Source organism: Camarhynchus parvulus, chromosome 6 (assembly GCF_901933205.1).
Source record: "Camarhynchus parvulus chromosome 6, STF_HiC, whole genome shotgun sequence".
NCBI classification, from domain to species: Eukaryota; Metazoa; Chordata; class Aves; order Passeriformes; family Thraupidae; genus Camarhynchus; species Camarhynchus parvulus.
In genome coordinates this window covers 4299697-5453129 of record NC_044576.1, presented here as the reverse complement: position 1 = coordinate 5453129, position 1153433 = coordinate 4299697, and the positions used below count along the sequence as shown (strand labels likewise).

The 1153433-nt window shown below is 43.3% G+C and overlaps 1 protein-coding gene across 1 annotated transcript; it reads left to right on the top strand.

The window, feature by feature from the left end:
• The first annotated feature begins 588872 nt into the window (after positions 1 to 588872).
• PCDH15 (protocadherin related 15) lies at positions 588873 to 1102931 on the top strand. Its single transcript, XM_030950929.1, has 40 exons — positions 588873 to 589116; positions 637070 to 637147; positions 738538 to 738585; positions 754156 to 754216; positions 843684 to 843802; positions 867955 to 868020; positions 908302 to 908462; positions 911885 to 912040; positions 918849 to 918968; positions 920378 to 920488; positions 922815 to 922985; positions 941379 to 941487; positions 945999 to 946111; positions 958668 to 958874; positions 965387 to 965521; positions 967658 to 967807; positions 976338 to 976531; positions 982263 to 982395; positions 988710 to 988789; positions 989674 to 989767; positions 999443 to 999571; positions 1011708 to 1012013; positions 1013919 to 1014143; positions 1021598 to 1021714; positions 1029826 to 1029966; positions 1032116 to 1032228; positions 1042841 to 1042950; positions 1044151 to 1044291; positions 1051352 to 1051479; positions 1061424 to 1061639; positions 1065518 to 1065606; positions 1074202 to 1074378; positions 1080442 to 1080660; positions 1083838 to 1083948; positions 1094604 to 1094625; positions 1096004 to 1096042; positions 1096727 to 1096800; positions 1097706 to 1097838; positions 1098896 to 1100323; positions 1102108 to 1102931. Exons 5-40 carry the CDS (start codon positions 843712 to 843714, stop codon positions 1102657 to 1102659), a joined length of 6561 nt encoding a protein of 2186 aa, XP_030806789.1. The 5' UTR covers positions 588873 to 589116; positions 637070 to 637147; positions 738538 to 738585; positions 754156 to 754216; positions 843684 to 843711; the 3' UTR covers positions 1102660 to 1102931.
• The last annotated feature ends 50502 nt before the right edge of the window (positions 1102932 to 1153433 follow it).

Below are 1153433 nucleotides of genomic sequence, written 5' to 3'. Positions count from 1 at the left end.
ATCCTAATATTACATTTAGTTACCAAAGAAAGGTAGCTCAAGAAAAGAGGAGATAGACTTTCATTTGTAGCCTTGAAGTATTTATAGGAAGGTTTTGGGAAGTTCGCAGCTTCTGAAGTTTTTCAGATCTCCACAAATAGAACAATTTGAAAACTACTGAGAAAGTGCATTTCTTTTTTTTAAACCATCCAGTTGCAGAAGATCCACATCAGCCATGACCTCTAATTCCAGCTGGTTGTTGCCCTGTTACTTAAAAACTTGCCTTCATTCTGCATCTGGTTTGTTGAGCTACTCTGAGTCTGGTCTGCTTTAGCATGCTGGATTCCAGGATTGTCAAATTTTTGTAGATGTCAGGAGGCTGTGATCAAGCCACCATGTAACCTTTCATTTGATAATTCAAATGGATCGATCTCCTCAGATCTTCTACTCTAAGGCATTTTTTTCCAGTCTTTTACCTTGTCTGTGTGCTTTGACAGACTGGAGAACTGATTCTTTGGGGATGAAACCCTGTTTATTGAGTTTGGAATAAAAACCCCCACCCGTTGTTTTGTGGTTTTTTGAGCCCTTCATGCACCCACTTGTGCATAAAACAATTCTGTTGTTGTCTGTTCCAGATTGTTCTGGCTGACTGTAAAATGTCTGATTTGAAATGATTGCCAGGCTTGACTTAAATCAATAAGAGGAAGATGGAAATGTATTTCAGGATGTTTTGTTGGTCAATAAAATGTTATACCCTGTGACATCAAAAAATGCTGAAATCAGCTTCGAAGAAGCAGAAAAATTTAACAGTGGCAGATGCAATTTTAGTGATTTGTGGCTGTAAATCACCTCCTCCATAGAAAGGTGAAATGAAAGTTAAAATAACAGAAAAGAGGTGGTTTTGTTTCTCAAAATTTGAGGTTTAGGTCTGAGGTAAAAGAGGAAATTTGACTAACATGACGCTTATTTTATCTTTCTGTAATTAGGAGATGGGAAGGACATCAGATGCTTCATCACCAATATTAGTGACATTTCATTTTAATTTAATTAAAGCAAAATACTTGTATTGGGTATTGCCGCTTGAAGTTTCCTTCTTGAATAGTTTGTCCCTGTTGTGACACAGGGAATGAAACTTAACTAAATTTTTTTTAAAAATTTCTGCATCTGATACACATGTGGTTGTGAATAAATAAATTCTCAAAGAGCAGTGCTGTTGCCTGGACTAGGAACAAATGGGGTGAGGACCATCCCAAGAGCCCTTTGATGGTAGGTTTGGAGCAGGACATCGTTCAGACAGACTCTGCAAAGAAAGGGTTGTGTGTTAGTCAGAGACAAGAGGCACCAGTAGCTGTGAGGTACAGGAACTGTTCATGTGTCCTCAGGTCTGGGCAGACACCAAAAACAGACTTGCCCAACTTCAGTGGGTACCTTCAGGAACTTTATCTTGTTCTTCATGGAGTTTTAAGTTTTTCATGCCCTCACAGCATGAAAATATGGACAGGTCATTAGAAACAGAGTACTGGAATAAAATTACCAAGTTTTTACATCTGAAATTCTCCCCAGACTTCCAAAACAGTTGCTTTTCTACTTTCTGGATTTTCTGTCAAATTTCTTCCCCTCAACCCCCATGTTATTTGAGGATCAGATAGTCCAATTAGTGCCATCATTTTTTCTGTATGGAGTATTTTGCAGTATTGTATTGATAAACTTTATCCACTTGTAAGATAACAAATTGGCAATTATTTGGGCTCACACCAATTATTGCAGAATATTAACAGGAGAATGAATGCCGTGTGGTACCCACTGCTGTAGTCTAGAGCACATAAAATCTACTAAATCTTTGAAGTGAAAGACCTTGTATTTTAAATGAGACACTAATCTAAATTCCAGTGGCCTGTGGAAATACAGCAATGCTTGTACTTAAATAATTATGTAAAAGTATGTTGTGGTACCAATAGGATGTCATGTCCTAATCATAATATCTTACTGAGACTTATTATACATGATGGAGTTTCCAAATGTATGTACTGGTATTTTGTATACATTTCAACATTATATTAACTTGTGTGAAAATTTGCATCTCTAGAGATTTGTGTTTGTTATAATTCATGACTGCAAGATTCATGCTGATAAAAAGAACAGATTGTCATTATGCCATTAATAAAAAAGGGATAGTTTGAGCTACATTCTTTCTGGATTTACTGAAGTTTTGGGAAGTATGAGCTGTGAATTTTAAGTGTGTAATCCTATACAGGGAGTAGACTAAAGGGTGATAGATCCATATGTTTGAGCTAGAACTGGAGTTGTAGCAGTGCACCTCCCATTTACAATGCACCCTGAACTTACAGGAAGAAAGTTACTCAAAATAGACTTGAATTTTTACTTTTTATTGTGTTGGCTTAGGGAAGCTTGGCATATGGCATATGATATGAGGGTGCATAAATATTAATAAAACATTTACAACACTGAAGTTATTTATCTCTGAGAAAAGACTGCAGGGTGATGTGATCAATATGTTTGAACTCATCAAGGATCATTTGGTCAAGGCTGTTGGGCAGAACAGAAGTAAAGCTTCAGATGATTGAACAGACAGGAGGAACATTTCAGATGCTGTGATTATACACAAAGTAGTGATTATAACCTCTAAGCAATTCTTGTAAAAAGAACTATAAAATATAGGACAATGCAAAGCAAGAAAAATAATTAGCTTGATTGCTTTATGCTTCAGTATATGTGATAATAGGAGGGTACAAAGACCATTACAGATGTGTGTGATAGCATTTAATTCTAAACGCATTCTTTCTGCTTACATGTTATTACAAGTCTTTTCTATTCCTGAAGATATTCCTCAGTCTGTTGAGGATAGATGAGAGTCTAGACTTATGTTCTGTGCCTGGCTCAGCTTGGTCTGCAATGAATCCAGCTACTTGATGTCTCTAGAAATAATGCCTGTCTCTGGATATTTAAATGTATTTTCTGTCACTGAATGCAACTGCAGAGTGCCAAAGCAAAGACAGAGTCTCTTATTTCCTCCAGAAAATATTGTATTTTGAGCCATAAAGTAACAGAAACCTGCTTTTAACTTAGCATTATGGCTGATATATATCTACAAGCTATATGTGCTGAGATATATTATGTGTAAATATTTGTCCTGCCTGGAATGGGAGTTACTGAGGATGCCCTATTCATGTTCCAGGGCAAGCCTGAACCGAATGTAATAGGTTGTTATATACACTTGAAGCAAATCCAGAAGAGTCATGACTCTCTTCTTTCTACTTTGCCTTTACTGGTTTTCATTTTTCTACAGTAGCCAAAAGTAAGGGTTTTCATTGCAGGAAATCTATTTTATTCTCCTGACTCTGCTATAGAATGTATCCATCACTTCAAGGCACCTTTTTAATTGGAGGGCTCATTATTTCAAAAAAGCTGATTTGGAGCCACCTGACCTGATCTGGAGGGGAGCTGTGCTCCCTGGCTCACAGGGGAAGCAGAGCTGGGAAGATGATTTATTCAGAGGTTTTTTGGTGGCTAGACAGGGAAGGATGCTGAATGAACACAACAGAAGCACAGTATGTCAGATGGCTACATGCCAATGCAAATCTTCAAGATGTAGCAGTGTTAAATGAAATACTGAGTATTGCCACTGTGCTAAAACAATGCATCACGAAGTTATAAACAAAAGTATTTGAACTATTCTTCAGTGCTATTATTAATAGTAACCTGCTTCTCTAGGTGAGGAGGAAACAAGTAGAGAAGCAATGAGCCTCTGACCTGGTGGGAGCATTCTTAGTCATAGTGCTAGTATCATAGATTTATAGAATCAGTAAGGTTGGAAAACACCTTTAAGGCCATTGGGTGCTACTGTTAACCAGCTCTACTGTGTTCACCACTAAACTGTGTTCCCACGTGCCACATTCACACATTTTTGAACACTTCTAGGGATGGTGATGCCACCCCTGCTATCACCCTGGTATTCTATTCCAGGACTTGACAGCCCTTCCTTACAAAAATGGAAGACATTTTTCCTAATATCTAATCCAAACCTCCCCTGGAGAAGGTTATCATTGCAAGACTGCACACACAGCTCATTTCTTTACATGGAAAGTGACTCCTTGGGTTATAATTTCCAGGCAGATGTCTGATTGACTTGGGATACTCCCAAAATCTTCTGTAATTACTTGTAATGCAAAGCGAGATTTTCCCAGGTATTCTCCATTTATCCTGTAGGCCTAGTCTCCATTATTCTGTTAAGTTCTTGACACCCTTCTTTCTTCTTATAATGCACACTCTCCTTGAAGATGTGTGAATGACTTGTTAAGAAAAGATAAAAATAAGTTGCACTTTGTGCCTTTACAAGGACTTTCGCTTTAGATTTGGAGATCACTCTGCCATTTGTCTCACCTTATTTTTTTCCCCATCTGCCTTTGTATTTCTGCAGACAAACGGGATATTGACACTGTCACTGAGCATCCTTTTCTGTTCTGACCATGAAACACTATTGTAAGGGCTTGGTCTTTTTTGAGTAATTATTCCAGTCCTGTAAGCTGCTGTGGATAAACATATCTTACCATATTCTTACCTTTATTTTTTGTGTTGAGTATAAAGCAGTTGAGGCTGATTACATTTTAAGTGGTTTAATTTCTTAGTGGGAGGAGTCTTGACTGTGTAAATATTTTATAAGAGCTAAATACTGAGCAAGGCTGGGCAACTACAGCTCAGTACTGAAATGAATAGAAGTGGCAGTTTAATTATCTTAAAAAAAGCATTGAAGTAGTTTTATTGAAAGTACTTCACACCTTAAACATGAAATATTTGTATCTGGATAAGACATAGTATGTGGCAGCCCTCATTCAAAGCTTCTGTTATTCTCTCTTCCTGGTGTGTTATATTTTATCTAGTACTCTCCCTGAACGTGGTTGATCATCACAGGGAGTAGGAGAAAGGTTTATTGAATGAAAACTATCTATTAAAAGGACCTCAAGAGAAAAATCTATCAAAAAAGGCTTTGAAATAATACAGCAGCAAAATGTGTTCATTCTGCTGCACAAAAATTTTGATTACTGGTGGGCCATGCTCCAAAATCGATCCGATCATCCTGGTCCATGTTTCAGCCCTGTCAGCTGCCATAGCAGTATGGCCTTGAGGGCCATGAGAGCAGCTCTCAGTGCCGTGTGTCTTTGGGGTTTGTGCCTCTGGGGACTCGTGCTGACACTGCAGGACCTGGGCACCTTGCACTACTCCTGTGATTGTGCAGCACTCAGCACCAGTGTGAGTCCTCTGCTGCACTTTCAGAGCACATGCACGTGGAATTTGCTAGAGCAATGGAAGGGGAAATGATATAAGATATTGAGCTATTCCCTTCCTAAATAATGAAACTTTTCAATTTTCTTCTGGTTTCAGCTGGACTGAAATGTCACAAATAGTGAAATTCAGGTAAAATATATTAACTGAAAATCACAGGTGTAACTCAGCTTTAGCAGTTGCTGTTTGATTCTTACTGAAGAAGCAAGTTTCCCCAAGAGAACTCTGCTTGGACTCATAATAGAATTGTAATAATTTGAAGATCTGCCAGTTAGTATGCCAGGGTATTTCACTGAGGAGTCACAGCCATGGATTTGTTTATCAGTTAAAAAAATATTATTTGTCATAAGGTGTAGGATTTCTAGATTAAGCTAAACCAACTATTTATTTTTTTGTATGATGAAGAAAATATTGTTAGGAGAATGTAAAGGCATTTTACTGGAGGTGGTCTGGGAGAGACAGTGATGGCAGGAATACAACGTACAGTGTAGGCAGATCACCTCTGGTACATGTACTGCTTTTATGGGAAGCACAAGGCCAGGCTTACTGGTAGGCTTCAGATGCTTTTCCATGCTTTGGAGATTCAGAGGTGCAGTAAATCCAATTTTGCTGCACAGCTGAACAAGGTTTACAATGGCTTTGTGTCACTGGAGTGGAGCAAACCCACCAGACCTTAGATGTGAGTGTGGCCTGTATATGTCAGAGAGAGGAATGGCATGGATCAATTGTAATCCCTAAATCCTTTGCTCAGTTCACCCATATCCAGGGGTACAAACGTGCATGTGTGTGCTTGCACACTCCCATGGATGGATACATCTGTGACAGCACATGTTAAATGCATGGTTCCATGTTTGTCCCAGCGTGCCTATTTTGTGGATGTTTTCTACTTTGGGTTATTTCGCCAGGCTACTGAGGCAATGGCAGCTGTTTTTTAAAACTATGAAAAATTGCAGTTTTCTTATTACAGCCCTGTAAGGCACTGTATGCAAAGAGAGTGTGAGGTAATCTCATCACTCCTTTTGTCTCTGTTAGTTGCAACAAAGTAATTTTCTGGTTTTCTCTCCTGCTTTCTCTACATACACTTTTGCTTTATTTTCTGAATTATGACTCTCCATGTGTGGAGTGTAATTTTTTTCCTGTAATGTAACTCAAATTTTATGGATATTAGTTACCCTATCAAACTGACTAAGGACTATTAGGCAATATCAGAGACTATAATAGCTGTAAATCTTTAACTCTACTATTAATATGTAGAAAACTAAACCCCATAAACTTTTTAAATGTTTGAGGTAAAAGAAGAGGTGATGTGACAGTTTTGTAATGTTTATGTAAACGTTTCCATACTCATGGCAGAATAAAACCTATGAGTTAGAGACTTAAGTGGAACATATTAAGTCTGCTTATTAAATGAAATGTCCTGAAACTGTTCTAGCTGAGGACAAGGAATGTAAGATTATGGGTGCCTAATGAATAATTTTTGCTTTTTTAACAGGTCCCTTGTGGCCAGTACATCTTTGAGACAGATGTACTTAAATGTTACTGCTAGGCAGTCAGACAAGACTCTAACTTAAAAAAAAAAATTACCCACTAGTGTAACTAGGTTTTTACCATGAGATTATATGAAAGAATAAAATGAAGGTTTAACACCCAGCTCTCCCCCGATCCATGCGTAGGTCAGTCACCGCTTCCAGTTGTGGGTTCAGTCACCTTGTTGGCTTTTGGAATCACAGCAAATTCTGCTCCCTGGCCAGATTTTCTTCCTGCAGCCACACAGTCCTGCCTCACTTGCCCTCTTGTTCCTCCTTACAATTTCTCTCCATCCTTGCGGAGACTTTCTGTGCAAAAAGAGTCACTTAATTAAAAAGGTTTTTTCCCACTCTGCTTGAAGATAAAGATTGGTTCAAAAAGCTCTTTTCAGCTCCCTTGAGATGTTGATCCTGGCCAAGCAGCCAGTCTTACAGCCTGAAAATACATGCATTGGAGGTTAACATCTAGAACATGATGAAGTTAACAAAAACACCCCTAAATGTGTTTGTTTTTCCCATTGGCAACCTGCATCAGAGGAGATAGTTTGCATTTCCCAGTTCAGCTCAGTATTATTCCCTGGACACAGGCAATAAAGACATTGGCCTTAATGATTGCCTCTTTTCCTCTTGATGGATTATCCCCACTTTATAACCACTCTCAACTTTTTGAGTCTTCAAGAGTCTTGACAGGGTTCATTTCTTATCTCAATTATTCCTTTCAGTAGAGGAGGGCTGCATCTTACCAGAGTAGAAGTAGTTTCTGCTCTATAAAGATTTAAACATGTTTTCTCTAGCAGGACTGGTTGCAAAACAACTTTGTGCTCCAGTGACATTTAAAGGTCTCTCTTCACCCTTTACTGGCTTCAGGCTCTGAGGACTGCACTGAACTTTACATTTGCTTTTAATGTGTATGTTAAAACTTCAGATGAAGCCATCTAGCCCATCTAATTGGGCATAAATTCTCTTGTCTCGTTAATGAGATTAGCCATGTTCTTGCCCACCATGGCTGCCTACCGCAGCTGGTTTGGGATGCTGAATTCTCAGTCTTTTCTTCCATACCACAGTATTGGAAAGTTGCTCAGGTGTGTCATCAAGGAAACACTGATAAAATGAGCTGTAGCAATTCACCTCTGCTTACAGATGCTGTTACCTCAATTCTTTCAGAACTTGGTGCCCTGTATGGAAATAGATTAGGAAAAAAACGCCACCTATTGGTCATTTGCCGTGGGACATATGGCTGTGCTAAGGTTTGGTGCTCTATTTTGTTCAGTGTCCTGTAATGCAGTATGGGAGCTGCAGGCCAAGTTTATTAATAATGTACTGATATGTAAACAAGTGCATATGTAAAGTGCTCAGTTAGAATAGCTGTAAATCAGGTAATGCTTTGGGGTCCTGGTTGCTAGTCAGGCTATTTGTATTTAATTGGCTACATTTTGAACTATCCAGTTCCATTTTCCATGGATTTCCATTTTCCAGCAAGTGCACAGAGGTAATGTTATAATGCAAAGTGTTTCTAATTTTGTACTTAGCTGAAATACATGAGTTAATTTATTTTAAAATCTTAGCAACCATGCTAAATTCTTCTGGATTGAAACCAGCACATGTGAAATGCCTAATTTTTCTGTTCTTTATATGAAGTGTCATTCTACTAAAATGTGTTGTGGAAGGTGTGTAAAAAGAACGTGATGGTTGTCAGAGTTCAGATCTAAAACTGTTTCTTAAAATTGCTTCCTCTCAGAGAATGATTTATTATTTAATTTTCACAACAGCAGTAATGGTGGTAGAAAATATTATTTTGAATGACTTTTTTCATCTGACATAACCTCATTACAGCTTCAAGCTTTGCCAAATCTAGAACTAGTATTAACACCTTTTTCTTGCCCTGGAGCTCTCCAGAGATCTCTAACCTGTGCTATTGCAACCTTCTGCTTTCAAAATTGTATAAAACCACTGAAAGCCTAAAAACCTCCTCTGGGTGGACAGTGTCAGCTTAAACTACAGTTAACTCGGCTTGCAAGAGAGAATGATGGCAAAACTGGAACAAAAATATTCTATAATGCTGCTGCCTTTTGTCCTGGGTAGTCCAAAACTAAATCTAGAAGCTACTGAAGCACATGGCAGGAGGGTAGTCACTAGATACTGCCAAACATCTGCAGTCATATTGATCTGATCCCTCTGAATTTTGACTGAAGGTCCAATGCTGTTTGGTTCACAGAAGGATAGAGGTCATCCAGCCTGAAGCCAGGGGTCTGTACAAACCCACCTATGACTGAAATGAAGTATAAACCAACATACTGCTGATTAAGATCATACACTCATAGGTCTTACCAATCAGGCTTTTGTCACTCTTTACAGACATGCAGTAGTTGTCTAGATGGATTTCCAAAACTTCTGAAAATTCATGTCTACCCAAGGCAATTATATTCCATTTTGTTACAAAGTGTAACTTCCTTTTTATTAAGGCATCCCATTACTAATTCTTAAAACTCTTGAAAACTTAAAAAAGACAACCATTATGTTAGTTGTTTCCTGGAGGTTATTCTCACTTGTTCAGTACAAAATTATGACAAGAAAATTAATTTCAATCTCTTTTTTAATGCAATCAGTCAAATCCTATGGCAATAGTGCATAGGAACCTAAGAGGACCTGCTCTGTCTTTAAAGCATTAATCCACTTTTAATATACAGCTCAAACACTGCTGTCACAGAAAATTCCTGAGGAATGATGTGAATGGAATCAAGAAATGCTAAATTGAAAATTGTGCCTATGACATGTTAATTTAGGAAGATAGTCTGCAGGAACATGACTAAGAAAGATGGCAGTATATTTAAGGGTAAGATTGGAGGAGAATTAAGACAGTGAAGTCTGGCCTCAGTGACAATACTGTGAGAGTGCTGGGACCTAGTGGACACTTTTCTGAGGAACAAATCTCTTGTGAGTTTGGAATCCTCTTTCCAGATGGAGTGAGAGGATAGGCTGTGAATGCTGGTGGAAAATGGGACTGCTCATGGAAAAGGGGATGTTTGCTGTGCTGGTGCTCCTCCAGGAGCCAGCTGGGCTGCTGGAGGAGTTGGTTTCCCCTTGGATCAGCTGGATCTCGTGCCAACAAGTCCCAGCTCCCCATGTTCAGAGCCTGTGCTGAGCCACAGCTCTGGCTTCTGGGGCTTTTGGATCTGGCACAAGCTGCTGATGAGATGAGTCAAGCCAAGTCTCCAATTGCTCTTTGAAATACAAAACTCTGGCCTGGAAATTGCAGATTAGTGGAACTCCCTTTTTTGACCTGTACTGTTCTGATTCAGGGTTGTGGCAGCCCTGCAGATAACTCAAGTGTTTTGCCCTTCTCCAGCATGGGCCTGGTTTCAAGTTGGCACAGGGTTGTTTAAGACAATTACAGCAGCCGGTCTCTCTGCCTGCCCCTTTTGTAGAGGGATTGGGAAGCCAAAAGCATCTGCTGTTTGGGGAGCCTCAAGAAGCAGGTCTGGAGTGAATCCAGAGAAGTCTAGGGCTGGGATCACAAAATAGAAAAGCAATAATTCCCGGGATTAGTATTTTGCTAGTGGAGGATCTGAGCTTTATTGCTGTTGGCTTGAAGCCCTGTATGGTAACAAAGTCTTGCTGCTCATGAGCTGCCCAGGCTGTGCAGAGCAGGCCAGCATAGTGCAGATTCAGGAGCTGTTCAGGGACAGTCATCAGAAGAGAAGGACCAAAACCATTTATTCCATTTCCTTTTTAGCCTCCAGTAACCTTAATGCTATGCATCAATTATAATCCTGCCCAAAGTACTTGATAGAAAGAATAGTTTGGATTTTCCAAATTCACTCAAAGAGCTGCTTTGATAAGGTGTTTTGGAAAATCTTCTTGTAGAGACCTAAAGTTTTTCCAACACAAATGGCTGTGGAAAGGAAATCGAGACAAAAATTTTTCTCTTTACCCCAAGAACTGGCAAGAGGAAAGAAACAAGTGTTGAGATGAAAACAGCAGCTGCGCAGTTCTTGCTTTGCTGAGTAGCAAGCAGTTATTGAGGAATGATAAGCATTTACTGTGTAGGGAAGTGACAGTGCTCAGTTGAAGTCAACTGAATAGCCAAACAAGTAAGATTTAGCACCCTACTAACACCAAAGACAGAGTGCTAGAATGGGGAAAAGAGCTGGGCGATGGAGTTAAGGGAGCTGGTATGCAGTCTCAGAAAAAGAGTCTGTTGCTTGGAATGGTACAACCAATGCAGCTTTGCTGGCTGCAAAAGGGACTGCAAATTAACCTGAAGTAGTGAAGAGTAAAAATAGTCTGAGAAGTTAATGGGTCACCGCTCAGGAATTAGAGGAAACAACTGTGTAACCATTAGCACTGCGAGTCAGAGGAGGACTGTAAGCAACTGAGCAAAATGTGGGAACAGATAAAGAGTGTTTGAGTGCAAATAATGAGGAAATGCTAGTGGTTCTCAGTTTGAATAAAAATAATGGCCTTAACCAACCCAAAATGCTCAGCTGTCTAGATGAAGCTGTTGACAAAAGGCTTCTGCAGCAGGGGTTGAATTTCTGGCAGATGGCCCTCTGCACCTCTAATAAAAGACACAAAATCACAGCCAATAAAAAATAATTGGAAGAGAAAATCCCGAGAATGAAATGTCAAATGGCAGTGGAAATGTTACCATGGGAGGGAAAATTATAAGTAAATATATAAGTGAGACAAAAACTTCTCCCTTTATGAGTGGAAAAGGCAATTATACATGAAGGGCAAATACTCTCATATTAGGTATCTAATTGGGATTATTTATCACTGCTCATTAGAAAAAGGGTTGTGCATATCAATCTTGTATTAAAATTATAAGCCCTGAGAACAGAGATTCTGGGTAAGGAGATTCTGCAGTGTGTACAGAACCCACATGCTGGTGTGAAACTAGGAACTTTAAAAGCAATAGGGAATAAAAAGCAGCAGTTCTTGCTTTCTGTGGGGCAGCTCCTGAAAAGGACAGCACTGAGGCAGGCCATACCACACTGCTTTGTTTCAAAACATCAAATGCCAGCAAGATCTGCCTGCCCACAAATGTTACTCCCTGTAACAGAATTAGCCTTGGTTGTAAGGGGGGATGATTCCAGTTTCTTCTACTTTCAGGTGAGTGGGACACAGAAGAGCCCATGGGGAGAGGCTGTGTGGTGTGTCTGTGTCTGACTGCAGTGGTGCAGTATGCACAGGTTGTGTTCTTCAGCTGCTGGATGTTATCCACCCCTTACTCCATAGTATCCACCAGGAGCATTGTACTGGGGAATGCCATTCCTAAGCCACAGCAGTGGCTCACAGAGGGGCTGTCCTCTGTGAATTTGGTATGTTTGGCAAGTTGGCACTGTCTGCTTAGAGACAAACTGGACTTCCTACTGCAGGTCGTGAAGGCTTGATATGTCCTTCCATGTTCTGTGTGTTCCTATCAGGGTAGAAAAAATGTATCCCTCCTGACAAGCTGTTCCACTCTCACCATTACAGTTTGTTTATGGGTTATCAACGCTCAGTTTCAAGGTGGAAACTCATTTTTACTTTACTCATCAAACAGTGGGTAAAGCTGTTAACGGTTTGAAAACTATCAGACAGTGAACTTGCATCCTGGAGACCAGGAGGTTCAGTTACCTGCTTACAACCTGCAATACAGGCCAGCACCCAGGCTGGGGACAGGATGGTGCTTGTACAGATGGGACAAGTGCTGTGATGCTAGGGAGGATACATGACTGTGCAATTTCCTACAAAGCTCATGGGGAATATTTCTGCAAGGAAATATTTTCCATGATAGTCCAGTACCTTCACAGTAGTGCAGTGTTCAAGGTCCGTACAAATTGTCTGAAAGTAGGATGGATGTAACTGGACTGGCTCAAGAGAAAAAAGGGAATAACCTAGTTTGTGTTATGGAATCATAGAATGGTTTGGGTTGGAAGAGACCTTAAGGACTATCATGTTCCATCCCCTGTCATGGGCAGGGACAGCTTCCACTATCCCAGGTGGCTCCAAGCCCTTTCCAACCTGGCCTTGGACGCTTCCAGGGATCCAGGGGCAGCCACAGCTTCCCTGGGTAACCTGTGCCAGGGCCCCATCACCTTCACACAGAAGAATTCCTTCCCAATATCCCATCTAACCCTGCCCTCTGGCAGTGGGAAGCCATTCCCCCTTATCCTGTCCCTCCATGCCTTGTCTGTGGTCCCTCTCCAGCTCTTTTGGAGCGTCTTGAGGAACCCCACAGAGCCTTCTCTTCTCCAGGCCCAACTTCCCTATATCTCAGCCTGTTTTCTTAGAATTCCCCTACCTGATAGCATTGCCTGCAGCTTCAAGGGCAAAGATTGGTCATGTAATGCTAAAATAGGGGCTCACAAAGCAGGAGTGTTACATGTGCTCTTTGTTTTGTCTCTGTCATTGCTGTAGTGGTGTGCTACAGTGACAGTTTGCCAGCTCTCTCTTTTGGAGAGGTAGTTTGTGCTTTTGACACCTTGATCCTGCAAATTATAAGTGCTGGTAATCAGACTCATGAATCTTCTTTATTTTGTCAGGCATCTTCGTACAGCCAAAATGATATATTAACAAAACTGAAGGGGGGAACACAGCCTGTTCAGAAATCTGTAGCGGAGGAATAGATAAATTGAGTATAATTGGCTGTGCATGTTTAGTGTGCAAAATGTTATTAAACAAGCAACCAAACCATTGCAAAATAGAGAAAATAGCCCCAGAGCCAGAGCTGGTCCTGATCACTGTTCTTCTTTCCTCAGGGAGGTGTTAATCCTTTCCAATATATGTGCTGTCCTGGGCATATGTGATTAGACCCTTTCAAGGACACTGGCTGAAATAAAAGGCAACAACAGAAAAGTGCCCCTTTTGACAGTCTTAATTTGCAATTTATCATTTGCATATAAAAGACTCAGACATAAAAACCTGCATGAAACTACTGCTTTTTTTGTGTCGAATATGAAGACTGGTATGTTGCTCAAATGGTCAAGGTCTGCTCAAATTACAAGGTCTTAACTTGAGCCATGGAGTTCTAGGCTTCAGTTCCCCATGAACAATCTTGTATTACTTACAATGTTTCTAAGAAAGCAATTGACAAAAATTAAGTAAAAAGAAGAAGAAAGGATTAGATGAAGATAAAGATAAAAATTCCTCACAGGGTTTGGGTGGAGAGTCTTTTACAGATGATACACAGATTAAAGAGGTGGGGAGTCAGTTCTTCGCGGTGTAGTTATTATAGTGGTATTGGCCTTTGCTGTGTATACAACAGTAATTTTTGGTATTAAAAAAGCAGTACAAACACTATGAAACCATCCAATAATCTGGATTCACTTTTACTATTAGAGGAAATATGGTTAAATTTATCTATTGAAATTTACCTAAGTAAAAATATATTAATATGTAATTTACATGGCATAGAATAAACATTTTTCTCCCTTTAGATGATGTGAAGGACATAGTTCAGTTGTCTAAAAAAAGCACCCTGGTCTCTGGGAGTTGTCCTGCCTGTCCTGTGGAGAGCACAGGGTTCTGGGGAAGTTCCTGTAGGTCCCACCAGCAGTTCTCCCATTCTCTTTGCCAGATTGTGCCAATTGCTATGTTAGCAGAGCGTGCAGGAAATGGGTAAATGTTGGCTACATGAGGAGGATTTTAAGGGATGATGAGAAAAATCACAATCAGTGATGCTTTGAAATGAGCAGCCTTCAAATAGTATTTTTAAAAATGATGAACGTGGGGCCTTGGGATGGAGGCAGAAGTTTCAGCTGATATAATTTTCAAGTATTTCAGCATATAAATAGAATGGGTATGAACCACTGTACAAGATTTGAAATAATATTTTGCATTTGACTATTCACTGTATTATTTACAGTTCATCTCTACGTTCTGGGGTCAGCTGGTTTTTATTTGGCATTCAGGATGCAAAGCAGGGTAGAGTTTTGTGCTCAAACCTGTGTTTCAGCCTTGTAATGGAGATCATTTCTTTGCCCAGAAATATACCCATTTTAAATTGTTTCCATCTATATGACTGCAAAATATTAAATATTTAAAAGGTAAATAATTCTTTTCTGTGGGTATATTTAGAAACATTCATTATACAGATGAAAAATACACATCCATTAAAGTGGAGCTGTTTGGGATTTGGAATATCTAAACCCATGCAGTAGTTTAATGTTCACTGTTCATTTATTTGCTTTACAGAGTAAATAAAAAAAGAATTTTCTTTGCTCTTATATAAACATTAATAAAGTAAAAAAATCTTCATTTCAGCATGAGGTTTGCTTGAGCAAAAAGGCAATGTTAGGTCTTGAAATAATATTTTTGCAGCAGTTAGGTGAAAAATTAACTTTGTATATGTTACTGCACAAAGCCCAGAAGGAGAGACAAGGTCAGTAAAAACCATGACTTAGTTTGGTTTACATCAGGTGAATTGTTTTTTGTATATATACATCTCAGGGGTGAAGATGAGAGATAATTTGCATGGCAGAGAATCACTTCCTTCAGGCTTGTAGTGCAGAGTTATTGTCACCCTGTGGGTCTGGCCAGGTTCAGTGGGAGCAAGTACAGGTGAGCATTTCCCACTTGGGATGAACTCATGGGACCAAGCCAAAACTTTGGCTGGATGGATGAAGGGCTTGGTCTTTTGTGGATTGTTTCTTCTTCTTTGTTCTCAATTACCGAATGTTTGTTTAGAGGGGAAAAGTGAAGATTTAATATGGTGTAAGGAAAGAGTGTCATCTTTGGAAACAATGGTTGTTTCTTTTTCTGGGAATGTAGATGCTGTTCAAGAGTACTAGATGAATGCTGTGAAACAATCTGTCCTTTTCCGCTTTATAAGACACCCAATTCAGACAGATCTTTGTGCTACTTTACTTGAAGATATAACCCCTTTTTAATTATATCACACTCCATGTTCTCCCACCTTAGTTGCTGCCCTGCTATTTTTATGTACAACTAAAGCATAGGGAATGTTTAAAGGACAATGTAACTATGAAAAACCATCAATGGCATTTTGGCTGAGCTCTGCTTCAGCTTTGACAGCCAGATGGAAACATTTAATTTGTAGTCACAGGACAAATGCTATGGCTGAATGTTTCTTGGCTGGAGAGGAAGGCCGATGTTCTCTGCTCTCTCAGGAGAGGTGGCCACTCTTACTCTCACAGCTTGATGCCCAAAACAAAGATAGAAATGTACCACCATCTTCTCATATTGCAGTCTCTTGATTTCTCTCTGACACCTCTAGAGTTACTTAATTCAGTATAGCAATTTCTGAATATGTACAAAAGGAGATAACTGAGGGATTAAATCATTGAAGCAGAGGGCTGCAACATGACTGGGGTCTAAGTCCGTGAAACTTGTGGGGTGTATCCTGTGAACTGTGATAATCTTTGCATTCTGCCTCTGGAGAACAGGGGGAAAAACCTTACACGAGCGAAAAGTCTAACTTTGTCACCAGGCTCTTCCCCCTCCATATGTGCCACTGGACTATCTAGCTGATTACACTGAGGTATAAAAGCATAACCAGCTCCAAGTACCCTCACCTTGTGCTGCTGGAAGTGGGGTGATGATTTTGCACACTGCTGTCAGTCCTGCCCCTCTCACACACATCGCAAGTGCAGATGTGCTGTGAGTGCATTAGAGGGACAAAGAATTTGTTCTCCGCTATATGATGGCGTTATACTAGATGGATGCTTGTCCTTCTTGCTTGTCAGTGTGTAGGAAGTTGGAATTATGTTGCATAAAAAAAAGTAAGAAGTAGAATTTCTTTCTCTCAGCAGGGAACTTAGGCCAAATTTTATTCCTTTGAAGCTAGGGAACTCAGCTATACTGATTTTGGGATGAACAGGATGTGGTACAGCATATGCAGGTTACACCCTGAAACAAATGTCCATGAAAATCTCATGTAGAGAACATAATTTTGCCCAAGTCTGAGGCATTTTAGTAATTATATCTTCATCATGCAAATCACAGCTTAAAAGTATAAATATGTGCGCTTAGAGTTCGGTCTTCCTAGGAGTTTTGCCAGCTGGTTTTCTGGCACTGCTGGAAACCTACTTGAATCTATAAAAGAAGGTAATTGAATTAATGCATTGGGAATTGGTCTTATGTAAAATATAACTGAAAGACATGTTTATATTAATTTAAAGAATATTAACATTAAAGTATTGCCTTGTAAAGCAATTTAATTCAATGGTCTGGAGCCAATTGTATGCTACATTAGTGTAACTCATGGTAAAACACAAGAACAATTGACTTACTCCAGATTTATGCTTGCCGATCTGAGAGCAAGATCTGGCTGAAAGGTAGAACTTTGTTCCATGTTGTTGTAAGTTAGTGTCATTATAGAAATGTAAAAGCCTAATGTCAGTACTGTGTAATCAGGAATTCAGAATACAAGAGGGATGAAATAGGTTACTTATAGAAATCATACTTCAGAATTCCCTGGGGTTTGTGCACAGGAATTAATCACCAGCTGCATTGGGTTTGCATGGCCTGGTTTTTGGTAGTGTGGGTCACAGGGGTGGCTCCTGTGAGAAGCTGCTGGAAGTTTCCACCATGTCCAGCAGAGCCTGGATGGCTCTGAAGATGGACAGGCTGCTGGCCAAAACTGGGCCAGTTAGAGATGATGGTAACACCTCTGTGATAACATAGTTAAGAAGAAAAACAAAACAAAGTGGGAGCACAGCTTTTTTCTAGCCAGAGAAGAAGAGGAGATGATTCAAACCCAATCCAGGCTTGCTTTATAAAATTTTATGCAGCTGGTGTGCCACCAAGAGTCCAGAAAGAAAAAGGGTTATGGGAAATGTGCTCCAACCTCACCAACCTGCATTTCTTTACTTTCAGAAAGCTGGATTCAGAGGTGATGCTCAGGAGTGAGAAAGTGAAACAGGAGAAAGGTAAATTATTGTTCAGTGATGAATGACAGTTGAGATATATTATGCAACTAATATAAGAGCGCCTGGAAGAGTGTAATCAGAATGGGCCTTTTGTAGTGATTTTTTAAGAAAATGCATTGGGTAATTACATGTAAGTTGAAAAAAATTCATATTCCTTCCTTTCCTGGTTTGCTTGTCACAATACAGGCTATTAGCAAATACCTTGTTCTCTCAAAAATATTTTTATGGCCCTCATTACCATGTTGGAAGTTCAAAAATGTTACTGTTGGGGGTGGAAGAAATAACTCCAGGCAAGTTTATCCCATTGTAAGTCTGCCGTGTGAGACAAAGTGAATCATCAGCATTAATTATGGGTATCTCTTTCTTAGACTGCAGAAAAAACTGGATTGGTTCTTAGAACTTAGGCTAGGACCAGAAGTTAGAGATGGGTGTGCTGGGATGAAGTCTGTATGGGCAAATAAGGCTGTTTTCTGTGCTGCACCCAAAATTGTTCTTCACTAGTATGGAAAACCTGAACATGGTCACTTGACCAATGTGGGCAGAAAAGGGTAATGGAAAATACATGTTGAGGGGAGAGGAATTCTACCAGTAATTGTCACTGGGCAGACATTCCTGTTTTGCCTCTGCTGCATTACCCAGTCCAGCATTTTAGGGAGAGTGTGATGTGTCTGTCATGCTGTGAATACTGACTGGGCTCCCAGTATGGTGGTGAAAAATTGCTTGACAGAAGAAAAAGGTATTTGGTATGATGAACCAATTCAGAAGCAGATTGTATCTTTCTGAGATTCCTGCTGCTTTTTCTTGCAGCTGTGGTCAGGCATTGTTGGAATTTGCAGACTGTCGTCTTTCCCTGTGATGCTTTTAAGTAAATCTGAAGTGTGCTGCTGCTGAGGGGGCAGTTCCCTGCAGACCCATCTATTCTGGTTCCAGCCAGAACAGGGTTAATTTTTTGCAGTAGCCAGGAGGGGCATGGCCAGGACCTGAAGGTTATTCTCTACCACCTCATGTCATTGTCAGGGGCAGGGGAAAGGGAGTCTGTTCTGAGGAGAAGGGGTTCCTCCTGATCTAGGAAACATGGTGTAGGGAGAGGTCAGGTGTCTGTTGTCAGAGTCCATGTGAATATTTTCTTTCTTGGACACTCTATAATTAGTATCTGTTAGTTTGTTTTTGAATCACATTGCTGTTTCCAGTAAATTGTTCTGTGGTTTTTACATTTTGTGCATCCAATTCCCCTCTCCAGCCACCACAAGGGTTGGGGAGGGGAAAATGGGGGAGCGAGAGAGGTGGGAGGTTTGAAGTGTCTCGATGGGAGACTGAATTGAGGAGCACCATTCCCAAAGCACAACACCCATCTAAACCAGTCAAGGCTTCCTGATATTTAAAAAGATTATGAACACAGGAATCTGCAGCCGGTGTCTGGTGGAGCTATTGACAGAGATGTGGTTCCTCATATTGAGATAACATCAGGATAATCTGGTTTGGGGCCTCTTCCTGCAGTGGCAAGCCTTGAAAAATTGTTACTGAAATACATTGGTAACTTATTCTTTTTTTCTCTCTCTTTGGCTTATTAAATATGGTGTGATAGATTAGGAAAACTCACTTGATTTGCAAAAGATAAAAAGAAATTACCTAAATGACATGCTTTACCTTTTGAGTTGCATCCACCAGTAGTAAAGAGCTAAATTCATATGCCACAGTTAGCAATTTCCTAAGAGGAAAGACAGCTTTGTAGGCCTCTCCTTTATGTGTAACATTTGTAAAATTAGTTTGGTGTAATTTCCCCTCTATACTCTTTTTCAACCCACAAGAATGTAAGAAGCTTAAAAGCAACATCAACAAAAGAAAAATCAGGACACCTTTGTAGAAATTGAATTAAAATTGATATATATGTATCAAGGAGACAAGTATTTAAAGGATTAATTTTATCATTAGCTGAATCTTTTAGGGTAATTTTGCCATCACTAAAGCAACATTAATAAGCAACTGTACAGTAAGACACAGCAGAGCTCAGAGCTGTGATTAAAGAGGGGCATGTTTAACTAATAGACTTTGGAATGTGCTTCTCACCTGCATGGTTCTGGCTTATTCAGAGAACACCCAGCTGAGGGCTGTGCACGCAAGGGGCAGGAAGAGAGGTTTCTGAAAGCATGAAACTTAGAACTGGCACATAATGACAGGATGAAATTACTACCTGTTCTGGCAGGAGTCCTCCCTCGGAAGCCAGGACTATAATTTAAGGTGAATCAAAGACAAGTGTACAATCTTGCACTTTCTCCCTTTAATTTTTTTACACATATTATGAGGGGAAAGAGAAGATGCCATAACTGAATGGCAACAGAGCTTCTTGTTCCATCCCTGTCATGTGGAAGGAGTGCTGTAAATCTGTTGCTGTGTTTTTTGTGAAGGTGAGGTAGGTATGTTTGTATCAGAAATAGGCATGGAAGTCTTTGGTGTCTGCTTTCAACTCTGAAGCTTTAGCTGGCAGTATTGGTGGAAGGGCAGTATCTATAAAACCCCTAACCTTAATAAAGACATGGATCTCTACAGCAGGAATTACCATATGCAGATCTTCAGGGATGCACTTCATTCTCCCGTGTTTGTTATTCTACAATTTACAAATCAGTACCTTGTATAAAGCTGAGTCCTGGAGTTAATTTAAGAACTAGGACAAAATGTGACTGAAGTCGGCCACTCTCTCTGGTGGCCTTTGGATGAGCTTCTTAATTCTTATTCTTTATTTATTTAGGACAACTTTTACACATCATGTTACTTTACACGTAAGTTCTGAAAAAAAACTGGTGAGGCTGTTAGTAGTATCACTAGTATGATGCACAAATTAAGTGCTTTCTCTTCTTGTTGGGCTCAATTTTATGCACTTTTGAAAATGTTATCAGAATACTAGATACTAAGATTAGGTACTGAACATTGATAAGTCTGATTTCAAATTTGCAGTGAAATTTCAAATTTTAATGAATTTTACGTGACTTAAAGTTTTGAAATGGATATTTAAAACAATTATAATGGTACATTAAGTCAGACGGTCCATCTTGGCCACTTGCATTCCTAACTTGGTATAAGGAGCTCAGACTGCAGAAATCTGAATGACAGTTGATAACAAATTGCTCTTAAATTCTCTGTAATAGTGCATGACCTCTGAGTTTTCTTACAGATTCATATTCAAAGTATAATTTGGTGTTAGGCTAATTCTTCTTATTTATTTAGTGTAATAGTAATTCAATAAAGAAAGTTAATAAATCAGAAATAATTAGTGGTGACAGTAGAAAGAAGATAGATGGTACATCAGATAGATGTGTCTGAAAGACTCAGTGCAATCTTAACTAGTGCAAACACCTAAAACATTTGAGTATCATGATAACCTTAATAGCTTTGTGTTCCAGTAAAACTTCAGTTGTTTTACCGAAAACAGTAGGGGCAAGCTGAAGTTCCTCTGTTATCACCAAGCAGCTAGGGGTGACCTGCCTTTGGGGAAGATGGTTGTGTCAGTTCTCAGTGATTATTCTGTTCTTAATTGTGGGTGAAGGAAGGCAAGAGGTTTTTGACTTAAGAGAAATGCAGCCTCCTGTTCACACTTACATATAGAGGGAGTTTGTTAAGCAGGAGGGCAAAGCTGAGTGCTATAATGCTTGCACATGAATTGTGTACACCTCACTTAGAGGATCTGGCTTTGCTCTCCATGGTTGACCTGGTTTGGCTTTTATTTCATGTCTTTCTGTTCTTGAACTTCCAAATTCATCCCACTAAGTATTTGCCTTCTGATCTACACTTGAATGGCAATCCCAGCAAGTGGTAAGGGTCCCTACCAAATACTCAGTCCTTGCCCAGAAGGCTGATGTAGAAAACTTCCATGGTGTTGCAGGTCTCATGAAAACCTCTGCACAAGGGGCTGAGGAGCTTAGAGTTGAAAGTTCTTAAAAGAAGGGGTTAAAGGCCAATCCATGTATTGACTCTAACCTTTCTCTTTCAGTACATAAACCACACAAGGTGAAGAGCTAACTGGTTGTAACTGGGCACAACCACTTTCGTGCATTTGTGGCTTATTGATAATTTTTTCTTTAGTCCTGATCCCTGAAAGATGGAATGGCAATAGCACAGCAGGGTGATAGGCAACTTATACATGTTGGAGTAGCATAAGGGCTCTTTGTGAGAAATAGGCTTGAAATTCTTTTCCAGAAAGAAGTGAGGGGACCAGGTTTGTATCATCAATTTAGGATTACTTCTTGTAGCTTGCGATGTGTAGTGCCTGCAAGCTCTAGGTGGAGACCACATGCACAGTGCTGTAAAAGATGGGGCAAAAAGCAGTTTTGTGGTTCTGAGGACTTGGTGTCTGAAGCAAGAAACTAGTAACTCAGTGGAGAAAAGCAGAGAAAAGGCTGAAAAACTCTCAGTGCTGTTTACTGGGATCCTATGAGAACAGGTGGCAGAACGTGGAGAGGATTGGATGCTGAAAGGCACCACTTAGGTTAAAGCAGTGATAGAACTATTTGGTTAACTCAGGTCACAAACCCCGCCCTGTTTGTGTGTACAAAGACTTCAGGCAGAGGAGGAAGAGAGGGAAATGTCAAAAGGGCCTGGCTGTATCACTGGGTGAGCTACAAGAGCAGAAAGAGAGGGAACGTGATGCATCAAGCAGCTGTGAGAGGGCTATATGATCTCCTGAGCTGGGATTAGTTCTGGTGGGTCTGATAAAGTGCAAGTCCTCTCACTCCGTGTCCTTCAGCTGCAGAAAGGAAGAAGAAAGAGCATTCTGCTTTTCATGCTCCTTTTCACTCTTTTCTCCCTAGGAGGGCTGTACATTGCCTCCCAAGTTGCCAGCCTCTGAAAGGGCTGTTTTTAAGACCTTTGCTCATCTGTCCAGGGTCTCAAGGATGGAATCTGAACTGCACTGCTGCACTGGCTGAAAAAACAAATGAAAGAAGATACACAAGGCACAAAAAGTGCCTTGTGTACCTTCTTTCATTTGTTTTTTAGTCAATGCAGGCAGTAATTATTCCCTGTAGAAATGCCTTTTAAATACAATTGCGACTCTACAAAATTACAAGGAAAACTACAGTGTAATGAAGTACATAAACCCAGTGCTGATGCTGAAATAACTTTTGGCTTTCAACAGAGGAGACTCACAAGTCTTGATAGTGATGGCCTAGTAGTATGTTTTAATATGGGAGTTCTAAAAATGTTAAAATTTTCCCAGCAAGTTTTATATTACATGACATTTCAATAATTGTGCAATATCATTAGAAAAGGAGGAGGGGAAGGATTTGTCTGACAAATGATGACAATATAAGTAATGCTTTACATGCTGTGCACTTGAATGCTAGTTCTGTTATGGCTTGGAACATCAGACGTGATTAATTTAGAAGGTTTTCATGTGATTGACAAGGATCCAGAAATTAGCCCACAGCTGTTCCCTGTTTGGAAAGTAGCTCCTTATTTTGCAAGAAGTGATAGAATATCTGTTTGAAAGGCGTTTGTTCTTCACTGTGGCATGCTGGGCTTCAGTAAGTAAAGGCAGATCCAGGGATTGTGTCCTCCATCAGTGTGTCAAGAGCAGTGCATGTCCCACTCCTGGGTGTGTGGGGACATGACACAAAGCCCTCTCTCATCATGAGCTGGGAATACAAGCTGTGATAAGAGCATCTGGCTTATGAGAGTGCTTGCAGTGCTCACAGCTGTTCCCAGAGCCTCATCCCATGTGGGGGTTCCCACAAGGATGTACCTGAGGTGATCTCTGCTTCCAAGCCATTCCAAAGCATCCCTGTCCTCTGTTCTGGGATAGGAGACTGGAGCTCCAGGAGATGTCCATCAGCTTACCAGAGCATGGTGGTGTGTTTGAGAGGGGAGGGGGAAGTCCTGCATGAGATCAAAGTGAGAGATGAAGAAATAGCAGTATGTTTTTCCTGCATCCAGTTTTGGAGGCTGTGAGCACTGCCCTAACTCGAGCAAAGCCAAAAATCCAAGTCCAACTGGAACTTGAAATGGGCTCATCTATCCACTGGCTTCATAGGACGTTTCAGTGAAAGCAAATTGTGGCTGTAAAGCAGTAGACATAATTGGCCAGCTGATGTCTGAGATGAAACTGGAGCTCCTTACATCATTCAGAGCCCTTGGAGATGCCCGAATTTTGCATTTCCTGAGGCATTTGTGCATGGATAGAACTCAATGTGTAAAGTGGCTTTACACTGCAGTGTTCCTACTCCTGCATAATATCCTATAATTTCGTAAATGATGTTAACTTTAATGATTTAACAAGAAATATAATTATGGTTTCTACAGCAACCATGACTTTAAATATCCTGAATTATGTACATGTATAATCTCAAATATAATGAGAGACTAATGCAGCTCATTGCATGTAAATTATATTCAAAGTTAAAGCTTTCAGGAGAGAACTGCTTTTGAATGATCAGAATGCAAAAATATGAATAAGAAACTCCTCCTTAGCATCCGAATTTATGTTGCTTCATGCTCAGATTGTGAAAAGTAAAGTATACTTTGGACTTTCCAAGCCAATTTCTTTCTTGACTGAAAATAAGCAGGTGAGTATAGTTTGTCAGTGTTGCTTACACTGTATAGAAGTTTATGAACACATGTTCTGATGCAGAATTATTGTGTTGCTCCCAGAAAATGTTGACACCACCTGTGATTTGGGAAAGCAACACTGCCAGCAAATTTCTGATGGCTCTTTGCTTTGTTCCTCTCAGGCCTTGCTCTGTGTCTGAGGATCTCATGTTCTGATCAGCAAAAAAGCACTGCAGAGACGTTTGCCTTTGAGAACAAGTACGTTTGTGTGAGGCCAGTTTTAGCTCTCACAGAAGTTTGCTGTGCTCTAGTCTAAGCAAGGGAAAGAAAGGAGTCTGGAAAAGGTGCTGGCACTGCTGTGAGCAGGGAGGCAGTTCAGAGCGAGGGGTCAATGCTTGGGCTGAGAAAACAGATGCCTCTAAAGCAGTTGGGAAAGTTGTCAAAGGGCTGGGAATACCAAAGGGGTGGAAGCACATAGTCTCCCTCCCCACCCAAACCAGAGAGGAGCAATCCTCCTTCCAGACAGCAGAAATGGGCATTTTCAAGATTTCTTTTGCTTTAAAACTCTTCAAATTCATATTATAGAGTGGGCCTGGGAGAATTTTTTTCTTCTCTTGCAGTCATGTCTCTTATGTGTTAGGTACAGAAGATGAGGCCAAATAATTTTTTTCCCCTCTAAAGCTGAAGATACTTTTTTTCCTGGAGTGGATTTGTTCTTTTGAATTTTTGTGTCTGAGAGCATTTGATTTGATATCTCCAAACAAATAGTTTTGTGCTTTGTATTGCAGTAGACCTGTGGAAATAAGGAGGAGGTTCAGATACAGCACCAAATACTTTTAATATGAACTTGAATTCTAAGTCCTTAAAAATCACTCTTCTGATAATAATGTGTATTATTAATGCATAGAAAATAAGTATGGCTATTTTATTTACGGTACATATCCTTGTGGTTTGAACCTAAGAAGTTAAAAATGTGACTTAATTTCTGAGTTTCTATTTCTAACTTCTACCTTGAGGCAAGCAGTTCAGTAAAAAATATGCTGGAGAGTCAGTGAAGTTTCAAACAAAACCAAAATAAAAGCACACCAGGAGTTAGAAAAAAGCCAAGCTAACAAGATGGTGGTAGAGATAATGATTTTTGTCTAGCAGGAGGATTTAAAATATTCAGTATCCAATCTCCTGCCCCTGTTATTCTCTGACTAAGCTGTGCTAAGTTTTAATGCTACTGAAAGACACATACATTCGTTTACCTTGAAAAATCTTTTTCCTCTTTTGCTCTAATGTGACCGAAGCTGTCACGTTGCCATAAACAAGGCTGGGTCTTGTGTCAAATTATCTGCTGCAGTTTGCAGAGACTGTGAATAAGCTAATGTCTTTTTCTCTTTACAGGATACTTTTATTGAAAAAGTATGTTTAATACTTTCACTGTTGGTTTCTCTCCTTAGGCTTATATAACCACCAGATGTCTCTAAAACCATACTCTCTCATAAACATTTTATAGTCTTTGAAGATGTTGAAAATCTGTGATTTATAGGACTATTGCATCCATCTACCCAGGGATCAAAAGCTCTATTACAATTACCCCAAGCGCAAAGTCAGAAAATTTATTTAGCTGAGAAGATAAGTTTGAGAATTTTTAAAAGTCCTCATTTAATCTGTATACAGTAAAATCTAATATACTAACCTCCTTTTGAGATATAAAATTAAAATCCCTGTAGGATACAATACTTTTATCAAAAATGTGAGTAAGGGAAGATTTATTAAGCAGGATAGCAATCCCATGAATCTGAATATGCCATATGGTATTTTATTTCCTTTCGCTTATTTGAAGTTCATTCACTTTCTTACAAATAGATTTTTTTTTTAATTCACATAAAGAAGTCCCCAGTGCAGCAGAAGTTTTGATGAGCTGGAGAAAAATATCAACCTCATGTTCTGAAGGATCCCCATTGCAAATATGCAATCCTTGATCTTCCTCTATTAAATCTTGAGGCTGGTAATTTGGTTAGATGAGATGACAGCCAATATATGATCCTGTAAATATTCAGAGCAGGAATACACAAACTTGAGGATACTGCTTGGTACAAACTGGGACCTGATAGGAAAAGGGACATCCACTTGGAAAAGGTGAACTTGACCCTTGCAAATCCTGGCCTGCATCAAAAAAAGGTGTCAGCAGCAGGTTGATCGAAGTGGTTCTCCATCTCTACTCTGGAGGCCCCACTGGAGTTCTGCATCCAGCTCTGGGGTCCTGGCACAGGAATGATGTGGAGTGTTGGAGCAAGTCCAGAGAAGGCCATGGAGATGCTCCAAGGGCTGGAGCCCCTCTGCTCTGGAGCCAGGCTGGGAGAGCTGGGGGTGCTCACCCAGAGAGGACAAGGCTCCAGGGAGAGCTCAGAGCCCTTTCCAGAGCTGCGGTCGCTCGACGACTTGAGGCCGGCTGCTCCACAGAGCAGAGACTCTGGGAAAGAGTGACTGAGCGGCCACAGTCTGTCCTGACCAGGGGAAGGTTGGCTGCAGCAGGGCAGAACCTATCCCCCGGCCACCTAGGTCCCCCGGGCGGTTTAGCCTCGGGTTGCAACCTAGAGAGGTGAGACTGAAAACACCTCAGCAGCGGCAACAGCTAAGCAGTGGAGCGCAGGAGTGAAGAGGCGAGTCGATCAATCTCCTGTGGCAGGAACGAGGTTTATTGATGGGGAAGGGTAGGACACGAGGTAGGGGTCACAGGAGACTGACAAAGATCCTCCCCCTGGTCTGGCCTTTTATGACCGACCCCAGGGGGAGGGGAGACAGGACATAACCAATCACAATAGATTACATAAGCATAGAGAACAAATCAAATACAGACAAAGGAGTGGCTCTCCCCCCTGGCCCAATCACCACCCAAACCCTGGGGAACTTTCTGGACTTGGGGAGTGGGTTGGGGGTGATGGACAAGGGGGTCGCCCAGACAACATGGGTGGGGGAACACTGAGTGACAATTGAATTAACATAAAACAAGGAGGACCCGGCACGATTGACAATTAACTGACATGGGAGGTGTGGAGGGACTCTGGAATTCCCCTTACCCTGGTCGCCATCTTAACCCAATATAACTCAATGGGAATAAAATATAAAACTTGTAAAACTCAACATTTGAACAGTAAAACAGCGCGAACTCCGCAAAACAAACGCACCCCAACACAGAGCCTAAAGGGGCTCCAGGAGAGCTGGGGAGGTACAGGGGACAAGTAATAGTGGGACAGGACAAGGGACAATGGCTTCCCACTGCCAGAGGGCAGAGTTAGATAGGATATTGGGAAGCACACACACAGATTATATTATTCCTTTTCCTTGCCTGCTTGGAGGCATAACCAGTGTAACTGGCTACATTATGAAATGTTCACTATCTCAAAGTGGGCCCAGGAGCCTTTTGCCTGATTAGGCTATTTATTGTCCTGTTTTGTAGTGAACACAATAGAATTAGCACAGTGACCTGTGTTTGTGTGGTCCCTGCGTTGTATCAAGCAGAACAAGGTTAAGAGTTGCATATGCAAGTTTTGCAGCAGTTGAAATGATTTATGATATTATTATCCATCTTTTGTAGGAATCATTAATGAGTTAATGTAGTGTGTGAATCTCAGGCAAGGGGTGTAAAGAATGTGTATGCTGATCAATAATTTGTGTGAGCTTGAAAAACATGTTATTGAAATCAGTCATAATTAGCTGTAGATAAAATCCTAACAAATCATTAGTAGTGGAGTAGTTCTCTTTAAATTGAAAAAAAATAAAATAGAAAGACTAAGGGAGGGACAGACCAGTGAGCTATGAAATTATTCAGGAAAGGAAACGATGACATGAACTCATACAAAGAGAACCTGTATGGGAACATTTTAGTGAAGAAAATCCCCATTTTCCTGGACAATGAGGAGAAATTGAGAGAATAGATTATTTATTCCCAGGAAGCACCAGCCTCCCTGTATAACTGAGTCTGTGTGACACCACCTTCTGAAATGTGTGCTGCAATTTCACCATTCTGCATTTTGAATGTTTTTAATGGGAATAGTTAATTTCAATCCAAAGACTTCATCTTTCAGATAAGATGAAATGCTGTGATCGTGCTGGCCTCAAGATGGGTTTTAAAGCAGACTGCGTAATTGTTTTAGAAGTAAGTTCATTTTCTGTTCTAAGCACAGGATTACAGAGGAAGCTTGCTGTTCCATTTTTGTGTATTGTTTGAGGAAGAGGGGAAGAAGTGTCTAATCATAACTTACTGTGTATGTGGAAAGGAGCAGAATGGAAGTTCAAGCCTGGCATTGCAGTTATTGATGTCAATAACATAACTAGCTTTTTACATGGAAACCAACATGCTGCAAATAAACTGGAACATAAAATACAGCCATCCACAGAAATCCCCTGCTTTCAAGGTTAATGTTCTGAATGAACATAAGTATGCAATTAATATTTGCAGGCATGGGGATACCTCAAAGCCATAAAAGTCAAATCCTGTCATTGTCACGACAATCAAACTAGGTAACGTTTAACTCCTCGGTCTGCTGCATAAGCAGCAGCAAATGTGTTTAAAGATACTGGTTTGGGTCAAGAAGGGAAAACTGCCCTCTCCAAGGAATTGTGTTAATACTGTATGAAGTGCTTTTTGAGTTTGCTTGGAGCACAGGGTCAAGGTTTGGTTATCTCACTAAAATAATAAAAAAAAGTAAGCTGTTAAAAAAGAATTATAAAGTGAATACCCAGGATAACAGATGGAATTTCTATTCAGGGAAATACTGAAAAATGGATTTTTTAAAAATTTTTTTTTTGCCTGGAGCACAATTAAGTGAAATTATTGAAGGATTTAAACTAGTTAAGAACATTTATAGCACCAAGTCTTAAGGTATTCTTAAGGGTATTAAGAGAAAATGCAATAGAGCACGCAGGGTAGAGAACAGGGAACATCTGTCTGGCAGGCATGAAGGGTCCTTTATGGCCATCACAGAGCGTTTGGGAGACAGGCTTGTTGGATTCCTTTCACATGTCTTTTGTCCTTTTATATAAGGACTTCTCTGTGCAGGTGAATGTATTTTTGCACACATGTTGACTTTTTCAAACCAAAAGGAATGACAAGGTTGCAGCTCAGCAGCCCCTGTGCATGCAGGAGGACACTGGGGACCAGGGAGCGGCTGCATGGCCGTGCTTTTCCCAGCACACAGGTGTTTCTGCAGCTCCCCATCCAACAGAGCCATGCATGGCACCAGTAAAATACGACCTGGCTGTGTTTGGGAGCCTCATCTCCCGGAGGAGCAGTGTCTTTGTCCTATTTGGAGTTTTCTAGTGGGGCTTTTTACTTGTCAATGCCCTGCCTGAAGCCCAAGCAGATGAGTTTTAACTATTTTAAAAAATCTTCTGTCCCCAAACCCTACGTGAATAGTGTGACAAGCCTGCTTTGGGGGCTGTAACTCCCTTGTGTTGCCAGTTTAATTTATGGTATCTTTATCTATCACCTCAAGGACAAGGTTTCCTCCTCCAGCTGTGTGATAATATGTTTGTTGCCAATTCACTTTTGGGTTGATACTGGAACAAGGATCTAATTGCAGATACTTGATTGAGATCAGCTTTGCAGCATCTCACACTTCATTGAAAGCTGTACGCCACCAAGGAGAGTAGAAATGAGGCCTGTGCTTAGTGACTGCATAGGTGTGAAAATTCTGTGACCACACAAGATCATTTTGCTAAGCTAGTTTCCAGTGTGAATATCTTGTAATAAGACTCTCTCCACAAATAGCATTCAAATTGTTTTCCTATCAGCCTGCAAAAATCACTTAATGACATTGCAGTGACATTTTCATGCACTTCCCAAACTATTTTTTATTATATTCTTGCAGTATGATGAAAACACTGTGGGCTCTCTGCAGGTTGGCACTGTGCTAATATTGCTGCTGTACTCACACCCATGGACAATGTAATGATGTTGTAATGTTTTATTGCTACATGTAGGAACACTGCAAGAAGGGAACTAAAAGAAGGGATTTTTCTGTTTTGTGAAATAGAGGCTAGTCAAAGAGTTTATCCTATCACAGATGAAAAGGCATGAACATGATGTCAGATGCCCTTTGTTTCCTTGCAAAGGGCTTGATCATGAAAACATGCCTCTTTCTAATAGACTGCATTTAAGGTGTCTTTAGAACTGTTTTACTTAGGCCTCTTGAGCCAGAGCCAGGCAATAAGAAAATATTTATTTTCTTTTTCAGTAGCTTCTACTTCCTTAAACATAACATGAAGCATTAGAAAAAGCAACTTTCTGTTTTGGTTTGGTTTCAGGACATGTGGTTTTCAATCAAATAACATTTTTATGTGTTACACTGATAATTGAAACAAAACATTATACCTCTGTTCGCATGAGCTGCAGCTCTTGTATAGCTCAATGCTCTAGTGAAACTTGCTTTAAAATCATTCCCTGGGGAATTGTTTTGCAAGGCTTGTAGCAGACAGAGTTGTTGCAGTTTAGATGCATTATGGAGTTCTGCCTTTCACTTTATCAGGCTTTGGATAACAATGCCCTATGTTGCCAAATTGTTTCTTCTTTATCTGCACTTCTATGAAACCGTTTTTAGCACTGCATCATTGGAGTATATCAGGCTAACATAAGAGATTAGAAATCCAAATAGAGAAACGTATCAACATTTTCCATGGAAGGACGAGGGTGATACACAAGCCTCGTCAGCTGGATGATTCACAGAGTGGAAAGTAGCATAATTCTAAAAATCTTTTTTGGTTATGTTTATTCTAAAATGAAGCAGTTTCAGATTTGCTGCTGTGGAGATCCCGATTTTTCTTGTTGTAATGTTTTTTTTCTCTTCTGTGTCACGATTCCTGTTCACTGAATCAAATCTCTATGGCTTTTCAAAGCTAAACTTTTACAGCATCAGTAATAATATTGTTGCCATTATATTATCCTTTTACATAGGTTTAAAGGCCAGTTTATGACTGAAAGGGAATATCTGCAACCAGTAGGGTCCTGATTCTAATTTGCATGTAAATTAAACATTTTAGAATATGACTGTGATTTCTGAATACATGCAAAGTATGTTTTGATTCCTGGAACATAAAAATGCATAACATTAATAAGAAGAATATGATTTATATACTGGCTCTTTTATCTTACCAATTTCTGCATTTGAGTATTTTTTTTTTGAAAGTTTCTGTGGCAATGGCTGATTATTCCTGCTGTGAACTGGAACAGTATGTGACAAAAACTGACTTAATTCTATCCACATTAATAGAGAACTCTCAGGTTAAATTCTGGCCGAAGCCCAGCACTGTAGGCTGTTACTATCTAGTATTATGCTGTTATAGTTGGGTGGTGAAGGTATGAGAGCAAATGGCGGGAGGGAATTTTGATATATGGATTTTTTTTATAATTTCTGGTATATCAGATTGTATTTAACATTATCCCCTTATTCTTTGTTTGAGGTGAGCAATACAAAAGACGAAGAAAGGATAGCTGAGAGAAGCTAAAAAACAATCAATCAACTAAATAAAGATAAGGGAATAAATGGAACTGGGAGAAAAAAAGAACAAGATATCTCCTATCTTGTATTAAAAATGTGTTTATGGATCCTCTAAGATTCACTAAAACTGCTGAAATTTAGGCTGGTTCTTTTAAAGAGAGTTGCTTGTGTTTATTACTGAGTTGTTAAGTTTGTTAGAGTTACTCAAACTGCTTGGTTATTGGAAATATTCAGGCTCACCAGCACTGCTGAAAGGAAATAAAGCACCAGAAAGGGTTGGGGAATATGGATTTATTTTATTTTTTAATGAGAATGTTTTCTTTCATGATAACAGACATTCCCACTTCTGGAGCTGCTCTTGCCAAGTACTAATGAAGATGTGACGCAGGGAGTGAGCCGCAGGACCACTCATGTCTGAAAGGCAAACATCAGCCTGGATGTTTGAAATGCAAGCTATCAAATACCAGAAAGAATTTGGAAAAAAGAGGTTTTGGGGTGTGTATATGGGAAGAACTTCCCAAAGAGCATGTTTACAGCAGCAAGGGATCAAGTCCTTTGCTTTTGGGCTGGGCACTGATCCCAGTGGTTGCCCTGGAAATTGATGGGTTCGTTTTCCTGATCGATCAGTGAACTCTGAGCTCCTTGTGTGGGGAAGAAAAACCGCACACTCTTCTTCTCTTAACCCATCCTACCCTGTAATAATTGGCCGCAGGGCAGAGAGGCAAGTCACAGGCATAGCCTCATCCTGAGCCTCCCGTGGCAGCCAAGCTTTGATTGCTTTGCTTATGGCTGTGGTTTTACTTGGCCAGAAAAGCAGGCTGGCTCTTCAGGAGCAAAGTTGCTGAGCATGTGCTGAGTGGCCAGTTTGTGTAGCAAAGAAAAATAACCAAGTGCCTTTGGTGGAGGCCATGAGAAAAAAATCTAGATGTGAATTGGTATCCTTTATTTTAAGCCGGTTCTGGACACTAGTCTTGGAGAAGAGGCACACCCATCCAGGCTTGCTCACCTGCATGAATAAAAAAGGATTTTATAGAAAAGGACAGAGAAGCAGCAGAGATGAGGTATGTGCTTTAAACCCAGATGACTTTCTGCTGCCCTCCCCACAGTTCCCTCTTTGTCTCCCAGGTTTACCAGCTAACTTCCCATTTGCCTTTGAAGTGTGTGTGGAATGATCCAGCTGTGTCATGCAATAAACTGGCCAGCACAGTGCCAGTGCTGGCTTGCAGATGGGATTTTCACTGATAGGTGATGAGTATTTTGAGGAACACAGTTTCATTGGGAAACTAGATGCACCTGGGCAATAGACTGGTGGTAATGCAGTGCTGGGATCCCAGAGGGGTGATCAGGCACTTGTATAAGCTGGCCGTGGGTGCGGTGCCAGATGTGAGCCCTAACCATGCTGCTTCTCTGTATAGACATGGGACTGCTCTCACCCCACGTGAAACCCATCAGCTTCTCCTGGGGTTGTGGTTAGGCCTTGAATGACAGGCAGTAAGAACACTATGTACTATCAGTGATGAGTCCTACAGGTATGGAAATTCTGACTGTGACTTCCTGAAGGTGTTGTTTTCTCTTCCATCCTTGTTTGAATTGTTTCTGCTGACAAGGTTTGCCATTCCTCAGCCTGACTGCATATCCATTGTTGGGTTTTGTGTCAAGGAGGTGATGTTTACCAAGGGTGCTACTGTTATGATAGTTGAAACCGCTCCAAACAAGTATTCCCAGTACCAAACTGATCTATAGCAGTCTGGCACAGTTTGGGGAGTGTTAATTTTGACTTCATCTCATTGGGTACAGCGTCCATTGAATGGCTGCCCTGGCCTAATTGCTTGACCTCCTCTGATAGGTGTTTGCTCCACTGCTTCATGCAGAAAAGTGTTCAAATCCCTGTACAGTGCTGCAGCAGGGAAGATAAAAAAACAGAAGTACTTCTGCTCAGCTGAGTTGGAGGGTATAAAAGCCCTCTGTACAATAAGCCAATAGGAACCACCTTGTTCTTGTTTATTTAGGAGTTTATTCATCCTCCTATGGAAACTCCTGGTTCCAAAATTTAGTGGTTGTATGGAAGAATCTTTGTTGAGGCTCTCATTGACAATTATAGGGATGCCTTATGAAGGAATTCTAAGGATGCCTGATGAATCTGGCATAATTATCAGCATACAGCCAAGGTATCAGGGCACCTGAGTGAGTGGCTAGGGGAGGAGCAGAGGGGTCACAATTTGTCTGAGGGCTGATGGCAGTCTGGGCGAGGATGGAGGGAGCTGGACATAATATAAAGCTTAGTTAGGATGTAGAGCATTAACTGTAGTGCTAGTACTGGTCTGGCTGGTATATTTGGATATGCTTAGACTACAGATCAAGCAGCTAAGGGTGAAAGCAGAGTAATATGAAATGGAATATGTATAGATATATGGCATGGTAGCTGACAGGAGAAACCATGAGACAGTCTATTAGGAGCTGGTTAAGTCTACTTAAAGTGGTATCAGAACTGTGTTTGGGCTGGTGCAGCCACTGACCAGCAGTACCACCTCTTGCAATACACTGCATGGCTGAGCAAAGCAGTTCCTAGGTTTTTTTTTGGGAACCCTCATGCCCTTTAAACCACTGGCATTCAGACACAAGTTATTTAAAACAAATGGAGTATGTGTCAGTGCTCTGCTCTGTTCCTTTTTTTCTTCCTAGAACAATGCCAGCTGCCTAGCACATATGTTAGAGTTGGGTCCATTTTATCCAGTATGTGCAAACTCATGAAGTTAATGAGCTCCAATTCACTTTGATTTAAAAAGATCAAAACAAGAGAACATCCCACCCCCTCTCACCTTTCAATTGAAATTTACACTTTTAATTTGATAAGGGCAAAGAAAGTCCCCTCTGCTGGCAACCAATGTAATAGATTTCACACCTAAAGAAATTTCTATATCAAAGGTATATATATACTTAGGAGTTCCCTCCTCTGAAGGCATTTCCTCTGAAGGAATTGTTTGAGAAACAACTCTCAGACTTTGTTTCTGCTACCAGCAGGGTGTTTTTAGGCCCTGCTAGAGCACTGGGGATATTACAGTGCAAAGCCTTGCTATTAAAAAGAAGGTGTTATTGAAGTTAGGAGCACAATGAAATATCTACAGAGATGGAAAACTGGTTGAAAGGATGCTATTACAGTCCTTTCTGAAAGTTATCAGTACAGAAGGGCTGTTTTCAGTGTACAGCACTAGTCTTGGAGAGCATCAGATTGCTGACACTGTTATTAGTCACACCACGCTCACTCAGAGGGTTATACTTCATTTTCCTACTGCACACTCAGAGAATTTTTTTATTTCCAGTTTCATCATTCAATATCAACAATCAAAATGGTGCTGATCAAACATCAGGATCGCAAAAGAGTTTGGAAAATTAACAAATAGAACCTCCCAAGTGACAGGTAATGTGTGTGTTTATGTGATAGGAAAACCCCCAGACATTACAAACAGAGCTATCTTTGCAGAAGTCACGGTGATGTCTCTACCACAGTCCAGATTTTTCCCAAGACTCCTTTTGCTGAACTCTGCATTATCACTGCCCCTTTCCTGGGACTGGTCTTTTGTGCGTGGTAATTGCTACAGCAGCTACACAAACCTGTTGTGAATGTGACCTGAAAGGAAAATGAGTCCTTTTTAGGTGTTTTGGGCGGTTAATGGTCACATCTCCAGAATTTCTTATTCTCACTTACACACGTCTTGTTAACTCTTGGGAGAAGGAAGAGCTAATTCACTGCCAGCCCAGCTTCCTGGAGATAACACCCTATTTCCATGTGAGGACAGATACAGAGTCTATGTGGAGCTTTCATTCTTGCTAAAATCAAAGATGTGCTGGTATAAAATTATTCCCACTAGCAATGTACTGTGGCCCCATTTTTAGTAGACATGTAGTAGCCTGGAGGGTATTGTCACCTTTTGGACAACAAAAATGAATGTCACTCTTTAAAAGGGATATTTAACAACATCAGACTGAAAGAATTAAACAGAATGTGGACATCTGTTGTCACTAAAGGTGTTTTTCATTCACTGATTTTACATAGACAACAGTGGTTTTTCCATGGTGATTGCATAATGTGTCATGCAGCTCAGAGAATTAATAGGGTTTTAATAGCATGTGCTTTGGATGATGATGTACTCTCTCTTTTTTTTAACTCCTGCGGCAGTCCAAAGCACAGGGGGTTGAGCACAAGGATATCTGGTGTGAGTATCAAAATTGTCAATGATCTGAGCACTGGCCGGGTGGAAGATGTGATGGCAATGTGGGACAGAGCCCTGGAGACATGAAACCTTGCTGTGTGGTGCAGGATCTAGAAATTTGAGGGTTCATGAACCAGAAAAAATACATCAGTGACGTAAGAAAAAAGTTGGTTTTTTTTTTCGTTGTCCCTTTAGAAACAGGATGCAGGGTAGCACAAGACAGGGAACGAGTTTGGTCGGTGAGGAGCCCCCAGGCTGCATTTTGACAATGCTGCTGGACATCTGGGCATGGAACATCCTGGAGTGCCTGCAGCCATCATGGTCTGCACAGCCAGAGAGCTGTGTTGTCTGTCAGTAACTGCTCAGTGCATTGCAAGCTGTTTCTCCATCATTGCCTTTGACTTTCATGGAAGTAAAATTTTTATCATGCTATAAATGAGATAACTGAGGGGAACCTGCTACTGGCAATTTGCATGTCAGTTTGTATCTAATTACTGGAATATCGGTACTGAGGCTAAAAGCCTGAAATGGTAATATGAAAAACATACACATAAAACCTGGGCTAAAGGGCAGGAGCTATTTTTAGGTGAGTAGCTTTGCCTTTTAAAAGGGAAGGAAAACCATATCAGCGTTATTGTTAGTGATAGCATTTATGCAGAGTAATGCAGTTTTTGAGTTCAATTAAAAAGGCAAGTCTTGAATTTAAAGGTAATTCACTGCATCATTTGATGAAATAACAGCAGAAGAATGAACAGATGCAGCAAACAGGTTAGACCTGTGCCTTGCAATGATCCTGTTATGATGGAGCCAAGATATGCATGGTGACCCACTCCAGGTGCCAGGGCCATGGTGGAGCAAGGAAAGGTGTGAGGAGGAAGGAGTGGCAGAGTGGGGCTGTTAGGGACTGTCACCTGCATTCCTCCGCTCCCTGTGCTACTCAGTGGTGAGAAGAGTCAGGAGTGAAGGTGTGACACTGCACCAGAGAAGAAGCAGGAGGTGGGTGTTAATTTTTTTTGTTGTTTCTCGCTGTACAGCTCTGTTCTAACTGGCACTAAACTGATCTAATTTTCCACAACTTGAGTCAGTTTTGCCTATGGCAGGGGTTGGTAAGTTCCTGTCTCAATTTCCACCTGCAAAATTTTCCTGGTTGTTTTCTCTCCATCTTGCTTAGGAGAGGGAGGGAGAAGATGGCTGGGTGGGTGACTGGCATGTGGCCATGGCCAGTTCATTACACAGAAAATATCGGAAGAAGATGAAACACTCTGCATGTGGTTCATTCAGGTTGTTTCATTTTCAAGAGGGGGAAGTTTGTGGCTCTTTCAGTGGAGAAGAAGTATCTTCAAAGGCTCTGGAGCTTGAGGTCTGTGTCTGCAAGAGCAAGTCCTGACTGATGGAACATGAAACAACCCCAGGTATGTTCCCACTCATTCTGCTGTTATCCATTACTTTTCCTGTGTGACATCCCAGCTCCTGGACTGTTGTGTGCCATCATGGGGGCAGACCATCCCTAATCACAGATGAAAGTTGCACCCTGGTCCAGCTGCAGGGGCTGCAGGTGGGCTGGAACCTCATAATCTCTTCTCTCTGTCCTCTTTCTTTCTCCTCTGCCACCCTAGGCCACCTGGCAGCGCTGGTGGCTCACCCCTCTCTTGGCACAATGAGAGGAGTTCTGCCTCATCCTGAAGCCCTCAAAGCCTTCTCTGTCTTTCCCATCCCAGTACTTTACTGTCCTCAAACCCCCAAAGCTATTTCCATGGCGTGTCCCTACAAAAAAAGGCTAAAAGCCAAGGATGAACTGCCATTCCCATAATTCCATAATCTCTGAAAAGCTTTTCTGTCCTTCTGCATATCTCTGCTGCTCCAGGGATTCCTGTGTCTCTGGTTATAGTAACAACACAGGCCACCTGATATCTCTCCTGGTGTTTTGCACCTGTGTTACAATTAGTTTTAGCCATGAGCTGTTCAGTGTATCACTGAGAAGATGCTTACCCACATACATTTGTGGACTTTTTTCAAGATTTTCAAAGGAAGAAGAAAGCACTTTAATGGGTAAATGATCTAAAGTTCTAGGAAAAATCTGTTTCTTGACTTAATCGTCAGACATCTACTTAGATAAGAGACATGTAATTCCACTGGCATTCAGCAGTGAAACAAGTGTAAATGTCTTCAGTATAAAATTTCTGAATGTCAGTCCTATATTAGCAACATAAACACAGGGATCCATATCAGCAAACTTACTGCTAATGCCACTGAATGACTGAAATATATCTGTGACATAGGTAGAGTAACACAATCAGAAGAGAAATCTCACTGTATGAAGAGTTCTACTTTGAGGCTTGTGGCTTTGTGGACAGATCAATACACATCAGTTTTGCTTTGTTGTATTGTAAAGGCAAAATGTTGTCTGTGGTATTTGACTGCAATTACATAATTTTGTAAGAATGAGAGATACAGAGCTTTGGACAGCAATCAGATGTCCTCCAGAAGGTGCCTTTACAATCCAGAAATTTACAGGCCCACATTACAGAACTTCCTACAGAACTGCTTGTGCTATCACCCAATCCTTTGTTAATCTTCATCTGCCTTTCCTTCTAAACTGAGGCAAGCTGTATGTTACTCAGCCTTGCATGTTACTAAAGGCTGTGCTCACAGCCTTAGCTTTTTTGGGTTATTCAATCTAGTAATCAATCCCAAGCTATTTAAAGCTTTCTGTGGCCAGCATATAGGGAGAGAAGTGCAGCAGTTCTGTTTTGTTTTTATCAGGAGGCGAGAATTTTGCAGCGAAACTGGGAAAGATGCACTGAAAATTTTGTGTGCTTAGTGTTGTCAATAGAGAATGCAGGTACCAAGGAAATAGGTATATATTTTTGAGCATTATTTCTATATAACTTTTTCACCTTCCAAATGTCGCACAGTATTGTGTCTGTAACATACTGGGGTAAAGTTTCCAGGGAGAAAGTCTGGTAGTCCTTCCAGGGGGAAGGAGTTTGAGCTTCAAACTGTTTCCCCAAAAGGGATGAACATAAGGTGAAACTTTAGGTGTTGTACTGACTTGCTGCCAAAATCTTGTGCTGAGGCAGTTTGAATATTCATTGATTGTGTCTGCCTCCCTTCTCCCATTTCCTAGGTTTCTAAGTGTTAAAACTGGGAACGACTCACTCCTGTTCTACCCTTTTAATACTGCTTTTTCTATTATTGAGGTGGCTTCTGTTGCACAATGTAAGGAAAAGGTGTGATGCTCTGTGTCACACATGGTTATAGAGCACCATGTATGGTTTGAAGTGACTTTTTACCCATCCTCATTCATTGTGGGTATCTCAGAATCAAATATCTGGTAAGACCATTAATAGCCCTCAGATCTGATCTGCCAAAGTGTGGTGGGTCAGTTTGTGGAAAAAGTCTTGGAAGTTCAGCTGGAGCACCCAGAGCAGTGTCTCAGTGCCTCACTTCTGGAATAAAGAAAAAACACTATGGATGTCGCCAAAAATTAGACCTTAAAAGAAATTAATGTAATTATAACATACTCAGAAATAAATAATAGAGCTTCACCTGTGGTTTTGGTGGGATTCTGACACCTGGGTTTGGTGAGGATGTTTTTATTCTCACATAGCTAACCCATGATGGGGAATCTGGCTGTATTATTTCAGGGAAAGGGGAGAATTCATGTTTTTATAATAGAGCATAAGAAGATATATCTAAACTATATTCAGAAGCAGAACTAGATGCTTTCTGAAAACAAGCTGAACAAAATCATATTGCTTAGGTGTGCCTCTTGCAGTAGGAGTTTCCCAAGTGGATGGAAACAGCAAGCTGGATGAGGTCTGGGCGTTTGGGCCGCACAGCCCTGAAACTCCATTCCTTGGCAGGAACAACACATATTGCCTGGCAGTATGTTACTCAACTCAGCTATTGATAGGGGACTTCAGAGCTGGGTGCTGCTTGCCTGAACCTTGCAAATCTGCATTTAATTCCAAGATGGAAGATCTGAATAGTGTGTATATTTGCATATGACTGCAGACAAAGTTCAGGACATTTAGGAGAAGAAGTGGAGGCAAATGTCATAATTCCATCAATATCCAAGATTAAGAATGCTTCTTAAAGTGCAGGCTAAAAACATGGGAACCTAGAATTCCAGAATAATTTGAGTTGGAACGTACCTTAAAGACCCCTGCCAAGGGCAGAGACGCCTTCCACTATCCCAGGTTGCTCCAAGCCTCACCCAACCTGGCCTGAGACACTTCCAGAGATGGGGCAGCCACAGCTTCTCTGGGCACCCTGTGCCAGGGCCTCACCACCCTCACAGGGAAGAGTTTCTTTCCAGTATCCCATCCAAACCTGCTTCCTTTCAGTTTAGAACCCAGTTGCCTGTCATTACATACTCTTGTAAATAGTCTCTGTTGATCTTTCTTGTCCAGGTCCCCCTGGAAGGCATCATGTCCTTCAGGTCTAACCTCTGCATAAGCATGGTCAGCAAACTTCATGTTCCTGCTTGTTCTTCTTTAAAATCACTTATTAAGAACCAAGATTTTCAGGGGAGAAATACTGATTTTTATCATGATAATCAGCTCTTTTCTTTTTTTTTTGAAATACATGATCAACATACTGTCTGAAGTGATGTAGAGACCAAATGGATCTATCTGTGCCCAGGTAAGTTTATAACCTCTATGTAGTGTTTGTGAAGGCTTTCCTTAAGCCCAACTAATTTTTTTTTCCCAGTAGGTCTCTAGGAAATAAAGAGCTAAAGGTATTTTATGCTAGATGCAGGAATGTGTTATTAATTATGTTAATATGCCTAAATGTCAGCTAAATGGTTTGACTAGACTTTTTCAGAGGCAACTGTGTTGATTGGTCTTTATCTTTCTCTTCTCTGGTAAAAATTATATCATTTTATATAATGAAGGTGACCTTCTAAGAGATTAATCTGAGATTTGTCATGACATCCTTTACAGTCTCTGCTGATCTTTGAAATTAAGACATCATTGATGTGAGTAGAGGGAAGGAAAATACCCCTCCCCCCATTTATTTTATTATTTTTCCTCCAGGCAGGCATATATGACTAAGTTAAAGAAAGGGCAATAGTTTTTACTGTGAAGGATCTTTGTAATGTAAATACATATAAACACAAGATCTTTTTTTAAATCAAAGCCTTGATCTTAAGGGAAATAGCAAAAAAGTAGAGAAAAATGTAAAATTTGCAGAATCCACACATTTTTATGTTTGTTACTTTCTGATGTCATTGAAACAGTGAAATATGAAGAATACTTGATGTAAAGATAGCAAGAGCACTAATCTCTTGTTCAGTGCCTGTACAGTGTTTCTTTACTTTGAAGGAAGCAGATTCCTGACAGTTGAAGACATCACCTGGTTTTAACAGGTCAGATGACCAATAAAATTTTTGCCCCTGATATTCAAAATTTTATGGAGGAAAGAGGCTGAAGGAGTATCAGAGAAGGCTTTACTCTGGGCTGTTTGTGTCATACACATTTACTGTTTTTTAAAGTTTGCCTTTTTCAAGTCAGAGTTCCTGATTTCTCTGCCCAAGCTCTTTCTATTACATCCTTATCCATAATTTTTTAATGGAACTACCACTGTCCTCATGATCAAGGTGACTGATCAAATCATCTTCATCTCTGGTGTTTTTCTTTCCTCAGAGCTGAGTCATGCAGGAAAATAAGCAGTGCCAGAACCCACAGCTGTCTGTGCTATGATAATGTTGGCAAGGACTCTCCCTTGGTTTTTGTCCTTCGAGTTGGGCTGGCCCAGGGACTGGTCCCAGCCGACAGACTGATGTGACCTTGCTGCTTGGGGTAGGTGGCAAAAGTGGACTTTTGTATTTATCAGTCCAGGATGTTATGGACATCCCAAACTGTCACAATATGCTGAGTAAAATAAATCTACATTCTTCAGTCAAATTTCTTAACTGGGATCCAATCAATTCCTGTCCCAGCTATTCTATGTTTTTCCATGTTAGCAATGCTAAAGTTACGCTTTAACCAAACACTGGCAGCAAAGTATTTTTACTTCCCCTATGCTGCAAGAGTTGTCTTTTACAGTGTCTTTGCATTTGAACCCTGTGTATTTTTGAGCCCTTTTGGAATAATAATTAATGGACTGATTTTCCCTTTTTCAAGGTGAGGTCACAGTCTTACAGTCTAATTTCACTGTGGTGACTGAAGCATAAACCAAAGGTCATGTTCAAAGTTAATACAGAGTAAAAATCTTTGCACAATAAAAGATAATGCTCCAGCTTGAACAAATATATCCAGTTTACTGCAGTTTCCCCTCAAGGATTTCTCAAAGTTTCTCAGATGGATATAAAATGATAAATAAACTTTGCAACAAGATGCAAATAAAATAGTTTCAAGTGGAGAAGCTGATATGCAGGAGGAAACAAGCTAAAGATTTTTGATTTCCAGTCACTTATGTGCAACTCGAATAAATTATCCTCTGATAAATGGAGGTGCATATTGACTGATAAGCTCCAAGTGGTTTTTATCACTTGGGCAGCATAAAGCAGCCATTGATGCTTAAACTGGGTTTATGACTGTTGTGCTTTGCTAGCACAGAAAAAAGAAGCCCAAATAAAGGTCCTGTTACCTCATCTATTTGTGCAGTTATGCCCCAGATAAAGCACTGCAAATTAGGTATACCTAATTTAATTTGCTGAATGTAGTAAAAAAAGATAAGATTATGGCTTCTTTTCCTTTCATTGGTGTTTCACATCAGATGCTTCTTGGTTAACATATACACACTGTTGCTTGGAGAAAAAAAATACATGTAATTTTTTAATAAAGAATTGCTGCAGTTCTAAATAAATGTGAGATCCTCCATCACCTTTACAGTAAGATCTGGGAGGGAATATGTGTGCTGGTGTCTTTACAAACAATTTGATGGGTGTTAACATCTTTGAAATGGGTCTCAGTGTTTCTGCTGACTTTGGGGAGCAGGTTCCTTATCAGACCAGACAGCCTGGAGCCTAACACCAACAAGGGTCTGCACAAGCTGGAGTTTCTGAACTTTGTGGTAAAGTGACAGGTTCAAGGAGGGATATCAATAGGTGGTTTGGGAAGGCTGTATCTTCCTAGTACCGCAGCTGATGGGGAAAGGAAAAGGGCAATGTGCAGCTGGGAGTTCAGGATAAAAGGGAGGCTGCACCCCCTAAAACCTTGAGCGAGAAAACCCTGTGGATGTGAGCTCCAGTGGACTCTCTCCCTTTGATTCATCCCTCATGTACAGCAGTGCAGAACACTACTTGGCGTGGCTGTGTGGCAAGAAGCTGCTCTGGAAAGTTGACTCTGGAAAACTTGTCAAGAGGCTGCAAAAGTTTTCTTCCCTTTTGTGGCAAGCAGCGGTGGTCCCTGGTTTAGGATAAATCACATTGTGACAGCTCAGAGCCAGGAGAAAAAGACTTCTCAATCTTTTTGGCCCAGTGGCCATTGAAGTAGTGAGGAGAACATAGAAAATTAGATTATGAGGAGAAATCAGAGTAGCATTTTTTGCCATAAGGTATGTTGACTCACAGAAACTCAAAATCACATCATGGGCAAGAGACAGTAGGAGGAGTAGACTCTTCTGAGAAGGTCAGATTTTGGAAATAGTCATACAAAGGATCTTCATGTGAATTCTGGGTTTGCTCCTCATCTATTTCCAAACTTCTAGTTTTTTTCACCTTGAAAGTGCTGTAAAGAAGATTAACTGTGTGTAACAGGTTGGAGAGTAATAAACGGTTTTCCAAGTAGGCAGTTAGTTGCCTAAGGTGTGTAGACATCCAAGTGGTTATCAGTTAGAAAAAGATTGCAAAAAGCCTCTTCTCATTCCAGACAACTAAAGGTGGTATTTTCTGTATTGCTGCATTCACTAGGTAGAATCAAATTTTGTGACAGTGGATTAGGAGAAACAAAAGCCTTCCTGTAATATTGTGCCAAAAGGCTTATTGTGATTCAGAAGAAAGTTTCACATGTCACCGGGGCTTATGGCATACTATTGTCTTTTCCTTTTGGTGAAATACAACTGTGGAATGTAATTATTGCGTTCATAAAGTACCTGGTCCTGTTTTACCTTGAAATATCTTAGGTGTGCTAAAATGTCCCATTGTAATAATGACCCATTGCAGTAATAAAGTTGTCAGGCCAGGTACATGACTGACCCCTTTGCATTGTTGTACATGCTCTTTTCAAATCATGTAAGTCTGACTTTATTGCTGTTGTGCATCGTGTTTATGGGGACACCATAGAATTTGGAGGCAGTCACAGCATATTTACCCTCCCCCATTTATCAGTGGGAGCTGTTTTTCCTTCCTCTTCCAATGTAATTTGTTAAACAAGAAGTTGTTTTATTTATATTTTATTGTTATTTGAACAGAGATAATATTCAGTAAAAAAGACAGACCTAACATTTTTGAAATACCTTTTCAGACTCTGTGCCCAGTTTCCTTCTAAGGGCTGTTGGGACTGGTTGACTCTAGAGAAGGTGTGGATGACCTCTCCCTGGAAGCTGTTCTGCTGTTTTGGAAAAGACAAGTCATCCACAACCTCTGTAAGTGTGCTCACCACTGAATGGAGGGGTAAAGCACCTGCTGCTTCCACTTCTGCCAAAGTACTGGGCCAAGTTTAACACAGATTTTCAAACAGCTTTGTGATGATAAACCCCATGTTTGTGGCAGATTACTTTTCACTGCAAAAGGTTCACATGGGTCTAATCTACAGGACATGAGGCCATGCAGAGAAGCCCACAGGCAATATAAGGCTGTGGTAGTGAAGGGCAGGAAACCAAAAGTTATGGTTGGTAATGAAAATGCCATCTCTGTTTGGTGCTGTTTTATTAGAGAGTGGCAAGTCAGTAAGTTAATTGTTTGTTAGTGACTATATTGCATTATATCACTTTACAGTTATAAGTTAAAGAACAGCTTAGTTTTGAGCTCTGTGTCTGATCCTCTTTTTGTTTTCAGATTGCATGATGTATTTGAAAACTGCTTGGCTGCTCTTTGGGAACTGATTGCACTCCTCTGTCATGTAGGAAAGTTCAAAACTGCTTGTAATAACTAAAATCTATATAGTATAAAGCTCAGTAACAGCATGAAGAGAGAGCAGCAGCATCCCCACTGTCCTTCTCAGAACTCGGTTTCTGGCGGGTTCATTTCCCCAGGAACATTGATACCCTTTGAGGGCCCAGCAAACACTATTTGTGTCCATAACTGGGTTTCATTAGTCAAAGGGATGTGCTCACTTGCTTTTATGTATGAATATATACTTTCTGTTTCTCAAAATATTCCCAAATGCTTCAGGGGCCTCTAGCTGTGTCCCCTGGAAAAGACTATGTAAAAAAATCAATTGTTTTGGATGATGACTGTCGTTTATTGGATTTGAGATCAATGGTAAAATAAGATGGGAGAAAGAGCAAAAAAGGAAGTAGGAGGTGGTGTGTCTTATGAGAAAACCACATTTGTTTAATTGAAAGTGTGCCTTAAATCTAAGAAGCTCTAGATCTTGTTAGAGGCCAGAATATACTTGGGGTTTGGAAGATTCAGCTGATAGCATAAGTTGGCATTCGTAAATCTGCTATACTGGAACTATTTTGCAAGTAAATTAAAGGAATGCAGTTCCTACATCTGATTTTAATGGGCATAGCAACTTCCTGCAGTTTTCTAAGTGGGGTTTTGTTGAAGATGACTGTAATTTTCCTCCTTCCCCCCCACCAAGTCTTTTTTACAGCCCTTTGTGGTGTCCTGATATCCATGGGAAGCTATGTCTGAGTGCAGCAGCTTTCTGTATATTGTATTCTTCTTTTGTGCTCTGGCTCTTCCCTATGATTTTAGTCTTATGCATGGAAATGCTTTTTGAAGAGCTACAGGTCCTTATTTATGTCAGTGTCAGCTTCAAAGAGCTTTCAAAGTTTATTTAAAAAAATATATATTTGAAACATTTTCTCCTCAGTTTGCTCTTGTGCTTCTTGTGTTGTTTCCCCTGAGGGAAAAAGAGTAACCCTTTTTTCCCATCACCATTGGGTTCTAGGATAGTTAATCTGGGCCTCCAGTCCTGAGTGGTGAAGGAGTGCATAAATGAAAATTTTCAATACCTTGAAAAGACTGTAAAAAGAAAAAGAAATAACTGTCAGTCCTGGGAAGGAATTTTCACTGTGGTGCCTCATGAAAGAGCAGGTTACCACAAGGAAGGTATCCTGTGGATTTGCATATCCTGCCTATTTCTGTGGGGTCTTGGTAACACCGTTGGAGAAGCAATCTGTGTTGGGTGCTGCCTGGTGGTGACTCCAATGGAGACACAGAACTGTGTTAGCAGAAATCCTCCTTTCCCTGCAAATGAAAGAAACTGTTTTAGGGACCTGTCTTGATTTGGCTGTGGAAGATGACTCAAGTTCAGGAAGGGAAATATTCTCTAGTTTCCTAAGGTTCTCTTCTTTGGCAGTGAAACCCACTTCCCTGTAAGTCTTGGTAAGGAGAAAGGAAGGGGAAAGTCCAAAAAACAGATTATCTGTATCGCTTTGGTCGGTTTTTGTAAGAGGAATGATAAGCAATCTTGAATGTAGATTTGCCACCCTCTAGAAGTTAACTAACTCCTTATAGCTAGGCAGCAATTTATTAGGGGAAGTAAAGCAGTAATTTTAATAAAAGTGTTAACTAACATCAGTAGCCCATTAGGAGGAATTCTCCAGGTACTACAATCTCTAACCATTAAAACTATTTTTTTTAATTCCTCTAAGTCATTGATGTGATTTGTTCTTTATTATCAGAGCCTGATTGGCAAATTTAGATGGTCAGAGCTAGCTGAGATTTTTCAAACAGTAACAGTATAGGTTTCTCACATTACCTTGTTGAAGTTGAAAAAGCAAAGATGACTTAGACCATTTTGAGGGCTATCAGAAGGAAAATGAATAATTTAAATTCAGTTTAGTTCAAACCATCACTGCATGTTGTCTTTACAGAATTAGTTTGTTGTCAGTTCATTCTATTTTTATAGTGATGTATTTAGTTGCAGCTCTGGAGATAAAGTTGCAGGAATGACTTTTAGGAAGTGAATTTCTTATGACAGAATTTCAGAATGATGGAATAATTTAGGTTGGAGGGAAACCTGGGTATCTTTCTTGTCAGTCAGGGCTGACTTTAGCATTAGATTAGATAGTTCATGGCCGTGTCTTGTTGAGTTTGGAGCATTTCCCGAGCATGGGGATCCCTCAGCCTGTCTGGGCACTTTGACACCGTTGGAGCAACCTGTGCAGAACCATATTTTCTAATACCTGATCAGATCACAATATTCTTCATTTCAGTTTGTTTTTTGTCCTTTCTGAAAAACGCCCATGTCCTCTCTTCCTGCTGCCCACCCTAGGGAAGCAGGGCCTTCCACCTGCCCCTTCAGGAAAGCAGGGCATTGTGCTTCTCAGCTCTAGAACTTTCCAGTACTGACAGCTCTACGTCATGCAGCTTCAGCCATCTGCACTTGCCCATCTGAATGAGATTTAAACTCCTAGCAGTTTCAAAACAGAAAGTGAGAAAAACCTCAGATCACCTTCAGTCATCCTTTTTCTATTACATGTCTGATGTCTAGAGCAGGGTAACTGGTTGGGTACCTTGCCTCTAACCACGCTGGGTGCTACAGCTACCAGGAAAAAAGTAAAATTCTGTAGTACAGGGAAAGAAATCTCCTATTCTTTGGGCAAGCTGCCTTTCAATCTTGTTCTCTCCACATTAAAAAAAATGGGTGCAAACCCCTCAAGTTTCTGGATTAAAAATAAGAAGCTACAGAACAAAGGAGAGGAGGATGATGTGATAATGAAATGATGAAGATAATTTGAGAAAAATATTGAGAAAAGCTATAGAGGGATAATGAAGGTAGAAAGTCTGTCAAGAATAATGTGTCCTGCCTGCTCTTGCCCTGTGGGATGTGACCAGGACTAAGGTTGAGTGCTCAGGGCCACATCACCTGCAATGAGAACTGTAAAGGAGGCTTCCTTCCTCTCCTCCCACCTCTCTCACTCTTGTTCTCTCTCTTCTCTTGATTGTTTTCCTACTGAGACACTGAACAATCATTATGAATGTATGATTTCTTTAGACTTGACTAGAGTTCAAGCCATCTGTGATCCCATCAGGTGAGTAATGACCAGAAGAGTGCTATTTTATTGTGTATATACAATTTAAAAATTCAAAGCATGGGAGAAATATGTATTGTATTACAGTTCCATCTTGGCAGAGCCAGGCTATTATTTTTTGCATGTTCTACAGTAGATTTTTCTTTAGAAGAATATAGCAAGGAGAGAAGAACACTTTTAAAAACATTTTTTTGGCAGAAATCCTTTTCCATTCATGAGCAGCAATGACTCACAATCCTGTGTATGTGTGATAATAAAATGCTACAACCAGGCTTGAAGTAGATTTGGTAAGTTATGAAGGCAGAGAACACCTCTGATCTGAGGTACAATGCAAATGTATTGACAGCTGAACAAAAAGTTATGCCAACAGTGGTATCACTGCTTCTCCAAGTCCTGGGTGTGTTGGCAGCTCTGGAAATGAGGGGATCTGGTGAGAAAAGGGAGCTTTGTGTTATCTCTGTCCTGCCCTCAGCTGGAATATGTAATTCTAATAAGTGTTTGTGCATGTGTCATGAGTGACAGTGCTTCCATATAAACAAACTCACTTTTCTGGGTTTGTATGATTATGAGCAACTCATCCTGGGAAAGATTCATGTTGGCACACAGCAATCCAGAGGAGACCTGGAGCAGGCACCAGAGGACTGATGAACTGTTTGGGCTTTCTGTGCTGTGCCCAGTTATCTGAACTCTGGAGTCCAGAGATGGATGAGCTTGAAAGTACTTTGCTCACCAAATTTTTTACAACAGAGGCCCCAGAAACTTCCTAGGCTTCTTCAGTTTGGAGATTGTTTTTGCACGTGACCTCATCTTTTATTTTTTTAATCTCTTTTCCTAATGTAGCCATAGTCTGTGATAGAAGCTACCCAACCTCTCTGCAGGAGCTGAGGCTGTGGAAATAGGAACGAACATGTCACTTTGTTTGAGTGCAGGATTTGTGGTGCTCTTGGTGGATATCTGTGATGCTCCCAAAGGCACTGCACCTACGGTTTCTGTATCGGCATACCTTACTCAAGATGTGGAACTTTGGAATTTGGGCTCTCTCCTTGTACCTCATTTGACAAAAATGTCAGAGTGCTAATCCCTTCCTTGCTCAAACCTCTCTATTACAGTTTTATGTTTAATAACAGTAGTATTTCTTGTTTATAACCTGACATTTTTAAAATTAACCTTTTTGTCTCTTTTCAGTTTACACAGGATTATAGTAGTAATAACTCACCTTACTGTGCTTGTTGTGCCAAACCCTTCAACTAGCTGCTGCTAATCTCAAAGAATTTGATGTACTGTATGTTGTACTGATCCATATTAGAGATTCATTTAGTATGATGGCAAAGGACTTGCAGAATTTATGCAGACTCTTATACTTGAACTGAGTAGAAAATGTAAATTGGTGCTGTTCCCCTTCCTCATACACAGAGTCTGTCTTCACTGAACAACTGAATTTAGGCAAAACATCTTCATATTTTTCAGAATGGATTGTGTGTAACTGTAGTTGCAGAAATGTGACTGTAAAAACCCATTCCCTTTTTGCCTACAGTTACTGATTTAGCATTCATGGATCAGCATGTATTTAGACACTGAGGTGTCATGTTATATCATTTTTTACTGCTTAAAGAAGTGAACACTGTTACCTCTATGCTCCAGAAGACACTCTGTTGATGTAAGTGGGCATTTGAGATTAAAGGCTTCTCTTTGAGAGAATGTTGCTCCAGCTTCCCCAGTGAGTCTGCCGGGGAGAGGAGAGTTTGTTTTATTCTTTCTGCATCTCTCTTCTTCTCTGCATCTATTTTTAGACAGAGTGTAAAACCAGACCTGTGTGCTGCAGCCAGTTGCCCGTTCAGGCTGTGACACATGTTCTGCAGTGACTCCTTGTCCCTGCAGTAGGGCTGATTGAGCTGCAGACATCCCAGGGTGGGTGCCACGTGAGCCCAGCTCAGACTTCAGGACAGGCTGGTGGATTTGGCCACCAAACTCTCATATTATCAGGGTCACTTTTTGCCAGGATTCCTCAGCAATCAGTAGGTTCGCAGTTGGGGCAAAGTTCTTTCATTTTGGCGGTGTGTGATATCATTCTCTGCATCATTTTCTGACTCCTGGCATTGGTGGCAGCCTGACTCAGTCCAGGCTGATGGTTAATACAGTAGAGAAGGGGTGGTCAGCAGCTGAATGCCCAGCCCTGTGCTGCAGGAGAGACTGTTCCATTGTAAGCATTTCCAGTCTCAAAATTTGAAAGGCAATGGGTGAACTGGGAAAGCCTTGCCTGGCTGCTGAGTCTTTAGGTGCAACTATGCTTCAGTCACATTGCACTTGTTGAGCTACTTTCTTAGATAAATGACTTAAGCAAAAATGTGGGAATACAGCTTTCCTCTTGCAGCATGTGGCTGTCCAAAGGGAAATGACACAGAAATCACACAAAAGTGAGTAGAGTGACGCAAAACGAGTCAATACCAGGCACTACTGCTACTTGCTCTTATTTGAAACTTGTGGCTGGCTGTGTTATTTGTAGCCTGTGGATGTTTTTAGGTTGGCAGTTTAACTGCTGTTCACAGCAAATGGCTGCATGGTCTGATTGCTACCAACAGGGAATTTCCGAAACTTTCTCAGTTCTTGGAGCACTCTGTGGCCTGTTGTTTTCTTTAGCCATGTTTTTAAAGAATAATTCTGCCCTTAATATTGTCTTCAGCATCACAGTATTTCTGTCTGACTCCTAGTCCTGTGGGACTAACCACAATTCCCGAAATACATTTAAAATTAGTGAAGCTGTCAAATTGGCACCATGCCCTTCCACTAAATTTCTCATATTCTCTGGCTGCCAGCTCTTCAGCATCTATATGTATGTATTAATATACATACAATAATTCTGAATAAAGCTTGAGGCTTATTCAGATGGATGAAAAATTCATTCAGAAGGGTGACAATGCAGTTGTTCAACTCACTTATTTAAACATTGATCCTGCTTACTGAAGCAGTTGGAAATCTGCACCTTCTCTGTTCTCCAGCAGTGCTGCAAGTCTGTTCAGTCTCAGTGGGATGGCATTGGATGTATGGTTATAATCTATAGGTAATGTTCTTTGAATTAGATTACCCATAAAGCTCTTGCATTCTGCTATGCTCTGGTGGATTTTGCCAAAGCACACATTTTTTTTAAAGATAAAGCTCCCAAATAGCAGCTGAGATAGAAGGCTTGGAACTGCTGACTGCAAATTAAGCATTCCAGAGTTTCCATGCTTGAGCTGTGATGCTTGATAGTTTCAATTAAAGCAGCTAAGATATCTTGTTAAATACATGAGAAAACACAAATATTGGGATTTTCATAGCAAAGTGCACCACAGGGAGGGCAGAGAGAGCACCAGGCTTATTACTCAGGGTGCCCTATGACTGACTAAAACACATAGTGTGGTAGGGAAGGAGAGGAAAGGGACGGTGCCTCTGAGATGGAATTGCAGAAATACCTGTGTGAGAGGCAGGACTCAGCACAAGCCTTTTGAGCTTTGTGAGCAGGTGCTGAGCAGGGACACACACTTGTCTATTATTTGTGCATCTCAGCAATGGATTCACTGTCTCCAGTCAGAGTAGTTCGCTGCTTGGGTTTTCTTAAGATTTTTTAAATTCTGTCTTTTTAAACTAAGTTTTTCCTGTAGTTGACACAGCTAAGCCTGCATGGGCAGGAATTTAAGTGTATGGGTGTCTTCCTTTTGGCACAGGCAAACATACTGATCCAGAAGAGCCTCTGAGCCTCAAGAACCAAACATGATATTGCAATAACCAGACAGACTCAAACCTTTATTTCCCATCAACATCCATGGAGTGTTCTTGTGGGCAGACAGCCTGGGTAGCCAGTCCAAGCATTCTCTCAGAACTGAGGAGATCACACTGTGATGCTATAGAAGTGTCTCCTGGAAACAGTCTTATGGGCTGATCAGCAGAGGTCTAAAGAGTGTGCTGAGTGTGAAAGTCAAATCCGTGTGTCCCTACCCGGGGTGAAAGGCAAAGCTATGGCAGATCTGCTTTCCAGAGCTGACCTCTATAATGACAATGTCCAGGCCACTGCTGGAGTTTTATGGACCTACTGTGGCACCTAAAAGACCAGTAACTTTTCCCTATAGGGAATGCACAGGGATAGAGGAGATTTGCTTATTTGTTGTATCTCTATGAAAATATTTCAATCCTACATATAAACTGCACCAGAGTAGGGAAAGATTGGAAGCCAGCAAAGAAAACTCCAGAACAGGTGGACTCTGGTCATTTTGTTCAGTGTAGTACTAGGAATGCTATTTACAGTATTCCTCCATGCAGCAAATACTGGAAGTGCTATAAATCCAAGGAAAAAAAATGTTACAACTTTTTTTCTGTTTGGAAAACTGTCTGGGAGCTGTTATTCTTTAGCATATTGCATAGGAAATGGAGCTTTAATTCTGTGGAATACTCCTCTGAGTCTCTTGAGAAGAGAACTCTAAGCCATACTTAGTAAAGAATTAGCTCAGGTGCAGAAAGAAGTGTTTAGCTATGATTTTCTAGCCTGCTGTGCTACCCCAGAGAATTTTGGGCAGCAGCAGTTCACCTGGTTTTCTCAAGGTATGTATCCAAGGGGACTTTGAGTTCTGCCTCTTTAACCACAGCAGAAATGCAGAAGTAATTGTCATTTGTGGTTTTGAGGCACCAGAAGCCTTTGGGTTCATGCATGCACCTGTTAGGATGTGCTTCCCAAATGGGCTAATATGGGAAGGAAATCACATTTTTTTTGGCCTGCTCGAGTATAATTCTTTCAGTAATGAATATGAAACACTGAATTTCCTAACACCAGAAAATAAAATGCATGACTAGGAACGGGTACACTGCGCTGCATTCTAGGGTGAATGCACAAGAAAGAAAGGGGCCCATTTTGCTTTATTTTCTATGTAAGGCAGAGGGAGAAATTGCAGGTAAAGGGAAAAGCAGAAGCTGATCTGTGTTTGGAAAGCAGAATTTGGCTGTGCAGCATTTTGCTAATAAGATACACCTATTAATTTACAAGTATGTGGTTGTCTCATTATCCAACTTGCAGTGTACAAAACACTTTCAGGAGATACTCTACCATTTCCTTGAGGTGTTGCAAAGAGTTTTGCCGTGCCAGGCCCCAGCTGTTGTGTGAGATGTTCGTGCCTCCTGGATGTGGCAGCCTTGCAAAACTGCTTTTTTTTTTTTTTTGCTGCTGACTGGTGAACATTAATCAGCTTTAATTATCACTGCTGGATATACTAACAGCTTACAAAAGTTGCCCTCTCCATTCTGCTGTAAACGAAGCCTCAAAGAGTTGTAGTTGCCTACGGCTGTGTGCTGGAAAACCTGTTTTGTTCTGTGGCTCACGCTCTCACCCTTTAATCAGCACTTGTTCTGAAAATGGCAGTGCCATGTCTCTGAGGGTGGTCTCATTTTTGAGGGCAGTAGCCAAGGGGGATATTGTCATCTGTTTCAACCTGTTCAGAAAATGAGACTGCAAAAAATACATTTTGAACTTCAAGAAAAAGCATTATTCTGGTTTTCAGGTAGCTCATCCGGGAGTCTGAACAAAGAAGTTTGGGGTTTGCTGATGATGTTCTGCTCCTCAGGGATGGGTCAGGACCTCTCTCCACGCTGACTCAAGGGACTGACCCCAGGAATGTCACAGTAAGTGTCTGCTTGGGACTCAAGTGTCTCAGCTCCCATTAGAGAGAGCAGATCCAAAAAGCAGATGGGCTCATCCTAAAACAGGTGCCAAAGGGGCGTTTGGTTGTGTCAGCACAGCTGTTTGGTGCTGTCTGGGATGCCCTGCAGGAGCCACAAAGTCTGCACACACCTGGCAGGTATGGGCCATTCAGGGAGGACCTGTGTCTCTTTATACCTTCACCTGGAGGCTCAGGGGCACCTAAAATGTTGCTGGGTACAGCAGAGGGGCAACTGGAGGCCACTCTGACAGACTTGTCATATTTAGATGGTCTCTGACTGCACTGACTGGGGGTTACAGCAAGGCCCTAAAGACATGGAGTGCACGTGAACACCTAAGTTCAAGTACCTGAGCTAAACTAAGCCTTAGGCCCAGTCTGACTTCAGAAGGATCTGTAACTTATTAGAGTTTAAATTAGTTTTGTACTTAAGAGCAGAGACAGATCTTGTTGAATGCATGTACCAGGAAAGTAAATTATAAATCTAAAAATCATAACCAGAAAGTAAAAGTGCAATGACTCCATTCTGCCTTATTTTCAGTTAACTTACAGAATGGAGCTGTGTTGTGATGAAGAGGAGGGAGAGAGGGGAACAATGCGTTGTTACTGGAGAGGGGCTGTACTTCAGTTGCTTACCTATATTTTTCCCAGTAAATCTGTACTGTTTATTAGTGATATTCAGAATCTATTTCAGCCTTGAATGCAAATATGATGTGGCATTTATTTATCAGAAGCAGCCCTAGAATCACTCAGCTCTGTAGATTTTTGATCAGTGTTATGTCTATGTCAGTGTGCTGGGAAAAATTTTGTTATCATTACAAGACTTAAAATATAAATGTGGTTTTTATCTACTCTTATTGCCCTTGTAAATTGATCCTCTGTTTTTTATCAGTTTTGAAGATAATTAAAATGTCATCAGGGAATTTATATTGCTTTATTTAAACTACAAGGTGAAATGCTAAGTTGGTTTGAATCAGCGAGGTTCAGAAAATGTGTTACTTTTGGTAAATGCCTCAAGTATATTCACTACTAGGAGCTTTTATTTGATACAGTGCATATTTGGCAGAGCGCACTACTTTGGATAGGCAGCACTGAGATGCTTATGAAATGCATTGAGTTTACTTTGATAAATCTTAAACAAGACATAATCTCTTGCCATTAGCATATGGATATCATTATGTAGGGAAATACTGCATTCCATTTCCATTTAGTTTGTGGTTGACAGAAGCGACCACTTTAAATTCACAGTGAGCTTTATTATGTTTTTTGCAGGCAGAATTGCATCACATTCTAAATGTCAGGGTGCTGTCAGCCAGCTTGGTGAGAGACACTGCGGGCACAAGGAAGGTGCAAGGCAAGTGTGGCACTTCCCAGCACACCCAGAGGTGCAGGTGTGTAGCTGTGCTCATTGGGAAAGCTGTCTGAGAGGAGACATGGTGCTGCAGGGTGTGAGGAGCTGCTGCCAGTGCCTGCTCACAAACAGAATAATGGCACTAAATGCCATGGACTGGAGTAGAAGCATTGCAGTGCAGGTATTGAGGGCTGAGAGAGACTGGAACTGGTTGGTGGGAAAGGAAGAGGAGAAGCTCCATCTGGGTGAAGGTCAGATGGTCAGCACATGCGGCCAAAGCCATCAGTTTTTTTTCAGGCACAAATCACCAGGGCATCATATAATCTTAATTAAATAAGCAAATTAGACTGCTGAGTTAATCTTGGTTTTTTTGAATACTGTTGGGTCTGGGAGGCATCAAGTGCCCTGGAGAATTGCAGCAGGCAACTCAATGCCACAGGCCCCTGAACACCAATGCCAGCCTTTTCCCTGGGAAACAAAACTCACCATCCCAGGTTCCTGATGCCAGATTGCAGGAGCCACTTGGCACTGTCAAAGCAGCCCGAGTTGGCACTGGTGCCAGCTCGGGTATTGGAGGCATCCAACGCAATGCGGAATTTCAGAGGCACTCAGCCACTCAGGGCCACAGGCCCCTGAACACCAATGGTGGCCTTCTCCTCAATAACACAATAACAATGCTTTTAGAAACCTTTTTATTTTTGTGACATAGGTGGTAGCAGTTCTGAAACTAGCTGGTAGATCACAGCTAGGAAAGTACAGCTTCCAGAACAGAGACACATGAAAGCAGGGGATCAGTATGGACGTTGAAGAGCTTTAGCTTAGTGCATTTTTTTTAAGCAGGGTAAACAGATCTGAGGCCAGATAGTCTGTGAATAATCTGGGAGACTGCTCAAGAGATTTAAATATGCTTTATTTTCAGCTTGAATCTTCAGGTGTGGCTGAAGTTTCTGCAAGCTCTTAGGGCTGTAAACTATTCCAGCAGTTTCATGAGGTGTGTACTTTCCATTCATTGCTGTACGGAGCTCTTCGGATTCTTTCTTTTGTCCAGGTAATTTAATATAAGGAAAGCTTGTGCTATTACCAGACAAGAACTGTAGAATTTGGAAAGTGGTGGTTATAGTGTACCTGCAGTGAAGGAATAAAAAATTTTGGTGTAATTAATGCAGAATTGATGTCTTGAGGGACAGAGACTATTTGAGGAAACAGTTGTTTTCCTGTGTATGGTATGTATTGGTTTTTAAAGTAACACTCTTGAAAACTGAAACAGCACCTACTAAACCAGGGACTGCGTATGTGACATGCACTTGCCAAGCAGTAATTACCTGGAGAAAAAATCATTATACACCAGGATTTTGTGCCTGTGTGAGCTTCCTTTATTTCACATTTTTGGTCACATTTCATGTCTGTTCTTCATTGCCATCCTACCTCCTCATTTCAGTTCTCCTCCCTGTCACAGAGTCCTATGTTGCCATGTGGCAGCTCTAATTTTAGCAAGGATTCTTTTTATCAGATACCTGAAAACTGTTAATGAAATGTACTCTGCTCAAGAGTTGAGTAATTGCGTAAACTAAAATGGTATAAAACGAATCTTTACAGTTACTTTTTTCAGTCAACTGTGAAGAGACATCTAAGCTGTGGAGTGTAGAACCAAGTCAAGGCTCTGATCACTGCATGTCTTGGGAGCATTGGAGTGCTTGTTAAGTCTGGCTTGTGTCCTGTGTGTAGTTGTAATATTTCCTGTCTTCTTGGGTACAGATTTGTAGTCTGTGCATCTGTGAGGTGAGGTGTTTAGACATCTATGTCTTTGTGTCTCTATAGATTTGATTCTGTTTATTTTTTCTGATCCAGTGCAGGAGGTGTGGGTGGTATCTGTTCCAAACATCAGTGCACCTTCCATCAGCATTTCTGGGAATGCTGGCTGCTGGAAGTGGCAGTAGAGGCAGCAAAGAAGGGAACAAGCTGTTATGTTCAAGTCCTAGAATTGATTCTACAAAACCATCCCAATTTCTCAATAAATTCAGTCACAAAGGGATGTCAGAGGAACAGGTCTGTATTTGGCTGTTAATGCTGAAGTTAGTGTTCTGCATTTTATCTGATTCAGATTCTTATGCATGTAGGAAAAAATAGGCATAATAAGGTGTGTAGAAACAAAGAAGAAGTTATGTTTCAAATGCTGCTGTAGTTTGCAATCAGTTGGAATACATTTAAATACAGCAGCTAAAGAGAGGTGTTAAGAAGAAGTGTTTTTCCCATTCTGCTTTGACAGCCTTGACAGCACAAGGCTCGTAAGTGCTTTGTGCTCATAGTTCTGGGAGCAGGATGCTCTCTGATTATCCCCTGTCTGCTGGAGTAATGGGAAGCATGTGTTCCCTTAGCACTCTGCCAGATGTTGGCAAGCACTCGGGGACCATAACCTTGTCCCTGTTGCCTGGGCACGCTGCCACTACTGCATGTTACCTACTTGTACAGTTTGTGGCTGACTGAGGATAGTCATTAGGTTTTGAATATTTTTAGTTTGCTCCCAGTTTCACTTGACCAAGGCTGCCTAAACGAGTGGCATCACACCAGGACAGATGGTCCTATCTTGATGGCACTGCTTGCATGGTAGAACTTCTTTTCCCTTATACCTTCTTAAACTGATGCTGAAATAGCTAACAGTGCTCATCTGACGGATTCGCTGAAGAAGCAGCAGCTCTTTTTGAGACACCATTCTGCTCAAACCTTCCTGCAAGGATTTGTGGGCTAATGAGACTTTGAGGAAGCTCCAGGCTGCATTCATCCTCTATATTCTAAATGATACATTATTATCTTCAAGTCAGTATGGCGAGTTCATTTGTTTCTACTTCCTAACAACTTAGAAGGAAGGATCAAAGTTCTCTCACTGTTCTCCTTCCCACAGGCTGATGTTGGAGATGCAAGATTCCTGCTGCCATCCTCCCTCTCCTCCTTTACCTTGACACTTTTTTCACAGTGATTGAATCTGCTTATTCCATGTCTTTCATCTCCCAGAAGTTCCCTTGAAATGCTCCTCGAGTTTTGTGAATGGAGAAGGTAGGGAGCTGAATTCCACATTTGTTACCTGTGATTGGAGCTAACAAGAACTGAGTATCACAGGAGAGATGATGACAGTCTTGGTCTGTGCTCTCAGTTTCAAGCCTGACCTTTTCTGAGGGCTTTTGTAAAGCAGTTGTCCATTTTCATTGGGAGCTGTGTATAGCAACAATAGCTGTAACTCAGTCATGCAGATGGTTAGAAAAGCATCAGCTGAAAAAAAATCTTTCTCCCTCAGAGAAATTTCTTCTTCAATACACCAGGATTTAGGTTTCCTTCTAGACAGTAAGGTTTGTAACACATATAAGTTTTCAATTGCACCTCAGCCACCTGTGTTGATTTATTGGCAGGGAGAAAGGAAAAGCTGCTCTGTGAATTCTAGCATTTGTTTCATGCAGCTAAATACTTAATTTGGGATGTATGAATACTCTCACAGTATATTTATACTTTGATAAGACATTATGAAATGCAAAAGAACATTTCTTTAAAGAAATGTGTTTCAAATCAGATTTCCTTATGTGATAATCCAGAGTTGATGTCTTAATTTTACCAATCTAACTCTGAAATTGAGCTTCTGTGTAGTACAGTGAAATCATGGTCTTTCTAGGATTGTTCCAAAGCATCCAGCTGGATATTAGGGAAAATCAAACAATGCTTTTATTTTCTGCTCATCAGATAAAATCATTTGCGCTTGTCTACAATTACTGGGAAATTGTTAATCATGAGGGTTTTGTGCTTTGGGGGTGGGGGAATGACTAAGGATAAAAAAGAGGGAGGTAACTAAAAATATTTGGTTTTGTCTTTGTAAAGAAAGCCTATCTGTCTGCTGTAGGACTTCGGGTTTGGTTGCTCTCCTACAAGAGTACTTGCTGCTCCTTGATTTAAGAGCTCTTAGGGCTACTTAGTGATACAAGTGAATTCAAGATGATTTTAAAAAAGATGAACATAATATTTGCATGTAATGAAAGCTAGCTGATAGTAATTAAACATTCTTTCAGCCTGAGGATGGGTACAGGCTTTTGAGGTAAATATTGAGAGTTATGCGACTCCACACCTTAAGGCACTTTCCACCTTAGTTTGGCCTTGAGGGTGTAATTATTTTCCCTCTCAGTGCAGGCATTGCTGTCATTCTCTTATGTTTTACGCCCTCATAACTTGATTATTGCTTGTGGCTGTATCTTAAATCAATCTAGAAATGTTGCCTGGTGCAGAATGCTTAGTAGTGAACTGAATAATGAAGCTGGAGCACAGCAGAATTTAATGTTCTCAGTTCTATTCTAAGTGAATTCCATGGTATTTCTACAAGGTACCATGTGAGCATTACTGGTGACATGCTTCTTTAGAAGCCATGGTTGGTAGCACAGCAGGCTTTTCTACACAGCCCTGCAGTCTGATTTACAGAGACCTTATGGGTGGGCAAAATACCCTTTTAGTTGTGCACAAACCCCTTGTCTCCCCTATGCTGGCAAGACTTGTCAGCAGAGGCAGGAAATGAGCTGGGCACATGTATCTCATAGCCACTGGACTAAAGTTCTTTAATGTCCACAGGGAATGGAACAGGCTTCACCCTTTGTGTTCTAGGTGGAAATTCCATATTGGCAAACAGCAGGAGATGCAATTTCTCCACTTTCAAGATGAAAGATTGGTTTGTGTCTGGCTTCCGTTTGAAGTTAAAACTCCAGGGAGATGAAATATTTTAGTCTTCACCCTGCTAATCTATTCCCTACAGTAATACCAGAAAGCTCTACTGTACCTTATTTTGTTTTTCTTTCCCTAGAAGATGTGTCTGTGCAACATTATTTCCTTATCAGCATATGTCCTGGGAATACTGTCTTTCAAATGGAAAGCAAGAGAGTTCGTGTGTCTTGGTTTGAGACAATTTAAAGAGATGGGCACTCTGAAATGGGCAACCTCCTCCTTGATTCCAGCTAATCCCAGCTAACAAGGAACAAGATACAAGTAGATTAAGTGAAAAAAAAAAAAACAAAACAGTTTATTAACAAACAGAACACCAACAGGCAGGGGGAAAAAGTAAATAACTGTTAGATACCAAAGTGCTAAATTTCAACCCCATGGGAACATGGGATGGGGACGGGACTGGCCTGTTGGCACTGGCACGGGGTGTCCTGTCCCCAGGACCTTGCTTGGTTTTTTCTGCTGCCAGCAGGGTTTGCAAATTTCACTTTGAAACAGTTTCTAATTATGAAATGCAGTTTTTATGAATGGCTACAGGTGCAAACCCAAAGCTGCCTCCAAAGAGAGAGAGCTCTGGATCTGGGCTGGCTCGCTGGAACAGGGCCTCCTGCAGTGACCTGCAGGCACCCAGGGCAGCTCAAATCCACTGATTGCAGCCTCTCCAAAGCAAGGAAAAAACCCCCAAAAAGAAAAAAGGACCAAAAAATGGAAAAAGAACCTTTTGCCTGAGCGAAGACCAGCAACCTGTCAAGCAAACACCACATGATGAAAAGCAGGAAGCTGTCTGGGCAGAGTGATTTTAAAAATGCCCATGATAGCATCCACCCACACAAGGTCCCTGTTGCAGGGTATGAAAGAGACAGGAACAATTTTTGGGCACAGTAACTGTGGAATACAAGATAACATTTTGGATTACTCCAGGACACATGCACAGTATCCTGTCCTAAGTACTCTGCTGGGTAGAACTAGTCAGGAAGGGGTTTTTTTTGTTTTTGTGTTTTTTTTTTTTTTTAGTTTATCATTCATTACATGTGCCTAGGATGTGGGAGAGTGAAACTCATACATGTGACTTGGAGCAATCACTTGACTTTGGGTCTCATACTGGGTAATGGCTAGTTTGGTTTTCCTCTTATCAGGGGACCTGGGTAGGAGCAACAGCTCTGTTCAAATGGTGATATGCGACTGATGTGCTTCTACTGTTGATTCAGCAGAAGGGAATCCCTAAACAGGATGCTGCTTGTGTGCAGAACTCCCAAAGTAAACTATGGAGAGGGTTTAGCACAGTACAAAATCCACTCTAGCCAGTTGGAGAACAGGCTGCACTGCATCTTGCAGTACCAGAATTCTGTAAAAGCCCCCTGCAATTCAGAATTTAAAAAAAAAAAACCAAAAAACAACAAACCCAAAACAACTTCTAGAAGATATTAAAAAGACTAGAGAGTAAATTAAAGACTAATCTCTTTAGTGTGAGCTTGCTAGTTTTAATGGTGCCCTCTGGCTAGCTGTGGTCATGCCATTAGCCTGTAATTCTGGAAGATGAGAGCTGCTGTGTTCTTGTTCTGTTTCTGTAGCTGCCTTTGTTTTTTTTTTCCTTCTTGCAGCCAGAAGATAAGAATTCATTAACTCCCTCTCATCTCAGCATCTACCTTTCAGGCTTTGTTCTTAATAGTCTTTAATAGTTTTGGGAGCAGTTGTTCTTTTCATATGTTTGTTTTCCTTTTTTTTCCACTGCAGTAAGCGTGCCAGGTCATGCCCAAATAATACTGATCAATTTACCAAATGGTGACTTGTGATTGGAAAAATCTCACCCTTTTAATTGAGGAAATGAGATCCATCATTGATCTAAGTACAATTCAGAAAGTTAGCCTTGTAAATCCATTAGTGACCTTTGTGCATCATTGAATTTTGAGCAGTGGGATATAAACCAGCAATATAGTCCTGGCAGGTCACCTGCCAGCGCCAGTAGACATTAGCTACAGAATTAGGAGCAAACAGGTTGTTTGGGTTGGACTGGTGTGTTTGGTTACCAGTGATATGATGCTTGTGCAACCTGAAGGAAACTTTCCGTTTTTGCTGTGTAAGGCTTCAGACCAACCTTCTTTGTTTTCCTGTTTTCCCATTTCTTGCTTTTTGAAAATATTTTTTTATCTTCCTTTTTCTTCTTTTTATTTTTAAAAAAAATCTTATTTGTCATTTGCCACAACCGCTGATCATCCACTGGCAGGTCTTAGTTTTGTCTCATAGCAGTGATCTACAGAAAATAAATGCTTCTGTAGCATGTCTGCATAAGTAACTCCTCTTGTCCCTTTGTACTCTCTACTGGAGTTCTTGTGAGTGGCTGTCAGACTGTCCAGGTCTGTACCATCTGACTGCCTGATGAGCAGTACTTAGAGGCCATTCACCTTGCATTAATTGTTATCCTTGTACTCATTAAGGTTGTGTCTGGCTTTGAAAAGGTGGGTGAGCTATGCAGATCCATGGAATTTTTCCGTTCAGTCCTCCTCTTGGTAGAGTAGCTCTCAGCAGGGATTGGACACTTCACAAGGAAGGAAAAAAACTCAGCAGTGCACTGGTCTCATGGCATAGCTTTGGACCTTCAAAGTAACTGCTGAGAATCCTAGGGGGCTGCTTGGGGATTAAAAAAAAAGTGTTGAAAGAACTTGATTCTTCTTTGATCTGTCCTCCTTCACTGAGAGTAGGTTTTTATCCTACCCTTTTGCCTCTGGAAACAAGGCCTGAGTTTGTTCTTTTTATTCACTGAGTTGATACTCCAGATGGATTAAAAAAGGACAGGTAATTTTCAAAAATGCATGCAAAATGCTGGACTAATTCCCTGCAGATTTATCTGGCTGGAGGGATGCTCAGCAGATGCACCCCTGAGAGCCCTCCCCATGTGCTGGTAACGTTTGCTTCTCAGTACATCTTTTGGATCAGCTTTCTGCTGTCACAGTGAGCCAGGTCCCCTGAGAAGGCCTGAGAGAGCAGAGTAATTCTTGGCTACTTGGTAAGAAATAGAGACTGTGGAGCAAAGGAGCAGACCATGAATGCTTTGAGCTCCTGACTTTTCCTTAGGTCCTGGAACAGTGATGCCAGGAGCTCCCAGTGGGACAGTTTTATCAGAAATGTGAAAATCAGGCTTTGACTGTAGAGGTTCCTATTTGGGTAGGTTTTGTGACAGCAGATGTTATAACTAATTTAAATTCCCCTTTCTAAATAAGAATGCAGTAAAGACTTATTATTGAGTCGTGCTAATTGTTTTGTTTTGAGAGACAGGTATCTGTGGTGGTGTTCACAGAAGTCCCAGGATGAGGGAAGAGACGAGAATCTTGACTCCATGTTTCAGAAGGCTGATTTATTATTTTATGATATATATTATAATAAAACTATACTAAAAGAATAGAAGAAAGGATTTCGTCAGAAGGCTAGCAAGGAATAGAAAAGAATGAAATGATTATAAAATCTTGTGACTGACCAGAGAGTCTGAGACAGCTGGACTGTGATTGGCCATTAATTAAAAACAACCACACGAGACCAATCAAAGATCCACCTGTTGCATTCCAGAGCAGCAGATAATTATTGTTTACATTTCGTTTCTGAGGTCTCTCAGATTCTCAGGAGAAAAAATCCTAGCAAAAGGATTTTTCATAAAATATGTCCGTGAAAGGTATCTACCAAGGAAGGTGGGAACCTCCCTTGGAATGGAAGGTTTGAGCCCCTTAGCTTTGAATTAATATAATGTTGAATTGAAGGGGCTGTCAGGCAAAGCTGTGGGAGAAGGAATGCCAGTTTTTTACTGGTGTGTCTGTGTGTAACAAGGCAAACAAAGCCCAGCAGCGGCAGCAGCAGCCGGAGCACAAACCCAGCCCCGGCCTCTCTGGGCTGTGGCGCTTTCCCTGCGCTGCAGTTCCGGGCACGGCCAGCAGGGGTGCTGCTGGCTCCCGGCCGGGCACGGCCCTCGTGCCTGCAGGGGGCGCTGTGGCGCAAGCTCAGCCGCGCTCCCCTCACGCAGTGATGGCGGCCGGGAGGGATGGAGAAGGGGCTTCCTTTGGGAGCTCACTGGGGTCTGTCAGTCCCGGTGCCCCTCCGGATGGAGAAATGAGCTGTAGCAGGGACCTTGGAGCAGCTGGAATGGCAGAGGTGAGCACATCTGGGCTAACAAACCAAGTGTAGCAGAAACTTGGCAGCTGTAGCAGGATCTAGGGGGTGTTCCGGCAGGCAGGGGTGTGGGGTTACAGGGTAGTGAAAAACCCGGAGCAATGGCAGAAAAATGGAGGGGTTGGGCAGTGGCCTGCTGGCTTCTGAACACAGCCAGGAGAGGCTCCCTCAGACAGGCTTGAGGTCCTGGGTTTCCCCCTGAGGCTCCTGAGTAGATGGCGAGGGTCCTTTCTAGTGAGGTTGGGTGTTAATGAGGTCCCAGTGCAATGGCCGCTCTGATGAGCAGGGCCTCACTCATGGTAGGAGAGGGCAGCAGGAGATGGAGCCCTGCAGTGGTGGTGAATCCTCCCCACAGTGACTGCAGCCTGTCTGCCCTGTGATCCCAAAAGAAAGTGAGAGAGAGGAGCTGGGCCCAGACCCTCACCCCCCAGCCAAAATCTCACAGTATCTCTGCCCTTCCTAAAGAAAGCCCCTCAGCTATGAGAGTGCAGCTGCACCTTCCCCCCCAACTTGGCAACTTCTTAATTCTCTCTTAAGTACCAGTTGTTATTGTCTCTTAGGCAACAGATGGGAGAAAATTCCCTGAGAGAAAAAGGAAAAACATAACCTCCAACAGTAATGCCCTTCGGAGTGTTTAAATAGGCATTCTTATCCTTTTAAGATTAGCAGTGCTATGCAGGGGCCAGGACAACCACTTTAATAAAACCAGTATTTAAGTACAGGTTTAAAAGACCTTATCAAAAGGAGATAGAATACAAAAATCCTGCCTCTATTTTTCTATACTACAAAGCTTATAATAGCAGATATGTTTTGCTGCATTTAATTGACTGCCTGTATAGTGCTGTCAGAAGTCTCAAACAGCTCTAGGCTTTTGGAGTCTGACATGCCAAGATTTTAGGAATTTTGCAGCCTGACCACAGTGCTTTTTCTGTATGTCTTCCATGCAATTATTGCTGACTTCTGAATTTCTCTTTGCTGTCTAATTGAAGTTGGACATGACCTGTCATGATGCCATTATATATAAAGAACTAATCTTGTAGACAATTGTAGTAGACAATTCTACTCTTCTCATTCTGTCACTGATTTTCAAGGCAATATTTTGGCCATCTGCTGCTTCATCCCCTTCCTAGGTAGTTTTATCTGCATAAACTTCTACTTTGTCATTGGCTTGTATTTGAGAAGGTACCTTGGATCTTCTGAATATTCAATTATTATGCTGAACTTCATGTAGTTAAAATTGAGTCTGTCTCCTCCTTTTCCCCTTCCTTATCCCAAGAATAACATTAGGAAATTATTTAGCATGTTCCACTTGTTTCTAAATCTTGCTGACTTCCCAGAGATTTATTTGTTCAGACAAAAGTCGCCTTGTATCCTCTTGTCTAGTTTTGACTCTGTGTTTTTAATGCAAACTGAACCAAGTTTCCTCACTCTCATTCACCTAGAAAGGTGAATGGAACAGAAGAGTCAAGGTTCTGTCACTGACTTACTTTCAAATGACAATCTAATGTTTCTTGCCTTTATTTGAAAGCCTTCCATAACACAACCCTAAACTAGCTAAGATAAATATTGCATTAACATTTTAGTGTATCTGCCAGTTCCTTCTTTCCTTCAGTTTCTCTGTCTGTTTCTTTTCATTCCCTTTGTTGACCTTTGTTTCCAATTCAGAGCATAAATTTTTTTTTCTGATCATTCTATGTAGACTGTCTTAATTAGTTTATAATTAAGGGAAGAATCATATTTAAGGGGTATGGTGGGCATATAGGTGTATATTTTTGTGTGTTAAAACTCTTGTGGGTGTAGGCACACAGTTTGTGGTAGTTGGGAGTGGGGCTGAGGCGGAGCCTGATCCCCAATGGGCCGCAGCTGTGAGAAGCAGGTGAGCAGCATTGAAAGCAATGAGCCATGGAGTGCCCAGGTGCACTGACCAATCACCAAAGGAAGCAGAGGGCACACAGGTGTAGAGCATGTAAGATGAAGAGTATAAAAGGTTGGGCTAAAGAGCAAGAAGGGCAGATGCTTGAAGCCTCCTGAAGTGGCATGATGTCTTTATGTCATTGGCCGTCTCACCTGAAACATTTTCTGTGACACATGGTGACCTCAGCGTGACTCAGGACTGGGCTGTAAGGTAAGGTACAGCCAGAGACAGAGCCCAGCACAGCATTGAGAGAGCGAGGAGAGGCTGCCTGCTCTGGACCAGGCTGATTTTGATACCTGGACTATAGGTAAGTCACTGGGGATGTAATGGGGAATAAATTATTAAGTGGAGAACAGATTGTGTTTATCTACGTGGCTGTCTCAACTGTGACATATACTGTGACATGTGGGTGTTTTGGATGATGAAAGTACCCGTTTTGTTTAGGTTGGCTGCTGATGCCTATTTTGGTACTTGGATGAGAATGCAGCTGTGCTGACTCTCATGCCCATATTCTAGGCAGTGTAGACAATCTAGGCTTTTCCAGTGTTCTGTTTATTTTTTGCATCGCCACCTTTTCTTATTCTCTAACATTTTGTGTTGTGCAGTCTTCTCCTGTGTGTTACTTTATTTACATGCCTTTCACATTGTTTAAAGCATTGTTTCCTTTGAATTAATACAAATGGTATTGTCTTAAAGGCAGTGATTGAGAAGTGACCTAGCATGTGTGGTTTCAGTGGGCTTTCTGCTGTGTTTGGTGATGTCACAACGTGTAATTTCTGTGTCTCAAAATGCCTGAAAATAGTTTTTCAATTTGTAAAACACGCTGTTAAAAGTGTTAAGTGTTACAGTGTTAAAGCTGTGGGTTTTTTTTCTTCCTGTTTGCTTTGAGTACTTTTGTAGACTTCTCTCCTTTAGGAAAGCTGCTTTTTAAAATTTGAGGTTTATATGCTGAAATTTGCTGCTTTGGATAATTTTCTTATTAAATAGTTGAATATTTAAAATGTTCTTTTATCTTATGTGTTTTGGTTGGCCTAGTTGTGAAAATCAATTTGTAGGAATGCAGCTAAATACTTATGATTTATTGTAATAATGAAAGACACCTAGAGAGAAAATACAATGTTGCAAAATTCTGAATGTTGATGTCTTCAGTGAGCAAGAGGGCTTGAGTTCAGCTGGACTGGGGTCACAAATATAGTTCTATATGTATGTATTCATACAATCACTGACCTGCAACTTTTAATTTGAGGCAATGTAATGAAATTAATTTGAATGGGACAGAATGTAAAACTTGCTTTCGTTATTTCTTTGAAGCATTAATCCGCATATATGGTACAGTTGCTTGTTTTCTTGCAACTTTTATCATGAGAAAAAGGACAATTGGACTTCATCTATACCTTGTATTGTTGGACAGAATTGCCTTATCTGACCTCTTTTTTCATAGTAGTTTTCTTTCACAGAGAAATGAGAATATTGGTATTCAAAAGAGGCTTGCACAGATGCATTAAATTTTTTTGGTAATTAAGGCAAAGCAGATGGTCACTTGCTACATTTATAATATTGCTTAGATTTTTATTTTGATTCATTAATGCAGACTCTAAAATCACAGACATGCCAAAAATGGAAAGCAGACTATTAGAAGCACTTATTTTACCAAACCAATAAAAATTAACAAGTAAACATAATTGTCACATTATATATATATAACTTTCCTTTAGTGTAAATGCTGTTGACTATACTGGGAAATATTGCCAGTAATACTGGATGAATCTAAGAATTTAGTTATAAATTGCATTTGGATGACTCTTACCAAAAGTTTCTAGGAACATGTGCCTTCAGTGGGGATTTGCATAGGCTGGGAGTCTCAGCCAGCCCTTCCCAATGGCTTTAGGCTCCGTTTTATAGCTTTTGGAGTTTTTCAAATGGCAGGGCATAAAAATGCTGGAAAAGATTGTTCGGATTTGATAGAACTTCACTCTTCTCCATGTGAAGAGTCTGTGGGCTTCCGCTTGTCCTTTGGGCCCCTGTTCATGACAGTTTTTTCTTGGTATCTCTCACCCAAAACTTCTTTGGGGCCACCCCAGGTTTATGTCAGGGACTGCCTCAAGCTGCATAGGCCGATTTGCAGCCCCAGAAGAACTTTTCAGTAGTTTCTGTTGAGTTCACTTAAGCCAGAGGTGGGGATGGAACAAGTTGTCCTTCCTTAGCAGCCAACAGCAAATGATTGTGCATTTTCTACTCTGATTTTCTGAATAAGACTGTACATTGCTTTTGTATAGTAATAATAAATTTTTATGATTGTAAATACATTGCATTACATAGAAAACATATATTGGGGTTTATTTGGTTTTATTTTTGGTGGGGTTTTCTGTTTTTATTTTTTGTTTATTTGTTGGGATTTTTTTGTAATATTGCTCCTCTCTTATCACATTCTCATTATTTTTGTGCCTCCTTTTAATGCTTCTAAGTGGCTAAGTAACTCTGTAGAGGAAAAATTATGACACAATAATTTCTTTTTTATTGTTCCATTATCTTGTCTTTCCAAGTTGAGCACAGGGCTCTTTGTCCTCTTCCTTTTTGCTGTGAATTCCAATTGTTGGCAGTAGGTTATTGCAGGTTTGATGTGAAGCATGTTGCTCTTACTGTGAATCTAGCACAATGGGCTGTAGTGTGTGACTTATTTCTGCTGAAAACAAGTTTGTATACCATGACTGAAACTAGGCAGCTAAATTGTGTTTAATTTCTACTTGTGTGTCTCTACCGTAGTTGTAGCTACAGGAGTTGAGCATTCTGGAATTGCAGGCACTGGGCAGTACTTCCAGCTCCAATGTCATCTCCAATGCTTCCATCTGTATTCCCAAGCATGCTGTTGTTTCTTGTCTAGATTGCCTGCTGCTTTCTGCAGGTAAACTCTGGGCTCAGCGGAAGCCCTGCAGTGACCACTGTGTGTGTTTCACCAGGATGCCCCATAACACACGTTGTTGTAGGATTTTGAAGGAATACAGGGTCACAGGTTCACCCTATGATGTGGGGATTTCCTGTAGACCCTTTTCAAGTCCAGGCTTGAAAAGCAGCATGTAGCTGGGACTGTGCCAGGTCCCAGGCACGTGTGGGATGCTGTTCTCCAGGTGCTGTGTTTATATGTCCCTGCAGGGAATACTCTCTTCCATACCATCCTTTTGACATGCATGTCCAGAAGCAGCTCTGGATGGGGTAGTCTCCAGCTGGAGAGGAGAGAGGGTGGATCTTGTCTTTGTAAACTGACTTCAGCAAAACTTTTATGGAATTCTACTTTTGCCAGCTGCTGTCTTCTGAGTAAGGGCATCCGGGTACAAACCCAGTGTTTGCTTGTTGCCACTGCATATTGACAAAAAACTGGGATTTATGGAGACATTTTGTCTGTAATTGTTGGGATATAAACAAAAAATAAAAGTATTAAATATTTTATTTTTGAAAGGTGGGCAATGATGCCATAATACAGGAACAGCTGTGGGTCTAATGAGGGAGGATGTATGCTGTATACAAAATCAATCTATATGTGTTGTTTATACAGTGACAGCAATAAAATGCATAGATGCTGCCAGTCAAAATGCTGATGACATGCAAAACTATAAAATAATAAAGCAAGTGCTTCTGAAGTTTAGTGATGAAATAAATGTTTGTTATCCCTTTTAGTTTAATGCAACTCTACAAAGAGGAGAAAAAGGGGATGCGTTATGAATATCCATCTATCCCTGCTGCTTTGTAGCAGTCTGTATTTCTCCTCTTTGATAGAATCCCAGGCAGAAAACCCTCCCCTCCAGCTATGCATTATGATATTATCTTGTTAGTAAATTAATTCTTTGAGGACAAGGGTTCATACAGTTAAAAAATTAAGGATCAAACGGATGGAATTCCAGAACCCTTTTATTTAAAGGACTGAATATCCAGACAGTTTCTGCTTCCATCTCCACTACTTAAGTCTTCAGCAGATCTCTTATTTTTATTGTCCTTGAGCTTTATGTTGCTAAATGGAGTGTTCTGTTGTATCAAATGTTGTAACTCATCTGTAAGCTTTCCTGATCTTCCTCATTCTTTGTTTCTTAGCTCTTTTCTACCAGCTATCTTCAATATTTTTGTGTTTGTCTCAGTAACAGATGAAATAATTTCTAAGTGCTTTACAGCCATGTGAATGCCCTGCAGCATCCACACTGTTCCTGCCATCTTGGTCTGCAGTCCAGTTCCTGGAGTTCACCTCTCTCTTGTTTGTGTGTGAGAAATTCTCTGCAGCCTGAAGGCAGTATGGGGTAGCAGTTTGTTTAGGATCTGAAGGATGGATGATGGAACCACTGAGCTGAAGAATATCTTTACAGAGACTGAAATTAACAGGCAAAACAGGAAATGAGTTTTGGCTTTAACAGGAGATAGATTGATAAAGCAAAGCAGCTTTAGACAGCCATCTTTGCACTTGGGTCTGGTTGGGTCATTCAGCATGAGCTGTGGTTACAACAACTGAAATGTTGCTCAGTCTTTTTATTCACATCTTTCAGAAACCTGACTAGGTGGTTACAGCATTGAGTGAACTATAACACAGCCAGAAAGCTAACCTTACTCAGGCTGTTCCTCCAGCTTTGCTTTCACCAGTGTTCATCCCAAAGATACAGGATTTTAATGTAACTTCTGAATTTTGGCATATTTGGAAAGCATGAAAACTGGAATGTATCTTCTTTTATGTTCTCTACCCCCTCCCTCTGAAAGGGAAGATGATTAATAAGGAGAAGGGATAAGGGGGTGGGGGAAAAGAAATTGAAATCAAAACCTATGCTGGCAAGCAAACTTCAAAGCTTGTGTTACACAGGGCCTTCAAGGTGAAGGTGAGAAGACTGCATTAAAGTGGAGGTAAAAAGTAATTGAAATGAAGACTGGCTACATCTTACAGCCAAGAATGTAGTGCTACTTGCAGACTTGGCAATCACACCCATATTTGGGAACTTTTTTCTGGGAAGAAGCAGGATTGTTGTTCTTTGGCTATTGCTGTGATCCACTTCAGTTTTTGCTCAGCATGGGGTGCAAGAAGGTCTCACATTCAGCGATGCAGTCCTATTGTAGGTGTGCTGCTCTCTGGAATATTAGTGTGTTCACCTGATAGTTTTTATCATGCTTTTATTGCTGCAGTATAGTTCCCAGCAAGGTGCAGTAAAAATAAGAGAATTTAAAAGCTTCCCAACTAAAACTATCTGTCCTGGTAAATGAGATCTGATGCTCAGGGAATTGTCCCAACTGGTAAGCTGGTGGTAGCAAATGAAAGCTGATCCCTTCTCTTTGCTCATCCTGCATGAAACTGGACTGTTTCCTGGTAAAACAGTGAAAGTTATTTCAAAGGAGAATAAGTGATGTTCATGTGACCAGGGATGCATAAATGTAGCTGTAGCAAGGCAAGACTATGAAAGCAGGTTTTCTCTGCAAAGTTATCAGAGGTAGGGAGGAGGGGAATTTTTTTTTTTTTTTAGATCTCATCCACAACCTTCATCAACTGTGAAAGACATTAAAAGTGGAATGGAAGAGCTTGTTGTGAGTCTTTGAGGCAGAACTCTAATTTAAAATGCTAAATTGTGAGCCCTGTGGGTTTGAATATCAGATATTTTATACTGTGACTGATAATGCAAAGAGGTTATTTATTTATACAACAGAAGCATTCATGCAGCAGGGAGCTTAAGTATCTTTCCCTTCAAGCAGCTGATGCTAAAATAGAAAGGAAACAAAATATGCCTTGAACTGGATTTCTTTGTCTGCTAAATTAAGCTGTTACATACCAAGGAAAAACTCTTCCCTTAGAGCTGAGGTTGAACTTGTTTGAGATTTTTCTTTCTTTGTTTTCTGATTACAGCTAGTGAAGATATATTCTCTTAGCCCTTCCTCCTCCCATATTCTCTGAATAACCACGAGAGTCAAATCAATGACCCCTAAAACTCAGGTGCTTGGATTGTATTAAAAAAGGGAAAGATTGGTGTAATATTGGGATGTTCTTTTAACTGAAATACTGAAACATTGTCTTAAGTCACATGCAGAAAACTGCAGATACTAATTTTGTGAAACACAGGTGCAGGACTGATTTTTTAGGGGAGGGAAGATTGGGAGTTTTGCATTTTTAAAAAGATGGAGTCTCTTTTTAAATATACAAAGCTTCCTGCAATATGTTGCTAGGGTAGACAAATTCAATGCAAATGTACAGCTTGACTGAATAATTCATTCTGAGAAATGCTAAGTGATGCTATAATCCCAGTCACCTGAAATTAAAGAAATACATGTACAGACATTACTCCTGACATTTTGAGAACTTCAACAAGCAAATTTTGTTTGCAGCCTTTAATGAAATTTTCTGAAGGTCTGGATGAGATCAACTCTTGTGTGGCAGAGCTGCAGCTGAAGCTCCCATTCCTAGGTTTCCCAGTCCTCTGGAAAGAAACATTGTAAGGGTGTCACCAGAGACACTCAGAAATAAAGCGTATTTGCCCCAGGCTTCAGTGACAGCTGTGCAATTTCATTTCTGCATCCATGCTGCCCTGGTTGATGCTGCAGCGGGGCTTCTTAGTAAGTTCTGAACTCATGTTGGTATAGTGACTGGAGCCATGATGAAATGGCAATAACTTGTATTTGTTAGTGTTTTGTGAGCAGCAGTTTGTATGATTTATTTGTGATTCATCTAAATTTCCTTGACTTGATTTTGTAGCCCTTTTGGGAGGCCAAAGAATCTGTTGCATATTAGAGTCTTAAAAATCCTGCAAAATTATCCTGTCAGCAAAATGTTAATATGAAGTAGTCGATGGCTCTGTTCTATGAAGGCTCTGAGCTTTTAGGAGTGGTTTTCAGTTTGCTGAAGGTTTAGTTATTGCATCTTTGCCATATTTTGCTGAACTAAACCTATGGTGTGAAGAAATTGCCAACACCTTGCATATGATGTGAGGCAGGCAGCTCTGTGTCTTGGGAACTGGTGCTCCACTAAAGGATTTCAAAGCTGATAAAGTGCAGGCACAGGATAAACCCAATTCTTCTGTGTCAGTCGACCCCCAGGAACAGCTTAATGCTGTGCACAGGCATGTTCACAAACCATCTCTTGAAGAGCGTTTATTTAAGAAGTACAGAGTTAAAAATGATCAATTCTAGGCCATAAAACTTGCTTTTTTACTGAAAAATATTTGAAAAAAGCAGCAGGTGTTCTGTAGCAGGGTTTCCTCTCTTTTCACTCAAGTCTCAGCTGTGTTGTGCAGGTTTTCCTTTGTTGTGTGCTGAGTTCCTCCTTTTATTAAAGGATCTTCTGGAGCCCATATGAAGTACAAACTACCCAAGATAAATGGAATGGAAACAAGATCAATGTTGCCTTACCACACCACATCTTAGTGCAGTTGGATACAAAGAAAGATCTTCCCTTGTACTGTCAGATGATCTGCCATTTGTGTGACCGTTATCTACAAGTGGGCACTTGGTAAATTCTGTGTAAACATGAAGAACAGCCTTCCTGACAAATAAGGCCACAAGTGTTGACTGTGTGAGGGGAATGGTGTGCTGAGTTTTTGGTGGATTTTTTCCCTTTTTTTTTTTTACATGTGTAGGTATGAAAATTTAAATGGCATGAGTAGCTTGGAGAGTTTTCCCAGTGAAATGATAGTAAGAAGTGGATGGGCATTTTTAGAGTTCCACTGTTTCAGTGATATGTGCTGCTGTTTCCTCCAAGAGCTGTGCTTTTCTAACCAAGCTACACACTCATTGTGCTTCTAAACTTCATTGCAGCACAAGGAGAATTTAATGAACTCATTAAGGCTTTTAAAGGTCAGTGAGATTTAAGTGATCTAGTGTGTATGGCTGTCCCATGAAACTTGTTTTTTCTCAATAGTAAAAAAAAAAAAGACTTCTTATTTTACAACTTGCTATCCTTCTTTCCACTGTTTATTGTTTTGGCTGCAAAGTCACATTGCAGAAAATGAGTGCTTAACTCCTTTTCAATTAATTTTTTCAGTAAAGAAGCTCGTACAGAGCTGCTCCTTCCCTTTGCTCTGGCTCGGTGAAATGGCTCCTGCCAGTTGCTGTATGACCCACCAAGAGCCAGCCTGTTTGAGAGCAGCCCTTGAAATATCTTCTTTTTTCTATACCTCCTATTTTGGAGCAGCAAGAACTGCAGCCCAAGCCTTCTGTTCTTTCCAAGTGGTTTGGTTCATTCTAGTTCCAGCCTTTCTCGTTCCTGAAAATGACCTTTCATTCCCAGTATTTTTCCTTTTTTTTTTCTCAGCCCCCTCCCAATACTTTGAGTGTGGAATTCTCTTGCAGCATGGAAAAGTGAGAACTCCCACCAAAATATACGACATTAAAAAAGTGCAGAGAGATGAAGGATGGCAGAGTTGAGTTTGATTAATTAATTGAGGAGCGAATGTGCCATTATACTGAGGGTGATTTACAAGTGCTTCCTAAGAGGTCTATGTTGGTTTCTGGGTTCATGCCCATTTACTTTCCTTGCTAGTTTTACCTTCTGATTTCAAAATTGAGGATGTTTTCTCTCCAGCTAAAACTACCAATTCCTGAAGCTGTAGTTGACCTTTGTGCTGGTTAACCCAACAGAGAACCAGTAAAACAAAATGGTCTGAGTCAATAGAGAATAGCAGGAGAGGTCTGTCTTTCTGCTTTATTTCTGCTTTTATTCTCTTTTTCCACATTTCCCCATCTTGTTGAAGCATCCTTGATTTATCACCTTGGCTCTGAGAGGCAGTAGGTTGAAGTGCTGCTCTGTTCTTTGGGGATTGGGGATGTTTGCATGCTGGGGGTGCTGATGAACTCTGCCTTGGGACTGTGTAGCAGATGTGATGACTCTTCCTCCCTGGCAAGCCCAGTACTGCTTTTTGCCACAGACTTTCATGATGGTAATAACACTACTGCATTAAAACAAGACAAAAATTTGCTTTTCTTAAGGCATAAATATTTTGTGGATTTAGATGACATTGGGGGCATTGTATGACTCGTAATGGTATTTGTTTCTGTAGGAAATGCTCAGCAAATGGTCAGATGTGCAGGAAAGATGTTCTAAGATGAAAGCGACTGACACCCTTTTCTTCATTTAAGGGATTACAGTGGGATGCAGTGTCTGTCATATTCACATCTGTATTTAATTCCTCTTTAGCATGCTGAATTTTGTATGAAGAAAAACCTTACTTTGTTCCTTATTCTGGTTGTCACATTAAAAAAAAATATGTAGGAAAATACAACAGGGCTACAGAACAGCCTTACTTGTGAAATACAGCCTGTATGTGCCTTAAAGTATGAATTGTTCTTTAGTTTTTTACTTTCTAAGTCTTCTCTTTCAAATGACTATTAAAAAAAAGGAAAAAGATAGTCAGTAGTCCAAGGATTTCTCACTGACCTGGATAAAAAATTTAAAAAAGAGGTTAACTTGAAGCTGAAGTGGCCTAATTAAAAATGGAGGAAAGGTGTAAACTGAAATTCATTAACTTGTATAGCAGTTAGATTGGGTTGGTACAGATTTTGTGGTACTGGAAGCAGCTAAGTGAAGACTATTTTTAAAGGATCTAAGACTTCAGTTTAAGTTGTATTTGGCTTCTTGCAAAAAAAAAAAAAACAACCCAAAACCAAAGTGGTCTTTGTGACGTGGGATGGACAGTAGAGGGGACTATAAGGTCATAAAATATGTATGTTTCTGATTGGTGCCTTTTCCTGTTTGAGAACTGACCCTGATTTACCTGAGAACAAAAGTGATTTTTGGAGTTTGCTAATGGCACAAGCCCTGTTCCTTCAATTTCAGCTCTGCCTGTTGTGCTCTAATTGTGGAGTGGGATGTGTGAGCAGTGTGTACATTCATTAATGTAGCACAAAGAATACCTGATTCCTGGACTCCTGGGTAGGAACATACTCAAGAACTGCTCCATATTTTCCATAAATAGCATTTCTACTGATCTTGAGTAAATAGCGTGTGGTTGCATAAATAATGTAACGTTGGTAAACTTGGGCTGTGTTTGTGCAGGCTTTGGTGGCCTCTGTAACTACGGCTTTGTTTGTGCATGGGTACAGACAAAGCTGGCAAACTCAGAGGAAAATCTGAAAATTTAGGTTTGTAGATAATGAAATTAATTTCCAGAAATTTGTCTGTATGCCGTTCTTATTAATTAATTCACTGAATATTTTTCCCTGAAATGTTGCTATGGAAGGGGAGTTAATTTTTCAAGAATTGATATGCGTGAGGTAGGCTGGCAATAAGGACCAGGAGGAATTTTGGAAATGACTTTGCATTTTAATTAAATCCATCCTTTGTTTTCAAACTACTTTTTAAAAATTCAAAACAAAACTCATTCTCACATTATTCATTTTGAGGCCTCAGGACATTGCAGCTAATCAGGGAATTTTTGGCTGTAAGTATGACACAAGCCCTAGGTATTAGACTGAAAGACATGTGTCAATGTATGATATAAAAAACAAAATAGTGAAGTTAGTTTTTGTCTTCAGAAAATATTGACCTTGTTTGCCCACGAATAAAATGGAAGAACTGTCAGATTTTTTTGTAGAATGAAATGCTGAAAATGAGAGTGAGTGTTACATGATAACTAATTGTCTGAAAGAACAAACAGTGACAGATGGGTTGTGATGATGCTTAGGGACTTTTTTGGTCATCTTCTGTTGTCAGTAAAAATCGTTGTTGGGAGTCAGATCTGAAATTATTGTCACTGATGAGGTATTTATCAGGAAATTAATTTAGTAGGAAAGTCACTGGTCTTAGAGAGGAGAGCATGGAGCCAAAGCCTCAGAAGTCTCACTTGAAACTGGAATTTAATTGCCATAGCTGCTCTGGCTTCCAGCAGAGGTGAAGTTCGCTCTTTATGAAGTGAAGCTGCATATATGTCTTAAGTGTGGCTGTACATTAAAAGAAAGGAAAGCAGAAGCATGCTGGAAAATCGTTGTTGCAGTCTGCTACTAAAAGATGTTTTCAGAACTGACTGAGGAGAATGAAGGAATTGGCAAACTTCTTGGAATGAGGCACTTAGATATCCCAAATTTTTCTAATTTCATGTGATGTCAAAACGATGAAAATTTCAAAGCAGGGAGAGCAAAGGGGATTCATTGTCTTCGTGTGAGTAAATAGAGCTGGATTTCATTGCTGGTTCTATGCCTGGCTGTGCCTGGCCCTTCCCAAGGTCCCTGTGGGGTCACCCTAGGGCCCCTCCTTTCTCTGGGAATGAGCAGCTGGATACTGCTCACCCCAACGCTGCTGTGCTCAGGACTTTCCATGGAAATGCTGTGACAAGTCCTGAATTGCAATTAAGGACCCTGTGAATCATTGTGAACAGTGGAAGAGCCCCTGGATCAGTCCTTCCCACCTGGAAGAACAGACACATGGCGCCTTTCACTTTGCTGCCTGGACCTGGTGATTTCCTCTCATTGTGCTTAAAACAGTGAAATCTCTGTGCACCTCAGGATTTCTTCAGTTGAGGAACTTCTAAACTCCAGCTTCTAAAACTACTCACCAGTCAGCCTGGTAAAACAGTCTTCCTAATGATCTGACACAGGACTCATCCCTCTGCCAGCCAAGAAACTCTCTGCTGTAACTGGAAGTGTACACAGCTTCATTTACATTGCATGTGAAATTTAAAATAGAATATTTGTTCATGTCATTAGAATATATAAAGCAAGAAACCAGCAGGTAAGCTCAGGAAAGAGATAAAAATAACTTGGAGTCCTATGATCCTCCTTAATGCATGGAAACCTCACTGAATCTATTTTGGCAAATATATGGCAATGTTTTTTCAAGCTTCTGTATTTACTGCTAATGGGAATTTTACTTGCAGCGTCCCACCCTCTGCAGTTAAGAATGACTCTCCTTTTTAATGTTGTTTTAACATGATTTTCTTGTCATTTCATTACTTATTGTAGATCACCAAAATTACTGGTTTGCAAACTTTATCATAGTCTCATAATAAAACTTAATAAGATCAGGAAACATAAAAAAGACCTAGCTGCTACATCTTTCTGGAAGCATTAGACTAGCTGTTACTTTACCTTTGAACAATAAAGTTTAACTCTTTATGGAAGTGGAGATGTTGCAAGGATGGCGTCATAATTTGGTGCAAATGTGCTTCACCTGGGCTTGCAGTATCTCTTGTGTTATGTGTGTAGGTGCTGTGCACAAAGGTGAGTAGTTTGTGATTTGTTCTGTACTGTGCCTGGTCCATAACTGCCGTGACTCCAGCTGGAAATGAGGGTCTTTTCCTTTTGGCACAGTCCCACAGCTGTTTGGTCCTTAGCCTGAGACAGGGTATCAGGGAAGGCCAGTGATGGTCATTCTTGTTATTATAGTCATTATTATTCCCTTAAATCTGGATGGTGCCCAGTTCTGGCACAGCAGTTGTTGTCAGGGCCTAGGGAAATGCTGCTTTTGCCCTTCCAAGTTGGCTGGGGAGTGCTGCACCACTGGCTTATGGTGCAGCCTGGGGGAATATCAGTCCCAGAGCTGCCAAGGTGATGTGTGACTACAGCACAGCAGAATGAATTTAGAAGGAATGGTGAAGAACTGCCAGTGCTGACTTGGTGAACCTGTAGTTGCCTTGTACAACAGGACACAGGAAAGATATGCAAAGGTACAAGTTCCCATTGGGTAAATAAAATTACTGTGGCCAAGATAAAACAGAAGCTAGAACCAAGTGTGTATGACATGGGAATAAACAATTCGTGACTGGAAGAAGACGTAATTAATCCTTATAAGTGTGGTTCTAACAGTACAAGGAGCAACAAAAAAAATTTGAATAAAAGATGAACAGCGTTACATTGTGTAGAATGAGAAAACCATCAGTTTCTCAGGTTTGAGAAAACCATGAGTTAAAGCTCTTTGCTCTGGAATAGAAAGAGGCTTGCAACCCTTAACCGCAAAAATAAAGAGGAAATTTAGGGAGTTGGTTTAGAAAACAAAACCAAAATACAAAACTCATGCAAAAAACTCATTTATTCAGTGTGGTAGAACTGAGGTGTCTTCAGAGCTTGACTGAAAGTGAAAAAAACAGCAGACTTTTATCAGAGTGAAGTGATGGAGGGTTGCACAGAGGGAAAATATGCTACTTAAAGCTGAAATGCAGAAATGTGCAACAAAGCTATAGAAGAACACAGAGACTCAAAAACTCATAGGGAAAGGGGATAATACAAAGAGTAGTGTCTAAGAGAGTGTTAAGAGTCATTGTATAAGAAGAGTAAACTATCATGAATGTTGATTTATGGGCTTGAAATGAAAGGTTTGCACTCTGAGCCCCACCAGACCACATTGATCAAGTCTAAGGGAACAGCTACCATCAATGCTAGATTTGCAAAGTGCTTCCAAAGGCCAAGGTCATTTAGAGAACAAATGGAAAACCATCTCTTGTGAAGCACTGAGGAAAACACTACAGGCAGATCCAGTCAGAAGTAATGGATGCATTCTGATAAAAACTAGAGAAATAATCAAGATGCCCTGTGTTTTGGTAACAGTGATGAGGGACAGCCAAGATGACTAACACATGAGGGTAACTGCATATACATGACCGAATAACGCAAATAGGAAGAGAAAAATAGCAGACAATGTTACTGACAGTGCAACTGAGAGAGATTTTTTGAGAATACAGCACGCTGACTAGATGTCAATGTTGGAAAGATGAAATAGTACATGTTCAATGCTGGCAAGACAGACTAGAGATACTGCTGTCTTTTGGGACTGTTGGAGAAGATGTCATTCCTTGCAGGTAGTTTTAAAAGCCTAAGGGAAAAGGGGACCAGATGTCCTTTGATACCTGGGGTTGGAGACACACTTCCTATATGTCACCACAGCCTAGGATCATCAGGTGCTGGTGAACAATAATTCCTCCCTATTACTGATGTGATCATGAGGAATTTCTCTGTTAAACTCTGCCTGAGCCATTTGTGGGAAGCATTTTGATCCTACATTTTGTCTGCATGGAACCATGTCTTGGGGATGTTTTATTATCCCATGTAATTTTTGGGGCTTTTGTTTTGTTCTGTTTTGTCTTGTTTCAGGATGGCAGCCTTCCCACCTCCTGCCAATCCTCCCTCATATTCCCAAACAAAAAACAACTGTATTCTTGCAAGACAAGCTTGTATGGCCTCATGCAAAACCTGACTTCGTTGTCTATGTGAATAGAAGGATTTTGTGGAATTTGAGATGGGTCCCCACAATATTCCTGTGTGTTTTGCATAACCTTTGCATAGGTGCTGTGTGACTGAGAGCCAAAACAGGTTGATGATGCTGTTTATAAAAGACAGGTGCGTTGTTGTTCAGTGGTAGAACAATGAGTTCTGTGCCTTGAAAATGTCCTTCATTTGGGGAGAGAAAAAAAAAACTTCTGCTGTGCCTGGTACTAACCACTGTCTCACAGGAACCTTCCTTCTTTGTAACAGTTAAAAAGATTTGCTAGGAACACACAGAAATAATTTTGGTGTCTGTCAGAGGATTGTATTTTATACTGCTTGTAATACTTATTTTGAAATCCTGTACATTCATAATAAAAGAACTGAACCTTTCCTGTTAGCTGCAATACAAAACGTGACTTTCACTCTTTCTCCTTCACTTTCCATAACATTTTTAGCATAGATAGCAGTTGCTTATTGTCTGTTACTTCAAACTAATCTCCCTATTCTCTTGTAAATAAGTAGCAGACCTGGAATATTTAATTCATTGTTTTGTATGTTTTAGCAGGCAACAAAAATATTTGTTGTTACCATCAGTGGTATCTTTGTGCAATCGGAATTCAATGCTGTTTCCTTCCAGAATTTACCAAAGCGTTTATGAAATGAGTGAACACTGTGTAGCTCACCAGGACTGTTCAAGCAGAGACCAGAATGTATTAGGGCAGGGTTAATACTGCCTCATTTCCTGACATTTCAGAATATGTTTGTACATGGATGCAAGAAAAACCTTGAATTTCTAAAACCAGCGCACATTGAAATGAGACATGAATTTCCTATCAGAATTTGACATAGAAAAAATGAAGATAAAATTATCCCTTTATAGAAATACATGCTATATATAGATGTGCTGCAGACCAGCCTTATATATTTTTAGAATCTGAGGCATTGATACTAATTTATGAGTCAATGTACCTCATTTATATTTGCTTACCTAATATTTCCCATACTTTTCCTAAAAAGTAAACAATGCCCTGTATGTTTACACATAAACACCCCCCATCTCTCTCCTCTCCCCCCTTAAGTGATGCAGTATTAATTGAGGCCATTAATTTTTATCTGACTCCTGTCTGAGTTCTGATTATGTAACTGGAGGGCAGGCTGTCCAGCTAGACTGTACACAGACACTGGGTTCAGAATCATTCATCACAGGAGTAAAAAGATACCCTTTGCCAAGGTTTATCTGTTCATACTCTGAACATTTCTTCTTTCATTCTTTGGTATTTCCAGTGATCATCAAGGATATACTGAATGCTCCTCTTGCCATTTCACACTGTAGGTTTCATCTGCAGTTCATCATTCCTCAGAAATGCTATTTCAATTTCACCTTGTTTCAAAGTCTTACGTTACAATGACAAAGGTAAACAGTACAAAATATACACGTTTGCTATTGTTAAAGCAACACCATGGATGCATAGGTCACTTTGTCTTACCAAAGTATTTCCTGCAGCTTTCACAAGAAATCTGCTGAGTATGCTGATACTGGAATAAACAGCACATCTGTCTAAGCTGAACCCATTTTTTTTTCACTGGTTGTCCAGTGCATTAAATGAGCTAAAAAGTGTGGAAAAATTTTATTGCCAAACTTGTTTAGTATTTCTTTGCATTATGGCCAACTTGACCCCTTACCTGTATTGCATCTTGGAGATTTAAAAACATGAGCCCACTAATGTTTCTTAATAACAGATTTTATAGTAATTATTGGCTGTAGAGGCCTAGACTCAATATCTTGTTCAAGACGTTTGACATACACAACAAAAAATCCTCCCTGCATCCTACTGAGTTCCTCTCAGCTGGGTAGTTTAAAAATGTGCAGAAAGTGTAAGTGAAAGCTGTCTTTTTAAACTCTTGTCTTTTTGTACTGACTATTATTTCCCACACTGATACTGACTTACTAAGTTTCTCTTTAAAATAGCAGCCTGGGTATTTCTTGGCGAAATTTTTCTGGTTGGGCCACAGAGTCCTGGTTTTCCTAATCTGGAAGTGGACAGACAAGCATTTCTGCTGAGCAGGTTGCAGAGTGCCATTGTGAGGAGAGGGAGGATTGTCAGTTTGCTTCCAGTGTTCTTGAACACAAATCTGTGGAATTTAGCATCAGACACCCTGTAGCACTCGGGGTGTATGGCAGTGATCCTAGGCCCAGAGAGAGCTGTTACTTGGTCAGGCTTGAGAGATTTAAAGACAAGAAATTTGTGGTGCAGAACATTTGGCAATGCTGGGCCATACTGATTACTGAAAGTGAGTACAGACCTTCTTAAGAATCAGAATGCTAGACTTGAATCATAGACTGGACATCTGTGAATTCTCTAGAAGTGCGGGTATTTTACAGTTAAGGAGTGCACGAACAGCATACAAAAAAAGAGTGTTCCAGTCCCCAATTTACAAAGGTCTTCTGTGTCCAAAAGCCTCTGTGGCCCTTCAAATGATATTAGTTGTCTAATGTAGAGAGTATTAGCTGTAGAAGCAGTGGCCTGCTGCAGCCATCCCAACCTTGATGAGAGCTCTGTGTACAAGCAGTGGCCTGTCACATTTATCTCAACTTCTATAAAGGCTCTCTGTTCTCTTGGGAAAGGTGCATACCAAAGGATTGACTCCAGCCATAAACACTACATGTGAATGTTTTCCTTTACCACCTGAAATGCTGGGAGGTGTTTTTGGGTGAATGACTGATAAGGGCAGAAACCTCTGCTCTGTGGGTGCTTGGTGGTGTGGCTGCTTTGTCTTCCCTTCTGCACCTTCCCTAAACTTTCCCATAGAAACACGTCTATACTGGAGTGTGTGCAATAAAGATGGATCCTGCTAGAAGCAGCAGTGGTCTTTGTTTTTTCCAAGCTGCTGCATTATCCACGTGCAAACCTCACCTTGGTGTGACTGTAAGCCATTGGGACCATAGTAAAATATGAGGGAGTAAGTAGTAAGAGACATTTGTGGTCTGCTTCAGAACATTAGCTGATACAGAGGATTTCAAACTAGAGAGATCCTGTAGCAACCCATGTTGATTTAGTGAGAGTCTGAATGAACTCAGTTTATTGGCTTTAGTTTGGCTTTTCATCTTTATCTTATTTCTAGGAGCCTTATAAACACAAGTAGCAACAATAGGGATTCAGTCATGAGATCTTGTACAAATTCCTGCTCTTCCTGTTTGGAGGGGATGTCGTGACTTATTCTCTACCCCAGGGTCTGGCCAATACATCTGAGACCTAACTTTGAGTTCGTCTTACCTTTAAATGCAGTGTTTATACTACACAGTGGTTTATTGAATGCTTTGTTTTGGAAAACACTAAATAACTCTGGATTCCAGATGTCAGTATTTCCTCAGTTGTATATTTTGTAGAAGTTACTGTTTAACACTATATTTTCTTCTCTTGACTTCACTGACATCAGCACTATGAGTTTCCTTGCTGGTCTGTGGAAGTGTAAATTCTTATTTTGGTAATTGCTTGTTGTTTATTCAGTTGTAGGAAAGTTATTATAATGAGTGCTACTTACAAGAAAATCTTGCTTTACCACTGATTCTGGAAAAAAAAAGGAGAATTAAAATAGTTGGGAAGAAGCTCACTACCATTCTTTTTACAGAAGGGAGAAAATATGTTACATTTTTTCTGACCTGATTAGAGTGATGATGGATATCACCTCTTAATATTGACTTGTTAATTGCCATTTAACTTTGTTCTGGAACTTGAAGGTGTGTGGTTCTGCTTTTGCATACCCACAATCAAGTCAGTCACAGGAAGAAAGTTTCAGCGTACTAAATTTCCTTCTTCAATCACAGTGAAAGTACTTTTTCTTCAGAACTTCAGAAAGAAGTCATCAGGTATTGCAAAGCATGGCAAGGCTGAGACATGGAGGTATATTGTAAGTCAGTATTATCAGTATTGTCAGATCTTGATAATAACCTCATGTCCGATAAAAATAGTGCTTTAGTTTGGCTTACTGCTTTAAAGAATTTTAAGTGAGTAGGAGGTGGTGTTTGGACAGCACATTCCTGCTGTGGAGAAGAGGGGTTATAGTAATCCAGGCCATAGGAAATGAACTCAAGGGCTCTCTGAGTCCTCTGTGAAAAAATATTGGGACTGTTGGAAAATTTTGGCTGTCTTGGTGTGCAGTACTTCAGGACACAGGTTTGTGCAGGCCTTTGCTGTGTATTGATATGATGGATTCAGAGGCTCACCAGGTCAGTGCAGCCAGGATTTGACAGAGCTTGTGACAAAAGCATGCCTGTCATTCAGTGATCAAACTGAATTGCTTTAATAGTATTTAGTGGGTGTGTAGAGGGCATAATTTCATTTAAGGCAATGAGGGAATGATCTCAAAATAAGATACACAGAAGGACTGAGGGGCTGTAGGGCTCATGTAATGTTCCAGGAGATGATGATTCTCAGACTCACTGTTCTTTGCCTAGTCCTCATCTTTTAACTCCTAGAGGTGAGCAAAAGGGCAACAGCTCCAGAGTGGAGCAGGGTGGCCCTAAAATAAACAGTGCTCAGGCACACCCATAGTAACCTGTAGTATTGGGAGAGGGTACATCTCACATAATTCCCTTTCATTTCTTTTATCTGAACTTCCAGGTGTGCTCTGAGCCTTGGAACTGCTTCGTGTAGTTCTCTTAGAGGACTCTCCTGTGTCAGTGAATGAAATGCTGTACTTGGGATTGAGTTTGTTTTGACCATGGTTAAAGCCAAAACTCTGTTGCTCATAAGTAATGTTTTCTATTTAAGGAGAAAAATGAGAGGAGTAGTTGGTAGAATGTGATTTGTTTTTCATGTTTTACTTTATTTTTTGAAGAAGTTGGCAGCATTGCCTCTTCTCATTTTGCCCTGGTTTAGCATATGCTGTACACACAAACATTTCATATGCCTCAGTGGGTTTTTATTAAAAGACAGACACGGAAGACAGTCTGATACTGTCCATGTTCCATGACTGGTGGAACAAATTAGGTAAGAATACCTTATGGCCCAGCCATATGTGGAATCAAAGTTAAACTACAGGAATTAGTTCCCTTGCCTGTGTCTGTGGAGGTGAGGAATTGCATGTCGTTATCCTTGGAGCACTTTTTTAGACAGAAGAGTGAAATGTGGTCTTGCAGGGAAGAGGCTCATGGGGAGGGAGAAGTGTGCTTTGGATAAATAAAGTCAGATGAAATCTCACTGGACTGGCTTAAATAACATGTGAGTTGTGCTTATTTCTTTCCAGGGAGACATGCTGCTTTGGAGAAGCATAGTATGGGGGTGGTGACATTGTCATTCAAATATTCTTTGTAATTTTTATTAATCAATTCCTTTTATTGTTACCTTTGTCACTGTTGGGCATGCTGTACCAAATAACAACTATGAACTAGCATTGCCTGAGCTATTTTCAAGTTGCATGTATAACGACAGTGAATTAGAAAAGAGTGAATGCAGAGTTTGTCCATGAGCAGAGACAGGAAAACCTATTAGACATTTTGATTTCATTTTTAATCATGCTCTTCAGTGTTTCATTTGACTGGGCATTGCATTGAGACAAAACAATTCCAATTATCTCTAATGGGAAACTAAAATACATTCTTGAGAAGAAATTCCGACAATACAATATCAGGAGAATGTGAAATAGATGATGTTTTTCTGAATCCTTCTGATACAGTAGCCTGATCCCCATTGTTCTGATTTCTAATGGTGAGTCACAGGTATGCCTGGGACTGTATCAAATCCCCATTGTAAATCTGTGTGGTACATTTCAGCCTTAAGAATAATGTACTGTTGTGTCTCTTTTTATTTAGGATATATTTTAATGGATGCGGTTTTGTCAGCTAGACAGTTTGGAGACCATTCACATATCAAAGTGACAGATGTCTGGCTATTCAAGTCCTGCATTATATTCATGAGGAAAAAGATCTCTCTTTTGCACAGACTTTTTGAAGTCATTACCTTCTGAGGCTCTCCTGGAGAGCTCCACATGTAATCTGATTTTCTTCCAGCATTCTTCAGCTTCCTGTTTTGTTGGTGATTCTCACTGTAGAAGCCCTCAAAACCAGCTGTGGTGTGGGGCCCTCCATGCTCTCCTGCCCCTGGTATCTGGAAGGTGAAGGCACAGCAGCTGCAGAGCAGCTTCATTCCTTTAAAATGTCACCTGAGGTTTTTTTAAATGGATGAGAATCAGAGTTCATAGGGGAGATCATGAAATGCAAGGAAGTGAAAACAAGCTAAAGTCAATGTACTGAGTTTGATGTAGTTAGTGGGGGGTTTGTTGTTGTGCTGGATTTTTTCATACCTTTTGCTTAGTACCCAAATGAATTGAATTTTGTAATTTCGGGGCTTGAATTAAGTATAATTTGAAAGTTCTGTCTATTGGTACTTCATGTGACCAGGAGGTTAACCTACCTTGAGGGATATCTGGCAGTGCTTAAAGCTTGCTAATGAGATTGGCTGGGAATATCTCACATGCCCTGAGAGGCTGTTCAGGATAATCCCTTTCTGGCATGGAAGGACTTGTGGGACAGAAAGGAGGGAGAGAAATATTTTGTGTTGTGTTTCTGCGACACCTTGCTACCCAGACTGCCTGACTGGTACAGAAATATCAACACATTTGCTGGCCATGCTGTACTCAAAGGAGTTTTGGGGGTGCCTTAGCAAAAAATGAGCTGTGGCTGATTCCCAAGCCAGGGGTTTGTCTGCTCCCAAGGCCATGGCAGGTGGTCTGCAGAGACAGGAATGGGACAGTCCCAGGTGCTCTCTTCCATGTGCTGTAAGTAAGTTTTGGAAGTGGCAGTGGCTTTTTGGCCTCAAAGCAGGGAGCTGTGTTGGTCATATCTCAAAGGATAAATAATATGCAAGAAGAATGAGAGACTTGGGGAGATAAATATATACAGGTCAGTCTTGTGACCTTTTCAGTTTACAATAGTGCTGGGAACTTCTGTGTCAAAGGAAAAAAATAGGACACTTATTTTCTATCTGTGTGAGAGAGCTTTCAAGTCTGTGGTTAGCCAGCACAGAACAGTAATTTGTGTTTCAGAGAAAAAATGTTAAATATTGCTGAAACACACCACAACAGTGTCTGAGTTCGCAATGTGAAAATTTTTGTCAACTTTCTTGCTATTGCTAGAGACAAAGAGGGAGGGAGTGCCTGGTGCTTCCTAAGCGGAGTCAAATTAATGAGGTTATGGATACTCCCTCTTAATCTTTCACTGATGTGTGAAAGCACACACTGGCTCAATCCAAGTTAGTGTTAACATTTCTGAACAAGAGAGACAGCTTTTGCAAGATTTTTCAAGTCAAACTAGACTTGAAGTCTCACAAGCTGACATTCTCATGGAAAGAAGCTTTTTATTTGTGGTGTTTGAGGGGAATGGCTGGATACACCATCAGTTACATTCAGGACAAATGAAAGCTGGGAGAAAATAAATTTGGAAAGTAATTGAACACAGGCTTCAAGGGAGATGATGTAAGGCTGAAGTCTGAAGAAGTGTGAGGCATTTGGTAGATTGACATGTTGTATTAAGGCATGTGGAAGTTATTTCATGTGCTCTTCCCTTTGATCTTTTTAGTAACATTGAGGTGCCAGTGATTTATTTTTTTTGCTTTCCTGAAGACCTTGCTGAGATCTTTGGGTAACTCAACAAGAGCTGCAGCCTGAGCTGCACTCCTCCTGTCCCCAGGCTTTGGAGAGTGGGCTGAAGGAAACCCAGAGATATCCAGCCCTTCCAGCAGAATGACTTTCTAGCTATAGAGAACTAGATATTCACCAAGTCTTTCTAGATCTGGAAGGATTTGGATGGCCTTAACTCACATTTATTGGAGAAAAGAATCCATTTCCAGTTTAGTACAATTTTCATTTGTGACAGCTAATGGCCTGTGAAAATTTGATGGCTTTACAGGATAAAGTACAAAAACTTCTAAAATGTATTTCACACATGACACAAAAAGGTGTGGTAGAAATTCACTTGATTTTTCACACATATTTGGAAGTTTCTCTTGCAAGAAAAATAATTGTCCTAATTTTAATGAGAGCGAAATAATTTTGAATTTTTATTGCCAGGCTACTCAAGTTCAAAAATAATAGCCACTATCTCTCCCTATTTCTCTTTTTGTGTAAAAAGATATAATTTGTAGTGAGGGAGGAGGAGTGTCTTTCTGGAAGGCAATCCTTCTGATTTCTGAGTATTAAATATGTTTTCTTTGGGTTGTTTGTATAGGGTGCTGTGAAACTACTGACTTATTCTCTTGCAGCCTCATGCAGGATGAAATCACTGCTTTTCCTTGAAAGAAGGTGGCAACATCTCACCAGATGTCATAAGAATGACACAGATTCTGGATATGATTCCTATCACCACAAAAGGTATGAAGTAGCATTCAGCAGTTCTAATTTTGTTTTATTCATCTGAGTCCTGAAAGCAGTGAAAAACAGGATGGAAGGAGGGCTCTGGGCAGAAGCTGTAGAAGTAAACTGAGCAGCTCTCAGTAACTTCTTTTCTAAATATTTGCAGGGATGTTTTGCTCTGATAATGAGTAAAATTGATTTCCTCTGGAGATCTGCTTCATTCCCAATTCATTAATCAAAGAGCAAAACATCACACTGTTTATAAATCCTCTTTAAGTCAAATTCAAAACATTCCCAATGTACCTGGATGTGTTCCTGTGTCACCTGCTCTAGATGACCCTGCCCTGGCAGGGGGGTGGGACTGGATGATCTCCAGAGGTCCCTTCCAACCCCAGCTGTTCTGTGAGTCTGTGGAAATGCATAGCAGCCCTGTGATCTGCTCCTCTAACTCCTAACTATGCTTGAAGCTGCAGAAAATGTTTCTGTCTTTAAGACTAACCCCAGCCAGGCCCCTCTGATCTGTGTGGTGCTGCTGTGTCCCTACTCAGTCACAGCTTTCTACTGGTGGGAGGTTACAGCTTCTCCAAGGGTAATTGAAACATTGGGATTCCAGCTTTTTTAGCCCTTAGCAATGAGCCAAAATTGCTCAGCTAAAATATGAAGAGATCTACTTTTAATTGAGAGCAAATATCCTGTGTTTTTCTTGGAAAGGTAATAGAAGAATCCTGAAAAGATGAAATTATAAACTACTGAGGAGTCTCCCAGAGAGCTAATTTTGTACTGAGTCAGAACAAAAATACTGTTGCATTTTTTATATTCTTTTTTTTTGTTATGGGATGTTTAATGGAGTAACTGGAGCTCAGAGGAAGCTGTTTATTAAAGCCAAGTCTTGTTAATTAGGATATAGTTGCCTTTTAGTTTACTTCTGGGCAGGCCAGTAAAACCCATGTTCTCATCCATGACAGTAACCTTCCGAAGCTGTTTTCTTGTTTTCTAAATTAAAGAAGATAAAATGAAATTATACCTGTAGCAAAGTTAAACTGGAAGTTCAGCTTACATCATTGGGGTTTCTGTGTTTCCTTGAAGTAAAGTAAGAGATCTTGTGTTTACATTTTGATCTCCCATTAGTATCATGATTAGTGACATTTTCTTGAATTACCATTTCTTAATACTGAATAGATTTTAGACCATAGTAACCCACTAAGTATTTTCTAGAAATAGATTAATTTTTGTTTTCTCTGCCAACTTTGGGAAAAACAAGAAAAACAATTGAAAGGTTGCCTGTTCCTCTCACTGTACACTACAGAAATAGATAAAACCCCCACTATTTTGACTCCTCCGTTCTCTGCAGTTGTGGTACTGCCTGGAATATTCCCTCAGCAGTGGTTGTTGTCTCTGTACATGGAACTACAGTTGCTTTTCTTACACTTCCCACTGAATGCCTTTACTGGGAGGCTGCACTGCAACATGATTGAAATGACACCACAGAATAAACCAGAGGAAGACACAGGAATGTAGGTAGTCCTTCATCATGAGAATTTTACGAAAAAGGTGTTTGTTATACTGCATTCTTCTTTCATATATTGCATTTGTAGCCCATTGAGGTGTCTCCTGCTAGATGAGGAAAAGAAGTGGGCAGCTTGGCAGGAAGCCACTAAGGAGATGATCTGTGTTTGCAAACACTTAGCAGTTTGCTCCCAGGTTACTCCTGCTCTTTATCAGAGGCAAGTGACCATGTTCATCCCTTTGGAACAGGCAAGGTGCTATCAGAGAACACACATAAGAAGCACACAGGCATTCTTAATTAAGTTTATGATCTCGTTGTCCTTTTGTGTTGACACTGCAGTTCTGGGAGCAGCCCCTGTGGAGCCTGACGTGATGGGAATAGCTGCCTGCCTGAAATCCACTCACTGCAGCTCCTCACTCTCCTGCAGGCACAATTTCTTTTGATCGAGTCCCAGCTTAAAGAGGGAAAATACCTCTATCATATAGGCTAGAGAGAAATGAAAAGTTTTGCATTTGCTCCTTGCCAGAAGACATTCAGTCCCAAGTGACAAACTATGCAGAACTGCTGTCTGGTATCAGGTTTTTAAAGAACATATAATTTCTGTAAGAAAGGAACCCACAGTCATGCCATTACCCTTTTCTGGTTCAAAATTTTAACAGTTTCTTTAGTTAAACTCCTTTTTACTAAGCTTTTCCTCATAAAGTTCAGCTATGCCTCAACTTTTTCATCTTTCTTGCTGTGCAGATTCTTACTTGACCTTAATTAAATTTACTTTTTATTTCTATGTTTATTCCCAAATGTCTGGTCTCTAGTGAGCAAAATGCTCACCTGCAAAATGTAGGTCTCAAGAGAGCTGCTAATTTTACTGCTGTGTGCTTGTGTTTGCTGCAGATACAGGTGACATTGGAAGGTGTTCGTTGGCCTTGACTAATAGGTAATTTTGACAGCACTGAATGTATTTTAAGAGGAATTGAGGATATGGTGAGTTGTCAAGAGTCACTTGTACATACTGTCAATTGCCTTGGCAACTCACTGTTGTACATTACAGTTTGACTGGCTTCCAGTCTGAAATACACTATGAAAGAGATGGTTATTCATATCCCTGAGGCTGTTCTTCCAGCACTCTATGGAGACAGGAGCACATGTCATTAAACCACAGCAACACATGAAAACCTCGAGTGAGTGGAGGTTTTCCTACAGTGCTCTCATGGGAGGAAGATGATTAATTGACAATGCTGAGAGCTGCCACATCCTGAAGTTCTAGCACCTCTGATGTTTCTCTTGCATTTGCTGGCATACAAACCAGGCAGAGCTAATTACGGGGGATCAGGGAAGAGTCAATTCTCATGAGAACTCTTAAAAAGGACAACAGTGAGCAACTGACAGCAGAGCTTGTAGTTTCTGTCAGCCTTGTTCATTTTGAATGCTCACTTGCATAGCATGTTAATAGTTCAGTAAGCTGTTAAACTTAGACTTTTAAAACTGCAAAAATGAAAGCCACAAAGTCTAAAAACTAAAGAAAAATATGTCTTATTGTAGGAGTTCTGTGAGCATCTAGAGGCAGACAAAAAATAGCTTAAAGCTTTGTTGCCTTTCCACCATGGAGGTACTCTCTAGTTCAGGTTGTACACCTGCAGCTATGGGGCTGCTGCAGAGTTTTTTCCTGCCCTGTCCCTCCACTTGCCTGTGGTGGCATTAGCTTTTCATAGTTCAAACTGCATCAGATGTAACAGTATGAAAAGAATTAATTTACTTTCTTGGGTAGAAGTTAGGCATAAAAACATTTTGTATCAAAGTTTTTACGTGCCCTTTGACTTAAAATAGAGAATTTTGGTTTTTTTCCAGTATCAGTTTCTTTTGTTTATTATTTTTATATTAATCAAAGACCTAATGGGAGTCATTAAGCAGAGGAGTGTTTTGTTTTTGCTGAAAAAGAAAGGCATTCAATACCACAAAGATTAATTTTATACAGTAAGGAAGACTGGAGTCTTTAGGAACAAATTAAGTCAAGCATCCTACAGGCAAGTGAAAAAAAATTATTGAACTGGAAGACAAATTATTGAACAAGAGAGATAACAGAAACCTCAGAAAGTTGTCAGACATGGTTTGAACCTTGTATTTAATTTTGTGTTGTGGTAAGGGAGCAGAAGAGTGAGACACTGAAGGACAAGAGCAGGAGTAGAAGTACCAGCAGTTTTCCACAGGTGCTTCCTTCAGGGGAGCAATGTGTGTGTGTGTAATGTGTGTAAAATGGCTCATGCCCAGCATCATGGACACTGAGCTCTTGGTGCTTCTGCAAGACTGGCAGTGTAACAAGGATTTGGACAGTCTGTAATCCAAACCCCAGACAGCTGAGACTGGTAGATCTAGAAAAAATGACCTTGGCTTGCAATTTCAATAGCAGGCTAAGAGAGCTGAGCTTTTTCAATAATCTCTGCTAAACTCAGGGAAAAAAAAATCGACCAAATCAGAATAGTTTCAGCTATTGATGGCTGGCAGCCAAGTGCCTCAATAATTCTGTTCAGGGCAAAGTAGCAATGGCTTTCAGATGTGGCCACCATTGTGGAGACACGAACATTTGAATTTGTTGAATAAATTCAAATTTCCTTGGAGATAATGACATACAAAACTGCATGATGTTCTGAAACACTCATTTTCAATGAGGATGGTGCTGCAGCAGTTCTGGGCAGGTTTGTGGACTGGACATGTGTTTCTGGGTTAACAATCTCAATTTCCTTTGCAAAGAAACTTTTCCAGTTTTTTGCGCCCACCATGCAATTTAAAAAATTTTTTTTGCCTTTTCTCTCTTAAATGGCACATGAAAATATTAGAAATGTGTGTTCTTTCCATGGTCAGTGGCACTGTGGCAGTATCTATCCACCTTGTGTGACTTTTACTCTCTGCCTCCCTGGGTTTGTGCCTGTTGCCATGTTTAATGTGCTGTTCTTGGACACCTCTCTGTTCACTTGAACAGCTGCACACAGCACAGAGGAAAACAGCTGAATGTTCTCCCCCCACTTATCTTCAACAGCCCTTTAAACTCCATCTGTATGAAGAACCTCTCCCTTGCTTTGTGGGTAATTATTTCAACCCCCCTTGCACTTAGGTTCCTGTTCCTGGCCAGTTGATTGCTGGCCCTTATTATAACGAACAGTAATCTTGGCTTGTTGCAAGAAAGTTTTGGGCCCAGGACAGCCCAGAGTTTTAAAATGAAGCTGTAAGATTTCTGCAGCTGGTTGATAAGAAGCTTGACTGGAACCTTTCTGAGGTTCATAAAAATGAAACACTGGAGAAGGACAAATCCTTTAGTCTACCAGTACATTACTTCATTTGTGAGCAAAGGAAACACTGTACTTGGAAGATTACAGAAAGCTGTGGGCACCGCTTACATCCCAAACAAGAAATTTGCTGCTGACCAAATGAAAGATTTTTAAATCACTTATGTGTGCACTGTGGCCACGGTTGTTATATTTTATATACAAACAATAATCCATTCTTCAGCTGTCCTGGTGGATCATCAGGTCACTGCTGAGTGTTCAAGAGTGGAGATGTGGGAATGGCAAAATCACTGATGTGTGACAATTTTATAGAAGCAGCCCATTACTTTGAGCAAATGGCTGCTTTTGATCTGTTTGGTGATTGAGCTGGTGCTTTTTCAGGACAGCAAAGTGTCTCTGCTTCAAGTGCGGCATGCTTTTCATGCATAATAACATTTCTCTAGCCTTCAAATGTTTTGGTTTTAGGAAGGCCTTTTAAAAACTTTGTTATTTTGTTTTTGTGGTTATAGAGCTAAGACGGTTAAACAACTTTGTGCTGTATGCAAGCTGGGATTTTATTCCAGCATGGAGAGTTAATTTAATAGAGTAGTTCTGAGTCACTTGCTCCCAGCACTGTTTTACTGAAAATGACAGGTTTGACAGAAATCTCAGGAACCCAGGGATCTCAGAGGCACTCGAGGAGTCACGGTTATTCAAGAGATGTTTTTTCTTTTGTTGACTGGGCACATATTAAAAAAAAAAATCTATGATTTATCAGTTCTCAATTGCTGTTTTTTTTACCTGTGGTAGAATAGCTAGAAGAAGAGAGTGTTTATGGCTTGATCAGTACAATCTCATCAGAAATTCAATTTTTTTTTTAAATCCTTGTCAGGAGTGTCAGTGTTGCAATTACTGTTGCAATGTCTGTCTCATTACATGATAAATTGAAGCTTCTATTACAGCAGACTACATCTGCTTAATTGTCTATTGATAATGAAGGATGCAGCCATGCATACTTGACAAATATTAAGAGAAAACCGAATATCAGCTGAAACTTTGCCTGACTAAGCATCTCTCCAAGGGCTTCTGGCCCTGAATTGTTTCAGTGTTCTGGGAGGTGGGAGATGATGCTTGTCAGAGTGCCTGTCCCACCTCTCCTGGGACTGAAGGGAGGCATCAGTGACAGCTTTCTCAGTGCTCTCTCTGTGCCAGCTAGCGGGGCAGATGACAGCAGAATGAGCGGTTTGGGCAGCAGTGGGACGTGTCATGCCACACTTCTTTTGCAAACACAACATCATTATTAGTTAATTTTTTTCACTACTTAAATGATAGAAAAAGCAGTAGAACTGGCTTGATAAAACTTCTTTCCTCCTTCTTCCACTATCCCCTTTTGTGAAATCATGCCTGTATATGAATAAAACTTTATCAGCGTAATGAATTTTTTAATAAGGATTAATTACATGTGTGCATTATTAGCCTGTTGCATTGAGCATTTGCTTGGTAGCACGTGGAGCATTTGCCCTGCACGTAACCTAAGAGCTCCCAGGCACTGCTGTGAATTAGTGTGGCCAGTGCAGTGACATCTGCAGGCATCCTGCTCGTGCCTTACAGAAGCATTGCAGCAGTATTAGTTGGGAGTCACAAACTGTGACAGAGCAGATTCTGCACACAGTTATTCTCTGAGATTTGCAGTGTAGTGACTCAATCCATCTGCCTGCTGAACAGCAGCAGTTTCAGCAGTTTTATATAAATAACACCGCGTCAGTTTTGTGAGCATGTAATAGTTGAGCACATCCTAGGGATTAGCAGCTTGAGGATCAAAGTGATAAATTTACAAGTTTTTTCTAAACGATACCTTTTTATATAGAATATTCCAGTTGTTGTGGGTAATTAAATAAAGGTTAAATTTGGGTTTTATGTCCCTAATGCACACAAAATAATATAACAGAAAATTTTTGTTGTGCTGCGAGTGTGTCTGAGCCAGAAATTTAGATATTTCACAATATAAAAGAGAAGTCTGACATCATTAATTGGATTCCATCTGTAGTTTTTTAGTAGTGAATATTTTTTACCTTTGTGGCTTACTGAAATAAAAGATGTTCTCTGTTCTAGTATGCTTGCCCAAGTGATAAGGTCTCCCAGTCTGTAGGGAATCATCCAGATGGAGGAAGGAAGCATGAGACTGTTTAAGGTCACAACAGCTTGAACCACTACTTGCACATTGCAAATATCTTCTCTCTTAATGTGAACTCAATCTGAACTCCTTTTGTGTTCTCAGTCCCTCCTTCTGGGATGTGTTAGATTAATGAAGACCCTGTTATGATAATTGTTATTGGTTATGATAATTGGTATGGATTATAATAATTATGCTAATTGGTTATTGTGGGTGTTCCACCTACTGATTTGACACATCCCAGAGATCTTCCCCAGCTCTTGCTGGGCACCAAAAGACACAATCTCCTCTCCTCACACTAGTTCTGTGCCTGAGAAATGACCTAGCCCATAGTGCTAGGACCATGTGCCTCAAATTGGCCATTCCCAATGCTTTGGCATACATCAGGGACCTCAAAAACCACCTGTATTCCAGCTCAGTTATGGTAAAAAGAAAAAACGTTGATATACAAAATGCAGAACGTACATATGTTTATGAAGACAAAGGATAAGAGTGTGAAAGGAAAAACAGACATGCCATATGTGTTATATTGAAAAAGACAGTAATGTCCAGTTAATTGCTTGCTGGGTGCTTAGCTAATGCTTTTGCACCTGACCTTTGTGTCCTGTGCAGGACAGGTCTATTCAGGACACTTCCCAGGAAGAGCTCTGCTCAGTTTGAGTATGTTGGTCCCCTGCAGGCTCCTGTCTTTGTGCCCCTCAGTCTTGCCAGCACTGGCCCTCGGTGTGCTCAGGAGGTAATTTTGATATTTGCTCCAGCACTGCTTTCATGTATTTAGTAATGCCCATACTTAAAGGCAGAGCAGGTTCCAGTCTTCTGAGCTCGACTGGGGCTATGCATATTTAACTTTTTCTTTTAGCAGCCAGCACTGTTTTATAGGACTATGAGAATGAAAAGAATGGAATTTCTCCAATCCAGTGTAAGCTGAGGTAACTTTTCCTACACATCCCTGTCATGGTTTCATGGACACTACATCTGTCTGTCATTCTCATTTATATCTGCCTTTGAGAGGCCCTGTGTTTTCCTGGCTGAACTACACATTTTGGTCTATCTGATCATGACTGTTCGTGTGCATAGTGCTGATGTCTTTTTTTGCTATTTCCTATAGAAAAGTACAGAAAATGAATTTCAGATGTCAGTCTTCTGTAGAGTAAGCAAGGATTTGGTTATGGGGCTGTCTGTATGGAAACTGTGGTGCTTCATAAAGGAAAATATGGAGTCACAGACTGCTGCTTTGAGCATTGGTGAGTAGAGGATGTGGTTTAGACATGTGGAGTTTCATTGCGTTTTGTGTTTACTCGGGAGACAGCTGGCAATGAAGTTTGGTGCTATGTGAGAAGAGATAGGATAGAATTGAGCTACAGGCTGTGGAACACACCTGCAGAACTCCATGGCAGCACAGGGAAGTTTGTCTCCACCTGACTTTTGGGGGAGGAGGTGCCACATGGCAGAGCCCTATGGAGAGGAGCCTGTGGAAGCTGACAGACAGGTGATCAGCCCTACAGGGACATGAGGAAAGTGTTGCTGACATGGCAATGTGTGACAGGTTGCTTAGTGAGACTTCCCATAGAGGGAAATACTGTGTCTTGAGAAGTGTATAAAACCAGCTTGTTTCTTTGGAGAAGCAATTCAGATTCCCTGCCAGCCTGAGTCCATGTCTCAGTTGTTACTGTGTTGTTACTCTGCTAACTTTTCTGATGATGCTGTTGAAGGGAAAGGGAGTGCAAATTCCCTTTCAGGCCTTTTTGATCTCTCTTATGCTTTAAACTCAGGTTGTTTATGGCAAGAGAACAAACTGTGCAAAATTATTTCCAGGTGGTAGGATCCCAGCAATACTCCCAATGATGTCATCTCAAATCTCAGAGGAAGCTGGACAAAGATTTGGGGCAATTCAGTGCAGTTCTTTAACCTAAGGGAGTGACAGGTATTTCTCTGGATGTTCATTTGTCTGTATAATAGAAAACCAGTTTTTCCTTCTGATGTTACTGGATTGCTGAGAATGTTAGACTGAGCACAGACCCATCAATGTGATGTGGTGGGCTTGGGTTTGCAACCTCCCAGGTTTGGGGCATGAACAGCAGTTGTTTATTCTTGTATGCAGAAGTGTGTTGACCCTGTGTGTATGGATTTCTGACTGGCTGTGGCTTGCCTGGTCAGCTGTGTGGGGTTACCACTGTGCTCCTCAGCTGGCTGTGCTTTAAAGGTGATGATCCTGTTGCATAGGTGTTAGTCCTTCTAAGCAAGGAGGAGAAAGGCTTGCTGGGCTGCAGTCTGGGAAGCTGGAAAAAGAGCTGCCTGTCACTGGAGAAGGGCTGCTTTAAACTGTTTAACTTATGTTGACATCAGCAGTGATGATAAATGGGATTTGTCTACTTCTGATATAGTGGTGATACCACCTTTCTCTAGTTTTCACTTCATAACTGTAAGCAAATTGTGCTGCTCCTGTAGAGGAAGAACTTGTGTTCTTGGTTTTATTTAATTCTTCAGCATAAAGAAGTTTAAAACAGATAATGGTTCTTGGAATCTCTTTACTGATTTTGAAAAGAGGTTGGAGTCATCATTTGTGAATCATCATTCAAGTCAGTGAAATTTTGCCAGCATTTCAAGAGAAAGATCAGTGGATCACAAGTTATTATGAACTATTTTCTTCAGTTTATTACTTCCCACTCTTGCAAGTGGTCTTGCTAAAATAATTTTCAGTACTGATAGGAACAAATCCATGTCAGGTAGTTTGAAACCTGACTTTGAAAGACCTCCATGGTTTTTAGGAGTGGATCATATCCACAACATAGCTGAGGAATGTACAAGATGTTGGTTTATCAGATGAGAGAATACAGACATATTAGGAGTCACTAGAGAGTGACCCTTTTTTCTTTTTTAATCTAAGATTTTATTTTTCATGAGAGAGCTCAATTTAGTTAAGTGAAGTTTTAGGAAGAGGTTATTATTCAAACCATCTTACTTAGTTTGGTTTCTTTCATAAAATGTGTAAAACTCAATTAAAGTTGATGATTGAGGAAGGAAATTAGGTGAACTGGGAACTCTAAACAGATCTGCAAAAGCACGTGGAAAATTAAGCACAGATTATTCTGTTCATGTACAAAGTCATTTAGATGGTGAATGGAAACCATATACTCTGAAAACCAGCAAATATTCCATGTTCATAAATAATTGAAGTTCCTCAGGGTAAAATATTCAGTTGCAGTAGATGCCTAATAAAACCAGAAAAAAAAAAAGTACATAAGACAACTGAAGAATATCCAGTACTTGATAAAGGACTCCACTGCACCTGCATCAAATGTCCCAGGTTAACAAATGGTGTCAAAGTGAAACTGATGATCAGACAATGTGAAATAATAGAGCAGCCTGATTAGGCTGATTATCTACTGATAATATCTAGTAGAAGAGCCTTTTGCCATCAAATATGCATATTCATAAAGAGCAGTAGGTTTAAAACTTAGTTCTGTCTTAAACACCAGGAAATAGGTAGATGGCAGTTGGAGTTCAAATATTTATTCTAGAGATTGATGTTTTAAAAAGTATCTTTAAAGTATATTAAAATAAATGAAGGAGAAAAAAATTACCCAGAAATATTTTGCTGCTGTTCTGGGACATGTTTATCTACAAAGTGATTATTTGTAATTCTAAAGACGCTTGTAATTATTACCAGTGCTTGTTCAAACAGTGAGACAAAGCCTGCTGTCTGAGGAGGATGTGAACACAGGGAAAAATCCCTTTAATCTGTTATCAAAAACTACATACAGCAACATTGGAGGCATAGGCTTTTAAAATGGGTCTGACCTCAGATACGTTGCTGCTGCTGTTGTCAGAAAAAGGTTAATTATGGGAGTTAAATTTTTTCCTTTGCAGATTCCTGGATTATTGCCACTATAAAACACAGCAGTGACCATGCCATCCCTCAGGCAGAAGGACAGACAGACTGAGGGACAGGAGCACAGACAGTACTGCGGAAATCAGCCCCAGGGGCTCCTACAGTAGCCCAGCTGGGGCACACGGCCTCTGACAATGGGAGTGAGCACTCAGACCTGTGCTTTGCATCTTTACTAAATATTGATATTTGCACAAAGGGGTGGAAATAACTGTAATGAAGGTACAGATTGAACTGATGCAATGAAGACATCTTGGTGCTGTCCTTTGTGTAGCTCTAAGCAATGACTTGCACCACTGAACTGGCTTTCACTCTGTAATTATCCAGGTTACCATATTTCTGTTCTTTCCTAGAACAACCTCAACCAAACAAATAGCAGCTGAGCTTGAGAGCTTTTCTTTTACAAAACAACTTTAAATTTATCTTAGGTAGCTTCATGGCAAGTCTCTTCACAAAATGTGATGCTTCATAATCACACAAAACCATTTGATACGAACTCACAACCAAACTATATCAGACATTGTTGATATTCTTTGGCTTTTTTTTGGTCCTATGGCCTAGCTGCTGAACTGTTTTATGGTTCCCAGCTTTTCTGATTATTTCAGAACTGCAGCAAGGTTTTGCAAGAGCCAGCTTGGTGCCATTAAGTTTATTTTATAAAAAGGTCTTTTTTTGCATTGTACTCATATTCATCAAACTGGCCTCTAAACCAGTTTGAGATCTTTATGAGCTTTACAGGTCTGGTGTGACTCACAGAGCCTGGTCTGACAGTCTAATATTTTAGTCTTTATGCAACTTCTGAAAATGCAGAGGCTAGAGGCACAGTAAGCCCCATGTCATCAGCAGCTGCTGGTGATTGCTTGGAGGAATTACAGCCCAGCAACCCATTTTTGTTTGCTGCAGCAATAAGCACATCCCCTTGATTTGCCCTGGACACAACACAAACCTGAGTCCTTTTCCCCCACTATTCCTTATGTGTTTAGTGTCACCTGTCTTGCAAACAGGAAAGAACATGGACAGTTTGAATTTTCCCTTTCCTATATTGTTTTGGGTTTTGCGTCCTATTGTGCAAAAATTCTGGTCTCAGTTAATTCAAATTCTGGGAGACTTCATATGGCTGGGAGAGTTTGACTTTGTGTCCTGGGCATCCTCTTGTGGTCAGAACAGGGTGCTGAGGCAGGTGAGCTTTTGCTCTGCCTCGCTGATTTCTGATTTCCAGTTGAAGACTGGAAATTTTGAGTGTCACTCCTTTATGGCTTGAGCATATTGTAACTGCAAATGAGAGGGGATGGAGATTCATGCTCAGTAAGTGCCTTCATCTGAAGGAGTAGCAAGCCTGGAGTGTATTATTATTTTGAAGTCTGTAGTTAAGTATTGCACTTGATTAGAACAAAGCTAAATATGTGCAAGACTGCATCTTGCAAACGAGCTTGCAGTTTTTTACATGTTTAGTAGTCTCTTGGGAAAGATTTTACATACACTTTCTATCACACAGTGCTGGTGTTTGTTTGCTTTGGAGGCAAGTTTCTTATGTTGCATCTCTCTGGTGAATCTTTACTGTTGTGTCAATCAATTGTCGGTACTTATTTATTGACATAATTATTTCCCTTGCTAATTTTCCATTACCCATTTATTGTTGTCTCTTTCTTTCATAATGCAGTTCCTAAGCTCCCAAGTGAAAGTATATGTTTTCTAGTTCAAGGGGATTTTTTGGGTTTGATGTTTGTTTTCCTTTTCCCTCTCTCCTACATCTGCTTATCATTTTTTCTTAATTGGAAAATGAACATGATCAAGAGGTCCTTACTTTGCCAGCTCAGCCTGAAATGCAAACTACAGCTGCAGTTAAGTGTCGATAGCTCCCAGGAGAATTCAGATTACCATGCTGAGGTTTGATAACTGTGAGGAAAAAATGACCAAAAGCTTCTGAAAACACCAATCTTTTGAAAAGAATTATTTTGTTACTACACCAGTGTGTTACTATAGACATACTGGTTAGGTGGTTTTGTGGGGAAAGAGAGGCATGTACACAAATATAACTATTTTTAAAGTTTTGATGTTTTCTTGCAAACTAGGTGATATTGACCTGTGTCTCTGCCACTTTTCTGCTCTTTTTTTTTCTGAAATTGACAAGATTTAACCTATTTAGAGGATGCCTTTGCAAATGAAGTGTATGACTCCAGAATCAAAATGCAGTCTACAGAGCACTGAAAGCCAGTCCAGCCTTTTTCTTGAGGTCACACATTTAATGACACTGGACCCGAATTTCTGTTCACAGCACTGCCTCCTGATTTCTGCTTCTGTTCCACCTTCTTTGGAGCTGCATCACAGAATCCTTTTCTATTTTGACAATTAATAAAGTGTGGGTGGGGATTACTGTTCTATAGATGAAATGGGGATGCTGCTGCTGGGAGAAATGGAAATTATATTGCTGTTGAGGGGGAAAGATTGGTGAAGATTGTGAAGTATGTGGAGATCTTTCTTCCCCACACTGTGCTGTGCTCAAAAGCTCATTCTGTTTAAGGATACATGAGCTACCTATAAAATCTTGTGAGATCACCAGCCAGTTAGGGGTTGGGATAGCTTCAGGATATGGTGGCAGTGTCCTCACTGATGATACTTAAAAAGTCATTAGAGAAGATAAGAACTTGTTTGTTAACAAAAAGAAATGTTAATGACAAAAATCCCACTGCTAGGCACACATTAGTCTTGCAATTAATTTTTTGGGTTTTCTTCTGTGAAGCGGAGTTGCTGTAATGTGAAAATGAGAAATCATTCAGAGCACTGAGGCATCTGTGGTGCCCACCAAAGCCACTCTCAGCTGCTCTCCTCAGCTGGGCAGGGGGGAGAAAATACTGCAAAATGTTTGTGGGGCTGAATAAAGCAGGGAGAGGTCCCTCACCAGCTACTGATAGAGCAGAACAAACTTCACTTGGGGAAATCAGAGTAGGATAATGAGAAATAAAAACTCATATCCTAAGACACCTTTCCCCGTGCTCTCCCCAGGTTCAACATCACTCCCAGTTTCTCTGCTTCCTCCTGACAGCAGTGCAGGAGCACAGAGAATGGGGGCTGAGGTCAGTCCATCATGTGTTGTCTCTGCCACCTCTTCTTCCTCAGCTGGACAGCTCCTCCTGCTCCTGCATAGGGTCCCTCCCATGGGAGCCAGTTCTCCATGAATTTCTGCAATGTGAGTCCTTCCTGGGGCTGCAGTGAACTCCTCCAGTGTGGGTCACTCCCTTGGGATGTAGTCCTTCAGGAACAGGCTTCCCGCGGGGTCACAGCTCCCTGTGGGCATCCCCTGCTCCAGTGGGGTCTCCTCCATGGGCTGCAGGTGATCTCTGCTCCCCCCTGGGCTGCAGGGGCACAGCTGCCTCACCATGGGCTGCATCCCAGGCTGAAGGGGAGCCTCAGCCCTGGTGCCTGTAGCATCTCCTTCTGCCCCGCCTGGGGTGTCTGCAGAGCTGTTCTCTCACATATCCTCACTCCTCTCCACTGACTGCTATTGCTTCTGTAGAGGAACTTTTCCCTTAATTCTGTTATCCCAGAGGTGGCACTGCCACCTCTGCTGGGCTCAGCTTTGGCCACTAGCGAGTCTGTCCTGCAGCCAGCTGGTGTTGGCTTCATCAGACACCAGGGTGGCTTCTGGCAGCTTCTCACAGAAGCCACCCCTATAGCCCCAAACTCTGGCCATGCAAACCCAATACAGAGGTTCACAGAAACATTTTGTTCCTCATCTCTTTATTGGTTGTATCACCAAAGGGGTATCGGGGACAAAGGTGATCATCAGAAGGCATGAAAACTTCATTATTAGATATCCACAGTTCTTATAGAAACAATGGTGGATCTAAGACCTGACTGGCCTTTAGGAATCTTCTCCCACCTGTTGGTCAAGAAGGGACAACTCCTTCTTGTAAACCCCTTTAAGAAACAGAGATTGCCTGCCAGGTGCAGAGATTAGGATAATTGTTTTAATTCTTTCTTTGGGCTTTCTCACAGCTTCCCAGGAAAATCCTGGGAGAGCTATGTCTCTCTCTGCTCAGAGGATATGTGATCACCACAGGTTTTCTTCTTACTCCTTTGCTGTGATACTCAGCACTGAGAAATGATGCAGCATATTAAAGTACCATTCTCATTGCTTCAGCTGAACTCACCATCCACCAGAGGTGTGCTGCAGAATTTTGAGGTGTGTTTGCTTTTGGATTTGGTGCTTTTTTCCTCACTTTGTGATTTTCTTGTTGCTTTGTTTGTGTTTAACATTGCTGCAGGTAATTATACACCTGATGGAGTGTCATCTCAGTCAGAATTCCTGGCTGGCAAACCCCTGTGGCTGCTGGCTGCAGCATTTCTTTCGAGGTATTAGATACTCTCCAGTCATCAGGGCTGGAATGTTTCCCAGCTTCTTCCTTCTACTTGGGCAAGAATGTTCATAGTCTGATGAACAAGAGAGCCTGGAAAAGGAAAATACCCCTAACTGTGTGCCTAGGAATGCAGCATATCTCTGGACACAGGCAGTCACAAACATTCTATCTGGCAACTAGCAGGAGCACAGCTGCAGGAGGGCTGTGGTGAACTGTGGGTTGCTGGGGCTGACAGGCTGATGAAAACAAGGGAACTGTAATTAAGCTGATCCATGCAGGAAGCCATGGACACTTTGTTTCTTTTGTCTCTTGTAAGCTGGAACAACTTTAATCGTTGTTTTGAGCCTAACAGAGGGAAAAATCTGTTTAGGAGCAGAATTATGGTTTGTAGCCGTTATAGGATGAGTACTGCAGAGTAATTTAGGAGTAGGTAATGAGGCAGAATTTTGGATCCTGGCTGTTACAGGGGTAGACATCACTGTTGGGGGATTTTTGTGCAGCAGTGTGTAATGCACAGGGCTGTATCATTCAGCTGCTTGGTGTTTCCCTAGTAAAATGTAAATTTTTATCTAAGTTTTAGAGAGAGCAGGCTTCCCAGCTGAAGAGAAGAGCAGAACTGCATAAGTCCTCTACGCTTGGAGTAGGTTCTGCCTCTTTTGAGCTGGTGTTGCCCCTGGTGAGATCCTGGAAGGTAGCTGGACTCAGGAGGATGTAGAAGAAATTTGATTTATTGACAGACATCCTGTACGGAGCTCTGCATGAAGTCGAATATAGGTTTTGCCTTTGGAATTGTACAATAAGAACTGTAAAACATCTTACTGGACAAGAGTTTATTGCATGAAGTGAATGTTCACTGGTCCTATATTGACTGTCCTCCATAAGAGCAGGCTTAACTCTGAACCTGTAACAAGATGCAAATCCTGTGCCACTTACCAAAATGAGATACCAAGACACTGAAATACTCACTGCTACCCAAACCCATCCTGTTTTCTCTCTTGCCTGTCCTTGGTGGAGGAGAGGACTGAGTCCATGTGCTGTGCCTGGGCATGGCCAGCCCCAGCTTGAGGCTGCTGGACAGAAATGCAATGTAAGCATCCCCTGCCCTCTGCTGCTCGCTCAGCACACCCAGCTTTGGCTCCTGTTGCTCACTCCCTGGGATGCATCTAATCCCTTGGTCCAACTGAGCAGTTCCCTCTGCTTCCTTGTGCTGTACCAGCAAGTCCTTCCTTTGCAGGAGTCTGAAGGGAGATGTGCAGGCTGGATAGGTTCAATGTTCCTGGTTAGCCCTGCAGTCCCTCCAGGATGAAGTCATTTTGTTGCCATCTGACTTCCCAGCATATACCTGGGCTGTTGGGCACACACGGGGGATGCCATTAGGGCAATGCTCAGGTTTCTCCCCAGAACAGCACTTCACCCTCTGCCAGTCAGGTATCTGCATTTTAGTGACCAATATGTGGGTTTGGTCGGCTGTGCTGATTGCCTCATCTCAGGACCTTTTTTTGTCTTGATGATTTGCAGGGAAAAGGAGGAAGAAAGTTAATTTAATCATCTCATTTTTTTGTGTCTGTGTCATCTGCAGAGAGTCTGGATGAGTAGCAGAGGTAGTGTTACTGTTGTTTTCTTTGGTGCATTAATTTCTGTGATTCAAGGTGTCCTTGTTTGATATTAAAGAAACTCCAGGAACTGTAGTCCTACTGTTACTGCCAGAAAGATTTTATAAAAGTTTTACAAAGGTAAATAATGCCAGTGTGATAATTATTTTATTATGGCGAGTGAGAAAATGTAGCTTTTTATCTTTTAAAATTCAATCTAAAAGCTGTATTTCATTCTCTTTTTATCCTGTAAAATAACTGAAAATGGTTTTCCTTGGGACACAGATAAGAAAACGCTAGTGATTCAAGATAATATTGTGGGATGTCTGGCAGGGTTCAGTGCATCAATAACCCTGACACGTAATTAAAGTAATTGAAAATGCCCTGCGTGTGTTCTCTGATAGAAGGCAGTAAAAAGATCACTGAGGTACCAAAGCTCTTGTACAATACCAGATATATTTTAAAATCAATCTCTTTTATTTTTAATCTTTTATTTGAATCCTTTAAATATTCATAAAGCCAAAACCTGAGCCTGCATCATCGCCTTTAGCTTTCCTGTTGAGAGAGGGCAGCTCATATTTCATTCAGCTAGTTGCTCAGGTCAGCGGAATGGACTGGATTTCAGCAGAGAAGCAGGGCCAAAGGGGCTCCTCAAGGATGCTGACATCTGACAGAGCTGGGCTGGGTCCCTCTCCTTTTCCCTGGCAATTCTCTTCTTCACAATCCAGTCTTGAAACCCCATCTTTCTCCATTTTTTTTTTAAACTTCGTATACTTTCCTTTCTGTACTTGTGCAACAGCTGTCTGAAATTAACCCTAGGATAATAGGCAAACTTGCTATTTAGAAATTTTGTAGAAGGAGGAGATCATCCTGATGTAGGTTACTTATTTCCAGATGGATCCTGGACTTCATTAACCAAGAACTCCACACTGGTAAGAATTGGGAATCTTTTGGGACCACTCTAATTTTAAGAGAAGGGCCAAAGCTGTATGAGACTTTGTGAATGACTTCAGGGAATATTCAAGGGAAAGCATTTTCCATGAAAAAGCAGAAATCTGGGTTTCTTTTGCACCAAGTTCAAACTGAGCCCAGGGTTAAAGTTCTTTCTGAATTTTCTTCATCAGAAAGTGGTGAGGGCATCTGGCCTTTAAAGAAGCTTGAAGTAAAATGTCATCTTTCCAGGTGAAATGTTGTTTCCCTCACTGTGATTTGAGTCAGAGCTAGAACAAGAATAGAACAGGCTGTGGCACTTGGAAAGGGCCCACAGTGACCCTCTAGTGCAACTGCCTGGGAGCAGGCAAGAAATCAGAGGCTTCCTTCTTCTGTCCCTCCAACCTTCACAAGGTTTTTCCTCTAATACTTGACTGAATCCCCCTTTTTCTCCTAAGGACACATTGGAATCATAAGCTTTGGAATCAGGAGTTCAAAGTAATTAAACATATGCCCACACCAAAGCATGATTTTATGCATTTAGTAAGCTCCAGTTTTTTTCCAAATTGGAAATATGACTTTGATGATGGGATGCTGAGACAAAAATGCAGGTAGCCAGGCTGATATATATATATATATATATATCCCTGTGTCCCCAGTGGACAGTGCTGCATAATCAAAATATTCTGTCTGGTTTTCTTTCATGAAAAAGAAAATAAGTTCTCCAAATTAAGGAATGTGAAATGAAAGGCTTATGTTGCTGTCATGTTTCTGAAGGAAGATGCATGTTGTTAATGGCTTCTCTTGTATTTTATTGAAAACTCCTTACATCAGAAGTGCTAAATTGTTCTTAGCTCAGGCACTAACAAAGGATGTCATGGTGTTGTCAGGCTCCATCTGTACAAGTCCTTACAAGTCAGAGAGCCCTTGGAGCAAGTCCTGGGGCTCTAGAAATGCTGGGGTGAAAGTGCTTGGCACGTGGGGCCCTTTGGAACTGGCTCCTTCCTGGGAGAAGTTCTTGCTGGCAGCATCACTAAGTGCTGGCTCAAAGGGCACAGATTTGGGATGTTCCAGTACCCATCATACTTTCATGTAACTGAGCAGGAGTTATCAATGTGTTATTGTTGCCTCAGGAGGAAGTAATTGAGATTAGCATGACTGGCAGTTAAATGCAGGAATGAGCAAAGTGTGCTCTATACATAAAATTCGTTGTGTTTTCCCTTAATCAGTGATGAAAGCAAGCACGGGGAATAATCCATGTTTCAGTTAGCTTGGAATTGCATTTGTGAAAGTCACTTGAGTTAAATTAACACACAGTGCTGAAATACATTACTGCAACCCTTGTGATCTGAGGGTGATTGTATTCCAAGGCGCTACCCCTGAATGATCACCGGGAGAGACTAGTCCTGAGCTTCATTAAGTCCTCACTGCAGAGGTCAGGGAAAACTAAGTCAATGGAATTAAAGCATAAAATATGCTTAAATAGAGATATTTGGGTAGGATTAAAATTAAGCATGTAGGATAAGATTTTAAAAAGGTATTTAAGCTTCAGAGATTCAGAGAAGGATGTGATTTGGGTATATAGACTGATCAGTACCTAGTGGACATCAACAGTGGTTTGCATTTGTAAACATGTAGGTAGCTCAGAAAAGTATCTAGTTCTTGCAGTAGTGAGTTTGTGAGCAACTTGCTCTTCTGCCCATCTTGTTTTATCTTACTGTGAGCCTGCTGTGAACTCCTCAGCTCACAAGTGAACAGTAAATGCAGAACAAAGGGGAGCCTTGTCCAAGTGAAGGGTACCGAGGGGCAGAGTCCCGACTGTCAAGCAGACCGAGAGATGAGATGCTGAAAAGAATGGGTTAGACAATACAATTGTGTTTATATTTGGATTTTTCTTTTATCAGTAGTTTCATTTTTCAATTACCAACATTAACTCCCTACACAGCTTAACCAGAAGGCAAAGATAATACAGCTGATAAAATGCTCCCAAAGGAGGCATAGAGGAACTGTACTCATGCATGTAATACCAAACTGTCATTTGCATCCAAATTCCAGTACAGCAAAGTTAAGTTATAACATTTTAGGCATGTTTGCATCTCTACAGTAAACCCCCCATAGTTTGCATTGTATGTACTCTGATGACTTTTTTATTTGCCTCCTCTCACCAGTTTCTCCTTTCATGAGAGAAGTGTGGATACCATAAAAGCTGAGCTGCCCAGGCAGACAGGCAGCTTCCCCCACCTACATCTGGTGCCTGTCTTGGCTGCTTCATCTCCAATAACACTCTCTAACAAGTCTTTGCCAGTGTTTCACTATCCATCTTGTTAATTTGTTTTATTTTCCTAACACCTGGAATTTCCCTTGTCCCACTTCAAAACTATTCCTTCTTGTCCTACTTACAGTAAAGTTTATTCTTTCCTGTTCACCCGCTGCGTTTTCTGTAAGATCTTGCCTCAATGTTCTTTAGTCTAGGCAACCCTAGTTCCTTCAGCATCCCTTTTCAGATCATGATTTTTCAGATCTCAGATTTTGCTGTTCTCAATATCTTTCCTTAATTTAAAAGCATGGACATTGTAGCCTGCTTAGAGCAACACAAAGCATGTAGAGCCTTAAGAAAAAAACAAGGCTATCAAAATGCCTCTCAGTGGGCACATGGCTCACCTCATGTGTGCAGTATGGATTGTAATTCATCCTTGGCAGATCCAGGAGCTGCATGGACATGGTGTGGATGCCCTGTCAGAGCAGCACTGTGGGGTTACCCTTAATGCACAGCTGGAACTGGGGAAGAGACTGCCTTCCTTTGTGTCACTCCTCTGTAGCATGGGAGTGCTACTGGAATTTACATATGTAAAGTTTATGGCCATTGTAAACCAACACAGAAAAATACAGTTTGGACCTGGAGGGCCAAAGGTTCTTTGTCAGGAGGTAAAAGCGATTCAGATGTAAAAAGCTCTTGCTTTTGTTTGTATGTGCTCTGATTGCTAAAAGGGTGGAGAAGGGGAGGTGCTGCACTGCTTACAACTTAATTTAAAATGTAATGAAAAAGCCAAGCCCCCTAATTTCATCTCATGTAGGAAACGATCATTCTGTCTCAGAGAACAAGTCCAGGTGGCAGCTTGGACAGGTCAAGTTCAGGACATCAGCACTAAGCTTTGCAGTGTCTGAGCTCTGCAAGGGACATTGCTAACGATGGGCAGTGAGTGTGTTGGTAGATAGATGTGTGTCTGAGGGAAATCTTAGGATTTGGGGCATTGGCCTAACATTGTCAGATGTGTTGGACCAGAGCTGGAGCAAGAGGAGTTATAGCTTTGCTTGGTTTAAAAAGTCAGGGCATTCTTTTGATGCACCCAGATCATCATCTGGGTCATCAGTGCTGTAATTGCATCTGGAATGTGTCAGAAAATCCAGCTGGAAGGATGAAGCCCTGTTCCTGATGATGGCTCCATCAGAGCACTATAAAATCTGCTTCTCACCCTGCAGAAAATATGACTGCACAAGGATAACACTAGCAAGCACTGCTTGGTTTTATAGAAGTTCTCTGACGTTTTATTCCTATGAAATCTTTAATTTTGTGTTGGAACAGATTCCAAGGACAGGTTGATGGGCACTGGCTCAGCACTGCAGAGCTCTGCTGCTGCCTATGATCAGCAGGTTATGCTGGCTATGATTTCGGGTGCTTTTGCTCATTTTTTTATCTTCAAGATGAAGATGTTAAGCCACACTGGCACCCGAAAGGTAGGATCAGCTTGACTTTGAGAACACCTGGGGGGACATCAGTGGAACATGGAGTTTTCCTCCATGAGGTCTCTTTAACGCTTGAGAACAGGACATTTCTGAGATGCCTGTGGCCTTGAGGGCTGCACATTTCTTTAGTGACATCCCCCTGCTCTAACAGGGAACCCCATCCATGTGTGTGAGCTGGTTGCAGACCCGTAAACATCAGTGGCTCCTGAGCAATTGTTTCCTGGCAGCTCTAGTGAACATCAAAATAAACCTTTGTGGACTGTTACACAGGAAAGGTAATTGGATATTTTGGAAAGCTTTGAGCAGCTCTGAGATAACGCTATGTCATTTGGTTCTGGTGTCAGTCCTTGCCTTGTGCATTTGATTTGAAAACTGTCAGCCTAAGGTGAAATGCTGGTAAATGGGGTTATAAGGGTAGAGAATCTCTCTGATTGCATGAAAGAAACTGGAGGGAAAGATGGAAATTCCTGCAAGGTGAAATGTTTGAAAGAATTGCATACTGAGAGGCTAATTGGATATAATTTTTCATCCCCTAAAAGTGTTATGATGGATGCCAGAGAAAGCTGTAAGAAATCTGTTGTCCAGATGCATTTGTTTCCTAAGGCTAAATGTAAAACTCCCACTGACAGCTGGTGCCTGCAAATGAGTCCAGGAAACAGATGATAGCCATGAATTACCAGTGAGGAAATCAGCAAACAGCCAGGCAGGGGGACTGTTCCACATGGACCCTCAGCCCCTGCCCCACAGCTTCCAGACTCACTGTCACAGCACAGAGCAGCGAGTTCCAATAACCTGATTGCTTCCCTGAATTATCAATAAGCACTTCAGCAAAGAACTGGCTTCATTTAGGAAAGTTCCTGTTGGCTTCAAAAGCTGGGAGTGTGGCCCAGTTAGGAGCTGTGGCATTTAGCAAGTTGCTCTGTTGGGTTTGGACTGTGGATTTATAGTTCATTTGCAGAACAGAGACTGGACTCTCTTATTGCAGACCAAGCTGTCTGTGTCTATGTGTGGGTGTGAGAGAAGGAGAAGTCAAGCTTCGAGGAAAGGAAATAGCATTTTCTCAACAAGTATAAAAGGGAATTAGCCACACTCTACCATCCAGCTGCTCCATTATCATGAGTCAGTGATAATAGTAAGTTACACTGGGAAAAGTAGACACGGAGAAAAAAAAGTGACTGGAAAATTATAGTTGGACCCCATGATCAGTCCACTGGATAAAATGTCATTTGCCTAACTGAGAGCATGTTTTCTATCCTATATTTCTACCTTATGGGGTAGAGATTAAAAATTTCAATATTGTAATAAAGCAAGAAAATCTAAGTATGAATCAGCCGAACCAGTCCAGTGTGCTCTCTCTTGGTATATTGCAAAAAATTGAAGAAATGCAGAGTGTTTGGGACTTTCAAATTTCTATTTTAGAATTTTCAAAACAGTGTTGACCATTCTGGACCACTTTCTGTTCCCTCCGATTTTTCTATACTTTTTTTTTTCCCCATGTCCTCTTCCCTGCAGTTCTCTTTTGCTCCTTCAGCAAACCGTGAAGACACCTTCAGTCTCCAGCAGCTCATGTGCACCAGCCTCTGCACAGGGTATGGAAGAGGATTTCTCCTGGGACAAGCAGGCAGCCAGCTTCACTGGGTGCTACCTTTTCTCCTTGCCTTCTCCAGACTCAGTTGGCAGAACTATAGACTCCCAAAGCTGCTTCTCCTTCAGGATCAGGAGGAGGCTGAGGCTGCTGCCAGCCTGCCCCATGTCTATTCTATGATCACCCCAACAGGACAGATGCAGCCCTACTTCCAAAAGCTACATTAATGGTCCTTTTGGATCTTGAGAACTGCATTTTGCCTCTTTTATCTTTCATCCCACGCCTCATCCCACGCCTCTCGAGTTCTACTGCCTCCTTTAAGTGCATGCACTGGCACCCTGGCTGGTGAATGGCTCTGGGATAAATCCCTTCTGCTCTCCTTGAGATTCCTCTGTGGCAGGAAGGTTTCCTCCAGAAGGTTTCTCCCAGAGCTGATCTCCACTTTTTCAGAGTTATGCCTGCTGCTCACTTCCATCCCTCAGTGCCTCAATCTTGCATATACAGGAATATCTCCCATAACTGAAGAATTCATGGCTTTACCTGGGATCTAAGGAAGTCCAGTAGAGCTGCCCTCTGTGCCTGCTCTCAGCTGGTTCTGCTGCTTTCTCCCTTCCCTTTCCCATTCTTCACCATATGCCCCCAAGGTTGATTGCTTGTCAATCAGATGCTTAAGGCTTCTATTTTGGGAGCTGGAAGAAGGTCCCTGGAAGAAGGTCCCTGGAACCCCTAGGTACTTTCCCACTTTTCCATGCCGCTGACACTGCTCACTGCCATTAACTGATCTTAGACAGTGAGATCCCAGAAGTTCTGCTTTCTTCAAAGACTTGGTTCATCTCCAAAACCAGCACTTACAGTTCCCGTCTGTGTAGTGTTAAGAGATGTGTTTCATCCAGAAGGCTTTTCCTAGGCCTCTGGACTCTGCCCCGAAGGCGGGCAGGAAGGTGAGGAAAGAGTAGCAGCCATGGCTGGTGTTACATGAATATACCTGCTTTCAGAGTAAACTAGAACTGCAACTACTAAAGGTAAAGGCAGGTGATAGTGACTCCTTGGCAAAAAGGCAAAATTCCAAAATACTTCTTCCTGAGCAACACTTTGTGAAATTATTTTCCAATTTCTACAGTGATTGGATTTCAGTTTATAGCATTTTTAGATCTGCAGGTTGCTGACTAATTTGTGTATATTACATTTTACTGTACCTTACAAATGTTACCCTTTGACATAAATTATTTGAATAGTGGTTAATTCCACTTGAAAGCAATGGAGATTTCACTATTATCTTTCACATGTGGCAGTAAGGTTCTGCAAAGCACTTTTTGCACTCATTTACTTGAGCTAAATGTCCAATAAATAACACAGAGTTCCAGGCTAAGCATGAGGTAGAGATGGAGTTTTCAGTTAATAGAACAACTTGCCTGCTTTTCTCAACAAGAAACAGCAATGGGAAAGTTGTTTGAAATATAATGGTAGAAAGAATAGAATGAATTATTATTAATAATACCTGCAGCAACTTTTACCAGATTTGTGGTACTTTTGCTTATAATAAAACAGACCAATCAATACTTTGAAGTTCAGTAGGAGAGAACTGATTGAGCTTGATTCATGTGTAACCAACTAAGACAAAATTGATGTGCTTGGATCTGTTCAAGCTATTTATAACTCAGGTTAAACAAGAAATAGCTTGACCATAATGCTAAAGTTTGGAAGTGCATGCTTTCCTTCTTCATATGGAAAAAGAGACAGCCAAACTGAGGAAGCCTGTAGAATCTGGCTGTAGGAAATAGGGTAGAGGAGAATGCCATTGATGGGAAGCCTTGGAAGCACACTAAAGATGGGAAGACTCAGGGACTGTATGTCATGACAAAGGGTTAACTTTTGAGGTTTTCTAATTGCTATGTGTAGCCATCGTCTATTGATGTAGCAGTTTATAGGGAAGTGAAGGGTAAAAATAGGATTGGTCTTCTACTGAGTGGTGTGTGGAGTTTCTCTGGAAGCGTGACAAGCAGAGCAAACATTATATTAAATCCCATGAAGGTTTCCTAAAGGTGCACAAGTTCTGCCTTTGCAGTCTTGTCCTGGGTTTGCAAGCCTGCTATATGATCTCTCTGTGTGATGTGTGTGTGTTTTCTTTTTATATATATATATATATAAAAAGAGAGAATGTACTCTTTGAGAGTAAAAACTTAATGTTTCAGGTGTTGGTGTTTCTGTGAAAAGGAGATCAATAACCTAGTCCTGTACATCTTTGATGCAGTGTAATGCTCTCTGAGCAGAACAACCATAATAATTGAGAAATTGGCTGATGTGTTCAGAATTTTCAGCCTCTTTGCACTAGCAGTGAGTTTTCTTTCTTCCCTGTCTTTGCTTTTACTCCAAGTTTTTAGTGCTTTCTCCATGCTTCTGCTTATTATTATGTGTTAGTCCCAGCCAAAGTGCATCAAAGAAAATCCAGGGGAATTAACTCTTTTACCCTTATTGCTTGTGCTCTCAGGGAGGTTTTATATTGATCCAGCTGCCTCCACAGAAGATGTTACTTTCTCCTTCTCCATATACTGAATGGAGAGCACCTGTTTCCTTCTCCCCCCTCAACCTTTCAATGAGGATAATGGGCAGAAAACAGGGGTTAGATGAGAATGGAGAAGCTGCCCAATCTGCTGGGTGAGGCAGGAAATAAATCTCCACCAAAGACTCTCTGCAGTAGTGCAGAATGCCGAGAGCTGAGCCTGGGGTGAGATGGAAGGAAATATCTAAGTTCTCCTTTGCAGCCTGTGGAAGTCTTTTACCAGTTTGGGAGTTCAAGGGTGCCACTCTGGACCTACTGCTACAGAATGGAGCTGACTGTGGTTGCTTTCCTGGAATGAATTCCTCTGTTGAATTACTAAAGCACAGCACAGGGGTTTGCCCTGAGGCACCTCAGCTGTATCCTGTTTGCAGCAAGCATCCCTCTCCCCTTCAGAGGATCAGAGATACTTGGCTGCCAGGATTGCCATACAGGGAAGGGTGTTTTCATCCTACAATGTAACTTGTAAACCAAATTTGAAAAAGCAATAATGTCACTATTGATAAGCTAATAAATTTACCTCTTGGTGCAAAATGTAGTAAGGATTTAAAAAAAGTTTAAATCTTTCTGGAAGAGAGAAAGGGGGGATGTGGTGGTAAAACAGCTTAGTCAGAAGATGGATGAGGCAACAGTAGCTTGGTATTGATCTCTGTCCTTGAATTAGATAGGCACTGGCTGATAAAATATCCCTATTTTTCTAGGTGTCATCACATATTTCCAGAATATCCTACTTAGCTGCTGGCTACTCAGCCTTGGAAGCAAGGCCTGTTCTGCCTCTCAATGAGGCCTCTTTATGGGGCAGTACAGTGGAGATGTTAAACTAAACAAATGCAGCAGCACCAGCCTACAGCCAATTAAAAAGTTCTGTTTAACATACCAAGTATGAGCTCCCATTTCAGGGAAATGTGCCTTTTCAGATGACATTGTCTGAGCATTAAATACCACAGGTACCAATGATGCAAAAACATCACACCATTGTGGCTCTGCTGCAATGTGATATGCATCTATTCAGAGAAAATTTGGACAACATGTGAATGCAAATGCAGCCCCTGGACCAAAAGAGGGAAAGGAGGAGGAAGAAGCCCCACCTCACTGTCATTTCTCATGTAACTCTTTGCCAGAACTCGGCTCCTTGGGTGCTGGCTATGCCTGCCAGAGCTATCCCTAGCCTCTGGCCTCCCAGCCCTTGAGTGAGGTGAGACTGCAGAGCCTCTGTACCTCATTCAGCACCACACCTCTCAAGGGGAAGGGAAATTCAAAAAACCTTGTCCAGGAAAAAAATGATGCCCTCATGTAATGTGTTTGAAAGATCTTCAGTGATACTGTCACCTAGGTAGTACAGCAGGTAAATTAGCAACATTGCTGTAAGACAACCTCATAAACGAGACCCTGCTTAAAATTCTAATGGTTGTAAATATGAACACAAAGGAAATTAGTTCTTTAGGATGTCTATCTCTATTTCCTAGAAATCAATAATATGTGGCCCATCATGGAAAGCATTTATCTGTGTTTGACCTTGCCTCCCCCAAAAATGGTTCTGCATCTGTGGACAGGAATTGAAGTGTGAACAAGAGTTCACACACATGGGTCACTGTTTGGCAGATCCTTTATCTTACTGTTCTGTCACTAAGGGAAAGTTGCCTTAATTTATAGATATCATTTCGTAGTGCTGCTGATTTTAGTTGGTCACAGCAAGAGAAAGTCTTTATCTTCTGTAATTTCTCATCTTTTTGTCTTTTTAAGAAATGCTGTGTCTGATTAGCATGATTTATGTCAATGAAGTTACTAATTTGATTAATTTGGGTGGTTGGGAGGCTCTTAAAAGTACAGGACCTTCAGGAATTCTAAACCTAATCATTGTCTACACTCAGAACGTCCTTTGTATTTAACACCACACTTGATGGGTAGTTTGTGTTCTGTATCAGCATGCCAGGATTACACGCCTTTCTTCTTTATGATCTAGACAATCTCCCCTTTACTTTAATGTACCCTTGTCCCCTGGAAACAGCATGGTGCTATTGAGTGCTGGGGCATTGGTTCCTCAGCAGTGTGCTGTAAGGAGCTTCAGTGGGATCTCAGTGCATGGTATCATATCACTAGTGACAGAAAATATTGCCAGAAGGTTGCCAGGTATTTAGCTAAAAAATACCCCACCTTCCTTTGATACCTTAATGTGTCTTCATACTGAAAGACCTCATAAAATGACTATATTTAAGTATTGTTACATTTTTCATTTGTTGGTAGGCACAGAGAGTAAAACATATCAGATTTGGCAATCTTATTTTAATGTATTTTCTTCAGCTATTTTAAATGCCAACTCTTTGCTAAGGAAAGAGCTCTTCCTTAAAAGTCTAGGCAGAATGGAAGCTTAGCAGTAACTCGAATATTTTCTTGTGATTTTTGTGCGAACCTTTAAATCGGTTTTCACTGCTCCCTGTGTGAATGCTACCAAAAGTTTATTCCCAATAGCATTAACACTGTTGTTACCTTTCATTATTTATGGGCAGATAGTTGTTGCTTATCTGGTTATGAAATTAAGGTGACTTCAAAGCACAACAGTTTGGTTTCTTCTGTTTGAAAGACATTTTCGGGTAACTTTTTTAATGCCAGTTGCACAATCTGTGCAGATAGAAAACTTGGTGGTGAAGTTCTGCACCAGAAGTGAACAGAAACTTCCTTTCCTTGGAGGCTTCTGATAAAAGCTCCCTAGAAAACAGATCAATATCTACATTCCTGTCTTTTTCTTGTATCACTAGAGGTTGTGTTAAGAGGGAAAATTACTTCTGAAAGTAAACATTTCAAAATGCACAGCCTAGCATTTTATGCCTGGAAATCCTTTTTTAGACAATTATATTAATAAATGACCCCTTAATTTTGCCTTTACTGCTCTTTTTTCTAATTATACTGCACATAGAAATTTGGTCTTTGTTTCTCGGACTGCCACAAGTGACAGGTTACAAAGATAGATATTCTCTGCAATGGAAATCCTTTATTTTAGTTTCCTTGGCAAACCTGTAGGTCAACAAACTGACTGGGAAAGGTGCTGTGCTTTCCTTCCTGGTTTGTTAATAGTTTGCATGGCTAAATTCCTTTTTCTGAGCAAGAAATTTCCCAGTGGCAGTCTACTGTCCTACCTCTTACCAGGTAGAAGTGGTATATTTTTAATTCTTCTATAATAATTTATATTAGCACATGATCTGCAGTTTGTTGGAAATCTCCCTGGTAGGGCCATGGTTTTGCCCTACCCCAGAGGCATTCCAGCTGGTGTTCCTTAAATGACTCTTCTCCAAATTCCAGAGGTTTTTTGTTGTTTTGAAATATATTCTGTCTTAATTTTTCTTTGAAAGACCAAGCCATTCGCTTGCATTGTTTGCATAGTACCACTTCCAATGAACATTAGACTTAGCCTACCACTCATATCTTAATTAAATTCTAGGAATTTATGAAGGATGAGGTTTTTATTCAGTGAAATTATTCGAACTGTTGATGGTGATTATTTATCAAGCCACCTTTGAATTAATCTGACTATCAGTATCAACAATTGTTTTGGTAATAAAAATATTAACTCCTGTTTATATAAATGAATTAAAAATAGATACTTATTTGGAAATCTGTTGTATAGGAGAAAATGTTCTTACATGAAGCATTTTCTGATAAGTAGGTATGTATTGCCTCGGTTCTGATAACAGTTTCCCTCAACTGCTGATTCAGATTTGCAAAGGCTTGATGCAGCACTGCAGGCTATGAAATTACTTTGTCTTACAACAAATTATTCAGAAACTTTGTGTTAGATGGAAGACAGCCAAGTCTAGTCTGGGCTGCAAATAACCCAGGCAGGAACAGTATTCACGTGAGCCTCTTGTATATTAGAGCTGCCAGGAAATAAACCCCTTTCCTTGACAAGAGCTTCTGCCTACACTGAACTTCCCAGCCTGACTCCATGGGTGCTTTTTGGCAGGGGGAATGTACCTGCATGGGACAGGAGAGAACCTTAAGGTGTTGTCTCTTCTCCTCTTCTTCCTTGTGCTGGTCAGGATGCGGGAAGTGGCGCAGCACAGACAACAGTCCCTCATCTCTCCTGTGTTGGACTGCTGCAGTATTTCATGCTCTTGTTCCTTCAACAGTGCAAAAGACACCTGTGTATGGTGAGAACAGGTGAATGATCTCCTCTGTCTGGTGGCCAAGCTTAAGGAGGAAGGAGAAAGACTAAGGAGTATTAGAGGAAGTGAAAGGGAAATGGACTGGTGGAGTTTCACCCTTCCATCCCTGAGAGAAGCCCACCACGCATCAGAGGACTCCCCTGCCTCCCACCATCAGGCTCGGGGAGGAAATAAGAATTCCTCCTGACCCCCATCACCCACCCAGGTGCCACTTCAGAATAGGTGTGAGGCCCTGGACCTAAAGGGTCAGCCAGATGACACAGAAGAAAATCATCTGCCTAGTGAGCCTCCCAACAATGCTTCATCTGTCAGACAGATCACTACTTCTGGCACTGAGACGCTGGAGGATGTCCAGCGGAGGCAACGAGGCTGGAGAGGGGCTGGGAACACAAACCCTGTGAGGAACCACTGAGGGAGCTGGGGGTGCTCAGCCTGGAGAAAAGGAGACTCAGAGGTGACCTTGTCACTCTCTACAGCTCCCTGAAAGGTGGCTGTGCTCAGGTGGGGCTTGGCCTCTTCTCCAGGCAACAACTGATAGAATGGGAGGAAACAGTCTTAAGCTGTGCCAGGGGAAGTTTAGGCTAGATAAAAAAATTCTTCACAGAAAGAGTGGCTGGGCACTGAAATCATTTGCCCAGGGATGTGGTGGTGTCACTGTTCCTGGAGGCATTTAAAAAAACAATTGATGGAGCATTTAGTGCCATGGTTTAGGTGATAAAGATATGTTAGGTTATAGGTTGGACTTGATGATCTCAACGTTTTTTCCAATCTAGTTTCTTCTGTGACTCTGTAATTATGGCTTTTTAATTTTTAAAAAATCTTTGCTTATGTTTTTTTAAAATTTTTTTTCCATAACTAGTGGGATTTGTATAGCATGTTCTGTAGCTTCCTTGATGTCCTTTAGAGGATAATTCAAAGAGGAGGGAAGTGGGAATGGCTCTACTGTTTTCATTTACTGATCGCTATTACAGGGAACTGGAAAATGAGATTGGGTACCTGCAACACAATGAGCAAGTCAAAATACTATCAGAAACAACCAGCTATTATTACATTAAGTAATTGTCATTCAATCCAGCACGTGCACAGTGAATGCAAAATAAATCCATCTTGGACATCTCATCAGTATTGCTGCAAAGACAATTTGTCAGATTATTAAAAAATACTGCTACCTGCAAGCTGGCATTGGGGTATCCCCAGAGAGAGGGTTAATGCTTAATCAAATGGTGTCACATTAGAGAAGGTCTCTATTAATCAGTAATGAAATGGTTTATAAAATTGATTGGCTGTTTTTAACCCAGTAATTTTTTTTTAAATTTTATGGCAAATAAAACGCTGTATAGTGTATTCTTGCACTTATTTACTGCAGTTCTGCCATGGTGCAGTAAAATTGAACAGGTTTAGCAATGCCATGTTGGGAATTAGTAAATGCATCATTGTAACTGGTTTCCATTGCTTCAGAAGGAAGACAGCCACATTGCTAATTCCAGTCATTTCTAAAGTCTGTAACACTGGGAGTGGAATGCAAAGGAATCTTTCTGTGTAGATGATCTGAGTTGTAGTTCCTTTCCCAAAAAGCTCTAAGAATTCACAGATTATGAGACAGGTTCATACAAAACCAACCTCCAACCCTCAAATCCTCCAGTGTTCCTTAGCAGTACTGAAATGACTAGGAAGCCCTTCAATCTTTCATCTCAGTTTAAGGCCAAACGAAAATATTTCAAAATTTTTCTGTAGCCACCTCCCTGATCTGGGCACAGATGTCTCTGGAAGAAAGCAAGGATGGAAGGTTTGGTACATTATTGGGAGAATTGTGCTTGTTGGGGCTGGGACAGGGGTTTGGAGCTTTTCTGCAGATCCATGCTAGTGGCTGGTGTGGGAACCCCAAAGAGGAGCTGTCGGCCTCGTGCCTGGGATGTGCTTGTGGTTCACCAGCTCCTCTTGTGGCACAATAATTCAGCATGGTATTTTGTTTGAGACTGGCAAGCACAGCAGGGATTCAGCAGCTGGAATCCTGGAGAATCCTATGAAACAAATACTTTTGTGCACACAGCGATTGGCTTTGTTCTGCTTTCACAAATGAACCTGAGGGACTCCTGTAATGTCAAGAAGTGTAGTGAAAACAGAATTAAATCATAACTGCATAGATTATGTTCAGTTCCCAATGGGAATGACACTGACAGTTGTGCAGAGTTAATGAAGAAAGATGAGCTATCAGGGTACCCCTGGGGCAGGAGGGAGCTGTAGTCCATGGGAAAGCTGCAGGAACTGGCAGGATGGGGGCTGGAAAAGAGAACAATGAAGCAAGGACTGATGGATGGAAAAAGCTAATCTTGAAAGGTTTTTTGGGAAAGCACAAAGCTCTACAGAAGCTGTTGCTCTTCCTCACACTGGGGGCATACCAACAGTTGAATGTCTCTGTGGTTTCATGTTTGCAAACTTGGGTGTTGCAGTTCAGAACTTGCAAAAAATTAAGGCTTCAGTCTCATATCAAAGTGTGATATTTCGTGGCTTCATTTCCATAGCCAGGGAACAAACTCCTGACACATCATTTTGCCTAGATGTAGGTTGTTGTCACAATGAAAGACAAGATCTACACTATGAGAAATCCAAGAAAAATTAATCTGTGCAATGAAGAGTGTGTGGAGTGTGTGTACAAAGAGAGGTGTGTGTCTGAGCAGGGCTACATGTATATAAAATATCATCTGTGTGTTTATACAAATCTCATTTCACCATTTTCTACAGATTTTATCTAAATTGGAATTTGATTGTATTTTCCTTTGCCATAAAGATCCAAGCTGTTGTTTGTTTGGCCATACAGATCCTTCAACACACTGGCTGGCAGTACCCCTGTGTGCTTCACAGAAATGTCTCTCTGCTTCTCTACGTGATGCAGATTGTCAAGTTTGGTAAAGTTTCTTGGGAATCATTGAGGTTAGCTGTGCCTTGCAGCCATCTTTTGGTGTTTGGTGTTTCCTGACTACCTCTCTGCAATAAAACACCCCTGTTTGTGCACTTGCCAGCACATGGCTTCCCTCCCTCTGTTTTCTTTACCAGGGTGAAATGCAGTTGGTTTTTCTTTTGGATACAGGGTGATCCTTTCCATCTGCATTGTTTGAGCAGAAATTTACTTTTCAATAGAATCTAGCTGTTCTTTACAAGAATAATTATTCCTTCCTTAGATTCCAAATAAACAGAAAACCTTTAGTCAGCTACAAATGAAAATGTTGAGGTGAGCGCTGCCCAGGAGTGCATGGGAAGCGTGGCACTGAACATGTGCAGGAGTCCCAAGTACACTCAGTTTTAAAATTCCTCACTGGTGTTTCTTAGGGAAATTGAAGAAAAAAAGAACAAAGCTTTCATGAGATTTATTTCCTAGGCAGCTTTACTGCTATTTCTGTACTTCCAGAAGTAGTTGGAATTTGGCTCAGCAGTGGGAATTAAGTTCTGGTTGCAGAGACAAAATTCCTGCCTGAAATTAGCGTACCATAAAATGCCTGATGGGACAATGTAATTGTGTGAAAAGTCTCATAACTTTTGGGTTAAGAGTCAACATGATATAGGGTGATATCTGCACCCCTATGACACAAGCCTTTCACCCTCATTCATGCTTGGGAAGGGAAGCTGTGGAGTACATCTTGCAAGAGATCCCTTCTTTTTTTGCAATTTTCTTATTTCTTTCTTAATCCAAGTGCAAGTAAGTTATGTAATTGAGCAAGATACTACCTTAAATATCATTTTTATAGAAACCCTTAATTGTTCTAGGATGTAAACTGGTTGCCAAAATTTTATCAGCATTTAATGAAAAAACAGTTGTAGGCTTTTGTGATGTGAGGAATAAGTTAATCAAAAATGTCCCTTCAGTCCAAAATAGCAATTATTTTGAATGAAAACATTGCATAGAAACACTTCTAGCACTGATGCTTTTTGTGGTCTGTTGTTAGGGCATTTTGAGATGGAAAGAATTAATTTTTGCCTTCTTTAGCTGTGATGATTGTCAAAATAATTACCTACAAATCATTTTACTATTTCTTTTAATGAAAATCAGAATTTTTCTTTGTACCAAGACAAAGCAAACTTTCATAATTTAATTCCCTGCAATACACACATTTTGGTATTCAGCATCTCTGCTCATTAGGCTTTAAATATATGAACTTTTCAAGTTAGAGAACCTGCTATTTATCCATCCCAAAGTCCAGATCCAGAGCATGGTGCCAGCTCCTGATCAATGGTTAGAGACTGACTTTCAGGGGAGTTTGTGTGTGAAAGCCATTTTCCCAGCTTGAATCTGCTGGTTAAGCTGAAGTCAGCCCTGAGTCACCTGTTGCTGGTTCGGGGGCCTGACCAGGTAGCAGTTCTGATATTTTTTCTGAATAAAGTGCATAAATGCATTTCCTTCACAAACTCCTGAGAGTTGGGGACTATTCCTTTTTATTCTCATAGAGTATGAGATTGCCTCATTTTTGACTGGGACTTGTGCCATATAAGAAAGATCGAATTCATGATGGCCAAGGTGGAAATCAACTGAAAATACTATTTAAGAAGCAAAGCAAAAATCCTACATTTGGAGAGAATTTATGATCCTCAACAGTTGAATTTTAAGAGAAATGAAATACAGTTTTTGTTTGAGCCAGCAAAGCAAAGCAACATGACAGCACGTTTCAACATCTATTTTCTACACTGATCTAAGTGAAAACTGCTGATTGCCGCGTTTGTTCCAAGCAGGGACGTGCCACAGTTGCCTTAAATTTTCTTGCAAACAATGAATTGCTACTGATGGCATTGCTGGTACTACTACAGCTATTATCATACATTTAGGCAAACTCATTATCAGCATTATGGATGTTAAGACTCAGTGAGACCTATCAGCCTACCCAGGGAGCAAAGGGAAATAGGTAAGCACACAGAAGTTATTTTTATAGAGAGTAGTTTTAAAAAGCAGTCATGCATATTGTGCTGTTTGCATGCAGGTCCTGAGCCATGGGATGGAGCCACATCTGAAGAGTGTATTTGCCTATATGGAATAATTGCAGATAAGAAAAAAGTAACCTATGAAAGGAAATGGTTCATTTCAGTGCCTTATCTCTGATCTGTTCTTGCTGCTGGATTCTGTCCATGTATTTAAATGTCTTTAAGCTCCTCATGTAGAGTACAATTTATGTCTTAAAGTTCTTAGCTGTCACTGAGAAGTGGGTGAGCAGTGAAGGGAAAATTTTCCTGTTTGGCAGCAGCAGAGCTACATCTGTTTTAAGGCTGCCACGGAGCTTGTGAGTGTAGAGCTGCAGCTGAAGATCAGATGTGAAAGGCTTGAAGTCAGGGATTTCCACCTTTGTAGGGGAACATCTCTATGGGCAGCAAGATGGAGTCCTCCTCCAGCCTGATCTACAAAAAACATGGCTGGGTTTTGTGGTCAAACACTCAGCCTGGGAAGGGGAATTAGTGATCTATTCCCATGAGAAACTTTGTGTGTTTGGGGTTGCATTTACATAAATATGTCCTGGTTTACACTTTTCCCTCTGTGTGAATGTGCCACTTTTTGCTTTGGGGCACACCTGAGCCATTGGGCTGTACATTGGTCATCTCCCTGAGTTCTTCAGCAGTTTCTGAGTTTGGTGAGAGATGTTCTTAGAAGACAACCAACCCCAAATATCTGAAGCAGGTGACTGATAACATGCCTGAAGTGGAGTATGGAGCCCTCCAGCTCCCCTGGCATTTCCTAGGCAGCACTTGTGGGAGCTCCTTGCTCTGAGGGTTATGAGACCATCCTGCCAAGGGCCTGGTGCTGCCTGGCACAAAGCCAGCTCTGACTGTCTATGTCACGTGTGTGCCAGCCCCTGTCCTTGTGCTGGAGGGGACTGAGTCAGATTCTCTCTGTTTTGGGTAACTTGGCTCCTAGCCCAGCCCTGCCTGGCCATTGTGGCAGCTCAACCCTGAGCTCATGGTAAGTACAGCAGAGTAATGATTTACAGCCATATAGAAGAAGCCCTGCTGATGGCACTCTTGAGCACTGCTGAGGGACTGAACTGTCTCTTCAGGGGCCTCCAGTGCTGCACTGGGCTCCTGGCAGTACTGAGCAACCCAGCCCCTCTCTTACACAGCTCACACACATTTGAATGTGACACAATGGCGCAAAGAGCCATAACTCCAGCTTGGCACTATATGGAGAAACTTAACTTTAATTTTAAATTTTAACTTTAAAAGGAGTTTTCCAAAGTCTGCAGAACTTGTAGACCTCTTTGTTCACTTGTTCACATTTTCTTTGGTCTCCTTGCTTTATTTAATTTAGGTGCACCTGCGGAATCCATTTATCAAGACACCATAAAGGCAATTAATTCATTGCTGCCTCTTGATTTTCAGAACTTCTGGCTGGCAAGTGAGGCTTCCAGACTGGTGAAATCTGCAGGGAACATTCTGAAAATCTCGTAAGACAGGGAACAAGTGTGAATTTCAGGAAGCAAAATGGTCAGAATGAATATGCAGGCTGTATAAATGCTTATTTGAAGGCAATTTCATAGTGCTGTACCTTCAGTTTTGCCTGGAATTTTTCTGGAATGGTTTTCAACATCAAAAGTGTAGGGAAACACATGGTTATCTCTTTCAACGGGAGGCTTCTACCCTTCAAAAGGAGGCTGAGCTTTCAATAATTTGATTCTAAATAAGCATGTAATTATAGATTTCAATATTAAACTATTTCAGAAAAGCCCACTTTTCCTGAGAAGGCTGCAGATCTGGGCCTTGACATCTGTGGCTCAGTGACTGTAGGACAACCAGCATTTTCAATTAACCCAAGAGCTTTCAGCAGAACTGGCTTCTTACATTATTCCTGTCCCAGCTAGGATAAGTTTTTCTGAGGAACTTACATGGTATTTTGAGTACTGCAGAAAGGGTTTGCTTGCAGACCTTTGAAAAGAGTAACAGAAGCATTGAAGATATTTGTTTCTTCTCAGAAGCAGGAGCAGCTTCACCTGAGAAATAGAGGAGGCACCTGTGTAAAAGAAGACAGAGTCAGTGCCATGCCATCAGGCTGCAGCTTTCAGGTACATACCCTATCTGAAATGTAGACAAAATTTGTCTTTTTTCCCATTGTCCTCTACCTGATGCCATCACAGGCAGCACCACAGCCACCTTCTGGGGGATCCCTCACTGCCACAGCTACACTGAACACAGCCCGGGAGCCTCTGTGAGCAGGGATTTATTGCAGTGTGCTCAAGTTTGAATTGTCCTGCACTGCACCTGGCTTCTGCTCACTCGCATCTCAGGGGTACCCAAGAATAGCAGGCTGCTTGAGAAGCACAAGCTATGCCCCTCAGGATAAATTGCTTTTAAATTTGGGTGTATTCAATTGTATGTCAAGTGTTTCATAACAGAATATTGCATTTTTACAGAGCAGGAAAACATGTAAGGAAAATCCTTAAACTTCCTAAGTTGTTGCATTTTGGTGCAGTCATGCAGAGGTTTAGTATCTTGAGCAGATTTGCTTTTTCCTGTATGATTTATTTCTATTTTAATTATCCTAATGAAGTTACCCTCTGTGCATTTATTTTGGTTTTATCCTTTAAAATAACAGGGTAGAATTCAGCCAGTATAAAGTGGTGGATGGTGCTTTACCGCACCAGAACACTTTGCCCACAGTATGCTGATGTAGGTAGCTGCTCTTCTGAATTTGAACACTGTGAAAAAAAGTGTGGTAAAAATGACAAAGTAAGGCTGAAAGAAGTTAAGGATCATCAAGACCCAATCAAAGAGAAACTGGAAGGAGAGGCAAAATAACCCCAGAAGGATGACCACTGTGACAAGCTCTCTATCCATCTGTACTGGCTTTTCCTCTGAGCACATCCCAGAGAAGCTCCCACATTACTTCCTCTGACATCTCCAGTCTGTACTGCTGCTCAGGGCTCAAAGCAAGAGCTCCTGTTGGTCTCACAGCTGTGGGAGCAGCAGCAGAGTAAGATCCCTTCCCAGCATGGCTCCACATGGATACAGCATGGTGTCCTAGGTTACAATGCAAGATATAACCATGAGTATATATTCTATCACCATCTTCATAAGGTGTCAGAAACAGGTGGGGCAGTATTCTTTATGTCTTCCATGGCACATCCCTGGTAACTCCCTTTGGGGGGACATCTTCTGTTAATGGGGCTTCAAGTCTCACTGTGTCTCATAAATTACATCATCCCATTGTGAGATGCTGTGCCCAGGAGGAGGAGCCAAGCATTCCTCTTTGGATATAATCTGAGGTTTGGAACACCATAGTCAGCTTTGCCTACTGGATTCCCACAGGACAAGAGCTACACAACCACCACTGGACCTTCAGAGGAGAACAGACCCTTCTACAGGATCACTGCTTCAACAGAACCACATCTATTACTTCAACAGGACTGCAGCCACCATTTAATGGGACTGCTACCACCACCCTGACCAACAGGGTGTCAGGGTTGTATCCTGGCTCTGTCAGCTTAAGCCAGTGTTTTTGGCCTCTATTTTAATTTTGCTGTTAAGTTGTAGCTCTGGCTTGGAATGTCTCACTGGTTTGTTTTCAAACTAGTACACATGGGAACAGGTAATGTGTTTAATATGTGAAAGACCAGCAATCTAGGACTTGGAGTCCTTGCAGGAGGCAAGTGGGGCTTCTTTTCTGTCCCTTCCCTCTATGTGGGGAAAAAACAACATATACTTCAACTGTTTTCCTCTTTTGAAGATGGAAATTCTCAATGACTAGATAAATTCAAAGGGAATTCCTCCTTTGATTGAAGTGTTTACAGCCTAATTGCCAGAGGAATTTGAAGGAACAGCTCAGCTGTGTTTGGGGCATGGCACTTCAGTGGAAATGGGATTAAGGGAATTTTAGTAGATGGAGCCAGCAGCCCCCAGCAGTTCAGTGAGCAGGGAAGGGCAGTTTCAGCACTGAAACGCAATGGAGGCTGGCTGCTCTGTACAATTAGAGTGCTGAAAGCAGAGAATTTTTTTTATTTTCATCTTTTGCTTTCACTGAGGGACGTTCACAATATCTAACATTCTGGGAGATTTCTGTTGAAGGTCACATCTTTATGCCTCTTGTTAGAGTTGGTAGGCCTCTAAGTGGGGTTTGATGAAGCCATCTGAAGTGGGATGGAGGAGCTAGAGGGGGAAATGGGTGGAAGGAGAGATAGGAGAATACAGCTGAGGGATTAGATGGTTTTTTGGAGCTGGGAGTAGGTTTGGAAGTGGGTTTAGCCTCAGGCCACCCAGCAAATGGGCTGCTGTCCTAACAATAAGACAGGACAACAGATGGGACTTTAGGAATGTCACCCCAAAATTTTGCTGTGGTGAAGTTTCTTCCTGTGTTTGAACCCTCAGGAGTGGTAAGGATAAGCACACGGGTCAGTGCATCCCAAAAGAGTGTTCTGCAGAACGGATGCTGGTGCTCAGGATGTTTTGTGGTGCAAAACTGGGTACCCTTGCATGAGAGAGAAGGGGGAATAGCAGGAGGGAATGACTGAGACAGTGATAGAAACACCAGGACAGGGTGTTCTTAGCGGCCTTCCAAAATTCATGTTGTCATTGTACTAAATAATGGTGTGGTTTTGTGCAGTGATAAATACTGCTCTTCTGAATGCTATCCTCTCTTCACTGATTTATTTGTTACGAGTTATATCAATGACCTATGTTTCATAATTAAGTTGACATGCTCTTCGGTGCCCTTGGCAAGCATTACTCAAAATAATGCAACCTAAAATAGCATATCTCAGTCTCCAGGGCTGAAATTTGCCTGCTATTGCTCTCCCAGTGATGTCCTCGAGTGGTGACTGGAGGTAAAATGCTGTGGGAAGAAATGGCAGTGTGTTGGTTGGGAATAGCTCTGCATTTCTGTAGTTGGGAGTTCCAGGGCATAGCTATAGTTTTGTTTCTTTTTCCAGCCAAAAACTGCAGCAGATTGTTGGAGATAAAATAATGACAGGGTAGTAAAATCCCAGCAAAGTAATTGGTGAGGGATAGCTTGCCGTTAACAAATAATGTTGTGGCATGTAGCTACAAACCTCCTCATGTTCAGCAGGGAGAAATAAAAAAGAACACAAAAAGTAAAAGGGATCATTAATTGAGTGAGGAAAACCAAAAGTGTTCACTAACATTGCAGGGAGGAAAGAACAGAAAGTTAAGGAAAGGAAAATAATTACATGAGAAACCTACAGAAAAAATTTGGGTTGTGTCAGATCAGTCCCGTATGTACTCATGTTTCCTGAAGAAAGCCCAATCCTACACTGAAAGAAACATGAACACAGAGTTGTTCACAACAGCCCTCTCAAGAGAAAAGATGTTTTTCGCTAAGCTGCTACTTTAGTATCCAAAGGAGCTGAACTCAGTTTCTGACCTCTTACAATTTCAGAGGTCACCTTGAGCCAAGGCTTGAATCCCTCTTGTCTGAGGGTTTAATGACACATTTCTGTGCAGAAGGAGCTGAGAGCAACGATGGTGAGCACTGGCTGGGAATTTTTTAGGAGTTTGTTTGCATGGCTGGAGCAGGGCGGGCTGTGAGCCTTGGCTTCCCCAGTGACAGACTCCTGGCCTGGTACAGCTGGGACATTGCTGCTCTTGGCCTTCTTCCCTGCCAGACCTATTAACTACACAGTGATCAGCCAGGCTACTAATTAGGGCTGTCTGGTTGGGCAGTTTGGGCTGCTGACAGCAAAGGCAGCAGAGCTCACCTGAAGGCTTGTTCCCAGGGAGAGAAAGGAGCTGTGTCCTGCCCTGTGCCTCCCTCTTCCCCCTGGCTATTGTCCCCTGCATTGCACTGGGCCTAGGCCCCCTTCACCCTGCCATGAGCCAGCTTAATGACATACCAGAAAGTTATTTGTGGCTTTTTCCCCCCTCTTTTGCCTGATTACTGTTTTCCATCATGTTCGTGCGTCCAGGCAGAGCTTTCCTCTGAGCTAGAGCCAACAGAAGGCAGCAGCAAGCAGGCAGGAGGAGAGACTGGGAAGGAGGGAGCATCCTTTTTGGCAGCAAAGCTGATACCTTCTCATCATGTCCTGTGGAGCCGTCCTCTGCCAATCATTCAATTAAATGGTTCTACTAGGAAGGATGTAGGTGAAAGGCAGAAGAATAACACTGGGAGCGAGAGCAAAATGAGATAAAACACTATCCTGGAAGCAGTCCAGCTCTGTGCTATGTAAACTTCATGCTTTGCAACCCTGGCATCACCTTCTTGGTGCATGAATAATGAACCGCTTGCCATTTGGACAGTCTGTCCCAGATTTGGCTCACCTCACAGCAGCTAACTAAAAGTCAAGCCTCTAGTGCCAAGGTTGTTCTGTTGGCTTCCTTTACAAATAGAAAAAAGGGTCAGGCACACCCAGGCAGTGATTTATGCAGCCTGGCTGGAGAGGGGGTTTGTCCCTCTCTGGAGGCGCCAGAGGAGCCAGGCCATTGCCTTTGCAGAGAGGAAATTAATACTTATTTAATGCAATGTTGTGTCCAACTGAGATCACCATCAGCTGGGCTCTCTTGCCTGGAGAGAAACTGCCAAGCATGCTGCTCATCATGCCCAACCCTGGTGAAGGCTGCAGTGCCTCCTCTGCTCCCTGTGGGGACCAGGGCTCCTGCCCAGGCACTGAGTTGTTGAGAAACTTTTTCAGGAACTTGTCATCTCTCCTGGCAGGGGTAAGCAGTCCTCCCACATGGATGAATCACACCTTGAGGGAGTGATGATGGGTAAAGTCTGGTGTTATTCCAGGGAGTGTGGGTGTCCTGAGGTACCTGTGTCACGAATTCCAGCGTTATGTGGGTGTCTCAGAAACGCAAAGGGCACAGACCAGACATGTGCTGAGGCTGGGGAGGCCCCTGTGGCCCTCCTGAGGCAGCTTCAGTCTGATGGAATGAGTCATCTCCTCTTTGTGTGTTTTCAGCATGGGGCGGGGATGGTGTTCTCCATACTCTGGGGCAGGGCTTATTTTCACAGTATTGATCTTGTCTGTTCTGGGACACTCCTGCCCCCTTTCTTTCCTTATGTGTCCCCAAAAGGGAGGATGCTGTGGGGCTGGGGATGTCCTGCTGGGAGGACTAGGGAGTGCGTGGGGCCATTGCCCCCCTTAGGGTCTGATGGTGTCCTTGGAAAGCACAAGTGGTGGAGTTTGGGGCAGGGCTGAATGGGTAATATTGGTCATTAAAAGATTAAAATTTGGGTTATCATTTTTATTTCCACGCCACTTAAAATTGCAATTGTACTTTTCTGTAATGATTATTTTAAGATAGCCCCACTGCTCCAGGGTTCTCCTCATTACCTTAGTGTGTTTTATCCAAATCCATCCCCAGGATGGCTGGTGCAAGGGCTCACAACAGAAAAGGTAATGAGAATGTAAATGGAGATGTGAAATATCCACATGAAAAATCCAGATGCAATTGAGTTCTCAACAGTAACAGGTTGTTATTTATTCTGGCATGTGAACAATGACCTGATCTGCTATAGGGTAAAGTTCTAAATTATAATTTGTTAGCAGAATGCTGTAAAGGTTTAGGTAGCACACACATAACTTATTATGAGGGGGAGGTATTGCCAAATGGAAATGGAAATAAAAATGGGCAGGGAAAGAAATGTGGATGAAATGAGGAACTTGAAAACAAAGCAACCCAAACTTTTGGTTACAAGACAGTGCATTTCTGAGATACCATACAGGGAACCAGTCTTTTGAACCATGATTTGGATACCAAACAAGTTAATTCTAACTTTTATTTTGGCAGTGGATATGATGATTTTAGGGTTTGAATTATATTTAACATTTAATTGTGTAGAAGGTTCAAAACACAGCAAATAGAAAATAATTCTAGGTGGCATGAAGCTTTTCATTATCAAGGCTGAAAATTATTTAGAAAGCAAGTCTTTCCTTCTCAGATTATTTCGCCAAAAACCAGAGAGTGAACCTGGCAAGGCTTGTTATATGAAAACAGAAAATTACCAAGAGGCATTAGTACAGTTGATGTGAATAAATAATTCATTCTGTTTACATTTTGGGGATATAATATTCTTGACTGAACTATCAGAGCTTGAGATATTTGGGCCTTTCATATGTATATTTGCATGTGTCATTCTGTTGTTGCTGATAAACAAGCCTGGAGTTCTTTGCTTGTGCAATGATGTTATTATCAGTTCTGTGATAAGACCAAATGAAAGCACTTTCTTTCTTTCCTCTTGATGCAGCTTGGCAGCCAAAACATCCTTGGGTTTAGCAAACCTGAAAACTAGGTTGCTGCAATTTTGTGCAAAGGAAAAGAAGAGATGAAGGTTAAAGGATGAAATGAGCTTTCTGGTGTGAGGGGTTAACAAAACCCCCAGGTCCAGCTGTGGAGGGGAGGAAAAATGATGAATTCATTTATCAAGTGTTGGTAATTGATGCTCTAATTCATAGAACCACAGAATGAACTAGGTTGGAAAAGACCTTTAAGATTATCAAGTCCAACCTATGACCTCCTCATCAACTAAACCATGGCACCTCCCTGGGCAGATGATTCCAGTGCCCAACCACTCTTTCAGTAAAGAATTTCTTTCTAATATCTAACCTAAATGTCCCCTGGCGCAGCTTAAGACTGTTTCCTCTTGTTCTGTCAGTTGGAGAAAGAGACCTACTCTCACCTGAGCACAGCCACCTTTCAGGGAGAGTAGAGAGTGACAAGGTCACCCCTGAGTCTCCTTTTCTCCAGGCTGGGCACCCCCAGCTCCCTCAGTGGTTCGTCACAGGGTTTGTGTTCCCAGCCCCTCTCCAGCCTCGTTGCCTCCTCTGGACGTGCTCCAGCATCTCAATGCCAGAAGTAGATCTGTCTGACAGATGAAGCATTGTTGGGAGGCTCACTAGGCAGATGATTTTCTTCTGTGTCATCTGGCTGACCCTTTAGGTCCAGGGCCTCACACCTATTCTGAAGTGGCACCTGGGTGGGTGATGCGGTCAGGAGGAATTCTTATTTCCTCCCCAAGGAGGGACCCATTTCCACTCCCCTTCATCGACTAGGTCTCCTCCTTCAGCCTGATGGTAGGAGGCAGGGGAGTCCTCTGATGCCTGGTGGGCTTCTCTCAGGGATGGAAGGGTGAAACTCCACCAGTCCATTTCCCTTTCACTTCCTCTAATGCTCTTTAGTCTTTCTCCTTCCTCCTTAAGCTCAGCCACCAGACAGAGGAGATCATTCACCTGTTCTCACCACACACAGGTGTCTTTTGCACCTTCCCCTGCTACAACAGAGAGGCTCAAACACTCCTTGCAGGAAGGGGTCTGGACATATGCATCCTCCTAGGAAAGTTCTGTTTGGCTTGGTACACTTTTACTAGCTATAGCTTTTGATCATTTAGAGACCATTGTGGAAAAAAAAAAAAAAAGAAACCTCCAACCAAAATCAAGCTAAATGAAATAAAAATGCCACTAGCAGGAGGATGCCTGCACAAAGTGCTGTGCCATGCTCCTGTTAGCCTGCTCCGGGTCACCCCTCCATGGAGCCACCTTTGAATCCCACCTCTGACAGCCGGAGGAAGCCCCGCCCTGCACCTGAACAGCTAGCAGGAACAAGGGAAGCACCTGCTCAGCGTTCTGAGCACAAGGGGAGAAAGAATAATCTCCATGTGCTTGCCACATGCTGTGCTGCTGCAGAGTCCTTTAAGGATTCAGCTGGAATTTCCTTGCAACGCAGTGCAGAAATCATGACCAGAAAAAGCAGCCAGAGTTTCCGATGCTCGATGCTGGACTGTTAATAGCTGTGCTGGAGATCAGGATCTTTAGGATTCAGTTTGGGTGCAGATACCTCTGACAGCACTCTGCCAGCTTATAAAATCAATCTGGATAAGGACAGTCTCCACACAAGAAGCCAGGTATTAGGATGAACATTAGCAGATAAAACACACTTTTTCAGCACCTGTGAGATACTAGCAAGGATGCCAACATCTTTCCTAATCCTCTTGCCTCTACTTTTGGCTGTACAACCTCTTTCTCAGGCCCCCTCGCTTTTCCACTGGCTTAGATAAAGATTGAGATTTAGGGAAAAAATCTACTTGTCTCCAGTGCTCAGTGAAGGGAATAACTTTTAGTTTAGTTTTGTTGAGTTTTTTGTTTTTTTGTTGTTTGTTTTGAGTCAATGATGAAAATTCTGGAAATACAAAAATGAGGTTGGATGATCAAGTTTGAAATCTTAAGCACTGAGAAGAGATCTTGGAAAACAGGGAGAAGTAGATGGAGCCAAGGAACAACAACACTTAAATTAAGCAGATATTGATTTCACTGAAATGAACATCAAGTTTTATTGATCTGAAAGATAAATATTGACTGAAGTATCCTCATGAGTTCCCTAACCTGTGCAGTTGTTTTTCCCTGTAACAGCCTTCCTTTTTTTCCCTTGTTCCTTCCCAGAAAATAATATCTTACCTCAGCTGCTCTAAATTTGTGCTGTTTCTGCAAAGGCAGCATTGTTTTCCACCTTGCTGTTGTAAACATCAGAGACAGGAAAAATGGCTGTGACTTTATAAATCAATAAAGCCCTATGCCCAAACAGCTATTAACAAACTGAAAGGGTGCTTGGAAATCCAGACAACCTCTTATAAAGTAATAACAAAAGGCTCTGTAGCACAGCCAAGTTCTTGGCTCCTCTTACAGAGAAAATCTTTTGAAAATATGTGAAATTGCACTTTGAGGAAGTGACGGTTTCTGATTTTTTGGGGAAAAATTATTACCTAATTCCTAATGCTGTGTAAAATATTTTATTGAACTGATCCTTTATTACTTTAATCTAAATGCAAGGGTTTACAAGGGCACAGAAGCTTTACAAATAGTGGAGAAATGAAAATTTGGAGGGAAGGAGCAAATTAGACAATATGGCTCAATAGTGAAAAAATTTTGAACTATAAGGATGGGTGTAAGGGTGAGTATACCTCTCTGTTAAAGGGATGAAAATTCAAACATTTCAAACCTTGAAGAGCAGCTGTGTGATTGCAGCATGTTCATCTGGGCCAAGTGCAAGCTCCAGGTGAAGAGAGAGGGATTTTGCTATGAATCTTGCACATAATCTAGATTGAAATATTTAGAAATGTACAAATTTCTGAAATACTTTTCAGGATTTTATAATGCTTAAGGTTCTGCTTGTTGCACGTGGAAGACTGCCCAGAAAGGCAAATGAATGAGGATCATATGGTAACACAAATGGAAGGAGGAAGAGACAAATGGCTACAAATCCTCTCCAGGCAAGTTCTTGGCTTTTGAAACACTAAATCATTTTGTTTCCCACTGAAAACAACTTCACATTGGATTTAAGCAATCATGCAGTGTGGAGACAGAGAGCCCCCACTGACTTTCCCCCTGTGGATCAGAGGTAACTCTCATCCTTGTGTGTCTGAAATTGCCAGTTTGGGCAGCTAAGGAGAAAACCTGAGTGGAATTTAGACCTACATTATGATAACTTAGAGAGATTTCACAGTGACCTAATTCTGAAATGACTTATCAGTTAATTTCACCCTGAGGAAGTGAAGACAAATGGCCCAGAGGGAAAGGAATGGTTCACAGCAAGCTACCATCAGCAGCAGATTACCAATGGAAGAATGAATTTGGGTTCATTGGCTCTTTCAGATTGAGAGACAAGTTTTGAGTAGAAAGTCCAGAATAACAGAACCACTCAAATGTGTGGTAAAAGTGCCTGCCAGCAAGAGAAATCAAACAGTGGGTTTGGAAAGAGCCCTGGGTGGGAAGGGCCCAGTGGGGTGTCAGAGAAGCTCTGTACATCAGGAAATAGGGAATAGGTGCGTTTTTAATGGCTAAGCAGCTATCTGTACAGAGCTTTTCAAAACCAGCTTTTTGAAAACCTGTGATTGTTTGGGAAGAAAAATTGTGACAAATAAACATCGTGCTTTCAACTCCCCGAATTACCAATTGCTGTCTTTCAGCACTGTAGTCCTCCCTGATGTGAAAGCCCCACAACAATTTTCTTTTAATATCATTTCATCAGAAATGTTTTCTTTATATGTGGGGAAAAAAAAATCTGCTTTTCTGTATTGTTCCAGAGAGTGTCCAGTATGTTCCTGTGTTCACCATGTGCACTTTTTCTGGTATAATTATTGTGATGATGCACAATTCTGTGTGCTCTTGTGGAAAAGGTTTATCAGAAAATGCTATTCAAGCAAAGGGAAGGAATCCCATTTAAAACTCAGTGGCATTTTCCAGGCAGTTTTTCTGTTTAATTGGCATATTTCATGTCCTAGGTCAGACTATGATGAGCTGGGAATCATTCCCATTAGCTTTTCCTTAAAATTCCTATGCCTGATGTAAGATGGGGTGGGTTCTGTGTATCTTGCAGAACTCAAACAACATTTTTCTTATCATCAGGTACTTGTACTGTATTTTCCCCTTAGATTTCATAAAAATAACCCTGAAGGATAAGTTTTTATTCCTCTCAAAATTATCCAGAGTCTTGGAGCTTCCCAAGCTTCTAAAAAACTTGAAGATTTTCTCCTTCTCCTCTCAACATTCACTAAGAATTCCACCTGCTGAAAAAAATCCCTATCAATGCACAGGGTAGTGCCAGCAGACAGTGTCAGGCTGCTGCAGCTCCTCTCCAAGGGTATAGGATCAGGCCAGGCCAAGCTGAAAGTCACTGCCAGTGACTTTGAGTTGCAGTTATTTTTCTTTCTGCCCACTGAAAAATGTGTGGTGATTCCTTGAGGCCCTAAATGCAGGCAGGGTTCCTCTCCTTGTGGAAAGCTCTGTGTGTGTGCAATTGCCTTGAGATGGGGACACTTGAGATGGAGCCCAGCTGGCACAGGACCTGTGGCAATGTGGCCTGAGGAGCACACAATCATCACCTTCTTTCCTTCTTCTGCCTTTGTCCTTACCAGGTATTTTTTCTGTTCTCAAGCTCTCCATTTTCTGTGGAGATAAACAGGCTTTCACCCAAGGTGCTCTTCCAGCCAGCTGGAGAGAAAAACTACAGGAACAGACTGGAGGCTCAGGTGATCCCAAAAATCAGAGGATTAATCTTCATTCATGATGGCTGCATACATGCAGTGCTCAGAAAATGTAAAGGCTCCCAGCAAATTTATATAATAACTGTTTATTTTATTGTGCTTGTTCTTTAGCTGTCTAAAGCTGCATTGTTTTAAAAATTTAATAATTTAATTTGCTTTTCCTGCAGCTTCCTGCTTCTTCCTTGCAGCACATTTCTGGATAGGGAAAGGACTAAAGGAAAAGTGTTATGGAAGAACATGTGACTGAACAAATTGACAGCCCAGGGAAGCAGCAATAAGATGGGAGTAGATGTGGATCTTGAGGAAAGACAAAATATTGTGAGTAGGTTGTTATGGAGACTATGACAAATTGCTTAGCAAGTCAGTAGACATTTGTAAGTTGTTAATTAGTGATGAAATAATTATTTTAAAGCAGAATGTAAATTGAATTGGTTTCTTTGCAAAGTAGGAGATGAAATACTTTTAAATGAGGCATTAAAGCTATAACACTGATTCTGCCCATCACCTTGGGATCTTGGGTATTAGATTCTGCCTTTCTTTCACAAACTGCTGGGTTCTGTCAGATGCAATTTTGGCTCTGTTTTGATGTAGGACACCACAGATGCTTTGAATACACAGTCAGAAATAGGACAGGGAAGTAATGGAAGGACTAATTTCTAACTTGATATTGCAAGGGAATACCTTGTGATATACTATAACCCTGTTGGTAAGTTAAATGAAATTTGACTCATGAAAATTGCTGTGTAAATCCATAGAGAAAATGAAAATCAAATCTGACTTTGAAAATTTGAAATATCCCATTTATTTCTCACTTCCTCCTGTTACTATTCACAATCTCATACTATCCTGAGAAGAAAAAAAACCAACTCAGAAAGAGAGGAGTTCTTCCCTGATTCTGGTTCTCCAGAATAACAGGAATCTTTCAAAGAAATCCTCTTCCTATGAGAACTTGAATACAATTTGCAGCCCTTCAAAGAGTGAGGTATTTCTAAAAATAATTCAGTTAGAACCTGGGCAGCCAGGCACTCTTCTGCTTGGCAGCTCTCTTGTGACTGATCTCTACAAAACTTCAGCAGTACAGATGTAATAAGATTTATTTCAGGAAATGTATCTGTTTGTACTTATTGTGGCTCTTTAGGAGATCCCAGTGAATGTTACAGGTAAGGATGTTACTGGAGGGAAAGGACCTTGTGGCTGCAGAGCATGCTGTAAGTTCTAGCCTGTTTTACTAACACTTGCATAAAAATATCCACAGCCAAAATCAATGTCCACATTTTTAAACAGTGATCCACATGCATCCCAACCTAATTGTTTTATACAAGCAGGTCCTATAATAATTTTCTTTTTCGTTTTTTTTTTTTTGGTAGTCATTCAAGCCAGTCATGTTTGCAAACTAGTTTTGCTGTTGGTTTTATTGACTGTTCTTCCAGAATTTTTCCCTTGGCAAGTTTTTTATTGTTCCTTATATGCTTATCTATTAAAACTAGTGTGTGAACTTAGAGCATGAGGATATGGCCTTGCTTTATGTTTTCTGGAGGTGGCAGCAGCCTGTGCACTGGGATTTACTGATGGAAATCACACATATATGGAGTGTCCCTGGAGAGCTCCACCACGATGGCTGGGCACAGGCTGGCTCAGCAGTTTCAGCTTTTCCAGGAGGCAGGGTTGTATTTTTTTTGCTTTATAGCACAACTTCTGCTGTTACAGACAACAAAAAGAGAAAAGTAATTGTGTTATTTGTGTGGGAAAAGTGGCTGAACTACATCTTCTCTGTGCCCTTGTGCTGACAAAATTTTGTGAGATCTATCTTGAAATTAAAATGGGTCTGAATACACTCTTGAATTTTAACTTATTATTTGATATTCTACTATAAAAAGATATATTGGAGCTACCATGTCATCATCATGCAGTTATCTCTTGAATTGTTGGAGTTTTCAGCTGAAATTCTCAGGAAGAACAAACTGTATTTGAAGCTAATGGCTCTTTTTAGCACTGTAAGTCACATACAGCTGAACGTCAGGTACTTGGATAAAACCACACAGCTCACAGGTCTGCTCTCAGAAATGGAAGAACTAAAGAGCAATCTCATATCTCATTCTTTGAACCTAAGAAAGATAGCAAATTGTAAACTCTGGTACCATGCTTATTATTTTTTAAAGTTTTAGAACAGTATTTCTCTCTTGCCTATGTCTTGTTCCAAAGGAAATGCTCTCTGAAGTGCTGCAGTGCTAATCCTCATCACACAATCTGTCCAAGATGATTTCTGGTGCTTAAACACAACCCTGGAAATCCAGGTTAAATTAGTTCAAGTAAAGGTGACTAAACAGTGCTATCAGATCCTTACTGTGGTGCAAAGCTAAATGTATGCAATGCAGTCTCTGTTGCTTTTGGAATATTGAGATCTATGAATGGAATACTGTCATGAAACCCTAACAATTAAAATAGTCATGTGCAAGGTGTAAGGAATTTGTAACACTGCTGCAGCTTGATAAAAAAGAGGAGATGGTCTCTTTGGAACAGTGAAAATCTCTGTTTTACCTGAGGATTGTAACTGGACCAGGCTTACTTTTCCTTTTAATATCAGTAAAGGACTGTTTAGCCATAGCTCTTTATTCCACTAATGTTTTCACTGTAGGAATATTTGAGATTTCCTCATTCTTGCGTATGTATGAATCTAGCGCCAGTCAAATCTCCAACAATACCAGACACAAAACATTTCAGATAAACTGACATGAATCATTAACGTGTTTAGTACTTTCACAAAGGTCTTTTGAGCATCTTAATCCAGCTGTATCATTGATTGCTACTAGCTCCACCTAGTATATATGTCCATGAAGCTCTTTTTATGAAAATATTCAAAAGTAATTTGCAATTTTAGATGACCTAAAAGGGAGGGTTTTCATAATTTGAATTTTCTAAATAGAGAGAATTCAGTTGCTTTCTAAGATGGAATTCCTTGCTGTTGTGATGCCAAAACTGGAGGCACCTGATTACTATCAGACTGTAGAAGTTAATGAATAACAAGTTTTGTTATCTGTTGAAAATAAACTGATCTTAAAAGTTTTCTTTATTGCTACCTGAATGAAAACTCTGGATTCAGAATAGAAAAGGAATTAAAACAGAAATTACATTGCTTGCAGGATTCTGTGAGAATCAGTATTGAATTAGGCTGGTCCTTTGATTTGTTTCATTTCTGTCTCTGTTAGCAGGAAAAGGACTTTTCTCTTGGTGTAGGTGATGCCCACTGCCAATTTCCGTAGTGTAATTCCTTCCTTGCAGCATCTCTGGGAGTCCACTGCTTCTGCTGTGGGGCTGAGAAGGCCAGTGCTCCAGGAGGGGACAGTCACACACACACACAGAGTGCTCCAGGAGGGGACACTCACAGTGCTCAGGAGGGGACAGACACACACACACACAGAGTGCTCCAGGAGGGGACACTCACAGTGCTCAGGAGGGGACAGTCACACACACACAGAGTGCTCCAGGAGGGGACAGTCACACACACACAGAGTGCTCCAGGAGGGGACACTCACAGTGCTCCCTGGAAGAGCTGCCTTTTGGGAGGGGAAGCTGGAGTACAGAGGAGCTTAAGGACAGCAGAGTGAAGAGAAGTCAATATTCTGTCAATTGACTTAATAAAAACAACATTAAATATTACCAGAAGAGAAAGTGAAAAAGTGTCATGTAGTTCAGTGGGAATAAGCATTTACTCTGTGCAATCATTACTTAATTAACAGATTTAGGAAAATGCCCATTTTGTGTATGCAGCTGTAGTTCCACTCACAGTGTGAAGTGAAGGAACTGTAGGCTTTGAAATGTCAATTAAACTTTTCAATGAGTGTGCATAGATGGGAAATGGGTGTTTATTAGTCATGAAATAGCACATTAATGATTCTGTGGTGATACTGAGAAATCTCTTTGTATCAGAGAGTGTAACATTGCAGTCAGTAATTCCACCTTCATAGGGCTCAGAAATACATTGTGTCTTTTTGGAGGCTCCTGTCCCTCGCCATGGACAATTTAGGAAGCCAACGCATGTGACTCAGTCTTGCTGGTTCATTTTAGGATGGTGAAACTTAGGGAGCTCAGGGAGGTAAGTCCTGTGCTCTCCATGATGCAGATCTTTAGATACTGTTAAGCTACCAGATAGGTTTTAAAGTGAAGATTGAGGCCAAACTTCTTGTTAGGGTGTTTACCATGGCAAACCTGGATCTCCTGTTAAGCAGCCTGCTCCCTGCTTGGATATGGGTATGGAGTTAAGCATCCCCTACACTTTAGAATCCTTTGCACTTTTCCTGGGCCCAGTTTAAAGTTTTTCTTTTTGCTTTCTCTTTGTTTTTCTCTTTGCTTTCAACTTCTGTTTCCCTCATTTCTTGATGATGGAGTTGTGCCACATCATTAACTGTAAGAAGCATGTCTGCAAGTGTTCAAAGAATGATGAATTTTATTATGCTGTCACCACAGTCATGTTGAGGAGGCCACCTTTAATATATTATTGATGCTCTAAACTATTATTTTTAATAGCATTGTGCACTAGGAGAATGCTGCCAGTGGAATGGAAGCACAGATGAAGAGTTCTGGAGCAATAATCCAGTAGGAAGTCAGTCTCAGGGACATCTCTGGTTGAACATTTGCACTCTTTTACATAGAGCCATTAACTGTGGAGGAAGGATTTCCTGCTGGAAATGTAGGATAATTTGACAACTTGTAATTAATTTTTATATTGGTAAATATCACATGGACAGAACTTGACATGGTAAATGTTTGCACTTTGTCAGACTTAGCTAAATGAATTCCCTGTGGCAGTCTGGCATCAGACATTGTAGGCAAGTGACTTTGTAAGTGGTTCATGCATTATTTCCTCCTTTTGCCAGCATTTTTGGTTTGGCTTTTAGTTTGTTTTCCTTTTTCCTCACCCATAAGTCTGAAAAGTTAATGTCTTTTCTAACTTACAGTTTCTGTAGGTAATTTCAAAACTAGAGTTACATTATGCCACAAATAACTAAGCTTTGTCTCCTAGGAATGAACCAATTTTTAGTGCTTGAAAGTATAAATTTCCAAACATCTTCCTTGGCAGCATAAAGGTTGGAGTGTGTCTCTGCCCTAGGGAGGGATTCATGATGTGCTGCTTCCACACTGACATCTCAAAACCTGCCAGAAGCCCAAAGGGGAGGCAGATAATCCCCTGAGATTGTGAAAATATCATAAAAGAGATGTGCTGAAATTTGCATTTTAGTACCCAAATTAAGGCTTCCGTGGCCTTATTTAGCTCATCTCTTGCAAAGTGAAAACAGTGTTGAATGTGGTTATTTCCATTCATGTGTTGTAAATACAGTCAAAGAAATTCTGCAGCCTGACATTTCCTAGAGGAAATGAATCTGTTTCTCTCTTGTTTTGTGTTTTTAAGGAGAAATTCAGTGCTCTGCCTGGAGCTTTTCCTGTCAGAGGAGATCTCTCCCAAAGGGCCCTCAGCTGTCTGGGGCTCTGTGTCTGCATATGAAAGGCAAAGTAAATGGGATATGACAGACTCTGATGCTTGAGCTAAAAAAACCCCAAAAGCTAGCAAATTCCAGCAGTAAGAAAGGGTGCCAGAGGACAGTTTTAGGCCAGGCTGGAGAATTTTGCACATTTTGGACTCTAATAACTCCTACAAACAGAGCAAGAGGGAATTCCTGAAAGAACATGATAAAATAAGCAGGTGAATGTCAATGTTGATGTTTTTCTGTCAAATTGGCAGGGCAGAAGGCAGGTGTTAGCACAGGGCTGGGTTATTCAGCTCAGGCTCAGGATGTGTTTTCCTCATGAAATTTCTTCTTTCTTCTTCTATGCCTTTGTTTCTTGGGCTGCCTTGTGATTACACCTGACTCTTTCCAAAGCCTCAGCACAAACCAGTGCCCTCCATCAGAGCTCCCTTCTGTGCCAACTCCTCCTCCAGCCAGGGAGGTGCCAGCTCTGCCCCCTGGTTCCAGCCCACTTTTCTCCACACTGGATTAATGGCTTGGTCAAGGATGGGGATTTCATCCTGTGGGACAGATCAAGGACTTAGTGCAGAACTCACTCAATTTCCTAAATAAAGATAAGTTTTTTTTCTGCTGGTCGCTGCAGGTGAAGGGTTAATTTTGCCTCTGAAGTCTTACCATTCACCTGTAAATCTGCTGTAGGCCCCTGAGTTCTCTTCAGTTGTTTATAGTATTTATATTATACATTATACCATCTATTTCAAATTTATGTTATATATTATACCATCTATTAAAAATATTATATATTATACCATCTATTATACCATATTTTTTTCCTTGTCATGCAAGGAAAAAAAAACCCAACAAGAAAATATTTTATACGTATTTTATATATAAAATACAGAGTTCTAAATCATGCTGCTGCTTTTCTTTTTTCATGGTTGTCAATAAGCATGATATTTGTAACTTACTTCCTTTTATTTCTCATCCTGAAGCTCAGTCCCAGCAGCTTTGTTGTAGGTGAGAAGTGAAATTAGAGCAAAGTTTTTTGTGGCTGAAAAAGAACAGAAAATCCTGTAAATAATAGCTCCTTATTGACTGAAGTCAAGAGGCAATTTCAAGAAGTCTCTGATGTTCCTAATTAGCTGTGTCCTTTACAAACCTGCCCCAGGAAGCTAAAGGCAAATAATGTAAAAGGAAAATCCTTGTGAAAATCCTTGTGAGTCTCCAGTCCTCAAAAAGAAAGCAGCCTTCACTCCCTCACCACTGCACACCCTGACCTACTGCTCTCATTTTCTTTGGGTTTCTATATAAAATTATGAAATATTAATTATAACTCTTATCCACTGAGAGTGACTTGTTCCCAGAGTAGTGAATGTTTTTTTTTTTTTTTGTTAGGATGAATAAGGAGGATGTGAGGATGATGTTAGGATGATGACTTTCATTGAAAGTAGCAGTCAAGTTGTAGGGGTTTGAATGGGTAACATCAGTTATTAAACTACTCTTTTACATGTCATTAATTCTGAAATGGTTTTTTTCCCCTCACAGTTACTCTGTGTTTTTTTCCCCATTATTTTCTATTTTTATCCATGGCATGAAGTATTACTGGTTACCTTTTCACTTGCAAGCTCTGCTAGTACAGAGCTAGACATTGAAACTGGTACTGTGGCTGCAAGACTGTTCTGGATTTATGTCTGTCACCTTGCCTGAGCTGTCTGGGTCAGGAAGAAACAGCTTGAGAGATGTAGATAAAGTTTACTTTTCCTTTCCTTCAGAGCAGTGTCATTCCAGGGCCTTCTCTGGACCTTACTGAGAGAATATTTGTCTGAGAGGTGATGTGGTCTTGAAACAGGATTCTTGATTCATACCTGGAGCTAGCAATACATAAAATCTGAATGTTAAAGTTCTTTTTTTTTCCTTTAAAAAGGGCTGTAATTTTGGAAAAGTACTGTTGGTGGTTGGGCAAAACTGCTTCTCCTTCCACTGGTCCTTTGACATGTGTAAGACAGCAAATGGACAGAATATAGCCTAGGAAGAAGCTGCTCCTGTCACTTATTGTCTATCATAGCCTTTGCCTTTTATCCTTGTATTTTGTTTTTTTGCCATTTGTCATTTCCTATGAAAATTGGCTTAGTATAGCCATTACAGCCCTTCCCCAGATTCATAACACTTAAGAATTTTGTGAAAGCATATTGAATATCACCTTTGTATGATTGCATTAAAGAGCTGCTTTAAAGCCAATAGTATTTTGATAGTAAGAGAGCAAAGAAAAGCACGTCTGTTTTGGGAAAAACTCCATATTTATGTAACTCTCATTAATCATGCAGGAAATAATGGGCTGTGAGGAACTAATGAAAAATGTTATGGAGATGCTTTGTATACAAATGAGAAGGTTTGCATGATAACACAAAGATAAAGCTAATTTCATAAAACATCTCACAGTCTGAATAAATAGTCATGAATCAGCTGCAGTGCTAAGCATAGGCAATAACCACACTAACCCTTCTCATCAGATACTGAGAACTGATTTCTTTATTTGACTTTTAGAATCTTAACATCTGTAATAATTTTGTGGACTTATAGAAAAATATGTATGGAAAGGATTACCAGGTGTCTAGACAATGAACTCAGGGCTTGTGGCAAAATAATTAAATGTTGTTTTTAAAGGTAGTAACAAAACCAAACCGAAGGAGAACAGGAAAAATGTTGGGACACAATGTGTCTGAGGTGACCTTTCAAATCAAGGGAAGAGAGGAGGAAAAACCACCATCTAGTAAAGAACAAACAACCTGCTGTTCTGCCAATTGATGGGGGGATTTAGAGAACACATTCTTTCCAATGGACAGAATTGTCTCATTTTGTTATGAATATAAAGGCAACTCAAAACTAAAATGATACATTGAATAGAACTATGTGCTTGGCTTTAGCAACAAGCAAAAGGAAGCAAGGTAATGCACCTAATCATTGCTATATGAGCGACAGGATAGTTATTGAGAAAGATGTATCACCAACTGCCCAAACACTCCGCCATGATCCAGAGTCTGTGTTCTCTGGGGAGCCCCGTTTTGCAGCGAGGACCTGGAGAACCCTTCGCAGCAATTGGGAAAATCTTGCACAGTGTGGCCACGCATAGGTGAGGTCTCCAAATTCACCCTGAAAGTGAGTCCAGCTTTTATAGGCCAGTATTAGAAAGCTGAAGTGACTGGATTATATTTTTAGCACAGAAACTCCTGGATCTGATGGCACAATTCCCAACCAGCCAGGACCCAGACCTCGGCTGGGAGGGTTTTCCCCTAAAGTTCCCTACAAACAAGCCTCTATTCATGTCAGTTGGGAAAGTTTCTTAAAATTAAACCTTTCTTGCAGATAACTACACAAGGTTATACAGATCTAGCATAAGCATCTTTGTCATCTCATTTTGGCTAATTAATACTGACAGTGTTAATCACACAGTGCCCAGGATTCATGGGCATTCTGGCTGGGGCTTGCTGCTCAGGTCTCAGCCGCTGCACAGTGTGATGGTCAAAAAAGAGGAGATAAAATCAGTGATCAAAACAGTTATTCCTTCCAACCCATTGCCTTTGGGCAAAGGGAATTCTTCTGCTGTTCTTAATGTTAGAAATTTTGTAGGTGTTTTCTTTCTTTTGCCTTGCATCTATCTATTTTCGTGCAGCTGTACCCATGGCCCTTCCCTGCTCGTGTCCCATCCATCCTGGGCATGGAGAGCTGCTCATTCCTGCAGCCTGTCACCTAACAGAGCTGGGGCAGTGTCCTCTCCTCCTGCTGCTCCTCAGGCTCAGCAGGCCCAACTCTGCCCTTTCTCTGGCCTCCCCACCCCCTGTCCTGCATAGGGACATTTCCTTCCCACCAGGAGCAATCCAGGAGCTGTGTGAGGATATGGCACATGCATGGGCTACAGAGTTATATCCACTGTCTTTTGTAGCAAGCAATCAGAGAGATTCATGCCTTCAGCATTTGTTTTTGACACAGATGTAAGGGACAATTTGCCATTGCAGTATTTCCCCAAACACAACCATACTCTTCTCCTTCCAGCCCATGCACACAGCCCTGTGCATGGTGCTCAGTGTACCTGCAGCAGGAAAAGCCATTCCTTGCCACTGGAGCCAGGACAGTGTCCCTGCAGTACTGGCATGGCATTCCAGAAGCTCCATTTGACATCACCTCTGTGATGTGCAGGAGCATGACTCTGAAATATGATGATATTTTATAACTATAAAATCATCTTACCTCCTGGTCACTGAAGTTCTTCCATGGAGAGGAGTGTCTGAAGGAAAAAGGGATTTTTCAGAAGTACCTGTATAAGTTCTGGTTTCACTTGCAGTGCAGTGGTACCTTTTGCAATTTTAATTTCTGTTCTGAGGATGTTAATTGCACCTGGAGCTGCATCCAACACTGAGCTGTTACATGCTCATAAATATTCTGGAACTGCCAATGTTGCTGAGATGTTGCTGGAACCTTCTCAAGAATATCCATCTAATAACAGTTTCCTTGGATGGAAGTGCTTTCAGAAGCCTGCCAGAGTCTGTTTAGTGGGAAAGATTTAATAACATGGAGCAATTGGTGAGGCAGACAAATTAACAATGTGCATTAATTTCTATTTGCATGCCAAGTATGTGCCAACATTAAAATCCCTTAACAATAAGCTTGTTTTTCCACCTCCATAAAGCCAATTATTACCCACATTATGTTGCACTCTGAGTTCCCAGACAACTTTACACTTGCTGAAAGCTTCTGTTACTTAAAGATCTGAAAATTACTGATAATTTTTGCTGGGGGGGAAAAAAGGGAAATATCTGATCATATACAAAACTTTTGAGCTTATGATGTAGTAACATTGTCTAATACATGAAAATAGTGTCTGACAACTCTAAACAAAAACAGTGTTGCTGTGATCTTAACCAGGAGTAAAATTTTATCACAGCAACAAATTTTCCTAAGAAGAAGTGAAGCAAGTTCATAATTGTAAATTCAATTGTTTAAACTTGTTTGGCTGCTAAAATTTTTGGATTAGGAATCAAGGGAGAATAAGTAGAGCATTAGGAAAGTAAACTCCTTTGAGCTGTTTGCCATGAGATTAGAAGAGAGGTCATGGAACAGGAGAAGCTAAGCATACAGAGTAGTGCTGTGCTACCTTATAAAACTGATGTTTTCAAAACCCGGTAAATCCAGCAATTGCTTCCATCTACATGTGTATGATATTTTAATTTACACAACAAATTTGCTTGTAGCTTCTAAGTGTCCTTTACGGAAGTTTATGTCACTAAGAATGCTCTTGATTTTCAGGGTTTTCTTCCTGTTGTTTCCACAAGAGTAAATTATTTAGCAGCTTACCTTCAGGGTAGCTGAAAGGGCAGAGAGGTAAGTTCATCCATCAGGCATGTGATGCTTTGCAGATATATGTAAAGAACCTTGATGGCATTTCTGTGGCTCAGGGTTTCCTGGCACAGCTGTACTGTAGCAGGAGTGCTGCTCTGTGGCCAGGAGCAGCATGGGGCATTGACCCACCTCTCATTCCCAAGAACCACTGAAGCTTTTCTGGGTGCCCTGGAGCAGAGCACTCCCTGTAATGCCAGATTTTAGGGAAGTTTTTACCTGTCCTTTGTCAGGGCTGCTGTTGACAGAGCACCTTGACTCACCTGTCTGCCTTTTCTGCCTTGTGCCTGGGGCTGTGGCTGCTGAGGTCTTTGGGGATTCTCCTGCCATGAACAGGCACAGGTCAGACACATCCTTGGAGGCCTGACTCTGCCCTTTTCATGATGTACTGGGAATAAAGTCCAGTTTTTTGCTTTTGAATATCACAAGAAATGCTGGGCCTCATGGTGCCAGGGCACATCAGCCTCCCTCCTTCTGTCCAGGGCTGCTCTGTGTGCCTGAGCAGCTCTGTCTGTGTGCAGTGGGGCCAGACTGGCCCTCGAGCAAGCCTCAGGGCAGGGCTTGTGCTTCACCTTTTCAGGTGTCCGCTTTGGCTTGGCTCAGAGCCTGTGTTTGTGTGCTGAGCACAGCCAAGCTGTGGTGGGGCATCCTCAGAACCCAGCCCCTTCTGCCTGACCTTTTGCTTTAATGTTTGGCTCCAGACGCTTCAGCAGCTGATATAATTTCAAACTAAAACTGGCAAATGGCCTCCAGCTCCTCATTTCTGTCACTTTCAGCAACTCTCTACCTGTTACACTGACAAGTTTGACATTGTATTTATTGTATTTCCTCATTTGATTGCTTCTAGGAGGAAGCAATCCCTGAAGCTCACTTTCCCTCTCTCTACTATAACTGGATTACAAATTTAGGCAAAGCATCCTCCCTCAGCCTTTTCCTCCAGTGGAAGCAAAGCTCAAACCCTAGATCATCCTTGCTGATGATTCTACAGCTTAGAGCAGTGGTTTTTCATATTTCTCTACAGTTTTCTCTAGAATACTAACTTAATTTTTTTGCCTTCTGCAGGCACTTCTCGTTATGCATTTGAACTCCACAGGTCTTTTAACATTCACCCTATGGAAATAGTTCAGCCCTACAGTTAAGAATTATTTCTGCTTGAAATTTTGTTCACAAGGTTATTTCACTTTTTTGGACTTTCTATTTCTTGTTGTTTCAGAGGTGTCAGTGATATATCGCCTAGCTTTTTCTTTTGCAAAAAAAATCTTAAAAAAAATATTTGCAGGGATATTTTTTGGAAGAAGTTTGTATGTGTTCAACCATCTTATTCAATGCATTTTATCAACTGAGATAAGGAGTTTTTTGCTGTGGCAAATCCAAACTGGATGGGAACTTCTGTGTTCAGAATCAGTATGTTCAGTGGTTAAGTAACTGTAGGAAATCCTAAAGGATGTTACGGATTTTGTGGTACTGAATGTGTAGCCAGAATCTAATCTGGTCTTCTAAAGGTGTCATCAGTAAATAAGGGTGAAGTGGAAAAATACGAAGTTGATGAATCATATTTGAAACTGAAATAAAGCTGAAATATCAGCTTTATACACAACCCCCCACCCTCACACATACAAAAATGCTTTAACTCAGAAGAACATCCAGGTCTTTGCTCCTATAGCCAGAGAAAAGTAGTTTGGGACTGATCTGTGTCAGTAAAACCCCTGAGCCAAAGTTGGTCCTTGAGATCTTTCACACTTGAGCATTTCTATTGCTCCTATAATTCTCAATATACATTTATTCCTTTGTCTTTCTACAACACTAATAATGATATTAGATCTCCTATTATTCCTTAAGAACAAAAATTATCCTTATCTGGCTGACTTGGGAAGCTTACTTTCTCTCCAAGGGTTCTTGAAACTCAAAGCCATAGTTTTTCTCTCCAGCAGTTTTAATGAGGGATCGTGGATAGCAACTCATTGTCAGGCTTTGCAGCCACATTTAATCCTTAGTTTACTCCTCTCCCTAAGTTTTAGACACATTGGAAAGATATCTCTAGCATTTGTTTGGATAAATGGGCAGATGTTCAGCTGCAGTGAATTGGCACGGTTTTGTTTCAATGGGTGCATTTACCCTGTGTGAATGTTGAGCTCCATTAATTAGCTTAAACCATGTCTAAGTGTTAGTGTAACCTTGGATTTGCTTTCCTTGCAGAAAATTGAATTTCTGTTAGGTGAAATATTGGTGGCAAAAGTGCTCCAAAGAGTATAAATATGAATTTGAGTCTGCTTATATAGACCTGACATAAATTCCTTATGTAAATTACATCTATCTGCTAAGGGAGTAGATAAAGTGCTGTGTCACCCTGAAGACAGTGCAGATGGCATGTTACAGATAACAACTATTTGAAATATTAGTTCTGGTCAAAAACATTGCAGACAGAGCATATGCTGAGCTGTGTTCCAGTAAAATTCTGGGTAACAAGCCTGGTGAGAAAGTTTGCAAGGAGCCAGGAGCCATAGCATTTCTCGAGGACAGTGAGATCCTTCATTAATCTGGGTTGGGAATGTGCCTGGAGAATGTTTCTTCAGGGGATTGTGCAAGCAGAGGTTCTGCCCATGAGCAATGCTTCACACCCTGCCTGTGCTGGAACAGAGTGGGAAAGGAAGGAGCAGTCTGGGGTCAGTGTGCTGGACTGGGACAGGCTGTTGGAAATTCAGGACTCCTCTGGACACAGGAATACATGTGGCTTAGCAGACTAGATATAATATCCTCTTTATTGTCTGAAGAATTAATAGTCTACAGCATATCATAGCAGTTCCTCAACTTGGGAAAGTCTGCCCAGAGAAATTGCTGATGTTCTCTCACCCCCTTACAGCAGCAAGATGAAAATCAAACCATTTGCTCAAGCTGCAGCCCTTAAAAATTACAATCCAAAGTGATACAGGTTAATGGGCAGGAGAAAGACATCGAGAATACCAAGAGTTTCAAACCAGCTCATAGAAAGCTCAAGAAAATGTGGTCCAGGATGGGGAAGGGTGAATGGATATGCTTCCAGCACACAAAGAGAGCTGCATCCTGGGCTGATCCCACATTGCAGGCAGCAGGTTGAGAGGGCATTCTGCCCCTCTGCTCCACTCAGGTGAGATCCCATCTGCTCTGGGGCCCCAGCACAGGAGGATCTGCAGCTGTTGGACTGAGTCCAGAAGAGATCATGGAGATGCTCCAAGGGCTGGAGCCCCTCTGCTCTGGAGCCAGGCTGGGAGAGCAGGAGGGGCTCCCCTGGAGAGGAGAAGGTTCCAGGGAGAGCTCAGAGCCCCTGCCAGGGCCTAAAGGGGCTCCAGGAGAGCTGGAGAGGGACTGGGGACAAGGGTCTGGAGTGCCAGGACACAGGGAATGGCTTCCACTGCCAGAGGGCAGGGCTGGATGGGATATTGGGAATTAGGAATTGTTCTCTGGCAGGGTGGGCAGGCCCTGGCACAGGGTGCCCAGAGCAGCTGGGGCTGCCCCTGCATCCCTGGCAGTGCCCAAGGCCAGGGCTTGGAGCAGCCTGGGATGGTGGAAGGTGTCCCTGCCAATGGCAGAGCAGAGGAACTGGATGGGCTTAAGGTCCCTTCCAACCCAAACTCTCTATGATTCTGTGATATTGTCCTCCTGATTTGGATTTGCCTGCCCCCTCAGGAAAACTGTCAGAACTAAGCATCTGTCTGAGGGGAGTTCCTAACAGGGCTCTCTTTGGCACCTTTAGCCCAGACAAAGTTTGGGAATGCAGCCCAGGTATCAGGAGCCTGAAGACAAAAAGGAACAGCTGGGTGGCAAATCTGAACATCTGTGCATGTCTGCCTGGCTGGAAAGCTGAGCTTTGTGTGCCACTGCTGCCCTGCCACCACGTAGGCTAAAGATGGGTCCTCTCTATAGTGATTTTAAGTAGGTCAGGTATTTTCATGTGGCTGCTGCATTAAAACTCTGTCTCATAATGTGGACACTGAATCCTGTCTTGAATCCTGTAAAAATCAAAGAATCAAACCACTTACATAAGGTGGTTTTTCTAGTGTTTATTTTTAATCCTCATTAAGAAAATTTCATCCTGATTGCAGGTAGTTTCAGCCTCCCACAGTTTCAACTTTTCCTGCTATTTTTGACTGGAAAGCTACCTAATCTGAAGTTATTTTCCCATGGAATCTGTCATAATGTGTTTCAAACCTGTTGTAAACCATAATCAAGTAATCTCTGACTGTTCTTGAATAAGTCAAACAGCTTGAGCTTCTCAGAAGTTTCAGTGTGCTGATTTCCAAAGTTTTCCATGTTTCACACACTTTTAAAAATTATTAGTATTATTTTTTTTTTCTAAAGCACACACCAGAATAGGAGCACAGGACTTCATAATATCTTTTGCAGAAGTAATACACTTCTTTTACCAATCTGCTGTTGCTCTGGTTATATTTTAAATAAAATCAGTTTGAGTGTTATTCTGAATGATAATTACTGATTCACATCTGGCAAGGCTCCTAAGGAGTCCTCAGGGTATGGATTCTGTTTTATGGGGTGCAGGATCTTTCTTTTATTGGCATGAAATGAAGTTAATCACTTCCTAATACTCATTTAAGTGTTGACATTTGTCCTCTCACTTCTCCTCATGGCTGATTTCTGCTTTGTAAAACTTCCTTTTTAGAGGCTTATGGTCCCAGTTAATGACAACACCAAAATTAGGAAGCTGAGATCTTTGGAGCTCTAGGTTTTAGTGTGCAGGAGACCAATAGGATGTGTTGTTGCTGGGTAAGAAGGAGCTGGGTATCTAACAGACACGGTTAGGAAATACAGGCAAGAAGGGATCAAGGGCAGAGTAAGTACCAAAAAAGAAAGAACAGAAGAACAGCTGCCTCTCTAGAGGGGACACTGCTGCATTTCTGCAAAGGGAGATGCAGGAGATGAATTACAACAAGTATGAGATGGGCAGGAGGAAGAGGCTTAGGTAGGAAGAAAAGGCAACTCCTTGGGTTTTGGGGAGTTCTTTGCTGTAGGCCAGGGAGCTGAGTACCACAGCTGAGAGGCAGGGAAAGGATGCTGGGGGCTGTGCATCAACAATCAAGGCTGGAGAAAATGAAAAAGGTTATGGCAGTACAGGTTCTTCTCAAATTGTTTGAAGAATTTCATGCTTGCTCTGGAGAAATTCATATGCAAGTCTTTTCTAGGAGAAAAGGACCCATTTACTCATAGGTTGCAGAAGGGCACGAACACAAATATGTCTTTTTTTTGGTAAAATATTCAAAATGTTTCATATTTCATAAGAGTTTTATGTTTTTAGTGAGGACATTTAGCATTTGGAGAAAATTTGTATTTGAAAGTAAAGGCAAGTTAAGAAGTTTCAGCTAAAAATTAGTTTTGACAGATTTTTTTTTTTAATACTAAATAATTCTTTCATATCATCATTGCCTTCTCAGAACAAAGATTAAGTAATAGAAAAGGCTTGTAGAAGCATAAATTTTTCTCTCCTTTTTGGGGGCAGATTTCCTGCTAGCAAGAGTCGCTGGAATCATCAGCTTGTCTGCCCTGAGGTGAATTCTTACACAAAGAAGTCAGCAGGATTGGGTAGACTCAGTGGTCCAGAAAAGCTATTAGCCAGAGAAGATAGCTTGATGATATTTTTCAGCTTCAATACACTTCTGAAAAGTGTTGGAAATGGAAGAAAATGGGATGTTTAGATTCTTTGCATACAGGGATGCCAGGAGCTGTTGCTGGGTGTTATCTACAGAGACGACTGGGAGAGAATGTCTGAAAAAAGGAACCTTTGAGGCTCCCTGGAGCAGCATTTGCCAACTTAAAAGTGTTGCCATGTTGGGTGTCCCATGTGAAATAACTCTCCAGAGGGTATTAATTGGAAATCATGTTAGCAATCACAGGCAGGGTGAGCTGTCCCAGTGCCCCAGGCCAAGACATGGAGAGCCTTGAAACAGAAAACAGGAGCCACCCACCCTGGTGTGCTGGCACCTGCATATTCCAGTGGTATCTGTGATAGTAACACACAGTGTCCAGGTGTTGTGGCAGCCATTTAATCACAGAGGGAGGGTTTCTGTGTTCATAGACAGGGAAAGCAGGAAAGCAGTAGGCTGGGGGAAGAAGTGACCTTGTGTATCAGTCTCCAGAGCAGAGCCCCAGCAGCCTGTGCAGGTCACCTCAGCCCAGGGAAGGCAGCTGGCTCCAGCCCAGAGCTCAGGTAACTTTGTGCTGCCCCAAACTGCCTGCACAGTCCTTGAGCAAGTCTTCAGCATTTCCCCTAAACCCAGTTTTTCTTCTTTGATCCCCTTCAGCTCTTGGCACCTGGCCATTGGTGTGCAGCTCTCCTGGGTCTCCTGTATTATCCTGCATCCCAGGTTTAAGGCCACATTTATCATCTTGTTCATTTCTGTCTGCTCTGCATCCTTGCCCTGGTTTTCCTGCTCTCAGCACTATTCCTGCTCCTGTTTCTCTGTGCCACATCGTTAGGCTGGCACTGTTAATGCTCCTTCTGCACAGCAGAACTGCTCACTAGCACTGCCCATTTCAAAGTTATGGCTGCACCACACGATTATACAATGCAAGCAAAGCATAAAAAGCTACTTAGTTATTAAAAAATTGCTGTTACAGCTAAAGGAACTGAAATAATGCTTCAGGCAGGCCTGGAAGAACCTGGAGAAAGCAAATTTCTGTCATCAGGCTTTGCAGTGACCCTGTGGCTGGGGATTGCTGATGGCTTTACTGTATGTGGGGTAAGAGGCTCCCTTCCCTCTGGGCATCTCCATCAGGAACCATTCCCATGGCTGTTGGTGTTTAAAAAAGAGAAGCTCTTTCCCCTTTGGTGAGTCCCTTCCCTCTGAATGCTGGGGAATCTTGCATCTCTCAAGGTTTGCAACAAGAGATCTTCCCAATTTTTCTGCATCATATAAAACAGGGACTCTTACAGTGTTTTTGGTAAAGAAAGATCAACCTTTTGCCACTGATCTTTATAATGTTCAAAATGGGAGCATCAGTCCATTAAAACTTACAAAACAGGAGCAGCTCTTATAAGCTGCCTGCTATGTACTCAGTGAATTGGACAACAAAATATTTCCTCCTTCAGCTCTTTCCTCCTGTTTTCCCACATCCATCACTGATACACTTTTCCATGGTCCTGGGGCCATGCTGGACACTTCTCTGGTTGCACAAGAGCTTTACAGATCCTAGGGCAGTGCAGAGGTTTGTTGTAGCATTACCTATGTGTGTGCTTACAGTGCACACCCACCAAACCAATAATTTGCTGTCACCGTTTCTTTTAGAGGGAAATGCTTGTCAACCCCACAGGCCTGTGAGGTGTCCACAGCCCCCAGGGTAGGTGAGAAGTTTCCTTGTGTGGAAATTCAGTGTCCTGCATGGAGTAAGAAGTTTTGGGTTCCAAACTTGGCCAGTCTTTCAAAAGACTTAGGCAGAACCTAGTAAATCTAGATAAATATATATATATATATTACATCCTGCTAGCCTGAACGGGATCAGAAACAAGCTCAACAAGATACACAGCTACAGAAACCAGCAACCACCTGTAAACATTTTTGTCAGTCCAGAATGAGTCAAAATTTACTTGCAAATTTTTTGTTTTGGGAAATGTGTTTGTTTTACCTCAGCAGACAAGGCTGTCTTAAATCAATGTGATGCTTCAATTCTACTGTGAGTCTAACTGGAGATTTGATTTCAAGATCTCCCTTAAAATGCAAGTTGGTTGGAGACAGCTTTAATTACCAATAGCTAGCAGGTAGGAAATTATGAATGTGGATGCCAGTATAATGATGTGGACAAAAATCAGGTTTTTATTTTCAGAATGAAAGGCAATGTTATGTTATCAGCTGGTTCTTTTTACCTGACATGGGGAGAAGAAAAAATAAGATCTTTGTCTTTATATGAGCCATAGAGCTACTGAAAGATAAATGATGAAAGAAGGGAGTTTTACTGCTTGGGTTTTTTCCCCAGATTTGCATTTTTTAATGTTTTGTTATGGTTGAACTTAAACTGGCTTTTATTGCTCATGGGATTGCCCTCAAAACATCAATTTCATCCAGCACTGATTTTACATCTGTCCATCTGGGTGATTTCTTTAAGTCATGAGCCAATTTGAGGCCAACACGTATCATGAACAGCAATGCTTTTACTTCTGGTCTTCATTTGCCTTCAGTTTCATGTTCTCCCAGCCCTCTACAAGCACTCTGCTACCTATATATTTCAGAGAAAATGGTATAAATCTGTGATGGATGATTTGCAGCAAACAAATCTTTGTAAACTAATAGATTGACAGAAGATAGATCTCAAAGAGGCAATAGTGCAGCCATAGTTAATGGCCAGAGCCTGGGAACAGTCAGGAGGAATATTGCTCCATTTCAACAATGGATGAGAGGATCATCAAGTAAATCAGATCTCAATAAACAAGAAGCTGCTTAAAAGCCTCATAAACAATGCATGAATGAGAAGAAGATTGCTGTGGAGCAAACAATTAACCAGAGACAGAGCTGAAAAGTAGTTAATGACATGGGCATAATAATCACGACTTCTAATGACAACAAAATGGGGAAGACAATACTGTCTTCCTATGGAGCAAAGCATTCTGGCATGGAAATGTTTAAAATTCATATTGTATTATTTTAATACACAATTTTTAGAATGGAGTCTAGTTGTGCAAGGATCTTTCTCTGTTGTTATGATGGGAAAAACAAAACAAACCCAAACCAAAATTCAAATTTCAAAAGCTGCAAAACCCCCCCATTCATTTACCAGAACTGTGGAAAGGTAAATCCCCAGCGACTGGCTTTCTCATGACCTCTTTTCCATCCAGTATACTGGGTTTTTTACATGTCTCCTTAGTTATATTTTATAAGCTTAAACATAAAGAAAAATATAAGTGCTTCTTTGAAATATAGCTAAGAAGGGTTTCATGAGACAGGAATATCAATAACAGCTTTAAATGCTGATGGCTTGGAATGCTGTATGGAAATTCATGCATATCCTTCAAAGGAAATGGTATGTGAGTCAGCAATAACAATAATAATAACAACAGTAGTAATAACAATAATAACTACAATAAAACCAATAATAATATAACTTTTGTTGTAGTTATTATTATTTCATATGTTGTTCTGTGAGTGAGAAACAGCTTTTCTGACTCCTAGAGGTGTGCTCCTGGCGCTGGTGTGTACAGTGATTTGATCCAAAAAAGATGTGCTAAAAAACCAATTGGCTTTTAAAAAATAAATTACAGAGAAATTGGAAATACAGGTAGATTCCCATAGAGAGGAAAATGGAATTTTAAAATCTCAATTGACTGAAGCAGAAAGATGTCTTCAAGAAAAATTAGATCTTTTTGTAAGCCAGTCACTCTCTCTGGGAATGGCCAGTGAAATTCACAAATCAACCCATTATGAGGATTCTGAGCCTTGGGATGAGGATGTCTGGGATTATAGTGGTGAGAATTTTATTACCAGCTCTGACATTTTCCCTGACTCTTTCCCTTTTTGGCTATTAATTAAGACTGAAGTTACTAATGAGGTGCATGAAGTTACTAATGGCAGTGCATACAACTCCTTGGTGTCCTGCAGAGCTGGCTGAACTGCAGGATTATTCCAAGCACTTGGAAGAATCCAAGACTTTCTTACAAATTCTGTTTAGAGCAATAAAAGCAATAGGGTTACATCTCCTAATGAGAAAGGCTTGCCTGTTTAAACCAATTCTGAGGCTTTTCAAATGTAAGTTTCTCTGAAAAACCATTTTTGGTGCCTGCCTATCTATTATTAAAAAATCTCCATTATAATTAATGGTTTAAATTCTCATTGTTTTTAAAGTGGTCTGGCTTGCTCCTTGTCTCTTCCCATAAAAGCCAGTGCTGTTCAATTTTGCCTAGTTCAGGATTTTCCAGGTGTGTTGAGCACAGAACTGGCTGTGTCCTGTGTTTCCCTATTGATTGCTGGGATGGCTCAGTGTGTCCTGCTCACAGGATGTGGCCATGCCATGCAGTGCCACACACATGAGGCTTTTCACCTCTTCTCCAGAAGCCTTTCAACTGGGTTCTGCGGACTGGGTTTTGCATTTCATATCCCAGTGGAGGTTGTGGTCTCTGTTAATCAAATGCAAGGTGTTAAAGCAGTTGTCCCTTTTCAAAGTTTAGATTGTTTTTTTCCCTAGAAGGATGACTAAAAGTCACTGAATTTATACTAAGTTTCTGTGATGCCAGCAAAAAAAGAAAGAAAGAAAAAAAGAAACAACAAAACACCTCCACCCCTGTTATTTCAGCCTCACATGGAAGGGTTGCCATGTTCCTCCTTCAGCAGTTTCTGCTAAAATAGGGAGTTGCACCAATGTAGGGCTGTGTGCAGACAGAGGAGAGGGATTGAATGTAGAAGGAGCGGAGAGCAGGCTCATAGGACATGAATTTGTCAGAATTCAGTCGTGGTTGAATCTATCTTTTGATGTGAATATTGTGTGGATTTGGTTTGTTTGTTGCTAGGATATTTTTTTAGGGTTTTTTGTTTGTTTGGGGTTTTGGAGGATTTTTTCTGTGGAGTTTTTTGGTTGGTGGGTTGGTTTGTTTTAGGTTTTTTTGTTTGCCCCTCTCTCCCCCTCCCCAGGCCCCCATCCTTTTGTCTGTAAGGAGAAAAGCTGCAAGGGATTTAACTCACATCAGGGGAAGAGTTCATCAAGTCAAATACCATCAGGACCATCTCAGCCATCAGGACTGCCATTTCCTATTTTGATTCACAGTGGTTTTTGCTGTAGACAGGTGAGCAGAGGAGTGTTTGAACACTGATTGTTCTTCTATCTGAGTATTTCTAGATTCTCTGACAGTGATCACCTGCCCTGTGGTCACTGCAAACTCTAAAGCAGTTAATCCTTAACTCAGGCATCTTTAGATAGATAAATCATATTTTCCAGGGTTTTAGCCCAGTTACTTAAGTGGTTGTTGGTAAACCCAGCTATTTTCAAGGTGAGATGTCCAGGTTGGTTGCGGCTTGAAGCAGCCTGGTCTAGTGGGAGGTGTCTCTGCCCATGGCAGGGTGTTGAGATAAGATGACCTTTAAGATCCTTTCCAACACAAGCTAATCTTGAGTACTGAAACTCAGAAACACACAGGGGAAAAATAGCATTTATTAAAAATAGAATACAATTTACATGTTTAAAGTACTTGCAACAGAGAAAAGGTTGAAAATGTCTATGTGCCACAGCAGTGGCTGCTGTGCAGTGGGGCTGGGAGAGGTCTGGGCTGAACCTGGGTGTTTTGAGCTCTTTTGCAAACTGATGTACAAAGGAGAAAGCTGTCCTCTGGCCTTGAGGCCATGGGGAACAGCATCAACACCACTAATGTGCTTTGTTTCAGAGCTGCCAGGTCACTGTGCAGGGGGGTGCAGGATAAAGAATTGAAGAGAGAATTCCAGGAATTTAAACAAAATAAGAGTTCTGTGAATTCTTCATGAACGTCAATAAATGCTGGAATAGGGGAATGCTGTAACTACACAGGTTGTGGTAGTTTGGAGTGGGGCTGTGGCTGAACCCCATCCCTAATTGGCTACACCTGTGAAAGGCAGGTGAATGACATTAAAGATAATGAGCCATTAATGAGCCCAGGGGCACTGACCAATCACACAGGGAGCAGGGGGCACACAGGTGCAGTGCATTAACCAGAAGGTATAAAAGGTTGGGCTGAAGAGCAAGAAGGGCAGTTACTTGCAGCCTTCTCAAGTGGAATGGAGTCACTCTGCGTGGGTTGAAGCCTTTGGGCCTGTCTCAACTGCTGCAGAACTAGAGGTACTGTTTTAATTCTTTTAAGGTTTTTCTGTATCTTGGTTCATGAAGAAGGAGAAATGCTGAAAAAGTAATTCTTGTTATGCTCAGTGAAGAAAAATGTGTCAGTGAGAGTGTCTGGTAACTGAGTCATGGGGGAACAGCACTGGAAGGTGCCCTGGCACATCCAGGCATAACTTTCAGCTCAGCCATTCCAATATTTAGCAGGTCAGTTTTAAGGGTCCTGTTCCCTTGATCTTCAGCTGCCTACCCAATTTTGGGTATTGTTGGAAATAATAGAAATATTTGCCTTTGATATATTCTGTGACAGCTTTGTAGAAGAGCTGTTCTGGCTGGTCCTGACAGTAACAACTTGTTTTCTGTGAGGGAAATATTGTGTTGAAGTTAATCTACTCCTTCTGAAGTCATAGTGTCCTGTCTGATGTGGCATTCACATTCTCTGAACAGAGAGAGACATAATTCTCTCTCTCAGGTTTTTCTTTTCCTGGAGAAGCATAGAGGGGAGAAGCACAGAGGGAAAACAATTTTCATCTTTGCTTGCTGCTTCTGGTGTTTTGCACATGTGGAATGTGTTGGGAAGATTGTTCACCCGAAGGGATTTGGTAATTGGATTCTGGTGGAGATGGTTTATGTTAATTAGCCTATCAGGTCCAAGCTGTGTGGACTGTTGGTCTGCAGATAGTCAGGAGTTGTTGAGTTAGTAGTAAGTAGGCTATAGTCTAGTATTTCTCTTTAATATAGTTGTAATGTAATATAGTATAGTTTTAATAAAGTGAGTGTTCAGCATTCTGAGGCCTTGGGGTCAGATGCCAATCTTTCCCTGCATCAGGGGAACCCTGTTTTTACTATAGTCTGGTTTGCTCACAGCTCCAGCCTTCTCCTGGCCAGGGAATCTCTGGCTGCCAAGTAGCTACCTTAGCCTTTCCTGGCTAAGGAGCACTGTAAGCATTCCCTGCCCAGTTCCTGGGATGTGCCACATTCTAAACTCCCCTTCACTCTGCCTTATGCTGTAATGGCCTGTTGAAAAAGATAAGTTTCATTCCTCAGCATCAATCCTGATTGAGCTCTTTTAATTCCAAAGTGGATTGTTTTAGCCAATCACTCCTTTTTATGTCTCCCATAAATGTTTCTAGTAGCTTTTGAAGCTATTTTTAATTCAGTCCTTCTGAAGTTGGTTACAAGCAGCTAGCAATCCTGGTCAAGCCCTTTTAAATAAGTGACTTAGGAAAGCATTTACCGTGCTCCAGTGATGTTGAATTACTGTTTAAATAGAACAAATTAGATCCAAGACTTAATATCTCATCAGTATCCTCCCATGTGACAGTGTCAACTCAGGATTGCTTTAGTCATTACAATTTCAATAACAATTGTATTTGGCAAGAAGGGCTCCATTTCTTTGACAGAAGAGTTCAGAGCCTTGGGTTCCCTTTATCAGTTGGTCTATTTGCATACAAAATTGGTGCTCTTGGTAAATCTAAGCCCCAAGGAGAGGTGGTTTGGCTGCAAGATCAGCACTTCTGACAGATGAGATGGTTTGCTGTCACAACAAAATAAATGAACCTTTAAAGAGAAGTGTGTTGAGTTTTACTTTCCTAAAGAATTAGGTGGCATAAAATAAATTGAGGCTTATTCAGAAAGGATTTTCCATGGAGAATACTTCAGATTTCTCCCAACCTTTAAGTAGCCACTCTTCTAGTCACTGGCTGTATTTCTGAAATAGAAGATAGACAGGAGTGTTGTGCCTTTGGTTAAATCTTTATGGCGTTGTGGCTTTGCTGACGTGAGGGGTGTCAAGAAAGCAGGAAGTGGGTTTGCTTGGACCAAGTAAGCTGTCACTGAAATACTGGGCAGAAGCAGGAACTGTCAGTAAGGGAAAATGTCTCTCAAGCAGCAGGAGGAGGAAGTGTTTGTTTCTTTCCTTAGTTGTGTGTCCAGGTTTCCTTTTTCTTCTGCTTTGTGCTCCCCTTTAGGCCTTTCTGTCTGCAGTCCATGGTACCCAGTGTGGCACATCCCTGGCTCTGAGGGGACAGCACAGGACCTGCTGTTGGTGTGTGTTGCCCATCACTCTGTAGTGTTTTTCCTTCACTAAAAAAGGGAGATGCTCTCTGAGAGGCCAAGCAGAGCAGTCTGATATTCTGTCTACTCAGACTATAAACTGGACCTTTTTAGGCACTAATTATTCTCTGTCAAATTGTTTGGTTTTATTTTCTCCGTTGGCTGGAAACAAATGCACGGATCTCCACAAGCAATACCGTGGCACAGCAGAGACTTGTTCTGATAACAGCATCTGCCACAGCTTGCTGGGATCTTGCCAGATGGATTTTCAAAGTACTGAATAAAATTGTGCCTTTTGGTTGTCCCACACAGGTGGGATCAGCCATTTCACTCAGCGAAATATTTCACTTCAGTTTCTAACCTATATAATATGAATTTATGTAACTGAAACCAGGTGCTTGCAAAGTATCTCTGTTGGACTCAGGCTGAAGATAAAAAGAATTTAAAGTATTCTGTGGTTGGAGAACTTCACAGTCACCTAACAAACAATTTGTTCACAAAAAACCTCTCTCAAGGCAGAATTTACTTACTAATTAGTGACGGAGCTCTTGTATAATTATGCCTCTGTGGGAACAGTGTGGGTAATGAATTGATCATGTGAGACTTTTTTGCCTTGATATATCATCTAATGGGTTTGCTCTGAAAGTTGTTGCTCTCAAGGACTGATGAAAAGCAGAATTGTTAGGCACTGAAATTTATAAACCAATTCACATTGTGGAAGGAATAATGGTTTTCCATTGAGTTAATGGTTAATTATCTGAGATCTCTTGTTCATTATTTCCTGTAACTGAATTGGTTTGTCACTTCTGTTAATTAATTAGACAAAGGAAAAAATATCATCAAGCGCTCTATTGCTCAAATTAGTGTCAGCTGTGGGTTTAGTGATGGTTTATTGCCCCATGAGCACATGCAAGGCCAGTATGGGCTCAGAAGCTGAGCCACTGGCAGCACTGAGGAAGGGGGAAATAGGAGATGAGACTTTTCAGGCTTGGGAAGATCAGGAACACCTGATTGTCTCCAGCTGGAGAAAGTTCTGTTCCTTTAGCACTGTGACCTTAAATACATCAGCACTGGGAAATGTCTTGGCAGTGACTACACTTGGCTTTAGAGGGATTTATTTTGGGCTTGGGTGCCAGTGGTGATGTGAGGGTTGCCAGGGTTACCAGGAGCCCTCAGTGATGTGCACTGACATTCACACAGGAAGGAGGAAGCAACAAACTGAATAAAGAAAACAATTTTGGAAAATGGAAGTTCAAATATATTTGGATGATGATTTTCTTACCTTTCTTCCCTGACACCTGAGAGCTCCATAAGAGCGATTTAGGAAACTATTTCCCCAGGATGCAGTAGGCTGTGTACACCTCTTTCTCTCCACTAACTTAAAAGTTAGGAGGGATGTTTTATTAAGAAAAAAACATGGTGGAGAACAGATGAGACATTGCTCAATTTTTTTCTAGTCTACAGAAAACATATTTTTTTTAACCTCCTTTTTCTTCAGTGGTAAGGATGCAGAGCATGAGACAGATGTGGGAACTTGTCCCCATGTCCTCTCTTTGCCCAACCTCAGATTCCTCCTTTACCTCCAAAACCTGCTGGAAGGAGCCCCAAGGGGCAGTGGGGAAAGGTGGGCTTGTCTGGGCTCCACTCCATTTCATTTGGGCTATAAAACTGTCTGGTAGAGTTAAGTGAATTCACTGTTTTCTTTTGGAAAGGAGGGGGAGCTGTGCTGGCTTGGTGACTGTTTTGTACAGCTGTGATGTAAAGGCTCTGGAGGGATGGCAGCACTCCTGTGCATCAGGGAAAATAGCAATGCTGCTACTCCAGATCCCTATGGACTACCTAATTCCAGCCAATTTTATAGGACATGATGCTAAAAAGGGAGGCAGACACTTGCAGGCTCTTTTTCCACAGCCTTTGCAGCGTGTCTAACCCTACTCCTGAATGCTAATGGTGACATCTCTGTAATGTATGGAAATAGCAGGGACAGTCAGGGCCAGGCAGCATGGGAGAGTCTGCTGGCAAGGCTTGTGTATAAACAGCATCCTGGGGTTTTGGGGGAGCTCTTAGAGCCTCCTGATTTTCAGCTTCATTTCCCTGCCTGTCAGTTTGTGTAATGCTTACAGTATATAACAGTGGATTTACTACTTCTTTGTCTTTGAAAATAGGAATGTAAGGAAAAATAATAGGGTACATCCCATTTAAGTGTTTGCTTTTTAATGAATGGGAGGATAAAATAGAAGCCCAGACATGATTCTCAGTAAATAAGTACCACTGTGCTGTGAATAGTTTGGTTGTAATCAGGCTCTGTACCCACCATTTACAGAAATGATGGGAAACGGGAAAGTTTGAAATGTTAACTAAAACATGGGAATACATAGCAGTGTTTAAGAAAGCAGATGGTAAAGCATGAGAGGAGAATCCCCTTGAATCAAGTAGCTTTTCTGAATGCGTATTCTGAAAAGAATACATGGCTCTGTATTCAGAAATTTTCTGTAGAAGCCTTGTTCCAACTTAGAATTAGCTGCATTTTAGGTCTTTGAATAAACCTCACTGCTTGGGCTCTGGATTAGTCTCCTGGATACATAATATATTAGGATATTTCATATTTAAAAAGAAGCCTCAGACTAAGCTTTTTATTGTCCTTCAAGTATTGCTACTGCCATTCATTGAGAAACCATGGTGTTAAAATCATGCCAGTGAAATAATATCCTTTTTTCTTTTTATTTTTTATTCTTTGACTGTGTTCAATTTTTTTTCCTTCATATTTACTTTTCTCCCTCCTGGTCTTGTTTCCACAGCTGTTTCAGGAGGGTTTGTAGTGATTTCAGGTATGGAAAGCACCAGCATTGATCCTTAGCAAAGCATGTTAGACTACTGTGAGCCTGGAAGTAAAAAATGCTCTTTTATCCCCCAGCAACTGGTGTCCCTTAGACTTGCTGAGAAGGAGATATCCAGGTAGTTAATATCAGTAGCTGGATTTATTTGTTATGAACCTGTCCAGCTGTGCTTTTCAACAGTTTTAGCTGTCCTGGAATCAAAACTCCTTGTTTGCTTCATTCCGTGTGACAGATGAGAGGGAGAGAAATGTCAATAGTGGGGTCCCTCTAAATGGTTATCTAACTGGAGCTGAAACTGAACTGGGGAGGGTGGCCAGGCCTTTAAATGAAGGCAGGGAGAGCTTTGCTGGTCTGGAGACACACCTGAATTGGGAGTTAGGGACTGTCAATCTCTTCTCTAATCCATGCATGGGAATGAAGGGGGATCCATGATGAGCAGGTAGCAAAGGGATTGAACTGAAGGAGAGAGTTTGCTTTTTCTTGCCAGTGCAGGCTGATGAGCTGTTCTCATTGCTGGTACAGTGTTGTTTACAGGCTCAGGGAGAAGGTGGTCCAGGAGGCTCTGAGACAGACAGGCTCCCTTGGTGAAGGAAAGGTTTTCACCTGCTGCAGCAGGACGCTGCCAGAGGGAATGGGCTTGGGTCTGGGAAGAACCATGTTAAGGGCTGTTCTGGGTTTGCATGTCCTGGTTTGGTGCCGCAACCTACCCCTCCTCAACCCCTGCTGGCTGGGGCTGATACCCTGGCCATCCTGTAGGTGCTGTGTGATGGCACTCAAAATGTTCTGCTCCATAACCTTGCCAGGTACTGAGGTCAGGCTGGCTGCCCTGTAGTTTCCCAGATCCTCCTTCCCACCCTTCTTATGGATGGGTGTCACATGGGCCAGCTTCCAGTCATCTGGAATCTCCCCAGTGAGCCAGGGCTGTTGGTTAATGACAGAGAGTGGCTTCACAAGCTCATCTGCCAGCTCCCTTATCACCCTGGGATGGATCCCCTCTGGTCCCATGGATTCAGGAGCATGTAAGTTGCTCAGCACTAAACTCCCAGCTGCACTTTTTCCTCTTCCTTTCCCCACTGGCTGAGGTACTAGGAAGGTAGAGCCTTCCCAAACCCCCTACCACATATTCCCCCTTGAATATGTAATTTCCCCCAAAATTCAGAAGGTCAGGGTTGTGCTGCCCATTTGTCTGTTTGAGGACCCAAACTGTCTGGGCCTGGTAACAAACCTGCTACCCAAAGTCAGTAGAGACGTTAAGACTCATATCAAAGAGAGACCTATCAAATTGTAAAGATATTAGCACGCATCTTCCTCTCAATTGAAAATATCTTGCACCTAGTTTTTGAGATAAAAGACTTGACAACAGCAGTGACTGGTAAAATTAGTATCCAGAGTTCACACATGCTGAGAGTATCAGATTTTCATTGTATGAATAATTCTGACAACAAAAGCAACATTTTGAATTGTAACTGAAATATACATGTATATTTAGGTCTATAAAATAAGATAATGAATGCCTTAGGGCATTTTACATTTTGCTGGAAGCCATGTTGGTATGGCAGGGGTTCAGGGACTTGCCTTGTGTTTTGCTCAGGGATATGCACAGCAGCTTTGTTCAGATTACAAATAAAGATACATTTTTCAGGTTATTATTGCACTACATGACTTGTTAGCTGAGAACTGAGCTGTGATGTCTCTGCTGCCCCTTCTATCAGCGCTGGGCTGCCAGCACTGACTGCAGAGCAGTTCAGCCCAGCTGGAGAGCTTTGGTGCCTGGCTCAGCTGCTGATGGCACAGTGCCTCTTCAGCTGGAGCAGCAGGGGCTGTCCTGGGGACACCCATGCCTGGGGACATTGCTGCCACTTCTCCCCTTCCTACCAAGGCATGTAAGCAGTGCCTCTGTGTGGGAAATGCATTTGTAGAGAGTTTTGCAAAATATGTTTTTATTTTGCATTGGTTGTTATCATAGCAATGTTAGTGATAGTGCCTTGTGTACTTCAATCTGCATGGCAAATGATGAACAAAGCCATCAAAGAAGTTTTTTCTGTCCAAGAGAGAGGTGGTAATGTGAGAAATGGATTTTATAGAGAGTTCTCAGAGCCTGACAGAAAGCCCACACATTATGCATCTGTATATAAACTTTGAGATAAGAAATGCTGACTTAGAAATGCCGTGGAACAGGACAGACATTGTTGAGAGAGAAATGGGGCTAGAAAAAAGTTTCAAAAGATGGCCTTGCAAATAAGACTGGATACTTTGGAGAAAGAGAACTATGAAAGATGCATTGTAGCAGGACCCACGAGGGGTCGTTTTGGATGATTGGCTTTAAGGCATCTACAGCATGGTGTGGCAAAAAACTGATAGGCCAAGAAACGCTTATAATGTATTGGAATTAGGAAATAGTTGGCTTCTGTTGTGTGAATTATAACCATCTCTATTGTCTCACCCTTCTCATGAGACTGAAAATGGAATAAAAGCTTTTAAAACACCTCTCAGTTGCCCCATCTCTGGGTCAGAAAAGGATATTGTCCAACACCTCTGCAGAGCCAGCCCTGACACTGCCTGTTGTATTCCCTCTGGAGTACAGTGAGGAGAGGCAGTGCTGGCAGGGTGACAGATCTCCCTTTCAGGCTGGGTTTCCTGGCTCTGCACTACAGCAACAACAGTGTGAGAATGAGAACACCTCTCGTGGCTCCAAGAGGTGCCTTTCTCCTCTTACACATACTCCTCTCATCTTTCAAAGTCCCTGCTGGGAAGGAGTGCTCTCCTTTGAGAGAATTTTTGCTTTTAACAGGTATCACACCATCAGCTGGTTGGCTCCTGGCTGTGATCTTTGTTACCGTGTTTCTCAGGAGCAAAATCAATGCCCTGCCTGTCTGCCATTGTCAGAAGTTGAGTTGTTTGTCTCTGCAGCTCTCAGATTGAGCTGTCAGCACTACCAGCCACAAAGTCAGCCCTTTTGGGTGATTAGAGGAACTGCTAGGACATCAGAGCATCAGTAAACAGGACAGTCTGATGTCATTTTAGAAGCAGGTACTGGCAACAGAAATACAGAAATCCTGCTCTCCAGGGAGATGGGAATCCAAATGAAACAGAAATTCTAGAAATTGAGGAGTGCTTTTTTAAAAATTGTATTTTTAATTGCCTCCAATGTGTTGGACCTTCTAGCAGCAGTCTGATATAAGTTATTATTTCCTGATATGCTTTTGCCTCTGACAGACAATATGTTCGTTTGAGGCTGCAGTAATGCAATGTAGTTTCTGGCTGCATTAAAATAAGGGCACAGGAGATCAGGTGTGCCTGCTAAAGGTGATGTTGGCATGCCATAGAGTAGAGTTTCTACCAGAGAGAGATTTCACTTTTGTTCAGACATCTGCGTGTGGCAATGGGTAGTATCAAGAACTATTATTATTATATGGTTAACACAGTAAGAATGATAATTGAATTGATAGTAATATCACAGAATTAATATATTAGGTAGCTATTGTTATTTTTAGACATGTGGCTCTCACAAGAATCTAATTAAGTGTGCCAGGGTTGCCACTGCCTACAGAGGTTTCCAGTCTAAGGGAGCAAGATCAAGGAGCTGAGCCAGCAGTACAGGGATGCATGTGGCCAGGCCCTCAGCTGCAGGGGTGAGGAAGGACAGAGCTCTGAAGGGTCTGTGAGGTCATGGAAAGAGGTGGGGATAACTCAGAGTAGCAGAAAGTGGAGTGCTGCGGGCTTGGCTGTATGAGGAGTTCTGGTGTGATGGAAATAGAAGGTTCATAGATGGGTTGGCCATATTGCTGCCTGGATCTCTGAGTCGTGACACATGGCTCTAAGGGGAAATTCCATGTTTGTTAGGGTCTGCTACTTGGTTGATCAGTTGAGTTGTAATCCAAGCTGCCAAGACTTGTTTGGCCAAAGATCCTGGAGAATCCCAGTCTACCAGAGAGGCCAAAACACCGTCTGCAGATGGGTAGACTTCTGTGGTAATGCTCAGTTTGAAAGCAGAATCAAAGATGAACTTCTGGGGTTAATACTCAAGAAAAGCATCCTGTTTTATATCAACAGAAAGATTTTACACATTGTAAGCTGTTCTCCAGGGAAGTGTCTTCATTGACAATCTAAAGTGTGCACTGGAGGATGATTGTCTTGCACCACACATAGAGAGAATTCAACCATGAGAATGCAATCATGTTTCTAATAATTAAAAGTATGTACCTGCTTTTGTGCTTAGATATCCTCTTCTGGCCTGTGATTAAACTGTTCAGTATTAGCACATGAATATTGACTCGTACCAGCAATCATCTGTGCAAAATCTTGCCTCTGGAAGATGTACAACCCATTCTTCATTACCTTGTGTAATGAGCCAGGCCCATAACTTTCTGGGTGGTGTATGAAAATAAGAGTGGGTTTGAAGTTGGTTATTTGTATTAATGCTCATTTTCTGTGACTGGGTGGCATTTGCAGAAGTGCTGAGACTTGAGGCAGTCATCTGAGAAATTTCAAGAAAGGTAACTTTTTGCCTGTTGTGAGAATGACTTGTGTCAAATCACTGTTACAATGAGAATAACTAGACTTCTGGATGTCCCTTCAAACCCAAATTTTCTTGTGATTAAAAAAAAACCCGTAAAATTTATTCTGACTTCAAAAATCCTCACCAGCATGGAAGTCAGAATTCTGTCAGATCACAATAGCAATAGCAAAACAATTTGGGCTACTCAGTACTCTGCAGCATTGCTAAATTTTACAGGACATGCAAAAGTCTTCTGGATAACAGACTGTGTAGTAAAGTGTACAGATTCTGCAGAGGGACCTGGCAAACCCAGAAGGCCTGAGTTGGGCAACTCACTACCCCTTGTGTCCAACCATGGTGTTCTGATTGTCTCTAGATGACTGAAAATGTATAATGCACTTGTGCTTAAAATAAATGAAAAATTACATAAGAAATAACATCACAGGGAATCTTAGCAGGAGGTACACAAGGTGGGATATGGCCCAGTGAAGTGAGATTTGCTCTATGTCACAAGCTCCAGCTGACTCCACCAACAGTCTTTGACCCTAAAAGAGTTATTACATCACTCAGTGCCAGGAGATGCAGAAATCAGCTTTCACCCTCCTTTGTCTCTTTGTTTTTAATTTTTTTTTGTCAGGGAGAGCATTGGATGGCAGCCTCTGCTGAAGTGCTCAGTGTATGCAGCAGCACTGAGCCAGGCTGAGCTGTAGGGCAGAATAATGGCACTCCAGAGAACTCGAACTGAAAAGTTACATTTCAGAACATGCACCTTGCATTTTCTGCATTCATCTTTCCAAGCCTGATACAGAATATGGCACATCTGAGTCCTGCTGAAAATTAGAATGTAATTGCCAACTTAAATTGATACTGGCTTGTATTATCAAGGAGCTGGTGATATACACAGGTGAATCAGATGTATCTCATCACCTCATAAACAGGCATAACTTCCCACTTTTTTTCTTCAGCTGTTCTCAGGAAAATAGAGCTCTGAACAGGGGTTTGGTTTATGATCATTTCTCCTGAGTGCCTGCTGTTTGTGAACTGCTTCTCTTGGAAAGTACCAAACTGAGGTTTGTTTGTATTAAATTCAGGGTGGAATCCTGGGGCTGTGCAGTGTCTCCCATGGATCTGGGTGTTCAGAGCACCTTTACATCCCAGGACAGGGTGTGGGGGGGGGCTGCTCTCTGGGTTTTGTCACACTGCTCTGCCATGTATCCCACCTCCCTTTTGATGGACAATCTTCTCTTGCTTTTGGAAGCTGGCAATGAGGACAGATTGAGAACTGCCTGGATGAGGTGAAGCTGATTTCCTACAAAACACAGTGCTGCCACATGCAGGTTGTCCTCTGTACTTTGTAATAATCTGGACAGGATTAGGCAAACTTCTGTGACTGCTGTAATCAGGACCCATTTCCCTGGCCTCTTCCATCTGCTCCCAAGCCCCTGATTCCCTTCTGTGCTCACTTGCTGTGTGTGGAGCCCCACCAGCTCACTGGCTGGTGTATTTTAGTCCAGTTCCTTGGAGCAGGGCCTGCTGCCTCTGTGCATGCCAATAAATCCCATTTATTAGACCTTCTTCCTTTTCAATTTGGTGTATTTTTGTGCAGTGCAGACTGCATTACTCTGGGGGGTGTTCTGGTACTTCTCTAGTTCAAGTTCTCTAGTTCACTTCTGTTTCAAGGCTGGTTTATTGCTGTGCTCAGGGCTCCCTCAAGCAGGGGACCTGTTCCTGCAGCATCCTCTTATTGGGGTGATAAACTTTGATAGCAGTTGATAAAGTTACAGGTGGGCAATAGTGCAAGAGCCTTCAAGAATTTTCTTTTTAAAGAAGCTATTTTTAACTTTAATTTCATCTTTCCACTAGCAGCTTTAAACTGGCTTCATGGCAAAGTCCCATCTCTTAAAGCTAAGCAAGGACTGTAATGGATACCTGTAAACTTAGAGGGATTTAGCCTTAATGTTTCAACTGCAGAATTTTTGATTTGTGGTTTTTTAAATTTATGTTTTAATTCCTAAATTTCTCTATGGATAAAAAATTACAGCGAGAATTATTTCAGGATTCACCCCAGTTATTTTTAGACTTACGCTATTGCTTTTTTAAACTTTTTTAAAATTAAAAAGCTACAGAATTCTGACTGATTATGTTCTATTTGAAAACCAATGATATAGTAGCACATAGAATTCCTAAATCTCCATCTGGCATTCCTAAATCCTCAGAGATGTCACATTTGATTGTTCAAATATGCTCTTATTGATCTTGTGCAACTGTTGGTTTTCCCATGTGGTTTTAAAAAATATCCGATAAACCACAAGTGGAGAGTATATTATCAGGGGTGAAAACTCACATTTTTCTATTTATAAATAGTATTAATTCTGTTATTTTAAAGCAGTGTCTATAGCTGCCATCCTTCACGGTGTGATGTTTGCTTACTAGTGAAACCAGGAGTGTTCAGGAAAGCACAGAAGTAATGATGGGACTAAAATCTAATGTGTGTGTCCAGCGGTTGTTTGCTTTAGTTTGTGGAATGGAGTCTTTGGCATGTCGTGGGTTGTTGCTAGGCACAAGATCTCTGATGTCATTGGGGTCAGACTCCTTTGGGCTCCTCCTCTTTGTTCCTGTACTTTGGGTGCAGACCTTTGATGTCCCCCTCTTCAGGCAGGGGGCTGGGGGTTTTTTTGTGTGCCTTGTTGTGGTGTGCACTCAAATGTAGTCACCCATCACCTCACGTGGCCTCATAAATCCCACCTTAGGTTCCAACACCTTCATTAATTTTTGGATTTACTGATGCCTGCTCTCTGAATGAGGTGGTAAAGCACAATGAATGTGTCATTCCATTAGAGCACCCTGGTCAGAACTGCCTCTTTTACAGGGAAATCCAAGATAACTATCTCTGTAATTAAATGTGCTCCTGCTTTCTTAACAGCTGTAAACCAACCACTTTGCTGTTGTAATTGCAGAGCAGCATTTAAGAATGCTTTGTTATCACCTGATGTGCATCTTCAGGAGAGTTATATTAGGAAGGAAAACAAAAAGCAAATTACTGTTTAACTATGATAAATACAAGTATTAAGTATGTGGTTGTCTTTCTTAAAACAGTTTCCTAGAAAATTAAAGTAAAACTCCACCAAAATTAATGCCAAATACTCAATGCTCCAAAGACGATCCAGCAGTGGGAAGAGTTATTTTAATAGACTTACTTTTCCTTTTATTTTCTTCTTTTCTGTGGTCACTTGCTGGTATCAAAACAGGTCACTTCTGTCCATAAATACATAGTTTCATTTTTCTGAGATGCAGACAATTGCATTTCTTTCCAAGAAAACCAGGGTAGTTTGCCAGTATGACCTTTTCTTGTGTGTGTTCTGTTTTCCAGTACAGACTTTATTGCATTGGCTGCTCTTGATGCCCAAGTGAAAACAAAGATGCTGCTGCCTGTTAACTGTGGGTTGTCATACTGAAGGTTGCTCTATGCTACAATACATTTAGTTGTGTAGTACAACAAAGTGTTTATCTGTTCTTACATAGTCATTTTAGGCAGTAAATATTCCTTCTAGCCTGATATATACTACTTCTTCTGCCTGATTTGTGTTTCCTCTCAAGATCCTATCTCTGCTTTCCATGACTGAATAGCAAAGCCTTGTTGACAATTTCTTTTGTCGTTTTTGCCCTGATTCTTTCAATTTTGAGTCACAATAGTCTCTGTTAATATATGTGTAGATCATTTTCTCATCAGGCTGATTCCTTTTTCTTCCTTCTTTGATGTCAAATATTATGTTTTCCCATAAATAAGTCTCTTATCCTGTGATATTTTGTTAATCACTTTGAGGTAGCCTCTCAGTTGTTTTTGTTGTTTGTTTTGGCTTTGTTTTTAAAAGCTTCAACTATTAAAGGTCTAATTCTGCTCCTGGTGATGCTTTCACATATTTTTCCTTTGACTATTATGGTGGTGTAAACCCTGAGCCTTCAGCATTTGTACTGCTAAAATGTGTAGTTTTTTTCATATGGGCCAAAATGCAGGCTGTACTTTAGAGTACACTATAGATACAGAAGGCATAAAAAGAAGGGAAGGCAGGGAAAACCCTGTGAGGGAGCACAAACTAACACCTCACTTTCCTGAAAGACAAGGGAAGGGCAAATCTGCCAGGAAAACCAGAGACTAAGAGATGATTGTGGTACAAAACCAAACCAAGCTAATAAAAGGCCTGACCGCCCTGTCAATGATTTCTGCTCTTTTGTTCACTGTGGAGGAGTCTGAGGACAGTTTCTGTTCCAGAGCCTTTCTTTAGGATGAGGACTCCTGATGGAAATGAGTGTAGAAGTAAATGGTGGTTCTTCCCATGAACAGGCCATCAGTAGGAAGAGTGGTGCAATGTGTGCCAGGGGACCCAAAAGCAGCAGGGAGGTGGCAGGTTTCACTGCAGATACTGCATTTTTCAGCACAAGGGAAGGTGAAGGCTGACTGAAGGGCTACGTAAAAAAATCTAGTGCTGATCACATGACTGAGAAAAGTAACAGGTGAAATGCAGAAAGGTGCCATGTGAGGTACATAGGGATGGGAGGAGGAGTAATCCTGAGCTCCTCTTTCTGTTGAGCATTATATCTCAGGAACAAGATTTGGAGTAAGAAAGATTAGCTGAATTCTTCAGCAAAAAAACCTGTTGCTGCTTGGGTTTAGAAAGAGGAATGAAAATAAACCGGAAAACATCATTATGATGGTGCTTCTGCATCTTGAATATTGCATGTAGCTCTGGCCCCATCTTCATAAAGCTAGGATAGAATTGGAAAAGGCTCATAAAAGTGCAGCCTGAATGATCAAATGTACTGAACAGGCTCCATAAAGGAAACAAATGGGACTCTCTCTCCTGAGCAAATGCCTGAAGAGGTCTAGGAAACTGGGAGGTGAAGATATCTTCCTGGTCAGCATCCAGTAGGAACCAAATGAATCTCTGGGTCGAAACAGAAAGGTTGATCTTCACTAAGTTGGTGGTAAAACTTTGGAAAAGCACAAGATGCTGTAGATTCCAGAACTTTCCAACTGTAAAAAAACCCAACAAACTAGCTGGTTTTATTTATGGAAAAAAATTCTTTCACATATTTAATAGAAATAGACTGTGTGTGGTTCAGGATGTCCCTACCAATCCCTCCAGTCCTGCTGGAGGCTGGCCAAGTGCTTCAGGGCAAGGCTAGTTATTCTCCTTGGATTACCCTGCTTTCCCATGCTTCCCTAGGCAGTTGCTCTGGGACATTGCAGTGACAGGCTGGTGGGCTGGATTGGCCTTGTTCTTCCTTCTGCAATTTTGTGCCGGGGACAACATTTTGCCCTCCTGTATTTAATAACATGTGTTTTGTGGGGTGTATTTATTAAGTAGTGTTTTGCCATATTATGGAAGCGCGTGTGACCATATATATATTAATATATATATAAAGCCTGAAATATATGAATGGGTTGCAATCCATGTGTCTCAAAAGACAGGAGGAGATGCCCTGGATTCACACCACCTCCCACATGTGTTGTGGCTGCTGCAATTGGCCAAGTACCAAGTAAACTCTCCTGCAGGCAAGGGTGTTTAGTAAGGCTGCCTCACAAGAAGGTTTCTATTCCTGATTTCCATGAGTGTGCAGAAAAAAAATGGAAGTGGCAAACCTGTTTTGCCATGCAGAAGAACGTGCAGTAAAGGGAAAAGCTGGCAAAAGCCTTGGCCTGAAGGGTGTGTTTGTGTGTGATTGTTGCATGAGGCAGAGAAGAAAGCACTGGGGGTGAGGTGTTGCTCTGAGCTCTGGTGTTGTGGAACCTTGACAGGATCCCAACTGTGTTTCACCTTTCTGAGTGCACTCATCTCTTTCTGGCCCCTTCAGAGGGACTGCTGCAGTACAGATGGGCAGTAGGTTTTGTCCTTGGAGAGGAATGCACTGGAAATGCAACTTGGAAAGACCAGAGGAGATTGTGGCTGATGCCTTGCTAATCAGTGGGTTACCTGCCACTGAAGAGCGGCAGTGACTGCTCTGCTGTAATTAGGGGGGCACTGAGCTCCAGGCTTTGGCCTGGTCCCACTGCATGAGTGAAACCTGGTGGGATGTGTCCTGTGGCTGGAGGGCCCTTCTGGATGGTTACAGGCTCCTCAGGAGGGAGAGGCAGGGCAAGAGAGCTGACAATGTATGGGAAGGAGAGGTTGGAATGTTTGGAGTTCACAGCTGAGCATCTCAGATTAAGAATCAAGGGACTAACAATGTGGATATAGGATAACCTCATTTTTGTACAATGTTTTTTTTTCTTTGGACACACCACTAGTTATATTTGTAGATAAAGATTATGTCCAGATTAGAGCTGCTGCTGGCTGCAGCACAGTTCTTTCTCAGGTGATTCAGTTTGCTGAAGTTGAAACAGTATTACACAGCTCATGCTTAATTGAATGGCAGTGAGAAGAGTCCTTGCTTTTTCTGGAGTGTGTTGTGTAAATAACACTTAGAGACCCTGATAGCCTCGATTTCACTCCTTTTGCTGGAAGACTTCGAGAAGATCTTCATCAGCTGAACTTTCAGGAGGCCTAAGCCTGGCTGAGCAAACATGATAGCCTCAACCACCTGCTGGTGCAGATAACAGTCTCTGGAGCTGCACAGATGATCTGTTTACAACCTGGCTGTTGGTGAAGTTCACTGACACTGCGGCTCAGCTCAGCTGTGAGGAAAAGCCCAGAGAGAATGCAAGTTGTAACCCCGAGTAATTTAGTTATCACCTCCTCTGTGGCTTCTTTTCATCAGCTCACTTTAAAGGTTGAAAGAAGAGTTAATTCAAATGGCAACATCTCCCTTCATAAGAGAATCTGAGGTCAGGACAGCTGCTCCTGCTCACCTATCAGCTCCCAGGCTTTTCCTGTGGGCAGCAGATTGTGGCCACTGGGAGATGGGTTGTCTTCTTGGAGGATCCCACAGGACAGAAATGAAGATGCCATAACCCACTCATTAGATGATGTTTGAAAATTCCTGGAAAGATGTGTTTGGATGCAGAGATTATTACATTGCTAATGTGAGAATGTGATTGCAAGCAGAACCTGTGTTTAATTGCTAATTCCAGAGGATAATTGGATGTTATTCTTGAAGTGTTTTGTGGCATTACCAAAGGCTGGAAATATTTACAATTATAGAATGGTTTGGGTTGTGAGGGACCTTTAAAGGTCATCTAGTCCATCCCCATCCTGCAATGAGCAGGAAACCATATGCCAAAGTCAATAGTATGGATTTTATTTAACAGTAAATGAGAAACAGCGTCACCTTTATCTTGTCTCAAGTTCCCTTAGGTGCTGTAATTCACAGCCCAACGTTCCAGTCAGGCTCATTCAGGGAGGAGTGGGCTTTAGTGATCACAACTTTTTATACAGTTTTGCCATAATGGGCAAAAAGTCCTTCATAACAGTGTTTAAGCCATTAACCAAACCATTTCAGTCTCTCACAGTAAGCCAGAAGCATTTTTGATGGAAAAATACAAGTCCAAGTGTTACCTGTCATCCCAGTTGGCTCCTCAGTACAGCGGTGTGAGAGGCAGAGCTGCAGAGGCTGTCAGCAGCCTTTCAGTGTGTTAGCAGGGACTGCGGCTCATCCTTATCCACACAGACCCCACACACCTGCGCTGCTCTGTGGGGTTTGGTTCTGAGGTGTGCACAAGGCAGATTTTGTGTCTGCAGACTCCCACACAAGATGTAGTGATGTGTGTACTTTTTTTCACTAGTCCATCTTTTCTTTCCTGAACATTTTTGTTGTTTCAAGGCTTAAAAAACCCAAACAGAACAGCTTACCCGGAGTCCCAGGATTCTTCTATAGAAAGCCCAAACCACAGCTTTTATCAGTACCTGCCTAGGTACAGGAGGGCACCTGCAGTTACATCTGTTCATCCTCTTGGTTTGGGCAGAGCTCTCACTGTTATTGCATGTTGAAACACACGCAAAATCAGCCTCCTCTGGCCTTCTGCTGGGCATTCCTTTGGTTTGTTTAACGTGCTGTGGATCAAGGAGGAGCCTCAGCACTGCAGGAATGTCCACAGGCATTGTAGTTCTGTCACAAACTGGAGAGTCCTGTGATCCCACTCCCACCTGGGGATCCCTGCTGCTAATGCCACACCAGTGCCATGGTTTCTATTCCATCTGTGCAGAATTGCTCCCGATTTAAAACATTTATCCCGTGTCCAAGAATCTTGGTTGCTGTCAGCATGTGCATAAAGAATATCCTGATGTCAGGAAGGTATTTTACCTCTGTGCAGGTGTCAAGGTATCCCATAAACCTGACATGTACAGCTTGATACACAACTTGCATGTCATCAATTTCTGCCTAAAACCTGTTGAGAAAGAAAAGCCTTCTAATTCAAACAGAAGGGCTGATGACCAACTGCATGTTCTATAGGCTTTGGGCAGTGCTTTCCCTCCAGAGCCATCTCCTCCTGAGCACGATGCAGCATCTCCAATGGAATGGTTGGTCTGGACACTCACATCTGCACTGCCATGCTCATCCTTTAATTTAATTTATTCTTACTATTTCTCTTTAGCCTGCCCCCTTCTTGGCTGAGCTAGCACCCTGAATGCACAAGAGACTCTTTTCCTTTAATGAAGACTCCCTTTTCAGTTAAAAAAGAGGCTATTCAAATTCATTCTTTTGTGAAAAAATCAGGGATATTGCAGTCTCAGCCTGAGTTCTACCCTCAGACCTCACACTGGCTGGGAGAGATCTTAATTATCTTCCTGCTTTCTCTGCATTTGATGGCTTCAAAAGTTGGGCTCCCTGGGAAAAATTATCCTGATTTTTCTTTTCTCATATTATGATGTAAAAGTGAGGTGGTACCCTGGTCTTGTATCACCAGGGTGCTGAGTGTACATTTCAATAACTTTTCACCGCTAAAAAGATTTTAAAAATTAAGCAGGTTTATTGTACCATGTTTTGTAGTAAGAAATGGATCTGTTGAGCAGATTGAGAGGAAATTTTATCATCCCAAGGAATGTAATTTTCAGTGCATCTTCTCCCATTCCTTCCTTTCTGTGTTAAACCAGCTCTTTGACTTGCAAACCTACAGCATCAAGTGGAGGATGTGAAGCCCTCTCAGGGTGTAGCTGTGGCTGCAGGTTTCATGTTCTCATCTCTGGTTCAGTTATTTAGCATTTCAGACTTCAAAGTGAGGTATGTGTATGTGCAAGGTGTGCTCAGGAGTGTAGAGAGGCCTATGAATTCTTTCTCCTTCTATTTTTATTGCATGGAAGGTCACTGCTGACGACACTGAAATGCACAACATTTGTGTCTCACACTGAGGCTGCAGTGGAAGCCCACTCAAGTCACTGGGGGAAAGCAAAGCAGTGGAGGGAGAGGGCTGTGCCCTGATATCCCAGGGCTGTGTGATGGCTGTGAGCAGAAAGGGGGCTGTGCTGGCATCTTATCTAACAGTGCAGCTGCAGTTTGGAGTCCTTCGGAACTTTTAACAAAAAGATGAAGTTTATGATACTTGAAAGGGAATGGGATTGCCTGACTTTGCAGACTGGAGTTCTCCCTTCCTTCCAAGTCATCTCTTACCTGCAATATAGACACATCTTTTAAAGGTGGAAAAGAGATGGAGAAGAAGTGAAAACTAAGTTTAAAATAATCCAGATTATCACATAGATTCTGAATGGCAATGACTCCCCTGCTGAGAAAGATGACCCACAACATGATTTGATTCCTCCCTGTGCTGCCAGGGGCCAGGCCCTGAGATCAGGAGCCAGAGGTCTTTGGTCTACATGTAGACAATAAGAAAAGATTGTAGAAATCCAAACCCCTAGAGCTGCATGGGTTTTTACTGTCTTTTGAAAAGTGTTAAATCATTACTGGAATGTTCACACCTCTCTGCTGGCTTAAGCCAAAGGTCTGTAGCCTGTTATGCTCTTTTCAACACAGGCAAAGCAGAGTGGAAGAATAGGGAAGTCATGTAGTGATGATCCTTTAAGATCCTGGATTATCTCCTGAAAATGTGTGCTTCAGGCACTTGTGAACCAAATAGTGTGTCTCTTTACTCAATGGACCTCAAGGGGTTTTCCTTCCTTTAATTTGCAGGATATATTTTGAAGCCCTGTCAGTTTTTGACAGCCACAGCATCCTGTGTTGAAGAGCTTTGCAGCTTCACTGTGCACAGTATAGAGAAGTTTTCCTTGCATTTTAATCCTGTGATTTAAAAATATATTTCTATTATATGTAATGTTTCACTCTTTGAAAAGAAAGTGAACATTTATGTTGGTTATATTAAAATTGTTATTATAGGACCTGTTGTCAGTTTTTTGCCCAGATGGAAAAGTGTGCCTGTTCATTTATCCTTCCCACAAAATCCATTCCATGCCTTTGATCAGACTTCTTGTTTGCCCCTTGCTCTTTCCAAATCCATGGTATGTTTTTGCAGATGGGTGCTTTGGAATTGCTAACAGCACTCATGGTGCAGGTGCACTGCATATTGATGTGAGGAACTGTGATGTTCTCCCTGTTCTGTTCTGCCCCTTTCCTAATAACTTGGAGCATTCAATTCCCTTTTCTGACCTTTACAGAGCACCCTGCTCAGGATCTCATGGAGCAGCATGTGTGGCATATTCTAACCCCAGTGTGTCAGTTGGCTCAGAACCTGCCACTGCTTACATTGATTTAAGATTGCATTTATGCATGATGTAACATTGCTCTATGATGAATTTCTTCTCCCCACACTCACTCGGTGTTGCAGAACTGTGGTGCTGGTGTTCCCAGCTGTATCCCACTGCTGACATCCTGGTGTTCTCAGCAGGCTCTGTCACTCCCTGAGCTACTCATCCTGTGTGGCACAGTGTGTCACCTCCCACCCTGCACTTCCCAGTGCTCACCTTCCTGACAGCTTCTGAGCTAGGGGAAAGCCTTCAGTCCCAGACAGTGCTTACTCTGTGAGCTTTGGGGACAAACATGGCAGTTGTGATTACTTTTTGTTAAGGGAAAGTCTTGTAGTTTCATTGCTTATAACACCACCTTTGAGTGTTGCATTAAAGGCCCCTTAATCATTCCCTTTCCTTTCCCTTTCCCTGCTTCCAGGCAGTGTTTTTGCCTCCTAGTAAGAAGTCAGCACCCTGTAATGTATTGCCACTTCTAGTCTGTGGATAAACTAGTAGTGTGCAGGTTCAATATGGGACCTGGCAGCACAGGAGGAGCCCACCTTGCACAGGCATTTTGTAATAGTTGCTCATAACCCTGGTCTGTCTTGTCAACAGTCAGAAAGTACTTATCCTCTTGATAGCAGTCATTAGTTTGCAAAATTAGAAAATCAAGGTAAACAGGACATGAGCTGTCAAAGCAGTGGCAGGTTCCCAAAGTGGACTGCATAGTGAAAAACTGGGCAGCAGTGAGTGTGTTGTGAGAGCAGGTCTGTTGTTGTCCCTGTGTTTGTGCTTTAGTATGCAGCAAAGGTCAGTTCCACTCTGGGAATTCTATTGAAATGTTTGTCTCTGGAATGGTGCCTGCAGATCAGTGAGTGAGGACTGCATACCAAACTCCAGCCCAAGCAATAACAAAGCCTTCTCCCACCTCCAGTGGCTGCTGTGAGCCAGGCTGGAATTCATGCTCTGTGTGCCCTGGAAGGACTCTGTATTTCAGAAGGAAATGGAGAAGGGGACTGATGACCAGGGCTCTCTTTGCAGCAGGTGTCTGAAGGGTGACACCATATTCTCCTGATCTGTGGTGGAGGACTCAGCAGGTATTTTCAAATGAGAGAGTTTACAGCTCACTGGTATGTGGGAATTGTTGTTGATCACTCTCCATTGTAGAAGAAATGAAGGCAGTGCTGGAAAAGCCACGTTGCACTTTATCACAGAACTGTGAGGCTGCCCCAGCACAAATAGGTGTTTTCAACAGCCCTCCATGGAGCAGAGTGTGGGGACATGGCAGGGACAGAGCTGTGACATGGAAACACTTTCAGAAATCACATCAGTGGAGCATAGGAGGTTTCACAGCAAAGAACATGCAGTAAAGGGAAAAGCTGGCAAAAGCCTTGGCCTGAAGGGTGTGTTTGTGCGTGATTGTTGCATGAGGCAGAGAAGAAAGCACTGGGGGCGAGGTGTTGCTCTGAGCTCTGGTGTTGTGGAACCTTGACAAGTTCCAAACTGTGTTTCACCTTCCTGAGGGCACTCATCTCTTCCTGGCCCCTTCAGAGGGACTGCTGCAGTACAGACGAGCAGTCGATTTTGTCCTTGGAGAGGAATGCACTGGAAATGCAACTTCACAGCAAATCCAAGAGCTGGGGAGTGGGAACAGGCCTTCTGCCAAGACAGGTTTCTCTGAGCAGGGAGCTCACACAGCAAGTTTATTTTCAGATAAACATCAGGTGGCATGGAATGGCTGGAAAGGGGTCTTGTAGAGGTTAATTTTTTCATAAAGACTTCATTTTTTGTGCCATATTCAAGGGAGAAAGGAAATTGTCAGAGAAAATGTATCCCTGTACAATGAATATTTAGTACAAGAAGGCATCTGCCATGCTAAAAATTTGCCAGAAAGAATTTCCACAGTGCTGTTATAAAACAGTTATCTAACAGTTTTTATGGTCATTGACAGCTGGAACTCTCTTGTCTAGTGATGTTTACTAAATATTAAGTAGTTGTCCTGTACTATGATTTCTTTGCTCTGAATCACTCTCATAGTAAAATTTTGTAAGCAAGAACCTTGCCCTGTTCTTAACTTTTAGTTTTAATATTTAAAGACTTAGTGATTTCTAATTAGAAGTTCCATTGAAATTCTCAGTATTTGCTGGCAGAAGTTGTTTATTTGAGTAGTTGTACCAATATTGGATAAGATTCCTTGAAAACATAAGAGATCAAAATTTCAAAAGGATTCCAATAAAACCAGAACTGAAAACCTGGAGGAATCAGTGCTGGGGAAGTGAGGAAGATGGAAGATAGCCAAATGAACAGGAAGTTTCATTATGGTACACTTTTATTGTTTTAGTACAGGTCTTAGACTATTTCAAGCTTTCTCTTAATGCTCCACTTCCAGGAGTCCTGTGATTCCTGTGGAGTCCTGTGATTGGCAGAAAAGTAGATCTTAATTAAAAGTACTTGAGGACCTCATTGATTGAAAAAAAAATGAAATCATGGGAAAAGATATTTCAATAGCATGAATGTAAAGATAGAGGTGCTAGAAGGCAAATAATGTATTGCTTTTGAAAATGTGGCTTGAAAGGTGTCAATGCTTACTTTCAAATATATTTCATACTGGTTTTAACTGACAGTTTTTTTGCTTAAACTTACTGTTTTCTTGGAGAAACTCCTAATGTTTTCTTTAATGTTTTAACTTACTCGAGGTTTTACATTAACAGAACTATAAATACCTGAATTGCCAAGACTTTAGATTCTTTCACTGAGTAAGAGAAATTTCTGCCAGTAAAATGAATACAAGAACATGCAGGCAATATTCTATGAGTGTCTGCAGGTGGAAGCATAAGCAAGTAAGAAAGACTCCTAAGATCACTAAGTCCAAAGCCCAGTCACAGGACATGAGGAGTTTAGTTACCAGCACTGTGTTGGCTTTCCACAGGAGGCATGTTGATGCTCTATCTCTGAAGTTCTCCTCCATGCTTTTCTGGGCTTGGAAGCCATTCCAGCTTCTAACCTAGGGAGACAGGTCTTCATAAACTCCTATTTCTTATGGAGAGAGGGCAGTTTAAACAAAGAGCACAACTCATTGTTTCCTAAGGAAAGCAGAGCTCCCTCTCTTGTGCCAAGAGGGGCAGTGGCTTCTCCTTGTACAGGCACACAGACCTGATTATCTGAGGGCTGAAGAGCTCCATGAGAATAAAGGTGCTTATTTACAGAGATATCACCTGGTTACCTGAGCTGGGCTCTGCCTTTGGCACTCTGAGAATGCTACAAGACTGAGAGCTTGTCTTTCTTTGCAAATGACCTTCTCTTGTCCTTTTAATGGCTCCTCAGGGAGAACAGTGAGGGCCTGGCACAGGCTGCCCAGCTCTGGCTGCCCCTGGATCCCTGGAAGTGTCCAAGGCCAGGTTGGACTGGGCTTGGAGCAGCCTGGGATAGAAGAAGGTGTTTGTGCTCATGGCAGGGGATGGGTCTGGATGGGCTTTAAGGTCCTTTCCAACCCAAACTGTTCTGGGATTCTACAACCATTCTTAGTTTATCTGAAGATTTTTCTGAAGCTGAAGGGAAGGCACTTGTGTAGATTGGCAGAAAATATTTTGTTGTAAATCATCCTGTGTCACCCTACATTAGCCAACTGTGTCTGCATCAGAGGAGCCTTAAGCCCTGCTAGCTCCAAATCCAAACAGCAGAAAGGAGCAGTGACCTCAATGCTGTCACAGCCTGGAGGAGCTGGCCTTTGCCTCAGAGGAATGAGCTCCATTATTTTCTGCAGCAGGTATTTTCAAATGCCAGGGCCCTTAAAATTTCCATTTTATTCACTGCCTGTTGATTTGATCAAAAGCAAACTCCAGTCTCTTATAGTTAATTCAATAGTTGGCCATGGTTTTAGTTCAAACCTTAATTTGGTTAGCAGGGTTCAATTTTAGTCAGTCTTGTGCTTTCTTTTTATGCAGTTACTTACTAATTTTTAGTAGAATTGACAAGGAGATGCAACCCTTATTTTCTCTCAGTCATAAGAACAGGCTATGGTGAGAAGGTCAGGGGGAGTCCAAGGGAGGCATCTGAGAGTTTCTGGCTCCCCAGTTCTCTGTCGCAGTTAATCTGTGACTCAGAAAATCAGGATGCCATGTGGATGACACATATGGAAGTGGAATATTTGATTCCCAGCTTGAAATACAAACACATCACAGCAGGTCCTGTACATAGAGATTCATCCTGTGTGAGAATAAGTGACCATAATCCAAGTACTTGGGAGGAAAGAAAGGCTATCTTGGGTAAATCTGTGTCTTTATTCAGCAGTTTTCTCGTACTTCTGAGGAGGTGGAATGAGTGAGTTTATTTTCCTGTGAGCTCTTCTCCTCGTGCTGTTGCTTCCCAATGTGTCAACTGCATCAATTCTCACTTCAGCCCAGGCAAAATAACAGAGTAGTAAATAGCAAGATATGCTGCAGATGGAAAGATCCAAAGTCACAGATCCTATGCATGAAACAGTTTCTCATTTTAAGCAGTGGGAAATTTTCATTTACATGAATGGGGTCACAAGTTAACTCTACAAATCCATACCTGCTTAACCCTCCAAATTTCCATCTGCTCAGAATGCTCCTGTATAATTCTTCAGAAATTAATGACTGATCTGTAGTATTCTAAGGTCTCCTGGCGTGGAATACAGGCCTGTGTAGTGCATAGCAGTGGGAATGGGTGGGGTGAAGTGTCCTTCAGCAATGCTATTTCCAGCTTGAATCAATGAATTTTTTGCTAACGTGACAAAAAGCATCCTATTTCTTTAGGGCTTTTATATGCACAGAGCGAAAAGGAGCCTCATCCAGGTTGCTTCAGCCTGTCCAGGGAATATGTGTTGATCTTGGTGGTTTTAATTAAAGCACAGGAATTGTTTTATTTAACAATTCAAGTGCCTGCCTGTTCCTTCCTGGGTTTCTGTGAAGCTCGCAGTGGGGTTACAGGTGGGGGAAGGAGAATGAGCCTCTCTGTTATATACTTACCATGTTGGGGTCAGTCTGGGGGGCTCCACCAGGCTGGTATGGGAGTCAGTGCCTGTGGAAGTGAGGGATTGTGCAGGACAGGAAGGATCAGGCTGAAATTCAGAAGGGAGGTCTCTGGGGAAGAGTGGAGGGATTTTCAAGTGAAAAGATCTGCTTGATTGCACCTCTGAGGACATGTGGAATGAAAAGGAGCAGGAGCAGAGGCTGGAGAAGGCAGCAGGAGGAGCACAAACATGTTCTCCATCCAGCTGCTGTAACTGGAGGTGACAGTGGAGACACTTTGGTGGGAGAGAGAAGGGGCTGGGGGGAGAATTGTGTTTGGGTTTATTTTGTCAGTGATGCAGTCAGTGGAAAAGGCTGGCTGTCCCCAGAGCACGGGCACTGCCCTGTGCAGGTTGGCCTGATGGGTGTGACAAACACAGCCCTGAGCTGTGCCTGGTGCCTTTGCTTCCAGTCAGGGCTGTCTGGAACAGGAGGGAGGTGAGCTTGCACTCACCTGTTTATCTGGAAAAAGCAGGTGCTACTGAGCTGCTCTGTGCTGCTCAGGCAGTTGAAATGCAGAGGCCACTGCAGGGCAGGAGCTGGTGAAGGCTGCCTGCAACAGAAGAGGCTGTTCTCACAGAGTGCTGCAGATGTGGAAATAAGCAAAGGCATTCCATGAAAACTCATCCCCTACTGAGCAAGCAGCAGCCCTGAAGCAAACACTGACAGGGTTTTGTAGCCAATGCGGTCCCTAAACTTGACTGGCAGAATGATATTTCAGTGCTAAATATGACATTTTTCTCTGTCTTTGATGGTGCAGTGTTTGATCAATGAGGAAATGGAAGGCAGCTGAAAAGAGAAAGTACTAATAAAAAGCAGGAGAAACATTTGCAATTGGTAGCAAAGATATTCCTATCTTGCTACAATAAAATATGAACTTTTTTATATTTCATAGGGCATTTTTTAGGATTATTTTTTAGGAATATCTTTGCTACTAACTGCAAATGTTTTCCCTGCTTTTTATTAGTACCATGTCTCTACAATAAAATATGATTTTTTTTGTATTTCATAGGGGTTTTTTTAGGATTGATGCTATATACTTCACATCCCACCTCAAGTTTTCTGTGGTTAATGCTAGTCAGAAACTTTATAGAGGATAAGATCTTTATCCTGTCATTTTATACTGTCACACTGCTCAGGGAAACAGGGTGTTAATGTAAGAGGTCAGGAGAGATACAATTAATAATCTTGCAGAATATTTGAGATACTACATATTAATTTAAGATACAGATCTTTTACACATCTTTGTACAGGAAAATAAAGACTGTTGACAAAACAAAGGGGTCTTTAAAGTACTGGGAGAAATAAAATGTGTAAGTATTTGAAGACTTGCAAAACATGGATTTATTGATGAAATTAGAAACATGAATCTATGATCGCTAATCAGCAAAATAGTTTAGCTTTTGTACTGTTCAAAAAAATACTGTACAACTCAAAGAACTGACAGACTGATGAAAGACAGATACTGTGTTAATTTTCAACAGCAATTCAAAAAAAGAAAACCAAGGCAGAAAAATGAACCCCAAAGCAAAACAAATAACAAACACAGGAAGAAAATTAGGCTTGTTAGTTACTCTTATTAATTAAAAATTATTTATGGTACAAGAACAGTGTCATGAGTATTTCAAAGGCAAACCCAGCATAAATTAGAGCATTATTTATAAAGAATAAGTACTGGAATGAACATACATGTTTTTACTAACAGAGCTGCCAAAATGCTTTTGAAGAATGAGCATATGAACTTGTTTTGTGCTGAATTGAAATTGATTTATTAGCTGTAGAAGAAATCCTTCTTTTTAAAATTTAAACAACTATAAACCTCTAGTAATAAAGCTTGCTACAAGGACATGAGCTTGCTGACTTTTAAAAAATCTGTGAAACACTACATGACATCCAGATGAAATTAAATGCAATAACTGGTGTGAAGCTGTTCATTCATTTGATTTTTCTGTATTTTGGATAAAAGGGGAAGGGCATTAAAAAAGGCCCAGGTGTGTCTGGGCACTTACTAACAACATAGAATTCTACAAGTCCCATTATCATCAGGCTAACCTGTCTATTTTCTTGTGCCATGGATAAATTATTCTGATTTCATAGTGCAGGAGAATTAATTTGGAAAAAAGCCACAACCAACTATTTTTTTTAAAGAACAAGAGCCCTAAGTATCACAAAAACAAGTGCTTGAATTCACTGTTTTTTCTCTTGGTTGGCATTATTTTTCTGTGAAAAGAAATCATGGCTTGGTTTGTAGGCGTTAATGCAATATACAGATCACTGCCATGGAACTGAAGGTTTTCCTCATGTATCCCTGTACTATTTCAGCCTCAGAATTATCAGCCATGGTAATTTTAATTCAAATGGCCTTAGAAAAGTACTTTAGTCTGCTGTCAAAATACTCCTGAAATGCAAAATATTCCATATGGCCTTATGCAGTGGGCTCTGTGATAAGACATTCGAGCATTATCTGAGTTTCATCAGGACTTGAGAGAAATACTGCTAGGTATGGCAGAGAATTATGGAAACTAAAAAGGATTAAAGAGGTACTGTAGAGGAAAAGCTTTTACTTGAATTCAGAAACCATGCACTTATATATAACAAACACTCACTTTTAAATTCACTGCTGTGAGACCAAATTACACTGCAGAGCATTTCTAAGAGGTTATTTTCCATGTGTTTTTTTCTGACTACTTACATTTCAGTAGTATGCCAGTCTCTCCTTGATGAGCTCCTGGTGAGCTGTTCAAGTTCTCATTTCTCTTTCTTCTTTTTCCTACCCATTGCCTGCTGCAAACTAAACTCAGTCATTAAGGGAGCATCAGTTTTCTTCACTGTGGTGGTCAGTAAGTTTTCTTGGTGTCCTTTGCCCTTCATCAGTTGGAAATTGTGTCATCTATGCTCTCTCATAAAGAAATCTGGTGTGCTGTTGGAGCACCAGTAAACAGAAACCCTCAAGCCATGGTTGACAGACATATCCTGTTTATCATTGGCTGGGGGCTCTGTACAAATCACAGACAGGACAGGGCTGCTGAGGAACGTGCCTTGAGCTGTTTTATTTTCCAGCATCAGTCTCATTACATGGTTGTGACAATGGGAAGATGCCAGCAGCTCACATCTCAGGCAGCAGAATAAGAACTTAATGTTACAACTCACTTTATAAGTTGTTTGACCAATCACACAAAGCAAAAGCACATTGACAGTAGTTCGATCCAAGCACTATAAGCACAGGTACCTTTGGTTAAACAACGCTTGCTTATTTTGAATGCAATACCTGTGTGTAAGCCTTAAACACAATGCACAGAGCTCCGTTATTAAGCTTAAAACTTCCTAATATCCTGCTAGATAAACTTTTCTGCAGCTTAGGGAGTTATTCTAGACAAGTGTTAACACACAGACCATTGTTCTATTTCTCTTTGCTTTTCTGCATTTTACATCATTTTTCTGCTGACCTGTCTCATGACTACTGCTTAGTTCCAATCACAGTTCTGCTGTCTCTGAGGGCTGCCTTTTGCAGCTTTCCCAAAACCCTCTGATTTTATCAATTCCCACACTGTTTATCCTGGTGAGCAGAGTTATTTCTCCAGACAGGTGTGGCCAGTGCAATGAATAGCGTTGGTGTTCCCCACAGAGCAACTCTTCCTTCTGGGCTGGGACAGGTGGAATACCCTCGAGAGAGACTCGTGAGTGATGCTGCAGAAGAAGGGAAATGCTGCACCTGACTCAAGCCTTCCCTTGCCAGGCACTTTTGGGTTTGCACTGACCCCACCTTGTGTCCTGTGTCACTGCAGCCGTTTGGTTCAGGAGCCCTTTGCTTCCAAGCATCTTCCTTATTTGGGTGTTCTGTGGTAGCTCTTAAAGTGCAGGGTAAGCAAAGAGCTCCTTTTTCCTGCAAGTTAGTGAAATGAGCTAATTTTGATGTTAATTTGGAGATGTTTGTAAAAGGCAGTTAATCGATATGGTTTGTACTGAGTAACAGAACTGACAGTGACAACCGGTGCTGTATGGAATACCTGATTTTCTTTTAATCACATATTTATTTCCTGTGTTCCATAAAGCAGACTTTACAGGCTTGCTTCCTTGGCTTAATTCCCTGTAGATGAAGGAAAATCAATACAAACCAAGGCCCAGTTTTGCAAATACCTGTATTTGGGTTCAGTGTAGTTAGTCAAATTCCTAATAATTTGGAAGAGCAGATCTTCATGTAGAAAGAGAGAATAGAGAATTTATTTTTATCTCAGTGGAAGCACACCAGGCATCTTTGCCTATGAATACCACAGCCATGATTAAGTATTAATTATACTGCTGGAGGTAACTGCAGGGGGTAAGAGGCTTGAAGTATTGGCTTTTCAGCAAAAGCAATGTTTTATATATGACATATTTATTATGAAAAGGATTCTTCTAGAACAAGCCTCAGAGAGAGACTGCTCCAAAACTAGTCTTCCTTACTTTGATATTTGTAAAGGAAACCACATTTTGGTTTATACTTTTAGTTTTCCTTTTATATTCTGGTATGCTGTTTTGGTAAGTGTCAGTTTTAGGATTCAGAAATCAGGTTGAATCAATCTTCAGTTGTGACCTGTCACCACAGGTGAGCTCTGGTCACTGTATTGCGAAATCTGGTTTTATTTCGAGTAGTCACTGAGTGGGAAACCCTGCAGCACACCAGGATCTGGTAAAGCCGTAGGAACTTGGGTGAGGTTGGGCAGGCTGTGATGCATCCAGAGCTTTTCTTTGGTTGTGACTGCTCCTGAGCTCTTGACTGGGATCATTCTGCTCAGTGTGTAACACACAGAGCTGTGTGGGCCTGCTGGAAATCTGTGCTGATGTTTAAAACTCTGGGGAAACATTCATCATCTCTAAAAGCCCAGGTCTAAGGAGGTGCAATAACAATTAAACAATAGGTGTTGGTCAGATCATGGCTCACTGGTTCATATCTCCATTACAAAATGAAGTCTAAGCAGTTTGTGGTGCTGTTGATGCTCTGTGACTGTGTTCTCTGTGCTCCTGTTGGGAGTACTGGGATCATTCTGTGAGTGGTGAGCAAGTCATTGGTGAAATACATGGAATGCCAAACCTGCCTTCCATTTTCTGGAAGCTGATTTTGAAGGACTTCCTTGTTGTCCCTGAGGTCACAGCCTTTACATAACAGGCGGGTAAGTGGTGTCAGGGGGAAGAGAGGTGTATTTAATCTCACAGGCAACATCACAGGAGATGAAACTGCTACAAATTCAGGTCAAATGTAATTCATTGCTATGATACAGAGTATTTGAAGAGAAGGTAGCAAAGGAAGAAATGTTGAGGTTTTAGGTAGGTTTGCAGTTGAAAATCCCCACTTTAACGTTTTGCTTGCCTTACCAATGAGCTACTTTGATGGAACCAGATGTTCGTGTGAGGGAGTGTTGTGGGTGGTGCTCAGGGGGCTCCTGTGTTGGGTGACCCACATGTGGTGTCTCTCACAGCTCTGAACGCTGCAGCTCCTGGCTGTGACCAAGGTCCATGGACCACAGAAGCTGCTGGGACTGTTATTAATTTACCCTTGAGGAATTCTCACATGGATTAATAGCCTTTTCAAGGTAAAAGAAGTCGCTGTTTTCCTGAAAGTACCAAAGAGGATGTTTCCTGTTGGCATTTGTGGGGTTCTTAATGAGCTCAAACTGTGCAGTGTTCTTCAATTAACTTTGATTATACTTCTGTATAATTTATTTTGAACAATAACTGGAAAATTAGTTTTCATTTAGGAAACAATTGGAGCTCACTGTGTCTTGACCTCCTATACACTTGTGTAATTTTAATGAAGACAGGATTGAATTTTATTAGGGATGAGATGGATGTACTTGGGAACATTCATCTGTCTTTCCTCCCCAAAAAAGGCAGTAAGAATGATGGTGATGAAACTAGACAAAAACAAGGGAAAATGAATATTTTCATTATTGTAGGATTTTATGTAAGAGTGAGCAATCAGATGTTAGTAGAAATAAAAACCTTTGGAGGATGTGCACTATGTGATAATATTTTATCACATATCACATTTTCTTTTATGCCTGATAGACAGCATTAGTTTCTGTGCTGCTGGGGAAGAGGAAGGACAGCTGGAATGGCAAATAATATAAAAAGGGATGCCTTTTTCTCAGGGTCCTGATGCTCAGTGCAGCACATCTGCTCCAGCTGGGGTCGTTCAGAGATATATTTAGTAAAAGTCTATAGAACGTGCACAGCTTTCAGGTGGTGTTTTCATTCCCTGTTTCATTGCAGTTACTCTTACTCCTGTTCCATTGCTTAGGGAAACTTTGGATTGTTTGAGTGCCACTGGAGCTTCTCTGGCCTTGTTAGCGCTGTAGGGGCTGATGTTCCTCACAGTCAGCTGGCATTTGCACACCCAAAATTTATCTAAAATACTTTTTTGTCTTTTTTTCCCTCTCATTAGGAAAGACTTTAAGACCCAACAGGCAGCGTAAACCTGTAAATATATAATCAAATAAAAAAATAAGGATTTTAGAGGATAAAAACCTCTAAATAAGGATTTTAGAGGATAAAAACCTGTAAAATAAGGATTTTAGAGGATAAAAGCCTCTAAAATTCTCATCAGAGGCAGTATAAACCTCTAAAAATATCTGGATATTTTCCACATGGAAAGCAACAGAGTAGTGAAAGATGTCATAGTGTGTTTGGGACATGCACTTTGGGGACATAGCTGTGTTTTGATAAGTGATTTGTGGTTTTGGGAGAAGGGAAGAGACAAGGCAGGTTGAAAAAGATGCCGTGTATGTCATTCCCGAGAGGGAGAGTAGTGTTCCTATAGTGTGTAAATTTCCTCTAGATCTTTTAGTGCTATAATAATGGGAAAAATGTGCTTTTATGCAGACATCTAAAACTTTTTAAAAACCCTTTACAATGTCTCAGTTCTGAAAGACTCTTTTAGATTTCAGACTGTTTTGTTGGTCACAAATTCATTTCAGCTCTAAGCTTATCTCTTGGGGCCTGTGTTTCTTTTTAATTAATTGTACATCCTACCTTAACCCATTGATTAAAACTCAGAACAAAGTATGTCACCAGCCTCAGGCCTGGCATGTGAAATGACATTCCAGCTGCACTTTGCTTAGTAGGCAAATCCAGCTGCAGGTTGCCTCTGGACTCACTTCAGGTGAGCTCCTAGAAAGGCCAGGGACAGTTCCTGGGAGGGTCTGGTGCAGAGGCACAGGATTTATGTCAAAAAAGAAAAAAAAAATAAATTTTAATCAATTTTAATAAAGAATTTGCATGTGGGGCTCTGGAGAGTGGTGTGCTGCACCTTATCCTTAATTTCATGGAGTGGTTGTGAATTTTGGACCATGCTGCCTTGTTAAAGGCTGTTTTTGTTAAAATATATAAAAGTTCTTGTTAAAATATATAGAATTTGGTGCTGGTATTCTTTCTAGGGAAATATGGGTGCTTCTCCAGCATATGCTATCCAATCATAGATGCACCTTTGCAAGAAAATGTTTCTCACTGCTGCCTTGCAAGACAAATTCCCAGGAATTCCTTTGGAAACTGTACATCAGAATTAGTTTGCTGTGGATGTTGGACTGCAGTTCTTTTAGAAGTCTGTAAATCCTGTGGCCTGAAAGCCTCTTGGAATGTAGGCTTTCTGGATGGGGAATCATCCAGGGGCTTTGCAGCAGTGACTGTGGTAAGGTAGATTAGAAGAAAGCAGAATGTCCAGCTGGAGAGCAGAGGGGATCCCTGAGGCTCATGGCCTTTTTCAGCAGTGTGCTGATGTTTAAAGACTGCGTGGTCTTTGTGAATAGTTGAGTTCTGTTATAAATGTGATGATTTAAAAAGATAATGGTCTGGTATGAGCTTGGAGTTGTTCCCCCTTTCAGAAGAAGACTGATTTAGTTTAAACAGCTTCCTACCTTATTTTCCCTTACTCAAACATGTGCTCCCTCCCAGTCATAGCAAGCACAAATTTCAGCTTTGGGAGAGGGACTTGGAATCCTTCTTCTTGTGTTTCAGAATGTCATAATAGAAGGAACTGAGGAAGAGGGCAGTGGTCAATGCAAGAAGAATGTTTTCCTCTCCTTGAAAAAAATGCCTGTTTTCCATCAGCATGCATGAGGCATTTGGATAATGCCTTAAAAACATTAACTCTGTGGTGCCTGTCCTGCTGCTTGGTGCTCTGAGGACTCTGACCAGTGTGGTTTCTCCCTCAGGTGCCCAGTGCCCAGAGCCATGTCACCATCTCCAGCCCAGCCTGGCCCCACATGGGGTGGGCAGAGGCTGCCCTTAGGCATCACCCCCCTCCCACTGTGAATATGACCCGTGGCAGACAAATGAGCTGCAAACCAAGTCTTTAATGACTAAATAGGATGAGGGGTGTAGGAGAGGGCAGAGATGGGGGTCTGCATGTAGTCACTGGCTCAGGGTGGCTTCTGGCCCAGGTTCTGCGTCACCGCCGCCGCCTTTTCCTGGCTGGCGGGGCCGTGCTCCGGCGGGAAGGTCTCTTAGCTCGTGAGGGTGCTGCCTGCTGTGGGACTCTTGGCCTGGCTGCTGCCAGCTCTCTTGTTTTGGGGTTCACACGGATGGTGATGATGCTCTGTGGCTGCCTCTGCAGTGCCTCCTCCTCCATCTGGGCCGTGTGGGGTGAGTGAGGCTGGGAGGCAGTCAGTGGGCTGGCAGAGGGGGTCAGGTTAGGGATGGCAGGGATGGAAGGGATGGCATCCTGGCTGTTCCTTTGCTGTGCCTCCATCACCGGCTCCTTGGGATGGTCATCTTCCAGCAAGCATTCACAGAATTCAATGAACTCATCGAGGTCTTCAGCTGTCAAGCTGGGGACATTGGCAGCCAAGATGGTGTCCTCATTGTCCCCTTGCTGTGCCAACTCTGCTTGCTTGTCAAGGCAGCCACTGTCCTCCAGGTACTCAGAGAGCTCTTCCAGGAGAGCATCCAAGGTGGAGCTGTTGGGGCTGTTGAGGTCAGTGTCCTCGCTCACCACGGTGTCAGGCCAGCCAAACAGCTGGGTGTTGGTGCTGTCCCCTGCCTGCTCAGCAATGGCCTCTGTGGTGGCAGCTGGTTCCTCTTCAGGCAGATCCGTGGTCACCACCTCTGAAAATGGAACCACAAGAGATTGAAGCTTTCCTCAGCTTGTCTGCTGGTGCGTGGGCTTTGCCCCCCCTCAGAACTTACCTTCAGGCTCCATCGTAGTTGTGCCAGCTGGTAGAGCCAGGGCAGGTTGATGGTGGATGTGGAACACACTAGAGCCTAAGGGGTAAAGGGCCTCTTCCTGCACCACAGCTCTTGGCTGGTTGGGCAGCAATGTCCCCATCACCACCTGCTGTACCCAGCCATAGGCAGGGGGACAAATTGCAGCCCCGAGGGGCAGCTGCACCAGCTGGGGGAGATGCACCACAGAGGGAAGATGGACTACCTGCCCCAGTGTCCCTGGGACCCCCTGCCTGGTGGTGGTGACTGGGACCAGCTGGTGGGAGCCAGTTTGGAGGTGGACAGGCCCAGAGGACAGTGGCAGCCTGGGGACAGAAGGCAGCTCCCAGGCAGCTCCCAGGGAAGGGAAGCTCACGCCAGGCACCTTCACCAGTGTCACCTGGAGAGGGAACCTCTCTGTTGGGGGAAGCAGAGAGGGGTGATGGGGTGAGATACTGGCAGGCAGAGCCGCCTGGGGGTACCTGGAGGGCAGGAGCCCCAGGAGGAGCAAGATGCTGCTGCTGTACCTGCCATGGTGCCTGGGCAGCCTGGGGGTGGCTTGGGACAAACACCATTCGGGGGTTCTGTCGCCAAGGCAACTGTTGGGGCAAACAGGGTTCTGGGAGTTCCATTGCCATAGTTGTGGTTCCCACCAATACCTGCTCCAGCCAGCATGGTGATGGAATGAGAGCTGCTCCCCCCTTAGCCTCCAGCCTGATGGTGACAGCAGGACATGTGGGTGTGCCCTGGCATGGCCAAGAGCCCCCTGTTCCCTGCCAGGCCTGTCCCCAAGGCCAGTACCAAAGCTGCCATCAGCTCTGGAGCAGCCTCCTGGGAATGGCCCATTGTTCCCAAAGGGAACTGTTCCCCATGGGACAGCCCAGGCCTGCTCTGGGCCCGGCACAGGAAGAGCTGCCCCTTGCCCACTCACCTGCTGGGGCTCCATCGACCGTTCTGGCAGTTGCCAGGTTCCAGTTCCACATCCAAGGCAGTTGGAGAGCCCTGCCCTGGCCCCAGGGCCTGTCACCCCAAACACTTGTGGGCACACGGGCACCATCCTGCTGCTGCTGGAACGTGGGAATGGCTCCAGGCCCACTGAGGGCACCCAGGAGCTTCCAAATCAGTCCCTCCTTCCCCTGCTGGTCTTCATGTGGGCTGGGTTTGTTCTTCAAATGATCCTAAAGAGGATTTTCCTGTGGTAACAGCTATCAGTATGGAATTGGTGGAGGGTACTGAGAGGAATGTGACCCAGGTCCAAACTCATTTCTGTCTGGTTTTCAGAGCTGCTGAACACAATTCTGCCTGAAGTAAAACACAGGCTTTGGTGGTCAATTGCTCTGAAGACAGCCACAGAACTGGTAACAGCTCTCATTACATCCTAGGCTGCTGCTGACAGAAATAGGTTTTAAAGTAGTGTGGAAAAGCGTTTCAACATCATCTTTCTGCAAACATTTGATCAAAATATTGTGGTGTATTATGATAAATTAAGTTCTGTTTTATTTATGTCTTAATTTCATACCTTTAATGGAATTAATTTTTAAATGGATCTCAAGGTTTAAATAACTCAAAGTACGATTCTTCACAGCCAGAATATAGTAGGTTTTTGGTCTGATCTGCTGTTTGAAAAAAATGAGGGATGAGCTGTGAAATACCTTGGGAAGTATAGATCGTTGTGTTTTTTGCTGTTCTGGATGGTGCGCTGGATAAATCCTGCAGTGGTTTGGTGCAGAAACCCAAGTTCAGATTTCTGCTGTACCTGTGAACTTGGAAGATGGTTTGATGTTTTATTTAATGACAGGAAAGGAGTTTTGTCTGTTTGGTGGGGTGTGTTCCAGTGGGGTTTTAAAATGTCTTTTTATTCTAGTTCTTTATTCCTCTTAAATTTTGTACCTTTTTCAAGTGGCTACAGTGGTCTAGTCTAGGTCAGCTGCCCATGCCAGCTGGCAGGACAGAGCCCCTCGAGTGCCTGGTGTGAGGATTACTGACCTCGTGGGAACTCTGGGGTTTGGGTGACAGCGGTGGATCATGGTGGGGAGCTGCTCTCAAATCCTGCCTTGGGCTGCTGCCACAGCTGCTGAGTGTTTGCTGTGCCCTGATGTCTCGGAGAACTGCTGGGATTCTCAGTGTGCATGGTAGGGCAGCACCTGAGAGCAGCAGATCTTGCTGCCAGCTGCTGCAGACTCTGCACAGCACCACAACCAAATTCTTGGAAAATTGTGGTGACCACATCTTCTTAATAACTAATAGCTGTCTGTGCTTAATGGCTCATAAGTGTCAAAACTTAGCTACTGAGCACTTACCAAGTGTACAGAGAAATGCAAAGAAGATTTTGGAGGAGGGTTTGTGTAGCTGTGGGTCTGTGGGTTTCCTAAATTTTATTTTCATGGCTTTTGATTTTCATTTTTTTGGCTTTTTCTTACTGCCCAAGCTCTGTAAAAAGGGTCTGGATCACAAGCCTTAGCAGCAGCAGCTGAGGGAGCTCAGCCTGGAGCAAAGGAGGCTCAGGGGGACCTTGTGGCTCTGCACAACTCCCTGCCAGGAGGGGACAGCCAGGGGGGGTTGGGCTGTGCTGCCAGGGAACAGGGACAGGACAAGGGGAAAGGGCCTCAGGCTGGGCCAGGGGAGGCTCAGGTTGGATATTAAGGAATTTTTGTTCTTGTGATGAAGGATGTAAAGCATTTGCACGGGCTGCCCAGGGTAGTGGGAGAGTCTGGAAAGCTTGGATGTGGCACTTAGGGACATGGTTTCATAGTGAACATGGTGGTGCTGGTTGATGGTTGGACTTAATGACCTGAAAGTTCTTTTCCAGCCTTGAGGATTCTGTGATGATTCTAAAAGGATATTCAGTGCTCTCACAGTACAAAAGCAGTGTTTGGATGGTTTAGAGTTATTCTTGGAAACACTTCCTTTGATTTGTGGAGGTGAGGAGTGGCGAGTGCTCAAACATCTTTGAAAGCCAAATCTGGCAGTTTGAATATCATTAGAAATTACTCTGGTTTTCCAATATCTCACAGTAAGTTCACTGGATTTCATAACTGACAGCACTGTAGAAGTCCATCATGAAAATACAACCTTGTAGGAATCCTCATCTATCGTTTCACTGAGTTGCACATGAAAATTCATAACTGTCAAGAACAACTGTGAACCACAGAACTTACTCTGACATCAGGTAGGGAGCCAAAATACATCCAAATGCCATCTACTTTTTCTGGCAATGAAAGAAAGGCTGCCTGCTGCATTTTGCAAAGATCAGCTTTGATGATGATGACCTCACAGTGGGATTGTGTATGTGTCAGAAATATTGGACTTTGGAATATTGTTTCCTAGTGTTGAAGAAAACAACAATGGCATAAAAACTGTAATTGAAGAGCCGCAGGTTTTGGAAGGAAAGTGACGTTCAATTGTAAAGCAAGTTGATAAGGAAATTGTGAAAATTTTTAACACCAGACCCTACAACATTATATTTAGATTGAGTTTATAACTTAGGATTTAGGAATGTGAGCATAGTATAATTTTTATTTCCTACCTAGATCTCTGCCTTCTCTTTCAATTCCAATGTTGGAATTGGTTAGGAGACTCTAAAAATTGCACAGCATCCTGTGTAAAAAGCTGAGCTTCTGGGCCAACTTCAGGAAAAGATTTGTCCTGAAGGTGAAGCTGCAAAATAGATTGAATAGAGTCTCTCCCAAAGAGCAAAATGAATACTCAAACAGAAATGGAGCAGGAAGTGGTGTTTAACAGCACATCATCAAGTTAGGCAAATTAAATATTTTATTCTTTTTTCCTCTTGCCTCTAGGAGGCTTTATTCTTCCTCTTTGTTTCCCTTCCCTGATTCTTCTATTCCTAAAACTTAATTTTTCATGTCAGTATTAAAGGCTCTTTGTAACAGCTCTGATTGCACACTGTGTGCCAGATCATCTCTGTAACATTAAGGAAAATAATTCCAAATAGTGTAAACACAGTAGTGTGTAACACCTTGTCTTACCTGAGTAGCCTTCACTGTGTTGTGGGGATTTTAGGTTTTGTAGACTTGTAAGAGTTAGCAGAGCAAGGCCGTAAGTAAAAACACTCACAAATAGAAAATGGATAAAGGTAGTAAGTTATTTGGCAGAGATAGTATTGTGTGTTGTTTGCAGATGGCTCCTTACAAGGAAAAAAGTGAATAACTCAAAATTACAGCCTCCAGGCTTGCCTGCTTCTTCTGAAAAGACAAATACTGCTGTGGTTCACTCAGCTGCAGATAGCTTTTTATTTGGTTAATAAACTGCAGGGTATCCAAAACTCTGGTTCAAAGAACAAGCAAGCCAACTCCCCTCATCCCCCCCAAACCAAAGCAAACTAAGAGATTCATGAACTGTTGCCAGGAAACCATTTATAATATATATTTTTAAAAAATCTATTGTGATTTCTGCAAATATTTTGATTATTGCAGTGCCTGGATACTAGTTTTCTAAATGTAATTTTATGCCTTAATTAGGCACCATTAAGTATTTTTCCCCAAACACACAGATTAAGCATTTCAATATGCTTTTCTAATTGCATTAAAAAGAAAAATATCAAGTTGTAAAACTGCCTGGAGTCAGTTCTGTGTGTACCCACACATGTAGCTCTCATTAATGTCAGAGTTAAGTGTAGAGGAGACGAGAATTAAACCTGGGATGCACCTTATTAAAATGTGTGTAGGTGTTTAAACTTAAATCTGTACTGGTTTGTGGAGGAATGCCTGAAGAATAGGGTCTGGTGTAGATCCAAGGTACAATAATCATTTTCCAAACTCTCCATGTGTGGGATTCATCCTGCTTCCCTTCAGGCATGTTCATGGGAGGCTGAACAAGTGCTTTTCATTTTCCGTTTTACCTTGGGGATGTGCCTGCCCAGGAACTGGAGCAGCACTGGCACAGCTGGTGTCACCTCGGCAGTTTGGGCGGTGAACCTGATGCCTTGAGAAGGCTGCCCTGGAACAGAGGCTGGACACAGCAAAAGAAAAAAAAAGTAGGGATTTATTAAAAGGCCTCCATGGATCCACCTTGGGCAGCACAAGAGCCCAGCCAGGGCTGCACCCAAGGTGAATCAAAATGGTCACAAAATGGACGCTCGGTCACAGGGTCTCTCACTTTTATGAGTTCTGCTCCATTTGCATATTGGAGTTAATTGTCCAATTACAGCTTTAGCCCATGATGTCCCATCCTGCTTGTTTTTCTCTTTTCAGACCGCATTGTTTGTGCTCTTGGGCCTGAAATTTGGATCATTTGTCCTTGGTCCCCAGCTAGAGAAGGAATTGTTTTGTCTCCCTGCTCTGTGCACAGAGCTCACCATCCCCTACTGTGGAGCTTAGAACTACACACTAAAGCCGCACAGAATCTGAAAAATCTAGAAGAACATTGAGGCCAACGATTTTTGGGTCAAGAAATCTGGCAAATACTCTTAGAAAAGTGAAACAAGCCTTTATTTGTGCTCAGTATGTGGCCCCAGGCTGTGTCTGGTAGCCAAGCTGGAGCATTAGCCATGTCTGTTAGGCTTTGTCCAGTGCTTGTGTGTATCTCCAAATCACACCAGTCATCTTATAGTGAAAATCTAGCAATGCTAGTGTCTGGGCAGGCTGAACATGGAGTTGGGGACAAGAGCAGGAATCAAGAAATTGATGGATGACTCCAGTTTGTCCAGTGAAGAATTACTGTTACAAAGCAAGAGAGTGAGGGAAACCAAAGCTGGAGAACAAACAGGAGAGTTTACTGTGATATAAGATATTGCAGGTGGTTTCAGGTTAATAAGCTTATTTAGTAGTCAAGGTGAGCAAAAGTTGTTCACTTGGTAAATGGAGTAGCATTTGCCTGGTGCAGGTTTGAGTCCTGCTCTGTGAACATGTCTGGAAATGTGAAATACCATGACAGAGTTTTCTGAGGAACCAGGAACCTTCATTAAAGAAACATCAGTCCTGAAGGCAAACGAATGTCAACCTGCCCAAAGCACAGCTTGGCAGGTGCTGGGATGGAGCCAGGCCAAGTGTTACCTACACTTCCTATATCGCAGGGCAGCCAGTAGCTGCCCTACCAGCTGCCGGCTTAGCTGGAACCTTTGTTCTGACCTGGCTCTGCATCCACCCCAGCAGAATATCAGGATGGCCTGGAATGATGGAATTCCCAGTAACACTTGTGTCTTGGTGCAGAATGTTCCTGGGGAACAGAGGTTTGATGCAGCTTTGCCAGCTGGTGCAGCTGATGTGTGGGATCCCTGTGGTTTGTGCACTGTGTCTCCAGTTAGGAGTGGTGGCTGTGGCACATTCCAGAGAAGCTGAGAGGAATTCAGGAAGCACCTAGAAATCCACCTCCTTTGGAATGGTACCAGAATATGTCTCATTCTAATTGTGCAAACGTTGCCACCTTGCCATGAGTATTGAAGTTGTCAGTGGCAGCTCTGTGGGGTGGGAGCTAAAGGCTGCTCTGCCCTGCCCAGTGCTTGGGCCAGGCTGGAGAGATGAGGTGGTGCTGATAATGAGTTTCAGTGAAAAGGGTTCTGAATTCTCCACTAGATTATGAAATACAGGGGCTGAAAACCTGCACAAGGCAGCTTTATTGTTTAATCAAATAAAGTTGTGCCCTTAAAAAAATGTAAGTGTAATTATTAGTCCTTTTCTGTCTTGGAAAACCAAATTAGAGCATTTTTCAATAGACAGGGTTATTTCAGGCAGTTATAGGCAGGATCTTTGGTTAAAGAAAATGTTAAAAAAGAGAAAATAACATCATTGTAAGGGCTGTGACCTCCTCCCTTCCGTTCTTCTGCTTGTTTGGAGGTGCCCTTTAATCAAACTCAAAAGACAGAGAATAAAGGAAGATTAAAATACACTGTTACAGAACAATGCAAATTTCACACTTTTATGAAGTGGAGCTAGCGCAAAATGTGGATATTTCCAGTTTAATAATAAAAAATATTTTGAAATCTTAGGTGGATATAACTAGCATCTAACTTTTTGTGTTAGACCTTGCTGAGGTACCACCACCATTGCTTTTCACATCACCGTGCAAGTGATGGAATTAGCAACCTGTTAACTTGCTGCCTTGCAAATGTATTTAATTATTCCATTTTGGTATGCCAGTGTTGGATGCTGATGCTTTAAATAGTAGTGGATACATTTTGTGTTGTTTCCCTTCAGGTCATTAACATTTAATCTAACTGCAAGTACATCTAGAACTGACATTTATTTGCCATGGCCAATATAAACTGTTTATTGCCCCATTGTTTCTTTTATTAACAAGGAACCAAAATAGTCTTAAAAAAATACATAAACCAGTAAAGCTTACTGTTAGCAAAGTCTCCCATGAGCTTCAACTTGGATATTGTTATTTATAAAGCAAAGCAGCCCATCAAATCATATTTTTTTTGCTTCAGTGTAAAGTGCAGTTAAGTAATGCAGTAAATATTAAATCCGTTGATATATGCTTTACGTTTTATCATATTCAAAGTGATCCATGCACAATTAGGTTTGTTTGAATTAAAGCCTAAGAATTATCGTGTTCATTTAAATGCAGTACTGTCTATTAGGGAAAAAATCAGAGACAACCTAATGTTTTCTCATTCTTTCTATGTAGTTAATTTAATGCCTAATAAAATTATATGTTTTTCTAATTTTTACAAATAGCAATTTATGACTTAGGCCCTATGTTTGCTCACTGAGCTGAAGCAAGCCTAGAAATGGATCCCTGGAAGTAGAAGAGGAGGTTTTCTATAATTTTAAAATGCTTTAAAATGCCAGTTTATTAATGTATTTTCTGAGCAATCTGCTGAGTCAGCTGTCTGTAAGTTAACTGAGTAAAACAAGTGACTGTGGTTTGCTGCGGGTTGATTTTGGGAACACAGGACTTGATGTTTGGGAGCACCATCAAACAGATCTTGTGACTGATGCCTTAAGTTTTAGCTTTTATATTTTCACATTCTGTGCTGCTTTAGTGTGTGGGTCTGAGCTTCATATTAGGGGATGGTGAGCTCTGTGCACAGAGCAGGAAGACAAAACAATTCCTTCTCTAGCTGGGGACCAAGGACAAATGATCCAAATTTGAGGCTCAAGAGCATAAATAAAGTGGACTGAAGAGAGAAAAACAAGCAGGATGGGACATCATGGGCTAAAGCTGTAACTGGACAATGAACTCCAATATGCAAATGGAGTAGAACTGATAAAAGTGAGAGATCCTGTGACCAGGTGTCCATTTTGTGCCCATTTTGGTTCACCTTGGGTGCAGCCCTGGCTGGGCTCTTGTGCTGCCCAAGGTGGATCCATGGAGGTCTTTTAATAAATCCCTGCTTTATTGTTTTAACGTGTCTAGTCTCTGTTGAAGACAGCCTTCTCAAGGCATCACTTCTGGTGACCAGGAAGGGACAGAAGGCATCTGGAAACCCCCACAGGAACACCCAGCTGGTTTGTGCAGCCTGGGTTCTGCTGGATTCAGTGAGATTGAGGATCCCTGGGGCTCAGCAGGGACAAATCTGGACCAGGACTGGCCAGTGTCATGGCTGGCAGATACCTGTGGTGGGTCAAACCTCTGCTGTGCTCCAAGGGATTGAATTCCAAACACAAGCACTGCTGGGGTGAGGCCCTGGCCCCAGGAGTGCCCCAAACATTATGCCGAAGAACCAAGTGTGTGGTGGTTCTGTAGCCAGACTGGCTTGCACGCACGTGGTTCCTTGTATGAACAACTCAAATTCGAAGGGTAGTCTCATTCCCTCCAGGAAATGCATGTTTTTCAGAATACACATGTGTTTCAGAACAAATATGTGTTGTTCAGGAGATGGTGCAGTGCAGCTTTGAACATGGTCACAGGAGAGGAGGGGAAGTAAAGACAGAGGCAATTCTGTTTCTTCCTCAGTTATTTAAGTTACTTGTGAAATTGGAAAGGGGAGATTGTGGGAGATCAACATTTGTGCATCAATTTTGTGAGCAGTTTTAAGCAGAGTAACATGCTGCATGTTCAAGTGCTCCCACATGCTCGTTTTAAATTCTTTTGCCTCTATTTTAACAGTAAAATCTTTTCGGAGCATGGAGTTAAGTAATATTTGGCAAAGATGCTGTAAGGAGTTCTCTTCACCACTCTTCCCAGTTTGTTTCCTGAGAAGTTTCCCTGTTAATCATGGTGCAAGAGAGTAAGATTTGCCCTTAATAAAAACCAGGTTCATTGCCCCGTTCTGTTGCTATCTTCACCACAGATATAATTTATTATTTTTCTTGCAAAAACAAAAGAACCATGTTTTTCTTCTAAAATAAACTGACAAAATAGCTTTCCATAAATAGAAAGGGCATTTAGAGCTGTTTGTTTAAACTTATGCAGCAAAAGAGAGATGAATCTGTCTAATCTTTTGGCAATTAAAAATGAATGTTACATTAATTAGAAAAAATTCTCAAATGAATTATTCTGAAATTGAAATAATGATCTGTACTAAAGTATTCCTTTAAAAATGTATTTTAGATTACTTAATGTATTTTTAATAGACCATATTCTAAAAATATAAAAAAGCACATAATTTCTGGAAGAATTGAGACATTGCCATTTATTCCCATTTCTCTGCTACAGAATATCTGAGAATTTGTGAGGTGCATTGTTCATTATTTACCCTGGTTTCAGACGCTGTATTTGGTCATTTCTCCATCCCTGCATTCTGGTCCCTTTTGAAGGCTGTATCTGACAGGAGGTGGTGCCAGCTGTTAGTTTCATTCACAAATTCTAGCTGGATGTGTGCTGCCAAGAAATGTGGGAAAGGGAGGTAATTTCCCTACATCTGATACTGTCAGGATTTTGGTATCTGTTAATTTCAACTCCATGTGGAAATAACAACACATTAGCTTGACTAAAACTTTGACTAAGTCCTTCTTTAAGAAAATACGTTATAAAAATAGCATGACTAACATCATAATAGGGAATTTCTGCTCACATTTCAGGAAAGGAGAAATACAGCTATTTAATAGACTGTGACCTTTAAGAAGTACAAAATACTGCTTGAGGCAGCGCTGCTGTCCTTCTGAACCTTATATTCAGCCCTTTTTTGATTTATGGAGTGAGGGTCCTGGGAGGAGACACCCTGGTGCTGCTTGGCAATGTCCCCACTACTGTCACTGTCATGATTTGTAACTGTGGAGGGATCTCTCCAGTGTCCAATTCCTTGTGAACCCAGTTGTGTTTCTGCCTTCCCCCCCACCATGCTGTGACAAAGTTTGTATGATTTTAATTGTATGATATGAAAAAGTAGTTCATTTTATTTCTGCTCCTAGTGGTTACAGTGGGTGTTTATAGCTCTTGTATCTTGAGAAATAGCAGATAATTTTCTGTTCCCCTTGTGTCCACTGCCATAATTTTATTGGCCTTTATAGTATTCCTCATTGTCTTCACTCATGTTAGAGGGACAAAATTTATGTAGCTGCTCCCAGACCTGCATTTGTCCCATTCCTGTGCACGTGGGCTGTCTCTACCTTATTTCAGCCTTTCTCAGTCTGCTCTGAACATGACAGTGATGCCAACCTCTCCCTGCAATGCCAAAAAGGATGGTGTTTTCCACGGTCTCCTCACTGGAATGCGGTCAGTTTTGCTCAGACAAATGGCAAGCTTGCTGCAAAAGGAGCTTTCCAATTTACCAAACAACTTGTGTGTTTAGACCAATGTTACTGAATGGCTCCAGCTGGCAGAAAATAGTCTTTCCTGGATTAAACCACCCAGTTGTAAGTGATTTTTATTTTCTTTTGTAAGCTAAATGGATGGAGAGGAGGGACCACTAGACTCAGAGAGAGGTACCTAATGTTGAAGAAAAATAGGTTTATGTGAATTATTTTGGGGGAGGGCCTCTCATTTGCTAATGTTGAGGGCCAGAATTGCAAATCTGTTCATTAAATACAAGTGGGGCCCAACTTTCTGCTTTGAGAAAAATGTCTGAGCCAGTAGCATGTCTTCTCTGATCCTTGGGAGCAGAAAGCAGAGGGAGTTGGCTCCCAACTCTCTGTGACAGTTGATATAACTTTTTCCTAGGACAGTTTATTGAGGTTGATCTAGTCCATTAAGGTTTCGTTCAATTCTCTTCCAACTTTTTTCAACTCAATCCCTATACTAACCTTAGCAATTCAAGGATCGAAATTTTCAGGAGGTAATCCTATTTGACTTCTGATAATGCCATGTTGAGGCACATGGTGCAGTAAAGGCTTGTAGGAAAGTGGCATGGAATAACTCTTTACTCTCTGGGATTAGGTGCAGGATGCTCTTAGAATATGGGCTTTAAAATGGGAAGCCTTTAATGTTGAATGGCCCTTGTAAGAACAGTTTACAGATCTGAAATTAGATTTTTCAGGAAAATAACCGCATAAAAGCTTTTTTTTTCAATATCACTCTTCCCTCAAAAAGGGAGTGAAAAAAGGCAATTTCTCTCCGTCTGTATTTTAAGTCAAATGATAAGTTACAAAGAACTTAATTAGCAGCAGTACATGTGAGACAGAGACCATAGGCTCAATTTCCATAATTTCCAGACAGCATTATCTGTATGGAAAGAGGTAACACCACACTCTTCAGTGGAGCTGGAGCACAAAACAAGACAAGAATTTTTCTTCTTTTATTCCAACTCCAAGGTCTATTGATCTTGCTCTAAGCTCTGTAAAATAATTTAATTTAAAAATATGTATGTTTTAGTCATTTCCTATGCTACCTAAGAAACAAGTGATGTAAATAGCATATATTTTCAAATTAAAAGGTTAATCTGGTGGGCTGGCTTGATGCTGTGTTGTGTCCCAGCAGCAGTGCAGGGCAGTTGTGTCATTCATAGGCAGGTGTGTGGCCATGCAAATAATTAAAGAAGTTCCTTGGGGCCTGCAGGTGTGTGGGTCAGACTTTTGAGCTCTCCGTTCATATAGAAATGTTTTTGTGTTAAACCACTGAGCCTTAAATGCTGCACAGATCATGCAGTGAGATGGAAAATCTCCTCAGGTCACAGTGTGGACTCAATGAGACTTTTTAAAGTCTCCTTATTTAGATGAAAAATATTTTGAGATTTCAGTAATCTGATATTGCTGTAAATTTGCCAACAGCTGCTGTAATCTCTCATTCTAATGACACATAATCAATTTTTTCTCTCATGCAGAGGAGCAGAATTATTGAGGCGTAAATGCTCGTTATTTATAAACAGCTCAGTGCATCACAAACGTTCTCTTGCTGATTTAACATACATCCCTCATCCTAGTCTCTCCTGGCCTAGTGATTTGGCAAAGAGGAAAGAATCAGGAGCCATGTCCCATTTCTGTAGCGTTTTCTAAACTTAGGTGGTCTCAGCCAGCATTTCTGTCCTCAGGGACATTTGTCCCCTGTTATCTTCCTCAGAACTTAGTTGTGTCTGTGATGTATCCTAATAACATTTAATTAAAACCTGATGGGCTTTCACTTGCTGAACTTCTCATACCTTCCAACAAATGACCTTTTTTCCTGTCCTCTTTCTCCACTCTGAGTTGTGATGCTCAAAATAATTCCTGTGGGTATTTAATATAGACACTGACCATACCCGTGCAGGGGAGACTTCATAGGAACATTTTAAACATTTCAATTTTCTTAAGTGCCAGCCTGTCATAATTTGTGGCCCAATGACTTTCTGAGGCAGAGGCAACAGTTTGATACCTATGAATCCTTGGATGGGTTTTTACTGCGTGACTTTAAGCAGGGGCTTTGCAGAAGGTTCAAGGTCCTGAGGTGAGGACCCAGTCAGCTGGTGTGACATGGGCACACACTTCCTTTTGTTTCTCCTGAACTGTAGCTTAATTGGGTACCCACCTCTTCCTTCTTGCATTGGAAGAGGCTGTGATCAGTAATTCCCTCATTTTCTCCACAGTAATTATAGTTTCTCAAATGTAATTAGAGATAACTGCAGAGTTGGAGTTTTAAGTTTGAATATCATTGGATTTACCTAATTTCCAGAAGTTTATTTTTTAGAGACTGTTCTCTAAAATTTGCAATTTGTAAAAATCAAGTACTACATATATATATGTATATATACATATATTCCTGCTTCAAAGGAAAGCAGCTATGTATTTCAAAGTAGGAAACATGGATTTGTTGTGTGATGTTTCAGAAATAAGAACCCAGTTGTTTAGGACAAATCTATTTGTTGTTACAAGACTTAATGAGTAAAGAAAAATGCTGTGAGTCATAGGTGTGCATTCCTCTTATGTTAGTGTTACTAAATTAATTTCTGACCTAATATTAGTCTTTATAATAATTATAATCTATCTAAACATTAAATAAAATAGAAAAATCTCTTTTTGATTGCAATTTTGGCCTCTGAAGTTGCTGATATGTATGAATTATTTTTTATTTAGTAAACAGTCCTTTGAAAAACGAGCTATATGGCATATTCTCACTTCAAAATTTGCTTTCTCTTCCCTAGTTATTACACTGAGAGTGATGTTAATGCTTTTTGATTTCCTGATTAGTTTCTAGGTAACCTCATTGTTCCAATTACCAGCTCTTTATCACATAAACAAATTTAAGTGGGAAAAAAAGAACCAGGGAAGAGAAAAGGGATGACTGGAAGCTGAGTAACTATTAGTGCTGGTTCCAAAATCTCTTTTGTTTAATTTTTCATTACTTATTCAGTTAAGAAGGACTAGGCAAGATAAAAGTGTAATCTTTTTTTCTGGGAATTAATTCATCTGATAGGACATTGAAGCTCATCTCCTTGAAATATTTTACTTATGGCTCTTGTCTAACTTTTTAAATTTTTTTTATTGTTATTTTGCAGATTTCTGGGAAATCTGCAATAATAGGGAAAAAGTGGACTTTATGGCTTTTCAAAATGGTAAAATCTTTGCAATCTGAAGTGTAAGCCAAGTCAGCTGAACAATATTTTGCTCTTAAAAAATAGGGAAAAAAGGACTGTTAACTCTGCATTTGTGTTTTAAGTGTGGGCATTCCTTATAACTGGCCAGCCACAGCTTTCTTTTTCTTTTTTTTTTTAAGTAAAACATGTCTTAGTTTCTATGTTCTTCTTTCATAAAACACCCACCCTGCTCTTTGGTGAATCCCTGAATTCAGAAGCAGTACTGGGCAATGGCAGAGTGTAAAGCTGACACACAGAAATGGGGAGATTCTTGGAGTTTTCTGGAAAAAGCAGCCCTTGAAGTGTCACTCAATTACCCCTCCCTCACCAGCTGCATGTGCAGAGCCTGTCACTCCAAATCCACACAGTGCTGAGCCTGGAATAAAGAAATGTGTATTTCCTGAGGTGGGTCCATACTGGCTTTGGCATCTTCTCTGTGAGTTGTTAACTGGTCATGGTGTTTCTGCAGCATCTTGTAATTGACAGCACAATTTATAGAGTACATTATACCAATTATAAGGAATGATATTTTTGTTTGATCAAATAATGTTTGCTGCATGTAATTCAGAAGCTGCGAAAAATTCCATTCCAGTACTAAACCATTAAAGCTTGGGTGCAGAATGATCTTCAGTAATTCATTTTTAGATAATTTTTCCCTTCAACTGCTCAACCGATGGAAAAATGATGGCATAAAAGAGAGTTATGATTATTGTGTAATAAAATGCTTTAAATTGTGGGATTTAAAAAGTGGCAGTTGCAATAAAGATCAGAAAATAGCAAGGGCTGAGAGCAGTGAGAACTGGGAGAAGAATGAAAATGACTCCTGGCTGAGAATGGCTAACAGGCTGGCACTTGGCACTGGAGAGGTGCTGGGAAGAGCTGTCCCTGCTGTCACACTGGGGGTCCAGGAGCAGCAGCCAAGCCAGCCCTGAGTGCTGCTCTTCCCATGGGAGCAGGACCTGTTGGCTTTGTGTGTTCCGTGCTCTCTGCTCAGGCACCAGGCTGGTTTGGCCACCTGTGGATGCACAGAGGTGAACAATGAGCTGTGCAGGTGTTAAGTGTCTCCTGTTCCTCAGTAGGGGCCTCTGGCTGGATGTTGGGTAGGGCTCTGTGCACTGGGGCTGCCCTGGCTGTCAGTCCATATGCCTGCCAAGAACGATATCCATATTTTCCGTTTTTCTGTTTGGGTTTTTCCTTCTTGTGTCTGTCTGTTCAATTAGGCCTCTACATTTCTCTTGGCTAAGAGCCAGCTTAGTCTGCAGTAGCATTGTTCTGCTGGGTCTTTGTTCCAAAGCCTTGCTGGAGATTCCTAAATAAAACCCAATGAACATTGGAACTGGTGGAACCATGTCCAAAGCCTTCCCTTCTCCAGGCTGAGCAGCCCTAAATCTCTAAATAACAGGGATTATTCACTATTGAACCTCTCCAGGCCTTAATTATCTTTATTTTCAACACTTCCATCACACTCCCAGCCTGCCAAAGGACAAAATTTGGGCTGGTTTGCTTAATTTCTTCTCGTGGACCCAGTGGCTGCAGATCATCAGCTCCATTTTCCCTTCCTCAGTGCAAAGGCAGTGAAATAACGGAGGAAATCAGAAGTTTTAAGTTAAATATTTACAGAAGAGTAATTATGAATTGAGTTTATTTGCCTTCAGCTCTTATTGTCTCTAGCTTTATAGCATTTTCTTCTATAATGTTCCCATTTCTCCTTTAAGAAAAGTTCCAGACTTATCTTGCCTCACTCATCTGATACTCAAGTCACAATTCTTTCAGAATCTTGAGACCTTGAGTAAAAATTTCTGATTTTGGAAATGATTTCTACTTGCTAAAAAGGAGCATTGGATAACCAAATCAGCAAATACAACGTGGAGAGTAAATGAGTTACGAGATGTTGTAAATTGACTTAAGTCCTGATTCTCTGCACTAATTTATATGCGTACTGTCCAATTTTGTTAGGGCAATTTTTTACTAAAACATGATAATAAGATAATCTACTTGGCTGAAAAATTACTGGGAGCAGATTTCTCTCTGTTAATGTTTCTCAAAAAAAGGTTTTTAATCTAAAGGAAAAAGCAGCATTGCCAAGATAACATTTCTCACTGAGTGTCTGTGCTCCCCATTTGCTCAGGATAGTTGTATGTCCAATAAAATAGCTAAAGTATCATATTTGAGTATTATCCTTTGCCATGAGCTATTTCTTGCAATGAAATTTAGTAACTTCAGATCCTGAAATGAGGCCATAAGTTGAGGTAATTTAATTATGAAACTAGCCTATTTCCTGTTCTTTTGAAAGTGGTGTTTTCTGTCACTGAGGTGCTCGGGCCTTCCACTTCACTTCAGCATGTTTTATGTGCAGTATAGAAAATAATAGGCAATAGAGACTTGTTAAGAATTTTGCTGTAAGTTGGGAGTTTTAGTAATTTTCAGCTTTACTTTTAAATCTGATTTGTATTTAATTAATATCTCTTGATTTTGCTTGGACCATATGTAGTTGGAAAAGCATAAGCTTTAGAGGATAGGCAGTGGGAGGGAAAAGCATTACTGTTTCTTTAAAGCAAGCAAGGAAGCCCATTCAACTGCAAATCAATACATATTTTTCTTATTGCAGAATCTCTGTTTAGGTGATGCATGTACTATAAAGGGGTAGCAATGGGAGTTAATATACTTTAGATTGTGCTGCTTAAGTTCCATGCAGAAAACAGCTGTTATTCAGCAACAAAATAAACTGCCTTTTGCTGGATGAGAAAGAGAATTAAGTAGCTGTAATAGCAAAAGAAAGCAATATTGAGAAAACAAAAACATTGCCAATGTGAAAAATTTCATTTACAGAATACCTTTCCAATTTTAAGCCTACATTTAAGTCTCTAGATTATCCTAAGAAAAGGCTCTGTTGCCAAATTTTGGCTTCTCCATGTCTTTGCAAGCTCCTTTTTCTGTGGGGGTGACTGTTAAGCCACAGTATCTGAAAGTCTGAGTTCAGCACTGGAAAACACTCACAGAACCACTCAAGGAAGTACATTCACATTTCTCTTGCTTCCTTGTTTTATTGTTTTTTGAAGTATGTTCCCATGGTACAAGTGCTTGCAAAATCAGGTCAGAAGGGGGGCTGAATTCTGCTAGAAGATGTAAAAACATGTAAGAAATAAATCTTTCTACAGAATGCTCATGTTTTTTATAATTTACACCGAGAAATATTTCTTCTGAGTAATATCTTCCAAAATAAAAATACAGCTTCAACAAAATGTCAGAGAGCAAACAAAATCAAGTCCAGAGTCACTGGTCCCATCTGTTCTAGCAATGACAGACATCACTGAAGGGTTCTTGGGCAAAGTGGATTCCTTGGTGAGAGGTGTGAAAGTCCTATACTGAGGGAGAGCAGTGTGTGCACAACATTCGTGATTAAACCATGGCATTTCCAGCTGGAACTTGGAACAAGCCCTGTTTGGTTGGGGGTTTTCATCTTCAAATTCCCGTTTTTTTTCCTCTGGAGATGTCTCTGGTTTAGTAGTTACTGCTGAGGAAAAGAAAAAAAGGAACTGTGGTATACGCAAATGATTTGTCGCAGCAAACTAATCAGAAATGGCAGAAAGTATTTTAGTTGAGGTTTTCTTTGATTGGTTGAAATCCAAACTGAGGTAAGAAGTGTAATCCCTGTGAGAACAAGATGTGATTTCTTTGGGAATGCTCAGTTAGTCACCTGCTGTTTAATAGTCTGTTCTGATATGTCAGTGCTGAGGAGATGAGGCCTTTATCTGCCATTAAACTGTGATCCCAAGACTGAAAGTACACTGATGCAAGATGAGAAGTGATGGAACAGCAGGCTTAAAGGGTGACATCAAGGGCAGTTGGGATTGATAACATCAGCTTCTGCCTGTGGTGATGTGTCATCACACACTCATGCATGGTTTGTGTTCTGCACATGGCCAGGTCCCAGGGGTTTTGTTTGAGTGCCAGTTTAGCTAACCTTGGTTTAGTGTTGCTGTGCTTCTTCTGCAGTTCCTGACATTGTCCAAACCCAGAATTGCAGATCTTGTGTCTATCCTGATCAGAGACTGAGTTACTGATCTCTTTTTCAGGGATGTTTTTAAGGATTTCCTGCAATGATTCAGCTTTGCAACTCCTTTTCTGTAACAGCACCTGCTGGTAGTGAATTTGGGGTTTTTTGGTTGGTTGTTTGGTATTTTTGGGTTCTTGTTTTGTTTTGTATTTTTTTTTGCTGTTGTTCAACCAAACACTGTGGAATGGCCTTTCTCCTTCTTAGAGTGTTAAAAGCCCTGACAGATCTCAGTGTTGGGTCTTTGACAATGTTTTTTGCCATGTTGCTGAAGCTGTGCTACACAAACTGCCCTGAGCTATGGAGGAAACAAATGTTTAAAAGATACACACTGTGATGGTGATAGTTTTTTATCTGTTTGAGCAGACATGACAGGCTATTTTATTGATTTTGCGAGTCTCCTTGTATGTTGTAACTGTTTCAGGACTTCAGGCTAGTGCTGTACAAGTCCACAGTGAATAAAGTGTTATTTAAACCTTGCGTGTGGAGGTAGCAGTGGTTGCCAAGGCCCTGTTGCACTCCTCATGGATCAGGAATCATATTGAGATGAACACATTTACTGTCAGCTTGGGTTGTCTCCTGAGGAAATTATTAATACTGGCTGTATATGTGAGCTAAATGCAAAAGGAAATGACTTAATGGAAAACTAAGGCTGAAATTTTCAGGGAATTGAGTTCTTCTCTCTATACACTAAAAAGATGTGTTGGGTATCATTCCCTTTGAAGTAAAGGATGATGGTAGACAAGAAACTACAGGAAAAAGATATTAAGAGAAATAAAATAGAAATAAATTGAAGCACAGGCATAACAAAGGAAAGTGAAATGTCTGTCTTATTCAAACACTATAAATATTTTTAAGATTAAAGGAATATTCCTATTCAAGAAAATGTTGTAAACAGAGGGAGTGACAAAAATTGGACTGTGGTATTATCTTCGTCATTTTCTTGTATAGGGTTTTAGATGCATCCTCCCAAAGTGGCACAGATGATTTTTTGCTGTCTAGATGCAGAGATTACATATCACAGGTTTGTAGAGGGACATGTTTCCAAGGGGGAATGGCCCTAAGATGAAGGAGGGCAGTTTCAGATTAGATATACAGAAGGAATTGTTCCCTGGCAGGGTGGGCAGGCCCTGGCACAGGGTGCCCAGAGCAGCTGGGGCTGCCCCTGGATCCCTGGCAGTGCCCAAGGCCAGGCTGGACAGGGCTTGGAGCAGCCTGGGACAGTGGAAGGTGTCCCTGCCCATGGCAGGGGGTGGCACTGGATGGGATTTAAGGTCCCTTCCAACCAAAACCATTCTAGGATTTTATGACAGTGCAGAAAATGTGGCTGCCAGAAGTGACTTTTAACTGGGATCCATACCTGTGTGCATTACCAGGTGTGATTGCAGATGATAACTGCATTACCTTTTTTAAACAGGTTTTAGAAAGATTTCGGTGTTTGGGGCTATGGAGAGTTAATTACTAAATTATAAAAGATTTGACAAACTTAAACAGGCCAGATCCATGCTTCTGTTTGACACTGATTGCACAGCAACTGGGATATGGTTTCTGTACAGGAATTTCTGACTGGATAATCATCTTGCTAAAGTAAATAAAATCCAGAGTTCTTCCACAAAACCCACGGAAGAGCTGATGAAGTTATCACAGTACTTGTAGTGTCTGTGGAAATGACCAAAGGCAGGAGCTAAAATTTCTGTCACAGAGTCTTGTCTTGTCTTGTGAGATTATTTCTGGTCAGGGGCATTCTGCTAGAGGGAGCAGAAAATACCTTGGAATTGTCATACAAATTACAAAAGAGGGATTGTGTCAGAGCTGTGGAATGAAATCAGCTGTGTGGGAGCCAGAGGGGTTGTGTGATGTCAGAGAAGGGGACTGGCAGGCACAAAATGTGACCACGGCCTGCTTGGAGCACTTGCCCTCACTGCCGGAGAGCAGCTGGGGTTCGTGTGACGTTGATGATCCAATAAACTGGAATAAGCATCAGGGAAGTATACGATCTAAATTCCATCTCCAAGAACATCATTTTGGCATGAACCAGTAGGTATTTAGTAGCAGGCTGTGGCATCCTGACAAAATGGCCAAGGAACTTCCCTATTTGTTGGCATGTTAGGAACCTCCTGAAATAATGAGAACTGCTTCTCCATCAGAAACCCTCCCTAGTGTTTTATGTAGTTGTACTCCAGAGCACTCGGAACATTTGCTTCCAGAGCAGTGTGAGGGGTCCAGCAGCACAAGCTGTGTGGGATGTTGGTGTCCTGCTGTGGTGTGTTGGTGAGGAGGAGGAGGAGAAGAACTGCTTCATGCTGCATTTTTCCAGGTGTCGCTGAAAGCCTGAGCAGGAGTTCTGTCTTAGTAATAAGGGCAGTTTTCTTGTATTCATAAATACAAAGATGAAAGGTCAGATATGGAATAAATCCCTACCAATCCAGCAAAAGTAACCTTTATTTTATTATTTTGTTCATACTTTCTCAAATTAGCTGTCTCAATACCATGACTTTTTGAATCTCATTGTAAATTATTTCTCATGGAGAACCTGAGTAAAAATTTCAATTACAAAGCCAAAACTTTCTCCTGGATGGAGCAAACCAATCTAAACCAACCGTGACAAACTAATATTTTTGTGAAGGACACACTCTGTTTTCCTGACTGAGTGTGATAATTCCTTTTAAAGTCACTCGGAAGACCAGGTTTAAAATGACCCCAATATCTGTAACCAGAGACATCTTTTTTTCCCTCAAAATAATGTAATACTTGCCTGCATTGGAGTTTGAGTAAGATGACAAGTAACAAACTCAGTTGGATTTTGATGGATGTTATAGGATTCAAAATTAGAAAAAGCCCTTTCACTTGTAACCCAAACAATTTCTCAGTGTTTAAGACAGAAATATGGAATCTACCAGACTGATGTCTCAAAAGTCACCCTTCAGAGGAGAAATGCACTTTAAATATGGAAAGAACCCCTGGTCTTATTCTAATTATCACATAAATTGAAACATTTCCTATCTTGCCTACCCAACTGAGAGGCCAGCAGCAGTTAATAAGCTATATGTAGATGTAAATTAGTAATACAATTCAAATTAAATTGTATTTCTTTCATTTTTCATAGACAATGTCATTTTATGGAATAATCACATTTTGTAGTTAGCAAATTGGAGACATGTCAGATTAAACATGCTGTAAAGTAATATTGAAACTAAGTATTCTCATTAAATAGAGCAGTGGGGAGGTGGTTCAGGGTCTGAGGCACTCTCTAAGGTAATGCCTAAGTTAACTCTTAAAAAAACAAGTGAGAGCACCAGTTCATAAAATATTGAAATGTGTGAAGAACTGAAAATGCAATGTGAGAGCATCTACTTCAGATATATAAGAAAGCCTCCTATGACTGCAGCTGCAATTAAGCTGAAATACACAGTCCATTTTCAGTATTTCAGGCAGATAAACAAAATCAGTGTTCCACTGAACTACATCTGCTTGAATGCAAAATACAATTGTTGTCAAGTGTATTCTGCGTTTAGTGCAATATTAATGGAATCATGGGAATGGTGTGAAGTATACAATGGACTAGGTTATGGGATGTCCTCAGGACACAGGGCGGTTTGACTGCTCCAAGTCGCCCATTTTGCTCCCGTTGGATTCTCTTGCAGCAATACCAGAAATCTGAGCTCGGAACCATTGGTTCTCATGCAGCTGGTCCAGGGAATGAGGGGTGCAGGGGGGCCCTCCTTTGTCTGCTCCCCCTAGAACTGCTCTCCAGTTTCATATAGATGATGTGAGGTTGCTGGAGGCTTTCTTTGTTGCCAGACTTTCTTTAGTATGATCTTGAGGGTTGTGTGCTGTGTATATTCCAAATAAATGCTCCCGTGCTCCTCATAGGGGCTGAAAAAATGCTGCTCTCAGATGGTTCTTCAGGTATTTCTTTTTGAAAAGGACACACCTCCAGCTGGGAAACTGCAACAGGATGTCCAGGTGAGGTAGGCCTATGTATGGGACCCATCCAAACCATCCAACCCAAAGATACCTATGATATTGGAGACTGAGTGATTAAAAATTAGGAATTCTTGCTCTGTGGTCACTTGGTCTCTCTAAAGACAAAACACAGAGCAATCATTACAGGCAGCAGATTAATTGCAGAATTTATTGCAGGTTTTTACATTTCTTTTGTTTTGCAACTAGACCAGTGTTTAGACTGAGTAGGTGCTGCAGCTACAGTTGGGTTTGAGATGGATTTTCCAGCCCTGAAATAATGGAATTTCCTTGTGTAAGGATCATGTTAGGATCTAAGGGCATTTGAGCCCAGTTTCTGTGGATTAAGTTGCTGTTCCTTGTTCTGTTCTTGAGTGAGAGGGCTGTTATGTCCTCTGGAGCACTGCAAGCACTCAATGTCCTGTTTTCAAAGTCTTAACTTTCAAGATTAATTGAAAAAGTTCTTGGAATCTCTAATTATCTTGTCCACTTTTTCCTTTTTTTCTTTGTAAGGTGAGGGAGAGGCCAGCCGTATTACTGGAGATTAAGGGCAGGGATGGGCTGGCTTTGTTTGAAGCAGAAGACTGCACATGATTGCTGCCATTGATGCAAAGGCATCAAGTCTGAGATCTTTGTCACAGTGTAGCTGCTTTATAGGCCTGACTTATACCCCTACTGAAGCAAAACCTTATTTTCAAGTCTTCTTTTTGCTGTGGCAGCTGAGCTCTAGTGGTGTGTCGATGGAGCCCATTCCCTTTTGTTATCAAGTTTAATCAGTGACATTCCATTTGTTGTCAGACTTGCCAGAATCAATTTTAAAGTGTTAAGTCATAGGGCTAATGTTAGCATTGGAGACCCAGAGCTGTGGTGTATTATATTGTAATATATGAAAGAATCTAGAGAATGCAAGTACAAGTATGAACTCCTATTTCTTGTTTTAAATACCTAATTAACCTATAGTGCTCTTTTCTTTGTTCTTCTTTTCCTGCACTTCTTCAGGGAATTAAGTTGGAGAGTATCAGTAAGTATTTTATTGATGATAAATGTTTAGCTTCTAATTTAACTTCTAAAATTATTATTGTCAACTGTCAGTACTGAGCATTCATACCATAGCTATGGAATTTTAATTTTATTTTTTCTTTCTGATTTTTTAAGCCTTTCAGTTATCTTGAATTTAAGAGAGTGCTAGAATGAATATTCTTTACATAAAGCTTCCTGATGTCCCTTCCCTTAAAATGTTGGAAACACTGATGGTTTTTAGAGGGATAGGTCACTCTGTGATGGCAGCAGTGCTTGCCTTAACTTGGCTCAGTGAATGTCTATATTAGCTTTTTCACCACTGTGTTTTCCAGTTGAACTGCTCAACTCATTTTGAACAGATAAATTGTGCATTTTAAAGTAAAATCATAGCATGGAACTTAGTGGCTTCCACTGGGGAGTACTTGCTCCCACATGGGAAAATCTGTGAAAATAAGCTGCCACGCTTCACAAAATTATTTTCAACCTTGCGTACTGCACAGAATTATTTTCCTCAAAAATTTGCATTTTTAAATCTTTGGTTTAATCACAAATAGTTTCTGAAAGTATTATAAAACCTTCTAGGTGGTTTGAAGCTACTTTGGTTTAGTAATTCCCCAGAGTACTTTCAGGATCTGTATCAGGGGAGATGGTTTTCAGGAATTAATATAAGTTGTATTGAGCTTATGTGATAAAAAAAGCCCCACTCAGATGGGGCAGTTTAGCCCAAAGGTAACCTTGGTTTTGGAAAAAATCCTCCTTTGGGTTCTGCAGAAGCAGAACATGCAGTAAATTGCTGTGGTACTCGTCTCCTTGCAAGAAATAAATGTTACAAAATCTTACAGTAGCATCAGACTGAAATATGCAGTTGGAGCAGGGGGCACATGTTCACAGTTCAGTTAAACCAAAAAAAAGCTGAATCATTCTCAAGAACCATTTTATGAGTTCTTCTCTGTGTCTAAATATTTATGCATGAACTGGTAATCTGCTGTTCCCTTGTACTTGGTGATTAGAGCTCCTTCAGGAACCTGATGTGCTACTCATGCACTTCTGCCAGGCACAGGCTACAGGTTTTAGCTTTCATATTTTTCATATTTTTTTAGTTTGTAGTTCTGAGCTTCATATTATGGGATGGTGAGCTCTCTGCACAGAGTAGGGAGACAAAACAATTCCTTCTCTAGCTGGGGACCAAGGACAACCAATCTAAATTTGAGGCTCAAGTGCATAAATAAAGTGGACTGAAGAGAGAAAAACAAGCAGGATGGGAATTCATGGGCTCAAGTTGTAATTGGACAATTAACTCCAATATGCAAATGGAACAGAACTTTTGTAAAAATGAGAGACCCTGTGACCAGGTGTCCATTTTGTGCCCATTTTGGTTCACCTTGGGTGCAGCCCTGGCTGGGCTCTTGTGCTGCCCAAGGTGGATCCATGGAGGAGATCCTTTTAATAAATCCCTGCTTTAACTCTGTCTGGCCTCTGTTCTAGGGCAGCCTTCTCAAGGCATCAGTAACAGTGCCACAAAATGCTGTTCCTATTAGCTGTGCTGAACTCTTCTATGTATGCCACAGCTTTTATTTATCCTTAGTGAGTAGGTGATAGGCCTTTCATTTGTCCAATTGGATGATTAATTCTTTCTTAATAAGCAAATATTTCTGTTTGGTACCTTAAAGCATCATTTTTAGCAGAGCCATGAGGACTAGATCTGTAGTTTGATGTGATATTTTTATACAATTATTTTATTAGCTCAAGAAAACAGAAGTTCATGCTTCTGTTTGTGCATTTTCAAGTCTCTCATTAATTAAAAATACTAATTACTTTTTTGCATTACAGTAATGGCTTGTGCAGTAATTGAATCAAAGGGCATTTTATGTAACACAATTATGACTATGTGAGTCAAGGCTAGTGAGGTTAAAGATTAGCTTCTAATGCACTAAAAAATTCTGTTGGTTTGGGATTTTTTTTTTAATGTTAAGGGGGTAAATATTAAAACCAGTATGTTTAACATGATGAATTTTATTAGTTCTGTCATTTTAGACTTTGCCAAGTTCTTACTCAGCTTGGAGAAATTATTTCTGAGAATCAGTCACTCCTTTGGATGAGTGGACACCAATATCCACAGCTGACACTATGAAATTGGAGTTTAGATCCTTGGTTGCAGCTGGGCTGGCTGACAGTTGTACAGGTCTGCTGTTATTAATTATTTTAGTCAGGGGAAGACAGCCTCTTTTCTTGCCCAAAAGCCCTGCAGAAGTGTGTTCCTGGTGAGGAAAACAATAAAGGCTAATGTTTCATAGCTTGTAACATAGTACAGGGGAATAGATGACATATCACCTTTGTCCAGGGGAAAGAGGACAGCATTTGAATGGCCTCCTTCCATTCAAAGGTGGCAGGAACTTGGGAAGAGAAGGACTCCCAGACCTGGAACACAGATAGGACTGACTGTGCCCATCCTGGCATGTGGGTAGGTGCCACAGGATTAGATCTGTTTAGGGGAGGTTATTTTTGTCTACCACTGCTCTGGGCTCTTGAACTGAATTGCCATCAGCAACAGATGAAGCACCCCTGGTTTAATTTTCCCCAAAATGTGTTTGTTCATGTGTTCTGAGACCTCTCCCTTGGGTAACGTAAGGGTAGTGAGGGGGGACTGAGAGGATTCTCCTCAAATCCTCTATGAACTGAGATGGTTATCTAGATGTACTGTAATTATATGTATATATAGTTATAATTATATATATATGTAGTGTGCATATGTATAGATAGATACATACATCTATGTTTATAAATGTGTACATATATATGGGTATACATGTATGTGTATATGTGTGTGTATTTAGCTCTCTAGACAAGGGAGAACTTTTAAGATTCTCAGTTGCTAGCAGAAATTTTATGGCAGAAAGATTGCTTCTGAACTGCTTCCAATTCTTCCTTTAAAGTTTTCTGCATTTAAGCAGTTGTGCTTTTAGCTGAGCTGGATGGAAGCAAGTTAAGTGACCTAGTGGGAAAAGCAGTGCAGCACTGCAGCCTGGAACAGCGAGCAGAGGAAAACCTGTGTCAAGTGAGATGACAGCAGTGACAGCTTTATTCCTGCCTGGGTTTGGTGTACAACAGACCTCAGAAATTGGACAAGAGAGAGATAAGGACAGACAAGTGTATCAATTGTAGATTCTGAAAATAGCTTCAAGGGTGTGCTCTATGCTTAATCAGAGCTTAAAGTCTCCCTTGAACTGAAGCCCAGTAAAGACAAGGGTGGTGTCTAATGACTGCTGAATGCTTAAGAGTTGTCCTTTGCTGTTATCCCTTAAGCATTTTTGTGGACACTAAGCGTGGAAACTGAAAAGCAGCACTGCCTCTTGGTTTCCTGCTTTTCTGTGAACCCAAGTACTGTAACATAGGAATTACAGCAGTCTGCATTCTTCTGGAAAATACTGGAAAACGGCCTTATTGTCTTCTGGCCCACAGCTAATTATTGAGACTAGTCAGGCTAATCAGCCCTAAGTGTGGTCCTCTTACTACTACATTAGAACTTACTTGATGTGAGAAGGATGCCTTGGTATTGTTGCACTAAGCAGCAAAGCAGTTGCAGTAAGAGCCTTGGCTGTGTGAGTTTGGCTGTGTGACCTGCCCAGGTGTCACAACACCTGCCTGCTACTCTGGTGCCTTGTTTACAAACTGTGTTTCACTCCAGGTGGTACAAATGGAGATTAATTAGAAGAGAAACACAGGAGATGTCAATGGCTCTAGAAGAAGAAACAACCTGTGTATTAATTGGCCTTCCTAAAAATTAATTGACATGCTTGGTGTTTGCTCTTCCCTGGACTGGCACGCTGCTTTAGGACTCCATGAAGTGAAAGCTTGTCTGGACAAAGAGTGCCAGTCTTTAGTGACTGATGGGTGGGACTGGAGATGCAGAAACCATAGCCCTTCTTGGCCACAGACTCCTGCCTGGCTTGACTTTCTGTTGGAATGCATTCCATCCCAGTCAATGGTAATGGATTTCACTTAACCACAGAGGTGTTAAAAGTTGGCTCCCTGATCTAAACTGCCCATCTGGGTCCTCTTTACAGTCAACAGGGAGAGATTGGTGCATGCACAGAGTGATGAATCGTACTTGAAGACAGAATTGTTTTGGATTGTGGAGGTCCCTGCAACCAACTTAGAGCAGACAAGTTTTAAATCACTGCAGTTAGGAGAGATGAATGTTTCCCATGGTCTTTCTGTGGACTTTAAAGTGGTTTAGAGCAGGGACTTGCACTCTTTTCTCTGTTTTGGCAAGTTTCTCTATCTGGGGAGAGAACGTTCTGCTTACCAGAGAAATATACTGATAATAAACTAAAAAAACCAAAAATTGTTCACTTAGGCTTGTTTCGGTTTATAAAACAAATAGTAAATCAGAAAACATGGGAAACAGCCAGCTTTGCTGAAGTGATATAATGTATGTGAGAGCACAAGGAAGAGAGAAAAGACAGCTGATGAAGGCTAAGAAATACATGAACTTAGAACAGACCTTACCAGCTTCCTTTTGTACACACCTTGCCCAAGACAGTCATGACACCTCAGGATCTATCCAATATTTTTTTTTTCTTTTTTCACAGTTCAGTATCAGTTTTCAGCACCAGGCTAGGTTCCCCTGAGCTTGCATTTGAAACTGTAATAATTTCACTCCCATGCCCCTTCTCGGGTGCAAAATGGATTAAAGTCTCTGTAGAGCTTAGCATTAGAACAGCAGCTCTGCTAGGAAATCTGCAGAGGATTCAAAAGCTGGTTTTCAGCTTAGTGGTTAATGGTTGCTCACTTTGGGATCATTTCTCACAAATTTACCCTCATTAAATAAAGCCTTGTTCTTGCTGCTGGCTTTTCCAACTTTTCCTCAAGTCAGTCATTCCATTATAAAGAACAAATGCTACCCAACTGTCAGTTCTGAAAATAATGGCTCGGTTTGAAAGGAGAGACCATAATGAAACTTTTCCTTAAACTGCTTAGTGATGGTTGTATTCCACAGAGCACTGAATTTAAGGGGTTCCTCATTGATTTTTAAAGAACTTAGTCCTGTTTCTTATTCTTGTCCTACTCTTATGCAGCACTGGCCTAGCTCAGAAGAGAATATTTGAGTTTTTAATGATCTTTTTAGACAAAATGAGGGAATTTAATTAGATTAACATCCCAATGGTATTTCTGTGATGGAACACATCAAAATACAGAATTTTGCTGGCCCTACCTGGAAGGAAAGCAATATCTCTATCAAAGCAAATATTAAATTGTAGTACACAAAGAAAAGACTGTGCTGAAATACTTCTACATGGATAGATAGACATAAATACTCCAAATTTTCATTTTTTCCCTGCAAATCCATAGTTGTATTTTATGTCAAATCTGTAGTCAGTAATGATTGAAACAGGAATGGTGGGGACGGAAAGAAGTATTTTTGCTTATTAGCAATGGGGAAAAAGGGTAAAATAGATTGATTTGATCTTGGAATTGCTGTCCTGTCTGGGGTGTGCTGGAAATCCAGAGGGCTTTTTAAATGGAATTGTAAGTCTCAGTTTTGCAGTGGAAAAAATGAGAGCAGGAGGCAGATTGGACAATAAGGCATCACTCAAAGAAAACTCTGGGAAAACAGGGAGTTTGAAAACTCTAGTGATTTCTTAATTTTTTTCCTTAGTGAGATGGGAAATAAAGTAGATAGATTACTGGCTTACAGGCTGATAATAAAACAGCCAAAGCAGATGGTACGAATGATAAAGAAAAAGAGAAGTTTTATGCATAGCTCATTAACCACAGTTTGTAATTCGTTTGCAGATTTTTATGAGAAACTCTGCAACAAATAAAAGTCCAAGTTAAAAAATTAGGCAGAATTTAAGGAGGCTAAAATCAGCCCAATTAAGACAAATATATAATACACTGTTGACTCAGAAACTTAATTTTTTACAGTAAATGTAAATGTTTATCAGTTTCTTGCAAGTCTCAAAGGTAATAAAAATGTTAGTTGCTTGCTCTTTGATAAATAAAATAAAACCTGGAAGTTCTTTTAGAAAGTTTTAATGACTAAACTAAATATGTGAACTTAAGGGAAAGTAATTTTATTTTACAGAATTTCAAAGCAGTTTTATTTCCTTTGTTGTCATTTATTCTTACATCAGTGTAATTCCCTAACACTCATGAACACTTGCACATGTGTCCCCAAGGGTTTGTCTGGGACAGTTTGTGAAATAGAGAGGAAGAGATGCTGGAGCAGCTCCTTTTTGTGTCTCTGGGGTTCTTCTGGGAAAAATGGTGTTTTATGTTTCTTTTGAGTTAGTAGTTGATAGGGATTGGTGCTTTGCTTTTGGGATTGCTTCTGCAGAAATTCTGCAGTTGTCCCGCCTGAAGGAGCTGACACGAAAGATAGAATGCTGGAGGTTAGGATTTTCCTTTTTTTAAAAAATATTTCTCTCAGGGAATCTTCTCCCATCTGTTGCCTAAAAGATGGTAAGGACAATAATCAAGAGAAAAGATGTGGCTGAGAGGAAGAGGGGGAAGCGTGCAGCTGCTGCAGTCTCTTCACTCGGGGGCCTTCTCTTGGGCGGTGCAGAGATACTGCAGGATTTTGGCTGGGCATGAGGGACTGGGCTCTGCTCCTCGCTTGCTCTTGTTCTCAGATTGGAGGGGGCATGGCCAGGCTGTGGTTGCTGCAGGAAGGATTTGCTGCCACTGTGGAGTTCTGTCTTTTACTGCTTCTCCTGCTCTGGGTAAGAGTGGCTGTTGGACATTTTCCCACACCCGATCTCACTGAAAAGGACCCTCCCTATCCACTCCAGGTGCCTCAGAGGAAAACCTGGGACCCTTCTCCTTTATGTCCTCTTTGGGGGCATCTGCCAGCTGGTTTTGGGAGCCTGGCTGCTGCTTTTTAGCGAAAAAACCCAAACCCAGCACCTGATCTTTTTGGGTTTTTTGCTACACTTTAGTCCGACATCCTCTGTCTGCCAGGACCCCTGCTGCTTCTGCTTCTGCCACTGCTTGGGGCTTAGTTCTACACACACCTGTTGTTTAAACTAGGATGTAAAGATGTTTTGGAAGGGTGTCGGGTGCCAGGACAAGGGGAATGGCTTCCCAGTGCCAGGGGACAGGGTTGGATGGGCTGTTGGGAAGGAATTATGAGGGTGGTGAGGCCCTGGCGCAGATTCCCCAGAGCAGCTGTGGCTGTCCCTGGATCCCTGGCAGTGCCCAAGGCCAGGTTGGACAGGGCTTGGAGCAGCCTGGGACAGTGGAAGGTGTCCCTGCCCATGGCAGGGGTTGACACTGGATAGGCTTTAAGGTGGCTTCCAACCCAAACCATTCCATGATTCTGTGAATTTGTAGAGATGTACCAAATAGGATAAAAGAGTAAGACCCTTCCCTAAGGTGATGGTTTTAATCTTGTATTATCTTCATCAAAAAATCCCTTTTCTATAGTAAAAATTCTCATTGCTTTGCCAGAGGTCTCTGTCCAGGCTTCCCTGTTACAGTGATCAGGTCTCCTACTGAACAGTGTATTTTTGTCTGGATTCTGTTTCTCAGCTGCATCACTTTGGAATTACTTCCCAGAGGTTACTGCAGCCTCTGTTATTCTTGGGGGTGTGTCTAAAGGCCAAGCCAAACACTGTGGTTTTCCTGCAGCTGAGGGATTTACATGCAGCTCACTCTGAAGCTGTGCAAACACCTGCCTTGGCAGCTCCCCTGCTACAGAGAGCAGCCTGATGGAAGTGAACTGCTCTGTGCTCAGCCTGGCAGCTTTCCAGAGACAGGGCTGGGTATTAATTAAACCTAAGTAAGAGGTGAAGGGAGCTGCTGGGAGCTGCTGCTCTTCAGGAGGATGGGGTAGCTGGTGATGTGTGGTGTTGGTTTGGAGCCCAGGGCTCCCTTCTGGGGGGCTGTGTCTCCCACACAGCCCTGCAGCAGCTCCACAGTGGCCTGCACTGGCTCCACTGTTTATGCTTCTCTAGGGCCTCAAACAAATCACTCGAAAGAGGTTTTGATTGGGCTGATGGTTGTTCATACACCCTGCGTTAGACACTCAGGAGAAATACCCACAAGATATTCTCAAGAGGTCAAAACAACAGAAAGAACTTTACTGGCAACTTCAGAAAAGTCAGAGAACTTTTCCAAGAGGTTTAGTGCAGTATTTAACCAACATCAAACTGTTCTCAAAGCATTAACTTTCCCCATCCAACTTAGCAAACTCTAAGCCCCCTCAATCTTAAGTTACTAAAAGAATTCCGAGAAGATGGAATTAGAAGAAAGAGAAAAAGACAGAAATGGATAGGAAAGGTTTGGATATCAATTTAAAGGCAGAATTCTACTTTTTTTTTCTTCTCTGATTAATACTGCACTTAGAGCTACCTCCATGCAAATGTGTAAAGATATTAAAGTATTTATGGTGGTGCCAAAAAAAAAAGGGCTTGTGATAAGCGATCCAGTTTAGTCTTAATTTAGAAGAAAACATTGGGACAGAATGTGCAACATATGCAGGTTGTGTGGAGAAGGGTTAATTTATGTGTCTGTAAGAAGCAAGAAGGTGATGGGGATATTTCTGGCTTGTATTTCTAGTGCTTCTAATTGCTCTCTGAGTACAGACTAAGGACTTATAAAAACTAATTTGAATCAAGTACTTGATTAAAATGGGGAAAAAATACATTTTGGTTGAATAGGAATGTGTAGGAATTTGTGTCCAAATTGGTTGGTTTGAAGCTCTCAAACTTATAAGCAATGCCACAAAAGTGTTGTAAAAATTACATGACTACTATACACAACTCTGGGAGTAATAATTACAATCTTCAACCCCCCAAAAGCCATGAAAATTTGTAGGTAGAATTAAAAAGACAAATTATACACTACTTTTTCCTTTTGGTGGAGATAAAGTTGTCATCATCTTGTTATTTTCCTGTTGGTAACATCTCCCTTAGTAACATTGATTTTGGACAGGAGTGTATAAATTCCCAATTTTCTGTGCCAAGGAATATCGCAGGAGCTTGGAAATGGGGCAGTGCAGGGGAAAGCATCTTTCAGCTGTCACCTGATAAACCTTTTTATACTTGCCATCAAAACTATAGATGATTTAGTGCCCTAAGTATACACTGTTGGCATTTTTACCTGCTTTCATTGCTTCTTGAAAGCAGATCAGTGTAAAAGAGCTGCAGTATTTTGCATGAGAGGCTTTCTGATAAAAAAATCAAATATTGATATAATCCTTGATAATATCAGTGAGGACTGATAATTCCCTCTAATGCTCGCCTAATTTTGCAGGAGAGAAAATATAATTTGCTCTTGATGAAACTTGTCAACAGTCTGTGAGATAGCTGTTTAATCAAGATGACACAAAATCACGTTCACAATTACCTTTATTAGAAGAGGTATCATTGTTCTCCAGTAATTTATTTTTTCCTCAAAACCACTTCTAGATATTGAGTACCTACAGGATTTGTATCATGTAGCTTAAGTTCAGTGACATGTAGAGAGTCAGATCAGATCACTGGCTCTGTATTTCTTAAATGAGTACATCATTCTGCAGAGATTAAAATAAAACTACTCTTATGAAATGATGCTTTCTAGGCTGCTGTAATGGCTTCTTTTGTTCTTCATCACACCTATGAATATCTTCCCATTTCTAATTGCCAGGAGGTTTAGATTCTGTGAAAAGTCATTCTCTCTCACTTTTTATTTTCTTCTTTTTTCTCCTGAAGATATATTAAGCCTCCAGCTCTTGAAGTTGACTTCAATTTATTCTTTGGTTCCTATAACAGTGTTGGATAAATCATTGTCCACAGATGTTGTCTGCATTAATTGCTTAATTTTCCAGGTAATAGATTGAAATTTGAACAGCTGTACTGGTTTTTAACCAAAGGGGAAAAAGAGAAAAAGTAGGCACAGGGTAGTTGAAGTTGGGTTGTGGCAGGATTGAGAGCACTCACCTTTCCTTTCTAATTAGTCCCTGCAGGTCCCTGGGGGCTGAGGCCTTGGGAGGTGTTTAGAAAGGCAAAATGTGAGCAGCAAAACCTCAGGGATGGGAAATGATGGAGCAGAAGATGCTTGGATCTAGAATAGGTTGAAAGCTACCTAATTGGAACTGATCAAACACCTGGAATCCTTGATGAGCGTGGCTGAAGCCCTGCAGTGACTAAAGGGGTTGCAGGAGCCCCTCTCGTGACCCACAATGTTTGCACCTTTCTCTTCTGACTTCTTTTGTTATTTTGGTGAAGTACAAGGCTATATGGCCTGGTAGCTATATTTCCAGGCAATACATGCTCATTCAACCCTGAGTTATCTTGTTGTCTCATAAAACTTGTTGTCTCATATTACCCTGTCTTTCTGGGTATTATTCATTATCAATTTTTTGGCTTTGTCTTCCTTTTCCCCCACATTTTATGGGATTAGGTCCACATGAAAAACTCTCATTGGTGGTTAGGTGTACATGAAAAATTCCTTTTGATGCTTTAGCGAGTGCTTGTCTCTGGCCTTGCTCACCCTTGTGGTAATCCTTGCTCAGGTGATTGCCAATTAAAGATATTTTCTGAGCTTGCCAAAGCTGAAACATGAACCTCTGAGGGCTTTCATAGCTCGTGGCTCCAGGAGAACTGAAGTCTATCACGTTGCCATCTGCTTTCCACTTGTCAATTCTCGTTGGAAACCATCGAGGCACATGTGTTTGCTTGCAGCTATTTTGAAGAGATTTGCATTTATCAGTGTAATCTAATTAGGTCCTTTTATTAGAGTTGAACATTTAAATGCTTGCAGAAATGAGATTAACAATTATTTTTTTATTTTAATGCGTTGTAATAGGTGTAATCTATTAGCAAAAAATTCCAGGTCATGTATGTACCTAATTTCCTAAAGCAGCAAATGATGAAATTCCTGTCCTTTAACTTCTGTGATGAATCCAACTGATAGAGTTCTTTGCTAGTAGTTTCTTTTACTTGTGTATTTTTCTTTTCTGGTCAGAATTTTTCTATGAACAGTTCCATTTTATTGACTTCATCTATTACAAAAAGTATTTCCCCAGTGATTTCTGCAAACAATGTTTAGCTTCTAATTATTTCCTACACAGCTGAGTGATTTCAATAGCATGTTTTCCATGTGCTGCCAGACTGTGCCAGCATGCCAAAGGGCTCGGGGTGCTCATCCTCTGCTCCAGCTAAAGTTAGCAGAGTGCAATTTCTATTGTGATGTTACAGTCTCTGCAGCAAGACTGGGGAAAGGAGCCTTATTGTTCCTAAAATGAATTAATTTCTCAAAATCTGGGGATTTGGAAGTTTTTCCAGTCTAAGTGGAAAAAGAAAAGAAAAAGTTATTATTTAAAACAAACACTCCTTAAAGCTTGCATTCATAGCCAGGATGTGATCCTGGTTAAAAAGGCCAATTATTAAAATTATTTTAAAAATAGAAGAAACTGAGGAGATAAAGAACAACTGCTGAACTGGGTTAACTCTACTGTCCTCTTACTCCTAAATTATATTGAACTTTTGCATAATTTCAGTTTAGTTTTGCCATTTTTAACAAGGAAAAAAAAATCTTCAAATTAATTTTAACGGATTAGCGAAAATAGTGTTTTTTCCTAATTATCCAAACTTTGTTTGTATCCATAGCCCATTAAGAGAACAACAGTGCTTCTGATATTTCTGTGACAAAAACTGTATTGAACAATACAAAAAAGATAGAAGTACTTCAGAATTACAGAGTATTGTTCATCAGCTGAGTGAATTTGCAGTTACATTGGATCCGTCACAGAATAACACAATAGTTTTTAAATCATGTTTAAAGCAAAAGACTTGGGTGATCCAAGTATCAGGAACAGTGCACGAGATCATTCCTCTCAGTTTGTTTTTAAAAAAAACCCTGTTGAGCATTTAGCTTACTTATAAATGTTTGCGTTATTTTCCAAGTATATCTGTACAATTTTATTTTCTGCATGAAGAATGTTGCAGTGCCTGTGTGACCAGAGAGTTAAAATTAAAAGAATATCAAAAAGTAGATTATTAGGAAGGCAGGGAAGCACTGGTGAGATTGGCTTCAACATAGGTAATGCTGTCAAACAGACCAAAATGACTGTTATCTTTGGGAGGAAATTAAATTACTCAAGGGCTGGATGAACAGTGGCTGAGATATAATATTACAATATTTCTGAAAGAATATGCCCTTAGCAATTTTGTTACTTTTAAAAATATGCATTATACTTAAACTGGGTGTTATGCAGAGCTCTGAGAAGGTTCAGTTCCCCATTACTTCCTTTCTTTTTTTTGGATACATCTTTGAGAATATTTAACAGTGAATTTTCATTAACTGGAGACAGTTGGAAATAAAGAAATATTTACCATAATTAAAAAAAAATCTCATTCCACTTCAGTGTTTGCAATTGATGAACTCTCATTTTTTCAAAATCATTTACCTTTCTATAAAATTGTATAGTCCTAAGGAACTGAATTTTTTTCTAGTAGATTTCATCCTGTTTCCTTGTAACAGCAAAGATTTCTAGTACCTCCAAAATACTCCTTAGAATATTTTGTAAGGATGACCTCTGAGTTTGTGCCGTACTAGATTTAAGTAGCCTGCCTCTTATGCCACGAAAATAATTATTAGGAGAACTTTGAGGACTCAATTCAGCTTCTGGTCAGTTTCTATGTACATGATGGCTCCTAATTAAGGAGGATTTTTTTCTCTATCATTTTACCATGTTTTTTTGTTCTTGTGTTAGATCAGATCTTTTTACTTATAACAAAAATCCTGCAAGGCTCTGGGTAAGAAAATCCATTTGGTTTTTAGTGACATGGACCAAATAGATGCTACCCAGAGTAATTTACCATGTGTCTCTCTGACTATAAATATTTCCTTAAAAACATACATTTCATCTTCCCTTTCTCAGTCTGAGGGAATTGAAAGGCCCATGTCCTGCTTGATGGAAGTCACAGGTAGTGAAGGCTTCCTGTGGGGCAGAGGCACTCACTCTGGACTTCCAAAGCTGCAGTCCTGTCCCAGAGACCATGAGGAGATTCTGGGTGAGGCTTCTACCTGCAAAGCAGGGTGGAGAGAGCAGGAGAAGCAGTGTTGTCCTCCAGACATCACTCCTGGTATATCTGCCTGGGAAACTCAGTAGCCAACCTGGAAAGAGTTGTTGGAATCCAGTGCTCTGTCCTGGTACTTTTTTGTAGAGTTCTCCAGGTGAGAACCCAGGTCACAGACAGTATTTTGGAACAGAAGCTTTTCTGAGACGCTTCTGGGCTCTGGATCAGAACACATGGAGGTGCTTGTGCTGAGGTAGTGCCTGACATGGTGCCTTCTGTCTAGTGCTCAGGTTTTGGATCCTCCTTGTGAGAAAATCTTGCAGTCTGGCTCTGAGAGTCTGTTGTAAAAATGAGGCATCTCATTTTCTTTGGGTTTCACTCCTTTGATACAGTATGTGTTAACTCAGCTCCTTTGCAGGTTGTTCAAAAGTTAAAGTGATTTCTTGCCCATATATCTAAGGTAAAAAAAGTGTGTGGTTTTTTTTTTCAAAATGTGGGGTTGTTTGGAAATTAATTTTAGTTAAATATCAGTGTTCAGTTGCAATACCTGACTGGCAGCATGAGATCCTTGAACACTGGAAATAGCTTGCAGAAGGAGCAAGGGGGTATTGTTTTTGAGCAAGTGTTGGTGATGCTGTTGCTGAAATATGTCGTTTTACTTCAAAATATATTCTTTGAAAAGGCCTGCCTTGCTTACCTTGATCCCAGAACTTCCTATCACAAGTCTTTCTCTTAGCAGTTCTTGGAAAGCTGGGTTTATTATGATTTGTTCTCTTCCCTCTCTGTGTATTGAGATAACACCTATTTAAAAGCTTGTGTCTCTATGAGAAATCTTTTCTCAATCTCACTTTCTGAGAATCAGAGTATAATTTTTTCTTCTGTCAGCCTCTGGGTGATAGAAGCCATTTTGCCAATGGCTTTAACAGTAGGAAGGAGTAGGCTGAAATCACAAGGTATCCCTCTTTGCAGTCTGTGGTGCTTTACACAACATTTGGTTGAGCAGCCATGTGGACTTCAGGGTATAATAAACTACTAACAATCACTGTGTCACTGAAGAAATCAAAGCAACTCAATTAAGAGAAGAATCAATGTCATGTATGTATTTGGAGGAAAGATTAGATATTTTTAGCAGATTTTTTTTGTGTGGGTTGTTTTTTTTCTAGTTTTAAGTGAGCTCTGTGCCACTTCTACCCTTAGGCTGGTGCCTAAGTGTATCTAAGTAAGTATCTATCTAAGTATCTAACTAAGCCCATGATATCCTTAAATACTGGCAAATGCAAGGCAACACTTGCTCACATGAAGCAACTCATTATCAAAGGTATCTTTTTTTTTTGGTTTTGTTTTCCTTTACTAGCAATCCCCATCCTGTTTTGGTTTCATTAAGCAGCATTATGCCTTGCTGTCTTGCACTTCAGCATAGGAACCACTGTTTTGGACATGATTGTTTCCATTAATTCTGTCTCAACATCTGTAGCTTCAGAAACTTGTTCTAACAGGGCAGTATCCCCAGAGGCTGGGATTGCTTATTTTTGGGTTCTCACCTCGTGGAGGCTGCTGGGGGTGCTGCACAGGGCCTTTGTGAGCAGGTGGCAGCCACCCACCTGTCCTGTGATGTGACACATACCTGTTATTGCTCCCTTGACACAGGCTTGTGAGGGATTAATGTCCAAATGCACCGTGGGTGTGGGTGGGTGGCTCTGGAAGGCCCTTCAGAGGTCAGCTGAGTACACACAACCATTTGCGTTGTGCTTCTGGGTACCAACCTCCTTTGCATACTAAAGAAAGCAGCCAGATATAATTGCATAAATGACAGCAGCTTCCTGGAGTGCTTGAGGAAGTTGCTGCATCTGGCAATGCCTGCTGAGAGGGAAGGCTGAATAGTAATGAAGGAAATGGATTTGAAATGCTTCCTGATAGGGAAGGTCTGTGAGTGAAATGCTGACAGCAGCCACGTGCATGGAGTCACTGCTGACGCTGAGGAGAGCTGCAGGCAGCTGAGGCCAGAGTTGAGTCAATATTTCTCTTCGTGGTGTCTGTGTGAGCTTGTCACTGTTTATCCCCTTAACCCTTTGGCCAGATGATTGCAGAAATGCTGTGTTCTGTCACTACCTGACAGCAGGCAGGCTTTGAATCATGTATAAACAGTTAGCTTCTGAACTGGTAGCTTTTCTGATTTATTTGCTGCCACCTCAGGAGTTTCTGTCTGTTTTAAAATCATGCCTGAGTTATATTGCTGCTGGGAGATATATTGTGACTTGCCTGTTCTGTGCCTCCATGTTTTCTTTCACTTATGGATTACCTTAATCATTCAGCTTCACTAACATGCAAATCACCATTTTGGCTTCATTTTCATTAAACTTGTGCCCATGTTATAAAATAAGGTGGAAATTTTCTGATAAGCTAGATGCTAGGCAGAGTCAGCTGTACTTGTTTAGAATGAAACTGCACCCTCATTAAATCACAGCAATCATTTTCTTGCTGCCAGCTATGACATGCAATGAGGAATCCATCATCTGCTTTTCAGCCACAGCCCTTGTATGGCTGATTTGTAAATGCTCAGATGAAGTTCCAGAGCAGATGAACATTGGTGAGCTCTTGCCAGAAATGTGAAATATATCTGTTCACTACTCAGGCTCCATGATGGGACCACAAGTCAAACATGACCTGGTTTTCTTTTGCTGTGGGATAGACTGGGCACTGGAACTGTTTAAAATCTAAGGAGATAAATAGTCAAATAAAGGTCAGTGAGGGAAGTAGTTCAGCCAGAACCAGAAGTACCTAATCCCCTAACTGGAGCTGACCTTTTTAGTGCAGAAAAACACACAGTTAAGGAGCCGTGCCCGTGAACTACTTGGTGTGGACTGGTGCTCAAGTGCAGAGCCTGATAGATGAGACATTCTGGTTTTCATCCCACATCTTGAATGCTGGAAACATTGACCCTTTTCTGTGATGCTTCTCTGTACTTTCCAAAGGAGAAAAGCCTTGGGGTACAGTGACTGATTTCCTAGGCTTTGAGACATAGAAAACAGCTACTGTCAGAATGGTTTATTTTAGCAAGAGTAGCTGAGGTTTAAGTATTTTGTCTTTGAGTGGGATCACAAATAGGTTTCTGTGTTGCTGAGAGCCTTTGGGGACAGAATACAGGAGGGACTTGTGCCTCCTCTGTCCTTTGTTTCATAGGTACCTGAAAACCAAAACTCTACTTTATATCAAGTGTTGAAGATGTTGGTTGTTCCCACATCTCTCATGGCACAGCTTTACTGAATAGCTGCTGATTGTGTGTGTCAGTGATTGGAACTGGTGTTTCACCTCTGGCAGTTTGATAGAAGGAGTCTATGTCAGGCAAGTGTCACTCTACATTTCCCTGGGGTACTTGCAGTATTCTGGTCACTCAGGTCACCTGCTGCAGGCAGAAATAGGAAAAATGCAGTTATGAAGGTTATGAAAAATATAACAGCTTCTACACAGGGGAAGAGCAAATGTGGATTGTCACCCTTGGAGAAACAGTAAGAGCAGAGATGAAAATGGTCTAGAAACTCATGCGAGGGGAGTAGAAACTTAGGAGAGGGAGGAGATGATTTATTTGAAGATGGTTTCTCACTGCTGCTTGGAGTTAATGCATGTGGGCAACCTGGTAAGTTATCAAGCATGAGACTTAAAGCAAGTGAAACCCCATTTTATTTTGGCATGTTGTAGTTGCATCCCATAATTCCAGTCCTTGGGATATTTTGAGGCCGAAATATAAACATAAAAGGAGGCCAAACATGCTCATGAGGTGCAGGTGAAAGAGATGTTTGTAGAGAACATGTGCAGTTGAATCTTAAGCACAGTGGTCTGTCCTTTTCATATTTTCAGCTTCAGAAACCCTCAGGCTACAGATCTCAGGGAACAGTAATTCTGTCCCTGTACTTTGCTTTCCCTGCATGCTGGCACTGCTGGCTGGTGCAGAGGTGGCAGCATGGCTTTACTCAGGGTGACAGGTCTCACTGGACCCATGTGGAAATGTCCTGCTGGTTTAGGATCTCCCACCCAAACAGACAAACCCCAAGGTGAGGGGATGTAGGGGGAAAGTGTAATGGCTATACAAGAAACAAGCTCCATGTCTGTTTGGAGAAGTGCCTGTGGGTCTGTGACACTGGTTTTGACTTTGGGCACAGGAATCTGGTCTAGCAGAAAGTAGGAATATCTTAGAAACCCATGAGGTTTTTTCTCTGCAGATGAAATGAGAATAATCTGGGGGAGTTTTTCTTGTGAGAAATGACCTGATAAAGCCACTTTTCCTTTCAGTGGTTAGTTTTCAGTTTAGATATGTCCAAACAGTCATTTTGGCATTACAACTGATACTCTTGAATAAAATCAAGTCCCACTTCTCAAGCTGATTATTCTGCTTGAGTTTAGGATATGTCCCCTTGGAGTAGGTTAGTTTTAATGTTATGCACCTCTCTGGGCTTGGGCCACCAAATCACAGTAATTTTGAATGGGGGTCTTGAGAGCTCTGCTGTGCTGTTTAATTTAAATTAAATGCAGTAAAAGAATTTTTCTTTCTTTTTAAAAAGAGTAACATCTTGATTTCAATGAATTGAGAAAGTGAATTGCCCACAGCTGGTGATGAATTGTCATTGTAGAGATGATAGAAACATAATCATGGGAAGCACTGCAGACACCTCTCATCCTGCTGCAGTTTTTCCTCAATTTGATTACTTCTTAATCTTTTGTATGCAACATTGTAATGACAACGACAGTGAGACAGAATTATGAGTCAGTAGGATTATTCATAACGCTTCTGCTGCAGTTTTCTGCCTACCAAAGGCAGTGGATTATTCCTCAGGTATCACCAGACCAGAAAATAACTGAGCTACACTGGCCAGTGAATGAATGTCCTCAGGTACAAAGCTGGACAAATGTTTGTTGCATGTATGAGCTTGCTGTAAGAAGGTCTGCATTAGATGTTTTTATATGGCAAACTCTCTCCTTCCAGTAAATTCCCAGTAATCTTATTATATAAGCAAGTACTGCAGCATGTAAAGGATAAAATAATGCTCTGTTGCACAAGCTGTTGGCTCTTTGTTAATTGTGTTGCCCTCTAAAATATTCAAGACTATGTCAGATGAAGTTTCTCAGAATAAAATCTAATTTTAGACCTAAAAATGAGTGCTAATGTTATAATGGAAATGGCTTAAAGACAAGTTCCTTGATTTTGTGTCTGGTTTTGTTTGCCTATTGTGTCCTGCCCTGCACATTTCCAGGAGAAGGCACCTTGTGCTTTCTTTTTCCTGTCCTTCTGGAGAAGGCAGCAATCTTATCTCTTCTGCAAGCTCTTTGACATTAACTATTCAGTATAAGGTCTCCAAAATATTACCAAATCAGTTTGGTGAGCTGAGGGACAAGCTTTGTGTGAGAGCATTTCAAATTTCTCATTTTCTATTTTTATTTTATATAAAGAATATAAAATATTTCTATTTGAATTTCCTTTTTGTTCAAATCAAAGGAAAAAAGAAAAATGTGCAATCCCTCAGCTTCTTATACAGCATGGAGAAGGATTTACATAAAAGATACAAATGCTGTAAATAAAACTAAATATTCCACAGCAATCAATTTCTTAGTCAGAATTGAGAACATTTCACTATTTTTGGTTGAATGAAGGTGCACTTTTTCCCTAAAGTTCTGTGGAACTGTTTCTGGTTGTGACATCATTTTCTCTTTTCAGATACTTCTAGAGATTGTATTGATTCCTTTTTTTCCTCCTTCTTCTTAGGAAATGGAAATTATTACTGTCCAGTCCCACTTTCACATCTCCAGTATGGGGAGGGTACTTAATATATTCTGGTTTTTAGTAACGTTTTACCTTGGTGCTTCAAGGTGGGCAGGTTTGAAATCTCAAATGTGCCAAAGAGAAGTGCAGGTTAAAACCCTCACGCTTGCGTCTTCGATGTTACAGGCTGGCATGAAATGTCAATTTTATGCATTAGGTTTTTACATTGCTTTAGAGGCTTTTTTTGCATTGTTTAAGAGGATTTTGCCTCTTTAAAAGCAGGAATGTCCTTTCACCAATTCAGCTTTTTTAAGGGGTGTGTGAGTATGGAATTTCAGCCATTTGGTTTATCAGTGTGGGTCAGGCCTGTGTTATACAGGGCTAAAGACAAACAATGGCTTTGTCTCCCTTCTGTGGCAAGAGCACCACCCACTGCTCTGAAGGACCAGCAAGGAAGGTTTTAAAGATGTGGATCTGGGCTCATTTTGTGCCAGGCATGCCAGGGTTTCCTTCCAGGGGTTCTCAATAAAGAGCAAATTCACTGACATACAACTGACGAGTGTGCACAGTCCTCATAATGCTGTCAAGTACATTTGCCCAGTTGGGAAATCCTGTCTGGGAGAGACTGCAGGTCTTGATGATGATTTTCATTCTGTTGTTGATTCATCCCTCTCCAAACTGTTCATCATCCTCAGTTATTTAATAGATCATCCTAAGTGTAGTTTAAATAACTGCCTTGTGGCTGTTGAAAGCTCACACTGAGAAAACCACCACAGTGTGAGATTTTTATTGATCAGAGAGTATTGTTTGAAGCAGAAGGACTTGAATTTAGAGGGTTCTTTGTAGTAGAACAAATTCTCAAGAGTTACCTCTCATATAAAGGGAGTACTTATTTTGGAATGTGGTTCAAAGCATTTTTCATGTTTTCAAGTGAAGAGTCTGTTGTGTGAATTAATGATTTTGATGATTTTAGCTTTCAGAAGACATCAGAAACGAAAATATTGAATTTGGGAGCTCTATACTTGAAAGAAATAAGATATTTTGCTTTAATGTCCAGACCAATTGTATATTTCTGGGTTTTATGTGCTCTGGTTATAGTTAATATGTCTGAAAACTCCAGATTGAACTGGGATTCTGTATATGCAATTGTGCCAGGTTATCTGAGGTTTTTTTGCTCTCCTTCCTCATACTAAGGCAGATTAAATTTGATAGTAGTCCTCACATTTCTCATTTTTCATCCTGCTCTTTTAAGTACAACTCTTCTCACCTGCCTCCATCAGTCCCATAAATGTCTTGTACTCCAGCCAGGACTTGTCTTGCCTTTGCCTTTAGAGGAAGCTCACATAAATCTGTGGCAAAGTTTTACTAGTGACAGATTTCAGAAACAGATAGCAGAGCCTTCTTCAGGATGCTCTGGATGTCCTGTGTCCCAGGATTTTAATATGAAAATCAGTGCAGAGCATCTTGGCCTTTCCCATTTAAGAGAAGTAAACAAAGAGCTCTAGTAGAGAGGAGCTGTGCAATAACACTGGCTGCTTGTCCTGTGTCAGCCCTGGCTGGTTAGGGAAAAAAAAACCCTGTACACTGCAGGCCTCTGCTTCTGTAGTTCTGAGTATTTTGTGGTGAGGTGGCCAGTCCAGCAAAACTAACCCTGGAATGATTTGATTTCTTCCATTGTTGCTGTTTTCTGGAAGCAAAGGTCTGTTTCCCAGGGGCTTAGAGAGCCAGTGTCTTGTCTTGGGTGAGTTAACCTAACTATTTGCATGAGCCAACCACCAAAATATTCCATCAGTCCCTTTGAACTTGCTGTCTTTTTGTGGAGGGATTGTATCTGCTGTCCTCTGGCACATCCTGCCTGCTGTCCTCTTTACAGCCCCAGTGCACTGCGGGCAGGCATGGGAACACCTCTCCCATCACCAGGCTGTTGATGAGCTTGTTCTCAATGTGCTCTTAGCTGTAGGCAGGGAAAAAGAACAGCAGAACAGTATCCTTGGCTTCCAGTTTAAAGCTGGAAAAATTGAGTTTCAGCTGCTCCTCACAAGCCTCATAACAAGCTGAACAGGGGACGTGAGGGCTGCTTTGTATGCATGAGCCTAGAGGGTCTTGTTCACTGCAGCTGAAATTTGTGGTGAACAGATCTCTACAACACGAATTCTAATGTCAGAGCAGCTTTACGCTGAGTGGTTTAATTTCATGCCAGCTTTAGATAAGACATTTTTTTGTTTCGTTCCTGTGGTTATTCAATAGCCTGTTGTTAAAAGTCAGCACTCAGGTTTATGCCCATTGCAAGCCAGAAGCAGAAAACAATCTAGTGGTGCTACAGCAATGAGAAAGTTATCTTAATCTAAATTATACAAGAAATAAGCAAAATATTTGATGGGGACTCTGGTTATCTTTTCATGTCCTCTTGGCTTGTGCTCTTTGCTGTGACAGGAATTTATATATGAGGTTTAGAACTAAGAAATAATGCTTAACTCTTCATGGTAATCCTTTCTAGAAACACACGTGGTAGAGAATTAATATTGTTACTGTTTCCCTTTCCTTCATCTGTGTTAATATCTTAAAATAGGAATTACCATGGAAGTTTCCATCCAGCTAAGAGAGTTGAACTGCAGCTGTGGTAATACCTTTCTAGAACATACACCTTTATTTTTATTCACTCAGCCTTTATAAATTTAAGGAGTCCTATAGTTGTAAATAAAGACTATTTTGGAACCAGTCTACACATTATCAAACACGAATTTTGCTACCAAGGATACAAGTAGGTGAATATTTACAGACATAATTTTCCATGGAAGAGTCTCGCATGTCTTTCTTATGCATGGAAATTTCACTCCTGTCCATTTTCTGAGGATTCCCACTGCAGCTTTTTAATCCCTGTGCTTAATGCACCTGCCTGGTGCCCCACAAAGTCTGGAATTATTCAGTATGCAGAGCAAAGAGGAGATGTGGAGCTGTTTATCCACCAGTATGTGCTGTTTGCATACCTGTCAGCAAAGGCAGGAGGCTCAGAAAACTAAGGAAAGCAACAGAACTTGCTCTGAGCCACCTTTTGAAGCATGGTAGGGAATTAAGAAGTTTTTCCTCAGGATCTCTCTCCCCACTGTAAGAGCCTGAGTTCATCTTAAGAAGGTTGGAGAGAGAGTCCTGGTGCAGGAGCAGGGAATTTGGAGGGGATCAGGCCGAGCTGACTGTGCTCAGCTCTCTGAGCGAGCAGTGGCTGGCTCCTGCATTCCCCAGGAAGCTGGAGCACACCTTGTAGGGATGGAGGACTGGCTGCTGAGGAGGAGTTAATGCAGGGACAGAGGGAAAGAGCTGGGAGTCCCTAGGCCCTGGTGTAGCGTCCTTCTTCTATTTCCTTCTCTGGTCACTGACACTCTCCTGGAGCTCTTGCTGAACATCAGCACTCACTGTGTGTTTGTTTGTTGCTGTGCCAGTAGGAGCTATCCTGAACCACAGTCCTGTAGTCACCTGCCCATTGCACTGCTGTTTCAAGACATTTCAGGGAGTGGGCTTGAAGGATTTTTTTCCATCTTGCCTGGAAGTTCAGTGGCCAGAACCCTCAAAGGTGGGACTCCTGTCTTGGATACCAAATCCCATTTGTAAAGCTTTGCTGCATGCTCCTGTTGAAAGGCTTGGGCCATGAGCTTTGTCTAGCCTAAGTTACCATTTGGGAAATAGGTGCTTCAGGATTCAGCTGGCATTTAATCCCAGAAACCTTGATAGTGTAAGAAATAGCATGTTGGATTTATGGAGGGGGCTTTTGGTTCCCAACAGTGTATTAGTATTTCCACTTAAGTAAGATTTAATGCTAAATGTGAAGCTGCTCATTAGCAGTAGAGTGCTATTGTTGTAACAGGGTAAGTTGTCCAGCTGCATGAAGTTATCCTCCATTACTTGCTTTACTCTCTATTACTCCATTACTCCCTTAAAAGATTTAGTTTATCTCTATAACCTTAATTATACATTTTATGTCCTTGGAAGCAGTCCCTTCAAATAGCAGTTACCTTTCCTTACATCGTGATTTGGGTGTTAAAAGTCCATTTCCTGTTGTAAGATGCTAAGTACAGAAAATGGGGATCACAAATCACTGTTCCTGGTTCCCTAACATGCCCCCACCCATTCATTTGATTTCTGCCCTTCTGAATTTTCCCAAGGTGTAAATCAAGTCAGCTTGCAACAGTGCTGCTGTTGATATTGTGCATTTGATCTGATAATAAGGCACTTAAGGTGTTAAGAAATGGAAATGATGTTCCTTCACCCAGCTCAAAGCCAAGCTAAAACACTCCAAGCCTTAAGCTGGGGTGCTGTGAAAAGTTGACCTTTAAAGCTTAAGCTGCAGCAAAACTCTGTTTCTAAGCAGGTCTTAAAGTAGATGGTGGGAGACCAGAGACCTCCAGTTAAGAACACCAATTTTCCTTCTGCCCCACAGAGGATTTTTTCTGTGATCATGGGCCTCTTGAAGTGACATAACCTGTTGTGTTTTGCAGTTCTCTTTCCTCACTGTGTCCAGGGTAGAACAATTCCTGAAGAAGTTTGGGAATGAGGGCTCTTCTGTGGCAGCTATTATGGCATCTTCAGAAATTTCTTGTAGCTTTCTCTCTTTTGGAGTAAGCTGTATATCCCAAATCTTGCTGGAAGCTTTAGTTTTAGCAGATTTAGTAGTTTCATGAAAAAATATTTAACCATTTTTTTTTCCTGACACTTAGGTGTAGCTGCATCTTGGTGGGTGAGATGAACATAGAAAATGAGGAAGCCCTTTCGAGGCTGAGCTGCTGGGAATAGCCTGACTTCTGTGAGGAAATCTGATGCCAAAGGCTGGCTGTACCAGGTGGGTTAAGGTAATTTCTGAGCATCCAGAATTGCTGGAGCTGCCACCTTTCCACTCCTTCTGCAACTGGCAGGACTTTGGGTGCTTAGATCTGAAAATCATTTGAGAGCTGAGCTTTGGCACAATTATGATTACCATGCTGGGGGTAGGTAATCTACCACCAAACTGTTCAGATTTAAGAATTCAACTACAGTCTGAAAAAGAAAGGTAAATTCCCAGGAATTTAGTTTATTTGCATATTCTGCTTGTTTTCTTTCTCCTTGGGTTAAATTCCTGTTAGAAGCAGGTGCCATTGCTTGGTTGTTGACAGATGACACCAGAGGTAAGGAATGGATGTTCTTAAGGAGTGCTCAGTTCTGCAGGGCAGTTTGCATTAAAAGAATTCAGGGAGTTAAGCTGTGGATCCCATTGATCTCCATGCCTGCCATTCACTAACTCATCCTGCTGGAGTTTTCACACAGCATAGGCAGGAATGACAGCTACCCTTTTCCTCCAAAAGCCTCTGAATCACAAGAAAGAAGAGACAGTGAGCATTATTTACTCTGCCCAACATGATTTTAGAGGCCTCTAACCTCTCCCACCTCAGTTTCTGTTTCCTGGCAGAAAGATGCTAATTTAGTCATCCCATGGTCTGACACAGTTTCTTATCTCTGATCATTCTCTCCCTTTCCATGCTTTTCCAATTCTGTTCTACTCCCTCGAGGTAAGAGGGTCAGAACCATAAGTATTGACTTATGGAAAATTCGTTCTTTTCTAAGTTTTAAAACATTAGTTCATTTTGCATTTTTGACTCTTGAGGTTTGACTCATGTTGAACAGACAGTTTCCAACACAACTTAGTTATAATCCTAAGATCTCATTCTCTTTGTTTTAAAGAACACATTTTCAAAATAAATTCACAAGTTTTCTTGAAGAGTGGCTTGCTTTTAAGTTTTACTTTTTGGACTATTCAGTAGGATGCTAGTGCATCATTTCCTCCAGGTAGATGTTACCTGTGGCATCTTTAAAGCAATCTTAGGAGAGAACATTTACAGGAATTTCTCAAATAGGGATTTTTGATCTTTTGAATAATGTATCGCAAAAGGACACAGAAGCCTGTTAGAGGAATATGTGAAATTTGATGTGCTGTCATTCTAAAATAAATAATTGATGTTGGCTGAAGAAAACAACCCACACCTACAGGTTTATTTTCCAGCTCCACTGCTATCTGCCTATGTTTTTGTCATGCTAGAAATATGATTGCTTTTCTGCTTAGATTCCACTAGTCCATTGAACACTTTTGCCCATACTCTCTTTCTCTATGGACACCATTCTTTATTTCTCTGTTCATTTCAACAAAAGCATGGGCTTCATAATTGACATTGTTGACTCAGGGAAGCAGGTCCATTGTTCACAGGTGAGATCTCATCTGAAGCACTTGTGTGGGGAGGGAAGAGGAGGAACAGAGAAGAAGAAAGAGCTTGGATCTGATGCCTCAGGTTTTAACTTTTATATTTTCAGATTCTGTGCTGCTTTAGTGTGTAGTTCTGGGCTTCATATTAGGGGATGGTGAACTCTCTTCACAGAGTAGGGAGACAAAACAATTCCTTCTCTAGCTGGGGACCAAGGACAACCAATCCAAGTTTCAGGCTCAAGAGCATAAATAAAGTGGACTGAAGAGAGAAAAACAAGAAGGCTGGGACTGCATAACCTAAAGCTGGAATTGGACAATGAACTCCAATATGCAAATGGAGTAGAACTTCTAAAAGTGAGAGACCCTGTGACTGGGCATCCATTTTGTGCCCATTTTGGTTCACCTTGGGTGCAGCCCTGGCTGGGCTCTTGTGCTGCCCAAGGTGGAGCCATGGAGGAGATCCTTTTAATAAATCCCTACTTTATTCTTTAGCTCTGTCTGGCCTCTGTGCTAGGGCAGCCTTCTCAAGGCATCAGATGAGGCAAAAAATGAGCAGGAATGTTTGTGTTGGCCACGTTCAGGTGCTGTGGAAGGTTCTGCAGTGCTGGTCCCAGGAGGGGAAGAGCTCCCAGAGCTGCTCCTGTGCTCTGTGGCAGCCACCTGAACAGAGCCTGGCCATCCTGTTCTCTGTTCTAGATTTGTAATGGGAACTCTGGGCTATCCTGTTAAAACCAGGGTGTTGAATGAAACAGAAAAAGCAGAAAACAAAGGCCAGGTGCAGTCAGATGAACTATTAGGATATGCTGGAGGAAATCAAAGCTGATGTCTGGCAATAAAATCTCACTGAACAGCTCTCTGTCCATTATTCCCAAAAAGCGAGTGGGGCAGAGTTTGGAAGGGTTTGGTTGCAGACGGTGGTACAGACAACCTCGAGGTAATTGGATACTCTGCCTGTTAGGAAATGCAGATTGTGTTTTGCTCTGTGAAATGGTCCAGCCTGTGACCCTCATGGGTTTGCTTTGCTTTTCCAACAACAGAACTGGACCAGTGGGAGCTCAGCAGAAGGATACAGCCACAGAGAGCAGTATTGCCCACGGCTTAAAATCTGTTCAAGGGAAATAATATCCAAAGAAAACCAATCAAAGAACTGTATATTGCTTAGGTCCATTAGGGCTAATTAGCAGCACTGGATGATAAAGTTTTGAAAGCCATGTTAGCCCATAGCTAATACTTGACAGCTGGCACAGAGAATATGGCAGGAGCTGTTCTCCCTTTCTGTAAGGGGAGGGAGTCCATAAAGTTGAAGTGTTTAGTAAGCAACTACATTAATTATTTGCTGCTTACTCTTGTAAGTAGAAAAATCTTGGGATTATCTGGTCTCTGAGGGAGAAGAGCATTGACAAATGAAGATTGTCTGGACAGCTGCAATTTTGTTTAAAGCTCCTTGCAATGAGCAGATGTTTGGACAGCTGAGAATTTTCATCTGAGCTTTCCTGAGGGGACTTTGTAGCCCAGTGTGTGCAGCAAGTCTGTGGGGACGTATTTGCAGCAGGGCTAGAGGTTTTTCACCTTTCTCTGTCCATACCAAAAAGATGATAAAGGTTAACTAAACTTGTGTTTAGTACCTAACTTGTGTTTTGTAACTAAACTAAACTTGTGTTTAGTTTAAAACTAAAACTTCCCCTTTTCCATGTCGCACATTTGTTTTTTAGGAACAATCTCACTGACTAGAATGACATTGTCTCTACCTCTTCTCAAAAGAAAGGAGGGAAATGCTGAAGGTAGTTTAAACTTGCGATGAGCAACAAAAAATTAGGGCAAGAAGGGCACATGAGTGGGGATTCCACATGCTCCTTTGCACTCTGCACAGCCAAGGCCCAGAGAGAGTCAAGCCTTGGGGTGCTTACAAGGGAGGGCAGTGCTTCCACAGGAGGGAAAGAGCTTGAAATACTGCTTGAAGGGTGGGTGGGACTCCAAAATCTGTATTTAGTTGACCTTCCAGATACTGGTCTTCTTCCAGTCCCGTGTGGGGTAGGAAAGACTTGTGTCTGTTATCCCTTCAGCTCCTCGGATACCAACACCAGCCAGGTTTCTCCATCTACCTGAAGCTCTCTTTGTGGATAAAAATGAGCAGAAAGGGATGTTTTCTATCCCCCTTAATGGTCAGACTAAAAGGGAAAATTATCTGCAGGAATTACTCCTGTCACACTCTGGAAGGACTGGTATTTTATGGGTGCACTATTAATGCACTGTGGATTGGACAGCAAATGGGAGTGGAGGTCTCTGTCATTGTAGATAAAACAAATAATTGGAAATATGAATAATACAGAGAGAGAGGTATTTTCAAAGTCAGGTCCACCATGAACCACAAGAAGCATCTCTTTTTGTATATGATTGTGCTTCTTTTCACATGCTCACCCATAACATTTACCTTTCACATCTCTTTCTAGATTGGCTTTCTGTATAATACTCCATTTTCCCCAGCATATTTTCAAAGCACAACCTCTTAATTTAATGGACTCAAAAAGCTGCTTCCCTGAAGCAGCCTTTTCAGTTCCTGTTTATTGCAGTCTTTTTATGCCTCAGTTTACTTTAGCTCTTTCTGTCCCTCCCCCATACTCCCCATCTTTTTCTTTCCCAGCTTGCCATGTTTTATTTAATGGGAGATAAAGTATGTATCTGTTGTGGTTGGGTCCATTCAGGTGTTTCTAGACCATCTTAAGATTAATTTTAAGTTGTACAAGATAGAAAGTTCATGCAAAATTGTTCAGTTTGGGTGCATTTTGCCAGCACCTTTTCCTTCCTTCTTAAATTGTTTAAATCCATTAAATGTTCTAGAGGTTTAAAGATTAAAATATCTTAATATGGACTAGAGATGTAAAAGCTTAAAGCAAATCCTCTCCAAGTTTATGAGCATAGCAAGAAGTTAATTAAAGTCAACCAAGAAAATACAAATGCTAGGGGAAAAAAAATCCACATTATGAAGAAATGCAAATTCAGGGTTTGTAACTGTGAGTTTCCATGAGTGAGGTTGGGGCAGGTCCAAGTTCAAGCTTTTACCTTACCCTTCAAGGTGAGTATTTTGTGATCACAGAAATGATGTGACATTGCAGCACACCACAATTCCTCTTTGCCTGAGAGTCCTTTGAGTCTGAGCCCCTCTCAGAAGGTTTTATTGCCTGTCCAGTCCATGGTGCTGGGAAGGGCAGTTTGTGCCAGTTCAAGGCTTTTGTTCAAGCACAAGTGTTCTGGCACACCCATTTTCATGTTGCTTTATTTCTCTCTATTATGTCTGTTTTATGTTCTCTGCCCGTCCAAGCAGTTTTATTTCACTCCTGAAGCCTGCAGAAAGAGGGGTACTCTGAATTCCCAGAAAGATGGCTGAGGATGTGTAAAGCTGCTGTGATACATCCCCAGTGTGACATATACAGCTCTCTGTTTAATGAGGTTATGTACTGTAAATGCAGTTTTTAAGAGGAAAAAAACCCAGGAAATTCTAATGGTAAATGTAAATATTCATTTTAATGTCCGTGTTTAATCATTCAGTGAAGTTATTAGTGCTAATTAACCATACCCACATAAGTAGAGAGTCATTTGAGGCCTCTTTGGCAGTCCCAAATTGAAGTCTGAGTAATTTGCAGAGCCAAAGCCTGGATGTTCAGCTGTGCAGAGCACAAGGTTTTCAGAGTTGGCTGTGGGCTGTGTGTGGATCCCAGGTGCTGGAACACTGCTGACTCTTTGTATGCACCACAGGGAATCAAAATGGGAATAAGGGAATAACTGCAAATGCACTGATATCATTATTTAGTACCTCAGAACTTGTGTGTGGTGATCTAGGAGCTGCTAATCTTCATGGTGAAACTCTCTCAGAGAGGTCTTTTATCACCAATGCACAGAACCCCCATCCTAAATCATGGAATCATGCACATTTTTACTTGATGATCGGTTGGTATGAAATTGCTCTGGGGAGAAGAATGTAATGTTCACTTCAGAAACCTCCTCCCAAAGTTTATAATAGATCTCAAAGTACTGTTTCTATATTTTTATCATTTTTAGGACAAGCACTTAGAAACATATGAAAAAAAGGAGCACTCTCTGAAAAAGGCATTAAGTCTAGGAATACATTCAATGCAACTTCAAACCCATTGCAGCTTGTATTGAGAAACACTTGAGTGTGTGTGGACTGGCCCAGCAGCTGGATTGCAGTGAATTGTCATCCCTGATGTCAAACAGGCTTGAAAGGGGGACAGGCCACGTTTGAAATCTTCCCAAGCAGAGGTAACTAAACTCTAACCTTTTTCTGAGCAGTTCCAGCCTGTTTGAAAACTATTCCACCACTTAAAGGCAAAATCAGACTGGTGAATTCTAAATCCTCATCCCCGGTTTCATGTTTGACTCTGCAGTGCAGCTGCCTTCAAACGGAGCTGAGCAGTTGGAATCAAGCAGCTTTTAGGAAATTGCTCAATCATCTCTCACCTTGTGAATGACTTGAACCAAAATGGACCAATGGTAAATAGGTGAGCTTGACATTGCTACTCTCTTTTCCTCTTCTTTTTCCCTGAAAGAGCAGCGGGTCTGAAGTATTCAGGAGCTGCCAGAGGCAGGCTGGGGAGGCACAGTCCCTTTGCTGGTAATTCCATCTCCCAGCTGAGACACCGTGATGGTGTTTGAGCATCGTGCTGCAAAATCAGACAGGAGAGTGTGAGTCACTGACACAGACTCCCCCAGGGCTGCAGCAGGCTCAGTTAGATCAGTTTGTCATGGGTTAGATTTTCTTCTGCACAATTGCTGCCTGCCCACTTGTTCTTGTCCCTGTATTTGCATCGTGACTTATTCCTGTCCCAAGAGTAACCCTAACCCTTATCCTTACTCAAGGGATTTTCAGGACCTTTGAGTGATTCATGGTTCACATCATGTCAGGAACAACAGTGGTCAGCTGAGCCACTGCCAGCATTGAGTTAGATTTAATATGCAAATGCACATTATAATATACACTGATGCAGTGATACACAGATACTTGCCTCAGAATTTCTTCTCTTGGATGAGGTTGTCCTCTAAATACTGTTTCAAAATCTTGGAGCTGTGCTAGACCAGCAACAATTAGGAGCTGTTGCATTATTCAGAAGGGCCTTTTCTGTGTTGCCAGGGTTTATCAGCTTACTGGGATTTTGTACAGAGCAGTGGGGAAGGAGGGAAGCTGCTGTGGCCATAATAACTGATAATAAAGAGCACCAATGCAGTGTTTTGGTGCTTTGAGGCTGACTGGCTTGGAAAGCACTAGACAATTCTCTTTTACCTCATGAAAGTTCTTCTCAATTAACTTTTAAAATAAGCAGTGGTTTATAAATGTCAATTGCCCATCTTTAATTTGCTGTTAATAGTAGAAAGTTATTGCCTCTGATTAGCATTGTTTGTAATGAAAGCAAGCCTGTGCTTAACTTCCTACCAAGTGACCAGTTTTACTGTCTTGAATGTTGTCATTTTGCAGACCTCTAAAGATTCAGGTTCTGCACATGTGATTTTATAAGCCACAAAATCATCTTGCAATTGAGTTTAAAATTGATTGAAACACAATTAGAAGAGGAGGAGGGAAAATAATATCTAGAGTCTGTGTAAAAAGACAGGAAACTTCTGCTTTAGGAAGTATCAAATTGAAAATGAGTTGGTATTTAAATAGAAAAAGATGGGGTGTGTGTTTGTGTGTAAAAGAACTTAAAATCCTGGTACATATACTGTCTCAGAGAAGCACTTTAGGATGCAGAGATGTGAAAAACTTAGCAGACTATTTCTAATCCTAAATAAGAATGCAGCCCTTCTCATTGTCCTTCTTAATAAAGAAAATGATGAAACCTTCCAATCAAATCCCAAATTTTTTAATTGAACAGAATATAGGAGTAGATGACATGGTCAGTCTTTCTCTACTTTTCCAGTAAGATGTTGATTTTGAATATTTGAATCTATCTTTAAAGACAGGCTTCCTGGGACTCTAGAAATGTCAGTCAGGGATGCCCTGTGTATATACACCATAGATTATTGGGAAGGGATTAAATCACTTCCAATACAAAACATGAATCACTTGGCAGAAAGAAGCAGCTCTCAAGAAAAACCTTGAGACATATTAGAGATTAAGTCCCTGGCATTTCAATCAAGTATGGCTGGAGTTTGGAATTTGATGTAAGGGGAGATGGATATCTGAGATGGTTCCAGTGCTGAGCCCAGCTTCAGGCAGCCCAGCACAAATACCTTCCAAAGGAGGAACAAATTGTGCCAGGATTGCCAGGGATTGATGTGCTTGGTGTCAGATGTTGAGAGAGAACCTGTATTACAATTACTGGGGGGAGCAGGTACTCAGCTGAGCATTTATTTATTCCTGTAGAGCACAAAAGCAGTGAGGGTTACCCCTGTGGCTGATCCCCAGATTCCAGGCTGCATCCTGAGCCTCATGGCGCAGGCAGGCTGAGCATTTTCTCAGATTTTGGGCATTAGAAATGGATTTGATGGGCTGATCTCAGGCTGTTTCCTGTACCTCTGGTTTTAGATCATTATAGGCTGCTTTTTCAGGTTCTCTGATTCCTTGCTGCAGCCTCAGGATTTCTACCTCTTGCCAGTGCTTTATTCCTGCCTCTCAAGTTGTCAAACTGACTACACGGGCAGTCAAACCCCATCCATTCTTGACAAAGTTTTAAATTATTTATTGCTAACCTCTCACTGAAAATTAGGCTCCTTGTGTCTGTGTGGAGAATGAAAATTGACACTACTGATTACTAAAGAAGGCTTGAAATACAAACAGGAGTTGCTGTTATGAGCATGATGCAATATAGACTTAATATTCCCTTTTCCCCTCCTAACCAGTGCCATTTCCCTGGCTACCATCCTCTTCTCCCCACACTTCCGTGGTCTCTGGCCCTCTCTCAATCCTGCTTCAGTGCTGCTACCAGTGTGCTTCTCTTAGGTGTCTCTATGTGAGAAACAGAATTAATTATACACAACATAAACATACTCCTCACGTACAGTCATGGTAATGGAAATTCTCTGCACGGAGGAGGTGGCAATATGGGAAAAGGACTGTCCTGCATTTTAAGAGCCACAGAAGAAATTAGAAAGGAAAATTTTCCTGTAGTACTTCAGAAGACATTTAAGAGTAAGGAAATGACTAAAAAAATATAATTTTAAATGATAGCATCTGTTCAGTTTGGTAGTATGAAGCAAATATGAAATAATAAATACCAATTATAAATGTATCAAATTTTTTAGCTGTAATAGCAGTCCATAGGTGTGAAATGGTGGCCATGCATGCCACAGGATGCTGAGGAAATTTGGGAAATTACTTTTTGTCTCAGTCCTGCTGTGAACAGATTCTGTTTTATTCCTCTTTAGTCATGCAGGCACATATAGAAATTAAATGGCTGATTTGTGTGAGGGCTACATTGCTAAGTATGTAAATTCATGTGCTTACCTGAGTGTAACTTCCTTAAAATCTCTAAGTCACACAATTTGTACATGATTGTACAGAAACTGTAAAATCAATAGGCAGAAAAATATGATCATAAAGGATGAATGGTTAATCTTGTAAAACTCTTGCATGTTATGGCTGTACCTGGTCTTTGTGGGTAGTGCAGAGGCTGAGGGCTTTTATTTAATGTTTATTCTGAAAGACAGACTCTGGGCTGATTCACTCTGGGATGAGACTGCTGCCTGCATCCTGTTCATTGCCCATCCACTACTGCTTTATTTCCAGGAATAAAGGAATTCAAGGAATTCCTTGGAATCAAAGAATTTACAACTGGAAGAAAATACTACAGGGTTCTGAATACTCCAAGGCTATGTCTAGAAGCTAGACCTTTAAAAATTTTGAAGTTCACTAGTATTTTTAATTAAGCAGTGCAGTGTAGGAAAATACAGTCTGAAAACACCAGGACATCAACAAATCACATGAACTTCTGTCTGTTGAGATTTCCTGGGAGCTGAGCCTGATCTCTCTCTGGCTTCTGCTGAGTGGAATCCTCCAGATGCTCCCTGAGGCAGGAAGTCTTTGTGGGCAGCAGCTGAGGTGACAGAAATCCTTCTTCCAAGAGGTCACTGTGTCCCAAGTGAGCTGTTCTTTTGGGAGAAATTCTGTCAGAAGTTCCTGTCAGATGGCCCTGCCTTGAGCGGCCATGTAATCTTTCTTCAGTTTTCTGTCACAATCCCTATCCCTTGGGTGTGAGGGGCAGGGCACTGCCTATGAGTTAAGGTTGTTCCCATGCACATCCTGGCTGCTACTGTCAAGCAGAACAATTTTGCAAGGTCAGCTCATTCCAGCTAATTCCTTCAGTGCTGATGGAGTACAGGGAGCCCTAAAGCCTCACCGTGGTGTTTCAGAGCCTGGATGCAAAGGCTGCATCACAGAGCTGGATAATTTAACTGACTTCGGCCAATTTTTCTGGCCTCACCCTTGAGCTATTCCAATTTCCAAGAAGGAAATGATGTCTCAGGTTGTAGCTTTTAAATTTTTCAGATTCTGTGCTTCTTTGGTGTGCAGTTCTGAGCTTCATATTAGGGGATGGTGAGCTCTCTGCACAGAGCAGGAAGACAAAACAATTCCTTCTCTAGCTGGGGACCAAGGACAGCCAATCCAAATTTCAGACCCAAGAGCACAAACAACATGGGCTGGAGAGAGAAAAACAAGAAGGATGGGACTGCAGGGGTTAAAGCTGTAATTGGACAATTAACTCCAATATGCAAATGGAGCAGAACTTAGAAAAGTGACAGACCCCGTGCCCAAGCATCCTTTTTGTGCCCATTTTGGTTCATCTTGGGTGCAGCCCTGGCTGGGCTCTTGTGCTGCCCAAGGTGGATCCATGGAGGAGATCCTTTTAATAAATCCCTACTTTATTCTTTAACTCTGTCCGGCCTCTGTTCTAGGGCAGCCTTCTCAAGGCATCAGTTCCAGAGGACCTAGAGGTGAGCTCAGAGCAGGGAAGATTTTGTCCCAGGGCTGCCAGTGCAGGACTCCCTGTGTGTGAAGGCTGGAAACCCCATCAAGGTGACATCTGCCAGGAATTCAGGATGTCAGATGGGGGAATGAGACAAGTGGAGAGGCAGACTGCTGCTTTTCTTCCCAAGATGTTAACTCCAGGGTACAGCTAGTTTTATATTTTCTACAAATGAATATTTCAACCTCTTTCAAGCTTCCTATTAAAATAAATTATATAGACTTCCTTATTCATTTCTTTATGGAATTCAAGATATTCTGACCTTGTCATAAGATCATTTCTTCTTTTACAAGTCTGATTTTTTTTTTTAAATACAGAGAGAAAGTGGTCTTCTAAATGACAAGGTCAATGAAAGTCCTGTTTAAGACATGTGGGAGAATGAATATTTCTCAAAGGAGTGGCTTACAAAGAGATGTTTTAAATAAGTACAGTCAAAGGGCTAAAAAAAACAGACAAAAAAAATTGCAAATTATATTCTGTGTTAAGTATTTTTAAATTAATGCAATAGGTACAAAGGAAAAACACATTATTCAATCTGCTAATAGGTGTTGTGTATCTTTTGTTGGAAGGTTAAAAGTGATCTTCACTGCAGCTTTGGGTCTGGGGTGCCCTGTAAGGGACAGACTGGTTTAACCCAGATTAGATTGGTGGCCTTTTTGTGCCAGGCTGTCTAGAGGGCCATGGTTTATTCTTGTGCAAGAGCCTCCCTGTGAAGGGGCTCGAGGAAATTCCTCAGCAGCTCCTGGGATCAGGAGCAGAAATCTCCAAATGAAAGTATGGCAGCCACAAACATTCTCTGAAAATTGTCTTGTGACTGTGGGAGGGTGATTGAGAAGTGTGCAAACAGAACTTGGTTCTGCCTTAAAATGTAATAGCTTTAACAAAAACATTGGGAGTTGGTTTATTTCTCTTTCTTGAGTTAGTTTTTCTTATCTTTTAATAGTTTTCAGCTGACTGGGGGGGCAGCTCTTAAATGGTGTTGTAGTCTGGATCTAAGAAATACAGTATTCAAACTAGAAATGAAGCTGATCTTATTGGAAAGTACAATTAAAAAGATGAAAATATAGATATTGTCTGATCTAAGACTGAGCAGACATTATTGCAATTTGAAATTGCTTGTGGAGGAGGACTTGGGAGCTTGCAGTTGACGTCAACAGCAAAACCCCAGAGAGTTTGGAAAGAATCACAATTAACCTTTTTCAAAGTAATTTGAATTTTGAAGGCAGAGCAAGTTATCTGGCCCAGACTGAAGTTACAAGAATTTCAGAAGCTTTTTCTGCCTCAGGTTCCTTTTCCTACAAGTCTTTTTTCCTCTGTAGTATGGAGAACTATGTTTGTTTTTTCCCTTCAATAAAAATGTGTGTTCCAGGAGCCAAGAAGAGCTAAATTATACTCAGACAGTGTCACAAATGTGTAGTGCATCAGATCCTTTTGCTCCCCTATGTTTGTGTGGGAGTGAACAGAGCTCAGCAATATTACCTGTAACCTCCAGCAATTCCTCAGAGAGATGATGTATCTGCAGTAGGTGATGGGACACAGTTGGAGGGCACACCTTTAATTCATCTGTGTTCCTGAGCACACTGAGACAAGGCTGTATTCCCTGGGTTTTAACAGCAGGTGTCTGGAAGCTGCTTGGTTTTTCTCTCCCTGAGCCACTTCATTCTGATTTATGTTCCCAGGACAGGCTGCTGTAGTCCTGCACCCTGGAATTTACAGATGCTGTGGCCCAAAACCAGCTTGCCTGTGCAAACCCTCACCTGCTGCAGACTGATCTCTTCAATTAGTGTCATGTATGGGAATTTTAGAAGCTTCAGGATATTCACTATCCACATTTCCCCCCTAAGGGAGAGCTGATTTCATGTCTGAGCTGTAACAGGGACACAGGGATACCAGTATTTCCACAGAAGTGGGATGGAACACAGCCTCTAACATGACTGGAAGTCCCAGGCAAAGAGCTTTACCACTGCCTCACTGTTTTATCTTCCAACTCTCCAGCAATTCTCAAAATCAGAGTTCCCTGTTGTTTCATGTGAAGTGTTAAATATCAGAAAGGATTTTTTCCTCTAATTTTTCAAGATATTTTTTTTTTTTAATAACCAGGGGTCATCCAGGTCTACTGTAAATGCATATCAATACATTCAGTAGATTTTAAACAAGCTGTGCAGCATTTTTACAGGCCGTGACTTTGAGAGTGTGTAATTCCCTTTCTATCTGAGCACAGTAATGCTGAAGCCAGACTTGCTTAATGACATGATTATATCACCAGCTCCATTAACTTAAGTGAAAGGGGATCTACTATTATTCTTGCTATGCCTGGTATGTGTAATTACAAATATCAAATTGCATTTTCCAGAACGATTATAAAACTGGAGGGAGATTTGCAGGAATTTTCTGTTGCTTCATGAAGTGGCTTTAAGCCTGTGCTTTTTTAAAAAGCAAAGCCACATGTGAAGTGCACAGGAATTTACCTGAGAGGGCATCATAAGCAGGCAAAAGAAGGGTTTTTTTTGGCTGCAGTTTGCCAGCTACACCATTTTGGAGACTTTCTCTGTGTTCCCCCCCAGCCCCCCACCTGCATGGCAGGAGCCAGGCAAGCTGAAAGTAGGGAGTGTTACCTGCTCCCATCCTTTGGACGGAGGTCAGAGTGCAGGGACACCAGGCAATGAGCCTCCTTTCTCCCTCAAAGGACCTGTGCATGTGTCTGGAGGGGAGAGGAAGAAATGCTGAGATGTACTGGGATGGGAAAAGGCCACAGAATAATGTTGTCCATTTTCTCCAAGGTGGAAAAAGCCCATTCTTTAGTCACATAACTCCATTTTATACAGTTTTACAGACCTCACGTGTGACTCCAATTGGTCAGGAGCTTCCTTGCCAATTATTTTATTGGTTATTAACAAGTTATCACTCTGTATTAATTGGTTACTCAAACTCTCAGTGTGTACATGCGGGAAAAGTTGTTTGTGAGAAATAGTTTTCATTTTTCTGTCTAACGGTGTTAGACAGGTGCTGGTTGATTTTTTTACCAGGAATAGATTGTTATGTTCATGAACTGCTCACACCAGGATTGCTCTCACATGGGAACTTGGAAAGTGCCAGCCTGCCAAGGCCAGCCACTGATTTTAGGAAAATTTTATGAAATCTTTCTCTATGATTTTTCTACCTTAATGCAACAGTTCAGCATGAGATGTGAGCAGGGGGATGGTGCCATGCAGCAGTTGATCTCCAAGAGCTGCTTTCCTGGGGAATAATCAAATTCTCCAGCCCTTTGACAAAGGTGGATGTGAGTGGAAAGAAAATTCCTGTATTTCAGTTTGCCTCTCTATACCAGAGCTATAAATGACAAACCAGTTCAGCTTTAGTGCTCTTAGTCAATCTGGGTTGGTTTGTTAAGGTGTCAAGCTATAATACAATTCTGTGCCCTTATTGCTGTGTGTGCTCAGTAGTTATTTTCACAGATCATTTTGCTATAGAATTATTATTTAAATTTTTTTACTGGATTTAACCTTTTCTAGTCTTTTTAGGAAGATGGGAATCAGTTTCTACCTTATTGTTTATTATTGTATGTTATTAGAATATTGTCACTCACTGTTGAAAGCTATTTTCCAGCTATTCAAAATTAGGGACTTAAAAGAAAATTATTAAGATAATAGGATATTTTATCAAACTTCTGATTTTGTTTTAACTGTTGATCTCCCCATTTATCTAAATCCATATTTCTCATTAAAATGAAAAGGAAAATGATGAGATTTTGGAGAAAGAAAATCTGTTTGTAATTCTGCTACACTAGAAAATCTATAATTTTCCTGCTGTGACTTTTTTCCTTCCTTGCCAGTGTATCCCCTGTATGATTTAAAATCTTGAAAATGAAGTTTTAGCTCTGCTAAGCTATATCAAAAGACACTTCTTCCAGAATAGTTATGATGAAGGAATTTCAGCCCTTATGTATTGTTGCTGGAATTGTGGATTTGGTTTTTGTTTTTTGTTTCACTACAGGTCTGAAAAGCTGGTTTGTTAGTAAAATGCAAATTCCTCTCATAAAACAGAAGCTTTTTCTGTGTTGTACTTTAATGTATTTAATAAATAGTCAAAAGTTAAACAAATCCAGATGCTTACTGGAATTTTATGTGACAGTATAGCGACAATTGATAGATATGTTCTGTTTTGTGAGAGCAGCCTTCTGCTCACATCCTTGGTGATTTTTAGTTGAGCCTCAGCTGCATTTCACTGTAGGTGGAGCTGTATCACGCATAAAACCAAACAAGGAACCCTCTTACATTTGTTGTTGGTAGTTAAGGGATCTAAATTGCAATGAAGAAAGTTCTTTGATAGTTGTCACCTTCCAGACAGAGCAGTGGCAGAGGCAAGGCCAGGAACTCCTGGGAATGGCTCTTCTCTGGAGAATCTGCTCGTGTTGGGGAGCAGATGTTGCAGTGCCATTGCCACTAAGTCTGCCTTCCCTGCTAGGGAACAAAGGGAATTGTGAAGTGGCCTCTCTCAAAAAAGAGGCTGTGTTACTGGGAGAGGTGGAAGTCACTGCAAATTACAGGCTGCCAAACCCTGTGTCATTGTAAAACCTCTGCTAGATTTCCCTCTTTCCCTTTTGGATAATAGGAGAGCTTGGGAGGCTATAAGAGGACTGCATTTTCTTTTGCTTTATTCCTGTCAAGTTGGCCACTTACACTGGCACAAAGTAAGCACTGAGTTAAGCACTGACTGTTCTGATTTTATGTTGCATTTACACTCCCTTTGAAGCAGTGAAACACCCATTTGAGTTGGTGACACCAGAAAAGCTGGCTATGCCTCTGAGCAGTGAGGAGGGAGGTAGAGGGAGGTGTAAGTCCTGCATGGCTAGTTAGGTGTTCTCTGATGCCAGCAGTGTGGACTGATCCTTTCCCATTTATCACAAGGATGGAGGTGATTTCCTGCTTATGTGGTGTTACCCAAGGCTTTTTTTCTTATTCTGCCCCTTCTGAATCTCTAGGGATTCCAAAAAAGAAAAAAAAAACCCAAAAAACAAAAAAACAAACTCCAACCCCTCCCCACAGATTTGGAGGAAGCACTTGAAGCAAGAAATTCTGGCACTTTTCTTGGGCATTGAGGAGAGAAGGTCCAATACAGAGGAGGTGCAGTGGGGTAAGGAACTGAGCTCTAATGCTGCTGTGTCAAGAGTGTTAAAGAGTTGAAAAGAAATATTTTGTGGGTATAGATTGAAAACACAGAGAAACCCCCGTGCCCTGGGCTGAGCCCCAGCGTGGGCAGCAGGGCAGGGGGGGATTCTGCCCCTGTGCCCCTGGGCTCAGGTGAGACCCCACCTGCAGAGCTGCCCCAGCCCTGGGCCCAGCACAGGAGGGACCTGGAGCTGCTGCAGAGAGCCCAGGTGAGGCACCAGCATGGGCAGAGGGATGGAGCAGCTCTGCTGGGAGGAAAGGCTGGCACAGCTGGGGCTGCTCACCTGGACAGGAGAAGCTTTGGGGTGACCAAACTGGGGCCTTGCAGGGCCTGAAGGAGCCGACATGAAAGATGGAGAGAGATTGTTTGGAAGGGTCTGGTGTGCCAGGACAAGGAGCATTGGCTTCCCAGTGCCAGATGGGATTCTGGGGGAGAAATCCTTCCCTGGCAGGGTGGGCAGGCCCTGGCACAGGGTGCCCAGAGCAGCTGGTGCTGCCCCTGGATCCCTGGAGGTCTCCAAGGCCAGGCTGGACTTTGGGGCTTGGAGCAGCCTGGGACAGTGGAAGGTGTCCCTGCCCATGGCAGAGCAGAGGAACTGGATGGATTTGATGTCCCTTCCAACCCAAACCAATCTGTTATTTTATGATTACCCAATGAGAGGTCAAATCACCAGGCTGTCGTCCTAGCCCCTTGATCTATCTGTGTATGTTTGCCCATTTTGGAGTCAGACAAGATTGATCAGCTCAGCTTGATCCTCATTCTCCCATCTTATGCTTGGTTTATATGATCATAAATGATGTGTTCACTTTAAGTGAAGTTTAACACTATAAAAATTTCCTAGTTCACATTCACTTTTCAAAATCTTGTAGCTTAAATGGTTTAACTTTCAGATGCTGAAAATTCTGCAGGTAGAAGAGTTGAGCTTTTGTTTGCAATTCTGGCAGAATGGGCCATCTGTCTCTCTCAACCATTTCCCTCCAGAAAGTATGATATTAAAGCTCCTGCGTCTACACTGGCACAGAAGGCGAAGAAGATTTTTCTTTCTGAGACTTAGGTTTTCTAAAAATACTGAAGGGGAGGGATAAAAGTGGAGAGCAGAAATGGCTTGAGAAGAAACATGTTCTAAATAGTTAAGCCTTGTGTTATTCAGAGCAGAAGCAGGGACTTTAATCCCCTCTTATGTTCAAACCATATGAAGGTCCCTGCTTGCTTAACACAATTCTGATACACGGTTGTTTAATAGCTGTAAAAAGGAAAATTCTCCTGGGTGTCTTAAGAACCAGGAGTGTTCACTGGCCCAAAAATCTCTGAGCTTCTTAATTTATATCTGCTCTTCTTTTTTTTTTAATTTTTTGTTAATAAAAGGAAGTACAACCCAAGGAAATGAACTACCCCATGTGTTTCCAGGTGTCCTGCTGCTACCACTTTCTTATTACAGAGGGTGTTCCATTGTAGTCAATTTATGTCTTGAAGACTCAACTCTCTGGATTACTCCTTAAAACTTTGTGTCAATGCCAGGACCCTGTGAACTGGTGGCTAAGAAACTATGCTCTAGGTTTTTTTCTGTTTATCCTGGAATCCTAGACCAGGGTGTTCCAAGCCCCAATGTCCAACCTGGCCTTGGACACTTCCAGAAATCCAGAGGCAGCCAAAGCTTCTCTGGGCACTCTGTGCCAGGACCTGCCCACTTTCACAGCCAAGAATTTCTTCTTAATAAGGGTGTTTGTCAAATTTGTTTTTAGAATCCTGCAGCAAAGGAAGTCTTACCACCTTTCTGGATTGAGAGATTCACCATTTGGGTTTAACAAGGTTTTCTTTGCACGTGTTTAAGACTCATCACAGAGTACTGGTGATTGCCAGCATCCTTGTAATCTTCTAAGCATTTGAAGAAGGTGGTAGTCATATAAATTTTCTTTTATTATGCCTTTTTTTTTTTTGTCATGCATCATGCTTCCTAATAATTTTGTTATTCTAGATGGCTCCTTTGGACCAGTTAGTTTACAATTTTATGGCAGTGTAGTGCTTCAAAATGGCTTTTTGAAATCCTAATAGAGCAGGGGAAAGAGAATCCAGTTTTTCAGTGAGTGCATCATAGCCTGAGCCTTGTCTTTACCAGCATCATGCTGCATTCATTTGCTTAGTGGTGTAAGTATTGTATCATGTTTTGAGATTCACCATCTAGTCCCTAATTTATTTGGGCATCCCCCAAATGGGTTGTTCTCATGAGAAAATTGGAGGTGTGCTTGTTTTGTTTTGTTTCACATTGAGTTCAGTTACTTTGATTTCAGAGTGCTTCCCTCACCTGTGATTTTGAACTCTCTTCTTGTACCCCAGAGTGTTCACAGCCCATCCTAGGTTTAGGAATGTGTTTTACATTCCAAAATTGAAGCCTTTGGCAAAACTAAGGACAGAAGTAGGGCCCTGTTTGAAATGTCTTTCCTCATTAAGGCAGCTTAGGTGACATGGCATGGCTTGGAACAGAGGGAATTCTGGTGCAAGGCTGGAAAACCCTGGTGTGTCCCTCAATAAAGTTAGGCCAATGATTAACTTGACTGCTGATATTAGCTTTCTCTTACCCCTTTTTGCCCATGTAAATGGAGAATAATTCATTTTTTATTGGATTTGGCATTTTGAAGAGCAGTAAAAGTGGTCAGAACCAGCTACACCAGCGAGGGAGTTTCTCAAAGCTGAGTGAGCAGCCTTGCTGCCAGAGCAGTGCCAACACCAAACAGCCCTTGCCAGGCAGGACCTGGCACCTCACACCTCAAGTTCTTTTTTCTGGCATCTGCTGATTGATGCTGCTGGTGAATCACACAGGTAGGAAGGGACATTTTTGTTCTAAAACATATCAGACTATAACTAAGCTGTTACAAAGGGCCCTGAGGTAATTTAAGTCAGCCCAAGTTCACTATTAACATTTTTCCTTCTGCAGCGATTCACAGAGTGGATTTTCCCCCACTAGATCAAACTTTGAAGTATTAGTTTATGCACATATAAGTTATGCTTGTCTTTATTTGTGCCATTGGATTTTGCTCTTTCCCACTCAAGCAGGCACTGGAATGATTTGGATGGCACAAATTCAGCACAGGAATGATTTGAACGGCACAAACTCAGTGCTGCTGTGGTTGAGTGTGCAGGTGCTGCCTGCTGGTGCCTGAGCACAGGGAGGGATGTGTCCACTCCATGTCCTGCACAGAACACATCCATCCTGTGTCTCCTGCTCACTGAGGCTGAGGCATAGCAAGGAACTTGGTTTTTGTCAAGTCAGAAGATGGGTTTCTCCTGAAGTGATATGGAATGACCAAATAGAATGTCTTTCTGAGAGAAAAAATTATTTGAGAACATTGGATTAGTTCTTGCAGCTGCATATTTATGAAATTGCTGAATTGTTTTAAAACCTTATATGATGGTATAGTTGAAGATTTAGTGCAAACTTTTATATTTACTTCTATTTCTTTTAGTCCTAATACCTTAGGACACTGTTTCCTTCAACTGTCTCTTCACACAGATAGATTTTGGTCTTTAATTAAAATACCATCATATTTTGACAACACTTCCAAGTAAGAACCCATCATTTTATTTTTACTTTTGTTTATACTGAGCAGTTGTGAAATACTTAATTATACATTTTGTATGGCTTCCCCAGCTCTAACAGAAAATCTCTTTTGTCCTGTCTCTTTCAATACAAAAATGCAACTAAGATTATTCAAATAACCCTATTCACTGCAATGACTATGATTAGCAATGTGATGAGAATCTAATTGTAAGAAATATGCTAATGTTTAATTTATTTTTACTGAGCTACTTTGAGGGTTTAAAAGGCAATTTATATGCATTAGTAATAGTAATGATGAATTAATAGATAAATTAATGATGAATTTGTGGATAGATAATATAGATAGATATATTATAGCTGTTTTCCAAAAGTCCTTTTTGGCAGTGGAGGTGGATTGTGCTTTGAGCTGTGTCATGAGAAGACACAGACCATAAAGCTGGAGCCCAAGTTTAGGATGCAGAGTGGGAAGAAAGGCTGTGATGCTGAAGTTTGGGAAGGGAATGATGAAATACTCATCTCTGTAACCCCACTGACTCAGGAGGCACCTTAAACACTTCATTTTCGTTGCAAACACAGAAAAATGTTATCAATAGGAGCTTGTTCTATTGCTTAATTCATTCGCAGACACCTCCTGTGATGACTGATAGAGGAGACTGATAGAGGAGATAGAAATTTAAAATTTATCCAAACAAACAGCTACAGCATTTCAGGCGGTGTCAGCCATGTGGTTGGAAGGCCTGAACTTTTATGTCAGAAATAAGGTCTGAGCTATGGGAGCCTCAGAGGGGGTTTGGGAGAAGCTGTTAACATCTTTCCTGATCTTGCTCAGGATGTGCACGCACACACATACACAAACACCTGCGCACACCAACCCATTCCTGAAGCTGTTTGCATTCCATTCCTAAAACTGTCCAGAGGTTCTGCTTGATGAAATTCTCCATCTCTCCAGGTTAACTCTTCACAAAAGCTGTGCTGAAAGAGTCATTACATATGTGGATAGGAATTGTAAAATTGTTCAGGAATGAAAAATTGACATTTTGCCCTCTGGGTTTCTGCAGCGTCCAGGAGAAGAAGGTGAGAAGAGACCAGACCTTTGAGCTGCTTCCTGGCCTGGCAGCCCAGTGAAAGGGGGATCACCAGATTATTTACATCTTTTTGAGCTCCAGAGGAATGACTTTCAGGAAGCAGACCTAGCAGGTGCTCCCTGAGGTACCTGCAGTCAAAGCTGTCTGTGATTGCAAGGATGAGGGGTTCCTGTTTTCCCTGCAGATCCCAGGGATATCTCTGGGTGTGCTCACTGGGAGCAGGGTGTGCTAAAGAGGAGCTCACATGATGCCATTTCTTGCAGTCTTGAGATGGAGCAGATCCTGATGTTTCCTGAAACATTTGTGAGAGAGTTGCCATACATCCAGTGGAAGTGAGCAACCAGCTTTTGTGTGTCAGCCTTGTTTCCTCCTTGCTGTGCATGAAGATGGCATGAAGTGGCTGGTCATGTGTAGGGTTGTTGGGGTCTCCCTTTTGGAAGTGGTCTGAACTGGTAGGAAGCAGCTGTTTCCTGTGAAACAACAGGGCAGATAAAAGCACTGTGAAAGGAACCTCCAGTTGGGAAAGACTGAATCTCACAGGACCACAGTGTTGCTTCCTTTGGGTACAGGAACCACTGCAGCTGTCTCTGAACAGGCAGCCCAGAATTCCTCCCAGAAATGTTTCCCAGGATTTTTTCCTTGCGGTGGCACTTCCCTGACTGAGGAAAGCTGACTGAGGTAATGACTGGCACAGTTCCTTTTTGTTGTTGTTGTTTTGGTTCACGCAAGCAATTTCTAGGAAGATGGAGCAGCTCCTTTGGCAGGAGGGTGTGTTTACCCACCAGGTCAAAAAGTTGCTCTTTCTGCAAATGCAGCTACATTTTGCCATGGGTAAAAATGTCAATTTGCTGGAATTTAGCTGACAGCAAAACCTCATCATTCCCAGGCCCTGACAGGTTTTACCCCAATTCAATGTCACATCACCACCTGAACCAACTTTTACTTGCAGAAAACTTTAAAGAAAATTGTGGCAGAAGTGGGAAATGGGGCCTATTTTCATGAAAATTCAGGTGACCCCAGAAGAGCAGTTTAGTCTTTTGTCACAGATTTGGTCTTGTAAATGTTTGGTCTTGTAAATGTTTTGAGCTGCAGGGAAGGAGGCAGTGGTGGGAACACCCCCTTATCATTGGCTCCTTATTAGCACTGGCCATTACATTGGCTTAAATTTGCTGTTAAATTGTGCACTCGTGCCGTTCCTGTGCTGATGTGGTTTTAATTCCCCTGCCAGCTCTCTGCAATGCAGCCTGTGATGATTCCACTGCAGCCCTGCTGGAAGGGCTGTGGAGTTTCTCAGTAACTGCACTGGGAGAAGGAAATCAGTCATGGAATGGGCTGGGAAGGGACCTTAAAGCCCACCTTGTCCCACTCCCTGCCATGGCAGGGACACCTTCCACTGTCCCAGGCTGCTCCAGCCTGGCCTTGGGCACTGCCAGGGATGCAGGGGCAGCCCCAGCTGCTCTGGGCACCCTGTGCCAGGGCCTGCCCACCCTGCCAGGGAACAATTCCTAATTCCCAATATCCCATCCAGCCCTGCCCTCTGGCAGTGGGAGCCATTCCCTGTGTCCTGTCCCTCCATCCCTCGTCCCCAGTCCCTCTCCAGCTCTCCTGGAGCCCCTTTAGGCTCTGGAAGGGCTCTGAGCTCTCCCTGAGCCTTCTCCAGGTGAACACGCCCAGCTCTCCCAGTCTGTCAAGCGCTGGAACCTCTCAGAGCTGCTGTTGGTCATCTCTTGTGTTCTTGGGACAGTTGGTTGCCTGTTGGTCTGGCCTGAGTTGAGCCTTTATTTTGTTTTGTTCTATGCTCCATCAGCATTAACCCTTGGAGAAAACCCAGCTTGTTTGTAAGAACTGAGGTTTCGATACATATCCAGGTAGAAATTTTTCTGTTAGTTCTGGGAGCAGGTCAGATGTTACAGGTCTTGAGCAGAAGGAATGGAACACCTATTTCACTGCTGGGATCATTCTCAGCATGGCTCAGGAGAAAAACAAGCAGAAGCCTTCATACTGGGATTGTTGGCTCAATACCAGAAGAAAGAGGCCAGAAGCAGACATAGGTATTCATCAGAACTTCAGTCATATTTCATTTACCAAATTATTAAGAACATTTTATTATCTCATGAAATTCACCCTCATTTCCCCCTGGCTCTGTCCCCCAAGTTTGCTGATAGATGATGGGGTAGCAGATTGTTAGCATTTTTCAGGTATTTGTGTTAGCCAGCCTGAGACCTGTCTGAAAACTTTGGTTTGTTGTTGTTTTGTTTTGTTTTATTGATAGTCAGAATCTCTTGAGAGTTTTCTGGGATTTCTAATGCTTTCAGAACTGCTTCTGTCTCCTTGCTCTGGTTGTTGAGCCTGCCTTGCCTCTCAATTGCCTGACATGAGAGGCAGCTCAGGATTTTAATACCAGCTGTCAGCAAGAGGCTGGAGAGCAGCATGGTGGAGCACTGAGAAATGTGGATTCTTCAAATGTCTTTTCATTACAGGTTCTTCAAATGGAGTCTCTGACCTTCAGGGAGAAAAGGGGAAGAAAGAGTCACCTGCCAGCCCAGGTATGGAAACTTTCTGAAGAACCAGTCAGAAATGACACTTGGGGAAAAGTGAATATGTAACTGGCAGAGATAATTATGGGCAGGACATGTCTGTACACTGAAGGAGTAGGTTTAGAGTCAATCACACTTTCCAGTGCTTTCTTATCTTTAAAGTCATGTTGAGACAGAAACACACTGAACAGAAAAATACAGATTTTTAAAATATGTCTAGAACTGATATGTAAGCTGAATTTTATCTGACTTAGTGCTCTGTTAGAGTTACTGAAGTGGTTGAATTTCAGCTTTTAAGATGCCTACATGTTGTGCTGTCCCCAAATGGCAAAAAGCTGCTATTTTTATTTAATTCTCTGACTTCTGCAGCTCTTGGTGGCTGAACATGACCATGGTTTGCGTCTTGTCTCTGAGGTGCTCCATTCCTGGCTTGGCATCATATTTTTATTTTAAATTAAGAAACTTTACTTGATGAGGGATTGTAAAGTATTCCGTGTTCTTCAACAAATTGGTACTAAATGAATTTAATTACAACCTCTGGCAGAGTTATGTGGTTTCACATACAAAGAGACAAAGCCCTTCTGTTGGTGTATTTACAAAAACAGTCTGGAGGGAAGAGGGAAAGTTTAGGCTTTGAACAGATAACACCAGACATTTGCATGATTAAACATTTCAAATCCTACATTCATCCAGAAAAATATAATTCTGTTTGAAGGGAAAAAGCCATGAATTTTACAGGTCTACCCTACAGTCCTCTGGGTAAAGTGTTCCTCTGTAGAAGCCAGTGCAGGGCTGCCACAGAGACACAGTTTTTCATTATGCTTTGCTGTTTTGAATAATTTCATGGCTGATGTGTCCATTAATTCCTTGGAACTGGCCTGGAGGAAGTGGGATGACTCTCTTTGAATTCTGGGTCTACTCTGGCAAAGCCCAAAATGGACAACTGAGAGCGAGATTGCCCAGAAGCTCCAGAGGGGCTGTGAGAGGTGACTGAGAGCCACAGAAATTGCCTTCAATAAATGCTGGTTTTAGAACCACCACAGAAAAATCCAGTTTCTAATTTGTGATACTGATTATCATGTGAATATTCACATGTTTGTAGATGTTCCTCCTGCTGCTGAGGCTGTGAGAGCCCAGCACCAGACAGGAAAGTCCCATCAGCTGGTGTTCCACAGGAATTCCTCAGCAGAGTTCTGATGGCCCTAACACCCCCAGAGTGCTGCTGAGTAAAGGTTTGGGATTCAGCAGCCCTGGATATCATCACAACCAAGACTTGCTAGAATGATTTCTAGCAGGAAAGGACAGAAAGGGTCTTGAAAGCAAGATGAGATGAAAATGAGATGAAATCTATAGATCTTCACTTCAGTGAGTTATTCCTGGATAATGTGCATGAGCACAGGATAAGTTTTCCATAAACAAATTCTTCTGTTCTTGTATGTGGCTTTAACTCCTTTTGTGCTTGGGTAGGAAATAAGGTGGTAACAAGCATGGTTTCTGTTACTGTGGAAAGGGCCAAAGGAACATTTTTTGGATGACAGGAGAGCGTGTTCAGTGGCTTAATGAAGGTTTCAGTCCAGGTCTTGGAGTGTCTCTGCAGAGGCCTCCCAGCGCAGGGTAATACATCACTAAGATGAAATCCTACAAGTAAAAGAAGGGAACAAAAAACCCAATAACACCACCAACCTCTGAAGTCATGAGGCACAATTTTAGTATCTCCAGAAGGTGTGTTGTTCTCCCATTGTGCTGCTGCCCCTGATCCACTCCTACAGTGCCACACATTCTCTCTGTGTCCCACTGAAGTTTCCAGCACACAAATGAGTGTTCCTGGAAGTTCCTGCATGGAATCCTCATTCCAGCCTGGGAGGCAGGGATGGCGAACATGATGTACTTGGCATTCCATTTCCCTGGCCCAACAGGGAGAAGGTGGCATTTTGTCCCTCTCCCACAGAATGCTGCAGCAGAACACAGGGATGGGGCAGGAGTGGATGTGTAATCCATGGAGGGGCAGAGGGAGGGTTTGTGTGAGAGGAAGAGGATGAGGATATCTTTATCTGAGCTGTTCAAAGTGGAGAAGCAGCACCTGCTCTGGCAGCTCCAGCACAGAAAGATCTTCATCTCTTTTGTGGAGCAGAAGATCAGTGAGGGACAGAGACCCCACTGAAAGTCAAGGACAAAGTTATGACTCTTCCCAAAAGATATTTTCCCTGTGATCCATGGTGATTTCAGCACCATTTTGGGGCTGGCTCTGAATATCATGAAGACTCTAAGACACATGTCACTGGAGTAGTATGTGCAGATAGAGGAGCTTGATCCCATGCCTGCTGTTCATTTCATTTCCCAATAAGAGCTGTGCCTGCTAGCAGCAAAGCTGAGTTGTGACAGGTCCTTTCCCCACCACCTCACTCTTACCTCACCCACATAAAAAAGCAGGATTTGGGTCAAGTGTTCATGGAGTCAGTCATCCATATGGATTGGATGTCTGGGGGAACATGAATGTTTAATCAGACATTTGTTAGCAAGCTAAAGAGGTGTCGTGGTGCCAAGCACGGAGTGTTGGAACAGTCCCTGCCTGCTGTCACTATGGCAACAGCCAACAAATGCCTGCTTGGGTTATGTCAGCATTGGAACTGAAGAAAAACCTCCAAATCATAAATTCTGCTCACCAGTGGCTGGCCTGGAACCAAAGGAGGTACTACCATTTTCCAAACCTATTTGTCTGCTTGACTGATAGGTTTTTTTCAGGTGCTCTGTCAGTCATCAAGGAGCAGAAATGGATAGCACGTCCATCAGCCACGTGGACTGAATTTTAATTGCAGTTACTGGGCAAAAATATTCAGCTTTTCTTGAGTTGGCCCGAATATGTTCATTAAAAACTTAGTGAAGCATATATATATCTATAATTCAAATAGCAAAATACTCTGGGCCAAGTGCTTCTTCTGAGAAATACATGGATTGCAATGTTAATTTAGCTGGCTTTGCTGCTAGAGTGAATAACAGCCAGGCTAGCCACTGCAAAAAGTGTGTTTCTGCTGGGCTCCTTGAGAATTCCCTCGTTTTCAGAATGGCAGTATTTCATGGCATGTCCTAACAGGTTTAGGGACAGGCTTGTCTTAGGGATTCCTCTGGCACAGGCCTAATGTTACTTTCTCTAGGTGAGCCTTATTTCCCTATAACCCAGCTCCCAGTATAAAATCACACAGGCGACCTTGCACTGGTGCCTTTTCTGTCAATGCCTTTTTCTTTTCTCCCTCATCCTCTCAGTAGTTCTTTAGAAGCAGCTCAGGCAGAACCTTTCAGAGGAGGCATTAAAGAAGGAAGATAATTCCCAGTGGCCTCCCTGTCCTCCTTCCTCACCAAAGATCGGTGCTGGGTAGGAAGCTGAAGCCTGATCAATGTTTCCATCTCCCCCCACATCTGCAATCTGCCTTCCCACTTTGTTCTTGGGAAGAATCTGGGAAAACACACAGCCTTTGGGAGCTTTATCTCCCTGAGGTGAGGGGCAGTGGAAGGATCAGGGTAAGCCCTGCTGGGTCTGGTGTAGAGCTGGCAGGTGAAGCAGAGTCACCTGGGCCACCAGCAAATGTTGTGCTTTTGGACTCTGTCTCTCACTGTGCCTTGTGAATGATTCACATAATCTGCAGCACACACAATTGCAAAAATTATCAGAGGAATCTTATTTTCAAATTTATATTGCTTATAGATTAATGAGGCTGAGGAATCTGCCAGAGATACCTAAAGACTTTTAAAGATTTTATCTTAACTCTGAAGGTTTATTCCTCTGCTTGTATCTTAGCACACGGAATTCTGTCTCTGGAAGGAAATTAATGGGGGGTGTTTTATTGCCAGATTATAGTGTTTTAGAAAATTCTGTGTCATAACCTGTCCTGGCAGGATTCTGAGACTAAGTGGCTACTTTCTGTCTTATGAGTAGGATATGTAGGCATGCATATCTTACTCTTGTAAGATCTTGGAGCCCTGCAGTGTCAGAGAATGACTGGCGCACTGGCAGGAGGAGCTGGAAAGGCACTCAAGTGCCATACATATTTTATATCCTCTGTCTTGGACACTTTGGGTTATTGGATATTAGTTATATTTCTTGGACAGTACTGCAACCCTTATTCATTCAACAGAACCCCTCAGGAGATTTGGACAGTATCAAACTGTTGATAATCTGTTTGGAAAAGCAGAAGATGAGATTGAATAGAAGTGGGGTTGTACAGATAATTTATCAGCCTGGTTCAAATACTCCCTGCATGGTCTCTTACCAAGGTCCTGTGTGCCAGCCGTGGTGACTGCAGGTTACATGCACTGCTGTAATCTTGTGGCTTTTAAATGCTCAAGAGGCAGCTGTGGTCCCTGCTTTGTATTAGGCTGTTGAGTAGTACTTAACAATGGGCTTTTTCATTTTAATTTACTTAAAAGGGCAGTTTAGCCATTTAAAGTAAATTAAAATTAAAAAGCCCACTGTTGAGTACTACTGATTGTATTGTTGACACGCTTTAAAATGACTGCATCCTCTTTAAAATGCCTGTTAAAAAAGAAAAACTTCTGGAAAATAAATTAAGTAATGCTTTAAGTATTGTTTTTTTGCTAGGGGATAACAATATTCAGCCACAGACAGCAATGTTAAAAAAGCAGGTAGTTAAATAAAGACCTGGTCTGTTTCCATGGGAGTAAACTGACTTGTTTTTTTCATTGCTATGACTTGAAATTGCCACATTTTTCAGCAGTAACTTGAAAATGAGCTGTTGGTACATAGCCTCTTGAAAAATAAAGCTGATTACTTGATTGCCTACATTTTGGCACCCATATTGAACAACACCCCTGCTATGTTATTCTAACCACTAAAGACAATCATTCCCAGAGGACATGATTGAGACTGTACAAAGCAATTCAAAGCTGCATCTCAGGGGAAAACAATTTATTGTTATTTTCATGAAAACTTGATGATGATAGCGAGTGGTTTGGGAAAAGTGGCTGTGGATAACACTGCACAGTGTTCTCACCAAAAATTTGAAACTTTCTGATCATTGGCCAGTGTAGCAAGTTCCAACCTCCTTTTGATAGGGCAGTTTGAATGCTGAGGTGAGCAAAGAGGAGTTCTTTTATTTGGGTCTGCATGTTTGTGTGGACCTCTTGTACCTCTTCAGGAAAGGTGGGAAATTAAGTGGATGTATTGTTGGTTTTGGAAGACATGACTGAAAATCATTTTGCGCTTTTCAGGTGGATAAGGCTCAAACCCTTGTGTTGTGTTTTTTAAATCAATGTCTGTCTGTCTGTCTGTCTTGAGAGATTGGGAAATCCTTAGATAAACTCGTTCCATGCTGGTCAGACCAGTGCTCTGCTGGTTCCTATGTGGATGGAGTTGCCCAGCTGGGGTGCAGCCACTGTACTGGCCCTCTGAATTTGGGGTTAAAGGAACAGGGAACCCCCTCAATCATCACAAAGAACTCCGTGTAAAGAACCTGATTTTTGAGGGAAGTTCCTCTAGCTGTGGTTTGGCCGTCCTGGCACCCAGAGTGTGTTTTAGGAGGGAAGCAGAGTCCTGCCAAATCTGACTGATCTGGTGGCCTTAAACCCCTTGCAGAAGTTCAGGGAAGTTTGTTGTTGGTGCCACACAGGAGAGTGGTGATGACCAGGTGCAAAACCCCTTGATGCTGCATAACATGCTCATGAGAATTCCTGTACATAGAGGAAACACAGGGAGAAGAGAATAACTGTAAATATATGATTTGTGGACTTATGTTTTTGACAGACATGCGAGACATTTGACTGTTGGTCTGGGAACATGTGTCTGTTCTCCTGCACACAGCTCTTACATGATGGCTGTGTACCCTGATGGCCATGACAGCATTAAAATTGAAAGGTGAAGAAGGACCCAGAAACATCTGTTTTTTCACCCCAGTCCAAGCACTGAATAAACCAGAAACTGGTGCATTATTTCACTGCTGGGAAGTTCTGTTGTGTTTCTCTTGGTTCCTCTGCTGGTGCTGTGGTCCAGCCTGGCCTTCCCTGCTGGCCAAGATCCAGGGCTGAATTGGTGTTTTCTGACTGACACTTGGGTGCCCTCTGCCTTATCCCTGATCCTAGAACATGGTGGTCACTGTGTCCTGCCTGATGCTCAGTGTGAGACACAAAACTTGAGGTGTCAGAGGGAAAAGGGAGAGTAGACAAGGAACAGAGGCAAGAGCTGAAGGAGAGGAAGCAAAGGGTTTTATTTTAGCACAATTACCAGGGAGCTAGAAAACTCTTGTCGAGAAATTCACCATCAAGAATGGTCAATTTCACCATTTTCACCATCAAGGTGTTGCCTCCACCTCCACAGATGGAGGCAACAGCCAAACAAACAGCTTTGTCCAGGAATAAAACTTCCAAGAGCACGTGTCTTACATCCCTAAGATGTAAGAGACTTTGTCATTGGTTCTGAGACAAATTGCAGCTGTAAATGGAAAATAAGTTAATCAAGTAACTTTAATTGCTTTTTATTTATTATGTTTTGTGGCCTTTTCCATGTACAATGAAAATTTTCACAGAATCCTGGTGTGATAACACTACTGTATTAGTTATTAGTTCTACTTCATACTGAGAGTCACACATCGCCAAAGCAGGGGGTTGAAGTGGACATTGAACATGTTTCTTACACTCTGTGTTTGTAATACTTTGTAATTCTGGATTATTCATTGTAATACCTAATGCAGAGTTTGTATTTTCATTAAGCTCCTGTTCCTGCCAGGGTGTTACTGCTGCTTTTACATCTTGCTGCACAGTCCAGAGTGATGGCTGGGGAACACTTGCAGCCTTTTGCATTTCATCAAACTGTTAATGGATTCTGCTCAGATGGCTGTCCACTCCATCACAGGCAAATGATAGCATTCTCCAAAGCCTTTTTAAGTTAAATAGGATTGATTAGTGACAGGGCAAAATGTAAATGCCTATTAGGATTTTTTTAATGTAGTACACTTAAACTTAGTGTCTGACTGGAATAAGAGCAAAAATTATAGATGTGACTTGAGCCACCATTAACTATTTCTATTAGTTATTAGATTAAATATTAAGCAGTACTCTATAATTTTGTGTAATAGACACCTCAGTCATTTGTTATGGTGCATCCTCTGTATTTTATAAAACCATTTTCCTACATTTACATGTCACTCACCAATAAGTGAGGGTTGTCCCTGGGAAGCCTAAGAAGGAGGCTGAGAGATCATGGCTTGTTATTACACTTGAAGGAGACAGTTCTGCTGGGGTGAATCAGCCTGGGGCAGGGCGAAGGTGTGTGAGAAACCCTGCTGGCTGGGGGTGAGGTGTTCCAGATCCTTTATCTTGGTTGCAGGTGTTTCATTGAGGGTGTTTGTAGGGTTGATTGCTTCAGGTGGAAAGAGTAAAGTGCTTTTCTGCTGTGGCTTGTTTGTAGACACTGAACATTCTACTCTTTCACCTCCCTAGTACTTTATAACCACGTGAATCTGTTTTTATTAAGTTTCTTCTTTTCCTTTATACACCTGAACATTGTTTAATGTGCTCTGGCATTTCCTATCACTTCAGTTAAGCACTCCTTATTCAAGGAGCTTCCTTTGCAGTTCTCAAGCCTCCCTCTCCACGTGAGTACCTGAGGGTTTGGGGATTGCTCTGTGCTTACACCACATAAAGAAAGGTACCCAGCTGATGATGTTTAGTTTGCTTTATTCTCCCTTTTGTACCACTTCCCAGGAAGCCTCTCAAACCTGTTCTTTTATCTGCTGTTGCCCTTGAATTCTGTGCCCAGACACATTTGGATGGCTTCAGCTGAGAGCCAGAAAACCCCACCACGTGTGCCAGACACTGAGACTGGGGCTTGGGAGGGGTCCTTTGGAAGCTGTTTCACTGACCCTTTTTGTAGTGCTCAAAACAGACACATGGCCAGTGCTGCACAGACTTCTCAGGTCAGTCTTACTGGTGCCAGATCTAGGGAGCTGAGAACAAAATTGCCTCCTTCATAGGAAGCTGTTAAATGTCACTTTGTTTGCATGTTCTCTAAATGCTTAAAAGACAGTGGAACAAAATTAAATGGTCAGAAGATGTTTTTATTCCTGTACAGGGATGCTGGGAAATGACCTGACTCAGAAATCCTAGGAAAGCTGCTTCTTTGGAGAGTTTTCCACTAACAAGGATCATTATTAGGTGTGATGCTGTAATCACATTTCCTGCTAGAAGCCCAAGTTCCCCTGCTTTTATTCTTCATCTAATGTAAGGTCTGTTGGGAAAACCAGGCTGATTTTTCTCCTTCCCCCTCTTTCCTGGAAGTTGTGATGTGACCACACACAATCTCTGTGTGCAGTATTGCCATACAGTCTATGGCACATAATAAATACCTGGGGACAGGCAGGAGCACCTTCTCTGGTGGAGGATCTGTGTGGATTTATCCTGCCAGTGCTGACTGCAAATAACACTGAGGTCTGGTTATAGGATCAGATTACTGTATTCCCTAATACATTTTAAAATGCTTAGACAGATTGAGCCCATTCTAAGTATCAGGATATAAGAATGGATCCCTGGGGCACAAGGAGATTAAGGGTTTCTTTTCCTGCCTAAGAGTCAAAATATGAATGCAACACAATGAAAACTTGTTTAGCTCACAAAAGGATTACAGGGTGTTCCAGAGATTTTAATCCGTAGAGAATTCCTAATTACTATAATAATGATTTTTCTTGCAATAGTTCATAAGTCTTTGCTGAGCAAAAGGGGAAATTGTCTTGTATGCAAAGAAATTCAAAGGATTTAGTTTTAGGTTATTTCATAATTACCCTCTAAGTGATCACACAGCTGATAGAAGGCCTGCTCCATCTTGCAGATAAGTTAGAAACTGTAAGGAAGGAAATGTGTGGAACAGCCTTTCTGGAAGGTTTTGTTTTGGTGCAGACTCAGTGACTGAGGGTAAATTCTGACTTGTGTACAATGTGGAGTGGTGCAGGGGCTGCATACTACAGATCAGCCTTTTCTATGGTTCTGTAAATAGAATTTAAAGGTACAGTTTTGAAGTGAGTTTAAGTGGTAATGCTGCCAGGTTCTGCAGTTCCTGTTGATTCATACAAAAACCCCGGACAAGAGTTTGAATCAGCTTGCAAGGGTGATACACTTTTTGTTGTTTTGTTTGGTTTTAAAAACAAACCAAACCACCTATACCGCTGCCTATACAGTGTCTCCAAAACACTGATAGAGATGTAGACCCCCACACTAAGGTAATCTAACATCAGAAAGGGTGAAGACCACCATAAATTGCCTGCTTTGTCACTTTCCAGATTGAATCTCCCTTTTATTGCTTACAGCTACTTCAGCCTCTTGAGTATCTTGTATTATAGTACAGATCTTCCCATATGCTTTTTGATACTACCTACTGAACGATGAAATCCTTTTGTTCTGAGAAAAAACAATGAAAGGAATAGAAATCAATACATAATGTTATCAATTTTTACTCAGACTAAGTAGTGGGATGTAAGATGAGAAGTATTTCTTGTTTCTGAAGATTAGCCAGCCTCTGATTATCTGATTTGGAGAAGAAAGATCTTTAGGAAGTAGGCAATTTTAAAACTGCATGATATCCTGTGTCTTCAACACTGCCTGCATTTGGAGACAAGATATGTGAACTGCATTGAAAATTCCTGTGTAACTTCTTTTTAAACATTCTGTAACTTCAGGACATTATTTCAATTCAAGATTTAATCCACGCAGTTATTTGCATGAAGTATCTGTCCAATAATGGGTAGATTATTTTAATATTTAATTTTTTAGACAGAAAAGGTTTTGATGTGGGTTTAACATACACACCAATATTTTTTATTTATATTTTTGTGAACAAACTTACATGTAAGAGATTGTTGTAGGTCTGGGAATCAATGATAAAATTCAGTTTTGCACCTATTTCCAGTAGATTTCCATCTTTTTTGAGTGTTCAGGTATAAATAATAATCACATACCTTAAGGGAACCTGCAAGAAAGATGGGGAGGGACTGTTTACAGTAAAGGGATGGAGTGCCAGGACACAGGGAATGGCTTCCCAGTGCCAGAGGGCAGGGCTGGATGGGATATTGGGAATTAGGAATTGTTCCCTGGCAGGGTGGGCAGGCCCTGGCACAGGGTGCCCAGAGCAGCTGGGGCTGCCCCTGCATCCCTGGCAGTGCCCAAGGCCAGGCTGGAGCAGCCTGGGACAGTGGAAGGTGTTCCTGCCATGGCAGGGGTGGGATGGGATGATCTTTAACAGCCCTTCCAACCCAAACTCTCTGGGATTGTGGGACCATGATTCAATAATTTGATTTCTTAGAAGGATTTATTTATATTTTATATATTTTTGGGTTCCAATGGAGTAATGGAATATAACTTGAGTCATCGATTTTCTTCCTACCTCCATTTTTTTGACCAACCCAGCCATGCCCTGTTGTCTGGTAGTGCCCTTTCCCTCTGTCCTACGGAGTCCCTGGCCATTTGGATTCAGCCAGCAGCTGTGGGAGAGCCTCAGGCAGCAGCTGTGACAAACAGAAAGTGAATTGTAGCACAGTGCTAAAAGTATTTATCGGGTACTTTGTAAACTTCTTTGTAAATGGCCACAAATAGTGAGTTTGCTCTCCCTCCCCCGTCTCAGGCAGGATCTGCACAGAGGGAGCTGCTCTGTCCAAAGGGAAGGGCTGGCAGATGCAGCAGGACCTCAGGCCAGGCCACAAACGCCATATAATCGTGCTGTAAGGACATTTTTCATGGTGATTTTGTGTTTTGGCTGCCTTAGTCACAGATGCCATTATTTGTTGGCAAAACCTGACATTTTACATCAGTAATGAGATGTGTAGATTGACAGACTGAGTCCTGCCTTGAATTCTTCTGCTTTCCAATGTGTATCTGGAGATGGTGTGGCTGCTGTTCATTTTTAGTTTGTTTGTTCATGCTGGTTATTTCTTGCTAAGCTGGATGCCATTTTTTCTTTCATGTTTTAAGCTGTACCTGGGGAATCAACTCAAAGTGATGTCAGGGTTTCTCATTTAATTTCCTCCCCAGCCCAGAAAGGACCAAAGCCTTCCTGGCTCTTCTTGTGGTGGTCTCAGCAGCAGGAACCCCCCAAAACTGCTATTTTTCAAAAGTGGGGTCAAATCCAAGGATGGCATGTGTGCATGTCGTGCTGAACAATGTGTGAGCCTTTCTCTCCAGGCCCAGCCATTTCAGGTGATTTTATTTGGGAAGCAGTGTCTCCTCAATGAGGAAATTTAATGTCACTGCTCTGACTTAAGAAACAAGACTTGTTTTGCCATGGCTCTTTTTATTTTTGGCAGTTGTTTTTCTTTTAGTAAATGTGATCAGCCTTTGTGCTGAAATCTCCCCACTGTCAGGCAGATGCAGGTGTAGGGGATTTTGTAAGTGCTCTTGGATGTTAGAAGAATGAGGTTTATTTGGTTTATTCTCTTTTTTGTACAGCTTAGGATGGAAGTTATCTTTTTTGAATGCCAGTGTGGTGGCACTCACTGCTAATTATGGAAAATGTATTTTCTACTTTTCCTCCTGATTCAAAAGACATCACATTATTGTTCTATTTGAGTGGTAAATGCTCAATTTTGATTTTCAATTTCCTTTTTGCCACCTCCTAGATTTCTTTAATGTATTCCAAGGATTTTGAAGATTATGTTAATTCAGTTCACCCGTGGGGTGTCTGTTGTTGGTTTATTCTGGAAAGCCTCTTACTCTGTCTCTTGGTGTGAGCAACAGCCTGGTCCTCTGGTGTCCTTGGTAAGGAGGTTTCCAACCACTTTTGTAACTTGCCTTTTTTGAAAACAAGTTAGAAAGACTTTGTCAGTGATAATTTACTGTCACCCTCCTCTGTCTGACTGCACATCATAATTTGGGTGATCTGCACGTGCCTTTTCCCCTCTGACTGCTGTTGGTATCTCTTGCTTACACTCCCAAGCCCTCTTACAGCCCATCAAGGTCAACTCCTGCAGAAACAAACCAGTGAGGGCAGAAAAGTGACTTGTTCTGGGGCTGGAATGATGAGAAAAAGTTGGGCCATGAGTTCAGTATCTCTGGTGCTCAGGGCTGGCAAACTTCTTCTCAACCCTTGGCAGGGAGAGGCTGTGTCACACCAGAAATACAAGGATTAATGTGGCTTATAAATGTTAATGTCAGTATAATGATGTCAGAAGAACCATGGAGGTTCTTAGTGCCTGGATGAATGGCTAATCCTCCTTTCAGGTCTGGCAAAGCTGTTGACCTCACTGATTCTTTAAGTCAGTGAGCAGCTCAGGCTAATTACAAGTAGTGTTAAAAACTTGCTTCCCTGAAGGTTCAATTTTCAGCTTTTGTCATTAATATCATGTACCTCTTCCTGTGTAAAATGCCTAGGAGGAGATAAACTGACCACAACCACATTTCGTTTATAGACTGGAAAGTCCTTTATGTTTTTTGTTGGACTTACAGCATTTATAAATTTTTCCACCAAGAAAAGCCTTAACTAGAAGTGCGAAAGTGAGGGAGTTTGAAAGATGCCACTGAATTAATAAGATTACCTAATCTTGTCCTTTAGAATATAATTCAGGATTTTACTGATAAAGAAATAGATACAAAACATTTTATTTCAGTGTCAACTTTGTATTTCTGAAAAATCTGGGGATTGCCAGAATTGCTGCTACATTGGTGGGCATTGAAAGATCTGGGGTTCCACAGAAATTGCTCCAGCACCTTCAGCAGCAGCTGAAGATGTGGCAGCCAGTCTGCAGCAGCACAGGGGTGAGACCTGGGCCCCTCTTGGCTGATTGAAGACATCGAGTCTAGCTTTCAGCTCATTTGGTAGTTAAGAAGTCCTTTTCACTGAGATTTGGATCGGTTGTGTTCTCAGGATCTCTCTTATCCTTTATTAGTGTTAGTGTTTCGTTTTCTTCTGTGAAATCTTTACTGCCTGTTAGGAGATTGTCATTGATTTCACATAAAAACAATTGGTCATCTTTGCTGAGTCATTTGCAAGCAAGGAAACAGCAGCAGCAGAATGCAGAGTGTTTGTCCCTCAGTCACTGGTTTACTTCATTCAGTGACCTTGTGTCTCTTGGCTAATGGGCACATGAGCAGGGCTTTATTGCAGTAACATTTCTTTCTGCTAGAGTGAGACAGAGAATTGGAGTAATCCCTTGGAATTGCATCACCCCCAGAGCACAAAAACCAGCCAGATATTGAGAGACAAACTCATTTCCTTACTGGGCACAAGAGTGGAGGAGGAAAGAGAGGCAGGAGAAGATGTACAGACCTGATGGTGATTTGGGAAAAACCATTTTGTTTGTCCTGAAAAAATGAGTTTGTTCCCTCCAACTCCACTTGCACTTGCAGCACATAGAAACCCTGGGGGCAGCCCTCCATCAGGGCTCCAAAGCATTTCAAAGATCACAAAATCTGAGTGACCTCTGAAGATAATGAAGTTCAGTCTCTTTCTCAGAGCACAGCTAATTTCAAATGTAGAGTGGCTTGCTGTGGGCTTTGTCCAGCTGAGTTTTGAGTATTTCCAGTGTTGGATACTCCTCTATGACCCTGTGCCTTTACTGCAGGGGTTTTTCCCCCCCTTATGCTCAAACCACAAATTCCTTTTCTACAATTAATCCCCTGCCCCACCCTGAGGGAAGTCTTCCTCCATCCACTTGACTGGGGAGCTGAAAACAGCATTTAGAGCTCCTGTAGTTTTCTCCTTGTAGTCCTTGACTTACTCCAGGCAGTTCAAGTCTCTATTAATCCCTTCCTGTCACCCAGCAGTTGTTGCTGTGTTGCTTTGGAAAGGCACCGAGTCCTCTGTGCTTGCTGCTCTCACAGGGCAGTGTGGGCTGCCCCTTGGGTGTGCTTGCACAAATGAACCCCAGAAAACATTTATGGCAGAGAGAGACTGAGCAGAGTATCAGGAGTGAGCTCTTGGAACTGACATGTATTTGTGCCTTTTTTTTCCTCTCAATTCTTCCTTATCCATATTACTTTTATCCCTTTGTTTCTATATCCTTCCTTGCTTCTTCTTATTTTTTTTTTTGTTCTGCTACTTTGTTGTTTTTTTTTTTTTTTTTTTTTTTTTTTGAGATGTTTGGAAGGAGTAGGAGCTCACTAAGTGAAAGGGAACACTGCCTGGATTTCATTTGGAAAAAGTCAATCACCTCTGTCTTCATGGAGAGGGATTTGATGAGGATGATGCAGAAATGGTCACAGACATGTCTGGGTGGGGTTGAAAGGTGAATTTAGCTGGCATTTGAGGCCTACAGACAGGCTATGAAATGAACTTTCCCTGCAGAGGCTTTATGCAGTTGGGGCCCATTCCTTCTTGACCAGCAAAGAGATTCCATACGGTCAAGGAAGTTTCACAGTGCAGGTTTGTGTGTTTTTTCCTGGCAAGTGTAAATAATATCATAGTGATGGAAGGGAAAAGATACATGTTCACATAGGAAGAGGCTCAGCTGCTCTGCCTGGAAAGTCCTTTGTAGCTTTGGTAAATGGCTCTTGGAGTGTCAGAAGCTACCTGCAGTGGAGGAAATGGATGTTAGAGAGATATTCTCCATGTAAAGCACCACTAGGAGCCTGTCTGGGGTGCTCTGTGTTTGGGATAGCCCACAACTCCAGATCCATTCTGTAGCTGGCTGCATGCATTTCTTGTGCTGAGATTTATTAGCCTGAAAAATTAACTCCTGTGACTCTTTAGCAATGGCAAAAGCAGAACATTTCTATAATTGTGAGTTCATGCTTTATGTGGGAGCACTACTATCTGCTTTTCAGATATGGAAAAGCAACCTTGAAGCTTTACTGTATTAAAAACTGGTGTCTGAAGAAGGCTGTTCAAATGTTCCTCTATAAATCTGCATGTATTAAGAAAAACATTTTCATAACAGTGCTTTTCAAAAATATGTTCTCTTGGTGTCTTGAGTAATTACACCAATCTGCATGCAGTTTATTTCTGTTTATCTTCCAGTAAATTCACCAGATTCTTCCAGCACCATCCCATGTCAGTATTTTGGGCCTAATGTTCTGTGGCTTCAGAATTATCACCCGCATGCATATTCCAAAATTGCAATTTGACTATAAAGTCATCCTGCAGGGAGCTCTTGGGGCTTTCAAAACCTCATTTACACAGCAATAAATTCCCAAATCTGATTCAGCCAGTGTTTTCTCTGTGACTAAATATTTCAGTCACCCATCATAGAGGATAATTTTCTGAAGTTGAAGCAGTATGGGAATAACCGTTACAATTAAAGGTATAATAAACTGTTAAAGTTGAACAAATGAACTGGTGCTTTGGTGAAAAAAGGCAGTAGGTTGTAAAACCCATTGTTCCTAATTACAGTAATGGGTGTTTCTCCTGCTTGGCCCATATGACTGCTCTGTACAATCCTCAGTTGCTGGGGCTAAGCTTGGCATGGCAGCTTCCTTTTAATTTATGAATTCCATTAAAGGCACCAAACCTTCAATTAAAAGGGGAATTCCATTGAAAACTCCTGTTTCCAAAACAAGAGGCCTTGAATTCTTTTATTCTATTTCCCCAGAATTACACTGAACACATATCACTGCATGTCTTCTAAAACGTGCATTGTGTGCAGGGGTAAGGTAATTTCTGAGAACTATTGAGGCAGATTTTGGTTCTTTCATGAAAGAACCAGAAAATTCCCTGTTTGAAGAGGAAATGGAGTTTGTGTGGTCATTGCTAACAGAAGCTCCTTGTTGGAATTGCTGCCAATGCAGACATTTGACTGGTAATTGATGAAAATTAAATAAAACACCCATGAAAAGATGATGAGGCTTTTTCTCTTGCTAAGATACATTAAGCCAATGTCATGGCTGTAGTTTCTAGAATAAACTCACCAAAACTAATGGAAGCATAGCTCAAAGAGATGTGGTTGCTTGAATTGCAGAACCTGTCTCAATTGGTAGGTAGTCAGTAAATGCTTTTTATTCAAGGCAGATAATTTATCAGTGTCATGTTTGATCCCATCTTTCTTGGATAATGGTTCAATGTGTCCTTGGACCCAAAGCTCTCTGAAATGTTCATAAAGGAAGGAAGTAGTTGGATTGGAAAATGAAAAGGGTTTACTTCATTTTTGGGAATGGGACTTTCCTTTTATCTTCACACAAACCTAAAGGAGCTGTGTGAATTTATGTGATTTTTAAAATTGAAGAGTCTTTCACAAATTAAGGCTTTAATTCTTCCAGAAAATATGCCAAATATCTCAAATCCTTTATCATATATATTACTTTTTCTGTTGGTTGTTCTTTTAATTATTTACTTGTCCTCCTCAATACTGTTCTCTTGAGCTGGTTAATAACAAGACTGCTGAGTATCATAGAATTGTTGAGGTTGGAAAAGACCTTTAAGATCACAGTGTGAACACTGAAAAAGATGTATACATGAAATTTTGGTTAGATGATTAAGCTGAAGGTTAAAATTTAAGTAAGTGTTCCTATTTCCACGGTTGCTGCACTGTGCCAACACAAGCTTTGACACAGAATTCGCTTCTTTTTAGAGCCAAGTCAACAGATCTTGGGCATGCTTTACTCATCGCAGTATTTTAGCAGTAGCTTTTTATAAAAAAAAAAATATTTAAGCAGTTAGTAAAGTGCATTGTGTGAAAATTGTTCCGGCTTTGGTTTGTTTTGGCAATGTAGGATGTTTGCAAGCTGCCATGGTTGTTCAAGTGGTGAGGTAGCTGAGGAGGGAAAAGACATTCTCTAGATTTAGCATTTGACTTGGGAAATGACATAATAACCCATCAGCTCTTCAGGCATCAAAAATGGCCTGATGATTCCAGCATCCAAGTGTCTCTGAGGAGCTCCAGTTAACTGACAAGTTTTGTTTCTTTCTTGTGAACAATTAAATATTAACTGAATATTTTTAAGAATCCCTGACAATGTGTTCTGCTTGAAAACAATCTTGGAATGACTATCATACTTCTTAATAAGTTCTGATTATTTTATAATACACTTGTAATCTTGTATTCTTTAGAAAATAATGGTGTATTTTATAGACCTGCAGGGTGCTGTTAATGCTTTGTGTTTGGTGCAATCTAAAAAGGTAAGATTTTACAAAATGAATCCAGGAGAGGAGCAGAGCTGTCAGTATCTGATAAATGTGGCGTGCTTTGCTAAAGAAAAGAATGATGTCTGTGTTTTGTTCCTGACTAGTTAGGTTTGGTGTCAGGGCTGTGAGGGGCCTGGAAAAGAGGTTTGCTGGGATTTCTGTTGCAACATCTCTAAGTGAAAAAGCTTCCCATGGCAGCAGATGTTCTCCAGTAAAAATGTCAAAGCTCTGCCATGGATATCCCCTTGGCACTGGAGCCCTGCACTGCCTGTCATTGCTTCAGTTCAAGTTTTGGAAAGGTGTTTTCTGTAGAGTTCACAAAATCTGTATTTATTATCAGCATCCAGCTTAAGATTTTCCCTGGAACTTGTTCAGGGTCAATACCTGGGAGATGTCTCAGAGCTGCCTTGAACAGGGATGGGTGAGGCCATGAGTGCCCCTGTGGAGCCCTGTGAGGGACCCTTCCCCCACACTGACCAGTGAATGGTCACAGGGACAGGGCACAGCCATGTCTCAGCCCTCCCATTTTCCAAGTGCTGGACCCAGCAGGTGAATTCAGGGCTTGAGAATTCAAAGGTGATGGGGCTTGGGTTTGCTGCTCTTCATTCAACGAGAGGCCTTCAGAATTTGGATATTTATATGAGCAGGTTTTCCTTTCCCTCTCATTGCTAGAAGTGGGGAAAACCAATGCCTGGGTCAGAACACTGATACTTTCCTGAGCTTCACAGAATCGTGGTATCAGAATTCCTTTGGTCACCAGTAAAGCATTTTGCTGATCCAAGTGTTCTCAAGACCTTCAGCATTCACTGACCCTTCAGATCTCTTCTTCAGTAGTGTTTTGTTCAATGATTTTATTCAGGCTGTGCCAGTTTCTATGGTGTTTGGGATATTTTTTGCTGCCATCTCAAGCTGTAGTTTAATTGTGCACCAGCACTCAGCAATGAGTTGACTCTCCTGACTGTCACTGAGATGTTGTCACTTGGGTTTTGACTGGCATTGTACTAAGCCCCTAATAAATTTCCATGCTTGATTCTGTCAAAGCAGCATTGTCTATGCAAATGAGGCACAGTTTAAAATGTTATTAATACAACAGCACAAAGAAACTTATCTTTCACTACAACACTTCACTTTGTTCCCCGTGCCTTAATCAAGACCTTCACACTGCTGCAAAACTTGTTTTGGTTTACAGAGATCATGAGAAAATGACTTGCCTTGCACTCTCTCTGCTTATATTGGCTTTTTCTTTTTTTTTTTTAAGTGAGAGTTTAGGTTTCCATTTTCCTGAGATATGTTAGTCTTTAAACCCATTTAACATTATATTTTACATTGTTGTATGTGTTGGAATGACTTCTTTCATTTTAAAAAAATCTTTGAGGCATGAGGTTATTTTGGCATCTTTTCTCCCAAAGCTTTGCCCTGAGCAGTTTAGTCACCTACAGGAGAGCACAGGGAAGCCCAGTATTCCCTTTATCCTTGTTGCTAACTCCTGCTCACAGTGCTGTCATTCCCACACTCCAGGAATTTAAATAGCTTTCTGAGAGTTGGATAACTTAGTGTCTCTGTCTTTTCTGGGAAAGAAATGGTAAAAAGAACCCCAACACGCCAAAACCGCCACATATTTCTTGTTCCCTTTACAAGTTATTTTTAAACACTGTCATTTAAACCTGTTGCATTTAGTGGTCACATGCATCAGTGGGAATAATATTCATTGGTTTATAAATGAAAAATGTTCAAGTGGAAAGCAGTAATACCATAATTATATAATTTATAATATAATAATATAATGTATGATAACAGCGCCTTGCTCTGCGCTCTCTCTCTCTCTCTCTCTCTGGTATTCCTGAAGTCACCGTAATGGAACAATGTAGGAAGAAATCTCATTCATTTTTGTGGATTATTTGTGGAAAGTTTGGCTTTTCCTGTGCTTAATGACGCTCCAGTCTTCTTTCAGAAGATGATATAGGGAAATATTTGGGCAGCTTCATCACAAACCTATGGCAAAGTTGGGATGCTGCTGCACGGTCTGGTTGGAGAGCAAACTCTGCATTTGGGAAAACAAATCTTCCTGGCAGAGAACACACTGTTATCAGTGTGAGGTAATTCTAAATTTGGGGTTGACAAAGGTTTGGCTGTCAGGTTCTTTGGAACTTCACTTTCCTGAATAGTTCTCTGTGAAGTCTCTGGCTGTTTGATTTCTAGGGGAAAGAGTTTTGTGCAAAAAAGGGGAACATTTTGTTCAGAGCCGCCTGGTCCCTGGAGCAATTCCTGCTGGCTGCCCTGTGGTTGGTGTGGCCCAGCTCAGCCCTTCAAGTTGTGAATGCAGGGAACATTGCTGCATTCTCCTGTGTGCCTGTGCTCTGTGGTGTTGTTAGTGTTCAGAAACACATCATCATGGAATAATTCTGTGCAGGGGCTTTTACTGCAGTGCTCTGGGTGCCAGGGCTACAGACCCAAATCTGACTCCAACACAGGTTCAGGATGAACATGTTTTTATACCCTTATTGTTATATAACTACATATTAATTATTAAGCTTATATTGTTCTATTGTATACATTGATCTCACCCAAACATGGGTTCTCGTGATCTCCATCAAAACCCCCAAACATAATTTCTCATATTCCTGTTACAATTAAACAATAATTATATTCAATTACCAAATAATCATCACATATAACAGTCATATAATTTATCATATAACAATCATGTAATTTATTATAATCATGAAATGATTTTACAGGTGCATGTTGTATTGCACGTTTTCTTACATGGTACAGTAAAGCCCAACATTTTCCCAGGGCCTATCAGGCCCAACCTTTCCAACTCCCCTGAATATCCCATGATTTTAGAAACATTTTATCCTTATACTCTCAGTGTCACCTGGATGGATCTGACAGGTAACCTGAGGCAGCTCAGAGCAGTGGAATCCTCCAATGGCACACTGAACATCAAACAGCAGCTGCTGTGGGGGCTGCCACAGGCACAGAGGAACAGCTCTGCTCTGGGGGTGGGATTTTCCAGTGCTGCACATGGCCCAAGAATTGGAGCTGTTTAAGAGCCCTGCTCTAACTGGGACTCACCTGGGGTTTTGCTGTGCTTGAGTCATGTTTAGTTCTTTGGCAAAGCAAATTGTTTAATGTTTTATCACCAGTTTCATCCCTTTCAGCTACATCACACTGAGAATTTGCTGGTGACAGCTGTTGATCAGAAATCTTAGTGTTCTCTCATCCTTCCTCTGATACAGTGACACAGAACTCAAAATAATAAAGAATGTTCTCAGTTGTATAAAGTGGCAGTGGTATCCTGCCTTTAAGTGTCAATGCCTTTCCCCAAGCCAAAGAAACAAGAATTTTCCCTCCTCTGTCATTCTTAAAGTTATCTTAAAATCTTGCATTGATTCATTTCATATTTGTGTGGTACTTGTTCTACTATCCCTCCACTGCCTTATTTTTATCAATCTCAGAAGAGCTCTTGTACAGATAACGCTGCACACAGTTTCCCTAACAAGCTATGCAAGCCACCATAAAAGGATTTTGCAGAATCATGCTATAAATCCCTTGAATAGGTGCTATTGATTTCTGAAGAGGTCTTGCTGCAAAAGGAATGTGCTGCTCCGGTCTCCAGAGGTGTTACTAAAAGGACAATAGCACTGGAGAAGCAACAGCAGGAGAAAATCGATTCCCTGGCTATTTTTTGTTTGTTTGTTCTCAGTGAGATTATACAGGGGAGAGGAGATGGATTGAGCTATATTCTTTCAGCTAGGCTGAAAGTTGCTTTCTTTTTTTTTATGTTGAGCCATTTGATGTGCCTGAAATGTGTGAGAGCTGAGGTCTATTGCTGGGTGTAAGTGGCAAACAGACTCAGCTTGTCAGCTTGTTTACCTGCAGTGTGTGAGCAGTGGCTCTTACACGGTGAGCACACACTGCCTTCACCAAAGGAGCTATCCAGCCATGTGCCAGACTTACTCCAGGGAGGAGGGAGTTTGTCTTATTCTTCCACTGCCTCTGCTTTAAGACCAGGCTTGTGTATTCTTCTGCTGTCAGGTAGTGATTTTTATTTTTTTTTAATGAAAGCACAGGAAAGGAATTGTGTTTGTAGAAAGTAGCTGTACTATTCAGAGTTATCTTTTCATCAGACCAGCCAGTGGGTTGTATTCACACTTGTATGCTGACAAATGACAGGAGGAGAGGAAAAAGAAGAAATTGCTGGAAGAGAAAATGGAGGAAAAACTCAGGAAAACTAGGTTAGAAACCCAACATTGTTTAAAAAACATCTCTGATGTTGACTGGACCTGGTTTTCATTCTGTTGTTTTGAGAAGCAGGAAGTCCTCATTCCTCCATGCCAGAAACAGCAAAGGTTTGGAAATTATTTTAAAATGAAGCTGAAACTTGCTGTTCTTTTCATTTACCTTTTCCCCAGTTGTTCTTGAGCTCAGTAGTTGTTGCACTTCATCTTTGGAAAGACAGTGTTATCCTCAAGGAATATTTTTTATCAAAGAGATGTGTTCTAGCTATTTCCTTTGTATTGTGTTCTTTACATCATATATTTGGGCTTGTGTCTATAGGAGAAGATTTTTGAGTGTATTTTAATTTGTGGTGTTTAGGACTAGCAAGAAAATAGCACATCTAAAATACTTCCAGAAGATCTACAGGATTTTGGAGCCTATTTTCAAACAATGGGGCATTTAAAGTCTTGAGAAACCCTTCTCTCCACTCAAAGGCACCTGGTGATATTTCTAGGCTGGTCCTTAGGCAGGTTCCACTAAAAGAGCAATGTTCCAATTCACTCTGAGAATCCAGTTTAAGATGCTGGTGTTTCACAGATGATTTTGTCCATCTCTAATCCCTGGCTGTAGTACCCTAAGAGGAGGAATCATTTTTTCCTTGTATGAAAACTATCCAGAAAGCTTTTCTCTTTTATTAACAGTCGTCCTCTAACAGCTTTCTTGAAAATATCAATCTGCTCTCAGATTTCTACCAGATTTTCCCCCCAAGATATTTTCTTTCTTTTTCTGTCCTCTGAATTTAAGCAGTCTTACTTCAATGCTAGCAACATACAGACTTTCTTCTGCCCCCATTTCTTCCCCCATCCTCACTTTTTATAAAAGTATTTTGAGTGGAAAATAGTTTTTGAATATCTTAATTTTTATCTTTTTCTTTTATATATTCTCTGCATTCTTCACACATACGTATTTGTAGGTTTGTAGTTTTCTATTGTAACTTAGCCTCAGTATTTTCCAAGGAAGAAAGATAAAACATGTACCAGGACCCCTACAGTTGGTTGGTTCCTGTCTTGGTTCTCTCCGGTTGGTTCCTGTCTTGGTTCTCTCCTGTTGGTTCCTGTCTTGGTTCTCTTTAAAAACAAGGTTGAAACCAGCTCTTTGAGACATATTTTTTACAAACAGATCTTAGCCCTCATCTGAGGGGGGAGGATTTAGGAGGTGCTAAAGCTGGGGGATCACTTCATTGGACATGCTTCTAACTGGGGACTCTGGCCAGATGTGCTAATTTGAGAAATTGATGAAAATCGCACACGTGTTTTTGGTGCATCTTTGGCTTTTTCTGCCTGATGAATTGCACACCCGAGGATCCTTATATAAAGGTAACCCCTTTTTATCACCCTGCTTGTGTCTGGGTAGTGATTCTAGCCAGAGAATCAGGGGGCCAGAGAAAAAGACATCCCAACTTGACTCAGCCCTGTTCTGGAAGGAAGCAGTCCATTTCCATTGCCTAGCTTCAGGTGCATCTTGGGAAGAGCGAGTCAAGGACTCAATATGTTCTATCTTGGTAATTTTTTCCTCATCCCTATTAAAATTGTAGAATTGAAGAATAATTGAGGAGGGAAGAGACTTCTGGGGGCTCCTTGTCCAACCCCTTGCTTAGAACATCCTCATACATCAGCTTGCTCAAGACCTTGTCCAGGTGAACTCAGAATATCTAAGGATGGAGATTCCTCTGTTTCTCTGGAGCCCTTCTCCAGTGTATGGAGAAGGCTCTGGTCACCTCCAGTGACCACTCTGAGGTGAAAAAAGGTTCCCTTGTTCTCCCTCGTGCCTCTGGATCCCTGTCCTTTACCTGCACACTGAGAGGTGGCTCTGGCTTGACCTTCTTTACCCTGTCCCAGAAGGCAGCTGCTTCAAACAGAGAGACACAAGTTGTGTTAAGGCAAATAGTCATTTTGATTAGTTTGGCTTCTTTTGAACTCAGTGCAGATTTTTCTGAAATTCTCCAGCATTTTTTATTTTTACATTTGTTTGCAGTACTGTTATAAGTAGCAAACACCTGCTTGATAATGAAAGGTCAGTCTCTTTAGAGGTAATGAAAATGCAGAGAAGCCCCTGCTAACACAGGGCACCTCCAGGCAAGCTGCTAAAGAGGATTCATCTTGAGGCACAGATTTAATATTGCTCTGGAAAGCAGAGTCAGACTCCATCTAGTTTTTAATGAACTTGCAAATTTGCAAAGAAATACAAATAGAATTGTGTGGAAAATCTAATTTTTAATGTGAAAACATATACATGTGATAGAGATTTGGACTGAAACTGGTTTTAGTTTTATGGGCCATGTAGCTTCAGAGAAACTAATGATGTTAGTGAAAGTTCTTATATTACAACTTTTCTTCAAAGGATGGGCTTTAGTCCAGTCAGAAATCTGACATAGCAGCTTAATTACAGAGAGTAAAAGAATAGATTTAGTTTTTTAAAAAAATCTAATTTCTATTTGTGGTGGAAAGCTTACGTGTAACTCTTGAGAAACGTGTATTAAACCCCCCCCACCCCCCAACATGCACAGAGCGAAACCAAGGCAACACCACTTTGGCGGACTGATTTATTTTATGCTTTATATTCAGTTTTGAATTTATTCTTTCTTTTCTGGTTATTTCTCTACATGCAGTTTCCAGCATATGCCACAGCCACCCAAAAGCTGCTCCTGATGGCCTCTGATCTGCAAACACTGTAGCAAGAAATCTCCTCTGGAGACTTGACAGAATGAGGTGAGAAAGGAGATCTCTTCTTCTGTGTTGGCCCCTGGCAGTAAATTTGTTACCCATGTTGTGCCTAAACTCTGAACTGGGTGAGGTCTGAAAAGTCATTGTTGATCCCTGACCTGGCAGTGTGAATGTGGAGTAAAGTCCTGTGGAATCACTGGAATTGGAGGGAATGGCGTCTTGGGGAATAGGCTTTGGCAGTCACTCCACACTAAATCTCCTGCTTGCACTGAACACTTTTTTTCCAGGCTAGGGATTAATTTAATTCTGCATGGCTTTATGCTATCCAACTGCTGCAGTGCTTGTGGCTATGTGCTGTAATCATCCTGACTGGATCTCACTCTGGATGACTGCTGCCCCATGGGTTTGCTTCCAAAAGCAAAAAACAGTAGCAGAAGAAATAGACGTAAACAATGCAAATATTTAGAAATATGTTATTTATATTTATATTGGTGTTGCTTATAGCTGCTACCTTTACAGAAATTGTGGAAAAAATGAGGTAATGGAAATAATAAGTAATTGTTGAGCTGTTTTGATTTGTACATACCTTTAATTTGATTTCTCCATACCCTTAATTTGATTTGTACATATTCTTCCACACCTTCTCTCCAAACACTGCTTGCTTTCCTCAGCTATTTTTTTAAGGTTTAATGAATCTTTTGAAAACAGTTAGGTGAACCCCAGTGATCTGCAAACAGAGAGTTGAAATCCACATCTGTGAGTGTCAGAGCACAATTGACTTTTTGTATGCCATAAACTCTTCCAGGGCTGCATTTGAACCAGAACTTTTCTTTAGACACCCCAAATCTTCCATTTGGGACCTTGTATTCAGAAGGGACAGAGGAAAGACTGAGTTTGATTTTCTATATTTAATGGGCTTGATTGGGATTGTACATCCCTGTTGCTTCACTCACTTCAGTAAAAAGCACCTCTCTGTATCTCTCTGATTGCAGAATTTGGATGGAAATTGATAGTGGTATCACAAAAAGGAAAATACTATTAGGAACTAACACTCAAGACAAATGACACAGCCTGGGTTTGAAAATGGAATTAATTTATTCACCCGCTCCCTTGGCGGCAAAGCAGAAATGAGTGGAAAGGATGAGAAGTGATAACAGTGATGGAAGCTGGGGCATCCTCCTGTGGGCAGGCACTGAGGCTGTTCTAAAAATGTGCAGTCAGTTTTCTGACACAGTCACCACCTTCTGAGAAAGGTCTGCATTTCTAACATTAGGCTTAAGGCTCAAGAAAAAAAAAAGTAGAATTACATATTTTCTGCCCACTCCTCACTTTGTTTTGTATTCTGCTGCTTGCCTTTGGCTGTCAGCATCAGAATCACATTAGATGGGTGGGGATCCCTATAAAAGCCCTCATTCCAGCTCTCCAGCTGGAAAACAGCAAAACCCCAGTGCTGGAGGGTGCTCTGGGAGCACTTGCACAGGTGGGTTTGGTGCTGGTGTGAGCTCTGTGACCACTTGAGCTTAGCTTGTGCCTGGAAATCCAAGGAAAATGAGCCCCTCTGTCCCTGGCAATGAGCTCATCTGCTGTGCTTGCCTGCTCAAATTAACTTGGCAAGAAGATTTACCCTGGAGGGCAGAAGTAGATTGTACCATGGCAGAGAGAATGGCAGGCATTGCTGATTCCTTGGTACACACAGCACTTCCAGGGCACCTTCATCTTCTGAAGCCACTGTCAGACCAGCTGCTTTCCTCCCTGACTTCAGCCTGGAATTGCTCAGGCTTGCCTGATTTAAGCTGTTTTTGTGAGGTTTTTTGTTTCATGCCACCTTGTTGCTCCCTGACACCTGCTGCTCTAGCTGACTGTCCCAGCCTGGCCAGCAGCTTTTCTAGTTTTGGCTCTCAGCAAGAGGGCAGGTAACTCTGAGAGCTCACAGCATGTCCTGGCTCATCAGAGACCCAGGAACAACTTCTCCCAGCTCACACCTGGGAACAGGCACTTAGATAAAACTTCCCCCTCAGGTTTCTGGGTTCTTGGCTTTTGACCCTGATGCTGGAAGCTGTTGGCTGTGATTAAGAGGAGGCTGCAGTCAGACATGTGGCTGATTTGTGGTAAGTTCACACCTTATCAAGTTCTTTTCTACTACATGATATATTTGTGATATTATCTGTAAAAAGTACATGTAGTTTAGTAGATTTATGAAAACAAGTGTGTTGTTGTCTGTCAGCTTGTCCTTTCCCTTTATCATTCCTCCTGTTCACTAGATTCTAACAGACCACTCCTCCTTTTCTTGGCTCCTTTTCCCTTCCACACTCTTCAAAATGAGAGGTGCTGAATGGATTTTGCCTTATGCACACAATAAATGTATTTAAATAAGCAAAACTTGAGCTGAATAGGGAGGGACAGAGAAGCGTAGATTATGTCAGATATGGAAACCTGAGCAATCTGCATCAGGAGGTCCTTGTAAGACTGGGCAGAGTGGCAAACACTCCTGGCCATTTCTTGTTTGTGCTGGGTGTGTCTGCAGCAGCAGCAGCTCCTTTGTCCTTGGTTCTCTGTTCTCTATAACATGTCAGTCTGGCTCAGAGCAGTGCCCTCTAGAGCCTTATCTGCTTCAAGAAGGGTATGGGACTTTTAGGACATGACAATTCAGGGCTTGATGACGATCCTTCTATGACTGGATAAAATCTGAACCTTGGGGAAACCAGTGAAGGGTTTCCTTCATGTGTCACCAGGGCCTGCAGCCAGGCCATGGTGACAAGGCAAGCTTTAAAACAAATTTTGGGTTATCCTCAGTCTTTGCAGTCATGTCCCCAGAAATCTGTGATTTAGCTTCTCCCAGGAACATTCAGAAGAGAAAGCTTCTTTCCTTAGAAGCAAAGTTGGCAGAATGGTGGAGCCTGTATAGATGGTTTCAGCAAGGAGATCCACTTCCCCTCAGTTCCACTGCTGGCATTGCTCCAGATTAGTGGTGCAATTCTTTCCATCCTGTTCCTCTTTCTGTTCCATTTTTATGTCTTGCTGCATCTCTTTCTTGCTCCATTCAGCTTTGGGGGTTTTCATCCTGTTCTGTGAATCCAGCTGCTCAGAACCATGGAACTCCTTCAATTTGAGTTGTAGCTTTTCCCATCTGTGCTGATGTTTCTCACTTTACCATTCCTCTACTTGTGTGCTCAATGCTTGTGCAGTGACTGTTGTCATTTTCTGTTTGTGCTGCTCTAACATCCAAAACCACCGTGTAGATCAAAGCCAAGTCAAGCCAGCTCTTACAAAGCCTAAGGAAATGAGAAAATGTGGTTTGTATCCCAAAGAGCTTTAATTCCTATGTGATGGTTATACTTTTTAAGGACTTTTTTTGAGGCTAGCAGAATGTGAGAAGAAGTTGTCTAGTTTGACTGAAGAAAAGATGACAGTCTCCCCTGCTGTGGTTTGGGTCATGGCTGGAGTGAGCAGCCTCCTGCCTCTCTCCTCTCCCAGTCAGCTTTAGCATTCTGGAGCAAGCAAGGAGAAAGTTTCCTGTGACCTCAGAGCACCACCTATAAATCCAGACACTGTTACCTAAGAGTAGAGACAACTCCTGCATATAATTTAGAGGATCAGTGCACTGCAGGGCTCCTCAGTAACACCAGCCACAGATGTTTGTCACTGCTGTTCTTTTTTTCTGTAATAGCTGTAGCATCTTGTTGAGTGCATAGCACAGGAGAAGAGATCAGCATGGGTCTAAACTGCCTGGTTTTAGCTCAAAGTGGGCCTTTATTAAAATACTCAAACCCCATTTGCTATATTTGGGGATTATAGTACCCTTTGTAGATGTTGGCAGATTGCTAAATCAGGATACCAAGCAATTATGAAATGGAAGTGCTTTATGAATTTCATTTTCTGATATGAAAAGCACCCAATATTAATACTCTAGAGTCTGCAGGACAATTCTGTAGGAGAGAGTTGCTGGAAAATATTCTAAGTAAGCTCTGCAGGAACAGACTGATTGTGCAGCAGCCCCCTTGCCCCATCAGGACCCAGATCACTGAGAGCTCTGTGGCCCTCTGAAAAATGTCATTCGTAAAAGGATCTCTGAGTTGTTCCTCCCCGTGCTCCTTTCATCATTCCACAGCTGCCTTCCCAGCAAGGCACCATTTCCTTCTCAGTCTCACCTGGAAGGAGCCAGACAGGATTTCTACAGACAAACTCCAGGGCCATTTGGAGTAGACTTCTTTCAAAGAATGATCTCTCTTGTGCCTTTGTAGACAGGGGCTCAGAAAGACAAATAAATAATAATTTTTAAAAATTAAAAATAGTTGCTTAAAGATATTCCCATTGCTACGGGTCTAGTGTGTTATTGTGATATTTTATGAAAAATCCTTTTGCTAGGATTTCTTCTCCTGGGAAGCTTGAGCTTCTTCTTGTTTTGCTGCTTTGGAATGTGATTTGGAGAATTGTTTACCTAGCATGTGAACTGTTTTAATTTAATGACTAATCACAGCTAGCTGTGTCAAACTTTCTGAGTCTGTTATGGGTTTTTATTATAATTTTTGTTTTAGCCTTCTGATGTATTCTTTCTCTTTCTTTAGTAGAGTATTTTTAATATAATATAATATCATAATATAATAAATCAGCCTTCTAATAACTTAGATTCTCATCTCTCACCTCATCCTGGGGACCCAACACCACAACACCAGTGCTCACATTCCAGGATATTGCTAATGGCAGTTGAAACTGTAACATTTTTCTCACCTATTTTGTTTCCTTCCCTCAAGGTTTACATTTTCATTTGCTTTCATGCAGCAAATAAATTCCATAAAAGGGAAATGCTTAATAAACAGCCTCTGGTAAAGAGTATGGCATAACTGGCATAACTCCTGTGCTTTTTAGAAGCATGAAGATTGCATCACTCAATATTGTGCCTCTCAGTAAATTAAATAAAAAACCCAAACCAAGTCCAGGAAATTAAATTCATTATCAAGATAATGGAAAATTCTGATTTTCCTTGCTGCTGTAGTCTTGCACACTTTAATTGTTTCCTTGAACAATCAACACCTTGTAAAGAAAATAAACATCCTCTTCTCTTAAGCCACTGCTCAGTTTCCTAGGGATGTGTGGTGGTCTGTTTTAGTGCCAGCCTAGAGGTAGAATCACTTAATGCCTGAGCTGTGGGGTTCAGGGGATGTCTGCCCCCGCAGGTGCCATTGGCCTGTCCTGCTGTGCTGCAGGTGTCCATAACCCTGCTGAAGCACAGGGAGGGACCCTGTGCCATAACCCCTGAACTGGAGTGTTCCCGCTGTGTTTCAGCCTGGCCTGTCCCACAGTGCTGTCTCAGGGCTTTAGCTGGTCACAGTGACCCCCAGATGCTTTAGAAAAGTCTCTTTTCCCAGCCTGATGGGGGAAGGAGTCGCTGCTCTTCAGTTCTCATTCTCAAGGTTGTTTATTGTTTCTTATCTATAAAATTCCTTCTCTGGCCTGCTGAGGTTCGTTCAGCAGGTCAGACAGAGGCACTTTGGCCTCTATCTGGGTGTTATCTTTTTATACTAAAAACTACGTGTAAAATATTTACTATAACTTCCCAATACCCATCACCTGTGTTAGACAGTGAGCTTCTACTCTAAACCAATCCAAAAGTGCCAACATCACAGAAGAAGATGGAGGCCAAGAAGAAGAAGGAGAAAGGCTGGACATGCCCAGATTCCTCCATCTTGCCTCCTGAACCCCCATTCTAAAAACCCTAAAAAATCTATTTTTCCACCCCATGACAAACTAATTATTATTCTACTTAGACTTTTGTGGCTTGCAGAGCCTCATATAAGGTTGGTAACTTGCTCCATGGGTCATAATCAAAGTCAAAGGTGTCTTGGGCTCTCTGAGCCCCCTGGCAGGGGTCCTGGCAATCCAGGACAGCCAGAGGGATGTCCTGAATTCCGACAGTGCTGCATTCTTTCATCTTTGCTGAGCAGGGGTAAGCACAGCTGGAATGTCTGCAGGGGAGGAGGAGGTGGCTGTGCACCTCAGTGCTAGGGATGCCAGGCTTTGGTGGAACAGAGCAGGGAGCTAAGAACAGATTGCTTTGCCCCACTTCATTTATTAATCAGTTTGATTATTTTACTGTCTCCAGTTTTGCAAATCAGACATAATCAGGTTCCCTTAATAGCATGATAGGTCTGTGTGTTCAATTATACAGGGCAACATTATTCATAGATCTTTCTAATTTCCCCATATAGACTAATCTTATTAATATTTATCTTCTGATATATTTACAAATTCAGAGAGGGTAATCTCTGTCTAAATGAAGCTACTGCTCATGCAGAGTTCTCTTCTTTAAAGGAGTCATGGTGGAATTTGATATTATGAAAAGCCTAAAGCAGAAAAAATGTAATTAACATTAATGAAGAATCATTAACAATGATGGTGTCCAAAATGTTTGTGTGGCTGATTTTTCAGGTCCCTTCCAGCCCAAACCATTCTCTTTTGTCAAAACAAAAGGCAGGAGGGGTAACAGCAAACAGCAGGTGAAACCTCAAGTTCAGAAACCCAACCACATTAGTTCTTGACCTCAGTGTTTATGTTTGGCTACAGAAACTGCCTTGTTAAATGGTAGGGAAGCAAAGCTTGGATCCCCTGCCCAGGTCCCAAAGGATCCTGTGTTTGCCTCCTTCCACCCATTTGTTTTAATCAATGTGGGATGAGGAGTAGGGGAGAAAAGCAAGCAGGAATTTTGAAAAATGCAGGTTATGACCTAAGCATGACTGCAGCTTCTTCCAGTTCTGGGCACTGGGTTTGGCTCCTGAAACATGAGGAGCTGTGTCTGGGGAGCTGATCTGGAATACATTCACTGTGTACTAGCTGGAAATGCCAAAGTGGGTATTTAAGGGACTTTGGACTCTTCAGTCCCTGCCAATGACAACAAGGGTTGTGTGAAGCATTTAGGCACACACAAGCCTGTCCCTGCTCAGTAAAGCACTTCAGGGTGCTTTTAAGGCCCTTGATTTCTGCTCTTGGTTTTATCAGCAGGAGGCTTTTCAAAGGCAAGAGGCTGCCCTTATCTCACAAACAGGCTAAGCTGCCTTATGGCAAAATAGTGCTCAAAAACTCTTCATTCCTCAAGATGTTAATGTTGTTCTCCCTCCCCTGCTGCAGTGCTTGATGCCTTTAAGACTATTCCTTTCTTACCTGTGCATTTGGGAAATAGTGTTTCTAATGATGGCATTCTGCTCTTTATTCCCTCAAACAGTCACTGAAAATGCTCTGGATTTTCCCCAGACTGCTGCATTGGCAGGTTGATGCATCCCTGTCAGTCGTTGCTTCTCCAAGTGCTCATGTTCCTGCATCAGCTTGTTCAGGGCAGCTTCTTCCAGGTGTGCACCAATGCAGCAAAGAAAATCTGCCAGGTGTGAAAGCAGGAGGAAATGGTTACATTGCTTCATAAGATTCTGTACAGAAAGACACCACATTGAGATTGGAAAAATCACTGGGTTTCTGGCATCCAGGCAGAAACTTTTCTGCTTTTCTCCCCCTTTTCCTCTGAACAGCCAGGCAGATTTTGGGGTGAAGGAGAAGGTTGCCATGTGCAGGTTTTCCTGCTGACTGCCTTAGATTTGGGATGTGCCACAGATTTTTGATATTCAGGCATCATTAGAGCCATCTCTTCTGATATTCTTTATAGCCCTGGCTAAAGGGCTTTATCTGCTAATTCTGAACTAAATTATCTCTAAAAGTACCCATTTGTGAGGAGGAAACCAGAAAGCAAGAACATCCCTCTGTGTGCTGGGCAGCTGTCTGCTCTCAGAGTGTAAAATGGGCACTTCAAGTCATTCCACTTGGCTTTGGAGCTTATCTTGGCTTGTTCTGCCAGGTTAAAGCTGAGCAGGGAGGGATAACAAGAAAGATTAGGGATGTGGAAAAACTTTTTAATGAAAGAGCAAAAGGATTGATGCTGTTCACTATGCAGAAGCAACAAATAAGAACAGACCTGAAAATGTCTCTTAACCATTTGTTACTGTGAAGCCCAGGTAACAGGAGGTAGAGATATTCATTTAAAATGAGAGACTTAACATCTGTTAAGGAAAAATTAACATCTAATAACTTAAGATCTGTTAAAGGAATTTGCTTATTCTTTCCATATTTTGGCCATATTTTAGCTCTTTCAAGACTTCGTGGAGACTAAGAGATTAGTATGATTTTTCTTTTTATAGGAGTTTTTTTGAAAGACTCCTTATTTGTAGGCAGAATATCCCATTATATATCAAGTGTGACAAAGCTACAAATTAAAGCCAAAAATTTTCAAAGCCAAAAATGCTCACAATATTTGACAGAATCTTAGTGCTTGAGTGCCATGGTTTGTAAGCAACATTCCTGTACTATCAGAGGTTTCCTTCACATTGTATAAAACATGATCAGAGGGTTCAAATGCACTTCATGGAAACGCCATCTCTGAAATAAAAAGAAATTATATATATTAAATATATTTTATATATTATATATATTTATACATATATATAAACAGTTTATATATTAGCATGAACTGGATATAACATCCTGCAATCCCACACATGTCAGTTCAACCTGGAGAAAAGTGCAAACTGAGGCCATTTTCTCTCATACTGTTATTTTGGTAATATACAACTTATAATTGTGAAATTGAGTCTAAGCAATCTATAATATAGTTTAGTTTTCCAGGTTGCATAAAAATATCTACAAAATGAAAAGTATTTGGACAAATATCTTTCACAAATTATATTTATTAGCCAGAAAAATGCTAGAATTGCAGTGGTTTGTTTTCATACATTTTGGTTTCATGAATCTGCTAAAGAGGAAGCATCCTATATTTTTATTGCATAATTATACTGAAAAAACACCAAAAAATCATAAAGCTGACGTATATAAAAAAATATCCTGTTCATTTCCTTATAAAATATCTCTGGGCAGTGTTTTATATATATTTTAATACCATTGATAAGCTCCTGGTTTGTCTCTTGGATTAATTTGTAGCAAAATTTTATAGACATTGGCATCTTTCAGTTCCAAAGGCAGCTGATATTTTGAAGGCTGTTCCCCTGGGAATGAGGCTGGTGTTTTAATCTGCCCAGTTGCAGTTATTTTCACCTGCTACCTTGGAGCCTTAACAACATTTAAACTGAGAGCTCCATGCCTTATGCTGATGATTAATTCTTGGTTCAGGTAAGCACACAATGAAACTAAAATGTCACTTGTGGTTTAAGATACACAAGACATAATAAATTAATTAAGTGAACATCAGCCTCCTTTTCCTGTTGGAAGATATTGGTGAGAATATTGCTCTGGCTTTGATTTTACTTACTGATTTTTTTACCTGCTTGTGGGCTGAATACAAATATGGGACATTCACAGATGTGTTTGATGTTTGTCGTTGCTTCAGTAATTTCCTTCTGGGATAACTGAGAGCAATTTCTGCACCCAAAATCTGTTTCAAATGTGGAATTTTTTAAATGTTCCAGAGCAGTTGTCATTCAGGAAAGGAAAAGAGAGAACACGAGATAGAAGTCAGTAAAAATAGAACAGAGTTGTTCAGGTGGCAGGGACCTGCAATGATTCCCCAGTCCCACTGGGGGAAAATAAAATAAAACCCAAGTTCTAAACCCCATCCAGGTATTCACAGAAAAATGGGGGCTGTGATGTTTGCTTTCACTTCTGTAAGTGCTTACACTTCTGTAAGTGCTGTTTGGTTACACTTTTCCTTTCCTGTGCTTACTGAGACAGAACATTTTATGCTCTGTACAATGAAAATGTCTGCATATACAGAGAATGCTGGCATTATTATGAAATTTTGAAGGTACTATAACCAAAATTTTGCTGACAAAATTTAGAATTTGGTCCATTATTTGACTGCTTGATTTATTTCTTGACTTCTCATTTTGAGCAAGCTAAATATTTTTATTTCTGGAAAGAAAATTGCCAGTCCTTTTAAATGCTGGAAATGCAATCCAGAGGTTTTTTTCCTAATCCTTGTGATGCCCCATTGCTGTGAGGTTTCAGATGGGCCATGGAGAGTGACCAGAGCACTTGGGGCTGCCCCTGGGTCCCTTCTCTAATCCTGTCAGAGAGTCCAGCACGTGTTGTTTTGTACCTGTTTAATGTCACCACTTCACCAAAATCAAGGAGAAAGTTGGTGATAAATGTAGGATTTGAAAGAAGAATTTACCATAATTTCCATTTAACCTGTCTAGCCTTAATCAGGTTATTTCTGTTTGTAGAAGGGAAACTGGGGAGAGGAATACTGAAGCTTGTTTGCAGTCACTCTTTGGACAAAGTACATAAACCTTGCACGCTGGGTTGAGTTTTGGATCCTTGATTGCAGGAGTTGTTTGGGATTCTTTCATCCTTGAAGGGCTTGGAAGGCTCTGATGGCAGAGCAATGCACCCTTCAATAACACAGATCAGTATTCAAAGGTTTTTTTGAGGCTGCTGGTTGAAGGATTTTCTCATGGCCCTGCCAAACTGCAGCCTCTATAAGGAAAATAGATTTCTCCATGGTGGGCTCTTTTATCAGATAAATGTAAGAGTGTTTTGGCCTGGGTCTTTTAAAACATAATTCCAATCTTTCACTTCTGAGTCTGTGAAAGCCACAGACATTTCCTGTCATATCAATTTAGCAGCTTTTGTCTATCAGTGCTTTGTTACCAACGCTGAGCTCTCTGCAAAACCCCTCTCTCCTAATGCAGGGTGATTCCTACCTGGAGCTGAGCTCCAGGGATCCTGGAAAGAGGGGAACTGAGCCATCCCCTCGTGTGGAGCTGCAGCTCTGCCTCAGTGGGCCTAAGGGAAGGGGGATGGAGAAATGGAGCCATCCTTTGAAGGGAAAATGTCAGAAATGAGATTTTTCATAAGAAAGTGCAAGCAGCTGCTCATCAGAGCAGGTTAAATACCCCTAAATGGGATGAAAGTTCTGTGTTTTACTGAGCTCTGCTGTCCTGGTTTAAAGACAAATTTTAGGAGAAAAATGCTCAGGAATGAGTGCTTTCTGTAAGGAGAAGGGCTTCAGCAATCCCTTTTGCCAATGAGAAGTGAATACCAGTGGGTGAAAGTGAAAAAAACTCTGTTTATTAACAAAGCATGGTGCCTGAAAGGCACAGAAAAAAAATTGAGTAAAACTCAATTTTAAAAAGATTGAGTAAATGATAAATATTGAAATTTGGGAACTTTACCCCCCCAACCCCCACCTGGCTTCTGGTCAGGAAGGCAAAAATGACACTGAATTTTTGTCTCAGGGAAGGGAAAAGTTCACACAGCAGCTCCGGCAAAACAGATGGGAACCTGCTGAACTTCTGGCATCAGTCTCCTCCTCACAGCAGATGAAAATGGTGGGTTCTGGTGCCCTTTCCTGGTTAGTTCAGCATTTTTTCCCCCCAAGGTCTCAGGCTTGAAGCAGCTCCCTGCAGGCTCCCTGTCCACAGTCCTGGTGATTTGGATCTCTGAGTGAAATCCAAGCTGAAACTGTTCCAGAAAAAAACCAAAAATGCTGCTGAAAGGATTCCTGGTACAGCCTCCAAGCCAGGGGAAGGAAAAAAGAAAATTTCTTGCTTCTGGCAGAAAAAACTAATCTAGAGAAAGCAACAAAGTGACAGGCAATCTCCACAACCTACTGGTGAGTCTTAGAATAAATCCTGCCCAAGGGTTGTCCTACTCCAGACCCAGCTCAAAGCTCCAGCAGCCATTTCTGGGCATAAAACAGATGATTAGGGAATGGACTATCATCAGAAAATCACCCCAAGACAGCATTGAATCCTAAAGCTGGACATAGGACTGTATGAAGATGCAGCTTTGTGGGAGGTACACTGAAATCCCATTGATTTGTAGATTGAATCGGGCAATCCCAGAATGGTTTGCGTTGGAAGGGCCTTAAAGCTCACCCATCAAAAGGCAGGGACACCTCCCACTGTCCCAGGTGCTCCAAGCCCCAAAGTCCAGCCTGGCCTTGGGCACTGCCAGGGATCCTGGGGCAGCCCCAGCTGCTCTGGGCACCCTGTGCCAGGGCCTGCCCACCCTGCCAGGGAACAATTCCTAATTCCCAATATCCCATCCAGCCCTGCCCTCTGGCAGTGGGAGCCATTCCCTGTGTCCTGTCCCTTCATCCCTTGTCCCCTGTTCCTCTCCAGCTCTCCTGGAGCCCCTTTCAGCACTGGAAGTGACTCTAAGGTTTCCCTGGACTCTTGTCCTCTCCAGGCTGAACAAACCTTGCCCTCCCAAACTCTTGTGAGGTCCTGTTAGGCTCATGTCTGTAACATTAAATATCTGAACGCCTGAGGAACTCCTGTCCCAAATCTTTCCTTTCACAGAACCTTTCTCTGTGTAAAAGAGGAGGAAAGACCATGGCAGGGGATCCTGTGGCTGGGTCCTGCCTGCAGGAGTTGTGGATGAATGCCCAGTGAGCAGCCTTGATGCTGGGAGCACACAGCCCAGTTGTTGAGGAAAATGACTGGTAGATATTGTTCCTTCTGTAAAGGACATCATTAATATGTAAGTAAGAGATTTTTTTATGCATTATTTACATTGCTGAGGCAAGATGAAAAACCCACAATCTATTTTGTACCTACCTAGTTGGCTTCGTGTCCCTGCAGCTAAAACCAGCAGTGTTAGATCTGAAATATATTCAAAAGGAACTTTCCTTTGCTACTGATTCTTTGTAACTTTCCCAGTCTTTTCACTTCTTCAAGGCTGAACAGTTTTGGCCCCAGATCCCCTATTTTTGCTGATGTTAATAGGTAATTACCTGTCCCACTTTATCACTTACATCAGGTACAGCTAAAACTTTCAGGGTTTGCCCTTTTAAAATTTTTTCTTTGTCCCCCCTTTCTTTTCAGCTGTAGCTGAGACTTAGATTTGCACTAACAGCAGGTATTTGAGACCATCCTTTATTGCCAGCCAGTTAAATGTAATTGTTGTATCCTCCTGCTCTGCCACCTCTTTGTTCCCATTAAGAAAACCCTGCCTTCCCAAACGTGTCAGCCTTGTCCTTGGCAAGGCAAGGATTGTGCCATCTGGGAGCAGAGCAATGCTACAAGCCAGAACTGGAGGAGTAAAATAGCTAATAAAAAAGAAATTCAAGTCAAAATGGTGAAATTACTCTAAAGGTTTCCTTTGGAAGTGTGCTGAGTGGCTGACAGAAAAATGGCATTTCTGTAGTGCTCAGCTGAGCCAGGGAGTGAGGGATCACCGAGCCTCTCTGCAGTGAGGAATGGTTATTAGGAGGAGAATTAAGGAATGTCTGTTATTCACAGGCTGGGAGATGTGATGAAGATATCACCTGTGTTTAAATCAATCTTCTGCAGCAATTTACCTCAGTTCTTCCAACTCCAGCAGCAGGTGCCTCAAGAGGCTGTTCAGGAGGATAATGGAGATGAGAGAGAGAAGGTGGATGGAGGAAGTTGCAATTAGGCAGGAACGGCAGAGGCTGTCAGGGTACAAAAAGCTGGGAGTGTCTGAAGATACTTAGAGCTGATGGCCTGGAGAAAATGATAATCAGAGTTGTTCTTGACTGGGGACAAGGTGGGGGAAGGTCAGTCAGAGGTCGGAGGGAGGCAGGCCCTGTACAGCACAGGACAGAGCTGTGGGCTAGTAAAGGGAATATCTGAGGAGCCCTGGGGATGGAACCCACCAACCTCACCGGTCCTGAAGTCTTTGAGAAGGGAGATTGAAGGGGTGCAGCAAAACCTTGTAAATGTTTTTCTTTTTTCCTGCTGGAATTGGTTTCATGTGGAATTTTAGGCTGAGTGCAATGATCTATTAAAGCAAAACAGAAGGAAAGGAAATGTAGAAAAATGTAGGGTTTGCTACTTTTTTTTCCCTTTCTTTTTTCTTTTGGTGTTAAACTACTTGCAAAAGAGACAACTAATCTGGGAGCTGCCAGTTTAGCTCTGTTCTCATTATCCTGGCAGAAGCACAGAAAGAATGCAAAATCAGGCAGTGTCTATATTCTTCGAAGGTAGAACTCTTATTAAATGAGAGGTAGAGCATTTTAGCAACAAAGTAATTTCTTGAACATGATTAATAATTGGAATTTCTGTCCTAAGAGGTTACAGCTGGAAGGCAGCACCTGGATGGGCTGCCCAGACACCTGGTGAGATGCAGCAGGGAGCACTGGGACATTGTCACTCTGTCCTGTGCTGTGCCAGCTCCGTCAGGGTTTCATGGGTTTTCCTGCCCATCTCATCAGACCCTGGGCTAATGAGGTTGCTGCCCGAAGAAATCACACAAAACTTAAGGCCCTTAAAATCAATCACTATACAAAGGGCAGTTAAAGATATAAAAAGTGAAAAATCTTTACCAGTCTCTGTTTTATAAGGTGCCTGCTCCAGATAGTGAGAACATTTCTGTGCAGCAGAGTTAGGGTTGTCTGCTTGTGTGTTAATATATGTAAAAAGCAAGGTGGTACTTTGGATATTGAGGCACTGTGCTGTTTTACGTGGTGTCTTGGAGGAGCTTAAGCTGTGTTTTTCCAGACTTATTTATTTGCCTTAACAGTTTCTATAAAAAAATGTTTTGCAATGAACAGAGGAAACTCTACCAAGCAGTCCCAATACAACTCAGGCAAATGACAGAAGGCAGAGCTTTCTTCTATGAAGATGTTATGAGTGACTATATTTTTTTTCTTATCTCTGGCATCCACTTTGCATTAGCTTTGGAGAGTGATTTTATCTTTAAATATGAATCAGACAGTGTTGCCAAGACAACCTCTCCTCAAGCTTTTCATTTCACCCCCATTGTGTGCTGAACCTCTCCTCAGCCTCCCAGAGCAATTGGTCACTTATTTGTCAAGTGGGGCTTGATTTGATGGAGCAGAGCATTCCAAGGACAGGGTTTTCTTGGCTCCTTTGCAGGTCACTCAGCCAGTGGTCCTGGCTCTGTCCCAGGGCTGGAGGAGACCAAGCACGCTGGCAGCTGGATTCCAGCACAGGGAATGAAATGTTTGGATGAGGTGCTTGATTCCTGTTGATTCCTGTGGTAGATTCCTGCTTTCCCAGCCAAGACATGGATATCTATGTAGGAATGCAGAGGCAGTGGCAGCCCCCCTCCTCCCCAGGCTGTAGCACAGGATTTCTGCTGGGTTATTGATTGTCAGTGCAGCAGGGCTGTGTTTTAGGCTCTCAGAGCTGTGCTCACTTTTGCGTTCCCCACAAATATCTCATTGCTTTTGTTGGAGCAGGATGATTTCTGTGGCTTGGCAGGTGCTCAGCTGGTCTGTAGGTCCTGCCTGTCCTGCTGCTGGCAGGGTGGGGAGGAGGTTCTGAGGTTCTGTTACCTGTCATTGCTCCCTACCATGAGAACTTTGGATGTATCACAGAATATCCTGAGCCAGAAGGGACCCACTGGGATCATCCAGTCCCATTCCTGGCCCCAGCAATCCCACTCTGGGCATCCCTGAGAGCAGTGTCCAAATGCTCCTGGAGCTCTGGCAGCCTTGGGGCTGTGCCTATTCCCTGGGGAGCCTGGGCAGTGCCCAGCACTCTGGGGGAAGAACCTTTCCCCGATTCCCAACCTAAAACTTCCCAGGAAAGGCAGTGAGCTACTCAGCTGTACATTACTGAGCTTTGCTTCAGTGTAACAGAGTGGGAGATGACACAGGCTCTAAAAAGCTGAAATTAAATATAACTCTGTCTTGTCAAAGGGGGAGTGACCAACTCAAATCAGATTTGAATAAATATAGGTTCAGTTTGTCATATGGTAATATTAAATTCCCTTTTCATTTCTTATAACCTCAGTGTATTTTATGCCCCTTTTGCTCCTACTTCTCATGCCTTTGCCAGCAGACTCTTTTCCCAGGCACCTCTCTGCGCTGTCACTCTTTCTGCTTTATTAAATAGTGGTTGTATTGTTCTGTCTTAAAGTTGCAAAGGAAGCTCTGGCAAAGTGATGTTTTAATTAAATATAACAGCGGAGATGGCTCTGCCTCTGTTAATAAAAAATGAAAGCGTTTGCTGGAAAGGTTTCTTTGCACCTTTACTGCCACAATAAATTTATTACCTCAGGGAACATGGCTGTGTTCGTGACAAGGGGATGGCCAGTGACAGCCAAGGCTGGGACAAAACAGCAAGGGGTGCCTCAACTTTGGGGACACACCCTGGGCACAGTCCACAGGGGTGAGGGCTCTGCAGGGATCTGAGAGATGCCCTGATGCCTCCTGCTTGGGCCTTCAGGAGCTGGAATCTCAGATTGTTTACCAAGAAGCAGCTGAAAGATGGACGAGACAGGAATTCATCATCCTGCCAGAGATGAGAGTTTATCCAGTGACAGGCTTATATGATCACTGGTGTCCTGAACAGTTTGTGTTTTTCACAGAGAGAAAAACAATTTCCCCTTGAAGGATTTATATTTTTTTTGTCAAATATTTCCAAAGTTTCAATTATTTTTTTTTAGCTATTGCATCCATTCCTTCCAGCAGAGAGACACAGAGGTCAAAGTCTCTGCTGCATCTGTCTCCTAAAAGTCCTTCCCATTTCTGAAAGGCTGACTGCAGCTGAGGCACTGCTTTTCCAGTTTGCAAGTTTAATGTGGCTTTTCTGTTACATTTATGAATGTGGAATCAGTTGGTATTTAATATGATCTGTACTGAATCCACAGCAGAAGTATAAATATTTATTGCTAATTTTTTTCTTTGCAGCTGATGAACATTTTGCACATGGGCTCTGCATCTCAGGGTTTTTTTGTGTGTGTTTGAGGGAGGGTTGTGGAAAATGCATCAAAGTTTACTGAATAAAGAAAATACAGATGATATTTTGAGCTGCAATGTAGTGCAGTGAAGGGATTATTCTAAATGCAATACATTAGAAGTTATTTCATCCAGGACATAAACGACATTTCAGATTTTGAAAAGAATAATTATCTGAGCTGGCACATGAAAGAGCTCTTTATCTGTTGGAGCTTTGTGTGTGTGTGTTTTAACCTGTTAAAGATAACTGTGGGATTTATTTAGTGTGTGAATAAAATGGAGTGAGTGATAACCTTGGTCTGTCACACGCAGCCACCAGGGTCTGTCCCAGGGGTGCTCTGCCCATGCTTTTCCTGACGTGCTAAGTACAACTCTTGCATTTCTGTGGTTTTTTTTTCTTGAGGCATCTCTGTGATTTGCACAAGAGCCTAAACAGCCCCCCCGAGGCTGCTGCTGCTGGAGCCCTCTCCCAGGGGAGGGGAGGCAGTGCTGTGACTGCCTGTCGCAGTGTCCCTGCTGTGGCACAGGACAGTGTTTGTGGCTGCACGGGGCTGGCACAGGGCAGGGAATGCCCAGCTGTGCAGCCGGGCTGTGGCTGAGGATGCAATTGTCCTGTCTGGGTTTGAAATGCAGCACAACTGCTGGCTTGGGTCAAACCTGAGGTGCTCACAGCTCTGGCCAGAGCCTGGCTGCTCTGTCCAGGCTTTGTCTGTCTGTACAAACCTTCAGTTCCCATGATAAGTGAATTTCCTCCCCTTTCCTTGACAGCTACAGATTTCAGAGACTGACAAATACAGAGCAGCTCCCCCTTGGAGAATATGGAGAACAAAACCTGCACTGTGGGGAACTGGATTTTGCAGTGCAGCTGAGCTCTAAGGTCTTTACCTGCTCTCTCACTTTCTCTCCTGCACTTGTATTTTTTTCTTTTAGTAGAAAAGTGAATTTGGAAACTCTTGGAAATGCAAACACACATGGAAACCAATTGTCTTGGTAAGCTGTTACTAGAAAGGGTTTAAACAATTCATTTTTTCATGTACAATAGAACTATTAAGTTCTTACCAAGAACTGCTACTCAGAATATTGACCTTAGAGTGAATTGATTTAAAGGAGAAGAGAAAAACATATCTGACTCACATTTCTTTTGACAGACAATAGCAAACATTTTGTTACACTATTTTAAGAGTAAATAATTTTTTTAAAAATGCAATGGCTATCTAAGTCATAGAATCTAAAAGTTTGGATCTGGGGATGGTACAGAAAGAACTGAAGCTGTGTCTGAAACAGATGGAAGGTGTAAGAAAAACATAAGTTTATTGCAATGGTCTGTGACCACTGGAGATAAGATTTGGAGCTTTATATTTTATATTCTTTACTAATCAAACCACAGGGAAAAATTTACTACAACCTCATGCCTTTTCCGATTGCTTTCCAAAACTTTGCTGATTGCTTTGATTTTTTTTTTCATATTTATAAAATACTTAGAGGATTAGTTTAGAAGCATGATAATGAACAAATATAGTTTAGCCCAGGAATTCTCTCTAATCAGTGACTGTCTGGGCAAGTAGAAGACAGAGGGTCATCTGAAATACTCCCCTAAATATTCTAAAGAGAAATGGCATCTAAGTTTATAAGAGTTTCCATAGGATGATGAGAGTTTTGTAGTTGGTTATACACAAAATAATGATCTTCAGTGATAGTAATTGTTGCTTTATTCAGAGTTCCACTGCCTGGTTCCTGACATCCTGAAGATGTCCGAACTCCAAGGATTGCCCCTCCCAGCAGAAAGCCCTTGAGGAGTAGTCCTTGCTCTTGAGGTGAGCCCTGGGGACTCCCTGGCTTCCAAATTAGTTCTGATCACATTGTAATCATTCTTTAAATAAGCTTGTGCAGTGTGTGAGCTGGTTTGGAACCTTGTTGGGAGGCAGAGACAGATGTGTCAGAGTCCTGCCATGCTCTTCATGCACATTTGAAAGTTTATTTTGCATCAGTAGTTCCAGCCAGTGGGGGAAGGTGAAGTTAGATATCAAAAGAGTGTCAGAGCTCTTTTCCTCTGTGTTATCCAGACACTGGAAATCCATGGCTCATGTTTCTGTGAGCTTTACAGCTCTCTGTGATCACAGAAGTAGGATCCCCTTGAAAGATGAGAAAGGATGCTCCTCCTGGAGTTCCCTGGTTTGCAGAGGGAAAAGGAGATCTCACAGCTCATCACCAAAGGGGTACTGGGGACACACAAAGGTGATACAGACACTCCATCCTCAGAAGGCATGAAAAGACACTTTAATATTAGAGATCTACAGTTCTTATAGAAACAATGGTGGACCTAAGACCTGATTGGCCTTTAGGAGCCTTCTCTCACACTCTTGGTGAACTGTGAATAGCACACTCTGGAGAACCATATGTATAAACAATGGTTACAGAAAGAGAGATAATAATTGTTTGAATTTTTTCCCTCTAAGTTTGCCACAGTGTCTGCACATCTTCTCAGGATTTTCCTGGGAGAACCACGTCTCTCTCTGTTCAGAGGATATGTAATTACTACAACTGCTGAAGACAGCCATGTCACACTCAGTGCTCCCATTAGAGGGAGAATAAATCCAGAAGAAGGTGTTTGTTTTTGAGCTGTCTCCTGTGCTGCTTTTGGCTGGGGTAGGGCTCTTTTTCTTCTCTGTGGCTGGTGTGGGCTGAGTTTGGCTTTGTGCTGAGCTCAGGGCTGATAGCACAGGGGTGTTTCTGCCCTCACTGAGCTTGCACAGAGCCAAGGCCTTTCCTGCCCCTCATCCAGCCATGCTGGGCAGGGGCTGGGAGGGGACATGGCCAGGACAGGTGACCCCAGCTGACCCAAGGGATGCTCCAGACCATGTGACATCGTGCTCAGCATACAAATTGGAGGGGACAAGGAGAAAGGGGGGAAGTTTAAAGTGATACCATTTGTCTTCCCACGTCCTAGTTATTTGGGATGAGGCCCTGCTCTCCTGGGATGAGGAGTGAATGGCTGTGGGGGGCTTTGGCTGGAGTTAAATGAGGACAGTGGCTGAAGCCATGATTTTCTTTCATAACTAACCATATAAATTAAGTAAATATTACTTAATTTATCTTTTGAAGGGATTAAAGAGAATTCTGTAGTATGGGGCCACATATCTGCATTGTTTATTACAGTTGCATTTTGAACCCACACTTAGTTTAACCTTGGGTTTGCTTCCCAGCCTTTCAGTTTTGTCCTTCTCCTGCTCAGATGTTGGGCAGGGAGTGAGCACTGTGGGTTTGTCCATCTGTCCTGCAGTACAAGGTGCCTTGTGACCCAACAGCCCTGAAGCTACAGAAAACAATTTTTTAAGTCTAGGAAAGAAACCTCATATTCTGTTGAGTCTCAATATTTACTGTCCACAGAATAAATGGACTCTTAAAAAATTAACTCTCTTGATATTTTGCTGTATTTTTACAGGGTTGGAGTTACTTTAGACTGAGTGAGTGAGGAGATAAATTCATGTGGTTTACACAAGAAAGTGTTTTATCCATTTTCACTTGCTAAAGCACACAGAAAGTTCATCTGTCAATATGAAATCCAAATGAAAATAGAGGAATTGAGTATTATTGCTTGTTTTCTGCAAAAAATCAATAAATTTTCAAGGCATTTTACAGCATTGATATTTTGTTAAGCAAACACATCTGTTTCCAGATGTGGGTTGTTCTGTTTGTCCAGGGTGTCTCAGCATTTATTTAAGCCATGAACTCCCACACACAACCCTGTATTTATCCAATTTACCAGACTCTCTTCCTTTAGTGATCCTTTATGCTTTTGTACTTGCCACCTACAGCTTCATCCACAAACAAGATTAAATTTATTTTCCTGGCCCCAACACCACAGGCATAGCAAGTGTCTCTGAACTGTCACAGGTCACAAGTAAAACAGCTTTTTAAAGATGTGTTTATGGTTGTTGTAAATCTCTCTATTCCCTCTCCAGCTGCAGAACAGAGTGTTTCAGAACAAGTCTCGTTTGGGGAACTCTTTGCAGGATGTTTGCAGCACTCAGGAGGATGCTGGGGTAAGGTGCCTCTAATGAAGGCAAACTTGACAACTCACAGTTTTCTAGAATTTAATACAAATTGAATGGGTTTGGCAGCTGATGTTCTGCCCAGACGTTGTGGTGGTGGTTGGTGTTTTGACTGGATTGTGTAGAAGTTGATGAAGGGTAGTGAGGCACAAGAGAGAAACTAAGGGGCAACAGAGAAGCAGGAGAAAGGACAGTAAGGCAGAGACAAAGAAACTGAGGAGTGGAAATCTCAGTTGCTGTGGGTTTACCCTGCTGGAGCTATTGAAAATTATCCCAATTAAAAAAATTATTAGGAGCTAAAAATTACATCATTTACCCAGGCAAAATCTTCCTGAAATGCTGCTGCTTTCATCTCCAAGTAGCTGTCAATGCAGGTGGCACTCACCAACCTTTCCAGGCACTCTTTCTCTCACAGTCATTATTTTATCATCTTTTTTTCTCTTCCACATGGAAAATAGAGCAGCAATGTTGTGCTGGAATTGTCCTTGCTTCTTTCATCCAAACTCAGCTGGCTTCTCAGCTTCAACTTCTGCAGGACTCTTCTCTTCTCCCTGCTCTATGAACTTCATCATCTTGACTCCAACCCCTGTGTAGAATCCCAGAATGGTCTGGGTTGGGGGGACCTTAAAGAATATTTATGGTCCCCTAAAGAGGAACCATAGCAGAATATCCCTCTGCTATAAGCAGAGACACCTTCACCTTCTACCCTTCTAGGTTGCTCCAGGCCCTGTCCAATCTGGCTTTTGTCTTGAGCTCTTCTCTCATTCCCCAGAGATACATGTGAAGCTTTAGGAGTAATTTCCCCTTACACAAAGTTCTCTATAGAGCCCACTTGCACTTGAGTTCCCCCTTGTTCACAGGATTTGATGCTTCTCAGCCACTTCACCCATAATTTTTTTTTTTTTTTTACTTTTTTCCACATCAGTCCTTGTATATAAGGGAAAATGATTCTCAAAGAGCTCTCCACCCATTTCAGTGTCCCTTATGATTCCTTGTGACTCTCTGCCTGTGAGTCCCTGTTATGCCTGAGTGGTGATATCACATGCATTGCACTTTCTGGCTCTGCTTCTCCAGCTATTCCTTTTCTCTTAACTTCCCGTATTTCCACTATTTCTGGTGCAAACTCACCTAGTTGGCTGAGCACTCAACATGTCCAACAGCATTACCTGTGCTTTTTGCCTTTCATCTCATAAATGGCCAAGAAATTTGGGCTGGAACCTGAGATGAATGTGTTGCTGGGGTAGTGGAAAATGTCCATAACTCCGTGACTGTGATCAGTGAAAGGGTATTTTCTCTCAATGTGATGAACTCCTAATCCTCTGGGACGGATGGTGATCCAGGCTGGCTAACTGGGAATGCTTTTGTATTGGTTCTTTTGAAGAATAAAAGTGTTGACAGGAGTAGGATAATACTGTTTAAGTCTTTTATATTTGAGTAGTATAGAAACGAAATTCTATTACAATATTTGCATAAGTTATTCAGTACACAGAATTTTGTTTCAAACTTTTAAAGACATTACAATTACCTTAAGCTGCAAAGACCAGTAAATCAGTAATGTATATTAATCCCAATTCCTAAGCAAATATGCACACTTAATTTAATTTTTTTTTCCTCCGGAACACTGGCATATTAAAGAGAACTGTGCAGGCCCTCCCTGTCCAGCTCTGGTAGACTGGATCATGGTCAGGAGGCTGCCTTGAAATGAATTTTTATTCCAATGCTTTTGCTGCCAGTCCCTTCACCTCTCAGTGTCTGAAACCAAACCTTTCTGTAAAGCAAGTGCTTGGCTGTGCCCATGGCCTGGCCTCTGGCCTCTCCTGGCTGCAGAAAGCTTTCACTTGGATTTTCACCACCTCTTCCTGCCTCTGTCTGGGACATTAATTCTGCTTCAGGACACTGTTTCTTTGGTGGTCATTCTGAATTATCCACCCACTCCAGCATTCCACTTGCAACTCCACCAAATTTTGATTACAACAGTACCACAGTCACTACTGTGAAGATTTTTGGGTCTTCTGATGTACTGTTTTGTCTTCTTGATTATTATCGTGTTGTTTTCATGCTTGCATTTGTCGGATGTGTGATTCTACTGTCGCTTCAGAGAGCTCACAAAAAGAACCCATTGAGGTTATCCCTAATTAGGCATCAAAAAGCCTCTGCACTGTGTTTCACATCTTGATATTTCAGCAGTGATTTTCCATTGTTACTTAAGTCTGAATGGGAATGAGAGAAAAGTCCCTTACTTGCAATTCAAAATTCTGGTGTTGGGCACCACATCAGGATATTTGGGACAAGTGGGATCAAGTGCTCTCAAGTCAAGTGAGCTGTTTTCCTGGTGTACAGAAAAATGCAGTTCAGAAAAAAACCCTCAGTGTGTGAAATGTGCTTCACCAACATCCTTTTCTTTTTTCTAACAATTCTAGGAACTGTGCCTACTTCTAAAAAAAAGTATTCTGAAAGATTTTAAATTGGCAGCTGATGTTCTTCTTGAATGCAGCATCCCACCCACCACAGCTACCCACAGGCCCTTTGAGGTACCTTGAAAATTCAATAGCAAACAACTAAACACCCAAGCCTTCTTTTTGTGTTTTGAAATCTTAAGGTTGTCTCCTTAATTAGTCTGGGAAGCTCTGGAAGGTGGAGACTGAGAAGCTGTGTTGTAGAAAAGGATGGACCACATGAAGCCAAGCTAGATATTGAATGTTCAGATGGGGGGTTGAAGGAACATTATTTGCTGACTGGAGGAGGTGGTTGCTAACTCAGAAAAAAAAAAAAAAGGGGGGATTTGCTTTCTGTCAGTCTGTGCTCTTCTCCTGGTGCTTTATAGTTTTCCAGGGCTTCCCAACCATGCACATGGGACCTGTAGAGAAGCTGTGGCCTCCCCTGAGTCAGTTTAGTGTAATAACATTGCCTGGGAACTGGGGGGAAATCCATGGTTTTCCTTCTTCCTCAGATATTCCTGGCTGAGAGATGGGTGGGTGGCTCGTGCAGACTGAAAGGTGTCTCAGTCTAACTCCTGTTGTTCCAAAGTAAATCTGTTTTCCATTCCTGTCTCTGTCTGTGTAGAATGCAGAAATCCATTCACGTTTAGCAGTGAAATTTTCACTCAGGGGCATTTCACTCTCTCAGGCTGATGAACGAGGAAGCTCTGCGTCTTTCCTGTTGGAGTTTGACCATCCAGGATGGAGTCCTGTGCTGCTGAGGAATGGACCTGCCCAGATGACCACCACTGCGAGCTGGGATCCTCTCAGGTGAGGCTGTGCCCACTCTTCGCCCAGGATTTGTCTCCTGGGAAGCTGAGAAGCCTCAGAGAAAAAGGAAAACAATTCTTATCTCATTTGCTTCTCCTGTGCTGTGCTCACATGTGGAATGTGTTTGGAGATTGTTTACCCACAGGTGATTGTTCCATTGGATTCTGGTGTGAGTTGTTTTCACTCTTTGGCCAGTCCAGGGCCAAGCTGTGTCAGGACTCTGGAAAGGGTCAAAGGTTTTCATTATTATCTTCTTAGCATTCAGTAAGTATCTTTTCTGTATTCTTTAGTATAGTATAGTATTCTTTAATATAATATAGTATTATAAACTAATAGATTAGCCTTCTGACGACATGGAGACAGATGCATCATTCCTGCCTTTGTCAGGGCATTTCCCAGCACATACAATAGCTGGGAACTGTGCTCTGTGTGCCCACATTTGAGATTTGGTCCCTGGAGTTTTCACTGTCACAGTGGGAGGGAAGCAAGACATAAACCTGATCTCACTGAGGGACAGTGTACATGGTGCTTTATTCTGGTGGTATTCTCTTCCTGTGAGGTTCTGTAGACCTGCCTACTTTTGGTGAAAGTCCCTGATTGATTCACTTTGTTCTCAAAGGTGTAATTCAAACCTGGTTACTTCTTTTCTTTTGTGTTTAATTTGGTTCATTTAGGATTCTGTGTGTGGGTGTGCACAGCCATGCAGAGGTACATGAGTGATTGTACCTCTGGCCTTTTCTGGGCTTTTGGTGACAGCAGTGAAGAAAGAAATAAAATAATTTCTTCCCTGTGTAGTTTGTGTTTATCTTTAGGTGACGTGGCTTGGACTGATTGCTCTGTCCTTGGGGAAAAGCACTGCTGTCACCTCTGGCCCTTTTCTCCTTTTGAAACCTTCATTTCTGCACAATATAATTTGTCTAAATAGGAAAAGCTTTTACATGAGCAGCAGGAAATGTGAACCAGCTTGTTTACCACCTGGGGTTATACATGTGTGTACAAAACATTCCTAAAGGGAATGCATAATATACAAAATCTTTTTATTTGTCTCCTGCCAGAATGTCCACGTGCCTGTGTGATCAGTCCATTAGCATTGACAATCCTTTCCCTGGGCACCCTGCTCTGAAATAACTGATTGGAGTCACCACTTTGCTTAATTTCATTGCTGTTGGTTTGGCTTACAAAAATGTGAATGCATTTTCTTTTTAACAATACGCTTCAAGCAATGCGGTTTTTCTTGAAGCTAAAAATATTTCTGTATAAAATGTCACATCTAGAATATCACATTTGTTATTAACCTGTAAGGAAGCCTGAACTTTTGCACTAGAAGTGAACGGGGTCACCAGAACAATTTGTTGTTTGTCTAGCTTGTTATACATCAATTCTAAAGATTTCCAAAGACCCTCTGGACTGCTGTAGGCTAGAAACACATTTCCAAAAGAACCAAGGCACTTTACCTCTCACTGGCTGCAGTCAGCCACTACCCAGATTCCATCCCATCCCAGTGGTTCTCCCATTGCGGGATTTGATTTTTCTGTGTGACTCATCTTCTGTAGACCCTGTTTGTTTTTTTGGTTTTAATGGCTTGCTGTTTGATTGGTATTTCTGCATTAATTTTCATTTCCATCCCTTGAGGTGAGGCTGACTGCTCTGTGGGTTTTTGTCCTCTTCTGGCTCCTCTGAACAGGCTATTTTCTTTTCCTTGGTTCTGATAGGAGGAAGTAACAGTGGAAGAACTAAAAATTGATTTGGTTTAAAGTAAGGCTGGTATTTCTTTCAAATTGAGCTTGAAAGTAAGAGAATACATTCTCCTCATTAACATCATCTGGAGACCAAGTAGAGATTTGATGCTGCAGCATAAGCAGCAGAACACTGTGGATTTTATAACTTCATGATCATTAAAAGTGGGATTTTACTGCAGAAGAACACTTGTAGTCTCTTTAGTTGCTGACTATTGTGTCATATTAGATTTTAGGACACTCTTTAATTAATTCTAATGTGGCAAATTGAAAACCTACCCTTCTTTCATGAGTTTGTTCTTCTGACTCAGGAACTTGGGTGCCTTGTTTCATCAGTGGAAAATAATTTAATAATGTGTAGTGTCCTGTGGTTTGCACATTGTTAGTTTAGGATGCAGTTTTAGTTCATATTTTCCAGTTTGAATTTGGGCTCACTGATTTTCATGGTCCACTAGGCTCTGTAGATCTAACAAACTACAATTTCTGCAATCATGCATTCAAATTAGTTTGTAAGACTATCATGGGGATTCAGTCATAAGGTGTGAGGGGCTTTGCCATGGTAGTGTGATAACTAAATGAAACTATTTTGGGTCGTTTTTGGTGTGTACAGTGCACAAAACTGTGTTATTTCCAAATGCAGCAGCTCAGTTTATATGAAACAAGAAAAAAATTTTCCCCTGTCCATTTTCAAAAGAGAAATTGCTGTACTTTTTTTTTCCATGTCAGCTTTCTTCATGCAAAGCTTCATACAGCAGAGGAGAAAGTCAGAGAGAACAAGGTCTAAAACACTCCCTGAGACTTCAGGTGTCACAGGGTTGTCCCCTGCAGAATAAAAATGCCTTTGCCTTGATTGCCATTGCTGTGGACTCAGTGGAGACTGTGGTTGTGCTTGAGCCCAGCTCAGGGTCTCATGGCCAGGTGAGCCTATTCTGAAGGCCATCCTCTCTGTTAATAAATAATTGTTCTGTGTGCATTATCCACTGGCTCAGGAGGAAGCAAAAGTGATGCCTTATCCCAGCTGTGTTTCATCATAAGGCAGGAAAACACAATTGGATGGATGAGGCTCTCTGGGAAGTCACAGGGCTGGATGTGAAAGTAAAAATAGCTGAAGTGAGAGATTGAGAGATACACAGAGAGTGGGAAACTTGTTCTCTTGTATTTCTTCCTTTCTGCCTCTCTCATGGGTGTTTGTGTTCAGAGCCTTGTGTTGTCTGGTTTCTTTCCTTTCTCCTGAGGAGGTCAGCAGGGCTCTCCTGGCAATCAGATGAGAAAGAGACTAAAAACTTCCTGATTGCACCCAGACCAAGTGGAGAAGCACAGGCAGAGTGCTAATCCAGGGACTCCAGTATTTATGGTACTGATTTAGCTTTTTTAAAAATAAATCACCTTTTCAATTCTTATTAAAAAAACAAAAAGCCTGAGTTTCAATTAGGCAGATTTCTTTCACTGTTAAAGCCAGTAAAGAGAAATATTTTATTCAATTCGGATGCATTCAAGTAATTTTGCCAGATACTTATTCTTTGTGTTTTACAAATGTCCCTGTACTACACGTAAGAGCAGATATTGCAGATATTGCTGCTCCCCTCTACTCCTTCCTGGTATTAAGGAAGGGAAGATTTGTAGTTGTGCATGATTAATGTGTTTCTCTTTGTCCAGTGGGGTTTTTTTCCTATTTTACATTAAGTTTGAGAGGCATGTATTTAACATGATAATTCAGATTTATCTATATGGCTTGACTATATATATATATATATATATACACATACACAATTTCACTAATGAAGGAAGCCAATGATAACTTTGACATAAAAACATCTGTTGACAATATTTAAAGTTAATTTTAAAGTAGCTACTGCACAAAAACATTGCTGATATTTTGTAATGATATCTTAAAGTCCAGTCCTTAACAGGTTTCTTTGAATTGATCAGATTTATTTCTTTATTATGAAATAAAAATCTTGCTTTCCCTCATACCCTGCCATACCTGGTAGTGTGTGTATGGACCTGAAGTAGTTCTCTTTTCCTTGGTTAGCCACCTGATTCTTCAGTTAGATATTTAAGCACAGAAACCAAAGAATCAGTCATCCTTGTAATTAGCTTTCTTTGGTTTTTAAGAGCCAGCAAAGAAAGGTTTGTCATTATTTCAGGCAGATCACCAGCTCTGCTGTGTTAAGGTTCTGAACTGTTCTCTCTTTAAAGGTTGACTGTGTCCTGCATGCTTTAAAGTGCATGTTTTCACAAAGATGGTCTCACAAATGAATGTGTCTCAGAGCTGTGTTGGGAGTCATTAGAAACAGAGGGTTTTTCTCATTCTTATTTTATTCTGGATGAAAAGAATAACAAGGAAGTTGTTTCTGTTACAGAAGTAACATCCTATCATTTTCTCCCTGAAAACCTCCAAGGGTTCACGTTCTTTGGTCTCATTTCTGTCTGCAGATCTGGGCTGTTGGTACAGCTGGCACTGGGTGGATGTGTGTTTTTACTCCAGGGAGTACACATGAAAGGGCTTTGCTGCAGAGAACATCCCAGAGGTCTTCTAGGCCTTCTTCTGAACTAGGCTGGAAATTGTGCATATTTCCCTTGGAGAGTCAAACTCTTCTCTCTGCCTGAGCAGAGCTGACCTAAGGAGCTTTTCTGGTGGGAATCCAGCATTGCTGCTTCTCCCTTGGAGGGGGAGGTTGTCCTGGGCTTCATTCACATACAGGCATTGTCTGATTGGCATGAGGAAAAGGTAACAGGTTTATCAGAAATGCTGGAAAAGGATCTGTACAGTTCAACTTCTGCTGGAAAGACTGGGGCACTTTCTTTCTTGCTGGAACATGTTGTTCAGCAGTCACCTGCCTTTAAGTATTTCATAAATTCTGGAGAAATGATTACTGAAGTTAATCAAATCATGGTGACTTGCCTGTGAAAAAATACAGTGAGAATTATCTCAGCCCTGTGAGAGCTGCCCCCTGAACACAGACAAGCACTTCTGTTCTAAGCAGAACACTTTTCCTTTTGTGTGCAAGAGGTTTCTGTGGCTTTTCTCCATAAAGCTGTTCCCATCCTTCTGTGACAGAAAAGCCCTGATTTTGTTCTCATGGTGTTCTTTATCCACAGATTAGTGTGTGTGAGGTCACTGGATTAATGCTTCACATCCCCTGCTGTCCTCAGGGAATAGAAGTTGCATCCTCAAATCCGATTATTTACTGAACTGGCTGGGCTGGAGCCAATGCTTTGGGAAAGGTACTTTCAGACCTCTTTGGTTTTTAAAATGGTTTATTGATATGTGGGTTATTATCCCTTTTAACAACAAAATATGAAGTGCTCCAAGGTGACCAACTTTTTCCCAGTAACCAGTTTGTTTTTCCAAGTATCAGAATTCTGCAGGTACCTTTGCAGAATGTATTTACCTATATTTTTCTCCTTTTGACAGCTGAGTTTTGGTTACCCTCTGTCCTCTGCACCAGCCAGCCCAGACAGCACATCCTGCAGCCCAGGAGGGCACTGGCATTCCAGTGGCCTTATAAATCAGTCTGGTGTATTTCCAAGATGCTGATGAGATCACAGAGAAAATAGTTTGGATTGGAGGGTAGGTATTTGGTAAAGAAACAGTTCATAACACACACAGTCTACAAGTGTAATATTACTTCATGAAAAAAGGCAGGAGAAGCCAAATCCTCTGAAACAACTCAGTGGCAATAGGAGCACAAACCCATGTGCACCTGGGGCTGCTGGAAATGTGTAGGTGATGCCTTGGAAGGCTGACCTAGAACAGAGAAAAGACAGAGTTAAAGAATAAATCAGGGATTTATTGAAAGGCCTCCATGGATCCACCTTGGGCAGCACAAGAGCCCAGCCAGGGCTGCACCCAAGGTGAACCAAAATGGGCACAAAATGGACACCCAGTCACAGGTTCTGTCACTTTGATCAGTTCTGCTCCATTTGCATATTGGAGTTCATTGTCCAATTACAGCTTTAGGTTATGAAGTCCCATCCTGCTTGTTTTTCTCTTCAGTCCATGTTGTTTGTGCTCTTGGGCCTGAAACTTGTAATGGTTGTCCTTGGTCCCCAGTTATAGAAGGAATTGTTTTATCTCCCCACCCTGAAGAGAACTCACCAACACTTAGCTCAGGGCTGCACACCCAGGCAGCACAGAATCTGAAAAATATGAAAGCTAAAACTTAAGGCATCATAGGAACCCCTGGAATGAGGACCATACCACAGGGGTTTGGTGCCCAGGGGATTCGGCAGGCTGGCCCTGAGCTCTCAGCACTGTGGCTCTCAAGGTGAAGCCTTTTCCAACAAATTCAAAACCCACGTCATTGCACATTGGCAACACGCTGGAAAGCAGATATTCAGATATTCAGACCTGCCAGCCCACCAGAATGACTTCAGGGATTTATTAGGAAAAGTGATGGAAAAAGGAAGCTCTGCTGTTGCAGACAGGTAGAAAAAGATAGATTATATATATATTTAAAAGAAATATATATATATAAATATATTAAAAAATATATAAAATATATATATATTATAAAAGAAAGGCCTCATAAAATCAGGCCTGCTCTGCTAAATTAGTAGCTGGCCTGTCACTTCTTCTAAGTGCAGCTAAATACTTTACAAGTTCCCATGTGGAAACAATCTTGGGAATGAGAGCTTGTTAACACAACAATCTATTCCTAGGGTGAAAGATAAGTGCATCTGTATAAACAACAAGATCTGTCTCATAAAAATCAGTAGAGAAAGTATGTAAATTAACTACAAATACAGAAGTTTGATAGATATGCAAAATACCACGTCCTGACCAATGAATTAAATGTGAATGTATTATCAACAAATAAGATCTGACACAGTGCCTTCTGATAATCCTATAAAATATCACCTATACAATGAAGAATTGGCTTTTTCTGCTTAAAGAAACAGAGTGCCACCTGCTTTATTGCCATATTCTGCCTGCCATGTAGAGCACATGGAGTCAGGGGCTGCTCAGTGTGGTGGTGATGCAGAAAACACAACTAACACAGAGATGTAATTTTCTCTCATTTGTACAAAGCCCTCACAGTTAGATCTGATTTCTCCTAGAAGAGACAAAAAAAGGAATGCCCCTTGTACCCATCCTGCCTTTGTCTGTAATTGAATTATAATCACCCCCATTGCTCTTGTAGAGAAAGCTGATGGTAAAACGTTACTGCAGAGCATTTTTGGCAACACAGAACTTTGCTTAAAGGTTATTAATGCTCCTACTGAAGTGTTCTAGAGGTGACTTTAGGAGTGTTTTTGGGATATTCTAATATAACATACAAATAACAGGGAAAGGATGTTATTATTGCATTTGGATTGCAAATTGGTGGGGGGTTAAGTCCATCCCAGCTATCACAGAAATGTTCTTTGGTTCAACTTTTCAGGGCAATGTAGGGCAAAGTGGATGGACTTATTTGTGGCAAATTTGATTAAAAGTTAATAGTTCTGCTGGTTCTTGTAATTAAAACGGAATCTATTGCTAATTTTTAACTTTTTAAAAAGACGTTTTTGCAGGTGCACCAGGGGATAAATGTGTGCTGAATAGAAGTTTTAACTCAACTGTTGGTGCTTGTTAGAGAAATGTATTCACAATAAAAACAGAGTTCACCAAAGAGCAGCTTGAGAGGTGATTTTCCATTTTTTGCAGCTAATTAAGCACAGAAATGAAGGAGTGGTGCTATGTCTGACAAACATAGAGAAAAACTCAGCTGCTGAAATCAGAAATAAAGACAAATTCAATAATTAGCAAAGTGTGTTTGGCATAGGGAGATGTTTGGTTGGGGTTTTTTTAACTGTCGGGTTTTGCATATTTCGATTTTGCTGAAGCATTGATAATTTCCGTTGAGCTGGTCGAAAAACCAGGATTTGGTGGACTGAAAAAATGAAGTGATACAAAAGAATCTTCAGTAGTGGGCAGAGAGCTGCAGGAATGTTTGGGAAGTGTAGGAACAGTCTGGAGAAACAGGAAATCCTCTCATGAGGTCACTTGTTAACAAACTCTTGGTAATGACCAAAAAATGGAAGGGGTGAGAAACAAAACAAAACTCATATTGTCACCCCTCAGTCATAGAATTTGGATTTAATCTTATTTTTCACTGAGTTTTCCACAAGCTAAGCATTAAAATGTAGCAAGACATTAATTTTTTTCTTACCTTTCTATCAGAACAGCAAAAAATCTTATTTCTTACGGTTTTATCTCATGTAAATTGGAGCATTTGAACAGAGATGGAACCTGGCATAAAATACTCCTAAGGAACCTTCTTTGTCTGGAGTTGGTGATGTGTTCCCAAAGTAGACAGGCAGCACTGCCCATGTTATTTCACAGGATTCCATGGCTTTTCCATGGCATTTGAAGAATTTTGTCTGTGATTGGTAGAAGATGTGGCTTTTCCTCCCTCCTCGTTAAGTTGATGAAATAATTAAATAGAACATACTGACTATATCTTCTAAATGTGTGTATACATCTATATATATACATATATATATAACCAAGACTAGTGATTATATATAACCAAGACTAATTACCTTCTCTATGTAGGCAGGTTCTGGTTAATAAATTTGAAGTGATCATATTAATTAGCTCATTGACACTTTACTTGTGGTCTGTTTTAAAATGATGATACAATACTAGAAAGAAAAATCTTTTTTAGGAACGAATCATTTCATTCATAAATTTTATTTCTGCAGAAGAGAGAATTGGAAGAACATTCATCAGCTCTGAGTCATGGCATAATAGAATCATACCAGGGTCTTGTGGAATCCTTCAGAAATTTATTGAACAAAATTGGTAAAGTGACTAATCTGCAGTTGTGGATTTGAGGTAACAGTGTCAGCTACTATTGAATCTATTTTCATAAATTAGATACCACTTCCTTTAACTTGTCCTATTCAAATTATTCAAGTAAAACTGTGGTTCTGTACCTGATAATATTTACCAAATTTTTGCAAATTTTTTCTGTGTAATTTACATGAGCCAATGGATTTTCCTTTTTTTTTTCTCTGTGCTTTGTATGAAGTACATAAGAGAGAGAATTTTCTTGTTAAACACTATACTTGAGCAAGTAAGTAAAGGTTACACTTTAAATTCATATATCCTATGATAAAAAGGGAAGATATGTTTTTCTTACATGTCAAAACCCCCCAAATACAAAGGAATAGTTCTGCTTTAATTTGGTCTAAATGGAATGGCAGCAAAAAAGGTACAGTGGTGAGAAAAGAAAAATTGTGCTACTAATGGATTGTGATGTGTGAAATGGAATTGGCGATGACAGGAGAATATCAGAGATCAGAGAAAGCTCTTAAAGACACCTCAGTAATGGCTGGCAAATGGTCACCTGACCCAAGATGGGAAGTCCTGGAGCCAGCTCCAAACAATCTGTGGGAGGGGGATGTGTTTCCATGGTGTCCTTGGGGTGCCAGAGAACTGGAATAGAAACTGAAATTATATTTGTAATCCAGGTGAAAGATGCAGGGGAAAAGACAGAATTGTAAAAGATTTTTCTCTGGAGTGAGATGTGTTTGTAGAAGGAATTGTTTGTAGAGGCAAGGGTCACACTGGAATTTTCCCCTGCCGGAATTAAGGCCTCCAAGGCCTGTTCTGATGCCCATGGCAACCAGCAGAAGGATGCTTGCCATGAAGCAGCAGAAGGAATCTCTGGAGGAGATTCCCACAGCATCTAGGTGCATTTGAGTTGTCCTGCTTGTGTCAGGTTGAGCTCATTTAGTTTGAAACAGAGGATGAGGGGTGGTGGACACTGGGGATGAGGGGTGGTGGACACTGGGGATGAGGAGTGGTGGACACTGGGGATTGAGAACTGGTGGACACTGGGGATGAGGAGTGATGGACATTGGGGATGAGGGGTCATGGACATTGAGGATGAGAATTGGTGGACACAGAGGATGAGGAGTGATGGACGTTGAGGATTAGGAATGATGAATATTGAGGATGAGGAGTGATGGACACTGAGGATGAGGAGTGATGGACATTGAAAACAAGCCAGCCAACACTCAGTAGGGAGCTCAGGCTCTCGGGATGGCTGTGAAAGCCATTGGCAGGAATGGAGAATGGGATTTATTTTTCTAGCACATGTCAAACATGTGCCAAAATGAGTGATTCACTGGCTTACATTTGAAGTGAACAGGATCTGAGCATTTAGGGAAGCAGCTTTCCCATCCTGCAGTTTTGAGACTGAAGGTTCTACAGTGTCCTCCAAGCTTTTGTGGTCCTGGGAAGTCTTGATGATAACACTAGAGAATGATAGAATTTATACACTAGGGTAGACTATCCCATCCAGGCAGGGGTAAAATCCTGATTTTTAAAAGATACTCTTTGCCTAAATGGATGTATTTTCTGCAGTGGACTCTCTCCTGATTCTGCCTTTAGAAATTTACACTTGGGAATCAGGAAAAAATCCAGTTCCATCTTTCTTTTTTGAGTGGTTGTTGATGAGAACGTGGCAAACTTCTCTTTCAGAGCATCACTTGCGCATTTCCTCTGTAAGGTGGGAATGGCCTCATTTCCAGTTTGATTGAAAGAAATTTTGTCCATCCTCCAAGAAAATGGTCAAATACATTCCTTCCTTAAGCAGGTAAACAATTCATCTTCACGCCTTGGGTGTTTGCAAAGTCCAACCTCAAAACTCCAGACACTTTTGTTTCATGTACGTTCTCCTCATGTCCACAAGAATGAGGAGTTTCGAACTCTTAATATTGACTTATTTTCATACACTGCTCTTGGCTTTTGAAGGGTGTCTGTAACAGATCGCAGCTTTCTTTGCAGAATATTTGGTCCAATGTCTGGCTTTGAAGAATTAATATTATTTCAAAGCATAACTGTTGATTGATGTGAAAGGATTGTTGCTCATTGTTGAACTGTTGTATTTTTCTCTGTGTACACAGCAGGGGAGAAGCCAAAAAAAAAAAAGGCATGGCAGGTGGGGCTGGGGGGCTGCTGTGTTTTGGTTTTACATTTGTTCAACTTTCTCAGCAACTTCAAAGACTTTGTTTCTTCTGAAGCACTGTTGCACTCTTATCTGTAACCAGTGCTTAATGTTCATCTGTTTTATCATTTCAGTCCACAACCAAGCTTTTGTACAAACAAAGCAGCTCTGGCTGCAGTGATAGAGATGATGTATCACTGGCTCTGCTGAGATATGTACATACATCATATAACAAGTGACACAGAAGGGATTTTGCAAAACAGTCTGTCAAAAGGTGATGAGGTTTTTAGATGCTCTTTGCTCTGAAAAGGAGTTATCAAAGTGTTTGTTTTCAAAGAAGGGTTCTTTAATCTATGCTAGAACTATCAGTAATGCCAGCTGCTGTTGTCCTCAGTTTCTCTGGAAGCCTGCTGAGTTCCTCTGAAGGTGTGCATTACCCTTCCTAATTAAATCGAGGTGATCAGCTTGATGGATGTCCAACTAAAATGTGCTTTCTGTAAGCACTCAAACAGAGAGTTTTTATAGTTGTAAGAAAAAAGTATGGCGTTAAATTATGCACAGAAACAAAATGTTTTCCTGACTTCTTCCCATCATTCATAATTGACTTTCTTTAATCTTCTGTGGTCATTTTACAAGCTTCATAGCCTCTGTTTCTTTGAGTACTATCAAAGTTTCATAGTCTTAGTTTAGGGGCCAAAGTGTCTCTCACCTGCCTGTGATTGGCATGAATCCTGCAGGAATGTAACTGCTTTAAAGGTCTCGGTCTCTCTGGCGTGTCTAGTGGAAAATCATCAGTGTGGTAGGAAATGAGTGGGGGAAAAACAGGCTAAGGAGCTCTTCCAGAGCTCCCAGAAGCTGTGTGTGTGTATGGGAGCCAGCTGGGAGCTGGAGGGCATCAGGGCTGTTGATGCTTTTCCACTGAGGGTCTGCGCACTGCAGTGACACTGTCATTGATTCAGCTGCACTGAGGGACATCCCAGCCCCACTGGAACCTGTGTCTGTCCCACTGGGCATCTCTGGGAGGGGGGATTCTGCCCCTGTGCCCCTGGGCTCAGGTCAGACCCCACCTGCAGAGCTGCCCCAGCACAGCAGGGACCTGGAGCTGCTGCAGAGAGCCCAGGGGAGGCCATGGAGCTCCCCCCTCTGCTCTGGAGCCAGGCTGGGAGGGCTGGGGGTGCTCACCTGGAGAGGAGAAGGCTCCAGGGAGAGCTCAGAGCCCCTGCCAGGGCCTAAAGGCGCTCCAGGAGAGCTGGAGAGGGACTGGGGACAAGGGATGGAGGGACAGGACACAGGGAATGGCTTCCCAGTGCCAGAGGGCAGGACTGGATGGGATATTGGGAATTAGGAATTGTTCCCTGGCAGGGTGGGCAGGCCCTGGCACAGGGTGCCCAGAGCAGCTGGGGCTGCCCCTGGATCCCTGGCAGTGCCCAAGGCCAGGCTGGACTTCGGGGCTTGGAGCAGCCTGGGACAGTGGAAGGTGTCCCTGCCATGGCAGGGGTGGCACTGGATGGGTTTAAGGTCTCTTGAACCCAGACCATTCCATGTTTGTGTGATTGCTCTTTCAGTTGCAGATGACAAGGAGCTCATGGCTATTTTCTCTCTCTCTATCTTTGTAATATTGTTGTGCCAGGAAATTTAGACTGCCTGAGGCTATGGACATCAGCGTGATCTGATTGTACTTGCAGGAGAAGCCACATTAAAATGAGCAGTTACATGAAATGAAAACAAACTTGGAAGAGCTAAAGGGTTTCTCTTTTCAGACATCTTTCTGAGGAAGGTAAGGCAGAGCTGTGAGCAGCACTCAGCACTGTTTCCAATCTGGGCCTCAGTTCTTGGTAAACTCTGAGTGCTCCGGAAAGTGAACTAAAGCCCAGAGAACATTAATTTCCTTACAGGCTCTAATTAAAAGTTTATGGAGAATTAAACAAAAGAGAGTCCATAGGGCTGTATCAGGACTGTCCTTTGAACATGAGGGAAAGCTGATTTCCTGAGTGGCACCATCCCTGCAGTGCTGGGAATCCCCAGTGGACAGGGCCCCAGCTGGGGCTCAGAGCTCCCCTGGAGGAATGGCCCAGGACATGGCTTTGAGCCCAAGGTTTGGGCTTGCAGCCACAGTTTTTTCCTCCCTGATCTGCCTTCTTGGAGAGAATCTAGAACTCCCAGGTTTTAATCCTGACTATTTTGGCTATGAACAAGGGTAGGTGTGGCTTTTGGAAGCTCAGATTGACCAGAGAAATTTTGCTTGAGCAAAGCATGAGTGGTGCTGGGGAAGGAGGAAAAGCAAAGCCAGGACTCCCTACCCTGCACAGACACCCCTCCCTGCCCCAGGAAAAGGGGAATCACACAGAGCTGTCTGCCTGTGCCATGTTCCATCTGTAAAAACCCAGCCCTGAGCAGTAACTTCAAGCTTGCACTGCTTTCTCCTGACTCTCAGTCACTTTGAGTGTGTTTTCAATAAGGCTCCAGCTTCCAGAGTTTGCTCTGTCAGTCAGACCTGGGAAGGCTCTGATATCAGATGGGAACAAAGAATGCAGGGGAAATTAGGGTAAGAAGATTGTATCTGCTATTTATTGCAAAATTCAAAAATTATCCCTGGGCATCTTTAGAGAACTGGAGCTGCCAGAGATCTTGTCTGGTACTAAGCCTGAGCTGGAGAAAGGTTTGGCAGTTACTGTAAAAATTAGCCAATTTTTAATTGAGAATCCTTTAATTCAATTAATTTCCTTCACTTCTCAAGGCTGATTTTCACAAAACATTGCTAAGAAAACAATGTAGAAAATGGCTTGGATTTAGTTACTGAGGGGCTTCTAAAAACCCAGGGATTTTAGTGTATTAGGAAAGCACCAGATAACCTGAATGCCTTGGTGTGAACTCTGCAATATTTTGTACTCAAATCTGGCTTTTTACTTAAGTACAAAATAGGTGAAATGTTGAGTGTATTGTTCTTCCATGTGTAACCAAAATATTTTTTCTCCTGGTGGTGGCAGTGCTGGGTGAAAAATTCAGACTTGAAAAGCAATATCAGGAAAAGCTTCCTAATTTATTTTGTAATTGTAACTGACCCCTCCATCAAATGGACACATTTTGTGTCCAAAATGGGGATCAGTTTTTCATAACACACGTTGGGGAGATGCTTTAAAATAAGAAATAAAATCAAGAATAAGTTTAGGACAAATGCATTTCTTCTGAGAACTCTGTTCTTTAGGCCTTTTGCCTGTAATGGAGTTCATGTTCTACTTGATTTTCACCATATTGTGTAAAGGAAGCTCAGTAACATGTTTTTGTCAATGTCATTTGCACAGTTTTAAGCTTTTTGAAGTGTTGAGAAATAGGTCACTTCCCCTGAATTCAGCAGTCAGTTTTCATGTTTAGTGGAGCTGAAGGTTAGGAAAAGTTTCAAAGCCTCTTTTGTTTTTCTTTTTTAAGCCATTATTCAACCTTGAAATGAAAACTCACTCACTAAACTATGCTAAATAGCTCATTTCCCTCGTTTGCTGATGGAGCTAAATGGCCTTTTGGAGATATTTATGAAGATGACTTACCTTTTTCTTATGCACAACAGTCACACTTTCTCATCCGTGTAATGGAAACAAGAGAGACTGAGGACTTTGCCTCTCTGAAATGGTTTAGCTGTTTTCCCAATAAATTTACACTTTCAATACAAGACTTCTACAGTTTAGAATGAATCAGAAGATAAACTTTTTTTTTTCCCCTAAGGATTTGACTCTGAAAATATTGAACTTCCTTGGACAACTTTGTATTTCTGTGAGCAGGAGGGTGTCAGCTGTGCTGGATGTGTGTTCCCTCTGTCAGGGTGCAGGTGAGGAAAGGGAGGAGAGTCTCAGATTCCATGGGATTCTGTGTGCCCCTGGGCTGGAGGGCAGGGAGTGGAGAGGAGCCTGCTGAGGGTGCTGTTTCTGAAAGCCCTGTGAAGAGGAACTCCCCGAGATGGACAGATGGGGGGTTCTGCACTTAGAGAATTCAGTGACGTGCACCTTGCTCAGTTCTTAACCCCTGGAGGAGCAGGGAAGGGACACAAGTGGCATTGTGGCTGAGTTCCTGCTGTGCATAGGGACAGGGAACACCTGGCAGCACATCCTGCACACCTGGTGTTCCCCTGAGGCTCTCCCTGCTGTCCCCCTGGTTGTCCCCTGGTTGTCCCCCTGGTTGTCCCCTGGCTGTTCCCCTGGTTGTCCCCCGGTGCTCTCCCAGCGCGGCCGCGGGCGCACCTGGACTGCGGCCGCGGGGCACCAGGGGGCGCTCCCGCACCGCCTCCGCGCCCGACGGGGATGGGGACAGGGAATGAGGAGAGGGAAAGGGAATGGGGACAGGGGATGGGGTTGGGAGGGGAAGGGGGAGAGGGTGAGGGAATGGGGAGAGGGAATGGGGACGGGAATGGGACAGGGGAGAAGAAAAGAGATGGGGATGGGGAGGGGAATGAGAGTGGGAAGATGGAAAGGGATTCAGATGGGAACGGAGAAGGGTACAGGGATGGGGATGGGAATGAGGATAGGAATAGGGAGTGGATGCAGAAGGGAACAGGGAGGGCGATGAGCGTGGGAATGGAAAGGGGATGGGAGTGAGGATGGGCATGGGAGTAGGGATGGAGCTGGGATGCACCCTCGCCAGGGCTTCCCCACGGGGCACAGCCCACCCACAGAGGGCCTTTCCAGCCTCAGCCTTAGATCCCGTTAAACACCTGCAAACAAGCCAGGTGTTGGGAAGGAAACCTGGCAAACCCTGCAAAATCAGGGCTGTGTGCTCCCGGTGTTCCCATGTGTGTGATGTTTATCCAAGGCCACAGCTTGGGCATCTCCCTCACTCACAGAGATAAGCTAAATGCATCACTTACCAAAAGTTTAACATCTAGATAAGATTCCTGTAGAAAATTAGTGGGGAAAATGGCTTTTTCTATATTTTTTTTTCCCTGCAGAAAATAACTACCTAATTCCTGTCCTGTGCTCAAGCATTATTTTAGTAATGAAGAAAGCATCTGGAAAGCTTCCTTTAGTTTTGAGACAATGCCTTAACCTATTTAACATAATAATTTCTCTAAATTCTGTAAATAAATCTGGAAACATTTCCAATCTCATGCAAAACTTTGGCTTATTCTATTCAAAGGTGATATTCAGCAGTAAGACTTTAATTGAACTTTATTTATTAATTCAAGTGTGGAGTGGGTAAACAAAACAAAGTCCACTTAGATTTTGAAGGGTGAAATTGGAGGGTGTTTTAAGGCATTGCAAAATATGTGTTAATCTTTTACGTATAAATGCAAAAAAAGTGATTTGCTGTTTCCAGAAGTCCTTTGGAGAATGGTTTGCAGGCACTTAGACCAAAAAGGAAGTTTATATCTGACATGTATATAATGTGTTTAAATGATGATGTTTCTATCTGACATGTATATAATGTGTTCAAAAGATGATGTTTCTTCAGCTGTGGGAGGATAGACAATTCTTTTACTGAAATCTTTGTGGTTTTGCTGGCTTTAGCAGCACTTGCAAACACTAAGGTGGCAAAGAATGTGGCTGTCTTTTGGGAATGTGCATCTTTTCCTTTCTCCTAACCCTGGCTCTCCATCTTCATAGCTGTGTTAACAAGGGAAAACAAATACAAAAGAAGATTTCTTAAAGAAAACTAATCAACAGTAGCCTTGAGCAAAAATCTGGAGGAGGAAATCTTCCTTGGAGGCTTGGGGTGGATTTGGCAGGAGCAGCTCAGAGTCGCAGATGGGAATTATCCAGCAGAACCTGCCTTGCAGTCCTCAGGAAATCAAAGCAGCCTGACAAATGTCTGGCTGCACACCCCAGAACGACACTCAGGAATGTTCTACCAACATCTGCTCCTGCTTCTGTGGCTGTGGCAGGAGACAGGCAAACAGAACGTGTGCCAGGGAGCCAGCAAATCCCACTTGGAGCTCCCTCGTGTTTGCAGGACAAGAGGAGGGAAGGGAGCCCAAGATGGAATCCAATTTCTAAAATCCCACTTAAAAATGGAAATGATGACTGAAAATGCCTGAAGTGTCCTTCCTCAGCTCATGCTGTGGCTGGGCAGGAGGTGACTTTGTCCAGGAACCTTCTTCAGAACCCTTGGCCACTCAGGGAGGAGCAGAGGCTGTTTCCAAGCTGACATTGCAATGGTGACAAGAGTGAACTCGGGTATCAGAGACTTCCCAGCCATCTGAATAAACCAGAGAGAGACAAATCCTAACACCAAACATAGCCATGAAATCTACTTCTGAGCAAAAATAAATAATAATTAAATGTTATTCTAGGACATGAAATCAAACAACACACACGCTGGAACTTCCAAGGTAAAAAGAGGGGAAGTTTATTTTCTGACTCCAACATTTATAGACTTTCAAAAGTGACAGTGAATTGGAGGATGAAAGTGCCACCTCTCCAATGACATTGGACAAACCAACAGTCCATCAAATTTCTCCTCTTCCAGAAAACAATAATTATTTACATAAAAGTGCATACAAAAGTTCATTACAAAAATGTAAACCTCAAAAGGCTTCGAAGAACTTCAAAGAACATGGTGAAAATTAAAGGCATATTTTCATTATTTGAAGGAAAAAACACACATAATATAAGTTCTTCCTGATGAGTAAATGAGTAATTTTGGTCAAGGAAGTACAGACTGCATCTTTTACAGGTAAGAAAAATGCTTTGAAGGCATAATGTCAGTAAAAGAATATCTTTGGGAATCTTTTCAGGCTGCCATCATGTTTACACACCACTTGGCAGATTGTCACTTCCTTCTATTTATTTTCAGCTCCATCCTCTGCCATGTGTGGAATAATTGTTGACTCCAATTTGAAGAACACGCCTGTGCTGCACTCTCAGCTCAGCCATGGAGATGCCATCCCTTGCATACCAAGCTCAGCATTGTTTATGCTCTGGCTTTTTTTCTGTTGTAATGAGAACAATTATGGGTGAAAGCATTTTGCTGATGATGAAGTGGTAAGAGTGAGCATTTGGAATATTTGGTTCCAGCTCTGCCTCTTTTTAATTTAGGTTTCACGCCTGTCACAGAGGAGCTGAAGGAACAGCCTGGGTGCTGAGCTGGGCTGGTACATGAGACACGAAGCAATTCCCACGTGTGTGTGCCAAACAAGGTGCTCAGAGCTCCCAGTTCTGACATTTGGGTGCGGAGCTCAGAGCCCAGAGCGTCCGAGGCAGCCCAGAAAGGGCTTTGCAAAGCACACAACTGGTTTGAAATACTGGGACCAAATACTGAGAGCAAACTTGTCACTATAGGACACAAAACAACACAAGCACCTGCACTGCTGCTCTCAGGGTGAAGGAAAAAGGGAAGTTTATTTTCTGACTCTAATATATGTAGTTTTCTAAAAGTGACAGTGGATTGGAGGGTGAAAGTGCAACCTCTCCAATGACACTGGACAAACTAACAGTCTATCAAATTTCTCTTCCATAAAAGAATGCAAAACAATAAGTTATTTACAGAAAGTATGTGAGAAAGTTTGCTAGAAGAATGTAAATGTCAGAAGGCTTAGAAAATCTTAAAAAAATCTGGGTGACACAGATAAATGCTTGATTAAAATTTCTGGTGTTTTCCTCAGCTTTATTTCCAGAATAATTTTCACATTTGATGATTTTCTCTGTGGTAACATCAGTGTTGGTCCTTGGGGTGAGTGCTGTGGTCTGAGATTGGGTTGAAGAAAGAATTGGATGGGAGAATAAGCCCAGGATGAAGAGATTTCTGTAAAACACCTGGGAATGTATCATTTCTAATAATAAGGGGAGGATGGGCAGGCCCTGGCACAGGGTGCCCAGAGCAGGTGGGGGTGCCCCTGGATCCCTGGCAGTGCCCAAGGCCAGGCTGGACAGGGCTTGGAGCAGCCTGGGACAGTGGAAGGTGTCCCTGCCCATGGCAGGGTGGGATGAGATCATCTTCAAGGTCCCTTCCAACCCAAGCCATTCTGTGATGCTATGATGATTCTTTTCTCTTTTTTTTTCTTATCTATTCTGATAACATCACCAGAAAACCTTTAATTTCCTCTTATTTTCCAAGGCTTTTGGAAGGCAGCTTGCCAGTTAGTATTTTGGAAAATTTTCCTTATAAGCAGCACATTTTTGTGTAGTTTCTAAACTCTGGGCTGCAATAGGATGGGACAGAGCCTCAGAGGCAACTGTTCCAGTGCTGAGTGGTGTCTGGATCTGCTGGTAAATTTGCCAAAAAGTTCATTGTGGGTCACTTCCAGCTTGAGATAGTCTATGATTATATGAAAACGTTCTGCTTTGTCAGCATGTTTTTTCACTTAAATTAGCCAAAAAGAAGTATTAAGAAAAAAGTAAATACTAAGAACAATTAAAGCAAATGAGAAGAGTTGATGGGTTGAAAGGTTGATAGATAAAAGATCAGATGCTGATTGATAGAAACTTGTGCTTTTGGGAGGGAAAAATCAACTGAGGTGACTTTTTTTTTCTTTTGAGCATATTTGCTGTGGGTTTAGGCTGTGTTCTGGATTTAAGCTCTGCTTAAGAGTCAGTCAAGCACAGAAGACTCTGAAGATTTGAGAGGTTCTTCCTTCAGAGAAGCGACACGATCTGCAGCAGAATGGATTTCCTGGTTTTACTTTGGTCCTGACCAGAAAGGCTTTTCATTTCCTGAGGATGATGACTTCTATTGATTGGCAGGTGGGTAAGAACTTGTTATCTTCTTAATTCATATCTATAACGCTGGTTAACATAGCACTGGTCTGTTTGAACCTGCAGTATGAACTCCCAAGCCACAAATGTGTTTTGAACACTGATCTCAAACCCCACTCCCCTCCAGAATACTATTTTTAAGAAAGAAGTGTGTGAAAATGTGGGTAAATAAAAGTTTTTCTGGAACATATTAAAAAAAAAGAGGGAACAGAAATCTAAATGACAGGCCTGCTATGTGCCTTTCTCAAATATCTTTATCTGGGTAAATCCAGGGTTATTTGTATTTTATGGCTGCCATTGAGGCTGTCTGCTTGGCGTTTTTTATTCCAGCCAGCAGTGCTGTTCCTCAGAATTTGTTGCTGTTGTCTTCTTGGACTCTTTAAACCTCCTCAACTTAGAAATGCATTATTTAGTCTGGTGGTTTGCAGAGTGACAGTGTTCTCAGGAGGAGAGAGCATTAAGAGAAAGCAGGTATTCTTCTTGATATTGCCAGTTGAGTAAAAATGCTTAGGAGAACAAATTGCTGAATCTGAAGGTACATCCTTGGCTGGAATTCATTCTTTTCTTGTGGCTTTATCAATGTCTTGCTTGTGGCCTTTTTTTTAAATCTGAGATTTACTGTGTTTCTGAGAAGTGTGCAGACAGGATACACAGTTAGCCTGAAGTGCCTTGGAACTTAGAAATAGAAGCATCTGGTTCCAGACTGCTTGGTAGAGGATGAATTATCAGCAAAATAAGAAATACAGTCAGGAAAAATCAAGACAGATAAGAATTACTTTGTTGAATGGATAGTCTGTGATGGAGTGAAATCAGATTTCTGTGTATTAAATAAAAGTAATGCTCTCCAAAAGTACTTCAGAGACAGCTCTGTCTCAAGAATTTCCTCCACTTGTATTTTTCACTGTCCTTTTTTTTTTTTTTTGTTCTTTTGCATTCACTTTCCCCCTGTGAATGATTTCCCTCAACAAGCAAGAAAAAAGTTTATCAAACAGGAGAAAAGCAGGTTTTGCTTGAGGTAGTATCACTAGTTCTTGTTTATTTCCAAGACAAAAGTATGAAGTACTTTGCCCCGTGGTAAAATTCCAATCTCAGTTTCTGGAGCTCTTTGAAGACACGAAATCCTTATGTTTTTGATGGGGCAGAAGTTGAATTTCTTCATGACAGCCAGTGCCTTTCTCATCTTCAATTTCTTCAGCTCTTCTCCTTTCTCATGCCTTAGCAACAATTTTCCTTGGAGAACTGGGCCAAGGTTGTAGTGTACACAAGCAGACCCGAGTCACAAACAATCTCTGGTGACCTTAATGTATCAAAATAAACAGATGTGGGGAGGGAAAAAGCAGCTCAGTGACAGCAACACCAATGCAAGACATAATGGAAAAAATATCTCATTGTAGTCAAATTGTGCTGGGCACTGTGGAGGTGTAAGGAAAACCAGCACTGGATTCAGGGCAGACAGGGGGACCAGAGATGAGAAGACACCCAGGTGATTTTGTCTTTGGACAATTCACCCAGGTAGTATTCTTGGGAGAAATATTGGTTTTGAGGAGAAAAAATGCAGATTTATGGCATGTCAGCATTTAATATTTGTTATTTTGTTGAATTTGCTGAACTGTTCATACCAGAAGAATAAGAAACCTGGAAACCATGGTGCTACATTTTAATACTGTGAATTGAGCTACCTTTTGAGCTCATTATTCACCTTACAAAACCATGAACAAGAAGATTAAAAGCTCAATATTCAAGTAGTTCTTCAAGTTATCACTGCTGCCAGGAAGTTCAGACCTGAGCTCCTCCTGCACAGGACCACAATTGCTTTCTGCCTGGGCAGCTCACAGCAGCCCCTCACCAATCGCTCAGCTTTTCCTTGCTGGGAATTCTTTACACAGCAATCACAGATTGGCAAGTCCTTCCCAATTAAGGAACTTTAGGAAAAAAGAAGAAAAAGAAAAAGGAGCTGACATTATGATTATTATGACCTCTGCAAACATTCTCCATTGGCTTTGGGGATTTGTGTTATTTCCCCCACCTGCCCCATGGCTCCTGTTGAAAGATCATCTGGAGAATCCAGGCTAGCCAGGGTGGAATTCGAGGTGCTGGGATTCTTTATGGCTTCAGCTACTGCTGTACAAACAGCAAAACAGATAATCAAATCCATCCCATTTTTCAAAGCACCGGTGGAACTTCCATTAAATCCCTAAGACAAGGATTTGGGTCAGAACAGGAGCTAAAGCTGGAAGCAGTTTTTTCTTGTGCGAGACCAGAGAGAAATCCATGGGATGGGCTACCCTGATGGTAAAAGCTTGAAGAATTCCCTGAGCTCTTTCCAGCTCAGCAGTTGGCAGGGATTCTGGAGGTGGTCTCTTTTAGCTGATGACAGCCTTTGCCAGCCCCCAGCCTGAGGAGAGAGCCTGGAGCAGGGGCAGGGAACAAAGCCCAGCAGCAGAGTGCCACCAGGGCACATTGCCTTGGCATGCTGGGGTGTGCCAGGGCTGCTGTGGGGAACAGCTCAGTCCTGTTTGTGCCCCTGGGATTTTCCTGGGACGTTGCCCACTCCACTTGCCCATTTATTTTGTCCCCCTTTTATTGCCCACTTCTGTGGCTCAACCACACTTTGTGTGAAGAACCCACCCGGATTTGATTTTTCTGAGCCTGTTATTTGCAGCTTTGCTGGATGCCACCTGCTTCTAGCATTGGAAGGTGCAGTAAAAAAACCTAAAGCAAAATGAAAAAAACCCCACTGTATTTCCCTTTCCATTCCTATTCCTTTCATAACAGTATATAACAGGTCTTGGTTGTCTCTCCCTCAAACATCTCTCTGATCTTTCCCATCCCTCTCTCACCTTTCAGATTTTTTAGCCATTGTTTGCACAGAAGCTGTTGCTTGGTGTGATGATCTTTTCAGTCTGCAGGAAAAAAACGTGAAAGTTTTGTTCCCAGTCAGTTTCATCTGTCTCTCCTTATCCATGAAGGACTTCTGTGTAAATTCCAGAGATTCCAGCTAGGAATTCTGCATGTCCTGTCCATTGTTTCTTTGGGAATTAAGTTCTCATTGCTTTTTAAAACACATTATTTTTAGCTTCACTGGATAGTATATTGAGCATATATCAAATATGCCCAGCATCTTCATTTTCTTTTAATGTTCATGACAGGAATTTACTGAGACTATTCCATGGATTCATGACACTGGAAAGAGAGTTAAGGCATGTCTTTCTTGCTGCCTCCTTTACACTGCTTTAGAATGAATCACCCTGTGCCACAATGGCATATGACAGCTATAAAGAATCACAGATCTTGCTCTGAGCCAGAATATTTTTGGGAAAAAAAAAACAAACCCAAGCCAACACAATGTTATTTCAAGAGCTTCCTTTGCTGGCCTTTCTTTTCTGTACCCCTATAGACTTAGAAATGCCCTCACTGATTTATGATTTATCTGTATGTCTGCCCTGGATGTGCACATTTTGTCCTGGGCAAGGCTTATTTAAAATTGAGGTATTTGGGGCTATAAACCAAGCAATTCATGTTAGATATGTGATTGTCACTTAATCTCAGTGGAAGTTGTTTCTGAAGCCAAAGGTAAAACAGCAGACAGCCTTGTTTCTTCTGCCCTCAGCCCAGCAGAGGGAATGGAGAGCCCAAAAAAGAACAAAAATGGCAGAAGAGAGGTCTGGAAGCACTGAGTGATCAAGATCACAAGGCAGTGAGATTTCTGCTGCTTTTTAAAGGGTCTCAGGTATAAACTGTGAACTGTGTTGCTGTTACACACTAAACAATAAGATATAAAGTACATAAATAGCACAGAATCATTCTAAGGGTTAATTCTCTTGGCTTTTTGCCTTCCATGCCTGAAAGCCTCTCTTGACACTTGGAAATGGTTGTAAATTCCCCAAATGTGATTCTGGTCCCAAAGAGCCAATTCTTCAGCCTCTGTTTACTGTGTTTTACAAGTTTCAGAAATGTAATCCCTCTGGAGGGATGGGATGGAAAGAGGAAATAATTATAGATTCTTATGGGTTAGAGAGTTGGAGAATTTTAAGGTCTTCAGGAGTTACTGTCTGGAAACAAATATTGCCCAACATTTGCAACTCTGTTTGGTCCACTTAGTATAAATTAGTAATTTGGTCAGAGAATATGTAAAAACACAGGGGAAATTGCTGCTGAATTATGAAAGGGAGGAAATTGCTGGTGCCCTCCAACAGCACACATTCATTTTGGGGTTGTGGTGGACACTTTTGGTCAGCTCTGCCCAAGTCACCAGCAGTTAAATTTTCATACACAATATTTTTGAAAAAGAAGAAGTACTATTGCAAGAGTTGTGCTTTCGGGTTGCACCTTTGAAAAGCACCAAGACCCTCAGTAAATACTCACCATCCCTGCAAGGTGTTGTTCAGTCTTTGAAGATAACATTCTTCCAGAGGATCAACCCAAAACAAAATCCCCATCTGTTCAAACTGATTGTGTTCAGTACCTGAAAATATCCCCAATCACCCAGAATCAAAGTGTATGCAGCTCCTGGGCACCAGGATGGGAAACTCCTCTTGTTTGTGTCTGTGTTGGAGTGTTTGCTCTTGATCAGCACTTGAAAGAAGAGATCGATTTACGAAACAGAATTTCAGATGTGGTAATTACACAAACAAAACGCTGAAATAAGGGTGAACAAAAGCAGTGGCTCCTTTGAGGTACCAGCGGGATGAACAGGAAAATGAAAGAATACAATTATGAGTAACTAAAGTACTTGTCAGAGAAGTGTTTTTAGGATCAGCAAATATCTAAGAGGCATTTCATTAAAGCTAAAATCTGTTGATCTGTTTCTCTGGGATCACTGTACAAAGAATTCACAGCAGTGTTCATGAGTTAAACTTAATTTCATTACCTTCAAGTGTTTCTTGCCATAATGTAAGATACATGCCCCAAACAGAAGTTATCTTCAGATGGGATGAGGTCTACTTCCTTTCTTGGAAATCAAGATCCTCTGTCTTTTCAGGAGACACTTGAAACACTGTGAAATAGTTTAGGAATTTCCTGGAAAGGAAAAAAGAGTGTTCACTGAAATTTAAATTTCTTCATGACTTCAGTCTGCCAAGAGATATCTGGGAAGTACTCATCAGTATTTTTTAAAAGACTAAAATTTGGCAAGATCACAAGGATGTTTTACAACTTTTTATCAGTGATTTGTTCATGGAAATTGGGGAAGATATTTGAACTAGCAACAAATACTGAAATATATCTATAACATTATATAACAATATACTGAAATATATCTATAACATTATATAACAATATACTGAAACATATCTATAACAAATACTGAAATATATATATATAATATATAATAGCAACAAATACTGAAACAAATGCTGAGTAACACTGATAGAGTTATATTTGCTCTTGGAAGTATAATCCTGTTTACTCACTCCTTTGCTGAGCCCTACAGCCTGTACAGAGTGGCACTGGATGGTTTCTCTTTCAATATACATTTCCAGGCCAAGATTAGAAAAATCTTTGCTGTCCTCTGTTTGCATAAATCTGTAGTTCTTTTAAAGTATCCTTTGGTGGGTCAGCTTAAATTGGTGTTTCAGGAGAGGAAGGTAATGCCAGCTCATCCTCTGCACCACCCTGCCAGCTCCTGAGCAGGGTGTGACCTCCTGGAACGTCCCTGCAAGGACTGAGCACACTGATGTCCATCTTAGAGACCCATTTCTGTCACCCTGCCTCCAGTGAGCTGCAGCAGCTCACACCCTGCTCCTACTCCCCTCCCCTCACCCATATCTCATTCTCTGCTGCTTTCACATTTTGGAGCATCTTGAAATGGGGACTGACCTTGAGGTTCCTGGGAGGAAAGTGGGACAGAGGGTGTGCATGAGAATTAAAGGAAAGGATTTGGGTTTGACCTGTTCCCAAACAGGTGTCAAAGATTCAATAATGGCAGGAGCCTACTTAGTGCAGTAAATGTGCTTCAACTGAACTCTTCTACTCAGCAGGTTGAAGAATATTCTGTAGTGAAATCAATAGTTCATAAAAGAGACAAGTCTGAGCTGAGGCAACCATTAAATTATCACTTACAGTCTTTTTCTGCTGAATTCACTTGCATAGTTTGGTTGTGTTTTGTCAGGTCTGGGAGTGCATTGGGGTTTTTTCCATCTGGATATAAGGAAAAGCTTTTTCCCAATCAGATCTTTAATCAGTGGGACAGGTTGCTGAGAAAGGTAGTGTGAACTGAACTTCATGCAGCTGATCCTGCCTTGAGCAGGAGGCTGGAGCTGAAACCTTCTGAAGTCCTTTCTGAGCTGAATAATCCTGTGCTCCTATGACTCCTATTGAGTTTATCCACTGAGAGGGTTTTTTTTCCTCCCTCTGATTATACAGAGATAAAATACACAACCTTTACTCCCCCCACCCCACCAAAGTTTGTCAAAATGTGTTATTGCAGTTGTGTGTGCTCTGGTTACCAAGCTGACACACAGCAACACACATTTCAGTGTGCTCTACATCAGGAGAGGCATTTAGGATTAAATCATTGCTGGGAAGTGTTTGAGAACAGAAAGAACAGGGCTGGAGGGCTTCACCTGTCTCTACAAGGTTCCTCTCATGCCATTTTACCCATCTGTCCTTTGCCAGTGCAGTGCCTGGACTTCTTTCACCTCCCCTCTGTGTGCATTGAGCACAGCTGCAGTTGTTAGCAGCTGCCATTTTGCTGGGCTAAACAAGACATTCTTTTAGCCTGTTTTTATCTCTTCTTAGGGGAGAGCCTCCAATCACCCTCCTGCCTGCTCTGGTTCTGGTGCTCACTGAGATCTTTGCAGCTGTGGCATTTCCAGGTGCCCCTTCCTAGCACTTCACACCAGTTCCTGTAGCTAGGCAATGAGTGCCTGGCTTTTTTACATCATTCTCTCACTTTCTCCCTTTTTTCTCTTACATATTTTACAGGTTTGCCTCATGCCCACACTTCTGAGTGTGGGGCACCAGGCACTCACCAAAGCCTGTCTCTCACTGCCCTCCACAGCTGCACATGGGAGAGAAAATGTCAGGAAGGGTTCATGGGTTTGAGATAAAGGCTGGGAGAGCTCACCCATCAAATATCATCATGGCCAAAACAGGCTGGAATTGGAGATATTAATTGAATTTGTTACTTACAAAATCAGAGCAGGATCATGAGAAGTAAAATAAACCCTTAAAGACACCTGGCCTCTGGGGGATCTCTGCACCCTCAGGGATCTCCATGGGCTCTGAGGGATCTCAGCATCCCTCATGGATCCCCAGGGGTTCTAGGGGATCTCTGCATCCCAGTGGATCTCCAGGGGCTGTGGTGGATCTCTGCATCCTCATGGATCTCCAGGGGCTGTGGTGGATCTCTGCATCCTCATGGATCTCCAGGGGCTGTGGTGGATCTCTGCATCCTCATAGATCTCCAGGGGCTGTGGTGGATCTCTGCATCCTCAGGGATCTCCAGGGGCTGTGGTGGATCTCTGCATCCTCATGGATCTCCAGGGGCTGTGGTGGATCTCTGCATCCTCATGGATCTCCAGGGGCTGTGGTGGATCTCTGCATCCTCAGGGATCTCCAGGGGCTGTGGGTGGATCTCTGCATCTTCAGGGATCTCCAGGGGTTGTGGATGGATCTCTGCGTCCCTGTGGATCTCCAGGTGTTGTAGGAGAATCTCTGCATCCCTGTGGATCTCCAGGGGCTATGGGGGGATCTCTGCATCCTCCTGGGCTGCAGGGGCCCAGCTGCCTCCCCATGGTCTCACCACAGGCTGCAGAGGAATGTTGGTTCCAGTGCCTGGAGCACCTCCTGCTCCTCCTGCCCTGCCCTGGGTGTCTGCAGAGCTGTTCCTCTCACCTGTTCTCACCCTGCTCTCCTGTGGCTGCAATTACATCTGTGCAACAACATTTTTATTTCCTTTTCCCTTCAGCCTGTTATCCCAGAGGCAGCACCACCATTTCCAAGTGCCCAACCTTGGCCAGGCACACATCCACCTTTGGAGCTGCAGGGATTGGCTCTGCTGGACATGGGAAAAGCTTTGGCAGCCCCCCCTGGTACCAAAGCATGCAAACCCACAGCCCAGGTCATGTTTTGCCCCTGGGCTGGGGCGTGTGCCAGGTTTCCTCCGCCATCCCAGCCTTGTGTCCCTGCTCTGATGGCTCCAGGGTTTCCACTGTGCTTTTCCCACAGAACGTGTTCAAGGCCTGGAGGGTCATTGGGATAAAAGTCATGGAGCTGCTGCTGTTTTGGGTCCCCTCTTGTTCTGTCTCTGAAGTCTGAGTGTGGTTTCAGCTCCTCTTTGGTCAGGCAGTGCCTCACCCCCAGCTGGCAGAGGCCTCTCCTGTTTCACTGCACTTCATCCCTCAGTGCTCTCACACCTTCCAGGATGGGCTCTCAGGTCCTTGCAGGGTAAGCACATTGAATCCTTTGATCTCTGGGCGTTTTTTGGCAGTGGCAGCCTCCTTTTCAGTACTTTGGTCCTATTAGACAGTGTGGTTTTGCCTTAAAATATCCACATTTTCTCCTATTGAAAGCCAAAGGAAAATGTTAATTCAAAAATAAATTTTAAAAAAATCCATTCCTGTAGCATCTTAATGTCTTGTCCTTTTTTATATTCTATTTATAGGAATGAAGGCACTTGTCACTGTGTAGAAAACATTTGATTTAGGGCCATTCTCACATTATTCTTACAGTTTTATCTTTAAAATGTTGCTTTCTTATGCTGTTTATTTTCCCTCTAGAGTGTAGCTTTTATCTCTTTAGGGCTGATTATCACCCACTTAGGGCTACAAGCCTCCTAAAGAACTTCTTTCCACTTCTTTATAGAAAGGTTTTAGAGGATTTTGAATTTCTGAGTTCATTTATATCCCGAGGTTTTAAGTTCATTTTGGATATTATTGCTCCTAATTTTTCAGGAGTTTGGTTGTTTTGGGGGTTGTTTGTTTGTGTTTTGTTGTGTTTGTTTGTTTTGTTTTGATTGAAAATCGTTGTTTATAGTCTGGTTTTATTTATTTTTTAAGCTGGAAGTGGAAATGCCTCATGACCTTATTAGTTATTCTCCATGTTGGATAATAATAAAAATTTTAAGATTAATACCTTTAGATTTAGTAATAATCTTAATAAAGATTATGTATTATAATATCTTAATAATAATCTTAATAAATTAATATTAATAATAAATTTTTTAACTTATTATTGGCCTCATACATATTTCACTGTGTGCATGTACTGAGCATAATGTTTTGGTGGGTGTATGCATATATATATTCACATGTATAAATATATATAGATACATGTATATATATATGCATGTAAATATATATACTAATATATATACTAATATATACATGTATTTATACATATAAAGATATAAAATATATATACTAATATTTCATGTATATATATACACATATAAATATATATACTAATATATACACTAATATATACATGTATTTATACATATAAAGATATAAAATATATATACTAATATTTCATGTATATATATACACATATAAATATATATACTAATATATACATGTATATATACACATATATATATATGTATACACTCTGTGAAATGTCTATTTTTTTGTCAGAATCTGGGGGCCTTTACTAGCAACCCAGGAAATAACCAGACCCTGCTGCTGTCACAGACCTGTTTTTCCAGAATAAACCAGGAAAGCTCCTGACTTGTCCTGCAGTGCCAGAGCCTGGTGCCAGCGTGGTTCTGTCTGTTCACACATTTCTGATTTCACAGGTAATTGTGTACTGAAGAGAAGGGCTGGGGAAGGGGCTGGAGCCCCAGGAGGGGCTGAGGGAGCTGGCAAGGGGCTCAGCCTGGAGCAAAGGAGGCTCAGGGGGACCTTGTGGCTCTGCACAACTCCCTGCCAGGAGGGGACAGCCAGGGGGGGTCGGGCTGTGCTGCCAGGGAACAGGGACAGGACAAGGGGAAAGGGCCTCAAGCTGGGCCAGGGGAGGCTCAGCTTGGCCAGCAGCAGGAATTTCTGCATGCAAAGGGTGCTCAGGCCTTGCCAGGGGCTGCCCAGGCAGCTTTGCAGTGCCCAGCCCTGCAGGTGTCCCAGGAAGGGCTGGAGGTGGCACTCAGTGCTCTGGGCTGGGGACAAGGTGGGCACTGGGCACAGCTGGGACTTGGTGATCCTGGGAGGCTTTTCCAATCTCAGTGATTCTGGGATTCTGAAATGTTACAGCTCACCTCCTCCTGTATTTCTGCTCTTTTCCCCTGTCTTTGCATCCCCACCATGATTGCCGATATTTTCCTGCTCTCACTTTCCACACCCTATCCATTGTTTGTAGCACTCTGTTCTGTTCTTGCAGTGCACTGTGTTGCTTTACAAAATTATATATTTCTCCAGCCTTTTCCACTGCATTAAAGAAATCAAATCTAGACCCCAAAGCTAGAGTAATGTCATTGTCCATTCCCCTTTTACTTTGTTGTCTATTAATGCTTTCTCTCTCTTTTCCCTCATCCTTTGGTGTTCATATTCTGCATATTCTTGCATTATGTGAATTTTTTCTTCCTTTAAAAAGAATTTTTAAAAAATCACCCACATAATTTATAGATTATTGCCTTGCTTTTCCACTCTGCCTGAGGGATGAGAGACAGGCTGCTGTTCAGAGCCTGCTAGCCATGGTCCCCTTCCCTTCCTGGACATCTGGGAAGGTTCCAGCAGGAACATCTCAGAGCTGTCTGTTGATCTGTGATAGCTTGAAACCAGCTTGTCCCTCTCAAGGGGCTGTAAGAGTTCCACTGAAAGTCACCTGAATCCTTTTTCAGCCCATAAGATCATGTTTGCCCTTCAGTTTTCCTTGGTCAATAGGTGTTTTTAATTCTTGAAGTGCTTGCTGTCTTCAAGACTCTTTTATAGCCAGTGTGTTTTGCCTTGAGCTGCATGTGAACTCCTCTGATCCTTTCTTCTGAGAGCCCTGTCAGGCAGCATCTCACACAGGAATATGTGTGCACCTGCCTTCCCTCTCACAAAAACACTGCTTGGTGGGACAGCATTCAAAAAGCTACTTAGTAGTAGCCTGTGTAGTTATGTGAAGGAGTTTTATCTACATTTCTCTGTATTGCCCAGTAAAAGTGAGGCCGTCAAAGCAATGAAAGGGCATCAAACCCTCAAAAGAGTAACAACCCCTCCAGTAGCTATTTTTCAGCTGTTGGAAAGTGTTGATGTTTTTTACAGCTAAGTCCTAAAGCAGGATTTCACACAAGAGGTGTTTCTGTCCACTCTGCCTTAGTTTGCTTGGTGTTAGCTTATGCCACTTCAGATATGATTCAGTAAAATGTTGAATATTCTGCCTTTAAATGTTCTGTATGTGCTCAAATTCTTTGTGGCACTGAGTCCCTGAGGGAGAACTTCTGCTCTTAGCCCAGGCCCAAAGCTTATTCCTGTGGAGAATATTTTCACTCTGCAGGACATTGTGGCTTCCCAAGGAGGAGCAGGAATGAGGCTGGGAAATGCAAAACCCCTTTTATGGTTCCCCTTTACCTCAGGCTCAGCATCAAGTACCAGAAACATGACATCTTGGCACACACTGAATTTTGCAGGACCTGAAAAACAACAGAAATTATCAGAATGAATCACACAAGACTCCATTTTCTTCATGCAGGAAAAAAGCCCATTCTTTATTTGCATAAATGATTTTTATACAATTTTACAGACCTTGCGTGTGACTCCAGTTGGTCGCTACCTTTCTTGCCAATGCATCTATTGGTTAGTAAAAGGTATTTTACTTGTCCATCAAATCTCTCTACTCTTAAATTGTTCACATGTTTTCTTCACTGAATCTCATGGGATGGATTTAATTTTTTTACAGGTGCTAGTTGGTTTTCACCCAGGAATAGATTGTTATGCTAACAAACTGTTCATACCAGGATTGCTTTGACGTGGGAACTTGCAATGCATGACTAGGCCAGCCACTGATCTATCAGAGCAGGCCTGATTTTATAAGGCCTTTCTTTATAATTTTTCTACCTTATGCAACAAGAAATGTCTCTCTGGCACTTGGTAAGAAATTGCTCCCATAAGATGAATAAGAAGAGGACCTGATCCTCCACGTTCCAGTGGGATTGCTGTGTGCCCAGAAGGTTTGGGAGGGAGGTGGAGGTGATCAGAGGTCAGGGAAGCTTCCAGACAAGGACCCAGGCACAGCAGGACTCTGCAGTGCTGGAAGGTGACTCTCCCTGTCCACATCCTCTCCACTCCTTCCCAGGTTTCCATCTTCAGGTGTTCAAAGTGCAGACTGGAATTGGAGTCTGTGGAGCTGTGGTCAACACAGAACATCCAAAACATTCATATTTAGGGGAAAAGAATTCAAATGAAGATGGCCTCAAAGAACTGATTTGGGTACCAGGAAAGCTTCAGTGATGTGATTGCCTCTCAGACCCCCTGTGTCTGCAGGCAGGAATGCAGCTGCAGCGCAGTGCTCACAGTGCAGGGGATGGAGCTGCAGGCCGTGGCTCTGTTCTCTCTGCTCTGTCCCATTGTCTGTCTGCACTGCATCCATGCCACCCTGACTCTGTCCCTGTGAGAGCACACAGGACCCCACAGACCAGCTGCAGAGCCTGGGCAAGGATTTGGCACAGAAGGATCAATAACTGTGCTGTATCTTCCCAACTGAGACCTCACTGTGTTATTTCATCTTCAGTTCATTTCAGGGCACCACCAATGCTCTCCAGAGTGGTTCCTTACACTCCCCCCATTACCACAGGCTCACATCCCTTCCAGGGGGGTATTAGCATGACAAACTTGTCACATGTTGGCTCTTTCCTCTGCATGAGGAGGAGTGTCTGCAAGGGAGCAGCTCATTTGGGGTTTGTCTGCAGCCATAGCTACATGTGTGTGCTCAGAGGGAGTCAGGGGTGCCTGTGACTTGCTGAGCATTTGCTAAAGGAATGCAATCAACTCTAACTTAGCTACTATTTAGGGTAGGAACTGGTGATTCTTGGTATGATCTGCAGTTTCTGTGTGAGCTTGTGTAGTGTGGTGTTACTTCACAAGAAAGTTGTGATAAAAATGATCAAAAGTGGAACAAAAGTCTTTATGTCCTGCCTGCCCCATGAGGGACAGTAGCCAGGCTCATTGCTTTAACCTCTTCACAAGTCTCTATTTTATTTTGTTGGCCATTTCATCACTTTTTCATCAGTTTTGAGAATATAAAAGGAAGAATAAGGAGGGCCATTCAGTAAAATGATAGAACATTGAAAACATCAAAGGAATATTGTTTACTGTTATCTTTGAGAGAAAATACAGGGCTGTAAAACTGCAATGCCTCTTTGTTGTGACAAAGGCTGTAAGAAGGACAGGAAGGCTGGCATTTAATCCAGCCTTTTGACAAGGACTACAAGAGTGGCAAACAGTACAATTGAATCCACTCTTGTACCAGCTTTTTGATTGTAATCAGCTGTTAACCCCCATAAACTTTTAGATTACTTTTAGTTTCTTTCAAGTGGCAAAACAGTTGTTTTGTGACTGTTTTGAGGCAAGCCACAAGTGAGAAAGTGCAATGTTTTATTTATTTCACTCCAGCCAAGGGTCCAGTGAATTCATTAAGTTGAGACTGCAGGATGCCTGAACTTGTCCAGGTCAGTTATTTGCTCTTAGCTCACAGAAGGAGCATTTCCCATCCCTCATTTCCTCCAGCAGCTGAAGCTGTGTGATTATTTCAAGAGCCATCAAGCTCAGGCTATCCATTTTTATGGCCTCACCAACAGCCACTCCTGGATTCCTCCCAGGCCATGCCAGCAGAGCCTCTGGTTATTGCTAGGGATGAGCATTAGCCTGCAGAATTTAAAATGAAAGCCCAGCTGGGAGGGTGTTTGTGCAAGCGCTGCCCAAGGAAACTGATGTTGATGAGTGTGGGGAATATGGGCACATTTGCTCTGACTTAGTGAGGCTGCTCTCAAGTGTGGATATTATCCTCCTTTCTCCGTCTGACTGAGCTGTTTTAAATGTGTTCTCTTCAGGAGCTGTTTGGATTTCTGCTGTTTCTGCTGAATGCAAACAGGCACCTCAGCAAGGCCACGGCAGGCGTCTGGCAATCAGTCCCTGGGATTACACAGGAATCCTAACAAGGAGGTGCTTACCCTTTCAGCTGCTAAATTTAGATGAGATGAGCACTGATACGAAAGGAGTGATTCATGTCCTACTTCTTGTCTTTGTTAGGATTTGAGCAGCCCAGTCTGGAGGAAGGTGTCCCATGGCAGGGGCTGGAGGGAGGTGAGTGTTAAGGTCCCTTCCAGCCCAAACCAGGCTGGGATTCTGGGATGAGTCCTGCTTGCTGTAAATTCCAAATTCAGTTTGGACTAAATCAATTTTGTCTGATACTTAAATGAATGAATTTGAGGACACCCCTTCTTAGTAAATCATAGAATCACAGAAAGGTTTGGGGTGGAAGGGAACTTAAAACCCATCTCATCCCACCCCTGCCATGGGCAGGGACACCTTCCACCGTCCCAGGCTGCTCCAAGCCCCAAAGTCCAGCCTGGCCTTGGGCACTGCCAGGGATGCAGGGGCAGCCCCAGCTGCTCTGGGCACCCTGTGCCAGGGCCTGCCCACCCTGCCAGGGAACAATTCCTAATTCCCAATATCCCATCCATCCTCTGGCACTGGGAAGCCATTCCCCCTTGTCCCATCACTGCAGTTCTTGATGAAAAGTCCCTCTCTGGCTTCCTTGGCCATGCCCCCAGATACTGAAATCTCCCAGACTGTAATGAGAAATACAGTTTGTTATTGTAATGCTTCATCTGTGAATCCTCAACTCTCTAAAATGTTAGGTTGATATGTAACAAGTCTGTAGAATTTCTTATTCAGTGGTGGAAGTAGCACAACAGGAGCCAGAACTCTGAATCTTATATGAAGGTTTGTTTTAAAAATACCAAAGTAAGTAATGGCTTTTAATTCAGGGATTTTCAGAACCCAGATGAGGTAGCTATCAGATACAGACTGCAGGGTTTAGGAATGAGGTAATCACCTCTTTGCTGATCTTTCTGAATTGATGTATCTCATATATTATCTTGCATATTAAATTTAATTTTTCATTGGCTTTTTCCAATGAGAATTTTTTGAATTAAGAGTAGTTTTTTTCCCCTGCTGCTTTGTTTTCCTAATCTTCTTCTAATTCTCATTTGGCCTGAAAAGATATTTACATATCTAAAGTTATGTTATTCATAAAGCCAATCAAGCTTTTAATTAAGATCTAAAATAAAGTTGTTTTAGAAGGGGGAGTGAAATATTCTGAATTCTTATCTAAATCGTGTCTTTCAGATTTTTATAAATAGTACATATTATGCATTTGATCAGTACAGATATTAGAAAAGTGAAAAAATCTTTTAAAATAACCATAAATATCTTTAGTATAATTCAGTTATTTGCCTAGGAAGTGAACATCTAATAGCTGACAATATAATAAAAAGACTATACCATCTGTTAGCTGTATATAATTATATTAAAAACATCAGTCTGTACTTGATTCAACAATTTTCAAGAGCTTGTTAACCTTTCAAATTAGATTTGTACTATCAATTATACTTAACCAGGAACTTTTTATCCATGCTTTTATATTTCCTTAATTAGTTCCATAACTCATTTCAGGCATCTTTCTAATAATGTCACACAGTTAAAGAGCCACAGCAGGACTTTCAGGGATGTCTGCTTCCATGTTTTCCTTTTTCTTTCCCCACCACCACACTGTAACTCGGTGATGATGAATGTTCCCACCTCCAGTTCCACTCTCACTTGAAATATTCCTATGGAATTCATCAAGGGCCAGACTTTGTGTCTGAGAGCAGTGGTGTGAATGGGCTCTGCAGGTCCCAGCCTCAGCCTGCCATCCTGAGAGAATGGACTGCAGGTATTCCATAATTATCCCTTGGATTATCCCTGCCGCTTTTCAGAGAGGTGTGAGAAAATCTTTTCTGCCTCTGAAACTTTCAGAGGATTCTCTGCAGCCAGTTTGTGCTGGCCCTGACCCTTCTGAGGGTAGAGTTAAGCTCACACTGTGTTAAGGACAGCCCTGACAATGGGATGATGCTCCAGCCTGCTCAGCAGCACAACAGGATTCATTTTCACCCCAAGGAAAGCATTGTTTTTAGGGACATATCTCCATAAAATTGCTGCTTTAGCTGTGAGGTAAAAGCTCCTCTCAAGACACTCTTGTGATTTGGAAAAGGAGAAAGATGGCACAGCAGCAGAAAAATTTTAAAAATCAACATGTCTGTCGAACAGAACAGAGAATGTGATTCAGACATAGTTCATCTGGATCCTTATATTTAGGTAATAAACTTATTTTTCATATTGGAAACATTCTTATCATTTTCCAGCCTCCTGGTTTCTTACACTTTAATATCTTATATTGTTAGTTTTCATTATTATTTCCAAATATGTGCTAGACTGTACACAGTCTGTGTTAGAGTACTGCACTGCATCCCCAGAGCCCCATTTTCACAGGCACACCCATCAAATTCACATTGCCAGCCCTCAGGTAGGGATACCATTTATCACAGCTTAACCTTTCTCTGTGGTTCAGAGCTGTAGGGTGGGCAAGGACAAAGAAGAGAAGTTCTTAAAATAGTCCTGACAGCTGTTCCTTCAGCCTGTCATTAGAGCCTTCCCCATGCTGCACATGCTGAAGTCCAGCCTGAACCTAATTCCCGTCCATGAGCTCTTGTTTTATCAGCTATAAACGGGGAGAACTGATGATTTCTGTCTCCTTTATGGTCACCTCCCATATATTTGGAAATTGTGATGCTGCTCTGTAGGCTTAGGATCCCATTCCTTGCGACATTTTTGATCTGTCATGTTTTCTGTGCTTTGGTTCATCTCTTTCTCAGACTGGATGTGATCAGCACCCCATGGCTCTTGTTCCTGGTCTCTTCTGCGTTTCCTGGGATTTTCTTCTCCAGGGTGGCACTGCTGAGTCTTGCTATTTGGTGTCCCACAGGAGTTCCCCAGAGCCTACACCCTGACTGGTTATTCCTCAGCTGAAGTCAGGAGCCTGCTGCCTGTCCACAGAGCTTTAGAATTCTGATTTCTTGCTGCCTCTTTGCTCAAACCTGTCGTGCAAGGAATTAATCCAAGTATGGATTAGTGCTGGATGCTGCAGAGCTCTGCCACAGTCCTCTCCACTTTGGTGTGGATCTGTTGGTAATGAACCCCTGTCTGCAGGGTTTTTGTAGAGGTTTCCCTTTTTAAAGAGGTTTTGGTTCTGTGTGTGCTCTTCTCATTCTCCTGGCCTTCCATTCTTCTCCTGGGAGCTCTCTAGGACCACTAGGTTAGTCCAGTCAGCCTGGTAAGTGTGTAGGAAAAAGCTCATCAACCTAGGGATGCTGTAACCCATTTTTCCTTCACAGAGCCTCTAAGTTAATCCTCATCTTACTGGTTTTCATTGTGTCAACTATCTCTACTGCTTCACAATTTTAACAAAATAATAAAAATTTTTAAAAAGGTTTTAAACACTCAACATTATGGAGTGAGGTGATCCTGTGGCAATTCTGTGCAGTGGGCAGAGATTCCATTTCAGGCATTTCAGCATGTCAGGCTAGCTGGGGCAAGTCATGGAGAGCTGGTCCTGCCATTCTTGATATTTTTCATTCTCCTCTTGCCTACCTGTTCATGCAGGGAGATTCTGGGGAAGCAGTCTCTGCTGCATCCTCCTGCATCACTACCTGAACAGCTCTTACTTGGTGGCTGCACACTGAAATGAAATTTAGGAGCATATGCTCAGAGGAAGAGACACATGAAATATTAAATATTCCCAAGGACCCTTGAAAGGTCTACAGTGAAGTGGGGCAAAAATCCCCAAGAAATTCCCCTTTTCAATGGATCATGCCTCTCCCTCTACTTGCTATTTCTCACACTGTATTGCTTTTTTCCTTTTTTTTTTTTCAGAAATGAATTAAGAGCTTGAAGGTGGAAATTGTGGATGTAAAAAACCAGAAAAAGATGCAAATGCTGTTATCCTGAGGCCGAGGGAGCTCTGCATCAAAGTGAAAGGCTACGGTATGAAAACCATGGCTTTTACAAATGTATTGTTTCAGTGCAAATGGATTATATTTTAAATCTAAAATAATGCTCTGATTTTTAGCAGCCCTAGAAATTGCACCATATTTTAATATTACAGAAATGCCTTGTTTTCTGATGCATATTTAATGAAGTATTTTAGAGCGCTTAGTGAACAGAAACAGTCCTTGAAATTTGTCTGTCTTAACTCTTCATTTTTTTCAATGACTTATTCCTGTCATTGATTTTACACCAGTGCTACTTCCATAGGTATTAAAGACAACTGTGCTTAAATTTAAACATGACTTGTACTGAGCATGAAGATATTTAAGCAAAATGGGAAAATATTACAGAAAATTAGTAATTTTTATTAGTTTAATATTTGTTGCTCTGTAAGAAAGCTGATGCTTCTGATCTAGATCTCTGTTTCTGAGACAAAGAGCTAAGGCACAAGTTTTGGAAGCTGGTATATGCACCCATGCCAAGTTCAAAAAGGAAATGAGCATCCAGATTTATTTCATATACTTAATGTTGTTAGCAAATGAGATGTAGACCTTATAGGAGTGAAATCTAGAGCTGGATTATTCATAGAGACATTTAAAGGGCATCAAAATACAGATGGATTTTGATTTTTGGCAATTAAATTGTTAGATAACTTTTATTCTATTAAAAACACCATCAACAGTAGGAAAAACCCGTGTGTGGGTGAATGCTGGTTGTAAATTAGATGGAATTTTTCAGCTTGGATGTTTGTAGAGCAGTGTAAGTTCTACCAGAACTTAAATAAGAGAAACAACCTGTGATCCCTGCATCTCACCTTCTGGCCAGTGTTACATCTGAAATACAGGAAAAAATGCAGTAAAATTTCAGCTGAAATATAGAAAAAAAAATTACAAATAGCTGCAGAGTGTTTTGGGCTGTCTGTGGCCTCATGGCAGGTATTGTCCTTTAGATCTGATATCCTGGATAGGTTTCCTTCTGAAACTACTTAGTGCCAGATCTTAACTGAATTTACAGAGTGGAAGTTCTGCACCTCAGTTGGAGTCACCAGCTGGAGAGTTGGGATGAATGATCCCATTCCAGGACATTTGTAGAGCAGTGTAAGTTCTGCCAGAACTTAAGAGTAACAACCTGTGATCCCTGCATCTCACCTTCTGGCCAGTGTTACATCTGAAATACAGAAAAAAAATCAGTAAAATTTTCACGACACCTTCTCTCAGGGTGTGACCTTGGAGGACACTCCTTGGAGCACCTGAGTTCCCTCCTGGAGGCTCTGGATGAGCAGGGGAAGGTTGGGAGCTCAGCAAGCTCTTCCCTGTTGGTTCCTCTGGAGCTCCTCATCTGCAGAGGGAGACCTGAGCTCGTGTTTGCTCCGTGTCCTTCAGGTGCCACCCCGCTGCCTCTAGACCAAAGAGGGACAAATTAAATGAGTAATAAAGCCAGCTAATAATAAATAGAAGAACTGGGGTGTAAAGGACAGGGTAGAATATTATTCAAAGTCGGTATCTCAACCTGTTTCCCTGAGTAACTGCACAAATAAACTGTTATTCATTTTGAAGGTTAAGCTCTAATAATACCTTTAAAACACTCAAGTAAAGTTCAAATGCAATCTACTATTTATGATAAAGCGTTCCCAGTGTTGGAAGCAACTCTTTCCCAAATTGATTATATTCCCTTTTGAGCAGAAGTAGATTTCAAGCATCTAATTCAGGAGGAGTCATCCATCTTCCTTTCTGTTAGTCAGACAGCTCGATATTCCAGTTCCTCCACAAAGTCTGACTTGCCAATGGAACGGATATTTCTTTTTCTTCAGCAAAACAGGCTCTTTTGAGTCCTTCCAAGCCTTCTTAGCATTTGTGTTCTTTTTGACAGGCATTCATTTTTGGAACAAACTCATATGTGCACCAGAAAGAGAAAAGAAAATTGCCAAAAAGGGGCATTTTAAAGAGTTTTAAGGATTACTAAATATTTTTTTTTTAAGAGTCATAGGTATTTTACAGGCAGACTACAGCTAAAAAGGAATTACTGTAATCTGGGAACATACAGTGTTAGTTTGTATAATTTTAATTTGTTGTTTGTGAGTTGTTTTCCTTATCAGTGATAAACAGATACAAGTCCCAGTCATGAATCTTGTTGGGAACACATCCAGCTATTTTTGTTATAATTGCTAAGAAAATGCTTTTATCTGGACTTTTAAGAAGTGTTGTTCTTTTTACATGACTCTGGGATAATGACACTTCATGCTCCAGAGCAAATCCAAGAGAAAAGTGAACAGGAGTTAACCAGGGAATTTCAAATCACAAAATTATTTGTCTTTATGACTGAATCTATCCCTGATGTCAGTCCTAACCCTGGTGGGACTTGGGGTTTGCCATGAAGTTGTCAAGGGTTCATCATTTTTCCTCCTGACCCAATGGCCAAACAAGAAATGCTATTTTCAGATTCCAAAGTGATGTAGCTTTATTTTTCACAGCTACAATTGTACATTTAAATTCTTTGCTGTCACTGGGTATGAACAAAACACATTCTGGCTGAAAAACAAAACATGTAGCCTTTCTTTAAATGAACAATCCCCTTTATTGGTCCATTTTCATTGGTAGAATTTGCCAAAAGATAAATGAACTTGTCAACATCAAGTTGCTCCTGTTTGTTCCAGGATGCCCTGAGTTGTGCTGTGATCAGTCTTTCCCCAGAGAAGCTGAAGAGGTGACCTTTTAATTTTTGTTCAAGTACAGAATGCTGAACGGAAGTCCCAGCATTCTGTACTCAGCCTGAGTCTGCTGCTCCCAAGGCATGAAACATGGCTTGGTGGCACAACCCAGCCAAGTGTGGCATCCAAGTAATGATGTTGTAATTAAGGCGGGGTGGGTCTTCCGCTTTGGACATGTATTTTGGATTTGACAATACTGTTTTTCCAAAAATCTCCCTTCAGGCTGCAAATATCTCATGGTGTTCTGCCATTTCTAAGCATGAGTAAAGAAAGAAATTCTGGCCCATCAGGAATTTGTAATTGCATTTGATTGCAACCTCAATCATCATCCAAGCCCTGCTGGGGAGGAGACTAAAAAACCTGAGATAAACAGAAACTGAGACAGAATTCAGCCTGGAGGAGAGAAGGGTGCGTGGAGACCTCACAGCACCTCCCAGGATCTGAAGGGGTTCCAGGGGAGCTGGAGAAGGACTGTTCATTAGGAACTGGAGTGGCACTAAGGGAGTGGCTTCCCAATGTCAGATGGGATATTGGGAATTAGGAATTGTTCCCTGGCAGGGTGGGCAGGCCCTGGCACAGGGTGCCCAGAGCAGCTGGGGCTGCCCCTGGATCCCTGGCAGTGCCCAAGGCCAGGCTGGAGCAGCCTGGGACAGTGGAAAGTGTCCCTGTCCATGGCAGGGGTGGGAATGGATGGGATTTAAGGCCATTCCAACCCAAACCATTCCATGATCCTAAAATTCAGCACAGATTTAATTTCTGGCTGAACAACCTTGCATCATAATGTTATGAACGACTGTAATGGGCAGTCAGGGATTTCCTTTCATGTATTTCTATGCTGTTCTGAGAAGAAAATTGTTGAAATGGAATGAATGACTGGAATAATTGAAATAGGATGTAGTTCAATAGTACACAATTCAAGGGTGCTCATTTAGGGAATAAAAACAATTTCAGGTGGAATCATGAGTGTTGGAAGGGGAGGAGCAGAATTCCAATGAAGGAGTTGTATTGCATGATGACTGTGAATCACTCATGATATCCAAACCTAAAAAATGCAGGTGAATCCCAGGAGCTCTGTCAAACAGGACCAGAGATGTGAGGATGTGTGGTCAGACCTCATCAGCTTAATTGGTGGTGATTTGAGTGTGATGGTGAAAATACCCAATTTTTCCAACTGGTATTGACTCCATTGGGGCTGGATGTCCTAGTAAACCTTGTGACCATTTCTCTACCTTGGGGCTCTGGGATCCCAGAACAGCCTCCTGAGGGATATCTTAAAAGACTCCAACACTTCAGAATTCCTATCCTGCAAAAATTTTTTTCCTAACCTTGGTTTTACAAATATCAGCTTAAAAAAATCAGACCTAAAAAGTGCTGGTCTTTCCTGCTACACTTACTAAGAGCAGATGTGCCTTTTCAGTTGTACCACCTCCATTTCCTAGTGGCTGACAAATACCAGCACTCCACAACTAAAAAAAAAAAAATAATTAGAAGAACATGAAGTCCTTATATCTGGCAGTGAAATAATTATGTGCAGCATGTTCAAAAAAATCTTTTGTTTTTCCTAGCCAAGACTTGTTGCTTGATGATGGAAAGTGCTTCATGGTGCTTGAAGCAGCAGAATTATCCCACCCTGCCCCCCTGCAGTGAGAAAGACAAAACACACCTAAAATTAAGATGTCACCAACAGAATTGTCTCATTTGCTTTAGCAAACAACTTTTCATTTAATAGAGGAATAATGGTGCTGAAAACAAAATGAACTCTAAAGCTGCAGCCAGTTTAATGTTGCACTGAGCACAGGGATCCACTCAGTGACCCCATGGAGAAGTTTTAGATTTTCAGAAGCAAAAAATTAGATTTCTTGCTTGATACAAGTGAATACAGAAGGGCTTTGGGTACCCCAGAAGGTCAAGCTGACCTTGTTTGCTGATTAAAAAGTAGAGATTAAAGATGAAGTAGTTTTACTGTATTGGGACATTTAATGTTAATGATGTGGCAGCATAATTTGTGATCATAAGATATCCATGGTGATACAGAATGGAAAGTAGATCATAATAGCCTGTGAGATTGAGAAATGGCTGCGAACTGAATATGCAAAGGATGTAGAACAAATGGTGAAAAGCACATTGGGGGAGTTATTTGCAACTTTACTTGTGATAATTTGGGAGGTTGTGGCACTTTAGGGGTTTTGTGGTGGTTTTGCTGTTGTTGTCAGGGACAAAACTCTGCTCTTTGATTTCAAAACTCTTTGATTTCTTTCTCTGTTTGTATAACCTAAAAATGTAATAACTATGGAGTTATTAGTTAGAGTAATTGGGAGGAATGAATGGGAAGGGCTATATCTAATTTCACATATACTGGATCATAGGTCATTAAATGAAATTTCTCCTGACTTTTTCTATCTGAGGCCTTTGGAGGAAGTGTTCTCTATTTAAAAGTAATTAAACCCAAATTTTTTTTTTTTCTGGTGGGTTTTTGTATTTACAAAATTCATCTGGAAGGATCTGTTTAGAAAATATTTGAGACCTTCCCAGAACTGACCAAAAACCCTAATTTTATTTAAGCTGAGCTAACAAAATATTAAGCTGAATATCAGCTGTCAATATCACAAATACTGTTAGTGGAATTTTCCTAATAAGCCCTGAAATGAGTATTATAATCCTGTTAAATTTGAATTAACTTTTGAAGGGATTTTGTGAAGTTAATGGGAGAGTTGACATTTCACTTCAAATAGAAGGTGCTGTAGGTTCTTGGAGTTATCCCTCCTTTCATTTTAGGAACAGAGCAGATATGTTTCCATTGATGTCTGCAGAGCAAAACTGGTCTATGAAAGCTGGTGATGTTGCCTGGTTGAATCAGCCTTTAAAAAAGAAATTCCAGACTAACATTCCTCTGCTCTTTTCTGTAAAACCCTTCATGAGGCTACAAGATCCATTGGATGGTACTAATTATGTCAGACCATAATTATGTTCTTTTGAGATGTTTTTCTCTCTAGATTTACGTTTCACCTCTAAGCAAACACAGAAGACTGTTACATATAATGCATGGTCATTTAAGCAGAAAATTGTCTTAGAATGGTTAATTATTTAATTATTGCATATACTATATCCTTGAGGGAACAATGCTGAGGAGAAAAATCAGTGAAGCAAGCGGGAGCTTTTTTATTGAACTCCATTCCTAAATAACTCTGCTGACTGTTTTCCTTGAATTGAAAAAAGAAAATGCAGATGGAAATGCTAGATGAAAACACATTCAAATGAAGACAAGATTCACATTTTAGAAGTTGATACTTGGTTAGCTTAGTAACACAGGTAAATAAAACTTACATGCCTTTAGAACTGTAGAAAGAGGCACCTCAAGTTCTGTTGCTCTGTGCAACAAGCCAAAATCAAGAAGAGATGTTTGACTTTATAGACTGGCACCACCTCACAGGAGTGGTCTGGTTTGCAGGTCACTGGAAGGGGTCACTCAGCTGTCCACCTTCAGACAAGCAGTCCCTCTGGGAGTCATCCTGCACAGCAAACACCTGGAGCAAACGCAGCCTGGTCCTGTGAGTAACACTCAGATCACTGCTGGCTGAAATGAAAATGCTTTTTGGGGCAAACACACAGACATCACCTCATGCTCAGAGGAACCTGTGGGATGACTAATGAGGAAATGCATGAAGTGATACAAAAAGCACCAAGTTCTGTTTTGTTTTGCTGACAAAAAAAGGTAAAAGGCTCTTAAAATTTATCTCTGGGATGTGGTTACTGCAGTTTCTTCAAATCATCCTGTCCTTTCTCCAGGGGCTCCTGTGGTGGCATTTGCTGGGACAGAGGCATCACTGGGACCATAGCTGTCCCCTGGGGGCATGGACAGCCAAAAATGGACTGTGTTTTGGTGCTATTGGTGCACTTCCTGAGATAAACAGCAGAGTGTTTTCATTTCTCACCTTGGCCTAGGGAGGAGCAGAGCAGCACTCACAGGTCTGGTCCTGTGCAGGACTCAGAGTGACCAGGTGCTTCAGTGTACCAAACCCCTCCTGATTCCACCTCCTCTGCATCTCAGACTTGAAATGCTTCCAGAGCTCTGGGGTAAATACAGAACTTGTAAAAAAGTCTTTTAAAATAAAGGTGCTGTTGGGGCTGCCTGTGCCTGGGGGCAGTGGGGGAATGGGGGCTTCCATCAGAGACTCCCCTGTGGGGAGTGTGGGGACATCCCAGTGGGGCAGGAGGAAAGAACTGAAGAGTGGGGCAGTTTGTGGGGTGCCCATCACCCCCATTACCCACCCTGCATTGTTGAGATGGGAGAGGAGTCTGGGGCAGGTAGAGTGATTTGTTTCTCATCATTGATCTCTGTACCCGTTAGAAATAAACCAATTTTCATCCATTCAGGTCAGTTTTGCCCATGATAGTGCTTGGTAAGAGGTCAGTAAATGTTCTCCATGCTTTTAACTTGACCCACAACTTAATTTTGTCCCCATCTGCTGCTGATGGCCAAGGTCACTCACCAAGAACAGCCTTACAGCTTGTAAAGGGAAAACCAAAACTACCCACAGCACTGCAGGGCAGGATGGATGTCTTGAAGGCATTTTATCAATGCTTTCAAACCCCAGTGTCTGCTGGTGTTTATGAAGGGGGTGGAAATGGCTCAGTAGCTAATGCTGGGAAATGACCATAAATTTCAGTGATAAGAGTTCAATGAAAATGCTTAAATATGGATTTTCATCTTGGTTGTGCACACAGAAACCTGAGATGGTCAGGGAGAGTCCTGTCATGTGATTAATTAATTCAGAGAGAGAAAATTTGTGAAATAAACCCCAACAGTGCCATGTTCCTGTGCTGGGTACCCTACAGGTTGGGAATCAAAAGATTTGACAGATTATGGGCTGGGCTAATTGAGACAAGATCTCAAAACTGGGGACAGCCAGCGTGGCTTGGGAATTAAATCTGAAAGCAAACATGTATGACAATGAATTAGTGACTAATAAAATTATTTCTTCTGTTACAGTAGGAGTGGAGGATGGAGCCAAGACAGATGCAACACTGGAGGAAGAGAGGAAAAAACACAACTCATCTGCCGAACACAGGCAAGACATCCCACAAAATGCATAGAAATGAGGGTGATTTTCCTGTGCTTGATCAAAGGTAAAAAACACGTGTTAAAAAAGCCTGATGTAATTTAGAAATCTTTTTGATGTGAATTTGAAGCTGTGGTTTCATAGCTTTTCCTCCACTCACAGGACACAGATGGCTATTCCATAGCAAATGGGGTGCAATTAGCGACTACCCACAGCTGAAGGTAGCAGTGAGCAGGAATCTGAGGCTTTTGGATCTTAAATACATCTGGAACAATATTCACCTGTTTATTTTATTTGACATTATTTTATTCCTGTTTGTGTTTTTTTTTTTTTTTTTGCTGATATCCAACTCCCCACAAAGGAAGCAGGTCTTGCACTGGCTGTTGTGTTTTTTATTTTATGTTATTTTATTCCTGTTTTATGTTATTATATATATTATACATATATATTTTATATATATTATGCTTATATATTTTATATATATTATATATAAATAGAAGATATATAAAATATATATTTATACATTTATATATAATATATATTTATATTTTTTATATTTATATATATTTAATGTTATTTTATTCCTGTTTTTTTTATTTGCTGAGACCCAACTCCCCACAAATGAAGCAAGTCTTACACTTGCTGTTGTTTTTTTTATTTTGTTATTTTATTCCTGATTTATGTAATGTTATGTTATATATCCTATATTTATATTTATATTTATATTTATATTTATATTTATATTTATATTTATATTTATATTTATATTTATATTTTATCTATAAATATATATTTATCTCTAAATATATATTTATATACAAATATATATTTATGTATAAAATATGTATAAAATATATATTTGTATATATAAATGAAATATATAATATATAAATATATAAATGTATAAATATAAGAATATATATTTATATATTTTGTGTATTTATATACATATATATATTTATATGTTTTATGTTATTTTATTCCTGTTTTTGTTTTAATTGCTGATACCCAGCTCCCCACAAAGGGAGCAGGTTTAGCACTCGCTGCTGTGTTTCTCTCACATCTCCTTGGCAATGATCACATGGGGTTTTCCCTTGCCCTGTAGCCTGGGGAATGTTCTGCTTCCTAGGAATATCTGGAAATTTCATCTGAAAAGCTTTTGTTATGTCAGGGCCTTGGGACCTGTGATCTTTCCTGGTCTCCCAAAGGAGATTTGGAGAACATTTTTCTCCCCATTGTAGGGATGTTCCAGGCCCATTCTGCAGATCTTTCTGCACTGAATGTCTGTTACATGGTTTTAATGGCTCTTAAACTGAATGGTTATGACTGCAAATGGTTGTATCATCAGCTGTGCTAATACTCACCATGATTTAATCTATATAAATCAAGTAAATATCGATTTATTAAATTTTCAGGGTTGTTCCTTGTATGGAAAAGCCATTATGCAGTTAATATGTTCTAAGACTGGCAATTGGGCTTTATAAATTGCAGATTGTTTTTTGCCTCAGCTTTATGGTTGGCTCAGAGCAATGTGAGACTCTACCACCCATCCCTGTATTGTTTTCTTTTGCACACCTCACCAGCATGATTGGTGGTTTGGGGCCCAGAGGTGCTCCTGGTTTGTCTGATAGCCACATTTTCTATGTTGTGGAGCTGATTCACAGCCTTGCACAATGCAAGACACAGTGGTTTGTGCTGACTGGCTCTCAGAGAGCTGCCCTAACATATTTAGTTTGGACTTATCCATCTACCAGTCTGTGCAGGATATGGCATCTGCTCCCTTGAATTTAGTTATTCTTTTTCTGATTTATAACCCAGGCCTGTAATAAATTATCTCAGCACAGTTGGAGTGCACTGAACTACAGATTAAGAGCTGGAATGAGTGGGGAAGGCAGGGACTTCATAAAGCAGATTTATGGAATCAAAACTTTTTTTGTTGTTGTTGTTTGGATACTATAACAGAAGCTAACAAAAAGTTAAGTGCTAACTTTATAACATATTTCAGCAAAGTCTTTCCTAACTCTGCTAATCTCATATAATTGTGTTTTTTAATAAATATCCTGCAACTCCAGCAACTGCTGCAGAAAGCAAACACTGTTTCACTGTGTTGAAGTCCAGTGCATTAAATCTGTTGGTGTTTTCTTCACTGAGACCTTTGAAAAATGCTTTTTTCTTGTTGATGTAGGTCACTCTCAGCACAGTTGGAGTGCACTGAACTACAGATTAAGAGCTGGAATGAGTGGGGAAGGCAGGGACTTCATAAACCAGATTTATGGAATCAAAACTGGGTTTTTTTTGGTTTTTTTTTTTGGTTTTGATACTTTAACAGAAGTTAACAAAAAGTTACCTCAAGTGCTAACTTTAACATATTTCAGCAAAGTCTTTCCTAACTCTGCTGATCTCCTATAATTAATCTGTGTTTTTTAATAAACATCCTGCAACTGCAGCAGCTGCTGCAGAAAGCAAACACTGTTTCACGGTTGAAGTCCAGTGCATTGGTGTGTTTGTTAAATCTGTTGGTGTTTTCTTCACTGAGACCTTTGTAAAATGCTTTTTTGTGTTGATGTAAGGCACTGATCAAGTATTGCTCTGCAGTGTCTGTTCAGCTCTTAATCTGAGTTCATCCTCTCCCTTAGGGGGCACAGTGACAGGCTGTGCATGGCCCTGGGGGCACAGAAAAAAAGGGAAAAAAATTAAAATATCTGTGAAGCTAAATGGGATGGGAGGAGCACTTAGAACCCCAAAACTGGGAACAAGGCTTCCCAGGTTGCAAACCCAGGAGAAGCTGAAGGTCTGATCAGCACCTGGAGCACAGGGAATGACAAAATAAACCTTTCTGAGGGGGTGATCTCAAAGAGTTTGTGTTGGGCAGAGTGGTTTGAGCTTGGTAAAAGCACTGCTGCCCAAAGCTGGGTTTGAGGGGGGTGCTGAGCAGGAGAGTGGGATTCCTGCAGGAGACACAGGCTGGTGATGGGAAGCACAGCCTGACTTCATCCAACAAAGAGCACTTAGAGACAAAACGAGATAAATAAAAAAAACTTCTTGTAAGCAAGACACCTTTGGAACAAAAAAGGGTAGACTTCAGATGAACAAGATTGATGGGACAAGAGATTCTTCACGTTCCATTTCATCTCACAGGTTTCAGTGCAGTAATTTGGCAATTTATTATGGTGATGCATCTCTCTTGCTAATTATTAAAATTATTCTCAGAAATAATTTTGAAATCTAGCTTCATAAAGAGGCTGTGGTGAGTTCAGGATGTTGAAGCTCTCAGAGTTGAATTAATTTGTTTTTATTTAACTTTCCGAGTTGAATTAATTTGTGTCAGAAGTTGGATTCCAGAAGGCACTTATTAAAAGTGAGTCAGAAATCAATTCTGTTTGTTTCCCTCAAATATACTTTACATAAAAGAAATTTAATTTTAGTAAATATATTAGCGTCTCGTTGCAGAAAAGCAATGGATTGACAGTTGATCTGAATTGCTACAATTATTTAAAAGGTCAGAAACTGTAGCACTTAGAGACAAACCATTCTATTGCTCTAGAAAGCTTTTATTAACATGCCCACATATATTGTGTATAACCAGGGGAACTAAAAGCCTGCATTTCCCAAGTTTGAGAAGCTGCTCTGTGATTTTAACTGAGTTTCCTGTCAGCACTTCCAGGAGTTGCTGCTGAAGGGAAGCTGTTGCAATGGCCCTTGGCAGGGTGGTTTTTTCTCTATCATATTTAACTCAGCCACGTCTAAGAGAGCCAAGAAAATAAAGTTCAGGCAGTTCTGTGCAACATCTCAGTGCAGACAGTGATCTTACTTAATGCAGGTCACAGCACCCATCCTCATGGTCACTGAAGGACCAGAATAAATGCTGTTTCTCTGCCTGAAATGCCCTTTTTCTAGTGACTTGCCATTGTAGCACTTAGAGAAATACACCTGAAGGTTAAAAAACAGAGTGAGAGGATGAGTTTTGATGGTGTCTCACCCTGAAGCTGGCCTTGGACCGGCCCCATGAGGTGATGGAGTGTGACCTTAGATAAATCCCTAAATCCTGTGCTGGTGTGCCCAGCAGTGATGCTGCAGTGTCTCCCACAGAAGCACACAACAACAACCCCCCAGGAAATGCTGTTGTGGGGTCTGAAACTGGCCAGGTGCTTTTCCCTTCCTTAAACAACTGGTTAGTGCTCATTTTCCTGTTGTCAAGTCCATTTGTGGTAGTGCTGGACCATGAGAGCTGTTTCAGTTGTGTTCATGGGTTTGCATCTCTCTTGTTTGCAATCCTGCAAAACTCCAAAATGGTTATGAATTAAGGGGCATTTCCTCCCAGTTCCTGCCTGCTTCATATTTAAATGTTACTGCTTCTTTGGCATCTATTTTGACATGAAATGCTATAGATTAATAAGTAATGATGTTTTTTTTTTAAATAGCCTAGGAAGAAAAACAACTTTTCAAGGTATTTTATTTAATCCACAAAAAAACCCCCATTTGCTTTGATATATAAAATGTCTTGTTTACAGCGTGAGGAGTCCATGTTCCAGATGTCTTCATCTGCTGTTCTTTGAAATGTTTACCAAAAAGCTTTCTTGGATAAAGGAAAGGCTGTGGGGATGTCAGTGACAAAAGGGGCACTGCAGCCTGTTCCAGGGTGGGAGCCTGCAGAGGAATTGCTGGGGTAATGCAAGGAAAAAAGGAGGTGGTTTCAACAAATTAAAGATACAGAGCAGAGTGGTGTAATAAAAGGACAACAGCACCCAGAGCATGTCAGATGTCATGGTTTGGACCTAGAGGCTCAAAACACACAAAGGAGCCACCTTTGGTTAACAGTGCGCATAGTGAAGATTGGTGATTTGGGCAAGAGCTGCATTTGATTCCAGCTTTCCCTTTTTACTGTATTGAACTCCCAGGCTTGGCTTTAACTTGACATTATAGTCATTACAGTCTTTTTTGTACAAGTGGCAATACCCTGCTCAAATCCTTCAGAGTGTGTATGAGTTGATGTATTGCTCTATGCTATATTTTATTTTAAAACAGAAAAAAGCTTTACTTCACTTAAATGACTAATTTGTCCTGTACCAAGTTGTTTTTTCCAATTAAAAACTTTTCTTGAGGGGAAAAAAAGCACAACAAAATTTTTGAACCAGCACTATGACTTTAGTATGAAAAGACTAAGTGGAAATTATAAACATAGAGATGAACAGTTTCTACCCAGCAGGGCACCTAATGTGAGAAATGAAAACATAACTGCCAATAGGTAATTGGTATTATGAGATGTATAGAATTTCAGTCATATAAAATTGTAGAATCACAGAATCATGGAATGGTTTAGTTTGAAAGGACCTAAAAGGTCATCTCATCCCACGCCCTGCCATGGGGAGGGACACCTTCCACTGTCCCAGGCTGCTCCAAGCCCCAGAGTCCAGCCTGGCCTTGGGCACTGCCAGGGATCCAGGGGCAGCCCCAGCTGCTCTGGGCACCCTGTGCAGGGCCTGCCCACCCTGCCAGGGAACAATTCCTAATGCCCAATATCCCATCCAGCCCTGCCCTCTGGCTGGGTGAAAATCTGGATGAATTCTTTATGCCTTTTTTTGAGCCCTGTAGTGTTGCCATTGCCTGAAGTGCTGCTGGAGATGAATTCCCTCAGAACAGGCACCTGGAATAACATAATTGGGTGTGTTCAGAGCAACTTTAGTGTGTGCACAGCCCCCGTAAATCATGTTGAGCTGCCTTTTACCTGCCTTTGCCTGGGATGAGCTGATGGAGCTCTGTAGGGGCAGAGCACAGGCTGGGAATGTGCTGGGGGATGGCAGGGAATGGTTGGTTTGTAGAAAGTGTTGCGGATGTTTAGATAACACATGGTTTTAGCAAAGTGCCCTGGTTTTCCTACAGAGCTCCATGATCTCTCCAGGAATCCAGTTTCCCTTCATTTCTGGATGTGGCTTTCTAGAGAGCACTGAAGTGCTTTTTTTCAGGGAAAATACTTCAAGTGCTACACTATGGTTTGAGTCATGGCATAGTGTTGGAGTTAATTCCATTTTTTTCCAGCTGTAAAACTTGCTTTCGTGCAACTTTATTGCTTATAATGAATGTTCTGTAATTATAAATGGTGTTTAGGCAATGCTACCAACAATATCCACTTTCCCTGCTTTGTGTCAAACTTACATTCCTCCCCTCTGGCCATTGAATTAACCGCAGAATTCTGTGAGAATTCTCAGAAATATTTTCCAGATTCTCATAGAAAGATTGACATGTTTTGCATATTTTAATTTAAACAGTTTTTTAAACCCGCTGTCATTTAATTGTTTTCCCTTTGCAGTTCCAATTAAAAAAGAGAATGGGGCTTTCTAAAGTAAAGAAGCTAATTTCTTTTTGCCTTCTAAGCATTTAGCTATGAGGAATGAAAGAAATACAGATTTGAAGGGTTTTCTGTAAGGAAAAAAACAGAGCAGTGAAATGCAGCAGCATGGCAATGATGCTAATTACAGAGGCAGTAGAGAAAGGAAATGTGTCAAATTAGTCTCAATTGCATGAATTTGATTTTGCTGTTTATGTAAAAGAGTGCAATGGTGGAAGAAGTATCCTGCAACAATATTCCCCTCAACTGCCACTGGGGAGCAGAGCTGGAGCTCTCCAGGAGTCCTGGGTCAGGAGTTCCCTCTCGGACACCCCTGGGTGGGTTTTGTGTGTGACTGATGGAGTAGAGTGACACAGAAATGCCTCCCACCAGCCCTTGTGCCCTCTGTGCTTTGCTGCAGTGCTCTGTGCACAGCTGGGCAATGTGCAGGTACCACAGTCAGGTCCTGCCAGAGCTCCCACCACAATGTGGCCATGATGGATTGTGTCCAAAAGGCTCAAAATCACCAATTGTGTGGAATAAAAAAATAAGTGTGGGCCATGTGTTTCAATGGAAGCCTGAATGATTCGTAGTCCAGCAATGCTGGCAGCAAAATATGGTTACTGAGGGGTTTAATTCTGTACTTATTAAGGTAGCAGCAACATGGCAGTAGGTACCTTGTATGCCTGTGATTAACTTTTAGCTTGGTTTGGTTACTCATGTTCTAGCTTTCTGTAATTTGTGTGGGATGTGGATGGTGCTGTTCCTCTGGAGATGCTCTGATCAATGCAGGTAAAGCTGGTGGTGACTGAGGAGGTCAGGTAGCTCAGCCCCCTTCCCCAGCAGAAGCAATTAGACCTCAGCCATGCCTGACAGTTAATTAGCTTGCCTGTTCTTCAAACCCTCCTGTGACAGAGATTCCACTCTTCCTTGGCAATTGATTTCTGTGCTGAGCCACCTTGACAGACAGCAAGATTTCACTAACATCTGAGCAAAATTTTCCTTGCTGCAGTTTAACCCTTCTTGTCCTGTCTTGAGATGAATAGTTGTGTCTCCTTCCCCTGACAGCAATTTTCCGTAATGGAAAATTGTTGTCATGGACGCTTCACAGCATTTTGAATTTAAAAAATCACAGAACCTTCAGTCTCCTCTCATGGGTCAAGTTTTTCAGCTCACTGAGTCATTCTGTTGCTTTTCTCTTGGTATTTTACAATGACTGGAGTTCCTGGCCTGTGGGGAAGCCTTAGTGAAGCCACAGCAGTTCACAGCTAATGGAATCCTGGACCAAATTGTTCTGGGCAGGACCTTAAAGCTCATCCAGTGCCACCCCTGCCATGGCAGGGACACCTTCCACCATCCCAGGCTGCTCCAAGCCTCATCCAGCCTGGCCTTGGGCACTGCCAGGGATGCAGGGGCAGCCCCAGCTGCTCTGGGCACCCTGTGCCAGGGCCTGCCCACCCTGCCAGGGAGGAGTTTCTCCCTAATACCTCACCTAAATCTGCCCAGCTCCAGGCTTTTCCTGCTTGTCTTGTCACTACTTGCTCTTGTGAAAAGTTCCTCTCCAGCTCTCTCCAGCTCGGTGGGAAGTCCAGGGGCTGGCAGGAGCAGGGACAGGCACCTGCCAGGTGGGTGCTGGCTCACCCCTGGCCCAGGGGGCTGTTTGCTGGCAGGGCAGGGCAGGAGGGGCAGCTCACAGCAATCCTGTGTGTCCTGGCTGTAAAGCCATCATCCCTAGGGATGGTGGCTTAGCAGGGCAGGGTGGGGAGGAGAACAAAGGGTTATAAAAGGATCCAGATCCACTGGAGAGGGTCTAGAAGGACCATACAAAGGTTCTTGTGAGGGTGATGCCTCAGGTTTTAGCTTTTACATTTCTCAGGTTCTGTGCTGCTTTAGTGTGTGGGTCTGAGCTTCACATTAAGGGATGATGAGCTCTGTGCACAGAGCAGGGAGACAAAACAATTCCTGCTCTAGCTGGGCACCAAGGACAAATGATCCAAATCTCAGGCTCATAAGCATAAACAATGTAGACTGAAGAGAGAAAAACAGAATATATGGGAAATCCTAACCTAAAGCTGTAATTGGGCAATTAACTCCAATATGCAAATGGAGCAGAACTTATAAAAGGGAGACACCCCATGATCAGTTGACCATTTTGTGACCATTTTGGTTCACCTTGGGTGTAGCTGTCCAGCCATGGACAGCAGCTTCCCTTTGTGGGAAGGCTCACCTACCCCCTTAGCCAAACCACACTGCAGCCTAAGGATGGGATGTGCTCTGAGAGGGGGGGGTAATTGTCCCTTAGAAAACCATGGGTCTGTCATTTCCATCAGTTCGTGTGACAAGTATAAATCAATCCACATACTCTATATTTTTAAAATGTTCCTGGTTTGTTATTTTCTGAAGTTAAGGCATATTTTAAAAGCATTAGTTAGGACAAAATATTGGCAGTTGGAAAATGCCAGTCACAGACTTTTTCATACACAGGAAAAGCAGTGATGGGTCAGGATTATTTCAGTAGAACCTCCATGCAGAGAAGCCACTTGGTTTTGTAGCAGTGGTTGGGTTGGTGCCTGCTCCTCCTAAGCTCCTGTGTTGAGAAGCCAGGACCTTTCTTGCTTTGTTTGCTGAGGTTTTCCAGTGTCCTGCAGGTCAGTGGTGATGAGTTCCAGTGGTACTCTGTGCCCCATCCATTGCTCCTTCAGTGAGCCAGCTTCAGGCCATTTGTTTCATTTGCAACTGAACAATCCCTGCACACAGCAGGTACAAATAAGTAGCCTTGACAATCCCTTTCTGATGTCTTTAGTGATTTCTTAACATTAAAAAGTAGATTAAAACCAATTCAGTGACTGAAGGGAGGACTGTCTCCTTTGCAGGGTTTATTTACAAAATGTGTTTTTCTGACTTTGCTAACTATTACCCTTAAAAGCATGAGAAATTCAGATTGGGACCATTAGAGCCCAGGTTACTGCTCAGCTGTTCTCAGAAGTTTGCTGCAAACACAGCCACAGGCTGCTTGCCTCAGCAAGCAGGCCAGGGAAGGAAGAATTTTGATGAAAGATGTTGGTTTTTGTGTTTTCCAGAGCAATGCAGTTTTTCAAACAGGTCAGTCAGCATCTGAAGAGTCAATGTGCAGTAAAGTTCCTCTCAGCTTCCCCAAAACCTGTGCTGGCAGCTGTGGGCTTTGTTGTAGATAAATTCTTCTAAGGGAAATTAATAAAAGGTGGGCAGGGCAGTGGTGGAAAGGGGAAAATCAGAACCAAAATCCTAATCTTCAGTGAAATAATAGGGCTTGTCTCATCACAGAAATAATTTAGATTTGCCCAAAGACAAGGTTTGTATTTTTCATTTTAAACAGATCCCAGATTATCCTGCTTTATTCATCCATCTGACACTTAATAGTAGCAAATACATGAGCAACCCATGCTTTAACCTCTGGGCTCTTCAATCCATCCTCACCTACCCACATTTTCCTGCACCTCAGGATATTCCAGCACCCCAAATCTATTTTTCTGGAGAAGTGCAGGAGCCCATGTGGCCAATTTCTGCAGGAACTGAGCTCTCCCCTGCTTTTATTGTTCTGTGTAGCAGCTTTAATGCTTTTTTAATGGAGTTTTCAGAGGGTGAGCACCGTCAGCCCTCGTCTGCTGGAGTGGGAAGTCTCTGCTCTGTGGAAGCAGGGTAGAAAATTAAATGGGGACATTAATGTGAGGGAGGAAGCTTGTTGATGACACAATAATGGTTTCTGTTCTCAGGCATGACTGCTGCCAGTTTAGCAGTGATTGAGGCTGGAATTATTTTTCGTGATGTTCACACCAGTGGGGTGGTCTGCAGGAAGGACTTGGAACAAAGTCATTGCAGAAAAAAAACCCTGTGAAGCAGTTTATAAATAACCAAAATCACTGCATAACTCATGAATCATTTGAATGATCCCTTTCATCTCACTGCATGTTTTCCCACTTGGTTTTCATTGATAAGAAAATCAATGCTTCTTCTGTGGACTTCTGATCTAGAATATTTTCACAGGAAGACCTTAGAGAACAAATCTGTTTTTAAATGAAATAATGCATCTGTTTTATTTAGCTCCCTGTCCAGCAAATCACTGAACGCCTTAACTTCATTTTGACAACTCAAATATTTAAAGTTCTGTGTGTTGCTGCTGTTGTATCTGGTTGAATAGACTTTTAATATATGATCAGCTCATTTAGTTTGTCATTTTCCTTGCTTTTCTTTCCTCTCTTGGGCAGAAAGTCTTCTTCCTGTTTTAGTTGTCTTGGTTTCCTGGGTGCAATACATGAGCCTTTATGTTTGTAACAGAGTCAAAAAAACCTAAAACCACTTAACATTGGTTATACTTTGCACAGAGACAGGTGGAAGATGAATATTCAGCAACAGGTAAGGCTTAGTATTTCAGGGCACAGCTGTCTGACAGAAGCAGTAAGTGATTACCTGTGCTACAAAGTGAGCATGAGGGGAGAGAGCAAACCAGATTGTTTGGAATGGTTCCACGTGGCATTTCTGGATTACACCTTAGGAAAAGTCACTGCTCAAGCTGACCTTCAAAGCCAAAATCCTGGGTTAAGTAATCAAGGCCAACACACAGAGGTAGAGATGTTTCCATAATCCTGATACAAGCCTGGACTGGGTTTGGTGAGTCTGACGTGCCACTGATGTGTGGGCAGCTGTTTGTAATGAGGGATCACTTCCCCTGAATCCAAAACTGACCCTCTCTCGGGTGCCATCAGCTCCACTGTAAATCACTGAGAAAGACCTAGGGAGATTCCAAACAATTATCTAAAATCTGCAGCAAAAAATTAAGTAACCTTAAAAAGCTACGCAGGCCTTCATTTATGTTGTTAACACTTATTAATTACACAGACAAAACAGGGCTAATCAATACTAATTTCTACTGCTGTTACTTCTTAAATGTTAATTAGGTACCCTAGACCTGATTCTGTTATTTTATTAATGAGGAGAGAGAAGTTCTTTGATGAGGCACTTCTTTCTCCCCCCAGAAGGAATCTGAAGGAGGGGGGACAATAAGTGAAGCAGCACTGCAAGAGGAGAGGGGATCAAACGTTCTGCATGTGGTTTGTAGACAGGACACAGTGCTTGGATGGATGGGGACACTAATGAGAATGGAATGTGACCCAAAGGAAGGACCTGGCTGGAGAAGGCAGAGAGCAGGGAGAGCACCTCCAGGCAGGGATGTGGACAAGGTCACATGGTGGCATCACTTTTCTGGCTTCTAGTGGCAATTCTGTGACTGAAATGTTTGCATTGCGATTGCTGTAGGACCTTTGCAGAGAATGAACAAGTTTGTGTGCACTTGTGTGGGAATGAAAATACAGGTGGGACAGAGTTGGTGTTTAGAAATGAAATTCCAAATTCTGATTTGTTTCATTGTGCTAAGCCCATGGATATGGCAATTTTATATTCCTGTTCTTCTCTTGTGTTGGTGGTTACTGCAGAGACAGACCCATCCTTCTCCCCCAGGATATTCTGTCATGAATGAAAAGTTCAAACTATAGCTTAATTATAGAATCATAGAAACCATGGAATCCCAGACTGGTTTGTGTCATGAAGCCCATCCAGTGCCACCCCTGCCATGGGCAGGGACACCTTCCACCATCCCAGGCTGCTCCAAGCCCCAAAGTCCAGCCTGGCCTTGGGCACTGCCAGGGATGCAGGGGCAGCCCCAGCTGCTCTGGGCACCCTGTGCCAGGGCCTGCCCACCCTGCCAGGGAACAATTCCTAATTCCCAATATCCCATCTAGCCCTGCCCTCTGGCAGTTTACAACCATAGACCCCTGAGCTGTTATTCTCTGCCCATGTAAATAACCCCCTCCTCCTTTTCATCAGCCCCTTCAGACACTCCAGCCCTCAGAGTATCTCCTCTGTAACAGGTCCTGTCTGTCTTGTGCAGGGACCCCAGAGCTGGAGGCAGCACTCAGGGTGAGATCTCAGCAGGGCAGGGAAAAAGGGCAGAGTAGTCCTTTATTTTGTAAGGCAAATAAATAAAGTTCCACAAGTTGTGGTGGAACTTCACATCATCTCCCAGCTGTTCCTCTGCTGCTTCTGGGGATCTGCTTTGCTTGTGTCTTCCTCCTCTTGATTCCCTGTCTGTAATGTTCTCACAGATTGTGTTTGCAAGCTCTCATGCAGCTGAATGTGACTGTGTTCCCAGGGGTCCCAGGAAGAGGGAAGAGATGAGAATGTTGACTCCATGTTTCAGAAGGCTTGATTTATTATTTTATGATATATATATTATATTAAAACTATACTAAAAGAATAGAAGAAAGGATTTCATCAGGAGGCTAGCTAAGAATAGAAAAGAAAGAATGATAACAAAGGCTTGGGACTGACTGTGACAGTCCGGACAGCCGGACTGTGATTGGCCATTAATTAGAAACAACCACATGAGCCAATCACAGATCCACCTGTTGCATTCCACAGCAGCAGATAATTATTATTTACATGTTGTTCCTGAGGCCTCTCAGCTTCTCAGGAGAAAAAATCCTAAGGAAAGGATTTTTCAGAAAATATCATGGCTACAGCTGAGTATCAAAGTGACCCTTTTCCCTACCTCTGCAGGTGAATTAATCCCACTTTACTGCAGGCAGTGCACAGCCAGATGCTTGCTGTGCCCCAGCAGGCTGCATTCCCTGAAAGCCAGCAGCAGAGCTACCACAGTGTCTGACCTCTGCTCTGAGCTGGAGAGCAAAAATGATACCATATTGATCAATGGTACCACATTGATCTCTGCTCTGATCGGGGATGTCTGCAAGCCTGCAGAGGAGAAGCTTGAGGCTGACCTAGCTGAGACCTTCCAGCACCTGAAGGAGCTACAGGAAAAATGGAGAGAGACTCTCCACAAGGGATGGAGTGACAGGACACAGGGGAATGGCTGCCCACTGCCAGAAGGTGGCATTAAATGAGATATTAGGAAGAAGCATGGTCTAGTGGAATGAGATGGTCTTTAAGGTCCCTTCCAACCCACACCACTCTGTGGCTCTGTGGTTCTGTGGCTCTTACACAGCCAGGGGGTTGAGGGTTGTGCCCTGTGTATTCATCCTCCAGGAAAGGAGCCCTTTGCCTCTCCTCTTATAAGGAGAGCAGTGCAGAGCAGCAGCTGAGGAAAAGGTCCTTCTCCTCTCCTGTCCTCATCCCAGAGAGCCCCAAGTTCATGGACCTGCAGCCAGTGATGCTCAGGAGCTGCCAGCCTCAGGAGGCTGCAGGAAAAGGGGCACCAAAACTGCTTTATTCCCTCTCCCTTACATTTCCTGATCTCCTGTTTGATGCAGGTCCCAGAACATTTGGGAAGGGACTTGCTTTCAGGGTTCCCTGTTGGAAAGGCTTTCTTTGTGCCCACAGGAGCTTGTCCAGCAGAACACTGTTAATTGTTTCCAGTGACCTGCTCTGAAGGTAGTGACCCACAGCAACACTGCCAAACCTTTGTGCTTTCTTTGTGTTTTCAGACCACAGCTTCAAAGCCTGCTCAGATAATTTGCTTTCAACTCATGTGATGGACAAAACATTGTCAGATGAGTTTTTCCTCACTCTGGGTTTTACAAACTGGGCATGCACGTGAAAGTCAGCCAAAAGAAGTGACATGGTCCCTGTGGTAGATGTTTATCATCAAATATTGCCAGGTCCCACAGCAATCAGCTCCTTCTGGTGTGTCTTGATGTATCGAAATTTACCTGGGCCAAAATCATAAAATCAGGTTTCTAAATGCAAATTGTTTCTATGTGCATTACCTTATAAATCAGTTTTGTTTTGTTCTTGATGTCTTCCTGCTAAAAACCACAAAGAAAGCACTCAATAAATGAAATTGCATCTGTCTGATTCCAAAAATCTGAGTAATACTAGAGATCTTCAGCTTGAATATATCTATTTCTGCTAAGAAAGGTTTTTCAGGCCTTCTTTCCCCAATAAATTCTGACTGTTATTTTAGCACAGATAATACTCTCAAAATAGGATTGCTAGAAAAATCCAGTAGATCAGTATGACAAACCCAATGTACTTCAAGCAATCATTTTTTACCTAGCAAAAACAAATATTCCGTGCACTGCATGTCATCCAAAAGGCAAGAGGAAGGAATTGTGTCTCATAAAGGAAAAAAAATCTACTCTCAGCATGCCCATACATTCCTTAGTGGCATCGCTTGCCTTTGTAAATTTGGACTTGAGGGATCATAAAACCCTGATCTGTGTAGAGTGAATTTTCTAATGAGAACACCATTAAAATTCTGAATATTTTCACCAGTGTATGTAATAATATATCAGCTTGTAATGTTTAAATGACTTAGTAAGAAATAAGAGGAGGAGGATTAGCTACTAAATTTGCCAGAAATGTATTCCAAGTAAATACCAGGAGAGAAAGGGAAAAAAATTATTGAATTTGGTGTTTTCCCACAGCAAATGTGCAGTGAGCTCTATCAGATTTACAAGTTACTCTTCTGTTCTGAGAGCAGAACTGTTAATCTCATGAAGGCAGGAGATTAGGTGGCACAGAAGCATTTTCTGAGCAACTTCAGGCACACATTTGGGGACATTCTGCAGTGCTGTGTTTCTTTTTTTCAGTAAATTTTTCTTCTGAAGTCAGTTTATATTTATTTCATCCTTCTCATCGTGTGGGTATATTAAGACCATAGTAAGCTGGGAATTCTTCCATCCTAAAGGTTACAATTCCCTTTATTAGCATATTCTTCAGTATCTTAGTTATTGGAAACTGAGTGTTTTTTGAAGGAAAAAAAATTTTGTAGCGTCTCAAAATTTGTCCAAAATCCAGATTTTATGACCTTAATTTTCTTACAACATTTTTTTCTTAGTTTAAGAAGAAAAAAGCCAGTGTCGTATAAACTCTGAGATGTCATTAGGCTAAATGCCCTTCAAACTGAAGGCTAAATGTGAAAGAGGCAAACCAGAGTGCAGAATCCTAGTGTGCATGTTTCCCATTTCGAGATAAAGACATTTTCTGGTGAAAATACACTCATTTCAGCTGGAATGGAAGGTCTCTGTTGTTCTGTTTTCCACTTATCTGCTCTCAGACCACAATGAGGCTGTGCAAGGATGAGCGATTTAGCCTCAGTTGGAGATGATAAAGGCAAAAAGGGCTCTTGTTATTATCCTATTAAATCATTTCTGTAACTGGGCTGGAGAGCTAATGCAGGACAGAAATTGATGGTAGGCAAAATTCATTACTTGCTGAGTGTGTTTTCTGAGAACTCTGTGGTCAGAGAGGGTAAACTGGGCCTGGGTTCCTCTTGAAGAATATAATGCACCTTCTGATCTCAGTGTTGATCATGGAGTGTAAGAGCAGTTTAATTTATAAAATTCTAACCAAGCAATTTTTGAGTCCAAATGTGAAATTTTGACTGTCAGATGAACCATCTGTACAAATATGTTAGCATGAAGAAGAAAAAGAAGGGGCAAAAGAGGAACATTAGGTAATGCTCAAGCCATTCTGCTTGAAGTTTACTGATAAAACATGTGATAAACCTAGAAATAATTATCTAGAATAATAATAAATAACCTAGAAAAAATATCTCAAAATCTCCTCTTGCATCTCTTACACAGCTGGACAACAAATATTTGCTCATGGTTATTCTCCCTGGGCAGTGGATTTCCTGTTTAGCTACAGCTTTGAATACAATCTTGAGATTGGTATGACTTTTCTAAAAAGTTGTGTTTTCCAGAGTGCCATTTTTCCTGCCAGCAGTTCATTTGGACTCCTTGGACTGACAGACTCTTGGACAGCTCATGTGGTTTCAATGGTTTTGGCATTAACATTTCCTGCATTTTGACTGTTTGGGGTTAAGATTTAAATATGTAGAGCAAGTAACCCACAAACAATATTAATGTGTGTAATAAAACTGTAAAGAAAATACTTTAAATGCCTTGACATTTGTGGAGGTACAGAAAGACTCCATCATGGCTCTGATTCATTCTAGCAAAATTACCCATTGTGCCAATTTCTGCCAATATAATAATTATTCTCTCTCGAGATTTTTTTTATTGGGTATTTTGTTAGTTTGAGGATCTGGGAAAGCCACTGAGTAAATTAGATTTGTACATGTGCTTCTAAAATCCAATTTTTGCTTTAAGGGGGAAAAAACCCCAAACTGCTACGTGCTCTGTTTCCCTGATTTCTGGCTGTTTCAAGACAAATCATGTGCTTGGAATATATTATTTCTTTATTTTTTATTCTTAAGATTGCAGGCAGACCAGCCTGCAAGTTGCACTTGCTAGCTCTGCTTTACAAACCTTGGTTTATACAAAGTCCTCATTTCTGAGGAATTTGCTGAAGTAGCTTTTCCAGAAGTGCTACAGTGACAGAAAAGAACAGATCTCACATGGACAATGGACAGAGAGCATCTTGAAAAAAATAAATACCTTATTGAAATATTTTAAGAATGTTGTGCCTGCACAAGTGAAGCAAGGGAAAATGTGGCTTTTAGCTTTTGAAAACATCCTCAGATTTTACTGCAAGTGCCATTTTTCAATTTAATAACTATGTGACATGCATTTGACACATCTCTCCTGCAATATAGAATGTCTTCCCATTTTTATTTTCTGGGAGATGGGGCTCTCCACTGGAGTCATATTTAAGACAGATGCAACAGAACCTGGACTTTTGTATAGTTTTGCACAAATAAGGATTAAAAAAAAATGCCTAAAATTCCTTCTGTTGAACATCACTTGGTGTGAGTTATTCTCCTTAAGAATGAAAGAAGTTTCTTTTCCACAGGTGGAATTTAAAGCAGTCTCTCCTGCAGAGAGGGATTTGCATCCTTTGGAGGAAGCTCAGCAGCAGTGTCTGGGCTCAGTTTGGAGGAGAGGCCTTGAATCCACAGCAGTGGGTTTGAATTTGGCTGTTTCTGTGTCTGTTTCTAGATGTCAGTGTCATATTTGGCTAAGTTGCCTGCAGGTCTGAGGGCTTCCACTGCCTGTGAATTGGCTTGTTCGCCCTGAAATTCTCTGTCTTCCACTGCGGTGAATTGGCACAGCACAGGGATAAATCTGTCACTGTACCTACAGAAACAACAAGTGGCTGTTGGCTGCATGATCATTTTTAGTGCTGTAATCTTAATATTGTCCACACAGTAATGGTTTTTTCACAGGAGAAATTGAGAAGACCACAGAATGGTTTGGACTGGGAGGGATCTTAAAGTCCATCCCACCCCCAGCCATGGGTGGGGACACCTTCCCCTGTCCCAGGCTGCCCCCGTGTCCAACCTGGACACTTCCTGGGATCCAGGGGCAGCCCCAGCTGCTCTGGGGAATCTGTGCCAGGGCCTCACTGTTCCAGAGTAATGGATGTACTGTCACTGAATAGTGGGAACAGCAGCTGTAGCTGTGGGGAATCCAGGCCAGAAGCAGGAGCAGTTGTGCAGCAGCAGGACTCATCTGGGATGAGACCACCCCTGTCCTTTGAGGAGAGTTCTGTATTTGTGTCTTAAGCTCAGAAAATTGTCATCTCATTAAATTTATTATCTTATTTAGGCTCTGTAGTCTCTATTTCAAATGTTGCTTTGCAATATCTGCTGAGTTAGACCAGGATCAAAGAAATGTTAAGGCTGGAAAAGACCTTTAGTGTCATCCAGTCCAAACATCAGCCCAGCACCACCCTGTTCACCACTAAACCGTGTCCTCAGGTGCCTCATCCACTTGTTTTTTGAACAATTCCAACATCCTAGTGGTGGGATAGTTTAACACTCCCACCACTGCCCTGGGCATCCTGTTCCATTGCTTTACAACCATTTCCATGAAAAGATTTTTCCTAATATCTAATCTAACCCTCAAAACTCCCAATTTTCTTACAGCCAAGGCAGCCAATGTAAAATATCTCCTCACACATCACTGGGTGGGATCAGACCAGACAGGTTTTAACAGGAGCTGGGGTAACACCATCTGTTAGAGAAGCTCCTGTATGGCACTGTGTATAGCAAGCGTTCATTGGGTATGTGCAGGATCTACTAAGTCTGTTCACTAATATTTTTTTGTGTGTTTGAAGTTCTTGAGATCTTTTATTTTTAGCCAGGAATGAATGTGATTGCAATTTTTTTAAATGGCCTTTAAAAAAGTCGAGTAAACAACATATGTAATTACTCTGTAGGGAAATATGGCTTAATTAAATCATGAAGTCATTCTATTAGCATATGCACCTGCTGCTTATGTGGTTCATTTCTTCCAGAAATAACCAAATTAATGAATAGAAATTGTTCTGTAGTTCAGCTACCTGGAATGTGTACTTCAGTGGTTTGTCTTGTGCTCCTGCAGGCGATTCATTGTTGGCCACTCACACTGCAGGATGGAGCTCTGTGAAAGGACACAAGTTTGTCTTGGCTCTGTAAAATCCCCCAAAGCCAGCACAGTTTTCCCAGCCATTATCTGTGGGGGAAACCTGCTCGCCAAGTGGGACACAAACAATGCGCAGTTTCCTCATGCACTGTGCCATCACCAAAAAGATCTTGTGGAAAAAGCTTGCAAATGCTTGGAAAAGTTGGGGCTGCTGTGTAGGACTGAGTTTTCTTATTATTTAAGGTATGCTATCTATTCTGATTAGCTTAATTATTGAGTCTCAGGCAAAACACTCCTGGGAAATTGGAATGTGATGGAATCACAGAATATTGAGTTGGAAGGACCTGCAAGGATCGTCAAGTCCAGCTCTTAAATGAATGGCTCTTGTAGGGACTGAACCCACAACCTTGGTGTAACCAATCCTGCTCTAAAATGTGCTCTAAAATATCCCAGAATGAGCCCAAATTAACCTGGAAAAAATTAGACATTGTAACATGATGGGATTTAATTCACATCACCTACTCTTGGATGCTTGTTTTTTCCTTTGCAATTTTGAAGTGAATGTAAAATACACAGAAGGGAGGAGACAAGAGCCAATGGAGTTTTCCTTTCCTCCAAGCCATGCACGGCTGGGGGTATTTGCTTTAACTGTAGCTCTGTATCCTCAGAAGAGCCTTAAATAAAGTGTGAGAGGTAGGGTCAGTATGAAGTGGTCTCTCTCCAGTGTTTATTTCCAGTTTCTGGCCAGCAGAGCTCTGGAGGTTCTGGTGCATTTAGAGTACTGGATTTAGTAGCTGTCAGTATTTCATCCTTCTCCAGTTAGGTGCACAAACTTTTCACAGAAGGTCCTGCTCTTTAGTTATTGCTTTATCTTTGTTTTGTATACCAAGGTGCTTGGAGTATTGTAGAGAGTTTGACTCAGTTGTTTCCTACAGGTTTCTACAAGAAAACAGAGACAAAACCCAGCATGTGTGAGGTCCTGGATCTGGTAAATACTGTTCATATAGTATTTATGAGGTTTGTGTATTTTCTAGGGATTTTATTTTGTATTTTCTAGCTTTGCCAAGCCACCAGTATTCCAAAGTCACCCTCAAAATTTACATGATCAATTTGCATTATTGCATTCCTTCTGTCACCTCTTCCATTTAGGGAATGGAGCTCCATGCTGTTGTGATTGCAGCAGTGACAGCCAGCAATGAAGAATAAATTGTTTACCTTCTGTGGGGGTGCAGTGTAGGTGTGTTGCAGCCATCATTGGGGAATCTATCTAAGCAGCAAATGTAAAAGTGACTCATATCCCAGCAGCCACCCCAGAAAGAGATTAATTCTTTATTCCTGGCCTGCAGTAAAGGCCACAGAACATATTAGTTCCCTAATCATTTCAGGCTGTCTTTAACACGTCCTTGGTTTGTAAAACCCTACGCAGCTTTGCTGTGGATTCTTCAAATATTGGCTCTTTCCAAGTGTTCTGTTAAAACAACTGAAATTTTCTGATACACTGAAGATTTCCTTTTAATACTGGTCATAGGGACTGAGCCGTTTCTGTGGATTCTCCTCTAGAATTTGGCTTTCAGCACAGTTCAGGCAGAAGCACAGATCTGACCTTTTAATGAGTGTTCTGAGTCCTGATTTTTTTTCCCTCTTAACCTGGTGTTCCAAAGTATATGGATTAAAAGTTGGAATGCTGGCATGGATTGTTTCTTTGTGGAGCATGCACTTTGCTATTGGGGTTTGAGAAAATTCCAGAGTGTCTGGAGATGTTTGTAGCTTGTGCAGGGTCAGTAGGAGATATTAAAAAGGCAATCTAAGGGTTTGTGAATTGTGTGTTCAAATCAATCAATTCCAAGATACTGCTTAAGCTCTCTGAAAAGCTCTTTCAGGTTAGATTTTCTTCATGGGCAGCACACCAATTCCACTCAAATACATTCTAGCTGATAAAAAATTCAATCTGCAAGGGAGGAGAGAACATTGAAAATGCCCTTCCATTAAAAATTGAAGACTTAAGTTTTGAGAAAGTTAAGAAATATATGCATTTTAGAAAATGAAGGTCCTAATTTTCCAGTGCATGTATTTAACACAACCTCATCTATTTACCAATCAATTTATTGTTGACTGTTACAAAAACCACATTAAATGACTTGAGTCACCCTTTACATGGCTCCATACTACAAAAAGTGTGAACACAATCTTCCTTTAGAGTTGTCATTGGGCATTGCATAACCCTCCTCATCTGTTTTTCAGACACCTTTCTTTTCTGCTCCACATTTCTATATGAGAGGAAGAAATCTGGAACAACTGCTGAAATTACTGGAATTAGTTACTGCCTGCAGTGAAACCCTCACATTCCAGGTAACCTCTAAAGTCCACAGGGAAGTAGGACTTTACCCTGTGTCTGATCCATCTTCTTCTGTCCCTCTTCAGCACCTGAGCTATGTTGGAGGGAGGAAGCCAAAACTTTCAGGAGAGGTGTTCTGGAGAGCAGGAGATGGGCATTCCTTAGGGACTGCCACAGAACTGTCACATGTGCTGCCAAAATGGGTTAGAGCCTCTGAAAATGTGTCTGGAACTTGGGCCAGCTCAGGCTGCAGCCTGGGCAAGAAGAAAAGGCAATGGGAAGGTTTGCAAATGAGATGATTGGGGGGAAACATTTTCTTATTCAGAATAGTTGCTGCTAGCACATGATTCAGGTCTCCCAAACTACCCTGAGATGGACAAATAAATAGAGGAATATCTTACTCCAAAAATGCTGTCCAAACTATACTTTTTCTAGTTAGGTGGTATTACAGTAACTCAGCCTATAGTTTAGGAAAATATAATGGATTCCCAGTGCCAGAGGGCAGGGCTGGATGGGATATTGGGAATTAGGAATTGTTCCCTGGCAGGGTGGGCAGGCCCTGGATCCCTGGCAGTGCCCAAGGCCAGGCTGGAGCAACCTGGGACAGTAGAAAATGTCCCTGCCCATGGCAGGGGAGTCACTGGGTGGGATTTAAGATGTCTTCCAACCCAAACCATTGCAGAATTCTGTGGTATTTAACAACTCTGTTTGCCTTACACTGAGGACCCTCTAAGTCCAAGCTTTAGATACACATTAGTTAAATTATTCCCTTTTGAAAGGCTGAGGCATGTGATTGTTTCATTGTTGTGTGGGCTTAATAAGGGCAATAAAGTTTCTAGAAAAAGGAGTGAAATAAAAGTTAGTATGCAAATTTGGAGTATTCCAACACTGAAGAAGTATCATGAACAAAAATAATTGAGGAAGCAAAGAGGGACAAGGAGGAATCTGTTTAGTGGGAAGAAAATAACTACCACACTTTTTAATAGTACACTTTACTCATCAGCAAAGTGCAGCTGAAGATGATGCTTTGCTGCTGAAGTGGAATATGTCAGAAAAAGCTCTAACCTGATTTGAAACACCTGTGCAGGAGCTTTCCTGTGCTTTGTGCTCCTTTGTACTGGCCCTGGTGCCCAGTCTGGGTCTGATGGGAGCTGGGTGATCCCAAACAGGTTTGTGCTGTGCTCTCTGCTTTTCCATGAGCTCCATCCCCATTTCCAGTGCTTCCCATCGTTGGGCAGCATGGACGAGCAGGTGTGTGTGGGGTCTCCTTCCCCAGCTGACATCTCAGTGCTGGAGTTGTCACAGGTAGGGAATGTCAGCATTCAACATCCTGCCTGCTGCTGATCCCCGAGGGACGGGCTGGTGATGGCCAGGCTGACATTTCCATGTTTGCTCACTGGCCAACTCACTCATTTATCCAGAGGAAAAAGGGGAATTCTTTAAAGCTGCAAGTCATGCTGCAGCTTACCATTTTCTGTCTTGTCTACAATTTTCTGTCTTGTCTACAATTTCCTTTTTGTCTACAATTTTTCACCAAAAGGGCTTTAATGTAAAGTTTCACAAACTGGCTTACTCTTTTTGCTGTACCCTCGATACACTTGAACCCTTTCCTGGAGGATTCTCTCAGTCAGGCATGGCAAATCTGCTTGGATATCCTGAAATAAGGGGGGGTTGCAGTCTAACCATGCAGAAATGAGGCATGAAGCCTAAACTTCCATTTGGGTCTTCTGAAATTTCCTCAGAGGGAAAGTCTGACTGAGCTTCAGCAGGTAGTGCATCCTGCCTCTGTTAGGAACATTGGCCACCAGAAGTAGATTCCCTTCATTAACTTTTGCAGGAGATTTAATGATTGTTTTGGGATAGATGTCTAAACCTTACCTGGCAGTGGTCAGTGAATTCAATCCACCTTTAAGCTCCCTGTAACTGAGATTAACTGAGATTAACTGAGATAACTGATTTAACTGAGATTTAACTGAGATAACCTGTACATGAAGACTACACTGCAGAGGATGTTTGTTATGGATATATTTTATGAAAAATCCTTTTGACAAGATTTTTTCTCCTGAGAAGCTGAGAAGCCTCAGAAGAAAAGAAAAACAATAATTATCTGCTGCTGTGGAATGCAACAGGTGCATCTTTGATTGGTCCATGTGAGTTGTTTCTACTTGATGACCAATTACAGGTCCAGCTGTGTTGGGACTCTGAGCAGTCACAAGATTTTATTATCATTCCTTTCCTTGCTAGCCTTCTGATGAAATCCTTTCTTCTATTCTTTAGTATAGTTTTAATATAGCATTTTCTTTTAATATAATATGTATCATAAAATAATAAATCAGCCTTCTGAAACATGGAGTCAAGATTCTCATCTCTTCCCTCATCCTGCGACCCCTGCGAACACAACCACAAATGTTCATTAATTTTTTCTGAGGTTTTCAGGCTTTATAACCATGGCAGCTTATAGAAATATTTTCTTTCAGGTCAGGTAACTTGATGAATGCCTGGTGAAAGTGTTGCCTGTGGTGGATACTCCCACAAGAAAACACAGGGACAAGTATGGGTGTTCTGAAAGAACATGGCAACAGAATGAGGTAAGAGATCATCACTTGTGATATGTGGTTATCATAAATTGCTAAACACATCCGTGCAGCTCTGCACATGTTAAATTCTGTTAAATGTCCTTTGATGGTGTTACTGTGACCACGCTGGAAATGACTGTGTGTCAAAGGGGGAATGTTCAAGCAGACTCTCAAATGGCAGAGATTGCTGTCCAGAGGGAGGAAGGAGGCATTCACTATGCAAACACTGGGCATCCACACAGGGAAAAATCTCCCAGCAGGGACTCTCCCCATACCCATGGCTTTGGCAGCTGGGATGCTCTGAGACAGTGCTAGTTGCCTGTGTCAAGGTGCTGAACCTACTGAGACAAGAAATGTATTCTGGTTTGTGCGATCTTAAGTCCTCTAAATGCACCTTCTCCACCAGGAGGAGGCTGAATCATCAGCCTGGAGCCAAGAATTCACCCCCAAACACAGGTTTACTCAACATTTACTGCCTGTTGTGAGATCTCTGGGCAGTCCTTGCCTTCAGCCTTTGGGGTCCTCAGCAGATTTGCCTTTTTAAAGATCCTTTGCTCCATTTGATTTTATTCTTTGTCATTATGAAATTGCAGGTTCAATGTGAAATATTTTGGGTGGCGCATTTATTCTTGTAGTACAGACCAGTTTTCTTAATGTATTTTCTGCCCCATTCTATGGCTAGTCCTCACCTGTGACTTTGGACATTTGGGGGCATACACCAATTCTGCACAGCCCCTTTCATCTGCAGCATACCTGAACAATGTGAAAATGTGTTCTTGTTCTCCAGCCCCTACTTCTTGTTTCATTTCATTCTCTGTAAAAAAACAGGGGAAGAGCAGCTTTTCCTTCTCTTTGCTTAAGAAAGCTGCCCAAGGCAAGGTTTTAGTGCTGAAACTGGCCTGACTGATACACAGGTTTAATGCTTTATAATTTTGCAATAATAAATTGTTACCATGCTCCAAATGGCATTAATTAGAGCTGTGTAATGCTGAAATATTTCTTTCTTTTTCCTCTCTGTTCTCTGGAAGTTACAGTAGAAGGAAGGTTACCCTCAGTACCTGTTTTGTCATGATGGTGCCTTCTTTCCAAAGCAGAGATTGGATGGTTTGTCCTGGTATTTTCATCCTCTTGTGTGCATATCTCAGGTTTGGTGGTACAGGGGATGTGCTGAACTAAAAGCTGGGAGCCAGGCAGTTTCTGTCAGTGCTGTGACAGGTTTCATAACACTGGGGACAAACTTGGCTGTGAGTTTTTCTTTTCAAACCACACATCTCTATTAATTTGCCATGCAGGAAGCAGGGGGTATTTTATAGTCATTTATAGACTGAATTTTCCCATGCTGGAGACTGCTTTGTGGAATTTGCTGTTAAACTGCCTGGAATAGAAGGCCTCTGCTGCTGTTTGGGAAAGCTTTAAACTCCAGCCCACAGAGTTACAAAAGTGCAGGTTTCCCTGTGGCTCTGTCAGCCTCTCATCCAAAGAGGGAGCCCAGCACATCTTGCCCCAGTGGCACTGGAAGTGAAAAGCAATGTACAAGCAGTAAAAGCAGCAGGATGTTACTCCTGGAGCAGAGATCCAAGCTCACCTCTGGTAATTGGTTTAAGTTCCTTCCAGTTATTTCAGCTGAGCAAGAGGCTGCATGGAAGTGTGTTCTCTGCATGCAGAGAACTTCAAAACCTGTGATGAGGCTGAGCATTACATCTCAGTTCAGATCATTCACCCAGCCTGCTCACCTTTTTTACTCTAACATAAGTATTTCAAGCCTTCTGTCAATATTAGGTGACTCTGTACAGAATATGCTGTCAGATTGTACCTCACTGTAGATATTCAAGGATCCCAGACATACCTGAAATTATTTGAAGTTAACAGATAATGATGATTCACCCATTAAGCCTGCATTCCTCTGAAGTTAATTCACAGAAAAAATATTCCTTCTCTTTAAAAAGGGAAAGCTCTGGTAGTGATTTATGGCACATTGACTTTGCAGGTGTGTAGAGCCAGTGTTATCCTTTACTGAGGTAAATGTTGGATTAGGGATACGTTTCTTCTTGGTGCTGGGAATCCCTGATTTGTTTTATGGGCTGTGATGTCCTTGCATACAAAGTGCTCTCCAAAGGTGACGTGCTCAGTGTGACAATGCTGTGAAACTGCTTCCCACTCCTGATCTTGGCTCTGCTTGCCTTGCTGCATGTGTGAGGGAGGTGATTTGTCCCAGGGCTGTGTTGGCAAGCACAAGTGACAGGAGATAAACCCCTGCCCAGCCTGAGTGTCACTTGCAGCCAAGGGACAATCTGTCAGGCAGAGGCTCCTGCCTGCAGCTGGAGCTGGGTCTGCCCTGCAGCTCCCAGCCTGAGGGCTGCACCCTCCATGCCCCCCTGGCAGCTGGGAAAGCCCTGCAGCAGCACACGGACTGCTGGGGCAGTGATGGCTGGGCTCACACCAAATCTACAGCTTAGTCAAACTTTGGCGAGGTTCATCGGGGCGTTTCCTCCCTCTCCTGTTATCCAGCATTATTCACTGATGGATGCAGTGTCAGGAATGTGTTTCTGCAGGTGCCTGCAGAGCCTCGGCTGCTGCTTCCTCCTTTCTTCCTTCCTTCTTTCTTTCTCTTTCGCTCTTTCTTTCGCTCTTTCTGTTGCTCTTTCTGTCGCTCTTTCTTTCTGTCGCTCTTTCTTTCGCTCTTTCTCTCGCTCTTTCACTCTTTCTCTTTCTCTCTCTCTCTCTCTCTTTCTTTCTCTCTTTCTCTCTTTCTCTCTTTTTCTCTCTTTCTCTCTTTCTCTCTTTCTCTCTTTCTCTCTTTCTCTCTCTTTCTCTCTCTCTCTTTCTTTCTTTCTCTCTCTTCTCTTTCTTCTCTCTCTTTCTTCTCTTTCTTCTCTTTCTCTCTCTCTCTCTCTCTCCCTTTCTCTCCTTCTTTCTTGTCTGTCTGTCTTTCTTGTCTGTCTATCTTTCTTGTCTTTCTGTCTTTCCTGGGTTTTCAGGCCATAAGAGTTTTTTGGAAGCAATCAATTATTTGATTATTTGCATTTCTCGAAGCATCTGCTGGACAAGTTTTCTCCCATACCCAGTTCTGGTATCTCAGCTGAATGTTGCTGTGTAAACAGGCCTGTTTTGAAGGCAAACACAGAAACTGATTTGGTTTCAGTTTGAAAAAACCCTCAATGATGCCTTGGCTGGAGCACATGGAGCCCTCTGATTACATTGGAGGGGTGTTTAAAGATGATGCTGATTTTCCTGCTGTCTGCTGGGCTGGGTTCTTTGGGGGCTGTGGTCTGGAGGGTTCCATGGGGGAAAAGAGAAAGGCAGGACTGCCTTTCCTTCTTTGCATGGAGATCTTTGCTTCAGAGAGACACAAACACCTATGGGGCCACCTGCCCACTGTCCCTGGGGGAGAAAACATGCAGCTGTTGAATGGTCTCAATTAATTGGGCCCAATGGCTTTAATCACAGAGGAGCTCTTCAAATGGTGAAGCAATCCCAGATCCAGCAGGAAGTGTACCTGAAATCTTCTCTAGGCTGAGGGGGAGCCAGTAAATATTGCTAGTCTGGTGATTGACAGAAAAGGAGGGAATGGCTGAGCAGGAGAAAAATTACTGGCCTAAATAAACTATTTTTGAGCAGCTCCAAGATAGTTAACCTCTGACAGGTGGTCAATAAGAGGCAGCATAGTTTTGTCAGAATTAAATTCAGATTAAATCACAGCAATCAGATTTCTTCAGTGCTAATGCCAAAAGCCTTCTTAGAGGGAAAGCTAAGAGAGTTCTAAGCTTAAGTTCCAGCAGAGGGGAAGCTTTTGGCAGCATTGCTTTTGGCATTCCCATAAGGAGAATAGATAAATTAATATAAACTGTCTGTGGCTCTCTTCTAAAAGGCAAGGCCTCTCCATAATCCCGATTCCTTCAAGACCTGGTCCTGGGACATTTCCTTGAATGTTGAAATAGCTAACAAGGTACACAGTTACAGATAATACTGGTTTAAAGGGGATACAAGATTAAAATTCTTGATTTTAGCAGAAAATACAGGATTAAAAGACAGGTGGCAAGTTTGAAAAGCCATCTGGCCTTAAATGAGGGTAGGATTCAGGGTGAAGTTAAGCTGTTACCCCTGGTTGGGAGCAATCATCTGCTCAGAGCCAGGCCAGGGGAAACCCAAGAAGCTACAAAAGCACACAGGAGGATTTGGAGGGTGTAGGGAACCCTAAAGCAGCAGAGCCAGCTTTTCCCAGGACAGACAGGGCTGAGGGGTGCTCAGCCAGGACAGCTCAGTCAGCACAACAGGGGGGACAGCTCCCACTGCTGCTCCTGGGGTTGGGAGGGCAGCAAAAACGGGACAGTGGGGAAAAACCAGATGAGAGCAAGGAGAGAGATTGGAAGAAGGGATTGTTCCATCAGGAGCAGGCTGACAAAAGCCATTTTATCCACCAAGAAGGTAACAGCTCACTGTAAATGTTGTCCCCCCCATTCTCAGTGCCCACAGCAAACCAGATTCCTGAGCTAGGGTTTCAAACACACCAAATGGGGGATGCAGGTTGGACATGGGGAAGAATCTGTGAGTGGCAAGGAGGGATATCACACTGGAGCTTGCAAGGTAATTGGGGGGGCCTTAATTATTCACTGAGAAGTTTCCAGCAGAATTTTTATCAAGAGGAGAGACAACATCCCCCAGGAGTCCTTTTGATTGAGGTCAGCCAGGTTTCAGAGCAGGGAAAGAGGTCAAGGGGCTTTTCAGCTCCAAGGTTCCATCCCTTTCAGATGCAGGGCACTAATTTCCAGCTGCATTATGTGTACAGGGAAATAGCTTCTTCCAAACTCTGTGTGATTGTGCCCTTTTGCCTCTCTTTTGTAAAAGGATAAATGTGGCTGTTAGAGTGAACATTTTTATTTCATTTTTTATGATCCTGCCAGATGCATTGTTCTTTTTTCTCTTTTATGCTCTTTGAGATGTATTTTGCCAGGTTTTTTGATGGTATATTAAAATTTCTTAGTGTTTCTAAAAGCTGTGGGTTGTTTTAATCATTTTTCTTGGTTGCTTTATCTGTGAAAGTTTCTTCTTCTCCTCTGCTTACCTTATTTTTTCTCCTGCATAAACTCCTGTGTTCTTTTAGTGGCTGTGCATAGTGTTTTCACCTCCATGGGATTTCAGAAGAGAGAGGCAGCAGAGGAAAGTCAGTGCATGATGCACTGAGCCATTTCCTCCATCTCTTTGTGACGTGATGATTTCTCTTTCTTCATCTCCCTTTTCCCTCATGAACTACTTTTTTAAGATCCTTCTTTGATATGTCTTAAAATGGTTTTTAAAACAATTTTAAAATGGTTTTTAAAACAGATTATCATAATTAACTAAAGATCTTGGCCCTCTTGGCTTGCCACTCGAGTTGCAGTGGGATGTCTGTCCTAAAGAACAAGCACTGTGGAAATTTCTGGTGTGCTGAACAGGAAATGGGACAGATGCTTCCCACCAAGAGTGTTATTGTTCAAACCAGACCAGAATGGCAAGAACCAGGCCTTGGTGAGCACCAACCATGAAAGCAGATGTTCAGACAAGCTGCCAAGTGGGTACAAAATGCTGCTCACACGCACATGCACTCTGAAATACTGTAAATATTATCCCAGAGAAAATGATGACAGATTTACATCTGCACAGCCTCACACTGCTACTGTGATGCTCTAATAACAAAAGACTGCAGTGCCCACAGTTTCCTTCCCACTGGAAATGGAGCAGACTGCAGCATATGCTGGCACTGATAGAAATTAAAAGTAGGCTGACATTCATTATTAACATTTCATTCACAGTTTAAGTATTAAACACAAGAAATTTCCTGTTGTTTCTCTGGGAAAGCTAACTGCTTTCTGGGGCTAATGGCAGGAAAATCAGCTTTTTGTGCTGCTGGGCCCTCCCAGGGCCTCCGGGCCCTCTGTGGCTTCTGGGCTACCCTGCTGTGGGTTTCAGAGCAGCTCAAACATCCTTATTTCACAAAAAAAAAATGCTAACAGTAGTGACTAGGCCAAGGATACAAAATGTCCTGCTTTTTAGACAAGTTTCAGATACTCCTGGGGCAGATTTTGTTGCTGGGGTTTTAGCTGTGTGTGGGTTCTGTGTTTCACCTCTGTGGGTCTCATCACATGAGTGAGGAGGCTGCAGTTACAGACAGGATTTGGGTTATTTGGCTTGGAGTGCACAGGCCATTGGTGTGCTGAGCTGAAATTGGGGGTTTTGGTAGTGAAACAACAGCACAGTCTGAAGGCACACAGTTTCTGTGTAGATAAATAGAGATACTGTGAAGGAAAGCCTCCTGATTCCCTGTATGGCTCAGACATCACACCAAAGATTTGTCATTTCAGTGCTCTGAAATCAGAGAATTTAGACAAGCAGGATTCTGCTGATAGCCAGTGATAGTGGGATAGCTAGTGCATCACCAGCCCAAAAATCAGTGTGGGATCATTAGCAAAATGCTCATTCACAATCAGTCAAAAAAGGAAAAGAAAACACAGGTTGGTTTTGCAGTTGCCACAAGAATGTACTCTGAGGGTCTGTAAAGAGTGGTTTCGCTTTCCAGCACTGCTTGCCTCCTTTGGAGATCAGGGTGAGCTGTAGCAGGGAAATAAATGTTTGTGTTGGGATTGCTTTCAGGGCAAGCCTTCAGTGCTCAAAGACTTTGTTTAGCACAACAAGGCATTCACTTACCCCTGCTTTCATCCTGCATTCATTCAGTCATTCATTCATGCTTTTCTGAAAGGGCTTTGCTGTTCTGTATGTACTGTGAGATCCCTTGGCTCACTTTCCAATTTATGAAGGGCTCTCAGGAGAGGTTTCTATGACAGCAAACACCACAAACTGCTCCTGCTGCTGCCCTACCTGCAGATTTTGGGGCAGTCAAGGACAGAAGCAGCTGAAGTTTTATTCACAATGCACAAAACCCTAAAAATGTTTTCCACATCCTCAGCAAATGACAACTGTGGTGTCTTTTAGATGCCATTTTGTGTTTTAATCAAAGAAAGGAGGGTATTTCTGGCATTTTCAGTATCAGCACCTCATTTGACTTGTTTTTTTTTTCCCTCTATACTCAGCTAAAAAACTGTTGAGCTTTAGTATTCTTAAAGAATATTAGGTCTTGCAGCCTAGACTTACATGAGATATTTATATATGTGGCTTGGATGGCTGCCTATAATCCATATACTTCAAAGTGAATTTCCCAGAACTGGAGACAGTCTATGGCCTGCAGCATTATGGAAATTTCCTTTTTTTTCTTTGCATGTGAAGGGAGCTTTTAGAGCCAGCATTACTCCCATGGGCTCTTTGCCTGTGCCTCTATAAAGATGATGTTTCCTTGGACAGTTCTGGAGGTCTTTTCTCACCTCTCTGGGATTGAGAGGCCAAGAGAAGTGTTACCTCTGGTGGTTTGTGTCAGAGGAGCCCAGGAGATTGTCTGGGTTGGAGCTGGGAGAGCTGCTGCTGGCCTGTCAGGTCGAGGGAGCTCACACACATGTTTCTGCACTTCATGGCTCTGCTGTCTGAATGTTCAGAGTCACAGAAGTGCAAAAGTGCATTTCCAGCCCCATGATAGCCACCTAAATGTATATCACATGTCCAAGTGTATGTATGGTGTGCATTGCCCTCACTCTACAAACAGCTGCTGCAGCAAGAGACAAAGAGCCTTAGAAAATCACCATTAATGAGTTCCTGGTGCCTGGTTTTGTGTTCGGTGCGTGGAATAGAGCTCTGAATGAATCAGGGATCGATTCCATTTGCTCTGATTTAGTTAAATATATCAGGCTGAGCTATAAATACTGCTTGTGAATTCCCCCAGTAGCATTATTTCTCTCTTTGTTTACCAATTGCTGTAGCTATCCTGTTAAAGATTAGTCACTGCAATGGGGGCTCTAATCAAGGAACCAGGCTCCTAATTGGGTGTGCTGGCTGTCACACAGTGCACTCATTAGCGCTCCTCTGCATTCCTGGCTTCATCTTGGAGCACTTTAACAGGACAAATGGAGAGTCCTCCTCCAAATAAACCCTGGCCAGGGACATGGGACACTCTCTGAGAGCAGAAATCCAATGTTTAAATCCTTGCTGCACAGCCTTGAGGAACGGGGCTTTCTTCATCACCCAGGTGTCATTAGTCCTATGGAGTTTCCATGGTCATCTGGCCTTTCCAAATTTTATTGCTGTTATTAAAATTCATGGAATGGAAATAAATCAAGGCTTGGGGAGGATTGACTAATCTGCTCTTTTTAATGTGGTTTTTTTATGTTAACCTGGAATTCTTAACTACAGGTGAACTTTAAAAATTATTCATTCACGTGGCAGGAGTTTGAAGGGATTCAAAGCACCTGCTTTCACATCACTTAAGGGGGAATATTCTATCAGCCCAAGTTCATTGAAAATTTGCTGGAGGTTCATCTGGAAGGTTCATGAACCTTGGCTGCTCTGCCTTGGTTTTCAATCCCAGCAGATTCTTGAATGCACTTGCAGCAGATAAAAGAATGCCCTGGTGTATTAACAGTATTAATTAATTAACTTCCTCTGTAAACAAAAATGCTTGTAGGGGATCCCTAAATAGTCCAGCAGAGAGTATTCATTAGGTGAAAAAACAGGAACCTAAAACTTGTGTTTGGAAGGCTTAAACACTTACAGATATTTGCATAAAGCCCCTACACAAATCCTACCCTGCAGAGCGTTATTCTGACTCTATTCCAATTACAAATTCCATGTTGGATTTATTTAAGACATTATCTGCACCATCAGAGGGAATGGAAGTGACAGCAGATACACAGGGGAAGCAAAGTGTGGCAGTGAGGGGGGCCAGGGTTGGGGACAGGACTCAGGGAACAGGGACAGGACTCAGGGAATAGGGACAAGGGACAGGGACAAGGGCTCAGGGAACAAGAATAGGGCTCAGGGAATAGGGACAAGGGACAGGGCTCAGGGGACAGAGAAGGGACAGGGACAGGGAACAGGGACAGGGCTCAGGGAACAGGGACAGGGCTCAGGGGACATGGGACAGGGACAAGGGACAGGGGCAGGGAAGAAGAACAGGAACAGGGCACAAGGAACAGGGACAGGGCTCAGGGAACAGGAACTGGGAACAGGGACAATGCTCAGGGAACAGAGAACAGGGACAAGGGACAGGGCTCAGGGGACAGGGAACAGGGACAAGGCTCAGAGAACAGGAGCAGGGAACAGGGCTCAGGGAACAGGGACAGGGCTCAGAGAACAGGGACAGGGAACAGGCAACAGCCCTGCAGGGGCAGCTGAGCAGCACAGCTGGCCTGACTCAGCCCCTGCCATCCCCTCTGTGCCCAACTTCAGAACCCAACCTGGACAGAAATTTGGGCACACAGAGTAAAAGGCCATGAACAGCGCCCCAGTGTTCTGGTGTGAACTGCAAGTAGTATTAGCAGAAGGCAGTGGAAGAAAAGGAGTCAGAAAGCCATAATGTGTGACAGAAAACCATAGCCATGACTGTCTTTTATTCAGGTGTTATGTCTGCCTGTAAACAATGGATTGCAGGCTTCTTTGTACAGAAAATTACCTTTTCTGCCTGAATAACTTGGGAAAAGATAACGCTCTCTCTGCTGCCCTTGATCTGTCCTTGTATGTGGTAGTTCTCACTTGCTGGAGGAGCTGGACCAGACTGGGAGCATTTTCTCAAGAAGCTGTCAGGAGGCTAAAACTGGGCTTAATCAGGGAAAGGGAGCACTGTAATTTACATTCTTTGATGAAGGTATTGCAGAAAATAATATTCACCCTAATTCTTCATCTAAAACTGTCAAAACTGGTTGATTTTGGTGTTTTGAATCTCTGAAATGGTTTTGTTCTTCGAAGCCAGAAATGGTAACACTGCAATTTAAAAGAGCACTGCAACTTTCCTGTATAAAAAAAAGACAAACCTTTGTTTCAAAGAAGGCTTGTATCTCTAATGTGTATCAAGAGATAAATGCTGATCACTTTTATAAATGTCAAAATGTATTCATTCAAGTCATTGTCAAATTCTAGTTTCACTCTTAAAAGAATTTGTGAAGGGATTATTTGGATTATTTCTTGATTACAGAAAAATGATATTTTTTTTAAAGAGGTTTTATCAAATAGCAGTCTTTTTAAATTTTTTAATAAAGGTTTCTTTGCAGATGCTGAGTGTAGCAAATGAAAAAGGATGAGGGATTGGTTCCTGAATCAGGAGCTGGGTTAGCTCTGTGCTGTGGAGGGGAAGAAGCCTCTGGAACAAACTGTCCCTGTCCATGCTGCACTGAATTCCACCCTGGCTCTCCCCTGGTGCTTCCAAGGTAATAATAATTATTATTTTAAGAATTTCAGCTCAGTGTCTGTAACATTGCAAGGTACATGTTGGAGTTTTCACTGTTCTTACAGCACAATGCCAAGATCCCTCTCTGCCTGTGCTGTGCTTCTGCAGAACTGGAGAGCTGTGCAGGGCAGGAGGAGTTCAACCTCCCTCATTCCTGCCCATCCCACCCTCTGGGAGTGATCTGTAAGTTTTATTTCACTTTTATTTTACTTTGATTTGCCCAGGGGTTTTGGACAGGTTACAGAATCAGCTGGGGTTGGAAGGCACCTCTGGAGATCATCCAGTTCAAGCCCCCTGCCAGGGCAGGGTCACCTGGAGCAGGTGGCACAGGAATGTGTCCAGGAGGGTTTGGCTTGTCTCCACAGAGGGACACTCCAGGACCTCCCTGGGCCGCTGCTGTGGGGCTCTGCAACCCTCAACATAAAGCAGTTTTTCCTCATGTTGAGGTGGAACTTCTTGGTTTTAGTTTATGGACATTGCTTCTGATCCTGTCTCTGGGGACCATTGAACAGAGTTTGGGATCATCCTTATGCGACCCAAAGGACAGGTTGTTAAAATAGCCTCTGGCAGGGACAGGGACACTGAATGCTGACTCTGGGCAGGAGCCCAATGGGCCCTGGGTGTGCCAGCCATGGGGCAGCCACAGGCCCAGGGCTGTCACTGTCCCCTGGGCTGGCCCTGCTGGGGACCCCCGGGGCTGTGTCCAGTTCTGGCCCTCCTGGCCAGAGAGCCCTGGAGGGGCTGGAGCGTGTCCAGGGCAGGGAACGGAGCTGGGGAAGGGGCTGGAGCCCCAGGAGGGGCTGAGGGAGCTGGCAAGGGGCTCAGCCTGGAGCAAAGGAGGCTCAGGGGGACCTTGTGGCTCTGCACAACTCCCTGCCAGGAGGGGAGCTGCCAGGGAACAGGGACAGGACAAGGGGAAAGGGCCTCAGGCTGGGCCAGGCGAGGCTCAGCTTGGATATTGGGAAATATATCCTCAGCAAATGAGTAGCCGGGTGAGAGTCCCCATCGCTGGAAGTACTCAAAATATGTGTGGATGTGGCATTTGGGGACATTTTTAATGGTGAACATAACGGTGGTACTTGGTTTATGGTTACAGTGTAGGATCTTAGAGGAATTTTCCAGCCCTAAAGATTCTGTGATTCCATAAATCAGTTGAGGGTGGAGGGCTGTGGTGTTGTGCTCAGATTTTCAGTGGCAGGGACATATCCACTACCACTGAGAAAACAACAGCTTTCCAGAAAGAGTTTCTTCAGACAGAAACTGTGTGACAACCTACTGATGGCCCTGGACAAGTTGCTTTAATGTCATTGTCCCTTCCTGAACTTGGTGGGACATTTGTGTTTGGAGAGTGCTGTCACGTTTGAGGGAGGCCCAGCCCTGCCAGGGTGAAGCTCTGTGGCTCCTCACAGCTCTCACACACAAAGCCAAGTGGGCACACTGACTCTGAAACAAAAGCATTGGTGTTTGCACATCCCTTTTTGCATGTGCCAGCACTGGAAACAGATCCAGAGGCATTTTTCAACAGTTTGGCCCATAAACCTCTCAGCTTGTGCGAACCACAGGGGATGGCGAGAGAGTCTAGATTAATTTTGAAGACTTGGCGTATGAGATTCAGCTTGCATAAATTTGAAGGTAATGTGTGCTTGGAACAACAATACAAACCTCTCATGTTGCTGAGCTTTAAACTTTCCCCTTCCTCTGAGAAAAAGAAATTCTCGTTGTTGCTGGTAAGCCAGTAAAGTGAAAATCTCTCCAGATCACATCAACAGTAGGAAAAAGCAAAAATTACATCTTCAACTCATTAGGGAATGGAAAGCAATGCAGAGAAAGTTAAGATTTTATTGTCAGTGACAGTCATGAGGCTTTGTTTGGAACGTGAGTTATTCCACACTAAAAAAAACCCAAGAAATAATTCTGCAAAGATGCAGAGGACAGCAAGGCTAGTGCTAGGTTTTTGGAACACTCCTTCGCAAGATCTGTCTTAAATGGGAGGAAACAAAGAAAAAAAAACCAGCCTGGATTTCAGGAATCTGTCATAATTCAGTGGAATTGATGGCAGGCAAAGAAAGTGAAAAGGAAGGAGTATTTCATTAGAGCACACGCAGCCAACCTGTGAAGCTGGAAGCCAGTCAGGGGGAGAGCTGAACATTACAGCTGAGTGGGGTTGCTGGTTTTTAGCTGAGGCTGATGGGGTTTTTGTGCCCAGCAGTGATAGGCACAGTCATGTCTGTATAGAGGGGATCAAACTGAACATAGCTGAATGCAGGATGGAGTAGAACGAATTGAAGATAAGATTCTTGCCACAAGTGCCAGTAAATAAATTTCCTCTACAGAAAGAAGGGAAAAAACCTTACAAATTTTTGTTACCACTGAATTATTACAACAGGTCCCCACTTTTGTCCTGTTGTCACTTTTTCTACATCTCTATCCCCCAAAAAGGAGTTTGTTTCTCAGAGAACCTCCACATGAGTCATGTGGTTCCAAGTGTTTTGTCCTGTCCAAAATGCAGTTACTCCTTGAGCTGTGAGGAAACAATGACTGAGACAGTGTCATATTCATGGGGCTGCGTTATTTTGTTTGACATTTCAAATATCTAAGGGCAAAAAGCAAAAATCATTTTTCTGAATGTGTTTATGGAGGATGGGCTTTTGCTCCTGTAGTATTTATATGCAAGTTGGACTTAGCTGTTACTGTTTTCCTAATTGGAGCAGATTGGCTTTTGTACCAATCTTGGTACCAAAGTACAAATTGGTTTTGGAGGAACATTTCTTTCAGTTCATTTGGGGAGATGATTTTCCCCTACTTCACCTTGCTTCCTATTTCCATAGCAGCTGGGAATAAAGAGCAGTGAATTCATTAGGAAACTTCACACTGACTCTGGATCACACATCAAGAGTAAACCCAGACACAGAGAGGTGAACCCAGCCTCTCTCCCCAAAATCCCAGGTGCTAACAGAGTAAAATATTCCACTGAACCACCACTGACACTGATGGGTGATCAAGGGCAAAGAGGAGTGTTTGTACTGGGGAAAACTGGACACTGTGCAGCTTAATTAAGCCAGAATTAGAGTTCTTGTTTTGTAGTAATCAATTGTCATAAAAATACTGAAAGTCATCTCTTTATTTTGTTATTTCTCCTGAATTTCCCCCACTAAAGCCATGGCAGAAGGAAACATTTCCTCAAAAATTTGCTGTTTGTTCTCTAGGTCTCTGCATGCTGCCCTGAGCAACTTTAATTCACTAAAAGAAATCAAACATAGCAAAATGTGTAAATAAATAATACTGCTGTATTTGCATGATAGCACTGAGTGGGAATAATTGGGGAATATTCCAAATAAGCAAGGAATTAGAGAGTCCATGAGACTGGGAAGGACAAATCCAGCTCCTCCTGCACTGCCACAAAATCAGGTACCCAAATACCACCTGTACAAGTCTTTAAAATCCCCCCAGGGACAGTGATTTCTCCGCTGCAGCCTGTTCCAAAGCTGGACAAACCTCTGGAGAAGGAGTTTTTCTTAACAGCCAAGAGGAATAATTACAGGATATAGCAGAAGGATGTGGGGAGAAAAAGCCAAAGGATTCTGTGGACTTGTATTCTAGATATAGTTGTGGATTAATAACTATCCTAAATTGTCCTTAAATTTGGGACTACAAAACTGTGAATGTACAGAGAATAAACATTTCATAAACATTCTCTGAATGTACAAAGAATAAACATTTCAAGGAGAGCAATGGGAAATAGAATTCAACTGATCTTGTGGCTGCACATGGAAACATGGAAAATAACACGAAACAAAATGAAGCAGTTTAGTTTTCAGTACCACCCCTTAAAATCTTTCTGTATTTCCTTGGAGTTTAAATTTTACTGAGCCATAATTACTGAGTAAATGCATATTTAAAATTAATTCAGTTCAGGGCAAGCTTTGGCTAACTTTTTAAGCTTGAGATAAAGTGAGCATCTGAGTGCTTGCTGTGATGCAAAGAAATTCATCATTTTGTTTGACTAAATGTCAATTCTTTTTATAGGATTGTAATGGTTTTAAGTTGAAGTCACAAAATTACAAGAGAGTGATTAAAAGATTTGCTGTCATCAGACCAAAATTTAGAGAAATACTTTAAACTGAGGGATATATTTTCAGGTCAATGAACAGGGTAATGGTTGAACACTTTTCCATTCAAGTACAATTAGCATTTATGAATTATTAATTCAGTCAATCCATTTGTTGCACATAATTTGAAGAACTATGTGGAAACACATGTAATTCCTACTTCCCATGATGTGAGGTCCACTGAGAAGTGGGCACTTGTCTAGGAAGATACTTCAGAAAGAAATGAAGCCCATGGAAAATGCTCTAGTTCAACCCCAAAAACAGAGAAATGGAGGAGCTGTAGGAGGAGCCTGGTGAGTGCACGTCCCATCAAATAACACCAAGGCTTTCTTTACCCCATTTTTCCCTTCCAGCAGAGCAATTCCGGCCTCAGGCCTCGTGGCTTGTGGGATTTCTGTTTGTACTGGGGGAAACTGGACACTGTGCAGCTTAATTAAGCCAGAATTAGAGCTCTTGTTTTGTAGTAATTAATTGTCATAAAAATACTGAAAGTCATCTCCTTATGTTGTGATTTCTCCTAAATTTCTCCCACTAAAGCCATGGCAGAAGGAAATATTCTCATAGCCCAGGTCATTGAAAGAAGAATGAGGCAGCACCAAAAATGGGGTGATGGGAGCAACCACTGCACATTCACATGCTCTTGGTGTCCTTCAGAGAGTTGGAGCAGAGCTTTTTCATACAGAAATATCCAGGTAGCTATTTCCATTTTTTTGCTCTTTAATTTGGAATCCAGCCTCGATGTCTCATTTGCTTTGGTAGAAAATGGTTTGGTGTCTTCTGTGTCACTCCAGAGAGTAGGAAACCCTCCCTCCACCCTCCTGTGGCCAAAGGGGAGAGGGAACAGGCCCCAGGAGTCCAGGAAGAGAGGGAGGGATGGAGGGATGGATGGATGGATGGATGGATGGATGGATGGATGGATGGATGGATGGATGGATGGATGGAGGGATGGATGGATGGATGGATGGATGGATGGATGGATGGATGGATGGATGGATGGATGGATGGATGGATGGATGGATGGATGGATGGATGGATCTCTGTGTGTTGGGCCAGGCCCATCAGAACCTTCTTCAGGCTGACATCAGGGATTCTTCCTCCTGCACCGAGCTGGCAGCCTGTTTCTATGGTGATCTCCAAGGCACTGATGGATTTGCTGTGCTTATGTAACACACTCCAAAAAATCTCAACATAACCACTGGGCTCTGTTGTGTCAGGGGTTTGGGGTTGTTTGGGGTGTAGCCTGGACATGAGGACAGACAATGGGTGGATGTGTGAACAGAAGCAGAGGAGGGCCATGAGTCTGAGGTCAGCTTCCCCCTCATCTGGGCACTGCTGACCAGCTGTGATGTGTCCTGCTGAAGGCTTTGCTGCTGGAGATCTTTGGGAGAGCACCAGCCGTGCACATTTGCTCTCAGGGATGTGAGGCACCAAGTGCACAATCCCCAGGCACTCCATTTCACCTGGCTCTCTGATTCCTTTTTTGCTTTCTGGATGCACAGAGCTGCACTCTAATCAAAGTGATTACACCTAATGTTCTCCCCATGCCTCTGTCAAGGTATTCTTCCCCTTCCCCTTTCCCATTTCATTGTAGTTCAGGCTGTATTTGGGGCAGGTCCTTTTTTTAACCCACGCTCTCCTTTCCCCGCCTCCCTCCCTGCACACACACACACACACCATCTGCCATTCCTGGGTTTATTTGGTTTCATGGAAATGCCATCTCTCTTTCAGAGCAGATGGATTCAGGTGGTTCCTGCTGGAGTTAAATGCCAGAGGAGGGGGTGTGGCAGTGTCGTGACATGTGGCAATCCATGCCACTCACACCAGGGCTACCAAAGGGGACACTTTGTAATGTCACCTTGCCTCCTGTTGGTAACAAGCAATGACAGAGGAAAAGCTCAGAGGATCCAAACCATCAGTAGCTGGGTTTGTGATCTAAATTGCAGGCTAAATGCTTGCATGTTTGGCTGTAATGGAGGTCCTTTGCCTCCAAAATGCTTGCTTGCTCTGCATGTTGCCCTGAGAATCTCTATCAGAAATATTTCTAATGTCTATTACGCATATTTTAAAATAGATATTATTAAAATATGAATTAATCAGTGGTGTCATGGCACATACTTGCCACACTAAATGAGCAGTGTGGCACTTTACTGGGGTTAACTCCAGTTAGGATATTCCACTGTGGATCTACTGCTATCAAGCTGTTGGCAAGTGCTCATAAATTCCGTAAATCTTTGAAATTAAAATGTAGTAATGTCTGAGAGGAAATGCAGGTGGACAGACAGGACATAGATGCACCTCCCAAGGTCTCCATGACTGTGCTGTTTGACTAGATTGTTTAGATGGCCAGCAGCTGTGCTAAATCCAGCTGCTCTTGGGTCCTTGCTTCCTTAGCAGATGCTGTATTCAGAATAGGAATTGTTTTTTGCTTCTTCTTCCTTGTGTGTGAGTTTAGTGTGCTTTAGTGCCCTTCCCCTGAAGCTTAAGGCCCCTGGTTCCAGCAGCACTGTGTGGCTGCCACCATGTGCCATCACAATGGAGTGGTTTTTAACTACCCAGTTTTGTACATTTAAAAGAAGAATATTTTCCCTATTGTCCCATCCAGCCTGGCCTTAGGCACTGCCAGGGATCCAGGGGCAGCCGCAGCTTCTCTGGGCACCCTGTGCCAGAGCCTCACCCTCTGCTCCCAGGGAACAATTCCTTCTTAATGTCCAATTCCAAACTTTCCCTCTTTCAGTTTAAAACCAAATTATGTTGTACCTCTGATCTAAAAAGAGTAATATATACAGGGCCAAAAAATCCTTTCACATTCCACATCACCTGCATTAAACACAGCTTTAAATTAACCTCCAGCCAGGGGAAGGAAGCTTTTCTAAAGCACTGCTCATCCCATATTGAAGTTGTTCTCTCTGTGTCTGGTGAGTTGAGCTGCCCTTCCCATTCAGCAGTGAGTAACTCTGAGTAGCTTTGGCTGAATGTTTAATCTGTGGATGGCTGAAGGAAGGCTTTGCTCATGGAAAAGAGTGAAATTCCTATGGATGTGAATCCTCTTTCTGGGGAAGGACTGACCCACACAGTGACTGTTAAAAACAGAAAAGTCCCACTGGCACCACTGGGGTGTGGAGAGAGGTTGGGAATGTGTTGTGCAAGGGAGCTGTGGGAGCTCCAGGCTGCCAGCAGCTCCTCTGGGCTGAGGAAAGCCAGTGCCAGACAGGGTGGGAATGCAGAAGAGCAGGGAGCTGTGAGAGGTTTCCCACCCCTCATCTGCCAGGCAGGGATGGCTGCTCCAAAAGTGCTTTTCCCTGCACTCACTTGCTGGATTTGCTGCTGCCTTTCCCCCATACCCCACACCCTCTGCTTCTTGTACATGGAAAAAAAATCAGTTATCTACATTTTCTTGCTTTCCCCCAAGCTTGTCTTACCAAAATGAGCGCTGTTAGCAGAGGAAGATGATAATTTTCCATGGAAACCAGTGGAAAAAGAAGCATGTTCCAAAATAACCTCCCCACATAGACTTGAGGTGTCTTGGTGGCTGTTGTGTTCATTTTAGAGATGGGGACCCAGCCACAGCGTGACAAATGACACGCTTGGTGCCATCAGGCATTGAGAGCAGGAAGCTGAGTCTCTGCCTGTTGTCTTAGTCACACCTCCTTCTTAGTGTTTTTTGTAGGTTTTGATTGAATTTTTGAAACATTTGGCTTTGTTCCCTTGCAGTATATGCTCCAGCCTGTTTTTCTATGTGAGTGATAAGCATTCACCCATGAAAAATAAAATGACTCATTGTTTCACAAGTAACTAATTCATGTATTGAAATGGCGAGATGGAGTAGGATTTAGGGACATCAGGTATTGTCTTGTTTTACCATGAAGCAGAGAATGAGATTTGTCAAAACAGAGGCCCTGTCTAGACTGGAAAATATAACTGTGGGTGTCCCCAGAGTGGATGGGATTCTCCAGGGTGGCAACACCTCCAGGTATGAACATCTCACCTGATCAAAGAGCACAGGTTGAAGCTGGACAGGTTCCTTCATGTGAGTGCTGCTGTGTTGGTGCCAAAAGAGCTGTGCTCATGTTCAGGCAGCCAAAAAATCCCCATGGAACCATGGAATGGTTTAGGTTGGAAAGAATTGCCTGGTTCCAAGCCCCTGCCATGGGCAGGCACAACCTCCAGTAGAACAGGTTAATCAGGACCCCATCCAACCTGGCCTTGGATGCTTCTAAGGAAGTCATCCCTCTTAACTCTGATACTGTGCTGGAAAATGAACCCACCCCATGCAGAGCAGGCCTTATTTTTACTCAGAGACAGTTTTGAAACAGCTTTCCCCAAATCCTACTCACTGCAGTGCTGCAGTTACTCATCTGGATGTTTTCAGCTTTTCTACCAATGCTAACCAGGAAATAAACAGTCATTTTTTTCCTACAAACCAATGCTGAACTTTACATTGTCTTAGATAATTACTACTAGAATGAGGTTTTCTTTCACATGCCATACTTTAACAGTGATGTAGGGGAAAAGAAAATGGGATTTAATTCATGTGGAATCTTTGTTGCTACTCTGGAGGATAAAAGCAATGATGCCATACAACCAACACTGTAAACAATGCTCAAAGCTTGTTAATTGCTAAAAAGAAGCTCAGGAGTTTAATCATTTAGAGAAGCTGTTGTTTTTATAGCAGATACAATATTTTCTGCTACAGAACACACTGAAAATGCTCATTCTCACAACAGGCTCGTTCAGACACTGGTCTCTCTTTCAATGTTGTTACAACAGTGCTGAAGTGTCACTACTGACACAACCCTGTGTCACTAACCCAGTTCCTGACCACTGTTCCTGCCTTTTGTGGGATGGCATTGCCTACCCCTGTCATGGGGATAAGGTCTGAGTGTGTGCAAGAACTGCTGGGGGAAGAAGCAGGCTTTGAGCAATATTTTTTTCTCAAACAGGAAAAGAAATAGAAATTAAATAAATGAATGCTTGGTTTCAGCAATGCAGATAACATAAACCCAAAGGGAGTTGTATTTAAACACTTTAAAATAAGTTCCATGATGTTTTTGCTGGGGCCCTTAACTCTGAGGTCTGAGGTAACAGTTGCAGTCACTGGAGGAGAAATCCATGAAAATGTGTGGTGAAATCTCGACTGACCAGACCCTGAGGTGGCAGATGATTTCATTCTTATTGGTAAAAAATCCCACTAATTGTTTGCTAAAAAGGAGTATTTTTATCTGGTAATTAGGAGGGGTCCAAGCTCATCCCACTGAAGCCTTCTGACATTGCTGGGTTTCTAAGTGCTGTTGAACCTGGCAGAGTCTCTCTGTTTGAGCTGTTCCCTCTGATTCTGGCTGCTCAGATTTTGATGGCATTGGGGCTGGGTTACTCTTCAGGCACTTTCTCTTTTTCCTCCAATTACATTGATTCCTTTATTTTCTTCCTCCCTTAGGGCTGATTACTTTGTCTCCTGCCCTTGTCACTGAACAGCTTTTCCAGTGTCTGATTGAATCTTGTTATTGATCCAACTCAAAAGAATATTTTTGATAGTCTCATCTGAATCTTCTGTTCAATCTTGCCTTTGTTGAAGTTACTGAGTGCCAGTTCTGGGAGCTGTGCAGAGCTGCTTCCTGCAGATTCCTGCTTCCTGGCTGAGCTCCTCTCTCACTGATGAGCACTGATGACAGATTCTTCTACTTGACTCTCTCCTCTCTGCAAAAAAACGGATGCAAACCTGAATGCTCTTGAATCTTAACTTCTCTTTCAGCTTGTCTGGAATCAGAGGATAGATTGTAGGGTAATCAGGTAGGAAATGCCATATGCCATGATAACAGCAGCCTTTTTAGCTGAGCTAAAACTGGGGGGTAACGAGACACAATCCCAGATGTGAGGGAGATGGGTGTTGTCCCACTGGGAATGTGGCTCCTGCTGAAGCATGGCTGGCTGCAGTGGGGCTGCTATTCCCAGGAATTCCCAGCTAACTACAGCTCAACTATGTGCTCACTGAGAGTTGGGATGAGGGGGGTTTTTATTGTTCAATATAATCCACCATCGGTGTAATTTGGCTTTTTTCTGCAAGTCATTAGCACAATAAATTGCCTAATACTCCATTTTATGGTGGACTAGTTCATCCTTTGAGGGGAAAAAAAAAGGCAATCGCTGGTGTCAAATCCTAAATTAAAGTAAGCTTGGGAATGTGTTTGGCAAGATAATGCTGATGAAAGTGAGAATCTGAACTCCAGCTAAACCAAAATTCATTAGCTGAGCTGCAGCACTTACAATAAATAAGCAAAGTGCTTACAAAGGGCCTGGTTTCACTACCCAAGCAGTGAACAGGTTTGGTTTTCAGGTTCAATACCATGGCCCCTTTGCACTTGTTGGACTGTTTTTCTCATAAGCCTTTGTCTTGTCAGCCTGCACAGACCTGACCTGAAAGGAGCTTTGCACACAGACTCTGCTTTGCTGGGCACTCCTGTCATCTTGAGCAAATATCCTCACACCTGGTAAAAAGTGAGCAGCAGTGCTGAGGCTGAACCAATATTTGATCACCCTTAGAATTGGCAGTGCATGCCTTTAATTAATAAGAAGCCTTTCCTCATCTGTTTATCTTCCACCTTAAAAGCAGCACAATCAAATGGAATGGGAAATGACTTTATCACAGGGAGAGCTGCTTTGCAGCATTTTCCCCTACATTTTCTTCCTATTTGAAAATGTAAGAATACATTAGAAGTGGTTGAGATGTCTCATGAAAGAAATCATTGTGTGTAGAGCCATTAGAACTCGTAAATAGAAGTTTCTTCTAGAGTGCTCTTGTCCTGCAGGCCCTCTCAAAAAAAGGGAATTAATGAGTCTGGAAAGGCCATTTTACCTTTTCAGCTGAATTCTTCCTCCTGAGAAATTGTTTGGGAGTACACAGCTACAAACATTCTCTTCCAAGAGAGAAAAAAAATAATATTGATAATAGAATGGTGTGGGTTGGAAGGGATCAGGAAGCTCATCCCATTTCACGCCTGCCGTGGGCAGGGACACCTTCCACTATCCTGTCCAGCCTGGCTTGGATGCTTCCAGGGATGTGGAGCCCACCAGAGAAAATTGAGAATTTCTCTTCATCCATTTTTATTTTGAAAATATTCTGCTCCAAATCTTGCTTTTTCCCTTAACTCCCAAGCAACAACCCAGGTCAGAACCCTCTCATTGCTGCATCACCACCCCAAACTCCCAGGAACCCCATGAGCGTCAGGTTCAGCTTCAGGCAGAAAGAGGCATGCCCTTCCTGCTGTGGCTCCTTTTGGAAAGGTACCCAAAGACCAGGAAAACCACCTGGAAATTTGGTTATATCCAAAGATCTATGCCCAGGAAAATCACCTCTGTCTCACCTGCTGGGCCTCCTGCTGGAGAAAGAATTTCTGCATGCAGACCTGTCTCTGGTGCTTTTAACTCTCTGTGCACCCCAAATCCATCCCTCTCCAGATGTCCATGAGGCCTAAAATAATCAACCTTTTGTTTCTCTTGTCCTCCTAGAGGAAGAAAAGGGTTTTTGATTAATAACTTGATATTGAGTGAAGCATCCTGGAAATCTGTTCCCTGCATAGACAACAATCTCGTTTGAAATACAAAACAAAAGGTCTGCTTTCATTGTAATACTCCCTTCCAATTTCCCCATAAAAGCAGCAGAAAGGGTTTCCAGGAGAATATAAACTTTTTTTTTTTGTGTTCCATCCAATATTTGGGGATTTGGGTGTGTAGAGGGTGCTGTTTACTTCAATTCCAACCTGATTGTTTAGTGGTTAAGTAAATGTAAGCACTTTTTAGGAACTCCCAGCTGAGGGCCAGTCTGCACCATCACTCCTCACTTCAATGCACTTAATGTCTCCTCCAGCTTTGCATTTTGGAGGAGAAAAGATCGCTCTTCTCATCCATTTCCACTTAGTGACTCACCCAACTGTTACACTGCTCTACACGGGATGAGGAGATGGGAAAGAAAAGCAAAAGCAAAATGCACCTGCAAGAGCTGTTTGCAAATGACACTGCTCAAATGACCTTCACACAGAGACAAGAAAAACAGTGGGCAAATGGTCATTAAAAAGCTTCATTAACAGGACTCTCCTTGCCTGCAATGCTTTCAGGGAGGTGCTCAGGTGAGTTCCTCTGAATCCCACTGCCCCACTGCCTTTTGCTCTCTCTTGCCTATTTCCTGGGGGTAATTTTTCAAGGCATCTGCTCACCCAGCATGTCTGGCTCTGGCTGCTCCAGGTTCTCTCAGATTACTATTCCAGCTGGGTGGGCTTTGATTTTTCTGTGTTTTTGTCAATGGAGCTGAAAGCTTCCAGGACAGGATTTTGTTTAACAAGACAATTTAACACTGCTGTTTTGTTATACCTGCCTTGATGTCTTTTTTTTGCTCCTATATATCTTACAGTCACTTGGGGATTCATATGCAAATAATTTCTTCAGCTGCTTTTGCAAACTCTTTGCAATTACAAAATTTCATTTTTGTTGTGTTTTGTTTTCCCCCCAGAGTTTCGGGTTTTTCCCTGAGGGACTATTCTTCAGCTCTTGTCCCATGCAAGATTTACAGAGCAGCTTTTCCAGCATATATGTAAATATATATCTATATATATTTACATATATATATATATATATGTAAATATATATCTATATATATATTTACATATATATATTTACATATATAAAAATATATATTTACATATATATAAATATATAAGTCTGTATACATACTGTATTATACCTACACATCTGTTAGTCAGCAACCTGCCAGACTATGAGGACTAGGGATAATATAAGTACTTACTATAAGCTATAGAGATAATATAAGTGCTCTGGTCGCTGAATTTAGAAAAAATACAAGCAAATTCAACTAACCTCAAAGTGAAAATAAGATTTGAAAAACGGAAGAAGCTCCTGTAATACTCTAAATTATGTCCTTTATTCCCTTTCCATTGCCTGCAATGAAATTCATGTTGAGAGATTATCCTGTACATAAAAAAGTAATGTCAATTAAGTAGTGGTCACTCACCCATGAACTGTGTTTGGTTTTCTCTGTGTGAGAAAATTGGTTATATCAGCTTTTGTCCAGCTAGAAAAAGGAAGGTATTGCAACACTGACATGAGTGCACTCTTATCAAAAAATCTACTCCTTTCGATACAACATATGAGACCTTTTAATTAGTTATGCTCTCCTCAGACTGAATAGCTGTTTCTCACATTTCAGTGGAGAGCAGTGTGAACGTGTGCTGGGACTGGCTCTATTACCCAGTTATTCTCTCTCTCTGCTGTGCTAGGACCTGGGAGATCCCCAGAGCAGTGGATTATTGACTATCAAAGTGCTCTGTCCAGGATGGGAAGCTTTGGTTCTGCAGCAGTGTCTGAACTATTCATGGAATCCCAGAAAGGTTTGGGTTGGAAGGGATTTAAATCCCATCCAGTGCCACCCCTGCCATGGGCAGGGACACCTTCCACTGTCCCAGGCTGCTCCAGCCTGGCCTTGGGCACTGCCAGGGATGCAGGGGCAGCCCCAGCTGCTCTGGGCACCCTGTGCCAGGGCCTGCCCACCCTGCCAGGGAACAATTCCTAATTCCCAATATCCCATCCAGCCCTGCCCTCTGGGAGTGCGAAGCCATTCCCTGTGTCCTGTCCCTCCATCCCTTGGAAAGAGTGTCTCTCCATTTTCCTTGGTAGCTCCTTGAGGTATTGGAAAGCCACAGTGAGGTCACCCTGAAGGTTCTTTTCTCCAGGCTGAACAATCCCTTTATTTGTGTGAAACAGGGACCTTTGTAACGAGTCTGTGATGTCAGCAGGTTCCCAGAGAATAGGGAGGGGATTTTGTAGTTTGTGTCTCAACAAGGGAATGAGATCTTCCACCCATCTGGCATGCTCAAGGTGGCTGTGGTACTCCTGGCCTGTACAGCTCGGTTGATTTGATTACATCTGCATAATTGCTGAAACAATGTTAAAATTATGTTTTAAATAAGAGGTGAAGCAAACTAAGGTAGTATCCCTGTCCCATGGAAAATGATGGCAGTGAGATCAGATTTTTTTTTAAAAAAAAAACTAATTAGGAAAGGTTTTCATTGACAGGGCATGGGAAGGAAAAGTCTCCATCCAGCATTTTGACTTAATTGAAGGGAGAGGTAATTCAGGGTTAGTTTTGCTGTCTAAGGTAGCAGATAATCTGTCGTAGGCCAGACTGGGTGACAATAGCCAATGCCACATTCCAGATCCTGCAGAACCTTGCCTCCTCTGTGGCTGATTTCCAGCACTGATTTCGTGCTGGGGGACCTGCTGGAGGACTGGCTCATTTTCAGAACCATTGGATGCTGCACTTGGAGTGGGTTTCGAGCCTTTGCCAGAGATGTGAGTTGAGAAATCTGAGAGAGGGTCACTTGTCACTGTCCATGATCACCTGATGCCTGCCTCGAACCCAAGGCCTGATTGACAGTGTCACCAAACCCTCACATTGGAAAATGTGCTATTTAGACATCACAATTTGAATATTATAATGTTGATGGAGCAGCAGGTGTTCTTCAAAACGATGGCCCAGGCTCCCAGTCAGGCACACTACACCAGTGGCTGCTTTCTGTCCTTATTTCAGTGTGTTTCAGTTTGCACATGTTGAGAGTGAGGTGACAATGCTCTGTCACAACTTGTCCACCTGCTTGCAAAGCAAGCTGGAGGCTTCCCAGCTCACTGCAGGGTTCATGCTCTGCTTTCTTTTGGCTGAGTGTTAACATTTCACAAAACCTGAGCAAGTCTCAAGGAAAGCAGCTGTTTTATCACAGCCCCATGCCCTAAATACAGACACTTGTTCCTGCATTCTCCCAGCTGAAGGCTCTGCCCCTGTGTGCCTGTCACACTCCCAGCCCTTGCAGAGACACCTGATGGTGTCCTGGCTGGAGCTGGGGAGGTTGTTAGAGGGCTGAGTGCCACCCTGCCAAAACAGGTGTCCTCCTGACACATCCTGTCACCTCCCAGGCACACTGTGCTAACAGATGTCATTAATCTTTGAGAAGCCCTCACATGGTGAGTGCCAGAGAAAATCCTTTGAAAAAAAATGAATAATTCTGTCTTCAAAGCAGCACGCAGTAAATAAGTCATAGAGCAGCATTCTGGGGCTCCAGGAGGAGGAGAAAATATGGAATGGCTGCTTGTTCAGGGAGCATTGACTGTTTGGAGAGGGAGAAGAATCACAGAAACATTGGTTTGGGTTGGAAGGGACCTTAAAGCTCACCCAGTTCCACCCCTACCATGGGCAGGAACACCTTCCACTGTCTCAGATTGCTCCAAGCCCCATCCAGCCTGACCTTGGGCACTTCCAGGGATCCAGGGTCAGCCACAGCTGCTCTGGCACCCTGTGCCAGGGCCTCACCACACTCTGAGTAAAGAATTTCTTCTTAACTTGTAATATAAAGCACCTCTCTCTCATTTTAAAACTGTTCCCCCTTGTCAATAGTCACTATCTGCCCATGTAGATGGTCCCTCTCCCTCCTTCTCATAAGCCTCTCTAGGTATGGGAAGGATCCTGTAGGGCAAAATAAATATTCCTGTCATGAAGACTCTTCTGGATGGCAGACTTGCAGATGGCAATGGCGAATTCTCATCACACAAACAAGCTGAATCTTGGGATTTCCTAACTTGTGCAGGGTTTGGATTCACAGCCTTAATAGTGCTCTTTTGCCTGTGGGCTGTGTGCATTTGCTCCCCTTTGTGCTCTTCTGTTTCCATGATGTGGTTTTGGCGGAACCACACGTGAGAGCCTTTCTCTCCTGTGAGCCCTGGCAGAGCCCCACCTATCATAAATGGCTGTAGGTAATGAATGAAGTTTATCTAATGAAGTGGATTTAAAATATTTTCTTAGTTCTCAGATCACCCCAGGCTGATGCCAGGGGCAGGGCTGAGCTGTTTTGTGGTACAAAGGGCTGAGGAGCTGTTTTGTGGTACAAAGCACCATTGCCATGCAAAGCTTACCTGGGGCTGTCCTGTCAGTCCCACACACACACTGTGGGATGGCACTGTCACTGTCATATTCTCTAAAAAATCCTCTTTGCCCAGGATTTTCTCCTGGGAAGGTGAGAAGCCTCAGCTTCTCCTGTGTTTGCTGCTCTGGCATGTGGTCTGGAGATTGTTTATCCAACATGTGAATTGTTTTAGTTTAATGGCCAATCACAACCAGCTGTGTCAAGGCTCTAAGGAATCACGAGTTTTTATTATTTACTCTTGTTAAACCTTCTGTCTGTATGCTTCCTCTTTCTATAGTATAGTTTTAGTATTTAGTATCCTTTAATATGATAAAAGATCATAAAATAACAAATCAGCCTTCTGAGAACATGGAGTCAGATTCTCATCTCTCACCTTGTCCTGGGGACCCCCACAAACTGAACAAATGGTGACCCCGAGTGTGGCATTGATCAGCAGCACATGGTACTTCAAGCCTTTATAACTGGGGTAGTTCTTTACATCTACTGGCTCAGATCCCCGTGGTTCAGGGACAAATGCAGCCCTTGGGGAGATGCAGGGACGCAGAGTGCTGGCCAGCTGTGGGAAGAGCCAGGCCAGCTGCAGAGCTCTGCTGCCTGCTGCCCCCTCTGGGAATCTGTAGCCACATTTCTCTGCACAGAGAAAAGCAAGGCACAATTCTTCCCAAGAATATTTCTGGGTTTCAGATTCTCTGAACCTCAGAGAAAGGAAAAACAATTCGTAGCATTTGCTGTGCCTGTGTTTGTGCAGAAGCGGAATGCAATATGGAGATTGTTTACCCAAAGTGATGGCGTTTTGTTTCCTTGGCCTATCAGGGCCAAGAGTGTGTGTATGTTGGGACTGTCGGGTGACAGCCACGAGATTCTGGACAGTGTGCGAAGGGTTGAGTAGTTGGCAGGTTCAGTTTTAGATGTATAGAATAATATACATATAGTATATTGTATATACTATATATACAATGTACTATAATATAGTATAGTAGTATATATATACACTACTATATATAGAGAGAGAATTATATATATATTGTATAATAAAGTAATTAATATCGTATAATATAGTATAGTATATTATAGTATACTAGATATACTATATAGTATAATAAAGTAATTAATTCACCTTCTGATAAGATGGACTTTTCCTCATCATTCTTCCTTTGTTGGGGCCTTCCCGACTCAGCTATGGAAATCCTGCTCCTGCCAGAAGCAGCCTAACAGGCTGGTGAGCAAAACACTGCCCTTGCAGTGTCCCCAAAGCCCAGGAGAAGGTTGATCTGTATCCTGCAGCTGCAGCTCTGCCCTGTGCCAGAAGCACTCTGGAGATGGAGCTGCTGGGTGAAGCTGCTGAGTGCAAAGCAAATGCACTCGGTGCTCTGTGGTATTTTCAGGGTCCCCAGTCGAGGGAAGGAATGATGAATTTGATTCTATATGCTTAGAAGGTTAATTTATTATTTTATGGTATTATATTCTGTTAAAGAATGTTATACTAAAACTATATTAAAGAATAGAAAAAGGATATAGACGGAAGGTTACTAAGAATGATAATGAAAAACACATGACTCTTTCCAGAGTCCTGACACAGTTTGACTGTGATTGGTCATTAAGTCCAAACAATTCATGTGTTGGATAAACAATTTCTAACCACATTTTAAAGCAGCAAAACACAGGAGAAGCAAATGACATAATATTGTTTTCTTTTTTTTTCTCTGATGTGCCTCAGCTTCCCAGGAGAAGAATCCTGGGCAAAGAGGATTTTTCAGAAAACATGACTGTGACAGCGCTCCCTCCCCTCATTGCAGGCGTGCTGCCACTGCTGCACCCCAAGTTCAGGGATGGTTTCATCTTTCCCAGAGCCTCTCGATATCCCTGCCCTGGCTATGTGTCTTAGATTTTGAATCCCATCATTAATTGCTCTTTCCTTCCCAGTGTAACAAATGAATCCTGATCTTCCCTGTCAGAAGCCATTTGTACCTGCTTTGGAACATTTCAGGCTGAAGAGTTGCTGCCCGCTGAGACCAGCCCTGGCTAATCACATTCCACGCAGAGGAATTTGGATTTGCATCAGAAAGCAGCGCTCCTCTACCTGTTTCAAACACTAAGCCCCAAAGAAGAGGTTGAGATGTCTCTTCCAGAGAAGCAGATTCTGAAATATCTCCCTTGTAAATTTTGGCTTTGCTGAGCAAGTGCACAGGTAAAAGAGAGGTGAGTGAAAAGTCAGGCGTGGTGCAGGTTTGCAAGTACTTTTACACTGAGTGTACTTCCTGAGTGCTGTTACAGACCTGATGGTTCACTGGCATCACTCACTTGCAGCTGCACAACTCTCCAGTGCTTCAGGCATGTTTTAATAATTTAGAAACCATGGGGGTTTACGATGTTAAGGTAAATTTTAAGATTGATTGTCCTTCCCAGTAAGCAGCAGGCTAAAGTTTGCTCCAGTAACTCTTTGGCTTATACACATATTGATGTCCACCAAACTGAGAAGTCAGTACATACATTTATTAATACTCTCACTGTGTGAAGTCACAAGCTTGGAGCTGTTCTGCTACAGGATTTTAGTAGTAAAATGGACTTTACCTAGTCTGAGATCCAGAAGAAAGTTACTCTTTGCCTTCTGAGATGCAATCAATGTTTCCCTTGCTTTATCTGCAGGAATCGTTATGCATTTTTCCTTTTCAGTGACCTGACTAATTACAGCTCTCTTTCCTCCTCTTGTATTGCTAATCTCTTTGGAACTGAAAGGAAGGCTCAGTAATATCTTGATTATTTTTGGCCACCGGTGTGGCAAGACTTTGCTGCAGACAGAAACTCCTCCCATTTGCTCCCAGTTATATTTATTGACTTGAGAGGAAAACCAGAGCAGTAGGGTCACATCTCCTTTAAGCCAGGCATGCTCATCATGCAAAGAGAGAAAAAGTGACATTAATGTCATTTGGTTTGTCTTTGAAATGACTTGAACAATATTCACTGCTGTCTGCAGTCATTTAGGCTGGCAGCACTACAAGGGTCATGTAATTTTGAGTATCTGTGAGACACTTCTCTGGTGCCTGAGAATGCTGCACAAAAGCTGGGCTTTAACACTGTCTCTCCTATTAAATTTTTAGCATCCTGTAAGCAAGACTTGAAAAGAGAGATCAGGAGGAAGCACTTTGGGAGGGCCCCTCAGAAGGGGAGTGCAGAAAGTGGGAGCACTTGTTCCTGCTCTCAGGATTAAAGAACTCATTAAAAGCTGGCAGGGAAAAAGCAGATAGCTTTCCCAGTTTAAAAAAAAAATCAAAAATCAAAATAACAAAAGAGGATTAGGAAATAAAGCTGGAGTGGTGTAATAAACAGATTTAAAAAGCATAAACTTTAATAAGATTATTTTAAGTGCTCTGTGTGAAAACACAAGGGTGGCCAGCAGAGGAGTGTTTATGTGTTGGGGAGCGAGTGGAGAGAGGGAGAAATGAGAAATTAGGATCATCTTCTCTGTGCAGCTCTCATTGCCTTTCATCTTTAACATCCAGCTTTTCCATAATGTATGAGTAGCCACTGGATACTTTTAAAATAGACTCTATTATGTCCCTATTAGAAAAAAGATAAACTTGTACTATAAATCCACTGAAATAAAGCTAAAAGCCCAAAACCATCACCACCAACAACAAAAAAAAACCACATAGAAAAAGGGGGAGCTGCAGCCTTCTGTCTCACTGCAGTGACCAGCATTGGGCAGCACAAATGCAGTGATTCTGAATTCTCCTAGCTTGAAAATAAGACAATTCCATGTTAATGAAGGACATTTTCTGTGCTAGAAAGTTATTTGCCTAAATTAGTAATCTTATAACAAAAGAGAATTAATAGAAATAGATCTTGTGTATCTCAGTGAGGTTGGGATGGGGCTTCTGCCCCTGGCAGAGCACTCAGAGCTGATAGCTCTAAATGGGGAAGTGTCATTTAATGCTCCCCTTCTCCTCAGAGCAGCCCCAGAGCAAAGGGAGAGCATCTCAAAGCCCTGGTGATTGCTCACCTCTTAAGGGAGGTCACTGAGCCCTGTGCTCACTTTAATTGAGCTTTGATGCTGTGGTGGCTGAACAAAGCCCAGCTGGTGTGCCAGGGCACAGGGACAAACACAAGGAGATGCAGCTCAAGCTTTGGGGTTTCCTCCTTGGGGTAATTTGTCCTCACAATGGGCTGGGATAGCACAGGTTTCATTTCTGCCACCAGTGCCATTCCTCTGCATTCAACTTCCTTCTGACTCTTGGTATCTTCTTCAACTGAGTGGGGAAAAACTAGAGGAAAGGTGCTGGTGGGCTTCTGTGAAGAGATTAAGTGGTTTGTGTGCTCTTTCATCTGTTCTTTAGGCATTAGGGACTCCTGTGAGTTAAAGCAGGAGAAGTGTGGAGATGTGTAGGGTTTCACAGGCTGTTGCATGTCCCTCTCTGGCCATAAGGTCAGAGTTTGGTGAAATAATTCTCCTCAGATTTTTAGAGCTGGATGGCAGAAAGGAAAAATGGTGCAAAACCCAGTTTTTGGCCAAAGCCATATTGGCTGTAAGAGGGCACTGCTTGTTCTTTTTCCTCGGTGTCTTCACTTTCTTCATGATGGGCTACTTCAGAGCAGCCAATTCCTGAACCCTTACTGTCAATAGAATTCTCCTTGTAGGAATTTAAGAAGAGATTGTGGCTGCCCCATCCCTGGAAGTGTCCAAGGCCAGATTGGATGGGGTTTGGAGCAACTTGGGGTAGTGGAAGGTGTCCCTGCCCATGCCAGGGGCTAGAATTAGATGATCCTTAATGTCCCTTCCTACCCAAATCTGTGATTCAATGATTCTATGAACAACAGTGATCACAGTAATATCCCAGTTTTTCTTCTCCTTCTTTCCCTTTACACCTTTTTGCTGAGATATTTCACATTTAAAACCATTTAGCCGTGCAAGAGGCTCTCCTGCCTTTCCAGCTTGACACCAGCAATGCCTGGGCATCATTTAGCCTGTGTTCAGTGCTGCTGAAGCTACAGCTGGAATGAAATCTTTCACAAATTTCTTTAGTAACCCTTACAGAATGTTGGGGAAAGTGGCAGAGTGAAATTGGACAAGTTCAGAAGAGCTCCTTCAGCCCATATTATGTCTTTGTCCTTATGAAATAGCTATTAGAGCTGATGTGTTGACAGCTGTTGAGCTGAACTTGCTGGTAATTAGACATCACTGCTCTAGTGGTGCCCCAAAACACACAAGGAGCTTCATTCCTTTTAGCAAATGATAGGAAAGGCAGCTTTTGGTGATTGCCAATTACCCTGGGCTCTTTGAGGTGTAATTACATGACATTTCTGACTCATTGTCACATTTCATAGTACAGATCATGGATAAAAAGGGGAAGGAGAGAAAGGGCTTACTACAGACTGGTGGTAGCACAAGATCACCTGCAATTTTCACCTCTCAGGCTGCTGTCTGAGGCTCCAATACAGCTTTTTTTCCCCCCTTGGAGTCTGGGACTGCCTTTCTTATCTGCAGTGCCTTGCTCATTGATTTGAAAGGTGTCCTGAGTAACACCTGTGTGACCCTACTGAATTCAGTCCTCCACCACCAGAACCATCTGCATCCACTTTCTAGAAGGATCCAAAAAGTGCCTTTTATTGCTTTAAGCACCAGGTAAAGGGATTTTGTTAGATGTTACAGCATCTTACACAGCCGCTGGTCCCATCCCTAGCTAACCTCCAGCCATTCTCATGCTTGGGGTTGCTCAGGAAAAAGCCAGCAGGATTTTCTCTCTCACCCATTCACCTTTCCACTGTGAGGGGTGTCCTTTCTCATGGCTCCACTCCTGTGTTTTATACCTATGAGGTATGTTGTTTCATTTCTACTCAAATTTGGTGAGTGGCAATTAACTGCAGAGATTTTTACCAGGTTAAACACCCAGATCACAGCCAAAATCACTCAGCTAAATAGTCCTCAAATCAGGATCAAGAAAGTTGCAAACCCACTTCAGCCCTCCCTGGGTGAATTCTTTGGAATCAAGTGTTGGTCCAGGGCCTGGTAGACTGGTACCCAAATAATAAAGCAGAGCAAGAGATGTTATACTTGGAGAGAAATAAAACTCAGGCTCCTGGACAGCAGTGGATTACCAGGACAGCCGAGCAGAGTTTCTCTAGTGCAGCCCCTTGCAGCCTTAGCCATTGACTGAGGGGTGGTGGAGGTGTCACTGACATATTTTCTGAAAAATCCTTTTGCCAGGATCTTTTCTCCTGAGAAGCTGAGAAGCTTCAGCTTCTCCATGTTTTGCTGCTTTGGAATGTGATTTGGAGAATTGTTTACCCAGCATGTGAAATTGTTTCTACTTGATGATCAATGACAGCCACCTGTGTCAAGGCTGTGAGCAGTCACAAGATTTTATTATCATTCCATTCCTTTCTAGCCTTCTGATGAAATCCTTTCTTCTAATCTTTTAGTATAGTTTTAATATATAATTTTCTTTTAATATAATATATATCATAAAATAACAAATCAGCCTTCTGAAACATGGAGTCAAGATTCTCATCTCTTCCCTCATCCTGGGGACCTCAAACACCACCACAGTGGAGGCATGAGGGATTTTAGGACCACAGCAGGAAATCTCCTTTTTTGTTTCACTGAGATCATGTTGATACCAAATTATTTTCTTTCACGTTGACACGGCGCAGTCTAAAGGAAGATTTCTGGAATGCTCTTACATGGGCAAACAGGCAGAAAATTTCTGAGGGAACAGCCCATAGAGAAAGTAATTTCTGCTCAGGCAGTGTCTATAAAGTCATTGCATAATTAGCTGGATTACTCTCCCAGGTTTGTTTTATTTCCTTACAGGAAGATAAATTGTCTAGTTATGCCACGAGGAGCCCCTCATAACTCACATTAGCTGGGAAAGGCTCTAATTTCCCTCCTGGCTCCCTTAATGTTCTCTGTCCTGCTTCCTTCCCACGTTCCAGCCCAGTCATTAGTTCCCATAACTCTGCTCAGACTGGTGTCCTCACTCATTTGCTTTGCTCTTGGCTCCTTTTCTGTGGCAGCAGCCCCTGCAAAGGCTCAGCAATCCTCCAGCAGCCACCAGGGCTGGTGGATTCCCACCTTGGCAAGTGCCTGGGCTCATCCATCAGAGGCAGCAATGAGAGCAGGGTGAAGTGTGTTGTGCAAATGCCTGAGCTGGGCTCCCCCCAGCTCCACCCTGCTCATTCAATATCAGAGTAAACAGATGGTGCTCATTCCACCAGGAGGGACAAAGGACAGAGCTGTAATATTCCAGTATTTCCAAACCATTTTTGCCTTCCATTCTTTCTTCTTTTTAGCTTTTGTTAATATTAATGTTTAATTACAACCAATTGGGTAGCTCCTCTCTTATGTTTCTTTTCCTGGCACTTTCTAAACCCTTCATTGTTTAGAAATTAAATATTAGTTCTCTTGGGGAGGTTACTAACTTTAGAACAGTGTCAAAAATCAATTATAATTTTTCATCCTTAGCATGACTTAAGCATTGAAGATCAACCACAGCCTGCAGGGGTTCATCTGCCCCTTACATTCAAGGTGGCACCTGAGACATTCAGATTAGAGGTGCCATCATTAAAGTTTGCTTCTTTGGATGCTTTTGAGGTTTAGAACTAGGTAATCTTTTAAGTCTCTCCCAACTCAAACAATTCTATGATTCTAAATCCCTCCCAGCGAATTCTAAATAATTCTATGATTCCATAGGTCTGTGTTAGGGTAAATAATTGAGACAGGACCTGAGTTACTTGGTGTCCAGCCAGCATAAAATCTGGATTTCCAAAGTGCCAGCTCTAGGATGGGAAGGGTAAATGATATTTACCATTTTCCTAATAGCTGCCTTTTAGTGTTTCCCCACACTCATTCACAGCTCAGCATGCTCCAGTTAGTGCTGAGGGGAGTGTAATGACAAACTGGTTGTTATTAGATTCTTCCTTGATGACGCTTCCTTGGGATCAGTGCAGCAGCAACAGGGACAAATATGGCTCAGTGGGAGAGAGGAGGAAAATTGCCTTACCCAGAGCATGTCTGTGGTAATGCACAATTCAAAGGTCTGGGAAAGTGTTTCTCTTCCTCCTTTCATTAAGGTAAAAATGTTTCTTTTTATTTGTGATGCTTCAGTTAAATCATGTGTGCATTAACATTTATCTTCTCCATTTATTCACACAAAACAGGCTGCAGCTCACTGTTTAATACATTCAGGGTTTTTGTGTCACAACCTGGGTTCTTGCTGGGCTTTTGTCATGGAGACATTTTACAGCATGTGGGAAAACCACACATCCCACACAGCCAGAGCTTTTGTATCTCCTAAATTGCCCAGATTGTTTTGTGTTATTTCTTTGTTTGATGTGTTTGCCTTTAAGCAGTTAAAGACACAACTTCTGTTCAGTCTTATCTGTAAAACCAGAGTCCAGGGGCAATAATGCTCCCAAACCTGGGACCAAGGCTTCTTGGCTTTTTTAGAACTTGTTTTGACACCTCACTCTTGCATAAGGATACCAGGAAAACCTCTTCTCACTTTTCCAACATGAGGACTGGTTTTTTTAATCCATCAGAGGGAAAGTATGATTGACATCATAGGAGAGAAAGCCTTGTGTGTGCACCTCCAATGTGTGACAGCTCATCTATCTGACTTCAATTTGAATTGCTGTTGAGATTGCTCCATGTTTTGTCTTCATTGAAAACAATCTTGCTGGTTAGAATAAAGCACATTTCTTTAAAACACCATTTAACTTTATTTTAGCGCAGGGAATAGCTGAAAATACTTTCACTTTTTACCACGTTCAGGGCTTATTTCATGTCGTTTTTCTCGTGTAGGTGGTTAAGGGTGGGTTTTATTCTTTTAATGGGTATATAATTATATAATTACATTCTGAAATGATGCACTGGCAGTCATTTCTGCTACTTCATGTTCAGCAAAGAGCAGGGTCTGAGCTAAGCCACGGGGAGTCAAAAAAGGGGACTTCTTTAGGCCATTTAGGTTCTACAGAAAGAGACAACTGCTGGTGTACTTTACCCAGCACACAGCTGCTGCAGAAAGGTTTCCCTCCTCCTGAAAGGAAATACTTTTTATTGGTGTGAACTCTGGGGAGAGCAGAGTGAAGGGAAAAGCTTGGTAACTGAGGAGAGGGAAGAAACAGTGAATCGGAATGAGGGGGGAGAAATGAGATTAATAAGGGAAGGCACAGTCCCAAAGAGCAAGGATCAGAGGCTGGGCTGCAGTGCAGCTGGGCCAGGCTTTGGGGATTGCCTGTTCAGGGGAGCAGCCCAGTGCCCCAGCTCCCCTTGCCTGTGCTGAGCCAAGGATTTCACACAGACACCTCCAGGGAACAGCAGCACAGGCTACAGAACCAGCCCCAAGGGGAGCAGGGGAGGGAACGAACTTCACCTTCCAAGCAGATAATGCAGTGCAGGTTTGGTTCACCCTGCTCCTGAGGGCTTGGCCTCTTTGAGCAGCTATCAATGCATAAGATTTATTCTCTTTGTCATTTTCTGTAAGCAGCAAGATATTTTTGTGAAGGAAATGGAAAAGACCTCTCCGCAAGCAATTTTTTTTTTAATGTTGTGACATCATTTTAAAAAACCGTTGTGTTCTCATGGTTTGTTTTCTACAAAAACAAAAAATAGCAAGTCACAGCACTTGGCAACTCCTGGCTGTCAGGGTTTGGTGACGCCAGCAGGAGCTGCAGCAGATGGAGAGTTGCAAACATTCTGGAAGCTGGGACGGATGGATCTGCTGGAGCTTGAGAAAGCAGAGCTGCAAAAATGCTCCTACGTCCTCAAGTGTGAGCTTTCTTAATAAATAACACTTTCAGGGGAAAAGAAGTTGGGATGTGACAGTGCTTTTGGGAGCAAGCCAGCTCCCTCCCTACCCAGCAAGCTGCTCTGTGGAATGTGGCTCTCTGTGAAGCAGATGCAAAGGCAGCAGAAAAAGTCAGCTTGTTCTCTTGCTTTGGGAATCATAATCATCACAGAAACATGGAGTCTGGAGCTGGATAAGCATCAGGAATGACAAACCTGAGGATATACAAGCAGGGGCACCAGCATAGTGAAGAAATGTGCATTTTTTGCCCCTTTAATACCACTGCCATGTGCTGCTGAGTTCAGGGGTACCATAGAGGCCTCACTGGACCAACGCTTGTCAAGGTGTAAGCACAGATGGATGGCACTGAAGGGTGACAGGAATGTTGGTGAATTACCATGTAAAAGCCTGAGAAGTCTCTAGAAACCTGCTTAAGGTGTTCCTCCAGTGCCATCCTGACTTGCTGGAAAGGTGACTGTCACATCTGTGAGATCAGAAGCACCATGAATGTGTCACAGAGAACAGAATGAGGAGGTTGCTGTTACTTTACCAGAAGCACCCAAAATATGCAGGATTGACAGGCAGTTCTCTCTGGAGAGTCACGTCTGAGCACAGAACATGACTCTGCTCTGTAGACCCACAAAGAGCAAAACCCAAAATCCCAAATCAAGGTGGTTTTTGGAGCTGCTGAGGGAGACTTGCTGGTCTGGAATGGGACAAGATGCAGGACTAAAGGAGATGGACAGATCAGACCTGGATCTGCAGCATTCCATGGAGAGTCCTCTATCCCAAGGAAGCACAGAGGTCCCCCAGTCCTGGAGTTTGGTAGTAGAAACAATGAGCAGAAAGTGCTGAGATTCCACCAAGCTGAGAATTCGTGAGATCTGCACTGGATTCATCATCAGTGGCTGATGGCAAGAGAAATTCTCTAATATAAACATGGATACTAGGCTGGTTGTCTCCTGTGCTGTGCAGCATCTTGGTTCATCTTTTTAGGAACACAAATCAGTGAAAAGACAGAGTAAAAAATTAGAGGAAGGTAAATCAGAGTTGAGAAATATCTAATTTTTCAGTAATGCCCTGATGGGTGTGATGGCAGCCCTTAAAAATCCATCCGTAATGAAGCTTTTCTCCTACATGCAGGCTCTTTGTTTCTCTGTGTCTGGAACAGGTGGTTTTCAAATGCAGCAAAATTTGTCTCCTCCTTTCCTCCATATCCTAATTTCCTCACCCAGCAGGGTTCTGACTCCATGAGGAAAATGGAATTTCTTGTGCTGCTCACCCAGGCAGCAGCCACAGAGGCTGTGTGAGGATACACAGACTTAGCCAGTCAGTGCTTTCTCTTTCAGGGTCCAGTCATAGTAATTTATTTCTTTTTACGTGTAATTATGGTGTTATTGCCTAAAACTTGGAGTTGAAATTCAACTGTATAAAAGAAGTATTTGCATCATCATTATTAATGGCAATTATTGCTGCTTATGCAAAGTTGCTGTTTGTTTTCTGTCAGAATATTTCTCCATGGTGTTGTCATAAAACAAGCCACGATCCCACGTGTGTTTGAGTTCCCACAGGCACCAGTGACAACAGGCAAAGCTCTGCTGCGTGAGTGCTCCTGCTCCTGGAACAGAGAAGTTGCAGAGAACCAAGGAACCAGCCCCAGGACCTGGGGAGAGCCAGGGATAATCCTCCTTTTGTAAGGTTAGTTTTACCATGGGGCAGGGAAGGCCAGCCCTGCTGAGCCCATCCAGGGGGAATATGGACATTTGAGTGAGCACAGTGCTCGTTTATTTTAATTTTCTCCAGGTGTATTGATGGGAGTCTTGTTACTGACCTGTTCCATCAATCTGTACTGCAGAGAAGCAGCAATAATTACATGCTTTAAAGCAGCCTGCATGTAGGACCAATATCTATGTATATGATGTCCACATGCTGCCTTTTCATCCACTTGGAACGATTAGTCCCTTTTTACTGAAGGAAATAGAGGGTTAGGCAGGATCTGTCATGAGCTGCTGTGGGTGAACAGGATTGTGGTCCTCCTGTGGAGGAGCAGTGAAAGCCTTGACAGCTCATTATTACAGATTTGTGCTGAGCACCGGCCGGGGTGGGGAGGGCTTGATTGCATCTCGGAGCAGAAACGCTGCAGGTGAGCTGGCTGGATGTGTCAGAGCCACAGTGAATGATGCTGCCAGGACCTGTGGCCCCTCTGGGCCTTTCTCTGCCGTTCTGAACTCATTAAAGGTGCCAGTGAAAGGCAGAGTGCTGGGGGAGGCTGTGCTGGGACTCACCATGAGAAACGCTGGGATCAGTGACCTGGGGGGCGGGAAGGGAATGTTGGGAGTGACAACAAACTGGAGGGGTTTGCATCCTTGAAGGTTCTCAGGAGCTGAGTGATAAAGCCCTGAGCAGCCTGGCCTTGCCTCAGAGGTGGCCTGTGGGAACCCAGGACATCCTTCTGGCTGTCCAGGATGGCCAGGACCCCTGCCAGGGGGCTCAGAGACCCTGGCACAGAGCCCAAAACACCTGTGGGTTTGATTATGACCCGTGGAGCAAGTTACCAACCTTAGATGAAGATCTGCAAACCATGACAAATTAAGTAGAATGACAGTGAATTTATCACAAGGTGAAAAAGTAGATTTTGGGGTTTTTAGAATGGGGGTTCAGGAGGCAAGATGGAGGGATCTGGGCCTGTCCAGCCTTTCTCCTTCTTCTTCTTGGCCTCCATCTTCTGCTGTGATGTTGGCCCTTACAGATTGGTTTAGAGTAGAAGCTCACTGTCTAACATGGGTGATAGGTGTTGGGAAGTTATGGTAAATATTGTACAGGTAGTTTTTAGTATAAAGACATAACACTGCCCCGGGGGCAGGCACAGTGCCTGGAACTGTCCTGCTGGATGGACCTCGGCAGGGCAGGAGAAAGAATTTTATAGATAAGATACAATAAACAAGCTTGAGACTGAGAAATGAAAAGCCCTGACTGCTTCTTCAAGCACCGGGCTGGGAAATGAGACTTTCAAACTTTTCTCAGGGTCACTGTGACCAGCTAGAGATCCTGACAGTGGCCTTGCCTTGAGCAGGAGTTGGAGTGGCTCCAGTCCTCCTGTGACCTGTGTCTCCATTGCAAAGCTCCTGCCTTCTTCAAAAGCCACCACAGATTTCAGCTGTTCTCCCAGGGGTTGGTGCTCTTGTAAGAAGAGCAGCAGAGTGGCCTTTGGTGCTGAAATCAGGAGTGAGTTGTAAAGAAGGAGCACTGAAAGCTTTGTTTGTCTGACATGGGGAGCCAAGGCACAGCATTTGGAAAGGAAGGGTTCCCAGGAGACAGGCTGAACACAAAATATGCCTGGGTCCTTGACAGGCACCTTTCACACTCTCATCCAAAGCTGACATGGCTAAAATGGTATTTTTTATTCTGGCCAGATTGATGTTCCCACAGTCAGAAGCTTTTCTCAGAGAAGTTTCTGCTTCCTGCCCGCTGGGGTCTGTAGCTGCATTTCTGATGCAGTGTCCCCAAACCCCCTCGTGGTGCAACATTGTGAAGAGCTTTAGAGAAAGTTATTGCAGCCTTGCACTTGAGGGTTTCAAAAGGTTTGAGAAGCAGCAGGACCAAGGCAGCAGGAGAAATTCTCAGCAGGAATCTGACAGAGAGCCAGATTCAGCACATCAATATTTGATAGAAAAAAATATGTTTGTTGTTCAGAGGAGGGAACGGAGCTGGGGAAGGGGCTGGAGCCCCAGGAGGGGCTGAGGGAGCTGGCAAGGGGCTGAGCCTGGAGCAAAGGAGGCTCAGGGGGACCTTGTGGCTCTGCACAACTCCCTGCCAGGAGGGGACAGCCAGGGGGGGTCGGGCTGTGCTGCCAGGGAACAGGGACAGGACAAGGGGAAAGGGCCTCAGGCTGGGCCAGGGGAGGCTCAGCTTGGCCAGCAGCAGGAATTTCTGCGTGCAAAGGGTGCTCAGGCTTTGGCAGGGGCTGCCCAGGCAGCTTTGCAGTGCCCAGCCCTGCAGGTGTCCCAGGAAGGGCTGGAGGTGGCACTCAGTGCTCTGGGCTGGGGACAAGGTGGGCCCTGGGCACAGCTGGGACTTGGTGATCCTGGAGGGCTTTTCCATCCTCAGTGATTCTGGGATTCCTAAAACTTGGAAATCCATGGAGTATGAACCTTGCAACTTTCTCATAATTCTATTCTTTAGTTTGATAACTTCTCTGGCTTTTTCTAAGGAGTTTTTCCAATTAAGATCCAACCTCTGACTGCTTTAACTTCTCTTCTAGTTTCTTGTGCTATTAGGCATTCCTTTTTTTATTGGATGTTTTCTAAATGTGCAGGTGGTGTCTATTGGTAGCAGTGGGTTAGAACAGCAGCAAGATCTCAATTGCTGATTTGGCTCTAAAATACTCAGTTTATAGACATTGTTCTAGGACAGAGAAGAGCTGCACTGCCTTGGTTCTGAGCAAGAATCATAATCCACTCTGTCCTCAGAACTTTAACTAATGTGAATCCCTGATATTGATCAGGTGTTTATGTTATTGCTCTCAAATGGTTCTTTCCAAGACAAAGGAGTGGCAACCTGAACAAGGCCAGAGCTCCCCTGACCTGCCCCAAATGGCAGCTGATTGTGGGGTCTGCAGAGGGTACTGGAAAAATCTCTGATCTGGGGAAACCTCTGCCTGGGGGCTGCTGAAAGGGAGTGAATTATTACCCTGAAGCAAAGAGAGCTTGTGACACATGGAATTGTAGAATCATTAATCTGTAAAGGATCTCCAGGATCATAAAGTCCAAGCAGCACCATCAGCCTGTTCGCCACTAACCCATTCCCCAGGTGCCACATCCACAAGTTTTTTGAACACTGCCAGAGATGGTGACACCACCACTGCCTTGGGCAGCCTGTGACGAGGATTTACAACCCTTTCCAGGGAGAAATCCATCCTGATGTCCAGCCTCAACCTCCCCTGGCATGGCTTGAGGCCGTTTCCTTTTGTCAAACAGGACTGGCCTGGGACTGAGCCTGGGGTCACCACTGCTGACCAGCTGGGAAATAGAGCACAAAAAACCTCTCAAGGCTCAGGTATGTGTTCAGCTTTGTCTTCAGTCGCCATAAAGGCTTTGAGTCCACTAATAGGAAGTTTAAAAAGATTTTTCTTTTTCATTTTTATTTTTTATTCCTGGTAAATTTGCACTGAATGGACTCCATTAACAAACATGTTCTCCCTTTGCCATTGCATTGCTTTTGGTGGATACAGGCAAGTTTTCCCCTGTGACTGGGTAGATTTTTATGTCACCTGAAGGATTTGCTCTCCATGACTTTTCTGTGCTGTTAATATGTCTGCACTGCCCTTGGGATGAGGGGACAGAGCACATGTCCCAGAGAAACACTCAATCCCGAGTGTTTTGGGTGTTTTGGTTCCTTAAGCTCATCTCCTTCCAATCCACCTGCTCTGGGCACCCTCCACTATCCCAGGAAGCTTCAACCTGGCCTTGGCTTCATGGAGTTTTAAAGAATTTGAGTTCCTCCTTTATATGGAAATTTCATTTACATCTTAAAGAGCTGTGACTGCATCAGCACTGTATGTTCATGCCTGGATGGAACAGACCAAGAGAACTTTTGGAAGATGCCCTCTTTATTTATTTTGTATTCAACCTTAATGAGCAATTATCTGATTTTTCTCTTGTTCAGTACTTTATCTGTCTCATATAGAGGGTGGTGGCTGCTTTTAAAAGGTAACAAATTCACAAGCAATTAGGGCAAAGACATATCAATCAAAACAATGTTTTCCTAGGGTAAAAATGAGTTACAGTGCAACCCAAAAACCACCAGAGAGTGGAAAGTGTTGAGAGCATGATTTTTGAATGCTCTTCTCCAAACTATTATGAAATCTGATTTATTTAAACTGCTGAGTGTGACAGGACTATCTGCAAGTGGCAGAACTGCGAGCAAAAGGAGCTTCTAAAAATGCTGATTTTAGTTGCAGGCAGTAATTAGGAGAACAGTGAACTCTTGGGCAGAAAACAAAGCCTGGCACATCCATCATTTCACACCTCTTTGGTGAGGTGCTAATGAGATTTGAACACTACACAGGTCTGGATGTGGCCTGTGCACTCAGTCAGACAAACACTTCAGGAGTGTTTATACAGTGGCTACTTCGATTGTCTGCAATATCAGTTACTCCTTTAATAACGCAGCTTTATGTTTATTGTGCTGGAGAGCAAAGCTGCTTCTGCATGCAGAATCTTCCCTCTCCTGTCAGCAGGCCAGCTTACCTGGAGCTGCTGCACCACCACCCACCTGCTGTGGGCTCTGGAGCTGTTTTCTCTATTGCAACGAAATCATTTACGCCAAATAATGCCACGTTACAACAGCATAATTCAATTTGCTGCTGTTCATTATATTTGCATGGCCCTTCAGCTCTGGCACCCTCCCAGGGAAGGACCCAGGAGGAGCAGGTGAGACATTTTCCTGGAGGGATAAAATTGCACTCCACAAAGCCCAGTGCCAGCTCTTTCCTGTGGCACAATTCTGGCATCAGTACATTCCCTGCATTTCACTTGTGTCATGCTGAAAAATAATAATAGTGAGGGTTTTCTTCCTAGACTTTCAAATCAAGATTACAGTCTCTTGCTATTTTAACTTAACCACGTTCTATTATCAAAAATAAGGGGTTTTAAGATGCATTATACATGTTGTTTATGTTTGAACATTGGAGCTTTTATCTTAAAACCTGTGCTGAATTGTGCACTACATTAATAGATGCCAAAGCTAGGGGAAATTCAGGCTGCCTCACAATTATTGCCTAATGAACACAGTAATGAAACTCGTGAGCATTTGGTTTTTTGTAGTGCTTTGAATTTAATGTATATGGTTTAAGGCGTTTACTTCTTTATGACTTAAGGTATTAGCAAGCAGAATACAGTTTATTAACCTTTCTACTGTTTGTCTGGAAGTATTTATAATAAACTTTTACAATTAATCAAAAGCAGACATTGTAAAAACAAAAAACTGATTTATTGCCAAGCTCATAAATGTCAAGTGTACTGTTATGCAGGCTTTGTATTACTTCAGTTGCAACTTTAAAGAACATTTTAAGTGATTGGAAAAAGGAAGTTTATTAAAGGCTCAGCAGGTCTTCTCTGCTCTCTGCTTTATTAATGTAAATCATTGCATCGTGTGATAGAGGAACAACATGTCAGGAGAAGTTTTTAATCAGGTTTTCCCTGTGACTACCAGCACCTCCAGGAAGAACTTAAAACACAGACCACTGTGTTTCCTCTGGCAAACAAAAGCAAGGAAATCTCAGAAGAGAGAAAGGAGAGTGCAAACCAGCCAGGGTGGCTTTAATTGCTGAAGTGTTCTTTGGGTCACAGCTTAGCAGCCTGTGATGTTTGTAAGGAAATTCAGCTCTCTCACCTCTTTGCCAGTGTCTGTAGTTGGCTTTATCTGCAGTGCAAGATGCTGTGCTTGAGGCAAAGCTGATTTGTGGGGCAGCACTATTTCATCTCTGCTGGGAAAGTGGAATCATTTTGGGCAGGATCTGAACTTGGGTTCTGGTTGGCAGCTGTTGGTACCCACAGCCATGGTGGGTACACACCCAGGGGAACTCGAACACAGCCACAGCAGGGAAGCCCCTGGCTCTGCCTCAGCTTCTCCCTGGCTCATTTTAATGTTTCATCCATGTGGGTGAGGAGAGTGAACTTTGTTTTTTACATACTCACAGCAGCCTCACCAAATGTGTGTGTGACAGAGCAAGCCTTGCCTCAACCAAGAGGCTCTCACCTTTCTGCTTACAAAGCAGCACAGCCTGAGACTCAAATCTAACCAGTCCTGTGGATCAGATCCATTCCTGGGACATCACTTGCTTGTTTCTGTAATTGGTGAATGCCCTTTGCAGAGTTTGACTTGCCTTGGAGTGATGTTAATCAGCTGGCAGGGATTTGATTGTGGCTTTCAGCAAGCAGGGCCAGCCCACATCCAGCTCACTGACCTGCACAGACTGGGTTTTAATCTCAAAAATGAAAAAATGATGTCCTCAAAATTCTGCCTCTTAAAGGTGGTATTTGGAAGATTGAATTGCTGCTCTGAAATGAAATCATGGAATGGTTGAGGTTGGAAGGGACCTTAAATATCACCTAGTTCCAAATTCCCCTGCCAAGGCCACAGCTCCAGCCCTTCCCTCTCTGATTTCTGCTCCTACAGGGAAATACACCTCAGCTGAATTGCTCTTGGTACTTCTCTTGTGGTGAGAGGGTTTGAAATGGCTGACTGGACCCAAGCTGGGACAAAATTTGGCTTTCAGTCCCTCAGAAAGCCTTCAACAATTCATTCAGGATCTGCTTTCATGAGAATTGACCTCAGCTTCTGCATGGGGTTGGACAGGGGGTGTCACACCTAACCCAAGCTGGCTGCCAGGTCCCTCCTGCCTCTTCCCTGCAGAGCTGCTCAGCACAGCCAAATTACCCCCAAAACAGGGATACAGAACTGGAGAAAATGGCTCTGCCTGTCTGAGGTGCTCTGCAATATTTGTCATCTGTGGATAAGCAGCAATCAACAAAACTCACAATAAGCTGTAAGTGCTCTAAATGTCATAATGAGCTCAGGCACTGAAATCTGAATGCCATTTGTGTTGCCCTTTGATAATAATTTGTGATTGCTACTCAAGGAGGCAATCATGTATCCAGCACAGCTAAAAATGAGATGCATAACCCTGGCTTTCCATTCCAGCCTGAGCTGCTGTGAAGTGCACTAAAAGCATCTTTGACTGCATTTGTGTTCACATGTTTCACACCCATGGCATGTGCTGCAAGAGAAGGGAACCTTAAACATCAATTTATTTAGGGGAAAGGGGTGTAGATTACAGGTATTCTTTGCAGAACATTGCACATACTGTTCTAGCTCATAAAATACATGCTAGGATGCTAACAACATCTGGTCCCTTTCCTGCCCCTCCTAAAATGTTTGGAAAATCATGCTAATGCAGCTCTTTTATGTTAAATACCTTTCTGGGAGTTGTTTTGTTCTTTTTTTTTCTTCCCTTCTTCCTTTTTTACTTGGTTATTGCTGACTGTTGAAGTGTTTTGGCTTCATTTTCAGGTTGTAACACCTTTTGTTTACCTTCTACCTCCAGACAGAATTTTTTTTTTAATATTTTCTTATTGTCAGAATTTCATGAAAGGATGCCCAGCTGTGAGACTCCTTCTCGTTGCTTTTTCTCCCTGTGTTTAAATGCCAGTTTAATCACAAATGCATTGTAAAACTGTGCTTAATGTATTGTAAGCCCCTTTTTGATAGTGCTGCACTTCACTGTGCTTGATGTATTTGTGCAAGGCTGTGCTCAGTGTTACAGAATGAGGAGGCTGTGAACAGGAAGGGGCTGCCCAAGCAGGAGCAGAAAACTTGTTGGCAAGGCCAAAGCATCTCCAGATGGGAGCAAGCTGCAGGGAATGTGGGATTGTGCCGCTGATCTGGTGCCTCCCTGAGAGGTCACTGTGGGCATCTGTCCCCCATGACGGGGGGACACAGGGCACAGCCTTTGGGGCCCTGGTTCATCTGAAGGATACAAGGAAATATCAGCAGGAAAGTGAATCCCACCTGATGGTGAGATGTCCCCAGGGAGTGAGAAAGGTGGTTCTGGATCCCCGAGTTTGATGGATTCCTCTCCAGGAAGGAGGGCAGGCAGCTGGGCATTTCCTCTGCTGAGGATTTCCTCTGCTCAAGGCAGAGCAGATCTGTGCCCCACGCCCTGACACATGGCAGGAAATTGTCCCAAAAGGGTTTGGAGACACAACAGGAGCTGGGCTCCAGAGGAGTGACACCTCTGCTGTTTGCTTTTGAGCAAGAAGGTTTGATAGCTCATTCCAACCCTCTCAAAAAGTCCACTCCTATTTTTGAAATAACGCCCTTGCTCACCATAGTTGCCAGTTTCTCATTTTTAGCAGGACTGGGTTTAGGTATTTTAATCACAGATTATTTTTTTTTTCCTAAAAAGCAGTGACTGCACCACATATTCAGCAAAAAAGAAATTCTCTGTGAAAATAAGACACTAATCTTTGAGGCAGAAATTTCTTCCCAGTTCCTGCACGGAGCAAACATCACTTCACACTTTCTGGATTTTGCAAACAGCTTTAGAAAAACACCTGTGTTCAGCAAGGGAGTATAAAACATGCATCAAATCTTGTAATTATAAGTCATATACATCTGAACATTTGCTGTGGTTGCTCTTAAATATGTTGTATACATTTCCTGAAATTTGAGATGTGGCTCAGCAAGTCAGATAAATGTAGAAAATACAGCTTGGGTACTAAATATGATCATTTGCTAATGAACTTTGTGGGCTTTTCAACCAGCAAACCTCCAGAGAGAATGAATGAAGTGATTCCATCTGGTACTAGAAGAGAAGGATGCTGCAGTCAGGAACTCCTGAAAGTGAGCTTGGAACTGCTTTTGTCCAGAGGCTTGGAAAAGATGAGATTCACAGAAGATACACCAAGTATCCTTTATTAAACCAAGTGATGCATTGTAGCTGGAAAAAGTAGATGAGGTTTGGGTCCTGCTGTGTCCTCAACAGATGAAACACAGGCCAACCTCAAAAAGGAAGAAAAAAAACGGATAGAAAAAGGTTAACTCACTCTTGGAATAGAAGGAAACTTAGCAAGGGAAGAGGTGATGAGTAAAGTGGAATAGAGAGGTGTCATCAGGGGCTAAAGAGAGAAGTTTGTACAGTTAGAAACCTTAGTCAATGTTAATCAGATTTTCAAATAACGTGTTTCTTTATGGAAAAAGAGAATTTAATAAACCCCAACCTTTGGAAGAGTTCCTAGGAATGAGGAATCAAAGTACGAGAGATGTAGCCCCTGGCACACTTAGCACATCCCTGGGAATGGAAATACTGAAGGAGTTAGAGCAGAAACTCAAATATTTGTCTTTCATATAGCATACAAATGTACCTTTTATGTATTTTAAAGGGGTTATTAACTTAATCTATTGTTTTAAAGAAAATGTGGTGTGAAGACTCAGGATTACAGGGAGCATCCATCCCAGAAGAAAATATTACTGATGGAAAAAAAAGTATTTTTTAATAATAACAGCAACTATTTGCTTTTTTTCCTCCTTGGATTTGGATTGATCACTGACTGTGGGGCTGCTGTACAACTGCTCTGAGCAGCCCCAAGAAATACAGCTTGCTAGAGTTCATACTTTGGAAGGTTTTATCCCAAAAGGCTTAATTCTTTCACCAAAGCAAGTAATACATGGCTGGTAAGTAAAAATTATGATTTACAGTGCACTGTCCAATAGTCTCAATGATCTCAAATTGCACCAGGAAAGGGTCAGTTTGGATATTAGGCAAATTTCTTCACTGAAGAAATGAAAGAAAGAGTGAAACCCCCCCTACCTAAAAGATAAAAAGCCATCAAACCAGTAATCTCTTAATTTATATCAATTATTGTGTCATCAGCACTTAGTTCTTCACTGTGGAATTCTTTCCTCCTTCCCTGTTAGAATTCAAATTGATTTGTCTCTACACAGAGTAGCCCTTTTTCACCTTCTTTTTTTTCCTGTTACCATAAATACAGCAGTCATAGGAATTGTCTTTTATTTGGTTTGATGTAATTTTGCTGGAGGCTGGAGATATGAATTATCAAATACTTAGTCTGAATCAACAGGAGAAGAAAATTGAGATATATTAGGAAGAGTTAGATGTGTTTTCACAGTTGTATTTGAGTGAACTGTTTTCACAGTTGGACTCAAATCCAGGCCTCTGTCTGGGACACCCTGGGAACTGATGCTCTAAAATATTTGGATGTCACAGAGATCCTTAATGTTTTACTTTCTTTTCCACTTTTCTTCTTCTTTCTTCTGAATTTGAACCCACACTGAACACTGCAATGAGGTAATTGAAACAAACTATTGAAATGTCACCGTGTCTTCTCTTGATGGAAACTTTTACATTCCTGTCCTTCTAAAATGGTGAATGGTGCTTTGGTACTGAGTTTTAAGATACAGAGCTCACTTTAGTGTGTCCTCATCATCCCAGAAATCCGTGTAAATCATTACAGTCTTGACATTTGTGTGTAAGGTCTGTGTCCTATAAACTATTAATGAAACATCTAAGGACTGGAATATATAAACTGAGATTTAACTGGACTTTAAGATCTTTTGATTAAAAATACATGTCAGGGTGAAATATTAATAGATCTGTGTATGTCCTGGTGATCAGATTGCCTGAGTGTCCAGAGAAGCTCTTGGATTATGTTTGTGTGGTAGATGCTCATCACACCTGAAAATTAAAGCCCAGCATCAGCACAGGAGCAATAACAGTGAAGTGTTAATGCAGGAGAATGGGGCAGTTAGCAGTATTATGGGATGTATTTCCACAAAATAATAACTAAACTTATTCTCTGGCTGTTCTTTCCAGGTTATCCCTCAAATCTTCTCCTTACTTGAATTTGCTGTTTAATTCTTGTTCTGGTGGTGAAGGAACACCTGACAGTCCTATTGAGTGGACTGACCTGGGTGGTCCCTCATGCTGAGAACCCCTGGCTCAGTTTCAGTTTTATTTCTGTTTTCCTATAGCTCAAATTATGGTAGGAAGATCAAAAGCAGTGGAAAGCAAAACCCCTGTGCTGGAAGACTCACAGATGAAACAGAAAAACCTCTGAGACTGCTGTAGATATTTGAGAATAATTAAGCTTGATAGAGGAGGAGAAAGGGATGAGGGGAGAAAGTAACAGGGTGCAGGAGATCCAAATATTTTCTTCCATTTTATAAATATCTGTGTCTATAACATGCTTTTTTTTTTGACAGTTTTCCTCCTCTATGTAGAATGTATTTTCCAGTGTAGAATGGGTTATATTTCAAACTGGGAAGGTGTGAAAATCTCTAGGAGCTGCGGGAAGGGCTGGAGCTGTGCCAGGAGGGTTTAGTTTGGATTTCAGGGAAAGGTTCTTCCCCAGAGGGTGCTGGCACTGCCCAGGCTCCTGAGGGAATGGGCACAGCCCTGAGGCTGCCAGAGCTCAGGAGGATTTGGTCATTCCCAGGGATGTCCAGGGTGGGGTTGTTGGGTGTCTGGAGAGGGCCAGGAGCTGGATCCATGATCCTTGTGGGTCCCTCCCAGCTCAGGATATTCCATCATTCTCTAGTTCTTTGGGATTCATAACAAAGTACCCAACTCCCCCTTTTTCTCCTCCAAGTAATTTCCTTTCCTAGACAATCCCATTGTCTGCTGTGGATCCTCCTTCACTCCTTATTTCAGTCCTTCTGTTCCTGGCTGGAGCTCTCCTGTCTCTAGAGCTCAGGATGCGCCAGGAGGCAAAGCCAAGCTCACACCCACTCTTCTCTGCACAACCAGGCTGGGGATGCTTTCCATCATTTCTTTTCTTCTCTCTCCCAACATTTCTTGACAGAAAGCCCTGATGGTGAAACAAAAGTGAGAAATGCCCAGAGCTGGCAGGATGTGGAAGCATGTGCACTTGGGATTTGTGAAAGACAGAGCACCACCACCTCCCCAATGACACAGGTCTTGTACCCAAAGCTAGATTACAGCTTTTACACTGATTCAGCTATTGCACTGGGTATTTAATATATAAAGGAAGGTTGTCTGTTCTTATGAGTCTTTTGGAAGCTCTGCTAACTTGCTGAGTTGAGGGTACAAAGGAATATTTCATTCTTGAATGAAATTTGGTCTGTCTTACAGTAAGAAAAACTTGGGAGTCAATGAAAAGAACCTAAAAGGAACTTAAAAAGTTCCTAAAAAAAGAACTTAAAAGGTGTTCAACTGGAAGTTTAAGAACAGACAACCTTCCTTATATATTTTATATTCAGTATAATCTCACTGTACGTGTGTTATTGGGAAGATGATGGGGGTCTGTCTGTAAAAATTTTTTTAGTGGCAATTGAATCTTAGAGAAAATCTTCCTTCAGAAGCAGCTGAAGCCATTAAATGCTTAAAGTGTAAATAATTCCATGGTCTGAGGACTGGACAGTATGGCAGTGTGGAACTAACAGCCCAGAAAATGCTGACCACTTTCTCTCTTTCCTTTTGCTCTGTGCAGGAAACAAAGATAGAATTGTTCTTATCAGTTGGAAGTGGAGGCAAATCACTCTGCTTTTACTCCTCAATATCACATTGGCTGTGCTGTATATGTTTACAATACATATTGCAGTTATCCTTAAAAAAAAAAAGAATAAACCCCCCTATTTAATTTCTGTTTGTTCTTGAGCACAGGAGGTTTGTTTATAAGAGGACTGGCTTTGTGATCTCGTTCTCCATAGGCATTAAGCAGAAATAAATCCAGATAATGAGCAGCCATAAAATAATGCATAACTGGATGAAAACTGTGTCTGCCTGTCCTTAATCCAATCCAAATTTGCCTGCAGTGCTTTGCATTTGCAGTCAGAGGTTTGCTGACATAGTCTGGGTAAGTAGCTATCTGTGGCCATCATTTATCTGTTCAGCACAAGCAGAACACTCCTGGAGAAGCAATGAGATGAAACTTCAGCTCAAAAGGCAGGCTCAGATTAGAGAACCTATAGAGAAATGCAAAAATAGCCCTGGTAAGGAGGAGTGAAAGAATTGAAGCCAGACAATGGCCTTGTAAGAGGATTTCCAAGATTGAGATAAGGCCTCTGCTGAAGCAGTGGCAGGAGGGGAGGATTTTTACAGTCACCCCCAGAGTGGGTGCATGTTTTTGTCTACAGCCAGAAGGGCATCACGAGACTTCAGAGCTAAATAATGGAGAAACTTCTTTTAGGAATGCCACTGTGGCTGCCCCTGGATCCCTGGAAGTGTCCACAGTCAGGCTGGACAGAGCTTGGAGCAGCCTGGGATGGTGGAAGTTGTCCCTGCCCATGGCAGGGGTGGCACTGATGGGCTTTAATATCCCTCCCCACCCAAACTATCCTGGGATTCTGTGATAATCTGTGAATCTGAGAAAGCCAGAGCTTAGTTTCTATTCTTTAGAAAACACAGAATTCAGAATGTGGTTACAGTGGCAGGACCTGTCTCCTACTGGAAACTTGTTTTTCTTCTGTATTTGCCTTTGTAAATCTTTAAAATACCCCAAGTTAGCTAAATGCAAATGCATGACAAAAACCTTCCTCCATGGAAAGCTGGCTAAATAATTATACACAACAAATAGATTTTTTTTTTACTTTGGCTGAAAGCACTGCATTTACCTCTGTTCTGAGAACATCCAACCCTTCTGCTTGATGCTCTGCAAGGGTCAGACTGACAGAGTGCTTGTTTTCATCTTTGCAGCTCTTTTGCAAAACATTCCAGAATGTACACAAACTTTCTTTTACTTCTGGCTGTTTATTTAAGTGTCAGAAGTTGAAAAAGTTAATATTTGCAGGCACTCTGAGAAGTTCTAGCCTGGATTTCCATGTGAATCCCTGTTCCAGCAGCTCCCACAGGCGGGAGAGCGGCTTTTCCACCCTGTGTTTGCCCTGGGCTCTAGTGCTGAGCCCAGCACTAAGGAAGATCCTTTAACTGCAGGTGTTCTTTCTTTTCTCCACTGTTTTAGCTCCCTGTGTAGCTGGTTTTGTGCAGTGAGCCACATGTGTTCTTTGCAAAGCCTGATTTCCCAGCTGTTCTGCCAGTTTTAATGGCTCTGGTTTTGTTAAACGTGGCCCTGTTGTTCCAAATTCTGTCCAGAGACACAAATTTTACCAAAGAACCTGGGGCTGCTGCAGGGCAGAGAATTTTCTTCTTCCAAAAACAAAAAACAGAGAAGATCATATTCCTTGGTAAAATGGATATTTTGTTCCTCTTCTTGCTTTCTCAGCTGGTTTTTTTTTTCATTCCCAGCTTTAGCTGTGTGTTCAGAATTCCCAGTGCCTGTGTGAGGGTGGTTATTTCTGTGCACAGGCAGGTTCAGGTGCATGTTCTTGGTAAGCTGCTGTGGCAGCACAGTAATGTATCCTAGCATCACTCTTTTCTTTAGGATACAACATTTCTGGCTCGCACTGCAGGCTAGGGAAAAGCGAGAAAAAACACTCAGACATCTTGAATTATTGTGTGGGAAAATGAAGTGTTGCCAGAGTGCTGCCCAAAAAATCACTGTGACAATTAAAAATTGTTACCTTTCCCTGGAGCTTGAGTGATGTTTAAATTCTTCTCCAGACTTATGTGCACGGCTGGTTTCTTTGGCTGGGGAAAGTGAGCAGAGATGGATTTTAATGAGACATTTCTCTTGGTATGAGTTTGGCAGTTCTAGTCCTGGAAGAGGAGTCAGGCATGTGTGTACAAATGCATGTTCAAAAAGCTAATGCAAAGCTAAATCTGTTGGGGAAAGGCTGCTGTGACACAAAAGACACATTGGTTAGTAGGATTTAAATGAAATGGGCACTTCCCAACTCATTGGAACCTAAGGGAGGGCTGGAAATGAAGCTGGGAGGGCAGTGTGAGGAGGAAGAAGGAGGAATTTGTACCTGAGAGTACAGGTGATGTCTCAGGTTTTAGCTTTTACATTTTTTCAGATTCTGTGTAGTTCTGAGCTTCACATTAAGGGATGGTGAGCTCTCTGCACAGAGCAGGGAGACAAAACAATTCCTTCTCTAGCTGGGGACCAAGGACAAATGATCCAAATCTCAGGCCCAAGAGCACAAAAAACGTGGGCTGAAGAGAGGAAAAACAAGCAGGATGGGACTTCATGGGCTGGAGCTGGAATTGGACAATGAACTGCAATATGCAAATGGAGCAGAACTCATAAAAGTGACAGACCCTGTGACCAGGTGTCCATTTTGTGACCATTTTGGTTCAGCTTGGGTACAGCCCTGGCTGGGCTCTTGTGCTGCCCAAGGTGGATCCATGGAGCCTTTTAATAAATCCCTGCTTTATTCTTTAACTCTGTCTGGCTTCTAGGGCAGCCTTCTCAAGGCACCACAGGGATATCTCTGAGAGGAGAGCTGAGGGAGCCTGACCTGTGTCCTGCTGGAGAAAGGTACTGACAACACAAACAGCCTTGGATGAGAGCACCAGAACTGGGGATGGGCTCTTGGTTTGGCCACTAAAATTGGCAAGGGGGTGTTGCCTTAAGAATGTAGCACAGAAAGTTTTCCTGTGTTTCCCTCAGGCCCAGCAGAGGAATGGGAATTCTCAGAGGATGGAGGAGCTCACTGGAGGCTGTTGGGCTTTGCTTGGGTTGGGTGGCGCCGTGGTCACTGTCCTGTTTGTCCCTCAGGGGTGATGTGGGGCTGCAGGTTGGTCACTGGCTGAGTACCATGAGCACAAGAGAGCTGCCCAGAGGAAACCAGTGACACAGGATTTTGGAACCCTGGTTGATGAGAATTTCGGACTTTCTGTGCCGCCAGGCACTGACCCCCAAGAGAACACTGCATTTGACCTGAGGCCGTGGAGAAGGCTTCCAAAATTGAATAACAGAATTCAGTTCTATCTGAATGAATGGTAGAATTCAATTCTTGCCATAATCTGGGATTATGGGTGTGGAGTTTGGTTAGAAGTGTGTGACATCACATGGTGGGAAACTTAAAGGCTTTAGAATCTAGTAATATATATAAACAAGATGGAGGTTTTAGGGCAGAGGCTGGTCCTTCTTCACCTTCTTCACCTTCTTCTTCACCTTGTTTTCCATGGGTTTGTGTTGTTTTGTGTAATTGGATTAAAAAGTCCATATTGCAGGCCATGGGTGGTTGGCTGTTGGGTTAAAAGTAAAAATAATTTAGGTGTCATTTCTTAATTGGACAGTTTATCCTTAAAAGGCCTTGTAGAGGAGAGATGGGGCTCCATTTTTAGTTTGTTAGAGTGAAGTGCTGTAGAACTCAGGGTTTATGAGACTGTAACATAGATAAAAACTAACAACATCTGAGTCCCAACAAGAAATACCACCTCATGATTTAATCCCAACTTTGGCAGAAAAGAAGCAAAAGAATCCACAACAGGAAACCTGCTCAGCAAGGGGAGATAAAATCCAGTGAAATCCTTTAAATACAAAGGCACTGATACCCAGCCCAAACAGTGAGTGCAGGGAAAACTGGTACTGAAAAGGTTAAATTTCATAGACTGAAAGTTCACATGGAGTTATTTCCATTTTTTCAACAATATCCATTTTCACCACCTGCACATTCAGCAGAACATTGTCTCTAACAGAGAGAACTTTTCACACAGGGAAAAGAGTCTTTGAGAAGGCAAAAAGATAGGTGCTCTTCTGGGTAAGGATAAGGAGAAAAGGATGTTTCAGCATATTGGGAATCACTTAAAAAAGTGTCCCTGAGCAGAACTGCTCCTCCTCACATGGAGGAGAGGATGTTTTCCTTTGGAACATTGCCTTGTTGTTGCAGATTCATTGATTCCTGTCTGATGGATACTGGGTTGGTTAGGTTTTGTTTGGTTTCCTTAATTTCTCCACAGCATAGTTTTTCAGCTCAGGTTTTCTTTAAACCTGGCAAATGTGGCCAGTATTTTCAAGAGATTCTGCATCTTGGAGTTCACTTTGCAAAACTTTGAGGAGAAAATTTGGTGGTTTGTGTTTTGTGCTTGTCAGAGCAGCTGTGCCCTCTCTGCTCCTCCTGGGGACTGAGAGCAGAGCTTGAAACTCTTGCTAATATAATTCTCTGCAGATTATGGCCATCTGTCATTATTCCATCTAGCAAACACTCTTCTCTGATAAAAGGGGATGTAGTAACATTTGTATTTATGGTCTTGTTCAAAGGAGTGATGTGAGGTTAATTGGAAGGTTAATTAGGAGAGGTTTAATCTAAAGGCAACAAGTCTAATCTCCACTCTCAGATTCAGGAGAGCTCTTTTCACTCAGCTTTTCCAATAAATGCAGCATTCCTTAGAGATAAACATCTCTGACACAGCAGGCAACTCCATTTATTTCGAGGTGGTACCCAGGAATACTCACCTGGAAATAGAGCAAGGGGCTGTAACTGCCCTGGCTGTGCTGTGCCAGCCGCACAAATTCTTCTTCCAAACCCAAAACTTGAGGCATGGCAGTCAAGTGAGGCTTTCTGGCAGGACAGCTGTGGGGAGTGGGGCTTATCTTGCTTTTTTGGCAAGCACAAAACAATTCCCAAGGTCAGCATCAATGTCTCTGTCAGGGACTCTCTATTTTGTTAATCAATAAGCATGAGAAAGATGAATTGCTTTTAAGATTAACAGCCAATCAGTGCTGTTAGTGGAGCAGTCAATGCCTGAAAGAATTGTGTGCCCTTCTCCTCAGCTGAGCTTCACAGAGCCCAGCCCTGCCCTCAGCACCTGTGGCTATTTCTGCAGCCAGGGATTAGGTAATGGAATGGTTCCTTTTAGGCCAGAGTCATAAATATAATTTAAATAGACAGGGGAAATAGAGAACCTGCTGAAGAGCTGCTCCCTTCTGCAGGGCTGAGTCTTGAAGCAGTAGGGATGGCCCAGGGAGTTGAAGGAATGCTCCAGGAGCAGTAGGGATGGTCCAGGGAGTTGAAGGAATGGTCCAGGGAGCAGTAGGGATGGTCCAGGGAGCAGTAGGGATGGCCCAGGAGCAGTAGGGATGGCCCAGGAGCAGTAGGGGTGGTCCAGGTTACAGTAGGGATGGCCCAGGAGCAGTAGGGATGGTCCAGCAGCAGTAGGGATGGCCCAGGAGCAGTAGGAATGCTCCAGGGAGCAGTAGGGATGGCCCAGCAGCAGTAGGGATGAGTTGAGGAGTCGTAGGAATGCTCCAGGAGCAGTAGGGATGGTCCAGCAGCAGTAGGAATGCTCCAGGGAGCAGTAGGGATGGCCCAGGAGCAGTAGGGATGGCCCAGGGAGCAGTAGGGATGGTCCAGGGAGCAGTAGGGATGGCCCAGGAGCAGTAGGGATGGCCCAGGGAGCAGTAGGGATGGCCCAGGGAGCAGTAGGGATGCTCCAGGTTACAGTAGGGATGGTCCAGGGAGCAGTAGGGATGCTCCAGCAGCAGTAGGGATGAGTTCAGGGAGCAGGAGGGATGAGTCGAGGAGCTCTTTCCTAAACTTGCTTCTGGCCCTGTCACTTCACCAAGGCAGAATTAACCTGGTGCTTTTCTCCCACTCATCCTGTCCCTGCCTTACCTCCCATTCCCAATATTTCCCTTCCCTGCTCTTTGTGAGAACAACACTGGGGAGGGAAAGAAGTGGCTGGAAGGAGTGAGAAGGTCTTGGTTGATTTGTTTGTTGTGTAGAATTAAAAAGAATAAACCCCTCTACCACTTTGGGTGGTAAATCCCAGCAGTCCGAGTGCTGTGCCGGGAGGAGCCAGGAGTGCAGAGGAGGAGGAGGAGCAGAGAAATGACATTTTAGTTCAAGCATGTGACTGCTGCAGATGCCTAAAGCAGGCAGCAGGGTAAGAAGATGAGAAAGTGCTACTGAGGGCTCTTAAGTCTTCAACAGGATTCTCTAAGAGTCCTCTTAAAGGCAAATGGAGCACTCCAGGAAGGCAGCTGATGGAGGCAAGGAGAAGAGGTTGTTTTTGAAGTGTACCTTCTGTCTTTCACAATAGAGTATTAATTATCTTTTGATCTTTTGGTTTCAGAAAAAAAAAATTCTCAAAGTATCTGACTGTAGACACATGGTTCTACAGCAAGAGCTTCCACTTCAGTCTGGAAAATTTTCTTTACATTAAGATTGTTTGAAAAATCCTTATCATGTTTTATGCTTCAGGATTCAACAGTTGCCCTTTCCACCTTTCTCTGTTTTTAAATATTTCCTTCCTGTCATCCTAATCTTCTTATATCAGCATTAAGGTTTTTCAAATTTTCCCTTTTTATGTTTGTACTTAGCAGCTGTATTTATAGGTTTAATTTCTATCTCCTCTTAAAATTCACCAAGATAGGATGTTTTAGAAGCTTGCTTCTCACAGAGGTCAGGAGGGAGGACACTGTATCTGGTATTGGTGCCTGACAGCTTTGGGAGGTGTTAATCTGTATTGATGTTTGCTCTGCAGAAGGGAGAGAGCCTGTGGCCTGTCAGGTGAAGAACCATGGGAAGTGTCAAGTGTGTGAGCAAAGAGCTCCAAGATGCCTCTCCTCATTACAGCAGCAGGGCTGGCACTTGTCTCCTCTCATTAATCAGCAGCTCACTGCTGAGGGGGTGCCCTTCCTCCTCCTCCTCCTCCAGGTGAGACTGGAACCCCTCCAAAATCCCGAATCCTGCTCTGTGTTTGAGCCCAGGTGAGCTCCTGGCTGCCCGAGGCTGGAACCCCTCACAGCTCCTGCCTCCTCCCACTCAGCTGCCCATGGCAGGCTTGGCTGCAGCCTCTCCCTCTCCCCAGCCTCTCCTGCAGCCCTGTTGGGGTGTGCCTGGGTTATCCCACACCTTTCCCTGCTCAGGGCAGAAGCACAATCTGCTTTCTCTCAAAAGGTAAAACCAGTGCCTTATTCTTTCTTCACACTCTGCCTGGGGACATCAGCAGCCTGCTGGAAGGTGCTGGAAGGTGAGTGCCACACTCCTGCAATGCCATAAGGGCCATCTGGATGCTGTGGCAGGAATAAAAGAGCACTTCAGGGCAGAGGCAACACCTCCAGGGGCTCTGGAGTAGCAGCCACCTTGTTTGCATCAGTGAGGAGTCCCATGGCCTTTCTCAGACATGTGTGAGACCAGGAGCTCAGAAAATGTAGGAAAACAGCCTGAAATCTCATCCTGAATGTTTAGGTGGAAGAGTGGGGTCCTTCCCAGCTCCCAGTAGGACTGTGCTGGTCTCAGCATAACCATTGTTTCCCCTTGGCCTGGAGATCAGATCCTGGCCCAGCACCAGCACTGCCAGCAGTGCCAAACCCAGGGATGGTCCAGTAGTGTAAAACCCAGGGGTGGTCCAGCCCTTTTAGCCATGAAAAATCTCCTGCTCTGTCTAGGGTTGGTCATCTACCTATTTATTGCACCCCCACCCTTGCTTAGAGGAGTTGTCTCCATGGTAAGTTAATGAATGATGGCCTAAGACACCTTTTCTGGATGAAGGAGAAAAGGAGATTTCCCCCCACACCCTTCTTTCCCAATTGCTCAGACATCCTGACAAAAAGACAAATAGCTGCTTGGTCAGCCCCAGGTCAAATGCAGGTGGTGATCCACATGGGAATCCCTGGCCCTTTAGCTGGAACTGGTTTTGTTCTTTTCTGGTGGCTCCTTTTTCTTATTTGTGCAGGCGCAGATGTTTCTCAGAGAGCAGGGCCTTCCCTCTTTTCATCTGACCAGTCAAATCCATGGATGTGACATCCCTTAGGGCAGGGAGCTGCGCAGCAGACTCAGAGGGAATGTTCAGCTGGGCCAAAATGCTTGAGCAGGGAGTTCCCTGCAGGATCAGCTCCAGGCACTGGGGTCACCACAGCCCTGGTGATGTGTGGCAATGGGAATTCCCACCTGGGACCTCTCCTTGGGCTGGGGCACAAACCCCATCTGCCTCCAGCATGAAAAACAAAAGGTCTGAGTGTGAGGGGAATTGTTTCCAGCATGAGGTGGCCACAGCAAAGAGCATCTGGGAATGTCCAGGCAGTGCCACCACCAGAGTCAGGGTGCAGCAAGGCTTGGAATGTGCTGATGTGCAGCTTGGAGCATCAGTGCTCCAGCACAAAGTGATGGGGAGCAGAGCACAGCCTGGAGGAGAGGAAAAAGAGCTCTGGAGGGAGCAGAGTGCAGCCAGAGCAGGTGAAAGCCCTGTCCCGCAGGTTGGAGGTGTAAACAAGCGGTTTGTTATTGCTTTGTGACAAGGCACAGCGCTCCACATTTTTGCTTTTAATTTAGCTCCAATACTTGAAGTCTTAGAGCAGTAGTTTGAGGTTGTTTTCGTTTTGAAGGTGAGAGTCTTGAGAAGCACTTGATCCTGAATATCCACATCTCCCTGCCCTCTCAGACACCATGGCATACTGAGGTTCCTAACTGCCTTTTTTTTCTTGTATATTTAACTCAGACATGAGTTTTGTTTATGAGTAACAGTGAAAAATGACCCCACACACAGAAATCTTTGTGGTGCCTCCGATAACAATGAAAGAACAAATTTCAAGGATCAACAGCCTCTCCAAATTCTCCTTTTGTGACAGACATAACAGCAAAGTAATCATCATTAGAACAGTAATTTTGTTCCAGCAACCCTTAAACTCCTGCTGTGCCACTGTATTGCACTGTACTCTGTGCTGGGCTGATGGAAGGAGAGGCTGATTCTCTTAACTAAGTTTCAGAATAATTGGAGGTCTTTTAAGAGGAAAACTTTGTTTTGATATAGGAATTTCAAAGGTGAATGGAAGCTTCAAAAGGCACAGGGAATGCAAAGATAATAGGATTGAGTTCTTAGTGGTGGGTAGCTCTTGACTTTAGATTGTTTCCTGTGAAGATACTGGTTCCTTCTTTCCACACCAAAAATATGTCAAAACAAGAAATTTAATTTGTTCAGTTCTCTTGGATGCCATATGTAGCTGTCGTTTTCTTGATTTAATGTATAAACATGAGAAGGCATCTTTGTTATGAAATTATATTAGCAAAAACTGCCTTTCTTCTAAGTACTCCTCTGAAAACTGACTGTATCTTTGGAAACCAAAATGACAGAGATCATGTCACAAACACACAGAGCCTCATCAAATGCCTTTGGTGTTGTATAATTTTTATAGTGAGCTGTGAGACGCTGTCCTGTAGAGGTGGAAAACTCTGAGGAATGAAAAGGAAGCTGTAGAAATGAAAAAAAAAAAAAAACCAAAATAAAAACCCTTCTGTGTTGCTATGGATCCTAGAAGCTTAGATCCCTGGCAGGCTGCTTGTCTTGGAAGCACTGCTCCTTCACACCCCTTTTGATGAAGACATTTGTGCAGTTGTAGAAGAGCAGAAAACCACCAAGAGGTTTTCTAAGTCATCTCTGTGCCAGATCTGCCCAGCTGATTTTATTCCTGAGAGGAACGTAGAAATCCCATAGTCTCCCCAGCATACCTGGTTTAGGACTTTCTGGCTTTGTGGTTAAAAGTTTAATTCCAGGATGTGGGGGATAGAATGTAAGAAAATAGTGCAGAAGGCAGTCTCACACCTGAGGAGTTGCAGCTGTACTCATCACCAAAGATTAGGAACAGGGCTGCTCTTCATAGGCCACAGCTGTGTCCAATAAGAAGAAAAGTGCTACAAAAGAGTGGATTAACTGGGTAAGGAAAGGGATGGAGTTTGTTGGTTGTGCTGGGGAAAAGAAGGAGTCAGTGCTGTGAGGAGCTGCCCATGGGAAATCACCAAGAAGGTATGGAACTTCTACAATAAGATGGCAACACCAGGATCCTTCTTTCTGTTTTTGTGGTTAAAAGTCTAATTCCAGGATTTTTCTTTATGTCTTTGATGCTCTGTGCCCATTCCTGTTCTGTGCTCCTGTGAAGAATATCACTGGAGATGTTTTTGTGAATTTTGATCTGCTGAATCTAACCCAACCCAAACACACCTACACTTAAGACAAGCTTTTGGAATGACATGTGTGTGCCTGGCTATTTGCATAAACCATGAGATGGATGTTAAAAAATGCTATAACAAGGGCTCTGATAAAGATCCCACTGTCTGCTATTTAACATCTCCATTTTAATGATGTAGAAGTAGAAATCTTTTGCTTTATTAAAAATCAGCTGCCTGGTCACACATGAATATAGGCCACAGCCAACTATTTTGGCTCTAATTTGGACAGGTTGATCAAAAAATATTGGCATACCTTGATATTTTTCGTATTCTACACAAAGCTTTTCACCATTGGTATTGATTTCAGATTTTTTGCTTGTCTAGGGAATGGGAAGATTAATGGATAAACTCTGTTCTTTCATGTTACAGTTGAGTCTAATTAGATGATGGGATTAACTAATGTCAAGCAGCCACTGGAATTGTGTTGCTCTGTCTTTGACAAGGGTATTAAAAAAAACCCCAACCAAAAAAGTCAGTTTTCCTTCATGTCAAGGGAGAGTGTGTAGCAATGTGTTTTGCTGAGGACAAGAGGAAAATGGTGGTGGGTGGGAAGAAGAGGAGGGGTGTGGGCAATTAGAGGGGATGTGAGTGAAGGAAGAGGTGTTTGGACACAAGCCACTGTAAACCAGCTGACTTTTCCTTCAACAATCCATGGGTGAGAGACTGGAAGATTTTAGAAGCTCAGTAGCAATCATAGGAATTGTTCAGTCAAGAGAATAATTGTGCTTTTAGGGATCAGGACTTCAAGATGCATCTCTGTATACTTAAATACTGCAAAACTCTAAAATTCATAAACATAGGAAAATGCATTTCCTAAAAGCCAAATCCGACAATGGTATCAGAAATAACACAGACTGAGTATTTTCCTCTGGAGAGACAGACTTTTCTTCACTTTCAGCATGTTTCTTTCCTGAAATGTCAGCCTTTATGCAATACACTGCTACTAGCCCACATATGATCTTTTTTCTCTTATGTTCTTGCAGTTTCAATAAATGCCACAATGGATTACTCGTGCATTCAACCCAAATGTTTACTTTTTATTACCCTCTTTATTTTTCCTCAGAGTTCATTTTGGTGTATTTAACAAGCAACAGAACAAGAGGAAGCAGCCTCAGGTTGTGCCTGGGGAAATTTAGATTGGATATTAGGAAAATTCCTTCATGGAAGGGGTTGCAAAGCAGTGGAACAGCCTGCCCAAGGCAGTGGTGGAGTCACACTGGAAGTGTTCAAAAATAATATGGGGACATGGTTTGATGGTGAACAGGACAGTAGTGCTGAGTTGATGGTTGGACTCGATGGTTTTAAAGGTCTTTTCCAAACTGAATGATTCTGTGAGTCTGTGGTTTGATGCCTGATCCAAATCCCCCTGTGGGCAGCCTCAGGTGCCTTTGTTCTGCAGTGTGAGGAGCAGTTTGCTGGGATGTGTGCTGTGATCCTGGGCCCTTGGGCATCCAGGGCTGTGGCTGCTCCAGCAGCTGCTCCTGCACCAGCCCTGGCCACAGAGGAGCTGCTGCTCCTGGCCCTGTCATTCCTGCCCTGCTCCTTCACCCTTTCCTCACTGCCCTGACCTCAGCGCATCCACCCCTGGCTTTGTGTCAAGCTTGAGTAGTTTGAAACAATTGCTCTTCTCTTCTTCCAGCTAAAAATCAATTCTATCAATGGTGGAGAACTTGAACTGTTTTCAAAAGGCCTTCAGATTTTTTTGTCCAACAACCCTGCTGTCATCAGGTGTGCTCCTGGCCAGTGTCAGAGAGAGGAAAGCCAAACCAGTGCCTTGCAGCATTCCCAGGTATCTGCTGCTCCTGTGTCAGAAAGGAAATGACCTTGAAAGAATTAAAGGCGAAATGTTGAGCTGGAGAGATGTTACAGCAGCAATGTCTGTCAGAGACCTCTGCTCTGGCCATGGCAACTCATCACATGGGGGAACAAAAGCAGCACATTCCTTTGGATCTGCCTGCAGAGGTGTGGGTGTGGCAGGGAATTTAACTGCATCTTTTGTCAAACAGGTATTTTTAAAAATATTTAATGCATTGATGGGGAAATCTGCATGAGTGACTCTAAAACCTGTGTCTAGATAAGGCGTCATTATGATGGCTCTGCCCCTGGTACTGAACCTCATGGATATTCCTGTTTCCACATAGGGAGCTCTGCCCCTGGTGCTGAGCCTCATGGATATTCCTGTTTCCACATAGGGAGCTCTGCCCCTGGTGCTGAGCCTCATGGATATTCCTGTTTCCACACAGGGAGCTCTGCCCCTGGTGCTGAACCTCATGGATATTCCTGATTCCACACAGGGAGCTCTGCCCCTGGTGCTGAACCTCATGGGTATTCCTGTTTCCACACAGGGAGCTCTGCCCCTGGTGCTGAACCTCATGGATATTCCTGTTTCCACGCAGGGAGCTCTGGTTTGGCATGCAGAACTCTACTGCCATAGCAGGGCTTCAGCTCACTGCTGGGAAACTGGCTGGGACAGACAGCCAGGGTAGGAAGTACCAGTACTTTAATGCTGGAATTCTCCTTTGAAACAGCAGGAGAGATGATTAATACCAATCAAAAGCTTTGTGGATAAAACACTGTCAGAATTGGGGGTAAGTTTTCAGGTGATTACAGCATAGATGATAAAAGTGCTGTGTGTTTAAAAGCCTCTGTGTGTTTAGACTGCTCCAACACCTGTGGCTAAAGCACACATGACATCCCTTTAGGAGATCAGTTCCCAGGGCTGTACTCTGTCTGTATTAATCCTTTTGAATAAAGCATGATGGCATTGCTAATAAATATGCAGATGGCAAAAATGGAGTGCCTTTGAGAGCAGTTCATGCAGCCAGCTGCAGCTCCTGTAGTTTGATCCAGGTGATATTAAATTTGTATCCCTCTGAGGTGGAGCTCTTTGAGGAGAGCACACCCAGTTTGTGTACCTGAGGCTGCACCTCCTGCAAGAACAGGACAAAAATTGCAACTCTGCCATGCAGTTAAAAAGTAAGAATTATGCTTTGCCCCTGAAAATAACAAGTCACGAGTTTTGGTAAGCCATGTGAAAGAAACTTCATGGTAGCTGGTTCTCTATTTCAGATGGAAAAAACCCACAAAGCAGCAAACCTTTCAGTCTAGAAAGATGCTGAGACAAGTGCAGCATTTTAGTGGCAAGGAAAATTAAATACTGCATTATTTTTCATTTTTTCTAGGGGTAGATTCTCCAGAATTGCTGCTGTTCTTCAGAACATCAGTCAAAAAATGCAGGATAGCTTATCCTGGCTGGGAAAATGAGTTAGATGGTGTAGCAAAGTCTCTCCCAACCCTACAGTTCTGTGATACCACAGATCCTCCAACACTAAAATGCTACGGATGCTATTTTTTTAACAGCAAATGCACCTAATTTGATAAGCTAAAACCAGAACAGAACACTTAAAAAGTGGTGTTCAATAAGCCAAACCTTCAAGGCAGCATTTCAAAGACGTTTATGATGTGCAGAAAATGCCTGAAACTCTTGCAGGATTTGTATTGACTGGCTTTCACTGGACTTCTTGTGCTATTGACAGGATTTCCAGATGACAAACCAGAGTGTTTGTCCTGGAGCTGTGTGTCAGCAGTGGGCAAATCACGACAGTTTGAGGAGCTTTCAGACAAACTACCCAAAGAAATGAAAAATGGATACTTTCTGGCTGTGAATTCTTATTACCTTCAGATCTGACTTCTCCATATTTCTTGTAATTAAAAATTTAAGGCCTAATATTAAATTCCAAAAAAATCATTAATAAAGCCTATTAAGCTGAGCTACAGTTTCCCATGAGATGTTGAGGCTGCCTTTAGTTGATTTTTCCAATTTTATCATTTTGTATCCTTTCCAGATTTGCTGCTTTTAAACTGAGGGGGTTTGGTTTATTTTGGTTTGTTTGTTTGTGTCTCTCTGTGTAGGAGGGGGGTTAATACCACAGCTGAACTTGAGGTTTCCAAACATGCCCAAGGAGTCAGTATTGAAAATTACCCAGTGTGAGCAGAGAGTTTCTTGGTATGGACATTGCAACACCTCACAAGCCAGATTTTGGTTTTTTTTCCAACTCTGTGCAAAAACACTGTGGTGAAAAGCAGCCACTGAAGGCACCCCAGACTCATTTTGTCCTTGTTTCCAGCCAAGGGCTTATTTCACTTCCTGGGCTTAGACATTCTCTGGGTGTTTGTGTAGCCACATTCCTGCTCCATTCAAGTCTCTGGATGCTTAAACAGAGTGGCCAACAGAATCACCAAGCAGAAATAAGTGTAATTGTTGATTTTGATCCAGATTGTGGTGCTTCAGGCTTGTGACAGCTGTGTTTTGGTTGCCATTGGTGTGACAAAATGATGCCTCTGAAGTTTTTATCTGCAGCAGAGCTGGAGAGGGTAAGAAAAAGAAAGGGTTTTCCTATGCCACATTCTGCTTCCAAGTTGCTACACATAGCCTGGATTTCAAAATTTAGGGGTTTTTTTTTTCTCTCATTTTTCTGTAATTAAGTGTGGGCAGCAATTTGAGGGAGGGGATTCTGCCCCTGTGCTCAGGTGAGACCCCACCTGCAGAGCTGCCCCAGCACAGGAGGGACCTGGAGCTGCTGCAGAGAGCCCAGGGGAGGCACCAGCATGGACAGAGGGATGGAGCAGCTGTGCTGGGAGGAAAGGCTGGCACAGCTGGGGCTGCTCACCTGGACAGGAGAAGCTTTGGGGTGACCTCACTGTGACCTTCCAGTGCCTGCTACAGGAAACACGGAGAGAGATTTTGGGCAAGGGCCTGGAGTGGCAGGACAAGGGAGAATGGCTTCCCACTGACAAAGAGTGGGTTTGGATTTGGATATTGTTCCCTGTGAGGGTGGGCAGGCCCTGGCACACGGTGCCCAGAGCAGCTGGGGCTGCCCCTGGATCCCTGGCAGTGCCCAAGGCCAGGCTGGACTTTGGGGCTTGGAGCAGCCTGGGACAGTGGAAGGTGTCCCTGCCACGGCAGGGGGTGATGAGCCTTAAAATTTCCTTCTAACTCTGTGATTCTGTGAACAGACTTCATTAAATTATTTGGGTTCTACCAAGCTTTGCTTCAGTCTGACACCTCTCCTCTACCAGGCCCTCTCAGACAGACTTTCTTGCTCAAAATGCACCTTGTTTTTTTACTTCATCCTTGGCAACCTCCAGCCCAGGGACAGCGATCCTCAAGGAAAGAGCTGAGGGGAGCAGGAGGAGGCTCTTGTACAAACCTGTTGTGTCTGCTGTTCCAGGTGAAGTGGCTGTGAGGAAGGAAGCAGCTTTCTTCTCTGCTCTCAGAGATTTTATCCTTTGTTCCTCTTTTGCTGGCAAAGCTGGGACTGATGTTTTGAATGCCTCATCTTCTTGCCTACAGATTGTATTTCTCTTGCCATGAACAAGTGCCAGTTCATAAATGTATGAGAAAGAAACTTATTACTCCATGTGCCAGTAGTTGTGTTTCACTCATGAAAATTATCATTTTCTTCCTCTTTTCTCTTTGTATATGATCCAGAAATGATGTGCTGGCTTAGAGGAATGAAAGGGCTGTCAGCATCCCTGAAATGTGAATCTCAGCTGTATCAAAACACCCTCTTGGTTATGAAGGCATCCAGATTCAAAAGATTTGGCAGTTTTGCACTTTCACTCTCTGGAGAGCACCAGTGAAGGTGGAGCCTGGCAGGAGAGCCAGAAGGGACATCCTGGTGTTCAGTCTGGGCACTTTGGTCCATCCTTCCTGTGAAGTGCAGGAGCCCTTAGGAAGGAAGGGGAGATGAATGGGGAGGAGACAAATGAAGTGATTTCAGAAGGAAAGAGAGGAGGAAATGAATTTGGCAAGGAAGGAGGAGCAATGTGGAGCATCCTAAGGGAAGAACTGCATTGGAGAACAAGGAACAGTTCCATGGGGAAGAGGAAGTGCAATAACCCAGTAACAGAGCAGGTTCTGTGTGAAAGCAATGGGGGATGAGAGGAAAAGAATGGTTCTTTTGGGAAATGGGACACGGAGAGATCGGAGAGCACAGCCAAGAACAAACCAAAGGAACAAGCAGAAGGAGACCTCGAGCCACCCTCAGCTCCTCTGTGATGAATTCCAGTACAAGGGCAGAGATTGCTGTGTGTTCTTCAGCAGATGTGTGCTGGAGAGGGAGGAGAGCCCTTCTCAGCAGTTCTGGTTCATTAATGCTGCTGTCTGCTCTTCAGAGACATTCCATGAGGGTGCATCAGCTGCTCCTCCAGGATGAAGAGTCAATTCTGGAGGCTCTTCTCTGCATCCTTGGCCTGTATTTTGTCCCCATATGCTCCCCTTCTTACTGATGAGCTAAGGGAATGAATAGCAGACAGTGTTCTCCATCTGAGGACATTATTAATGGAATGGAGAGAGTTTAGGGCACTAAAACTCTGCAAATACAGGGTAAGTTTAGTGAATAGTGTAGGTGAAAAAGAGGTGACAGGACCAGGCTTAGGGTGGGGATTTGTTTAAAAGGTCATTTGCATTTTGAGATTAACTTAACATTAAAAAAATATATAAAACAAACACAAAAACCTGAAGAATCCAAAGGCAGATTATTTGTGTTTAAATTAGTATTGTGAGTCCAGCTGAGCAAGGTTTTTTTTTTTTGGACTACCTATCTAAAAATAAGTACACAAATCCTGTGCCCTTCCAACACTCTGTTCTCAGGGTGTAATCAAAGCTTCTCAAGATAGAATCCTCCTTTCTGGATGTCAGCCATACTTTTTTGGTTTTTGTTTGACTTAATATTTGCCTGCATCATTCTGCTGCTGTTTCCTGTCCTCAGCTCACCAAGCCATGCAGGCCACCCTCTCCTAGCCACTGGTATTTGCTGTGTGTGCCCTCCTCGAACTTTGTCACTGTCCATTTGGTTTTCCAGCCCCAAGTCCCTGATGATAGCACAGAGATAACAGCTGTGTGGAGTCTCTGTGGTTCCTCCTGATGAGAGCAGCCTGATGGTCATCCAAACCATCTGCCTGATGGCCATGGGGATAATTTGTATTTTAATGAGTCCAGTGACTCACTCTGAAAGAGTGTCCTTGTCTGGTTGGGGTGGCACTCTGCTTTGTGTTGCACTGCAGACCTTTACAGTGCTCTGTGAACATTCTTTATATTCTTCAGGGCTCACTTCAGACAAAAATGAACCCCGTGTGTCTAAAAATTGGAGAGGGCCTGTTTTTCATTTCCTGTCTCCGTGCCAATCCAAAAACTTCCCAAATAACTGCTTGTTGAATACCCCTAACCGTTTTCTTTTCTCAGCACTTGCAAAACAGAAACTTCACTTTTGATATTTTACACTTTCTCCCTTTTCTCTTTGTCTTTTCTTCTCCCACATTTTGTGCATGCTGTGTTCCTACCACATGGATCATTCATGTGTGGCTGCAGTGAAGAACATGGAAATAACATGGAAGGTGTTTATGGGCTTTGTTCCCATTTCCTGACAGGCTGTTCTGAATCAGGATGATAATGAATGAATGATACTCTGGATTAATGATGTAGGGGGAGGTTTTGCTACTCCTGAAGCCAAGGGAAGTAATTCCACTGACTTTTCAGTGCCAGGATTTCACTCTAAGGATTGAATTGAAACTGGGTCTGGGTGTAGAGACTTTTAAATGGCTTTTAGGATAATGTCTGAGTGCCTAGAGTCTCCTCAGTGCTGATAGACAGGGGAAAGATGTCCTTGGTGCCAGCAGCATTTTCCAGTGCACTGCCTCCAGTTTCCAATGCTTTGTCCTCTAGAATACGTGTGGGTGTGTGTCCTATCACTCATTAAATAATTATATATATTTATGTCTCCTGCAGAAGTGTTCTTCACGTGTATGCACATCCACCTTAGCAAATGCTGGAGCTTTTCAGCTCTCAAAGGTATTTTTCTGCCTGGTGAGTTGAGTTGTTGGAAGTAGGAGTTGCTGATGCACCACTTAAAATATATTTAAACTTGTACAAAGAAGATTATATAAAAGATACTGCTGGAGATGAGAAGAAATTCTTTCTGAAGTAATTTTGAGCTAGTAATTGATGGAGAGCTGGCTTCAATAGCTCTCTTTTTGTGTTTTACAGTTCAAAAGGAGGTTGTGTCATCTCTTTAGCAGGTGTTGCAAGCAACTAAATACTTTGTTTAAATATTTTGTGTAGTTAAGCAAATAAATTTTGAACAGATAGCTTCCATTAACCAACTGATTAGAATATCAAACATGCACCCTGTTTCCAAGAGTCCTAAAATATCCCTAACCTAAATTTTGAAGATGTGAGTTTTCTTATGTAACTGTGATGAACCTGGAAGATTTGGTGCTGAGCTGGTGGTCTGACCATGAAAAAGGTGGAACTTCTCTGTGCTAATGCTAAAATTAGAATTAGAAGATTCCCTTCTCTTTTACTTTGTTACATTTGGTCATTTCTGCTTTATTGCATCTGTGCACATGGCAGTTGTGGTACTCCAGGACATCCCCAGGCAATTTTTATGCTGGAAAGATAAAAATGAAGCTCTTGGCCATTGCCTGAGACTTCAGAGTTGAGGAGGTGTCTCAATCTTGGCATTAGCAGGTTGAAGAGATTTGGAAAGAAAAGAGTGGGGGAGGATGCTCAATAATGAATATAAAGTATAAGGAAAATGTATTGACAACATTAGCAAATAAATCAAGCACTGATGTAGGAGTTTCTAAGTCTGCTCATTAAATATTTACATTTTACACTCTCAAAAATGGAAAATATGTTGACATCTCAATTTATCTTTTTTGAACAAACTGTCATACCTGGCATGGTATAAAATTGATACCAAAGAATAAACTGGTCTGGGAAAGTCCATTATGTTTCTTGAAGGAGTGAAAATGACGCTGAAAAAAAATGTGTCTTTGGAGTATGGTTTGGCTGGGCTTTACTCCTTGACTGTTATGTTTATATAGGATGGTGGCAGTTTGTGGTAGAGCACAAAAAGCTTCCTGAACCTGTCTTCTGGAAAGTTCTTAGTTGGTATTTTCTGCCCTAACTCCAGTGGGCCAAAGGATGGGTGTGATGAACATCAGCCAGGAATGGCCTGGGTTGTTTTACTTTGCATATGGAAGTGAGCTGCTGGAGATCTTGGTTTGGAATTAGAATTTAATTAATGGAATTAAATTTGGAAATTTTTTCCAACCATTCACATCCTTAAATGCACATAAGGTTGCATTAATAAATTGTTCTATATTTGAGAAGGGGAAAAAAAAGATAATTATTTAAACTGTTTTCATATTTTTAAAATCATTCCTCTTTAATGCTCACCAGACCTCTTCTTCAGGTGGGATCTCTGTGTCTGCTATTGGATTTCTTTTCCAAATGGGTTGGAAAAGAAAAAAACAGCCAATGTGGAAAAAAATTTAGTATCACTGGAATTTTTGGTCTTGGGTGAAAGTTGAGGGAATGACGTCTCTGAAGGCAGCTCCTGTGTGTTGTTACTCCTCCCTTACCTGAGGCTGGAAGAGGGCTCTGGTTTTACTGCAGGGATTTTGGCACATGGCAAGTGCATCTATTCCAGCAGGATGGTGTTTCTAATCAGATTGGTTCTGTGTTAACAGTTTCTAAATGACTTTTAGAAAGAATGTAATTTCTTTTATTTCCCAGGCACAGAGTTTGTGTGAGCTGCCATGCGGCGTGAGAGGCAGCAGAGCACTTTCCCCCCGTGAGTCTGTGCTGTTCCATCCCTCACAGGCTTTACAAACCCCTGCATTCAGGAAGGACACCAATCTGATCTTCACTCCATTTCCATGTGCCACTTGGCTCTTCCTGCCACAGCGTCATATTTGTATTGATTCCAGTATTGACTGACTGAAAAGCAGCACAGCCAGAGCTGCATCAGGCTCATGCAGGAGAACACAGAAACATTTTCCCAAAAAATCAAAATACTCGCAGGGAAAATGTGTGCTGTGCAGTAGAGAATATTTGTGGACATTTACCTGTGTGTGTTAATGACCCAGTGATGGTCACAGGCTCTGCAAATCAGTGAGAAAAAGCAGATAATTAAAATTACTGCCTCTGCAGGGAAAAGCCACAGGCTCAGCTGTAAAGAACTTCACCCACAGACAGGGGCTCAGCTTCGTATTTTGAAGTGAAAGGGCTGGAAAAGGCATGGAAAAACGAGGAGAGAGGGGAAAGCAACTGGAACTCTCAGAAAACAGGAAGAGCAATGAGGATCCTGTGGTGAGGGCTGTGTGCTTGCTTTTTCCCCCTTTCCACTCTGATTTGCTGTAATTAGGATGGCCTTTCCTTAGGACACTCAGCTTCTGCTATTGCAAATGGAAATGGCTGGGTGGACAGAGACGGAAGCACCCGAGATTTTTGAAACTCAAAGTCTCGTTTGTTGAGCTATGGAGGGTAACAGCTTGAAAGAAAAGTGAGATGGACACTACAGGAAGGTTGGATAATATAAGGGCTGCAATGGAGGCTTTTTAAAACCTCCTGTAACAGAAAATTGGCTGCAAACAAGATGTGAATAGACAGTAACACTGTTAACAAAAAGGGAAAATGCCTCTGGATGAGATTTTGAAGGGGAGGGTGAGAATTCACTAGAAATGTCTAAACTGAGAGCTGAGAACAGGTCTCAAGTAAAAGGAGGTGTATTTTTGGGACTGCTGGTCAATTTAGGATGGAGATGATCTAGCTGGACATGCTACCTCAGCTATACACCAAAGCCTGGGTTTAAAGAATTAAAAATACTCACTCATGAAGCTGTATAACAGAATTGTGGGTGGGATCCACTGGGCTGGGCTGGATCCTTTGGCCCTTGTGCTGAGTTAGACCAGTCTAAAGCACAGCATTAATGATTTCAGAAGGTGCATGAATGATCAGAACTGCTGCTTTTCCCCATGCCAGGCCTGGATGTATAAGGGAAGAAGCAGAGTGGGCATGTCCAGAAGGTGTTAGTGAGGGGCCAGTCATTTTCTGAGCAGGCTTGAGCGGAAGGAGCCTCTTGATGTCAGATTCTTGCCTTGTCCCTGAGAGAGGAGAAGGATGTAGGGCACTGTGGATTGAGAGAGAATAGAATTAACATAGAATTAGCAGAGTGGAGAATACTCCCCCCAGGTATTCCCTCAGCTCCTTACGCTGTGGCACAGAGCAGTGGGGAGAGCAGGGGGCATGTGGGCAGTGAGCATGGATGTGTTTTGTGGAGATGGGATGAACAAGGGGATAAACACTGCCTGCTGCTGAGTGTTCTGAGGAAACCATGGCTTCCCACTCAGGGCTTAGCACAGGCAGGAACTGGTGAGTCAGATTCCAAAGTGTGCCTTCAGCAAATGCAAAGCCTAAAGATTCATGATCTGTCCTGCTGATTCTGGCACATATTTGGCTGACTCGTTCAGCTCCTCTAATACAGACTTCACCTGTCCTCCCACACACCTGGGCAGGATGTTTTGCTCCCTGAGTGCTGTCACTTGCTGGCCCAAAGCCCTGCTCTGGGGAGACAGGCCATGTGTCACCTCTGAGAGGAACACCTTCAGTCAATGACAGCTCTGGGTCACCTGGTTTTAAAGCTGTAATAACCACACAACGTCAACTTGTGCAGGTCTGAAATGCCTCAGCCTGGGATCTGGCTGCTTTGTATCTGCACAGAAATTACTGCTCAGAAGGACAATACTAATTTATCAAGCACTGAAGGGTGTGCAAAAAGAATGAAATAAGCTCACCTCTCCTTGTTTTCAGGCTTAGACTGAATAATGGCACTGAGATTCTTGACCTTCTAACTGCGAGCAGTTGTCATAGGCACAGCAAATTAAAAATTGTAATGTTTAGATGAGTGAAAATGGATATTTTCTTCATTAATTTGGGAGCTGCTCTAAGGAAATCTGTACCTTGTTGGCACTTTGGTGCTTGGGCTCATTTTCATTAATGAAAAAATATTTCCATCATGATTTTTAAAGGGGTTTTGCCAGGTTTTTAAAAATGAAAATGGGATCTCATGCCAGGACTACATGTTACCTCCTTACAGGAATTGATCACCCCTACAGCACCCATCCCTCTTTAATCCCAGGAAAGAGAAAAAGCAGTGTAAAGAAGTGATTTGGAAATGCAAAGTTCTTACACCTTTTGGACAGATTAATTCCCATTTCATCATGGGGCAACTCTGCCTTGGCTCTGCTCATGATGAGTGGTTGGAATGGGACCCCCTGCAGCTGAAACTGTGCCAAGGCAAAGAGGAGAACCTAAAATTCAGAGATATCCATAAAACAGAGGGAAAAGGGTGCCCCAGGGAGCAGGGCCTTGATTAGGTCATTATTCCCCAAACTCTTTGTCCTAAGGAATATTTTGCTCCGTGTCACTGAGGAAGGGGTATGGTGGAGGGAGAAGTGCATTTGTTGGGGATTCTTTGTTTTTCTTTAGCAGTAACTAAAAATCCTTGAAATTCATCCTAAGCCTGGCTGATTTACAAGCAGACTTTTCCAAAGGCTGTAAATTCTGCTGGTTTCATTGGAGCATCCAATCCAGGTCTTTGGGAGTTACAAGCAGAAGAATCTAACTAGACATGGTTTTTTTCCTCATTGTCTTTCTCAGGAGAATGAATTAGTTTAGTGACATTTTCCAGTCTTTCTTCATCTTTATCAGAGGAATGGATTGGATATTCTTTCTTCAGTAGGTTTTCCTGGAGTGCATTTCCAGTCCTTGCTGTCCATTCCCTTGCCTCACCTGTGGCTGGTGGGTTCTAATGGGGGAGCTGAAAGGGTGAATGCAGAATTTTGAAAAGGTCACAACAACCCTACAGAGCCCTGTGGTTCAGGCACAAAGTGGGGATTAACATTCAGATATCTTCCACTGCAGCAAAAACTGAAATATGGGATGAAAACAACCCCTCCACGTGACAAGGATTGCAAGTGGGGAAGGGGAATAAACTCTTGGCCTCTTCCTGTAGCTGTTTTCACATTTGAATAACTTTGTGCCTGTCTTATATGACAAGGTCCTGTGTAGTGGTAGTTAGCAACTTTTATTTTGCTACTTAATATCTGAATTCTATTCTCAGAGCCTGTGATCAAAAATCAAACTGTAAATTGAGATAATTGATTTGGGGTTTTTGTCGGCTATTTTTATTCAAATTGCTGACTGCACCAGAAAAATAAACTCTGAATTTTATATTCCTAACAACTATCCAGCCTTTGTTTCTCTTCTCCTCCTCTTCTCCTACAGAAAAACATGAAGAATTATTTTTGTGGGGTTGCTTTTGATATACCTAGCTTTCAAAAATGAAATAAACTTCCATTTCAGAGTTTCTAACTGCAACTATTTTTTGGGACATGCTTGGAATTTGAAAGCCAAAATATTTTGCTTATTTGAGATTTTTTTTGAGTTTGGTTGTGTTGTGGTAACAGGCCCTTGGCCGGGTAATAATTAGCATTGACTCCATAATTTACAGAAGGTTGATCAATCCCTTTATTATATATTATACTATATGTTATTATTAAGAAACTCATTGCTTTTATACACAGTTACAATGCACCTGGACTTAATTGGTCCTCCAATCCAAACACCCTCACTATTGGCTGATTAAGAAACCAATGTTCACAATAACAGGTTGTGAAGCAGCAAGTGAAGATAAGAATTGTTCCTCATTATTTTCGCTGATCTTCTCACAGCCTTCCCCAGAAAGGCCTGGGAAAATTATGTGTTGCTCTCTGTGGCCAGAGAGCTGCTGCCACGTGGTTGTTTGTTTGGGTTTTTTGTTTGTTTGTTTTTATTTTTTGAAATATAAAATATTCCCAGATACTTTTGATCCACCTAAAACTGCTTTTTTGGGGTCTGAGAGGCTTGTTCTAGGCTGTATCTTTGTTTTTTGGGCCTGGGCTTTGTGATGTCCACAAAGCTTATGCAGGTGCTCTGCTTGTGTGCATCAGGTGTTTATTGTGTCCAGGTAGCCTTGGGAACATGGATTCCCCAAATGGGAAAAACTCCTCAGTGAGATGTTGAGCCTCATTAGAATAATTCCTCCATAGAATAATTCCTCATGTTCCAGCTCATCCGAGTCATCCTTATCTCCTTAAGTCTGTAACAGTCACTGCTGTGGTCGATCCTGTATTTTATTTTAAAAACCCGAACTGTTTTACCAGGTCTGACTTTGTCAGTGCAAGTTTAATTAAAACCTTCCACCAGGTGGAATCTTGTTCAGCCACGTGACCCTTTTCCATTCATTGGCATTTCTCAGTTCAATTCCACCAAGTGGGATGGAATTCCCCAAGGTTTTGCTCTGTGGTGAGGCAGGAGCACACGTGGCAGGGTTTTCCACCAAGGTTTCCCTGCCAGTGAAGTGTTAATTTTCACTGGAGGGTTCTGCAGAGCCTTGGGGGGTGCATCACGGCTCCTCTGCAGCTCTCTCAGATCCTTATTTTAAACCTCTCTGAGGCTGGGCTTTGTGTTAGTGACAGCTTGCAAAGCTGGGGAGCAGAATGAGCTGTTGTTTAGGATAAATAGGAAACATTATTTATATATAGGAAGGAATCAAGTTGACAACTCGAACAGCATGAAGAAACCCAAGAAAGGCACTTTTTATTAAAAAGCATTGGATTAACCTGTTCCAACTGAATGAAGTAAAGCAGGAAACACCTTAGTGCTGCTTTTCTGTGGGAGCAAAGATTCTGCCCCTCCTCCTATACCTGAACTCTTAAAACACAGCCAGGTTAGGTCACAAATCCCTGGATTTAGGCATTCTACACTGAGCAAATATGACAGGCTCTGAGGCTTGCTGTGCAGCAGGACTTTGCAGAGTGCAGGGGGTCCTGGTGTCCTCTGCTCATGCCTTGAGAATCAGCAGAATCCCAGGAGAGTTTGGTTTGGATGGGATCTTAAAGCTCATTCCACTCCAACCCCCAACACCTGCCACTGTCCCAGGCTGCTCCAAGCCCCAATGTCCAGCCTGGCCTTGGGCACTGCCAGGGATCCAGGGGCAGCCCCAGCTGCTCTGGGCACCCTGTGCCAGGGCCTGCCCACCCTGCCAGGGAACAATTCCTAATTCCCAATATCCCATCCAGCCCTGCCCTCTGGCACTGAGAATCCATTCCCTGTATCCTGTCCCTCCATCCCTTGTCCCAAGGCTCTCTTAATCTTTCCTGTATCTCCTTGTGGCACTGGAAGGCCACAATTAAATCACTCCAAAAATGAAGTTATTAAACACCACTGGTCCCACCACAGACCCCTGGGGGCCTCCTCTGGCCACTGATATCCATCAGGACTCTGAACCATTGACCACGACCTGGGACTGTCCAAGAACTTATCCATCCAAGAGTCCATCATATCCAGCTGTCTCTAGCCCAGGGAGGAGGATGTTGTGGCAATCTGTCAGAGGCTTCACAGAATCCCAGCTAAACCAGATCCATGGCCCTTCCCTTGTGCACTGATGGAGTCTCCCCGAGAAGGCCATGGGGTCAGTCAGGAGGGTTTTCCCTTGGTGAGGCCATGCTGGCTGTCCCAAATCTCCTCCCTGAGCTCTGTGAGTCTCAGCAGAGCTTCCAGCAGGGGCTGTGCCTGGATCTTTCCAGCACATAGGGGAGGCTGTGGCATTCACATTCTCTGATAAAATCCCTTTGCCCAGGATTTTTCTCCTGGGAAGCTGAGAAGCCTCAGAGAAAAAGGAAAACAATTCTTATCTCATTTGCTTCTCCTGTGTTGTGCTCACATGTGGAATGTGTTTGGAGATTGTTTACCCACAGGTGATTGTTTAGTGGATTCTGCTGTGAATTGTTTTGACTCTGGCTAATTGGGGCTAAGTTGTGTCAGGACTCTGGAGAGAGTCACAAGTTTTCATTATTATCTTTTTATCCTTCTGTAAGTATCCTTTCTATATTCTTTAGTATAGTATAGTATTCTTTAATATAATATAGTATCATAAAGTAATAAATTAGCCTTCGGAGAACATGGAGTCAGATGCATCATTCCTGCCTTTGTTGGGGCATCCCTGCAAATACAATAGGAGGCTGACAGGGCAGTGCTTGCCTTTCCACCCTTTTTAGAGATATGGACAGTGTTTTCCTTTTTTCCAGCTTCTGGGAAAATCCCAAGAAGAGGGGGAAAAGGCTGACTTTGGTAAACATAAAAAGAGATTGTTTTCAGCCAGCCAGTCAGCAAAAGAGAAATAACCTGAACTGGGGAAATGGACAATTTGAATGGGTTTTTACTTCTGCCCACATAAGAAAATGCTGTTGTCTCATAGGGAAAGCAGAGTTAGGAATGTCTGCAAAGATAGCTGAAATAAAAGTGTCAGTCTGAGGCTCATAACAAAGCCTCTTATCCCTGCAGCATCTTTTCAGTTAACAGTGTTTAGTGTTTTAAGGTCACCAAATTTAAGTTACATCAGATATTCAGTTTGCATCTCTTAATTGGCTATCTTGATTTATGATCTTGGTGAAGAACCCTGACCTCCTTTTCACAGTATAATAATGAGACCTGTCCTAAAATATTGCCATTAAATTACCTTTTAGGTACTTACTGATACCTGTCCAACTTGGGCATTACCCTTATAACAAAGCTTTAAATTGTTTTAAATACTGTAACAATGAAAATTCTGAAGTAACTGTAGCAGCAATTTTTTCTCTCTTCATTGGAAAGTTCTCTGTTCTGTGCTATTATTAACTTATTTCTATGACGAAAATTATGCAAATTGGATTTTTAGTCAAGTTCTTCAATATGTTTGTGTCAAGGTTAAGATTTTATAAGCATTTAATTGATTTTGATTGATTTGCCAGTATAAAGAGGAGCATAACTAAGAGGAGCTGGTGAGTGTGCCTGAGAGTACAGAAACGAAGAGGATTTTATGTGAAACTGTTTAATCTGAGACATCATTCACCTGTTCTTTGAAACCAATCCCAGGAAGGAGCACATGTGAATAATTTTAGAGGATATGTGTTAATTAGAGATAAGACATCTCTTTGAATTTGTGTCACTAATGAGTGGCTCACAATATTTATTCTGCTTCTGGAACATTTTGTTCTCTTAGAAAGAAATTACCTCAGAAACGTAAATTGTAGATAATAGATCATCAGTTATCTCCCAATGAGACTTATCAGCACCACCTGTCATTGGCTTCACCACCTCACCTGGTTTAAATCTCTCCTCTCTCCCTTCCCATAGAAAAACACAAGGGAGGTTTTTGGGGGTTTTTGGTGTTTTGGGGGGTTTTTTGTTGTTTTGGTTTTGCCTTTTGATTTGTTTGTTTTATCTTTCTGAGCCGCTGGCATGAGGAATTCTGTAGTGTCCCACCCTGAGATCACTGTTGTGAGTTTTACTGTGCCCATACTGTTTGCCTTAATCATCTGATCCCACCCCACACATTTCACACCATCACTTCCATGTCTTATTTATAAATAGCTGCTTTGGGAGCATGAATTTCTGTGCTACAACATCCTTGTTCCAGGTCATTCCCTCTCTAGTTCATAGTCCCCCTTTAAAACCTGTCTCTGATGTCCACATTCCATTGTGATCCAGCCTTGACATTGGATAAGCTGGGGCCAGTTTGAACATGGGGAGCACAAAAAATATTCATGCTTATTGTCTCCTTGCTACATACATCTCTCTCCTCCTTTAATTTGTTTACAGACTTGTCAGAACTGGATTTTGATTTCAAAAGCCCCCAGTCTGATTATTTTTATTTGTTTTTACAGCACCTTCTGTAGCATTCTTTTGTGGCTATTAATGGGAGCTCTGAATGAGATTCTGTAACTGTTGAGATGTCAAGTCTTGAATTTTGAGCCAGGTAGGTAAACTCTGCTGGGAGGAAGAGTGGGCAAGGAAAACAAAGGTGCTGGGGGATTGATGTGGCTCAGACATGTCATGGAATTGGATTTTCCCTTCATCCAACCAGTCCTTTCTAGGATGCTTGGGAGACTGTATCATTTACTGCTGTTTAATTAATCTCCACTCATTGGCTTTACCATCTCACCTGGTTTAAATCTCTCCTCTGACTCCCTTCCCATAGAAAAACACAAGAGGGCTTTCTGGTTTTTTTTGGTTTTTTTTTATTTTTTCCTCTGGTGTTTTCTTTTTTTTGTTTTGTTAGTTTGTTTGTTTTTATCTTTCTGAACCATTAGCATGAGGAATTCTGTAGCGTCCCACTCTGAGATCACTGTTTTGAAGGGGTTTTTTTGGCATTGAGTGCCACCTCTGGCCCTTCCTGGGACACCTGCAGGGCTGGGCACTGCAAAGCTGCCTGGGCAGCCCCTGCCAAGGCCTGAGCACCCTTTCCATGCAGAAATTCCTGCTGCTGTCCAAGCTGAGCCTCCCCTGGCCCAGCCTGAGGCCCTTTCCCCTTGTCCTGTCCCTGTTCCCTGGCAGCACAGCCCGACCCCCCCTGGCTGTCCCCTCCTGGCAGGGAGTTGTGCAGAGCCACAAGGTCCCCCTGAGCCTCCTTTGCTCCAGGCTGAGCCCCTTGCCAGCTCCCTCAGCTGCTTCTCTCAGGACAGACTCTCTAGAACATGAAGGCATTGAGGGCACCCTCAGTCAGTTTGTGCAGAACCCCAAGCCAGGTGGGAGTGTGGCTGTGCTGAGGGCAGGGAGCTCTGCAGAGGGACCAGGACAGGCTGGATCCATGGGCTGAGGTTCAGCAAGGCCAAGTGCTGGGTCCTGCCCTGGCTCAGCCCAGGCCCTGCAGCTCCAGGCTGGGCAGAGGGGCTGGAAAGGGCCCCTGGGGAAAGGCCCTGGGGCTGTGCCAGGGCTGGGCAGGAGCCCAGGAGTGCCCAGGGGGCACGAGGCCAATGGGCCCTGGGTGTGCCAGCCATGGGGCAGGGCCTGTCCCCTGGGCTGGCCCTGCTGAGGGACCCCCGGGGCTGTGTCCAGTTCTGGCCCTCCTGGCCAGAGAGCCCTGGAGGGGCTGGAGCGTGTCCAGGGCAGGGAACGGAGCTGGGGAAGGGGCTGGAGCCCCAGGAGGGGCTGAGGGAGCTGGCAAGGGGCTCAGCCTGGAGCAAAGGAGGCTCAGGGGGACCTTGTGGCTCTGCACAACTCCCTTGCCAGGAGGGGACAGCCAGGGGGGTCGGGCTGTGCTGCCAGGGAACAGGGACAGGACAAGGGGAAAGGGCCTCAAGCTGGGCCAGGGGAGGCTCAGCTGGGCCAGCAGCAGGAATTTCTGCATGCAAAGGGTGCTCAGGCCTTGGCAGGGGCTGCCCAGGCAGCTTTGCAGTGCCCAGCCCTGCAGGTGTCCCAGGAAGGGCTGGAGGTGGCACTCAGTGCTCTGGGCTGGGGACAAGGTGGGCACTGGGCACAGCTGGGACTCCATGGGCTGGCAGGGATTTTCCAGCCTCAGGGATCCTGGGTTTCTGTGATTCCACCTCATTCAGGGGGCAGTTTCCCTTAGATCCTTTTGCTTGGTGCCCTGTTTTGTGTTGTAGCCTCACAGAGGATCTTTAGTGACCCTCCAGCAATCCCAGTGGTCACTGTGGTGCCACACCAAGTTTGGTGAGGTGTTCCCTGCACTGGGGACCAGCTGAGCCAGATATATTTGTACCTGCCCCTGCTCCACCACACCTTTCATACACAGCACAGGCTGATGTGCTTATAGTGCTTCTGCTGAGTAAATGTAAGCAGTCCTCAGTGCTCCCTGAGCACACCTGGAATCCCTCTTAAAAGGGAAAATGAAAAGAGAAAAGTGATATTTTGGAAGGAGCAGAAACAATGCCACACTGTCATTTGTCAGGCATCAATGTGAAAATGTGCTCTGGGACAGGAAGGCAGAGGTTGCTAAGCTGAAATAGTTTAGTGAAGGGAGAAAAACTGGGATGCTGTAGGTGGAATGGAGAAAAGGCTACAAACTGAGAGAAAAAAACCAAAACCCAAGCAGACTGGAAAGCAGAGGAATGGCTGTCCCATTTTTCATTCAGAAGTTCACTTCTTCAGTGTTTAATCACTCCCTCTCATATTCTCAAACACTAATTTGTTACATTTACCTTCAAAATTCCCAACTCTTCCTTATGTTATTGATAACACTCATATGCACTATGCTCTGTAGTAAAATGTAGTGTAAAAAAAAGCTAAAAAATGCAGAAGTACCATTTTTAACACCTTCTAAAAAACACCTTTCAACACAGAATTTGTGCTTGCAAAAGCAGAGTTAACCTCTAGCAAAAACTTACAGGATTTTTTTTGGTTTTTTTTTTTACTATGACCTCAAATTCTCAGGTTTCAGTTCTCTTTTTCACCCAGAGAACAAAACAAGAGAAGAGTTTCCATCCCTTGAATGCATTTCCTTTGTACTGATTGAATAATTAAAAAACCCCAAAACCACATTTACAGAGGTCATCCAGTGGTGGGTGAGGAAATAAAATGAAACAGTAGAGACACAAAATGCACTGGAGTGGTGTGAGAAGTGAGGATATATAGGATGCTGAGATGAAGGAATGATGTTTCATGCCAGAGCTTGGCACACCCAAAGCTCTGTTGGGATTTTCAGGATCCCCACCTGGGGTGTTTTCAGTAGGGAAAGGACTTGTAATGCCCAAACTGCATCACACTACCAGGATCTGCTCCTAAATGGGCAGTGAAGACAAATTCTACCTGGATAAAATAACAGAAGCAGCAGCAAGATTGGGAAGGGTTTCCTGGACTCACTTAACACCCTGCTTCAAGACTGTCAGCCCTGCAGGAGGGAGCACAGCAGGAGCTGCTCAGCTACAGGAAGCCCTACATTTCCACACCCTCCTCAATCCCAAATGCATTTCTGCCTTAAATTTAATGAAGCAGAGTGGGTTTGGTTTCGCTTACACCATTTAGGGATCTGCCCATGCAATACATTCTGAGCAACAGGATTCATACAGATTTATTTCTCTGTTGTCACACCTTTTTGGGCACAGTCTGGTGATAACTGGGTTTTCTGTTGCATGTCACTGATAAACTAATTTGTCACATGTGTTGTGAGACAGCCAGTAAAGTAGGAATATCCTCCTGTAAAGCTGGAATAATGCAGCAATATAAAGCAATGACACTTGATCAGTGCATAAATTCAGTATTCACAGGGCCTTCATTAGCTAACCAGAGACTTGGTTATTGGCACTGTTCATTTTAGGTAATGGTATTTAGACTTGGGTAACAGTTTTGCTTATGTAATCAAGAAAAGTTTCTAGGTTTCTTTTGCTGGAAACACATTCCTTGATGTTAACACAGAGGGAGGGAGTGTGGAACTCACCAGCAAAACTTGTCTGCATTGAATCCATTGTGAGTGCCAAGGCTTCCGCTCTGTTGTTTTGCTTTGGGAAGGTTGAGAAGTGTAAATACCTTTGCTAGGGCTCCTTGAGGGTTTAGCTGTGCCTTGGACAGGTGCTGAATGCCCATCCCTTTTCCTGGCTTTGTGCCATGGCTGGAGCTCTATGCCTGGGCTCTTCCTGGGAGCTTTGCCCTGGTTTCCTGTGAGTCACAGCATTTGGCTGAGATCAAAACTAGATCAAGACAAACACATGATGATCAAGTGTAAGTGTTCTGTCATGGCAACAGTTGAGAAGCTGTATTTAAACTGTGAGGCAGAAGGATATTTTAAGGTTTGAAGGTGACCAAGGAGTGTCAACTTGCTTGTTTATAAAGAAAAAAGCTCTGTGTCATCCGCCCATCTTTTGATCAATGTAAATTTAACACACTTCTCCCTAGCAGGGCTTGAGCAATGGCAAAGGGTTTCTTCCACCTTCCCCTACTGGTTGAGAAGTTTTTGCTTTCATCAGAACTTTTTTCCCATCCTGTGAGTGCAGGGTAAAGACGGGTGTGTGTGAAATGGCAGCTCCTGTGCTCTCAGCCATAACTCTACCCTGTGGCTGCTGTTACACTCAAAATGAAAGGCTTTTAAAATTCACTCTGGCTTATTATTTGCAGCTGCTAATGCAGTTGTCCTTAATTTTTATGTGTGACCTTAATCTCCAGGAGGAGATTCACAGACAATTTTCAAGGTTGCTCACATGTTTCTGCTCTGTTCACTGCATCCAGCTCAGTGAAACACCAAAAAACTCCAGAGAAGTTCCACTCTGATTACTGAAAGTTCTGCAGTACAGGCTTTCTCTTCTCAAAATTGCTTCTGTTCAGGTTTCAAGAAAAAATATAACATCACTTTGAGCTCTTGTATATAATAAAATTAATAGTTGATGTATTTTATCTGTCACCTAGTGAATTACGAGGTTTTAATTCTGCCACATGGAGATGCAGCTGATACTTTTCCCAGGCTGTAGTACAGGAGTCCTAAATTCCTGACGTTTACAAGCTGGAAAGGATTTACAGATTTAACAAAAGTTTTAGCAGTGTAAAAAGTGTTCGGCAGCACTGTACAAGTTAACCTGTGCCCTTTAACATTACTGCCCTGCAGGAGCTGCCAGTGCTAAGTGATTAAACAATAAATCATAACACACTGAGACAACAGCAATCCCTGGGACCATCTGTAAGTGACAGACTTCTGGAATGCTCTTTTATTCCCTGGACACAGTTTGTTCTTTAGCATGGTTCATCAGCAAGGGCAGTGGACTTGGAGGCTTTCTGCCATTCCTAGTAAAATATCTTACCTCTAGTGAGGGAGGGTTTGTTTTGGGGAGGAAAGTTGGAATTTGGAAGTTCATATTCCCACATGAACAGAAGAGCTGTAACTTGAATTTCCTTGAGGTTGATAGCACAGTTAAGGACAGAGTTCCAACAAAAAGGAAGAAGCTGTCCTGAATTCTGGAACATGCTTCTCATTGAAAGAAATGAACTTCCCATCTGGAAGTGTCAGTTTTTAGTATTTCGGTGTGATACAAGCATGTGCTGTTTACCTCTGGAAGCAATCTGTGCAAGTTCCTTCTCTTGTGGGATTTTGTGGATTTTCAGCCAGAAGTAAAGAACTCTGTGAAATTAAAATTTGGAAGTTCTTTTAGGTGTGAGGATGTAAGGGTTACTGCAGGTTTTCGTAGGAAGTTATTTATTTGCACTAAGGGATTTTGAAAAACAAAATAAAAAGACACTAGATGCCTTTAGCAGGTTAGTGGGGGCACAGAGAGATGGACAGGATTCCTTTGGAGTTAGTCCTGAAAGGCAAAGGAGTCCAGGAAGGCTGGATGTGCTTAGAAAGGAATTGTTAAATATTCAGAGCAGGCTGTCCCCGTGTGTAGAAAGACAAATTATCATGGAAAAGACCAGCCTGGTTAAATTTGATCTGGAACTTATGGAAAAAAGAGAATCTATTGACCCTGGAATGAGGGTCAGGCAGCCTGGGAGGACCATAAGGATGTTGGAAGGTCATGTAGGGAGAAGATTACAAGGGTCAAAACCCAACTAGAACTTGATTTGGCCTGCAGTTAAAAACAACAAAAAAGGTTTCAATAAATGCCTTGACAGCAAAAGCAGGTTCAGGGAGAGTCTTGCTCATTTGATGAATGCAGAGGGGAGTGCAGTGACAGGAGATGAGCAAAAGGCAGAGGGATTTAATGCCTTATTTACCTCAGTCTCCAGTATCAGGACCAGTTGTCCTCAGGTGTTACTGTTGAGTCAGGGATGACACAGAGACCTATCAGAAGGTATAAATACCATTGTGGTGTTTATTGAGAGTCTTCTTTTAGATCCTTGTTTGACACAGGTGGACCTGATTGGTCAATTAATCAATACATTTCACATGATTGGCTAATTAAGGAACCACCCTTTGGTGACCATATCTCCATAACACATTCCACATGCTTACAAACACCAGGTGCAGCAACTTAAGACAATAATTGTTTATAATTCTTTTCTCTAAGCCTCTCACAGCTTTTCCCATCTGGGAAACTATCTGTTTCTCTCTCACCATCCACACTCAGGATCCCCAGCCCCTAGAGCTGGAGGTAAGTGATGGGGAGCTGAGTGTGTCCCAAAATCCAGCAGATGGTGGGTGACCTGCTCTGCCAACCACTCACAAATCTATGGGCCCTGATGGTCAACAGCAGCTGGACATGAGTCAAGTGTGCCCAGGGGTCCAAGAAGGCCAAGAGCATCTTGACTATCAGGAATAGTGTGGCCAGCAGGAGCAGGGCAGTGACTGTCCCCCTGTACTGGGCACTGCTGAGGCCACACCTGGGATGCTGCATCCAGTTCTGGGCCCCTCACTTTAAAAAGGACATTGGGGTTCTGGAGCATGTCCAGTAGAAGGGCAACTAAGCTCATGGAGGGTGTGGAAACGTGTCTGGTGGATGGCTGAGGGAGCTGTGTGGTCTGGAGGAGAGGAGGCTCAGGGGGCACCTCCAAACTCGCTGACAGGAGGGTGCAGTGAGGTGGGGCTGTCTCTTCTGCTGTGCCTCCAGTGAGAGGAGCAGAGGAAATGGCCTCAAGCTGAGACAGGGGTGATTCAGATTAGATATTAAAAAACCCAATTTTCTCTGTTTGAGTTGTCAGGCATTGCAAGGGCCTGCCCAGGGAAGTGGTGGAGTCACCACTCCTGGAGGTGTTCCAGAGGTGTCTCCATCTGTCACTGGGTGATGTGGTTTAGGGGCCCACTGGCAGTGCTGGGCTGATGGTTGGACTGCATGATCTTCCAACCCTGATCATTGTATGATTCTGTGGCTGTAATGGCATTTAAAAACATTTCTAGGATTTCTTTCTGGACAATACACTGGGGTCTGGAGCATTCTCTTGTCTCTCTGAGCTTGCACAACATCCCTCCTTGCAGTGCCCCACACCCACCTCTCTGCCCCAGGACCCCACCTGTGCCACAGTGTCCCCTGTTATCTCTCTGTCCACCAAAGTCTTCCAGGAAAGGTTTTCTGGAAGATTTCCTGGATCCTTTTGCTGGAAATGTGTGTAGAAATTGCATGTGGCTATCTCTGCACCACCACCCCTGCATGCTTCTGCTGTTTATAGTGAGGGATGTGGGTGGGTGGCAGGCAAAAGGAACACACAGGAAAATAATTTACTCTTGTTTGAAACACTGAATGTTTAACCTCACAAAAAGTGCCCAAATTCTGCCCGTGGGAGATGTTGTAGTCCCATCTGCCAAAATATGTTTGTTCTTTATCATTTCTCAAAGGAGGGTTTTGACTGCCAAAACCCCATCTGATCTAAGTTTTCTGATACTGCTTGACATTACTGTAATAAAAATTAACTTTGTCTAATATTGCAGCTTGGGAAGCAAATTGCCAAACAAGCTTCAAATAAGCAAGTATAAATTTAGTAAATTATCCTTAAAATAATGAATTTTTATTGGAAATGCCTTATTACTGATGCTGAAAAATACTTTATTGAAGTGTTTCTATTCTCTGAGAATCAATATATGCTTGTTCATGATAATGCTACATGTGTACAGTCATTTAGAATTGCAGTCATTAGCCAGGTACTCCATGCTTCTATTACAGCAAATTGAAAAAATTTGCTTTTTAAAGGAAAAAATATAAGTATTATATGCTGTGATAATGATTAGAATAAAAGATGTTAGAATAATTCACTGCACAGTAACAGGAACTATAACTATCAGCATAGTGCACTATTGTTAAGACAATATTGACAAAATTATATTGAAGCCAACAAAAACAATTAGGTAGAGATTGATGTCACTCACCCAGACCTAGGAGTGTGACTGTGACCACATCTTTTTGGCTCAGCCTGCAGGAGTAACCTTGAGGGATATCCTCACTCCAGGGAGGAATTCCACACACACCCCAGGAAGGGTTTATTATAAGATCCTCCCAGGAAGGGGTTTATTAGAAGATTAAAAAGTGGGTCTGGGTTTCTGCAGTCCAAAGAAACCTTCTGTCAGTCAGGAGTCCCCAGGCCAGCTGTGTCAGTGAGCAGATTTAGATGTTATCAGTGGGATCACTTCTTTGTTCCTTTACCAGCTCTGCCCCATCTTCAGCTCACTGTCAGGATGTGAATATTGTGTTAGTAGGGTGCCTTGATGAAGGCAGGAATGATGAATCTGACTCCATGTTCTCAGAAGGCTAATTTATTATTTCATGATACTATATTATGTTAAAGAATACTAAACAAAACTATACTAAAGAATACAGAAAGGATACTTACAGAAGGCTAAAAAGCTAATAATGAGAAGTCATGACTCTTTCCAGAGTCCCAACACAGCTTGGCCCTGGTTGGTGAGAGAGTGAAAACAACTCACACTAGAATCCAATAAAACAATCTCCAAATGCATTCCAAAGGAGCAAAACACAGGAGAAGCAAATGAGATGAAATTGTTTTCATTTTTCTCCGAGACTTCTCAGCTTCCCAGCAGAAAAATCCTGGGCAAAGGGATTTTTCAGAAAATACAAATGTGACAATTGAACGTGTGTTGTTTTTAGGCAGATTTCCTGTATTCTGTAGGTGGCCAAGCCTTGCTTCTCCAGGGATTTAGCTGGTGGAATTCCTAGGCTGGGCATTGCAGGAGCTCTTGGCTGAGCCACTTCCACCAGCTGAGCTGGAGTTATGGCACTGCTGGATAAGGGCACCAGTTTGGTAGAGGTAGAGGGAACTTCTGTGGCCAAAACTTGAGAAGGTGAATTGCGGATTGAGCAGATGTGGAGTCCTTTTCCAGGTGTGCGTTTGGCATCTCCAGTCTGACTGACCAGATCAAACATGTGACAGCCCAGGTCTGCACCCAAGGCAGCCTCTCAAGTTTCTTTTTTTTTTTTTTTATTCCAAAGTTAAAACAGAGTTGTTAGGAAGAAAATTAAGGAGATGCACAAGTGTTTAAAATGCGGTATATATCTGACAGACTTTTTACTGTATTATTTGCTATTATTTCCCTGTTACTGAAAAAAAGGCTTCCTGATAGATGTTGCAGTAAGATCTATTGCAATAAGGAGAACAAAGATCATTTTTCAGGCAAATACCACTAAAATATCTAGTGAGTATCAGCAAAGCTTGAATTAGGTTAATGGCACATTTGAATTTTGTGTATTTTTTCATATTTCATATCAAATTGCAAAATCAGCTCAACATATTACAGCAATATCAGCTGGTTTACATTAGCCAAACCCAGTGGGGGAAACAAAATTGAAGTTTGATTTGTTAAATTTAAAATGAGACTTCTGAAAACCATGAAAGAACATATTAACAACTTCTGGAGGTGGAAAAAAATCTAAAGTAATGCTTAAATTTTGTACATTTAAATCAAAATCAAGATTCCCAAGAAATTGTGCGGACAGAAGAAATACAGCTCATGCTACATTTGAAAAAAAATATTTTTGTGGGACTGATTTTTTAAAAATTAATTTTAAATACTACATTATCTGACAAACCTGTCTTCATTTCAAGTGTACAGCAAATAAATACACTTTAAAATCTTTGGTATTTTCCTGTCCAGCCGTGTTCTTTCTGTTGGAATTGATCAGATTTGGGTACTTAGTACCCAGTGTGGGTCTCCACAGAGCTGGGACAGGAAAAGTGGGAGGAGCAGCTGCTCTGGGCACCCTGTGCCAGGGCCTGCCCACCCTCCCAGGGAGGAATTCCTTCCCAATATCCCATCCATCCCCATGGCAGGGGTGGAACAGGATAAGCTTTAAGGTCCCTTCCTACCCAAATTATTCTGGGATTTTCCTTTTTTTTTTTTTTTTTGAGGGAAATAACTCTGCACTAAACACAAGCAGAATTCCCAGTCCCAGGTGTCCCTAAAGTGTGTCCCAGGGGATGGTGTGACCTGCAGGTCCATAACCTGCTGGGAAGGGGATGTTTTTCCTTCTCACAGAGTGTGCAGTTCAAACCAATGTATTGCCAGGAGTGTGCTAGAAAGCTCTCAGACAGAAATGGTCCCCAGCACTGCCAGGCACTGGAGGTTCTGCCTTGGAGGGACTCCCTGGGGCTTCAGGGAGTCACTGGGTCTTCTCGGGAAGCAAAACTTCACAGGGCAAATGAGTCTGAAAGGAGCATCCTACTCCAAGTATTATTTAAACTCAAGGGGGTCTGGAAGATGAGGTCAGTTACTTGGTTAAATAGCTAGTTCTAATTGCTTGTTAAGAACAGAGATTAATTTCTTAAGCACTGGAGGGTTTGTGAGCATATTTCCTTGCAGCTGATCTGAAGCCAAAGTAGAGGCACTTCTTAGTGCTCCAGCCTCAAAAACGTTGATAATATTTTATATTTTGTAATATGGTGACTCACATGATTCACATCTTACCTTTTTTTTTAATTATATGGAACTCTAAATGCCTGATTTCTTGCTGTTTTTTCTGGAAAACAGGATGGAAAGAGTAGGAGAGCTCTTTTGCCAAACCCAAACCTCTACTTTTGTCCAGATTATCTCACCAAATGCTTTTCAGTGAAAGCAAAATCTCCCTGTGCCCAACAGTGAAGCCTTATTGCTCTAGAAATCCTTACCAAGGGAAGAAGAGGGGTTCCACTAAGCACTTCAACATCCTCTGAGTGAGGGATGGTTTGGAATTTGGGGTAGCACCTTGAAGGCCATTTCTATCTTGTTTTCCAGACATTGCTTCACGTGCTCCCTGTTTCTCATGTTTCCATAATCCCATAAAAGATGAGAAAAAGATATATTTGTGGTTTCTGTGTTGCTGTTACCCCAGCTAAATAATTCAAGAACATTAACTTCCTGATTTGGGTCTCATACCACTTTTGATAGCCACGCTGTACACTTCAAACTCCCTTGGCAATTCCAAAGGATCCTTCTTTCCCTCACTCCTTGTGGTATTTTTTGGGGTCTCCAGTGGCAGGAAAGAATGAATCTGACTCCATGTTCTTTGAAGGCTAATTTATTATTTTATGATCTATATTATATTAAAGAATGCTATACTAAACTATACTAAAGAATACAGGAAGGATACAGACAGAAGGTTTAACAAGATACTAATGAAAAACTCGTGACTCTCTACAGAGGCTCAGCACAGCTGACTGTGATTGGTCATTAAATTAAAACAATTCACATGAAACCAATCAAACAATGACCAGTTGGTAAACAATCGCCAAACCACATTCCAAAGCAGCAAAACGCTGGAGAAGCAATCAGATAATTATTGTTTTCCTTTTTCTCTGAGGCTTCTCAGCTTCCCAGGAGAAGAAATCCTGGCGAAGGGACTTTTCCAGAAAATATGACAGTGACAACTCCTCACTAACTCCTGCTCGTTGCTTTTGAGTGTAGTAAAGTTTCACTGTCTCTCTCCCCTGAGGAGCTGGAAATGATTCCTGTAAAGCAAGTACTTAGCAAATCCATTTGTAAAGTACATTTGGAAAACTTGGGAATGTGTCCTGGGGTTCCACATCAATGGGGGATTATTCATTCAGTGTGAATTTAGTTACACATTTTCAAGGCAGTATAGATTCTCCTCCTGAAAATAACCCATCAGATTTTCTAGGCAGGGGGGAGGGAACCCAAAATTGGTGCCATTCTTTTTTTCATGTATTCATAGGAATATGGATTACAGAATGAATTATCATAATTTTCCCACAGCATGCCATTTTTTGAGTGATGTTAATACCTTGATGATTGATAGTCAATGTAGAGGGAAGAACATTAATAGTAAACACAAGAGTTTTATTTCCCTGTCTATACATTTTTATTGTATTTTGCCAGAAACACACGTTGCTATAGCCTTGCTGCTTTTGAATGATATCACACTATACTGCATGTCCTGAATAATTTTTTTCTGAAAAAATGAGCTAAGTAATTTATAAACATAATTATACCTGTATTTATGGCCTAATAAAATGTGATAAATTTGGTTTAGGTTAGAATACAACATTTTATGAGTAATCATATAGGTAGGTGCATACATTGTATTTTGAAATGGCAGTAATTTACTGCAATACCCATTGGAATAGACAGCTTTAAAGTGTGCTAAGTTACTGCCTTGGACCTTCAGTCTTAAAAGCCTATGTGAATAAAAGATGGCTCTTAATAATTCCTGGGTTTCGTGTTCACAAGCTTAGTCCTTTTTTTTGTTACTCTCTCTAGTTCTCTTACAGACTTCACTTCTTCAGTCCATTTTCTGCTGCTTATAGGTCTTCCCTGTGAGTGTGATGTGTTAAAAACAATCAACAGTGGCAGGTTTCCATTTCAAACTGATATTACTCCTTTAGCACTAAAGTCCCCAGCACAGGAAGGACATGGATGGACCTGTTGGAGTACATCCAGATGAGCAGAGGGATGGAGAAGCTCTGCTGTGAGGAAATGCTGGGAAAATTGGGATAGTTCAGCCTGAAGAAGAGAAGCTTTGGGGTGACCTAATTGTGGCCTTCCAGTGCCTGAAGGGATTGGGAAAGGTATTTGGGGTTGGCCTCCTCTCTCAGGGAATGCAGAGAGGCTCAGCTTGGCCAGCAGCAGGAATTTCTGCATGCAAAGGGTGCTCAGGCCTTGGCAGGGGCTGCCCAGGCAGCTTTGCAGTGCCCAGCCCTGCAGGTGTCCCAGGAAGGGCTGGAGGTGGCACTCAGTGCTCTGGGCTGGGGACAAGGTGGGCCCTGGGCACAGCTGGGACCCCATGGGCTGGCAGGGATTTTCCAGCCTCAGGGATTCTGTGGAGAGAAAGATGGAGAGGGAACTTGGACAGGGGGAAGTGGATTCAAACTGAGAGTAGATTTCGATTGCACATTAGGAATAATTTATTCCATGTGAGGGAGGGTGGGCAGGCCCTGGCACAGGGTGCCCAGAGCAGCTGTGGCTGCCCCTGGCTCCCTGGCAGTGTCCAAGGCCAGATTGGACAGGGCTTGGAGCAGCCTGGGACAGTGGAAGGTGTCCCTGCCCATGGCAGGGGTGGAACAGGATGAGCTTCGAGGTAACTCAAACCATTCTGTGATTCTATGATTGTTCATTGGCCAGTGTGAAATGAGATCTGCAAGAGTTGATCTAAAACTTGCACACCTTGATGTAACCCATTAAGTTATTGCCTGAACAATGTAGAGACATTAACTTCATTTTTTGAGTGGGCATTTGCTGTTTCAGCACTTTACCAGGAAGAGATGGAAGTTACACTCCAGGACTGGGGGTGGAACTGGTGTTGTTTAAGAAAACTGTGCTGCTGTCTGTAGTTGTCTCTCCAGGTATCCAGCTGCAGAGCAGAGATGCGACTGCACAGCTCAGCATGGACTCCAATTCTCTTCTAAATTAAAGTATTCATATTTCTAGGCCATAGAGTTTCCAACACTACCTTCCCCTACCTAGGTAAGTACAGCTGGCAGAGTGTCTGAATGTCCAAAAAGATGTTGTGAATTAACTTCTTTAATGCCATTGATCAATATTAGGTTGATTATTGTACAGGCTAATTAGAAAATACAGACTTCATTCAGAATATGTTATAGCTTTGTTTATTTAGGGAGAAAGGAAAATTTCCCCAAATTTTCCCCATAATGGAAGTTTCCACACTAAAGGTGTACTGCCAAAGCCCAAAATTGCTGGAAGACTTTGAAACTGGAAGGAAAAGGAGATCACAGGATGCCCTGGATGAATGGAAGCAGAAGAGCAGTTGGAATCCTGTCTGGAATAAGCCAAAGCAGTGTAAGATGAACTTGGAGCTGTTACGTGCTGATGTTGTGATGATGACAGCATTCTCCAAAATCAGGATATTTTGCCTCTTAGGGCAGCTATGTGGCCATCAGAATTCAGGGGTTGTTTCTATTTTTTAACAGGATTTTCTATTTCTGACTGCTCCTTCATCTCTTCTGCAGTGAGTATAATCTGCAGCTGACAGACCATAAAGAACCCAGGGCACGAAGACGCACGTGGAAGAATTTGATCACTGAAATGCTCAGCATGAGCAGGAAAATACCTTCCTCAGGGGTTCCTCGTGTGCCTGGATCAGCCATTGCCATGCCCTGAGCTCTGCTGACCCCCAGCAGCCATGCCAAGGCCTCCAGTGTAATTTTTGGATGGAATGCTGTGGAGCTCGGGAGGTGTGCGGTTTAATTCCAGCTTCTCACAGCCCAGTGGCAGCCTGGAGAAGGCCAAGGAGTGTTTGGGATTATGAAGGCTAAAATTAACCTCTTCCCCTGCAGAACAAGGGCATAGCTTGCTCCCCTACCAGTCAGAAAAGTGAGCACAATTTGGAGAACAGCTGCAAGGAAGAAAACCAACAGCTCTAGCAGAAGAGATTTCTGTTCAGGCGATGCAAAAAAAATAAATTATAATTAAGTAGCTGAATTTCTTACAGATTGAGTTTAGCAGGTAAATTCTCTTGCTGATTTTCAGCCCTGCTTTACCCACTGGAGTTCAGAGGTAATTGATAAAGGTATTTGGCTTCAGACACTCAGTCCAGGGAGTTGCACTTGATATGTTTGCATCTCATCACTCAGTTGCCATTCTTCATTAGGCGAGCAAAATTTTATTTTTCCCTACACAGAGGGGCCCCAGTAAAAAAATATCCTTGAGGTGTGTCAGCTTTCAGTCTAAGAAAAATGTAAATGGGTATTAGGAGCTTTATTTGGCCAAATGGGAGAGTTAATCAGAGCACTGGAAGTGGCCTGGAGTCCTGGGAAGTACTGACTCCTGAGCAGGATTTATTTTATAATACATTTCAAAAGGTTTCATACTCAAACAAGTGTTGATGGTGCCTGTGCCAGGCAGCAGCTCAGGTGAGCCAGAAACTGTTGGATCCATTGATACCTGATCAACATAAACTTCTGGGGATGAGAGAGAGATTTTATTGTTCACTGGGCCAAATGGGGATGAACAGCCTTAAAACAGGATAAAAAGGACCTGACAATTGGAACATATCTCCTGCCCAAGTCTGGTTTTTTTTCTGTCTCCATGGACTTTGGAACACTGCTGATTATTTTAGTCCTTCTTTTATTATTATTATTATTATTATTATTATTATTATTATTATTATTATTATTATTAATGATATTTATTATTCTATTTATTATTATTATACTCTATTATTTTACTCCTTATATATTTATTATTATGATAATATTTATTATATTTATTATTCTATTTATTATTATTATATTCTATTATTTTACTCCTTCTTATATATTATTTTTATTCAGATTTTTCTATATATGCTTTTAGTGGATAATAAATGCTTCTATTGATTTACCACACTCGATAAAGTAGATTTTGATAAATATTTATACACTATACTTTGTAAAGCATAATACTACCTTCATTTTCTGTGGGGGATTATTAATAATTATTTAATGCTTACCCATAGTTATGGGAAGATTACATACCATAAGCTTCCTTACCATATTTATGTGCCTAGTTCCACTGAAATTTATGAGTATGTTGCTACAAGTTGACAAGGTTTGCTCCTCCTAATAAAAGATCCCATTTCTGAATAGAAAAGAACTTCACTCACAGCGAAACAGTGAGTCCTACAAAATATTTGATGTTCTAGAGACAGAGCTGCCAAGCTGGGCTGAGAGCAGGAAATAAAGCAATGTTAAATGACTGTAAGGTGAGGTAAATGCTGCAAACAGAGAAGCTGTAGCTGTGATCTCTGTGGCCCCAGCAGGTTACAGGGATGTTGTACAGATATTTCCAGGGTGTAGAGCACAACTGCAGTTTGTAGTGATTACTATAACTGAAATAATAAATCCAAAAATAGATGATGACTGAAAGCAGTAAACACAATTCCGGCGCCACAGACTGAAAAAAATCTGTTCTGAGCTGAAATTTCCGACTCTTGAGAAACAAAACAGAATTTTAGCTGTGCAACCAGATTTATTGGCTACAACACCAGCCTTTAATGAACCTTAACAAAACAGTCAATTAACAAAGAGCTTACCAGTGCAGTAGAGCACTTTTGATCATAACATGTTTCTCTAAATTTTGAATCCCCATTGTGTTTTGGGTTTTTCAAATTGACTTTTCAGTTTGTTTTTCTGATTTTGAGTGGTCCTTCCCAATTACCCTACTTAATTTTGGGCCACGCTCATCCTTTAGCATTGCAGTGGGGGATATTTCATTGTAGTGTATATGTTCTGATGATTTCAAAAAGAAATAGAGTTTATCCATGAGGTATAATAACATGCTTTGAGTTTAATAACATGCGTTACCCATGAAATATAACAACATGGGAGGGGGAACTTTCCCAGTGAATATCCCTGCTTTTTGATCATGCTTCTCATTTTGGGCTCGACTTATCAAAAGTTTGGGAATTGTGATTACACCAAACTCCCACTTGTCCAGCAGCCTGTCTCAGGCAGTTTGCTGGTTCAGATCCCTTTACAAATGATGCACAAACCCCTGCTCTGGGTCATTTGTCCATTCTCCACCTGGGTTATTTCATCCTGGAGCCTGCAGGAGTGTGTCCTCATGTTTGCAGTTTTATTATGAGCTTATGTGACTGCATTCCCATGGAAGGGTAACCTGAGCAAAAGAACTGGCCAACTTTTTGTCAGGAATGTCTTTCAGCTGTGAGATCTTCATGTAGGGGGATAGAATATAAGAAAAATAAAGGTAATGTAGAAAGTAATTTTACCCCTAAGGAGTTGCAGCTGGGCCAATTATCAAAGATTAGGGCAGGCCTGACTTTAACAGGGCACAGCTGTAACCAATGAAGAAGAATGCTATAAAAGAGTGGGGTGGCTGGGTGAGAGGGCAGCTGGAGTTGGTTGCTTTGTGAAGAAAGAGTCAGTGCTCTGAGGAGCTGCCCATGAGAAACACCAAGCAGGTATGAAACTTTTGTGATAAGGAGACAACAGTGTGGCACCCCTGCAATAGGGTGACAACATTTTCAGGCTAATTTTGTTGTATAAAATGTTGTTTTCTCATCCCACTTTCGCATGAATTTCTTCTAGCCATGCCTTGCTATAAGAATGATGCCTTGTAATGACTCATTCTGTTTTCGTGTCATTCGTTAGCTTGTGTGTCTTTGTTTTCTCTGTATCTGCCTCTTCTTTTAGCTAAATATTTCCAGCCTGCCATTCTTCCTTCATTATAGCTGTGATTACTTTCACTGCTCTATCATTGCCTGCTCTTTCTTTAATGGGGAGTGACCAGAAATTATGACAATAATTACCCTACCTTGCTGAGTTTAATCAGTCATGTAATGTCTTACTACAGCTAAAATTTGAGGTATTCAGTGTGATTTCATTGCAAACACATAAAAAAAGAGCTCCCCTCCCCACCAACACATGTCTAGATGTAGATGATGCACATAGGTAGATAAAGAGAGGACAGCTTGCACTGCACTTTTGGGCTCCTAAGCCCTGTGAGGCACAGAAGGCCCCATGGTCCGTGTAAATATTTTTCTCTCTGTGCTAAACAGAGGCAGATTTTCCAGCTAATTTGGCCATAAAAGAAATGCATGGAAGCAGCTGTTCCCTAACAGTATCTGCCAGTCCAAGCTTACCTGAGACGGGATGAGCTGATGATTCAAATTGAGCTTGTCAGTGGATTGGCAAGACACTAACACTTGAGTTAGTCAGGATTTGCTCAATTCTTCTGGACAGTGCAGCTTTGTAACCCATCAATACCTTGTATAAGTCTTCAAAGGTTAATCTCAGCATTGAAAATCCATCTTCTCCTGCTGCAAATACCCAAGTGACACAAATACACCTGCCAGGCCTTAGGGACAGCAACAATGAGTTTAGTTTAAGAAGATTCCTGAATAAAGGTCCTTCAGGGGCATAGTCAGTTGTCAGTGGTGATGATAAAAGATTCTTCCTGCAGTAAAAACTAGTTTCAAAAATTAAATCATTGTTTAAATTGTTGTATCCACCTCAAATCCCATCTGTGTTTCTGTGATTAAGAAAAATAAACGGCCTGGTTAGATTTTTGGTTTGGGCTCTTATCTCTGTGGTGCCCACATAAATCAAGTGTAACTTCAGTAACTATTGCTTGTTCAACACTGATGCAAACACAGATTAGCACCAAACTGACCATCAGCCTCTAATGGGAAAATGCCGTGGGTTGTGTTTCCGGTGTCAGGGTTGGTCAGCAGTTAATAACTGAGATGGAATTATGGAAGTGGGTAAAGAATGGCTGGAGTGGACTGGAGGAGCTGGCATATTTGGGGGGAATGTGATAAGTACCAATGGCTGGTCTTCTCCCTCACGTATGGGAAGAAGCCCCCAGAGGAGCAGCACTCACCATTTGGACCATTAAATGTTACACTTTGCTCAGAGTAAAGGTTATTAAATGTACAGGGCTGGCAGGAATCCATTTGCAATAATTGTATTGTGCCAGTGGCTAAGGCAGTGTCCCCTTCCTGTCCTCAACAGCTACCTAGAAGTTGTTGTGTGACATTTACAGCTGCTGAAAAAGTGGCTTTGATGAGGTCTTTAGTGGGATAGTTTTGGAAACCATTTCAGCTTTAATGGGATGTCTATTTGTCCATCTCAAAGACTTTTCCTGTATCTGTTGGACCTTGTATAGCTCTGTGTCACCGTTGAGTCAGAGATGACACAGAGCTATAATCAGAAAGCAAAAGTCTCATTTATTTGATCCTCTCCCCTTTTATATCTTAGTTTTGGTCATTTAATCAATACATTTCACATGATTGGTTAATTAACAAGACACCCATTTGTAAACAACCTTTGTTTTATTTGCAAGCAGATGATTTAAAAAGCTATTCAAAGGTGTTTATAAAGCACAGATACAGAAGAGTTCCTAACTGGGTGAAACATGCAGGGACATCACTTTCATTGACTTTGGAGAATCCAGAGGAATTTGAATTGTTGTTGTTGCTGTGCTCACCCTCCAATTGTGTTTTAGGTTTGTAATTTAGTTACTGGTGAGGTGTAATCACTCCTGATGCGTGTGTGCACAACCAAGTTGTAACAAGAGCTGCTGAGTGTGTTCTGGGAGCTTCTAATCATCCTTAGCTCTTATTAGCTGTAGTATCAGTCAGAGATGTTCAGCTCCAGGATTTTCTTTGTATGAACAGAACCCTTATTAGTGTCAACTCTCCAAGAAGTCCACCTGAGTCTGAGAGCTGTCCCCAGGCTTACAGAAAAGCACTGGCCAGGGGTATAAATCAGCCCTTTTTCTAGGACAGGGATCAGAAGCTCTGAGTGAGGTGCATCCCAGGAGAGATGACCTTTCCAACCCTTCATCTTTCCAAACCCTTCACTGGAAAAGCTGAACTGTGTGCCGTGCTTGTTAAGAGTCATAAATATGTTCTTCTGGTACAAAAGGCTTTATGTTTGCTATTATCCAGCCTCATTTTCTGCTTCAAGCAGTGATGCTTTCTGAGCAGAGTGTGTTTATTTCAGATTATTAGGATTTACCCTGGGAAGAGACTCATAGCATGTTTTTCAGAGGCTGAAGCACCTACGTTGTTTTCCCTGAGTCTTTGGAACTTGGCAGGGAAAAACACCTCCAGAACCAGAGAAAAGCACTTCTTACTCTATGAGATTCTGTTCAGTTTTGGCTGAGATGTAAACTTGCTAATTTCCCTTTTTAGCACTCAATTTCTTAGCGAAATGCTGGCAGTTTGTCAAAACAGAAATGGTGTAGCCTGGCACGCTGTGCCACTGTGGGCCAGGGCAGGTGGCACTGCCAGGGACATGGGCTCCTCAGGGAACACTGAGAAAGGATTTGGGCTATAGTGGCCTTGTAATGCAATATTATCTCATCAGTTCTTGCAAGTGAACAAAAAATAACCTCAATACTCCACTTGCCAGTCAAGAGAAAGGTCTCCTCTGTTTGGCAGGAGATGCAGTTTCCTGTGTGGTCTGAACACAGCTGGTAGAGGGTGACAGGGAACTGCTGGTATTTCTCTTTCCACTTGTTCTCACATGAGGAAAAGACTGGAATACGGCAGCCCTCTCCTCTTTACGGTGCTTTTCTATTATTATGAGTTGTTTCAGTTGCAGTCAGGTGCACAAAAGTTATGAAAAGCCAGCCATGGTGTCACCTTTTAATTCAGCATCTCTGGGCATGGGGGAGAGACCTCAAATCCTGTGTCAGTTCTGGGCCCTCCAGCCAGAGAGCCCTGGAGGGGCTGGAGGGAAGAGAATGGGGCTGAGGGAGCTGGCAAGGGGCTCAGCCTGGAGCAAAGGAGGCTCAGGGGGACCTTGTGGCTCTGCACAACTCCCTGCCAGGAGGGGACAGCCAGGGGGGGTCGGGCTGTGCTGCCAGGGAACAGGGACAGGACAAGGGGAAAGGGCCTCAAGCTGGGCCAGGGGAGGCTCAGCTTGGATATTCAGGAAGAATTACTTCACCAAAAGGATGGTGAGGCGCTGGAAGGGCAGCTCAGAGAAATGGTGGAGCCCCCACACCTGGATTGTTCAGAAAGCATGAAGTGGACTTGGGTTGGTGGTCTTGGAGGGGTTTTCCAACCTCAGTTGTTCTGAGGTTGGGGCAGCACCTTTAACTCTCTGCCAGCTCTCTGAGAGTGGGTCAGGAGGATTCCCAGCTCCTGTGTGGAATTCCCAAGGTGCCTGGAGAAGAGAACAGCCCAGAGGATTGCTGAAAGAGAAAGGCTCACCTGTGCTGGGGGCGGGTGAACCAGAAGAACTCTCCTCTCTCCCTGGTTTTGCTGCAGGCTCTGTGTGTGCTGCTGAGCAAGCCCCTTCAGCCAGAACAGCTTTTGTGGCCATTCCCTGCCTCATCTCCTGCACCCTCAGGCTTAATGTGGAGAAGTGCTGAGCACTCAGAGCTGCAAATGAAATCCATGGGCAGTGTGGCCACTCAGCATTCCTCAAATTATCGAGGAGTGGGATGGATAGCTGGACATGGGGACAGCAGCAGGATCTGGGTTCTGCACATGATTTGCAGCTTGTGTTCTTTGTGTCTCTGTTGTGAGCACAACTTGCAGTAAGTGTAAATGAATTGCTGTGTGTGAGACACTCCTGGCTATAATTTCCCCCAATAACACATGGAATTAATATCTTTTCTATGTGCAGTAGGTTGTGGGTGGTATTGAGGTACAGATCTAGACTGCACACAGTGTACACATTGTGGTGTTGTGAGGTCCCCAGGACGAGGTGAGAGATGAGAATTTGACTCCATGTTCTCAGAAGGCTGATTTATTACTATATTTACTATATTATATTTACTATATTTGTTATATTTATTATATTATATTTATTATATTATATTTTATTTATTATATTTATTAAAAGAAATTATATTCTAAAACTATACTAAAGAAGAGAAAAAGGATACATCAGAAGATTTCACAAGAATGATAATGAAAGCTCATGATTGACTCAGAGTCTGACACAGCTGGCTGTGATTGGTCATTAAGTTAAAACAACTCACATGGAACCAATCAAACATTCACCTGTTGCTAAACTATCTCCAGCCCACATTCTCAAGCAATCAGATAATTATTGTTTTCATTCTTTCTGAGGCTTCTCAGCTTCCCAGGAGAACAAATCCTGGCCAAGGGATTTTTCAGGAAATATCATGGTGACAACACATCACACTCACAGAGGCACAGACAGCCTGAGATGGACCAGCACATGGAGGAGCTGCTCCTGCTTCCCCTGAAATCAATAAAATTTCCATCCATTACAATACTCACAGGAGATGATGGATTAGGAGAACTTAATTTGGGGCTTTGGGGAATGGTATTCACAACTTTAATTGTATTCAGGTAAAATGCACATTGATCCTTGAGCAAATTCTCAGTACAGCTGGCCATTGAAAAAGAAAAATCAGAACTTTGCAAATGCCTCTGCACATTCTTCCTGTGATTAACTGTTCTTTAAAAGAGAAGAGAAGGTAGGGATGTAAGAGAAGTTATTACCCTGCTTGCAATTATTCTGAGTAGTAAAACAGATTAAGTAGAGGCTCAAGGCATGAGCTTAGTGAATGTAGCCATACCTAAACAAACAGTGGCAATTCTGCTCTTCCACTCTGAATTTTAAGATTAAGTAAATGGCAGAGTAATTTAAATTATATGTAAATATTTGAGGAATGGAGTCTTGACTCTTTGGCTTGTAATTCCTACTCTCTTATTAAAATCATCTACCAAATTTTGAAGTAGAAATTAAATTTTTCTCTAATTAAAAGCGTTACATTTCAAATACGATTGTGCACTGTGATAGACCCTACTGAATTCTGCATTAGCACAGGAGCTCTTGAGCTCTCAGATCTCCTGTCCAAGCAAACAGGGTTCTCTGTGGCTCACCCAATGGTGGTGGGCAGAAATCCCTGGCCACTGCAGCACCTGGGATGCTGAGCAGCATTGCCCTCGTGCTTAACCTCCTTCTGCTCCCTTTCCTTCCTCTAGGAGTTAATTCTGTGTTTATAATGAGCTAAATTCTCTCTTTGCTGTTTGTATGGGACTCTCCTGATTATGAGAAGCAATTATATTTTGGTTACACTGAGGTAAATTCTCATTGGGTGAGTGAAAATACACATTTTAAATTTGCATCTGTTATTGTTCACGTGTCACAACTCAGAGCATTTGTGCTGCATTTAAAGGTGGCGGAGACATGAATGTGGGATCCTTCCCCAACCTCGACCTCCCTCCCTCTGGGTTTGGTAATAGAGAAAGCAAAATAAATTTGAAATTACAGAGACACAGAATAGTTTTGGTTAAGAGGGACCTTTAAAATAATTTAATTTGTACCCTCTGCCATGAAAAATTTGGATATTAAAGAAACATGAGGGAAGAGAAGTAAGAGAAGAGAGGTTTTCACTCACCTGTGTGCTTACAGATGATGCTGAGGCATGAGCTGTGAGCTGATTTGCAAAGTGCACATTGCCATTCAAATATTTACAGTGTTACCTGTAAAGCATCTGGGTACCACAGGGGTTGAAATCCCTGCTCTCATCACTTTTGTATGGGAGAGGAGCACAAGGAGGCTCCAGCTGAATCAAAATGACTTTTGATTTTTACCTTCAGAGAAGGTGAGGGAAGAAATTTCAGCCTCAGGTTCAGCTGGGGGATTTAATCTGGATTTACAGGGGTGAAATTGAGAAGGGGTCACGAGGTGGCTGAGCAAGTGTAAGAACAATTGGCAGCTGAAGGGGATGGTCCTGCACCACCTGCAAGGTCTGCTCATCCCAGACCTGCTCAGCTTGGCTTTGCTGCTTGTCTGACTCCTCAGTGATCCCCCTTGGCTTGTTAAAGATGAAGGAAATGCTGTCTTTGCTGCCAGCTGACTTTTCTGCTGATTTTGTGAGTTGAACTTGGTCAAGCAAAGTTGCTGCAAGGCTAAGAGGAACTTGGGGAACTTTTCTTGTGGTGGCAGGGCAGAAAATGAGCCCTACTCCTGTCTTCATGTGAGCAGCTGTGGTGGGAACAGCAGCAACGGGGCTGGGATTTGGGATCTCCAGCTAGCCTCAGTCTTCTGGGGCTTTTATTGCTAAATAATTGTTCTTGCATCCTGTTCTGAGTGGAGGAGTCCGGCCTGGGCTACTCCGTTGATCTGGGCTTAAGTTTCTAAGCTTTGGGGGCAGAAGTAGGGGAAGTTTCAGTGTATGTGCAGTGCTGTTCATAAATATTGAAGTAAAACATGAATAATGGCGAAGTCCCTGATTCCACAGGCTGCTGACCCTGCTTGTTTGAGATTTTTATTCAGGTGGTTCACCAAAAATCTCCCATTAAGCCTGCAAAGCTCACCTATTCAGGAAATGCCTATACTTAAAGCAAATTAACAAGGAAGCTTGTGGGCCTTTATTGAAGTGCACGAAGATCTTTACAAGTATCTCTTGTTTGTAAAGACAAATGTGCAAGGACAACTGCTGGAAGCCTGAACTCCACTTCTGCTAATGAGCTGACTCAATGCCAGCACCGGGACGCACCATATTTCCCCTCCAGCCGCTGTAATTAATATTCATTTTTTACTTCACGGAGATCACCCCACAGCAGCATCCCCGAGCTGATCCCGCTCTCGCAATCGGGCGCGGTTCCTCTCTGTTCCAGCGATGTTTGCGGCTTTTTCCCTTCCCTAGCGAGTCAAAGCAGAGCGCAGAGGTGAGGAAGAGGAGGGGCTGATGGACGAGCCGGGGGTGCCGGGGCGGGCAGGAGGGAAGGGAAGGCAAGGGAAGGGGGACCGGTGCCTGCGGCTGCAGTTCGCCGTCCCTCCGAGCCGCGGCGGGGGCACACTCCGCCCGCGTTTGGCGAGCGCGGCTCCGAGCGGGGCAAGGCGGAGGCAGCCGCGGCCCGAGGCGGAGGTGAGAACCGGGGGAACAGCGGCATGGGATGGGATAGGATGAGATAGAATGGGATGGGATGGGAGACCCACCCCAGCACAGCGAGGCTGCGGGAGCCGCGGCCCTGCGCACTGAGCGGGTGCGGGAGCGAAGCCCCAAGCCCCAGCGGCTCCGGGCCGCTGCTTGTGGCCACCAGCGCGGTGAGGGTCTCCGAGGGATGGGAGATACGTGGGAGATGCACTCGGATGCTACTCGGCCGCATCCCGCTTCCCTCGGATGGAACTCTACGCTCCTTGTCGGATTTCCGGAGTGTTAGAGCTCCTCGGGACTCCTGAAACCCAGCGCGAGTCCTTCGGAAGGCTGGGATTGGTTATTAGGATTCCAAAGGGATTAGCAGGGTCCTCTGAAAATATGTGGGGGAAGAACAGATTTTACTCAGCTTCCGTGCAGAAAATTTGTGGTTCCTGAATCTGCGTTGACGTTTGGATTTGTGAGGATATTGAGACATTCGGGATTTACGTGGTCATCTTCACGTGAAAGGTCAGGAGTGATTATTTTCATTTGAAAAACGTTTTACAGACAGGTGTTAGTGATTTGCTGATGGAGTTGCCCGCAGAAGTGTGCGGGAGGAGCACAGGTGAACCCAACAAGGGGGTTTGAAGGCAAGAGGGGAGTTTGGTGTAACTAAACGGGCAAATTCGTGTTTTGTATTCACTTAGCTAAGGAAGAACTCTTCCAGGAGAGAGAGCCTGTCCTGCCCGGCTTGGAGCTGACTGGAGGGGGCAGAGTGAGGCGGTGAACATTTGCGTTTGAAACCAGCAGCGCTTTAGCTTGCCACTTCCCTTGCACCGACCATAAACGCGGAGTTTGTTCATTAGGAAAGGAAGGTTTGTGCTGTTTTAGAGGACCACCCGGGGGTTTGCCCCCCTCGGGGTCCAGCAGTGAGTGGGTTGGCCCGGGTTAGTGCGGGATGTTCTCGGGGAGCCGGCGGCGGGGCTGACCCGCCGCGCACCCAACAGGTCCCCGCGGTGTTGATTCGCCACCTGAAACTTCGGGCGGGTGGCAGCCGAGCCACCGAGCCTCGGAGGAAACAGGCCTACCTACAGGTGGCATTTGGGGACCAGGCATCGGCAGGAGCACAGCCTCGCTCGGCGGTGGGTGCGCGCCGCTCCGGAGTTGGGCTCGGTGAGCGCCGAGCGAGGCTCTGCCGGGGGCTCCATCCCCGGAGCTGCTCCCGCTCGGGCAGGGCGGGGGGCGCGGTGGGAGCGCAGCGCAGCCGCGGAGGGATGGAGAGGGGAAAGAGCACGCCCGAGCCCCCGGCCCCTCTGCCGTGCGCTGCCTGTGCCCGCGGCCGGGGGACAGGGCGGGCGGCGGGGCCGCCCGGGAGTTGGCCGCGCTATCCCGGAGGAGCGGCAGCCGCGGCAGCGATGCCCGGCGCCCTGGCGAGCGCTTGCTGCCTCCTTTCTCCCCCCCCTCCCCGCTCCTCCCTCCCTCCTTCCCTTCCTTTTTTTTCCCTCTCGCCGATGCGGGAGGCGGGCACGAGCCGCGGCTCCGCAGCTCCGCAGCGCTTTCCCGGGAGCTGGGGGGGCAGCGGCGGCCCCGCTCCCGCTCCCCCCGCCCTGCGCAGGCAGCGCCGCAGCCGCGCTGGCCCCGGCGGGCGGAGCGGCGCCGCCGCTGCCCCCGAGCCCGCACGGAGCCCGCGGGCCTCGCTGCCACAGGGCGGCGGCCCCCGGCCCGTCCCGCTGCCCGGCGCGGCCGAAAGTTTCCCGGCGGAACGGGGGTAAGTCGGGGGCGACGGAGGGATGCGCGGGTGGGGGGATGCTGGAGCTGCCCTGCCGCGGCTCCTCGGGCTGCCTCGGCTCCCCCCCTGCTCTCACCTTACTCCCACCCTCCCGGAGCCGGGAGAGCCTCCTCCGGCGAGGGCAGACACCCATTTCTTCCTCCCCTTCCCCATCGGTCCCTGTCGCCGAGCGGAGGAGAGACGGTGACCTCAACTGCTGTGGTGTCGCTTTGAGATGCAGGGTTAATTTGTGAGGGCCGGTATTGGCAGAAATGCAGCGCTCAGACTTTAATATCTGCATATGGTAATGGTAAAAGAAAGGAGCCCGTTAGTATTCCGTTCCTGTGATACTTGGCGCGGGAGAGCCTGCTGCTCCATCTCATTTCCGAGCTCCTCTGGGGGAGCGGAGTGGTGCTGGGTGCCTTCCCCGCTGCCTTTTCCTCCGGGCATCGGGGGAGTCCTGCGGAGGGGAGACGGGAAGCTCCTTGCCTCGCAACCGCAAAGCTGCGCAGAGACACCTTCCCGGGCTCGGGAAGCTTTGGGAGTGGGATTATGGCAGGAACCAGCAGGGTAACCCCGGTGCCCCGCTCCTGGTAGGTGATGTGACTCTGCTGCCAACCTTTTACGCACCCCAGCGGTTTTATCTGTCTTCGTGGCTGATGCGAGCCCAGTGTTTGAAATGTTGTGCCAACTTGAGGGATGTACGGTGAGGTCAGCCGTGGGGGCTGGAGCCTGAGCCCTGGGATTACCTTGGGAAGAGCAGCACCGAGGTGTGGGTGGTGTCATCTGGGGGCACACGCCGGGAGAGGCAGGTGCCGCCTTCCCTTCCCTTTCCCTCTCCGTGTTTCGGCAGTGGCCATTAATGATGATTGGATGTTAATTCGGAGGGAGGGGTGTGGTAGCCGGAGGGGATTTTGGATGCAAATCAATTCCCGTTGACTCATCCGGGCCCCGCCGAGGTGTGGGGGGAAGCCCCTGTGTTCGCAAGGCGGCTGCTCCCACTCCCAGCATCAAAAGTTGAGGTGGAAACATTTCCGTGTCTGTTCCCACCCACCCCCCGACGGGAGGAGGTTCGTGACATATAAATTTCTCAGACTGCTCTTTGGGCTGTCTGCGTGTTAAGCAAATACGTTTCTCACTTCGACTGAGAACAGTTTTGCTCTTTGATGAGTGGAAACTGGGGAAAAAAAGAGACATTTAAAAATAAAATCAGACCGTATAGCTGGAGTGGTAAAGCAAATGTTCTCGAGATCCCACGTAGCAAGCTGGGGATGAATGCAAACTGTTCCTGCCGTGTAACTTTTCCAAATCCAGTTCTCTCTGAGAGATGCGATCTCCTCCTGCCTGGCAGCAGAGCCCGGTGTGCATGGAGCACGGAACGGGTGCCAGGATGCTTTCCCCAGTGCCCGAAGGGACAGCGGGAGCGTGCTGGCACTGCCTCAGGAGTGACAGCCTTGTCACCCACAGCAGCGGCGCGGGAGCCCGCCCTGCTTACAGCTTTCTGGTGTGCCAGAGCTTTGGGGAATTTGAGACCGGTTACTCCCAAATTGGGGACTACTGGCTCTCCCCTCCTGCTTCAGCTGGACCCCCTATGTCACCCTCAGTGTCTGCAGGTGACACGTGCTTAATCTTCAAGGGAATGACCGTGGATGGGTGAAGGGACACTTAAATTAGTCTTGCTCTTGTTTTTATTCAAAGTTTCACATGCAGCCTTTCCTATCCTGCTTTTTCTGTAACTTCCCAATGACAACGCGTGCACGTATCTGGAAAAGTGTTAGAGTGCCTAATTCCTCTTGCAAAATGGGAATGGTTGGTAGAGCAACCTGCTGAACACCTTCCAAAGTGAGTGCTAGCTCAGTTTTGCAGATGAAGAGGTTCAGTCAGCTTTGTGAGACCATGGTTATCACTCATCCCTCCACCAATGAAGCATCATATCTGCTGTGCAAATGGGCTTCTCAGATCTGGGTCTGATTTTGTGTGCAGAGATGGAAGCCTGAAGCACAAAATGTTGAGCTGCTGCTGTGTGTCCGTGGGGTAGATGTGAGGGATGGCTTGGGCTTGGTGACTGTTTGGGACAGCTCCACTGAAGTGCTGGCTGGGCATTTGCTGTAGGCTGAAGCTTTGTGCTTCAGAAGCTGCCACAGGACTGATTCAGGGATACAGAGCTTTGCCAGGGCATCAGACAGGAGTTAGAACTTGGCTTGAGTTATTTTCCCTCAATTTACAAGCTAAACTTCCATGAGTTCCTTATGTATTGCTCCTGGACGCTTCAGGAGCGACGTTTTTACTTAGTGGGACGCATCCTTAAAAAGTGGTCTCCCTTGTTTGCTGTTCCTTTCCTTCTTTCCCTGCCTTAGCAGCCTGAAATCCATGGAGATTTACCCCTGAACCCTGGGATTTAAGTACCTTGTTAACAGCTTCCAACGAGGGCCATAAGTTGTTAAAACTTTGCTCCTGGTTAGCAAGCAGCTGAAGGAAATGAAACAAGTAGCTTTGCACTTTTCATGGCTCTAGTAAATTTCTGGTAGCAATTCAGTCTTAGTCCAAATGCTCTCAAACAGGAAAATAACATGAGCAGTGGCATTCCTTTTGTTTTGTTTTGTTTCATTTATTTATTTATTTTTGTGTCTGCATATGGGCCTCTGTCCTCTGTCCAGCCAAGCAGCAAAATCTGAAAATAGGAAAGTAAAATCTGCTCTTCATTCAGTTTTAACAACAAGTCTGATATAAAACCTTGGGTTTGGCAAAGAGAACCTTTTTACCCATGAAGGTTCTTTTTGGATCTTCATCCAAGCTTCAAGTAGACTTAACAGACTTGTGGCAGAATGAAGCATTGGGGCTTTTTGTGTGTGAACCAGCTGGTTTTGTCTTAGAGTGCACAGATGAAAACTGATCTGTTAGTCAATTATTATTTACTTCTTGGTATTTGAAACGTGCTGAGGGATAACTGAATAGTGGAAGCTTGAAATCTGGATCAAGCCAAAATGCTGCTTGAGAATGAAACCCAAGTTTGCTTGTTCTGTCCTATTAATAGTTTATAAATTCAGTGTCTGAACCACAGAAAACAGTAGTTAAAGTGGCAAGGATTATTGCTCAAAATCCTGCAATCAGAGCTTGCTGTTTTAATTAAAAATAACTAATCAACTGATTGATGAAGGAGAAAAAAGTGCCTTGCAGGTATATATTAATTTTGCTGCTACCAGAGGATTCCATGTGATGCATTTGTCGATGTGAAGTCTTTTGGTGGAAGAGACACTGAGTGCCTAAAAAGCTTGTGCAAGCACAGCAGAGCAGGCTTCTGGGAGAGGAGATGGTCCTGCAGCTTTCCATGCTTAGGTGATTTATTACAAGAGACTTGACAAGCAGGACTAGCTCAGCAGTAGAGGGAAGTGGTTTGTTTCTGGCACTTGAGGCAGTGGCTGTGATCCCCTGGCAGTGGCTTGGGGTGTTCCTGAGCTCTTAGGGTTAGGATGACAGGATGATGTTCTTGGGCTACTGCATGTCTGGCTGGACTTTTATCAAGCTGTAGCTCCAAAGAAGGTGGAACAAATAATTCTGATGGCTGGTGACAAACCTCTGAAGGAAGAGCTAAAGTCACTTAAGAGTGTCTGTTTTGTACATATAAATCTACTGGTCTGAACTCCTTATGTCCCCTCTATGCAACCAAAACGCAGAGCTTTGTGTGGGACAGGAACAAGGGTGTTCTCCCTGGATTCACTTGGGAGGGGACAGCCAGTAGGGAGGAGAGAATTCCTCTGTTGCCAGAAATTTGACCTTGTCAGTGTGATTGCTTTCAATCCTTGTGTGATAGATGAGTAATGTGATGAGTGACTCTCAAAATGAATGGAGAAATATCATGTATATAGGCGAAGAAAATTTATAGATTTATAGTTATGTTGTACCCCCTTGTGTGGTTATCAAGGGAAAACTGGGGTTGGGACATCTGTCACTGTGGTGACATCTGACCTCCAATCAGGATTTGAGGAAAAGATCTCCACCACTGGACAGCAAATAAGGGGTTGATGGGCAGAACTTTGGGAGAGGTTAAAGGGTTAAAAAGGGTAAAACCTCCATTGTGAGGGGGCTGAGCACAAGGTGGGGAAAATCTTTTGCTCCCAGCATTTTCTTTATTCTGTTGTATTTTTGATAAGGTTTAATAAACCTTCCTAAACTATGAAAAGTGAGTAGCTATTTTTCACACTTGGTTAATCCCAGAATCCCAAAATGGTCTGGAAGAGACCCTAAAGCCCATCCAGACCCACCCAGTGCTGTGGGCAGGGACATCTTCCACTATCCCAGGTTGCTCCAAGCCCCATCCAACCTGCCCTTGGACACTTCCAGAGATCATGGGACAGCCACAAGCTGTTACAGAGCTGCCTTAGAGGTTCCAGGGTGCAGCAAGCCCCAGCACTGCTGAACTGGGATGAGCAAGGGAGCCCCTCTGCTCTCTGCCTGTGTGGGAAAGGCAGGGAAAGGTGTTAATTGTTGTTTGTTTGTTTGTTTGGGCTGCATCAGAGGAACTTTATCTCTGCTGGGAACCTCTTGCAGGGGCTTTGGAGAGCAATTAGAGGCCTAAACAGATGAGTGGTGGATCTCAATTAGGAAGCTGCAGCTGCAGGGACAGCAGGGCTGGGATGAGCCAGGTGCCAGTCAGGATGAAAGCCTTGCCCAGGCTGTGCTGGCCCATACTGGGAATAACCTCTGGGAAACAATGCTTCAGTGGGAGTTTGCATCAGGGGCATCAAGACTGCAGTCTCAGCCTAAAGGTGAACAGAGGAATGCTGGGCTTTCTCCCAGTTTCCCTTGGAACTTCAAACAATCCAAGCTTGCCTGGATGATTGCCTGAGGAAGGGCCATGGAGTGCTGTCCTTGTCCACCCTGTTTTGTCTGTCATCAAACAATGCCCTGCGACACAGAAAAAAACAGTTCTGGTTCAAATAAATCCCCTGGAATAGTGCAGTCTGAAGGGCAAGGAAAAAAGAGCAGCAGAGGGAGGTTCAAAGGGAAGAGCCACAAAGGCTGCAGCTGTTTTCTGCCACTGAAGTGCTCCCTTATTTTTTTTAATTTAGTTCATATGCTTTCTAACTCGAACAAGCCATTTGAGGTATTGAGAGAAGAAAGCGAGGTAAAAAGGCAAAGCTGACTGATTAAAGCTGGTGGAAAGATTTCTGGGAGCAGTTTGGGAAAGATGCAAGGAGAAAAATACTCCTGGTAAAGCATTTTGAGGAGCCATCTCAGTAAGAGTAGTGAGTCCTTTCTAAAGTAAAGATTATGCTTAAGAACTGAAATGCTGCTCTGCTTGAAGTGATTTAATTAGTGGGAGACAAACATACAGCCAGTGCTTGTTATTAATTTGGTGGTTGGGCAATCAGATCTGGATAGGAATTTGTGCTTAAAATAGCCTTATTTTTCCAGAAATACACATTAGCACACGTTTCTACTTAAAACCAACCCAAACAATTCTGTGTTTAAAGACCAAGGACTCAGGTTGTAAGAAGAAAGGTGTAAATAGGAGTGCCTGAGGATCTGGGAGGGCTGTGGGATAAGGGTTGGTGCTATGATTTGTCCATTTTCCAGACTTCTTATTGTAACTGGGGAACCTTCCTGCACAGCCAGGTTGTTGCATTCACTTCATCCATGTGCTGATTTACTTCATTCACTTGGTTCCTTCTTGCGTATTATAAACAGATAAAAATGCTCCTGCATTTCCCATTCAAATTCTGGTTGTGTCCAGCCATTGGAAGGTTTTGGTGATTTTTTTTTTCTTTTGGGGTGAGAGATATATCTGTAATCTGTTACGTTGCATTTTGTGTGGTGCTTTTGACAAAAGTATGGATACTAATGCCAGTGCGAAGAGAAATTTGAATGGGCGGTTGCAGCATTTTCAGCTTCCCCCTCTGTATCTGGAGAAGCAGGGCTGTCTCAGCAGGTGCTGTTCTCCACTGGGCACTTCCATGGTTGATTTTGGCAGGAGGGAAGGAACCCCTGGGCTCTGATGGCCTGGGTGTGCCAGGAGCTCTCCCATGGCCATGCTCCATGTGGATATTGTGAGCTGGGTTCCATCTCATAGCCCCATGCGTGTGTGAAACTCCACATTTCTCTGATCCTCCACCATTCAGAGCCAGCAGTTCCACTGAGACATCAGGCTGTCCTTGGACTGGCAGCTCCAAACATTGCTGGGATGACTTCGGGCAGCTTTGTGCTCCTCCTTGCAGGTCTTGGTGTGACCTGGGTCTCTTTGCAGGGTGTTTCCCAGTCAAGCAAACAGCCTGCTCCCACCACAGGAGCTGGGAAAATGTCAGGGATGGATTCTACAGCACTGTGCAGGTGGCGCTTGGATTATGGGTTGGAGGTGGGCTTGGCAGGGCTGGATTTGCAGCTGGATGTTGATCTTGGAGGTCTTTCCAACCAGGATTCTATGATGGTGATGATTACTATCGTGATTTTGGAGAAAAGGAATCTTTTTCTAAAAAGAGAAATCCATTCTGGCCTTTTGGGAGTAGGAGAAGAGGCAAATACTGATGTGGTTTTGATTGAGCTGTTTTTTGAATGTTTCCTCTAAACAACGGATATTTGAGTGTGGCTGCACTCCAAGGTTTTACCTTCTTAAGCACCATGGCAGATCCTTATTCCCAAGATTCTCCCCTGACCAAAACTGTGCTTCACCAAGCAAACTCAATTTATGGATTATGAAGTTATTGGGTTTTTTCCTTCCAGTTTTTACACTTGGGTAATATCCAAACTTGAAATAACTTGGGAACCTTTGGTTTCTGGTGGTGTGTTCAACAACACAAAATAACTCGGGGCTTTCTTCTCTGCCCTTGTCTGCAAACAGAGGTTGCAAGTTTGAGGAAACTGTTGGTGAGGCAGCCCAGTGGAAGTAATTAGAATATGGTGTATTTAATGTTACTTGTTGCATCTAGAATTGAGAGCAAACTAGAAATGAAACCCACACTCTAATGGAATTAGGTTGTGACACTTCAGTGCCATGTGTATGACAAGGAAAAATGAACAACTTGATGCAGAAGAAGATTCCCATTGAATTTTATTTTTTTTGTTCCTGTCAAAGAAAGGGGAGGGAGATAGATGTGCGAGCACAAGTTAAATTCAAAGAAGCACTGACTGGTTTCTGAATCCATTTAGCTTATGGAGCTTCAAGTTGTTTTACATTCACAAATAGGATCTTTAAATCTCTCAAGAGCAGTCTGAACTCTGCTACTCAGATGTCCACTAGCATGAATTTCCTCATAATAATGAAATTGCTGCAGTTTTGATGGTCAAGGAGCTTTCCAGGACTCTCATTTTACTTAAGTTGCCGGACTTTTTCCTTTTTAGATGCCCAAATCAATCATAGAGCAGATAATAATCTTCTTCAGCAGCCTTCCTTTACTACTTTTCCTCTTTTTTTTTTTTTACTTTCTGAGAGCAATGCCTTTCATTGGAATAAAACTTTGAGTTTAGAAAAAGATAAATCTTGTAACACTTAATGTGAAACAAGGTTATTTGCATAAGTCCTTATAGCTGAGGAAGATCTGGATAAATGCATCCAGTGAGTTTCGGATGGGTTTGGGTTTTAGGGATATACAGCCTTGAATAAAATAGGATTCGTGACTGGTGAACCCCTGGGCTTGTAAAATTCACTTTGTATTTTGAAAAACTCCAGGGAATGAGATCTTTTGAGAACCCAGCTGGAGTGGGAGAGGAGTGCACAGCCCCAGGAATTCCCCAGCAGCCCCTGTGCTGTCCTTGTGCCTGGCAGCCCCCTCAGGGAGCAGAGCAGAGAGAGGGGAAAGGCCCCTGCTGGGTGGTGTTTGTCCTCTCTGCAGCTGCTCTGGATCTATCCAGAGGTTTCTGTGCATGAGGGAAGTTCAGCTACAGCAGGATAGAGAATCTGGCCACCAGTGTGGCTTCTTTTTCATCTGGGAAGGGAGCTGGGGGAACTGAACCTACTGAAGATGAATCAGGCTGCTCATGAAATTCATGATAGATGGAGGCTTTGTCCACTGGCACTGCAACTTTCAGCTTTATTCCTTCCTGATTATGACTTCAAACAGCAGTGAGGCAGTAGAAGACAGTGCCTGCATTGCCTCATTGAAGGGAAAGGACAAAAGATTATTGAAATCCCTTAAAAACTCTCTTTTTTGGGGGTTACAATGATCTCCCTTAAAGTCTTTGACAATGTTCCTATTCTAATATCTTTGAAGGCAGATTACAATAAAAAAAAAAATTCCAGCGATGAAGGGAGTCTCAAACCAAAGGGATTCATCCATCAGAAATATGGATGTTATGTCCTCTTGCCCTCCCACAATTTTCAGGATTGTGACAAGTTTATGGCTTGGGCTGCCAGCCACAGAGGACGTCATTGAGGGCATGAAATTCCAAGTTCTTTCCAAGGATATCCTTGTGTAACTCCCGTGGAAGAAGTGAGCGGGTTGTTTTGGTGGCACAACAGGTAACTGTGATGCCAAGGCTGCTGCAAAATGAACAGAGACTTTTGATCCATGCACATCTGATAAAAGTGGGGACTTTTTGGGTAGAAAGGGATCAGTTTAGGCCAATTGTTGGACTGGTTTGAAAGTAATTCTGAACTGAAATAAGGCTAGGATTTGCTGTGCCAGAGACAGTTCCTGTGTGCTGAGAGGAGAAGGTGGTTTGGTGGGGACATGTAAAGCTGAAAGAAAGGGTCATGTAGCTGGATAATTTTTCTAGTCCTAAATTTGCATTGAGTAACCTGAATGTTGCTGTAGAATTCTTCAGTCTGTGTGGTTTAGAGAACGCTTGGAGCGGTCTGGGAAATGTCCAGGGTCCTGAAACGGCAGAACTGAGGTTACACAGCAGGGAGAGAGCCCCTGAGACAGGAACGTGTCTTCCTGAGGTTCCCCAAGAAATGTGTCCAGTGGGACTGTGAAATCGTGGAAAAACCAGCTCCTTTCCAAAACAAAAACTTTGGAGATTGGTTCATTGCAATTATCTCTGTCCCCCTATAGTGTCTGCTGGAGTTCTGCTTTTTGGGATTTCATGGGAAACAACCTTCTGTCTCCTGGTGCAGGTGAATGAATGCACATTGCATTTGCACATGCTCCAGGTCTTTCTAAGTAGAGGGGCATTTATTTGTAATGAAAAATAAATGGATTTTTTTTTAATGAAGTGCAGTTGTAGAAAAGGCACACAAAAGTTTTAATTTTAAGACCAACGCAGATCCATCTTGTCAACCAACATTTGTTTGCAATTCTTGTACTGCTTTATATGATCTTTTAGCGAAATCAATTGCAGCTTACTATTACATAGGAAATTAAGAATAATGAAATCCGTCACTGAGGTCCCGTTGTGAGCAGACAGGCTGAAACTTGTTAATGTGCTGGTTTACTCATAGAAACGCTCTCTCCCTTTCACTCAGCCTCCTGATCAAATTTTAACAGGGGATTTGACATTTACATGACATTCACATCTGTAGCAACAGTGTTTCCTTTTCCCCACTGCTCCGTTTTCTCGGAGTTAACATTCTGCTGGAAGCAGTGAGAGGCATTGCAGGAGGGAGCCAGCAAGAAACGAGCACTGTAATAAATTGGTTGTGTTGTCCAGGCTGGTTACAACTATTTCAGCCTTCTGAAGGGGTGGGGAAAGGGCTTTAATCCACGAATTGGTGTCAGTTTCTGTGGCATTATCCGGGGACTCCTTGTTGCTTTTAGCAGAAGGAATTATGCAGGGTTAGGAATGACGTGCTGCTTGCTGGTGGTATGGATTTGGATGAGGCTGTGGGGCTCAAGAATTTGAGAAGGAGCTGGAAACCTGGGATTAGGCTGTAAACCCCTCTGGGAAGGATGAGAGAGGATGATGCTCTGCCTTGCTGAGCTGTCTGGAGACCTTGGAAAGGGAGCAGGAATGAGCCAGGGGCACTGTCCTGCTCACAGCATTGAGGAGCAATGGGAGCTCCAGCAGTACTTCCCGTTTTACCTGTTTTTACAGCTATATCCACTTGTGAGTGCTTAAATTCTCTCCAGAGCCTCCTCAAAGCCATGGAACCACTTTTAGCTTTGGTTCTGCTCAAATCAGACCTGACAGAGGGTTGTGTGTTCCATGGGCATGCAAGAGTGGATTGGTTTTCATGGAAAATGGGGTAGTCCTGTGCTGAAGATGTTTTGTTGCATGCAAAGGAGGAAGGGCAAGGAAAATATGAAGCTTGGATGTGAGATCCGAAGCAGGCACTGAAGGAGGAAGGGTATAGGAACATGGAAACTTGGATGTGAAATCTTCCTCCTTCAGTGCCTGCTTCAGGGCATGGAAACATGGAAGCTTGGATGTGAAATCTGAGGCAGGAAGGACATGGAAACATGGAAGCTTGGATGTGAAATCTGAGGCAGGCATTGAAAGGAGTGCAGCTGCCCTGAGCATGACCAATGCCAGGCTCAGAAGGATTAATCTTCATTGCCATATAAAATAAACCTTTATTTTCAGGTGTTTCTATTTCCCCAGTCTGATGGCCACAGCCTTTCTGGGGAGCTGTATGCCAGCCCTGCCCTGCTGTATGTTTTTTAATAACTGTCTATGATTAAATCTTGTTTTCAATTCCATCATGTCTGTCAGGTGGATTTAGAGGTTGAATTAGCAGCATCTCTACTTTAAAAAAATGCATCCAAATGGAGCTACTTAAAACCAAAAATCCTTGTTTCCCAGATCACAGGGTCTAGAGTTGTTGGCAGTGGCTCATTCTCCTGTGGTTAGCATGGAACCATTTACACTTTTTTGTTGACCCATCCTTATATAATTTCAGGCAGGCCATGGACTTGAAATTTTGTTAAGAACACAAAGTGAGCTTTGCTGGTCTCAAGATACACAATCAGTTCTTCCTTTCTTCTCCCTGTTTCAATCCCATTGCAGCACGTAGCAACTGTGTTGTTCCATTGCTGTTATGTTTCCTTCCACAGAAAGTAAAAAAAAAAAAAAAATCACCTTTGTATACTTAGGAGAAGTGTCAGAGCTCCAAGGAATTGGCTGCACTGTACAGTGGTGTCAGCTGGGAGCTGGGAGGTGGTGAAGCACAACTAATGAATTTTGGACTCTGAAATCAGCTATAATGAGGAGCTCAGAACCTGGAAAATTATTTTTGAGAGCGGTTAGAAACAAACCCAGTGCCTCTCACCTGCAAGGCTGGATGTTGGCTCCAAGGTAGGCAGGCATGTCTAATGGCAAAAGATTGGTCATTAGATTTTAATCTGCTGGGATTGATGGGCATCCTGGCTCCTTTGGAAATGGGTGGAATTAGGGAGCTGGAGGTAAAAACTGCATCTTCTCTCTTCAAATATGGTCCAAAGTCTTGTTCCCCATTTTCTGTGCCATCCCTGCTTTTCAGTATTGTTGTATCAGCTTTTTCAAAGGAGTTGCATTGCTCTTCCAAATAACGCAGGCTTCGGCTTCTTGTTTTGTGTTCATATAAAAACCTGAATTTTTTTCCTTGGGCTTAAAAAATGAAAAGAAATGAAAGAAAACCAAGACCTTCTGCTGTTTTTGCAACAAGATTATGAAAAAGAAAATGTGGAACACTGGCCCAAGACAGCCTTTAAAACAGAACATTTGGCAGGGTCTTTCAAGGAGATCCAAGAGATGCCAGGAGCCAGCCTCCTGCCCTGGGTTCCTCCAAAGCCATTTCTGATGGCTCTGCTCACCTGTGCCCTGCTCCTTGGTGAGCTCTCTTTGCTTTCTGCCTCTCTCGAGTGGTCATTTAGAAAATTGTTTCCTTCAAGTGCTCAAATAAACAAGTGGCCTTGTTAAAATTCTCATGGGAGTTCAGTGCTTGAGGGGACCATTGAGCCTGCCTGGCTGCACATTCCCTCTCACAAAACAAAGCATGTCATGGGTAATAGTCCCTCTTTTCAGCCAAAGGCTGATTGCTCAAATTACTCTGCCCATCTCTTACAATTTATGCTTATTTAAGACCCATATTTTTGTATTTGTTCTTGTGCCAGCGTTGTCCTTTTGCTGAAGTGGTTTCCTGCCCTTTTTGGTGTCCTCTGCCTCCCCAGCCTGTTCTGGAGAGAGGGATTGTGTTCCTTTTTTTTGCCTGTACTTTCCCAGAGGGAGCAACCTCTCTCTTGTGAGACCTGCTTTGCTCCCAGCATCATCAAGAGGTGTGAGCTGAGGTTTCATCTAGGATTTTCTGCGTTTTAGGACTTGTTAAATCAAAAAACCCTCGGTGTTTTGGAGCTGTGTGGGCAGTATGCAAATGTGCACTTCCCAAGGATTAACCCAAACTATTTTTCCTTACATTTGTAGTGAAGAAAATGTGGCTTCTAAGGGTTGGGGGAGCATTGCCAGAGGAGAGTTCAGCAGGAGCTGCAGAGATGGGGCAGGGGAGAATGGATTTGAACTGGAAGAGAGCAGGTCTAGATCAGATAGCAGTAGGAAGTTCTTCCAGTTCCTCAGCACCCACACAGGGCACAGGGTGCCCAGAGCAGCTGTGGCTGCCCCTGGATCCCTGGCAGTGCCCAAGGCCAGGTTGGACAGGGTTTGGAGCAGCCTGGGACAGTGGAAGGTGTCCCTGCCCATGGCAGCAGGGTGGCACTGGGTGGGCTTGAAGGTCCCTTCCAACCCAAACCATTCCGTGACTCCAAAGTGCTGCTTAGGGAAATGCTGAGAAGAGCTGATATCCTCCTTTCCCTCTCTCTCCAAACAGCCTGCACAGTGTAGGCACTTCATGGAAAATGTGAGCAGCTCTGCTGTCCCCAGCCCCCCCAGCCTGTGTGTCCCTCCTTGGATGAAAGAAGCAGGAGCAGTTTTGCTGCAGCCTTGCCTGGTTCAGGGCAGTTCAGATGTTTTGGTGAGGAACAGAGCCTGGGCTGGTGCTGTGACCTGTGTGCCCAGCCCAGCTGTGCAAGTGTCTGAGCATCATTCTGTGGGGTCTGCTGATGGGGGCATGGATCCATCCCTGCTGGGGGAGTTTCCAGGGCACATCTGGCTCTGAGCAGGCTTGGTTGGGTGGTGCCACCCAATGGGCCAGTACTGGGGGTGTCTGACCTGGCAGGAAACCTTCACCTCCTTTGTGCTGACGTGCAGCATTATTTAGAAATGTTCTGAGCTCTCGGCTGGGTCCCTGCCGGTCAGGGCTGGAGCTCTGCTCCCATCAGAATCAGCCTTTATGGAGGCAGCACCAGGCATGGTGCCTTTTTCCTGGTGCTCTCCTGCAGGATCCTGCTGGCTTCCCTGAGCACACAGAGCCAGCTTGGGGGGTGTGGGGGTAAAGAGATCTTCCAGGGCATCCAACACCTGGAGGCAGGCACAGCTTGGAAGCTCCAGAGGAACAGGCTCAGGTAGAACATTTTATTTGGGTGGACAAGCACCCACTACTCTCCTCCACACTACCAGGGTGTTCCTGCAGGCTGGGGAGCTGTGCTGGAACCCTTCCCCAGCCTTTTTCTTTTTCGTTTCCATTCCCTTTCCCCTCACACCAGTGCTTCAAGGTCTGTTTTCTCTGGAGTATGTCCCCCTTAGGATGCTGTACCAAATAACATTGCTACAGTTCCAATGAGGGGACAAACATCACATCAGCTTTGTTTATTGCTGCCTCAGTAGGAATATTTTGAGAAGCTGTTGTATTTGCTGGATGCCTGTGGCTCTTGGGCAGTGAACTCCTCTCATGTTTGACCTCTGCATCTTTTAGAGTGCTCTTTTCTTCCAAAATTGTGTGCACAGCGTTCAGACATACAAATGTCGCTGCTCAGAATTTTCTTCACCTTTTTTACCCGACAAAAAATAATATAATTATTGTGACCAATATATCATTCATGTCTTAAATCATGTCTAATATAATTGTGACCAATTATATAATTCATGTCTTGAAACACTCGAGTGTCCTGCAGCAGCAGGATGTGTAGTGGGAATGGTGGAGCCTTCTGAAAGCACAGCCAGTCTGGCTCTGCCACTTTCAACATCTTGGACTTGTTCAGTTTTTCTTCCCCTGAGTGGTTGCCCTCTTTATCACCTGTGTACCCTCAATTTCTGGCTAAAATGTGCATCCTTCATAAGGTCCCCCCCAGTTTTTGGGGAACTCTCTGTTTTTAAGACCCTGCTTTTCCCTCGTCTGCCACATGGCTCCATTCCTCCTCTGGTTGGAATAAATGGCAGAGTAAGGAAAAGATCCCTCAGCTCTGTGTCTGCTGCTCTTCTGGCTCTTCCAACAGCCAGTCTGGCTCTGCCACCTTCAACACCTTGAACTTGTTCTCTTTTATATGGCAGAGTAAGGAAAAGGCACCTCAGCCCTGTGTCTGCTGCTCTTCTGGCTCTTCAGCAGCCAGTCTGGCTCTGCCATTTCCAACACCTTGAACTTCTTCAGTTTTTCTGCCTTGAACTTGTCCAGTTTTATATGGCAGATTAAGGCAAAGGTATCTCAGCTCTGTGTCTGCTGCTCCTCTGGCCTCAGGTTTAACAGCTCACTTTGCTCCAACCTCAGCCTTTTGCTGGAGGCCATGGTGACATCTTTCCTTCCATACCAAGAGGATGGGATGGAAGCAAATATCTCCAAGTGGTAAGACCACAGAAATGCAGGAGTGTTTTGGTATGTGTTCCTCCCCATAGACTATTACATGGCTGTTACCACTAATTTTAATTTTGCTCCAGAGAATTGCATCCAATGAGAGAAGAAGGAATTGAAATTCTAAAAGCAGAGTACATGAAAATAACTTTCCCTTCCCCCATTGTACTGGGAGCCATCTATGGAGTACAATGCTGGTGGCTCAACAATTTTGGGGAAAATCTGAATTTAAAAAGCTCTTCCCTGACAGCTGTGCCCAAATGCAGGCTTTCCTCTGGCTCATTACTGCTCCAGGATGGCAATTCCAGCCTGGCAAACAGGACAGATTGAGGAATACAGGAACCACAGTTCCTACATTACCAGCTAGCATCAGTGTTAGCTGGACCCTTCTCAGCTTTCCCTCAGTTAGTGCTTCCACGAGCTGAGCATTTTTACAGCCTTTTAATGTTCTCCACATTTTTAAAACCCTGAAGAAGCCCTGATCAGAAGGGCCATTAACATCAGCTGTGGACTAATGAGGAACACAGCTCATGTGCTGGAGGTATCGATTTGCTGAGCTCCAGTTGTGTTTCTCCCTTGAATTCTTTGTGCTCTCCCTTCAGCTCTGCTGGCTGTTTACTCACACAACAGCCCAGTGAGGAGAAGATGAACTGCTGGGATTCTGCTGCTCAGGCATTGATGCATTGCCTCTCCCTTTGTGTTCTTTAAATGCCAGAAATCCCCTGCTTTTATTTGGAACATCTTTTTAATCTCTTCTTTCATCCATGAAGAAAATCAAGAGGTGAGCTCAACAGTCCTCCTTTTTATTTTTTTCCCCAGAAGGTGTTTCTTTCCCTTCAGGGGCACCTTTCTGGTATGTTCCATCTCTGAGAAGAGAAAGCAGGCTGAATATAGCCCATATTTGTGTATGAGGATAAATTCCCTTAGTTTTTTGATCAAGCAGTTTCATGTGGGTACTTCATCAGGATTTCTGGATTTTGAAACAGTCATGAATTTGTCCTGACCTTCATTTTATCTGTATGACTTTAGGAAAACAAAAGGATCTAAATTAAGAGTAACAGTGAATAATGCTGTCTAAATTGAAGAATAAAATGGAAGAGGATAAACCATCAGTAAATGCACTGGTAAAATGCCCTGAAATAGGCTGCTTACCTTCTTTTTTTGATGTATTGCCTTTTCTGAGCTCAGACAAATACTTATTCCTTAAAAGCAATTTCAGATTCATTTATCCTTGCAGGATATAACTTTACCCTGTAACATCTCTTGTGACTAAACTATTGTTTTGGAGGAAAATATATATAAAAAAAAATAACCTTAAATTTCAATTTTTTGCTGCCGCATTATGAGGGGTTTTTTTTGAGGTAGGAGTTGGAGCAAAATGGTTTTATGATGTCTGTGCTAAAGCAGAACCAGCTGCTCCCCCTGTCTCTGCTCCCAGTTCCAGCACTGGGTGGTTTTGATGCCTTTCTTACATTTTATGTGAAATCCAAATGGTGTTAAAGCCTCTCTTTCCACAAAGCACATTCTTGACTTAATACTGGGTCAGAGGACACATTCTGGAGAAACTCTGCAGAAAATAGTGTAAATCCTTTGTCAGTCATGTTTTCTACCTCATTTGTTCAAAGACATGATTCAAATACAAGCTTAATTTTTATTTTTTTATTTTAAACTAGTTCTTAGGATTGCATTTACTTCTTTCCCAACTTGTGTTGGTGTAGTTTATATAAAACTGTGGGTGCTGGCAGAGTGCAGTGTTTTGCACTTCTCATCTTGGAACTTTAAACAAAAAAATTAAAAATCCTGATGTTTGACTATGAAATAATTAGAAATTATCCAAAGTTGCTCAGGCTGGAGCAACATGGTCTATGGAAGGTGTCTCTGGCCATGGCAAAGAGTGGGACTGGATGAGCTGTAAGGTTTTTTCCGACCCAAACCATTTGAGGGTTCTAGGAAAAATAGGCTTTTTAAAGTGGCTTATTATTGGAGATTTCTCCCCTTACTTACATCTCTATTTCAGGATGTTCCTTTTGCAAAAGTATTGGGAAGAGCCATGTTTCTCCATGCTAGATGTGGAACACTTCCACCTTCTTATGTGGTTCAGAGAAAGAGGGAAAAATGCTGCTGCTGCTAAGTGTTAGCAGGGACCACAGCTCAGGGAAAGGCAATGTAGCGACAAAGAAATTAAGTACAGCTTCAGAAAGTCAAATGTCTTGTTAAGTCTGGGCAGAAATCAATAAGAGCTTTTGAGAATGGTGGTATTGAGCATTCTATTTTGAGAAATACTTGTGTCTCTTGGAAAACCAGAGCAAACGGCTACAGCAGTGATGCAGATGAATTTTGCAGTGACTTTTTCTAGCTGCGCACATTGGGAAGTCAGGGATGTCTGTCCTGCTGTGCTGGGCTTTCCAGGCACCTCCTGGCACCTTGGCTGGGTGGTTTTGGGGGATGTGCTCCTGGTATCTCTGCAAGTGCCTGGAAGGAGGTTGTGGTGAGGTGGGTTCAGGCTCTTCTGCCATGTCTCGTGAGAGGACAAGAGGAAATGGCTTCAGGTTGCACCAGGGGATGTTCAGATCAGATAGTAGGAAAAAAAAATCACTGAAGGAGTGGTCAGGCACTGGAATGAGTTGCTCAGGGTGTTGAGATGTCTGGATGTGGCCCTTGGGGATGATGATGGTGCTGCTGGGCAGAGGGTCTGTGACCTTACAGGCCTCTTCCCCCCTTGGTGACTCTGCCCAGAGCCCTGTCTGTGAGCTGTGCTCACCCTGAGCCTCGTGGGGACTTGTCCCCAGCTCCCAGGAGTCTGGCTGCCCTCCCCCAGCCCATTAGCAGTGCTCTCCTGTTACAGAGAAGTAAATGATCCCGGTTTTTCCATTTTCATTAAGGCTCGGCTGTGACATCAGCTTTGACGTGGCCCCGGTTGAGGAATGTTGGGTTTGAACCACTGAAAGGACTGATCCTCTTCTGTCCCTGCTCACACTGGAGCTGCTCTTTCTGGGGATTTGGCCAGTGCTGCTCTAAGTGGAGAACAGGAGAAAATTCTAGAAAGCAGCTGCATTTTCCTGGTGCTGTGGTGCCCCACGGATGCTGGGTTTGCTGTTGGAGGCACTGGCAGGTCCTCTCTGTGTGGAGGCCCCATCTTCCTGGAAAGAAGAGCTCCAGGCTGCAGGAGGGCAAGTAGGTGATTTGAATTTTTGGGTCTGGGTGATGCTCTGTGCCCTTGGTGGGAGGAATATCTACATGTCTGCAGCAAGGGAACTTGGACTGGGAAATAAGAGCAAATTGTGCTGAAGTCAACTGAAACAGGAGTTGGACTTTGTGCCAAATTGCAAACTGTGGGTCTCTCAATCATTCCTCTGCAGAGAGCAGCCTATAACAAAGATTGCTTTGCTGTGAGACCCACAGAAAAATATCTGTTCTCTTGCATTTCTATCAGTTAATGATACAAATCTGCTGATGGCTGGGAGTATTTATTTGCTGTGGAAAGAACCTGCTTATGTTGCACTGAGCGTCACGGTCGACTAGCAGGTACCAGGCTTGTGTACTGGGGATGGAAATGATCCTGGGACATGCATTATTGACATGTCCCACTTCCAGGAACACGGCAACATTTCCTGAGGGCTTCCAGGTGAGCTGGGAGGAGTTTCATCCTGAAGCTGGGGATTTACATTGCCAGGCCAGGTAAGATGCTGGAGGGCACTGGAAGAGCCTGGGGGGCTCTGGCAGGGGGACCAGCTTTACTCCAGGGCAAACCTCGGGGCTCAGGGGTGTTTGAAGATGAGGTTCCACTCAGCTTTTCCAGCTGTGGCAGCAGGCCCTGTACCTGGCTGCCTTTTCAGTGTGGAGGGCAGAGCTGTTGCATTAGTTTTGCTTTTCTTGTTGTTTCCTCCCACTGGGGGGAAAGACATGTTTTCAAATGAGCAGGTGTATATTTTCATAAGCCCCAAGCATTCCTTTGTGGATGAAAGAGTTGTAAAACATCTGAAAGCTATTTCCTTTGACATGAGCTTCTCTGTTTAAAGAATGTGGGGAATAATTTCTTATTCAGGCTGAAGCAGATGAAATTGTTACAATGTTCTGATGTAATGGACTGTATGAAATGGATATTTGGGCCTTTCTAAATAAAATGCTTTTGGAACATGTTTGGAGCTGTGAACTGACTCAGATTGAACTGTAGGGAGACAAAACCACAGAAATACCTATGAGAAAGAAAGGAGAATTTCCTACAATATGCTGGCAAATGCCTGCTAGTATTGAGCAGTGTGTTTAAAGGGAGCTGCCCTTTGATTTTAGGGTGAGGAATATGTTGTTTGGTGGTGGGATGTGAGAAGTGGCATTGTGGAGTCCTCATCCCTGAAAGTGTTCAAAAAAAATATGGAGGTGGCACTTGAGAACAGGGTGGGGGTGCTGGTTGATCTTAAAGGTTGGACTTGATCATCCTAAAGGTCTCTTTAAACCTTAATGATTCAACGGTTGTGCAGTGTTGCTATTAAGAATTATGTAAATCAATAATGCTGATAAAAGGTTGAGCTGTTTACTGGGAGAATTTCACTTCCCTTCACAGGGGAATGTTCTTAAAATTGGATTGATTGGAATCTGTGCAGTGTTTTGGTGGAGTGAGGCAGAGCACATGACGTGTGATATATTCTAGGCTGATTCCGTTTTTCAGATAAATCCTGGCTGTACTTTTTGTTAAATGGTTGATCCACCAGGTGTAATGGTTGCCATGCCAGAAGGTGATACCATATTTATTTTTTTTCTCCTTGCTGTTGCTCCCTGCTGCCCCTGAAGTTTTCATCCCTGAGGGGATGCTGCTGCTAGGGTATGAATGTGAGAGAACTCAGGCATTCCATGAAAAATTTGGGAAGCCTGAGAGCCTTAGTTAGCACAGAGACCATATGCTTCCAGCCTGGGGGTCCTGTCCAGAGAATGGCAAGTGGCTGATTTGGAGCAGAAGAGGGGATCAGTGTGAGGAGCTGCCAGGGGGGTTGGATGTCACAGTTTCCAGGGTGTCACACGCTCCTTTCCCCCATGGAAGGGACATTTTACTGGTGGTTTTGGTCCAAGGCATTGGTGCTTTCTGTCTGCCACGAAGCAGACAGAGCAAAGGTGTGGTCAAGCAGTTCTGTGTGATGCCTTAAGTTTTAGCTTTCATATTTTTCAGATTCTCTGCTGCCTTGGTGTGTAACTCTGAGCTTCATAGTAACTGTTAGAAAGTTCTCTTCACAGGGCAATTAAACAAAACAATCTTTTTCCAGCTTGAAACCAAGGACAGCCATTTCAGCCTCAGGCCCAAAAAGGATAAACAATGGTGAACTAAGACAGCAAACCAGAAGGATGGGACTTCATAACCAAGCTGTAATTGGCCAAATAATCCTAATATGTAAATGGGCCAAAACTTATAAAAGTGAGAGACCTCGTGACAGGTTGTCCATTTTGTGGCCATTTTGGGTTCACCTGGCTGGGCTCTTGCGCTGCCCAAGGTGGATCCATGGAGGCCTTTTAATAAATCCCTGCTTTATTCTCTGACTCTGTCCAGCCTCTGTTCTAGGGCAGCCTCTCTAGGCATGGTGTGCGTTCCCCAAGGTCAAGCCCTGGATTCTGGGGTTAGGCCAAATCACAGCTCTGCTGCTTGAGAGACCAGAGGCAGTGCAGTCCAGAAGGATGATTGCTGAGCTGTGCCAAGAGAAGAGTGAGCAGCAGCGTGAGGGAGTCAATTCTGCCCCTCTGCTCTGCTTTTGAGACCACACATGGAGTTCTGCATCCAGTTCTGGGGTTCCTAGCGCAGAAAGGACATGGAACTACTGCACTATGTACAGAGGAGGCCACGGAGAGGCTCCAGGGCTGGAGCCCCTCTGGAGCCAGGCTGGGAGAGCTGGGGGTGCTCACCTGGAGAGGAGAAGGCTCCAGGGAGAGCTCAGAGCCCCTGCCAGGGCCTAAAGGGGCTCCAGGAGAGCTGGAGAGGGACTGGGGACAAGGGATGGAGGGACAGGACACAGGGAATGGCTTCCACTGCCAGAGGGCAGGGATGGATGGGATATTGGGAATTGTTCCTTGGGAGGGTGAGGCCCTGGAATGGAATTCCCAGAGCAGCTGGGGCTGCCCCTGGATCCCTGGCAGTGCCCAAGGCCAGGCTGGACTGTGGGGCTTTCAGCAGCCTGGGACAGGGGAAGATGTCCTTGCCCACGGCAGGGGAGGAACTGGATGGGCTTTAAGGTCCCTTCCAACACAATCTACCCAGGGATTCTGTTCCTTTCTCCTGGTACAGGGTGTTTCCCATAGTGCTGGTGGCCTGTCTCACTTGTTGTGAGAGACAGATTCAAGGCCTCTGTCTGCACAGGAGGTTTGTCCTGCTGCACTGGCTGTTATCCAGGCACAAGGAATGAAGGAGTGAAATCCTCTGTGCAGGGCTGGCCCTTCAGTATTTGGAGGGAAGAGCTGCTCGAGGCCTCGCTGTGCCTCTGTTGTTTGGTACGGTGGTTTCAGAGCTTCACCGAGGGCAACTTACCTTTGTGTAAAGAAAAAAGTCTGTATGGAAAGCAGTTCTGGTTGTGGTTTGGAACACCAGGCTTTTGTTATTTTCCTGTGCACCCAGATTTACATTTCTGTATGAATTAGGGCAGGGAAGCAGCACAGCACAGCTGTAGGTGAAGCCACCATGCAGCACCAGGTGTTCTTCATACCTTGTTACTCCTTGGCATGGGAGGGGGAAACCCTGTTCTGATGGCTGAGCCTGCTAACAACCCCAACAGCATCAGTTCACTTAAATCCCTTACTAAAATCAGCCAAAGGCAGGAGAGCAGCAGTTAAATTTGCCTTCCAAGGCAATGTGTGCCACAGCACACCTGAGCAGCCACAGCTGTGCTCTGGTTTGAGTAACAGGGTGGTCCTGCAGGTGAAGCTTTGCTGTGGTAGTCCAAGGTGCAGCATTCTCCCATTTGACATCTTTTCTCTTTGCAACACCACTGAAACGCAAGCTGGGATGACTAAAGAGGTAAATTAACGTGTGTGTAACTGAGCTGGGGCTCATCAGTGTTCTGGGAATGATGGGGGCTGCCCTAAAGCAGGAGAGGTTTGTCTCAAGTGCTCAATCACTGTTGGAACGGCAAAATGTCAGTTCAAGAAGGGAGCTGTGATGGTACCTCCCTCACTCAGGGCTGATGTAAGGAACCAGAGGGGCTGGCTGGGCCCCCACCAGCAGCTTCAAGCTGAGTGCAAAGTTTATCCAAATTCTTGCCTGGCTCTTGTTCCAGATGTGATGTAGTCTTCTGTATGGCACAGATGCCTCCCTGCAAGCTGGGAGCTGCAGGGCTGCACTTCTTTCTGTGAAGGCTCAGCACTTTTTTTCTTTGTTTGTTCTTATGTTGTGTCAGGGGCACTGATTTAATTTAATCATGAACTGATTTGGTTTGGAAGAGACCTTAAAGATCTTCTCATTGCAACCTCTCTGCTGGGAGGCAAGAACCAGGCTGCTCAGAGCTCCATCCAGCCTGGCAAATGGGGTCCTGAAGCTCTGAAGGGTTGCAGAGTCTGCTTAGAGCATAGCTGGGAGTTTAAATCCTGGATGGTTTGGCTGCCTGCAGGTGCTGATGTGAGGAAGACAAGAAGTGGTGCAGTAGCCTGGGTGCTCTCTGGGAGGCCAGGTAGCTGCAGCAGCAATAACCTGCCATTGGTTTGTATTTACCCCATTTCAGTATCATCCTGGAGCTCTGAAGGGTTGCAGATTCTTCTTAGAGCTTAACTGGATGGTTTAAATCCTGGATGGTTTGGCTGCCTGCAAGTGCTGATGTGAGGAAGACAAGGAGTGGTGCTGCACCTGCTGGTGTGTGGTGCAGTACCCTGGGTGCTCTGTGGCAGGGCAGGTAGTTGGAGAAGCAGTGACCTGTCATTGGTTTGTATCTACCCCATCTCAGTTGGGAATTGTGCTCCGTGACAGCATTACTTAGAATCCTCTCTAGAGGAGGCACAAGCAACAAAACCCCGGCACAAAGCGGCCCCCTTGAGCCCATGTGTGTTGGACACTTGGGTGTCCTGGGAGGAGAACCCTGCACTGCTCAGGGTTTGCCTGGCTGAGAGCTCTGCTGCTCTGTGTGTGTGTGTGTGAGGGGATGAGTTGGCAGAGGCAATAAAGTGAACTCTGCCAGGCTGGCAGGTCTGGGGACGTCCCATTCCATAATTCTGTCCAGCAGTTTGATTGTTCTGCCCCCCATCTGCTTTCCTCCAAGGACAAGCATCTCTTCTCTTCTTGCTTGGTTTTATTCCCTTTTTCTCAAGTTTTATTCATCAGAAAGCTCTTTGCAAAGGCTGCTCTCACCCCTGCAATGATTATGTAAATATCTGTATTTTATATCTCTATACAGGAACATGCACTGTAATGCTGCATTTGGATGATACACGACCTTGCAACTTCATTTGGATATACACGACCTTGCAACTTGAAAACTTGTTCACTTTCTTGTGGAGATTATTTCAATTGTGCAGTAATCTTAATTGTCTTAATTTGAAAGGAGTTTTTTTCCATCAGCATAATATTTCACACACATGTTAATGTTCATGAGGCAAATATTTCTCACATTTATGCAGGTAGTTTTTCTTTCTGTCTACAAATAACAGTGAGAACTACACTTCAAACCCGATTTTCTTTGTGTTTCCCATTGTTCTTGCAACTGCTTCTTTGCTTCAGTGTCTTTATGAATAAAGGTAACATTAATGTCAAAATATTGTTGGGAAAACTCTGTTGTACCTTTTGTGATTCAAGATCTTTGTTGTGCTACTAGACAATCCCTTCCTTGCTATGGGGAACAGTTTTATGAGATTATGCAGTGTGGGGAATTAGATTTATCTGCTTTAGAATGTGCAGATAGAAGTAAAACCTGGGCTTAGAGCTCTTAGGAGTGAGAAAACCGAGATGTGTGTGCTGAGCTCAGCTCATGGTTTGCTGGTTTGAGCATCTTGGGGGGCGATCCCTCTCTCCATCTCTGTTCTCTCCTTGATAAATGATGGCTGCAGAGAGGTATCTTTGTGACACAGATGCAGTTTTAAATTATGGCTTGATAGACCCAGAAATTAACAGCATAAAGGTCTTAAATCTGTTATCTTGATGTCTTTCTGCTGTTGATTTGGTAATTGCAAACTGCAGTTAAAATAACTGACCAACTTGACATGGAGGAAATCGATTCAGAGCTTCAATCTTGTGCCTCCATGCACTGTTAACTTTGCTCTGCAGCTCCTGGGTGAGACAATCTCATCTCCAGGCTCCCAGCCAGACCTGCCCAGGAGGAGAAATGCACTGCACAGGAGATCCTCAATGCAGCCAGAGCAGGTAGGGTCCTGCCAAAAGGCCACACTACAGGTGTGCACTGGCATCCAAATTACCCCTTCAGCCATGGGCATCTGGGTTTTTCCCCAAGAGAATTCTCATCTGTGTGACTACTTCATTTTTGGGAAACATAACATGACTGCCAAGTGATAAAATTTTCGCCTTCACAGGCTTTTTGGGGCTGTGGTTGTGGTTCATGTTTGTGTAGGTGGTTTAGGGCCTGGGCTGTGGAGGAGGGGTCTCACCAGAGTGGGATTGGGGTCTCAGCAGTGGTGCCCACTGAAACACTCCCTGTGCTGTGCACAGAACCAGAAAAGAGAAGAGCAGTGGCTGAAAAATTATATAAGGTGATGAGGAATGGGGAAAATGTCTGAAACAGAGAGCACCTGCACAGCAGGTTTAGATGATTTTGTCAAAAGAGAAGAGGAACTGTGGCTGCTCTAAGAAGAGATGAGAGTGAAGGGTAGTTTAAAAGGAAGAATGGTGGAAAGTGTCTGAAACTGTGTAACCCAACGTCACAGAATCAGCAGGTTGGGAAAAACCCCTCAACCCCAGCACCACCAGCATCCACCCCTAAACCAAAATCCCAAAAGCCAGATCAAGACACCTCTCACACACTCCCAGAAATGTTGGTGAGAATGAGGTGGTTTAATGTTGCAATAGGACATGAAATGAACGACATGCACACACTGAAATGTCTAAGGTAAAAAAGTGTTGTTTATTTCTGATTCTAATATTTATAGACTTTCAAAAGTGACCATGCATTGAAGGATGAAATTGCCACCTCTTCAGCTACACTGGTCAAATCAACAGTCCATCAAATTTCTCTTCCTCCAGAAAGGAATGCAAACCAATTATTATTTGCATGAAAAGTGCGTGAGAAACTCCATTACAAAAATGGAAACATCAGAAGGCTTAGAAGAACTTAGAAGAACAGGGCGACAGTTTAGAACTTTGTTCAGCAGAAGAAAATCTGGCAGATGTTGTGAAACTCAGAGGAAACTCAGAGATTTGAACAGAACACTTGATCGGTTGAAGAGGGTGTGATGGAATAGGGACAGGTGAGACTTTGGTCTGAGAAATGAGTGGGGAACCTTAAATTCTCCAGGAGTAGCTCTCTGGGGAGCATCCCAGCAGACACAGCTCTGAGAAGGGCAGGAGTGTGATTCCTGCAGTTCCAGAGCCCTTGCATTGACCATCCTCTGCTTGTTTGTAGGAGTTAGAGCCAAGAATCCATGGCAGCTGGGCTTGGCCTCCAAAAGGGGAGTAGGAGCACAAGGAGGAGACAATTGAGGGATGAAAAATGGCTCTTGGAGTAGTTCAGGGCTGTTGGATGAAAGCACAGAGCCAGGGGCCTCATGTCAATAGTAGACCAGCTGGGTAAAGCTAATAAGGCCTAGAGGTAGCTGATTGCATGGAAAAAGCAAAATAGGGAAGAATCAATGTGACTTTTGCAGTGGGAAGCTGATGCTAATGCAATTATTGGAGCCTTTGAAAGGATCAGCTCAGAGGGTATTAAGGAACACAGGGGAATAGGAACAAAGGTGCTTGCAGTGACAAAAGGTGACTGTGAAAAGTAGGAAATGAGAGTCAGCTCTCAAAGTGCAGGGGAGCTGGGAGCAGACCTGTGTTGTTCTGTTACTCCTTGTGCATTGGAAAAAAGGAGTATTGGTATGTTGATGATCACCAGTCAAGAAAGAGAGATGAGAGGAGCTGCAAAAGGGCCTTGGAGTATTGAGTGGTTGGATAATAAAAAGGCAGATGAGATTCACTCCAGATAAATGTGGAGTGGTGTATATAGAGATTCTAATTTTCATACGAAGCCTGAGCTCTGAGCTGACTGTTATGAATCAGGAGTGAGATCTTTGTGTTAAAATTTTAGGGAATTCTATGAAATGTCAGCTGGGTGCTTGGCAGCTGCCAAAAAGCTGGCTGAAGGGGTAGGAATGATTAGAAAAGGAATAGAAAACAGAAGGGAGCATTCTATGACCACGTAAATCCATGTGTTGCCTGGATCTCCGCGCAGCCATCATCCTCCCAGCCTGGAGAGCAGCAATGGAAGCAGTTCAGGGGCTGCTGAAAGGCAGCATCTGGACACAGAATGGAGTCAGTGGGAATATGTCCTTGTCAGTCTGGAAGGGAGCAGGGGGAGAGGAGGGGAAGAGCTCTGTGCTGGTTTCAGTGCTGTGGACAAAGAGAATAGAGAATTGGGTTCTTTTCAGTGAGGGCCTGGGGGAGTGCAGAGGTTCCCAGGAGCAGCACTTGGTTGTGCACACCCCCTGAGGGCTAGGAGAGAACAAAGGAGTGGAAACTTTTCCTGTGCATGTGGAAAGTGGTCAAGTGCAGACATTTCCCTGTGGCCAGAGCATTTTAGCTGCAGGGTTTGAAGCCTTGGGGGCCCTGGGAAATCAGGAACACAGGCTTAGTCTGACCGAGGGATTTGTCCATCTGTTCTTGGGCACTGCTGCAGGCTGGAAGAAAAGGCTGCAGAGATCTCTGGTGTGACCTGATACCATTGCAAATATCCAGTTTTAAATCAGTTTTAGCTCATTGGGTTCAACCCAAGAGAGTACCTGGGGTTTAGTGTTAGGTATAACTTCTGAAAGCAAGAGTAACTGACATGGGATTATTTACCTTCAACTCTAAACTCTGGTGCAACTGTGTCCAACCTGGCTTATTTTTAGGCTGGAGCTTAAATCACCTAGAAATATTGACAAAGGGTATCTGTGCTTCCTGAGAACAAGAGATCCTGGACTGGAAGTTATTTGGAATTTCAAAAGAAGAAAATACATTTCAAAACACTGTAATCCCCATCCTTCCCTTCTCCCAGCTGCACAGCAGTTTCATTTAGAAACAAACAAAGCAAAAATAATAACGGTAAAAAACTTGTTCTGCTTTGCCCACTTGCTTTTCACAGCTTTCCTGACTTGGTTTTTCCTTCTTACACTTGCTCTTAAACATACTCTTTATCTTACTTTAAGATTTATCTATTGGCAAGAAGACCCTAAGCAGGAGGGAAGGACCCAACCTGTGAGTCCTTCCTCTGGCATTGTCTGGAGACAAAGAATGCTTGATGTCTGTACAAAGCAGAAATTTATTCATGATTTGTGAAGAATAAAAAGAAAAAAAAATTACTTTTTGAGCATGGGAGAACACTGTGCTGAAGCTATGTAAGTTAATAAAATAATCATGGGGATGAATTATGTATTTCCACTTGGAAGATGTCTTACAGGCTTTAGCAAGACAGGACACAGCAGAGGTGAATGAGAACCTCTCCTGGGGAGTGAGAAGTTGCTCATATTGCTTCAGGCCAGGCAGGGGGAGCTGACTTTTCGCTGCACTGTGCTCCAGCACCAAAGGCAGGGAGCTTCCACTGTGAGTCTGCAGTGATGGCTCCCAGCAGACACTGCAGGGAGCCTCTTTCTGCACCACAATTTATAGAATGACCCCCTTGATTAGGAAAACAAACCAAAATTCACCACCAAAAGACACAAAAAGATGGAAATGTGTATTAACGGTGAGAAGGATTTACCATGAAGCACCATCTCCTAAATTTTTCTTGTGATTTTCAGCTGTTCTGTGACCACAGTAGAATTGTGTTATTTGAGATTCTCAGCTTGGTTGCAGGTTAAGAGTGGCTTTGCATGGATGGAAATAAAACTTGGCAGTACTTAAGGTTTCTACTGGAGATTCTGGCTTTAGATTCTAGTGTTGTTTGAGGATTTTTATGGGTTTAACTATTTAAAAAATATTAAATATATTATTTTATGGGTTTCATTTTTATGGGTCACATTAACCATGGCTTTTGTTTGACTCACAAGTGCCCCGGTATGGAAATGTGACTTGGCAGGTCTAAAATGTCAGAGATTTATTAAAAATAAGTTTTGCCTGGTTAGTTGTTAAATACACACTGCTTGAGTACAAATGACAATAAGGTCTGAAAACCTGAGAAGAATTGAGAATGTAACTCAAATAACTAGCAGTAATATTTAGACTATCCTCCTAAGGAATGCCTTCCCTTTGGGGAGTTTTCCTGGGCTTCCTGTTTGGCATAGTTAATGTCCACGAACTGATGGCTGGAACAGGCAGCAAACAGTGGCTTTGCTTCCCAAAATCCCTTGGAATGTTGCAGTACTGCTGCCTGGGCTAATTAATGAACGGTCCGTGGGATGTCCTCCAGGGATGCTTCACTCCACAGTAACAGTATCAAGTTTTGTAGTTTTTTTTTGTTTCAGACTCTCCTAATAAAAACATCAGGGATCTCATGAAAAACTCCTTTAAAATTTGTTCTTGTACATAACCTTCTATATTTGGATATCGTAAAAAAAAACCAAAAAAAGAGGGCAAGATGCTTAAATGAATATTTTATTTCTGTTGGAAAGGAAGAACACGATTCTGCCATGGTTTCTGTGCCTAAATCATCATCATCAGCTCTGCAGTGCTGCTCCCTTCCTCTGCAGCAAGGCACATTGCTGGGGGATTAAAAAATTTAATATAAAAATCCCAGTGTGCTGCTGGTGGAACATCACCTGCATGATAACATCTGGCATCAGAGGAGAGCAAAGGCCATCTCCAGCCCTTTTTTCTTCCAGCCAAATCAGGGCTGGGCTGCCCAGCTGTGTGGGAAGGGCTCTGATTCCCTCAGTAAAGTGAAGTTTCTGCTATGAATCTTTTACTGATAAAATACATGGGGGAAATAAAAAACTTGGATATGGCCACAAGGGTCAAGAATGCGGCCAGGAATCACAGAGGGTTCTTACAGAAAAAGGTGGAGGAGTTCAGAAGGGGCTTTGTACCAGTGCACTCACCTGGGCAAAGGAGCTTCAAAGGGTTTGGAAATAAAAGATGAGGTGGGAGCCAGGGCAGATTACAGCATGAATAAGATTCTCCACTCTCTTTAGTGCTGACAGTGAAATCCCAGTATGAGCTTCAGAATAGAAGGAAAGGATTTTCTAAAATTTTTACCTGCCCTTGTTCATTTTACTTTGCCCATCCTGGAAAATGAAAGGGAAAAGTGGACTGCAAGCTGCTGAGTGGTGTCCCTGAAAGGATTTAATTCTTGAGATGTCAAGTAAAATCTCCTGCATTCTTCAATTAAAACTGTTTATCTTCTATGACCTGGCTTTGGAGAAGAGTTTCAGCTGCCTACAGCCTGGGTGAATGAAATAAATAAACTGTTAAAAACAAACCAAAAAACCCTCTCCTGTTACAACTTTTTTATTCAGTAGTTCCAGGCTGAATCAACAAGCTGTAATAAATATCTGTAACCAATTTCCCAGTGTGTGTTTGGCACAGAATATATCTTATCTTTATAGAATCACTGCACAAATGTCTTTTCTAGAAGCAAGTAACAATTAACTTGTCAGAAAACAAGAGAGATGAAGCTGATTAGGAAGGCTGCTTTTATTGTGACACCATATAATTATGGAGTTCCTCCAGCCCCTTCAAATTGAGATATAGATACGTATCTGTGTGTTTGGAGCTAGCTTGGTCCTTAAAAATTTGGGTGGCACTGACCAAAATAGGGCTTAGGGTTCCTGTTCTCTCTGGAACTTTGTCCCACTGAGAGTTATCTGCCTTTTTATCCCAAACTGGGGCATTGTCCTAAACATTCCTCTTGTGCAGAACAGTGCTTGAGCCACTAGAGAGATATTTAGGTGACATTAAGTGACAGAAACCTGGAATGGGAAACCTCTGTGGGCTACAGCTGGATGGAGAACAGGAAAATCAACTCCTAACGAAACCCCTTCAGAATAGAAGGGTTTTGTCCTATTTTCAGGTTATGAGTTTAATTTCTTTCTTTTGTGTATGTGGAGCAGAGATCAGTAAAAACGCATGTTTGGGTAGAAATTTTAAATAATTTAGAGCAACATGGTAAAACCTTGGGCTCTGGGCTGCACTCTGACAGGGTGGGTGATGGAAATTTAGCCTCAGCCTTGCAGCAGGTGTGGAAGATCAGCATAGCATCAAATTCATTTTACCTGGGGAAAAGGAAGGGGAAATGACAGCTCTTGCCATCGATGCAGATTTTGGCAGACAATAACTAAACTTTTGGTTCCAGTCTCAACGAACTGAATTTGAGTTGTCAGTTTAGACTTGAGGCTTTGGATTTTACTCCTTAAGTAGTAAAGGAATAAAAGGTGGGTTTGGATAGTCAAGGCAAAACCAATTTTTTGTCCTTGACAAAATGTTTTGGCTTTTTTTTGTTTTGTTTTGTTTTTCCTTCACTCAAGGTAGCAGTGCTCCTGCAGTCCAGTTCCTTTCTGTTTTAGATAGCAACTGCTGCTCATTAAACTTTTGGTGGGAGTACAGTTTTGGCTTTGCAGCCCTGTGATATATGTTAATAAGAAATCTATATCATTTTATAAATGTATATATGGAGTGAAGATTTTATTTTAGTCCCTGCCTGAACTGCTTTGCGGGTCTTGGCAGAGCAGCACTTGCACATATTTAAGCTCCTTCAGGCTCAGTGGAAATGAACTTCTTCTCAAGTCCATGCTCCAGAAAATGCTTGTCTTCACCAAACTCCTGTGAAGATATTTAAACTTCTGAAAAAGAAACAAAAAATACTGTTTGCGGGAATTAAATCAGATACTCATGGAGATCTTCCATTTGTACTCACTGTCTAGAGGTGAAAGCAAAGGCCAGTGATCTGGGGTCCTGTGACAACAGAAGTAATTCTTAAAATAAAATATTTTTTATTGAACTCCCATATCTATTGAAGAGGCCCAAATAATTTTCCATGGATTTAAAAACTTGTATTTTCTATCACCTCTCTGTTCACTTGGAAAACTGCTGTGCAGGGGAACCAAACTGGATAAGGCAGGTAAAATAATGCAGAACAGGACAGATAAGGGACCTTGAGCTTTGCCTCTGGCTGGCTGTGAAGAGACAGAATGAATTAACCTTTCTCTTTTGTGCACTTTTGGGGTGCTTTGGGAAGGGTTTTTCAGGCTGGTTTTCCCCTGTTTCTGTGGAATCCTTTATTTCTTTAAGAGGAGATTTCTGAATGCTCCTTGCTCAGGCAGTGCCTGTGCTCTGCCCTGTTGCTCTTGGTGCTGGGGACATCATGGCCCTGGAGAATCTGAACACCCTAAAATCACACAATTGCATTTTCTTGAGGTGCTACTTCCTCTAAAAAATGATTGGTGCAGTTTGGTGGGATGAAGTTGCCCCAAATCAGTGAGATTTGTTGGGAAATTGTTCTCGTGGTGTTTATAGCTCAGTATTGTCCCCTTCCTGGTAAAAGCACGTTCTGCTGAGGTGGAGAAGGAATTTAGACATTTGCTGGCTCAATATAATGGATTTTTAATGCTCTTTGCATGGAGGAAATGTACAGTGGAACATTTCTTTTTTTTCCTTGGGAGACAAAATCCTAGTTTGCATTTAAGTGATTTGCTGTGTCCAACAAATCTGTTGGGCTATTCTGGATTAAAGCAGCTGGCAATTCTGCTACAAGGACCTCCAAAGAACTGAGAGTTTGTAGAGGAAGGCATTTGTTAACTCCCCTGAGGTGTTTTCACTGGATATTGTGGGCCTTGTGCAGAAGGGAGAACTCAGGAGAGATTAGTGTGGGGAGGGCAGGCTCCCAGAGAACAAATCCATGTGGTCCTTTTTGGGTCTGGCTGAGCAGCTTGGGGTGGGGTTTTGGGCACAGCAAACCTCTGCTGTGATCCAAAGCTTTCTGAACTCATCATATACCAGCTGGTAGGGCCTGGTTTCCCCTTAGTGCCTCTACAAAATGATATGAAGCCCTAAAAACATCAACCCAGGATTAAAAATTAATCTGTTGGAGTGATGAAAACCAGTAGCTGGGTACTTCAGGACCCATTTCTGTGGTGTCAGTTCTTCTCATTGATCTTGCTTCTTCTGTAAATGTATTTCAAGCCATGAGTTTATTTATTTTATTCTCTCTAATCCCTTGAGCAGAATTTCTAAAGCTGAGTGGGTGCGTGTTTTTGTATCCCCATCCTATTGCATGCCAGGGCAGCTCTGCAGGGAGGTTTGGTGTGACCACTCAGACAAGAGCAGACGTTTCAAAGGACATTTCAGTTGGAGCAGAAGCATGGGGGCAGTGATGGTGTCTGAACAGCTTCACCTGAGGTGCTGCAGCATTGCTACACCTTTATAAAACCATCTGCTAACTAGAAAAATATTGCCTTTGATACCTGTCTTGTTGATTCTTTTCTAAATGCCTGTGAGGAAATTTTAATTGCATGAACTGCCAGTGTTCCCTTCTTACTTACAGGGAGGTATCTGGATTATACTGATGGTGGATAAATCTTTTTTTTTTTTTTTTTTATGCCTGCTCTAAGGGCTTCAGTTGTGAAAAACTTGCAGTTCTCCCTGTGGTGGTTTGATGCCTGCTGAAGAGTCTGGTTGAAGTCACTGATTTGAATGTTGCTTTTGCTCCAAGAATATCTTAGAAGAAATATCTGTTTCCTTGAGTGAAATGGCACACATTGCCTCTATAATGTGAGTCATATAAAATGAACCAAAAACTGAATAAAACTCCAGTGATTGGAGTGACTGGGGCCATGTTCTAATCAAACACTGAAAGAACTCAAAACAGGAAAATGAAGTGTTGCTATTCTTCAGCTATCTGTGCAGAAGAGATTCACTTTCTAGTGTTAATCCTCCTTAGACTTTGGAGCTACAGTTCACACATACAATAGAAATAGAGATTGGGACATTATATGAATGGTTAGCATGAAAAGTGGTAGAAATTGAGGATTAATGATTCTTAAATTACTTTAAAAATACTTGTGTTACTATTTGGGGTGTATTTGTCAGCACTGAAGGGCTTAGATTTCAAATACTGAAATTACTTGGAAAAGAATTAAAATCTCCCATGGAAATAAATGTAACTACTTCCAGTTTGAAGTCCAAGCAAATCTGTAATTTTCACAGCCAGACCAAAGCTGTGTATATGAAAAGAAAAACATAATTAAGAGATGTAAGCTCAATAGTAATCTTCTTGTCCAAAATGCATTTATAATCATACTGTAGTTGGAATAAGGATGAAGTTACGGAAAGTTAAGCAATGAAACCAGAATTGTTCACTTTTGTCCTCAGATCAGAATTGTCTGCTTTAGCAGACAGAATCATGCTTGGGGTTTTTTAATGCACATTTTAATAAACCTCAAAGTGATCAGCATTTGTAAAAGAGGATCTATGCTTGAGAAGCAGCTCCTTGGAAGTGCTGGTCGAGGTGAAGCCCGGCAGCACCAGGTCTGTGGCACAGCCATGAAATGATGCCCAGGGAAAGATGTGATGCAGAGATCAGAACATTGCCCAGAGGATGCAGGGGTGCTCAGCTCTTCTGTGCTTTGATGGGGCTCTGAAAGGAAAATCCTTGTGTGAGAAGTGAACAGGGCTGATAAAACAGATTAGTGTAAGATTCCCTTTGAGCCAAGGGAAAATACAAATGAAGGGGAGTAATTGTGGAGATAGAAAGGAGAGAGGGACCTGCTGAAAAACCAGCCTGGGTGTGTGTGAATGATGCTGGAATCAGTGCAGGGCAGACTTGAGCTACTTGCGCATCACCTGCCCCGAGGTGCCTGTTCTGATGTGTGACCTGGCTTGAGGGCATCCAGCAGTGGGAGTGACTTAAGTTTGCTTCTCAAGATTTAGAAAAGGAGGAGGTGTGGGATTGAATAAATCCCAGGGTGTGTGAGGCTGCAGGAGCTGAGTGGGCAGCTGGTGTCCCCTCCCTGCTCCAGCAGGGCCATCCCAGAGCCCAGGGCACAGCACTGTGTGCACCCAGCTGTGCCCCAGCCCCAGGCAGGAGAGCCCCCAGGCTGTGTGGGCAATGTGCTCAGGGCTGGGCAGTGCCCAGGGAAGAAGTTGTGCCTCCTGTGCAGGGCAATTGCTGGGCTCAGGCCCTGCCCGTGGCTCTGGTGCCATTGCTGGGCCCCGGAGCAGAGCCTGGGCCCTGCTCTGCCCCTCCCTGCAGCCAGGGCCAGCCAGGCCTGAGGGCCCCTCTCAGCTGGGGCTCCTCTCCAGGCTGAGCAGCCCCAGCTCCCTCAGCCTTGCCTGGGCACCCACACGCTCCAGGCCCTTGCTCAGCTCCAGCAGCTCCTGGCCCTGCTGTGCTCAGCACCCAGAGCTGGACACAGCACTGCAGAGGTGCCTCCAGGGCTGCCCCAGGGCCAGGATCCCTCCCTGCCCTGCTGCCAATGCTCTGCTGCTGCCCCAGGCTCCATTGGCCTCCTTGGGCCAGGACACTCTGCTGGCTCAGGGACAGCTCGGTGTGCCCAGGACACTCTGCTGGGTCAGGGACAGCTCGGTGTCCCCAGGACACTCTGCTGGGTCAGGGACAGCGCGGTGTCCCCCAGGTCCTTCCCCACAGAGCTGCTCCAGCAGGGACCCCCCAGCCTGTGCTGGTGCCCAGGGTTGTTCCTGTCCAGGTGCAGAACCTGAAGAAGAAGACGGTAATGAGGTGATGCAGAATGGCTGCTGTTGTCTGTCTGCATCCTGACTCAGTCCTGCTGGCTGGTGGGATTGGAATTCAGTGGAAAATAAGGCTGTTTTTGTTCCAGCTGCTGCTCAGAGATCAGCAGGGCTGGGAGTGGCTGAATTTCTGATGGAAGCTAATTCAGCACCACAATCCTGGTGGAGTGCAGAAGATGTTGCCTGAGCACAGATGTGCAAATTGTGCGGGTACCAATGCACTCCTCTAGGTCTGCTGCCATTCCATAAGGGCTTTGCATGACCCAGATCCAGGCTTGTTAGAGCTCCAGGAAAGCAAGTTTGGGATTGAACTAACCAGCCCACAGAATGTGAATATGTCTCGTGACAGAATGTGTAGTAAAAGAGATCTGAGAGCACTGCCTGTGTAAATGGATATTCTGGTGTGCTCCAGGTGCAAAGCTCACCTGGAGGAGGTGTCTCTTCAGGAGAGGACCAGAGGCACCATCCATTGATCAGTGCTGGGTGGGCAGAGATGTTCTCTTCCTCCAGAGGTATTTTCTTCCTCCAGCCCTTTTTGCCCTTGTGCCTCTTTATGTTATCAATTTGGAGCAGAACAACCACAGAGTTTATAGCACTAAACAGAGGAGCTAAAAGCAAGTATTTCTTTTGTCTCCTCTAAGAAAATGTAAGAGTGAATTGGATTTTGGCCCTTTCTTTGAGCACATAAGCTTGATTTAATTTGGCAGCACAGCCATAACTGTGTTACCCCAATAGGCCAGCATCTCTGTCTCACTTCTGTACTTTCATTTTTAATTTTTTTGCCCCCTTTGTTGCTATTGTAAAAGCTTTAAAGCTGGTTTGGGCTGTTCCTTAGCCAGCTGAATGCAAGGTGTCCCCCTTTGCCAGGGCCCATTCATTGCCCTGCTCTGATAAGGCTCTTGTTTGTGCCCCATCTGGGGCACAGGCAGGACTTGCTGGGAACAGAAATGCCCACAAGTTCCTGGCCATGCCGAGCTAGGAAGCAAGGAAGGAATTTCAAAGCCAGCTAATTTTCTCTCTCAGTACTTTGTGGGTATCAGCACGCAAAAGGGAATTGGCAGTTACTGGAAATTCTTAACAAAGAGCAGCTATTTGCATTGAGCTTCTAAATCTAAATTTAAAGAGAGCTTTCCCCAAAATAAGGCCTCAAATTAGCTTTTATTACTGGAGGTAAATTTAGTAACTTTATAACATCTACATTTAGGCTTCCAAATAAGCCCTCACACTGAAGATATGGCTCCTAGACACTTGGGGGTTCATGAACCCCTGACTGGGTCTAATTTTTCCCAAATTATCAGGTTTTGGTTAAACTCATCTTGGGTTTATATTTTCTATCATGTTTTCTCAGTAGGTCACAGTTAAAGTTAAAAAAAAAATCCAAATACCAAAATACCCCAAGGTCTAAAACATCTGATGATGACATAATTTTTCTTTTTTTTTTTTTTTTTTAAATATGTGCCAAAATTGATGCTTGCATGGACAATCCTCTTTTAGCCCATTTAGTCCTATTCCATCAGGAACACTGGTGGTAAGAAAAGCCACTGTGATAAGGGTGTCTCTTGTTCTTCCACATGCTGGATTTTTCTCCATTTTTGTTCTGTATTGTACCTAGAATTTTACAAGTTTGAAGGCACTGTGGATAATCAGCACTTGGCAGGCCCAAGCAGCTTCGAGATTTGTAAATTGAGATTACTCATGGTCTGTGGTAGATTTGGGAACACTCCTCCAAGAAACATAAATAATTTTTTAAATGGTTATGCTTCCAGTTAGTGCAAATGAGTCCATTAAAGTAACAGCTGAAACTTGTAATTATATCCAAAGCAGAATTGGGCAATGCAATTCTTACAGTACTGCTACAGTTGGGATAAGTCAGTGAAAAAATCAGCAGCATGAAATTAAATCAGAGGCCTTTCCCACAAATGCTGAGTTCTGGAAGTGCTGGGAAGCAAGTTTTGCTCAATGTCCTTTGGTTTTGTAGTTGGAATATGTCTCATAGTTCAAACTCTGTCTCTTACTTCTGGGGTACAATGGCTTGTTGGTTGTAGATTTTTTTGAAATTTTGTTGCTGTTTTTATTTTATTGCTGTTTTTACTTTAATTGCTCATTTTTCCATCTCTGTGTGAGCAGTGATCTGAGACCTGGTTGGTTGGGTGTTTGCTATCTGGATGCCACAGCTTAACCCAAGGCCATGAAAAACAGGTTTACCTCAATAAAATGAAAAAGAAAAAAGAAAATTTTTTAAGTTGTGAGTTACTGGCAGAAGCAGGCTGAGACCCAGCTTCAGAATGGGCTGGTGGTGCCCTCTTTGATTTGCACCCTGTGCTGGTAGACTCAGGTTTAGTCAAACAATACAGCTCAGAGCTGTTGTCAGCTCCCAGCCTGGTGTCTGGCTTTGTGTCAGTGCCACTGATCTTCCTGAGCTGCTCCAGGACCTTCCCACCAAGTATTTTGTTTATTAACCATGTTTCCAGATGCTGTTCTCCACCTGGCTTTTGGGAGCAGATGGCAGGTCAGAAATGAGCTGATTATTCCTACACTGGGACTGTCACTGGGGGCACTTTGACACATCCTGCTAAGATACTTCTCCTTTGAGTAAAGCCCTTCTAACTCAGAAGAATGTCTGCTGTTGATAAAAGCTCAGTGATTGTTGAAAGGTGCCCCAAACAGCTGAAGTTCAGTTTGTTTTTAGACCACTGAGTGAAAACCTTTTCTTTATTGGTTCTAACGGGAGCTGAGAAATCCAGTTCTGGCATTTTGGTGGTTCCTGAGAGCCCTCCACTGCTCTGTGCCCTGCTCAAGTTGGACAACTAATAAATTATTCTCTTAAGATCTACCCGTGTAGGAGACTTAATGAAATTGCTGCTGTTCCAAAATATATTTTGGAGATCACAGGTGAGTTCTGCTCAAGAACAGGGCAGTGGAACTGTAGGTACAGAGTTTGTGGTAATTGAGAGCGGGGCTGAGCCTCGTCCCTAATTGGCTACAGCTGTGAAAAGCAGGTGAATGACATTAAAGATAATGAGCCATTAATGAGCCCAGGGGCACTGACCAATCACACAGGGAGCAGGGGGCACACAGGTGCAGTGCATTAACCAGAGGGTATAAAAGGTTGGGCTGAAGAACAAGATGAGCAGATACTTGATGTCTTCTGAAGTGAAATGCTGTTAATCTGTATGGGCAGGTGTCTGAAGCCTTCTGATCAGGTATGGTGTTGCTCTGGTTGAGAAAATGCTTAAATCCTTCTGAAATTGTCTGGTGATGTTCAGTGTATTGTGGCTGTCTCAGCTGTGACATGGGGCTGAGCTCTCTTGTGGTCCTGAGGGAAAATTTGCATCACTTTGCACTAAAACTGAAGGGGAGAAAATCCAACTGACTGTTCTCCTGAAATGGTGGGCTTTCCTTTTGTATTAGGAAGAATGTAAACATTATTTTGGCTACTGAGGAGAGTGTGTTTAGGACCAAACCCTTGATATGCTGAATAGTGAAGCACCCCTAATTTTTCAGCTTTGTCCCTGAAGTGGAGCATGTTACCGGAGTCTGTAGGGAAGCTGGGCTGGGAGTGTGGGGCTTGTGAAAGTCCCTTCAGCAGGCCAGTGTGTGAGTTAAGCTTCTGACAGATTCATTTAGGGGTAGAGAGTGTTTTAAAGTAAATGAAAATTCCCTAAACAGCTGTCTTTGCTGTCAGTGTGCTTGGGGATGGTGTGAGGGTGACATGTGCAGGAATCCTCTCAAGAGCTGGGATGTAATTAAGGACCAAGGCAGTGCCCTGCTTTGTCACTGCAATCTGAAGGAAATCTGCAGTAGCAGAAAAGTGAACTCCTCCAGGCTGATGGTGTGAGGTTCTCTGTGCCTTTAAACTCCCCTAAACCTGAGGGTGTCTTTTATATTTCTGACCTCTAAGGTCCCTTCTAGCCCAAACCATTCCATGATGAAAGGATTTCCCGTTTTTTGCCCCAGACCTGTATGGCAGTTCAGGAAATATTTCTCAGCACAGGGCTTGTTTGTATTTACAGTAAATTGTCTTGAAATATTGAAGCTTTGAACTTAATTTTGATGGAGAGGGTCTAAGTAATAAAGTGCCAGGGATCCTTCTGCCTTGCAGATGCTGAGATGGTGGTTATTCACACTAACAGTCTGAATTTCCTGAGCCTGTAGAGGGTGCTTATTTATAAAGACTTGAGAGTATTTGAAGGGTTTGTGACTAAAAATCAACTTTCTATCAGTTTAAGTTGCAACTATTGATGTTATCAAAACTAAGCATATGAAATGGGTTGATGGTTGGGGAGAAATTGGCTCCCTCCAAGGGAGTGAGCAGTCTGGTGCCTGTTTTATCAGTTCTGGAGTTCAGACCCCAGAAATTCTAACTAATGCCTGAGTTTCCTGCTTCTGTGCCTTCCAAAAAGCTGCTTATGCTGGAATTCTAGAAGTAGATGAGAAATAGGGTACAATTGTTGTGTTGAACTGGAGAAAGAGCATATGGACCTGCGTGGATTTGGGCTGTAATGAAGATTGGAGAAACTCTCCTCTTGTGGCACTTTGTCTTCTTGTGCTGTAACAAATAATGAGTGTTGTTGCTTATTGTTACTATTTTTTTTTATTTTTAATGTCTACCTGCTCAACAGGAATCTGGTCCTTTGTGAAACCTCTTCACACTTCTGCTCTAAGGACTGGGCTTTTAAAACTCATCCACTCTAAATAACTTGGGTTTGGATATGAAATATTTGAACTGATAATTTATCAATTATGTCAGAGCTGTTGTGGATTGAAGAAAATAAACCAGGGTTTCCCATGGTACAGGTCAAGGGAGGCTGCCTCAGTCCTTTATGGTGGTGGGCTTCCTCCCCTGAGAAAGCTCTTTCTGCCCCACAAGCTTGGGAAAACTCTCCCCATAAATATCCACAGGAGGCCTCTTGGTTTAGGTTTCTCCTTTTAAACATTCTCCTTTAGTTTGCCACCTGCAGGAAGATTGGGCTATAAATAGCACAGGTAGTAACTCATTTGTTTTTCTTCTCACTTGGCTTATGAAATGCTGATTTGCTTGTACTTGCAATTTTGTGCTATTCTTTACCTTCCAAACCAGTGGCTTTCATCCAAATTTTCAATTAATGCTCTTTGTTCTGCCCATTCCTCTCACTTCTACAAATAGGACTTTTTTTTCCTTTGGCACTTCACTCATTGCTGTAGAAATTTCACAGAATTACAAGGTGTGTTTCATTGCATGGGTGTTACTTTATTGTGGGAAAGCCTGTCTTAAACTAGGATTTGAGAGGTACTTTTAGATCTCATGTGGGTCAAATATAAATCTGTTTAACTTGAAAATACAACTGATGGTAGAACCCATTCTTCTCCTCTGTAGTAGTTTCAAATTAAGTTTAAAGAAAAATTTAGATCTGAAACTTCCCTGATGTGACAATGATATATATTTCTCTTGAGTTAAGTGCCATTTCAGTGATCTGCCTGCCTGGCCTCCTCAAAATAAAAAGATTTCTTTGCTCCCCAAGTAGACAATGTTATTTTGTCAGGTCTCACCTGAAGGAAGCTCACAGGACAGGGATTGGAGACACGTGAGGATTCAAACTGAATTCCAAGGCTGATGATTAAGTACTGGCAGAAATACCAAAAGTAAAATCATTTTTTAGACTTCTTGTTCTAAACTTGGCAGTGACCATTAGAGTTAAAAGCTGCAACATCCTATTATCCTGACAAATTTTCTGGGAAAACCTGGGATTGGTACCATTGGGGTCAGCAAGTGAATTATCAAATGTCTGCATTCCTCAGCTGCTGATGGATCTGCAGCATGTAGCCACAGCTCCATGAAGTAACTCAAGAGATACTTTATGCTCCTCTGCTCAATGTTTTTTTATTATTTTATGAAAAGTTATTAGTGAATAAAATCTCTTACATCTTGCTGAAAGACTGACAAATGACAATAAAATGTAAAAGAGCCTGGCTCTTTGTGTTCTTTCAAAATGGAAGTGATTTTTATTGCCCAAGGTTTGTCTTCTTTTCTTTTTTAATACAAATTATTTTTGTGCCAGTAATCCATTGCAGAGGACTATGTGGGGCTCCCTGACTGCTTGGATCTTTAATCTTGGTGAATTCAGTAAGCAAATCAATGAAATTACAATGTGAAAGAGGACAGGGAAATAAAGAAAATGCTCCTCTCACATATGTTAGTGTGGTTCTGTTGTGTGCTGCTTGGGCTATTTGTGCTGGGTTGCCAAAATAAAGGCTCTCCTTCCAGCTGAACACCAGGGTTGTTAATGGAGCACAACACTTCTGGGTTTCAAGTGCCAGGAGATGAAAAAAATGAGAGAAAACAATGAAGTGCTTTACATTCCTCTATTTCATTTAAGTACCATTTTCTTCTGTGTAATTGCCTTGGCCCAGACATATGAAAATGACCATCTTGTGTTTATGCTCTCCTTAAAAATGTCATTCCCTTGCTTTTGTTTTGGGGGATTTTTTTTAGTTGTTTGTTTAGGTTTTTTTGGCTTTTTGTTTTTAAAGGAGGACATTTGGCTTCTTTAAAGCTTGAGTATTTGACATTCATTATTTCTACCATTTGTTCCTGGAATAAATTAGACAAATTGCAGTAGTTCAAGGGAGAGAAACTGCTTGTAATCAGGACACAGAAACAAAAAGTGGTGAAGGAGCAGTGCTAGCTCTGGCTTCTTATATCTGCTACCTCCTCTGTAGTTTTAATGTATTTATTTTTTCTTTCTTGTGGCAGTGGCCTGTGGTTTTTTCCCCTCTCTTAATTAATAGCATTGGAGTAATGGTGTCTGTCTTGGTGGGAACTCTGAGCCAAGGACATAGGCAGAGGAGATCCTACATATTTTATCCAGCTACTTTCCCAAATAAAAAAGTAAAACAATTAAGAGAAATCCCCCAAACCCTTGGATTGATTTGCATTGGCAACTTAAGGAGCCATGTTTTGGGTGATTTTGGGTTTTTTTTTTTTGTTCCAAAACAAACAACTCTCTGAATAAGTACATAATTATCTAAAGAGTTTTTATCGTTAAGCTGAACCTCAACAAATGTTTGTCTGTGCCAAACCACGTCACAGGTCCTGATGCAGGAGTTTGAGGCATTTCTATTAATTATTTCCCCTCTTAAGGCTTTGGTCCTGGACTTCTCCATCTGGAATGATGGTCTCTGCTCTTGGGCTTTGAACCCTGGTGAGATTCTTGAGGTGCAAAAGGTAGAGTGGTAACTTGAAAAAAATCTTTAGGACATTGTGGGATTTCTTGCAAGTGCTTAGACTTACAGTGTGGGTGGTGCTGGGATTTTAAGGATGTTTGAGCAGACAAAGGCTCAAAGTTTGTTCTTAAGGTTTTTTAATTGAATGGTCTATGTCATGGAGAGCCAAAAAATGATCAGCAGGAGTGTTGCTTAGAGAAAAATGCAAGACCAGAGTGTGTTACAGGTGAAAGCTCTGGTATTAATACTTTGTTCTTTAACTTAAACTGTACTTCATTACACCTCATCTATCCCTGAGTTTAGGTATTGGAGACATTGCTGCTCAATCTGTTTGGATGCTCAAGGGTCACTAATGGCAACTTGAAAAGCTCAATTTTTATTTATTTATTGAACAAATTCTCATTGAAAAAAAAAAACAAAGTACACAAAAACCCCAACTGCACACAAAAAAATACAGTAGGTATTTACACACAATAGGTAAACATGAAGTACTAAAGCACTGTTAAATATGCTCTCAGTAGGAAATCTAACAGAGTAAGTGACAGGTATTGGTGAACGTCAAGTGAAGGATTCTTTGGATGTATGGATTCTAACTTCTAGTGCATGTCTAAATTCTTATACTCCTAAATTCCAAAGGAGTTGCATTTTAGTGAAGTTATCAGCAGCATGTGATGGAGAGTTTGTCTGAGTAATTCTGAAGAAGGAGAACTTCAGCCCTGTAGGTTGGAGATTGCAAAACATCTTTTTCCATACTGAGTGAAGAGTATTGTTTTGTCCTTGAATGGTCTTAAACTTTTTGGTTTGTTGATTTTTTTTTTTTTTTTTTTTTAAGACAAAAAAGAAATGGTGCTGTGGTCTTTGTTGTTCTTCTTCCCTATTTTCCTTGTGACCCACTTTTTACAGTGCAGCATTACCCTTTGTTTAGTCCAGGAAAGAAGGGGAGGAACTCTGGGGAATCAAGGTGGATTCAGCTGACACAGTAAGGGCACAGAACTGGGTAAATCAACTCAACAGGGCAGAGGAACTGCTAAAACCGGGATGTGATCCTGATGGGAGGTGCTTTCCCTGGGATGCCGCCTCCTTTTTTAGGGTCAAGCTTGATCCCAGTGCAGTGCAGAAGTCTGAGCCTGGAGGGGGAGGAGGTAAGGACAGGAATTCTCACCTGGAGAGGCTGCCCAGCCTTGGGAATTAGATCTGCTCTTTCCTGGGGATTTTTCTCACCAGAGGCAAATCCAAGTTTGAACATGGACAGTAGATTTTTTTCCTCCTGGCTCACAGGAGCAGAAAGGAAAAGCAGGGGGAGGAGAACACAATCTTCTTTGGCAGGAATGTACAGAATTTCTGCTTGCAAGTCATCCCTGCTCTGACAGATGCCACTTACACTGTCTGTGTACACAACTGTGTGCTCTCTCAAGAAGCTTTCTGGGAATCTCTTGAAAATTAAGAATCCTGAAGTAATGCCTCTCGAGGCCCTGTGTGCCTAGGAATCTTTCAGGCAAAGTGAAATCTTATTTTGTGCTTAGGTGAAGTTAAGTAGGACTAAAAGAAATACCTGAAATACATGACAGCATTTTTTCTCAGTATTCCCAACACCTTTTTAGTTCAGCTTTTCTGCTGAGTGCTATGAAATCCTGAGGATGGTGATTAAATCCCAGTCCATTTAGTCCTTCTTTCAAAGATCAAATGGCAATATATAAGCACTGATATAATGATAAATAAGCACTGATATAATGGTTCCTTAAAAATTCTTTAGGACATTGTGAGATTTCCTCTAAGTGCTTAGACTGGTCGGTGTGGGTGGTGCTGGTGTTTTAGGGATGCTTGAACAGACAAAGGCTCAAAGTTTTTAAATTGCAAGATCTAGGTCATGGAGACTCAAAAGATGATCAGCAGGAGTGGAGATCTCTCCTAGCAGAGCAAGAGAAGGCGTGTGTGCTTTATTACAGGCTCCTTGATCCTGTGCTCTCTCCAGCTGATGCTCCCAGGCCATGGGGCGGACAGGTGCTGGAGCTGGCAACAGGCTCAAGGCAAAATGGAGAAGATGCTGCATTAATTCATTATCTGTTTCTTAACGAGCACTGTTTGCTTTCACAGCAGAATTCCTCCCAGCTGCATGCACACCTTGCTGCCCCCAGAATTCCTATCAGATAGGGATATCAGCTTGTTGCAGAGGAAGGAAATGGTTCTCTGCACATCAGTGCCATCTCTTCATCATCCTGCTGCAGGGAAGCACACAGTAATCAGAGAGATCCCTTTGCTCAGCTGCAGGAACAACACAGGCTCTGATTTCTGCTTGTTGAGTCTGCCTGCAGAGCTGAGAAATATCAAATGTAGTGGGTTTGAGGTGCCTATCAATCAGAGGTTGCTTCATAACAATTGATCAGCATGTTTGCAAAGACCCAACAAAAACCCCAACCATGCCATCTACTACATTGTTACCCATTTACCTGAATTCACAGAGATTTTAAGCAACCCTCCATGCACATCTAAATATAATTATTGAATCCAGAAGCACAGCAGCAGTTGCTGTATAGGCAGAAGGAAAACAAAAGGAACAACTGGAGGCAGCTCTTCCCAGTGCCTCTGGTGAACCTGACTTATTGTGTGTGTGAAAACAAACCCCTGTGTGTATTTGTAGAGATATTATGGAATCATGGAATGGTTTGGGTTGGAAGGGACCTTAAAGCCCATCCAGTGCCACCCCTGCCATGGGCAGGAACACCTTCCACTGTCCCAGGCTGCTCCAAGCCCCAAAATCCAGCCTGACCTTGGGCACTGCCAGGGATCCAGGGGCAGCCCCAGCTGCTCTGGGCACCCTGTGCCAGGGCCTGCCCACCCTCCCAAGGAGGAGTTTCTTTCTAGTACATGAAATTTCTGCTTCACCAACTGTAGTTGCCCAGCTCTCAAGCCCTCCATCCCCTCACCTGTGAGGAGCAGCTGTATTTTGGCAGCCAGCACCTTCTGCTCTGTTCTGTGCTTAAGGTCAGATGTCCCTGAGAACCCCATTCCAGGGACAATGTGTTGGGAGAGCCTGTGCCTGCCACAGTTTGTCACCACTCTGCTGACTTCCCATGCCAGCAGCAGCTGTGCAGCAGGATGCCCTTTGCCATGCTGTTGCTTTCCTGTCCTGAATTTCCCAAACCTGTGCATGTGGGCAGTGAGGACATTGTGTCACACCAGAGCCACTCAGGTGCTGTGCAGGGGAATAGCCTCAGTCAGACAGCAAATGTCCTTCCAGACTCCTGGAGCAGGAGCTGACTGACCCAGCAGTGCTTTGCACCAGCTTGTGCCAATCAATTTGCAGCTCAGTGGTTCCCTTCAGCTGCTCAGTTATTCTCATGCTGAATTATAAGCTCATGCTGTTATTGCCTTTATTGTCATTGAAGTGCTCCAGCTTTTGATTTAATTTAATCAGCCCCATCAGTTTCCTTCCAAAGCTATGCAAGAGTCCCAGTGCAGCACCACTTACAGCCATGTTCAATCCATTTTTCATTGGACTCTGTCATGCATAATTGCAGGTATGAGAAAGTTTGTGGTGTCACTGTCATGTGCTAGTGTCATTTGTGTGGCCCTTTTTCTTCATTTCTTTCTCTGCTGGCTCTATTTCACATGAAGTACATGAAACAATAAATCCTGTTTTCTCTGAAATATTGAAGATCTGCACTAAAAAGTCTGTTTGCAGAAATTTTAGTAGTCTTTTTATAATCTAAAGTGGTTTAAGTTATCCTTGATGGCTGCTCGTTGGTGCAATGACCCAGACCACTTCTCCATAGTTGTTGCATCTCTTGGCACAAAAAAATGACATGTAAATAGAAAAATACTGGCCCCTTGTCCAGGGGTGTTCCTACAAATGGTGCTTAAAAATGAAGTGGAGCAAACATTGAAAAAAAAAAAAATCCACTTTTGAATGCTCAGATGCTCTTGTTCAAGTTTGGAAGTTCAATCTAATTAGTTATTCAAAGGACTGCCATGACATTGGGATTCTAGTCCCTGTTTTGCATAGTGGGAATTACCTCTGTAGGAATAAATAACTCAGCCCTGCTGACCCCAGTGGTGCTGCCTGGCACCACCATTATTTGAGGAGGAAACCAGTAGTGGCAGTGCTTTTGGCAATAGATTTCAGTAGTCTTTGCTAAAAAGTATGATTGAAATACCTGTTCTACTTTCAATTCCTCAATTTCGCTTTTATTTCCCTTTGTGCATCACTTGAGGACTTAACTGATCTCTAGGATTTCACTGGAATATTTCTGTAGCAGACAAAGTATTTGTCAGATAACGTTTTACAGGAGCCTTTCTCTTACTACTCTCAAGTGATTTTCCTGGAGGCTTTTTCTGTTCTTTTTCAACAATCCCAGGGACCACAAGAGTTCTCTGGGGTTGGGGCTGACTTCCTTACTGCTGCCTTTGCCTGAGCAGAAGCTCTCTAGGAGAAGCCCAATCTTCTAAAGCGAAATCCCAACTGACTGGGGATGTGGTTCCCTCCAGTAATTAAAGTTGTAACTTCACACCAAAAGGTGCAGGATGCAGAGTCCTTGAGCTGGGTACCAGGTTGTTTTTTGTGATTTAGTCCTTAGATCTTGCACTTATTGGGCTCATTGCAGCAAATCAAAGGATTTACTGAATGTGTGGGCAGGGAAAGGAGCCTTGGAGCAAAGACAAAACCCTGCTCCCTGCCTGGGAGGAGTGGGAGGGGAGAGCTGGGAGTTGTGTCCCTGTCACCAACAGGGACATGGGGGGTGCAGGCTGCATTGAGATGCATGTTTAGATTTAGTCTGTGACAAGCCAGTGACCAGGCAACTCCCTCTCCAAAAGGTTTCCTGCTCTGTCAGGTACCAGAGCAGGATGTTGGGGGCTGTGGGAGGGAGGTGTTTTCTGGGCTGGGATTCAAGGAATTACAGCACCAGGCAGGAGTGGGGATGCTGCTCACCTGGAATGCAGCTGCTGGGAGGCCATTCACATCCTCAGCTAAAGGGATTCCTTAAAGTGGGATGGTTTGGGTTCCAAGTGGCCCTAAAGACCTCCCATTCCACCCTTGCCATGGGCAGTGACACCTTCCACTGTCCCAGGCTGCTCCAAGCACCAATGTCCAGCCTGGCCTTGGGCACTGCCAGGGGTGCAGGGGCAGCCCCAGCTGCTCTGGGCACCCTGTGCCAGGGCCTCACCACTCTGAGACAAGAATTCCTCCTCAATGTCCATCTCATCCTACCCTCAGTCAGTTTGAAGCTGTTCTCCCTGTCCTGTCACTCTTACTTGTCCCCAGTCCCTCTCCAGCTCTCCTGGAGCCCCTTTAGGCCCTGGCAGGGGCTCTGAGCTCTCCCTGGAGCCTTCTCCTCCCCAGGTGAACAATCCCAGTTCTCCCAGCCTGGCTCCAGCCCTGGAGCATCTCTGTGGCCTCCTCTGCATTCTCTCCAGCATCTCCACATCCTTCCTTTGTGGAGGGCTCTGGATTTTGGCCATTTTCTACATCTGAGGCATGACCAAGTTGTGTTGGACCGGCAGAGAACAGTGAAGTGGTGACTCACAATGTTCATGGTGCACAATGGAAGAGCAGGGGTGGTTTCAGTGGAAATGAGTTTCTCAGAGACCTTGGGGACAGCAAAGAGCTTGTTCTTTACCACTGCCAGACTGCCCAGGGCTGATGGACTCTGAGGACAAGGGAACAAACTATGGTTCAGACATTACTAATGTGGAGAAGTCCTTTCCCTGCCATGCTGTCAGGATTGCTCTGAAGTCATCCTCGGTGGGTTTTGCAGTGTGAGAGATGACCCCCAAATCCTTGTTTTCTTTGCAAGGCAGGAAAAGGCAGTTGTGTGCTGCCTGTGAGGTGAACCTGTGCACCCTGGTGGAGATCCAGGGGAGAAAGGGTCGTGTATGGAGACGTGGATTTGCTGCTGCTTCCTTTTCCTTTGATTTTTCTCTCCCTCAGGCCAAGCAAGACCATGCTCCTAGAAATTCCCATGTTGAAACCACTGCTGGATACTCCCTTTGCTGCCCCATTTGCACCTCTCCATCCCTCTTACTTCCCAATTATTTTTTGCCATCTGGTTTGTGCATCTGGAGGGGTTTCAGGATTGAGTTAAATTTGGAAATTGGCTGCTGTACCTGGTGAGGCCAGGGCCCTCTTTTCTTTTTGAGCTGCCCATGTGTGAGCATTGCTGTCTATTTTGTTTGCTACCTTTGATCATTTGGAGTTTTCTCTACTGCCTTGGCAGAGCTGTGGGCAGAGGAGGATTTGGAACAAGGTGGGAAACATTCCCTGGAGCAATATGTGCATTTTGTCTTCCTTTCCATCTGCCTGTTGAGACCCATCACAGCTTTTAGTCCATTTATAATTTCATAGCAGTGCTTTTGTTTTCTAATCAAGATGGCCTGAGGCACCAAGTGCCCAAGTCTGAGATTCCCACTGAAAAACAGCACAATGATTTATTTTGACAAGATCTATTTACCATGAAATCGTGACCAGTGATGCTAATTTTACTGTCATTTTCAATTCATTATTAGATGAGCCCTTATTAGCTTTTCTAGCACTTTTTGCTAGGAATGCTCTGACAAGCCTAAAATTGCATGGCTTTCAGATTTTGGCACATTGTGGGGTTTTTTTCTTTCTTGTCCCCTGGGACCATTCCCACTCAGAATTGTCACATGCAATGACACCAGATCAAATGAGCAGAACACTCTGTTGCTCAACACAGAGGGTTGTTTTAGGCACAGATGTACTCAAAGTCATTACATTATAAAAACAATTTTTTGAAGTAGTTTAGGACATTTCAAACTCAAATGAAGGTTTCTAGAGAGCATTCCAGCAGTTTCCTTGCCTGGTGCATTTGAGCTTTCCCTGCCATGGGCTGACATTGATCCTGACTGACAGGTTTGAGTGGTGAGGCTTGGTCTCTGCTGAAGATGAGTGCTAATATTTTGTAAACCAAATTATTTGAAAAGGCTTGTTCAGCACCTTCACCTCAGGAAAAGTTCTCCCTACTTGACTTGGAGCAAAGCTTTGATTGCCACTGTTCTTTCTGGTGGTGTAATTCCTTTATCCCCTCTCCTCCCTGCTCCTGCCTCCCACAGGCATTAGCATAAAAGCAGTGTTACCACTAGATGGGTCTGTTTCTTTTATAAGCCATTGACTACCACTTGGAAAGAGAAATATTTCAGGACTGCTCTGGTTGATATCACTTACATGTTATCTAACTGCTCCTTGACTGCACTAACTTGTCAGGCCATTAAAAAATCAGGCTTTGTTTAATCCATCACCCTGTGCTGTTCTACTGCTTGCCATGTATGGAATTAGGGAGATCTCTGGGACTCTGGAAAAAAATCTTTTGGCTTATTTTAATTCATTTTTTAATTAGAGGATGAGCACTAATAACACCTTGCTCAAATTGCTATATGTATATTTGAAAAATGTATCAGAATGTTTCTGTTGTGTGACCTGTGACAAATGGAAATGTTCAGCCTCAGTAAATTTATTAGACATGGTCACTGGCTGTTTTTATTTAGGAAATAGTAATTTATTGCCTCATAAGTATTGAAAGCAATAAACATTATTTTGTGTTATTCAAAACCAGACACAGACCCATTCCTAAACAGTTTCAACAAAGGCAAAGCTTGAATATGAGACACAAGGGGTATTTTTGGAAGCAGGTGCTTTATTGGGTCAAAAATATGATGGCTACAATTCACTGAAGCTTTCACTCACCACAGAAAGAAAAGCAAATTAGTGTTTGATGCTTTGCTGTCTGTCCTGTGCCAGGAGGAATAAACCAGAGGTTGTCCCAGCCCAAAAATGACTGGTTCAGGCAGAGCCAAGGGAGAGAGACTTGCCCAGAAAAAGGGCAAAATTGACGCAGTTTGGTGCTGCTGTGGTGGAGGTTGGTTTAGAGGTGTCCCTTCTGACCAGTGCTGCTACGGTTGAATAAAGCCAAATAATTGGAGGTGTTCATAAACACCTGTAATTCCATAGGAAGGGAAAAAGCCCAAAAATGAACCCTAAATTTTTTTTTTTTTTTATATAACATGGCACAAGAAAACTCTTAGGTCTTCCTTGCTTGTGTCAGGGTTTTCTTCCTATGGTTATAACTTTATTTATTGACTTAATACTATTTAATCAATTTAATAATTGATTAAATACCTCTTCAAATTTTCTGTTAAACCCCAGCCTTGAAGGACCATCCCTGCTCTGCCTGGCAATCTAGATTTCAGCTCAGGCTGTCTGCAATACCTGTCTATAACCTGTCCCAAAGTGATGATTCTAGTAATTCACCATCATATAATATGCAAAATTTACAGTTTTAATCAACCTGCAACTGGAAATCTGACTTGTCAGTGCCGTTTGAGCTTAGCATTCACTTGTTCAGAGCTGTTTCTCTAGGGCTGGTTTGCCTCAGCAGTTACACATTTGTGCCACAGATGATGGTGACCTTCCTCCTGCTCCTGCAGATGTTCCAGCTGGTGCCTGAGACCAGTCTCCTAAAGTCCTACAAGTGTTTCAAATACATGCAAAAATAAAATCAATACATGCAAAAATAAAACCAGGCATCTATCCAGTCTCATTGGGCTGCTTTGTTTCTTGTTTGCTTTCACATCAGCAGCAGTAAGAGCCTAATTCTTCCAACCATCTTCTGTGGATACATTTTAGGAAGCCCATTTCATACTGTGGTAACAAATAATAACTTTTCTGCCTGTTCTCAGTGCCTGTTTTTAATATCTGCTTGACTGTAGCAGTTGGCAGAGACAGAACTTATGGGTCTGAATTTTCAGAAGACCTAGAGAAGTAGAGTAACACAAGAAGAGATGTCAGTGTGTGGTACAGTGTGACCTGACCTTGAATTATCAATATCTTGGCTGAGTAAATCCTGTTCAATGTACAAGTTGTGCAGGTGTGTTCACCCTGACAGCTCTGTGCTGGGATTAAGTGCAGTTACAAACCATAGACCTTTCATGTGCATTAAGTTGATTTTTTAAGCTGTCAAACAGAAAAAAAGCATCAATTGCATAAGGTGCTTTCTTAATTTTTCAAACAAGCCCCAAAGTATTGGTGTTTGAGTTGCTGCTTCCTTCTGTTGCTAATTTGAAAATAATTATGACAAAGTTGTATTCAAATCTTCCTCTTGGTACTTAATTGATGATTTATGCCTAAGAGAGAGATTCTGGTCAGGGTTTATTAGCTTGAATTATTGTTTTATTGTAGAGCTTTTTGTTAAAATTTGCAAGCACTGTAATTATCAATATCTGAAATCACTTCAGTTCATTAATGAAGAAAATCATAAAACAGAGCAGGATAATGATACCTAATTGCAACAAGCTGGATTACAATCTTTTATTTACAGATAGGCATCAATGAGCTGGGGGAGTAGAACTTGGGTAGCACATATTCTTCTGGGGTTTAAGATGATTTTCTGGATCTTTTTTCCTAAATAAATTATTCTTCAGCCATACACAGGCAGGTGTTTAAATGCAGGGCACTGCACAAGCATGCTTTGTATTCTTAGTTTTGCTTTTAGATAAGTCCCTATGAAGAGGTTGAAGTTTGCTGCTGTGGTATTTCCAAGTTGTTTTGAAGAAAAGTGCTTGGTTTTTCCTCCCCATTAAATTATTTAAACTAGATGGATGTTTTTTACCTTGCATTAGGTGCTAAAGCTGTAATTTTAGGTACTTTCACAGCAGACAATCTGGATTTTCACAGTGACACGTGGCAATAGGTCTGCTCCATTATGTGGCACATCAGGAGTTTCCCTGGCTTTTGTGGAGCAACAGTTTAAGGAGGATGCAGGGGAGAGCTGTCATTAAAAATGTAAGCACAGTGGTTGAGTAAAATGCAGGTTGCTGCTCAAACTGCAGACTGAGTCTTGTCTCAGCTCTGCCATGGATTTTACATAAAGTGAAAGCCAGAGGTTCCTTCCAAACAACCGTGCAGTGGCTGGGGTGGAATGTAACTGCTCATTTTCACCTCCCAAGTGCTGAGGAAGAATAATAATTTTCTGTTTGCAAAAAACTGCTTTTAGTTTCCCCAAACTTCAGTGCTTTAGCTGAAAATACTGGTCTCTCTGTAGCTGTGGAGTTTGCTTCTGTGCAGTCAGTCAGCTGTGAGTGAGGATAGGATTCCTAAGGGGGGCTGTATCTTGGGATGCCCATCTCTCCTGTGTATGTTTTTGTTTGTATTTGTATTTTTTGGTGATCAAGGTGACTCTGGCACACCCAATTTCTCACTCCACTGAGTGTCTGCTGCCCTTGTATCCTGGGAGAACCATTTAGGTCAGAAAGAACATTTAAGATCATGAAGTCCCACAGTTAAGTTGACATTAGTTAGTGGAGGGTTTGGACAATGTCCCCAAGTGCCACATTTCTGTCTTTTAAACCCTTCCAGGGATGGGGACTCCATCACCTCCCTGGGCAGCCCCTGCCAAGGCCTGAGCACCCTTTGCATGCAGAAATTCCTGCTGCTGGCCAAGCTGAGCCTCCCCTGGCCCAGCCTGAGGCCCTTTGCCCTTGTCCTGTCCCTGTTCCCTGGCAGCACAGCCCGACCCCCCCTGGCTGTCCCCTCCTGGCAGGGAGTTGTGCAGAGCCACAAGGTCCCCCTGAGCCTCCTTTGCTCCAGGCTGAGCCCCTTGCCAGCTCCCTCAGCCCCTCCAGGGCTCTCTGGCCGGGAGGGGCTCAAGACTGAATGGGGTTCGTATAAACCAACCTCTGCTCAAAGACCCCAGGCTTCTGCAAGTGACACCAAGAACACGCAGACAGGTGTCAATCTGCTCTTCTTGAAGCTGGAATGATAGAGGAGAACATTGCTTCTGATCCCTTAATCAGTCATTCCAAGGCTCTGATGTCTCTGGATTGCCCTCAGACCTCTGGTTGCAACTTCACTGCTGCCCCTTGGAGAAATCAGTCATGGATAATAACCTGAGGGCTGCACTGGAGTAGGAACCTTTCTCTTCTTATCTTCACCCCAAGCCCCAGGGAGGCAGGAGACTTCCCTAAGGATAGTCTCCTCTGCAGGTGAAGCTTTCTGCTCCCTTCAGGAGGAATTCATGATGGCTTTTTTCTTTATCAATGCAGTCATGGGGGCTGGGACAGGCTTGGCCTCAGTGTGTCAGCTGTTAATCCTCCAGGCTCCTGTGGGGAAAACCAGGGCAGCTGTAGGGTTCGGCAGGATTTAAAATCCCTGTGCCACTTTTAGGGTAAAAGCTCACGTGTCTCTGAAGGAGGTAATGAAGTTGCAAATTGCCTCATCATTCTAATGCATGCACATTGCCCTTCTGTTTGGCAAATCTGCAATCAAGCCATTGATTTGGCTTTGCTAATGCTGGCTAATCATGCAGAGATGGAATTGGAGCTGTGACTGATCAGCTCAGGGAGCAGCTCTCGGGGCTGACAGATTGGGAAGAGCAGGAAGCTGGGAGAACAGTGCTGAGCTCTCCTGCTTTCCATGGTGGTGTTATCCTTAAAGTGGATTTCAATGATCCCAGCTGGCTGCTCCCAGACACTGTCTGTGAGCCTGAGAGAGAATTCAGTATGACCCAGGCTGGTGAGTGTGTCCTTGGGCAAAGAAAGTCTGCCAGGTGGTGTTCCTTGGAATTCCCTGAGTCCCTCAGCCTCAGAGCTCTTTGTTGACTTGGACCCTAAGTAAAGTAGGCACCAAACCCAATTTCAGTGGGTGAGTGCCTGGAGATGTTGTGTTGCTTTGAGTTCCTTAGGGACACCGAGCTGTCCCTGAGCCAGCAGAGTGTCCTGGGGACACCGAGCTGTCCCTGAGCCAGCAGAGTGTCCTGGGGACACCGAGCCGTCCCTGAGCCAGCAGAGTGTCTGGCCCAAGGAGGCCAATGGAGCCTGGGGCAGCAGCAGACTTTGGGGGGGAGGGCGAGGGATCCTGGCCCTGGGGCAGCCCTGGAGGCACCTCTGCAGTGCTGTGTCCAGCTCTGGGTGCTGAGCACAGCAGGGCCAGGAGCTGCTGGAGCTGAGCAAGGGCCTGGAGCGTGTGGGTGCCCAGGCAAGGCTGAGGGAGCTGGGGCTGCTCAGCCTGGAGAGGAGCCCCAGCTGAGAGGGGCCCTCAGGCCTGGCTGGCCCTGGCTGCAGGGAGGGGCAGAGCAGGGCCCAGGCTCTGCTCCGGGGCCCAGCAATGGCACCAGAGCCACGGGCAGGGCCTGAGCCCAGCAATTGCCCTGCACAGGAGGCACAACTTCTTCCCTGGGCACTGCCCAGCCCTGAGCACATTGCCCACACAGCCTGGGGGCTCTCCTGCCTGGGGCTGGGGCACAGCTGGGTGCACACAGTGCTGTGCCCTGGGCTCTGGGATGGCCCTGCTGGAGCAGGGAGGGGACACCAGCTGCCCACTCAGCTCCTGCAGCCTCACACACCCTGGGATTTTGTTTTTTCCTAGTCTTTTCCTACAGAACACAAGGGATTCATGGCACTGCAAATCTCCCAGAGAGTGAATTTTCTGTGCCCTCTGATGACATTTCTACCCCTGTATTTCTACAGCTGTATAGCTTAGCATTGCTTTAATCGGTTCTTTAACGTGTTCATCATGCTTGTGTCTGTGGTTGTGTGCTGACCTAAATTTCCATTAAATGCACTGATTTTTATGCTTGAGAGAGAGAATATCAACATCCTGGAATCATCTGTTACTTGCAGTATGAAGTTACTAACATTGGATTAACATCACCCTTGACACATGCACGCAAGTCCAGCTTCCCGTTCTATCACACTCCTCTTGGCTCCTTAATGCCCAAGTTTTCCCCCAGAATTTCCCCAAAAAGCTGATTTCTCATCCTCTTTCTTGTAGTTTAGCTTATCTTACCTTTGGTTGTACAGTACCTGCAATCTCCAGTGCCCTGACTGATCCCAGCCCCACCAGGACAAGCTAAGGAAGAGAACTTGATCCCATCAATAGCTCTAGAGCAGGGTTGGTCAGCAGCTAAAACCTTTCTGGACATTTCTGGGAGTCAGGGAAAGCAGACCCAGCATAGTTTAATTTGCACCATGGTTTTTAGGAGGATACTGCTCTTTCCAAGTAGTCAGCACCTTTTATATTGGCCTTCATTTGTGGCTATCAGCAGAGTTTATAACCCTTATTGCAAATGAGAATTAATAGATGCTTGAAAAAAATTACCACCCACCCCAAAAAAAAAAAAACCAGAAAACCAACATAATGGATAGTTTAGGCCATGATATTCAGGTTTTTTTTTTTTAGCTGAGAATATCTGGTGGCAGACGTCTGTGCCGTGAAAAGATGACAGATAAAATGTGTGTTGTCCCAACGAGTCAAAGAAATCACTCACCTAATAACAGTAATTGCACCGTGCATCTGTGATGTTCTGCATGCTTAAGACTATAGAAATATTAGCTAATTAATCCTTTCAACGCTGCTGTGCAGTTGCTGTGGCTGGTACTATTATCTTCCTACTGTAAGGGAAGGAAAAAACCAGAAAAGTTTGACTGATGTGCTTTGCAGCAGTGAACAGCCTCAAATTTCAAGAATTTATTCCACTGCAGTGCCTTGAAGGCATGAGGAGGATGAAGGCCCACCTTGGCAGGCAGTTCAGGATGCTGGCTGCTCTTGCCCTTCATTTTATTCTGGTTTAGGAGTGCATTACCTACCAAGGCAGTTGTTAGGATGATGATAGGACAGTTCTTGTGGCACGAGAGCTGCACAAACAGGTCCTGATGAACACAAATTCACCCCTCAGCAGTGCTGGGGGCCTGTAACACAGAGGGGAATTATCACAGGATACCTTTGGTCTGCCAGCTGCTGAGGGGAGAAAAGCACCTGCTGCTAAGTGCCAGCTGTGAAGATCTAGAATTAGATCTGGAGTTAATTTAAAAACTGAAAGAGCAATCAGTGCTGACACAGCATTTTCTGTGAGACAGGTGAGCTGTGGTTCTTGTGAGAAGTGGGCTGGACACCAAAATCAATGGCAGCTCAGCTTCAGGTGGTGTTGCTCAGTGGGTCTCAGCAAATGAGTTTCTTTCAGCACTTCAGGCAGTAAATATTTCACATTCATCTCCTGTTTGAACCCTGTAAAAAGCATGAATGAATTATAGATTAAATTAGAAGTGTGGATTAATGTTATTGCTGCTGTTGCACCTTATTGAATCTTTGTGTGGAGGTTCCAGCCCTCAGACCTAGATTGTGTTTCAGTTCTTAGCACCATGGTGGCTTTGGGAGGTGCCAGCTGTCTGTAAACCCCAAAACACGAGTCAGGATGTGTTGCCTTCACACCATGACCTCTATTTCTGTCATGAAATACATTTCCCCCACTCAGGGCTGTGCTGTGCCCCAAAAGCTCCCCTGCAGAAAGCTGATTTCCTCTCACCCAGCCCCCTCTGCCCTTCCTGCTCAGAGGTCTTGCAAAGCCACCTGTGTGTCCTTGTGCTGCCACAGTGAGAGGGAGGAGGGACAGCACATCTGAGAGCCTCTGGTTGTTGGAACAACCTCCCCAGTCTCTGAGAAACAAGGCTTTTCTCTGTACCCATCTGTAAGGGCCTGCTGAGGGCTCCAAAGTTATAAATGCTCCAATTGATGTTCTTGGATCTCTTTTAGGGCTGCAAATAAAGACATCACTGGCATCTTTCAGAGTCTAATTTTTGCTCCTTGGCAGCCAGCTCAGAACAGGCTGGTGCTGGCCAGTGCTGTGATGCCTCCCTCCCTACACTCAGTGAATGGCATGACAGGGAAGAGCCTAGAAGAACACAGATATTGGAGATTGTCAGGCTTTAAAACCTCAGCTGATCCCTCCCTGCTGTGCTGAATCAAGGACAAACTTGTTGGTCATGGCACAGACAACATTTTTAGTTTCACTGCAGGTTTAAATGCTTTTTTTATATTTCCCTTCTCATTTGTCAGCATCTCTGCAGTGGTTTTTGACCCCATCATGTATTTCTGATCAGCCCTGACACAAGACTAGAGCTCCCACAGCTTGTTTACTTAGTTTTGAAGGAAAACTGCAGCTGGCTATAAAAAATAAACTCAAATTATCTTCAGTGAGACAGAAACTGAGCTGTGGGCTCCACAGTTGCTGGCTGCATTTCCTTCTTCTGACCACTTGGAATCAGGCCCACTTGATGCCACCTCTAACAAGGAGGAATTTCTGGATGTCAGATGGAGCTGAGAGTACCAGTTGCACTGAGGCAGTTCAGGAGAGGGGAAGTTAGAAAAGAATATTGGATAAATTCATGGGCAATGTGAGGGAAGTTGGTGATAGTGCAGGGGACAGCTGGAGCAGGTCCCTGAAGTCTGGTATCCTCATTTTCCATCTCTTGGAAAACATTCACTTGTTTTTTGTGTTGAAGAGTGTGAAGGGAAATTGATTTTTGTCTGAACTGTCTCATGCTCATGAATGCCAGTGGATGTAGCTTATTAACAGCACAAGGGTGAGATTTTAAGGTTCTTTTCCTGCTGTGTGCACTGAACTGGCTGGTCCTGCTTTGATGCTCTGCTTTTGGATGCTGATGTGAACAGAGGCACTTTCTAGTACTGTTGAATGGCTTTGTATTGGTAATAATTCTTTCCCCCCTCCCGGAGATATTTTCTTGAATTCCCGTGCAGCTTTTTTTGGCAGTTTGAAGGCTGGCAGTTTATCTGTCAGTGGGCACAGGGGCTGCTGAAGGTGTGGCAGATCCTTCACTGGGAATTCCTTCTCCCCTGGGCAGGACTTTGTCCCCCAGTCCACACTGGTGTGGGGGGGCACACCAGCTGCTGCTGTTTCTGTCTCTTCCCCTGGGTTATATTCCTGTGAACAGGACATTTTTTGCTTGGAACGTGAACAGCCACTGCATGTGTGTCTCACCTGTGTGATGCCCTCGCTCTTTGATCCACCCTCAGCAGCACTTGGCAAGCAATTTGCTAGATCTGACCACAAAATAGAGCTTTTCTCCCTTTTTCCCTGCCAGAGCAGCCTTCTGCTCACTGCAGCAGAGCAGCCAAGCTCAGGGCACAGCCTGCACTCCCAAACTGCTGGGACTTTGGCTGTTGGTTGAAAATATTAATTAACATTTGTTTTACTAATGAGTAGCCAGTTTGCTGGAAAGTTCCCTACAAAAGTGAGTATTCACAGCACTGCACCACTCATGGCTGTGAAATTCTGGGCAGAAAGGAAATGTGATATGTTTTCTAGGGAGTGTGGATGCTTTGAGGGCTGGAAAGACCATCAAAATCACAACTGGGAAGATTTGGCTCTCAACAGTGATGGAGGATGTGCCACAGGGGGAACTCAGGGGAAAACTTATTCCAGAGAGAAGGAAAGCTGAGCCTGCCACGCTGCTCTGATCTAGAATTTTCTTATTTATGTTTCAAAAAGTTCCTGGATTCTAAAAGTTACACAAGATTATAAAAGTTTCTGTTTTCTGAAAAGAAATTGTGTGAAGATTTTTTTCTTAGTATTAACTCTGCTAGTTGTAGTGTTTGGCAGGTCTGGTGGGACACTCATTTTAGTGTTTCATTGAAGTACATGATTCAAGATGTGTTAATTAATAATTAAGTTTTTCTATTGGTCTTTATCTACCTAGACAGCACTTTTTAAGGTAATTAGGAAAATTACTTGATTTTGCAAGGCAATAGAAGACAATATATCTTTTTCAAATGTGGTAGAAGGTCAAATGTTAGACTCAATGGTCTTGGCCAACTTCTTCAACCTCAGTGATTTTATGAAATTTGCCTCCACTCAGAATTTGAAGTGATTTTTCTCATCTTACAGGGTTTTATTTCTCTCCTCCTCCTTCTCTTTCCACCCTTTTAGTTATGTTGCCCATCCAATTTACGTTGTGTAACACAAAAAGAGGCTCTGTGTTAAAACAGCTTGCATTTTGTTGTTGCTAATTAGTGTGAAACAGATAATGGGATATGTTGCTGCTGGATTGAAAGTGGGACTAAGAAGAGAAAATCAAAAATTATTAATCTGAACACCTGACATGATCTAGCACCGAGGAAGAATTCTCTGTGTACCAGCAGTATTAAATGACAATACGTTTTAAAGGTGTATTCAAGTGGAGTGATTATTTTAGGATTGTAGCTTTTATTACTGCATGAAAACTGTTCTCCCCTCATTCAATATAATTTTATGTTCTCAACTGTCAAACAAAATCCTGCTCTGATTGCATTATGGTGATGTACCCAGAGTGTGTTTTACCACTCCCATGAAGAGGTTTTTTTCTTTAAATCAAGATATTTTGTGTGTGAAACCCATGAGGATGGATAATAATGGCTTATATCACCTAAAGCTTGTGCTGGGGGAGACAAATGGAACTTGGAGTAAGTAATGCTTAACTGACTGTGGGAGGGGAGGAGTGAACCATGCTCATTGAATCCCTGGTGCTGGATTCTCTCTGTGCCCAGGTGTCAGGGCTGCTCCTAAGTCAGAAAGCCAAAAGCTGTGATTGTCTCTTGATTTCAGGAACCAAAGCTCCTTCCTTAGGGCATTGTCTCTGTTTCACCTGGCCAGTGTTGTTACAGCCAGAGCACTGTCCTCCTTTGCTCTGCAGCCCCAAACTCATTCTGAACAACATTTCTGGACACTGGTGGGTGGGAATTTAAACATTTACAAATGTGTGCACACCTCTGAATCCTGTGTGCATTTCACTGAGGGCCCAGAGCAAAGGCTGCCATGCCTGTAGGTGGGGCAGGAAGCCTTTGAGCTGGCCACAAAACACAGGGTGCTCCATCCTGGAAATCCTCACACCTCCTTCACCTTAGGGAGGTGAAGGGTTTGGTCACAGAGAAGCCATCTGGAATGGAGGCAGGGCTCTGGAAGTTGCTGTCTTTGTAGATGTTTGGCAGAGGAATGAATGGGCAGATGCTGCTGGAGCAGTGCTGGTGTATGGAGGGAAGAACATCCTGGTGCTTGTGCTGGGTGCTCTGCAGGTCTCTGGTTCCACGCAGGGCTTTTTCCAGGGCCCTGCCTTCTCCAGGAAAGCAGGGAAACAGCTCCTTTTTCCACAGGAGATGTATTTGACTGCAGTACAACATGTTTAACATTCACATGTAAACCAAATGCTCTTGCTCCTCTGAGATCCCTCAGCTCCACAAGGAGCTTGTGATGGGCTGCTGGACCAAACCTCTTTCATTTCCCTTCTTTTCAAACCATCCAAACCCAGTTTCTCCTTTAATTTTAATTAGGCACAAGACAAGTGTCCTGTAAATAAAACCTGTTTACAATTAACATATTTCTGCATCACTCTCACTTGCTTATCAGACGTGAAGGAGCTGTTAGGCTTGTGATGGGGGGAGAAATGCAAACCTCAGCTGCAGAGCTGTTGTTCTGTCAGCCACCTTTACATCTTCTGTATCAGAACTCTGTGCTTTGCTCAGAACTCACAGTTTTATCTCTGGAGCTGTTGCTGTGATGGGCCTGTGCTTTGGAGAGGTTTTCCTGCCAATTTTGTCTAATAGCACGTTCCACAAGGCCAAATGTTGTCTGCTAAGGGATGAGATGTACTGATGTATTTCATTGATCTGCTGCTAAAAGTTAGAGCCTTTTTTGTCTTCGTCACTTGTGTTTTTCCCTGCAGGATCTTGTTGACAGGAGCTACAGAGCTTTGGAGGCTTCTTGAGGGTCTTTTTGATGAGCTGCTGCTTTGAATGATTGCCTTGGCTAACCCAAGCCATGGTTCTGTGTAATGTAATGATGTCTGTGCTGCTGTGCCTTTGGACTCCACAGCAATATCTTCCTAAATTCCAGAGCTGCCCTTTGGCAGAATGACACCATGGTGTGCACCCGGAAAGCTCAGAGGAATTCTGGGAGTGTCACAGCATTTCTCTTGGCACATCATCTTTTATACCCAGCACCAGCTAAAATACTGATTTAACTAACCTGCTTGCCAATTAGCAAAAAAGAGAGACAGGATTTTCATTGGTGTGGAGAACTGGGAGCAGTAACAGGCAGAGAGATGAGGAGTCCCTCCTTCGGAAAGATAGAACAAATCCTTGCTATGGACAAGAAGGATTTTGGATGAGCAGAGTGTCCTTTGTCCTTGCTGTCAAGGAAGCCATGTTGAGCCTCGCTGGGCTCTTAATCACACTTTTGTTTCTTGTTATGCTTACCCAGGCTCTTGCCCTTCTCAGCAAAAGAGCTGAGGAAACCCACTAAGATAATCTAAGAATATTCTTTTTGAGCAGAATACCCAAATGGTGTTAACTACTGAAAAGAACTATCATGTATTATAAACAGAATGTGTTTTTTTTCCCCAGTTGTGACAATTCCATGGTAAACTGCTGTTAAAACCAAGAGTGAAAATGCAGGTGGGCTGACAGAGACAGTGATGCTGTGAGGTGCTCCCTGGTTACTGGCTTGGCCTGATCATTTCCCAAACCCAAGGAGTCATTTCCCTGTATAATCCTGTTTTCCTCTGGCTCAGCCTGAGGTGCATTTGCCTGCTCTTTCAGCCTGCACAGCATCACAGGGACCTGCAGTGGTGGTTTTGATGCCTCAGGTTTTAGTTTTTATATTTTTCAGATTCTGCGCTGCCTTAGTAGTAGCTCTGAGCTTCACATTAGGGCATGGTAATCCCCTACTTCTCTTCATAGAGTAGGGGGGTGAAACAATTCCTTCTCTAGTTGGGGACCAAGGACAAATGATCCAAATCTCAGGCCCAAGAGCACAAACACTGTGGGCTGAAGAGAGAAAAACAAGCAGGATGGGATTCCATAACCTAAAGCTGGAATTAGACAATTAACTCCAATATACAAATAGATCAGAACTTATAAAAGTGGGAGTACCCCATGACCAGTTGTGCATTTTGTGCCCATTTTGGTTCACCTTGGGTGCAGCCCTGGCTGGGCTCTTGTGCTGCCCAAGGTGGATCCATGGAGGAGAGCCTTTTAATAAATCTCTGCTTTATTCTTTAACTCTGTTCTAGGTCAGCCTCCTCAAGGCATAAGTCTGGGGCTCTTTTCAGTGTGTAACAATCCTCAGCACCTCCCAGGCCCTGAGGAGCTGAGCTACAGCATGAGTGGTGTCTCTGGTTTAGTAACAGAATAAAAGGGAGGGTACAATTTTACCTTTTTAACCCCACCAGGATGCCTTTCCCATGCTCAGACATGGACTAGCATGGGTTTTATGTAAAAGAAGTGAACTGATAGACACTACCTGCTGTAATCTTTCTGAGTTCTGTTGCTGAGATCTGCCAGCAGAGCTGTTAAGCAAATCCTAGATTTTTTTCAGTACTTGAAATACATCAGAAAACTCTTCTTTTGTGATAAAGACTTTCCCCCCCTTTATTTCTTTCTTGAGCTGTCAGGTTTTATCTTCCTAGGAAGACAACTGTCCTTACTTTCTTACTCTCAGCAGAACTGGATTTTCTGGATTACATTGGTTTTTCATTATCTCTGTCATGTACTTACCAGCAAATCTCTCCATATTTCTTGCAAGCTCTCAATTTGTGATATAATTTCAAGTAATTTGAAAGCCTGAGCTCCTGGCAAAGCTGTGTTAGGGAGTGATTTTTTTTTAATGTATCTTCAGTGGAAGAATTCAGAAATTGCAACTGGCTAAGTTAAGCCATGGAGGCACTAAGTGAGTTTAGGATTTTCCTGTTTGAATTCCAAATCTCTCTTACTTAGCTGTTTACAGGGTTTTTAGGAACCTTTGTTACCTGGAGCACAGTTCTTTTGGCTGCCTTGAAAAGCCAGTAATGATGAAAGCAGTGTGCCTGTGTCTCTAATGCTGTTATAGAGTAGCACCAGCAGCTCTTTAAGACAGATGGCAGAGATGTTTGCTGCCACCAAAATAAAAGAATTAATACTTAATAAAAACACTTTTCCTCTCCTTATAGTATAGCACATGGAGTTCTTTTAAATCATAAAAAATTAAAATTATGAGAAGACAAAAGCGTACATGAGATGCTTGAAGTTGTTAAAATGAGTACTTAGGCCCCATTAAAACATAATTATTCCTGGTTTATGTCTTTTGTTGTTTCAGGTGATTCAAGTACAGTTTCATGGTTTTTTCTCTGTCTCTAAATACTAGTTGGCTTTTTTGGAGGAGTTGTTTTTTGGGTTTTTTTTTTTTAGTTGGTAGAGTAGCATTTTTGAGCACCATCTTGCAATATGCTACCATTTTCTAAAAAAAATATGTTGTGAAACATTTTGTTCTGTGGTGCCCTTGAACCTTGCAAATCTAGTTCTTGTGCCTTTTTTCCTTTTTTTCCACACTCTTCCAGTTTATGGCTTTTCCCCTGCTCCTGTGGTAATTTGATGGCTTAGCTGAATAAATTTCTGTACTTCCCAGCTGCATCTGGCTGTTCCCATTGCTTCCACTGGTGCTGGAATTAGGGTCCTCTCTGGCTGCTCTGGGTAGGATTTAAGCAGGACCCAACTCCTTTTGCTGAGTATTTCACTGCATCACCTGTCTGACTGCTGGAGTCTCCTCCTGTGTGAGGAAGGCTCAGACTCCAAGGCCTCTGAGGGCAGGGAATTGTCTCTGAGGTCCTCCCCTTGTTTTAGAGCAGGGAATATGATGTGTACTCTCCTCTAGAAAATCACTGCTTGGTGTTTCAAACCAGTTTGAGGTGTGCTGGTGGTCTCCTGGGGGAGCTCCTGATGTGTCCTATATACAAATCATGGAATAATTTGTATTTGTGGGGTTGGAAAGGGCCTGAAGAACCATCTTGTACCACTGCCCTGCAGTGGGCAGGGACACCTTCCCCTAGGCCAGGTTTCTCCAAGCCTTGATCACAAATCCAGCCAGGCTTTGCATTTATTGGCAGACACCCTAAACATGAGCAGGTGGGCAAGGCATGGTCTAAATAGCCTTCCTTTGTTTTGATAATGATTTTTATTTATGTAAAATTTGATTATTATTATCCACCATGCTAAATAACCATTATTTGGTTATTTGGATATTATTCAACCATGGAAGGTGTTCAACCTCAGGTTTGCTTTCAGAGAATCCCTTTGGCTGCCAGCTGTACCATCAGGTGTTGAAGGGAATGAGGGCTCCTGGTTTCCACAGAAAACTCCAGAACTCCATCAGGGAGCACGGTGGCCCTGCTGTGTCTGGTGGTGGCTCATTCAGGTCATCTGTGGGAAAGCCCAAAGCACAGCAATTTGTTGGTGTCTCACAGGGATAAAGAGGAAACACATGGAAGGAGACAGGAATTGCATCATTTTGTGGAGTGAAAGGCATCTCAAGGCAAAAGAGAGAGAAAAGCCAGAGGCTGATTACAGGTGGGGGTAATCAAACAGTTTAGACAAGGTACCTATACTGGAAAGGAGAATTACTGTGGGCAATTAAATGTGTCAGCCGGGTGAACATGTCCCACCATCACACCTGGGAGGGGATGGATCTCTTCAGGAAGTGAGGGAGCACACCATTGTCTCCTCTGTTTATTCTCTTATTTTCTACATCCATTTTGTGGAGATGTGAAAATGAAGTCCAGTAAGGTTTTCCATTCACCTCCCAATCCCATACCAAGGAAAATTATGCTCTTGGTATTTCTGATTTCATTTTGTTAGCTTGAAAATAGAGTTAGGAACTTGACTGAACTATTGTTCTGATTGTGGGAATGAATTGTGAAATAAATACAACTTGTGGTTATTATGTTGTTGTTCTGTATATATTCCTTGTTTACCAATTATATCTTACCTCTAGGGTAATCAACTTTAAATATCTACCAATAATTTGAGTATCAAATGGCACTTACCCTGCAAGCACACCCCAGTAATCTATGCACATACATTAGGAGGGTGCCAAAGTGTTTACTTAGACTTTAATGTGATGTTCTGTATAATTTTCCCATAGATTAGCTTCAGCAGGAAGTTTGCATGTATTTTTTCCCCCCTAAAAGCTACATTCAGTAATAATGGGTCGTATTTATAGCAGTTGTGGTGAATTAGAAAACTGATTGGGTGAACTACTTGATTGCTGCTCATTTAGCAGTTACAGTCCTGCCAAATCTCTCTGAGAGGGTTTTGCAGGGAAGTTTGTGTGATGGAATGTGTCTGCCACGGCCAGGAGCATCTGAGGACAGCCAGAATTGCCCAGGCAGAGCAGAAGTCAAAGCAGTGTTTGCAGCATGAGCAGGAGACGTTGGTTGTTTGCAGAAAAGACTCATCAGCCTCGTATTTGAAATGGTGGCGTGCTGGTTTTCAGCACAAATGGCTCCTCTGCCACTGCCTCAGGAAGATGAGACTGCAGGAACAGAGATGCAGCCCCATGGGCACCTTCTCAATCACAAAACTCAAATATTTCAGGTGCTGCAGTGTCTGCAAGCGCTCCTCTCCTGCTCCTCTTGTGGTACCAGCAGCAGGATGAGTTTTCTCTCTTGTCCCAAGGTGTGGCAGAGGTCCTGTGTGATGCAAGGGGAGAGTTTCTCAATAAAAATTGTTGGCACACTGTTCAATACCTGCTCACTTTATGGCACACATATGTTGGAGAGAAGGGGCCTTGAGATCCTGAGGGAAAGAAGCAGTCAAGTCCCTTGATCCTTTTTCCAACATTAGGTATTTTGATCCATTTCAGAGACTGCTTTGGAAATTTCTCTTCACAAAGAAAAAAAGTCATCAAAATTAGTTCCTGTCCCACAAGGGTTATATGATATGTTTGGGATCTTTTTGAGCACCATAAAATCAGGAGTGCAAAAACAGAAAAACTTTCCAGAAAAAACAAATGTTTTCATGTTCTCCTGGAGGGAGCACAACACTTACAAGGTGTAATACACAGTAGTATTTCTGTAATTTAAAACTGATTGAAACTGCATTTTCTCTGACAGGTCTTGCACAGTGCAGAGGAGCTCCTCTTCACACTGAAATCCATTTATATGTTCCCCTTTGTATCTATTGAGGAAGAGCCCTCCTTGAATATTAAGCGCATATTTGTTATTTTTTAAGAAGAAATTCCTATATTTTTACTTCACATAATCCTACTACAATATATCTTGCACAGTTCTAATTCTCTAAAATACCCAGTCTTTTTACAAAGCCATATTTTAAAACTTATTTCAACTTATTTCTAGTTCAATTTCTCAGCAATATCTTCTTTATTCCATGGCCTTCCTAAGTCAACACACCTTATCTCAGAATTTGCATACAGATGTACAAGACTGTCAATTTTCTAACAAGTTTTGAGAATCCATTACAAATCCATTTCTCACACTCCTTGTGAGGGTGCCCAGAGCAGCTGTGCTGCCCCTGGATCCCTGGCAGTGCCCAAGGCCAGGTTGGATGGGACTTGGAGCCACCTGGGACAGTGGAAGGTGTCCCTGCCATGGCAGGGGTGGCACTGGATGGGATTTAAGGTCCCATCCAGCCCAAACCCATCCTGGATTGTGTGAAGGACAAGTCTGAGGCAGATCCCTTTAACCAGTCCCAGGGCATTCACATATATTTTGAAAAGCTTAAAGTTTAGCCCTGGCATTCAAATTTCTGCTGGAGCCAGAATTGAACCATTTCCTCACACACAGAGTTTAATAATGGCTGATGTGCTCTGAAGAATTCCAGAAATTTCCAGATGAAGTTTTTGCTAGTAGGATTTCTTTTAAGCAATGTGAAGATTAGGAATTACTATGTGTATGAACAGGATTCTGCTTCACAGCTTTAGTCACAAAACTCAGGCCTAGCTTGGAGTTAAAAGGGGAGAAATATTCTATCAGATCTGTCTAATTTCATCTGCTGCAACCCCCAGCTCAACATCATTTGGGCAATTATTAACCAGATTAACATTTCAGCACAGGTAAAGCAGTTTGCAGGCTTTTCCATTGCTGCAGGTGGGGGGCACTCAGCCTGCAGATGGATCTGATGTTGTAAAACCTGGGAAGAAGAAAAAGAGGGAAAAAAAGATGTTTTGCCCTGTTTTTGTTGTTCTAAACAGTGGTGTTTCTCAGTGGGATGTCTCTTTTTCATCTCACTACCTCTCAGGAACAGGTCACTGGCTGCTTTTGTGCTTCACTGGTCACTTAGCAAGTTCATGACTTCTGGTCATGGGGTATTCTTCCTCCTGCTTCTCCCTGTTCCCAGGGGAAGCCTGGTGTGCATAACCTGCTGGCATGTGTCACTGTCACCTTTATGGCATGAGCTGTCACCTTTTCACGTTGTGCCACACTGGCACCGAGTCGGAGCATTTTTGGATTTGAGAGAGGGTGTATTGAGGAGGGAAACAACCTAATGGTGCCCAGAAATTTGAGATTGAGAGGAAGAAAAGGATGGGAAGTGTTGATTGCTTAGCCTGGAGCAAAGGAGGCTCAGGGGGACCTTGTGGCTCTGCACAACTCCCTGCCAGGAGGGGACAGCCAGGGGGGGTCGGGCTGTGCTGCCAGGGAACAGGGACAGGACAAGGGGAAAGGGCCTCAAGCTGGGCCAGGGGAGGCTCAACTTGGCCAGCAGGTTGTCCTTGTTCCCCTCATCTGTCTCAGCAGTTGATCCTGTGAGGCTCCCTGCTCTGAGGTTGATCAGGAAGGCTGCAGAGCACTGGGATTTTTGGTTGCCAGCAGTGACTACAGCTCCATCTTGGCAGGAACTGCGCTCAATGGGTAACTCATGATTTAGTGGGAAAGGCTGTCCCAAGCTCCTGTGCAATTCTAGGATCTGATTCTTTATAGATCACTGAACAATTCACAATTCCCACCTATTTTTAGTGTCCCAAGAAAAGGGAAAAGATTAAAACTGAAGATGACCCTTAAAAATTAGCAGATCCTGTTATTTCTTTGTTTTCTAGTGGAAAGGAGGTGTAAAGACTTCTTTTGGCAAATATTTTTAGGATGCTGGCTAATTGATGTGATACTGTTTTAATGGAAAACCAGTTATTAGTGAGGATGTGGACTTGGAAAAAAAATGTGCAATGAAAGGAGTGACAATTCATTTCTCGTGCATTTGCAAAATAGCATCAATATAATTTAAAGTAACAGATAAAGTGGGTACAAGAGAAAAGCTATGCTCTTGTCCAGAAAGCTGCAAAAATAGCAGCTGCCAGCTCCTGTTAAGTCCCAGATTAGGGAAAAGGCCATGCAATAAAACCTGCAGGAAGGACACCAAATGTTAAGATTTATTGAGGGAAGAGTGTGCTTACAGGTATTATGTGGGAATTGACTGCTTGTGGTTGCTATTGGAGGAGTGAAGGGTGATAGCAGTGACACAAACTGTCAGCTGGGGGAGAAAATGAAACAAAACAAGCATTTAAAAATCCTGTCATAGCCTTCACAATGTGGCCCAGTGGGTAATGGATTTTTGACTATGATGAAGCTATAACATGATTTATGTCACTAGCTGTATCTAGCTAATTGCAGGAACCACAATACAATTAAAAAACTGGGGCTGCATCATAATTACTGCTATGTATAGTGATGATATTTCTCTCCCAGCACTCTTATAACGTTTGGTTTCTGGTTTTTAAGTCTGAAACCCTTAATTTTTCTTAGTATTTAGTGAATTTCTGCAGGACATCTGAGGGATGTAGTGCTGCCTGTGTTGATCTGACTCTTCTACCATCAGTTAATGGGGAGATAATGAGATTAAAATATCCTTTTTGTCTGAAAGTGGAGCCATGAATCAACTCTGTTGCATCATTCTGACAGGGACATGGTGATGTCAGGATATGATGCTGAGTGACAGGGGATTTACAGGAAGGGTTTTTTAAAGACAACTGTAGGAAACTTCCTGGCTTTATTGCATTTGACAAAGAAATTTCCCTCAGAACTCTGTGCCCCTGAAAGAATTTATTTCTGTAATGCAAATTTTCCAAGATGAAGCCTAGTGCTAGAATTTCAGAATTATATGGAGGGTTTTTTTCTGTAAATATATTTCCAAAGGGAGAGGATATAATGAAGAATAAACTACATAAATAACCCTTAAAATTCTGTGTCTTCATCCCACCTTGAGGGGACCTGCTACTGAATTTTAGGGCTTTGATGACACTAAACCTTGACTGATGGCTCAGGTAAGTGAGAATTTTTTCAATTGAGCATACCTGAAAAGCTGTTAGTGTTGATTGATGGGTGGAACTGGAATGACAGCAGAATACCTGGAATGGGGTGAGTGGATTTATGCTACAGGGAGCAAATTCTTCTGCTTATTTTATAAAACAAAATAAAAATGAAACCAACAGAACACCCTCCCCAACAAAATCCCCACACATGAGTGCTGGACAGGGCATAAGCAAAGGTTTTTGGCTGCCAGCGCACATCAGGCTGCTTCTCCAGGCATGCCAGATGCCTGTGATGGGGACAGTATGTGAACGTCATTCTGAAGCACATAATCAAAATAAAACTTACTATTCTTTTAACTTGGAGCTGCCAAATAAATTTTTATATTTGTTTCATGAGAAGTCTGCCAAAAAAACCCCAACGGCAGCTGTGTCCAGTAGCACACAGCAGTAATTTATGGGAAGAGATTTATTTACTTAAAATTTGCTTCAGAGTAAATGGAATGTGAGGTTTTACAAAATTGTATCCATTTTTATGCAGCCTCCTGCCTCTTTGGAAAGTATTTTTTTTCAGACAGGGGTAGCTTCCCTTCTTACCCTGCCAGCACACTGTCAGATTTGGGAAAAGGGAGCAGGAATTGTGTGGATTTTCAGGTAGAAATGAACAGTGTTTCCAACCCTCCCATGGAGTCTGAAGTTCTCTGTGCTTTCTGATGGAAGTCAGCGCTGGGGGAACTGTAGGTTGTGGTCATTGGGAGTGGGGCTGGGGCTGAGCTTCATCCCCAATGGGTACAGCTGTGAAAAGAAGGTAAATAATATTGAAATTAATGAGCCATGGAGTGCCCAGGTGCACTGACCAATCCCACAGGGACCAGAGGGCACACAGGTGCAGTGCATCAGCATGAGGGGATAAAAGGTTGGGCTGAAGAACAAGTGAGAGCAGACACTTGAAGCTTTCTGAAGTGGTAAGGTGTTACTCTGTATGGGTTGAAGCTTTCTGAAATTGTTTGGTGACACTCTGTGTATCGTGGCCATCTCAACTGCTACGTGTGCCGTGACAGGTGGATGCAGGTACAAGGACTGGAGGAAGAAGGTTAAATGATAAAATGTGACTTTTTCATCATTGTTCTCCAAAAATGTCTGATTTGCTGTCCACAAGATATTAAATGACCCCCTGGTGGTACCTGGCCTCTCCAGACCTTGCTGGCCTCAGCTTTGTTCTGTTTCCAGAGGGGATGAGTTTGGTTTGTGCCACCTTGCTGGAGAATTCTCCTAGGAGGTCTGCTGAGGAATGCAGAGGGTGAGCTGAGGACTGGCCACCCTTGTTTGTGTACCTACATCTCTGCTTTCTAGAGGCTTCTTCCCTCCCTCATGGTCTTGGAGTTTGCTGGGGTCGTATGGGGCAGAACTGCTGAGGGTCTTTGATGGAGACTAAAATGAACTAAATAATGAGGCCCTGTGGCTTCATCCTTTCCCATCAGTGGTGGGGCTCTGTGCCCACAGGGCTGTGTGGCACAAAGGGCTCTGGCTCTCTGAGGGAAGGTGACAACCATGGGGACAACACAAACCAGTGAGCTGGAGGCTGCTGTGGTGCTCTGGCTGTTTGGGGCATGGTGACAACCACAGGGACAGCAAAAACCAGTGAGCTGGAGGCTGCTGTGATGCTCTGGTGGTGTGAGGAGGGTGACAACCACAGGGACAGCAAAAACCAGTGGGCTGGAGGCTGTTGTGATGCTCTGGTGGTGTGAGGAGGGTGACAACCACAGGGACAGCAAAAACCAGTGGGCTGGAGGCTGCTGTGATGCTCTGTCTGTCTGGAGGAAGGTGACAACCATGGGCTGAATTAAATAATGAGGCCCTGTGGCCTCGTTCTTCTCCATCAGTGGTGGGGCTGTGTGGCACAAAGGGCTCTGGCTGTCTGGGGGAAGATGACAACCATGGGGACAATGAAAACCAGTGAGCTGGAGGCTGCTCTGGTGGCACAGGGAAGGGTGATAGGAATGACAGTGACCAAACTTCTCTCCCAGCTTGTGGGAGCAATTAAAAATTCCTGAGCAGCAGTTGTTCCCTGGTGCTCTGCTGTGTTTTTGGCTGCCCCTTTTTCTCCAGCAGGGCCACAGCTGGTGAGTTGCTGATGCTGTCATGTCCTGGCACTGTCCCCACAGTGCTGCTGGCTGGGACCTTGGCCAGCCTCCCCAGGACACAAATCTGGTACAGAGCACATTGGGAGGAGATGCCCTGCTGGACCTGTTCTTTGCACTCACACCTTCCAGAAGCTCCACCTGCAGCAATTTAATCAATTTACTGCTTAAACTGAGCCAGGAGACCAAGAGATGGTTCCTGGAGCTGAAGGGAAATGCGCTGATCCCTCATGTTTAGCTGGCTGATTTGGGGTGGGGTTGTTTAAATAATTCAGAGCTTCCAGCTGTGCCTGTTCATTTTGCTTTGGTTGCAATACCATGTTCTGCTCAGGTTTGGCCTCCAGATGGGATTTAATGATGGGATTTAAAAGTGTCCAAGGAGGCTGCGCTGCAAGGCAGCTCTCCTAGCTGAAAATTAATGTGGTTAATACTAATATTTTGAATACTAATAACGTATTTTAAGTTGCATAGCAATTGAACAAATAGAAGAAGGGCCTTTACCTAGAATGAAACATCACCTTAAAGAACACTAAAGGGGAGTTTACCTTCTGGGACAGGCTAGAGCTGTATTCAAACTTGGACATTCGCTTTCAGTGAAATCTCTGTACATTTTCAGCTGAGAATATTGGCAGCCATGCTGCAAGAGCACTGTTTTGTTGAAAAATCCTTCTTTACTGATAATGTAAAATAATCTAAGTTTATGTAGTGTAACTTAGAACTCAAATAATCTTCAGCAGGCAAAAGCTGTGGCTGTTTCCTGGCTTGTACTGAAGGTGCTTCTCAAACCTTTTGCTGGTGTAAGGCACTGAGTCACTTCTGTTGTAGAATCCCAGAGTGGTTTGGGTTGGAAGGGAACTTAAAGCTCATCCCATCCCACCCCTGCCATGGGCAGGGGCACCTTCCACCATCCCAGGCTGCTCCAAACCCTGTCCAGCCTGGCCTTGGGCACTGCCAGGGATCCAGGGGCAGCCCCAGCTGCTCTGGGCACCCTGTGCCAGGGCCTGCCCACCCTGCCAGGGAACAATTCCTTCCCAATATCCCATCCAGTCCTGCCCTCTGGCACTGGGAGCCATTCCCTGTGTCCTGGCACTCCAGGCTGTTGTCCCAAGTCCCTCTCCAGCTCTCTTGGAGCCTCTTCAGGCCCTGCAAGCCCACAATTTGGTCACCCCAAAGCTTCTCCTGTCCAGGTGAGCAGCCCCAGCTGTGCCAGCCTTTCCTCCCAGCAGAGCTGCTCCATCCCTCTGCCCATGCTGGTGCCTCCCCTGGGCTCTCTGCAGCAGCTCCAGGTCCCTCCTGTGCTGGGCCCAGGGCTGGGGCAGCTCTGCAGGTGGGGTCTCACCTGAGCCCAGGGGCACAGGGGCAGAATCCCCCCCTGCCCTGCTGCCCACGCTGGGGCTCAGCCCGGGGCACGGGGGGGTTCTGGCTCCCAGCTCTCACCCCCAGCACCCCCAGGGCTGCTCCAGCTGCTCATCCCCAGCCTGGATCCATCCCAGGGCTTGCCCCAAGCGCCAGCACTTCTGTCACCAGAATGTCCCCTCTGGCACTTCCCCATCCCTCCCTTCTTAGCCCAAAACCTCTGCTGAAGCTGTGCCTGCTGCCAGGTGTCTGTGTTTGCCACCCTGAGGTGACTGGTGTCACTGTCACTCTCTGTCTCCAATGCTCACAGTGCAGTTTGCAGCAGTATCTTTTTGACAGGTAACACACAGCCTCCCAAAAGAGGTGGAAATTAATGATTGAGTTCCAGCAGTTGTATTTTTGTCTGCAAAAGCCACGCTGTGCCAGGTTTTGACATCCTTTAGTACTTTATAAGTCAATAGGACAGCTGTGCAAGGGAATGATTTTTAATGAGCAATGATGACAGGACCTGGCAGAGAAATAATGCTGAGTTAATCAGGAAAGTTCTGTGTGTTAGTGGCATCTCTTCCGTGGTGCCTGAGTCTCATGATTTGAAATACTGTTCAGAGCAAGGCCCTGGGAACTCTGCATGTACATCCAGCCTTCTTTCAAACAAAGAAGACCCTGAAAATCTCTTTATGTTGCCTGTTCATGGCTGATCCTGTAGCATTATGTACTTAGAAAGACATTTGGCAATAAGGGCCCCCATTCTTCCACCCAGGGCTGTGGTCTTCCCTTGAAGTGGTGGCACTTGGGGACATGGTTTAGGGGTGGTTATGGGTTCATAGTGGGACTCAATTATCTTGAAGCTCTCTTCCAACCTTAGTGATTATGGGATTAAACAGAGTGGGATGTGCTCTGGGAATTGAAATGGAATACATTATTTTTTAATTTTTTTTAATCTTTAAACTGGTACTTCTGTTCTTTTACTCTCTACATCCTGTTACATTTTGCTGAGTTCATGTATGGAATTCTCATGGTGTGGATGGAATATTTTTTAAGTAGCCAAAAATTACAAAAAAAAGTCAAAATGTGTTGGTGGGCAAGGCACAGCTGGGGAATGGGACCCTTTTCTTTTTTCTGCTGTGCCCAATACCTGCTCTACTTGAGAAATCCCTGATTTGGAAGATTTGTGATCAGTGCAGAGAGAAACTGTTTGCAGTGGCTTTTGATGCGAGTTTAACTTTTTAGTGAAAAGTTCAACTGTATCTTTTATGTTGAAAAAAGACCTATTTTGTACATGTCAAAATAACTGTATTAATCCTGCCACCGGTGTAGAAACAGATCTTCTGTTTTTCATTGGAATGTTAATTTTTCTGGCCCACTATCGTGTTGGGTGACTGAAATATTTTGTTTGAGCTTTCCTGGGCTTATTTCACTAGTTCCTCTTTGCTTAGAGAGGCTGATGTTGAAAGGCAGTTATTTTATTTCTTGACAAAACACAGTAGGCAAAATGGTTTTGGGATGTGTGAGCTGATCCATCTCTTCCATCTGAAACTTCTCCTCCCAAAAGGCAATTTTCCTGGTGTTTCCCACATTTTCTTCTCCTGCCTGTTTGCTTGGAGCAGTTCCCTAAGTCCAGCATAGCTCTCACTGAGCTGTACCCAGAGTTATTCCTTCCTGGGTTTTAGGGGAACCTCTTGGTTCTTGGGACCTGTGAAGGTCTGGGAAGCCTTCCCAAGGGTTTGGAGCCAGAAGAAATTGAATGGCTGGAATGGAATTTCAAATTCAATGGAATTGAAAATTCAAAATCACTGCAATTTGAACGGTATTTTGTTAATTATTGTGGTAGAAGCCAAACTGGGTCATTGTTTGTGTTGTACAGACAAATTTCTTCCTGGAATTAAGAGGAGCTCCTCACTTCTTTGGAGAGGAGGAACAGAAAAGTTGATATGAGTCTGTTTAAGCATTGCAGATTTGAGTTAGGGATAAGAATAAAATAGAAATTTCCCTCAATTGGGATTGTCCAGCCTGGACGAGGAAAGTGTCCAGGGAAACCCTTAGGTCCCTTGTGGTGTCTAAAGGGCTCCAAGAGTGATGGGAGAGGGACTTGGGACAAGGCCCTGGAGTGCCAGGACAAGGGGGAAGAACCTTAAGCTGAATGAGGTCAGGGACAAAAATAACTCAAGACCCTTGATTTTTCTACTTTTACTTTGTATTTGCTCTGATATACTAGATGGCTCTAAAGGAAAATCATGCTGCAGCTACAATTCTTCAGGATTTAAAGAAGCAAAGATTAACATGGAAACCATGAAGGTAGCCCTCAGAAAGAGTGACCCTGTCAGACCACATTTGCATATAACCCAGCTGATATTCTGCCCTGCATGTGGGGAGGAAAGGAGCTCCCTGTAAACATCCATGAGTAAGAAGAGTGGTGTTTAAAGCTCCTGTTCTACACAAGTTGTGTGTTCCCACCTGAAGATAAGAATAGCACTCAGCCAGACTGCATGTGGGTGCTAGTAAGGGCTTAGAAATCAACCCAAACTTGCTGGGGCTGAGGAACGAGCTGGTTAATGAAGTATTGAGATTTTGTTTTGTTTGGTTGTTTTTTGTTTTTTCTTTTGATTGATGAACTCCTCAAGATGTTGTGATTTATCAAAATGCAGTGTTTTCAATCTTTATTTTGAGATATTATTATTACTAAAACCCACCCAGTGCACTGTGAGAACATCATTGATTGTTGTCTTCCATCTTTTTTTTGAGAAAAAGGGAGGAAAGAAATGCTCTGTTGGCACAGCAGCAAGGCAAGCAAGTTCTTGCAGCTGGTTAAAATCACCTGAAACCTTGAATATATTCTAACTGGTAACAGGAACTTCACATCTTCTCTAAAACTTGTGTTTCTAGCACAGTTACTGAATAAAAACAACAACAAAAAAAGCTTGCGGCTACTTCTACAACATGTTCAGTACGTTTGTGTTGCCCCATATAACATATATATAGAGAGAGAGAGTAACATTTCTGTTGTTAGAAGTTACAGAGTAAAAGTTTTAATCAAGACAGGCATTCCCAGTGCTGCTGCTGATCCCTTTTCCCTGTGTTTTCCCTTTGGGGATCAGTTCAGGAGTCGCTGTGCTTGGCAAGCTGGGGCTTGGCTGGCTTCTCCTGTCCCTGAAGATGTTCCCCTGGTGTGGTTTCTCTTTCTTGGAACCATGGGGAGTTACCTGAGTTGGGGCTGGGAGGCTCCTGGGGAGTTCAGCAGGGTTGCCCTCCCTGTCCCGAGGCAGGAACACAGGCACTGACAGATGTTTGCCTAAATTTGCTCTGGTGGAAGAGATTTGTGAACTCCCCAGGTGGCTGTGCTGGCCCCTGAGCACTGAAAGTTTTGTCTGAACTCCACCTTCAATAACCTCTCTGGGCTGGTTTGATCAGAGTTTTGAATTTCTCTTCCAGCTTCCCAAGATAGCTCTGATAAATAAGATCAAAATTTGAAGCTATTTTTACCCTTTTCATCATCATTCTCTGCATATTTTTGTAAATCTCCTCTAGAATTCATTCTCCAAATCATTAGTGAAGGTATTAGAGAACACAGGACATGTCTCTTCAGAACTGTACTTGAAACACCCTTCAGGTTGAAAGAGAACATTTTAAAAACTGCTCTTGTGCCTTTTTACCTAATTGAAGAACTTAGCTCACATTTCCTAAGGAAAACTGGTAGAGGCCTCAGAGAAGTCCTTTCATATTAATGCCCTGGTTACTCTTTGAGAGATGGAAATGAGGTTGGTTTTATGTGATTTGCACTTGACAAATTCACGCTGGCTGTTTGCTGCCATTTATTATCCCCTAGGTACCTCTAAATTGATTAATCATGTGTTCTGATGCCTTTCTGGGGAGCCAAGCTAAGCTCACTGATCTGTAATTCCTTGAGTCCTCCTTCCTCTGATTTTTAGGATAATCCTTCTGTAGCCCTTAGGGGCATCCTGAGTCTTCTCTCATTTTGGGGTTTGCTTTTGGTAGCTCCTAAGGTAACAAAAATAACTTTGACCTAACCCTGCGGATCTGAATAATTCTTATAAGCCTAATATCCTGTAGCTGGGGTTTTCCCCCTCCCCACCCACTTTTGGGTTTTTGAGCTTCTAAAGCTGGCCTGAATACTTTGTCATGTCTGTTATTTGTGACTAATGACATTAAAAAGGTGTGAGCATTTCAGGCTGGCAGATGGGATTATTTATCTTCCCTACTAAGCATTGCTTATTTTATTCTTTGGCTTGTTTCCAGTACCCCCAGAATTTTCTAATGTTCACAAACTCAAGAGTTTTCAACCACTGAAGCTTTATAATTGACAGAAAAGTTTTTTTTCTCCTTCCATATTCTTACACTGTAATGGGAAAGTTGGGAGGACAGAGTGGATCTTGCCTGGTGGCAAGGAAGCGTGGAGTGGAAAACTGCTGGAGCATGGAAACTGCTCCTGGCTCTCCTCCAAACCTGCAGCTTTTGGAGGTGTTCAGAGCAGTTCACAGCTGAGGCACAACCCAGATGGAGGGAAGGTTGTCTTTTTCTGATCCAGTCCAATCCAGCTCTTTAATTAATGCCATTCCAAGTGGAATCTGCTTTTTTTTGAATGCTGAGCATTGAGGAAGGAAGAGATGGAAGAATCTGAGGATGTGGCTTCCGCACCAGGAGGATTCTCCCCAGTTAAGAGTAGCCTGGAATAAACAGGCTGGAAGGAAAGAGGGATCTGGGCAGGGTACTGAAGTTCAATCCATAAAAATCCACAACCTTTGGAGATACAGTGAATGAAAGTCAATGGTCCAGCAGCTGCCAAAGCCAAATGGCAGCCAGGTGTCTGAGAAATCTAGAAAATCTGGAAGAATTGTGTGTAATGAGAGGGAAAAGAGGAGAAATTAGAGATGTAAATTCTAATTTACAAAAAAAAAAGCTGTCCTGGAAGGCGGAGCTCTGTTGTTTTGGCAAAGAAAGAAACAGCAGGTGGAGGAGTAAGGGCTGAAGAAAAAGGGTTCTGGGTGCTGGCAGAGCTAAGCATGGAAGTGAAGGATCATGACTGTGGGACCTCTGCTATCAGTGTTTTCAAACAGTGTGGTGGACAAAAATTTGAGTTTGTGGGGTTTTTTTTGGATATAGCTTATTCTGCTTTTAAAGAGCAAGAAATAAATACCTGAAGGTCCCATATAGCTCTGCAGATCTCCTGTTATTATTCTGTTCCTGTTTATATTTTGGCAAATCTCTGGTGATTCTTAGATTCTATTTTCTTAGGCTACTTTTTCATGCACCACTAGGCTTTCTCTGAAGGTAGAGGATCCTAAAAAGTAAAAATAAAATGAAGTCAGTCTGCTGTTATGCATCTTTATAGAGAAGTAGAGGAAAATGTCATAATAAATTTCTTGGCCAGTGGATTATGTGGCAAAATTGCAAGGAGGAAAGGGAAAGAAATGCACAGAAATAGAAGCGTGGCAATCTGGTGTCTGAATGATTTGTAATGAGACACATAACTGCTTCTTGAAGTTAATTATTACATGATAATTGCTGAAGAAGGAATGAAATCCGTGGGAATGTTCTTTCAGTGCCTCCTGATTTTCTGAACAAAAGGGTGTTAACACTTCTGATTAGCATGTAATCCAGAATTAATTGAAGAAAGAGAGGGCAGGCAGAGTTTTGCAAGTGAAATGCTGTATAATGAACTTAAACTGTAGCTCTTAATTTCATTTGTACTGGAACATGTTTCAGCTGCAGAGAAATCTTTATTTTCCTCCATCAACCCAGTCTAGAAAGTTGGAGCAGTAAATTTTGATATGTGCAATGAGGTATTGATTTATTAGGAAGCTGTATTACTTTATGAAGTCCCTGCTTCAAGAGAAGGCTTTGATTTATACTTTAACACAAACAGACCTGGAGAATGTGAGGGGCTGAGAGCAGGCATGACCCAAACCAGCACCAGCAGCATTTCCAGAATCCCAGAATGTGCTGGGCTGGGAGGAACCAACCAGGACCATCCAACCCATCCCCTGGAACTGCCCAGATCCCCCAACAATCCCACCCTGGGCATCCCTGGGAATGTTGTCCAAACCCTCCCGGAGCTCTGGCAGCCTCAAGGCTGTGCCTGTTCCCTGGGGAGCCTGGGCAGTGCCCAGCACCCTCTGGGGGAAGAACCTTTCCCTGCTATGTATGCATTTATGTTCATATCATAAGATTTTCTTGGTCTGCTGATCATTTGGATTTGCTTCCAAATGGCCAAATTGTGCCTCTGGGTTGGAAAGACTCAGATTATCTGCAGAGGGTTTATGTAAAGGCCTGTCTGAGGGAAAGGCTCACGTGAAAATGCCATTATTCAGTGTTTCCCACATTTACAAGTGTGCAGCTTTATCCTCCTCCTGCTTCTTTCCCAGTGAAACATTCCAGACTTTAATTAGTGTTGCCTTGGAACAAAATATTGGATTGGGGCATCAGATTTTGGGATGTTGGGTTGAACTGTGTTTCTTGTACTCATTAAAATGTTTCCCAGTGCAGGTGTCCAGTGTTAAATCTGCTTGGTTAAAGCAGGACATAACTGGGTTAACACTGGGATTTGCATTATTAATTTTTATACAGGTTGGGGTTATCTTTGTATTAGTTTAGTATAAACTGAAAAAAATCATGTTCTATTCATATTGATAGAGTTTAGGCACTTAGTAAAGGTACAAATAAAGTTCACCTTTTTTATTTTATAGCAGTAATGATTTATATTTATATATTTTCAAATATGTTGCTATAAATCTGAATAACCATAGCATCCTATACTGTGATCAGCATTGAATAGTGGTTTTATTTCCTATTCCCTTTTAGACTGGAAGGGCTTGGCATTAGAAAATTTGAGCACAAGGATTTTTTAGTGATATGGACTGCAGCAGGTTTTTTACAGAACTGGCTGTGAGCGTGGCGTGGTTAAAAATTAAAAAAAAAAAAAGATACTGCAATATATAAATGCTAATGTAGTGCCATGATTTCAAGCTGGAGGAGTGCTTTTCCTGGAATGTGAGAAATACTTGGTTTGTTTTCTCATAAATCAGAGTCTCCAGGGAAAAGGGCAGGAAGAAGGGATGTCTTCAGGGGGAGTAGATCACAGAGCTTAGCTTGCTTTGGATGTATGAAATCCTTTTCCCTTTCTGAGGCAAAGATGATGTGGAGGCTGCCAAGTTTTGATATTAGGGGAAAAAAAATCCCTGAAAGACAAGTCAGGCATTGGAATGAGTTTCCCAGTTCAGTGGTGGAGTCACTATCTCTGGGAGTGTTCAAGAGGCATCTGGATGTGGTACTTGAGGATGTGGTTTAGGGGTGATGATGGCTGGACTTGACCCTTGAAGGTCTCTCCCAACCCTGATATGATTCTGTGAAAGCTGCTGGCCAATCCCAAGGATTATGTTATTCTATGTCTATTCTACTGTATATTGTTCCAGTCTACTGTGTTTTATTCCAGTCTACTATATTCTTTTCTACTGTTCTATTCTGCTCTGTTTTATTCTATTCTACTCTGTTTTATTCTATTCTACTATACTATATTATACTATATTTTATATATATGTTGTAGTAGATGTGTTTGTGCTGAGCAGCACAGTGCAGCCTCTATGGACACAGACCAGGAACGTTCCTTCTTTCCACACATTTGTTCCTTGAAGGGACAAACCTCAGTGTGAATAGTCCTTCCTTTAGGATTGTCGTTCTTATAATAAAGAATGTAAAACTGCGAAATAAAGCCAACAGGAAGCACAGGTTTTATTCTGGATTTTGGCGGCAAATATGCTGTGTGCCAGAGATATAGTGGGGAACCTTACATTGAGGGGAGAATTTTGCTTTGAATTCACTGTATGAGTAGAGTAAGAAAAATTGTGGCTGCCCCTGGATTCCTGGCAGTGCCCAAGGCCAGGCTGGATGGGGCTTGAAGCAGCCTGGGATAGTGGAGAGTGTCCCTGCCCATGGGATGGGTAGGATGAGATGGGTCCTTTCCAGCTCAAACCACTCCAGGATTCCATTAATTAAAAAAAAAAAAAATCAGTCTTTAAAAGATATTTTGAGCCTTGTTAATTCAGTGTTACCTTAGAACTTAAATTTGAAAGCTGCATGACAAACACTGCTGGATCTCAGGGCTCTCTTTCCCAGAGGCAAATCAACCCCACTGCAACTTAAAGCAGGGACAGCATCTTGTACCTGAGAAATGGCAGAGCACCCACAGGTTTTTTTTTTTTTAATCCAAGGGTTTTTTCTCTGTCATGTTATGAAGTGAATCATTCTCTCTATTGAGAGAGGCATTCAATGCAAGTTCTTTTTGAGTTTTCCTTCAAATAGGTTATGAAAGCCAAAAAGGAGCATCTCTTTGGAGGTGGGTCCTGTCATTTGATTTGAAAAGATGTAATTTTTGCACTCTTGCTGGGCTGGAGGTTGTTAATGCTGTTCTCCCTTAGAAAATGCAAATTGTTTTTCAGAGATCTTCCTTAGTCTTGCTCAAGTCATCCAGCCAAGCGTTCCTGCAGCTGGTTAGGGATGGATTTTAGGGCTTCAGAACGCCTGTCAGGGAGGAAAGCTGAAAGATTGTCTGAGAAAAATGGGTGAATCTTCTTCCACCCCGTGGGTGCTCCCCTGCCCTTCCATCATGCCAATGCCACTGGCAGCCTGTCACAGCTATCCAACAATTGTCCCCATTTCTGACATCTCTGAGGGTTTGAGGAGAAACTTGGAAAGATTTTTGTGTTTCAGCTCCAACTGTGTGTAAACTCAGACCATGTTTTGATGCAGAATTTGCCCTCTCATTGTCCCATCCCCTTTCTGGGTGATCTTGGGGGAATGGGTTGCATGACCCAAACCTGAACACATATCCTGGAATCGTTCCTGGGCCTTTTATTTTGGGCTATTTCAGCCTTTTCAAACCCCACACCAGTTTTCCTGTTTTTTTGGGAAAGCTGTCCAAGGCATTTATGATTATAAGTAAGATAAGAATAATGTAATGGATCTTTCCAGTGATATTTGACTGATCATTTTGGGGGTATAACTCTTTTGAAATACTTTGAATTACCTTTTTTTTTTTTCAAATGAAGAATAATCACTCCAAGCACTGTGTGTTTTGAAAGTGTCAACATTTAGGAATGTGGGTATAATAATTAGATATCTGCACACTGAGAAAAACCATAGAAAAGCTGTCGGCAAGCTGAGAAATTGAACACTGAGCAACAGCTTGTGCTGATTATTTGTAGAAGGAGGGATCCAGCATTCTTAGGTTTAATGTTAGATATTATCTAGATGGAAATTTTGGGTTTTCCAGAAGTGTAACCTGGAAATAATCAAGCCAGTGACAGCAGGTCTGCGTTGCAGTGGCACTGGTGCTCGAGCAGCACAGTGAGCTGCTGCTCCAGTTTGTTCAGGTTTTTGTGAGTCTGACGTGGACTTGAAAGAGCACATGGCAAGAGAATGAATTATTCAAACCCAGAGATGCCATCTGCAATCTGAGCCTTTTGCTTTTTACACTGTCCCAGCAATGCTGAAACGTTGACACGTCTTTCACCATCAAATCTTTTCCTCCTACATCCTTGACTTAGGTGTTTGGAGGTTCTTTTCACAGTGCACAGTGCAGAAAATTGATGAGTATGGTGAAAATAATGCTTTGCTATTGTTGGTTGTTACTGAGGAAGTTTCTGTGAGGAAATTGTTTTACTTTTTTTTTATGCCATCAAGATCACCAGTTGCCAACAGCTGTGGAAATGTAGACTGAAGTCCAGGGGCCTTCCTGATCTTTCTTGTCTCTTTTGAACAAAAGAAATTATAAAAGATGTACTGCTTTACAAGGCTGCTCCTTGTTACTAAAGAAGGGGAAAATAATGCAAGAAAATCTTGACTCAAAAGTAAAATAATTTTCTTTACTCAGTTTAGCTGAGAATTGCAGCCCACAGGCACAACATCATCCATTTTTGATGGGTAAATTCTAACTACAGCCTTGCAGTATAAAATAGCTATAGACTGAGCATTCTTTCTCCCCAGCCTCATTCTTTACCCCTGTTAGTAATCCTTGCACAGCATTTTTGGTCATATGTTTATTGCCAATGATCTTTAAAGAATATATGATTTAAAAAGGAATAAAGAGGAGCATTCCATGGGAAACTGGCTAAGAGTGGCTATTTCCTAAAAGAAAGTAAAATCTCAATTTGGCAGTGTTAGGTTAAATGTTGGCCTTGATGACCTAAGAGGTCTTTTCCACACTAAATAATTCTGTGATCCAATGCTGTCATAGCAAACACCTTGTCCTGAGTTAAAAAGGGGAAGCTCCCAAAAATCAAATCCAGACCTTAAAACAAATGAATTTGTTGAGTTAACACCAACTTTAAGTTAACACCAACACCAGTTAACTTAAAGTATGGATAAAACCTGAGGAAGAGGAAGTTGGAACCATGAATGAAAATATTATTGTGGCAGATGTTGGTACTTAAACTGAAACTGGGAGCAAGGTCTGTGCATCCCTGGAGCCCTAAAATGGAATGTGTGACATGAGCAGGATGCAGTGTGCATCAGAGAAGGAATTTTGTGCCTAAAGCTTTGACCAAAGTCCAGCTGGAGAGCAGATCAGTCTCCTGAGTTCTGTTCTGGTCCAAACCTCACCTTTCAAAGGTTGGACACTGCTATTAGGGAAGGGCAGGGGATCTGTGGAGCTTCAGGTGGATTTTGGTCACATTGGGCAGAAAGAAGACCAAAAAAGAATCTTGGAAATCATTGGGAGATGTTGGGGAGAGGATGGAGTCTGTTGAGATTTTTGTGGTAGGAGTGAGGACTTGGGCTGGTTTGAAGGAGGAATTGGGACAGTGAGAGGTCTCAGCTTCAGGAGACACAAGGAGTGCCATGGAAATGGTGGCACTGAGGGCTGGGTGTTTGTGCACTGCCCTCTGGCCTGGCACCAGCTCAAAGGGGACATGGCAATGGGATTTGGGCAGCTTGGGTGTGTGGGTGGTGGGATCCTCACCCCAAAATGTCTTCTGGCAGAAGCCCATAGAAGGAAAGCCCTTGGATCTTTGTTACAACCATGACAGAACTCTCCCAAACTCAATTAATTGCTATTTCTCATCAACACCACTGCTCATTAGGAAAGTTTCCTCCATACTTCTCCAGTCCAAGTAATTTTTCTCTGCTGTGTTGTTTCCCAGCTCTTGTCCTCAGCCTTTTTCAGGCCCAGAGCTGTTTGTGCTCCTTCTCCCAGATTCCAGTTTGAAACAGCCTCAGGTCAGTGTGGAGACCCAGGCTCTTCCCTGTCCTTCCCTCAAGCCTTGAACAGGGCATGGAGTGGAGCTGAGGCTCTGATGTTTTTGTTGGAGGGGTCCCACGAGGGAGCCTTCTGATCTGAGCACCCCAGGTTGCTCTGCTGCCAGTGCAAGAGAAGAAAACGTTATCTAGGAAAGTGTCTTGCACAAAATCATTCCTGTGCTCACTACGCATATTTCTATCTTTGTTGTTGCTTTGGTCAAAAGCCTGAATGGCCATACAAAGGAGAAAAATGCTAGGCTTTAGAAAGTTAAAAAGCTCACAGGGCCAAAGCAAAACCATGTTCTGTCTGCAGGGAAGGAGCATGAACACAGACTCGACAGCACAGCTGAACAAAAGACATGTCTTGGATTGGGTTTTTGAAATCAGAAATCAAAATGGAATTAGGATCCAAGCAGGATGGTTTGGTTCCCTTGCAGAGGACACTGTAATAAAAAAAAACTGTAATAAAACAGCTGAGTTGTGTAGAGCACCAGGTGGCATCAGAGGTGGCATCCCAGCATTTCTTGAATTAGGTTTAAAGACTCTTTGGCAGAGCTCTGCTTTGGGTGAACGTTTGCATTTTGGAGAACAGCAATTTAAGCTGCTGAAGCACTTGGGAGTAATATTTTCCGAATAAATCTGAGTTTGCAGCATTCAGAACCTGCCTTTGTTTTGGAAATTTGTGTATATTGTCCAGATGTTAGCAATGGGGCAGGTCAGAGGGAGGGACAGAAGGGAGGCTGTCCCAGAGGTAACTGGGGAAAGGTTCTAACACCTGATGGAGGGTTTATCCTCAGCTCTCTGGGGAAAGCCAACACAGACCCCTTCTGCCCTGGTGATGCTTTGCTGGCTTTGGCTGGTCTGTCACTGCCATTTTCCTCCTGTTTTACTGGGCCTTTAAATGACTTCAGCTCAATTTTGGCTGTTTTAGAGTGATGGTCCCCATGAACACCCACATAACCTCCTGCCCCATTCCCTGTCACTTGTGTCATCCTAAGGATTGCAGCCTTTTTTCATGGAGCAACAAATGGGTGTGCTGCTGTTTGTTAAATCTGCTCATAGGGCATTTATTTAGACACAAATAATAGCAATCATTTATTGTTTTCATGGAAAAAAAGGTGTGTTTGCTAAACTGATACTTTGTCAAAAAAGAAAGTGCTGGGAGTGTGTTTGGTGTCTTTTGCAACCTGGTTTGTTTATTCTCTTTAGGAGGCTGGGAGGCTTTTTTCATTATTTGTAGACAGACAGGTTGAAAGAGTATTATTATTGCTGCTGTTATTATTATTACTATTATTATTGTGGTTATTTTTATTGCTGTTACCATAATTATTATTTATTTACTGTGTAGGATGAGTCATATTGGTAACTCCTAGAGGCCTCTTCTCTAAACTGTGCTTCTCTTTCTGTATGAAACACCGTCAAAACCAGTGAAACAATAGTATAAAAAGCTCCTGGAAATTCAGCATGTTTTATTGTTTTGTTTTAGGGTTTGTTTGTTCTGTATTGTTTGGGATTTGTTTTGTTTGGGGGTTTTTTTGTGTTTTGGTTTGGTTTTTTTTCTTTTTTTAGTAAAACAAGCCGTGTGCATGTTCTTGGTGAAACATGGAAAAGGGGGGAAGAAAATAACAGCAATAAACCATTGCTACATTTCATGCTATTTCTCCTGAGATCTATGGATCCACTATTAAAAATTTGGGATTTTCCCTTTGTTTTCTGTTTAGCTTTTCCTTCAGTCTGAATGTTTGGAGGATTTTTTTGTTGTGGGGAGGAGATGTCTCAATTAGAAGAAATTGAGCATTTTTTAGTTTTAGGATATCATAGTACTTTTTTTGGTTTTGTTTTATGCTTTCCAATAGCTGTTTCTTCTTTTTAGCCACTGGAAAAAGAAGGTGCTCATGATAAAAGTTGATAATTTCCTTGAAGGCTTCAGAGTGGGGAATCTGGACTGAGGGTGACCATTAATTTATGTGTGTGGCAGCAATGCTTTTCTTTTTTCTTCTGAAAGGAGAGTTTGGCTTCCATATGAGAGCAGAAAAAGGAGAGGATTTGATTTGGCTGGGTTGGGAAAGTCTGACTCCTCATCCTTGCTGCTGTACTGATGTGCTTGGCATAACACCAATTCATGGAATTATTTCACCTTTTCTTTTGAATCCTCAGTTCCCTGTCATGGGTTATTTGATGTGAAAAATCTGGCCAATAAAGCTTCAGACAAAAATTCAGTCGAACATTAATTGAGACCTAAAGAACTTATCTAATTTTGTCAAACTTCTGATGTATTTCTTCCTTTATAACTTGACAGTGAACAGTATAAGTTCATTGGGATCTGAAGCCAGAAAAATGTGATTACTTTAGACTGGCAAACCACAGCATTCAAGTTTACTCTTTCAGCTGTACAGGCTCAATTTCAGATAAGTCCATAGCATATGCCTCAGACTTCAGCAGGCCTCAAGCTCACCCTCTTCATAACAGAACTGATTTAATAAGATGCTTTCTGTCCAGTCTATTCCCCTGTGATCTTTCTGTTTTTTCCTCCCTCATGGTCTCCTGGCTTTTATTTTATCTGTGGAAATACAACCTATGTGATCATGCAGCCTCCTGTGTGGCCTTATCTGTTTTCATTCCTCCCCCTCACACTGATAGGTTTTGAATACCTTGAACAGTTCCAACCACAACTGACAGAAAGGTAGAAATTTAAAAAATGGATTTGCTGAGTTTTACGACAGCAAAGAGGATGCTGTTAGAGCCCTAGCTGATTTTAGCACTCAGTCCTTGTCTGTTTTCTGTCCTGCACATGCAGCCGGTTTAGTGCCATGGGAGGCAGTGTAAGATTTATGCTCAATGCTTTCTGAAAAATGCATTTCTCAGGGTGACTGTCACTCCTTTGCTTTGGCAAGCCCTGAAACCCTGCCCTGCTGGCGAGAGGATCAAAGTCTGATGTTACCAGTAATGTCAAATTCCTAATTAGGCTAAAAAGGGTCCTTAGGGCAGTGCTGTGGTAGCTCATGGAGCTGCTCCCAGGACAGAGGGATGTGTTTGGAATCTTCCAGATCTCCTTTCTGAGTGCGACCCTTGCCTGAGAATGCACAGCCTGCTTACCTGGGGGGTTTCTGCAGCAGGAATACCTGCCTGGGAGCCTTTTTGAAAAACTCATGGTCCAGACTCTGCTCAGGCAAAGGTTCCAAGAGGCACAGAAGCCCTGGCCCATCCTGGTCCTGCCACCCTGTGGGAGGATGCTTTGCTTGGCAGGATGCTGCTTGGCTCTGCTTGGAAGTACAGGCATTAAAGGGAATATTTCTGCTCTCTTTCCCCCTCAGAGCTGGTTATAAGTCAGCAGTGGATTACAGCCCACTCTCCCTACCCTGCTGTGTCCTTGGTGTGGGAAGAGCCAGTTCCAGGGGGTGTGTTTGATCTCACAGATCCCAAAGGCTGAGTTAACAAGGGTGATTTATCCTTCTGGCCAGTGTGAGTTCTGTGGTTTAACTGCTCTGTTAAACCAGGGAGGTTGGCACAGATGTTTCCATAGGACATGGAGTTAATTCCAACTCCACAGGTCATAAATGTGAGTCTAGAGGCACCTTTGGTGCTCCACAGCTGCTCCTGCAGTGATGCCCCAGGGAAAATGTTGTGTTTGTCCTTGTCCCAGGCAGTGGGATGTGGGGCTTGCAGTGGGGGAGGTGGGTTTTAGCCTCCACCATTACCTAAATGTTCCCTGGCACATTTGGGAAGGATCTTTCCTTGTGGAAGTGCTTTTCCAAGTATTGGTGGCTTCAATGGCAGTAAAGTTATGTCTGGTTGTTATGATCTGTGAAACATCTGTTAGTCCACAAAAATTCCATTGCTGCTGGTTGGAAATGAGCCATTTTGGTAGGCAAAAGTCTCTTTCATACCTTTGCATGGAGGAATTAATACTCCACCACTTCTGTCATTAAATGTCTGGTTTTATTGGATGATTTTGCTTTTTATGCTGAGTGCATGCTGCTAAAAAAATTTCCATTTACCGCATCTGGGGATGTTGCAGCAAAGATAGGAAAATTGTTCTTGCCTGTCTGAAAAGTGAAGTTATTTTCTTATTATAAGTGACCAAAACCCCACATATTGTATCATTTGTGTAGGAATTTTCAGCCAGGAAGAATTTCAGAGAGCTGAATGTAACAAGTGACAAGTCATCTTCTAGAACAGACTATAACTTTTTTATTATTATTATTCGAAGGATCACTTGGAGGACTTTGAGTCATACTTTTCTATAATAAGTAATACATCTTATTTTCTGATTTAACAGTGGGGGGATTTTTCAGTAAAATTAGATGGTATTGCTCTGTGTTCTTCTATTCCTTGCTCCCAGTCTTGAGAAAGTCAGGGAACAGGGACAGGACAAGGGGAAAGGGCCTCAAGCTGGGCCAGGGGAGGCTCAGCTTGGCCAGCAGCAGGAATTCCTGCATGGAAAGGGTGCTCAGGCCTTGGCAGGGGCTGCCCAGGGAGCTTTGCAGTGCCCAGCCCTGCAGGTGTCCCAGGAAGGGCTGGAGGTGGCACTCAGTGCTCTGGGCTGGGGACAAGGTGGGCACTGGGCACAGCTGGGACTTGGTGACCCTGAAGGGATTTTCCATCCTCAGTGATCCTGGGATTCTGTCTTCTCTATTCTGTTTTCACTTATTTTAATGAAAATTTCCACTGTGGACAAACCCAGTGCTAAAATTGTCAGCACTTTTTCTCACCAGCGACTTCTGAATTTGCAAGCAATGAAAGCAAACAGCAGATTTCCTTTTCTTCTGCTGTTACTACCTGGTGTTCTGTGGCATTGTATATCACAAACTGTTGTTTCTCACCAGTGGAGTCCTTGATAATTCCTTTTAGTCTGTTTGCAGAAAGAGAGGCAAGTTCAATATTTTCATGCTGTGTGCAATGTTTCAGATTTTTCAGCAGTGTCTGGAGTTATTGCCCAGGAGAATTTTTCCCCACAGGCTGCAGTGAGTAACTGCCAGCATTGCTTGCTATTAATAATCACATGCAAAAATTCATCTTGGAGCTGTCCTAATTTGTTCCTCCTGTTGTGTGTGCAGCAGCTAAATTGTTTAGACCTGGCACAGTTTTGGGAGCATTCTTCATCCACAGGCTGTGGTACAGCAGCAGGAGGAGCCCCTCTGTGTGCTTGGAGGTGTCAGGAAAAGCTCTGCTCCATCCCTGTGGTGGGGAACAGCCACTCCACAGGTGCCTGGAACCCCACAGTGTGTGGATGAAGGGCGGCAGGAACCTCAGCAGCGAGCTGGAGATGATCTGACAGGTTCTGAGCTGTTGCTTGGCTGGTGGTGGGAGCTGGGATCAACCCCAGGTGAACCTTTGCTCACCTCCATGGCAGAATTCCCTGCTGCTGGAATTCCCTGCTGCCTGGGTTTTGCTGCAGCAACCAGAGGGATGATTTATTTCAGGTCTTGAGTCTCAGATGTGGCATCGCAATTGCTTGATGTAACCTGAAAAAATCAGAGCTAAATTTGAATGTGTTGCTTGAAGTATCTTAAAGAATTAGAGCTCAATTTAAATGTGTTAATTGCATCAATTGCATTGTTTTTAACACAGACAGCCCTGAATCCTCTGTGTAACAGCTGAGGCCGTTCCAGTCAGTGTGGAGAGATCCCTGGCTAAAGAAATCTTCTCTCCCAGTAATGAGAATTACAAAAAAGTATTTTGATTTGCTGGTCAGCAAGATGGGTCAAAGAGCTTTCTCCTGGCCTCCCACAAGCAGGAAGCCTTCAAACACTTTGTGAGGTGGGAATGGGCAATAATCAGGCTTTTCTCTGGTGGCAGTCTTTGCATGCATGTTTTATTTTCAAATGTGTCTACTTTAGCAAAGAAGAAAAATTTTCAGGAATGAGAACCATGATGAGATCTGGAGCTGGTTTAGCTTCTAGCTCTTCCTCAAAGGCAGCTCTTGATGGCACTTGGAATTCCATTCTAAAATAGATGCACTTTCTGTCATTGCTATCCCAGCTAAATTCAGATCAATTTGTGAAAATTGCTCATGCCGAAGAGTTTCTAGTATTTAGAAATTACAGAATCCATCCGATGGGCTCTTTGCTCTCCAATAGTGTGGATCCCTGTGTGCCCATCCCAAGCCTAAAAAACCCAAACCAACCAAAAATAAAAACCCCAAAAAACATCAACCAATGGTAACAAACCAACCCTATTTAAAAACTCACCCCCTCAACAAAACTTAGAAGTCCCTTGCTGAAAATATTTGAGAATATTATGGTAAAGCTAATTCCTGCTGTACACATAATTTATTAATGGCTGATGTTGTAAAGCATTAGGTGGAGATTAACATTTTATTAATTATCTTCTGGGGAAGGTTTTCCCAGCAAACATTTAATATTTGAGACTGCTTTCATTGGTTCATACTATTCACAATGGAAGTTTGGGCTTATTTATTAGTAGTAGTAGTAGGCATTATTGAGCCTTGCCAAGCCTCCAAAGAGGGTTTGAAGTACCTGAAGGGGTCCCAAGAGAGCTGGAGAGGGACTTCTCACAAGAGCCTGGAGTGACAGGACACAGGGAATGGCTTCCTGTTGCTAGAGGGCAGATTTAGGTGGGATTTTGGGAATTAGGGATTGTTCCCTGGCAGGGTGGGCAGGCCCTGGCACAGGGTGCCCAGAGCAGCTGGGGCTGCCCCTGGATCCCTGGCAGTGCCCAAGGCCAGCCTGGACAGGGCTTGGATCACCCTGGGACAGTGGAAGGTGTCCCTGCCCTGGGACTGGATGGGCTTTAAGATCCCATCCAACCCAAACCATTCTGGGAAATGCAGGATTGTCGCTAATAACCATATTTTTAAGTAGACGATGCAAGTTCTGTGCATCCCTGTACATTGGAGCTGGCAAGCAGAGCCTGCTGTTCAGCTGGGCAGAATTTGCTGCAGTGGATATGTGTGTGTGTGTATAAATACATAAATACAATTACTGCCTGCTGTTTGTATTATAAATACAAGTCCACTGTGAAATTCTCTTCTTCAAACGTTCCCTCTGATTTCTGTGGCTCGGGGAAGATGAGAAATCTGTACCTTGAGAAACTTCCCTGGGCTATATCCAGGCATAAAGGGGCAAAGGAGGGAGAAGGAAGGGAACTTCCTGCGCTGTGGAGGAAGGGAGGTAACACTTTGTGTCACTGCAAACTAACTTGACAGAAATTTTGATTTGTTCCTTGTCTGAGCTTACTTGGGGCAGGGGAGGTTTTGGTCTCCCTCAATGATTGTTTGGCAGCACAAGGAAACAGTGAGGAGGGGCTGTTGTGGGTGGAGTGGGAGCTTCAGAGTTTGAGAGAAGCTCCTGGGGGAGTCAAAATTTTGAGAGAAGCTCCTGGCGAGTCACAAGGCTCCAAAAGGACCCCTTGGCTTTCTAAACCCCCCCTTCAACAGGAGCCTGAGGGTGGCTGCATCAGTTCTAGACCCAGGCTTTGTCCCTTTGTCCTGCAGGGTCAATGCTGGCAAATCAGATCTGTTCATATAAAATGATTATGACAAATGATAAGATAAAAGGTTGTGATGAGAATTATTCACTACACAGCATAAAAGATAAAACAGTTATTAAGGTATAAGACTGAGTAGTGTGCAACAGTAAAGCAATAATAAAGCAATTCAATTAAAACCAGCAAAAAGAACCAATTATCAGAGATTGATGTAACCCAGCTGGACCAAAGTCATGGGCAAATCTTTGACTCAACCTCGAGGGATATCCTTGGCGTCTGTCCCAAAACCCAAGGGAGGAATCTCCAGATGCTCCAAGGGGAATAACTTAAAGAACCACCCTAGGGAAAATGGACGGCACTGTTCTAGGACTGACGCCTGACAGATGTCTGCAGGTCAGCTGGGTCACTTTAGCAATTTTAGATAACACTTCACCACATCTGCCACACCTTTTCCTCTCTGTCAGGACAAGCCAGACTGATTTTAGCACAATTTAACACCACAAGCAGCACACAGTGCCCCTCTCAGCCCACCACTGACAGCCCTGCACAGTGTTGGAGCTGTCTGACCACATTTCCAGGCACAGCATCCTGCTGCAGGGACAGCTGGTGTTCCAAGGCCACCTGTGTCACCCAGCCAGCGTGGACAGTGTGATTTAAAGGCTGCTTCTGCCCCAGGTTATCCAAGAATCCATATTGTGCAATTAAAACCAGCTTCATGCTCCTTTTGTTGTTGCCCAGGATGATGTTAGTCAGGGATGCTTGGCTGCTGGGTAAATTTGGGATGCATGGACTTGATCTCAGCATAGCCTGAACTGGAGCTGGAATTAGCCAGTTTGTTGTACCAATTTTTCCCTGTCTGTTATTCCTTCCTATCCTGCCTGACTTCCCTGTCTCAGCCCTACTGCATTACACATGCTGGTAATGCTCCTCCAAAAATAAATGGAGAAGAACAGAAATAGGCAAAGAAGAATCTGATTGCCACAAAATTCACAGGGAGGCTGTGTTTCAGACCATGGAAATCACCCTTGGCAAAGGGTAGCTGTGATTATTCCACATATTCCAGCCACAGCAGGAAACACACTGTACAGTTCTGAAAAGAGCAGTTGCTGAAACAGTTTTATCTTGGCCTCAGAGCTGGTCACTGAGCAGTGACATGATTTTTGGTGCCAGGGAGCCCTGACCCTGAAGTGACAGCATCTGTCCTGTCCCCCTGGCTGTCTCAGGGCACGTCACTGCTTTGAAAACATCTGCAGGGGTGAGACAGTGCTGAACTCTCAGGCCTGACACAGCACTGTCCATCAGCTGTGCTGCTTGCTGTGCAGCTCCCTGGGAATAATATCCTAGAAATAAACTCCTGTCTGGGCTTAAGCTGCCTGTTGGGTGAGATGGATGCTGTTGGTTGGCAGAGTGGTTCTTCCAGAGCCCGGTGTCCTTCAGCTCCCTGGCATTAAATAGGGGCAGGATCTGTGCCCTGTGCTCCCCTGGCTGGGAATGGGATCAGCAGGTATTCCTCTCGAAGTTCACATGATCAGCCAAGTTTTCCATCTGTTCCTGAAACCATTCCGGAGTCTGTCATGTTCATATTTTCTGAAAAATACCTTTGCTTAGGATTTTTCTCCTGGGAAGCTGAGAAGCCTCAGAGAAAAAGGAAAACAATGTTATCTCATTTGCTTCTCCTCTGTTTTGCTCATGTGGAATGAGTTTGGAGATTGTTTACCCACAGGTGATTGTTTCATTGGATTCTGCTGTGAGTTGTTTTGACTCATTGGCCAATCAGGGCCAAACTGTACTGGGACTCTGGAAAGAGTCAGGAGTTTTCATTATTATCTTTTTAGCCTTCTGTAAGTATCCTTTCTGTATTCTTTAGTATAGTCTAGTTTAGTATTCTTTAATATAATATAGTATCATAAAAAAATAAATTAGCCTTCTGAGGATATGGAGTCAGATTCATCATTCCTGCCTTTGTCTGGGGGGAACACAAATACAGCAGGAGTCTAGAGCAGGAGAAGGTGGATAAAGGGAGCACACAGGGCACGGTAACAGGAGTGACCCAGTTTGATTGTCCTGCTCCCTGCACTGATTTCTGGGCTGCCCGGAGGTGATGTCCCCTATTGTGGCTACACTCCAGGTACTTCATGCAGATGTTGCTTGACCTGGTGGTTTATGAGCCTTTTCTTTCCAACTCTGCAGGGTAACACAGTAAAAGCAGGTTTTCTTCTCTTTTCTGCTTCAGGAATTGTCATATGAGACATTTAGGACACATCTTGTGTCACTTTCTAATTCCCCCTGGTACCTTATAATAGAAAGGGACATTTATTAACAATTTGATGTCTCAACTACTGTATTTTTTACACCTTATGGAGGAATTGCTCGGGAATCACGTCCATGGCCTTGATGGGCACAATACCTACTTGTTCCTTCTTGTGCTTTGCCAGCTGCATAATTCAGTGTGCTGAAGGATCCCAATGACTGTAAATACCTGTTTTGCTTCTGTGAGAAAATCAGTGCTGTGATCCCTGAAAGTTAATGCCCTGTAGATCTCTGTGCAGAAACCAATTTGTTAGTTGAGCACTTGAATTTTTTTTTCATTTGTTTTTTAATGTTTTTCATTTCTCTCTGGTCTTTGTACATTGATTCTTCTCCTTGTACGGGTGGAATGTTCTGTTATTGTTCCAATTGCGGGTTTTAATTACCTTTTCTTTTCTATCAAGTGGATAGGAGAGATTAAGAGCATGATTTGGGAAATTTGCCATCTTGGTATGAAGTCTTAATTTGAATGGCACTGTGCATTTGTGCCAGTAGGGAAAATGTACCCTGAATAACACAGGTGCTACCATCATTCTGTGCATTTTAGTACAGCTCAGGTGTGAAAGGAGCTGCAGAAGCACTGAAATGTGAAGTGTTCAGGCTCTCTTACCTTTGAGCAAATTAAAAAACTTGGCATTGAAACTGAGCTGGAAAGTCCACCACAGCTGGAAGGCTGCTTTTTGTGTCTTTTCTTGCCATTTTATTTCAACATTTCTTCTGAATTTGAACACAAATCATGAATTTTAAAGCTCTGTTCAAATAGGATTATGAATATCAGGATTTGGGTTGGGAAGGGTAAAGGAGAATTTCTGCAACACAAGGCAGTGGAGTTCCTCACTAGGGGCATAACTGGGCTCCGAGATGTTGGTTCTTACTCTTAATTATAAATATGATTAAACAATGAAACAAAACAAGGTTTTTACTTCACTTGGTTTTTTTCTCCTTTCTTTGATCACCTTCTGTCTCTTCCCTGTGCTGCTCCCTGAGGTTGGTAGAGGGAGTTTTCCTCCAGCTCTCAACTGCTCCAGTGCTCTTCTTTATGAAGACTAGGAAACATAATGATCTGTTCATTCCCTTATTGCCCAGAATTTATCAGTCTAAAAGGCTGCAACCAGTCAAATTTGTCTGTAATTTCTCTAGTTCTGTGAAGAACAGGCCTATGTGGATATGTGTAATAATACTCAATAAATACAGGGCAACATCAGCCTGGGCTCACAAGCAGGGGCATTTCCATAGGAAGTAGTGGTAAGGTCATTCCTAGGCTGGAAAATCTGATTGGAATTTCAACGTTGTGCTGGAAAGAGACACAGAAGTGATTTGAGGGTGCTCGATTTGCTGGGAGACAAAAGTGAATTAGCCATTGTGTCGAAGGAAGAAAGGCATGAAGTGATTTAATTCAACTTCTGTGGGCACGAGAGCTTGGGGATGATGTGAGGCTGAAGGACTCTTCACTGTGGAGGATGAAGGCACAAGGAGGCCTCTTTAATGGGGGCCTGAGAGACTCTGATTGCAAATAAAGGCTGAACTTTTAATAGATATGCTGAAATAATCACTGCCAGAATTTACCAAACAATGATGGTTTGTAAAAAATTAAGGCATTCACTGCTTCAGTCCTTCTCATTCCGAGGGGGTAACAGGAAGAAAATCTGTCCCCAGTGCTCTCAAAAATTAATCCAAGTTGGTCATAATGAGGAATTCTGCATTAACATACGGATATCTCTGTGAGAAATAGATACCTCTATTTTATATATATTATTATATTATATGATATCTAATTATATTATACATATAATTATAGTATATATAATATTATAATGTTGTCTATTAAAATAGAGGTCTCATCTCTGTGAGAAAAAATGAATTAATAAAAAAACTGAGTAGATCCATTCAGCAGCAGTTGGAGCAGGAGGTTTCCCAACATACTCCATCCAGGTTATGATTCTTTTCAAACTGAGTGTGTTGATCTTGCTTGTGTCCTTACAATCAAGTAGTTAAGGCATTATTTTTTATGTGTTTCGAACAACAACAGGAGATAATATGAATATCTTAAAGTACTTGTGATAGAGACAAGTGGGAAAGTTCTGTTTGTTAAATTGGCCCTGTTTTTTCTCCCTGGCACCATGAGGGAAGATGGGCAGCAATGTCCCCTTGGCACACACTTTCCTTTTTTTGGAATCACAGAATATCCTGGTCTGGAAAGGACCCACAGGGATCATCAATGTCCAGCTCCTGTAAAAGTGATGTGACCATCAAATCATGCAGGAGCAAAGTTCTTTTTCATTTCTTGCAACCCAAGTCATGGGGTCAATAAACCATCAAGTGATATGAGAGATGAGGGTGTGTTTGAAGAGCAGGCATAGAAATAGAAAATATGTATTTATGAGAGGAAGGCAGTGGGGTTTTTATGTTAATTAAAATGCAGTGAGTTTCAATTGCTATTTGCATTTGAGCCTTCATTGTCCTGCACTTCAGAGTGGTTCTTCATCTCTGTTATCCATAATATGAGGTTATTTAAGATATGGCTTGGACACCCTCCCTTATTAACACTGCAAGTAGTGACTCCTTTTCTCTCCCTCTGCCAGTGCAGGGTGAGAATATTGCAGCCTGGCAATATCACAGAACCTCAGCATGGTTTGGGTAGGGAGGAACCTTAAAGCTCATCTCATTCCAGCCCCCTGCCATGGGCAGGGACACCGTGCACTATCCCAGGCTGCTCAGGGAATGAACAGGATAAAATCTTTGTAGAACTGGTTAAAAAATAAAAAGAAAAATTAATCCTTGGTGCATGCTTGGTGTAGTAACAAGTTGAACAGGCAATTGACTGAAGGGTGCTTTTATTTCAGAGAAATGAGTGCATGTTTTGAAGGGAATGCTTGCACTAATCATGAATTTAGGATAGATAAATGCATAGATAGGAGCCACGTGGGGTTGGTAATAATTTCCCCTCCATCAAGGCATTCCAACCAAGAAGTCAGAAGGAAAAGAACAAGGGTAAGAAATGGCACAATTACCAGTTAATTTAAAGTAACTAAAGTGTATTAGGCCCAGTCAAATGAACCATTTAATTTTTGTTCCTTCTTGTTTGTAATCTCATAAGTATGAGTCATTGAAAAGCCAGTCTGGCTGGGTACAGTGCGTGCTGTTTTATAGTCCTTGCTCCTTGCCAGCATAAGCATTTCCTTGTTAATGTTTCACATCTGTTCTTTGTAATTCAGTGATTATGTGCAGGCCTCTGAGTCCTCCTTGTTTGTTTTAAAAGGACAGCGGGAAGCTTCGCTTGCGTGCGATTAAATCAACGCCTGTGATTTATCCAAGTTTGGGTGTCCTGGGCTGCCTCTCTGCTGCTTTGGGGAAATAAATATTTTTAGCAGAAGATGAGAAAGGGGATGGTTGGAGAAAAGTCATAATCTGCAGTTGGAATCAGCTGAATGTTTGAGAATTAAGTTGGCAAGTGGCTGCTGGAGATTTATACAGCTCCCTTATCAGTCACGCTCAGGCTCCTTGCAAGCATTTCTGATGGGTTTTTTTGTTTTATCCAGGATTCAGGGAACAAGGTTTCCTTCTGTGGGGATCTATATCTGCACAGACACAGGGTATTCATGTCCAAACAAGAATATCAGTGTTCAATAGAAATCCTCCTTACAGCTGATGTTATTGGCCATTCAGGAATATAGAAAGTGGGGGCATCCTGTAGTTTAGGTGACTGATTGCATATAATAATATGCAGTATGGGAGGGCAAATGATGTGAAAATAAATTAGTTGCCTGGTTTGTAAATGCTTTAATACCTTCTGTCTTTCTGAGGTGCTCAAATACACAAAAGGGCAAACATAATCAGATAACTGAATAATTATGAACAGTTTTACTGAAGCACATAATAAGCTTTCAGGTGTTATAGAGGGAGGTTTATTATTTACAATACAGTGGAACCAAGAAAAACAAATCTGTTTGTGCAAAGCTTTGCAATTAAAATCTTACATGAGACTGGAGTCTGGTTCAGAACTCTGTTAAAGATATCTGGGTAACCTTGAGCAGCTGAAACCTCTAGCCTGGAATTTAGATGCTGAGCTGTGAGGGGCAGGGATCCTGCAAGGGGAGATCCTACAACCCCATCCAAGCTGTTTCACAGTGTTTGCTCATTCTCATGTGTCTGTGTGTTGACCAACCTCTGGTGATGACTCGGGTGAAGATGCTCTGGCCCAGGGGTTGCTGATGGGATCACGAAATTGTCTTGGTTAACAAAAAGGGTGAGGGGATGTGCCCGTCCTAAAAGAGTGCAGAGGGCACTTGGGTGAAGATTGGGGTAGGGCTGGGGGCAGAGATCACAGAGGGAGGGTCAGGGACAGCACCAGCCTGGGGCACTGCTGGATCCAGAGAGTGTCCAAGTGGGCCTTGGTGGGATTCACCAGTGCAGCCACAAACCAGTTCTGCAGTTCCCTCCAGTGATGGAGCACTCCAGCTGCCCCTCAGCCGCTTTGAGCTCAAGATAAAGAGTTGTTCTATTTTCCTACTTTTCTATCATTTTTAGGGTTTTTCCCTTGGAAAGCAGCATGACGATGTGAGTTTGGGTCAAGCATACAATAAGAATTCTTCAGCAAGCTCTCTCAGACCCCACACGCTGTGGCAGCTGGGAAGCCAGAGGTATATCCAGGAGGTCTGACTTCCACATAGATCTTGAGAGTCCTTTTAGGCCCATGGGAACTCATGGTGTCTTGGAGCCAAGTTCCTCTGCCTAACAGGCCATGCAGGAAAGCCCCCAGCCTTTTGTTTGTCTGGAAGTGCTGTGGATGCTCTGACCCGAGGCTGGGCTGTCACTCTTTGCTCTGGGTGTTCCTCTGTGAGACATCAGCTTTCAGCTTTCTTTCCCATCCTCAAACCCTTTCTACCTCCCTGATACCCTTGTTGAGGTGGGGGAGTCAGAATTACGTGCAACAAGTTTGCACTGTGGGTTTTACAAACAAACAATTTTCTTTTTGGCTTTTTTTCCCCCGTTTTCTATTTTTTTATTTTGCTTTTTTAAGTGGCTGTCAAGGAGTCTGAACCAATTTCCTTCCAGCATTAATAGTTGCAGCCCCACGTTGCTGCTCCCGCATATCAGCATGCAGCAGGTATCCATCATTTTGTGTGGAGAGCCAGGATGCTCCCCTCGGGTCCGTGACTCCACATCTCCTCCTGCTGCCTCCCATCCATCACAGTGATTGCTCAGGCTCTGAGACAGGGAAGGTCCATCTGCACATCCCTGCAGGTGGCTCTCAGCATCACTGTCTGGACTTCCTTTGTCTCATCCATGGAATGTCACCTTCCCAGGCTCTCTTTTCCCAGACTTTTTGGCTTTTTGGGCAGGACAACTCCTGCCTTGGCTGGCCCTTACCACCCATCTTTCCATCCTACCTTCAGTCCCCACCTCCCTAACCAGTTATTTCTCCATGCAAACACCCCAAATTCCCTCCAATATTTATTATAAATGGAGGCATTGTTGACTTTTGTGGACGATCTTGGATGGGGAGTTGATGATGAAAACACATTTCTCCTCTTACTGTTGCAAGAAAAAATTTGATTTAGTGATTATGTCTTCCTTTAAACTATCCTGTATGCCAGGGATATAATAGCTTCTGGTTTATGGTATTTTAAACTCTGAACTTCCTTTGTCTTATCCATGGAATGTCACCTTCCCAGACTCTTTCTGGCTTTTTGGGCAGGACAGCTCCTGCCTTGGCTGGCCCTGAGCACCCATCTCTCCATCTTACCTTCAGTCCCCACCTCCATAACCAATGCAAACACCCCAACTTCCCTCCAATATTTGTTATAAATGTTGATTTTGTGGAGGATTTTGGATGGGGAGTTGATGGTGAAAACACATTTCTCCTATTACTGATGCAAGATAAATTTTGATTTAGTGATTATGTCTTCCTTTAAACTGTCCTGTATGCCAGGGATATAATAGCTTCTGGTTTATGGTATTTTAAACTCTAAAATGGCTTTGATTCCATCATGTTTTTGAGGTTTTATGATTACAATAAAAAGGGTCTTGTAAAATTATTTATATCTGTAATATACATTTCCTTTTTACAGAGGGGCTGTTGACATCCTCCACTGTAGGGTTCAGTATTGTCACAGAAAACAGCTTTAATTTTGTTTCTTATCCAAGTCATCACATTAGATATACAGCGCACATTCTTCTTCTCTTCATGATATTTAGGGGTTTTTACACCTAAACTGACATTTAGATAGAAAGAACAAATTTACTTGGCTCTTTCTCAATATCCTATGAGAGGCTACATCAGGAATCACATTTAGGGCACTGACATTTCCAGCAAAAATACCTGTATTGTAAACCCACTGGATATGTTGACAAAATCAAATTTGGTTAGGAAAACATGTCTGAAAATTGTTTGCAATAAATGCAGGGAGAGGGAGGGGCATTAGCACAGCTCTGCCAACCCCACCCCCTGAGCAGCTCAGGCAAATCTGGCCTTTCCATGCTGAATTGACTGTGTCAGAGTTAATGCTGGAGAAATGCCAGAACGTCATTTGAAGTCTCTCTTTGAATTTGGGATGTGGAGGCACCAGGCAGAGGATTCCCTGCAGATGAGGAGCAGAAAAGCTGCCTGAGCAGCAGACAGAGAAATCAGCACTTTGAGCGCAGGGATCATTTTAGATTCTCTCAACCTGGTGAATCGACTCAATATAGAAGATATTAATTGCTGGTACAGTCAGAAGTATTGAGAAGGTCTAGGTTTGCAGCCATGATTCGTGGAGATGTAAATAAACTGAATTTTGATCATTGCTTCCAGTAAAATTCAAGTTAAATGTCATGTTAGAGATAAACTCTGTGCCTTTGCACCCAGCTGACTTTATGAAGTGTTTATGAGCTGACTAAACACCACAACCATAGGAGGAGACTTCTTAATCTTTAATATTTTGTTTACTTCAGAGCACAGACAGCTAAACTTAAACCCTTTAAACTTAGCTCAGAATGAGGCATGTTGGGGGTGTGTCTGCAGGAAATCCCAATATTTATTTTGATTCATTGCAATTTGGATTAAAAGTTCCAATAAGAAAAGGTGTAATGGACAGTTTTATGTCACTTTGCAAGAGGTTAAGTATTTTCAGGTGGGGTGTTTTTTGGTTTGGGTGGGGTTTTTTGTTTGTTTGTTTGGGATTTTGTTGTTGTTTTTTGGTTTTTGTTTGTTTTTTCCTTTGGGTTTTTTTTAGTTGTTGTTTAGTTTGGGGTTTGATTCTTTGTTTTTAATGGAATTTTGGCTTCAGGTTAAACTCTTTTGCTGGATAAAAGTCAGAAGCAGGCAACATACTCAGAATGTTAAAACGCAATAAAAATTGTGGAGGCCAACTTTGAGATTTCCTTTAAAAGCTTTAACTTGCATAACTTTGGTGGTTTGTGTTCTGTGTGGAACATTGAACAGAGGAAATGCTGAATATTCTTGTGGTGCATTTCATGCTGTTCTTGAAAACTTAATTTTTCCTTGTCTTGCTGCTTTTCAGGTGTTCAGTCACAGAGCAAACCAAGTGTATCTATATTTATGTACACAGCCATCCCATGGCTCTGCAGAAACTCTGTCATTTATTGCTGTTTGTGAAGCAGAAAATTGCTGGGGTGTCTGAGGTGCAGCTCTTAACTCTGTTGAGGGGCATGAGGAGAAGTGAGCTGGTCATGCCCCTTCAGGGTATGTGGCTGCACAGCTCTGGATTTCTCTCTAAAATGGGCTATGACTCAGCCTGCCTCATCTGTATCTCAAAGTTTTTAATTCATTTCAACATTCTTCAAGGGAAAGTCTGAAATTTCTAAGCATAAAACGGACAATGTGCAATGGATTTAAATTAAAATACCAGCACATGTTCAGGTGTAGAAGGTATTTGAAACCAGGTACACCTGAAAATCCTTTCCCTCTGCCTTAAATAACTTCATAGGCTGACTGGAATTGGTTATTCCTAAATTGCACAGCACCAGACTAGAGCCAAACCATTGCCATGAAATGGCAGGGGTGGCACTGGATGGGATTTAAGGTCCCTTCCAACCCAAAACATTCCATGGATTCTGTGAGGGACAAGTCTGTGACAGATCCCTTTAAACAGACCCAGAGCCTTCACATGTATTGTGAAAAGATTAAAGTTTAGCCTTGGCATTCAAATTTCTGCTGGGGCCAGAATTGAACCATTTCCTCACATCCAGAGTTTCATAATGGATGATGTGCTCTGAGGAATTCCAGAAATTTCCAGATGAGATTTTTGCCAGTAGAATTTTTTTTAAGAAATGTGAAGATTAGGAAAACAATTCTTATGTGTACGAACAGGATTCTGCTTCACAGCTTTAGTTACAAAACTCAGGCCTAGCTTGGCGTTAAAATGGAAGCAACACTCCTTTTGCAGTTTAAAATGGAGAAATACTGTAACTGATCTGTCTAATTTCAGCTGCTACAACCCCCAGCTTAACATCGTCTCCATTTGAGCAATTATTAACCAGATTACTTCAAAATACACTAATCCAAGCAAACTGTTTTAGCTGTGCCAACTGAAAATAGAACTACTGCTGTGTTTAGTTGTAAAAATGAAGTATTTCTGCAGTTGCACTGAGTGGTGCTGTAAGTCAAGTATTAATCAAATGGATATATTCATTTTTCTGGGTTTGGGGGGGTTTGTAGTGCAGCAAAGAAAGAATGGAAGGTGGTAGGGAGAACCTGGAATCTGGAACTGTTCTCGATGGAATCAGTTAAATAAGAAATCCAGTATGGAGGTTTGGTCACCTCTGAGGACAGTTCGATCATTTGGCATTTTCCTGCTCATGAATCTCTTTACATTAAGATGAGGAAAGCCTTGGCTTGAAGCAGATGTATCAGTGATGAGATGCCAGCAGCACTCTGGGAGGGAGATTTCTTGCCAGAAGACAAGAAATCAGGCTGGGAGAGGAGAACAAAGAGGAGATGTAGGAACTGAGTCACAAAAGCGCCCCTGGAAAGGGCTTCTTCCTATGGAGCTGCCATTCTTTATTTGGGTTTGGTTCCCATCACCAGGGCCTGCCCCTGGTCATGACACATCTCATTTCTGAGCAGGACAAGAATGGTTTGTTGGTTTAAATGGTTTGTTCTGATCTCAGGAAATTTCTTCACAAGGCTCTGTTTCCCTGATCTGAAAACATCCCTGGGTTCCCCCCAACATGGGGTTCATTCATGGGCATTGGGAAACTTTCCTTCCTTTATACAGCTGGTAATGGCTGAGAAAACAAATTAATTAGAGGCTGCTGGAGTACTGATTGGTGCAGTTCTGTTACAACTGAATCCTGGAATGTCAGCAGGCTTAATGAGATGATTTGTCTCTACCAGTTTTGGTAATTTATCTCCATTAACCTTTTACTTTAAAATGACTCAAATTATTGTATGTCTTCTCATAGGAAACATCTTCATTAATACAGTCAACTTTGTACAGGAAAATATTCTGATATTACATATAAAATATTCAATATAAAATATTTATATAGTCTGATATATCGATTGATATATTCTGATACATAGATCTATATAATCTGACATATTTATTTATATATTCTGATATTATATTTAAAGTATTTTAAAAATATTCTCGTCTTTGGATTGGTTAACTTGGAACACTTTTAGCCAGTTGTTTTGGTCCCCTGCTCTTTGAACCTTGGCAACTCTCATCCTTAAAATTGAGAGTTTTAATGTGGTTTCAGTTGATTTTAAATGTATGCAATGCTTTTGTACTGTGAGCAGAGTTAAGGATTGCTCTAATTAATATGTTCATAAATGTTAATGAACAGGCACATAGTGAAACATTCTATGCTGTATTTACTGGGGTCCAAAGCACATCTATTTCCCATTTGGAAACCCAAGTCTGCAAAGTTTTAAGTGCAAAGTATATTAAGTTAAGAATGGGCATCATTCAATTTTTTCCCCTTCAGTGCTGCAATGTGATTTTGTTAATTTTTTATGCTCCCTTTTGAAATGAATGACCCTACCTCTGAGTTTTTTTTCTGATGCTTTACATGATTTCAGCAATCCTTCTTAATTAACTGGAGCCCTTTGTGTCCAGGACATGTATTTGATGGAAATAGGAGAGGATGGGGCATGCTGTACTTTGATTCTGAATCATAAAGTAATTTGATGGTTTAATTAAGGTCACACCTCTGGATTTAGTTGAGCACCTGAGACTTCTGAACCTTTGCACTTTGCAGGCTGCTTAGTCTATTATCTCCTGCCCAAATTTCTTGCTCTGGGGTGAGTATTCAAGGATTTTTTTTGACCACATCCTTGCTGAACCCAAACACTTGAAGGAAAACCTTGAAGGAGAGGAAAAGGTGGATCAGACAGGGAAGACTGGTACATGAAAACAGGGAAGAAGAGAAGTTTTTGGAACAAATGCCTTAGTATTAGAGCCTCTCTTTCTTCCCACACACATGAGGTATACACAGCTCTGGAAAACAGAGGATATGTTCATGTGTTGATTTGGTAGAGAAAATGCCTGGAAATATAATTAATTTCTCCTTTTTTTTTTTTAATATGTTATTTGAATTCCTGGAGATTTTCAGGTGCTTCAGTACTGTGTAGGTCTCTGCTTCTCCTAAGTTCACCCCTTTCATTTATTTTTCTTCTTACGTGTACTTTAATAAGGCAACCTGGTAGTCCTGCAGTGTGAGATTCATGGTTGGCTTGATCTTGTTTTTCATTTTTCTAATGGATTTTCCTCCCTGATGCTGCATTTCTCCCCCAGTCCTTGACATATTCTGAGGAGCTCTTGCTCACCTCTGAATTCTTTATTAATGTGAGCACACTGGAGCGGGGGAAGATTGCCAGTGACGGGAGGAACACTGGGCTAAATGTCACTTGTCTGAGAGCAGCTCCTGTGCAATTGCTGCTGCTTTCTCTGTCACCAGGGGAGGAGAGTGGGGAATCTTTGTGATGGAGAGCCAGCCTTTGTTTTGGGGAGGAATCTTTCTCTTTGAGCTGCACAGCCTTTTCCACCGGGGTGATCCACGTCTGTGTGTGTGTTCTGTGCAAGGGCTGTGATCAAAGGGTTCTTCTTGGAAGTTAGGAATCCAAGCATTCAGAAGTTCTGGCTGTACCATTTGCTTTATTCTTCCCCCTTTGGTGTTGAGCCTAAGGCAGGAGCAGAGGAGTGATTCCTGATGGTTTCACGGTAAATCTGTGCATCAGAGGTGAATTAATTCGGCTTCAATAACTCCAACACTGATGTTTCCAACACCTTCACTTCCTACACGTGATTTTTGTGGGTAACTTGTTTCAGAAACTTTAGAAAAGTTCTGGTTTGTGCTTTTCCTACATTGGAGCATTTCCTCCTTTGGAGCAGGATTAGCTTTCTCCTGAAGTGTTGCTCAATTCCATGAGCATTATAGTGTGAAGCATGTGACTCATGGCTGAGGGATGTTGTGTGCTGTCAGTGGCTCCAGGTTCCTTCACATCCAAGGGGATTATAGTTCCTCAACACCAGCTCCCTACACAACCATCTCTACTCATCCTCGTGACAAAGAAGTAAAGAACTTATTTCTGATAGGATTTCTTATTAATAAATTAATAAGATTTCTGATTAAGAATTCATATAAGAATTAAGAATTCTTATTAATAAATTAATAAAATATAGAATAATGGAAATCTTATTTATTAACTCCAGAACATTTATAGCAGTTGTAGAATATTTGTGGCTCTGATTTGGAAGTTGAAGATTTGTTTCAGCCACAATTTCCTGTGTGGTTAAAGGAACTCCACTGTTCTCCACTGCCCTGCTTCCTTCCCAGCCAAACTCATCCTATAGGTTGTGTTCCCAAGGCTTTCAGTCACGGCATTGCACAGGCTTTTTTCTCACAATTTGGACCAAAGTTTTATCTTATGTATCCATGAAAAATGTTTCTAATTGTTTTTTTTTTTAATCAAGAAAAAATGATTTTTTTTTCAAACAACAAGAGCTGTTGGTTCAGATCATCCTCTGCTTCCACCTTTGTTGGTGCAGCAGCTCCAGCTCAGCTCAAGGCTCCTGTGCCTGCTGCAGCCCCCCAGGCTGGTGCTGTGGCTCTGTGCAAATCATCATCTGCCCATTAACTGGATATTAAAAACTCATTTCACTGGGTTTCACTTAGTTTTTCCTAGAAAAACTATTACTGTCATGAAATGCAAGCTTTTCTGATGTTTTAAAGAAATTTTAGCTCACAATTTTTATATCCTAATGATCTTTTCATTTGAAAAATAAGCCTTGCACTTTATATTTTCCTTAGTATTTTGGAATCTCTTCACAAAATGGTCTTTATTTAAAGTGCCTCCTTGTTCTGATGAGAACAAACAAGAAATATTCCTGTTGTGTTTTCTGCATTCTGGTGAATGCCCCTGAACCTCTCTTTAAGATCACTTGGGTTTGCTGAAGGCACATAAGGTTTTAAGCTGTAGTTAATAAAGAGTAGTAAGAGTTTAGGGGCTTTTTATTCCATCTGAGGAGCAGAGCAATGAGCAGGACTCTTTTTCTAGGAAATGTTGCTGGAGGGTTTGGAACAAGATGATCTTTAAGGTTCCTTCCAAGCTAACCCATTCTGGGGATGGTTTAGGGGATTGTTTTGAACCCAAACCATTCTGGGATTTTTGCAGCTGTTTATTGCCAGTCTAAAATACCTAGAAAGAGGCTGGGGGAGAAGAGGGGCCAAGTAATTTCGTTGGTTTTAAGAGCCACTGCTGGTTTGGAAGGCACTTCCCTTGGGATCGTTCTCTGCTGTTCTGTCCCCGCTGTGTCCCATTCCAGGTCTGGCTGTACAGTAGACAGACAGTAGCAGGGAATGATTGGCATCTGACTCCATGATTCAGAATGCTGAACAGTTGCTTTATTAAGACTGTGCTATATTATATTAATACTACATTATATTAAAGAGATACTATGCTACAAAGAATATTAAAGAATATTAAAGAATACTAAAGAAAAAGCTGTGGCTGTCTCAAGGCAGTCAGGATGCAGCTTTGATCCAATAGGCCAATTAATATAAACAACCATCACCAGAATCCAATGAAGAACTCCCTTCAAGTAAACAATCTTCCTAACACATTCCACATGTGCAAAAACAGCAGGAGCAGGGAATTGAGACAATAAGAATTGTTTTCTCTTTTTCTGAGGTTCCCAGGAAATATCCTTGGGAAGTTGTGCCTGCCTGCTCTCTATGAAGAGAGCTACGTGGCTGTGCCTTCTGAGCTTTCCTGGCTTTCCTCCTGATATCCTGGCTTTCTCTCCCACAGAGCATGGGCTTCTCCCTGCCTGCAGCACCAGGAGGAGCCTGCTGAGCCAGCACAGGGGGAGGACAAGGGAGCTGCTCTGGGATGATGCCCTGGGTGCTTCTGCACAGCCCTGGAATAAGGTGCAGCTGACAAGCAAGGCTGGGGGAGCTGTGGAAGAAGAAAAGAGCCCAGAGGAGAAGAAGGAATAGAGTGCAGTCAGCTGGAGCTTTCATTGGAAGCCACACACCAACCCAGGGGTGAAAGGTGAGGGGCTTTCTTTAATTTCATTTTTTGGAGTAGCTGTTGGATGCAGGGAATACACTTTTAATAATAAATACTTTTTAAATAATAAAGTAGACAATCCCAGGGTCACTGAGGCTGGAAAATCCCTGCCAGCCCATGGAGTCCCAGCTGTGCCCAGTGCCCACCTTGTCCCCAGCCCAGAGCACTGAGTGCCACCTCCAGCCCTTCCTGGGACACCTCCAGGGATGGAGACTCCACCAATGTCCCTCTTGCAGTTCCTGAGTACTCTTTCCAGGGAAAAATTCCTCCTGATATCCAACCTTGTGATTTGCCTCTAATATATATCTTTATTAAAGTTAGCTGTGGAACCACGTGTGTTAATTTGCTTAAGTTTAGTAAATTTACCTAATGTGTAATTTTATGTTGGTTCTGGTGATCAAATATCATGGGAATAAAATTTTCTAAGGAGCTGAGTCTCACCTGACAGGTTAGAGGTGCAGAGATTGAATGAAATGCTTGAATACTGGAGGCAGATTGGAGTGACAGAGAGGAGCAGGTCAGGATCCTTGTAGGAGGCTGAAATCAGATAAATCCCGAATGGAAATGGAAAGAAAGTTTTCAAAAGTAGCTTGAAGATGAGATCAGCTATCACATAACTTAATGCTTTTAAATCACAATTCTGTAGAATTCAGGAAATGCCACCATGGAGCTGGATAAAACATTCTTAACTAGGGTTTGCAGGGGATATCCAAACACATGAGAGTCATGTTCCCTTCCAGCCTTTTCTTCTCTGCTTGCAGCTGATGGAAAGCATCCTTTTCAGTGTTGAAATTGTGGGTAAAATTGTAGCTGGCAATTAGTGGCAATTAGAAAGTGTGAATTGTCTTCCAAGCATCAGAAACAGAGCTGCTCTCGTTGGGTTTTAAAAGGGAAACATCTGATGTGGGAGGCACAGGTTGGGTAATTTTCCAGGTGTGACATTTAAGTATTTGCTCATCACACAGCTGCCTGAAAGGGTTCCTGCCCTGTGGGGAATGGGGGGTTATTAAATGTTGCAATAGATTTGCAGTTTGTGTTCTTGATCATCTCAGCAGTACAACCTGACCTTTATTTGTGTCATCACCTAAAATTTGATGTAATTAATTCCAGTGCACAAGATTACTGTACTCACATCTGTTTCCTTTGTCAGCCAGCCCGGTTAATTAACATTTGTGCTGGTGATTCTCAGTGAGATCTCCAAATATATTCAAAAGGCAACATTGAAATGGTTGATTTCTGGGAGGTTTTTACTTTGTTTTCTTTGGTTATTTTTTGATATTATATCTTACGTTTTAGCACGTTCTCTCCTAGCTGATAGTCCCTCTTTGTTGAGTTAACAGAGAATAAAATTGCTGTGAGGTTTTTAGGGTTGTACCTGTGCTTTCAGTTACAAGGGGTAGTCAGCAATAAACTCTCCTTTGTGTCAGGAATGGAGCAGCAAATCCTTCCCAGCATCATCAGCTAATGGAAACTTGCACACAAATTTCCACAGGTTGATCCTGTTGCTTGATAGGTTCCTGTGCTAGGTTAGGTGTTATCTAGGCACAAAATTCCTCTATTTTTGTGGAGACAACAGGTTTACAATCAACCTCGACAGGAAGTTTTTAAGCTACTTTTTATGGTGCTGTTTAAGAGCATGTCCCAGAAATCACCCTCATTTACAAAGTCAAATGATGGCACAGAAAAAACAGAGAATTCAAATGGAACAGGCTGATCATTTTTTATAGTTTACACTTAATTTTGTAAGGCCCAACAAGGATTAAAATACATCCAGGTCATATTTGTGCAAAATGGCACACATCAGGGAATTCTGGCAAGTTATTGACATTTTTCTATTTAGCATTGCAGGTGTTGTTCTCTTATAAATTTAAATGGAAAGCAAAATGCTCAAAAATAGGAAGGTTTTTAAATATTTATTCTATTATAATATGAGTCAACCCAACCAGTTCAAGAAGTTATTAGCTCACAGGTGATCCAGAAAGGTCTTTCAGATGGGCTCTTATTTATTGTAACCACTACAAGTAAACACGATACCTCAGAAACTCAGAGCTGCAGGAAACTTTTAGAATAATTCTTTTCCCAAGTGTAGTGTTTTTGGTTTTGCTAATTTGAGATTTTGAGGTTGAGATGATACTGACTGTAATTGTCAGCTACACAGAAGTTTACTTTTGTAGATACCTCCCATACAAAACCACCACACTCACACACAAAAAAAAAAAAAAAAAAAAAGCAATTATGTTAAAATCAGTTTTCAGTCATGGAAATAGAATGTTTATCTCATGCTGTACTCAACCAAACTCTTAAAAATGCTGCCTGGATTGTGGTGTTTGCTCAGCAGTAGTGGTGGTTTGCACTCCAGTCCTAGGGGAGGATTGGGGTAGGAGCTGTAGATAAAACAAAAAACTTGTGTCATTGTTTTTCATCCCTTCCCAAGTGCTTTTTTTCTCTCAGGTTAACAGAGGCAATTGTGCTAAATTATTTCCAAAACTCACATTTGTTGTATTCTTCCATCTTCAAATGAAAAGCCTTCACTTGTTCTGGAGGGCAGATGTAGCAGCAAAGTTATTCTTTCTACTTAGTGTAGAATGACTGCATGGCTGCTCAGCTTCTACCTTCAACTAGATTTAGCTTCTAATTAAAAAAGAAGAGGGAAAAAAACCCCAACCTTTATGTGTGGAAGTGCCTTTTTGCTTTTCATCCCTAATTGACCTGACAGATTGTTGAAAGACAAAACACTGTTATGAATATTGGCCCTTTTGCAGGCTGGAGGGCTGAAGTCTCATCTTGAGACTTGAAGTCTCATCTGGTTCTAAAAGCAGTGTTGGAGAAAAGCTGCTCAAGTGGTGCCTGACAACCCACGAGCATTTACTGGCATGTCGATTACACAGCTCTTCCTCAGCTTTCCTCCCTTCCCCAAAGCTGGCAGTCACTTCAGATTTACGTGGAGATTTCCTGGAAACTTTTTATTTCTTAGCAGTGGCACCTATGCTGATGTCTGGAAGCTTGATTGGAATCAATAAATGTAATGAGCAGCAAGATTAATTCTCCCAGCACTCCAAAATCTTTTGGCAGTTGCATTAAACTTTCAAACCCGTATAAATTTCTCAAGCAAATTTATTTAGTGAGCTCCAGTTCTGGCTGTGTTGGACAATACATGAATGTAAGAAAAGTGTGGTTCAGGAAGGGGAAGGGGTGGGGAGGGAGCAGGTGCTCAGTGCCCGAAGTCAGGGGAGCAGCAGAGTGCTGGCACTAATTTATATTAGTTTTAATAGTAAGCTGATGATATGGGGATAAAAAGTAGAATGTACTAAGTTGACTATATAATGCTTTCATCCCCAATTGTCTTATTCTGTTTTACACCTTAAAAACTTATTCCAAAAAGTAAAAGAAAAACAAAAAAAAAACCCCACACAGTTTATTTTCAAACACTACACTTGCTCCTCCACATTCCTCCTACTAAACTATATTATCTACAAATAAACAAACAACAAAACAAAACTCTCTTTTACTTTTAGTTAGTTTTAGCTAACTAAAACAAAAATTTCCCTGTATTTTTTCCCCTTTTCTTTAAAGCTGTTTAAAGCTACTCTAAACTAAACACCCAAAAAACCACCAACTCACACCTATAACACCCCAAAGTGGGTCTGGGCTGCAGCATTTCCAACACAAAAAAAAACTAATAAAAAGCTAAATAAGCCAAACTACAACCCAAAAAAAAACTTTTCTGAATTTGTCATTTCTTTTAAAACAACAAAAAATTTTATAGTTTAATATTGTTTAAATTTTACTATTTTATTGTTTAATAAACAATTATTTTCCACTTTTCTCTAAAAAAAAATTTTCTCCCAAACCAATTAAAAAAAAACAACAATCAAATCTGCTTTTCTAAAAAAAAAAACCTTTAAAAATTCTCTCCCAAATTTGCCCTAAACCAAAACAAATTCCTAGAAGGATTTCAATTGGAAGGGACCTTAAACGTAATCTAGTCCCTGCCCCTAAGTATAAAAGTATATATAAATATATATATAAAAATATATACATTCTTAAATATTTAAAATCAATGAATTTAATTTTTCTAAAGAAGACAGGGCTTTATTTGTGTGCCTCAGACCTCTCTTGATGTATCAGATGGTTTAAATTCCAGCTTAAAGGAAGTCCCTTAAGTAGGAAGATTTTTTTTTTCTCTATTTCAATGCAAGCAGAATTTCAACAGAAGAAATAGCTTTTCTCACTCTGTGCAATGCTGGTGTAAATCCTGTGTGTCCATGGGGCTCTCTTGGCATCTTCCTGAGGAGAGAGGAGATGATTCCTGCAGGAGAAGACTTTAACAAGGAGTGTATGAAATGCTTCACATATGCATCAATTAAGGCTCTGAGTGTTCAGGTCAGCCAGAGTGAGGCTGGAATATGAAAAATGAGCTTTTACTAAGTTGTACTGACAGACATTGTCTTACTGCTTTCCAGAGAACAATTATCTGTGAAACTAAATTCTGGATATAACACCCGTGTCCAGGGTTCTGTGTCAGTGCAGCGATAATCCCTTGGAAGTGGCTGTTGGCTTGAAAAGCCTTTTAGGCTTTTCCAGGAGGCTGTGTCTGACTGGATGAGGATTGAACATCTAGTGGCCCTTCATTTATCTGTGCATAGTTTGTGTTCCCAGATCTCAGACAAACCCCTGGCTTTGACAGCATCAACCTGGATCTATTTGGCATTTCAGTCTGGGGAGAAAAAAAGGGCAGAAGGACAGAGTGTGCATCACCTGGGCTTTGTTTGCTGCTGAGCCTGAGTCCCAGGCTCTGTGCCAGCCTGTTTGCCACCACCCCACCCCAAACCCAGCTCAGGGGGCACCTCCAGCACTGCAGCCACTCATACCTCAGGAATCTTGAGTGATTTCTGGGGTTCTTGGAGTTCTGCCTGGAATTTCCTGTGGGTCAGAATCATAGAACCATTGAGGTTGGAAAAGACCTCCAATGTCACTGAGTCCAACCTGGGAGCCAGCGCCACTTTACTTGTAAAGGTTTAGGGCTTCACCAGGCCCAGAGCACAGAGTCCCTGATGGGATGAGAAATGTGCTGGATTCTCTGCAGGGTTTGAGGCAGCTCTGGCCTTCCTGAGGGCATTGAAGTCTGGGAGAAGTCCAGGAGTCTCAGAAATGTGCCTGCCCCTAGGATGGGATCTGGAATCCCACAATCCCAGGATGGTTTGGGTTGGAAGGGACCTTAATGCCCATCCAGTGTCACCTCATCCCATGGGCAGGGACACCTTCCCCTGTCCCAGGCTGCTCCAAATGTCCAGCCTGGCCTTGGGCACTGCCAGGGATGCAGGGGCAGCCCCAGCTGCTCTGGGCACCCTGTGCCAGGGCCTGCCCACCCTGCCAGGGAACAATTCCTCCCTAATACCCAATCTAAACCTTCTCTCTTTGGGTTTGAAGCCATTCCCTGTGTCCTGCCACTACAGAAAGCAGGCAGAAAAGCCCATGTGTTTTAAGTACCTGATAATGAAAGGATTGACTGCTTCCCTGCAATGTTATATACATTGGCATCCATGGATAGCTTCTTCTCAAGTGCTGGAGACAAGAGATGAGGGTGTGGAAGTCTGATAAGTGGGCCTGAATTATCAACTCAACTTCTCAGCAGATGGACACAAAATGCTCTTATATTATATAAATTATATGGAGATAATTAGAGCTACAGTGTTGATGTTGCAATTTATCAGTCCATGTTTCCTAACCTTAGACTGTGCTAGAAATAAGATCAGACAAAATGTACTCTGTCCCCAGCTCAACCTCAAATTTAACAGCCAAAGTCCTGTTTTTCCAGGGCATACTGTATTTGTTGGCTTGAAATCCTTGGCTGTTTTACTGTCTTGACTGTAGTTTTTGGGTGGGTTTTGTTTGCTTTCTTTATTTGTTTATTATTTACTATTATTTACTATTATTTACTATCATTACTATTATTACTATTACTGTTATTATTACCTAATTAGTTTCTTTAGAAAGTTTCAATGCAAAAGCAAACAAGGTGATTTTTTCCTTTGCATTTAGCAAATGTTACCTGCAAGGTTGCAGAGCTCTCCTGTCTGGGACAGCCTAAGTTTTCAAATTTGAAGTTTATATCCAAGCATTTCTGAGGAGGGATGCCTGGGTGTATGTGCTTAGATAATGATTTTACAGAAACAGGTAAAACAGCTCCTCTGAGCTGTTTTGGGGATTGCTGCTTTTATGTTTACACTGGAATTGTTGCTTTGCTGTGATATCCGTGTAGCTGTGTAGGGTTTAAATTGTAAAGGCAGAAAGATTCAGGCTAAGAAGGCACTTTGCTATGCAATGGTTGCATTATAGCTGAGAGCTCAAAGAGGTTTTGCAGTAATTTACTGCCCCTGTTTCCCTGTTTTTCCTTCTGTCTGGAACCTGTGGCCAAGGAGAGGTACAGGGACTGTCCCAAATGCCCAAAGCTTTGGGGACAGAGCTCCTGCCATGGGAATTTCCAGTGCTTTGCTCTCCCAGGCTCTGCTCCATGAGCAAACAAGCCCAGAGTTTGCATTTTACTGAAATAAGTGACCTTTTCTGTGTACAATCAATTTATCTTACACCCAGGAACTTGAAGGGTTACATTGATTTTTTTTTTAGAGGAAGGTGTTGTAGTAAGAATAGGGAAAATAGGGGCAGGGAAAAATATTGTAAAAATGCCACTTATTTTTGTTGTGGAGAGAGATCAGTCACTGCTGTGGATCCTGCATGTATTTAACGTGCTTTGTGACTTTAGAGGCAGAAATGTTGGATTTTCATTTTTACATGGGGACAAGAACGAAACCAAGATAATTTTCCATGGAAAAGAACGAAACCAAGATAATTTCCCATGGAAAAGAGCAAGAGCTGGGGTCAGAAAGGAGAGGAAGGTGCGCCCAGCCCCATGCCCTGTAGCACTGGGGCTTTGCAGCAGCCCTGAACATCCTCCCAAAGTAAATGTGTCACCAGCAGAACCCCAAATGTGAGCTGGGCTCTGAAAATGTCATTTAAATCTCATTCTTAGCAGGCCCAGGCCAAGTCAGGCTACTGCCATGGGGCTAATATGTGAGTGTAATCCAACCTCCTTGATGGATTCTTGTTGACTTGATGATTTCTTGTTGACTTTAGAGTTGATTTCCTTTTACCAGTGGCCCTGCTAATACTTCCCTCAAAGTGCTGATTGCCAAGGTCATGATTTTTATCAGGAGTCCAGCAGTAATGGGAATTTCATAGCAATTTTAATCACTTTTTTTTTTTTTTGCCATGGAATGATATTTTTTTCCCTTTGATTTCTTTATTGCTGTCATCAAGACAGGGTATATTCTGACATCCACTTTAGACCAAGTAAATGGCATCGTTATAATCATCAAAGGTAGTAATGGGCACATAAATTTTTCAGTGAGCAGGCAGTGGAGATGAAATGACATATCCTGCAACCGTGCCAGATTTCTCCTGGTATCCAAGGGTTTGGAATGGTTTTCACAATCCAAACTTGGGAGAGGTGGCATTCCCAAACATGCCTAAATAATGGAAATTATTGTGTTGCACAGAGAATAGGCTTTGCCCTTTCTCCCAGGAGAAACTTCCTGCCAAAACCCAATTTTTCTAGGGAACGCTGTGTTTGTGGCCTTCAAATCCTTGGCTGTTTTCATGTCTTGCCTTTAGATTTGGGAGCGAATTTTTGTTTTCTACTACTACAATTATTATTATTATTATTATTATTATTATTATTATTATTATTATTATTATTATTATTATTATTATTATTATTATTATTATTATTATTTATCTGATTGGATTCTTTAGAAAATTTCAATGCAAAAGCAAACGAGGCAATTTTTTCTTTCCATCTAACCAATATGACCTGCAGGAGCAAGGTTGGGATAGCCTATATTTTCAAATTTGAAATTTATTTCCAAGCATTTCTGAGGATGGATGCGCTTAGATAATTAGTTTTGGTTGAACCGAATTATAATTCATGTAAACAAAACCACAAACTTCACAGTCCAGCGAGAACATCACTTTTTTTAAACAAAAAAAGGAAAGTGTTTTGTATGGATGCGTTTGAGGTCCTTTAGTTGGGGGTGTTGTTCTGGAGACCAAACTGGCATAGCTAAGGAAAAATAAGGAGCAGAGGGATTTCCAAGGGGGGAAGGGAACCATGGATTCTTTAAACAACAAATGTAGGAGCATCAGGGCATTATAAGATACTGGAAATCTGCTGGGTTTTGTACTTAAGGTCTGTATTGCCTTGTAATGTGCATGGTTAACATCATACATGTGTTTTTCACAAAAAAAACTCTTCAAAATACTCAGTTCCCTTCTTGACAGGCCATTTTTCAAGGGATTTGCCTGTTATTGTTTACTCCTAGCAGCTTGTCCATTGTGACACGATTATTATTTTAATGACAAGGCATTAACTGAGCAGCTCTCTAATAGCTGTGCCATGCTGGGTTTTTGCTTTCTCCAAACTGTGAGTTCCCCCAGAGCAGATGGACCTTTGTACCTGAGCTGTGTCCTTGGTGACTCTGCTGGGAGTCACCCCCACTATTTTCCTGCTGAGTGAGATTCCTGGAATCACAATATCCCAAGCTGAATGGGAATTATGAAGTTCAGTTCCTTTCTTCTCACAGGATGACCTAAACCTCAATGTTCTGTCTGAGATTGTCATCCTGGAGCCCTTAGGGCTGTCCCCGTTCCTTGGGGATATTCCATGGGGTTCACTGCCCCATGACCCATGGGGGAAGAGCCTTTCCCTGAAATCCAGCCTAAAAATCCTCCCAGGAAGGGAAGGAAGCTGCTATTTTGTAAATTCCTCAGCTTTGCCTCAGCAGAACAGAGTGGGAGAAGCCTTCTCTTTTATGTAGTCCTTCAGTGACTCTACAACATACATTAAAATATTTGGGGTACAGTGTAGGATTCTGTTGGAATTCTGGTCACTGAGAATGTTAGAACTTTTGTGCTGGTAGGTACTGACTCCTAATACTGTATTTGACCTGGGGTCATGGAAAAGGTTTCTAAAATTGAATGACAGAATTTGGTTTATAGGTGTGGAGTTTGAATAGAAGTGTGTAATTTCACAGGGTGGAAAACTTGGAGTTAAAGTTTTAGACTATAATAATATATACAAAGCAAGATGGAGGTTTTAGGGCTGGTCCTTCTTCTTCACCTTCTTCTTCATGGGTTTGGGGGGTATTTTGTAATTAGGTAAAAAAAGTCTGCATTGCAGGCCATGAGTAGTTAGTTATTGGGTTAAAAGTAAAAATAATTCAGGTGTCATTTCTTAATTAGACAGTTTATCCTTAAAAGGCCTTGGAGAGGGAGTGAGATGGGGCTCCATTTTTTAGTTTGGTAGAATAAAGTGCTGTAGAACTCAGAGTTTGTGAGACTGTAATATAGATAAGAGCTAATTAACATCTGAGTCCGAACAAGAAACACCATCTCACACATTTAATACCAACCCTGACAAAAAAAAAAAAAAAAAAAGTTAAGGCTCTGCAGGGTTCACATTGACATTCCCAAGTTGTCCTTTGGGGGGTGAAAGCTGCAGCTCCACACCTCAGAACCCAGTTCCTGCTCATCCTATCCCATGTTCCATGGCATCCAGATGTGTTCAATGCTGCCTGCTGCCAGGGTGACTTCAGAGCAAAATTCTAGCTGCAAGTTGTTTTGGATGTTTCATCCCTTTTGAATTCAGACATTCCAATAATAAACACCCGCATGAACAACAGTTCTGGGATTCTGTTAGGCAGAAGATAAAGGGAGCAGATTTCTAGCCCACCAAAAACTGGATTTCCTGATGGTCCAAATGAGATAAAATAATATTGCAAAGATGCACTGGGCAGGCCAAAAATGTATGTTGATAATCGGGTTTATTTTTCAGTTATGGAGAACTAAATATAATAGAATTATATTTATTATATAAATATAGTTTGGGGAGGAATAATAGGAAGGAGTGTGTTCCCAGAAAAAGTTCTTTAGTAAGCAGCTACCAGAGAAGCTGGAAGTCTCCTTGTCTTCCATGAGGAATGACCTGGAATGGATAGCTCTAATTCCTTCTTTAAAAAATGCATTGGGAACTTAACTAGTCCTCCTTATGTGCCTGGTGGAGCATCTGCAATTCCATGAAATGCTTGTCAAAAGCTCCGCTCTGTAATCCTGCCAGTTGCTGTTGCTTATGCAGCTTCAATTATTGAACGCCCAAAGTTTTTGTCCTTCCCTAAAGACCCGAGCTGCAAAATTGCTTTTACAGTGTTTAAATTTTGATTTATTTTATATTTTTTTTCCGTTTTGCAGAGCTTTTAGTGCTTGAATCAAAACAGCCATGAAATAAGTGGAGTAATGTGTCAGGGAGGATTCTTGTTAGTCAATGGAACATTAGCACCACACATTATTTTCCTGGAGCAGTGGAGCCAAGGACCTTTTAGAGGACTCAAAACCATTCCATTTCCTTCCCTTTCCAAGCATGAATCCTTTGTGAAGCACTGAAGAAGTGTCAAACATCAGGGTTGGATGTGGAGGCATGTCTGGGAGGAAGCCAGGATCATTTTTCCTCTCCAAATCCCAGTTCTGGTCCCCTGTTCTGTAACCTGCTGTCCAACCCCCCTCCTTCCCACAGGAAGGAATTCCCAAATCCCAAAGCCAGTGACCCTGGGGCCATGGAGCTGCCACTGTGTGTCCCCAAGGCCATAATCAGGATGGGTGAACCAATTAGAGCAATGTGTGATAATTAAAAATCCAGTAGGACTTTGTTGCCTTTCCCCTAAATAGGACAGGTTTTACACCTCAGGGATTGTTTTAATTAATATTAATTGGTGGCTCTAATTTAACATTCAGACTGAGCACTTCTGACCAGGTAACTGCTGAGTGCTGCAAATTGGAGCCTCCCCAGTGCCATTTTTTTATTACTAAGTTTTAAATAAATAAGTGGAGTATAGAAAGCAAATTGGACATAAACTACTGTTGGAAGCAGATACATTTCAGAATCTTTTCCAGCTTTCCCAGAGATCTTTGTGCCAAACATTGTGGGGAAAGAATTCTTTTGTTTCCCATAGCACGAAAAAATGTCTACAGAATTTTAAGTTTTTATTTTAAATCCTTTAATTTGGGTTTATTTTAAAATATTGGACAGGTTTTCAAAGAATCTCAGAATGGTTTGGGTTGGAAGGGACCTTAAGGATCATCTAATCTAATCCCTGCCATGGGCAGGGACACCTTCCACTATCCCAGGCTGCTCCAAGCCCAAGGTTAAATTCATTACTTATAGGCTTTCCCTTATTGCTTATCCCTCTATTAGTTTATGTTTCTGAGAGACTGACACATTTGGAGGTTTTTTGTTTGCTATTATCCTTCTAAATACATATTCTCACTTTACAGCTCAATCTGAGCCTCTCAAACTTTGGTCATTGTGAGCAATCTGTGCCCTCTCCCTTCTCAGGCCCTTGCTGCCCTTTGTCCCCTCCTTCTGTCACCCTGCCCCTCTCCTGCCATGTGCATCATCATTCCAGAATCCATCATTCCATCCTTCCAATTCCAGTCCTAATATTTGGAGATTTCAGCTGAGCTTTGTGCTGACTTTCCTGAGCACTTCTGGGGTGCTGAGTTGGTGTTTTGCATTTGGGGCTTTTTTAGATCTGACAGCTTGTTCCAGTCAGATTTTCATGAGATTGGGAAACTTGTCTCCCAGATTTCCATTTTTCTTCAAGGTCTGTGCTTTGAGAGTGGGGGTAGAAGAACCTCTCAATGAAGCAATGTCTCTTGCTATTCTGATTGTAAAATACGCGCCCTCACAACTGCTGGGCATTTGGAACAACACCAGGCAAGGAATTTGATCTGTTTGAAGTTTTATTAACCTATTTTCAGTGCCCAGGAACCCATGAATGCTCTTTCTCCAGAGTATAATGGTAGGGGGAGAACAAAAATTATGCTTATACAAATCATTTTGTCTTTTGTCTGCAATAGGGGTCAACCTCCATTCCCAAAATTGTTCCAGTTGCTTGAACATCTGCTGAAGTGGACGTTCAGGCCGTGGTGAGAGCTGCTGGGTGCTGCCTGGTTTTGAAGATCTGATCCCCAGCTGCCTATTGATTAATTCTAATAAATTCTCTTTGGGAAAAGAGGCCATTTCAGCTCAAATGCCCAGTGCCCAGCAGGAGCTTGGAGGTGATGGTAGGAGCTTTCCTCTTCCTGCCTGTGGCTTTCTGTTGTCCCCTCCATGTTTCACGGCAGCAAAGACACATTGTTCTATAGAAAACATAAAAATCAGCTTTGCAAATTGCTGAAACCTTTTCATTTAAACAATTAAGCCACGTAGAGCATTCTCTCCAATGTCTCTCTGAATAGTGATGACCCCCATTAAAATGGTTATTGAGCTCTTCTGAGTTGCACAACCTACATATCTGTGGTGAAACTGCTATAATTAACTCCATTTGTATTGGCTTTAGAGGGATTTATGCTGAATGTGGGGACACACAGCTCCAGGTTGGTGCCTTCCATTCAACTCCTGTGAATCACAGTGTGGCTCAAAATTGGCCTCTCAGAGCCAAACTTTAAAGGCCATTGTGGAGGTGGGCTGAGAGATTAAATAAAGAACAGCACAGAGCAGCACTGCCTTGGGTTTGGAGTGGGTTTTACAAAGCAACAGGAGATTTAGGGGCTGTCAGAAATATGGAGTTTTTGCTAATTTGCATTCTCGTCAGATCAGGAGGATTTCCATCATTTGCTCGGGAAAATATCTTTCAAAGTCATCCTTAGGGCTTTTTTATCACTATTTTACCTCCTAACCTAACAGATATTTTCTAGCAGTTAAAACTTGTCATATGCTCATAAGTTTGTTAAGGTCTAGAGGGGGGAAAAAAATCTGTGCCTCAGTCTTGTGGTAAAATTTTTATGGTAATTGAGTGAGAAGAGAGGAAACCTTTCTGAAATATGGAGAGTGGCTGTTTCCCTGATGGACATTGCACAAAGAGGGCTGTCTCAGTGAGCTGTGGAAGGAACTGGATTTCATAGTGGCCATACCTCCACAATCTTTTTCCAAAATCTCCCAAAAGAGAGAGTTGCTCACCAAAAGCAGCTGTAGTTTGGCCAAACAGATGATAATATATAATTATTTTATTTCTGTTGATATTTTTGATGGTGAGATATAAAGTTCTGAGTAGTTCTCTTTATGCACTCTTACCTCTGAATTTGTCTTTCTCAGGTCAGGCCATTCCTAGGGTGCTGTTCAGGGTAGAAATTGAAACAAACTCTACAAAACAAAACGCTAACCTGATAACACAAAAAGTATTTTTCATTCCTCTCAGTACAAGATGAGATTGAAAAGAAAATATCCTTACCTTTATTTTCATTGTCATCATGAAGCTGTAATTTCCATTTTCATGAAGAGGCTCGTTTCTATTACAATGAAGCTGTCACTAAGTAGTAGCTGCTCTCCTGAGAGCTTTTCCTGTTGGTGTGGGCAAGTTCTAATCCCAGAGGACATTCCTGGGAGAGATTTTTGATTTCTCCATGGAAGGGAGTTTTTCACAGGAAAGAAGCAGGAGGTTGCAGGAATCCTTCAGACATTCCTGAATGTTCTCTGCATGTACAGGAGAGGCCTGGCTTAAGGGAAGGCAGCCCTGGAACTGTGGGCTCAGCTCTAGAAAAGAGTTTGTTCATCCTCCATCCAAAACATGCTCACATAGTAGGAGTAAAAGGAGAGGCTGGGAGGTGTTCAAGGCAAATGAAAAAAAAATTTAAAAAAGAGAAAACAATGTTTTTAAATGTCTCCCACCCCCTCATTGGGAGTAGTCCCACCTACTGAAGTCAGATATGGAAATTATGGGGGGTTTTTGTTTGAATTTCTTCTATTCTGAGTCAGTAATAGGTTGGTGTTAAGTAAAAATGTCTGTCAGCTTCTCCCTGGGTCACTAAAATGCATAATTCTGTAATTTTCCATGCAGTCCAACAGAAATGGGGCTGGAGAAAGTCAGTTCTCATGTCCTGTTTCCCCTCTTGAGGTGAGGAAGGTGCACAGAGATGTGCATTTACTTTGGCAAATGCAGCATAACCAGAGCTCTTTTTATCTGCGTTCCTGATTTGCTTGCATGCCTGGTGAAGCATATTCTCAGCTACTGTGGTGGTGTTCACAGGGGTTCTTGGGTGAGGGAAAGAGACGAGGATCTGACTCCATGTTTCAGAAGGCTTGATTTATTATTTTATGATATATATTACATTAAAACTATACTAAAAGAATAGAAGAAAAGGTTTCATCAGAAGGCTGGCTAAGAATAGAATAGCAAAGAATGATAACAAAGATTTGTGGCTCGGCTCTCTGTCTGACCCAGCTGGGCTGTGATTGACCATTAATTACAAACAACCAACATGGGCCAATCAAAGATCCACCTGTTGCATTCCACAGCAGCAGATAATCATTGTTTACATTTTGTTCCTGAGGCCTCTCAGCTTCTCAGGAGGAAAAATCCTAAGGAATGGATTTTTCATAAAATATGTCTGCGACAAGCTACCATCATTTTTTGGATGAAAAAGTCATCTGTAAGATGTTGGCAAGCTTGGTATTACCAAAACTGGGGCTTGGCAGAACAGCTTGGGGACAGTTGCAGATGGCCATGGGCATTGATCCTCTAACCAGTGCCAGGGGTAATTGCCAGGGATAATTCTAGATTTCTCCATTTGTGGAGAATTTCTTCACTTGTTCCTGCCTGTTGGCGTTCCAAGGTGAAGCTGCTGGAGCAGCAGTTGCTTGTGCTGCTCTCTTGTTTGACAAATACCCTTTTCTGACCCAGAGATGGGGCAGCTGAGAGGTGTTTTAAAAGCTGTTATTCCATTTCCAGTCTCATGAGAAGGGCGAGACAATACAAGTGTTATAATTCACACCATCACAATCAGAAGCCAACTATTTCCTAATTCCAATACACTATAAGCGTTTCTTGGCCTATCAGTTTTTTGCCACACCATGCTGTAGATGCCTTAAAGCCAATCATCCAAAACGACCCCTCGTGGGTCCTGCTACAATGCATCTTTCATAGTTCTCTTTCTCCAAAGTATCCAGTCTTATTTGCAAGGCCATCTTTTGAAACTTTTTTCTAGCTCCATTTCTCTCTCAATGGCATTTCTAAGTCAGCATTTCTTATCTCAAAGTTTGCATACAGATGCATACTGTGTGGGCTTTCTGTCAGGCTCTGAGAACTCCGTACAAATCCATTTCCCACATTTCTCTTTCTCTCCTGAACTGAAAAAAACCTCTGAGACTCTCTTGAACTCCCACACTCTGTGACACTGCTGTCCTGTCTAATGGAATCTGAGTCTTCAGCCACCTGGGGACAGTGCCACAGGTGACATCTCTCAGACATTCCTGTGCCCATGGAGAAAACAGCAGATAATAATCAATTTCTTGGTTGTCTCCCTAAAACTTTCCATAAGAGGACTCTCATGGCATTGACCTTCAGGTTTGTTTTTCTGTGAAGTGCCTTTATCCTCCCACATCATTCACACAGAACTATCAAGAAGTGCTTTCAATATCACAGAGTGCCCAGAGCAGCTGTGGCTGCCCCTGGATTCCTGGAAGTGTCTGAGGCCAGGCTGGATGGGGTTTGGAGCAGCCTGGGATGGTGGGAGGTGTCCCTGCCCATGGAACTGAATGGATTTTAAGGTCCCTTCCCACCCAGACCATTCTGGAATTCTTAGTGAGCTGGGACTTCTTGAACCAGTAGAAGTAAGGCAGGGGATGGGGAGAAAAAATAGATCCAAGAGGCTTCAGAGTATTTTGGATCTCTAGAGTAAGGCTTGATTTAATGAACTACAAGCGAAGATGTTCCAAATATATCGTGTGTATCAATATCCTCTCCTTAGACCCTCCCCAAATCCCACCTTGTTCAGATGAGTCTATGAAATATTGAAGCATAAAGGAAGTTTTACCCTTTTTTTTTTATGGTAGAGATCAGAACCAGGGTAAAAACCTGCCAGGATAAATAACACAAGTATTGTTCTATTGATTGTTAGTGCCTTTGCTCCAGCCTGCTGTCCAATGTCCTTTAGCAATTTTCCAGGACAGAGAACTAATTCTGCTGAGATCCCCTCACTGAAATGACAATTCCACAGCTTCCTCTGGGGACAGCCAGGAGTGTGATCAGATTTGCAATCTGTAAACTCCTATTGATTTGCTTTCTAAAAACTTCCTAAGAAACCCCACCTGGGTGTAGAATTCCTCTGAACTCCATCAGCCTCTCTAACAAGTTCTTCAAAAGAATTATTATCTTTTAAATAGGACTGCAGTAGTGTGTTCTTGAAAGAATATGAAATTAAATTACCTGAGCTGGAGTGCAGTTATTAGAGGAGGTTTAGGATGAGGCATAAAAATAGATTATCTGTCTATATTTAGGATATATACATGCATTAGATAATTAAAAATCATGTACATCTTCCTGGGTTGTTTGGGGGGCTTTGTTTAATGATTGCAAAGTCAATGGGATTTTTAGGGCTTTTATTCCCATATCAGTTAATACAGATACAGGTTGTATTGGAAAGCCATTTAACAACAAAGAAATGGGTATTGCTCCAAAAGTGCCATCATTTTTTTAGGTATTGAGTTCATATATACAAAATTTTATCTACTCCTGTGCCTTAATTCTGGCTGCAAGAGTTGGATGTTGTATTCCACAAGCCAAAAGGGGGCTGGCTTTTCTGCAGAGCACAGGAGAGTTTTTTTTACTCAGTCTCTCTTATTCTTTTTGTACACCAGAACAGCTCACCATTAAACCCTGCATATGTGGTTACATTAATGTTGATTCCATTCAGTAGGCACAGGGATGAAAATGGGATTTAGGGTTGGAATTGGGCTTTGCTCCTTCTTACTGAGTGTATGAAATACAAATTTTCTAAGCCACGAGCACCATCTCTGCCCAACCCAGAGCATCAGCCCCTGGCTCAAAGGTTGCACTGGATCATCTTGGAGGTCTTTGCCAACATTATTGATTCTGAAAAACAGCTGTTTTCAGGGAAATTTGGGTCTGTGGAGATGGGTTTGGTATTTTCATGTCGGAGTTCAAAGTGGGGAGTGCAGTCCTGGAGCTGTGTCCTTGTGCAGGGATTGCCTGCACTGCCCAGGGGATAAACCCAGCCCTCAAAGTGCACTGGGGTCTCTAAAAGTGCAGTGGGGTTTTTAAAAGTGCAATGGGGTTTCACCAATGCCCTGCAAGAAGGCTTTGGGAGTTGCAATAAAGAGTGAAGAGCAGGCAGGCTTGGAATATTTTGCATTGGTGTGTGTTTGTTTGACTCTGAGGGAGAAGGTTAAATTTGTACGCAAGTCGAAATGGGAGGGACCTGGCAGCAAAGCTGAGCACATTAAACGTAAAATTCTCAGCTCACTGACAGCTGAGGCTGAAGAAAATTGATCAGGATGTGTCAGTGTATAACCCAGGGGCAATTTGTGACTGTGGGAGGGTGGTGGAGTCACAGGTTTGCTTCAGTGTCAGCCCTGTCCACCAGCATGTGTCAAATAAGTCTGGTTTGGAACAGAGAGGGGAAGCAAAATGCTCTCATAATTCAAGTTTTCATCAGTTATCTTCACTGGCCGGTTCCTCAGCTGGTCCCATGGATATACTTGGTGTCCTGAAGGATACCAAAAGGTGAGGCAGAAGAGCTCTTAAAAACTGAGGGGAAAAAAATGTAGAGATGGAAAAACTCTCAGCTTTGAGTGTTGTAGGGAGTGAAGTTTTGTAGGACTCTTTCCAGCATTAAAGAATTCGGTAATTAAAGAAAAATGCCTTTGTGTCAAAAAAACCCTTTTGTGTTTTTGAAGTGATGGGAAGATACCATTCTAGAAATGCTGTGAGGAAAGTACATTTTCCTGCTTTGCTGAGATCTAGCCCAGAAGGCCACAGGTGACTGAAATAAATATTGTATTTCAGGGTAGAGGAGTCCTTTGCAGGAGAAATGAGTATCAGACAGAGGGCAGAGAGCAGGGGTTATTTATTCTGCACTGAAGAGTGTGTGACACTGAGAAATGGAACAAACTCTGTCTGAACTGATGTGAGGAAGAAGCTCACGGGTGGAGGTGACACAAATGGAAGAGTTTTTGATCATTGCAATGCGGGGTTTGAGTCTTAGACAATACCATTGCTGGAGTTAAAAGCTGAAATTCCTGCCTGCTTAGCAGCACAAGGGTAGGGAGTGTGGGAAAGCAGCAGATCCCCAAAACCAGCAGAAATGGGGAAATTGGAGACCTGTCAGAAATGTGATTTATTCTGATGTCAAGCAGCAGCCACAGGTGTTCCCTTGTCACCATCACATTTTCTGGAAAAATCCCTTCACCAGGATTTCTTCTCCTGGGAAGCTGAGAAGCCTCAGAGAAAAAGGAAAACAATAATTATCTGATGGTTTCTCCTGTGTTTTGCTGCTTTGGAATGTGGTTTGGACATTGTTTAGCAACTGGTCGTTGTTTGATTGGTTTCATGTGAATTGTTTTAACTTAATGACCAATCATGGTCAGGCTGTGTCAGGACTCTGGAAGGAGTAATGAGTTTTTCATAAATATCTTTTAGCCTTCTGTAAGTAGGCTTTCTCTACTTCTTTAGTAGATCCTTTCTCTATTCTTTAGTATACTTTGGTATAGCATTCTTTAACATAATATCATAAAATAATAAATTAGCCTTCTAAGAACATGGAGGCAGATTCATCTTTCCTTCCCTAACGGGACCCCGAAAACACCACAGTCCCACTTGTGGAAAAGTGTGTGACATTCATGGTTCCTTACATGAGGAGAGCCCATAAATCCTCTCACTGTCCCTCAGAAGTTATTAATTGTTGTGGCAAGTGTAAGTATCACAGGATCTTTGTCCTTCCTAAATTGGAGAGCTATGGCACAATGGACATTTTTGGGATCTGTTCACCTTGATTATCTGGGTCAAGTTTTCTTTTCTTGTCCTTTTTTGTTTGGGTTTAGATATTTATTAGTTTTTATTTATATTACAGTTTTACAAACTCTGAATTTTATAGTACTTTTTTTTAATGAGTTAAAACTGGAGTTGTATCTTTTTTTATATAAGGTTTTTAAAGGATAAACTGACTAATTAAGAAATGACACAAATTATTTTTATTTTTAACTTAATAACTACTTGTGTTTTGTAATGTGGACTTTTTTATTTAATTACATAATATTACTTAAAATTATGAAGAAGGTGAAGAAGGATTAGTTTCTATTTTAAAACTTTAGTTATATATATTATTGTATTTTAAAACTTAAATGTATGTAGTATCACATAGTAAAAAAACTAAATTTAAATTACATACTTATAATTTTAGTTCTATTCTTTAATTACATAATATTACTTAAGCTTATAAAGAAGGTGAAGAAAAAGGATTAGTTTCTGTTTTAAAACTTTCATTTTTTAATATATATTACTCTATTTTAAAATTTAAGTTTTTTACTCTGTGATATTATATATTTATTTAAACTACATGCTTATTATTTTGGTTCTATTATTTAATTACATAATATTACTTAAACTTATGAAGAAGAAGGTTAAGAAGAAGGATTAGTTTCTATTTTAAAACTTTTATCTGTATTATTGTATTTTAAAAACTTTGAGTTTACTATGTGATACTGCATACTTATTATTCTAGTTCTATTATTTAATTACATAATATTACTTAAACTTATAAAGTGAAGAAAGAGGATGAGTTTCTGTTTTAAAACGTTTATTTTGTTATATATATAATATTTTAAAACTTTAAGATTTTTACTATGTTATGAATATTATATACTTTTATTTAAACTACTTACTTATAATTTTAGTTCTATTATTTAATTTTGGAAATTTTCTCTATGGTCTTAAGTTAAATGTAATGGTTTTTTGGGGGTTAGTGTCTGATAGTACAGAAAGTTTCAAGTTTTCAGTAACTAGGGTTCTTACAGGAAATGTTGAATTCTTGGCTGAGGAAGAAAGGGGAAAATCCCCAGATTTGGGGCTTTATGGCTTTCCAGTGACTGTTCTGAGGGATGCACTGAGCCTGCAGAGGAATATTTCTGTGCCTCCTTTCCTGGGATTGCTCAGCCAAATGGTATTTCCAACCTTAAGATGGAATTTGAGTGCCAAGGTGAATATGTTGCTTTAGTAGCAAGTACAGGGTAGTTGAAAGAGGATGAAAAGGATGAAGTTTAAAGGCACCCAAAAATGGGAGAGATCCTGGTGTTATCAGTGGTGTTGCTCATTATTTGTTTGAGGTAATGTTGCATTTTTCACCCCTTTTGCTCCTTTCTGCCCTGCCTTACAGCTTCTTTCCTTCCAGGGCACTGTGCAGGTCCACGATAAAGGAGATTGTGGCTTTCAGTTCTCCTTGTTTTCCTCTTCTGTCTAAATACTTTTTGGATTTAATCTAAATTTTTATGGGAGTTGTAAATTCAGTGCTGTTTAACAGAGGTTAAATGGATATACCAGAGATTCTGATGGAGCCACAGCTGAAGGAACATTTGAGCAGTTTGAGCATTACTTGTACCCACTATTAAATTTAGGACTCTTCTGAACTAAGCAAGGTTTTTTCATTCGTCTTGTCCTGTGCTTGAAAGCTTGTGCTGAACAGCAGCCCCCAGCTATGTTATTTCATTTACAGCTGCTCACAAATAGCCAGCTCCTGTTAGACTTTTGTATTTCTCGACTATTGAACAACACCTGGTCCTCTCTGCACGAGCAGGGGTGTGAAGCAAACCTCTGTGAAAAGCATTAAAATCCCCTTTTAACACTTTAACAAATTCCTGATGCTGCAGTTTTTCATCAGTGACTGCATCTTCTCTTGCCTCCCTTCAGCCTTGGACCCTGCTGTGGGTGTTTCACACACTGAAATCCCTGCCCTGCATCCTGTACTCCACCTCTGCATTTCCCCCCTGGCTTTACAGGGGTAAGAACAGACTTTATTGATCAGCCCTTGCGCTTGAGGAGTTTTATTTAATGTTTTATTTAATTTTCTAAGCTACACCTGGGGAAACTCAGTGGGTATGTCTGGGTTTCACAACAGTTGGTTCTGCTTTAAGGATTTGTTTACCTGTAAATACATAATTCAATATTCCTTTAGTATTTTATGAAATTAGCTCAGATTCAAATGAAAAGGAACACGTAAGTTTGATTAAAACACAGTTTAGTTAACACCATGACAGGAGATGGGCATTTTTGAAAGAAGCAAATGAAATTTGCATACAATAAATAGGAGTAAATCCCTGTTTTCTAACAGAACTGTTTTATTACAGTACATTGTTGCAAATACAATGAAATTATATACAGAATATAAAAAACCTCCTAAAGATTTTCTAAAACCAAAGATGTTGGTATGCAAATAGAAGTTTGATAGATAATGCCCAGGTGTTCTCATTTGTGTCACTTATCCCTTGCTGCAGAAAAACATGGCAAAAAAAATCACTTATGAGCTTTCTTCGTATATTTTTTACCAAAAAGAGCTACAAATAATGGTGTCTGTGGCCATGTAGATCTGTTGTGTGTTTAATATATTCATTTTTACAGTTGAAGATGGCTTTTAAAAGTGCTGATCTCAGTTCTTCCAAATGCAATAGGCAAGCCTGGCGGCTCTGCACTCGTTTTGTTGTTCCTAAATCTAAGAGCAGCAAACACAATATGAAAAAGGATTTCAAATCTTAAATACCAGCCATGCCAAACTCCCAAGGTTTTTTGCCAATGGCTGGAATTCAGAGAATTAGAAATAGAATTGTTCATTACGGTCAAGGTGCTGTGATAAAACGTGTGGTTTGTGCTTGTTGCAAGTGTTTGAGGATGTTCTTTTCCTGAGAGATTTATCACATGGAAGTTCTTAATTATGAAATCTGTACTTTTAGTTGTGCTGTAATGTTGTGACCATAAGGACGTGGTTGTCACTTTGCCTCAAAGGCCCAGCTCCGCTCGGTGACGTTGGGATTTATCTTGGTTTGCTAGGATAATAAAGTGCTATGATCTGCTCACACTGGTAAACAAGATCCAATTTCATTGCTGCTGACAAAGCCATGTGTCTTCAGTGCAAAGGAAAATTGGCCACAGGCACTGCACAAGCCACTGCTGCATATTCTCCTCTCCTGGTTTGTAAATATTGTCAGCATTGCTTCAATCATCATTTGGGGCTTTCATTTGCTCTTCCTGTACTACAAACACTCCTCAGCTCCTTTTGTTAAGGCTGGAAGTTGCAGGGATTCTGCAGAGAGCAGTTCTAAGGAAAACCTTCAGAGCACAGGATTTGGGATGTTTCCAGCTTGTAGTATGGGTGCTGGTGTGGTACAGACTGGGAGGGGACCTGGGGATGGCTCTGCTCCCCCTCCTGCCTGAGGTGATGCCTTTAGAAGGCTGCCCTAGAACAGACTTAGAGAATAAAGCAGGGATTTATTAAAAGGATCTCCTCCATGGATCCACCTTGGGCAGCACAAGAGCCCAGCCAGGGCTGCACCCAAGATGAACCAAAATGGGCACAAAATGGACACCCGGTCACGGGGTCTGTCACTTTGTCAAGTTCTGCTCCATTTGCATATTGGAGTTAATTGTCCAATTACAGCTTTAGGTTATGAAGTTCCATCCTGCTTGTTTTTCTCTCTTCAGTCCACGTTGTTTATTGTCTTGGGCCTGAGATTTGGATCATTTGTCCTTGTTCCCCAGCTAGAGCAGGAATTGTTTTGTCTCCCTGCTTTGTGAAGAGAGCTCACCATACCCTAATGTGAAGCTCAGAACTGCACACCAAAGCAGCACAGAATCTGAAATATAGAAAAGCTCAAACCTGAGGCATCAGAGGCAGGGCCAGCTCAGGGGGCAGACCAGGCTCTCCAGGGCTCTACCTGGGAAAAGCAGAGTGGGGAGACTGCAGGGCCTCCCCTCCAGGGGATCCTTCCCCAGCAATGCTGCTTGGTTTCCAGCCTGGAGGGAACTCTCCCTTTCCAGTGACATTAAAAACAAACTCTGACTCCAGCCACAGATTATTCCTGAGGCTCACAGAGTGGAGAAGTGACATTCACTTGTTAAAAGTACTCTTCAAAAGCCAGCACTGAATCTTTTGTTTCCCAGGATGTTTCAGATCAGGAAATAGTTATTTGCATTGAGGGTGTATAAATATTTCTGGATGTGTCACACTTACTTCAGTGCAAACCTTTGGAAGCGTTCAGTGTCTGGAAGGTTGGGACGGTATTTCAAGGCGAGAGTTCCTCAGTGGGGAGTAGGAAGAAGGTGAGAACCCTGGGCAAGTGTCTTTAATGACATGCACATCATCTCTGTGCTTGCTGCAGGAGGAATTTCTATATTAAACCTGAGTGCATGTGTGAGGTTGTTTTAATACTGCTTTTCTAAAAGACTTATTTGCTATTTGAACTGCACAACGATCTGGGTAGCTTGGGAACGTCTCAGAGCTGTAAAATATCCTTGGGAAAGTTGTGACATAAAGGAAACAGAAAAACCTGCACCTCTTTTCCCTTTCAAACCTTCCAGTCCATTCTCAATTTGATGGTCATTTCTGAGGGACTGAGAGCAGCACTTCAGCAACTGAACTTCAGCTCAGGTCATTCTCTTCCCAAAGAACTGCAAGACAAGAACTGAAAGGGATTGAAGGGAAAAGGTTTCAACCCAACAGAGCAACCAGCATGTCAGAGTAATCCATAAAAGGTGTTGTTGTCTATTTATGATTAACAGTTCCTTGGTCCAATGGGTGTTTAGAAAGATTTGGTTAATGGAAGAATCCTGCATGTCTTGATTTTCTTGAATTATTTCAGCTCAGTTTCTGTTTCTAACCCTGACCAGCCCCCAAATCGGTTGTGGATTTTCTTTTGAAATTACTTCTAGTGAGGCAGGAAAAATCTGGGTGACAGTGTATAGATATTCCCTAAGGGTATGAGTAACTCTGGAGGGCTAGAAATGGGAAATGGTGTGGCAAATGAAGCTTTTAGGGTTTTTTAAACAGCTTTTTGCTTGAGTCTATGCTAGGTGAAGTTCAGGACAGTGCCTATATCCAGCCTTAAAGATGGACAAAGCATAAAGCACTTTCTAATTATTCCCCTCAGACCTGCTGTAGTAAGCAGGACAAAAATTGATATCCTTTGAGAAATCTAAGATATTGCCCCATTCTGGCAAAGGAGAATATGGGCTGCAGTGGGAGAAGGCAACGTTTGGAGAAATTAATTTAAAATGAGAGTATTTAGCAGGCATCCAACTGTCTATCCTAAAAATAGTACTGATAAAACAGTAACTGCTGTGACATGCATTGGAAATACAATTACTGGTATAAATATCCTGTCAAGGCTTGATGTTGGAGAAGGAGGAGTATTTTATCTGAGCAATTATAAATTACACATAAAGATCTTCTGCACACTGTGCATGATTATAAGTTTAATAGATCTAGTGGCAACACATCCCTGTGGAATCAGAAGCTGAGGCAACAGAATCCAACATGAAATAACTGCAGGTTAGCCTGAAAAGACCTCTGCTTCTCTTTTTGTTTGCTAATTGCTTCACTTAAGAAATAAATACCGTGATTCAGAGCAGGATTTATGGCATCCAGAACCTCCCAGTGCCAACCTGTGTGTTTCCTGTCCCAGTGGATTTCAGAGCAAATCTGAGTTTATGCTGGGCACAGAATTGAATCTGCCACAATTGATGTATCAAATGAGTGTCTTTTAAGTCCTGCACAGTTTTGTTTCTGCTCCATGTCGTGCTCAGGAGCAGCCTGGCTTTGCTCCTTCGCTCATTTCTGAGCAAGAACAGCAAAACCAAACTCGTAGGAAATGTTTTAATGTCCATTAAAATGTGCTGCTCTCAGGTCCTGATCCCTGCTCGTGTGTTTTGGCAGAGGCTCAGCGGGCTGCTGGCCACTGGGAGAACTGATTTTTTGGGAGAACTGATTTTTGGGGACATGAGGAAACTCAGCCATCCCTGGGTTATTTTTTAGGGCAGTTCTGTATCAATTCTTGATCTTCTTTTTCTGTCTTGGTCAAGGTCAAGATTGAAGCACTTGAGATGGTATTTTGTGTTCAGACTCAGATGTTTATTAGTTCTTATCTGTGTTACAGTCTCACAAACCCTGAGTTCTACAGCATTTCACTAACAAGCTACAAAATCACCCTCTCTCTCTCTCTACAAGGAGAGATATTTTTCCTTTTAAGGAAAAGTCATCCAATTAAGAAGTGACACCTAAATGATTTTTACTTTTAACCCAATAACTAATCACTCAAAGTCTGCAATGTGGACTTTTCTGTCCAATTATACAAAAACACCCAAACCCATGGAGAAGAAGGTGAAGAAGGACCAGCCTCCCTCCTAAAACCTCCATCTAGTTTATATATATTACTATGTGCTAAAACATTAAACTCTAAGTTTCCCACCATGTGATATTGCACACTTCTAATCAAACCTCACACCCATAATTCCAGTTCTGTCATTCCATTTTGGAAGTCTTCTCCATGGCCTCAGGTCAAATGCAGTGTTCTCTTGGGGGTCAGTGCTTGTCTAAAACTTTAAACTTTAAGTTTCCCACCATATGATATTACACACTTCTATTCAAACTGCACACCCACAATCCCAGATTATGGCAAGAATTGAATTCTATCATTCATTCAGATAGAACTGAATTCTATTATTCAATTTTGGAAGCTTTTCCATGGCCTCGGGTCAAATGCAGTGTTCTCCTGGGGGTCAGAGCCTGTCAGCACAGAAAGTCTGAAGTTCTCAGCATCCAGGGTTCCAGCAGTTTTGTAGTTGAGCTCTCTGATTTGCAAAGGTGAAAACAGGCAGCCCAGAGAACCACAGCACAAACAGGGGTATATTGGAAGTGAAACCTTGGCATGTGAGCAAGTGAACCAAAAGCATCTGTGGTTCCTGATTTCTTGGTCTGAAGTGCAGGGTGAGAGCCAAGGAGGAGTCAAGCACACAAGACAATTATCAATTGTCCCTGCAGCTCACACTGAGCATGCCATGGCAGCAGAAACCATTTCTGGAGTGACTGCAAATGATAACCTTTAATTCACTGCTTTTCAGGTGCTCTTCTGAGGTAGATAATTTCCTTATTTTTGTGAGTCAGGAGCTCAGGTTATCAAATCAGAAAGGGTTTTTGAATGGACCAGCTCTGAGGGAATTGATGCTCTGTTTCAGAGCAGTGCTTCTCTCTGGGTGTGTGCTTCAGCAGAGCCCAAGCTCTGGTTAATTCAGGTTACTGTGAATTAGAGAGCTCTTGCACAGCTGGAGCATTTGGGAATAGGTTTTATCATATGGTTTATTTGTAGATGAAAGAGTTACTGACATCTGCTGCCCCTCTGAAGTAGTTCTCTCTTGTTTTGTCGAGTTGAGGAATAAAAACCCCAAATTTTTCCCTGGTTTTACTTCTTTGTTTACAATACATCCATAGTTTCATTCACTGATAAATTCCTTCCTTCTATACAGTGATTTAAACACAACAAACACAGTTACACAAGGGAATTTCCTCTAGGTCTGGAACAAAGGAGGGGAAGGACTTTTCTCTCCAGCATGGTCTGCGAAAACACAGCTTAATCTCACTTTAAGAGGGACTGGGATGGCCCTAGGGGAGGATAAAGGGGGATTGGAGGGGTGCAGGAGAAAATTAGGGGGGCAGGAGAGGGATCTTGGGGTTGGTTTGGGGTCATCTGGGAGGCTTTGGGGCAATTTGGAAATGTATTTTAACTTCAACTTTTCATTTTTTGGAGGCTTAAAGTAAAAGAGAGGATAAACTTCAATAGTAAAATTTACTTTTTTCTGCGACAACAGTGATTTGTTTTCTTGGTTTGAAACTTTGGTTTTCTGAAGAAAGTCTTTGTCCCTTGGTTCAAATGAATTCTAGTTAAAATTAATTGCAGCTGTGGATTAGAATAAGGGTGTTGTGTCTTCCCTTTGCTGTTCTTCTGAAAGTTATAGGCAAACTGTAAAGCTCTGTATGGGATAAAAGGCATGGGCAAGGATTTCTGGATCCAGTATATCCATTTTCTGTACCCAGATTTCAGCAGCTTTAAAGAATGGCTCTCTGATGTTAAGGAAGCATCCGTGGCAGTGTGGTGGCTTGTGACTCTCAGGAATGGTTGGGAATTTCCTTGGGCTGTCAGGTTATATTGGTACAAAGAATAATCTCCCTTCTTTTTCACTTTGGAATTAAAATCCCAGTTTTTATTTCAAGCTGCTAGTTTGCCTTTTTTTTTTTTTTTGTTTGGTTGGTTGGTTTTTTGTTTGTTTTTTTGGTTTTTTTAGTACCTCATGTCTTTTTGGGTTTCTTCTCTTCATTCTCCAGAAAAGTTTTAGCTAGTGTTGTTTACAACCACAAGTAATGTTTTTGGGGAAAATGGCTTTCCATGATTATGGGGAAAGAAAATTTTTAATTTTAATCCCTTTGCCAATTAGCAGAACTCTTTAAACACAGAACAGAAGAAAACAGAAACTTGTTACACAAAGGCTGTCTCTGCTGTTGAATTCCAAGGAGATGGAGGGAATGTCAGTTATTATTGGCAGGCAGTAAGATCAATTCATGGTTTTATTACCTTGATCCTGTATTTAGCTGAAAATGAAAGGTGTTTGGAAAATGAGTGGAGTTCACCTAAGGAATTGTGTGGCAGCAGGGTAGGTCACTCCTGTGGGATTTTTGGACATGGATCTCCAAGGCCTGAAGGGCTCAGGCTCTTTCTGAGCTCTGCTCTGCATGACAGTGATGGGAAGAGTGATTTTAGGCAGAATTGTGTCATTAAAGGAGGATGCAGTGGTAATTCAGCCTCAACTTCCACATTGCCTCCTGGTCCTGAAAATTGCTTTTGTGTGTTGGACCTGAGAAGTGTTTTTTGGAGGGGTCCTGGATGGCTTTGGCAGGATGGATGAGAAAGGGGAATTTGTACTTTTATTGGCCAGCTCCTCTCCACCCCACCAGCACACAATGGCTGTAGGAAATGGAAAAATAGAAACTGAAGGGTTTGATTTGCAGCCTTGGGAGAAGCTTGGATTGATGTAAAAATAAAAGTACACAGAGCTTAAGCAGAAAAATTATAAACTTATGTTTCTGTAGTTGTAGGTAAGAATATGCCTTAAAAATGGTTTTCTGTGATTATGTAAGTAAGTGAGAAACTGTGTTGGGTAAGATGGTGAAGGGTTTTATAGTGTAGTATTGTAATTGTAAACTAAGAATTTAATAGTAATGTAATTACACTTACATTACATACTAATGTAATTGTAATCTAACTAGTAATGGAGTAAACTAAGAGTTTATAAGTTATATTATAAGTATATGTGAGTATGTGTAATAGTAACCCATTGGATCAAAGTATCCACAGTGCAGCAGAATTAAGTGAAGGTGGTAGGTTAGAAAAACAAAATAAACTTTGTGGCAACTTTCTATTGAATTAGAAAGTTCTATATTGCCTTGTAACAAAGCAACTTTTGACTACTTTGAGCTATGGCCAACTGCTTAAATCTCACAGCCTTTGAGGCCGATGTTTATCTGAGTAATAAATCATTTTTAGCCCATGATCACATCCCTTCAATTAAAGCATCCATAATAATTGGTATCTCCTAGATAATAACAACTGGCACTCAGTGTGAGCCTGCCCCTCTGGCCTGGTTTGCCACGGCACAAAAGGATCAGCACTTGAGCAGCAAAGCCTCAAAGCCACATCCATGAGCATCCCCGTCCCTTTCATGCTTAATCCCTTCAGACTTAACCTCCCAGATAAGCTCTAAAATGTCCCTTTCCTTCCCTTTCCACTGTGGCACGAGGTATAAATAGATGACTGGGAGGCTGGCAGAGCAGAAGATCCGTGACTTTTGGCTCTACAGACAAACAGCATTCATCTGGGAATATTTTTAACCATAAAACATGAAAGAAAATGAAGCTGCACTCTAACATAAGAGACTGTGAGGCAGTGTAATCCTTAATTTGGATTCTGCTGTCCCCAGGTGAATAAAGTCCTACCATGCAAACTTGGTGACATTTCAGTAAATTAATTATTTACCTGTTGATTGATTTTTATAATCCTTTTTGCATTTTATTTGATGTTTTCCCCTCATTTTGTTGATGTGGAAGTCACTTTAAATAAATGATTCTCAGGCCAAACATGAACATTGCTCCTTAAAGAAAAAACTGGGGAAATCAGGAGATGGTGCTGGAATATGAGGGGCACTTATACACCCTCACTGTTATATTTCAGTGCCATTTTGGTTTGGGCTTTGTGGCCATCAGGGAAGTGGAATTTACCTCTTCAAGCAAGTTGGCAAAATGGAACAAAAGGCTTCAACCACCTGGAGGAGGGGTAGGGAGGGGATGGCCAAGGCTCTTTCCACCTGAGAACAGCCACAGGTTAGATAAGAAATTCCATGGAAAGTTGTTTGTTTTTTTTTTTTTTAATTCCCATTAAAGTCCTGGTTTAGGCCAATTTTGGGAGAAAAATCTCTAAAGGAGTTTCATCAAAGAGTGATGAAACAATGGAAAAAGGACCTGGACAAGCTGAAGCAACTCCATCCTTGGAGACCTTCAAGCCTAAATGGGTAAGGCTCTGAACAACCTCTCCAGGTTGAGCTATGTGGAGAATCAGGTTGGGTTATTGGTGATTGTTAAGACACAAAAAAAGGGATTAATTCAGTTTGAGATGCCTGAGAAGAATGGCACTGTGCACAGATTACAGGTGCAGGTTGTGTGTCTGCTAAGTGTGTTTCCTTCTAATTATTGGTGCCAGCTGGAAAAGGTTTCTCTCAATGTAGAGGATCACATGAAATGAGGGAGTGCAGGTTATTTGTTGTGTGTGTTACACTGATATCAAGCCCTGGAGATAATATTCCACCTGTTTCCACCAGGAAAATTCCACCAAGTTTCCACCAGGACCTGAAGGTCCACTGGAAAAAAAAAAACATTTATAACAGTTCAACATTCTAAGGTCAAGTAACAGTAAAGAATTCTGTGCCCTTCCTCAATATTTGAAGCTTCCATTTTGAGGATGGCACGAGAAGCTGCACCCAAGTCCTCCTTTGGGCTGGAGCGCCATAAAATGTGTTTGTCAGAGCTGAGGAGCTGGCCCTGGATGGCCCCACATGGCCTGGCAGGAGCAGCAGGCACTGGAGCAGGAAATTAAAGCCATGGTGTCGTTCTCAGCCAGCAATGGAGAAGGAGCACATGGTCAAAATGGATCTTGAATCCCCAAGTTTTTCTTGAGAATGCATTACAGAGCCTTAGAGAACCACATGGGTTTTTTACACATTCCTTTCTGGAGGGAAAACCTTTCTGATAGATAAAAATACAGCTTTTGCTTTCCCTTTAATGGGAGTGAGATAGGGTTTGTACATAAGAGAAAACTGAAAGAATGCTTTCAACCAGCACAAAAACTTCTGGAACTTCTGAGATTACTGAGGAATAAAATGAATTTTATGTGTTTCCCTTTTCTACAGAGCTGAAAAAGCCTCCCCACTGCTGGGTCCAGTAATGTTATAAAAATAAATAATGTTATTTGCTATACAGCCAAGTATTGAACTTAAATACCCCGTGTGGCACAGCAATTACAGAGGAGCTGTTGCTGGTGTTTATTCCAGGTTAATCATGGTGATCATGGAATCCCTGAGGCTGGAAAATCCCTGCCAGCCCATGGAGTCCCAGCTGTGCCCAGGGCCCACCTTGTCCCCAGCCCAGAGCACTGAGTGCCACCTCCAGCCCTTCCTGGGACACCTGCAGGGCTGGGCACTGCAAAGCTGCCTGGGCAGCCCCTGCCAAGGCCTGAGCACCCTTTGCATGCAGAAATTCCTGCTGCTGGCCAAGCTGAGCCTCCCCTGGCCCAGCTTGAGGCCCTTTCCCCTTGTCCTGTCCCTTGTAATCCTGGGGGTTTATTGGAGGTGTTTGTGCTGGACCTGGGGTGAAACAAAAACTTTTTTTTTCCTATGCAGTGAATTTTCCATAGAAATTTAAAATCTTTTTTTTTTTTTTTTTTTTTTGTAGAGTGATCTGATTCCAAGTGTTTTTAATGGAAAGATAATAGGAATGGGAAAACTGTTTCAAGATGAAATGAATTCCTTTAACCTGGTGTGTGAATAGTGTTGGGTCAGCTCCTGGATATCAGATTTGTGGGGGAGGTGAATTTTGCTAAGAAGGTGAAAATGCATTTTTAGTGTGCATTTTATAGTAAGGGTAAATTTTGTCACTTGTCGTAGATTTATTCCCATAAACAGAACACAGATAGGCAGTCTGGATAAATGTTTACGAAGTTTAAGTGGAGATATTTCAATTTATTTTTCTATTTTCTTTTATGTTTATGTTGGCATTTCACTCATCTGTAAATAGAAAATCTTTCCTTCTGAAAGTCATTTCCAACTCAGATTAACTGCCCATGGAATTTATAAATTAGAGTTCTGTGAATAACCTTTTTTTTTAACCATGTTCCACAAACTCCTCATATTTTCAATTTTTTGTTCATTAAATTGAAGGATGACTATAGGGACAAATACAAATAAGATGGGAACAGTTAATGAGTAACTTGCATTAATTCTGCTGCATATTGCTTTGCTTCCCTATTCAAGTTTTCCCTCTACTTCCCTAAAACCTTCCAGGGTGGAAGGAACATGCCCAGACCAGAGTAGGGCACTTTCAAAGGGATCCTTAAGGCAAAAGGACCATAACCAAGTTCAACTTTTGTGTTTTGGAGTCTTTTTCTTGCCTCTATTTCTTCTAGCTTTTTACAAGCGTGGTTTCCTTCAGATGACCTCACTAATTCAAAATTCCTGGGGTAAATAAGGTGGGGAAGACTCCTCCTTCTCCTCCTTCTCCTCCTTCTCCTCCTTCTCCTCCTTCTCCTCCTTTCTTCTTCTCCTTTCCCCTTCCCTAAGCGCACAGTACTTTTCTCTGATTTATTGGAAAACATGAAGTGTGCGTGGCAAGAGAACTCTCTGAGAACCTCAGAAATTGCTGCTTCCAAGGCCCAGAATTGTCACACCTCAGATAATTTTATTTTCATTTTACTTTGATTCGAAAGTGCTTTGTGGGAGGGATTCAGCCATTGCAGGAAGTGTTTTATGAAGAGGTGCAGTGATAAAAGGGTTTGTCTATGGATATAAAGCCAGAATTTTATATATTTTCTTCTAAAATTAATTTATAGAAAACTCTCCATTCCTCAATCTCCCAGCGGTCACCTTTGTTTATGAATTAATGAGACATATTTGCATTAATATCAGTATTAACACATACTATCCACTTGGTTTCTGGAGAGATATTAAAAAGATCTGGTTTTAAAGTACTGGAATAAAATGAATCAGAGAACTCTCACTTCAAATGGCTGAAACTCTGCCCTGGAGATTCTTTATGATGTTAATTGGGACAGAGGGGCAGGGCTAAGTTGGGCTGGGCTTTTCTAGCTCAGAAATGGCTCAGTGCTGGCAAGTGGTGGGTGAGGACCCAAACCTTTGGGTTGCAGATTTTGTTTTTGAGGTCAGAATTCGAGAAATCATCTGTGGCAGAAGAGGGATGGAATTTTCATAGCTTTTGCATTAGGTGGGCTGTTGAGTATCAGAAATAACCTGGAGAAAACATGCTGGGAATGTGCAGTAGTGGAGTCACAGAATCGCTGAGGTTGGAAAAGACCTTCAAAACCAAGTCCAACCATCAACCAGCACCACCCTGTTCCCCACTGGCCATGTCCTCAAGTGCCACATCCACACATTTTTTGAAGACTTTCAGGGATGGGGACTGCACCCCTGCCCTGGACAGCCCCTCCCAGTGCTTTACAGCCTTTTGAGTGGAGAATTCTTTCCTGCTGGCCAAGCTGAGCCTCCCCTGGCCCAGCTTGAGGCCCTTTCCCCTTGTCCTGTCCCTGTTCCCTGGCAGCACAGCCCGACGCCCCTGGCTGTCCCCTCCTGGCAGGGAGTTGTGCAGAGCCACAAGGTCCCCCTGAGCCTCCTTTGCTCCAGGCATCACCGAGACTGAAATTTATGAGCTGCTGATTTGAATAAGAAGGGACAATCTTTTTGTGAACTTGTTTGCTTTTACAATTTTCACAGGACATCACAAATTTTAGATCACCATTTATTCTGGTATCTGTTTATTCAGATACAGAAGCAGAGCAGAGATTGAAGAGAGATTTTCTCTTCTAAAAAATAAATCTTTCCAATCCAAGCGCCACAAACAAAACTCAATGAGTGTTGGTGTGGGGTACCTGGTACGTATTCTGCAGTGGGACCATCCAGGTAGATGGCAGGATAATGTCAGTGTGGTTCCACTTCCCAAACCTGATCTCTGGGGCACCTGCAGGTGCTGGGGCAGGAGAACTTAATGTATTTCAGAATAGGGAATTCATGGCAGTCTGCCCTCTGCTTATTTTGTCTTTTTGCTAACTCGTAAAAGCACTGTAGAAGTACATTTCTTTGAAGTGTTTGCAAGGTTATTTTAACTGGAAAGTTAAAATATAGAGTATTACCTTTGAATGTGCAAGAGGTGTAAAACACTGGCCTTAGTGTCATAAATACACAATGAAAAAATACCTGGGTTTTATGTTCTGTGACAGCACTTCCATAAAACACCCTTCTGTAATGAGTGAGGAACAAGTTTCCCAGAGCTGAACTTTAAAACAAACTTTATTGCTGGAGCTGCTGCTGCTTTCCAGAATGAACCACGTTGTGAGAACTTCAATCTCTTCCCCACCTTTTGCTGTTTGTGAATTAATACTGTAGGTCATTTTAATTCTTGCATAATTTTTGTACTTGTGTCTGCTTAGAAGCCAAATGGGATAAAAGAATCAATCATTAGTGCTCTCAGAAGGTGCTCAGAATTTAAATTTGAGCTCTCTAAATAATACAGATAATCAATCTTCTGGGAATGCTGGAAACTGAGGATTTTGATGCATTAATTGTACATCAAACAGCTTTTGCTTCCCTCAGTAAATGTCAGATGACCCAGATGGAGCTGCAGCCTGGTTACCTTCAGAAAACAGAATGCAGATAGGCAGGCCGGACAAATGTTTCTGAGCACAGAAACAGGGAATTGGAGAGGAAATTTGCACTTCAGCACTAGGAGAAGAGAGGATTTTTGCCACTGCTTTTCCTGAAGAGCTGAACCATTCCATGTTTTCTGGAGGCCCAGAGCCACGTGCACTTTGCCTGTGTTGATGGCAATTGTCCTCACTGCAGCTCCATGAGTTCCACTGGAATGGAGGGACTTTCTGCTTCACTGCCGAGCCAAATCCCGGAGTCTCTCATTTTTGGGAGCTGCTGTCAGAAGCTGACATTTCTCCACTGTTTGTTTCAGGTGACAAGAGCTCAAGTGAATTGCTTTTGCAAGCAATTCACTTAATTCCCTTGATTTGCAAGCTGCAGGAAAACAAATTACTTTATTCTGCAGTCATGGCTGCAAATTCAGTGGAAGAAACTTTTCCTTGTGAGGATGGGGAGACCCTGGAACAGGGTATCCAGAGAAGGGCTGCCCCTGGATCCCTGGCAGTGCCCAAGGCCAGGCTGGACAGGGCTTGGAGCAGCCTGGGACAGTGGAAGGTGTCCCTGCCCATGGCAGGGGTGGGAATGGATGGGATTTAAGGTCCCTTTCCAACCCAAACCATTCCATGACTCTCTAAATGAGCTTTCTTCACCTTGGTGTGGTTTTCCATCAACTGTAAAAAGCACATTTGGAGGAAGCACTGGGGAAAACCAGCCTGGTGTGTTCAAGAATTGGGGATTTACTGCAAAATGGTGGCTGAGGCCTTGCTTTGGACAGCCTTGAACAGGGCAGTGCTGTGGGACTGAGGAGGCAGGAGAGGGGACAATGACAAGGAGGGTGTGTTTGGCAGGAAAGGGAGGTTCCCACCCTGAGCCTCTTTCAGTGGTACCCTGGAGGTCTTCTGGCATCTCAGAGCAACGCTGCTGCCTGGGCTGTGAGACACAAAATAATTCCTTTCTTTCTATCCTCAATGTCATGTCCACTGTTGAGCAGGATTGTGCCCAAGCTGGAGAAAACTTTGTTTTTTCTAAACTAAACAGGATCCAAATTTGCAGAGGTTATTTAATGAACTTCTTTAAGACTGAATATTTTACAACCCTCTGGAGTAAAAAGAACACCTGTGAAAGTAAAGGTGCAAGCAATGATCTGCTTGGGGTATATTCTCAATTCCAAAGTGAGAAATCTCAGGGAGTCAATTACAGTCTTGAAATTTTAGAACATGCAATCCACGCTTCAGAAACAGGGTTTAATTTGAGTCTTTTCCTGCTGCAGGAGGCTGTAAATATCATGTGGAGCTGCTAACAAATGAGACATGATGATAATGGGAGAATGGATTTTAATCCTCAAAAAGCCACCAGAAGTTTGGGTATTTCATATCCCAAGGATTTTACATTGATGTTTAGTAATGCAACAGGTGTTTGCCTTAGAAATTGGATGTGTATATGAAATGGAAGCTATTGGAGTTTTATTCTACAATTATGTAATTATTTATGTCTCAGAGTTCTGGAGAAAACGTAGAAAAATATTAGAGTATTTTTGTTATGGAGAAAAGCATGTCATGGGAAGGAAGAATTCCAGAAGATCAAACTGATTGTCTGTCAGGTTCTCACACTGACCTCCCCCCACTGCCAAGACAGGGAGCAGTAAAGTTGCCCCACAAGGTCACTGGTGAGGCCAGGAATGTGCCAGAAACATCTGGCAGGAAAATGCATTCCAGATTCCTGCAGCTGCCTTCTGCCCTTGCCAAGTTGTGCCAAGGGAAGGCTGGAAATTTGCTTTAGGAAAATTCCTTCAGCTGCGTTCCTTAGTGAAGGGAGTGCAAGGAACAAAGCCTCCTTTTTCTGCCACTTGACCCCTTTCTCTTCTAGGAATATCCAGGTTTGAGAGTTTGACCATGGATGTGTAACTTGGCTGCTGGGAATAACACAGCATGACTGCAGGAAGAGGAGAAATCCAAGCAGGTTCCCTTGCTGAGGGTGCAAGTAATCATCAGATCCGAGGGGTTGAGTGGGAATCCAAAATAACCTCTTCTCTGACTAATTAGAAGTCTTTAATATCATAGAATCCCAGAATGGTTTGGGTGGGAAGAGACCTTAAAGCTCATCTCATTCCTGGTATGTCAGGGACACCTTCCACTGTCCCAGGCTGCTCCAAGCCCTGTCCAACCTGGTCTTGGACAATTCCAGGGGCAACCACAGCTGCTCTGGGCACCCTGTGCCAGGGCCTCTCTCAGAGGGAAGAATTCCTTCCCAATATCCCATCCATCCCTGCCCTCCTTCATCCTAAGGCCATCCAGGTCATTTGCCATTCTGCAGTTTGTGTGTGTGTGTTGGTATCCGGCCAGCCCAGATGTGCTGTGCCGAGCCTTTATGGTTTTTCACTGTAGGTTCTCCTCTAACACGAGGCATTTAGGCTGGAGAGGCCACCAGGCACCTGCCCTCCCTGCAATCTGTGCTGGATAATCCTGCTGCACATTCATCAGGATGCTCTGAGATGGAGCAGCTCATTTTGCTCCCGCGTCCCCCGCAGCGAGGCTGCTCTCAACATCCTGCCTCAAACTGCCCCTGGCTCTTTGATACATATTTATCCCGTGCCCACAGCCTTCATTTCACTGAGCTTAAAAAACAAAACCAGTTTGTGTTTGCCCTTGCACAGCTGGTGTGTGAAGGGAGCAGCAATCTTGTCTCCAGGCCTTCGTGTAGTCAGATTTAAGAAGTTAAGAGCATCCTGCCTTGTTTTGTTAAATTCTCCTGAGGTGTTTCTCCTCCTCTAATTCCTTCTCTCCACACTCCAAAAAGATTAATTCCAAGTACACAGCCCAGACAAGAGGTGGTGTTGGAGATAAGACCTCATGTTGCTCCCCAGGATCTCAGCAGGTCTCTGGCTCTACCTGAAGCCAGGCGAATGCACTTGGCAAAAAAGCAGCAGCAAAACTGAGGATTAAAAAAGCATTTTTGAAATGTGAGCAGCTTGGGGAAGTGAAGCGCAGAACTATAGAATCACACACTTGGCATGTCCTGCTCTATGTGTGGAGTCACCTGTAAGGTTTTTATGACATCAGAGGTTTGATTAAATATTTTGTATTATAAAAAGTAAATATTTAATTGTTGTGGAAGTGCCAGAACCAGCTGAAATTGTTCTGCTTAGGTTTGACTTTATCAGCCACGTCATTTGATCATATAAATGCATTATTTTAGGTTTGAGATGTGTGATTTTCTTTTTTTTTTTTTATCAGTGGTAAATTTGTGACTTTTTGGTAATCTCAGGTTTAGGCCTGTTGTGGTAATTCAGAACTATTTTCCTGTTCTCCCCTGAACTGATCCTGTGCTTTTGCACTGATAACTAATGGATTTAAGGAATCCACAATGTGAACAACTGGTCTGTGATGCCCTTTATGATTGGATGTTTGAAGCTGCTGCTCCATCTGTGAGACTGAGCCCCTGCTGATGGGACTGAGGCAGTTCAGGGTTTGGTTCTGGAGTTATGGGTGTGTTTGTCCAGTGCCAGCTGGGAACAAAGCTCTCCAGAGCCCCAAGGAGGTGTTTCCAGGCGAAACTCAGGATCAGGACCAAGCCCCTAGGTTTAGGTTTTCACTGGACAATGATCATCTCTCCAGGCTTCATCAGGTATTTGAGATGCATCATGACACAATTTCATCAGCTCCTGGTGTCACTTTCCCCTGGCACGATGACCATGAAACACACAATGGGAATGTTCATATCTGACATCCTACAGGAATGGTGGCACCTGACATCCTACAGGAATGGTCACATTTGGACATCCCACAGGAATTGTCACGTTAGACATCCCACAGGAAGGGTCACATTGGACATCCCACAGGAAGGGTCACATTGGACATCCCACGGGAATGGTCACACCTGCCATCCCACAGGAATGGTCACACCTGCCATCCTACAGGAACGTTCATATCTGCCATCCTACAGGAATGGTCACATTGGACATTTTTGGCTGCTCCTGCAGATGATGTTGCTCGCTCTGTGGGGACGTGCCTGTCACTGGGAGCAGCTCAGGCAGCAAGAGCTGCAAGCTCAGCACAGCAGCTTTTTCTTGGCTGTGCCAGAAGAGATGCTCCTGCTGCTCCATGGATCTGGCTCCAGCCTTGTGGGGAACCTCCATGCTCCATGTCCTGGGCTGGAATTACTGTCAGGCTCTCCTGAGATCTGCTTTGAACTGGGGAACTTCTGTCTTAGTGTGAATTATCATGGAATCTTGGAAGGGATTGGGTTGGAAGGGACTGAAAGCTCTTCTCATCTCACAATTCACTATCCCAGGCTGCTCCAAGCCTGATCCAGCCTGGCCTTGGGCACTGCCAGGGATCCAGGGGCAGCCCCAGCTGCTCTGGGCACCCTGTGCCAGGGCCTGCCCACCCTGCCAGGGAACAATTCCTAATTCCCAATATCCCATATAAAAGCCTTGGTGTCTGACTGTAATGCTGAACCATGGTTGCACAAGCAGATTTTACTGAGCCAGGCTTTAGAGGTGGTGCTGTTTTGTGGACTCTCAGCCTTGGGTTGGAACTAAAGTGTAGTCACAGGGCTGGGCTGGGTGAGTTTTAAAGCATCCTAAAAGAATGTGTCTGAATATGGAACTTCTATAGGAGCTGGGCACCTAATGGCCTTATTTCTTATTCTAATCTGGTAGAGGTGATTAATTTGCTACCTTTATTTTTAAATGTGTGGCTTCAATTTTAATGTGGGTTAAACCTTGGATTTTCATCTGGGTTGCAACCTAGTCCACAAGGTTGTCTGTGACAAAAGTTCAGTATCTTATATGGCTTATTGTTTTTAACTTTTTGTGTAGAAACTTTTCACATCTGTTGCTAATTATCACTAAAATCACTACATTAATGACTTTTGCTTAAATACACTTTCACTTCAATTATCTTCATCGTGTGTTAATTGCTGTTCCAAGCTAAGATTTTTTGAACAGATATGTTTCCCTCAAGCAAATGTCTTAAAGTCCTGTCAGCTGTTGTTTTTTTCAGGTGTGGTTTTTCTGGTGTGCGTTGTTCTGGGTTTTGTTTTTCATTTTCTTGCTCTTCAGCTCCTGAGTTGCCTTTATGTGAGTAACTGCAGCTGTTCTTACCACCAGCCCTTCCCCTCCTGTGAACCAAACCCCTTCTGGGGGAAGGATGTGTAATTTGACTTTTATATATTGAGAGAGCAGGTTTGGAACAAATTGGGAAGGATTTCAGCCCTACAGCTGCTCTGGGCTTAGGTGGACTAGAGATGGAACCAGGAAAGCTGCTGTGTATTCCATACTTTCTGAGGTAGTTTCAGAATCATGTTTCAATTCATGTGTATGTGAACGGCTTAAACTGAATCATCCTGAGAATTTTCTGATGTTGAAATCTGTTTTGGCCTCCCAGGTTTTACCCACCTGACAAAGAATTCATTCCACCCAAACTGAAGGTGCCCACACTTGTTTTGAGAACTTCCTTTTATTGTTGCTGTCTCCTTGGCTGGAATGAGCTCCGCTGTATATTTTCTATTTCTCTATTGAACTGTGCTGCAGATGACAAAGCACAGCCTGCTCCTACCTCTCCAATTTCTCCCCAAGTGCCCAATTCAGTTTTCTTCCAGTTGTTCTTTTAATACCACTCAGTAATTCATTCTTTTCATGAATTCTCTGGGTTTGGTGATGTGCTGGCAGCAGCTGCTGCCAGAGGTGCACAAGTGCCCTGATGAGGGCAGCAGGGATGGTTTGTGATGAGTCCTCTCCCCCTGAGCTCAGCTGGGGAATTATTTTTAGCACTGCTCTCCTCTAGGCTCTCTATTGTTTGCTGAGACAATGCAGCTGCACTGAAATATCTCTGTGCACTCTGGGCATTTTGCATTTCTTCAGCTGCACTCCCAAGGTAAAAAGGAAAAGATGAAATTCTTCACAGCTGAATTGAGGAATTCCAGAGAAAATGCCTATTTCATCTCCTCCAGCCTTGCCTCTCTCTGTTAAAGGCACAGAGAGCACAGCAGCATCTCTCAGCCCCTATTCAAAACAACAAAGAAGAAACTAGAATTTTTTTAAGTGGAATCTGCCCTGTAACCATTTGGATATTTTGTTTGTTTGGGGTTTTGGTTTTCTTTAATTTTTTTTTTAAATTTTTTAAAATTATTATTTGGGGTTTTTTGTTTGTTTGTTTTTGTGGTTTTTTTTTGTTTTCTTTTTTGGTTTTGGGGGTGTTTTTTTTGGTGTTTTTTTGTTTGTTTGTTTGTTTTTTTGGTTTTTTTTTTTTTTTTTTTGGTTTTTTGGGTTTTTGTTTGTTTGTTTGAGTTGTGGGTTTTTTTGTGATTTTTTTTTGGTTGTTTTGGGGTTTTTGGGGTTTTTTTGGTTTTCTTTTTTCCTGGAGTAGCCACTAATTCCAGAATCAACACCCAGAAAAAAAAAAAAAAAACAACTGATTAAGAAACTCTTTTACTCTTTTGTGCTGCTATCAGCCAACACCGTGTTTTAAAACGTGCTGTCTAATTTAGCGCATTAAACCACAATATACTTATTCTGTTTCTTGTAAGACATGGAAAGGAAATGAAAGATCTCTTGAAAGATTTTTTTTTTGGCCCTATTTCTACCAAGAGTTAAAAAAACAATAACAATAAATCTGCCAGAATGATACAGAGATCTTATCTCAGGCCTGACTGTTGCATTGGTTTTGATCAGCAATATTGGACACGGAGGGATTTGAGCTCTGTAATCATTTGGATTATGCCTGGGTTTTGTGAAAGCAAAATTGCTCAGTTTTAGTCCACTTATGAATAACAAAAGGCTGTGAAATCTCAGTCATGGTGTTTGGTTTTCTTTAATGTTTATGTTGAAAACTTAGGGAAATTGGTATCTAAAGCTTATAATTAAAAATCAAATAGGAAATTGAGTCTGCATCCTGCTGCAGGATTGATTCAAGTCATCCCTAATGATGGGGGAATGCTTCTGCCATGATTAGACAGCTTCAGGCTCAGAGGAAAACCCTTTAATTAGCTGGGAGAGGAGAAGCTGCTGTGGCTGAGCCTTTGCAAGGTGCTTAATTTGCCTACTTGTCTTTGGCTGCAGGTGCCACTAATGCTGAAAAAAAAATGTTGTAGAAAATTTTCAGGGTTTGGGGAAGTGATATTAGAGAAAGAGTAAATTATTTCTTCAATTCCCATTTTTTAGTATTTTGCCCTGGGGTATTAATCTATAAATACATGGATTTGTCTTTGAATATCATAATTATCTCTCTTTAGCAGGGATGGCTAAACTGACTTCCTTCATTTATTCTCAAAATAATTGTTCTGGTTATTACCATGTTCTGATTGTTAACCATGGAACACACTGGTTCCAGGGGTACTGCTGGCCATGGAGAGCAGATCATCTGATAAATTTTTTATGTCAGGATACATTTCCCAGGAATTTTGTTGTCTTCCTAAGAAAATCTTTATCACCACATCAGTGATATTCCTCAGCTCTTGCCATCCTTTAAGAATGGGACCCTGTTTTCAGAATTCAAGCAAACACTGCCCTTTTTAGGGTGATTTTTTCTTTTAAATCAGTGCAAGAGCAATGCAGGAACACTCATCAGTTTAGAGCTTCCTGTCAGGTTTTATACACACTGCCTGAAGCATAAATCACTGCAAAATTCGTCTTTCAGAAATCATTGCCACTTAAAAGAATATTTATCCTTTCTATGGGCTGGACATGAAAAGCCCTGAAGGAAAGCAGATGCTTTTGGAAAGGCTTGATGAGATACCTGGGCTTGCAGTAGTTTTTAAAAATCAGACCAAATACTTGATCTTTAGCATTTTTTGAGGTGCTCTGATAATGCAGCTTTGCAGCTGGACTCATTTCTTATCTGTGTTTTTTTTTTTTTTTTTGGTTTTTTTTGTCCATCAGAGTGACAGCTGTACTTATTTTTTTTTCTGGCCATTTTGTACATCATCATTTATGTTTTGATTGTGTCATGTCTGAACACAGGGAGATAAATGGAAGTTGTTCAGAGGAGCAAAGGATGAAGATGGTGGGGACTTCTATGGCATTGCTGGAACCAGAACTTAAAGCGAATTACTGGAAATATGGGAGCTTTGGGACATTGCTTTCCTGTAATACACCCCCAGCACACCTGGGGCCTGCCTTCCAGAACATTCTGGGTACAGATCCCTCTGTTCACCCCATCCTCAGGTGGTTCTTGGGCTGCCCAGCTGGCATCACTCTCTGTGGCCAGGGCTTGTCCTGGTGACAAAACCCCCTGATCATATGGACAGGTAACACCAGGAAAGGCAGCACAAAATCAGTCCCTGGCACCTCTGTGTGCTCTGGCTCTGTTAGTACCAAAGTGAGGTGCAAAAGGGATGGAAAGATCAGAGGGAACATGGAATTTCAGGCCAGGGAATCTTCTTTGGTCTGGGATCAGAGCCTGGTGTGGCAGTGCCGGTGGTTGGAGCTGCCTCATGGCACAGAGCTGGGGGCACTGCTGGATCCACCTGGGGCTGAACAGACCCTCAGTGGGACCTTGAGAGGCTGCAGAGAAACCTGGTGGGGTTCAACCAGGGAAATGCAGGTCCAGCACCTGGGCAGGAGCAGCCCCAGTGCCAGCACGGGCTGGGGGCAGATGGAGCAGCCCTGCAGGGAAGGACCTGGGGGTGCAGCTGAGAGACAAGGTGGCCATGAGTGGACAGAGTGGCCTGGAGGGCCAGTGGGGTCCTGGGGACATGAGGAAGGGCATGGCCAGCAGGCCAGGCAGGGATCCAGCCTCTCTGCCCTGCCCAGTGAGGCACATCTGGAGTGCTGTGTCCAGCTGTAGGCTCTGCAGGGCAAGAAGGACAAGGAGACGCTGGAGAGGATCCAGCAGAGGCCACAGAGATGATGTGGAGTCTGGATCATCTCTCTGATGAGGAGAGGCTGCAGGAGCAGGCCCTGGTTGGTCTGGAGAAGGGAAGGCTGAGGGGGATCCCATCAATCCACACAGACATCTCCAGGGGCTGGCAGAGGGTGGCAGTGACAGGATGAGGAGCAGTGGCCATACATCACAAGTTCCACCTCAACATGAGGAAGAACTTCCCAAGTTCCACCTCAACATGAGAAAGAACTTTGCATGGTCCTGGGGACATCAGGAAGGGCATGGCCAGCAGGCCAGGGAGTGATCCAGCCCCTCTGCCCTGCCCAGTGAGGCACATCTGGAGTGCTGTGTCCAGCTGTGGGCTCTGCAGGGCAAGAAGGACAAGGAGATGCTGGAGAGGGTCCAGCAGGAGCCACAGAGATGATTTGGGGTCTGGAGCATCTCTGATGAGGAGAGGAGCTGGCCCTGGTCGGTCTGGAGAAGGGAAAGCTGAGGGGGATCCCATCAATCCACACAGACATCTCCAGGGGCTGGCAGAGGGTGGCAGTGACAGGATGAGGAGCAGTGGCCATACATCACAAGTTCCGCCTCAACATGAGGAAGAACTTTCCATGGATGATGACAGAGCCCTGGAACAGCTGCTTGGGGAGAGTCTCCCTCTCTGGAGACATGCCAAACCCAACTGGACATGTCCCTGTGCCACCTGCTCCAGGTGTCCCTACCTGGCAGGGGGATTAGACTGGGTGATCTCCAGAGGTCCTGCCAGCCCCAGCTGCTCTGGGGTTCTGGGAATATTTACTTTGTGGCCCTGCAGTGGCCTGTGTGTGAGGCAGAGCTGGTGGTGCTCTCTGAGACTGCCCTGCCTCACACAGGGTGGGAATTCCAGGTGATTTTTACCTGCCAGGAGCAGCAACATTAACCCTTGCCTGAGCAGGGACTGGAACACTTTCCTCAGCTGTGACGGTGTTCACAGGGGTTCTTGGATTGGGGAAGAGACAAGGATCTGACTCCATGTTTCAGAAGGCTTGATTTATTATTTTATGATATATATTACATTAAAACTATACTAAAAGAATAGAAGAAAGGATTTCATCAGAAGGCTGGCTAAGAATAGAATAGCAAAGAATCATAACAAAGGTTTGTGGCTGAGCCAGCTGGGCTGTGATTGGCCATTAATTACAAACATCCAACATGGACCAGTCACAGATCCACCTGTTGCATTCCACAGCAGCAGATAATCATTGTTTACATTTTGTTCCTGAGGCCTCTCAGCCTCTCAGGAGGAAAAATCCTAAGGAATGGATTTTTCATGTAAGTCGTCTGCAACACTCAGGTGGTCTCAATGTGCTCTGGGAAATTGTCTTTGCTCCCAAGCATTTCATGCTGAGGACAGTGGGAATTCTTCATAAAGCCCCTCTCACCATGGCCATGCACCTCTCTTTAAGACAGGGCTCATTTTCCAGCTGGCAGGGGGGTCAGAGGGAGCATCAGCACATCCTGGGGTCATCTCTGCATCCTCAGGGCTGGCAGCTCCTGCTGCCAGCATCCTGTAATTAGTGTTTGGGAGCTGAATTATTTAGTGTTCTGTGTTTCATAGCTGCTGAAGGGATGAATTTCATTTGCTGCCTCAGGAGCTGGTTATTCTGTGTCTGAGTAGGTGGATATTCATGGAGAGAGCTCTTCACTCACTGCCCTTGCACAACCCAGATTTGTTTCTCCTATTCAAGAAATAGATTCTCCCTCATGAGGAAGGGAGAACCATGCAAACTGTGTTTAAAGGATGTAAAAAGGGTTGGGTTTTTTTATTGCCTCATCTCACTGGGGAGTGAAAACATTTTTATTATGAAATGCCCCAGTGCCTTATCCCCCCCTCACAATTCCACATCTCCTGGGCTGTTCTGAACAACAGGCTCTTCACAAGTCTGAGATCAATGAAAGAAAGATGTCTGGGATTTTAGTCTTTCACTGATTTGAAGTCTCTCACAGTCACATTAGTTTAAGTAGACACTACAGAAAAGTGAAAAGAAAATCTCTGTGTTAAAGTCACAGATTAACTCTGGATAAAGCATGGGTTTAATTCCAAATCTATTTTATTTCCTACAAGGCCTTAATGTTATTATTTGTAGCTATAAAACCATGGCTGACCTAGAATAGATTATATTTTAATCTCATTAAGAAAAAAAAAATCATTATTTATGATCTTGAATTAATTGGGTGATTAGTTTTGTTTTAAACATGACTTAGGTGACTCTACAGTGACTTTACAAGTGAAAGGTGATCCTGCAGTGTGAGGTCTTAGAAAGGTTTAGCAAAAAATGTTCATTTTATTATACAGTTAAAAGTCACTACAAATGCGAAAATTACATGGAACTTATCTAGATCTTGTTTGCTTTTAGCTTGAAACTGTTTTTTTTTTAAATGTAGCCTTAGTGTAGCACTGTTGTGGTGAGTTTTGGTTTGGTTTTGGTTGGTTTTTTGTGGTCTGGTTTTTGTGCCCATGGTCAAAACCCCTTTCTTAAAGCACAATAAGGAGAAGCCATTTTAGTAAGTTTATTTGGGTTGTGAATCTCATTATGTGTATTCAGTAGGCTGACTCTTCCCTTTTTATTTGTTTTAGAAAAGAGCAGGGCAGATCTTTATTTTTTTTAGTTTTTCAAAACACAGCCATGTCTGTTAAAATTAATTAGAGTTGAAGGTCAGAGTGTCAGTGCTGCTGGAGTTGTTATGACACATTTTTAGGAGCTGAATCTCAGCAGCATTTAGAATCACAATCAGCAAAATTCAGTGAGAGGAGCTGAGGGAGGATGCTGATTAAACTTCTGCTCATGCTGTTGCCCTTGCACTGATTCAAAACACAAAATCACCCTAAAAAGGGCAATATTGCAATATTTATCCTTTCTATGGGCTGGAGATGAAAAGCCCTGAAGGAAAGCAGATGCTTTTGGAAAAGCTTGAGTCAGGAGTGGGACTGGATCCTCATGGGTCCCTGGCAACCCAGCATTCTGTGATTCCAGACAGAAATTCTCCAAATCACCAAAATAAACAACCAAGCAATCCTTTCATTCACTTCCTTTGGCTTGGAATTAAATCCCTGCTGATTTATGAGCACAAAGAAGGTCAGCAGATCAGGAAGGGGCTGGAAGATTGAATTTGAATTTCTCTGATCTCTGAGAGCCCTTGCCTCACCTGAGACCACCCTGCTCTTTTCCTTGTCCAGAAAATCCTTCCTTTTTTCCTCTGTCAAGGACACCAATGAACAAATTGGAAAATCTGAGTTGAGCTAATAATACATGAAAGAAGTTAAAGAATTTTGGCTAATCAAGACAATGTATTTAAATCTTTTATTGCTGAAAGTTAATCTGGTGAGCCTTTATAGGTTTTTGAGCTGGAATGGCAACTGAAAATGAATCATTTTGTATTACAGAGTGTTTCCATGTGGTTGGGAATGGCACAATGCTGCAAGAGCTGTACCGATTCCAGACTTGCTATTTATTTAACATTTGTTTAAAAAATTAGGTTTCTATCAGGAATTAAAAGGATTGCATTAAAATTAGAGATGATTAGGTGAACTGTTATGCCAGTTATGGGAAATTTAAAAATAGCTTCGGGTATAATGAGCAACTTCATTATATTAATGCAAAATATTTTCCTATCATTAAAAAAGTAAAGAACGCTCCAAATGTTAGTTTAGCTCCTGGGGAAAAAAAAAATCAAAATCTTACTCTTTTTTTAGAGCTATTGCTTTGTTTTAAAATGAACTGTTCCCTACAAAGTATTTTCAGAGCATTTCACTGATCTCAGAGAAAATACTCTAAAAAATCATCATCCATCTTGAAGGGAAATAACCATTTAGTTATTTTCAGTCTCTTCCCTCACCACATAATATTAATTTATTAATTGTCAGAAGCAGCTACAAAGCAGTGCTGCTGCACTGCTCCTGCTAATTTTGATTTCCTCAGGAAATGCATTGTTGTTCTCACTTGGACAAAAACCAAAATATGCTTGCTGGAAATAGCTCTGAGATGCACAGATGAGAGGGATTGTCATGGGAACGTTTCATCAGCCATGGCCAGCAGCTCCTGATCCTGCTGTAGTTTCCCTGTGTGCTCTGGGAGAATTCCTTCCCTCCCCGCCCTTCCCAAAGGCAGGAGAGTGAAGCTGTGTCTGACCAGGGGAAACAAGGCCACACACAAAAATAAATAATCTTTTCTTTGGTGGGGTGAGATTGCTTTGTGCCCGAGCACAGACATGCTGAAATCTGCTTTTTGTTCTTATTTTTTTGCCTCTAATATTCCATGGGGACTCCTCAGGAGCAAAGGGCCACCACCAAGTATTCAGGAGGGATTTTGGTGTCATCAAAACTCATTTCCTACCTTGAGTGTTTGCTCACAGCCAGGTCCCCACTACAGGTTTATAAACTTATTTAAGGTTTGTGCAAAAGCAAAAGAAACTCTGCTTCTTGTTCCTTCCTCAGCTTGGTTATAAATGCAGCCAGGGCCCTTCAGGGAGAGTGTCAGGATGTTCCTGCCTTTAAAACTAGGAAAAAGCCTAGGAAAAGCCAAATTAATAAAGATCTTTGGCCCTTGAATTTCTCCTAATTCTAAGTTTTAGAGAGCTTTAGTCACATACCTGCTTGTGCTGTGTGCTTTGCCTCGTCCAAACTCAGTTAGTACAGCATTAAATATTGTCTGTGTGCTTATGAATGTATAGAATAATGGGAGAAATAGAATTATGACAGTGATCCATGGATGTATTTTGGAAATCATACACAAGCACAAGGAACCATCAATCTAGTCCTGCAACAGTTTTCAAATTTATTGTGCTTGTGTAGTGAAAATTTGAAATGAACTCATGTATTTTAAATCACCGTGTTTGGCACAGCTGGGCTTGTTTTGTTGGTGGTGTGGTCAAATGACCTCAGAAAATACTTATTTTGAAGTATATTCCCTCTTGCTGAAATCAAGGCTGTTACTTGAAGGATAGGTAGGAGAATACACTCAAAGGCATTAGTTATAAATCAAACCAATCCTTTCTCTGCCAAGCCTTGATTTATGCACCTCAAATTAACTTTTCCAAACTTGCTGTAATTTATCTCAAACACGGCGCTTCTCAAAAAAAGGGAAATGAAATGTATTTGTGCTGTGCACTCAAGGTAAAATTTCTGAGTCAGTATTAATCAGGAGCAATGTGTTCCAGGATGAAGGGAACGTAATTCAGCACATTCCTTTGGAGCAGCAGTTGTTCTCCTGGCTGACAGAGGGACCAGAAAAAATGGTAAGGAAACTTCTTCTTTTAACTGGAAAGTGTGTCTTCAGTTGTCTCCCTCTCTCTTTTTTCTCTTTATTTCTAATTCATTCCATTAATAATCCAAAAATGCATATTGGGAGTTGTGATGGTGAAGCGTTGAACAGATAAAACAGGTGAAGATTAAATTGTTTAACTGGAATTGTGCAACAGCAAAGAAAGTGTGATGGTTTATTACCTCCAGAGGTATAACTAATGTGTCATTTCTGCTGTTCTGCATGTACAAAAAATAGTTCTGGGGTCTGGGATAGATTTATTATTCTCCATTGATTGCCTCATTCTGTAGCAGGACGTTTCTGGCAGTAAAGCAGCAGAACTGTCACATCCATCATGATGTGTCGGAGATGTGTCAGGGCTGGGGCTCTTTTTTGAACTTTACTGCTCCTGAAAAATGTAGCTGAGCATTATAGGCAGAAGTCTGACATTTCCAAGATGAAAATCAATCTTTTTTTATGTGGTGATTCTCAAAGCAGACTTGAGCTTTGATTGCACAAGAGGTGGTTTCACACATTGGGGGATACAACAGGGACACCAAATAATTTGGGTAACAGATCTGGCAGGTGTTCTGTAATGAATATAAATTGGAGAAATGATCATAGAAAAGATACTTAAGTCAAGATGGCACAGCAAACATTGATCTGCTGCTGTCACAGCTGGGAACCTGAACGTGTTTCTTTTTGGTTCGTGTATTTTCTTGTATTTCTCTTTAAAGCTGTGGGGATTAACCAGGTAAATACAGCATACTGTGAATTTATATCTCATATTATACCATATTTAGTGAGGGGAAAGAAAGAAGAATTGTTAAAATAATTGCTAAAAGCATGAGAAGCAATGAGAGGTCCTAATGTACAGGAAGGGAGGGCAGATGAAACACTTTGGGCTTTAAAATGAATGCTAAAAAAAAAGGTGCAAGTAATCTGTGTAATTGTAAATACCTTGGAAAAAGAAAAGTCATTGTGTCAGAGCTCCAGGGGCTCAGCACCTGGGCACTATGGTGCTATTAGAGACAAAAAAGGATATTTTTGTGCTGGTGGCTGTGACTAGAGGCAGAAACCTCAGGAGAAGGGCACCACAGAGCCACAAACAGCCAGACAAGCAGAAATTTTTAGATGCTGGGAGTGTGACGATAAAATATTTTGATGTTGGTTTGTTTCCCAGGGAAGATGTTTGGAAGTAATGAGCAGAGCAGTCTTGTTTTCTCATATTCTTTATTCAAGGAAATATCTAAAGAAATAAGATGATGGTGTCATACTCAGTTGTCCCCTTCCAAGAGGAAGGAGCATGGAAATTCCATGTAGTAGCCACTTTCAAAGATCAGTTCATCAGTAGCTATTGAAATCAGGAGGTTTCAGCTTGGTTGTTTGTCAATTTAGCCACTCAAGTGTGGGCTGATTTTCCCCACAAATAATGCCCTGTCAGCCACAAGCCACTGACTCAATTTTGTTAAGGAGTTTAGCAAGGCATGAAATGCATAATTAGGGGAGGAACAGTTTCATCCCTTGGAGTTTCTAACAATTATTTAATTTAGGACAAACAACCAAAGTCCCTAGAGCACATGAGTAGTCTGAAGTTTAAACAAGATGACAGCTTAGATGGATCAATAATTTCTCATCCCTACAGTTACTAATAATAAGGTGAAGAGAGAAATATTGGCTATTTCCAAGCTAAAGGCACAGAGAGGAGCAAATCCACTCCACTCCAGAGTGGACTCCATTAACACAAATTGCCTTAGCCCATTAAGCCTCAGCACTGAGCTGCTTTAAGTTTTGTTTCTAGAAGTCTGGAAGCCAAGGAATTAAACCCCACCTGAGTTCTAAAAGCATGTTGTCTGAGCCTTAATAGAATGACACTTTGTTCTTACTTCTGTGTCTCCAGTCATGCAGGAAATTAGAGGACTGGCTTCTTCCTGCAGACTTTGGGTTTCAGGCTTCAGGCTCAATTTGGCAGTTTATATTGCTCAAATTGGCTTGTAAATGAGATATTTGTTTCTAAAGTATGACTGGTATCAACTTGCTTACAAATACTTACACCGTGGGCATGCCTCTCATTTGATTCTGTAATTATATGATGGTTTTTCTTGTCAAGAGAGCTCGGAAACTTAATATTGATTTATGTTCCTGAGTTTCTGAAACTGCAATGTGTCATTGTTGAGCATAATTTAGAGTGGCCTTTTTTTCCTCCCCTCTAATCTTGTACGTGCCAAGCTTGAGCTCATTTGGGCCTGGAATGATCTCAAAAATCATTTAACCCTTGTGGGGGTGTGGTGACAGCGGCATGGATGATGATGATGATGTCATTGAGGTGTCTGATTTCTTTATGGTTATCTGAAATGATATTTTCAGTCAAGGCTTTGAATAAATGAGAATTATTAACATTCCAGTCTCTTGGGTGTCCTGGGGGGCTTTATCTTCTCCTGGCACAGCAGGAGGTGGACATGGATGCTCTGCTTGCCTGTGTCCCAAAGTCAGCCAGACCTTGAAGGGAGGTGTCAGTGCCTTCTCAGTAAAGTGAGTTCCTCAATGATGCCCAAAATGTTCTTAAAATTAAAATTTAAAAATGGCAGGTTTTGATGGAATAGAACCTCAAATGATCAGTCTGTCTTGATGAGCTAGGGAAAAGAAAAAAGGTAAAAAATCAAAAAATCAAGGGACTATCTTCCAACCCAATCCATTCTGGGACTCTATAATTCCATGATTAGTAGATTCTGTGTTGAAATAATACATTAAGGGGCAACTACATTTAAGGAACACAGTGGGATGTTTGTTTTCTGTCAGGCTTTTCCCTTGTATTTGCATTCCAGACCATCTATAGAGCCCAGGCAAACTTAAGTCTGTGCCCTAAAATCTCTGTTGAAACCACTGCATCACAATTCCCCCGTTCAAAGGAGACTGCCATTGAGCTGATATATTTAACATGCAGATAAATAAATAAACAAACCCAGTCCATATTTTCAATTCATTTTCATAGCAAAACTAAAGTCATGATGGCGAGAATTGATTTCAGCTTTTGCATTAATAAATTGATGGGAATATTTTGAACATCAAATATTCCTGGAATTTGTTCTGAAGCATGATGGTTTGAAAGACAGTTTTTGGGATGTGGAAATGAATTTTTGATACATGTGGACATTGTGATCAGAGCTCTCAGTTTCCCAGGATGAAATGAAAATGAGGAGCTGATGTGGATCAGGTGGACTCTCTGTCATGGATACTTCCAGTCCCTGACCTGGGATCACACAAGAAAAAGTGGGATGTGGGAGTTTGGGCTATTTGATGTAGGAATTTGGCTATTTGGAAGTGTGGGATGTAGGCAGGAGTTTGGGTTGTTTGGTTTCATTTGCATTGGGAGATTTTTTTGGTTAGCTCAGTGTTAACCGTTCACATTTATTCAGCTCAGTATGAAGCGTTGAGGTTTCAGGACTGCTGTGCTCACCCCACAAAGTTTCTTGAGCTGGGAGAGGATAATTCCTGTCAGCTGGAAGGTTTGAGTGGCTCAAACAACACAACTGCTCTGAGGGCTGCTTGCTGGTGGGATTGAGGGCAGGGGTGGATTGCAGTTTTAAGAGGAACATCACAAGTGAGAAGGAATCCTGGTGAGGTGGGCAAAGCTCATGGAGTATTCCCAACCTCCTCCTCATGGGGACAACCCTGGGAAAGAAAAATTGTTAAAATAACTGCTAAAAGCATGAGAAGCAATGAGAGGTCCTAATGTCCAGGTAGAGAGGGCAGATGAAACACTTTGGGCTTTAAAATGAATGCTAAAAAAAGAGGTGCAAGCAATCTGTGTAGTTGTAAATACCTTGGAAAGAAAGAAAAGTCATTGTGTCACAGCTCCAGGGGCTGGGCACTATGGTGTTATTAGAGACAAAAAAGGGCGTTTTTGTGCTCGTGGCTGTGTCTAGAGGCAGCAGAAACCTCAGGAGAAGGGCACCACAGAGCCACAAACGAACGGACAAGCAGAAATTTTTAGATGCTGGGAGTGTGATGATAAAATATGATGTTTGGGTTTGATGTTGGGTTGTTTCCCAGGGGAGATGTTTGGAAGTAATGAGCAGAGCAGTCTTGTTTTCTCATGTTCTTTACTCAGGGAACTATCTAAAGGAATGAGATGATGGTGTGATGCTCAGTTGTCCCCTTCCAAGAGGAAGGAGCATGGAAATTCCATGTAGTAACCACTTTCAAAGATCAGCCCTGGGTCTCTCAACCCTGGGACTGTTCATTTATTTGCTATTTCACGAGTGGAGCAGCATTTCTGTTCCTTCACAGCCTGACTGGTGTCAGAGAGGGGTGTTTGTCATCAAGTTTTGTCCTTGTGGAGGGAGCCAAATTGGTGCATTGGTCAGAGGGGCACGTAGCTGAGGGGAAGTGTTCTGCTGAGCAGCTTTGGCCAGATAAAACAGACCTCCTGCTGGAGTGCTAGCCTTGTGCAATGTTCCTTCCTAGCTGTTCACAGGTGGGAAGTGCAGGATGTACACCAGCAGTGATATCTGTTCAGTTTTTCTACCTAAAGCCCCCTCCCGGACGTGCCTTTAATTCTGAACTGTCTCCATCTGTGATAAAATCACGTTAATTGCTCATATTTCTGTGTTCACTTTGCTCTGAAACAGAATAAATTTTCTTTGTGCCATGGCACAGCATTCTGGAACAAACAGAAATCCAGGATGTGTAGAGTTTGTGTCATCACAGGAGATCTTTGAAGCACAGGCCGAAGCAGCAGAAGTGTTCTGCGCTCACTGGGGGTGCATTTGTGCCTTGAGGATTGCAAAGAGAGGATGTTTTCCCATCCTGCACTGACAGAATTGCTGGCAGAAATATGTAGGGTGGGTCAGGTGTCTATTCAGTGATGCTGTCACCATTTAAGTTCATTTAGGAGGCAGTGTGAGCCAGCGGGGGCCCCTTGCTACCTGCTGTAAACAAGGGGGAGTGTTGGGTTTTCTTTCACCTGCCCACAACAGCTTTTCTGCAGCAGCACCATCCAAATCCCATCATATATGTGTCCATGGAGTGGTTTTGGAGCTGTTTACACTTCCAAAACACACTATCAGAGGTGTGGAGGAAGGGAAGGGGTTCTGTTGCCCCCAGTGCTGTTTTGGGACAGAAGGGGTGGATTGTGAAGAACAACCCAAAGCTTCCATGGTGTCATTTACCTGTTCTTGGAGAAAATTTGTGTGGGGCACTTGATTGTGGACCTAGAAGGCCAATGGGGTGGCCATGGGGTGGCCACAGGCCCAGGGCAGGGCCCTGCTGAGGGACCCCAAGGGCTGTGTCCAGCTCTGGGTCCCCAGTCCTGGAAGGACATGGAGGGGCTGGAGCGTGTCCAGGGCAGGGAACGGAGCTGGGGAAGGGGCTGGAGCCCCAGGAGGGGCTGAGGGAGCTGGCAAGGGGCTCAGCCTGGAGCAAAGGAGGCTCAGGGGGACCTTGTGGCTCTGCACAACTCCCTGCCAGGAGGGGACAGCCAGGGGGGATCGGGCTGTGCTGCCAGGGAACAGGGACAGGACAAGGGGAAAGGGCCTCAGGCTGGGCCAGGGGAGGCTCAGCTTGGCCAGCAGCAGGAATTTCTGCATGCAAAGGGTGCTCAGGCCTTGGCAGGGGCTGCCCAGGGAGCTTTGCAGTGCCCAGCCCTGCAGGTGTCCCAGGAAGGGCTGGAGGTGGCACTCAGTGCTCTGGGCTGGGGACAAGGTGGGCACTGTGACCACTGGGAGGGATTTTCCAGCCTCACTGGTTTTTGACTCTACAGCAGGGCTTCTGTGGCAATGAGGAGCTTGGTTTTCACAAGTGAAAACAAATAATGTGTTTTCAAAAGACAAAAATAGTTCCAGATGTGGGCTCAGTATTAAAATCCTGAAATGTGTTTTCCTGTTCCTTCAATGCAGAGAAGCTTCCGCCTTTTGATGGCGCCTTTACATCTTAATAATTTCTGAATTTTACTTGAGTTTTTCTTCAAGAACAAGTTGGATGGGGCCCTGAGCAACCTGTTCTAGACATTGACATCTCTGCTCCTGGCAGGGAGGTGGAATAGGAGATTTTTCAGGTGCCTTCCAACCCATTCCAGGATTCTATGATTCTAGTCTAGTGTTCCATCTTAGCAGAGAATAGCTGGTGAGTCAGAGGTAAATATTGCCAAGCATTCCATATGCCACAGTGGAATAATTTATGCTCAAAACAGGCTTGTGGATAGATAAAGATCTCATTTTTGAAGTCACAGCTCCTTCTCTCAGTAAATTGGGGGGTGAAGGGGGGTGTAAATCCCCAGCTGGAGAAACAGGTTGTGCAATTTGCTTGGGTTTGGGGGGCATTGCTGCATAGACAGCTCTGCCCACACAGTCACTGACTGGTGCCATGGAGTAGCAGATACACTTTTCCATCTCTTTTCTTAACCCAACAGATTTGTGTTATCAAACCTATTTAAAAAAATGTCTTGTCGCTAATGTTAATGAATGTTTCTGATTCCTTCAAGGTTACAAGGACATGGTTTCAAAGTATGAATCAGTCTGTTGAGGGTTGTCTCAAAATTGGATGGAGATTTTGTCTGTTTTGAAATTCAAAAATCTCTTAAATTTGTCTAAATTTATATATTAAATATATATGTGTATTTAGCATTAATGTTATTAAATATATTTGCTTAATATATTTTGCATAGAGAGTTTAAATATTGACTGACCAAATACACCCTCAGACTCCCTGCCATGGTATCTTAGAGAAGACTAACTTAAAACTTCATTTAGTCCCAGTTTTTATAAAGGATGAAAAGAAAAACAGCTTTTTCTGTGCCTGATGTGAAATTCCCTGCATTGCCTCAGCTTGAGGTTTACTGATTTCCACATCTGTGATGTCAGGGCTGGAGACAGGCACCTCATCCCAACAGTCCTGCAGCATTGTGACACCAGGGAAGGTTCAAATCAGATATTAGGGGAAAATACTGGAATCCAAAATGCAGGGAACTCTCAGAACTTTGGGCCTGGAAGCCAAAACTTAGAATTAAATACAGGATTTGAGACCTTGGAAAAGGCTTCCAAACTTAGGCACTAGAAGTAAGAAGGTGGATTTATAGTTTAAAGCAGAGACATGTTAAGCTAAGTAGAGGAAAGTTTAGAGTTTTAGAGTTAAAGATATAGGAAAAAAATAATTTTAGAGGTAAACAAGGGATTTAGAATGCAGTACTGGAGGTTTGTGTGTCATAACAGTATTGGCTAAGAAAGCTTACATGTAGCACGAGTCCATAAGATGAAATATTTAAGGATTGGATCAAAAACATAAATATCCTTGTTGGCAGTGTTTTATTGGTCAATAAATCCTTAAAAGGTCTTGTAACCAAGGGTCTTGTGACCTTCTGAACCATGCTGTAACAATGTGAGCCCAACTCACCCTTCCTGCTTATGTAGAAGATAAGTAAAATAAATCACAGCATCAAAAACAATTCAGAGGTCCTATCTTGAATTCCTTCTAAAATTCCCCACAAGTGAATTATCAGCAAAAAAACTCACTGGAAGGGAGTGGTGAGGCACTGGAATGAGTTGTCCAGGAAGGTGGTGGAGTCACCATCTCTGGAAGTGTTCTGAAGTTTTCTGGCTGTGGCCCTTGGGATGTGGTTTAGGGGTGATGCTGGTGGTGCTGGGGAGCAGCTGATGGCCTTGAAGATCTCTCCCAGCCTGGATGACTCTGGGATTCTGGAAGCCATGGCATGAACTTGTCAGGTTTAATTTGGGTTAATTTCTTCAGCTCCCAGGAGATCTGCTGTGTGTCTGGGTGGCTCTGCTGGTGCCAGACTGATTTCCACACTCAGACAAGGAAAAGTTACAAATTGCAGTGTAAATCCTGAGCAGCTACTGAATCTGTACAGCTCCCAGATGATCCCAGTGATCAGGCCACTGGAAATACTGGGTAAGCAAGCTTTTCCTTCAGTTTCTCAGGCAGCCAAGTGATTGTGCCAAGCAAAGCAATGTTTTTAGGAGCGTGATTTCTCAAGGGCTCTAATTGCTGTGTGCTGAGCAAGGGGGATATTGGATGTAATGCTAAGACTGCTTATTTATAAATTAATGTTATCTATTCAAAATTAGTGTTGAAGAGGGCTGATTGCCATTCCAGTCAGTGGTAATATGTTCCTTGAGAAGTCGTTAGTCATACTTTAGTTTTTCATTAAGTTGCTTATTTTGGTGTGGTTTTTTTTCTTTCCCCAAGTGAAAAATTTTCTTCATATTTGAAGTTCAGCTTCCCCTGAGTTTAACCAATGACCCAATGCTTTGTGTGTTAAGCATTGGAATGAGCTGCCCAGGGCAGTCCTGGAGTCATCATCCTGGAAAAGCTCAAAAACTAAGAGGATGGGGTTTTTTCTGGTGTGGTTTAGTGGCTGTGATGGGATTTGGTGGAAGGCTGGACTGGATGATCCTGGAGGTCTTTTCCAGCCTTATTGATTCAATCATTGCATGGCTGTGGCAGCACTTGAGGGGATTTTAGAGCTGTTAGGTTTTCTGTTTGCGTTTCTTTCCTTCCCTTGCAGTGCAGACACAAAGCTGAGGCAAAGCCCAGCCTAAAGTGGATCACTCAGTCTTCTTCCTGACAAAAGGGTGAAGAGAGCATAGCAGGAAAAAAGGCCTTGCTGCACTCATATCTTCTGAAGCTGCTGCTTCTCTTCAAACTGGAATGTTTTCTATTTAAATATTTCTCTTCATTGCTTGTGGTCACTGCAGCTCTCCTTACATGGGGGCATTCACCAGGATGAATCACGAAAGCTCAAACTACTTTAAAGTAGATTATCTACTTGTGCTGTGGAGAAAAAATACCCATCTTTAATCAAATTACACATTATCTTTTGTTGCAGGCAAGTAGCTCCTCAGAAGAGATAGAGGTTGGAAAGATTATTAAAAAAAAACTATTCAGCTGCAGTCCATGGTCATGTTTAAGACCAGGCTGTGGTTCAGAGCCCAGTAAATCTTGACTCTCATCCTGTTAAACCTGGCAGCAATTGGATTTACACTTCCCAAGATCAGGAAAAAATTAATTCAGAGAGAAGTAATGGTGTACATCCATATATTATGTCACATATATTATATTATATCCTGTATATTATATTAAAAATGTGATAGCAGGGAGAAGAAGAGCAAGCATGTGGTGGTGTATGAGCACAGAGACTGAAGCAAGTATGAAATAATGGAAATTATGAAAACAGACAAAATCCATCCTAAAAACAAAAAAAAAGCAGTGCTGGAAATTAGGTTACCAGCATTGCCTTGATTCACTGAGTTGCCCGTGGTCAAAACATTCAAGTCCAATATTTAACCACCTAAAACTGGACATAAATGAAAGAAATACCTGATACCTAGCTAGCAATTTTATTTTTCTCTAAGTGCAACCAATGCAACCTAAAGTCTTTTAACCCCAAGGTGTTTTCTATTGAAACACGTGGGCAGGGATGTTCAAGTGCAAGTAACTTCCATCAGTGTGTGGGTAGAGAGAATTCCCTGCCAATTGCTCTTAACCAGGCAGGGGTTTAATACTCTATTAAGGGATGAAATGAAAGTGCAGGAGAACACCTGAAAAAACCACAGATGGCTGCCAGAGAGAAGCAGATATATGTCTGAGTGTCAACTATTTCCTGCAGGTTTCCCGGAGGTGAGATGGAGATGGACACATCTGTAGCTCAGGTGTGGCAGTTTGGGGCAGAATCAGGGCACTAAAGGCAGGGAACTCCTTTCTCCTGCTGCACAGTTTTCCTAAAAACCCTCTAGGTTGTGATCTGGTAGGGAAAAAATGGTCAAGGAATGGAATATGTTCCTTTTTTGTATGAGTTTTCCCAAATTGTCTTGGTTAACAAATCAAGGACTGTGTGTGTGTTGATTTTTAAAGAGAGAAACTCTTTGCCTCCTTGAGGCTGAAACTCTGTGGTCAGGTGGAAAATGGAGCTCCTGTCACTAAGGCTGTTTTGTTTCAGTGTAGATATTGAAATATAAGAGACCAACTTTGTAACATAAAATTATCAGGTTAATCTGTCAATTAGACAAGTGGAGTGCCCATCCCTGGAGGTGTCCAAGAAAGGTGTGGACAGGGCACTCAGTGCTCTAGGCTGGTGACAAGGACTCCACTGGAGTCCTTTTTCAACCTAAATAATTCCATTATTCTGAATCCATTTGCTGCTCCTTCTCCTTTTAAAATTTTTTAACAATGTAATTTATTTCTGGAATATTTATTTTATAAAATCTGTGCACATTTTCCTTTATCATCTCCTGGCATTTAACAAATTCCATGGGGTATAGACACCACTTAGCTCCTCACAAAATTGGAGCTATTTTAGGGTATTTTGGTTATTAAAGAGCTCTGGTTTGGAGGAAATACAATGATTACAGAAGCCTCTGATGTTTCAAGGAAATGAAAGTACAATATGAGCAGTCTTTTCTGATAAAGCTGGAAAATGACTCAAAATGGTTTGAGCCAGAAATGTATAAAAATGACAAGATTTTCTGGGGCTTGTGATTTTGGTGGCCTCTCTTTATCTGATGTTATTTGGTGTGACAGTTGGTGTGTCCCTGTGTCATGTAATCAACTTGTGGCATTTATTTATTCATTTGAAATAGAAGCATTTTTCAGGATTTATAATCTGTCACGTTTTAAATCCAATAATGCTCTTTATTTACCCCTGGGTTTCTATGTCTTCATGCCACTCAATTTTTGTCTCTGATTGCCTCATCACCTCAGATGTGTGAAGTTTTCAGTCTTGAAGAGAGAGAACTTTTGACCATGAGCTATAATTTACTGGGCAAAAGTTCTGGAAAAAAAATCTCTCATCCTCAATTCTGTAATCAAGGCCTGTATTTTACTAAATCACACACTCAAGTACAAACATGCAAAAATAACTGTGTGTAACAGATTGATGAGTGTGTTAAATGAAAGATTTTAGCTGTAATTGTGTCCAAAAGACTTTTTGATAATGAGTTCTTGGTTACCTGCTGAACTTTCAGGTGTGTGGTAAAGTAGAGTTTATCACAATCAAAAATCCCAATCTATTTTGAAGTACCTAAGGATTTTTTTCTTCAAATTTATAATCTTGTTGTGATCTATCACAGGAAATTTGAGCACCTGGAGTTAACAGGATGAGACCAAGGGAATATGAAAGGAAGGGGGACAGGGGACATAAAATCAGAATATGTGATGAAAATAACTGCAATTAGGCAGAAAAATAAAAGGGGAAATTGCATGTGATTATAGAAGAAAAATGGTTTAAAATCAGAATAAACTCTCACCCAAGAAGTCCCTGACCTGCAAACTTTTGGAAGCCAGGAGTTTTTTTGGGTGAAACAAAAGCAATTTTCTCACAGGAATTTTCCACTGAAAGGATTCTCACCTGATTTTCTGTGGTCAGAGTCTGAATCACACAAACAGTGGGAGACAATGAATGGAAAAATAAACTTAGCCATTGATGTAGGGGTTGCTTAGGGGGAGATCTATATGCAAACCAAACTGGTAACTAAAGCAGAAGCTAAATAACAGAATAGATGGAGTAATAGAAAAAGTAATTTGCATTATGAAATCAAGAGTAAATTAGGAGTGTTTGTTTAAATGACAAATGCAGGCATTAGATCGAAGGGAAAAACCTGAAACAAAACATTCCTTGAAGGAAGCAATCAGTGTTGGGCTTAAGCACCCATGAATTGTTTTGGCTCCTGCAGTTTCATGCCTTGGGAAATCTTTTCCTTTTCAGATAATCAGGAGCAGCCTTGGCTGTAGTGTCACAGTGCAAGAGCACCTCCTGCATGCAGGAACTCCAGGGAGACCCATTTCTGTTTCCCTACAGAAGTTTCCAAAATTCCTACAAAAACCCCAGCCAAACTGCTGAACCAATGCCCATCATTTTTTCTTCATTTTTTTTTTCACTCTGCATTTTCTGATCTGAGACAAAGCTTTTCCCTCTCTTATTTAAGTTGGAATTTGATCCTTTAGGGAAGACCTTGGCTGCACAGATCAGTGTCTGGGTTTGAGGGCAGCTCCACAGTGAGAAGTACAAGGAAAAGGGAGTTAAAAGGACCAGCAGATCTCTGACCCTGTGGTTGATCATGAGGGCAGGTGAGGAGCTTTATCCAGCACAGGTGACTTTGAACCGAGATCCTGGGATTTATTTTCACAGGTCCAGAAGGGAGGGGAACATTCAGGGCCTGATGGCAAATCTCAATCATCTCTTCATTCTTTTCATTTTGGAAAGCATAACGTTTTCTCCTCTACCTGTCAGGTTCTGTGTAGTTAATGCTGTTTTCCTGTTCTCTCAGCTCCCACATCTCTTCCTTCCCATGTCTCCAAGTTTGAAGGAATTTATTATTCTACTAAAAAGGCAAAAAAAAACCCCTGGTTTTCCTATGACAGCAGAAACATCAGCTGTGGCTTTGCTTGAAAACTAGTGCATCATTTCCTGAGAATGGATTTAAACGTTCCCATTCCAGACCTCTCTGGGAGCAAGGTCTGGTCTAGTGGAAGATGGCAGGAGGGTTGGACTGGAGGGTCTTTACAAATTCACATATAGGACTTGTTGGACTGGAGGGTCTTTACAGTTTACTCACAGGATTTGTTGATGTTTCAGGATTATTGGTAGATGGCATTCCTGGGTCACACTCCCCAAAGATTTACAGCTGACTGGGTGTAAATAATGGCAGGTTACTGGGCATGCTGACTGCAGCATATATTTTCTAAAATACACATCAGTGTGGGGTTTTTTTTTCAGCTTAATATGCAGTTTTGTTTTTTTGCTCTTCCCAAAATTTGGTTAATATGATAGCTTGGTACCTTTAAACCATTCTAGGACTCAAACAGGTCCCCATTCCAGCCATCCTTGTCTTCTCCTCAGAGGCCACAGGAGGCATCACTGGAATCAGAGGTGTCTGTCAAGAAGTCTTTGGAAATCAGTGGAACGCTTGGAAGTGTTTTGAGTTGTCAAATACCAGCTGCAGACATGCAGTGGGACCACTGCTGGATCCATAAAAATGATGTTTTCAGTGCTGCTGAGTTTGGAGATTGTGTGCAGGATCTGGGAAACCATTTAGGACTTTAAACCATTCTAGGACTCAAATAGGTCCCCATTCCAGCCATCCTTGTCCTCTCCTCAGAGGCCGCTTGGCTGCCTCAGGAGGCACCACTGGAATCAGAGGTGTCTGTCAAGAAGTCTTTGGAAATCAGTGGAACGCTTGGAAGTGTTTTGAGTCAAATACCAGCAGCAGACATGTGGTGGGACCACTGCTGGATCCATAAAAATGATGTTTATGATGTTTTCAGTGCTGCTGAGTTTGGATGTTGTGTGTAGGATCTGGGAAACTGCTGGATGGATTCTGCACTTCCATTCCCCAGCTGAGGGGTTAGGAACAGCTAACCCTGTTCAAAGGCTTCAGTGGGTGTGCCATCGACACATGGCAGCAGTGGATTTTTGCAGGAAATCTTCTTAGAATGGGGGCTTGAATTGGTGTGGTTTTGTAGACAAGTGACAGACATCAAAATGAGATCACAGCAGATTTCACAGCAGAGCTGTGCTCCTCTGGTGCAGGACAGCAGTGAATCCCTTCCTGCTGTGAAGATTTACTGGGAATGTGTGGTTAGAAGGGTTTCACATGTGCAAGCACCCTGAGTTTGAATCTCCCACTTCAGGCAGGGCTGTCTCCACCTGCTTGCTCTCATGTCAGAAGAATTCTGGTGTGTTATTGAAAGAGCTGTAGTTGCAATAACAGAAAAGTTTTTGCCTGTGGACAGAATAGGAATGTCAGTGGTAAAATGGACTTGGTTCTCCAGCCAGATCTCTGTTCTCTTCCTTTGCACACTGTGTTTTAGGCTCCAGGGGCCACATTTTCAGAGAATATAAATTCATATCCTTCCCATGGGGCTTTGATGACTTACAAAGATCAGCTGTTTTATGAACTTAGCTGAGTATTTTTGGTCTTTTGAGGGTTGTGTCACAGCCTTATCATTTCTTGTCATCATGTTTTGCATGGGTTCTGTTTCTGAGGGAAGTTTATGTGACACTTGGGGACGTGGTTTGGTCATGGCCTTGGCAGTGCTGGGTAACAGCCGGACTCAGTGATCTTGGAGTTTTCCACCCTAAATAAATAACAATTCCAGGTGGAAGCACACCAGATTAAACTCCCAGATTCTCATTGTCAGACTGGCTTACTTTGATGTGTGCTACAATTTACTCACAGGCTTTGTTGATGTCTCAGGATTATTGGTAGATGGCATTCCTGGGTCACACTCCCCAAAGATTTACAGCTGACTGGGTGTAAATAATGGCAGGTTACTGGGCATGCTGACTGCAGCATATATTTTCTAAAATACACATCAGTGTGGAGTTTTTTTTCAGCTTAATATGCAGTTTTGTTTCTTTGCTCTTCCCAAAATTTGATTAATCTCATAGCTTGGTACCTTTAAACCATCCCAGCAGCTCAGACAGATTGCAGATGCTAAACCTTATGTTCACCTCATAAAAATATTACTGAAAATTATTGGCAACACCTGACTTGAATGTAGCTGTATCTTGGTCTGTTTATATTCTGTGAAACTCAGTGGGATCTAGAAAAGAAAAATCTATGAAATGCATAATCAGTAGTTTTTGAAGTTAAGAGCACCAGCATGGGCATCTACCCTTATGCTTGCTTTCTTGTTGTTTTTTTTTTTTTATTCTTTTTTCATAAGTTACTGCTGAGTGGGAAGGATTTCCAACCCCTTTCAGACAGGGCCAAAAATACCATTTACTTGTTTCTCAACTCAAATATCTTCTGATTTGCCTTCCCTTGTCATGGTTTTTATCCATTGCTACACAGACTGCTCATCCTTAGGGATATATTGGTCTATATCCACTCAGTTCAAGTTGGAATTGCTCCCCACCCATCAGGAAACTTCCTGTGTGCTGATCCCACCCCAAACAAGCTCCATCCTTCTGTATATTTACCTCTTGCCATTGTGTAGGAACAGGTGACCTTCAAAGAGGAAAAAGAAATCTTCATTTGGACAGATCATCCCACATAAAATATGGGGCTGTTCTGTGGTGGTGTTGTCCATGTTCTGTGGTGCAAAGAATTGGGTGAACTCAGGAATTGGGTGAATTTCTGTCAATTTGTGTTTGTGCAGAGCTTTGTAGTGTGATCCCCATCCCTGGAGGTTTCTCAAGGACATGGAGAGGTGGCTCTAGGGGACAGGAGTGGCAGTGCTGAGGGGATGGATTTGCTGATCCTGGAGGGCTTTTCCAATCCAAACCATTCTGTGGTTCCATGATTAATGATCTCTAACAAGTCGAGGGCTTTATTTCTGAACACACAACATGGTGCTTGTAAAACTTTATAGAGGTGTCAGTAGCTTTGCTGGCTTGGGGAAGGTTGTTGTTTTTTTGTTTTTTTTTTGCAACAGTGGCCACACTGTTAATATGGATCATTTAAAGGTTCATTAAATCTGCTTCCTGGGGCCTTGATAACACAGTGCTGGCAGGGAAGAACAACAACTGTGATTTCCTACAGTTGTCTTGAATAACGTGTTTCTATGGTATTTGCTGGAATGTTGGGTTGCCAAAATGGAGGGAAGTACCCCCAGAGAGCTGGGGTGTGTCTGTAGCTCTTTAAAATAAATCCCTCCACTCTCCTGCCCCTCAGTGAGGTTATCACTACATTACATTACTGAAGTGATAATGGCTATCACTTATTTAAAGGAAGCTGGTATGAAAAAGCTGATCTGTTGGGAGCTTGGAGAATTCTAATTGACAAAATCAATAAGCTCCCAGCTAGAGTAGCACCTCTCTTTTTTTCATTTCCCACAATTGCATAGCAGGGAGTGATTTATCACCTGGCTTCCTGTTTTTAGCAGTTTTTCCAATACTCTTTTCTCATTGCTATCCCCAAAAATGTGCCCAGCTGCTCCGAGACAGAGGATACATGAGAGCTATAAATACTTTTAAAGTCTTTTGTTGCTTTATTATTTCAGGGGTAGCAATTTGAGACTGCAGGTCAAATAGATGCTGTTGTAACCTCTGTCTGCTCGCTGCTCCCTGGGGCTGCTGTGACAGGCTGGACCCTCCTCCCTTTCACTGAGCTCAGTGGAGTGTGTGGTGCCCACATTGCAATTGGAATGGACAGGGCAGCATTTCACACCTCCTGCCTCTCAGCCTGAGGGACTCTCTCTTCCTAATCAAGTTCTCCTGCAGAGTCAATAAAAATGAGGTTGTAGGAAGCACTTGACAAATCACAGGTGAATGTTAATCCTGAGAGGTGAACTTTCATAGAGCTCGGTGGTAATTTCAAATTGGGGGATAATGAACATTCACATGACATAAAGATGGGCTGGAGACCCTCACCAAGGATTGCTGTGTACTTATTAAAGTCCAAAGCAGCTGTTTCCAGAGGTCAGGCCTGTGAGGCCACTGTTTATTCACAACTGACTATGATGTGCAAACAATGAGAAGTCACATGAATCGATCCTTAATCACTGCAAAACCCAGGAAAGCAGATTGAGTGATCTCTGAAAGCATTTTTGTTTAAAAGAGAGTTAAATATGCTGCTAGATTTGTTTGCCTTGTCTTAGGAAGTCTTGATTAGATGGAGAAGATAGATTGTTCATCATAATGGGTTTCCTTACTTAGCCAGTTTCAGGCAGTGCAGACCATGGAAGAAATCAAAGCAGCATGATGAGATATAGCACTGAAGATGAGATTTTTCATAAATGCCCATGCTTTCAATTATTTTGTTATTTATAGCCAACTGATTTGGAAATTATTCAATAACCTCCTCCCCAAAAAAACCCCAAATCATACAAAGCAATCTCTATCTCGAATGTCTTATGTCTGGAACTACAGTTTTGTCTGCCATTCTGTCTCCACTAGATATTGTGTTTAGGGCAAGTCTGTTCTCCTTTTAGCCCCAGGCTGCATCATTTCCTGAACTGGATCTAGAAACTCTGGTCCCCAAGGGTTGAGAAGAGTCCCAGCTTGCAGAGGGCATGCAGTAGTTGGGGATGAGTCCCACTACAGGGTTCCTCAGCTGTCAGGAGCTGTCTCCCAGCCCTGGCTGACCCCACACAGCTGTAGAATTCTTTCCTCTTCCATCAGCAGATGGGATCAGCACTCAGGACTGCTCCCAGCTGCAGAATAAACCTCGTGCATTGGGCTCCTGCAGAAGTTAGCCAAGTTGCAGATGTTCTCAGAGGGAATCAGTTTGGTGCTGCTATATTTGTCCCAAGAGCACGGCCCTATTTTAATGGGACTTCAGGGAATCGAATTCAGGGAGGATTGTATAGGATTATGTAGGAATATATAGGGTTGTGTATTATATAGCAGGGGTTGAACTGTAATCAAAACAAATGGAAAAAAAAAGGCAACAAAAGGAAGCTGAATCTTGACTGTGGTCATTATCTAAGGAGTGGGCAGCTTCCCAGGGCCACAGCCGATGCCATGGGCAGAGGGACAGAACAAATTATGCAAATTATGGATTATCCAGCACTAGCCTGGCTACCAGAGTTTAATGCTGTCCTGATGCCAGTCTTGGGAAACTCCTGCAGGATTTTTTTCCTCACAGTGCTGGAAGGTAGACCTCCTGTGCCTCTTGGGAAGGTTGTGATGGTTTCCTCAGGAAACGCATTTAGTGCTGGAGCATGTGTGTGCTCTGGCACAGAATTCCAGCCCTATCCACTTAAAATAGAAGGGATATCACTTACTTCTCACCTGAACTTATTTATCTGAACTCTCCTGCTGGAGCTCTTCCTGTGCCATGCTGTTGCCTTACACCCAGTTTCTTCCTTATCATTTTATGATCATTTGCTTAACAAACTTTTTGATTCTCTTAAAGCAGGCGACTCTTGATTTTGCTCTTTTTGAGGAAGTCTCAATAATTTCCTGTGTTTGTGCGCAGCTATTTCAGCTGTTTTCTGTGGAATTCAGTAATTGTGTTCTACTTTGTCTTCATGTGTCTTAGAATCATTTAGATGACAAAAGATCTCTAAGATCATCCAAGTCCAGCATTGCCAAGGCCACCCATGTCCCCAGGTGCCACATGCACATGGCTTTTAAACATCTACAGGGATGGGCACTGCAAAGCTCCCTGGGCAGCCCCTGCCAAGGCCTGAGCACCCTTTGCATGCAGAAATTCCTGCTGCTGGCCAAGCTGAGCCTCCCCTGGCCCAGCCTGAGGCCCTTTCCCCTTGTCCTGTCCCTGTTCCCTGGCAGCACAGCCCGACCCCCCCTGGCTGTCCCCTCCTGGCAGGGAGTTGTGCAGAGCCACAAGGTCCCCCTGAGCCTCCTTTGCTCCAGGCTGAGCCCCTTGCCAGCTCCCTCAGCCCCTCCTGGGGCTCCAGCCCCTTCCCCAGCTCTGTTCCCTGCCCTGGACACGCTCCAGCCCCTCCAGGGCTCTCTGGCCTGGAGGGCCAGAGCTGGACACAGCCCCGGGGGTCCCTCAGCAGGGCCAGCCCAGGGGACAGGCCCTGCCCCATGGCTGGCACACCCAGGGCCCATTGGCCCTGTGCCCCTTGGGCACTCCTGGGCTCCTGCCCAGCCCTGGCACAGCCCCAGGGCCTTTCCCCAGGGGCCCTTTCCAGCCCCTCTGCCCAGCCTGGAGCTGCAGGGCCTGGGCTGAGCCAGGGCAGGACACAACAGTTCCATATTACATTCCTCTCTAATGCATTCTGGTGTAGAATCCTCTTTTCTGCAAGCATCAGGGAATGATGATATCGTTCATTGGAAATTATGATGTCTTGGCACGGTATTTTGCTGTTCTGTAAATGTGTAAACTCTGTTAAGTCTTCAAAATATAAGCCCCAGACAGGCAGTGGGTTGACAACATTATTCTCTTAGAGCTGCTGTGCTGTCAGCAGCCCTTTCCTGGGTGCTGTTTCCTGTCAAGCACCTGAGAAAAAGCTCTTGGAGTGGGTTAAGGTGTGATGTTCCTACATGCACGATTTTCATCGTGTGCTGCAGGTATTTCTCAGCTGTTTCCCAGTGCCTGTTTTCTGTTTTCTTGGCTTCTCCTTATCTCCCATTCCTGCTGTGGTTTCCCATAGCATGAGGTACCTCTCACAAGCTGCAGCAGCTCTGAAGCCCTGGGCTGCTGGCCAGGTTTTTATTATTGTTCTTATGAACTGTTAACTCTCCTTTTTCAAAGGTGCATGAAGGAGGCAGACCTGGAGGCTTTTACTTGTACAGCTCTTCTGTCTTTGGTTTCTCCTGGCAACGCTTTGTTCTCAACATATCTTGTTTGTGTGGAAAGGGCTTTTTATTCCCTTGGTGCTGGTCACAATTGTGAGCAGAGTCTTTCACCCTCCCACCCCTCACTGTGCTCAAATGCCTATTCCTGAAATCTGATCAACAAATACCTGGTAAAATTTGAAGAAGACACATTCAAAGAACTCAAGAGTAAATTAGAAGTATAATTCTCTGTTATTTTAAAATGTTGTATTGTATTTCCATAAGTGTCATCCTAATATACTTCAAGAACTATTTTGTTCAAGGTGTTTCCAAACAATGGAATTTAAAAATTATTGCAAACACAGGATAGGACCCTTAGTATTCTTCATTTCAATTAGCAAGGAAAAAATACAGGTTTTCCATTGCTATTGCCAGAGAAGCTGGGGCTGCCCCTGGATCCCTGGCAGTGCCCAAGGCCAGGCTGGACAGGGCTTGGATCACCCTGAGATAGTGGAAGGTGTCCCTGCCATGGCAGGGGGTGGCACTGGATGGGCTTTAAGGTCCTTTCCAACCCAAACCAGTCTGGGATTCTATGATAATATTCCTGCTGAAATATTTAATAGCTATTTCATCCTAATGCTTTGTCCCTCTGATGTGGAACTGGATTTCCTCTGTGCATTTTGTGGTCATTACCTGCAGCATTTCAAATGCTGTTGCCTTATTCCATGTGCAGGTGACTTCTGTGGGTACTTGGGCATAGAGCACTTTGTTCTGGTACAAAGTGTAGTTGACTCCCTTTTTTCCTTGGGGATAATAGATAATCACATCAATATACAATAAGGAATAGGTTGAAGCTGGTGGATTTTGGTGCCCTTTCTCTTGCTGGTTCAGCTTTTCCTGAGGTCTGGGGCCGGGCAGAGTGGTTCCTGTGGTGTTGTGAGGTCCCCAGGATGAGGTGAGAGATGAGAATTTGACTCCATGTTCTCAGAAGGCTGATCTATTATTTTATGATATTATATTATATTAAAGGAAATGCTATACTAAAACTATACTAAAGGAAAGAGAAGGATACATCAGAAGGTTTAACAAGAATGATAATCAAAGCTCGTGACTGACTCCTCAGAGTCTGACACAGCTGGCTGTGATTGGCCATTAATTAAAAACAATTCACATGTTTGGATAAACAATCTCCAGAACACATTCCAGAGCAGCAAAACATGGAGAAGCTGAAGCTTCTCATCTTGCCCAGGAGAAGAAATCCTGGTGAAGGGATTTTTCAGAAAATATCATGGTGACAGTCTCCCAGCAATTGTCTGACCTCGGACCAAAACCATGCCAAGCACTTAATGAAAAACCAAAAGCCACTGAAGGATTGCTGCTGCATCTCTCCAGACCTGGAAAAGGGAAAAAAAAAGAAACTTCTTGCTTAAGCTAATAAAAAAAACAAGCTGGCTAAGCAGCAAAGTACCTGCTGATCTGCACCATGCTGAGCACGCCAGGAGTGCAGCCTTGAACAAAACTCGCACAGGAGATCCAAGGAGGAGCCCCAAGGATCCCACCCCTACTCCAGACCCACCTCAAAGCTCCAGCAGCCACTTCTGCCCATAAAGCAGAAGACTGGGGAATAAAGTATTGTCATAAAATCACCTCAACACAACAGGGGGCTTTTGAAGCACGTGTTTGAGTCATTCCAGTTGGAGTCATGCAAGGAGAAATCAGGGAAAGGGATTCTCTGCTTCAAGACAAAAAGCACAAAAAAAGTAAGAGCCCAGCCCTCCTTTTGTACAAATCAGCAGCCTACAAACTCCAAGAAATGCTTTTCCAGCATTGTTGCCTACCAGCATTTTTTCTGAATGATGCAGCACAACAGGAAGTAACCAGATACAATTTTTTCCCCTCTGCAGTCCTGCAAACTCCTCTCCGTGTGCCCATCGTCAAAGGCAGCTGGAGTTTGACAGTAAGAAACCTCTCCAAGCTACAAATTCAGTCCCCCTGGGAGGAAGTTCAGCACTTATCAGCGTCTTCCTCCTTTTTTATTAGAAATGAAGGCACGATCCTGAAGTAAAAGGAAACATATTGGCAACTGTCAGCTCTTGGGAAGACATCACCAATAATTTTGTCATGAAAATAAGCATACAGCCCATGCAGTGCTGTTAAGTCTGTTAACACCCTTGGAGTGATATCTCACAATTATTAAACCCCAGTCCCTAGAAACTGCTGCTTTCAGGTAATTCAGAATATAAGGAGTTATCAAAATGTTCATGTAGTCGATGTTTGCTGCTTTAGAGAAGAAAATAAATTGGATTTTAGTTGTTTTCTCATACTATGCCAATCTCTGGCCCTGAAAGCGAGCAATCCATGTTACAGACTTTTAGTCATTTTCTTTATTAAAAATAACTGGAATACAAACACCTGCAGCCACATAAGATCTGTGATATTTTAATAACATTTGCTAATCGTTTTCTTGTCCTTTGTAACTCCTTTGAAGCTCAGTTTCTTACAGCAGCATCCTAATACATATCTGCCTTTAATATCACTGTTTTCAAAATGTCAAATTAATTCTTTAACAATCTTGTTGGCACCCAAAGTCTTTTGAGCTCCCATCAGATAAAACAAAGCTCTCTTAGCCCAGCATCAATCTCCAAATGTTATTAACTTTGCTTTTTGTGTTTTGTGCAGACACCTGAAATATTACATGCAATTAAGAGCCTTTTGATCTTCAAAGGCTGACGTGCAGGGTCTGAAACCATCCCTGGGTGCCAGAGTCACAGGGACATCTGTTCTTAGATTGATTTTCCAAGCCCCAGACAATTTCCACTGATTTCACAATATATCCTGCATTAAATACGTCTGGACTTTTTACCAAATAGATGAAAGAACACAGTAAAGCTTCTTTGTCTTTCCTGACTGGTTTAAAAATCTTCTGTAGAGTATTTTAAAATGAATATTCAACCTAATATTTTAAATAATCAAAATTGTTTAGCAGTACAAAATCATGGCAATTAGTACAAGGTCCAACAGCCAATAAATACTGAATTTTCCAAACAAAAGCCCCCTTTTGCAGGTGCCATTGTTGATCCTTTAGACAAGGCTCGTTGAAGGCTGGATGGCCACATGTTTCAGGGTGGCAAAATTGGGGCTTTTTTTACTCCAAAAGTTGAGCCAATTGCTTGAACAGATGAACCAGGGTTGTGATGTATTCTGACCATCCCAAGTTAATCAGAGATGGGATGGTGGAAAATCCAGAATCTTCTGTATGGGATTGAAAACAGTGATCCTACATGCTGTGGCCCCAAGTCTGTGGGGTTTGGCAGGACTGGGACAATATTCCTTTGTCATTCACAACTTACCCAATTGCTTTGCTGCTAATGAAGATGTGGTTTAAATCCCATATCCAACAATCAAAGAGCCCCAGGCATAAGACTTTTCCTAAATTAAAGAGTTCAATATCTGAAGGGCTTTTATAGCTGTGAGCTCTTCACTGAGTGTGGACAAAACAAATGAGAACAGAGCAACAACAGTTATAATGATAAAAAAATTCTAATTTATCATTTCACCATCTGCTTATCGTGGGAAACACATGGAAAATTATTTCCCTGGATGAATCTAGAGTGAAATTCAAAATTAGATCTTCACTCATCAGAGGAACATGCTTCAGGAAAAATCTCTAAAAAGCAACAACTGGCTAAAAGCACAAGCCACCACTCAGCTAGAGCTTGGTTTCCTGCAAGGAAATGCACAGTGGGATTGCTTGGAGTAAAGGCAGGGGGAAATTCCTGGTCCTCACAGTCTTCTTGAAGGGGAAAAAACCCCAAATGGGTAAGAAATATTCAAGTACTTCTGAAATAGAAGAGCCCTGCCAAGGGAGTGGAGATCTCCACCACAAAATGAAGATTTCATTTCAGTGAGAGAAAAAATATTCATTGGGAAGATAAATCCTGGGAAGATAAATCCTGCGACATATGAAGAACACTGCAGCAGTTGAAAGAGAAGGAAAAGGAATATAAAGCCATCCTAATTCCATTTGAAAGCACAATATAGAATTTTGTATAGCCTGAAAAACTCCTGATAATTCACAAACAGCCAAAGAAGAAACACACTTCATATGTCAGCTATAGATAATTCCTATATTGAGCTGCTTCCCTGCTGCTTCCCTGGTTATTGTATTGCTCTTCCAAGCCTCCCAAAGTCCTTGCCTCATAAACCAGGGAGATAATTCCAATATATTATCCCCATCATCATCTTTTCACAGACCTTTATGATCCACGCTCATTCCAAAGCAGTTTTCCCACTTGCCTGTGTTGAGATGAATTTTGCCCCAGAGCCACAGCCCAGGCTGGCTCAGCCCTTGGTCTCACTGGGGATCTTTAGGTTCAGCCTGAATTAATAAAAATGAACACAGGGCCCTGAGGAGCTTCCAAACAACTGAAATAAAAAAAAATAAATCTGTGTATTCTCTCAAGTGGATATGGTACTGAATCCACAGAAGTTTGTAGATAAAGCAGACCTTAGAAATGCTGCAAATATCTAATTTTTCTCTTATTTCAGAAAAAAACCAAATTAATTTCTTAAATCTTTATCTTGTAAGTCTCATTACAGAGGGCTGTGTCCTCTTACTTTTCCTTCCATGTATAACCACCTACCCCCATACTCATGGAAATATTCCAACTGCAAAGAAACATCTCCTGACATAATTGTGAAAAATTACACCAGGAGATATTTTTCCTCCTGTTCCTCTTCTGCTTCTATTTTAAAAAATGAAATTATATTTGATCCAATTTCTTGATTTCCAGATGAATAAGCTGATCTTGGTTCACAGAGCTGGGAATTGCTATTAACTGATAAAAGAAATGAATAGGCCAAAAGTGTTTTTAAAAAGATCATGTCAAATTTTGGTTTTAGTTTTAAAAGCTAGATTTGATTAAGTAATCAAATACTTTTTTATCTTCATATTAACCAAAGGAAATTTGGGAACATTTAGTATTAGCATCTATTAAATGAAAATTACAGATATGTGAAGTCCCAGTTTTCATTTCAGGATTGGCCTGCATGTTTAAAATAGATTGGATAATGCTCCAAAGATGTGAAACATTGGACCTGGCAATAAACCATAGCTGGTGAGTTGAAGCAAAAATTTTCAAGACCATTTTGGGGAAATATCTTCTGCATTTAACTGGAGATGGGAAGATTTCAGCAGAGCTTTTCCTACTGTTTATAAAGAAACACTTTGATCCTGTATCCTTTAGCCAGCCCTAGGAAAAATAAATAAAAAAAAAAAAACAAACCACCACATTTTCCTTTGAAATATCTCTTTCTTTTTGCTGTGCATGGGATCTTGCTGAGTCAGGCACACACATCCCCTGGAGGCACAAACTCAGCAGGGGCTGGGTCTCATCTTGGAGCTGCTCTAGAGGGGAGGTGAAAGGACATCCTGGCTGGGAGCTTCCTCCAGCTCTGCTTCCCTTTGGAAAAGCCTTTTGTAGGCACCCCACAGGTTTGGAACTCTGTGCTGAGAAAGTGAAGCTGCTCAGGACTGGGGAGCAGATCTCAGACATCATTTTCAGCAAATCACAGAATCCCAGAATGGTTTGGGTTGGAAGGGACCTTAAATCCCATCCGAATCCATGGGCAGGGACACCTTCCACTGCTCCAAGCCCCAAAGTCCAGCCTGGCCTTGGGCACTGCCAGGGATCCAGGGGCAGCCCCAGCTGCTCTGGGCACCCTGTGCCAGGGCCTGCCCACCCTGCCAGGGAACAATTCCTAATTCCCAATATCCCATCCAGCCCTGCCCTCTGGCACTGGGAACCCATTCCCTGTGTCCTGGCACTCCCACCCTTGTCCAAAATCCATTTCCACCCCTCCTGCTTTTCTTCCACCTGTTGTTTTCCTGCTCATGAGAAGCTTCACTTCTTTTCCTGCTCTCCACTGTTAATTTCTCCTGCCTGTAGCAGAAAATATTCAGTCTCTTGATTTTCATGAACAGCTGGTGCATAGCCAGGACTTCTTGCCAGGCTTAAAAAAAAGAGGAATTTTTATCTCAGTGATATTTGTTTTCTTGCTGGTGACTCAGAGGAACAGTCCCTGCTTAGGCCTTTTTCTCTCACACATTTGATGATTCCTCTAAATCAGTGTAAGAGGAAATCAAGAGATTCCCTTCCCCACCTTGCTGCACCCTGAACTACAATCTTAAGCATCCATATAAGCAGTGTGGAACCTAAATGTTATAAAACACTGACATTAGTGGGAATATTTGTATTATTGAAGGTAAAAATCTGGTTTTGCACCAATGAAATCCTCAGTCTCTTCAGCATCAGCTGTTTAAAGAGGAGCTGGAGCTATCCAGCCAATAATTCCTAAGGAATGGAAGTAATATCTATTGAAACTGTATATTGTTTTAATCTGACAGAGTTCTTAGGAATTGTTAATGTTCCTCACTCTTTTTCTAAGCTTACATTAGGAGCAGTCCAGGATATTGCAGGAGGATGTCCCTCAATTGAAAATATAGATTTCTTCTTTCATGATTTTAACAGGCGTTTATTTTCCTGTTGCTGTAACTAAATGGAGGGAGCAGGGTTTGAAGGGTAAGGGTTTTTTTTGGCTTTCTGCATTCCCTAATGTTTCCAGGTATTCCAAAAGCATGGAAGCAGATTTTCCCTCCACTGACAGGGGCAGTGGCTCAGTGACTGCCTCAGTTATCATGGAAGCTAAAGCAGATTTAATCAATGCACCCTTATTCCTTCCTGAGCTCTGGGCCTGCATGATTTCATGATTTGACTTGACAAGTTCTTCATCTTTTTTTTTTTTTTTTTGTGATTTTACATCCCCTTCAGGATGCAGTTCCCCAGTTCCATGTGGGAATTGTCAGGTAGGATCTGGTGAAACGAAGCTGACAAGTGTATTCTGTCAGGTTTAGTGAATGAACATGTGAAGAAGTCAGGCTTTGGGATGGGTGATAGCACCTACAGTTTTCTGTTTTCTGCCTTAGACAGCCAGAAAAGAAGCCCAGCCTGTCTCTGGCACAGCATCTGGCTTGAAGTGACAGATTTTACACTTTCTATAGGTTATTTTTTTTTGATATGTTGTGCTCAAAAATTGATGGAATCAAAGGGAATGTCTTGGCCATCCCAGCCATTATAGAAACAGAATGAATTTTATTATTGTACTCCAAAAATACAAATTATTCTGTGAAAAATTCCTATTTTGGTGCTGATTTATTGTATATCACATATAAAATCCTCACATCCTGGGTATTCTGAGGAAGACTTTCAATAGAGTGTCTTTTACAACAAAAAGCCTGCCTGTGTTTACATTTTAAGGATTTTTGTGGCCCTCTCAGGACTATCTGTGCACTGAAACCAATAAAAATCATGTTGCTGCTGGAGCTTGACCTCCTTTTACATCACAGTACTTTGTGCAGAGCAACTTTATGTCCTTCCCTGATGGAGATTTTTAAAAAGCTACATAAAAACACCCCCAAAGCTCTCTTTGGATGTCCAGGAGTTGGAAATGCTTTCAATTTGTAGTCATGAGATTGAAAAAAAAAATATTCGTTGAGATTGATCTGGGGTTGGCATTTCTGGCTGGATGTTTTTTGCTACAAAACACTCTAAATCCAAACTGTTCCATGTTTTTTGGGGGGAACAGCCTGGATGTAACATCATGCTGCTCATAAGCAGGGCGTTTTTAGCCTGTATAATGCATTAAATCCATTAAAGGCAAGTTCTGTGAGGGCACTGTTTGATCTCTCCGTGGGATTCTGTACCCCAGCCTGCTTTTAAATGTGTTCAGTGCAATATAAGGTGTTTTAAGCATGTGAAAAAAGGCATTAACATCTGAAATCACCAGGGAAATGGACAACACAGGGGTGAAATTCTGGTTTTTAGCCCTTGCATGTGTGCTTGAGGTGAGTCCTGTCACCTCTTGGTGAACATTTGTGAATGCACTTTGCAGACACCTGGAGGGATCTGGGATTGTTTTTCCCTTCTGGAGGGATCTGGGATTGTTTTTCCCTTCTTTTCCCTGGCATTAGGCATGCTCAGCTGGCATTGAGGCAGTTTGGCAGTTCCAGAATGTTCTTTGTAGCCCTGTCCCAGGTCTGAGCAGTGATACCACAACTGAGCCCACCCTTGGCACACACATTTAAGGACTTTACACCCAGGTAAGATGAGAATTGTTGATATCAGCCTGATTCTGAGCTGCTGTTCCTCACATTTTATCAAAACCATTGATTTCAATGATTTTCAAATCAGTTTTTTGTGGAGCTTTACAAACATTGCATGGCTCTGATGCTGACTGATCTGGTCAAGTGCAGCCCTGAATAATTGCAAACCAGGGTGATCAGTCTTTACATCAACCCCTTTCAGTGCAATGCACAGGAAAATGGTGCTGGGAAAAGGCATTTTTGGTGATGTTTGGCAGAGGTTTGGGGTGGTTCAGTGTGCTCTCAGAGACAAGCTTGCTTGGGCATGTGATGTGTGGAAGAAGCCCTCTGACAGCTGCATGAGGTGTCAGAGGGCTGTCAGAAGTGAAAATGTTTCTTACCACCAGGGCAGCACAGCAGGAGATCCAGTTTTTGTATTTACTGCCTGCACAGGGCAGAAATCCATCAAAGGTTTTTCCTTGCTGGTCTTCAGAATTTAAAAATATTTAAGAGCCAGGGCCTGTGTGATCTCTGCTTGCTATTCTAGAGCAGGCAATGACCTCCTAATGCCATAAAACCAGGAAAGTTCCTTGCACATCTTATGAGGAATGATTTTCCTGTTTTGTTTCTTATTATAGCTAATAACATACTTTTATCTTTGCTTTCCAGTTGTTCCAAACCTTCCTTCTCTAGTCCAGATTTTGGAGTGAATATACATAATTTTGCTTTTGGGAAGGGAAGGGAAAGGAAAGGAAAGGAAAGGAAAGGAAAGGAAAGGAAAGGAAAGGAAAGGAAAGGAAAGGAAAGGAAAGGAAAGGAAAGGAAAGGAAAGGAAAGGAAAGGAAACTGATCCCTTCTTGGGATGACAGTCACAACTGAAATGGGCACAGTGCACTGACAGCTGTGAGTTAAGCCAGGGAGAGTGGTTTTAGCTTAGGAGAGATGATTTGGTCTTTATTTCAAGCTCAGATGTTCACATTGTACAGAGCACACAGAATTGATGCTTATTTTTTGTTAAATTTCTCTAATTCAGAATGCTCAGCCACAGCCTGGGTTTGTAGCTGACCTAAGAACAATTTCCTGTGAACTCAACAATTGAAGAGCTCTCTTAAGCTTAACAAGGGAAATTGGGAATCTTGAGCCACCCAAGATGATATGTAAAATAGTGCTTGGAATTGATGAGTAAAATAATGATTGGATTTGATGAGTAAAATAATGCTTGGAATATTCCTTTGATGAGTTCCTATAACCCGGATCACTTAAGGTGTGCACTCCACTTATTGTAAAAAAATGCTGCTCCCCAGAGCTGCAGAGCAACAGCAAAGCCTACACTTTCAAAAACTGGTGGAATTACATCAAATTACTGCTTTAGAAAGCATGCCTGTATCTGTCAGAGGGGTTTGCCACCTCACTGCTACCATGGGTGCTGACCTGTTCCAGCACAGTGCCACTGCACAACCCTCAAGGCACAGCTGAAGTGTTTAGGGACAGCTGTTTGTGTATTTTAGCACGCTCAGAAAGAGCAGCAAGTGTTAATTTGTGAATTGGTTGGAGCAGAAGAACTCATAATTCCATGTGTTACTCCATGCTTATGTCCTTTTATCTAATGTTGGTTTGGCTGTGTGTTGTAAATGTGGAAGCAAACACAGAACCCTGGAATTATTGAGGCTGGAAAATCCCTGCCAGCCCATGGAGTCCCAGCTGTGCCCAGGGCCCACCTTGTCCCCAGCCCAGAGCACTGAGTGCCACCTCCAGCCCTTCCTGGGACACCTGCAGGGCTGGGCACTGCAAAGCTGCCTGGGCAGCCCCTGCCAAGGCCTGAGCACCCTTTGCATGCAGAAATTCCTGCTGCTGGCCAAGCTGAGCCTCCCCTGGCCCAGCTTGAGGCCCTTTCCCCTTGTCCTGTCCCTGTTCCCTGGCAGCACAGCCCGACCCCCCCTGGCTGTCCCCTCCTGGCAGGGAGTTGTGCAGAGCCACAAGGTCCCCCTGAGCCTCCTTTGCTCCAGGCTCAGCCCCTTGCCAGCTCCCTCAGCTGCTTCTCTCAGGACAGACTCTCTAGAACATATCCTACATTCCATAATGTGGAATTCCCCTCCTGCTTTACACAAGGTGATTTTACATTACAGCACTTGTGCTTGTGCAGGTCTCATTTTTATTATGTAGGCCAGGTATAAATTGATGTAAATGTATAGAAAATAAGAGCTAGTAAGTCTGGTTCTGCATATTTTATGGGCCTGCCAGCATCAACAGATCAAACCAGCGCAAGCAGATTTCTTACTTTGTTTTTTTTGGTGGCTGTAAAATGTTTAAGTACATCTTCATCTTCCAGCATCTGACAGCAGCACTCCCTGAACATGTGATAACTTCTTTGCATTTGTTTTCTGTGGCCTGCTTAAGGTCAATAATGGATCAGGTGTGGGCAGGGCTTTGTGGGCGCTCAGTGCCCAGGATCAGTCAGGTGTTGCTCCCTGGGATTGAACTCACCACTGTTGTGTTCTCCAGGAGCTCCACTGGGTTCAGGGAGATGGCTCGGGGCAGGAGGTGCTGCTTGGTTTGGGAAGAGTCTGGGCAGGGCTGGTTCCTCTGTAACTGCTGTGGGAGAGGCTTTGGACAGGGCAGTGCCTGCTCAGCAGCACTGGCTTTGTAGGCAGGGTGGGTTTGCTGTTGTTATCCTCAGGATGCTCATTTGATGTTATTTGGGGTTATTTTGGGATGTGTGGTGTAGAGCCTCAGATAATTCTCAGAGGTTCTGTTAAAATGGGCAGAGGTTTCTCACTTTTAGTGGCTGTGCATGGAACTCAGACATGAAGAGGTAATCAGAGGGATGGAGCAGCTCTGCTGGGAGGAAAGGCTGGCACAGCTGGGATTGCTCAGCCTGGAGAGGAGAAGCTTTGGGGTGACCAAATTGTGGCCTTCCAGAACCTGGAGGAGCTACAAGAAACATGGAGACAGGCTGTTTCCAAAGGATGGAGGGACAGGACACAGGGAATGGCTCCCAGTGCCAGAGGGCAGGGCTGGATGGGATATGGGGAATTAGGAATTGTTCCCTGGCAGGGTGGGCAGGCCCTGGCACAGGGTGCCCAGAGCAGCTGGGGCTGCCCCTGCATCCCTGGCAGTGCCCAAGGCCAGGCTGGACTTTGGGGCTTGGAGCAGCCTGGGACAGTGGAAGGTGTCCCTGCCCATGGCAGGATGAAAGAAGATGAACTTTAAAGATGCTCCCTTCCAGCCAAAACCACTCTGTGATTCTGTGAGGAGTTGCTCTGTCCATCTAAATTTGAATTTCTGGCATTAAAGCAAAAATTGGTTTTCTCCTATTTGGAAATGACGTGACAGTGTCCTCTGGTGGCCTGACAGCTGGAGTTCTGCTGCATCTGCTGCTTCCTCACCTTTTGGGTTTTTTCTTTTTTTTTTTTTTTTTTTTCCATTTTAATTAGAAGGAATTGTGGCATAATTGCAAACAAAAGGACTGGACTTGAATCACTGGCAGGAATTTATGAAATCATATTATAGTGTGCATATATATCTTCTGCAGTAGCCTAATGACTGATATGAGGGGCAGGGACAAGTTTCTTTAGGACATTTCATACATATATATGTATCTATATATATATATTTATTTATTATACACCTGTGGTACCCCTGCACAGGTGAAGCTTCAAGGAAATCCCTGAGATTGATGCCAGGAATTATTGACAAACTTATTACATAATAGAGCATTAAAGGATCAAGGTAAAACCTTCTGGCACTATTCATCTATTAAGTGGAGTGGAGATTTATTATTTTTCCCCTATATTTGTCTGTGTAGACAGAACTTGAAGCCAGAGTCTGCTCTCCAAGAGCCCTCGACCTGTAGTGCTCAGCTTTGGGTCCCAAAATTTAATGCATTTTAACCCAAGCATGGCTTCATCTCTCAGGATCAAGGACTGTGAACTGCTTCCCTGCATCAGGGTTTTAAATGTCTGCTTCCAGAAAGGAATGCTAGTTGGAATATTAATAGCAGAATTCAGTGAATCCAGAAACCAAAGAAAGTCAGTTTAAAGCTCCTCACCATGCAGATATTGAGCCTTTCATTGTGGCAAGTGCTTTTCATTCAAATTCTGAGGGAAAAGGTTTGTGGGGTTTTTGTTTGCCTTGAGATTATATTTTTGGAAGCTAAAAAACTGAAGAAAATTCACCAGGTGTTCCAGATGTTTGAGGTTTCTGCAAATCAAAACTGGCCTTGAATAGACCAAAAAAAAAAAAAAAAAAAAAAACCCCCAAAACCAACCAAACAAAAAAAAACCCAACAACACAAAAAACCAAAAACAACCAACAAAAAACTGGGTGAATTCCTATGGAATCCAGCAATGGTTTTAATCCTGGCCTTGGGCACTTCACTTTTAACCCCCTGAATGCTGAGCTGGTTTGCAACTTTTAGGGAAAACCTCCAAGCTGAAGTGTTGGAGTTGAGGAAACTCTCATAGTTCTGGTCTAGGATATTTTCTGGCCTTGGCAGTTGTCAGTGACTGCCTAAATCCTGTAAGGGAATTTTCAGAAATGGATTTCTGACAGAGAAATCATTTGAGGGCTTGACTCCCATTTCTACCTTAGAAAATGTTGCCTTGAATTTTTGGTTCCAGAGTGAAATTATTGAGGAATGTTGTGTTAGTGATGGCATTTTTGATCTGAGCACAGTCTGACCCAGACCTGGATGAGTGCAGTTGTAGTTTGGGTATTTCAACAGCTTGATTTTTCTGTCCAAAAATAGAAAATATCTACTATGAAGATGTTGCTTACAAACACAGTTTGATTTATGAGCCTTCTGGAGATCTATTTACTTGGCTAAGGAAATGTGCCAATTAGCTGGGGTGGCACAAAGTAGTTCAAAGCCATAATTAACAAAACAAATCACACGCTCTGGTGGTTCTTATCTTTCTTCTAAATAATTAACACACTTTCTCTGTGGTTAGAAAGGTCAGCTCTGGATCCACGTTCCCTATTTGGCCATTTAAAATATAGTGAAAATGCTGGGAGGTGATGCCAAGTATCAGGAAACTGAAAATCTTCATGGAATTTTGTTTGCTTCTCAGTTTTCAAGGCAGTGATTCTTCCACCATTTCCTCCTCCTTGAATTTTGTTGTTAGCTCATCCTTTCACTTTGGCAGGGACAGGGAGTGAAACTTTTGCAGGAGCACTGATTTCTCCACACTAATTCACCCTTTTCTCTTCTTGCACCACATCACTTTGTTCTCACCAGTTCCACAATCCTGAATTCCTATTCAACAACTTGGTTGTGGGTATCCAAATGTGGGGAAAAGACCTGTGAGGTTTTGTCCAGGTGTGGTCCCACCTCCCAGCTCTGGGACAGAGGACAGGATCCCTTGTGTGCCACCTGCTCCTTCCTTTGCCAGCTGGACAAACAACTTCCCACCTGCTCCGTGCCACCAAATTTGGCTTTGGAACCAAAAATTCAAGGCAACATTTTCTGTGGTAGAAATGGGAGTCAGGCCCTCTGACTGAAAATAATTTCTCTGTCCATTTTTGAAAGTGCCATGCAAAACAGAGGGGTGGCAGACAGAGCCTGGCTCTATCTGGGTGAGTAATTAGGATTTATTTCCAGAGAAGACATCCTAATATCAGAATTACAGGGAAAGCACAGCAGCATGAATGGATTGGAATCAAAGGAAGGGTTAATCAAAGTAATAAACTTCCCAAATTCCAGGATAAAGGCAACATAGTTCAGACAGCAGATTATGCATATGTAATGATCAGGGAATAATCAGAATCCCAGAAAGGTTTGGGTTGGAAAGGACCTTAAAGCTCATCCAGGGACACCTCCCACTGTCCCAGGCTGCTCCAAGCCCCAAAGTCCAGCCTGGCCTTGGGCACTGCCAGGGATGCAGGGGCAGCCCCAGCTGCTCTGGGCACCCTGTGCCAGGGCCTGCCCACCCTGCCAGGGAACAATTCCTAATTCCCAATATCCCATCCAGCCCTGCCCTCTGGCACTGGGAAGCCATTCCCTGTATGCTGTCCCTCCATCCCCTCGGAAACAGCCTGTCTCCATCATGTATTGCTTGATTTACTGGAAATTCAGCTGGGAAAGTTTTCTGGGTCTCAGCACTAATAACGAGAGAAATTTGGCATTTCCTGTGTAAAATCTCCTAAACAGCACAGCAACATTTGCTTATTACTGTGAAGTGGTTCAAAACACAGCCTGCAGGTACCAAGGTGAAAATTAATTTGGTGAATAACACTACATTACTGCAGACCCTCCAAAGTTAATCATGGTTAGCAAAGAACCTGAACATTCGTGCTGTCACCTGACTAATTGGCTTTTGACATTGAGGTATTTTAGAAGATAAATTGTTCTGTCCAGCCAACATAAAAATTCTGTGCCAAAAATAGCCTGCACTTCAAATGGAAAATAATTAACAGTCTATGTGTGGTCCAGAAATTTCTCATGTTTTATTTTTAGTCTTGCAAATGATTCATAGGAAGAGCAGAAATGCTCCAAGAGACATTCTGTGGTTTGAACTCCACGATTCAAGGCAGTGACTGCAAAAGTGGAGGGAGAAATCCACTGACAAATCAGCTGCACTTGTTCAGGGGTGTAAAAAGATAGCCATTCAAAGATTTGATTTTTATTAGTGAAAGTTTTGGTGTTTAATTAATTAGCCCTGTTTTTCAAATGGCTTTTTTTTTTCTTTGAATGGTAATAGTTGAGCAAAACACATTTTTGGAATCTTTTATTTATTTAAAATTTTTGAGGGAGACCCCTGAGTGGACAATTTTCTCCCAATTAGGGAAAACCTTGTAAAGTTTGAGACTTGTGAGTGCCAGTTTGGGGGAATTTTTTTTTTTTGGTATTTATCTCCCCTGTTTTGGCTGTGTTCTTCATTGCTGCTGCTTTTCAAAGAAATGTAGCATTGCTTTCTTCATGGAAAATGTACCATTAAATTGCAGATGTCATGGATGAGAGCACTGTAACGGCAAGAAAAGAGATTTGACATGCAAATATGTCAGGATCTAATTCCATTCTTGCTGAAGTCAATGGGAATTGTAAAATTGACTTCAAATGGGGACGGGAGCAAACACAAGATGCCAAGGTTAAAAATGAAAAGGTTTTGCTGCTTAATTCTTATTGTCCTGGCCCCAGATCTGCAAAGCAGCGCTGCCTAAAAGTGCTTGGGTTTAATTATTTGTTTAATGATGTTCATGCAGCCTTGCAGGACAGTCTGCTCCAAGGGACAGAGCTCTGGTCCTGACGAGCTCTGAGTGCTCTCCAGGAATTACATGGACAACATCAGGCTGGGAATGGGGCTCCCAGTCTTTTGTTTGGCCTCTTGGGAGCTTTGATCAGCTCCTGGAGGAGCAGAACATGGGGATGGATCAGTGGATTCCTTGGGAATCTCCAGGTGCTTCCTGACAATCCTTATGGCTCCATCAAGCAAAGTGGTGACATCTTTTTTTTATGGTTGATTTTTTTTTCCTTCATGCCTTGTTTTCCAAAAAGTGCTTGGATCACTACAGAGTGTGTGAAGAGAGAGGGGTTTCTCTCCTGTGTTGTAGCTTGCTTGGTTCATTTAAAATGTTAAAATGAACATTTTAAAATTTAAAATGAACATTTAAAGTGTTCCAGTGTGGTATTTTCGGGGTCCCCCGTGGCAGGAAGGAAATGATGAATCTGACTCCATGTTCTCAGAAGGCTAATTTATTATTCTATGACAGTTATGATATTATATTTTATGGTATTATATTAAAGAACTCTATACTAAAACTATACTAAAGAATAGAGAAAGGATACAGACAGAAGGTTTAACAAGATACTAATGAAAAACTTGTGACTCTCTCCTCAGAGTCCATCACAGCCTGACCATGATTGGTCATTAAGTTAAAACAATTCCCATTAAACCAATCAAACAATGACCAGTTGGTAAACAATCTCCAACCACATTCCAAAGCAGAAAAACACATGACAAGCAGATCAGATAATTCGTGTTTTCATTTTTCTCTGAGGCTTCTCAGCTTCCCAGGAGAAGAAATCCTGTGGAAGGGGTTTTTCCAGAAAATATGACAGTGACATTCCAGCTTCCAACTTGTATGTGTTTGGTTTCACCTTTTTATTGGAAGCTGGAACATTCTGGATGCAGACTGCCCTGGTCAGGAAAAGGGTGCTATAAAAGCTTAAGAAGAAGAAACAATTTTAAAAAATTAAAAAAAAAAAAAAAAAAGAGCTTTTCATTGGCAAGTGGAGGGGTTTAGGGAAGCTCTGTACAAGTTTAGCAGTTTTGGTCTCAGGACTTCTGCTGGTCACAGTGACCCCAAGATGTGTTAGAAAGTCTCTTTTCCCAGCCTGGCAGTCGAAGAAGGAGTCAGTGCTCTTCAGTTCTCATTCTCAAGGTTGTTTATTGTTTCTCATCTATAAAATCCTTTCTCTGGCCTGCTGAGGTCTGTTCAGCAGGTCAGACAGAGGCACTCTGGTGTTATCTTTTTATACTAAAAACTACCCGTACATTATTTACCATAACTTCCCAATACCTATCAGACAGTGAGCTTCTACTCTAAACCAATCCAAAAGTGCCAGCATCACAGCAGAAGATGGAGGCCAAGAGGAAGAAGGAGAAAGGCTGGACATGCCCAGATTCCTCCATCTTGCCTCCTGAACCCCATTCTAAAAACCCCCAAAAAATCTATTTTTCCACCCCATGACAAACTAATTATTATTCTACTTAGACTTTCTTGGCTTGCAGATCCTCATATAAGGTTGGTAACTTGCTCCATGGGTCATAATCAAAGTCACAGGTGTCTTGGGCTCTCTGAGCCCCCTGGCAGGGGTCCTGGCAATCCAGGACAGCCAGAGGGATGTCCTGAATTCTGACGTGTTGGGATCATAGACGTTGGTGATGGTGCAAAACACCTTCCCTCATGTTGGGCCCTGGGGTGGAGTGAGGGGAGAGGATTTGGGGTGAATCCTCCTGTACCATGCAAGGCCCTGCAGGTGCAAAGCAATGCCATTGCTCCTTTACAACTGCTCAGGGGTCAGTGAAGCCTTTTATTGCTGGAACCCTCACTTGGACACACCCCCAGGGACAGCCCTAAACCTGCAGTGTATTTACAGCCAGGAAAGTGCCCTTAAGGCACTGAGAGAAGGGGCAGCTTCTTTTGGAAGAGCTGAGATTCATGCTCTGGGAGCCAAGATTTACACCCTGCTTTCAACCTCCTTTGCTCCTTAACAGTCTTTTCATTAAACTCTCAACAGCCCCATATATCCTCTGCTTTTCTGGGAAGACACAGAGACTCCTGAAGCTCTCTGCTCTTAAGGATGCACTGTCAGGGACTGCAGTTCCCCTGGAACTGCATTTGTGAGACACATGATGTGGTTAAGTTTCTCTAACTTTTGTCTGTAATTCCATTAAGTAAGAAGCAGATTCTAATTTGCTTTCAGAAATTATTTCTCTAAGTATAGGGGTTTTTTTACTTCCTCAGAAAATGAGGAGGAGGGAGGAATATTAATATGGGGTTAGTTGCAAGATGAAAAATGAGGATTTGTTGAGTTACACCTTTACCAGACCTTGTTTCAAGTGGTTTTGATAAATTACAGTTGCCTGAGGGGGGAGATAAATAAGATTGCCTTCATAAACTCTTTATGGACACTTGAAATTATCCCCAAAGTGTGTTTGGACTTGCTATTTCACAATGTTTGCTAAAACAGATTCAATTTTCAGATTCAGATTGTTCCCACCACATGTTAAAACACACTCTTGAAAGAATGGAGGAGAAAGAAACTTTTGATGGGCTCTCAAACAGCATTTTTGAATGTCACTGATGATCAAAAACATGATAACAGTGAGTTTTTCATTTTGACATTATGAGAATTTCTCTGGGTTTTTTTATACCAAAGTGAAAAGAGATTTGACTGAGCCTTGAAAAGTGTCACATGCAATTCAGTGATGTTTTTGCACTTGTCCCTTCAAATTGCTTCCCTCCTTTGTTCTTGTCTGAAGGAGGGAGGCACATCTGCAACAGGTTCCCTGTGTGAGGAGCAGCCTCTGTTTGCTCTCCCCAGCCCTGTGAAATGTCTGTGGGCTCAGGGTGAGCTCTGTGGCTGCTCAAAACTGAGTTTTCACAACACAAATCATTCCATTCTTCCCCCAAGGAGTCACTCACAAAAGCTCATTCTTGTCTAATTTTTGGCCGTTGCTGTCAATAATAAATGCTTTGGGGGAGAGTGAAGGAAAAGATTAAAATTTATAGCAAACCAACAGGAAGGATCTTTTTTAACCCTCCACAGCACTTGATTCCCTATCAAAACTCCTCTGTGACTCAAGTAAGGAGCTCTGGCTCCTCTATTCCCTGGGGAGATCCCCTCAGGGCATCACCTCTTGGTGTTCCTGGGAACATCTTGGCTCCCAGGAGCTGTGCCTGACCCCTGGCTAAGCTGCTCTTTTCCTCACTGGAATCTCAGATCATTCCATGCAGCTCCAACATTTCTAGAGCTCCCTTCGCTCTCCTGTATTTGAAGCCAATAAGAACAAATACTTTGTGGTGATTTTTTTCTTCTTTTTGTTCTTTTTTCTTCTTTTGCTATGATAGCAACCTGGTATTCCCAGCTGATAAGGGTCTTCTTTTTTAACTTTTTGTTGTTGTTGTTTGGTTGGTTTTTGGTTTTTTTGGGTTTTTTCTTTTTGCTTGAATATTTGTGAGATTTGGTTTCTATTTTTTTCATCCCCATAAAACCTTTCTGTGCCTATGTGCAGAAAAACGGGAATTGTGAGGAGATAGCAAAATACAAAGGGGTTTCCAGAATCCCAGAATGGTTTGGGTTGGAAGGACCTCAAAACCCATGCAATGCCATGGACAGGGACACCTTCCACCATTCCAGAGTCTCCAAGCCCCATCCAACCTGGCCTTGGGCACTGCCAGGGATCCAGGGGCAGCCCCAGCTGCTCTGGGCACCCTGTGCCTGGGCCTGCCCACCCTGCCAGGGAAGGATTTATTCCCAATATGCCCTCTGGCAGTGGGAAGCCATTCTCCCTTGTCCTTGTCACTCCAGGTTCCTTCTCCATGTTTCTTGTTGGCCCCTTCAGGCACTGGGAGGCCATTGTTTGGTCACCCCAAAGCTTCTCCTCTCCAGGCTGAACAAACAGGAATATTTACAGTTCAGGCTGTTTACTGAGGAGCTGGAGAGCCCACACCAATTTTTATTTAAAGCCCAGGAAATCATTCCCACCTAGAGGGGAGTGTGATGGTGTTCACAGGGGTCTTAGGATGAGGGAAGAGACGAGGATCTGACTCCATGTTTCAGAAGGCTGATTTATAATTTTATCATATATTATATTAAAACTATACTAAAAGAATAGAAGAAAGGATTTCATCAGAAGGCTGGCTAAGAATAGCAAAAGAAGGAATGAACAACAAAAGCTTGTGACTGACCAGGGAGTCCGAGCCAGCTGGACTGTGATTGGCCATTAATTAGAAACAACCACATGAGACCAATCACAGATCCACCTGTTGCATTCCACAGCAGCAGATAATCAATGTTTACATTTTGTTCCTGAGGCCTCTCAGCTTGTCAGGAGAAAAAATCCTAAGGAAAGGATTTTTCAGAAAATATCATGGCTACAGGGGAGGATCTGGAGGATGTTGTGGGCTGCTGGCCATGCTGGAGCTGCACATGCGGGGATGTCTTCCAGTACGCTGCTCACAGAAGAAATCAGCCTCATTACTTTCCAAAATGCACTCAAGGATGTTTGAAGCATCTCCTGGTTTGACATCCGTGAAGAGTTTTGAAAGACAGGATTGCAGATAATGTCAAGAAAAAAAAACAATCCATGTATTAATTTCTCTCTGCACATCTCTCCATGTGGGATGCATCCTTCCCCAAAGTCCTGTCACTGATATTTAATGAATGTACAGAGTCTGATGACTCCCTTGGTGTTGTATCCATGGCTGTGGATGGCTCCAGGGAGGAGCTCACCTGGGGGAGGTCGTGCTCCCTCAGTTATCACTGACAACACAACACCTGTGGGGTTGTTTTACCTCTTCTCACCTTGTTGGCCACACAAATCTTTAATGTCCATGAGGATTTGGAGTTTTTTGTGGTGTCCTGCTGTGGTTTTTAGGCACAGTTATCATAAAAGAAAAAAAATATTATATTAAAATATCCTTTTTAATACAAAAGCCACAGGTAGGTCCAGCCGCAAAGATGGAGCACTGTCCTACAAAGACAAGGAGAGCTGGGGATATTCACATGGAGAGGAGAAAGCCTGGGGAGACCACAGAGACCCTTCCAGTGCCTGAAGGGAGCCTGGAGGGACAGGGACTCTTTTATGGGCACACAGTGACAGCATAAGGGACAATGGTTTTAAACTGCCAGAGGGCAGGGCTGGATGGGATATTGGGAATTAGGAATTGTTCCCTGGCAGGGTGGGCAGGCCCTGGCACAGGGTGCCCAGAGCAGCTGGGGCTGCCCCTGGATCCCTGGCAGTGCCCAAGGCCAGGCTGGACTTTGGGGCTTGGAGCAGCCTGGCACAGTGGGAGGTGTCCCTGCCCATGGCAGGGGTGGCTCTGGATGGGCTTTGAGGTCCCTTCCAGCCCAAACCAGTCTGGGATTCTAAATTTTGAACAAAAGTTCTGTTCCCATTGACCAAGAGGTTGCTATTGGACTGGCAGAGTAAAGCACTCTGAAGAAAATACGGGTAGGAGTTTTCACAAAAAATGTCACTTGTAAGGGAATTATTGGGTGTTCACCAAGACACCGTGACAACAAAATTGAATTCGGGTGTCCTTAGTAATTCTTGCGTAAAAATAACTTCACTTTATACTTTTTGCATGTATCTAACAGCTCCTCCAAACATCTTAGAGATGGTCCTTGTGATTTGAGTGTTGCACTCGATGGTCTTAGAGAACTTTTCCAACCTTAAGGTTTCTATTCTGTGATTTGGAGGGGCTCTGCTTCAGTTTTAGAGGGGTCTGTGGTTTGTGTGTTTGTTTTGACACCATTGGGCAACCACAGCTTTTCTGGGCAAGGCCTGTGCCAGGCCCTCACAGGGAACAATTTCATCTTAATATCCAATGTAACCCCACTCCCTATCAGTTTGAGACCATCCTCCCCTGTCCTGTCACTGTTAATAGTCCCTCTCCATCCTCGTAGGGTCCCATCCCTCCTCCTGGCCCCACACTGCTGCTTTTGGAGCTGGTTGAAGCTCCAAAATTCCCATTTCGTACACACATTTGGCTCATGGACACAGATGGACAGGGAGACAGATTTGGGAGGGTTGGTGGTGGCCTGAACTGGTGGCAGCAGCAGCCTGGTCCTTCTGTCCCTGGGGCTCAGAGTGCTCTTGTTTGGCCCCAGGGTGACCCAGGGACATCAAACTGAGCTGGTTTCAGCTTTTATCTTTTCCTGCAGGTCTCAGGTGTGTTTTCCTCACAGGAAGGCTGGTCAGGCATTGGAAGGTGGTGGAGTCACCATTAGAAAGAGCCAGAATGAGGGATGTGGGACTCCAGGGGCTCTCCAAAATGCAGTTTATTGGATCCAGGATGTTACAGCAGCCCAGGGTCAGGGGTGACAGAGCCTGTGCCTACAGCTGTCAGGTCCAGGTGCAGGCAGGCCTGGAGACCCTTTGGTTTTGGTTACAATGCATTATATATTTTTCTTTTGGTTACAAATGCATTATAGACTTTTCCTTTTGTTACAGTGCATTATATACTTTTGGTTACAATGCATTATATATTTTCTTTTGGTTACAGTGCATTATAAACTTTGCTGAGCATCTTAATATATAAGAACCAATCCATACCTTAACTTTTACCCATAGCCTATCATAACTACTATAGCTACCATATTCATGTTACTATTCTCCAATCGCTAAAAGTCAGTACATTACAGTTTAAGCTAGAAGTTGTTTTTTGGTTTTCTTGCAGTGGAAAATTCTGAGACATTTTTCTACTTGCAATATCAGCAGACTTGTTTGCCTGTGCTCTCTTCCTGCTTGGTAAAAACATCTCCTTGTTTGGGGTGGGTTTATCCTTTGCTTAGAGCCATAAAAACCCCTTCTAACTAACACACCCTTTGCCTCCTTGGTTAGCCAGTAAGACTGGCTCAGCAATTCTTTTCTTCTATATCAAAATTGCTTTCATCTCTATTCCTTCTTCAGAGTCTACGTTCAGAAATCTCTCTGCCAAGCACACATATCTGTGAGACTTTCTTGTCATACTTTCATCCTTCCCAAGAACCATCTGCATGTGGCACCTCAGGCCATGGTCTGTGTGACAGGGTGGTGCTGGCTGTCAGGTTAGATGGTCTAGAAGTTGACTCTGTGGTTCTGGAGCAGCAGCTGTGCATGGTCATCCCTGGTGGATCTCAGGACAGCCTCAGTGCCTTTTTCAGGGGAGTTGTCAAAAGCACAAGTCACCCAGGGATGGAAAACATCATCATTTTTCCGACCTCTTCCCAAATTCCTGGGATTGCAGGAAGTGCAGCACTCCTTCAGGCAGTGATGTTGATGTTCAGGGAGCTGTGCTCCCTCCAAAAGCTCCCTGTGTGTGTGTTCTGTGTGCTTTCAGCAATGGCAAATAGAGCAAGGCATTTTTTTTATAAAGCACATTTGTCTTCCAGCCCTTGACCTGAGCTCAGTAAATGAAAACGTAGCAGAACTGAATCCCCACAGGATCAGGAGAGGGGCAGTGCAAGCAGAAGGGAAAATAAAGAAAAATGTACTGGCACTTGTGCTAAAGGACAGCAGAGCAGGAGCCACTTTGTGCCTGTAAAAGTCACACTTCTTATCAATAATTCCTCATCCCTGGTGGGCAGAGGGTGCTGCCCATCCTACTGCGCCTGAGACACCACACTTCCCTGAGTGTTTCCAGCTTTGGGTATTCACATGCCGTAGGAACAATTTCTGCATCGTTTCCTTTGCTATGAACCCTCCTAAGGTTATGTTTTGCCTCTGCAGAGAGGGAGCAATAATCCTGCCTTCCCTTTCCTTCATGAGAAACCTCCTGTGGGAAGAAGCTTTAAGGAGAGCTCATAAAAGGCTCCCTTTCCTTCAGTGGTTCCCTCCAGGAATCTCCTATTGATTGTTCTGTAGACAAAAGAGGGAACTAAAGAGTTGCTGTGCAAGAATATTGTACAGCGTGAGGCAACTAAAGGGAGATCCTGACTGCAGATTTATTGGCGTGGGAGTGGGGCTTGGCTCTTCAGGTACTTCAAATCAAGAAGTTGATTAATTCAGGGGTACCCATGCAAAAATGGAAAATCTGCTGCCAATCTGAAACCCAGCAATTATTTCATTGCTGACATTGATGTTGCTTCAATTTTTTTGAGTGGTTTAATAGCAGAAGGTTGGGGTTTTTTTCTGGAGTATAATTAATGAAACACTGCCTGTGTTTGATAAAATTGTGTTGGTTTTGCTGGAAAGAGCAGTCCAGTGTTTCTGACAGGGAGGAATCTTTTCTGTGCAGGACACCATGTTCAGGTCAGGAATATGGGAAAAGAATGGGAATATTTGAGATCCTTGTTTGCTTTCCTGCTTCAAAACAGGCACTGGCTGGTTAAAATGCAGTGATAGCAGAAAAGCTATTGAAAACTTTGGGGTCCTTGTCAGATGTTGACTGTTTGCCACCCTTTTTGCTTGGTTCTCTGTGAGATACATGCATTTATTAGCACCTTTGCTTTTGGAAAGCTGCAATCTCTGAAACATGAACAGTTTGCACCTTGGAGGTTGTCACATCCGCTTTAGGACTGGGGGAGGAGTTCAGCATGCATCCAGCCTCTTTCCCTGCCAGGATATGAAAAATCAGTCTCATTTCCTTCATCACAATTCTTGTGAAGAAATGAAAACTCTTGCCTGTTGGGGAATTTTGAGTCTCCATCTTAGCTTCGACTGTTACCCTTTGCGTAACTAATACTTAAAGGTTCTGATTTTTATTAAACAGAACATTTGGGTATTTTCCAGAGTTTTTAATGCATAGCAAAACAGAACAGATGGCCAAATACCTGGCCCCATGAAACCCACCCTTGGCCAAACTGAAGGAGGAGGTTTGCTGTATTTCCTTTACATCCCCTTCCATTCCCTTTTGCTTTCTTGAGCAGATTTTGCTTTGTAGCCATCATCACATTGGAGGTGGCTTCCCTGACAAAGGACTGGGAGTTATGCCTTTGAATCCCTTCAAGGAAAACAGGGAACTGAGCCCTTCTTGAACTTTGTGGCTGGCAGCTCTGATATTCTGATACCTTAAGAGCAGCTCTGGCTTAGGAGAAAATACCAAACTCTTGTGCTGTTCCTGGACAACCTGACTTGTGCTCCATAGCAAACCTTCTAAAGGAGCATTGACCATCTCAAGGACACACAGGGGTCTCAGTTTTTGCTTTTCCAGGGCCTTTGTGTGAGTGCCGAGCTGTTTTGTTTGTGTGCCCAGGCAGGGGAAGGAGTCAGGAATCAAATCAAGTCCTTATGAAACACAGATGTGAGCTCTGCCTGGCTCTGAGATGGGAATTCAGGTTTCCCTCCCTCCTGCTGCTGCTGGGCATCTGAGCCTTGATAGGGTGTTTTACAAGTGTCCTACAAACAGGAGCATTTTCATTCCTTGCTCCTGGCAAGTTGCAGTGTTTTTCAATTGGGGACATCTCTGGACAAGGCCTTCAGGTGACTTTAAATGTCTCTGGCTGGGGAGAATGAGCACTTTATCAGGTATAACTAAGGCTGCCTCATTTTTACAGTGGGCAGGCAGGAGGGAAATCAGGGCTGCCTGGAGCCTCCCTGTCAGGGTTAAGCACAGAATGCACAAATCTTGTTTTTTTCATTTAGCTCAGCTTTGACTCTTGCAGCTTTAGAGTGCACCTGAATTGAATATACCTCAATGAACTCATGTTTGTTCTTTTTGTTATAGAAAAAAAACATTTGTAAGCACAAACACTTAAGATATTTTATGCTATTCCTAAATTTAATCACAGGTGTCCTGAGAGTATTTAGTGATCTCCTTGAAAACAGGAATGGTGCAATTTAGGGACTCTCTGTTGAGAATCAAACGAACCATGGAGCACAAACTCTGAAGAAACAGCAATTCCTCCTGTTTTCAGGGTGTGGAGATGCTGTATTCAGTCCCTTCAGTGCAGCAGTGACTGCAGGAGAGTGCTGGCACTTCATTCTCTGAACAGGCTTCCCTGGAAAACTAATGGAGGAGGAGAAGGGCTGCTTGCACCATTTGTTCCTTTCCAGGCAATTTTTCTTTGGCTTGGTTTAGTGTCAGGCTTTAGCAGCTTTGGTAAAGGCTGTGTTTAGTTGTACACTGATAATCTGCTCTAGGAAAACTCCTTTCCTGGCCTTAATCTTTCTCATGGCATCAGAAATCAGCTGCATTGCAGCTGCACAACACCTGTATTTTCTCAAGGTGAACCTTATTCCAATTTATTCCAGTTATTCCAATTTATTCCAGTTATTCCCGTTTATTCCAGTTATTCCAGCTTATTCCAGCTATTCCAACTTCTGATTTGCTTGGCTTCAAAATGGAGAGAGGCTTTTAAGAGAGTCCTGAGGATTGATTTGTGCCTGGTGCTCCTGCAGCTGGGCGCATCCATTTGAAGCTCTTTGAGGTGAATGGACACAGGAGAGGCAGCCTGAAGTACATTTGTGAGCACAGAACCCCAGAATGTTTTGGGTCAGAAGGGGCCTTAGAGCCCATCCCATTCCAACCCCTGCCACAGAGTTGAATCCCCTGGATAGCCAGTCCAGCTTTGCTTTAGTTGTTTATATCTATATTTTTGTTAAGGATAAATCAGCCACAAAATATGTTCCCCCAAACAAACCCAAGTGGGACTTTGTGCACTGGCAGCTTTCCATCCACTCAATATTGATGATTTGAAAGCAGGGCTGAAATCAGGTGTTAAATTGACCCTGCCTGAAAAAAAAACCACCTGCACATTATTCTGTTCAAGTGGCCAAACTGTGCTGATGCAACAGATCCCAGCATCGACCCCCTGAGCAGCTGGCATTAAGAGCACACTCCCTGCATCCCATATTTGAAAGTTCAGCAGGTCATTGTGGAAATTTGAGATGGTAAAGCTGAGTCACTGTTAAAAAAAAGGATCTGTGTAATTCCAGCCATGCTTCAAACAGAAATGACTGCAGCTTTAGAATTAGGTGATTATTATTTCAACTTAGCTCAATTTGTTTATGGCCACTCTATTATTGAGACAGCATTGCTTTAAATTAATTCAGTGAATACATTTTAAAAATTAGACCTGGGGAGTATTGAAGTAAAAATTCTCACCCTGATGACCTTGGGAGTTTGCTGGTGTCTCGTGGCCTCTTTCATTATCACTATGTAGGAACATCCAACCTACAACCCTAGTTAATACTAAAGAAAGTTCAATTCATTGAATTTCTTCATTTTATTTGAACAATCAGGATTTTCCAGAGTCACAGCTTGCTCTCAAGGTAGTATTCTATCCACCAAGCTGACAAGGGAATTCCAGGTGTTTTGATACATTTGTGTGATTCTCTGACAAAATCAGAGTAGGCAAAATGAAGATTCAATTATTTTAATTGTTCTGCTTTTAGAAGGGGTTCTCGTTGTCAGCAGGGCTGAGAGACCACAGGGAGATTCCATTATTTGGGAATAATACAAATATTACAGGAGTCAGTTTATCAGCAAACCAGTCAGCTCTTGATAAAATATATCTTTCATGTTAATATTTCACAAGCCATTGCTTTTATACCCTCTAATTTATGGTAGGAGTTGGTAAGATTGAGATTTCACGTAATAGGAATTTTTTTAAAAAAAAAACAGCATTCAAAGAAAATGTCATTCCTGGAGGCTCTAAAAGCTGCAGAAGGGATGTGTGCCTCAGCCCTCACTGCCAGGTACAGAACAGAGTTGTTTGCATTTTGTTCAGTTCTGGAAGTGAACATTTTGGGAAGTGACTGCTTGGACGGGTGGAGGTGACATGGACATGTGGAATTTCTCTCACCTGATGATTTTTAGTCCTTTGAGAAGCTAGTGATCCTTAGGTTGATGTTGCATTCTTGAGGAGGATAAAGCTAGCAGAAAACAGGACTTTTTCATTATTTTGGATTCTGTTAGGTTATTTCTTGTGGGGTGGTGGCTCAGCCAGGGCTTTACTGGGGTCTCTGACACCATCTCTGCTTCTTTCCTCATCAACCTTTACTTCAGCCTCCTCTTTATGTAATCTTCCTTTACTAATAGCTTGAGCCATAGAAAGAACAAGAAGAGAGATTTTGGCAGCTTTAGCCCTGCTGAGTGTGTCTTGCTCTCATTTTTGAAGGGTGGCCTTGGTGGGAGGAGAAAAGCAGCAAAGCAAAGAGTCCTCCAGTGGTACTGCCACCTTGTTTTGTGCCCCTGGTTTCAGCTTGTCCAAACTCTCTGGGTGTTGTGCAGTGGAGACTTAAATCATATCCCAACTCAAAATTCAGGTGGGAGAGTGCAGGCGCAGCTGTTCCAGAGGAGAAGCCCTGGAGTGGGTGCTTGGAGGGGTAAAACACAACTGGAGCTTTGTCCCATGCCAGGAGAAAGATCCACAGCAAGTGTGTGGTGTGGAGGAAATAAGGGAGGATTTAGCATGATAAAAGGCAATTGGAGCCATGTTGGAAGTGATTAGAATTCCATGAATAAGCTGGTGTGCTGCAAAAAGTGGTAAATAAGTGAAATCTCCAAATGCAAACTGCTGTGCAAACACGGAGAGGCAGCTGTTGTTCCAGATGCCAGGAACAGCTTAACAGGGAACAGCTTCTCACCACCTGATCACTGCTATTGTCTGCAGAGCTCTCAGCAGCACCCAGAGCACTGAATCCAAAGCCAGGAAGCCCTGGGAACAGGTGATTGACTTTTCAGACCAGCAGGACCCAAGGAGCAGAGCACTAATTAGAGAATCCAATGAGTTTTCCACAGAAACCTTCAGAAACAATTCCAAAACTCTTCAGGGTACAGCCAGGTTTGGAGCACCCCTTTGTGGGACTGATTGAAGGAACCTGGTGAGGGCTGTAGATCTCAAGACTACAGGAATTACATTTCAACCTTGTGGGAAGAAACTAGCAAGAGTTTTTTGGGTTCATTCCTTCCAGTGAGGTCGTTGTACTCCTGGGCACTGCCACCCTCTGGGAAGGCTCTGCCCACTTCAGGTTGGAGCTAATCAGGAGAAAATATGTGGATTTAAGGCTGAAATGAAAACTGTATAGAAGGAAAAGCTATAGGAGGTAAAAAGACCTTTTTCACCCTAGTGGGAACCAGAAGAGATCACTTCTGGATTCTTTTTAAAGGTGGTTGCTTGGATCTGCTTCCAAGGTTTTGGTTACTTGAGGTCATCCCAGCAGGGAAAGGTTGGATTACTTCTGGTAGCTTCCATAATCCAGTGCAGAGATGGGTAAAAAATGTAATTTAGCTGTAGCATAATTTTCAATTTCCATGTAAGATTTGTTTTTCTTTTAAATGCTTTCAGTTCCAGCTGTGCTGCAAGATTGATACCCTGCATTCCTCCTCTTCTTGCCAGCCCCATACCCAGGTCTGCCTTTGCTTGCAAAGCAACTCCCAGAGAAAAAAATGTTTTAGAGCAAATGTTTTACTAGAATATCCTAAACACATCATTATGCCAGGGGAACTGTGGGAAAACTAGGATGGAAGAGAAACAATACTGTCATTAATTGAAGAAGAACATAAACCTTAATTTTTCTTGTTAAACAATCTCAGTGTTTGAAAGTTTCTCCCACACATGTTGTTAAAATGGGAGAATGACAATGAGTGCTACAATAGCACAGTCATTAAGTATTAAAAGTGGGTTTAATTTCATTTTAGATGCCTGAAACCAAGGAGAGAAACTCCAGGTTTCTATCAGAAAATTGCTTCAGTGAAGGAGAAGGTGCATTTGGCACAGTGTGTTTTCCTTCTTTTGTTTTACTCATAAAGAGGAGATAAAAAACATTTCGAATCTTTGAAAATGAGCAAAAGTAGACTTCAATTTAATGAAGGAGATGCATTATTACAGATCCTAATCAGCAAACATCTCACATATGATTAATCATGTTACACTTGTTTGTGGTTAACAATTGCACTAATTGAGTTTTAATTTAAATGGTGAAATTGAGATTTGACATTTCAGATAGGCAAGTTTGAGAGACTGAGGTTAACACTAATTTTTGTGTGAATGCAGTCAGGAATTGACTGAGAAGTTTCCTTTCTGTCTTTTGATATTTCCTCCATGATTGGGAAAGTCCATAAACACTCCATTTGCATTTCATTTTTTATGCAATAAAGATGCCAAAGTTTGGATGAGTTTTCGAGTAACCTGGTCTAGTGGAGGTCCTTCAAGGCACCACTGTGGCTGATAAAACAGGAATTGTGGTGTCCCATCCTAAGGCTTAAGTGCTGTGTGTCACCTGTGCTATTTTTTCATGGAATTTGGTGTCGATTTCTGCTGATTTGAGTTCACCAAGTCTCTTTCCTCACAGAATTTTTCATCCCCAGCCATAGCACATTCAAGCCCTGGGCACTCAGTGCCGTGGCTGGGAATTGTTGCCTTTCTTTTGGGCCAGCAAACTCTACCCAGGTTCATTTCTCCCCTCTTCTCTCATTTTCTCTGGGAAATTTGGTTCTGCTTGGCATGGGGGTTCCAAAAATTTCTGATATCAAATATTTGCCTTAAGCCTTATATTTCCTGAATTTATACTTGGAATCATTATTGATTAGCTTCCTTTTATCTGTTTTGCTGCATTGAGAGCATTATATGGAGCAAATTTTCTTGACACAGTGTGTCCACACTTAATCACTTCTCTTGAATTAAAAGGATACACTGGCAAGAGCAAATTCTTTAGAACAAAATTCTCTAAAGCTGCTTCTCCCAAATCCCAGCCTCCAGTAGTTCATGTCTGGAACTCCTCAGCTTCTGTTGGAGCAGAAAAAGCAAAGAAGAAAGATGGGAAGCCATGAACAAAGTGCTCCCGGGGTCTTTTTTGGTTTTGTTTTGGTTTGCTTTGCTTTCATCTAAAAATAGAACTGTCTTTTCTGTGGGCTGCATTCACAGCACCCAAGGACAGGAGTGAATTCAGATTTGTGCCAAAGGGATCAAATCAAGCTGGATGTGGAAGGGACAAGAGTTTCTTTAGGATACAGATGAAAATCTGTTTCTAACTTGCAGTCTGAGGAGAGGAAGGGAAGTTTCCAGGCACCTGCAAGGACAGGCTCCCCAAAAACCTAGTCATAAAAAGCCTACAGGAAATTGAAGAGGAAATTTATCCATGGTATTTTTCGGGTGTTGGGAAATATTGATCTCCAAAGCAAATGAAAAAGAGATTTCAGCCCTGTGCATTCAGAGAGAGCAATGGGAAAAGTTCAGGGTTCAGGAGTGGATGGAGGTCAATGTGAGTGGAAGTGCCCCAAACACAACACAGTTCACAGACTCTTCTGTCCACCCAGAACATTCTGCATCTGCTGCAATTCAGAAATAATGTTCTCACACGAGGAATTATTGATAAAACCACTTGGAGAGGGCTCTTCCTCAGGAACCAGAGTGATGGGGCAAGGAGCAGTGGATACAAGCTGAAAGAGGAGACATTCAGGTGAGATATTGGGAACAAATCCTTCCTGGCAGGGTGGGCAGGCCCTGGCACAGGGTGCCCAGAGCAGCTGGGGCTGCCCCTGCATCCCTGGAAATGCCCAAGGCCAGGCTGGACTCTGGGGCTTGGAGCACCTGGGACAGTGAGAGATGTCCCTGCCATGCAGGGGTGAGAATGGATGGAATTTAAGGCAGCTGCAAAAGGTAATTGTTGAATCCAGTGTTGTTCAGTCAGCAGGAAAGCGGCTGGAGCAGAGGTAGAACTGAACTTCCAGAGGTGCAAGAGGTTATTTGCAACTCACAGAGGGACTGGGGAAAGCACAGGCACAGCAAATATTCCTGTGCTTCAATAAATAGCTTGGCAAATTGAGGAAGTGTTAAAGCAGTGATTGGTGAGTGGTAGCTGGGGAAAGCACAGGGAGTCCTGAGAGTCCATTCCAGTCCTTTATTCCCTGCCTGTTCACTTTGGGATGATGCATTTGCTGTTCTTGTTTACAGGCGCTTGGCAGTCTTTTATGCTGTGTCATGTCCAGGATTTTAACAGACTAAACCCTCAAAAAGAGCAGGAAAATGTGGAGGCAATGTCTCTTATCTTTGCTGATAATCAGATCTGGATATTGCAGGAATGAATTCATTACTAAGGCATGGTAGGAGCAAAGCTGATGCTCTTGTTAAGCTGAGCTGAAGGTAGATTTAAAAGGTGAAAAAATATTTTGATTTAATAAAAAATAAATAAGAAAAAAGAGAATTACATTTAGGATACTCTTTTCCATGTATACAAAAAAGGCTTTTATTCATTTCAGAAACAATTTTAGTCAGAGAACACAGACTCTCCAAAACCAAGAAGGCAACTCAATTTCCATGGAAGTTAATGGAAAAATTTCTGGGACTGTTATGACAGGTCCTAGAATGCTGAGAATGATAAGTAGTGCAATTCACTAATCCCACAGGGAGAAGATCATCATCTCTGTTAAGATAAAGGTGTTCATTTTCACTTGGATTTGTTTTATGAAGTGCACTGAATACGCCTCTGACTTGATGGCACAAGTGATAGTCGAAGATAAACCTGAGACTGGGCTGCTGGGAAGAGAGGCAGCTCCTGGAGTTCAGGAAATCCATATGTATTCTGCTTTAAAGGGAATTGTAGATTCTTTTTTCCCCCTTATAAATACCACAGAGAACAGGAAATATTTTGTGTTCATCCCGAACCATTTTTTTCATGCTGCAATTAAAGAACAGTATGAAGGTTTTCCCCTCCCTGTGCCAGTGTCTGTCCCTGTCCACAGGTCATTGCTCACCTCCAGAGGTGGGAGATGGAGCTTTGGGGAGAGAAGATGGAGCAGCTTTTGTTGTCCCCCAGCGCAGAGGCCCTGGAGGTGCCTCCTGTCTCCTCCCTGGGCACAGCTTCCTGCTCTTCCTGAGGTGCTTTTTGCAGCCATTCCAGTGGAAAATATGGAATTGCTTGTGGGTTGGAGCATTTCAAACCCCAGAACATGACCTCTTTTGCTTCTGCTGAAGGCATTCCCATGAATGTGGCCCTTCCCCTCCAGGATTTGGGTCATGTCAGTACCATTCCCTCTTGATGTCCTGGGTTTTTTTGCCTTTCTAGGAGCCAGTCCTTTGTTATATAGCTCAGTCTACAGCCCCTGACTATTTGTGCTTGTCCTTTGCTGCACCACTGAAACCTTTGCAATGTTCCTTTTGATCATTGGAAGGTTTAGTAGGCTAAAATATTACATTATTGACACATATTCCCCTGCTGGGAGAAGTCAAATGTGCCAGTTATTTGGGAAAACTAGAGACTCCAATTAGGGATCCACAGCAAGGCACAGTTTTCTCTCCATTTATCTTCTCCACTTGCCACTAAAGTCATAATGGAGATTTTATTCCAGCTTCTCTATTTAACTGCAGTTAAATTGCAGGATTTTCTCTTGTCTTTCATATGTTAACAGCTCTAAGAGGATTTAAAGGGAAGTTTTCCCTCACACAGTTGTTCCCATTCATGCCTTTTGCTCTGGTTTTCCACTCTGGACCTCTCCTTTGCTCTTTGGTGTGATCTCCATCCCACTCCCTGCAAGGATCCTTGTTTTAACTGCTCAGGGCATTCTCATGGGAGTGGGGATGTGTAAGCTGCCTCATTATCTCATCCTCATCTTTGCTCACATCTAGTATTCCAGTCAGAAAAGAATTAGTTTGAGTTATATTCTGTGTTTTATTTCTTCATAATAGAAGAAATAAGTAAATTATTATTAATGTCAATAATATATGGATTGGAGAACCTTGTTCCAGGTACTCTGTGAGTTCTGGTTTAAGAATCAAGGAATGGTTTGGGTTGAAAGGGACCCTAAAAGGCTGTGAAATCCAACTCCCAAAACTGAGCAGGGACACCTCCCACTGTCCCAGGTGCTCCAAGCCCCAAAGTCCAGCCTGGCCTTGGACATTTCCAGGGATCCAGGGGCAGCTACAGCTGCTCTGGGCACCCTGTGCCAGGGCCTGCCCACCCTGCCAGGGAACAATTCTGTGGAAACCCAGAGCACTGGGAATATTTCTGTGTCTGCTCTGGGGTGCCCTGACCCCCAGGGCAGCACTGACTCTGACCCTCATTCATGGAGAAAGTTTCCCAGACTTCAGGATGGACTGGAACCCACAAAAGTGTGCAACAGATTATAGAGAGCAGTGTAGGTGTATCACTAGGTGAGAAATTGAGGTTTTGGGATTTTTAGTGTGTTGTGGATGGAAGCAAGATGGAGGGCACAGGGTGTCATCCTGGGTTTCTTCTTCATGCTGCTTCTTCCTCCTTCTCCATGGGTTTGGGTGGCATTTTGTAATTGGGCAGAAAAGTCCCCATTGCAGCTCTGTGGGATCAGTTATTGGGTTAAAAGGGAAAATAATCCAGGTGTCAGTTCTTAATTGGATAGTTTAGTCTGAAAAGCCCTTGGAACAAGAGATTGTTGGCCATTTTGTGCCTTCTAATGAAAAGCTGCTGAACTCACAGTAGTGAGGCTGTTTCACTGATAAGAAATAATTAAACACCTGAGTCCAAACATGAAATACCATCTCAAGTGCCTTCAATCCAGACCCAGAGAAACTGATATAATTCCTAATTCCCAATATCCCATCCAGCCCTGCCCTCTGGCACTGGGAAGCCATTCCCTGTGTCCTGTCCCTCCATCCCTTGTCCCCAGTCCCTCTCCAGCTCTCCTGGAGCCCCTTTAGGCCCTGGCAGGGGCTCTGAGCTCTCCCTGGAGCCTTCTCCTCTCCAGGTGAGCACCCCCTGCTCTCCCAGCCTGGCTCCAGAGGGGCTCCAGCCCTGGAGCATCCAGCAGATCCATGTGTTTCATGTGTGCCAAGCCTTGCAGTGATGTCAGAGATGTGATTATCCAACTCCCTGTGCATCCTTCCCTCCCCTGCTCGTGTCTCAGTTAATCACAGACTTTTTGGGGGGGTGGCTGTCACTGGAAGGCAGCAGCTGTAAAAAAACCCCCTCAGCTCCTTTTTGTCAGCCATGGGAGTTACCTTGTCTCCTTCTTGTCTGTTGTCTGCAATTAAATCCTGAACAGGCAGCTGGGATTTGCAGGGCAGACAAATGAGCTGCCTCTCCTGGGGACACTGGTTTTGGTTGGGTAATAACAGCTCTGGAGGTTAGTGAAGAGGAGAGCTTTGGTGTGGCTGAGTTTTGTTGCTTAATGACAACACAAATGCCAGCAGTGAGTTGGGCCTGAGCTGCTGAATTGCAGGCAATTTGTTTAATTCCTTATGTCAGAAGTTTATAAAGGTTATTTAAAAAAAATATTAATATACTGGAAAAACAGGAAAAGGAAAATGAACTTGACTGCTGGTTAGCTTTTCCCAGGACATTTCTCTTGACCATGAGCTTGGCATTTTAGAGCTGGTTCAATAGAAATGTTCCTCTGTACTGCATCCATGTCCTCACTCCATGTGCCCTCCCTGGCTGTTCCTTTGTGGGAAAATGCCAAGGCCAAAGATGTTCTGCCTTTTCCAGAGTGAATGCTTTCATGTAACATAGAAAACAAGGCTGAGATGTGTTTGGTGCTTTATTTTCTAAGAAAAGGTGAGTGAACAGGCAGTTTTCACTGTCACAATTCACTGCTATGGAAGAGAGAAGCCCAAGTGATCAGAGATTTATTACAGAAAGGACATTTGAGCTGGATCATCTGGATAAACCCCAGCTACATGAAAGGCTGTGTTTCACAGCAGCTGATGCAGAAGCTCCAGAATCCTTTTGAAAGACCCCTGTGAGGAGTATTCATGCAAAGCTCTGTAATAAATCAGAGACAAAAATATTTAGATTGGTTTCACAAAGCTGCTCTTCACAGAAAGGAAGTTCTCTGAAGAAATCTGTTCTATTATGCATTTAAGTAGCTGTGACATTAATCATTATGTCATTAATAATTTGACATCAGTAATTTCTCCCATCATTTAATCCCTTTTAGTCTCTCTGCTATGAGATGCAAGCATTAAAAACAATCAGTCAGACTCAGTGTTTTCCCCTCTGTCCTCAGAGCTGGTTCATTTTTAGGTGATGTGGAGAAGTCAGATCTGTCAATTCATTGATACCAGATTTGTGGGCAAGTTCAGTTGTTTTCTGGGTCTTCATTTATCACAATTCATGTTGGTTCATGTTGCAGTTCTGTTTCATTTAGTCCTTCCCCTTCTCTGTCCAGCATTCTCAGAGGAAAATTCAATTTGTGATTTTCCTAATGTTGGCTGAACAGGGTGAAATTTTTATTTCTAGCTTTTTTCATTGCGTTGGTTGGGTTGAATTACCCTGGGATTAGCTGTGGTTTCCTTATGGAGCTGCAGCTTTGGAAAGCTCAAAGAGATGGGTAAAATAACTGCAAACAGGGTCTGGATCTTCTCCCAGCTGACAGCAAGGAAGTGGCAGATGGATTTGTCAGTGGGCTAAGAGATGGTTAAATAAAAGCAGAGTGTTAAAGGGGTGATGTTATCAAGCACAAAGAGTTTATAAAATTCAACAGAGGTGGCTTTAATTGTGTGGCAGCAGCTCAGAGCTGCACTGGAGGACATTCCTGGATAGTACCAAGGCAAATGAGTGTGTGCATTGCAGGGCTGTGGGGGCAGAGATAAGGCTCCATTTGCATATTGCTTTCATTTGGTTCCCCTGTTTCCAGAAGCTGCAGTTGAGGACAAGCACAACGCTGCTCTTGCATGGGCTGGGTTACTGCTGTTTGGTTTTTGAGGATTTTTGTGGAAATATGAAAGCTGTTTGAGGGTTGCAATGGCTGCTCAAGGCACTGACATTGCAGTGATGGTTTCCAGGAGAGATGGGACTGTGGCTGAGGGGAAAATCCCCTCCAAGTCTGGCTGCTTCCTTTTGTAGAGCCCCGTTGCTTGAGGCAGGGTGCATTGTCTGCATGTTGCGTTCTCCATCCAGTTCCATTCATTTATCCCCAGCTGCATTTGGAGTCCTTCTCTTTTGGATGCCAAAATTGGCTGCTTCCCATGGTGTCCTTGGCTCCTGGGTGCCAAGAGAGTGGAGTCACTGCCCTGGGCTGTGGAGTGACCAAGAATCCAACACTTTCTGTGCCCTCCTCATCAAACCAGAGCATTTCTAGCACAAACCTCTTCCTTTGCCCTTTTTATTTACTATCGCTCCATAATTCTTGTCCTTTTACTTACCTTCACCTTTATCACTTTCCTCTTACTACTTATCTCTTTACCATCAGCCCTTTTCCTCAGGAGCTTATGTTTTGCACCTATTTTAGTCAATTTGCACATATTTTAGTCTATTTTGCACCTATTTTAGTCTGTTTGCTTCCTGGCCATCAAGAAGGAAAAGGGATTTTTTTTTTTTTCCATGGAAATCAGTGTACATCACGTCTGGGATAAAAAGGGACAAGGTGACAGATCAGCCATGTCACAGCCCCCAGGGCAGGAGAGATGAAGACCATGCAAAGTAAAGCTGCTGAGGAGTGAAGCTGTCAGGAAGCTCAAGAGATGGACACAGACAGAGCCTCTGGTTGAGAAGGAGTTTTTTAGCAGATGCAAATAAAAAATGGAGAAGAAAAGAAAAAATACAGGAATGTCCTGGATGGCATGAAAGGCATCATTGTCCTTGGCACTGGTGCCATTGAGAGGAGACAAAAGCAAGATGCTAACAAAGATGAGCCCCAGGAATGCGAAGGAAGAGTGAGAAGTGAAGCTGTAACTGAGAATTCCATCTCTCAGAGTCTGACACCCTCTTGCAGGGGAAGAAGCATTTAGGACTATGTATAAAAAAAGGGGGAAAACCTAAAAATCAAAAGGAATCCATACTGTGTAGCTGATGCATACATTGCTGGTCCATTTTCCTTAGTTTTCTGAGGGGACAGGGATCTAAAAAATCTCCCAGAGTGCTCCAGGAAAAGAGGAAGATTTACTACCAATTTCCTATGACATATGGCCACCCATCCCTCCTCTGAAAATGTGGGCATTAGTTAATGGATAAAACTGTCATACTTGGCTCTTAACATTAAAAGCAGGGTCTTTTGGAAAGGAGAATGCTCTCCCAAACTGGAGTCTGAGAACAAGATCTCAAGATTTTATGTGATTTGGCACCTATAGTAAGTTGAGTTGTCTAATAAATGGCAGCAATTCATCATCTACTTTGGGAGTCTGAAGTTTAGTAGGCAGTCATATAGTGTGGCTTTTGGTGCCTACACTACCTCAGGAAAAAAAAATCATGGATTTTGGAGGGGCAAGGGGATTATGGCTTGATTTATTTGGCAACAAAATTGACTATAAAACTACTTTTACTATGCTCAAGGGAGCAAGGCATAGAGATGTCATATTGAGTAATAACGTCAGGATAATATCAAGGTCTTTGGTCATCTCACTGATTTCACACAGGCAAAGCCACAGATATAAAACACTTGATACCAGTGGAATAGGACATTTCATGTGGATAATAAACACCTGGGAAAATTAATGACCTGTCTGGCTAAAGAGATAAACCCTGAGTCACAGTAAGTGAGAGCACTGGAGGGAGAGCCAGCATTTAACTGTTTTAGTGCTGCCTGAAGTAGCACTTACCAGGGGAAACGTGGTTTGTGCATCAAATATTCCTACAGCAGAGCCAGTGCTGCATCAAAGGAGTGCCCTGAGGTCTGCTGAGCACTGCCTAATTGCAGCAGTTGATGAATGAAGTGCATTTGTTGTAAGGTCTCTTTTCCCTGGGACACATTGTAATGGCAAAGGGTTTGGAGCTGGCAGTAGCCAGGTGTCCATTCCTGGTGCCAGTGGGACAGTGGGAGTCTCCTCACACAGGGATTGAGCATCCCTGATTTTTGCCTGCTGCCTAGGGAGGCAGGAGGACAATGGGGACCAGCCATGGTCCTGCTCAGGGACCTCCAGGGCTGTGTCCAGTTCTGGGTTCCCAATCCAGAAAGGACATGGAGGGGCTGGAGCGTGTCCAGGGCAGGGAACGGAGCTGGAGAAGGGGCTGGAGCCCCAGGAGGGGCTGAGGGAGCTGGCAAGGGGCTCAGCCTGGAGCAAAGGAGGCTCAGGGGGACCTTGTGGCTCTGCACAACTCCCTGCCAGGAGGGGACAGCCAGGGGGGGTCGGGCTGTGCTGCCAGGGAACAGGGACAGGACAAGGGGAAAGGGCCTCAAGCTGGGCCAGGGGAGGCTCAGCTTGGCCAGCAGCAGGAATTTCTGCATGGAAAGGGTGCTCAGGCCTTGGCAGGGGCTGCCCAGGGAGCTTTGCAGTGCCCAGCCCTGCAGGTGTCCAAAATCCACGTGGAGGTGGCACTTGAGGACATGGCTCAGGGGTGAACAGGGTGGTGGCTCTGTTTGGCAGCTGCACTTGGTGATCTCAGAGGCCTTTTCCAACTCTACAGATTCTGCAGTTCCATGATCTGCAGTTCCATGGTACTGCTACTAATACACTGCAAACAGATGAAATAAATCTGCCCTAAAGGACAGGGCAATTCAGGTTGGGCTCTCCCTCCACCGGGCTTGCTCCTGTTTAATTTTTTGTTTGCTGTTTTGCTTTGACTTCTGGTGGTTTTTTATGGGGACTGTCCGCACATGCAGTGGGATTGATTTCAGCAGAGAGTTCAAACGTGCCCTTCCCTGCAAGCCTGGGATGCTGCCGAAGAAAAAGCTGAATGAACTCCTCAGTGGAGTGAGAAGGACGTGGAGGACGTGCCCTGAGCACTGCTGGGTTCCTGCTTAATAATCTGCTCACCTGACAGGGTGTTTGACAGGACAAACTGAATTAAGCAGAGGTGAGGAAAGGGCAGTTTGGAACTCTTGCCAGAAAATCTCTCAATTTTTCTGCCGCACAAAGATGATATTCACAGTAAAAGGGGAAGAAAACAGATCAAACTCCTCTGTGGGTACAAAGCACATGCAACAATTGATCTGCTGTAGCAGTGCCATTTTCCCCTGTTCCTTAAGGTGACCAAAATTGAGACTTTAAATGGCCTTGTAGAAGACATATTTATGTCTTCCCCAGTAAATAGATTCATTTTAAAAGAGAGAAAAATCTGTGAGCAGTTCAAAAGGACCTCCTGAGCCTTGGGATGAATCAGTGAGCGATGAATCAATCCTAGAGAGGTAGAGCAAAATAGGGACAAAATCTGGCAAAAACTAGGGAAGGCAGAATGGTGTGCAGGCATGAAATGAGTCCAGATCCTGCCCTCGTTGGAACTAAAAATGCTCGATCCAAACTTTGATCTTATGTGGGTGGAGGAAATGCCATAAACAGAGAGTTTTCAGATCCAAACACGATTTTAGGTGAGTGGTTGGGAAGTTTTGGAAGGAAAAATAGGGAAAGATGGCAAGAGCTTGTTTAGAAATGCAGAAATTTAACCTGAGATCACTGTCAGTTGTGCTGTAATTTATTCTGTATACTTTATAAAAAAATATGTAAATTTAGATTTTTAGAAACATTTCCATGGGCTTTGACCATTGTGATGCTCCTGATGCTGAATTCTGTAGCAGGTCAAGTTATAAACTGCTCCAATATTTGCATTTTTAATACCTCATTACATTTTATGAGTTACAGTTGATGCTTTCCCATTTATTATCATTTTATTTGGTCTGTACATGCAGAGCTCTCACAGCAAAATTGCAATTTACAGCTGTTCTCTCACAGAGAAACTTTTTAAGAATAGCCAGAAACTGTTATCCCAAACCTCTAATTGCAAATTTTATCTCAAATCACTAACAAATATGTTTGCCATATAGATGATAAATTGTGCTGGGGCCCGAATACAAATAAGTGATAAAAAAAACCAACACATCTTGTCAATGGATGGGTTAAAAAGGAAATGTTTATAATCAAGCACAAATAAACAGGATATTTTTTACAAAATTTAGGGACACAGAAGAGTCCCTTTCTGCAGGGGCCAGAGAAATTGGAAATTCCCAGAGGAAGTGTGCACTGCTGTGTGTGCACAACCTGAGGGTGCACTGGATTATAAAATAGGAAAAAAAAAAAACCCTAAATCCGTCACCTTAACACATGGTTTTGAGGAGGTTTTGGTAAATAAAAGCTTGATCTGAACTCTCAAAGGCTGAGACAGAAAAGACAAGGCTGGGTGAGTCAGGATGTGTAGGAAGCAGGGAGGAAAAGGCACTTTATGATCCAGAGACCTCACTTGGTAGGAGAAAAAAGAAAAACACGGGGAGATCTGGCAAATTTCCATGCTGGGGACAGCAAATGAGGTGTCTTTGGGACAAGAGAAGAGAAATAGGATCATCTCACCTATCAAATCAAGCAACCTAATGCTGTTCTCCCTTGGCTTTAACAAAGCAGCAAACTCAGAACCAAAGGGAGCCAACCAAAAGTTCAAGGGCTCCCAGTCATCCCACCATGGGTACATCCAGTTCCTGGGCTGACTCTTGAGGCAAATAACCTCATTTAGCAAATTTTTAATTTATTTTATAAGTTCCAGACCATGGCAAGTCATTTTTCACCACTGAGGTTTGCCTGCAAAAAGAGGTGTAAATGCTAATTGGCCTTTGAGCTTCCTAAAGTACTTGAAGATGGATTATTGGGATTGATTTACCAGATTTGCTTGAATAATTCAAATTCCAGCCATGTTCTTCAGAAGTTGCCATAGTACTGTTGTTTCATTTATTTGTATTCTTGGAGAAAACCACTGATGCATTGGAGATCATTTAATTCCTTTGTTTGTTAGGGAGGAAAAAAACAGCTTTTGCCATTAGCATGAGATTAATTTCACAGAGACCTAGAAGGTGAAAGAGAAGCGAAGGACACGATTGTGCAGGGTTCTAATTGGCCATTTCTTCTGTAGCTTTCTGTGGAGCATGGGGAAAGGGTTGAATATTAAAAAAAAAAAAAAAAAACCAAAAAAACAACAACAAAAAAAATCAAACAAAACAAAAAAAACCCACCAGAAGTACATTTTCTTATCTATTGATTTGACTCCTGGAAGAGTATTTTCACAAGTGACCTTGTCTCTGTATATGTTGGGAGATCTAAGATTAAGTGATGGAAATCAAGACCTCATTTTCCTGCAATGATAATTAAATATACTAAAAGTATAGCTCACATTTTGGTCATGTCCTGGGGCTCTGATCTTCAGTGCTTTTAATGCCAACAGGATTTTTGTTCTCCCTGTGCTGAGGTGAAATGGCTGAAGGATGAAGCTGGTCCTTGTAATTCTTTCACACTCTGGACCTTTCCTAAGAAACACTGAGATTGTCCTTGCAAACTTCTTGTCCTCACAGTCCCAGTGGGTGGGGAGTAATTGCTTGCAAAAAAAAACCAAAAAGAGATGGTGTGTTGTTCAGGTTGCTTTAAAAGTGAAATGAGATGCATTCATTATGTTATGCTTCACAAATTTAAGAACTAAACCCATATTCTCTTCAAACTCATCCTTTTTATTGTGCTAGGTCTATATTACCTGGTGTATCTATGAACTCAATTTGCATCCAGTTTTCTGCTTTTAAAAAATGGTGAAAAATATTAAGAGTCACTTGAAATTACATGCAGATAAATGAACTGTAAATCTTTGCTATTATAGTCAATTAAGAATATTACCAATTGGTCATCTTAGACATTTTTATGCTGCTCTATTTATGTGGTTGTTGCAGAGACTGGAACTGCCAGTGGAAGAAGGATTTTTTAAATGCTCATTTGTTTCTTTAGACTGGAAGCAATGCTTTGCAGAGGATGGTTGAGCTCTCCAAGAAACCGCTGCAGTTAACAAGGTCGTTGAGATCTCTCCAGGGGAGAAAAGCAGGAATCTTTAGTGGATGTGAAGTACATTCAGAGAATCACAGTGGTTTGGGTTGGAAGGGACCTCAAAGCCCACCCAGTGCCACCCCTACCATGGCAGGGACACCTTCCACTGTCCCAGGCTGCTCCAAGCCCCAGTGTCCAGCCTGGCCTTGGGCACTGCCAGGGATCCTGGGGCAGCCCCAGCTGCTCTGGCACCCTGTGCCAGGGCCTGCCCACCCTGCCAGGGAACAATTCCTAATTCCCAATATCCCATCCAGCCCTGCCCTCCTTCCCCTTAAAGCCATTGCCCCTTGTGCTGTCACTACATTCCCTTGGGAAAAGTCCCTCTCCAGCCTTCTCATGAGCCCCTTTTAGGTGCTGGAAAGGGAGAAATGCAGAAAATTGGGAAAATGCAGAGCCTTTTTCTCAAAATCTGATTCTATAGTACTCTGGGTCTGAAAGGGAGCAGCTACACCTTCAGCAGGTTTTAATCACAGACTAGGCAGATGATTTCAATTAGCTATCCTTTATAATTCCTTATATTTAAGTGCTTAAGTTCTGGAGGAAAAGCAGATTTTAAACAGACAGGGTAGAGAATAATCAATCCCTTACTAGAGTGCCTTGAGCTCACTGTTGAAGGGAGTAGGGATAACCTTGTGGGACATGAAATAGTGGAGGTTATCCAATGTTTTCTGCTGTTTATTTTCCATTGGCACTAACAGGTTGGGGTCAGGAGTGTACAAACACAGAGCTGAGAAACTCAGAGAGTTCTCAGAGAGAGAGAACTCTGTCTAAGGCTGCTGATCAGAAGGGAATTAAAGAAATTCCGGGCTGAATCTCGCTGCTGTGACAGGAGCAGACTCACTGACAATGGAGATTTTTTTGGAGGGTTTTGATCTCAGAGTCAATATTAAATGTCAGCGTGAAGAAGCTGATACTGCCAAATTGTTCATGATATATTTACTTTCAAGTGTCTTCAGCTTTTAGGTCTGGCAGAAGCTTTCATGAAAGTTAAGTTAATTTCCAGGACGTTGTTTCTAATTTGGTACCACGGAGTCAGCATTAATCCTTCATGTGTTCCATGATAAAGGCCATGCTTTGAGTGATGGCAGAGATGCAGTGGGAGAATAACTTCCTGCTTCTCAGAGACTCTATTAATTTTCAGGAGGTGGTATTTTCAATATTGATGTCTCTGCAGAAATAAATCAGAGCTTTGTTCAGCAGAACCCTGGAGTGGAGTCAGGCTCGCCAAGAGCAGCAGCCAAACAAATGTGTCCCCCCAGAGGGACCTGGAGCAGGGGGGCAGCAGCAGAACTGCCCAGAATTGGGCAGAACTACCCAGAATTGGGCAGATTTGGGCAAAGCTACCCAGATTTGTTCAGGACTACCCATAATTGGGCAGATTTTTGCAGAACTACCCAGACTTGGGCAGAACCAGCCTGGAGATGCAGTGGGTTTGTGTCATGTCAAATGTTGCCCTGCATATTTGGTAGTCTCAGTTGAGTCCTTGGGAATTTTTTTGCCTTCCATGATTTCTTTAGAAGCTCCTGTTCCAATGGAGGGTATTTTGTTTCCCTCAGGGAGTGTTCCAGCACAGACAGCAGGGGTTTGTTTGGGCGTGTCAGACTTGCATACAGGATCTAGGATGTTAAATATGAAAATGGATCATTGAAATCTGAAGGCTCCTGTTCCATTGTATCCTAGGAAGATCCCCTTGTTTGAAAGAACAGCAAGAAGTTCTGTGTGTGATCAAGCACAGCTCCCACTTCAGGTTTATTAAATTGGATTTACCATGCTGTCATCCTGAGGAATGGCTCCTGGTCTGGATCATACCCTTTTCACTGCTGCAGGGTGTGTGATCAGAGCTTGCACACACCAAGGTTTGCTCTGCTCACAGCCCAACCTGCAGCTGCAAGCTGCATACTCCATCATCATTTTTAGGGACTGGTGAGGTTTATACGACTAAAATTTTCCCTCTTAGTTGGGAAATTGTGGGACCTGCTGTGCATGATGTGTCCAAGCACATCACTGAGTTTCCCCATGGTTCCCAAATCAAGGATTGAGCACCTCCAGGTTTCCCAGGCTTTTCCCACTAGAAATGAGATCCTCTAGAGCTTTTCCCAATGGGTCTGGCTTACAGCAAGGTGGTCTTGGCCAAAAAGCAGAGGGGGAGTGTAGTATTTTTGGGGTCCTCCGTTGTGGGGAGGAGAGATGAATTTGACTCCATGTTCTTAGAAGGCTAATTTATTATTTTATATTATTATATTATATTATATTATATGACATGACATGACATGACATGACATGACATGACATGACATGACATTACGCTATACTAAACTATACTAAAGAATAGAGAAAGGATACTTACAAAAAGCTTAACAAGCTACTAATGAAAAACTCGTGACTCTTTCCAGAGTCCTGACACAGCCTGACTGTGTTTTGACCTGTTTTGACTTGGTCATTAAGTCACAACCATTCAATGAAACCAATGACACAATGACCAGTTGGTAAACAATGTCCAAACCACATTGCAAAGCAGCAAAGCACAGGAGAAGCAAAAGAGATGATATTGTTTTCCTTTTTCTCTGAGGCTTCTCAGCTTCCCAGGAGAGAAATCCTGGTAAAGGGATTTTTCCAGAAAATATGACAGTGACAGGGAAGGGTGGTTTAGATGGAGGGTTGTGTTTTATTGGGTTCTCCAACTTATTTTTATTGTAGGGGTTGGGAGTGGTAATTCCTCTTGCTCTGTTGGCCATTAAATCTCTGGGATTCCTGAGGCGGAGTTTCCCTCTGTTGTGAAATCTGGTTCATCTCAAAAGGGGCACTTAGGACTTTGTGTGTGCTGGGATTGGAATCCCAATCTTTCCCAACCACGTCTGAGTTAGGGAATTACAATTTAAATTTGCAGCACTCATGGAATCAAGTCTTGAAGTGCAAAACTCAGGTAAGATGTTAAAAGCAGAGTCAAAATTACAGAAGGTCAGAGACAACACAGCCTTTTCTACACATCATTTACTCCTCTTGATGCCTCATCCACGCTTCCAAATGAGTGTTCCCCATGCTGGATTTTAGGGACAGAAGTTTATTTTCTCATCATGAAATGAAGTTTGAAGCATTATCTCCCTCCTAATGAGGTGAAACTTGTTTTCCCTTTCCCTCCTGGTGAGTGCAGGTAGCTAGAGACCTTGCTAAGTGCTCGTAAATTTGGGTTTAATTTCAGCAAATTCCGAATTCAACAGTTTCCGAATGGGGATATGCTGAGGGAAGAGACTTTGCTAAATTATGAGGAATTTAATTGTGTTAAGTTCTCACCTCATTAGATAAGTTGGAGCATTTGCCAGAAGTAAATGCTGTTGTGGTGGTTTCACAGTTATTTAGTGGTTAGCTTGGTGTAAGTGTTTTAACATTGCAATTAGAACGCAGATACATTTTTATTCTTTTGTAGTAAAATGATTTAGTATGTGTAATTAATCTAGTATGTATAATTAATCAGGCCTGCTCTAGGTTTCTCTATGCATTCTTAGCTTTATGGCAGGGCTGTGTGAAAAAAAAATAAAAGATTATAGGCACTGGCATTAATTTTTATCTGTAATGCATGTTCCTGTTAAAGGAGATAGCATAAACTCTACTTCCAAGGGCAGCTTTTCTCTTTCAGAGAACCTTGGTTTTGTCTGGAGAAAGCAGGGACCAGAGCAAGGAGTGCCTGGTTCCTTGGACACCCCCAGGGATGGGGCTCCAGCACCTCCTGGGCAGCCCCTGAGGCACAGGAGCTGAAGGAATTAGAGGAATTGCTCAGTTTGATTTCTGTGTGGCTCAATAAAGTCTCAGCAGCTGCAGCTGGATATTCCTCTGTCATTCCCAAGCAATAACATCCATCACCTGGCTGAGGAAGGTGTGCCAGACCTCCATAGTGCCACTGCTTTCCTTCCCAGGATATTCCATTTCCATGGGAAATGTTTCTGTTTCTGGGCCTTCCTCCCTCTGTGCACACTTCTTACAGCTTTTTAATTTGTTTAGAGGTGAGGATTAATGCTCTGCTGTACATACAGGCACATTTTTCTGGATTCTCTCTCCACTTTATGTATAAAAAACAGCTGAAGATGTGAACACACTCTTGTTGCTTCTACCAGCTCAAGGCTGGCTCTTGCTATTGGTTAGGATCAGGGTTTGTAAATTCCTGGAATGCTGGATTGGCCAGTGTCTGGCAGCAGTCCTCACCTTGGAGAGGCATCACCAGAGAAATTTCATTTTTCCTCTCTCTGGTGGAAGCTGAAAATACAAAAACTATTTGTTATTTCAAAGAAAAACATGGAATAGAGGCTCTGATATTGCTTCTGGTTTTCCCCTGATGTTTTCTGACTGCATCCTTCTTCCCTTGAGAGACAAATCCAAAGTCCTAAATCCACCCACGGAGTTTTTTGTCTCTCTCTCAGACTGTTCAAACCTTTGACAGAATTCCTGCTCTTGCTCAGTTGTTTTGGAGTGTTAGTGATGCATTGGTGGATCAAGGGGTTGTTTTCCCTAATGGATTTCTTGGCTGTTTTCCTGGTGGGAGAAGTGAGAAATAAGGACATGAGCTTTGTAGTAGGGCATGAGCTGTGGTTGGTTCTTGGCAGATGTGTCAGCACAAGCAGAAATCCTCTTGCCTTTCCTGAGAGCCCAGCCCCTGGAGGTTCATGAATTCCCTGCCTTCATGAGTCTTATCAAAACCAGGATAAAATTAAAGATTTCTTGAGGTGGTTGCCCTCTTTCCGCTGGCTGGGAGATTTTGGTTTTTCCTTCTTAAAATCTCCTGCCTGCACTGCTGAACTGAGCACTGTGCAGGAAATCCTGGGAAGGGCAGAGCCTTGCATCCTCTGGAATGCAAAATGGGAATAATACCCAGCTCACAAGAGTTCAAGCCTGTAATAGACTCTGATATCAAAGTGAATGAAAGGATTTGATCCCAGGGTTTCCAGGATCCCTACATCCACAAAAGGCTGCTCACTGCCCTGCAGGTGATGTTCTCCTGGTATGATTTATGTGTGACAGGCTGGACTTTGGGGCTTGGAGCAGCCTGGGACAGTGGAAGGTGTCCCTGCCATGGCAGGGGTGGCACTGCATGGGATTTAAGGTCTCTCCCAGCTCAGGCTGTTCTATAATTCTGTGGCACTGCCTTAGTTCTGATGAGCTGAAGGCAGGAGAAATTTGTAGAAGGAAAGAAAGGCAATCCTATTTTCTCTCCTTAATTTTCTTGTCTTCTTTTCTGTCTTTCTTGGACACTTGTCCAGAGTTGATGGTGTGGAGTGCTTTATGCAAGATAAAAGAACATCTTTTCCAATAGCAATCTCCTGCTGTGTGCTGTCTGAAAATTCCCTGTCTTATTTGATGGATAATTACATATTTGATTTCAAACAAATGAGAATTGTTTTTTGTTCTGTGGCAAGGAGTGTGAAGGAGGATTTTAAGACCTGAAATCCCCACTGGGCCTGTTTAAAATTCCTGTTGTTGCAGTAGCACGGGAGAGAAGTGCTACTTTATAGTGTTTAAAAAGAAAAGCTTTTCTCTAGCAGAGAAAGTAGAACCCTCTAAATAAAATCATTGTCCATAGTGGGCAATTCCAGGGAATGCTGGCACAAGTGGCAGATCCTGCCAATCTGAGGGACTGTCCAACTCAGTGTCTTCCATGTGAGAAATCAATCTCCTGTGAGCTGTCACACATGGAATAGGAAGTTTTATCTTAATTGGGATTGAGTTAAAGCTCATGGGGGTGTTGGATGGATGGGGGTCCTGCCTGTACAATTCCTGGCTTTCCCCTGTCCCAGACAACCAGAGGGAGCTGTCTGTAAATCAGAGTGTGCTTTGAGAAAGGGAGCATTTTTTCCAAACTGAAAACATGGATAAATAACACTGTGAACTCCTGGTTAAGGTTAAGCCAGGCTTTTTCTCAGGGGATATTTCCTGTACAAGAACAATTATTACTCGGTCACGTTCCTTTGAGCCACCCTGGATGTTTATTAAGCCTCTTATTCCTTTTCTCAGATTCTTGAAATAATAACTTTTCCCTGCTATATGATGAAGATTTATAGTTTCACAGAACCATGGAAGGGTCCCACAAGGATCATTGATCCAGCTCCCAGCCCTGCCCAGATCCCCCAGAAATCCCACCCTGGGCATCCCTGGAGCAGTGTCCAAACCCTCCTGGAGCTCTGGGGGAAGAACCTTTCCTCATCTCCAGCCTGACCCTGCCCTGGAACAGCTCCAGCCCTTCCCTGGGTCATGTCCCTGTCACAGAGAGCAGAGAATGGTGCCCAAGGGCTGCTGCAGACTGTCTTTTAATATTTTATGGAAGTAACAAAAAACCAGCACTGGATTTTCAGGGATTTTCAAGAGCAGATTTGTTGAATGGTTATAGCATAAAACAGGAATAGTCCCTGTCTAGGCTGCACCTAATAAATATCTATATATTGGTGTCATTTGCTATGCTCTGCTTTCTTTGAGGAAGACTTGGCAGTTGTAATTAATTTGGAAACCAACCCAAGCCTGAATTCCACATTACATGGCTGAGAGTTTTTCTCATTTTTGTTAGAAGAATCCAATTTAGCTGCGATTGACCTTTGTTCCTTCCTTATAGCAGAAGTTATTTGAGGAGCAGGTTTTATCTGAAGCTAATGTATTTGATGTGTTTAGGGAGAAATTTATAAGGAAGCTCTGAAAAGGCTGCATAAAAGTTATGGATCTGAAAATATTTGAGGAATTTGGTGCATTCTGATGTGGGTATTTTAAGGCTATGACAGCATTGGATTCAATCTGTTTTCCTTAGCTGAAATGAACACCCAGATTTAGCACCGAGTCCCACTTGGATTGCTTTAGGTTGTTTATTTTTCCTTGTTTTTCATCTCACCTCATATATAAGAATGAGGAGCTGGTGCCATGCTGGCAATATTGCCCCATGTTACTTTGTTATTATTCTTATTATTAAAAATGACATTGTGCCACGAGTTTATGTGGGGCTTTTTCATAGAAATAAAATGTTTGTCTCCCTGAAGGGATCAAATAATTGACATATTTGCAATGTGTGCAGGTGTGGTATTCAGTAGGCACGGCACATCCTTGCCTGGAATGGAAGTGTGTGAGGCTGCTTCTGGAAAGTTCCTGGAGCTTTAGAAACTTCCTTTCATCCTGCTGAATGCTTCAAACTTGGCTAGAAATCCAGAACCCAGAGATGTGGATATTTTCCTGTCCATCCCTTTCTTTCCTATCAGTACCCCGGTGGTTTTTTTAAACATAACTAAATTTATTATGAGGGTCTTGTTCCAACCTGTGATGCATTTCAGGTAGTTAAAGCTGTATTTGTATTTGATGGACAGAAATTTGACAAGTGTTCTTTACGCTGTGAAAATGAGAGATGCTCAGAGCATGCCTCATCTAATCTTTGTCTCACTGCAGAAGCAGAGGTGCCAAAGGCAGGCACAGCTCCTCCCTGGCACAGGGAATTATTTTCCTGTGTGGAATTAGTGATTTGACAGCAGAAATCCTCCTAAAGAACCCGGGAGAATTCCTGTCCTTGGGCCTTCCCATTGGACTGGGGGAACTGACAGAGCTGGGAACCCATTGGAAACCAGGCTGGGGATGAGCAGCTGGAGCAGCCCTGGGGGTGCTGGGGGTGAGAGCTGGGAGCCAGAACCCCCCCGTGCCCTGGGCTGAGCCCCAGCGTGGGCAGCAGGGCAGGGGGGGATTCTGCCCCTGTGCCCCTGGGCTCAGGTGAGACCCCACCTGCAGAGCTGCCCCAGCCCTGGGCCCAGCACAGGAGGGACCTGGAGCTGCTGCAGAGAGCCCAGGGGAGGCACCAGCATGGGCAGAGGGATGGAGCAGCTCTGCTGGGAGGAAAGGCTGGCACAGCTGGGGCTGCTCACCTGGGCAGGAGAAGCTTTGGGGTGACCAAACTGTGGCCTGAAGGAGCTGCAAGAAAGATGAAGAAAGACTGTGCAAGGGATGGAGTGACAAGGGCGGGGATGGCTTTCCATTGCTAGAGGGGAAATTTAGATGGGATATTGGGAATTAGGAATTGTTCCCTGGCAGGGTGAGCAGGCCCTGGCACAGGGTGCCCAGAGCAGCTGGGGCTGCCCCTGCATCCCTGGCAGTGCCCAAGGCCAGGCTGGAGCAGCCTGGGACAGTGGAAGGTGTCCCTGCCATGGCAGGAGTAGCACTGGGTGGGCTTTAAGGTCCCTTCAACCCAAACCCTTCTATGGTTCTGTGATTCTATGACATCACGTCAAGCTCATATTCTGCCTTCATTTCATGTAGAAATACAGAAAGGGTCGATTTTGATCAAATTTTGAAAAGGCTTCTGGACAGGGATCCATAAATGAATAATTTCCCTAAATGTTTTATCTCACCTGGGTCTGGAACTTTTATCCAGACATGCTATTTTTGCAGCTAACAGCAAGTACTAAGCTAAGGAGATTTTAAAACCACTCATTTTTCTATAAATCATCCTCTTCTACATTTACCTTTTTTTTTTTTTCTTTTTTTTTTTTTTAATCCCACTCCATCCAGCAGATCAGATGTGAGAATTATTTTGGAGGGGAATTGGATGTAGTGTTGGTCTAGTGGCTGCTGAAGATGAATAGTCTCTAAATAAGTAATAAAGCTGAAGTGGCTGTAACTCGCTCTGAGGAGTTTGTTTATTGATACTTTCTGCCACTTGAAGTTAGATTTTGCTGCCATCAAGTTGAAATGGGCACTGCCATTGGTTTTTTGGTTTTTTCTGATCTTTGTTTCTAGGGGGAAAGATGGGGGTTAATTGTGGGATTTGGGTTTTTTGATTGGTTCTTTAGAAGCTGCATAAGCATTATCCTGACAGGGCAGTTATTTCTTATTACAATGTACTCCAAAGCAAGGGTTGAAATTACAATTTAAGGGAGGTTATTATACTTTACTGCATCATCTAGAAGTTTGCTAAGCAAAATATTTGTTTATGAAGAATTCCATTTGGGTTTCTGTAGAGCTGAACCAATGACAAATCATAATTGGTCTTTTGTGTGCAAAAATATTTTTCATGCCTTCAGTCTTTTATTAAATTTATTCCTATTTGTCCCCATCTCCAGATACTAATAACAATTAGTTTTAAAGCTTTATATGAAACTGAATAGAGCCATGACTTCCATTTTTGATCCATTCCCTGAACAGTGCCCTCTTTTTTAATGAGCTGAAAAAAATATTTGTGAATGTATCTATGAAAACTCATAGTTTATCTATGAAAACTCAAACTTCAGAGAAGTTGTGGCTGCCCCTGGATCCCTGGCAGTGCCCAAGGCCAGGCTGGATGGGGCTTGGAACAGCCTGAGATAGTGGGAGATGTCCCTGACCATGGCAGGGGTGGTGCTGGATGGGATTTATGGTGCCTTCCAACCCAATTCTGGGACTCTGGGATTCTGGGACTCTGGGATTCTGGGCTGGTGCCTTCTCCTCTGTGTGTCCCTGGGAATTGTCCCCCTGGAGCAGGGGTCAGCCTAAGCCTGGGGCTCCTTTTCACTGTCCCATGGTGGCTTTTCCCTTCTCCAGCACCTGGGAGAGGGGTCAGGCTGGTGCTGCTGTGTCAGGTGTGCACTGGGAAGGGGGGAGTTGGATTTGGACAGCCTGTGAGATATCTGGGTCCTGGGGTTTATTTAGGAACCTTAGGAGATCAGAGCTTTCACCTGACTCACATTCTCACCCCTGTGAGCCACCCTCGGCCCACAGCTTTATTCTCTCCTGCCTTTCCTGCCCTCAGGGCAGATCCCTGCTGGCCGGGAAGACTGCACAGCAAGTCCTGCTTGCTCATGCAGATCTCCATTACCAGGGTTGGGCATCACCAGCAAGGTCCCTGGGCACCCCATGGCATTTGTCTGCACAGACTGCCCCCATTTCCAGCTCTCCCTGCACTGCCAGCACCTTTTCTCCAGCCAGGATGATTGTTCCCTTCTTTCCAGGTCCCAAAACCTCTGGGTTCCCCATTTCCAGGCTCTCCCTGCACTGCCAGCCTCTCTCCTCCAGCCAGGATGACTGCTCCCTTATTTCCAAGCCCCAAACCCCTGGGCTCCCCATTTCCAGGCTCTCCCTGCACTGCCAGCATCTTTTCTCCACCCAGGATGATTGATCCCTTATTTCCAAGCCCCAAACCCCCCCCCCCAGGTTCCCCAGCCTGACCAGGCTGTGTGCAAAGCACATCCTTGATTTGTGTTTCCACCTCAGCTCTCTTTATTAATAGGACGTATTCAAGATGTGGCAATTTTGTTTAATCCAGCGTTATGAAAATTTAGCGATAATGAGTCAAAGGTTTCTGTGGAGAGTTTAGGAGTTCATTTTCACAGCTTCATGCACAATTCTGTGTAATATCACAAGCACCTCAGGCTTGTGAGAAGTTGGGAAGTTATAGTAAATAATGTACGTGTAGTTTTTAGTATAAAAAGATCTCACCTGCCTGTGAGATATCTGGATCCTGGGATCTGCAGGGATCCAGCTGCAGGGATCTCATGGCACTGCTTTTTACCTTGTGCTCACTCTACAGAGCCCATTCTGCAGGTGGCCATAGCTGATGAGCTGGGGATGATCCTTCTCACACCAGTGCTTTTCCAGCCTTACAACAAATTGTCCCTTTTAGAGTCACACGGTTCCTTTGCATTAGCAGGTCCATTCCAGGCTGATTCCAGCCAGCTTAATGGAGCATGGGAACACCTCTCCAAGTGCTTGGCTGACAAAAGGGGAAGATGGATGGTGGTGGCAGGAGCCACTGTTGCTGCAAGAGAAGCTCAGTGTGTTCCTGCTCTTTCTCCTCCTGCACTTCTCAGCTGGAGCAGAAGGAAGCTGCTCCTCAGTGCTGGAGCATTTGGGTGTGCTCTGGATCCATGTGGATTTTGTCACTAAACCTGAGAGTTTTGGAGTCACTGCCTTCCCTTTTCAACTCCAGCTTTGTCTATCTGCTGAGGCTTCCAGCTGTTGCTTTCTGTGGTTTCCAGCTGTTGGTGGTTCCAGGGACTGGCACTGTGCAGCTCAAGGCATGGGAATATCCTTCTTTTTCCTTGGAAAGGGTGCTCAGGCCTTGGCAGGGGCTGCCCAGGCAGCTTTGCAGTGCCCAGCCCTGCAGGTGTCCCAGGAAGGGCTGGAGGTGGCACTCAGTGCTCTGGGCTGGGGACAAGGTGGGCCCTGGGCACAGCTGGGACTCCATGGGCTGGCAGGGATTTTCCAGCCTCAATGAATCTGGAATTCTGTAATTAAACAGTAATGAAACTCTCCTTGGTGCTCTGGACTTCCAAAGGGAATTGGATTGGGAAGAGAGCTGAATGCAGCTCTGTGCAGGGTGGGCCTCAGGAGTGCCTTTGCCTCTTCCTCCCTCCAGGTTTAGTTCTTGGTAAAAGGAATATTTTGGAAAGACAGGAGCCTCTGGAACTGAAACAAAGCTCATGTTTCACGTGGCACTTTTGGAAAACCTGGAAATGTGAGACTACCAAAAACACCTGCTGTAGGTGAGAATTCAGCAGTGGTAGAGAATCAGTCTCTCTGTGCTCTGTAGAGGTTGCTTTGTACTATAAAAAGTTAAATATGAATTATTGGTTCCTATTCCAGCTGTCCAGGAATCATTTTACCAAAGGGCAGGGTAGATTTTGCCTGTGGTCTCCCAGTGAGCACACACCCAGCCAGGAATGACACACTGCCCATGGGTAATCACGCATGATGAGACTGTTTGCTGTGAGTTTTGCTGAAGAGTATAATTTTAGGCACATTTTACAGCAGTCAGGATAGTTGAGATCTAATGGCTATGTGGGCAATGTCAGAATTCAGCAGTCAAACAGGCAAATTCCAAAAGCCTTTTGGCACCGCTAAATTCTGATCATGCAGAAGGGACATCATCACCTGAAAGGTTCAGTTTAAAGACACTGCCTCACTTTGCAGGCACTGGGGTTGAAATGCACACAAAAATACAGAAGGGTCACTATTTTTATGTTCTGTGCTGGCCAAGGCATGTCTGTGCACATCCAGAGCAAAACCAGATGGGCAAAGGGTGCAACATTGCCTTTTGGGGTTTTCCCATTGTCTCAGAGGTGAGAGCTCCAGCTCCCATCAAACCTCAATTAGTGATTCTCTGACTGTTAAATGAGGAGCAAGCAACAAAGAATGGAAGAAGAGACCTTGAGGCTTTTCCACGGAATAGAGGAAAATTGATGAGGCTCAATGACTGCAGGCCCTTCAGAGAACAGCTCCCAGCTAAGCAGACCTTAAAAGACAGGATCAAGTAGTACTTTTATTTAAATGCTTTCACACAGTGTAGTATCACTTTCATTAGACTATTCCATAAAAAGTTCTCTGCCATATAATCACAGTAAAATAAAATATGAGGGCTTAAAAGATTCTGCCAGATTGTGTTGGCTGTGAGTGTCTCTCACCAGATCATTGGTGTTCACCCATGTCTCAACCCTCAGTTTTGTACATTGAAACAATAAAATCTTGAAATATGGCTTCATTTTGGAGAGAATAGAATAATTTTGTGAGACTACTCTAGTGAAAAATATGTTCTGCCATTAAAGATGGATGGTTTATAGAATTAATCCTACTCCCAGAGCATTCACTGATATATTTACATAGGTGATGTGTTCTCCATGTTCAGAATCCCAGAGTGGAAGGATGGAAGAGACCACACTGGGGCATCTGGGGTCATCTCCCTGCTCCAGCAGGGCCATCCCAGAGCACAGGGCACAGGAATTGTGTCCCCACAGCTCTGGAATAGCCCCAGGGAGGAGACCCCACAGGCTCTCTGCTCAATCTGCTCTGGGCAGAACTTCTTCAGTCCTCTGCTGAGGGCACAAAGGAAGGTACAGTGCCACAGCAAGGATGGGAATGAAATTTCTACTCTCCTTTTTCCAATCCTAAGGTAAATCCATGTGCTGCTGCAGGGCAAGAGATGGCAGAGGAAGCACTTAGGATGTAACACTGGGGTCCAGTGGCTCTTTCTTACAGCCAGAAACGCAAAAAATTTGTGTGACAGCATTGTCTTGACTTGCAGTTCCTCTTCCATCCCAACCCTTGGAGTTTTTCCTCCAGAATTCCCCAAAGGAGAATCCATAAAGGCTCCCTACAGGCCACATGCTGAGGCTTTCACCACAGCCACAAGCCAGGCTCCCGGTGTGATTCCAAGATCACCTGCAGGAGATTTCCAGGCCTGGAAGGTGGGGAAAAGGTTCTGCAGATCTGCTTGAACAAACTCAGTCACTTAAATCACCGTGCATTTAACATAATTGTTCCTGAAGGCTGTGGAAACCTGGAATTATTTCACATCAAGTTGCCTCATTATGGAGGTTATTGGTAGTGTCACGTTTAATTTGCTGGAAATGAAGTGCTGTGAGAAGAGATGCAATTTTCACAGCCATGGAATCTTGTTTTGCAGCATGGATATATAAACACACTTTTAAAACTGGGGTGCATTTATTGATTAATAAAATAATCCCAGAAACTTCTAGATCCAGTGGAAACATCTTGTGGGAGCTCACCGGTGGTTTTCAATTGAGAGGTCCCACGAGCGCATGCTTTTAGTTCTAATTAAAGGGATTTTCAATCTTTATTTCTTTTCTCCTTATCTTACCAAAAAATACATAAATGTAAACAGAAAGTGGAGCCCTGTGGTTCCTCGGTGATCTGAAAGCTTTTGTAAGCTGCTTGTGGCACCCTGGGAGTGTGAGCAGGGTACAAACATGAAATTGTAAAAACACCTCCTAATGTGAAATTGTTGAAGGATGAGCCATGGAAAACATGAACTGGTTGGACACCCCTTCCTTCACACCTTGGAAGTTGTAATAGTTGAATATATTCAGTGTTTTTGCTGGCTGTAAAACATCTGCTGTCCAAGGAGGTTTGTCCTTCACAGAGGTCCCGCCTGACCTCCATCCGCCTCAAGTTCAGCAGCTCAGTGGGAAAATTTAGGGTGGATATATGGAAGAAATTCTTCCCTTTGAGGATGGGCAGGCCCTCGCACAGGGTGCCCAGAGCAGCTGTGGCTGTTCCTGGATCCCTGGAAGTGCCCAAGGCCAGGTTAGACAGGGCTTGGAGCAGCCTGGGACAGTGGAAGGTGTCCCTGACATGATAGGGGTGGACTGAGATGAGCTTTGAGGTCCCTTCCAGCCCCAAAATCATTCCATGTACAATTTTCCAGCTGGGATAAGCACAGTTGTGTGGCAGGTGATGAAGTATCCCCAGGAAGGTTGCTGAGGGTTCACATGCACCATAATTCCACACTATCTTTCCCATGCAGACGTTTGCCCTGCGAGATACCGACAATTTTATGGCGTTTCCTGCAACCCCTGGGAGTGAGTTATGGGTTCATTTCTGCAGGGGAGAATGAACAACATTAATGGGACTTTGGAGAGCAGTTTGAGTTGCAGAATGATGTATCCTTATCTTTTGAAGTTCTCCTGTACCAATCTTTGGAGCAGATATGAAATCATTCAAATGGTGCTTTATGATCTCCCTTTAGGAAAACAAATGTCCGTAAACATCGCTCTTTTGATGCCCTAAGAAGTAGCTCCTACCTTTATACACTGATTATAGCCACTGTACTTATAGATCCTGCTGCCTTCCCCTTTTATCTTCTTATTTTTACCCCAGCTCTTGTACATTATTTTGGTTCAGATTGGTAAAAGCTTTTGTTTCGGGACTTCTGCTGGTCAGAGTGACTTTGAGATGCTTTAGAAAATCTCTTTTCTTAGCTTGGCGGTTGAAGAAGGAGTCAGAACTCTTCAGTTCTCGTTCTTAAGGTTGTTTATTGTTCCTTATCTATAAAATTCTTTCTCTGGCCTGCTGAGGTCCGTTCAGCAGATCAGACAGAGGCACTCTGGCCACCCTCAGGACAGTGTTATCTTTTTATACTAAAAACTACATGTAGACTAAAAACTACACTATTTACAATAACTTCCCAATACCTATCACCTATGTTAGACAGTGAGCTTCTACTCTAAACCAATCTAAAAGTGCTAGTATCACTTAGAACATGGAGGTTAGGAAGAAGAAGGAAAAAGGACAAGGCACACCCAAATTCTTCCATCTTGGGACCCTGAGCCCCCATTCTAAAAACCTAAAAAATCTTTTTTTTTCACCCTGTGACAAGCTATTATTCTACTTAAACTCTCTTGGCTTTTAATTCTTCATATAAAAGTTGGTAATTGGTTTTTTTTATGGGTCAAGATCAAAGGCACAGGGGTCCTGGGCTCTGTGCCAAGGTCTCTGAGCCCCCTGGGCAGGGACTCAAGTCCTCCAGGGCCGCCAGAGGAATTTCTTGGGTTTCAACACTTTTGCATTCAGGGGATGTTGGGTGTGGAAAAATACATCCCGAAGGAAACCCAGGGATCTTGTGAGTAGGTAGGTGCTGATAGGACTTATTTCCACTTGTAGGCCACTGATGAGAATTAAATTGAGGTCATCCCTGGGCACAAAGGTTTATTTGAGAATGCTGGCGTTGAGATGAGGTACAATTAATGTGTGACCTGGGGGTGCTGCAGCCGAGCGCATCCTATTGTTCAGCAGTGGAAGCTCCAGAGGGAGAGAAAAATGGCTTCAGAGGATGCTGTCAGAGGTGCCAGCAGGGTGGTGGGACACTGCTGGGGCCTGGCATCCATAAAATGGCTGTGGGGCACCTTAAACTTGTTTGTTTTCTCCTCTAGGTTCTAGAATTCCTTTTTCTGGAATTTTTCCCCTGGGACATGTAAATGTAGCCCTAAGTGGTCTCCTGTTTCATTCCCAGCTTGGTGGGGTCATTCCTGCAGGAAAGGAGAAAGGAAAGGGGAAAGGAAAGGGGAAAGGAAAGGGGAAAGGAAAAAGGAAAGGAAAGGAAAGGAAAAAGGAAAAGGAGAAAGGGAAGAAAAGGGAAAAGGAAAAGGAGAAAGGGAAGAAAAAAGGAAAGGAATCCTCTCCTGATTTCTCCTGGGGTTCTCTCTGCATCTCCCCACACCTCACAGTAGGTGTTTGTTCATAGTCATCTGGGATAGACCCATTAACCCAGACTTTCCTCACATGAAACATCAATCACCACGATAAACACTGAAATTAATTTGTTCTAAACCACATCCTTACACTTAGGGGCTCTTTCACACCCTTTTGTAGGTGTGTTATTCTCATGGATTGTGAAAGAGAAGGTGCAAAACACTGCAAGGAGCACCTGGCAGGTTTCTGGGTTCCATCATGTGTTTGCCAACTGTGGGTCACGTTTCAGCAGAAATTAAAACATGCTGTTTTGTCTTCATATAGAAATTGTTTAGTACAAATCACATTATTACTGCTATTAACAGTGTGCAGTGTTAACCCTCATGGATGGGTCAAGCTTCTTCCCACACAAACTGTGTTAAATCCATGGAGGAATGACTTGGAATGCCACAAGGTATGCACCCAAATGTTATATTCTCCAAATCTTAGTATTTAATAATCAGTTGGTGTTCCTTGCCTCCCACATATTGCTTGGAAAATGTTCTCATAAATTCAGTCTGAAGCAAATCCATTGTTTTGGGCTATTGAGGCTTTAAAAATCAGGCTGGATTTGGGATAGTATAAGGCTGGTAGGTGTCATCAGGCTCACACTGCTATTGTAGAGTTTGGGGGTCTTTTTCCCCCAAAATTCCCACTATTTCTCTGTTAGACCTTTGTAAGAAACACATCTTGCCAGCTGGAATAATTTGCATGGCAGTTTTTCCCATTTCACTGCTCCCGCTGTTTATGCAGAGATGTAATTTCAGTTGTAATTTGACACAGGCTCGTTTTTCTGTCACTGTGAAGATTTTGGTGAGGGGAGGTTTGCTCTCCATCTCCACTTGATGAACAACACAATATTCAGATGCTCTGTGGACCCTGCATTTCAATTTGGCTCATCATTGGATGAAATATGGAAAATGTTCAGTGCTATGTAATCAAATGATTCAAACCCTGCCAAGGCCAGGAGGTGAGGGGTGGGAGTGCTGGGTTTAAAAAGCAAAACCCTGAATTCTGCACCATCTTTGGAAGGTTCTAAAGTAGTTTTAGGAGAAGACTGAGGTAATGCAGGCCTGTCTTGAAGAGGGAACCTGGGGAATTTGGAGAACTCAGATAAATAGAGGAGCCCTTGGTGTGGGGTGCATGGAGAAGTTGGGATGCCCCAGGTTGGAATGGTCTCAGGAGGGATTCACATAGAGAGTTTGCAAGGGTGGGTGATTGTCCTGACCCTTTCCTGCTGTGTTTGGATGGCAGAGCATGGAAAACTGAGAGTCCTTGACTTGAGGTAAGCAGGACCCAGCACCAACCACAGCATCAGTGCCTGAACAATGGAATTCTCATCCTAAACCCCACAGCACTGCACCAGCTCCTGGGAGCAAAAATAACTCAGTCCCAGCCAAAGCCAGGGCTTCTGGGAGAGCAGGAATTTGCTTTGCTTTCTTCAGAGAGGTGAAACAGGATCAGACATGGAGGAGACATCAGGAAAACTAATGGGAACATGTTGGATTGGGATGTGGGATACTTGGATATGTCCATCATCAAAGGAACACAGAAGCTGAGAGGGAACAGTTGAATAATATAATTTTTGGCCAGGAAAGACACTTGTAAGAATCATATTTTTGTTTTGGAGCCTCCCCATTTTTCTTCAGTGATTCCCACAGCATTCCCCGTGGGCAGCTGGGATTTGTGCCCCTAGCACTTGGCATTCTGATGACATCAGTAGTCCATCACTTGTTTTCTCCTTGTTGTATATAGATTCTGAAGTTTCTTCATAATTTCACAGGCTCTACAGAACATTACTGTTATGCAGAGGAGAAAAAACCTAAGTTTTATTCACAGGTTTTTCGCTCATTTGGGGTTTGTGTTTAAAAAAGAAAAAAAAAAAGTGGGTTTGGATTTTTTGAGTGTGATTTTCTTAGTGCAGCCTCTTCCAATTAAGAACTTCTTGATTAGAAACAGATTAATGGAAGAGCTCTCATGATATAAGAATGAAATGAGTTGTTTGTTTTAGGCTTGTAATTATTCTCAGCAATAGTTTTAGAATTGTAACTGGTTTGTAAGCTTTAATAATCATAATACACCATCACACCTTGCAGCATTTCATGGATAAATCCATCTCTGCTTCCAGCCTGGAGTATCAGCACATTTAACATGCTTGTGTTTCCCATGGTTTAATTAAGACTTTTAATTAGCACCATTTCAAATTGCCCATTCTGGCAGCCTGTGGATGGATGGAATGGGGATCAAATCGTTGCCTTGGGAGAACATTGGAATTTACAATGGAATTTGTGCAGCCACGCACAGCTCAGGTGGTTTTTGGGCATTTGAAAGCTAGTGTGTGCCTTCCTTCTCCATCAGCTACAGACTTTTTTGTGAGATTGCTTCCTCTGGCACGTGGGCAATGAGAATTCTGTGTCCCTGACAAATAAAATGAGTATTTTTCCCCGAGAATTAGTGAGGGGAGGCAGCCGGAATGACTCCCTGTCTATAACGCATTCATTCGGAGCAGAACAAATGGTGTGAGATCCCTGCTGTCTGCTCGGGCTCCAATTGCACTACATGATGACTTAAAAGGGGAAAAAAAATAGTCATGGAATGTTATTTTGCTCTATTTGAGATGTGGAAGGAATTTTAAGTTCTTTCGTGTCGAGACCACTTTGGCTTGGTAAATACGAAGCTGAATATTCAGCTTCAAGCAGAGACAAGAATAATATATTTTGTCATGTAATATAAAATAATAATATTACCACAAAATTCTATGATATAACATAGCAAATAACATCATTCAGCTGAGAGGCTGCAGGGGCTAGGGGTGAAACTGAAATCCTGGAGAGCATTTCAAAACCATCAAGGAAAGATGCCCCTTATTGAAGGAAACAAATATATTTAACTGTGGTCTTGGGAATGGAAACACCAAAATCATCCAGAATTTAAAGTCATTTTGGTTATTTTAATTAAAATGCTTATGACACTCAAATGCCCACAGAAATTAATGTTATTATAAAACCTCAGTAGCTTTAAAATTAATTATTCCTCGCCAGGAGCAAAGGCTTACAGTCACCTGTGATTTGGTAAAAGGGACACTTGAGAGGAAAATTGTCTCCTTTTTCTGGCTTTTCTACTTATTGTGGCTTTAGTCAAAGGCATGTCTTTTACATTATAGTCAAAAGTCTTTAATTCATCACCCCTCAGCCTGCTGAAAGGGATGGGGTTGTTCATTGGGCAATGCTGTCAAAAGCATTTAATAATAAAAAAAAAAAGTTAAGATTGGCCTTTTAAATTCTGGATTTTTTAACAATTTCCTGTGGGGCTGAACCAGAGCTTCTGGATATTGGATTTTTCTTCTTTTTTTTCCTTATGGCTGAGGCAAGTGGACAATGTGGAGCTAGCAAAGGGGTGAATTTTAATTTTCTCCTGCTTTTTGTCCTGCAGAGACTGTTCCAAGGCTTTACCAATGGGAAATTCCACAGTTAGGTTACCAATATCTAGTTCCCTTTTTTTCTGGGAAGACTCTGTGATTCAGCTGATGAAATACTTTTCTCTGTATTTGATTTCACTGCTTGTTTTGTTCAGTGTGAGGGAAAAGGTCTGCACAAGGGTCATGGAACTCCATTGTTTAATTTAGGGAAGGATAGGATGAGAGGGTCTGGTTTTTAGAGGAGAAATATGAAAAAATTCTGTGTATTATATGCTGGATATAAAAGACTGGCTGTAAAATTGTAGATATATTTTACAGATAGTATTTAACTTTTAAGTAGTAAGAGCCTGATGTTTGCCAGCAATAAAGGATCCATTGGAAGGTAATAGGGTACCAACAGCTGGAACATAAAACAGTTTCCCCCAGTGTGGCATGAGAAGAAATTACACTTCTCATGACAGCACAGAAATTCTGCTGCAGACAGTTAAGGGGGGATGCATGAAAGGAATCAAATTAGGATGGGAATGTGCTTTGTTGAACATCTAATTGCTATATTAAAAAAAAAAAAAACCAAAAAAAAAAACCACAACAACATTTATTCTGAGCATCTTCTGACTCCAGATGCAGCCAGTGCCAAGAAGGGGAAACTGCAGCCTTGGAATTCTTCCTCTGAGCTGGCTCTGCCTCGGTTTGTTTGGGGATCCCAGAATGGTTTGGGTTGGAAGGGACCTTAAAGCTCATCCCATCCCATCCCATCCCATCCCATCCCATCCCATCCCATCCCATCCCATCCCACCCCTGCCATGGGCAGGGACACCTTCCACTGTCCCAGGCTGCTCCAGCCTGGCCTTGGGCACTGCCTGGGATGCAGGGGCAGCCCCAGCTGCTCTGGGCACCCTGTGCCAGGGCCTGCCCACCCTGCCAGGGAACAATTCCTAATTCCCAATATCCCATCCAGCCCTGCCCTCTGGCTTCCCTGTGTCCTGGCACTCCAGGCCCTTGTACAGAGTCTCTCTCCATCTCTCTTGTTGGTCCCTCACATACTAGAAGGTCAAAATGAGGTCACCGTCAAGTTTCTCCTCTCCAGGCTGAAGAATCCCAATTTTCTCAGCCTTTTCTCAAGTGCTCCACCTTTGACAGGTTTTACTCTTGAATTTCAAGAAAAATTTCAAATTTTCTCAGATAGTTTTCTTGTTAAAATTTCTTTTGTTCATCCCTTTGTCCACTGGGACTTGCCATTTCCTTTCTTGGATGGCTTCCTGTCTTTATTTGTTAATCAGAAAATAAATGGAATTTTATTTTGAAAGTTTCAGGCATATTAACAATGAAGGGAATCACAAATCCTGTAATGGAGTCCCTGGAGGTGTCCCAGGAAGGGCTGGAGGTGGCACTCAGTGCTCTGGGCTGGGGACAAGGTGGGCACTGGGCACAGCTGGGACTCCATGGGCTGGCAGGGATTTTCCAGCCTCATTGATCCTATAATTCTGTAATGAATGGGCAGAAAGACTGGGAAAATCTATCGAAGGGCTTCTTATGGACATTTTTTGTCATATGCCATAGACTGAGGCAGGTTTCTCTTCCTAGGGGTGAAGTGCCAGCACCACTACAAACATATTTGTATTTTGAGGATGTTGTTGGCAGCAGCAAAAGCTTCAAAACTGCCTCATTACATGGTGCCCACCAGACTCAATGGGAAAAGTTGTTTCTTCCCCTGATCAACAGGGAAAAAAATTATTAATTTTTAGCATTCTCCTAAGGGAAGATCTGAGAATTCAACACTCAGATTGGATACCCAGCAAAATGGTGACATTCCTGAGATTCATCCAGGAATTAGGGATCATTCTGGGATTCTGAATCCTCAAGAGAAGTATCCCTGGAGTGGTGCAGAGGCATTGGGATCTGTCTGAGTGTATCCATCTGTCCCTCTTGCATGGGGATAGGTGCACACCAAACCTCTGGTGCCAAGTGCTTTGTGTTGCTTCCCTGCTTGCCAGGCAAATGTGGCAAATGGAAAAAGAGCAAAAAAAACCTGCCTGGAAACAAACCCATTTCCTTTGTACAATTTGCTCTGTAGAGCACAAGCAAAGAAGCAGAAAAATACAGTAATTAGAATCCTTGTCTTGTAATGGATATTACAATTATGAACGGATAATTTCCCCGATTTTTCTCTTCCCCACTAGCCTGGAATTCTGTGTGAGCAGACCCAAGTGCTTTGTATTTCTGTGGATCCCCTCCCGATTCATTGTTTGAAACTGGGTTCTCTGTTCAGAGGTGAGGACAGCACACCCTGTGCCACGAGGGACCTCTGAGATGGGCAGTGATGGAGACCTGAGTGGAAAAATCTGGCTCTTCAGCTTAGTGGGGATGCAGGAGCTCCACATCCATCCTCCTGCTGTCAGGACCTCCAGGCACACTCCAGCAGTGGTTCCTCCTTTCTGTGCTGTCCTCTGGGTGACACTGGACTGTCTGTCTGATTTTCAGACTCTCTGCAGACGCGGCAAGATGCTTGTTCAGCCATCAGCAGCGCCCTGAGTGGTTTTCAGTTCATCTGGCTTGGCAAGAGGCTGTTCTTGTGTCTCTTGAACCCCTGGAAATGACAGCAAAAGGAGATTGAGAGGTGAACATGTCTGCAGAAGGTTTTGTGCAGCAGGACAGGATTTTTTTGCAGGCACTTGATCTTTTCCTGCCTTCTTCCCAGGAGATTTTGTGGGTGGGAGTTTTGCCTGCTGTGTGTGTAAGAACTGCTGTGTTTGTTCCTTTAGGATGCCTGGATTTGTGCATTTTATGGATAGATGGGACTGCTGGGAGGCTGCCTTTGATTTTGTTTAACCAAGTGAACCCTGTATTTTTTGGCCAGCTGATACGTAGAACCACAGAAGCTTTAAGGTTGGAAAAGCCCTCTAAGGTCATAAAACCCAAACATAAACCCAGTTCACCCTAAACCATGTCCCCAAGTGTCCCATCCACATGGCTTATGAACACTTCCAGGGATGGGAACTCTACCACTGCCCTGGGCAGCCCCTGCCAAGGCCTGAGCACCCTTTGCATGCAGAAATTCCTGCTGCTGGCCAAGCTGAGCCTCCCCTGGCCCAGCCTGAGGCCCTTTCCCCTTGTCCTGTCCCTGTTCCCTGGCAGCACAGCCCGACCCCCCCTGGCTGTCCCCTCCTGGCAGGGAGTTGTGCAGAGCCACAAGGTCCCCCTGAGCCTCCTTTGCTCCAGGCTGAGCCCCTTGCCAGCTCCCTCAGCCCCTCCTGGGGCTGCTGGACATGAAGATAATCATACAGACATGACATTACACATCATTAGTTCAGCTCTTTCTCTCTAATTCTCTACTTTGCATTTCTGCATTGCAGCACATGTGTAGGTACAGAGTTTGTGGTGATTGGGAGTGGGGCTGGGGCTGAGCCTCATCCCTAATTGGCTACAGCTGTGAGAAGCAGGTGAACAAGATTGAAATTAATGAGCCCAGGGGCACTGACCAATCCCACAGGGAGCAGAGGGCACACAGGTGCCGTGCATCAGCATGAGGGGATAAAAGGTTGGGCTGAAGCACAGGAGGGGCAGTTGCTTGCAGCCTTCTGAGGTGTTGGGGTGTTACTCTGTGTGAGCAGATGCCTGGAGCCTTCTGACCTGGTAAGGTGTTGTTCTGGTTGGGGTGAAGCTTTCTGGAGTTGTTTGGTGATGCTCTGTGTATTGTGGCCATCTCAACTGTGACGTGCTGTGACACACATTCTTTACTCAAGGAACATGGACAGGGAATATCCTTCCCTCCTGGCATGCAGCTGTGAATCCACAAGCAAATGAACTGATGGAAGAGGAGTTTGGGTTGCTTTTACTTTTAGTGACTTATTTAGTACCACTCTCATTAATTAATCAGTGTTGCAACCTTTAAGTCTTTAGTTCTCCTTTAAATTATATTAGAACCGTTGATGCAGCATTTGGCTGTAGAAATGTGTCTCTGAAATCCATATCCTACTGGTGGGCCCAGGACCTCCCTGCTCCCTCTGGATTTGCTGCTTCTGTGAAGATCAATGCCCCCAAAGTTGCCAGCAGCTCAGGATGAGCAATGCTCTGACTTCTGCTTTGTGCCCCTGGGCTTTGATGGTGTCCCCAGCCTGAGGAGGGGTCACAGAGCCCCACATGAACCCTTCTCTTCTGAAGAGCTCTGCTTTGTGTGATCCCTGTTCAAACACAGCCTCCTGGCCTTTCACAGGCAGGATTTTCACTCTCCTGGGATAAAGTGGTGCAGATTTGTCTGAGCCAGGAGAGGATGGACCCCATAACAGCAAGGGATTAAATGGTTCTGTTGATGCCAAGGGTATTCCTTGTGGACAGCACCAGAATAAATTGATCCTGGAGCATGGAATAATTCTTTGTTTTATTTTCAAGGCTAAGATTTAAATAAATCCTTCCAGCTCTGTTCCTTCCCATAAAATAAAGTAGAAAAAGCATTAATGAGCAGTGTGACACAAAGCAACCATGACTGTGAACCCGAAAATGCCACCAGATTTTGGTTTATCAGTGAATTAAGAACCAGATCTGGTGATGTTAAATACTGTTTAGGGATTGTTCAGCCCCCACCACAAGGGCCTGAGGGGCATTAGGAGAAAGAAAAGTGATGCTGGATGTGCTGTACTTTTGTCAGGGATGTGAAATTTAAGAGATTAAGCAGAGCAAAGACTTTGTCTCAGCAGGAGGTGCTCCCAAAGGGTGGGATAACAGATAATCCCCTCATGCTACAACAGCAATCAAAGCAAAGCCAGGACAGCCTGCAGAAACCTGCCTGAAAGCTCTCCTGGTGCTACAGAGGCACTTTCGAAATTGATAGAACAAGATCAATTCTCTCTTTATCTAAACACTGTGTGTTGGATGTTGGGGCTCCTCTGATGCTGCCAGCAGCTCTATCCCAGGTGGAAATCTCTGAGATGTCACCTTCTTTAGCAGCTGTGTTTAAACCTAAATGGATGAATAAAACCCCTCTCTGAATGGGGTTGGTGTGGTTGAGGAATATGAGGTTTTTTAATTCTTATTTTATTTTTGCCAGTAGCAGAATTATTTTATTTTTAGCCAGATGGCAGCTCTGGTGGGTATTTTTTTGGGCACAAGTATCTGCTGACCTGCTGGAAATGGGGAGAAAGGGGAAAACACAAGTGAATTCCACTTAGAAGTTGCAAAAGAGGGTGCTAGTCTGAACTGCCTTTTAGCCATTGTCATCAGGCAATCAGCAAAAACGTCTGTGAGGGGTTTGATTTTCAGCCTTTCTCCTGGGGCTCCCTGACAGAGCTCTTGCCTGGGGCTGCAGCTCCATGGAAGCTGGCACTGTTGGACTCGAGGTTCTGAGGGAGATTTAGGACTATGGGATAACCAATTAACGTGATTAAGCAGAAGTTGCTTTATTTTTTACATTATGCTCTATTTGTACATTCTAACACTACTGCACACAGTAATATGCATTTCTTGGTTGGTGCCTCTCTCTTTGTCCACGTGTTCTGCACACAATTGTCAGGGTATGGGACTGGTTACAGTCCAGGTGCTTCACCACCCCTGTTTATCCCATTCTTGTGGTCTTGGTATTTGTTTCTCAGCCCCTTCTTTCTTAATTTAGCACAATTTGTGTCTTAGTAACCCTAATGAATTCCAGAGGGCTCTGACAAGAATAACTAGAAGTGGTTTGGCTGGAGCACATTGTGGCCCAAGCTGTGCAAACACCTTGCTACAAGGCTGGGGCAGGATTTCCCACTGGATCCTTTCCCTTTGGCCAGGGAAGGAAGCTCCAGGTGAAGGGCTGTGGCAGCAGTGATGACTTTGGAGCTGGCACAGCCATTTCCACACTCACAGAGGCATTTCCCAGACTCTTTCCTCATTTTCTTTGGTGTAAGAATGCCTTCAGGCACACATTCTAACACTACTGCACATGTGATCACACATTTCTTGATGGGTGCCTCTCTCTTGTCCACATGTTCTGCACACAATTTTTGGGACTGGTTACAGTCCAGGTGCTTCACCACCCCTGTTTATCCCATTCTTGTGGTCTTGGTATTTAGTTTCTCAGCCCCTTCTTTCTTAATTTAGCACAATTTATGTCTTAGTAACCTTGATGAATTCCAGAGGGCTCTGACAAGAATAAAAGTGGTTTGGCTGGAGCACACTGTGGCCCAAGCTGTGCAAATACCTTGCTACAAGGCTGGGGCAGGATTTCTCACCGGATCCTTTCCCTTTGGCCAGGGAAGGAAGCTCCAGGCGAGGGGCTGTGGCACCAATGATGACTTTGGAGCTGGCACAGCCATTTCCATGCTCACAGAGGCATTTCCCAGACTCTTTCCCCTTTTTCTTTGGTGTAAGGATGCCTTCAGGCAGTTTGGATCTGGTTTTCTGGGATTTCTCCTTGCAATGAAGCCTCTGCCTTGCCAGAGCCTCCTGTGGTGTGCATCGGGCTGTGTGGGTGGCTGTGCTCCTGTGATAGCTCTGAGTGCTTCAGCACAACGATGCAATTTCAGAAAGGAAAGATTAGGGAAAGATTTTCTCTTGCCTTTCAGTTGTGAGGGCTCCTCCTGACAGCCAGGAGCCCTTGCAGACATTACCCTGTTATCTTCCTTGAGCTGTGACTTTTATTTTTCTGGTGATATGCAGCTGTGACGTGATGAAATGCAGAACCATCATCTCTTTTACAGAGACAGATCTTTGAAGCTCAAAACACTTCCAAGCTCATTTTTAAGATTTGCCTTCACCAGTGAATTGTCACAGCAAAAAAAAAAAAGACTAAATTTGTACTAAATAAGGGACAGGAGAGGTACATTTCTATGAGAGTGCTGCTGTACATCCCAAATTTAAATAGCTGATGATGGCAAGTTCTAAAATGTTCCTAAATGATTGCCATGCTGAAGATGAGTGATCCAACACTGGGTGGCCACATGTGAGGGTAGTGTCAGGTTATTCTTTGGAAACCACCTACTGTGTGGTGCCTTCCTCCCCAGCATCTGCTGTGCTCTTCATATGTCATGGATTTCTCCTCTCTCCCTTCTTGGATTTCCTTGCTTCTCTTTTCCTCTCTCAGCCTTTAAAGCCCTGCTACCTCCTTGGAGTCTTTGTTTAGGACTTTGGAGGCCATGCTGAGAAAGGTGTGGAAGCACCTTGCACCCAGTTCACTGAGCTGTGTGGTTTGGGCACAGCACAGGATGGAGAATCCTGGGGGGCTCATCAAATCAAACCTTTATAACTGCAGAATAGAAAGGCAATGTTAGAAAAGGACCAGAAGAAAAAAATCTCTTAATGCCCAAGCTATTCTTTGTAACTTTTAAATGCTATATAACCACCAGGAAAGTACTGAAATGTTTCCTAACTACCAAGTGAGGACCATGATGCAAACATGGAATCTCAGGCTGGTTTGGGTTGCGAGGGACCTTAAAGCTCATCCCATTCCATGGGCAGGGGCACCTTCCACTGTCCCAAGCTGCTCCAAACCCTGTCCAACCTGGCCTTGGGCACTACCAGGGATGTGGAGGTGTTCTAACATTGTTCTGTACCATGAATATGGATGGGAGGACAGCAGTGCTGAGTCTTGGCCGAGCGTTACCTGTCACAGACATATGTTATGGAAAATCCTTTTGTTAGGATCTTTTCTCCTGAGAAGCTTCAGCTTCTCCATGCTTTTCTACTTTGGAATGTGATTTGGAGAATTGTTTACCCACCATGTGAAATTGTTTTTACTTGATGACCAGTGACCACCACCTGTGTCGAGGCTGTGAGCAGTCACAAGATTTTATTGTCATTCCATTCTTGTCTAGCCTTCTGATGAAATCCTTTCTTTTAATGTAATATATATCATAAAATAATAAATCAGTCTTCTGAAACATGGAGTCAAGATTCTCATCTCTTCCCTTGTCAGGGTTGCTGGCAAATTCAACAGTTCCCTGCTGGGGAAATAAAGTTCCCCAATAGAGGAAAGATGTGCCTGTAGCAGCCTTGCTATTTAATCTTTAGTTAAAATATCACACCAGTTTGTGGGCAGTGAACTTTGAGCAATTAAAGGGTTTGCTTTGATGCTGAGGGTTTTTAATGGTGGGTCTGTGCTTGAGCCCCTGGAATATGTCTGTGAGGTCACAGCTGAGCTCCCAAATCCGTGTGTGTGTGTCCCCTGAGCACATGAAGCTCCTTGGTGGAGATTTGAGGAGCTTGTTTTTCTCACCTGGATGTGCTTGCCTCAGTCATGTGGGGAGCTTTTTTTCCACACCACTGAGTGGCACCAGGGAGGTTTCTGGGATTCCATTCTCTTGCCTTTGCTGTTCTGCTGCATAAGGCATTCCCCCTCCTCCTCCCCTGCTTCAAAGGCAGTGGAACCCAGTGAGGGCCCAGCTGTGCTCCTTCCTCTTAATCAGCAGCCACAAGGCACCCTTGGTGACACCTTGCTGTTCTCCAGCAGAGGCATTTTACCCCTGCCATGTGGGACATGGTCTCCGTGGAAAATCAACAGCCAGGAAATTAAAGGTTTTTAAGGCTGTGGATGGAGATTTGCCAAAAAAACCCGGCACAGATGAAGCTTAGACTTTGCTCCAGGAGAACCCCAGTGCATTGTGGTCCCAATTTGATATAATTACATGCCTTGGTGTCCTTTGGTAGCCTTTTTGTCCTCCTTGCCCTCTCACAGAACTACTGAGGCTGGAAAATCCCTGCCAGCCCATGGAGTCCCAGCTGTGCCCAGTGCCCACCTTGTCCCCAGCCCAGAGCACTGAGTGCCACCTCCAGCCCTTCCTGGGACACCTGCAGGGCTGGGCACTGCAAAGCTGCCTGGGCAGCCCCTGCCAAGGCCTGAGCACCCTTTCCATGCAGAAATTCCTGCTGCTGGCCAAGCTGAGCCTCCCCTGGCCCAGCCTGAGGCCCTTTCCCCTTGTCCTGTCCCTGTTCCCTGGCAGCACAGCCCGACCCCCCCTGGCTGTCCCCTCCTGGCAGGGAGTTGTGCAGAGCCACAAGGTCCCCCTGAGCCTCCTTTGCTCCAGGCTGAGCCCCTTGCCAGCTCCCTCAGCCCCTCCTGGGGCTCCAGCCCCTTCCCCAGCTCCGTTCCCTGCCCTGGACACGCTCCAGCCCCTCCAGGGCTCTCTGGCCAGGAGGGCCAGAGCTGGACACAGCCCTGGGGTCCCTCAGCAGGGCCAGCACATTTCTGCTACAAGCCAGAATGCTTACTGCTTTTGAAGCTAAACTTCATTAATTCCTCATTTGGCAGAAAACACTATAAACCCCAAACCCAGTAAAAGAGGAAGAGTCCTGGGGAAAAAAGTCAGCACTGTAATGCCTTAAGTATAAAACTCACTGTAATGGGAGATGTGAAAGGTTGCAATTTAGAGGCCTAAAGTCAGTCTCAACCTTGGTTTTGGTGAGTGATCAGCAACAAGAACTGCTCTGAAAAGGTTTTTGCTTTCAGGAATTTGTCTGTTGGTTCTCTTAAGGCATCACTGCAGTAAAGCCCTGGGAACTGCATGAGCACATAGCAAGTAAAGGGACAAATTGTTCTGAGGTGTTTCTCTTCAGGCATAAAACTTTATCTCTGCAAACACCTGGTGGAGAAGGAAAAATCTGGAATGAGGATCAGCACCAAGGTATCACCCTATCACCTCTTAAATGTGGGAGATGCTGCTGGGAAGTCATATCAGCTCAGGCACCTCAAAATCCTTCTATGAGCCTTTAGAGCTCAACAGTTCCCCTTTCCTCCAAAAAACTGTGGCACTTGTGTCTCTCTGTCTACCAGAGCACACACTCATCCTTTTATTATGAAACAATCAGAGTCAGATGAAGCAGCCTTTGGGGCTTTGGAGTGTGAATGTTTCCCCACTCTGTTTAGTAAAATATTTATCTTCAGGCATTTTTGAAGTTTAGTTTTTCTCCCAGGTAAGTGTAAAATGCATGGCACTGCTTTTCCAAAGGATGAGGTGTTGAATAGTGTGGTTTATAAATATTTTATTAAATGCTTCCCCTTCAGCATGAGGAGCATTGGAAATACAACCAGAGTTTCTTCACTAATTTCAGGGCAAAATGCAAGGGTCCAAGGAGGAATAGATCAAGTTGGGAAAATAATTAAGAGATGATTGTTATTCAAATCACCAGACTCAAGACACTCACCCTGAAGCATCTGCAGAAGTGTCCAGAACAGTCTGAACTGTTACCTGTGACCTACCTGAGTGCAGGAGAGGTCCCAGAGGACTGATAAGTGAAATTATATTGCTAAATCATTGGTTTAGTATATTTGTAATTTTTTTTCCAATTCAGTTGTTCTTTTAAAAATTCAGAAGTGAACATCAGAATTAGAATGTGGGATAAGTCTCCAGAAATGTAACCATGGCAGAGTGTGAGCCCACTGTCTTCCATGGCTGCTGCCACACAGGGAGGTGTTTTCAAACCTGTCCCAACCTTGTGACAAAACCATAATTGTCATGTTTAATTTTTATTTTTCTTCATTGAATTGTATGAAAGTAATAGATTAGAACCAGAAAGTCGCAGACAGAACAGCTTCAGAAAGGTCTGGGGGCATTTCAACAAGGACAGACTACAATTCTAAATGATGTTGACACAGGAAGAAATGATCTGAAATAATTAAGATTTATTTTAGTCACTGTGAGTGCTTGGCAATGCCAAACAGAGAAGAAATGGCTGTGCATAACTAACAGGTCTGAAAAAGCTTCAGGAGGGGTCACTGGGTGAGTGGCATTGGGCAAGGAGTCATGGGGTGGATTTGGGCTGCTCAGCCTGAGAGGTGCAGCTCAGACCTGGGACCTGTGGAGGGACAGAAGCTCCAAAGTGGGGGAAAAGGATTTATGGGCATTCTGTGACTTCTTTCTCCTAACACAGGGAGTAGGGTTGGCACATTGGCAATGAAATGATCCAGGAGCAGATTCCAAGTGAGCCAAGGGGCTCTGTCCCATGGCATGGGCAGTGCTCAGGGCTCACTGCGTTGGAGGGTGAGGAGATGGAGAGACCTTGGAGCCCCTTCCAGTGCCTAAAGGGGCTCCAGGAGGGCTTGGGACAAGGGATGGAGTGACAGGAAAAGGAGGAATGGCTTTAGATTGAGGAAAGAAGGTTTATATGGGATATTGGGAATAAGGAATTGTTCCCTGGCAGGGTGGGCAGGCCCTGGCACAGGGTGCCCAGAGCAGCTGGGGCTGCCCCTGCATCCCTGGCAGTGCCCAAGGCCAGGCTGGAGCCTGGGACAGTGGAAGGTGTCCCTGGACATGGCAGGGATGGGATGGATGGGCTTTGAGATCCCTTCCAACCCAAACCAGCCTGGGATTCTGTGGGAATAGTTTAGGTGGGTTCAAGATGCAGTTTGGCAGCTCTATGCAGGAGAAGCTTTCCTGTGACCTCATCAGGCCAGGGCAGAAGATTTTGACTGCTCTCAGGAGCAGCTCCTTGGTTGGGGAGGTTCTCCTGGAGCTGAGGCTGCTGCTCCTCTGCTCCAGCTCTGCTCCCCAAACCAGCCTGCTCCAGCTCCAAATTTCTGTGCCTGCAGCTTTGGAGACAGTTCTGAGCCTTGTGCTGATCTGCAGAAAACACTGAAATTAGGAACAGTTTTTCTCTGTAGTTAAAGTAGAAAAAGAATATCTGTAAAATCTTTTTTAGGCTGCTTGCCATGAAAATAATTTCACTACTTGCTTTTATCGTGCAATAAATTACCCACAAAAGTGGATAACAGATTAATTTAGCCAATTTAACTTAGTCCCAAATAGTGTGGTGTTTTATTAAGCAATGCTGTGGTGTAATTAAGAGTTGTAACTGATTAAACACCTTGTAAAGACAGGGCTGTTAATTAATACTAAATTACAATAAAATTAACAAAGTAACATAAACAAGCCATGTAAATGTTTTTAAATGACAGGGATAATTCATCAGCTAAAAGCTGCTTATGTGAACCATTTCCTAAAGAGTTTGCTCCAATTAATATGTATATAATAATTGGAATAATGGAAATGGGGCAAGAAGAGCTTTCCTTAATATTTTTCACTTCAAATGACTCCTTTGATAAGAAACATGGGAATTTTTTAAGCTGGATATTCTCTAATAATGTTGAAGAAAATGCCTTGAACCCCAACTTATGGTATGCAGGGAAAAATCTAAAATTAAACCTCAATGACACCTTCAAGACCACCTCTTAGCTGACACTTGTTTGTCTCACGGGAATATGAATCTGAACAACTCCAGGCTTGCTAAGCTTTAATGTCAGTATTATGTATTAATGCTACAGCTCCAATTCAGATCTCATTTGCAGGAATGTCAGGAAATAGTTGCAACTTCTTTGCATACTTAAAAGGTTTGCTGGATTGGCTGGTTCATAAGCACTGGAAATCCCACAGGTATTCCTTTGTCTTTGTGAATTAAGTAGAGAAACACAAAATCCAGGATCTCGAAGTGCGGGCCTACAGGGACCTGTGGCTGCAAGAGACACAGAAATAGTCCTGAACTTTTCCAGACTCGAGATCAAATCTGATTAAGACCAAAGAAGTTGAAGTAGGCTTTAGCAGCGTCTGAGAACCCCCAGCAGCAAGGCTGCCAAGGTGTAAAATAGCACTCAGGTCTTGGGATTTCATTCTGTGTGACACAGTGTACAAACTACTCAAAATATCTCTCTGTTTTAATGGAATTTTGGAACTTAGTAAAAAATTAAAATTGACTTTTTCTCTTATCTCACAACCAGAAGCCCTAGAAATAGACTGTGGTTTTTCCTCGGGAAGTTATTCAAATTTAAAGGCTAAGATTATTATGCTTGTATTGTGCTGTTGAATAATGCTGCAAGTGTTGAAATTATGCAAAATAGACCTGGTGTGGGTATGGATTGAAGCCCCAATGTCTAAACCAGGAGGAATTGACATGGGAGTGTGTGCACCCAGGCAGGAGAGCCCCCAGGCTGTGTGGGCAATGTGCTCAGGGCTGGGCAGTGCCCAGGGAAGAAGTTGTGCCTCCTGTGCAGGGCAATTGCTGGGCTCAGGCCCTGCCCGTGGCTCTGGTGCCATTGCTGGGCCCCGGAGCAGAGCCTGGGCCCTGCTCTGCCCCTCCCTGCAGCCAGGGCCAGCCAGGCCTGAGGGCCCCTCTCAGCTGGGGCTCCTCTCCAGGCTGAGCAGCCCCAGCTCCCTCAGCCTTGCCTGGGCACCCACACGCTCCAGGTCCTTGCTCAGCTCCAGCAGCTCCTGGCCCTGCTGTGCTCAGCACCCAGAGCTGGACACAGCACTGCAGAGGTGCCTCCAGGGCTGCCCCAGGGCCAGGATCCCTCCCTGCCCTGCTGCCAATGCTCTGCTGCTGCCCCAGGCTCCATTGGCCTCCTTGGGCCAGGACACTCTGCTGGCTCAGGGACAGCTCGGTGTCCCCAGGACACTCTGCTGGCTCAGGGACAGCTCGGTGTCCCCAGGACACTCAGGTCCTTCCCCACAGAGCTGCTCCAGCAGGTCCCTGCTGTGCTGGTTCCTGAGACTGTTCCTCTACAACCATTGATGAACAATTTATACAGTCCTGGGCCCACCAGGACTGGACCCTGGTGACAGCACTAGTGACAGGCTTGTCGTTAATTTAAGTGCAGCTCTGGAAAGATTTCTGGACGTTCATACCCATAAAGTCACTTCTTGTGTGTGATCCTTAATAGGAATGGCTTTCTAGATACCCCCTTGCTTTCAGGTGCCAAAGTTCTTGCAGATCTGGGTGTTGTCTTGAGCATTAAAAGCCATGAGTTTGATTTTGTCTTTACTTTTGTCTGTAGTTTTGTTTATCAGTGGATAGAGGGCTGATGTAGGAAAGATAGGTGGGAATGCCTGTGTCTGGAGACATAAATCTGTACATTGCAGAGGGTTTCCTTGAATAGTACTGTGTAAGTGGGGAAAATATTAACCAAGCCAAGCACAGCCTAAAATGGGCTTACATAAATATTACACAGAAAACATTACACACACCGGGGGAAGAAAGACTGTGGGAGCCTTTACACCTCAACACGCTGTTCAGGCATTCCTGAGCCGCCTTATGCTGGAGAGTAGGAGGGAAATTTCAGGAGGACAGGGATGAGTATGGAAAATGTGGATGAGCATCCCTTTGTTTAAAAAGCACGGTGTAATTACGTTGTGAAAGTTCATGGCAGTCCTATTTCAAAACTCCTTCTGAGCTGTAAATGGGGGATTGTGTCTGTAACGTCCAAGCTCTGACTTGAGCCCAGCTTGTGGCTGAAACCACAGCCTTGTGTTTATGGCCCAGGAGCAGCTGCAGCTCCATGTTTGCACAGATAAATCCCAAATCCTTTCCTGTCTTGTGTGGATTTTGCATTTGGTGCCTCTTGCAGTCAGTTTGTAACTGCAGAAATGTGGATCTGTTTGAACCCTGCATTTGATGCAGACCTAAATTCCCCTGAGGACTGAGGTTTGAAATGCTCACTGGGGTGAGGCATGTACCCCATCTTTCCAGAGTGCAAAGGCTGTTCTCAGTTTCTCCCTGTCTGTGCTGAGAAGGACAACATGCAACTCCCCACCACTGTCCCTGCATTCCCACCTCCCCAAACCCCACAACTGTGAAGCTTCCAGGGTTTCTTCCCAGATGAACCCATCCCTTCCACTCGTTTGGCTGTGGTGGAAGCAGATTTGGAGCAGTGCGTGGTCTGTGCTCCCAGCAGGGCCGGGGGTGTGGGAGCCTGGCCAGAACAGAGTGAGGAGCAGCTGGACGTGGGCAGGGACACACATGGGCACTGCCAGCTTGGCACTTGGTGGAACTGGAGCTGCTGAGGACAGACCCACGAGTTCTGCCTCTCCCTGGGTTTCTCTCCAGCTTCCTGATGAATACAAGATTTCAGAGCAAAGGGCTCTCACCATGTTTTCTGCTTTTAGAAAGAAGTCAGGATTAAGAGAGCTAAAGCCAATACATTAGCTAGAGAAAATGTATTTTTGACATTTCTCCTCATGTCAAACCATTGGGTGCTTTGTGGCATTCGCATTCTCTGAAAAAATCCCTTCACCCAGAATTTTTCTCCTGGGAAGCTGAGAAGCCTCAGAGAAAAGGAAAACAATTCTTATCTCTTTTGCTTCTCCTGTGTTGTGCTCACATGTGAATGTGTTTGGAGATTGTTTACCCACAGGTGATTGTTTCATGGATTCTGCTGTGAGTTGTTTTGACTCTTTGGCCAGTCAGGGCCAAGCTGTGTCGGGACTCTGGAGAGAGTCACGACTTTTCATTATCATCATTTTAGCATTCAGTATCTTTTCTGTATTCTTTAGTATAGTATAGTATCCTTTAATATAATACAGTACTATAAAGTAATAGATTAGCCTTCTGAGAACATTGAACCAGATGCATCATTCCTGCCTTTGCTGGGACATTTCCCAGCAAATACATTAGTGCTCTTTGTTGGAGGACCCATTTCTTTTGTGCTTTCAGACATCTTCCAAAAGGAATATGATAGGGAGGAACAAGGCAGTGCCCCTGTCCTACCTGCACACCACATTCCAGGGATAGGAGTGTTCATCTGGAGAAGAAAAGGCTCTGGGGAGAACTCAGAGCTCCTCCCAGCGCCTAAAGGTGCTTCCAGAGAGCTGGAGAGGGACTTGGGACAAAGGATGGAGTGGAAGGACAAGGGGGAATGGCTTCCACTGCCAGAGGGCAGGGATGGATGGGATATTGGGAATTAGGAATTGTTCCCTGGTAGGGTGGGCAGGCCCAGGGGACAGGATGCCCAGAGCAGTTGTGGCTGCCCCTGGATCCCTGGCAGTGCCCAAGGCCAGGCTGGGGTGGGACTGGATGGTCTTTAAGGTCTCTTCCAACCCAAACCAATCTGTGCTTCTACAAAGCAGTTCAAATCCTCACTTCTTGGAATTCTCAGCTCCTGGCCAGGCTGTCACACTCGACATCTTGCAGCAGAGCATCCCTGTCATCTGTTGGGTGGGTTATGAATCTCCCACACTTCAAGTTTTCAAAAATCTGAAAAGTTCAGTGCCTTATTGAATTCCATTTTCTGCTCTGATTTATCAGAATGTCACACTGGACACTGAGGTTCCGTCTTGAGCAGTTTGCAATCCCTAAAACCAAACATTTTCCATGATGCTGTGGAATTTTGAACTGCCCTTAGGAAAAAAATCCCTAAGTCTTTTTAAAGCTGCTTTGGAGGTTTAATTTTATCACAAGCAGTAAATTCTTTAAATACACTTGAGATGCAGTTGTTGAGTTTGTGTGGCAAAGAGCACAGAAAAGAGAACTTGGATTTTCATTTTGGAATTCAATCACTGCTCCCATGTGCAGCCAAGCAAGTTCCACCAGCTGGGTGAGAGCAGCATTTCCATGCAGTGGAAACAGAGGCAGACATAAATATATATGAAATGTATTCAGAAAACATGAAATAATGCTAAAACAAATCTTACTTTGACTCAAGCTTACTTCCCATTGCCAAGAAAAACATGACTGGGTTGATTTTTCCACAAAAAAAGTTGGCAGTAAATCAGATTTTCATGGCTTCGATTTGACAAGAAAACTTTTAATAAAAATGCCAGGGTAGTACCCTTTACATATTTGTAGTGTTTGATGGAGTCTTTTTGGAAGATGGTTGTTTTCCAAGGGATTCTAGGAACAAAACCTGTATTTATTTTTTTTAACCAGTAAATTTGTGTATATTTGAGTGTATATTTACCAGTAAATTTGTAATATGTGTGTATAAATATAACTCAAACCCGAAGCTGATGAGTATTAGTTGTATTATTTCTAGAGGGCATAGTTGCATTTATGTTTTTTCTGCTGAAAACTTTTAAGAAAATTTTCAGGCAAAACCAAACCCTGTTTTTTGCTGCAGCCAAGGAGAGAAAATGTTGAAATCAAAGGAATTCTGCTGCCCTCACCCCAACCAACTTTGGTTCGTGAATGTGCCTTGCAAGCAGCAAAAAATGGGGACAGATTTGTCTTCATAGAAAGCAGATTCTGTGAATATTTCAAGGCCTGATCAGTATTCTTTAAGTTCTTGAGTTAGGGATAAAAATTTCTAAAACTCTGCATCAAAATGCAGGTGAGCCACTGAGAGAAGTACAGAGGTGGATTTTGCTAGGGGTGATAGAGGAAAATGTACACACTGTAAGCATCATTATAGCTAACACTGGCCTAATTAAAATGAAGAGGGTAATTTTCAAAGCTGCAGGAGAGATTTAGGAGTTTTGCTTCATGAAAAATGTCAATTTGCTTTCCTTAGCTGAGGTAATACTGGTCTTCATGCTGGTTTTTAACATTTCTGAGTGCTTGCAATGAGTTACTTTTCTGGGTGGAGAAGAGGCTGAGTGGAAATGTCATGCTGGGGAGAAAAAGGTAAACCTCACGTAGAAGCAAATGGGGCAGGGCCAAGAAATTAACAAAGTGATCTTTTTCTCTATTCCCAACTAATGATGCCTGTGGAGGGCAGGATGGTCCAGGTAGGGTCAGACTGGGAGGGAGCTTCAAGGGCTTCTTTGGAGACGTGTAACTACCAAAACCCTGGAGCCCTGACTTTAAATCTAAACATTATCCCCACCTCTGCACCCCACTCCCGTAATCCAATTCCTAACCCCTTTGTTTTAATCACAGAATCATGGAATGGTTGAGGTTGGAAGAGACATCAAAGCTCATCCAGTTCCTTGGCCAGGGACACCTTCCACTATCCCAGGCTGTTCCCAGCCTATCCAACCTGACCTTGGACGCTTCCAGCATGGAGCTGCCAAACTGCATCTTGAACCCACCTAAGCTTTTCCCACAGAATGCCGGGGTGCTTTGGGTTGGAAGGGACCCTAAATCCCATCCAGTGCCACCCCTGCCATGGGCAGGGACACCTTCCACTGTCCCAGGCTGCTCCAAGCCCTGTCCAGCCTGGCCTTGGGCACTGCCAGGGATGCAGGGGCAGCCCCAGCTGCTCTGGGCATCCTGTGCCAGGGCCTGCCCACCCTGCCAGGGAACAATTCCTAATTCCCAATATCCCATCCAACCCTGCCCTCTGGCAGTCTGAACCCATTCCCCATGTCCTGTCCCTCCATCCCTTGTCCCAAGCCCCTCTGCAGCTCTCCTGGAGCTCCTTTAAGAACTGGAATGGACTTGGAGGTCTCTCTGAAGCCTTCTCCAGGTGAATACTTCCAGATCTCCCAGCCTTTCCATCCCTTTAATCATCTCCATGGTCCTTATAAAGGAGAAGGCTGCCCTCAAAAATGACAATCTTAGGAGTGCACCAAAATAATGCTTTAGATTAAAGGATGGGAGTTGTTTTTTCAGGCAGTTGCCAATAGTAGAAGTTAGGTTATTATTTAATTTCAGCCTGGAATATGCAGATAGTGAGCATAATATTGCACAATTATTCTAATTTTGTTGGTGCTTATTCTTGTTTATTGAATTTTTGGTAAATTCTGTGTGGTTTTGTGCGGGTGAATGAGGAAACTAAGCAGATTTGGTGTCCAGTGGGCACCAAATGCTCTGCTCCCACTAACAGGGGTGTGAGAGCCTGAGGGGGGACTGCTTCTTCCCAGGGAGAGTGTAACATGCAAAGGGAACCCCAAAATTATAGATAGTGTGGATAAAATGGATCCAGCAGTTCTTGCTGTCACCTGCTCCCCTCACACCAAAGCCCAAAGTTCTGTCATCGCCTTCCAGGGAAACTCAGAATTGGAGACTCTGGCTCTGTTTCCAACATTAAAATACAAACCAATTCCCATCCCAACAGCTTATATTTTTTTTTTTTTCTGCAAAACAATCTCCAGAACTCCAAGCCCTTGCTGATTAGAGGATAAGTGTTCTGCAGTGTGTGAACAACACACAGCATGATGCGTCTTCATTACCAAAATTCACAATGATGATCATTTATCATAAAACCTGCTGACAATGGGCATTAATCTCTGAGTAAAGCAAGGAGGAAATTCTGTTGTCATGGCAGTGGAATTCATTTAGTACCTCTCATCCACGACTGAGGGACTGGGAATTCTCTGGTCAAAGCAATTGCAGCCTTAGCAGTGTGGATTTTTGAGGGTGGAATCCAGAGGTGACCATGCTGCTGGCAGAATGTGCCTGTGTTTCACACAGCCCAGAGCAGCTTCCCTTCTATCCTCAATTTTGGAATGGACCTTAAAGACCTCCTATGCCACCCATGCCATGGGCAGGGACACCTTCCACTGTCCCAGGCTGCTCCAAGCCCCAAAGTCCAGCCTGGCCTTGGGCACTGCCAGGGATGCAGGGGCAGCCCCAGCTGCTCTGGGCGCCCTGTGCCAGGGCCTGCCCACCCTGCCAGAGAACAATTCCTAATTCCCAATATCCCATCCAGCCCTGCCCTCTGGCAGTGGGAGCCATTCCCTGTGTCCTGTCCCTCCATCCCTTGTCCCCAGTCCCTCTCCAGCTCTCCTGGAGCTCCTTTAAGTGCTGGAATGGACTTGGAGGTCTCTCTGGAGCCTTCTCTTCTCCAGCTCTGATTAAAGCAGAGAATAGGAATTCTTTCAGGTGGAAGTTTGAGCAAAATATTTCTATCCTGGAAACTTTTTTTCTCTTTTTTTTAAATATATTAGAACTGTTTGATGACTTCAGAAATACAAACAAATATCTGCTGTAATGAACTGTGTGCTGTCTGTGCCTTATTTTTGTCTGGATGTAGTTCTTCTTTTTTTTTTTTGTATATATGTATATATATGTATTTATATATAGAAGAGATAAATGATTTGGTCAAGCAGACCTGGGAAGAGTGATGCCCTCCCACACACATCTGGTGTCTTGTTAATGAGGCTTTACCCATTTATACTCAGTTAAATTCTGAAGGCTATGAAAATACCGTGTTGTTTCCCCTTATGGAATATTTTGTTGAAAGTCCACACAACATGCACGTATTTCCCCAAGTTTCCATCAGCCTTCAAAGCTGGGAGTTATCTCCTAAATCTCACTGCCCAATGTGGTGTGGATTTATTCCACCTCAGAACAAAGCAGCAGCTTTTGTTGGGTTATTGCAAAGCAAACTACGTGTGCCTGATATTCCCTGTTTCTGCTTGGAGAGCATGGCAAGCTGGCAAATTCCAGTGGAATATTCTGTGCTGAGCAGCCTGGAGAAGGCTCCAGGGAGAGCTCAGAGCCCTTCCAGGGCCTAAAGGGAGTCCAGGAGAGCTGGAGAGAGACTGGGGACAAGGGATGGAGGGACAGGACACAGGGAATGGCTTCCCACTGATGGAGGACAGGGATGGATGGGATATTGGGAAGGAATTATATGTGTTTATAAGGACCTGGGTTTTCTCAAAAGCAAAAGGTGGAATTAGCCCAGCACCTGGGCAATTTGATTTTCAAGCCCCCAATAACAAGTTTCAAGGTGCCTCCCACTTTTCTGGGTCTCTCCCTCCCTGTTTGGAGCTCTGTGGTCTCCCTTTGGTGCTGGGAGAAAAGGGGAAACCTCCAACCCAGTCCATGCCTGGAGGCCCAGGTGCTTCCTGAATTTTCCTGAATTTCTCCATGGCACAGTATCAGTTGGATAAACACTGGGGAAGCAGCCCCAGAATACCCCTGCACCCCCCCAGTTTTGTTTTCCATCCTTGGGATAACTCACAGGCACATGGCAAAAAGCAGCTGGAAAGAGCCAGTCAGAGATTTTCCTGTTCAATATTTCATCTTGGGGAAGGGCAGAGAATATATTTGATTCAAAACAAATTACAGATAAGTGCCTGATGTGTTTTAGGGTGGGTATTTTAGAAGGATAAAACTTGTTATGAATTTCTCCCTGGTTTCCAAGTTGACAGCCTTCATGAAAATATGTAAACTACTTTAATGAAAACCTCAGGCATTGTTTTCTTGTTATTTTTCTTATTGAAGCTGCCTTTATCAGGAATAAAACAGCTGATATTGAAAGCTGTGTGTTCTGCTCTTCTCTGTTTGTTTGGGAAGTGAAAACTATTTAAATAAAGGAAAATGTGTCAGATTAGTTGCTCTTCTTAAACAGTAATTAAGATATGGACAATATCATTAATCTTCTCTTTTTCATTTTCCAGGTGATCGACATATAATCTCCGCAGCTATGGCTGAGAAGTGCAGTTAAGGTACTGTGATAATTCCCTTTTAATACAGACATGTTTTTGCTGGAAATTGTTCCCAAAATTCTCTCTTGAATATTTGTAATAATCTGTGTTCCTTGAGGCTGAGTTCACCTCTGATGGTTTTCATTTGCCAATTTGTCCACTGCACTTCCTGAAAAAGACATTATTTTTTGTTTCATTGTATTCCTTAACTTTTGACTTCCTGGTGTTAAATTCAGGAATGTTTTAAGATGTCTGTACAGACAAACAATGAGAACTATGTTTCCATGATAAAGGTCCTGTCTTTGAAATAACTAACTCTGAAAATGTGGTGGGGAAAGAAGGGAAAACATGTCCCTCTGGAATGCTGGCTGCTGCACACTCTGTGGCACTGAGAATTTGTTGATTGGAATCACAAGATGGAAATTGGCTCAGCAGCTCTGCTGGGCCACAGGGAAAAGAGGCTTGGTTTTGTTGGGAATGCACATCCCATGGCCAGGATTATCTCCCCTCAAGTTGTGTTTGAATTCTGGCTGGGATTTTGAACACAGAGTGGCAGGAGGGGAGGAGTAGGAGGAGGAAATGTGGCAGGTTCTTTTTTCTGGGCACTGAACTTGGGTGCCAACATAAACATAAATGGGAAAAAAAGTTATTTCTTTCCTAGGAAAATTTCTTATAAAGATTCAAAACTGGATGAGCAGTATGAAACAGTTGTTCTCGAATGGCAGGAACTAATTCTTGCCAAAGAAATTGTCAGGGCAGGATTTCCATTCCCCTTCTACATCCACATCAGTTTAATGTTGCTGTCAAGGGGAGAAGCTGGAAAATCATCCTTCAATTCCAATTCTCCTTTTAGTTGGGATTTTTTGTTGCTGAGTCTGTGTGATTTATTTGACTAAAGCATAGCAAAGCTCTTGGCTTTGTTAGCAACTTCCTTTGGAGAGAGCGAATCCATCACTTTTTCAATTGTTATCTCTGCTCCCTAGCAAAAACCTTTAATGTTTATTTCCATCTGGGAATAGAATGCAGTCTGATGTGAGAATACTGGGCAAAAGGAGATCCTGGAAACTCCATGCAGATCAGCAGATTTCTTAGGTCAGGTTTGGAACAAAGAGTAATCCAGAAGGTCCCGAGTGAGAAGTGGGATAAAAGGGAAAATTCTGCTCAGCAGGTGATTTGATCTGAGTACCAGGCTGGTTCTTTTTGCTGAGCCAGTGAACATCTCACACTACAGAGTTGCAGGGGGCTTAAGCTCCCTGGATTTATAGGCACCATTTATTCAGTGCAGTTCCCAAAGGAAATTATTATTGAAAGTGGAGATGGCACAGATTAATACTGGAATTATAAGGAGCTGGCTAAGGCAGATAAGGAGATTGGAAAAGAGGGGACTGGTACAGGACGAGGTGAGCTCCAGGTGCAGGGGAGGAACCAGAAGCATTCCTGAGGGACAGATCTCATGAAGAGCCCTCCTTCATACTCCTTAAGTGACCTTGGCACAAGGTCTTTGATGCAGGTTTTGAAACTCCTGTAATGCTGTGAAGGACACAAGAAGTACACAAAAGAATTTTGTTGATTTTGTGGATTAGTAGAACAAATGCAGCATAAAATTTAATAATCATAAGCCATTGTGTTAGGGACTAAGAACAGGGGGCTGCTGTAAACAAAACAAGAGTTTCAGCATATGGAAGTTCAACTTTTTTTTCAGGGAAAGTGTTTGGTTGTAGCACGTAGCTGAAGCTTTCACAACTCCAGAATTTGCCAGGACACCTGTTCCTCCAAGAGCTGCCATTTCCTCTAAATAGTTCAGAGCCTAGGTATGTTATAAAGTCAGAATAAATAAAATTTTAGATCTAAAATATCAAGTTCTGAACCTGATTCCATCAAGTGTGAATTGGTGCAGGTGTGAAGCCAACCTTGCCTGGGGAGTAGGAGGAAGGTGCCAGACTAGCAAGAAGTGGGTTATTGTAGCAGCCTTGGAACTGGTTTTCATGGAACCAGCCCATCTGCCTCCTCCTCTCCAAAATTCCCAAACAAACCAAAAAATGGAACCAAGCCAGGGTGGATCTCAGGCTCTAAGTGAGCAGTCCTGTTCCTCGAGGGAGGAAACCTGCATTAGCGTGGGGGAACTGGAGCAGCTCAGCCACTGGGACAGAGCTGGGGCAGAGCCCCCCCAAGGGGAGCTCCAGAGGGAGCTCTTCTAGTTCCATGCCCCTGCCATGGGCAGGGACACCTTCCATTGTCCCAGGCTGCTCCAAGCCCTGTCTAACTTGGCCTTGGGCACTCCCAGGGATGGGAAATCTTAGCACCACCCCATCTGCAGAGTAGCATGCCCAGACTGATACCAAGATGATAGTGAAAAGGAGCAAATGAGCCCCAAAATGGGTCTTCATCAGTGGAACAGGAGTAGATCATCACGAGTGTGCTGCGCTCTGTCCAACCCTCTGAGGATTTGGGATTAAAGCCAAAAGGATGAGAAAGAAAAGGAATGCTCTACAAATCAGTGAAAAAATTGGTCAAAAGATAGGAAACAGAAGGTTGGAGTAACTGAGCAGTTTCCTGAGTGAGAGGATGACAGCAGCACAGTCTCCAAGGAATCTGCACAAACCTGTGATACTCAACTGATAAATGAGCTGCGAAAGACACGGGGTGTGCTACCAGTGCTTCCTCCAGAGCACTGCAGCTGACTGCTGACTGTGGGAAACTGCAGCAGGATTGAGGCAGAATTAGCTGCTGGGCAAGGCAGTGGCAGGTGAAATCTTCCAGAGGTGGAGGCAAAGAGAAGAAGAATTCCACCCATGGGTGATGTGTGCTGAGCTGGGCATTGCTGCTCACCGCCAAGAGCTGTAAAATACAAAAGATGTCTCTCCCAGAATCATCATCAAGGAATCATCCCAGAATGGCCTGGCTTGGAAAGGCCCCCTGCCATGGGCTGGGACACCTTCCAATATCCCAGGTTGTTCCAAGCCCTGTCCAACCTGGCCTGGAGCCCTTCCAAGGGATCCAGGGGCAGCTACAGCTTCTCTGGGCAACCTGTTTCATGTTAGGAACAATCCTGTTCCATGAACTTTAGTTCTGGAAGTTTCACAGCAGGGCCTGAAAAATAGCAATCCTTTTTGTTAAGGAAGTGAGTGAGCTGCAAGTCTTTGCGGCCAGTTGGAAGTTTAGGGAAATTGTTCCATGGGATGAATATCTCTGTTCTTCCTTAGGGGCTGCTCCTGTCAGGGAGGGATTTCTGGGTTTGTTGGACTCCCCTGTGGAGGGGCTGTTTGTAACTTGTCCTGGGGCTTAAAACGGAAGGAGTAAGGAACCACTGTTGATTGAGCTCCTAAAAAATCCTGATTCTTGTAAAAGAGTTGGATGAAAGAAGCAGATTAAAAGAATGGAATTAACAGGAGACCCTTAGTGATATGAGCCAACACATTTTCATCAACTTGGTTTTAATGATTTAATAAATTAAGCAATGCCAAATATTTCCCTACACTGAGGTGTCTCATTGCAAACCCAGTGTTGATATTTTTGTTGGGAATCAAAAACTCATTAGGACTTGAAAATAATTTTTTCTTTTGTTGTTGTGGCTGTTTCAAAATGAAAGGAGGCTGTAACATTGTGGAGATTGAAAAAACAAACAGCAAACTGTGTGCATGTAATAAGATGGAAAATGGTGTCACTGTTACATCTAACAGGGCCCATTAAGGACAGATGTTCCCAGAGAACAGATATCCATTAGAACACGATGGAAAGTGGGAGATTTTGAAAGGGAGCCAGAACCTACAGATGGAAACTTTAAATAAATAAAAATCAACTTGTAAGTAGCCAGTATAAATAATGCAGGGGATGTGTAACATGTTCTGGATTAGTCAGAGCAGCAGACAGACAGTCCCTGCATTCCCAGGGGGTTGGAAGGGATGGAGTGGGATCAGCTGAGAGGGAGTCAGAGCCTCTGGGACAAAAGGAATGTCAGGACTTCAGGAAAGAGCAAAGACTTTGCAGAACTGGTTGTTTGAACAGTGATTTTTCTCTCCCTGGTACTCCCGGTACTGTTAGTTTGGGGATGCTCCATCCCACAGGAGTTCTTTGGCCTGTGTTAAAGGTGAAAAGAGAAGGACATTGCATGTTTGAGTGTATGAAGTGATAAAAGATGGGTAAAAAGAGTCCTCCCAGTTGGTCCAACCTTTTCATTTGTTTCTTAACATGGGAAGTTTTTTGGGCAGAGTAGCATGAACCAAGATTCTCCTTTAGGCTGTGGCCCCTACAGTGTCCCACCAAGCCCCAGGTGACCTCAGTGGCAACAGAGGGCAAGTGCTTTGCTAACCACACATCAAAAGTGTTCAGGGATTGCTGATTTTAAGAAACCAGCCACAAGACTCAGAACAATTTTAATGTCCAAGCAACACTGAAGGCAGTGTTCCCTTGGAAAGACCCCCCACACTTACAGGGAGACTGTGCTGGTTGGGAAACAGAAGACAACTGGGAGAAGGAGGTGGTGAAGCTCTGTGTGTCCCAGTTTTGAGGAGGTTGTGAAGCTCTGTATGTCCCAACTGGCTGCTGTCCTGCTCTGAGGAGAGAAATAATTTAGCTTTGGACACAGAGAACCAGAAGTCTTGAGTGAGAAGAGATAAAATTGTGGTTTTCGCACCAAATGTGGTGACTCCTCTTTTGAATGGGAATACAGCTTCTCAGTCTTTGTGTAGCATTTATCTCTCCACAAAAAAGGAAAAAAATCCCTAATTATGTTGCTTGCAGAACTGTCCATCTCCTCATTGCAGCCCAAGGACATGCCTGTTGCCGCCACGCAGTCCTGTAGCCCCTTCCACATGAAATCCATGGGAGATCAAGAGCATCCTCAGCAGCTGAACAGTTGACACTGAGCTGAAGGTGCAGGGACACAGCTCAAGGACAGGGCCACCCAGAGGGGCTCGGGAAGTGGCCCATGGGAATCTTGTGAGGTTTAACAAGGCCAAGTGCTGGTGCTACCCCTGGGTCTGGAAAATCCCAGATAAGAGCACAGTCTAGGGGAATCCTTCCCTGGGAGGGTGCCCAGAGCAGCTGTGGCTGCCTCTGGATCCCTGGCAGTGCCCAAGGCCAGGCTGGATGGGGTTTGGAACAGCCTGGGACAGTGGAAGGCATCCCTGGACATGGCAGGGGTGGGACTGAATAGGCTTTGAGGTCCCTTCCAACCCAAACCATGAGTGATTCTGTGATTTCTAATTTCCATTCCCTTAATGCCTGCTTGCTTTTCGCATCCCAGTTCTCTAGTTACACATTACCAAGAAAATATCTGTGTATGTTGTGTTCCAGCTCTCACACACCACGGGTAAAATATTGTCATTAAAGGAAGCTATTTAGAACCCCATGTTATTAAATAAATGCTTCCTGATAAACATCCTGATAGGGGCTTGATGCAAGAGGGAAGTTGCTGGCAAAAGTGTGTCATAAACCAGAGACTTCACATTAATTAATAGAGAAGGGAGAAGGTTTGCATTTCCTTAGGCTAAAAACCAGTGTGAAGAAAATATTTTAAACAACTTCAGCTCATCAGTGAAACCTTGTGTCTGGTGAATTCACCTGGCTTGATTGGAAAAAAAAGAGGGTTCTATGAAATCTATGATGCATCATTGAAGTGATTTGATTTTATAAGAGGCTGTGCCTTTTTGGTCTCTGTTTTCTGGCAGTTTGGGTGATCTGGGAATCAGATAATTGCACACTGCACAACTCCCTGCCAGGAGGGGACAGCCAGGGGGGGTCGGGCTGTGCTGCCAGGGAACAGGGACAGGACAAGGGGAAAGGGCCTCAAGCTGGGCCAGGGGAGGCTCAGCTGGGACAGCAGCAGGAATTTCTGCATGGAAAGGGTGCTCAGGCCTTGGCAGGGGCTGCCCAGGCAGCTTTGCAGTGCCCAGCCCTGCAGGTGTTAAAAAATGTGTGGGTGTGGCACTTGAGGGCATGTTAGTGGTGAACATCGTGGTTGTTCTGGTTGATGGTTGGACCTGATTATTTTAAAGGTCTTTTCCAACCTTAGTGATTCTAAGATGCTCCCTGACTTCCTTTGTGCTGCTGGGTTAGAAGCCAGAGCAGTGTGTTCAAGGGAGCTTAAGGGTAAGACTGTCCTATGTTACAACAATAATAGCTTTATTCTTCAGAAATTAGGATTATTTTGATATATTTTGCTGCAGGAGCTGCATTGCTGCTGTGTCTCCCTTCAAAGCAGTGGTTCTGGCACATTAAAAATTGTGTTTTAGTGCAGTGCTGTTTTCTTATTTCATCTGTCTCCCCAGCTAACCTTGGAGCTTGATTTCTCCAGCCACAAATTTTCCTTATTTTCACCATCCCATCTCAATTCTCTGCACTAAAACAATGCCATAAGGAGCAAAATATTGGGTTGCACTGTTGATCATGGCAATGGGAGCCAGCCAGGCAGCAGGATTGCCTTTGCCATAATGTCACTTCATTATAAAATTAGTGGGTTTTGGAGTTTCCAAGAAGAGGAGTGAAACAGAGAAACACAAGTTTGTGTTGTGGTTTAACTCTATCCCAGCCAAAACCAGGACAGGATGGTTTTTAAGGGTATTTAAAATTGGTGGGAAAGTGATGCCAGGAAGAGACATTGCCATGTGGAAGTCAGAGTGGATTTGGTAGTTTTGACTCCCTCAAGAGCAGTAGAATCCAAACCTGAGCTTCTGCCTGGTCACTCCTTGGAGGACAATGCTCTTCCAGTCCTGATTTTGTTCTCTAGGTATATTTCTGTCTATATGTTAAAGAAATGAATCCTTTTGAAGAATCTTTTTTGATTTAGGCTGGGGCTGGTCTCTCTTTGGTTAAAGCCTTCCTTTATTATTTCTGTGGGTAGTGTAAAAGCCTTCCCTGACTTAAGAGTAGAATCTTTCCCCAGGAAGAATAAATAACATGCACACTGACCTTTCAGTCCCAAGGAGAGTGTCTGCTTAAGAACTTCACACCTCCTTGCCTCAGTGCAGGTTGACATTTGCAAGGTTGATAAGTTGGTTATTTGGATGTAAATCGACAGGAAAGGAAAGCCACTTTCAATAGTTGTGATAAGAGTCCACTTTTTCTCAGTTGAATTTAAAATAATGGACAGTACATCACAGAAACTCACCATCACCACCTAATTTAAATTGTGGCTGCTGTTATGTATCAGTCTGGAGGCCTGAAAAGGAAAATAATTAAAATTTATTTTAATAAAGAGGATGAAAATTCCTATCAGGGACTTTGCTCACTATGCCTTAGAGCATCTTTGCAAGCAGCTCTGTGTGGTGGTAGTATTTTAGGGATTAGAAGGGCCTTGGAATATGAGTCATCCTGAATTCCAATCAAGATGTGCAAGCATCTGATACAGAGAACTGAGAAACATGAAGGTTTAGGTTTTTTTTTTTTTTTCCTTTATTTCTTCCTTGGAAGACCCTGGATTTCATCCATGGTTCTGAGTGGTTGGCTCTGGCCACAACAGCAATGCCTGCTCGCACTCCTTGTTCTTGGCTTAGTCAAAGCCTCTTGCAAAATCTTTAGGAATTTGGTCTGGGCAGAAGCAGGTTCATGTATTACCGTGGAATATCCTGAATTGGAAGGGATTCACAGGGGTCATCTAGTCCAACTCCTGGCCCTGCCCAGACACCCCAACAATCCCATCCCATGCCTAAAAACATTGTCCAAACCTTCCTGGAGCTCTGGCAGCCTCGGGGCTGTGCCCATTCCCTGGGGAAGCCTGGGCAGTGCCCAGCACCCTCTGGGGAAGAACCTTTCCTGATCTCCAACCTAAACCTCCCCTGGCACAGCTTCAGCTCTTCCCTGCTCCCAGAGCAGACATGGGAGCTGTCCCTCAGGAGAAGCTGTAGGGTGGTCATATGGAATAACCTTGTGCTCTATATTTCTTCATCTTCCCATGAGCAGATCATCTTTTTGGAGATATGGGCAAGGTGTTACTCCCACACTGCTGTTCTAGGAAGATGAAACTCTTTGTTTAGAGGCTCCCCAGCTTATTCAGTGCTTCTGACCCTCAAGGACCAGTGGCTGATTCAGTGTTGCTTTCAACATGCCTGTTTATAAAATGGTGGTGACTGGGTAAGACTCTGCTTCTGAATCCTTTGGGTCCTTACAAAAACATTCCTTGGACTCTCTTGTTCTTAAACACTCACAGGCTGCTCTGTGCTGGAGCTGTTCCAACTCACTCTGGAGCTGAGGTAGAACATCCTGTTCTCCTGGCATCCCAGCAGACTTTGAATGGGATATTCTGGAATTGTACACTTTGGAAGGCAGAAGTGGGAGCATTTCACCTCTCTGGGCAGCGCCTGCACAAGGCTGCAGGTTTGCTGCTCTGTTGGACAGCCCTTCCCCCTGCTCTGCTCATGGCTGGTGAGTGTGAGAGTGCTGCCTTTGCTGCCTGTCCCCCTACAGGATTTACCTGTCATGGCCTGATCTGGAACACAGACTTTTCTGGGGTGAAGCCTTCACACTCAGCTCCCTCTTCAAACCCTTCTGGAGCATTGTCTTGGACTGGTTTTGTGTTATTTGGAGTGTATTCTGGGCTTTGTCCCTTCATCAAGTGAGTGATGCCAGGCTCTGCACTGTTCCTGTCATTCTGTAAAACAGGAATTGAGATAATACCTAAAATTAATTCCAAAGATGGCCTGGAACTTCTGCCAGGACTGATCCACCACCTCCTAGCCCTTGCCTTGAAACTGCTGTTAGTCAGAAAAGAAGTGCTGTAATGCATAGAACATTTGCTAGACACACATTAGGCCCTCCTGGGACATTGCTACATTTTTATTTATCCAAACTTCTCTCTCTTCTCACCTCAACCTCTGAAACTCGTTATTAAATTTGTAGAAAAAGAGCCTTACAGAACACATGTTTATTCATCTGGTTCAAAATTATTGGCAAGCCTCCTTCGTGAACATCAAGGCAAAGCCAACCCCATCTCCTGTAGCCTCTGAGAGCTGCAAGTCAGCAGAGTGAAACAGCCCAGTGCCTTTTATGAGATGTTGTGTACTTGACAGCCAAGTCAAATGCCAAGCCTGGGAGAGCAGTAATTCAATTCCTGCCTGAGTAATACACTGAATGTGTCACTCCTGTCCTCCAGAGAAACCTGTGACCTCTGCAGCCAGGGCCAGCTGAAAACAAAGAGGTTCCTCCTTGGAGATGAGTTTTTCAGGGTAATATCAGCAGGGTTTGAGTCAACCCCCTCCACAACTGAGTGTCACCTTCCAGGGGCTTTGGAACTGGGGAATGAATGAGAGGCCATAGCTGGTCTATCTACAGGAAGGCAGAAGAACTATAGTTGTTATGACAACAGAAAGGAAAGAGAAAACTGCAAAAAGGTCATTTTGGAGCAAATCCAGAGGAGGTACCAAGATGATCAGAAGGATAGAGCTGAGAGATTTACTTGGGATAATTTCCGTGCACACTTCAGTTTTACTCCAAGGAAAATTTGCAAACTAAATTACTTTTTTCACATCAGCATTTTTCACTTAAATGTGCTTTTCATATCATAATGGCTTCTACTGTATTTAATAGATCAGCTTATTTCTAGCAGGAATGTTTTATAAATTGAATTTTATTATGGCGTAGATGAAGAGTTGGGGTCCAAGAATGTGTCAAGAATTGGGCAACTTATTCCATGAAGATTCCCACTCTGCTTTTCTGGGATCAATGTAAGATTTCTCAAAGGACACTAAAATCTCCTTAGAGTGTGAGGAAAAGAGTTTCACTTCAGTCCTTGAAGGAGTAAATGAACACAACCAAATGGCCTAAGGTGGTGATGATGAAACTATTTTAAGGAAAAACCTCTAAGAATAAACTAAAGGATTGCCCAAGAGACTAAGATGTCATGTGATGAAGTGAGATTAATTGATAGCCGTATTTGTGAGTTTATTATTTACTTATTGCATCAAGTAAAATGAAACTGTTATTTTTCTGCTTCCATCCATATGGAAATTCCTCAAAACCTGGTACTTTGGGTGTTAATAATGTAGTTAGAATGTGATGTTAGATGGGTTTACAGACCCATCAGATTTCAAGTACTGCTCCTATGAAATGAATTTAAAATATCCTGGGGTTTCTATATGTTGTAGAATATAAACCCAAGGGGTAATTCCACTCCTCCAGCTTCCAAGAGGTGAAAAACTGCTCAAGCTACAAATCCAACCAGTCTGTGCTCTGTATTTCCAGCTTCAGGAATCTCCTACACCATCTGCACCTGATCATTGGAAGGACATTTCACAGCTGAAATGGTGACTGGCAGTGAGAAACATTGATGTGCAGGGCCTTTATTTCACATCTCATTCAACAGGCCCTCTGTCCTCTTACCTTTCAGACTTCCCAGGAGCTTTTCAAATGTTAAAAAGCAGAGGAGACCAAAACAAAACATAAGCAGATACCACTTGAAAAATACAATAGGTAAAAACACCATTCCTACTGAAGATAACAAAGAGCCATTAGAAAAATATCTTTTCCATGTGTTTGCCAGCCCTGTTGGGAGACTCTGCTGTGATGCCTGGCCCTGATTTTAGGATAAATCTTCATTTAATCTGAACAGATGTAACTGATCTGCAGCTATTCCAATTCATGCTTTGTGTGTTTGGGATAAAGGAAGGCAGGATCATTCCTCAGCTGAACAGGATAAAGGGTCTTTGGGATGAAACTGGTCTCACCCATCAGATTCTCTGGGATATAGATTGTAGGTTCTATTTTTTTTTAGAGACAGCAATGCTTCTGTCATCAACTTAACCCTTCTTGCCTTTTGCCTCTTTCCTGACTGTCCCTTTTGTCCCTGTCACCACTTCAGCAGCACCTTGGAGAAGACTTACACAAGAAAATTTGAATGGTGAAAGGGAGAGACATTAAAAAGGAAAGCAAATTCTCTTATGATAGGCTTTAAAATAAATTCATTTACTGTTGGGTACTGACATTTTCTCAGTTTCATCTAAATCAACAGTTCTTCAAAAACTAACTGGACATGGTGGTATTCCATCAAATATTAGAACTGATAACCTTGGAGGTCCTTTTCATCCTGAATGATTCTATTATTCTATTGAATCCTAATGTCAGTGTGAGTGCAATTTATATTTCTTGCTCCCTTTTGGGTTTTTTTGTCAGTGTCATTGCTTTATTCAGAAAAGTGCAAAAGGAGGGTTGGGCTTTCTTGCCCCTCCTAGATTGTGAATATCCTGCTGCTCCTGAAAATGTGGTTGGGCTGCATGGGAAGGGCAGGAGGAACTGCTTGTGCTGGAGTCATGGAAAACAACAGCTGTGTGCACAGGGTTTCTGGTCCAGGCAAAAATCTGCCATTTTAATGCAAAATAAGAACAGAAATGTGAATGTAACTGAGTTAAATTCTTGTAGTTTGAAATTGTGAAATGCCTTCATTTAGGTACAAGGTTTGTTCTCCTTTATTTTTTTTTATGGCAATGTTGTCTCTTAATTATCCTTTTCTAGTTGATGAAAAATAGACTAAGAATGAGCACTGATTGAAAAAGAAAAAAAATCTCTTGAGCAGAATTGATTTAAAGCCACCTTAGCACTGTTAAAGCTCCTAAGAGTCACTTCAGGGCACAGGCAGCTTCTTAGGGACATTGGGCCTGTTTGGAGAGAGAGAGGACATTCCACTTCTGTCTGAAATCAGGGAAAATTCAGCTGAGCTGAGTCCAGAGTCAGGCAATGATCAAATTCCTATGCTTTTCTTCTGAAGGAAAAACCATGTAGAATATCCCAAAGAGTGGATATACTTAAATATCTCTCCAAAGATTTTAAACAAACATGGATCAGGAATGAAAGGTCTGGTGGTGTCTTGGAGGAACAAATGCATGTCATGGCTGGACAGTGCCCAGGCACAAAGGGACCTGGGGATGCTGGTGACAGCCGGCTGAACATGAGCCAGCAGTGTGCTCTGGTGGCCAGGAAGGCCAAGGGCTCCTGGCCTGGATCAGGAATGGTGTGGCCAGCAGGAGCAGGGAGGTCATTCTGCCCCTGGCCCTGGCCCTGCTGAGGGCACAGCTGGAGTGCTGTGTCCAGCTCTGGCCCCTCAGCTTGGGAAGGACCTTGGGACGCTGGAGCGCGTCCAGAGGAGGCACCGAGGCTGGAGAGGGGCTGGGAACACAAACCCTGTGAGGAACCCCTGAGGGAGCTGGGGGTGCTCAGCCTGGAGAAAAGGAGACTCAGGGGTGCCCTCATCACTCTCTACAGCTCCTGAAAGGTGCCTGTGCTCAGCTGGGGTTGGGCTCTTTCTCCAGGCAGCACTGACAGAACAAGAGGACACAGTGTCAAGCTGGCCAAGGGAAATATAGGTTGGAGATTAGGAAAAAGTGTTTTACAGAGAGGTTGATAAAGTTCTGGAATGGTCTGCCTGGGGAGGTGGTGGAGTCACCATCCCTGGATGTGTTTACAAACAGCCTGGATGTGGCACTGGGTGCCAGGGTTTAATTGAGGTGTTGGGGCTGGGTTGGACTCCATGATCTTGGAGATCTCTTGCAACCCAACCCAGAGATTCTGTGACCCTGTTGAGGTTCCAAGCACCCTGGTGCTTGCCCTGAGCCCCTGATTTTGTCTTTTATGAGGAAAGGCTGAGGGAGCTGGGGCTGCTCAGCCTGGAGAGGAGCCCCAGCTGAGAGGGGCCCTCAGGCCTGGCTGGCCCTGGCTGCAGGGAGGGGCAGAGCAGGGCCCAGGCTCTGCTCCGGGGCCCAGCAATGGCACCAGAGCCACGGGCAGGGCCTGAGCCCAGCAATTGCCCTGCACAGGAGGCACAACTTCTTCCCTGGGCACTGCCCAGCCCTGAGCACATTGCCCACACAGCCTGGGGGCTCTCCTGCCTGGGGCTGGGGCACAGCTGGGTGCACACAGTGCTGTGCCCTGGGCTCTGGGATGGCCCTGCTGGAGCAGGGAGGGGACACCAGGTGCCCACTCAGCTCCTGCAGCCTGGGACAGTCTGTGACAAACACACCCAAACCAGCACCGAGCACAGAAACCAAAATGGGGCTGAGAATTAAGTCAGCTGACGCTGCCCAAAAGCACAGCTGAAGCAGGGGGTGGGTGGACACCACCAGGCCTTGTTTGGATAATTTGAGGTACTCCTAGTACTTTTTCCCTGCTGAGGACTTTGCCATGTACCCAGACAATTTCAAACATGGGGATTTTGCTTTCCCCTGTAAATTGTAGTGTAGGAAGACACAAGTTCATTTTGCTTCAATTCAAGTTGGAGAACAGCAGTGCTGATGGTGGGGACTGAAGCTTTCCCCTGTTCCCATTAAGTTAGCTTGGATATTCCAGGTTTTTTATTTCTATTTTTAATGAGCTATTCTAATGAGCTAAAACAAATGGCAATGCTTGCCAGGAGCTTTGCAGTGTACTTGCTAATGGGAGAATGAAAATATATTTGGAATTGTTTGTAGAAGTCTTTGGACTAAATGTGTTTATTTTTGAGTGACTTTACCTCCCTGTCTGAATATTAACAGTACATTCACAAAACCCTATCTCATTTGCCAATGGCCTAAGGAGCCAAATGATTTCCTGCTGCTGAGCAATTTTGTTGCTAGAGTATTGATTTTACCAAGTTTTCTACATAACCATATGGTCAAGAAATCTGGAGGCGAGAGGCCATAAAATGGAACAAATACCTCTGAGGTTTTGGGGTTTGTTCTTTGCACTTATAAACCCCATCTTACATAGTTTAAAATAATAATGTTATGAGCAGGTAGAAATGATAAATCATAGCAAATACTCCCATTTACTAGAGGAGACCTTCCCTTTTCCCCAAATAGTGCTTTCACAAGGTCACATCCAGAGCAGGAGTGTCCAGAAGGGACCAGGCAGGGGAAGCAAAGCCTGGGAGCTCCCAGTGCCCTCAGCTGCAGCACCTCCACTGAGAATATTTTGTGCACCTGGATTTGGGGCTTGGAACAAACTGGAGTTTTTGTGTGAGAGCAGTCTTTTTACATTGACTCTGAAAGGAATGAGGGACTTGTCTTTACAAACAAACTGTGGGTCTGCTGGTGAATAAAGCTAGATGCTGAGAGATAAAAGAAACAGTGGGAAGGATTCCACTGATTGATAAATGGGATGAGAGATGTGTCTTTGCAAACTGTAGGTCTGCTGATAAATAAAATTGGATACTGGGAGATGAAATAAGCAATGAGAACCATAAATTCCATAAAGAATTCCACTGAATGACACAAGGAAAAGACAAAGGGGGAGTTATACATTATAAGGGGGTCTTAGATATTAGATTTTTCAGGGAATTTGTACCTCTCAGGTACCTCAGCCAATGGGGAAAGAGAGAGGGACATGAAGCCAGGAAATTAGGATAAAAAAGGGGCTGTGCCCTCCAAAAATTTGAGAGATCCCAGGGGAATGCCCCATGGCCTCTCCCTTTATTCAAATAAATTACAGGGCTCCTCTGTCTCCTTTTTGGACATAAACCTCTGGTGTTTGTGGATTAATTTTCCTGACAAGTCCTTTGGTTAGAATGACAACCTCTGTCAGAGTGCTGGAGAGAACTCTAGCACTGCATTTGGATCCCTCCCAGAAGAGCAAACCATAGGCAAATGGTTTTTTTAAATAATCCAGCTCGTATTCAATTCCATGGTCATTTTCCTGTGGTAGAGACAGGAAAATTAGGGCTATCTCAGCTGCTGGGTTGGCTGCTTGTAGAGCAGGCTTTAATTCTGTCTGGGTTTAGCTGGAGCCTCTCTAACTGGGCCAGGGAGCCACTGGCTCACCCCTGAGCAGGAGATTTGCCCTTTGAGATGATGCACCTGAGGACTCATTTTTCATCATGGAAAGATCCAACCTCTCATTGTGGTTGGGACAATTTCCCAAGCAGCTGGACTTGGCTGTGCTCTGGTTGGAGAGCACTTAGGTGTGACTGAGAATCTGGAATAAAGGCTGCATGGAAAGAGAGGAACATCCTCCTGCCAGATGGGAGCACAATGCTGCCAGGGTGAGGGCTGCAGTGTGACCTGGTCTGTGTGAGAGAGGAAAAGCACCTCTAGCAATGCTTTTTCTCCCAAAACCAGGAGTTCCTTCCTTTGTGCTGTGGGCTGGCACTCAGCAGGTGGATGTGGGTGTGGATGTGGCTGTGGGCACCTTCCCTTGCTGATGAAATCAGAACAATATTTCTGACCTCCCTAGTGCTGTTTCCATCCACAAGTGCTACTCCAAGACCTTGCCATCTACCCATCTGTTTTTGGTTTTTTTTTTTGTTGTCACTGTTTGAATCATGATATCACAGAACCATTAATGTTGGAAAAGACCTCCAGGATCATCCAGGCCAACCTTGGACTGATTCCACCATGTCCACAATCAATTCTTAGTGCTCTTTCTTGCTCACACCTGCCTTTTATTTTCACTTTGGACTTTTTACTCTTTTTTTCTTTTTGTTTTTAATATTTCCTTCTCCTTTCTGGAGAAGGAAGAATGTCATCACCAAAACCAGATTTCTCCCAGGAGAAAGATTCCTCCAGTCTCTGCAAACCCCCTCCAAAATGAGTCCCCACATTATACAGAGAACTGTATGTCAGATGATAGCGAAATGATTTTGTTTCGTTCCATTCTGAGCATGAATAGCATTGTCCCAATTTTTCATTCCTGCAGGCTCTCACTCTGGGACTCTTCAGCAGCTCTGCCAGAATATGAGGAAGGCTCAGAAGTCCATGTGAGTGTTTACCTTCACAAACGTGGGTTACAAAAGCTGCCATTAGCTCTCCATCCCTTTTTAAATCCGAGGGAAGCGATACAATAGGGAACACTGATGGCAAAGAGAGGAAAACCATGGCAGGGGGAGGAAAAAAATAAAAACATTAGAAAGGAGATGAAAAAGCGCAGCAGGTAAGAGTGAATTGTCAGTGTCTGACTCCTCGGGAGCAGGAGCAATTCATAAGGCGGTGACTCAGCCGGAGTCTGGAAGGAGGAGAGCTCAGCGCTGCCTCCCGGCTTTGATCCTGCATCCCGGAGGGCTGGGATGCAGCAGGGACCGCTGAGTCACCGCGGGGCCGGGCACATCCCAGTTCTGCACCCCAGCAGCTCCAAACCACCCGGCCTTTCCCTATTTACCCCCTGGCATCACCTAACACACACATTTGCCAGCCCTGTTTCACTGCCTTCTCCGTGGTTTTGGTGCCTTTGCAGGTTTAATCTGCATTCCAGAGAGAAACAGGGCATTAGGGGAGGTGTGGAGAGCTCTGCCTGTGGTAATTGCAGAGCCGATTTTGGAATTGCACGAGCTTTACAAAGCTGGGGGAAGTTCCTACAGCAGGGCTGAAATGAGGTGATCATAAGCAGCTGTGCTGTATTGATTAATGCTCCCATGTGCAAGATAAGGCCAAGGATCCTGTACCTGCTGTACTGCTTTTATCTGCTGTGCCTAATTGGAGTTTTACCCTGGATTTTACGTATTCCATCGGTAATGAGTTAATTGTATATGCCAAATGGATAATGAAGTTATTAGCAGAGTACCTGAAAACCACAGAGAAATTATCCAGGAGGCTGCTTTCTGCTCTGGGTCCTGGCTGGTTTGATGTTAAATTGATATTAATTTGAACACTGATGTCACTCTGTTGTGTGGTGTGTAAACACTCAGCTTTGCTCAGCTGTATTTTCACTGTTCCTTGGTGTAATGTGGCTTTCTGAGGAGGAAGGGGAAGCCTTGCTTGCCCATGAGGACCATGGCAGTGGAAGGGCCAGCTGCACATTTTAGCTTAGGTGCAAGATTTCTGTTGGGGGAAAAAAGAAAAGGTAAATCCCAAGGGAAGAGCTCTGCTGTAAAGCCTGTCAGTGCAATCTGCCAGAGAGCCTGGGATTTGGACTTGGAAAAATCCCATTGCAGTAATCCATTAATCCATGGAATTACCTGTAAGCTTTTCAATATGAGGAAGTCCTTCCATGAGATGCCAATTTTTATTTTTTTTTTAAATTTGTATTTAACATTTATGGCTCCTCCTGGTGCTTGATTTTCTTTTATCCACTGCCCTCTACAGGTCTCATGGATAGAGTAAGACTGAGGGAGATGAGGTTGCAGCAGTGGCTGGCTCTGGCTTTAAAAGAACTGCAGAGATGCTCTCAGAGCTGTTTTCTATGCTCTCTGGGAAGGGAAAAAACATTTACAGTGAGAGAAGTTCGGGTTTTAATACAGTGATGGGAAATTCCAGCTTTTATGGGTACAAAAGCAGGATACAGCATTCCTTCCTGAAAGCCTCCCTGCTTTATTCCAGGTGATAAAAGCTATGCCACAACACTATCAGTGCATCAAATGTTTATCTGTTTATCCCTTCGTAGTGTATTCCTGTTAAAAACTACTTCCAGGGAGCCATCATCCTTGAGAAATGCTGCTGAACCTGAAAGTCTTGCTCGGAGTAAAAGGAGGGGTGAATTCCAGGCTCCTTGTGGTTCCCATCTCCTCACTGGGCTCTGGGGGCCTTTCCCTCTCCTGGAGACTGAGAAAAACTGGTTTTCCATGGATTTTCCTTACATTTAGTGCACAGGAAGTGAAATTGCAGCACATTCCCTCATAGGGATGTTTGGGAATTGCTCTCCTCTTTCTTGGCTGCAGCTTTCCTGAAGTGATTTGCATCTTAATAGCTTTGATGCTGCTATCAAAGGATTTTGGGGGAAGGACAAAAAGGCAGCAGCGTGGAATGATTATGTGAACCTCTCTTCCCAGAGAAACTCAGCAGAAAATAGAAATATTGGCTTTAAATCATGCCAAGGCTTCAGTTCAGGCTTTGCTGTGCCCGCTGGTGCTTGGCATCACTCTGAGAAATGGTTATGAATTCAGATTTATCTCTTTAGTGGGCACCACTCAGCAGCACTGCTGCAATCTCAGGGCTTGGGCAGTCAGGGCAAGGGCAACATGTTGGTGTTGAGTTAGGAAAAATATCCCAGACTTCTCTGAGCACCCTTCTGTGAGGTGTTTTTAAGACACTGTGGTTTATCTTTGACGTTAAATCCAGCGAGGAGCCGGCTGGGGGATTTCTGCATGGACTAAAGTGTCGTGTAGGTAGGAACAGTTCGTGCTGGGGATCCCACATCTCTCCAATATGTCCAATCATGTAGAGGGTCTGCAGCCTGGGGCCTGGAGTGGGTCCTGGACTGGTTCCATCCTCCAGGAATAGTTTCCATGCTCCCAGAGCTCCCTGCAGTGCAGAGCAGTGAGCAGGGGACAACAAGGACAGTCCTTCAGAAGTGACCTGAACTGGAGCACTCTCCTATATCAGTATCTCCATCCTCACCAGGAGAACAGGATTAATCCCAGATCTCTGGTGCACTAATTAGGTAGTCTCTGTGGATTTATATATGATCCTTATCTCTGTGATTTGTCTCTCCCATGCACACCCTTTAATTTATTTTCCCTGTGCAAGAGATAGAGTTGTAGATAATTTTAAAGGCTCTGTGGTTGGAGCTTTGGTTGAATTGTATCTCAGCACTGGGGCATTCCTCCCCAAAGTGGATTTGTTCTTAAATCATCCTCCCTAAAGTTCCTGCAGCTGTGCAGTGATACAAGAAAAGGCCCAGAGGTAACCAGAGCTGGCTCTGCTCACCGTGGCACTCAGAATTTGTCAGCTGGGTTTGAAAATTAGCTGGGCATGATGGAGAGGGAAAAGGAATTTCCACTGATCTGCAGCTTTGCATTCTTCTTAATTTCCCAGTTGATTGGGGATTTGGGGTGTCACAGAAGAATTTGTCTGGTATCAAAATCTTGAAGCACAAATAAGCCACTGCAAGTTGTCACTTAGAGCAAAACTATTATCTCTATTATGGTGAGATCTGTGAGATTTAAACAGAAAGGATGGTGGAAATGTTGGCCACTTTGCAAGAGTTTTGAACACAGAAATGAGGGTAAGGAAAGAGTAAAATACCCAGGGAGAATTAATCCAAATAACTACAGGTCCCAGTAGGATGGCAAAGGCCAGGTGGGTACATTTAGGAGGCAGGCAGGTATAGAACAGAGGTCTGTGCTCATGAGTTACAGACCTTATGAGAAAATGGGAAAATAATGTTCCTTCCTTGGACTCCAGGAGGAATTTCTCCATGGAAAAGGTGCTCAGGCCTTGGCAGGGAGCTTTGCAGTGCCCAGCCCTGCAGGTGTCCCAGGAAGGGCTGGAGGTGGCACTCAGTGCTCTGGGCTGGGGACAAGGTGGGCATCAAGCACAGGGCTGGGAGGGCTTTTCCAAGATGAAGGATTCTATAATTCCACGATTCATTTCTCTAGTATTTTCCCAGACAGCAGCTCTTGTCCTCAGCAGCTGCTGTTGGAAGCTCCTGACTGGCTTTGTCCTCTCCTTGGCTGCTTCTCTGCCTGTCCCTGTGCACTGGGATGTGCCAGGGACGATCAGCTCTGAAATTCTGGTGGTGCTTTACATTGGCCTCAAGCCCAGTTTGTATTTCTGAGCTTCCCACTGGCTCTTGGGATTGCTGTGCCTTCACCCAGATCATGACCATCCCAATATCTGGGGAGAAATGTCTGGGGGTTTTATTGCTGCTCTAACAGAGCCAAGTTTTCTGAGGGCAGATGTTGAGAGGTTGATAATTTAGGTGTCAGCATCAGCCTGCAAGGCTCTGCCAAGAACACATCAGCTTTAAGCCAGAGCAGGACAAAATGTGTAGAATCTGTTAATTGCAGGCTGTTGGATTTTTGGATCAGAACTGACTTTTACAGGGAAGAGAGTCAGGTCTAATTTTGCTCTTGTTTTCCCCAGGTAATTGTGTCAGTCAGGATACACTTCCCACAAATCCATTGCTCTTCCCATTAATTCTACCCACAGATGGCTTTGCTGTGTAACTCCCTCCCTGCACGCCTTTATGTGGTGACAGGCTGGTATAAATCCTAATGTTCTCCTTCTAAGATACAACAGAGGTGGATTAAAAACAGTTCCTCTTGGCTGAGCGCTCAGCTCATGGAATTCTTCTGCCTTCACATGAGTAGAAGGTACCCAGAAACACAGAAAAGGACATTGCTGCCCACCCAGACAGGCACTAACAGATCCCTCAGGATGCTGTCAAGTGTCTACACCTTCATTTATCACTTCCTTGACATACCCTTGAACAGGATTTACAACTGGCAGAGCCCTAGGTTCACACAAATGTATTTATGAAATAAAATGCAGCAGGGAAACACAGTTCTCCTTAATTCCTGATCCCTTGGCACTGTGATTCCTTCCTGAGCCACTGTTCAGGATGAAAACAGAGAGCTGCCCAGCTCCAGCAGTGCCTGGCTCACTTGGCCATTGCTGCATAATTTTGTTTGGGTTTGTAATTGCTGCTTAAGGCAGTAATTAATTCAAAAATATGCAATTTGCCACATCTCAGCTGAGGCTGTTCAGGCTGGGGAGCAGAGGATCTGGAGAGGAGGAATAGGATCTGGGCTGGATGGGAAAGGTGGCTACAGGGACATTGGCTTGGGCTCTCTGTTCTCAGCAGCACAGCCAGAAAGAAAAACCTCCCAGCCTGGAGCTGACCCATAACGGGCTCAGATCTGAATCACCTCTTTCTCTTTCATCACTACTTGAAAGCTCTGTGATCTCTGCTTAAAAATACTCCTGGGTTGTTTACCTTGATGGAGACCAAGATAATCCTCAGGCTACTCCAACCACTCAGGTACCCTCAGAGCCCAGTGTTGGCTGAATTGATTTGTCTGGAATCAAATAGAATTTTTAGTTTTGGTTGTTTTTTTTGGTTTTTTTTTTTTCCTGTTTTGGGTTTGTTTTGTTTTTGTTTTATTTTGTTTTTGGGGATTTTTTGGTGGGTTTTTTTTTTTAATCTAATTGCAGCAGAATTCTGGCCGGGTTGATTTTCTCCCAAATTAGCTTTTCTGCTCCCTGGTTTAATCTCTCCTTCACATGGCTCCCATGAAGGCAGCAGTCTCTGGTGTCTCTTCCCCCCAGATGAGAGCCTTAGCTGTGATTCCCAAAGGAAATTGTCCCTCTGCACATGCAGCAGTGGAAACTTTTAAGGTCACAAATAATTCAGGGATTTCCAAACTGGAATGGAATATTTCTTGAAATGTTCTCTCCTTTGGGAACAATTATATTAAAGCCAGCCAAAAGAAACTATTATTAATCAGGGATTGATGTAACTCAGCCAAACCAGTGCTCGTGGGCAGATCTTTTCCTTTTGACCTCGATGTCCCTGGGGGACATCCCCAAAACCCAGGGGAAGAACCTCCACATACTCCAAGGGGAATAACCTGCTGTTTGAGAGGGAGAATGGAATTTACTACCAGTGCTGTATCTCCAGGTCAGTTTAGCAGCTTCTCTGCCAAGTCCTGGCCTCACTCTCAGGATGTTAAGTCAGGTTTAGTCACCAGACTGGATTTGGCACAATTCACACCAAAACCAGCACATGGCCCCCAGTGACAGCTTGCAAATAGAAGACTGTCCCAGTTCCTTGACCACATTCCAAGGGCAGAGAAGAGTCTCCTGCCCCACTGGCCTTGGCCCAGCTGTCTCCAGAGCCCCTGGGAGCTGTTGGAGACCTGCATCCAGCAGAGCCCAGGCCAGCACAGCACCAGAGCTGCTTTCTGCCATTCCAGCTCCTGTGCAGCTCAGAAACAAATCCAGCTGGATTTTGGCCAGGCTGGGGACTGCACAGAGACTTGTGCTTTGCTTCTATTCCTTGTTCCAGCAGCAGCTCTGGAGGGGCAGGCCAGGGAATGAAGGACAGTGGGATGAAATGGTTGAGGTGGTTTTGGATTATTTCATCTCTAGGATGAAAATGCCACAGATGTTCCCAGATCCATAATTTACTTGGGAAATTCATTCTGCAACTCTTTTTTTTTTTTTTTCAGGTTCAGGCCAGCATTAGATGGGAAAATGCTGAAATCCCAGGCTGTGCTGAGCTTAGGAGCTCTGCATTTCAGTTTGGGCTGGATATTTTTTATTTGGCTGTGAGGTGGAGCAGGTAGCTCAGGAGGGATACAGGCATCTGCTGCTGTGCTTCTGTCCCTTGATTTGGAAGTGCCAGGGTGTCCTGCCCCAAGATCACCTGGATACACACTGATAACTCCAGGTCATCCCCAGGGGGCAACATAACCTTGGAAGTGTGATGTGGCAGAAATTGGTGCTCTCCACTAATAGGTTGGGTTGGTTTTTTAATGTTCTAGAAACAACCCAGAGGATTCAGAAATTCCAGCATGCAGTTTCAAGGTATAATTCAGACATAATAATTTCCTTACATGACCTGAAAGAGATTCTGAGCAACCATTCCTTATTAAATGGTATTGAAATGAAAGGTGGTGTCAGTGACACTCTCTGGGTGCTGGAGTGTGACGGTGGTCGCAAGGGTTTTTGGGGTGATGGAAGAGACGTAGATCTGACTCCATTACAGAAGGCTTGATTTATTATTTTATGATATATACATATACTATACTATACTAAATAAGAAAAAGAAAAGAGAGTTTCCAGAAGCTGCTAAGCTAAGCTAAGAAAAGTAAAGAATGATAACAAACTAGTTCTCTCAGACACAGTCTGAGAGATCTCAGTTCTGGATTGGCCATTAATTATAAACATGCAAGTTGGGCCAATCCAGACAGACCTGTTGCATTCCACAGCAGCAGATAATCTATTGTTTATGTCTTGTTGCTGAACTTCTCAGCTTCAGCAGGAAAAATCCTGAAAGAGGATTTTTCATGAAAGAAATGTCTGTGACACTGGAGTAGCAGAGAACTGGGCTGAAAAGGTCAAATGTTTCTCCAGCACTGTTCTGCTGCAGTTGGAAGGAACCTTAAAACCCATCCCATTCCCACCCCTGCCATGGGCAGAGACACTTTCCATTATCCCAGGCTGCTCCAAGCCCCATCCAACCTGGCCTGGAACGCTTCCAAGGCTGGGGAATCCTCAGGTCTCTGGGCAAGTTTCCCAACCTTCCCCAATTTCCCAGTAACACAAAGAGAATTCTGCACTCAACCTTCCAGGCTCTGAGAGAAATTCAGGAAATACTTCTTGATATTGCAAAAGTGTAGCAGGAAAGTCCGACTGTCCCAGAGGCTTCTGATTTTGGGGAGCCCAGAGCCCTGAGGCCCTGCTGGAACTGTCCCCAGGGCTGGCCAGGGAGGTGAGCTGGAGGATCTCACTTGCAGAGGAGCCACAGCAGGAGCAGAGAGTGAAGGCTCACCCACCTCAGGACAGGGAAGACAAGAGCACAGATTGTTGGGATGAGAAGAAGAGTAAAGTGGAGTTAAGGGTCTGTCTGAGTGGAAATGAGAGGAGTGAGTGCATGTCTGCCCCGTTCTGCAGGAAGAGATGGCTGGGGGTGCGTGCAGCCCAGGGTGAGGCACTAACAGGGGACACTGAGATGTCTCCTCTGTCCAGAGTGGTGCTCCCCCAGCACTGCCCCACATCCAGATAAATCCAGAAGTGTGACCAAATGGGCATGGACAGGATGGACAATGGAGAGGAAGAGGGACTGGCAAGTGGAGCACTTGCAGCCTGAGTTCATCCCAGGTCTGGTCCTGCCTGTGGCTCTTCTGCAGCCAAGATCCTCCAGCTCATCTCCCTGCCCAGCTCTGGGTACACTTCCAGCAGCACATCAGGGCTGGTTTTGCCCCAACATCTTTCCACAGAAGTCTCTGGGGTAGTCCATTTGACTTTTCTGCTACACTTCTGCAATACAAAGAATAATATTCTCCCCAGCCTGCAGTGTCTTTGGATTTGCCTCAGAGCATGGAAGGGTCAGTGCAGAATTCTCTTTGTGCTGCTGAGAACTGGGGAAAATCGAGAACCTCACCCAGAGAGGTGTGAATTCCCCAACCCTGTAAGTATTCCAGGCCAGGCTGGATGGGGCTTGGAGCAGCCTGGGACGGTGGAAGGTGTCCCTGCCCATGGCAGGGGTGGCACTGGGTGGGATTTAAGGTCTCTTCCAACCCTAATCACTTTGGGATTCTGCAATTCTATGAAGAGAAGGTGTTCAGGGAATTGGAATAAAAGCAAAAGGCTTTTCCTGCATTAGAGTTTGCTGTCCAAGAGGAATGGTGCTGAAATGCACACAGCACTGTTTGCTGCAAATTGAGGGATAGGGATCAAGGTACAGGACACTTTTTCTCTGTCCCTTGCTGTGTGATTTGGCAGCTGAAGCACAAAATACTCCTTCACTGGCATCTTTTGTTCCCCCCGAGTTTTGGAATCTTGAGTTTAAGCAAAGAAATAGCACTGAGAGGTTTCTAAGGAGAAGCTTAAAAAATGAATGGGCGAAATTCAGAGCTCTGTGGAGGTTATCACCCTTCCCTTTTTATTTTGTGGTGCTGCTTAGATTTTATAAACTCAGTGTGAATAAACAGGAGTGTCCCTGCAGGTGGATGAGCCAGGGAGGATAGGATTAGGGATAAAAGAGCTGAGCCAGCTTGCTGTTCCCTGTCCCTTTTGCCACCTCTCGTTCTCCAGCTCTCCTGTGGAGTCCTGCCATTATAACTATCCCAACTTTTTATTTCTCCAGCAAAGTCAAAAGGAATTTAAACCTGAATATACTTGGGAGTGAATCTTAAAGGAGTCTTAAAGCATTCAGGTTTTGCAGGCAGAAGGATCTGAAAGAAGTTTAAGTGTCATTGGCTTAGTCTGTCATCAAATCAGAGTCTGGGAGGTTTTCTTTGGATGAAGCTGGAAAAGCCATTGCTGTGAGGGGAGATCAAAGGCAGCAGCATGAGCAGGGGAGTTTGGCTGTTGGCTTCATGTTTACTGCTGGGTTTGGATGTGTTTAGCTGCTTTAATTACCAGGATAAACAAAGCCATGGGATAATGAACCCATCCTTAGATGCTGATTAAGGAACAATCTTTATCAGAATTTTCAGTGCAACAAGGCAGTGACATTGTGACATTCTAAGTGGTCTGTTGAGCATTTGAAAAAATTCTGTCTAGAACAGGGCTGGGAGGTGGCATCAGACACCAACCCTGGGATGGGGCCAGAGGCTTGAGCAGAGAATTGATTTTAAACCATGGAATCCTGGAATGATTTGGGTTGGAAGGGATTTCAAAACCCATCCCATTCCACGCCCTGCCATGGCAGGGACACCTTCCACTGTCCCAGGCTGCTCCAAGCCCTGTCCAACCTGGCCTTGGGCACTGCCAGGGATCCAGGGGCAGCCCCAGCTGCCAGGACCTCACCACCCTCCCAGGGGAGGAGTTCTGCTTCATATCTGACCTAAATTTCCCTTCTTTCAGTTTGATCCCATTCCTCCTTGTCCTGTCCCTGCAGTTTCCCATGATTGTTTAAAAACACTTTGATCCCCACGATTTTTAACTTTAAAAAGTTAAATAACTTAATCTGTGCAGGAGCATGGAGAACTTGGCCAAAAAGAAAGAAAAATAAGAGAGCTTGTTGTAGTTCTGCAAACAAATAGATGCATTCAGAACAGTCCTTGGAGTGAAACTTCTGCCTCCCTCAACTTAATAAAGAACTCAAAAAGCTGTGACTGTGGTGCTGTACTGCACAATTCACTGGCAGGAGAATTTAATATGTATTCAGTCTATTCATTTTTCCACCTGTGAGCCACCAAAGTGTGTGGTTTGTGACGGCTATGAAGGCACCTCTCCATTTCTCCCCAGGAGAACATTTGTCTCAGTAATTATTACAAGGCAGGCAGGAGTTTCAGAGGGCAACTTTCAATTTATTTCTTTTTTCTTAGTTGCTTTTCTGCATTGTTTGCATTCCTTTAAAACGAGGGGTGGTGGGAGGAAACTGCTGAATGCAGCAAAATCAGGTTATGGGAGATGTAGTAAAAGATTTTGTGCCTGTGGAATAATGTTTTCCAAATATTTTTCTCAGGGCTAGATGGGATATGGGCTATATTTTAACAAATTAATCAACCTTGTCTCCCCCAGCCCTCCATGCCCTAAAAGCCTGGCTATTTTAATCCAACCAGTGGAAGTCATGTAAGAAAATGAAAATAAAATTTAGTGGCTTCTCTCTTAGGTGTAGACATGGGGATTTCTCTCTAATCTCAGCTTTGAAATTGTGCCATGGTGCCAGGAACCCTTCACAGTCAAATAACACTTCACCGCTTCATTTTCCATTGTCTGCTTCTTGCTGAGACCAAAGTTTGGGCCTGCACCAAGTAAGGTTCTTATTCTGAAGCTCAGTATGACTGAGAGAAGTGCCAAGAGTCAGAGCTACCAAACCAGTCCACTAAGAAAACCCAAGAGTGCTTTCTTTGATATTTAATTTGATAAATAAAACCCAAGGCTTACTCACTGTCATGCTCAATGCAGCTCCAAAATTGCTCATAAACTCTTTTCTTTTGGTAAATAAGTCACTGCTGCTGGTATTGGTTAATCTTGCCCCTATAAAGTTGGGTTTTGGGTTTTTTTTTTGTTTTAAAGTTATGAAACAAGACATCAAAGAGGCACGAATCAGAGTTTTCCTTCCTTGAAAAATAAATACCAAATTTCTCTTTGAAGTGGAATCAAAGCCAGGGAGTCTGCAGCTGATTTGAGAACCAAGACAGGTATCCTGTGAGAGAGGCAAATCCCAGTTTTGGTGGTGACAGATACATCTTTTTTTTAAATACTTGTGTTTCTTGTGATTTTCCCCTGACTTAAGGCAGTTTTAGTCACCAAGAGTCTGCAGCTCATGGATTTCTGTGTTTACATTGCAAAGGAAATGCAAGCAGAGCAAGGAAAGATTGGATCTGTTCTACCACATCATCTTTAACACACAAAGGCAAAAATAATGCAAATAATCGAACCCAAGGCTTCTAAAAATACCTTGAGAAGTGTTTGAGTGACCCAGAAGCTTCCCCTTGGATTTGAAGGGAAAGGAGGCATTAGGAAAATGCATCTTATTTCACTGCTTGGGGGACTGGAAGCTTGGTGCTGGTTTGGTGAATGGAACTGACCATTAATGAATGGTTAAAAATGCTGTGACACATCTGCATATTATTCTGAATACTGAAAAGTAGATTCACATTTCCCTGGGGGCTTCCCAAATCTTTGCCTCAGCAATGTTGTGTCATAGAATCACAGAATCCCAAAATGGGTTGAGAGGGACTTAAATCCCATCCAGTGCCACCCCTGCTATGGCCAGGGACACCTTCCACTGTCCCAGGCTGCTCCAAGCCCCAAAGTCCAGCCTGGCCTTGGGCACTGCCAGGGATCCAGGGGCAGCCCCAGCTGCTCTGGGCACCCTGTGCCAGGGCCTGCCCACCCTGCCAGGGAACAATTCCTAATTCCCAATATCTCACCTGAATTTCTGCCCTTTCTGTTTGAAGCCATTCCCTGTATCCTGTCACTCCAGCTCCTGATGAAAAATTCCTCTCTGGCTTGCCCCCCTTTGAATACTGGCAGGATTTCTTTCAGGTACTGGAAGGAAATTTAATCCCAAACTCTCCAGATGCAAAAGAGAAAGATAAACTGCTCTTTTTTCTCTGTCATCCTTGAAACTGCACCAGCTTCCTGCTGCTTTATTCTCCTGGTGGGGTTTATATTTCTTAGGGTTCTGGTGGGTTTTATGCTTCAATTTTTGCCTCAGATTCCCAAGTCCTCCCTCCTTTTAGCCCTAATTTTGGCTGTCAGTTGTTGAATGAAGATAAAATCTAACTGCAGGTTTTCTTGGATAATTCCAGTAATTTTTTGGCTTGTTATGGCCATGTCTTGCCTTTCTTAGGGTTAAGAGTCATTGTCATCTCTTCTCTATCTCTTCCAAAAAGCAGAGATTTGATAAAACCCCTTCAGAAGTGGGATCCAGGCAGGGAGCAGCACTGTGGGGGATGCAGCTTCCCCTCACCTCTCACTTCCCATATTCCCATGTGTCCCTGACCTGTGACAACAGATAGAAGGAGGCAGCAATTAGTGGGAGTTGTGCCAAAAAATGGGTGGATTTATGGCAGCAGAGCAAGTCAAGTTAATCAGGAGCACCCCACAACCTCTATTCACCCCCCAAGTGTGTGTCTTGTTCCAGGGCTGGTTAGCGTGGGTAGTTTCTATTTTAAGGGAGTCACAATTTTTAAAGCACTTTTTCTATCTTATTTAAGTGCTATTTTATTTATTTGGAGTGAGATTTAAGTTCCTTTCCAACCAATTGATTTCTGATGCGTGAATATTAATTTTGGAGAAAGACAAAAATACGAACGAGGCACAGACAGATGTCCCGACAAATGGGGAAAGTGTAGCAGAGAAAACAGGAAACAGTGGAAGGAAAAAATACATTTTGAAGCAGTTAATTAAAATCTGGCTCCAAGGCAGTAGCAGGGTGATGGATCACGATGATCAGCAGAGCAGATCCAACCTATGAATATTCATTGCGAGAGCTCTCTCCTGCTGATCTCTTGGCTCCAGAGAAGGTCAGGCCCTCCCTGCTCTTCTTAAGGAAACTGAGAAAACAGGTGTGGGTACAGGAGCTGGAGCAGGATTTGAGATGAAAACATTTTGTGATGAAAGGTGGCTGAACTCTTGGACCAAGAACAGGCAGATGTTCCAGGGATAATGGGATGCAGGCTGGCACTGGCGCAGCACAGGCAGAGTGTCCAGCTGCAGGATTGGAATGTAGCTGCCTTTTTGCTGGGCTTTAATTAACAAAACAGAGCAAAGTTAGGCACGAACAGAAGTTGTTTGCACTGACAAAGGGAAGCTTTGGGAGGCAATGCTCACAACCACTGGAGAAAGGAGCCCACGATCTTGACATTTCAGAGCAGTGCCCTGCTGCTGTGGGCTGCAGGGAGGGCACACAGGGGACATGGGGCACTTGGGGACACAAAGCAGTTTCTAAAAGACAGAAATAGCTGAATAACAGTTCTCAGTTCAGGAATCATTGCCTGTGGATTCCCATGGGAGCTCATGCTCCTCAGAAGTTTGTTGTCAATGAGGGTTTGAGTTTTGCTGGGTTCTGCCTGCTAGGCTTCAATCCACAAAAAGAAGATTCCCAGTCTCTGAGAGTTTAACATCTCCAGGTTGGGAGCAGCAAAAACGTTACAGAGGAGATAAATGGACCATAACTGAACTAAGATTGGGATTAATCTTTTAGGGTAGGGATTGCAGGAGAAGTTTTTGGTCCTGGATGACTGTGAGGGAACACTGCATGCTGTGGTGTTCAGTGCAGGTCAAACAGAGAAGCATTGCCACTCTGAAATAATCTGAGGATTAAGATGGGTATTTTTGTTCTAGCTAAAAATTATGGCTAAATGTAATTTGATAGTCAAGAAAGTTAAATTAAAAATGGGAGCCATTGGGAACGGCACAGACTTTGAAATGGAAAGTGCAATGTCAGTCAGAGGTGCACGTGGTGCAGGTGGGTCACTCAAAGGTGAGACCTTGGTGACCTGCAGAAGGTGGAGAGCTGGGACAACAAAGATGGTCACAGGGTGGAAGGGCTTACAAGGAATGACAGCAGAGGCTGGACAAGGGAGAAATTAACTCTGTATGACAGAAAAGAATAAAATCCTGAATATAGGAGGAGAGGAGAGCGAGGTCATCCCTTCTTCATGTGTGTGGTTACTTTGCAGAGCTACTTGCCTTTCAGTCCACAAAAAGATTCCTAGACTCTCAGAGTTTAACATCTCCAGGCTGAGAGTAGCAAGAAGATGCAGGGGAGATAAATGGACATAAACAGACTTCACCTCCTGGTCTGGGAAAAGATTGATAAGAGAAGCAAAGAATGAGGACCAAATTAGCATCGAAGGTGAAGGGATCAATAACCAATAGGAAATCAAATGCTAAGAATTTTGCAATGTAGAACCAATGAATGAGAATTTCTTTGGGTTTTTTATGTATAAATATGGGGAAAGTCTGGTAAAGAATGATGTGTGATGGATTAATTTCTACTGCTCACCCTGGTTGTGTGGATAGGATGATTTCCATGGTGCATCCTGGCCAGAATGAAGTAATGCCTGATTCTCTAACACTTAAAAGATGGTGTGGAGAGTTTCTCTTACTCCTGCAGTTTTGGTGACAGGGTCAAACTGGAGAGAAGCTGCTGGGGAGTGAGAAGTGGATTGATGTGAATTAGCTGCCTACACTTGACATGTGGAGGTGACAAGGAATGGGCTAAGATGAGGAGCAGAGACTCTGCTGATGTGTTTTGGGCATGAAAACCAATTAGCAGCACGGGTGAGGAGATGAGCTGGAGTCAGGGTGTGAAGGAAATACAGATAATCAGCTTGGGAGAGGGATCTTCACGTGTCACACTTGAGTCTGCAGGAGATGGGGATTAATGTGCTGCTCAGGTGGTGATTTGTGCTACTTGACTCCTTAAGGACATGTCTTTATGGAATTTTCTGTGCTTGTCATTTCTCACCCGCCTGGGCCACACTTCTGAGCTTTGGCTCTTCCAGCACTCTTATTAAGAAACACCTCTGGTTGTTCTAGGGGCTATAGATGAGAATAGATGAGCAGCTTAATCAGGAAGATTCACTTTTTATCAGCTTCATCACTGGGCTGGTGCATCCTCCCCCCACTCCCACCCTTTTTCCATAAATTCTGGAAGTTCTCTCCTTGGGATACTTGGGTAGAGACCAACTGGCAGAGAACAGGACGAATCTATGCATCAAAATATTCCACCACTTAATTAGTGGAGTGCATTTAATTAGTCCTAGAGACTAGCAAACAGAATAAAGCTATCAAAATATATAAAAAAGGCTTTTGCCCCCTTGATAAACTCCTCCAGGAACGTACAGAACAGCAAAATATAATTTTCTTCAAATATCCAGTAGCACAGGAGTATTCCTTGTTGGTTTTGAATCATTTCACTTTTATGTCTCCAGCAGAACTATCCAGGTTTTGATGGGATCTTAATTTATAAGTACAATGGAAAAAAAAAAACTTTCTGAATAGTAACAAAATGTATCCTGGAGCTAAAAGTTTTCTAGCTAAATATTAGAGTTTCTTACAAAAAGTGGTGTAATCTTGGTTGAAATTTGAAATACCACTACTAGGAATGTTTAAATATGCACAGGACTCCTCACTCCTCTGGCCAGGGCTTCCCACATCTTCTATTGCTTTGGCAACTTTGCCTGGCCAATTTGAGTTTCAGCTGATAGCAACAGTGGCTGTATCCTTGGCAGAGCTGTTGAGCAGGATTTATAGAGAGCAAGGCATTACTTGGCAGAATGAAAAAGGGAAAAATAAAAGGCAGATTTTTGGGGGAGGATGGCTCTGCTCAGGAGCTGTGTCAGTGACATCCATTCCAAACAAGTAAAAGCAGAAGAATTTTCAGGAGAAATGTCTGTATCAACAGCTACAAAACTATTTCTTATTACTTAATCTTGGACTTTTTGTGGGCTTAGAGATATTGAAAAGACAGAATTCTTTGCCTTTTCACATTCCAAGTATTTTAATTAATTTCTGAAGATGTATTTAATGATGCTAAGGTTTGGCTCCTGTGGATGGTGCTGATCATTTTCAATCAGGTACAAGATGGTTCTATTTTTCAATATTGTCTTGGACTAATTAATGCCTCATTTAAATTCTCAGGCAATGAAGCCCTGATATTATTTTAGCTATTTCCCTTAATTGCCTTGGTATTGCAATTTGACTTTAATTTTATAATTTAAAAAAAAAAAAGCTGTTAAACCTCTGTATCTAAAAAGTTTGTTAATGTTAATTTTGCTTTATGAAAACAATTGAATGTGGAGTTTCACTGCTTTCAGTCATGGAGATCTTTTTTATCAGTTTGGGGGTGGAAATGAAGGATTGTGGCTGGGTGAAACAGCAAAACATCTTTGCTCAGTGAGTTGGTGCTCATCAACAGCTACAAGGGGTTGTAGGCTACCAATTTCAGTAGGGATTTTGGAAATGTCCTGTAGTTGTACCTGTTACCCAATTTCTGTGGATAAATAGAAATGGGAACACACTGGAAATGGGAGATTCCAAGAACAAGAGGATCTTCCATAGAAAACCTGCCCCTTGGTTGAGATTTTAGTCTTGGTTGCTTAGATTTGGTTGTGTAAATCTCAGGCACTGCCAGCAGGGTGAAAAGAAGCTTTAAATCCATGTTTATTTCTTATTTGTGCTCACACAGTGTCCATCAAAAACCAGGAATTGATTTCTAAGGGAAAACATCCTGTAAGTGCACAAACTTTCGTACACTCTGGAATTTAGTGAGCTCTTGACCTAAATGCATGGGTTTTATGTTCTCCATGATGATCTGGAATACAAACCTTAGACTGGACAGTAAGAACTTGGAAAGGGTTTCCCATTAAAATCCCCTAAAAACAGGAATGCTGGTTTCCTTCCTGGCTGCCAGGAGCTGGAAGGGGCTGCCCAGGGAAGTGGTGGAGTCCCCAGCCCTGGAAATGTTCTAAACCCCTATGGATGTGTCACCATGGGGACATGGGTTAGTGGTGACCACAGTGGTGCTGGTTGACAGCTGGACTTGTCAATCTTAGAGGGCTTTTCCCACCTTAACCTTTATGGGATTCCATGAACTTAATAAAAGGAAACAATTCTGTCTTTAACTGAGTTAGGACAACTCTCAACTTGAATACTTGCAGATGGCAGGGATACAGTTTGTCCTGTGGGGTGTTCTGGACATGCTGAGTATCAAAAGAGAGAGCAGAGAATCCAGAAGGAACCTTCCCTGGCTGGAAGTAGGGAATTGATGGTTGCTACAAATACAAGAGGGCTGCAGAGAGCTGAGGCTGTGTCCAAGAGAAGAAAATGGGAAAGAACAATATGTGGAAGATTAAACAGTAAGGTGCCAGGAGAACAATTTGAGCAGGGCAGGAGGATGAAGGAATTCTTTCACAAGCACACCAGGTGCAAAAATCTGGCCACGGAGTTTGGCAGATGAATAATAGAGACACAAAAGGAACAGCCAGAGGAAATAAGGCTGGAACAGGAAAGCAGGATGAATACTTTGCATCTGTATCACCACAGAGAATTTGGAGCAGGATGCCAAGCTCCTGTTTGGAAGGTGAGTCCTTCCTTACAGCCATGCTGTGCTTCCTTGGAGCTGTCACCAAGTGTGAGGGCAAAGAAATGCCTTTCCAAAAGCCCTGGCTGGGGATGCTGACCAAAGGCTCCCAGGGAAACTCAGCTGTCATGGGATGGGAAGTGAGGTGTCCCCATGGGGAGATGGTGGATAAAGGAGAGGAATTTGGCAGCTGTTGCCTCTGTCAAACACCTTCTGGGAAATCATCCTAAGTGGACTTGTATCATTGATTGCTCTGCTGAGCACCACACTTTGCTGCTCTTCACCTTCCAGCTGCCTTGGAGCTGAATCCCTGGGATTCTGCTTTCCAGCTAAGGCTCTTTTGGAATTCTCTCTCCTTTGCAATGAGTTCTCTGCAAGTGTTTGTAAATCCAGCAGCACTGAGGGTTTTTACTGCTCACAAAGATGACACAAATTTAACACTGCACAACCTGCTTGCCAATTGTTCTTATGTCTCTGTCACTGAGTCTTTAATACTTAGTGCAAAATGGGAAAATAATGGTGTGATCTGCTGCATATAAGGAGAAAAAGCAGATTTTAAAAAATTTATTTACTTGCAGTGTAGTGTTTGCTTTGGAATCCCAGGAAGCATTTTGAAAAGTGGAGTGATGGGCAGTGTAGCACAGCTGATATTTCTAAAAATTGAGAAAATGTGGGGGAATTTTTTTTAAAGTTCTACTTTATGCTAACTCTTGCATAGCTCTTGCCACAGAATCATGGAATGGTTTGTGTTGAAAGAGACCTTAAAGCCCATCCAGTGCCACCCCTGCCATGGGCAGGGACACCTTCCACTGTCCCAGGTTGCTCCCAGCCCTGTGCAACCTGGCCTTGGGCACTGCCAGGGATCCAGGGGCAGCCACAGCTGCTCTGGGAACCTAGACATTCTGTGCTGCTATATGCACAGATGTGCAAGCACAGAGCTCTTTACCTCTCCTTAAACTCTCCATGTGCCTTGAAACCCTTTGCCAGCTCCAGGGGGAAACAGCTGAACACTAAGAGTCAGCCTTTTCCACACCTCCCATAAATCACCATAAACACCTTTTATCATAATAAATGTAAAGCATAGCATTGGCCTGCAGATCTCCTGCTACAGTAGGAATGGGAATATTTTCACCTGGAGGCCTGGCAGGGTGAGGCTGGCTGGGTTTTAGCCTCCCCTGTTAGCACATGATGGAGGAGCCGGCGTCGCGCACCTCTGAGCACGATGCCAATTATTTTCCCTGGCAAGCTGTCACCTGGCAGGCTGGCTCTGCTTCTGCAATTTCCCCTGAAGTATCTGAGACTAAACCATGCACAAACAAGGCAGGTCATGATTTATTTGGAATGATTGGTTTAAGTGCTGATTCTTGGGGGAAGGGTGCTGTAGGTGCTATATATTTAAATATGCAGAGGAAATTCTGGTTTGGGATGGAGTAAGTGTTCAAGGCAAATTGTTGTGTTGTCTTGGCTTTCCTGTGCTGCCTAATTTCCCAGCTGATACTTTCTGTATTTCCTGCGTGTTTCTTGTCACCTCTGTAGTTTTCCAAGTGGCAAAAAAAGCATGTTACAAAAAAATTTGGATTTAACCCCCTGGCAGCAAATATTGTCTCCCAGGAATAACTGATACAAGTCATGGATATGTTCTATTTCTCAGTTCATTGCAAAGCTCATTCTTCTTTTCTGATCACTCTACAGTGACATGGGGACCTCCCATTGCATTTGCTTTTATAAATACCTGTAAATACATTTTCCATCATCTGCTGCTTTAAGGTGAAGTTTGGATAAAAGGCTATGAAAGGAACTTGATTTACAAAGAGTGCATTCAGTGCTCACATCTTCATGGCAGGCTAATACATAGACATCTCCTGGTTCTCCTGCTGTCTGGAATTTCCCAATAATTTACTCCTGTGCTCTTAATTCTAGCAAGTTTCATTTCACCCACTGGAAAAGAAGGAATGATCCATGTTTGTGTCTTGTGAAATTCTATTTACTTTGCTCTTGTTGAGGAGAGGAGAGGGAAGGGAAGGGAAAAGTCCTATGGTATTTTTCTCTGATGCTGATTTATTAATTTCCTTGCCACACCATGAATTTATAATTTAACGGAGGACTTTATCAGTGTGTGAGACCCATTTTTGCAGTTTGTCTTGTTCCAAGATTTTTTTGCATTTTGAATTATTTGCAAGGCAGCCTCAGCTGCACAAATCCACCCAACACCAATCTGTTGTAATGGCTGTAGTAAAAAATGAGAACGAAGTTTCTTGTCCTGTAAATATATCTGCAGTTGGTTTAGATAGCAACAAACCATCAGTATTTAAAGTGTGGAATTGGGAAATGTGGCAGCAGCAGGAAAGGAGTGTGGAGACCAATAGGACATCAAAAGCATTGGACACAAATGAGTGTATTGCTGAATTTGGATATGGAAATGAGGAAAGTTGAGACAGCTTGGAAAATGTAATGTTTTTATGGTTGTTCTTATATAAATCCTCCCTTTTGTGGGGTACCAGGGGCTCTTTCGAAATTATTTGTGGGAAAACAGTAATGATCCTTCCCCCTCAGGAGCTTTCAGCAATCTGAAACATATTAAAAACTCAGAAGCAGTAAGATCCAGCCAGCCCTAGCCCAGATTCAAAGTTCAATGTTGATGTTTGTCATTCACAATGTAATCTACAAGCAGCAGGCATTAGTATATTTAGAAAATCAGTTTTTCTGTTGAAAAAAAGTATTTTAAAGTGAAAAGAATGCCTGACTGAAGGATTGCTTGTGGAAGAGTTCCTTATTTTCTCATTTGCCTTAATTTAATTAAGACAAATATCAAAGTAGGGGACTGGTAACTTCCTGGAAGAGAAGTCGAGAAAAAGTAAACCTAAATTAACATTGCATTGTTTTCTTGTCTCTTTAGAGAAGATCTCTTTCGATCTCAAAACACCTGCACTCAGAGAGATTTCCAAATGCTTTGTCAATTAGATGGGATGTGAATCACCCTTTCCCTAAATTAGTCAGGCTGCATAATGAATATGAGAGGAAAATCCAGCTGAAATCCCAGGTGTGCATGGAACCGGTTTATCTGAGGGACACAGGCTGAACTTTAAGCACCTAATCCATTTACGTACATATCAATTACCCTGTAATGGTTAATTATCCATGATCCCGTTAGGGGAGCAATCAAGCAATCGCATATGTTACCCTTTTCTACAATCATCACATATGGGAGGCCACCTTGTAGGAAATATTTGACCTAAATTTTTGGTAATTACTAAAAAAATATTCAGATTATTTGCAGATTTATGGGAACAAGGCAGGAAATTGGCGTTTGTTTTCAGGGATGGGAGTTCTGGAGTTTGGGAGCATTTTCAGAGTTTGTTTTAGTGGTGTTTTAAAGGTAGGGGTTCAAGTCCTCAGGCTTATCTCAGCTTCTTGAGGTGTCTCTGATAAAGTGCAGGAGCCCTCTCTGTGCCCAGGGCCATCCCTGAGGTGGGCACAGCACCAGAATGTGCCTCTGCAGTGATGGACTGCTGGGAAATTCCAAATTCTGGAACATTTGAACTGGACTAGGGTGAGAGCACCCACTGCATCACGTGAAGATGATGGACAACACAAAGGTGCTCCTGTTGCACATCCGTTCTTAAACTGGTGCCAAAATCCCGCCCTAACTCAATCCAGGGAACCATCCCGGGGCTTCAAATAAAATTACAGCAGTTAACATTCCGTTTGCTGAGTGTAAAGATTAAATTATAGCACTACTGTTTGGTTTTTTTTTATTTTTTATGCAGATGGGAGGTTGTTCCTCAAGCAGACACTTAAGGGGAGAAATCTCTGGGCATCACAACGTTTTTCCCCCGTTGTGAGTTTGTTTTGCAGAGGCTGATTCCCTTGGGGAGCCTGTGGAATTAAAAGCTCTGTTTTGTTTTGTTTTCTTTGGACAGGTACTAAGAGCTAATAATAGCAGTTAAAGTATCCTCCTCCTCCTTCTCTTTCATTAAGAGAAGATTGAGGCCAGGCTTAGATCACTTAACAGGGGACATTAGCAGATGACTTGGTGCAGAAGGGCCACGTTAAAGCGTTTTGCTGCTGCGATGTCCTGCAGCAATTTTGGGATTGAGCTGGGCAAAGGGAACACAACATTCTAAAAGGCAGATGAAGTTTCTTTGTTCAAGGAGCTCCTCAGTAATCCTGTGCTCCTGGGCGTTTGGGTGTGTTTAGGAATCAGTGCTGAGGCTTCTAAAGCAAACATGAAAGCAAAGGAAGAAATCGGCCCTGCTGGGGTCTGTAACCCCTGAGCCTGGGTGGGACATTGATGCTCACTGCTTTGGGTATGGAGAGGAACATGAAACTCTGCACTTCCAACCTGCTGAATCCATTCTGCTGATCCTTATTCACTGGCCTCCGAAATGCAGAGCCCTAAATACCTCCACATCCTTCTCGTTCTGGTCAGACTTCAGAAGAGAGAAGTGTCATTTGTGTGCTAAGTGACCAAAGAAACACACGTGGGGTGAATCAGGAGCACCCTTGGGTGCTGTCATTAATTGTGAGATGCCTTGAGGGTTGCCTCAGGTGTTGGATCTGCTCTGGGCTGGAGGCTATAAAAGCTGAATTCTAGGACTGGGGTAGAGGTTGCTGCCCTAAATGTGAGGGTCAAAAATCACTGGGGTCACCTGTTGCTGAGTTGAGTTTGGCCAGGGTTGAAGAAGGTGGCAGCATATTCAGCTCTGCACGTGGAGATATCCGTGTGATATTTTTGGCCCTTTGCTCCACGTACAAGGAATGTCTGATTTATGTAAAGAAGTGGCATAAACTGCTCCTTAGTGCGTGAGTCTTTGCAAGGTCTTCAAAGCTGCAGCATTTCAAGAAAGAAGCAGTAATTATAAATCACATAAACTTTCTTACATGCTGATATTTCAGGGTAAAAGGTACCTTGGAGTCTGAGCTCTGCATGAATATCTGTGGCATTGACTGCTCAGCTGTTTGTTCAAAGGGGATTTTCCTTATGATCTAGGGGCTGGAAACCCCTATTTAACCCTTCCTTGGGCAACTATAGCTTGGTGCTGAAGGTGCTCCCAAAAGCTCAAGCATATCTGATTGTCTGCTGAAGATGGTCCCAAAAGCTGAGGCACACTCAACTCTCTGAGGAAGGTGGTCCCAGAAGCTCAAGCACATCTGATTCTCTGCTGAAGATGGTCCCAAAAGCTCAGACACACTCAACTCTCTGATGAAGGTGGCCCCAAAAGCTCAGACACACTCAACTCTCCTATGACCTCCTGGCAGGTGAAGCTAAACAAGTTCCGAAATTGAGACACTTCAGGAAATTTTCAGTGCCATATGGATTTTCTCAAAAAAATGGGTGTTCAGTGGCTGAAGGGAAATAAAATTCCCAAGTGAACAGTCTCCTGGCAAACCTCAGCAGCCATGGAGCCACTCCTGTCCCTTTCTCAAATCCTCAGGAGGGTTATCAGGGTGGCCTTGCTCTATTGGATGCACCATCTGACCAAAGCTCTCCTTGTCTGTCCTGTTCTTAAGCACCTTCATTTCTCATTGTTGTATTTAATCCCAGAATAGAGGCTCCACTGTTACTTGCTGGGTGTTTGCCATGGTCTCCTGAAAAGCACCTGCCCCCAAATTCCTTCTCTGCCAGCTGACATGGAGCTCCACTCCAGGGCTCATTGCAAGACAAGACAGTGACTCATTCTTCCCTCTCAGAAATAGCATCCAGAAAGCTCAACAGAGGAAGCCAACAATGAACAGAAGGATTACAAAAATGCTCCCATTCTCCACGAGTTAATTTTAGAGTAAAATCAACATTTGTTCATGGTTTAGAAAGATCTCCATCCTCATTATTAGAGTTGTTATTGTACTGTGACTATTTTTACACGGTCTCTTCGATTTGTAAGGGGTGTTTTTGACCAAATGGGAGGTTGGGTGTTCATGGTAATGAACAGAGGATTGGGTCAAAATCCCTGCACTGGGAGGGTGAATTTCTTTGCAAACACAAAGGATTTCTGGGAGGTTTGGTTTCTTTTCTTTTCTTTTGGAGCAGATGGTGATGAGAGTGACTTCATCATCCAATTCCTGTTGCCTGTTAGGACCTAAAAAATAGTTCATACATAGAGATGCTGGGGAGAAAAAGGAGATGTCATTTCTGCAGCCTCTCCAATGTGAGAGTTGTGGTCAGGTCTGAGGGGATTCCCACTCCCCCAATCTCACTGTAACTTACTCTTTTCCAAGTTTTTTTGTCCTGATTTTGATCTCATTTGACTTTGCTGGACACCATTTCTGCCTGTTTTGATCCACTGGTATTTTGTGTTGTGAAGACAGAAGTTTTGAATCTTCCCAAAAACAACTTGTTATTTTGTAGGGAGGAAAAAAAGTTGGCTTTCATCCTTTATTTTGACTGTCTTTGATTTGTGAAATGGAGTATTCCAGGAAACAGCCCTGTGGAGGAAAATCTGCTGGGTTTCTGTACTGAACAGCAAAGCTATGAGCAAGTTAAGTGATGATAGGGAATATAAATCATGCACTCAAAACAGCCAGAGGTTGTGGTGGAGGCAGGAAGGCAACAGATCACCAGTGGGCAAAGCTGATGGCTCTTGGAAAGGAAAGAAAACACTTTCCTTTTTTTTATAGGGATAAAAATCTTAATGATGGTAATTGTCCGAAGATTCATAGCTGTGTGTGGGAGAGAGAAGTTCCCTGTTAAAAGTGCTGCTCTGACCAAGGTAATGCTCAGGGGGAAGGGGACAGGATGGAAAATCAGCCTTTGCCATGTTGTATTCTAGGGAAGAAATGAGGATTGTCACAGTAAAGGTTAAAAGCTTGAAGCAACACAAGATGTAATGCGAGTTCGGTTCTAGTAAAAATGAGATGCTGGTCTTTGGTGGAGTGTCTTCAGGGCTTATTGTCCTAAAAGTTCCCTTTCCCATTGAAATTTTTTCATTACTCAGCCTAAAAGTGAATTTCAGTGGAGAGGTTGTTGTAGTGTTTATTGAATTACCAGAATACTTTCTCTCCCCAGTATAAACAAATGTCCCTAAGCAAAGCCAGGTGTTGCTTGGCAAAGAAAATGCTCATGTGTAACTTACCAGTGTAAGAGTTTCCTGCTGCTTTTAAATAAATGAAATATTTCCTCGCTCTCCCCAAAAATATGTGGCTATTTAGAAATAGAGGCTTCTATAATGAATGGATGTATGTTTACACTGCCTTCATATTTCTTATTTCTATCTTGTTCTACTCAGCAGGATGTTCACTTCCTAATATTATTCAGATTTAGAATTAATGCAGTTCAGTTGTACTGAGTATAAATGTATAAATCACAAAAGGAAGCACTGTTCTCCCTTGAAAATAATAATTGGGTATAGATCTAATGCTCCCACTTCACAACTAAATTTCCCTTGAGGGGTCAAAATGGTGACATGACACTTTAGCCCACGGGTTGAGAGGGTTTGGAGTTTAAGATGTAAATTTTGCTTCTGAATGTGGAACAATAGAGGATTTATTATTTATTATTTATTATTCATAGAGCCTTGACAGCTTGGAGAAGAACTGTTTGAAACTCAACAAGGGAAATGCAGGTCTTGCAGCTGGGCAGGGACAGCCATGGGTACCAGCACAGGGTGGGGGAGCTGCAGGAGCAGCTCTGTGGGGAAGGACCTGGGGGACACCGAGCTGTCCCTGACCCAGCAGAGTGTCCTGGGGACACCGAGCTGTCCCTAAACCAGCAGAGTGTCCTGGGGACACCGAGCTGTCCCTGAGCCAGATCTGGACACCCTGTCTGACAGCAGAGTGTCCTGGGGACACCGAGCTGTCCCTGAACCAAGCAACGCAGTGTCTGGGGCCCAAGGAGGCCAATGGAGCCTGGGGCAGCAGCAGAGCATTGGCAGCAGGGCAGGGAGGGATCCTGGCCCTGGGGCAGCCCTGGAGGCACCTCTGCAGTGCTGTGTCCAGCTCTGGGTGCTGAGCACAGCAGGGCCAGGAGCTGCTGGAGCTGAGCAAGGGCCTGGAGCGTGTGGGTGCCCAGGCAAGGCTGAGGGAGCTGGGGCTGCTCAGCCTGGAGAGGAGCCCCAGCTGAGAGGGGCCCTCAGGCCTGGCTGGCCCTGGCTGCAGGGAGGGGCAGAGCAGGGCCCAGGCTCTGCTCCGGGGCCCAGCAATGGCACCAGAGCCACGGGCAGGGCCTGAGCCCAGCAATTGCCCTGCACAGGAGGCACAACTTCTTCCCTGGGCACTGCCCAGCCCTGAGCACATTGCCCACACAGCCTGGGGGCTCTCCTGCCTGGGGCTGGGGCACAGCTGGGTGCACACAGTGCTGTGCCCTGGGCTCTGGGATGGCCCTGCTGGAGCAGGGAGGGGACACCAGGCGCCCACTCAGCTCCTGCAGCCTCACACACCCTGGCATCCTGTGATAATCCGTGATAAAACAGAAACAAAATCTCAGTATTTGTCCCTTAATAAGCTGCTGTCTCATTCCACAAAGATTGGCACCAATCTGATACTTGAGATCTGTTACAATTATCAGCGAGCATGCAAAATGGTCCCAGTGATTCCCACTTGGAGTTTATTGAATACCATTTTTTGTTAATCTGCTGCCAGCAGAGCAGCCCAGCAATGGGCAGGATCATCAGTATTCCTGTGCTGTGGGCTGCTTTTGCTGTTCTGTGTTTGATGTTGGCCTGCTCATGTCATGGGCACTGTAGTTCCTTACTTAGAAAAATTCCCTTTGTTTGAGCTGCTTTTTGAGGGCATTACAGTGATCACCATTTAGCCCCAGGCTGCCTTTACTCCAAGGTTACTCTTAGGTTTATCTGGGACAAATACTCAGGAGTAGTTTTGCACAGGGACTGCCAGCCTTCTCACCACCTATCTCTTAGGATTTCTGTTTTTCAGCCTTGCTTCACCTTGTGCTCAGGGCATGGTCTGCTAGTGGGTTACTCCTTATTCTCCCTGTTATTTTTTTTTTTTAATTTGGAGACAAAGGAGGTGGGACAGGAGGAATCCAGGATCAGCCAGACTGTGAGCATTACTTCTTTTATTCCAAGTAGAGGGGAATGGAGTGTGAAGTTAACTCTAGGAGTAAATCTGGGTCTCCTACCAGCAGCCAAAGCTTTCTGTGATAAAACCCCTGGACTCAGTGCTGGAAAAAGGGATGTGGGATCCCTGATCTCCCTCAGTCAAATACATAGCTGCTTCCAGATGCTGGCACACCTGAGGCAGGAGTTCAGTCTCCATGGATTCTTCTGCTCAGTGGATGTAAATCCCAAGAGGTGGAAGTGCACCAGCAGTGAAATAGGTGAGAACAGCATGCCTTGAAGGATTGGGGATATCTGCCTGTGGAAAAACATGGAAGTAGGAAAACTAACATCCACCTGAGGGTAAAATTTGGAAATTCTGGAAGTTAACATCCAGCTGAGGGTTAGTTTGGAAATTGTGAAAGTTTAGGGAAGGATGATTATTGGAGAACATATTGGGAAGTCCTGGTGGAGAGGTAAGGAGAGATATGCCATGGGGTAGGAGTGGATTCCGTGGAATTCAGGATGTGGCCACTGTGACCTCGGCAGCTGGAAGAATCCCCCAGGAGCCCCTCAAAACAGCCATTGAGGGGAGGTGGGCACAGCCAAGAGGATGACAGAGAAAAGAAGGTGGGAGCAGAAGAAGTGAATCATCCAAGTACATGAGGAGGAAAGAAGAAAAGGAAGAGGTCCCAAGGAGGAAGAAAAGGAAGAGGTGCTCCAGAGGCAGGCAGGGGAAAAGGGAACGGTAGGAACTGAGGCAGGCATGGAGGGAGTCAAGGCAGGAGCTGGGAAGCTGGGGGATGGCAAGGAAGGACGAACACAGATGCACCACTGAATATTGGAACCAGCTGAAGGTTTAGTGAAGATATACAAAGGATGGAGAATGAAGAGTTTACAAGATGGGGAAGTACCAGGAGAGTTGGGAAGAAAGGGGAGAGTAGGGATAAGAAGGGATTAACTTAAAGCAAGGGAGCTATTTTGATCAAGACAATGTACACAGGCATAATTAACATTTAGCAGGGAGAGAGAAAAGGCATGTTGTGATCTGGACCATGTTTTTGAGTTTTATTTTCACAACAAAATATAAATATGAGTCAAAGGAATGTATTACAAAAATGTTCTCTGTTTATCCACTTGGATCTGGCAATTACAGCAGAAGAGTGCAGGAGAGGTTTCAAGAGGGCTCTGTAGTGGTTCTGCAAGTAGAAGTGGCTTCATATGTGTGGTGATATGAGAGAGAGCAAAAATAAGGGCACAGGGATGATGGAGAGTGCCAGGGGAGCACAGGTTTCTTCCTTGTTTTTGCTGTCCCACCCAGAAGAGCCTGGCAAGGATAATTCTGAACAGTTACTCTGTTGGCTCAATCTATGTAAGGGTTGCAGGTTTGGAGGTTTGAGGTAGGAAAAGGCCAAAGTATGAAGAGAAACCACCTTCCTCTTTCTCCAGCAGACACATGGAGGCCTGGATACCTGGAGATGGCCTAAATCTTTCTTGGTTCATCCAAACACCGATGGGGCTTGCAGCTGTGCTTTTCTCTGGGGGCATTTCATCCAGCTCTGAAATATTCCACTATAAAAATTAGAAATGTGAGAGAGAGCAATGGAGATGGAAAAGGGATAAGAGGGAGTTATCTCCAGAAGATTTTAAACTGGAACGTTAATGACTTCAGTCTTTTCTGTACAATTCTCAAAGGCCCCTCAGGTCTGTCTGAAGGTATTGTATTGTATTTCCTGTAAGAGCAGGATCAACATAAAGATGAATTTGGGGAATACTTAAAGGTATTTTTAATCCACCTTTGTTCTTTTCAATATGCTTTAAACATGTTTCCATTAGCTTTCCCAATACTGCACAGTGTTCCTACTTCTGAGTGCTGCTTGACCCTTGCTCAAAAGTCTATCACATCATGACACATTAATGTAGAAAAGACTCCACAAGGCGAAGGTGAAGGCATCAAGTGTTTCCAATCTTCCCTCCTCAGCTGGATAAGAAATGCGAGGGAAAATATGTTAAATACACATTGTACATTTCCCTGCTGTCCCATGTTCATCCAATCAAAAATTTTCTAACAGTGAATAAGTGCAAGCTATGCAGAGCATTTTAAGAAGCAAACCCTGGCAGCTTTAAGAAAGAGGCATGAAAACTGGAAATTCAGCACTCTGGGATTTACCAAGGGCACTGTGGAAAAGCAGGGATCCTTCCTGCATCCTTCCAGCTCCTCCTGACTCCAGGAAATCCACTCCAGCCACGTGTCCAATAAGCTCCTTGGCCCTGGAAAGGTAATTTTTGGCTCCCTGCTCACCTGTGTACAAGACTCAGAGTTGGGAAAAACAGCAGCGCTGCCGTTGTGTTGGCAATGTCTCCATTGGAATTTAATCTCCAAGTGTCTCAGGAGAAGCTCAGAACTGCACATCTGTGAACTCCTGGTCATATTTTAAGACTCTCATCCTAAATATTCCCATTCACTCAGAGAATGAAAGGGAAATAATGGAATCATGGGATTGTTAAGGTTGGAAAAGACCTGTAAGGTCTTCAGGTCCAACCATCAACCGCTGTGTTCACCATGTCCTCAAGTGCCACATCCACACATTCCTTGGACACTTCCAGGGATAGGGAGTTCATCCCTGCCCAGGGCAGCATGTTCCTGTGATCCAAAGGCCTCCACCTTTGATCCAAAGGAGCTCCAAAAGAGCAGCCTCAGAGCTGTGCCAGTTGGTGCTTTTTTGATGAAAGTGCATTTTATCCAGAACTGAGAAAAAGAGGGTTTGGAGTGCTGTGGGGAATTCTTCTCTCTTGCAGGTTCTCCTGTGAGACTGTGGCTGATCCATCCCTGGAAGTGTCCAAGGCCAGGCTGGATGGGGCTTGGAGCAACCTGGGATAGTGGAAAGTGACCCTGCCCATGGCAGGGGTGACACTGGATGAGCTTTAAGGTCCCTCCCAACCCAAACCATCCTGGGATTCCATGATTCCCTGGCAGCTGTGTCTGATGGGCTGTTTGCAGGTGCTGCGTGGGATTTGAGTTGAACAACAGAGCTCTTTTTTGCCATTGTCTTTAAACTTGGAAGCTCTCAGTGATAATTTAAGACTTCTCTGTCTCCAGAGGGAGAAAGAGACTTGGAGAGGAGGAAGAACTGGACAGTGCAAACAGGGTGGGATTGCTGGGGTGTCTGTGCAGGGCAGGGCTTGGACTGAATGATCCCTGTGGGTCCCTTCCAGCTCAGAATATTCTGTGATGCCATGAACTGGAGAAGGTGTGGAGAAAGTCTAAAAGAGCTCAGTTCAAGTAAGAGAAAGGATCTCCCAGAGTGAGATACCCACAGCCTTCAACTAGAGGCACCAAGGAATCAGGAGGCAAATGCTCCTCTGAATCCAGGGAAAATCTTTATTTTGTGGTGAAAGACAACAGAATTAACTCAGTTTTCTGTCAGAATGAACTCAGTTTTCTGTCTCTGTCCTCCACAGTGATTCAAACCCTCCTATTCAGACTAACAGTGCTCAGCATTCCTCAGAGACCAGTTGTCTGAGGACACCAGGGAAGCAGAGGGGAGGGACTTGTGGTTGTGGGGTTGTTACTGACAACAATAACTGCGGGATCGTGATGTTATTCGGGGTGAACACACTCTGTGTTGGGAGTGGGTGATCTGGGAACTGACACACAGCCAGGGATTGGTGCTCTTGGTTCATCTCCTCTGATACTTTGGGTGCAGATAGCAATGATTCATGGGCATTTTATTTTTTTTTTAATCCAAAAAGATTACTTAGGAAGGAAAAAAATTCTCTTCTCTTAGCAGTAGGGTTTAGGACCTGGGGAACTGTACGGATTTCCTTCTCTAATCTGTGGGAATTAGCCCTGACTGACAGAGAGCCAGCATGCAGTTGACTTACAGTCCTCAGCTAACTTGCAGCTCTGTAGAATTCCAGCAATAAAAAGCTTCTTGTCCAAAGTGGAATTCCTATGAGGATCCAACCAGAAGGGTCAATGCCGGAACGGAGGCTGCCATTGTGTCCTGGGGGAGAATTCATGCAGGTTGGAGAGCAAAAAATTCTTTTTTGGGGGTAAATTTTCAGTGTGTGGTAACTCCTGATGGGGGCTGTGGGGTGTGAAAAGAATAATAATATAAACTATAATAATGTAATGTAAACCATAGGAGTTCTGCTAAAAGGAAATTCAGTGGATTGTTGTACTGTGTAGGACTGCATGTGCTATGCTGTGCTGCTTTAAAGCAGCAACTCCAAAGAGAGCCTTTTACCTTTCCAAAAATTTAATTGTGAGCAATAAACCATTAAAGAATTGCCATTTGAAGTCTAAAATTCCAGGTAGTGAAAAGCAGATAATCAAACGAATGCCTTGAATGTGCTGCTGGAAAGTGAGCAGAGTGTGAGAGAAGGTACCACAGAGAGAAACAAAAATATTGAAAAGCCCTGGTGCAGTGTTTGCTTTATTGCTGGAGCAGTTAGGGAAATCTCCCAGACAGGATTACAGCTTTTCCAAAATTATTGGATGAGGAGATATCAAATCTCTCATAAGAATATTTGGATTTAAAATACTCCTTTGCTCCAAAGAGCATTTCATTTTGTGTGGTGCCTTTCCTCTGCCCTTTTATTGCTGAAGGATGAGCAAATAATTGAAGTGGGGTTTGTGTATTTCCCCTGCTGCCTCTGCCAGCTCACCTGGGGAGAAGGAGGCGGGCTACAACTCCAAACGAGCTGGGTTCAAGCAGGGCAGGAATAAAATGTTCTTTATCCACAGCTCAGCCTGTGACGTCCTCGTTGCTGTAGTAGGGAGTGAAGCCAGGCCATGGCCATGGAGCTGTCGAGTTCCTGCCTTGCTGAGCAGTTCTGCACAGAATAAAACCTCTTTTTAAGGCTGATTGTTTCACCTGCTTGTGGGCAGTGCCTGCAGGACAGAGGCATCTGGACTCTGTCTCTAGGACCAGGCTGTGGCATTTGGATGTGGCAGTGGCGTGGCACTGCCCTGGTACCCAGGACAGCTCTCACAGCCTCTGCATCCAGAGGGAGAAAGGACAGGCAAAATTACAATTCCTATGTTTTGTGTGACTGTGACTTCACTAGTTTCTTGTGCTTGAAGTGCTTGTTTAGGGTTCCAGCCTTGGATGGGTTTAAAATGGTGGAAAGAGGTTAGGAGCTGCTGAACTTTTACAGCACCAAGTAAAATGTACCCATTTACCAGGCATTTTGTAAGTTTTACTTTTTATATATGAGTGTGTATATATACAAAAATGTGTATTTTTTTATATTTGTATTTATGTGTGCACATGCATTTGCTTTATGTGTTGCATTCCTCTGCCCCTTTCCAAACCCTAAGTGGACTTTTACAGCCCTGCTGCATCTTTTGGGGTCCGTGGATCCTCACCCAGTGCCTCTCACTGGGACGTGCTGGTTTTACAAGAACCAGGCAGCCTCAGTATTCCCATCAGGCTTCCCTGGGCACCTTGCTCAGCTCCAGAGCCTGTGCCATGCCCTGCACTGTAAACGTGACACGTGCCACACACCCTGGTGACCCCAGGCAGGAGGAGCGCCAGGTGACATCCTCTCCCTGGGGGCTGCTGAGAGCTCTGTGCCACCCACCCAAGTGGGGCTTTAGAGATGGATTTTTATCCTTTTTCTTCCAAGGGTTAAGCAGAGCTTGTGTTTTCTGTGTCCAGCATGGCACAGAAGGGAGATTCTGTCCCAGGACTCTCCCCGCATTTTTTATGGACCAGCCTAGTGAGGAGTTATCTCTTAATCTGGCTTTGCAGCCCAGTATAACCTGCTTTGCTGGCAGGGATTCAGCAGCCAGGTGAGGAGTGCCTCTCCCAAAACTCTTGCTGTCCTGATGCTTGAATTGTTTTCCTGCTGAACAGAAGGGCTGTGGGCTCCTTCTGGTCCTGAGGGGCTGGAGCTTGGATTCATTTCCCAGGTGGAGGATAAGGAAATCCTGCTCAGTCCTGGAAATCTCCATCCCTGCTCCAGCTGAGTGAGTGTTTGTAGAAAGCTGGAGTAGTAATTCCCTGGAGGGCTTGGGATGTGGGGGTGAGGCCACAGGAGGTGAAGTATGAGGAAGCCTATTTGTACATCTTAGCCTCTGGATTGCACCTGGCTTAAGGTGTGAAATGTGCTTCTCAGCCTCTGCGGCACCAAGTTCTGCACGTGCACGGAGTCACAGCTGGGAAATGAGGAGGCAAAACTGCAGCAGCACCCATGGTCTGCCAGCAGCACAGAGCTCCCCTGTGAGAGAGGAGCATTTCCAGGCTGGGCTCTGATTTGGGCATTGAAAATTCCATGTATTTCCCTGAAATCTTGGTTCAGCTCAGGGCTGCTTGGCTGCCACGCTCTGCAATGCTGCACTGAGGGATTTTCCTCCTGCTCTGCTCCAAAGCCTCCCAGCTGGGATAGGTCTTGTCATCCCTGGGAGCATCCCTTGTCCAAATCCCAGACTGTGCACAGCCCCCCCACCATGCTTGGAGTCCTTGCCCTGCTGGTTTTGTGCAGGTATTTTCCGGAGCTGCCCCAAAAGTGCTCCTGGGCACATCCAGCATCATTTCCAAGGCAGGATGGGACCCAAAGTGTTGTGTTTGCAGTGAGAATTCCAGGTTACACCATCATGAGCTGCCCTGTGCTTTAGATGAGAAGTTACTGTGTGGGTTCCATCCACTTAAACCTCCTGGTTCTTTAAATAGGTGTCCTTGGCCAGCTTTTCTCACTCTGTTAATCCCAGCACAGATGAACTGGCATGAATAGAAATGTTTATGGCAGCTGCATATGGAATATATCTGATTGTTGCACATAGGCAGAGCTCTGGGCTTGTCATTTGCTGCTCTATAAAGAGTCTTGGATAATCTTTCTGAAAGGAGCTGTGTAAATGCAGATATAATTAGCTTTTTTTTTCTTTTTTTTTTTTTTTTGGAAATAGATATCTCTTAATAAAGCACTGGAGCACAGAATAGCCATTTCCTGTGATTTTCATTCACATAATATTTATAGTGCTGCAGAACAAATGAGCCATAGGAAAGGCAGAGAAATGAATGCTGTGGATGAACTTGCCTTGAGAGGAGTTTGTGATCAAATTATGAATCTAACAAACTACAGTAAGCCAATTACTGCTCCTCCTGGATTTGTCAGCGTGCAGGCTCAGTGGGATTTGGTGTAATCCCTCCCTGTGAACAGATGGGCAGATTGCAGGGCTCTGCCCAGACTTCCAGAGGGCTGGGATTGTCTTTCTTTACCCCCCTTTGCCTCTCAATGACAAAAATACTCAGAAAAGGATGCACAGGATCAGTGAGGACGTTTCTGACGTATCCCTGTGCAAATTGTCTTTAAATTTTTACCATTTTCTCCTCCCCAGAAGGTCTTTTTTGCCTGCCCAGGGGCACATTGTGGCATAGGGCTGTAGTTAAGAGGTGGTCAGCATTTTACTGTGAGCTCATGTTTGCAGGGAATTACAGAACACCCCAGCCTTCTCCTCCAAGGTCAAACCAACTCAAATGACAGGAAATAAACAGGAATCATTATTAGTCCTCCCTGAAATCATTTTCATCACAGTCACTGAGTTGCCATCTGCATCTTTGGCTTTCTAGAGCTGCAAACTTTCTGCTTTACAGGAAGAAAATAAAAATGTTGCATTATCAGGTGGGAGATGAAAAGATCCTGGATTTTGTCTGCTGCAATTCCAAGAGCTTCCCTGTGTTCCTTGTGTTGCTCCTTACACAAACCAGACACCTATACAGCAGAAAGCTGTCAGTACTGTCTTTGCCTCAACTAAACTACAGAAAATGTGGAATTCTTTAGGATTTTTGACTTTATTTCACAGCTGTAGTCTTGCTTTTAACTGGAAATACACGCTGGTAACTTCTAGACTCAATCCAATATTTGTTTCCTAAGCAGTAGCTTCAACTTCCCAAGTCTATTTAGCAAGTACTCAGTAAGGAAAGAAATTGCTGTAGAATGTAGTGAAATAAAATAATTGGTCCCAATATGCTGAACAGGGCCAGTTTTGGGTTCAGACCAGGTTCTCCAGGGCTTTGTCCAAGAAAAAAACCTGGAAGGATGGAGACTCCAAAGCCCCTGCTGCACCTCTTACCTGTCCTTGAGAGGAAATGCTACACCTTATTATCCTTATTGATTGCTTCAGCTTATGAATCATGGGACATCCTGAGCTGGGAGGGACCCACAGGGATCATCCAGTCCAGCTCCTGGCTTGCCCAGGACACCCCAACAATCCCACCCTGGAGCTCTGGCAGCCTTGGGGCTGTTCCCATCCCCTGGGGAGCCTGTTCAGTGCCCCAGCACTTTTTTCCTAAAGGAAAAGCTCTCCTGTTTTGTCTCCTCGTGCCACATCTGAGCCCTGCTATTCAACCAGGTTTTGAGTTCACCCATTTTTCACTTGTTCACCCCTTCAGACCACACTGTCCTCACTTGGATACAAAAATATCGTGCTGAAAGTCTGGGAAAGTCAATGGAAATTATAACTGCTGTGTCCTCATCCACGTTCCATCCCTTTATTATTTCTGTCACTGTATCCTAGACAGGTTGGTCAGGCATGATTTAGCTTTGGTAAATCCAGACTGACTGATCCCAGTCACCTTCTTCTCCTCTGCATGCCCAGAGACGTGTTTTGGAAGGACAAGCTCCATAATTACCAAAGATCTCAGTGTCATCTGAGGTGTTTAAAAGAGTTGGAAGATGAGAAGGGACTTTATGCAAGTTTTAAAAAAGACTGGACTGAAGAATCTGTTATAATGACACAAAAGAGAATCAGAGCTCTGTAGCAGGTCAGCTCTGTCTGTCTGGGACAGCTGGGTTGCATTCCTGGGACAGGTTGGAATTGGCAGGTGGGAATAACATTGGTGAAGAACACACAAGGCTCTAACAGAACCTTGGCTCCTGCTTTTTACAAAAACAGAATTTATTTCCCAGGCATTCTCTCCCTGAGTGCAAAAAAATGCACCTGAATCAGGCAGAAGTGGAATTTAGTCTTCCCCATGCTGCACTCTGTGCAAATGCATCCCAAGGAGAGTCCAGCTCATCCAGGAAAATCCTCAGGGAGGGGCTGGCCCTGGCTGTGCTTGGGTCAGATTGTTGGGGAGAGGCAGGATGTTCACAGAGGAGAGGGAACCTTTCCTGAGCACCTTTGCTGCCAATCATCGTTATTCCTGTCAGATCCTCCAGAAGAACTCCCTCCTGCCAAGCACTCCCAGATCACCACAAGGTGAATTACTTCCTTTTGATGATGTTCTGAGGGAATGGCAAGCTACCAACAATAACATTCTTGGAGCATATCAAATATTGAATGCACATGTCTGGGAGCAAGAAGCCTTTTCTCTCCTTCGGAGGCAGCTTCTCCTGGGCTGTCCTTTTTGCCTGGAGGAATTCTTCATTCCTGGGGGACAAATCCTGCCTTGAAAATCTCATGCTGCTGATTTCATGGGAGCTGGCTTTAGTGTTTTGGGAACACTTGAGGAATGAACACTGTAACAAAAATATAGGTCTGTGTGAGGGACAGGTGGATCTCACAGCACAGATAAATTTTAATAATAAATGGTAGAAAAAACTAAATATAGCACACAGCTACTGTATATATATATATATAGATATATGTGTGTATATATATATATATGCATATATATATAATATAGCACAGGAAAGAGGAGTTACCCTAGGTATTACTATGGAGATTAGATTTTTAATTTTATTTTCATTGTTTTTGGTGCTCGGGTATAAATAATATATTCCAGGTCTTATAACACAAAGACAATGTTCATTCTGATTATTTTAATTTTATGAGGGTTTTGGAAAGAAGTTAAGGTTTTAAGTCATACTGGTAATTGGGGCTTGTGGGTGAGAAGCGGTAGCATTAGGTAAGTTTGCAACAACCTAGGTACTTCTTTTTGAAGGACTTAGGAACAATTTTAGTCCCAGTAGAAGTTTTCAAGAACTGGAGTGCTCTGGTGTTATAGAAAAAAAAAAAAAAAGGAAATACAAACTGAAAGAGGGAGAATTTAGGTGGGATATTGGGAAGAAGTTTTACCCTGGCAGGGTGGGCAGGCTCTGGCACAGGGTGCCCAGAGCAGCTGGGGCTGCTCCTGGATCCCTGGCAGTGCCCAAGGCCAGGCTGGATGGGCTTGGAGCAGCCTGGGACAGTGGAAGGTGTGGAAGGGGGTGGCACTGGGTGGGCTTTAAATTAAATAGGATGCAGTAATCACTAAAATTCCCCTTTTATTAAAAAAAAAAATCATAAGTAGTGGCAGCATGGCAATCAACACCAGGCAAGGAAAATGCAGGATTCCATGAATAGTAATTACTCAAGTAATACCAAATTACCAGACAGCCCGAACCACGACTCTCTGATTTAAATAAGCTCCATCAGATGCCTGGGTGGTCTCCCAGGAGTTGCACGCCGAGTCCGTGAAGTTCCCAAGAATTGCAAAGGGGATTTTCAGGGAATGCTGTTTCAATTCCTCGAAGGTGAGTAAGAGCCTGTGCTCTTCTCCAAACCCTGCTTTAGGCACCTGTATCCCGGGGGACGAGAGAGCATCAACCAGCAGCATCGCTGCGCCCAGTCGGGCTCCAGCGGCATTCCTGCTGTCCTGGCAAATGATCTGCCGAAAGCAGCGGGAACTGCCGCTTTCCCGACAGACAGACAGACAGACAGACGGACCCCAGAGCGGGGGAGCGGCTCGGGAGCTTCGGGGGGTTCGGTACCCAGCGCTCCGAGCCGGGGGGAGCCGAGAGAGGAAAAGGAAGGGAGAGAGGGGGAGAGAGAGCCAGGGGGGCTGGGAGCGGGGCAGTGCCCGGAGCCAGGAGGGGTTGGGAAGCCGGGCTGGGTTAGGGGGAGTGCCCGAGGCCAGAGGGGCTTGGCAGCCGTGTTGGGTTAGGGGCAGTGCCCAGGAAGCTGGGCTGGAAGAGGGCGAGTGCCAGGAGGGGCTGGGAAGCCGGGCTGGGAGCGGGGGAGTGCAAGGGGGACGGGCTGGGTTAGGAGCAGTGCCCGGGAAGCCGGGCTGGGAGCAGGGGAGTGCAAGGGGGAGCTGGGAAGCCGGGCTGGGAGCGAGGGAGTGCCCGGGAAGCCGGCAAGGGGCAGGCGCATCCCTGCCCATCGCAGCAGCGGGAGCCGGCGGGATGCGGAGCCGCCGGCGGGGAATGGCCGGGCGCCTCCTGCTCTGACATGCCGAGGTATTTTTGTGTCGGGTTGTTGGATGCTGGGCTCGCTGCTGCTCTGCTGCAGCGCTGGGGTTGCTCGGGAAGAGGAGAGGAGGGTGCAGGTGCGTTCTTGCTCCCGGGGGAACTTGCTGCATCAGCCAGCGCAGCAAACTTTGAGCTGCCAACTCAGGCTGGGGGGTCTTGGGTTTGATTTCCCTTGGAATTCAGGTAAAAATAAGCCCAGGACTGATATTTTATTCACCTCTTGAGAAGAATCATGGGTCTCATGTTAGATTTGGAATGGGGGGAGTCAGTAAAAACCACCGGGCTTTAGTTTCATGTCCTTAGTCAAACTGAGGTCTGTGTCTTTCCATCAGCGTGGTTTCCCTGCAGTGAGACAGGAAAGACCTGAGCACTCGCTTTTCTCTTGTTTGGGCTGGAAATTCATGCTGGTGGCACAGTGGAGGTCCCACAGCTCCGCTCCTCTTCCTCAGAGGAATTCTTTTGCAGCGCTCCCATGCCCAGCAGCATTCTGCCTGGGTTATGCAGTTTTTAGAGTTGAGGATTAGGAAACTTTAGGGCTTGTACCTGGCTAATTTCCTGATTAGCCTCTACACTCAGTAGTAAGTGCTCTGTTAGTACTTTGTGTCAGCTTCTCTCCCCTTTTTCTCATACCACAATTAACCCTAATTTAAAAAAACGACCACTTATTTTGGTCATACCTTGAATTCCTTCATATTTAACTCTTCTTACTGCATACTTTTGTTCTGTTATTTCGTTGTCTTGGGTTGTTGTTGGTTTTTTGTTGGTTGCTTGACTTTTGGGGTTATTTTTACTTGTTCCTTGTCTGTCAATTTGGTCTTAATTTAGTAATTACTGTTCATGGAATCCTGCATTTTCCTTGCCTGGTGTTGATTGCCATGCTGCCACTACTTATGATTTTTTTTTTTAAAGAGGAATTTTAGTGATTACTGCATCCCATTTAATCTGGAGAACTGTAAACAAGTGCAAATGAGTAAACAAGTAAACCTGATGTCGCATTTGAAGGCAGAGGGGAGGTGTGTGCATTTCTCCCCACCAAGGGAGGTGGTGTTTAAGGTGCTGTGTTTTCACAGGAGCACAACATTCCCTGAGGAAGGGTAACCCCAAGCCCAAGTTTCCTTCTTTCCCATAAAGCCAGCTGATTGGCAGAGCTGGCAAGCTGATATTACAGGAGATATGGTAAATAATTAATAATATTAGTGGCCTGGACTTTCACATGGTAGCATCTTGCTTTGGAGAGTTGCAGGCTTTGCCTGTGAATTCTCAGTTCCTCTTATCAGAATTTCAGGGTGGCTTTGGGGTTTTCTTTGCCAGGGGAGGCAGCAGAATGGTGAGCCAGGGGGTTATTTGATGCATTTTATCTGTCCATGGCAGCACTCAGGTTTCAGGAACATGATCCCTGTGGCTTGGCAGGTGCACCCCTAAGAAATAAGAGTGGAATTTAAGGAGAGGACAGCTCTGCTCAAGGATGAAGCCTTCACTCCCGGCTCTTGTCTGGAGCTGCTGAGGCACGGAAGTTCCTCCCAGGTGCTGTGTTTCACACCTTACCCTTGGAGAGGCAATGTGCAGGCTGTGGAGAAGTTTGGGGCTCGATATCTTCTTTATGGTGTTCTACTCGTGCTAAATCACTGCTTGGAATAATTGTATTGTCACCTTGTGTCATATTTGCTCAAGTGTAATGGCTCTGCCACAAAGGCAGTCGCCTGGAAAATTGTGCTGCAAAATTTTTTAATGTTCCTTGGAAAGGTGGGAAGGCTTTAGAGCCTTTTTTTTTCCCTTCTGGTTTAAAAGTGAGGGTTTAGAATTTTTTTTCTTTTTCTCTCATTTTTCTTTTTATGAGCATCCTGGTTTCATAGTGTCTGGGATTGTCTGGTAATTTCTTCTTTTAGGAATAGGAGATGGGTCTTTATACTGAAGAACATTTTCCTCACAACTACTTTCAAATAATATGAAATGAACTAAATTTAAGCTCTTTAGATGAAAAGTAAAACTAAGTGGCCATGCTGTATTCTGTCACAGCTTGCTGTACAGCTAAATTGTTGTAAGGGTTAAAGGTATAATGTGCAAATTAATTCCTTTTGTGCTGCAGGCTGTGGTTTGAGATGGCCAGTTTTAACTTGCTTTTAAAATTGTGGATTAGTACTTTCTGTGTGTGTGTCTTTATGAAAGGCTCTTATTCACAATAATTAGTTTTATTAAAAAAAAAAAGGAAGAAAAATTTTCATAAAGAGTGGACTTGTGAAGGGCATTGGTGTAGTTTAATAGCACCAGTGAACTTTTGGGGCTGAGAGGTGGCAACGCTGATGTTTGCAGCCAGTTTTAGCACCACTGGTTCTGAGTTCATCATTTTAAATGTGCATTAGGAGCCTCAGACAGGGAAAGACCATCTGCATCTACAGCTGTGGGGTGGTACTGCTGCCTTAATGCCAGATCCCTCCTGGTGTCATCACTGAGCCCTTCCAAAAACAAGGATGGGGTTGGCTGTTGGTCTTTAGAATGCCAGAATGGTTTGGGTTGGAAGAGATCTTAAAGCCCATCCAGTGCCACTCCTGCCATGGCAGGGACACCTCCCACTGTCCCAGGCTGCTCCAGCCTGGCCTTGGGCACTGCCAGGGATCCAGGGGCAGCCCCAGCTGCTCTGGGCACCCTGTGCCAGGGCCTGCCCACCCTGCCAGGGAACAATTCTTCCCCAAAATCCCACCTGACCTTCCCCTCTGGCCATGGTAGTCTGTTCCTTCTTGTCACTCCATGGGAAAAAAAAAAAAAAAGAAATTTTATAATTCTACTGGAATTAACTCACACTCCTCCTCTGTGGTTTCCACTGAACTCTTCACAGCCCTCCAGGAAATGTCTTGCACTCCCTGAGTACCTGACCCTGAGCTGTGCCTCTCTGAATTTATTCTGCTTCTGCTCCTTCAGCCCTTCAGAGCCTCCAGTTATTTCTGGGTGCTGTCCATGGCCCCTCCTCCACATCCCGTGTCCCTGCTGTGTCACACAGGATCAACCTGTTCCTGCCACCAGTGACACAGCTACTGCTGAAAAGTTTAATGGGATCAGTTCCAAGCCTGAATTTTAAGACCTTCTAATAAACACTTAAGTTTTCAGGACTTCTGCTGTTGTCTCCCCATGAGCCAGATGCTCAGCTACCCCTAAAAGCCTCTGCTGGTGGCAGCTTAACTCCCATTTTCCCACGTGACCCTGCTGAATACTCAGCTAAACCCCAGATTAATGGGATCTCCAGCGTTTGGGGAATGTTATCTGGTGAATAATCTCTTAGTTAGTCTCTTATGAGCTACCTTGAGCTGAATAATAAGAAATTTGGTCATGTTTCCGAGTGCTTTCATGTCTTTGGAAAGAAATTTGAAGGGAAGAGCACTTGGGTCTCTGTGCCACTAAAGGAAGTGATGTAGGCTTGGAGAGAATTCTTCTCTTAAGCATGAATAATTAATTCCCTGCTCTTTAATTGTCTGCAGTATCCCAGTTAAAGGAAGTGTTGGAGTGGTGTTCAATTTTGTGTGCTGTTTGTTTCCAAACTCTGCCTTTGACTTTAATGGCCCCTACAGCTTTTATTCCCTTTATGATTATTTCTTCTTTTGTGCCCTTGTGTTTCTTTATATTTTATTTCATTTCTTTTTTCATTTTCACTTCTTCACCACTCATTCCCTCCCTCTCCTCCCATGGTAAATATTAACACCCTTACTGAAAACAAGGTCAAACATTTCCTTTGTACTTAGACCCACTGGATTTGATGACCTTGGAGGTCTTTTCCAACCTTAATGATTTGGTGATTAGCTTTCCCAAAATACCCATTTTGCTGCAGAGAAACCCACATTGTTCTTTTCCTGACCTCTGCCTTCATAGAGCACCCAAAAACTCTTCATAAAATTCTCAAAACCAGGAAAATACTGCATTCTTGAGATCTTCCTGACATTCTGTTACATCAATTCTCCCTAGATTTTCTTTTAACTTTTTCATTGTGTCTGGTTTTAGGCTTTTAAAAACTCCATAGGTTCCTATGAAAAGCCTTCTAATGTTGGGGGTAGTTCCCTGTTAGTTGTGCAGCCATAGAGTCCTTCATCTTGAGAATCTTTCCCTCTCTCTTTTTTCTTTGGAATATCTGGCACTTGGCATTTAAAGATTTCTGGACCTCCTTCAAATGAATACCTGAGATTCTCATTTCAGTTAATTTTTCTAGTTACTTCCCTTAACTTCTTTTTTTTTTCCCCAAATAAATGCTGATAACCCTTAATTACAACCCCTTTTTCTTTTGTTTTTCCATCTTGTTTAATCAACTGATTATCATTCAAATCCAGTTTATTTTCCGTCAGTGAATCCTCTCCAAACTGAGAATGAATTAACCTTATTTCTCCCAGATACAAAGGTTTCCTGCTGCATCAATCCTCTATGAGAGCAAACAAATTAAGCTGCTATTTGTAATTTTTGTTCTTTGTATCTGGAAAATGAAATTCCCCAACAGTGGCCCAATTTCTAGAGAGTTCTTAATTCTCTTAAAGACACCACAGCCACCCATGTGTTGCTTGCAGTTTAAGGCATTACTGCCCCCAATGCAATTTACCTGGATCAGCCCTTCCCAGAGGGATTTTGATCACAGCCAATATTGAAATTTAACATATGGCTCTTTTCTGGCTCCCTGTCTCTGTCTCCAAGGGAAAATCCTTTGGAGAATCTTCTCTGCTCATGTCTGGAGAAGAAGTTAAGATCAAGTTTGTTGGTTGCCCCAATGGTTTTGCCTTTCTGGCAGCTCTTTGAGAGAACCAAAATGGAAAAATTCTGCCCCAGATTAGGATAGAGGTGGGAACAGCATCAATGCCATTAACTATGGCTCCCACAAAACTGAATAATCAGAGTTTATTTAATCTGGGGAACACAAGGGATGTGGGATTTGTTTGCTCTGTCCTGATGTAGCACAGGCATTCCTCAGAACACATCCCTTCAAATGCTGCTGCTCTGGTGCCTCTGTAGAGAAGATATTTCAGATTTTATTTCCTCCAGTGTAAAGTGGTCCCAGGTTCATGCACACATAGATCCAAACTGTTGGTTTGATGGAAGGAGGGAGAGCTGCAAGGTTCCAGGGCAAAAATACAGGCTTTAAAGAAGAAAACTTTTCACAATATCCAGAAATAATTGTGGGCTCTATTAAAACACAAAATGTCTGTTGAAATTGTAGAATGGTTTTTATTATCAAAACCCACCTTTCATAAAGTGAAATTCTGCTGTGACTTTTTCTCCTGGAACTGTTCAGTCTCTAGGATATCACAAGAGCTTTGGATTTGAACTTCTGTAGTGGCTTTTCCTCCTGGAACTGTTCAGTCTCTAGGATATCACAAGAGCTTTGGATTTGAACTTCTGTTGTAGCTTTTCCTCCTGGAACTGTTCTGTCTCTGGGATATCACCAGAGCTTTGGAATTGAAATTCTGTTGTAGCTTTTCCTCCTGGAGCTGTTCTGTCTCTGGGATATCCCCAGAACTTTGGTGTTGAAGCCATGGCAGCTGAATCTACTTCCTCTGTGACACTCGAGATGCTGCAACACCTTTTGCATTTCCAAAAATTACCATTTCTTGGGGTGCTCTTTTCCCTTCCAGCACACAAGCACACATTAGGTTCTGAGTTAAACAAATGTTATAATTTTTAAGCACTTCCACTATCTTAGCTCAAAATGAGGCCTGAATAAAGCAGGATTGTGACAATCCATGAGCAATTGGAGCTGTAATTTTGGGTGATTCACTGGGACAAAAATGGTTTGGTACAGACTGAGTGTGCTAAGACCAAGCTGCTTCTGGGATGTGGAAGAATTTAGGTTCCTCCAGTGTGAGTTCCTGATCCTGCCATGGCCTGCAGGTCCTGTGCATTCCCTGATCCCACCTGTGGGATTTGTAGAATCCTTGTTTGTCCTCTGGTAGAAGTGCTTGGCAGGGGAAAGGTTTTGGGAGGGGAGTTGTCTGGTTTTGGTCCCCTCCTGGTGTCAGTGTAAAGTTCTGAGCTGTGGAAGTGAGCTCTGGACCTGCTGCACTGCTGGTCCCAGGAAAATGTGCTCTGAATCCATGTCAAAAACTGGAGAAATCCCTGTAATCCCACCTTGGGCACAGCCAGCAGCAGAGCTCTCCCAGCCCAGGGAGCAGCCAAATCAAACAGCTGCTGTCTGACACAAAGGTTGGGAGCTTGGTGCATAAATTTACATCCCTGGTTCATAAATAACCCACACTTAATTTTAATTTGGTGAGGTACTCTCACACTGTATCTTTCCTTGAAAAGCTTTGTCGTAAGTTTTCCCCACACTTGGTGCTTTGGGTTCTCTGTTTCAGAAGTTGCTTTACAAATGCTGTGTATTGCAAATAATACTGTATTATAATACTCTGTGTTCAGCACCACTCATGTGGCTTAGCTTCTGTTTCTCCTTGCTTTGGTGCAGCCCGGGCAGGGATGAAATCACTGTGAACCAGGTAAGGTCATCACAGCATTCTTTGGAAACCAGTTAATGAACTGGTCAGGGCTCTTGTTGCTGAGTGGACACTTTGTTGGAAACCTTATTTAAGGTATTTAAGAATTATCATTAAAATCCACATTCATCACACAACCTTCACTTAAAACAACAAAAACACCCAAACCAACCAAACAAATTCCCAACACAACACAGAACAAAAATGAACAATTTACACAAAATCCACCCTTCGTCACAATTACAACAATAATTCCCCACCATCATTCTACTCTAACACTTAACACTGTTCAGAACTTGATTCTGCAGTCCCAAAAAGAGCAGGATTACAGCATACCTGACCTACCTCTGAATTTATGGATGTTGTAGGAAACAAGCTGCACAAAATCCTCTGTTTCCCTACTTCTGGCCTGAACATGCAATGAAGCTGGGGCTGGTCGTGGGGCTGACTCTTCCCAAGGTGGGCCTGGAGAAAAACAGTGTTAATTCATCCTTTGCAGGGCATTGGAGTGTGGATGTGAAAGATTTGTCTTCTCCAGAGCTTCTGCTTGCCCAAATGATGGACATTGTGAGGCCCTGGCAGGGGACATGCTGTGTGTGATGTACTCCCAGCAAAGTGACACTTGAGGGGGTGAGGGAGGCTGGAGGGGTGCCATGGAATGCTGTGGGGTTTGCATCCAGGATGGATGGGGCTCTGAGTTGGTTAGAGCATGGTGCTAATGTCACTAAGCTTTGTGGGTTCAATCCCTGTAGGACCTTTCATTTAAGAGCTGGACTTGATGATCCTTGTGGGTCCCTTCCAGCTAAGAATATTCGGAGGTGTCCCTGCCTATGGGAGAGGGTTTGGGACTGGATGATCTTTAATGTCCCTCCCAACCCAAACCACCCCATGATTCTTTGATAGGCAGCTCTCTCTCTGGCAGATCTAGAGGAGTTTCAGCTGGCTGGACACCCAGTGCTGTGCCTGGTGGGAGCAGGATGTGGATGGCCCTGTCTGCTTCTGCTGCACCATTAAAACCTGGTTTAATTTGTGCTGCCGTGACCCTTCAGACCCATGTAGCGTCCAGTTTGTTTTCCAAAGAGCTAAGATGGGCCTTGGTGTTGCTTTTGCAGTCTTTGTGCTCCATGAACTGCTTGAAATGCAGCCAAAAGTCTCGAGCAGACTGTGCTTGTCCCAGGTGTGCCAGGAAACGAGCAGCGAGGACGTGCTTCTCCCTTAACCTTGCCTCCTGTCCTCTGCTCCCGGGTGGATCTGATTTACTTGCATGTTGAACACACCATGGGCAAAGCTCTCCTTTAATGCAGGGAGCAGGATGAGAAGTTATGGCCCTGTAACTTCCAGTTTAATAGCTTGGAATTGCCCTGATTTCCCTGCCTCAGCTGGAGAGTGGAGCCCACGTTGCTGCAATTTATGAGCCGTGGGAGAGCGCAGGAATTGCTGCAATTGTCTCAGCTAACACCAGGCACAGCTGAAGGCTGCTACCACTGCTTTCAGAGCTTCCCAGGGCTTGATCCAAGGCCTAGCACAATCCTGACCTCAGCTCAGCACCAGGCAACTGAGAAGCAGCACAGACCATCGTGTGGGTGGAACCTGTTGCTTCTCTTTAGGGAGAATGTCTTTGCTTTTCCCTACTCAAAAGGACATAGCTCAGTGCCAGAGAATTCTGTGAGGGATAGCTTGGAGATGTCTCAGTGAACAGAGATAGGTGAACCCTTCCAGTTCCTGTCCTTGCTGCTCTTCTTCCTCTCCTAAAAGTGGGAGAAAAGCCTCATATTCTTTTCCTGTCCTTGCTGCTCCTCCTCCCCTCCTAAAATTGGGAGAAAACCCTCACGTTCTTTTCCCCCTGGCCTTTACTTGGAAAGCTTTTGGAGATGGTCCCTCTCAGTCGTGGGCATCAGCAGTGTCTGCTGTTCTTCCTTGTGCTGAGGGACACATGGAGCTGCTTGTTCTTCCCACCAAGGCCTCTCCCTGCCTTTCCAAGAGCCATTCTCCCTGGCAGGGATGCTCACCCTCTTTGGAGTGGGATTGCTCCTCATCCCAGCATGTTGGCAGCTCTGCCTGCACCCTCTTCAGCCCAACACTATCTCTTTTAGACCCTGCTCTGGGTCTCTACTGAGGGAAACTGGCTTTTCCTCCCTGGGTTGGGAGTGGCAGCTCTTTGATATCCATGTGGGAACACTGGGAGTTTTGAACCCTGGCTTGGCCCTACTGCCTGTAGCAGACCCAAAGGGAACTTTATTGAATCCCATACTGGTTTGGGTTGGACAGGGCTTTTGCCCACCCCATTCCACCTCCTGCCATGGGCAGGGACACCTCCCACTGTCCCAGGCTGCTCCAAGCCCCAAAGTCCAGCCTGGCCTTGGGCACTGCCAGGGATCCAGGGGCAGCCCCAGCTGCTCTGGGCACCCTGTGCCAGGGCCTGCCCACCCTGCCAGGGAACAATTCCTAATTCCCAATATCCCATCCAGCCCTGCCCTCTGGCAGTGGGAACCCATTCCCTGTGTCCTGTCCCTCCATCCCTTATCTCCAGTCCCTCTCCAGCTCTCCTGGAGCCCCTTTAGGCCCTGGCAGGGGCTCTGAGCCCTCCCTGGAGCCTTCTCCTCTCCAGGTGAACAATCCCAACTCAGTCTGTCTCCTGAGCAGAGAGTCTTCAGCCCTTTAAGCATCAATGCAACTGAACTTCTCTGTGTGGGTGCAAGGTTTGTAGGATTATTTTTGCCTTCAGTGTCCCTGCTCAGGTCTGCCTTCAATGTGCCTGGCTCCTGGCCTTGTTCTTTCTCTCAGACCCTATATATATATATATATATATATATTACATCTAATCCCTGAAAAATGTGCTTTTCCTTGTGTGAATGTCAACCCAGTGAGCAGTGGCAGTGCAGATCCATCCTTTAGATCCCAATCTGAGAGTCTGGTGGGGGATGAAGAGAGGCTTCTGTGCTCCCCATCTCCGCACCCCACCCACACGGGCTGGGATGAAATGAACTGATGAGAGGGATGACTTCTCCCCCCATCATTAGGATGCAAGTGTTTGCTGAATGTGCCAGATGTTTGGCTTTCATTTATCTGGAGGTTTTTTCCTTTCCAGCTCTAGTGAAAGGGAAGCCTGAGCAGGTCCAGCAGAATTCTAAACAGTTTCCTGTGTGAACGGAGAAAGCAGCATCCTTAATGAACTGCACAGAGTGAGTCCAGCTAATGAATGCTGTGTCCCAGCTATTTTACAGAGATGGCCAAGTGATTTATTTTTTTTTTATTTAGGATCGCTGAATCTGTATGGATTATCCAAATCAGAAAGGCTTTCTTCTATTTTCAAAGTTTATTTTAAATATCTTCTGCTTTACAGTCGTATTTCTGAGCTATTCAGAACATCCTACAGTTCTGTATGTGTTAGCAGTTGAAGGAAGTGTCTTTACAAACAATTCTTGTAATTACTCTGGAGAAATGCAGTGAACACCTCATAGCATTGGAATCTCAGAATCTTTTAGGCTGGAAAATCCCTGCCAGCCCATGGAGTCCCAGCTATGCCCAGGGCCCACCTTGTCCCCAGCCCAGAGCACTGAGTGCCACCTCCAGCCCTTCCTGGGACACCTGCAGGGCTGGGCACTGCAAAGCTGCCTGGGCAGCCCCTGCCAAGGCCTGAGCACCCTTTGCATGCAGAAATTCCTGCTGCTGGCCAAGCTGAGCCTCCCCTGGCCCAGCTTGAGGCCCTTTCCCCTTGTCCTGTCCCTGTTCCCTGGCAGCACAGCCCGACCCCCCCTGGCTGTCCCCTCCTGGCAGGGAGTTGTGCAGAGCCACAAGGTCCCCCTGAGCCTCCTTTGCTCCAGGCTGAGCCCCTTGCCAGCTCCCTCAGCCCCTCCTGGGGCTCCAGCCCCTTCCCCAGCTCCGTTCCCTGCCCTGGACACGCTCCAGCCCCTCCAGGGCTCTCTGGCCATGAGAACTGGACACAGGACATGGGTGTGATCTCATCAGTGCCCAATCCAGGGGGACAATCACCCCCCTCTGGTAACGTTTTATTAAAAGCATTGGTTTTTGTAGAAGGAGGAGCTGCAGAACTCTGGGTTGTAACCATTTAGGACTTGCATGTTCAGCTGGATCGTGTGAGAAGTGAGTTACTGTGTTGCCCATGCCTGGAGCCCAAAACCTACTGGAAGTAGGAATGACTGGAGTTGATTGCCTTGATTCAAATACAAGTTGCATCTTGCAAGAGATGAACCTTTAGAGCTGGCCTGTTGTTCTTCAGGATTCTGCTCTTCCAAGCTTGAGGTGAGAGCATGGCCAAAGCTTCTTGGAAGCAAGGAGATTATTGTGAGTGAGGCTATGGAACGGTTCCATTTGGAAGAGACCTTAAAGCCTTTCCTGTCCTACCCCCTGCCATGGACAGGGGACACCGTCCACCATCCCAGGTTGCTCCAAGCCCGTCCAGCCTGGACTTGGACACTTCCAGGAAGGGGGGTACAATCCGGGATAAACCATTTGGGAAAAATACGGGGATACAAAACAAAACTACTTCAAAGTATTACAAAGTATAAAAACACACAACAACACAGGGACAGCCACAGCTTCTTTGCCGGGGCCTCCCCTCCTCACAGGGAGGAATTTTTTCCATCCATCTACTTCGCACAAGCTTGGTGAAGAGCGAGACACCGCATGTGTTCCTTGAACAGGATCCGGTGCCTTTCCAGCAGGAGGAGAGCGTGGCACTTCAAATTCTCTTTAAAAACGTTTTCACCCCATTGTACCAGCATGGCTTTGTCTGTGTGGGTCTTTAGAGAACTGCTTGTCCCCAAGGAGCAGGGAAAACGGTGATATTTTGGTGTTGGCTGTACAGTACTGCTGTGTGGGGAGGCGCTCTCACCGCCTGTGATTTCTCCCCGTGCGTTCCGCAGCGACAAAGGGAACTCAGTGGTGGTAGATTCATCCCTCAGAAAGCAAACTCCAGGGGACCAGTGTTCCCATTCAGTGCATCCTTTAGGGAGGGCTGCCTGGAATCACTGCAGTGCGGCACCATTTCTCCCCAGATAACTGGAGGAAATTAAGAGTACTTTGAAATATAACGTGTCAGAAAATGATGAGGCCTCCAGCAGTGTGAGTGCAGGAATCTTATCTGTGCCTGTCTCATAAGTCAGAGCTCCTGGAACAGCTCTCTGCAGTGTCCAGCCCAGCTCCTCAGTCTCCCAGACCAGCTTCATTAGGAACATGACATTTTAATGCACTCCAGTGGGTTTCCATAACTCGGATCAGATTGGGTATGAAATAGCAAATCAGTGAAGGTCACTCCGGTGTGGAGGTGACATTGCCAGGCCTGGATGTGATCCTGTGTGTCCCATGGCCTCACTGTGCCTGCTCCTCAGAAGCTCCTTAGCTTGGGTTAGTTAGGACCTCCAATCCTTTTTGTTGGGAAGCTGCACCTCCATGAAAAGTTGGAGTCATTAATCTTGGAGGTGTTTCCCAACCTGTGATTCCATGAAGAGAATTTGGTCCTTCAGATTTTCTCCAAGACAGATGTGCAAGTGTTTGGATTGAACAAAAGCAAGAGGACACTAAAGGAAGGGCAATAAATATGAAAAGAATGGGAAGAAAGGTAAATCTTGGAGGATATGAGGGGAGAAAGACAAGTTAAACCTGCGAATAAACACGAAAGCAGGCTGGGCTGCACGGATGAATTTTATTCCTCCACAGAAACATGTTGAGGTGCACAGCACGTGGCTGCTGGAAGCTAGATGGGAATTGCCTGGAATTGGAATGATTTTGTTCATAATCTGTTTTGGAAATGACAGGAAAGCCATGGAGTTCACCCCATGTTCACAGCAATCCATTAGCCTTTTAATGCCATGTTTTGGAGTGTGTTGACTGTGTCCAGATAAGAAGTGGCAAGAAAATTCAGTGTTTAGTGTCCAATATATGTAATAAATGCTGGAGTATTTACTCTTGTCTGAGGGGAACTGAAAGAGGGTTTATTTAATGCTTTGAAATCCATCTCTGCTATTGACCCAAATCAGCTGACTTGGAGTCCTCAAGTGGTTTTTAAGTATTAGAGTTAAAATATCAGATATAAAACCTTTCAGAAACAGCAAATGTTTTGTAAAATATGATAATTTTATCTACATAATCTTTATTGCCATGTGATGTGCTTCTAACTTTGAGCAGCTTCTTCACGTGGTGCTCACCCCTCTCTCAAAAACAATTTGGGAACTGCAGGGTTCTTTTTGTTTGGTGAACAGAGAATTTTATTACTGATATCAGTTTCATGTCCCTGCTGCAAACCCCAGGAAATTGGGGTTCATGTGTTCTCACAGGAATTTAGGAAAAAGGAGGATGGGATTCTGCATTTTGGAACTAATTAGTCCTACAAAATTAATGGAAAACTGCGTTTCTTGAAAAATGTGTATTATAGGAAGCACCATAACATCTGTTGCTCTCCATAAGAGGATTTTGGAGCAATTACTGCCATTTCTTTAAAAAATTATTCCCCTTCTGCTCAATTACTAACAGTGAAGTATCATTAAATAGACAAATTCCTTGAAATACAACTCAATGATTTTTAGTGATATTGAGGGTTTGAGAATATATAAGAATAAGGATGAGCTTAAGGGAAAGGAAAAGCCGATAAAACTGCAGTTTATTCTTACATGCCTCACACTTGTTATAAATTTCTGGCTTGCAGTTAATTCATCATATTCAGTGATCAATATTTTATAAAATAAACGGAGAAAAGCTGGAGCTTTGGCAACTTTTGGAGAGGCCAACTAAATTTAAGGACAGAACCTGAGCGTTTATTGCAGGAATGGTTGCAGTATTTCAGAGCTCACTGTCGAGGAGGGACGTAGAGCTTTTTTTTTGGAGATGTTTTACATTAATAGAAGCCATGAGTAGATTTAAATTATTGATTTAATATTACGTCTTATGTACCTTGAAATGGAGTTATTTCTGTGATGAGTGCTGTTCATTCTTGCTGCATGGATTATTCCCAAGGTGTTGGTGGGTTTTGGGTGGGGAGGGAAGGGCTGGGGGCTCCTGTTGTTGTTTTAAGGGTAGGTCTGGGGTAAGTGCTGGCCCAGGGAGCATTTCAGAGCTCTTCCCCTGCTGTGAATCATCCCACTTACTGCTCTCCAAGGCTTTGCTTTGCTCCCAAAGGTTTTGTTATTGCAGCTGTTGGTGTTTTGTGTCATCCAGGCAGGAGAACTGCAGGGTAACCCTCCTCCAGGGCAGGTGGGAGTGCAGGTGGCTCCATGTTCTGTGCACTTGTTTTCAATGGCAATACATTAAAAATTCCAGGCTGCTGGGCCCAAGGTTTTGTAGAGCCTCTGCCCTCTTTATAGGAGTAGCAGTCCTTCACCTTGAAAACATTTCCCTTCTCAGCCTTTAAAGGCATTAGGCACTGATGGATTCTGTGCCCCAGCATTCCTATTGTCTCATCCAAACCCAGAGTAGTGCTGATGGAACTCCTGGCGTGATTCTTCCTCTTCCATCTCAGCATTTTTTATCCATTGCTTTTATTTCTTTTGTGACTCTTAAAGAGTTTTGAAATGAAAGTAAATACTGCATCCTCCAGAGGAATGGGAATGTTTCCTTGTTGCTTCCCTGCTTATTGTTAGCTCCCATCCAGAGAGCCCTGGAGGGGCTGGAGCGTGTCCAGGGCAGGGAACGGAGCTGGGGAAGGGGCTGGAGCCCCAGCAGGGGCTGAGGGAGCTGGCAAGGGGCTCAGCCTGGAGCAAAGGAGGCTCAGGGGGACCTTGTGGCTCTGCACAACTCCCTGCCAGGAGGGGACAGCCAGGGGGGTCGGGCTGTGCTGCCAGGGAACAGGGACAGGACAAGGGGAAAGGGCCTCAAGCTGGGCCAGGGGAGGCTCAGCTTGGCCAGCAGCAGGAATTCCTGCATGCAAAGGGTGCTCAGGCCTTGGCAGGGGCTGCCCAGGGAGCTTTGCAGTGCCCAGCCCTGCAGGTGTCCCAGAAAGGGCTGGAGGTGGCACTGTAGGCACCGAGTTTGTGGTGATTGGGAGTGGGGCTGAGCCTCGTCCCCAGTGAGCTGCAGCTGTGCAGGACAGGTGAGTGATATTGAAATTAATGAGCCACTAACGAGCCCAGGGGCACTGACCAATCCCACAGGAGCAGAGGGCACACAGGTGCAGTGCATCAGCATGAGGGGATAAAAGGCTGGGCTGAAGCACAGGAGGGGCAGTTGCTTGCAGCCTTCTGAGGTGTTGGGGTGTTACTCTGTGTGAGCAGGTGCCTGGAGCCTTCTGACCTGGTAAGGTGTTGTTCTGGTTGGGGTGAAGCTTTCTGGAGTTGTTTGGTGATGCTCTGTGTGTTGTGGCCATCTCAGCTGTGACATGTGTTGTGACAGGCGCTCAGTGCTCTGGCCTGGGGACAAGGTGGGCATTGGGCACAGGGTGAAGTCAATGGGCTGGGAGGGGTTTTCCAACCTAAAAGATTCTGTGATTCTAGGGGTGGTGTATGAAGTTTAAACTGGAAGGGTGGTTGTAGGCGTCTGCAATGTCAGTGGTGATCTCACAGAGAACTTAGTCTGAGCTTATCCAAAATTCCCCCCTGCCATGGCAGGGACACCTTCCACTGTCCCAGGCTGCTCCAGCCTGGCCTTGGGCACTGCCAGGGATCCAGGGGCAGCCCCAGCTGCTCTGGGCACCCTGTGCCAGGGCCTGCCCACCCTGCCAGGGAACAATTCCTAATTCCCAATATCCCATCCAGCCCTGCCCTCTGGCAGGAAGAGGTTTTTTATATGTAAGGGCAATAAATCATTGTTTTGGAAAAACACCTTTTCAGGCCGACTTCAAGGACTTTAGGCCAACCCTGTGTTAAAAGTGCACCTCCCATTGGTTCCTTAGCTTTGACTGATGAAGCATTCTCAGTGGAAGAATGTTCCAATGTAGCATTCTTGTTACAAGCAAGAGGAATGTGGGCTCTTGCTGTAAATGACAACCTTCATCAATCTGAGTATGTAATTTATCTAATTACAGCTGCCGCTTATTAGGTTTTTTAGGTAATCCTTTCAATTAGGTCAGAAATAATTTTGGTGATGTCTTTCAAATGGAATTTTGTTTCCTTGCCTATAAAAATGAGGGGTTCGGAAGGCCCACGAGCTGCTGTCAGATATTCCTGTTGCATTTCCATGTGTCGAAACTCCTGAGAAAATTTGATACATTTATTTTTAAGGCAATATGTGTTGTTTCAAGCACTATGCCCTGTATTTACATGAAGTTATGGAGCAAATCTTCTATCTGGACGTTGCCAGGTGGCTTTGAGGCTCACAGTGGAGGCAGGTGGTTAAATCCTTGTTCTATATCTGTGCACAGCAATCTGAGAAGCTCTTTTGGTAATCCTTCTGTTCCTGAACTCATCTTTTGTTGTTTTTCCCTCCAAGGGGTTTCTAATTTTGCAGGGTAATTATTTTGATGAATTTAGTAGGGTCTCATCCAAGGGGGAGAGTGAGAAGGGCACAGCAAGGATGGCAGCAGGCATGGTGCCTCCCCCTTCACCTTGTGCTCCCCTCTCTTCCCTTTCCCCAAATTCTCTCCCTGAGGTGATTTTAGGCTCCAACAACAGCTTTTTCTTCTTTCCAGGATCTCGGTGCAGTTCATGCAATATACAGCAGACCCCTATTTATAGCCATGCTGTTTTTCCTGGCTGGATCTGAATGCAGATTTCCTATTTCAGCACTTTGGATCCCCTGCTCCCCTTCTGCCTTTCTAGGAGCTGATTTTGGTGTTGCTGAGCCCTGTCTTGGGCTCCCACCTGGGAGCTGGCTGCAGTCATGGGAATACAACATTGAAACCCCAATGCAGGGGCTCCTTCCTTTGCTTACTTTCAGTCATATTTGTGTTTAACCCAACTTATTTGGGTTTTTTTCCCCCCAAAGTGAGTGTGCAGATGCTAATCACAACATCCTGCAGCAGTGAATCTTCCCCTGGGGTACAGACACTCTCATCCTCCCCCTAACTGGTTCTGGAATTCAAACAGTGCTGCAAGAAGCCATGGCTGGGGTTACCACAAGCTCATTTTTCCCCGTGTGTTACTCAGACAGTGGGGTTTGCATTTCAAGGAGAGGAATAAAAAAGAAAGAAAAATGAAATAAACCCTATGGATGCTGCTGCTACAGCATCTTGTCTGTGAAATTCTGCTGGTTGCACATCTTTTGGCTCTTATCCAACCTGTTGGTAAGAAATGGAACATTTTTATCTGTCCTGTCACTTGTTTAATTTAGAAATCCTGGCTTTTTTTTTTTTGTCAGGTGTTGATGTCACATAGGAAGCAGGTGTTTCAGTAAATCCTGCTTTGCATTTCACTAAATCCTGTTTTGGCAGCAATTTCTCTTGAAGATCCAGCCACGTGGAGTCGTGTTTATTTTGGTGTTTCTGAGACCACTGAGCACTTAAGTACCAATTGATTTTGGGCTGGGTGCTCAAAGATCTCTTCTCAGAGAGATCGCTGCACATTCCCTGGAGTTTTTGCTGTAGGTGATCTATAAATTCTTAAATTTCCTTGTCATTTTGTAGCCTGGGATTGGCACAAGACCTGGGTCACCTCCCTGAGGTCACTCTGCTTCCTCTGCTGGGGCTGTTTAGGTTTGTTTGGAGTTCTGGATATTCTTTGTGCAAACCAATTTCCACAGGTTGGGGTGGGGTATTAATTCCCCAGGGTATTAATTGCAGCCTGAGCCTCAGGTGCTGCCCAGCTCTTCCCAGTTTGGTGATTGGAGTTGTTGCTGGGAAGAGGTTTGGAGCTGGGAGTGAACCAAACATTTGTGGTGCCATTCATATCAAAATATCAGGTTTTGTACTGCCTGCCCCATCAAGACTAATACAAATTACACTTTGCAATCCATTGCTTTAGGGACTGTCAGAGTCTTCCTCACCAAACATCACCTGCCATTTTTCCAGCCCTCATCTCCTGTGGATCACTGCCCAGTAGGTGGTGATGCAGTTGCATACTGGGTTAATCCTAAATTTTTCCAAAGTTACCACTTTGGAGTGGTATTTTTTTAAATGAGAGTTATTTAACAGCCTGTTAAATGTTAGTTTTAGTCTGTAGAGCAGCAATATTGCTTCATCAGTTGCTGTATAAATTAATGAAGGCTTGATCTTTTCCCATTCTTGATAGGTTGCTTTTAGTAATCCCATTAATTCCCAAAGGCTGGGAAGAAACAAATTGCAGCTTTTCAGGATTTATGGGTTTGACATTTTGCAAATCCTGCTTTGTGCTCTTGTATTTTTGGACAGAAGTTTTGACTTCTGGGAAACTCAGTGATTCACTGACAAATTCCAAATAAACCCAAAGTTGCCCTGGGGTTGTGGTGAGGACTCCTTTGGTGCTTTTCTCTGGTTTCTGAGCTCTTCAGGTGCTCAGCAGCTCCAAATAATTGGTTAGTGAGAATAAAGCAAATATCAGCATTTTCACTGAAGTCCAGATTTCCAGAACTCCTTGCTTTTAGGGACTGGGCCTGACTCCCATGCAGGCAGCTAAGAAAATGAGAAGCTGCTGCTTGGATATTATGAAGGAAAATCCAGATTTAATTGCTTTGTGCACATTCCCCACTGGAACAAATATGAGCCTTACTGGGAGGATTCACCTGCTGAACTCCAGGAATGTTTTGCAGCATGAATTAGGTCAGGAATATACCACAGAGTCAAGCAGGGAATGCTTGGGGTGTTTTATAGGGGAAATGTGGCAGAGAAAATTGCTCCCTCAGCCTTTTGCCAGGGGGTGAGGCAGGAGCTGGATACAAAGGTTTAACAAGGCTGAGCTTAAATCCCAGCTCTTTAAGGCCTCAGACTTGGTTGTGGGAGTGAAGTGGCAGACAGGTGATGCGCTCAGAAGTGAATTAATGTCCCAAATGTAAATGTTGCCATTTGTCAGAGTGATTATCTTGTCTTCTCCTTGTAAAACCAACAAGATGCTTTAAAAGGCTTTGGGGAGAAGCCCAGAGGGGGAATCTAAAGGCAAACTTGCCATCCATGCTTTTCAGTGCTGTCAAAGCAACATCTGAGCTTTGCATCCACCCTTCAGGGTTTTTTTTTTGGGCAGCTTATTCCTCTGGTTTTGTCTGCTGAGAGTTGATTCTTCATCTCCTATTTTTCCTGGTCAGTTCCTGCAGGTTTAAAAATGTATTTTAAAGTAAAGGGACTGAGCAGGGAATAAAATGAGTGACTGTGAAGGGCAGGTTTGTATCCTTGGAGAGAAACCTGATGGGCCAGGTGAGAATGGAATGACAGAAACCTGTGGCAGCTTCACTCTCCTCCTCTCCCCAAAAACCCCCAACCAGCTGGAATGTGCTGGAAAGTTTGGTAGGGCTCTGTCTGTTCAGCTGTGGGAGAAGGGAGGACAAAGTCTGATGCCTTAACATTAAAAGAAAGATGCTTAAAGCATGAGTTGGAAACCTGAATTACTTCTGCCAAGAGGAATTTTTAAAAACTCTGGAAGTTTGGGTTCCTGTTGAAGTGTGGGGTTTGCTCTGATGGGTAAGAGAAAGAAGTGGTAGCCTTTTAAAAGAGATTTTTGCCTCTTGATTTTATTGTGCGTGAGAAAATTGGGGAATGTGAAGTGTTTGAGTGAAGTTTGAAACACTGCTGTGCTTATCTGAGTTGAAATTTTAAGGGAAGAGTAAAATTTCTACTTAGAGTAGTTCCTACTCCTGTGAAAAGTGATAAGTTACCAGTTTCTGTATTCAAACCTTCTTGGGGCTTTTTATTTTTGTGTGTGTGATGGTGTGAACAGAATCTAATTTAAGTCTTAGAAATGTAGGTCTGTGTTATCTGCTGTTTTCCTAAGATCTCCTGTGTTATTTGTTACTCTAGCATGTGGCAATCAGCCTTTGGAATACAAATGCAGAATTAAGCCCAGCTGAATTTGCATTTAGAATTGATAAATGTTGCTCAAGATGCTGCTTAAAAAATAAAAAGGAAACAGCAAACCCTTTTCAGTCTTTCCCCTCCCATCCTGAAATTGTAGAGCTCAGACTTCAAAGCAGTTTGGACTCCACTTCTAATGAGCAAAATGAGATTGTTTCCAAATTTTTTCCTTCAGTTGCAAGCATGTGTTTGGTTTTTTTTTTTTGTTTTGTTTTTTTAATTGGAGAATTGCAGAAGCAATTAAACAGTACCTTTTCTCTGGTTTTTGATGTTCCTATCTCATGCAGCTGAAATTTGGGTCTCAGAGCAGGTTTGTTGTGGATGTAACTTAACAGAGAGCTTGTACAAACTATTTAGAAAAAAGAAATAAATTCAAGTGAGTCTCCTAGCTAGTGCTTTTTCTGCTTGCAGTTTAACTAATTAAAAAATTGGTTTAAAGCCAAATCACTGCATCCTGTGAAAAATATTTTCTCCAGTCTTAGTGGATTTTAAAATAGTTTTTCCACACGCACACATTTGAGGGGGACAGATGTGGCTTTGATGGCTTTTTAATGACATTAATTGAAATGTTTGTATTTGGGATGGGTGAAATTTCCCTCTTGCTGGGCTGGAGCAGCCCTGGACCTCAAGCTTCACTTGTGTGGATCTGAGGAGTGTGGAGACAGGTGTTGCTGGAAGCATCAGTGTGTAGGTGAGTTCTAGCGACATTTCCTGTGGATCCGAAATACTGGGGAAGCCCAGGTATGACTGGGGTCACTGTGATTGCAGATGGAATCAACAGCAGAGACTTTGAGTGCAGTGACTTGGAGATTTTTAGGGGTTGCAGTGGCACCATGGTTGCTTCAAGTCCTTGAAAAGAAGAACAACTTGAATATGGGGGTACAGAGGAAGAGAAACTTCCAGCACTTCTCTGGGAATGCTGGAGTCTGCAGAAGCTGAATAGCAGCATGTAGAGCTCTGTAGAACCCCCACGTGTATAAATCACCCCAAAGCACAGCAGGGCAATTCAGCAGTGTTGAGTTTGCTCAGAGAACACCGTGGGACTGTTAGAAATGTGTGTTCATGAGAGGAGAGAGCTGCAGGAATGTCTCTAGGTAATTAGGTGAGTCTTAGATAACTCACACCAAAATGTGTTCTGGGAGTGCTTTTCAGACCTGCAGCTCTCGGACAACAGCACCAGATGGTGAGGTAATAGGAGAAAATCTGGCCTTGTGTTCCTTGTGTGCCTGGAAGGCTGGATTGTGTCCTGAAGGAAATGCAGTCTGCTCAGTGCAGCATATGTGTGTTTGTAAACATCACCCGGGCTGTGCCTGATGGCAGGGCTCATTCCCAGCTCCAGCCCCAGTGCCTCCTCTGGGAAGGGTTCAGGCAGCTCAAGGTTTGCTTTAAAAATGAAAAAAAAAATCCTTGGTTACTTTGGCATTTTACTGTCTGCTGGCTTATCATCATTTGCCAAAGGGTTAATTGGTGTTCCAAGTCTTGAGTGGTTGATGCACCTGCTTTCCTCCTCAAGTGCCATAAATATGAGCCTAAATCTGTTGAGCACATTAAAAGAAACAGCAATGAATTAATCCAGAATTAATATTCTTGTTGTGAACAGAGCTTTATTTTGCCCTTGTGGGCTTCTTAAGTGTGTGCACCCTGATTTCTCCAAACTGCGTTTATACTCCTCATTTTTCATGCACGGGTTATTGCTGTGTTGTAGCCAAACTTTATTAGTCATATTAATAAGAGAACAGTTTTGAAAAGGACATGATACTTATTGAACCGATTTGTTTGTTCTGGGGTTTTGGTTTCTTTATTGTATTTTAAGGTATTGACTTGCAGTTATACTGTATTTTTATTTGTTTGCCCTTTACTTAATAGTTTGGCATTAGCATCAGCATTGCCAAAGTCAGCAGCTGAGTGGATTTAACCCTTGGCTTCAGGCTTTTGAGGTTTTCACCTTGTTGGCCTCCTGTTTTATTTTTATTCTTTAAAAATAAAACCACAAACCCTTGGCGGCCCCTTCTTGCTGCACCTGCTTTCAGCAGCTGGGTTGTGATCTTCATTACAACATAAGCTTTTGAGGTCAGCTAAGAATTTCTCATCCCTTTCTGGAGGCAAGGCACAGGTCTGGGACGTTTTCACAGAGGTGAGGAGGCTGCTCTGCTGATCCACACCACCAGAGGTGTGTGCTTGCCTCCTGGATCTCATTGATTCTCTCGGGTTTCTCCAGGTGTCTGTAGTGTGGGGTTTTTTCCCCTCCCCACTTTCCGTTCCTCCATTGCTTCCTGTAAGTAGATTTGGGTTTTCCTGCTCTTCTGTCAAATTTCTCTGAAGCCAAAACTCACCTTAAGGCCTTGCAGGTGCTGCTCTCAAGCCCAATTTTTGCAGTATTTTTTTTATATTTTGCAGTTTTGTGAACTTGGCTAGTCCTTGCTCTTCTCAGGCTGAGTCTGTGGACTGGACATGTTGGTCTGAAATGTGGAAATTCAGGAACATGAAGATTGCTGGGCAAACTCAGGAATTCTGCCACACACATCCATGATTTTTGGGGGGGAAGGTGGTTAGAGTTTGTCCTGCTCTTGCAGAGTTTTCCTAGCTAATTCAGGCTTGGAGCATCTGCAGCATCACAGGCTCAGCTACCAATGCTCCAAGTGGGGTGGCTTCTGCTTTGCTTACAGAAATTGTCACCCCTGCCACTGAAGGGTTCCCTGTTTTCCCCACAAATTCCCGCCACTGGTTTGGAGCTGGAGTGTCCAATGTGCTCACTTTGGTTTATGGCTAAAAAAGAGAGATTGAAATATTGTTCTCTAATGAGATAAATTGGGATTTGGCTGAGGTTGGAAATGAACTGTGAAATCCGTGTAGATTAGATGGGTTCATCCATCCCCCTCCAGCATTCCACAGAAACCTAATTAGTGCCTTTAAAAAAGAACATAATTTCCTCTGTTACTTTAATCAGGGGGTTGGGTTTTTTTGCTTTTACTGGGAATAACAGGTTGTGAAAAGGAAATACCCATACCAGCGTTGTCTTGGATTTTATTTTGCACAAACCTAATTGAATCTGCTAATTTAAATCTCATGCAAGGAGGCTGAGGTAATAATAGTCCTCCTGCAAACTATGTGGCACAGCCAGCTAGGATTTGTGGATTTGTTGTTTGGATCTTCGTCCTTGTGGAAATAAGGTGCTGTTCCAGGAAAGGCAGAACCAAAAAAACATTTTTTTTTTCCCAGCTCCCATCTGTTGGTTTTTAACATGGTTTTACTGATGCACTTCTTCAAATAGCATCTTGTGTTTGCAGTATGAAGTTGAGTCACTATCCCTGCAGGGATTTAAAAGCAGTGCGGATGTGGCCTTGGCAGTGCTGGGGGAAAGGCTGGACATGATGGTCTTTGAGGGCTTCTTCAAACTGAGCCATTCTGGGATGTGATGCTGTAAGGATGCTCAAAACTCATGGTTATTTGAAAGAAAAGATCATTTCAGGGGAAGCCTTTGGAGTGGCTGTTCCTCCCACCTGTAGAAATGGATGCCATGCTTCTTTCTCATCACAGATCCTGCTTTTCAGGAGTTTTGTTACAGATGTTGAGGTTGTTGTTACTTTCTTCTTATTATTTTGTAGTTCTCTGTTTCCTTACTATATGTTTTCCATCTACCTTAATTTTCCTATAAATACTGGTTCTTCAAGTTACATCTCTTAGTGAATTTGGTCCTTTTTTCTTTTTTTTTATTTTTGTGTAGAGTGTCTGCCTAATGCGTATTTGGGTTACTGCACTTCTGGAAAGGTTCTCATGTCTCTGGGAGCTCTCAGCCATGGGGACATTTCTTGCTTCAGATTTTGGGTTGAAATGGTTTTGGCTCTATCTGCCCCGATTGGAAAGTTTCTCTTGTTTTAAGGCTTCTGGCTTTTATAACTTACCCAATTTAAAAAAAGTGACTTTTAAAAGAAGGGAGGGGAGGAAAATACAGAGACTGTACTTTGGTGGACAGTGGCTTTTCTAAGGGATGGCATATTCCTAAAAACAATCATGTGCATTAACCTCAGATTCATCCAGTTTTGTTTCCCATGGACTCGCCACCCCAGCAGCGGCCAAGGCCAGGCTGGATGGGGCTTGGGATAGTGGAAGGTGTCCCTGGGGTGGAACTGGATGAGTTTTAAGGTCCCTCCAAGCCAAACCAATCAGTTTCCATAATATGTGTGTGAGATAAGAGGAGGAACTGTGTTTTTGAGTGGAACTGATGTCCCCTGTACAAAGAGCAGAGGCAGGTGGTAAGTCCAAACTTTTCAGTATTTTCAGGAAAGGGAATGCAAATGCCGCACTCTGTGCTGTCTCTGAGGGCTCGTTTGCTGGTTCTGTAGATAATGCTCAAATTATCTACAGAAATCTAATGATCATTCTTAACACAAGCAAATACCTACCCCAGCCACTGCAGTGCAGGAGAATTTGGCAGGAGGGGATTTTTTGTGTTCATCAAAAGCACATCTCTTCCAGAAGGACAATAGTTTGTGGATGAAATGGGTTGGTGCTTGTGGAGGGGTGTAAGATCTGTTCCTCTCTATGTCTGTTCTTGGCTTGGTGCGAGTGTACAGAGTGGGTCTGAACCTGTACCTTGCATTTAATCAGAAAACCCAACCATCAGCTGCTTTATAGCTCTCATTTCCAGTTAATGTTTTGGGATAGATGTATCACCTGGTAAATCTGCAAATAAAGCAAAGCTGCTCCTTGTGCAGATGGGGAAAGCTCAACTAAACCTAAACACAATGTTTCAGATTATTGTGTTAAAAGAACCCTTTGGGCAATGATCCACATCCCCAAAATCCACAAACGTTTGCTGCCAGGAGAAAGCTTTATCTTTGAAATTTTGCTGGTTGAAAATTCTGCATCTCCTCTCTCAATAATACTTGTGAGTGTAAGATTGATAAATACAGTAGGTGCATGTTAGAGGAGAAATGGTTGAAACTAGAGATGAAATGGAAGGGATTATCCTTTAACAGGGTCTGTATGTAATTTATACATGTAACACTGTTGGGGAGGGAGAGACAGATTCCCAGCAACAAAGACATATATTAATTTCAGTGGTTGTTTTTTTTTCTTTGCAGCCTTTGGAGGTTTGATTTGGTGCAGTGGTGACAGTGTTGTGTTGTTCATATTCATGAGCTGCCTCACTGGGAACGCATTCAGACAGCCTGAATTATCTTCTCTCTGAGCATTGTGTTGTGGTGGGGCTTTGTCTAAAGCCCTCACTCCTTAATGCTCACCAGGAGAGTCATGTTTCTTCCTCACGGGATGCCAGGGTGTGTGAGGCTGCAGGAGCTGAGTGGGCACCTGGGCCAGGATCCCTCCCTGCCCTGCTGCCAATGCTCTGCTGCTGCCCCAGGCCCCATTGGCCTCCTTGGGCCAGGACACTCTGCTGGCTCAGGGACAGCTCGGTGTCCCCAGGACACTCTGCTGGCTCAGGGACAGCTCGGTGTGCCCAGGATACTCTGCTGGCTCAGGGACAGCTCGGTGTCCCCCAGGTCCTTCCCCACAGATCTGCTCCAGCAGCTCCCCCCAGCTTGTGCTGGTTCCCAAGGTTGTCCCTGCCCATCTGCAGGACTTCTGCTCCTTCTCTTCCTCAAGCCTCCTGCACCCTGATGGAATAACCCCTGTATGGGAATGCAGGCTGCAGGTTCCACAACTGTGACTGATGGCAAAGCAACAACAAACCAATGAAGAAAACAGAGCCTTATGATACACCTCACCATCTCTGTTGTCCTGTACCTACGTTTTGGATTTCTTAGTGTCATGTTTTATCTGTGGAAACCCAGAAAATAGCTCACTTTCCCTGAATACTCGGAATCTTCCATTTTTCTGAAAAAGTTCTTTTGGTTCTTCCTTCTTTCACGCATCCTGTGTGGGGATTTACGCTGAATCTGAATGTGCTGAGTTTTCCTTTTGTTGGTTTTTTTTTTTTTCCTTTAGTGTTTTGCTTTGAGATGCAGAAGTAAAAACACCTGGGATATTTTCCCTCTCTGAGGGCCTTTTCCCCCTCCAGTGTGTTTTGTTGTTCTGTATATTTGGGAAAAACTGGATCATAGTAGTAGAGACCTGTAGTTCATACAACTTTGGCTGGGATAGTTTCAGTGAAAATGCTTCTGGACACAAATATTTACTGCTGCAAGGGTTGTAGCCATAGCTTGGCATGGGTTTATGAGGCAAGTTGGATGTGTCAGTAGTTAGTAAATAAAGAGTAGCAGTGTATTGGGTGGAATGCATAAAGAAAAGCAGGAATTTTGGCCACTGGGTTACAGCTGCTGAGAGGATTTTCCCCTTTCTTTTTAGCTGTGTCAAAGGTTTCTCTGATATCAGGGGTTTTTTTTTTTTTTTTTGCTCCCTGCCTGCTGCCTTGTTGTTTATAATTTCTTTTTATGATTAGATTGGTAACTTTGCCAGAGGAAATAGCAAAATCTTTCCAAGGCTTCCCTGTAGAACCCTGTATTAATGCATAACAGAGGCAGCAATTTAGTGGTGGTTTTTATTACCAACAGACAGGTTCTGCTCAAAACTGGGCCTTGGTTTTCTACCCTTTACCCCTCCTACAGATGAACCTTCAGCATGTTATTCCTGGACTATGATTAAGGAAGAACAGAATCCTGGTGGCTGTTCCAGACTTCCTCCTGCCTTCCTTTAGAGCTAACCAGGCTTTTATTCCTGGTTGGAATCAGTGATTGCCTGTCATCTATGTGCCTCCAGCAGCTCTGGTGGCAATTCTTGGCTATTTCAGGATTCCCTAAATGTCCTTTAGGTCAGGTAAACTTCCAGTAATTGGGAAGATGGAGTGGGTTTGCTGCAGTCCTTGTTTGCCAGGCTCATAGGGGCTGTTGAGGTGAGGAGGAACTGGAAGTTGGGCTGCCTAAATTAGAGGGCTGATGGATATGAAAAGGGTGAAGAACTAGGTGGAAGAGGCAAATGGGAACATTGGAAGCCCCTTGTGAAACCTGGGTGTTTCACATTGTTGTTCTTATTCAGAGCTAAAATGATATTTTAATAATAAAGCTTTAACAAGAAGAGCTGTGGAGCTCCAACACACTTTACACAAGCAGAAAAAGTAATTACCAGGATGATCTTTTTGGTGCAGGTTGTTTGTTTGTTTGGGGTTTTTTTGTGCTTGAGGGCCTCATTCTTGCAGTCAAATGTGGAACAAAATAAAATGACTGCAAGTCAAAATTGTTGATGTTGAAATTAAACAAGCTGTAAATATTTGACTGAAGGTAATCAGCTGTTAACAAAAAATTAACAAGGGATGTTATCAATTTTCCCTAGCTTTCAAACTATTTTTAATGATAAATCTTTGTCAAGCATCTTGTATTTGAGCCACAGGAATTACTGTGGGCATTGCTTCAGCAATAGGTTTGGGATTTGTATTTTTTAAATTTTGTGGTGGGTTTTTTGTGTTGATGGGTGGATCATATTTTGATGAGATGAGGAAAACAAAGATTTAGATGAGGTATTAAATTATCAGGGTGCTGTGAGGGCTGAGAAGCTAGAGGGTAAATAAGGTTTGTAGGGCTGTGCACGATAAATCAAATATGATAATGAATTCTAGATTCAGAAGGGAAAAATAATACACAGTTTGCATGATAATGCAGGTCACAAGCAGTACATTTACTTTCAAATGTTGATTAGTTAAGCAGTTTTTAAAAATGATGTTGCATCCGTGTTTGGGAACAGCTTATCAGCATCCGTTTAGGGTTTGTTTCATAATTTCTCCAAAGGGATGTCAAATGGAGGAATTCTGTTGACTAAATTACTGCAGGCTGTTAGTTATGCTTTTGAAATATATTATTACAAATGTAAATAATAGTCATCAGCTACAAGTGGATTGCTTCTCTTACAGGCTGGCTTATTAAAAAATACAAGATTGTGGAACTGCTCTGAATTTTCAACAGAAAAATTGGGCTGGTTTTGTGTTTTCTGTGGGGAGGTGGGACATGGTCAATGATTGTGGTGGAGGACAGAGGAGGGACCTGCATTTTTCCCTTCATGGCTCTAATTCTTCCTTCCTTTTCCCTTCCACTGAAGCAACATTCCCCATATGAAAACTTTCAACCTTCTCCAGTCTGAGTTCAGCCACTTTTCCTGCTGTTTTCTGGCAAGCTGAGGGGGAGGCTGTTCTGGTGGTGAAGTTTGAGGAGTGAACATGGAATACTATGGGTTTTGTCCTGACATGGACCAGTCTGGCTTAGGAACTCACCTGAGCCTTGTTGGGCTTCATCTTCACTCACAGCTGGTCTGGCAAGGGTGAGGTCCCCATGAGCAGACCCAGGTGGCTCTGGGTTAACTGGCTGGAGTGGTGTCCCTGTGGTCCCTGCTGCTGGCAGGCACAGGACAGCTCTCTCCAGCTGAGCAGAGAGCTCAGGGAGCACATGTGCCTCAGGTGAAACCACTCAGTTTGTCCCCTTTGGCCACACTTTGTTTTGGGCTGAGCTTTTTTTCCTTCCTGAAGCGTGCCCAGGAGAAGGGATGGGTTTGGACACCCTGTCCTGCATTTTCTCTCTCCACTGGACACCTTGGTGTGTATGGGATGTGCAGAGCAGGGCCAGGGAAGGGGATGAGATCCATTGCTAGGAAAGGTCCTGCTGTCACAGCTGTGATTGCCACCAATCTCCTTGATGAAAATAAGCCAAGCCACATTTGCTGACTCTCCAGCCTTTCCAGCCAGTTCTTTCTGAATCATCAGCTTTCGAAAAGAGCAATGGAAATTGTGCAAAGTTCTTGCTTTCACAAATAATCATCTTCAAGTGGGACAGTTGTCATCTCTATTCCCTCACAGAATCACAGAGCAGTTGGCAGTGGAAGGGACTTTGAAGTCCATCCCTTCCCACCCAGTGCCTTGGGCAGGGACACCTTCCACTATCTAGGTTGCTCCAAGAACCTTTATCTTTGAGGATAACTAAAGATGTGTCTGAAGTGTTGGCTTTTCCACTGCTCTTGAAATTATTTTTGGCCAGAATTGGAAGCAGATTATTTAATTTTGTGAATTGTTTGTTGTGGAAACTGTACATTACAATTTGGCCTGTGGGTTATTCCTTGGGAGGATGCCGGAGCAAACTGGACCATGGAATTGGACCCAACTTCTTGGGAGTCAGATGTGTCAAGGATCATTTCAATGTGGTTGTTTGACATGCTCTTGTGCCACTGTGAGAGGAAAACCTCTTGGTTTCCAGCTGCTCAGTGGACCCTGCTCTGCAAAGAAAATCTTCCTTAAGGTGCCTGTTAAAAAAATCAGACAATGTAGTATTCCATGTCTGCTCAGAAGAAGCTGGTGTGTCTCATCTCTGCCTCTCTGCAGGGTTTTCAAAGAATCATGAGTCACGAGGATCATCCAAGTCCAGCTCCTGGCCCTTATTGCCTATGACAAATTTCTAGATTTTTTTTTTTGTAAATATCCAGTGCGAAACAACTGAATGCAGAAGAGGGATTTTGTTTGTTGTTGTTGTTTCACTTTGCTTTCAGATCTGTCATTCAGTGCTTGCTCACCTCCAAGACAGACTTAAAACTAAAGAAATCCAGAGGGGTGTTCACCTTCACCTTTGGGAACACCTGGATGGTTTTTACTTAAGCCTGAAAATCCATGAAAATTTTGAATTCCTAGCAATTGCAAATGCTAAAAATGTGTTTCCAACTTAGAGCAATATTACTTTGAATTGTTTTATTACTGGACTCAAAAAAAAAAAACAAGGATTGTGGAACTCATCCGAATCTTCAGTAGAAGAATTGTGCTGGTCTTGTATTTTTTGTGTGAGGGCAAGCTGGAGGTGGGTCAGTGATTCTGGTGGAGGACAGAGGAGGGACCTGCATTTTTCTCCTCATGGCTCTCATTCTTTGTTCCTTTTTCCCCACTGAAGCAACATTCCCCTCATGAAACCTTTTGGATTTTCCTTCATAACAATAAACTGCAAAATACAGTAAATTCTCTATTCTCTCTGCCCTCACTTGGTGGAATAAGGTGATTCCACTCTTTTAAGCTCTCAGTATTTTACCAACACATGGCATTGGGGAGATTCTTGAGTTTGGGGAGACAAGGGAGGAATGATTAATTTTTGGAGCACTGAACACTTCTCTTGTCCTTCTCGGTGACTCAGGGCAAGATCTTTGCATCAGGTGGTGGGTGGTACTTCAGACAAAGTCGGAGTTACATTTTCTTAATTGCTTCTGATGATTCAGCCTGGAACATGAATCACCCTGGACACAGAGCTGGATGTTTCCAGGGTAGTAAGAGCCAAGTAATTTTAGTTTGCCCCAGAGGCGAAATTGATGTCCAGATCAAGTTCAATTTTTATTTTATTTTTTTTTTCACACTCCCAACTGTTCATTTTTCTTGTTCTGACAGTTTTACTTACTGGGAGCCTAAAAGGTCTGTCAGCATGGACTGCCTGGGCATCCTGTCAGAGCCTGGAGGCAGCACGTGCTCCGTGTGAAAATGTCTGCCTGGGTCATTGGCTTTTTGGTTTACTTAAATGAGAAGATGTTTCTGGTGTCTCCAGGAAGTTGCTTGGCCCCAAACATGAGATCTGAACTTGGTGGCTTTTCAGGGAGAGATTTCTCACCATGTTACAGCTTCTGCCTGCATTGGTTTGTGTCCATTGGGGCGAAGCTGGGCAAGATGCCTCAGAAATAAAGCATTTTGAGGTTTTTTTAAATCATCTTGATGGTTAAAATTTTCAGGAGGAATTTCTGCATGCAAAGGGTGCTCAGGCCTTGGCAGGGGCTGCCCAGGGAGCTTTGCAGTGCCCAGCCCTGCAGGTGTCCCAGGAAGGGCTGGAGGTGGCACTCAGTGCTCTGGGCTGGGGACAAGGTGGGCCCTGGGCATAGCTGGGACTCCATGGGCTGGCAGGGATTTTCCAACCTTAATAATTCTGTGATTAAAAACCTAATTTTTAAATTTTCTGGTGTTCATTTTAGTGGGAAAGGTTGCTTGGTGTTGGACACAAGTGGAATTCTCACTGTTGGAGCTTTTGTTTCTTGTTTATCTTGCTGCTGGTTGAACTGTGTGGGAAGGTTTGCTGCAGGATTTCTTGGTTTGTTTTGCACACCTGAAATTTCTGCCAGGGTGGAGATGTTCACTTGATCCTGTACAGCTCTGAGGGTGGGCAGGTCCTGGCACAGATTGCCAGAGAAGCTGTGTCTGCCCCTGGGTCCCTGGAAGAGTCCAAGGCCAGGCTGGGATGGGGCTTGGAGCAACCTGGGACAGTGGAAGGTGTCCCCTTTTCCATTAATTGTTTGGGGATTTTGTAATTTCTGATGTTGTTTCATGTCTTTTTTTTTTTTTTTTTAATGGAGTGTCTTTGAAATGAGGCAAAGTTTGGGGATTTTCTCTCACTTCTCACTATTCAAAGCTTTGTTTGGCCTATTGTTCTTGTGTTAGTTAAAATTCAGGGACTGGATTTTTTCAAGTGAGGTGGAGAGTTTCGTTGAGCCTTCCATTGCATCCTTCCAAAAGTGACTGCGTGCTCTGGAGATTAAAATGCACTATTAGGGACTGCTTAAAACATAAAATTAAATTGTGTATCATAATTTTAGCTCCAAGTTTAGATTAATTAAAAACTAAATTGCCTATAACACCTTCCACTTTGATACTTCGGTGCCTTCCCATATGATCAGATGGAGCTGGGAAGTTTAAACAGTCAAGTGAACACACTTTTCCATGAACAATGAGAATTAAATAGTCAGGATTGGGTACTGCACCATTAGGATTACAAGAGACACTGGTTATGAGAAATATTGTCAAGTTTTAAAAGTTAAATTTTAAAAGTTAATTTAACTGAAAGTTAATTTAAAGGGGAAAGAAGCATCCCGAATGAAGAATTTTAAGGAATTGTGATGTCTTAACCAGTAAAATTGTGTATAGAAAACTCTTTTAGAAGTGGTTCTATGTAGTTTAAGAGATTCAAAATCAAAGTATCATTTTAATACTTCATTGTCTTTCTTACTTTCTGATCAACTTAAAGTTCTAATCCAAATTCTAAAATGTCAGATACTAGAGATTATTAGTGGGATTATTAAATAGTTTAAGGTGCTAAGTGCTGTTGAAAAGGAGCATTGAGGGACTGTACAGCTGATTTTGTTGGGGCCAAGGTGTGTATGTGCATAAAAGGTGTTGTGTATGCAGCCAGAGATACACTGAACATGTTTTCCTCACTTGTGCTTTATTCTGATTTATTTGGTGCTTTATTAAAGACTTTGGGTAAAATCTGGATGGATTTGGAGCTTTGTGTCAGGTGGTTTTTCCAATGCTGGCCTCTATTGTAATAATTCAGTCTGCAGGGAGGAGGACACTGTCCCTTGTGGCTCTTTGCTTCAGATCTATTAATTTTAACATAATTAATCTGTTTACTGAAATTTGTCCCTCTCATGCCCTGATGTTTTTCCTCCTTAGAATATGCACCTGGCAAGCTGTTCTGCAGATTTATCACATGTGCTTCAAATGGGCTGAGGAACAAAATGAAGACATTTTTCCTTAAATGCCTGACTGTCCTTGAAGCCTGGGGCTTTTGCAGCAGACAGCCCTGAGTGGAAATGGATGAGGAGTTTTTCCTCTGCTCTGGCTTTCAGCAAACTTCCATTTTCTTGCCCTTCAGGTAGGAAATGGGGTGTATCCTACTATGAGGTGGAAAAGAGTAGCAGAACCAGAGCAGAGTGTGCTGAAAAGCATTTGAGGAGGATTTTTTTTTTATTAATTTTTTTTTAGCTACTCAAGTATTCCAAATACTGTATTTTGTTTTCTGTTTTTTGGAAACAGGCCTGCTCACAGAAATGCTGGACTTCTGAAATGCTGCTACTTCTCTTTGTCCCTAGGGAAGAAACTGCTTTTGTATTGCAAACTCAGTGGAGCAGAAATTTATGAGTAGCCTGATTTATGCCCTTCTCTTGGGGAGGAGGGATTCAAATAATTGGGAACCTCTGGATGTAGGAACACTCATTTTGTTTCTTCTGTACATTGTGTGAAATGACTGTGAAATGATCCCCCAAACATCCAGAGGGACCTGCACAAGCTCCAGAAGTAGCCCATGGGGATTTCAGGGATTTAACCAGGACAAGTGCTGGTGCTGCCCCTGGGTCAGAAAAACATGCAGGATTGATCCAGGCTGGGGATGAGCAGCTGGAGAAGGCCCTGGGGGTGCTGGGGGTGAGAGCTGGGAGCCAGAACCCCCCCGTGCCCTGGGCTGAGCCCCAGCGTGGGCAGCAGGGCAGGGGGGGATTCTGCCCCTGTGCCCCTGGGCTCAGGTGAGACCCCACCTGCAGAGCTGCCCCAGCCCTGGGCCCAGCACAGGAGGGACCTGGAGCTGCTGCAGAGAGCCCAGGGGAGGCACCAGCATGGGCAGAGGGATGGAGCAGCTCTGCTGGGAGGAAAGGCTGGCACAGCTGGGGCTGCTCACCTGGACAGGAGACGACTCCAGGGAGAGCTCAGAGCCTGAAGGGGCTCCAGGAGACCTGGGAGGGACTGGGGACAGGACACATGGAATGGCTCCCACTGCTGGAGGATCCCCTGGATCCCTGGCAGTGTCCAAGGCCAGGCTGAATTAGAAACCAGTTTGTAACAAACAATAATGATTCTTCCTCCTGACGTAACAGACGTTTCCTTTACTGGTGCCATAAATTCCCTTCTGCTGTTCCTTTAGGAAGTGTGGCCTGACAGTAATTAAGCAGTAATTGGTGTATGAAGGCAGGAGCTGTTCCCAGTAGCTAAGTATTGTTAGAAAATAATTTCATTTATCCAATGGTATTTCAGCAGTTCTAACCAATTTCAGGTTTATTATGTGCCATATGTCTGCCCAGCAGGAGTTGGGATTGGGTTTAGCAAATGCAGTTGTTGTGCTTTATTGAATGCTGGTTTTAAAAACACCTTTTTTTTTTGTGCTTGCCAGGCTATATAAATATTTTTCTTTGCCTCCCATGTATGTTGCTCTCTCTCAGACTTCTGCATAGCTTTTGGTTCATCATCTCTTGTGAAAGCACAGGATTTTTTGAGGAAGGGAGGGCTGACATAATTGATTTTTTGTTCCTTAAGGACAAAAAAACAGAAGTGCCTTTTGGTCAGAACTCAGACCTGAGGAGTAACAGCAATGGCAGAGCTTAGCTGAGCAGGGTTTTAGAGGTGTCTTAATTCCCTGCCACCAACTTGGCACACTGCTGATCCTTGGACCAATCTGACACAATATTTTGGTTTTTCTTTATTTTTTTTGTGCTTTCTACCTCTTTTTTTTCTGTGGTTTAATTTATGGAAGCCAGTCTTGATGATGTTTGCAAATAACCTGACCATGAACTTCACCTAAGTGGGGAATCCAGGGGTTCTGCTCTTATTTGGGAGCACAGGTGTGGAAATGACTCCTCTGTGGAAAGACAAATGATTTCTGTTCATTGAGGAATATCCTGATTGCCTTTAACTGTTAAAAGCTGACTTAAAAAATCTCTTTCTACCCAAGAAACTTTTGCTCTTGTTGCATCCCCGTGATGAATGAGGCTGATGGAGAGATTTAGCTCTTGGAACTATTAGACAGGGACCCAATCCATTGTGGTTGGTTTGTCCTCAGCATTCCTGCTGGGATTCGTGTCCTCTCCTCGTGGGTGGTGAGGAGAGAACTGCTTTTCCCATCTCTGAAAGGTGTAGGGCACTGCCTGTGCTGTTGCAAGATGAGAGGAAATTCAGGAATGATTTCCCAGGGAAAGCTCAAAGAGGTGAGTTCATGAAGAGATCAACCTGAAGCAGTGATGAAGTGTTGGGGGTTTCTCTTTTGCTTAAACATTTGGACTGCATTTAAAGACTTTTGAATTTCTCCACAGAAACAGAGGAGGTGGAAAAACCTTTTGTTCATTTTCCCTGGGAATTAGTCCCTCACTTTCCACTATTGTTAAGATTTCATGAAATCCAGGGGTGATTCAGCAGAGATTTAATTACAAGACTGTAAATAATTCCTTTCTGAAGAATAACTAGAGGGATTTCAGGACTCTCAGCGTGGAAAAGGAAGGACAGAAGAAGGATGTCATGGAGCTGTGTAGTGACTGAAGGGGAAGGGGAGCAAGGATAGATAATTCCACCTTTTCCAATGCAAGCACTGGGCTATCAGCACATGAAATAAGTTGTTGTTGGGGTGGTTTTTGTAATTCCTTTTTTAATTTTCCACTTTATTTTGTGGTCCTAATGATCTCTGTTTGGATGCCTGATCAGCCATAGCTTTGTCCTGACTGATGACCTTTTGTCTTCATAAGGATGAAAAAAGATTTTGTGGGTAATTTAATTCTTTGAAGGTGACTTTTTTCTTTCTTTTTCTCTTTTCATACAGCTGGTATGAAAACTTCTCTTACAGATCTTAGAACAGGGCTATTGTTGCCTGTCCCATTGTAGGATCAGTAATGGGGTGTGGAAACTAAAACCTGAGAGTTTTCTGCCTCTGTCCCTGTTCTTATTTCCAGCACAGGTGAAGTCAACAAATTTTTGGAAATAAAGTCAAAATTTTTTGGTATTGCAATACTTTTTTCAAATGTAAGAGGCTCTTATTTATGAAGAAGTTCATATTAGCCAACTGATTCTAGAATCTTTATTTTTCTTTGCCTACTCTGCAGTAACAATAAAGTTTCAATTGTTTTTCTGAGATCCCACCTTCTGTTTTACAATTCATCCATTTGTTATGCTTTTTAAAATGGTGAAGAGAATTTAGTTTTAATACCAGATTTATGGTCAGATTGGCCATTTAATTATCTTTAGACAAAACTTTCATATGAAATAGGAATGGGTTTGGTGTCCTGCCACAAACCAAAATTACTCTGTGTTTTGGGACACTCTGAATTGGATTTTAGTAATGTTGTGCTGAATTATGCCATGGAATGAGGGGAAGTGGCAGTGTAAGATGATTTTTAAACAGCAGTGGCACGAGTGATTGGAATGATGAGTGTTGAGGTATTTATGTGACTTTTTTTGCATAATGAGAAGGGAGTGAGTTATTGGGGGAGAGATAGCAATGGTCCAGCTCATAAAAGCTGTGCTCAGGAGAATAATTTCATTAAATACTCCAGCAGATCAGTAAATCCTTCAGCTGCCTTTTGCAGAACAGTCAGAGAGTTGATGTTCTTCTGGGAGGAATTCTCCTCCTGTTTCTTGCCTCCTCCCTCCACCCCGCCATTTTGCTAAATCAATTTATTGCCTGGCAAAGCTTGCAAACAAAGCCTTCCAAGGCAGTAAAGATCCCATCCACTTAGAGGCCTTTTCTGTTAATATCCTAAAAATGCTGTCACTGATCCTTGGGTTGGAGTGCAGCCTGTCCTGCCCAATCTTCTGTGGCCAGCCCAGCTCCCTGGGCTTCCCTGTCCTGCTATTCCCTTGACCTTAACAAGGATTTTTTTGTGCTCTGCTTCCCATTTTCACCTTTAATCCACTGAGACGCCTTTGTGCCAGGTCTCCATGACTTTGGGTTCTTTGGTATCAGAAGCCTTCTGTGTCGTCTCCAAGAAGGGGGAAAACAAAATCCTTTAATAAATACCCATTTCTATAGAATTCAGCTTGAGGAAAAGAGGGAAAGGGAGGAACAGATATTAATTGATTCCAGTTTATACGGGTAGGATAAAGATTTGGTGTTCTGGTGAAAAATAGAGGGAAGATGTGATGAATTCAGCAGTGATGGAAACTTTGATGCTCCTCAACTCCATGAGCCCAATTCTGAATTTGAAGTGCTTGAAAACCTGATGTTGGGATTAGATAATATAAAAGATTTTCCCAACCCATTGTATGATTTTATAATTCCTGTTAAGAAAGCAAGATATCAACCCCAAAACCTTTGAACCCTGCTTCCTCCTTTCAAGAATTTAAAAGGAAAATTTATTAATTTAGAGGGATAATTATTAATATGAATGGGACAGAAATCTAGGGCAGATGCTAAGAAATAGAGCAGTTGGGTCATTTTGTGTTCCTAATGAATTTGAAAATTCCAAATCTTGTTAATCTTCCAGTTTGGAGCAGAGCTGATAAAGTATCCTGAGCAGAAAACTTTGATTCAAGTATTGATCACCATTTTTGGCTGATATTTTCCATTTTGGGCAGTCTGCTTTTCAGGAGACTTTGGGGAATATTTATGTTTTGGACAAAAAAAGACAAACATTTAAATGTATCTTTTAAAAATTGGTTCAATCTCAAATTCTCTAAGCAATTCCAATGCTGCTGGAAGTGGAGCACAGTTCCAAAAAGCAGCTGTGTGACACTGATGAATTCCCTGGTTTTCTGTTATAAAATGATGGGGTTTGGGATGAGCTTCACTCTACCTGCAGAAGACTTAAGATGTCTTGTGATTAAAAGTCATAAATGTGATAAAAATTGCAGTGCTCCACTGGGAAAAAGCCTTTCCCTGTGAAAGTCTGTTCAAAAACAAGACTTAAATCGAAGGGCCCAAAACAGAAACACCAGGATTTTATTCTTAAAAGAGGATTTGAATACAGAAACCCAACATCCACTTCCATAACTTCCCAGTGCCCTGAGGGTTTCCTGGTAGGACATCTGCCGAGCCAGATTTTGCAATCTGCCTGCATCAGCTGTGTTTGCAGCCACGTGGGGTGTTGATGATTGCACACTAAGTGATAACTAAAGATGTAGGCTTGTGTTTCTGCCTCTCTGCATTTGCTCTGGAAAGGTGTAAACGATGATTAAAGCTTCAGGAAAAGGGTTCATGCGTAAAAGATTTGAGGAGGAACTCAACAGAACTTGGAAAACACTTTCAATTCCAAGAGTGGAGAAGGCTCCTGTGAGGATGTATCCAGAGATTAATTTCAATACAAGGATAATGTTGTTTAGAGCAATGATCGAGGTCTCCTGTGCTGAGGTGATTTATGGCCACCTTGTTAACAGGAGGTGGATGTTGTTCCAGGGTAAATCTGCCTCTCGAGGGGGATTTGGAAGAGCTGCTGCCTTCCCATCCACCTAAGGGGCCTCTGAGGAGGTTTATCCAAAGCTGGCTTCTCAGGAACTTTTTTCACAGCCTTGCTCTTAGTCTTACTTTGATTTCTTCCATTCCCTTTCGACCTCTCAAAGTGGTCTAACAGATCCCAAACTCCTGGCATGTGTTGTTGTAGGTTTTAAAGAAATCTGCTCCTACCAAGTTTAAAACCATCTCATTCCCTCAAGATGCAATTAATGAGAAAGCACTGAACATTTAAACTTCAGAACCAGGGTAAGGCATTGATGTCATTACTGTGATGTTCTCTACTTCTTTGTGTCTCCTCAGATTGTGTCCTCAGGTCAAGTGGCACTGCTTCTGTCTAGATCCTATTTTGGATAATTTCCCAAAGGTCTCTTTACAGATTTGGCCTTGATTTTTGATGGCTTCCCTCCAAGGCTAAACATCTTATTGTTATCAGGATATTTTGTCTTGAAAGATTTTTTTCTTCCCAGTTTTTTCCCTTGGGGAGGAATGCCTCACATCAGTTGTGTGAATCAGGAGCCAGCTCCAGGAAAAAGCTCTTTTCACTTCTGCAACATATCCCAGAATCCCTGAGGCTGGGAAATCCCTGCCAGCCCATGGAGTCCCAGCTGTGCCCAGGGCCCACCTTGTCCCCAGCCCAGAGCACTGAGTGCCACCTCCAGCCCTTCCTGGGACACCTGCAGGGCTGGGCACTGCAAAGCTGCCTGGGCAGCCCCTGCCAAGGCCTGAGCACCCTTTGCATGCAGAAATTCCTGCTGCTGGCCAAGCTGAGCCTCCCCTGGCCCAGCTTGAGGCCCTTTCCCCTTGTCCTGTCCCTGTTCCCTGGCAGCACAGCCCGACCCCCCCTGGCTGTCCCCTCCTGGCAGGGAGTTGTGCAGAGCCACAAGGTCCCCCCGGGGATGTGTTGTCACTTTTGGAATCAGGACATTGTTGAAACAGCTGGATTGAAGCCCAAATTTCCCAAAACCTGACTGCCTTATGCTCAGGGGTAAGACTTTTCCTTTTTCAGTTGTGTGCTGAGGACCAAAGTGATGGCAAAGGAGTAAGATTCAGATTAGGTGAAGTAAATTTCTTACTCCAGACAGTTTCTTTAGCTTGGAACACGTGTAGAGAGAATTGTGAGCAAACCCACACTTCATTTATGAGCTTTTACATGTTTTACTCAGTTTATATCACACAGCTGAGGGGCAAAATAGAACATATCAATTAGCAACTGAATTAAGCCATTAATCTGTTCTGTTCAGCAGATATTCCTCTGATTCACTGCATGTTTTGGAGAGAGGAAATGTGTCCCTGAACCCTCTACCTGAGGTGAGGTGCACAGCACTACTTGGGGGTTCCCCTGTGGCTCCTGCAGGCAGTTTGCAAAAGCCCTGAAGCATGGGATGTCCTTGTTTTAATCTGCATAATTAAATCTATTGTTGTTTGGAGAGGAAACAACTGGGACTAGAGTGTGTTCTCTGTTCTGATGATTTCCTGAACAAGCCTGAATGTTTAGCTGGCATGAGAGAGATTTCTTTGTGTGTGTTCTTGCTTTAATTCCTGTCTGTATTCCTCTAGGATAGAAATATTACAGTGTCATGGGAAAAATTTGTTGCTACAGCAGCTTTGCTGATCAAGATTTCACTTGATGTCTGTAATGTCTCTTTCTTGCAGCAAGGAATCATTGGGAATTTGTCTTTTCCATGTTTTAAACTGCTGGAGGGCAGGGATGGATGGGATATTGGGAAGGAATTGTGCCCTGGCAGGGTGGGCAGGCCCTGGAATGGATTTCCAGAGCAGCTGGGGCTGCCCCTGGATCCCTGGCAGTGCCCAAGGCCAGGCTGGACAGGGCTTGGAGCAGCCTGGGATGGTGGAAGGTGGAACTGGATGGATTTTGATATCCCTTCCAGTCCAAACCAGCCTGATTTCTGAGGTAGGGTTGGATTTTTTTGCCTTTCTTGTGTTTGACAGAGGAGTGCAAGGTCACCCAGTGTCCTTCCTGAGCCCCTGTCCTTCTCTGGTGTCTCTTTTGAAATGATGGCAGCATTTGTTTAATGCTCCAGGGGTTTCCTATTGTCCTGTATAATGTCATTCTAATTTAGTCCCTCTTCCTCTCCCTCCTAATGCTCCTCAGCATTTTGTTTACTTCAGCTCTGTACCCACAGCCTCTCCCTGTGCCTCCTCCTCAGAGGGGAGAATAGCTGAAAAGCTGACAAATTCCCAATCCCTCTCTGCATACATGAATATCTTATTTGTCCCAGCGTGCCTTTTTAGCCAAATGAAGATTCCTTTCCCGAGCTGCCCAGGTATTCAGTGCATTTAGATCCTCACAGAGCTGCTGACAACCCTCTGTTTGTAGCCAGGGCTGAACTCTGGAGCTGGCAGACTTTCACCTGGCACTTAATTCCACACTCTGACACCTTCCCCTCCTCACCCAGCAGTAGCAAAGTGCGTGGGCCAGCTCATCTGGCCTCTTAGCTCGTACTTTTCTCTTGTTTTTACAACTGAATTGCACTAAAATGGTGTTTCCCGCAGTTCAGCCTTTTATTTTGGACAGCCAACCTCACACCTCACAGGGCTTTCCTTTCTCTTCTATCTCTCTTTACACGTTTCAGGAGAAAAGCCACAAAAATGGAGGGAACAGATTCAAAGTACCCCAAATCTCAGGCCTGCTGCCCATCCCATGGAATACGTGCATGGGTTGAAAGGCATCTCTCCTGACACTGAATGAAAACTAATTTTATCTTGTCGTTTTATCTTTAGAATGAATGTTTCTTGTAATTCTGTTGTTGTGTTCTTGCTGCCAGGGCCTTTTTTGTCCCTCCCTGTGATGGTGTTCGCAGGGGTCCGAGGATGAGGGAAGAGATGAGAATGTTGACTCCATGTTTCAGAAGGCTTGATTTATTATTTTATCATATATATTATATTAAATAATATAATTTAATATATTAAATCTTCTCTCATATATTATAACCTCTCATATATATTATAACCTTCTCTCATATATATTATATTAAAGCTGTACTAAAAGAATAGAAGAAAGGATTTCATCTTCAGCTAAGAACAGAAAAAGAAAGAATGATAAAAGCTTGTGGCTCAGACAGAGTGGCTCAGACAGCTGGGCTGTGATTGGCCATTAATTAGAAACAACCACATGAGACCAATCACAGATCCACCTGTTGCATTCCACAGCAGCAGATAACCATTGTTTACATTTTGTTTCTGAGGCCTCTCAGCTTCTCAGGAAGAAAAATCCTCAAGAAAGGATTTTTCATAAAAGATGTCTGTGACACCTCCCCATCCTGGCAGCCTCAGGACACTGTGGATACAGCCCCAGGAGGGCACACATCACTGAGCACTCCTTACCTGTAGTTACCTTTCTGCTGCAAACCACAGGAATGCCTCTCCCCCTTTCTGCAGAGGAGCTGTCTCAGGATCATGTCCAGGACTCCACCCTCTCTCCTGTAGGAATAATCATGACTCCCAAGTCTGTTCTCCTTCCCTGATTTTAGCAGTGAGCAGGAATCTGTGCTGGGTGTCACCTGTTTGGTGACATGACAGCTACACTGGCACCTCTCAGGTTCACCCCTGTGCTAAAATTCCTTCTTGAAGTGTTGTGGACAGAGCAGCTTCCAAGATGGATTGGTATTGATCACTCTTCTGTGGAAAAGGAAAGCCATGAGAAGGCTGATCCAGAAAAAAGGCTGGACAGAGCTCAAGAATAAAGTAGGGATTTATTAAAAGGATCTCCTCCATGGATCCACCTTGGGCAGCACAAGAGCCCAGCCAGGGCTGCACGCAAGGTGAACCAAAATGGACAGCTGATCACGAGGTCTCCCACTTTGATCAGTTCTGCTCCATTTGCATGTTGGAGTTAATTGTCCAATTACAGGTTTAGATTATGAAGTCCCATCCTGCTTGTTTTTCTCTCTTCACCACTGTTTGGGCATGGAACTTGTAGCAGTTGTCCTTGGTCCCCAGCTAGAGAAGGAATTGTTTTGTCTCCCTGCTCTGTGCGCAGAGCTCACCATCCCTTAATGTGAAGCCCAGACCCACACACTAAAGCAGCACAGAATCTGAAAAATATAAAAGCTAAAACTTAGGGCATCATGGCCCAACTGCCCACCATAAACTCTGTCTTCTGTGGTTTTCTACCCCCCTGAGTGCCTTGGGTACCCTCTCCTCTGTGTTCTTGTCTGATGGTGAGGGATTTTTATCCTCGTGTCTCTGCTGCTGAACCCTGGGCCAGTTTGTATTGCTGAAGGTAAAAGAGGTCTCTTTCCTCCTTTGTGAAGCTTGGTTTATTATCCAAAATGGTTTGGGTGGGAAGGGACCTTAAATCCCGTCCAGTGCCACCCCTGCCATGGGCAGGGACACCTTCCACTGTCCCAGGCTGCTCCAGCCTGGCCTTGGGCACTGCCAGGGATCCAGGGGCAGCCCCAGCTGTGCCAGGGCCTGCCCACCCTGCCAGGGAACAATTCCTAATTCCCAATATCCCATCCAGCCCTGGCCCTGGGCAGTTTAAAGCCATTCTGCCTCATCCTGGCATTCCAGAACCTTATCTAAACTCCTTCTGCAGCCTCAGAGGTTCAGATCTGATGCCTGAACTTGTGATCGTGCCCTGGCAGGAGTCTGGCGCCTCGAGTGTCCATGCTGTGCTGGCTGTTTCCAGCCTATTCAACTTCACCAGCTCAACCTAATGTCTTCTCAACACCAGGGTTTTTAATGGAATTCATGGAAATTTCAGCTCAGTACCAATGAAAAAGTCAAGTAGGATGATGAAAAATGAGTGGAAGAGGGGGAGAATGTTATCAGGAACCTGTGGATGTGTGCAGGCTGTCCATTCCTGGAATCATCTCTGCATCTTTGGGTGCATTTCCTTGTTTGCTTTTGTCCATTCTCCCACATCTGGTCTCAGTCAGAGACAAACTTGTGACCTTGTGTGAGTGTAAGGGTGCTGTTCATTTAAGGACTGTCAGAAAGCAATGTTGTTTTTTTTCCTTTATGAGATGTTACAGGAAATTGGTGAAACAATCTTATTTACTTTGACAGCTTTTGAGATTTGAGAATAGCCCACTTTTAAAACATTCCTTTGAGTGATGTGTTAGTGGTGGGTTGTTAAGCTCTGGTTTTGGTGGTATTCCTGGATTTCCTTCAATGATCTGACTGTTACTTGGATATCTTAATAGTTTCTTAATACAAACATTTGTAAACCCATTTTGGCTGATCTTTTAGAAATAACCAACAGCACAAGCCCTATCAATCAAATATCTAAATAAACAATGAAATGTTTCATGTCCAGTGAAACTCCTTGACCCATTCCAAGGGATGTACTGCATTTACACTCAGGAAATTTGCTGTAGCCTTTTGAAATGTAGGATTGAGGTTCCTGTGCATCACTTCACTGTGACTGTTGCCTCCAACTCAGTTTGCTGGTGTGGAATTCTCTGTTGCACAGCACTGGGGTGAGGTGCAGTGCTTTTCCCTGGATTTCCCTGTTTCTAACCCAGTCCTGGGCTGAGCCCCAGCGTGGGCAGCAGGGCAGGGGGGGATTCTGCCCCTGTGCCCCTGGGCTCAGGTGAGACCCCACCTGCAGAGCTGCCCCAGCCCTGGGCCCAGCACAGGAGGGACCTGGAGCTGCTGCAGAGAGCCCAGGGGAGGCACCAGCATGGGCAGAGGGATGGAGCAGCTCTGCTGGGAGGAAAGGCTGGCACAGCTGGGGCTGCTCACCTGGACAGGAGAAGCTTTGGGGTGACCAAACTGTGGCCTTGCAGGGCCTGAAGGGGCAACAGGAAAAATGGAGAGAGATTTTGGACAAGGGCCTGGAGTGCCAGGACACAGGGAATGGCTTCCCACTGCCAGAGGGGAAATCTAGGTGAAATATATGCAAGAAATTCCTCCCTGTGAAGGGTGGGCAGGCCCTGGCACAGGGTGCCCAGAGCAGCTGTGGCTGCCCCTGGATCCCTGGCACTGCCCAAGGCCAGGTTGGACTTTGGGGCTTGGAGCAGCCTGGGATGGTGGAAGCTTTCCCTGCCATGGCAGGGTTGGCACTGGATGGGCTTTGAGGTCCTTTCTGACGCAAATCAGTCTGGGATTCACACCCAGGAATGAGTTGAACAAGAAGTGAATTTTGTGGCCTGAGCAGGGAGGAACAGTTGTCCCTGCCCATGGATGGGGGGAGGGATGAGAAGATCTACAAGGTCTCTGCCAACCAAAACCATTTTCATACCAGTAATCCCTGGCACGTGTAGCCTACCTCCAGCCTGAAAGCAACTCCCTGTAGCAGCCAGGAACCATCTGAAAATCCCTGTGCTTGCACTTCTCCCAAAGTCATCTCCAGAATTTTCCCATTTCCACGATGTACTGTAAGATCCCATCTTTACCTCTCTTCTGTTCCTCAGAAGCCATTTCTTGCTGGATATTTGGCCAAGGAGATACTTGAGCAGATCAAAACCCCACTGTGGGAGTTTAAATCCATCCCCAGCAGCTCTGGTGGGCACTCAGTGCCAGCTGTCCCTGTGCCCATCCCAGTGTCCCAGCACATGGGTGTGCCCTGCATACCCCAGCTGAACACCTGAATCACTCACAGACCCAGCAGAACCAAAAAAAGCTGGAGATGCCACATCAGCTCCTGCATTCAGCAGTGGGCAGGAGCATTTCTGAGAGTCTGGAAGGGTGGAAGAGAAGGAGAAATTTGGAGGCCAAGTGTCTTGGAATAGCCAGCCTAGGTGGAGGAGAGCCCTGAGTGTTGTGTGTTTTAAGGAAAGCAGGGATCCACAAAATCCAGCGAGTGTCAGAGAGATTTTACCCCTTGGATTCTCTCCTTTGTGTTATGTAAGCCCAGAGAAGGATCCTTGGAGAGAAAATGCTCTGGCAGGGGAGAAATGGGGAAGTTTTTGGGGTGGAATCCAATACCTGTCTTGCAGTAAAAGCAAGGAAACTAATCTTTGGACTTTTCTATTGAATTATATTTTCATTATTAGCACTTTAATGTGTAATTTTAGCTGTGTGGGCATATTTTGTGAAGGCAAAGGTTATTGAAGAATGAACTGAGCTGCTCCTGCCTAATATGGGTTGTATTTCTTTTAATCTTTTTATGTTAATGTTATTTTTCAGCTGAAGTCTCATGGCTCTGATATCAGGTTTAGGATATCTTTGCTCTCTCTTCTTTCTGGAGGTTCTATCTGCACAGCAGGAATTTCAAATGAAGAGTGTCACAGCCAAACAGCTTTTGTGACTCAAAACCTTCTTTGAAAACAACATTTTATAGGTGAAGTCCGTGCAGAGGGGCTGGAAACAAGAATAAATGAATTCACAATGCATGGAAAAAAGGGTTTTGTGGACAGGAATGAATGATGTAGAGCTGTAATCCTGTTAATCCATCCAATAGCTGCATTGCTTGTTAAAAAGACAGGAAATAAATCACTGCTAGTGATGGAAGCAGGAAACAAAAGTGCTTCTCTCTCCTTTCCTCAGTTATCCCATAAAACTTTCCTATTTCTGCGAGTTTAGTTGAGTTTTCTCTGTGCAAACCTTCCATCTATTTATCAGTCTTCTTTGTTCAGTGGGAATCAGCAGCATTAAATAGTTTTAATCCTTTTAAATCAGCATCTCTAGGATGTTCTGCTGGCAGGAGGGTGGAAAAGTGCCCTTGGAGGGTCTGGAAGGTTTCCCTGCCCACAGCAAGGGTTGGAATGAGATGAGATTTAAGGTCCCTTCCAGCCCAAACCATCCTGGGATTCTCTGGCCACCACTGGTACATAGGGATGGAAAACAAAGAACTTTATCATTGATGTCGTGTAGGAAAATAGCTGTTTTGGGGTTTTTGGAGGTGCAAAATTGAAATAAACTTAGATTTCTGCATTGGAGTAAAAATGGCTTGTTAGTTGACTTTTACATTGCATCTTTCCCAGCCAGGCTAAGGGACAGCTGTGGTGTTCTCACTGAAGTTTGAAATTACTTTTTTGAGCTTTTTTGAGGCTTTACTTTGGCCTTGCAGTGGCATCTCATCGACTTTTAGAGAGTCATTTCTGCCAGAAAGGTACAGAAAATAACAGGCTTAAAGAGTGGGGCAAGGAAAGGAATAAACTCCATGGTCCTTAGAAGAATGGGGGCAAGCAGGAATATTTGAAGATTAATTATTTGAATTAATTAATTCAAATTAATTGGCTTAATTATTTGGATGTAGATAGATTAATGCAGATAGATTGTAGAATCTAGATAGATTAATTATTTGAATGTAGATAGATTAATGTAGATAGATTGTAGAATGTCGATGGATTAATTATTTGAATGTAGATACGGAGAAAATGCTAAGGAATTTCAAGTTGCTGGTGAAATTTTACTTCACATCCTCATATAAATTGTATTTTTTTCTTCTTCTTCTTGTGTCTTTGCTTTCTAAAAATGCTGCCTCCAAGTGAGGGTAAAAACTCAAGAGCTTGGTAACACAAGGAAAAGGGACAGATACAGCATCAATATTCCACTTTTTTAATGTGTTTATTTGTGTGGAGCAGACCCAGCAGCTGGGAGAGGAGAATTGAGGTGGGAGCAGGTTTGATCTTGAAATTTCATCTCAAAAATCTTCACGTTCCTGAAAGGTCTCATCCAAGGAGATGAGGATGATAAAATCCAACTCAACTGTGCCAGTCTCAGAGCATGAGAGCACTTTAACAGGACTGAATAAATCCAAGAGTCCATCGGCTGAAATACTAACGTGCTAATTGCCCAAGGAGTGCCAGTGAAATAAAACCTGGAGTAGTGTTTGGATTTTTGGAACCTCCAAAGCTGGAGAAAAGGGCTGGATTTGCACTGTAAATTATTCACTGTAGCACCAGCACAGCCAAATATTTGCTTATGCTTGAATAATTCTTCAGGAAAGCATTTAAGCAGATATTTGACTTCAGCAAACAGAGTTAGTCACACTTGCCGCTGAATCAGAGCCAGAACTGGTTTTAACTCAAAGGTGAAATCTTCTTTCCCTAGTGGGTTGGGGAGGCCTGTGAGATGGGATCTGGGACTGGGGCTGTGGGATGATATCCACCCTTCCAGGATGCTCCAAGCTACCAGAGGTGATTGATTCTTGAGCTGGAATTAGGGTTTGGTTTTGTGGTTAAGCCCAGCTGAGGCTGCTCTCCAGCCTGGCAGATGTGCTCTGGATGTGCCCCACCAGTGAGAGGGGCCCTGGGAATGGGAGGAGGGCTTTGAGCTGATCTTCAGCCTTACAGGATGTCCCAAGCTGCCAGGGGTGAGCCCTGAGCTGGATTTAGGGTTTATTTTTGTGGGTAAGCCCCAGGTGAGGCTGTTTTCCAGCAGATGTGCCCCACCAGTGAGAGGGGCTAAGGCTTGGGTATGGGAGGGACCTTGTGGGATGAGATTCACTTCTCCAGGATGTCCTGAACTATCAGAGGCGAGCCCTGAGCTGGAATTAAGGTTTATTTTTGTGGTTAAGCCTCAGGTGAGGGTGTTCTCCAGCCCCAGTGAGAGGGGCTCAGGAGCTGCTCATCGGAAGGAACCCCCCTGAGATATTCCATGGAATTCGTGGAGATGAATTCCACACCAGGTGATGTGACTTGATCAGCACTGTGAGGCAAAACAGCTTTTGGGTTTTTTTGGTGTGTGCCTGTTCTGTGGTTAAATAATCTTCTGGAAGCTTTTGGCTCATGCTGGCACTTCAACAGAATTGTTTGGGTGGCAAAAATCAAACATTTGGGACACAGAGTTTTCAATGAACTGTAGCTTTAACCCAGGAGCACTGTCAGACTCTAAAGCAAGTTCCTCTCCTTTCTGGCTTCTGTAAGAGGCTTTTTCCTGCGGTTTTACTGGCATTTCTTATTTATTATGGTACCAGTTCTCCAGAATAAGCATTTGCACTCCCTATTTTATGTCCACAAACTTTAAGATAGTTCAGCTGATCAGTAATAATGATGAATCTTATAAAAACAACCCACTATAATTTTTTTGCTGTGTTAAAGCAATTCAGTTGCATCAACCTTTAAAAAATAAATACTTCTAAGGATTTATCACAATTGTAGGGTGCAAAGAGCATCCCCACTAAGCAAAATGGGTCACTCCTGATGCTTGAAGGAGTTCAGGCTTGTTGAGTAAATAATAGCAGAGATATAAATGGGTGTTGAATTCCTTTTTAAATGCTGAGTTACTCATCCAGCCACAGCAGTGTCTCAGGAGCCACTGTTTTTGACAAATACATTAAATAGCAAATATTTGTTGACGTGTCTAATGAATTAATAATGCTCACTTAGTGATTTCTGTTGAAGTTTGTCAGGGTTTTGAATCTGCTGTAGGAGCAAGAACTGCAAAGTGTTTGCCTCCAAATTGTTTTCAGGTTTCCTGCTCATGGAGAACACTCAGAATGTTGCTGGTGGCAGTTTGGGTGCTGTGGGCACTCCCAGAGTTCATTTTTCCTGTGGAATTGGGTGGGGATGTGGCAGTTCTGGTGTGAGGGAGCCAATGGCTCTGGCTTGTGGCAAACCTGGCCCAAAATTTAGGTTTTATTTTATTGTTTCCTTCACTGAATTATTTGAAGCAGTCAAGAAAGATGTGGAGCTGTTGGAAGGAGTCCAGAGGAGGTCATGGAGCTGCCCCTCTGCTCTGGAGCCAGGCTGGGAGAGCTGAGGAGGAGAAGGCTCCAGGGAGAGCTCAGAGCCCCTTCCAGAGCCTAAAGGGGCTCCAGGAGAGCTGGAGAGGGACTGGGGACAAGGGATGGAGGGACAGGACACAGGGAATGGATTCCACTGCCAGAGGGCAGGGCTGGATGGGATATTGGCAACGAATTGGGAGTGTGGGGAGGCCCTGGCACAAGGTGCCCAGAAAATGGTTATTTATTTTGACCAAGGCCATGTTCCCCCCTGCTCCAGCTTCTAATGAAAGCAAAGTTTTAAAACCTGTAATAACACCAGATCTAAAAGGAAATAATTATTGGAAGTTACTTGTTATTATTCATCTGCTATATAAGTCATATTATTGTTCCTCTAAATATATTCAAAATGCTTGGATGTCGTAACTCATATTTAGATTAATTTACCTTCATCATCTCTTAAAACTTAAAATTAGAATATTTTTTTCAGGAAAATACTGAGTCTTGTAGACATTTTGTTTTCTTTACTTTACAGATCTTCCTTCTCTCATCAGTTCATAGTTTTTCCTTGCCCTGGCTGGAGTTCAGCCTTATTTCTTAGAGGTTGTCAACCTTTTGGCACTTTGTGGTAAATTGTGATTTGTTCTGAGCTATTTCCAAGTTAACAGAATCATTGGAACTTAATAGTGTCATTTTCTGTACTTTTTACTCCTGGCTTTTGGGAGTTTTATTTGTTTTGGGTTTTTTGGGCTTTTTTTTTTTTTTTGTAATTTGGTTGTTTTTTTCTGGTACAAGTTGAAGGAAAAAAACAGGATCTTTCTTCTGTTGTAGTCCAGTTGCATAGAGAGTTGCTTATTCTGGGAGCAGCAGTGTTGCTATCCTTGTGGTTTAACTTGACATTTCATCAAAATCAAAAATAAATCTGTCAAGATTCCATCCTAAAAATCTCTCAGGAGCAGACTCCACTCAAGGGTGTCAGCTGAGCTCTGAATAACTTTCTAAAATAGAACATCGTGATTGGCGAGCTGGGTTTATTTTGTTTTTCAAGGTTGTAAAATCAAATATCAGAAGCCTCAGAAGTGAGTTTGTGCACTTATTTTTAGGTCTGATAACACCTAAAATCTCTGTCTGGATGGGATTTTTTTCTTAGATTGACCTGAAGGCACCAAGAGTCTCTTGAACTTCTGTATTCTGGGATTTGAGGTATAAAAGGCTGGAGGCAAATATCACCTAATGGAATTACACTGCTTCAAGTGGAAAAGCAGCTGAGCCCAGTTCCTTCAGGAAATTCTGTTAACAGGGGAGCAAACAGTGGTGAAATACTGAGAAATTCCCATCCCTGAAATTCCCAGGAGGTGTGATAATGATGATTAACTGGAATCTATTTGAGTAATGTGGAAACAACCTTGATTTCCAAGGAGTCAGCAGGAATGTATCATGGTAAAAGTAATTTGGGGGATTTTTTTGAAGGTGCTGTTGCAAATTCCAGAATGACTTTGGAATGTGCTAAGTTTGCATGACAGTAACCAAATGAACATTTTGGGAAGGAGAAGGGAGGGAAAAAGGCCTTTTGAGCAATTCTGGTCTCCTCTCGCATGGGAATAATAAATAGTTGCTTTGGGAAGAGTCTGGAATTGTCCTTTGAGCTGCCTCTAACTTCCCATTTGAGCTGTCAGGGTTGCTGCCTCCTCTCTGAGGTTGTTCCCTACAATTCCCTGAGAGAAGCTGATAGTGAGGATGGGGAGCTGGGTCTTTTCTCCCAGGGAATGGGTGAGAGGATGAAACGGCCTCAAGTCATGCTGGGGGAGGTTTAGATGGGATATTGGGGAAAGGTTCTCCATGGAAAGGGTTGTAAAGCACTTCATGGAAAGGTTCTTCATGGAAAGGGTTGGAAAGCATTTCACGGAAAGGTTCTTCATGGAAGGGGTTGTAAAGCACTTCATGGAAAGGTTCTTCATGGAAAGGGTTGTAAAGCACTTCATGGAAAGGTTCTTCATGGAAAGGGTTGGAAAGCATTTCATGGAAAGATTCTTCATGGAAAGGGTTGGAAAGCATTTCATGGAAAGGGTTGTAAAGCACTTCATGGAAAGGTTCTTCATGGAAAGGGTTGTAAGCATTTCATGGAATGGTTCTTCATGGAAAGGGTTGAAAAGGTTCTTCATGGAAAGGATTGTAAAGCATTTCATGGAAAGGTTCTTCATGGAAAGGGTTGAAAAGGTTCTTCATGGAAAGGATTGTAAAGCATTTCATGGAAAGGTTCTTCATGGAAAGGGTTGAAAAGGTTCTTCATGGAAAGGATTGTAAAGCACTTCATGGAAAGGTTCTTCATGGAAAGGGTTGGAAAGGTTCTTCATGGAAAGGGTTGGAAAGGTTCTTCATGGAAAGGGTTGTAAAGCACTGGAGAGGGCTGCCCTAGGGCAGTGGTGGAGTCTCTGTCCTTGGAATTGTTCAAGGCATGTGTGGATGTGGCATTTGAGGACATGGGTTAGTGGTGACCACGGCGGTGGTGCTGCTTGGAATTCATGACCTGAATGGTCTTTTCCAACCTGAAGAATTGTGTGACTCCACAATTCCCTGCTGGAATTTGGTCAGAAACAGATGTAGAAGGGCAAGGGAAGAGAAGGAGGGTGCTTTGCAGGGCTTGAATTCCTGGGTTCTGTGACCTCGAGCTGCTCTGTCAAGACAAACATTGGTCTGAAATGGGAATGAACAGTCCCATGAGATCTGTGCTGGGGCTTCACTTCCTTCATGGCCAATATTGAAGTTTCTCCTGGAATTGCTGCCTGTTGCAGCCTGCACCAACCTCCTGCTGCTGGACAGGTTGGGAAGAGTCCAGCCTGAGGGGAGCTGGAGCTTGGAAAGGCCTCTCTGCATCCTTAACCCCTGGATGAGGAGTGGAGCGATGTGTTCAGTGTAGAATTCAAAATGGTTTTGCTGCTGCCCTTGATTTCTCCAGCATGTTGGTATTAAAATCCAATAAAGTCACCTGCAATCCATGGCTTTGACAAAGGGAAAAGGGGCTGTGCTTGATGTGAGGGAGCCTCATGAACCACAGGATACAATCACTGAATTTGGGAAAAGCCTCTGATGTCCTGGTGAGCCCACCCATGTGAGCTGTCCTGCAAACAAACTCAAGATATATATATATTTTATTTATATTATCAACCACCTAGGAACTTTAAATACTTGAGTAAATATGGGCCACTCAGTCTGGTTTATTACGTTCCCCTACTTGCTCTCCTTCTGTGGAAAAAACCCCAGAGGTTTTCCTCAAACTCTTGACGCACAATTGTTTTGCAAGTTTGATTTTTAATAAATGCAGCTATTTTTTTATGCAATAACTTGGTTTATATTGCTGAAAATCTCTCTTCATTCCATGCTTCTGTCATCGTATTTATCCCAAACTTTTTAAATTTGGAGGAATATTTTTAAATAACTCCGTTCTGGGCTGCAGAATTGTGCTAATTCTTTTTATGGGAATCATGAACCAGAGTTTTTTTAGCTATCTAATGTTCTGCACTCCAGGTACACTCTTGGGTTCAGCCAGACTTGTCTTAGGGATTTTGGTGGGGGATTTTTTTGTTTGGGTGGTTTTTGTTTGTTTTGGGGGCCTGGTGGTGAGGGAAGGGGGAGGGTTGTGAGGGTTTGTTTTGGGTTTTTATTTTTCTTGGGGAGTTTCTTTCTTTTCGTGGGTTTTTTTTTGTTTGCTTGCTTTTTGGTTTTTTGTCAGTTTGTTTTGTGGGTTTTTGGTGTTTGTTTTTCTTTGTTTGTTTTTAATTTTACTTTGTTGATTGTGGTTTTTTTCTGGTGTGATGTTAGTGAAGTTTATCTCATTTTCCTGGATACAGCCCAACAGCCTGTGTCCTTAAAAAAGGCCACCCTCAGGGATCATTCCCATTTTTCCCAGGCAATGCCTTTGAATCCTGAGTCCCTCTGGCCTTTTGCAGTGAACCCTCATTTTAATCAGTGCAATTTCTCTGCTACAATTGCTCCTCCAAAATGCCTGAAAGCAGAAAGGATACCATGAATACTTTATTGCAGGGAAATTATGGAAATCAGACCTGATTTAAGCCAGAACCATGCATTTTCATGACTTGGAGGGCTGTGCATGCACAGTTATTGAGTTGATGAGTACCCACATTAATGCTAATTAGGGGTTCTCCTTCCTTATTTTATTTCTATTTACGGCTGAAACAATACCATGCTCTTAGAGTCTGCCTATCCCCTGTGAAAAAATCTTTGTAGTGGCTCAGCTTTGTGCAGGTTGAGTAATAAATGTGTCAAATCCCTCTCTTCCAGCTCTGCCTTGAGTGAAGTTTGACAGAAGATGGTCCAGCAGCTTTGTCTCTGGAAATGGTTCACAGTGGGGACGGCACTCGCTGCTGTCCTGGCATGGGCTCTGGCCCAGAATGATGAAGGTAAGGGCTTGGCTGAGGGGTGGAGCTCTGGGAGGGCTGGGATGCCTCTGGAATTTCATTGGAATGGGTTTTTTTCTCCTCCAAAAGATTAATATTTGATGAAGTAGTTGGGTAGGAAAAAAGAGGTTCAAGAAACAAAATAGGTTCCAAGAAATAAAGGTCTGGGTGTGTTTTGTGTTTTGTGGCTGCAGCATCCAGTGATTATTGCATTTCCTGAAGCTGTTGATTTAGCAGGCAAGATAAAATCTTCAGTTATGGTTATTCAGTGTTGGACTCGAGCATCAAAATTGGTTTTGTCTTATTCATTGTTCAAGCTTTTACTTTGTTCATAAATCAGCAGTTGTGGTTGGAACTGGAGATGGAGAGAATGGTTAATGACCAAAAACTTGGGAAAAAAATCCACAGTGAGAAACAATTCTTCAGGAACCCTGAAACATGGCACCAGTAGCTTGTGTTCCTCCTCAGAGCATCTTGGTTGAATTTAATTAAAAGACAGCAGAAATGTGTCCTGCCAGTGATCTCTGGTAATTAAAAATTACAGGCCTGGATAACTGATTAGGGTTTATTCTTTTGAACAATTTAACAGTATTGAAGGGCAAATTCTGTCAGAGTTGTTCCTGAATACTCCTGGGAATAATGAGTGGGATAAGTGAAAACTGAGTGTGGCTTCAGAATGTCTGTAATGAAGTTGCTCATTATCTATGGCACTCCATGAGGGTAGAGCTGTAATTGTACAAATTTATGACTTTGGCATCTGGGTTTTGGTTTAAAAACCTCGATTTTATCAGTTAGGAAGTAAAGTAATTTTGCTTCCATGGGAAGTCTTCAGTCCTGCTTGAATTATGCTTTGTTTTTTGCTATCCAGTTGAAAGTCTCTGTTTCTTGTTCTACTAATTGCTCTCCAAATGTCCTTTTATTCCCTTCCATCCCCCAGCCCAACCCTCCCCATAATGTACAAGAAAACTAATTTAATTTTCTCCATTTTTACACCCTGTCATAATCACTGTCACTCCTGACACTGAAGTGGACAAGCTGCTCATATTTCACACATTTGCTCTGTGCTGGGCTACAATTAACTGGGTTTTACTCATTTATTGCAGTGGAGGAGTGGGGCCCTCAGGCTGGTAAAGGTTGACCTTGGTGGTGGTTTGAGGAGGAAAATGCTGGTTTGGGTGGAGGAGAGGGAGGCACGGTGGCCTCTGGCATGTCCAGCAGCACAGGAGGACATGGGAGAGCAGTGGGAATAATGGTGGGAAGCAAAGCAGGATCATGGGGCTGTGGAGAGCCCTCAGGGCAGGCTGAGGAAAAAAAAAAAGGCAGCACTTCCAGCACTTTTCAGTGGTATTTTTATTTGTGCTCATGCTGGTAGCATCACATATCTCCAAAAATGCATCTTTGAGGAGAATAAAATAGGGATTTTTGGTCTTGAGTGATGAAGTGTGCAAAACACAGGCGGCCCAGACAGGACAGGAACAATTTGATCTCCTGGAGGGGAAAAAGGGATCCCTCAGGTTTCCATTTCCTTTATACTCATATGACAAATTCTCACCTCTGTGTCCTTATCCCAAGATTGTTGAGAATCCTTTTTCTTCCAGGTGATTTAGAGGAAGGGAAGGGCCACCGCTCTTTTGTTGGCAGTGTCCTGTGACTCAGTAAATACAGCAACTCCCCTACTTCAAAGAGGTCTGAATATAATTTTTGGTGGATTTTTTTAGCCTGGCTTGTGCCAATTTATTTTTCACAGAAACCATGCTTGATTTTATCCTTGGTAATGGTCTCTTACATGTCCTGAACAGGACAGCTTTGTTACAATGAGTATAAATTTGCTGGCTGTAGCCAAAATTCTTGCTGCTTTTTCAGGGGGACAGTTGAGAAATGCTGCTTCTTGAGGAATATGCAGCACCCTGGTACAAACTGAACTGATTTCCTCCCCCATACTGTGTTCAGGAAAGGGTAAATGTAGCTAAAAGCACTTTGGATACATTTCACAGGGGTGTAATAGAGGAAAAATGAGCTGGAAATGGATTTAAGCCAAGGTGGGGGACTGGTGACTCAGCAAATGGCGCCCAGCTAATGAGGCAATGCTTACAGGCATAATTACTTGGAAATATGGTTCTTACAGCTAAATGGAAAACTCTGTTTAGGGCTGGGCCTGGAGGAGTTCTGATGTGCAGGAGCAGAATTTGTAACCTGAAATGTAGCGTAGAAAAGATGTGTTCTTCTGGCAGTTGCCATTCCCAACCAGTGTAGTTCTCTTAGCAGCAGAATAATAAATATAAAGAAACAAAAAATCCGCTCTGGCAGAAATTATGGGCTATTTCTTTGCAGCCAGCATGCCAATCCTCCATTTTCCTGGCGGGAGCTGTGGATGTTGACTCAGTTTCTTGCCCCTCTTGCTGCATTTTGCTTCATGAGCTCCTAATTTCTCTGTTTCACACGTTGTACTTGACCTCCCATGTCACCAAATCCTCCCCAGCCACAGCAATTAATGATATCCCCAAGTCATCCAGGAGTGCCTTGGGCAGGCTGCTTTATTCCTAGACTTCAGTAGGAAGTTTCCCCAGGATCCCATCTGTTCCTGGTGAAATTCAAGTACCTACTGTAATCCCTTTGTATTCAAACCCACCCCCCTAATTATTAAAAAACCCCAAGACTTTTGTTACAGAGCCATGCCATCCGTCCTAATTTACTGTTGATGAGCCCATTCAGTGTTTAATTTCAATTCTTTCATGCTGTAATCCTTTTGTTCAATCCTGTGGTGCACCAGAATAAATGTTAGGCTTGAGTGTGGATGGGGAATATTGTGAGTATTTTTGGTTTGGTTTTCTGAAAGGAAGAGGTCTGGTTTTACAATTCCTCTCTTCCAAACAGGAGAAATACTGCAAAGGTTGGATTTGTTTTTCCATAATATTTTAACTTAAGTAAAAGTAGAAATGTCACTTGTAGCTGTGCAATATGTGAAATTAGGTCAGCTGAAATCTCTTTTATTTTTCCAGTGCTGCTTTATTGAATTCAGAGGCAAACTCTGAGGCTAAAGGAATCAGGGAGGAGGAAGGTGGAAACACAGGATCAAATTTCTCCTTTTTTTTCCCTCTCTAATCCAATGTCTATGGCTCAAAGAAAAAAATTTAGCAGCAATTTTTGGCCAGCAAAGAAGGCTGCTGAATTCAAAACTTTCTGCACTTTTATGCCAGACCAAACCAATCCAGCAGCAATTATTTGCCAATTAACATATTTAATTATGTTGAGTCCGTACCATTCATGAAAATACAAATGTGAGCTTTACTCTTAAAAGATGAATAGAAAGCAAAAATCATTCTGGTCCCTTTTAAAAACCAGAAGTAAATGTGGAGCTCCACCCACAAAATTTGCAATGGATCTGTTCTTGGTGTTTTCAGAAGTAGTGGAATGGGGCTGTGACTTGTGGGGATATGTTTCATACCATGGAATCTTTGAAGGGTTTTGGAAGATTTTTGGGGGGCTGCTTTTAACCTAAAGTGGTTTTGCACTTTTTTTTTTATACACGAGTGAAAAGAACACTTGAAGGTCCTTATATTTCTCCTGAAGATTTATAGCTTTAGAAGAAGAACAGTAACAAAAAACTTGAATTCATCTGCTCAGAGATGAGCCCATCGTGGGGCTTTTGTTATCTTGTAAATTTGGGTTGTGTTTGAGGGGGTTGGTGTCACCTGTCCCCCACATTCCCCTCACCCAGAGACCTGTCACACCCTAAAATGTCAATATTCAAGTCCTGCCTGTGTTTGGTGTGGAGCCAGTGGAACTGCAGGATCATTTTGGTTGGAAAAGACCTTGAAGAGCAGCAAGTCCAACCATAATGCTGGGGATGAGGATTTCTACAAGAGCCTCCATTCCAGAAATCTCCTGGAGCTGTTCCATGAGATCATCCCTTCTGACTCACTTGAGGAATAATACTTGTTTATCCCAGAGGAGATGCAAACAGGATGTTGGATGTATTTCTCTTGGCATATATGGCTAAGAAGGAATGCTCTCTTGATTATTTAATGTTGGTTTTTTCAACTCTATTTGGACTTATCACTGTAGTTCTTCCAATCTTTTGGTTTCAGACTCATTTCCTTCCTTTTCCTTCCTTTCTGCTTGACTGTGGAACAAGAGATGAGCCATGGACACCTGCACTGTGGGGTATGGATCTCACTGCTGGCTCAGTGGTTTTGTTTCATTCTGAAACAAAATTTCACAAAATAAAACTGAGGCTAATCAGAAGATTTGCTCATCCAACTATGGATTTCCTTTCCTAAGCGTTCAGCAGATGGGTATTTTTTATCAGAAAGTTACAAAAAAACCCAATTTAAATGGTTTTTGCCACTTCCCTGAGTGGGGGTGACTTTTTAGTAAGTTTTTTTTTCTGTGAAAAACACAACTGTTCACTTTTGCCACCTGTTCAGGCCCAAACCTCTTCACCTATTTTTCAAGGCCCCCTCTATTAGTTCGTGTCTTTATTCAGTCTAACAATCTTCTGCTACAAAAATTGAATCACTGAGGGGCCTTACAAATCACCTGAAGAGGCTATTTTAGAAAGAAAATAGTTTCAGATCTTGATCTATTACAGTTGGGCAGGAAATTAACTGGGGGAAAATGCATATTTAAGTACCTGGAGCTCATTGATCATTCCCTGAGCCCTGCACTGTACAGATGCAGGGAGAGGAGAGGAGAGAAATGCCACCAGGTTCTTGCCTGAGGGAACGTGTCTGCTCCTGGGAACAGGAGTCATTTGTGTGTTTTATGGGCACTTGGTGCTTTTGGTTGGGAGCTGTACAGTTGTTCCTACAGGGAAAAGAGCTCTCCTTGATGTTGGGGAGTTGTAGTGGAGCCATTAAGTTCCTCTGAAGGGTTTAGTTCTTCAAAGCGTCTTTGAGTGCCACCAGCAGCAGTTTGAAGCGACAGAAGATGAATTTCCCTGCAGTGAGAAGAGAGTTATTCACAAAACGGGGACACTGAAACAAGGCTCATCTCAGTTAATGTACAGATTTTCGCCCTGGTAAAAGGGACTGAGTATTCTGGGATCTCCCTGTGGCTGTGCTGGGAGGGATGAGCCAGGAAACTGCTCCTGGAGAAGGAGGAAATCCCAGATCCCAACAGCCTTGGAACCAGCAGACTGTGGGATCTGGCTGGGAATGAGCCTCTTCCAGGCTCTGGACTCCCAAGGTTTTTTCTGCTACCGAGTGGAGCAAGGGCCTGGAGCATCTGGGTGCCCAGGAAAGGCTGAGGGAGCTGGGAGGTGCCACCAGGTGCCCACTGAGCTCCTGCAACCTCACCCACCCTGGGATCTTGTGTTTCTCTTGCCCATGTGTTGGATTTTTTGGATTTCAGACTATCAAACATCGATGCTCTTTGATTCCTTTAACTGTCCTGAGCCGTCCCTTGGTGACAGAAGGGTGTGAGAACTGAGCTGGTTCTTTTCTTGGAGCTGGTTCTTTTCCTAGGACTGGGTTCCTCAAGGTGCTGCTCCCACCTGGGAAGGGAACTCCTGATGCAGGAAAAGCAGAAACCCCCCTAGAAGTGCCCTGGAACACTTTGTGTCCCCTCCAGAAGAGTTGTTCACACTTTGGGACTTGCAGCTTGAACTCCAGTGATGTTTTTAGGGCTGAACTCCTAAAAAAACCATCAACCACTGTGTCTGTGCACTCATATGTTGGTTTCTAGCCATGTGTGTGAGCAGAGCCACTGTAGCTCCTCAGTCATGAACTTTGTGGTTTATTCTTCACTCATGAAGACATTTTGTGTCTGTTCCTGAAGATTTGGAAGGCCAGGACCTTTCCTTTCTGGTTTTCTCTTCAGCAGAAACACATTTGCAGCTTAGTCAGGCCACTAGGTTTTAGTACTAAGGCAGCTCATATAAATGGAATCTGTTTCTTTACTAGGAAGCCCTGACATGGCCTATTTTACTTTTGGAAGGAAATCTTTGAAATTCTATTTGAAGGGCAATAATTTAATTAGTTTGACTTTCAAAGAACTAAGCAAGACACTACAACCGGCAGGATTTAAATAAAATCTGCCTCAGTGTCATGTCTTCCATCTCATACTCCACCAGTAATTTATGTTGCCTGTTCAATTTTAGGTTTTTTTGGCAATATTGTATCTGTAGCAACAGTTTGGAAACACAGAATTCCTGTGTCTTGGTGACATGGAAGGTCAAGAATCCTTTCGTTACCTGCTGCCCCTGTCATGTCACTTTCCAAACCTTCTTCTCATTTCTCCTTGTCTCTGCCACTAAGAATTATTTTCTGAATCCTTATGCAAGACTGTCACATGTGGACAGATAAAGTGTGATAGAAATTACAGAAACCTTTTTGCTGTGGTTTAATCTTGGTTTTTTTTTTTTTTTTTATGAGAAGTAGCTGTTTAAAACAAGGCACAGGAACTTCAGCTTGATCAAAACTTGTTTTTGTAGGATTTGATTTTCACATAATAAGAAGAGACTCGGGGTTGTATCCCTCAGGGTAAGGGTTTGTGTGTTCTGAATCACTTCCAGTGCCCAGAAACTTCCTTGTGGATAGTGATTATGGGCTTTTCCTCCAGAAGGCTTTAAGTAGGGGTATGGGTTTTCCAGAGCCTCTTGAAAGTCTGGACTGCTGTGGAAAATGTGTGGGGGAGATAGTTTGGTTTGGGGTTTTTGGGGGGTATTTTAGGGTTTTTGGTTCAAATCCCCAGATATTTCCTCACCATGGGCATTCCATGTAAAATCACAGAGTTTCCATGAGCTTTTTTGAATGCCCGGGTGTGATCACTCCCATCCAAACACTTCCATCTCTTCTGCAGAATCTCTATTGGAAGACAATTTTCCTTTTTCTTTATTTTCCCCCTGTTTTTTTAACGTGCTGAAAAGACAACTTTTGGGTTAGGTTGGGAAAAAATAGTAAGAACAAAAAAACCAAACCTCTGTGCTTTGCAGTATTTATTAGACAGTGTATTGAGGCATGGCGAAGTTTTAAATTGGCAGGGAGATGAACAGCTGATATATGTAAGCAGAAATCAAATGTTTAAATAATGCCAAATTATCCTGCTGCACATTGTTTAACAGGACTGCAGTGGGAAGGGCCAAGGAGGTGGGGAAGGAAGCAAGGAGAGAAAATGTGGTTTTCAATTAGATTGAAGGTTTAATTCTAGTCTGAATTATCCCGGAAAGCAGATTTGCACAGGAAGAGGGTTGTGGTGTTTGTGTTTGTCTTCAATATTGTTTCAGTTCCTTTTTGTGAATTATGTGGTGCTCCATGATCAGTTCTCATTTCAGAAACATTTTAATGGGGTTTAAGTTCAAGGAATTGCAACCTCTTGGGTATCTTTAAATGTTCAGAGCAGGAGACCACAGAATCCCAGAATTATTTAGGCTGGAAAGGACCTCTAAACCTGGGACTGATCCCCACCTTGTCCCCAGCCCAGAGCACTGAGTGCCACCTCCAGCCCTTCCTGGGACACCTGCAGGAATGGGCACTGCAAAGCTGCCTGGGCAGCCCCTGCCATGTCAGGAATTTTTTGGTTCTGTACCAGAATCTCTTCATTTTAGTCTCTGATTTATAAGCTGCTGATTTTGCCAGCAATATTGATGTAACATGAGATATTTGATTTATTTGTCCCTTTTGATTGACCTGCTGGGCAAGTCTACCATGGGATAATTTCACAATTTATTTCTAAGCAGAATTGTTTGAATTGGGAATTATTTGATCCTAGAGTGGAAACACAGTGTTAAATATCTTGGGACTCCCTCATTTAAATATTTAATTTCATCTCCTGGCTGGTCTTAACTTAAACCAAGGTTTCTGGTGTTACCTGGTGTCACTTTTCTCTATGACCAGTTGGCCAGTGCAGCCTAATTGTGTTTCTTGAGAAGTGGCCAGGCTTTTGATTCAATTCTAAATAACACAGCACAAAAATTGATTACTGCAAAATCATAGGAAATTTTGAAAAAACTTACCGGGAAAAAAAAACCCACAGTGGGGTAGTTTTTTTTATTCCACATAATGGTGCTGGATGAAAGTTTCTGGTGTTTGAATTCTATTTTCCCATCTTCTAACATAAAAACCAGTGGATTTTACTATTGTTTTATTTTACTGCTGTCAAGGGATTTGACTCTTGGCAAAAATTTCTTGACTCCTCAGACTTTTTGTTTGATAAAATGGCTGGGATCTTGCCACCTGAACTATTATGAAGCTTAGTGTGCTGCTGTTTTATGTAGAAGGTGAAGTTTCACATCCACAAGTCAAAAACTTCAGCTGTGCTCCTTCTTCAGTGTTTTGGGGTTTTTTTTAGCCTTCCAAGTGTTCCTTTACTATTTTTTATTGCAAAACTAATTGCACAAATCTGAGCAGTGTTCTTTGTGACTTTCTGACAATTTGAAGGGTTTTGTGCTAAAGTATAAAAGAAATGAGGCATTTTGTGGAGAGGGACTTTCCATGAGGATGTAGAGTGACAGGACAAGGGGGAAAGGCTTTAAACTGGATGAGGGCAGGGCTGGATGGGATATTGGGAATTAGGAATTGTTCCCTGGCAGGGTGGGCAGGCCCTGGCACAGGGTGCCCAGAGCAGCTGGGGCTGCCCCTGCATCCCTGGCAGTGCCCAAGGCCAGGCTGGAGCAGCCTGGGACAGTGGGAGGTGTCCCTGCCCATGGCATGGGATGGAACTAAAAATAGCTCTTAACAAGTCCCTTTTCACTCAAATTATTCTATGATTCTGAGCAGTTACTCTGCTGTTACAGAAACACAAAGAAAACAGGTTCTTCAATGCTTTGGGGTGTTTTTAAAATTTATTTTGAATTTTTTTATTGTTGCTGTATTCATAGAAAATATACAGAGAATTCCAAGTTAATGCTCCTAATCCATCTATCAAACAAAAGCCTCTTACTCTGCAGTGCTGTGCTCCACAGGATTCACTGCTGCCCCACTTAATTGGGATAGATTTCCTACCAGGACAAAGGTACTTTGTGAGTTTATCCTAAGAATAAGATCTTTTAGAATATGGTGTTTCAGTGAAGGGGGAACTATAAACAAAATCTCTATCAACAAAGCCAGCAAAATAACGTCTCTGAGTGATTGATGGCCGCTGTGGAAATAAATTCAAGGCTCTGAAAACTTCCTACAGTTGCATATGTTAGAAAATATAAGATATATGGGATGTTCAAATACAAATGATGTGCAAGTGAGTTTTTTGTATTATTTACAGGAGGAAAGGGAAAAAAAAAAACAAGAAAAGGGTGAAACTGTAACTTAGAGGATGGGCTACATCCAGCCTGGCCTTGGGCACTGCCAGGGATGCAGGGGCAGCCCCAGCTGCTCTGGGCACCCTGTGCCAGGGCCTGCCCACCCTGCCAGGGAACAATTCCTAATTCCCAACATCACATCTGGAATATTCAGGGAATCTTCCCCCTCTGTTGTCATTTAATGATCTCAGGCACGTGAGCAATTAAGAAGTGTAATCAAATGGAGCTAATCAGGATGACCCAGCCTCGTCTGCTCCAGTCAACTGCTCCTCATATCTCCAATTTGATCTGTTTAGATAAGAAAATCAGTGGGGAGAGTGGCACAGGCGGTGCTTTTCCAGCTCCAGGGGCTGAGCACTTTGGTTTCCAAGGCTTGGTGTTTTTATTCTGCTCAGGAGATGGTGATTAACAGGTGAGGAGAGGCTCTGCTCGTGCAAGAAGCCTGATGGTACCAGAGTATTTTAAATATCATTGAACTGCTCAGTATCTAAACTCCTTCCACATAATCACTGACCTCATTCTTGTCTGCTAATTAAAATAGTTACAAACAAACTGCCAGGGAAAGGCAAACTCTGAGTGGCTTCAGATAAACCACTGGTCTCTTCTTTATCCAGAACTAAACCCACCATGAACCGGAATTTTGCCCCCAGCCAAAAACAACACTGAATTTTAAACTTAAAGAACATGAACAATCACATACAGAAAATAATAAAGAGCTCCCAGAGCTGTGCTCAGTTGTTCTCTCACCAACCCTGTGCATAGAACCTTTGTATAATTAAATACTGGAGGTCTGCAAAGAAAATGCATTATCTGCTTGTTCTTCCCTTGTAATCAATGGCTTGGGAGTTATTGTGCAGCTGGCTAATACAAAATTAATCAAGCTCTCCATTTCAGCCAGCCTGGAGCTGGAGCAGAGGCTGAGAAGCCCCATGTCAGGTGTGCTGCCTCTTTATCAGTGGCTGTAGGTGAGATCAAATCAAAAAATAGGGCTTCAAAAACTGAAGGGAATTAGGAGGGGAAGAATCTGGGCATTACTGAACGCTTAGAAGACTTTAAATCCTACAGAAATACCCATGCAATTGCTGTCTCATCTGCAGGATTATTTCCTGTGCTATCTCTGAGGGGAAAACCTTACAGGAAAGCTGCCCTGAATCCTTTTATTTCCAGCTATTAGAAATTAAACTGAGTCCAGCTTTGTCCTCCTGCTGGTGGCCTCTGTGTAGCCTGTGGGCCCAAATTACTCATGTGTTTTTTATGAATTATAATTTGTACAACTAAGAAAAAACACTTTTTTTTTTTTTTTTGCTGCCCATCCTTGCTGATGGAAAACTTCTCTGGATGTGCACCTGGATTGGGCTGACCTAGGAAGGACAGCTCCTAATCCTGTCCTTTCCTGTCCTTTCTCCAAGCAGGTGCTGCTTGGAGAGAAGGGTTTTATGTGTCCTCAGGTCTTTGGAAGGAGCACTGATAGGCAGAGACTGAGATTCCTTTGGCACTTCCCATTTTCCATGGGAGCCAAAACACTGAGCAGAGTTGTATCCTTACAAGGAGAGATGATCAGTCGTAATTTCTGCCAGCAAATATCCTCCTTATTTATTATTATTATTTTTTTTTAATTGATTATCTTTGCAACAAGGAGCTGAGTTGCATTTTATGCTTATTTACATGTGTAAATTAAACTAAAATTAATGTACATAGGGAAACAAACACAAAATGCAAGTTCAGCTTCTTTCCAGCACCAGGAGCAGAATTTATGATTTTTTTTTTTTTACCATTTCATAGAGTCATTGAGGTTGGAAAAGCCCTCCAAGAAAAGGGAATCCAACCTGTGCCCAATCCCCACCTTGTGCCAGCCCAGAGCATTGAGTGCCACATCCAGCCCTTCCTGGGACACCTCCAGGGATGGGGACTCTGCTGCTGCCTTTTAGGGAATGATATTTTTTCCATGCCTTCAACTCTCCTGAGGGTGCAGCCAGACAGAGAGATTTTGATGGTAATCAGGTTGTCCTGTAAGGTGTTTATTTTTGAAGGTGTTTTCTAAGGAGGTAAAAATGGAGAAGTAAATATTTCCAGGCTCTGGAGTCAATATTGCAAGGGATATGAAATGTCTTTTCCAATGTAGCAGAAACCCAGCAGCTTTCTCCTTGCAATTTATCAGTTGGTTGATGATAAAGGTTTCAGACAGCAGGTGAACCATGCTTACATTTTATTTTCACCATGTTATTAAAGAAAAAATAAGCCACAAAAAAAAAATCATCCTGACTCAAGTTTCTGGAAGGAGCCTTTTGGTGTTTGGAGGCTGGAGAGTCCACACAGCAGCAGCTGTGATAGGACAAGGGGGAATGGCTTCCCAGTGCCAGAGGGCAGGGCTGGATGGGATATTGGGAATTAGGAATTGTTCCCTGGCAGGGTGGGCAGGCCCTGGCACAGGGTGCCCAGAGCAGCTGGGGCTGCCCCTGCATCCCTGGCAGTGCCCAAGGCCAGGCTGGACTTTGGGATTTGGAGCAGCCTGGGATGGTGAAAGCGTCCCTGCCCTGGATGGGTTTTAAGGTCCCTTCCAACCCAAACCATTCTGGGATTCCATAATTCCACAATTCCTCTCTGATTCTAACATCATTTTTTGGGAATCCTCTCCAGGTGGATGCCTGGGAGCCCTGTGAGCTGACAGGTGCTGAGTCCACCAGTCCTTTGTCCCATCCCATAATTCCTCCCTCACGGAGTTGCTTTACAGACGAAATATCTGTAAACCTTCCATTCATTAAAACAAATCCTAAATTGGTTCAAAGGCTCTCACCATTTTGCAATTTTGAGACAGTTTTGGATTAATAGGGCCCAAACTTTCCAAAGATGACGATAAGGAGATTGTGGCAGGAGTAAGAGAAGATGCCAGAGATCCGTCCTTCCATCTCAGGATATGGTTTGCTTCTTAAACACATACTTAAGAGAAACAAAAAGGTTTAAATTCTGCCTTCGTGCTTTTCACCAAAAGGTTTTTCTAGCATTAAATTTGAAGAAAGCACTGATTTTGCATTCCCCCTTTCTCCTCCTGCTCTTTACTGGTTTGGGTTGGTTTGGGGTTTTTTGGGGGGTTTTTTTGGGTGGTTTTTTTGGTTTGTTTTTTTTTTTTTTTTTTTTGTTGTTGTTGTTCTTGTTATTTTTTTCTTTTTTTTTTTTTTTTGTTTTTTTGGTTTTTTTTTTTTTTCTTTTCAAATTTGGAGATATTTTGTGAATTTACCTGAAAATGTGAATGATAAACTGTGGGGACAGGAAGCCAAAGCACACCTCCTGTAGCACATTGTGGACTGGGAACAATTTTAATTATTAAACCAGGATAACCTTGGTTTTTACTCAACAAATTAGATCTCCAAAGTGCGCAGCTCACCAGGAGAGGCACAAATAACTCTCTGTAGCTCTCCAGCACTGCAGTCCTCATTGCTTTCCTAATTAACTCAGGCTGTTTGAACACAGACTGGCTCTAGGATGGTCAGAAACCAGCTCAGGCTTCAATTATTGAACCCACTGGACCATAATTCATTAAGAGACACTTCCAAGGGTGACACTTCTTGGGCAATCTCCTTATTCCATGTTATTCCTGGATGGGGGACGTGCCAATGGCTGGGACTCACGACTTAGATGTATTCTCTTTTTTTGAGGGGGAGAAAGGACTTTGTGCCTGTGACTTTGGAGCCTGTTTTTCGCTCACACCCTGGGAAGGCAGCACTTTCCATGTCCTTGTTGGGCAGCTGTTCCATCCCTGACTTTGTGTCAGCATCCTCTGTGCAAAGTGAGGTAATTTTATAAAGCCTCACACAGTGCAAGTAGGAAGTTCATTCCTTGCCATTTCCTGGATTCTGTCACTGTTTGCCTGGAAATGGGCTTAAAACCAAAATTTTTGGCCCTGTTGGGGCTTTTTTTGGCTGCTAATTTTGGATACTTAAAATCTATAAGCCTTTCCAAAGCACAGCTCCCTGTCTCAGCTCATGGCAGTGTTCAGTGGGAATTAAATCGTTGTTTAGTTAAGGCACAGGACCAAGGTCCAGCCTTTCAACATCCAGGTGAGTTCTCAGTGGTGCAGATGGTTGTCCCTGCAGGGATAGGATGAAGGAATTCTAGAATTCCCTGCTTTCAGGTGGATAATTCAGGGCAATGCCATGACTGTAGGATGCGTTCCTCCAGAACAGGGTTGTATTTTTGGGGGAAAATGGAAAAAAATTGCATTGTTTTAATTAAGATGCACTTGTGGCAATCTGTTTGTCTGGGTGTTCTTAGCAGTGTCTAAGGGAGAGTTTGAGGAGCTGAGGGAATTGAGTGTCTGTTAAGACAAGGAGATGTCTTGGGATGGCAAAGCCACGTCCTCACCTTCTGCCACTGCTGCTTGAGGTCCTGATTAAATTACAGGAAGATGTTGATCAACATTGCCTTCATTAGAGATGTCAGGAGAGAGCTATTTCTAGGCACAATATGTAAATCTCCCCAAATAGGTGGTTAATTCTCTGGAACACAAACAATCCTAGGAGTGGCAGCTTAATTAGCACCCGTTTTCCTGGGTTGCCTGCTGGAGACTGGCACCAAGGGGAAGGTTCTGGAATTATTGGAGTATTTACAGGTGACTTCAGTGGAGCAAAATTGTTCTACCAGACAATTTGATTCATTTTTTAAAATAGCATGTGGATGCTGCTGATTTTTTAGGTTGAGGGGTGGGGTTTAGAATTTTAAAACCCCAAAGTTGGAGGTTTCATGTCTATGTAATACTTTCTTACCCCAGTTTATAAAGTGCTGCTTTTTGAAGGAAGCCACTGAAATCACAGCCCCAAAAATACATTCAACAGTATTGATACATTTAATGGTAAAAATACATTCAATGGTTCATGTGGCATTGAAATATTCTAAAATTTGACATCTGTTTTTACAGAGAATCATATTCTTGTGTACATATCAAAATTCTGTGGAGGTTTTTTTTTTCCCCTGAAATTAGTTTAAAAATTACTTTTAATACTTTTTTCTCTCAGCTCATTGCCATCAGTTCTGCAGAATACAAACTGAGGGGGTTTTTGTGCCTGTTTTAGACATATAAAAATCTGGACTGAAATAGGAGAAATTCTTCCTGACAAGATGAGAAGCCTGCTTATTAAATATGATTTTCAATCTCAATATTTAACCTAAGATGCAAAACTGACAAATTGACCCTTTAGGAACATGGCAAGGATGAATGTTATTGGCTCACCTCATGTTTCAGTTAATAAATGCCAATTTATTTGATTTTAAAGAAATTCCAACAATATGAAATGTTAGGAGTATCTCCAACTGCTTTTCCCAAGTTGCTTTTACTACTGGTACTACAGCAGGCAAAATTTACTTTAAAAGTTGCTTATAGTACCAAGAATGAGTTGAAGTTCCAATATTAGAAATTTTTCATCCTCCTCTATGAGAGCTCTGTCTTAAATGCATTACAGGCATAATAGGGAAAATGCAATCTCAACAAATATTAAAAATAAGATGAAATTTGAATGCTGGGGGCGTAGGAATGGTTAAAAGCAGGTTTAATCAACTTTTGAAAGCACTTCTGAAGATATTGCAGCTTCTCTCGACTCATCCAGTGCTTTTTAATGGTCTTAAAAATGACTTTTGGTAATGGTAATTTTAGCTGCTGCTTGGCATAGTATCATGTTTTTATGTGCTTTACAGTGTTTTCAGGCACAAGTATGATTTTTAAAGACTCCTGTCAACTCCAAAACTGCTTGTAAAATGGGGAGTTATTTCAATCGAAAAGCACAATGTCTGAAAGAGGGATGGCTCTGCATTCATCTCAAGCTGTAAAAATAAAATAGCAAAGCACAGCGCTGGCAGGGCAATTTGCAGGTCTCAAACCCTTTAGAGATACTGTATCTGTAAATAAAATAAAGAAAAAAAAAAGAATGGCAGAATAAAGACATGAGATAAATTAGCTGATCAGGTTGTGTGTCCTGAAATGGAACAGGAGCTTTTCATAATGGTCTTTATTTGCTTTTTGTCCCTTTTTTTTTTTGCACTGGATTGTCACCCAGCCTCACTTTTTGTCCAGTTCAAACCCAACCCAACCCCAAATTCACCTCTCCCTCGTGCTTTGGAATGCCTGAGCTCCAAATTTGAGAGCAGGGCTTAACTCTGATCAAAGCACACAAACTCTGGGTGGTTTAAGCAGGATCTCAAATGGGTCTGAATCAAGCTCAGGTTTGCTGGGGCGCCTTCCCAGACTCTGCAATTAGGGATTTCTCTCAGGAAGAGCTGCAAATAGCGCGTGAAAGCCCTTCTTATGCCATTCTCAATGCAGAGCCATGGCAGCACAAGCCAGCTAATGTAAAAGGTTATGCCAAGCTCCTCTGAAACTGCCCAGCTGTGGAGCTGAATGGCCACACAGGAAACGAGGCGGGGCATTTGCCCCTGCTCTGGGGTTGCTTGGTTACTCACTTTAAATGTATGGCTCTATGTGGCTGTTTATGAGGACCCTCAGTGTGTAAATGGAGTTTTAGAGACTCTTTCATGGCTGTGTTTTTCCCCCCTGAGTGTTCCCTGCTGAATGGAAGTGGAGGTGAGGACAAAGCGCTGCTTCCTTCAGGAGCAGCTGGGGTATTTTGGAGAATCAAGTGCAGCTGGGAACAGAAATACCTGTTCAGGCAGAGAGAAATGTGAGGTGCTTTAAATCAGCCTGCAAGGATTTCACTCCTGGCCTCTCCAGGTTGGAAAAGCTGCTCTTGTTTTCCCAGGCTTCGCCAGCTCCCAGGAGCTTTGCTGGGGGTTTCAACCCATCAAAGACCCCAGGCTGGGGTTGTGAAGGATGGAGATTTTTTGAATTGTGCTCTCTCAGCAGCTTGTCCCATCACCAGCCACCTCAGGGGCACAACTGCCCTCATGGCACTCGTTGTGCTGGCAGCGTTTTAGTGAATCACTTGCCTTTAGTTCTGGGCTTGCTCCATCCTGGATCTTGTGGGTGCCATCCACACAAACTCTTAATTTCCAGCTGGTGGTCAGGCAGAAATCAAGTGTCTGTTTCCTCATTAATAATTTAATTCCTCATTTAAAATGGCCACAATAATATTGGTGACTCAGGCTTGAGGTTGGGATTTGGTGTTTCTCACTCGGTATCTCCAAGACACCTCTAAGTGTTTGATGGGCTTAACCATGTAGAGGAAATGGGGAGAAAAGCCTTTAAGTACTTGAAAACTGGAGAATATCTGGGTTGGAAGGGACATTAAAGATCCAAAATTCCAACCCCTGCCATGGCAGGGACACTTGGTCCCAGGTGGCGCCAAGCCCCAAAGTCCAGCCTGGCCTTGGGCACTGCCAGGGATCCAGGGGCAGCCCCAGCTGCTCTGGGCACCCTGTGCCAGGGCCTGCCCACCCTGCCAGGGAAGAGTTCCTTTCTGATATCCATCCAAATTTCCCCTGTGCCAGTCTGAACCCATTCCCTGTGTCCTGTCCCTCCAGTTGCTGTTGCAGGGTCCCTCTCCAGCTGCCCTGTGTCCCTTCAGGTCCTGAAAGGAGCTGTGAGGTCTCCACACACCCTTCCCTTCTCCAGGCTGAACAGCCCCAGCTCTCCCAGCCTCTCTTCATCTCTGACTCTCCAAACTCTCTTTCATAAGCTCTATTCTTCCCCTTTCCACAATGGAAAGAGTCATGGTTGAAGAAAAGGGTGTCCATGAAACTAAAACTGGTGAATATTGGGAGTTGGCTCTGTTTAATTTTCTGGAGCTAAATTAAAATGCTTATAAACACAGAGAGAAAGAAACAACATAACAAATCCACTTTATGGGAGATAATTTGGACTTGCTTGCTGGGTCAGGCTTTTTGTAGTATCAAAGTTGTCATTGCCTCCTTCCCACAGAAATTTTCTCTGTATTGGATGTTGTGCCTATCCAAGGTGTTTTCTTTCACATGCATATCAAAGAAAGTGGCTTTAGTGGCTCTTTGAAGAATTTTCCATTTTGCCATTTGTCTTATTGACAGCATGCAGTCACTGAAGCGATCAGAGCCCCGAACTCACCATAAATTCTTGTTTGCTGCAGTTTTTGGGGATGATAAAGTGGTTTATTGGAGCCATGGAGGGAATAGAAGGTCATTTGGGAATGGTTGGATGCTGCTTCTTCCTGCACTGTGATGGGATGGTACCACGTGAACAAGCCATGACTTGCTCAAATTAAACTTGCTCCAAGATGTTCTGGATGCTGCACACTTTCATAGAGTCAGGAAGAATTTGGAAATATTAACGAAAAGACAAATATAAGAGTTAATACGTTGTTCTTTCCTGTCTTGGAGGTCAGTCCTAGGAAGTAAGGGATTGATGCTGAGAAGCCTTCCAGAATTACTGACAAGGTTTCGAGGCTGATCCTCATTTCAGTTAAAAATAAAAATTGAACTTTTTTTCTGCTAACAAATAAAATAAACTCCTTCGGCTGTTAGTGGGGAGAACTTTATTAAATGGAAAATCTTTTCAATTGGGCTGAGTATCTGCTAGGAACTGAGTCAGGGGTTTGAAATTGCCCATTGCACTCCCTGTGACTGTTTAAATAAAAACAAATGGAACCATTTATCTGACTAAATAAAAGCAAACTTGAATATAAGACAAATAATGAAATAACTCAGAGTAATGATTGAGTGTTTCTGCAGCAGCTGGAAGAAGAGTTGGTGATTAGCATAAGGAAGTGAATTTTTTTTCCCAGTTTTATTTCAGGAGTGCTCAGGAGGAGGTTGCAGTTACTTCCCAGAATTGTGTCCCAGGAAGGTTCAGGCTGGCTGTTTGTGTGTTTTCCAGGTGATGATTGTGCTGTTCTCCCTGAAGAGCTCCTCACTTATTTTTTGTGTCAAGGTGAAACTCCTTTGTCTTTGGAGGGGTAGGACTAGGTTAAGAACTTTCTTCTCACAGCTGTGCTCTGTTGATGCAAATACAAATCCCCTCTCGAGTCTTGTGGGAGACTTTTTGTGCTTGAAGTCACTTAAATTTTTAGGACTTTGTGGGCCAAGCTGTTTTTCTTAAACTTTGAAGCCATACAACACAAAGACCAGAATAACCCTTTCCTGACACTGCTCCCACCTCATTCAAATGTTTTGCTGAGCTGTAATTTAGAGATACAGGAAATATGAGTGGTTATTTGGGGTTACCAAGTGATTGTGTTTGGTAGGGGGAGTGTAAATGCAATTTTGGATGGCTGTGACTCCTCTACCTTGATGCCTGCATTGTCAATCTCTGTGTTTGAGGTTCAGCTGTCCCTGTGAGGGTGAGCATGGGGCCTCTCAGAAATGTGAGTGTGGGGATTCTCACAAGTTTCTGAGGAGAGATTTGCAAAATCTGCTGGAGCCTGGCAAGCTCCACACACAGAGAGTGGTGTAGGAGTTCAGGTGTCTCCAGCTACTCCTCAACCTGTTGTTCAAAGAGGAAGGTGTCCCTGCCCAAGGCAGGGGTTGGAACTGGGGGATCCCAAAGGTTCTTTCCAGCCCAAACCATCCTGAGAGTCTGAGAGTCCCTCCAGTGACTGGGAGCAGGAGACCAGTGTGGAAAACCCTGTGAAAGCCCTTTCTGGAGGAGCTGGTGCCTTTGGAGGTGGCAGAGGGGCTGTGAGGGTGCAGATGGCCCTTGGGATGGCGGGAATGAGGAGGAGAGCTCAGGAGGAGAACGGGAGCTGCTGGAAACTGCAGACCCCCATAGTTTGTGGGGCAGGGCTGGCAGGAGGGGACATTTGGCTGTCAGGCAAACCCCAGCTTGTGTGACCATGGAGTCACAGAGTGGTCTGGGGTGGAAGGAGCCTCCAAGACCATCCAGCTTTTTCCACCTGCCACTGGAGATTCTCTCCTCTTGGGTGTCTGCAGAGCTCTGGGCATTGCCTGTTGGTTCCCCACACTGGGAGTTTGTTATTAGCTGGTTCATTAACCACTGTTTTAATTTCTATAGATGATTTTTTGTGTTTTTAGCTGTAAAACAGAGAGAAGTCCTCCAAGGAATGGAAATGCTGGATGGGAAGGGGATTTGAAAGGGTTTCAAAGGTGAAAGGAAGATGATCCAGGAGGTGTCTGCTGGGAAAATACCTGATTATTCAAGTTGTTGTGTTAGTACTGAGGCTGTTTGACCTTGCTGAGTGTCTCACCTAGGACAGTGATTGAGGGTTTCCTCTGAGCCATCTCATTAAAAATAATTAGAAATTAAAATAATGAAAATTAGCCAGCAGAAACCAAATAGAGCTGAGCCTTGACACTGTTACATGGAGAGTTTGCTAAAGAGGTTCTCACTTTGCTCCCAAGGAGAGAGGCCCTTTGTTTATCCCCTTCTCTTGATTAAAGAAGGGTAAAGCAGAGGAACTGCTTGGAAAAACAGTGAAGTTAACAACAGGAACAGAAATTATTTGCTGCAAGGTCTTAGGAAAGCCTTCAGAGCTTGTTGTTTTATTTAGTAAGTTCCATTTGCCTTTCCTGTAAGGAGTTTGGGGCAGGGGCACTGCTGCCTCAGGATCCCATTTACCAGCATTGCTGCCTTAACATAAAATGCATCATGAAAACTGTAGGGAGGGAAGCTCATTTATGGAATGCTTTTCCTTTTTAAAGTGTATTTGATTTATCATGATTTGACTTCAAAAACTACTCCATTATATGTCCAGGAATTTCAAGGACAACTTGTTTTTTTGTTGAGAAAATTGGAACAGAGGCATGTTCTGGTAATACATTCTGGTAATAAACTGCAGTGTAAAATTGGAAGAGGTAAAATAATGGCTAAAAGAGTTCTACCAAGGCCCATACACTGACACGGGGCACCTTTCTGCTCTTTGGATTTAAAGTCTTGTGGAAATTTTTCCTTCCTAAGTCACCTTTGGGGCTGCAGTTATTCTGTGGGGTTTTTTTTTTGGGTTGAATAAAGCAGTCTTAGTGCTGAAATAATTTCTGTTGAGGATCATTTCAGCAAAATACTGGAGAAAAAAATTGAGAGAAGTAGAGTGAGTACTGAGGAGGCCTTGGAGGTGCTCCAAGGGCTGGAGCCCCTCTGTTCTGGAGCCAGGCTGGGAGAGCTGGGGGTGCTCACCTGGAGAGGAGAAGGCTCCAGGGAGAGCTCAGAGCCCCTGCCAGGGCCTAAAGGGGCTCCAGGAGAGCTGGAGAGGGACTGGGGACAAGGGATGGAGGGACAGGACACAGGGAATGGCTCCCACTGCCAGAGGGCAGGGCTGGATGGGATATTGGGAATTAGGAATTGTTCCCTGGCAGGGTGGGCAGGCCCTGGCACAGGGTGCCCAGAGCAGCTGGGGCTGCCCCTGCATCCCTGGCAGTGCCCAAGGCCAGGCTGGACTGTGGGGCTTGGAGCAGCCTGGGACAGGGGACGTGTCCCTGCCCATGGCAGGGGTGGCACAGGGTGGTTTTAAGGTCCCTTCCATCCCAAACATTCTGGGATTCTCCTAAAAACAGAGCCTCTTTCATGTAGCAGCACTGAGGACAATTTCCTAAGGGACGCTGCTCATTGCTGTTACTCTTTAGCTTAAGGAACTTCGTTTTTACTCCTTGCTAATTTACCCAAGTGTATTTCCAGAGAATTTCTATTTTCCTTGATTAAATAAATTCCAGCTTCAGTCATCTTTATAAGACAGGCTCTCCATCCTCCTGATGATGGCAATAACTTTTCTCTGCACCTGGCTCTGTCCAAAGATGTATTTTCATGTCCCCAGGAATTCCCACCATCTCTGGCTGGTGCCTGGTTCTACAGACAGTGCTTGAGCTTAGGTTTTTGCACCCCATTGATTATATTTTGTGAGGGGAAAAAAAGGACCCCAATATATTTACAACATACCAGTTGTCTTCAAGGTTTTTCATTAAAATTATTGTCTCTGAATTGGAAATTTGTGTCACACTGCAGTTTTAGATTTATCTGTTCAGGGTGTGGTGATGGATGTGGAACTGAGTCTGTGGCTTTGTTAGGTTTGTTCCTGCAGAAGGGAAGGGTGAGGTGGCAATGACTGAAAAAGGAAGTTTGGGTAGTGCTGGCATGGTGAAATGATGTGAAATAATTTGTAAATTTTTATCTATGCAATAAAACTTCTTCACAAATCTGTTATTGGTGACATGGGTTGATCTAGAAGTTTCCTACTCCCATCCTGCTTGTTTGGTTGGTTGTTTTCCCTCCCATACTTCTGGCTCTTGCTCTTATCTCTTCTTTTCACTGAAATTTATCTCGTGATAAATTTTCTTGCTTCACCTGCTCACACTTGTGATAAATCCTCCGCAAATTGCTGAATTTCAGTGGCCAGCCCTGCCTTTTCTGTGAGACTCCCAAGATCCACAATGGAATGGTGGACATTCCTTTTAAGTGCACTGTACAATGTTTAGTTTTTCATTCGGGAAATTCAGGCGTCTTTGATAGAAAACCAGCTTTAAGAAAAGTTGTTAATGTAAACATGTGATTTACCTTGTAATTTTGATTTTTTTTAATTGAATATAAACTAGAAGTTGGCCTGATTTAGATGACACTTTCATTGGTACACCCAGCAGGGAGAAAACATCATGGAAACAGAGAAGATGGGGAAAAGCTCCATGGACTTTTTTTTTTTAATGTTGATTATTCTTCTATTAAGATATATGCAATTTTTAGACTTAAAAATTGTCCCTGCTTTGGATTATTATTTTGATGTTTAGTTTGGTTTTTATTTTTATTTTTACAGTTGCTGTTGTACGGGGTATAGTAGGGCTATTCCTGAAAACAAAGTTGCAGTAAAAGTTTTTATTGTTGAGCTTCTTTGCCCTAATTAAGAGTTTGTTGAAGGGTCCTTCAGTTCCCCAAATCCTGAACCTCTAGAAAATGAAAACATACATCTCTAGAAAAAAGTTAAAGTTGGTTTTATTATGGCCCTGGAAGGTTTATTGTACCCAGTGAAAAAAATGAGAGCAGGGAAAAAAAAAATAAAAAGCCATATTTCATACAGGTAATGCAAACATTTCTTATCTTCCCACACAGTGTGCTCGTAGGAAACTACAGTGGTATGAAAGATGTGGTTTTCCAGGCGATTTATTTGCTCTGTTAATGCCTGCAAAACAAAAAAAGCTTTAATATAATAGTTAATTTAATTCTTAAAAACCAAACAAACTGAAAATTTTCAATTGTTATGTATCAAAGTAGAGCATATAAGAATGAAAGGAGTAGGGAGGGGGAGAGTTCAGGCATTAGTGATTTTATTTATGCTTTGAAGTGGTGAAGTGGGCATGGAGGTATTTGGTCACAGGTTGGGCTTGGTGGTCTTGGAGGCCTTTTCTCAGGGGCAACACGAAGCTGCTGCTGCTGGAGGAAAACCCAGTGTTGTAGAGATGTCCTCTAGGGGCTTCACCTAAATGGAGATCTGAGCTTCACTGCTCTCACCTCCCTTTGTAGGTCTTGTCTGTGCTGGGGTAATTAGAGGCTGTAACGAGCTCTAGTTTGGGTCCTTTGAAGTCCACAAATGTGTAATTTTTACCATAAGACGAGAAACAGAATTTACCTCCGGTTGTTCTTCTGTTTAATTTACAGATGATTTTCTGTTGGGATTTGTGTGTAAAAAATACACCTCAAAAAACCAAACCAAACCAGTAATACCTTTCCTATTTTGAGCCCAGAGCTTGATTAGAAGGTATAATTTCACACAAATATAGTTTGGATTAACTGTGCTTCAGAGGAGCCTCATAAAGTCTATAAAATCATGGGCAATCTCACATAGTCCTGAGTGATGAATTGGGAAGGAGAATGGTTGTCTCTTTTCTCACTGAGTCAGTGATACCCTTGGAAAATTAAAAGCTCTTCCTAATGAACTTTTATTTCCATATGCTTTAAAGGGGATAGTGGTTTTCTGCTGTTTAATGTAGAAAACCTGATTGGTCCTAAAACAGTCATCACATGTGGTGATCATGCTTTTATGTATTTTAAGGCTACACTTATGTGTTTGCTAGCTCTGCATGTACTGCTTGATATCTCTGAACCTCTCTTTTGAGTAAACCAACAAACTCTTACTTATTTTCTTTCGTTATTCTGCTCTGCCTCCATTGATGACTCTAAACTTTTGACTCCAGACTGGCAATATGAGGGTAAGATGGCACAATATGACTTCCTGAACATTGCTCGTCTGCTTTTCATTTGTGTTCTCCTTAGAGTTATTAAAATTCCATTCACTAAGTAGATCCTTTTTGTTGCAGTTAAATACAAATTATGTTTGTTTCTGTTGTGAAGCTTTAATTATGATTTATACCTTTTAATCATTCCTTTGTTATTTCTTTGGATTAAATTTCCATCGTATTCCCTGTGTCCTGACTCACATTGAGATTCCTGATGGGATCTCTAGAGCAAAACACAAACAGGTTCATTAGTGTAGCCATCCAACTGGATCATGGTGGAATGTGACAACAATCCTTCCCTGGGAGGGTGGGCAGGCCCTGGCACAGGGTGCCCAGAGCAGCTGGGGCTGCCCCTGCATCCCTGGCAGTGCCCAAGGCCAGGCTGGACTGGGGGCTTGGAGCAGCCTGGGACAGTGGGAGGTGTCCCTGCCATGGCAGGGGTAGCACTGGATGGGTTTTGAGGCCCTTCCAACCCAAACCATTCCGTGATTCTATGATTTGAGGAGTGTGTGTTCATGACATGCAAAGGAAGAGGAAAAACCATTATAATATTTTTGCAGTTCAAGTGTTTTACGTATGGATCATACCTGAGATCTTTTGTCATCACATTCTCCCTTGCTTTACAAAGCTTCTCTGAGTAAGGGATAAGCAAACAGCTCTGTTTTGCACCTTTGTGAGTGTAACTTTACAATCAGTTGTAGCTCATACCTGCATCACATTTAAGGGAATACTCACCTTCAGCATGCCAAATATGCTGACTTGAAAAAAAACCCAACAACAAAACCCCAGAGATCCTATTTTGGAATGAGAAATAACTCTTTTTTTTCCATCTTTATAGATTGCAAGTTGGCCAGAACAGGTCCTCCAGCCACAATAGTTCCCATTGACGAGGAGAGTCGCAACGGTGAGTGCCCCACAGTTATTTATCACAAATTATTTATAACCACTCTTTCAGGCCCTTGTGGCAAATAGACCTTCTTAATTTTTCTGAAGTCAGTGGAACAGTGCCAGAGGACAAAGTTCTGGTCAGTATTTGGTTTTGTTTGGGTAAAGCTGAAGTTTTACTCTGCAGCATGAAAGGAGTGTTAACAACATGGTCTGGGTTTCCCACCTGGCTTTTGGAAAGTTGTTTGTTGGCTCCCTCTAAGTTTAGGAACATGAGTTGGTGGACACCTCTGAAATGGAAGAACTTGATTGTAGTCATGGACATTTCAAAAGAAAATGAATGTCTCTTTTTTCAGTATTTTAATTCTCCTAACAAATCAGAAAGTTCTCAGATTGTTAATCTGTGGTCTGAGCATTGCAGTTGTGTAGTGTACTTTGATGGGATGGAGTGCTTTACCCTGCTACAATCAGCTGTTACTCCTGAGAGTAAGTTAACTACTCTTTCCTGCTTGTGTTCTGTGTGTTTAGGTTTTTTGTTTGTTTGTTTGTTTGTTTTTTTAACCTTGCAAGCTGGGTCTGGTTTTCTGCTGCGTGTGGCTGTGGTTTATCAGATATGAGTGCATGAGATGGTGAATAAAGCCAGGTGATGCTGGTGGAACTTCTCTGCTGTTTTTCTGGGAGGCTTTCCTTGTTGGAATTGCTCAAAGTCAGATGGATAAATGCATTTATGGGTAAAACTCCTCAATAAACCAATTTTTAATACACCTATGTGCTGAAAAAGCTCTGGTACTGGGGTGGCTAAAACCAGGCTCTTTTCCCTCCTCCTGGGGTGGTTTCCCTGCAGTCAGGAGAGTCCAAAGGAGGGCTCTGAAGATGGGTGTGCTGTTTGAATTGGATGTATTGGTTCTTGGCAAGCTGCTGTTGAATCCTGATGTGTTCCAGTTGTGGCCTGCTCGGTTTTGGTGGAATGACCCCCTCAGCTGAAGTGGTTTGGCTGCCATAGCTCGTCTCTCGTAGCCTTTCATCCTCCCTACTCATTAGAAATAAATCTGCGCTAACAGCAAGGGTTTATAAATAAATCCAAACCAACTTTGCCATCAAAAAAACTTTGTGAAAACCTTTAGAAAGAGAGGTTGATGTTGTGGATTCCCCATCCCTGCAAGTGTCCAAGGCCAGGCTTGTCAGGGCTTGGAGCCACCTGATCTAGTGGGAGGTGTCCCTGCTCACAGCAAGGGAGTTGGAATGAGATGAGCTTTGAGGCATCTTCCAACCCAACTCAGTCTGAGATACAAAACTTAATAAGGAATGCATGGTGTTCTGCATTTACGGTGACCAAACTTTATATTGGCATCTCCAAGAGATGCAGGAATAAAAATCCACCTAATTTTGTTTGTGCCCATACAAACAAGTCTCTAGACTCCCTTAAAGTGTGAAATCTTACTGTTATTTTATTTCTTCCATGGCACTGTTACTTCTAAGGGTCTGTTGTTGAGGTTGGAACGGCTTCTCTAAGGATGGAGATCTCAAAACAGTGGCTGGGACATTTTATTCCATCAGTGCAGGTGGCCATTGTGTTCTGGCAATAAACAGAAAATCCTGCTCTTTAGGAATAGATATTTAGTCCCATTGTGCCATGGCACATTGAGCTCATTCCTAATTCTCAGGAAGTCAGAGACCAGCAAATCTCACAGAATAAAAACCTTTTCCCAAATAACTCTTGCTTGTTTTCACAGGCAGGCACACAGGTATCATGCCTGACCTTTAAAGATCTTCTTGAGTTCAGCAGAGATGTTAAGATTTGACAGTTTCCTGCCATGGGATGGATATCTCTTTATATCAAGTAATTTAGGTACCATAGTAAATGACATTATAATTGTGCTCATGTGAGCAAGCCTGGAAGGGGTGAACTTGACCTTTCTTAAGGAATAAATGAATTATGTTATGATTTTCTCTGTGTTGAACTGAATTGGATGATAGTATTTCAGATCATATTAACAGCAAAACTGCGTTTTTCTGGATGATTTTTATAGGCAGAGAGTTATTTTCGCCCATGGATTTCTTTTTATTTAATTACTGGATTTGAGACTTGGTTTTAACTTGTTTTAAAGTCTGAATGAGTCTTATTCCTAAGTCAGACTTTCTCTTTGCCAGTGTACCCCAAGTTTTTGGAGACCTCCATGTGGAGCAGCCCTTCACATGAGCAGCCTGAAATTCTCAAGGGATTTGAAGATTTGGGCAGGTTTTTTAATGGAAAGTATACTCTTGGGAAAGGAACTACAAGGCAAGATTTAAAGATTTAGAGATTAAATTTGGATTTGGAAGAGAAAGCAGAAGTTGGGGTAGAGGAAACAAGCAGACCAAAGTGAATTCCCGTAATGAGAGGACAAATAAGAACTGGCATCTTGGTGCTCTATCCAGAACAAAACAATTCCACAGTTAGGAATGCTTTGTGCTCTTTCCCACCCTAGAAAAATCAGTCAATGCTGGTGGGATTTGGTTTTATTTTGGTGGATGTTTTTCTCCCTGCTTCCCTTATGATGTTCTGAGTGCTCTAATGAATAATGGGAGCAAATCCCAAAACCTTCTGCTCTCTTGCATGTTCCTTGGAGATGTCTGACACATGGAAAGTGCAGCTTTCATGGCTATAGGTGGGTCAAGTGTTATTTTTCCACCTTTTCATCTTCCTGCTCTCTCAGCAGCAACCTTTCTTCAGCCTGACTTCAGGGGAGGCAGAGGATTTGTGATCCTGCTGCAAATCCCCTTCCATAACCCCTTGTGGGGAGGCACCCATGGGAAATAGGGCACAAAAATGCAGGAAACAAAGCTGTGGGGTTTCTTCCCCCTAATTCTCTTGCACCAATTTATTTTCAGTTTTATTATATTGTAATACTGGAAGAATGGATGTGATTACCTTGATGTTTTCCATGCTGGTCCAAACTGGTTTAATTTGGTTTTCAGGGACAATCCACAGGGATTAAAAAAAAATGTCCCCAGAGGCACAAAATCTGTAGTCACCCTCCAGAGATGGGCTTAGGTGTGTTGATGAGGACTGGGAGTGATGCCTCTGAATATTCATTACTCAATTAAATGTTCAGTGGCCACCAGGGCTGGAATTGAACTAATTAGCCATAAAGAAGGAAGAGTCCTGTTATCCCAGGAGAAGTTATTTATTAAAATCAGCTTGGAAGGTTTCTGTGGCTGAGCACAGGTCTATCAAGAAATGCATTCTTTAAGAGCTGTGGCTGGATTTCATTTCCTACTTTTCCCTCCTGTTTCAAGAAAAAGGATGAATTAATGACTTGAATGTGCTTCAGCCTTGGTGGGCTTTTCCAGCCTAAATGATTCCATTATATTCTTGTATTGCCTTCACGAGCATCTCACTCTTTAATTTTAAACAAAAATACTTTCACCTATTGCTTCCTATCATTCAAAAATCAGCTTTATGAAGGAAAGTCATCTTAGTTTTACCATTTCAAGGGATTCTGAGAAGAGCATTTCCCAAGTTTGCAGTGTATGTGTAGATGTGGAAAGGCACCAAATGGTGATTTTATCTTGATTTTTCTTATTTTACCCATAAAGGCACTTTGAGGACTCTTTGCATTTTGCTTTTACTTGGTGCACTATTTTTCGTAGTGTTTCTATAATGGAAAAAAATTCAAGTTATTAGTTTACATGTTGTTATCATTCCTGTGAAATGTTTCCAGGGAGAAAGTGCTTCAGTTGATGTTTAATCTAGCTCATGCCATTGTCTTTATGCCTCCCTGGCCGCACTTAGATTTTTCCCACATCTTTAGACAATCTTACAGCTCCCTAATGTGTTTATGAATATTTTTGACCAGTTTTTGACCATCCTTTTCAAATTTATCTTCACCAACCTGGAATCTGGTTTGTCCGGCAATGGAGATGTGGCGTGCAGATCTAAGTTAAGGTATTGCAGCAAATAAATAAAGCTTGGAATTAAATCTGGCCATTTTTAAGCTGAGAGTCTTGGCCCAGTCTGGCCATTTTTAGGCTGAGTGTCTCGGCCCAGTCTGGCCATTTTTAGGCTGAGTCTCTAGGCCCAGTCTGGCCATTTTTAGTCTGAGTGTCTCGGCTCAGTCTGGCCATTTTTAGGCTGAGTGTCTAGGCCCAGTCTGGCCATTTTTAGGCTGAGTGTCTCGGCTCAGTCTGGCCATTTTTAGGCTGAGTGTCTCGGCCCAGTCTGGCCATTTTTAGTCTGAGTGTCTCGGCTCAGTCTGGCCATTTTTAGGCTGAATCTGTAGGCCCAGTCTGGCCATTTTTAGGCTGAGTGTCTCGGCTCAGTCTGGCCATTTTTAGGCTGAGTGTCTAGGCTCAGTCTGGCCATTTTTAGGCTGAGTGTCTAGGCCCAGTCTGGCCATTTTTAGGCTGAGTGTCTAGGCTCAGTCTGGCCATTTTTAGGCTGAATCTGTAGGCCCAGTCTGGCCATTTTTAGGCTGAGTGTCTCGGCTCAGTCTGGCCATTTTTAGGCTGAATCTCTAGGCCCAGTCTGGCCATTTTTAGGCTGAGAGTCTTGGCCCAGTCTGGCCATTTTTAGGCTGAATCTGTAGGCCCAGTCTGGCCATTTTTAGGCTGAGTCTCTAGGCTCAGTCTGGCCATTCCAGCTGAGGGTGCAGTCAAGGTGGATGATGAGATTTTGGCGATGAGTCTCAGCAGTGTTTTGCTGATTCTCTGGGTGCTGATGCTGTTCTGTGGTCATTAATCCCAGGTCTAAGACATTAGATTAGCCAGCAGTACAGATCTGAGCTGGATCAGGCCCAGGCACATGTAATAACATCTGCTCAAATTAGGCCTCGCTCTGTGGAGTTTATTCCAAATTTGTGTTTTCATATGGGAAGAGAGGTGATCCGTTAGATCCAATAGCTGCCAAATTGAGGAACTTCTGTCAGAAGTTGTTACCCTTATGGAATGTTCTGGACAAATTCTAACAGGAGGAGTGGATTTGTATTGATTCCTGTGCCCCACGTGGCTGAACACTGAGAGAAGTTCTGACTCTGCTTCTGGGTTCTTCAAAGCATTCCTGGGCTGTTCAGGAGTGTGCTGATTATTAGACTTGGAAAAAGGGGTTAAATTGGGCCATAGAAATCCCCTGGCAACAGTGAACATTCCAGGAAAACTTCTGCAAAAGGACTTCCTGCTGCTGCCTCCCTGGCTGGGGGTGGGAAAGCTGTGACAGGGCCAGAGAATCAAGAGACACCCAAGTGTAGCTGACTTGGTTTATTTTTCTAAATGCTCTGGTCTAAGAACTGTCCACAATTTCCTCCATAATTTACTCAGCTAATAAATTACTTCAGTGAGATGGAATATGGAATATTTTTAATTTTTTTCTAGCTTGTATTTATGTTTTTTCCCCATTTTTCATTTCAGCAGTTGGCTCATAGGTGTTGATTCTCAACTCTGCCTGCAGGTTGCTTCAATCAAAATGTTCCCCAGGAAATATCACTTCTTTCCTGACAATTTGATTTAGTTTATAAATTCATGAGATGGGAAAAGAGGATGAAATTTATGGAAATTATTTTTGTTTCATTCCATCCTGTTTGTTCATTTCTGTTCCGAAATGGTGCGTTCTCCAGATTTGGGTATTAAGGATTTCATTGGGAAGTAATGAATCAATTTGGTGTCTAATGCTGGTTTTATGCCATGGATTTAAATTCTCATGTTTTTCGTGTAGGACAAATGTGTAAAGACTGAGGAAGCTATAAAATGGATCAGTTTATTATTCTACTTCTATTTATCAGCACATCAGCAGTGGTTGGGACTTAAGCAGAGCTGTTGTTACAGATCTTTGCAATTCTCTATTTTCAGTTATTTTTTTAATTATGTATTTAAAAAAAAAATTAAAAATTCAGAAAAGCAGGAGATAATTTAGGGTCAAAGTAATAGAGAAAAGTTGTCCTTTAAGAAACTGATTAATTCTTAAGGACAGGAAACAGGGATAGAGTTGGAACTAATTATTTATTTTCATGCTGTCAGCTGTCTGGACAAATATCCTAAGCTGGTGTTGGTGTTCTTGGTAGAGGTGGAACAGAGGTCCTTGAATTACCCTCAGGGATGAGAGAGAGAAGTGATGTTTCAATGGCAAAAAACAGGAATTGAACTCCATTTTGAGGTGGGAGTAATCGTTGTGGATCATGATTCTGCTCTGTAATGCCGAGGCCTTTACAAAATGTGTTTGGGATTTCCTTTTTTTACTGGAAATTCTCCTCAGAGTGACTGGATTTTTTTCTGAACAGCTCATCTATGACAGTTTGAGTAGTCAGAATAAATTATTCAAATTATGGTACGTGATCCATTCATATTCCCAGGGTGTCTATTTACCTTTGCCAATGAAGAACTGCATATTTCCCCAAAGTATTTATTCCATACAGTTTTGCAACAGCAAATGTTGTTTCAGTAGCAATGTTCTTTGATTGTCTTCTCCTGATTGATTGTCACAGTCCCAGTAAAGCAGTGCAAGAATCAGAGGATTTGATCCATTTTGAGGCTTTTTAAAATCAGTTTGCTTCAGGGAGTGGGAGGTGATGGCTGGGGATTGGTGTCCAGAACTGCAATGTGCTTTCCAAGTGTTTTGGTGTCTCTTTAGTTTTGGAGTGTAAAACAGAACCCAGAGCAGGGTAAATTCAATTTAATTCATGGTAAATTTGGGGCAGGCTGCTCCAACCAGCTCCCAGGGAAGGTCAGCCTGGCTATGTTGTCCCATGGAGCTGTCCCAGTCCTGAGAGCTCAGCTTTCCTTTCGTGCCACCAGCAAAAGTGTGACACTGATGTCAGAGAACATGGATCTTCTCCTTTCTGAGGAGTGGGATTTTATGGGAGTTCTTTGTCAAGTGATGGAGTTCCTGCCCTGCAGCTCAGAATCCATTTGTCCTTCTGCCCTCAGCTCTGGTGAGCTCTCTGGGCAGGTGCTCCCTTTCCAAAATTCCCAGCTCTACTGGTTCTTGGGTGCTGGAGCTGCTCAGTCTGGAATCAGCTTTTTGGACCTGCTGGGGCTCTGCTGAGCCAACTCAGCTCTCAAAATTCACCTTTGTTCAGCTGAGTCCTGTATAGGAATCCCAGACTGGTTTGGGTTGGAAGGGACCTTAAAGCCCATCCAGTGCCACCCCTGCCATGGGCAGGGACACCTTCCACTGTCCCAGGCTGCTCCAAGTCCTGTCCAGCCTGGCCTTGGGCACTGCAGGGATCCAGGGGCAGCCCCAGCTGCTCTGAGCACCCTGTGGCGGGGCCTGCTCACCCTGACAGGAAGGATTTTCATTCCAATATCCCCCCTGAATGGTTGGAGCCATGTCAGTTCTTTTCCAAGTCCAGTTAACACCAGGAGAGATGTTCAGCAGCGTGATGGGCCCCCAAACTGGTCTCCTTCAGTCTCTCCTGTGGCAAAAGAATTCCCTACCTTACCTTGTTGGGAAATGAAGTGTTTGATTAAAATGGACAAAACTGCACTGAAGATGAGAGCTCACAGTGCCCAAGGGCTGTGGAAGGTTTGCACACAAATCCCTTTGCAGTACCCAGTGAGCCGGATGTACAGGGTGCTGTCCAGGCACAGGGCCCCTCCCTGCTGCCAGGTGTAACTGTGTAGTAGGGCTTGGTGGATGGTGTCCCTGCCCATGGCAGTGGGGTGCAAAAGAGAGGGTCTTTGAGGTGCCTTCCAGCCCAAACCATTCTGCGATTTAAACATCTCTAAAATATTTGTGTGTATTGTTTCTGGTGTTATCAAATGTGGTGTTGTAGTTGAGGGGAGAAAAAAACCCCCAAATTCTTGAAAGTGACCCATGAGCTTTGTTCTGATAGTCCTTGATCAAGAGCTGGAAAGAGAAAACTTAATTTTGGAGTCTGTAGCATGTTTCTTAAAGAAATGCAGTTATGCTGTTGCTGGGCTTTGCAGTTGGCTCATCCAAATCAGGGGAGCAAATCTTGAGTGGGACAGATGTCCTGTTGGTGTTTCCTTCGTGTGCTGCTGCAGTCCTGCTCTGCTGCCCAATTACACATCCATAATCAAAGAAAACCACTAATAAATCCTTACTGGGAAAGCATCTTCCCTAGGTTTTGCCTGATTTGCTAATTTGTTTAGATTGAAATGCACAACAAAATAAATCTCCCTCTGCTTAGAGCCATGACTCCAACACGTTTTCTCTCTGACTTCCCAGCCTAGTCTGCCTTGTGTCTCCCTGATTTTGAAACGGTTTGCAGGTAGCTGTTTCTGTTTAAATGGAACTAAAGCAAAGCATATTGCCAGTTGGGAAAAAAATTGTCCAGGTGGAACTTCCTGGGCATCAGTTGCTGTCTGTTCCTGTGGTGCCATTGCTGGGCAGAGCAGAGCCTGGTCCATGCCCAGAGAGGCTGTGGGGTCTCCTGCCTGGGCATAGTCCAGATCCATCTGCACACATTGCTGTGCCCTGTGCTCTGGGATGGCCCTGCTAGAGCAGGGAGGTGCCACCAGGTGCCCATTGAGCTCCTTTCAGCTTTGACCCATCCTGGAATTCTGTGTCTCTTCAGGAGGCACCTGAAAATCTTGGGAAGTCTGTCCCCCAGGACAAAATTCCCATTACTTCTCTGAGATGCTTTCTGTAAGCCAGGCATGCTTTTGAAAAATTACTTCCTTCCAAGGAAACCTCACCTAAATTTCCATTCAAGGTGATGATATAACCCCAGTCCCTTTTCACACCTGGCTGAGCAGGAATGGCTTTGCATTTCCCATTCTTCAAGGTGTGTCTGGATGTGGCACTGGGAGCATGGATCTGCACCAGGTGAATAATGAGCTGTCCTCAATGTTTTCATAACCCTTCAAACCTTTCCCCCCAAAAAGAGGGAGGGGAAGCAGAAAACATGGGGGGAAAATGGCTTTATAATGGTCATGTCCCAGCTTCCTTTAATTGCACTAATTTTATTTTGATCTTAAAATGGTGGATAACTGCTTAGTAATTCATGGATCATATGTTTCTCCTTCATATTCCCTGCGTTTCTAAGCAGCTTGCTCCAAAACATCAGAATTTTTCTCTTTATTCCAACTTTGAATCACTAATAAGGATCACACTTAAGTTATTGCTTGTTTTGAACAGCAGAGTGCTTGGAACACTGAATGATTCAATAAATGATGGATTTCAAAGCCCTGCTTAGCTCAAACATAAATTTCATTTGTTGGTTTATTTTGTTACAGAGTCTCATGTGAAAGCTCCTTGTATCCTTTCAGATTTTCAAAGTCATGCTAATCAAGCCAAATGTTCTGCTCCGTGGCTCTGAGAGATTTTTCCTCCTTTATTCAAGCATCATTTTTCATCATTACTCTGCCTTTCCACATTTTTATCCTATTGACACAATTGTTTAGTAACATAGATCCTGATTAAAATAAATCATTAAGTCTGGACCTCCTGGCTATCTCAAAGTTATACCATTACTCCAATCCTAGGGATCCTTTTCTCCTTCTGACAAACCTATTTTTTCTTTTGAGGTGTTTGGGGGAGTTGTTGGAGGGGCAAGAATCTCAGAGGGTTTAACCAGGCCAGGTGCTGATGCTACACCTGGGATGGATCCAGGCTGGGGATGAGCAGCTGGAGCAGCCCTGGGGGTGCTGGGGGTGAGAGCTGGGAGCCAGAACCCCCCATGCCCTGGGCTGAGCCCCAGCGTGGGCAGCAGGGCAGGGGGGGATTCTGCCCCTGTGCCCCTGGGCTCAGGTGAGACCCCACCTGCAGAGCTGCCCCAGCCCTGGGCCCAGCACAGGAGGGACCTGGAGCTGCTGCAGAGAGCCCAGGGGAGGCACCAGCATGGGCAGAGGATGGAGCAGCTCTGCTGGGAGGAAAGGCTGGCACAGCTGGGGCTGCTCACCTGGACAGGAGAAGCTTTGGGGTGACCAAATTGTGGCCTTGCAGGGCCTGAAGGGACTACAGGAAACATGGAGAGAGACTCTGTACAAGGGATGGAGGGACAGGACACAGGGAATGGCTCCCAGTGCCAGAGGGCAGGGCTGGATGGGATATTGGGAATTAGGAATTGTTCCCTGGCAGGGTGGGCAGGCCCTGGCACAGGGTGCCCAGAGCAGCTGGGGCTGCCCCTGGATCCCTGGCAGTGCCCAAGGCCAGGCTGGACTTTGGAGCTTGGAGCCACCTGGGACAGTGGAAGGTGTCCCTGCCCATGGAAGTACATCTTCACTGAGTTCTTTTCCAACCCAAACCATTCCATTTATGTTTTTGCCCAAATATATCTCAGTTCTGTTCAGAAGAATAATTATGCGTTTCTTCTACCAGGCATAAAATTTTATTTCTCAGGATGGTTTATGAACCCAATGAAAAGCCTGGCACATGTTGCTTCTGAAATGCACTGCTGAGCATTCATGTTGGGCCTATTATTTTGTCACTTTCACAACAGGGTGAAGTTTAAAAGAGCAGTTCTGTGACAAATTATCTTCCATGCAAGGAATTAATAGTTTTTAGAAAGGCCGTCCCAGAGGAAAGCAGCAGCAGAGAGAACCACCTCACTTTTCAAGTGTGGCTGTGTGTTTTGAGAGTTTCTGTCTCTTTTCTTTTCTTTTCTTTTCTTTTTTTTTTTTTTTTTTGGTTACTGATCCTGTTTCCCCTCACATGCAGCTCCACACCCTCTGTTTGATGCATCCAATTCTTTCCTATAGTTCCTCCCAGCATACAAAGGGCTGAGAGAGAGGATGCAGTGCTAGCCTGAGATGGGGCCCATGGGCTGATTCTTCCCCTCTCTGGGGTTTTTGGTGGATAATCCTCAAGTCTGATGATGAGAAGAAAGCTCAGGGTGGCCCTTCTGGTTCTCCACAACTCCCTGACATGAGGAGGCAGCCAGCTGGGGGGACAGGACGAGGGGAAATGGCCTCAGTCTGTGCCTGTGTTGAGGTTGGATATTGGGAAAATTCCTTCCTGAAAGGGTTGCCCAGCCCTGGCACAGCTGCCCAGGGTGGTGACAAATCCACCCAACCCTGGAGGAATGTCACAGGCGCATGGATGTGGCACCTGGGGACATGGGGCAGTGGTGGCCTTGGCAGTGCTGAGTTAACAGTTGAACTCAATGGTCCCAGAGGTCTCTTCCAGCATTAATCATCTGTGATTTGTTGTTGCTCCCTCTGATAACACCTTTGTGTCTCATTCCTTGTACCAACAAAAATCTTACTGAGTCCCTCTTTTGAGAATGGTGGTCCCTCACTGCAATTAACTGTTGAATGTCCTAATTCCTTACTGAGTTTTGTGGCCTGTGAGCTGATCTTTCTATCTGTCAAAGGTCACTTTTTATCTATTTCCCTTTCCAGAATTAGCTCTGCTTGCCCCACAGATCAGAGATCCCTGGGGAATTCCCTTCTGGCTTTGTCTGGGTCTCCTGGGAGGCTCCCCAGCCATGGAAGTGTCCAAGGCCAGGTTGGATGGGGCTTGGAGCAACCTGGGATTGTGGAAGGTGTCCATGGAAGGGGGTGGAACAAGAGGGGGGTCCTTTCCAGCCCAAACCACTGCATGATGTGGTTGTTGTATCAGAACAAGAGGCATATCCCTTCTTCCAGATCCTTTAGGAACCAATTTGAGGCAAAACTTGAATTGTCTGTCTTTTAGGTTTAGATTTTTTTTTGTAAACTATATCTCACCAGATAGTAAAAAGTTTCCCAGTGAAGGAAGGAAAGAGGATCACCAAATGGTTGATGTTTATGGTGTCATTTTCTACACACTCATGTTCTCCCCCTTGGCTTTCTGTGGCAAAGAAAAGGTTTGGGGTTTTTTTGGCTTTCTAAATCAGGTAAGTGAAAGCCCATTTGTTGTTATCTATTTACTAAAGGAATTTTCTCGTGTTTATTTTTTAAGCTTGACATTTTTAGAATATAGATTAAGCCTGGTGTGTGTGTGTGTATATATATATATATATATGATCTTTTTAGAATATTGGACATTGAGCCAATTTGAACAAGATAATATTGAACATTAAACCTATTTCTCTGTGGGACCCCACGCCCCCAATGGGCTGTCAGCATCCATCTCTCCAAGGGGAATGTCCTTGGAACCATTCCTTCCCTTCCCTTGTCCTCCCCTTCCCTTGGCCATGAAAGATTGCAGTTCATTTCTCCCACACCTTTTGTAAAAGCAAAGCTCTGGTCAAAAAAAAAAAAAAAATCTTGAGGTTTCAGCTGTGTTCCGCTGGATTTTTCCAGCCTGGGCATACCAGGATGTGCATTTCCCTCTAAGCTGTGCATTCTTTGCTGGGGATCCACAGGCTGAGCTCATCCCTCCAGGCTTTTGGGAGGCATTTCCTGCTTCACCTCCACCTGCCATGAGATGCTGAGGGGCTGCCCTGGGTTATTAGAACCCTTTCAAATCCCCTCAGTATCAACTCATAATGTTTTAAGGTGTTAAATTTGTCAAGTGACCATATGGGGTTTGTTTCATGCTTTTGTTCAGCATCAATGCTCCTGCTGAAGCCCCTCCAGGCTCTTAATTAATCTCAGCAGTGAGAAACCATTTCTCCTGAAGGTGAGTTGTCACCCTGGCTGTTCATTCCTCCCACCTTTCCCATAGGGGGCCCTGTTTTTTTAGGGATTTCTGGCTGAGAGGAGCTGAAAGGGAAGGATATGCTGCTTTTCTTTGGTAGTGCAGCTTGAGGTGGGCCTGAAGGATGATGCTGTCTAGTAAAAAAATAAAAGAGGATGAAAAAAAAAAAAAGGACAAAAAATTAAATACAAAAGCTTGGTAGCAGTGGAATTTTCATAAGAAGAATTCCTAGAATCATTAAGATGGGGGAATACCTCCTTGTTTAATCAGTGTTCTCACAGAGGCTCTCAGGTTATTGAGGTATTACTTTTCCCCCTTGGAATGTCATATGATACCAGTTCAAACAGCTTCCTGCTATTCCGTTTATGTTATTAACAACATCTCAGGCAAACCAAGGGTTTTGATCTGTGGAACTCTGTAAAAGGCACTTGTAAAGGACCTTTCTTTGCCCAGGCTCTGCCCCTGGAGCACGGGCTTTTTGTTCAGGTCCCTGGGGCCCAGGGCTGGTTGGCTATTAAGTGTTAAAGATCTGGCAGTGCTATTTCTTGCCTGTTGTTAAGCTCTCTCATGCATTATTTATCAAACAGCAGGTGAAGACTTCAACCTTTTTATGATAATTGATAGTGGTTAGAATACAAGATTACAAACAGCTCCTGAGCACCAGTAAATGCCAGCACGGGAGGTGGATGCGCAGGACGTGTTTTTCATCGTTAATTCAAAATATATGAACTTTGTTGGGCCTCACTGGGTCAGTGTGGAGGGGGAGAGGAGAAACAGGTGATAAAAATTGGATATAAATAGCTTTATGTGGGGTTCTGCCTGCTTGGGTTGTGCAGTGCTCATGCAAGCTTCAGTGTGGGGATTAAAGACACTTTCTGTGGGCTCACAGCCTGTTCTGGATGATTGTTGTGCTTGCCTGGAACCCAGGATCCTCAGGGAACTGTTCTCTCCATCACCTGGGGGGTTTAGGTTGTTTTAACTTGGGGTATAAGTAGAATTATCCCTATAATTAGAATTAATTCTAATAAGCCAGCTGCTCTGGGCACTTCCTTTGCTTGTGCCGGGTTTTCCCCAAATCCTTGGTATGGTTGATGCCTGCTTGGAGTTCAGGTGTCAAAAAAAGGTGGTGGAAGTTGTACTCTTGGTTTAGTGAGGTTAAGCCCAACTTAAGTTAGTAAATTTTACCTGTCATAACCAGACAAGGAATTGGGTGGTTGAGAAGTATGAAATTTAGGCAAAAATGCCTTTTAGTATCAACTGGCTTAAAAAGAAAACAGAGGAGACAGAGGCAAGAAAAAAAAAATAAACTATGAGTTGTTAATTCAGTTTGATAGAGCTGAAGCAGCTCCATATTGATGGCTCATTATTTTTAAATTGACTAAGGGTTTCCTTTCATTAATTCTTTATTCTGCAGACAGATGGGAAACGGTGGCTGCTTTTTTTCAAGGGCAATTTCACCCAACTGACAGCACATTGGAGCTTTGGGTTGGGATTTTTTTTACTGTTGAAATATGACATGGCATAGATTAAAAAAAAACAACAAAAGGGAAGATTCTTTAATTAAAATGTGCTGCCTCGGTTTTGTTTAATTGTTTTTATAATTAGTGCCATGATCTCTGTTAATTTTCAGCTATCTGAAAACATGCCTGGTGGGTGTCAGATGTCTCTGCTGGGTTAGTAAACATTAAAATACATTAAAACCACACATTTGCTCTCCCTTCAGTACTGATTTGCACCATCCTTCTCATTCAGCAGCCAGGCAGAGCCCTGAACATTTTGATATTATTTTTATTAGCTCTAATTAGCCTTTAAGCATAACGAGCATCCATGGAGTAGCTCTGTGTATTCTGAGTTTTAGATGTTGGGCTAATTTTGGGTTGGGAGCGCTGTCTGTGAGGTTAAACCCAGAAATGGAGAAGGAGGGAAAAGCTGTGAGTCGAGCTAAGCCTCTCACCCTTCCCTGCCTCATCCCATCAAAGCCATCAGGGGCTCAGGGAAGCAGAACACGCTTCCAGCTCCAGCCAAAATACAAACCTTGCTGTTAGGTGGGCGCAGGGATGAGCCTGAGAAGTGCTGAATAAATGATCAAGTTGCTGAAACCTCACAGTGTTCATTTTCCCAGTCATCACCAGCATTATTAATGAACAATCCCATCCCATTGTTGATACAGCACTTGCAAAGTTAAATATCCAACCTCTAAAAGAGTATATTTTATGGAATTTTTGAAGGAATTCATGGTGGGACCTCTGAGTGGTTTTAGATGATGCAATTTATTTTTCTTATCTTCTACATAGACGGGAAGGGTGAGTTTAGCTCACCTCTTCACCACGTGGCTCAGAAGGTCACAAGACCTCTAGTTACAAGACCTTTTAAGGATTTATTGACCAATAAAGCACTGCCAACAAGAATATTTATATTTTTGACCCAGTCCTTAAATATTTCATCTTATGGACTCATGTTACGGTGTGAGCTTTCTTAGCCAATCATGTTATGACACACAAACCTCCAGTACTGCATTCTAAACTCCTTGTTTACCCCTGTAACTGCTTTTATTTTTATATCTTAAACTCTAAACTTTCCTTTATTTAGCTTAATGTGTTTCTGCTTTAAAGTATAAATCCACATTCTCACTTCTAGCACCTAAGTTTGGAAGCCTTTTCCAAGGTCTCAGATCAAATCCTGGGTTTAATTCCAAGCTTTGGCTTGAAGGTCTAAAGTTCTGAGAGTTCCCTGCATTTCAGATTCCAACAATATTTGACTTGTAAAGGAAGTATCCTGCTTTTAAATATTCCCTTTCTGAAAGAGAACTTGGCTTCCTTCTCCCTGTGGTGGGAATCCAGGCTTGCTGGGTTGCTGTTATCCACAGTGAAAGCAGATTTTGCCCTGGGACCTTAAGGCAGCACAAGTCTGGGCATCTCATTCCTCAGTCTCTGCTGGATGAAACAGAAAAAGGGAGTTTTAGAGCATTTCTGATGAAATCAAAGTTGTAGGATATGGCCATTGGGCTGTACTCCTCTCCAGGACTTAGATTAATTTGACTTTTTGAGTTTTGGCTCACAGAACCACGCAGTGTTCCCCCATTGCTCTGCTAATGGCAGGCACACCCTTGTTATCCCATGGTTGCACACCTACACCCTGTGTCAGTGCTCCTGGACAACGTCCCACCTCCAGCAGGGATGCAGGGAGGTACTGGAGGAAAATCTGGCCTGCCATGAGCCTCTGTATTTGCCCTGAGTGCGCTCAAAGCCTGCAAAGCTTTTCATCTCTAAAGGAAAGAGGTGCTCTGCAGCATCTAGGTGGTATAATAATGTGTAATTTGTATAATCTAGGTGGTGTCCAGCCCCTTCCCAGTCAGGACACTGCATTTCCAACCCATTCCCAGGCCTGGATCTGTGTGTTTGCACGTGGCTGATGCAGGGATTTCTTCTGGGTTGCATTTTGAGACCTCAGCTCACTCGCTCTTAATCCATTTAATGTTCATCCAGCTTATTTTCATAGTTTCATAATCAGCTTATGTGATACGAGGCCACGGATATTTAAACTTAGGAAGTTGCATTCCCTCTGCTCTCCAGGCTTGTAATTTCATTACAAATAACCAATTTCATGTACTTTTTTCCCCATTGTCCCATGTTAATAGGTGTATTATACTCCTGTAGCATGCATTTGGTCTCCTCTGTCTGCTTGCATTGTTTTGCCTGGGATCAGCCTCCAGCTGATGTGTGTATTTACTGGGATTAAAGAATGGCACAGTGTTTGCTTTCCCTGTTTCAGGACTGTTGCCAAGGGATCTGAGCACTCTTGGCTCTTCCAGGAGACATCCACGTGCTGGGACCAGAGGCACAGAACTGTCAACACTGGTTTGGCTTGTCCTCTGTTTCAGTGCCAGTAACCAGGGTTTCAGCAGCATCTTGTGGCTTAAATCACCTTTTCCTGCTGGAAAATGGATGTTTTTATAATCAGTGCTTCTGACCTTTCTGTCCTTTGGACAGAGATGTTCTGCTACACCAGCTCTGATTTTTGGCTCTCTATGAAACATAAAAACAGAGGATCTTAGAGCTGCTTTCAGGGGCTTGACTTGATCAGTCACAGGTTTCTCCTCAGGTCTTTTGTTTCTCTGCTGTTATCAACTTTCCTTCTGTCTCACTTTTGGGAGACCCCGCCTGCAGAGCTGCCCCAGCACAGGAGGGACCTGGAGCTGCTGCAGAGAGCCCAGGGGAGGCACCACCATGGGCAGAGGGATGGAGCAGCTCTGCTGGGAGGAAAGGCTGGCACAGCTGGGATTGTCCACCTGGAGAGGAGAAGCTTTGGGGTGACCAAATTGTGGCCTTGCAGTGCCTGAAGGAGCTACAGGAAACATGGAGAGGAACTTGGGACAAAGGATGGAATGCCAGGACAAGGGGGGGATGGCTCCCAGTGCCAGAGGGCAGGGCTGGATGGCATATTGGGAATTAGGAATTGTTCCCTGGCAGGGTGGGCAGGCCCTGGCACAGGGTGCCCAGAGCAGCTGGGGCTGCCCCTGCATCCCTGGCAGTGCCCAAGGCCAGGCTGGACTTTGGGGCTTGGAGCACCTGAGATGGTGGGAGGTGTCCCTGCCCATGGAAGGGGTGGAACTGAGTGGGCTTTAAGGTTCTTTCCCAACCCAAAGTTATGATTCTATGATCTCTGTTAGTGTTCAATGGCTTCTCTTTTCTGGAATGTTTGCTTTGCCTCATCAACTATTTTGTTTTGGGGTTTTTTTGGTTGATATCTCCCTTGAGAGTTATGTGCCTGTGTAACCTTAAAATAATTGCAAAATACATCTTAGTCTTTTGATGAGGGAAACTTAATTACCCCCTTATAACATTCCCTTTTTTCTGTGAAGAACATCATGACAACCTTAGCAGGTGTCATCATTCCCTTGTGGTGAGGCCTTGCTTCATTTCATTTATCCCAGAAACCACTAAATGCAGCCAGAGTGTTACAGTGGTGTTACAACTGGTGGGAAGGAGGAACCAAACAGCCCCAGGGGCTGATCCAGGGGCTGTGTGCTAGGGTATCCTGGGCAGGAGTTGGAAAATCCAGAGGGAGCAGTCAGTGGGTGTGATGGATGGAGCTGCAAACAGTGGCACGGATTGGGTATCATGGGAAAACCCTTGAGGTGTGGAATTGGTTTTTTTCTTAATAGTTTCCACTGGGGTTCTTGTTTGATTTGGGTTTGGGTTTTTGTAAAAATGTTTAATGCTGGACTGGTGCTTTCGTAGAATTTGATGGCAGTTCCAAGTGGGAATGGCTTTCTGGGGCTCAGCATATTTCCATGATGGTTGAGCTGCCCACCCCAGGAAATGTCTGTATTTTATGTGCTGACCCTGCAGAAGACTCTTCTCATTTTTCTTCCATTAGCTGTGAAGTGGCATCCCTTGGCACTGCATCAGCCAGAGTGACAGAGGTTTGGGGTTCTGTCAGATCTGGGGTTCTTCCAAAGGCAGTCGTGGATTTTCCTCTCACTGACAGAGGAATCTTTCAAACACTTTGTAGTGCATTAATGTTTTTGTGATCCCCATGTTAATCAGCCTTTTTAGGAGTCTTCCATAGAGCTTATTTTGAGCAGAGGTGGACTCCAGCTATTAGCAAACAGCCAAGTGAAGGATTGCTGGAGCTTATTCTACTCAGGAAGCAGCATGGTGTGGTGCTCCTTTCCAAGGATTTGCAGCACAGATGTTGCCTCATTCCTTTATCCTTTGGGCTATTCTCAAAGCCTCAATTTAAGAGGCTCCTTTGAGATGCTGTTCCTCACCTTGAGGAGCAATCCAGGCTGTGCTGAAGGTCAGATGAGGTTTGAGGGTGCATCTTCTTTGGGTGCTTAAGGAAGACCTTCCCAGTCATCAGTGAAGGGACAACCATGTAGTCAAGTGTGTTGATTCCTGACAAAAGACTGGCTCATCTCCAGACAGGTTCATGCAGGTAATTTCCAGCTGGAGACAAGAAAAATCTCCTGGTTTTGGTCAGCAAGCCCTCAGAATGACCTCAGTGGTCATTCAATTAACACCTGAATACCCAAAAGAGAGGAAAAAAAAAGAAGAAAAAGTTAAAAAAAAAAAAAAAGGTGTGGCACATTCTTTGATGTTAAAATAATAATCATGATGGGGGAAACAAACAAAAAAGAGAAGTTGGACTTTGAATTCAAAACAAGAGCGTGAATACAGAAATGGACATTTTGCAGCTGAAATCAAGAGCTGTGCCTGGAACTCAGAGTTGACAGGTCATTAGTATGGCAGTAGGAAGTTGGTGATGTTCCAGCCTTTAAATCCCTGCTGTCCTAAGTGGGTCTTTTTGCCCTGTTGGAAAAACTCCTCTTCCTTTCTGATTTGTACATACTTGGAGGCTGAGAGACCTTTGGTGTTGTTTCATGCTTGCAAGGACAAAGTTAATTCCCAGCTGCTTGTAATACAGTTCGCTTTCTCTCTATTAATCTAAATCAATCAATTATCCTAACTTCCTTTATGAGAAATATTTATGCCTACTGAGAGCAGAATCAGTTAAAATTGATTGCATCGTAATTGGATCCAGCATGAAATATTTTGTTTCTTCCTGGTAAGAGCATGGGGGAAAATGTTGTCTGTGGCAGTATTTAAATATAATTTCAGGTGGAGAAAAACAGTTTTGGAGCTGCTGACTTTACTGGTTGTCTTGAGCCCCCGTTCTTAGAGAAACGGGGTGGTTTGGCACAGAGGACTTGGGTTCGAGCCTCAAAATGTTTCCTTTGTGTGACCTACCCACTATTCCAGCAGAGAACTAGGAATTACTGCTTGGAAGCCGTTTAGCCTAAGATTTGTCTGGTTGGAAATATTCTCCTGGTGAATTGTGAGGGACGTTGGGTGTGGGACACACTGGAATGAGAGTTACCCGTGGAATCTTCAAAACTGCTGTTAATGAGCTCCCAAAAATCAGTGAGGCTGCTGAGGAGGCAGCCAGCTTGTTGTCTGAGGAGACACCTTATTGCTCTTTAACTCTCCGAAAGGAAGGGGAAACCAGATGGGGTTCATCTCTTCCCTTAAGAAACTGGAAGATAGGATAAGAGGAAATGGCCTCAGCTTGTGCCACAGGAGGCTCAGATTGGATATAAATGAAAATTTCTACATGGAGAGTGTGGCCAAGCATTGGAATGGGCTGTTCAGGGAGGTGGTGGAGTCCCCATCCTTGGAAGTGTTCAAAAACTTGTGGATATGGCACTTGTGGACATGGACTAGTGGTGACAGTGATGGTGCTGGTTCTTGGTTGGATTTCAGTTTATTAGAAGTCTTTTCCAACCCTATTTTTATTTTTTTTTCCTTTTTCAGCTCTGTAAAGTTGCCAGGCAAATTATTGGCCAGCTTGATGTAGCTTAAAGATTACATGTGGTATGTGCCCACTGAAGTCTGTTTTCCCAAATAAAACAGGGTGAGAAGCAGAAGGTGAATAACCTGCTTAGCAGTGCCTCCAAGGTTTTTATGGAGTTTCATGTCTCCTTTTAATAGCTGCTGAATTTCACTTCAGCCAAAATGGCATTTATGGTTAGAAGTCTGGAGGGAACCTGAGGAATGAATGATTTCAACAAATGAGCAGTTTGAGAGAATTCATCTTCTGTGGAGGAAATACAGGGATAGGGTAGAATTTTATTAACTTCAGGTAGAAAACAAGGAAGAAGTGCCGTGGGATGCCAGATTTTATTCCAATTAGACCAGCCAAGCAACCAGACCAAGACCAAATATGCAGATTTTTGTACTAATGCTTGAAGTCTTGAAAACTACGGCAGCGTGGTGAGATCCATGTGCTGTGGACATCTGGAGCTCTTGTTGGAACAGATGCATCACAGATGTGCTGGAAGGCAGGGAACCAGTGGGAACTGTACAGCAGCAGCAAATGAGAGTAACGAGGGTTGTTTGCACTAAAGCCCTAAAGGAAGCACAGATTTATTAAAGGAAAAGAATCATAGAAACCCAGACTGGTTTGGGTTGGAAGGGATATTAAAATCCATCTTGTTCCACCCCCTGCCGTGGGCAGGGTCACCTTCCACTATCCCAGGCTGCTCCAAGCCTTGTCCAGCCTAGGCTTGGATACTTCCAGGGATGGGGCAAAGGAGACAACGAGGTCTCTGGCATCTCCATAGGCAGAAGGGTCATGTCTGAAAGGTACAATTTGGATATTTGAGCCCTCCCTGCCAGTTGGGCAGCCAAGGCTTGGTGTCCAATTCAAGTGGAAGTTACTGATATGTCACGCTTTAATACTGATTTTACTGAACTCTTTCATGGTGTCCTTGCAGAAGCAAATACTCAATGAGGTCTGCATGATAATAAGTGGTAGGAAAAACTCTGGGTTTTAGGGTAACCTAATTGTGGCCATGCAGGACTTGCAGGAGCCAACAAGAAACATGGAGAGGAACTATTTCCAGAGGCTTGGAGTGCCAGGACCCAGGGAATGGCTTCCCACTGCCAGTGAGCAGTGATAAATGGGATATTTTGGGAAGGAATTGTTCCCTGGCAGGGTGGGCAGGCCCTGGCACAGGGTGCCCAGAGCAGCTGGGGCTGCCCCTGGATCCCTGGCAGTGTCCAAAGCCAGGCTGGACAGGATTGGAACCTCCCGGTAAAGAGGAGAAGCTTGGAGCTGATGGGAAACTGATGGCTCCCTTAGAGCTGTTGAATGCACCACACAAAAATATCTGCAGCCTCCTTGGAAAGGGTTAGAGAAAGAAGAAAGCTGGAAGGGATAGAGAGAGAATCTACTCAGCTTGGAAAATAAAACCAATCCATGTTTGAGTTTGATGCTGCTGGGATGGAGTTCAAAAGTATTTTTCAAGAAGAAGGCTCCAAACTCTCAGAGGATGCAAATGTACTGAAATAAAACTGTAAGTAGGAGCAGTTGTAGTGCATGGGAGTATCTATGGGAAATTCCTGCTGGGATTGAGCAGAGTGTCACAGCAAGTTTGTAGCAATAACAAGATAAAGCCAAATAATCATAGGTGCCATAGCCAGGACTGAGCATTACACCAATAAATGTATAAATCCAGGATAATTGTGCCCTAGAACCACCTGCCAGTCGCTTCCTTACAGTGAAATCCATGCTTCTGGCAAGCTTCCTTCTTCCTTTCTGCCTGCCATGAAAATGAACTGGTTGCTGGATCAAAACAACCACCCTGCTGTCTTTGGGGACAATGTGGGGAGCTGCCACAGCTGGTACTCAGTTTTTAGCTCTGAATAAACAACAAGCAATTGGCTCTTAAATATAAAATATCGAAGTGTCTACAGTGTATTTTAACTTGACAAAGAGTGTGGAGCTGGAATCATTAGCTGAGCCTCTCTGGTGGAATAATGGAATTTGTGTTAGGGTTTGATATTCTTTACTGTCTGGGTGTTGTAGTGTGGGTAAAATAACTGCATTTATGCAGCATTGGTACATTCATTCAGGAGAGCAAAAGTGCTCTGCACACTTTACAACTGCTTATTTCCAGGGATTTCTCTGCAGTGAGCCCTGGCCACAGTGTTCTGGGTGTATATCAGACCCAAGGTGGGGCATATTTTGTGTTTTTCAAGAGGAACACCCCCGTACTTGAGCAAAAATAAGGTTGTGAGAATTCAAGGCCAGGTTGGATGGAGCTTGGGGCAAGCTTGGATAGTGGAAGGTGCCCTTGATCATGGCAGGGGGTGGAACTGGATGGAATTTAGGGGTCCTTCCAATCCAAACTCTTCTGGGATTAAAGTAAAATGTATTAATAATGCTAATAATGGAAAAGTGAGAGAGAAATAAATCTCAAGTCTTATTAATATTTTTTAATTCCCATGTTCTCTTAATGATTGCAAAACCCAAATTGCTCTTTAGAGACGTAATCTCCCAGCAAGCCTGGTAGAATTCCCCTGGAGTTGGGGGAGTTGGCCCCTTCAGCAGACTCTGGAGTGCCACTGCTGCCAAATCCCCCCCTTTTCTGTGCCTTTATTTTCATTATTTGTAACAAATGGCCTGGACTCAGAGTAGCTCTGCTTCAGCCCAGCTTGCAGCAGCTGTGGAATTTCAGGAGTTCATTATTTCAATTAACATATTCAGGCATTCCTTTGCTCAGTTTACTCTAGCAGAGGTCTCAGATCATGAGATTACCAGTCATAAACTGTATTATAACTTCCTCATGTGCCAATCAGTCAAACCATGGAACTTTATTTGCCTAAACATTGATTATTCTCCTTATTCTGGAATGTGTTTTTCAGGTCAGTTCTAAATTGAGCAAATCCTTTCAGCTTTGCAGAGCTGATTGAGAGTTTTTCTGTCCAACATCTGCATGTGGAAGCCACTTTGTGCCCAAATCTCCAAATGTCCATTAGGAAAATAGCTTTTCATGGCACATTACGAGTGCTGCTTAACCACCAGGCTGCTTTCATTATTCGATATTTATATGAATTTGTGTTTGAGGTGTTGTATCCAGCGCACTGAAAAGTCGTCTTGGGAGTTTTTGTCCCCTTCTTATCACGTCCCATCACTCTTTTCTGAAAATCAAGCTGACTGTGTTGTTCTAAATGGTGATGTCTTCCCAAGCTGGAGGCATGATTGCCTTCCATTACTAGGAAAATGTTTGGGAGTGAAGACACTGATTTATCTTAGAAGGAATCAAGCTTGTTCCTAGCTCCATTTGGGATATGACAGGTATCTGTCACCAGCAGCAGGGCTTGTGAATGCTTCAGCTGAAACCCATTTTTTACTTGCACTTCCCACCGTTCAGCTGCTCCCTTGTGCCCCGAGCTGGAATTGCTGTCGTTAAGGGTTCATTAAAGGCTCCTCGCAGCTGAATTGTTTGGGGGTGTGCAAAGATCAGTTTGACCGCTGCGGTTCACTTCCATTAAATCAGACTTCAGGAGGAAAAATGGCCAGGTCAGAAGGGAAGTGTGGGTTGGGAGGATGTCAGAACAGCAGTGATGGGAGAGGATGAGGTTGGAGAGCAGCAGAGCATCAGCAGCAGTTGGCACCAAGAGCTCCAGGGTTTATGGCCACAGTGGGAGCCCATGAAGAGGCCAGGAGCAGTCAGTGACACCCTGGGAAGCCCAGGCAGGGACCTCAGTGGTGTTTCCATTGCAGACTCACCCCTGATGGCATCTGTGTGTCCCAAATCCCACAGATCCAGCCATCCAGGAATGGCAAAGATGAAAGCTTCAAGTTAGGTAAGAGACACCCACAATGTCTGTGGAAGGGAATGTAAAGAAGGAAGTTTGTTGTGCTGGCACAGGGGGAGCAGCAGCAAGACCAGGAATGACACAATCAAATTGTCTTTTTACCATCAGTATAGGGACAGAAGATGCAAAATCCTGAGCCTAAGAAAATTTTCTGTTCCTAAATCCTTTTGCTAATTATGTGTGTAGAGAGGAAGTGATTTCTGCCACCAGGTCCCAGCATGGCCCAGTCTTGGTGGATTGTGTGGGAAATACCCTGGAGAAAAGGAGGAAATTGGGAATTAGCCTGGAGCAAAGGAGGCTCAGGGGGACCTTGTGGCTCTGCACAACTCCCTGCCAGGAGGGGACAGCCAGGGGGGGTCGGGCTGTGCTGCCAGGGAACAGGGACAGGACAAGGGGAAAGGGCCTCAGGCTGGGCCAGGGGAGGCTCAGCTTGGCCAGCAGCAGGAATTGCTGCATGGAAAGGGTGCTCAGGCCTTGGCAGGGGCTGCCCAGGCAGCTTTGCAGTGCCCAGCCCTGCAGGTGTCCCAGGAAGGGCTGGAGGTGGCACTCAGTGCTCTGGGCTGGGGACAAGGTGGGCACTGGGCACAGCTGGGACTTGGTGATCCTGGAGGGCTTTTCCAGCCTTGGGGATTCTGGGAATTTGTGCAAACAACCCCTTCCTCTCTCTGTCCATGCAGACCATCCCTGCAGTGCCTGGAGCAGAAGCTGAAATGGAACAGGATCAAACCAGATTTTAATGTATAATTTGTCTCACAAGCTAAACAAGAGGGATGGAACAAAGTTAACACTCAATATTGACTGTGGCTCCTGTCTGGTCCCTGAGGTCAGCTCTTAATTTCCAGTAATGGAGTGGGTTTTTCCACAGTCAGATGCATCTCAACAAATCACCAGTTAGTTTTTCAGCCTTTCTATTTTATTGCAAGAATGTACTGCAAATGACAGGACTTTTTATAACAAAAAGATAAAATGAAAAGGGAAAGGGTTTGAATGTCCAAGAGGAATTGCTTCCAACATTGTTTATTGGCCTGTGTAATGGGCTGTTATTGTGCCTCTCAAATGACACCAGATTTCCCTTGGGATGCTCTCACCTCTTCAAGGAGAGTCTTGTGCAAACTGAGAAAAAAAATCAAACCCTGTGTTTGGCAGCAACCTGTCAAAATGGAAACCAGCTCTGAATGTTCAGCTGTGACTGCCACGGGTCAACAAATTCATTTAGATGGTGGGATGCTGCAGGAAAGAAAAACTGGGGAGCAGGGCAGCTTTGGGGCTGCCTCAGAAGATTAAATTTTTTGGGTGAGTACTTTTCTCACAGAATCCTGGAATGGTTTGGCTTAGAAGGGACCTTAAATCCCATTCAATGTCACCCCTGCCATGTCAGGGACACCTTCCACTGTCCCAGGCTGCTCCAGCCTGGCCTTGGGCACTGCCAGGGATGCAGGGGCAGCCCCAGCTGCTCTGGGCACCCTGTGCCAGGGCCTGCCCACCCTGCCAGAGAACAATTCCTAATTCCCAATATCCCATCCAGCCCTGCCCTCTGGCACTGGGAAGCCATTCCCTCTTATCCTGGCACTCCAAGCCCTTCTAATGAGTCTCTCTTCGTGTTTCTTGTAGCCACTTCAGGTCCTGGAAGGTCACAACCAGGTCACCCTCAGCTCAGTGTCACCTGCAACCCTCCTGAGGCTGCCCTCCATCCCTTTGTCTCATTAATGAAGATATTAATCAACACCTGTCCCCCAAAGGACACCACTGTCACCCTCAGCCATTGGCCACTATTTTCCTCTCGGAAAAAAAATAGTCTTCCTTTTGTAAATTAGTTCCTTTTCTTGGTGTTTATTTTATGTGCTTGGGAGGCAAGCAAGAGGGAAGGAGTGCAGTTTATTAAGAGCCAGTTTAATACACTGTACACCAGTGGAGTTTATGGAGAGAAACATTATAGATTTATGGTACTGTTCCTGCAGTAAAGCCATCACAGAGGTGCTCCATCAGTGCATCTTTCTTAGCAGAGAAACTGCTCTGGCCTGGTGCCAGCTCCTTCCAAGGGGTTCCTTTAGATTCCTCAGGTTTCCGGCATTTCCCAGGGCTGGTTTTGGGAACAGTCACTACCCCCCTCCAAAAAAAAGCCATAAACAAGAAGGTGAATTTATCAGGCTACTTAGAAATTTTAGGTCTTCTTTTGACACTGTAACAGCATTTAAAAAGAAAATTATTAATAGACTTTTACAAGGCAAACAAACGGCTCCTGTGGTATTAAATCTTACAAGAAAATATTTCCTATGTAAAGTTATACCTCTGCTCATCTTAGATATAAAACATCTGATTTTATTCCAACTCCAGCCTGTTAAGCCCCACACATTCCAATAACACATTTTTTTCGTGCTTCCTCACCACGGGATGGAGAACTGGTAATAGATTAGATTAGAGAGGTGTTTTTAAACAGTAAATTCTCTGAGCAGCTCCTAACTCCTGTCTGGAAGAATCCAAATATTAAGCTTGCAAATTTTTCACAGGAAGCAGCCCCAGAGGACTCAAAGGCTTCTAGATACAAGTGGAAATGATCTCAAACAACAGGAGATGGAGGCTGGAGTTTCAAAAGGAGATGTTCTTTGGAGTGTGTCACTTCTGAAATATATTCACAAATCACTGTGGACAAGCTCCTCTGCCTGTCCTCTCCAACAATAAATCAAACTCCCTATCCTTAGGCACTTTGCCAGGAGAAAAGACAGGAGGAACAGGGATGTCACAGCCACGTGGCACTGCTCCACCTCAGAGTGCAAAATGGAGAGTGGTTCTCACCTCTGTGTGGGAAATGGGAAAGGATCCAGTGGCGGAAAAAGGAAATGTGAGTGTAAAACTAACACTGCACAGGATTGTGGTGAGTGATCTGAGTCGGGCTCAGTATGGAAAAGCCCAGCAGGAACTCACCTGATCCCTCTGGCTGAGCACTTCCAGCAGGGGCTGAGCAGGGAGGTGTGGAAGGCAGAGTTAGAATCATAAGGTATGAATAGAATCATGGAATCATAGAATGGTTGGGTTGGAAAGGACCTTAAAACCATCCAATCCCACCCCTACCATGGCAGGGACACCTTCCACTGTCCCAGGCTGCTCCAAGCCCCGAAGTCCAGCCTGCCCTTGGGCACTGCCAGGGATGCAGGGGCAGCCCCAGCTGCTCTGGGCACCCTGTGCCAGGGCCTGCCCACCCTCACAGGGAAGAATACAATCCTTCATTTTAAACCTCAAACCATCCTGGTCCCATGGAGAATATTCCAGCAAGTGGTTCCAGGTACTGACCTCAGCCAGCAGTGACTGAGTGATGAGACCTGGAAGCAATTTGGCTGCTGAAGCCAAAGTTTGAATTGTAGAATCCCAGAAAAGTTTGGGTTTGAGGGGATCAAGATCACCCCATTCCAACCCATAGGATGGAAATTCCTGGTTTCCACTGAATTGTTGTTAGTTCTGAGCCCCCATGGACAGATCTGTACTGTGAATTAAGCAGCACCAGGGTCTTTTCTGTGTTTCTGAAGCCAGCTGGTGTGGGCTGAGTGTGTCTGTCCGATTAACACCCTTGGCCTCTATTAAGCGCTGATTAGTGAGAGATGTCTCTGCCTGAATTAAGGTGCAAACAAGTTCATGTGCTGAAGTCAATAATATGGGATTTATGTAGAAATAATGTGAGGTAGAGAGATAGGAAGGACTAGAAAAGAGAGGAGAGAGAGAGACAGATCCAGCAGAAGATTGTCACCATCCCTGGATCCAGCAGCATCCTGCTGGTGTTTCTTCATCCTGGGTTTCTCAGTGGTAGAGAGTCCCAAAGTCCTCTGGAACTTTCCCTGTTTATACACTTTAGCAAGCAAGGAATTGATGCTCATGGGCATCCCAGGTCTCTTACACTACTGGTTAAATGATTCCCTTGTTTCTAATGCTAATTAGTGCCAGCTGAGAGTTTCCTTTCTTTTGAATTGGTGATTTCTGGGATGGTGGGCACGATCTGTCCCTGCCAGAATTCCCTTTGTCCCATTTGGTTTGGCTTTCCTTGTGTCTCATAAATTCCGCTTTTTTTGTGTTCATCCTCAGCAATCCCTTCTCCCCAGCTTTGTTAACCTCCCCCTAAGCTTGGGATAACCCCCAGGCAATCATTTCACCTTGATCTTGTCTCAAGTTCCTGCTGTGGGGGTTCCCTGCAGTTCAGGTTCCAGGTGTCCACAGAGGAATGAATATTCTGAGGGGCTTGGTGGTCACTGGTGGTGGCAGCTGCCATCTGTCCCTAACCTGGGGTGGCCTTTGGGTGATGTGTGTACGGCAGTTCCTTCTCCACACACTTTGCCACGTCTGGAATTTTTCTGGGATGGATTTCCCAGGATGTGCTGACTGGATCCCACCTTCACCAGGCCTGGAGTTAATTCCATCCTGTTGCTCTCTTCTGTCCTTCTCTCATGGATTTAGGAGTGTTTGAGACAGGGAACTGTTCTCTTTAATCCTCTAAAACCAGTACTGGCCCCCAAACCTGGATGGTGGCATCTCCCAAGCTGTTCCCAGCTGTTATTTGGGCAAGAACCAATTTGCCAGGACCAAAAGTGCCCTGAAGTCTGGAAAGCAGGGCAGATTTTCCTGCCTTTCTTCCCTTTTGCTATTGTCAGAGTTATTTGCCTTCCAGTAATTTCCTTGGCAAATAAACACGATGCTTCATTAGCATTTGAGATACTTATTTTCATCCTTATTACAACCAACAACTTACAAAACAACTTGACATGTATTTTATTTCTTTTTTCTGTGCAAACAGGGAACTTGTACAACAAAATAAAGGAGATGCAAATGATCTGTGGCTAAACTTGACAGGGTTTTCCATTTAATATCATTAGGCTCCATGTTCCTATTTACAATTAGCTCTGAAATCTGCTTACACACTCTGGTGTTTGCTATTCCTGTAGAAAGCAAGGGAGTACAGGATGTGTTCAGGAGAGGCACAGCCAGGAAATACTGAGAGAAAGAATCAACAGCACAAATAATTTGCTGTTTACAGTGTTTTGATGGAATTGCTCAGTGTAAAGATAAAAGCCTTGGCCTTGAGAGAGCACCTGAGAACTTCATTCAGTTCCTGACATTCTTTTGGTCTCCTATTGGAAGGTCTTGTTTCGGATGGCGGTATGTTTGTGTAAGAAATTTTTCAAAAAATGTGGATTATTTGTTTCCATGGTTCAGAAGGAGGGATCCTGGCCCTGGGGCAGCCCTGGAGGCACCTCTGCAGTGCTGTGTCCAGCTCTGGATGCTGAGCACAGCAGGGCCAGGAGCTCCTTGAGCAGCCCTGAACAGATTGCCCAGAGAGCCTGGGGGCTCTCCCTGTGAAAGTTTATAACTCAATTGAATGCAGAACAAAACATTGAGTAGAAATAATAGTTGCCAGTTACTCACAATTTTCTGTGTGACTTTTAGGTTGGTTCTACTTTTAAGAATTGTTAGTTCTCTTTTTCTTGTCTCTTCTTTTGTAGGTTTTTGTGAAAAGTCACGTTAAATGTACTTCCCTCTCCAAGAGAGCTGGAGAGGGAAGTACATTTGGACAAGGGATGGAGGGACAGGACACAGGGAATGGCTCCCACTGCCAGAGGGCAGGGCTGGATGGGGTATTGGGAATTAGGAATTGTTCCTTGGGAGGGTGGGCAGGATGCCCAGAGCAGCTCTTTTTTAAGTCATTAAGACATCAGCCCAGCACCACCATGTTCACCACTAGCCCAGGTCCTCAAGGTTTTTGAATGCTTCCAGAGATGCTGAATTCCCTGGGCAGCCAATTAAGTGCTTGGGAGCCCTTTCTGTGTAGGAATTTTCCCTTATATCCAATCTAAACCTCCCCTGGTGCAACCTGAGGCCATTTCCTTCCACCCTGTCCTTTGTTACCTGGGAAAAGAGACTGCCACTCACTTCATGTCCATTTTCGTTTCCACAGGGCAGTAGAACAGCACAAATTTAGTTAATCACATCTAATATTCTTTCTTATTCAGATTTTAGTTTTTAGAAGAGCTTTCAGATCACAGGTATAGTGAAATGCTGTGAGTTCTTAGCAATCTCCTCCAAAATGTTTGGTTGCAGTTCCCTCAACTTTGTCTTTATGCTGAGAAGTGCTCCAAGAACTTTTGGTGAGGGTGATTTCCCTGTGGAAAAGGAGCAGGTCTGGCTGAAGGGGAAAATTAAATCAATCATAGTTTGCAGGTCAGGTGATGAAAAGTTTAAAAGCCTGCTCCTCAGGTAACACTTTGATGCTGGTTATGTCCTTGCTGCCTCCCTGACAGCCAGGTCAGCAAAGGGTGAAATAATTGACTGGCTCTGGGGAACAGTGTGGCTTTTACAGGTTTGCTTTTTCCCCTGAGAACTGCAAAACTGCTGCTTAAAATTGGTTTTTGATGATAGCACTTTAGTGGCATTAGGGACTTGGGATTTGAGTGGGGAGGAATCACATAATCATGGAGCGGTTTGGGTTGGAATGGGACCTTAAAGGTCATCCTTGTTCCATCCCCTGACATGGGCAGGGCCACCTTCCACTTGTCCCAACCTGTTCTTGAACACTTCCAGAGAAAGGAAGGTGTGGAGAAGAAGGCAGTGCTTGATTGCCAAAGCAACAAAACTGCTTAGGAGAAACTTTTCTTAATGGAAAATAAAGTTGATCCAGGCAGGATGTAGTGCCAGGTATTGCTAGTTTTCCTGTTTCTAGAGGGATGTCTGCAAACACAACCAGGAGCTGGGGCAGATTTATTGACAATAAATCTGGGGGAAAAATCTAATAGAAGGATGTCAGACTGGTGTTTGTACCAGTTCTGGTCACTGTTATCCATCCCTCTGTTTGCTCCCAAAATCTCCTGCTCTGGGATTCTGCTCCTAAACCTGGTGTGATCCTCACTCAGCCACTCTCTTGTCAGTTGTTTGGAATTCTGACTCCTTGACAGCAGCGTGATCAGAGGCTGATGCACAGCTGTAGGTTACAAAGGGTGCTGTAGAATTCATGGATAACAAAGGCCTTCTTTACACTTTTTAGTCCTGTGATAAAGCAATTTTCAGGAAAAGAAAGGATTTGCTCTCTCCTGTGAGTGAGGATGCTTCTCTGTTCTCATAGAAGGTGAAATAGATAAGGAAATTGTGCATGTTATTCAATCTGCTTTAAAATCCAGCTTGCTCTTCTTCTGTAGTGCTCCACTCCTCACCTCAAGGATTCCTTTGGCCTCTGGGCAAAAATAGGAGGGATCTCACAGCAGGAATGTTGTGAGGTTGAATTACTGCTTAACAAGACTTGTATCCAAATTTAGTTGAAGATGGAAATTTTGGTCTGTGATATTTTTTTGTGTTTGATGAATCCAGGGGAGGCACCAGGATGGGCAGAGGGATGGAGCAGCTCTGCTGGAAGGAAAGGCTGGCACAGCTCAGGGTGCTCACCTGGAGAGGAGAAGCTTTTGGGTGACCAAATTGTGGCCTTGCAGTGCCTGAAGAAACCAAGAGGAAAAAAACATGGAGAGAGACAATTTCCAAGAGTTTGAAGTGCCAGGACAAGGGGGAATGGGTTCCCAGTGCCAGAGGGCAGGGCTGGATGGGATACTGGGAATTAGGAATTGTTCCCTGGCAGGGTGGGCAGGCCCTGGCACAGGGTGCCCAGAGCAGCTGGGGCTGCCCCTGCATCCCTGGCAGTGCCCAAGGCCAGGGGGGCTTGGAGCAGCCTGGGACAGTGGAAAGTGTCCCTGTCATGGCAGGAGTAAAAGATGAACTTTAAAAATGTTCCCTTCTGGCCCAGGCCATTCTGTGATTCCAGGATTCTGTGGTCACTGGGGGTCCATCCCTACATTTCCCCCAAACTCTCCTTTTTATTCATTTTCAGAGCCTCAGGTTACAGGGTCTTTCACCTTCCCAGCATCTGGAAACAACTGGGAGACTGGAGCCAGCCTCAGACTAAACACATTGGGGAAGACATTTAGAAAATAAGTTCTAATGGCTCTGCTCTGTGGGGCACCAAGAAAATCCAGATCTGCTGGCAATGCTCTTTTTTTTTTCCCAGGGTTGCTTTCCTGCAGGAAAACCAGTGTGAACATATAAAGAGGACAGAAAAGCATCAGTAAATTGTCCATCTTTTGCCTCCTTAATAAAAGAAAACAGCTGCATGTGGTGCATAGAAGATGTCAAGGAAATATTAAGAAAAATTATGCAAACCCATGAGCAATGTTTAGACAGGCTCTGATAATTTTAATAATTCAGGGTTAGAGCAGAGCAGTGCAGGCTCCTGCTGCTCCTCTCCAAATGGTTTGCAAACAGACCCCAGGATGGCTCCAAATTAAGGTGAAAGCATTCAAGTCATTTAATTCACACCTTCAGCACCCACTGCTGATCACGGTGCTCCCAAAGAACTGCTCCATCTGATTCATTATTTAGGAGTCCTTGTGTGTTTAAAGTGTAAATGAGGCTTTTCTAAACAGAGAGCAAATAAACCTCATTGTTGATGGGCTTGAGAAGTGGCTCAAGGAATTGGAAAGCAAACAGGATTTACAAAACCGGTTTTAAGTATTTATTTGAGACCTGGCACGGCCCCAGACTGTGCCCAGGACCTCCAAAAGGGATTACCTGGATATGTGGGGTGTGAGGGAAGCATGATGGATCTTCATCTCTGTGGGTTTTGTGCAGAAACATTCATTTGGATGAAAGTTTTCATCAGAATTTCCCTGGCCAAGGCCATGCCCCACTCACAAGTGGGGCATGAGATGAGATGAGTCCCCCCCATTCCTCAAGCCCAGAGATGGATTTAAGGTTAATTCTGAAAAATAGGTTCCTATTTTGAGACACAAACTCAGCAAAGCTTGGCATCTCATCAGTGGCATAAAACTATAATTCCAAAGATGTCATATTCCTAGAATCAGAATCAAAATTAGATATTTTTCCATTTTCTGTTGAACAGGAATGGAAGTATGGTATCCTCAGGAAAATGTGAATGAAACAGAGCAACCAGGGGCTCCAGTTCATGGGGATCTTGTGCGTAGAGGATCATCAAGGAAGAGGCACCAAAGACCCTTTGTCTCACATCCAAATCTTCCAAAATCCTGGGCTTATGTGTAGGAAAAGAGCTAAGAAAGCCTCATTGCTTCAACTTTCTCTTTCTTCCTACACTGAGTTCTGGGTTTTGCAGGTTTTCCCATTTGGCAGGAGGACCTTACAAGCCTGCAGCCCTTCTCTGGTCTCCTTGTTGCAGAGCAAAAATCCTGGGGGATTTTTGTATCGCATTTGGCATTTGAGGTGGTTGGAGGTGACACCAACACCGGTGTCAGCTCGGGCTGCTCCCTGTTTTTGGGGTGTGTGGGCACCCAGAGTGTGGTCTTGTCTTCCCAACACACCAAAGGAGGCAGATCTCTGATGAAAACCAATGCACAGTTATCAAACCTGACAGGGAATATTTCCAGGGACTTAAAACGAGCACTATTGGAAAATGATCCATGAGGGATTTCAGGAGGGAATGGAAGGACTGCAAACACCAATAATATCACACATGGTCTGCAGTTGCCTCCAAAATAAATCACTGCAGTGGGCACTGAATTAATTCTAATTTTCAACAGCAGTATTTTTGGGAGCTGTGCTTTTTGACCTCTGGGTGTGAATTTCTGTCCCATTTAAGGACTGGTCATTGTACAATTTGCAGGTTGCAGTTTCTGGTTTAAATCTGCCCCATTTGGCCTCAATAGGACAAGATGGAGCCATGGTTTCAGTGCATTCAACCCATGAATTTGAGGAAAAGTTTAGGAAAAGAAATCCCTAAGTTAGCAAAGATGAAAATACATTTAAAGGAAAGTGCTTGGGCTTTTGAGTTGAGCAGATTTGAGTTAGGTGAACAAAAATATACTGGATAAAATTTGGTTTGCTTTGACTTGGGACCTATGGAGCAGACAAAGAATAAACACGACATTTATTAGCATAGTCTCAATAAAATAAGCCAGGTCTGAAATAGAACTAAGATTGGGTTTGTGATAATATATTCAAATGGGAAAACTTGGATATCTCTGGGAGCGTGGCTCCTTTTAAGTGCAAATCATTCTGGTTGCAGGTACCAAACTCCATAATCAATGTACATAATCAGAGGATTTGTGTTCCCAGGAGCTCAGCCCTGCCTGGGAATATGCACAAACCCCCAAAGTAGCAAAATAAACTCTGGAGTTTTCATCAGGGGAGGGTGTAAGGAGCTTGCTCTCAGGAGTGGGAGAACCCTCCGGGTGAAAAGTAGTTGCAGAACTGAGTGCTGTGGCAAGAACTCATCCCTTGCTTTTGAACGTCATCCCATAAGGTGGAATCGTGTAAAGTTTCATGATCCCAAGCTCCTTTGTGCTCCAAGGTTTCCCTGTACTGGTTCTCCCTCCTCTCTGAGTGTTTCCTTGAGTGTTTCCTTCCCCAGTATTCCATAATATATTGGTGGAAGGTTGGACTCGATGTTCTTAGTGGTCTTTACCAATCTTAGTGATTCCATGTGGATGGAAGTAAAACTTGGTGAGGTTTCTGCTCTGTCTCAAAATATCAGGACCATAGAATAAAGACCCATCAGTCCATTCAGCTGGATCCAAGGAGAAGATGTTATTTTCAGGAGGTTTTGTCTGAAGACATCCAGTGCTGAAGGTCCCCTTTTTATAGAGTCTCATGGTTTTTCCTGGATTTTCATGAGGAGCTGGATGTTTGGTTCTTATCCCAGTGCCTGGATCCAGTGCTACCAGCTCTGAGCCCTTTCCAGTCTCTGGCCAGTTTGGGTGCTCATTTGCATTGCCTCGAGGTGAGGACACAAACCTGGGTTTGCTCTGGTTTTGCTGCACAGCAGCATTTTTCTTCTTCACTTGGACTTGAGTCATTCTGAAAGCATTTTCCCTCATTGTCTGACCTTGATGGAATACAGGGATGGCTCCTGGGATCATTGCCTAGGATCATTCAGGGATGATGCTGGTTTTTTTATTTCCCACAGAGGAGTTTGCCTATGTACAGGAAAAATCCACAGGAAGCTTCCTGGTGCTTATAGACTCATGGATCTCCTGATTTGGAAAATTCCCACAAGGATCATCCAGTCCCACACTTGGCTCTGCCCAGGACACCCCAACAATCCCACCTGGAGCATTGTCCAAGCACTCCTGGAGCTCTGGCAGCCTTGGTGCCATGTCCATTCCCTTTTCAGTGTCCCAGCACCCTCTGGGTGGTCAAGCTCCCTTGACCAAAGGCTGTGGCACTGGAGGAAATTTCCATAATTCCTGAAGCTCCCTCCCTGGAAAACCTGCAGAGTGGTTGTGTTGAGCCTCTTTATTCAGAATATTGTTGTTGTTGTGTCCTAAAAATTCTAAATCACCTTCAAAGTTGCCAAAGTCTGTTGGGAAGGGAGGTAAGAAACAAAGGGAAGGCTGGAATAGCCTGGAGAGGTTTTATCTCACCCCTGGCTGTGGGATGTGCATTTTTATTACTTATCTGCTGTCTGGTACAAAGAGGAATATTTTCTTCTTCAAATGCTCCCAGAAAGTTTAGTCTGTGGTTTGTTTTGTTGTTGTTTTGTTTGGATTTTTTTTTGTTTTGATTTGGTTTCTTTTTGGTGCCTTTTTTTTTGTTTTTGTTTTGTTTTTGGTTTTTTGTTGTTGTTGTTTATTTGGTTGTTTTTTGTTGAAAACCTTTTCATTGTGTATAGGATGCTTTATAAAGTACCAGTTTTGTTCATGGCCAATTTTTGTGTCTGGTATGAGGAGAGCACCAACCTGGGGATGTTTTTTAGCAAGAACCAGCAGGTTTTGTGTAGGCAATGGACAATCTTATGTCAACCTTATCAATCTGTTTCTGGTCCCACTGGCTAAACTAAAAACCAAAAAAGAAATCTTTTTTCAGAATTTCATTTCAGGGGATATTTTACCCCTGTGGGGTTGCCAGGGACTCAACCAGTCAATACCGATATTGAGCGTCTTCCAACTGATCAATTTTTATCCATTTAGTTTTTGTCATCTCTTGCACCTTGTTGTACCAAGAGGTCTGTAAGGCTTTATCACCAGCCCCCTGGGCAGATAAGCAGGGTTAATGTTGCTGCCTTCTCAGTGTGTGAGCTTTTAAAACCCCTTGAAGAAGAGCCTTGTGGTTTGCAAATATCTCAAACATCTTTTTTTTTTTTTCACCTGCAAAGCCAGTAAGAGGCAAGAATAACAATGTTATTCTGGAGCCAAGGAACTTGTGGAAGAGGGAGCTGGAATTCAATTTCAAATCCAGATCTGTCCTAAGCACCCAGGCCACCAGGTTAGGTGGGTCTTTGGGCTGATCTTGGACAGGTATTTGCATATGCAATAGATGCTTTTTATTTCAATTATGAAGCAGGATGCAGGGTTTTTTTTTTTTTTTTTTTTCATCCTAAAAGCAATCCTATGTAAATTATATTTTACAGAGCTTGGATTTTGAGTAGCAATTGAATGTAAACAGGTTTTGGAGAGAGGGGCTGCATTTACCTTCTGTGCCATTCAGAGTTAGAGCACGTTCAAAAAAGTTTGGAAATGTTAAGGAAAATAGAAAATATTCCCAGAAGGAGGTGTTTTTGAAGACTGAAATGTAGAAAATGATCCCCTGGAGGGGGAACCTCAGTTCTCCAATCTCCTGCATATTCATTTGGTTTTCCACTTGGGATGCAGAGTATTGCTGGACATTTAAAGACTTTGCAGGCCACAGCCCAATCCCATAAGTACATTCCTGCGTTGCAAAAATAGATCTAAATGCAGAGAAAAGCCTTGTTGATGTTTAGAGACTTTCCAACCCCACTGGTGCCTTCCAGCCCAAACCACTTCATGATTCAATTAGGTTTATTCCCAGACCAGTGATAATTCCTTTACAATTTACAAAAGGGCTCTGCCAAAGCATTCAACTAAAATGATCCCAGGATGTCTCAAAATCATTCAGGAAGTGACTCCTAACAGGGCAATGCCAGGCTCCTGTCTTTAGCAGAGCATAACCAGCAGATCCCACATGTCAAGGCTTTTTGCACCTGAGTCCAATGCCCTTCCCATAGAATGTTCACCTGAGATTGGGCTGTAAAATCAAAACCTTCCCTTTTACTTCAGCCTGGTGAACATTTTCAGCTCCTGGATTCTGAAATTGTTAAAATACTTACAGCACTTGATAGTTTTTCTTCTTGTTGTCCTGTTTTGCAGCCCTTTTTGAATAATTGCAACAAGCTCAGAAAAAAGATGTTCCCTCTGGCAATAAAACATCTTTTCTCTCTTGTCGAGCCTGTTGGGTTCTGCCTGGTTTTGTTGCTTTTTTAGCCAACAGCTTCCTTGACATTGATTCCTTGACGCTTATCCTGTAGTAAACCTTTGGAAATCTGTATGGTCATTCCACAAGGTGCCTCAGTCATCAATCAGGGAAAAGCAGCCAGATTGTGTGGTTTCCATGGAAGATGGAAAGCTGGTCTTAAAATCTGCTTGTGGTGACGGGCAATCAAAATTTCCCATCAGGTTTTTTTTTCTTTTTTGTTTAATTAGCCAGGAAAAATATCCCTGATGGTAGTCGTGGGTGTCCTTTCCAGTGGCTTGTGTACAAAGGACAGAAGGGCTGGCCCTGCTGAGGGACCCCAGGGGCTGTGCCCAGTTCTGGGTCCCCAATGCAGGAAGGACCTGGAGGGGCTGGAGCGTGTCCAGGGCAGGGAACGGAGCTGGGGAAGGGGCTGGAGCCCCAGGAGGGGCTGAGGGAGCTGGCAAGGGGCTCAGCCTGGAGCAAAGGAGGCTCAGGGGGACCTTGTGGCTCTGCACAACTCCCTGCCAGGAGGGGACAGCCAGGGGGGGTCGGGCTGTGCTGCCAGGGAACAGGGACAGGACAAGGGGAAAGGGCCTCAAGCTGGGCCAGGGGAGGCTCAGCTTGGCCAGCAGCAGGAATTTCTGCATGCAAAGGGTGCTCAGGCCTTGGCAGGGGCTGCCCAGGCAGCTTTGCAGTGCCCAGCCCTGCAGGTGTCCCAGGAAGGGCTGGAGGTGGCACTCAGTGCTCTGGGCCCTGGGCACAGCTGGGACTCCATGGGCTGGCAGGGATTTTCCAGCCTCAGGGATTCTGGGATTGTTTGAGTTTTTGCTTGTGCAATAAAATTTCAAAGCAGATTTTCTGTAATCTCATTTTATCAGTGAGTTCCAAATACCACCAGACTGGTTTGCTTTACTGCTGGCATTTATAGGAAACCTGGTGGTGCAGACACATCAGATTTATCATTAGGAGGTTCCCTCCCTGGTATTTTAGGCAGGATGTAAGGAAAACCTTAGAGATATCTAAGAGGGAATGGGAAAGGCCTCTGAAATATCAGAGACTTCATAAAGTAGAAAAATAAAACTTTAAGGATGGCTATTAAAAGGCTGATTTGCAAACTGCTGTCTCTCAGAGAGAGAATACAGGTGCTTCATGAATATCTGAGGAAAATCCAGCACGTTTTTAAGAAGAAAAGAATCCCTGGATCAAACCAAAGCAAACAAAAGTGCTTTGTGAAACCAAGCAGGGAGTGAAGCAGAGCAGGGTCCAATGAGATGCAGAATCAAGGCAGTGAGTTCAGTGAAGTGATGGTGCTTGACTGCAGACTGTGAAATTCATCATCACAGATTTTAAGTTGCTTAGATGTTTTTATAAGTAAATTTGGATTACCAACCCTTCTTTGTATCGTCATTGAGGCACACTAATGAGGACAGTGCACAAACTGGTGGATTTTATAGATTTGGCAGGACTTGAGTAGACATCAACACTTGGCAGGGTCACAGGGTTCAAAATGAGCGGGGTTTTCCTGGTGAAATCCTCTTTTTGTTAAAACTAGTGCTTGTCTCCCAAAAGATGCCAGGCCAAGCTCCTGGTGCAGAGTAGAACTGTACAGATGTTATTGAACAGGAAATTGTGCCAAGAGCCATAAAACGCCTGGGTAAAAACAATGTTTCTCATGTGGCTAAAAAGCTGCTGCTCCTTGAACTTGAAACCAGCCTTTGGTGCAAAGTTTTGCAGTTCTATTCCCAAATATTTGGCAATTTTCTTCCTGTCATCTCTACTGTGTCAGAAAAAAAGGTAGTTTCAAAAGAAATGATTTTTAAGTCACTGTGGTGTTTTCCCCCACAGGACTTGCAACCAGTTTGCTGGGGTTAAGATCAGTGATTATTTTACTGTTTTAGCAAAAAAAATCAGCCTCTCTTGGATGAATATTTTTATACAGAGTCGCTGTTATAAAATGAAGGTGTAAAGAAACTTCGTGCTACACTTCGGAATAAATTATTTGGGTCCTTAATGACAGGAGGTTACATGGTAAATATTTTAACCTAATTTAAATGTTCTGCAGCTACTGACATTCACAGATTTTCTTCATAACTGCTGGTGAACTTCCACAAAGATAATTCCTGTTAATATTTTGGTGTGAAGCAAACTGGGGAGTGTTAATTTTTCAGAAAAACGACATTTTTCAGCGCAGTGGATATAAATGCTGTGCGTGCAAATCTGTGGTACTGGAGGGCAACACTTGGGGAGGTTTTTGATGTTTGGGAAGTGAGCTGGGAGTGTTTTCCACAGGACATTGTGTGGGCAGTGAGCTGACTGCTGAAAGGGAGCAGGATGGGACAGGGTAGTCTCTTGTGAGACCCCACCTGGAATTCTGTGCATTGTTCTGCCGAGGAGGGACACGGAATTGTTGGAGCAGCTCCAGAGGAGGCCATGGAGTTGTTGAGGGCTCTGGAGCATCTTCACTCTGGAGCCAGGCTAGGAGAGCTGGGAATGCTCAGCCTGGAGAAGGGAAGGGTGTGTGGAGACCTCACAGCTCCTTCCAGGGCCTGAAGGGACACAGGGGAGCTGGAGAGGGACCCTGCAAGAGCAACTGGAGGGACAGGACAAGGGGGAATCAGTTCAGCCTGACAGAAGGAAAATTTAGGTTACATTTAAGGAATTCTTCGCTGTCAAAGGATGCCCAGAGAAGGTGTGGCTGCCCCTGGATCCCTGGAAGTGCCCAAGGCCAAAGCCGGGGCTAGTGGAAGGTGTCCCTGCCCATGGCACAGGGTGGAATTTTGGATCTTTAGGATCCCTCCCAACCCAAACCCTTCTGGGTTGCTGTGATTCCATGGAAAGACCCACATTGAGAACTGGCTGCTCCTCTCAGTACCACCCTTATCTTGTGGCTGTAGTCTCCACATCCTTGTGCTGCAGTTCAGTTTCTGCTGCAGATCAACTCCAGGTACAAACCCTCTTTTTTCCTGGAGAGCTTTATGTAGCTGTGCTTTTTTCCTCCCCTCATCACCTTGATGTGTCGCTCTCGCTGCAGAAAATTTATTCCAAGTTTGGTTGTTATTTCCGTGCTTTCATTTGTTCGAGGTGAGATTGGGGGATGATTGCTCAATGAAGAAAAAGCTCATCCTGTTAAGTAGATAGCTGGATGTGACAAGTCTCATTGTCAATTTAAATCATTGCAAGTGCTTCTTCTGGCATTGTCTGATACAGCTGCAGTGTCACAGGCAGTTTTTTATTACAGATAATAAGGTTCAGACTCTTTAAACATCACTCAAAACATAAAACAGCACAAAGCCAAGGTAGAAAACAGCATTTTCGGTGTCACAGTGCTTGCAGAAATACACAGGAATGTGGATTCCCTATAAATTCCTCCCTGGGCCGTTCACTGTCGTTGCAGGCACTATCCTGGTTGACAACATGCTGATCAAAGGGACAGCAGGAGGGCCTGACCCCACCATCGAGCTCTCCCTGAAGGACAACGTGGATTACTGGGTGATCCTGGACCCCATCAAGCAGACCTTGTACCTGAACAGCACCGGCCGCGTGCTGGACAGAGATGTGAGTCTGGCCTTGCTGTTCTCCCCCACAAACACGTTCACCTCTAATTATCCATGCACACAAACCCTGCTCGAATAGAATCCCTGCATCTCTCTTGTCCCCAGATGGATGTGAACAGAGTTCATCTGATCCTTTTTTTAGGATTTATTGGGAGCACACAGGAACTTGACCTTAGGTGCAAATATTACTGTGGACAAACACAACAACAAAGAACAAAAAAACCTGATGTTAAGAGTTTTACATCTGACCAAACTTGACTCATTTGTTGACTTAAATTTTTATTCTGGTTTGCTGGCTGCTTACCCTGTGCCCTGTGACATTTATTAGCAGGCTGCTGTCCCTGTGTACACTGAATTATGAGCTGTGAGAAGTGACGAGTCGTGCCTGCCACAATTCACTCACAAAGCTTGACATGTTCCATTGAGAACATGCTGCTTCACATTCTTTTTTTTAAGGCAGCCTAAAATATATTTGCCGTGCTCATTCCTGTTGGTGTTAAGGAAATATTGCCAGGGTAGGTTTGATTTTTATAAAAATAAAGATGAAAAGCACAAAATAAATTAAAAAAAAACTCGTTCCATTGAGAATGTGCTGGTTCACATTCTTTTTTTTTAAGGCAGCCTAAAATATATTTGCTGTGCTCATTCCTGTTGATGTTAAGGAAATATTGCCAGGGTAGGTTTGATTTTTATAAAAACAAAGATGAAAAGCACAAAATAAATAGGGGTGTTCTCATCTAGGCTAATTTCATTGAGGAGAAAACACTCTAAAAATAGAGACATTTCCTCACAGTGTTGCAACCTTGTGACAGAACCTGAAAGTAAAATTGACTTGCAAGTGCTTTAATCAATATGGCAAGAATACTCTAAAACTCAGGAGCTCTCCTTGGAGTGCAGGGAAGTTTGTTTTGTATTAGCTTGATTGATTAATTTGTCTTCTCCATGTGTTTTGAGATAAATTCATAAGTACCAAAAACAACATGCAAATTTCTCCTCATTTCCATTTGCTGGTGAAAGACACTAATTGAATTCAGCTGTTCTTAATTTTGTTTTAATTCACAAACTGTTTTCCCACGCAAAGCACCAAGTGTGGCGGAGTGGTCATGGTGGCAGAAGACTTTCTGGGAGAGTTGGCACTTCTTCAAGTGCCAGCCAGCAGCTGCTGGAGCAGCTTTGGCCTCTCAGATTTTATTTTAAGCCAGGGCAAAAAAATCAGAGCCTGGAATAGAAGGTAAGGCTGGAGAATCACTCTAGGAAATGTGGGGTCAATTCTTATCACCCCACACCCATCCGTAGGGAGTTAGGAACTAAAATCCCTGTTGCCTCAGGCCATTTATTGAAAATTTTTGTCACCTTAACATGAATCAAAGTCAATGCTTTACCCAAAGAACCTCATCAGATTATTTGAGTTTCCATATTAGTCACAGTCTAAACCAATTCCCATTCTTGTGAGTTCCCAGACACTTTACAGGGATGTTCTTTGCCAGAACTAGACTCAAGTCCCCTGGAAACAAGAGAAGTGTGTACATTTCTTAATTAAATTCAGGTAATAATGTGTTTACATTGGTATTTAGGGTTAATTCCTCATTTTTTACTATGAACTGGAACACTTCTTACCTCTAATGCTGTGCCCAGTCATTCATCTGTGACTATTTAAGTTTGGTGGGCTATGAGAAGGAGATCTGGGCTTTAAGGTGGCTCAGATTTTGGGTGTGATGCCCCCTGTGCCTCTCTTGCATGGCCTCGGGGTAGTGCAGTCACTCACAGCCCAAAGAAGAGGAGAGCAACCCTCAAAACCCCCAGGGACTGAGTAAAAATATGAAATGTGTGTCATGGGCTTTATAAATGTGGCTCTTTTGGGGAGGTGGGTTAGTGCTGGGTCAACAGCTGAACTCCATGGTCTGGGAGGTCTTTTCCAACCTTATGGATTCTCCTAAAGGACATTTCCAGCCTTTAGAACCAGGGCTGTGCTACCCCAGCACCACAGAACCATTCAGTGTGGGAGGGTCTCTTTTTATTAACAAAAACCCCAACCTGTTTTTCCCATCCTTCCACTCAAATCCACTTGACACTCTGAATGAAACCAATGAAACCAGGAGTTTTATTAAGTTGAACATTTAGATGAGTCTCTGATTCACAAATTATCCCATTCCCTATATTTGGATGCTCTTCCCATTTTTCTCTCGCTGCTGATTCAGTCAGCCTGATCCTGTCCTTTTTTTATTTCTTGCCTTCCTTGACAGCAAATCTTCCTAGATTCCATTGATTGTTACTAAGAATGGCAGTGTGTTTTCCAAATAAAATCAGATAAAAAGAAAATTCCACACTTTTCTTCCAAAACTTTAAGAAGAATGACCGGTGATAAATCAGAACTGAAGCTGCTGAAAGGTGCTGGGATGATTTGTCCCTGGTTTCATAAACAAATTTTGCCATTGTGCCATTGTTTATTTACATGTTTTTGTAAAGTCAGAATAGGAAATATTTCTCAAATATATTTAATTTCAAATAATTATATTATTCTTGGCCTTGAGTAATTAATCCAGATACACTTAGTATTGACTGCAGCTTATTAAAGGCAGCCTAAAAACTCTTGGATCTTACTGAAATGAGTAGTAAAAGCCATTCCAGCCTGAATTTCTTTGTCCATTCATCAGTTTGGGAGTTTTAGAGCACTGCTGTGTTCACTGCAGTGAGAAAAACAGGATTGTCCACACTGAAAGTTGTTTCTGAATTATTTGCAAATGTAAGTGGTAGCAAATGTGATTTATTTCAGACTTGACCTTTCAATTCAAGACAAGAAAGAAACAAGAAAGACTTTGGGGAGTGTCCAGAGGAGATCACAGATGCTCAAGGGCTGGAGCCCTTCTGCTCTGGAGCCAGGCTGGGAGAGCTGGGGGTGCTCACCTGGAGAGGAGAAGCTTTGGGGTGACCAAATTGTGACCTGAAGGAGCTGACAGGAAAGATGGAGAGGGACGTGGGACAAGGGGTGGAATGCCAGGATGCAGGGAATGAGTTCCCATTTCCAGAGGACAGGGTTAGGTTGGGTACTGGGAAGGAATTATTCCCTGTGATGGGGATGGTGGGGCACTGGCACAGATTTCCCAGAGAACCTGTGGCTGCCCCTGGATATGTCCAAGACCATGATGGGGCTTGGAGCAGCCTGGGACAGAGGATGGTGTCCCTGCCCATGGGATTTCCCAGAGCAGCTGTGGCTGCCCCTGGATCCCTGGCAGTGCCCAAGGCCAGGTTGGACAGGGCTCTGAGCACCCTGAGATAGTGGAAGGTGTAGGGGTGGAATGAGATGATCTTGAACGTCCTTTCCCACCCAAGCCCTTCTGGCATCCGTTGAACTCCCAATAAAAATAAACCAAAGGCTCAAACATTTTCCAGGTCCTTTACCACACCCTCTCTTTCCCCTTGCAGCCCCCCATGTCCATCCAGTCCATCGTGGTGCAGGTGCAGTGTGTGAACAAGAAGGTGGGCACCATCATCAACCACGAGGTGCGCATCGTGGTGCGCGACCGCAACGACAACTCCCCGCAGTTCCAGCAGCAGAGCTACTATGTGGCCGTCAACGAGGTCAGAGCTTCCTCCTCCTCCTCCTCCTCCTCCTCCTTTGGGTGGGGTCACTGCTAAATCCCAGCTTTCATTGCCTCATCCTTGAAAACCAAAAAATACGGTTGTTTTCTGTTGTGCTCGTCACTTTGGTAGGCTTCATCTAACATCTTATCCTGCTTTTCCTTAAGGAATACAAAGATCGGCAGTTTTCACCAGGAATATTGCAGAAGGCACCCAAATTTAAAGCAGTGTCTTCATGAATGAAACATTGTTTTCTGTTAAATTAAAGTACTTTTAACAACAAACCTATGGATGAAGAAAAAAAAGTAAAAAACCAGTCAAGGTTTTATTTACAATGTTGAAGCTTGGCAAAGTGCAGATGTGGTTTACTGCTGTTGCTCTGATGCCTGTGAAATGAATTATTTCATTTTCTATTATTTATTATGTTGTGGTTGGTTTGTTTTTTGTTTTTTTTTTTAATAGAGAACTGTGGATTGGACCACTGTATCATTTAAAGGAAAAAAAATATTTTCCTCTTGAGCTGGTACAACTTCATTTCACTTTCCAGTGAAGTTTTTCATTCTGTTAGGGACTGAATAAGCTGCCAATAAGCAGTACAAAAAAACCCAGTGTTTTCAGGGTTAGCATGTCAGGGCTTCAGTAATGAGTAGAAACAGGGACTTACATGAAGTAATGGAAATTATGTGGGCTGAAATTATGTGGAAAATGGAAAGATGGGTCAGTTTTGTGCAGATGAAGACCGAAAGAAGTAGAATTATATTTAAAAAAATAAATTATATTAAATACGCAGCCTGATGGGGTTTGATTTGTGAGGTGGGGGTCTGTGAAAGAGCATGGCTGCTTTGATTTAAATAGACTTGATTTGAGGAAATTTCCTATTTTGTTGTGTTTGGGATATTCAGCTTTTCAGTGTATCCTTGTGCTGTCTCTGGTCTCCATGACCACACATGTGCCCTGGGAAAAGGGTGGGCCATTGATGAGTTGAGGCCTAATTAACCCAAAAGTGTGGAGGAAAACCCCCCCAAATCCACACATTATATTGGACCTGCAACTGAGATAAAGATAAGCAAGATTTTTCAAACTTCCTGGTTTTAAATTAAATTTAATTTTAATTAAATTAAAACATTTTTTGCACTCCAGCTGCCTGTGTGACTTCCCACTGGAATCTGGGAGCCCTGGGAAGGTCCTCCATGGGCTTGTCCATGGTTTTCACATTGGCTTTCACGTGGCCATGGAATTTCTTTGTTTCTACAGACCCAGTGCAGGGAGGTTTCTGGTCCTGAGTAAAGGCAACATCAGCACAAGCCTGAAGTGCCAGTGTGGGTTGTGCTGCAGGGCCCAGATCACTTCCAAAACCTGCATCATTTCTGCAGTGAAACCAAAGACAGGCAGTATGGCTGCGCTGAGAAAACAAGGATTTTCCATAATTAGGGAGAAGTCCAAAAGGCAGAGTGCAAAATGCACCATTCCCAATCACTGGTGTTCAGAAATTGAGCAACGTTCTGAGGACACCAAGCATTTATTGGAATTATTGCTGGGCAAAATGCACTGTTGCTCTTTCCACCAGCTGCACCCTGATTTAATTAATTCCTTCTTTTCATTTTATCTCTGTTCCACGGATAACATCTGACATGGCACCACTGTGCCCTTGAGCAGCACCCTGTGAGTTCATGCTCTCATTAATTAATTAACAAAAAAATAATTCACAAAACATCTCAGACTCTCTCAAAGGTTTTAATGAGTGATTAAATGTTTTAATGCTCATTTATTCTGCTCATAATTGGAGCTGCCTCTGGTGAATTTAGCAACAGGAATGCACTGGGACGAAAGGTTTGTGGTTAATTTTTGCTTCTGTTTTCTGGTTGCTTGTAAACCAAAAAGCACAGAAATTTCTCTTGCATAAGGAACATAAAACAACTCAAAGAAGGAGCAGATTTTATTGTATTTTGGAGAAATTGAATGGTTTTTATGTACCTATAGAAGACCTATGAGTAAAGGTGATCCCAAATTGAAATGTGCAGAGAAATTATTGTGAGTGGTTTGAAAACGTGGCTTTTGCAGCTAAGAATCAAAATCTTCATTACCGGTTTTTTGAGGAATACTTTTTTGGTTAGGATTTTAATTCTGTTAAAGGTATGGAGCTGGGCAGTGTTGATGGAGGCTGGAATGTTTGTTGGATGAGGTGGCTTAGCTGGGAATGGCAGTGCTGAGATCCACATGAAGTTACAAATAAAATTGATTTCTTTAAAGTCTTAGTTGAAAACAGATTTTCTGTTTCCCCACCATTTTGGAGCCACTTTTCATTTTCCCTTCCTGGTGCTTTTACAAGTCCATGTGTCTCAGACAACTCCAACACCTCTCCCAAGCATTAGGAATCTCCACACGAAAGCAAAAACAAGTGAAGGTTGATGTCACCGTTTTTATGATAATGAGAAATCCTTGGGTTTTTGCGTGACATATTTTTATTTATATGAAAATATCCCATTGTTATTCAGTTAGGAAAAACTCCTGACAATGACATTAGCCTGGGGCTAAATTTGACCGTATTGGTGACTTGAAGATTTGAGTTATTGCCATATTAAACCCAAGTTCTGCAGCTAAGTTAAAATTCAGAAGAATTATGCAGCTCAGTTAATATTCCACAGGCAAATATATGGCATTGCCACAAGGGGTTTAAATTTATGGAGCTTAATACAGGGATTAGGAAGTAAAATCTTGTACTGCTGAGGCCCAGTGGTGGTGTCTGTGTTTTGTGTTCCACACAACTTATCTGATCATTTTTATCTGAGCTAAATGCAGCTCCAGTTTTGCATTCCCTGGGTTTTATAAAACTGACTTTCTTTGCTCTTAGTTTTTCACTTTCCTGAGTCCTACAGAGCAAGTCAGGAGCCTTTAATAGCAGATTCTGTTTGGAAGTAGAGGTGGAGCCCCTAGAACACTGCTGAAGTCAGTATTTATTAAATGCATGTAACCTTAGAGTTGCTTGTAACCCAACATTTTGGGATTGGTTCATTTGTTTAGTTCGGGGCTTTTTTGTTTTTTCGTCCTTTAATTTAGCAGAGATTGGAATCCTTGGCAAAATAAGAGTCTTTCTTGAACTTCAGTCATCTCAAAACTTTGGGTTTGGGCTGTTGAGAATTAGAACTTGTGCTGAATTTTCATTTCTGGTGGTGTAATTATTCCTTTTTCCTTGTGTTATTGAAATAATTAATCTCTGCAGGTAGACATCATCAAAAGAGTGTTAGCTCAAAATGATTAACTGTAAATCTGGCTTTGCTCTGCTCTTTGGGGCCACTCTGAAAAATTATTCATTTTTAACTTTATAAATAGGCAATAATAGGGAAATTCATTTTCCAAATGTTTTATGGAAGAGCCGAATGCTTCTGTCTGCATCTCTACTTCTAATAGCCATTAATCACGCTGAAGGAAGTTTTTAAGTGCTACAGCTGTAGATGGTGCAAGAGGAAGATTTATTGTGTGCATCTCCTCTCTGTTTGTTTAATTGCATTCTTTGTGGAATCTTCCTTGTTTCGTGTCACCATGATTCTTTTCCACTGGATTGAGTTCCCACGGAGATGATTATCCTCAGGCTGTTGCTGACACTCCTGGAATTGTCCCTTTGCAATCCCTAAAGTTTTGTTTTCATAAGGTAAAACACTTGGATGGTTAAACCCTTTGATGCACAACTTCAAGCCCTTTCCCTAGGACATACCAAAGGCTCCTATGGAGAGACAATATTCCACTCTTTAGTGAAGGAATTTTTCCCAATATCCAAGCTGAGCCCAGCTTGAGGCTGTTTCCCCTTGTTCTGTCCCTGTTCCCTGGCAGCAAAACCTGACCCCCCTGAGCCTCCTTTCCTCCAGGCTAAAGTTGTATTTTGTTAGGGGAACTGAGTTCCTCCTTGCTGTTCCAACAAGGAAGTGACAGCAGTCTCTCAGAGATCCCTCACAAATTGAGGGAAAATGTCTCATGGCTGGCTAATGGTAAATACCATAGTAAAAGTCAGCACAATGCTGAGATCTCTGTGTAAAAAAGTTTGTGAGGCTTGGAGTGCTGAGGGCCTCTCCCACATAATTGGAAGTGGATTTGAAATATTGAGTTAAGAGCTCATCTAAATTTTTCTAAAGGCTGCAGGAATCTCTAATGTGAGATCTTGAGCAGGCTGGAAATCCCAGAATCATGGAATATCCTGAGCTGGGAGAGAACCCACCAGGATCATCACTCCAGCCCCTGGCCCTGCACTGACACCCCAAAAATCCCACCCTGTGCATCCCTGAGAGCATTGTCCAAATGCTGCTGGAGCTCTGCCATGAAGGAGTGGAGAGGATTTTTTTTTCCCAGTGTTCTTTTCTAGTATCATTTGTGTTGCAGGAAAGAAAACTTAGATCAAATGGAAACGTGAGTGTCCTGAAGGTCTGGGTGTAATAGATCAAATGCAAGACTTTAGCTTTTGGCTTTTACTGTTAGAGCATGGAATTGGAGTTCTGGTGTTTACTGATGTGTCATTTTTGCAACTGTCTCCTTTGTTATCACTTATTAATGTGCTTTACGGTGCTGGAGCCTTTTTATGTTGGCCACTGTTTATCTGCACGCTGTCAGAAAGGGCTGGTGGGAGCTGTGCCAGCAGCTCCAGGGTGTCTGTCATCTCCTGGCCTGCTTGGATGTGACAACATTTTTACAATATTTAATAGTGTTAAATATATATTTAAATATGGCCAGCAGAAACCTGGGAGATTTCCATCCCATACCACCCCATGTCCAGCCAGCACTGTGCCGGGCTCTTCCCAGTAATGGGACCATTGCTTAAACAGGGATTAATTGGTTAAACTCTCTTATTTTGAGTTACAGGGTGTCAGTGCCCAGGCAGGGCCTGAGGAGTCTCTGTGAGGAGAGGTGGGAGCTGCTCTGGAGTGAGGGATCCACAGGCTCCAGCACTGGGCACATCCCAGCCCTCAGCCAGCCCCATGGCGCCTCGGGAAAACTGGGTTGAGAGAGGGGAAAAGGGGTTTAAGAGAGGGGAAAAGGGGTTTAAGAGAGGGGGGAAGGGGTTAAGAGAGGGGGGAAAGGGTTAAGAGAGGGGAAAATGAGGTTAAGAGATGGAAAAAGGGGTTAAGAGAGGGGGAACGGGGTAAGAGAGCAGAAAATCGGTTTAAGAGAGGGGAAAAGGGGTTAAGAGAGCAGAAAAGGAGTTAAGAGAGGGGGAAAGGGGTTTAAGAGAGGGGAAACTGCCATGTAGCAGCAAGGAGTCAGGAGAAAATGATGAGGAGGAGCTGGGAGTTAAGGAGTGATGCTGAGCCTGGGACAGGGGACAGTGCTGGTTTGTGTCCCTCTGTCCCCATCCCAGGGTATTTTTTGCTGGCAGGATGTTAAGTCAATGCTCCCCACAGCCTCTGTCCTGCCTGGTAGTGCAGGACAGAGGCCACCATGGCAGTGGGTGCCTAGTCTCCCTCTTTTCCCTCAAGAACATGGGATTTTCCTCTCCTGAGCTGTTGAGGGGGCAGCAAGGGGGTTCCTGAGTGGATGTCAAGGAGCAGCCCATCCCCAGTGGTGGGAAAACCCCCAGCAAACCATCCTGGAACTTTTCCCAGCTGGTTTTCAGGTTACTTTGGTCTTCTGTCCCCTTCTCCCCCACACATCCCAACCCATTAGGGCACATTCAACTTCCTGCACCCACGTGTAACACTTCTGCTGCCTGCTCCAGGAGTAAAGAAGCCAAGTTAGTAGCAAAACATGAACATAAAGAGTGGTGTAAGTGTGTACAGTGGTGGTATTATAAATTAAGCCCCACTTGTTTTACCATAAAAAGGCTTCGAATTGGTGGGTTTTATTTCAAAGATTCAGTATTGTCAGCCCTGAAAATGTTTCCCAGAGAACTCTGCCAACCATTGCAGCCTTAATTAGCAGCTTTATAAATAAAACAGGATCTATGAGTGCAGGAGGAAATGGGGAGTTAAGTCTTTGCTTTATTGTGAGCACTACAAAACAGGAACGTGAAATGACATCCACATCTGCACCAAATGCTGGAATGACTCTGTCCTTTGCCTCCTGCTCTTCTTCCAACATTTCAAACCTTTTTAGGCCCTCTAGGTTTAAATACGTGCAGCAGCTTTGTGTAAGTTCTGGAGAAAAGAAGAGGGGCCAGTGGGACTCTGGGAATTGAAGGGCCACAAATCTGGGGGCGATGAGAGCACCAGGGAGCAAGGGTTGTGCTGAATCCACAAGTGTTTGTTCATTTGTTCCTCCCTTTCAGGTTGATTACTTGCAAAGTTTCCTGAATATTTAAATTCAGAAACGATGACTCCCAAGAAATCTTCTGTCTTTACTCTCAATGGGCCTTGATTTCGTGCTATTTATCTGCGCGAGGATAATTATAAATTGATTCATTTTCAAAGCATCATTTAATGGGTATTCAATTGCTGCCAACGCAGTATTGGAGCAACAGCATCACTCCTGTGTTTGCTCAAAGCCACGGAGCTCTATGGGTGTTTGTGTTTGCATGTAACAATATTAATCTGGCTCTGTTCACGTTGCTATGAAGATGCTGTCAAATAAGCTCTGTTTACATTTGCAGCTCATCCTTGTTTTCCTTCCTGAGTCTGAAAAAGGAGCTTTTATTGGGTTTAATCTATATTTATTTCATGGGTTCTTTCAGGTTTAAAGAGTGTTTTTCTCATTTTTGTATTTTTTTTGTGAAAAAAGATGAAGTTCTGTCTTGATGCTTTATAGACCAGAGCTAGGGGGAAAAATAAGGTTAAAATTAACTTTAAAACCTCAAGGTTTTAATAGGGATCTCTTGCTGTTCTTGCAGTTAACTCCAGTTGGAACAACCATCTTCACAGGATTTTCTGGAAACAATGGTGCTATTGACATTGATGATGGTCCCAATGGCCAGATAGAATATGTCATCCAGTACAATCCTAATGACAAGGTACAGCCATTCAGGCTTTTTTCCTCCATTTACATTTATATTTATGTTTAAATTTATATTTATATTTGTGTGTATGTTGACATTTATATTTATATACTATGAAGTAGTAAATGAATAAGAGGTTGCTGTTGGATATAAAGAAATGTTTTCCTTCGTATCAAGCATTTTCTCTGCCCATGAGCTCTGTAACCACACATGAATTTATCTTCCCTCTCATTGCTTCACTGTCAGCAGCTGGATCATTTCACTTTCAATAATGCCCAGAGAAATTCCCATTTCTGGAAGTGTCCAAGGCCAGGCTGGATTTTGGGGCTTGGAGGAACCTGGGTTAGTGGAAGGTGTCCCTGCCCATGGCAGGGATGTCTCTGGATGGGCTTTAAGATCTCTTCCAACTCAAACAATTCTGGGATTCCATGATTTCTGTTTTGCCTCAGTATAAATCCCCTTGTTGATTTCCCCCCCCCTTGAGATAAAACACTTTATCCCAAAAAATGAATGTCAAACTCAGACTGTCTCCAGTTATTTATCAGTCTGGGATGCCCTTCCCAATCCTTTTTTCCTGCTCACCATAGATTCCCCATACAGCATGGAGAATTTGAGACTCATTCTCATTTATTTGCTGAAAAACCCCTTCATTTTTAGCAGTTATTTAGGCTCTTCAAGGAAAAAGGCCTTGCTATGTGATGTAAAGAAAAAACATTCCTGTGTGCCTCTGCTGTGTTTGGAATCTTGTATTCCTGTTGCCTGTTCAAAATACTTAAATATTAACTATCTTCAGCACCAAGAGATTGAAGCATGGAAAGATGGGGGTTGTTTTTAATTAGATTAATTTGATAATGAAATTGCAATTGGATCCAAGGTCAGAAATGTGTTCCCTCCTGACAGTTTTTCCCCCAGCTTTGTCACCTGAGTCAGTGGAAGCAAATACACGGAACAAATTGTATTTCACTCCATTTAACATCTGCATTTACCCTGAAATGTGAATTTCCTCGGATAGGAACGTATGCATGAACTGGCACCTAAATGTTGATGTTCTCTGCTTGTTTAGCACTTCATTGCCCTCATGAAAGGCAGAATAAAGAGCAGATAAGTACAATGATGTGGATTTCTTATCTCTACTGCTTGAGCACTTGATTTGAATGCACCACTGCAGATTCAGGATGGCAAAGGGGAAAGAAGCAGATTCAGTCTGACTTTTGTGTTCTGTTCTGTACAGATTCATTACTGGGGGGTTCTTAGGAGGGAACTAGGTGGGGAGAAAACATAGAAAGCTTTATAATCTCTGATCTGAACAGCAGATGCAGCCTTGGAAAACCAACCAAAGGATCATCCCATTGTGGCCCAGCTTTGTGGCTTCATCTGAACCTTGAGGCATGTTCAATGTTATTGTGTTGTTTTCTCGTTTGCAGACTTCCAACAGGACCTTTGATATTCCTCTCACTTTGTCCGGAGCAGTAGTTCTGAGGGAAAGACTAAATTATGAAGAAAAGACTCGTTATTTTGTCATTGTTCAAGCAAATGTGAGTATAAATCTCTTGAAGGCCATTTGTGCCCCTGATTTAGGTGTGGGTTTAGTTTCCTTCCCAAGGAAAGGCAGAGCCTTGCTGAAATACCAGCTCTGATAAATCCTCTTCTGCTGAAGATCTAATTTAAGATTTATCCAGGCTGTTGAAAGCTCAGGCATATTATTACTGCTTAAAAAAGCTTGCTCAGTGTGTGACAAGCCAACCTTTTTGGCACAAGGAGCAACTTGCAAATGTGCAGTGCAGCCCATGCAGAAAAGTGCAGCCTCATGGCACTAAATGTCCCATTTTCCAACAAATCTGGCAAGGCTAATTGTCACTCAGATGAGTTTAATGGACACAATTTCATTGTATTCTTCAGGTTGGAAATGCATTTTGTTATAAAGAGGTGATTTTTCCTTCAAGTCATGCTGCAAGTGTAGAGAGAGGTTTTTCCAGAGTGGCTGGCAGTGGATAACTGAAAAGTGATGTATAAACTGTATCTCAGATATCTGTCATCAGAGTGGGGTTTTGATGCCCTTGAGAGCTGTGAAAGGTTTTTTCCCTTTTTATCCTTCTGATAATAACTGAAATGAAAACTTCTCTTCTGTTGTTCACGGCTGTTGTGATACATCTCTGTTCGTGGGAAATGATATTTGCTCTGAAGCAACAGGAGATCCTGAATCCACACCTCCACATTCCTGTCATCTCTCTAGCACAGAAGTGCAGATACATTTTGCAGTCTCTTTTCTTACTTATTTTGTGCATGTTCAGCATTCTGGCAGCAGAAGCCAGGCTCCAGGAATGGCTCAATGCTCCTTGCACCTCTGCCCCTGTGCTCAGGTGAGACCCCACCTGCAGAGCTGCCCCAGCACAGGAGGGACCTGGAGCTGCTGCAGAGAGCCCAGGGGAGGCACCAGCATGGGCAGAGGGATGGAGCAGCTCTGCTGGGAGGAAAGGCTGGCACAGCTGGGATTGTTCAGCTTTGGGGTGACCTCACTGTGGCCATCCAGTGCCTGAAGGAGTTGGCAAGAAGGATGGAGAGGGATTTTTCCAAGGGATGGAGTGCCAGGACACAGGGAATGGCTTCAAACTGACAGAAAGCAGGGTTATATGGGATATTGGGAAGGAATTCCTTCCTGTGAGCATGGGCAGGCCCTGGCACAGGGTGCCCAGAGCAGCTGTGGCTGTCCCTGGATCCCTGGCAGTGCCCAAGGCCAGGCTGGATTTTAGGGCTTGGAGCACCTGGGACAGTGGAAGGTGTCCCTGCCATGGCAGGGGTGGAACTGAGTGGTCTTTGAGGTCCTTCCCAACCCAAACCATTCTGGGATTCTGTAACCCCACAGGCTGCAGTGAATTTTCTCTGGTGTGTACTGTGCAATCACATTCCTCTGATTACACTGTCAGTGCTTTGTTGTCCTTGCATCGTGAAGATACTGCTGGAAATTAATTACTCTCTATCTGCTTTGATCCAGAATTACTCAGAGGCACTTACTGGCGGAATGGAGAAATGGTTTAGTTGATGATGAAAGCTGCTCTTTGTAGCTGGGATTGTTTTTCATCACTGACCGTGAAGAAAGCTGAATGCAGAAATTCCCATATTTACTCTAAATGTGAAGCTGGTGCAAGAACTGAGTGAACTGCAAAATAGGAAAAAAACAATATGCATTTCCATATTCAATCCAATTTAGAGTAATGGGCTCTTCATCTTACATAGATGTTGTTATTCAACAGCATAAATTAAAAAAACAGATTTAAAAATTGCTCTTTTTTTTTTCGGTGTTACATTAGAATAGGAGGGCAAGATGTAATTCATGGCCTATATTCCCTCCCAAGATTTTAACTCTGCAAAGGAAAGCTCATGCAGCAGTTCCTCTGTGACAATGGGAATATTTTTGAGTATTTTAAACAAAATAATAGCTAGTCACGATGTTTCTTCACTAAAGGAAGAAAGAAGACTTGAACTGTTGCTAATGTGTACTTTGGGTATAACCACAACAATTTCTGATTATAAATAAGGCAGAGGGCCTTTTTATGTTCTACAAACATGCTGCATTATTGTAGTTTTAGTCCTGCAGTTTTCCCAGGCTGCATTATTTCTGAGCTCTAGATGTCTTGCAGTATTGCTTCAATTTTTCCCCTAATTTTACTTTTGAGCCTTTCAGGCTGCAGCTCTGAGGCTGAAGTTCCTGTAATTACTCCTGGAACATGGATAATTCTGACACTTACATGTTTTATCCTCAGCCTTGCTTAAAACCTTTGGGGTGGTTCTTTTTAGGAGGTTTTTTTCCAGGAGATTCTGAGTTCAGGAAGTCTCACCAGCTGGACCTGGTTTGCTCCACAGGACCGAGCCCAGAACCTGAATGAGCGGAGGACGAGCACGACCACCCTGACCGTGGATGTGCTGGATGGGGACGATTTGGGACCAATGTTCCTGCCCTGTGTGCTGGTGAACAACACCCGGGACTGCAGGCCCCTCACCTACCAAGCCAGCCTGCCAGAGCTCACAGACCCTGTAAGTCCTCTGGGATCTTTCCAGGTTTCACTTGTTTGCCTGTCGTCTTCTCCTGTGAGCTAGAAGGTGCTTGATGCCATGTTTAGTGTCTCAAACCAAGAGGTTTCCCAAGAGGAAACCAAGGTAAGATGCCTGTGGGGATGATGGTGAAATCCCAGCTTGGATCCAGTGCCAAATTGCCTGTTGGCTGCAAGGGCTGAGTCTTGCAGAAATTTGGTACATTTTGGAATGGCTTTTCCTGATCTGTCCATGTTTTGCTCTCAAAATATCCCCAAGAAGCACTTTTGGGAGGGGACTTGATGTTACTCCATTGAGGGTTGTTATAAACCATAGGAGAAAGATTTTTTGGGAAGAGGAAGCATTAGTCACTGACCCCTGAAAGGATTTTTGTTGCAATTATCAGGTTCTGATCAAGACGCAGTGATGAGCAATGGGCGTTTATCCCAGGTAGGCCCTTGTGCTAAGTCTGTCAGTTAATCCATCCATGGGGTCGGGTAAAGGTGAGTGTAAGGCTCATTTCACACTCCATGCACACATGAATCCCAAAATGAGGTGATAACTTTTTCATTTCTTCTTGCAACTTGGTGCCAGCTGCCATTCCTTACAGCAGAGCTGCTGCTTGGAGATCTGTACCTCTGGTGGGAGGAACAGAAACAGGGATTGCTGAACTAATATTGATATGTGACCTTTGACTCATATAATTAAGAATTAAAAAAGGCAGAACCAATCAAATCACCAGGTATTGCCCCACCTGATTAACTCTTGACATTAAGGTGACATTAAATTAAGGTTAAGCTTTGGCATTAAGGTTTGCAACTTTCATTTGTTGTCACAGCACACACTCCGTGTCCTGCTGCCTCCAGCCAAGGGCAGGCTTAGGTTGGAAGTTGTCTTGGTTTGAAATGGTTTGCTAAGGAAGGCAGGAGCCTCCCCTAAAGTGGAAAATGTAAACCACTCTCTCAGAATTATTATAATTTTGAAATTAAGGGGCTCTCAGGCAAACATATGGGAACAGGAATAACAGTTCTTTATTAGGGAAGAGGAAAAAAAAAATCAAAAAACCCCAATGCAGTAATAAACAACACTGAGTCAGAGCATGCCCTGCCCCCTGTGTGTCAGGGGGTGGCACAGCCCCATCCCATGGGGGCTCAGCCCTCCTGCAGTGCCAGCTGTGCTGCTGCTGGAGCAGGGATCCTGCACAAGGGGGGAGTTTTCCTCTGCAGCTCCAGGGCTGCTGCAGATGGGCCTGGGCTCCCTCTGGCAATGCAGGGCAGCAGAAAGCTGCTCCTCTGGCAATGCAGTGGGCAAAGGCTGCTGTGCTGCTCCAGGCTCAGATTGGATCCAGGTAGGAATGCTTGGCTCCTCCCCTGGGCAGAGCATCTCCCCATGGGATGCTGGAATTGGATCAGCCATGCAGGGACACTCACTGGCCATGGACAGCAGATAATTAATAATTAATGGCCCATGAACAGAAGAGATCTCCTGGAAGGAGGATTGGGTGTGGAAGAGATAAAGAAAACTGCCCAGTGAACAGAAGAGAGCTGCCCCACGTCCAACAGACAGGAATAGAATCCACACCCACATTTCCAGCCTAAGGCAGAAGTGTGGAGATTCCTGCTCTTCCCTGCCTTATCTCCTTTCCTGTCCTGTGCCTTCCACTCTTTTCCCATCCCACATGTTTTGGTGACTTGCTTGGTGTGGCCTCAGGTCTCCTGCTGCACTTATCCTTGGGATGGGTCAGGGGAAGGGAGAGATGATCCCTATTTACCCTTGGAGCATTGATTTCCACATCTTCCCCACACACACTTCCACACCTTGGTGTACTAAAAGACCCTTTATACCTGTGTTGTGCTTGGGACTTGGAGAAGAACTGCCTTGAGTTTAAATTCTGCTTTAATTTGCTTTGGGCTTGGTGGCATTTTGAGGAAAGGGGCAGCTCCCTGTCCAGCTGAGTGTGGGACCTCCTGAGGGTGAGCACCCAGACTGTGCAGGATGACGGACTGTGACCCCATTTCACCTGCACAGATCTGTTATAGTCACCAGTATGAGCAGATGAGGCAGGAATAACAAAAAACCTGCTGTTTTTATGGGTTTGTATCTGCTTATCTGAAGGTATAACACACACCAGCCAGTTTTTGTGGTGCTGCCTCTCAGTCAGAGGATTCCAGCTCTGCTCCTGCCCTTGGCCAGGCACGTTCCCCACTGGAAGACAAAGCAGTGTCTGCCAGGGACAGAGGCTGGGCCAGGAACAATCTGACCTGGGATTTAGGTACTGAGCTGAAAACTCATTTATTTAAACTTCCTGAGCTGCAGCGTGCTCAGGACCAGCTGCTTTTGTTTGTTTTTTAGCGTTTCTTGTTTGTTTTTTAGCTTTCCTTGTGTCACACTGCCCCTGATCTATGAAATGAGCCCTGGGTTCTGTTGAACCACGAACTCTTTGCTGTTTATCTCTTTGCAGCACTTTTGATAAATCTGAGTGGAAGAAGTTATACCTTGAACCTCAAATATTTACTTGGCTTTTAATAGATAATTCCTTTGGAAGATATGAATGATACCTGGATTCAGTTAGGAAATATTTATATTGCATTTATCCTTTACATTTTTATGTATTATATTCATTCTTCACTAAGCTACTCCATAGCTACCATCACCCTACTCCCTAGGCTAAAGGACTATTTTTAGTTTAACACCACCTTTTTTAAATTATTTTAAATTTGCTTTTTAATTTTTCAATGAAGATGAGAAGGAATATTAATGAATGAGTAACAAAGTTGAAGTATGAATTATTCAGAGGCAGTAGCTGGAAGGAGAAGTCCTGCTTTACTGGGCAAGATGTCCACTCAGCTGACCCCTAAAATAAAACATTTAATGGCACTGGTAAGAGTAATATTTTGGTCCAGTATAGTTGGAATCTACCTATGAATTTACTGAGGTAAAAAGTTGTGAATTAATAACTTGTTGTTAGCTGAATTTCAATTTCCAAGAAAACCTGTGTTGGTTGTTGATTAGGTTTGGGGATTTTTGTTGTTGTTGTTACGTTGCTTTATATTTATATTATATTTTAGTGTTTCTGTGTCTGATCAGCTCTGGTAATTAATTTTTTCTCCCTCTTGTGTCAGGAAGACTTGAATAAGTTAGCATTTATTATCAGATGTGTGAGTCATCACGTGGAGTTAAAAAGTACAACCTCATGAATATCTCATAACGTGGGCAAGATAAGTTGTCCTCCTTTTTCCCCCTTTCAGTCCATTCCTGTCAAATTCACAATGTGAAGGTTTCCTCCACTTCTACACTCTGTATTTTCCATCACCATGAAAAGAAGGAAAGCCTATTAGGCAGCAAAATATAGATTAGATTTGTGTAATTAATTGCTGGGCTAGATTTGCAATCATGGGATTTATTTTGGGGTTCCATGGGGTAATTATGGGGTTTCATGGGGTAATTATGAGCCCCCATGGGCACTAAAACACTCCATGACTCCAAGGACTTTGTACTCAATCCAGATTGGACCTCAGTCTTCTACAAGTTCCTTGTTCTTGCGCCTCTGATGGATCCTGCTGCATGGGAAGGCTTTAGGTTTGTACTGATTATGCCCAGAATCCTCAGGAATTGTGTCTGAAGGGACCTCACAGAGTCTGTGGGCTCAGGTGCCCTCATGGAGCCAAGCCTGAGCAGAGCATGGAGAGGTGAAAGGCTGAAAGATAATAAATAAAACCTTCTTAAACAACAGTGAAGTTGAGAGGGGTGGAATAAGACACTGGGGAGCAGGAGGTGCCCCTGGAAGGCTTTATTAGCAAGAAGGACCTCTTCAGTTCCATCAGTTTGGATTCAGGGGGAGAAATCTGCATTTTTCAGAGGAGGTGTTGTAATCCCGCTGAGTGAGCTGGGATTGGGAGCACAGGACACTTCCAGAGGGTGTTAATCAGCTCTGGACAAATCAAGTTAATGCTAATTATTGGTAATTAATGAGCACTGTACAGGATGTGCTAATTAATTACTAATAATCAGCATAAAATTGGAGTTGAATTGGTTTTGGACTTGATGACCTCAAATGTCTTCTCCAGCCTAGTTAATTCTGTGATTAATTCTGGTTTTGGGTACCTTTGGGCTTGAGGATAACAAACACCTGACAGTTCATTCCAACTGAATTCCCTTGCATTTTGTTCCTTTGGCCCTGCAAATCCCAATTCCTCCCAAACACCTCCTGGAATTTTCTCCCAGAGACACATTAATATAAAACTTACAGCAGCAGCAGAAGCACAAGTGAAAATTCTGGAAACAGCATCTCCTCATCTTGGTTATACTAATCAAAGAGAAAAGTTCATCAGAATGTTCTGGGTTTCCTCCAGTGGTCATTAAATTAATTAATTCATTAAATAAATCCCTTATTTTGCTGTGGGAAGTACTGGTACAAAAGACATTTGATCCAGGGATCTGCCACGGAATGAGCACCAAGTAAGCACCCCTGAAGTGGGAGAGATTTTCTGGTTCTCCTGGAACTCTCATGCAGCTCCCAAGGAAGATTTTTGGGGCACTGAAAGACACAGCCCTCAGATTCTGGGCTGAGTTGAAGTGGCTGTGTGTGGCTAAATCCACTTTCATAGAAGCTTTCAGCAGATGAGAGTGCCTCTGTTACCTGTGTGAGTGGTAAAATCCCACTGAATAATTGGGGTTTTTTCCTTGATGACTTCTAAACCTGATTGCTTAAAGACAATTCACAGGGAGGGAATCACTCCTAATAATCAAACTGCCTAAAACTAAAAAATCATCTTCAGTTGCCACTTTGTCTTGTCTTTTTTGGGTTTTTTTGTGTTTGTTTGTCAGATATGGGACATTTTAAACTGCAAATGTTCACAATTAATGTAGGGAGTTGTTGGTCTGTGGAGCACCTCAATCTCAATCTGCCTTTATATTCTTTGCCTTATTTGTACCAAGATTTGGCTTTTTAAATTCAAACATGATCGAAGAGCTTTGCCAGGCTTTGGCCTGTTGAGACTTACGAGCTGCATTTGTAATTCAGTGGCATCAAGCCTCAGGAAATTATTTGGGATTTGATTTGTTTCTAATTATTCCTTTCCCAGCTGAACAGGCTCTGTCCAGTTTTTGGGAGTGCTGCTAAATGCTTTGTAGGGAGTGGAATTTTCACTTCCTGCTGGAATTAGCCCATGACTGACTGCAGTTGTGTCTGCTGGCAAAACGAAATGTTCAAAGTCTGCCTTCCAGAGAAAACAGAGTTTTCATCATTAGGAGAATTGTTTCTCTGTATACAAATCATTTTGGGCAAGAAAAAAAGTGATTTTATGTTTTGAATAGGCAGCATCCAGCCCTGCTCTTAATTAGACTAAAATCTTTGGTGCAAGATAATTAGTGCTGGGCTGAGATGAATGGGAGTTTCTGGGTACTTTCATTCAAAAAATTATTTGGTGGACAGGGCATTGGTGTCACTTCAGGAAATAACCAGAGAAATGTTTTAAAAACTATTGTGTCTCTACATTCTTGTTCTTAATTGGACAAGAACTTCATGACTGAGGCTCTGAACAGTTGCTCTACCACTGAAAGATGGGCAAATTGTCCCATTTTTTGCAGGGATTAATATTTTCAGTAGCAGTTTAGGTAAATGGCTGCGACTCAGACGAGTGGAGGGGAAGTGCAAGTTGACTTCCCTGACGCCTCTGCAGTGCTTTTTGTGGAAGAAGGCAGAGTTGTGGCCAAGCTGCTTGCCACTGGAGGCAGATAGCAATTTTTCTAATTAAATTTCAGCAGAGATGCAAGATGAACAGATAGGTGATTATGAAGTGCTTTGGAAAGGGGAAAGCAAGGCAAAAACAATGACAAAATCCTCTGGTGGCTGCAGCCACCCTGTTTATTCCAGACAAACCTTTCATTTGTGTTGCTGAAATGGTTTTTGAGATATTAAAAAGTCTTTTTTATTAGCTTTGTGACTAAAGAAGAAGTCAAGATTTTTTGGTTTTGGTTTTCAAGGTTGTTTATTTTTTTGTTTAATACATTTATTTTTTTTTACTCGCTGAGGTTTGTTTAGCAGGTTGGGTTGAGGCACACTGACCACCCTCAGGGTACTGTTATTTTTTTATACTAAAAACTATGTGCACTTTATTTACAATAATTTTTAATACTTATCACTTATGTTAGTCTGTCTCTACTTTAAACTAATTTAGAAGTGTTACTATTATAGCAGAAGATGGAGGACAAGAAGAAGAAAGATGGGACACACTTAGATTCTTTCATCTTGCTTCTTGAACTTCTATTTTAAATATTTAAGATTTTACTTTTTCACTTTGTAATAAATTCACTAACATTTTACTTTTGTGGCTTGTAAATCTTTACACAAAGTTGGTCACTTTTTTTATGGGTTAAGACGGAAGGCACAGGTGTTTTTGACTTTCTGTTAAGGTCTTTGAGTTTTTTGCTAGGGTCCTGAGTCTTCTAGGGTAGCTAGAGGAAATGTCTTGGGTTCTGACAATTTGCATTTCCCCCCTATTCTCATTCTAATTGCAGCCCTACAGAGATTACCAGATTGTTGTGGACTTCAAGGTAATGGATCAAATTCACAATATTGGGCTGGTTTTTAACCTGGTTTGGTGATTTTAAATGAATAACTCAGCAAAGTCAAAATGGACAGCTTTGATAAGCTGTTGATTATCTGTTAGTACCTGATAGAGGGCTATAAAAGGTGTTTGAAGTCTGCTGATGTGATTTTCCCTTTTCTTCCCCTTTTTAGGATTGCTTGTCTGTCTCCCACATGCCATCCCTTGATAGGTTGGGTGTTTTTTTTAAGGAAAATGTCGCTGAAAAGTAACGAAGCATGAAAAGGTTAAAATCGCCTAGATGCGATGTTACAGATAATTAAATGTTATGTATTTGGGAGGATACTAGGATGGCTAATTAAAAAGAATTGTCACTAAAATTGTCATAAACCTGAGAATAATCTCTTTTAGCAGCCAGGCAAGCTCTTCCCTTGGCTCTGTTGTATTGATCAGGCAGGACAGTCCCTGTTAATCTAAGATTAACCTGTATCTTTAAATATAGATATTTTTCAGATAGAGGAAAGGTTCATTTGCCTGGTTTGTCCTTCAAAATCAAACCAAACCATGATTTTAACTTCCAAAATGTAATGATTGTCTAAAGAACCACATGTTTCAAACAACAGTGTGGTTGAGAAAATTATAGCAAGGCTGCAGAATAAAGGAATAAAGTTTGAAAGGCTTTTTACTTCAGGGGATTTTAACCTAGTTGTGGTTCAGAAGTTGAGTTGCTGTCTGTGGGTAAAAAAAAATAAATATATATTTATCTATATAGTAGTTCTAATCCTTAAAAGTGGAGGTTTTAAGGGGGAAAGGATCAAGCTTGCCTAGAAAGTGAGAAGATTTTGGTCAAAAAAATGAAACAGGGAAAGAAAAATGTCCCTGCAGATCATCTTTGAAGTTGTTTTTGGGTTGAGAGAAGCATATTTTGGGTATTGCTGGGGCTGGGTTGTGGGGCACAGAGGCCCTGGGTGGCACAGGAGCAGCTCTGGGAGCTCTCCAGAGGCTCAGGCTGGGCTGGAAATTTGGCTGCTGCTGAAAACAGGGGCATTTTCTAGCTATTTATCAAGCTGTAAAGTTAAATCTCAAACCTGATTTGTTATCAAGGCAGGAATAAACTGGTAAAAATGACTGATTTTATAATTTAAAATCAGGGAATTTGTTTTAATGATCAGATCTGGGAAAGTTTCGTCAATTGCCTGTTACTTCTCATCATGGTTAGGAACTTAGAGGTGAGAAAATGCTCAGTTCTTCTGGCTTTGCCAGGAGCAGAGAAGGAAAAGGGTCCTGAGCTTGCTTGGAAGGAGTAACAGTGGTTCTGAAATGAGAAGGAATTTCCTTTAGGAAGGAAGAGGAGCTGCTTTGATTCCACCTTTGGTCACAGCCACAGCAATGCAATCCATCCAAGGCTGGAGAGGGATCTCCAGGGCTTTGGTGTGGGCAGCAGGGCAGGCTCAGGAGCACAAACCAGCTTTTTGTGCAGCTAAACTGAGGCTAAAAATCCAATTAATGAACTAATCAGCACCCAAGGGTTGATTGAGGAGCTCCTGTAAGATTCAATTCTGTTTTCTCTCCCATAGATCTGTGTTTGTTACAGCACCAAGAGGAGCTGCTGTCACAAAGGAAACATATGTAGCAATTTATTTGATCCTTAAATGTCACTTGGAAGCATTTGAAGGCTTTAAATGTTGACATTTAAACGAAATATTCTTGCAGTGATGCTTTATTAGCCAACTTCACTCCAGAAAAAAATCTCATTTCTGTCACATCCCTGGGCCTTGCAGAGGGAATTATTTCAGTGCCTGGGATGTCCCATTGAACTGTAGCTGATCATTAGGGGTCAGGAGGAATTATTTCTCTTTTCAGCTCGTTGTCACAATTCAGAGGGTGCAGATTAATTCCTCAATTAATCAAACATGGGCTGCAAAACCTTAATTGGTGAATATTTGTGAGTACACGTTAAGATGAAATCACCCTTGGAAATGAAATGAAAGGAAAATCTCCATTCCCAGGACAGTCATGTTTGCTCTGCTCCATGCTATTGATACTTGTTTTGTGGAAAATATTCAGTGAATCCAAAAGGTCTTTTTTTGTGGGGAAAATGGAAATTCCTGGTGAGTGGAAATTCTTCTCCTGAAAGGAGAAAATGGGATTCATCTCCATTTGGCTTTGGATCCATACCCTGGGCAGCACAGCAGTGCTGGGGAGGCAGGGGTGTGCTTAGTAAATAATTCCTGCTTTTTTTTCTCCTGGGATTGGAAAAGAAAAGCATCTAATAAAATGCAAAATTTCCCTGTTTCAACCTAAAAAGATGTGAGGATGAGCTTAAGGATGAAGGATGTGAGCATTACAGGTAAGGTGTGTACACGCACACATGCAAATTTGCACAATTTTATTGAAAAATACATCCAAAATTTAGCTGTCAAAACCCATTTTTCCCTGTAACCTTCAATCTAAAAGAGCCACTTTTAACATTACCATTAAATCAATGTAATAAAATGGAATTAATAATGGTGAGGCAGAATTTGTAGCTGGCTCTTGCCACAAAATCTCTCCCTAAAATTATTTCTCTGATAGCGTGGCAGACTTTAATGAGGAGAGGACAGTGGTGGATACAGCTGGAATTAAGTAGTGAGGTAGTTCCAGATGACATTCCCACTTCTGGACTGGAGAAATGCTCGTTGAGTACCCAAAAGAGAGGAAAATCAGTACAGAAAATGAATTTTTTCTTCAAGCTTAGAGTGGGAGCTGCAGTGGGGTTTTGCTGACCCCAAACATCTCCCTCCTTTTTGAGCGTTCTGAAATCCCCACTGCTGTGAGACTGTGCACCTGGCTGGCTCCTGCAGTGAGGAAATGCCAAATTGTCTGCAAGAAAGGTGAAATATGGCCATAAGAGAAAGAACCACCAACATCATTGTAACAAAATCTCTGTGTAAAGAGAGTCAGCCAAGAGGCAAAGGGCCTGGGTGAAATACTGACCTGTTCATCTTGATATTTCTCTTTTTTATTTTTTTTATTTCAAATTAATTACTCTCTGGGTTTTTTGGGGTTTTTGTCTAGTTCCATACAGCTGAAATTAAGAAAGATTCCACCACTGGTACTGGTTATCTTTTCCCACCAAATCTTTCTCCTCTTTTATCATTTGCTTGTAACTTGCACCTTTTGTGGTGTATTATTGTGTGGCTGATTTTTCTAAAGGCACAGAGAAGCCATCAGCCTGTTGTCTTTAGGAAGAGAAATATAAATATCAATATATATCTATTTACATCTATATATATATATTTATATTTATATTTATAGATATATGATAGAGAGAATTATCCCTCTGAGAAATAGCATTTATAGTGAAAGAAAATTGGGTTAATATTACATTTTCTTAATTGCAAAGAAGTTACTCTTAGAAATTGAAATAACAATAATCTGGAAGTCATTATGGTGGTGCTACATGTTTGTTGAATATTTTCTGATTTTTGGGGAGATGTAGGTGCCTGTCTTAGGCTTCACAGTTTGCTCCCCTGCACAGAAATCAGGATAATAAGAAACCCACATCAAGAATTTGAGGGATAATCAAGGAAATAGACTTCATAGTTGTATGGGAAATAAGCCAAATGTCAACAAAGAAATGTTTATTGTTCTTTAGTGCCAGTCATCACCTTGGAAGGAGGAGAAGCTCCGGCCTGAATTGCGGTTGTGCTGAGGCAGGAAGCCCATTGCATAACGCATTTCATTTTGTCCCCTGCACAGACACTGCTGGGGACACTTCTTATCAAGCATGTCAGATACAGAAAAAGCAATTTAGTAAGCACTGTGATCAGATCCTGATGAAATTCAATTCGTTTTTGGCCCTGCTGTTCCTGGGAGACATCATTGATAAAAATAGTCTCTGTTTTCCTCCGTGCTCGGGTTCATTATGCTCTCTTGCTGCTCCTTCAAAATGTTGGGTTTTTTCCTCTCAAAGGTTGTTTTGGTTTTTTTTTTACAAATGAATGGAAGGAATTGTGTTCTCTGACAGCTTACTCTGTTAACAACCCGAGCTGCCAGGATATTTGAATTTTACAGTTTTCATTTCAAGAAATTGCATAAACATGGGGCATGGCAGAAACCCAGGGACGCAGCAGCCATGGGTTGTATTGAGCAGCTAAATCAGGTGCTAAAAGCTGCTTGATAATTTAGTGCTGAGTTTAGAAAGAAGGTGAATTGAACAATTAATCCTGTGTTTTAATTTTTCCCATTGGTCACTAAAACACTTTTTTACACCCAGAGAAGACAGGAGAGGCCAGGTCACCATCAGCATAAATTACCCACTGTGGCTTTTTAGCTCTGGCTCTGGAAATGAAGGGGAACTTCTGAAAAATAAATAAAGAGAAAAGTTAGTTTAGTTTTAAATTTGCAGATCACTTCTGGGGCCCAGCACAGGAGGGACCTGGAGCTGCTGCAGAGAGCCCAGGGGAGGCACCAGCATGGGCAGAGGGATGGAGCAGCTCTGCTGGGAGGAAAGGCTGGCACAGCTGGGGCTGCTCACCTGGGCAGGAGAAGCTCTGGGGTGACCAAACTGTGGCCTTGCAGTGCCTGAAGGAGCTACAGGAGAAATGGAGAGAGACTTTTCTAGGGGATGGAGTGTCAGGAAAAAGGGGAATGGTTTCCCAGTGCCAGAGAGCAGGTTATTGGATATCAGGAGAACATTCTTCCCTGTGAGGATGGGCAGGCCCTGGCACAGCTTTGCCCAGAGCAGCTGTGGCTGCCCCATCATTTCCCTGGAGGGCTTATAAAAAAGGTGTGGATGTGGCACTTGAGGACATGGATTGATGGTTGGACTGGATGATCTAAAGCTCTTTTTCAACCTTGCTGATTCTGTAATTCTATGAAGTATAAATGGGGTGAATCAGCTTTAAATCTCTGGGTTTAGCAATGTAGATTTGGTTTCCTCAGGTTGTTGTGCCCTTTTTTGGGAAGCATTTCCAGGCCCAGAATTTTTCTTATGTAAACCTCTTTTTAGCTCCTGTGACATCTTGATGTAACAATTTTCTGCAGAGAATTTATTCTCTTTCCGCTTCAGAGTGTGTTTTAAATTGTGCTTGGGGTTTGCTTCCAAATTCTCCAAAGCATTCAGGTGAGGTTTTGTCCCACCTGAATTTGTGGGGACCTGTGTTGTGGCAATGTGAAGGGTCAGAGGATCCCATTTCCCCTGGATTCCTGTACAGCTGTGTGTCACATCAGCCTTCAGAGAGCAGCACAGGAATTCCTGCAGGCTCCTGACGTGAGGCTCTGCCTCCCCTGGCTCTGATCAAAGGCAGGAACGTGTAGCTGCCAGTGGGACGGCAAGAAAAGAGGGAGAACGGCGAGACCCTACAAATGGGAGATTTGATGTGACATGGTTTGACTAGCAATGAGGTTTTGGTAGTACCTCCTACATTTGTAGCATGATTCCTGCTTTTTGGATTGACTTCTTTTGTGGTTGGATAACTCCACTGAAACGTTGCCCGCGCTTTGCTGACATGCAAGTGCTCTGTGATGGATTTCTGCTCATTAGTGTTTTGTCACAGCCCTTGTTGTGCTGGCAGAGCAGCTGAGGCAGCAGCAAGGAGTGATGTCGGAATGGTTCTGCAGCTCTCCCTGCTGTTTTAGTACCGAGTGTTGGCAAAGTCACAGGCAGTTCTGCACAGCATGGAGAGAACTCAGCTCATTTCCCACTTACAGCTCGTATCCCAACCTCAGGAAAGCACAAGGAGAGCCGGTGTCACCATAATGATTCATCTATTCATCAAGAACTTTGTTGGTTTAATAGTGCAGGGCTCCCTGGGAAGGGGTTCTGGATGGCACCAGGGGCAATGTGTGTTGCTTTAGTGATATTCTCCATGTGGAGAAAAGCTCCTCAGCCTTGTTTTCCAGAGGGATGAGTTCAGCAGCAAATTGCTCAGCTGAGCTGTGAGAATGATGCAGATGGAAGGTCCTGAGACTTTATCTGAAGTGCACTGGCCACAGTTAGAGCTGTTTGTAAAAATAAAAGTTTTTAGGGTATCAAATATTGGTGTGAGATGTCCAGCGGGAGCTGGTTGTGCTAATACAGAATCCCAGGGTGGCTCAGGCTGAAATCCCAGGTGGCTCCACTCCAGGAGCTCCAGGTCCCTCTGGTTTAGGTTTCTGGCCACCTTAGTGCCTTAACAACTTAGTTTCCAGTGGGACTCGTGGGTAGAAAATGTCTTGCTTTGTTTGGCTCAATAATAAATTGACAGTGAAGGTTTTTGTGCCTTCTCTCAGTGTATTTCTGGAGCTCACCTTGGTGAATCCAAACAAAACTTTGGGAACTCCTGCTTTTTTATCCTTTGCAGTGTTATCCTCCTGCAGTTTTATCCTTTGCAGTATTTTCCACCTGTGTGATGGCCCTGGTCCCTGAGCCCCAGGGATTTCTCTGGTGGGAGCTCAAGTGGTTGTGAATCATCGGTGCAGCATCACCAGAGTGAAACCTGGGGCTGGTTCATGGTCTGGTGTCTTCAATTGCACAGAAAGCACCTCTCAGGAATGTATTATCTGCTCAGGAAAGAACCTTCCTAGCTGAGAAATCGCTGGCTTCAGTTGGCTTTCAGTTTTGTAGAATGCAATAATTTTTATGGTAACAAGCAAAAAAAACCAAAATACACTACAAAACCCCCATAATACACCAGAAACCCTCCCACAAATGGAAAAGGCAGCTCTGAGCAGAAAATTGGGTTATTCTAGCTCCCAAAATGTGCCATTTCCTCTCTCTTTCATCATCCCCAAAGGAAGTTTTCCCTAAGTATCTGTGGTTGGCAAATTCAGCTTTACATCTCAGGTAGATGGAAGAGATAGAAGAATCTCTGATTTTTTAAAATCCTTGTTATCAGCTGTGCAACAATTATTGCTGTACCCTGACTTTAAAAAGAATTCCACAATGTCCACATCCTCTTATTGGAAGCCTGACATTCCTAGACATCTTTAAATAATTTTAAAAATATATACAAATATTTTAAAATATATTACTTTTCTTTTAAAATCATGTTGATTTTGGGGTGTTTTTTTTCTTTTGTTCTTGAAAGCTCCAAATGCATATTCTACATCTCTGTTGTAAATTCACTTATAATCATTCCATGGGATCATGGGATGGTGAAATCATCATAGGCAGGTGCCCAAAAATCCTGCTTGGATTTTTGAATGCAACTGCACTCTTGAATTATTAAGCACCATTTAAATACATTAATTAAAAATATCAGCTGTTTCTTTTATTCACAGTCCTCAGTAGGAGCCTAAAACCCCCTGGCAAAAGTGGGACTCTTAAATTTGCCTTGTTCCATCCATAGCATCTCTGAAGGCCATGGATTTTTGCAGGTCCTGCTGGATATCCCTCATGGAGAAGATGCTGCTGTCCTTTCATGGTGAACACAAAAATAGGGGAGAGGAAAATGAGGTTTTTGCTGCTACCTTATTCTCTCTGAGCTTTTTTTGAAGCATTTTTCTGCCTTGATCATCTCGTGGCCCTGCAGACTCCCTGGCAGGCTCGCCATCAGAGCTCTGTTTGAAGGAAGATTTTTTAAAAATTTATTAATATTTGTGCTAAAAGTTGCAGGGTGGGGTTGGGGTTCTGCCTTTTTGGCCTACTCAGTTCTGCTGTACTGAACACCTGAAAGTCAATTAATCACCCCACCAATAACTGAGGGAGCTTTTCCCTAAAGAGGAAAATAAATAACTGAATTTTCCACTCTCAGATGGGCAAGATTTGTTTGTTTTTTAATCACCTGCCAGAGTTTGGGCAGCTTTTCATGTTCCCCATGGCAGAGGTTGGGATTTGAAGGCCAGCTGTTTATTCTGAGTGATCTCCCTGCCCTGCTGTGGCTCTGTGCTGACTTTCCTGGCACTTTTTCCAGCCTTTCCCTGCCAAACCCCCTGGTGCTCTTGCTTTGCCTCCAGTTGGCACCCATGGGCACCTCAGATACCACACTCCTTCATTAATCTGTCTTCCCTTCCTTTTAATGAGCTTCCATCTCCTCATGAAGCTCCTGAGAAGGAGCCTGGTAGGGGATTTTTCAGCCTCTTTCAGAGATGTTGGATGCCTATGTAAGACTCCTACTTTGATTCCTCATTTTAAAAACAATTATTTCTGATTTAAAGCATATACACACTTTCTTAAGCTCCCTATGTGTGCTTTGATTAATTTCTTAACGTGCTATTACCCATTTATTAATGTAATGGCTGTTTTATTGTTTTATGGTTTTTTAGTTCTAATTTCTAAATTTGAATGAAAAAGATGCTGCATTGTCTGTGGATTATTAAAGCAATATGAAAGCACCTTGAGCTTTGCTTCGAGGCACATCAGCCAATTTAATTCAAAACAGCTTTAAATTATTAAAGTTGGGGCTGTTCAGCCTGGAGAAGAGAAAGTTGTGGGGTGACCCCACAGTCCCATGCAGGGTCTGAAGGGATACTGAGAAGCTGGAGAGGGACCCTGCAACAGGAATTGGAGTGACAGGACAAGGGGGAATGGGTTCAGACTGACAGGGGGGAGATTTAGTTGGGTTTGGATTGGAAGGGACCTTAAATCCCATCCAGTGCCACCCCTGCCATGGGCAGGGACATCTTCCACTGTCCCAGGCTGCTCCCAATGTCCAACCTGGCCCTGGGCACTGCCAGGGATCCAGGGGCAGCCACAGTTGCTGTGGGCATTAATACTGAATTTAACCCCAGACGAACAGATGGGATTGGTTTTGTTGTAGGTGTTTTTCTAACTCGAATGTGGAGTTTTCTGGGAGGGCTCCAACTGATCTGTGAATTTAAAAATAGCATTTTAGTCTTGGTCAGTTTTCTGCGTAATCTTCTCTCTTCCCATGCAACTTCTATGCCATCCTAAAGCCTTTTAAAAATTCAAGCAGATGTCAAATATATCTTCTTCTCTCTTTCTTTCTGCCTATTTTGAGCTCATCTCCCTCATTACGCTTTTAAGAGTTTAATTTTTCAGAGAATCCCAGATGGAATTGGGTGATGATAAAGGACCTGGCCAGTGGGACAGGGACAGGGACAACAGCCATGAGCAGGAGTGGAGTGAGAAACTTCCCAGTCCCAGTTTGGGAGGCCAAGAGCATCCGTCCTCACTTTTTAATGTGCCTGTCCCTGACATGTCTGTGCCTTAAATTATTTTGTTGTGGGAAAGGCTGGAAGAGCCTCTGGATTTGAGAAACCTGCTGGAAATGCCTCGGGGGACACACCTTGGGGTGTGGGGGCAGGTGACCATGGGGCTGCTCACAAAGGGTCAATAAACTGCCTTTCCTCCACCTCTGGCTGCTTCTCCTCCTCCTGGCTCATCCCTTTTCCCTCTAAGATTCCCCTCAGCAGTGCCAAAGCTCTCCCAGCTCCCTTCCAGCTCTCAGCAGGATGATTTCTGACAGCTCTGCCAAAACTTGGCCGAGCGTGGACTCGCCTCATTCCTATTCCCATGCTAAATTTCGAGTCCCCTCTTGCAGAACACAGAGCTTTCCAAAGGAAAGGCTGCCAGGACAAGTTGTATGTGGGAGAAAATAAAGGGTGTCTGGCTTTTCACAGAGCTCATTAAGGGTTTTTGTCATGCAGGGAAACCTTCCAAGGGGAGGGGAAAGCCTGGTGTGCACACATCCATGTGTGGTACATTTGTGGTTGGGTGAGCAGCCAAGGTCACTGAAACTGTGGGACTTGGGAATGGCAGCTCTGGAGTTGCCACTGGAGGCTGGATTGACAGAGATGAAAGCTGGCACCAGTTTTGGGGTGACCACACTGTGACCTTCCAGGACCTGAAGGAGATACAAGAAAGAAGGAGAGAGGACTCCTTACGGGGCATGGAGTGACAGGACAAGGGGGAATGGCTTCCCACTGCCAGGGGGCAGGGTCAGATGGGATATTGGGAATTAGGAATTGTTCCCTGGGAGGGTGGGGGGCCCCTGTGAGATTCCCAGAGCAGCTGTGGCTGCCCCTGGATCCCTGGCAGTGTCCAAGGCCAGGTTGGACTTTGGGGCTTGGATCACCCTGGGACAGTGGAAGGTGTCCCTGCCCATGGCAGGAGGTCACATTTTGGATCTTTAAGGTCCCTTCCAACCCAAACCATTTCATGATTCTACAATTCCATCTTGATGTTAAACATTTTAATTCACTTCCAAATAATTCCTATCCACACTTTTCCAACATAGTTGTCTGTTCCACAGGCGTTCCCTGCAATGTCTGTGTAGGGTACAGAGTTTGTGGTCATTGGGAGTGGGGCTGTGGAGACTCATCCCCAATGGGCTGCAGCTGTGCAGGACAGGTGACTGATATTGAAGGTGATGAGCCACTAATGAGCCCAGGGGCACTGACCAATCATACAGGGAGCAGAGGGCACACAGGTGCCGTGCATCAGCATGAGGGGATAAAAGATTTGGCTGAAGAACAACCAAGTGCTGATGCTTGAAGCCTTCTTCAGGGTAAGTCGTGCCTTTGCTGTGAGTTTTGTTTCCCAAGGAAAAGGGCTGGAGTTCATGCCCAGGGCCCTATGGCCTCACTGGGCTGCTGCCTCCTGAAATTCCAGCTGGTGCAGGATGTGTCCCCAGGCTGCCACCACCTACACCTCGGGCTGTCCTGGCAGTGCCCAGCACCTCCTGCAAACTGGGCTGGTGTGGGCACAGAGTTTGTGGTGATTGGGAGTGGGGCTGGGGCTGAGCCTCATCCCTAATTGGCTACAGCTGTGAGAAGCAGGTGAACAAGATTGAAATTAATGAGCCATTAACGAGCCCAGGGGCACTGACCAATCCCACAGGGAGCAGAGGGCACACAGGTGCCGTGCATCAGCATGAGGGGATAAAAGGCTGGGCTGAAGCACAGGAGGGGCAGTTGCTTGCAGCCTTCTGAGGTGTTGGGGTGTTACTCTGTGTGAGCAGATGCCTGGAGCCTTCTGACCTGGTAAGGTGTTGTTCTGGTTGGGATGAAGCTTTCTGATATTGTTTGGTGATAGTCTGTGTATTGTGGCCCTCTCAACTGTGGCATGTCTGTGCTTTAAATTTCTTTTGCGGTGTGTGTTTGTGCATCACAGCCATCCCAGCTCCTGACGATGCTCCAGTTCAACGTGCTGTTTTCCTATTTTCAGGCATTTGCTGTGTTTCACTGTGCGATGGCTGAAATCCCTGATTAGAGGGACTATTTATAGAAATGTAGTCAAGTATTTGTGAGCTTCCTTTATCAAGTGTTTACTATCAGCTTTTAAGCTGATGAGGGGGCTGGAGCACTTTCCCTGCGGAGCCAGGCTGGAGAAGAGAAGATTGTGTAGAGACCTCACAGCTCCTTCCAGGGTTTGAAGGGGTTATAGGGAAGCCAGAGAGGGACTTTTCACCAGGAACTGGAGTGACAGGACAAGGGGGAGTAGGTTCAGACTGATAGAGGTGAAATATAAGGAAGGGAATTGTTCCTTGTGAGGGTGCTGAGGCCCTGGCACAGGGTGCCCAGAGCAGCTGTGGCTGCCCCTGGATCCCTGGCAGTGCCCAAGGCCAGGCTGGACAAAGCTTGGAGCAGCCTGGGACAGTGGAAGGTGTCCCTGCCCATGGCAGGGGTGGAATAGATGGGCTTTAAGGTCCCTTCCATACAAGCCATTCTGGGATTTTTGTGATTCCTTTCCTCCAGGATCTGTTCTAAGGTTGTATCTCACAGAAAGGAGGTTGCTATAGAAATGTTTATGTTGCTTGGTTAATTTGGATTTAAAGAATCCATGAGCTGTAAATATTCTTCTCATTCTGAAGGCTTTTCCTCCTCCAATACCCTTCCTAGTGAGATCTTGTTGTGCTAAACCTCCTGATCTCCCTGCTGGCTTTCTAATTGCTCTGTTTCCAATGTGTTTTTTTTATTTCAGGCCCATGTGAATCCCATCAGTGTCACTCCACCCATCCAAGCCATAGACCAGGACAGGAACATCCAGCCTCCTTCAGATCGACCTGGCATCCTCTACTCCATCCTAGTTGGTTGGTGTCTGCTACTTTTCCTATACCTCCCAATCTCTTTATGACCAGCCAGGAAAAGATTGCCTGGGAGTGTGGAACCCTGGTTAAAAATTTCTCTTGTGGTCAGTGGGATGTTTGGAATTGTTCTTCTGCCTGTCGGTGTTTAATTGCCATCTTTCTTGTGGTTATTTATTAGTGTTTATTTAGATTAAATCCAGAATTGTTGTCTGGTTTAGTGACTGGAACAACACAGGGAGGGAAAGGAGAGCTCTGCTGGGATGTGTTTTCCATTGACAAAAAAAGGAGGCTAAAAAAGGCAATTAGAGCAGATTTCATCCCAAAAATCACATGGCACAGGGCAGCTCCAAGGACCTTACCACATCCACCTCCAATTTGCTGCCTGTGAGCTTTTCTTTGTAATTTCAAGTTGATTTACTTGGTTATGCTGCTCTCTTCTTTTTCCTTTTGCTTCCCTGTGTTTGCCATTTGTTTCTGGGTTTGCAGGATGTGACCATGGTTGGCTGTTGCAGGGTTCCACCTGGTCCCAAAACCCACCCAGGGACCTTTCTGTGGGATTTGGAAAGGGGGAATTTTGTAGAATCCCATCTTTTCTCTGTTTTCCCTGTGTTGAACTCCATGGTTTTCCCAGCCAAGGAGAGCGGCAAGTGAGGATTTGGAGGAGCACATTGTGGAGGTTTAGCTCTGTAAATGGATTTATTTCGAAATGTCATAAATTGATTTTATTCCTAAGTTCTGCAGGGACAGCTTCACCCCAAGGCCACTTTTAGGCCAACTTCTTAAGGTTTTTTGCATAATTTACAGTGTTCTTCAGGAATGAAATTATTAAACATTGTGTGTCACTAACCTGAGATGTTGGGAATATTGCAGTGGCCGTTCTGACCTCCAAGAAATAATTCAGAAAGGTGTGCTGCAGCAGTTTGGGTTGGTTTGGGGACCTTTTGTTTTCTTCCTTTTTTTCCATCTCTTTTCTTTTTCCTTCTTTCCTTTTTCTTCTTTTCGTCCTTTTTTCTTTATTTTATTTTTTCCTTCTCTATTCCTTCTTTTTTTTCTTTCTTTTTTCTTCTCTTTTCCATATCTCTTCCTTCATTCTTCCTTTTTTTCCTTTCTTTATTTTTTCTTCTATTTTTTTTCACTTTTCTTATTCTTCTCCTTTTCCCCTTATGTTTCCCTTCTTTTTCCCTCCCTCTTTCTTTTTTCTTTTTACCTTCTTTTCCCCTTCCTCCCTAACCTTTTGAGCTTGTTTCTTTTTTCCCGTTTTTTTTTCTTTTTTGCCTTTTATTTTTCTTTTCCTCCTCTTTCCTTTTTTCTTTCTTTCCCCACCTTTTAATTTTCCCTTTTTTTTATCCTTTTTTCTTTCTTAATTCTTCCATCATTTTTTCTTTTTTTTCTTGTTTCTTTTTTCTACTTTCTATCCTCTTTATTATAAAATTCATCTTTGCCTTTTTTCCTCTTTGCTTCTTTGTACCTTCTTTCTTTCCTCCTTTTTTCCCCTCCCTTTGCTCTTTTTTTTTCCCTCTTGTCCAGTTTTCTCTTTTTATTTTCCTTATTTGCTCTTCCAAAGGATTTCTTTTTGGTTTTTAAGTCTGCCTTCATCTCTTCCAGGATTTGCTATTTCTGTTTTAGCCTCAGAAAATATTAAGCAGTTTCACAGAAAACAGCCCTTGCAGATATTTCTCATTATGTGGATTTTCTCCCTCCCTTTTCTTTCGATCTCAACCTCTTTCTCCTTTATATATTTGGGAACGTCCTTTTTTAAACACAGGGAGGTTTGAACCTGTGGAATGAGGGTTATTAGAATGATTTAAAGTTTATTTAATTTGATTCTTTTATTTCATTCTTCTTTTGCTCACCTGTGCAAGGCACATGCTCTGGGCACTGTGGATATTTGATATATTTAAGGTTTGGGAATGGGATATTTGGATTTTTTTTTTTATTTTTGTAATACATTAATTTTTCTAATCCTTGGCTTTTGGAAATGTTCATTTCTTTGGGTCTTTGCAGTACACCCACATTCCCTGGACTTATCCAGGCATGAAGCAGGGCCCTTCCCTTTATTTTTTATTAGCAGTGTTATTGATTTTACTATTTTGACTAGAATTTTATTATTTTGACTAGAAAATTTTATTGTTTTTAATAGTAAAATGTATTATGTTTAATAGTAAATTACTAGTAAAATCTTTTTAGGAATAACTTGAAGCCTTTGTTTTCTCTGGAGTCAATCCTTGAGAAAAGCTGAATTTTCCTTTCAATCATCAGCTTATTTTTTTACCCTTGGAGCTGGCTCTGTGATTTCTGCTGCCATTTTTGGTTGATATTTTAAAGGAAGAGTCAAAAATGCACAATAACTTTTGGGAAGAGGGGGATCCTCTCCAGTCCTGTATCTATTTCAAGGCCGCAGAACCTCTCCTCTGGCTCTGGGAAAAGCAAACTGAGGAGTCCTTTCCTTCTCCCCTTGCTGGCCCCCACATTTTGATCCCTCAGCCTCTCCAAACCCATGGAATTTCTGGAGCCAGGAGCCTCAGAGCTCATCCCTGGATTTCAGCACAGGCAGAGGTGGACTGAGGGCTGCTCTGTGCTGTCAAAATGGAAATTACTTTGTACATGCAGAAGCAGATATCCCTGTGCATAGGAAAGCTGGCTCCCAGAGTTTAAAAATCCAGGAATCTCTTCCTGAGATGGGCAGGAGCTGAGCAGGAATCCCCAGTCAGGATTTTGGGCATCCACCTGTGTTATTCCTAATTTTTTTTTAATTTTATTTTTCTATCATCCACCTTGCTGCCTTTTCCTCCTTTACCTGCTGAGGTTGGTTTGGTTGTGAGTGGAGTTTTTTGGGTTGGTTTTTTCCCTTTTTTTTCCCCTGGATTCTTTCCTGATGTCCTCCCTTCTCTAGACCCCTTTGTGAGTTTTACCCTCCTCCCCTACATATTTGTTCTCCTTTACAGCAATTTTTTTCCCTCTTTTTTCAGAGTTTTTGCATTTTGTCCCTAATTCTGTGACATTTTTTAGCTTCAGCAGCAGCCCTGCTGATGTGCAGCCTCTAACACCAGCAATCTTTTACCTGCCAAAATTTTGGAGCTCCTGCTGGGTGCCTTGAGCTCTTCAAAGATTAGATTAATTAATTAGAACTTGAAATTAAAAGGCAGGGCAAAGGGATACAGGACTTGGAGCTTGAAGCTCTGCATTTTTGCTGGTGGTATAAGAGAAAAAATAATCCATGGTGGTTCTTTTGCTGCTTTTTGGGTTGATGATAGATATCAGTGTAGATTAAGAGAATCACAGAAAAATATTTGATATATGGAGATATATACTAATGTATGTTACAGATAACATGTAATATCTTATAATATATATTATAATTATAGATAATATATATTAATTATATAATATATTAATTGTATATAGTATATTTTATTTTTTATTATATATTGTTTTTTAGTATATTATATGTAAAATTATGAGTATAATTTATTTATCTAGAAGATGGTTGTCATTGGAGGATTGCAAATTAAATTATTACAGTAATTTATCTCCTGGCATTCTGAAAGTACTTTCTAACCATTACACTTGTCAAGGGAACAAAAACCAGCAGCATTTATTAGGAAAATTATCTTCCTTTGTGTTCAATTTATGTCTCATTCTGGCTAGATGCAGGGCCAGGTTTGTGCTGCTCCCAAGGCAGCTTTAGGGGCTCAGGGATTTTTTGGGGGGCTCTTATCCCTTGAGCCAGGAGTGCCTTCTGCCCTCAGCTGCTGACAGGGCTGCTCCCAGACCTAAACCCTTCAAGATTTTAGGATTTTTATAATCGGGATTTTGGCTCCTTGGGATGCTCTGACTGTATTGCTGAGCTGGGAGTGCTGGAGTTCACTCAGTGCGGAACACTTGGGCTTTCTGGGCCCTTCTGCACCATTTCTTTGAGAATCCCAGGGCTCAGAATTGCTGTAGCTGGGATTTTTCCCTCCTCCTGTGCCAGGCTGTGGTGCTGGAACCTTTTGGCTTAAGGCACAGGTGCATTTTTGGGCTGTAGCTGCCAGGCACAACCCTCCCTCCACGGGATCCCAAATCCATTCAGGCTCTGAGGCTTCTGGAGAATATCCTGGAAATCCACAGCCATGAAAACACCACTTACAACTGACAGTAAATTGAGATTTCATCTGGTGCTTCCTCCCTGAGCAGAAACTTTTGCCAGAAGGATTTCTAAAATAACCTATCTGTTGTTACCACATTGTTATTACTTAGATCTATTATTTATGTGCTGTTAATAATATTCCTGCTGTTGTCAAGTACTTGGGGAGGCACAGTTGAGAGGAATCTTTGTGGTTTTGGAGAGTAAGGAAATAATAATAATAAACACATAACTTAATAGTATCCTTAAGCTCTGTGTCCACATAAGGCAATATTTTATCCTTCCAATAACAGAATGAGGCTTTGTTCCTTCGATTAATGAGTAAAATAAACACATTGCTGAACTAAACCTTTCAGAGCTGCTCAAACCTCAATGTCTTTTTTTGCAGGTACTCCTGAGGATTATCCCCAGTATTTCCATATGAATCTCACAACGGCTGAACTGACACTCCTCAAGCCAATAAATAGGGATTTACATCAGAAGTTTGACTTGGTTATTAAGGTAATTTGGGCTGAATTTTTTCGGTGTTTTTATGTTCTTTGGAAAACAAAAAGCTCTGAGAAAATATAGGGTGGGCCTGCTTGTCTCTTCTGTGGTTTTCTCTTTTTTAGCCTTTTCCTCCTTTACCTGCTGAGCTTGGTTTGGTTGTGAGTGTAGTTTTTCAGGTTTGCTTTTTCCCCTTTTTTTTCCTGGCTTCTTTCCTGACATCCTTGCACAATATTAGCTCCATCTTCCCTTCTCTAGATCCCTTTGTGTGTCTCATCCTGTCAGGCATCACTTAGCTCCATGGGGGGAAGAAGGGTGTGAAGCATTTGTGGAAAGGGAATGAGCCCTGGCAGAGTTGTAACATTTCACATTACATCGTGTGAACGAGCTCAGCATCACTTGTCCCCTTGCTTTTTATGAGCCCTGTTGCCCTAAAATGCAGCTGGTTTCTGTTTCATGTGTTCAGTTCACAGCCCATATTGGAACATAGTGATACAGATAATTGTGTGGGTGTTCACAGAATCCCAGTGATGTCTTGTGAAGGCTGACCTAGAACAGAGGCCAGACAGAGCTAAAGAATAAAGCAGGGATTTATTAAAAGGATCTCCTCCATGGATCCACCTTGGGCAGCACAAGAGCCCAGCCAGGGCTGCACCCAAGATGAACCAAAATGGTCACAAAATAGACACCTGGTCACAGGGTCTCTCACTTTGATAAGTTCTGCTCTGTTTGCATATTGGAGTTAATTGTCCAATTCCAGCTTTAGGTAATGAAGTCCCAACCTTCTTGTTTTTCTCTCCTCAGTCCCCGTTGTTTGTGCTCTTGGGCCTGAGATTTGGATCATTTGTCCTTGGTCCCCAGCTAGAGAAGGAATTGTTTTTTCTCCCTACTCTGTGCACAGAGCTCACCATCCCGTAATATAAAGCCCAGACCCACACACTAAAGCAGCACAGAATCTGAAATATGAGATAAAACCTGAGGCATCGTTAGCATGGATCAGGTTGTGGTAGCAGTGAATAATTCACATTTGAGTATTGAATATTCACAGGATGCCAGGGTGTGTGAGGCTGCAGGAGCTGAGTGGGCACCTGGTGTCCCCTCCCTGCTCCAGCAGGGCCATCCCAGAGCCCAGGGCACAGCACTGTGTGCACCCAGCTGTGGCCCAGCCCCAGGCAGGAGAGCCCCCAGGCTGTGTGGGCAATGTGCTCAGGGCTGGGCAGTGCCCAGGGAAGAAGTTGTGCCTCCTGTGCAGGGCAATTGCTGGGCTCAGGCCCTGCCCGTGGCTCTGGTGCCATTGCTGGGCCCCGGAGCAGAGCCTGGGCCCTGCTCTGCCCCTCCCTGCAGCCAGGGCCAGCCAGGCCTGAGGGCCCCTCTCAGCTGGGGCTCCTCTCCAGGCTGAGCAGCCCCAGCTCCCTCAGCCTTGCCTGGGCACCCACACGCTCCAGGCCCTTGCTCAGCTCCAGCAGCTCCTGGCCCTGCTGTGCTCAGCACCCAGAGCTGGACACAGCACTGCAGAGGTGCCTCCAGGGCTGCCCCAGGGCCAGGATCCCTCCCTGCCCTGCTGCCCATTCAGCTCCTCATGCTGGGTAAAGCCCTAAAGCACAGCCCATCCCTGGCAGTGCCCAAGGCCAGGTTGGACTTTGGGGCTTGGAGCAGCCTGGGACAGTGGAAGGTGTCCCTGCCCATGGCAGGGATGGCACTGGATGGGCTTTGAGGTCCTTTCCAACCCAAACCATTCCATGACTCTCAATATCCTAAGGAGTTCCATTTTAAAACCCTGTAGCTCTTTCTTCCCAAACCTTGACTGCTCAATATGTCAATTAAAAAATCAATTAACTGGTGGGGGAGGGTATTTTCTGTGCCTGAATAGCAACTCCAATCATTAATGGCCGTGTTTGTAGTGTTTAGTAGTTTCCTGTTGCTGTGGTAAATGTGCAGTCAGGGAAAATAAGGAAACAGTAAGGACAAGGATCACTCTGTAAGAATGATTATGTGCCACTTGCTAAAACAATAAAAGTTTTTATGCTGTATCCTTCAGGGACTATTGGAATAATGGCTCAGGCTTGTACCAAATCAAACCTTCAGCTTCTTGTGCTGCACATTTCTCATTTCTTGCACTTGTAGGATCTGATTCTGTTTTATCTGGAGGGGTGCAACGTGTGATGTTTCCCTTCAAACAGAAAATATGCTGGTTTTGCAGCATGTGCTCAGTTTAGTCTTTAAAATATTCCCTCTGATATGAGAAGATTGATTTTTTTTTTCTTCTGTTAAGATATTATGGAAAACTGTAAAATGGAAAAGGGGGTTAAGTCAATACAGGAATATTTGAATGCAGGAGGGAAGGTGGACAGGAAATGGGGGCGCTCACCTGCATTGCTGATAAATGTTGAATTCTCAAAGAGGGAGACAATGAAAAAAAACTAAACATCCTAATCGGAAATGCTGGATTTCAGCCTTCCTCTACCTCTGGAATATATTAGATGAGAAGCAAGGGGAAATCCAATTTTGCCCTCCTATGGAAGTTCTTAGCACTTCTATTCCCTGCCAAGCAACCATGGGCACTATTACAACTTCCTTAGAAAAAAAGTGGATTTCTGGGTAGGGTTCCCATTGAAATTTCCATGTGGCAACAGCAAGGCTGCCACAATATTTGGATTAAACCTTTAAACTGAAAGGGCTTAATTAAAATTAGTGACATGACCACTGCACTGTAGTCATGAGATTGGCACTTTTTAGAGCTGATAACAAGAACAGACATGTTTTATTTTATTTTTTTTTAAGCACGAAGTGAATGGGAGAATTAATCAAATTGATGGACTTTGCTCCTTTCCTGTTTGAGCGGGGGTTATTTATCAATCAGCCAGAATCTAAAGTGGCACTTCCATTATGATCCATTTGCGAAGAGGATGGGGGTGGTGGTACAGGCTGGGAAGTGCTCATGGATGGAATTCCTGTGCTTTGGGGAATTCACCACACCTGAGGAAGAGCCAGTTTTGATCACCTTGCTCATGCTGGGGGTGATTCAGTTCACAGGGACTCACTTTTGGAGTAGGCAAAGCATGAGGTGCTGCAGGAGTTTCTCCTCAGTATTTGCCGTGTGTTGATATCCAGTAATTGAGGAAAAATCATGGCATTTGTCAATCCAGAGCTGCTATAAAACCTGTGGGAGTTGCAACAGCAAAAAAAAACCAAAAGCACACAAACAAAAACTGGAAATATTTTGATGCTAATGAAGGGCAGAGAATCCCAAACTGATTTGGATTGGCAGGGACCTTAAAGCTCATCCAGTGCCGCCCCTGCCATGGGCAGGGACACCTTCCACTGTCCCAGGCTGCTCCAAGCTCTGTCCAGCCTGGCCTTGGACACTTGCAGGGATCCAGGGGCAGCCCCAGCTGCTCTGGGCACCCTGTGCCAGGGCCTGCCCACCCTCACAGACCTTTTCCATTTCTGGTTGTACCACTCTGGTTTATGTTACTTACCCAGGACTACATCAGATTTTCTCTCCTTTAAAGAAAATGCATCTTTGTCAGATTCAAAATCAAGGAAAGCATTTTATTTCTCCTGCTGAAATAGATTTTTCTTTTCTGATGGCATTGTATTAGTGACTAAAAATGCTTTGATTTTTAGAACATCAGGTGGAAAAATAATAGGAGTGTTTTGGTGATCTCATGTGGGCACCTGTGTACTTGTGAAATTAAATTGCTTTAGAGTAGTTTAGATAATTAACTAAATCAATTTAGCTATCAATTTAACTAAATTGGTACTTCTAGAGTGGGTTTTCATCCAGCCTGGCTGGTCAATTCATAAACCACTGTAGTGTTTGATTGTATTTGGGAAATTAGGGAGGATTTATGTGACTTGGGCATCTCAATAAAAATTTCAATTAAATTATTTAAAAAAAATACAGGGGAAAGAAAGAAAAGGTAAGATAAGATTTCCAACCTCAAATAACATCTGTAGCCTGACTTTTATTAATAAAAGACTTTTCCTTGAATGTAAGAGCTTTATGGTTCATAGTGACTAGAGTCTTACAACCTGGGCTGGTGGAACTGGATGAGCTTTAAGGCCCTTCCAACCCAAACCAATCCGGAATTCTGTGAAAAAGAATTGCTTTGTGTTCCTTGGGTTGTTTTGGTGCCTTCCCCACAGAGCTGATGACAGAAATGTTTTTCAACCCCATGCCAGGGCAACACAGGGGATTTTGAAGAATATTCTTGCATGGCATTTCTGGATCCCTTGGATGTATCCCTGTGGTCCCAGGAGGGCTTTCAGCCAAGGCTGTCACTAACCCAGTGACAGACAATTCCTCAGAAACAGCTCTACAGTGGGGTGTGTTTCCCTGTTGTTTAGAAGGTCAGAGTGGAGCAGTGTGTTTGCCATTCCAGTGTTAGAGGGGAAATTGGTTTGGGATCCCGTTGTGCAAGAGGTGATGGAGGACATTGCTGTTGTAGTATCTACTCAGAATCTCTCCTGGCTGGAATTTTTGAACTGAGTGGGATTTCCAGCCAAACTGGGCAGCACAGGCAGCTCCAAACTCTGCTCCCAGGGAATGGCTGGAGCAGTGCTTGAGTGCCAGGCGAGGTTTAGGTTGGATTTCAGGGAGAGGTTCTTCCCCCAGAGGGTGCTGGGCACTGCCCAGGCTCCCCAGGGAATGGGCACAGCCCCGAGGCTGCCAGAGCTCCAGGAGAGTTTGGACAGCACTCCAGGGATGCCCAGGGTGGGATTGCTGGGGGGTCTGTGCAGGGCCAGGGTTTGGATCCATGATTCTTGTGGGTCCTTCCAGCTCAGGATATTTTATGGTTCTCTGATTCCTTTTTCAGGGAGGTGCTTTGGATCAGAGAGTTGGCCCCAGCAGTCCCAGTGTAGTTCAACATCAGAATAAATCACACAGGACTCCATTTTCTTCATGCAGGAAAAAGCCCATTCTTTATTCACATTACTGATTTTTATACAATTTTACAGTTTTATGTGTGTGACTCCAGTTGGTCAGTAGCTTTCTTGCCAATTACTCTGTTGGTTAGTAAAAGGTATTTTACTTGTCCATCAAATCTCTTTAATGTTAAATTGTTCACATATTTTCTTCACTGATTCTCATGGGATAGATTTAATATTTATACAGGTGCTGGTTGTTTTTCACCCAGGAATAGATTGTTATGTTAACAAACTGCTCACACCAGGATTATTTTCACATGGGAACTTGCAAAGTACTAGCTTTGCTTAGAAGAAATAACAGGCCAGCCATCCATATAACAGAGCAAGCCTGATTTTATGAGGCCTTTCTCTTAAAATTTTTCTACCTGACTGCAACAGTTCAACTCCTCCCAATGTCCATGATTCTCCTGATATGGATCTCAGCAGAAACAACAGGAAATGATGCTCTCCTGCTCCTCACTCTGGAGGTTGTTTGGTTTCTCTCACCCCATTGGGAGCTTCATTGATCCCTCCTGTCTGTTGGTCTCAGAGCTGTCAAAAAATTCTTGCATTACAGGGAAAAAAAGGCATGGCTTCAGAAACAGCCTCAGGATCCAACTGTGGACAAACCTTGGAAGGCAGGAAATAGGGATATTTATGTGCCATGTTTGGTGTGATTGCACAGGGTTGTTTCTTATTTCAAGTGGAAATACAAGGAGACTGGGAGAGGATGTTTGCCAGCCACTGACAAGGGCAAAAAATGATCAGGTTTGAAACACAGGGAGGTTGAGGAAGAGAGCTCTAGGCTGGAGAATCTTGGGAATGATCTCAATGGTTGAATTCCTGAAGTAATAGGTAATTGTGATCCTGAGGTATTACAGAATCGTAATATATATATAATATATGTAAAATATTCTGGTTGTAGAGACAAGGATATAATCACAGAATCATTTAGGTTGGAAAAACCCTCTGAAATCATAAATTCCAACCATTAACCCAGCCAAGCCCACCACTACTCCATGTCCCCATATCTTCCAACCACTTCCTGGGATGGAACTTCCAGGGATTGACTGCAGAATTACAGAAGGACTTTGCAAGACCGAGTGAGTAGGTGATAAAATGGCTGATAAAATTAGGCATGGCTTAAAAATAAAGTGGAACATCTCAGAAAGGATCACCCTGAACTTTTATATAAAATGATGGGTTCTGGCCTGACTTGGGAATGAGACTTTGGTGTTGGAACTGGGAACAGAGTGTGAAGGTTGGCTTGGTGATCCAAAAAAAAAAAAATAGAATATGAAATGGAACATTAGAAATCATTAGTGAAAATAGAGAAAAGAACAGGGAGCAAAGCACTGCAGCTCTGAAAAGATCCAGGTGTCCTGAGCACAGTGTCCCAAAAAGGACAGGGCAGGACAGAGGCTCCTCCAGGTGGGGAAGGAAGAAGCTGGGACAGACACCTGTAAAATCCAGTGCCAGTGGGAGTGAGGAGAAAGCAGCAGTTCAGGCTCTCCTGCAGTGCCAGGGTGAGGAGTTCTTAACTGAGACAAGGAGGTGACAGGGTTAAAAGAGACAAAATGGGTTCTTCTCTGGAAAAAAAGGTTGGGTGGAGACCTCACAGCACCTTCCAGGATCTCAGGGAAGCTGGAGAGGGACCCTGCAACAGCAACTGGAGGGGACAGAACAAGGGAAAATGCGTTCAGACTGACAGAGGGGAAATCAAGATGGGATATTGGGAAGGAATTATTCCCTGGGAGGGTGGGGAGTGGCTGCGATGGAATTGCCAGAGCAGCTGTGTCTTTCCCTGGATCCCTGCAAGCGTCCAAGTCCAATCTGGATGGAGCTTGGAGCAGCCTGGGACAGTGGAAGGTGTCCCTGCCCATGGCAGGGGTGGAACGAGATGGTTTTTCAAGTGCCTTTCCACCCAAACTGTGATTCCTGCTGTGACTCAAATCTGACAGGCGGTGCTGTGGGGCTGAATGCTGACCTGGGCTCCAGGAGAGGCCAGGCTGGCTCATGGAAGACAAGCTCAGTAATAAAAAGTGAAATCCAGGGAGATCTGAGCTACTTCTCCTCCTAGGCTCCTGTGTTTGGCTGCAGCTTCAAGCAGGATTTTGGAATTGTTCTTCTTATCATGGTCGCCAGGGGAGGTTCAGATTAGGCATCCAAAAATTCCTTTTTCCCTGAAAAAGTAGTCAGGATTTGGAAAGTGTTGCCCAAGGTGGTAGTGTTGGAGTCATCCTCTCTGGAAATGTTCAGGAGACATCAGGAGATGGCTCTTGGGGACACAGTTTAGGGGGATGCTGGGTTGGACTTGATGTTGAAGGACTCTCCCAACCTTGGTGTTTCTGTGGCTATTTTATTCTGAATTTCAGACAGCACAATCCTGGCAATGAGGAGATGTCCATCAGTTGAGGCTCACTGGACTGGAAGTTCTTGGATTAGAGAAATGCTCCATAGGTTTTAAGACTTAAAATGTCCTGAATTATCTATTTTTTTTTTTGGTTTTCACCCCTTCAGAAACATCGTATCTGCAGGGTTTGGTTGATTTTTGTAAGAATTTCAGCCTTCAGCTCTTCCCAGCCTGTTTTGATCCCCTGGCTCCATCACCTATTCACCTTTTTACCTTTGTTTGGCTAGCTCCAAATTTGCCCTCTTCCCAAGCCTTAATTTTCTTACATTTCAGAGGATTTGTGCTTATTTTTCGCTCCTCTAATTTTTGGGGTTTGTACTCAGGGTGACAGATTAGGAAAAGAATGGAAGAACTTAATTTTCATTAAGAGTTGCTTCATCCTCTTCCTGTCAAGGCTGAGATTTTCCAAATCATGCCTGTGGTTGTGCATCTCTTGTAGGTGCTAAGGACAATAAGTTTTTAAATTAGTTTTTCAAAGGTTCAGCCCTTAGGTGAACTCAGAATTCAGAAATTAATTCTCTTTGAGACAGCTTTTTTTTTCTCTCTTGTGTTTAAAACAGTGATGGGATTTGATGTAGCATTAAAAATCTGAGTGCAGGGACAGGGTTTGTCTTGGTGATGAAGGAAAAAAATGGTCCAGGACACCCAAACTTTTCCTTTAAATCATTAAAATATTTCTTCTGATCAGAAAGTTTGACCCTAAATTTTGTGTCAGAACTCTCAGAGCAATGAAATCATTTCAAATCAATAATTGGGATGTCCTGTAATGCTTTTATTGTCAGAAATTTCCTTTCTGCAAGAAAAAACAATCCCCTTCCATGTAAAATTTAACATCCAGCATCTGAAACTTGGCCTAATGGCTTTATATATGGTGGGTTTTTTAAGGGAAGGAGGAAGAGCTTATAATATTTGGAAAACAATATAATTAATTATTATTAACAGTAATTACTATTCACTGCCCTGGAGCATTTTGAGTCTTGCTGGTCCTGAAGTCACCCTTTACCCATGGCCCTAAATTTGATGGTTTGGGTTTGTTTGTTGTTTTTTTTTTAAGCCCAGGGTCCAGACACATTTTGTGCTGATTTAATTTCCCTGCCACAGTGACACCGGTCACCTTCTTCTGTGTTCTAAAGACATTCTGTGCTCCTTGTCTTTAAGCCAAGTTTTAATCCAGTTCAGTGCTTTCCTCGTGCTGTACGTGCTGACCTTGGGAATTATTCCCCAATCCTAAAGTTTACCTTAAATCTGGATAAATGCTGTTCTTCTTTTCACCCTGCCTTCCCTGTTCAGTTTTACTGCGTGATCTCCCCTTTCAAAGGAGCCCCTTTGTCACCCTGCCCTTCCTTCCCTCTCTCCCTGCTCCTGATTTTAATCCCATCCGTTTAAATAATAGATCACAGAATCCCAGGATGGTTTGGCTTGGAAGGGACATTAAAGCCCATCTGGTTCCACCCTCTGCCACCTCATTTTGCTTTCCTTAAATCTGAGATCTCCTTGGAGCTCAGTTTGCAGCTCCCCCTGCTATTCTTCCACATGGATTTGTGCCTAGCTCCTCACCAGAAATAAATCCTGACATCCCAATTTTTTTGGGATATGTGAAGTTCACATTTGTCCCCATGCACCACTCTTCCCTCAGCTCCACTTGCTTATCTTCCTGTTGGGATTGGAGGGGACAGAGAAATTTTTTGGATTTTTTTTGTTCATTTGTTTGGGGTTTATTATTAATTTGCTTTTGGTTTGGTTTTGGGTGGGGTTTTTTTGTGTTTTTCTTTGCTTCCAGGGATGGACCTTCCCATTTTTATCACATAAAAGACCTGGCATGAAGACAAACCCATTCATTTGGTGGTTGAGTTTGTTTTGGTTTTTTTTAATTTATTCCTAATTAGCCTGTTTTACACTTCAGATAACTTTGTAGTCCCAGAGAAGAGGAGCAGCATGGATGTGTCTTAGCTAAAACAATTCTGTTTCCTTGCACCTGAAGACAGATTTTTTGGATGAAGGATTTCTGAAGTGGATTCTGGGATTCCACGGAGAAATGGGAACTCTTGAGTTTTATCAAAGGGAGCCACATTTTGCTCTCTTTTAGATGTTTCTCTAGGACAGGACCTGCTGCTTTGGCAGTGAGAGGGGACACTGGGAACTGGCTGGAGAAGATTTCAGCTCTGGATTGTGCTGAGGGCCTGGAACTGGACTTGCTGATCCCTGTGGTTCTTTGCAGCTTGGGTTCTTTGCAGCTTGGAATTCCATTTGATGATCCATGTGGGTTCTTTCCAGCTTGGAATTGTACTCGATGATCCCTGTAGGTCCTTTCCAGCTTGGAATTCCACTTGATGATCCCTGTAGATCCTTTCCAGCTTGAAATTCCACTTCATGATCCCTGTAGATCATTTCCAGCTTGGAATTCCACTTCATGATCCCTGTGGGTGCTTTCCAACTTGGAATTGCACTCAGTGGTATCTGTGGGTCTTTTCCAGCTTGGAATTCTCTGTGATTCCATGAGGGAGCCTTTTGCATTGCTCTAATTTCTCATTTTTTGGAGGGGGCTGTTTCATTTGCTGCTTTGAAGGAGTGAATTTCCTGCTGGTCCTGTTAATTCTCACACCCTCCCATTAACTCCTTGCATCCCTCCTGGAGCTGCTTTCCTGTCATCTCCAGCCATCTTCCACCAGGATAAAATTATGGACACTAAAGATACAAGCAGGTTCAGCACAGAAGATGTAATAAAAACAGTTCAATATCTGTGAGAATTAACACATTTCACTTTTTTTTTTCTTTAGCTGCTCTTAACTACCAGAATGTAATCCTGTGCTGCTTTTTTTTGTATCTTGGTAGAAGTTTGAAGAGTTATTTGAGAGATCCTCCATTATTTTGATACTAAAACGTTTTCTTTGAAGGACTGGAACTCAAATGTTTTGTGGCTTAGGTATCACTGGCTTTCTGGGTGAAGGAAATGTAAATTGTTTGCTGTTTGTGCTCCAAAATATGTGTTAGGAAACAACCTTTGGCCAGCAAGACCAGGCAAGTGTTGAACAGGGCAATGTGAGAGAAAAGGGTTTGTGCTGTCAATAGAGGACTCAATGTCTGGAACAACTCTCATGAGGTATAACTTCATCTCTTATAAAAAAAAAATACAACAAAACCAAAAACAGCAGAAAAACCACCCCCAAACCACCACAAAACAAAGAAGAAAACAAAAGTCCAACCCCCCACATTAAGAAAAGCCCCAAGAAATGGGACAGTGGAGCAAAAATTGTCAATGTTACAGCTTTTTGATATTTTTGGAGCTTTATGAAGGGGCTGTGTTGTGCCCTGCTCATAGTCAGATGCTGCTTCTAGGACTGATTTCATGGAACATTTGAAAGCAAATCAATTCCTCACATTGTAATATGAAATTCCTTATTTCAAACAAAAGGCAAAAAGAAGTGGCTGTTGGCAAATCTTCCTTTTTTCCCTTAAATAGCAGTGTCTTTGGAAACAAAAAAAAATTAAAATTAATCCATCATTTTGACTGGTGAACACAAAGGAAAGCTGAAGGGATTTTGAGTGGAAGTGCTCAGTGAGGAAGAACTCCTTTGCTTTGTTATTTTGGGCTCCAGGGTTTCAGATCTGAAGTCCAATTTTGGGAGCAAACAACTCTCTTTGTGTTTGGCCATGTGCAATTCCCAGCACTTCAACAAAGCCTGCAACACCTTCCTGGGTGAATATGCCTGCTTTTGTCCCAGAATGAGCTCTGGGCTCACTTGGACATTAAAGCCAAGGCCATTATTGTGATGTTTCAAGCTGTTCAGAAGATTGAGACCTTCTGTTTGCATTTTCCTTTTTTTAGGGTCTCTTTATAGCAAGGAACATTAAGTGTTCTTATAGAATAACTCACAGGGCTTGTATGGAAACTTTGGGCCGTGAAGGGACCGATTTTACTTGGAGAAGCAGAAGAAAAGATATTTTAATGATGGACAACCATTGTTAGTCCTGTGGGGAAGAGCATTTGAGGAGAGCCCTGGAGGGGCTGGAGCGTGTCCAGGGCAGGGAACGGAGCTGGGGAAGGGGCTGGAGCCCCAGCAGGGGCTGAGGGAGCTGGAAAAGGGGCTCAGCCTGGAGCAAAGGAGGCTCAGGGGGACCTTGTGGCTCTGCACAACTCCCTGCCAGGAGGGGACAGCCAGGGGGGGTCGGGCTGTGCTGCCAGGGAACAGGGACAGGACAAGGGGAAAGGGCCTCAAGCTGGGCCAGGGGAGGCTCAGCTTGGCCAGCAGCAGGAATTTCTGCATGGAAAGGGTGCTCAGGCCTTGGCAGGGGCTGCCCAGGGAGCTTTGCAGCGCCCATCTAGTGGAATAAATCACATGGGACTCCATTTTCTTAATGGAAAAAGCTAATTCTTTATTCACATAACTCCTTTTTATGCAGTTTTACAGACCTCATAGGTGACTCCAATTGGTCAGGAGCTTTCTTGCCAATTACTTTATTGGTAATTAACAAGTTGTTATTCTGTATTGATTGGTCACTCAAACTCTCAGTGTGTGCAAGTTGTTTGTAAAAAGATAGTTTTTATTTTTCTATCTAAAGGTGTAAAAACAGTTTATACAGGTGCTGGTTGTTTTTTATCTAAGAATAGATTTTATGCTAAGGAACTGTTCAAACCAGGATTGCTTTAACATGAGAGCATGCAAAGGGCTAGCCTGACAAGGCCAGCCACTGATTTTAGGAGAGCAGGCTGATTTTATGAAGCCTTTCTCTATGATTTTTCTTCCTTACTGTAATACCCATCCCTGGAGGTGTCCCAGGAAGGGCTGGAGGTTTCACTCAGTGCTCTGGGCTGGGGACAAGGTGGGCACTGGGCGCAGCTGGGATTCCATGACCCCGGAAATCTTCCCATCCTAAAAGATTCCAGGATTCTGTGGTTCCATGATGTATCTGCTTATAAAACAGAATCCCAGCAGCATTCCCAGTTTTCTTTCGTCCCTCAGAGCTTTTTCCAAAAGTCTCAATCCTAAGAGTTTAAGGAGCTGCATTTGAACAAGGTTTGGGTTTCTTGTGGCTGTGTAAATGTGACTGTGATGGAAGGTGATCCTGTTCTTGTCTCCTAGCTAATTTTTAGTTGGTATTTCTCTTTTCCATGATGCTGAGTTCCACAGTAGGTGGACTTGAGAAAAAAGTCCATTTTTTGACTGAATTATGACTCTTAAATAGAACCATCCCCAGTCAATGTTCATAACTGGGAACTTCTGACAAGTGAGGTAATTTCTTTTTTAGGCTGAACAAGACAACGGCCATCCTCTCCCTGCCTTTGCCAATCTCCACATCGAGATCCTGGATGAGAACAACCAGAAGCCTTATTTCACAAGGTCTACCTACGAGGGCTTCATCCTGGAATCCTCCCCAGTGGGAACGACCATCTCGGATAACCGGAACCTGACCTCCCCCCTGCAGCTCGTGGTGCTGGACAACGACGTGGAGGAGGTACAGCTGCTTCTTCTGGGGGGCTTACAGCTTTATTTTTTTCAGGATTCTTTCATTTTTTTGGTTTCTTTTTTTTAATTGAGACAAACCTATTTAGATCAATGAACACCAAAAATTAATTTCATTGTGGTTTTCTGTTTGTTTTCGTTCTGAGTTCAGATAGATTTGGTAGTGGATTTTTTCTGATCTGTGTTTTGCTCACTTCTCTGGAAGTCTCTGTTCAAGGTGGTGAATGCTCGGGGCACAGAGGAATCAAAATGTGTTTTATGACAGGGATCAGCCTGCCCCACCCCATGGAAATGGGAGAGCGGAGCTCAGAGAGAAAGGAATTCCTCGTTTGTGCCAAAAATGAGTAGGAGGAGCAGCAGAAGGCTCAAAGTTCATTGCATTCTTTGCTCTGCCAGATTTTTGTGTAACATTGCTCGGAGTGAAAGTCAGGCATCTCCAGAGGAATAGTAACCAAGTAGTAACATCTATTTGGGGGATTTCTTCTTGTTTGCTTCTTGTCATGGAGTTCTGCTGTCACTGAGAGAGATAAAGAAATTCAGGAGTATTAACATCTAAATGAATGGAGAGAGGCTTTTCCAAGGCTGTACAGCGATGCAAGGGAATGGGTTCCCAGTGCCAGAGGGCAGGGCTGGATGGGATATTGGGAATTAGGAATTGTTCCCTGGCAGGGTGGGCAGGCCCTGGCACAGGGTGCCCAGAGCAGCTGGGGCTGCCCCTGCATCCCTGGCAGTGCCCAAGGCCGGGCTGGACTTTGGGGCTTGGAGCAGCCTGGGACAGTGGAAAGTGTCCCTGCTCATGGCAGGGGTGGCTCTGGATGGGATTTAAGGTCCCTTCCAAATCAGACCATTCTGGGATTCTCTGACACAGCCAGAGGGGATCAGCCTCCTCCTTGGGTAGAAATATTCCATGTTCCAATTCCTTTGCCATTACCTGGTTCACGCACAGCCCTTTCCAAAGCTGTGGCATGCTGCAGGTGTAATATGGGTGTGATGGAACCAGATGGAAGTACCTGTGTTTCAATTCAGTGCTAGAGATTCACAGAGTCCTTCTAACCTGCAGTGGGCAGGAGAATTCTCAGAATTCCTAGAATTCCAGCTGAGAGTACAGCAATTGCATAGAGCTCCTGTAGAAAATGGCCAAACACTAAAATTGCTCCTCATGGAGCTGGATGGGAGCTCAGGATGGGATTGTTGGCAGGGGGAATGGTCATTAACTTCTGCAGGTTTGTGTCCTGATGATTTTATTGTACCTCAGTAAATTAACATATTTAGGAATATATTTAAATTTAAGGACAGCTGATGAGACACTGAGACAAGAACCTCTATGCTGGTGCATCCCAGTTCCCAGTGGTGACCCTGATCAAACATAATGAATTCTGCCTGTTAATTGAAATATTAAAATGACTCCATGTCCTCAGGTAAATACTGAAAGAGAGTGCTCACTTAACTGGGTGTCTGAGGAAAAAAATGAACAAAACCCACTCCAAATTGAAACCCTGTGGGAATATAACAGAGTCCTGCTATAAACCTTGCAGAAATTAATTTATAGATGGGACATTGCAAACAGACCTTTCAGTAGAGCAGCACTGCCAAGTGCTGATATAATTAAGTGCTCTGTTTAAATGGCGTAAATTAAATTAAGCTACAGGAGTACCTTAAGACCAGAGCAAACTAAAGCTGAGATGAGGAACTTAAACTGTGTGAGCTGAGAGCTCTTTACATAAGGCTTCCCAAGACTCTTTTTTCCTTCCTCTTTGGTTTTCATGGGAGAAGATTAATTGATCCAGTGGTTAGGGCTGGTGGTAAACCTGCACTGAGTAACAATCATGGAATGGGATGGGACCTTCAAGCCCATCCAGTGCCACCCCTGCCATGGCCAGAGACACCTTCCACTGTCCCAGGCTGCTCCAAGCCCTGTCCAGCCTGGCCTTGGCATTCCTGGGTTATCTCATGCAGGAACAGGAGTTGGACTCAATGATCTTTGTGGGTCCCTTCCACCTCAGGGCATTCTGTGATTCTCTGGATTTTTCTTTTTTTTTTTTTTTTCCTAGAGAGCTTGTGGGAAATTTGAAAGAATTTTACTTAAGGATGTCTTGGCAGCAATGTGAGCAGACAGAGCAAGTAATGGATAAAATAAGTTTTAAATGCAGCTACAAGTGCAGGTTGTGATTTTTCAATAATATATCTATAGAAGGAAAAAGAATAGGTTTGTTTTTTTTTTTAACCAGGAAAACTGAAGCATTTTAAATACCAAAGTGTTTTTCTCTGATATTTGCCTCATTGTTTGTATGAGTCCCAGTATTTGTTTGAAATTGTTTTGCAGTCAGTGCTCTCTCAAGGAGACAGTTTTGCTACCCCTGGGCAGTCCTGCTGTGACACTCCAACAGTTGTAATAACTCAGGAAATATCCTTCCCAGAACTAAACAGCCCTTAATATCATTACTAAAACAAACAGAAGATGAAGGCAAAGACAAAAAGCTGCTTTCATTCCTTTAGGATTTATAAAGATAGGGGTTACATTTTTTTGGATCTTTACACTTAAGGAAAAACAGAAATATTAACACTGATTTGCTCCTTTAGCACTGTGTGTCTTCATTGATTATTTTAGGATGAATATCTCGTCGTTTCTGCCTCCCCACCTTTCCAGGGAACAATTCCCAATTCCCAATATCCCATCCAGCCCTGCCCTCTGGCACTGGGAAGCCATTCCCTGTGTCCTGTCCCTCCATCCCTTGTCCCCAGTCCCTCTCCAGCTCTCCTGGAGCCCCTTTAGGCCCTGGCAGGGGCTCTGAGCTCTCCCTGGAGCCTTCTCCTCTCCAGGTGAGCACCCCCAGCTCTCCCAGCCTGGCTCCAGAGGGGCTCCAGCCCTTCCATGGCCTCCTCTGGGCTCATTCCAACAAATCCACATCATTTCGTGTTGGGGACACAGAATTCCCCCTGCTTCCCCTCTGCATCTCAGGTTTTCCAGGTGAACATGGGGAAGATTTTCTCCTTTCACCCAGAAACTAGGAGGACAGATGCTGGAAACAGATTTCCAACAAAACAATTTTTTTCATGGGCATTTCAGTGCTGCTCATCCTCCACATGAACATGTTAGAAAACTCAGCTGTGTCATCAAAGTGCCTTTGTTGTCACTGCAGCTTTTAGGGGATGAGTCTGTGCTGCAAATTAGGAAGTCTGAGCAGTTTGGATACTCTTGGAACTTCTTCTGGCTGCCCTGGAGAACTTCACAACCAAACCCTGTCCAAAAACTTTTGGGATGGTTGAAACACACACAGAATAAATACCCCGTGTGACGGCGTTCGCAGGGGTCTTAAGATGAGGGAAGAGATGAGAATGTTGACTCCATGTTTCAGAAGGCTTGATTTATTATTTTATGATATATATTATAGTTAAACTAAAAGAATAGAAGAAAGGATTTCATCAGAAGGCTGGCTAAGAATAGAAAAGAAAGAATGATAACAAAGGCTTGTGTCTGGGACTGGCCATTAATTAGAAACAACCACATGAGACCAATCACAGATGCACCTGTTGCATTCCACAGCAGCAGATAATCATTGTTTACATTCTGTTCCTGAGGCCTCTCAGCTTCTCAGGAGAAAAAATCCTAAGGAGAGGATTTTTCATAAAATATGTCTGTGGCACCCCTGTCTGCTCAGTCTCATAATTATCCCAAATGATTTTGGTTTCATCTTCATCAGTTTTAGAAAACTCTTTGCTTTGGGCAGAGTTGTAACCAAACCCTGGTGGGATTTGAGGAGCAGCAGGAGTGGGACATCACATCCATGCAGGAATTTCTCCAGAGATTTTTCAAGCAGAACACACTCAAGCCCAGGCTTTATTTATTAGGTGCAGCGTTTTGTGTGTCTCATTTTGTTGGGTGTATTTTTTTTGTTTGTAATCATGAATCCCCGAAATGTTCTGCTGTCCCTCAGTCCTAGGTTTGTGCTTCCTCAAGTGTTCATTTTGTGTTTTCCTTTGTAGGTCCCACCAGGTGCCTTCCCTGTAGGTATTGGGTGTTATGTGTGCAAACCACCTTTTTTGGGTTTAATTGTGTGATTTCTTCCTTTCTTTCCTCCCTCATTTCTCCCTGCCCTGCTGGTGTTTGAGGCTGGGACTGTCCCTTGGTTTGTGAAGCCTGCAAAGAGCCCTTTAAACACATTGGACCCAATTTAGGGCATAAAGTCATACATTGTGGTTGCTTAATGTTCATTAAATTATTACAAATCTTCGAAGACATCCTGAGTATTACAAAAGTGCTTTTTTAAATTCAAAAGTACCTCAGGTTTGAGTTGTGAGCTTGAAATGCTCCTTGCAGGTTGCATGTGAACTCTTTTGTGTGGATTGTGATAATTTTCTACTTAAAATTCCACATTAAACAATTTATCAGAGACCAGCCTTGTCTCCATGACCCAGTAATGTCAACAGAAATCACAATGCTGAATTCCACACTGCAAAATAAAATTATTTTAAAAAATAAATTATTGAAAATTGTGTTGGCAGTGTAGCTGGGGCTGTTCTCTCTCACATGAAATGTTCAGTTAAGCCAAGCTGGCTTTTCAGGCAGCATAAAATGGGATAATAATGTCCCAGATCCCTGACAATAATGTCAAATATCCCTGGTAATAATGTCCAAGCATAACAATGCTTTTCCAGATGAAGGGAATAAATTGCTCTGTGGCTCTGACATGCCTGGGAGGTGGTAAAATAGGCATTGATTGCTGTAAAGGCAATTACCTTCCACATTAGTAGAACATTTCTGAGGAAAAGATAGCAAAGGAATAGGACACATTAGTCCAGGAGGGTTTGGGATCTCCATCATTGGTTTTTCTCAGGAATAAATTAGGAAAGAAGCACTGTTTATTAGTGTTCAAAAGTACATGAAAGCAAGAACTGCAACACTAACTAGGGGTTTTGTAAATTAAATTCTTAACGGACTTTATGATGTCTACAAAGTGAGCAATTATGGGCAATTACCTTCCCTAAGTTTTCCTGGAATGAAGTGGTTGCTGTTTGCATTGCTGGTTGTAAACTGAATTTTCATTTTTCTGGGGAGCAGCAGTTGCAGCTTTAGGCACTGAGGAACCACTGGTGTGGAACACTTGGATAATTCTTTCCTATGCCTTCCTGGAATGTTTTCTCGTTTAAATAATGGAATATTTGCTGTTTGGGGGCCTTATTTGGGCTCATTTAAAGCAGTTTCTGTCGGTCCTGGTGTTGTGCTGCTCTGTCCTGGTGCCACCTGGTGCAGGTCAGGGTTGGCTGGGGGTTGGGGACCTGTCCTGTGCTCCCAAGGGTTTTAATCCTCCAGGAATGGCGCTAATGGAGGGAACCTTCCAGAAGAGCTTTGGATTCAGAGAAGTAATGCTCCTTTTGGGTGTTTTTTACTGAATTCATCTTTTCTCCTTTTGGGATTGTTTCTGGGATTCAGCTGGTTCTCCCTGTGGCCCCCTTTGTAGGGGTGGGATTTGTGGAATGACCTTGGAAAGCAGCTGGTAAAATCCTGGATTTTCTGTCATTGCTGGGACCACTCCTCTGGCTCCTCACCTCCACATTGCTAGGGGCAGTTTGAAGCAGTTTTTTATAGGGCTTGTCTCCCAGCCTTTTGCATTTTCCTGGAATTTGCATTCCCCTACCAAAAGAAATAAACTCTGTAATTCATGAGCGAGAGCAGCGGGAAGTCAGGTTAAATCAACCAGATTATGGAAAAATAATTGTCCATACAATTCCAACAGGAAAGTTGTTGGAATACTGTGGGCGACAAAAAGAAATGTAGTTTGTTTGAAAATTTAACCCATGTAGAGTCTAATCAGTTAAATAACTCAAAAAACACCTTGAAAGAGATGGAAATCAGGAGTGACCCAAGTCATCAAGAACACATGAGTTAATTTACAAGGCTTTTTACCTTAAAATATTACTTTCAGTTAATTTATGATGTTTTCTCCCCATCAGCTGAGAGATTCCTAATTCTGCATAAATATTTTTTGATTCTTTCTGGCACCTAAAGAGACCCCTTGAGCTGCCTCTATTTCCTGAAATTCTTCACCACATGCCATTCTCTTTGTTCAGTGCACCAACCCAGCTGTTTTATTGCTCTTTTAATCAAGTTCAGCTTCTTTTGGGTTTTAATATGAAGATAAATGCTTGAATCTGGTTTCTTATATTAAGTTGTGTCTGACTTTAAAAATCCTGTTTAATGGGGGGGGAAAAAGACACTTATTTAAAACCAGTATACCAAACAAGTATTTATTTACAGTTGGATTTTCTTACTCTAGCAGTTTTTAATACATTTTTTATCAAGAAGATCAGATTTTTAGGCCAGTAGTGAGGTTTTTTTACCTTTTTTTATTTTACAGTTTTTTAGATTTTTAGTCACATCATTTGTGCTTATTTAGGTTTCAACTAAAACAACGCTTGCAACGAGTTGGAGGCTTTAATTAGAGTTTTAATATCCCTCTGAATTTATAACAAAATGCTGTTTTTTCCTCTCGATATTGTTGAAAGACCAAGGATCCACAGCTCCATCTCTTCCTGAACGACTACACCACGTTTTTCACTGTGACCCCGCGTGGCATCACCCGCTACCTCACCCTGCTGCAGCCCGTGGACAGGGAGGTCCAGCAGCTCTACACCTTCTCTGTAAGTTCAAAGAATACAACTCTCTCACATCCAAAAGCTATTTCTCTCCAAGTTTCATAGCAAAATTGAAAGGTCTGCTCATTATAGTGGCAGTTGTTATTTGTAGGGTGTAAATTTCCATCAGACATCAGCGCCGTATCTTTTATTTTTTTTGCAAATGGAAAAATGATGATTCCTGACACAAAAAATCTTGCTCAGACATAAAACAACAAGGTCAGAGATTAATAGAAACACAAATGGAAGGAGAATACAAGAAAACAATGCATAATTTCTGTCCCTCTGACTGGTATCCAGAGGTTTAGGTTGGATATTGGGAAAAATGTCTTCACTGAAAGGGTTGGACTCAATCTTGGAGATCTTCCCCAACCTGAAGGAATATATGGTTCTATGGTGATCAGCTCAAGGCTCTTCTTTACAGTATAACTGCTGCAAAACATTATAATATATTACAATAACTGTATTATAGCTAATAGAATTCATTATTTATCATTAATTAACCATTAATTGTAGTTAATAAAATAATAATTTGCATTAATGATTATTAATGAGTAGTTTGTTATTCATTGCTTATTAGGAGTATTATAATATAGATATTGCAATACCATAATAAAATAGTTTGCTACAAAACACTCTGCATCCATAGAGCTACAAGTAAATAAAATCCTCTGCCTTCGGCTTTGTTAACAAAATACTGCCGTGCCTTAAGGATGTTGTCTGAGATTTTGCCGCCACAAAAATGGAATTGCCTATTCTTTCTTATCCAGTCAGCACAGGGTCCCAGTTCTTTGCTTATCAGCTGTCCAGAAGAGGGAGAGCAGTGAAGGATGAGTTGGTTGAGAGCAGCATTTTAGATTCCCCTGTCAGCACCTTCTCCATGGCCCCAGGATTGGTGCCTGCTCCTCATCCCACAGCAGGAGCTGAGCCCTCTTTTTTATTGCCAGCCTGGTTTTTCTCATTGCCTTTTCCCCCTCATTCCTGGAGCCAGGAACATGAGCCTTGTTTTGAGCTTTTTGCTTTATTTTTTTCCCAAATAAAAAAAAATTAGGTGGACAGAAAGCACAGCCAGCAGAATTTAAACAAAATAATAAATAAAGAGGGGGGAAAAGCTAAAATGGATTTAATATTCCCTCAGGTTGTGAATGAACCCCGTAACAGCCCTACAACAATTTGGAAATGGGCTGTGGGCAAACCCAGTTTTTCTGCAGGGGTTCCCAGTCTGTGCCTCCCTATTTTCTGCCCATTTTCATTGGGGAGCAGAGCTCAGATTTCCTCTGTAGAATCAGAAGAGCCCCCAGCTCTGTAATTCCCACCTCAAAATGTTATCTGGGAGGTCTGATGCCTTGAGAAGGCTGCCCTAGAACAGAGGCTGGACGGAGTTAAAGAATAACGTAGGGATTTATTAAAAGGATCTCCTCCATGGATACACCTTGGGCAGCACAAGAGCCCAGCCAGGGCTGTACCCAAGATGAACCAAAATGGTCACAAAATGCCCAACAGGTCATGGAGTCTGTCACTTTGATCAGTTCTGCTCCATTTGCATATTGGAGTTCATTGTCCAGTTACAGCTTTAGGTTATGAAGTCCCATCCTGCTTGTTTTTCTCTCTTCAGCCCAACATTGTTTGTGCTCTTGGGCCTGAGATTCGGATCATTTGTCCTTGTTCCCCAGCTAGAGAAGGAATTGTTTTGTCTCCCTGCTCTGTGCACAGAGCTCACCATCCCCTAATGTGAAGCTCAGAACTACACACTAAAGCAGCACAGAATCTGAAATATATAAAAGCTAAACCCTGAGACGTCAGGTTTAACAGTGCTCCTGGGTGTGGTGATACCCAGGTGAGACCCCATGAACTCAACAGCTCCAATCCCAGCCCTATCCCTGGGAAATTCCAAGTTATTCCCTCTCACTCCTGTACTGGAAAGGTTTGGATGTTTTTTCTTTGCTTTTGCCCTGAGTCTTGCACGTGAAGGCTTGAGCTCTGCTGAATCTCCTTGTAACTGTAAATGCAGAGAGAAACCAAATGCTGATTTTGGGTTCTTAGGCTGTACTTTCTCCTGTTGGGATTGGATTGCTCTTGGAATTGTATTGAGAACACACCATTAAAATACCTCCCTGTTCTGCTTTTTCTGTCCTTCTGAAGATGACAGCTTCTGATGGAGTCCAGGAGAGCGTCCCGGTGACTGTCAACATCGTGGTGATCGATGCAAATGATAATACCCCAACCTTCTCCAACATTTCCTACAGTGTCAAGATCTATACAGATATGCAGCCTGGGGAAGGTGTTATAAAGGTAATTTCAGGGCTTTTGTTGCCTTTGTTAACTCACTTTTTGTTAGCAGTACATGGCCTTGTTCATCTCAATTGGAAATACACTGAAACTAGCTAGAAATGAAGTTTAGTTGTCTGCATCCACTTAATTAAATATTTATTCGAAATTGCTAATACTAAATGTCAGGCCTGTTTTAGCTGTAGAGCTGCAGGTCAGCAGCTTCCTCTGAGGTTCTACAAAAAAAAATTGAAAAGTCTCAAAAGAAAAAGGAAAATTCTCCTTTATTAGCAGGACATTGAGATAAAACATTTTGGGAGAACAGGTAAGCAGTGGAGTAAGACATAACCAGGAATGTTTTCCCTTGCCAGAAAACCTGCTGGTTTTTGCAAGTTTGTTTGTAGAGCAAATGAGCAATGAAAAATGGGTTGAACACGGGCCCAGAGAGAAGCAGTTTCAATTAAATTTTGCCAGCACTGATTTATGTTTTAGTGCAGGACTGGAGGTGAATCCTGGTGCCACTGAAATTAAAGGAAAAAGTCTCTTTTTGTGTACTTCTTCCAAGATCTCAGCCCTGCTCCGAGTGCTGCCAGTCCAGATGGATGAGAGGACAAGATGCCATTGGTGGCTTTCCAGAGTGGTTGAAGGCAGTGGGAATATTGGGAAAATAAAATTAATCAGCTGACTTAAGTACAAAATACCATTTTCTGAACAGTAATCAGGAATGAATTTGAGTGTAGCAGTGATGAGAAGATGGTTCAGAAAATGGCATTTTCTGTCCCTCTTGAGCTGTACTTGTGCCTTTGTATCTTCAGCTCTTCCTTTGTGGTGTTTTGTCCCCTCATCAATTTGGGCCATGAGTGTTTAAAAATCATCAGGGACAGCCACAGGGGCATTTCCAGCAAGATTTGAGGGAAAGAGAAAAGTTTGAAGCATAGTTAAATTCCTTCAAATGCTGCACAAGGCTGGGTGGGAACATGACAGCAGATACTGTTGTCCTGAAGGAGCCAGGGAGCATGAGGCAGAAAATGTTGCTAAATGAGATTTCTGCCGGGCAAAAAGAATGTTTTCTACTCAAAGTTGGCCTTGAGGATGCTCTGAGCTGCCTGAGGCGTGTTAATGGTACCTGGGCTGAAGCAGAGCAGCTCCTGGGGTTGTTTGAAGCTGCTGAAGTGTTTCTGTGCTCAGAGGGAAGGCGCTGCTCTCCAGCTCCTCAAACACATCCTGGCCTTGCAGCTGCCAACATATTCCAAGCCTGGAGGCTTTCAAAGAGCAGGAGGACACATTTCTTAGGAAAATTGTGCCTGGACAGGTTATTTGGGAAAGGAAAAATGGGGAAGTTGGGCCTTTAGATCACTTCTGCTAAAACATTTCAATTCCAAGAGTGAGGTTTTCCCAAATACATGCTGTCATGTGCAGTCAGCACATGGCTACCTGAAGGTTTTCTGAGTTTATTATCTGGTCAGAGGGGGAAGATAGAAAATTCTGGCTGGTTTGGGAGAGGAGCTGTTTTTCAACTCATCCCACATTACCAGATGATCTGAGTGTCTCAATTACCTGGCTTAAAAAAAAAAATCTAAGGGTCAGGTCTTAGGATTTCAGAGGACTGATGATGATGCCAGAAATAAAGAGGGGCCCAGCACAGGAGGGACCTGGAGCTGCTGCAGAGAGCCCAGGGGAGGCACCAGCATGGGCAGAGGGATGGAGCAGCTCTGCTGGGAGGAAAGGCTGGCACAGCTGGGGGTGCTCACCTGGACAGGAGAAGCTCTGGGGTGACCAAATTGTGGCCTTGCAGGGCCTGAAGGAGCTACAGGAAACATGGAGAGGGACTTGGCACAAGGGATTCAGTGCCAGGACACAGGGAATGGCTTCCCAGTGCCAGGGGGCAGGGATGGGTGGCATATTGGGAAGGAATTGTGCCTGGGAGGCTGGGGAGGGGCTGGAATGGAATTCCCAGAGCAGCTGTGGTTGCCCCTGGATCCCTGGCAGTGCCCAAGACCAGGCTGGACAGGGCTTGGAGCAGCCTGGGACAGTGGAAGGTGTCCCTGCCATGGCAGGGACACCTGTCATGGATGGGCTTTAAGGTCCTTTCCAACCCAAACCATTCCATGATTGCCTGATCAGGATTTTGGGCAGCTGCGTTCTTTGGTAGGTTGCTCTATCTTTAGACATAAAATACCTATAAATATATATATATATATATGTGTGTGTGTGTATATATATACTTCATACATTTAAAGGCTTTATTAAGACTTTCCCAAAGGCCAAACTGACTTTTCTTTCCCATTTTTTGAACCCTGACACAGGGATTTTGAGGGGTGGTCATCCCATTGTCTCCACAAGGAGCAAAGTCACCTTTTACCCCACCCTCCCTCCTGGGGTCAGGATCCTCTGCTGGGAGAGGATTCTCATCTCTGATAGCTCCCAGGGGAAAATGAGTTCATAAAACCACTTTGTCTGATCAGAGAAAAGCAGGTTAGAAAAAGAACACTGACCTCAGAGTGTCTGGACAGTCTCATAACCATTTATAATAATCAGAATGATTTTCAGCCACTTGGTTTTATTATCCTTAGGGTAATATTCTTAGATCTCTTATATTTTTTTTCCAGAATGCAGTTGCAGGACAATGTACAAGTAAAATGGACAAATAACCCCAGTTTGTGTTTTCTTGGTGCCTCATTTTGTGGGACATTGTTTTGATTTTACTCCTGAAAATAGCCCCAAAACATAAAAGCTTTTAAGTTACTTGTGTTTGCTGTCTGGTACACTCTTAAAAAATAAAGGAAATTCAAAAATTCGTACGTTCTGCTTGAAAATAACCATAAATAGTAGGCAAATATATTCATTACAAGCAGAATTCAATTTTTCCCCCATTTTTCCTTTCTGCCTGGGTGGTTAGACAAAGGACTTTTCCTTCTTTCCCTGTTGCCTTTCAGAGAAGTGATAAAAACAGGTTTTATTTTTATTTCTGTTGTCTCCTCTCAGTACTTGTGAAATTGTTTCAGGCCTTGGTTGAGGAGAGTTAAGTTTAAATCTCTGTGTGTTTTGCTCCTTTCAGCCTGAAAATTTCTCATTTTTCTTTCTCCTTTCATAGGTATTTTATTGTGCTCCCTGAGAGTTTCTCAGTTGAGAAATCTGTACTTTAAAACAGTTAAATGTGGTAAATTATAACTGTCAGTAGAAAGCTTATTAACAGTAAACCTAGTAAAGTACTTAATTCCATCTTTTTTATGTTATGATATTTTTCTGCCCAGTTTCCCATTTTTTCACTGCTTTGACTCAGATATTGAAATGAGTTGCACATTGATGGGTGGAGTTTGCAGCAGCGGTGCAACAAAATTTCATCTCAATAATTTAAATGCGCTGTTTTTCTTTAGCCATCTCTCATTTTTATATTCAGGATGCGGGGAATAGGGAATATTGAGCAGGAAAATGAGAGAGCTGGGAAGGGACAGAGGGTGGCAAAAAGTATTATTCACTTAAATCTTGGCCCATGAGGAGATTTTTTGTGTTTTGTCTTTACAGGAAAACTTGCAGACTGGCCTTAAATGTAATTCGTGGAATCATGGAATGGTTTGGGTTGGAAGGGACCTTAAATCCCATCCAGTGCCACCCCTGCCATGGGCAGGGACACCTTCCACTGTCCCAAGTGCTCCAAGCCCCAAAGTCCAGCCTGGCCTTGGGCACTGCCAGGGATCCAGGGGCAGCCCCAGCTGCTCTGGGCACCCTGTGCCAGGGCCTGCCCACCCTGCCAGGGAACAATTCCTAATTCCCAATATCCCATCCAGCCCTGCCCTCTGGCAGTGGAAGCCATTCCCTGTCCCTCATCCCTTGCACAGAGTCTCTATCCATCTTTCCTGTAGCTCCTTCAGGTCCTGGAAGGTCATAGTTAGATCACCCTGAAGCTTTTCTTCCCCAGGCTGAACAATCCCAGTTTTGCTCTTCTTACATCCTACCTCAAATTATCCACATATCTTAATTTCTCCCTGATTTCCTAGTGCAGTGGCATGACTCAGGTTCAAGGGCTCTCTTCCAAGAACAATTAAATCATTCCCTGATGGAAAATGGAGAATAGTACAAACTAATTTTTAAGGTCCAGCTTAGCCTAAGTTCTTGATTTACAGCTCTTAAATGTGCATTGTGCCATAAGAGAGCAGGACAGTTTACTGGAAATCTTACCATGGGATATCCACAGCTCGAAGAGACCCACAGGGATCATGGATCCATCTTGGTCCATGAGGAGATTTTTTTGTGTTTGGTCTTTATAGGAAAACTTGTGAACTGGCCTTAAATGTAATTAATGAAATTACATTTACATTGCACGGGATCCACCCCCTGACCCTGCCCAGGCACCCCAACAATCCCACCCTGTGCACCCCTGGGAATGTTGTCCAAACACTCCTTGGGCAGCCTTGGAGTTGTGACCTGTTCCATGCCTGACCACTCCTGAACATTTCCCTAAAACAATCCTCACAGAAGTCATCTCCAAACCCCACCTCATCTTTTATTTACGTGTTTTATTTGCAACCTTTTGCCTTCTGCCCATCAGGTAATTAATTCCCAGCTCCAAAGCAAACCTGATTAGCAGAGAGAGAAAACAAAACTGGGCTTTGTTTACCTTGCTCAGCCAACATCCCTGCAGAGTCAAGGAAAAAATAATGGATTGAGGCTTGATGGAATGCTTGAAGGAGATAATGAAAAAGTATTTTAACCTATTCAGAGGTCATTATTTGGGGTTGACTCAGGCCCAGGAATATCTCCATAACAATCCTGGAATTTTTCCGTCACACTGAATCTGGTGAAAGCTGCTGGGAGTGTTGGTCATCACTTTATCTGTCCTGGGCCGGGTGACCCCAAATGTTGCTCTGAGAAGGTTCCAAGTCAAACACTGAAGCCCAGTTTCCTCCAGTAATGAACTGAGTCTGAGCAGGTTTTATATCATAACCAAGATGTCTTTGTAAGCTTGAGGCTACCCTTCCAAACCTCCTTTTCCTCTCAAGAAAACCACTCCTAAACCTCCTTTTCCTCTCAAGAAAACCACTCCTAAATCTCCTTTCTCTCCCAAGCAAACCACTCCCAAACCTCTTTTTCCTCCCAAGAAAACCACTCCTAAACCTTTTGCTCCCAAAAAAACCATTCCCAAACCTTTTTTTCCTCCCAAGAAATCCACTCCTAAACCTCTTTTTCCTCCCAACAAAACCACTCCTAAATCTCCTTTCCCTCCCAACAAAAGCACTCCTAAATCTCCTTTCCCTCCCAAGAAAACCACTCCTAAATCTTCTTTTTCCCCCCAAGAAAATTATTCCCAAACCTCCTTTTCCTTCTCAGATAACCACTCCTAAATCTCCTTTTCCTCCTGACAAAACCACTCCTAAATCTCAGTTTTCTCCCAAGAAAACCACTTCTTGCTGCAGCAGAATCCACACCTATTTTGCCAAACTTTTAGTACATTAAATGTTGATGCAATGGAGCTGATCCTGCTGGATGAAAATTTGGTAGCAGAGTAAATGAAACCTTGTTTTGTTCTTCTCCCTTTACGTTTTAGCCACTGTTTCTTAAATCTTGTTAACTATGGAGCTCTATCGGGCTGAGACAGCTGGAGATGGGATTTCTGGAATCATATATTATGGCAGCAGCTAAACCTTAATTCTATTTAATCCCAGGTTTGATTCTTGGTTTTGCCCCCAAAATGTTTTTCAAATTACTTATCTTTCCAAGCATTTGTAGGTTTAATTAACCTCCTAAATCTCTGTGCTTGTGTAGTCAATTAATTTTCCTTTTTCATGTCGTCCCAGTAAAAACTGGCCAGGTTCCAAATCCTGCCATTAAATCCTCAGGACCCTGTATTTTGCATAAATGCTTTATTTATCTTTTTTGTGTGTGTGTGTGAGTATGTGTTACTTTTGAAGTTCAGCAGACAAGGTTTTTACAGCTTCTGTCACTTGGGTGGATAATTATTCTCTGCAAGGTTAATTAACACACCCAGGTATGTATAGAAGCTATAGAAGGAGCGATCAAATTGCAGTTTTCATAGCATGGCTCCTTCAGAATTCCAAAAGAAATAAGACAATGAGGTAGATTAAAACAAACAAACAAAAAAAACCACACACACGAATATTTATTTGTTTTTTTAAGTTTTTAAGAGGAGATGACCTCTGTTCCATGATTTTTGGGGCATTTCAAGAATTTATCCTACGTTCACTATACAAGGTGTCCTAAAATGCTGTAGGAGACTAATTAAGATTTGGTTTTAAAGCTATTGTAGGCTTAGTTCTTGGTTTGGAGAATATTTATGACTTTCTAAATGAAATTTTGTATTTGATTAAGCCTTTGTGCATGAGGGATCAAGATTATCTAAGAAACCAGTTAGATCCCTGAGTTTTTCCCTGGAAGTGTCCAAGGCAGGGTGAGCAGCCTGGTGTAGTGGACAGTGTCCCTGCCCATGGAACTAGATGAGCTTTAAGGTTCCTTCCCACCCAAACCATTCCATGATTCCATGAATTCACATCCTCCCCTTGGTGCTCAATGTTGTATGCAAATGGGAGTTACTCAGATACTGCAGCTTTGGAGTTTATTCTTGTTTTAGTGGCAAGGTTTGGTTTCTGCTCTTCCGAATCTTCAGCCATCCTTTGGCAAAGGAGTTTTGATAGTTCCAGATGGTGGTTTGGCAGTTTTAGGTGGTGGTTTGGCAATTTTAGGTGGTGGTTTGCAATTGTAGATGGTGGTTTGGCAGTTTTGGGTGCTGGTTTGGCAGTTTTAGGTATTCATTTGGCAGTTTTGAGTGGTGGTTTGGCAGTTTTAGGTGGTGATTTGCAGCTGTAGGTGGTGTTTTGGCACCTTTAGGTGTTCTTTGGCCGTTTTGGGTGGTGGTTTGGCAGTTTTGGGTGGTGATTTGGTAGTTTGGGTTGCTGGTTTGGCAGTTTTGAGTGCTGGTTTGGCAGCCTTGGGTGGTGCTGTGGGAGGCTCTGAGCTGCTGAAGTTGATGTGATGCTGCACTGTTTGGTAGATGATTTTCCATCATAGCATAGCAGGGCCATCAGGGAGCTCCTGTCCCTGACTCCAGGTGTCACAAAGGTGACAAGAGGGACCCAGAGGCAGAAGCTGAGGCTGCTGTTGGGCTGGCCTTGCCTCAGGGAGGGGCTGTTGATCCTGCCCTTGGCCTCACAGTGGGTGCTGAGGTTTTCCATCACTGCTGACATCCAGCATTTCCATCCTCCACCCCTGCTGCCCCAGGGCAGGAGTGTTTGTGTCAGGAAAGCCAAGGCAGAGACCTTTGAATTTTCATCCTCACACTGGGATCCCTGCAGGGATCCTTCCAGAGCCTGGGATTATTTTGGACATCCCAGGAAAGCTCTGCTGTCACCCCTGCTGGTGCCCTTTCCCATTCCCCACCTCCCACTGCTCGCCTGGAGCTGCGAGCAGCAGAGGACCCCATGGTGCCATCGTTCCCTGTAAGTTCCACTGCCAGCTGGATGCTGTGGCCTCCTGGATGTTCCAGTGCTATTCACACCACTTTATGCCATTCCTTGTGCTGTTTGAGGGAATGTTATCCTACAGAATGAAAAGGCAGTTGAGGAACCTCAGCAAAACAACTCCTAAAGGAGGAAGAGAGAACAAGGCCAGGTTGAACAGGGCTTGGAACAACCTGGGATAGGAGAAGGTGTCCCTGCCCAAGGCAGGGGGTGGAATGGGATGAGCTCTAAGGTCCCTCCCAAGCAAAACCGCTCTGGGATTTTCTTCCATGATTCACAAAAAGCAAATATATTCCCTGGGCTCTAATTCCTGGCTGAGTGTATGTTTGTTTAGCGTGGCTCACTACAGAAATGGGTTAAACCCACTGCCTCTCCCAGGGGAAGAGAAGAACCCCCTCATCTCATTATGTTCACCATTAGAATTTGGGTCTAATACTAGGATTTAGATTTTTTTTCTCAAGGGATTTAAAGACAACATGGCACTTGGGAACATGGGTTAGTGGTGGCATTGACAGTGCTGGGTTAACAGTTGGACTTGTCCATCTTAGAGGGCTTTTCCCACCTGATTCCATGATTCCAGGTGTGTATCCATATGGGAAGAGCTGCCATTTCCCTTCCACTTGGCTGCCACAGCCATATGAGCACCAACATTGCTCTCCAGCTCTGCACAAGGAGGGCTTGGAATGCCAGGCCTGGAGGTGAGGCTTCCTGGCACTACCAGGGCTGTCACCTGGAAAAGTGGAGAGAAGGATGGGAAATAAATAAACACAAACCTCTCATTACTGTTGAAAGACAAAAAGTTTTCAAAAAATGTCTTCTTCTCAAAGAGAAAGTCATATATATTCCAACCCACAGGGAATAAGCTCAGTCTAAATTAAAGTTTCTTAATTTATATCCTAAAATAATTGGCTTGCAGTCTTTAGCAAGGAGTTTTTCTCTGCTTCATCTTGTTTTTACACCTATTACTGTTCCTTTCAGCTGTATCTCTGTTAGAAATTCCTGAGTGCATCCCAGATGTCCGAGCTCCCCTCTCCTCCTCTGGAATTACCTTCCCCTGCTGACCCTGTGGTTTTGCCTTGCAGCTGACGGCCGTGGATGCAGATGAGGGAGCCAATGGGCAGATAGTGTATGAAATCCTGGCTGGGGCTCAGGGGGACTTCACCATCGACAAGCACACGGGCCTGATCACCATCGCTCCGGGGGTGCTGCTGGCCGTGGGGCGCTCCTACGCCCTCACCGTCAGAGCGTCTGACTGTGCCCCCCCTGCGGAGAGAAGGTAATTAATGCACCTCCTAATTACTCCAGCAGCTCAGCCATAACACCTGGGCCACACCCCCATGTCTCTAGGCCATGCCTGTGTTCTGGAAAAGTGGCACACGCAGTAGAATTCTTGCCCTTTGTGTGCGGGGTTCGCATTCTCTGAACCTCGGAGAAGCAGAGAAAAGAGTCATCAAAACACAATTCTTATCTCATTTGCTGTGCCTGTGTTTGTGCCAAAGTGGAATGCAATGTGGAGATTGTTTACCCAGAGCAATGGTGTTTGGTTTCCTTGGCCTGTCAGGGCCAAGAGAGTGTGTGTGTGTGTTGGGACTGTCAGCTGACAGTCATGAGATGTTGTGTGTGGTGTTTGTGAGGTCCCCAGGACAAGGTGAGAGAGGAGAATTTGACTCCATGTTCTCAGAAGGCCAATTTATTATTTTATGATATTATAAATTATTAAAAAATGCTATACTAAAGAAAGAGAAAGGATACATCAGAAAGCTTAACAAGAATGATAATGAAAGCTTGTGACAGACTCAGAGTCTGATGCAGCTGATGATGATTGGCCATTAATAAGAAACAATTCACATGGAAGCAATCAAACATTCACCTGTTGGTAAACAATCTCCAGACCGCATTCTCTGAACCTGAGAGAAGCAGAGAAAAGAATGATCAAAACAATTCTCATCTCATTTGCTGTGTCTGTATTTGTGCCAAAGTGGAATGCAATATGGAGATTTTTTTACCCAAAGTGATGGTGTTTGGTTTCCTTGGCCTATCAGGGCCAAGAGTGTGTGTGTGTGTGTCGGGACTGTGGGCTGACAGTCATGAGATGTTGTGTGTGGTGTTTGTGAGGTCCCCAGGACGAGGTGAGAGATGAGAATTTGACCCCATGTTCTCAGAAGGCTGATTTACTGTGATATTATATTAAAAAATACTACACTAAACTATACTAAAGAAAGAGAAGGATACATCAGAAGGTTTAACAAGAATGATAATGAAAGCTCATGACAGACTCAGAAAGTCTGACACAACTGACTGTGATTGGTCTTAAAGTTAAAACAATTCACGTGGAACCAATCAAACATTCACCTGCTGCTAAACAATCTCCAGACCACATTCCCAAGCAATCAGATAATTATTGTTTTCATTCTTTTCTGAGGCCTCTGAGCTCCCCAGGAGAAGAAATCCTGGCGAAGGGATTTTTCAGAAAATACCGTGGTGACATTGTGCAGTTGAGTGCCTGGCAGATTTAGTTTAGATGTAATGTAATATAGTATAGAATAATATAGTCTAATAAAGTAATTAATTATAAAGTAATTAATTAGCCTTCTGATATCAGTGGAGTCGTCCTCATCATTCCTCCTGGATGTTAGGCAAAAGTATCACTGATATTTGTGGTCCTTAGTGATGTTTCCCTTACAGCACTGGGTTTTCATTATTTCATTTGCTTGCCATGGTCTCATGTTTAGAAGTTCCCAGTTGTGCTGTCACTGTGCATGTCCATTCATTCATTGAGGTGAAGGGGTGGAAAGAAGAGAGCAAGTGAGAAGGGAGATGCTTTTTGTTCAGAAAATGCAAAAAGGATCCCAAAGAATGGGTTGTTGAGCTGGAGAACCTCTCCAGGTGTAGGGTGTGCAGTGTCCCCACTAAGACTGAAATTCCTAAGGGCAAAATTATCTCTGTTGTACCCCAGCTGAAAAAGAGCAGACTGCAAATTTAGGATTTAGGCAGGGAGGGGAACATCATCATCTTTGAGGTTCCTTTTTACCCAAACATTTCTATGATCTATATGTTCAAAAACCAGCAAAGTATCAAGCCCTGCTTACCTGTTTCTGTGGAGTTTGTGTTCTAAATGTGCCAAAATGTCATTTCATGAAGTTGTGGAGGGAACAAAAAGTGTCTCTCATGTTCTGAGCCTGGTATTGATAATGTGCAGCCTCCTTGTCCAAAGAGTGTGAAGGGAGGATCAGGAGGTTCCAGCATCCAAACGTCCCACAGATGTAAAGTGAAAACCTCTTCTTCAAATGGGAAATGTAAGAAGGAAAGAAAATACAAGACTAGGATTTCAGTAATTGGATTTTCCTCAGGACCTGCTGCTTCTGTCATGTCTCCAAGAAAGCAGCTTATGCTGTTGTGCACATATTTTATAATTACTGTCCATTCAACTTGTTAAGTTGTTCATAAAATTAACATCTGGAAGCAGTCCCTTGGCTGAATTTCACTCTATTTTTCCTCCTGCTTGCTTTTTTGATAAACCCACTCAAGCTGGTAGCAGGCTGCTGGTAGTGCTGAGGAGAAGATTGAAGACAATTATGCATTTATTTTGTGTAGTGCTTCAGAGAGAAGGCCAAAAATCAGTAATTCCCCTTCAGAGAGTCTGAGATCCCCATGGTGTAGCTCCACACTACAGCTCTGATTGCCATCAGCTCCTTTTGTGCTGGAGAAATCTTTGTGTTGCCTAAACACATGAATTTCTGAGGATGGATGTTGGGAGCCTGTGTTTCCTCCTCTGAAAATGCCTTCAAGGCAAATAAGAAGTGGAAAGCTCTGCCAGGATAACCAAAATAATCTGGAAAGTGGCTGAATTTCAGTCTCCCCCCTTGCTTATGCACAAAGCAAAACCCAGCCACTGACCTGGCTCAGGAATTGTAGCTCTGCTGCCTTTGTGAACACAAATTTAAATTGGAATTTGGAATTCTGTGTAGGTTTGTTGGTTTGGGTTTTTTTTTTTTTTACATGGAATGACATTTAAAAATGTTGGTGAGTGGCTGTGTCCCAACTGAGATTCAGGGTTTGAGTATTATTAATTATAATTATTCATTATTGAGATATCATGGAATTGTTAAGGTGGGAAAAGACCTCCAAGATCATCAAGTTCAACCTTGTCAACTAAACCACAGCAAGTGCCACATCCATGTGTTTCTTGAAACCTTCCAGGTCTGGAGAATTCCCCCCTTCCCTGCACAGTCCACTTCTGTGTTCTATTGAAGTACAACAATTTCTATTTTTGGAGAAAAAAAATGACAGCATTTGTAAAATCAAAGAATTTCAGGTCAGACTTTCAGCTTTTCACAATCCCTCAGATTCCTGCACGTGGGCTTCGTATCACTTGGTGATATAGGGTTCTGCTGGAGCAAGTCAAGATAGGTTGGTCCACATCGATGGAAATCCATTCATCCTGGATTTTATAATTGCCCACAGCAGCTGTGGCTGCCCCTGGATCCCTGGCAGTGCCCAAGGCTAGGTTGGATGGGGTTTGGAGCAGCCTGGGACAGTGGAAGCTGTCCCTGTCCATGGCAGGGGTGGCACTGGATGAGTTTAAGGTCCTCTCCAACCCAAACCATTCCATGATTCCATGTGGAGATGATTGAAGCAGAGATGGGGATGCAGTTGACTTGCAATCAGCTGGTGGAGCACAAAAGCTGTTTTTCCATGCTGGGGTGATTTTGGGAGCTCTCTGCAGTTCCCAAATGCTGTGCTGGTCTCTGTGTATTCACCTGCAAACACCATCTGCACTGCTTGGCTCAGCTCCATCTCCTTCCCCTTCCCATGCCAAAGGAGAATTTGCCAGCTCCTTAACTGGGCTATAACCCACACAAAAGACACGGGGGGAAAATGCAAGGTGTTAATAAAAAAATGGATTGGAATTGCAAAAAAAGCCATTTCATGTTAGAGTGCTTTTAGTTTGCAGAGTATTAGTGCTTTACTTCTGTGATTTTGCCTTAAATATTTGAAGAAAATTTGCTTACTATTCCTAGAATCCCAGAGTGATTTGGGCTGGGAGAGACCATAAAGCCCATCCAGGACAGGGACACCTTCCACCATCCCAGGCTGCTCCAAGCCCCAAAGTCCAGCCTGGCCTTGGGCACTGCCAGGGATCCAGGGGCAGCTCCAGCTGCTCTGGGCACCCTGTGCCAGGGCCTGCCCACCCTGCCAGGGAACAATTCCTAATTCCCAATATCCCATCCAGCCCTGCCCTCTGGCACTGGGAAGCCGTTCCCTGTGTCCTGGCACTGAATCCTGTCACTGTGTGTGTGGATGTGCCCTGAGGGGCAGAATCCCTTCCCCTAGGATGCTATTTGTCCTTCTGGAGACCAGTTTCTTATCCTGGAGCATGGCCAGGGGGTGTGTGACAGTCCCCAACAGTTCCTCTCAGCCCTGGCATTGCTCTGCCCAGCTCAGTCACTGACCCAGACCTCCAGAACCTGATGGGAAAAGGCAGTGGGAAACACCAACAGTACAGTGGTGACTCTGCTTAGCCCCAATTTTGGGCAGCTAATTAAGAATATTGATCAGTAATGTGCTGTTTTGATATTCAATGAGCTCTCTGTTAGTACAGCAGCTGTTTCAATAACAAATGTCTGATAATTTTGGTTAGGACCCTCTAAAAATCTTTGGAGTTTAGCTAGCCCTGCAAGAAGCAGCTCTTTGGGTTCATGATTTTCTTCTCTCTCTTCCTGCCCCACATCCAAAAAAACTGGGATAAATCCCTTTGTTTTCTTTCCTGCAGCTCTAAAACCTGAGCTTTATCAACATAAATCCAAGGATTTATGAGGGGAAAAGCTACACCTGCAGCACAGCACTTGCTCTTCTCAGGGGTTTGTTCTGGGGTGGGGATGCTGTGCTGACATCCAGGAGGGGAGGCAGGTGGGATAATGGAGCAGAGAGGCAAGAGGAAGCTCCTTTAAAGTCAGATTTTATTCTCCCGTCTCCAGGGGAACTCCTGGCTCCCTTTCTCAAGTTGAGGCTGTTGCATATCAAGTGGCTTTACAGGATGGTCTGTGCAGGGTCCTCAGTGTCCCAAAGAACCTTCAGTATTCCACCTGGAATGCTGTTTGCAGTCTGTTTGGGACAGGGATTCAGTGCACCTCGAGGGTTTGCAGCCTCCTGCATTGCTACTGCCCTGAAATGGGATTTATGGCTCTGAAATGGGGATTACTGACCCACAGCATTGCAGCAGAGTTGTGTGCTTCTCTTCTCCCAGCATTTTCCTCTCTGCCAGCAATCCCTGCTCCCTTTTTTCCAAGCTGGCTGCCGGCAGGGATGCTCCAGGGGTGGCTGTTGTGCGTGGCAAAATTTCCAACCTGGAATTCGCGCTGCTCCTGCAGAGGACACAGCACATTGGGAGCTGTTTGTTTGTGGAGCATGCACTGATATCTCACTGCTCTGTTTTTGAAATTGCACCACTTTGAGCTGCTTTGGGGAAAATTATTGAGCTTTTCTTCCTTTTCAGAGTTCCTCTACAACTCCTTGAAAGGTGCCTGTGCTCAGGTGGGGTTGGGCTCTTTCTCCAGGCAGCACTGACAGAACCACAGGACACAGTGTCAAGCTGCACCAAGGGAAATATAGGTTGGATATCAGGAAAAAGGTTTTCACAGAAAGAGTGATAAAGAACTGGAATGTTCTGCCCGGGGAGGTGGTGGAGTCACCATCCCTGGATGTGTTTACAAACAGCCTGGATGTGGCCCTGGGTGCCAGGGTTGAGTTGAGGTGTTGGGGCTGGGTTGGACTTGATGATCTTGGAGGTCTCTTCCAACCCAACCCAGAGATTCTGTGAGTGTGGCAGCCTGCTTTCCTTTTGATCCAGAAGGAAAAATATGTCCTGAAGCTTTTAGAGGAGCAAAGGGAGGCTGTTAGAACTTGAGAGCACACAGTGTGTAAATCAACCACTGTGGGCTGCCTTGTGGATTGGATTTATTGATTCTGACTGGTTTTGACTGGTTTTTTCCCTCCTTGCCGTGCAGGAGCTCCATCACCACTGTTTACATCGAGGTGCTGCCTCCCAACAACCAGAGCCCGCCACGCTTCCCACAGCAGATGTACAGCCTGGAAGTCAGCGAGGCCATGAGGGTCGGCGCTGTTCTCTTGAACCTGCAGGTACACAGGGGGCTTCCCTGGATGGAGGGCTCTGTACAAATCACAAACTCCAGGGACACAGAGGGGCTTCCCTGGCTGAGGGTCCATGTACAAATCACAAACTCCAGGTACACAGGGAGGGGCTTCCCTGGGATCACTGGTTGAGGGGCTCTGTGCAAATCACAAACAGGACAGGGCTGCTGAGGAACGTGCCTTGAGCTGTTTAATTTTCCAGCATCAGTCTCATTACATGGTTATGACAATGGGAAGATGCCACCAGCTCACATCCCAGGCAGCAGACCAAGAACTCAATGTTACAACTCACTTTATAAGTTGTTTGACCAATCACACAAAGCAAAAGCACATTGACAGTAGTTCCATCCAAGCACTATAAGCACAGGTACCTTTGGTTAAACAACGCTTGCTTATTTTGAATGCAATACCTGCTTATGAGCCTTAAAACACAATGCACAGAGCTCCATTATTAAGCTTAAAACTTCCTAATATCTTGCTAGACAAACTTTTCTGCGACTTAGGGAGTTATTCTAGACAAGTGTTAACACACAGATCATTGTTCTATTTGTCCTTGCTTTTCTACATTTTACATCATTTTTCTGCTGATCAATCTCATGGTTACTGCTTAGTTCCATCACAGTTCTCCTGTCTCTGAGGCCTGCCTTTTGCAGCTTTCCCAAAACCCTCTGATTTTAAGGATTCCCACACCCTGGCACTCCCTGAGGCTGCTGAAGCCCTCTCCACCTTCCTGCCCTCTGTGCCCATGCCTTACACAAGCTAGTCCTTGCATCCAGGGGGAAGAAGGGGCAGTTCAAAAGGGTTGAAAATAGTTTCATTTTGATCAGCAGCCCCTTTTACGTGGACTGCAGAGAAAAAGGGCTCACTTGGCTGTTTCTGTTACTTCTTTGTTTGCTTTAAATATTGTAAAAGATGCTGTAGGCTGCAAATGGCACTGCCCAGAGCAACTGTGGCTGCCCTAGCATCCCTGGAAGTGTCCAAGACCAGGTTGGATGGGGCTTGGAGCAGCCTGGGATAGTGGAAGGTGTCCCTGCCCATGGCAGGGGGTGGAACAAGTTGATCTTCAAAGTCCCTTCCAATCCAAACCATTCTGGGATTCTGTGACAATTATATTAGAAAAAATTCTGAGTGGCTGGGAACTTGAAAGGACTGTGATTTGTTGTGTTGAATCTCTCTCTGTATTTGCCAACAGATCAGAGGAGCTTCAGCACCTCATTCATGGGGAATTTTAGTAAGATTTGGGGCAATTTGCTTTCCCTAGCCTGTCATTTTTGAAAAATGCCTGAAGATATTTCTACCCCTTGGTGTGTGTAACAAGAGGCTGAGAGGGAGCAGAGATCCCAGTGCTGCCAGGCCCAGGATTAGTGGGACCTTGTGCCCTGGGATCGGGGATCATGCAACAGCTTCTGGCCAGGTCCAGGAGCAGGAGCATCCCTCATCCTCATGCAGCAGGACCAGACCTCCCCTTGCTGCACTAATAGCTAAAAAATCAGTTCTCTCCTCACTTATTTGCCGTTCCTTGTCTACTGCATTGTATTCTGCCTCAAAACCAGCTGTGCAAAATAGGGAAATAAATGGAAACTCTTTATTGAGGTTTTTTTTTTTGAGTGATCAGGAACTTACTTAATGCTGTGTTTAGCAGTAGTGAAATAAAGGAGCTCTAATTAACTCACTGAAGCAGGTGGATGGGAAAACTCCTGCTAAAATGGTTTCCTGCTGAAAGGCTGGGATTATTCTGGCTGGTTAAGCTCAGACAGTCACCTGTGCTGAGGGAGGATGACTAATTTAGCTCAGTGCTGCCAATTAACTCCTGGCACATCTGTGGTGCCTGCAGGGAGGGAGGAGTGGAAGGGCCAAGGCTGTTCAGGAGCCTTCTCCTCCCCGGTGAGAGACACTTGTGGTTGGAAGCCCCAAAGAGGAAAAGGAGCCAGGAACATGCTGAGAAACAGAAACATTTGTGTTTCCTTGACAGGTGCTGGAATCTGTGGCCTGAGGGATCTTTGGAGGCAGAAAAAAAACCTCTTGGCACATTTTAGTATTGAAGGATTTGATGGGATTTAAATGTGGTTGGAAAGTGAAGCTCCAATGGAATAATCTGCTTTAATGTTTCACTAAACCCCAAGCAGCCCATTCTGGTCTGGCCCTGCTCAGGGACCTCCAGGGCTGTGTCCAGTTCTGGGTCCCCAGTGCAGGAAGGACCTGGAGGGGCTGGAGCGTGTCCAGGGCAGGGAACGGAGCTGGGGAAGGGGCTGGAGCCCCAGGAGGGGCTGAGGGAGCTGGCAAGGGGCTCAGCCTGGAGCAAAGGAGGCTCAGGGGGACCTTGTGGCTCTGCACAACTCCCTGCCAGGAGGGGACAGCCAGAGGGGGGTTGGGCTGTGCTGCCAGGGAACAGAGACAGGACAAGGGGAAAGGGCCTCAAGCTGGGCCAGGGGAGGCTCAGCTTGGCCAGCAGCAGGAATTTCTGCATGCAAAGGGTGCTCAGGCCTTGCCAGGGGCTGCCCAGGCAGCTTTGCAGTGCCCAGCCCTGCAGGTGTCCCAGGAAGGGCTGGAGGTGGCACTCAGTGCTCTGGGCTGGGGACAAGGTGGGCACTGGGCACAGCTGGGACTCCATGGGCTGGCAGGGATTTTCCAGCCTCAGGGATCCTGCATTTTATGAAAAATACTTAATTGTTAAATCCCAAATATGCTTGGCTTTAGCTTTGGTGGTTAGTCCAGGACTGTATCTCTTGTAGGTCTGGTAGTCCTCAACCTGAAATGTGGAAGATGGAGAGGGACTTTTTACAAGGGTCTGGAGTGCCAGGACACAGGGAATGGCTTCCCAGTGCCAGAGGGCAGGGCTGGATGGGATATTGGCAATTAGGAATTGTTCCCTGGCAGGGTGGGCAGGCCCTGGCACAGGGTGCCCAGAGCAGCTGGGGCTGCCCCTGGATCCCTGGCAGTGCCCAAGGCCAGGCTGGAGCAGCCTGGGACAGTGGAAGGTGTCCCTGCCATGGCAAGGGTGGCACTGGATGGGCTTGAAGGATCTCTCCCATCACAATTCCTAGTCAAGCTTCCTTGTCTTGCATTAAAACCTCCATCGTGTTAAAGGACTTCTCCTGTGGGCAGCATATTTCTGTTCTCATCTTCCTTTATTCCCTCCTGTGCAAAATCCACCAGGGTATTTTAAACATTCATTAACTGAATATTTAAACTTCTGAAACCCTGTGCTGCCTTTTCCAGACAGCACAAATTTCCCTGATAGGCACCTTGGTTTGGGTTTTATTGCCTGTGCTCCATCAGTGATATGGAATATCACCAGGCCTCAAATATTGAATGAGTGTTTTTATGTATAAATTTTCACTCTGATGTTTCTTCTCCTGTGTTTTATCAATCCAATCAGTGTTTGGGCTGGTGCAGGTTTAGAAATTATCATTTTATGGCTCTCTCTTAGTAATAATTTGGTAGTTCTGCATACAGTAGGAGGGTTACAAAATCCTGTAGAGAGCCAGCAAAACTTTTCAAGTATTCCCAAATTATCAAATCTGAAGGTCTGCAAAACATTAGGGTGAGTAACAATGCAAATGTAGCTGCTTTAAATTTGCCCTTTAGACTTTGGAAAAATAAAATTCACTTTTTTCTTGTCCATTAAAATTTCTTATGCTGATGATGGAGAGCTTTATTTCTTTCTTATCTCCTTATTTATTTTCTAATGCACCCGGCTGGTCTTGACTGGTGTTTTAATTAACAACATTTGAGATTAATGCAATATTAAATGATCTCCACTGCATTAATTTGTAAATAAACCTCAGAGTTTATTGCATGCCTGGGAGGCGTTTATGGCTTCATGTTCTGCCAGCCATTATTAATTAAAATATGCAAATGCTGTCATTTTTCTGGGAGCCTGCAGAACAAATAGGGCTGTTAGCAGGGTCCAGTTATGTGCTGAACAAGGAGCTAACATGGAATTGTTGTGTCCAATTTATGGAATCACTCTGTGCCATTGATCTGGAAAAAATCAGGAACAAGTTGCTCTTCTCCCTTGCCCTGGGTGTTTTTCTTCTGTACACAAGAACTTTGTGTTTTCTTTGAAAGAAAGCAGGAGTTTTTAAAAGCAACTTTCCCCCTTTTTTTAAAAGATTTTCTGTGGGGATAAGGAGAAAATGAAATCAATGACAGCCAGTCAGATTTTTTGGTTTTCTGAGAGCCCCTGACCTGCTATGAGAGAATGCAGACCATAATGATACCCGTGAGAGAACTCAATGTGAAGGGAGGGCAGGATGCCCTGCAGGGAAGGCAAAAGGAGGACAAAGGGCTGAAGACAGGAGCAACCATGGGATTCTGGTGATTCAGGACCAAGGACAGTCCTGAGAGATGCCAGCTCCTCACATGGTCTGCCTCCAGTGCTTGCAGCGTTTTGTGCTCTTGGCTCAGCTCCTGACTGTTCATGTCCTCAGGCCAAGGAGATCCAAATTCCACCCAGTCCTCCTGTCACTCAGTGCCACCAATGGAATTTATAAACAATTTTCCCAGTCTGTCATCGATGCTGTGGATGGGAATATTGATCATTGCTGGGAGAGCTGTACACATCCATGCAGAACTGAGTCAGTACTAGCACCACTACTGCCTGGCCTTCATTTTGATGATGGTTTAATTCTTGCTTAATCCCACCCTCCGCTTGGTGACTGTTGTTGGAACTCCTTTGGGAAAATATCCTAACAAACAATAGGAAAAGCCTGCACCATGGCTCAGCTACTTTAATGAGCCAGTTTCTGCCCTGTTCAGGAGGCTTGTCCTGTTGGAAAATCAAATTAAATTGCTTCAGCATCCTTTTGTGCTGGAGAAATTCAGTTCTGTGTCATCCCTCTGCATATTGGCATTACAGGGAACTTAAAAATAGTTTGGATATTTGTGGGTTTCTGGGAATTGCACTCCACCTGCCTGATGTGTGATTTCCTGACTCATTCCTCCATGAAATGCTTGGGTTTGCCCTTGAGCATTTTTGTTCTCTGGGAGTGCCCAAAAAAAAAATCTCTGATGACTTTGAGATTGCTCCAGCCCTTGTATACACCAGGATGGACTTCACTAGGCTTGAATTCCAGCAGCTGACTCAAAGATGCTCTGTTCATGAACGTCTTCTCCGTCTGACTCTTGCCCAGCTCTCAGCTGAAGTTTTGCCCCAGTTAATTTGGTTTGGAGCTGGAACAGGGGCAGTTTTACCTCTCTGATCTTCTCAACATCATCCCTCCTGCTTTTCAAACCACTCCTCAGGTTCCTTCTGTAACTTAAACATTTCTTTGTTATCCTTTGTGTTCTCTCCTGTTTCTGTTCCAGTTTTGCCTTGGCTTCTTCTGGCTGTGTCCCCACCCAGTTTTTCTTGCTCTTTCTTTGTGCTGATCCCTTCTATCTGACTTAGCCCCTGGTTTTTATTTAGCTAAGCCAAGTTGTTTTCTTACTGCATTCTCTTCTCTGCCTGCACATTTAAGTAGTTTGTGCTTCTGTTCTTAATTTTGGGGAGTGTTTGAGTTGAGTTTTTTTGTTATTTTTCTTGGGTTTTTATCTCAAAAACTGCTGTTTAGGGGGTCAGCTCAAAGCTTTGCAGCCTTTGATTGTGGCCCACAGAAATAACTTGACGGGAACGAGGGGGGAGTTGGCCTCTTCTGTTCTAGACCAGAGGAAGTGGCCTCAGGTGGCACAAGGAGAAGCATCAAAAGTAGTTTATTCAACTGTTGAAAGATTTTTTTTTTCACCTAATCGGTGGGATTTACTAATTTTGGTGCTGTTAATGTCTGTTCTTAAAGGCCTTACCCTGATCTTCAACCCCCAAAAAGCAAATTACTGGGGAGGGTGAGTGCTGCAGTTGGAACTCGCTGGAGCATCAGCCAAAGATTGGGATTCTAATAAAATAACAGAAAGAGGGATCTTGATAAGAAATGGAAATGAAGAATGGGAAGAAAGGAAACTGAAAGTTCCGTTTAATCAGCATGGAGCTGCAGAAAAATAGAAGTAAATTATTAAAGCCTGAATTTCATACTTATGCTGCTGGGTGTAGCTGTAGTTTAATAATTAGATAATTACTAATAATTAATAGCAATTATTATCCTGCATTCAGGATATTGTCATTTCTGTGCAGCATAGGAATTCTGATGTGCTCCAGCTTTATCTTGAGTGGCCCATCAATAACCAGAATTGCCTTAGAAACAGGGATTGGTGTCATCTCTGTGGGAAACTTTTCTAAAACTTAATTCCCTGGTTTCTGCATAGAAGGGAAGAGAGGAAACCTTTGCCACTGACTGAATTTTATCCTCTTTTTTCCTTCCCTAAAGGCTTTCGATAGAGAGGGTGACCCCATCAAATACCTCATTCAGAATGGAGATCCTCAGCAAGTTTTTAATCTCTCTCAGAGGTAAGTGGGAAACCCTTGGAAAACAGACTTGGAACTTGTCAGCCCAGGGAATGAGGAGCTGAGAGAAAAGGGTTGTGCTCAGACACCTTCAGCTGCTCCTTCCAGGGGCTGTCAGCCTTTAATGAGAGCTCTGTGAGCCAAAATCAACTCTGGGCTTTGTCACTGGCCACTGTTTATTTATTTTAAACACTTTGGGTAAGAGAAACTCACTGAGGTGGAAAGATTCCATTTAAAAGAGTGGCCAGGGATTAATTAAAACCCTTTTACCTGTCAGCTCCTGACTAATGGCAGGGACAATTTTTGCTTTAATTTCCTGACTTGTTATGGTTTAGCCTGTAGTGAAAAGCCTTTTGAGCATTGTTTAAGAACTGTATTTTCCTTAAATTGAATTCCAACTTAAATTGAGTGAGAAAGAGAGGGTTTATTTTGAATTGTAAGCGCCAGATTGGTCTGTGCCTGGCCCACCACGCTCTATTTTACCTATTATTAGCTATTAATTATTATTTGCAATCCAAAGTATCCTTTTCCTTGCAGGAGGAAGGGAGGGTGGTGAGCCAACTTCCCACAATGAATTATGGGACAGAAGTGACCTGGGGCTTATTAATTCCTGGTTCAAAATAATTCTAATTTGGTGTGAGGGAAAGATTGTGAACCTAAATACCCCAACCTCCTGAGACTGGCTGATGTTTTGATCCAGGATTATTCCTGTATCCAAGTGGAGAGCATTAGGAATTGGCTCATGGCTTTTCTTGGCTTTCACCCACAGAAAGCCTAAAAGCTCCTACAAAGAGCAGCCTTGGTGTCAGCAAGGTGGTGGAGCTCAGGTGCTCAGAGACCTCTCCCAGGTGCCCTGCTAACGTGTCCTGGTGTTGTTTCATTGCCAGCTCTGGCCTGCTGGCCTTGGGAAAGCCTCTGGACAGAGAGAGCACTGACCGCTACATCCTCATCGTCACGGCCTCGGACGGCAGACCCGACGGGGTGAGTGTCCTGCTGGGGCCTTGGGAAGGCTGACCCTTCCCTTGATCAAGTAGGGATTTATCAAAAGGCCTCAATGGATCCACCTTGGGCAGCACAAGAGCCCAGCCAGGGCTGCACCCAAGGTGAACCAAAATGGGCACAAAATGGACACCTGGTCATGGGGGTCTCTCACTTTTATCAGTTCTGCTCTATTTGCATATTGGAGTTAATTGTCCAATTACAGCTTTAGCCCATGAAGTCCCATCCTTGTTTTTCTCTCTTCAGTCCACCATTGTTTATATTCTTGGGCCTGAGATTTGGATCATTTGTCCTTGGTCCCCAGCTAGAGAAGGAATTGTTCTGTCTCCCTGCTCTGTGCACAGAGCTCACCATCCCTTAATGTGAAGCTCAGACTCACACACTAAAGCAGCACAGAATCTGAAAAGTGTAAAAGCTAAAACCTGAGGCATCAGAGTGTGAAGGGGCTGGACAGCACTGGCCCACCTCCATGTGGTCTGATTGTGTGTTTTCCATGGATCTTGACCAAACCTATCTGAAATCTGGGAGTTTTCCTTTGGTTGGTGTGGGTGAAGCCTGTCTGTCCCTGCCTTTGATCACGGACAAAGGGATTTTGCTGCTGCTTTGTGTGATTCTTTAACAGCCAAGGGTTTGTGTATTCACAGATGTTCATCTTCTATTTCTTCTCTGTGCTATTTGATACCTGTTTCTCTTCTTCCTTTCTCCCAGATGTGGAAGTTTTATTGGTGATTTGTACTTTATCCAGCCCTTTTCCACAGCTGACTGTCCAGCTCTCCAGAAAAATCTGGAAAAATCCCATTTCTCTTTCAAAAATAACAATTTTTTGTCAGGAGCTATTTGCAGGTCTTCTATGTTTGCACCGATCTGTGACCCCACAACCAGCCCCACCAACTGCTGCTCACACTTGTGTTCAATATAACAAAATGGTGATTTTTTCAATTTTCATATTATACAATGGTGGACTATTTAAGGATATGTGTTTATTGATCAGGCAGAGGCAACAGAATTATTTTTCCTGAAAGCTTGCCGCTGGATTGTGCCAAGTCCCTAGGAATGCAGCAGCTCTGCCATGGAATAATAGCACAGGTGGGGGAGAAATCTCTGTACATCTGACCTTGTGTATAATGGCACATCTAAAATAATATCAATAATAATTAATAAATAACAAGAATGGGCTGTTCTAGAAGGATTTGAGATTGAAACAGAGCTATCTCTGGCACATTGCTATAGAGTGATCATGAAAATTCTGAGATTTGGACCTGTGCTCATTGTGGCAGAAGAAAATCTTGTTTGTTTTTTCTATCTCGTGCTGTTTTTATATTCTTCACCTTACAATCTTAGCCTTCCTACCCAGGATTTACTCAGAATTCCCACACACACTCAAAAATATCAAGTAAGCCTTTATACAATTTAGTGGCAACATAGAGTAATTATAACAGTCTCCACCTTTTCCATGAAAAATCTGGTTACAGTTTTTGTGGGTTTGTTCTTCATGAACTGCTCTCACAGCTGTGAGTTTGGTGGTTTTGATCTCAAACTCTCGGCTGGGAAATCTGAAGATGTAAATTAAAGACTTGCAAGTTGGTTCAGGCTGTGTTACGCTCCTCAAATACTCTCTGGGGTGTAAAAAAAAGAGGACTGAAAAGCTCATTCCTTTTCCTTTCATCTAGAGAGAGATTCATTCGCTTTGCCCCGGGATTAAGCGGCCAGCAGATTAATTCTAACATTCTGAAGGTGATAGTTGGGGTTTTGAAAGGAAATCCTGTTAATCATGGCACAGTGCTTAGCAGAAAATAGTTGTATGTGAGCTGAGATATGGTGTTTGAAGCTCATCTCTGGAAAAACCACCCAAAATACACCATGGAGAGCTCCTTTAGAGCTGTCCCTGGACCATGCTGTTGGACACCTCTTGAAGTTCTTGTTACTGGTTGTAACAACAAAATCCACTTTAAGAACTCCATCTCCTGATATCTCATCTCTTCTCCTCCCTCAATCCCATTAGCAGGGGATGCCCAGGCAGCTTTGGAATCCCCATCCCTGGAGGTGTCCAAGGAAGGGCTGGACGTGGCACTCAGTGCTCTGGCATGAGGATCAGTCACAGATCAGATTTGATAATCTTGGAGATCTTTTCCAGCCTTGTTGATTCCATGGCTCTGTGATATCATGCCAGATGTTTTGCCCTGGAATTTTGCGGCTGCAGGTGTGTGTGCATTGCTCTCAGGGTGAAGCGTGGGCACACTCTGGAGCTTGAGCATTTTTCCTCTGCTTGGTTTGGGGTTTTTGTTACTGTCCCTTCCCTGCCTGTAGCTGCTTTCTGCAGTTCATATTTTCTGTCAGTGGTGGGGCACATTTCTTCTCAAGATTGTCCAGCAATAGGACTCAGTTGACCAAAGTTCCTGGTGCCAGCAGCTGGAAATGGTTAAGAGCTGGGCTTGCCAGGATTACAAAAAAGGCTGGATAAGCTCTTTGGCTTTCATTTTGCAAACAAATGGATGAAACAAGGCAGCTCAACCAAGCTGTTAAATCTCCAGGCCTTTTCCATGCCAGGAAACAGTGGGTGCGACTGATTTGCCAGGCTTCTCTGTGTCCTTACAATGCCCTCGATTTGCAGCTCTTCTGGATGTGCTCCTGCTGTTTGACAGGCTTCTCCTCGAGGAGGGTCAGGAGCCACTCAAAGCTCCTGATTGGTACTGTGCCAAAACCTTCTGAGGACACAAATCCTTAGTCCAAGTGGTGCCATTTCATGGAGCAATTTTGCTTTTTAACTAGTTTTTAGCAGGAAGCCACAGTGTCTTTCTAGGAAAAAAAAATATTTCTACAATTACAAAACCATTACTCATTCACCTGCTGCTTGTCATCCAGCTCTGCTTTTTGTGAACAGTTCCATTAGTACCCACAGAAAACTGGTGATGTCACCAGATGCCTTGTTGCAGTTTGCCTAAAATCCTAAAATTAATTCCCCAGGCAGGTACAATGTCATTTAAATCCCATTAACATATTTTAACCGGTAACATATCCAGCCTGATCCCTTTCCATCCAACATGAAACCAGCTATTAGAGTCAAACCTACTTAAAGTCAGCTTTTGGATTTTACTTCCTGTATTTGCTTGGGTTTTTTTTTAAATTTGAAAGGCATTCAAAAGAAAAATACTTCACTGGTGTGGGGGTTTTTTGTTGTTATTGTTGTGGGTTTTGGGGTTTTTTTTTTCAATGAGATGTGGTGGCTTGACCCTGCTCTACCCCTGCCCTCCTCAGCTGGACAGGGAAGAAAAATATAAGCAAAGACTCAGGAGTTTTATAACCCCCCACTATCAGAACCTTGCCACACAAACCCAGTCCAGCAGAACTTTCCTCCGCAGTTGCACCATGGATAATTGGCATTTGTACAATTTTGCAGCTTAGTTTTGTGAACAGTCATAGGATCCCTAGATAAATTCCAGTTGCAGAGGGTCTAAGAAGCTGATGTTCCTCAGGCACTGACAATTTAAATGTGGCTATTTAATCCATACCTTTCAAGCATAAAGATGCCCAAAAAGCCCTCAGAGAGTGGGGAAAAGGGAACATTTGCATTGGTCTTTGGTACTCACCTGAGTAAGTTTTATGTTTGTAGCTTCACCCAGTGATACTGGTTCAGAAATTCCTCAGAAACTGAGGCCAGCACTCCAGAATTTCAATATCCACAGTATTTCCCAGACAAATTCTGTGTGAACAAAGATTTTTGGCCATTATGACATGAAAGCAAAGGGTCAAGACTTCTGCTCGCCATTTTTTAAATAATAGTGAATAAAATCTTGGAATACCTCAGCTGGGAAAGGTTGCTATGCTTGGAAATTTTTGATGTTTTCAGGAAGAAATTTATCCCAGACTGCTTTGGAAACTTTCTGTCTCAACATGATGACTCTCTTGTTCTCAGAAAACCAGGGATGTTTTACTCCATGGAGCTAAGCAAGGCTCAGACATCCCCAGCTCTGACAGGATCTTCCTTGGCCCAGGGAGACACATTAAAATGGATTTTTCTTCCCATTCTGGTATCTCTGGGAGTTTGGAGGACAGCAGGATACCTCCCACATAAGCCTGTGGGTCCAGCAGCCCCAGCCTCACACTTGTGGGGAGCAGTGTTTCCTCTGGATATGCCTTTGCCACAGTTATGAATGTCACAGAATCCTTAAAGCTGGAAAAGATCTCTGAGATCATCAAACCCAACCACCAACCAGCTCCACCACTACCATGTCCTCAAGTGCCACATCCACACGTGTCCTGAACACTTCCAGGGATGAGGACTCCACCACTTCCTCAGAAGCTGTTCCAGTATTTCACAATGTTTTTAGTGAAGATATTTTCTTTCCTATCCAAGCTAAACATCCCCTGGCACAACTCCAGGTCATTTCCTCTCATACTGGAGAAGACATCTCGCTCTTTCCAGGCCAATGCTCTGTGCCTGCCCTAAAATCCACTGGAATTTAGGATAGGATACAAGGTGGTATTGGCTCTCTGTGGTATTTTTGATCCCAGATATTCTTTAGAGAAACCCCCATCATCACCACTGAAGTCTGTTGAGCTCATTTTTGCATTTGCAAAGTCTGTGGTCCCACACACCTGAATTTTTGGGGGTTTTTAAGGTTTTTGGATTTTTTCTTGCTTGTTTTTCTGTGTCATTACTATTTATGGTTTTTGGATTTTTTCTTGCTCGTTTTTCTGTGTTATTACCAAAGGGCCTAAGAGAGGTTTGACAAGACTGCAGTGGCACAGAGTAATTGAGGTTTCTCTTTTCTAAGCCCCAAGGCTGATTTAAATGATTCATGTGGTGTAGTCATGGTGACACCATTTGACTTTAAGGGATTGCTAATTCTATCAAAATTAATCCAGAGCCCCTTATGCCCTCACCCAGCACCTTGGCTTTCTGTGGAATGGGGTGACCTGGCTGCCACCTTTCCATTACTCTTCCCTGGAATGCTCCTGATTGTTTAAAATGCTCAGCTGTGCTTCCCAAATTATTGTTGTTCTGAGTTATGACCTGGAGCATTAACAGGCTTGTGGGTTTTCCCTGGAAAACACAACCTGTCACCATTAACAATCCAACAACAAAAAACAGTTAAGGTTGCATTAATTTAGCAGGCAGGAAAATGCTTTTATTTCCCAAGTAATGAGCTTTTAGTTGTGGATGGGCAAAGTGGAATGTGAAGGAAAAACCACATTCCAAGCTCAGTTTGTGTTCACAAATTGGGGTGTGTTTGGATGCAATTCCAAGGCAAGAATTCCTGTCTTCACCTTTCAGAGGGAGAAGTTTGAAATAAATACACATGGCTTTGGTCAGAAAAAAGAAAAAGCTATCTGTTTGTCAATAATGTGCCTTAAATGTCCATGATTTTCTCTCCCTTTCTCATATTTTCTGTTCTCTTTTGTGATCTATAAGGTTTTCATTTTGGGAGCTTTTCCTTTGGGCTTTATTTTGGAGTTTTGACAGTTTTTCTCTTTGTCTCGTTTCCAGGCTTATTGGGATTTTTTCTCATTAGTGTAATTATTAACAAGCTGCAGAATTACACTTCCCTTCCCCTCAGAGTCTTCTCTCCAAAATTTCTTTGCAGTCCAGCTGGCAATTTCCTCTTTCTAGCTTGCAGAGGATTGGGAGATACTTCTTTTAAACTTCTCATGGAAGGAAAGAAGGTTTGAAAATGGAATCACAGAATTCCCCACTCAAATATGGATTTCTTGAGATGAATATCAATAAATCCTGATATGGAGATCAGCAGAATTATTTACTATTTCTTTTTTGATCAAATAAAGGCTTTGCCTCCAATTGCGTTATTTGCAAACTGCTTATCTCTGAACATGACAGGTTTGTCTAAGAGTTTGTCCAAATTAATAAACTTGCTCGACATCAGAGCCAAGAATGTTTCCTCTCCAAGGCATAGAATGCTCTCATCAATTCCCAACTTCAATTTAAATGACAGGGTGCAAATAAAATAAAAACAAAGTGGAATTTCCTTCAGATTTATCATCCATAACATTTATCAGGGCCTGGCATCCTTAGGACTTGTGCAGACAATGTAAATTTTACAATTATTGCTTAGGGAAGAATTGTCTATGTAAGAAATAATTGAGGGCCCCCTAAGAAAGATCTAAACTGCTGCTCTGGATCTTTTATTTATGTTCATTATAAAAGAGAAGTTAGCAGGGTTTCTCCAGTAATGAATAGGAAATGCCTGATATGAGGCTGAGAGGGCTTTTTCCCTGGTTAAATTTCCAGGAATAGCTTTAGGATTCCTTCCCAAACTGTGCTTGATGATTCTGTTGTAGAAAAGCCTCATTTTTAACCAGGCAAAGCAGTTCTCAAACTTTCCTGTGCTGGATTTGCATGAAGAGTATCCCTGGAAAACCAGCTGTGAATTTAGGGTATCTCATTATTTTAGGGAACGAATTCTTTAAATAGTTTTATTCTTTAAATAGTTTTAAATATTTAAATATTTGTGAAGACCTGAAGACCTTTTTGTTGTTTCTGTGCCTCTTTTAGCATCCTCTACAAACCCACTTTCCACTGTCCCAGGCTGCTCCCAATGTCCAACCTGGCCTTGGGCACTTCCAGGGATCCAGGGGCAGCCCCAGCTGCTCTGGGCACCCTGTGCCAGGATCTCCACATTTTTCCATATGTTCTGATCCAGTGGCAGGCTGAAAAGAGGCTCTGGTTTATCCCTGATTATTTAGTCAGTGGGATTTTAGTGTCTGGTGACTTTTCAGTGATTCCCAGCAGGGTTGATGAAGTTGTTCCCAATCCTGCTCCGTGCTGCAGTTCTGGAGAAGCCCCTGTAATTCATTCTGGTTGTCAAATAAGGGCTTTTTTCAGAGCAGCACATCAATCTGAGGTTGGAGCTTCAACAAATCTTTGGAGCCATCTAATGGGGATGTAAAAACGTTGGTTTTGGTCAATAATCTTTGATCACAGCACTTTCTGATGTTAATGAGAGAAGTGCTGCCCTCAAAGACGGGTGAGTCCCACTTCATGGTAAAGGTGGGCATTGCTGAGACAGCAGTGAGATAAAAAATGTTTCCTGTATTTGGGTGAAACAGGGAGATTTTGAAGTTATTCCCATTTCCTTTCTCAGTTTCAGGATCTGTTACTGATTTTAAGGAAGAGAGCCCAGGGGGTTGCTGCTAACCCGGAGTCTGCTTTGAATGCTCCTTGTGATTTCACCCACTGTGGGTCATTTGATAAATTGTAATTCATAAAAAAATGAAGATTATTTGAAATACTGGTCTTATTACAGTGATTTCTGAATTCATTCACATCTGATAATTTTCTAAGCTATGACTCATATAAAAACAGGGATTACTTGAAATGTTGGTCTTCTTAGAGCATCTAATTTGAACAAACACAAGTTTAGGGAGAGGAGCATTTGATAAAATTTCCCAAACTAATTCTGCTATTTGGCATCTCATTAAGGTGGTTTTTTTCCCCTTGCAAAATATTATTTCTTTGCAAAAATCTTGCCTTTCAAATTCAGAAGTGAAAATTTAAATATGACAAGTGGAGCACTGACCTGCATGTGTTGGCTGATAGGGAGGGTGCTTAAGATGAATAAAGAATGGCCAGGAATGTGAAAAATACTGAAAATCCTTAGCAAGAGTTGGAAAAAAAAATCCCAAACATTTCTTTTCCTTCCTCCCTTTCTCCTTCTAAAATCCTCTCAAAGAGACAAAATGCTGCAGATGATCAACCACAGCCCGTGAAAATTATCTGGAATGAAAAGAATTTTTTTCCTAATGGGAATTTCTGCTTTAAGCCATTGCTATTTAACACCACGTTGCCTCAGTTTATTAAGTGTGAGGGTGTTTATTTCCCTGAATTTCATGGAGCTGAGTTACCTTTGGAAAAGCTGATTTACATTCAGTGTGCATCACAGCAGAGCAAACGTTCTGGAGCGGCTTTTGCCTGGTCAAGAAGGCAGAAAGTTCATTTTCCTTTTAGAAATGGGATGTGGGAATGGCAGCTTCAGGAACAATTAGCAAATAACTGGGGCTCAGTAAACAGAAGCTGCCAGCCTGGGAGCGCCTTGTGCTGGCTTGGTTCAAAATCCTCTGGATTTTTGAATTTTTTAAATAGTGAGGAGTTATTTTATGCAGATGTTGGGAGCTCATGGGACACTGAAAGCACACCAGCTGAGAAAAGCTGATTTTGACGCCAGTAGAGCACCAGAAGATGCAGGTCTCCATTCAGACTTTTTTCTTGGGGTTTTCTTTGGTTTTGTTCTTTTCTTTGTTTCTCTATTTTGCTGGTTTGAGGTTTTTGTTGAGGGAAGATGGCTGCAGGTTTCCCTATGAAGCCTGTGAGGTGCCGCTTTCAAACAGGTTTGTTCTTCCTAAAGCAAAGGCATTTTTTCTGGGGTCCCATCTGCACAATGTAATTCCTGTGAGTGTCCTGTCATAAACATTTCCATGGAATCATGGAATTTTTATGGTTGCAAACGACCTCCAAGGTTAGCAAGTCCAACCCATGACCAGGCACCGCCTTGTAACTAAACCACAACTGCAAAGTGCCACATGCTCTCACTTTTTAAACACTTCCAGGCATGGGGACTCCAAACCTCCCCTTTTAAACCTCTCCCAAGGCCTGAGCAGCCTTTGCATGCAGAAATTCCTGCTGCTGGCCAAGCTGAGCCTCCCCTGGCCCAGCTTGAGGCCCTTTCCCCTTGTCCTGTCCCTGTTCCCTGGCAGCACAGCCCGACCCCCCCTGGCTGTCCCCTCCTGGCAGGGAGTTGTGCAGAGCCACAAGGTCCCCCTGAGCCTCCTTTGCTCCAGGCTGAGCCCCTTGCCAGCTCCCTCAGCCCCTCCTGGGGCTCCAGCCCCTTCCCCAGCTCCGTTCCCTGCCCTGGACACGCTCCAGCCCCCCAAAAGGGCCCAAATTTCCCTCAGAGGAATTTGATGCAAAGCATCAGAACACACAAGATTAAAGCTTTAAGACACTGAGTTGCATGAATTGATTTAAAATTCAATCTATTAAACACAATAATTTATTAAATACAACAATGTGGGGGTTTGATCTGGAGCTCTCAGTCTATGGGAGCAGAGCAAAGGGATGTGACTCAAGCCAGCACCTCTCCACCTTTTGGATTGGGAGAGAAAATTTCCACAGACATATTTTGTTGACATTTTATATTAAATACAGTGAATTCTGCTGTTCCCACCTCCTGGGATGTTAAAATTGGGTTGCAAAATAGAACATCATGGTTGGGTGGGGGGAGGATGATGCAGGGGGATGATACAGGATGATTGTGTCACTTAATCAGCTTAGTTAATCATCACTCTGGTGTATGTTGGTTGATAAATCACTAATTTCCTTTTCACATTGTGGCAAATTTTGATATTTCCAGATTTTTCCTTCCACTAACAAAAAATACTCCTTAAATCCTTAAAGTACTGTATAAAAACTAAAAGCTAACTGATATTTTTCATGCATCTCTAATATATCAGTCAGTCTGGAGCTTGTTTTGTCTTCCAAAAATTCAAAATAAACTCTCGAAACGCTTCTCTTTTCACAAAAACATGTTTAAAAAATTGATTATCTGCTTACCTGTGATTCTGCCCAATAAGTATCAGCAGGGTTCTAACCTGGGGAGCTGTAAAATAAAGAGAATTTCTTCAAAATGTTCTTTTTCTGCCTAGACTTCAACTGCTACTGTCAATATAGTGGTGACAGATGTCAATGACAACGGACCAGTTTTTGACATGTTTCTCCCCAGAAATCTCTCTGTGCAGGAAGAGGAAGCCAATGCTTTTGTTGGTCAAGTAAGGGTAAGTCAATAAAATTGTGTATTTTATTATCCAAGCTGTCCAGATGATGAGGAAAGGGCACAAAATAATTGTGCCTCAGACAAAAACCCATCCAAATATCTTCAGCTGAAATGCAAACTCTCCATTTGTGGCTACAGAGTCACATTTGGGGGCTTTAAAATATTGGAATTGTTTTCTTCTCTGTGTTAAGTATTGAAAACACTTTGTCACTTAAAAGCAGCACATTAAAAAGCTTTTTCTTTTTAGGAAATTCCACTGTAAAACCTGCTGGTAACAGATTTACAGGGTCAAAACGGTGTTGCCACATTTTTAAATGATTTGTTTTGAGATGGAACTTGAACGTGCTGAGCAAGTGACACCCGGGTGTAGGAAATTGTCACACCTAGAGGAAATTTTGAGGCCATTAAGGGGAAAATCAGTTCAACCCTTGAGTGAAATATAATTGCTGACCTGGTATAAAAATAGGGGATAGTGTAAATTTGAGGGTTTGAAGTTGTAAATTTTTGTAACACATGGATTCAGTCTCTTGAAGAAAACATCACTTTTTTTTGGTAATGTTTGTTTTTCCTGACTAAAGGGAAAAAAGAAAATACTAATTAGAGGGGTTTTCAATCCAGTAGTTGAATATAATGTGTCATATCTGCTGCACTAAGGTTGGATCCAGCAGGAGCTGTAGGTAAAAGTGGAATTGGGAAGCATTTTTCAGGAATTTAGGTGGAAAATGTGCCTTTTTTTTTCCCCAGCAGCAACCATATCAAAAGAAAGTGGGAGCTCCTTAAGTAGAAGCTTCAGAAATCAGGACATTTTGGGTACCATGGGAACCCAAATACCCATAATAATCATGTCCCTTCCCATCCTTATTTTATTTCATAAGAAATCAGAGCTGGTCTTGGATGAAGTTTGGATCCTTTGGTGCAATTAAGTCAGTTTTGAAAAATGGTTAAATTATTGCTCTGCTTTTTGTCATTGCCTTCCTGTGTGGCTGTTTTTAATTTTGCATCCTAAAAGGCACAGGTAGAACATTTCAAATCAGTCCCAAATATCCTTCAAATCCATTTTGTGCTTTGCTGGGGCCCTCAAGGCTCAATCATCTTCTCAAACACGAGCCTGCCTCTATTTTTAGCTGTGACAGAACTGTAAAATACAACAAATAATTGCCACAAGAAGCTCCCTGGCTTCTAAATGAGTGCAATTTCCTAGTTGTGTGGAAATGAAAATATTTATTGTGGTCTTGGGATAGTTTATTCCTACTTGAAGTGACAGAAACTGCTTCTGTCATTTCCTGTCCTGCTTATCCCTGGATGGAGAAAGCTTTTTCTTTATAGCCTAAATATTGGGTGTATTTCTCCTCTCTCATGTTCACAACTGCAAATTGATGTAGGGATACCCATTGGAAATGCCATTCTGGGGTATTGAAAAGAGAAATTGGGGCATTTGGATTTTTTTTTTCTGGCTCCAGTGAGGTTATTGAAATAATGGTGATGAGAGTTTGGGTGTAGCTGTGTTGTTTGAGGATATTCCTTAAAAACTGAAATGGCTTTTGGTGTGTTGTGCTTCACTGTAGATAAAGCCACAGCGGGTATGGGGGAGGTGTTAATGGGAATAAATTTTGTGTGGAAGCTTTAATGTGGATAAAATGTACATAAAGAGCTATTTAAGGTGGGAATACCTGGTAAAAGAAGAAATCCTTGTAGTGCTGTGTGTTTTCCCTACCAAGAATTAGCCCATTGATTAACAAAGCTGCTTTTCAGAAAACTTTTTATTCATTTCAAACAGAAACCTAAAATCCACTAGAGCAAGCAGTCATACAGAGGATTTTAAATAAAAAGACAGATTTTGTGGTGTCCCTTTCCCTTTGGAATGCCACCTTCCCATTTTGCCTGGGGGAAAAATAAAAAATTAGCAAGAGATTTTTACCTTAAAACTCAAGATCTGTCCCTGCTGCTCATGGGAGCAGAGAACCTGGTGAGGAAGGCCATGGAAAAGGTGCTCAACCACTTTGATCCCTCAGGATTTTTGACTCAGGATGTTTGGTCTCAGGATTGGGTGCTTGGGCTCACTGTCAGAATTCCAGGGTGGTTTGGCTTGGGATCTTAAATCTCATCCAATTCCAGCCCTGCCGTGGGCAGGGAAACCTTCCACCATCCCAGCTTGCTCCGAGCCCTGTCCAGGCTGGTCCTGGACACTTCCAGGGATGGGGAATTTTAAGCAATTTGGGATATAAATCAATCTGAACACTCCCAGGAATAACTCCTGCCACAGACCAGAGATTTCCATGCTTTGCTTTGTTTTCTGTGGGAAAGCTGGACTTTCAAATGGATTCCCATAAGGACTCTGATAATATTTGGGGCTGGTTTCCCAAAGAAATGTAGCAGGAAGGCAGGGAGGGGTTTCCTGTGGGAGAGGGAGGGTTTGGTATTGTATTTGCTGGGAATGTCCTGAGGCAGGAATGATGCATCTGACTCCATGTTCTCAGAAGGCTAATTTATTACTTTATAGTACTATATTATATTAAAGAATATTATATTAAACTACACTAAAGAATACAGAAAGGATACTTACAGAAGGCTAAAAAGATAATAATGAAAACTTGTGACTCTTTCCAGAGTCCCAACATAGCTTGGCCTTGATTGACCAATGAGTGAAAACAACTCACAGCAGAATCCAATGAAACAATCTCCAAGCACATTCCACATGAGCACAACACATGAGAAGCAAATGAGATAAGAATTGTTTTCCTTTTCTCTGAGGCCTCTCAGCTTCCCAGGAGGAAAATCCCGGGCGAAGGGATTTTATCAGAGAATGTGAATGCCACAGTTTGGAGCATTTATTCCATGCAGGCAGGCAGTATCCACCCTTGGAAGTGCTCTCCCTCTCCAGCAGCTCTGCTGCCAGCTGGAGCTGCAGGAGGCACTGGCACAGGAGTGCTGCCTGTGGGCACTCCAGGAGCCTCCTGAAGATGAAAAGAACAAAAGCCAGACAGGATAATGCTGCCAGTGGAGCTGATGTGTTTCCAATCCTTTTATTTCACACTGTGTTCTCTAAATTGGGGCAGTCAGAGGTGGGTTGGATTCCCTGCTGCTGCTTCCCCTCTGATCCTGGGGATCTCCCAGCAAGGCAGGAGCACAGCTGCTGCTGTGTGGAAGTCTCCACAAAGGGCTCCCAGGAATCCAAAAAGCTCCAGCTGGAAACTCCACAGTGAAATTCAGGCACTTTGTTGCAGTCTAAACCAGCTGGAGATGGGGCATCAGGATGTTTGCATTGTACACTGCGCTTCAATCAATCCCAGGGGCATGGGAGGTAAAAAAGATGGAATGACACTTAGGAAGGGGATCAATATATTGATCTGCAAGCATGTTCACAGCCTTGGGCAGGGGGAGACAGTCCCCAGCAGTTTATTGCAGACTCTAAAAAAGCAGCCTGGGGTTAAATAAAAAGTTGTTGAGCTGATGGGGCCCTGGAGAGGAAAGACATCCCTTGACAGAAGTTTTTATTCATTTGGGGTTTTATTTATAGTCAGATTCTTTCACCCAGGCCCATAATTCATTTATTGTTGGATATTTTGGTGTCATTGATCAGCACTGTGTGAAAACTCCAGCATGAATGTGTTGCTATCAAAGAGAGATAGGGAAGGAAATGAGATCGAAAATGGGGATAAAGAATTATGTGTTCAACTATCACTGGCACTTGGATCTTCCCTAAAATGGAAACAGGATAAATTAATTCCAGTAATGAGAACAGTTTGCAGGGTGTGTGATACCTCTTGGTGTCACCTGCTTGGTTTTAAGTTACGAAAGAAATGCTTTAAGAAAGTTGGTTTTTAGGATGGACCTATTCTTCCTACTGGAAAAAATGAGAAAGTTTGGGGGAATTTATTTGGTTGTACTGTACTAGGCCTCCTGAATGCTGATGAAATGTAATTATTTCCCAAAAAGCTTTCGGTCCATGGGTATCAGTGAATTCTTACATGCTCCTGTTTTTATTTAATATATTTTTAAGGTGATAAACCCTGGATCTAAAGCCTGATTTAAATTTCATGGCTGTTGGGTAAAGCTTGTTGTGTTGGACTAAATGACCTCTAGAGATCTCCCACAAGCAGCTCCTCCTGTGTTTCTACAAGCAGGAAAAACTCCTTAAAACGCTGGTGAGGAATTATTGCCCATGCACATGGCATGGTTGGGATGAGATGAGCTTTAAGGTCTTTCCCATCCCAAAGCATCTGTTATTCTGTCATTTTATTACATTACAGGATCTTGTGGAAAAGTCTAGAAAGGAATCTGAGTTTTCCTAAATCCCCACTGCTTTGTTTTTGGTGTGAAGGGTGTGATTTCCCAAAACCTCCACTGCAGATTACACTTTGTGTTAAAAATACAGGCTCCTGACATTAAATTCCCAAATTTCCTAGACTTTAGGACAACTTGAAGGAATATTAGAGGTAGAGGAAACAGGAGAAGACCAGGAAAAGAAGGAGATTTATTGGCAGAGAGGACAATCCAGGAGGAAAAGGAATTAAAATTAGAGGTGGAAAAGATAGGAAAAATCCAGGAAAAAAGGGGATTTAATGGCAGGAGAGGACAATACAGAAAGAAAGGACCTAAGCCTTTGGGGAAGAGTAAAATCACAGGCTCTGAGGTAAATCTCCAATACCCAGAGTGAGTCCAGGACTCCTGCTCACTGCATGACCCAGTGGCTGACAACGCAGCTTGAATTCATCTCATAAATGTAAAACCAGCAGGAGCAGCTGGGATTTGAGTCAGAATCCATAAAAAAACAAATCAGACCCCAAAATGAGAGAATCAGAATGTGGCATGTGAACTCCAAGCAGAGAAAGTTCAGACTTCATTTCTTCTAAGTGGTTGGGTGATCACAAGATCATTGAGAGAGAACCTTGGTGATATAATTTTCTTCAGTTTATTAAGGAATTTGTCCCCAGGGAGGATAGAAAGGACTTTAATAAGGCTTTCAGCACTGTCTCTCTCAAAATCCTCATGGAGATGCTGGTCACAGAAAAAAATTTCATGTACTTCTAGCTGGATTTTCATGTTTGTTAACAGGCAAATTCCCCTTACAACATGATTGATGTCTCAAGTCCAAAGCTGTGGCACCAGGAGAAAGAGGTGGGATTATAAATTTGGGCTGTTTATTTCCATTCTAGACCATCAGTGCTAGAATTACCTCTTCCTGCTGGCACCAGGGAATTCCTGGAGGATATTTGGCAGCAGTGGCTGCAGCCACAGTTCCTCATCTTTTTCCACTGTTCCTTGAACTTAGGTCAGCTTGGGCACAGCTCAAAGAGTTTAAAAAAGCTCCTTGCCACCCATAACGTGGCCTCTGAAGCAAAAGGGATTTCAAAAGCTGTGCTCTTGTCTTCCCTGTTCCCAAAATTTATTATATTTGTGCATTCATCTGCATCTTTGCCTTCCAGATAATATTTGTGCTTTAGTGCAGTAGAAATATTGATATTTGTTATCAGCATGTTCATGGCAGTTGATTGTTGAGACTCCAAGGATTTTCCTCGAAAGGAATTCTTGGTTTTGTCTGCTGACACTTTACATTTTGGGATGCCTTTAAGCCCTGTTATCTCTTTCAGCTTGATGCCAAACTAAATCTTCTGAATCGGTGATTTCATGTCTCTGGTTCATGCCCTTTTAGGATTTTGATGCCTGATTCCCATCCCTGGCAGTGCCCAAGGCCAGGCTGGATGGGACTTGGAGCAGCCTGGGATAGTGGAAGGTGTCCCTGCCCATGGCAGGAGGTGGCACTGGATGGGCTTTAAGGATCCCTCCCAACTCAAAGTCAAGAGAAATGCCAAAAAAATACTTTAGAGAAATATTTGGGAGCCTAGATAAATGTGCAGAGTTTAAACGGTGTATCCCATCTGTGATTTAGAAAGTTTTTGTTTTGGGAGGGCTTTTTGGTGTTTTGGTTTTTGCTAGTGTGCAAATTCATTGGTTTAATCTCTCTATCATATCATCGCCAAAGAACACGCTCATCAAAACCCCAAATTTTTTAATCATCCTTCAAGGACAACCTAGTCTCCAAGGTTAGGATTTTGTTGTGTGCCAGCCTGAAGAAAGCTGGGCTGGTTGAAGCTATGAAGCATTAAAATGTTATTAACTCATGTAGGAGGTTCACCAGCCCATCCAGTGATAGGGTTGCAGCCATGAGCTTTTGGAATTTCATTTATTTTCATTTATATTTGCTCTTAGGGTTTAGCTGCTCTTAATGTGCAGTTTTGTTTGGAAGCACATTTAATTGGTTTTGGAATTAACCTTCCAGGTGCGCTGGAATTGGCAGAGACCTTAGAAGTAATCATCCTGGGCTCTTCTGGCTTGTGGAATGCCTAAAAATAGGGCAGGGTTGAAAATTATGCCAGTATTTGAAAATTTACAGGGTGTTTCCTTTATCCTGCTCTGAGTGGAGTGAAGGATAAGCTGCCATGACCTGGGAATTCAGTAGGATGCTCAAGTTCCTGGAGGATACCCACAGAACCCGCAGGGTTTTTCCAAAGGGTGTGTGTGCACTTGGGTCTCAAAGAAGGAGAATTCGCCTTGAAAATTGCAAGACAGCCAAAATCAAAGAATCCCAGACTGGTTTGGGTTGGAAGGGACCTCAAAGCCCATCCAGTGCCACCCCTGCCATGGCAGGGACACCTTCCACTGTCCCAGGCTGCTCCAGCCTGGCCTTGGGCACTGCCAGGGATGCAGGGGCAGCCCCAGCTGCTCTGGGCACCCTGTGCCAGGGCCTGCCCACCCTGCCAGGGAACAATTCCTAATTCCCAATATCCCATCCAGCCCTGCCCTCTGGCAATGAGAAGCCATTCCCTGTGTCCTGTCCCTCCATCCCTTGTCCACAGTCTCTCCATCTCTCCTGGAGCCCCTTCAGGCCCTGCAAGGCCACAATTTGGTCACCCCAGAGCTTCTCCTCTCCAGGTGAACAATCCCAGCTCTCCCAGCCTTTCCTCCCAGCAGAGCAGCCCCATCCATAGAAAATATAAAAAGTGAAAGACTGTGTAAAAGCTGGCAAGAAGTAGCAAAAGAGAGGAAAAACCTTTCTGAACTTTAGGAAAGAAGGAAAATCCAAACTTTTATGGATGACTGATGTTGTTCCCTCCTTAAAATATTTACAGATATTTGATTTATGACAAAGAGGTCAGGCACATTTCAGATATTTGTGGCCTCTGACTGCATCTGGGAGATGTTAATTTTGTCCTGTGGGCACAAACTGTAATCTCCCTGCAAAACAAGTCCAAAATCCAATCTAACGCTCCCACCTACGCTTGATTTGCTGTTTGACTCAAATGAGTGACTTGGGAATACTTCCAACCCAGAGTAATAAACCCATTAAACCCTCAATAACAAACCTATGAAAACCCTAGTATAAAAGAACCATGTTATCTGCCACAAGAACTATAATTCTCACCAACAGCATCACTTGGATCCTCCAGCACAATTCCTGCCTTGAGCTGTGGAATACTGGGGGAGCTGTCCAAAATCAGGAGTTTGGTTGGCTTGGGTAGGGATTGTGGGGAACTTTTGCTCCTGAAGAAGGGAAATTTAAACTGAAGGAAGCTGCTTTTGTGGCAGAGTGGTCCCTAAGAAATGTTTCAGCCTTCAGGAAAGGGGGATACCAGAAATAGTGAATTGCTCAAGCGAGACATTTTGGCTCCTGTCCAATTTGATATTCTTAAATTTGAAGTGAAGTTCCCCAAGCCTATGAAATGCCTTTTTCACCAAATCAAAGAAAAAAAAACTTCTGAGCTTATTTCCTTTTTAAAAAGACAAAAGATAATGTTGTCATTCCATCAACAAAAAGCACATTCCTACAGATACCCACCATGCTTGTGGGTATCTGATTCGGAGCAGTAACCTTTGGAGTAGTAACCAAGTAGTAACCTTGTTTTGCTGTTTTCCAGCTCCAAAATTCCAGGCACAAATCCTCAATTAACCTGCCTAAATCCTGTCACCATTGTGAGCAAGAGTTAAGGATACAACAGGAGGGTTTTTTTTTTGCAAAGGGTGATAATGATATAATGAATATTGTTGACATTCAAGCCCTTGTCATTATAATTCAGAGTTAATGATCCTTCAGAGGTGTCTTAGTCATTCCCATCTCCCAGGACTGTGTTTTCCTGCTGTTTGAGATGGAGGGAGATGATTTGTTGCTCTGAAACACTTGGTTTATATTCCTGAGGGTTTGCTGGTGATGTGGAAGCAGAGCTGCTAACACAAATCTGAATTTACCACATCAGGTAAAGGCAGGCACCTTGTAGGGGATGGCATCTCTAATAAATATGGGATGGATTTTCTGGGAAATAAAGTGGGGAGTCATTCATACTCCCAGGTTTCCATGTTTGTTTTGTCATGCAGTACTTAATGAATTAGAGATGGAAATGAGAGTCATCCTGGAGATCTGAGGAGTCACCAGAATATCAGCAGTACTTGTTCTGTCTCTTTGCATGGACACATTTTTCCTGATTCTGGATAAACAGCAGATGTATCCTGGGCTCATCCCAATGTGGAGGGAGGGGATGCTCCTCCTCTCTTCTGCTCAGGTGAGGCCCCACCTGGAATTCTGTGCCCAGTTCTGGTGCCCCCAGCAAAAGGAGGGGCATGGAACTGTTGGAGCAGGTCCAGAGGAGGCCATGGAGATGCTGAGGGCTCTGGAGCATCTTCCCTGTGGAGCCAGGCTGGGAGAGCTGGGAATGCTCAGCCTGGAGAAGGGAAGGGTGTGTGGAGACATCACAGCTCCTTCCAGGGCCTGAAGGGACACAGGGCAGCTGGAGAGGGACCCTGCAACAGCAACTGGAGTGACAGGACAAGGGGGAATGGGTTCCCAGTGCCAGAGGGCAGGGCTGGATGGGATATTGGGAATTAGGAATTGTTCCCTGGCAGGGTGGGCAGGCCCTGGCACAGGGTGCCCAGAGCAGCTGGGGCTGCCCCTGGATCCCTGGCAGTGCCCAAGGCCAGGCTGGAGCAGCCTGGGACAGTGGAAGGTGTCCCTGCCCATGGCAGGGGTGGCACTGGATGTGCTTTGAGGTCCCTTCCAACCCAAACCAGTCTGGGATTCTGTGATTCAGTGAGATGGACAAGGTAGAAATGGGCCAGCATTTGAGATGCAATGACACCATGGCCCTGTCTTCGAATCTCTACTATTCCTTTTCTAGTTTAGCCCTTTTTATTAGCTCTCTCCTGTTGTTTGGGGATTTTTTATTCTGGTTTGAGGTTTTTTGGTCTTAGTTTCCATGGTGCCTGTGTTCCCGGTGACCTTTGAGGGCTGTGTTGCCTCCAGCAACCACAGCTGCTGCTTCTGCTGCCTCGTGTCAGGTAGGAGCAGCCTCTGCAAGGCTGTGCAGACCCTTCTGCCTGGAGATACATCTGCAACTCCTTTTAGGGTCTGCTGTCATCTGGTGGCCCTTTAACTACCAAAACTTCAGGACTGTCACCATATTTTTGCGCAAATCACTGGGGCTGAGTTGTGGAAAGCCTTGAGTGGGCACAGGAATGTGTTCTCACCTCTTTTTAGTCCTGCCTTTTTCTCCTTGGCTTTGGGACTTTGTTTAGGATTCAGATGATACAGGAATGAACTGTTTCTTAGCTTCCCCCCATTTTTGTACCTGTTCACTCAGGGAATTCCACACAGTGTTGGTAATGACCAAATGGGATTAAATTTATTGGGATGTCACTGGTTCATGTTGTCAGGGTCTGGATAAATTCAACCAGGACTGTTTTTTTGAAGCAGAACTTTCTGAAAGCTCCCCATTCCTCACATCTCCTGTTCCCTCACTTCCTGGCAAGTCTTGTACCTGTTGGTGACAGATCTGGGGGTGAAATTGGGGTTAAAATTGTCCATTTTGGTACAGAGTGATGACTGCAAAGAGGGACAGAGAGTGTCCACACCAACACCAAGTCCTTGTCCAAGGAGCTGCTTCCCACAGGCTCTGGGAAATTATTTCCATGTGGGAACAGTTGTGCACCCTTGAGACAGGATTCTTTTAGGAAAGAGATTAAACTCTTTTTCTTTCTTGTCCATAGAGAGAACATTATCTCTTTTCAAGTTTAGAGTGATAAAAATGTTAATTCTTCAGCAGTGTTTTGGTGGTATAATCCCAATTAGATAATTGGATTATATTGAATTATCCATTTCTCCATGGAAAGGGTGCTCAGGCCTTGGCTCCAAAGGGAGCTTTGCAGTGCCCAGCCCTGCAGGTGTCCCAGGAAGGGCTGGAGGTGGCACTCAGTGCTCTGGGCTGGGGACAAGGTGGGCACTGGGCACAGCTGGGACTCCATGGGCTGGCAGGGATTTTCCAGCCTCAGTCATTCAGGAATTCTGTGAACCAAATCAGTCCTGCAGAACGAGGCAAAGGTGTTTCTGCCTAAGGATGTGCACAAATGAGTTCACAACATTCATAGTCATGTTTTATGGAACCCAGTTGCAAAGCCTGCCATATATTTGAAAGTAATTTTAATTTCCTTTCCTAAACAAGAAGTTTATCTATTCTAAAACATGCCTCCAAACTACCCTGATGCAAAACTGTTGTCTCGTGAGAATTTTTTGTCACGGTTTCCAATTATAAGCGTATTTCAGATTACTCTTGGAGATTCCTTTGGGGATTTTGGTTTGTTTGTTTGTTTGGGCTGTTTTAGATCTGTTACTTCTACAGAGGAAATGGAATTGATTGGAAATTAAGCAAATCCAGCTGACAGATGTGGATTAGAAGGATGCTATGTACCTATGGACCAGTCAGAATGAAGTTGTAACAAACCCTCCTTAGCACATGGGCACGATGCAGGGAAGAAACACAGTGATTGTTTTCCTTATTAGCAATTTTAATTAACTTTTAATTGATTTCTAGCAAGATAAATGGTTTCATTAGCAAGCCTTACAATAAACACCATCACCAGAATTAAGCATTCCCGGTGACTGTTCTGAAAACAAAATGTGCAAATCTCTTATGATCTTCACAGATGTCATTCATAAAGGCAAATAAATGAGAATAGAGTAGGGCAGAGTGCCCTTTGTATAATTTACATAACCTTGTTCATCACACCCTAATTTAATTAAGAGGAGGCAAAATAACAGGTCAGCATTTCAACCTGAGAGCTCTATGAAAACCTATTAATTTTGTCCATCCCTATAATTATGTGATAACAAGAATTATTTGGCTGACACTGAAATCTGAGGCTTGCTTCAGTGTGTGAGAACAAAGATGCCAACTAAAGAAATCAAAGTGGTTTTCTGTGGCAATCATCAGCCTGTTGTGAGCACAGAAGAATAAGGATGAAATGTGATAATGTTTGGGTTTGAAGAACAGGAGCAGGAGCAAAACAGAAATTTAAGTAGTTCTTCAGAGAGTAGCAATGAAAATATCACTGAGTGTGACAAATGTGTTAAGTGGAAAGAAAATTTCTAACTCACGTGTCCCTTCTGTCTGTCTGCATCCATCCTTCATCTAAATTCATATTCCATAAGGATTTGGGCAGCAATGAAACACTGCTTCAGTGTTAAATAAAAATTCCTCTCAGACACCACCCAGTCCTGAAGATCCTTCAGCATTAGAATTAGCTGAGGGCCTGGCTTCACAAGCATCAAATTAATCTTCTGTTGAAGTTCAGAGAAACATAGGGATAGAATCCCAGAATCATTTAGGATGGGAAAACTTCCAGGACTGAGTCCAGCCTGTGCCTGATCCCAGCCCAGAGCACTGAGTGCCACCTCCAGCCCTTCCTGGGACACCTGCAGGGCTGGGCACTGCAAAGCTGCCTGGGCAGCCCCTGCCAAGGCCTGAGCACCCTTTGCATGCAGAAATTCCTGCTGCTGGCCAAGCTGAGCCTCCCCTGGCACAACTTGAGGCTATGTCCTCTTGTCCTGGCAAAAGTTTCCAAGGCTGAACAGCTAAATGTGCCTTTTCTCTTGAAGGGATCCAGTTAGCCTGGCTTCTGTCAGTGGGAATGGAGCCATTTGTTTCTGTGGGATGTTTTATCTTCAGTCAAAGCTCAGACAGAGGCAGGCTGCCCCAGACACCACAGATTTGGCAGAATCCTTCCCTGCCTCACCTGATTTCTCTCCTGTGGGCGTCTCCCTCGGAGGTTTGCAATTTGTGCGCTAACCCATGATTTTCCTGCTGTCTCTTCAGGCTACAGATGCAGATGCTGGGGTTAATGGGCAGGTCCACTACAGTCTGGCCAACTTCAACAAGCTGTTCAGGATCACCTCCAATGGCAGCATTTACACAGCAGTGAAGCTGGACAGGGAGCTGAGGGATCACTACGAGCTCGTGGTGGAGGCGACCGACGGCGCCGTGGACCCGCGGCGCTCCACGCTCACCCTGGCCATCAAGGTGCTGGATATCGATGACAACAGCCCCGTGTTCACCAACGCCTCCTACGCTGTCTGTGTGCCAGAGAATCTCCCGCCAGGAACTGTCTTCCTGCAGCTGGAGGTGAGGAGGGGGTGAGTGAATGTGGCGCGTGGTTGTTCTGTGATATTCAGGGTTCTTAACTCGGCAGTGAGACTGCAGTGAAAGATTGTGAGCTGGAGCATGGGGATAAGTTCTTTTTTGCCCAGAGCAGCTCTGTCTGCTTCTGGATCCCTGGAAGTGTCCAAAGCCAGGTTGGATGAAGCTTGGAGCAACCTAAGATAGTGGAAGGTGTCCCTGCCCATGGCAGGGGGTGGCACTGGATGGGCTTTGATGTCCCTTCCAATCCAAACCCTTCTGGGATTCTGTGATTCTGAAAAATGCTTGGCCTTTAGCCAGGTACCAAAAAACCCTTTAAAGATAGGGTTATTTAGGAAATAATAGTAATTATGAAACAGCAAATCCTACACTGCCACCATCTACACAGGCAGACAGCTGTAGGCCAAGGGGAAGAGTTTTAAGCTAAGAGAGGAGAGATACAATCAGATGTTAGGAAGGAATTGTTCCCGTGGAGGATGGGGAGGCACAGGGTGCCAGAGCAGCTGGGGCTGCCCCTGGATCCCTGGCAGTGCCCAAGGCCAGGTTGGACTTTGGGGCTTGGAGCAGCCTGGGACAGTGGAAGCTGTCCCTGCCCATGGCAGGGGGTGGCACTGTCTGGTTTAAGATCCTTTCTAACCCAAACCATCCTGGGATTCTGTGATCCTGGCAGTGGCCAAAAGCAGGTACCCAGGGAGGAGAGCTAAGACCAGCTTCAGTTTCCACTGCCATTTTCCCAAAACACTGTGCTTATTTCCCCCAGCTTGAACCTTCAGTGAATTCTTCATTACTTGTGTCTGTGCACATTGAATACGATTACAACAACACAACTAAACTCAAGATGTCCTCAACAGTTTGCCCTTTAAATTTCAGAGGGATATTTTGTGAGGATGTGGGGGGGTCCCAGTTGCTGGGGTGCTGGTCTTCAGTTTCTCTGGGTCTGCATTGAAGGCACTTGAGACAGTAATTCATGCTGGGACTCAGGTATTTATTATTTCTTATCAGTAAAACAGCCTCACTACTGTGAGTTCAGCAGCTTTTCATTAGAAGGCACAAAATGGCCAACAATCTCTTGGTACAAGGGCTTTTCAGACTAAACTATCCAATTAAGAACTGACACCTGGATTATTTTCCCTTTTAACCCAATAACTGATCCCACAGAGCTGCAATGGGGACTTTTCTGCCCAATTACAAAATGCCACCCAAACCCATGGAGAAGGAGGAAGAAGCAGCATGAAGAAGAAACCCAGGATGACACCCTGTGCTCTCCATCTTGCTTCCATCCACAACACACTAAAAATCCCAAAACCTCAATTTCTCACCAAGTGATACACCTACACTGCTCTCTGTAATCTATTGCACACTTTTGTGGGTTCATGTTGTTATAGAGCATGATACAGCACAAAGTACCACAACTCAATCAGGACGCTGCAAGAGAGATTTATTACAGCAACATGTTGCTTTTGTACTTTTTCAAGATATTTACATTCATTTAACAGCCACATTCACTGCCTATTTGTTATAAGAAAGAAACAAAGTTCTCAGTGGATGATCAAGGAGCCACGTCGCTCTGTGAGCTAGCCAGAGTCCAGATCTTTTAACTTGCTCTCCTTCACAATATCGCCACGGTGACAACCTTGTTGTCTTCCTCAGGAGAGAGATGGGGCTTTCCTTATCATCAGGAAGCCTTTGCTGGCTCACAAGAACAGCACAGAATGTCTTTCCTACAGGTTCCAGTCTATCTTGAAGTCTAGGAAACTTTCTCCATGACTGAGGGTCAAAGCCAGTGCTCTCCTGGGGGTCAGGGCACCCCAGAGCAGACAGAGAAATATTCCCTGTGCTCTAGGTTTCCACAGGGATGGATTTTGTGTGATGTGCCTCTGTTCCCTGCAGGCCAAGGATGCAGACCTGGGAGCAGATGTGAACTACCGGATCCGCACTGAGGAAGCCCGGCAGCATTTTGCCCTGGACAAGCACACGGGAGAGCTGTCGCTCCGGAAATCCTTGGATTATGAATCCTTCTCTGACACAGAGGCAACCTTCACCTTCCTCGTGGAAGCCTTCGACAGCAAGGGCACCATGCCACCTGGGCTGGCCACTGTCACCGTCAGAGTCAAGGTAAAGGGGTCACTCCTCAGCCAGCAGCATCCTCTCCCAGAATATTCCATCACCATGCTGGTGAAACACCAGCACTCTCTGCTGTCCTGCACCTCACTTACATGAGTCTTATTCTATTCACACTTTGTAACAGCTGTAATTGTTCTCCCCATGTGCAATTACATAGTTAAATCCTGGATTTATGAAATCAAAGAACACCAGACACAAATTCAAATGTTTTGTTCTCTAGAATCTCTAAAAGTAATCTCTAATCTGAAATAAACCCCTCATGGAATTGTTTGCAAAAGTGACACCATCACTTTTCAGCCCACAAATTGTGATTTTAAGACCCACTGGGGTGTGTTGAGTGCTGGTGTGGCACAGCACATCCTGGATTCCAGATTCTGCTGCTGGGAAATCCAGCTCTGCAAAGGAACAGCCTGATTCAGTGTCTTGCACCATGAACTGCAGTGAGCCACAGCCTCACCTCAGGGTTTCAGGGCATCCCCAGGGGTGCTGGTGTCTGTTTGGGAATGATCCACAAATGGAAAATGTTTTATCTGTGATTCAAATACATCCCCATCTTCATTTGCCTGTGTCCAAGAGGAGAGGAGATCTCAGATGCCTTAATCCTACCCCTGGCGTTCCCAAAGGTGCAGCTCTGTCAGTCATTCTGTCCTTTCGAGCAGTTGCTTGAGTTTCTGTGAACTGTGGGAGAGCAGAGACTTTAATTGCTCAGATTTTAGTGAAGGAGCAAAAATTGTAGCAGGACCAAAAGCACAGCTGACAAATATTGAGTTTAAATGTGTCTGTGAAAAGCATTTGCCAGTCATAAGGGTTCAACCTCTTCTGTATCTGCAGGTGCTTGAATTGCCGCTTGGTTTTGAGTAATTCTGTTTGTCAGTCTCTGCTGAGCTCACAATTCTTTTAGGACAGTAAATGTCTCCCATTAGTAGCTCTGGTGACAATGCCAGAAGGCTTCTATGATGCCTCTCTGTCTGCAGAATGTCTCAGTGAGGTGCAGGTTCCTGACTAATCCATGCTTTTCCCCAGCACTTTCCAAGTCATTGGCAGGAAACAGCTTTTCCATCATTCCCTGAGCTCCTTCTGTTGGACTTTTACAGAGCAAGTTGCTCAAACCTCAAGTTTCTTTTTGATTAAAGAAACCTTTCCCCAGCGCACTGAATTTTTGAAAGAATGGTTCGGGTTGGTTTGGGTGGGTTTGTTGGGGTTTTTTTAAGGTTTTCATGTAGGATTGTGTTCAGAGAAAAGCTGTTGTCTGATTGTGTGGTTGATTGTATTAATTAATGTCAAGGGAAATTGCAGTTCAGCTTAGTGGCCTCAGTACCAGCAGCTTGTGCACATTCAAAGGAAGAAATAGGGAATTTAAGGAGGGGATTAATAGGATCAAAAATCAGTTTATGCTCTCTTGGAAACTCTTCCCACACATGAGCAACAAAATGGGAGCATGATGATGCTTTGGAGAGGCTGGAATACCAGGCTGGGACCAGAAGTAACAACTTTGAAGTAAAAAGTGTTTGGCTGAGGACAGAACAGGGCCTGGGAGGGAGGACAAGCAGGGGATACTTTAAGTGAGAAAGAAAATAAATCCAGTTTAAGGCGGGTGTTTATATACTCAGTGACAGGCTGAGTTTTGCAACAGATCAGGGGACATAATCAAATATTATTTAAATGCTGAGATGAAGATGGTGCTGGAGTGAGAGGTAGGACAGGGGAATTTTGAGTGGCACTTGAGAGAATGGAGGAGGACTTGTGGAAAAGCCAGATTTAATATCTCAATGTGTTGGGCAGATGTCATTAGCAGGCTTTATGTCAGATGGCAGATATTTTGAATATTGGTCACAAGAGGTGTCTGGATGGTTTGATTTGAGCTTAAAGATGAACTTCCCAGATACAGAATTCACAGGGGTGAGGGGAGAGGGTGGAGGGTGAAGGCAGAACCCTGTGCTGTCCCTGTTTGAGATGGGAAGGATCCTCAAGACACCTCAGAAGGCTGATCCAAGAGTCAGAGCAGCAGGAGCAGGGTGCAGAGTTTTGAAACCAAGTGAGAACAAGAACAGGCCACCCTTTCCCTCCCACTCAGCATCCTCTGCTCCTGCTGCAGGAACTGGATGTGTTTCCTCTGAGTAGTTCCTGAGCTTTCCCTTTATTTACAGGCTGGGCTTTGAGTAATTACTTTAATACAGGGTTTGAGAGCCCAAATAGGAACTCAGCCAAGTGCAGATGCCCCACAGCCCCCAACATAAGAGCACAAAATTGAACTAGAGGGAAGCAGAGGCAGTGCTGGGGCCAAGCTCATGTCACCATCACAGATCCAGCCCCTCCAACCCTGAGGACTTTATTTGTGTTATTACTGAGTTCTCCAGCCCTCTGGGGCTCCCACTGTTCTGCTCACATTCGTCATTTCTCCCAGCCCAGCTCTTCACTGCAAGCACTGTAATTTTTCCTGGGTAATGGAATTGTGTTAAGCAGCTGTGGATGTCTGATGGTGTCGTCCATCATTTGTGAGCTATCCAATGGAATGAGCACACCCAGAGCCCCCTGCTCCCTGTGGCTGCAGGAGGGGGATGCACACTGGCCTGTTCTTTGGACTCTCAGCCCTTGGCATGACAAGTTACAAATAGTTTGTATTAACCTGCCCTGAGCTAGGTCGAGGCACAGATTGCAGAGCGGGGCTTTCACTGCAGGAGGAATAACTTCATCTGTACCCTCACGTGGGGATGGAGCAAGTTATTGGCCTCTGCTGCCAGCCAAAAGGCTCCTTGCATTGTGAGGATGTCCTGGGACTGCTTTGGCAGAGAAACCCAGAGGTGAATCAATGAATTCATGGAATCATTTAATTGGAAATGACCTCTGAGATCATTGAGTGAAACCATTAACGCTGCACTACTAAACTGTGTCCCCACGTGCCACATCCACACTTCTTCTAAGACCTTCATCCACGCTTCTTCCAGGGATTGTAACACCTCCTCTGCCCTGGGCAATCCCTCCCAATATCTGGCCACCCTTTGGGTGAAGAAACCTTTCCCAATATCCAATCTGAATCTCCCCTGGCACAGCTTGAAGTTGTTTCCTTCTGTTCTGTCGTTGTTTTCTGGGAGAAGAACCCAATCCCCACCTGACCCAACCCCTCAGGGAGTCATAGAACAATAATCCTTGCATCCATTCAAGTATTTCCAAGGAGAGATAGTCTAGGTGGCTCTGATTTCTTCCCACCACCTCAAACACACCAAGATTTTTCTCTTTTCCCTGTTTCCAGTTCCTTTGACTGCTTTCTTAACGTTTCCCTTGAAGGTGTAAGAAGCCATGGGGTGTCTGGGAGGGCTGAGTTGCTTTTGCTTCTTGTTGTACACACAAGCATCCCCTCACAATCCAGATGATTCCCAGTAGTACTGGGAAAATCCTTGCAGTTCAAATTATTAGGATTTAGCGTTTGGAAGGAGCTGTTGTGGTAATAGGGTTTGATAACAAACAGTTACTCTTAAGTGAGTATTGCATTCCTAAACATAAATAATGCGAATTTCTGTATCATGGGGCCTGTAAAACTTCTGCATATTTTATGCTGTGTCCTCCTCTTCTTATTACCAGCATTTTTTGGTATTGTTTTACCTTTTCTTGTTTGTAAAATTGTTTTTCTTCTCTTTGTGGGTTGGGGATTGGTTTGCTTTGGAGTTTTTCAAGGACATTTTGTGGTGGAATGAAGCCATTGTCACAGGTGAAGGATTCAAAGTGAGAGAGCAAAAAGAATAAATTAAAACCAGAGGGTTTCAGTTCTAACAATGCCAAAAACATGAGGATGAGGAGGCAGTGAGGTGGTTGAGAACTGGCTGATCACAGGGGTCGTGATCAGTGGCACAGGGTGTGGTTGGTGGCTGTCACTGCAGGTGTCCCCAGGGCTCAGTGCTGATCCCAGGATTATTTAAATTGTTCATTGATGATTGTGGAGGAGCAGCCCCAGGCACCAGCACAGGCTGGGGGAGCAGCTCTGTGGGGAAGGACCTGGGGGACACCGAGCTGAGTGTCCTGAGGGGCAAATCCAATGGGAGCCTGGGGGCAGCAGGAATTGCCACACAATGAACATCTTTTCCCATTTAAAGAACAGAGCAGCACCATAAAACTTAGAAGAAGGTGAAAAAAATCAGCTGGATTGCCTCCAAAATATTTCTCATTTCTGGTGACACTAATGGAATAACAAGCCTGGGGTTGGGCTATACTGATGGTAAACAGATTTATTTCTTTCCTTCCATCTCAACTGATCAGTTCAATCATTTGCCAGGCATTTATTGCCTTGTGTATTCCATTATGAGTATTATCCCTTAATTTATAGGACGAGCTACTTTAGGGTCTACTGAGCACTAAGTGGGAAAGAGATGCAGTTGTGCCCTGTTCTGTGCAGCTTCAGACAAAGCCCTGTGTAAAGCAGCTTGCACCCACTCACAGACAAAATCCAAGGGGTCACTTTGGCCATATCAGCATCACCACAAGGGTTTGAACTTGGTGTTAATTGAGGTATGTTCATTATGAGAGGCCAAGAGGATGGGAAGGGACTTGAAGTTCTTGATATGCCAGTATCTGGTGAAATCAGGTATTTCATGGAATCCCAGAGTGGTTTGGGTGGAAAGGACCTTAAAACTCATTCTGTTCCACCCTATGCCACGGGCAGGGACACCTTCCACTGTCCCAGGCTGCTCCAAGCCCCAAAGTCCAGCCTGGCCTTGGGCACTGCCAGAGATCCAGAGGCAGCCACAGCTGTGCCAGGACCTGCCCACCCTGCCAGGGAACAATTCCTAATTCCCAATATCCCATCCAGCCCTGGCCTCTGGCAATGAGAAGCCATTCCTTGTGTCCTGACCCTCCAGGCCCTTGTAAATTCTCTCTCTCCAAGGTCCTCAATCCAATCATTGCTATCAAAGAGAATTTAACGCTGGACAGATGCAGAGGTGGAGTTTTCAGGTTTTCAGCATAGAGAGACTTTGGACAACAAATATTTGGAGCAAGTCCTGGGCTTTGTTCTGAGCAGAGCCCAAAGCCCCAGATGTGTTTTGCTTGTAAACAGGTAAATAATTGAAGATTACATCTGATGGCATCTTAAAACACTTCTAACCCTTGCACAGAAGTGGATGCAGAACATGAGTGCAATCCCCAAGCAAAGGTTCAGGAATGGGGCAGTAAACCTCCCACAAAGAGGTTGTAGGAACTCATGAAATCACCTTTTAAATGTGAGGCAAAATCCCACAAATGGGGCCAAACTGCAGCATCTTAAAACCTTCCCCAGTTCACTGCTCCAGCCACATAAATCCAGGCTGCCATTAACTCAAATCCAGGCTCCTATTAACCATCAGACATGCTCCATAATATGGAAATAGGAAATCTGGGAACTGGGTTCTCCATATTTCTCACTTTTAAATACCTGGGCTTCCTAGTTTGACAGTAAGGTAATAATAGATTTATGTATATAATACATAATAACATATTTACAGATAACTACAAAGCAGCCTTTGTGTCACTGCTTCTCTGACTGCAGATTTATTCTATTTTTATACAGATTTATTTACAAAACAGAGCAAAAGGCAAAGCATAACACCCCCAAAGCTTTCTCCATACCATAGATACTCTTTATCTACAACTTTTTGTTGGTTTTGTTCCTCTTTGCTCCAGTGGGGCAGCACAAAAGCACTATAGGATCCTGACATCCCTCCCCTGCTCAAGATCAAGGATGAAGTGCAGAAAAATCACAATTTGGGAGGGATCCCACTTCCCCACCACATTTCTCCTTCTCTGAGCAGGACACAGCTCATTCCCAGGGCTGGTATTTATAGGAAAAAAGATTGGTAGGAAACAAACACTGCCCTGCCTGCAAGCAGTATAAAAATGCTGAACAAAAATGTTGGGAAGTGAGATTGTCATCTGGGAATGGCAAAGAGGAGAAACAAAGCAGGAGGGGAGGGCAGGCACTAAGGAGGAAATCAATATGTAATTTAAAACTCATTAAGGCAGTCACTTGCTGTAATGCACTGATACTAACCCGGGTGCTCCCAGACAGGTGGGGCCAGGAAAATCCCTGAGGTGCAGCATTCCCAGCATAAAACAGCCTTGGGAATGTCACTGTACACAGGGAAATTAATGGTTTTTTGGTTTATGGGGACACCAAGGGACCTTTCATGCTTGTGCCCTGCTAAGTTGGAAATGTAAATATTTAATACCTGGATGTTAAACATCCCTTCACTGCTCTGGGAAAAGCACTCCTTGGATTCCAATCTCTGCCTCCAGATTCCCATGGAGTCATGGAATGGTTGGTGTTGGAAGGGACATTAAAGCCCATCCCCTTCCACCCCTGCCATGAGCAGTGACACCTTCCATTGGACCAAGTGACATCTCCCAATTAATAACACACAACATTCAGTGAGTGACAGACACGTCTGATTTGAATATACCACAAACCTAAAGAGGTTTCTACAGAAGAATAAACTTTAATTGGAAAAAAAATGTTTTGGTAGACATCTTGTTTTATAAAAGGAAAAATAAAAAATAGAGTTTATTTTTAATCTCCACACAAACAGAAGCAACTCTGGATGACCCTGCAAAATATCTGAGATATGTTTAGGTTTATATACAACTATAGACATATATTTATGTATCCTTGCCTATGTCAGGCACAAGAATTTGTGCAAATGACCTTTTGTCTTTCAAAGGACATTTTATTTCCCCTTAATTTACTGGATATTAGAGGTAACAAACACCATCAAGCAGAGCAGCTCATTCCTTTTGGAAAATGAGGCAAGCCTGCTGCCACAGGAGCAGGTGGTGTGGAATTCTCTGCTTTGTTCTCTTGTGGGGCTGTGCTTTCCTGCAGAATTGCCTTCAGCTGAGCAGTCCCACATCCATTCTTCTGTTAATCTTCAGCACCTTCCCCCTCATTTTGTGCAGGGTTAATGGAATTGGGGGAGCCTGGCAATGGCAATCCCCATGGAGGGAGGGAGAGACTCAACAAAACCACTTGTGAATGCATTTGGAATTTTGCTGGAACTCCAGAACCAAACTCTATCATGTATAATTGAATCCTTTGGCATCCCTGGGGCAGGACTAGAATGGGATCCTGGGCCCAGAGCAGGTACTGTGGTCTGGGGGAGGCTCCTCTAGGTTTTTCACAGCTGTGGATGTCCTTAGGGCTGTGAAATCTTGCAGGCTTATAGAGGCTCCATTCTGGTTTTTTAGCAATCAAATGCCTTGGATTTTTGTTTTTGGAATCAGGTGTTGAGTGAGAGCTTTCTGTGGTTAAAGGTTTTACCAGAGGAATAGGAATTTTCCAGTTCATTGATAGCAAACCACCCCTTTGCTTTCCCTAGAAAGGAGTTGCACAATTACAGGAATGTTCAGTGTGCCCCTGCAAGTTCCCAAACAGCAGGGAACTGTTAAACACTCCAGGACTAAACTCTGACTTGTGTTTTTTGCAGGATATGAATGATTACTCTCCAGAGTTCAGCCAGAAGCTCTACAGGGGAATGGTTGCTCCTGATGCAGCCAAGGGCACCGTTATCACCACGGTCTCGGCTGAGGATCGGGATCCCCCGGTAAGGAAAAACTTCTCTCAATATACCACACCCAAAAGGGAGTAAAATTGAACCCTCTGAAGTTCCCCTGCTCTCTCATCAACTCAGAGCATGAGGAGCTTCACAGAGGAGCAATTCCTACCTTTGTTTCATGTCAGCCTGGCTTTGCTGCTCAGGACAGGCTGCATTTCCAAGGCTGCCTGCTGGAGCTGGAAAATCAGTGCTGCAGCTCCTGTCTGTCAGGGAGGCTTTAGGAAAGCTCTTTATCCATCTTCAGAGAGTGAGAGGAACAGGCAGGGAGGGGAGCTGGGCCTGGCTTTGGGGTAGTTCAAGAGGAAAGAACCCACAGCTTGGTGAGGTTGGCACTGTTTGGTGTCACAGTCACGGTGCACTTCCCAGCTGAGCCATCCCAGATTGGTGTGGGGCTGCAGAGCTCCCCAGCTGCACATTCCACGGGCAATATTTGTGCCCAGGGCATTTAGTTTGGGGATAAAGTTTATTTTTGTCCCTGTTTTTTTTCCTGCTGCTCCCTGGTGAAACCCTCGAGTGACACAACTGGGCACGCACCTCTGACTTGTTGCCTGTTCTGAAGTTTGAGGTCAATTTTTGTCATCAGAGCCTGATGAACATCAGTGGCCAGATGATCCTCTGAGGACAGGAAAAGCCAGAGCTGGTGTGCCAGTCAGGTTTAATTTTTAATTGACAGAGTTTGGCATAAGAAGGAGAATAATCCTCAGGGGGAATGTGCCCTGCACATTAAAAGCTGATGAAGTGCTTGGACACAAATCAGGTACAGCTTAGCTAAATGTGGTTTGATTGGGGCTTGGGCAGCTTCTATTTAACATTAAATAAATGTTGTTGCCTTAAAATGATATATTTTGGGCTGTCTTTGCCCATTCTGATAAAAGCTCCATTTTATAATTGCTGTGTCTAAGTTTTGAAGACTAAGAGATCACTGAGGGGAAACAAAATAGTTCTGATTAAGGACATTTATAATCCTCAGTCCTGTGCAATCAGCATTTTCAGTGCAAAGTTATTTCATTTTTCATTTAACAACCCCAAACCCTACTGAACATTTTGTGACATTTTTTGTCACTATCACATGAACACCTGTTGATGTTTATGAAGATTTAAAAATGAAGTTACCCTGAAGCCTCTAATAAATGCAAGGGCCATAAAAGTCAGCCAGCTATGGAGGAAAGCTTTAAAGGAGGTTTGGAAAGGAGTTTGTTATTTTAAAATAATGGCTGGTAGTTTTGTCCCTCATCTTTTTTATTTTAAAAGTAAAACTACCAGGCATAAATGGCTGTTTTTCTTTTTCTGCCTGAGCCAGCCTGTGCCACTGGAAAAATCTCTATTTATTTGAAGCTGGTTTTGACATTGAATGATGTCACAAAGTATTTGATGTGAATTCACTGGAAATTTGGTTTAAAAAGCACACAACCTTCTCTCTGCTCTGCAAGGGGACCTTGTTCTAAACTTGCCTTAAGGGATGGAACATTCTTAGTTATCATCAATACTTTACTTGTGTGGTTTGGGGGATTTAAACCTGTTGGAATCTTATTTGCAGGGTACTAATACATTTGTTTTATCAGTTCAGGGAAAGAAATAAGTATCTATTGAAAAATAATTGTAGCTTTAAAAAATGCCTGTTTATAAAAGCCCAACTAATTTGAAGTCTCCAAGCTTAACTTTTCCTGTTGTTATTTTGCAAGTAATATATGTAATTCCCACATCCAGAATAAAAGCCCAGCCAGATTTTTCCATCATCTGCAATAAAAGCTTTTCAGACCTAATCAGCTCCTCAGAGACAAGCATTGTTTTCAGCAAATCCCAACGTTGTCAGATGAATATGGATGCTGTGAGGATCCAGCTGGAAAGGCCCAGCACCTGTGTGGGATTTCTCTGCAGATAAGGCAAATTGGAATTTTTCCAGGCAGGAGGAGGGGGAAGGAGGAGGAGCTGGGAATGGTGGCAGTGGAGGTGGGCTCTCCATTTCAACCAACAAGGATTAATTTAGGTGAAGCACAAGAGGGTGAAAGACACCTGGGACATTGTTTTCTGTGTGTATTTCCCAAATTATTTAGGAATTTATAGTTTATAGGGGTAAGAGTGAGCTTTTACTGTTAAATTAAACCAACAGAACTTCATTTATTGGAGATGGAGATGAAAGCATCTCTTGGTTGTATTTTAAAAAATCCTCCCATCAAACCTTCGCACACTGAGTTATTTACAACTTGGTGTATCTTCCATGTGTATCCATGTGAACAAATCTGAGGGTGAAAATGTGGGATTTTCTTAATTTAACTGGTGCCTAAAACCTTAGGCGATCATTAGAATGTACTGTTGATAAGAGGATGGGTTTTGCTGCAAAAACCGTGCAAATTTCTGATTATTATGAAGAGTTGCTCAGTTAAAACAAATAATTTGTGCCAGAGTCAAGCACTTCCTCAGAGATACTTTGTAATGTTTTTATTTCGACCTGTGGATTTCAAAGCGGTCAAAACCTCTTGGCCTGAAGGCATCAGAGACCTCTGATAGTTTTTCTTCAGGTCCTTGGTGAAATGTCAATTAAAACATAAAACCCAGAGCTTTTCTCTAAAGGCCACAGCAAGATTTGCAGGGCTGTTTTGAGTAAATGTCACTTTAAATTCTTACCAGTTGCTCCTTTCTTTTCTAGTTTTAATTCTCTTTTTATTTGCAGCGACCGAGAATGTAAATTATGTTTTAATAGCTACTTTTACATGTGTTATAAACTTGAAACATCCTTCTGGTCATTGAAATCGGGGAAGTTTTGTCTGAAAACTTGGATTTCATGAAATTTGGTGAACCAACATTTTGTCCTTTGGTTGTTTGGAACAACCAACACTAGATTTTTTTACATTTTTGAAGTAGTAACGCTTTATATCAATACATAAATAATTTATATAAATACATAAATAATTTTTCAAATTACTTGGTGCATCCTTAAGTTGCTCACCCTGCCTTTCCCAGAGGAATTCTACCTAGTTCTAGGTATTAGCAGGAAATATTAAGCAAAAACCAACAAAATTAGGCCAGAGGGAATGATGGGGACAAAGTAGTGCCATGGCTGCCAAGGAAAAGCTTGGAAACAGCTTCAGTTCTTTCTAAATAACTGGTAAACCTTACAAGAATAAAAAGCTTTGATTTTAAGCACATTGCAGCTGGAATTGTTGAGGCAGCTGAGCATTTTTTCCATGTGAACAAACCCTTTAATTGTGAGTTCTCCCTCACACATCAGCTTGAGCTTCCTTTCCAGAGGTGGTGTCCAGCCTCAGCCTAAGGAATTTTCCAGTTTTTGGAGTTTTTTAGTCCCTTGGAGTGGGTAAGTTTAGGCTGTTGGATGCTGTGAGCAGGACAAGTGGTGAGCCCTGTGCAGGGAAGCTCTGCCTCCGGAACACCCCTGGAATTCCAGGTGAGCAGGAGCACCCACACAGCCTTGGCTGGATTTGGGCTCCCAGAGCAATCCCCAGCTGCCTTTGCCTGGCTGCCCACAGTGGGAGCAGAGATGGGATAAAACTGAGACACAGAGAACTGGGGGAGATATCCCTGCCTGTGGATGGGGTTGGAAGGAGATGATCTTCAAGGTCATTGTCCCCAAGTGCTCCAAGCTCCAAAGTCCAACCTGGCCTTGGGCACTGCCAGGGATGCAGGGGCGGCCCCAGCTGCTCTGGGCACCCTGTGCCAGGGCCTGCCCACCCTGCCAGGGAACAATTCCTAATTCCCAATATCCCATCCAGCCCTGCCCTCTGGCACTGGGAAGCCATCCCCCCTTGTCCCTCCATCCCTTGTACAGAGTCTCTCTCCATGTTTCCTGCAGCTCGTTCAGGCCACAGTTTGGTCACCCCAAAGCTTCTCCTGTCCAGGTGAGCAGCCCCAGCTGTGCCAGCCTTTCCTCCCAGCAGAGCTGCTCCATCCCTCTGCTCATCCTCGTGCCTCTCTCCAACAATTCCATGACCTTCCTATGTTGGAGGCACCAGAACTCCAGGTGGGGGTCTCACCTGAGCAGAGTAAAGGGGGAGAAGCACCTCTATGAAAACATGTCAAGTCCTGCTTTGCTTTAGTTAACACAAATGTGCTCAGATTTGGGTTCTCTTAGATATTTCCCAGCCTTTTCAGGGAAACACTCCAAAGGCTGAACAAAGCCATTACCTGGCTCAGTCACCTGCGCTTCTGGATGCTGCTGGCGCAGGCTCCAGTGCCCCAGCCAGCACCTACTGCCAACCATCTCTTTTTTTGGGCATTTAGATCATCCTTTGTAGCTGAAGAAATCATCAGCCTGGATTAGTGTTGGATAAATCCCTTGGAGACAAGGAGAGTTTTCTTCCTGGTGAACATTTTATGCCTCACTGAAGTGGCCTGGTAATGAGAGATGAAAAAATGGTTCTGAGTGGTCTCAAAGCTCTTAATCCTCCAATAACGTGGGCAGGAGAGCACCAGGAGCTGTTTGATAAATGCTCAGTTTATTTATCAGAGAGGATTCCCAGGACTGATGTAAAAAGGAGTGTTTGTTTTTCCTGTATATCCCTTTTTTGATATGGGTTATCACTGTAAAAGCTGGGATGTTTCTGCCATGGGCAATTCCCTTCCATATCCTGCCTTTTTTTTTTTTAATTGGAAATGTTAATAGAAACAGATGCAGAACACTAATTTTAATGAGCAGCCAGCTTCCAGAGCTCCTGAACATCCCATTTAATGCTTTATCCATTCTCCCAACACCTCCTGAGGCTTTCCTTCAGCGGAGCCCTTTTGTCAAATTGGGAGTAATTGTCCTTTTTGTCTTCCATGCACTCACTAAAAGTAACAGGCTATGAGATATTCAATTAAAGATTTTACTGCATTTTAATTGGAGGTAAAACCATTTTCAGGCTGGCCAGACCTTGATCTTTTAAAAGCTCTTCCTATGGAATTTCAGTGGTTGCTGGAGATCATGATTCCAGGAGTTCCTCAAGTAATTTTATCTCAAGCCTTTAAAAGTTGATGGGGTTTTTTTTGTGTTCAACTTGTGAGAGTTAAAAATTCAGAATTTCCAGCTTTAGCAATTCAGAATTTCAGGCCCTGTTTTTGAGTTACCTACTATAAAGAGTAAAATCCTTCAAATTTTAGGGTTCATATGAATGAAATTAAGGTGAATTTACACGACTGCACCATTCCCAACCCTGAACTGGTGTAAGACCCGCCAAACTCATCCACCTGCTCTGGGCTGCCCCATCTTCCATGGTTGCTTTGAGTAAGTTACAAAAACCAGTAAAAAGTAAGTTACAAAAGTAAGTTACAAAAACCTGTAAGTTTGGAGAGTTTAGCACCACTTTCTAATTTTTTCCATGGCACTAGCTTTACAAAACTTTCCTTATTGAACTCCTTATTATGCAAATTGCTCAGATTTGAGTTGAAATTTACATATGGAGATAATCTATGGGGATTAACCTGGGAAATAACTCTGTGTTCATGGTGCTGCCATTCCATACTGGTCCTTAGGGGTGAAATCCAGGTACACCTGGGATCTTCATCTGTCAACTTCAAATGAAAGTGAAACCCATTTTTCCCCATTCTTTCCTGGGCCATGAAATTTTGTGTCTGTAACCAGTTTGAGTCCCAGAGTGGTTTGGGTTGGGAGGGACCTTAATTTCTGTGTCAGAAATAAATGGCATTTTCCCTGAACAAATGGAATTTTAAGGAATCATGCAGCCATAGAAGAAATAATTGGAGCTGGGTGAGCTTTTTTTAAAGTTTCACATTAGTCCTGAATCTCAGGGAAACTTTGTTTGGAGAGAATGAATGTGGCTCCTGCCAAGCACAATCCTTGCTCTGTGGTTTATTTGGGAATATTATCAGCTAGATTCACGTTCTGCTGCAGACATAATAATGCATCTAAATTAATTTAGAACAGAGGCAAAAGATGATTAATATTTCAGATAATTAAAACTCGCTTCTAAATAGATTTCCCTGGGAAATCTCTCTGGAGATTTTTCTAATTACATCAGTGCCAAAATGCCATAAATAAAAAATAAATCCTGGTTTTGTTATTTTTCTGAAGTGACAGGAGCAAAGTGTACTTGATAATCACATCAGGAACAACAATAACCTGATGAGATTTTTGTTTATTTAATCACAAATTACCTGGTGTGAGGAGCTTTAATGATGATGAGGATTCTTAGTCTTCCAAGCAAGTTTAAGGCCATTACTCCGAGCCCAAATAGGCTGGATTTCAGCAGGTAATTTGCTCTTAATTATAACATTGAAGAAAAATGACTGAAGCAGGGAATGCCAGGGGGAAAGTTGATAATGAACTCTGCTATGCCGTGATCCCAGAAATTTCTCACTTTTTCCAGGATTTGCCCTCTGTAGCATGTGTGAAGTGCTTTTAACTATGAACACAATCATTTATTAATTTGCTAACCACTGGAACATGCCTGGCAGACCCATTTGGGGTGATTAAAGTTGCTGATGGCCTCATAAACCCTGCCCAAGCTGGAATTCCTTGGAGAGCTCCAAGAGGCAACACTCAAATGGCTTGTGTTGGATCAGCAAAACATCGATAGCATTTAGTGAGCTCAAATCACTTTTGTAGCCATTTCCATTGCTGTTTACAAAAGGAAATGTTCTGTTTCCATGTACTTTGTGGCTGGCATGGGACGTGGAATATATTCCCAATCCCAACAAAGCACATTATTGAATACAGGTAAAAATCAGCCATCCACCATTAATGATGTTTTGGCTGTTTAAACACAGCATAAAGGTCAAAGCCTGATCTGAGCTTGAGACTCAAAGGCATTCAGAAAATTAAATCATGCTGTTGCTAGGACAGAAGTGCTTCTCTGAATCTACTCCCAAATATATTTAGAAAATAATTTCGTTGGAATTTTGTAAAATGTCCCAAATCTCTGCATAACCAGACTTTGGCATGCTGGAAAACCATTATTCAGATATTAGTGTACAAATAGGATCAGGGGGAATTTGTCCTAGAACCCCTAGTGTGGATGAAGAGGCAGATGAGACATCCTACACGTAGCTGGGAGAAGTCTGGTTTTTATGAGGGACTTCAGCCTACCAGGTGTCTGCTGGAAACGAAACCCTGCAGAGACAAAACCCTACAGGAGATACAGAGAGAAAACATCCAGGAGATCCAGTTCCCCTGGAGTGTGTGGAGAGAAAAGGGCCAAAGCCAGCCAAAACTTCTCGGGCTACAGCCATTAAAGACAATAAAAAATGTTTCCATAAATGTATCAGCAACAAGAAGTGGGCTAAGGACACACTCCGTCATTTATTGGATACCAGCAGGCCCAGGGCAGGGAACGGAGCTGGGGAAGGGGCTGGAGCCCCAGGAGGGGCTGAGGGAGCTGGCAAGGGGCTCAGCCTGGAGCAAAGGAGGCTCAGGGGGACCTTGTGGCTCTGCACAACTCCCTGCCAGGAGGGGACAGCCAGGGGGGGTCGGGCTGTGCTGCCAGGGAACAGGGACAGGACAAGGGGAAAGGGCCTCAAGCTGGGCCAGGGGAGGCTCAGCTTGGCCAGCAGCAGGAATTTCTGCATGGAAAGGGTGCTCAGGCCTTGGCAGGGGCTGCCCAGGCAGCTTTGCAGTGCCCAGCCCTGCAGGTGCTCAATAAAGATGTGGCTAGTGGGACATGGGGACACTTTGTGACACACCCTGGGGTGCCTAGGCTTGGTTCTTGTCACCAAGAATCTGAACCATTAGGAGGGTTCCTTATGGAACTGTTTAAAATCCATCTGCAAAACAGCATTTTCTTTAACCACTGCTAAGTTTCTTAAACTTTAAATGAGTTTTATACAAAGTCAAAATATTTTTGAAAGGTATTTTAACCAACCTTAAGCCATGTCCATCTTGTGTTTAAAAATTCCAGTTTTTATAAAACACTTCTGGGTTTAAGTAGGTGGGGTTTCAGCCCTTTTCTTTCCAAACCTCTGGTGATTTTTCCTCCTGGACCTCTCAGGTGTCATGGAAGGTGTCTGTGGGGGGATGATTGAAGGGGTTGCTCAGGTTTGAGGAGGACAAACGAAGTATTGCTTGATGGCCTTACCAGTGTTACACTTTAATTCTTCAGGAGGTGTTTAAAACCCCAGAAATCTCCAATTTGCCTCTTTTTGCCTTCCAGGGCACCCCAGCAAGTCGGGTTCACTACAAGGTGGATGTTGTCCAGTTTCCCTACAGTGCCAGCATTTTTGATGTGGAGGAAAACTCTGGACGTGTCGTCACCCGAGTGAACCTCAATGAAAAGCCCAGCACAGTGTTCAAGGTACAAATTCAGCTGCAGTGCCACAAAATTCCCTGGATTTGCTAGGATTCCTTTCACTATCGTGGCTCTCCTTTGTTTTCTTCTGTTCCATAGATTGATTCCAGAATCATTAAGGTTGGAAAATCAAACGCAACCTTTCATTGGATTTCCATGCAAAATTTCACTTCTGTTTGTTCTTTTGTTTCCATCTTTTTCTCCTGGCTTGTGTTTTGTGCCTTTGTGATTTCAGGAATGTCTTGAAGGGATGTGGTTGCACCTGTTGGGAGGGTGGGGAAAACAGGGAGGCAGCTTGGGGAACCCTCATTTTTCCCAAGTTCCCTTTCAACAGGGCTTTTGGGGAGAATTTGGGGAGAACTTTGTAAGAAGAGCTAGATGTCTTGTAAATAAAGTTACTGCACAGCTGGGTAGTTCAGGAGTTCCTGTTCATGAGTGTTTTAATGTAAAAATATTGATTTTAAGGAAACCTAAATTCCCATTTTGTTGTCACTGGTCCTAAAGATTCTGGAATGAATGAGTGTGGATTAAGGAACGATTTTAATGTAAATCAGTAGAGCATCTGCCCTTTAAGATCCATGAGGTAGTAAAAAATGGAAATAGAAGTGGGTCAGTAAGGAAAAAAAAAATATCCATAGTATCTTAGGTTTGATGTAATTTCCCTACTTGGAAACTACCTTGCACTCATTAAAGTGTTTTCTTCTTCTTTCAGTTATTTTTTTTTCTGAAATGAGGGTCAAAGAGAGGTTTATTTGCTCACCTTCCATGATGAGGAAGAAAGCTGTCCACTGTTTTCCACTCCTGAGTGTCCCATCAAGGGCTACTTGAGCTGGAGCAGTCCCTGGTTTAGGACAGTGCTAATTTAAGTCCTTTTAAGTTTCTAATTAATATAATAAAACCCAAGGGAGGAGAGGATTTTTTCTTGGTTAACATCACCAGAGTGGAACTCTTCTGTTGCTGCACTTGCTGTTTTTACTTCTTAGTACTTATTTTACTTCTAGTACTTATTTCCAAAACTGGGATCTCTCCCACACTGTTTCATATCAGGGCAGTAAATGAGATATTCAGCAGGGAATTACTTTTCAGAAAAATGTGGATTCTTAGGAAAAAAACACAGAGAAGGCTCCAGAAATCAGTGATGGGAACACTTGGAATTGGTATTTGCTTCAAGACCACTGGGCTTGTGCCTGCTGCTGAATTCTCTGGGAATTTTTCCAGTCACTATTTAACATCTGGATGATTTCTGCAATTATGTCTTGTACTGAAACAAAAAGGGTTATTGTGGAATAGCTTGGACTGGCAGAAATGAGTTGAAAATGTTGTGCTAGAATGAGGTACACGACCTGCCTCAGGTAGCAACCTCCAGAAATAAGGAAAAGATTTAGGGAGAAAACTGGAAAAAATGCCCATTGTTCCTTCTTCAGTTGGAGTCCACACACAAGAACACTTCATGGGAAGCTAAAAACAAATTAACCTGACGGTGCCAGCACAAAATTCTGAGTTAAATCATCAAATAGACATGAGAAAAGGTTTTTAAAAATCAGAATATTTATAACAGGCCTCATTTAAGAGAAAGTAATTTGGTCTTGTCCGTGTTTGAGCTTAGAGCATCTCTTTTCTGCAGAGGATGTTTTGGAGGGGGTTGGAAGTAATGTTAATTTTTTTATTCTAACATGAGCCTTTGGTTCTAGATATGAATGTCAGCAAGAGATAATTGTCAGCCAGGGCTTTTCCTGTTGGTTTTATTGGGAGTTACAGAATCATTGAGGTTGGAAAAGCCCTTCAGGATCATCGAGTCCAACCTGTGATCAATCCCCACCCAAGCGCTGAGTGCCACATCCAGGGGTTTCTTGGACACCTCCAGGGATGGGGACTCCACACTTCCCTGAGCAGCCCATTCCAATGTTTAACAACCCTTTCCAGGAATAAAATTCCTCCAGTTTACTGTGTTTCTGTAAATTTTCCAGCAGAGGTTCAACCTGAGGATGGCTGTCACCGTTTCCCTCCATGTTTTGTTCTTACGCCGCATGTGACCTGCAGCAAAAGAAAATCACCTCTGATTTTTTTAGACCCTGCAAGTACCAGAATTGCTGAAAGTCAGGATGAAAAATGTTCTTTTGTGTAGTCAGAGCCTGATTTTCTGTGTTGTTTGTAGCTGGTGGTCATTGCCTACGATGATGGGGACCCAGTGAAGTTCAACAGCACCACGGTGGAAATTACAGTGCTGCAGCCCTCAGTCATCCCACGCTTCACACAGGATGAATACAGGTAAGGAGTTCATTCTCTCACCCTAAAACTGGTGTTTTTAAAGCCAAAATGAAGTCCTGCTTGAAGGCTAGTCTGAAACAGAACTACAAAAATACTCTGTTGTGGTGGAATTTTACTGTCTGAGCAGGTTGTCCCCAGTTGGAAAGATCTGGGCTGGTGGTGATGGTGAGGGGAGATTTGCTTGAAATTTTCCCCTCAGAAGTTGTTGAAAATATCAGTCATTTGGATAAACAAATTTAATGTGCTGGAACTGGGACTAGGATCACCAGGGCTCTGGTGGAGTGTGTTTTGACCCTCTACACCATTTTTGTGGGGCATTTTTTGATCCTTTACACCATTTTTGTGAGGCATGGGAGGACTCTGACCCAACCTCTTCAATGTTAGAAGTGCAGGTGATGGTTATTATCACCACAGAGACATGATTTCATATATTTACCCTCTGACAGTTCATTATCATTGACCTCAGTGTCTTAAAATTGATCAAAAGCAAACCAAAAAGTGGGCTGATTAGTTTGATAATTTTGTAGCAGAGAATGTGTTGATGAATTTGACATCTGTACAATAATAGGAAGTGATAAGATCAGGGCAAGCAGCTTCAAGATATCAAGAAATTGCAATGTATTCTCTCTATGCCGCTGTAGTGACATAATCAGCAGCAGAATGTAGAGGGGTTTGTACAGATATTTCCAAATGCAAGGACTGCAGGGAATCAGAATCAGAAATTGAATATAAATTGTCTTCAGTAAGCCCTAAAGGATGGGCTTGTTCAGCTATTTAAACAAGTTTAGACAAAAAATCATTATCTGTGCTGTATTTGTCCTCATGATTTGAGTATTAGCATATTTCCCACTTAAAGAAATGAAAAACAGCAAAAACATGCCTCTCTTCTCCTAATTTTATATTTAACTTGGAACAGATATGAAATCTGAAGGACAGGTGCAAAATGACAAACTTTGCATTTGATAATAATCCTTTGCTGAAGGGTTTCTCGAGAGAGAGAAATTGTTCCTGCTGCTCCCTGCAGTTCCTGAGGTATCTCCAGAGGTGTGCAGTGTTTGCTGCATTACTTTGGGTAATGTAGCAATTAAAAGCATGTCCATGTGGGACTGGGATTTCAGATCAGGGCAGGCAGGTGTCTGCTGGAGCAAACTTGCTGTGGAGCAAGTCCAGAGAGGGCTCAGAAATTGCTGAGGGGTCTGGAGCAGCTTCCCTGTGGATCCAGGCTAGGAGAGATGGGAATGCTCAGCCTGGAGAAGGGAAGGGTGTGTGGAGACCTCACAGCTCCTTCCAGGGGCTGAAAGGACACAGGGCAGCTGGAGAGGGACCCTGCAACAGCAACTGGAGTGACAGGACACATGGAATGGCTTCCCACTGCCAGAGGGGAAATTCAGATGGGATATTGGGAATTAGGAATTGTTCCCTGCCAGGGTGGGCAGGCCCTGGCACAGGGTGCCCAGAGCAGCTGGGGCTGCCCCTGCATCCCTGGCAGTGCCCAAGGCCAGGCTGGACCTTGGGGCTTGGAGCAGCCTGGGACAGTGGAAGGTGTCCCTGCCCATGGGATGAGGTGGCCCTGGATGGGATTTGAAGTCCCTTCCAACCCAAACCAGTCTGGGATTCTTTGATTTCTGAGCTTGTCTTGATCTCCAGTTCTATCCCAGGAGCTGGGAATGTTTTTTCACTACAGTGAAGAACTCTTGCAGTACAAAGTGCCTTGTAGCCCATAATACCTTTTGATGACAACGCCTGGATAAGCCAGGTTATCTTTGTGTCCCTGTGAACTCTTCAGGATTATCTGGACAGCCTGCTTTCCCTTTCCAACTAAGAAGCTCTTAAAATCTTTTGGGGACAGTAAAGGCAGTTATTCATTTTCCTCAAAGTCAAAAATTAAATTAAAACAACCCCAGAAGTTTCTGATTCAGCTCTGAGACTCTCAGATATTTGGGAGCAGGACTAGTGTTGGTTCCTAAGGTTTTCAGGGACTGTCACACTCTGCAGGCCATGCTTTGTGTTTGGTTTGTTGGCAGTGATGCAAGCTGGAGCTGGCAGGTGTCACAGGCCCTCATTTTCCAGTGACATGGGATATCTTTAGGGTGAAAGGCAGCACAGAGCAGTGGTGCCCCTTGCAAAATGAAAAGCTGCTGGATGTGGGTGCTTGAACTTCAGATGGATTGAGAATTAGTGGCTTTAGAGTGGATTAGTATTGATCTTTGTTTTTCTAATTATCATAATCTGGGTGATTCCAGCGCTGTTCTGGAGCTGGTTTACAAACTTCCTTCCTGTGTATTTAGGGAAAGGTCAGAGTTGAACAGTTTCACAGCATAAAGCTGCAGCCTGTGCTACAAAATCAAAAACAAATACAAAATAGAGCGAAAGCAGATGGCACGAGCAGAAAGGGAGATGAAAGTGCCACTCTGCCTTGAGCTGACCTGCAGAGCCTGGCAGCTCTGCCAGAGGAACACCAGCACTGCTTGGAGCCCTCTGCACACCCAGGGAGACTTTGATTGATTATTATCTGTGTCCAGAGTGACTTCCAGAGGAGACACCAGTCAAGTGCATGAAGGCAGAGTGGTGTTTATTCACCAGCTCTCCCTCTGCAATATTGCATCATTTAGGGCAAATTAATTGGTCTCTTTTCCCCCCCACCTTCTTTGTTTGGAATGTAAATTATTCTGGAGACTTCTAAACACTGCTGTGCTCCCCATACTGAACAGCAAAGGGCAGCTGAGGGCTCTGAGATCCAGAAAATATAGAATGGAGCAGCTGATTTACAATAAGTGGGGAATAAAATATGGTTCCTTTGTGAGGAACTGTGAGAGGTCTGGTGGAAGGCACGGACATGTCCAGTGTCTGCAGCCCTGGGTTGGTGGGGACAGTGAGATTTTCTACATCCCTGCCCCAAACAGGGTGAGAAATTCACACAGTTTATTAAATGTTTTTAATGCTGGTTGTGATCTCTGCTTTGTACCAGCAAAATTGTCTCTGGATAAAGAACTGTGCAATTCCAGAGTGGTTTGGGTTGGGAGGGACCTTAAAGTTCATCTCATTCCACCCCTGCCATGGGCAGGGACACCTTCCACTATCCCAGGTTGCTCCAAGCTTGTCCAGCATCCTTTGGATACTTCCAGCCATAGCTCCTCTGGGCAACCAAAAAAAAAAGAAGGTTAAAACCTAATAAACCAAATAAATCAATGTTTTGAGAAAAAAAAATTCCCTTTCCCAAGCTCTTCTTTATTTTGTCCTGACTTCACCCAGATCACCTCTGGATCAAGGATTTAATCCAAAACTTTCCATTACTTCACAACAACTTATGGCAGCACTTTCATTTCTTAATTAACAGATATTAATTAGTAGCGCTATGAAACAGCGGAGACCAGATGTAACTGGAACCTCAGATGAATATAAAGAGGTATTTTTAGCAAGCCTGTCCTCTTTATGAGCACGTCCTCAATTTAAAACAGTAAAAGTTGAAAGGGATTTGGGGTCTTTTTGGTGTTGTGTTAATTAATAAATTCCACATCCTCTGCAAGGGGAAGGTCATTGCTCGTAGCTGGAGCAGGGAATGGGATGGGAACCAGGAGCAGCATCATTGCTTCCTAATTAGTGCCTGTGGGCACATTAACCAGGTGTTCAGTCATTCCAGAACAGGAAAAATGGGGAATTTTGCAAACTTACAGCTTCTGTTAGTGTTGCATTACAGCTCCCCAGCCTGTCAGAAAAGATGTGTCCAGTTGCCCAGCAATCTGAAGTTTTATGGGGAAATATGGGAAGCTGTGAATTCCAGGCTGTAACTCAATGTAAGTGTAGTGTGGCATTTTATTTAATTTTATTTCTCTCCCAGCACCAGCACTGCTGTGGAAATGTGTTCTGCCTAAAAAGGGAGATCTGGGAACGCGTGGAGCTTGCTGTCCCTCGGTGGAAGAGGTGTCATAATGTTTTCCACCCAATTAAATCCTTCAGTACTGGACTCAAACACCATCCAAGCAAAAGGATTTCACCAAAAAAAATCATGGAGCTGTATCAGGAGCCATTATTCCAAGAGATATTCCCCAGTTCTCTGGTTTCCTGCTGTTCACTCGGACAGTTTCCCTTGTTGGAAATTAGGGAATGGGGAACCCTGCAGAGTGACAGTGAGGGTAGGGGGTGTCATTGCATGGTTGGAATCTCTGTAATTTGGTGCTCCCTTCAGAAAGGTGGAAAAAGCATCCAAGGTGCTCTGGGTTGGAGCTCAGGAGTTGCAAAAGTGGTCCTTTCCAGCTTGGGATATTCCATGGTTCTCAATATCTGAGAATCTCAATTCTCAATTCTCATTTCCATGGTTCTTGATATCTGTGAATGGCTGAGGCCTTGATGAATCAGAGAATTCCAGAATGGTTTCAGCTGGAAGGGACTTTAAATCCCATCCAGTGCCACCCCTGCCATGGGCAGGGACACCTTTCACTGTCCCAGGCTGCTCCAAGCCCATCCAACCAGGCCTTGGACACTTCCAGGATATCAATTCCACCTTAGATGCTTTTCTTTAAACCTCTGGAAGTTTCCCTTTTCCCCTCCTAGCAGAACTCCCTGGGATTTTCCCCTGTTAGGGATTATTTTTCCCCTCAGGAATCATTTTTCCTTTCTTGCTAGAATCCACAGGGGGTTATTTTTGTCCCTCAAAATATTTTGTTTAATGCTGGTCGATTCCATTTGGATCATCCTTTTCCCAGCATATCCAGGTCCTACCGCTGCTTTTCCCACCTTTTCTAGGATGGAATTTACATTTTATTCAGGGAAGACCACAGGCAACCTTCTAGTTGCAGCATTTTTGAAATGTGGGGGTAAAAGCAGTCATTGTTTTCCTCACATTTAAGCTGGAACTTCCAACATACATTTGGAATTTGCATCTCACATCAGTGGCAGCTTGGATTCAGGAAAATGTGTGTGATTTTCCCTTTGGAATCACTGGTTTAGAGTGATTTTTTTTGCTGGTACTTTTTTGGTTTGTAATAAAAAAATTAGCAAATGTGGTTATAAAGTTAAATTATTTCTACAGCAGGTACTGAAGCAGGATTTGCCATGGAAAAATTAGGGAGAGAGTTACAGGAAAAAGATCCTTTTCCCCCTACTTTTCCTTGTGTTAGTAGTGCTGATTGCATTTTCTTAAAACCCTATATTTCTTTATACCAAATGTAAAGGAAACTAGAATTTTAGGAATTATCTTTCAATGGAAATAGTTTTGGTGGGATGTTTCCTGGGGAAGAGGAAAGCACAGGGGGGAAGCCTTTCCAAGGCTGAGGGCCAAATCTCCCAACACTACATTAATGAAATGTAGGAATAAATCACTCTATGTGTGGATATGGAACTGAAATTATCCATCAATTTTAGTCTTAAACCCCATTGGTGTCCAGCAATGTGTTTTCCTTCCAGCCATGTTATCCTTGGAATTCATCCCATCAGTCTGACCAATCCAAGTGTGTGACTTTACCTTACTTTGGGCTTGGTGGGCATTTTTCCCTCTTTTTTTTCTTTGCTTCTGCAGAATGTTGCCAGGAATATTCCTGCTTTTGTGGCCTCATGTTTAATTTGGGAAGGTTGGAAGGGTAACATGAGCACAGAGAGGTCAGGAGAGCAAAACCTGACATTTGGGTTAAAATACAATAGGTTAAGACAGGATCACAGGAGCAATGTCCAGACTCCCTTGTCATTTGTCTTGGAGATAAATACCATGGGAAGGTCAGAGTGCCTCCAACCAATCTGGGAATTGAGACAGAAAGGCAGGATATCAAGTCCAGGAAGGAATATGTGACACTCTGAAGATAAAACGGCTTAATAAATACAACTAATTAAGACAAAAATATTATTTTCCAGAAAAAAAAAATTATCATTGCCTGGAACAAGCTGTTCAGGTAGTTCCTAGGAAAGCAAAAACTTGGTAAATTGATGGATTATTGCTCTAAAACATGTATAAAAGTTGATAAAATGATAGTTTATTGCTCTAAAATATGTCCAGGTCTGTCTTTTTTGAGCAAGCAGAGGTGCCAAGGTAGTTTTTATGTGCTGGTGAAAGGGTTAAAACAGCTGCCATGGAGATCATGGAATTCCAAACTGGTTTGGGTTGGAAGGGACCTTAAAGCCCATCCAGTGCCACCCCTGCCATGGGCAGGGACACCTTCCACTGTCCCAAGATGCTCCAAGCCCTGTCCAACCTGGCCTTGAAGGTGTTTTAGGGATACCTTCCAGGGATCCAGGGGCAGCCACAGCTGCTCTGGCTCTCCCACCACCCTAAAAATAAAAATACTCTCAATGCTAATCAAGTTGAGGTGAGCAATTTAATTAAACAGCACCAAAACTTAATTTTTCTAAGTTTCTACAGACCTCCATAAATTAAAATATAAATATATAAAAATATTTTGTATTATAATATTCTATATAAATAGATATAAAATATAAAGTCCACAAAGTAAAGGCAACTGAAGTTGCTCATATGGAGTCCATTCACATCCCACTATTAAGCTTCAGCTCTAAACCAATTTTCCAAATTATTATTGGGTTTGCTGGCTTGAAATTTAATTTTTTATTAAATCTCACATTCATGCTTTTGGAGATAGACAAGTTTCATGGTGAATTTAAAGCATATTGGCTATCAGGCAAATTGAAAAAGGGCTGGGAGTGATGTGTTTAGCACAGGGAAAAAGAAGCAGCAGAAATGTAGAGAGGAAAAGTTAAAATTTCACTTGGACACTTCCAGTAGTTGTGCCTGCAATGTATTTGAGACGTGCTCAGTCTCTCTTTCCCACTCTGAACAAGACACAGATAATTAAGATATAGCAAATTCAGTGATTTTTTTTTAATTGTATTTATTTTCAGTATGTTTGTGCACAAACAATGTCTTAATTTTAATCCCGCTCTTCTTTGTGGTCGCTTTGTTTATTTTCTGAGGGATAAATGCATTTTGTGGTTTCATACTCAAAGAAATCAACGAGGTCTCTCCTGGTCTCCATCCCATCCTGGATGCTCCCAAGATATCATTTGTTATTCCTGTGGAAAAGTTAAAGTGCCTAAATGCCACATTGCTGTGATGGTCATGGAAAAAAAATTAGATTGGAAATGGATGAAACAGATTCAAGTTGTCACGGTCAAAGGGTGGTTGTGTGGAGAAGGGGAGATTAAAACTCTGGATGTGGGATGGGGATTAAAGTGGGTGTTAATTGTGGTTTATCCCTAAGGTTTGTGGGATGCAGGTGGATTTTATCATTTATTGCAAGGGACATTCTCGCATCCAGGGATGGAATGGATGTGGATCCTGGGCATGGGAGTTTTGGGAAGGAATTGGAAATCACAGGTTTGAGAAGGTGGGCAGTTCAGAAGTTCAGAAAGGAACCATTTCATTGGAAATCTTTAAAATATTTCAAAGCAATTCCAGGGATGGGGCTGGAGCCCCAGGAGGGGCTGAGGGAGCTGGCAAGGGGCTCAGCCTGGAGCAGAGGAGGCTCAGGGGGACCTTGTGGCTCTGCACAACTCCCTGCCAGGAGGGGACAGCCAGGGGGGGTCGGGCTGTGCTGCCAGGGAACAGGGACAGGACAAGGGGAAAGGGCCTCAGGCTGGGCCAGGGGAGGCTCAGCTTGGCCAGCAGCAGGAATTTCTGCATGCAAAGGGTGCTCAGGCCTTGGCAGGGGCTGCCCAGGCAGCTTTGCAGTGCCCAGCCCTGCAGGTGCTGGTAAACTGTGTGGATGTGGCACTTGGGGACATGGTTAGTGGTGAGCAGGGTGGGGCTGGTTCATGGTTGGACTTGATGATCTGGGAGGTCTTTTCCATCCTTAACAATTCTGGTTCCATGGAGCCAGCCCTGGGCTGGAAAGCAGAGACACGCCCAGGTGACAGTGACACACCAGCACCCACCCAGGTGACACTGACAAACCAATCCCTTCACCCTCCCTGCTCCCAGGTGTTGAGCTCACAGAAATTCCCTTCCCTTCTACTCCCATGGGGGTTTTCTCATCCTTTTCTGGGTGGTTTGGGCTGGATTCTCCTGCTTTCCTCTTCCCACAAAAGTTCCAGCTTTTATCATCCAGGGATGCAAAATTATGGCATTAAAACACCTTTGCCTGTGCCCTAAAGCACCTTCAAATAATATGTCGGGGAGAAAAAGCACCATTATTCATCTTAGCCATTCAAACATTGGAAAATAAGGAATTTATTCCCTTAGAAAGGTTAGTAGAGCTGGAAGCACAGGATAAAGAGCAGGATATAAGAAATTGGATGTGATCTTTTGCTGTTTTGCTTCTCCACAGTCCAGAGGAATGCTCTGAAGGGATGAGCTGGGTGTTTTACTGCAGCTGGTGCATTGCTCCTGTTGTTCCCAATCCCTGGAATTAAAGGAAAGGAATGAAATCAATGCAATTATCATGGGGGGGAGTGGGGGGTGCTGTTCTTCCCCCTCCCTCCAGAGCAAACACAAAACCTCTCACTAATTATTATTGATTTGTCAATCCATTGGATTCAGCACTGGCAGAGGGATCTATAAGGTCATTCCCACTGCACAAATATCCTGGAATTGTGCTGGGAATGAAATGCAGGGCTTTTGTAACACTCCCACACCTTTAGAAGACAAAGGAAACAAAATCATCTATAATGCAGCATAAAAAGGGCATTTTCCTCTCTGACCTCATCAAAAGAACTCCAGCTTTAAATGCTTCCACCTTTGGTAGGTTTTCCCCCCTGTCTTTCCTGCCTTTTGGCATCTTTTTAATCCCTAAGATTAGCATTTGCATTGGTTAAATGCACCTTAAAAAGCTTTTCATAGCAATGGTTTAAGAGCTTAATAAATTAAGGAGCAATTTTATTCCAACCACTGACGCAGAACAGTGGGAGCAGAGGGATCTGCTCCAGGCATATGGGTTTGAGTAAAAGGGGATTTTTCCATCAGTGAAAAAAAAGAGGAGATCACTGTTATGTTGCATGATCCAAAACTTAATTCCATATATTCATTATTCTTAAATTTTTCTAGGAAGTTCAAAGCAGTATTGATTCCAAAGGAAATGTTTGTAAGGCAGACTTCAAGGGAAGATTGGCCACTTGTTGGTGGGAGAAGTTTGGGTTCAGCAGTTGGGATTGTGTCCTGGGGTCCCAACTTTGATATAATCATGGAATATCCGGAGTTGTAAGGGACACACAAGGATTATTGATCCCAGCTCCTGGCCCTGCCCAGACACCCCAACAATCCCACCCTGTCCCTGTGAGCATTGTCCCATCACTCCTGGAGCTCTGGCAGCCTCGGGGCTGTGCCCATTCCCTGCCCTTAGAATGGGAAAATGTGCTGAGGGGTGGAGGATTTGAAAACCACCTGGAAGAGAACAGGGGACAGTGATTAAATATTCATGGAATCACAGAATTATTTAGGTCTGAAGAGACCCCTGGGATCATCCAATCAAACTGTTCCCCCAGCACTGCCAGGGCCACCACCAGACCTTGTCCCCAGGTGCCATTTGGCCTTCCGAACACCTCCATGATATTCCCTGGAAAGAAGCAGCTGTAGATTCTGTCCAGAATTTTGAAGATCAGTGCACAACTGATCGCCAAACTCAGGAGCCTCTCAGAGCAGATCCTCATCTGGTGTTTATTTTGTTCTCTATGGAATGAGTGTAATTTTTAAAAATTGAAAACATCTGCATAATACATTAAAAAAAAATCTACATTCATAGATGAGTGTCAAAACTTCCTTCTAAATTGATTTTGAAGAGTTTGAAGCATGAATTCAACCACTGCTTGCCATGAGGAAAATCTGAGGAGGAGGATTTGAGATGAGCTCAAGCCTCACACTTCTTGAAATTGTTTGGATTGCTGATTTAAGGACAACAGCTCAGAACCATGAAATGGTTTGGGTTCCAAGGGCCTCAAATCCCATCCAGTGCCACCCCATCCCATGGGCAGGGACACCTTCCACTGTCCCAGGCTGCTCCAAGCCCTGTCCAACCTGGCCTTGGGCACTGCCAGGGATGCAGGGGCAGCCCCAGCTGCTCTGGGCACCCTGTGCCAGGGCCTGCCCACCCTTACAGTGGTTGGGTAGCCTTGGGTTGCAGTTCATATCCTGAAAAGCATCCTGGATTTTGGTACGAAAATGTGCTGGCAGGAGAATTTTTGGATCTTTGTGAAGAGTGGGAATTCCCGCGGAGGTGTCCCCAATGTGATTCCTGTTTAAGGCATGGAATTTTACCCGTGAATTAGTTTTCCTGTGTGGTTTTCTGACAGATTATGGAGTTTTCTTAGTAGACTTGAATATATTCAAGATCTATTATAAAAGAGATCTATATATATATAAAGTGTATATAGAAAAGATCTATTTTGTCTTTTATTTCCAATTTACCAGGCTGTAGTGGTTCTTGTTTCTCATTATTCCCTGCTTTCCCACCTCTCAGACCCACGAATCATTACATCTTTATGTTGCCACCCCTTGTCTATTGGACTTCTCAGTGACTTTTGCATTCTCAAAGGTCAAACATTTTCCTTTTAATATGATTTTTCCTCATAACAGATCCTTTGGCAGATGAATAGGTGGAGGCCATACTGACCTGAGGGATAAGTGTCAATGATCTGCTGCTCAGGAATGTAACACAGATCCTTCTGTCCCACTCTGCAGGCCTCCCCCAGTGAGTGAAAATGCCCCGCAGGGAACCGTGGTCACCGTGGTCACCGCGGCCGCCTTGAACCAGACAGTGGTGTACTCCATTGTGTCAGGGAATGAGGAGGGTAAGTGTAATCATATTTATATTCATATTCATGTTTCAGTCTTGTGGGAATGGGGAACCAGAGATCTGCAAGAAATTGTGGAGGGGTAAAGCTGCTGAGGTGAGTCACAGAATCATTACGGGTGGAGAAGAACTCTCAGGTCAGGGAGGTGAAATCCCACCTCATCTAGACAAGCAGGAGGGAATTCCAGGGCTGGAAGAGACTGACAAGAAAGCTGCAGAGGGACTTTTTGTAAAGAACAGGATAAGGGGGAATGGCTTCAGGCTGGAACAGAGAAGTTTAGATGGGATAGAAGGAATTGTCCCCTGGCAGGGTGGGCAGGCCCTGGCACAGGGTGCCCAGAGCAGCTGGGGCTGCCCCTGCATCCCTGGCAGTGCCCAAGGCCAGGCTGGACTTTGGGGTTTGGAGCAGCCTGGGACAGTGGAAGGTGTCCCTGCCCATGGCAGAGGTGACACTAGATGGGCTTTAAGGTGCCTTCCCACCCAAACCATTCTATGTTTCTGTATCTACCATTACCAAGCCTTTGGAGATAAGCTAAAGATCAGATTAATTAGCAAAATTATGAGAAAATCTTTCTCACTGATGTGGAAATTCCTGTGGATGCCATATAGTGTGAGTCCCTGGCACATCAAAATAAAAACATAAATAGCTTTGATGGAATTGACTTGCTTAAAAATCTGATTTAAGGGATTATGGACTCAGCCATGCTGCAACAAATATTGGATTAGAGCCTGATATCCAAACAAAACATCCTGCTGGGATACTCTCCGTGATCCACCTGGACATCTTGACAAAATAACACAGAAGTACTGGGAGCGATGTAAAGAATTCCCCATCCCGTCCTCCTTTTTGTGAGATTGGGCTCTTTGTCTTGTCCCATCTTTCCATTTATATTCAAGTCCTGTGCAGGAAGCTGTGCTCCCTGATCCTTTGGGTCCCTTTCAGCTCAAGATATTCTCTGATTCTGTGATGCTGGGTTGGTTATTCCAGTAGCAGGGCAGATCAAGCCATTCTGCTGCTTAAAAATATCTTCAAAGATGAGCTAGGTGGGGTTTTCCAAGAGGGAGGGAGGCAGGGAGGGAATGACTTGCTTGGCAGTGTCACAGAATTGTGTCATCCATCCCCAAAATAAACCCCTTGGGCATTGAAAATCCCTGTTTATGCGTCTCATAAAATTCCTGTGTTTTTGCTGGCTTCCAGATGTGTTTGCCATTAACAACAGAACAGGAGTGATCTCTGTGAAAAAGCCTCTGGACTATGAAAGGGTCCAAAGTTACGAGCTCCGAGTGCAGGCAGACTCGCTGCAGGTGGTGAGGTCCAACCTGAGGGTGCCCTCCAAAAGTAAGTGTCAAAAATCTTTCCTTTGCCATCTTTTTCACACAGATATTGCTGGTGTTTGCTCAGAGGGCTGAAACTGCTCTCCAGGGACCTTGCTGTGTTTTAGGGGGGTTGTGGTGATGATGGGATCACAGCCCATGGAGAATTTTAGGATCTCTCAGCCTGACTTGCCCAGAGCAGCTGGGGCTGCCCCTGGCAGTGCCCAAGGCCTGGCTGGACAGGGCTTGGAGCAGCCTGGGACAGTGGGAGCTGTCCCTGCCCATGGCAGGGGTGGCACTGGGTGGGTTTGTAGATCCTTTGCAACCCAAACCACTCTGGGATTCTGTGTTAGTTGAAGGTGCTCAAATATTTGGGAACATGCCATAAATCTTGGGGATGGGCTGAGACACTGTACAGGGGTTGCAGTTCCCATACCTTCATCTTTCCAATGCTACCCACAGAACCAGCAGGAGATTTTGGGATTTTGAGCCTGGACTATCCTGGATATTTCTTTTTCCTTGAGTAAGGATTGAGTGTGTGGGGTGTGACACATCAGGGTTAATCAGTGGTCAGGAGCTTGGCTTTGTTAAGAGCAGGGTGAGATCTTGTGCAGGTTTAGCCACCATCAAGGATGTACCTGCCAGAGCTGCCTGTTTCTTCTTGAGCTTGGGAGAAATCCAGGTAAGGTTATATCCATAGAAATGCAGCCAAGGAATACCCAGCGAGCAGATCAGGCTCCCATGAAGCACACAGCTTTCTCCAAACCTTCCTGACATGGCTGAAGACACAAGGCAGACAGCAGGTCCTTCCCTCCATTCCCTCTTCTGACTCACACTCTGCACTAGGGCAGCTCTCCCAACTGAGCATCAGTTCCAAAAAAGTGATGGCTGAATTACTTTATTCAGGAATGCTTGATAATGATTGGGGTTTGAATTCAGGCCAGTTTAAAGGAGCACAAGCTGGGTGCCTTTGGCTCTCCATGAGTATGCAACACATCTATTCCTTAGAATATACACTGTGCTGCAGGGATGTCTAAATAATTTGATAAATACATATATATTTAAAATACTTTAGTAGTGTCTGGTCAGCTGAATCACTTATGACTTCGTGATGGAGATCCTTTGATCTCTGAGTTTGATTCCTGCATTTATACAATGAATTCCTTTCCATTTTCTTGGCACTTTGTTTATTTTTGAGGAGTTTTAATCAGGTTAAACACTACTTCTGAGTTTCAGAGCACTGAGTTGATGAGCTGCAGTGGGAGGAGATGGGGCACAATTAACACATCACTGTGGGCTTTGCTGAGGTTGAACTGATGAACCACTTTGGAGCTGGGTGACTTGGAATGCACAGCCCCAGGATTATACAACACTGAATCAATACAGAGCTGTGACACCCACTGGCAGTGACCTGCTGCCAGTTCTGGTCTTGGATACCCCTGAATCTGTGGAATTTGTTCTGAAATTTGTTAGTGACCTGCTCTGGAGCTGCAGGGATTTCTGAGCTCCTCACTTCAAGACACACATTGAGCGTGTCCAGGGCAGGGAACGGAGCTGGGTAAGGGGCTGGAGCCCCAGGAGGGGCTGAGGGAGCTGGCAAGGGGCTCAGCCTGGAGCAAAGGAGGCTCAGGGGGACCTTGTGGCTCTGCACAACTCCCTGCCAGGAGGGGACAGCCAGGGGGGGTCGGGCTGTGCTGCCAGGGAACAGGGACAGGACAAGGGGAAAGGGCCTCAGGCTGGGCCAGGGGAGGCTCAGCTTGGCCAGCAGCAGGAATTTCTGCATGGAAAGGGTGCTCAGGCCTTGCCAGGGGCTGCCCAGGCAGCTTTGCAGTGCCCAGCCCTGCAGGTGTCCCAGGAAGGGCTGGAGGTGGCACTCAGTGCTCTGGGCTGGGGACAAGGTGGGCCCTGGGCACAGCTGGGACTCCATGGGCTGGCAGGGATTTTCTAGCCTCAGGGATCCTGGGGTTCTGTAAATAACACAGCCCTGACAAACTGCTCAGCCAGCACACAGGCCTGAATGTCACAAAGCTCAGAGGCTGGGTATCAAACTGTTTTCAGTCATGGTATTATAGGAAATAATTATGGAGAAGTAGGAGCTGGAGTTTCCATCTGTGCAGGGGAAAAGTGAAAGTGCATTAAGTGTAACTGAGCTTGTCATTCAGTGATGGTGCCAGGTGATAGCATGGCAATAACTGAATAAATGTATGAGGAGAGAAAGTAAATTGAGACGTCCTTTGGAATATGAGAACATACAATTGGTGACTTAAACTGGGGGTTTCATAGATGATGCTAAATCATGCAAAGTCACATTCTTGTTTTCAGCACAGCCAAGCTCATTAAAGAAGTTACTTTAACTGAAACTTCATGATATGAAATTGCTGTGTTGTTTTACTTCATTTGAGTGGAAGGTGAGCTGGGTTGGGTGATGAGGATGACTTGAAAAGCTTGGAGTTCTTCTTGAGGATTCTGATGATGCTGAGCCCTGAAGGACTTTCAATATGAATGGAGTTTGGACAATGCTGTCTGGCACAGGGTGGGATTTTTGGGGCTGTCCTGTGCAGGGCCAGGAGCTTCACTTGATGCTCCTTGAGGTAAGAGGGTAAAGGGTAGGAGGAGCAAAAGGATTTGTGTGGAAGCAGAGGGAGCAGCAAAGAGAAAGCGCTGCCTAAATACAGGGACACAGAGCATTGGAGCAGGATGGACAAGGAGGGGCAAAGAGAGGCTTTCACCTCCCAGTTCAACCTGGTCCCAGTTGTAGAACTGTAGAACATGGATTGGTGGGCATGTCCAGAGCAGCTGTGGCTGCCCCTGGATCCCTGGAAGTGTCCAAGACCAGGTTGGACAGGGCTTGGAGCAGCCTGGGATAGTGGAAGGCGTCCCTGCCCATGGCAGGGGTGGGTCTAGATGGGATTTAAGGTCTCTTCCAACCCAATCCATTCCATGATTCGGTGATTTCACATTCCTAGAGATGCAAAGATAATGACAGAACCCCGTGGTGGCTTTTCCTGTATTTAAGAGGCATTAGTTGACTGGGTGACAAGGTGGAGATTGGTCACAGGGTCATGCTCCATGATCTTGGAGGTCCTTTCCAACCTGGATGATTCTATGACAGGACCGTGTTGGACACAGTTTTTATCTTGCTGTCAGAAGATTTGAAAACAAAATCACCCTTCCATTGATTATTTCCATGTTTTATCCAGTCAGGTAGAACGGTTTGTCACCTTTGGCACCCCCAGGGCTGGTACAAAGGCGCTGTCCTGGCTCTGCTGAACCCAGCTGTGAGCAGGGCTTTGCTCTGGGGGCTGGGGGTAAGGCATCAGTCCTGTCTCCTTCAGTTTTTGCTTTTCTAAACCCAAAAAACCCTTTAGGAATAAAGTGGAAATGGGAGTTTTACAACTAAAATTCTGCAGCTGCTCCATAGTAGTTGGGAATGATGATTCCACTACATTAAATATGAGCATGAATTCTGTGTCCCCGTGGTGTTGATGTAACAGTAAAGCAGCCTTATGTTTTTAGTTGCAAAAGTTGGTGCTGGCAGGGCTTTCCAAGTTGGCTGCTCTGGCAGTTCCCAAATCCAGGAGTTGTGACAGATGGACTCAATGCAAGCAGAGCCTGGAGAGCTGATCCTGCTGCCTCCCAGCTCTGGGGGAGCTTGGGACAAACTTCCAATTTCTTTGGGCAGCAGAGCAGTGCATTTTAGAGTGGCTGCACAAAACCTGAGCTCCCACTCAGGTCATTATTTGTTAGAAAACAGAGGTTTTATATGGATTTAAATCAGACCTTGGGTCTGTGCTGCTCCAAACACGTCGCTGTTTGCTTCTTTTTGCACTCTCTCGAGCAGTGACAGCACATGATGATCTTCTTCAGGCTTTATGGGCTCATTTCGATCTAAATGCCACTGAAAAATATTCAGTGCTGATTCCTACTTGGTCCTGCCAAATGCAGGAATGTGAGCTGGAGCCCAGCTGCAGTTCAGCACAGCTCACCTGCCAAAGCACAGAGTGCTGCCTGCTCCACGCACTTGTAAGGCAGGAGTAAAGCAAAGTGCTCCTAAACCCTGGCAAATCACAATTCTCCCTCCCAGCTGCATTCAGATGAACTTTGGAAAGTTCTGCTCCTGCAGAATTGCTTTTGGAGATGCAGGGATTTATGGGAGAATTATCCATGCCTGAAGAGCAGCTGTACCCACGGCTGGGTTGGAATGTTGCAGAAGGCAAGTGCAGTGCTGCTGGTGAGAGCACTGAGTAAAACTCACCTGGGAACACTCAAAAATATCCCAGTGTCCAAAAATCATTGCTTTAGTTCAGCTTCATTTCTGCAGCCTGGCAAGAAAGTACAGGCTCACATGGACCTGGCACATTTTTAGATGGGGAGACTGGAAAAGAACTTTCAACAAGGATATTTGGGAAAAACTTGTGGGAATGAAATGCTGGTACACCCTGGTGACCCAGGAGTTTTTGTTGGCCTTGTTTTCTGTGTTATTTATTCATGGTCTACTCGTTTTAGGTGTTTCAGAGGTTCCTCAGCTTTGCTTTAGAGCAGCTTTCAAGGTGTTTTCCCTCCCCTTAAGCAAACCACAGAAGCTGAAAGATCCAAAAGCCTTGGCAGTGATTATTTAGCTGGTTCCTGTAAGCTGAGGATGACTTAGAAGCAGCTGCAGTTCTGTATTTTCTGTGCACTGCAGCTCATCTCCAGGGGGCTGGAGAAAAAGAGGAAAAAGGAACCTTGCAGGAGACTGAGGTACCACTGAAATCAATTTTCTTGGTTCTTTTTGGCCACCTTGGCAGCTTTTTCCAGGGAAAGATGCTTTTTGTTCTGCTCTTTAAGCAGCACAGTCATAAGTTACAAGATTTTATACCTGGATTCTGGGAGGTCTCACAAGAATTACCACCCAGGAGTAAATCCTGCTTTCAACTCCTGGAATCCATGAAGCAAAAGAAAAATGGAGCTGGATTCCAAACTTAGAGCACCAAAGATGGGAGGTTTTACATACATGGGGTACAAATTTCCCCTCTGGAAGGTGAATGTGAATACTGACAGCCTGTTATGATCGCTGTCCTCACAAAGAGGGTTTGAGCCACACCCAGAAAAGCAGTTCAAATTTGGAATATGAAGGAAAAAGGAGTCTAAGACAGAGTCTAAACCAGACTATCTAAGAGTACATTTCATTGGTGGCCTTTTCTATCAGGCTGGGAGTGCAGGAGTGGTGGGTTTGGGAGCACCAGAGCTCCTGTGCAGGGAATATTCCTGAATCAAGCAAAGAAAGTGGAAAAATCCCCATGGGAAAGGGTCTGGCATGACCTTCCCACGTGGCACAGCTGCTGCTGAGGGATTTTAGTGAGAATTCCACTGTGAGGATAAGGCAACTTCTGTAGCTGGTGGAGAGCCCTTTCCTGCAGCCAGCTGTGGAATTGGATCCAAAGGTGGGATGGAGAAGAGCTCACAGATGCCACATTCCACTCCATCTGCTGGAATGAAGGACTGTGGCCAGAAATCAGGCAGGAAGCTGAAATGCAGGTAGATATTCAATGGTGACAGCCCTAATGTTGGCCTGTGGATGTGGAGGGTATTTAATTTGCTTTGTGCTTAATGTGATAACTTCCATTTCTCCATTCTCAAAGCATTCACCCTTTGCTAAACAAATCAGCCTTTTGGCAGCTCAGAGAACTGCCAGCAAATTAAACAAATGGGGAGTTGAGCAAATTGCAAGGCAAACTTTGCACAAGGCTCAGCCACCTCACCCAAACTGGCCTGACACGACAAAAGTGAGCAATATGCAAATGATGTTTAATTTGAATTAAAGAGAACCAGTGCAGGTGAGGCAGCAGCTGATCCCACCTGCATGGATAAAATCAGGATCTTCCTTCCAGCAGCAAACTGGTGGCAGCCAGTGATAGCACTGGTTATAGGCTCAGCAGGGCAAGGTTGCTTCCACACATAATCTGCTTTTAATGCCACCTTCTTCCCTGAAGGGTGGAGCTGCAGAGGGAAAGTCTGCCTGGGAAACTCATTTTCCTACCAGAGTTTGGTATTGCAGCCAGAGACATTAAGGATCTGATTTCAGAAGACAGAGATTTGACAATCAGTGTAATTTCCTTTGCTTTCTTTACTTTCTTTTTTTTCCCCCTTCTCTCCACACTGAAGAACCCCACAGGGGGTTTTTTCACACTTCACTTCCATTAAGGAAGCCATCATTTGTTTCCCATCAGCTGGACCATCAGATAGGCAGAATATGACTTTGGCCATGTCAGAAATAGTCTGTGGTTTAATATTTTCCTCCCCTAAACATACATCCTCTAAGCCTTTTCTTAAGAGCCAGCATTGTACAAGTTACTCAGATCAGTGGCACCTGTGCAACACTGAAATTATCCTGGCACTGAAAGGAGCTGGGAAGACCAGCTCAGAAAAGAGGCAATTTATCACTTGCAAATGTGGTTTTAATGAACTGGATATCATCATTTCCAGCAATCTTTCTGGACGATACAATTGTGAAAGAGGAAAGCAGATGTTGGTGGAGATTACTGCACAGTGGAATCTGTTTGGCACCAGCTCCGTGGTTTTTGCTGGATGTTCTTCCCCTTGCAGAAGGGTGGAGATGTTTATTGCTCAATGGGCTGGAGCAGGAACTTTTTAATAAAACCAAATTAACAGTGGGGTTTTGTGTTGAACCTCTGGTGTTTTGTGTTGAGCCTCTGGTGTTTTGTGTTGAGCTTCTCAGGTGAGGCAACGCTGGTGGAGTTCCCTTGGGCCAGGTCAGGTTTGGGAAGAGAACAGGCTTGCGGATGCTTTCAATTAACACAGGAAATTAATTGAGTGTTGAGGCTGCTGAGCCAGGTGTTTGGGCTGGGGACAAGGTGGGCACTGGGCACAGCTGGGACTCCATGGGCTGGCAGGGATTTTCCAGCCTCGCATATTCTGGCATCATCCAATTTTAGCATTCTAGGCTGTCTCAGGGATTTATTTTTATTTTATTATCCCTTATACTCATTTTACATGATCTCCCTGTGCTGTAAATGCATGAATGCCAGGAGATGTTACAGATTATTGCAAAATATCCTATTTTCCCTTTTCCTTCCCTCTTTTAGGTAATACAGCCAAGGTCTTTGTTGAGGTGAAGGATGAAAATGACCATGCACCTGTGTTCACCAAAAAATTGTACATTGGAGGGGTGTCTGAAGATGCCAGAATGTTTTCTTCTGTGCTTAAAGTGAAGGTAAGGCTGAAGTTTTTATTATAACCTTCAATTACAGAGGGAAAAATTGTAGTCACTGGTTTGGTTTTTTACAGGAGAATTTGAAATTTGCATCTTCTAAAGCTGCTCGATGGTTCATGTTGGCACAAAGATGAGTATGAGTTAAAACCCAGGTTTTGTTTGTAGTCAATTTTGGGTGCTTGTGTCTCATGCCAGTTTGTAGCTCTCATTTTAGATCTGTTAATATTTAAATATTTGGTTTATGTTCAATGCCAGTGTTCCCCTGAAGTGTTTTTTTATTTTGGTGGTACCTTGTTCAGGTTGTAAAGGGGAAATCCACCAACTTTAGGTCTGCACTGTGAGGAAAGTGAGCCTAAAATTAACCATTCATAGAGTTGGGGGTATTTTTGTTATCTTTAAAGAGAGAAAATTAATGGAAATATAATATACAGACTACAATTCACATCAGATATTAATAGCCAAGAGTGAAAGCTCCTTTTTTTTCAATAAAACAAATAAATTATGTGTTTAGAGTACCAGGAATGATAAAAGGGTCAGAGCTTAATAAAGTTGTTCCTAACTGGGATTTTTTTTTCTTGGTTTCATGAGAGTCCTTCCCAAAATAAGCCCAGAAAAGGCAGAGAAGTGGGGAATTAGGAAGCTTCTACTTCATCAAAATTAGGAATCCAAAACGGTGGCAAATCCAAGAATTGTGTCAAATTAATGAACATGAAATAAATTCCTGAAGAATCACAGAATTGTTAAGGTTGAAAAAGACTTTTAAGACCATCAAGTCCAACCATCCACCAGCACCGCTGTGGTCACCACCAAAAATGTCCCCAAGCACCACTTTGACACATTTTGGGATAATTCCAGGGATCGTGACTCCATCACTGACCTGGTCAATGCTCAACCACCCTTTCTGTGAAGAAATTGTTCCAATGATTCAATCCAAACCTCCTCTGGAACAACTCGAGGCTGTTTCCTCTCCTCCTGTCCCTTGACTCATCCCCACCTGGCTCCATCCTCCTTCCAGGGAATTGTAGAGAGCAGATAACAGGACAGAGGCACTGGAGTAGACAAAAAACTCTGGAAGGCAAAGTAATTTAGGGAAAGGAGCGTTTTGTTCCATGTGAAAGCAAATGAATCACGAGGCACAAATGTCAAAACACATTTGGAGTCGTCCCACGAGATGTGCACAGGCTGTGAAATCCTTCCTGGTTTTCCAAGAGGATTTCTGAGGCACAGGTATTTGTGTGTCAGTCAGGGGGATTAGTAATAGGTGAAGAAAAGCTAAGGGAAATTTTGGAGTGATGAGGGGAATCTGCTTTTACCCTTTAGAAACATTTGACTCAAAACATGTGATCAGTCCACAAAGGAGGAGCAAAAAAATGTCAGTTGTGTGTCTTTAAGCTTTTTCTGTTCCAATCCTCCCTGGTTTTGCTGGCACAAAATGGAAGGAGGCCTAAGCCAGGAGTTGGTATTAGTGGATGGCATTAAACATAATTGTGTGTTTAGTGAAAGTAAAATTGGAAATTATTAAGAAGTACTTTTGTTGCAGAGGATCAGGCTGAAATTTATTGTTGTAGCACGGAGCATTTGCAGCAGTCAGTGCTCGTTACCTTTTTCCTTGGCCTTTAGAAAGCAAAAGTAATTGCTCTGTTAGTTAAACACAATCCCCATTCCAGCCTGGTTTAAGAATAATTAATCGAATGAATGTCTGTTCTTGAGGAGTAGAATGAAATGAGCAGCTTTCCAAGTTGAAATTTAGGAGAACATTAATAAAGTACATGCAGAGCTTGCACCGTAGAAATTATTCAGGTTTGGATTCCAGGGGGAAATTCAGGTTCTTAGGAGGTGTTTTTCATGCATTTGCTTTCATCTTCTGCATTCATTAACAGTTGCTCAGTTTCTTTCACATCATCTGAGTGATTTTGAGAAGAAAGTGATTTTCTCAGTATCTTGTTATTGCTGGCACTGACAACAACCTTGATGAGCCTCAAATGTGGGATACTGGAATCAGAGAATCCTGGGGTGGTTTGGGTGGGAGGGGACATTAAAACTCATCCAGTGCCACCCCTGCCATGGGCAGGGACACCTTCCACTGTCCCAGGCTGCTCCAAATGTCCAGCCTGGCCTTGGGCACTGCCAGGGATCCAGGGGCAGCCCCAGCTGCTCTGGGCACCCTGTGCCAGGGCCTGCCCACCCTGCCAGGGAACAATTCCTAATTCCCAATATCCCATCCAGCCCTGCCCTCAGGCAGTGGGAGCCATTCCCTGTGTCCTGTCCCTCCACCCCTTGTCCCCAGTCCCTCCCCAGCTCTCCTGGAGCCCCTTTAGGCCCTGGCAGGGGCTCCAAAGTCTTCCAGGGCTTCTCTTGTCCAGGCTGGCCAATCCCAACTCTCCCAACATTTCAAATGACAAGATGCAAAACTACAACTTTCAAAAACAACCCCAAAATCCCACAATTAGTTCTTCTTTAACAGGACATAATAACTTATGGGGATAATTAAGGAGTGTAGTCTTTTTTTATTAATAGAGTAGTTGATTTAGATCAGTTTTGGATCAATTGATCACAAACACACCACTGAACATTCAGATGCTTGCCTTTGGTTGCTTCAGTCATGCTCTACTCTGCCTTGACCAAAATTTCACCAGTAATAAAAATAATCAAACACACACAAAAAAAAAAAAAAAAAATAAAGAGAAGAAAACTAATCCTGAGTCCACAATCTTCCACACAAATTGAATTTAGAAACAAGTAGACCAATAAAATGTTGGATAAAAACTTCTCTCTTAACAGTTGATAGGTACCAAGGCCAATCCTATGGAATTTCTCCCAACTCTCTAAGGTCATTGGGTTTGCTGCCAGCAGCATCCTCTTAAATACATTAATTTGAGTATAAAAGCCTTTTAGAGGAGGATAATGAGCTGCTTTGCTCCAGATTCATAGTAAGATTCCTCTAAGCAGATAAAAAGGATGGTTTAGCTCAGCAGAATACCACAAATCATTCTCCAAAAGTCATTTTTAATCAGAATTAATTTGGGGAGTGATAAATCACATGAATTATTCTCTGTGGGTCTGATTGGATTAAGAGCAGTGGCCTCTGAAAGCTGGGAGGTACTGATGCTCCAAGGGAAAAAAAAAGGGATATATCTGAATAAAATGGCAATTTTTAACAAAAGATTTGCTCCTGGCTGCTTGAATTCCCCTTCTTTGCAATTCCCATTTTTTACCCAGAATTTCCAATGTGTTTGAGAGCCCATTTCCTTAATTAAAGACCTTTTTGTGCTTTTCATTAGGAATATACCAATTAAAACCAGATGCAACATGCATCTAATTATGAATTCTGTGCCTTGATCTTTGCTTTGTGTTTCCTTGTGTTAGAACTATTTTGCTTTTCACTGGTATTTTCATGGAACTCCTGTTGCTCCCCCTCAGAATTCCAACCAGGCTTCCTTGAGCCCCAAAGACAATATTTTCAATCTGCTCCAGGAAACAAACCCACAAAAGAATCTTCAGGGAAATTACCAGCAGGAATTGGCTTTTCTCTATAATGGAATGTTATTAGCTCTTGCTTTTTAAATAGTAACAGTATTAACCTTTGCTTTTCTTCCTTTATTTATTAAATTATTGAATTATTACAGATTTAAATGAGGAAATATCAGAACTCCTGATTCTAGCGAAGAAAGAGAATTGTCTGAATTCCTGCTCAGTTTATAAAGGTGTTTTTGTCCTGAAAATGTTTGTAGGGAAAGAATCTTGCCTAAATAATGCCAGTGAATCCAAGGCTCTGGAATTGGCTGTATTTGACAGAAATGCTTTGATTCCTACACAATTTTCATTCCAGCCTTTTCCTGTGCTCTTTGCCCCTTTCTGATCAGATTTTTCATGGAACTTTATTCCCTTTGAATATCCTTTATTGAATATTGAATATCCTTGGAATATCTCAACAGAAGAGAGCAAAATTAACTAAAGCCATTTTAGGCTGCCCTGAGGACACACAGGGGAGCAGGAATTCCTCTTTTCTTCCCCTCAGAAGCATCTTAGAGATCCCACAATGAGCTAAAACAATGGGTAAAAGAAACAGTTAAAATTCCTGGATTGGGAGAGAATACAAAAATTGGGGGTGGTTTCCCAGATCTGTTATTAAATCTCTTTTTTTTTTTTCCTATCTATGCCTATAACCTGTAGATTTCTTTTTATATTTCCTTTTCTTTGGGATGACAAGGGAATCTTTAGAATGACAAGTTCTGGAATTCCAGAAATTCCACCTTGGGCACCCAGGAGAGCATCAGGGCAACATTTGGCTCATCCCTCCTTTGGCTGTTGCACGACTCATGCACAAAACTGAGCTGCTTTGCCAGTCACAACCTTTCCTTCCTTAAAGTGTGATTTATGGGTGCCAGAGTAGGGAGAAAAGATGCTTGGTAGGAGTAAAAATCTCCTCTGAAAGCTCATTGCAGTGACAACAGCGCTGCCTCCAGCTGCTGGAACATCTGGCCCCCAAAAAAGCTGTGTGCCCTGCTAAGACAAATATGACAGGAATGCCAGGCATTTTTTCCTTCAAAAATCATATTCCTGCTTTTTATGTTGGCTTTTTACTCTAAAATCTCTTACTTTCTTATTATTTTCCTCTGGCACAATCAGAGAATTCCCTACCCTTTGGGATTTTTTCCCATGTAATTGAAGATTATTTCAATCACTTTGTTCTTTGAGGGCATTTTGAAGACTGCATGTGCCTTCCTGAGCAGAGGCTCCTAGAGGGGCTGGGAGTGGGGAGTGTGCCTGGATAATTCCCATCCATAGAGGAAATCCATGTGTGTGGCCTTTACTTCCTCTCTCACACACACAGAATTATTCTATCAAGCACTAACTGCTATTGGCTGAAGAAAAATGGCAGTAAAATCCATTTTTCCAATTATTTGTTTCAAAATCCAACTTTGGGAACCTCTCTTGTTCAGCACCTTTTCCCAGGAGACAGCCTGCCAAAAGGAATCTGAATTTCCTGTGGCACCTGGGAGGTTTTTAGCCACCACTGGAGGACAAAGTGAACAATTCCCATTCACCTGATTTATTCCTACCTGTGTTTCTCAGAAAGTTCCTGGCACTGGGGGTACTAGGAGTGAGCTGGGCAGTGATCAGTATCAGTGATGTAGTGAAGAAATATAAATTGATATATAAATTCATCTATAAATTCAAAGCAATATGAATATTAAATAATATATGGAAATAACCATCAATATACTATAATATAGATATATTGATGTGTTATATATAGATGTATTATATATGGAATATTTTATGTTGAATATAAATTTAATATGAATATAATTTTTTTTAAAAAATCAAAGCTACAAATTCCTGATGCAGCCAGTGGCAAACCAAGATGAGGAGCATGAGTTCCAAAGGATTTGAGCCAGATGAGGGTGTAGAAGAGCACAGGAGTGAAGAAATACAGGAAATAAAGGAAAATTGCAATGACTACCCCAAATTTTCAGGCTTAGGTGTCTGTAGAACACCCAGAAACCTCCCCTGACACAGCCCAGTGACAGCTGTGCCGTCAGAACTGGAAATCTGCAACAATCTGGAAATTCCCACCGGCAAAAAGAGTCGGGTTCTAAAAGCTGCTTTATATGCCAGCCACTAATTGGGAACATTGGAGCTGCCATCTGCTAGGAAGGGGGAAAAAACCCCTCAGCAACCCAATCCCAATCCTGCCATTTTCCATGCCCCCTTAGCAGCCTGGGGCTTGTGGGTAAGGGTGACCCTCTGAGGGAGGTGGGAAACGTTTCAAATTAACAACTGCATTTCATTCTGAGCAGCAAATCTGGATTTAGCTCAGGCTGATAATGCTAAAAAGTGGGATCATCAATGAGTATACAGCTTCAGGAGTTACTGATAATTTTTATGCTCGTCCTGAGAGGGGATGGGAAAGGGCTGGAAGCAGCAGCAATCCTGACCCAACTCCCTGTGTGTGGGCACACCTCCACTCAATCACAGGAGGCTGGAATTTGTCCTGGTAATTCCTGAGATCATCCATATTTATCAGCCCTCAATCACAGCAGGATTTAGGAGACATCTGTATTTCTTGTGCAGAACAAAAGGCAGATATGCTGCTGGAATATTAAGATTAAGTGTAGCTCTTTCTCTTCTTTGACAGTCATAATGCAACTCTTGAGATGCCATAGATCTCTTGCTAATGAAGTGTCAAAAATATTTACCTTCAGGACAAATTACAGGAATAGCAAACATCCTTCCTAGGATTAGAGAAGTTTGGGAGGTTCCTGGGAGCAGCTCACAAGCTCTCTCTGCTGGTCCTGCCAAGCCCAGTGTCCTTAGGTTTGATCCAAAGAGCAGAGAAAGGGGGGAATGCAAACAACAAAGTTAAATATTTGAAGCTGGAATCTGATCATTTTCCCAGCCTGTTTGGCACCTGTTTGCTCATCTCTGGGTGGATGTGGAGAAGAGCCTGAGCTGTGATGATGCTGGGGCTGCTGATGGCCCTGGGGTGGCACTGAGCTCTCAGAACTGGTGACAATTAACTCAGAGCCTGTCCACCAGCTCGAGGCACCTGAACTCTGCAGGACTTTACAAGCTCTGAGCTTCAAATGTCAAAAGGCCTCTTTCACTGGAGTTTAATGCCTTAAACTCAGCTGCAAGACTTGAACATTTCATTAGTGCTGAGCTCCAGTGCCCTGAGCTTTGTGCAGAAGGCCCGACTTCATTTAATGCCTGTGCCTGCAGCATCAATACCTTAATTTGGATCCAAATTTTGTTTGTTTTGAGTCACACACGTCTCCAGGCGTGAATTGCTGAAGGTGAAATTGATTTCTGGTGTCATTGAAAGCAGCGATGATTAAAAGCCGTAGCTTTTATTGAGAGAGAATTTGCCAATATTAAAAATATGATGGGCTTCTGACCCAGCTGAACCAACCTCATAAATCTATTTTAACAAAGAAATTGTCTTTTTATTGGAAGGGCATCCTGCTGCTCTCCAGGGCATCTCTAGGGAGCCTTTGGACTTCACTGGGCACTCAGTGGGAAACTTGGCTTGCTCATGGATGTCCCCAAAGGAGCTGGATCAGACATTGCTCCTGTGGCTGCTGCTGGGTCCCTCATGTGCCCTGTGGGGTTACAGGAATTGTGTTTTTCTTTCCCCCTCCGGTTCCATTACCAGCATGCAAAGCTGAATGTGGATAAACAAGAGCATTTGTCCAGGCCGGACTTTTCTGGATTGGTCATGGCTTTATCCGGAGCTGTGTTGTATGAGCTGAATTTACCCTGGAATCCCAGAATGGTTTGGGGTGGAAGGGACCTTCAAGCCCATCCAGTGTCATCCCTGCCATGGCAGGGACACCTTCCACTGTCCCAGGCTGCTCCAAGCCCTGTCCAGCCTGGCCTTGGGCACTGCCAGGGATGCAGGGGCAGCCACAGCTGCTCTGGGCACCCTGTGCCAGGGCCTGCCCACCCTGCCAGGGAACAATTCCTAATTCCCAATATCCCATCCAGCCCTGCCCTCTGGCAGTTTGAACCCATTCTCTGTGTCCTGGCACTCCAGGCAGAGCTGAGGTGCTGCTTAAATTTTTGTCTTTGTTTCTCACCATCCAAACATCAACCCGGTGTTTCTCTCCAGCCACTTCCTTGAGTTCAGGTTGGATTTTAGAAATGTTTCTTCACAAAGGAGTGGCAGAGCACTGAAAGGGGGTGCCCAGGGAGTGGTGGAGCCACCAGCCCTGGAGGTGTCCGAGGAATGAGTGGATGTGGCACTGCACAATGTGGTTTAATGGGCAAGGTGACAATCAAAGGTTGGCTGGGGTGATCTTGGAGACATTTTACAACCTTAAAATTCCATGATTCTATGACATAGACTGTTTTCACATTCATTTCTTCCTTCAGCCATTTATTTATGTGGAAAGCCAACTATTTTCCTGACTCTCCACCTGTCAGGCTCCCATCTGCTGGCTCTGGGATGTTGTGGGGTTGTATTTCTCCGTGCCAGTTGGAAAGCTGGAATGCTCTGGAAAAGCCTACTGATATCTTTGCTTTTTTGACTGACAGAACAGAGACAATTTCAGAAAGCTTTTCAACCTTCCCATCTTTCCTAAAATCACTAATAAAGGAGTTTGAGCTCACCCAGGAGGCAGCACTCTCTGTTTTAAAAGGCTTAAAAAAACCTACAGAGCTGGAAAACAAAAAACAACTTAGCACATTTTATATTTATGCTTTTGGTAGTCAATCCAGATGAAGCTTTGTGACTTTAGAAGAAAGCAAAATATTGAGAGAGGGCAGGAATTTACCAGTTGTATGTCTGTGACAAGTTACAGCCAGTATCATTCCAGGAGTTCATCTTTTGGGCTGTTCTGAATGAAACTTGCTCTTTCCAGCTAAACCTGCCTGGATATTATCCTTTAAGTGCTGGATGATTCTGTCTGGGAATCTGGGCTGATAGGAGTTGGAGTAGCATGGAGCATACCCAGCTTTGAGTACCTGGATTGCTTATCTGGTGCTGGTGTTCCCTGAAAAATTATCTGAGAATGAATAAAAAACCAGAAGGGATTATTTCCACCATATAGAACTTGTTCAGTGCTGGTGAGGAAACAATTAATGATGATTAATGGCCCCCTGTTGAAGGCTTAATGACCTTGCAAAGATAATTCTCTTTTAGTAGCTGTGGTGTCTCATAAACAGCTCTGCTCTCTGTGAGCAGGGACAGGACCCCAGGGAATGTTTGGAGCTGGGTCAGGCTGGAGATCAGAGAAAGGTTTCTCCCCAGGGAATGGGCACAGCCCCGAGGCTGCCAGAGCTCCAGGAGAGCTTGGACACTGCTCCAGGGATGCCCAGGGTGGGATTGCTGGGGTGTCTGTGCAGGAACAGGGGTTGGATCAGTGATTCCTCTGAATCCCTTCCAGCTCAGGATATTCCATGATTCTACTCTTCATGCTGACACAAACCCTTATTGTTTTTCATTCCTAAGTCATGGCACAGTATGGATTTTCCATGGATTTTACGTGCACCTTTTCAAAGTTAAAGCTGGTTTTTATTCCAGCATTAGATCAAGCAACAGGCCTCAGGAGCAGTGCCAATATTTCCATAAAAACCTGCTGATAGACTCTGAAGTATCCCAGATGCTGAGGCCGTGACCAAGACTAATGAGTGCTCAGGCATTAATTAGCTCCCACCTCGCTGATCCCTGGAAGGAGCACAGGAAAGCTTGGTCAAGGTCCTTGGAAACACTTCCGTCTGGATACAGGTTGAACAGGAGCATAAGGAATGGGCCTGGAGAGGCCAGGATGGGGCTACACAGGGCTGTCAGGAGCAGGGAAGGTGGAATAACAATTCCTGGGGCTGCCTGGTTGATGCCAGCTCTGCATCCTGATCCAATTCAGCAACGGTGCCAGGGCAGCTCTGTGTCCTGAACTGGGGTGCCCAGCAGGTCCCTGTGCACCACTGCAGGAATGCCACTCAATCCTTCCTTATTTTATAGAAAAGTTACTTGATTGCACCACAAATGCCTGTTCTCCATCAGAATATCTGTAATATGAAGGACATTCTTGTGTAAGTCTGTGCACGAGTTGGTGAGATGGTTTTTTCTTTGATAATTCCTCTTCAATGAGAATTTGGCAGTGGAGGTTTCTCATAATTAAGCAGTTCTTAGGTATTGTTGCAGACTTGAAAGTCAACTTATATTTTTCTACTTTTTAATTTTTTTTTCTTTCTTCTGGAGCAGTTTAATGCCAACAGAGGAGGAAGAAATTGCTGGAAAAGCAAAACTGAGTGCAGCAAAGTTAAATGAAGCATTTAAAGTAGCAGCCATATCTGTGCTCTGGGATCTAATGTTTTAAATGTCAGAGTGGCAGAAATTTGCTGGGCCAAGATGTAACTTTATTTAAAGGACAAGGTTAATGACTCCTTCCATGCATATTTACCTTGTTTGCCTGTGCTTGTTTCCTTTTCCCCATTAGGCTGATGATAAGGACACTGGGAATTACAGTGCCATGCAATACAGGCTCATCATTCCCCCCATCAAGGATGGCAAGGAAGGCTTTGTGATCGAGGCTTACACGGGGCTGATCAAAACTGCCATGCTCTTCAAAAACATGAGGAGATCCTATTTCAAGTTCCAGGTCATTGCCACTGACGATTACGGCAAAGGGCTGAGCAGCAAAGCAGACGTGCTCGTAAGTATCAGCCAGGGATTATTAGTATGGAATAATTCCTCAGGAAATTCAAACACTGCCAAAAGTTTCATCCCAGGCAGACCTAGGGAAAAGCCATCAGGTGCTTGTGCTTAGTTTTTTTAAGGCACTGGAATAAAGCTTTTCGTTTCTTAAACCAAAAGATTTTGTGACCTGTTAGGAGTGAGTTCAGAGGAGGCACCAGGATGGGCAGAGGGATGGAGCAGCTCGGCTGGGAGGAAAGGCTGGCACAGCTGGGGCTGCTCACCTGGGCAGGAGAAGCTTTGGGGTGACCAAATTGTGACCTTCCAAGGTGACTCAAGGGGCTACAGGAAACTTGGAGAGAGACTTTGGGCAAGGGCCTGGAGTGGCAGGACAATGAGGAATGGATTCCCACTGCCATAGGGCAGGGCTGGATGGGATATTGGGAATTAGGAATTGTTACCTGGCAGGGTGGGCAGGCCCTGGCACAGGGTGCCCAGAGCAGCTGGGGCTGCCCCTGCATCCCTGGCAGTGCCCGAGGCCAGGCTGGATGGGACTTAGAGCAGCTTGGGACAGTGGAAGGTGTCCCTGCCCATGGCAGGGATGGTCCCGGAATGGGCTTTAAGGTCCTTTCCAACCCAAACCATTCCATGATTCTGTGTCCCTTGGTCATGTCCAAGTTGTCTTAGTTGCTTATGTTAAGTAATAATTTGGGGCTGAGAATGAACTTTTCAGTCCCTGGGAAAGCAGCATTTCAGAACTGGCACCATCTTTAGGTGTCAGGCTCGTGGTTTTGTGCTGTTCAAAGAACATTGACTTAGTCCAAGCACTGAAACCATCCAAGCTAAATTTCCTTAAAACCTATAAACTTGATGGATTGGCTCAATATTAGCATAATGTGAGAGGGATGGAGTGCATTATCCACTTCATGGGAACACTGTCAAAGGATACAGATGAGAGCCAGAATCCTTGGTGTGGTGAGTTCTGCAGGAGTTCATCAAGTAAACATAAAAGATGACACCCTCATGCTCGACCTCCCAAAATGATGGGGCATTCTCAGGTAATTTAGACGCTAATAGGATATTAAAATATAGCCAGGAGGAATTGACATTAACATTAGAAAGTGAAGGATGTCTCATTAATTTATAGAGGTTTCTTTCTGATGTCTGGCTGAGTGATGAGCAGTGCACCCAGCTGCTCTGAGCAAGGCCTGGAAACTTTGAGGAGCTGGAGATACAATTCCAGCCCAACCCCATGCTGCCTAGAGCACTGGCACATGGACCTGCTGGAATGAGCCCAGGGGAGGCACCAGCATGGGCAGAGGGATGGAGCAGCTCTGCTGGGAGGAAAGGCTGGCACAGCTGGGGGTGCTCACCTGGACAGGAGAAGCTCTGGGGTGACCAAATTGTGGCCTTGCAGTGCCTGAAGGAGACAAGAAGAAATACAAAAAGACAATTTTCAAGGCATGGAGTGCCAGGACACAGGGAATGGCTTCCCAGTGCCAGAGGGCAGGGCTGGATGGGATATTGGGAATTAGGAATTGTTCCCTGGCAGGGTGGGCAGGCCCTGGCACAGGGTGCCCAGAGCAGCTGGGGCTGCCCCTGCATCCCTGGCAGTGCCCAAGGCCAGGCTGGACAGGGCTTGGAGCAGCCTGGGACAGTGGAAGGTGTCCCTGCCATGGCAGGGGTGGCACTGGATGGGATTTAAGGTCCCTTCCCCTCAGGCCACTCTGGGATTGTCCGATTTTATGCACCAAGTGTGATCCATACACTGAGATTCTTTCCCACGATTTTAACAGGATTTTCCTGCTGTGGGATCAGGGACTCAGGCTCTCAGATGTTATTTCTTTCAAAACCAGCTCAAAAAGTGAACAGAGAAATTAATTCAATTACTCTCCTGCAAAAGAACAAGATGTGGGGGAAGAAGATAGGACTTCACTGGGAGGAGGTCTGGGGAGAAGAGGCAGGTCACCACCAGAGGGACAATGCTGGGCAGAAGTTGAGCAGAGCAAGATCCAGAGCTGGGACCAGGATGCTTCCCTGGCACAGCTCTGGGAGCAGCAGGGTCTGCCAAATCCCCTGGTCAAAGGTTGCACACTGGTGGGGACAATCCATGGGAAGGACACCAGGATGGCTCAGGTCAGACACCTGTGGCTTGACAGTTTGCTTCCATGTGATGGAGTTTTCCTTCTCAGCATCTGTGAGATGAAAGAGATACAAGAATTACATTTTAAAATTAATTTGCTGCAAGGAAGCACCTAAAGGTGCTGGGGAAGGGTAGGTAGTGGATATTCACCATCATGATTTGAAATCCTGGATATCATCTTTATGATGTCATAGATAACATCTTTAATCAAATGTTTATTGGGGTTTGAGGAGGCTTCAAGGCCCCTCTTCGTTCCAGTCCCAGCCACTCCCAGGAGTCCACTGGTGCCACATCACAACCAAGAGTCTTTGTAGGCTCTGCCTTGCTGAATTTAAAACTTGGGAAGTGCCTAATGAGAGAAGCTTGGGATCAAAGGGATATCACTCGTGGGCTAGAGGTTACCAACAATTTTCTGCTTTGCCTGCCTTTACAAGTGAGGATAACAAGCAAGTTAATGTTACCATGGAAACCTCAAATGTGGCTTGATTTTTGTCCAACACCCTTGGTTTCCTTTAACTTGTCACGAATGTGTGTTTATCCCTGGTTTTGTACATGAACAAGCCATGATAATTGTGATTTCTTCCATATTTAAAGAATCACTGCCTTTGTTTTTGGTGTTGCCTTTATGCTGTTTTCAGTTCCTGGGTGCACAGTGGTTGCTTGAATTGGCTAATGTAATTAATTCTATTAAATTAATCGTTGCTTTCCAGTTCCGTTGCATGATTTTTATTTGGAGCTCATTATAATTCTGTGTTTCTTACACAGAAGCCTGTACGTGCTGATCAGGGCATCTGATGACATTTCAAGAACATTTAAATATTTAAAGCTGAATTAAGCTTCAAAGCTGGTGAATCAGTGTTTGATGTGGAAGCACATTTAGGTTTTTCTGCTGCTGTGCTTCCAGGGCTCCTCTTTGGAAAATCAGGGCTTGTTTATTTCTTTTAGAATCGGCTAACCCTTGATTTTTAAATTTATCAGCCTTAACATTGGCCTAGTTTTCCGAATTTTCCTCCAGAATCCTCAACAGATTGGAGTGTTGTTGGGTTCATAGTAAAAAACAGTAATTGCTGGATATTTGCTCTGAGGTTACTCCATACCTCGGTGGAAAACTGAAATTTAATTTTATTCCAACAAATCACACAAGTATTGAGTGGATTAGAAGCATTTTTTCCTCCTTTGTTTCTCTTTGTTTGTTTTCTTAAAGGAAAAAGCTCAGTTGTAAAATGTGCAATTTTAGGATAGAGGGAGAAGATAAAACAATTGGAGATTAAAATAAAACCTCTCGCTGATCACTTCAATGTAAATGAACAATTTCCTTCCTGATTTTCTAACAAAGTAGCATTGATTTTGTGGAATTAATCCTATGTTTCCATTTCCCTTGGTGCACATTGCATGGCTCCAAGAGAGGATTTTCCTGGCATCCAAACCACCCAAATGCTCAGAAGTAATTTTGAATACAGCCCGTGGGAGATCTGGGATTCTCGAAGTCAAATCTAAACTAAGAGCAGCTTTTCCTATCCCCACCTTAAAAATCCATAATTCTGATGCGGACCTGGAATTACAATTCCAGTTAAATCTTTGATGTTTATGGGCTTTGGCTGCAAGATTTCCCAGCTCTTCTATTTGGAATTAAAAGGAGAGATGTGGATATCAGGGCCTGGTGTGGAGGCAGAAGAGGAATTTTTCCATTGCTGTTGGGTGGGGAGGGGGCTGTGCCTGGCAGTGTAAATGGAATTTCCCTCTTTTCTTTCCAGGTCTCTGTGGTGAATCAGCTGGACATGCAAGTGATTGTCTCCAACGTTCCTCCCACCCTCGTGGAGCAAAACAAAGACCAGCTCATTGGGTAATCAATTTATTTCATCTCCAAATGTGAGAAAATTCCCTGCCTTCGGGATTGGATGGATCAGGGAGTGAGGGAGGTTTTTATCTGTTCAATAAGAGTCCCCAGACAAAACATGTTTGCACTTCTGGCTTCTTTTTGTAACGCACAGACAATTTTCTCTACTTGCTGTCATGGAATTAGCTAATATGGGATAGAAAATGCTGTAGGAAATGGTCTGTAACCAATCTTTGTCCTTTTTTTTGTCATTTCAATCAGTGATGAGTGGCACTTCCCACAGGTCTGGTACATCCTGCTTGTTGTGCACAGAATTTTAAATACTTTGGGGTTGGTGGTCTAACCAGTCATTGGAAAAGTCTCTGAGTGCCCCACTGGGCTAGGAAAAATTCCTGATGGATTTGCTCCTGGAGATGTGGGACATGTTCCCCTTTTCTCCCTCTGTTTTGGGCCAGGTGTATGTTTGCTCTGAGAGATTTGAATGTCAGAACCATGAACAAAGTTGTTCAGGCTGAACTCACAGGGACTGCACTTCCTGGAACCAGGAATAACTTCCTGAAGGGAGGGATTGCCTACAAATAGGGATTATTTCCTAGGACCGGGAATAACTTCCTGAAAGGAAGGATTGCCTAGAAATACTAATATCTCCCTGAAGGAAGGTATTTCCTAGAAATAGGAATAATTTTCTTAAAGGAGGTATTGTCTAGAGCCAGGAATAACTTCCTGGAAGGAGGGATTGCCTAGAACCAGGAATAACTTCCTAAAATGAAGTATTGCCTAGAAAAAGAAATAACTTCCTAAAAGGAGGCTCTGCTGAGGTGGGGTCAAGCTCTTTTCTCAGGTAACAAGTGACAGAAGGAGAGGAAACAGCCTCAGGCTGCACCAGGGGAGGTTTAGATTGGAATTTAGGGAGAATTTCTTCATGGACAGGGTGGTTTCAGCATTGGAAGGGACTGTCCAGGCAAGTTTTGAGTCCCCATGCCTGGAAGTGTTGAAAACCAAGTGGAATTGGCACATGAGGACATGGGTTAGTGGTGAGCAGGGTGGTGGTGGTTGATGGTTGGACTTGGTGGCCTTGGAGGTCACTTCTAACCCAAACCTTTCTGTGATTCTGTATTTCACAGTGAACAAAGCTTTGGAATGAGAACAAAGCTTTGGAATGAGTACAAAGTTTTAAAAAATCAGGTTTTGAGTTCTCCAAGTCATCTTCCAAGTCATCCAAGTCTTTACCTTCACAAACACCATGGGCAGATCGGGGTAGCTGGAGAATTTCTCTTCTAAGAATAAGTTTTTAAGGACAGCCTTTGCCAGAAGAATTACATCAGCTTGTTTTCAAATAGGCCCATTCGTTCCTGAAAATATTTGTAGAGAACAAATATCTCAAAAATAATTTTGTAGCTGTGTACAAAGGTCTATTTCACAGAAAAATCTATTTATTTCACTGCTCTCTTCAAATTTCTCATGTTTTCCTCTTAAATTTAAAAGATCACCCTCTCCCTGTTTTTATACAGGTTTAATAATTTGTGCAGCCCATAAAAACAAAATAAGAATTTGTGATTTTTTTTGTGTGTGCAACCACAGGCAAAGAGAAAACAAATTATTTGGAATCTCAGACTGAATTAGTTTTGCCACTTGAAATAATGCAGTAATTTATAAAAATTTAATGTGTAATTAATTAACAGAGAAAAAGATTATAATCAGCCCTATCTAGTGGGATGTGTCCCTGCCTGTGGCAGAGGAGTTGGAACAAGATGATCCTTAACATCCCTTCCCAACATAATCCATTCTGTGATCTGTGAATTAAATTAGTCACTACACAAGTTACTCAGCTCTTTCTCCTCTCATTCTGGCAAATACTAATCCCTGAAAATAGAACATTTAGCCAACAGCTGGTGATGGGGAATGTTAGGGAGGGGGGCACATGAGTCATTTGTGGAATTACAGTGATTTTTCACAATAAAATAAATAGTGGTTTAAACAACTTTGGAGGGGAACTTATACCAGGTTCTGTCATTTTCACGAGGAGTTATGAGGTATTAAGAATTACATAATTCAGTTTTTCCACACTCAGCACAGCCAGAGATGGGTGGGAGTTAATGGTCCATATAAAAGGAGCAAAGCAGGAAAGAAAAGATTTAAAGCCTCAATATTTGGCTTAGGAGTTTTTTGAGGAATACAATGGACTTGTCTTTGCTGACACTTCCAATAGGATCTTTTGCAGTCATTCAGTGTTTTCCTCCAACTGCTTTAATTTCATCAAGCTTTTCATACTCTCATCCATGTCCCATTTGCCTTTTCTCTTGCCCACTTTAATTATGGCTGTGCAGAGAGGCCCCTTTCTGCTGCAGGTTGGGCAGAGAAAATAGGCTGAGGCTTCTTGGAAAATTCAGTGTGTGCTCCTCTCCTTCAGAAAACTTGGTGGGCACAGATGATGGAGTGTTCTTGAAATATGGAAATTTAGGGGAGCGCTTGATTGTTTTCTCAGTCAGTTTTATGCTCTGAAAAGAATGGGGCAGTTCCCCAGGTAAGGAAGATCCATGCTGAACCCTCTTAACACAATGCAGAAGTGGCCAGGCAGGCTTTTCCCTGAAAATCCAAATGTAGAATCAAGTGCTGATGCTTGGAGTTATTGCTGAAGGAGTTTTTTGGAATATGAACCTTCCAACTTAATGGTTTGCATATCTAAAGCTGACTGCCATCATTCTTCAAAGGAGCTCTACTTAATGCACAGAAACTGTGCTGCACTTAAAAGAGATGTTATAAAATACTACAGCAGTAAATACTGCTGTAAATTATAGATCATAATATACAGCACATGTACATTGTGCATCACATAAGATTTTATGTCTAATCATAGTATATGAGACAATAAATTTTATATCTGGGAGCTGGAACACACAGTTCGGGGAAGTGTTTCAGACGTGGATGATTTCCCTGCAGTTGTGTTTTTTCTTCTCCTCAGTCCCTGAACTGGTAAAAAATCAGCTCATCTCAGCTGCAGGGTATAAATCACTCAGTCTTGTTACTTTTCCCACAGGAGAAGTCACATTCCCGTGCTTACTGTATGATTTTTGCCAGATAATTCCTGAATTAAGTCTAATTACAGCAGACTGCACTGTGTGCCTGTCGGGATGGTGGCAGTGACCTTGCCCTTGAGCCCTTTCCACAGGTGGCACTTGGTTTCCTGCCCTTTATGAAAGGTTCCTGAGTCACAGGTCCAGCTATAGCTGCTTTGTCCTTTACCCTTCATCTCTCTGACAGGAACATTTTGGGGTCATTTCGTTCCTGTCCCTCCACTCCACGTCCCCTCCTCTTTTTCTCATCATTTCTTCCCGCTGTAATGTTTCATTCCAAATTAAATTGCAAACTTAGAAAAGGAATAGATTAAATAATAACAGAATTGATTGAATTAGATAAAAATCTGATGAAATAAATAGATTAGGGGGACATTTGCCACCAACTGGCTGTCTCCTGTTTCATGTCCAGCCAGTCCGGCTTTGCTGGGAAAGTGTGTACTCTACTACTGGGTGTAGTGTTCACAGAGCCTGTTCCACTCTCTCTCCTGAGCAATCAGGATGATTAATAACTGCAGGCCACCTTTATTAAGTTGGGTAATAGAGACCCAAGCTTCTACAAGCCCAGCTTTTCCACTTGCTGCTGGCCCTGGCAGCTGGGAAGCCGCAGTTCAGTGAGCTCCCGCTCTCCGTAACTCCCGGGGTTGTTGTGCTAATGGATCTCTCCAAAGCTCTCTAATGCAGTGGACAGAGCTGTAAACTCCTGCTTTCTCTCCTCAGGAATTGCTGACAATTGCAGGAAAAGCCCTTTTGTGCTGAGATCTGGAGATTTTCCTCGGGGTCAGAGGGGAGATGTCTCTGGGTATTATCCTTTGGATGAGCGCAATGCTCCTTCTGTGACCGGGACAAATGAGGCTGAAATAAAAAAGTTGGAGTGTGTGTAGGGGTTTTGGAGGGCAGGATTTTACAGGATGAGCACAAAGAGAAGGAAAGCAACTTCAGCAGTGTGTAAGAAAGCAAATTTCCTTTCTGGTGTGCAAACCAATCTGCTTGTAGTGGTGCTGGGGTGACAGTGGGACTTGAATCTTAAAGGCTTTTTCCAGCCTTAATTCTCTGCTTTTATGGGATTAGGATAAGTGGGTATAAAGGCATTGGCTCTGGGTTGTTTTCTAAATACTATTAAAAATATTATTATGAAATATTATATATGTTATTCTACTCTATATGTTATTATGGAATATTTTATATGTTATTCTATTCTGTGCAGAGGGAATTGTCTCTGTGCTGCTGAACATACGTATGATAGAAAAATAACCTTTGTGAAAGGCTGTTTTATAGAAAGGGATGTTTTTAGGCTTGGAATAAACCCTAGGCACCACAGGATGAGCAGACCCTTCCCTAGGCTCTATTTATGTTGTAATAAGGAATCTGGGAGCTGGGGCTTCAGTGTATCCCCCCAAATCTATCACAGACTGCACCAGAGAGGCTGGAATTGGTCCTTGGCTCTTTGGGGAAGTCCAGTTAAAAATGCAGTGGTTTCATTGTCAGTTATTAATCCCACAAAAACTCCACACAGGCAGAATTTGGCTAAAGTGGAGCAGAATTGAGGGCTTAATTCAAGCACTTGAAAAGATAGTGGGGGGTGGATGTTCTCATCTCTGCATGGTTGCCAAATTTCTATTTTCAAATACCTAGAATACAAATTAATCATTTTTATTGCACCAGGTTATTTTTGGGAAATTGAATTTTGGCCAAAAATTATGCAGGATATTGAATCTTCAACACTGCTCACTCCAAGTCTTTGGTAATCTGAGTCTTGAAAGAAAGAATGTTTGGGGGCTTTTTATTTTCCATTTCTTAAAATATTTTATGTGCTCCAAAAACACAATAGGTTTTTTAATTCCTCAAGAACTTCTTGCTGTGATGCCAGGGTGAACCCCTAAATTGAATCCTATGCTCTCCAGGATCTTATCTGCCTGGAAGGGGATACAGCAACCTCAGGTGTGGATATAAACACATGGACATGGCACTGAGAGCAGGCTGGGAATGTGGCGCCTTTTCCCAGATTTTGAGGCTTGATCTGCTGCTTTCAGGGATGTTCCAGGAAGTACCAGTTCAGGAATGTTCTGAAATCCCCTTTCCAGTACCTACAGGGGATGTGCAAGAAGGCTGGAGATGGGATTTTCATAAAAGTGGGAAGTGCCAGGACAACAGGGAATGGCTTCCCACTGCCAGAGCCGGGAATATTGGGAATATGGGAATATTGGGAATAAATCCTTCCCTGGCAGGGTGGGCAGGCCCTAGCACAGATTCCCCAGAGCAGCTGTGGCTGCCCCTGGATCCCTGGCAGTGCCCAAGGCCAGGTTGGACAGGGCTTGGAGCAGCCTGGGACAGTGGAAGGTGTCCCTGCCATGGCAGGGGTGGCACTGGATGGGCTTTGAGGTCCCTTCCAACCCAAACCACTCTGGGACTTCATGGGGCAGAATTCCCCATCCAAGGGACAGCTCAGCAAACCAACACCCCTGTATTATTTTGCCTTTCCATTTATTTTGCATCTAAAGATGAAAACAAATCCCCTCAGGATTTTCAGGGACCTTTGGGCCTCAGGATCCCTCGATGACAGAGCAACTCCTCTTGTCCAGTGTCACTGCTGGGAACTGGGAGAGCTGTGCTCATGGGGATGCATTGGGAGGCATTTCCCTCACCACTGAGCATCTCCTGTGGACTTGGAGCAGTTGGAAAGGCTCTTTGCCTCTTCTGCTCCTGCTTCCACCTCTTACACACCACTTGGGAGGATGGGAATGACCCTCGTGGGATTAACAAGTGACACCCTAATTGTAATTTGACTTCTGCTGATCAGCACAGCAGAGCTGTGGATGCTGTTGTTACTTGAAAGTAGGAATCTAAAAAAAATTGTCTTTTGTGAGTACCACTGCAAGCAAGTGGCCATTCCCAGAGGAGTTCTAAAACTCCTACAGTGTTTTCAGCATCACAAGTTCAGCTGAAGGATTTTTCAAACAGCTCTAGAGGGAACTGCTCTATTTTTAAGTGAATTCTTTCGCTGCAGCTTCTCAGTCTTCAGTATGATTTTATTCTCTGTTTTAACCTAAACATGCAATTTGTGTGTTTCAAACTGAACACTGCTGCCATTCTGCTGGACTTTGTGGGCTTTCTTGCAATATCAGTACAGCCAAAGGCTGCAATGTACACATTTCTCAGGAAGTGATATCACAGAATTCCAGACTGGTTTGGTTTGAAAGGGACCTTAAATCCCATCCAGTGCCACCCCTGCCATGGGCAGGGACACCTTCCACTGTCCCAGGCTGCTCCAGCCTGGCCTTGGGCACTGCCAGGGATGCAGGGGCAGCCACAGCTGCTCTGGGCACCCTGTGCCAGGGCCTGCCCACCCTGCCAGGGAACAATTCCTAATTCCCAATATCCCATCCAGCCCTGCCCTCTGGCACTGGGAAGCCATTCCCCTGTGTGTTGTGCCTCCATCCCTTTCCCAAACATTCTGTTTGTTCTTCAGTTTTAATGTTTTAGACAAAGATATTCCCAAAGGCAATGAATTCCAGCAGGATTCCAGGAATTACGGAGGAAAGAGAATCTTGTTACTGATTCTGCCAGAAGTGACCCCACATTATAACTTTCCACCCTGATGGAGCATTTCTGTCTTGGGCGTAATAAGAGTTCTGAAACAGGGACAGGACAAGGGGAAAGGGCCTCAAGCTGGGCCAGGGGAGGCTCAGCTTGGCCAGCAGCAGGAATTTCTGCATGCAAAGGGTGCTCAGGCCTTGGCAGGGGCTGCCCAGGCAGCTTTGCAGTGCCCAGCCCTGCAGGTGTCCCAGGAAGGGCTGGAGGTGGCACTCAGTGCTCTGGGCTGGGGACAAGGTGGGCCCTGGGCACAGGGTGGATTCTGGCATTCTGTGATCCCATGAAATTCTTCTCCTCCTGCAGCAGGAGAAGATGATTAAATGCTAATTATGGAGGCGAGTCCTTTACACATTTGTTGTGCCTGACACCTTGTGCCAAACACCCCTCTGAGAATGGTTGTGGTTTCTTTTTAGCCATTTACATTCCCATCATGTTTGGTGGGGTTTTATAGTAATCTCCATATCCCAGATTGGTCCTGGCAGGTTTTCCCTGGGGGAATTATTGTTGCTGAGGTGTCTGTGACAGGTTCTCACCTTGGCTGCCAGTGCAGAGCATGCCAGAAGCAGAGATAAGCAGAGTTTTCCATATCTGCAAACAACAGGAGAGCTTGTTCAGAGGACACCACTCCACAAGCACCGTGTCAACCAATCTGTATCCCTATTTTCTCTGCAGTAATTCCATATATTCACTCCTCAGGTATGACCTGCCTCTGACATACTTGAATTTTTCAAGATCTTATAAAAAAGCTTAAAAGCTTACAACGGCTTTTGAGGGCACACTAAATTTCCACACAAAGAGAAGAGATGCTCCTTGGATAAATGTGAATCAGGAGTCTTAAAAAATCAGGAAATCTTGTGTCAGAAGAAAAAACACAACAACAAAAATGTAACCTCAGCAACTGCAGGAGGTGTAGAACAAGTGGCACCTTAAAGTCACTGATGTCCTTTTTTGTGGGAGATGTGTCTTCCTCCACATCCTGGTGCATCCTTGATGGATCAGGCAACACATCCCCTGTAGTTCCCTTGTTTTTGCCTCCCAACTCGGCTATTGCTTTTTTGATTTTCTGACCATATCAATTACCCCAGGAAATTCTATATTTTCTTATAAGTTTAGATGGAACTTTTACACTTCCAAATGCTCTGGTTTATTTCTCCCTCCTTTTATTGCACAGAGTTGATGATATTTGCATTTATGCCTCTGTTTATAATACTCTCTGTGGGCTTTGAGTGAACCTCTCATGGTCCCACTTTGGAAATCTCATCAACCACTATCAAGTCAAGTTGTTGCTGATTTTTTTGTTGATATTGTTATTACCTCTGAATTCTATCAGCCTTTCTTTCCCCTGCTTGTGGAATCCTGCTGCAGTTTATTTGATTTTATTTCCTGTGGTAAAAGTGTCAGCCCAATATTCCAATTTCCTCCTGCCTGTAAAACCTGGTGCCTTTTGGAGCAGCAGGTGTTGCCGCCCCCCCAGAAATGTTGTGTGATATCGGAGGCCTGGATGAAATATCCCGCCAAAAATCGCTCAAGTGGTTGTTTCTCTGGGTGAAAATTTATGGGATGCGCCCTGGGGAAGGCTGGGATGGAAGTGCTGGAATCATATAACTTAATAAAAGGCTGACAAGGGGATTTTGTGTGAAATATAGGTGGTGATTCCTATGAGCCATTTAAAACTCGACTGGGGTCATAAATACAAAGAGCTGGACTTAAGGACACAATTTCTGAAGACCTCTCCAAGCACTGCTGAGCTTTTCTCAGGAGTTCAGCACTTCAGAGGTTCTGTGGAGCAGCAATTCCTTTTTAAAAGTGCTCTGAAGGTCAAAATCCTTCTCACCCTATGGGTTTTTGTCTATCAGTACCTCATTTGGGCTGGGGTCAGTGGTGAGCGTCCCAAATCCATCACTGCAGCTTTCCAGCTCCCTCTTCCCTTTAGGATTTTGGAACGCTACGTGCAAGACCAGATTCCGGGGGCGACGGTCGTGGTGGAATCCATCGGAGCCCGGAGGTTTGGGGATGGATATTCTGAGGAGGATTACACCAAGTCCGACCTCATGGTCTACGCCATCGACCCACAGACCAACAGAGCCATCATGAGAAACGAACTCTTTAAGTGAGTGTTGCTTTTGTTGATCTCCCTCTGTTTCCATGGATTGTCTGGGAATCTGTTGGTCTGTTAGAAATTGGTTCAGCATAACAGAAGCAGAAAAATCCATTGAAACACCTCCTGCATGGATATCCCCTTGGGAATTTGCCACTTCCTACTTCAGTCCAGTGCCTTGGGCTAAATTGTCCCAATCCACATAATTCAGATATTGTCACCATGACAGCTTGTAATGGGTTTTGTCCACCCTGTGGAGGAGCTTCCAACTGAAATTCCTGCAAGGAATTTCCTTCCTATGCGCACAAAGTCCTGTGTGACCTTCAGGCTTTGGTGCTGCAGTGTTGACCTTCAGGCTTCCCACAGTTTCTGTTTGGAGCTTGAGTCCGCTTTTCTCCTTTCCTTTCCTTTCCTTTCCTTTCCTTTCCTTTCCTTTCCTTTCCTTTCCTTTCCTTTCCTTTCCTTTCCTTTCCTTTCCTTTCCTTTCCTTTCCTTTCCTTTCCTTTCCTTTCCTTTCCTTTCCTTTCCTTTCCTTTCCTTTCCTTTCCTTTCCTTTCCTTCCCTTCCCTTCCCTTCCCTTCCCTTTCCTTCCCTTCCCTTCCCTTCCCTTCCCTTCCCTTCCCTTCCCTTCCCTTCCCTTCCCTTCCCTTCCCTTCCCTTCCCTTCCCTTCCCTTCCCTTCCCTTCCCTTCCCTTCCCTTCCCTTCCCTTCCCTTCCCTTCCCTTCCCTTCCCCTTCCCTCCCCTCCCCTCCCCCCTCCCTCCCCTCCTCTCCCTTCCTCTCCTTTCCTCTCCTTTCCTCTCCTTTCCTCTCCTTTCCTTTTCTTTTTCCTTCCTTTTCCCTTTCCTGGGAAAGGGGAGGGGTGGTTTGCACCTCATGTAAAACACAGACTGGGACATGACCCAGTGCACACCTCCACACAGGAGATCAGGCTCTTCAAACTGCAAATAGGGTTCTTCTTCTAAAGAAAAAAAAACCTTTTTGGTTTGGTTTGCTTTTTTTTTTTTCCATGTGCTCCACCTTGGTGTTGGTTTTTCTCTTGGTGAGAACCCCACCAGGCTCTTCTTGGACTAAGCATGTCCTCAGCAGCCTGGCAGGAAAAGGCTGCAAACCACAGCAGGGAAATGAGGTTGGAGAACGCTCCTTCTCCTGAGCTCCTGGTGGAGTGTAGGTGAAGGGCAGCATAGGAGAGTTCTGCAGATATTCAGATTTTGTAGGCTGGGAAAGATCACTGGGATCAGTCTGAGCAAGTCTGGGAACCAAACTGATTCTGCTTGGAACAGAAATTAATTCCCCAGATTAAATCTGCTTGGAACATATCTGTCAGCAAAGCAATTGCACCAGACAATCCAATCAACTACAACTTGGGGGTTGTTACTGCAGCTTAGTTCCCTGACAAAAATTAGGCCTTTTGTCTTTTTTTTTTATTTTTTCCAGGATCAGTTTTATTATAACTTTGGGTGCTAAATTAAAGCATCCATTGGTGCTTTTAATTTCTGGGTCTAACCAAGGTCTAGGCTCCTGTTCACATCATCCTCTGTATTTTTATTCTTGATAAGTTCTGCTCTGGGCTATGTTTTAATTCTTTTAATCACTTGAAGTTTTCTCTGAACTCACTCCAGTCTTCCAGCATCATTTTCCTGAAGTAGGAATATTAAAAAAATAGTATTTTATATTAAAATGTATATGAAATCTAATTAATAGCAATAACAGCTTTCAGGGGAGTAGCAATAGAGCCTCCTTCCTTCTCCTAGCATTTGTTTTTAGGTATCCCCATGGTCATTCAGCATCACTTTTCAGGCCTCAGTGATGCTCGGGGTGTTTGTCTGGTCACTTGTACAGTGTTGGTCATTCCCAGAATGGAGTCATTGTGATCTTTTCCCAGTTTTATTCAAGATTCTGACACCCTTTTCCTCCTCCTTTTGGAAAGCTCTCAGTAAATTCACTGCTACCAGGATATGAAAATCAGCTGTTATCTGAACAGGGAGGCAGTTGCCTCTTTGAATTTCAGGAAAAATAAACTTTTCCCTTTGCAGACTCTCTTCATGGTCAGAAAAAAATGCCTCTCATCATTTTGGCACCCTTTGAAAATATTGGAATGTCGTTTTAGGGATGTTCAGATGTCCAGTGAAGTACCCAAAACAGTTAAGATGGGTTAAAAATCAGATTTTCCTACAGGAAGGGAAAGGGGGATTCATCTGAGAAACAACTTCATTAAAATGCTCCCTGTGCCTGCACACTCAGCTTTTTAGAGTTTTTTTTTTCTTCTCTTCAAAAGCTTTTAAATATTTAAATCAGCAAAATCCCAGGGAATGCTTCCCTGACTTTAGGGTAGAGGTGAGTGGCTGTCAGCTCACTGGAGTAAGGAGAGTTTTGCAGCTGGAGTTCCCAAGTTTGCACTGGAAAGTGGGAGAAACTCCGGAGATTTGGGATGTACCCAAATCCACAAAGATTTTAACCTCCTAAAAAGATAAAGGTCACTCCTGGGAGTTTGATTTCAGGGGGATGGCTCAGGATTCTTCCTGCCATGGTCAGAGGACACTTTAGCAGTGGTTGTCCCCTCACTGGGAAGCCAAGAGTCCCAACAACCATTCTGCCAGCCAAGAGTCTGCTCTGGATCTGACAGAAAAGGCATCAGTGGGAGAAAAGATAATTTCATAAACTGGATATGATGGAAGAAATGTGAATAAATCTGAAAGAAACAGAACATCCTGTTTTACTAAAAATTAAATTTTAAAAAATCCTGTTTAATTAAAAATTAAATGTTTAACCTAAACATTTAATTACCAGCAAGGAAGATAAATTCCCACAGGTGATTTTCCAAGTGTTTAACAATTCCATGATGTATCCAGGACCAACTGCACAGAGTTAGTGACTTCTGCCAGCTTGGATTTTTATACAGCTCACCAAATGATTGTGTATTGGAATATACCTGCGGCTTTTCCAGAATGGGCTTTTTTGGGAACACCTGCTGTGTTCCTGCTTCTAAAGCAGAGTGGAGGCTCTGATTTAAGAGAATTTCTTGTGAACCTGTCACTGTTTGAAAACAATTATTTGTGAAGGTCGAATGCGAGGGGAATTGAGGATGAAGTGGAACAGCAGGTGGAGAGCTGCAGGGATGCAGGCAGGAGTCAGGGATCCAAACCCAGAGCAGCCGGGGCTGGGAGAAGGGAGTGGACACAGCAGCTGAACAGAGTCACAGTTGGCACCATGAGAAGCAAACCCCACTGAACCAAAGCATGAGGCTCCTGTAATCCATAATATTAATCCCACAATAATTCCAGGGAAATGTTTGCCTGGAAAACAAAGGCATGATTTAGAAGTCATGGATGTAGCAGCCAGTGCCAGGGGGTAAAACCCATATCTCTCAAGATTTGCAGAATTTTCCCTGTCCTGTACTTTGTAAAACTTTGTAAAACACAATGAGAGATTTGTGTTTTTCCTTGAGATTGTTATTATTGATTACCTGAAGTTTTTTATTAATCAGGGATCTCATAAACCAGAGTCATTCAGGTTGGGAAGAACCTCTGAGCTCATCAGGTCCAACACTGAACCCAGCATTTCCAAGGCCACTGCTAAACCATGTCCTCACATCCACACATTTATGGAAGGCCTCCAGGGATGGGCACTGCAAAGCTGCCTGGGCAGCCCCTGCCAAGGCCTGAGCACCCTTTCCATGCAGAAATTCCTGCTGCTGGCCAAGCTGAGCCTCCCCTGGCCCAGCCTGAGGCCCTTTCCCCTTGTCCTGTCCCTGTTCCCTGGCAGCACAGCCCGACCCCCCCTGGCTGTCCCCTCCTGGCAGGGAGTTGTGCAGAGCCACAAGGTCCCCCTGAGCCTCCTTTGCTCCAGGCTCAGCCCCTTGCCAGCTCCCTCAGCCATTCCTCCTCTGATTTTTGCTCCAAATCTGTTTGATTACACCCCAAAAATGGGTCTGAATAGCACCTGTACTTCACTATGTCCTCCCTCTTCCACAAACCCTAAAAGACTCTGAAGGCACTCAGATAATTTCCCAGACTGAAACGTTCAGCCTCCTTTCCTATCTTATAAAGGGAAGAGGCTTTGATTTATTGGAGCATAAAAACCAGTTGAATGCAGCAAATTCCTCCTGCATAAATTAAGTGGAAAATGTCCCCTGTTAAAAAGAAAACTGTGTGAAGCTCCTGCACAACGTGTCAGGTTCCATCACGGAGTAAACGCTCACGGCTGAGTTACGGACCTGTTAAAAAGGCTCTGTCGGGAAAATGCCAGCAGAATTTCAAGGGAGAGATGCTTAAAATCATCCAGGGATTTAATGTGTCCTGCTGGGAAGGCTTTTGCCAGCTCCAAGGACGTGGGACATGCACCAGTGACATCTAGTGAGCAGCAAGAGAATGTTTCTATCCACTTTATGCCATCATTTAGGTTGGAAAAGGCATTTTTTCTCAAGAAGCGAGGAAATGGTTTGTGGAAGACGTCAGGAATGGGAATTATTCTTCCAGACACCTTTGTGAGGATGGGGGTGAGCAGCCCCTTTTCCCTCAGTATCATGAAACCAGCCCAAATTCATCATTCAGGATGAGCTGTTCTGCCTGTGATGAGATCCATTACACACCCCGAGCAGAGTGGATTCTCCCTAAAATTCAAAAAAAAAAAAAAAAAAGAGAAAAGAAATACTACAAGGATTTATCAGGGAATTAATCTGAAGGGAAGTCAATTAAAAGAAATTACTGCCCTTAAAGAAATGGCCCTTGAGGAGTGCAATTTCTGTCTTGTGATCAGAGTAAGGAAATCAAAGCTGTCTCAGGCTTTCTTTGGACATTGAGAGTTTATACACAAAAATATTTATGGAAGTTTTTTGTTGTTTTTTAGTTGACATTTTCTGGAGGTTTTTTTCCCCACTTGTCTTTCTCCGGGAGAACCATTGTATGTGTAAGGATCTGGAATTCTGCTATAGCTCCCACCTTTTAGGATCCTCCATCCTAACATATCTCCTACTTTGGTCTTTGGAGTTTGACAGCTTGTGAGACACTGAATCCTCACTTCTGGAGTGATCCAAGGATTTTTATTTTCCTTCAGAAGTTGAAGCTTTGGACAATGTATTTTTTATCCAGCCAGCCAAAGAATTTCCCTAAGAAGCTGAGCAAATCCTCTAAAAATTGCCTGATTTTAGGGTAACAGCAACCCAGCAAATCATTAAGGGTGGAAAAGACATCTGAGGTCATCAAATCCAACATCCAGAGCACTGCCAAGGCCACCACTGCCCGTGTCCCCAAGTGCCAGATCCACAGGTTCTTTGAACACTTCCAGGGCTGGTGACTTCACCACTGCCTTGATGATCTTTTGGGCAGAGTGGTCCTTAGGGATGTGTCCAGTGTGGTGTTTGTGAGGGTCCCCAGGAGGAGGTGAGAGATGAGAATCTGAATCCATGTTCTCAGAAGGCCAATTTATTATTTTATGATATTATATTATATTAAAGAATACTAAACTAAAACTATACTAAAGAAAGAAAAAGGATACAGACAGAAGGTTTAACAAAAATGATAATGAAAAACTCGTGACTGACTCCTCAGAGTCCGACACAGCTGATGGTGATTGGTCATCAAATAAAACCAATTCACACGACACCAATCAAACATTGGCCAATTGGTAAACAGTATCCAGACCACATTCCAAGGCAGCAAAACAGGGAGAAGGAGAAGCAATCAGATAATTATTGTTTTCATTCTTTTCTGAGGTTTCTCAGCTTCCCAGGAGAAGAAATCCTGGTGAAGGGATTTTTCAGAAAATATGACAGTGACAGTCCAGGGATCAAAGCAGAGAAGCAAAAGCACAAAGCAAGGTCTTTGTGATGTCAGCAAGAACTTTGTGCCCCTGGAAATCAGGATGAGCTCAGCTCAGCCCTCCTTTTCAGTGTCTAAATTGTGTCCTGGTGTTAAGTACATTGGAATTGTCCCTGGCACTGGGATTACAGGGAATCACCACTATTCCAAAGCCCACAAAGACAATGTATGCTCTTTATTGGGCTGTTAACCTGCCCTAATTAAATCTCTCTTCATGAATTTGACCCTAATAGTGGGATGTTTTTGTGCCATTGAAGGTTTCTGGATGGCAAACTGCTGGATATCAACAAGGATTTCCAGCCCTACCTGGGCCAGGGCGGGCGAATCCTGGAGATCCGCACGCCGGACGTGGTGGCCAACGTGAAGAAGCAGGCACAGGCCCTGGGCTACACAGAGGGGGCACTGCTGGCCCTGGCTGTCATCATCTTCCTGTGCTGCATGCCAGCCATCCTCATCGTCATGGTCAGCTACCGGCAGTGAGTACCCTCCTCCTCCTCCTCCTTCTCCTCCTCCTCCTCCTCTCCCAGTGTGGAATTTTCGAGGTCCCCCGTGGCAGGAAGGAAATGATGAATCTGACTCCATGTTCTCAGAAGGCTAATTTATTATTTTATGTACTGATATTATATTAAAGAATACTATACTAAACTATACTAAAGAATGGAGAAAGGATATTTACAGAAGATACTAGTGAAAAACTCGTGAGTCCTTCCAGAGCTGACCGTGATTGGTCATTAAGTCAAAACAATTCGCATGCTGGATAAATAATCTCCAAACCACATTCCAAAGCAGCAAAACACAGGAGAAGCAAATGAGATGATATTGTTTTCCCTTTTCTCTGAGGCTTCTCAGCTTCCCAGGAGAAGAATCCTGGCCAAAGAGGATTTTTCCAAAAATATGACAGTGACATCCCAGGGCTTGTAATGTCATAGTAGAGGTGCTGCAGTTTGTAGTGGAGCCACTTTGATGATTATTCATCTTTTCAAGATAAATTTCTATTTATTATTGCCTATTTCTGTAATATTTTGTATGTATTATCTAGATTTCTAGTATATAATTTATGGGTTTAATCTGCTTCTCACCACAAGGGTTGCTCAGTGCTTGGTGTGATGAACATGGGAAGTGCATCCTAGGTTTCCCAACACGGTGCAGGATTTTTGTGCCAAAACACCGGCTCAAAACCCAGGTGTTGGACACAGAAGGGAAGATTCTGAGCTGAATTCCATACAAAAAAAAAAAAAAGGAAAAAAGTGTTTTTTCAAGAATCAAAAATCATATTAGAGGATTCCAATGTTTTCGCTTAAATCCTAAAAAATTTTTCCTGAGCTTCTTAATTGCAAATGTTTCCCAGAGAGTTGGTTTTCTGCCATTGTAGGGAAACATCAGAGATACTTTTTGATATTTCCTCTTGCCTCTTATACACTGAAGAGATTCTAGTAATTGGCTGATAAATTAATTCAAATCAATATCTGCAGCAAGTTCCTTTCAACTAAAATTTTCAGGTCTACTCATACTTAAGATCGCTGCATTTGGACTTAAAGACTCCATATCTATTCATTTATTTATTTTTATGTATTTTCATAGATTTATTCTCTACTTAAAAATCATATTCACAAATTTACATATACATTATATTCCAGTTCATAGATTTATAAATCCATTTAATCAAATACTTATTCTTTAATTAATGATTATATTCACATCCCCTTTTCCCCATTTTGGGTGAAGAGAAAAACCCTTTTAAAGAAGTTTGGAAGAGCTTGACCAACTTCTGCACCATCGGGGTGGCAGATCATTCCCAAACTGCTTTTTCTCTCCCAGAATAATATGGAAAAATTGCTTCCATGAGCCAGTTCATCTTGCAATTCATTGGTGGCTATTATCTGAATTGCAGATTCCTTAAAGAAATGAAGCAGCCTCATTTTTCCTTGGCATCTGTTAGATTATCTAAACATCATCAATCTCTTTTAGGAGCTCTCAGGAATCTGCTTAAATTCATTTCATCCAAAAATCCCATTTTTCCAATCTAGAGATCTGACTTGGAGTTGGATTTATAACAGCCCATTGCGAATAAATTGTATTTTTATGGAGAGTGCCAAAGAAAATGAAAGGAATTTTGAAGTTAAATTAAAATCCCGAGCCTCATGGTTTGTTTTTGTATTCAAGCCTTTTTCACTCCTTTTCCAAAGGAATCTTGGTATTTTTCCTAAAATATTTCTTTAGTAATAAATCTAAAAATGACTCCTTTGAAATCCAGTATCCAGCACATACCTGTAAGGTACTAATAAATTATTTATTATTTAATAATCACAAAAGAATGGCATCTTCTAAATAATAACCAAAAATGATGCTCCTTCATTATTAAAAGTACTTTTATACATTTTGAAATATGCTAAAATGAGAAAATATAAAGAAAATAATAATTATATTATTTATATTGTTACATAAAAATAATTCAATATAAAGAAACAAGTCTAAAAATGTGCCTGCTTAAGAAAAAACTGGAGAAATATTCATGTTTTCATGTCTTGTTTTCATTCTCTGCTGTAATTTGTATTTCTGCTGACTACAGAATTGTTTCCAGGGGATCAAAAATAGCAGCCAAATGCTGTTCAGCTCTGGAAGTTCTGATTCTTTAAACAAGTCATTAATTCTGGAATTTGATGTGTGGAATAATTAAGTAGCCTGTAGTTTATTACTCCTGTTAGAGTCACTGTTATGGGCAGTTGTTGGAAGCAGAATTTATTTAACCTTCCTTTTTATCTCTTTTTTTTCTGCAACCAAACAGATTCAAAGAGTAAGTATTTATTTCCAGCTTTGTTTCTTCCAGCTTGCACAGGAATACTGAGAAATTTTGTTCTCAACATTTATTAAATATAAGGGTTTTTTTAAATTCCTATACTCAACTTGCTCCTGAACTCCTGGTGTGATGAGCTTAAAAGTGATTTATTTTCATGGCTACTCAGTGCCATTGGGGAATATCAGGCACATCACCCTGGTGGTGCTCCCCAGATGAGAAGCTTTGTTTTCTAGACAGGGAACAGAAATTTTTTCCACTGTGATTTGACTCCATTGAAAAAAAAAAATCAATTTAAAAATTTTAAAAAAGGGGGGTTTTTTTTTGGGACAAACCATTCATTGAACAGAAATTCCCCAGCCAACTCCATTAAGAAAAAATGAGTTGTGAGTGGACAAGGGGGAGTGGCATCAAACTGAAAGAAATAGATTTAGATGGGATATTGGGAATTAGGAATTGTTCCCTGGCAGGGTGGGCAGGCCCTGGCACAGGGTGCCCAGAGCAGCTGGGGCTGCCCCTGCATCCCTGGCAGTGCCCAAGGCCAGGCTGGAGCAGCCTGGGACAGTGGAAGGTGTCCCTGCCCATGGCAGGGGTGGCACTGGATGGACTTTAAGCTCCTTCCCACCCTAAACCATGCTGGGATCTGGGAAGCTCTGGGATTCCACCAAAACAGAACAACCAGGGGCTGAAAAATCCAGGAGAAGATGACCATGTTGTTACTTTGGTGAAGATAAAATCCAGGGGATCTTTATTAATCACAGACCAAGAACATAGAACACCTCCCATTTTGGCTTTCTTTGAGTTGTGTTTTGGGGTGTTCCTGATGAGTGTTTCTCCTTCCCCCCTTGGCTCTCCAAAGGCGACAGGCTGAGTGTGCCAAGACTGCGAGGATGCAGATGGCTCTGCCAGCAGGAAAACCGGCTGGAGCCGCGGCCAACAACCTCTATGAGGAGCTTGGAGACAGCACCATGTGAGTATTCCTTCAGTTCCATCCAGATCCAGAAAATCACTGCCCTGGGTTACATGGGATAGTGGGAGGTGTCCCTGCTCATGGAATGGGATGGGTCTGAAGGTCCCTCCCAATCCAAACTATTCTGGGGTTCTATAAAATCGTTTCATGCAGTCTCTGTGCAAAAGGTTTTTCTTCATTCCCCACCTGCTTGGGGTTCTCCAACATCCAGAAAAGAAATAGGCTGGCTCTGGAAGGAGGGAAAAAACCAATTTAATCTTCTTGTAATGCATGGGGCAACCTTTAACAGACTTTAAGTGGGCAAAAAGGTCTCACCAGATTGTTTTCCCATAAGCAAGATCCTGCAGCAGGTCACTGCTGCCAGGATTGAATTCCTTGGCACATCCAGGCCAGCACTGCATGTTTTCCAAAGCTGTTGACTAAACACATCCAATAAAATTCATTCTTATCCATTGCACTCGTCTGAAATGGTAATTCCCTGAAAATTGCTGCCCCAAAGTCTTAATTTCCTGTAGTAAGATGGGTTTGGTTTGTTGGGCGTTTCTGTTCCAAATTTAAACCTGTTTAAATATTGAAATTAAAGGAACTATCAAAGCAGAGAAACCCCTGGTAGCTCAATAAACTCATCTTTTACCTCTTACATGCTCATAAAATAATAATCTTGCAAGGCTGCCTCTCTTTTCATGCCTCTGTAAATCTGAAGTTGATGGACTCCAATAACAATTTAACTCTCAGTAGGAAAATATTCCAGCCAATTATTATTTGTGTGATACTGGGGGGGTTGTTTGATAAGCTTTGCCACACTTCTTCATCTCTGTTTATACTTGAAAACCAAGGAGTGCTGAAGAGCCCAGCTTGAATAATATTTGGTAGGTAGGGAGTGAGTGGATGGTGGAAATGAAAATTGCTCCGTTTTCAATCATGATTTGTTTTGCCCAGAAAGTCGAAATTTTCTAGCTGCTGTGATGGAGTTTATAAAATGTTACAGGGCCATGACAGAGCTTTAATTCTTGGACAACTGGGTGCAGTCTCTTCATGTGGAATAATTCTAGGGCTTGAGCTTTTCTGGGTAAATAGGGGACTAAAAAATGCTGGGAGTAGGAATAGTTTCTCCTAAGAGCTGAATTTTTGCCTTTTGCCTTTGTCAAGTTATGCTTGGGCAGGAAGGGAGGAAAAATGTGTGGAATAAAGTTTTTTTGGAATGGGAGCACTTCAGTTTGTGAGTCACATCTGTACCCTTATGCAGGCAGGTGCCATCTGGATAAAATTCATCTTTTTTTACACTAAACCAAATTTCTGCGGAAATTAATTGTGTGATGCTAAACCCAGAAAAATTTTCATTGTGCTTTGTTGTATCTGCAAAGGTTTTTTGGGGTTTAGAACTGCCCCAAAGAGGTGCCAGTTCCCAGATCTGCAGTATTGACTTTGAGGCTTAGCTTTATGTTAATTTGGACAGAAAATAGTCTTCATTGCACCAAAAAGGTGCTGTAGTTGGAATATTTTCTCTCAGATGCCTTTGCATACAACCAAGGCTTATCTGTCATGCTGAGGAACTGATTAAACACAAAAATCGTTCAAAGACAAATCAAAATCCATAGGATGTGCAAGAAGATAACAAGCTTCAATAAATATAATTACAAATTAACTTTTTCTTTGCCATAAATATTTTACTTCAGGGCACAGGTATATCTTAGGAAATTCTTATTTGGGAAAAATCTTTTATTGCCATTTTTCATGAGTTTTAGTACATTGTTCCCTGTTTTAGTTGTCCTAAGTCTGTCATCTTTCATTTGCAGTGTCTTGTTTGCTTTCTTTGGTGTTTATAGCAAATGAAATGGAACAAAGCTCTTTAGTTTTAAATCTGCCTTGTCTCACCATTTTCATTTTTCCCTGTCTCTGGATCCTTAGGCATCAGTAAGTAAGCTTATTTCATTTTCTTAATATTTGTAGCTGGTAGAAATTAGTTAATTTTCCTCCCAGCAATTCCCATCCAACCTTGCAAGGTGAAGTTCATATTTTATTTGTCCATTGAGCAGAAAAGACATTTACTGGGAAGTTGCAATACTTCTGTGCTTCTTTATCCCTCTTCTTGGAAGCAGAGAGAGGAGGGGTGATTGCTGAACTTGAAGGGCATTATTTCTAAAGCCAAAGGGTCAAAAAAAGCCAAACCAGCACTGAGTGCATGAACAGAGAGGTTTGCTGGGAGTTCATGGATTTATGGCTGGGTTTAAACCTTCCTTGACTGTCAATTCCAATCCCATGCAAGGCCTGTAGAGTCTTTGACCTGACAGAACCTGAACTCTCTGGTCCTCAGTGATGGAAACAGCTCCACACAAACAGAAAAACATGGTGGGGTCACCTCAGCTACCAGAGGCCTCGTGTGGAGCGAGGAGGAGGCTGAGCAGCTTTTGAAATAATCTGCTCCAGTGGCAGAAAGGTGGTGGCACCTTGCATGAGTCTTCTGCTGGAGGGGCTCCTTCAAGTTCAGTCGCTGCTTCTCTCACCTCTCAGTAGATGCAGTGCTTGGCTGACTCAAAGCTGGCTGCTTCAGGATTCAGAGCTCCTTTACAGAGGGACCTGGAGCTGCTGCAGAGAGCCCAGGGGAGGCACCAGCATGGGCAGAGGGATGGAGCAGCTCTGCTGGGAGGAAAGGCTGGCACAGCTGGGGCTGCTCACCTGGACAGGAGAAGCTTTGGGGTGACCAAATTGTGGCCTTGCAGGGCTTGAAGGAGCTACAGGAAACATGGAGAGAGACTTGGGACAAAGGATGGGTTGTCATGACAAGGGGGAATGGGTTCCCAGTGCCAGAGGGCAGGGCTGGATGGGATATTGGGAATTAGGAATTGTTCCCTGGCAGGGTGGGCAGGCCCTGGCACAGGGTGCCCAGAGCAGCTGGGGCTGCCCCTGCATCCCTGGCAGTGCCCAAGGCCAGGCTGGAGCAGCCTGGGACAGTGGAAGGTGTCCCTGCCCATGGCAGGGGGTTGGAGTTAGGTCATCTTTAGGGTCCCTTCCAATCCAAACCCTTCTGGGATTCTCTGATTAGTGTGAAGTTAATTATTTTTATTCATTCAGCCCAGAGGAAGCCTTAGGCACACTCAGCTCTGGCAAACTGCAGTGCTTGGGGAGAGTTTATTCACTTTGTGGTACTTTGCTGGGTGTTTTTTGCAAAACAAAAATGAGAGAATGATCCCAGGGAGAATGATCCCTGGGGTCTGTGTAGGAATTCCAGTCCTCCTGGCTCCCTGGAGCATTGGGAAGCTGAGTGTTCCCTGCCTGGGTGGTCCCCTGGTCAAAACAGGAAACAAAAGTTAAGAAACAAAAGTGTTTTGTTATTAAATACGACCCTCAGGGGACTTTTCCATCTTAAATAACTTAGAGGAAGAAGAAGATCTCTTAATCAATTCCTTCTAGGTATTTAAGTTTCCCTTCTAATTTTGCTTGGGACTATTTAACCACCAGAGATTAATTTCTTATTAATTTGGATTTGGTTATGTTTTCTGAGATATGAAACAACAGCACCAAAACCCACAGAACAATGGGACCAAGAGATCCAAAAAACTTCATCTTCCAGCATTCACAGAATCATGGAAAACTCCATTTTTTTCTCCTAATCCTTTACCAAAATTCAAATTTTGGTAGAGACAAGGCTTAGAATTTTTAATTCAGAACTTGTGTGAAAATACTGGACATCTCTAAGCCACTAAAACTAATCTTAAATTATTTTTAAGTTGTGCAGGTAGATAAGATTGCTACACATGTTGTACTTTAGCTCTGCCTCACACAGGCCCAAATCTTAAATTTCTCACAGTATGAGTGAAAAATAAATCTCATTTCAGCCTGTGGTGAACATTATTTAAAACAGGCATCAAAGGACACTTTTTTAGCAGGCAATTTGGGGCTGTTCCTTTTAAAATACTGTTTATTTTCAAATCTGCTCAGAAGGTTGTGGTATTAAAATATTTGAGGGAGGAAGTTAATGAGGGACTGGGAGGTGATAGATGCAGTCCAGAAAGTGGTGAGACCTCCCACTTTTGCTGTAGAAATTCGATGTCACCCAACCACAGGGGCTTTCCTTTGGGTTCAACATGATGAAGAGATGAAATTCATTCGCATATTGATACTTCTATGATGCTTAGTGTTTCAAGGTGGATAGGCCACAGTATTAACTGATAATTTTGAAATCTAAGAGGTTTTTTTAACAAGAAGTGAATTTATTTTTGAACTCAGCAAGTAGCTATGCAGCTTCAAATTAAAGCAAGCAGCAGCTTGTTTTAATTTTTCTTCCTTCCCCCTTAAAGAAGATGCAAAAGTAAATGTCTTGCCAGTAGTAGATGTGCTCCTGCTGTTGGGTTGTAGTTTGCTAGAAGTGATTTAATGGCTCTGATTCATGTCATAAATTCTTTTTTTCTCTCTCTCATAAGTACCTATGTCCATGCATGTTTCCTCACATGTGGTTATCTTCTTTTCTTTCAAGTCTTTTTCTTCTCTACCATTTCCAACAAAGCAGGGGAAAAAAGTCAGTCTTAGAAGAAGGAGACCGACAGAGAGTTATAAGCAGCTTTGCTTCCCGTGCTATAGAGGCGCACAAGCAATCCAATATCAATGGATCCCTGAACAATAACCTCCCCAAATCCTCGAGTAACATCACTTTTTTGTCCGATGAGAACCTGCTAACGACCCGAAACCCGTTGTACGTGGAAGGTTTCCCTCAAAGCCCCGCTGCCTCCGGGTTCCTACGGAAAAGGAACGATACTTTAGATACCCTTTCTCCTTCAAGACTGGCCTGGAGAGAGGCCTCTTTTGGGGGCAGCCACCGGGCGTGGACAGTGCCCACTCACCTGACCAGGAGACACATGTCAGGGTCGCTGGGTAGGCCGGTTATCATGGACCCCATCCAATGGCACCAGCAGAGACTCACGGGCAAGGAGGAAGGAGCTGAAAACCCCGATAGCAGTGACGATGTCAGCAGTCCACTCTTCCAAAAGATCAGTGGCCCCAAGCTGACTGTGAAGGAGAAGGCGAGGCAGTTTGAAGCACTGCAGGAGATGAAGCAAGTGAGGTCTCCCGAGGTGAAATCCGCGCGGTCGCCCACGCACAGCGCCAGCATCCAGGAGGGAGAGAGCGTGCCAGAGCAGTCTCCCAAAAGCGTGGTGGCTTCTCCCCGCCTTCGCTCCTCCCCTCTGTCCTCTCCAACGCCTGGTGCTGAAGGAGTTGAAGCAGAGGCCGCCGTGGTCCCCGCTGTAATCGTCACTCACCACGACGACCCTCAGGAGCATTCTCCTCCACCGACTCGCAAACCAACTCCTCCGTCTTCTAGGACAAAGAAACCACTTTGCCAAAGTTTTCTAGCTCCTCAGACCAAAGAAAATGTAGAAAGCATTCCAGATCCACCTAAAATGCCCCCACCCCCTCCTCCACAGCTGCCACCTCCACTGCCACCACCACCTCCATCCCCTCCTATGTTGCCACCACATCCTCCGCCTCCACCCACAGTATCTCTTCCTTCTTCTTCTTCCTCTTCTTCCTCTCCATCTCCTCTTAGCACACAGCTCCTGTCCCCTGCCAAGCATTCCAAATCCCCTGCCAAACAGCCAGCTGTCCCCGCCCCGGCCGCAGTGCCAGAGCCTCCTCCACGCAGGGAGCTCAAAGGAATTCTTAAAAACATTCAGAATTTGGCCGCCATCGAGAAGTCGGTGGCCAACATGTACAGCCAAATAGACAAGAACCACCTGCTGCCCAAGCACGTCTCCAAGCTCAAGCCAGCCCCGACCCCGGAGCTCCCGACTCCAGAAGCCACAGCCGAGCACAACCAGCAGAATGGGAACTTGAGCTGTGTTGTGGAGGAGCTGGAGAAACGCTTCCCCTCCCAGTCGACAGCTCTGTAATGCTCACAGGTGGATGTTTCCTGCTATTTTTTCGAGTGGGAGGACTCTAATGCAGCACACAGTATCTGCCTCAGACTCTCCAGAAGTCCTGACTTTCCCCCTTTTCTCTGCTGTACACAACTTTACCCGCTCCCGATCCCAAATGGAGAGACGCCGTCCTTCCCATTCGCTCGGAAATTTGTGATGTAAAATACAGTTCTCCAAGTTGTTTTCTCAGAACTGCATCTTGCTGGTTCTTAGTCTGTTTCCTGGAAATTCTTGGGGGAAACTGTCCACTTTTACCCAAGGATGTGGCATAGATGGCAGCAGGCTCCATACTTCTTTAAGCAGCCTTCACTGTAGGTAACATCAGTCAGATTTTCCTGCAGCTGTGATTGGAATCTCTTGCTTTGCCCATAAAAAGGAAGGAATTTTTCCCCACCTGGAAGGAATCTTCTGCCACATACTGGGCATCAAAGCAAGGAAGGCCTGGGAGTAGCAGGCTCAGCTTTGGTGAGCTGGGTTATTGGATGGGCCTTGAGCAGCCTGGGATGGTGGCCCTGCCCATGGGATGAGCTTTAAGGTGCCTTCCAACCCAGGCATTCCATAATTCCATACTGCATCTCCCTGCTCCATGGGCTCTGCTCTGCTGACATTTTCTGGCAGCTCAGTTCCAGTCTGCAGTCAGAAGAAGGGTTTGCTCTTGGTGTCTCAGCAAATACAGCTGTGTCTCCACTCCTGTTCTCCATCTTCTGCCTTCCATTGCATTTTTTTATATTGTAATTGCATGTGAAAAGTTTATATTTTCTAAATTCCTTTCATGTACAAAGCATTTGTTGTTTGTTTTTTATGATTTTGCATGTGCATGTTGTTGCTGTCTCTCTTTAATTTCCATGCTGCTCTGTCACAAGCTGAAACATCTCACTTAAATTGTAATAAAGTCACTTTGATTTGTGTCACCAGGTGAAGGGTTTCCAAGTACTTGTAAAAATCCACATACTGTGGATTTACTTACCAGCTTTTTTGCTCACAGTGGTCTAAATCAGATCTTTACATTTACATAAATATGTCAATTAGAAATGTATATATAAAGTAAATTAGCTTGTCCTTTGAAAATATGGTAAGTAAAAGCAGTTTGGGCATTTAAATGTTTGGTTCAGCTTGCAAGTTTCCTTTCAGTCCTTTGCCAAAATCTAAAAAGTTTAATATGACAACTTGAAAAAACCATCTTGGGAAAGGCAGGTATTACCAAATGAAGCAAAACTAAAACTCCTGTTCAGTATCAACGTTGTAATGAGCAAAAAGGTAATTAATTCTTTATCAGACTGTTTATCAGACTCAACATTTTCATGGTGCTTGGCTTTTTCTCTTTTCTCCTGTTTGTTTTTTTTGGGGTTGTTTTTTGTTTGTTTGTTTTTGAAGTCTGCAGTTAGGACATGTGTGGATGCTTCAGTCAAAAGCTGCTCAAGGTAGTTTCTCTTTGTTTATCCCAGTACCAAACTCCATGAACTCCATCCCACAAGTTCTGCTGATCCATTAGAATTTTCCTTTATCTAAAACCCTTGTTGGGATAGGTTGTAGGATCAAGGTGGTGTTGGAGTAGCTAACTGTGTGAGGGGAGGGATTATCCACTTGTCCTATTTTTGCTGTAACAGAATCTGTGTCATTTATGAGATGTGCGTATTTTTGATGCTCAGTTTTTCAAAGGTGGCACGACTGCAATGTTTTAATCATATCCCCAAAGCTCAGCATCTATTAGGTAGAAAATGTTTAGGATTGAAGAGCCAGAATGGGAATATGGCTTAAATATTCCCCTCTGTGTCCTGGCCATGCTCCTGGTGAGGGGACAGTGGGAAGAGGGCATGAAAAATTATTGGGCTGTTCATGTTCAGACTGGATCAACCCCAAAGACAGAAATTTAAATTTAAGTACCCAAGTCCTATGTTAGAGCTTGTAAACAGCTGCTGTTGTGCAGATCTGTACATCCCCAGTGAAATATGACACAAATAGGACCTGATTTTGTGGTATGTAAGGTCACATAGCAAAAGTGGAGGTGTGCAGTCATTCACAGAATAAACTCCAGTGGTTGAATTTGGCTACAATTAATTGGGATGTTCCTTAAGCAGAAAGAGAGGACATCACACTGAAGTTCCACTTTGAATATTTGATTTCATCATTTCAGAACAGTCTGGGAGGGGGTCCTGGCAATCAGCTCCTCACTGATGAGGAACATTTATTTTCTCATTCTGAAAATCTTTATGAAGTTGAAAACTTTACAAAGCTGGATTCATTTTGTCTGGATATAATGCAACCTTTGTTCTCCTGCTGGCTTTTTTTTCACAGCCTTTGTTTAAAAAATTACTCTGTTAGACTGGGAAAGAAGCTGTACCAGGGAGATTCTGTCCATTAAGATGTCTGGGTAGTACAGAGGAGATTGTTTTAGACAAAAAGAGGAGAGATTTAGGTGGGATATTGGGAAGGAATTGTTCCCTGGCAGGGTGGGCAGGCCCTGGCACAGGGTGCCCAGAGAAACTGGAGCTGCCCCTGGATCCCTGGAAGTGTCCAAGGGATGGGGCTTGGAGCAGCCTGGGATAGTGGAAAGTGGGTGGAGGTGGAAGAGGATGAGCATAAAGGTCCTTTCCAACCCAAACCATTCCACAATTCCATGGTGCTGCAATTCTGCAGTGCTACAAAGGATTAGATCCAGTGTAGGAGTTGGTAGCAAGTTGAACATCTGTAATAATTTATATTTATATATAATTTAGCCCTCCCAGGTTGTCTGATTCAGTCAGTTGGGGTCCTCTGTGACCCTGGCTGTATCTCTCATCTTTTCATCATCACCTTGATGGGGCCAAGTCCTGAGCAGGAGCAGAGATGGCATCAGTGGAGAGCTGGAATTGAACCCAGCACGGTGTTATCACTACTCATCCTCCTTCCCAACTTGTCCTCAGTTCCAGCTCTGAACGGCAGGAAAATCTTCATTTTAGGAGCCAGGGCAAACGGATAAGTAGTTGTTCTCTCTGAGGAGTATCTGCAGTATTTGGGATTTGTGATTATTTTGCTTTTGATATGAAAAGAGATTTAAGTTATGGAAGAGCAAATGCCTGCTGGGGTGCCAGGAATTGGGGAAATGCTGCTTTAGGCAAATCCCAGTTCCTCTAACCTCTTTTAGCAGGGAAAGGTTGGCACATCCTGTCCACATGAGTTGATTCTGGCTTTGTCTCTCCCCTTAAGTAGCAGCTCTGTGTTCTGGCTGTCCTGTTACCCCACATCCTCACAGGCTCCGTGGCCTTGCTTCTCTTTCCACACAGAATATTCTCAGACTGCAGTGAAGTCTGGCTGAGAGCATTTCCCAGAAGCAACCCCTCCCTCTGTGCAGAGCTTTCATTCCTTCCTGGAAACAAATGATGTTGTCCTGACCTTTGTCTTTGTGCCAGAATAGATCCTTGTGCTGTAGTGAATGAATGGGTATTTTACGTCTTTTAGGGGCTTTTTGTTCCTTCTAATCATGGCCACACAAAACTATTTGAGAAATATCAGCAAAACTCAGCATGGTGCTATTTTTATGAAAGTTGAATTCCAAATTTAATTAGAATTAGTCATATTATGCCTTAAATCTGCAATATAGTGCAATTAAGAGTAATAGACTTCCTTCTCCTCAGACCTCCTTTATCTGAAGATTGTTGTAGGCGATATGGAAACTAAATCCAGCACCCCTCAAGTGGGCTTTGAAGAGTCACAGATCATCTTTGGATGATAAATCTTCATTTCAGCTGGCCATGAGGTTTATATTATATAGGCGACAGCATTAATTCAATGCTGATAATCAATTCCATGTGCTGAATATTAATAGGAAGATTTAGAGATGGGGATATTAAAGAATTAAAAGGATTTCTCTGGTCTTTATTATTTATTTAGTGTAATTAAAGACTTCCCCATGACTGCTGGCTGTGTCCTAGATTAAGCCTAACATAATTTTGAGCATTTACCCTTTCCTTCTTAAAAACCATAATAAAAATAATCCAGACTTATCCTTAAGAAAAATTCCAAGGCCTAAATTTTTGTTCTCTACTTTTGCCAAAACCATTTCAATTTTCAGGCACAAAACATGAGAATAGAGAACTTGACAGACATAAATGCAGTGGTCATGCCCAGGAATGGCTCCAAGAAAATTAATTAAACCAACAATGAATTCCCCATAAGATCAGAAGCACAAAGTCTGTGACAAAATAACAGCAGATAGAAGAAAAAACGGGATCTACCTCCCCCACACTGGGTAAATGTTAAGAAAGGTGTAATTGGAATGATAATGTTGGTACAAGAAATTAGTAATCCAAGCTCCAGGGTAATTCCTGATGGATACAGAAAGTCCTGGTGTAGGAGAAGTTGTTTCACTGCTTGAGCAGACGTGTGAGGGAACAGGGTCCCTCTGTGGATGGTGGCACAGCAGGAGGGGATGGGGCAGGGCCTCTCCCAATCCCCCTTTCCCTGTGCTGAGTCTCTCTGGATGCTCTGGCTCTTGGGGATTGGGGATTTCTCCTCATCCATTCACAGTCTAAAGCAGGAAAAGATCCCAAAGTATCTCCAACCTTTCTCATGCAACAATCCCTGTGTCCAGAGCAAACCCAAAGAAAAACATATTTGGTATTAGAGATATGTATTTCTTTCCATGCTAATTCTATTTCTAATTACATTCTCTTTCACCCCTCTCCAGTGAGAATGGTAATGGGCATCTTTGTGCAGGCTCACAGCATTATACTAATTTATTTCTTGTCTTTTTCTGACTTCTAGGCGAGGATATGCACAGCAAGAGGTAAGGCCAGAGCCCACTTACCTTTCCAATATTGATTATACCTATGTGCTTTTCCCATACAGCCCAAGAGTGTGGGCAGCAGGGGAGTGGGGGAGTGTCCCCTCTACTCTGCTCTTGTGAGACCCCACCTGGAATTCTGTGCACTGTTCTCCAAAAATAAGAAGGATGTGGAATTGTTGGAGCAGGTCCAGAGGAGGCCATGGAGTTGCTGAGGGCTCTGGAGCATCTTCCCTGTGGATCCAGGCTGGGAGAGCTGGGAATGCTCAGCCTGGAGAAGGGAAGGGTGTGTGGAGACATCACAGCTCCTTCCAGGGCCTGAAGGGGACACAGGGCAGCTGGAGAGGGACCCTGCAACAGCAACTGGAGTGACAGGACAAGGGAGAATGGGTTCAGACTGCCAGAGGGCAGGGCTGGATGGGATATTGGGAATTAGGAATTGTTCCCTGGCAGGGTGGGCAGGCCCTGGCACAGGGTGCCCAGAGCAGCTGGGGCTGCCCCTGCATCCCTGGCAGTGCCCAAGGCCAGGCTGGACTCTGGGGCTTGGAGCAGCCTGGGACAGTGGAAGTTGTCCCTGCCCATGGCAGGGGATGGGATTAGCTGAATTAAAAATTCCCTCCCAACCCAAACCAGTCTGGGATTGTGTATGTGGAACTCCCGAGTACTGAGTGCTTTAGAGACCAGAAATTGAAAGTGCTTCAAGGAGTTTATGAGCCGTAGATCCCCTGGGGGCTGAGATCCACTGTGGCAGGAATGTGACCTCCAGGCTCAGGGATTGCTGCTTAAGGAGCTGCCAGAAGGAGCTTCCCAGGGAATTCCCTCCATGCCTGGTGTGTTTTCCAGTGTCACACCCAGTCACCTGCCCAGCAGGAATGGGGCTCCACAGACCTCACTGTAGCTCTGTGAGGTCTGCTGCTCCTGCAGTACCATTTTCTCCAGAAATGAACAGCAGGGAGAAGAGTTTCCTTCAGTACAATCTCATTTAATCAGTGGAAAGTTCTCCAAAATACATTTCTATCATAAAGATTGATATTTGCTGATTTTTTTTCTCTCTTTGCACAGCTGGTTTGTCTCTTTATTTAAATACAGAACTTCGTTCTCTTGTCCTCTGATAGAAGTTTTTGAGTTAAATATGTCAGGTAATCACCACAAAAACTGGGAAGTTGATTTTGTATTTAGGCAAAATAAATGGTGTACTGTGCAAGGATTTTACTGCATCAGGAGCTCTGTGTTCTCACAGGGGATGGAAATCTCCAGCTCCCTGCCATAAAAAAGTTCCAAAGGACCTATGGTTTCAGCATTTATTACTAAGCTTAGACACCCATCACCTGCCCTTTAATTGTTGCTGCCTAATTAACCACTTTCTCATTTTCTTTTGTAGCAACAGCAGTTGCTGAGACCTTCTCTTCTCAGACCAGAGGTACAACCATTTTTCATTTCTTAATTGTTCTGTAAGCTTTGAAACGGTTTTTACATCATTTTATAATAAGAACTTGTCTGTCTCAGGTAGTTTTTCCCCCTGGCTCTTAGAAAAGCAAAGTTCTGGCATTGTGAGCCCAGTTATGTTATTTTAATTAAATACCTTAAATTTACTGCACTTTGGTTCTTCCAAGGCCAGGATGGGTGGGGCTTGGAGCAGCCTGAGATAGTGGAAGGTGGGAATGGATGGGCTTTAAGGTCTCTTCCAAACCACTCTGGGATCTGTGATTTTCCCCATGAGCATCTTTCAGTAGCTCCCACTGGCTTCATCCCACAGTTTCAGAATCATTCCATTGCTCTCCAACTGCTGATTTTTTGCTGGTGTCAGTCAGCTGCTGATGGATTACTGCAGCTGGAGCTGAGCTGAGCAGTTGGTGCTGGAAGCTTTAGCACCTTGCTGTGCAGTGCAATTGCAAATCTTTCCATTTCCAATCTTTTAGGCCCAAAATTGTTTCCAGAATAAGCAGTAAGAGCAAATGTGAGACGTTGGTATTTTTGTGCTACAGGATGGGGATCATTTCTGCAGTCAGAAGAAGTAATTACATAATAAAGAATAATAAAATCAGTAATTACATTTGGGCCTTTTTCACACTGTTTGCATTCAATCAGTGTTTCTCTTTTCCAGGAGTTGAGTATGGAGTCTGGAATTGATCCAGGGCAGGAATACTATGGCCAGGATTACTACAGTTATGAGCACGGGTATAGTTCCATTTTTCCTCCTTATTTCTGAAAGTGCAGCTTTTCCAGGCTGGTGATGTTTATTATTCCAGCAGTTAATCATGGGACTTCCCTTCACCTAGGGATTACTTTAATCTTTGTGTCCACAAAGGCGTGGACGAACAACAAAACTCTTTTCAGAGGTTAAGGGGGTGTGTGATAACTCCCTGCTTCTTCAGGGATGTCATTATTCCACTTACAGAGTGCACATCCTGTCCCTCATGCTGGGTTTATACCCTTAGTATGTGTATTTCTGCTCCTGGGAGATTAATTTCCATCACCTTCTCCCCTCCTGTGTTCAGGGATTAATCCTTTCTTCTCCCACTTTCCAGCCTGTTGCTGGCCTTTTAAATTTCCCTCTAAAAAAACCATCCTTCCTAGTGGCCTTTTAAATTTCCTTCAAGAAACTCCATCCTGCTTTGTAGCCTTTTAAATTTCCCTCAAAAAATCCCATCCTGCCTTGTGGCATTTAAATTTCCCTCAAGAAACCCCATCCTGCCTTGTTCTGATAAATCCCATTGGACTGCAGCTCTTCAGGAATTACTGCTGGCGTTCCCCAGAACCGATCCCATGGAAGCTACTCTTTCATTCCATGATAATTAAGAAAGATCCCCCAAAAAATCAGGTGGATTGAAGGAAGCTTGATGTCCTTAGAGAGGTTTTGACTGATCCAGCAGACCCCAAAATTCAGGTTACCCTGAGGGGCTTGTGCCTGTTGGAGCAGAAGGATATCTGGGGTTTGGTTGCCACTAAGGAAGAAAAGGAGGGAGTAAAACGAGGAAAGCTGTTCCTATCACTCTGGATGTGAACAAGTGCAGTGCTGGCAGTGTGGTGAGAGGTGTGAGCACATTTGGGGCTGTCCTGAGGAGCTGTGGTGTCCCTGGCAGGTACGAGCTGCCGCAGTACGGGAGCCGCCGGCGCCTGCTGTCCCCGTCGGGAATGTACGACGAGTACGGCGAGGTGGTGGTGGAGGGCGACGGTGGCTACTACTACAGTCCCCACGGGCCAGCAGCTGAGGAGGTAAGGAACCAGCTCTGGAGGGATCATTCTGTCTCTTTAAGAGCTTGAAGGGCCACCAAAGCTCATCAGTTGTACGCTGGAATTGATTCGAATTGGGTTTTGTATAGATCAGCATTATGCGTTGTTGGCCCCGTAAAGTTTGTCAGCATTAAATTCCTTTTGTTTTCCAGGCACAAAAAATAATTGCTGAGTTTCTGTTAGTATCCACATCTGGTTTTAGTTCTAAAAAAAATCCACTTAGATAATTCCATTTTATATATCATTACCAAATAAAGAAACATTCCAGTATTTGTAGGGGCCGACAAGGAAGCAGGAGGAGGACTGTTCAGCAGGAACTGAGGTGATAGGACAAGAAGAATGGCTAAAGACTGAAAAAGGGAAAATTTAGCTTGGATATTGGGAATTAGGAATTGTTCCCTGGCAGGGTGGGCAGGCCCTGGCACAGGGTGCCCAGAGCAGCTGGGGCTGCCCCTGGATCCCTGGAGTGTCCCAGGCCAGGTTGGATGGGGCTTGGAGGAACCTGGGATATTGGAAAGTGTCCCTGTCCATGGCAGGGGATGCCACTGGATAGGCTTCAAGGTCCTTTCCAACTAAAAGCACCCCTGGACTCTAAAAGTCCATTACTAATATTCTTCCTATAAATGATGACTTTGCACTGAGAAAAGCAGTACCTAAACTCATTTGTCATATAGTTCACAATAAAATCTAAAAAAAAAATTTAAATGTCGGCGGCAATCAGAAGAAAGTCAATTTGAGAAAAAAGTCCAATTGTCATAAGTGCCAGATCTTAATCCATTATTAAATGAGAAGACAGAACATTTCAGTGTTTTCCGAATTGCAGAGTAGTTGTGCATTTCCAGCCTATTCTAGAACTTTCTGAAACTCCAAAATTCCCAAACATTTCCCATAACTTTGGTAAGAAAACTGTTCTAAAACAGGTAAGTTCATTTTGATGCTGGGAAATAAATGTTGCACCTTCTCCTACCCTGTTTTAAGGTACAGGTTTTCACAATAACTCTCTTTCAAGTGGTAATCAATTAATTTTCATAATTTTCAGGGCATGAGTCCAGTCAGAGGCCCTCCCAGCAGAGGTATAAGCCAGGCAGCAGGGCCTCAAATGGAAGGGAGACCTGTAGGTGTTGGGATGGACCTCAGCCGTGGTCCTGGAAGAGGATTTAGGAGCAGCCAGGGAAAAAGGAGGCTAAAGGGAGTGATGCATATAAGTCGTGTGACAGTCAGTGCCCACAAACCAGGAAGAGCTGAGTCTGCCCATTCCCGGTGGAAGAAAGCAAAGATATTCCCAATGATCCTGCAGAAAGTGAAAGGTAGGAAAGATTCCAGCTATGCCAAGCTGCTGTCAGCTCGCCAAGCAGACGGGGACAAACCCATGATGATCAGGGGAAGCTACTTCCAGAAATCCACGGATGCCAGGCCCTCCATGAGAAAACTAAACCACGTGTTGAAGCGCATCAGCACCTCCAAGAAATTCCAGGAGGGCCTTGGCAAGGATTTGGCACGTGGAGAGGAAGGGTCTGAAAGGGATGAAGCCAAGTCGGGAGTTTCAATCAGCATCACGGCAGAGAGCGAGCAGGAGGACAGTGACCATGAGAGGAGGAGGAAGAGGAGGAGGAGGCGCACCTCGGATGAGTCTGAGAAGAGCAGCAGCTCTGAGTCAGAAGACAAAGACTACTTGAAAATAACCCTGGATCAGGACGAGGCCACGGAAAGCACTGTGGACTCAGATGAGGAAACTGAGGATGTAGGGGATTCTGATGAGGACTCTGAATCCAGCTCCGGCAGCGAGGAGGAGGACTCGTCGGAAGAGGATGATGATGAGGAAGAGTCTGAGAGCGATGAGGATGGCAGCCTGTCCAAGAGCTCATCCACACAGAGCTCCTACAGCAGGTCAGGGGCCAGCGAGTCCAGCAGCAGGAGAAGCACAGAAATGTCCAGTGTGAAAAGCAGGGCAGGCAGCTCCCGTGGCAAACGCTCCAGCCAGAAATCCGTGAGCTCCACTGCCTCAGGTAGCGACAGGGACACGAGCTACAAGAAAACCTCGGGATCCAGCTACAAGAGCAAAACCTCCTCTGCCAGTGTGGAAATAGAGGACACCATAGAAGAGGTGTCAGAAGAAGAGGAAGAGGCAGAGGAGACAGCAGGTAGCTCAAGCAAGGCGGTTTCTAAAACTGCCACTGCAAAAGCTGCTGCTGCTGCTGGAGGGGGCAAGGGAGGACAATCAGCTGCTCCTGGTGAGGACAGCGAGGAGGAAAGTGAAGAAGAGGCTGATCCAGAGGACAGTGACAGGGAGGACACTGCCAGTAAGAATGAATCTTCTTGCCTAGACAGTGAAATCAGTGCGACTTCCAAAGGTACCACAGGGACAAAAAGCTCAGGTAGGGCCACGTCCGGGAAAACTGCCACGTCCCCTGAGACTGAGACTCAGAGCTCCGACACCAACAGGAAAGGAATGAAAACAAGGAAAAAGGTGTCCCAGGAAAGCGGCCAGTCCCAGTCAGATGAGGCCCTGGGTACTGGAGTTACGGAGTCGGAGGCCACGGGTGATTCCACCTCCTTTTAAAGAGGAGTGACAGTAGGTGATGGTTTGCAGTGAGGAGTGGCTTTGTTTGCTGTGCCTTCTGTGTGGTCTTTCCTAAGCAATGCTGGCAGGCTGAAGACAGCCAAAAGGAAAGGGCAAAATGTATTGATCCAGCATTTCACTGTCCTTGGGAGAGAACTGTGGAAAACCAAACTAATTCCAGCCCTGTGGATATATATATAAAAAATATACATACATATATATACACACGCTACACTACAGATATAGTCAGTCATAAACACAGAAAGTTTTGTTTTCATGGAGTAATGAAACTTGGGATTTAGGGAAGAATGCAAATGATGAGGAGGAGGATGTAAAGATCTAAAAATCATCCATGTTTTCATCCTATACGTTAATATTGTGTTAATACTTTTGCTAATCTTCAGGTGAGTTCTCTGCTGTCTAGGTCACCTCTGTTTGCAGGGAGGACAAGTAGAATTGCAACAAAATAACATTCCCAAAACTGCAGGGGATAACTGGGAGAGCTGGCATTGGGCCGTTTCTGCATCACAGGATTCAGGTTGCAAACACCAGTGATGCGCAAGCCAGGAATGCTGAGGCAGGAGGATCAAAGGAAAGGAAATTTATTATATTTCCCAAATTTTGCCTTTCCTGCCTATCACAGTACAGTGGTTTTATTTTTATTTTATTTTATTTTATTTTATTTTATTTTATTTTATTTTATTTTATTTGCATCTCTTTAAACTCGATCCATGGTCACTTACCCGCACTTTTGTGTCCCCACACAACACAACATTGTAGCTGCACACAATGTTTTCATGTAAATCCCACTTAAACTAAGCAGGAATAGGTCCACTGGAATATATCCATGTGAAGAACATTGTCTGCCTTTTCCAGGAACAATAAAATAGGCATCTAAGTAATTTTTAGCAAGTGTAACTTCTCAAAAGCTGAAGAGTAATCACCTATTTGTACCTTGCATGATTTTTTCTCTAAAAACTGGCTTTTCTCATCTTCCTGTGTGTGTTTTGCACTGGGGGTTAACTGTGATGGCATCTTAGTGCTTGAATTATTCATTCAAGAAGGGCAATAGCTCTTTTCAGTGTGGTGCAAGGAGGCATTTATTTTTAAAAGATCAGTTATAAATTATAATAACTAGTGAGGGTTGTGTGCTCACCATAGAGCAATCACTGCTACTACAGAGTCACAGCAGCGTGGCAATTGTTTGCATTAATTCTTTGAAGAAATATTTAAGTTATATAAGCCTAAAGCCTGGTCTCTCCACCATCTTCCTGAGCATTTCCACTGATCCCACCTGTCTGGAACAGTCACAAAGCCTTACATGGAGCTGCTCTTTTTTGTAAGCAGCCAGTTTTGCCAGCACCGTGCCTGAGATTTTCCCTGGTGTATGTCCTGGGATTTTCTCTGCTGGATGTGTGATGCACACAAAGCAGAGCTGGCCAGTGTACAGAATTCACAATGCAAGGGAAGAAAACTTCCAAGGCCTTCCTAGAATTTACACCTTGGAGTATTTTCTTAAAGGTATCTCTCATGCAGCAGCTTCCTCCTCAGGGCCCTCCCATTTCTGTGCACATCCCAAGGGGAAAGGTGCAAAATTAATAGAAACTGATGAGAGTTATTAATAAACAAACAGAAAGGGCAGGGAAATGAACTGCTGGGTTGCCCTGACATTTCTTTTTGTTGTCCAACAGTGGGCCAAGAAGAAGAGGATCAAGTTGGTGGTGGACCCGGAGTACGAGACCAGCTCCACGGGCGAGGAGAGCGCTCCCGACTCCAGCCAGAGGAACCGGCTGAGCAACCCCGGCTTCCAAGCCAATGGCAGCAGCAACGTCTACGTGGCCCAGAACGGCTCCGTGGTGCGCACCCGCCGCGCCTGCCTGGGCAACAATTTAAAAGTCACCTCCCCAGTGAGGCTGGGGAAGCAGTTCAAGAAACTGGACAAGCTGGCGGTGACGCACGAGGAGAGCGTCCCGCTGAACACGTTGTCCAAGGGACCGTCCCCCGGTGACAAAATGAACTCCAGGCCGTGCAGTGTGTCCTTTTCCTCTACTATAGGGGCTGAAAATGTAGTGACAAAGGCCGGGGCGGCCAAACTGAAAAGCACAGATGAGCAGGAATCGGTTGTTGACCATGAGGAAGTCAAGGAGCCCTTGGAGTCGCACAGTGAACACACACAGTCCGACGAGGAGGAGCTCTGGATGGGCCCTTGGAACAACCTCCACATACCAATGACAAAACTGTGATTTTAGTTGATATTTTTTTTTTAATTTTGGTTTTTACTTCGGTTTATAATAAACTGCGCTTTTTATTGTCACCCAGGGGCAGACGTACGGAGTTTGTATGGTGCACATCCGTTGTCCATGACAAACGGCACGCTTTAAAATTCCCAGACAAAATTTGCACTCACATTTGGACCGATCCATTGTCCCCCCCAGTTTTGACAGGCTCCCATTTCACTAAACACTACTTGGTTTCAATTAATGAGTTCTTTTTGGATCTGGAGTTCTTGTTTAATAAACAGTAAACTACTAATAAATGCACAGCCCCCATTGGTTTAACCCTCCAGACAGTTCTACACCTGCCTGGCTTTGTTTTTCTGTATGGTACTTGTGGCTCTACTGTCTAGATTTGGGAATTGTCTATTTATGTTCAAGATTGATATCCAGAGCTCTGCCTTCTGACCTCAGAGTAATAAATTAAAAATAAACCCATCCAAGTCAATGGAGCAAATCCTCGGCTGCTGCTGGAATTTGAGTCCCAGTTCCAAAGTCAGAGCAATTTATGCAAACAACGCCCAGCTGGCAAAGTTATGGAATCAAAGTTCCTGAGATTACAGCACTGCCACTTAGAAAAGTGCAAGAGAAGCTGAAATAAGATAAAAATTGCAAAAGAGGAAGGCAATGTGTAGCAATTAATCTTATTCAGAGCTACCTGGCCATGGTTTGTTCATTTTCTTTTGTAAATTAGCTCATTCCAATTTTCTTCTCCGGTCAATTTTTCATCTTTTCATCTCTTTCCACATCAGTTCTGTTTGCTTCTTTCCATGGTCTTTAGCTCCAGCTTTTGTGCTCTATCAGTAATTGTCATCCTATGGCTGTATTCCTCTGGAATAAAGCAGGATGATCCATGAGCCTGTGACAGTGGGAGGCACTAAAGAGGAGTTAATGGGAAGAGGATGGATCCATTCCCAAGCCCAGCTGGCTGGTGGGTTAAGCAGTGCCATCACCATTCCACTTTGCTAACTGAACACAAATGTGCTGAAAAGAAAAATGGATCCCACAGGGAAGAGGAGAAAAAGGGAATATTTTATGAGGTGAACATGCACAGACAGATCTGGGAAGGGCAAAGGGTCTCAGGACACACACACACAGAGTTGTTTCCAAAACTTTTAGCACCTGTGAAATACACAACATAAATTCAGGCACCTGGTTACAATTTCTGGTTTTACCTCGAGGTTTTGAATATGTTGTCACAATTTGGGCAGGGAGCTGAGAATTTTCACTGTTTGGTGTCACCAACACCCAAAAAAGACAAAGAAAAGCGGTTTTCTCCAGTATGAAGCAGCAAAAGAAAAAAAAGCAGAACCATGTTCACCTGAGAAAAGTGTCCTGTTGTGTTGTACAAACTTTTTTGGGGTAAAATCAAACCAATTGTGAGAACAACCTGGATTCTTCTGGAAAGATTGGAAGAGCCAGCCGGATAAACGTGTGTAATTAGCAAGGAAAGGATTGGCACCACCATTCTCTTCCCTTTCAGCTGCTGAGGCCTCACCACCAGGTCTGGGTGAGGATGGAGCTTCTCTGGCAGTAAAAAGACTTTGTGCTGCTGTGGCTGTGTTGGGTTTCCCTTTGCCCAGGTTCTCCCCCAGCAGATCCCTGGGAATGTTTGTCTTTGGGAGCTGTCTGCATGTGGTGTCAATGTGACTTCTCTGTCCAATACCTCCTTCTCAAGCTGAGGTTTCTGACCAAATATTTTGAGCAATGGTGCTTGTTTTCAGGCAAGAGAAATGCACTGTAGCCTCTCACACGTGGGGAAAACAAACCCACCAGATGTTTCTTTGCCCTAATTCCTTTTTCTTGGCATATTTGCACTTGGGACCGGCGCTAAAACAGCTGTTTGGAGTTAAGCTGGAGGCTGGACATACAGATAAGACTGATGGAAGAAAGAAAAAAAAAAATCTATTCTTTGAAATAATGAGTAAAATGTTATATTTTAATCCTGTTTAAGACACTGTTATTATTTCACTGCCTCACTTTTATTGCAAAGTCTGTCAGTTCCTGATATTCATTTTCTCCCAATTTTCTGAGGGAAAACAGAAGTTGTTTCTTTATTTCTAAACCAACGACAGCATCTGGAGCTCTGGGAAGGATCCTGGGGCTGGACACTGGTGGTCAGTAGTGATATCCCTGCTTATTATCCAAGGGAAATTCCATCCCCACCTGCTCCTTTGTGCTGTCCAGGTGCTCAGAGCTTCTCCCACAATGCAGAGATCAGAATTCCCACCTTTTTTTCAGCAGTGAGGGGGCTGTGTTATCTAAAATTAACTCAATTTTAGCTAAACTTTAAAAAATAGGAATACTGTGGGGAAATCTTTCTCAGGTGTACAAGATTTGGGGGGGGTGGGGGGTATATTTTTTTCCCCTTTTATTTTCTGGGGGTATCATCATGTCAATTAATACAGAATTCCAAACTTTGCCTTTTGAGGATGCCCTGCCACAAATAACTCTGGATTTGAGGCTGTGAGCAGGCGCTGGCAGCCAGAACCAACAGCAGGAACCTCACAGATTGAGCCAGTAAAAAAAAAAAATCCCTTTTATTTCCCTTTGGGAAGCAAGACATTAACCCAGCTTTGGATAGAGGGAGTAAAATTCCAGATCTGTGCCTTGGGATGTAATTTACAGCTGTTTAAGCACCGAAATTTGTCAGGCTGAGGCAAGGCACGAGCAGCTTCCCCTGAGTGGCAGAAGCACTCGCTGGTGGATCAAGGTGATAATCACCCCTCCTGCCACTCATTTAATTCCTGCACTCCTCCAAGCAGGATTTTGTGGCTTAGCACAGCATCTGGTACAGTTTCAGACCAGGGAAGATCCAAATGAGAAATTCTGGAGTTGTGGTAGGACAGCGTAATTCCCACTGGGAGGGGAAAAGGAAAGCAAGGTGGAAAATGGAATTATTTCTATTTTCTCCCTCGTTTAAGTATTTACTACTTAAGACTATAAAAAAAGAGCCACAGATCTGTCAGGGATCTGCTGGAAAATCAAATGTTAATATTAAATGTGTTTATATTAATGGGGGGGAGTTCCTGCACCCAGGATTTGGAGTGAGGGAAGGACAGTGTGGTCGTGGTGAGTTACAAGTGTCTGTCTGCTGGCAGAAATGCCCCAGCACAGTCACTCAGCATCCTCCCATCACAGCCTGAATCCTTCCAGAACCTGGAAAACAGTCAGCAAAATGGAAAAGGGATTGGAAAACCAAAAAAAAAAAGTGATTTTTAGCAAATGCTGGGCAAACACCCAGTGGGAATGGACTGGTTTGGGCCATGGAAATGCTTCCTGGGAACTGTCACACATTCCAAGGGAATACTGCTAGATATTTACAGGATCTCCAGTGCATGACAGCCATGGTGGTGGTTGTCCCCAGGTTCCTTCTGTGTGGTGCTCTCAGTGGCTGGGAAGTGGCTTCTCCATTTTCCAGCAGTTTACTCCAGTAAATACCAGGTGTAACTGGAAAGGTTAAAATTAGGGATAATTTCCAGCTGGGGGTAAATGGTTCTCACCTTGTTTTCCTGCACACACTTGCTCACCCCTCAAATGCTGCTGCAGAAATGGTGACTTTAAAACTCTCCTAAAGGACAGGGCCATCCAGAGGGACCTGGACAAGCTCCAGAAGTGGTCAATCTCATGGGAATCTCAGAGTTTTAACAAGGCCAGATGCTGGTACTGCCCCTGGGTCAGGGCAAGCCCTGGGATGGATCCAGGCTGGGGATGAGCAGCTGGAGCAGCCCTGGGGGTGCTGGGGGTGAGAGCTGGGAGCCAGAACCCCCCCGTGCCCTGGGCTGAGCCCCAGCGTGGGCAGCAGGGCAGGGGGGGATTCTGCCCCTGTGCCCCTGGGCTCAGGTGAGACCCCACCTGCAGAGCTGCCCCAGCCCTGGGCCCAGCACAGGAGGGACCTGGAGCTGCTGCAGAGAGCCCAGGGGAGGCACCAGCATGGGCAGAGGGATGGAGCAGCTCTGCTGGGAGGAAAGGCTGGCACAGCTGGGGCTGCTCACCTGGACAGGAGAAGCTTTGGGGTGACCAAATTGTGGCCTTGCAGGGCCTGAAGGAGCCAACTAGAAAGATGGAGAGAGACTTTTCCAAGGGGTGGAGTGACAAAGTGGGGATGGCTTCCCACTTCCAGAAGGGAAATTTAGGTGGGATATTGGGAATTAGGAATTGTTCCCTGGCAGAGTGGGCAGGCCCTGGCACAGGGTGCCCAGAGCAGCTGGGGCTGCCCCTGCATCCCTGGCAGTGCCCAAGGCCAGGCTGGACAGGGTTTGGATAGTGGAAAGTGTCCCTGCCCATGGCAGGGGTGAGGTGAGATGAACTTTAGGTCCCTTCCAAGGGAAGCCATTCCATGGTTCCATGTTGCTGAGTTACCATTGTTTGCAGTCTGAGGAAGATGTGCATTTATTACAAAGCACTCTTAAACCTCAAGCTTTGATAAGCCCAAAGAGCAGTGCAGTTTATCAGGTGAATTTTGGAGGCAGCTGGCTCTCAGAAGCCCATTGGATGAGAACTGAGGAGTTTTGCCTTTTTTCCTTATTTTTGGAAGGAGGGAGTGTCAGTGATTTTCCTGTCTGCACTGAGCCCAGCTGATCCCAGGCTAAAGCTGGAGCTGGATCCAAGCTGTAGCAACAACAGGAGCAGAATCAGGTAATTCACACACGGCTTTTGTGGTGGCACCAGCCAGGACAGCTGGAATGTTGTTTATCTTTCTGGCAAGGATGGTTGCTCTTTACTGGAAAAAATTGAATTCATCCTCCCAGGAGTCAGCCAGCAGAAGCAACAACCCTGCAAAAGGTGGTTCCAACCTGGCCTTGGGCACTGCCAGGGATCCAGGGGCACCCTGTGCCAGGGCCTGCCCACTCTGCCAGGGAACAATTCCTTCCCAATATCCCATCCAGCCCTGCCCTCTGGCACTGGGATTCCTGTGGAGATGCTGTGCTTTGCACAGACCTGTGGGGTTTAGCCAATATTTGGCTTGGAGGAGGAAACAGCAAGGAAGATATTTGTGTTGTATTCCCAAGTGGATTTGGGGAAGGAAAGTGTCTCTGCAGTAGCTCTTCTAAGAGAAAGGAAAAAATCTTGAGTAAAACTGTTGAAAACCTTTCTCTTTGCCTTCAAAGCTCTGTTGAAATGCTTAGAGAATAGGAAACATCATCTTTTAGGGCAACGAAGCCAAAATTAACCTTTTTTAGTGCTTACCACTCCAGATCATGGTTTCTGCTCCCAGAAGATTGTGAGAATGGTACCCAAGTGGAATGTGAGAGCAGGCCTGGGGCTGTTCTCAGGGCAGGTGTTCCTGGGAATGCTACAAAAATCCAGGGCATATTTTTGGGGTTCCAGGGATGAGAAGCTTCTAGAGAAAGGTGCAGAACCAAATGTTGTAATGCTGGAGGGAGGTTTAGCTTTGTTTCAGAGAGTTTAGAGAGAACGACAACACCAAAGTTTAGAGAAACTCTGCTTTGTCGTGGTTATTTTTAGTCTCTCAGGAAGAATTTCTTCTTTCCTCAATAAAGGTCACCAGGGAAATTGTATTAGGGCCATTATTTAATCTGATGAATTTTGCACAGGTAGGAAGATGATTATTTTTTAATGTGTTACATTTCAGACATCAGACCTAGACAGCGTCTCTCTCCCAGCATTCACAAAGAGCTACTTTATTCCAAGTTGTTATCTCAGAAATGCGGGTGAGAGGCTCTTTTAATGAAAAAATGAAAGTGCAGGTTTTAAATATATCAAATATTGAGCAGGATTTAGCATTACACAGAGCTAGTCCTACAGAGAGGAGGGGAAACAAATTGCTCACTGCTGATTAATCACCACGGTTTAAATGAGGAACACGAAGGATAAACTCAAAACTTTACCCCATCACCAAGCCAAGAATAATACATTTTTGTCTCTCCCAGCAGTTTAATTTACTGCTGCACATTTTTGCCTTGCAGGCTGGAAATGCATAAATAACTGGGGGCTGAGGGTGGGAATTCTGAGGAGACATCAAGGCACGGACCTTGAACATGGATGGGGGCGTGGGAGGGATTATTAAAGGCAGGAGAAGCACAGGGAGGGGAGTGGTGATCCCAGGGCTCTCATTCTTGGCTCCACCACTGCCTCCCTCCTTCCTTTCCTCCCAAAAGGTGAGGGAGGGCAGGACTGTGCCCAGGGATGGAGACACACACAGGTGCCACACTGGGCATTATGTTATTAACCAGTTGCCCTGGCTAATTAAGCTGCCAGGACGACAGATTACAGCCCAGGCTGGTGGAATAGCCCTGTCTTGGTGTGTCTGGAGGGGATTTGCTCCCTTCCTGCCCTTACAAAACCACCCACCATCATGGTTCTCCTGCTGGGAACATGCAGACAAACATATCTTCCTGTGAAATGGAATCCTGGTGGAAAATGGGATCTGTCCCCAAGGGGGCAGGAGGAAAGAGCAGCCCACAGGCACGAGGTGCAGCTTCCACCAAACCCAGAGCACCATTCCCAGAGAAGGCATTCCCTTCAGGAGGGGAAGGCAGCTGAAGGGCTCCCTGTACCAAATGTGTTTGGGGCAAAGTGCTCCACAAACTGGGAGCTCACAATGATTTGAGCAGCTGCTCTGCTCCTGACAGAACTTCCCAGCCTTCCCAATAACCTGGGAAGGTCCTCAAATTAACACAGGATTGTTAAAGGAAGAGTATAAAAAGCAGACAGCAAAGCTGCTGGGTTTTAGGTAGTGAAATCACCCCACCTGCTGCTGCTGCACAACATGTGACCTTGATTCCTGTGCTTCCTTCCCAGCATGATTTGCCTTTCAGGGATTTAGAGGGAAGTTCTTCACTCCTGGATTGTGACATGCATTCATCTGAGTGCTGCTGATTCAGCCTCTAAGGGAAATAACACAGGATCACAGAATAGTTTGGGTTGGAAAGGAGGAATATTTTTGTCCCTAGGAAAAGGAAAAAGACAAGTTAACAGAGGAAGCGGGTGGGATGGTAGGAAAAGCTGGGAAGGATGGGAATCAAGGATTCCCAACATCCTGGTAACCTCTACCCCTCTCCCAAAAGAATCACTGCATCCCCAGGGATCTGCAGGGAAACCTGGCCAAGGCTCAGCAGCCAAGTTGTGCTTGGGCATTCAGCTGAGCCAACTGCAGGTGACAGGCTTGGCCTCAGCTGCTACAGCACAAATCCAGCCCAGGATAAACATATCCAATGCCAGTTTATGGAATTCTGGGAGGTGGATGGATTTTAATTGGCTAATTCACACCCTTTTCCTTTGTGCCAAAGAAGGAAGCTTCCTCAGGAACGATTTGAGGCCAGGCTATCACTTCAGAGCCACCTGTGCCATTCATGAGTATCAAGATAGCCCAAATATCAAGACCTTGCCCCTTTTTTGACAAATTCTTACAAATAATCAGCAAAAGGAGGTCAGGAATTTGGAAAAGCTGCCCCCACCCAGCCATAGCAGCTGCATCTTTGCACTTGCCTGTGCCCATATGATTTATCAGATTTTATTGCCTCAAAACTGTAAAAATGGAGGATATTTAGAAGTGTCCAAGGCCAGGCTGGATGGGGCTTGGAGCAGCCTGGGATAGTGGAAGGTGTTCCTGCCCATGGCAGGGTGGAATGAGATGGGCTTTGAGGTCTCTTCCAACCTGAACCATGCTCAGATTCTGGGATTCCAAACCTCCCCTGGCACATCTGCATGCAATTACAAACAGCAGCAATGTGAATTTAGCTGGTGTGTAATCCATCTCCATCTTTCTATAAATGGTTTGGTTTTTAATAGACATGATAAATAAAAGGTCTGGTCAGGTAGGAGGTCTTGGGGAGATTTTATTTACAGCAGAGTACAGCTCTGTGTGGCAGAACTGAAGAGGAAAATACAACCTCAAACTGAACAGAGTTCTTTCCTACTCTACATTGTTATAAATGCTGCAGAATTCTCTTTTGAAGAAGGTTTAGGAAAGAAGGCTTTGTTTCACAGTCTTGGTTAATAACATGTTTCCAGACTCTTCCTGGCTGAATCTAGGGAAAGGAGTATTTGTGTAGATCTTAAAGGATCACTAAAATCTCCAAAACAAACCAAGCAAAATGATTTCTTCATAGGCCCTGAGCTGGAAGGAACCCACGAGGATCCCTCAGACACCACCAAAAACCTCAGAGTAGCATTTCTCATTAACTTTAAATCCCAAAAGCAGCCTGAAAAAAAACAGAAATTCAGAAATTCAAGTTCTTTTTGTGAGTGCTTTATTTACAGGTTGGATTGGGCTTGTGGCACTTGGCAGAGAGCCTTGTGATCCACAGCCATGGATCCTGTGGGCAGCACTCCTGCCCTGCCCTGCAGCATCACAACCCCACTGTGCTTCCATCACCAGCACTTCCCAGGTGCCTGGTCAAAATTAGCCCATCAGTAATTAGTTCTCCAGCAGGTGTGAGATACTAATTAACTCCCCTAAGACTGGAGGACCTCTTTTTTTTGGTAATATTCTCCTTACACTACTGCTTTCAAATTTATTTCCTATGGAAATAACACTGAGGTGAGTGCAGTGTCCATCCACCTGTCAGGATAAATCAGAATCATTTCTGAACTAAATGGCCAATTCCATCCAGATTTGAAGGAAGATTCACAATCTCCAAATTAATTAATTTTGCACAAACTTCAGGAAAATTGACAGCTGGATAGAGGGAAGTGGAAAGCAAAGAGATGCTTCTGTGGCCTCTGAGGAAGAAGAGAATGCTTTTGGCCAACTGGAGGGGCAACAGTTTAAAGATGGGCATCCAGGTTATTCCATGATTCCTGGAGTGTCCTAGGGATGCCTGATGTCACTGAGGAGTGGGTGGCAGAGGGTTGGACAAGGGAAATCTCATCCAGGGCGTCCTGGGGACACCGAGCTGTCCCTGAGCCAGCAGAGTGTCCTGGCCCAAGGAGGCCAATGGAGCCTGGGGCAGCAGCAGAGCATTGGCAGCAGGGCAGGGAGGGATCCTGGCCCTGGGGCAGCCCTGGAGGCACCTCTGCAGTGCTGTGTCCAGCTCTGGGTGCTGAGCACAGCAGGGCCAGGAGCTGCTGGAGCTGAGCAAGGGCCTGGAGCGTGTGGGTGCCCAGGCAAGGCTGAGGGAGCTGGGGCTGCTCAGCCTGGAGAGGAGCCCCAGCTGAGAGGGGCCCTCAGGCCTGGCTGGCCCTGGCTGCAGGGAGGGGCAGAGCAGGGCCCAGGCTCTGCTCCGGGGCCCAGCAATGGCACCAGAGCCACGGGCAGGGCCTGAGCCCAGCAATTGCCCTGCACAGGAGGCACAACTTCTTCCCTGGGCACTGCCCAGCCCTGAGCACATTGCCCACACAGCCTGGGGGCTCTCCTGCCTGGGGCTGGGGCACAGCTGGGTGCACACAGTGCTGTGCCCTGGGCTCTGGGATGGCCCTGCTGGAGCAGGGAGGGGACACCAGGTGCCCACTCAGCTCCTGCAGCCTCACACACCCTGGCATCCTGTGAATTCCAAATATTTCCTTTGCTCCCGGTACAAATTCCTTTCTCTCTGTGCTGTCACGCACAGCTGGGACCTCAAAAAGGATCATTAAAGGATGTGAGGATCAGTCTCTGTTGTCTGATATGTATATCTGCCACGAGATGTGATGTGCCTATCACTGTTGCACTTTTCCTGGCAGAACAATTCAAGCACTGGCCTCCAGCAGGAAAAAACAAAACAAAACAAAAAAAAAAAAAAAAAAAAAAAAAAAAAAAAAAAAAACCAAAAAACCTCCTTTGACTTTTGGGTTTAGATAATGTTTTGAAGATATAAAAGGAATGTAATGTGTCAAGTAGGAACAATTATTTGCTCACTTATAATGAGAATTATGGCAGCAGTGCAATACAAATTTTCTCCCCACTAAAAAGAAGCCCTAATTAGAATGATAATGTCTCCTCTTTGGAGCAGCCTTTAAAGGAACTGCGAGGTCACCTCCACTTTTGTGGGAATTGGCAGCTCATTCTCAGTTCCATTTTAGTCGTGACTCTCGCCACAAACCCACAGCCTCCCACTAAATGAAACAGCACAATAGCTGAGTTTCAATTAGAGATACTCAGGTTTTCTTCTGCATTTCAGCAAAGAGAGGCACTGTACAGGGAATTCAGGGTGATACTTACTGGCTATTATATTAACTCCCTAGAAATTGAGAGTTATTGTGCCTTTTATAATCACTTCCTACCAGTTAAAGAGAACAAGGCTTGTGTTTTAACTCTTGATTTTCTAGGTCATGTCTGAGAGCTCCAAATGTTTTCAGTGTGTGCTGTGGCTGGGGGTAGAGAGTGATGTTTGTATTGAGATTTCAAGACAGCCAGGTGTTAGTAGAAAGTGCAGAAAACCACAATAAAATATGACCACGTTAATAAAAACCTCAAATTGTGCTTTTGTTCTTCTTCTGGCTATTTTTAATGCATTACTCTAAGGTAGATGTGACCCCCTGGGTGGCTGAAGTTGACCAGCACTGGTCATGCACCTCTTCCCTCCCTCCCAGCACTTTTCCACGTCTTTTTCCTTTTTTCCTGCCCTGCTGCCCAAATCCCAACCTGTCTTGTGACCCTCTGCACCTTCCACCACTGCCAACATCTGGCTCCAGTGCTTGGTGTACCTGGGCCAGGTGCTGCCAGCCCTGGAATCTGGTCAGAATTGGTTTTAGAACATCTATCAGCTGTCAGGGAGTTGGTTGGTAATTTTTATTTAAACTGGATCAAGCAGGTCTCTTCAATTCATTAATAAAAATTAACAGGATATTTGCAACATACAATTTGCAGCATCGAACCGGGAGCTGAAAGAAGCTAGAGCAGCAGCTGGGCATGAAGGCAAACTGATGCCTCTTAATGAATTTCACAGATTAAAAGATTAAAAACTTAAAGCCTAAAATGGGCTTTGCATATTCAGATGGAGAAATGATTTATTCCTCTTCTCCGTTGAAATCCTCTTCCCTCATAAAGCTGTAGGAGAGTCCCCCTTGTGGCCCTGGCCAGGAAAGCATCGCTGTGATTTTTTACCTGCTTTAATTTCCCCACCTGCTCTGCAAGTTAAATCATAGATTCTTCCCCGACTGGGTTGGAAAGGACCTTAAAACTCATCCAAGTGCCATGGGCAGGGACACCTTCCACTGTCCCAGGTTGCTCCAAGCCCTGTCCAACTGGGCCTCAGGCACTGCCAGGGATCCAGGGGCAGCCCCAGCTGCTCTGGGCACCCTGTGCCAGGGCCTTGTCAGCTGTGAAATATGCTACTGAGAGGGGAGAAAAAGGGTTTTGCAGGATTTTCGTCCATTCTGAAAAGCCAAAGTGGGGAAGAGGAAAAAAAATCACTGGGTCATGGAATGATAAAATCACAGAGGCTGGAAAAGCCCTCTGATCACCACGTCCAAGCATTCCCCCAGCACTGCCCTGTTCCCCACTAATCCCTGTACCCCAGAGCCACATCCACAGGGCTTTTGAACACTTCCATGAATGAGGAGTCCCCTGCTTCCCTGGGCAGCCTGTCCTGAGCCCTGACCATCCTTTCAGTGAAGAAATTCTCCACACCATTCAATCACAGCCACATCATCCCTCATAGTCCCCACTGTCCTTAAAGCTCGCACACCCCAGAAAGTCCTCACGGCCCCCAGACCCATCCCAGGCTTCACAGACCCCATAGACCTCACAGACGCCCCCAAAAGCCTCAGGCCCCATAGCCCTCAGAGACCCCATAGCTTCCAGGCCCATCCCAGCCTTCACAGACCCCTCAAAGGCCTCAGACCCCATAGCTCCCAGGCCCATCCCAGCCTTCACAGCCCCCATAATCCTCACTTTGAGACCTCATAGCCCCCATGGCCCTTACAGACTCATGTCAGCTCCTACAGATCCCATAACTCTCCCACTCCCTATAGACCTCAAAGCCCCTAAAATACTAGAAAACCTCCCAGACCCCACAGTCCTCAAGGCCCCTACAGACCTTACAGCCCCCAGAGCCCACACAGGTCCTACAGCCCTCACAGCCCATACAGACCCCATAACCCTCACAGTCTCCCTTCCTGGGACACCTGCAGGGCTGGGCACTGCAAAGCTCCCTGGGCAGCCCCTGCCAAGGCCTGAGCACCCTTTGCATGCAGAAATTCCTGCTGCTGGCCAAGCTGAGCCTCCCCTGGCCCAGCTTGAGGCCCTTTCCCCTTGTCCTGTCCCTGTTCCCTGGCAGCACAGCCCGACCCCCCCTGGCAGGGAGTTGTGCAGAGCCACAAGTCATCTAATCCAGCGCAGCCAGAGTCATAGGAGGGGACAGGTTGGGTCTGGGAGACATCCTGCACGACCCAGAATTTTAGGAGACAACAGCCCAGCAGGGCCCCAGGGCCCTGGACACAAATGTCAGCCCTTTTCCTCGGGAAACAAAACTCACAGCAAAGGCATACCTTACCCTGAAGAAGGCTTCAAGCATCAGCACTTGGTTGTTCTTCAGCCCAACCTTTTATCCCCTCATGCTGATGCACTGCACCTGTGTGCCCTCTGCTCCCTGTGGGATTGGTCAGTGCCCCTGGGCTCGTTAATGGCTCATTAATTTCAATCTTGTTCACCTGCTTCTCACAGCTGTAGCCAATTAGGGATGAGGCTCAGCCCCAGCCCCACTCCCAATCACCACAAACTCTGTGCCCACACCAGCCCAGTTTGCAGGAGGTGCTGGGCACTGCCAGGGCAGCCCGAGGTGTAGGTGGTGGCAGCCTGGGGACACATCCTGCACCAGCTGGAATTTCAGGAGGCAGCAGCCCAGTGAGGCCATAGGGCCCTGGGTGGGGTGCAAGCCCCTAGACACAAACACCATCCCTTTTCCTTGGGAAACAAAACTCATCACTTGCTTGTTCTTCAGCCCAACCTTTTATCCCCTCATGGTGAATGCACTGCACCTGTGTGCCCTCTGTGTCCTGTATGATTGGTCAGTGCCCCTGGGCACTCCATGGCTCATTAATTTCAATATCATTCACCTGCTTCTCACAAAACTCACAGCAAAGGCATGACTCACCCTGAAGAAGGCTTCAAGCATCAGCACTTGGTTGTTCTTCAGCCCAACCTTTTATCCCCTCATGTGTGCCGGCACCTGTGTGCCCTCTGTTGTGGATTGGTCTGCCCTGCTCTTGTGTTATTTTGCTTCTCCCGTTAGGGATGAGGCTCAGCCCCAGCCCCTCTCCCAATGACCACAAAATCTGTACCTACACGCCACCCCATGGTGTGTGTCAGGTTTTTTTCTGATGTCAGTTTGCAGGAGAGGCTCGGCCCTGCCAGGACAGCTCAAACTGGAGCTGGTTGCAGACTGGAGCTTGCAGACATCCTGCTCCGTTGGGAATTTTAGGAGGAGGTCCCCACCCCAGTGTCACCGGGAGGGGTTTGTGCAGTCTGAGCAAGACCCAGCAGATGTCAGCAAAGGACAGGAAAAAAGCAGAAAAGAGCCTCAAATCTTCTTAAGCATCTTTGCAATAACCACCCCGGGCTACCCTGGGGGTTTATATTTAGAAAACTGTTGCATTATTTATTTTTTTAATATTTAAACGAACATTAACATGATTATGGTAAGAAAAAGGCCCAAAATGTGATGGGAGTTGCAATAGTAATTTTTTTTTGGGGGGGGATTTTTTGGTAAAGCTATGCATTCTGCCACAGATATTTATAATTGACTTGCAAGGCAAAAGTGAAGCCTATTTTTGAACAGTCCCAAAAGCAGCCATGGGAAAAACCTTGGATTTCTCCATAAAAGGAGTGGTCAGATGGTCAAATGAGTGGGTTCATTAAAAACAAGCAGCGTCCTGCTCTGCTTTTTGCCTTTCCTGTTCCTTCCATTTCCTCTGAAGCACCAGAACTTTAAGGAGTTTCTCTTTTTTTGCCACAAAAGTTAAAAAGGTCATTTTTTACAACACAACAATGATGAACAAATAAACAAAGTGACTTTTTCTTTTGCAAAGTCAGAAAAAAAATGCTGCAAAGGAGTCTATCCTTGGTGTGTCAGAGGAATCCACTTGGGAATAACACTGGCCTTCACAGAAGCTTTATGGGATCTGCAGCTGGATGTTCTGAAGTATTTTGGCTGCTCTCCCTTAACTCCTGAGTCTCCAGTTTCCATCTCCCCACAGGGATTTTATATTCCATAGGGAATATAAAAGAGTGCAGAGAGAAAAGAAATAGAAAATATAAAAGAGAGCAGGTTTGCCCTCCTCCTGTAGAAAATCCCAGTGTCTGCAGTATTTCCCAGTTATTTGACAGGAGTAGGAAGATTTTAGGTGGTGCTAAATATTACTAAATATTTCATTTTTAAAGTTCATTTGAAATTAGGAATATTTATCTTTTTTTTAAAGAAAGGGTCTCAGGAAAAAAAAAAAATAGTGAGAAGGCTTTGTCCCTAAATCCTGCCATTTTATCAAGATCTTGACAATGTTTGAATGTTTATTCCATGGAAATTTTGCTCCTGACTTTAAGAAATTACAGCCCAGCACCAAATTTTCCCATCTTGGCTCTGATGCTACTAAATCCTGTTGTATTTTCTTATTTATGGGGCATTGCTTACAGTTAATGCAGGGATTAAGGGTTATATATAGAGCTGGGAGCTATAAAAACAGAATTATTTTTACAATAATGTAAATTATTACCACTGACCTATTCTTGCCCCTTGGCTGTGGTCTGGCTGGGTATTTTTAGTTTTTCCTTTTTTCAGAGCATCTTCACACACCTTAAACTTACCCATTCCTTTTTTTAGATGGATTGTTTAATCAATAAATAGACTTTTGGCAGGATAGTTTTTGCATTATTTAGAGAAAAGACTGTAAAGGAGCAACAGGTTTAGGCTGTATCTCCTTCGATTGTACAATTACTCGTAAATTTAATGGAAAATTTAGTCATAAAAATTGGGGAAAATCTCTAAGATCAGCCAGCACTGCCAGGGTGTCCCCAAGGGTCACATCTGCACATTCTTGAACATCTCCAGGGATGGGGACTCTAATTCCTTTAGCAGCCTTTTTCCAGGCTGGACAACCCTTCCAGTGAAGAGATTTTCCTTTATATTCCCCTGGCACAACTCAGAGTGATTTCTATTAAATTTTACCCCACTGAAGCAGTAATGGAGGAATAAATTAAAATTAGTGTTTAAAAAGCTGAGCAGGCCACTCTGGGCTGGAGATTGGAAGGATCTGGGCAGATGCAATCAGTGAGAGACTGAAGACAACATAATTAACACCAATCAAAGGCATCTTGTAAGAAATAATTCCTGCCAAGCAAATATCAAATTTGTCCTGACAGGGTCAGGAGTTTAATCAAGACAATCAACTTTTAGGAGCTGGGCTGAGAAATCATTTGCTGCACTTCATTAAAGGCAGGGGAAAGGGAATTTCATGGGGTGCTAAATGCAGAGTAGAGCACTCAGGGGAGGAAAAAAAAAAGGAGTTCAAAGAGGAGGCAGCTCTGATTTGGGGAGTGAAGATCCCCACACTGGGCTCTGTCCTTCAGCTCTCAGATAGAAGCTGGAGTGAGTTTATCCAAGGCTCCTTGAAGCAGCAATGGAGACACAGATAACTAAAAACATTCCCCAAGGTGGATCATGGAACCAGAGAATGCCAGAATGGTTTGGATTGGCAGGGACCTTAAAGATCATCTCATTGCAGCTTCTGCCATGGGCAGGGTGGCACCCACCTGATCCCAGCTGGGAATGCTCAGCCTGGAGAAGGGAAGGGTGTGTGGAGACCTCAGAGCTCCTTCCAGGGCCTGAAGGGACACAGGGCAGCTGGAGAAGGACCCTGCATCAATAACTGGAGCGACAGGACAAGGGGGATGGGTTCAGACTGACACAGGGGAAATTTAGATGGGATATTGGGAAGGAATTGTTCCCTGGCAGGGTGGGCAGGCCCTGGCACAGTGTCATGGTTTGATGCCAGCACAATGCCAGTGCCACTATGAAAATTTATTTTCTTTAATGTCTGCTGTGAGATGTGACCAGAAATGGAGCAAAGCAGGCTCTAACTTAGGAATAGAGGGAAAAAATTTTATTAACTGACAATATGTAAAAGAAACACACACACAGAACTCAATGAAAACCTTCCAAAAACATTCCTCCTCCTCCCACTAAATTTCTAACGCAGTACAGTGAGACAAAACTTTGGATTCTCCATCAAGTTACTACTCTTTAGATAATCAACTCTCAGTTCATCACTACCTTTCAGATAATCAATTCTCAGTTCATCAAGAAGAGAGGAGTCCTTCTTGTATTATAGGCTTCTTCAGGAAACACAGCTGAAATTTTTGTGTTTCCATGTCACACGTGGCACTGCCTGGAGAACATTTGCCATTGCGACCTCTTCCTTCCATGTCCAGTGCTCTCACTACTGCACATGGACTAGGGTTGCTTCTAGGGTTCCCATTTTAAGGATGCTTTGCTTAATTCCAAAAAAGCAACAGTCCCTCACTTTTTGGAACACCTGTCCCCCCCAAATTCACCCCCTGGGGCTGAGGGGTCTTGAGAATAGAGATCTTCTTCTTCACTGAAGATCAAGGGCTCTACCACCCTCCTCACCCATCATCTCTGTTCACAGGGTGCCCAGAGCAGCTGTGGCTGCCCCTGGATCCCTGGAAATGCCCAAGCCTAGGTTGGACAGGGCTGGGATTACCCTGGGTTAGCGAAGGTGTCCCTGCCCATGGTAGGTGTGGAATGAGATCATCTTAAAGACCCCTTCAAACCCAAACCATTCAGGAATTCCATGTTTTTTACCTCAGTGCACACATTAATCACTATAATTGCACTGCACTGGGGTTATACTGATGAATGTGGATAATTGTATAATGTGTGCTTTGGTAAAAAAGCACACAGAAAATCTACATTATAAAAACATCCACCCTAAATTGTTTGGTGCTGTTTTCAGGACAGCATCTGGATGGAAAATCCAGGATTGGAGAGCAAGCAGAGGATCCTAACTAGGTGATGTGCAAAGGAGAAAATCTCTCCTCTTGTAGCTTCATTGTAGGGGAGAAGGGGAGGAGGAAACATCCAGGTGCTCAGGGCAGGTAAGGAGAGGCTTTTTTGGAGTCATCCTATCCCACAGGACAGATTTCACTGGGAACAAACTCCAGGATTTGCTCAGAGGGTCTGAGACATGGCCAGGCTGTGAGGGTCTGAAAGGTCCAACCTCCACCTGCATGGTGCTGCTGGACGTTCTCCTACCACAACATCCACTGGTTTTCCTGCTGAGGAAATCGTGTGGGGCTGAGCCCTCTGCCTCATCTTCACAGCTCCTCCATGAAAGGGAGAATCTCCCTTGATCTCAGGGAAAAGGTGGCAACTGCTCCCTGATAAGGGCAGCTCCTTATCAGGGGTGGGGGTGTGATCAGCCCTTGATCAGTGGGATGGCTGAAGCCTCTGGAGGGTGGTTCCACCTTCCCAGAGACGCACTTTCCCACTCCTGCACTGGGAATTAAATCCTCGCTTTTATGATCCAGCAATTATTTAACCCTGGGGTTTCTGCCTTTTTACCTGGCAATTACACACCCTTGATCACAAAGGTGTGGGCCCAAGTGGTTTAAAAAGTCATTTAAAAGAGTTAATTCCAAAAGGCACTCCAAGAAAGTGATGGAACGCCTTGGAAATCACTCCAGATCTTTGGGATAAGGGAGAAGATAAAGGTGTTCTCCCTTTCTGTTGTGGTATTGAACCAGGGGATTCACTTTATTCATCCTGTTCTTCACTATCTGCTGCAAAATGGGGTTGGAACCTCTTTCCTAACTGGTTTTTAGGGTAATTCTCCCTGGATTTCATCACTTGAAGCAACCTTGGGATAGTGGGAAGTGTCTTCAGTGGAATGACAAGAGCTTTAAGGTCTCTTCCAACCCGAACCAATCTGGGATTCTGTCACCATGTTGGCAGCAGGAATGGATGTGGCAGAATTCCCTATATTCATCTGACTGGAAATCATCCCAAATATTCCATGTCCTAACTGTATTTCATTGTTATTTCATGTATTTCAAGGTTATTTCTTCTGGCTCTTTTCAGCTTTGGTGCTAAACTTTATAATGAATTATTTGTTATTTTGGAATCACAGCTCATCCTAAAATGAATTGACAGATTCTGTTATAATTTGCATCATTTTAAAAATGGAACATCAGGTATGAAAGACACAAAGGAGGCAGTAAATTAGAATTGAAAATACATTTGGAAGGAACTAACACAATCAAGGCAGAATTGTTTTTTCTTCCAAAAAGAGAATCACTCCATCAGTTCCTCTGTGAAATTATCTGAGTCAGAAACGAGGTAAATTTTCCATCTCTGAGATGGAATTGATAATTTACAAAGTCCAGTGATTGCAGGGATAGGGGATGAAAGGGTTTAGCAAGAGCTAAATAGATTGAGGAATGCTATTTAGCCTGGTCAAAAATGGGATTTTGTGCCAGTGAAACCAGGTCTAATTAAGTTTGTGCAGGATAGCCTGGAACTGAGTGTCCCAAATGCTGCAGTGAGGGATAATTTACTTCCCTGTCCTGTGTCAGGGAACTGGAATAAATCCATGACACAGGCAGAGTGAAATGGGGGAAAAGTGGAGCAGTTCTGTCACTTAAAACATCAGCACGAGCAAAAACCAAACAGGAGCAACTTGCACGGGATGAAACCAGAGCAGGGGGAATGGGGGTGGTAGGAAAATGACTGGAAAAATGACCAGAGCCTTCTGTGCAGGGATTTAGAGAGTCTGGGGTGGGATGGGATGGGATGGGATGGGATGGGATGGGATGGGATGGGATGGGATGGGGTGGGATGGGATGGGATGGGATGGGATGGGGTGGGGTGGGATGGGATGGGATGGGATGGGATGGGATGGGATGGGATGGGATGGGATGGGATGGGATGGGATGGGATGGACCTGAAAGATGCCTCCCAAGCTGCACCTTTCTATGCAATCATATTTTAGCTGCTCTGGCACCTGGGATGAGCCAAAACAGTTCCAGGCCAGGTTGGATGGGGCTTGGAACACTCTGGGATAGGAGAAGGTGTCCCTGCCCATGAGGTCCTTCCAACCCAAACCATTCCCTGATATTGGAGTCCTGGAGGTCTTGTGGTCTCCTCTGGTGACATCAGATGCTCCATGTGAGCTCTGGGATTTCTTTCTTGCAGGCATTGGGGGGGTCAAGACCTTTGCTTTGGGGCCAGGATCTCAGTCCAGCAGCCCTGAAATGCCCCAGCTGATCCCAAGAATTTAAGCTGGAGTTGGGAAGGTCAGAAAAACTCTGCTCCCTGAGAATGATCCTTGGAAAAGTTACTTAATCCTTAACATCCCAAAGATCATAGCAAGCAACAGCTGCTGCATTCCAGAGAAATTGCACACTGGGATTTGGGAATTTCAGGGCATTTTCCAGTCAGATCTGGCTGCCAGGATAACCCAAGCAGTATCTGAGCTTTTAAAAAGAATTAAATTTTGCACGGCCATTGGATTGATGGAGATTTGAACCCAACAGTTCATTCCTTCACTGTGGAGTTGGGAATATCCAGTGCAGGCTCCTGGTCTCAGGTGTCACCTCTCAAAAATGCACTTAGGAACATTTTAATGTGAAGAATGATGCTTTCCTAGATATTTCCAGGTGGTTTTTCCTTGTGGAAATATTATCCTGTCTTTCTTGTCCTATGCACTATTTCCACTGTGAGGATTTTGTCATCTGAATAAAACTGAGGTCAGTGGACTTAAAGCCATTTGGTGAACTTAAACTCTGGCAAAAAAAAAAAAAAATTAAGCTCAATAATTAGAATAAAATTCTCCAAAGCAGTGTGATATTAACTCTGATTTGGGTTTTTAGGGGTGTTATATCCAAATTCATCCATGCTGAGCTTATTTCTGGGGTCAGGACATAAAGATGTTATATTTATGAATTCTCTTGGGTCAAGTTTTCTGTCCTGAGGAAATGCAGAGCTGGAGGTTTCACACCTGATCCTCCTGCTCAGAATAAGTTCCTCCTTCCCCCAGGAGAACCAGTTGGAAGGTGACCTGTGAAATCAGGGCAGGGGAAGTGTGTCACCGAGTTATGTAACCCCACAAGGTGACTGCCAAGGCCAAGGAAAATGTGTTCAAGGGGAAAAGGAGGAGGAATTCAGAACCAAACAGCTGATGGGAAAAACTTGGGATGAGCTGCTCTTAACTGGGAGGAATGAACTTTCCATTTGGTGAATCCTTCTCTATTGAAAATGTTTTTAATTTCCTTTGAAAAATATCCTTGGGTTTTGTACGCCCTAATCGTTTAAAAGAGGAGTGAATTGCTAAGGTCTGGTTGTGTGTCCTGAGTTTTATCCATGGTGGTTTTCCCAAAAAACGTCACTAGAGGGGGATCATGAAATGCACAAACTTTGCTCTGCTTTAAAATATCGAATTTCCTCAGCGTCCTGCTGCTGCCTGTGGAAGGAGGAGGGTGCTGGACTCTTTCTCCACCGCTGTGGATTGGAAGCTGAGGATAATTTTGAGAGGATGCTAAGTGAAAAAGCCTCAGGGGAAATGAACTCTGGGTTTTGTGTGGGTTTGGGTTTAATGTATGGATATTTGGGTTTAATGTATGGATATGTGGAGCATGGAGTGACCTCAGTTCCTTCACTGTGGTCCCAGAGTCACCAGAATGAGATTTTCCCAAGGTTTTTTGGAGTGACTTTTCCTGTTTTATTCATGGCAAAAATGTCATTTAACTCTCAAACAATCCCAAATTGTGTCAGCATCTCTCTATAGAGAGGTGGGATCAAATATTGGATTTCTCAGGATAACGACCTGTCCTTAAATGTGACAGGAATGTAGAAGGAGTGGGAAAGGGAAATCAACAATAAACAAGAGGCAGATGGGCAAAATAACCCAGGTAGGAGAAGGGGAAATGGTTTTAGGCTACAAAAAGAGATTTAGATGGGATATTGGGAATTAGGAATTGTTCCCTGGCAGGGTGGGCAGGCCCTGGCACAGGGTGCCCAGAGCAGCTGGGGCTGCCCCTGGATCACTGGCAGTGCCCAAGGCCAGGCTGGACATTTGGATCATCCTGGCATAATGGAAGGTGTCCCTGCCATGGCTGGGGTGGCACTGGATGGACTTTAAATCCCCTCCCACCCAAATCATTCCGTGACCCTGCACTTCCATGATGCACCATAAACCACCCACAGAGACCATTTCTTTGACTGAGATGTTATTTCTTATTTAATTAAATCTTAGATATTTTTCTATGTTTTGAGGCTGTTTCATCTATTCCTTTTTGTGTGTGTGTGTGTGTGTGTGTGATTAATGTTTGCTGTTGATAAGAAAAATTATGCTGAATACCAGGACCAGGAAAAAACCCCCAGAGTTCTAACTGTTACAGGTATGGCAGCATTTTATTCTTTCCCACCTGTGTTTTAAGGCCCTAAAGGAGATGCTCCAAAACCCCAACAGTGTCTGATGTAACAGCATATTTTATATACTAAAATATCCCCAGGATTTTCAGTGGCAGGAATATCCTGTTGCCTCCAACAGTACTGAAACAGCAGGACACAACACAACAAGGAATAAATATGTGTTTAACTGCTTCTCAGTGTTTGCTGGGCTTTAACCAAAGCTGAACAGGGCTCTTTTTCTTTTCCTTTTTTCTTTTTTTTTTTTTTTAAGACTTTTCTCTCTGGATTTGCTGCTCCAGCTCCTGCTGTGACTTCCCTGTGCATGGGAATGACCTTGGATTTGCTGTCAGGGCCATCCTATTGACCTGTGGTCGATATTCCAGGAGTGGAAGTGGTGTGGGGTGTGTTAATTCCACATTTCCCTCCCATAAAACAAAGGCACAACAAGCAGAGCAATCGGAGCCTACCGGGGCTGTTCCCAGGTAATTGAATCCATCTGGATTTTGGCCTCATGTCCTGGAGGAAACCACAAGTACAAGGTGCTGAAAAATCCCCTGGGAAGCTGGGGAAGGACAGTGGACCTTGCCAGAGCTGGAATGTTGGAAAGTGGGTTTGCAAATGTTGGTTGTTAATGGTCTTTTGGGTAATAGATGAAAAAAAAACAACCCTCCCAGGAAATGTGGAAATGGCCAAATGGCGGGATTTTTAAATTTTTTTTCCCATGTAAAAACAAATATATTCCAGCCTGTTGTGTGTAAGTGTGTCTGGTGCAGAGAAATATTCCCTAGGGATCATGGAAATGCATCAAACCCCATAAGAAGCCTGCTAACCCATCCTGAATACATTTTTGGTCTAAAATACTGTGCTGGTAACATGTCAGGTTAAACATCCTCCCTTTTGGACACTTCACAACCCAAATGCTGTAAAATATAAATGGCATTCCCAAGTCCTTGACAGCAAGTTTAGGCTGGAATAAGAGGATTTTTATTGCAAAATAAATAGGAAGGGCTCAATCCTGACCAAAAACTGCCCGATAGGCAGTCCTTGTATGAACCTGAGCAACATGAGGGATTTTCTGCTTTTGGACTTATTGATGGGTGTTCCCTTCCTGTTTCTTTAATTTCCTGGGAATGTTGGCTGTGACTGGGACTGATCTGGGGTTGGGCTTTGTGTGTTCCTGGCAGAAGGATGCAACCAGAGCAGCTGAGGTGAGGCAGGAGCAGATGCTGCCAAGAAAAGCAACTTCCAGCACCTGTCCTGCTCTCTGCCTCTCACAGTTCATGCTTTTTATCAGTACATGGAGGTTTTTCCCATTTTCTTCTCATTTTATCAATTTTTTTTCCCCAGTTCAGGTTCTGTATGTCCAGCACCCTCACCTGTAATTGTTTTCCTTCTGGGACAGCAGATGCCAAAGATGTGATCCATCTCCTCCCACCTTTCCTTAACCTGCCAGAGCAGGAATTGACCTCAGGAACCATTTTATTCAGGCTGATTTCAGCCCTGTCTCCTCCCAGGGCTGACCCTGAGCCAAAAACTGGGATTAGGGACCTTTTGATCTTCATTGCATCCTGGCTGGAGATGAGAAGTCCCAAAGGGAAAACGCCCACAATTCCAAGTCTACTTTATTCCCTGAAATCTGACCCGAGTTTTGCCACCTCCCAGCTCCTGCTGCTCTGTGTGGATGCACCTCCTTCATCCCTCCAGCTCCTGGTGCAGAATCCAAGGGAAGGAAGAGCAGCTCCTCACTGCTTTTTTTGCAGCTTTACAGCAAATTAGGTTTACCTTGAAGTTGTAAAGAAATAGTTCCATTTGTTCCCTATACTTTGATCTTGTGGGGCTGGAGAGGGAGGTAGCTGGGAGAAGAGGAGGAGGAGGTGTTCTACAGGCAGCAAAAATCCTCCAGGAGCTGCCTCAGCAAATTCAGGTCTAGGGCAGGGCTGCCAAATCTGATGTGTGATCCTAAATTGTAGCAAACTTCAAGTCCTTCAGACCGCTGAGGTCTTAATTATCAAGCAGGGTAGAATAGAACTCATCAAAACCTTCCCTTCCTCTCTTTTTTTATTTATTTTTTAATAAAGTGCAATTATTCAGTCAGTTCCTGTTGGAAAAAAAAAGGATTCAATCCAAACCCTCTTGCTTTACATCACTTTTGTCTTCTAGGCCAAGCATGGGAAGTTACAAAATCTCTTATTTTGGGGAACAGGGAGGCAAGAAATAAAGTAAAAAATATTTTGTGCTATTTTTGAATATGAAAAGAAAAAGTGTTGTAGTGACAGGACAAGGGGGAATGGGTTAAAACCAAAAGAGAGAATGATTAGATGGGATTTTTGGAAGGAATTGTTCCCTGGCAGGGTGGGCAGGCCCTGGCACAGGGTGCCCAGAGCAGCTGGGGCTGCCCCTGGATCCCTGGCAGTGCCCAAGGCCAGGCTGGAGCAGCCTGGGACAGTGGAAGATGTCCCTGACATGGCAGAGGTGGCACTGGATGGTCCCTTTTGTCTCATTTTCCCCCTGGTAAATACAGAACTCTGCTCTGAAATGCATCCACCACATCCCCTCTGGAAGAAATCCGACTGGCCAGCCCAGATTTTTATAACAATGACAAAATTCAGCTGTGGGGTGCACTGGTTTAGGTCCTGGCAGCATCTGGAGGTGATACAGAAAATGCCTGTCCTACACTAAGTGGATTAGGTAGACTAAACAACTCCAGTTTAGTTGAGCAATAAATATCACCAATTTAAGCATCTCCCTTAAATAAAGGCCTCAATTTCTGAATGAAAAGTCTTTCCTACCCCAAAGCACTCTGATTTATGGGGAGAGATAAATAAAAGGTGTTGAACTGTTTAATTGCAGTGAGAAAGTGAAAAATCACTCCCCTTTTCTTCCTACAAAAATGAAGAGGCCCAAAGCACCAGCCTGAGTCTTGCCAAACTCTGGGGTCCTGGAAGCAGCTGGGTGCTGGGATAAGCTGGAGCTGGATTGATGAGCAATAAATATCACCAATTTAAGCATCTCCCTTAAATAAAGGCCTCAATTTCTGCATGAAAATCCTCTCCTACCCCAAATCACTCTGATTTATGGGGAGAGCTAAATAAAAGGAGTTGAACTGCCTAACTGTAGAAAGAAAAAATCTCTCCCCTTTTCTCTCTACAAAAATGAAGAAGCCCAAAGCACCAGCCCAAGTCTTGCCAAACTCTGGGTTCCTGGAAGCAGCTGGGTGCTGGGACAAGCTGGAGCTGGATTGATGAGCAGGGTGCAGGAGGGTTTCTGGGTGCAGAGGTCCAGATCCATGTGAATCAGCAGGAGAAGCTTCCTGCAGTCCTTGACATCAGCTTTTCATGCCGAGCTGCTTCCAGTTAAGTGCTCATTAACGGTGCAGCTCTTGCATCATCCCATTCCCGCAGGAGCTGGCTCCAGCTCCCCCTCATCCCTGCTAGCTGATGCACTCCTAAATCCTTGGCATGTGTCCCCTGCATGCAAGGGGTGGGAATGAAATCTCTGTGTGTCTGGACAGCTCCTTTTCCACGAGGATTTCCAAGGGCAGACGAGCAGCTCCTTTTCCAAGAGGATTTCCAAGAGCTGCTTGTGTTGTTGTTAATAAAGCACCTCTGTTTATCCAAGGAACTGCAAGGATCAGGCACAGAACCTTCAGTGTGTCAAATTCCACCTGTCTGGTCCATAATCAGATGTTGGAATGCAAGTTTTGTTTTTTTTTTAAGACAGCAAATGTTCCAGGTTCTCCACAGTGTAAATGTCTTTAGTTAACATTAATTAAAATTCCTTATCAGCTGCAAGCTGCACTTCAGGATGTGCTTCTCCAGGGCAGCCCAGAGCCAAAGGGGAGTCAGGTTTCTCATGGATATCTCATGGAATTCTGTCCCACCAGCGCCAGAGTGGGTTCAGGCTGGGATCTCATCCTGGGACAGAGAGTGGGACAGGTTTGTGCCTGAAGGAACCCACAGAAAACATGGAGAGGGATTCTTTCCAAGGGCCAGGAATGACAGGACACAGGGAATAGCTTCCCAATGCCAGAGGGCAGGGCTGGATGGGATATGGGGAATTAGGAATTGTTCCCTGGCAGGGTGGGCAGGCCCTGGCACAGGGTGCCCAGAGCAGCTGGGGCTGCCCCTGCATCCCTGGCAGTGCCCAAGGCCAGGCTGGACTTTGGGGCTTGGAGCAGCCTGGGACAGTGGGAGGTGTCCCTGCCCATGGCAGGGGGTGGAATGGGATGGGATTTAAGGTCCCTTCCCACCCAAACCATCCTGGGACCCTTTCCACAGATCCCCAGACTTTGAGGATTTCTTGCAAGACTGTGAAAGCCCAATCACAAACTGCTCCCCTTTTTCCATGCCCTTTGGGAATGCCTTCCTACCCACCCCACAGTGGCACTGCTGGCTGCCACCAATAGTTTTCCGTGTTGTTTTAAGGTAGAAAAGTTGGAATTGCTGCAGAATGCTTCTGATTTAATCACAGGACTGTTGCAGGGGTGTTGTTGAGTTCACTGCTGTTGATTTTAGACCTTACACTCATTTCCTTGGGTCTACAATCCCTGGGAGACTGGGGCTGCTGCTGGATCCCCTTGGATAATCCCCAGTTTGTCTCCATGCTCCCAACTTCCAGAGTTCTCTTCCAGGCAGTGCACACACAGGGAGCCTGTTTCTGCTCCTTGGCAGGGAGCTGCTGACCACTGCTTTCTGCTTTTTTGGGTTTTACTAATTCCCTTCCTTCAGCCTCTGTGGCTTTTAATCCATCCCAAATAAATTCCTGCTTGGATGAGATCCTTCTCAGTGTTTGGCCTGTTTCTGCCCAGCCAGCTGAGGGCTGGTTTGCTTTTATCCCTTCAGGCTTATGTATGATTAAGCAAAATTTCATTGAATTTACTGCAGAATTGTGCTTAGAAACAGTTTTCTGTTGATACTTGCTATGTGAAACCCACAGAGAGGGTTTCACTCCACCTTCCACTGTCCCAGGCTGCTCCAAGCCCCAGAGTCCAGCCTGGCCTTGGGCACTGCCAGGGATGCAGGGGCAGCCCCAGCTGCTCTGAGCACCCTGTGCCAGGGCCTGCCCACCCTGCCAGGGAACAATCCCTAATTCCCAATATCCCATCCAGCCCTGCCCTCTGACACTAGGAACCCATTCCCTGTGTCCTGTCCCTCCATCCCTTGTCCAAAAACCAGATTACAGAAACCCAGATTGGTTTGAAAAGAAACAGGTTCGTGCACCTAATGCCAAATCTGCTCTGTGTTCACCAGGTTAAACTTGATGTAAGTTCATTTAAAAGCCTCATTTGATTCCTTTGGTTTCATTTGGCATCAGTCATTAATAAAATCACAAGATAGGCAGAGGTTTGGTTCTGCATTGGTGTCTGGAGTGCTCCAGGCCAGGTTGGACAGGGCTTGGAGCAGCCTGGGACAGTGGAAGGTGTCCCATGACAGGGGTGGGAATGCGATGAGCCTTAAGATCCCTTCCAACCCAAACCACTCCATGATTCTTTCCACTTTTCTCTGCAGTTCCTGCTCTTTTATATTATCAAATAAGGAGTTTGGCAATGGTTGTCCAATATTCCCTGGGCAGAAATTCCATGTGGAGCCAGGTGAGGATCAGGGCTGGCTCCAGGCTGGCCTGGGATGAGCTGCTGCCCATCTGGGCATTCCAGAGCTGCCATCCCAAGCTGCTGCACCCCCAGGGCCCCCCTGGGTTTGGTGTTCCTGCAGCACCTGGGCAGCAGATGTTGAACAGCTGGGCAGAGGGACAGGTGATGCTCCTGGTCATCCACATGTCCCCAGCCGTGCTCATGGGAATGTCCCATGGAACCCTGGCATGGACACAGCATCCTGTGGAAAAGCTGATGGGTGCCAGTCAATCTGCATGAGGATGATGATGATGATGATGATGATGATGATGATGATGATGATGATGATGATGATGATTAGCAATGAAGAGGTTTTAAACCGTGGCTACATCTCCAGGGCATCTCAAACTTTGGTGGAGATGATATCAAACTATCATTGCTTCAAGCCAGTGCCAAAAATCCCACTCTTTCCCCTACCTTTGGGATACCTTTCCTACCTTTTTCTCCAAAAATCCCACTGTCAGCAAGAGGAGCTGGAGAACAGGCAAAGGTGAAGTGCAGTGAGTTCAGCACCTAAATCCTGGCAGTTTTGTCAGCAATGTGTCTGCAGTCAAGGCTTTGGCTGTGGGTTTCAGTTCTTCCAGGGGTGAGCTTCCATTATTCTGCTGAAGGTGAAGAGGAACAACTCAAATCCTGGAATTCACTGGAGGTAGGTTCAGCTCGTTCATGTGCTGCAGGATCCTATTTTTAAAAATCACCTCTGAGTGCCTCCAACTCCCAAGGCTTGGGGGCATCTCTGAGGTGCTCCCAGCTGCTGGAATGCTTTTGACTGACAGCCCCACTTCCATGGAACTCCTCTGTGCTTCCTTTTGGATCATTTCCAATTACAGCAGCTTCAACCGAGCTGTCCTCAGGCAGAGAGGATGGAAATTGGATGCAGAAAGATGCAATGATTCAAGGAAGGGTATGTACAGCACTGTCATTTTTTTTTTTCTGGGGGAATAAAGATTTCTCCACACCAGCTCTGCATCCTGAGTTGAAGTGGCAGACAGGAAATGTCTTTTTTATTTTTTTCTTTCTTTAGGTCCCAAAGGATGTTCCTTTGTTAGAAAGCCAAACCTCCATTTCCTCTGTTTCTTGTAGCAAACCTGGTGAACACAGAGTTGACTTGGCACCGACTGCCTGAACTTGTAGCTTATTTCTTTTACAAACCCATTTGGTTGGAGTGCTGGAAATCTGCCTTTGTCTGCTGCTGGATAACTTGGTAGGCAACTAATTGATGTTCTTGTGGCCAGATGCTGCAGCCTGCCCTGATGTTAATGAGCCTCCACTTCCAAAAAAAAGTCCCACTGGGGATAACAGCAGCCCATGTGTGCCTGCAAGTCCCCAAAGCAGCTGTTTGATGCTGAGGAGTGGCCTGGTCTCAATCCCCACTCTGACCCGGGACAAATTCCCCCTTTTTCACCCCAAATCCTGTGTCTTGAATATGCCAGGACTCAGGATAGAGGTTTCCAAGCTGGGTTTGGGAACAGGAACAGCTGTGGACAGCCACAAACCTGATTTTAGGAGGGCTGGGCATGGTTTGGGGGTGCAGCCAGCATGTGGAATGGCAGGATGGAAATTCCAGGAGCATTTCAAAACACATCAGTCATGGAGCAATCCCAGTGCCCAGGGGCTGGGAAAGCTGGGAATGTGGGATGCTGCAGGAGTGTGCAGTGAGGGTTTGGAGCAGGTACTGCACAGCTGGGAGGGTTGGAGAAGGACTGCGAGGGTTTAGGGAAGCACCAGTTTAAACAGCACAGAAGTTTGGGGTGGGCCTGTGCAGGGGCAGGAGCTGGAATTCTTGTGGGTCCCTTCCAAGGCAGGGTTTTCCATGATTCTGTGAAAACTGTGGCAGAAACAGCTCTGGAATCACAGAACTATGGAATGGTTTGGGTTGGAAGGGACCTTAAAGCCCATCCAGTGCCACCCTTGCCATGGGCAGGGACACCTCCCACTGTCCCAGGCTGCTCCAAGCCCCAAAGTCCAGCCTGGCCTTGGGCACTGCCAGGGATCCAGGGGCAGCCCCAGCTGTGCCAGGGCCTGCCCACCCTGCCAGGGAACAATTCCTGATTCCCAATATCCCATCCAGCCCTGCCCTCTGGCACTGAGAAGCCATTCCCTGTGTCCTGTGCCTCCATCCCTTGTCCAAAATCCCCCTCCATATTTCCTGTGGCCCCTTCAGGCCCTGCAAAGCACAATTTGGTCACCCCAGAGCCTTTCTTCTCCCAGCCCTCCCAGCTCTTTCCTCATCACCTCCATGGCTTCCCCCAGACTCATTCCAACACCTCCATGTCCTTCCCATGCTGGGGACCTCAGGATTATATTTATAGATTTAAATATATTTCTGTATTTATTTCTGGCTGTCTCTGGGACATCATTCCCAGCTGGAAGGCTGCAGGATCACCACATGGCTCAGGCTGCCCTCACTTCCATGGATGCAGGACCCTAAAGGCACCAACTGTGCTTTCCCCACATGCAGGTGATGGTGCCTTAGGGGTGAATTAGCCACACATTCCTTGCTTAGAAAATGCAGAATATTCCTATAAAATGTTTGTCTTTGATACACGGATCACAGGTAGAATGGCAAATTTCGGAAGGCCCTGACAACAAGCCTACCAAAAAAAATTTAGAATTTATAAAGGACTTATTTACAGGCTGGAATTGTGATAGTTTGATATCTTAATTTTAAAAAATATAATTGTTCTGCCTGTAAACCAACTGAAGAAATCTTTTACAGGAGTATCAGTGAAGACAATATTTTTGGAGATTAATTCCTGTCCTTACAGGAAACTGTAGTGCTGAAGGAGCACAGGGACAAAAGAAAAACATGGAAGAGGTCTGTTCTGTTGCCTGACTTCAGTTGTGCCCTTGACTTCTCCTGAGATGAAATTTGATCTTGACAGTCAGCTCTGGGATGAAGGAATTTGCTGCCCTGCCATGCAATGAAAGCAGAGAGGAGTTCTGACTGCTGCAGTCCAGTCTTTATAAAATGGGAAGCCAAAACTTCAGCTTGGTCCAAGCCAGCAGTAAAATTCAACCACTTTATCTGGCAAGAAAAATAATATCCATTTTAATAAACCCGATAAAAACCATTTTATGGCAGAAGATGAGTGATCAGCCTCAAAACACACATGTAGGTGACTCCAGGTCACTGAAGTCAATACTTGTTATGAAAAAAATCTGTTAATAATTTAATTATCAGTCTAACTTTGATAAAATACAGCCATTAGCCCTTCCCTATTTTTCCTAAGTTTTGTTTAGGTCCTGTTCCCAGCAAGAGTTTATTTTCTCTCCAACTTTTACTTTTTCTTTGTAAAATCTTAATATCAGGCTATGTTTAGAACATCAAAGAGCTCTTTAACAACAAGGCTTTTCCAGGAAGGGTTCATAGAATTGTTTAGGTTGGAAAAGTCCTTCAGATGATCAGGTCTGACCATTAATTGTAATCTGTTTGCAAAGTCATTCTTCCTACATGGCTGGATTTGCCACTGCATTACTTTTAAACGGGATCTGTTGAGAATGAAATTCTCTTTCTTCATTTCCTCCTAATTCTGTGGGCATTATGCAGGTCAGTGGTCCCCCAAGACAGAGATGCCCTGTGCAGGGAGGATAAATAGGAGTCAAGTTTTGCCCACAGGTCTCACAAATCTCCCTGGCTCTCCTGAGGGTTGGCTTCATCTCTTTCCAATTCTTTTTTGGGGGAAAAAAGGCCCAAGAAGCTTTGTTTCAAATGGAGAAATACCGGGGGAATGCCATCAGCTCACACAGACGAGACTGTGAGGGTGAAACCAGGACTCAGGAATTACCTGGGATTCATATGCCAGTTTTATAATCTAAAATCTTCTCGATGAAGAAACTTAGCAAAATGAAAAGGACATGGAGCTGTGCCAGGAGGGTTTAGGTTGGATTTCAGGGCAAGGTTCTTCCCCAGAGGGTGCTGGGCACTGCCCAGGCTCCCCAGGGAATGGGCACAGCCCTGAGGCTGCCAGAGCTCCAGGAGAGCTTGGACACTGCTCCAGGGATGCCCAGAGTGGGATTGTTGGGGTGTCTGGGCAGGGACAACAGCTAATAATCCTTATGGATCCCTCCCAGCTCAGGATATTCCATGATTCTCTGATCTGCTGGCAGCTGAAGCTCTGAGCTGGCTGCTCCCAGGGCAGGCTGAGCTGTTCATCCTTCCCTCTTGTCCAGTGAATGTGACATTGTGACCTTGTCAGGACATTTAGGGACCTGAGGAGAAAGAAGGAGAAGAACTTTTCACAAAGGATGGAGGGACAGGACACAGGGAATGGCTTCCCAGTGCCAGAGGGCAGGGCTGGAAGGGATATTGGGATTTAGGAATTGTTCCCTGGCAGGGTGGGCAGGCCCTGGCACAGGGTGCCCAGAGCAGCTGGGGCTGCCCCTGCATCCCTGGCAGTGCCCAAGGCCAGGCTGGAGCAGCCTGGGACGGTGGAAGGTGTCCCTGCCATGGCTGGGGTGGCACAAGCAGCAGTCCCCAAAGGCTGCAGGTCTGTTCCTGACAAGGAAACTCCTCATTCTGGTGTTCTTATGACCCTCTGGAATATATAAATCCCCAATTTGGCACTCCTCCTTTCTGCCCATCAGCTGAGCTGTGGATTTCAGCAGCAACTGCAGAGTTTGTGGTTCCAACAGGATTTAGAGGTGTGTGTTCACTTTGTCCAGCTGCCAGGGCAAAATCTCCTGGGTTTCTTGATCCACTTTGGTACCAATCACCCCTTTAATGCTCAGTGATGTGTCATGGGGAGAATTAATCTCTGCAAAGGGCTTTTGAGGCAGAAAAAGCCTTGTTGCTCCGCCTGGGGGTCATTAGGAAGGTGGGCTGCCAGCCCCTGCAGTCTGACACATCCCCTAACCACCCCTCACCTAAACTCAAACTGCACAAACTCAGCACAAATTCCCTGTGCTGCCTCTCCAGAGCTGTTAATCAGTGCCATGCCTTGCTCCTTGTTTTTTTCCAACACAATCATGGTGCATCCTGTGTTTGCTTGATCCACTTGGGGACAGGGGTGGTGCTGAAACCCTCAGTTGCTCCTTTTGAAGTAATTTTTATCCTTTCTGCCCCATGTGTGGTTTTTCCTGTGCTGTAAGGGCTGGATTTCCAAACAGACACTGCGGAGCCTGCCTTGTCCAACAACATTTTTAACGAGGCTTTCCAAATGTTTCAGGCAGGAAGACCTAAATATTAATGCTCCTAGGAAAACAAGGAACTTGAACCACTGCTGCTGATCAGTTCATGATTTCCAGAGGTGCTGCAGCTCCTCAGATAAGGCTTTTTGTGGGTGCTTTTTGTTCAGCAGTAATTCAAGTTTATCTTAGTGTGCATCACTAAGACTGTGAGGAAGTGTCTTTGTTGCTGTCATGTCTAAAGATGGGTGTGAGTATCCCATGGAATAATTTATTCCTGTTGTTTGGGCAAAGTGTGTGAGACGGGGAAAAAAGATGAAGGCCAGGAAGAGAAAATTGGGGTGTTTTTGTAATGCTGAGAGAGCTGGGAGAGCTTTTCCAGCCTCGGTGATCCTGGGATTCTGTGATTAAATGGTGGTGTAAAATGGGAACAGCAAAACAAGTGGGTTGGCAGCTGCCAGAAGCAATTTACCTTGCTGAGCAGTATCCCCATGGCTGCATTTCCATGCTCATTCAGCAGCCTGCACACTCCTGATCTTCCCAGTCTCCAGCTCTGCCCTGTGTTTGTTTCTGTCGGTGCCTAAAATCTGGCTTGGCACAACCATTTGTGACTGCTGAAGGTAATGGCAGCTCCATCCTGGCTCCCAGATCTGTGGGAATGCACAGATCCTGCCCCTAGCTTGTGGGGGGATCTCAGATTTGGGGTTTCCCAAACCTCTCTTGTTGGGATGGGCATCAGATAAATAACAAACCTTGAGAGGACACTGTGAGCCTGGAGGTCAGGACACACAACAGGTGAGAGGCCTCAGTCTGATCCAGAGGTCACAGCTGAAGCCCAGATGTGGCCACATCTGCCAGGCAGGAGGCCACATCTGCACTCTCTATTTTGGGAGCCCCACTAGAAGGACATGGATGGGCTGGAGCGTGTCCAGGGCAGGGAACGGAGCTGGGGAAGGGGCTGGAGCCCCAGGAGGGGCTGAGGGAGCTGGCAAGGGGCTCAGCCTGGAGCAAAGGAGGCTCAGGGGGACCTTGTGGCTCTGCACAACTCCCTGCCAGGAGGGGACAGCCAGGGGGGGTCGGGCTGTGCTGCCAGGGAACAGGGACAGGACAAGGGGAAAGGGCCTCAAGCTGGGCCAGGGGAGGCTCAGCTTGGCCAGCAGCAGGAATTTCTGCATGCAAAGGGTGAATTGGTTCTTATCTATGTTACAGTCTCACAAACCCTGAGTTCTACAGGACTTCACTCTAACAAACTAAAAATGGAGCTCCATCTCTCTCTCTACAAGGCCTTTTAAGGATAAACTATCCAATTAAGAAATGACACCTGAATTATTTTTACTTTTAACCCAATAACCAACCACCCATGGCCTGCAATGCAGACTTTCTTATCCAGTTACACAAAACAACCCAAACCCATGGAGAAGAATTTTAAGAAGAAGGATCAGTCTCTGCCCCAAAACCTCCATTTTGTTTATATATATTACTGTATTCTAAAACCTTAAACTGTTAAGTTTCCCACCATGTGATATTACACACTTCTATTCAAACTCCACACCCATAATCCCAGTTCTATCATTCCAGTTTGGAATTCAATTTCAGGCCTTGCCAGGGGCTGCCCAGGCAGCTTTGCAGTGCCCAGCCCTGCAGGTGTCCCAGGAAGGGCTGGAGGTGGCACTCAGTGCTCTGGGCTGGGGACAAGGTGGGCCCTGGGCACAGCTGGGACTCCATGGGCTGGCAGGGATTTTCCAGCCTCAGGGACCCTGAAATTCCATTATTAAGTGGAAAACCAGACAGCACAAACTTTTTTGCATTGCAGGCAGGATATGATGATCACTTAAATACAATCCATGAGGTAGAAGGAGGTACTGGAGAAAAGAAAGAACAAGAGAAGAGGAGGGTGTTTCAAGCTACAAAACCCAGCTCCTGCTCTGCACTGCAAAATTAAGAAAGAAAGAAAAAAAATTAACCTTTGTAGGTTTAAGGCAATGAGCTCCTTGCTGCAATTCAGGAAGAGGATTTTTAATTCCATTTAACACCAGAATTCATTGATTGATTCCTAGCAAGCATTTCTGTGGACTACATGGTTTTGCAGCCTCAAGGATCAGGTATCCTGAACCCTGAGCATTCCAGAGCTGCACATCTGCTCTCCAGCTGTGAGCAGGTGCATTTTGAGGTAATTAGTCTGCAACCCACCTGGGACCTGCCAGATGAAATGCAAAAGGGCTGTTAGCATTCTGAAAGATTTAGCTGCACTTTCCCACTCTTTTAAAAGGGCACAGTTTGGACTATCTCCCCTAGCAAATACTCAAAAATCATTGTCTTACATATATTTTTCTTTCCTGAGGCCTGTTTTCTTCCCCTGGGTTTTTCCTGGCTGAGGAATCATTTCCAAGCCCACCGCTTTGAATTCTGGCTTTCCATATTGCAGTAACAAAAGACAGAGTCTGCCCCAAGGCCAGAAATTTGGGAATTATCAGCGCCTTGATTCTGGTATCATTCTATAAATCCCAGTCAAATTCTAGCAGGATCTCTTCCCATATTTGGGATGTGGTAAGATGTTCAATCTGTGGGTGATTCAGAGCAAGCCCTTTGCTGGAGCTGTGTGATTGGAAGGATGTGTGTGGCGTGAGCAGCTTGGGAACACACCTTTGGAATCATCCCTCAAAGGCACCTTGCTGCATGTTCTCTGCTTGGGAAGGAGGAAGTCATGGTTAATCCCATGGGAATGTCACCTCTACACTCCTCTTCACACCTGTGCTTCTCCTCTTCCCAGCACACCTGGATTCTGCTGCTCCTCAGAGACAGCCTTTGGAGTTCTTTGCCAGGGGAAATCATCCCTAGGGATGGTGGGGAGGAGAACAGAGGGTTAGAAAATGATCCAGATCCACTGGAGGGGGTCTGAAGGAGGGACACAGAGATGGGGAAGGGTCTGGAAGGGCCATACAAGGAGTGGCTGAGGGTGATACATCAGGTTTAACTTTTGTATTTTCCAGATTCTGTGCTGCTTTAGTGTGCAGTTCTGAGCTTCACATTAAGGGATGGTGAGCTCTCTGCACGGAGCAGGGAGACAAAACAATTCCTGCTCTAGCTGGGCACCAAGGACAAATGATCCAAATCTCAGGCCCAAGAGCACAAACACCGTGGGCTGAAGAGAGAAAAACAAGCAGGATGGGACTTCATAACCTAAAGCTGTAATTGGACAATTAACTCCAATATGCAAATGGAGCAGAACTTAGCAAAGTGACAGACCCCGTGCCCAGGTGTCCATTTTGTGACCATTTTGGTTCACCTTGGGTGCAGCCCTGGCTGGGCTCTTGTGCTGCCCAAGGTGGATCCATGGAGGAGATCCTTTTAATAAATCCCTGCTTTATTCTTTAACTCTGTCTGGCCTCTGTTCTAGGGCAGCCTTCTCAAGGCATCAAGGGCACTGGGATTGTTCACTGGAGGAGACTGAGGGCAGAGCTCACCAGGGGCTGCAGCTCCAAACTCTTCTCTCTGGGACAGGGACAGGACCCAGGGAAGGGCTGAAACTGTGACAGAGGACATTTAGGTTGGATTTTAGGGAAAGGTTCTTCCCCAGAGGGTGCTGGGCACTGCCCAGGCTCCCCAGGGAATGGGCACAGCCCCGAGGCTGCCAGAGCTCCAGGAGAGCTTGGACACTGCTCCAGGGATGCCCAGGGTGGGATTGTTGGGGGATCTAGGCAGGGACAACAGCTAATAATCCTTATGGATCCCTCCCAGCTCAGGATATTCCATGATTCTGTTGTGATTTCATGATCTGCTTGTGGTTGAAGCTCTGAGCTGGCTGCTCCCAGGACAGGCTGAGCTGTTCATCCTTCCCTCTTGCCTTACAGGCCTGTGCTTGAAGGAGAACTGATTCACCAGAAACCTCTGCTCCCATGGCCCCGCTTCCCAAGCAGCTGTGCCTTGTGGGTGTCCCACATTGAGGAATTCAGATTAGGAAGAGGTAAATGAAGGTTAAACAGGTGAGTCATGGTGGGCTGGAGAATCAAAGAATAATCTCCTCCGAGTCGTAGGTGGGGGAAATTCTTGCAACATCTGAGTTGCAGAGGGCTGGAGACTTTCCTGGATCTCTCCCAACATTCACCTCTCTATTAAAAACTTCCTGTTCCTCCTTATCCTGCTCCTGCAGAGTGAGGGATCTGTGGTTTTTAGGGTGAATGAGGGCTCCTGGTGGTTTATTGCTTTGAGGGTGGTTATCATGTGTGTCCTCTGTCCAGCCCTTCTCCAAGTAACCTGGAATGGATGAATCCATGGTATGGATCCAATGTTATTCCAGGTGGAGCAGCTCTCTGGACTCTCTCCAGGTGGTTCTTACCTCCAGGAAATGTGTTGTGCAATGCAGGATCCTGCGCTCTGGATGAGACCTCCTGGATACAAATCAAGAATACGTGCTAGAGCACCACCTTTTCCAGCTGAAAGTTGAGCTGTTCTGCTCAGAAATGATACAAAAGGGCTGCTTCTATCACATTTTTTTTAAAGAAATTAGAAAAAAAAAGTGTTTGAGGTGGGTTATTGTATTTTTTATTTCAAACAGCTTCACATAAAATCTATTTCTCCTTTCTGAGGAGGTTTTATGTTGTGCCAATTCTGATGGTATCTGAGTAATTTCTTGGGGGTAGAATCACAGGATAGGGAATGGTTTGGGTTGGAAATGAACTTCAAGCTCCTTCAGTTCCCATCCTCTACCACCTTCCAATATTCCAGGATGTCCTGGTGTCCCTGCCCATGCCAGAGGTGGAACAAGATGAGCTTTAAGGTTTTTCCAACTCAAACTTGTTGGTATTGCATCATCTTACAGTGAATTTATAAATATCCAAGAACAAACCTGCTGTCGTATTTCTTTCCAATAACCAAACATTATTTTAATAATATTGTTTAATGAAAAATAAAGCAATTTAGAAGCTTTTATTAAAATAACTTTCAGCAGCATGATGAAAACTCTTCCTGGGCGTGTGCATGGGTGCAGATGATTCAGGTGAAGGCGTATAAAAATGGACAAATAATTGCTCAATTTACTTAATATTGAGATTTATAGGACAATGAATTAATCTCTTGGGAGGAAAAAAGCCCAAGCTGTGGTTTTGATGGCCCTCAGGCCATCATTTCTCAACTGGAAAATTGAGGCACATCCAGAAAGACTTGGGATGAAAAACAAGGAGTGGCCTGAGGAAGGTTTGGAAAGGGAAACTGAGCTGTGAAATTGCTGTGGTTGGGAAAATGAGCCATGAGCTCCATGGAAAAGGCTAGACTGCTCCAGGCACAAGGAACTCAGCCTCACAAATGCCCTGGGGAGAGGAGGAAGGTGAAACTGGGAAGGAGGGGTTTGTTGTGTCGTGTTTTGGGATTAGTGGGTTGGGATTAATGGAGCAATCCCATTGCTGCTGCCTTTCATCCAACAGCTGCCTCCAGGCAGGTGAGGTGTCCCAGCTGCAGGGAATGACTGAGGGAGGAGAAAATCTGGGAGTAGGGAAGGATCTCTTGCCTGTGGAAGCCCCTAGAGAGAATGGAGCCTGCCTCCTTAGTCCTCTCCTGAATTCCCACCCCACTGCTGCCCTTCCCAAGGCAGGGAGGATGTTCCTGAGCCCTCCTCCCCAGAGCAGCAAAAATCAGTTCCTATGAAAGCTCAGGACTGGTCCTGCTGAAAAAAACCCTCACATTTATCTGTCACTGATCAGCTGTGGTCATGTTGTGGGAGATTCTGGATCTCTTCAAGCTCCCTGAGCCATCAGGAGAATGGTCTGGGAATCTGATCTAAACTTGATGTCTCTCTTTAGCTCTAGGAAATAAATAAATATATAAATAAATAAATATTTTTTTTTCTTAATAGTAGAAAGAGAGCAGATTTAGATGGGATATTGGGAATTAGGAATTGTTCCCTGGCAGGGTGGGCAGGCCCTGGCACAGGGTGCCCAGAGCAGCTGTGGCTGCCCCTGCATCCCTGGCAGTGCCCAAATCCAGGATGAACAGGGCTTGGATCATCCTGGTGTAGTGGAAGGTGTCCCTGCCCAGGCAGGGAGTGGAATTTTGGAACTTTAAGGTCCTTTCCAACCCAAATCATCCCATTGTTCTATGGAACATGATGGGAATAGTTTACTGTAGCAGCAGCAGCCTACACAAAATCTTCCTGTAATTTTACACATGGATTTGAGAGAGGATTGTTAAGGGATTTGACAGACATTTTCTGATTTTTGCAGGATTTCTTTCACTCCAAATAAGCTGCAGTCAATATTTCAGTCAGGTTTTAGACAAACCCAGGGTTTAGTGAGGCAGCTGCTCTGTAATTGTTTGTAAATGTGGCAGTACATGAAGGCAATCAACAGCCAACCCATGGCTCCATGCCATTGGAAAAAGAGTGAGTTGGTGATGTAGCAATAAAAATGTCATTCTTGGGACTAATTATGTATATAAAATTGTTTAGGCCTTCATCAAATAGGTGCCCATAGTGGACATTGGCAGTATTATCTTAAAAGAAAAATATGTCTCCAAATTGTACTGGAAAATGAGATTTTTACAAGCAGCCTTAGAAGAGAACTTGGGGTATTTCTACTGCTGAACTTCATCTATTTTCTTCATGTTGATCATAAAGTTTTGATTCCTTGCCTCCAGATATCCAGGTTTTGCCACCAGGCAAAAAAACTCAAGTCATCAAAAATGGCTTGAGTCATCAAAAACTCAAAACTCAAGTGATCAAAAATATCCTTTGTTGCAACCTCTGTGTTTTCTCCTCATCTCCAACATGTTGTAACTGTGCATTAATGTCCGAGTAGGTGCATTCCTACTGCTGTCCCAGTGACCCCAGGAAAAAGGGATGGAGCTCTCCAACTTCTTATCTCTTTTTCCAAGCCAGCTGCTCCTCAGTGAGCACATTCATAGCAAGGGAAACGTGTGAGCTCTCCCTGCTTTTGAGTTTGAATTGTATCAGGAACCCAAAATTTCCAGTAGCATTTCATCTGAAATAATTAAAAGAATCATTTCTATGTCTTGCTGAAAGATACCAGGAATCTAATTTAAATCAAATTCCAGAATAATGCCTGCTTTTTGTGCCCTGCTTTTTTGGTGCAGAAGCTGGGAGAATTCTGAATTTCTGCTTGCCTTCCCCTCTCTCTATTTTACTTTTTTCCTGACCCTGTCCTAGAAGGTAACAGTGTAGAGAACCACATGAAAATCCTATTGATTCTGGTGAAACCCTTGAATTATCCCAGAACTGGCACTTTTATTGGTAAAAGATAAATCCTAATAGATAAACCTGGAGCTCAGGAGTGCTCCAGATAGAAAGAGGCCCCTGAACACACAATATTGTGCCCTGTAGGGCCGTGTTTTATCTTTGCAGAGCAGATTAGAGCTGCTGACTTTTGTCCTGAGATCCTCATGGGACTGTCAAGTGAATTTTTTATGTCTTTACATCATCCCTGCGGAAAAAAATGTCCAAGTAAGAGGTAGAGAAGGGAGGAGATGCCTCCTTCTAAAGTTATCTCCAGCAAAAATGCAAATTGATGGGGATTTGGGAAAAAATGCCAATGAGTATGAGAGTAGGGAATGGTGGGAAAGGTGACAGCAGGACATTGTACCCTGCCCAAAGTGGGACAACTGGGAGTGGCTGGCACTGGAGAAGGAGATGAAATAACAGAAAATTTACCAAATCATTGAACTTTTCAATTATTTATTAATAATAAAGCCAGCTTGATCAAGGGCTGGTGTAATGCCATTATCTCACAGGGAAGTTTGGCCATGCTGGAACCAAGGCAAACTTTCCTGGAACTGCTTCCCAGCATCCAGAGCTCACTTCCAGCATGGTGGGGCTGTTAAATTTCAGCTGGAGAGGGTGGGCAGATCATTTTTTCTCAATATTTTTCTCTTTATTTTCTCAAAACTGGAGTTTGTTTGTGGAAACCCAAACTCTGTGAGGAAACAGCCACTCCTGGAGTGTCAATCTCTGTGCATTCCCAACTAAGCTACCAACCTCAGCATGGTGGGTTTAGGGGGCAATCATGGAATATCCTCAGTTGGGATCCATCAGGATCATGGATCCAGCCCCTGGCCCTGCACAGACACCCCAATAATCCCACCCTGGGCATCCCTGGGAATTTATCCAAAAATTCTGGAGCTCTGGCAGCCTTGGGACCATGAGGCAGAGCCCTCTGAGGGAAGAACCTTTCCCTGATCTCCAAACTTTTGTTACACATGCAGAAATACTGGGGAAAAGGGCCAAAATTCAAGTGCTGAGGGATTTTGAGTATTTTCAGTCTGTGGATAGAAAGCAAAGCTTGCTCTTGGAAAAATCTACCTGCTGAGGGTAGTGGTTTTAGTCCAGCAGCACAGTCTCCTCATGGCAAACAAACTCTGGGACAAGCTGGTGTTTAATAATTCCTGGGTACAGAGCCACTACTCCAAAATGAGCACCTGATGCAGTTTTGAGATGTGAAACCAGAGAATGAGAAGTCTTCTAGCAAATTTGTGCCTTTTTTGGATGTTTGTAGCTTTTGTTGGTTGAGGAGGGGATGGACAGGACTGACAAAGCAACACAGCTCCCCACCTCAAAAACCAAATTCTTTTAGCCCTTTAAATCTGCTGAGTTAAAGGATTTGGGAGGATGGAGTTCCATGTTTTGATCTTCCTTCTCACCTCTTCCTGAGCTGCTTCTGATCTCAGCCAAAAGTCTGGATGGGGAGTGTGAAGCAGCTCATCAGAGGGGGATGGCTCTGGAGAGATGGACAAGCAGCAGGACAGACAGATGAGAGTGAGGGGCAATCAAAGGGGAAAAGGTGTGAGAGACAGGCAAGTGGGGTGGGAAGGGCAGATAAACTGGGCACAATCATCAGGGGCTCCTGAGAGAAAAGCTGAGCCAGGTAGAAATCCTTGTAGGAGAAGTTATTTTGGCTTCTAGCTGTGGTCCCCCAGAGTAGGCAGAGAAATGAAACAAATCCTCCATTAGCTGTGGATTAACCTGCAGATGTGAGCACCTCTGGGGAGAGGGTTCTGTTGGATGTGTGAGACAAATGGGATAGAATCCCAGACTGCTTTGGGTGGGGAGGGACCTTAAATCCCATCCAGTGCCACCCCTGCCATGGCAGGGACACCTCCCACTGTCCCAGGCTGCTCCAAGCCCCAAAGTCCAGCCTGGCCTGCAGGGCACTGCCAGGGATCCAGGGGCAGCCCCAGCTGTGCCAGGGCCTGCCCACCCTGCCAGGGAACAATTCCTAATTCCCAATATCCCATCCAGCCCTGCCCTCTGGCAGTGGGAAGCCATTCCCTGTGTCCTGTCCCTCCATCCCTTGTCCCAAATCTCTCTCCATATTTCCTGTATCCCCTTCAGGCCCTGCAAGGCCACAGTTTGGTCACCCCAAAGCTTCTCCTGCCCAGGTGAGCAGCCCCAGCTGTGCCAGCCTTTCCTCCCAGCAGAGCTGCTCCATCCCTCTGCCCATGCTGGTGCCTCCCCTGGGCTCTCTGCAGCAGCTCCAGGTCCCTCCTGTGCTGGGGCAGCTCTGCAGGTGGGGTCTCACCTGAGCACAGAAAACACATCTCAATTTGCTACTCAGACCCACTCCTGTTTCCCACCTTTATTTGTGTGATAAAGCAGTGGGATGCTCATGGAAGCATCAGAGGCTGCCTTGGCAAACTGCGATCCTGGACATGCAACAGCAAAACTGACAGAGGCTGTGCGTAACAATCCGGCACTCCTAGACCTATTTTTTATATCTCCCATCGTTTCTGACTTGGCAAAGCTGTCTGTCCAGGGAAGGCTCCTTGGAAGGGGCAGATCAGAGCATCAAAGCAGTCAAAATGTGGACTTGTAGCTTGCCAGGCCAGTGAGACTTGGGAGACAGGAATTTGTTTGCACCCAGGTCCCTTTGAGTGCTCACAGGCTCCAGCATTGATCCAGCACCTTTGGAGAGCCCTGAATTAATGGAAACTTATTTCTGAACACAGATCAGAGCATTCAGGATTCAATAGCTACACCTGGAGCTTGCCAGGCCAGTGAGATTTGGGAGCCAGGATCTTGTTTGCGCCCAGGTCCCTTTTGGGCACGCTCAGGATTGATCCAGCACCTGCATTAACAGAAACTCATTTTTGAGCACAAAAACCAACTTAATGTAATAATCCTTCATTTCTGAGACAGATATCTCTGCCTCAATACCTTTGACAGCAGAAAATTGAGGGTTTGTTGTTTTTTTCCTTGGTTTTTTTGTTGTTGTTGTTGTTGTTGTTGTTGTTTCTCTGCTGTGTTTTTGACTAGGCCTCCACTAATTAAGCAGCAATTTAGCTGCTTACACTTTGAAGTTTCATTCACTACCTGTCCTGTGTTAAGTCAACAAAAGGCTACATCTAAAGCAGCGAGGCTCAGGCCATCACTTTAATTTTTTTTTTTTTGGCTGCCTAATTAAGCGTAATTACTTTATTTTGTGCAGGGCTTCATACTTGTACCGTTGCCTTGTAATAATTGCAGCTGCCTGGATGCTGTGGGGGGACTGTTTGACGCCAGAGAGGAGACGTTCCTGCTGTCCTTCCTTGGAATAGCCTGCAAGCCCAAAGCACAGAGCCAGCATTTCCCTACCCACTCATTAGCTGCCCTAGAGGAGAAGCAGCACAGAAGGCGCTGCTTTTATAGGGCCAGGATGTGTAAAGGGGCTCTCTTGTTGTTCCTAAAAATAGCCTGTGCTCTTGGGGACAAGCTGGGATTAGCCACAGAGGGAATCCTGCATGTTTAAAGGAGTGACCTTCCCGTGGCACAGCAGCTTTGCATCCGCTCCTTTTTCTTTTTTGGTTTTTTTTTTATTTCTGTAATTATGACAGATCAAAAGCAGCGCGCTGCCACTCATTATCTCTCGAGGGGGATTTGAAGAATTACTGTCCTCTTGACAAGCAAAATACTCCTGCTGCTTCTATTTGGGAGAGATCAAGCAGGAAGCCCTAACCCTCCCCAAGCAAAAAAAAAAATCACCTGCATTTCATTTTTTCTCTTCTCATGCTTTAGGAAAAGGTTGTTGCAGGAGAAGTAAATGAGTGCCCAGCGTGGTTAACGAGCTCAGGGAGAGCTCCCTGACCCATAGAACAGCCTGAATTTGGAGCCAGGCTTTAATGATTAATCATATGGGAAATGTAGGCTCAGTAGCACTAATAATAGGGGTGGCTTTGGCTCTGTGCTGGCCGGGGACACGGGAGCATCCTCAGAGCCCTCCCTCTCCTCCGTGGTGCCAGCAGGTCTACACAGAGCAGTTAAAACTAATGGCAGATCTAAACTCCAGCTTAAAGAGGAAGGGGAGGGAAAGAGAACAAAAAAAGCAACAAAAAGCTCAACAACTTCTGGCTTTCTACAGGCCAGATAATTTGTGGAGTGTTTGGAGGAACATCACAAAGAATACAAATGGAAAAACAATTAATCAAATTAATGGAAAAGAGGGATGAGGCTGGGTCTTTGCAGGAGCAATGTCATAGCGGCGTTTGGGTCCTGACAGGAAGCAGGAGCTCAGTCAGAGCTGGTTTGATATCAAATGGCTTTGGGTGGGAGGGAAGAATGAATTTTTATGGCAGTTTTGTGAGGGGCAGCAAGATAAAAATCAGATATTTGCTGCAAGGGTTTGGTTTGGTTGTGGTGTTGTTTGTTGGGGGGATTTAAACACTTAAGAAAATCTGATTCCTGCTACATATTGTTCTGATTTAAACACCTTTGGCTGGCTATGCCTGAGTTACAAAGATAATTCTTTGTCTCTGCCTGTGCTTGGCACCCAGCCCTCTTAAGTTTGTCCTGTCAGTGACAGAGTGCACGTGTCACTGGCAGAGAGCAGGGAGACAGTGGGAAAATGTTTGCCTTTTCCTTATGGAACAGGATTTTAGGCTGCTTAGGGAATGACTGTATATTCAGCTGACCCACCTTGTGTTTAGGACCCCATGAGCAGAGTGTTTGGATGAGGGCTGAGAATGAAAATGTTCATCTCCACCATGAAAAGCATCTCAGTTTTACCCCAGCACCTAAGCCAAACCACATAAATTCTTTTTTTTTTTTTCTTTTATCCTACATTTCCACCCTCTTAGAGCCCTGTTTGCCATCTCATGATGGCACAAGCTTGGCAAGCAGGGAGCCTGTGGGTCTGTGCTTGATTTCAGGCACAGGGGCATCATTAATGATTAACTTCCCTCACTGAATATCAATTTAAATCAGGTCCATTTAGAGCTTTGCAAGCACAGAGCCCTCACAGTCAGGCTCACATCACCAGATTCACTTGGGGATGAGCTGAATAAAGTCCTGGTGGCAGAGCTTCAGGGGGATGCTTTGTAACATCCTTTGGAGAGCCATCTAAATTTATATTTATATGCAAATATAAACATTTATAATATTTTAGAGGGAGAGGGACTCTGGACAGGGGCCTGGAGCCAAGGGGGAATGGCTTCCATGGATAGAGGGCAGGGTTAGGTCAGATATTAGGAAGAAATTCTCCCCTGTGAGAGTGCTGAGGTGGTTGGAATTTTGTTTCCCTTACATTTTTCTTTTTTTTTTTTTCCATGGATCGATGTTGAACTTGATCTGACACCTCACTGTCCAGGTTTTCCACCTCAGACAGACCTTCAACAATTCTCAAGGAGGTGAGAAAGTTGGCAGGCCTGGTCAGGAGAAGAGAAGGGTGTGTGGAGACCTCACAGCTCCTTCCAGGGCCTGAAGGGACACAGGGGAGCTGGAGAGGGACCCTGCAACAGCAACTGGAGGGACAGGACACAGGGAAATGGGTTCAGACTGCCAGAGGGGAAATTTAGTTTGGATTTTTTGAAGGAATTGTTCCCTGGCAGGGTGGGCAGGCCCTGGCACAGGGTGCCCAGAGCAGCTGGGGCTGCCCCTGGATCCCTGGCAGTGCCCAAGGCCAGGCTGGACTCTGGGGCTTGGAGCCACCTGGGATAGTGAAGGGTGTCCCATGGCACAGGAGGAGTTTTAGGGTCCCTTCCCACCCAAACCATTCTGGGATTCTCTGACCACAGACCAATTCTTCAACACCATTACAAATATTTTTTTTTTCCTTTTCCCTTTTTGACCAATCATCCAAGTTGTGATCCAGGTCTCCACATCTGCTTGTGTTGTCTCTGCCAACATCTCTGATGGCACTGCAGAGTGGAAGGGCTCCCAAGCCAACAGCTGGAAGGTTTGCAAGTGTTTTAAGGTTCTGTGCACACTTAAAAACCCCATTAGCTGAATGGTTATTTGCTGCAGAATATCAATTTTGGAGCAGTTGCAGGAGAAAGCGCTTAATATTGACTTTCCTTGCCTTTAAATTTGACTTAGAAGGATGTACTGCTGCGGCTTTGTGTTTTCGAATGCAACTCCAAAAATACCACACAGACACTTTCAGATACTTCCCTTATAATTGTAATGTCTCTCTTGGCAACTGGGCTGCATTATAAAGATATATTGTGGCTGTGCTGAAGGTACTTGTTCCACCAAAAAAAAAAAAAATCCTCATTAAAGCCATATTTGATATTAATAACTGCGTGTTCTTGTGGAAAACTGAAATTGCTCTTATTGGAAAAGCTGAAGTAAATGAAGTAACATATATATATATTATTATATTAGATTTTTTTTTTTTTTGCTTGTATATTCCATCCTCCTTCTCTATAGGGGAAAGAAATAACCGAAACAGGAGAGGGATTCCAGCTGTCAAGCTGCTTCTGTTTTCTTGAGGCTTTCAAATAATTAAATGTTGCTCTCCATGCAAAGGGTGCTCAGGCCTTGGCAGGGGCTGCCCAGGGAGCTTTGCAGTGCGCAGCCCTGCAGGTGTCCCAGGAAGGGCTGGAGGTGGCACTCAGTGCTCTGGGCTGGGGACAAGGTGGGCACTGGGCACAGCTGGGACTCCATGGCCTGGCAGGGATTTTCCAGCTTTAGTGACTCTGTGGTGTGAAAATCTGAGAGAATCCTTTCAAATCCAGGCAAAAGTCGCTGTAAAAGTGGGGTGAGAACAGGCCAGGTTTCCTCTTGGGCAAACACTTCATTTGCCAGTGTGAATATTCCACATGGGAACAAACCCAGTGTCTTCATGAGCTGCCATCAGTCCCTGACTCACTCTGTCCCTCCATGGAGCTGATCCAGTGTGGAACATGTGTGGATTCTCCTTGTTCACACCCATTCCATGGTCTGTGCTCCTCTGGATTCATCCCACTTTGCTGAACCGTCACCCTCACACTGCCAATTCCTCTCTCTTGGGTTGCAGTTTCTTGGGTCATCCTGCTCTCATGGTGTCCCCTGAGCTCTCTGACCTCCTCTGTGCCTCAGACACGTCCATCTGTAATTTAATTGCCCAAATTCTTCTTCCACCCCTGTTTTCCAGTGCAGTCTTTGAGGGTTTGGATGGGTTTGCACTTCGTCTGTGACACAAGGCCTGATTCATGTGAATCCTGCATTCCCAATCCCTTCTCCCTTGATGTCATGGAACAATCTGGGAACAATCCCAGAATGGTTTGGGTTGAAAGGGACCCTAAATCTCAGCCAGTGCCATCCCTGACGTGACAGGGACACCTTCCACTATCCCAGGCTGCTCCAAACCTGGCCTTGGACACTTTCAGGGATCCAGGGGACAACAAAGCTGTGCTGGTGGCTGGCCTGGCCTCGGTGATTTATTGCAGAACGTTTCTGAAATATGCTCCATTTTATAAATAATGGAGGAGGGACAGAGAAAACTTCTGTAAAGTGAGTCAGAGCAGAAGGAAGGTCCTCCACTACTCCATGGTTTTGCTGTTGGCTTCTCATTCCTGCTCATCCCCGGAAGACCGAGGTGCAAGTGTGTGGATGGCCAATATGTCTGTCATAGATAACATGGCTGATTAACCATGGCTGGTTAACCATGGCTAATTAACCACAGCTAATGAAGCTTGGCCGTGCTTTGGTGCCTGGGCAGCCTCTGGGGACACTCAGCAGTGCCATTGCTGGGCTGGGAGGGCAGCAGGAGCGGGACTGTCCCTGTTCCCTGCCCTGCCTTTGGAGCTCCCTGCGCCTCTCCAGACACTCAGACTCCTCAGAGCACTTTCACAATCATCTCCTGGCTCCTCAATTACCACTTCCTCCTCCTCCTCCCCCTCCTCTCCCTCCTGTTTGACCTTCTGGTCATTCCTCCGGCGCTGGATGCGGAGCAGGAGCTCCCCCAGCCCTCCAATTAAAGGTAGCAGAGTGTGGCACACCAGAGTTACCTAACGAGCCTCTGAACCCCCTCCACCTCTCCTTGATCTCGTTTTGGACCCATTTTTGCATCCCAGTTTTCTGTGAGCTCCCTGACACAGCAATTCCTTTGCTTTTTGGCTGCCTTAGGCACAGACTGAAAGCCCAGGTTTGCATCTTGCACTGGGATCTTTTTATTTTTTATTCTTTCCCAAAGACCACTGGATGGAACGATCAGCAATCAAAGAATAGGCAGTTATCACTCTTGCAAACTTTCCTGGGCCTCAGTAATTAACCCAACAAATTAGTTAAAGGCTCCAATGCGGAAGGAGATTGCTAGACTGTGGTCAAGACACACATTTAAGGATTTTTCCCTTAAGCTGCTTTTCTGGGGGAAGCTTTGATAAAGGCCATATGATCTCAATTATCATTAGCTCCGTGTGGTTTCGCTGCGTTTGGAGCTCTCAGACGTCAGCAGACAGGAGCCCTGTGTTCAGGCTTTAATGTAGGACTGGTATTTATGTAATTCCCCTTTGCATTTGTCAGCTGACAGCTGAAAGGGAAGATTTCAGACAATTTATAGGCTCAGCCTGTGGCCCGTTGTGCTGAGTGACACTTCCTCCACGGAGCTGATGTGACAGAGAGCTGCTCCAACATATTTCAAATGCCAGCTTCAAAAAACCCAAACATTTCCATTTTCCCTCATGCGCAGCCTGAAAAATTCAAGGGTGAATTTGAAGGCGCCGCCTCGGAGTGATACAATAAACTGAATTAAATCCTCTTTTTAAAGGATTCCTACCCTCTTCAAGTCCCTAAAACATCAAAGTGTGTCTTGCCTTGAGCTCTGCTCCCTCAGCCCGAGCCTTCCTCCCCAGGCAGCAGCAGGAATTCGGCAAACAGGGAGTTGTGATTCACTCTTAAGATCTTCCAATGTGCGGATGAGTCACTGATAAGGACATGGAAGTTGTGCTGGCCAGATTGAGAATCTTTGGGAATCACAGGATGTAGCTGGGAACAGATGAGGGGAGAGCCTGAAAAATCCTATAATTGAGGAAGCACACATGAAAATCCCCAGCCTGGGGAGCTCGTTCCACTGCAGGGGGAGAAAAATCCAGTTTAGGTTTAGGACTGTTCATGACTCATGAAAGTTTGGGGTTCTCAACAATCTGGAGGGGGAAAAAAAAAAACCAAAGCTAAAACCAAAACACAAAATTAACCCTGAAGTATCTTTATTCCATTTTATAATATGGAGTATTTTTATTCTATCTTTATAATATTTTAGTTGCATGTGACTGGAAATGTATTTCCTGTTTTAGCTGAGCTTTGTCTCCACGTCTGACGGATGCTGTGGATATCCAGGAGGTACAAACATCTTAAGGAATTTTATTTCCACTATATTTTGAATTTTTTGTAATTTTTTCCCCCTAGCCATAGGAAGAGTTAGGTCATAAAACTGAGGAAAGCTTGAAAAATTTCTCTTGGTTTTGTGGGGTTTTTGTGGTTTTTTGTTTTGTTTTGTTTTCAGGTTTGTTTTGGTTTGGTTTTGGTTTTTGGGGTTTTTGTTTGTTTGTTTTATTTTGGGTTTTTTTTGTTTTTTAAATGGGGCAGAACCCAGGGCAGGCTGCTTTACTTAATTCACCAGAATTTTGAGGACGAGGAGTGGGGAATTCTGTTTGAACACAGCATGTGCTCTCAGGCATTTTATACCCATTTAGGAAAAGAAATCAACTTTTGTCTCCCAAGATTTTGGATGCCACTTCCATAGGTTCCCTTAGTGGCACTGACAGAGCAGGAAATGTTCACCTTGGTCTCTCTGGGACATTTGAGGACAGTTTGATGCAAGCCTGCCTCATGCCATGACATTTTCCTGCTCATCTAAACCCTGCCTGGCTTTTTTGGGGGGCTGGAGTAGCACAGGTGATGTTTTCCAGTGTCCCAACTAAATGTTTTGCTCCTGAGTATGCAGAATACGAGAAGCAGCCAAATCCCTGCTTGGTGTCACCCACAAACTCCTCCTGCACAGCAGGCCTGGACTTGGCCCTGGGATTCCTCCTGCTGATTCATCCAGAGGTTCTTTTTCTGGGAGATTGCCAGAATTATGGCACAGCTGGAAAATCTGATGCTGTTTCATCACCTTTAACCGTCTACTCCTCAAAAATCTCCAAGCACAGCATGCCAGGGATAAAGTCTCCCTGGGGCTACCAGGAAGGTTTAAGAGAATTCCACTTTTTCTCAGGAAGTTTCAGAGCTTTTGGGTTGTCAGATGCTCCAATCAAAAATATCAACTCAACAGCTTCGAGAAACACCTTTAAATGCTTTTAGAATACTTTCAAAATGCTTTCATATTTTCTATTTTTCAATATTTCCAGTGGCTTTTTTCTTTATGATGTTCTGAACAACCCAGTGTTCAGCTCCGAGGTTTAAATTTTAACTTCCCATGGCTAATAGCTCCTGTTTCATTGATTAGAAAATCTCTGATATTTCTAATTTCTGAGATTGTTCTCAGCCAAGGGTTGTGGGAGCACAGACAGGCCCATGTTGCCTGTTATTCCCAGGCTTTCCACAGTGGGTTACACTCTGCATTCCATAGAAATTCCCTGTTTCTCCTGTGAAACTCCAATATTTGCAGTGTCCCCTGCCCCAGAAAGGGCCTAAACCCAGGACACACAGAGTAAACTACACAGATTAGAGGTTTCTGTGGTCACCCCTGATGCTGCTGAACAACCCAGACCAGGTTTTTCATTTGCTTTATTGCTGATTCCTGCATTAAACTCCACAACCTGCATCTAAAGGGCTGGTTTAGGAGAAGACTTCCATCCCTCCAGGAGGGTGACATTCCAGGAGGATCATGGAACAGAATTGCCTGAGTTGGGAGGGACCCACAGGGATCACTGATCCAAGCCCTGGCCCTGCACAGAGGCCCAACAATCCCACCCTGGGCACCCCTGAGAGCGTTGTCCAAACGCTCCTGGAGCCCTAAATTCAGGATGAGAGTGAGCTGAGGGGCTGATCCCTGCTTTCCTCTCCCAGGGGAGGTCTCCTGAAGGAGCCAGAGGCTGAGGGTGTCACTGTCTGATGAGGTGAGCCAGGTTTGGGTGGAACCTCTCCCAGCCAACACCAGCAGAAGAAATTGAGAGGTTTGGGAAAACCTTCACCAGCCACTTGAAAACTGCTCCAGAAAACCATGGAATGCTTCAGCTTGGGACAGACCTTAAATCCCAAAATCCCATCTTGTTTCCACCCCCTACCATGGGCTGGGACACCTCCCACTGTCCCAGGCTGCTCCAAGCACATCCAGCCTGGCCTGGGGCTCTTCCAGGCATTCAGGGGCAGCCAGAGCTCCTCAGGAAGTTCTCCTACCTGCTCATTTCTCACAACTTTCTCCTGCAGCACATCCCTGCCTGACCATGCCCAAAAATGTCCCAGGAGACTCCCCTGACTCACCTGTTTTCTTCCTGGGGCAATCATTCCACCACAGGGATTCCTGAGGCTGGAAGTACCTTTGGAAAGTTCTTATGGAGGGCGTGGG

Bases quoted from the DNA above. Each gene is read 5' to 3' on its own strand.
- PCDH15 (XM_030950929.1), top strand. From the start codon at position 843,712: ATGGTCCAGCAGCTTTGTCTCTGGAAATGGTTCACAGTGGGGACGGCA. The intron at 868,021-908,301 runs GTGAGTGCCCCA...CTGTCGTTGCAG, and splicing joins TGACGAGGAGAGTCGCAACG to GCACTATCCTGGTTGACAAC. The intron at 918,969-920,377 runs GTACAGCCATTC...TCTCGTTTGCAG, and splicing joins AGTACAATCCTAATGACAAG to ACTTCCAACAGGACCTTTGA.